Below are 1,105,617 nucleotides of genomic sequence, written 5' to 3' on the forward strand. Positions count from 1 at the left end.
CAATTCCTCAAAAACTGTTGGATCAATTCGAACCAAATCTTGAAACTCCACATAGTTTTCGAATTGAGATGCACATGTTGAATTTTAGATCGATAGTTCTGATAGGAAAGAAGATTTCAGTAGTCGATTCGGCAGAATATCATTTCAATTCCTAAGGAACTATTGGATCGATTCGAACCAACTCTTGAAACTGCACATAGTTTTCGGACTGAGATGCACATGTTGAATTTCAGTTCGATAGTTCAGATAGGAATTGAGATTTCAGTGGTCAATTCGGCAAAGTGTGATATCAATTCCTTGAAAACTGTTGGATCAATTCGAATCAAATCTTGAAACTGCACGTAGTTTTCTTATTGAGATGTACATGTTGAATTTCAGTTCGATAGATCTGATAGGAATGGAGTTTTGATTCGGCAAAGTATGATATCAATTCCTAAAAACTGTTGAATCAATTCGAACCAAATCTTGAAACAGCACATAGTTTTCGAATTGAGATGCACATGTTGAATTTAAGTTCGATAGTTCTGATAGGAATCGAGATTTCAGTGGACGATTCAACATAGTATCATTTGAATTCCTGAGGAACTATTGGATCAATACGACCCAAACCTCGAAACTGTACAGTTTTCGAATTGAGATGCACATATTGAATTTCAGTTCGATAGTTCAGATAGGAATTGAGATTTCAGTGGTCAATTCGGCAAAGTGTGATATCAATTCCTCGAAAACTGTTGCATCAATTCGAACCAAATCTTGAAACAGCACATAGTTTTCGAATTTAGATGCACATGTTGAATTTTAGTTCGATAGTTCTGATAGGAATTGAGATTTCAGTGGTCGATTCGACAAAATATCATTTCAATTCCTAAGGAACTATTGGATCAATTCGAACCAAATTTTGACACTGCACATAGTTTTCGAATTGAGATCCACATGTTGAATTTCAGTTCGATAGTTCAGATAGGATTTGAGATTTCAGTGGTCAATTCGGCAAAGTGTGATATCAATTCCTCGAAAACTGTTGGATCAATTCGAACCAAATCTTTAAACTGCACATAGTTTTCGGATTGAGATGCACATGTTGAATTTCAGTTCTATAGTTCAGATAAGAATTGAGATTTCAGTGGTCTATTCGGCAAAATGTGATATCAATTCCTCAAAAACTGTTGGATCAATTCGAACCAAATCTTGAAACAGCACATAGTTTTCGAATTGAGATGCACATGTTGAATTTCAGTTCGAAAGTTCTGATAGGAATTGAGATTTCAGTGGTCGATTCGACAAAATATCATTTCAATTCCCAAGGAACTTTTGGATAAATTCGACCCAAATTTCGAAACTGTACACAGTTTTCGAATTGAGATGCACATGTTGAATTTCAGTTCGATAGTTCAGATAGGAATTGATATTTTAGTGGTCAATTCGGCACAGTGTGATATCAATTCCTCGAAAACTGTTGATTCAATTCGAACCAAATCTTTGAATTTCATCCAATTTTCGAATTGAGATGCACATGTTGAATTTCAGTTCGATAGTTCAGATAGGAATTGAGATTTCAGTGGTCTATTCGGCAAAGTGTGATATCAATTCCTCAAAAACTGTTGGATCAATTCGAACCAAATCTTGAAACTGCACATAGTTTTCGAAATGAGATGCACATGTTGAATTTAAAATCGATAGTTCTAATAGGAATTAAGATTTCAGAAGTCGATTCGACAAAATATCATTTCAATTCCCAAGGAACTATTGGATCAATTCGAACCAAATCTTGAAACTGCACATAGTTTTCGGATTGAGATGCACATGTTGAATTTCAGTTCGATAGTTCAGATAGGAATTGAGATTTCAGTGGTCAATTCGGCAAAGTGTGATATCAATTCCTTGAAAACTGTTGGATCAATTCGAACCAAATCTTGAAACAGCACATAGTTTTCGAATTGAGATGCACATGTTGAATTTCAGTTCGATAGTTCTGATAGGAATTGAGATTTCAGTGGTCGATTCGACAAAATATCATTTCAATTCCCAAGGAACTGTTGGATAAATTCGACCCAAATTTCGAAACTGTACACAGTTTTCGAATTGAGATGCACATGTTGAATTTCAGTTCGATAGTTCAGATAGGAATTGATATTTTAGTGGTCAATTCGGCACAGTGTGATATCAATTCCTCGAAAACTGTTGATTCAATTCGAACCAAATCTTTGAATTTCACACAATTTTCGAATTGAGATGCACATGTTGAATTTTAGTTCGATAGTTCAGATAGGAATTGAGATTTCAGTGGTCTATTCGGCAAAGTGTGATATCAATTCCTCAAAAACTGTTGGATCAATTCGAACCAAATCTTGAAACTGCACATAGTTTTCGAAATGAGATGCACATGTTGAATTTAAAATCGATAGTTCTAATAGGAATTAAGATTTCAGAAGTCGATTCGACAAAATATCATTTCAATTCCCAAGGAACTATTGGATCAATTCGAACCAAATCTTGAAACTGCACATAGTTTTCGGATTGAGATGCACATGTTGAATTTCAGTTCGATAGTTCAGATAGGAATTGAGATTTCAGTGGTCAATTCGGCAAAGTGTGATATCAATTCCTTGAAAACTGTTGGATCAATTCGAACCAAATCTTGAAACTGCACATAGCTTTCGAAATGAGATGCATATGTTGAATTTCAATTCGATATTTCTGATAGGAATTGAGATTTCAGTGGTCTATTCGGCAAAGTGTGATATCAATTCCTCATAAACTGTTGAACCAATTCGACCCAAATCTTGAAACTGCATATAGTTTTCGAATTGAGATGAATATGTTGAATTTCAGATCGATAGTTCTGATAGGAATGAAGATTTCAGTATTCGATTCGACAAAATATCATTTCAATTCCTAAGGAACTATTGGATCGATTCGAACCAAATCTTGAAACTGCACATAGTTTTAGAATTGAGATGCACATGTTGAATTTCAGTTTGATAGTTCAGATAGGAATTGAGATTTCAGTGGTCTATTCGGCAAAGTGTGATATCAATTCCTCAAAAACTGTTGGATCAATTCGAACCAAATCTTGAAACTGCACATAGTTTTCGAAATGAGATGCACATGTTGAATTTAAAATCGATAGTTCTAATAGGAATTAAGATTTCAGAAGTCGATTCGACAAAATATCATTTCAATTCCCAAGGAACTATTGGATCAATTCGAACCAAATCTTGAAACTGCACATAGTTTTCGGATTGAGATGCACATGTTGAATTTCAGTTCGATAGTTCAGATAGGAATTGAGATTTCAGTGGTCAATTCGGCAAAGTGTGATATCAATTCCTTGAAAACTGTTGGATCAATTCGAACCAAATCTTGAAACAGCACATAGTTTTCGAATTGAGATGCACATGTTGAATTTCAGTTCGATAGTTCTGATAGGAATTGAGATTTCAGTGGTCGATTCGACAAAATATCATTTCAATTCCCAAGGAACTGTTGGATAAATTCGACCCAAATTTCGAAACTGTACACAGTTTTCGAATTGAGATGCACATGTTGAATTTCAGTTCGATAGTTCAGATAGGAATTGATATTTTAGTGGTCAATTCGGCACAGTGTGATATCAATTCCTCGAAAACTGTTGATTCAATTCGAACCAAATCTTTGAATTTCACACAATTTTCGAATTGAGATGCACATGTTGAATTTTAGTTCGATAGTTCAGATAGGAATTGAGATTTCAGTGGTCTATTCGGCAAAGTGTGATATCAATTCCTCAAAAACTGTTGGATCAATTCGAACCAAATCTTGAAACTGCACATAGTTTTCGAAATGAGATGCACATGTTGAATTTAAAATCGATAGTTCTAATAGGAATTAAGATTTCAGAAGTCGATTCGACAAAATATCATTTCAATTCCCAAGGAACTATTGGATCAATTCGAACCAAATCTTGAAACTGCACATAGTTTTCGGATTGAGATGCACATGTTGAATTTCAGTTCGATAGTTCAGATAGGAATTGAGATTTCAGTGGTCAATTCGGCAAAGTGTGATATCAATTCCTTGAAAACTGTTGGATCAATTCGAACCAAATCTTGAAACTGCACATAGCTTTCGAAATGAGATGCATATGTTGAATTTCAATTCGATATTTCTGATAGGAATTGAGATTTCAGTGGTCTATTCGGCAAAGTGTGATATCAATTCCTCATAAACTGTTGAACCAATTCGACCCAAATCTTGAAACTGCATATAGTTTTCGAATTGAGATGAATATGTTGAATTTCAGATCGATAGTTCTGATAGGAATGAAGATTTCAGTATTCGATTCGACAAAATATCATTTCAATTCCTAAGGAACTATTGGATCGATTCGAACCAAATCTTGAAACTGCACATAGTTTTAGAATTGAGATGCACATGTTGAATTTCAGTTTGATAGTTCAGATAGGAATTGAGATTTCAGTGGTCAATTCGGCAAAGTGTGATATCAATTCCTCAAAAACTGTTGTGATCCAACAGATTTGGTTCGAATTGATCATTCGAACCAAATCTTGAAACTGCACATAGTTTTCGGATTGAGATGCACATGTTGAATTTCAGTTCGATAGTTCAGAGATTTCAGTGGTCAATTGGGCAAAGTGTGATATCAATTCCTCGAAAACTGTTGGATCGATTCGAACCAAATCTTGAAACTGCACATAGTTTTCGAAATGAGATGCACATGTTGAATTGCAGATCGATAGTTCTAATAGGAATGGAGATTTCAGAAGTCGATTCGACAAAATATCATTTCAATTCCTAAATAACTATTGGATCAATTCGACCCAAATCCCGAAACTGTACACAGTTTTAGATTTGAGATGCACATGTTGAATTTTAGTTCGATAGTGCAGATAGGAATTGAGATTTCAGTGGTCTATTCGGAAAAGTGTGATATCAATTCCTCAAAAACTGTTGAACCAATTCGACCCAAATCTTGAAATTGCACATAGTTTTCGAATTGAGATGCACATGTTGAATTTCAGATCGATAGTTCTGATAGGAATGAAGATTTCAGTAGTCGATTCGGCAAAATATCATTTCAATTCCTAAGGAACTATTGGATCGATTCGAACCAAATCTTGAAACTGCACATAGTTTTCGGACTGAGATGCACATGTTGAATTTCAGTTCGATAGTTCAGATAGGATTTGAGATTTCAGTGGTCAATTCAAGAAAGTGTGGTATCAATTCCTTGAAAACTGTTGGATCAATTCGAACCAAATCTCGAAACTGCACATAGTTTTCGAAATGAGATGCATATGTTGAATTTCAGTTCGATAGTTCTGATAGGAATTGAGATTTCAGTGGTCTATTCGGCAAAGTGTGATATCAATTCCTCAAAAACTGTTGAACCAATTCGACCCAAATCTTGAAACTGCACATAGTTTCCGAAATGAGATGCACATGTTGAATTTCAGATCGATAGTTTTAATAGGAATGGAGATTTCAGAAGTCGATTCGACAAAATATCATTTCAATTCCTAAGGAACTATTAGATCAATTCGAACCAAATCCTGAAACTGCACATAGTTTCCGGATTGAGATGCACATGTTGAATTTCAGTTCGATAGTTCAGATAAGAATCGAGATTTCAGGGGTCAATTCGGCAAAGTGTGATATCAATTCCTTTAAAACTGTTGAATCAATTCGAACCAAATCTTGAAACTGCACATAGTTTTCGAAATGAGATGCATATGTTGAATTTCAGTTCGGTAGTTCTGATATCACACTTTGCCGAATAGACCACTGAAATCTCAATTCCTATCAGAACTATCGAACTGAAATTAAACATATGCATCTCATTTCGAGAACTATGTGCAGTTTCAAGATTTGATTCGAATTGATTCAACAGTTTTCAAGGAATTGATATCATTTTTTGCCGAATTGACCACTGAAATCTCAATTCCTATCTGAACTAGCGAACTGAAATTCAACATGTGCATCTCAATCCGAAAACTATGTGCAGTTTCAAGATTTGGTTCGAATTGATCCAACAGTTTTTGAGGAATCGATATCACACTTTGCCGAATAGACCACTGAAATCTTAATTCCTATCTGAACTATCGAACTGAAATTCTACATGTGCATCTCAATCCGAAAATTATGTGCAGTTTCAAGATTTGGTTCGAATTGATCCGGCAGTTTTCGAGGAATTGATATCACACTTTGCCGAATTGACCACTGAAATCTCAATTCTTATCTGAACTATCGAACTGAAATTCAACATGTGCATCTCAATTCGAAAACTGTGTGAAATTTCAAGATTTGGTTCGAATTGAATCAACAGTTTTCGAGGAATTGATATAACACTTTGCCGAATTGACCACTGAAATCTCAATTCCTATCTGAACTATCGAACTGAAATTCAACATGTGCATCTCAATTCGAAAACTGTGTGAAATTTCAAGATTTGGTTCGAATTGAATCAACAGTTTTCGAGGAATTGATATAACACTTTGCCGAATTGACCACTGAAATCTCAATTCCTATCTGAACTATCGAACTAAAATTCAACATGTGCATCTCAATCCGAAAACAATGTGAAGTTTCAAGATTTGGTTCGAATTGATCCAACAGTTTTCGAGGAATTGATATGACACTTTGAATTGAAATGATATTTTGTCGAATCGACCTCTGAAATCTCCATTCCTTTTAGAACTATCGATCTGAAATTCAACATGTGCATCTCATTTCGAAAACTATGTGCAGTTTCAAGATTTTGTTCGAATTGATCCAACAGTTTTTGAGGAATTGATATCATACTTTGCCGAATAGACCACTGAAATCTCAATTCCTATCTGAACTATCGAACTGAAATTCAACATGTGCATCTCAATCCGAAAACTATGTGCAGTTTCTAGATTTGGTTCGAATTGATCCAACAGTTTTTGAGGAATGGATATCACACTTTGCCGAATTGACCACTGAAATCTCCATTCCTATCTGAACTATCGAACTGAAATTCAACATGTGCCTCTCAATGAATGAATGAATGAATGAATGAATGAATGAATGAATGAATGAATGAATGAATGAATGGTTTATTGGTGTATCTACAATTGTAAAAATTGTTTCCACAAGTCAGGTAAACATCAACATCGACACAGTTTTATATAAAATATACACACTTATTGTAAAAACGACAGGACGTGACAAATTGAAACTTAACAAATAAGATAAACAAAGTTTACAATCTCATGACTTCCAGAACGAATTGAACTCATCAATCGAATAAAAAACATTGTCCAACAATATTTCCTTAATTTGCTTTTTAAATTTGACATGTGAAAGGTTTCTCAGCTCGGCAGGCAGTCTATTATATAACGACGCTGCACAATACTCCGGGTTGCTTTGGGATTTTTTCAGTCTCAAGAAATTTTTTCTGATTAGGGATTTATTTCTTGTGTCATATTCGTGTACGTCGGATTGCAAAGGATGATGCTTGTCACTGCCGTGGATGTAAAGTAAGTTTTCTAGAATAAAGATTGATGGAAAAGTTAAAATTCTCAACTTTTCGAAAACTTGCTTGCAGTTCTCCCTATAACTCAATCCTCCCAAAATCCTTATCGCACGTCTCTGCAATCTGAAGACTGATTCGCGTCGAGCACAGTTGCCCCAAAGTATGACAGCATACCTCAGTTTACTCTCCACGAGAGCAAAGTAGACCAATCTAAGTGTTTTCTCGGACAGCGAACAGGAAAGAACCCTCAGGGCAAATATATTTCTACTCAGACTGGATGTCAGCTCATCAACATGGGTACTCCAGGTAAGTGAAGCGTCCAGATACACTCCCAGGAACTTAACCGTGCTGTCATTGTCTACATCACATCTCTTTCTCAAACTCAGGGTCAGAGATTGTGTCTTATCTTCATTCATACTGAGACCATTTGCTGTAAACCATTCCAGAGCTCCCGACAGAGCCACCCGCGCTTTCTCGGCCAAGTCTTCGAGGTCACGTGATCTAACCTCAAATGTTGTATCATCCACAAATTGGGTTGTCTTTACTTCAGGCACATATTCGGGCAGATCGTGAATGTATATTATGAAAAGTACAGGTCCCAAATTTGATCCCTGTGCCAGAAAAAGGGTCAAGTCTGTCGTATCCGAATACATGTTATCCACGTAAACCGCTTGCCTACGATCGCTCAAAAATGAATCGATTAAATTTAGGGCTGTGGAATTGAATCCGTATCTCTCCAGTTTAAAAAGCAGCTTATTCCGATCAACACAGTCGAAGGCTTTTGACGAGTCAACGAATGATCCCAAGCAATGTTCACCTTGCTCAAAACAATCGACAGTAAAGTCAATGAAGTGAATAATAGCATCGACCGTACTTCTGCCTTTTCGGTATCCAAACTGATTTTCTGAGAACAAGTTATTCTGTTCAAAGTAGCTTACTATCTGGCCTGCGATTACTTTTTCAAGAATCTTGGAGAACACCGGTACAATTGAAATGGGACGATAGTTGTTTTTATCCTTACGATCTCCTTTTTTATGAACTGGGATCACTTTAGAGATTTTTAAGCAATTTGGGAATTTTCCTGTCAGTAGACATTTATTAATCAGTTTAGTTAACGGCATAATGATTGAGCTAATATTAGCTTTAATTATCTGCACCGAAAGGTCATAATAATCCGTGGATTTGCTATTCCTCAAGCTCTTCACTGCTTCACGCACCTCAATGAATCCCACCTCGCGGAATACAAATTCTAAGTTGTGTGGAACCCTCTTCTTAAATGATTGACCGAAAACTATGTGCAGTTTCAAGATTTGGTTCGAATTGATCCAACAGTTTTCGTGGAATTGATATCACACTTTGCCGAATTGACCACTGAAATCTCAATTCCTATCTGAACTATCGAACTGAAATTCAACATGTGCATCTGAATTCGAAAACTGTGTACAGTTTCGAGATTTGGGTCGAATTGATCCAATAGTTCTTTAGGAATTGAAATGATATTTTGTCGAATTGACCACTGAAATCTCAATTCCTATCTGAACTGTCGAACTGAAATTCAACATGTACATCTCAATTCGAAAACTGTGTACAGTTTCGAGATTTGGGTCGAATTGATCCAATACTTCATTGGGAATTGAAATGATATTTTGGCGAATTGACCACTGAAATCTCAATTCCTATTTGCAAAGTGTGATATCAATTCCTCAAAAACTGTTGGATCAATTCGAACCAAATCTTGAAACAGCACATAGTTTTCGAATTTAGATGCACATGTTGAATTTTAGTTCGATAGTTCTGGGGCCCGATTCTCGAATGTGTAGGAATGCAATCCTATAGGAAAAAATGACATTTCCCATGGAATTTTCAAATTCTGTATTCTCGAACTGAAGTATGGGAACATATTCCTCTACATTTCAGAGGAACTGCTTCCTATGGTTTTTTCTATGGGAATGAGCTGTTTCCAGTGGGAAAATTTGACGTTACAGGGTCGTTTGACGTTTATGTTCTCATTTCGACAGTTTCGCGAATCAATATTTTTCGGAATTCAAGATTAGGGACATATTCATTCATTGAATTTTTTGAAATGTGCCTGGCTGGTCGCCATCTACACATGGAACGAGCTGCGTTGCAAACTCCGTCACAATAACTGATTATCATAACAATCACCAAACATTTTCGAAATATTTTCTTCACAAACGTCGACAACAGAAAATATTCAGAGACACTTTCAACTCAGGGAGCTCCAAAATGTGACGTGAGGAAAAGTAATCATCCCACCGTAACGACCATTTCGGAAATATTTCCTCTGAATTTGGATGTTACAGTTTTATATCGAACATATTCTTTTTATCACATTTTATGATTATTTACCCCTTATCATGAAATATTCTTTTATATGTTTGAGAACAAAACAAACAGTAGAGAAAATTCAGCGTATATTATCATTGTAAACGAAATTATTATACAACAATTAACGAACAGGCTATGTGACAATAAAACAAGAATCTGAATAATAAATAATTAAACTCAACAAGAAACATTTCAACAAACTAATCTGAAAACTTAATGCTGACTTAATAATATATGTACATATATAATTATTTGGTATATGCCTTTTCTTCGCCAATGACCTAAGTCTCTCAAGTCCTCAGACCCCTCCATTATTTCAATAAGAAGTTTTTTCTACTCCTTACTGATATTGGCCACTCTTCGATCTCTTTTATTTCCGTTTCTATCCATCTTTCTTCGCTGTCTTATGTTTTATGAACAAGTAGTAATAAAAATATATCAAAACACTTTGAACACAATATTGAAGTCATGAAGTTTTCATTCATTGAGTTCAATGTCAAAATAATATAACCTCAGAACTACATACCACAGAATATGTTACATATTACCAACATAATTTACATCTTTCTCATTGGTGTATTCGTTAAAGGACAAGACACTATCATCGACAAACCTCACTCTGTCAATCCTATGGGAAAAACTATTCCATCGAATTCGAGAATAGGTATCACGTCAAATTATGATTTCCTATGGGAACTGAAAGCATGGGATCATGTTCCTATAGGATCTAATTCCTACACATTCGAGAATCGGGACCCTGATAGGAATTGAGATTTCCGTGGTCGATTCGACAAAATATCATTTCAATTCCTAAGGAACTATTGGATCAATTCGAACCAAATTTTGACACTGCACATAGTTTTCGAATTGAGATCCACATGTTGAATTTCAGTTCGATAGTTCAGATAGGATTTGAGATTTCAGTGGTCAATTCGGCAAAGTGTGATATCAATTCCTCGAAAACTGTTGGATCAATTCGAATCAAATCTTTAAACTGCACATAGTTTTCGGATTGAGATGCACATGTTGAATTTCAGTTCTATAGTTCAGATAAGAATTGAGATTTCAGTGGTCTATTCGGCAAAATGTGATATCAATTCCTCAAAAACTGTTGGATCAATTCGAACCAAATTTTGAAACAGCACATAGTTTTCGAATTGAGATGCACATGTTGAATTTCAGTTCGATAGTTCTGATAGGAATTGAGATTTCATTGGTCGATTCGACAAAATATCATTTCAATTCCCAAGGAACTGTTGGATAAATTCGACCCAAATTTCGAAACTGTACACAGTTTTCGAATTGAGATGCACATGTTGAATTTCAGTTCGATAGTTCAGATAGGAATTGATATTTTAGTGGTCAATTCGGCACAGTGTGATATCAATTCCTCGAAAACTGTTGATTCAATTCGAACCAAATCTTTGAATTTCACACAATTTTCGAATTGAGATGCACATGTTGAATTTCAGTTCGATAGTTCAGATAGGAATTGAGATTTCAGTGGTCTATTCGGCAAAGTGTGATATCAATTCCTCAAAAACTGTCAGAACAATTCGAACCAAATCTTGAAACTGCACATAGTTTTCGAAATGAGATGCACATGTTGAATTTAAAATCGATAGTTCTAATAGGAATTAAGATTTCAGAAGTCGATTCGACAAAATATCATTTCAATTCCCAAGGAACTATTGGATCAATTCGAACCAAATCTTGAAACTGCACATAGTTTTCGGATTGAGATGCACATGTTGAATTTCAGTTCGATAGTTCAGATAGGAATTGAGATTTCAGTGGTCAATTCGGCAAAGTGTGATATCAATTCCTTGAAAACTGTTGGATCAATTCGAACCAAATCTCGAAACTGCATATAGTTTTCGAATTGAGATGAATATGTTGAATTTCAGATCGATAGTTCTGATAGGAATGAAGATTTCAGTATTCGATTCGACAAAATATCATTTCAATTCCTAAGGAACTATTGGATCGATTCGAACCAAATCTTGAAACTGCACATAGTTTTCGAATTGAGATGCACATGTTGAATTTCAGTTTGATAGTTCAGATAGGAATTGAGATTTCAGTGGTCAATTCGGCAAAGTGTGATATCAATTCCTCAAAAACTGTTGGATCAATTCGAACCAAATCTTGAAACTGCACATAGTTTTCGGATTGAGATGCACATGTTGAATTTCAGTTCGATAGTTCAGATAGGAATATAGATTTCAGTGGTCTATTCGTCAAAGTGTGATATCAATTCCTCAAAAACTGTTGGATCAATTCGAACCAAATCTTGAAACTGCACATAGTTTTCGAAATGAGATGCACATGTTGAATTTCAGACCGATAGTTCTAATAGGAATTAAGATTTCAGAAGTCGATTCGACAAAATATCATATCAATTCCTAAGGAACTATTGGATCAATTCGAACCAAATCTTGAAACTGCACATAGTTTTCGGATTGAGATGCACATGTTGAATTTCAGTTCGATAGTTCAGAGATTTCAGTGGTCAATTCGGCAAAGTGTGATATCAATTCCTCGAAAACTGTTGGATCGATTCGAACCAAATCTTGAAACTGCACATAGTTTTCGAAATGAGATGCACATGTTGAATTGCAGATCGATAGTTCTAATAGGAAAGGAGATTTCAGAAGTCGATTCGACAAAATATCATTTCAATTCCTAAATAACTATTGGATCAATTCGACCCAAATCCCGAAACTGTACACAGTTTTAGATTTGAGATGCACATGTTGAATTTTAGTTCGATAGTGCAGATAGGTATTGAGATTTCAGTGGTCTATTCGGCAAAGTGTGATATCAATTCCTCAAAAACTGTTGAACCAATTCGACCCAAATCTTGAAACTGCACATAATTTTCGAATTGAGATGCACATGTTGAATTTCAGATCGAAAGTTCTGATAGGAATGAAGATTTCAGTAGTCGATTCGGCAAAATATCATTTCAATTCCTAAGGAACTATTGGATCGATTCGAACCAAATCTTGAAACTGCACATAGTTTTCGGACTGAGATGCACATGTTGAATTTCAGTTCGATAGTTCAGATAGGATTTGAGATTTCAGTGGTCAATTCAAGAAAGTGTGGTATCAATTCCTTGAAAACTGTTGGATCAATTCGAACCAAATCTCGAAACTGCACATAGTTTTCGAAATGAGATGCATATGTTGAATTTCAGTTCGATAGTTCTGATAGGAATTGAGATTTCAGTGGTCTATTCGGCAAAGTGTGATATCAATTCCTCAAAAACTGTTGAACCAATTCGACCCAAATCTTGAAACTGCACATAGTTTCCGAAATGAGATGCACATGTTGAATTTCAGATCGATAGTTCTAATAGGAATGGAGATTTCAGAAGTCGATTCGACAAAATATCATTTCAATTCCTAAGGAACTATTAGATCAATTCGAACCAAATCTTGAAACTGCACATAGTTTCCGGATTGAGATGCACATGTTGAATTTCAGTTCGATAGTTCAGATAAGAATCGAGATTTCAGGGGTCAATTCGGCAAAGTGTGATATCAATTCCTTTAAAACTGTTGAATCAATTCGAACCAAATCTTGAAACTGCACATAGTTTTCGAAATGAGATGCATATGTTGAATTTCAGTTCGGTAGTTCTGATATCACACTTTGCCGAATAGACCACTGAAATCTCAATTCCTATCAGAACTATCGAACTGAAATTAAACATATGCATCTCATTTCGAGAACTATGTGCAGTTTCAAGATTTGATTCGAATTGATTCAACAGTTTTCAAGGAATTGATATCATTTTTTGCCGAATTGACCACTGAAATCTCAATTCCTATCTGAACTAGCGACCTGAAATTCAACATGTGCATCTCAATCCGAAAACTATGTGCAGTTTCAAGATTTGGTTCGAATTGATCCAACAGTTTTCGAGGAATTGATATCACACTTTGCCGAATTGACCACTGAAATCTCAATTCTTATCTGAACTATCGAACTGAAATTCAACATGTGCATCTCAATTCGAAAACTGTGTGAAATTTCAAGATTTGGTTCGAATTGAATCAATAGTTTTCGAGGAATTGATATCACACTTTGCCGAATTGACCACTGAAATCTCAATTCCTATCTGAACTATCGAACTGAAATTCAACATGTGCATCTCAATTCGAAAACTATGTGCAGTTTCAAGATTTGGTTCGAATTGATCCAATACTTCCTTAGGAATTGAAATAATATTTTGTCGAATCGACATCTGAAATCTCCATTCCTATTAGAACTATCGATCTGAAATTCAACATGTGCATCTCATTTCGAAAACTATGTGCAGTTTCAATATTTGGTTCGAATTGATCCAACAGTTTCCGAAGAATTGATATCACACTTTGCCGAATTGACCACTGAAATCTCAATTCCTATCTGAACTATCGAACTGAAATTCAACATGTGCATCTGAATCCGAAAACTATGTGCAGTTTCAAGATTTGGTTCGAATTGATCCAATAGTTACTTAGGAATTGAAATGATATTTTGTCGAATCGACTACTGAAATCTCCATTCCTATTAGAACTATCGATCTGAAATTCAACATGTGCATCTCACCTCATCAACAGTTTTCAAGGAATTGATACCACACTTCGCCGAATTGACCACTGAAATCTCAATTCCTATCTGAACTATCGGCTGAAATTCAACATGTGCTTCTCAATCCGAAAACTATGTGCAGTTTCAAGATTTGGTTCGAATTGATCCAATAGTTCCTTAGGAATTGAAATGATATTTTGTCGAATCGACTACTGAAATCTCCATTCCTATTAGAACTATCGATCTGAAATTCAACATGTGCATCTCAATTCGAAAACTGTGTGCAGTTTCAAGATTTGGTTCGAATTGATCCAACAGTTTTTGAGGAATTGATATCACACTTTCCCGAATAGACCACTGAAATCTCAATTCCTATCTGAACTATCGAACTGAAATTCAACATGTGCATCTCAATTCGAGAACTATGTGCAGTTTCAAGATTTGGTTCGAATTGATCCAACAGTTTTCAAGGAATTGATATCACGCTATGCCGAATTGAACACTGAAATCTCGATTCCTATCTGAACTATCGAACTGAAATTCAACATGTGCATCTCAATTCGAAAACTATGTGCAGTTTCAAGATTTGGTTCGAATTGATCCAATAGTTCCTTAGGAATTGAAATGATATTTTGTCGAATCGACATCTGAAATCTCCATTCCTATTAGAACTATCGATCTGAAATTCAACATGTGCATCTCATTTCGAAAACTATGTGCAGTTTCAAGATTTGGTTCGAATTGATCCAACAGTTTTCAAGGAATTGATATCACACTTTGCCGAATTGACCACTGAAATCTCAATTCCTATCTGAACTATCGAACTGAAATTCAACATGTGCATCTCAATCCGAAAACTATGTGCAGTTTCAAGATTTGGTTCGAATTGATCCAATACTTCCTTAGGAATTGAAATAATATTTTGTCGAATCGACATCTGAAATCTCCATTCCTATTAGAACTATCGATCTGAAATTCAACATGTGCATCTCATTTCGAAAACTATGTGCAGTTTCAATATTTGGTTCGAATTGATCCAACAGTTTCCGAAGAATTGATATCACACTTTGCCGAATTGACCACTGAAATCTCAATTCCTATCTGAACTATCGAACTGAAATTCAACATGTGCATCTGAATCCGAAAACTATGTGCAGTTTCAAGATTTGGTTCGAATTGATCCAATAGTTACTTAGGAATTGAAATGATATTTTGTCGAATCGACTACTGAAATCTCCATTCCTATTAGAACTATCGATCTGAAATTCAACATGTGCATCTCACCTCATCAACAGTTTTCAAGGAATTGATACCACACTTCGCCGAATTGACCACTGAAATCTCAATTCCTATCTGAACTATCGGCTGAAATTCAACATGTGCTTCTCAATCCGAAAACTATGTGCAGTTTCAAGATTTGGTTCGAATTGATCCAATAGTTCCTTAGGAATTGAAATGATATTTTGTCGAATCGACTACTGAAATCTCCATTCCTATTAGAACTATCGATCTGAAATTCAACATGTGCATCTCAATTCGAAAACTGTGTGCAGTTTCAAGATTTGGTTCGAATTGATCCAACAGTTTTTGAGGAATTGATATCACACTTTCCCGAATAGACCACTGAAATCTCAATTCCTATCTGAACTATCGAACTGAAATTCAACATGTGCATCTCAATTCGAGAACTATGTGCAGTTTCAAGATTTGGTTCGAATTGATCCAACAGTTTTCAAGGAATTGATATCACGCTTTGCCGAATTGAACACTGAAATCTCGATTCCTATCTGAACTATCGAACTGAAATTCAACATGTGCATCTCAATTCGAAAACTATGTGCAGTTTCAAGATTTGGTTCGAATTGATCCAATAGTTCCTTAGGAATTGAAATGATATTTTGTCGAATCGACTTCTGAAATCTCCATTCCTATTAGAACTATCGATCTGAAATTCAACATATGCATCTCATTTCGAAAACTATGTGCAGTTTCAAGATTTGGTTCGAATTGATCCAACAGTTTTTGAGGAATTGATATCATACTTTGCCGAATAGACCACTGAAATCTCAATTCCTATCTGAACTATCGAACTGAAATTCAACATGTGCCTCTCAATCCGAAAACTATGTTCACTTTCAAGATTTGGTTCGAATTGATCCAACAGTTTTCGTGGAATTGATATCACACTTTGCCGAATTGACCACTGAAATCTCAATTCTTATCTGAACTATCGAACTGAAATTCAACATGTGCATCTCAATTCGAAAACTATGTGCAGTTTCAAGATTCGGTTCGAATTGATCCAATAGTTCCTTAGGAATTGAAATGATATTTTGTCGAATCGACTTCTGAAATCTCCATTCCTATTAGAACTATCGATCTGAAATTCAACATGTGCATCTCATTTCGAAAACTATGTGCAGTTTCAAGATTTGGTTCGAATTGATCCAACAGTTTTTGAGGAATTGATATCATACTTTGCCGAATAGACCACTGAAATCTCAATTCCTATCTGAACTATCGAACTGAAATTCAACATGTGCATCTGAATTCGAAAACTGTGTACAGTTTCGAGATTTGGGTCGAATTGATCCAATAGTTCCTTAGGAATTGAAATGATATTTCGTCAAATCGACCACTGAAATCTCAATTCCTATCTGAACTATCAAACTGAAATTCAACATGTGCATCTCAATTCGAAAACTGTGTACAGTTTCGAGATTTGGGTCGAATTGATCCAATACTTCTTTGGGAATTGAAATGATATTTTGCCGAATTGACCACTGAAATCTCAATTCCTATCTGCAAAGTGTGATATCAATTCCTCAAAAACTGTTGGATCAATTCGAACCAAATCTTGAAACAGCACATAGTTTTCGAATTTAGATGCACATGTTGAATTTTAGTTCGATAGTTCTGATAGGAATTGAGATTTCGGTGGTCGATTCGACAAAATATCATTTCAATTCCTAAGGAACTATTGGATCAATTCGAACCAAATCTTGACACTGCACAAAGTTTTCGAATTGAGATGCACATGTTGAATTTCAGTTCGATAGTTCAAATAGGATTTGAGATTTCAGTGGTCAATTCGGCAAAGTGTGATATCAATTTCTCGAAAACTGTTGGATCAATTCGAACCAAATCTTTAAACTGCACATAGTTTTCGGATTGAGATGCACATGTTGAATTTCAGTTCTATAGTTCAGATAAGAATTGAGATTTCAGTGGTCTATTCGGCAAAGTGTGATATCAATTCCTCAAAAACTGTTGGATCAATTCGAACCAAATCTTGAAACAGCACATAGTTTTCGAATTGAGATGCACATGTTGAATTTCAGTTCGATAGTTCTGATAGGAATTGAGATTTCAGTGGTCGATTCGACAAAATATCATTTCAATTCCCAAGGAACTGTTGGATCAATTCGACCCAAATCTCGAAACTGTACACAGTTTTCGAATTGAGATGCACATGTTGAATTTCAGTTCGATAGTTCAGATAGGAATTGATATTTTAGTGGTCAATTCGGCACAGTGTGATATCAATTCCTCGAAAACTGTTGATTCAATTCGAACCAAATCTTTGAATTTCACACAATTTTCGAATTGAGATGCACATGTTGAATTTCAGTTCGATAGTTCAGATAAGAATTGAGATTTCAGTGGTCAATTCGGCAAAGTGTGATATTAATTCCTCAAAAACTGTTGGATCAATTCGAACCAAATCTTGAAACTGCACATAGTTTTCGGATTGAGATGCACATGTTGAATTTCAGTTCGATAGTTCAGATAGGAATTGAGATTTCAGTGGTCTATTCGGCAAAGTGTGATATCAATTCCTCAAAAACTGTTGGATCAATTCGAACCAAATCTTGAAACTGCACATAGTTTTCGAAATGAGATGCATATGTTGAATTTCAGTTCGATAGTTCTAATAGGAATGGAGATTTCAGAAGTCGATTCGACAAAATATCATTTCAATTCCTAAGGAACTATTGGATCAATTCGACCCAAATCCCGAAACTGTACACAGTTTTAGATTTGAGATGCACATGTTGAATTTTAGTTCGATAGTGCAGATAGGAATTGAGATTTCAGTGGTCTATTCGGCAAAGTGTGATATCAATTCCTAAAAACTGTTGAATCAATTCGAACCAAATCTTGAAACTGCACATAGTTTTCGAAATGAGATGCACATGTTGAATTTCAGATCGATAGTTCTAATAGGAATGGAGATTTCAGAAGTCGATTCGACAAAATATCATTTCAATTCCTAAGGAACTATTGGATCAATTCGAACCAAATCTTGAAACTGCACATAGTTTTCGGATTGAGATGAACATGTTGAATTTCACTTCCATAGTTCAGATAGGAATTGAGATTTCAGTGGTCAATTCGGCAAAGTGTGATATCAATTCCTTGAAAACTGTTGGATCAATTCGAACCAAATCTTGAAACTGCATATAGTTATCGAAATGAGATGCATATGTTGAATTTCAGTTCGATAGTTCCGATAGGAATTGAGATTTCAGTGGTCTATTCGGCAAAGTGTGATATCAATTCCTCAAAAACTGTTGAACCAAATTCGACCCAAATCTTGAAACTGCACATAGTTTTCGAATTGAGATGCAAATGTTGAATTTCAGATCGATAGTTCTGAAAGGAATCAAGATTTCAGTAGTCGATTCGGCAAAATATAATTTCAATTCCTAAGGAACTATTGGATCGATTCGAACCAAATCTTGAAACTGCACATAGTTTTCGAATTGAGATGCACATGTTGAATTTCAGTTCGATAGTTCAGATAGGAATTGAGATTTCAGTGGTCAATTCGGCAAAGTGTGATTTCAATTCCTCGAAAACTGTTGGATCAATTGGAACCAAATCTTGAAACTGCACATAGTTTTCGAATTGAGATGCACATGTTGAATTTCAGTTCGATAGTGCAGATAGGAATTGAGATTTCAGTGGTCTGTTCGGCAAAGTGTGATATCAATTCCTTGAAAACTGTTGGATCAATTCTAATCAAATCTTGAAACTTAACATAGTTTTCGAAATGAGATGCATATGTTGAATTTCAGTTCGATAGTTTCGATAGGAATTGAGATTTCAGTGGTCAATTCGGCAAAGTGTGATATCAATTCCTCGAAAACTGTTGGATCAATTCGAACCAAATCTTGAAACTGCACATAGTTTTCGAATTGAGATGCACATGTTGAATTTCAGTTCGATATTGCAGATAGGAATTGAGATTTCAGTGGTCTATTCGGCAAAGTGTGATATCAATTCCTCGAAAACTGTAGGTTCAATTCGAACCAAATCGTGAAACTGCACATAGTTTTCGAATTGAGATGCACATGTTGAATTTCAGATCGATAGTTCTAATAGGAATGGAGATTTCAGAAGTCGATTCGGCAAAGTGTGATATCAATTCCTCGAAAACTGTTGGATCAACCAAATCTTGAAACTGCACATAGTTTTCGAATTGAGATGCACATGTTGAATTTCAGTTCGATAGTGCAGATAGGAATTGAGATTTCAGTGGTCTATTCGGCAAAGTGTGATATCAATTCCTCAAAAACTGTTGAATTAATTCGAACCAAATCTTGAAACTGCACATAGTTTTCGAATTGAGATGCACATGTTGAATTTCAGTTCGATAGTGCAGATAGGAATTGAGATTTCAGTGGTCTGTTCGGCAAAGTGTGATATCAATTCCTCAAAAACTGTTGAACCAATTCGACCCAAATCTTGAAACTGCACATAGTTTTCGAATTGAGATGCACATGTTGAATTTCAGTTCGATAGTTCAGATAGGAATTGAGATTTCAGTGGTCAATTCGGCAAAGTGTGATATCAATTCCTCGAAAACTGTTGGATCAATTCGAACCAAATCTTGAAACTGCACATAGTTTTCGAATTGAGATGCACATGTTGAATTTCAGTTCGATATTGCAGATAGGAATTGAGATTTCAGTGGTCTATTCGGCAAAGTGTGATATCAATTCCTCGAAAACTGTAGGTTCAATTCGAACCAAATCTTGAAACTGCACATAGTTTTCGAATTGAGATGCACATGTTGAATTTCAGATCGATAGTTCTAATAGGAATGGAGATTTCAGAAGTCGATTCAGCAAAGTGTGATATCAATTCCTCGAAAACTGTTGGATCAACCAAATCTTGAAACTGCACATAGTTTTCGAATTGAGATGCACATGTTGAATTTCAGTTCGATAGTGCAGATAGGAATTGAGATTTCAGTGGTCTATTCGGCAAAGTGTGATATCAATTCCTCTAAAACTGTTGAACCAATTCGACCCAAATCTTGAAACTGCACATAGTTTTCGAATTGAGATGCACATGTTGAGTTTCAGATCGATAGTTCTGATAGGAATGAAGATTTCAGTAGTCGATCCGGCAAAATATCATTTCAATTCCTAAGGAACTATTAGATCGATTCGAACCAAATCTTGAAACTGCACATAGTTTTCGAATTGAGATGCACATGTTGAATTTCAGTTTGATAGTTCAGATAGGAATTGAGATTTCAGTTGTCAATTTGGCAAAGTGTGATATCAATTCCTCGAAAACTGTTGGATCAATTCGAACCAAATCTTGAAACTGCACGTAGTTTTCGAATTGAGATGCACATGTTGAATTTCAGATCGATAGTTCAAATAGGAATGGAGATTTCAGAAGTCGATTCGACAAAATATCATTTCAATTCCTAAGGAACTATCGGATCAATTCGAACCAAATCTTGAAACTGCACATAGTTTTCGGATTGAGATGCACATGTTGAATTTCAGTTCGATAGTTCAGATAGGAATTGAGATTTCAGTGGTCAATTCGGCAAAGGGTGATATCAATTCCTTGAAAACTGTTGGATCAATTCGAACCGAATCTTGAAACTGCACATAGTTTTCGAATTGAGATGCATATGTTGAATTTCAGTTCGATATTTCTGATAGGAATTGAGATTTTAGTGGTCAATTCGGCAAAGTGTGATATCAATTCCTTGAAAACTGTTGGATCAATTCGAACCGAATCTTGAAACTGCACATAGTTTTCGAATTGAGATGAATATGTTGAATTTCAGATCGATAGTTCTGATAGGAATGAAGATTTCAGTATTCGATTCGACAAAATATCATTTCAATTCCTAAGGAACTATTGGATCGATTCGAACCAAATCTTGAAACTGCACATAGTTTTCGAAATGAGATGCACATGTTGAATTTCTGATCGATAGTTCTAATAGGAATGGAGATTTCAGAAGTCGATTCGACAATATATCATTTCAATTCCTAAGGAACTATTGGATCAATTCGAACCAAATCTTGAAACTGCACATAGTTTTCGGATTGAGATGCACATGTTGAATTTCAGTTCGATAGTTCAGATAGGAATTGAGATTTCAGTGGTCAATTCGGCAAAGTGTGATATCAATTCCTTGAAAACTGTTGGATCAATTCGAACCAAATCTTGAAACTGCACATAGTTTTCGAAATGAGATGAATATGTTGAATTTCAGATCGATAGTTCTGATAGGAATGAAGATTTCAGTATTCGATTCGACAAAATATCATTTCAATTCCTAAGGAACTATTGGATCGATTCGAACCAAATCTTGAAACTGCACATAGTTTTCGAATTGAGATGCACATGTTGAATTTCAGTTTGATAGTTCAGATAGGAATTGAGATTTCAGTGGTCAATTCGGCAAAGTGTGATATCAATTCCTCAAAATCTGTTGGATCAATTCGAACCAAATCTTGAAACTGCACATAGTTTTCGGATTGAGATGCACATGTTGAATTTCAGTTCGATAGTTCAGATAGGAATTGAGATTTCAGTGGTCTATTCGGCAAAGTGTGATATCAATTCCTCAAAAACTGTTGGATCAATTCGAACCAAATATTGAAACTCCACATAGTTTTCGAATTGAGATGCACATGTTGAATTTCAGATCGATAGTTCTGATAGGAAAGAAGATTTCAGTAGTCGATTCGGCAAAATATCATTTCAATTCCTAAGGAACTATTGGATCGATTCGAAAGAACTATTGAAACTGCACATAGTTTTCGAAATGAGATGCACATGTTGAATTGCAGATCGATAGTTCTAATAGGAATGGAGATTTCAGAAGTCGATTCGACAAAATACCATTTCAATTCCTAAGGAACTATTGGATCAATTCGACCCAAATCCCGAAACTGTACACAGTTTTAGATTTGAGATGCACATGTTGAATTTTAGTTCGATAGTGCAGATAGGAATTGAGATTTCAGTGGTCTATTCGGCAAAGTGTGATATCAATTCCTAAAAACTGTTGAATCAATTCGAACCAAATCTTGAAACTGCACATAGTTTTCGAAATGAGATGCACATGTTGAATTTCAGATCGATAGTTTTAATAGGAATGGAGATTTCAGAAGTCGATTCGACAAAATATCATTTCAATTCCTAAGGAACTATTGGATCAATTCGAACCAAATCTTGAAACTGCACATAGTTTTCGGATTGAGATGAACATGTTGAATTTCACTTCCATAGTTCAGATAGGAATTGAGATTTCAGTGGTCAATTCGGCAAAGTGTGATATCAATTCCTTGAAAACTGTTGGATCAATTCGAACCAAATCTTGAAACTGCATATAGTTTTCGAATTGAGATGCAAATGTTGAATTTCAGATCGATAGTTCTGATAGGAATTGAGATTTCAGTGGTCTATTCGGCAAAGTGTGATATCAATTCCTCAAAAACTGTTGAACTAATTCGACCCAAATCTTGAAACTGCACATAGTTTTCGAATTGAGATGCAAATGTTGAATTTCAGATCGATAGTTCTGAAAGGAATCAAGATTTCAGTAGTCGATTCGGCAAAATATAATTTCAATTCCTAAGGAACTATTGGATCGATTCGAACCAAATCTTGAAAATGCACATAGTTTTCGAATTGAGATGCAAATGTTGAATTTCAGATCGATAGTTCTGAAAGGAATCAAGATTTCAGTAGTCGATTCGGCAAAATATAATTTCAATTCCTAAGGAACTATTGGATCGATTCGAACCAAATCTTGAAACTGCACATAGTTTTCGAATTGAGATGCACATGTTGAATTTCAGTTCGATAGTTCAGATAGGAATTGAGATTTCAGTGGTCAATTCGGCAAAGTGTGATATCAATTCCTCAAAAACTGTTGAACCAATTCGACCCAAATCTTGAAACTGCACATAGTTTTCGAATTGAGATGCAAATGTTGAATTTCAGATCGATAGTTCTGAAAGGAATCAAGATTTCAGTAGTCGATTCGGCAAAATATAATTTCAATTTCTAAGGAACTATTGGATCGATTCGAACCAAATCTTGAAACTGCACATAGTTTTCGAATTGAGATGCACATGTTGAATTTCAGTTCGATAGTTCAGATAGGAATTGAGATTTCAGTGGTCAATTCGGCAAAGTGTGATATCAATTCCTCGAAAACTGTTGGATCAATTGGAACCAAATCTTGAAACTGCACATAGTTTTCGAATTGAGATGCACATGTTGAATTTCAGTTCGATAGTGCAGATAGGAATTGAGATTTCAGTGGTCTGTTCGGAAAAGTGTGATTTCAATTCCTCAAAAACTGTTGAACCAATTCGACCCAAATCTTGAAACTGCACATAGTTTTCGAATTGAGATGCACATGTTGAATTTCAGTTCGATAGTTCAGATACGAATTGAGATTTCAGTGGTCTATTCGGCAAAGTGTGATATCAATTCCTCGAAAACTGTAGGTTCAATTCGAACCAAATCTTGAAACTGCACATAGTTTTCGAATTGAGATGCACATGTTGAATTTCAGATCGATAGTTCTAATAGGAATGGAGATTTCAGAAGTCGATTCGGCAAAGTGTGATATCAATTCCTCGAAAACTGTTGGATCAACCAAATCTTGAAACTGCACACAGTTTTCGAATTGAGATGCACATGTTGAATTTCAGTTCGATAGTGCAGATAGGAATTGAGATTTCAGTGGTCTATTCGGCAAAGTGTGATATCAATTCCTCAAAAACTGTTGAATTAATTCGAACCAAATCTTGAAACTGCACATAGTTTTCGAATTGAGATGCAAATGTTGAATTTTTAGATCGATAGTTCTGATAGGAATGAAGATTTCAGAAGTCGATTCGGCAAAATATCATTTCAATTCCTAAGGAACTATTGGATCGATTCGAACCAAATCTTGAAACTACACATAGTTTTCGGATTGAGATGCACATGTTGAATTTCAGTTCGATATTGCAGATAGGAATTGAGATTTCAGTGGTCTATTCGGCAAAGTGTGATATCAATTCCTCGAAAACTGTAGGTTCAATTCGAACCAAATCTTGAAACTGCACATAGTTTTCGAATTGAGATGCACATGTTGAATTTCAGATCGATAGTTCTAATAGGAATGGAGATTTCAGAAGTCGATTCGGCAAAGTGTGATATCAATTCCTCGAAAACTGTTGGATCAACCAAATCTTGAAACTGCACATAGTTTTCGAATTGAGATGCACATGTTGAATTTCAGTTCGATATTGCAGATAGGAATTGAGATTTCAGTGGTCTATTCGGCAAAGTGTGATATCAATTCCTCGAAAACTGTAGGTTCAATTCGAACCAAATCTTGAAACTGCACATAGTTTTCGAATTGAGATGCACATGTTGAATTTCAGATGGATAGTTCTAATAGGAATGGAGATTTCAGAAGTCGATTCGGCAAAGTGTGATATCAATTCCTCGAAAACTGTTGGATCAACCAAATCTTGAAACTGCACATAGTTTTCGAATTGAGATGCACATGTTGAATTTCAGTTCGATAGTGCAGATAGGAATTGAGATTTCAGTGGTCTATTCGGCAAAGTGTGATATCAATTCCTCAAAAACTGTTGAATTAATTCGAACCAAATCTTGAAACTGCACATAGTTTTCGAATTGAGATGCACATGTTGAATTTCAGTTCGATAGTGCAGATAGGAATTGAGATTTCAGTGGTCTGTTCGGCAAAGTGTGATATCAATTCCTCAAAAACTGTTGAACCAATTCGACCCAAATCTTGAAACTGCAAATAGTTTTCGAATTGAGATGCACATGTTGAATTTCAGTTCGATAGTGCAGATAGGAATTGAGATTTCAGTGGTCTGTTCGGCAAAGTGTGATATCAATTCCTCAAAAACTGTTGAATTTCAGTTCGATAGTGCAGATAGGAATTGAGATTTCAGTGGTCTGTTCGGCAAAGTGTGATATCAATTCCTCAAAAACTGTTGAACCAATTCGACCCAAATCTTGAAACTGCACATAGTTTTCGAATTGAGATGCACATGTTGAATTTCAGTTCGATAGTGCAGATAGGAATTGAGATTTCAGTGGTCTGTTCGGCAAAGTGTGATATCAATTCCTCAAAAACTGTTGAACCAATTCGACCCAAATCTTGAAACTGCACATAGTTTTCGAAATGAGATGCACACGTTGAATTGCAGATCGATAGTTCTAATAGGAATGGAGATTTCAGAAGTCGATTCGACAAAATATCATTTCAATTCCTAAATAACTATTGGATCAATTCGACCCAAATCCCGAAACTGTACACAGTTTTAGATTTGAGATGCACATGTTGAATTTCAGTTCGATATTGCAGATAGGAATTGAGATTTCAGTGGTCTATTCGGCAAAGTGTGATATCAATTCCTCGAAAACTGTAGGTTCAATTCGAACCAAATCTTGAAACTGCACATAGTTTTCGAATTGAGATGCACATGTTGAATTTCAGATCGATAGTTCTAATAGGAATGGAGATTTCAGAAGTCGATTCAGCAAAGTGTGATATCAATTCCTCGAAAACTGTTGGATCAACCAAATCTTGAAACTGCACATAGTTTTCGAATTGAGATGCACATGTTGAATTTCAGTTCGATAGTGCAGATAGGAATTGAGATTTCAGTGGTCTATTCGGCAAAGTGTGATATCAATTCCTCTAAAACTGTTGAACCAATTCGACCCAAATCTTGAAACTGCACATAGTTTTCGAATTGAGATGCACATGTTGAATTTCAGATCGATAGTTCTGATAGGAATGAAGATTTCAGTAGTCGATCCGGCAAAATATCATTTCAATTCCTAAGGAACTATTAGATCGATTCGAACCAAATCTTGAAACTGCACATAGTTTTCGAATTGAGATGTACATGTTGAATTTCAGTTTGATAGTTCAGATAGGAATTGAGATTTCAGTTGTCAATTTGGCAAAGTGTGATATCAATTCCTTGAAAACTGTTGGATCAATTCGAACCGAATCTTGAAACTGCACATAGTTTTCGAATTGAGATGCATATGTTGAATTTCAGTTCGATATTTCTGATAGGAATTGAGATTTCAGTGGTCTATTCGGCAAAGTGTGATATCAATTCCTCAAAAACTGTTGAATTAATTCGAACCAAATCTTGAAACTGCACATAGTTTTCGAATTGAGATGCACATGTTGAATTTCAGTTCGATAGTGCAGATAGGAATTGAGATTTCAGTGGTCTGTTCGGCAAAGTGTGATATCAATTCCTCAAAAACTGTTGAACCAATTCGACCCAAATCTTGAAACTGCACATAGTTTTCGAATTGAGATGCACATGTTGAATTTCAGATCGATAGTTCTGATAGGAATGAAGATTTCAGTAGTCGATCCGGCAAAATATCATTTCAATTCCTAAGGAACTATTAGATCGATTCGAACCAAATCTTGAAACTGCACATAGTTTTCGAATTGAGATGCATATGTTGAATTTCAGTTCGATATTTCTGATAGGAATTGAGATTTTAGTGGTCAATTCGGCAAAGTGTGATATCAATTCCTTGAAAACTGTTGGATCAATTCGAACCGAATCTTGAAACTGCACATAGTTTTCGAATTGAGATGCATATGTTGAATTTCAGTTCGATATTTCTGATAGGAATTGAGATTTCAGTGGTCTATTCGGCAAAGTGTGATATCAATTCCTCAAAAACTGTTGAATTAATTCGAACCAAATCTTGAAACTGCACATAGTTTTCGAATTGAGATGCACATGTTGAATTTCAGTTCGATAGTGCAGATAGGAATTGAGATTTCAGTGGTCTGTTCGGCAAAGTGTGATATCAATTCCTCAAAAACTGTTGAACCAATTCGACCCAAATCTTGAAACTGCACATAGTTTTCGAATTGAGATGCACATGTTGAATTTCAGTTCGATAGTTCAGATAGGAATTGAGATTTCAGTGGTCAATTCGGCAAAGTGTGATATCAATTCCTCGGAAACTGTTGGATCAATTCGAACCAAATCTTGAAACTGCACATAGTTTTCGAATTGAGATGCACATGTTGAATTTCAGTTCGATATTGCAGATAGGAATTGAGATTTCAGTGGTCTATTCGGCAAAGTGTGATATCAATTCCTCGAAAACTGTAGGTTCAATTCGAACCAAATCTTGAAACTGCACATAGTTTTCGAATTGAGATGCACATGTTGAATTTCAGATCGATAGTTCTAATAGGAATGGAGATTTCAGAAGTCGATTCAGCAAAGTGTGATATCAATTCCTCGAAAACTGTTGGATCAACCAAATCTTGAAACTGCACATAGTTTTCGAATTGAGATGCACATGTTGAATTTCAGTTCGATAGTGCAGATAGGAATTGAGATTTCAGTGGTCTATTCGGCGAAGTGTGATATCAATTCCTCTAAAACTGTTGAACCAATTCGACCCAAATCTTGAAACTGCACATAGTTTTCGAATTGAGATGCACATGTTGAATTTCAGATCGATAGTTCAAATAGGAATGGAGATTTCAGAAGTCGATTCGACAAAATATCATTTCAATTCCTAAGGAACTATTGGATCAATTCGAACCAAATCTTGAAACTGCACATAGTTTTCGGATTGAGATGCACATGTTGAATTTCAGTTCGATAGTTCAGATAGGAATTGAGATTTTAGTGGTCAATTCGGCAAAGTGTGATATCAATTCCTTGAAAACTGTTGGATCAATTCGAACCGAATCTTGAAACTGCACATAGTTTTCGAATTGAGATGCATATGTTGAATTTCAGTTCGATATTTCTGATAGGAATTGAGATTTTAGTGGTCAATTCGGCAAAGTGTGATATCAATTCCTTGAAAACTGTTGGATCAATTCGAACCGAATCTTGAAACTGCACATAGTTTTCGAATTGAGATGAATATGTTGAATTTCAGATCGATAGTTCTGATAGGAATGAAGATTTCAGTATTCGATTCGATAAAATATCATTTCAATTCCTAAGGAACTATTGGATCGATTCGAACCAAATCTTGAAACTGCACATAGTTTTCGAAATGAGATGCACATGTTGAATTTCTGATCGATAGTTCTAATAGGAATGGAGATTTCAGAAGTCGATTCGACAATATATCATTTCAATTCCTAAGGAACTATTGGATCAATTCGAACCAAATCTTGAAACTGCACATAGTTTTCGGATTGAGATGCACATGTTGAATTTCAGTTCGATATTTCTGATAGGAATTGAGATTTCAGTGGTCTATTCGGCAAAGTGTGATATCAATTCCTCAAAAACTGTTGAACCAATTCGACCCAAATCTTGAAACTGGACATAGTTTTCGTATTGAGATGAATATGTTGAATTTCAGATCGATAGTTCTGATAGGAATGAAGATTTCAGTATTCGATTCGACAAAATATCATTTCAATTCCTAAGGAACTATTGGATCGATTCGAACCAAATCTTGAAACTGCACATAGTTTTCGAATTGAGATGCACATGTTGAATTTCAGTTTGATAGTTCAGATAGGAATTGAGATTTCAGTGGTCAATTCGGCAAAGTGTGATATCAATTCCTCAAAATCTGTTGGATCAATTCGAACCAAATCTTGAAACTGCACATAGTTTTCGGATTGAGATGCACATGTTGAATTTCAGTTCGATAGTTCAGATAGGAATTGAGATTTCAGTGGTTTATTCGGCAAAGTGTGATATCAATTCCTCAAAAACTGTTGGATCAATTCGAACCAAATATTGAAACTCCACATAGTTTTCGAATTGAGATGCACATGTTGAATTTCAGATCGATAGTTCTGATAGGAAAGAAGATTTCAGTAGTCGATTCGGCAAAATATCATTTCAATTCCTAAGGAACTATTGGATCGATTCGAAAGAACTATTGAAACTGCACATAGTTTTCGAAATGAGATGCACATGTTGAATTGCAGATCGATAGTTCTAATAGGAATGGAGATTTCAGAAGTCGATTCGACAAAATATCATTTCAATTCCTAAGGAACTATTGGATCAATTCGACCCAAATCCCGAAACTGTACACAGTTTTAGATTTGAGATGCACATGTTGAATTTTAGTTCGATAGTGCAGATAGGAATTGAGATTTCAGTGGTCTATTCGGCAAAGTGTGATATCAATTCCTAAAAACTGTTGAATCAATTCGAACCAAATCTTGAAACTGCACATAGTTTTCGAAATGAGATGCACATGTTGAATTTCAGATCGATAGTTCTAATAGGAATGGAGATTTCAGAAGTCGATTCGACAAAATATCATTTCAATTCCTAAGGAACTATTGGATCAATTCGAACCAAATCTTGAAACTGCACATAGTTTTCGGATTGAGATGAACATGTTGAATTTCACTTCCATAGTTCAGATAGGAATTGAGATTTCAGTGGTCAATTCGGCAAAGTGTGATATCAATTCCTTGAAAACTGTTGGATCAATTCGAACCAAATCTTGAAACTGCATATAGTTTTCGAATTGAGATGCAAATGTTGAATTTCAGATCGATAGTTCTGATAGGAATTGAGATTTCAGTGGTCTATTCGGCAAAGTGTGATATCAATTCCTCAAAAACTGTTGAACCAATTCGACCCAAATCTTGAAACTGCACATAGTTTTCGAATTGAAATGCAAATGTTGAATTTCAGATCGATAGTTCTGAAAGGAATCAAGATTTCAGTAGTCGATTCGGCAAAATATAATTTCAATTCCTAAGGAACTATTGGATCGATTCGAACCAAATCTTGAAACTGCACATAGTTTTCGAATTGAGATGCAAATGTTGAATTTCAGATCGATAGTTCTGAAAGGAATCAAGATTTCAGTAGTCGATTCGGCAAAATATAATTTCAATTCCTAAGGAACTATTGGATCGATTCGAACCAAATCTTGAAACTGCACATTGTTTTCGAATTGAGATGCACATGTTGAATTTCAGTTCGATAGTTCAGATAGGAATTGAGATTTCAGTGGTCAATTCGGCAAAGTGTGATATCAATTCCTCAAAAACTGTTGAACCAATTCGACCCAAATCTTGAAACTGCACATAGTTTTCGAATTGAGATGCAAATGTTGAATTTCAGATCGATAGTTCTGAAAGGAATCAAGATTTCATTAGTCGATTCGGCAAAATATAATTTCAATTCCTAAGGAACTATTGGATCGATTCGAACCAAATCTTGAAACTGCACATAGTTTTCGAATTGAGATGCACATGTTGAATTCCAGTTCGATAGTTCAGATAGGAATTGAGATTTCAGTGGTCAATTCGGCAAAGTGTGATATCAATTCCTCGAAAACTGTTGGATCAATTGGAACCAAATCTTGAAACTGCACATAGTTTTCGAATTGAGATGCACATGTTGAATTTCAGTTCGATAGTGAAGATAGGAATTGAGATTTCAGTGGTCTGTTCGGAAAAGTGTGATTTCAATTCCTCAAAAACTGTTGAACCAATTCGACCCAAATCTTGAAACTGCACATAGTTTTCGAATTGAGATGCACATGTTGAATTTCAGTTCGATAGTTCAGATACGAATTGAGATTTCAGTGGTCTATTCGGCAAAGTGTGATATCAATTCCTCGAAAACTGTAGGTTCAATTCGAACCAAATCTTGAAACTGCACATAGTTTTCGAATTGAGATGCACATGTTGAATTTCAGATCGATAGTTCTAATAGGAATGGAGATTTCAGAAGTCGATTCGGCAAAGTGTGATATCAATTCCTCGAAAACTGTTGGATCAACCAAATCTTGAAACTGCACACAGTTTTCGAATTGAGATGCACATGTTGAATTTCAGTTCGATAGTGCAGATAGGAATTGAGATTTCAGTGGTCTATTCGGCAAAGTGTGATATCAATTCCTCAAAAACTGTTGAATTAATTCGAACCAAATCTTGAAACTGCACATAGTTTTCGAATTGAGATGCACATGTTGAATTTCAGATCGATAGTTCTGATAGGAATGAAGATTTCAGAAGTCGATTCGGCAAAATATCATTTCAATTCCTAAGGAACTATTGGATCGATTCGAACCAAATCTTGAAACTACACATAGTTTTCGGATTGAGATGCACATGTTGAATTTCAGTTCGATATTGCAGATAGGAATTGAGATTTCAGTGGTCTATTCGGCAAAGTGTGATATCAATTCCTCGAAAACTGTAGGTTCAATTCGAACCAAATCTTGAAACTGCACATAGTTTTCGAATTGAGATGCACATGTTGAATTTCAGATCGATAGTTCTAATAGGAATGGAGATTTCAGAAGTCGATTCGGCAAAGTGTGATATCAATTCCTCGAAAACTGTTGGATCAACCAAATCTTGAAACTGCACATAGTTTTCGAATTGAGATGCACATGTTGAATTTCAGTTCGATATTGCAGATAGGAATTGAGATTTCAGTGGTCTATTCGGCAAAGTGTGATATCAATTCCTCGAAAACTGTAGGTTCAATTCGAACCAAATCTTGAAACTGCACATAGTTTTCGAATTGAGATGCACATGTTGAATTTCAGATGGATAGTTCTAATAGGAATGGAGATTTCAGAAGTCGATTCGGCAAAGTGTGATATCAATTCCTCGAAAACTGTTGGATCAACCAAATCTTGAAACTGCACATAGTTTTCGAATTGAGATGCACATGTTGAATTTCAGTTCGATAGTGCAGATAGGAATTGAGATTTCAGTGGTCTATTCGGCAAAGTGTGATATCAATTCCTCAAAAACTGTTGAATTAATTCGAACCAAATCTTGAAACTGCACATAGTTTTCGAATTGAGATGCACATGTTGAATTTCAGTTCGATAGTGCAGATAGGAATTGAGATTTCAGTGGTCTGTTCGGCAAAGTGTGATATCAATTCCTCAAAAACTGTTGAACCAATTCGACCCAAATCTTGAAACTGCACATAGTTTTCGAATTGAGATGCACATGTTGAATTTCAGTTTGATAGTTCAGATAGGAATTGAGATTTCAGTTGTCAATTTGGCAAAGTGTGATATCAATTCCTCGAAAACTGTTGGATCAATTCGAACCAAATCTTGAAACTGCACGTAGTTTTCGAATTGAGATGCACATGTTGAATTTCAGATCGATAGTTCAAATAGGAATGGAGATTTCAGAAGTCGATTCGACAAAATATCATTTCAATTCCTAAGGAACTATTGGATCAATTCGAACCAAATCTTGAAACTGCACATAGTTTTCGGATTGAGATGCACATGTTGAATTTCAGTTCGATAGTTCAGATAGGAATTGAGATTTCAGTGGTCAATTCGGCAAAGTGTGATATCAATTCCTTGAAAACTGTTGGATCAATTCGAACCAAATCTTGAAACTCCACATAGTTTTCGAATTGAGATGCACATGTTGAATTTCAGATCGATAGTTCTGATAGGAAAGAAGATTTCAGTAGTCGATTCGGCAAAATATCATTTCAATTCCTAAGGAACTATTGGATCGATTCGAAAGAACTATTGAAACTGCACATAGTTTTCGAAATGAGATGCACATGTTGAATTGCAGATCGATAGTTCTAATAGGAATGGAGATTTCAGAAGTCGATTCGACAAAATATCATTTCAATTCCTAAGGAACTATTGGATCAATTCGACCCAAATCCCGAAACTGTACACAGTTTTAGATTTGAGATGCACATGTTGAATTTTAGTTCGATAGTGCAGATAGGAATTGAGATTTCAGTGGTCTATTCGGCAAAGTGTGATATCAATTCCTAAAAACTGTTGAATCAATTCGAACCCAGTAGTCGATTCGGCAAAATATAATTTCAATTCTTAAGGAACTATTGGATCGAACCAAATCTTGAAACTGCACATAGTTTTCGAAATGAGATGCACATGTTGAATTTCAGATCGATAGTTCTAATAGGAATGGAGATTTCAGAAGTCGATTCGACAAAATATCATTTCAATTCCTAAGGAACTATTGGATCAATTCGAACCAAATCTTGAAACTGCACATAGTTTTCGGATTGAGATGAACATGTTGAATTTCACTTCCATAGTTCAGATAGGAATTGAGATTTCAGTGGTCAATTCGGCAAAGTGTGATATCAATTCCTTGAAAACTGTTGGATCAATTCGAACCAAATCTTGAAACTGCATATAGTTTTCGAAATGAGATGCATATGTTGAATTTCAGTTCGATAGTTCTGATAGGAATTGAGATTTCAGTGGTCTATTCGGCAAAGTGTGATATCAATTCCTCAAAAACTGTTGAACCAATTCGACCCAAATCTTGAAACTGCACATAGTTTTCGAATTGAGATGCAAATGTTGAATTTCAGATCGATAGTTCTGAAAGGAATCAAGATTTCAGTAGTCGATTCGGCAAAATATAATTTCAATTCTTAAGGAACTATTGGATCGATTCGAACCAAATCTTGAAACTGCACATAGTTTTCGAATTGAGATGCACATGTTGAATTTCAGTTCGATAGTTCAGATAGGAATTGAGATTTCAGTGGTCAATTCGGCAAAGTGTGATATCAATTCCTCGAAAACTGTTGGATCAATTGGAACCAAATCTTGAAACTGCACATAGTTTTCGAATTGAGATGCACATGTTGAATTTCAGTTCGATAGTGCAGATAGGAATTGAGATTTCAGTGGTCTGTTCGGGAAAGTGTGATTTCAATTCCTCAAAAACTGTTGAACCAATTCGACCCAAATCTTGAAACTGCACATAGTTTTCGAATTGAGATGCACATGTTGAATTTCAGTTCGATAGTTCAGATACGAATTGAGATTTCAGTGGTCTATTCGGCAAAGTGTGATATCAATTCCTCGAAAACTGTAGGTTCAATTCGAACCAAATCTTGAAACTGCACATAGTTTTCGAATTGAGATGCACATGTTGAATTTCAGTTCGATAGTGCAGATAGGAATTGAGATTTCAGTGGTCTATTCGGCAAAGTGTGATATCAATTCCTCAAAAACTGTTGAATTAATTCGAACCAAATCTTGAAACTGCACATAGTTTTCGAATTGAGATGCACATTTTGAATTTCAGATCGATAGTTCTGATAGGAATGAAGATTTCAGAAGTCGATTCGGCAAAATATCATTTCAATTCCTAAGGAACTATTAGATCGATTCGAACCAAATCTTGAAACTGCACATAGTTTTCGAATTGAGATGCATATGTTGAATTTCAGTTTGATAGTTCAGATAGGAATTGAGATTTCAGTTGTCAATTTGGCAAAGTGTGATATCAATTCCTCGAAAACTGTTGGATCAATTCGAACCAAATCTTGAAACTGCACATAGTTTTCGGATTGAGATGAACATGTTGAATTTCACTTCCATAGTTCAGATAGGAATTGAGATTTCAGTGGTCAATTCGGCAAAGTGTGATATCAATTCCTTGAAAACTGTTTATCAATTCGAACCAAATCTTGAAACTGCATATAGTTTTCGAAATGAGATGCATATGTTGAATTTCAGTTCGATAGTTCTGATAGGAATTGAGATTTCAGTGGTCTATTCGGCAAAGTGTGATATCAATTCCTCAAAAACTGTTGAACCAATTCGACCCAAATCTTGAAACTGCACATAGTTTTCGAATTGAGATGCAAATGTTGAATTTCAGATCGATAGTTCTGAAAGGAATCAAGATTTCAGTAGTCGATTCGGCAAAATATAATTTCAATTCTTAAGGAACTATTGGATCGATTCGAACCAAATCTTGAAACTGCACATAGTTGAATTTCAGTTCGATAGTTCAGATAGGAATTGAGATTTCAGTGGTCAATTCGGCAAAGTGTGATATCAATTCCTCGAAAACTGTTGGATCAATTGGAACCAAATCTTGAAACTGCACATAGTTTTCGAATTGAGATGCACATGTTGAATTTCAGTTCGATAGTGCAGATAGGAATTGAGATTTCAGTGGTCTGTTCGGAAAAGTGTGATTTCAATTCCTCAAAAACTGTTGAACCAATTCGACCCAAATCTTGAAACTGCACATAGTTTTCGAATTGAGATGCACATGTTGAATTTCAGTTTGATAGTTCAGATAGGAATTGAGATTTCAGTTGTCAATTTGGCAAAGTGTGATATCAATTCCTCGAAAACTGTTGGATCAATTCGAACCAAATCTTGAAACTGCACATAGTTTTCGAATTGAGATGCACATTTTGAATTTCAGATCGATAGTTCTGATAGGAATGAAGATTTCAGAAGTCGATTCGGCAAAATATCATTTCAATTCCTAAGGAACTATTAGATCGATTCGAACCAAATCTTGAAACTGCACATAGTTTTCGAATTGAGATGCACATGTTGAATTTCAGTTCGATATTGCAGATAGGAATTGAGATTTCAGTGGTCTATTCGGCAAAGTGTGATATCAATTCCTCGAAAACTGTAGGTTCAATTCGAACCAAATCTTGAAACTGCACATAGTTTTCGAATTGAGATGCACATGTTGAATTTCAGATGGATAGTTCTAATAGGAATGGAGATTTCAGAAGTCGATTCGGCAAAGTGTGATATCAATTCCTCGAAAACTGTTGGATCAACCAAATCTTGAAACTGCACATAGTTTTCGAATTGAGATGCACATGTTGAATTTCAGTTCGATAGTGCAGATAGGAATTGAGATTTCAGTGGTCTATTCGGCAAAGTGTGATATCAATTCCTCAAAAACTGTTGAATTAATTCGAACCAAATCTTGAAACTGCACATAGTTTTCGAATTGAGATGCACATGTTGAATTTCAGTTCGATAGTTCAGATACGAATTGAGATTTCAGTGGTCTATTCGGCAAAGTGTGATATCAATTCCTCGAAAACTGTAGGTTCAATTCGAACCAAATCTTGAAACTGCACATAGTTTTCGAATTGAGATGCACATGTTGAATTTCAGTTCGATAGTGCAGATAGGAATTGAGATTTCAGTGGTCTATTCGGCAAAGTGTGATATCAATTCCTCAAAAACTGTTGAATTAATTCGAACCAAATCTTGAAACTGCACATAGTTTTCGAATTGAGATGCACATTTTGAATTTCAGATCGATAGTTCTGATAGGAATGAAGATTTCAGAAGTCGATTCGGCAAAATATCATTTCAATTCCTAAGGAACTATTAGATCGATTCGAACCAAATCTTGAAACTGCACATAGTTTTCGAATTGAGATGCATATGTTGAATTTCAGTTTGATAGTTCAGATAGGAATTGAGATTTCAGTTGTCAATTTGGCAAAGTGTGATATCAATTCCTCGAAAACTGTTGGATCAATTCGAACCAAATCTTGAAACTGCACGTAGTCTTCGAATTGAGATGCACATGTTGAATTTCAGTTCGATAGTTCAGATAGGAAATTAGATTTCAGTGGTGAATTCGGCAAAGTGTGATATCAATTCCTTGAAAACTGTTGGATCAATTCTAATCAAATCTTGAAACTTCACATAGTTTTCGAAATGAGATGCATATGTTGAATTTCAGTTCGATAGTTTCGATAGGAATTGAGATTTCAGTGGTCTATTCGGCAAAGTGTGATATCAATTCCTCTAAAACTGTTGAACCAATTCGACCCAAATCTTGAAACTGCACATAGTTTTCGAATTGAGATGCACATGTTGAATTTCAGATCGATAGTTCTGATAGGAATGAAGATTTCAGTAGTCGATCCGGCAAAATATCATTTCAATTCCTAAGGAACTATTAGATCGATTCGAACCAAATCTTGAAACTGCATATAGTTTTCGAAATGAGATGCATATGTTGAATTTCAGTTCGATAGTTCTGATAGGAATTGAGATTTCAGTGGTCTATTCGGCAAAGTGTGATATCAATTCCTCAAAAACTGTTGAACCAATTCGACCCAAATCTTGAAACTGCACATAGTTTTCGAATTGAGATGCAAATGTTGAATTTCAGATCGATAGTTCTGAAAGGAATCAAGATTTCAGTAGTCGATTCGGCAAAATATAATTTCAATTCTTAAGGAACTATTGGATCGATTCGAACCAAATCTTGAAACTGCACATAGTTTTCGAATTGAGATGCACATGTTGAATTTCAGTTCGATAGTTCAGATAGGAATTGAGATTTCAGTGGTCAATTCGGCAAAGTGTGATATCAATTCCTCGAAAACTGTTGGATCAATTGGAACCAAATCTTGAAACTGCACATAGTTTTCGAATTGAGATGCACATGTTGAATTTCAGTTCGATAGTGCAGATAGGAATTGAGATTTGAGTGGTCTGTTCGGAAAAGTGTGATTTCAATTCCTCAAAAACTGTTGAACCAATTCGACCCAAATCTTGAAACTGCACATAGTTTTCGAATTGAGATGCACATGTTGAATTTCAGTTCGATAGTTCAGATACGAATTGAGATTTCAGTGGTCTATTCGGCAAAGTGTGATATCAATTCCTCGAAAACTGTAGGTTCAATTCGAACCAAATCTTGAAACTGCACATAGTTTTCGAATTGAGATGCACATGTTGAATTTCAGTTCGATAGTGCAGATAGGAATTGAGATTTCAGTGGTCTATTCGGCAAAGTGTGATATCAATTCCTCAAAAACTGTTGAATTAATTCGAACCAAATCTTGAAACTGCACATAGTTTTCGAATTGAGATGCACATTTTGAATTTCAGATCGCTATTTCTCATAGGAATGAAGATTTCAGAAGTCGATTCGGCAAAATATCATTTCAATTCCTAAGGAACTATTAGATCGATTCGAACCAAATCTTGAAACTGCACATAGTTTTCGAATTGAGATGCATATGTTGAATTTCAGTTTGATAGTTCAGATAGGAATTGAGATTTCAGTTGTCAATTTGGCAAAGTGTGATATCAATTCCTCGAAAACTGTTGGATCAATTCGAACCAAATCTTGAAACTGCACATAGTTTTCGGATTGAGATGAACATGTTGAATTTCACTTCCATAGTTCAGATAGGAATTGAGATTTCAGTGGTCAATTCGGCAAAGTGTGATATCAATTCCTTGAAAACTGTTTATCAATTCGAACCAAATCTTGAAACTGCATATAGTTTTCGAAATGAGATGCATATGTTGAATTTCAGTTCGATAGTTCTGATAGGAATTGAGATTTCAGTGGTCTATTCGGCAAAGTGTGATATCAATTCCTCAAAAACTGTTGAACCAATTCGACCCAAATCTTGAAACTGCACATAGTTTTCGAATTGAGATGCAAATGTTGAATTTCAGATCGATAGTTCTGAAAGGAATCAAGATTTCAGTAGTCGATTCGGCAAAATATAATTTCAATTCTTAAGGAACTATTGGATCGATTCGAACCAAATCTTGAAACTGCACATAGTTTTCGAATTGAGATGCACATGTTGAATTTCAGTTCGATAGTTCAGATAGGAATTGAGATTTCAGTGGTCAATTCGGCAAAGTGTGATATCAATTCCTCGAAAACTGTTGGATCAATTGGAACCAAATCTTGAAACTGCACATAGTTTTCTAATTGAGATGCACATGTTGAATTTCAGTTCGATAGTGCAGATAGGAATTGAGATTTCAGTGGTCTGTTCGGAAAAGTGTGATTTCAATTCCTCAAAAACTGTTGAACCAATTCGACCCAAATCTTGAAACTGCACATTGTTTTCGAATTGAGATGCACATGTTGAATTTCAGTTCGATAGTTCAGATACGAATTGAGATTTCAGTGGTCTATTCGGCAAAGTGTGATATCAATTCCTCGAAAACTGTAGGTTCAATTCGAACCAAATCTTGAAACTGCACATAGTTTTCGAATTGAGATGCACATGTTGAATTTCAGTTCGATAGTGCAGATAGGAATTGAGATTTCAGTGGTCTATTCGGCAAAGTGTGATATCAATTCCTCAAAAACTGTTGAATTAATTCGAACCAAATCTTGAAACTGCACATAGTTTTCGAATTGAGATGCACATTTTGAATTTCAGATCGATAGTTCTGATAGGAATGAAGAGTTCAGAAGTCGATTCGGCAAAATATCATTTCAATTCCTAAGGAACTATTAGATCGATTCGAACCAAATCTTGAAACTGCACATAGTTTTCGAATTGAGATGCATATGTTGAATTTCAGTTTGATAGTTCAGATAGGAATTGAGATTTCAGTTGTCAATTTGGCAAAGTGTGATATCAATTCCTCGAAAACTGTTGGATCAATTCGAACCAAATCTTGAAACTGCACGTAGTCTTCGAATTGAGATGCACATGTTGAATTTCAGTTCGATAGTTCAGATAGGAAATTAGATTTCAGTGGTGAATTCGGCAAAGTGTGATATCAATTCCTTGAAAACTGTTGGATCAATTCTAATCAAATCTTGAAACTTCACATAGTTTTCGAAATGAGATGCATATGTTGAATTTCAGTTCGATAGTTTCGATAGGAATTGAGATTTCAGTGGTCTATTCGGCAAAGTGTGATATCAATTCCTCTAAAACTGTTGAACCAATTCGACCCAAATCTTGAAACTGCACATAGTTTTCGAATTGAGATGCACATGTTGAATTTCAGATCGATAGTTCTGATAGGAATGAAGATTTCAGTAGTCGATCCGGCAAAATATTATTTCAATTCCTAAGGAACTATTAGATCGATTCGAACCAAATCTTGAAACTGCATATAGTTTTCGAAATGAGATGCATATGTTGAATTTCAGTTCGATAGTTCTGATAGGAATTGAGATTTCAGTGGTCTATTCGGCAAAGTGTGATATCAATTCCTCAAAAACTGTTGAACCAATTCGACCCAAATCTTGAAACTGCACATAGTTTTCGAATTGAGATGCAAATGTTGAATTTCAGATCGATAGTTCTGAAAGGAATCAAGATTTCAGTAGTCGATTCGGCAAAATATAATTTCAATTCTTAAGGAACTATTGGATCGATTCGAACCAAATCTTGAAACTGCACATAGTTTTCGAATTGAGATGCACATGTTGAATTTCAGTTCGATAGTTCAGATAGGAATTGAGATTTCAGTGGTCAATTCGGCAAAGTGTGATATCAATTCCTCGAAAACTGTTGGATCAATTGGAACCAAATCTTGAAACTGCACATAGTTTTCGAATTGAGATGCACATGTTGAATTTCAGTTCGATAGTGCAGATAGGAATTGAGATTTGAGTGGTCTGTTCGGAAAAGTGTGATTTCAATTCCTCAAAAACTGTTGAACCAATTCGACCCAAATCTTGAAACTGCACATAGTTTTCGAATTGAGATGCACATGTTGAATTTCAGTTCGATAGTTCAGATACGAATTGAGATTTCAGTGGTCTATTCGGCAAAGTGTGATATCAATTCCTCGAAAACTGTAGGTTCAATTCGAACCAAATCTTGAAACTGCACATAGTTTTCGAATTGAGATGCACATGTTGAATTTCAGTTCGATAGTGCAGATAGGAATTGAGATTTCAGTGGTCTATTCGGCAAAGTGTGATATCAATTCCTCAAAAACTGTTGAATTAATTCGAACCAAATCTTGAAACTGCACATAGTTTTCGAATTGAGATGCACATTTTGAATTTCAGATCGCTATTTCTCATAGGAATGAAGATTTCAGAAGTCGATTCGGCAAAATATCATTTCAATTCCTAAGGAACTATTAGATCGATTCGAACCAAATCTTGAAACTGCACATAGTTTTCGAATTGAGATGCATATGTTGAATTTCAGTTTGATAGTTCAGATAGGAATTGAGATTTCAGTTGTCAATTTGGCAAAGTGTGATATCAATTCCTCGAAAACTGTTGGATCAATTCGAACCAAATCTTGAAACTGCACATAGTTTTCGGATTGAGATGAACATGTTGAATTTCACTTCCATAGTTCAGATAGGAATTGAGATTTCAGTGGTCAATTCGGCAAAGTGTGATATCAATTCCTTGAAAACTGTTTATCAATTCGAACCAAATCTTGAAACTGCATATAGTTTTCGAAATGAGATGCATATGTTGAATTTCAGTTCGATAGTTCTGATAGGAATTGAGATTTCAGTGGTCTATTCGGCAAAGTGTGATATCAATTCCTCAAAAACTGTTGAACCAATTCGACCCAAATCTTGAAACTGCACATAGTTTTCGAATTGAGATGCAAATGTTGAATTTCAGATCGATAGTTCTGAAAGGAATCAAGATTTCAGTAGTCGATTCGGCAAAATATAATTTCAATTCTTAAGGAACTATTGGATCGATTCGAACCAAATCTTGAAACTGCACATAGTTTTCGAATTGAGATGCACATGTTGAATTTCAGTTCGATAGTTCAGATAGGAATTGAGATTTCAGTGGTCAATTCGGCAAAGTGTGATATCAATTCCTCGAAAACTGTTGGATCAATTGGAACCAAATCTTGAAACTGCACATAGTTTTCGAATTGAGATGCACATGTTGAATTTCAGTTCGATAGTGCAGATAGGAATTGAGATTTCAGTGGTCTGTTCGGAAAAGTGTGATTTCAATTCCTCAAAAACTGTTGAACCAATTCGACCCAAATCTTGAAACTGCACATTGTTTTCGAATTGAGATGCACATGTTGAATTTCAGTTCGATAGTTCAGATACGAATTGAGATTTCAGTGGTCTATTCGGCAAAGTGTGATATCAATTCCTCGAAAACTGTAGGTTCAATTCGAACCAAATCTTGAAACTGCACATAGTTTTCGAATTGAGATGCACATGTTGAATTTCAGTTCGATAGTGCAGATAGGAATTGAGATTTCAGTGGTCTATTCGGCAAAGTGTGATATCAATTCCTCAAAAACTGTTGAATTAATTCGAACCAAATCTTGAAACTGCACATAGTTTTCGAATTGAGATGCACATTTTGAATTTCAGATCGATAGTTCTGATAGGAATGAAGATTTCAGAAGTCGATTCGGCAAAATATCATTTCAATTCCTAAGGAACTATTAGATCGATTCGAACCAAATCTTGAAACTGCACATAGTTTTCGAATTGAGATGCATATGTTGAATTTCAGTTTGATAGTTCAGATAGGAATTGAGATTTCAGTTGTCAATTTGGCAAAGTGTGATATCAATTCCTCGAAAACTGTTGGATCAATTCGAACCAAATCTTGAAACTGCACGTAGTCTTCGAATTGAGATGCACGTGTTGAATTTCAGTTCGATAGTTCAGATAGGAAATTAGATTTCAGTGGTGAATTCGGCAAAGTGTGATATCAATTCCTTGAAAACTGTTGGATCAATTCTAATCAAATCTTGAAACTTCACATAGTTTTCAAATGAGATGCATATGTTGAATTTCAGTTCGATAGTTTCGATAGGAATTGAGATTTCAGTGGTCTATTCGACAAAGTGTGATATCAATTCCTCTAAAACTGTTGAACCAATTCGACCCAAATCTTGAAACTGCACATAGTTTTCGAATTGAGATGCACATGTTGAATTTCAGATCGATAGTTCTGATAGGAATGAAGATTTCAGTAGTCGATCCGGCAAAATATCATTTCAATTCCTAAGGAACTATTAGATCGATTCGAACCAAATCTTGAAACTGCACATAGTTTTCGAATTGAGATGCATATGTTGAATTTCAGTTTGATAGTTCAGATAGGAATTGAGATTTCAGTTGTCAATTTGGCAAAGTGTGATATCAATTCCTCGAAAACTGTTGGATCAATTCGAACCAAATCTTGAAACTGCACGTAGTCTTCGAATTGAGATGCACATGTTGAATTTCAGATCGATAGTTCAAATAGGAATGGAGATTTCAGAAGTCGATTCGACAAAATATCATTTCAATTCCTAAGGAACAATTGGATCAATTCGAACCAAATCTTGAAACTGCACATAGTTTTCGGATTGAGATGCACATGTTGAATTTCAGTTCGATAGTTCAGATAGGAATTGAGATTTCAGTGATCAATTCGGCAAAGTGTGATATCAATTCCTTGAAAACTGTTGGATCAATTCGAACCGAATCTTGAAACTGCACATAGTTTTCGAATTGAGATGCATATGTTGAATTTCAGTTCGATATTTCTGATAGGAATTGAGATTTTAGTGGTCAATTCGGCAAAGTGTGATATCAATTCCTTGAAAACTGTTGGATCAATTCGAACCGAATCTTGAAACTGCACATAGTTTTCGAATTGAGATGAATATGTTGAATTTCAGATCGATAGTTCTGATAGGAAAAAAGATTTCAGTATTCGATTCGACAAAATATCATTTCAATTCCTAAGGAACTATTGGATCGATTCGAACCAAATCTTGAAACTGCACATAGTTTTCGAAAGGAGATGCACATGTTGAATTTCAGATCGATAGTTCTAATAGGAATGGAGATTTCAGAAGTCGATTCGACAATATATCATTTCAATTCCTAAGGAACTATTGGATCAATTCGAACCAAATCTTGAAACTGCACATAGTTTTCGGATTGAGATGCACATGTTGAATTTCAGTTCGATAGTTCAGATAGGAATTGAGATTTCAGTGGTCAATTCGGCAAAGTGTGATATCAATTCCTTGAAAACTGTTTGATCAATTCGAACCAAATCTTGAAACTGCACATAGTTTTCAAAATGAGATGCATATGTTGAATTTCAGTTCGATATTTCTGATAGGAATTGAGATTTCAGTGGTCTATTCGGCAAAGTGTGATATCAATTCCTCAAAAACTGTTGAACCAATTCGACCCAAATCTTGAAACTGGACATAGTTTTCGAATTGAGATGAATATGTTGAATTTCAGTTTGATAGTTCAGATAGGAATTGAGATTTCAGTGGTCTATTCGGCAAAGTGTGATATCAATTCCTCGAAAACTGTAGGTTCAATTCGAACCAAATCTTGAAACTGCACATAGTTTTCGAATTGAGATGCACATGTTGAATTTCAGTTCGATAGTGCAGATAGGAATTGAGATTTCAGTGGTCTATTCGGCAAAGTGTGATATCAATTCCTCAAAAACTGTTGAATTAATTCGAACCAAATCTTGAAACTGCACATAGTTTTCGAATTGAGATGCACATTTTGAATTTCAGATCGCTATTTCTCATAGGAATGAAGATTTCAGAAGTCGATTCGGCAAAATATCATTTCAATTCCTAAGGAACTATTAGATCGATTCGAACCAAATCTTGAAACTGCACATAGTTTTCGAATTGAGATGCATATGTTGAATTTCAGTTTGATAGTTCAGATAGGAATTGAGATTTCAGTTGTCAATTTGGCAAAGTGTGATATCAATTCCTCGAAAACTGTTGGATCAATTCGAACCAAATCTTGAAACTGCACATAGTTTTCGAATTGAGATGAACATGTTGAATTTCACTTCCATAGTTCAGATAGGAATTGAGATTTCAGTGGTCAATTCGGCAAAGTGTGATATCAATTCCTTGAAAACTGTTTATCAATTCGAACCAAATCTTGAAACTGCATATAGTTTTCGAAATGAGATGCATATGTTGAATTTCAGTTCGATAGTTCTGATAGGAATTGAGATTTCAGTGGTCTATTCGGCAAAGTGTGATATCAATTCCTCAAAAACTGTTGAACCAATTCGACCCAAATCTTGAAACTGCACATAGTTTTCGAATTGAGATGCAAATGTTGAATTTCAGATCGATAGTTCTGAAAGGAATCAAGATTTCAGTAGTCGATTCGGCAAAATATAATTTCAATTCTTAAGGAACTATTGGATCGATTCGAACCAAATCTTGAAACTGCACATAGTTTTCGAATTGAGATGCACATGTTGAATTTCAGTTCGATAGTTCAGATAGGAATTGAGATTTCAGTGGTCAATTCGGCAAAGTGTGATATCAATTCCTCGAAAACTGTTGGATCAATTGGAACCAAATCTTGAAACTGCACATAGTTTTCGAATTGAGATGCACATGTTGAATTTCAGTTCGATAGTGCAGATAGGAATTGAGATTTCAGTGGTCTGTTCGGAAAAGTGTGATTTCAATTCCTCAAAAACTGTTGAACCAATTCGACCCAAATCTTGAAACTGCACATTGTTTTCGAATTGAGATGCACATGTTGAATTTCAGTTCGATAGTTCAGATAGGAATTGAGATTTCAGTGGTCTATTCGGCAAAGTGTGATATCAATTCCTCGAAAACTGTAGGTTCAATTCGAACCAAATCTTGAAACTGCACATAGTTTTCGAATTGAGATGCACATGTTGAATTTCAGTTCGATAGTGCAGATAGGAATTGAGATTTCAGTGGTCTATTCGGCAAAGTGTGATATCAATTCCTCAAAAACTGTTGAATTAATTCGAACCAAATCTTGAAACTGCACATAGTTTTCGAATTGAGATGCACATTTTGAATTTCAGATCGATAGTTCTGATAGGAATGAAGATTTCAGAAGTCGATTCGGCAAAATATCATTTCAATTCCTAAGGAACTATTAGATCGATTCGAACCAAATCTTGAAACTGCACATAGTTTTCGAATTGAGATGCATATGTTGAATTTCAGTTTGATAGTTCAGATAGGAATTGAGATTTCAGTTGTCAATTTGGCAAAGTGTGATATCAATTCCTCGAAAACTGTTGGATCAATTCGAACCAAATCTTGAAACTGCACGTAGTCTTCGAATTGAGATGCACGTGTTGAATTTCAGTTCGATAGTTCAGATAGGAAATTAGATTTCAGTGGTGAATTCGGCAAAGTGTGATATCAATTCCTTGAAAACTGTTGGATCAATTCTAATCAAATCTTGAAACTTCACATAGTTTTCAAATGAGATGCATATGTTGAATTTCAGTTCGATAGTTTCGATAGGAATTGAGATTTCAGTGGTCTATTCGACAAAGTGTGATATCAATTCCTCTAAAACTGTTGAACCAATTCGACCCAAATCTTGAAACTGCACATAGTTTTCGAATTGAGATGCACATGTTGAATTTCAGATCGATAGTTCTGATAGGAATGAAGATTTCAGTAGTCGATCCGGCAAAATATCATTTCAATTCCTAAGGAACTATTAGATCGATTCGAACCAAATCTTGAAACTGCACATAGTTTTCGAATTGAGATGCATATGTTGAATTTCAGTTTGATAGTTCAGATAGGAATTGAGATTTCAGTTGTCAATTTGGCAAAGTGTGATATCAATTCCTCGAAAACTGTTGGATCAATTCGAACCAAATCTTGAAACTGCACGTAGTCTTCGAATTGAGATGCACATGTTGAATTTCAGATCGATAGTTCAAATAGGAATGGAGATTTCAGAAGTCGATTCGACAAAATATCATTTCAATTCCTAAGGAACAATTGGATCAATTCGAACCAAATCTTGAAACTGCACATAGTTTTCGGATTGAGATGCACATGTTGAATTTCAGTTCGATAGTTCAGATAGGAATTGGGATTTCAGTGATCAATTCGGCAAAGTGTGATATCAATTCCTTGTAAACTGTTGGATCAATTCGAACCGAATCTTGAAACTGCACATAGTTTTCGAATTGAGATGCATATGTTGAATTTCAGTTCGATATTTCTGATAGGAATTGAGATTTTAGTGGTCAATTCGGCAAAGTGTGATATCAATTCCTTGAAAACTGTTGGATCAATTCGAACCGAATCTTGAAACTGCACATAGTTTTCGAATTGAGATGAATATGTTGAATTTCAGATCGATAGTTCTGATAGGAAAAAAGATTTCAGTATTCGATTCGACAAAATATCATTTCAATTCCTAAGGAACTATTGGATCGATTCGAACCAAATCTTGAAACTGCACATAGTTTTCGAAAGGAGATGCACATGTTGAATTTCAGATCGATAGTTCTAATAGGAATGGAGATTTCAGAAGTCGATTCGACAATATATCATTTCAATTCCTAAGGAACTATTGGATCAATTCGAACCAAATCTTGAAACTGCACATAGTTTTCGGATTGAGATGCACATGTTGAATTTCAGTTCGATAGTTCAGATAGGAATTGAGATTTCAGTGGTCAATTCGGCAAAGTGTGATATCAATTCCTTGAAAACTGTTTGATCAATTCGAACCAAATCTTGAAACTGCACATAGTTTTCAAAATGAGATGCATATGTTGAATTTCAGTTCGATATTTCTGATAGGAATTGAGATTTCAGTGGTCTATTCGGCAAAGTGTGATATCAATTCCTCAAAAACTGTTGAACCAATTCGACCCAAATCTTGAAACTGGACATAGTTTTCGAATTGAGATGAATATGTTGAATTTCAGTTTGATAGTTCAGATAGGAATTGAGATTTCAGTGGTCAATTCGGCAAAGTGTGATATCAATTCCTCAAAATCTGTTGGATCAATTCGAACCAAATCTTGAAACTGCACATAGTTTTCGGATTGAGATGCACATGTTGAATTTCAGTTCGATAGTTCAGATAGGAATTGAGATTTCAGTGGTCAATTCGGCAAAGTGTGATATCAATTCCTTGAAAACTGTTTATCAATTCGAACCAAATCTTGAAACTGCATATAGTTTTCGAAATGAGATGCATATGTTGAATTTCAGTTCGATAGTTCTGATAGGAATTGAGATTTCAGTGGTCTATTCGGCAAAGTGTGATATCAATTCCTCAAAAACTGTTGAACCAATTCGACCCAAATCTTGAAACTGCACATAGTTTTCGAATTGAGATGCAAATGTTGAATTTCAGATCGATAGTTCTGAAAGGAATCAAGATTTCAGTAGTCGATTCGGCAAAATATAATTTCAATTCTTAAGGAACTATTGGATCGATTCGAACCAAATCTTGAAACTGCATATAGTTTTCGAAATGAGATGCATATGTTGAATTTCAGTTCGATAGTTCTGATAGGATTTGAGATTTCAGTGGTCTATTCGGCAAAGTGTGATATCAATTCCTCAAAAACTGTTGAACCAATTCGACCCAAATCTTGAAACTGCACATAGTTTTCGAATTGAGATGCAAATGTTGAATTTCAGATCGATAGTTCTGAAAGGAATCAAGATTTCAGTAGTCGATTCGGCAAAATATAATTTCAATTCTTAAGGAACTATTGGATCGATTCGAACCAAATCTTGAAACTGCACATAGTTTTCGAATTGAGATGCACATGTTGAATTTCAGTTCGATAGTTCAGATAGGAATTGAGATTTCAGTGGTCAATTCGGCAAAGTGTGATATCAATTCCTCGAAAACTGTTGGATCAATTGGAACCAAATCTTGAAACTGCACATAGTTTTCGAATTGAGATGCACATGTTGAATTTCAGTTCGATAGTGCAGATAGGAATTGAGATTTCAGTGGTCTGTTCGGAAAAGTGTGATTTCAATTCCTCAAAAACTGTTGAACCAATTCGACCCAAATCTTGAAACTGCACATTGTTTTCGAATTGAGATGCACATGTTGAATTTCAGTTCGATAGTTCAGATACGAATTGAGATTTCAGTGGTCTATTCGGCAAAGTGTGATATCAATTCCTCGAAAACTGTAGGTTCAATTCGAACCAAATCTTGAAACTGCACATAGTTTTCGAATTGAGATGCACATGTTGAATTTCAGTTCGATAGTGCAGATAGGAATTGAGATTTCAGTGGTCTATTCGGCAAAGTGTGATATCAATTCCTCAAAAACTGTTGAATTAATTCGAACCAAATCTTGAAACTGCACATAGTTTTCGAATTGAGATGCACATTTTGAATTTCAGATCGATAGTTCTGATAGGAATGAAGATTTCAGAAGTCGATTCGGCAAAATATCATTTCAATTCCTAAGGAACTATTAGATCGATTCGAACCAAATCTTGAAACTGCACATAGTTTTCGAATTGAGATGCATATGTTGAATTTCAGTTTGATAGTTCAGATAGGAATTGAGATTTCAGTTGTCAATTTGGCAAAGTGTGATATCAATTCCTCGAAAACTGTTGGATCAATTCGAACCAAATCTTGAAACTGCACGTAGTCTTCGAATTGAGATGCACGTGTTGAATTTCAGTTCGATAGTTCAGATAGGAAATTAGATTTCAGTGGTGAATTCGGCAAAGTGTGATATCAATTCCTTGAAAACTGTTGGATCAATTCTAATCAAATCTTGAAACTTCACATAGTTTTCAAATGAGATGCATATGTTGAATTTCAGTTTGATAGTTCAGATAGGAATTGAGATTTCAGTTGTCAATTTGGCAAAGTGTGATATCAATTCCTCGAAAACTGTTGGATCAATTCGAACCAAATCTTGAAACTGCACGTAGTCTTCGAATTGAGATGCACGTGTTGAATTTCAGTTCGATAGTTCAGATAGGAATTGAGATTTCAGTGGTCAATTCGGCAAAGTGTGATATCAATTCCTTGAAAACTGTTTGATCAATTCGAACCAAATCTTGAAACTGCACATAGTTTTCAAAATGAGATGCATATGTTGAATTTCAGTTCGATATTTCTGATAGGAATTGAGATTTCAGTGGTCTATTCGGCAAAGTGTGATATCAATTCCTCAAAAACTGTTGAACCAATTCGACCCAAATCTTGAAACTGGACATAGTTTTCGAATTGAGATGAATATGTTGAATTTCAGTTTGATAGTTCAGATAGGAATTGAGATTTCAGTGGTCAATTCGGCAAAGTGTGATATCAATTCCTCAAAATCTGTTGGATCAATTCGAACCAAATCTTGAAACTGCACATAGTTTTCGGATTGAGATGCACATGTTGAATTTCAGTTCGATAGTTCAGATAGGAATTGAGATTTCAGTGGTCAATTCGGCAAAGTGTGATATCAATTCCTTGAAAACTGTTTATCAATTCGAACCAAATCTTGAAACTGCATATAGTTTTCGAAATGAGATGCATATGTTGAATTTCAGTTCGATAGTTCTGATAGGAATTGAGATTTCAGTGGTCTATTCGGCAAAGTGTGATATCAATTCCTCAAAAACTGTTGAACCAATTCGACCCAAATCTTGAAACTGCACATAGTTTTCGAATTGAGATGCAAATGTTGAATTTCAGATCGATAGTTCTGAAAGGAATCAAGATTTCAGTAGTCGATTCGGCAAAATATAATTTCAATTCTTAAGGAACTATTGGATCGATTCGAACCAAATCTTGAAACTGCACATAGTTTTCGAATTGAGATGCACATGTTGAATTTCAGTTCGATAGTTCAGATAGGAATTGAGATTTCAGTGGTCAATTCGGCAAAGTGTGATATCAATTCCTCGAAAACTGTTGGATCAATTGGAACCAAATCTTGAAACTGCACATAGTTTTCGAATTGAGATGCACATGTTGAATTTCACTTCCATAGTTCAGATAGGAATTGAGATTTCAGTGGTCAATTCGGCAAAGTGTGATATCAATTCCTTGAAAACTGTTTATCAATTCGAACCAAATCTTGAAACTGCATATAGTTTTCGAAATGAGATGCATATGTTGAATTTCAGTTCGATAGTTCTGATAGGAATTGAGATTTCAGTGGTCTATTCGGCAAAGTGTGATATCAATTCCTCGAAAACTGTTGAACCAATTCGACCCAAATCTTGAAACTGCACATAGTTTTCGAATTGAGATGCAAATGTTGAATTTCAGATCGATAGTTCTGAAAGGAATCAAGATTTCAGTAGTCGATTCGGCAAAATATAATTTCAATTCTTAAGGAACTATTGGATCGATTCGAACCAAATCTTGAAACTGCACATAGTTTTCGAATTGAGATGCACATGTTGAATTTCAGTTCGATAGTTCAGATAGGAATTGAGATTTCAGTGGTCAATTCGGCAAAGTGTGATATCAATTCCTCGAAAACTGTTGGATCAATTGGAACCAAATCTTGAAACTGCACATAGTTTTCGAATTGAGATGCACATGTTGAATTTCAGTTCGATAGTGCAGATAGGAATTGAGATTTCAGTGGTCTGTTCGGAAAAGTGTGATTTCAATTCCTCAAAAACTGTTGAACCAATTCGACCCAAATCTTGAAACTGCACATTGTTTTCGAATTGAGATGCACATGTTGAATTTCAGTTCGATAGTTCAGATACGAATTGAGATTTCAGTGGTCTATTCGGCAAAGTGTGATATCAATTCCTCGAAAACTGTAGGTTCAATTCGAACCAAATCTTGAAACTGCACATAGTTTTCGAATTGAGATGCACATGTTGAATTTCAGTTCGATAGTGCAGATAGGAATTGAGATTTCAGTGGTCTATTCGGCAAAGTGTGATATCAATTCCTCAAAAACTGTTGAATTAATTCGAACCAAATCTTGAAACTGCACATAGTTTTCGAATTGAGATGCACATTTTGAATTTCAGATCGATAGTTCTGATAGGAATGAAGATTTCAGAAGTCGATTCGGCAAAATATCATTTCAATTCCTAAGGAACTATTAGATCGATTCGAACCAAATCTTGAAACTGCACATAGTTTTCGAATTGAGATGCATATGTTGAATTTCAGTTTGATAGTTCAGATAGGAATTGAGATTTCAGTTGTCAATTTGGCAAAGTGTGATATCAATTCCTCGAAAACTGTTGGATCAATTCGAACCAAATCTTGAAACTGCACGTAGTCTTCGAATTGAGATGCACGTGTTGAATTTCAGTTCGATAGTTCAGATAGGAAATTAGATTTCAGTGGTGAATTCGGCAAAGTGTGATATCAATTCCTTGAAAACTGTTGGATCAATTCTAATCAAATCTTGAAACTTCACATAGTTTTCAAATGAGATGCATATGTTGAATTTCAGTTCGATAGTTTCGATAGGAATTGAGATTTCAGTGGTCTATTCGACAAAGTGTGATATCAATTCCTCTAAAACTGTTGAACCAATTCGACCCAAATCTTGAAACTGCACATAGTTTTCGAATTGAGATGCACATGTTGAATTTCAGATCGATAGTTCTGATAGGAATGAAGATTTCAGTAGTCGATCCGGCAAAATATCATTTCAATTCCTAAGGAACTATTAGATCGATTCGAACCAAATCTTGAAACTGCACATAGTTTTCGAATTGAGATGCATATGTTGAATTTCAGTTTGATAGTTCAGATAGGAATTGAGATTTCAGTTGTCAATTTGGCAAAGTGTGATATCAATTCCTCGAAAACTGTTGGATCAATTCGAACCAAATCTTGAAACTGCACGTAGTCTTCGAGTTGAGATGCACATGTTGAATTTCAGATCGATAGTTCAAATAGGAATGGAGATTTCAGAAGTCGATTCGACAAAATATCATTTCAATTCCTAAGGAACAATTGGATCAATTCGAACCAAATCTTGAAACTGCACATAGTTTTCGGATTGAGATGCACATGTTGAATTTCAGTTCGATAGTTCAGATAGGAATTGGGATTTCAGTGATCAATTCGGCAAAGTGTGATATCAATTCCTTGTAAACTGTTGGATCAATTCGAACCGAATCTTGAAACTGCACATAGTTTTCGAATTGAGATGCATATGTTGAATTTCAGTTCGATATTTCTGATAGGAATTGAGATTTTAGTGGTCAATTCGGCAAAGTGTGATATCAATTCCTTGAAAACTGTTGGATCAATTCGAACCGAATCTTGAAACTGCACATAGTTTTCGAATTGAGATGAATATGTTGAATTTCAGATCGATAGTTCTGATAGGAAAAAAGATTTCAGTATTCGATTCGACAAAATATCATTTCAATTCCTAAGGAACTATTGGATCGATTCGAACCAAATCTTGAAACTGCACATAGTTTTCGAAAGGAGATGCACATGTTGAATTTCAGATCGATAGTTCTAATAGGAATGGAGATTTCAGAAGTCGATTCGACAATATATCATTTCAATTCCTAAGGAACTATTGGATCAATTCGAACCAAATCTTGAAACTGCACATAGTTTTCGGATTGAGATGCACATGTTGAATTTCAGTTCGATAGTTCAGATAGGAATTGAGATTTCAGTGGTCAATTCGGCAAAGTGTCATTTCAATTCCTAAGGAACTATTGGATCAATTCGAACCAAATCTTGAAACTGCACATAGTTTTCGGATTGAGATGCACATGTTGAATTTCAGTTCGATAGTTCAGATAGGAATTGAGATTTCAGTGGTCAATTCGGCAAAGTGTGATATCAATTCCTTGAAAACTGTTTGATCAATTCGAACCAAATCTTGAAACTGCACATAGTTTTCAAAATGAGATGCATATGTTGAATTTCAGTTCGATATTTCTGATAGGAATTGAGATTTCAGTGGTCTATTCGGCAAAGTGTGATATCAATTCCTCAAAAACTGTTGAACCAATTCGACCCAAATCTTGAAACTGGACATAGTTTTCGAATTGAGATGAATATGTTGAATTTCAGTTTGATAGTTCAGATAGGAATTGAGATTTCAGTGGTCAATTCGGCAAAGTGTGATATCAATTCCTCAAAATCTGTTGGATCAATTCGAACCAAATCTTGAAACTGCACATAGTTTTCGGATTGAGATGCACATGTTGCATTTCAGTTCGATAGTTCAGATAGGAATTGAGATTTCAGTGGTCAATTCGGCAAAGTGTGATATCAATTCCTTGAAAACTGTTTATCAATTCGAACCAAATCTTGAAACTGCATATAGTTTTCGAAATGAGATGCATATGTTGAATTTCAGTTCGATAGTTCTGATAGGAATTGAGATTTCAGTGGTCTATTCGGCAAAGTGTGATATCAATTCCTCAAAAACTGTTGAACCAATTCGACCCAAATCTTGAAACTGCACATAGTTTTCGAATTGAGATGCAAATGTTGAATTTCAGATCGATAGTTCTGAAAGGAATCAAGATTTCAGTAGTCGATTCGGCAAAATATAATTTCAATTCTTAAGGAACTATTGGATCGATTCGAACCAAATCTTGAAACTGCACATAGTTTTCGAATTGAGATGCACATGTTGAATTTCAGTTCGATAGTTCAGATAGGAATAGAGATTTCAGTGGTCAATTCGACAAAGTGTGATATCAATTCCTCGAAAACTGTTGGATCAATTGGAACCAAATCTTGAAACTGCACATAGTTTTCGAATTGAGATGCACATGTTGAATTTCACTTCCATAGTTCAGATAGGAATTGAGATTTCAGTGGTCAATTCGGCAAAGTGTGATATCAATTCCTTGAAAACTGTTTATCAATTCGAACCAAATCTTGAAACTGCATATAGTTTTCGAAATGAGATGCATATGTTGAATTTCAGTTCGATAGTTCTGATAGGAATTGAGATTTCAGTGGTCTATTCGGCAAAGTGTGATATCAATTCCTCAAAAACTGTTGAACCAATTCGACCCAAATCTTGAAACTGCACATAGTTTTCGAATTGAGATGCAAATGTTGAATTTCAGATCGATAGTTCTGAAAGGAATCAAGATTTCAGTAGTCGATTCGGCAAAATATAATTTCAATTCTTAAGGAACTATTGGATCGATTCGAACCAAATCTTGAAACTGCACATAGTTTTCGAATTGAGATGCACATGTTGAATTTCAGTTCGATAGTTCAGATAGGAATTGAGATTTCAGTGGTCAATTCGGCAAAGTGTGATATCAATTCCTCGAAAACTGTTGGATCAATTGGAACCAAATCTTGAAACTGCACATAGTTTTCGAATTGAGATGCACATGTTGAATTTCAGTTCGATAGTGCAGATAGGAATTGAGATTTCAGTGGTCTGTTCGGAAAAGTGTGATTTCAATTCCTCAAAAACTGTTGAACCAATTCGACCCAAATCTTGAAACTGCACATTGTTTTCGAATTGAGATGCACATGTTGAATTTCAGTTCGATAGTTCAGATACGAATTGAGATTTCAGTGGTCTATTCGGCAAAGTGTGATATCAATTCCTCGAAAACTGTAGGTTCAATTCGAACCAAATCTTGAAACTGCACATAGTTTTCGAATTGAGATGCACATGTTGAATTTCAGTTCGATAGTGCAGATAGGAATTGAGATTTCAGTGGTCTATTCGGCAAAGTGTGATATCAATTCCTCAAAAACTGTTGAATTAATTCGAACCAAATCTTGAAACTGCACATAGTTTTCGAATTGAGATGCACATTTTGAATTTCAGATCGATAGTTCTGATAGGAATGAAGATTTCAGAAGTCGATTCGGCAAAATATCATTTCAATTCCTAAGGAACTATTAGATCGATTCGAACCAAATCTTGAAACTGCACATAGTTTTCGAATTGAGATGCATATGTTGAATTTCAGTTTGATAGTTCAGATAGGAATTGAGATTTCAGTTGTCAATTTGGCAAAGTGTGATATCAATTCCTCGAAAACTGTTGGATCAATTCGAACCAAATCTTGAAACTGCACGTAGTCTTCGAATTGAGATGCACGTGTTGAATTTCAGTTCGATAGTTCAGATAGGAAATTAGATTTCAGTGGTGAATTCGGCAAAGTGTGATATCAATTCCTTGAAAACTGTTGGATCAATTCTAATCAAATCTTGAAACTTCACATAGTTTTCAAATGAGATGCATATGTTGAATTTCAGTTCGATAGTTTCGATAGGAATTGAGATTTCAGTGGTCTATTCGACAAAGTGTGATATCAATTCCTCTAAAACTGTTGAACCAATTCGACCCAAATCTTGAAACTGCACATAGTTTTCGAATTGAGATGCACATGTTGAATTTCAGATCGATAGTTCTGATAGGAATGAAGATTTCAGTAGTCGATCCGGCAAAATATCATTTCAATTCCTAAGGAACTATTAGATCGATTCGAACCAAATCTTGAAACTGCACATAGTTTTCGAATTGAGATGCATATGTTGAATTTCAGTTTGATAGTTCAGATAGGAATTGAGATTTCAGTTGTCAATTTGGCAAAGTGTGATATCAATTCCTCGAAAACTGTTGGATCAATTCGAACCAAATCTTGAAACTGCACGTAGTCTTCGAATTGAGATGCACATGTTGAATTTCAGATCGATAGTTCAAATAGGAATGGAGATTTCAGAAGTCGATTCGACAAAATATCATTTCAATTCCTAAGGAACAATTGGATCAATTCGAACCAAATCTTGAAACTGCACATAGTTTTCGGATTGAGATGCACATGTTGAATTTCAGTTCGATAGTTCAGATAGGAATTGAGATTTCAGTGATCAATTCGGCAAAGTGTGATATCAATTCCTTGAAAACTGTTGGATCAATTCGAACCGAATCTTGAAACTGCACATAGTTTTCGAATTGAGATGCATATGTTGAATTTCAGTTCGATATTTCTGATAGGAATTGAGATTTTAGTGGTCAATTCGGCAAAGTGAGATATCAATTCCTTGAAAACTGTTGGATCAATTCGAACCGAATCTTGAAACTGCACATAGTTTTCGAATTGAGATGAATATGTTGAATTTCAGATCGATAGTTCTGATAGGAAAAAAGATTTCAGTATTCGATTCGACAAAATATCATTTCAATTCCTAAGGAACTATTGGATCGATTCGAACCAAATCTTGAAACTGCACATAGTTTTCGAAAGGAGATGCACATGTTGAATTTCAGATCGATAGTTCTAATAGGAATGGAGATTTCAGAAGTCGATTCGACAATATATCATTTCAATTCCTAAGGAACTATTGGATCAATTCGAACCAAATCTTGAAACTGCACATAGTTTTCGGATTGAGATGCACATGTTGAATTTCAGTTCGATAGTTCAGATAGGAATTGAGATTTCAGTGGTCAATTCGGCAAAGTGTGATATCAATTCCTTGAAAACTGTTTGATCAATTCGAACCAAATCTTGAAACTGCACATAGTTTTCAAAATGAGATGCATATGTTGAATTTCAGTTCGATATTTCTGATAGGAATTGAGATTTCAGTGGTCTATTCGGCAAAGTGTGATATCAATTCCTCAAAAACTGTTGAACCAATTCGACCCAAATCTTGAAACTGGACATAGTTTTCGAATTGAGATGAATATGTTGAATTTCAGTTTGATAGTTCAGATAGGAATTGAGATTTCAGTGGTCAATTCGGCAAAGTGTGATATCAATTCCTCAAAATCTGTTGGATCAATTCGAACCAAATCTTGAAACTGCACATAGTTTTCGGATTGAGATGCACATGTTGAATTTCAGTTCGATAGTTCAGATAGGAATTGAGATTTCAGTGGTCAATTCGGCAAAGTGTGATATCAATTCCTTGAAAACTGTTTATCAATTCGAACCAAATCTTGAAACTGCATATAGTTTTCGAAATGAGATGCATATGTTGAATTTCAGTTCGATAGTTCTGATAGGAATTGAGATTTCAGTGGTCTATTCGGCAAAGTGTGATATCAATTCCTCAAAAACTGTTGAACCAATTCGACCCAAATCTTGAAACTGCACATAGTTTTCGAATTGAGATGCAAATGTTGAATTTCAGATCGATAGTTCTGAAAGGAATCAAGATTTCAGTAGTCGATTCGGCAAAATATAATTTCAATTCTTAAGGAACTATTGGATCGATTCGAACCAAATCTTGAAACTGCACATAGTTTTCGAATTGAGATGCACATGTTGAATTTCAGTTCGATAGTTCAGATAGGAATTGAGATTTCAGTGGTCAATTCGGCAAAGTGTGATATCAATTCCTCGAAAACTGTTGGATCAATTGGAACCAAATCTTGAAACTGCACATAGTTTTCGAATTGAGATGCACATGTTGAATTTCACTTCCATAGTTCAGATAGGAATTGAGATTTCAGTGGTCAATTCGGCAAAGTGTGATATCAATTCCTTGAAAACTGTTTATCAATTCGAACCAAATCTTGAAACTGCATATAGTTTTCGAAATGAGATGCATATGTTGAATTTCAGTTCGATAGTTCTGATAGGAATTGAGATTTCAGTGGTCTATTCGGCAAAGTGTGATATCAATTCCTCAAAAACTGTTGAACCAATTCGACCCAAATCTTGAAACTGCACATAGTTTTCGAATTGAGATGCAAATGTTGAATTTCAGATCGATAGTTCTGAAAGGAATCAAGATTTCAGTAGTCGATTCGGCAAAATATAATTTCAATTCTTAAGGAACTATTGGATCGATTCGAACCAAATCTTGAAACTGCACATAGTTTTCGAATTGAGATGCACATGTTGAATTTCAGTTCGATAGTTCAGATAGGAATTGAGATTTCAGTGGTCAATTCGGCAAAGTGTGATATCAATTCCTCGAAAACTGTTGGATCAATTGGAACCAAATCTTGAAACTGCACATAGTTTTCGAATTGAGATGCACATGTTGAATTTCAGTTCGATAGTGCAGATAGGAATTGAGATTTCAGTGGTCTGTTCGGAAAAGTGTGATTTCAATTCCTCAAAAACTGTTGAACCAATTCGACCCAAATCTTGAAACTGCACATTGTTTTCGAATTGAGATGCACATGTTGAATTTCAGTTCGATAGTTCAGATAGGAATTGAGATTTCAGTGGTCTATTCGGCAAAGTGTGATATCAATTCCTCGAAAACTGTAGGTTCAATTCGAACCAAATCTTGAAACTGCACATAGTTTTCGAATTGAGATGCACATGTTGAATTTCAGTTCGATAGTGCAGATAGGAATTGAGATTTCAGTGGTCTATTCGGCAAAGTGTGATATCAATTCCTCAAAAACTGTTGAATTAATTCGAACCAAATCTTGAAACTGCACATAGTTTTCGAATTGAGATGCACATTTTGAATTTCAGATCGATAGTTCTGATAGGAATGAAGATTTCAGAAGTCGATTCGGCAAAATATCATTTCAATTCCTAAGGAACAATTGGATCAATTCGAACCAAATCTTGAAACTGCACATAGTTTTCGAATTGAGATGCACATGTTGAATTTCAGTTTGATAGTTCAGATAGGAATTGAGATTTCAGTTGTCAATTTGGCAAAGTGTGATATCAATTCCTCGAAAACTGTTGGATCAATTCGAACCAAATCTTGAAACTGCACGTAGTCTTCGAATTGAGATGCACATGTTGAATTTCAGATCGATAGTTCAAATAGGAATGGAGATTTCAGAAGTCGATTCGACAAAATATCATTTCAATTCCTAAGGAACAATTGGATCAATTCGAACCAAATCTTGAAACTGCACATAGTTTTCGGATTGAGATGCACATGTTGAATTTCAGTTCGATAGTTCAGATAGGAATTGAGATTTCAGTGATCAATTCGGCAAAGTGTGATATCAATTCCTTGAAAACTGTTGGATCAATTCGAAACGAATCTTGAAACTGCACATAGTTTTCGAATTGAGATGCATATGTTGAATTTCAGTTCGATATTTCTGATAGGAATTGAGATTTTAGTGGTCAATTCGGCAAAGTGTGATATCAATTCCTTGAAAACTGTTGGATCAATTCGAACCGAATCTTGAAACTGCACATAGTTTTCGAATTGAGATGAATATGTTGAATTTCAGATCGATAGTTCTGATAGGAAAAAAGATTTCAGTATTCGATTCGACAAAATATCATTTCAATTCCTAAGGAACTATTGGATCGATTCGAACCAAATCTTGAAACTGCACATAGTTTTCGAAAGGAGATGCACATGTTGAATTTCAGATCGATAGTTCTAATAGGAATGGAGATTTCAGAAGTCGATTCGACAATATATCATTTCAATTCCTAAGGAACTATTGGATCAATTCGAACCAAATCTTGAAACTGCACATAGTTTTCGAATTGAGATGCACATGTTGAATTTCAGTTCGATAGTTCAGATAGGAATTGAGATTTCAGTGGTCAATTCGGCAAAGTGTGATATCAATTCCTCGAAAACTGTTGGATCAATTGGAACCAAATCTTGAAACTGCACATAGTTTTCGAATTGAGATGCACATGTTGAATTTCAGTTCGATAGTGCAGATAGGAATTGAGATTTCAGTGGTCTGTTCGGAAAAGTGTGATTTCAATTCCTCAAAAACTGTTGAACCAATTCGACCCAAATCTTGAAACTGCACATTGTTTTCGAATTGAGATGCACATGTTGAATTTCAGTTCGATAGTTCAGATAGGAATTGAGATTTCAGTGGTCTATTCGGCAAAGTGTGATATCAATTCCTCGAAAACTGTAGGTTCAATTCGAACCAAATCTTGAAACTGCACATAGTTTTCGAATTGAGATGCACATGTTGAATTTCAGTTCGATAGTGCAGATAGGAATTGAGATTTCAGTGGTCTATTCGGCAAAGTGTGATATCAATTCCTCAAAAACTGTTGAATTAATTCGAACCAAATCTTGAAACTGCACATAGTTTTCGAATTGAGATGCACATTTTGAATTTCAGATCGATAGTTCTGATAGGAATGAAGATTTCAGAAGTCGATTCGGCAAAATATCATTTCAATTCCTAAGGAACAATTGGATCAATTCGAACCAAATCTTGAAACTGCACATAGTTTTCGAATTGAGATGCACATGTTGAATTTCAGTTTGATAGTTCAGATAGGAATTGAGATTTCAGTTGTCAATTTGGCAAAGTGTGATATCAATTCCTCGAAAACTGTTGGATCAATTCGAACCAAATCTTGAAACTGCACGTAGTCTTCGAATTGAGATGCACATGTTGAATTTCAGATCGATAGTTCAAATAGGAATGGAGATTTCAGAAGTCGATTCGACAAAATATCATTTCAATTCCTAAGGAACAATTGGATCAATTCGAACCAAATCTTGAAACTGCACATAGTTTTCGGATTGAGATGCACATGTTGAATTTCAGTTCGATAGTTCAGATAGGAATTGAGATTTCAGTGATCAATTCGGCAAAGTGTGATATCAATTCCTTGAAAACTGTTGGATCAATTCGAAACGAATCTTGAAACTGCACATAGTTTTCGAATTGAGATGCATATGTTGAATTTCAGTTCGATATTTCTGATAGGAATTGAGATTTTAGTGGTCAATTCGGCAAAGTGTGATATCAATTCCTTGAAAACTGTTGGATCAATTCGAACCGAATCTTGAAACTGCACATAGTTTTCGAATTGAGATGAATATGTTGAATTTCAGATCGATAGTTCTGATAGGAAAAAAGATTTCAGTATTCGATTCGACAAAATATCATTTCAATTCCTAAGGAACTATTGGATCGATTCGAACCAAATCTTGAAACTGCACATAGTTTTCGAAAGGAGATGCACATGTTGAATTTCAGATCGATAGTTCTAATAGGAATGGAGATTTCAGAAGTCGATTCGACAATATATCATTTCAATTCCTAAGGAACTATTGGATCAATTCGAACCAAATCTTGAAACTGCACATAGTTTTCGGATTGAGATGCACATGTTGAATTTCAGTTCGATAGTTCAGATAGGAATTGAGATTTCAGTGGTCAATTCGGCAAAGTGTGATATCAATTCCTTGAAAACTGTTTGATCAATTCGAACCAAATCTTGAAACTGCACATAGTTTTCAAAATGAGATGCATATGTTGAATTTCAGTTCGATATTTCTGATAGGAATTGAGATTTCAGTGGTCTATTCGGCAAAGTGTGATATCAATTCCTCAAAAACTGTTGAACCAATTCGACCCAAATCTTGAAACTGGACATAGTTTTCGAATTGAGATGAATATGTTGAATTTCAGTTTGATAGTTCAGATAGGAATTGAGATTTCAGTGGTCAATTCGGCAAAGTGTGATATCAATTCCTCAAAATCTGTTGGATCAATTCGAACCAAATCTTGAAACTGCACATAGTTTTCGGATTGAGATGCACATGTTGAATTTCAGTTCGATAGTTCAGATAGGAATTGAGATTTCAGTGGTCTATTCGGCAAAGTGTGATATCAATTCCTCGAAAACTGTAGGTTCAATTCGAACCAATTCTTGAAACTGCACATAGTTTTCGAATTGAGATGCACATGTTGAATTTCAGTTCGATAGTGCAGATAGGAATTGAGATTTCAGTGGTCTATTCGGCAAAGTGTGATATCAATTCCTCAAAAACTGTTGAATTAATTCGAACCAAATCTTGAAACTGCACATAGTTTTCGAATTGAGATGCACATTTTAATTTCAGATCGATAGTTCTAATAGGAATGGAGATTTCAGAAGTCGATTCGGCAAAGTGTGATATCAATTCCTCGAAAACTGTTGGATCAACCAAATCTTGAAACTGCACACAGTTTTCGAATTGAGATGCACATGTTGAATTTCAGTTCGATAGTGCAGATAGGAATTGAGATTTCAGTGGTCTATTCGGCAAAGTGTGATATCAATTCCTCAAAAACTGTTGAATTAATTCGGACCAAATCTTGAAACTGCACATAGTTTTCGAATTGAGATGCACATGTTGAATTTCAGATCGATAGTTCTGATAGGAATGAAGATTTCAGAAGTCGATTCGGCAAAATATCATTTCAATTCCTAAGGAACTATTGGATCGATTCGAACCAAATCTTGAAACTACACATAGTTTTCGGATTGAGATGCACATGTTGAATTTCAGTTCGATATTGCAGATAGGAATTGAGATTTCAGTGGTCTATTCGGCAAAGTGTGATATCAATTCCTCGAAAACTGTAGGTTCAATTCGAACCAAATCTTGAAACTGCACATAGTTTTCGAATTGAGATGCACATGTTGAATTTCAGATCGATAGTTCTAATAGGAATGGAGATTTCAGAAGTCGATTCGGCAAAGTGTGATATCAATTCCTCGAAAACTGTTGGATCAACCAAATCTTGAAACTGCACATAGTTTTCGAATTGAGATGCACATGTTGAATTTCAGTTCGATATTGCAGATAGGAATTGAGATTTCAGTGGTCTATTCGGCAAAGTGTGATATCAATTCCTCGAAAACTGTAGGTTCAATTCGAACCAAATCTTGAAACTGCACATAGTTTTCGAATTGAGATGCACATGTTGAATTTCAGATGGATAGTTCTAATAGGAATGGAGATTTCATAAGTCGATTCGGCAAAGTGTGATATCAATTCCTCGAAAACTGTTGGATCAACCAAATCTTGAAACTGCACATAGTTTTCGAATTGAGATGCACATGTTGAATTTCAGTTCGATAGTGCAGATAGGAATTGAGATTTCAGTGGTCTATTCGGCAAAGTGTGATATCAATTCCTCAAAAACTGTTGAATTAATTCGAACCAAATCTTGAAACTGCACATAGTTTTCGAATTGAGATGCACATGTTGAATTTCAGTTCGATAGTGCAGATAGGAATTGAGATTTCAGTGGTCTGTTCGGCAAAGTGTGATATCAATTCCTCAAAAACTGTTGAACCAATTCGACCCAAATCTTGAAACTGCACATAGTTTTCGAATTGAGATGCACATGTTGAATTTCAGTTCGATAGTTCAGATAGGAATTGAGATTTCAGTGGTCAATTCGGCAAAGTGTGATATCAATTCCTCGAAAACTGTTGGATCAATTCGAACCAAATCTTGAAACTGCACATAGTTTTCGAATTGAGATGCACATGTTGAATTTCAGTTCGATATTGCAGATAGGAATTGAGATTTCAGTGGTCTATTCGGCAAAGTGTGATATCAATTCCTCGAAAACTGTAGGTTCAATTCGAACCAAATCTTGAAACTGCACATAGTTTTCGAATTGAGATGCACATGTTGAATTTCAGATCGATAGTTCTAATAGGAATGGAGATTTCAGAAATCGATTCAGCAAAGTGTGATATCAATTCCTCGAAAACTTTTGGATCAACCAAATCTTGAAACTGCACATAGTTTTCGAATTGAGATGCACATGTTGAATTTCAGTTCGATAGTGCAGATAGGAATTGAGATTTCAGTGGTCTATTCGGCAAAGTGTGATATCAATTCCTCTAAAACTGTTGAACCAATTCGACCCAAATCTTGAAACTGCACATAGTTTTCGAATTGAGATGCACATGTTGAATTTCAGATCGATAGTTCTGATAGGAATGAAGATTTCAGTAGTCGATCCGGCAAAATATCATTTCAATTGCTAAGGAACTATTAGATCGATTCGAACCAAATCTTGAAACTGCACATAGTTTTCGAATTGAGATGCACATGTTGAATTTCAGTTTGATAGTTCAGATAGGAATTGAGATTTCAGTTGTCAATTTGGCAAAGTGTGATATCAATTCCTCGAAAACTGTTGGATCAATTCGAACCAAATCTTGAAACTGCACGTAGTTTTCGAATTGAGATGCATATGTTGAATTTCAGATCGATAGTTCAAATAGGAATGGAGATTTCAGAAGTCGATTCGACAAAATATCATTTCAATTCCTAAGGAACTATTGGATCAATTCGAACCAAATCTTGAAACTGCACATAGTTTTCGGATTGAGATGCACATGTTGAATTTCAGTTCGATAGTTCAGATAGGAATTGAGATTTCAGTGGTCAATTCGGCAAAGTGTGATATCAATTCCTTGAAAACTGTTGGATCAATTCGAACCAAATCTTGAAACTCCACATAGTTTTCGAATTGAGATGCACATGTTGAATTTCAGATCGATAGTTCTGCTAGGAAAGAAGATTTCAGTAGTCGATTCGGCAAAATATCATTTCAATTCCTAAGGAACTATTGGATCGATTCGAACCAAATCTTGAAACTGCACATAGTTTTCGAATTGAGATGCACATGTTGAATTTCAGTTTGATAGTTCAGATAGGAATTGAGATTTCAGTGGTCAATTCGGCAAAGTGTGATATCAATTCCTTGAAAACTGTTGGATCAATTCGAACCAAATCTTGAAACTCCACATAGTTTTCGAATTGAGATGCACATGTTGAATTTCAGATCGATAGTTCTGCTAGGAAAGAAGATTTCAGTAGTCGATCCGGCAAAATATCATTTCAATTCCTAAGGAACTATTAGATCGATTCGAACCAAATCTTGAAACTGCACATAGTTTTCGAATTGAGATGCATATGTTGAATTTCAGTTTGATAGTTCAAATAGGAATGGAGATTTCAGAAGTCGATTCGACAAAATATCATTTCAATTCCTAAGGAACAATTGGATCAATTCGAACCAAATCTTGAAACTGCACATAGTTTTCGAATTGAGATGCACATGTTGAATTTCAGTTCGATAGTGCAGATAGGAATTGAGATTTCAGTGGTCTGTTCGGCAAAGTGTGATATCAATTCCTCAAAAACTGTTGAACCAATTCGACCCAAATCTTGAAACTGCACATAGTTTTCGAATTGAGATGCACATGTTGAATTTCAGTTCGATAGTTCAGATAGGAATTGAGATTTCAGTGGTCAATTTGGCAAAGTGTGATATCAATTCCTCGAAAACTGTTGGATCAATTCGAACCAAATCTTGAAACTGCACGTAGTCTTCGAATTGAGATGCACATGTTGAATTTCAGATCGATAGTTCAAATAGGAATGGAGATTTCAGAAGTCGATTCGACAAAATATCATTTCAATTCCTAAGGAACAATTGGATCAATTCGAACCAAATCTTGAAACTGCACATAGTTTTCGAATTGAGATGCACATGTTGAATTTCAGTTCGATAGTGCAGATAGGAATTGAGATTTCAGTGGTCTGTTCGGCAAAGTGTGATATCAATTCCTCAAAAACTGTTGAACCAATTCGACCCAAATCTTGAAACTGCACATAGTTTTCGAATTGAGATGCACATGTTGAATTTCAGTTCGATAGTTCAGATAGGAATTGAGATTTCAGTGGTCAATTCGGCAAAGTGTGATATCAATTCCTCGAAAACTGTTGGATCAATTCGAACCAAATCTTGAAACTGCACATAGTTTTCGAATTGAGATGCACATGTTGAATTTCAGTTCGATATTGCAGATAGGAATTGAGATTTCAGTGGTCTATTCGGCAAAGTGTGATATCAATTCCTCGAAACCTGTAGGTTCAATTCGAACCGAATCTTGAAACTGCACATAGTTTTCGAATTGAGATGCACATGTTGAATTTCAGTTCGATAGTGCAGATAGGAATTGAGATTTCAGTGGTCTGTTCGGCAAAGTGTGATATCAATTCCTCAAAAACTGTTGAACCAATTCGACCCAAATCTTGAAACTGCACATAGTTTTCGAATTGAGATGCACATGTTGAATTTCAGATCGATAGTTCTAATAGGAATGGAGATTTCAGAAGTCGATTCAGCAAAGTGTGATATCAATTCCTCGAAAACTGTTGGATCAACCAAATCTTGAAACTGCACATAGTTTTCGAATTGAGATGCACATGTTGAATTTCAGTTCGATAGTGCAGATAGGAATTGAGATTTCAGTGGTCTATTCGGCGAAGTGTGATATCAATTCCTCTAAAACTGTTGAACCAATTCGACCCAAATCTTGAAACTGCACATAGTTTTCGAATTGAGATGCACATGTTGAATTTCAGATCGATAGTTCAAATAGGAATGGAGATTTCAGAAGTCGATTCGACAAAATATCATTTCAATTCCTAAGGAACTATTGGATCAATTCGAACCAAATCTTGAAACTGCACATAGTTTTCGGATTGAGATGCACATGTTGAATTTCAGTTCGATAGTTCAGATAGGAATTGAGATTTTAGTGGTCAATTCGGCAAAGTGTGATATCAATTCCTTGAAAACTGTTGGATCAATTCGAACCGAATCTTGAAACTGCACATAGTTTTCGAATTGAGATGCATATGTTGAATTTCAGTTCGATATTTCTGATAGGAATTGAGATTTTAGTGGTCAATTCGGCAAAGTGTGATATCAATTCCTTGAAAACTGTTGGATCAATTCGAACCGAATCTTGAAACTGCACATAGTTTTCGAATTGAGATGAATATGTTGAATTTCAGATCGATAGTTCTGATAGGAATGAAGATTTCAGTATTCGATTCGACAAAATATCATTTCAATTCCTAAGGAACTATTGGATCGATTCGAACCAAATCTTGAAACTGCACATAGTTTTCGAAATGAGATGCACATGTTGAATTTCTGATCGATAGTTCTAATAGGAATGGAGATTTCAGAAGTCGATTCGACAATATATCATTTCAATTCCTAAGGAACTATTGGATCAATTCGAACCAAATCTTGAAACTGCACATAGTTTTCGGATTGAGATGCACATGTTGAATTTCAGTTCGATAGTTCAGATAGGAATTGAGATTTCAGTGGTCAATTCGGCAAAGTGTGATATCAATTCCTTGAAAACTGTTGGATCAATTCGAACCAAATCTTGAAACTGCACATAGTTTTCGAAATGAGATGCATATGTTGAATTTCAGTTCGATATTTCTGATAGGAATTGAGATTTCAGTGGTCTATTCGGCAAAGTGTGATATCAATTCCTCACAAACTGTTGAACCAATTCGACCCAAATCTTGAAACTGGACATAGTTTTCGAATTGAGATGAATATGTTGAATTTCAGATCGATAGTTCTGATAGGAATGAAGATTTCAGTATTCGATTCGACAAAATATCATTTCAATTCCTAAGGAACTATTGGATCGATTCGAACCAAATCTTGAAACTGCACATAGTTTTCGAATTGAGATGCACATGTTGAATTTCAGTTTGATAGTTCAGATAGGAATTGAGATTTCAGTGGTCAATTCGGCAAAGTGTGATATCAATTCCTCAAAATCTGTTGGAACAATTCGAACCAAATCTTGAAACTGCACATAGTTTTCGGATTGAGATGCACATGTTGAATTTCAGATCGATAGTTCTGATAGGAAAGAAGATTTCAGTGGTTTATTCAGCAAAGTGTGATATCAATTCCTCAAAAACTGTTGGATCAATTCGAACCAAATATTGAAACTCCACATAGTTTTCGAATTGAGATGCACATGTTGAATTTCAGATCGATAGTTCTGATAGGAAAGAAGATTTCAGTAGTCGATTCGGCAAAATATCATTTCAATTCCTAAGGAACTATTGGATCGATTCGAAAGAACTATTGAAACTGCACATAGTTTTCGAAATGAGATGCACATGTTGAATTGCAGATCGATAGTTCTAATAGGAATGGAGATTTCAGAAGTCGATTCGACAAAATATCATTTCAATTCCTAAGGAACTATTGGATCAATTCGACCCAAATCCCGAAACTGTACACAGTTTTAGATTTGAGATGCACATGTTGAATTTTAGTTCGATAGTGCAGATAGGAATTGAGATTTCAGTGGTCTATTCGGCAAAGTGTGATATCAATTCCTAAAAACTGTTGAATCAATTCGAACCAAATCTTGAAACTGCACATAGTTTTCGAAATGAGATGCACATGTTGAATTTCAGATCGATAGTTCTAATAGGAATGGAGATTTCAGAAGTCGATTCGACAAAATATCATTTCAATTCCTAAGGAACTATTGGATCAATTCGAACCAAATCTTGAAACTGCACATAGTTTTCGGATTGAGATGAACATGTTGAATTTCACTTCCATAGTTCAGATAGGAATTGAGATTTCAGTGGTCAATTCGGCAAAGTGTGATATCAATTCCTTGAAAACTGTTGGATCAATTCGAACCAAATCTTGAAACTGCATATAGTTTTCGAATTGAGATGCAAATGTTGAGTTTCAGATCGATAGTTCTGATAGGAATTGAGATTTCAGTGGTCTATTCGGCAAAGTGTGATATCAATTCCTCAAAAACTGTTGAACCAATTCGACCCAAATCTTGAAACTGCACATAGTTTTCGAATTGAGATGCAAATGTTGAATTTCAGATCGATAGTTCTGAAAGGAATCAAGATTTCAGTAGTCGATTCTGCAAAATATAATTTCAATTCCTAAGGAACTATTGGATCGATTCGAACCAAATCTTGAAACTGCACATAGTTTTCGAATTGAGATGCAAATGTTGAATATCAGATCGATAGTTCTGAAAGGAATCAAGATTTCAGTAGTCGATTCGGCAAAATATAATTTCAATTCCTAAGGAACTATTGGATCGATTCGAACCAAATCTTGAAACTGCACATAGTTTTCGAATTGAGATGCACATGTTGAATTTCAGTTCGATAGTTCAGATAGGAATTGAGATTTCAGTGGTCAATTCGGCAAAGTGTGATATCAATTCCTCAAAAACTGTTGAACCAATTCGACCCAAATCTTGAAACTGCACATAGTTTTCGAATTGAGATGCAAATGTTGAATTTCAGATCGATAGTTCTGAAAGGAATCAAGATTTCAGTAGTCGATTCGGCAAAATATAATTTCAATTCCTAAGGAACTATTGGATCGATTCGAACCAAATCTTGAAACTGCACATAGTTTTCGAATTGAGATGCACATGTTGAATTTCAGTTCGATAGTTCAGATAGGAATTGAGATTTCAGTGGTCAATTCGGCAAAGTGTGATATCAATTCCTCGAAAACTGTTGGATCAATTGGAACCAAATCTTGAAACTGCACATAGTTTTCGAATTGAGATGTTGAATTTCAGTTCGATAGTGCAGATAGGAATTGAGATTTCAGTGGTCTGTTCGGAAAAGTGTGATTTCAATTCCTCAAAAACTGTTGAACCAATTCGACCCAAATCTTGAAACTGCACATAGTTTTCGAATTGAGATGCACATGTTGAATTTCAGTTCGATAGTTCAGATACGAATTGAGATTTCAGTGGTCTATTCGGCAAAGTGTGATATCAATTCCTCGAAAACTGTAGGTTCAATTCGAACCAAATCTTGAAACTGCACATAGTTTTCGAATTGAGATGCACATGTTGAATTTCAGATCGATAGTTCTAATAGGAATGGAGATTTCAGAAGTCGATTCGGCAAAGTGTGATATCAATTCCTCGAAAACTGTTGGATCAACCAAATCTTGAAACTGCACACAGTTTTCGAATTGAGATGCACATGTTGAATTTCAGTTCGATAGTGCAGATAGGAATTGAGATTTCAGTGGTCTATTCGGCAAAGTGTGATATCAATTCCTCAAAAACTGTTGAATTAATTCGAACCAAATCTTGAAACTGCACATAGTTTTCGAATTGAGATGCACATGTTGAATTTCAGATCGATATTTCTGATAGGAATGAAGATTTCAGAAGTCGATTCGGCAAAATATCATTTCAATTCCTAAGGAACTATTGGATCGATTCGAACCAAATCTTGAAACTACACATAGTTTTCGGATTGAGATGCACATGTTGAATTTCAGTTCGATATTGCAGATAGGAATTGAGATTTCAGTGGTCTATTCGGCAAAGTGTGATATCAATTCCTCGAAAACTGTAGGTTCAATTCGAACCAAATCTTGAAACTGCACATAGTTTTCGAATTGAGATGCACATGTTGAATTTCAGATCGATAGTTCTAATAGGAATGGATATTTCAGAAGTCGATTCGGCAAAGTGTGATATCAATTCCTCGAAAACTGTTGGATCAACCAAATCTTGAAACTGCACATAGTTTTCGAATTGAAATGCACATGTTGAATTTCAGTTCGATAGTTCAGATAGGAATTGAGATTTTAGTGGTCAATTCGGCAAAGTGTGATATCAATTCCTTGAAAACTGTTGGATCAATTCGAACCGAATCTTGAAACTGCACATAGTTTTCGAATTGAGATGCATATGTTGAATTTCAGTTCGATATTTCTGATAGGAATTGAGATTTTAGTGGTCAATTCGGCAAAGTGTGATATCAATTCCTTGAAAACTGTTGGATCAATTCGAACCGAATCTTGAAACTGCACATAGTTTTCGAATTGAGATGAATATGTTGAATTTCAGATCGATAGTTCTGATAGGAATGAAGATTTCAGTATTCGATTCGACAAAATATTATTTCAATTCCTAAGGAACTATTGGATCGATTCGAACCAAATCTTGAAACTGCACATAGTTTTCGAAATGAGATGCACATGTTGAATTTCTGATCGATAGTTCTAATAGGAATGGAGATTTCAGAAGTCGATTCGACAATATATCATTTCAATTCCTAAGGAACTATTGGATCAATTCGAACCAAATCTTGAAACTGCACATAGTTTTCGGATTGAGATGCACATGTTGAATTTCAGTTCGATAGTTCAGATAGGAATTGAGATTTCAGTGGTCAATTCGGCAAAGTGTGATATCAATTCCTTGAAAACTGTTGGATCAATTCGAACCAAATCTTGAAACTGCACATAGTTTTCGAAATGAGATGCATATGTTGAATTTCAGTTCGATATTTCTGATAGGAATTGAGATTTCAGTGGTCTATTCGGCAAAGTGTGATATCAATTCCTCAAAAACTGTTGAACCAATTCGACCCAAATCTTGAAACTGGACATAGTTTTCGAATTGAGATGAATATGTTGAATTTCAGATCGATAGTTCTGATAGGAATGAAGATTTCAGTATTCGATTCGACAAAATATCATTTCAATTCCTAAGGAACTATTGGATCGATTCGAACCAAATCTTGAAACTGCACATAGTTTTCGAATTGAGATGCACATGTTGAATTTCAGTTTGATAGTTCAGATAGGAATTGAGATTTCAGTGGTCAATTCGGCAAAGTGTGATATCAATTCCTCAAAATCTGTTGGATCAATTCGAACCAAATCTTGAAACTGCACATAGTTTTCGGATTGAGATGCACATGTTGAATTTCAGATCGATAGTTCTGATAGGAAAGAAGATTTCAGTGGTTTATTCGGCAAAGTGTGATATCAATTCCTCAAAAACTGTTGGATCAATTCGAACCAAATATTGAAACTCCACATAGTTTTCGAATTGAGATGCACATGTTGAATTTCAGATCGATAGTTCTGATAGGAAAGAAGATTTCAGTAGTCGATTCGGCAAAATATCATTTCAATTCCTAAGGAACTATTAGATCGATTCGAAAGAACTATTGAAACTGCACATAGTTTTCGAAATGAGATGCACATGTTGAATTGCAGATCGATAGTTCTAATAGGAATGGAGATTTCAGAAGTCGATTCGACAAAATATCATTTCAATTCCTAAGGAACTATTGGATCAATTCGACCCAAATCCCGAAACTGTACACAGTTTTAGATTTGAGATGCACATGTTGAATTTTAGTTCGATAGTGCAGATAGGAATTGAGATTTCAGTGGTCTATTCGGCAAAGTGTGATATCAATTCCTAAAAACTGTTGAATCAATTCGAACCAAATCTTGAAACTGCACATAGTTTTCGAAATGAGATGCACATGTTGAATTGCAGATCGATAGTTCTAATAGGAATGGAGATTTCAGAAGTCGATTCGACAAAATATCATTTCAATTCCTAAGGAACTATTGGATCAATTCGAACCAAATCTTGAAACTGCACATAGTTTTCGGATTGAGATGAACATGTTGAATTTCACTTCCATAGTTCAGATAGGAATTGAGATTTCAGTGGTCAATTCGGCAAAGTGTGATATCAATTCCTTGAAAACTGTTGGATCAATTCGAACCAAATCTTGAAACTGCATATAGTTTTCGAATTGAGATGCAAATGTTGAATTTCAGATCGATAGTTCTGATAGGAATTGAGATTTCAGTGGTCTATTCGGCAAAGTGTGATATCAATTCCTCAAAAACTGTTGAACCAATTCGACCCAAATCTTGAAACTGCACATAGTTTTCGAATTGAGATGCAAATGTTGAATTTCAGATCGATAGTTCTGAAAGGAATCAAGATTTCAGTAGTCGATTCGGCAAAATATAATTTCAATTCCTAAGGAACTATTGGATCGATTCGAACCAAATCTTGAAACTGCACATAGTTTTCGAATTGAGATGCAAATGTTGAATTTCAGATCGATAGTTCTGAAAGGAATCAAGATTTCAGTAGTCGATTCGGCAAAATATAATTTCAATTCCTAAGGAACTATTGGATCGATTCGAACCAAATCTTGAAACTGCACATAGTTTTCGAATTGAGATGCACATGTTGAATTTCAGTTCGATAGTTCAGATAGGAATTGAGATTTCTGAGGTCAATTCGGCAAAGTGTGATAGCAATTCCTCAAAAACTGTTGAACCAATTCGACCCAAATCTTGAAACTGCACATAGTTTTCGAATTGAGATGCACATGTTGAATTTCAGTTCGATAGTTCAGATACGAATTGAGATTTCAGTGGTCTATTCGGCAAAGTGTGATATCAATTCCTCGAAAACTGTAGGTTCAATTCGAACCAAATCTTGAAACTGCACATAGTTTTCGAATTGAGATGCACATGTTGAATTTCAGATCGATAGTTCTAATAGGAATGGAGATTTCAGAAGTCGATTCGGCAAAGTGTGATATCAATTCCTCGAAAACTGTTGGATCAACCAAATCTTGAAACTGCACACAGTTTTCGAATTGAGATGCACATGTTGAATTTCAGTTCGATAGTGCAGATAGGAATTGAGATTTCAGTGGTCTATTCGGCAAAGTGTGATATCAATTCCTCAAAAACTGTTGAATTAATTCGAACCAAATCTTGAAACTGCACATAGTTTTCGAAATGAGATGCACATGTTGAATTTCAGATCGATAGTTCTGATAGGAATGAAGATTTCAGAAGTCGATTCGGCAAAATATCATTTCAATTCCTAAGGAACTATTGGATCGATTCGAACCAAATCTTGAAACTACACATAGTTTTCGGATTGAGATGCACATGTTGAATTTCAGTTCGATATTGCAGATAGGAATTGAGATTTCAGTGGTCTATTCGGCAAAGTGTGATATCAATTCCTCGAAAACTGTAGGTTCAATTCGAACCAAATCTTGAAACTGCACATAGTTTTCGAATTGAGATGCACATGTTGAATTTCAGATCGATAGTTCTAATAGGAATGGAGATTTCAGAAGTCGATTCGGCAAAGTGTGATATCAATTCCTCGAAAACTGTTGGATCAACCAAATCTTGAAACTGCACATAGTTTTCGAATTGAGATGCACATGTTGAATTTCAGTTCGATATTGCAGATAGGAATTGAGATTTCAGTGGTCTATTCGGCAAAGTGTGATATCAATTCCTCGAAAACTGTAGGTTCAATTCGAACCAAATCTTGAAACTGCACATAGTTTTCGAATTGAGATGCACATGTTGAATTTCAGATGGATCGTTCTAATAGGGATGGAGATTTCAGAAGTCGATTCGGCAAAGTGTGATATCAATTCCTCGAAAACTGTTGGATCAACCAAATCTTGAAACTGCACATAGTTTTCGAATTGAGATGCACATGTTGAATTTCAGTTCGATAGTGCAGATAGGAATTGAGATTTCAGTGGTCTATTCGGCAAAGTGTGATATCAATTCCTCAAAAACTGTTGAATTAATTCGAACCAAATCTTGAAACTGCACATAGTTTTCGAATTGAGATGCACATGTTGAATTTCAGTTCGATAGTGCAGATAGGAATTGAGATTTCAGTGGTCTGTTCGGCAAAGTGTGATATCAATTCCTCAAAAACTGTTGAACCAATTCGACCCAAATCTTGAAACTGCACATAGTTTTCGAATTGAGATGCACATGTTGAATTTCAGTTCGATAGTTCAGATAGGAATTGAGATTTCAGTGGTCAATTCGGCAAAGTGTGATATCAATTCCTCGAAAACTGTTGGATCAATTCGAACCAAATCTTGAAACTGCACATAGTTTTCGAATTGAGATGCACATGTTGAATTTCAGTCGATATTGCAGATAGGAATTGAGATTTCAGTGGTCTATTCGGCAAAGTGTGATATCAATTCCTCGAAAACTGTAGGTTCAATTCGAACCAAATCTTGAAACTGCACATAGTTTTCGAATTGAGGTGCACATGTTGAATTTCAGATCGATAGTTCTAATAGGAATGGAGATTTCAGAAGTCGATTCAGCAAAGTGTGATATCAATTCCTCGAAAACTGTTGGATCAACCAAATCTTGAAACTGCACATAGTTTTCGAATTGAGATGCACATGTTGAATTTCAGTTCGATAGTGCAGATAGGAATTGAGATTTCAGTGGTCTATTCGGCAAAGTGTGATATCAATTCCTCTAAAACTGTTGAACCAATTCGACCCAAATCTTGAAACTGCACATAGTTTTCGAATTGAGATGCACATGTTGAATTTCAGATCGATAGTTCTGATAGGAATGAAGATTTCAGTAGTCGATCCGGCAAAATATCATTTCAATTCCTAAGGAACTATTAGATCGATTCGAACCAAATCTTGAAACTGCACATAGTTTTCGAATTGAGATGCACATGTTGAATTTCAGTTTGATAGTTCAGATAGGAATTGAGATTTCAGTTGTCAATTTGGCAAAGTGTGATATCAATTCCTCGAAAACTGTTGGATCAATTCGAACCAAATCTTGAAACTGCACGTAGTTTTCGAATTGAGATGCACATGTTGAATTTCAGATCGATAGTTCAAATAGGAATGGAGATTTCAGAAGTCGATTCGACAAAATATCATTTCAATTCCTAAGGAACTATTGGATCAATTCGAACCAAATCTTGAAACTGCACATAGTTTTCGGATTGAGATGCACATGTTGAATTTCAGTTCGATAGTTCAGATAGGAATTGAGATTTCAGTGGTCAATTCGGCAAAGTGTGATATCAATTCCTTGAAAACTGTTGGATCAATTCGAACCAAATCTTGAAACTCCACATAGTTTTCGAATTGAGATGCACATGTTGAATTTCAGATCGATAGTTCTGATAGGAAAGAAGATTTCAGTAGTCGATTCGGCAAAATATCATTTCAATTCCTAAGGAACTATTGGATCGATTCGAAAGAACTATTGAAACTGCACATAGTTTTCGAATTGAGATGCACATGTTGAATTTCAGTTCGATAGTGCAGATAGGAATTGAGATTTCAGTGGTCTGTTCGGCAAAGTGTGATATCAATTCCTCAAAAACTGTTGAACCAATTCGACCCAAATCTTGAAACTGCACATAGTTTTCGAATTGAGATGCACATGTTGAATTTCAGTTCGATAGTTCAGATAGGAATTGAGATTTCAGTGGTCAATTCGGCAAAGTGTGATATCAATTCCTCGAAAACTGTTGGATCAATTCGAACCAAATCTTGAAACTGCACATAGTTTTCGAATTGAGATGCACATGTTGAATTTCAGTCGATATTGCAGATAGGAATTGAGATTTCAGTGGTCTATTCGGCAAAGTGTGATATCAATTCCTCGAAAACTGTAGGTTCAATTCGAACCAAATCTTGAAACTGCACATAGTTTTCGAATTGAGATGCACATGTTGAATTTCAGATCGATAGTTCTAATAGGAATGGAGATTTCAGAAGTCGATTCAGCAAAGTGTGATATCAATTCCTCGAAAACTGTTGGATCAACCAAATCTTGAAACTGCACATAGTTTTCGAATTGAGATGCACATGTTGAATTTCAGTTCGATAGTGCAGATAGGAATTGAGATTTCAGTGGTCTATTCGGCAAAGTGTGATATCAATTCCTCTAAAACTGTTGAACCAATTCGACCCAAATCTTGAAACTGCACATAGTTTTCGAATTGAGATGCACATGTTGAATTTCAGATCGATAGTTCTGATAGGAATGAAGATTTCAGTAGTCGATCCGGCAAAATATCATTTCAATTCCTAAGGAACTATTAGATCGATTCGAACCAAATCTTGAAACTGCACATTGTTTTCGAATTGAGATGCACATGTTGAATTTCAGTTTGATAGTTCAGATAGGAATTGAGATTTCAGTTGTCAATTTGGCAAAGTGTGATATCAATTCCTCGAAAACTGTTGGATCAATTCGAACCAAATCTTGAAACTGCACGTAGTTTTCGAATTGAGATGCACATGTTGAATTTCAGATCGATAGTTCAAATAGGAATGGAGATTTCAGAAGTCGATTCGACAAAATATCATTTCAATTCCTAAGGAACTATTGGATCAATTCGAACCAAATCTTGAAACTGCACATAGTTTTCGGATTGAGATGCACATGTTGAATTTCAGTTCGATAGTGCAGATAGGAATTGAGATTTCAGTGGTCTATTCGGCAAAGTGTGATATCAATTCCTCTAAAACTGTTGAACCAATTCGACCCAAATCTTGAAACTGCACATAGTTTTCGAATTGAGATGCACATGTTGAATTTCAGATCGATAGTTCTGATAGGAAAGAAGATTTCAGTAGTCGATTCGGCAAAATATCATTTCAATTCCTAAGGAACTATTGGATCGATTCGAAAGAACTATTGAAACTGCACATAGTTTTCGAAATGAGATGCACATGTTGAATTGCAGATCGATAGTTCTAATAGGAATGGAGATTTCAGAAGTCGATTCGACAAAATATCATTTCAATTCCTAAGGAACTATTGGATCAATTCGACCCAAATCCCGAAACTGTACACAGTTTTAGATTTGAGATGCACATGTTGAATTTCAGATCGATAGTTCTAATAGGAATGGAGATTTCAGAAGTCGATTCGGCAAAGTGTGATATCAATTCCTCGAAAACTGTTGGATCAACCAAATCTTGAAACTGCACATAGTTTTCGAATTGAGATGCACATGTTGAATTTCAGTACGATATTGCAGATAGGAATTGAGATTTCAGTGGTCTATTCGGCAAAGTGTGATATCAATTCCTCGAAAACTGTAGGTTCAATTCGAACCAAATCTTGAAACTGCACATAGTTTTCGAATTGAGATGCACATGTTGAATTTCAGATGGATAGTTCTAATAGGAATGGAGATTTCAGAAGTCGATTCGGCAAAGTGTGATATCAATTCCTCGAAAACTGTTGGATCAACCAAATCTTGAAACTGCACATAGTTTTCGAATTGAGATGCACATGTTGAATTTCAGTTCGATAGTGCAGATAGGAATTGAGATTTCAGTGGTCTGTTCGGCAAAGTGTGATATCAATTCCTCAAAAACTGTTGAACCAATTCGACCCAAATCTTGAAACTGCACATAGTTTTCGAATTGAGATGCACATGTTGAATTTCAGTTCGATAGTTCAGATAGGAATTGAGATTTCAGTGGTCAATTCGGCAAAGTGTGATATCAATTCCTCGAAAACTGTTGGATCAATTCGAACCAAATCTTGAAACTGCACATAGTTTTCGAATTGAGATGCACATGTTGAATTTCAGTTCGATATTGCAGATAGGAATTGAGATTTCAGTGGTCTATTCGGCAAAGTGTGATATCAATTCCTCGAAAACTGTAGGTTCAATTCGAACCAAATCTTGAAACTGCACATAGTTTTCGAATTGAGATGCACATGTTGAATTTCAGATCGATAGTTCTAATAGGAATGGAGATTTCAGAAGTCGATTCAGCAAAGTGTGATATCAATTCCTCGAAAACTGTTGGATCAACCAAATCTTGAAACTGCACATAGTTTTCGAATTGAGATGCACATGTTGAATTTCAGTTCGATAGTGCAGATAGGAATTGAGATTTCAGTGGTCTATTCGGCAAAGTGTGATATCAATTCCTTTAAAACTGTTGAACCAATTCGACCCAAATCTTGAAACTGCACATAGTTTTCGAATTGAGATGCACATGTTGAATTTCAGATCGATAGTTCTGATAGGAATGAAGATTTCAGTAGTCGATCCGGCAAAATATCATTTCAATTCCTAAGGAACTATTGGATCGATTCGAACCAACTCTTGAAACTGCACATAGTTTTCGGACTGAGATGCACATGTTGAATTTCAGTTCGATAGTTCAGATAGGAATTGAGATTTCAGTGGTCAATTCGGCAAAGTGTGATATCAATTCCTCGAAAACTGTTGGATCAATTGGAACTCCACATAGTTTTCGAATTGAGATGCACATGTTGAATTTCAGATCGATAGTTCTGATAGGAAAGAAGATTTCAGTAGTCGATTCGGCAAAATATCATTTCAATTCCTAAGGAACTATTGGATCGATTCGAAAGAACTATTGAAACTGCACATAGTTTCCGAAATGAGATGCACATGTTGAATTTCAGATCGATAGTTCTGATAGGAATGAAGATTTCAGTAGTCGATTCGGTAAAATATCATTTCAATTCCTAAGGAACTATTGGATCGATTCGAACCAAATCTTGAAACTGCACATAGTTTTCGAATTGAGATGCACATATTGAATTTCAGTTCGATAGTTCAGATAGGAATTGAGATTTCAGTGGTCAATTCGGCAAAGTGTGATATCAATTCCTCAAAATCTGTTGGATCAATTCGAACCAAATCTTGAAACTGCACAAGGTTTTCGGATTGAGATGCACATGTTGAATTTCAGTTCGATAGTTCAGATAGGAATTGAGATCTCAGTGGTCTTTTCGGCAAAGTGTGATATCAATTCCTCAAAAACTGTTGGATCAATTCGAACCAAATCTTGAAACTCCACATAGTTTTCGAATTGAGATGCACATGTTGAATTTCAGATCGATAGTTCTGATAGGAAAGAAGATTTCAGTAGTCGATTCGGCAGAATATCATTTCAATTCCTAAGGAACTATTGGATCGATTCGAACCAACTCTTGAAACTGCACATAGTTTTCGGACTGAGATGCACATGTTGAATTTCAGTTCGATAGTTCAGATAGGAATTGAGATTTCAGTGGTCAATTCGGCAAAGTGTGATATCAATTCCTCGAAAACTGTTGGATCAATTGGAACCAAATCTTGAAACTGCACATAGTTTTCGAATTGAGATGCACATGTTGAATTTCAGTTCGATAGTGCAGATAGGAATTGAGATTTCAGTGGTCTGTTCGGAAAAGTGTGATTTCAATTCCTCAAAAACTGTTGAACCAATTCGACCCAAATCTTGAAACTGCACATAGTTTTCGAATTGAGATGCACATGTTGAATTTCAGTTCGATAGTTCAGATACGAATTGAGATTTCAGTGGTCTATTCGGCAAAGTGTGATATCAATTCCTCGAAAACTGTAGGTTCAATTCGAACCAAATCTTGAAACTGCACATAGTTTTCGAATTGAGATGCACATGTTGAATTTCAGTTCGATAGTGCAGATAGGAATTGAGATTTCAGTGGTCTATTCGGCAAAGTGTGATATCAATTCCTCAAAAACTGTTGAATTAATTCGAACCAAATCTTGAAACTGCACATAGTTTTCGAATTGAGATGCACATTTTGAATTTCAGATCGATAGTTCTGATAGGAATGAAGATTTCAGAAGTCGATTCGGCAAAATATCATTTCAATTCCTAAGGAACTATTAGATCGATTCGAACCAAATCTTGAAACTGCACATAGTTTTCGAATTGAGATGCATATGTTGAATTTCAGTTTGATAGTTCAGATAGGAATTGAGATTTCAGTTGTCAATTTGGCAAAGTGTGATATCAATTCCTCGAAAACTGTTGGATCAATTCGAACCAAATCTTGAAACTGCACGTAGTCTTCGAATTGAGATGCACATGTTGAATTTCAGTTCGATAGTTCAGATAGGAAATTAGATTTCAGTGGTGAATTCGGCAAAGTGTGATATCAATTCCTTGAAAACTGTTGGATCAATTCTAATCAAATCTTGAAACTTCACATAGTTTTCGAAATGAGATGCATATGTTGAATTTCAGTTCGATAGTTTCGATAGGAATTGAGATTTCAGTGGTCTATTCGGCAAAGTGTGATATCAATTCCTCTAAAACTGTTGAACCAATTCGACCCAAATCTTGAAACTGCACATAGTTTTCGAATTGAGATGCACATGTTGAATTTCAGATCGATAGTTCTGATAGGAATGAAGATTTCAGTAGTCGATCCGGCAAAATATCATTTCAATTCCTAAGGAACTATTAGATCGATTCGAACCAAATCTTGAAACTGCACATAGTTTTCGGATTGGGATGCACATGTTGAATTTCAGTTCGATAGTTCAGATAGGAATTGAGATTTCAGTGATCAATTCGGCAAAGTGTGATATCAATTCCTTGAAAACTGTTGGATCAATTCGAACCGAATCTTGAAACTGCACATAGTTTTCGAATTGAGATGCATATGTTGAATTTCAGTTCGATATTTCTGATAGGAATTGAGATTTTAGTGGTCAATTCGGCAAAGTGTGATATCAATTCCTTGAGAACTGTTGGATCAATTCGAACCAAATCTTGAAACTGCACGTAGTCTTCGAATTGAGATGCACATGTTGAATTTCAGTTCGATAGTTCAGAGGGGAAATTAGATTTCAGTGGTGAATTCGGCAAAGTGTGATATCAATTCCTTGAAAACTGTTGGATCAATTCTAATCAAATCTTGAAACTTCACATAGTTTTCGAAATGAGATGCATATGTTGAATTTCAGTTCGATAGTTTCGATAGGAATTGAGATTTCAGTTGTCAATTTGGCAAAGTGTGATATCAATTCCTCGAAAACTGTTGGATCAATTCGAACCAAATCTTGAAACTGCACGTAGTCTTCGAATTGAGATGCACATGTTGAATTTCAGATCGATAGTTCAAATAGGAATAGAGATTTCAGAAGTCGATTCGACAAAATATCATTTCAATTCCTAAGGAACAATTGGATCAATTCGAACCAAATCTTGAAACTGCACATAGTTTTCGGATTGGGATGCACATGTTGAATTTCAGTTCGATAGTTCAGATAGGAATTGAGATTTCAGTGATCAATTCGGCAAAGTGTGATATCAATTCCTTGAAAACTGTTGGATCAATTCGAACCGAATCTTGAAACTGCACATAGTTTTCGAATTGAGATGCATATGTTGAATTTCAGTTCGATATTTCTGATAGGAATTGAGATTTTAGTGGTCAATTCGGCAAAGTGTGATATCAATTCCTTGAGAACTGTTGGATCAATTCGAACCGAATCTTGAAACTGCACATAGTTTTCGAATTGAGATGAATTTGTTGAATTTCAGATCGATAGTTCTGATAGGAAAAAAGATTTCAGTATTCGATTCGACAAAATATCATTTCAATTCCTAAGGAACTATTGGATCGATTCGAACCAAATCTTGAAACTGCACATAGTTTTCGAAATGAGATGCACATGTTGAATTTCAGATCGATAGTTCTAATAGGAATGGAGATTTCAGAAGTCGATTCGACAATATATCATTTCAATTCCTAAGGAACTATTGGATCAATTCGAACCAAATCTTGAAACTGCACATAGTTTTCGGATTGAGATGCACATGTTGAATTTCAGTTCGATAGTTCAGATAGGAATTGAGATTTCAGTGGTCAATTCGGCAAAGTGTGATATCAATTCCTTGAAAACTGTTGGATCAATTCGAACCATATCTTGAAACTGCACATAGTTTTCGAAATGAGAAGCATATGTTGAATTTCAGTTCGATATTTCTGATAGGAATTGAGATTTCAGTGGTCTATTCGGCAAAGTGTGATATCAATTCCTCAAAAACTGTTGAACCAATTCGACCCAAATCTTGAAACTGGACATAGTTTTCGAATTGAGATGAATATGTTGAATTTCAGTTTGATAGTTCAGATAGGAATTGAGATTTCAGTGGTCTATTCGGCAAAGTGTGATATCAATTCCTCAAAATCTGTTGGATCAATTCGAACCAAATCTTGAAACTGCACATAGTTTTCGGATTGAGATGCACATGTTGAATTTCAGTTCGATAGTTCAGATAGGAATTGAGATTTCAGTGGTCTATTCGGCAAAGTGTGATATCAATTCCTGAGGAACTATTGGATCGATTCGAACCAAATCTTGAAACTGCACATAGTTTTCGAATTGAGATGCACATGTTGAATTTCAGTTTGATAGTTCAGATAGGAATTGAGATTTCAGTGGTCAATTCGGCAAAGTGTGATATCAATTCCTCAAAATCTGTTGGATCAATTCGAACCAAATCTTGAAACTGCACATAGTTTTCGGATTGAGATGCACATGTTGAATTTCAGTTCGATAGTTCAGATAGGAATTGAGATTTCAGTGGTCTATTCGGCAAAGTGTGATATCAATTCCTCAAAAACTGTTGGATCAATTCGAACCAAATCTTGAAACTCCACATAGTTTTCGAATTGAGATGCACATGTTGAATTTCAGTTCGATAGTTCAGATAGGAAAGAAGATTTCAGTAGTCGATTCGGCAAAATATCATTTCAATTCCTAAGGAACTATTGGATCGATTCGAACCAACTATTGAAACTGCACATAGTTTTCGAAATGAGATGCACATGTTGAATTGCAGATCGATAGTTCTAATAGGAATGGAGATTTCAGAAGTCGATTCGACAAAATATCATTTCAATTCCTAAGGAACTATTGGATCAATTCGACCCAAATCCCGAAACTGTACACAGTTTTAGATTTGAGATGCACATGTTGAATTTTAGTTCGATAGTGCAGATAGGAATTGAGATTTCAGTGGTCTATTCGGCAAAGTGTGATATCAATTCCTCAAAAACTGTTGAACTAATTCGACCCAAATCTTGAAACTGCACCTAGTTTTCGAATTGAGATGCACATGTTGAATTTCAGATCGATAGTTCTGATAGGAATGAAGAATTCAGAAGTCGATTCGACAAAATATCATTTCAATTCCTAAGGAACTATTAGATCAATTCGACCCAAATCCCGAAACTGTACACAGTTTTAGATTTGAGATGCACATGTTGAATTTTAGTTCGATAGTGCAGATAGGAATTGAGATTTCAGTGGTCTATTCGGCAAAGTGTGAGATCAATTCCTCAAAAACTGTTGAACTAATTCGACCCAAATCTTGAAACTGCACATAGTTTTCGAAATGAGATGCACATGTTGAATTGCAGATCGATAGTTCTAATAGGAATGGAGATTTCAGAAGTCGATTCGACAAAATATCATTTCAATTCCTAAGGAACTATTGGATCAATTCGACCCAAATCCCGAAACTGTACACAGTTTTAGATTTGAGATGCACATGTTGAATTTTAGTTCGATAGTGCAGATAGGAATTGAGATTTCAGTGGTCTATTCGGCAAAGTGTGATATCAATTCCTCAAAAACTGTTGAACTATTTCGACCCAAATCTTGAAACTGCACATAGTTTTCGAATTGAGATGCACATGTTGAATTTCAGATCGATAGTTCTGATAGGAATGAAGATTTCAGTAGTCGATTCGGTAAAATATCATTTCAATTCCTAAGGAACTATTGGATCGATTCGAACCAAATCTTGAAACTGCAAATAGTTTTCGAATTGAGATGCACATATTGAATTTCAGTTCGATAGTTCAGATAGGAATTGAGATTTCAGTGGTCAATTCGGCAAAGTGTGATATCAATTCCTCAAAATCTGTTGGATCAATTCGAACCAAATCTTGAAACTGCACAAGGTTTTCGGATTGAGATGCACATGTTGAATTTCAGTTCGATAGTTCAGATAGGAATTGAGATCTCAGTGGTCTTTTCGGCAAAGTGTGATATCAATTCCTCAAAAACTGTTGGATCAATTCGAACCAAATCTTGAAACTCCACATAGTTTTCGTATTGAGATGCACATGTTGAATTTCAGATCGATAGTTCTGATAGGAAAGAAGATTTCAGTAGTCGATTCGGCAGAATATCATTTCAATTCCTAAGGAACTATTGGATCGATTCGAACCAACTTTTGAAACTGCACATAGTTTTCGGACTGAGATGCACATGTTGAATTTCAGTTCGATAGTTCAGATAGGAATTGAGATTTCAGTGGTCAATTCGGCAAAGTGTGATATCAATTCCTCGAAAACTGTTGGATCAATTGGAACCAAATCTTGAAACTGCACATAGTTTTCGAATTGAGATGCACATGTTGAATTTCAGTTCGATAGTGCAGATAGGAATTGAGATTTCAGTGGTCTGTTCGGAAAAGTGTGATTTCAATTCCTCAAAAACTGTTGAACCAATTCGACCCAAATCTTGAAACTGCACATAGTTTTCGAATTGAGATGCACATGTTGAATTTCAGTTCGATAGTTCAGATACGAATTGAGATTTCAGTGGTCTATTCGGCAAAGTGTGATATCAATTCCTCGAAAACTGTAGGTTCAATTCGAACCAAATCTTGAAACTCCACATAGTTTTCGAATTGAGATGCACATGTTGAATTTCAGTTCGATAGTGCAGATAGGAATTGAGATTTCAGTGGTCTATTCGGCAAAGTGTGATATCAATTCCTCAAAAACTGTTGAATTAATTCGAACCAAATCTTGAAACTGCACATAGTTTTCGAATTGAGATGCACATTTTGAATTTCAGATCGATAGTTCTGATAGGAATGAAGATTTCAGAAGTCGATTCGGCAAAATATCATTTCAATTCCTAAGGAACTATTAGATCGATTCGAACCCAATCTTGAAACTGCACATAGTTTTCGAATTGAGATGCATATGTTGAATTTCAGTTTGATAGTTCAGATAGGAATTGAGATTTCAGTTGTCAATTTGGCAAAGTGTGATATCAATTCCTCGAAAACTGTTGGATCAATTCGAACCAAATCTTGAAACTGCACGTAGTCTTCGAATTGAGATGCACATGTTGAATTTCAGTTCGATAGTTCAGATAGGAAATTAGATTTCAGTGGTGAATTCGGCAAAGTGTGATATCAATTCCTTGAAAACTGTTGGATCAATTCTAATCAAATCTTGAAACTTCACATAGTTTTCGAAATGAGATGCATATGTTGAATTTCAGTTCGATAGTTTCGATAGGAATTGAGATTTCAGTGGTCTATTCGGCAAAGTGTGATATCAATTCCTCTAAAACTGTTGAACCAATTCGACCCAAATCTTGAAACTGCACATAGTTTTCGAATTGAGATGCACATGTTGAATTTCAGATCGATAGTTCTGATAGGAATGAAGATTTCAGTAGTCTATCCGGCAAAATATCATTTCAATTCCTAAGGAACTATTAGATCGATTCGAACCAAATCTTGAAACTGCACATAGTTTTCGAATTGAGATGCATATGTTGAATTTCAGTTTGATAGTTCAGATAGGAATTGAGATTTCAGTTGTCAATTTGGCAAAGTGTGATATCAATTCCTCGAAAACTGTTGAACCAATTCGACCCAAATATTGAAACTGGACATAGTTTTCGAATTGAGATGAATATGTTGAATTTCAGATCGATAGTTCTGATAGGAATGAAGATTTCAGTAGTCGATCCGGCAAAATATCATTTCAATTCCTAAGGAACTATTAGATCGATTCGAACCAAATCTTGAAACTGCACATAGTTTTCGAATTGAGATGCATATGTTGAATTTCAGTTTGATAGTTCAGATAGGAATTGAGATTTCAGTTGTCAATTTGGCAAAGTGTGATATCAATTCCTCGAAAACTGTTGGATCAATTCGAACCAAATCTTGAAACTGCACGTAGTCTTCGAATTGAGATGCACATGTTGAATTTCAGATCGATAGTTCAAATAGGAATGGAGATTTCAGAAGTCGATTCGACAAAATATCATTTCAATTCCTAAGGAACAATTGGATCAATTCGAACCAAATCTTGAAACTGCACATAGTTTTCGGATTGAGATGCACATGTTGAATTTCAGTTCGATAGTTCAGATAGGAATTGAGATTTCAGTGATCAATTCGACAAAGTGTGATATCAATTCCTTGAAAACTGTTGGATCAATTCGAACCGAATCTTGAAACTGCACATAGTTTTCGAATTGAGATGCATATGTTGAATTTCAGTTCGATATTTCTGATAGGAATTGAGATTTTAGTGGTCAATTCGGCAAAGTGTGATATCAATTCCTTGAAAACTGTTGGATCAATTCGAACCGAATCTTGAAACTGCACATAGTTTTCGAATTGAGATGAATATGTTGAATTTCAGATCGATAGTTCTGATAGGAAAAAAGATTTCAGTATTCGATTCGACAAAATATCATTTCAATTCCTAAGGAACTATTGGATCGATTCGAACCAAATCTTGAAACTGCACATAGTTTTCGAAATGAGATGCACATGTTGAATTTCAGATCGATAGTTCTAATAGGAATGGAGATTTCAGAAGTCGATTCGACAATATATCATTTCAATTCCTAAGGAACTATTGGATCAATTCGAACCAAATCTTGAAACTGCACATAGTTTTCGGATTGAGATGCACATGTTGAATTTCAGTTCGATAGTTCAGATAGGAATTGAGATTTCAGTGGTCAATTCGGCAAAGTGTGATATCAATTCCTTGAAAACTGTTGGATCAATTCGAACCAAATCTTGAAACTGCACATAGTTTTCGAAATGAGAAGCATATGTTGAATTTCAGTTCGATATTTCTGATAGGAATTGAGATTTCAGTGGTCTATTCGGCAAAGTGTGATATCAATTCCTCAAAAACTGTTGAACCAATTCGACCCAAATCTTGAAACTGGACATAGTTTTCGAATTGAGATGAATATGTTGAATTTCAGTTTGATAGTTCAGATAGGAATTGAGATTTCAGTGGTCAATTCGGCAAAGTGTGATATCAATTCCTCAAAATCTGTTGGATCAATTCGAACCAAATCTTGAAACTGCACATAGTTTTCGGATTGAGATGCACATGTTGAATTTCAGTTCGATAGTTCAGATAGGAATTGAGATTTCAGTGGTCTATTCGGCAAAGTGTGATATCAATTCCTGAGGAACTATTGGATCGATTCGAACCAAATCTTGAAACTGCACATAGTTTTCGAATTGAGATGCACATGTTGAATTTCAGTTTGATAGTTCAGATAGGAATTGAGATTTCAGTGGTCTATTCGGCAAAGTGTGATATCAATTCCTCAAAATCTATTGGATCAATTCGAACCAAATCTTGAAACTGCACATAGTTTTCGGATTGAGATGCACATGTTGAATTTCAGTTCGATAGTTCAGATAGGAATTGAGATTTCAGTGGTCTATTCGGCAAAGTGTGATATCAATTCCTCAAAAACTGTTGGATCAATTCGAACCAAATCTTGAAACTCCACATAGTTTTCGAATTGAGATGCACATGTTGAATTTCAGTTCGATAGTTCAGATAGGAAAGAAGATTTCAGTAGTCGATTCGGCAAAATATCATTTCAATTCCTAAGGAACTATTGGATCGATTCGAACCAACTATTGAAACTGCACATAGTTTTCGAAATGAGATGCACATGTTGAATTGCAGATCGATAGTTCTAATAGGAATGGAGATTTCAGAAGTCGATTCGACAAAATATCATTTCAATTCCTAAGGAACTATTGGATCAATTCGACCCAAATCCCGAAACTGTACACAGTTTTAGATTTGAGATGCACATGTTGAATTTTAGTTCGATAGTGCAGATAGGAATTGAGATTTCAGTGGTCTATTCGGCAAAGTGTGATATCAATTCCTCAAAAACTGTTGAACTAATTCGACCCAAATCTTGAAACTGCACCTAGTTTCCGAATTGAGATGCACATGTTGAATTTCAGATCGATAGTTCTGATAGGAATGAAGATTTCAGAAGTCGATTCGACAAAATATCATTTCAATTCCTAAGGAACTATTAGATCAATTCGACCCAAATCCCGAAACTGTACACAGTTTTAGATTTGAGATGCACATGTTGAATTTTAGTTCGATAGTGCAGATAGGAATTGAGATTTCAGTGGTCTATTCGGCAAAGTGTGAGATCAATTCCTCAAAAACTGTTGAACTAATTCGACCCAAATCTTGAAACTGCACATAGTTTTCGAAATGAGATGCACATGTTGAATTGCAGATCGATAGTTCTAATAGGAATGGAGATTTCAGAAGTCGATTCGACAAAATATCATTTCAATTCCTAAGGAACTATTGGATCAATTCGACCCAAATCCCGAAACTGTACACAGTTTTAGATTTGAGATGCACATGTTGAATTTTAGTTCGATAGTGCAGATAGGAATTGAGATTTCAGTGGTCTATTCGGCAAAGTGTGATATCAATTCCTCAAAAACTGTTGAACTATTTCGACCCAAATCTTGAAACTGCACATAGTTTTCGAATTGAGATGCACATGTTGAATTTCAGATCGATAGTTCTGATAGGAATGAAGATTTCAGTAGTCGATTCGGTAAAATATCATTTCAATTCCTAAGGAACTATTGGATCGATTCGAACCAAATCTTGAAACTGCACATAGTTTTCGAATTGAGATGCACATATTGAATTTCAGTACTATAGTTCAGATAGGAATTGAGATTTCAGTGGTCAATTCGGCAAAGTGTGATATCAATTCCTCAAAATCTGTTGGATCAATTCGAACCAAATCTTGAAACTGCACAAGGTTTTCGGATTGAGATGCACATGTTGAATTTCAGTTCGATAGTTCAGATAGGAATTGAGATCTCAGTGGTCTTTTCGGCAAAGTGTGATATCAATTCCTCAAAAACTGTTGGATCAATTCGAACCAAATCTTGAAACTCCACATAGTTTTCGAATTGAGATGCACATGTTGAATTTCAGATCGATAGTTCTGATAGGAAAGAAGATTTCAGTAGTCGATTCGGCAGAATATCATTTCAATTCCTAAGGAACTATTGGATCGATTCGAACCAACTCTTGAAACTTCACATAGTTTTCGGACTGAGATGCACATGTTGAATTTCAGTTCGATAGTTCAGATAGGAATTGAGATTTCAGTGGTCAATTCGGCAAAGTGTGATATCAATTCCTTGAAAACTGTTGGATCAATTCGAATCAAATCTTGAAACTGCACGTAGTTTTCTTATTGAGATGTACATGTTTAATTTCAGTTCGATAGATCTGATAGGAATGGAGTTTTGATTCGGCAAAGTATGATATCAATTCCTAAAAACTGTTGAATCAATTCGAACCAAATCTTGAAACTGCACATAGTTTTCGAATTGAGATGCACATGTTGAATTTAAGTTCGATAGTTCTGATAGGAATCGAGATTTCAGTGGACGATTCAACATAGTATCATTTGAATTCCTGAGGAACTATTGGATCAATACGACCCAAACCTCGAAACTGTACACAGTTTTCGAATTGAGATGCACATGTTGAATTTTAGTTCGATAGTGCAGATAGGAATTGAGATTTCAGTGGTCTATTCGGCAAAGTGTGAGATCAATTCCTCAAAAACTGTTGAACTAATTCGACCCAAATCTTGAAACTGCACATAGTTTCCGAAATGAGATGCACATGTTGAATTGCAGATCGATAGTTCTAATAGGAATGGAGATTTCAGAAGTCGATTCGACAAAATATCATTTCAATTCCTAAGGAACTATTGGATCAATTCGACCCAAATCCCGAAACTGTACACAGTTTTAGATTTGAGATGCACATGTTGAATTTTAGTTCGATAGTGCAGATAGGAATTGAGATTTCAGTGGTCTATTCGGCAAAGTGTGATATCAATTCCTCAAAAACTGTTGAACTATTTCGACCCAAATCTTGAAACTGCACATAGTTTTCGAATTGAGATGCACATGTTGAATTTCAGATCGATAGTTCTGATAGGAATGAAGATTTCAGTAGTCGATTCGGTAAAATATCATTTCAATTCCTAAGGAACTATTGGATCGATTCGAACCAAATCTTGGAACTGCACATAGTTTTCGAATTGAGATGCACATGTTGAATTTCAGTTCGAAAGTTCAGATAGGAATTGAGATTTCAGTGGTCAATTCGGCAAAGTGTGATATCAATTCCTCAAAATCTGTTGGATCAATTCGAACCAAATCTTGAAACTGCACAAGGTTTTCGGATTGAGATGCACATGTTGAATTTCAGTTCGATAGTTCAGATAGGAATTGAGATTTCAGTGGTCTTTTCGGCAAAGTGTGATATCAATTCCTCAAAAACTGTTGAACCAATTCGACCCAAATCTTGAAACTGGACATAGTTTTCGAATTGAGATGAATATGTTGAATTTCAGTTTGATAGTTCAGATAGGAATTGAGATTTCAGTGGTCAATTCGGCTAAGTGTGATATCAATTCCTCAAAATCTGTTGGATCAATTCGAACCAAATCTTGAAACTGCACATAGTTTTCGGATTGAGATGCACATGTTGAATTTCAGTTCGATAGTTCAGATAGGAATTGAGATTTCAGTGGTCTATTCGGCAAAGTGTGATATCAATTCCTGAGGAACTATTGGATCGATTCGAACCAAATCTTGAAACTGCACATAGTTTTCGAATTGAGATGCACATGTTGAATTTCAGTTTGATAGTTCAGATAGGAATTGAGATTTCAGTGGTCAATTCGGCAAAGTGTGATATCAATTCCTCAAAATCTGTTGGATCAATTCGAACCAAATCTTGAAACTGCACATAGTTTTCGGATTGAGATGCACATGTTGAATTTCAGTTCGATAGTTCAGATAGGAATTGAGATTTCAGTGGTCTATTCGGCAAAGTGTGATATCAATTCCTGAGGAACTATTGGATCGATTCGAACCAAATCTTGAAACTGCACATAGTTTTCGAATTGAGATGCACATGTTGAATTTCAGTTTGATAGTTCAGATAGGAATTGAGATTTCAGTGGTCAATTCGGCAAAGTGTGATATCAATTCCTCAAAATCTGTTGGATCAATTCGAACCAAATCTTGAAACTGCACATAGTTTTCGGATTGAGATGCACATGTTGAATTTCAGTTCGATAGTTCAGATAGGAATTGAGATTTCAGTGGTCTATTCGGCAAAGTGTGATATCAATTCCTCAAAAACTGTTGGATCAATTCGAACCAAATCTTGAAACTCCACATAGTTTTCAAATTGAGATGCACATGTTGAATTTCAGTTCGATAGTTCAGATAGGAAAGAAGATTTCAGTAGTCGATTCGGCAAAATATCATTTCAATTCCTAAGGAACTATTGGATCGATTCGAACCAACTATTGAAACTGCACATAGTTTTCGAAATGAGATGCACATGTTGAATTGCAGATCGATAGTTCTAATAGGAATGGAGATTTCAGAAGTCGATTCGACAAAATATCATTTCAATTCCTAAGGAACTATTGGATCAATTCGACTCAAATCCCGAAACTGTACACAGTTTTAGATTTGAGATGCACATGTTGAATTTTAGTTCGATAGTGCAGATAGGAATTGAGATTTCAGTGGTCTATTCGGCAAAGTGTGATATCAATTCCTCAAAAACTGTTGAACTAATTCGACCCAAATCTTGAAACTGCACCTAGTTTTCGAATTGAGATGCACATGTTGAATTTCAGATCGATAGTTCTGATAGGAATGAAGATTTCAGAAGTCGATTCGACAAAATATCATTTCAATTCCTAAGGAACTTTTAGATCAATTCGACCCAAATCCCGAAACTGTACACAGTTTTAGATTTGAGATGCACATGTTGAATTTTAGTTCGATAGTGCAGATAGGAATTGAGATTTCAGTGGTCTATTCGGCAAAGTGTGAGATCAATTCCTCAAAAACTGTTGAACTAATTCGACCCAAATCTTGAAACTGCACATAGTTTTCGAAATGAGATGCACATGTTGAATTGCAGATCGATAGTTCTAATAGGAATGGAGATTTCAGAAGTCGATTCGACAAAATATCATTTCAATTCCTAAGGAACTATTGGATCAATTCGACCCAAATCCCGAAACTGTACACAGTTTTAGATTTGAGATGCACATGTTGAATTTTGGTTCGATAGTGCAGATAGGAATTGAGATTTCAGTGGTCTATTCGGCAAAGTGTGATATCAATTCCTCAAAAACTGTTGAACTATTTCGACCCAAATCTTGAAACTGCACATAGTTTTCGAATTGAGATGCACATGTTGAATTTCAGATCGATAGTTCTGATAGGAATGAAGATTTCAGTAGTCGATTCGGTAAAATATCATTTCAATTCCTAAGGAACTATTGGATCGATTCGAACCAAATCTTGAAACTGCACATAGTTTTCGAATTGAGATGCACATATTGAATTTCAGTACGATAGTTCAGATAGGAATTGAGATTTCAGTGGTCAATTCGGCAAAGTGTGATATCAATTCCTCAAAATCTGTTGGATCAATTCGAACCAAATCTTGAAACTGCACAAGGTTTTCGGATTGAGATGCACATGTTGAATTTCAGTTCGATAGTTCAGATAGGAATTGAGATCTCAGTGGTCTTTTCGGCAAAGTGTGATATCAATTCCTCAAAAACTGTTGGATCAATTCGAACCAAATCTTGAAACTCCACATAGTTTTCGAATTGAGATGCACATGTTGAATTTCAGATCGATAGTTCTGATAGGAAAGAAGATTTCAGTAGTCGATTCGGCAGAATATCATTTCAATTCCTAAGGAACTATTGGATCGATTCGAACCAACTCTTGAAACTGCACATAGTTTTCGGACTGAGATGCACATGTTGAATTTCAGTTCGATAGTTCAGATAGGAATTGAGATTTCAGTGGTCAATTCGGCAAAGTGTGATATCAATTCCTTGAAAACTGTTGGATCAATTCGAATCAAATCTTGAAACTGCACGTAGTTTTCTTATTGAGATGTACATGTTTAATTTCAGTTCGATAGATCTGATAGGAATGGAGTTTTGATTCGGCAAAGTATGATATCAATTCCTAAAAACTGTTGAATCAATTCGAACCAAATCTTGAAACTGCACATAGTTTTCGAATTGAGATGCACATGTTGAATTTAAGTTCGATAGTTCTGATAGGAATCGAGATTTCAGTGGACGATTCAACATAGTATCATTTGAATTCCTGAGGAACTATTGGATCAATACGACCCAAACCTCGAAACTGTACACAGTTTTCGAATTGAGATGCACATGTTGAATTTTAGTTCGATAGTGCAGATAGGAATTGAGATTTCAGTGGTCTATTCGGCAAAGTGTGAGATCAATTCCTCAAAAACTGTTGAACTAATTCGACCCAAATCTTGAAACTGCACATAGTTTCCGAAATGAGATGCACATGTTGAATTGCAGATCGATAGTTCTAATAGGAATGGAGATTTCAGAAGTCGATTCGACAAAATATCATTTCAATTCCTAAGGAACTATTGGATCAATTCGACCCAAATCCCGAAACTGTACACAGTTTTAGATTTGAGATGCACATGTTGAATTTTAGTTCGATAGTGCAGATAGGAATTGAGATTTCAGTAGTCTATTCGGCAAAGTGTGATATCAATTCCTCAAAAACTGTTGAACTATTTCGACCCAAATCTTGAAACTGCACATAGTTTTCGAATTGAGATGCACATGTTGAATTTCAGATCGATAGTTCTGATAGGAATGAAGATTTCAGTAGTCGATTCGGTAAAATATCATTTCAATTCCTAAGGAACTATTGGATCGATTCGAACCAAATCTTGGAACTGCACATAGTTTTCGAATTGAGATGCACATGTTGAATTTCAGTTCGAAAGTTCAGATAGGAATTGAGATTTCAGTGGTCAATTCGGCAAAGTGTGATATCAATTCCTCAAAATCTGTTGGATCAATTCGAACCAAATCTTGAAACTGCACAAGGTTTTCGGATTGAGATGCACATGTTGAATTTCAGTTCGATAGTTCAGATAGGAATTGAGATTTCAGTGGTCTTTTCGGCAAAGTGTGATATCAATTCCTCAAAAACTGTTGGATCAATTCGAACCAAATCTTGAAACTCCACATAGTTTTCGAATTGAGATGCACATGTTGAATTTCAGATCGATAGTTCTGATAGGAAAGAAGATTTCAGTAGTCGATTCGGCAGAATATCATTTCAATTCCTAAGGAACTATTGGATCGATTCGAACCAACTCTTGAAACTGCACATAGTTTTCGGACTGAGATGCACATGTTGAATTTCAGTTCGATAGTTCAGATAGGAATTGAGATTTCAGTGGTCAATTCGGCAAAGTGTGATATCAATTCCTTGAAAACTGTTGGATCAATTCGAATCAAATCTTGAAACTGCACGTAGTTTTCTTATTGAGATGTACATGTTGAATTTCAGTTCGATAGATCTGATAGGAATGGAGTTTTGATTCGGCAAAGTATGATATCAATTCCTAAAAACTGTTGAATCAATTCGAACCAAATCTTGAAACAGCACATAGTTTTCGAATTGAGATGCACATGTTGAATTTAAGTTCGATAGTTCTGATAGGAATCGAGATTTCAGTGGACGATTCAACATAGTATCATTTGAATTCCTGAGGAACTATTGGATCAATACGACCCAAACCTCGAAACTGTACACAGTTTTCGAATTGAGATGCACATATTGAATTTCAGTTCGATAGTTCAGATAGGAATTGAGATTTCAGTGGTCAATTCGGCAAAGTGTGATATCAATTCCTCGAAAACTGTTGCATCAATTCGACCCAAATCTTGAGACTGGACATAGTTTTCGAATTGAGATGAATATGTTGAATTTCAGATCGATAGTTCTGATAGGAATGAAGATTTCAGTATTCGATTCGACAAAATATCATTTCAATTCCTAAGGAACTATTGGATCGATTCGAACCAAATCTTGAAACTGCACATAGTTTTCGAAATGAGATGCACATGTTGAATTTCAGATCGATAGTTCTGATAGGAATGAAGATTTCAGTATTCGATTCGACAAAATACCATTTCAATTCCTAAGGAACTATTGGATCGATTCGAACCAAATCTTGAAACTGCACATAGTTTTCGAATTGAGATGCACACGTTGAATTTCAGTTCGATAGTTCAGATAGGAATTGAGATTTCAGTGGTCAATTCGGCAAAGTGTGATATCAATTCCTCAAAATCTGTTGGATCAATTCGAACCAAATCTTGAAACTGCACATAGTTTTCGGATTGAGGTGCACATGTTGAATTTCAGTTCGATAGTTCAGATAGGAATTGAGATTTCAGTGGTCTATTCGGCAAAGTGTGATATCAATTCCTCAAAAACTGTTGGATCAATTCGAACCAAATCTTGAAACTGCACATAGTTTTCGAATTGAGATGCACATGTTGAATTTCAGATCGATAGTTCTGATAGGAATTGAGATTTCAGTGGTCAATTCGGCAAAGTGTGATATCAATTCCTCAAAATCTGTTGGATCAATTCGAACCAAATCTTGAAACTGCACATAGTTTTCGGATTGAGATGCACATGTTGAATTTCAGTTCGATAGTTCAGATAGGAATTGAGATTTCAGTGGTCTATTCGGCAAAGTGTGATATCAATTCCTGAGGAACTATTGGATCGATTCGAACCAAATCTTGAAACTGCACATAGTTTTCGAATTGAGATGCACATGTTGAATTTCAGTTTGATAGTTCAGATAGGAATTGAGATTTCAGTGGTCAATTCGGCAAAGTGTGATATCAATTCCTCAAAATCTGTTGGATCAATTCGAACCAAATCTTGAAACTGCACATAGTTTTCGGATTGAGATGCACATGTTGAATTTCAGTTCGATAGTTCAGATAGGAATTGAGATTTCAGTGGTCTATTCGGCAAAGTGTGATATCAATTCCTCAAAAACTGTTGGATCAATTCGAACCAAATCTTGAAACTCCACATAGTTTTCGAATTGAGATGCACATGTTGAATTTCAGTTCGATAGTTCAGATAGGAAAGAAGATTTCAGTAGTCGATTCGGCAAAATATCATTTCAATTCCTAAGGAACTATTGGATCGATTCGAACCAACTATTGAAACTGCACATAGTTTTCGAAATGAGATGCACATGTTGAATTGCAGATCGATAGTTCTAATAGGAATGGAGATTTCAGAAGTCGATTCGACAAAATATCATTTCAATTCCTAAGGAACTATTGGATCAATTCGACCCAAATCCCGAAACTGTACACAGTTTTAGATTTGAGATGCACATGTTGAATTTTAGTTCGATAGTGCAGATAGGAATTGAGATTTCAGTGGTCTATTCGGCAAAGTGTGATATCAATTCCTCAAAAACTGTTGAACTAATTCGACCCAAATCTTGAAACTGCACCTAGTTTTCGAATTGAGATGCACATGTTGAATTTCAGATCGATAGTTCTGATAGGAATGAAGATTTCAGAAGTCGATTCGACAAAATATCATTTCAATTCCTAAGGAACTATTAGATCAATTCGACCCAAATCCCGAAACTGTACACAGTTTTAGATTTGAGATGCACATGTTGAATTTTAGTTCGATAGTGCAGATAGGAATTGAGATTTCAGTGGTCTATTCGGCAAAGTGTGAGATCAATTCCTCAAAAACTGTTGAACTAATTCGACCCAAATCTTGAAACTGCACATAGTTTTCGAAATGAGATGCACATGTTGAATTGCAGATCGATAGTTCTAATAGGAATGGAGATTTCAGAAGTCGATTCGACAAAATATCATTTCAATTCCTAAGGAACTATTGGATCAATTCGACCCAAATCCCGAAACTGTACACAGCTTTAGATTTGAGATGCACATGTTGAATTTTAGTTCGATAGTGCAGATAGGAATTGAGATTTCAGTGGTCTATTCGGCAAAGTGTGATATCAATTCCTCAAAAACTGTTGAACTATTTCGACCCAAATCTTGAAACTGCACATAGTTTTCGAAATGAGATGCACATGTTGAATTTCAGATCGATAGTTCTGATAGGAATGAAGATTTCAGTATTCGATTCGACAAAATACCATTTCAATTCCTAAGGAACTATTGGATCGATTCGAACCAAATCTTGAAACTGCACATAGTTTTCGAATTGAGATGCACATGTTGAATTTCAGTTCGATAGTTCAGATAGGAATTGAGATTTCAGTGGTCAATTCGGCAAAGTGTGATATCAATTCCTCAAAATCTGTTGGATCAATTCGAACCAAATCTTGAAACTGCACATAGTTTTCGGATTGAGGTGCACATGTTGAATTTCAGTTCGATAGTTCAGATAGGAATTGAGATTTCAGTGGTCTATTCGGCAAAGTGTGATATCAATTCCTCAAAAACTGTTGGATCAATTCGAACCAAATCTTGAAACTGCACATAGTTTTCGAATTGAGATGCACATGTTGAATTTCAGATCGATAGTTCTGATAGGAATTGAGATTTCAGTGGTCAATTCGGCAAAGTGTGATATCAATTCCTCAAAATCTGTTGGATCAATTCGAACCAAATCTTGAAACTGCACATAGTTTTCGGATTGAGATGCACATGTTGAATTTCAGTTCGATAGTTCAGATAGGAATTGAGATTTCAGTGGTCTATTCGGCAAAGTGTGATATCAATTCCTGAGGAACTATTGAATCAATTCGAACCAAATCTTGAAACTGCACATAGTTTTCGAATTGAGATGCACATGTTGAATTTCAGTTTGATAGTTCAGATAGGAATTGAGATTTCAGTGGTCAATTCGGCAAAGTGTGATATCAATTCCTCAAAATCTGTTGGATCAATTCGAACCAAATCTTGAAACTGCACATAGTTTTCGGATTGAGATGCACATGTTGAATTTCAGTTCGATAGTTCAGATAGGAATTGAGATTTCAGTGGTCTATTCGGCAAAGTGTGATATCAATTCCTCAAAAACTGTTGGATCAATTCGAACCAAATCTTGAAACTCCACATAGTTTTCGAATTGAGATGCACATGTTGAATTTCAGTTCGATAGTTCAGATAGGAAAGAAGATTTCAGTAGTCGATTCGGCAAAATATCATTTCAATTCCTAAGGAACTATTGGATCGATTCGAACCAACTATTGAAACTGCACATAGTTTTCGAAATGAGATGCACATGTTGAATTGCAGATCGATAGTTCTAATAGGAATGGAGATTTCAGAAGTCGATTCGACAAAATATCATTTCAATTCCTAAGGAACTATTGGATCAATTCGACCCAAATCCCGAAACTGTACACAGTTTTAGATTTGAGATGCACATGTTGAATTTTAGTTCGATAGTGCAGATAGGAATTGAGATTTCAGTGGTCTATTCGGCAAAGTGTGATATCAATTCCTCAAAAACTGTTGAACTAATTCGACCCAAATCTTGAAACTGCACCTAGTTTTCGAATTGAGATGCACATGTTGAATTTCAGATCGATAGTTCTGATAGGAATGAAGATTTCAGAAGTCGATTCGACAAAATATCATTTCAATTCCTAAGGAACTATTAGATCAATTCGACCCAAATCCCGAAACTGTACACAGTTTTAGATTTGAGATGCACATGTTGAATTTTAGTTCGATAGTGCAGATAGGAATTGAGATTTCAGTGGTCTATTCGGCAAAGTGTGAGATCAATTCCTCAAAAACTGTTGAACTAATTCGACCCAAATCTTGAAACTGCACATAGTTTTCGAAATGAGATGCACATGTTGAATTGCAGATCGATAGTTCTAATAGGAATGGAGATTTCAGAAGTCGATTCGACAAAATATCATTTCAATTCCTAAGGAACTATTGGATCAATTCGACCCAAATCCCGAAACTGTACACAGTTTTAGATTTGAGATGCACATGTTGAATTTTAGTTCGATAGTGCAGATAGGAATTGAGATTTCAGTGGTCTATTCGGCAAAGTGTGATATCAATTCCTCAAAAACTGTTGAACTATTTCGACCCAAATCTTGAAACTGCACATAGTTTTCGAATTGAGATGCATATGTTGAATTTCAGATCGATAGTTCTGATAGGAATGAAGATTTCAGTAGTCGATTCGGTAAAATATCATTTCAATTCCTAAGGAACTATTGGATCGATTCGAACCAAATCTTGAAACTGCACATAGTTTCCGAATTGAGATGCACATATTGAATTTCAGTACGATAGTTCAGATAGGAATTGAGATTTCAGTGGTCAATTCGGCAAAGTGTGATATCAATTCCTCAAAATCTGTTGGATCAATTCGAACCAAATCTTGAAACTGCACAAGGTTTTCGGATTGAGATGCACATGTTGAATTTCAGTTCGATAGTTCAGATAGGAATTGAGATCTCAGTGGTCTTTTCGGCAAAGTGTGATATCAATTCCTCAAAAACTGTTGGATCAATTCGAACCAAATCTTGAAACTCCACATAGTTTTCGAATTGAGATGCACATGTTGAACTTCAGATCGATAGTTCTGATAGGAAAGAAGATTTCAGTAGTCGATTCGGCAGAATATCATTTCAATTCCTAAGGAACTATTGGATCGATTCGAACCAACTCTTGAAACTGCACATAGTTTTCGGACTGAGATGCACATGTTGAATTTCAGTTCGATAGTTCAGATAGGAATTGAGATTTCAGTGGTCAATTCGGCAAAGTGTGATATCAATTCCTTGAAAACTGTTGGATCAATTCGAATCAAATCTTGAAACTGCACGTAGTTTTCTTATTGAGATGTACATGTTTAATTTCAGTTCGATAGATCTGATAGGAATGGAGTTTTGATTCGGCAAAGTATGATATCAATTCCTAAAAACTGTTGAATCAATTCGAACCAAATCTTGAAACTGCACATAGTTTTCGAATTGAGATGCACATGTTGAATTTAAGTTCGATAGTTCTGATAGGAATCGAGATTTCAGTGGACGATTCAACATAGTATCATTTGAATTCCTGAGGAACTATTGGATCAATACGACCCAAACCTCGAAACTGTACACAGTTTTCGAATTGAGATGCACATGTTGAATTTTAGTTCGATAGTGCAGATAGGAATTGAGATTTCAGTGGTCTATTCGGCAAAGTGTGAGATCAATTCCTCAAAAACTGTTGAACTAATTCGACCCAAATCTTGAAACTGCACATAGTTTCCGAAATGAGATGCACATGTTGAATTGCAGATCGATAGTTCTAATAGGAATGGAGATTTCAGAAGTCGATTCGACAAAATATCATTTCAATTCCTAAGGAACTATTGGATCAATTCGACCCAAATCCCGAAACTGTACACAGTTTTAGATTTGAGATGCACATGTTGAATTTTAGTTCGATAGTGCAGATAGGAATTGAGATTTCAGTGGTCTATTCGGCAAAGTGTGATATCAATTCCTCAAAAACTGTTGAACTATTTCGACCCAAATCTTGAAACTGCACATAGTTTTCGAATTGAGATGCACATGTTGAATTTCAGATCGATAGTTCTGATAGGAATGAAGATTTCAGTAGTCGATTCGGTAAAATATCATTTCAATTCCTAAGGAACTATTGGATCGATTCGAACCAAATCTTGAAACTGCACATAGTTTTCGAATTGAGATGCACATGTTGAATTTCAGTTCGAAAGTTCAGATAGGAGTTGAGATTTCAGTGGTCAATTCGGCAAAGTGTGATATCAATTCCTCAAAATCTGTTGGATCAATTCGAACCAAATCTTGAAACTGCACAAGGTTTTCGGATTGAGATGCACATGTTGAATTTCAGTTCGATAGTTCAGATAGGAATTGAGATTTCAGTGGTCTTTTCGGCAAAGTGTGATATCAATTCCTCAAAAACTGTTGGATCAATTCGAACCAAATCTTGAAACTCCACATAGTTTTCGAATTGAGATGCACATGTTGAATTTCAGATCGATAGTTCTGATAGGAAAGAAGATTTCAGTAGTCGATTCGGCAGAATATCATTTCAATTCCTAAGGAACTATTGGATCGATTCGAACCAACTCTTGAAACTGCACATAGTTTTCGGACTGAGATGCACATGTTGAATTTCAGTTCGATAGTTCAGATAGGAATTGAGATTTCAGTGGTCAATTCGGCAAAGTGTGATATCAATTCCTTGAAAACTGTTGGATCAATTCGAATCAAATCTTGAAACTGCACGTAGTTTTCTTATTGAGATGTACATGTTGAATTTCAGTTCGATAGATCTGATAGGAATGGAGTTTTGATTCGGCAAAGTTTGATATCAATTCCTAAAAACTGTTGAATCAATTCGAACCAAATCTTGAAACAGCACATAGTTTTCGAATTGAGATGCACATGTTGAATTTAAGTTCGGTAGTTCTGATAGGAATCGAGATTTCAGTGGACGATTCAACATAGTATCATTTGAATTCCTGAGGAACTATTGGATCAATACGACCCAAACCTCGAAACTGTACACAGTTTTCGAATTGAGATGCACATATTGAATTTCAGTTCGATAGTTCAGATAGGAATTGAGATTTCAGTGGTCAATTCGGCAAAGTGTGATATCAATTCCTCGAAAACTGTTGCATCAATTCGAACCAAATCTTGAAACTGCACATAGTTTTCGAAATGAGATGCACATGTTGAATTTCAGATCGATAGTTCTAATAGGAATGGAGATTTCAGAAGTCGATTCGACAAAATATCATTTCAATTCCTAAGGAACTATTGGATCAATTCGAACCAAATCTTGAAACTGCACATAGTTTTCGAAATGAGATGCACCTGTTGAATTTCAGATCGATCGTTCAAATAGGAATGGAGATTTCAGAAGTCGATTCGACAAAATATCATTTCAATTCCTTAGGAACTATTGGATCAATTCGAACCAAATCTTGAAACGGCACATAGTTTTCGGATTGAGATGCACATGTTGAATTTCAGTTCGATAGTTCAGATAGGAATTGAGATTTCAGTGGTCAATTCGGCAAAGTGTGATATCAATTCCTTGAAAACTGTTGGATCAATTCGAACCAAATCTTGAAACTGCACATTGTTTTCGAAATGAGATGCATATGTTGAATTTCAGTTCGATAGTTCTGATAGGAATTGAGATTTCAGTGGTCTATTCGGCAAAGTGTGATATCAATTCCTCAAAAACTGTTGAACCAATTCGACCCAAATCTTGAGACTGGACATAGTTTTCGAATTGAGATGAATATGTTGAATTTCAGATCGATAGTTCTGATAGGAATGAAGATTTCAGTATTCGATTCGACAAAATATCATTTCAATTCCTAAGGAACTATTGGATCGATTCGAACCAAATCTTGAAACTGCACATAGTTTTCGAAATGAGATGCACATGTTGAATTTCAGATCGATAGTTCTGATAGGAATGAAGATTTCAGTATTCGATTCGACAAAATACCATTTCAATTCCTAAGGAACTATTGGATCGATTCGAACCAAATCTTGAAACTGCACATAGTTTTCGAATTGAGATGCACATGTTGAATTTCAGTTCGATAGTTCAGATAGGAATTGAGATTTCAGTGGTCAATTCGGCAAAGTGTGATATCAATTCCTCAAAATCTGTTGGATCAATTCGAACCAAATCTTGAAACTGCACATAGTTTTCGGATTGAGGTGCACATGTTGAATTTCAGTTCGATAGTTCAGATAGGAATTGAGATTTCAGTGGTCTATTCGGCAAAGTGTGATATCAATTCCTCAAAAACTGTTGGATCAATTCGAACCAAATCTTGAAACTGCACATAGTTTTCGAATTGAGATGCACATGTTGAATTTCAGATCGATAGTTCTGATAGGAATGAAGATTTCAGTAGTCGATTCGGCAAAATATCATTTCAATTCCTAAGGAACTATTGGATCAATTCGACCCAAATCCCGAAACTGTACACAGTTTTAGATTTGAGATGCACATGTTGAATTTTAGTTCGATAGTGCAGATAGCAATTGAGATTTCAGTGGTCTATTCGGCAAAGTGTGATATCAATTCCTCAAAAACTGTTGAACCAATTCGACCCAAATATTGAAACTGGACATAGTTTTCGAATTGAGATGAATATGTTGAATTTCAGATCGATAGTTCTGATAGGAATGAAGATTTCAGTATTCGATTCGACAAAATATCATTTCAATTCCTAAGGAACTTTTGGATCGATTCGAACCAACTCTTGAAACTGCACATAGTTTTCGAAATGAGATGCACATGTTGAATTGCAGACCGATAGTTCTAATAGGAATGGAGATTTCAGAAGTCGATTCGACAAAATATCATTTCAATTCCTAAGGAACTATTGGATCAATTCGACCCAAATCCCGAAACTGTACACAGTTTTAGATTTGAGATGCACATGTTGAATTTTAGTTCGATAGTGCAGATAGCAATTGAGATTTCAGTGGTCTATTCGGCAAAGTGTGATATCAATTCCTCAAAAACTGTTGAACCAATTCGACCCAAATATTGAAACTGGACATAGTTTTCGAATTGAGATGAATATGTTGAATTTCAGATCGATAGTTCTGATAGGAATGAAGATTTCAGTATTCGATTCGACAAAATATCATTTCAATTCCTAAGGAACTTTTGGATCGATTCGAACCAACTCTTGAAACTGCACATAGTTTTCGAAATGAGATGCACATGTTGAATTGCAGATCGATAGTTCTAATAGGAATGGAGATTTCAGAAGTCGATTCGACAAAATATCATTTCAATTCCTAAGGAACTATTGGATCGATTCGAACCAAATCTTGAAACTGCACATAGTTTTCGGACTGAGATGCACATGTTGAATTTCAGTTCGATAGTTCAGATAGGAATTGAGATTTCAGTGGTCAATTCGGCAAAGTGTGGTATCAATTCCTTGAAAACTGTTGGATCAATTCGAATCAAATCTTGAAACTGCACATAGTTTTCGAATTGAGATGTACATGTTGAATTTCAGTTCGATAGATCTGATAGGAATGGAGTTTTGATTCGGCAAAGTATGATATCAATTCCTAAAAACAGTTGAATCAATTCGAACCAAATCTTGAAACTGCACAAAGTTTTCGAATTGAGATGCACATGTTGAATTTAAGTTCGATAGTTCTGATAGGAATCGAGATTTCAGTGGACGATTCAACATAGTATCATTTGAATTCCTGAAGAACTATTGGATCAATACGACCCAAACCTCGAAACTGTACACAGTTTTCGAATTGAGATGCACATGTTGAATTTCAGTTCGATAGTTCAGATAGGAATTGAGATTTCAGTGGTCAATTCGGCAAAGTGTGATATCAATTCCTCGAAAACTGTTGGATCGATTCGAACCAAATCTTGAAACTGCACATAGTTTTCGAAATGAGATGCACATGTTGAATTTCAGATCGATAGTTCTTATAGGAATGGAGATTTCAGAAGTCGATTCGACAAAATATCATTTCAATTCCTAAGGAACTATTGGATCAATTCGAACCAAATCTTGAAACTGCACATAGTTTTCGGATTGAGATGCACATGTTGAATTTCAGTTCGATAGTTAAGATAGGAATTGAGATTTCAGTGGTCAATTCGGCAAAGTGTGATATCAATTCCTTGAAAACTGTTGGATCAATTCGAACCAAATCTTGAAACTGCATATAGTTTTCGAAATGAGATGCATATGTTGAATTTCAGTTCGATAGTTCTGATAGGAATTGAGATTTCAGTGGTCTATTCGGCAAAGTGTGATATCAATTCCTCAGAAACTGTTGAACCAATTCGACCCAAATCTTGAAACTGCACATAGTTTTCGAATTGAGTTGCACATGTTGAATTTCAGATCGATAGTTCTGATAGGAATGAAGATTTCAGTAGTCGATTCGGCAAAATATCATTTCAATTCCTAAGGAACTATTGGATCGATTCGAACCAAATCTTGAAACTGCACATAGTTTTCGAATTGAGATGCACATGTTGAATTTCAGTTTGATAGTTCAGATAGGAATTGAGATTTCAGTGGTCATTTCGGCAAAGTGTGATATCAATTCCTCAAAATCTGTTGGATCAATTCGAACCAAATCTTGAAACTGCACATAGTTTTCGAATTGAGATGCACATGTTGAATTTCAGTTTGATAGTTCAGATAGGAATTGAGATTTCAGTGGTCTATTCGGCAAAGTGTGATATCAATTCCTCAAAAACTGTTGAACCAATTCGACCCAAATCTTGAAACTGGACATAGTTTTCGAATTGAAATGAATATGTTGAATTTCAGGTCGATAATTCTGATAGGAATGAAGATTTCAGTATTCGATTCGACAAAATATCATTTCAATTCCTAAGGAACTATTGGATCGATTCGAACCAAATCTTGAAACTGCACATAGTTTTCGAATTGAGATGCACATGTTGAATTTCAGTTTGATAGTTCAGATAGGAATTGAGATTTCAGTGGTCAATTCGGCAAAGTGTGATATCAATTCCTCAAAATCTGTTGGATCAATTCGAACCAAATCTTGAAACTGCACATAGTTTTCGGATTGAGATGCTCATGTTGAATTTCAGTTCGATAGTTCAGATAGGAATTGAGATTTCAGTGGTCTATTCGGCAAAGTGTGATATAATTTCCTCAAAAACTGTTGGATCAATTCGAACCAAATCTTGAAACTGCACATAGTTTTCGAATTGAGATGCACATGTTGAATTTCAGATCGATAGTTCTGATAGGAATGAAGATTTCAGTAGTCGATTCGGCAAAATATCATTTCAATTCCTAAGGAACTATTGGATCGATTCGAACCAAATCTTGAAACTGCACATAGTTTTCGAAATAAGATGCACATGTTGAATTTCAGATCGATAGTTCTGATAGGAATGAAGATTTCAGTATTCGATTCGACAAAATATCATTTCAATTCCTAAGGAACTATTGGATCGATTCGAACCAAATCTTGAAACTGCACATAGTTTTCGAATTGAGATGCACATGTTGAATTTCAGTTCGATAGTTCAGATAGGAATTGAGATTTCAGTGGTCAATTTGGCAAAGTGTGATATCAATTCCTTGAAAACTGTTGGATCAATTCGAACCAAATCTTGAAACTGCACATAGTTTTCGAAATGAGATGCATATGTTGAATTTCAGTTCGATATTTCTGATAGGAATTGAGATTTCAGTGGTCTATTCGGCAAAGTGTGATATCAATTCCTCAAAAACTGTTGAACCAATTCGACCCAAATCTTGAAACTGGACATAGTTTTTGAATTGAAATGCATATGTTGAATTTCAGATCGATAGTTCTGATAGGAATGAAGATTTCAGTATTCGATTCGACAAAATATCATTTCAATTCCTAAGGAACTATTGGATCGATTCGAACCAAATCTTGAAACTGCACATAGTTTTCGAATTGAGATGCACATGTTGAATTTCAGTTTGATAGTTCAGATAGAAATTGAGATTTCAGTGGTCAATTCGGCAAAGTGTGATATCAATTCCTCAAAATCTGTTGGATCAATTCGAACCAAATCTTGAAACTGCACATAGTTTTCGGATTGAGATGCACATGTTGAATTTCAGTTCGATAGTTCAGATAGGAATTGAGATTTCAGTGGTCTATTCGGCAAAGTGTGATATCAATTCCTCAAAAACTGTTGGATCAATTCGAAACAAATCTTGAAACTGCACATAGTTTTCGAATTGAGATGCACATGTTGAATTTCAGATCGATAGTTCTGATAGGAAAGAAGATTTCAGTAGTCAATTCGGCAAAATATCATTTCAATTCCTAAGGAACTATTGGATCGATTCGAACCAACTCTTGAAACTGCACATAGTTTTCGAAATGAGATGCACATGTTGAATTGCAGATCGATAGTTCTAATAGGAATGGAGATTTCAGAAGTCGATTCGACAAAATATCATTTCAATTCCTAAGGAACTATTGGATCAATTCGACCCAAATCCCGAAACTGTACACAGTTTTAGATTTGAGATGCACATGTTGAATTTTAGTTCGATAGTGCAGATAGGAATTGAGATTTCAGTGGTCTATTCGGCAAAGTGTGATATCAATTCCTCAAAAACTGTTGAACTAATTCGACCCAAATCTTGAAACTGCATATAGTTTTCGAATTGAGATGCACATGTTGAATTTCAGATCGATAGTTCTGATAGGAATGAAGATTTCAGTAGTCGATTCGGCAAAATATCATTTCAATTCCTAAGGAACTATTGGATCGATTCGAACCAAATCTTGAAACTGCACATAGTTTTCGGACTGAGATGAACATGTTGAATTTCAGTTCGATAGATCAGATAGGAATTGAGATTTCAGTGGTCAATTCGGCAAAGTGTGATATCAATTCCTCAAAAACTGTTGAACCAATTCGACCCAAATCTTGAAACTGCACATAGTTTTCGAATTGAGTTGCACATGTTGAATTTCAGATCGATAGTTCTGATAGGAATGAAGATTTCAGTAGTCGATTCGGCAAAATATCATTTCAATTCCTAAGGAACTACTGGATCGATTCGAACCAAATCTTGAAACTGCACATAGTTTTCGAATTGAGATGCACATGTTGAATTTCAGTTCGATAGTTCAGTTAGGAATTGAGATTTCAGTGGTCAATTCGGCAAAGTGTGATATCAATTCCTCAAAAACTGTTGGATCAATTCGAACCAAATCTTGAAACTGCACATAGTTTTCGGATTGATATGCACATGTTGAATTTCAGTTCGATAGTTCAGATAGGAATTGAGATTTCAGTGGTCTATTCGGCAAAGTGTGATATCAATTCCTCAAAAACTGTTGGATCAATTCGAACCAAATCTTGAAACTGCACATAGTTTTCGGATTGAGATGCTCATGTTGAATTGCAGACCGATAGTTCTAATAGGAATGGAGATTTCAGAAGTCGATTCGACAAAATATCATTTCAATTCCTAAGGAACTATTGGATCAATTCGACCCAAATCCCGAAACTGTACACAGTTTTAGATTTGAGATGCACATGTTGAATTTTAGTTCGATAGTGCAGATAGGAATTGAGATTTCAGTGGTCTATTCGGCAAAGTGTGATATCAATTCCTCAAAAACTGTTGAACTAATTCGACCCAAATCTTGAAACTGCATATAGTTTTCGAATTGAGATGCACATGTTGAATTTCAGATCGATAGTTCTGATAGGAATGAAGATTTCAGTAGTCGATTCGGCAAAATATCATTTCAATTCCTAAGGAACTATTGGATCGATTCGAACCAAATCTTGAAACTGCACATAGTTTTCGGACTGAGATGCACATGTTGAATTTCAGTTCGATAGATCAGATAGGAATTGAGATTTCAGTGGTCAATTCGGCAAAGTGTGATATCAATTCCTCAAAAACTGTTGAACCAATTCGACCCAAATCTTGAAACTGCACATAGTTTTCGAATTGAGTTGCACATGTTGAATTTCAGATCGATAGTTCTGATAGGAATGAAGATTTCAGTAGTCGATTCGGCAAAATATCATTTCAATTCCTAAGGAACTATTGGATCGATTCGAACCAAATCTTGAAACTGCACATAGTTTTCGAATTGAGATGCACATGTTGAATTTCAGTTCGATAGTTCAGTTAGGAATTGAGATTTCAGTGGTCAATTCGGCAAAGTGTGATATCAATTCCTCAAAAACTGTTGGATCAATTCGAACCAAATCTTGAAACTGCACATAGTTTTCGGATTGAGATGCACATGTTGAATTTCAGTTCGATAGTTCAGATAGGAATTGAGATTTCAGTGGTCTATTCGGCAAAGTGTGATATCAATTCCTCAAAAACTGTTGGATCAATTCGAACCAAATCTTGAAACTGCACATAGTTTTCGGATTGAGATGCTCATGTTGAATTGCAGACCGATAGTTCTAATAGGAATGGAGATTTCAGAAGTCGATTCGACAAAATATCATTTCAATTCCTAAGGAACTATTGGATCAATTCGACCCAAATCCCGAAACTGTACACAGTTTTAGATTTGAGATGCACATGTTGAATTTTAGTTCGATAGTGCAGATAGCAATTGAGATTTCAGTGGTCTATTCGGCAAAGTGTGATATCAATTCCTCAAAAACTGTTGAACCAATTCGACCCAAATATTGAAACTGGACATAGTTTTCGAATTGAGATGAATATGTTGAATTTCAGATCGATAGTTCTGATAGGAATGAAGATTTCAGTATTCGATTCGACAAAATATCATTTCAATTCCTAAGGAACTTTTGGATCGATTCGAACCAACTCTTGAAACTGCACATAGTTTTCGAAATGAGATGCACATGTTGAATTGCAGATCGATAGTTCTAATAGGAATGGAGATTTCAGAAGTCGATTCGACAAAATATCATTTCAATTCCTAAGGAACTATTGGATCGATTCGAACCAAATCTTGAAACTGCACATAGTTTTCGGACTGAGATGCACTTGTTGAATTTCAGTTCGATAGTTCAGATAGGAATTGAGATTTCAGTGGTCAATTCGGCAAAGTGTGTTATCAATTCCTTGAAAACTGTTGGATCAATTCGAATCAAATCTTGAAACTGCACATAGTTTTCGAATTGAGATGTACATGTTGAAATTCAGTTCGATAGATCTGATAGGAATGGAGTTTTGATTCGGCAAAGTATGATATCAATTCCTAAAAACTGTTGAATCAATTCGAACCAAATCTTGAAACTGCACAAAGTTTTCGAATTGAGATGCACATGTTGAATTTCAGATCGATAGTTCTGATAGGAATGAAGATTTCAGTAGTCGATTCGGCAAAATATCATTTCAATTCCTAAGGAACTATTGGATCGATTCGAACCAAATCTTGAAACTGCACATAGTTTTCGAATTGAGATGCACATGTTGAATTTCAGTTCGATAGTTCAGTTAGGAATTGAGATTTCAGTGGTCAATTCGGCAAAGTGTGATATCAATTCCTCAAAAACTGTTGGATCAATTCGAACCAAATCTTGAAACTGCACATAGTTTTCGGATTGAGATGCACATGTTGAATTTCAGTTCGATAGTTCAGATAGGAATTGAGATTTCAGTGGTCTATTCGGCAAAGTGTGATATCAATTCCTCAAAAACTGTTGGATCAATTCGAACCAAATCTTGAAACTGCACATAGTTTTCGGATTGAGATGCTCATGTTGAATTGCAGACCGATAGTTCTAATAGGAATGGAGATTTCAGAAGTCGATTCGACAAAATATCATTTCAATTCCTAAGGAACTATTGGATCAATTCGACCCAAATCCCGAAACTGTACACAGTTTTAGATTTGAGATGCACATGTTGAATTTTAGTTCGATAGTGCAGATAGCAATTGAGATTTCAGTGGTCTATTCGGCAAAGTGTGATATCAATTCCTCAAAAACTGTTGAACCAATTCGACCCAAATATTGAAACTGGACATAGTTTTCGAATTGAGATGAATATGTTGAATTTCAGATCGATAGTTCTGATAGGAATGAAGATTTCAGTATTCGATTCGACAAAATATCATTTCAATTCCTAAGGAACTTTTGGATCGATTCGAACCAACTCTTGAAACTGCACATAGTTTTCGAAATGAGATGCACATGTTGAATTGCAGATCGATAGTTCTAATAGGAATGGAGATTTCAGAAATCGATTCGACAAAATATCATTTCAATTCCTAAGGAACTATTGGATCGATTCGAACCAAATCTCGAAACTGCACATAGTTTTCGGACTGAGATGCACTTGTTGAATTTCAGTTCGATAGTTCAGATAGGAATTGAGATTTCAGTGGTCCATTCGGCAAAGTGTGGTATCAATTCCTTGAAAACTGTTGGATCAATTCGAATCAAATCTTGAAACTGCACATAGTTTTCGAATTGAGATGTACATGTTGAAATTCAGTTCGATAGATCTGATAGGAATGGAGTTTTGATTCGGCAAAGTATGATATCAATTCCTAAAAACTGTTGAATCAATTCGAACCAAATCTTGAAACTGCACAAAGTTTTCGAATTGAGATGCACATGTTGAATTTAAGTTCGATAGTTCTGATAGGAATCGAGATTTCAGTGGACGATTCAACATAGTATCATTTGAATTCCTGAAGAACTATTGGATCAATACGACCCAAACCTCGAAACTGTACACAGTTTTCGAATTGAGATGCACATGTTGAATATCAGTTCGATAGTTCAGATAGGAATTGAGATTTCAGTGGTCAATTCGGCAAAGTGTGATATCAATTCCTCGAAAACTGTTGGATCGATTCGAACCAAATCTTGAAACTGCACATAGTTTTCGAAATGAGATGCACATGTTGAATTTCAGATCGATAGTTCTTATAGGAATGGAGATTTCAGAAGTCGATTCGACAAAATATCATTTCAATTCCTAAGGAACTATTGGATCAATTCGAACCAAATCTTGAAACTGCACATAGTTTTCGGATTGAGATGCACATGTTGAATTTCAGTTCGATAGTTAAGATAGGAATTGAGATTTCAGTGGTCAATTCGGCAAAGTGTGATATCAATTCCTTGAAAACTGTTGGATCAATTCGAACCAAATCTTGAAACTGCATATAGTTTTCGAAATGAGATGCATATGTTGAATTTCAGTTCGATAGTTCTGATAGGAATTGAGATTTCAGTGGTCTATTCGGCAAAGTGTGATATCAATTCCTCAAAAACTGTTGAACCAATTCGACCCAAATCTTGAAACTGCACATAGTTTTCGAATTGAGTTGCACATGTTGAATTTCAGATCGATAGTTCTGATAGGAATGAAGATTTCAGTAGTCGATTCGGCAAAATATCATTTCAATTCCTAAGGAACTATTGGATCGATTCGAACCAAATCTTGAAACTGCACATAGTTTTCGAATTGAGATGCACGTGTTGAATTTCAGTTTGATAGTTCAGATAGGAATTGAGATTTCAGTGGTCAATTCGGCAAAGTGTGATATCAATTCCTCAAAATCTGTTGGATCAATTCGAACCAAATCTTGAAACTGCACATAGTTTTCGGATTGAGATGCTCATGTTGAATTTCAGTTCGATAGTTCAGATAGGAATTGAGATTTCAGTGGTCTATTCGGCAAAGTGTGATATCAATTCCTCAAAAACTGTTGAACCAATTCGACCCAAATCTTGAAACTGGACATAGTTTTCGAATTGAAATGAATATGTTGAATTTCAGGTCGATAGTTCTGATAGGAATGAAGATTTCAGTATTCGATTCGACAAAATATCATTTCAATTCCTAAGGAACTATTGGATCGATTCGAACCAAATCTTGAAACTGCACATAGTTTTCGAACTGAGATGCACATGTTGAATTTCAGTTTGATAGTTCAGATAGGAATTGAGATTTCAGTGGTCAATTCGGCGAAGTGTGATATCAATTCCTCAAAATCTGTTGGATCAATTCGAACCAAATCTTGAAACTGCACATAGTTTTCGGATTGAGATGCTCATGTTGAATTTCAGTTCGATAGTTCAGATTGGAATTCAGATTTCAGTGGTCTATTCGGCAAAGTGTGATATAATTTCCTCAAAAACTGTTGGATCAATTCGAACCAAATCTTGAAACTGCACATAGTTTTCGAATTGAGATGCACATGTTGAATTTCAGATCGATAGTTCTGATAGGAATGAAGATTTCAGTATTCGATTCGACAAAATATCATTTCAATTCCTAAGGAACTATTGGATCGATTCGAACCAAATCTTGAAACTGCACATAGTTTTCGAATTGAGATGCACATGTTGAATTTCAGTTCGATAGTTCAGATAGGAATTGAGATTTCAGTGGTCAATTTGGCAAATTGTGATATCAATTCCTTGAAAACTGTTGGATCAATTCGAACCAAATCTTGAAACTGCACATAGTTTTCGAAATGAGATGCATATGTTGAATTTCAGTTCGATATTTCTGATAGGAATTGAGATTTCAGTGGTCTATTCGGCAAAGTGTGATATCAATTCCTCAAAAACTGTTGAACCAATTCGACCCAAATCTTGAAACTGGACATAGTTTTTGAATTGAAATGCATATGTTGAATTTCAGATCGATAGTTCTGATAGGAATGAAGATTTCAGTATTCGATTCGACAAAATATCATTTCAATTCCTAAGGAACTATTGGATCGATTCGAACCAAATCTTGAAACTGCACATAGTTTTCGAATTGAGATGCACATGTTGAATTTCAGTTTGATAGTTCAGATAGAAATTGAGATTTCAGTGGTCAATTCGGCAAAGTGTGATATCAATTCCTCAAAATCTGTTGGATCAATTCGAACCAAATCTTGAAACTGCACATAGTTTTCGGATTGAGATGCACATGTTGAATTTCAGTTCGATAGTTCAGATAGGAATTGAGATTTCAGTGGTCTATTCGGCAAAGTGTGATATCAATTCCTCAAAAACTGTTGGATCAATTCGAACCAAATCTTGAAACTGCACATAGTTTTCGAATTGAGATGCACATGTTGAATTTCAGATCGATAGTTCTGATAGGAATGAAGATTTCAGTAGTCGATTCGGCAAAATATCATTTCAATTCCTAAGGAACTATTGGATCGATTCGAACCAACTCTTGAAACTGCACATAGTTTTCGAAATGAGATGCACATGTTGAATTGCAGATCGATAGTTCTGATAGGAATGAAGATTTCAGTAGTCGATTCGGCAAAATATCATTTCAATTCCTAAGGAACTATTGGATCGATTCGAACCAAATCTTGAAACTGCACATAGTTTTCGGACTGAGATGCACATGTTGAATTTCAGTTCGATAGATCAGATAGGAATTGAGATTTCAGTGGTCAATTCGGCAAAGTGTGATATCAATTCCTCAAAAACTGTTGAACCAATTCGACCCAAATCTTGAAACTGCACATAGTTTTCGAATTGAGTTGCACATGTTGAATTTCAGATCGATAGTTCTGATAGGAATTGAGATTTCAGTGGTCTATTCGGCAAAGTGTGATATCAATTCCTCAAAAACTGTTGAACCAATTCGACCCAAATCTTGAAACTGGACATAGTTTTTGAATTGAAATGCATATGTTGAATTTCAGATCGATAGTTCTGATAGGAATGAAGATTTCAGTATTCGATTCGACAAAATATCATTTCAATTCCTAAGGAACTATTGGATCGATTCGAACCAAATCTTTAAACTGCACATAGTTTTCGAATTGAGATGCACATGTTGAATTTCAGTTTGATAGTTCAGATAGAAATTGAGATTTCAGTGGTCAATTCGGCAAAGTGTGATATCAATTCCTCAAAATCTGTTGGATCAATTCGAACCAAATCTTGAAACTGCACATAGTTTTCGGATTGAGATGCACATGTTGAATTTCAGTTCGATAGTTCAGATAGGAATTGAGATTTCAGTGGTCTATTCGGCAAAGTGTGATATCAATTCCTCAAAAACTGTTGGATCAATTCGAACCAAATCTTGAAACTGCACATAGTTTTCGAATTGAGATGCACATGTTGAATTTCAGATCGATAGTTCTGATAGGAATGAAGATTTCAGTAGTCGATTCGGCAAAATATCATTTCAATTCCTAAGGAACTATTGGATCGATTCGAACCAACTCTTGAAACTGCACATAGTTTTCGAAATGAGATGCACATGTTGAATTGCAGATCGATAGTTCTGATAGGAATGAAGATTTCAGTAGTCGATTCGGCAAAATATCATTTCAATTCCTAAGGAACTATTGGATCGATTCGAACCAAATCTTGAAACTGCACATAGTTTTCGAATTGAGATGCACATGTTGAATTTCAGTTCGATAGTTCAGATAGGAATTGAGATTTCAGTGGTCAATTTGGCAAATTGTGATATCAATTCCTTGAAAACTGTTGGATCAATTCGAACCAAATCTTGAAACTGCACATAGTTTTCGAAATGAGATGCATATGTTGAATTTCAGTTCGATATTTCTGATAGGAATTGAGATTTCAGTGGTCTATTCGGCAAAGTGTGATATCAATTCCTCAAAAACTGTTGAACCAATTCGACCCAAATCTTGAAACTGGACATAGTTTTTGAATTGAAATGCATATGTTGAATTTCAGATCGATAGTTCTGATAGGAATGAAGATTTCAGTATTCGATTCGACAAAATATCATTTCAATTCCTAAGGAACTATTGGATCGATTCGAACCAAATCTTGAAACTGCGCATAGTTTTCGAATTGAGATGCACATGTTGAATTTCAGTTTGATAGTCCAGATAGGAATCGAGATTTCAGTTGTCAATTTGGAAAAGTGTGAAATCAATTCCTCGAAAACTGTTGGATCAATTCGAACCAAATCTTGAAACTGCACGTAGTTCTCGAATTGAGATGCACATGTTGAATTTCAGTTCGATAGTTCAGATAGGAAATTAGATTTCAGTGGTGAATTCGGCAAAGTGTGATATCAATTCCTCAAAATCTGTTGGATCAATTCGAACCAAATCTTGAAACTGCACATAGTTTTCGAATTGAGATGCACATGTTGAATTTCAGTTTGATAGTTCAGATAGAAATTGAGATTTCAGTGGTCAATTCGGCAAAGTGTGATATCAATTCCTCAAAAACTGTTGGATCAATTCTAATCAAATTTTGAAACTTCACATAGTTTTCGAAATGAGATGCATATGTTGAATTTCAGTTCGATAGTTCTGATAGGAATTGAGATTTCAGTGGTCTATTCGGCAAAGTGTGATATCAATTCCTCAAAAACTGTTGAACCAATTGGACCCAAATCTTGAAACTGCACATAGTTTTCGAATTGAGTTGCACATGTTGAATTTCAGATCGATAGTTCTGATAGGAATGAAGATTTCAGTAGTCGATTCGGCAAAATATCATTTCAATTCCTAAGGAACTATTGGATCGATTCGAACCAAATCTTGAAACTGCACATAGTTTTCGGATTGAGATGCACATGTTGAATTTCAGTTCGATAGTTCAGATAGGAAATTAGATTTCAGTGGTGAATTCGGCAAAGTGTGATATCAATTCCTTGAAAACTGTTGGATCAATTCTAATCAAATCTTGAAACTTCACATAGTTTTCGAAATGAGATGCATATGTTGAATTTCAGTTCGATAGTTCTGATAGGAATTGAGATTTCAGTGGTCTATTCGGCAAAGTGTGATATCAATTCCTCTAAAACTGTTGAATCAATTCGACCCAAATCTTGAAACTGCACATAGTTTTCGAATTGAAATGCACATGTTGAGTTTCAGATCGATAGTTCTGATAGGAATGAAGATTTCAGTAGTCGATTCGGCAAAATATCATTTCAATTCCTAAGGAACTATTGGATCGATTCGAACAAAATCTTGAAACTGCGCATAGTTTTCGAATTGAGATGCACATGTTGAATTTCAGTTTGATAGTCCAGATAGGAATCGAGATTTCAGTTGTCAATTTGGAAAAGTGTGAAATCAATTCCTCGAAAACTGTTGGATCAATTCGAACCAAATCTTGAAACTGCACGTAGTTCTCGAATTGAGATGCACATGTTGAATTTCAGTTCGATAGTGCAGATAGGAATTGAGATTTCAGTGGTCCATTCGGTAAAGTGTGATATCAATTCCTCGAAAACTGTTGGATCAATTCGAACCAAATCTTGAAACTGCACATAGTTTTCGAAATGAGATGCACATGTTGAATTTCAGATCGATAGTTCTAATAGGAATGGAGATTTCAGAAGTCGATTCGACAAAATATCATTTCAATTCCTAAGGAACTATTGGATCAATTCGAACCAAATCTTGAAACTGCACATAGTTTTCGGATTGAGATGCACATGTTGAATTTCAGTTCGATAGTTCAGATAGGAATTGAGATTTCAGTGGTCAATTCGGCAGAGTGTGATATCAATTCCTTGAAAACTGTTGGATTAATTCGAACCGAATCTTGAAACTGCACATAGTTTTTGAAATGAGATGCATATGTTGAATTTCAGTTCGATATTTCTGATAGGAATTGAGATTTTAGTGGTCAATTCGGCAAAGTGTGATATCAATTCCTTGAAAACTGTTGGATCAATTCGAACCGAATCTTTAAACTGCACATAGTTTTCGAATTGAGATGAATATGTTGAATTTCAGATCGATAGTTCTGATAGGAATGAAGATTTCAGTATTCGATTCGACAAAATACATTTCAATTCCTAAGGAACTATTGGATCGATTCGAACCAAATCTTGAAACTGCACATAGTTTTCGAAGTGAGATGCACATGTTGAATTTCAGATCGATAGTTCTAATAGGAATGGAGATTTCAGAAGTCGATTCGACAAAATATCATTTCAATTCCTAAGGAACTATTGGATCAATTCGAACCAAATCTTGAAACTGCACATAGTTTTCGGATTGAGATGCACATGTTGAATTTCAGTTCGATAGTTGAGATAGGAATTGAGATTTCAGTGGTCAATTCGGCAAAGTGTGATATCAATTCCTTGAAAACTGTTGGATCAATTCAAACCAAATCTTGAAACTGCACATAGTTTTCGGATTGAGATGCATATGTTGAATTTCAGTTCGATAGTTGAGATAGGAATTGAGATTTCAGTGGTCTATTCGGCAAAGTGTGATATCAATTCCTCAAAAACTGTTGAACCAATTCGACCCAAATCTTGAAACTGGACATAGTTTTCGAATTGAAATGAATATGTTGAATTTCAGATCGATAGTTCTGATAGGAATGAAGATTTCAGTATTCGATTCGACAAAATATCATTTCAATTCCTAAGGAACTATTGGATCGATTCGAACCAAATCTTGAAACTGCACATAGTTTTCGAATTGAGAAGCACATGTTGAATTTCAGTTTGATAGTTCAGATAGGAATTGAGATTTCAGTGGTCAATTCGGCAAAGTGTGATATCAATTCCTCAAAATCTGTTGGATCAATTCGAACCAAATCTTGAAACTGCACATAGTTTTCGGATTGAGATGCACATGTTGAATTTCAGTTCGATAGTTCAGATAGGAATTGAGATTTCAGTGGTCTATTCGGCAAAGTGTGATATCAATTCCTCAAAAACTGTTGCATCAATTCGAACCAAATCTTGAAACTGCACATAGTTTTCGAATTGAGATGCATATGTTGAATTTCAGTTCGATAGTTCTGATAGGAATTGAGATTTCAGTGGTCTATTCGGCAAAGTGTGATATCAATTCCTCTAAAACTGTTGAATCAATTCGACCCAAATCTTGAAACTGCACATAGTTTTTGAATTGAAATGAATATGTTGAATTTCAGATCGATAGTTCTGATAGGAATGAAGATTTCAGTATTCGATTCGACAAAATATCATTTCTATTCCTAAGGAACTATTGGATCGATTCGAACCAAATCTTGAAACTGCACATAGTTTTCGAATTGAGATGCACATGTTGAATTTCAGTTTGATAGTTCAGATAGAAATTGAGATTTCAGTGGTCAATTCGGCAAAATGTGATATCAATTCCTCAAAATCTGTTGGATCAATTCGAACCAAATCTTGAAACTGCACATAGTTTTCGGATTGAGATGCACATGTTGAATTTCAGTTCGATAGTTCAGATAGGAATTGAGATTTCAGTGGTCTATTCGGCAAAGTGTGATATCAATTCCTCAAAAACTTTTGGATCAATTCGAACCAAATCTTGAAACTGCACATAGTTTTCGAATTGAGATGCACATGTTGAATTTCAGATCGATAGTTCTGATAGGAATGAAGATTTCAGTAGTCGATTCGGCAAAATATCATTTCAATTCCTAAGGAAAACTATTGGATCGATTTGAACCAACTCTTGAAACTGCACATAGTTTTCGAAATGAGATGCACATGTTGAATTGCAGATCGATAGTTCTAATAGGAATGGACATTTCAGAAGTCGATTCGACAAAATATCATTTCAATTCCTAAGGAACTATTGGATCAATTCGACCCAAATCCCGAAACCGTACACAGTTTTAGATTTGAGATGCACATGTTGAATTTTAGTTCGATAGTGCAGATAGGATTTGAGATTTCAGTGGTCTATTCGGCAAAGTGTGATATCAATTCCTCAAAAACTGTTGAACTAATTCGACCCAAATCTTGAAACTGCACATAGTTTTCGAATTGAGATGCACATGTTGAATTTCAGATCGATAGTTCTGATAGGAATGAATATTTCAGTAGTCGATTCGGCAAAATATCATTTCAATTCCTAAGGAACTATTGGATCGATTCGAACCAAATCTTGAAACTGCACATAGTTTTCGGACTGAGATGCACATGTTGAATTTCAGTTCGATAGATCAGATAGGAATTGAGATTTCAGTGGTCAATTCGGCAAAGTGTGATATCAATTCCTTGAAAACTGTTGGATCAATTCGAATCAAATCTTGAAACTGCACATAGTTTTCGAATTGAGATGTACATGTTGAATTTCAGTTCGATAGATCTGATGGGAATGGAGTTTTGATTCGGCAAAGTATGATATCAATTCCTAAAAACTGTTGAATCAATTCGAACCAAATCTTGAAACTGCACATAGTTTTCGAATTGAGATGCACATGTTGAATTTAAGTTCGATAGTTCTGATAGGAATCGAGATTTCAGTGGACGATTCAACATAGTATCATTTGAATTCCTGAGGAACTATTGGATCAATACGACCCAAACCTCGAAACTGTACACAGTTTTCGAATTGAGATTCACATGTTAAATTTCAGTTCGATAGTTCAGATAGAAATTGAGATTTCAGTGGTCAATTCGGCAAAGTGTGATATCAATTCCTCGAAAACTGTTGGATCAATTCGAACCAAATCTTGAAACTGCACATAGTTTTCGAAATGAGATGCACATGTTTAATTTCAGATCGATAGTTCTAATAGGAATGGAGATTTCAGAAGTCGATTCGACAAAATATCATTTCAATTCCTAAGGAACTATTGGATCAATTCGAACCAAATCTTGAAACTGCACATAGTTTTCGGATTGAGATGCACATGTTGAATTTCAGTTCGTTAGTTCAGATAGGAATTGAGATTTCGGTGGTCAATTCGGCAAAGTGTGATATCAATTCCTTGAAAACTGTTGGATCAATTCGAACCAAATCTTGAAACTGCACATAGTTTTCGAAATGAGATGCATATGTTGAATTTCAGTTCGATAGTTCTGATAAGAATTGAGATTTCAGTGGTCTATTCGGCAAAGTGTGATATCAATTCCTCGAAAACTGTTGAAGCAATTCGACCCAAATCTTGAAACTGGACATAGTTTTCGAATTGAGATGAATATGTTGAATTTCAGATCGATAGTTCTGATAGGAATGAAGATTTCAGTATTCGATTCGACAAAATATCATTTCAATTCCTAAGGAACTATTGGATCGATTCGAACCAAATCTTGAAACTGCACATAGTTTTCGAAATGAGATGCACATGTTGAATTTCAGATCGATAGTTCTAATAGGAATGGAGATTTCAGAAGTCGATTCGACAAAATATCATTTCAATTCCTAAGGAACTATTGGATCAATTCGAACCAAATCTTGAAACTGCACATAGTTTTCGGATTGAGATGCACATGTTGAATTTCAGTTTGATAGTTCAGATAGAAATTGAGATTTCAGTGGTCAATTCGGCAAAGTGTGATATCAATTCCTCGAAAACTGTTGGATCAATTCGAACCAAATCTTGAAACTGCACATAGTTTTCGAAATGAGATGCATATGTTGAATTTCAGTTCGATATTTCTGATAGGAATTGAGATTTCAGTGGTCTATTCGGCAAAGTGTGATATCAATTCCTCAAAAACTGTTGAACCAATTCGACCCAAATCTTGAAACTGGACATAGTTTTCGAATTGAGATGAATATGTTGAATTTCAGATCGATAGTTCTGATAGGAATGAAGATTTCAGTATTCGATTCGACAAAATATCATTTCAATTCCTAAGGAACTATTGGATCGATTCGAACCAAATCTTGAAACTGCACATAGTTTTCGAATTGAGATGAATGAGATGCACATGTTGAATTGCAGATCGATAGTTCTAATAGGAATGGAGATTTCAGAAGTCGATTCGACAAAATATCCTTTCAATTCCTAAGGAACTATTGGATCGATTCGGACCAACTCTTGAAACTGCACATAGTTTTCGAAATGAGATGCACATGTTGAATTGCAGATCGATAGTTCTAATAGGAATGGAGATTTCAGAAATCGATTCGACAAAATATCATTTCAATTCCTAAGGAACTATTGGATCAATTCGACCCAAATCCCGAAACTGTACGGAAAAACAAGACAACGAAGAGGAATCCTTGGAAAACTCATGACAGCCGTTTTTGGAGTTAATGAAGAAGTATACCGAGATATCGACGACCTACATGACAACCTACATGTCAATCCAAAATAATGATATCTACACTGGCCACTTTGAACACAACGGAGACACGAATCAACCAGAAGCTGGAAAATTTCCGCCGAAAATTCAATGAAGGAATAAGAGTTATCAATGATATGCACGCATGTTATAAAACAGTCGATGAAAATTCCTTGAACTTACAAGCGATGAACAACTTCCAACTTGCAAGCAACTACCTTGAAGAAATACGCGAAAAGTATCAGAAGATAATGAAAGCCCACTACTCTCAAGGGCACATAATAGACTTCATAACACCGTCAGCATTAAGAAAAATAGGAAAGGATGTTGAAATGAAATTGCCATCTGACCTGATGATCCTCATAAAACCGGCATGGAAAATGGAAACGCGATATGACAATGACAGCCTATCAATTAACTGCTATTTATATGTGGTACAGAGGAGATATTACGATCTGATAAAAGTTACCCCGATACCAGAAGAAAAACCAAACAAAACATTTGTGGAACCAGTGATAACCTCTTCAGTTCTTGGAGTTGAGTATAAAACACAAAAATACTTCGAGCTCACAGAACAGGAGGACGCCAAAACAAGAAAAGTTGCAGATAACATCTATTTATGCAACCCCAGTATCGTCAGGAACATGGACAAGCACCCCAACTGCGTAATCAACGAAATATTCAAACAACCAAAACAAAAAAGATGTCCTTGCTACAGCTACCGGGTATCCAGTATATTGTGGAGGAAATTGAAAAAACCGAACTCCTGGCTCTACATTTCCGACCATGCAGTGACAGTTTCAATCACATGTGATGGTGAAAGAGAAGAAATCAATATAAACGGAACAGGAATAGTACAAGTATCTCCACATTGTACGATACACACCGACGGGAGCATCTTAAGAGCCGACACTTTCGACGAAAAGGTCGTCATTGGAACATACGTCCATCCAATGACCATGAACTTGACGACGCAGGAATTCCCAGTGGCACATCACATAGCGGAAGAAGAAGAACTCCAAACATCTGGAGAAATAAACAAACTCCTGGTACAACAATCTAACCTGGGCGACGAAGTATCAGGTTACCGTTGGAAACAATATCACTTGCATTCAACGATAAACTCCAGCACGAACATCGTAATAATCATTGTCATTGTTTTACTTGTTGTTTACTTTTTAAAACATAGGAAACAACAACAAGCACCGGCTGATGCACACGAGAGCAATAGACCAGTTCATCCTGAGGAGATCGAGCTGCAGCCAATATACAATGACTCCAGACTAGGCGGCCAGCTCCAGGGATGACAACCACCAACAAAGACATCAAGACCCCAACCACATCACCATGGCCGCCGGGAATATGTACGAAACGTACAATAAATATCCAAAATCAGATATATCAAAAATTCATAAACTCAATTCAACCAAATATTTCCATTCGAAATTATTTAGATCATCCGCTCTTTCATAATTGTTATTTCCTGTGTAAGTAGGCCAGGTGAGACAAAGGATTGCAATAGTTTGTTTTAATATCTAACATTCCTTAATCCAACTGCAGCAATTTTGCAAGTAAAGAAAAATGTACTGAATATGCAGAATGTAAGTCGATTTCGATTATGTGGTCTTGACGTCATTGTACAATTTACTATATATAGTTTGTTAGATTAGGAAATAAACGTTTATTATCAAGTGATCCGCATTATCAATCTCAATCCTCGAGTCCCTAAGTTTTCACCAACCTAGAACTCTTAGAACTTGAGGTCAAATTGAGATACCACCCCAACATTGACAGTATACAGAACTTTTTCCAGTTTTCTTGGGTAGAATTAATTGAACAGATCACGGATATGCACTTTCACCAATATCGGTGTTACAATTTCATAGAAAAAGTTACACAGGAGAACAGTAGTAGAGAACTAGATACAATTCAGACTATCTATCCAGTTTTTAAGGTAGTACGGTTAGTATTTTTTAATCGTTATTCATCTTAAATATTCTGAATACAATATTTAAAGCAACGGTTTGTCTCGGAACCTTGTGAATTCACAGAATAATTAATGTAACGGATTTCAAGCTGTGCTTTGCTCTGTCTACAGGATGTACCTTTCAGAAACACAGACAGATGACAATTTATAATTTGACATGTCGGTGTTGCTGAACGGCTTGGCTATATCCAAATGAATTTGACCATTTGATAATGTTTTCCAATTGTTATTGCAAAGCTTGAACGGTATCATGAATCCATTCAATCCACTGAACAAAATGTAGAAATAAAGTACTCTTTCTAGTTAGATGACATGGTATATAATGATTTGTTCGGTGAACTGAATAGGATATGAAATCTCATACGGTGACGGTTGCTGTAAGGATATTGACAAAGGGCTTGTCAAATCAATGGTGCAGCGGTTAACGGAACGGTAATAAAACGGAATTTCACATGACTGGGGATCATGTTTAATTAACGGATGAACGGTAAAAAATATCTCTATCCTGAGTGAAACGGTTTCAAATCTTCAACATGGATGTTGGTAACCTTCTTACCATGTTCATCTTTCAGATCCTACACTACAGGAGAGACAACCTTAATAACGGTATACGGTCCGGCGAATTTTGCAGCCAGTTTAGCTGCGAAACTGTCGACAGCGGATGATATCATCATCATTCATCATTGCTGTATCCCGTTACCGGGAATAAATCTACAAAAAGAAGAAGAAAAAAAAAAGAATTCGAACAGACTTGTAAATTCTTAGTGCTAGTTGCGACTGTGTGCCCTCCTGTGACTAAAGAGACCCAACCGTGACCTGCAGATCCTTCCACACTCAGGGCATGGATAGTCTCCAACCAGATCTGGCCGCCGCTGTATCCTTCTCGATTCTCCATTATAACTGTGGACCAAAGACCTCCACTGTGACCTGTCTAACGCTAGTTGTTCTCAGTTATGATTAGCATTAACTGATTTTAGGGATTGATGTAGTGTATCCTTAAACCGCTTATACTGGCCCCCTGGTTTCCGGTCTCCCTCAGTGAGTTCGCCGTATAGAGCTATTTTGGGGAGTCTTGTGTCTTGCATCCTCAGAATGTGGCCGCTCCATCTGAGTCGGGCCCTCGTTACTTGAGTCTCAATTTTTGTACAACTCGCGCGCTGCAAGACTTCTGCATTCGAAACTTTGTGGAACCATCTGATGTGCATTATCTGTCTTAGATGACGTTGCTGCGTCTGTTCAAGCTGTTTAATATGTCGCCTGTAGGGAGTCCAGCTTTCGCTTCCGTAAAGAAGCGTTGGGAGGACCACTGCTCTGTAAACAGCTGTCTTGGTCTTCAGATTGAGATCGTGATTTTGGAACACTCTGTCCTTCAGCTTCCAGAATGCCCGTGATGCCGAATTGATACGGTTGTGTATTTCCGTGTCAAGGTAAGCCCTAGTATTTATGAAGCTTCCCAAGTATTTGAACTGCTCGACCTGTTCTAGAGTTTCATTGTCCAGGCTGATATCTGTTTGAAGGCTTTCTGGCGGACTTACCAGGATTTTGGTCTTGTCAATATTGAGTCTAAGGCCTAAAGCTTCGTATATATGTTTATAGGTGTCCATCATTATCTGTAGATCCTCTGAGCTGGTGGCGATGAGTGAACAGTCGTCTGCATATTGAAGTTTCGTGATAAACTTGGTACGGGTTTTTGCTCTGAGGCGCTTCAGGTTAAACAGGCCTCCATCAAATCTGAATCTTATCCCAACACCTCTTACGGGCATGCTCATGTCAGCAATTATCGATATAGCTATGGCGAAAATATTGAACAGTAAAGGCGCTAATACGCAGCCTTGTTTTATTCCAGAGTTGGTTGAGAAGTGGTCGGTTGTAGAGCCATTATGCTGTATTCTAGCGGTGTTGTTGGTATGAAGGCTTTTACACACTGCTAGGAATTTTTCGGGTACTCCTAGACGTGCCATGATTTTCCATAGCGCTCTCCGATTCACCGAGTCGAATGCCTTGCTCAAATCGATGAAGGCTGTATAAATCCTTGATTGTTGTTCACGGGCCTTTTTTGTAGCTGTCGCAGTGTAAAAATTAGGTCCACTGTACCTCGATTTGGTCGAAAGCCGCACTGGGATTCAGGTAAAAGCTTCTCTAAGAGTGGAACCAGACGATTAGCCATAATCTTCGAGAGAATTTTACCGACCACATTAAGCAACGATATGCCCCTGTAATTGTTGCAATTCGACGTATCGCCTTTGTTCTTATAGAGGTTGATAACTAAAGCGTCTCTGAAGTCTTGTGGCACATCTCCCTGTTCCCAGATCTTGCGGAATAGTATTAGGAGACTATTGACAATGTCCTCATCCAAGGCTTTGAATATCTCCGCCGGAATGCCGTCTAGACCAGGTGACTTATCATTTTTCATATTTTTAATCGCGCTTATGATTTCCGACATTGAGATTTCGTCATCAAGCGATGCCATCGGACTATACGCGGGGAGCAGGTCTAAAATGGATAAATCCGAGTTGTTATTTTGATTCAAGACCTGTGAGTAATGCTCCTTCCATCTTTCGAGAATTTTTCTATCATCAGTTAGAATAGCTCCATGAGCATCTCTTATAGGAAAGCTAGCTTTTCTGCTTGGACCGTAAACAGTTTTAATAGCTTCAAAAAAACGCCTGTAGTCATGGTTATCGGCGTAAGCTTGTATTTCCTTAGCTTTTTCTTTCCACCAGCTGTCCTTGATTTTTCTTATTTCTTGACGGACCTCGCGTTTCATGTTTATGAAACCTATTTGGTCTGCAACATCGCCAGGCTTGTTAATTGCGGTTTTCATAGCTTTGTGTTTTGCGTCCAAAAGGGGTGTGATATGAGTTTCGCTATCGACAAACCAGTCTGGGGATTTTCGGGAGCGTTTTGTGCCCAGTATTTCTTTCGCTGTATTTGTAAGGGATGACTTGAAACGGAGCCAATGAGTCTCAATGTCGTCGTTATAATCCGGTGGTGTTAGGCTATCTTTGACGGCAGCTGTGAATCTGTCCTTTGTAGAAGGGTTTTGTAGTTTGGATATTTGAAGGCGCTCTCTTAGATACTTCGGCTTGCGTTGGTATTTTGGGCGCATTGAGATTTTCATTCTCGAGATTACCAGCCTATGATCAGTCCAGCACTCCAGATCTGCTCTGGGTTTAGTGACCAACACCTCTTTCAGATCTTTCCTTCTCACGATCACATAGTCGAGGGTATGCCAATGCCCTGAGCGCGGGTGGCGCCAGGTCCCCTTTGAATTGGGTCTCGTAATAAAATAGGTGTTCGTTATACACAGATTGTGTTCTGCACAAAGAGCCAGCAGACGTTCTCCATTCGAATTCATGCTGTCTGTGCCGTGTTTCCCTATTATTCCCGGCCATAGTTCTGAGTCTTGACCTCTGCCCACTCTAGCGTTGAAGTCTCCAAGCAGAATAATTCGTTCCCGTTTTGGGATTTTTCTTAATGTAGCAACGAGTGTTTCGTAAAAAGTGTCCTTTAAGTTGTCAGAGGAGTTCAAAGTGGGTGCGTATACTGCAATGATGTTCACAAACGTGTTATTCGCTGCAGGAAAACGTAGGGTCATTAAACGTTCTGAGATACCAACTGGATTTTCGGTAAGTTTGGCGGCCAGGTCGTTTCTAATGGCAAAGCCTACGCCATGTTGTCTGATTTCGCCTTCCGGCAAGCCTTTCCAGAAAAAAGTATACGCTTGTTCTACCAAGCTACCTTCGTCCGAAAAGCGTGTTTCGCTTAAAGCAACTATTGCAATGGATGTTCGTTGCAGTTCCTTATCGATTAGGGCAGTACGCCTCTCTGGTCGGTCGGCCTTGGGGTTGTCTAGCAAGGTTCTGACGTTCCATGCTGGAAAAGCTATGTGCTTTTCATTGGTGTTTGTTCGATGATTCACTCGCTCAGGCACCCTCCCCCGGAGATCCGAATGGGAGGGTATTTTACCTCCGGATACGAATTTTGTCCTGTTCGACTGATCCATCTTTTTGTAGGAGCTGCGTTAGAAGGTGTTCAAAAGCTGCACTGGTAACGCTGTCAGTGCAACTTTGGTTGCGGCTACGACTAGATTATCTTGTGGCACAGGTATCCTGAGACGACAAGGTCTGAGACGTAACTTGAGCAACGCAGAGAGCCATTTCCTGCTCAAGCCAATGTTTAGGCTACTTAATTGTGGGAAACAGAGTTATACCGCTCATGTTCGGTCGCCAGAGCCTCGTTCGTAAGAACAGGGTGCACCGCGAGTAGGTGAGGTTGGCATTTGAGAGGAGAGGCTATAAAACGCATCCTTCCCCCTTACACCCCCGGATGATAACGGATTTGTGCGACGGAGAACTTTGTCACCTACATTGAAGCGAACTTCTCTACGGCGTAGGTTGTAATGATGAGCCTGCTGTTCAAAAGCCCTGTACAAGCGAGCTTGCACAAACTCATGTGCTTCCTGTAGGTGCCGGATTTGTTCTGTACGGTGAGTCATGTCTCTATTTACTTCGGTTGGGTTACTGTTTTCCTCATTTTGGGGTTTTGTCGAATAAATCGCCCTAGGGACATTTAGTTCCCTACCAAAATTCAGAAAAGCCGGAGTAAACCCAGTAGACTCTTGTTTAGCGGTGTTAATAGCAAAAACTAATTCCCCTAATTTTTCATCCCAGTTTCTCTGATCGGTTTCGGAAAATTGTGCAATCATAGTTTTTAGGGTTCGATTTGCCCTTTCTACCGGATTACACTGTGGTGAGTACGGTGGGGTAAATCTGTGAGCTATATTCAGTTCCTGAAGGCTGTTTTTAAATAATTTACTATCATACTGTACTCCAATATCGGAGATAACAACGGACGGACATCCATATTTCAGGATGATTTGTTCGTATAACGCAGAATAAACGGTTTTGGCTGTAGCTTTTCGCAACGGGCGGCATTCGATCCACTTCGTGAAGCGATCTTGCATGACCACAATGTAAGAATTACCTTTTTTACTTCGGGGTAACGGTCCGACGATATCTGTAGATACTTCCCTGAATGGTGCATCTGCCATCCTGTGTGGTTGCATCTTCCCAGCAGTTTTCTGTTGCGAAACTTTGTAACGTTGGCACGAAGTGCAGTTTCTAACATATTTCGCAATGTCTCGGAACATACCAGGCCAGTAGTAATTCCGGGCAATCCTGGAACTTGTCTTGGCGATCCCCATATGTCCGGCTAGTTCCGAATCATGATTCTCTTTCAGTACTTCGGAGCGCTGTTCGGTGGGTACGCATAATTTCCAGGGTTGTCCAGTTCCAATTTCCGTGAAGTCTGATGCATCCCAAAAATGTCGGAACAGTTTCCCATCGATTATGGCATAATCTGGGAAATTTCCTGGGCCCTTCTGAACCTCCTGTAGTTTCCTGTTGTACCATCGGCAGTGAATTTCCACTTCGGCCAGGTATACGGAATCTACGGACGGTAAGGGATTTCGGGACAGACTGTCAGCAAGTTTATTCAGAGATCCCTTACGGTACTGTACTTCAAAATCAAACTGTTGAAGAAAAACGGACCATCGAGCAATTCTTTCCGACGGCGATTTTATAGAATTTAACCATTTTAAACTCATATGATCGGAAATGACCGTGAAATGGAATCCCTCTAGGTACGGACGTAGTTTCTCTATGGAAAATACGATGGCGAGGCATTCTTTCTCGGATACTGAATAGTTTTTCTCGGCTGGGTTCAATGTGCGACTAACATAGGCAATTACCCTTTCTTCTCCATCTATCACTTGTGTAAGAGCTCCACCTAGGCCTGTATCACTGGCGTCTGTTTGTACCACAAACGGTTTGGTGAAATCCGGGCAAGCCAATATCGGTGACTCAGTCAATTTGTGTTTCAGGATATCGAAAGCCTTCTGCTGGTCTTCCCCCCATTTCCACCGCTGTTTCTTCTTGAGCAGCAGGGTTAGTGGAGAAACTACATTGGAGAAATTCTCGATGAAACGACGGTACCAGCTCGCAACACCCAGGAATCGGCGTAACTCTCGGACGGTCTTGGGAGCAGGAAATGACACTATGGATGCCACTTTATCCGGATTCGTATAGATGCCTTCGGAAGTGACGACATGTCCCAGGTACTTCAGAGACTTCCGGACAAACTCACATTTGTCGTCTGAATACTTCCCTTAAGTTCTCCATGTGTTCTTCAAAGGTTTCCCCTAGAACGACTATGTCGTCTAGATAGGCAAACGCTTTGGGCTCCATTTCGGGACCGATTACGGTATCCAGGAATCTCTGGAACGTGGCTGGGCTTGCGTGTGAGCCGAATGGCATGACGGTGAACTGAAATAGTCCTCTTCCCGGCACCGTGAATGCTGTAATAGGCCGGCTATCCTTTTCTAACGGTAGTTGCCAGTATCCCTGTTTCAAGTCAATCGTCGAAATGTATTTGGCTCTGCGTAATTTGTCCAATATTCCCGAAATATACGGCAACAGATACGCATCTTTAACGGACACTTCGTTGACTGCTCGAAAATCGATACAAAACCGGTATTTACCGTCCTTCTTTTTGACTAACACAACAGGTGAACTCCACGGCGACTTAGAAGGCTCAATAACTCCCTCAGCCAGCATTCGGTTTACTTCCTGGTTGAAGATTTCCTGCATCTTCGGATTCTGTGGCCGGTATCGCTGTTTAATCGGTTCTGTCCGAGGTTTGTGTTTGATTTTGTGTTCTATCAGTTTCGTGGTGCCGGACAGCTTCTCGAACTCCTTCGTTTCTCGGGCGAGAAAAGCATTCAACTTCTTTTTCTGTGCCTTGGTCAGTTCCAGTAAGTGTTCGCCAGTGGCGTGTACCTCCACAAATTTTCCCACTTTAGGTGTTGGTTTGGAGATTAGTCGGCCTTCCAAATAGCACTCGGCGGTGCTAAGGTTAAGGGAAAAATTGTACACTCCCAGTACGTCCATTCCTAGTATGAGGTCTACCGGTAAATCAGACACCAACAAAACTTTATGTCGGTCAAAGAATAGTCAGCGATGTGTATGGCGGTAGTATAAAGTTTCGGCGTCGCGGTATACTGACCATTAGCAACTACCACAAAACCATCCTCACGGTTCTCCCGTGATTCCTTTGCGTTCACACTGTTCTGCCACTTTCTGACTGATGAAACTCCTCGTGGCTCCGGTGTCAATCAGTGTATTGTAGCGCTTCCCGGCTACTTTTACTTCCACCAGCGGACGGTTGTCGTTACACACGGTCGATGCCATAGGAGTCAGCGTCCCTGGAGATATGGTCGACCCCTTCTCCATACCTCCCTTTAGTTTTCCGGGCGGCGTGGACAATCGATTGACCGAATGTTTTTCCTCTGGCAACGAGAACAGAACAACCTCGGTCGTCCTCGACATTCCCGTCGCATGTGGCCGTATTCACCACATCGGAAGCACTGTGTTTGGAAAGATACTTTCCTCGTCGATGGATCAGTCCGGTTTCCCTGTGTTTCCTGTCGATCTCCTTGTTGGTTTGATCGTCGTGTTGGTATAGGTGATGGAGCTCGGTTAGGTGCACCTGTATTTTGCTTGTCGACTCGTGCCGTTGGTCGATCCGGTCTTGGCTGGGTGTTTCTAGGCGGTGACGGCGGTGTTTGTGGTCTGTTGTGACCTACTGGTACTGGTGGTTCTGAGTTTACTGATATGTTTTCGGTGTCCAAGGAGAAACTGGCCTGTTGCCGGTTTTGTTGGGATGGACGATACGTCAGGTGGGACTCGTCAAGAAGACCTGGTTTCGACGGTGGCCTGGTGTACTGGCTCATTTGCCACTGTACTAACTCGAAAACCTTTCCTTTTCGCAGGAGCTCATCGTAGGTGTTAGTCTCCTGGAATGCTAAGGCCTGTTGTAGGGTCGGTAACAACCTCTGCCTGATGATTCGGATTTGTTCCGTTTCGGTTGGTCTACTGTATGTTAACTTCTGGAACAAATTCTGCATTCGAGTGACGTACATCAGCAGTTTTTCATCAGGGCCCTGCGTTCTCCTTTTTATTTCTTCCAACAGGTTCTCCTCATAGTTCACCGGTAAAAATGCTTCCTTAAGTTGCTCCTTGAAATCCCACAGTCCTGTGACTGTGTGACAGGTATTGCCGGCAACTGCCGCAGTAATGCTGTACATGTCCGCCTTGTCTCGTTCATGACATGTTCTAATGTTTTATTCCTTACAGGTGTACAGCTCTTTCCGGTTGGATCGGGGACATCCCAGGTGAACTGGGAACCTCCACATCCAAGAGGGACCGTTCCTGCTGACTGGATGGCTGTCCACGGGTGTTGCTACTACTCAGTTGTTCCAGTGTCTCCAAGGCATTAGTTGTAGTCGCCTTCAGTTGTTCGATCAGTTGTAACTGTGTTTCATCGGAAGTGATAATAAAATTCAGTCTTCCCTGAATGTGTGTTAATCTTGTGAATATTCGCGAAAATTCGTTAGTCGCATTAGCGTGATTGAAATTCTGAAGTGCTTCCACTAGATCGGTGAGTTTATTTTGGCAAATGTCGATATCCAGTGTGGGGTTCATTGATGTGCAAGGCTGTAGCGGTATGTCTGACTGTAACACTTGTCGTAGTAGACTCCGCTTTGTCATCACAGTGCTTGGTATTGACTGTCCTCTCAGTTCTAGTTCATAAGTCAATTCATCACTGAGCAGCCTGTTCACATCCATGTTCAATGACATATAGTTAAACTATCTTGCCACCCGACTCACGATCCAGTAACACACTCAATATGTTCGATGCCCGGTATGAAATAATGTAAAGTTAAAGTTCAAAGCTAACACACGGAATAATTCAACACTGGTTATAATGTTTCAGTATCACTAAGTCCGATTAAATATCACTGTCACTAAAGCCCGGATGAACAACTAACTCAATAAAATTCACTGAAGTCCGGATGAATAATCAATTCAAAAATTTACTGAAGTCCGGATGGATAATTAATTCAATAAAATTCACTGAGACCCGGATGAATAATTAACCCAATAAAATTCACTGAAGTCCGGATGAATAATCAATTCAAAAATTTACTGAAGTCCGGATGGATAATTAATTCAATAAAATTAACTGAGACCCGGATGAATAATTAACTCAATAAAATTCACTGAAGTCCGGATGAATAATCAATTCAAAAATTTACTGAAGTCCGGGGATGGATAATTAATTCAATAAAATTCACTGAGACCCGGATGAATAATTAACTCAATAAAATTCACTGAAGTCCGGATGAATACTAAAGTCGGGATGAATAATTAACTCAACAAAATTCACTGAAACCCGGACTAATAATATTCAATGTACAATCGAGGAAGCACCTACTATTCTATCACTCACTATTTATCGGTCACTTGACAGCTCACTGTTAACCTAACACTTGTTCCTAGAAATAGGTTACCTGTCAACAAAATGTTTCAGACCAAGTACACTATCGGTTTTAACAGCCAAGAAAATTATTCCGTTTCAAGTTCACTTACAGTTTTACCTCTCTGAAGTTATTTTCGGTTCAAGCTCACCTAATTCAAAGGGAATAATTCACCGACAGTGTATCAACGGTTTCAAATAAAATAAAGTAATCAGAGAAACAACAAGTCCAATGCGGTTATAATCACAATAAACTATCAGTGTTTGAATTCGATAGACTTGGTGGTTTTGATGGAATGGACTGTATATAATTTGGCGAACCGTTCTAGTTTGAAAAACACTAAATCACCGGAAAAGAAAGTAGAAAGTAGAAAGGTCTTACAGAGGAATCCTGACCGCACTCTTCTTCTGCTGGGGAAGTTCTGAAGTTGTCTTGAGGTTGTTCCGTTTCTTGCGAAAAGGGCCCTTTTAACGGATTCTCGTGGTCGATCCTCGATGATGATCTTCCTTCCTGATCCTTGTTACGCGCACTAGGCGATCGAATATTCACAAACGATTCGTGGCTGTTTATTATTGTTTTATGGTTTCAAAGTAACCGATGCCGACGTGGGCAGAAAACTGTTAAAAGCAAAATTGGCGACTAATGGCACAAAATAGCCAAAATAGTAAGAGTCAATTTATTTCACTGATATATGTAGCCTGAAGCGGATTAAATCATACTGTTCTTTTTGATGTTCGAAGAAGTTTACATATGGCGAATTAAGTTTATTCACACAGAATCGTCCGCACTTGTGTTTATGAGAACCACAATTCGAATTTCAAACATTTTCCGCGGGAAAATGCGTCTACTAAAGGACGTTTGAACATTCCCGATGCTGTTTTAACGGTGGCAACTCGTGTAACCCCATCACGACCAGGATGCAACTCGACTAGGCGGGCCAACACCCATTTACCGGGTGGAACGTTGCCATCCTTAATAACGACTAAAGAACCTACTTTAGGAGAAGAAAAACTAGGGTTCAGCCATTTACTTCGCTGCTTAAGAGTATGTTAATACTCTAGATGCCAGCGCTTCTAGACATCCTGATGAAACCGTTGGATCATTTGGAATCTGGACAGTCGATTTATATTCACATTTGTGGAATCGGCGGTTGGAATAGAGGCCACTGATTCTAACGTGAGAAAGTGATTAGGCGTAAGAGCATTAATGTCTTCACGTCATTATTGAACGCCCCAATGGGTCGAGAATTTAAAACAGATTCTATAAGAGTTGAAACGGTATAAAACTCTTCGTAGGTAAGAATTTGTTCACCAATCACCCTGTGAATATGGTTTTTCACAGATTTTATTCCGCTTTCCCACAAACCCCCGAAATGAGGAGACGCAGGCGGAATGAAAGAATGCTTTATTCCCTCATGCTCAGCTGCATTGCTCATGCCTTTTATCAGTTCCCTAGTAGCACCAACAAAATTCGTTCCGTGATCACTATATAAACACGATATACGTCCACGGCGAGCTACTAAACGTTGTAATGCAGCTAAAAACGTTTTCGTAGATAAGTCACTCGCCAACTCTAAATGAACTGCCTTGGTGGCAAAACACACGAATAAACACAAGTATGCTTTACATTTTTTAACGCCACTATGACGGGTCATGGTGAGGAAAAACGGACCGCCAAAATCAACTCCAACATGGCTGAAAGGTTTTGCTTGACTGATCCTAGATGAGGGTAACTCACCCATAGGTGGTTGAAACGGTTTCGGTTTCACCTTCCAACAGCGAAAAAATTTACTTAAAGTTGAATTTATAGCTCGTTTTGGCGATAAAATCCAAAATTGTTGAGAAATGAGGAATTGAGTTGTTCGACCACCGGAATGCAAATATTTCTGATGGAAATAGTTGATTATCAGAGTGGTGAGCCTGCTGTTCCGAGGCAGTAACAAAGGGTGTTTCTGATCATGTGATAATGGAGAATATTTTAATCTACCGCCGACCCGAAGAAGATTGTTTGCATCTAAAAAGACATTTAGTTTTCGCAGAGCTTTTGAATATACTCCCGATGTTAATTCGTTACAAAAATGAACTTGTTGAGTTCTTCGGACCAACGGAAGTAAAGACTCGTAAAGTTCGAATGACAGGAGAGGCCCAACTCGTTTCTTGAGTGGATTGCGTGCATTAAATAAAAAACGTAGTGAATAGGCTATGATTCGCTGCAGCGACGAAAGAGACGAAAATCTATCTAAGAGATTATCAATAATATGATCATCGTGTGTCTCAACGAAAAAGGTATGTTTTCGGTTTTCTTCAGGAGGTAACGAACAAGTGGATAAAATTGCATTATCATCAATACCATCAGAAAATCGCAATATTTCCGAGCCATGGAACCAGTTATGATCCTGGGCTAATTCAGAAGGGAGGACACCGCGAGAGGCAATATCCGCAGCGTTATGGCGCGATGCTACATATGACCAATTTTCATTTTCAGAGGGTACTATTCTTTCCTGAATGTAAGACACTCGATTAGCGACGAACGTTTTAAATCGATGTGGAGGGCTTTGAATCTATTGCAACACAATTTGAGAGTCACACCAAGCGCGAATTCGGACAAACTTAATCTTTTCGCGAAACGATTTTAAAGAAAAGCGCAAAAGTTTTGACAATAGAACAGCCCAACATAATTCCAGCCTAGGAATCGTTATTTTCTTAAGAGGAGCTACTTTAGATTTCCCACAAAGAAATTGAGTCCGATATTCACGGTTAGCATTTAAGTATCGCACATACAACACACAAGCATAGCCCTTTTCGCTCGCGTCGCAAAAGCCGTGTTATTCATACTCCGATGAGTCAGGAGTAAAGAGTAAACGAGCAATTTTCAAATTGGATAGACAGTGCAGTTCTGTTGAATATTGATTCCAAATTCTAAAAATTTCCTGATCAGGAATCTAATCCCAACCTATCTTTAGAGAGAGTATTAAATACTTTGCAAGGAACGTCACTGGCGTCAAAAAACCGAGCGGATCATAAATCCGTGCTAAAGTCGATAACATTGTTCTTTTTGAGCAAGATCGTTCAGAGAGTGAATTAAAACAAAAATGAAAACAATCCGTCTTGGGGTTCCAGTTTAAACCCAGAACCTTGTAAGAGGTACATCCCTGATCGGAATCAAATGACAATGAAGTCGAGGAAAGGTGCGACCTAGGCAAATCAGCAAGTAACCGCGGTTCATTACTGGACCACTTTCGGAGTTCGAAACCACCACGATTCAACAGGGCGATAAGCTCTGTAATTAATGACTGGGCTTCTTCAAAAGTGGCAGCACCACCAATGAAATCATCAACGTATGAAGCGTGCTCAATGATTTCTGAAGCTAAAGGAAAGCACTGTCCTTCATCAGCAGCTAGTTGTTTCAAAACGTGGAGAGCTAAAAATGGCGAGGAAGAGATACCATAAACAACGGTTACTAATGTGTAATCACGGACGGTTTCAGTTGGCGAAAATCGCCATAATATCCGTTGATATTTCCTGTCAGAAGGATTTATAAAAATCATCCGATACATATTCTTGATATCCGAACATACTACGAAAGTATGAAGTCGAAAATTGATCAAAAGAGTAGCAACGTTCTGTTGCAATTTTGGTCCAGTATAAAGACAATCATTCAGAGATTTATTACCTGGCAATTTGGCGGACGCATTGAACACGACCCTCAATTTAGTAGTTTCACTAGATGGCTTAAGAATGCAATGATGAGGTATGTAATAAGCATCGTCAAAAACTTCCTCGGCTGAAACAAGCTCCATGTGATTCTGGTCTAAATATTCTCGCATGAATTCTACATATTGACCGTAAATTTTTGGATTTTTCAATAATCGCCTCTCCAAAGATAAAAACTGATTGAGAGCCAAATCTCGCATTCCCGGAAATACTGGATTTGACTCTCGAAAAAGAAGTGATACAGTATATCGTCCTGTATCGTTCCGATAATGATTTGCTTTGAAGTGGTTCTCACAAATATCATCCTCAGGCGATGACATCGTTATTGAAGGAACCTCTTCTATGTTCCAAAATGACCGCAAAACCCCCTCAACACCTACTGAATCAGACGTTTGAGTGAAAAAAGAAGAAATTGAAACATTGGGAACATCAACGCTTCCCATTAACACATATCCAAATATTGTATTTAGAGCGTCAGGCTCATTATTATTGCCAGTGATTTTTCCATTTAAATGAACTTTAGAGAATAAATCAGCGCCGATCACAACGTCGATGTTACCCGGTTCATTAAAATCATGATCAGCTAATGGAATATTTTCGATATGAGACCATGATTCAATAGAAATCTGACGAGTCGGTAAACTACCACATATTTTGTTAAGAATGATAGCATCAGTGTGAAGAACTGGATGCTCTTTATCTACTGGCTTCATATAAATCACTACTCTACCGTTACTGTAGCACGATTTCATCTGATTCAACCCTTGAATCTCAACAGCAAAATTATTTCTTGTTAAACCCAAGCGATTAACAGCTTTACTTGAAATGAATGAAGTCATACATCCCGAATCTAGTAGGCAACGGAATTTTTGAAAATTACCCCTAGAATGTAATATGTCTATCCAAGCAGTGGATAGAAGCACACATTTCGATATCGATTGGTCTCGTGTACCCAGAAAGCATGAAGTGCTTGCTGACAAGGCTGATGATGCAGGTTGAACAGTCGATGTTGAAGGCTGACTGCTGGCATTGTTGACATTAGAAGAATTATCAGGAGTTTCAATTTGAGAAGATTTATCTACATGAAGTAGGGTATGATGAGTCTTTGATGAGCATTTCTTACATTTATATGCGGACGGGCACGAACGAACATCATGAGATGAATTCAAGCAATTGAAGCAAAGATGCGACGATCGACAAAAACTGTATTTATCAGCGTGTGACTTTGTTCTGAATAAATTGCATCGATAAATAGTATGATTTTCTTTACAGAATAAACACTTTATAGGCGAGGAATTGGCATAAAAAGCAGAAGTACGTGTGTTCTTAACATTATTATTCGAAAAAGATTTTTCAGGTTTCTTATAAGGATCGCAGTGAGTTTGTTTGTTTGTAGTAAAGCTTGGAGAAAAACTAAGAGTGTCTAAAGTTGAGCAATGACGGTCTAGAAATTTCATCAATTCATCAAATCGTGGTATATCAGATGATCCGTGTTCTATTTCAAATCTGGTTATGATTGGTGTATCTAATCGTTTGAGAAGCATCATGAAAAGCAGAAAATCCCAACTTTCGGTTGGAAACATCATTTGTTTTAAAGCAGCTATGTTCTCTGTATATGTGTCTAATAATTTTCGCAAATTCTTAACATTATCGGAGTTAACCCTTGGTGCGGAGTCCAATTCATTCCAAAGAGCTTGTGCACGTAAACGAGAATTTGAATATCTTTTCACCAGAGTTTCATACGCAATTATATAATTATCAGAGGTTAACGGCAGAGTTCTTACCAGATTCAGTGGAGAACCTTCCAAAGAGCTTATCAAATAGTTAAATTTTTCGATTGCACTGAGAGCAAGGTTATTATGAACAAGTGCATCAAATAAATCTATAAAACCAGGAAATGATTTATATTCTCCATGAAATTTTGTCAATTCAAGCTTGGGTAACTGAATATTCGAGTTAGCTATTTTAGGCGAATACATTGTTGAATTCATTCCAGACTGTACACCGTCACCATTGTCCGTTTCAAATAAGTCAGCGTAAACACTCTTTATGACGAAGAATTCATTTGAAAATCCTTCACGAATCGTTTCTTCTTTATCAAGATCAGCGTCGTTTTCTGTCAGAAGAATAGATAGAATGTTATTATGATTTTTCATAAAATCTTCCCGAATCTGTTCTATTTCTGAGCAGCGCACTTTAAATAATGTTTTTATACTTTTATCAGTCTTAACACGACTTGCCAATGAATAAATCATGCTAATATCCGATTGCGCCGTTTTTCTTAGAATCTGATACTTTTTAAGTTTGTCCATATTGATAGCGAAATCTGTGTTAGGAAAAATGTCAGATGTCAGATGTTGCGCAGATGCAGAATACAGTTAATCGCAGAATATTCAAACGATACTTTTTTTTGACTTAAAATGGAGTTCACAATGTGGAAAATTTCAAGAAATGGATGGTTCAATAAATTTTCAATTTTCGATGCTATATTTGAATAATTTACACCGGCTGTATAAAAATATTCAGTGGTCTGATTTCGAACTCAAAAATAAAATGCGAATTCTGAAGGACCACTCGATTGCTCGAGAAGAGTTAGAGAACTGTAATGTTTTTGAATAAATTGTTGGGCAACTGGAAATTGCTTGGGTGGAAAAAATGTAAAACAAAGCGGCAATAAAGATGCGACTTACCTCTATGGAGTGCTGTGAAGGGTTGAGCTGGCCAGCGTTAAGTAGCGCAATCCAATTGCTCCACACTTGAATTTGTTTCATCAGCGAGAAATTTAGATCAGCGTAATTTTAAGAGAACAGCGGAATGAATCGAACACACTTTCTTGGCTAAGTCAGCGGCGATACTGGTACATATGCCCACAATTCCATCTCAAGACACTGTCGCACCTTTATCTCATAAGATGCGCGAAAATAACAATAAAAAAACCCATTTAGTAATTAATAATTTCCAATTACCCTAAGAAAAAAACAAACATTGGTAATATTGCCAAAAGGAAAAATGAACATAGATGCACAAACTTAAATATTAATTTTGTATTATATTTACAAAAAATTAAAAGGAGCATAAAACTTGTTCATTCCGGCCCACCAAAATGAGAATCATTTTCAAGTGGAAGAGAATATAGTTTTACTAACGGGCGTTTGAAATCGCCATGTATAGTTCTCACTATTACAACGCGAACTTGTCCATCAGGACCTTTGAACACTTCAATGATACGTCCTAGGCGCCATTCTAGTGGAGGGCAAGTATCATCTTGAATTAATACTAGGGTGCCTATGGAGGGTTCCAACCCGGATTTCAACCACTTTTGTCTGACCTGAAGGGTACGGAGATATTCTTGCGTCCAGCGACGCCAAAAATCGCGCTGCAATCGTTGAACAAGGTTCCAACGGTTTAACCTATTTGACGGCTTGTCTGAAAAATCTTCGTCAGGTAGCGATACTAACGGTCCTTGAGTCAAAAAGTGACCAGGAGTAAGAGCTTGCATATCACTTGGATCGGCTGAAAGAGGAGTTAGAGGGCGCGAGTTTAAAACTGCTTCGATCTGGCATAGAACTGTGTTTAATTCTTCATATGTTAATATTTGTGAGCCAATAGTGCGAATCAAATGATGCTTCACAGATTTAATACCTGACTCCCATATACCGCCAAAGTGTGGTGCTGAAGGTGGAATGAAATTTCAAGAGATAGCCTCTTGATGACAGGCTCTTTTTGCGATTTTCAGTAGTTCCTTACTGGATTTAATGAAATTAGTACCATTGTCAGAGAAAAGTTGCTTTACGTAACCGCGGCGAGCTACGAATCTACGAAGGGCGGCCAGAAAAGCCTCAGCTGTTAAATCAGAGACCAGTTCTAGGTGTATAGCTTTTGTGACTAAACAAAAAAATAAACATATATAACCTTTTTGTGATTTTACTCCTCTATGTTCACTTAAGGTTAAGGATATAGCTCCACTAAAATCCACTCCACTAACCGCGAATGGTTTTTGCGGAATAACACGACAAAAAGGAAGTGCACCCATAAGAGGCTCATAATTGCGTGGCTTGACTTTGAAACACCTGATACATCGTGACACTATATTTTTAATGAGTTTTTTACCGGATATTATCCAGAATATCAAATATTGAAGAGTCTGGACTCCTACGTGTAGATACTTTTTATGCAGGTATTCAACATACCGGACAGCGAGTAAACTATCACGAGACATCAGAATTGGATGCTTCTTATTGTAGGAAATAGATGCATACTGAATTCTACCTCCAACCCTCAGAAGTCCATCATTATCAAGAAAAACATTTAATTTCCGAATAGGTTTAGGGAATTTCTTATTTGCGCTTATGTTAGAAATAATGTCTGAAAAGTATTTATATTGTTCATGTTTCGCCAAACATTTCAAAGCATCAAAAAGATCTTGAGAATCAATATTAGATACTTTTCGATCCAGTTTAGGCAATTTACAATTTTTTACAAAGCGTAGTACGGAAGCCAAAATATATTGAATTTCATAAAAATCTGATTTATTTTCAAGTAAATTATCCAAGAAGTTTGTGGATATTTCAGTAGCGATCAAAGATACTTGCTTTCTTTTTTCATTGTCTGAATGTTCCGAAACATCTAAATTTTTATTAGACATCGTTGGCCACTTATCACATGACTTCATCAGAAATGGAGGTCCGGCCCACCATAGCGAATGATTAAGAAGTTCACTGGGTGAACACCCGCGACTAGCGACGTCAGCTGGGTTCAAGAACGAAGGAACGTAATGCCAGTGCTCTGCGTTAATATTTTCCTGAATGAGAACAATTCTATTAGCTACAAATGTTTTCCACTTTCTTGGATGAGATTTAATCCAATGCAAGACAATATGAGCGTCAGAAAATGCATATATATTATTTATGCGAATTTTTTTCTTTAAGCATTCATAAGTATATTTCAGAAGTTTTGCTAATAAAGCAGCGACGAGGAGTTCAATTCTAGGAATAGTTAAAACTTTTTTAAGAGGAGCTATGCGGCTTTTTGCCATTACGAAAGATATATCACATTGACTACCTTTTATAACACGAAGATAAATAATACTGGCTTAACCTGTTTCGCTACCATCGCAGAAACCACACAAATCAATAGAATCCGCATCAGTTAAATCGATATGCCGCGATAATTTGAAATTATCTAAACATTGAAATTCTGTACGTTAGAGATCCCACTGCCTTATAATGTCAGGAGTAGGACTTTGGTCCCATTCTAGACCCAATATCCAAATTTGTTGTATCAAATACTTAAGTGTGAAAGTTATAGGTGTGAGGTAACCGTGAGGATCATAGCAACGAGCTAAGAGCGATAATAGATTTCTTTTGCTACACTTCTCTTTAACAGTAACAATTTTAAATCTGAGTTCGTCACTTGAAGGATTCCAACAAAGACCGAGAACTTTAGTGACGTCATCAGAATCGAGATCTAAAATGTGAGGATTAATAAGTGAAGGATCTAAATGAGATAAAACTTCTGGTGCATTACTACCCCATTTATGAAGCTTAAAACCAGCTTGGCTCAAAAGAAGAGTGAGCTGCTTCTGTAACTCAATTGCTTTGTCTGTTGACTCACATGATGTTGTGATATCATCGATATAGGTTTCGTTAAGAATTACCTCAGCGGCCAGAGGAAAGTTAGAAATTTCTGATTCAGCTAAATGTTGCAGCGTACGTAGTGCAAGAAATGGGGAACAGTTGATACCATAAGTAACGGTGAGCAACTTATACACCGATATTTTTTCGGACGGATTGAAACGCCAAAATATTTTTTGATATTTTTGATGTTCCGGTGTAACCATAATACCACGATACATTTTTTGTATATCACATGTAAAAGCTACAGGATGGATACGAAAGAAAAGTAAAATTTCGACAATATCTTTCTGTAATTTACGTCCGGGCAATAAAGTATCATTGAGAGACAAATGGGTTGTGGGATCAGGTAGGTACACTTGCGTTGAAAACTACACGTAATTTTGTGGTTACAGCTTCTTTTTTCACCACGGCAAAATGTGGAATGAAATAATCATCGAGATCATGCTCATCTGCAATGACAGGTTCCATATGACCTAAATCTAAATATTCTTGCATAAATTTGGAATATTCTGAATACATTTCAGGATCTTTTAAGAGACGTTTTTCTAATGACAACAAACTACCGAGAGCCACCTGCTAAATATCAGGAAAGAGAGGTGATTTCTGAAAATTATCTCTAAATGGTAAAGAAACCGTGTAAACACCGTTTTCATGTCTAGATACGGTCTTAATGTAATGTTTTTCACAAATTTCATCTTCTGGACTCATCAACATTGTTTGCGGCGCTGAATCTACATCCCAGAATTGTGAAATCAAATTTGTGAGCAACTGGTTGTCAGTATGACGGAAAAACGAATTCACGGCGTTATATGACTTTAGAGGAGTTTGCAAAGGCATAGGACCCATTAACACATAACCGAAAATTGTGTTCATGGCGATAGGATGACTCGAATCGGTACTGATTATCTTTTCACCTTTTATGATTTGCGGAAACAAATCCATGCCGATGAGCAAATGTATTTGCGAGGGTTTGAAAAAAGTTGGATCAGCTAATTGTAAGTCATTTATGAAATGCCAATTTTCAATATTAATTTTTTCTGCTGGTAAATCATACTCATACATACTCTTTGCAGAATTGTAGCTTGAGTAGTAACAAAAATATCAGGCTGATAAATGTTTCGAATTTTGATAAAAATAGATCCCAGATTGGATGACAAATTTTTTCCACCTACACCCTGTATATTGATTTGATTAGATCGTTTTGGAAAACCTAAACGTTGAGCTAGTTTTTGACTACAGAAAGTAGTTTGAGAGCTACAATCTAAAACTGCTTTAACTGATTGATAATTACCGCGAACATCCTGAATATTCACCAGTATTGTGGATAATAAGACTTGTGATTGAGCTGACGTGAATCCACATTGAGTGAAACTTTGTGCTGGCGATTGAGAAGTATTCGAGGTATTGATTTTCGAAACTCCACATTCAGAGGAAGTTGACGAAGACTGACTTTGAGTAACTTGATGATTTTGAGTAGGAACACTATTGTGGGCATTTTGGCGTTCAAAGTGGAGTAATGTATGGTGGCGTTTATTTCCAGGACAATGACGACAAAAGTTTGAACTTTGACAATTTTTTGTATCATGTTTATTACTGAGGCAATTAAGACAAAGTTTTTGATTTTTGGATATTTCATATCGTTCATGAGCAGTCTTATTTTTGAAAGCGGCACATGTGTAAATTGAATGAAAGCCTTTGCAATAGACGCATATTTCTGTTTCGCGTATACCAGTTTGGGGCGACTGAGCTCCAAGAAAGGTTTTTGTGTTCGTAGAATGAAAGGTTTCGGGCGAACTAACTTTTGAGCTGCCAAGTTTGTTTCGTGAATGAAGTGAATAGAGTGAATGACACTGAGTCTCCAGAAAATCATATATTTTTTGATAAGTTGGCATTACATTAGCTGTTTGATTAGCGAGTTCAAAGCGAGATAATAAAAGATCAGGCAATTTATCTAGAAGAATATTAGCCAGCGGAAAACACCAATGTTTAATGTTGTAATCAAGTCGTTTAAGGGCTTCTAAGTACTCAGAAAAAATATCTAACAGTATACGTAATGATTCTGGATCATCATTTTTTAGCGGCGGAAAACTGATAATGTTGCGCCAATAAGTGTGTGCAGTTAAGCGGGGATTGTTATAACGTTTATGAAGAATATCATAAGCAATTTGATAATTTGAGTCAGAAATCGGTAAATGTTTAATAACATTTAGGGGTGATCCTTTGAGATAGGAAAGAAGTAAATTAAATTTAGCGTGCGTGGGAATAGCGGGGTTGTTATGAACCGAACTGTTATACATATCTATGAAAGTGGAGAATTTAATAATGTCTCCATCAAATTCTACTGAGCGTAACTTAGGCATTATAGAGGCAATGAAGCGATCTGAATCTGCGGAAGGGGAAGTGTGAGACAAATTTCGCTGAGGTTCTTCCTTAAATTCAAATAGTCTCGTATTTATTTCCTGAATCTCGTAATAAAGATCTTCGAAGGCTTGAAAAGCTTTAACCTCTTCGTCTAATTTTTCTGCGCTTTGCGCTTGCAACTCGATAATTTGACTTTGATACATCACGTAGGTTTCTTTTATGTCAGAAATATCCAAAATTCTAGCCTGAAATATAGACCTTTTTGTTTCATCCTCTTCACACAATTTAGCCAATCGATTAAGACTGATCATACGATTAAGCTGAAGACTGCGAAGCGCTTCTATCTTTTTAAGTGCTGTAGCCATTTTGATTTCATTCAAGAAATCAAAACCTCAAACAAAGGGATGTTTCGATATCCACGATCTGCGAATTCTGACGTATTAGTAATAAACAGGACCATGGAACAGGTTAGTTGCAGAAATGTATTTCACGCAGCAATAGAAACACGCAGGTACAGTAACTCGAAATGCGTGATGCTTGATTCAAATTTTGGCTGAACGGAAAGAACAAGTTTTGATAAAGAACATATGTGGAATATGGCCCCTGAAGAATGAGTCCTTAATCTAATTGTATTTTGTATTAAATAATTGAAATTAAATTCGAGATTAAATTCTACTTTTCTGATGGTAAAAGTATTAATTTTGCTTTTTGGCTAATCCGGCTCGAATCGGGACCAATGTATAAAAATATTCAGTGGTCTGATTTCGAACTCAAAAATAAAATGCGAATTCTGAAGGACCACTCGATTGCTCGAGAAGAGTTAGCGGACTGTAATGTTTTTGAATAAATTGTAGGGCAACTGGAAATTGCTTGGGTGGAAAAAATGTAAAACAAAGCGGCAATAAAGATGCGACTTACCTCTATGGAGTGCTGTGAAGGGTTGAGCTGGCCAGCGTTAAGTAGCGAAATCCAATTGCTCCACACTTGAATTTGTTTCATTAGCGAGAAATTTAGATCAGCGTAATTTTAAGAGAACAGCGGAATGAATCGAACACACTTTCTTGGCTAAGTCAGCGGCGATACTGGTACATATGTCCACAATTCCATCTCAAGACACTGTCGCACCTTTATCTCATAAGATGCGCGATAATAACAATAAAAAAACCCATTTAGTAATTTATAATTTCCAATTACCCTAAGAAAAAAACAAACATTGGTAATATTGCCAAAAGGAAAAATGCACATAGATGCACAAACTTAAATATTAATTTTATATTATACTAGCTGACCCGGCAAACGTTGTTTTGTCATATAAATAATTTCCTTTTGTATGTTGTATTATGTATGTATCATAAAAAATTGAAATTAAAAATTTTGTCTAAAAAATAAAAAAAAAAATTTAGGGGTGGACTACCCCTAACATTTAGGGGGATGAAAAATAGATGTTGGCCGATTCTCATAGATACCAGATAAGCACAAAAAATTTCATCAAAATCGGTCAAGCCGTTTCGGAGGAGTATGGCAACGAAAACTGTGACACGAGAATTTTATATATTAGATTTACAAAAAATTAAAAGGAGCATAAAACTTGTTCACCGGCAATGAATGATAATTCATGTACAACGCGAAATTTACTGAAGGTTATGGTTTTCGCACTACAGCAGTGAAGAGTTTTAATTCTTTCCGACAAAGTCGTGCTCCAAAAGAGAACAAAAAAATAACCAGAGCCAAATTTGAATACGGCTCGTAAGGACCAAATGTTTGATTTCGATAGACTTGGTGGTTTTGATGGAATGGACTGTATATAATTTGGCGAACCGTTCTAGTTTAAAAAACACTAAATCACCGGAAAAGAAAAAGTAGAAAGTTCTTACAGAGGAATCCTGACCGCACTCTTCTTCTGCTGGGGAAGTTCTGAAGTTGTCTGGAGGTGCAGAAATAATCGACAGACTAACGAGCCTAATGAATAGATGCTGCGACACGGCGAGAACACCCAAAGAGTGGAAACAAGCCTACATAGTGTCGATCTTCAAAAAAGGGGATAGAAAAGATCCCAATTGTTACAGAGGCCTCAGTATTACTAGCAGTTTGAGCCGCCTTTATGGTAAAAGATTGAATTACAAACTCAGCGAGGAAATGAAGGACAAAATAAGTGAAGAACAATCTGGATTTGTAGCGGGACGATCGTGTGTAGATAACCTTTTCATTCTGCAACAACTGGCAGAAAAAAGAATATCAACTGGAGAAGAGCTGCACATGGTCTTTGTAGACCTGGAAAAGGCATATGACACGATCCCCAGGCAGAAACTGTGGAAATCATTAGGAATATTAAAGATCAATAAACAAATGCTATCAATTATTCAAGAGCTATATGAAGATAATATTGCATATATAAAAATTGGTAAAAAGTTATCAAAGCCAATTGTTACATCGAAAGGGCTACGTCAGGGGTGCAGCCTGTCGCCTCTATTATTTAATCTGTACATCGAGGTGGTGTTGACCAGATGGAGGAGGAGCTGTGGAGAGATGGGCATACCAGTGGGAGACCATAAAATATTCACGCTGAGTTTCGCGGATGATCAGGTCATATTGGCGCAGGATTCATTTGATATCGAGTATATGATGAGAAAATTACGAACGGAATACGATCAGTGGGGCCTGAGTGTAAGTCTGAAAAAGACTGAGTATTTGGTTGTAAGCAGCGAGGCAAATTTTGAGGTACTCGTGGATGAGGACACGACGATAAAACAAGTGGAGTATTTGGGCGCAATTGTGGACAAGAACGGTATTGGTGGAGCAGAAATAAAGCACAGAATACAGGAGAGCAAAAAGATCATTGGCTGTCTTAACTCCTTGTGGTGGGACAGGAATATCTCCAATCATACGAAAAAACGCATTGGAAAAACGATGGTTGAGTCAACTCTGTGTTACGGTAGCGAAATGTGGACTATTAACGCAGATCTAAAACGCAGATTGAATGCAGTCGAAATGGACTACCTGCGGCGGAGTGCAAGAGTATCAAGGCTGCAACATGTGACTAATGAGGCCATTAGGGATCGGTTGCATGCCAGAGAAACTGTGTTGGATCGTATCGAAATAAAAGGTCTGAGGTGGTTTGGTCACTTAATTAGAATGTCTGAACAGCGATGGCCTAAGCGGATATTTGAATGGGTCCCGCCAGGGCGGAGGAAGCGAGGAAGGCCGAGGCGCTCTTGGAACGAGGGAATACGCCAGTCTATGGAGCAGAGACAGCTGAATGTGGAAATGGCACAGGATCGAGAGGCTTGGAGAAGAGGACTGGGTAGACGGCATTAGGCTGTATCTTATTAATATGTACATATAGCATATTGTTAAGCCCAGAAATATATATATATATAAAATCATAAGCGTGTGAAAATCATAAGTCAATTCAATATTGTGCGGTTATCAGAAATAGCTGGTTAACTGTTCGGTTCTGTTTAAGGTTACCAGTGATGTTCTATTATAACTCAAGATAGGTTAACTCAACGCAATCAGCAAATCGGTCACTCAACTGATCTAAATAAATTATATGTATTTCAGAAATATAAGCTGGATAAAATATTTCTTGCAAGTCAACAGCTGAATAAATTGGTTTGTATGGTTCACCGTTCAAAACTATTCTCCTCGGTTAGATAAAAAAAGAAGTTATTCCAAAACTGAACCCTGTTTTAAGAGTCCCAACGCTCGGGCGTCAATTTTGTAACGGGTTTGGTTCGGAAAAGGGGTTTAATCTCGAGCGCCAGCTATTCTTTCAATAGGGAGAAATAGCAAACCCACCCAGGTACCTACTAGTCGGAGACAGAGTTCGGGGTTATCTAAGGTGATAGCGATAACAAGTACTTTAAAACCGAATTTATTACAACAATCTAAATTACAGTGAACCATACAGTTATTTCCGAGTCAAGAAACATATGCAGCTGATGACCAAGTTCAAAAATGAGGAGAAGAGAAATGCAATAACTTGTCACGGTGATCAGAAAGTGGAATCAATGAATCAAAGAATATTCAAATCAATTATATTCAGTCAAACTATCAGGTATTAAAGAAAGCAAACAATTAATAGCGGTTACTTTGATTCCTTCTGAGACAATGACGGATGTAAGGGTTTTATACAAAATTCACAGCAACCGGTTGTCTAAGAAAGATCCAAGTCTCTGTAATCGGTTAATTTAGCAATGGGTTTGATCCCGAGCACTTCCAGTGATTTTCAGTGTACAGGCCAATCAGAATTGAAACTATTCAATAAACGGGACGGGGTTGATGCAGATGAAACACAATGCGACAATTTACAGGATAACGGGGTAGTTTATCGTGGTCTCTCCGTGGCAACCTTGGGTGTGCACGCCAACCATTACCAGCAGAAAAACTTCGAGACGTCTGCCGATTGGTTTCTGTCACCAGATAGCCAGGCGAGAGAAGTCTGCGGTAAACGGGAAATCTACACTGAACACAACAGGGGTAGTACGGTATAAGTTACTGTGGTCTTTCTGTGGCAACCTTGGGTGTCACACGCCAAGCATTACCAGTAGAAAAACTTCGAGACCTCTGCCGATTGGTTTCCGTCACCAGATAGCCAGGCGACAGAAGTCTGCGTTAAACGGGAAGTCTAAACGGAACACAAATGGGGTAGGACGGGATAGGTTACTGTGGTCTTTCTGTGGCAACCTAGGGTGTCACACGCCAAGCATTACCGGTAGAAAAACTTCGAGATTTCCTTCGACTGGTCTTGGTTCATCAGAGAACCAGGCGACAGAAGCCTGCGTTAAACAGGGGGATTAACAACAAGGATTAACACAATTAAACAAATAAAAGAATGCAACTTTGAATCACGAAGTATGCGGTATCAAGAAAAGACTTACAGTTTGTTCCGGTACGGTAACACCACCACTCAGCAAAAAAATGAAGAAAAGCAAAAGAAAACTCTAATAGGAAGAATAAGTGAATCAGACTAAAGAATGAATATTGATGGATTACAGAATCAATACCGAATCAAGATTGAAACATGAACGAATGAATCTAGAATACAGAATCGCAGAATGACTACCGAATGAATAATAATCCTCGTCTGGTGGTGCGGCCCTATTTATTAACTCTCCAACATGTGGACGGTCACGTGATCAAAATTGCACTCAAAATTCGGAATTCTCGAATATTCTCCCCAGAAGAAATATTCTCGGTGGCGGTTATCTCTTTATCGGTAAAAGAAACTGTCGTTATCTGCAATCCACGATGTTTTATACTGAATTCGGTGTGTTTTTGTGGACGGAAAAACAACGCCGAATGCAGAAAGACACTTTTTCTTTATTTTGGATTTTTACGGATTACGGATTACGGATTAATGATGGAAATTTCAATTATACAGAATTTGAATTTATTAATCAGGATTCTGAAAGATATTTCCAAAATGAAACGGAATAACTATATTGAAAACGAAATCTCCATTAGACGGTGTTGCATTGTTTCAACTGGAAAATTCAGGGAAACGGATATTTAAAACGAGGCTTGATTTTTACTCAAAACAATCAAGTCACGTTACAACCTCTGGAACGATAACTCCCGTCGAATCATTGGCAGAAGGCGTTCTCGAGTCAATAAAATTGATTTTGTCCGAGACGAGATGGTCTCACCGACCGCGACCTGCGTATCTTTCATGGTGACTATTGCGCGCTTGCAAGCAATCTCGGATTTATGAGAGGTTAGAATGTCGGAGTGACTATCAACAGTGGCAGCACACAGATCGAGGCGAGCCATGAGATCGTCCTGCCTTTTCTCGACACGCTCTAAACTGGCTGTCATCTTGCGCATTTCATCCATCAGAAGCTGGAAATGTTTGGTTGTAAGACTCATCTCAGTCGAACCTGATAGTGTTGACGCAGATGTGACGTGTACAGGAGATACAGCACGACGAGAGCTACCGGAATTACTGCGGAGTAGGCGCTCGCTAAAAGAGCAGGCTGGACAGCACCATATTCCCTTACTTTCCTTTAGAAACTCAAGTTCTTTGCTGCCCAAATTAACACACTCAGAATGAAAAGATTTTTTGCATCTGGTGCAGAATGCTGAGAAATTTGAGTCGATAATTTGTTTGCTACTGTTACTGCAACTACCTGGCATTTTGAGATTGAAGCGCGGTATAGGAATGGGGAAATACAAAAATTACTATTCTCTTCCTTTGGCCTGTAAGGAAGACTTCGACACAGTGGCAAGGCCACGGTCAGGGAAATACAGGGTAGAGAGTAGGGGGAAACAATATGTAGATGCCACGAATACGCAACCCAGACACCCGATGCGTAATATGAAAACAATAAGGCGCACACAGTGCGAGATCTCGGAGAACAAGCCGATCAAGGTCAAGCCACAGGCGAACGGGAGAGTACCGATAATGTTGGTGTAGACAATATTGTTATGATTAAATAACTTAAAAATAAATGTTTAGCCTGTATCAATGCAGAAAAAAAAATTATAAATCCTCAACTGGAGGGTTTAACTCACGATTAAACTGAAAATGAACCAATCTTCATTTGAAAATCGCACAAAATCAGAAGTTCAGCATGAGCACGCAAAAATAAGTTGGAGAGGTACATTCAACGACTGGGAGGATTTTAGCAACCAACTGAAAGAAGCATTTCTGCCTGTCAACTACGAGGAGAATCTGTTAGAGGAAACAAAAAGGCGAACATAAGGCCCTGAAAAAAAGCTGCTTCTGTATGTTACCCGGATGCAGAAATTATTCCAGAAACTCACCTATACCAAACCATCCGAAGTGGAACAGATCCGGCTTATCCGACAGAGGTTGATTCCGCCCTTACAACAAGCCTAGGCCTTCCAGGAGACCAAGAGTTATGATGAACTTCTCCGTAAGGGAAAAGTTTTTGAACTGGTCCAGTGGCAGATGAGCCAGTACACCCGGCCACCCTCAAAACCAGGTTTCGTGGAGGAACCTCATCTGACGTACACTGCCCGTCAACTGAACCGATCAGGCAAGTTTTTCTGTGGATACCGGAGAACAGGTTCACCGAACAACTGATCACAGGGAATCAGTCCCGCCGACACCAGCCAACCAGATACGACTTTCTCCGCCGGGGGAAAGTCGCCCAGATCCAGAGAGTCAATAGTCCAGCAACAGGAATCACACCGTCCGACTCCTGGAAACAGGTCCGAAGGTCGATCCGGAACTTCAACACCGCCACCCCGCCGTCGAGCCGAAAATAGTCACGCTGACCGGACCGAATCATCATCAGTGAGGAGAGTGTCCTTCCAGACATAGTGTTTCCGATGTGGTGGATATGGCCACATGCGTCGAGAATGTCGCAGGCCACCGAAAATCTTCTGTTCTCGATGCCAGAGGAAAAACATTCTCTCACGACATAGTCCCTGCCGTCCGGAAAACTAGACGCAGGTATGGAGAAGGAGTCGACCATATCTCCCAACACACTGACTCCCATGACATCGACTGCCTGGAATGATAACCGACCGCTTATCGAAGTTAAGATAGCCGGAGAGCACTACAAAGCATTAATTGACACGGGAGCCACGAAGAGTTTCGTCAGTCGGAAAGTGGCAAAACAATGTGAAAGCAAGGGAATCACCGGACAACATGTTGAGAATGGTTTCGTGGTGGTTGCAAATGGTCAACCCACGACAACACCCAAACTCTACACTACCGCCGTTCACCTGGCTGATTATTCCTTGACCAACGTAAAATTTTTGTTGATGCCTGATTTACCAGTTGACCTCATTCTAGGAATGGACGTACTAGGAAGGTTCAATTTTCCCATTAACCTCAGTACTGCGGACTGTTACCTGGAAGGTCGACTGATTGCCAAACCAACACCGAAAATTCAAGAAACTGTTGAGGTGCAGGGCCGGAGAAAATCCCTGAATCCACCTGCGGACAACCCATCACCTAAACCGTTACCGTCCGTAGATTCCGTATACCTCGCCGAAATAGAAACAACCCACTGCAAATGGTACAACAAAAATGTACAGGAGGTGGAAAAAGACCCAGCAATTAGCTTAACCTATATCCGATTCTTGTTGTGGTCAAACTCTTTATCTTATCACGGGTAAGATTACTCCTCGAAGTGCGCTGTTGTCACGTTGAGCATTTTATCCTATTTTATTCTGAAGCCTCTCGTTACACCATCCTTCCACCCGTGGCCTTCCCATCTGTGTCGAGTCTCTCTCATAGGCCCAAGAGAGTGAAAAGTTTTTTTTTATTCCATATCCTATCAAAATGCCCCAGCGCCAGCTCTGTAATAAGTCGATATCAAGTAAGCAGCTTAGTCTTTGTTGTTCAGTTTGTAAAAACAACTTCCATCTCGACTGCCTAAAGTCACCCCCGACTGAGGTGATTTCCTTTGATGACCGTTGTAATGACTGGGTCTGTCGCTATTGCAGGAAGGAGAGCCGAAGTCTTCGTAGTAAATTGGTTCCTCCTGTTGACGAAGACAAGAATTTTAACGCGACACCTTGTTCCCCCTTGCGATCTCTCCCAGCTGATCAATTCGATCTTCTGATGGCCAAGCTCAATCTAATTGCAGGGGACATCGTCGACATCAAATCAACTCAGCAAACTTTAAAAACTGAACTTTCTCAGTGTAAGTCAGTTCCGTTGGGTCATTCTGACATATTGAAGGATCATCAGTTAGCCATAGAAAATCACTCTGTCTAAATTGATAAACATGAGAGTGATATTGCGACACCGCACACGCAAGTCACAGATACTTTCCATTATCGAGGACTCCAAACGCCTAGAAGATAATATTTCTTCTGTTGTCGACAGAGTTGGTCAGCTCAACCAGAATGCTGCATTTTCTGTTACTTCTGTAGTCACTAGTGACCATTCGGAGTTACTTGACCGGCTTCGGAGATCTCACAATATTCTGCTGAGGGGCATACCTGAGTGGGAGTCAGTCGATGACGGCGCTGCTGTTTCTGAGATTATAAATCTCATTCTACCAACTGCAAATGCGTGCCACTTGGATTATAGACGTCTTGGTAGGGCTGGTGGTTCCAGGCCTCGACCAATCAAAATTTCCTTTTCAAATCCGCTAATCGTACAAAAAATCCTACGTAACTGGAAGGTAGTACTCAGCAATCCATCCTACAACAAAGTCTCTATATCCGACGACAAAACTCCCAAACAGCAGTCTGAACTCAGTATGTTAAGAGGTCAGCTCAAACACAGAAGAGAAATGGGTCAGGCCAACATCGACATAAAGTTTCTGATGGGGTTCCCCACCATAGTATCTTCTGCCAATAAAACCTCAAAAAACTGAATTCTACTCCCACGGAATGGACTATTGTCTACACAAATATCCAATCGCTGCACTCCAAACTTCTTGAGCTCCAATCTTTTGTTAAAAACTACCACCCCAAGTTTATACTGATCACGGAGTCGTGGCTTCACCCTGATGTCGCTGATGCATCCGTGTCAATTCCTGGTTACTCCATCTTTCGTAGTGACAGTGTAACAACGATTGGTTATGCAGGAGTTTGTATCTACTGCAGCGATGATAAAAGCAGAGATTTAACTCTGAATTCGTTCTTTTTTTGTTACCCTGGTATAGAAAATGTTTTCATTAAAATTTCCGATAAAAACTCCGCTGTGTTGACAATTGGTTGCATTTACAGACCCCGGGAATGTCATTATGATACTGACTTCTGCAATTCTCTTGCTGAACTCTCCTCATCGGAGGCGAATGTCTTTTTTTGTGGTGATTTCAACTTACCCGACATACAGTGGCCATTATCAGGTGGAAGACGGTGTAACTCGTCCTCAAAGCCCTACGTTGGTTTGATACGCGACGCCAATTTCACTCAGTTAGTCACCGAGCCCACCAGATTTCGGACAAATCAAAATCCATCGCTCCTCGATCTCGTTCTCGACAACAGTAAAGACCTGGTATCCCAGCTTCACTACTTGCCTCCGTTCGGTAGGTCCGATCATGTCACCCTCTCATCGAAGATTCACCTGACACTGGGTTCATCAAGTACTAGACATACAAAAACGATCAAGTCAATAAACTTTGACCTCCTTGCTGAGGCTCTTGATGTGGATTGGGGGAGGATTCTCTCGCCTTGTGCCAATGTTGATGAAATGTGAAACATCTTTCTGGACACAATGTAACGTGGTTACTCGGAGAAACCTAATCTCGAGCGCCAGCTATTCTTTTCAATAGGAAGAATAGCAAACCTACCAGAGTAGCTGCTAGCCGGAGACAGAGCTCGCTGTTATCTAGGGTGGTAGCGACAACGAAGAAGTCAAAATCGAATTATGTAAAAGTTTATTCACACCTTCGGAAACTATATGTACAAGGGAGATATGTGTAGGTATGAAATATGAGTGATTCTATAAGCGAACATACATTCGGGAAATCCTATCCGGTCACGAGCACTTTATGAAATTTATACCGTGTAGTATGTACCAGTATGAACAACCTGTATATTTTCATACGTGAGACGGCAAGGCCTGTGAAACCTTACATCATTATTAGAACGTGCCTCAGATAGATAGAATTGCTCTTGAAATAACACGTAATCGATATCTGTATGTTTATAACCATTGTCATTCATATTTATCAATTCATGATGCATTATAAACACAACACGTAAACAATGTATAAATAATATATAGCATTTGGCTAAGGAAGATTCATTCAGTGTGTGTATTCATTCATTATTGAATTACATCATACAGTTGTCAATTCTATAGTCTGTGCTCCGTTCAACATGTCTTAAGAAATAAACACCTTTGATGAGTCTGCCGAACATTATTCGTCATCCCTCCACCGCATAGACGATTAGCCGAACCTACCCTAGTTGGGTACATCACAACCGGGTGTAGTGAAAAATTAAAGGTTCAATAAAAATGCGCCAACCAGAACTGACGGAACGAATGCTAAGGACTCGCTATACGGTATCGGTATGTAGTTGTATTTCTCCGGAAATGAAACACAACAAGGGCGGATCTGTTCGAGACTTTTATTCACTACCTCAAGGGCTATAACGCACCATGACTAATAGCGAAGAAAAGGTCTATTTTTAGCGCAACTACGGGATTTCACTGACTACGACCGGTATCTCTTATTCTCTGCCCCAAGGGCTATAACGCGCCATGACTGACAGAAAAGAAGATATTTCGGATTCAACACTTATGACGCGGAACGCGGACAGGGGGGTTGACGGGACTTTCCCTTCAGTATCCCAAGGGCTTACGCGCCATGACTGATAGCGAAGGGAAAAGTCAGACTCGCGAAACAGGGTAAAGAACGATAAAATACAACAGAAAGCGATACAGTACAGCAGTGTCAAAGTTAAAGAAGTAACGGCGTAGGTCTAACAAAGAAACTGAACGGTACAGACGGGGACCTACCTCCTTTGTTTCAAGCACTCGCGGGAACTCAAAGGAAAGAAAAGAAAACTAAAAAAATTAATTCTAAATAGCACTGATGCAACACAAAAAAAAAATACTTCTTAAACGTCGAAATTCAGAATATACGGAAAACTAGCTGAAGTAAGAGAACTGGATTTAAAACAGAAGTCACCACGTTAAAACTGAAATCTAAGAGCGAAAAATCGAAATACTGAAGTAACCGAGCAAAGTTAAAAGGTAAGTGACCGTCGCGGGGGAAAATTTGCTTTTATAGGCCAATCCCCTTTCACGGTAAGAGTCTGAAAATTCCAGAATGCGACAAGAATGAAAAACGTCGTCAGCTCCGGTTTATCGCATATCAACATCAGAAAAACGTCGAAATCTTCAGCGGCATGTAAAAAAAACAACGTGAAACACAGATAAACGGTTTTGTACATTTACTCTGCCTATCGGAATAAACGTACTGAATATTCGAGAATTAAAATATTTTCAAAGACGGAAATTTAAAACGAAAGAAATGCACTAAAATGAACTCCAATTTTCCTCAGAAAACTGGATTTCATTACAACCCCTGTAGTTCGGAAGAAATTAACTTACGATGAAATAGTGAGTTCAATTTCACGACTCTATCTACCCCTAGAAATAAGGACCTTACTTTCGCGCGCGCCACCTATAAATGCACGTGACCAGTTCACAAGTCAATCATCAGTTTGCAGAACGAACGGTTGATTGAAATCCGGACAGGCCAGTATAGGTGATTCGGTCAGTTTTTGTTTCAGGAGGTCGAACGCATTTTGTTGTTCCTCACCCCACTTCCAACGTGGTTTCTTCTTTAACAGGTGGGTCAACGGTGCAACGACATCGGAAAAGTTCTCTATAAAACGGCGGTACCAGCTAGCAACTCCCAGAAAACGGCGTAATTCACGGATAGTTTTCGGCGCTGGGAATGCTACGATAGAGGAAACTTTATCCGGGTCGGTACGGATTCCTTCGGAGGTAACGACATGTCCAAGGTATTTTAGGGATTTTCGCACAAAGTCACACTTGTCGGGGTTGAGACGAAGATTGGCTTCTCTCAACCGTCGGAATACTTCTCTCAAGTTCTCCAGGTGCTCCTCGAAAGTTTCCCCCAGGACAACTATATCGTCAGGTAAGCGAACGCTTCCGGTTCCATTTCTGGGCCAATGACGGTGTCTAGGAACCTCTGGAAGATGGCTGGGCTTGCATGCAAACCGAACGGCATCACGGTGAACTGGAACTGACCTCTTCCAGGGAAGGTAAATGCAGTAATCGGACGACTCTTTTTGGCTAATGGTATCTGCCAGTATCCTTGTTTTAGGTCCAGCGTGGAGATGTACTTCGCTTTCCGGAGTTTATCCAGAATCCCAGAAATGTACGGCAACGGGTATGCATCTTTCACAGACACTTGGTTAACAGCACGGAAGTCGATGCAAAAACCGTACTTTCCGTCTTTCTTTTTGACCAATACAACAGGTGAACTTCCCGGTGACTTGGAGGGTTCAGTCACTCCCTCAGCCAACATACGGTCCACTTCCTGATTGAAGATCTCCTGCATTTTCGGGTTTAGGGGTCGGTATCGTTGTTTGATCGGTTCGGTGCCCGGTTTCAGTTTGATTTTATGTTCAATCAGGTCGGTTGTACCATATAGGTCTTCAAACTTCTTTAATCTTTCTTTCAGAAATTCCTCCAGCTCCTGTTTCTGAGACTCCGTCAGCCCCAACAGGTGTTCTTTGGCGGTGTGAACTTCTGCGGTGGTTTCGAAGGGAGTCATCGGCCTCGAGATCAGTCGGCCTTCCAGAAAGCACTCGGCGTTACTGTGATTTACGGAAAACTTGAAAGTCGACAGAACATCCATCCCCAGAATAATGTCAACCGGTAAGTTTGGTACCAGTAAGAATTTCAAATCAGGCAGTGTGTAATCGGAAATTTACACGGTGGTGGTGTACAGTTTCGGTGTGACGGTGGTTTGTCCGTTCGCTATTACTGCGAAACTATTGTGCATTGTTTGTCCTGTGATTCCTTTACTTTCACACTGATCGGATACGGCCTGACTGCAAAAACTCCTGGTCGCTCCTGTATCTATCAGTGCTCGGAAGTGTTTGCCGCCTATTTTGTCCTCTACTAACGGTCGATTGTCATTACAGGTGGTTGGTGCCAGTGGAGTCAAGATTCCAGGAGATGTGGTGGACTCCGTCTCCAATCTCCCCTTTAGTTTTCCGAACACGGGCAGTCTCGTGAGAGAATGTTCTCCCTCTGACATCGAGAACAGAAAATTTTCGGTGGCCAGCGACATTCTCGACGCATGTGGCCATATCCACCACATCGGAAACACTGTGTCTGGAAGGACACTCTCCTCCCTGATGGTGGCTCGTTCCGGTCAGCGTGGCTATTTTCGGCTCGACGGCGGGGTGGCGGTGTTGAAGTTCCGGCTCGACCTTCGGACCTGTTTCCAGGAGTCGGATGGTGTGATTCCTGTTGCTGGACTATTGTTTCTCTGGATCTGGGCGACTTTGGACGGCTTTCCTCTGGCGGAGAAAGTCGTGTCTCGTTGGCTGGTGTCGGCGGGACTGATTCCCTGTGATCAGTTGGTCGGTGAACCTGTTCTCCGGTATCCACAGAAAAACTTGCCTGATATCGGTTCTCAGTTGACGGGCAGTGTACGACAGATGAGGTTCCTCCACGAAACCTGGTTTTGAGGGTGGCCGGGTGTACTGGCTCATCTGCCACTGGACCAGTTCAAAAACTTTTCACTTACGGAGAAGTTCATCATACGTCTTGGTCTCCTGGAAGGCCAAGGCTTGCTGTAAGGGCGGGATCAATCTCTGTCGGATAAGTCGGATCTGCTCCAACTCGGATGGTTTTGTAAAGGTGAGTTTCTGGAATAAGTTCTGCATCCGGGTAACATACAGGAGCAGCTTTCTTCAGGACCTTGTGTTCGTCTTTTTATTTCCTCCAACAGATTCTCCTCATAGTTAACTGGCAGAAATGCTTCTTTCAGTTGGTTGGTGAAATCCTCCCAGTCCTCGAAAGTACCCCTCCTGGGAATAAACCAATCCCTTGCATCCTTTCGTAGTAATTCATAAACTGATTCAGAAACTTGTTCCAGGCACACTCTACGGGATTCAGCCAGCCTCTCCACTTCTTCAAGAAATCCGGTCACACTTCCAATGCCATCAAAGGAAATGTTCCACCCGTGTACCGGGACAGTCGGTACTATCGATCGGGACTCCGGCTCCGATCTGGCAGGTGTTGTGATAACTGGTCGGTCAGGACTCATCCAAGGTGCAGGTAAGTGTGGAAAAGACACCCTTCGTGTAGAATTATTCCATCTACCCTGTGTCGGACCCTCAGGTGTTGTTGTCCCACAGTGTGACTGCGTGAGAGGTATCGCTGGTAATTGTCGCAGTAATGCTCTACATGTCTGCCTTGTCCCATTCATGACCTCTTCTAATGTTTGATTTCTTACAGGTGTACCAGTACGTGAGACATCTACCACTACAGGAGGATCGACACCATCTCCCTAGTCGATAAGTGATGTCTCAACCCTTGACATCCTCTCCGGTTGGATCGGTGACACACCTGGTGAACTGGGCACCTCTACATTCAAAAGAGACTTCTGATCCCGGTTGGATGTCTGCGGCTGTTCACGATTACTCTTCTTACGTAGCTCCTCCAGTGTTTCTAATGCCTCAGCTGTAGTTGCCTTCATTTGTCCAACTAGTTGTAACTGTGTTGTGTCTGCAGTGGCAATAAAGTCCAGCCTTCCTTGCATGTGTATTAATCTGGTGTAAATTCGCGAAAATTCGTTAGCCGCATTCTCATGATTGAAGTTCTGAAGGGATTCCACCAAATCGGTGAGTTTATTTTGGCAAATCTCAATCTCTGAGGCGGGATTCAATGATGTTGGGGGTAGTAGAGGTTCATTAGACTGAAGTACTTGTCGCAGCAGACTCCGTTTAGTCATCACAGTACCCGGTATCGATTGTCCCCTCAGTTGTAATTCGTATGTAAGTTCATCACTGAGTAACCGGTTCACATCCATGTCCGACATGTTATATTCACCTAAGTCCGATTCAGAACGCACCAATATTTCACACTCGTCTTTCACAATCCGTTTAAATTCCGACCCGGTAAGTTAATCGTTGGCTAACCTATTCACTTAAGTTCGAAGTGGGTATCGGTATACCACAAAAAAAAGAAGTCTAAGTCCCGGTGTATCAGAGAAAAGTCTAAATTCAAGTCCCGGCGCACCAAAAGCAATCTAAGTCCCGATGTTTCACACTAAAAATTTCACAAGTCCAACGTTACTCGAAAAAAATTTTAATCAGTCCCACTAAAGTCCGAAAATATTCGAGAAATACCGCACACAATCGCAAGTCGTTTCGTATAGTCCGGAAAATGTCCCGAAATTCGAATCGCACCAGAACGCACAGGTTAAATTTCCAAAAAAAGGTTTTCAAAGTTCAATAGCCAGAAAATAAATCACAATAATCGGCTTTCAGTTTTCAAAAAAAATCAGAAATAATTGGTAGGTTTCAACAGTACAGGTCAAAAAAAAAATACAAAGTATGTAGACAAGTTATCAACAGGGTGATTCACTATTATATTTTACCAATTGCGACAATAAATTTTCAATGTTCGGAAATTCACTCACCTTCAATACGAAATTAAAACAGTTCAATTCAATAAATCAGAAGTAATAAGAAATCGGATATAATTTTCACTGATTTAAAGGCACAACAACAGTTCAGTTTTCAATAACTCAATAAAGTAATCGGCAAAAAGAACTATCACAAATTATTTCCAATGGCTTTCAACAATAGGAAAATTATCAAAATATAGTCCAATTCAATTCACAGTATAACAGTTCCATACAGAGTGGCAGGTAATAAAACACAGATCAAGTTTATTTTTCACAGTTTTCCGTTCAAGAAATAGTTACTCAATGTTCTGAGGTTTTACTCACTGTTTCGGGAATTCACTCACTGTCCGGTTAATGTTTCTCACCTCTGTTGTTTCCTTCTAGATTTTGCACGGTCCCTGCTCGGGCGCCATTTTTTGTAACGTGGTTACTCGGAGAAACCTAATCTCGAGCCAGCTATTATTTTCAATAGGAAGAATAGCAAACCTACCAGAGTAGCTGCTAGCCGGAGACAGAGCTCGCTGTTATCTAGGGTGGTAGCGACAACGAAGAAGTCAAAATCGAATTATGTAAAAGTTTATTCACACCTTCGGAAACTATATGTACAAGGGAGATATGTGTAGGTATGAAATATGAGTGATTCTATAAGCGAACATACATTCGGGAAATCCTATCTGGTCACGAGCACTTTATGAAATTTATACCGGGTGTAGTGAAAAATTAAAGGTTCAATAAAAATGCGCCAACCAGAACTGACGGAACGAATGCTAAGAACTTGCTATACGGTATCGGTATGTAGTTGTATTTCTCCGGAAATGAAACACAACAAGGGCGGATCTGTTCGAGACTTTTATTCGCTACCTCAAGCTCTATAACGCACCATGACTGATAGCGAAGAAAAGGTCTATTTTTAGCGCAACTACGGGATTTCACTGACTACGAGCGGTATCTCTTATTCTCTGCCCCAAGGGTTATAACGCGCCATGACTGAGAGAAAAGAAGAGATTTCGGATTCAACACTTATGACGCGGAACGCGGACAGTGGGGTTGACGGGACTTTCCCTTCAGTACCCCAAGGGCTCACGCGCCATGACTGATAGCGAAGGGAAAAGTCAGACTCGCGAAACAGGGTAAAGAACGATAAAATACAACAGAAAGCGATACAGTACAGCAGTGTCAAAGTTAAAGAAGTAACGGCGTAGGTCTAACAAAGAAACTGAACGGTACAGACGGGGACCTACCTCCTTTGTTTCAAGCACTCGCGGGAACTCAAAGGAAAGAAAAGAAAACTAAAAAAATTAATTCTAAATAGCACTGATGCAACACAAAAAAAAATTCTTCTTAAACGGCGAAATTCAGAAAATACGGAAAACTAGCTGAAGTAAGAGAACTGGATTTAAAACAGAAGTCACCACGTTAAAACTGAAATCTAAGAGCGAAAAATCGAAATACTGAAGTAACCGAGCAAAGTTAAAAGGTAAGTGACCGTCGCGGGGGAAAATTTGCTTTTATAGGCCAATCCCCTCTCACAGTAAGAATCTGAAAATTCTAGAATGCGACAAGAATGAAAAACGTCGTCAGGTCCGGTTTATCGCATATCAACATAAAAAAAACGTCGAAATCTTCAGCGGCATGTAAGAAAAACAACGTGAAACACAGATAAACGGTTTTGTACATTTACTCTGCCTATCGGAATGAACGTACTGAATATTCGAGAATTAAAATATTTTCAAAGACGGAAATTTAAAACGAAAGAAATGCACTAAAATGAACTCCAATTTTCCTCAGAAAACTGGATTTCATTACAACAACTAAAGCCTTGATTGATAGTTTCTCCGAGTCCAAGACAGTTGTTTGTGTTCCTACCAAACCCTGGATCAATAACACCATCCTCAAGATGGTCAGACATAAGAAAGCGATATGGCAGAGATACATGCGTCGTAAGTCTGGTCATATTTACCAAGAACACTGAGACTATTCCAAACATCTCTCAGACGTAATTAAAAGAGCTAAGTCTGCATTTGAATCTGAATTGGTCTCTTCGAGGGATCGTAAGAGAATGTTCAGATACCTGAGGTCATCCTTGAAAACAAAAGTCACCATTTCACTAGTCAGAGATAAACATGGAAATGTCACCTCTTCACCTATGCAGTCCGCAGAGGAGTTGGCGGACGTCTTTGAGTCTTTCTTTTTTTTTGGAGCCTCCTGGCTTGGCGAAGCTGTCGACTGGGGACCCGGGTGCCGTATTAAATGATGTTGAATTTACTCCTGACATCGTATTGAAACATATCCAACAGTTGAACATCTCTCCTTCTCCTGGGGCGGATGGAATTTCTGCGAAGGTTCTCAAGTGCTGCGCATCATCCCTGGCTGAACCCTTATCCATTTTATTCAACAAATTTTTTTCCTCCCACTCACTACCTGCCCCTTTATTCAAATCAGGTGATAAATTGGATGCTGGAAATTACCGTCCCATCAGCTTGGTTCCCATAGCTGCAAAGGTATGTGACAGGATAATACTGGAGAGAGTCGTTCAGTTCGCGCTCGACAACAACTTGATTCCAGAGGAACAGCATGGTTTCTTTCCTGGCCGTTCTGTGTTGACCAATCACTTGATGTGTGTGGATGAATGGTCGAGGATGCTGGACAACAGTTTTCCTGTAGATGTAGTCTACCTCAATTTTTCTCGTGCATTCGATCGCGTTCCACACAATCGCTTACTTTCTAAACTTGAGTGTTTGGGCATTCAGGGTGCCCTCCTTCAGTGGATCAGGTCATTCCTCTCTGATCGTAGTTTTCGCGTTCGCGTGGGAGATTCTCTATCGACCTCTAGACCAGTTCTTAGTGGGATCCCCCAGGGATCAGTGCTGGGTCCAATTCTTTTTCTCCTCTATACGTCGGATTTGCCAAGAACCATTCGATCCCATTGTTCACCTTTTGCCGACGATGCTAAGATCTTTGGTAATCCCCTCGGTAATCCTGGTGTCATTCAGCAGGATCTTGACTCCCTCTACAACTGGTCTGTGAAATGGTCTTCTTGGTGGCCACGCCATTACTCCCGTGAGCTATCATCGTGACCTTGGTGTGGTGATTTCGCATGACCTCTCCTGGTCTGATCACATCTTGCAGACAGTTAACAGGGCGAAAAGAGTCCTTTTTCTGCTGGGTAGATCATTTTCCCGTTGCGACCCGGCCACCTGCAGAATTCTATACACAACTTATGTCCGTCCAATCCTGAAATATGCCGGTCCAATTTGGGCCCCGTCTCTGGTTCGTGATGCGGAAGTACTCGAGATTGTCCAGCGTCGTGCGACCAGAATCCCGTAAAGTATTCAGCGGCCTAGCTATCCTGAACGGCTTTCTATTATGAATATTCCCTTGTTCTCTGAAAGACGGACTAGAGGGGACCTCATTATCACATATAGAGCCCTCAACGGCCTTTCTAATATAGATCTCGGTGGAATTTTCTCTCTTAATAACGATGAACGTTTGCGTGGCCGCAGATATAAGTTGCGGAGGGAAAATTTCAAGACATCTCAGAGGGAACACTTCCTTTCCAACAGAGTGTTTCCATTTTGGAATCAATTACCATCTGCCGTCGTTAGTGCCACCTCTGTGAACAAATTTAAGAACAGATACGATGGATGGATGCAGGGTCGCCAATCGGGAGGATGTTACATTGTTTCATCTGTTGTAATGAAGCCCAGTTTTCTGAGGAAAATTGGAATTCATTTTAGTGCGTTCCTTCCATTTTACATTTCCGTCTTTGAAAATATTTCAATTCTCGAATATTCAGTACGTTCATTCCGATAGGCAGAGTAAATGTAAAAAACCGTTTATCTGTGTTTAACGTTGTTTTTCTTGCATGCCGTTGAAGATTCCGACGTTTTTCATCTGTTGATATGCGATAAACCGGAGCTGACGACGTTTTTCATTCTTGTCGCATTCTGGAATTTTCGGATTTTTACCGTGAGAGGGGATTTGCCTATAAAAGCAAATTTTCTCCCGCGACGGGAACTTTTTAACTTTTGCTCGTTTACTTCAGTACTTCGACTTGTGACTTTTCGCTCTTTGATTTCAGTTTTAACGTGGTGACTTCTGCTTTAGATTCTGTTCTTTTCACTTCAGTTGGTTTTCCGTTTTTCGCCGTTGAAGAATAATTATTTTGTGTTGCATCAGTGCGTTTAAGAATTAATTTTTAGTTTTTCTTTTCTTCCCTTTGATTTTCCGCGAGTGCCTGAATGTTAAAAATTCAGCCCCTTCTCAACGACGCCACTGGCAGTTCTCAAGGATGTTCCACTCGACAGCATCGACGGCGCAGCCCCCTCTACAAGATGTCAGATGTCCAGTTTCCGCTGAAGCCATTTTTGATTCATTCTCTTTGTTAGCTCTGTAGAAGTAACGTCTCTTAGCTTTCATAGTGCTTTTCTAACCTCTCATTTTCACGCTCGCCTCTTCTAATTGTTAATTTTCAAGTCATCTCGCATCAATCCTGGTGCTAAATTGTTCATCTCACAAGGTAAAGTACTCTCAGACTGCTCAATATCATACATTACACCATTTTCATGATAATTTCATTGTACTGAAATTAGTCCACGTGCAAGAGATTCGGAATCTAGAAATAGATTCCGAATCCTTGCGAGCACTGCTCAATTGAAATGTCTTCTCAACTCAAATCGAACTATTGTCTTCTCAAAACTATATATTTTATCATATTTCATAATTTATATAGATTTTCAGACTTCTCTAGATCATCTCACATGAAAATGGGTATGTAGCACCAGGATTGAAACTTCTCAAGTTCATCTCTATAAAATTGATAACTGATTTCTTGTCTTCTCGTAACACTCGTTATTATTAGAATCAGTTTTATCATTTTTATAACACCTCGTATGATCACCTCTTATACATATGACTAATTCATGGTGTTGAGTTTCAGATGAATGAATCCTCATATTATCCAGGGTGGACCCTGGATGTAGCTGTTTTCCTCAGAACAGGATGTGAACACATCAACGTTAGTTAAACGATCAATGACATTGCTCGATACACCTCGACCTAGGCTCCACCTTGGAAAGTCTGCCCGAACACTCATGTCTACTCGATTGGTATGGTCTACTCTTTATAATATGTACTCTCATTGTTTCTCTTCTATATTCATTCATCGGACTCAACATGCATGTTAGTTTTCTCAGCCTTCAGCACATCTCAAAATCTACGATTAGAGATTTATTCAACTCAGTACTCTCATGACTTCTCTCAATTTATCAATTGTTTCTTCTATTTTTCTGATGAACGTTCTAATCGTGCTTACTTGTAAGCAGTTCGTCTGTGTAAATGCTGAATTCATTGATAAATTTTTGCACTCTTCAAGATCATCTCAATGTATATGAATTATACTTTGTTCTTCTCATATTAATTATGATTGTCCTTTTCATTTAATGAATTATTATCGAACTTCTCATTTAATTAGAATTTATTGCCCTTTTCATAGTATTTTTAATATTCTAGTGCTTCTCAAATTCATTAATTCTGTGCTTCTCATTTAACTTGTGCTACTCTTGTTCTGCTCATACTTACATTAACATTATTGATCAACTCAAATTTAATGTATCGATTTCTCGTTGATGATCAGACTTAGACATTGCAGTTTCACCTCGGGCCTATTTCTCTGTACTCTCGCGTCTTCTCTTTAAAATTCATTATTCTAACCTTCGCGTTTTCTGATAGAAAAAGGAGGCTCTCGCAATCAATTTTCAATTGATTGCCCTATCACTGTGTAACCGTTGTGTTGATATTGAATTTATTGAACTCCTCAACGTCTAGGTCTGACATCAAGTGACTTCTCATTTGAACTGCTCTGGACCATCTCTTGTTTTTAATTGGATATTGTCTCTCTGAGTTTATAGATGTTGTTAATATTAGTTGCTTTTTACTGTATTAGCTTCATGCAGGTGACATATTCATTTTATGGTTGTGAATGATTCTTAATAAATGTTTTTATACCATCTCCAACTCAATTATCTTTTAATACAGTCCACTACTCTTTAATTAAAAATCATAACACCCTCGATTTTTGAACATTTGGTCCTTCGAGCCGGATAATTGAGTTGGAATTTCATCATCTTCACTAATCATATTTCTCTGTTCTTCTCATAAGCATCAATAATGGCCTCCTCGAAAAAAGAACTTCTCAAAGACCAGCTCGCAGAACCCCTCAAAGACTCGACCGCCTCTGATCAGCGGAAAGAAGGGACATCTGACCACCTCATGCCTTCTCAAGACGAAGCCTCCTCAATCGACCCTACGAAGGAGGGACCAAGGACCCGCTCAAGATCACGCCTGGTGACGCCAGGCTTAATGATCAAAATGTCCACTCAGTTGAACCGCCTCAAGATCATGAAGGACATCTCCGCTGGGCTAGTTGACGAGCCCAGTGAATGGACCACCTCAAAGTTAGACAGCCTCCAAGAACGCCTCGACGAACAGCACAAAGGGTTTTTGAAAACACACACTCATTTTGAGAACGCCTGGCCGGAGTCCCAAATCGAACATCCTTACTTCTCGAACGACATGTTCGTGGAAGAAGAATTTTTGTACGCCTCATCGTCTTCTCGCATCCGTCATCTCAAGGAAGCACTGGAGCCCCCTCAACCGTCATCTCAACCGTCATCTCAACCGACTGCTTCGTCGACGTTCGCTCAGCCACGCCTCCCAGATATACCTCTTCCAGTCTTCTCAGGCGACTACTCCAGTTGGCCAGGGTTCAAGGACCTCTTCCAGTCCCTTGTAATCCAGAACACCTCAATATCTGATGTCGAACGCCTCCACTACTTACGATCGTCTCTACAATCCACTCCTCTTAAGCTAATCTCTGGCTTAGCCCTCACTGGCGCCTCGTTTCCCATAGCTTGGGATAGCCTCCTCTCTCAATATGAGAACAAACGTCTTCTCTTGGCAGCTCTTTGCGATAAGATCTTCTCAACGCCTCAATGCTCTCCTCAAAAAAATCCTCGTCTTTATTACAAGACACTCCTCACCAACCTTGTAGAAGCTCTACAAGGTTTGACCGCTCTCGGCCAGTCTCTGGATTCATGCGACTTCCTGCTGGTCTACGTCATCACGAAACATCTCGACCGCTCAACTCGCGAAAAGTGGGAGTCCCAACTGGAATCCTCCACCGAATCGCCTCCTCTCACCAAACTTATGGACTTCCTCCAGGCCCATACCCGCTCTTTGGAGTGGCTGGAAGAACCTGAAGACTCCACAAAAACGCCCGCCTCACGACCTAAAACGTCGTACTCGCACGCTGCCGCCTCTACTGCCACCTCATCCAAAGCCTCCTCGTCAAAAGTCTGCTCAAAGCCCGTCTCGGGTGTAGTGCCTCCTCGTGTTGTGGCGAAAACCGCCGCAAAATCTCCTCAGCGACCAGTACGCCCCAATGGATTGCCCTCCTATAATTGTGACGACTGCGGTGATGAACACTTCATTGCCACATGTCCTCGCTACCACAGCCGTCATCCATCGGAAAGACACGAAGTGGTTCATCGAAGACAGTTGTGCTACAATTGTCTTGGCCGTCACAATGTCCGCTCATGTAGGTCTCATCAAACATGCCGGTTATGCTCGGATCGACATCACTCCTCACTCCATGACCACATCAACATGGTCTCCTCCGCCAGAACGCCTCAAGCCTCCTCAGCCAGAACCCCTCAAGCCTCCTCGTCTAGGCCTACTTCTAAGCCCAGTGAAGCTAAGCCAGCCACCTCAAAAAGGGCCTGAAAATTTCGGGCAGTCATCAAAACTCCTCCAAGACAACTCACCTTTCTCTCGACCGCTCTAGCCCACGTTCTCACTCCAGTCACCTCGCATCAAGCAAGACTTCTCATCGACTCAGGATCGGAACTCTCGTTCATCTCTGAAGACTTCTCAAGACAGCTCAGCCTTCCTCGAAGCCAATCCAAAGTCACCATCGTTGGAATTGGTGGAGCCACCTCAAGATCAAGAGGATCAGTATTGATCACACTGAAATCTCTTCACAATCACAAAACCGTGAATATAAATGCTCATATCTTGTCATCTCCATTTACTAATCTACCATCTTTCAATTGTTGCACACGACCACGTTTGCCACACCTCGACAATTTGAAGCTCGCCGATCCAGAGTTCTACACCTCAAGGCCAATTGACATCATATTGGGTGCTGATGTCTATGGTTCCATCATTCTTCCTCAACTCCGACAAGGGCCAGATGGGTCAACTCCAACAGCTCAGCTCTCGATCTTTGGATGGTTGGTCCTAGGTCCAATATGCCCTCATCAAGAAGTCTGCTCAAGTGTGTCTCCTCAATACCATGCCACTCAAGAATCTGACCTTCAAAGCCTTCTCGAAAAGTTCTGGGAACAAGAAGAAGTCAAGTCCACTTCCGTAAGTCACCTCACTGCTGACGAGCAGGAATGTGAAGACCACTTCAAGACCACTCACTCTCGACTTCCTTCTGGACGATACATGGTAAGACTCCCATTAAAATCATCTTCTAATCTTTTGGGATCTTCCAGACAACGTGCCTTCCGATACCTCCAAGGACAATTTCGCAAGTTCGAGGGAAACCAAGAATATTGCCAGCTCTACAAGGACTTCCTCACTGAATATGAACAACTCGAGCACATGAAGAAGGCTCCCTCAGACATCTCGCATCCCAGATACTATTTGCCGCATCATGGAATTCTCAAGCCAGACAGCTCCTCCACCAAATTGCGAGTAGTGTTCAATGGTTCCAGTCCCACCTCAACAGGCCTCTCACTGAACGACATCATGCACACCGGAGCGAAACTTCAGTTAGATGTTATTGATGTATTGTTCTGGGTACGTCGCTTTAAATTTGTGTTTTCCACAGACATCACGAAGATGTACAGACAGATCATGGTGCATCCAGTCGATTGGGATCTCCAATGCATTCCCTGGCGAAACTCTGAAGATGAGATAGCGACGTACCACCTCACCACCGTCACCTATGGAACCAAGGCTGCTCCTTTCTTGGCCATTCGAGTCCTCCTCCAACTCATCGAAGATGAAGGTCACAAGTATCCACTCGCCATTCCACCACTCACCAAAGGTCGCTATGTTGATGATATCTATGGTGGTGCAGACACGAAAGAAGAACTCTCAGAAATCGCTATCGACCTGAAAAATCTCTGCATGGCGGGCGGCCTCCCCTTAGCAAAGTGGCAATCGAACTCTCCAAGTACGCTCAAGATGGTAACCGAGGAAGAAATGATACCATCGCCGATCTCATTTGACGACTGTCCTACTTCAACGAAACTTCTAGGCCTCCTCTGGTATCCTCAAGAGGATTACTTCTCGTTCAAGATCAACTCAAGCTCATCTGGGTCTGTGGTAACTAAACGTACTATGTTATCTCATATCGCTCAACTCTTTGATCCACTTGGTTTAGTATCCCCTGTCACGATCAGGGCCAAAATGTTGTTGCAGGAACTTTGGCTCCAGAAACTGTCATGGGACGAACCACTGTCACCTCAACTCACAGAAAGATGGTGCAACATCCGAGAAGATCTCAAATCACTGGCCAGTGTACGTGCTCCTCGATGGGTAGGCACCCAAGAAAATACTACCATAGAACTTCACGGCTTCTCTGATGCTTCTCAACTTGCCATGGCAGCAGTCCTCTATCTCGTAGTCCGCTCACCGTCCACAGGATCCAAAGTCACATTGCTCTGCTCAAAAACAAAAGTAACGCCGTTGAAACGCCTCACAATCCCGCGCCTCGAACTCACAGCATCTCTCATCTTGGCCAAGTTAACTAATTATGCTCATCGTGTTTTAGATACACAGATACACTCAACGACTTTGTGGACGGACTCAACAGTCTCTCTCACGTGGATCACATCTCACCCCGCTCGCTGGAAGGACTTTGTTCGAAACAGGGTAGAGCTCATCCAAGAACTAACTCCAGGTGCACAATGGAGATACGTTTCCGGCAAGGAAAATCCAGCGGACTGTGCTTCTCGCGGCTTCTCGTCATCTCAACTACTGAACAGCACTCTATGGTGGACGGGACCACCATGGATTTCCAAGTCACCAGATTCCTGGCCCAATCGTCAGCCGGCAACGACAATTGACCCCGAATCTGAAGCAAGACCCACCAAGAACCTCCTCACGGCCGTAACTCAAGACTACTCGTGGGATCTTATATACAGGTATTCTTCTCTCAATACACTGTTAAGAATTACCTCTCTCTGTTTAAGAGTCCTCGCCCGACTCAGACACTCCTCAAGTCTGAACTTCTCAACTCCGCTCACCTCAACTGACTTGGAAAAATCAAGGATCTATTGGATCAAGGCTACTCAACAAGTGTATTTTCCTCAAGAACTCAAGGCTCTTCAAAATGGTACTGCTCTGTCATCCTCACATGTGTTCAGTAGACTCACGGCGTTCATCGATCATGAAGGTGTCATTCGTGTAGGAGGACGAATCACCAACGCTCTCTTAGACCCAGATAGCAAGCATCCTGCAATAATTCCTCGAGCTTCTCAATTGACTTCTCTGATTATAGATTCTGCTCACAAACGAACTCTCCATGGAGGTACACAACTCACACTGTCCACCATCCGACAACAATATTGGATCATTGGAGGAAGAGCCCCAGTGAAATCCCACATCCTGAAGTGTGTTACATGTGCACGGCATCGAGGTATAAGAGCTCAACAACTCATGGGCCAGTTACCAAAACCACGCGTTAGACCATCTCGTCCCTTTCTCCACACTGGTGTAGACTACGCCGGACCTCTCACTATCAAAGCCTGGAAAGGAAGAGGAGCAAAGACACACAAAGGCTGGGTTTGTGTGTTTGTCTGCTTCGCCACCTCAGCAGTCCACCTCGAAGCCGTAAGTGATTACACCACTGAATCATTTATTGCTGCGTTCCGTAGGTTTACCGCTCGACGAGGCATCTGTGAAACCTTATACTCAGACTGCGGAATCAACTTCATGGGAGCCGATGCCACTCTCAAGACCATGTTCTCAAAGGCCTCCTCACAAAACCAGGTCATCGCCGAACTCCTCTTAAAAGAAGGTACTAACTGGTGCTTCAACCCACCGGCAGCTCCTCACATGGGAGGAAAATGGGAAGCAGCAGTGAAATCTTTCAAATACCACCTCGCCCGGGCTACCAAGGATCAGCCATTCACCATGGAAGAGCTGATCACACTCCTCACCCAGATCGAAGCAATCCTCAATTCTAGACCTCTCGAACCGCTCAGCGATGATCCTGAAGACTGCTCCGCTCTCACACCAGGCCACTTCTTAATAGGTACAGCTCTGAACACCGTACCTGAGCCATCTCTCGAAGACCTCTCGACTTCTCGACTGTCAAGATGGCAGTTAATTCAGCAACGCACCCAGCAGTTCTGGTCCACATGGTCAACTCAATTTCTACAACGTCAACTGTCCATCTCAAAGTGGCACCATCCAGCCCATGACATAAAGGTTGGGTCACTAGTACTCCTCACCGATGAAAGATTACCTCCATGCAAGTGGCCATTAGGGCGAGTAATGGCTGTGCACCCAGGGACAGACGGCCTTGTTCGCGTCGTCACTCTCAAGACCTCCACATCCACTCTAACCAGACCGATCTCGAAGTTGGCAATTCTGCCAGTGTCCACTCCAGACGAAGCAAGAAAGAATTTCAACCCCTCAAGTCTTCTCGATAACTTACGCTGTTAGTTATGGCGGGCGGAATGTTAAAAATTCAGCCGCTTCTCAACGACGCCACTGGCAGTTCTCAAGGATGTTCCACTCGACAGCATCGACGGCGCAGCCCCCTCTACAAGATGTCAGATGTCCAGTTTCCGCTGAAGCCATTTTTGATTCATTCTCTTTGTTAGCTCTGTAGAAGTAACGTCTCTTAGCTTTCATAGTGCTTTTCTAACCTCTCATTTTCACGCTCGCCTCTTCTGATTGTTAATTTTCAAGTCATCTCGCATCAATCCTGGTGCTAATTTGTTCATCTCACAAGGTAAAGTACTCTCAGACTGCTCAACATCATACATTACACCATTTTCATGATAATTTCATTGTACTGAAATTAGTCCACGTGCAAGAGATTCGGAATCTAGAAATAGATTCCGAATCCTTGCGAGCACTGCTCAATTGAAATGTCTTCTCAACTCAAATCGAACTATTGTCCTTTCAAAACTATATATTTTATCATATTTCATAATTTATATAGATTTTCAGACTTCTCTAGATCATCTCACATGAAAATGGGTATGTAGCACCAGGATTGAAACTTCTCAAGTTCATCTCTATAAAATTGATAACTGATTTCTTGTCTTCTCGTAACACTCGTTATTATTAGAATCAGTTTTATCATTTTTATAACACCTCGTATGATCACCTCTTATACATATGACTAATTCATGGTGTTGAGTTTCAGATGAATGAATCCTCATATTCTCCAGGGTGGACCCTGGATGTAGCTGTTATCCTCAGAACAGGATGTGAACACATCAACGTTAGTTAAACGATCAATGACATTGCTCGATACACCTCGACCTAGGCTCCACCCTGGAAAGTCTGCTCGAACACTCATGTCTACTCGATTGGTATGGTCTACTCTTTATAATATGTACTCTCATTGTTTCTCTTCTATATTCATTCATCGGACCCAACATGCATGTTAGTTTTCTCAGCCTTCAGCACATCTCAAAATCTACGATTAGAGATTTATTCAACTCAGTACTCTCATGACTTCTCTCAATTTATCAATTGTTTCTTCTATTTTTCTGATGAACGTTCTAATCGTGCTTACTTGTAAGCAGTTCGTCTGTGTAAATGCTGAATTCATTGATAAATTTTTGCACTCTTCAAGATCATCTCAATGTATATGAATTATACTTTGTTCTTCTCATATTAATTATGATTGTCCTTTTCATTTAATGAATTATTATCGAACTTCTCATTTAATTAGAATTTATTGCCCTTTTCATAGTATTTTTAATATTCTAGTGCTTCTCAAATTCATTAATTCTGTGCTTCTCATTTAACTTGTGCTACTCTTGTTCTGCTCATACTTACATTAACATTATTGATCAACTCAAATTTAATGTATCGATTTCTCGTTGATGATCAGACTTAGACATTGCAGTTTCACCTCGGGCCTATTTCTCCTTTGATTTTTCACTGCACCCGGTATAAACTTTATAAAGTGCTCGTGACCGGATAGAATTTCCCGAATGTATGTTCGCTTATAGATTCACTCATATTTTATATCACACATATCTCCCTTGTACATATAATCAGTTTCCGAAGGTGTGAATAAACTTTTACACAATTCGATTTTGACTACTTCGTTATCGCTACCACCCTAGATAGCAGCGAACTCTGTCTTCGGCTAGTAGCTACTCTGGTAGGTTTGCTATTCTTCCTATTGGAAAGAATAGCTGGCGCTCGACATTATTATTCTCCGACGTGACCACGTTACACTGTTTTATTCATATTTTTTCAATATTTATAATTTTTCAATCTTCAAATAACTCATTCAAGTTTTGTTTTTTTATTTTTCTCTCGGGATATGCATTACTTCTTTTTTGTATTCTTTGAGTTTATAGAATTGTTTCTTAACTCTTATAAAATAAATAATAATAATAATAATAATTATTATTATTCACTCTGAAGCAAAAGCTAAGTCTGTATGCAGAGCGCCTGAGAACATATAAAAGCAATTATAGCCGGAAAAGAGACAATAATTCATTCGAGAAGTCGGAAGAAACTTTCTACTGGTCACTCACATCGTCTGATGGAGAAAATGGAAAGTTACCACCAAAGGAAGCCATTGAACAATTCTGGACGGAACAATTATCAACGAAACCTCAGTTCAATGGAGATACCGGATGGATTGAAGATGAAAAGTCCGAAGCTATAAAATATGAGCCGATGCAACATGACATGATCACAATTGATGAAGTAAAATCAGCTATTAGAGGACTACACAACTGGAAAACACCCGGGCCTGATGGATTTCAGAACTTCTGGATCAAGAAACTTTGGATCATGCATGACAAATTGACCTCCGCAATAAATGATGTCATTGAAAATCCTGAAAGAATGCCAATATTCCTTACACATGGCACAACGTACCTGTTACCTAAAGACCAAAGGAATACAGAAGACCCATCCAAATACCGACCAATCACATGTCTTCCAACGATGTACAAATTAATCACATCTTGCATTTCAAATCGAATTCACAACCATTGCGAAAGGAATAACATCATCGCCATGCAACAGAAAGGATGCACCAAAGAGAGCCGAGGGTGCAAAGAACAGCTAATAATTGATTCAGTTATCTGGAATCAAGCGTTCTCCAAGCGAAGGAATCTTTACGCTGCTTACATAGACTACAAGAAAGCATTCGATTCCATACCTCACGAATGGCTCTTGACTATCTTGAACATTTACAAGGTGGATCCTAATATTGTTAAGTTCCTGAAAAACGCCATGTCAACCTGGCGTACTTCAAATGAAAGCAGCAGATGGCTCCATTACAACAGGACCTATTCCAATAAGACGCGGAATTTTCCAAGGGGATTCGCTGAGCCCTCTGTGGTTCTGCATGGATATGAATCCCTTGTCTCATAGATCGAACTCTACGGACTACGGATTTGCCATCAAAAGCGGCAGTAGAACTATGATGAAACTGAATCATCTCCTTTACAGGGACGATTTGAAACTCTTCGCATCTACCAATAGGCAAATGCAACTGATGCTGAAAATGGTGGAAGGATTCTCGGAAGACATCAAAATGAAGTTTGGACTAGAAAAATGCTGACTGCTGAACATAACGAGAGGGAAAATAGAAGATGGTACGTTCAAACTCGAAGGAAGGTGTAGAAATTGAAGCATTGAAGGAAGGAGACACATACAAGTATCTGGGCATAAAACAGGCAAGAGAAATCAATCAGAGCCAGATGAAGAAAGAACTGACGAAGGAGTTCACCCGAAGATTGAGAAGGATAATGAGAACTGGCCTTAACAGCAAGAATCTGATAAAAGCTATCAATACCTACGCTTGCTCGGCGCTGTGCTACTCATCTCTTGGACTACCACCGATTTAGCAGCCTTACAGAGAAAAATAAGGACGATGCTGACTAAACACAATAAACATCACCCAAAAGCTCAATAGAACGGACCGAGCTGCCTCGACATCTTGGAGAAAGAGGAATTGTTGATTTGTTCAACCGTATGTCCCAGGAAATTGAAGGACTTCGAAAATATTTCTTGAGCAAGGCAGCTTCGTCATAACTTCATCGAGTAGTTTGTGTTGCTGATAGTTCTACATCATTAAAGCTACAACAGGATCACTTGGAAACCGTCGAACACTCTGCAGAAAGTAAAATGCAGAAACTGATTGGCAAACCTTTGCATGGGAGGCACCAGAACGAGGTCAACCATGATTACGTTGACATATCTGCGTCGAACTACTGGTTGACTTCCAGAAGGTTGTTTCCTGAGAGAGAGGGCTTCATGCTCGCCATCCAGGATCAGGTGATTCCAACAAGGAACTACATGAAATATATCGCCAAGGATGCCTCAGTGGCGGATAATTACAATTACCATCCGGATGCTGTATCGGAAAATGAACATCACAAGCTATACTGGGATCGCACGCTTCTCACAGAACGGAAAATAACCCACAATAGACCAGACCTCAAATTGCTCAATAAGGATGAGGACAGAGCACTATTCATCGATGTGGCGATTCCAAATAATAACAATCTCCTAGATAGGCACACTGAAAAAATTTCAAAGTACAGAGATCTCGAGGAGCAAACCAGGAGACAGTGGAAGCTGAAAGATATCAAGACCATCCCTATTGTCATATCTTCTACAGGCCTGATACCGAAGAAACTACTAGAGAACTTGAGGAAACTTCAGCTGGACGAAAATATCTATAGAGTCATGCTGGGAACGGCGAGAACTGTACGCAAGTACATGGGAAATTCAGAGGAACACCGTCTGCTCCGACAGGAAGTGCGGGTGGAGCAGGAATCTAACCTACAGCAGGGAGCCGAGGAGCGACCCGTACCCGACCACCACCACGAGTCCGAGAACCTGGAAAGGGCTCCAACAGAGCTTAATCCTTTTGATATCTGAGATATCTGGGATAAGTGAATTTTCCTCTGGAGAGGAGTGTGAAAGCCGCAAGGCTTAAGTCATAATAACCACCCAGAATGGCGGATGCGCCGTTCAAAGAAGTATCCACGGACATTGTAGGACCATTGCCACGGTCAAAAAAAGGAAACTTCTACATCGTGGTAATGCAAGACCGGTTCACAAAGTGGGTAGAGTGTCGTCCGTTGCGGAAAGCCACCGCCAAAACTGTTTATTCGGCCCTCTACGAACAAGTCATCCTGAAATACGGTTGCCCAAAACTAGTAATATCCGACAACAGAGTACAATCAGACAGCAGGCTATTCAAGAACAGTCTCCGAGAGCTGAACATCGCTCACCGTTTCACACCACCGTATACTCCTCAGTGCAACCCTGTAGAAAGAGCTAACCGTACCCTGAAGACAATGATAGCACAGTTTTGTGAAGCCGATCAACGAACCTGGAATGAAAAGATAGGAAAGTAAACGTTTGCCATCAACACCGCTAATCAGGAGTCTACTGGATTCACACCGGCATTTTTGAATTATGGAAGGGAACTAGAAGTCCCGAGGGCGATTTATTCGACAAACCCCCACAATAATGAACGGAGAATTCAACCGTCCAGAAGAAGAAAACAGAGACATGACTTACCGTACTCAACAGATCAGACATCTCCAGGATGCTTATGAGTTCGTCCGTACTAAACTATACCGTGCGTTCCAACAACAGGCTCAGCACTACAATCTTCGACGAAGAGAAGTCCGATACCATGCGGGAGATCAAGTTCTACGGCGCCAAGTTGGCTCCGAAGTTTTCCGGACCGTTGTCTAGTTAACATTGTAATGAGAAAATGGGTTTTCCAACCTATTCCCTCATTTTAGAATAATTATTTTAGTTTTCCTTTTTAAATAATTTTGTTTCGAATTAATTTCCGAGAAATCTTTTCGAATTTCCAATTCAGGATTCCGACATCGTTCGGAATTGTAAACATACCGTACCGTTTTTATTCCGTTTTTATTTCCTAAAAACGATGTCGCACCGTATAAAACATCCTGAATTGGAAGATAACCGAGTTTTTTGGTTCGCTAGCACAGATAAGTCGAAATTAAGACGTTTTCATCGACGCAAAATTACCGAATTTCGACTGCCGGGCACATCTGATTTCCGCACCCCCCCTGTGGGTATAAAATCAGATGTTCCCCCGCAGGCCACTTCACTTACGTTTTTCACTTAAGATTTCCTGACTGTCGACTTGCTAATTACGATCATTAGTGCCGTCCGCCGGAATTTTTCAGAAGATTTTTTTTGTTTCTTTATATTAGAGTTCAAATTCTTTTTTTTTGCTTTTTCCTCATTCACCGCCGTTAGGGCGAATTACTTTCTGTTTCGCGAGTGCAAGTGGCCAAGCCAAAGGTAAGACGACACGCCGTTATATTTTTTTTTAATGTTGGAACTTCAGTTTTCCGTCTCTCATACCCGAGTCTGAGTTCACCCCTACTGTCATTAAAGTACCCTGCAGGTGCGGACGCCCAGGGGGTACCGAGGACACTTTGGGGTGACACACCCTTTCCCCAGTTCCCGTCTTTTTACCCCGTTCCGGTGTTCACCTTTACGGTTAGGGAGGCATTCTGCTGGTGCGGAGGCCCGGGGAGTGCCGAACGAGCCTGAAGGTGAGCCGTCGTATTTCTGTGCTGTCTTTTATCCCCTAACCCGGCTGAAGTCCAATATCTGTCCGTCAAGTGTACGTCTCAGGTTCTGGCTGGCGAACAACTCCGTTTACCCCCGTATACCGTTGAGATCGGATCCAGTGTTATTCCGTTAGTCTTTGCCCTGTAAATCTCACCGATTTCGAGTCACTGAATTTTGTAATAGTGCTAGTTGTGTTCCCCTTTTTCGAATCGACAAATAAAAGTTGTAAACGTTGATTCTGCCTATCATTGTGCGTCGCTAACATCCTAGACACAAGGGAACCCTGTCTCCGGCTAGTAGCTGCCAGGGTAGGTTTGCTATTCTCCCTTAAAGAATAGCTGGCGCTCGAGTCCACCGAAGAAAACCCCGTTACAAAAATGGCGCAACGAGCAGGGACCGTTCAGAATCTACCAGGAAACAACTGAGGTGAGAGACATTAACCGGACAGTGAGTGAATTCCCGAAACAGTGAGTAAAACCTCAGAACAGTGAGTAACTATTCCTTGAACGGAAAACTGTGAAAAATAAACTTGAACTGTGTTTTATTCCCTGCCTCTCTGTATTGAACTGTTATACTGTGAATTGAATTGGACTATATTTTGAAAATTTTCCTACTGTTGAACCCCGTTGAAAATAATTTGTGATTATTCTTTTTGCCGATTACTGTATTGAGTTGTTGAGAACTGAACTGTTATTCCGCCGTTATATCAGTGAAAATTATTTCCGATTTCTAATTGCATATTTCTGATTTATTGAATTGAACTGTTTTAATTTCACATTGAAGGTGAGTGAATTTCCGGACTTTGAAAAATTAATGAAAATTTATTGTCGCAATTGGTAAAATTTAATAGGTGTGATTTACCTATCGGTTCAATAGGGAATCACCTATTACCTGTTGATAACCTATCTACCTGTTTGCTATTTTCTTTTGACCTGTACTGTTGAAACTTACCGATTATTTCTGATTTTTCTGAAAACTGAAAGTCAATTATTGTGATTTATTTTCTGGCTATTGAACTTTGAAAAATTTTTGGAAATTTAACCTGTGCGTTTTGGTGGTGTTCGAATTTCAGGAGATTTTTTCGGACTATACGAAGTGACTTGCGATTGTGTGCGGTAGTTCTCGAATATTTTCGGACTTTAGTGGGACTGATAGAAATTTTTTTCGAGTAACGTTGGACTTTAAAAAAAAAAATTTTTGAAAATTTTTTTTTGTGATACATCGGGACTTAGATTGTTTTTGGTGCGCCGGGACTTAGACTTTTTTTCTGATACACCGGGACTTAATTTTTGTTTGGGGTGCACCGATACCCACTTCGAACTTAAGTGAATAGGTTGGCTAACGATTAACTTACCGGTTTAGACTTCGAACTTAAACGGATTGTGAAAGACATACCGAGTGTGAAATATTGGTGCGTTCTGAATCGGACTTAGTCAAATATAATATGTCGAACATGGATGTGAACCGGTTACTCAGTGATGAACTTACATTCGAATTACAACTGAGAGGACAATCGATACCCGGTACTGTGATGACTAAACGGAGTCTGCTACGACAAGTGCTTCAGTCTAATGAACCTCTACTACCCCCAACATCATTGAATCCCGCCTCCGAGATTGAGATCTGTCAAAATAAACTCACCGATTTGGTGGAATCCCTTCAGAACTTCAATCATAGTAATGCGGCTAACGAATTTTCGCGAATTTACACCAGATTAATACACATTCAAGGCAGGCTGAACTTTATTGTCACCGCAGACACAACACAGTTACAATTGATTGAACAAATGAAGGCGACTACAGATAAGGCGTTGGAGACACTGGAGGAGCTGCGTAGGAAGAGTAATCCTGAACAGCCGCAGACATCCAACCGAGGTCAGAGGTCTCTTCTGGATGAGGAGGTGCCCAGTTCACCTGGGATGTCACCGATCCAACCGGAGAGGTTATCAAAGGTTGAGACATCACTTATCGACTTAGGAGATGGTGTCGATCCTCCTGCTGTAGTTAATGTCTCACGTACCGGTACACCTGTAAGAAATCCAACATTAGAACGGGTCATGAATGAGACAAGGCAGACATGTAGAGCATTACTACAACAATTACCAGCGATACCTCTCACACAGTCACAGGACTGTGGGACAACAACACCTGAGGGTCCGACACAAAGTAGATGGGTTAATTCCACACGAAGGGTATCTTTTCCACGCTTACCTGCACCGTGGATAAGTTCTGACCGGCCAATTATCACAACACCTGCCAGATCGGAACCGGAGTCTCGATCAACAGTACCAACTGTCCCGGTACACAAATGGAACATCTCCTTTGATGGCACTGGTAGTGTAACTGGATTTCTTGAAGAGGTGGAGAGGCTGGCTGAATCCCGTAGGGTATCCCTGGAACAAGTTTTCGAATCAGTGTATGAATTACTAAGAAAGGATGCGAGGGATTGGTTCATTCCCAGGAGAGGTACTTTTGAGGACTGGGAGGATTTTAGCAACCAGCTGAAAGAAGCATTTCTGCCAGTTAACTATGAGGAAAATCTGTTGGAGGAAATAAAAAGGCGAACACAAGGCCCTGAAGAAAAGTTACTTCTATATGTTACCCGGATGCAGAACTTATTCCAGAAACTCACCTATGCAAAACCATCCGAGGTGGAGCAGATCCGGCTTATCCGACAGAGGTTGATCCCGCCCTTACAGCAAGCCTTGGCCTTCCAGGAGACCAAGACTTATGATGAACTTCTCCGTAAGGGAAAAGTTTTTGAACTGGTCCAGTGGCAGATGAGCCAGTACACCCGGCCACCCTCCAAACCAGGTTTCGTGGAAGAACCTCACCTGACGTACAATTCCCGTCAACTGAACCGATACCAAGCAGGCTTTCCTATGGACACCGGAGAGCAGGTTCACCAAACAATCGATCACAGGGAATCGCCGCCGACACCAGCCAACCAGACACGACTTTCCCAGCCGAGGGAAAGCCGCCCAGAGCCACCCAAGTCCAGAGAGTCAATATCCCAGCGACAGGAATCTCACCGTCCGACTTCTGGAGACAGGTCCGAAGGTCGATCCAGACCTGCAACACCGCCACCCCGCCGTCCAGCCGAAAATAGCCCCGCTGACCGGACGGAACCACCTTCAGGGAGGAGAGTGTCCTTCCAGACACAGTGTTTCCGATGTGGTGGATATGGCCACATGCGTCGAGAATGTCGCAGGCCACCGAAAATCTTCTGTTCCCGATGCCAGAGGGAAAACATTCTCTCACGAGACTGTCCGTGTTCGGGAAACTGAAGGGGAGATTGGGGGCGGAGTCGACCACATCTCCCGGAATCTTGACTCCACTGGCACCGACTACCTGTAATGATAACCGTCCGTTAGTAGAGGTCAGAATAGCCGGCAAACACTTCCGAGCACTGATAGATACCGGAGCGACCAGGAGTTTCTGCAGTCAGGCCGTATCCGATCCGTGTGAAAGTAAAGGAATCACAGGACAAACAATGCACAACAGTTTCGCAGTAATAGCGAACGGACAAACCACCGTCACACCGAAACTGTACACCACCACCGTGCAAATTTCCGATTACACACTGCCTGATTTGAAATTCTTACTGGTACCAAACTTACCGGTTGACATTATTCTGGGGATGGATGTTCTGTCGACTTTCAAGTTTTCCGTAAACCTCAGTACCGCCGAGTGCTTTCTGGAAGGCCGTCTGATCTCGAAACCGATGACTCCCGTCGAAACCACCACAGAAGTTCACACCGCCGAAGAACACCTGTTGGAGCTGACGGAGTCTCAGAAACAGGAGCTGGAGGCATTTCTGAAAGAAGAATTAAAGAAGTTTGAGGACCTATATGGTACAACCGACCTGATTGAACATAAGATCAAACTGAAACCGGGCACCGAACCGATCAAACAACGATACCGACCCCTAAACCCGAAAATGCAGGAGATCTTCAATCAGGAAGTAGACCGTATGCTGGCTGAGGGAGTGATTGAACCCTCCAAGTCACCGTGGAGTTCACCGGTATTATTGGTCAGGAAGAAAGACGGAAAATACCGTTTTTGCATCGACTTCCGTGCCGTCGACCAAGTGTCTGTAAAAGATGCATACCCGTTGCCGTACATTTCTGGGATTCTGGATAAACTGCGTAAGGCCAAATACATCTCCACACTGGATCTGAAACAAGGATATTGGCAGATACCGTTAGCAAAGGAAAGCCGTCCGATTACTGCCTTCACAGTTCCAGGAAGGGGATTGTTTCAGTTCACCGTCATGCCGTTTGGTCTTCACGCTAGTCCAGCCACATTTCAGAGATTCTTAGACACCGTTATTGGCCCAGAAATGGAACCGGAGGCGTTCGCTTACCTGGACGACATAGTTGTCCTGGGGGAAACTTTCGAGGAGCACCTGGAGAACTTAAGAGAAGTATTCCGACGGTTGAGAGAAGCCAATCTTCGTCTCAATCCCGAAAAGTGTGACTTTGTGCGAAAATCCCTAAAATACCTAGGACATGTCGTTACTTCCGAAGGAATCCGTACCGACCCGGATAAAGTTTCCTCTATCGTAGCATTCCCAGCGCCGAAAACCATCCGTGAATTGCGCCGTTTTCTGGGAGTTGCTAGCTGGTACCGCCGTTTTATAGAGAACTTTTCCGATGTCGTTGCACCGTTGACCCACCTGTTAAAGAAGAAACCACGTTGGAAGTGGGGTGAGGAACAACAAAAAGCGTTCGACCTCCTGAAACAAAAACTGACCGAATCACCTATACTGGCCTGTCCGGATTTCAATCAACCGTTCGTCCTGCAAACAGACGCCAGTGACGTAGGCCTTGGAGGAGCCCTGACCCAAGTTCTTGATGGAGAGGAAAGGGTGATCGCCTATGTCAGCCGTACCTTGAACACCGCCGAAAGAAATTACTCCGTGTCCGAAAAGGAATGTCTAGCCATTGTTTTCTCGATAGAGAAACTGCGACCATACCTGGAAGGATTTCATTTCACCGTAATTTCCGACCACATGAGTCTAAAATGGCTGAATTCCATCAAGTCACCGTCCGGAAGAATTGCTCGATGGGCCGTTTTCCTTCAGCAATTCGACTTTGAAGTCCAATACCGGAAAGGTGCCCTGAACAAAGTCGCCGACAGTCTGTCCCGAAACCCGTTACCGTCTGTAGATTCCGTATGCCTGGCCGACGTCGAAGTTCGCTGCAGTTGGTACAACAAAAAGCTCCAAGAGGTACAAAGAGACCCAGAAGATTTCCCTGACTTCGCCGTTGAGGATGGGAAACTGTATCGTCACTTCTGGGACTCTTCCGACTTTACTGAAGTCGGATCCGGACAACCATGGAAGCTCTGTGTACCCACCGAACAACGACTGGAGGTCCTGCAAGAAAATCACGATTCTGAATTAGCTGGTCACCTGGGAATCTCCAAAACCATCTCTCGGCTAGCCCGGAATTATTACTGGCCAGGGATGTTCAGAGATGTCGCAAAATACGTAAGGAACTGCCCATCCTGTCAAAGGTACAAAGTACCACAACAGAAGACGCCTGGAAAAATGCAACCACATAGAATGACTGATGCACCGTTCCAAGAGGTCTGTACAGATGTGGTCGGACCACTTCCCCGTTCCAAGAAGGGAAATTCTTACGTAGTGGTGATGCAGGACCGTTTCACGAAATGGGTTGAATGCCGTCCGTTGCGGAAAGCCACCGCTAAAACCGTTTATTCAGCCCTATATGAACAGGTTATACTCCGATATGGCTGTCCGAAACTGGTGATATCTGACAACGGGGTACAGTATGACAGTAGACTGTTCAAAAACAGTCTCCGAGAGCTAAACATTGCTCACCGTTTCACCCCTCCGTATACACCACAATGCAACGCCGTAGAACGAGCCAATCGTACGTTGAAAACTATGATAGGTCAGTTCTGTGAAGCCGATCACCGTACTTGGGATGAGAAGTTGGGTGAACTAACCTTCGCCCTGAATACCGCAAAACAAGAATCTACAGGATTCACACCGGCATTCCTGAACTATGGAAGGGAACTAACAGTTCCAAAGGCAATCTACTCGTCAAACACCCAAGACGAAGACACCGAGGAGACAAACAGAAGCCCAGAAGAAAGTAGAGTAAATCTTACTCACCGTACAGAACAAATCCGTCATCTTCAGGAGGCCTATGAGTTTGTCAATACCAGGTTGTACCGTGCATTTGAGCAGCAAGCTCACCATTACAACCTCCGTCGAAGAGAAGTTCGTTTCCATGTCGGTGATAGAGTTCTGCGCCGTGCTAATCCGCTGTCGTCCGCCGTTGATAGCTTTGCAGCCAAGTTGGCTCCGAAGTTCTCTGGTCCGTATACCGTTGTGAAAGTGATTTCACCCGTTGTTTATGACCTGAAAGATGACAGTGGTAAGAAAATCACCAATATTCATGTGAAGGATTTAAAACCGTTCCATCCGTCTGATCATTAGTAAGTACACTGTATAGCAACCGTAATAAAAACCAACCGTACCGTTATATTATAGCATGCACCGATAAAAAATGGGATACATCCGTTCTGTCTGTCTCTATTTCACCCCTCTGTAACCGTTAAAAATAATATTTATCACCGAAAATAGATTAGTAATGGGGTACTACCGCTGCTTTCACCGAATAAGTGCCCAGGTGAGTGAAATAGAGCCCTATACTTGTATCTCCTTATTAACTGCCAGAATGTACATACCTAGATTTCCGCGATTCCACCATAACCGATAGATCTAACCTGGTCTGCCAGTGTTGGGGGATTCTGTTCCGTACAGTTTTGTTTGTTCTGTGCAGCTTTTATTACCACCAAACAGGGCCGTCTGACTGTCATTGTGTAGATAAGTGGTATCCCAGAACACCTACAACAGAAAATTCCGTTAATTCACTGGAAAAACAGGAACCGTAACCGTTAATTCAATTTTTCTGTATTAATTGTGGGACCGATAATACCAAGTGAGATACACCCGTCCTGTCTGTTTCTATTTCACCCCTGTGTTACTGTTAAATACAATAACCGAATAGAAAATAGCAATAGAAGGCTGACACCGCTTACACCGATATTACAAACTGGCCTGAACGGTAAGTGAAATAGAACAGTATATTTGTATCTCCTTATTAAAATTACCGACCGTACTTACCGTTTCTTCCGAAATTCCACCGAACACCCTGTTATCCCTCTGCTCCAGGATATCAGTATGCTAAATGCTTTTTCTCTCATTTTTATGCAACCTCCAACTGCTGCTGACTCCAACACCCTCGGAGAAGCTCACCACCGTCACAGGGGGAGTCAACGACGCTGTCCAGTATTCCAAACTACCCTGGTTCGATGATATTGGTAACTGTTAACCCCCATGACATGTGCCCGGAGCCGGCTTTGCGAAGTCCACCCTAAAATGGTTCAGAAATAACACAACGAATGACAAATCGAAATGGTACTCACTTTGAAGATTCCGTCCTGCACTGTTTCCACTATTTTCCGGCATTTCTTTCACCGATGGAAATGGAAATCGAAATTTGGAACCACCCGGCGAAATTTGACAATTGGACTTTGGAGGTTAGCTGATAGAACACCGAACTTCGACAGAACCACCGGCGGACATACGTCAACGCGGACCATAGAGTGGGAGCAACCGGGATAGCATCAGAGATATATCTTCTATATCTCTGGATAGCATTCGCCGAGTATACGCCACCTGGAGTAGATTAGGTGAACTTGTTTATTGTAAATCCGATCTCAATCGTCTTGCCGTGAATAGTCAAACCGTTAACCGGACTTAGTAGATTTCACCGTGAAAAATTTAATCCCCTATTTCATCGTGGATTCAATTTTTCAACCGGAGACGAGGGGATGTAATGAGAAAATGGGTTTTCCAACCTATTCCCTCATTTTAGAATAATTATTTTAGTTTTCCTTTTTAAATAATTTTGTTTCGAATTAATTTCCGAGAAATCTTTTCGAATTTCCAATTCAGGATTTCGACATCGTTCGGAATTGTAAACATACCGTACCGTTTTTATTCCGTTTTTATTTCCTAAAAACGATGTCGCACCGTATAAAACATCCTGAATTGGAAGATAACCGAGTTTTTTGGTTCGCTAGCACAGATAAGTCGAAATTAAGACGTTTTCATCGACGCAAAATTACCGAATTTCGACTGCCGGGCACATCTGATTTCCGCACCCCCCCTGTGGGTATAAAATCAGATGTTCCCCCGCAGGCCACTTCACTTACGTTTTTCACTTAAGATTTCCTGACTGTCGACTTGCTAATTACGATCATTAGTGCCGTCCGCCGGAATTTTTCAGAAGATTTTTTTTGTTTCTTTATATTAGAGTTCAAATTCTTTTTTTTTGCTTTTTCCTCATTCACCGCCGTTAGGGCGAATTACTTTCTGTTTCGCGAGTGCAAGTGGCCAAGCCAAAGGTAAGACGACACGCCGTTATATTTTTTTTTAATGTTGGAACTTCAGTTTTCCGTCTCTCATACCCGAGTCTGAGTTCACCCCTACTGTCATTAAAGTACCCTGCAGGTGCGGACGCCCAGGGGGTACCGAGGACACTTTGGGGTGACACACCCTTTCCCCAGTTCCCGTCTTTTTACCCCGTTCCGGTGTTCACCTTTACGGTTAGGGAGGCATTCTGCTGGTGCGGAGGCCCGGGGAGTGCCGAACGAGCCTGAAGGTGAGCCGTCGTATTTCTGTGCTGTCTTTTATCCCCTAACCCGGCTGAAGTCCAATATCTGTCCGTCAAGTGTACGTCTCAGGTTCTGGCTGGCGAACAACTCCGTTAACCCCCGTATACCGTTGAGATCGGATCCAGTGTTATTCCGTTAGTCTTTGCCCTGTAAATCTCACCGATTTCGAGTCACTGAATTTTGTAATAGTGCTAGTTGTGTTCCCCTTTTTCGAATCGACAAATAAAAGTTGTAAACGTTGATTCTGCCTATCATTGTGCGTCGCTAACACCCTAGACACAAGGGAACCCTGTCTCCGGCTAGTAGCTGCCAGGGTAGGTTTGCAATTCTCCCTTAAAGAATAGCTGGCGCTCGAGTCCACCGAAGAAAACCCCGTTACAACATGTTTCAGATGGAACATTTACACCTGGGGGAAATCCTAGGAGAAGGCAGCTTGGGGCTTGTCTATGGAGGCCAACGACACGGCCAAGCAATGGCGGTGAAAAGGATTATGTTGACTCACCACGCCATCCAGGAAGTCGACATACTCAGGTCCCTAGAACATCCAAACATACTATCCCTGCAAGAGGCCATCATTGAGGCAAATTACCTTTTTATGGTGATGCCTCTCTGCGACGAGGACCTCAACGCATTCCTGCGTCGAGAGGGGCCCAGAAGCCAGCCGTCTCGGTTCTTCCGGGTGATGAGGCAACTGGCAGCAGCCTTGACGGAGTGTCATCGTCAGCGGATAGTGCACCGAGACATCAAGCCGGCCAACATCTTACGCCGCCGGTGCCGATACCTGCTAGCAGATTTTGGGTTGGCCGAAACGCTTACCACCGCCCAAACCCTGCTCACCGAGCCAGCAGGAACCATGGTATACTGGGCACCGGAACAACGAAGACTGGAGCCGTATGACAAGTCCGTCGACCTGTGGGCGTTGGGGTTAGTGGCCGTGGAGGTGGCGACCGGCCTACTGTGCCGTCAGGGTGAGGAGGAACAGCATTGGGCCTCATCCCTGGGCGAAAGATACCGGGCGGAGATAGAACGGTTGAGATTTCCCGTCCGATGGTACATCGAGGGCTTGCTCCAGGATAACCCGTCCCACCGGAGACCTGCTGCACAGTGGGAGTGGCCTGGAACAAATACCGTACTGTTAGATGAAATCGTAGCCCAGCCTGATACCGGTATCCACACTAAGGCCAGCACCGCTTCCACCAGCATCTCCGTTAACGCCACCACCCCAACTGTCACCTGTCCCACAGGAACCACCAGCTCCAGGGAAGACACAGGTTTTATCATCATGGCTAGCATCCAAGATCCAGACTCAGCCCAATCCCCGTCTGTGGTCACCCAGTTTTCGGGCTGAGGTGATCGCCCTACTACCAACCACCGTCGAGGGCAGACGCCAGATCCGACTGAAACTCAGGTTTCCCTCCGGCACTGCGCGCCGTCTCTGGGTGCCAGTAGACTAAATCCGTAAGAATTATCTTCCTGAAAAAAAAAAATTGCTCCAGTCAAGCCGTGCGTTCACCATATAGGAACACATAAGAAATGCCAGGTATTAATGATCTTACCTCTTTTCAGACTCCATTAAACGGCTGCAACATGAGCGACTCAGAATTCCTGGACCGACTCGACGAGGAGCTGGGCTTTGTCGATCCGTTCAAAGACCAGGAACCGGAATCTCCTCCTCGCCCCGTGCGGTTGCCGCTGGGAGCACTCAAAGCATTTGGTCGCCCCAAACCGATCACCTCTACATCTGTCACTGACCGTTCCCCATCACCGTCCAGGAAGCAGGAACCACAACAGGCGGCTGTTCGGACACAAAGGCAGAGTGCGATGGAGATAGACTTTCCAGCTGAAAAGAGAAACACTTGTAAGCAAGATGAACGTTATTCTATAAACAAGGAGAACATTTCCACACAAGCGAATAGCCATCAACCGGATAATCGTCAACATGACATCCATCGACATAATATCCGTCCAGCTCGTGTAACAACCAAGAAAGACCTTCCAGCCAGAGTACGTACAGTTGGCACAATGGGGCCAAATGTTTACTTGGAGCTTCGACCTAATATGTGTTGGAGATGTGGCCAAGGTAAGCACTGTCGAGCTCACTGCACCGGTACCCCGATTTTCTTCTGCAGCAGTTGCGGCCTGCTAGGTACACTAACTAGAAATTGTCCTTGTCATTCTCATCACCGTCAAAGAGAGGCTGCCGTCCAGTGTGATATCCCCAGCGCATCCACCCAAACTGAACCACCCCGAAAGAAGTTGAACAAGCTCCGCATGCCAACCAGTAGGGAATTAGCCCTCCGTGCTTGCCAAGATGTCGAGAACTCCGTGAAGCCAAGGACAATAGCAAGGAGAAATCGCGTAAATCTGAAGCTCATTATTAAACATAGTTATAACCGATTACACCGTCACAATTCCGTTCAAATTCCGTACATGCACCACCGTTGACCGAAATATTGTATCTACAGATTTTCATCCGTTCAGCATGCAATCAAATATGAATCGAACCTGTTAAAATTGTCTGAAAAATCTGCTATTTATGTAAGGAATATTGATAAAGGATACTGTTTCACATTTCAACTGTGTATATCCGTCTATTAATCAAATGCATCTAACCAATTTCTATTCTGAATCGAACCGAAATTATTATACCGTCAATTTAACACTGTCTACCTGAAGAAAACACCGTCTACCTGAAAACAGAAAACAGAGGAAAACCGTTCCAGGAAGAAAAGTGGACCACGAGGAACGATGAAGATCAGAGAAGTTATTTTTAGAAGTTACCCACCTGCGAGTCTCATGCCGGCTCCGAGAGTCCCAACGTCCGTGTAACCAGGTCGGAAGGGGCAGACCAGTCCATTGAGCCCCCACGTCGAGTTGTCGGAGGCTTTCCACCTGTTGCAGCTTCCAAGAATCCTGGTTAACCTACAAAATCATGATGGAATTCTAACATCCGCCAAACACAATTCAAACTGGGTACTCACCGGAGGGATGAAACATAGCACGTTTCCGACCAGCGATGAAGGTGGATTTCCACATGGAGAAAGAACCCACACCATGTATCCACGGACGCTGAACAAAATTCTTTGACAAAATGGCGGAGACCTGCGCCGAATGACTGACGCTGACGTTTCTGCGTGCGCATTGGAACTACCACTGCCAACCATAGAGAGGAATAGGTACTCCATTGACAAGGTTATTTCACTTGTAAGTCCGGTCACGTGCACATATAGATGGCGCGCGGGAAAAAAAGGTCACTATTTCTAGGGGTAGATAAAGTCGTGAAATTAAACTTGGGGTGTAAGGGGGAAGGATGCGTATTATAGCCTCTCCTCTCAAATGCCAACCTCACCTACTCGCGGTGCACCCTGTTCTTACGAACGAGGCTCTGGCGACCGAACATGAGCGGTATAACTCTGTTTCCCACAATTACCTAGCCTAAACATTGGCTTGAGCAGGAAATGGCTTTATGCGTTGCTCAAGTTACGTCTCAGACATTGTCGTCTCAGGATACCTGTGCCACAAGATAATCTAGTGGTAGCCGCAACCAAAGTTGCACTGACAGCGTTACCATTGCAGCTTTTAAACACCTTCTAACGCAGCTCCTACAAAAAGATGGATCAGTCAAACAGGACAAAATTTGTATCCGGAGGTAAAATATCCTCATTTGGATCTCCGGGGGAAGGTGCCTGAGCGAGTGAATCTTCGTACAAAAACCAATGAGAAGCACATAGCTTTTGCAGCATGGAACGTCAGAACCTTGCTAGACAACCACAAGGCTGACCGACCAGAGAGGCCCTAATCGATAAGGAACTGCAACGAACATCCATTGCAATAGTTGCCTTAAGCGAGACACGCTTTTCGGACGAAGGTAGCTTGGTAGAACAAGCGTATACTTTTTACTGGAAAGGCTTGCCGGAAGGCAAAATCAGACAACATGGCGTTGGCTTTGCCATTAGAAACGACCTGGCCGCCAAACTTACCGAAAATCCAGTTGGTATCTCAGAACGTTTAATGACCCTACGCTTTCCTGCAGCGAATAACACGTTTGTGAACATCATTGCAGTATACGCGCCCACTTTGAACTCCTCTGACAACTTGAAGGACACTTTCTACGAAACACTCGTTGCTACATTAAGTAAAATCCCAAAACGGGAACGAATTATTCTCCTTGGAGACTTCAACGCCAGAGTGGGCAGATGTCAAGACTCAGAACTATGGCCGGGAATAATAGGGAAACACGGCACAGACAGCATTAATTCGAATGGAGAACGTCTGCTGGCTCTTTGTGCAGAACACAATCTGTGTATAACGAACACCTATTTTATTACGAGACCCAATTCAACGGGGACCTGGCGCCACCCGCACTCAGGGCATTGCCATACCCTCGACTATGTGATCGTGAGAAGAAAAGATCTGAAAGAGGTTTTGGTCACTAAACCCAGAGCAGATCTGGAGTGCTGGACTGATCATAGGCTGGTAATCTCGAGAATGAAAATCTCAATGCCCCCAAAATACCAACGCAAGCCAAAGTATCTAAGAGAGCGCCTTCAAATCTGCAAACTACAAAACCCTTCTACAAAGGAAAGATTCGCAGCTGCCGTCAAAGATAGCCTAACACCACCGGATTATAACGACGACATTGAGACTCATTGGCTTCGCTTCAAGTCATCTCTTACAAATACATCGAAAGAAATACTGGGCACAAAACGCTCCCGAAAATCCCCAGACTGGTTTGTCGATAGCGAAACTCATATCACACCCCTTTTGGACGCAAAACACAAAGCGATGAAAACCGCAACCAACAAGCCTGGCGATGTTGCAGCCCGAAATAGTTTTATTAACATAAAACGCGAGGTCCGTCAAGAAATAAGAAAAATCAAGGATAGCTGCTGGAAAGAAAAAGCAAGGAAAATATAAGCTTACGCCGATAACCATGACTACAGGCGGTTTTTCGAAGCTATCAAAACTGTTTACGGTCCAAGCAGAAGAGCTAGCTTTCCTATAAGAGATGCTCATGGAGCTATTCTAAATGATGATAGAAAAATTCTCGAAAGATGGAAGGAGCATTATTCACAGGTCTTGAATCAAAATAACGTTTCGGATTTATCCATTTCAGACCTGCTCCCTGCGTATAGTCCGATGACATCGCTTGATGACGAAATATCAACGTCGGAAATCATAAGTGCGATTAAAAATATGAAAAATGATAAGTCACTTGGTCTAGACGGCATTCCAGCGGAGATATTCAAAGCCTTGGATGAAGACATTGTCAATAGTCTCCTAACACTATTCCGCAAGATCTGGGAACAGGGAGATGTGCCACAAGACTTCAGAGAAGCTTTAGCTATCAACCTCTATAAGAACAAAGGCGATACGTCGAATTGCAACAATTACAGGGGCATATCGTTGCTTAGTGTGGCCAGTAAAATTCTCTCGAAGATTATGGCTAATCGTCTGGTTCCACTCTTAGAAAAACTATTACCTGAATCCCAGTGCGGCTTTCGACCAAATCGAGGTACGGTGGACCTAATTTTTACACTGCGACAGCTACAAGAGAAGGCTCGTGAACAACTGTTAAAAATTGAACGAAGCCCACATCCGACTCCTCTCTAGTCTACGCTCCTGACCAGCTCCGGTGGCCGCGTATGGTACCCCGATTCGGCGGTGCGCTGGTTGAACGACGCAGCGGTCCCACTTTCCGTGTTTTTCAGAAGTGAAAAACCTACACATTTACATATTTTTCAAAAGATTCTCTTTGTTAGCTCTGTAGTAGTAACCTCTATCTGCTATCATTGTGATTTTATAACACCTCATTTTTACGTTCACCTCTTCTAATTCTCAATTTTCTAGTCTTCTCGCACAATCCTGGTGCTAAATTGTTCATCTCATAAGGTAAAGTACTCTCAGACTGCTCAAAATTAAAAATTACACCATTTTCATGACAATTTCATTCTGAAGAAATTAATCCACGTGCAAGAGATTCAGAATCTAGAAATAGATTCCGAATCCTTGCTAGCACTGCTCAATTGAAATGTCCACTCAAGTCAAATCGAACGATTGTCGTCTCAGAACTATATATTTTATTATATTTCATAATTTATATAGATTTCCAGACTTCTCTAGGTCATCTTACATGAAAATGGGTATGTAGCACCAGGATTGAAACTTCTCAAGTTCATCTCCATAAAATTGATAACTGATTCATTGTCTGCTCGTAATATTCCTTATTATTAGAATCAGTTTAATCATTTTTAAGACAACTCCTATGATCACCTCGATGTACATATGACTAATTACTGTTGTTGAGTTTCAGATGAATGAATCCCCATATTCTCCAGGGTGGACCCTGGATGTAGCTGTTTCCCTCAGAACAGGATGTGAACACCTCAACTTTAGCTAAGCGATCAATGATAGTGCTCGATACACCTCGACCTAGGCTCCATCCTGGAAAGTCTGCTCAAATACTCGTGTCTACTCATTTAGTATGGTCTACTCTTTATAATATGTACTCTCATTGGTTCTTTTCTATATTCATTCATCGGACTCAACATACATGTTAGTTTTCTCAGCCTTCAGCACATCTCAAAATCTACGATTAGGGATTTTAACTCAGTACTCTCTTGACTTCTCTCAATTTATCAATTGTTTCTTCTGTTTTTCTGATGAACGTTCTAATCGTGCTTAATGTAAGCAGTTCGTCTCTGTCAATGTTGAATTCAATGATAAATTTTTGCACTCTTCAAGATCATCTCAATGTATATGAATTATACTATGTTCTTCTCATATTAATTATGATTATCCTTTTCATTTAATTAATTATTATTGAACTTCTCATTTAATTAGACTTTATTGCCCTTTTCATATTATTTTTTAATATTCTAGTGCCTCTCAAATTCATTAATTCTGTGCTTCTCATTTAACTTGTGCGACTCTTGTTCTGCTCATACTTACATTAACATTATTGATCAACTGAAATTTAATGTATCGATTTCTCGTTGATGATCAGACTTAGACTTAGAGAGTTTCACCTCGGGCCTATTTATCTGTACTCTCACGTCTTCTCTTTAAAATTCAGTATTCTGACCTTCGCGTTTTCTGATAGAATAAGGAGGCTCGCGCAATCAATTTTCAATTGATTGCCCTATCACTGTGTAACCGTTGTGTTGATATTGAATTTCCTGAACTCCTCAACGTCTAAGTCTGACATCAAGTGACTTCTCATTTGAACTGCTCTGGACCATCTCTTGTTTTTAGTTGAATAATGTCTCTCTGAGTTTATAGATGTGGTTAATATTAGTTGTTTCGTACTGTATTAGCTTCATGCAGGTGACATATTCATTTTATGATTGTGAACGATACTCAATATAATGTTTTTATACCATCTCCAACTCAATTATCTTGTCATACAGTCCACTACTCTTTAATTACAAAATCATAACACCCTCCGTTTTGAACATTTGTTGAGAGAAGTCAAGAGAGTACTGAGTTAAAATCCCTAATCGTAGATTTTGAGATGTGCTGAAGGCTGAGAAAACTAACATGTATGTTGAGTCCGATGAATGAATATAGAAAAGAACCAATGAGAGTACATATTATAAAGAGTAGACCATACCAAATGAGTAGACACGAGGATTTGAGCAGACTTTCCAGGGTGGAGCCTAGGTCGAGGTGTATCGAGCACTATCATTGATCGCTTAGCTAAAGTTGAGGTGTTCACATCCTGTTCTGAGGAAAACAGCTACATCCAGGGTCCACCCTGGAGAATATAGGGATTCATTCATCTGAAACTCAACAACAGTAATTAGTCATATGTACATCGAGGTGATCATAGGAGTTGTCTGAAAAATGATTAAACTGATTCTAATAATAAGGAATATTACGAGCAGACAATGAATCAGTTATCAATTTTATGGAGATGAACTTGAGAAGTTTCAATCCTGGTGCTACATACCCATTTCCATGTGAGATGACCTAGAGAAGTCTGAAAATCTATATAAATTATGAAAAATAATAAAATATATAGTTCTGAGACGACAATCGTTCGATTTGACTTGAGTGGACATTTCAATTGAGCAGTGCTAGCAAGGATTCGGAATCTATTTCTAAATTCTGAATCTCTTGCACGTGGACTAATTTCTTTAGAATGAAATTGTCATGAAAATGGTGTAATTTATAATTTTGAGCAGTCTGAGAGTACTTTACCTTATGAGATGGACAATTTAGCACCAGGATTGTGCGAGAAGACTAGAAAATTGAGAATTAGAAGAGGTGAACGTTAAAATGAGGTGTTATAAAATCACAATGATAGCAGAGAGAGGTTACTACTACAGAGCTAACAAAGAGAATCTTTTGAAAAATATGTAAATGTGTAGGTTTTTCACTTCTGAAAAACATGGAAAGTGGGGCCGCTGCGTCGTTCAACCAGCGCACCGCCGAATCGGGGTACCATACGCGGCCACCGGAGCTGGTCAGGAGCGTAGACTAGAGAGAGGTCGGAGGGGGGCTTCGTTCAATTTTTAACATTCCGCCCGCCATAACTAACAGCGTTAGTTATCGAGATGACTAGAGAGGTTGAAATTCTTTCTTGGTTGCTTCGTCTGAAGAGTTGACTGGTAGAATTGCTTTCTTCGAGATTGGTCGGGTTAGAGTGGACGTGAAGGTCTTGAGGGGACCCTGGGTGCATGGTCATTACTCGCCCTAATGGCCACTTACAAGGAGGTATTCGCTCGTCGGTGATGAGAAAGGGACGAGATGGTCTGACACGTTGTTCTGGTAATTGTCCCATGAGTTGTTAAGCTGTTTAACCTCGTTGCCTTGCACATATAACACACTTCAGGATGTGGGATTTCACTGGGGCTCTTCTTCCAATGATCCAATATTGTTGACGGATGGTGGACAGTGTGAGTTGTGTACCTCCATGGAGTGTTCGTTTGTGAGCAGAATCTATAATAATCAGAAAAGTCAATTGAGAAGCTCGAGGAATTATTGCAGGATGCTTGCTATCTGGGTCTAAGAGAGCGTTGGTGATTCGTCCTCCTACACGAATGACACCTTCATGGTCGATGAACGCCGTGAGTCTACGGAACACATGTGAGGATGACAGAGCAGTACCATTTTGAAGAGCCTTGAGTTCTTGAGGAAAATACACTTGTTGAGTAGCCTTGATCCAATAGATCCTTGATTTTTCCAAGTCAGTTGAGGTGAGCGGAGTTGAGAAGTTCAGACTTGAGGAGTGTCTGAGTCGGGCGAGGACTCTTAAACAGAGAGAGGTGATTCTTAACAGTTTATTGAGAGAAGAATACCTGTATATAAGATCCCACGAGTAGTCTTGAGTTACGGCCGTGAGGAGGTTCTTGGTGGGTCTTGCTTCAGATTCGGGGTCAATTGTCGTTGCCGGCTGACGATTGGGCCAGGAATCTGGTGACTTGGAAATCCATGGTGGTCCCGTCCACCATAGAGTGCTGTTCAGTAGTTGAGATGACGAGAAGCCACGAGAACGAGAAGCACAGTCCGCTGGATTTTCCTTGCCGGAAACGTATCTCCATTGTGCACCTGGAGTTAGTTCTTGGATGAGCTCTACCCTGTTTCAAACAAAGTCCTTCCAGCGAGCTGGGTGAGATGTGATCCACGTGAGAGAGACTGTTGAGTCCGTCCACAAAGTCGTTGAGTGTATCTGTGTATCTATAACACGATGAGCATAATTAGTTAACCTTGCCAGGATGAGAGATGCTGTGAGTTCGAGTCGCGGGATTGTGAGGCGTTTCAAAGGCGTCACTTTTGTTTTCGAGCAGAGCAATGTGACTTTGGATCCTGTGGACGGTGAGCGGACTACGAGATAGAGGACTGCTGCCATGGCAAGTTGAGAAGTATCAGAGAAGCCGTGAAGTTCTATGGTAGTATTTTCTTGGGTGCCTACCCAGCGAGGAGCTCGTACATTGGCCAATGATTTGAGATCTTCTCTGATGTTACACCATCTTTCTGTGAGTTGAGGTGACAGTGGTTCGTCCCATGACAGTTTCTGGAGCCAAAGTTCCTGCAACAACATTTTGGCTCTGATCGTGACAGGGGATACTAAACCAAGTGGATCAAAGAGTTGAGCGATATGAGATAAAATAGTACGTTTAGTTACCACAGACCCAGATGAGCTTGAGTTGATCTTGAATGAGAAGTAATCCTCTTGAGGATACCAGAGGAGGCCTAGACGTTTCGTTGAAGTAGGACAGTCGTCAAATGAGATCGGCGATGGTATCATTTCTTCCTCGGTTACCATCTTGAGCGTACTTGGAGAGTTCGATTGCCACTTTGCTAAGGGGAGGCCGCCCGCCATGCAGAGATTTTTCAGGTCCATAGCGATTTCTGAGAGTTCTTCTTTCGTGTCTGCACCACCATATATATCATCAACATAGCGACCTTTGGTGAGTGGTGGAATGGCGAGTGGATACTTGTGACCTTCATCTTCGATGAGCTGGAGGAGGACTCGAATGGCCAAGAAAGGAGCAGCCTTGGTTCCATAGGTGACGGTGGTGAGGTGGTACGTCGCTATCTCATCTTCTGAGTTTCGCCAGAGAATGCATTGGAGATCCCAATCGTCTGGATGCACCGTGATGTCTGTGGAAAACACAAATTTAAAGCGACGTACCCAGAACAATACATCAATAACATCTAACTGAAGTTTCGCTCCTGTGTGCATGATGTCGTTCAGTGAGAGGCCTGTTGAGGTGGGACTGGAACCATTGAACACTACTCGCAATTTGGTGGAGGAGCTGTCTGGTTTGAGAATTCCATGATGCGGCAAATAGTATCTGGGATGCGAGATGTCTGAGGGAGCCTTCTTCATGTGCTTGAGTTGTGCGTATTCATTGAGGAAGTCCGTGTAGAGCTAGCAATATTCTTGGTTTCCCTCGAACTTGCGAAATTGTCCTTGGAGGCATCGGAAGGCACGTTGTCTGGAAGATCCCAAAAGATAAGATGATGATTTTAATGGGAGTCTTACCATGTATCGTCCAGAAGGAAGTCGAGAGTGAGTGGTCTTGAAGTGGTCTTCGCATTCCTGGTGGTCTTGACTTCTTCTTGATCCCAGAACTTTTCGAGAAGGCTTTGAAGGTCAGATTCTTGAGTGGCATGGTATTGATGAGACACACTTGAGCAGACTTCTTGATGAGGGCATATTGGACCTAGGACCAACCATCCAAAGATCGAGAGCTGAGCTGTTGAAGTTGACCCATCTGGCCCTTGTCGGAGTTGAGGAAGAATGATGGAACCATAGACATCAGCACCCAATATGATGTCGATTGGCCTCGAGGTGTAGAACTCTGGATCGGCGAGCTTCAAATTTTCGAGGTGTGGGAAACGTGGTCGTGTGCAACAATTGAAAGATGGTAGATTAGTAAATGGAGATGACAAGATATGAGCATTTATATTCACGGTTTTGTGATTGTGAAGAAATTTCAGTGTGATCAATACTGATCCTCTTGATCTTGAGGCGGCTCCACCAATTCCAACGATGGTGACTTTGGATTGGCTTCGAGGAAGGCTGAGCTGTTTTGAGAAGTCTTCAGAGATGAACGAGAGTTCCGATCCTGAGTCGATGAGAAGTCTTGCTTGGTGTGAGGTGACTGGGGTGAGAACGTGGGCTAGAGCGGTCGAGAGAAAGGTGAGTTGTCTAGGAGGAGTTTTGACGACTGTCCGAACATTTCAGGCCCTTTTGAGGTGACTGACTTAGCTTCACTGGGCTTAGAAGTAGGCCTAGATGAGGAGGCTTGAGGTGACTTTGGTGAGACGGCTCGGCTGAGGGGGTCGTGTGGCCGTTTTGGCCATTAAATGAGAAGGCTATTTTTGAGCAGATCTTAGAGGAGACTTTGGAAGAGGCGGCATTAGAGGCGGCATCGTGAGAGTACGAAGATTTCGGTCTAGAGTTGGGTCTCATAATAGAAACGAGGACTTGTTTGAGACGAACATTCAGGGGTCGAGAAGATCTTATACCAGAGAGCAGCCAAGAGGAGATGTTTGTCCTCGTATTGAGAAATGAGACTTCCCCAAGCTATGGGAAGTGAGGTGTGCCAGTGAGAGCCAAGCGACAGATCTAGTTCAGAGGAGTCGACTGAAGAGAAGATCTGAGGTAATGGAGGCGTTCAGCATTAGAAATTGAGGAGTTGAATTACTTGAGTAGTCGCCAGAGAAGACTGGTAATGAGATGTCTGAGCAGACAAGGACGAAGCAACCGGTTGAGATGGCGTTTGAGGTGGCTCGAGAGACTCCTTGAGATGACGAAAGCTTGAGGAGATGAAGGCATGAGCAGGCTTATTACTCAAAGTATTAGTGGTCGAGGTGCACAATTCCATGAGAGGGCAGAGAGGAGAACTATGATTAGTGAACGATGATAAAATTCCAACTCAATTATCCGGCCCGAAGGACCAAATGTTCAAAATCGAGGGTGTTATGATTTTGTAATTAAAGAGAAGTGGACTGTATGACAAGATAATTGAGTTGGAGATGGTATAAAAACATTTATATTGAGTATCGTTCACAATCATAAAATGAATATGTCACCTGCATGAAGCTAATACAGTACGAAACAACTAATATTAACCACATCTATAAACTCAGAGAGACATTATTCAACTAAAAACAAGAGATGGTCCAGAGCAGTTCAAATGAGAAGTCACTTGATGTCAGACTTAGACGTTGAGGAGTTCAGTAAATTCAATATCAACACAACGGTTACACAGTAATAGGGCAATCAATTGAAAATTGATTGCGAGAGCTTCCTTATTCTATCAGAAAACGCGAAGGTTAGAATACTGAATTTTAAAGAGAAGACGCGAGAGTACAGAGAAATAGGCCCGAGGTGAAACTGCAATGTCTAAGTCTGATCATCAACGAGAAATCGATACATTAAATTTGAGTTGATCAATAATGATAATGTAAGTATGAGCAGAACAAGAGTCGCACAAGTTAAATGAGAAGCACAGAATTAATGAATTTGAGAAGCACTAGAATATTAAAAAATAATATGAAAAGGGCAATAAATTCTAATTAAATGAGAACTTCAATAATAATTAATTAAATGAAAAGGACAATCATAATTAATATGAGAAGAACATATAATAGTATAATTCATATACATTGAGATGATCTTGAAGAGTGCAAAAATTTATCATTGAATTCAACATTTACATAGACGAACTGCTTACAAGTAAGCACGATTAGAACGTTCATCAGAAAAACAGAAGAAACAATTGATAAATTGAGAGAAGTCAAGAGAGTACTGAGTTAAAGTCCCTAATCGTAGATTTTGAGATGTGCTGAAGGCTGAGAAAACTTACATGTATGTTGAGTCCGATGAATGAATATAGAAAAGAACCAATGAGAGTACATATTATAAAGAGTAGACCATACCAAATGAGTAGACACGAGTATTTGAGCAGACTTTCCAGGGTGGAGCCTAGGTCGAGGTGTATCGAGCACTATTATTGACCGCTTAACTAAAGTTGAGGTGTTCACATCCTGTTCTGAGGAAAACAGCTACATCCAGGGTCCACCCTGGAGAACATGGGGATTCATTCATCTGAAACTCAACAACACTAATTAGTCATATGTACATCGAGGTGATCATAGGAGTTGTCTTAAAAATGATTAAACTGATTCTAATAATAAGGAATATTACGAGCAGACAATGAATCAGTTATCAATTTTATGGAGGTGAACTTGAGAAGTTTCAATCCTGGTGCTACATTTTTATGTGAGATGACCTAGAGAAGTCTGAAAATCTATATAAATTATGAAATATAATAAAATATATAGTTCTGAGACGACAATCGTTCGATTTGACTTGAGTGGACATTTCAATTGAGCAGTGCTAGCAAGGATTCGGAATCTATTTCTAGATTCTGTATCTCTTGCTCGTGGACTAATTTCTTTAGGATGAAATTGTCATGAAAATGGTTTAATTTATAATTTTTAGCAGTCTGAGAGTACTTCACCTTATGAGATGAACAATTTAGAACCAGGATTGTGCGAGAAGACTAGAAAATTGAGAATTAGAAGAGGTGAACGTAAAAATGAGGTGTTATAAAATCACAATAATAGCAGAGACAGGTTACTACTACAGAGCTAACAAAAAGAATCTTTTGAAAAATATATAAATGTGTAGGTTTTTCACTTCTGAAAAACACGGAAAGTGGGGCCGCTGCGTCGTTCAACCAGCGCACCGCCGAATCGGGGTACCATACGCGGCCACCGGAGCTGGTCAGGAGCGTAGACTAGAGAGAGGTCGGAGGGGCTTCGTTCAATTTTTAACAACAACAATCAAGGATTTATACAGCCTTCATCGATTTAAGTAAGGCATTCGACTCGGTGAATCGGAGAGCGCTATGGAAAATCATGGAACATCTTGGAGTACCCGAAAAATTCTTAGCAGTGTGTAAAAGCCTTCATACCAACAACACCGCTAGAATACAGCATAATGGCTCTACAACCGACCATTTCTCAACCAACTCCGGAATAAAACAAGGCTGCGTATTAGCGCCTTTACTGTTCAATATTTTCGCCATAGCTGTATCCATAATTGCAGATATGAGTATGCCCGTAAGAGGTGTTGGGATAAGATTCAGATTTGATGGAGGCCTGTTTAACCTGAAGCGCCTCAGAGCGAAAACCCGTACCAAGTTTATCACGGACCTTCAATATGCAGACGACTGTTCACTCATCGCTAGCAGCTCAGAGGATCTACAGATAATGATGGACACTTATAAACATATATACGAAGCTTTAAACCTTAGACTCAATATCGATAAGACCAAAATCCTGGTAAGTCCGCCAGAAAGCCTTCAAACAGATATCAGCCTGAAGAATGAAACTCTAGAACAGGTCGAACAGTTGGGAAGCTTCATAAATACTAGGGCTAACCTTGACACGGAAATACACAACCGTATCAATTCGGCATCACGGGCATTCTGGAAGCTAAAGGATAGAGTGTTTCAAAATCACGACCTCAATCTGAAGACCAAGACAGCTGTTTACAGGGCAGTCGTCCTCCCAACGCTTCTTTACGGAAGCGAAAGCTGGACGCCGTACAGGCGACATATTAAACAGCTTGAACAAACGCAACAACGTCATCTAAGACAGAAGTCTTGCAGCGCGCGAGTTGTACAACAATTGAGACTCAAGTAACGAGGGCCCGACTAAGATGTAGCGGCCACATCCTGAGGATGCAAGACACAAGACTCCCCAAAATAGCTCTATATGGCGAATTCACTGAGGGAGCCCGGAAACCAGGAGGCCAGTACAAGCGGTTGAAGGATACACTACATCAATCCCTAAAATCAGTTAATGCCAATCTTAACTGGGAGACAACTAGCATTAGACAGGTCACAGTGGAGGTCTTTGGTACACAGTTATAATGGAGACTCGAGAAGGATACAGCGGCGGCCAGATCTGGTTGGTGACTATCCATGCCCGGAGTGTGGTAGGATATGTAGGTCACGGTTGGGACTCTACAGTCACAGAAGAGCACACAGTCGCAATTAGCCAAAATTATAAGTCTGTTCGCACCTTTTTTTTTCCCTTTTTTTCGTCTTTTTGTAGATTCATTATTGGCATCGGGATACAGCAATGAATGAATGAATGAATTTCGAAGCTAATAATATTCAAGATAGTGCAAAAAGAAGAGCGATATTCTTAAATGCCCTGTCAGAGGATTCTTCTAGATTAATCTTCAACCTATGTATCCCAAAGTCGCCGGAAAAACTAGAATATGAAGAACTAGTGAAGCTTTTCAATGTACATTTCGGGGGGCAGCGAAGTATATTCGTCGAAAGAAGAAATTTTTATGAAGCACACAGTGAACCTCAAGAAACTATTAAGGATTGGGCAGCGAGAGTTAGATCGTTGGCCATCCATTGTGATTTTGGAGAAGAACTTCAAATCTGTCTCCGTGATCGATTTATAATGGGCCTACCTAGTGGACAGATTAGAGATCGTCTGTTCGAGGCAGATAATTCGTTGACATTCGCTGAAGCAGTCAAGATAGCTGAAAGCAGAGAAGCGGCAGTAGGAAAATTCGGAAAACCACCGCCATTTTCGCCCAAAAAGGAACCTCAGGAGTTGTATCAAGTACGCAGCCGCAGTCAGGTGAAGCCAGCAAATCAAGGTGAAGCTAGTGGGTCACGTGCTGTTAGTTGCGCTGTTTGTGGTCGCAAAAATCACGAAACAAACAAATGTCAATTTCGCGAGTGTTTGTGCCACATCTGTGGTGAAAAAGAACACTTGGCACCTATGTGCTATTCTAAAAAGAAAAACTATTTTTCTTCCAGTGCTAATTCCAATTTTTGGAAAAATAAGAAGAAAATTAATAGAAGCAAATTTAAAAACTGTAACAATTACATTGAAAAATTTGATTCTGAGGAATTGTACTCCAGGAATCACTTTAAAGAAAATGAAAGGGCAAATCCTATTTCAGTTCAGCTTCAAATTTTGGGTAAAACATTTTCATTTCAATTGGATACTGGAGCTGCCATTTCCGCAGTTTCTGACCAATTTCATTTTGAAAATTTTCGTAATTTTGAATTGACTGAAACGAATACTATTTTTTCTCTTTATAATGGTCAAAAATTCAAGCCTATGGGCTGCACCATTCTTTCTGTAAACTTTAGAGGAGTACATTCTAAAATAAAAATTTTTGTGATTAAGAATGGTGGCCCACCAATTTTAGGAAGGAATTTCTTGAATGCATTCGATATAGTATTTGATGATGTATTTCATTGCAGCACTGAACCTGCTCTAGAAGTTGCACAGCTTTTTGATGAATTTCCAGCATTATTTTCTTCTGGCTTGGGAACCTTCAATAAGGGTAAAGCAAAACTATCACTCAAGAACCCAGATTCAGTACAGCCAAAATTCTTCAAGGCTCGCACAGTGCCTTATGCTTTACGAGGTGAGGTAGAAAAAGAAATTGATAGATTGCTGAAATTGAATATTATTTCTCCAATTGATTATGCTGAATGGGGTACTCCGGTGGTACCGGTCATTAAGAAAAATGGGGATATCAGATTGTGCAGAGATTTTAAGGTCATAATCAACCCCAATCTTTTACTTGACAAACACCCTCTCCCCAAAGCACAAGAATTATTTGATAAGTTAGGTGGTGGAGTTGAGTTTTCAAAAATCGATTTGACCAATGCTTACCAGCAAATTCTGGTAGATGAAAATTCTGAAAAATTTTTAGTTATCTCCACTCACCTAGGCTTATTCAAATATAAAAGATTACCATTTGCTGTTAACAGTGCTCCTTCCATTTTTCAAATATTTATGGAAAAATTATTAGCAGGCCTAGAAGGTGTTGTAGTTTTTATCGATGACATTTGTGTCACTGGCAGAAATCGCGTTGAACATTTATCTCGGTTAAAAAAAGTTTTAAAACTTCTTGAAAATTCAGGTTTGAAGATTTCATCGGAAAAATGTCTCTTTTTCCAAAAATCTATTAAATATTTAGGTTATAAAATTGATTCAGAGGGAATTCATCCCTGTCAAAGCAAAATTGATGGCATTTTGAGACCAACTGATGTTAAACAGTTACAATCATTTCTTGGTTTAATCAATTATTATGGTAAATTTATTAAAAATTTGTCACCATCTCTTTACCCCCTGTATGTTCTATTGCAGAAGGGAAGGCGATGGAATTGGTCCAATGAATGCGAGAATTCCTTTGAGCAAGTCAAAAAGAGTTTAACCAGTAATAAGCTTCCCGTATCGTTTGATCCTAATTTACCTTTAAAATTAACCGTTGATGCATCTGATTATGGGTTAGGGGCGGTATTGAGCCACATAATGCATGATGGATCAGACAGGCCTTTAGCTTATGCTTCTAGAGTTCTGAAGGCGGCAGAAAAGGGTTATGCTCATATCGAAAGAGAAGGTTTGGCCATAATCTTGGATTGAGTAAATTCAATCAATATTTGTATGGAAATCATTTTTACTTAGAAACTGATAATAAAGCCTTAACTTATATATTCAACCCTTCTAAGGGTATTCCAGAGTTTTCAGCAAACAGAGTTAGACGATGGGCTGCTATACTTGCTAACTATAATTATCAAATCTCTTATGTTAAGTCATCTTTGAATAAAGCCGATCCTTTGTCTAAACTACCCTGATGAAAATTGGACGGATGTCGATCCGAACTACATTTATTATTTTTCTAATTTCGAGGAAAAAATTGAATTTTCAGATATCGTTCAGGCAACCAAGCATGATAAAATTTTGTCAAAAATATTGAATTTTGTGAAAAACGGTCGGTGGCCAAGTTACACGTATATGGAATACGATTTCAAATATTTTGTTTCTAAGCGATTTGAATTATCGATTGAAAGTAATGCTCTTTTATGGAATCATAGGGTTGTTGTTCCTACAAAACTGAGGTCAAAATTGTTGAATAAGTTACATAAAAGTCACTTAGGGGTAGTTAAAATGAAATCAATCGCGAGGTCCTATTTTTGGTGGCCAAAAATTGATAGGGACATTGAAAATTTCATAAAAACTTGCGAATCTTGTAAAATGAGTCAACCTAATCCACCGAAATCAATATTTTGTCCATGGCCTTGGCCAGAAAAACCCTGGCAACGCATTCATTTAGATTTCGCATGACCACTCAGAAATACAATGTATTGAATTATTGTGGATGCTCACTCAAAAAGGTTGGAAGTTTTCGCTATGAAAAGTACCACTTCAGAGATGACTATCAAAGTTCTGAGAGAAACTTTTGCCAGATTCGGTTTGCCGGAAGTTCTTGTCTCTGATCAGGGTACTCAATTCGAATCCAATCAATTCCAGACATTTTTGGCAAGAAACGGTATTGCTTATATCGACGGCTCTGCTTGGCATGCCCAGTCAAATGGTCAAGCAGAGTCCTCAGTTCAAATTGTCAAAAATGCCTTAAAAAAATTACTTCAAAATAATTTCAATGACGCAGACTAAGCTCTATCTAAATTTTTATTTGATTACCGCAATTCGGTTCATTCCACAACTGGAGTTACACCTTCAGAATTGATGTTTCGACACAAAATTCGAAGCGAATTCAGTTTAATACTACCACCTTGTTCGCCTACAGTGGAAGAAAAAGTTCAAACTTCACAGTTCAAACAAAAAAAGCATTTTAAGGGAAAACGAATGGTATCTTTTGTCCCAGGGAAGAGAGTTCTTGTCAGACAATTTTGTGTAAATAAAGAATATTGGGAAAAAGGTACAGTTAAAAGAAGAATTGGTAAATCAGGTTTTGAAGTATGGGTTCCAAGTAGAAACAGTGTACTGAAGAACACGTTGATCAGTTGCGTAAAGATCCTTACAATTTATCATTACCACTTGGAAATGAGGTTCCTAGGACAGAAGAATCTGATATTGGTGTGGAAATACAACCAGATATTGTAGAAAATGAATCTGTTGTTGACGAAGAACCTTTAGCTGTTAGGAAACCTAAAAGAATTGTTAAACCTCCTGAAAGATTGGGAGTGTAAATATTTTCCACGTCTATATATTATGTATATTATCTTATCTTAATATATATAATTCTTCTGTTCGTGGCTTTGTCACACAACTCCTCCTAAACGGCTGGGCCGATTTTGATGAAATTTTTTGTGTATATTCCAGTGAACTCGAGGATGGTTAAGAATCACAATTTAGTCCACTGGAAAATATTTTTCTTGGAAATTTTATACTTTAAAGGGGAAAATTTTATATTTTTGTTAGTTAATTCAAAAACTACTGGACCGATTTCAGAAATTTTTTCACTCTCAGAATGCTTCATCATTCCCAAGTGGCATATGCTATATTTTTCACTGAAAAAAATTCAGACATCTACAAAAATTCCAAAAATATACGAAAATTTGCAATTATCAAGCTATTGTTGCGTACGCTGCGAAAACCTGATGACTTACATTAATACAATGTATGACAAAAATGTGGCTCTTCAACAGTTCTACAAAAAAGTCCGCGAGAGCATATGTCTATCTCTCAAAGTTAACTGAAAAAAAACCTTTAAATGTAATAAAATTTTTACCAAAATATTGCCTTATTTCAGAGGATGTTTTTATGAATACGGTATCGATCCTGATTCGAATGAATAAGCTATTCATCACAATTATTTAATAAAGAACAAAATTGCCCTTTACATAATTTGATTTAGATGAATACTTTAGAAGATATCGTAGGTTGAAGATAAAGCCGTATCCCGCATCAAATAATGATGCTGCCGTAGTAGACGTCAGTGAGAAACCGGCTACAGACTAGGGCTCAGAATTTTCGGGATAAGTCAATTCGAATATTCGTTTCATGCATATTTTATTGGTCAAAAGGTCTCATTTACAACTGTGAACTACCCTCGATTGGCCTCTGGACGGAAACTACCTGAATACGCCAGGCCTTACTGCGCGACTTTGTTGTGATGTCTCTTATATTTGAACAGTGTTTTGATATTAGGCCGTGTGAGAGGGTGAGCTGCGAACGGATTCAGAAAAATTTAGTGTTATCATTGTGTTTGGATAAGTGACATTCTAATTGTGAAAGTGTTAAAGTTTTTGAAGTATACGTAAAAAACTATACGTTTTGCAAACTAAGTGTGATATCACAGTGAGTATTTTACATGATTTTTTATCAATTTTACTCGCAAGATAATCAATAAATATTCGAACATACTAATTTATTCATTCAATGATTTCATAATACTTATTTTCAATCGTTTTTATTTCAAATATTGACTATTCGAAAATAATAGGGAGTGATGATCAAAAATTAAATTATGCATTATTCATAAAATGTGGTACAGAAAAACTTTTCAGACCTGTTACTAAATTCAAATTTCATCTCAATCCAGTTTCTCAATTCAGTTGTATACCTTTTTTACATAAGTTATGTACTTTCTTACAGTACCTACGTTATATTCACCGAAAAATGCCACGTCTTCGTGGAAGATCCAGAAATATTGGTGGACGTAGTCAACGATCGCAATATGTCCATAATCGTCGATTGAATAGAACAATAATTGAGGAACACTCAACGGATAACGTAAATTTGGGAGATCAAGTTACAAATACACGTACAGATGAGAATTTAGAACAACCCCATCAACGTCTTCGTACTAATACATTGAGACAAAGAGAGGAGCGTCTACGAGAGACCGACGCACAGAGAGAACGTGATCGACAGCGAATGCAACGTCAACAAGCATTGACACGAGCATCATTTAATCGTCTTGCGTTCGGATATGACCATAATATCGACTATTCGTCGCACTCACTAATTACGATCGGTAATATGGACAAGGAGTGTCAACATTGTCATGCTTTCACGTACAGAGCTGAATAGGCTGGTCTATGTTGCGCATCTGGAAAAGTTTCACTTCCACCATTGAATCCACCTCCCGAACCATTGAGAACACTACTAGCTGGAGCTACATCGCAATCAAAACTATTTTTGCGTAAAATTCGTAAATTCAATTCTTGCTTCCAAATGACATCATTTAAAGCTACTAAAATTATTCACAATAATGATGGTCGCAATTTTGAATCAACTTTCAAGATTCAAGGTCAAGTGTCTCATCAAATTGGTTCTTTGCTTCCAATGCCTGAAGCTGATTCCAAATTTCTACAAATCTAATTTATGGGAGATGAGGAACAACGAACTAATATACGCTGCGCATACAACCATATAGACCAGATGCAGGAGCGAGAAATTGTAGAAATTTTGGAAACATTTTCGCTGAATAATAATCACTTGCTACGGTTGTTCAAGACTGTCTCTAACAGACTGCAAAACGACAACTACGCCATTGTCATTAAAGCAGATAAAGTACCGTATTGAGAGCACGCAGGCACATATAATGTTCCAACTATTAATGAAGTTGCAGTTGTTATGGCTGGTGACCCATCGGAACGTCGAGATATAAGCATACAACGCAGGGATAACACTGTGCAAATAATTCAAGACAATCATCGTTCTTATGATGCATTGCAGTATCCGTTGATATTTTGGGAAGGAGAGGATGGTTATCATTTCAACATTAAACAAAGGAATCCAACGACAGGTAGGTACAACTCATAGATTATTTTATATTTTTTGTCGCACTAACAACTTTGGTGTATCTCATGTAGGTCTATTTTCTTTTTTCCAGGTGTGGAACTAACCAAAAAAGTTAGCGCGATGAACTTCTACGCATACCGGTTAATGATTCGTGCTAATGAAGATAATAACATTCTTCGATGCCGGCAGCTATTTCATCAGTACATTGTTGATATGTATGTGAAAATCGAAAGTGAGAGATAACGATATTTAAAGTTTAATCAAGCACAACTTCGTTCTGAGGAGTACATTCATTTACGTGACGCCATAATAGGTAACGTAGATGCAACAGATGACATCAACAACATCGGTACCGCATATATTCTTCCATCATCATATACTGGCAGCCCACGACATATGCAAGAATATATTCAAGACGCCATGACTTATGTACGTGCATACGGCCGGCCTGATCTATTCATCACTTTTACGTGTAATCCCAACTGGAATGAAATTAAAAATTTGCTGTTGTCAGGTCAATCCTCAATGCATCGCCATGACATCACCGCGCGTGTGTTCAAACAGAAACTGAAATCTTTGATGAATTTGATCACACATCACTCGGTATTTGGCAAAACACGTTGCTGGCTTTACTCTGTGGAATGGCAGAAACGAGGTTTGCCACATGCGCATATTTTGATTTGGTTGGTAGATAGAGTACGCCCAGAAGAAATTGACCAAATTATTTCTGCGGAAATTCCGGATAAGAATATCGATCAAGAATTGTTTGACATTGTTACCACTAACATGATCCACGGTCCATGTGGTACTAAACATGACGTCACCATGTATGGACAATGGAAAATGTACGAAACGTTTCCCAAAACCATTGTAATGAGAAAATGGGTTTTCCAACCTATTCCCTCTTTTTAGAATAATTATTTTAGTTTTCCTTTTTAAATAATTTTGTTTCGAATTAATTTCCGAGAAATCTTTTCGAATTTCCAATTCAGGATTCCGACATCGTTCGGAATTGTAAACATACCGCACCGTTTTTATTCCGTTTTTATTTCCTAAAAACGATGTCGCACCGTATAAAACATCCTGAATTGGAAGATAACCGAGTTTTTTTGTTCGCTAGCACAGATAAGTCGAAATTAAGACGTTTTCATCGACGCAAAATTACCGAATTTCGACTGTCGGGCACATCTGATTTCCGCACCCCCCCTGTGGGTATAAAATCAGATGTTCCCCCGCAGGCCACTTGACTTACGAATTATTTTCAGTGTGTTCACTTACGATTTTAGATTCGAATTACGCTTAACCGCCTTACCTTCCGCCGCCGAGTTTTACTAGAAGATTTCTTTTTTTTTGAGTTTTGGGTCTCACCGTTCTGAATACAAATTTTTTTAGTTTTTTTTTTCTCTCTCTGTGATATTGGGTGATTTTTGAAATTCGGGAGTGCAAGTGGCCAAGCCAAAGGTAAGACGACACGCCGTTATATTTTTTTTTTTAATATTGGAACTTCAGTTTTCCGTCTCTCATACCCGAGTCTGAGTTCCGCCCCTACTGTCATTAAAGTACCCTGCAGGTGCGGACGCCCAGGGGGTACCGAGGACACTTTGGGGTGGCTCACCCTTTCCCGAAATTTCCCGTCTTATCTAGTTCACCCCTACTGTCATTAAAGTACCCTGCAGGTGCGGACGCCCAGGGGGTACCGAGGACACTTTGGGGTGACGCACCCTTTCCCCAGTTCCCGTCTTTTTACCCCGTTCCGGTGTTCACCTTTACGGTTAGGGAGGCATTCTGCTGGTGCGGACGCCCGGGGAGTGCCGAACGAGCCTGAAGGTGAGCCGTCGTATTTCTGTGCTGTCTTTTATCCCCTAACCCGGCTGAAGTCCAATATCTGTCCGTCAAGTGTACGTCTCAGGTTCTGGCTGGCGAACAACTCCGTTAACCCCCGTATACCGTTGAGATCGGATCCAGTGTTATTCCGTTAGTCTTTGCCCTGTAAATCTCACCGATTTCGAGTCACTGAATTTTGTAATAGTGCTAGTTGTGTTCCCCTTTTTCGAATCGACAAATAAAAGTTGTATACGTTGATTCTGCCTATCATTGTGCGTCGCTAACATCCTAGACACAAGGGAACCCTGTCTCCGGCTAGTAGCTGCCAGGGTAGGTTTGCTATTCTCCCTTAAAGAATAGCTGGCGCTCGAGTCCACCGAGGAAAACCACGTTACAAAAATGGCGCCCGAGCAGGGACCGTTCAGAATCTACCAGGAAACAACTGAGGTGAGAGACATTAACCGGACAGTGAGTGAATTCCCGAAACAGTGAGTAAAACCTCAGAACAGTGAGTAACTATTCCTTGAACGGAAAACTGTGAAAAATAAACTTGAACTGTGTTTTATTCCCTGCCTCTCTGTATTGAACTGTTATACTGTGAATTGAATTGGACTATATTTTGAAAATTTTCCTACTGTTGAACCCCGTTGAAAATAATTTGTGATTATTCTTTTTGCCGATTACTGTATTGAGTTGTTGAGAACTGAACTGTTATTCCGCCGTTATATCAGTGAAAATTATTTCCGATTTCTAATTGCATATTTCTGATTTATTGAATTGAACTGTTTTAATTTCACATTGAAGGTGAGTGAATTTCCGGACTTTGAAAAATTAATGAAAATTTATTGTCGCAATTGGTAAAATTTAATAGGTGTGATTTACCTATCGGTTCAATAGGGAATCACCTATTACCTGTTGATAACCTATCTACCTGTTTGCTATTTTCTTTTGACCTGTACTGTTGAAACTTACCGATTATTTCTGATTTTTCTGAAAACTGAAAGTCAATTATTGTGATTTATTTTCTGGCTATTGAACTTTGAAAAATTTTTGGAAATTTAACCTGTGCGTTTTGGTGGTGTTCGAATTTCAGGAGTTTTTTTCGGACTATACGAAGTGACTTGCTATTGTGTGCGGTAGTTCTCGAATATTTTCGGACTTTAGTGGGACTGATAGAAATTTTTTTCGAGTAACGTTGGACTTAAAAAAAATTTTTGAAAATTTTTTTTGTGATACATCGGGACTTAGATTGTTTTTGGTGCGCCGGGACTTAGACTTTTTTTCTGATACACCGGGACTTAATTTTTGTTTGGGGTGCACCGATACCCACTTCGAACTTAAGTGAATAGGTTGGCTAACGATTAACTTACCGGTTTAGACTTCGAACTTAAACGGATTGTGAAAGACATACCGAGTGTGAAATATTGGTGCGTTCTGAATCGGACTTAGTCAAATATAATATGTCGAACATGGATGTGAACCGGTTACTCAGTGATGAACTTACATTCGAATTACAACTGAGAGGACAATCGATACCCGGTACTGTGATGACTAAACGGAGTCTGCTACGACAAGTGCTTCAGTCTAATGAACCTCTACTACCCCCAACATCATTGAATCCCGCCTCCGAGATTGAGATCTGTCAAAATAAACTCACCGATTTGGTGGAATCCCTTCAGAACTTCAATCATAGTAATGCGGCTAACGAATTTTCGCGAATTTACACCAGATTAATACACATTCAAGGCAGGCTGAACTTTATTGTCACCGCAGACACAACACAGTTACAATTGATTGAACAAATGAAGGCGACTACAGATAAGGCGTTGGAGACACTGGAGGAGCTGCGTAGGAAGAGTAATCCTGAACAGCCGCAGACATCCAACCGAGGTCAGAGGTCTCTTCTGGATGAGGAGGTGCCCAGTTCACCTGGGATGTCACCGATCCAACCGGAGAGGTTATCAAAGGTTGAGACATCACTTATCGACTTAGGAGATGGTGTCGATCCTCCTGCTGTAGTTAATGTCTCACGTACCGGTACACCTGTAAGAAATCCAACATTAGAACGGGTCATGAATGAGACAAGGCAGACATGTAGAGCATTACTACAACAATTACCAGCGATACCTCTCACACAGTCACAGGACTGTGGGACAACAACACCTGAGGGTCCGACACAAAGTAGATGGGTTAATTCCACACGAAGGGTATCTTTTCCACGCTTACCTGCACCGTGGATAAGTTCTGACCGGCCAATTATCACAACACCTGCCAGATCGGAACCGGAGTCTCGATCAACAGTACCAACTGTTCCGGTACACAAATGGAACATCTCCTTTGATGGCACTGGTAGTGTGACCGGATTTCTTGAAGAAGTGGAGAGACTGGCTGAATCCCGTAGAGTGTCCCTGGAACAAGTTTTCGAATCAGTGTATGAATTGCTGAGAAAGGATGCAAGGGATTGGTTCATTCCCCGGAGAGGTACTTTCGAGGACTGGGAGGATTTTAGCAACCAGCTAAAAGAAGCATTTCTGCCAGTTAATTACGAGGAGAATCTGTTGGAGGAAATAAAAAGGCGAACACAAGGCCCTGAAGAAAAGTTGCTTCTATATGTTACCCGGATGCAGAACTTATTCCAGAAACTCACCTATGCAAAACCATCCGAGGTGGAGCAGATCCGGCTAATCCGACAGAGGTTGATCCCGCCCTTACAACAAGCCTTGGCCTTCCAGGAGACCAAGACTTATGATGAACTTCTCCGTAAGGGAAAAGTTTTCGAACTGGTCCAGTGGCAGATGAGCCAGTACACCCGGCCACCCTCCAAACCAGGTTTTGTGGAGGAACCTCACCTGACATACAGTCCCCGTCAACTGAACCGATATCAAGCCAGTTTTCCTATGGATACCAGAGAACAGGTTCGCCAAACAGCTGATCACAGGGAATCAGTCCCGCCGACACAAGCCAACCAGACACGACTTTCTCCGCCGAGGGAAAGCCGTCCAGAGCCACCCAAGTCCAGAGAGTCAACAGCCCAGCGACAGGAATCTCACCGTCCGACTTCTGGAGACAGGTCCGAAGGTCGATCCAGACCTGCAACACCGCCACCCCGCCGTCCAGCCGAAAATAGCCCCGCTGACCGGACGGAACCACCTTCAGGGAGGAGAGTGTCCTTCCAGACACAGTGTTTCCGATGTGGTGGATATGGCCACATGCGTCGAGAATGTCGCAGGCCACCGAAAATCTTCTGTTCCCGATGCCAGAGGGAAAACATTCTCTCACGAGACTGTCCGTGTTCGGGAAACTGAAGGGGAGATTGGAGGCGGAGTCGACCACATCTCCCGGAATCTTGACTCCACTGGCACCGACTACCTGTAATGATAACCGTCCGTTAGTAGAGGTCAGAATAGCCGGCAAACACTTCCGAGCACTGATAGATACCGGAGCGACCAGGAGTTTCTGCAGTCAGGCCGTATCCGATCAGTGCGAAAGTAAAGGAATCACAGGACAAACAATGCACAACAGTTTCGCAGTAATAGCAAACGGACAAACCACCGTTACACCGAAACTGTATACCACCACCGTGCAAATTTCCGATTACACACTGCCTGATTTAAAATTCTTACTGGTACCAAACTTACCGGTTGACATTATTCTGGGGATGGATGTTCTGTCGACTTTCAAGTTTTCCGTAGATCTCGGTACCGCCGAGTGCTTTCTGGAAGGCCGTCTGATCTCGAAACCGATGACTCCTGTCGAAACCACCGCAGAAGTTCACACCGCCGAGGAACACCTGTTGGAGCTGACGGAGTCTCAGAAACAGGAGCTGGAGGCATTTCTGAAAGAAGAATTAAAGAAGTTTGAAGACCTATATGGTACAACCGACCTGATTGAACATAAGATCAAACTGAAACCGGGCACCGAACCGATCAAACAACGATACCGACCCCTAAACCCGAAAATGCAGGAGATCTTCAATCAGGAAGTAGACCGTATGCTGGCTGAGGGAGTGATTGAACCCTCCAAGTCACCGTGGAGTTCACCGGTAGTATTGGTCAGGAAGAAAGACGGAAAATACCGTTTTTGCATCGACTTCCGTGCCGTCAACCAAGTGTCTGTGAAAGATGCATACCCGTTGCCGTACATTTCTGGGATTCTGGACAAACTGCGTAAGGCCAAGTACATCTCCACACTGGATCTGAAACAAGGATATTGGCAGATACCGTTAGCAAAGGAAAGCCGTCCGATTACTGCCTTCACAGTTCCAGGAAGGGGATTGTTCCAGTTCACCGTCATGCCGTTTGGTCTTCACGCTAGTCCAGCCACATTCCAGAGATTCTTAGACACCGTTATTGGCCCAGAAATGGAACCGGAGGCGTTCGCTTACCTGGACGACATAGTGGTCCTGGGGGAAACTTTCGAGGAGCACCTGGAGAACTTAAGAGAAGTATTCCGGCGGTTGAGAGAAGCCAATCTTCGTCTCAACCCCGAAAAGTGTGACTTTGTGCGAAAATCCCTAAAATACCTAGGACATGTCGTTACCTCCGAAGGAATCCGTACCGACCCGGATAAAGTTTCCTCTATCGTAGCATTCCCAGCGCCGAAAACTATCCGTGAATTACGCCGTTTTCTGGGAGTTGCTAGCTGGTACCGCCGTTTTATAGAGAACTTTTCCGATGTCGTTTCACCGTTAACTCACCTGTTAAAGAAGAAACCGCGTTGGAAGTGGGGTGAGGAACAACAAAAAGCGTTCGACCTCCTAAAACAAAAACTGACCGAATCACCGATACTGGCCTGTCCGGATTTCAATCAACCGTTCGTCCTGCAAACAGACGCCAGTGACGTAGGCCTTGGAGGAGCCCTGACCCAAGTTCTTGATGGAGAGGAAAGGGTGATCGCCTATGTCAGCCGTACCTTGAACACCGCCGAAAGAAATTACTCCGTGTCCGAAAAGGAATGTCTCGCCATTGTTTTCTCGATAGAGAAACTGCGACCATACCGGGAAGGATTTCATTTCACCGTAATTTCCGACCACATGAGTCTAAAATGGCTGAATTCCATCAAGTCACCATCCGGAAGAATTGCTCGATGGGCCGTTTTCCTTCAGCAATTCGACTTTGAAGTCCAATACCGGAAAGGTGCCCTGAACAAAGTCGCCGACACTTTGTCCCGAAACCCGTTACCGTCTGTAGATTCCGTATGCCTGGCCGACGTCGAAGTTCGCTGCAGTTGGTACAACAAAAAGCTCCAAGAGGTACAAAGAGACCCAGAAGATTTCCCTGACTTCGCCGTTGAGGATGGGAAACTGTATCGTCACTTCTGGGACTCTTCCGACTTTACTGAAGTTGGATCCGGACAACCATGGAAGCTCTGTGTACCCACCGAACAACGACTGGAGGTCCTGAAAGAAAATCACGATTCGGAATTAGCTGGTCACCTGGGAATCTCCAAAACCATCTCTCGGCTAGCCCGGAATTATTACTGGCCAGGGATGTTCAGAGATGTCGCAAAATACGTAAGAAACTGCCCATCCTGTCAAAGGTACAAAGTACCACAGCAGAAGACGCCTGGAAAAATGCAACCACATAGAATGACTGATGCACCGTTCCAAGAGGTCTGTACAGATGTGGTTGGGCCACTCCCCCGTTCCAAGAAGGGAAATTCTTACGTAGTGGTGATGCAGGACCGTTTCACGAAATGGGTTGAATGCCGTCCGTTGCGGAAAGCCACCGCCAAAACCGTTTATTCAGCCCTGTACGAACAAGTTATACTCCGATATGGCTGTCCGAAACTGGTGATATCTGATAATGGGGTACAGTATGACAGTAGACTGTTCAAAAACAGTCTCCGAGAGCTAAACATTGCTCACCGTTTCACCCCTCCGTATACACCACAGTGCAACGCCGTAGAACGAGCCAATCGTACGTTGAAGACTATGATAGGTCAGTTCTGTGAAGCCGATCACCGTACTTGGGATGAGAAATTAGGTGAACTAACTTTCGCCCTGAACACCGCAAAACAAGAATCTACAGGATTTACACCGGCATTCCTGAACTATGGAAGGGAACTAACAGTTCCAAAGGCAATCTACTCGTCAAACACCCAAGAGGAAGACACCGAGGAGACAAACAGAAGCCCGGAAGAAAGTAGGGTGAATCTTACTCACCGTACAGAACAAATCCGTCATCTTCAGGAGGCCTATGAGTTTGTCAATACCAGGTTGTACCGTGCATTTGAGCAGCAAGCTCACCATTACAACCTCCGTCGAAGAGAAGTTCGTTTCCATGTCGGTGATAGAGTTCTGCGCCGTGCTAATCCGCTGTCGTCCGCCGTTGATAGCTTTGCAGCCAAGTTGGCTCCGAAGTTCTCTGGTCCGTATACCGTTGTGAAAGAGATTTCACCCGTTGTTTATGACCTGAAAGATGACAGTGGTAAGAAAATCACCAATATTCATGTAAAGGATTTAAAACCGTTCCATCCGTCTGATCATTAGTAAGTACACTGTATAGCAACCGAAATAAAAACCAACCGTACCGTTATATTGTACTGATCACCGATAATAAATGAGATACATCCGTTCTGTCCGTCTCTATTTCACTCCTCTATTACCGTTAAAAATAATATTTATCACCGAAAATAGGTTAGTAATGGGGTACTACCGCTGCTTTCACTGAATAAGTGCCCAGGTGAGTGAAATAGAGCCTTATACTTGTATCTCCTTATTAACTGACAGAATGTACATACCTATATTTCCGCGATTCCACCATAACCGATAGATCTAACCTGGTCTGCCAGTGTTGGAGGATTCTGTTCCGTACAGTTTTGTTTGTTCTGTGCAGCTTTTATTACCACCAAACAGGGCCGTCTGACTGTCATTGTGTAGATAAGTGGTATCCCAGAACACCTACAACAGAAAATTCCGTTAATTCACTGGAAAAACAGGAACCGTAACCGTTAATTCAATTTTTCTGTATTAATTGTGGGACCGATAATACCAAGTGAGATACACCCGTCCTGTCTGTTTCTATTTCACCCCTGTGTTACTGTTAAATACAATAACCGAATAGAAAATAGCAATAGAAGGCTGACACCGCTTACACCGATATTACAAACTGGCCTGAACGGTAAGTGAAATAGAACAGTATATTTGTATCTCCTTATTAAAATTACCGACCGTACTTACCGTTTCTTCCGAAATTCCACCGAACACCCTGTTATCCCTCTGCTCCAGGATATCAGTATACTAAATGCGTTTTCTCTCATTTTTATGCAACCTCCAACTGCTGCTGACTCCAACACCATCGGAGAAGTGCACCACCGTCACAGGGGGAGCCAACGACGCTGTCTGGTATTCCAAACTACCCTGGTTGGACGATATTGGTAACTGTTAACCCCCACGACATGTGCCCGGAGCCGGCTTTGCGAAGTCCACCCTAAAATTGTTCAGAAATAACACAACGAATGACAAATCGAAATGGTACTCACTTTGAAGATTCCGTCCTGCACTGTTTCCACTATTTTCCGGCATTTCTTTCACCGATGGAAATGGAAATCGAAATTTGGAACCACCCGGCGAAATTTGACAATTGGACTTTGGAGGTTAGCTGATAGAACACAGAACTTCGACAGATTCATCGAAAAGCGCCGTCATCGCGGACCATAGAGTGGAAGCATTGGCCGAGTATACGCCACCTGGAGTAGATTAGGTGAACTTGTTTATTGTAAATCCGATCTCAATCGTCTTGCCGTGAATAGTCAAACCGTTAACCGGACTTAGTAGATTTCACCGTGAAAAATTTAATCCCCTATTTCATCGTGGATTCAATTTTTCAACCGGAGACGAGGGGATGTAATGAGAAAATGGGTTTTCCAACCTATTCCCTCATTTTAGAATAATTATTTTAGTTTTCCTTTTTAAATAATTTTGTTTCGAATTAATTTCCGAGAAATCTTTTCGAATTTCCAATTCAGGATTCCGACATCGTTCGGAATTGTAAACATACCGCACCGTTTTTATTCCGTTTTTATTTCCTAAAAACGATGTCGCACCGTATAAAACATCCTGAATTGGAAGATAACCGAGTTTTTTTGTTCGCTAGCACAGATAAGTCGAAATTAAGACGTTTTCATCGACGCAAAATTACCGAATTTCGACTGTCGGGCACATCTGATTTCCGCACCCCCCCTGTGGGTATAAAATCAGATGTTCCCCCGCAGGCCACTTGACTTACGAATTATTTTCAGTGTGTTCACTTACGATTTTAGATTCGAATTACGCTTAACCGCCTTACCTTCCGCCGCCGAGTTTTACTAGAAGATTTCTTTTTTTTTTGAGTTTTGGGTCTCACCGTTCTGAATACAAATTTTTTTAGTTTTTTTTTTCTCTCTCTGTGATATTGGGTGATTTTTGAAATTCGGGAGTGCAAGTGGCCAAGCCAAAGGTAAGACGACACGCCGTTATATTTTTTTTTTTAATATTGGAACTTCAGTTTTCCGTCTCTCATACCCGAGTCTGAGTTCCGCCCCTACTGTCATTAAAGTACCCTGCAGGTGCGGACGCCCAGGGGGTACCGAGGACACTTTGGGGTGGCTCACCCTTTCCCGAAATTTCCCGTCTTATCTAGTTCACCCCTACTGTCATTAAAGTACCCTGCAGGTGCGGACGCCCAGGGGGTACCGAGGACACTTTGGGGTGACGCACCCTTTCCCCAGTTCCCGTCTTTTTACCCCGTTCCGGTGTTCACCTTTACGGTTAGGGAGGCATTCTGCTGGTGCGGACGCCCGGGGAGTGCCGAACGAGCCTGAAGGTGAGCCGTCGTATTTCTGTGCTGTCTTTTATCCCCTAACCCGGCTGAAGTCCAATATCTGTCCGTCAAGTGTACGTCTCAGGTTCTGGCTGGCGAACAACTCCGTTAACCCCCGTATACCGTTGAGATCGGATCCAGTGTTATTCCGTTAGTCTTTGCCCTGTAAATCTCACCGATTTCGAGTCACTGAATTTTGTAATAGTGCTAGTTGTGTTCCCCTTTTTCGAATCGACAAATAAAAGTTGTATACGTTGATTCTGCCTATCATTGTGCGTCGCTAACATCCTAGACACAAGGGAACCCTGTCTCCGGCTAGTAGCTGCCAGGGTAGGTTTGCTATTCTCCCTTAAAGAATAGCTGGCGCTCGAGTCCACCGAGGAAAACCACGTTACACCATGTCTACCTGATACAATCACCAATATCGATGGCTATCCATCTTACCGTCGTAGAGACATAGACAATGGTGGCCAATCATATGAATTACGACTATCAAACGGTTCAAGAGTAGACATTGATAATCGCTGGGTGGTTCCATATTCACCGTTGCTGTGCAAAACCTTCAAAGCACATATAAACGTCGAGCTATGCAGTTCTGTGAAGTCCATCACATTCTGTGTGGGATCTTCGGATCCCACATCCACCAGAATGATGACTAATGCGGTGTTGCTGTCGTCTCCTCGACCACCGACTTCGGATGCTGGGGGAAAACCTGAGAAATCCAGGGTACGAAAGCCAGCGAAGGCATCCGGTAAGGGAAATGTAATTTTTGGGAATGGCAGTGTCCAGACTTCTGATGGTTTTGCGGCCACTCCGCGAAATATATGGCTCTATGTCGGAAGATGCAAGGCTGGCACTACCGTTGACGATGTCCGCAACTACCTCAATTCTAAGACACCAGAATATACTTTTGATATCGTCAAACTTGATACTAAGGGACCAAATTCCAGCTTCAGAATAGGAGCTGATCCTTCTCTTGAGAATGTCTTATACAATGCAGATTTTTGGCCGTCTGGAATGCTTGTCAAGAGGTACTTTTTTCCTGGACGAAGAGGCGCCCGTGGGAATCCCCACAGGACAGGGTCGTCAGATTGATTTGGGCTCTTCTGTTGAGGCGGGTTCACTCCACGCAAGTAAACCTAATTCACTGAAAGTTTTGCATCTTAATACTCAATGTATCTCTAATAAGTACCCATTAATTGACGTTTTGTTACTCAGAAATGATTTCCCAGATTTTGTTTGTCTTACGGAACATTGGATCACTGAAATGCACGATAGAGATTGTTTTAATTTGAGCGGTTACACCCGAGTGGCTGAATACTGTAGGAGGGATCACATCCACGGTGGTAGTGTGATTTTTGTAAGATCAACTATTGAAACTGAATGTTCCAGGATCTCATACTTGGAGCTTTTGTGCGAGGAGTTTAATTTTGAGTGTTGTGGCGCTTCTTATGGTCGAACATGCATTGTCTGTATATACAGATCAGTAAGCGGTGATTTGGAGATATTTGAAAACCGATTTACACAAATGCTTTCGTTAGTTCTCGTTAATTTTGACAATGTTTTCATTTGCGGTGACTTCAATATAGATGAGTGTTCACCAGACGCCGCGCCAACGAGATCTTTCTTTTCTATCTTGGGAAATTTTAGTTTGCGTTCACTAATCTCCTCCTACACCAGAGTTTTTACCGACTGCAACGGCAGAACATCCAAAAGTAGCGTTGACTATGTAATATGTGGAAATGATAGGCCCCAGATCGTAAATGTTTTGAATTATCATGCAGGTTTTTCAGATCACTATGTTCAAGTTGTCACGTTCAAGGACGAAACAACGCTACCCCATCAACACACATTTAGGAGGGTATTTCGTCGTAGGTTCTCCGATTTCGGGTTATTGTACGAGGGTGATCGGGAAATATCGGATGCTAAAATATTGTGCGACCTCTTTGGTCGATATTTCAGTTCGGCTGCCCAGGGACTTATTACTGGTCGTTTCCCTCCAGCTTCTCTTTCGGTTGAGTGCTCCACCACGTCCAAAAACATCTCAAATTCTATGTTTTTCCATCCCGTTACTCCAGAGGAAGTTGAACGTATAATAGCATCATTACCAAATCGTTCAACAGCAGGCTGGGACGACATTCCAGCTCGAGTTGTGAAACAATCTGCCCCGTATATCTGCGACATTTTGGCAGATACAATAAACTTTTCTGTTTCGAACGGATCATTTCCTGACACGTTGAAAATGGGTTTGACCGTCCCGATCTTTAAAAAGGGTAATCGTGGCTTTGTTGATAATTATAGACCAATCACTATGCTGAGTGTTTTCTCTAAGATTTTTGAAAAGACAGTTTATACACGATTGGTTGATTTCATTGAGGGTCACGGTTTGTTCACCGAGTGTCAGCATGGTTTCCGCGCTGGCCGATCCACTACAACTGCCATCTGTAGTATGGTGCAGTCCATCTCCAAAAGGCTGGATGACGGTCATTATGACACAATGATTAGTTTCGACTTGCGTAAGGCATTCGATTGTGTTGATTCGCTGTTTCTTTCGAGAAAATTGTATCGCTTGGGAATTCGCGACAAGCTGAATGATTGGCTCATATCCTTCTTGCGCAATAGGCGATTTGGCGTAAGGGTTGAGGATTCTATTTCAAGGGAATTTGACATTTTATTCGGAGTCCCACAGGGAAGTTCATTGGGACCGTTGCTATTCCTCCTATTCATTAACGATCTACCTGAATACATACTTGATGGAGAGGTATTTCTCTATGCTGATGACACTGGTGTTGTGGTAAGTGATCCGTCCCCCAAAGTATTGAAGGAGAAGTGCGACGCTGTGCTCGACCAGTTCTCAAAATGGTGCGATAACAACCATTTGATTATAAATAATGAAAAGACTGTTTGTATCGAGTTTCACAGCCCTTATAGGGAGCCTTGCCAACCTCGTCTTGTTTTCGGAGGTGCTGTTCTAAGGCTGTCAGATCAGGTGATGCTTCTTGGCTGCGCTTTTGACAAACATTTGCGCTGGACATCTGAGATCGACAACGTTTGCGCTAGGTTGAATAGATGTTACTATACCCTATGTCATCTAAAAAGACATGTTGGTTTTCGTTGTGCTCTGACTTTCTATCACTCAAACATCGCCTCAGTACTGCGATATAGTCTGCTGGTTTGGGGGCGTGCTGCGGGATCTCACCGAGCATTTGTTTTGCAGAAGCGTATTATTCGCGCGTTGTTTGGGCTCGATCCCCAAACCTCGTGTAGGGAGTACTTTCGTTCCCGTGGACTCCTGACACTTCCATCCATGTATGTTTACCACCTCATGATTTATATTCATGACATGAGATTCAGGATTCCTAGACTCTGTGACCACCATTCGTATGATACTCGCGGTTGTCGAAGATTCTACCACTCGGGCTTGAACCATGCATTTCATGAGAAATCTCCGATGATATCGAGTATTCAGATATATGATGTTCTACCGATGTATTTAATTGAAAAACGTCCTTCGGAGTTCAGGCGTGAACTGAGATCGATTCTAGCCAATGGCTCTTATTATAGCGTGGGTGAGTTCGTCTCGGCAATGAGGGTCCTATAATTTTTTGTTTTACATGTATTTGACTATTTGTATTTTTGACTTTATTGTTCACTTGTTTTTTACTCTTTTTTCTGTTCACTATAAAACTTTTCAAGTTGCTAACGTCACTGTGGAATAGATGGATATTATATTATTATTATTTATTATTATTACATTTGTAAATACGTTCATAAGGGCAGCGATAAAGCTATATTTGGTGTTCAAAATGTAAACGACAATGACGAAATAACACGTTATCAAATGGGCCGATACATAAGTAGTAACGAAGCTATTTGGCGTATTTTTAATTTCCCAATACATGAAAGGAATCCTGCTGTTATACATTTGGCTGTGCATCTTGAAAATGGACAGCGTGTTTATTTCACGGAACAGACTGCTCTGCAACAAGCTTTAACAGCTCCAAAAACAACTCTGACGGAGTTTCTCAAACTTTGTAATCGACAAGATTTTGTCGGTCATTTCGCGAAGACCTTGATGTATACGATGGGAACGACGGAAACGAGGTGTTTCAGTACCAGAATTCCCCAATATGTTTATGGCAAATACTTTAGGCCGATTATATACTGTTCATCCTAAACAACGTGAATGTTTTTTTCTGCGTTTGTTGTTGGTTAACATTCCCGGGCCGACGTCCTTCCAATCTTTGCGAAAAGTCAATGGTATCTTATACGACACTTTCTTCGATGCCTGTCGTGAATTACATTTATTGGAAGATGATAACCACTGGGATCTCACACTAGCAGATGCTGAACTTTGTTCGAATCCACAGCAAATTCGTCAATTATATTCCATAATATTAACAATGTGTTTCCCGTCCGAAGCATCTACTCTGTGAAATAAATATAAAGACTCAATGAGTGAAGATATTTTGCATCGGATTAGAATTACTAATCAAAATCCCAATATCCAATTTTCGACTGAAATATATAACGAAGCATTAATAATGATTGAAGATATTTCTATTCTAATTTCGAACATGCCGCTCATCCATTTTGGCATGCCAGCGCCGAACCGCTCACCAGCAGATATCATTAACAGCGATGTTCAACGTGAACACCAGTTCGACATGCCTTCCTTGGCAAATTTTGTTGCTGATACAGAACAATTGCTTACTGATGAGCAACGAAATGTACAGTCCCTGGCCATATTATTAGACGCATTGATTCGATGCAAAATCTCAATGTTGAATTATTAAATTGAATGTATATGTTACATATACTTCATCTGTAAATGGTTTTCACATATAATATATCATATTCAATAAAAAATATTGATTTATTGATGATTAAACATGAAATTCTAATATTTTGCTGAGCCACCCTGTGTAGCTAAGAGAGCTTCATACTATCAATGCAGAATTGTTCGGTTTGCTGCATTCGAGGATGATGATTTCATATGTGGATTATCGAAATAATGTCCGAACCTGCAGAATGCAAGACGTCCACTGGAAAACATAGTACTGATTCATACTTAAGTACTAATACTACAACATCAAAAATAAATGCCAAATAGAACAATTTAATGAGAGTCGTAGATAAAACTGACATTCTGTTCAAATGAAATTCAAATATACTGCTTTTTCCTCGGGCAATACCAGTAAATATAAAAAAAATCCTCAGTGCGTCTAATAAACTGGCCAGGGACTGTATATGATGAAATTCACTTATCAGTTGCAGCTCGACAAGGTGGCTTCTTTTTTTTGGATGCACCAGGTGGCACTGGTAAGACATTCCTCATCTCACTGATCCTTGCACGCATTCGATCAGAAAATCATATTGCATTGGCAATTGCTTCATCAGGAATTGCAGCAACCTTACTTGATGGAGGACGGACTGCGCATTCAGCTCTTAAATTACCTTTGAATATTCACACAAATCCCGATGCAATGTGTAATATTAAGAAGCATTCTGGCATGGCTGAAGTTTTGAGAAAATGCAAAATCATTATCTGGGATGAATGTACGATGGCCCACAAACATTCGCTTGAAGCTCTAGACAGGTCGCTGAAAGACATCAGAAATAATACTAGGCTTTTCGGTGGTGCTTTAGTACTGTTATCTGGGGATTTCAGACAGACATTGCCTGTCATTCCACGTGCTACATATGCGGACGAAATGAACGCATGTTTGAAGGAGTCATATCTATGGCGAAGTGTCACTAAATTATGCCTTACCATAAATATGCGAGTTCAAATTCAAAATGATCCATTAGTGTCGAGATTCTCCGAACAATTGCTAGATATTGGTAATGGTAGAATTCAATTGTACGAAAATACGCAATGTATTAAACTCCCGGAAAATTTTTGTAACATAGTGGGTACTAAGGATGATTTAATAACTAGTATCTTCCCAGATTTACGGAGAAATTTCACTAATCATGCATGGCTACGTGAGCGAGCTATTCTAGACGCAAAAAATTTAGATGTTGACGCAATCAATTTCAATATACAACAGTCATTGCCTGGTGATGAAATTACATTAAAATCAATTGACACTGTTGTTGATGCAGATGAAATTGTCAACTATCCTGTAGAATTTTTAAATTCACTTGATTTACCTGGAATGCCACCACACAACTTGCGAGTGAAGATTGGCTCACCAAGAATTTTGCTTCGAAATTTGAATGCACCAAAATTATGTAATGGTACGCGGTTGGTTATAAAAAAAATCATGGGTAATATTCTTGAAGCCACTTTATTGAGTGGCAAATTTCAAGGTGAAGTTGTACTGTTACCACGAATCCCAATGATTCCTTCAGATTCACCTATCCCATTCAAACGTCTACAATTTCCAATACGCTTGGCATTTGCTATGACAATTAATAAGTCACAAGGTCAAACAATGACGATTTGTGGATTGGATTTGGAAAATCCGTGCTTTTCTAACGGCCAATTGTACGTTGCATGTTCAAGGGTTGGCAAACCATCCAATTTGTTTGTGTATATTCCTCAAGGAGTAACCAAAAATATTGTACATCCAATGGCACTAAGTTAGTTGAACTTTTTGTTAATTGAAAATATACAAATGTTATAAAATATTTTGAGTTTCAACTTTATAACCTTCAATTAATGCCAATGTAACTCTTTATTCAACACAGCTGCTACATTCCAATTTCCTCATATTGTACCTATTAACACTACGGATAGGTTGTATTGTAGCAACAGTATAATATGTAATTTGTACTTTGAATAAAAATTTTCATCAATAAGCATTACAGCTTATTCACTGAGTATATAAAAAAAGTAGGACTTGTGTAGGTTAGTACAAAACAACGTATGTCGTTGCCATGAAAATTAACAAATCACAAGACCAGCCCTTGAGTGTGTGTGGTTTTTTTCATGGCCAGTTGTATGTTGCGTCTTCACGTAAATAAAAATGTACATACCTTTTTCAATGTAATTAAATTATTTGTATATTTTGTATCTACTTTAATTTCGCCTAATATATCTCCTACTTGAAAAAATACCAATGGTTAGTTAATACAACTTTATGTATCTCTGAGGCGAAACAAAGTTCGCCGGGCCAGCTAGTATTTGTATATTACATGGAATTTGTAAGCTTATCGAAAAAAAAAATGTACCTATATAAAGGTTGATTGTGTACCAATATATTTGAAATTTTCTGTGGGGGAATGTTACATATTGTATCTATAGCAACGGTAGTTGCGCAGGTATTTTACAGATGTGCGTCGGGTCAGTCAGTTGAAATTAAGAAATAAACGAGTTAAGTTCAAATGTGTATCATTGCGTTCATCCCAAATTGAATGAAGCAGATTTATATCAAATTATATAAATCAAGTAAAGTATATCGACAGAGATATAACAATAATTAACCCAATAAAATCCACTGAAGCCCGGATGAATAATTAACTCAATAAAATCCACTGAAACCCGGATGAACAATTCAATGTCTAATCGAGGAAGCACCTATTTTTCTATCACTCAGTATTTATCGGTCACTTGACAGCTCACCCTCAACCTAACACTTGTTCGAAGAAATAGGTAACCTGTCAAGAAAATAATTCAGACCAAGTCCACTATCGGTTTCAACAGCCAAGAAAATTATTTCGGTTCAAGATCACTTACAGTTTTTCTTTTCTGAAGTTATTCTCGGTTCAAGCTCACCTAATCCAAAGGGAATAATTCACCAACAGTGTATCAACGGTTTCAAATCAAATAAAGTAATCAGAGAAACAACAATTCCAATGCGGTTATAATCACAATCAACTATCAGAGTTATAATGAACACTTGTCAACCAGCAAATAAATCAAAGGGAGAAAGGGAAAAGAAAACACAATCAGTTTTATTATTCAAGTGAAAATAATAAGCGTGTGAAAATCATAAGTCAATTCAATATTGTGCGATTATCAGAAATAGCTGGTTAACTGTTCGGTTCTGTTGTATAGGTTACTTGTGATGTTCTATTATAACTCAAAATAGGTTAACTCAATGCAATCAGCAAACCGGTCACCCAACTGATCGGCATGTTAAACATGCCGCCGAATGATAAAGACGTCGATGCGAGTCTCTCACTTAAAATCGTTGTTCCTCAGTGTGGGCACTGTGGACAACAAATTATTAAAAGTTGTTATTAAAAGTTGAACACTATAGTGGTTGCAGTGTAAAAATCAAAGAGTGCTGTGAAATCGAATTATCAAATTCAATATCGGGTGACAAGTTATGCTATGACTCATCCCCAATGTTCGATATCGGACCTAAAAATATTGATCGTGAATCTACCCATCAAGATCTTCTTCTCAGGATCATTTACGAACTGGAAGCTTCCAGTTCGTAAATGATGAATGATGAATAATCTGCTTATGGAAAATAATTCCCTGCTGAAATCCAGGATCATTCATCTCGAGAGGGAAATTGAATTAAAAGATGCTGAAGTTACTGGAGCGAATAAAAAAATTGCAACAAACATTCGAAACACTAACATCGGTCCGCGAATTAAACATTCGATTCCTATCGATGGATCACTGCCTGGGCGTTCTGCAACTGTCGGTCTCCCATACAATAAAATCTCTTTCGGCACGCATATTCCGGAGTCCCCAACTGTTACTCCTGACATATCAGATAAACCGAAATCCTTGCCCCAAACATCTGATTTAAGACGGCATGAAGTGATCTCAGAGGGAATATCCAAACAATTGGAGAATTCGACTGTCAATGCAACATTTTTCGATAATGAATGGAAAGTGGTCGACCGTAAAACCCGACGAAAATTTCGAAAATCCTTGGTGATGGGATCCTACATAGGAGCAGCCGAGGTTGAGGGACTGGAAAAGTTTATAACCCTTCATGTGGCCAATTTGAAACCCGAGACTTCTGATGCAAATTGAGAAAAATTTCTAAGCCGTAGAAAAATTTAGGATTCTTCAAGTAAGTATACAATGCTCATCCAATAAATTGGAAATCTTGGAGGATCTTGTGAATGAAAATGAACCTGATGTGATAAGTTTGGCGGAACATTGGTGCAATGCTGACAATGTGAACTCGCTGGTGGTTCCTGGATATATACAGGCTGATTCATTTTGCCGAAAACATAGAAGACATGGTGGTTCGATGATTCTCGTCAGGACAGGTCTGAGGGTGAGGAAGCTATCGGTATCCGAGTTTTCTCATGAAATGCATATAGAAATTTCCGGGGTACTGGTTTTACTAGGCAATAAGCGTCTGTGCATTATAAGTGTTTACAGACCTTGTTCTGGGAACCTTGAAATATTTTTTGAAATTTTTTTTTGTGCACTTCAGAGTTGCTTTGTTGATATTGATTATTGCTTCCTATGTGGTGATCTTAATGTTGATTACCTCGATGCGAGTTCTCATAAAACTAAGTGTTTAGTTGAATTACTTGATTGTTTTGACATGAATGTTACATCTAGAGAGCCTACTAGAGTTTTCACTAATGTCACGGGTTACACTTCTGTTTCCAAGGTGGACTATATTATAACTAACTCCGACTTAGTTCGAAACTGCGAGCTCTTGTTTTTGAACCGTTTATAAGTGATCACAGGGTAATGTCACTTGAATTTAAAATGAATTTTTTTCCTACTCAGAAATCAATAGGGTCGATTAGAGATTTAAGTGAAGACAATCTGAATAATTTGGCAAGCTGCTTATCCAGGTGTGAATTTTCAGACATTTTCCTTGAGACCGACACGGATAGATGTTTTAACGTTTACAGAGATACACTTCTGTATTATTTTGAGTTATGTTGTCTCACAAGAAATATTACTAGCGTGCCTGTGAAATGTAATAGGATCACCCCTGAAATATGTGAGAGTAAAAAAATCTTTTGAACCTTCATTGGCTTCACACAATAACTAAATCTACAGAAAGCTATAACAACTATAAAAAAGCAAAATATTTCCATAATGTCCTTTTAAAAACTTCTAAACACAATTATTTCTGCTCTCTCATAAAAAAATCTAGGAATAGGAGTAGAACAGTATGGACCATTGTGAACGAATACACAGGAAGACTTCACAAGGTAAGTGGAAACATAACCCTTAATGTTGAAAAATAAAAAATGTGTTGGCACAGATAACATTCCTACTAGGATTCTGAAGAGAATTGGCCCAATAATCAGTGAACATCTTGCTCATATTGTGAACCTGTCAATCACTACAGGGAAATTCCCAAGTGTTTTAAAGAAATCTATTGTCTTGCCTATTCATAAAAAAGGTAATGTGCTTGACATCTCAAACTATCGACCGATATCAATTCTGAGTGTCATTTCAAAGGTTTTTTAAGAGGTCGTTTTCATCAGAATGAGGTATTTTTTGAATAAATTCGATATTCTCAGTAAAGTTCAGCATGGTTTCAGAAACGGTTGCTCTACTCAAACGGCTGCACTCAAGTTCGTGGAAACAGTTTATCAATGTTTGGATACTAATTTTTATGTTGCAGGAATATTTTTTGACCTGTCCTGTGCCTTTGATACGCTATCTTTTCAATTTATTATTGACAAGTGCTATAACTTGGGGTTTAGAGGTATTTTTTTTGATTGGTTACATAGTTTTCTTCAACACAGAACTATGATAGTAAAGAATGATAATCAATACTTCAGTGAATACAATGTTAAAATGGGCGTACACCAGAAATCTGTACTGGGACCCTTGTTGTTTATACTTTTTATAAATGATCTACCTCCTTATTTATCCTTCTTATTGCTGCTATTATTTGCTGACGACACATCTGTCATTGTCGCTGCAAAAAGTTGTGAAGAGCTTCAGACGACTTGTCAGAGAATTATGGTTGAGTTCATATCATGGTGCCGTTCCAACAACTTGATAGTGAATATTGAAAAGACATCTCTACTGTATTTCGGTTTGAGTCACAATGGTGGAGGTTCTCTGAGGATTGACTGTCTGGAATCCTCCATTTTTCCATCACACGAAACCAAATTCCTAGGTGTCCATATGGATCGAAATCTCAACTGGATGACCCATGTCGACGCCTTATTTAAAAAAATAAATAAAGCATTTTTCGCCTTGAGTAAACTGAAAACATCCTTACCTCTTGGGTCTCTAATTGATGTATACTACAGCCTTGTTTATTGTCACCTGTTCTACAACATTCTTCTCTGGGGAAACTGTACTTCCTTCAGTAGAGTTTTGTGGCACAGAAGAGGGTAATACGTCTCATTTTTGGTTTGTCCAGCCGTCAATCATGCAAACCCTTATTTGTGGCCAATAAATTGCTGTCTCTCCCTTGTATATATATACTACAGTGTCTCCTTTACGCCAAGGACAATGAAACTCATTGGGTTAAACTGTCGAGTTCGCATGATCACAGAACACGTAATTCACAGTTACTCTTGGTTCCAAAACATCGGACTCGCAGTTTCGAACGCTCTCCGCTATATCAAGGTATAAAATTGTACAACCATTTGCCTTTTTATGTAAAATCATTAAACAAACAAATGTTCAAGAGAGAAATCAAAAAAATGTTGATACAAAAATGCTTCTATTCTGTTGAGGAATTTCTATCTAATCCCTTAACTTAGTAACTAAATGATGTAAATTGTTTTCAGATTAATATTTTTGTACTTGACTTGTCCTATACACTTTCTTGTGTCCTAAAGGATTAATAAATTATTATTATTATTATTGAATAAATTATATTTCATTAATATAAGCCGGATGAAATATTTCTTGCAAGCCAACAGCTGAATAAATTGACTTGTATGGTTCACCGTTCAAAAATATTCTCCTCGGTTAGATGAAAAAAAAGAAGTTATTCCAAAACTGAACCCGGTTTTAAGAGTCCCAACGCTCGGGCGTCAATTCTGTAACGGATTCAGTTCGCAGAAGGGTTTAATGTCGAGCGCCAGCTATTCTTTCAATAGGAAGAAATAGCAAACCCACCCAGGTACCTACCAGTCGGAGACAGATTTCGGGGTTATCTAAGGTGGTAGCGATAACAAGTACTTTGAAACCGAATTTATTACAATAATCTAAATTACAGTGAACCATACAGTTATTTCCAAGTCAAGAAATATATACAGCTGATGACCAAGTTCAAAAATGAGGAAAACAGAAATGCAATAATAAACTTGTCACGGTGATCAGAAATTCGAACTCAACACAGTGAACTTAATGAATTAAAGAATATTCAAATTAATTATATTCAGTCAAACTATCAGGCATTAGAGAAAGAAAATAATCAATAGCGGTCAATTTGATTCCTTCTGAGACAATAAAGGATGTACGGAGTTTATACAGAATTTACAGTAACCGGGTGTCTCAGAAAAATCCAAGTCTCTGTAATCGGTTAATTCAGCAATGGGTTTGATCCCGAGCACTTTCAGTGATTTTCAGTGTAAAGGCCAATCAGAATTGAAACTATTCAATAAACGGGACGGGGTTGATGCAGGTGAAACACAATGCAACAATTTACAGGATAACGGGGTAGTTTATCGTGTTCTCTCCGTGGCAACCTTGGGTGCACACGCCAAGCATTACCAGCAGAAAAACTTCGAGACATCTGCCGATTGGTTTCCGTCACCAGAAAGCCAGGCGACAGAAGTCTGCGGTAAACGGGAAATCTAAACGAAACGCAACAGGGGTAGAATGGCGTAGGTTACTGTGGTCTTTCCGTGGCAACCTTGGGTGTACACGCCAAGCATTACCAGTAGAAAAACTTCGAGACCTCTACCGATTGGTTTCCGTCACCAGATAGCCAGGCGACAGAAGTCTGCGGTAAACGGGAGGATTAACAACAAGGATTAACACAATTAAACAAATAAAAGAATGCAACTTTGAATCAGGAAGTATGCGGTATCAAGAAAAGACTTACAGTTTGTTCCGGTACGGTCACACCACCACATTGGGAAAATGAAAAAGAAGAGAAAAACTCTAATAGGAAGAATAGCAGAATTAATTCATTCATTTATTGCTGTATCCCGTAACCAGGAATGAATCTACAGAAAGATCAGAAAGGAAAAAAACAAAAGGAAGAAGAAAAGAAAAAAAAGTGCGAACAGACTTATAATTTTTCAGGGCTAATTGCGACTGTAAGCCTGTGACTGTGGAGACCCAACCGTGACCTACAGATCCCACCACATTTTGGACATGGATAGTCACCAACCAGATCTGGCCGCCACTGTATCCTTCTCGAGTCTCCATTATAACCAAAGACCTCCACTGTGACCTGTCTAATGCTAGTTATTCTCAGTTGGCATTAACTGATTTTAGGGATCCTTATCCCTTAAACCACTTATACTGGCCTCCTGGTTTCCGGGCTCCCCCAGTGAATTCGCCATTCAGAGCTATTTTGGGCAGTCTTGTGTCTTGCGTCCTCAGAATATGGCCGCTCCATCTGAGTCGGGCTCTCGTTACTTGAGTCGCGATTATTGTACAACTCGCGCATTGTAAGACTTCTGCATTCGAAAGTTTGTGGAACCATCTGATGTGCATTATCTGTCTTAGATGACGTTGTTGCGTTTGTTCAAGTTGTTTAATATGTCGCCTGTAGGGCGTCCAGCTTTCACTTCCGTAAAAAAGCGTTGGGAGGACCACTGCTTTGTAAACATCTGTCTTGGTCTTCAGCTTGAGGTCATGATTTTGAAACACTCTAAGTCTAGGTTAGCCCTAGTATTTATGAACCGTACATCGATTTGGTCGGAAGCCATAATGTTCGAGAGAAGTTTACCGGCCACACTAAGCAACGATATGCCCCTGTAGTTGTTGCAATTCGACGTATCGCCTTTGTTCTTATAGAGGTTCATAACTAAAGCATCTCTGAAGTCTTGTGGCACATCTTCCTGTTCCCAGATCTTGCGGAATAGTGTTAGGAGACTATTGACAATGTCTTCATCCAAGGCTTTGAATATCTCCGCTGGAATGCCGTCTAGACCAGGCAACTTATCATTTTTCATATTTTTAATCGCACTTATGATTTCCGAAATTGAGATTTCGTCATCAAGCGATGTCATCGGACTATACGCGGGGAGCAGGTCTAAAATGGATAAATCCGAAACGTTATTTTGATTCAATACCTGTGAGTAATGCTCCTTTCATCTTTCGAGAATTTTTCTTTCATCAGTTAGAATAGCTCCATGAGCATCTCTTATAGAAAAGTTAGCTTTTCTGCTTGGACCATAAACAGTCTTAATAGCTTCGAAAAAACGCCTGTAGTCATGGTTATCGGCGTAAACTTGTATTTCCCTAGCTTTTTCTTTCCACCAGCTGTCCTTGATTTTTCTTATGTCTTGACGGACCTCGCGTTTTATGTTTATGAAACATTTTTGGGCTGCAACATCGCCAGGCTTGTTAATTGCTGTTTTCATCGCTTTGTGATTTACCTCCAGAAGGGGTGCGATATGAGTTTCTTTGTCGGCAAACCAGTCTGGCGATTTTCGGGAGCGTTCTGTGCCCAGTATTTCTTTCGCTGTATTTGTAAGATATGATTTGAAGCGGAGCCAATGAGTCTCAATGTCGTCGTTATAATCTGGTGGTGTTAGGCTTTCTTGGACGGCGGCTGTGAAGCTCTCCTTTGTAGAAGGGTTTTGTTGTTTGGAGATTTGGGGGCGCTCTCTTAGTAACTTTGGCTTGCGTTGGTATTTTGGGAGCATTGAGATCTTCATTCTCGAGATTACCAGCCTATGATCAGTCCAGCACTCCAGATCTGCTCTGGGTTTAGTGACCAACACCTCTTTGAGATCTTTTCTTCTCACGATCACATAGTCGAGAGTATGCCAATGCCCTGAGCGCGGGTGACGCCAGGCCCCCCTTGAATTGGGTGAAGAAGGTGTTCGTTATACACAGATTGTGTTCTGCACAAAGAGCCAGCATACGTTCTCCGTTCGAATTAAAGCTATCTGTGCCGTGTTTCCCTATTATTCCCGGCCATAGTTCTGAGTCTTGACATCTGCCCACTCTGGCGTTGAAGTCTCCAAGGAGAATAATTCGTTCCCGTTCTGGGATTTTACTTAATGTAGCAACGAGTGTTTCGTAGAAGGTGTCCTTTGAGTTGTCAGAGGAGTTCAAAGTGGGAGCGTATACTGCAATGATGTTCACAAATGTGTTATTTGCTGCAGGAGAGCGTAGGGTCATTAAACGTTCTGAGATGCCAACTGAATTCTCGGTTAGTTAAGGGGCCAGGTGGTTTCTAATGGCAAAGCCTACACTATGTTATCTGATTTGGCCTTCTGGCAAGCCCTTCCAGAAAAAAGTATAAGCATGTTCTACCAAGCTACCTTCGTCCGAAAAGTGTGTCTCGCTTAAGGCAACTATTGCAATGGATGTTCGTTTCAGTTCCTTATCGATTAGGGCAGTACGCCTTTCTGGTCGGTCGGCCTTGGGGTTGTCTAGCAAGGTTCTGACGTTCCATGCTGCAAAAGCTATGTGCTTCTCATTGGTTTTTGTACGATGATTTACTCCCTCAGGCACCTTCCCCCGGAGATCCAAATGAGGGTATTTTACCTCCGGATACAAATTTGGTCCTGTTCGACTGATCCATCTTTCCGTAGGAGCTGCGTTAGAAGGTGTTTTAAAGCTGCACTGGTAACGCTGTCAGTGCAACTTTGGTTGCGGTTGCGACTAGATTATCTTGTGGCACAGGTATCCTAAGGAGACAAGGTTTGAGACGTAACTTAAGCAACGCAGAAAAAAGCAGAATAAAGAATCACGAATAAAGAAAGAATTAATGAAAAAAGATACAGAATAATCGCCGAACAGTGAATAATGAAGCAATAAAGATTACCGTACCGTATAAAGACGGGATAATTAAAAAACACCGAATCATAAATGAAACACGTTCGTCTGGTGGTTGACCAAACCACCAAATGGTCGTTTTGGGTTCGATTCTATTTTTCGTGAATTAATATTTCATTGGTCGGATATATGGTTGATCAAAAGAACAAAATATAAGTTTCAGTTGAATAGATTACCTATTTTTATACAATGGCTAAAATTTTATGAGTTCATGATTATTGGTAACAATTTATAATCAATATTAGTTAGACTTAACTTAGGGCAGATTACAGATGACTTCCTTTCCTTCGGTACAACCTGAATGCAGACTTGACTCAATCCTCTGAACTGACGAATGATGATCTGGATTCTTTTTATTCTAACTTGGACTGCCGGGAGAAACAATAACTCCGTTGATGAACGATGGCTTTCTTCTTCCGTGGATATCTATCTATTCATTGAATTCGAGAAAATTCGACATTGTAAAATGGCGGAACAGCTCTCATGTTTTTCAATCAAAATTGAAATGCTAACTCGCCGAATCTTCCGAGAACACAATTAATTGAATACGCTAATCAGCGATTTATTTCAGGATTAAACTTCTTGAAATATAATTATAAATTTGCTCTTCAATTCCGACAAACGACTTGCTTAAATCAAAATGGCTATTAGAGACAAATTTGTCAATTGTTACTTCTCTAGAAGGAAGATCTCAAAAGAACGATTTCGATCGTTGTCTGGGTTTATTATTCTTATCGAAAATTTTTTTATCATCGAAACAATGATGTTCATTCCATCCGACACCTGGCGCTCCGGTGACTTGGTTTTTGCGCGTTACATTCTCATTGGCGTACCAATACTTGGGAAAAGGGTAACACCATCCCTCCAAAACGTGAAAATACGTAGTGTTTTCAAAACAAATACCTACAGCGCAAAATGTCGGATAGAACATCCACAAAGCTACTCTTCAGTCTTGCCATCAACGGATGAAAGTTTAAAGTCTGAACAAAATTGCCATAACATGTAGAGGTGCCCTGAATTCCATCTCACTCTGAGGTATGCTCCAACACCAAAATGAACCAAAATAAGGTAAAATGAGAAAAAGGAAACTCAGAAGGCCTCAGAATTATTTATATATCTATTTATGATTGAATTGCAAAGTTAAAAAGACATTTGAAGCTTTCCTTATACGTACTAATAATTTTCCAAAATTAAAATCGAAAAGTGCTGACCAGCAAACCACATCAAAGGTAAAGGCATTAACAAAATTTGATCGTTGCATTGTGCCTTTTTTTTGTCTATAATTGTACTATAATGAATAAGTCGAAGGCCTAGAAATCATCTGTATATACATATACATAACGGTTGTTATGTTGATTAAAATAAGTTGTTATGTTCAACTGAAATGTATCCCACCCACGGAAGAATTAAAAAACAGTACTCTTCCAACTCTTACTAAAATACCCAAAAATGTAGTGTTCTAACCAGGTTCAATTTGAGTTGTGTCTGGTTTTAAATCTTTAATATGAAAATTACCCAAAACTTTTCCTTCTTCACTTTCCAGTTCATAGACGTTTGAACCTATCTTTTTACGTACTTTGTGAGGACCACTGAATTTCTTAGCTAATTTGGTAGAGAAATGTTTACCAGCATCAGAAAGTGCAAATTCTTTTTTCCAAACTAAATCGCCAACTTTAAACAAAACAGGTCTCCTTCGAAGATCATATCTGCTTTTGGAGTTTGAATATGCCTTTCCAATATTTTTCTTTATGCTTTGATCCAACTTATTCAGCCCATCACTTATCCAGTTTGAGTCAATTTTCTGTTTCCGGCCGGGTTTATTTCTAAGGTAACTGAAATCTGTTCCATTTGTTATCATTTCGCGTCCGAAATTGGCGAAATAAGGTTTACATTTTATTGTTTCATGCTTAGCTGTTCTCAAAGCACATCCCAAATGAGGAAGATTATAACTCCAATTTGTTTGATGTTCATCAATATAAGAAGGTCTTCAAAACTCTATTCACTCTTTCTGTTGGGTTGTTTTGAGGGTGATAATTTGCATTCAACAAAGCTTTTACACCATACTTCTCCAAAAACTGACATAATTCCGTACTACGACCGTATTGTGTTCCATTGTCCGCTATCATAAATTCAGGAACACCGAACACAAGAAAAATTTGCTGTTCTATACATTTTATTACATTTTGAGCCGTAGCTGTCCGAAGGGGAGCAAGGATACTAAATTTACTAAAATAGTCAGTTGTTACCAAAATGTACTTATACCCATTACTGAAGGTAAGGGCCAAACAAATCACTAGAAATCATTTGCCAACAGTGATGCACTTCTGGTCTTTTTCCCATTTCTCCCGCAGGTGAGGTAAATAGTGGTTTTAAGCTACAACAAATAGTACATTTTTGTATGTAACGATACACGTCGGCTTTCATGCGTGGCCAGAAGTAATTCCGAAGAAGGCGATTGTAAGTTTTGTATACTCCGAGATGAGCACCGGTTGTGATGTCGTCATGAAATTTCTGAATTATGTTATTTCTTTCATGCTTCGGAACCACCTCCTTCCATTCATCTATCTCTAGCATTAGTTCCTTAAAGCCGTTTGGAATATGTTTGAAAATTTTGTTTCCCACTATCCGAAATTTAAGAAAGCGTAACGGGTGTTGCTGTATATTCTCACGCAGCTTTTCGTTAATATTTTGTTTTACAATTTCGAGGGGGTCCCTTTCGTTAGTTCTTTGAGAGTTTGATATTTCAGAACAGAGTGAAGAGATTTGCTCAGGAGCCCTAGACAAACAATCGGGTACTACATTAAGTTTTCCTTTTCTATGTACTACATCAAAATCATAACTCTGCAACTTCAAGCACCATCTACCCAATCTGCCCTGGGGATCTTTTAAATTGTTAATCCATTTCAGAGCATAATTATCAGTGACAACGGTTAAATGCTGACCTTCAATGTATCCTCTTAATTTTTCAATTGCCCAAATAACTGCTAAAATTTCTAACTGCGTGGAACCAAACTTGGTTTCGTTTTTCGTTAATGACCTTGAAAGATAATTAATGACATGTTCGGTACTGTCATACTTTTGATAGAGAATACAACCAAGTCCACAGGAAGAAGCATCTGTCTGAATTATAAATGGATGATCCCAATTTGGATAAGAAAGAATAGGTGGGGAAACCAAAAGTGATTTTATATTTTTTAACGATTCTTCACATTCTGTAGTCCAATTCCATTTAACATTCTTTTTCGTTAAGTTATTCAACGGCGCAACTTCTGTAGAAAAATTAGGTACAAATCTTCGGTACCATGATAACATGCCGATAATTCTTTTTACATCCTTCGGACGCTTTGGACTTGGCAAATTTAAAATTGCGCTAATTTTCTTTGGATTAATTGACAAACCACTTCTATTAACCACGTAACCTAAGTATTCTAATTCCTCCCTGCAAAATTTACATTTTTCCCTTTTGAGAGTGAGGTTGTTTTCTTTCAGTCGAGTGAAAACTTCTTTCAAAATTTTGTTGTGAGTTTCAAAATCTGGACCAACAATAATTAAATCATCTAGATAAACGAAAACGTAGAGCTTTAGGTCACCAAAAAGTTTGTCTACTAAACGCTGAAAGGTTTGTGCGGCACCATGCAGACCCATTGCTAGTTTTTTACATTGAAAGTGGCCACGGCCAGGCACAGTGAATGCTGTATATTTTCTTGAATTTTTTGAAATTGGAACTTGCCAAAATGCATGCAAAATGTCTAGAGAGCTCATATACTTAGCATGACCCAATGAATCAATTATTTGGTGAACAAAAGGTAGGAGTTAACTAGGTTTTTCTGAGACTTTATTTAATTGTCTAAAATCTGTCACAAATCTATAGGATCCATCTTTTTTTGCTACCATTAAGATTGGTGAAGACCATTCTGATTTACTATGTTCAATAACATCGAGTTCTAATAAATTGTCAATTGTGTCATTGATTTTATTTTGCATGGTGGGACAGACCCGATAATACTTTTGTCTAACTGGTTTTGCATCTTTTTTCATTTCTATAGTATGTTCTATAGCAGTGGTACTACCTAATTTTATGTCCTTAACGCTGTCAAAGTATTCTTCTATGATAGAATTAAGTTCTTCCAGTTGTTCTGAATTCAAACTAGAAGTATCTTTCAAAGAACAAGTGTTATTTAATACTATTTCATCTTTCAAATGTTCACTATAAAAGAACCATGTGCTATTCCGCAGGTCTGGTATGATACCCATTGTTATCCAAAAATCAGTGCCAAGAATTAGTGTATGTCGTAATGATGGTACTATCATAATATCAAAGGATCAAGTTTTATTTTCTAAGCTTATTGGCACAGAAACTTGACCGATACAAGGTAAGCTCTCATTGTTGGCCACAATGCATGACAAATGTTCTGTTTCTTTTAATTCCAAACCAATGTTCTTCAAAATGTTCCATCCTACTGCGTTCATAAAAATCCGGTTTGCTCCACTATCTAATAGTGAATTTATTTTTATACCAAAAATATCAACTGTGACGTATGGACACTGATTTTTATCAACTTGAGTGAGAATATATTGTAGGCAATGTTCTATTCTTTTGTTTTCTGTGTCTGTAGATGAAAATTGATTAATCGATTTTGATGGTGAATTTGGGTCTAGACTACGATTAAGGTCTGGACCGACTAATAGTTTTTTGCTCTGTTACAATTTGGACACGTCTTGAGGGTAAAGCCCACTTTTTTACATTTGAAACACTTAAAAATTCTTGATGGGCAATCATTAGCCAAATGGTTATAAGAATCACATTTAAAGCATTGTTTACTAATTTTCCTAGATAGTTTTTGTCCACCATGTGAGTTATTCCTATTATGGTTCTTACTGTTGTAATAGTCTGTACTTGATTTTTTGGGATGATGATTTTTATGATTTACTGAGTTTTCCGAATAACGTGAGTCTCTACTACTTGAACGATTTCTAATTTGGTTTGAATCATGTGAACGTTTATCGTTATAAGAACTTTCACCACTAGAACAACTACTATTTGCCGACTTATTTCTCTGTCTTCTAGACTTTTTCCTAGATCTGTGATGGTTGTCATTATTATTGGAAAAGGAAATTGATGTTGCAGATGAAGTTGAAGGACCCATGTTGACCGAACTTGAATATTCTTATTGATCTGATAAGAGTTGCATATCTCGAATTTAAGTCTATTTTATTGATTAACTGAATTGAATTATTTTCTGATACAATATCTTCAAGAACAATCTTTTCTTTGTATCTTTTTAATAAATTATTTCTATTTTTTCTGAAACGTATAATATTTCTTTAGAATATGGAGTTGGTAAATAATCCATGAGTTCTTCAATTCTGGCCAAGTAAGTGCCTATGCCTTCACTTTCCATCTGTTTGCAATTTTTCATAAGCTGTTTAAGGGGTTTTTCAAAATTCACTGGTAAAAATTCATTTTTCAAACGCCCACATAAATCTTAAGAAGTGATCTGAGATCTAATATGTCTGAACCATATTTCTGCATTTCCTCCGAGAAGGAGATCAAATGAATCCAATAATTTTTTTTCAGAAACTCCACATGCTTTGCGACGGTTGTTAATCTTGCTAATAAAAATCAATACATCTATACTATTTTTACAGGAACCTCTGAATTTGATATCCCATTTAGATATAGGCAAATAATCTAAGTCATTAATGACTAAATGCTTACATTTCGACTCTGGGTCCGGTAGAAATATTGTCATCATTTGGATTGAGTGAGTCATCAAAAAGAAATGAACGAAGTTCCTCAAATTCTGTTTGAAGATCCTTCACTGAATTGTTCAAAGTGGAAACTAGTCCACTTTGTTCCTCAGTGGAAGGGTTTAGAAGGGAAATTCTGTTTTTAATGTGCAACATCCAAATATGAAACTAATTTTTCAGTGAAAATGCACTTAGTTTTCTTCTGCAATGTCTCCAAAATATCTTTACAAGTTTGAATCTCGAATGTAAAATCTAATGAGACTTTTAAAGCTTTCAAATCTACTTTAGGGCCTTTTCTACAATCTATGTAACCTTTAAGGTGTTTTGCTAGATCAGATTTGTTTTCTTTTGCTACTGTATAACCTCTGATATTCAGTTCATAAACAATCCAAGATCGTTCTAACAATTCGAAATCATAATCTGACATCTTGTTCAAAGTAGATAATAAAATTTTATTTTAATATGCAAATAAAATATGGCAATTTATGGCAAGATGGAAAAGTTTAACTCGCTTACCACAATTTCTTTTGAGTGACCTAACCGTTTTCCCGTTTGCCGATGTTTATGACTAGGTGAATCCCGTCAACAAACGGAATGATTGCATCTCCCTACTGTCACCAACAACTCCCAAAACGAGTTTTTGTCTGTTCCCAAGTTCCTCAAAATGAATAAACCTCTGGTTCGAAAGGAAATCGTCTGTCTCTGGAGTACAAATCAATCTGAAATTTCAAAGATATTAGCTATGATGGAAAAATTAAAACGTTCAACAAAAATACGATATCAACCAAAAAATCCAAAAACGATTTGACAGAATTCAATTTACGAGATAACAGCATAATAAAAATGATAAATTTCCCGAACACAACACACAACGTTAGAAACTCGACAAATGACACCCCAAATTAATCTTCTAACTCCTATTTTCCACTACATTTTACATATTGAACACGACAGGAACTTCGACGTTTGAGATTTATTTCAAATAACTGAATAGAGAAAAATTATTTCTTGAAGTCACATTTCATCCTTGATCTTGACTCATCATATATGATTACCAATTTACCTCCAACGACGGTAAGATTGTAAACTCTCATTATTTTACAATGACCTCCGTCTATGTAAAAAAGTAGCATCATTTAAATTTTGAAAAATGTAATTTCAGCTGGCCTGATGATGGCTTAATCATAGCCGAAATCGATCGCCAAAGAATTATAATATACTTACAGTGTGTTTTTATTTGCATTCACCAATAATATAAAGAAACATACTATGGAAGCATACATTGCCAAAATAGAGAAATTGGAGTTATCCAAGGTCTTCCAACAGCTGAGGTACATACTGAATAGACGACATCACATCAACCACCATATAAACTTTCTCCAACACTGTAAATATCATGCTGTTATCCCGAAGTTCCTGGTTTGCAAATTACCATCAGTTTGTAATGGAAAGCAGATACAGGCAATGTTGTTAAAGAAAGAGATCAGAAGACAGTTTAGAAAATCTGGCATAGTAGACACCAAACTTAAATTTTTCCATCACTTTCTTAACAAACGTTTACATTACATTGAGTAGGTATCATACACTTATTGAACAATTAGAAGAAGACATATTTTATTCCAACTATAACTCTGACCAAAGAAGAAGAATGTAGCTCAAAAGATTAATCGAAGATAAGAACAGAGCCATACAAAAACTAAAAACACCACAGGATAATTTACAGCAAGTAACTACTCTGAACTACCACACTTTCCACAGCAGGTTCACAAACCTCTCCAACGTTACATTCGAGCAAAATGAAGATGAAATCTTAAATTTGGGATATAAATTTGCACCCATCCCTAACACAGTGAACATCGATAGAACAGCTGTAAGTCTGGAAATACAGATCAGGAACAATCCAAATTATGACATCATGACCAGGGAACTTGCAGACACCTTAACAACATTTAAGGATACAAGGGTGAGAGTGTGCAACCCTAAACAATATTTGCCAAACAAAAATTTACATAAAAATATAAACAAGATCCAAAAAAGTATGAGCGACAATAACCTAATAATGACTAAAGCTGACAAGAATGCAGGACTAGTATTACTTGAGAAAACGTCATACATAGACAAAACACTTGACTTTTTCAATAAGAACGGTATTACGAAAACGAAAAATAACCCCCTTTTAACACATTGACGGACAACGACGTCTATAGACGTTCAAGTCACTGTGCACGATGTGACGGCACAGTTTTCAGACGTCTATAGACGTCTTCCTATAAACTCGTCTAACATCGACATGACGTTCCTGGACGTTGGAAAAGCGTGATATTATGAAAAAGAGTCACATCGTTCACACATTTTAAGTTTCGTGAACCCCAAAGATGACGATCTTGATCGGAATCATTCGCTTCGCCATACCGAGTGTTCAGTCGCGACACAGCCATCCAGCGTGTTCAGTATTTGTTCAAATGTAAGAGTGTTACGCTCGAAAATTACGTAGTTTCCATGTTAAACTTCCATTATAACTTTCTTACCAAATCTAATGAAGATAAATTCAACTTTTTCTGTTGAAAAAATGAGAACGCCTTTGGACGTTCATGTCTTGAAAAAACGAAGAAAATTGATCATGTTATGAAAATGACGTCTAAAGCGATCTGTTGTTTCTTTTTCCATATTCACATCCTCTAAATCACTACTAATATTTTGATGTATATCACTCCAATTTTGAACCATATTAAATCAGTATACATGCGCGTCGTATCACAAGCAGCTGCCAAATAGGTACTGTCCGTCAATGTGTTAAAATACACAACAAAAGTGAATAAAATACTCAAAGAAACAAATACTACTTTTGTAAAATACGGACACTCTAAGTACAGTTTAAAAGAAAGAAATCCACAGGTTCCAAAACCATACAGCACTATAAAACTACACAAACCTGAAAAAACTATCAGACCTATAGCTTCGGCAATTTCTTCACCTGCACATAAGATCTCAAAATTCATCAACCATTTATTCACACATAAATTAAAATATAGTTCTAAACATGCAATTAAGAACTCTTCAGAATTGGTTAGACATATTACATCTCTCAAATTAGACCCAGATAAAAATTACACCTCAATATCTTTTGACATAGTTAACCTATACACGAACGTGCCTGTCAGTGAATCACTTACACTAATTGAGGAACAACTCAAAAAACACTTTAATTCGGAGAATTTATTGAATCTAGACAAAACCGACATCGATAATATATTGAAATTATGTTTTCTTATAACAGAACAAAATTTTTTCATGTTCGATGACATTATATATACAATGAAAGATGGATTACCTATGGGTTCACCATCCAGCGGCCTTATTGCGGAATTTTATGTTGACTTTGTAGAAGAACTAATAATGCAACTACCATATAAGAAGAGTATAATCACATGGAAACGGTATGTGGATGAAATTTTTTGCATTTGGGATGGAACTGAAACAGAACTTGAAAAATTCTTCGAAACCATCAATTCTATGTTTAAGATAAAATTCACCATAGAACACTCGATCTCTAACTCCATAAATTTTCTCGATCTAACAATTAATCTTGATAAAAACAATAACTTCTCTTTTGATATTTATAGAAAGCCTACACAAACCGATATTATCATTCCTTACCATTCATATCATGCACCAACATTAAAAAGAGCTGCTTTTAACTTTCTATTTCACAGACTAATTAACATTCCCCTATCCCCTGAAAAATACAATAAAGAAAAGAATATTATATACCAAATTGGCTTCAATAATCAATACACTAGAGAATATATAGATCAGATATACCATTCAATCAAAAGAAAAACAATATTGAAGAAAATCTACCCCCATATTGCGAAAAGAAAACAATATGTATCCATTCCATTCTATAAAGGTCTACATGAAAACATCCAACATATCGTTAACAAATACGATTATACTCTTATAAATAATCGACATAAAAATATCGAAAATTTGTTAGTTAACAATAAGACAAAAACCAAAAAAGAAGAACAAAGTGGAATATACAAAATCAGCTGCACAGATTGCCCTGCATTCTACATCGGAATGACCACACGTAACGTTAAGAAACGATTCAACGAACACCGCAGAAATACACCTACATCAGCCTTAGGATGCCATCTAGACGAACATAAACATAACGCTGACTTCGACAACTTGAAAATACTACATAAGGAACATAATTATTACAAACTAACATTACTTGAACAGTTGGAAATTCTAAAGAATTATTTCTTGAAGTCACATTTCATCCTTGATCTTGACTCATCATATATGATTACCAATTTACCTCCAACGACGGTAAGATTGCACACTCTCATTCTTTTACAATGACTTCCGTCTATGTAAAAAAGTAGCATCATTTAAATTGTGAAAAATGTAATTTCAGCTGGCCTGATGATGGCTTAATCATAGCCGAAATCGATCGCCAAAGAATTATAATATAATGGGCAAGTTTCCTAAAACTCCAAAATCCAATTTAAGATTATTTATGGAAACCCTTTTCCATTAGTTATCCAACACCTGAAAGATTCGCTTCAAAATTCAGAAATTTCAGAAATACACCCTTCGAAACTTAGTAAACATTCGAATATGTGAAAGCTTGTGACGTAGAATGCCTTTACTAAAGTCTACTGATTTTTGTTAATTCGACAACAGCGGAACCGATCAAGAAGATATCCACAGATTGCAAAAAAATTGTTTCTGTAATCCGTGTCTATACTTTCTTAAAACCGATGACATTTTGTGTCATTGTTTGTTTTTCTTGTCAAATTTGATCACAAAACTTGAAATTTATTACGTCTATGTTGATCAGAAAACTTTCATGACCATTATTGACTCAAAGGGCGTTGCCGGATTGTGAAAATGACGTAGAATGTTCATAAGAGAGCACTTCCAAAATCAGAATTTTCGAAAGTGAATAAAGACAAAATGCAATATGATAAAATTCGAAAAAAATATATTTCGATATATTTGAGGTATAATGATTTTAATAACATATATTTTGAAATTTAGGAAAATACCCCATTACAGTGTGTTTTTATTTGCATTCACCAATAATATAAAGAAACATACTATGGAAGCATACATTGCCAAAAAAGAAGACGTTTTAATTTCGACTTATCTGTGCTAGCGAACAAAAAAACTCGTTTATCTTCCAATTCAGTATGTTTTATACGGTGCGACATCGTTTTTAGGAAATAAAAACGGAATAAAAACGGTACGGTATGTTTACAATTCCGAACGATGTCGGAATCCTGAATTGGAAATTGAAAATATTTCTCGGAAAACTAATTCAAAACAAAATTATTCAAAAATGAAAACTAAAATAATTATTCCAAAATGAGGGGGTAGGTTTGAAAACTACCCTCTCGTTACACACTTCGTAATAAAAATAAACGGCAAGGAAATGACAGTAACAATCGACAGGCTAAAACCAGATGTCAATGGAAAGGAAGCCCTTCAATATTAAAAGCTTATTCTGTAAACAAATTTATCATCACTACACCACCCACGGGGGGACGGGGTTTTTTTACTGAGGTTTTTCCCTAAGCTCTTCTGTCATACTCCAAATTGTATGGTACCCCGTTACACTAACCTTTGCTAAAACTCATACATATGCTTTATTGTTTGATAACTAAAAATGTATTGCTGACATTCAAAAGAATATAAATATATATTGTTTACAATGGCTTTAAATGTCTATCACCAGAATGTTAGTGGTCTTAGGACCAAACTGAAAGATTTCCAGTTCAATACTTTGGGTAATTATCACGGCTTGTTATTTATAACGGAATCATGGTTAAACGATAACATCAATGACAGTGAACTAATGGACGTGGATCATTTTACGTAGTGTCATGCGTCGCGATCGGTGTTCATGTAATTGTGCGAAAGGACGGTGGAGGTGTGTTCCTGACCGTGAGAAGCAGCCTCAATCCTGTACAATTGCATGACTTTCAAAGTGGCGCTGAGGATGTTTGGGTGAAAATTTCTTTGTTGTGCATATATCTCTCCTGGAGATAGTATGTTGATGGAATTTTTCGTTTCGAATTTTTTGAAAAAAGATCTCTTTTCGAAAAACATTTGTTATTGTTACTTCTAGATTTTTCTTCGAAAACTATAAAATTGATAAAGAAAAAGAATATATTTCATAAAAAATGGAAAATGTTCAAAAATGTGAGAGATTATGTAAATTTCAAAATAATGCGACGAAAAACGAGGGCACTTATTGCTATAGATTTTAGGACATACATCTCTTCTGTTGTGTTGGATATTGTAAAAGACCCAAATGAACTTTTTTCATATTGTTCTGTCAGGAATAAATTCGATTGTATACCGAAGACCATGTCATATGATGATATGACATGAACATGGACAAGAAGTAAGTGATCTTTTTTCTAGATATTTTGGTAATGTTTACATTCCATTAAATGGACAGCACTGTGATGATGGTTCGACGTTGGTTTCTGAGAACAATTTCAATTCATTTCCGGAATCTCTCTCCTGCCTGCAATTGTCTGAATCAGAAGTTGAAAAAGCTTTCAATGACCTGAACCCTAAGAAGGGCACCGGTCCTCATATTTTGTACGATCATGTAGTTCTTCCCTTAAAGTTCCTCTACGATCATTTAGAATGAATCTCTAAGACTTGTCAAATTTCCAACTCGTTGGAAGATTGTTTGCGTCGTTCCTATTCACAAAGCTGGTATAAAAACAGTTGCCAATAATTACAGACCCATGAGCAAACTCTCTGTATTTGAAAAACATTTCGAATCTCTTTTATTTCCGCAGTTGTTGTAATATTTCTCATTTATATTTAGTCTGTCATATGGGTTTATATAATATATATTTTTTTAACATATTTACACTTCCTGTAATTGGGTGTTTTACCTGTTGGAAATAAAGGCTTATTATAATAAAGACTTATTTTATGGTTAAACCTCAGATTTATCAGTGAACAGCACGATTTTCCTAGCGGAAGCGGTTGAAACCAATCTGGCCACTGTGGTTGAGTATTTGCACGACAGTTTGGACTGCGGTTTGCAAGTTGATATTATTTTTACTGATTTTGTAAAAGCATTCGATAAAGTTCATACAAAAATACTGTTATATAAACTTGAGCAAATCGGAGTAATTGAAATCATGTTGACATTAGGTCATATTTTTCGGATAGGCGGCAATATGTGGAGATTGGGGGATATAATTCTAATTTGGTTTTTGTTTCATCAGGTGTTCCTCAGGGTTCACATTTGGGTCCTTTATTATTTTTAATTTATATCAATGATATTTCTAGGTGTTTTAGGAGATGTAAATTTTTGTTGTTGGCGGATGATTTGAAGATTTTCAGGTGTGTAAGTTCCTTGACACATTGTTGTGAGATGCAGGATGAGTTAAATATATTTTCTGAGTGATGTTCGGCTAACGGTTTATATATTAATATATCTAAATGCTCAATTATGACAGTTTCTCGCAACCGGAATGCTGTCCAATTCTCGTACACTTTGGATGATTCACAATTGTCTAGCTTAGAACCTGTCAGAGATCTCGGGGTAATTGTGGATAGCAGGCTCTCATTTGATGAACATATTGAATCTCTTGTCGCTTCTTGTAATCGCATGCTTGGATTCATAATGAGACAGTGTAAGCCTTTCACAGATCAATTGACGAGGAGAACGTTGTTCTTTGCCTTAATTAATGATCAATTTTGCGTCCGTTGTCTGGAATCCATTTTATCTTGTATACATCAGTAGACTTGAAATGGTACAGAGAAAGTTTTTGAAATTTTTGAGCTACAAATGCCATTATAATTTGACACCCAGGGATCCAAATAACTATAGCAAGAGGCTGAGTATTTTGATTTTGTTTTGCTGGAAGATAACAGAAAGATTAATGAAATTTTATTTTTGTATAAGGTGGTCACCAATCGGTCGGTCTGTGAGGGTATTCTTGAGAATGTCAATTTTTATTATCCTAATAGAACACTTAGGCAGAGAAATTTAATATCAATTCCACTGAGAAAAACTAACAGTGGTCAAAATTCTCCATTAAGTAGAGTAAAGAGCACAATGAATAAGTGTCCATTTTCGATAGACCTGTTCGCTGATAATAAGTTTAAAATAAAATAAACATTTTAGAAAAAATTACTGTAATATCTAATCTGTTCGAAATTGTATGATTTTCTTGTTTTTTCTAATATGTGTAAATATAGGCTAAGTTAAAATGTCATCAACCAGGTTACCGTTTGTGAATACTGTTCATGGAATTCTTCCCGTTTGTATTTCTGTATTGAATAAATATGAATGCCCAGCTGTGCCTTCAGAAAAACTCGGGTGAATTGCGACCATAGATTAAATATATGGATCATAAGCTATTTTCCAGACTGTTCATTTTTAAAATTATTCCCACTCCAAGCAACCACCAATGAAATGAATTTTAGCTTGTATTTCCCTCGAGATCGCTTCTAAAATTTCTAAGACGGCGTGTGTTTTTGTAATTGTCAAAATATTATTTCAATCATTCACGTCGTAATATTTTGGAAAATAAGCAGCGATGTGCCGTGAGAGCGTGTGTTTGAAATAAAAGTGCAATTTATACACGAAAGAGGAAAGCGATTTATTTATTCTGGTAAGTTTTTGATATTTTATCCTTGTTTGAGTTCACGACTTTATGAAATCAATGGAGGGAGTTAGGGGACGCCAGGGTCGAATTATGTTTGAATCCCATCTAATGATGGGATTGAAATGTTGAGTTTATACAATCAAATAATTGATTTCAATTTTAGATTTCCCAGAAATGAAACCAGACGACGGCAGTGGAGAGTTGCACTGGGTCTTGGAAACAATTTACACTTCTCTTGTAATTTATACTCCAGACTTTAGTATAATGAGAGTAATCGACTTTTACCATAAATTTGAAAAAAGATGCCATCCGAGTGAGGTAAGATAGGTAGTTTACCACTTATTCAACTCGCTTTATTGTCTGATTATCACTTTCTTTGGAATTTTGCAAGTGATTTCTGACCACTTCTGAACTTGAAATTTATAGTAGATTCTCTTCTTCTTATTATATCATGCTTTTTTTGTATAAACATTCTTCCTGGTTTCGAGATGAACAGTAGAACGAGATTTTAATTGCTTCAATAATTTTGTAATTATAGCCAATACTGTGCCAAACCTGTTATCAGTACTGGAGTTTTTGAGGAAAATAGAAGGACAATGGGAACAATATCAAGGAACACGAATGCCAGTTCAGAATTTGCAAAAATGAAAGCTTCTTGTAGTTCAAGGATAAAACAAGTGAGGTACATACCTACCCAGGGAGGTAAACAAAATTCCTTATAAACTGCTATGGCAAATAGAACTCGTCTTAGGAATGAAAATCCATAAAAATGAGCTGAGGTCATGTGTATAACTTTTTGTGAAAATCAAAAAAGTTTCCTTTATTTCTAAAATGTATTTCAATGTAAAAATTATGCTACTACTGTAATTATGATTACAATAATGACCATTCAATTAAAGCTCGGATATTCCCATTATTTTTATGAGTTATTAAATGAAAATGTCTGTTATCAGGATACCTCACATTTCGATGTAAAACTTCAGTTGACAAATTGTTGCAGGAGACAAGCGGAGAACAGAAATCAAAAAACAGCTAATTGACGTCAAAAAACCGACTTAAGATTACGAGTGAGTCGTCAGTACTTCACGAAAAAAGTTGCTGCCCTACAAGCAGTTCCCAATTCATTGGAAAGAAAAATTCAAGATGAAAGCTTGGAAAGCCGAGGCAAATACCTAATGAAAAATTTCTTCGAAGACAGCTGCATGCATAAAATACATAAATTTGGCAATGGCCTCTAACAATTTTCTTAAAAGTTACATTATTATTGAGTTAGAGCTTACAGTTTCGTAAAATAACTCTTGATTATTATGCTCTTCAACACCAAAAAGCACTTTCGAGTTGGTATAAAAATTTGAAGGGGGAAGCAGGATGTTGAACTAGGTATTTGAGTTGCTGAAAAACACTGCTCTTTAGTTTATATGCAATATAACTTAATTCAATTTAAAACTGCCCGTAAAAAAAATATCGATGCTTCATCTAGAATTGAGGGATTCTTTTATGAGTTACTGTTTACAATAAGAAATCATTTCCCATTTCACAATCATTGGTTCATGTTTACAGTATTACATAACTTTTTCGTTCCGAAAAATCTGTACGGAAGACTTGAGAATTTCTCCAATGAACAAACTCTTTTAGATTCTCATTATACAAATTACATAAACTTCAGCTGCTTCCACTTCTATTGATTTGAGAATTAACCATTCTAAAGGGAATTTTTTTCATGAAAGTAATTTTTGGTTTTCAGTTTATACTTAGTGAATAAAATTTCAAAGAATCTGTATGTAGGTTAGGGTCATATTGAATATTTGTGTATGGTTACATTGTATTCAAAATAAATTCTTTTTTACATCGGGTGTTTTGGTATTACATATTAGTTTTACATCCCTTTGATTAGTTGTCATAAGAAAAATACTCGAAATCTTTGCATTGAAACATATTTCCATTCGATATAAAATTATTGCCGACTGCCTGAAATATTCACAGTGTGACTAGTTCTGAATCCGCCCCTGTCCAGTTCCCCCACCCAAGAAATCCAAATTAATATTTGTGGCAGTATTTTGTGAACGCGTTTTTGTCGAGATGCTCTATCTCCTGTTTTATTAATCTATGATTGCGATACTCACCTGCGGCTTGTGCGCTCGTGTCGCTTCACCCTTGTGAAAAATAGCAATCATTTTGTGCTTGTTTGATAATATACTATTTTTCAATCAATTTATTCATGTTTTAGATGATCAGTCCTAAATATCTGAGCTTGACGTGTCAGATCACGATAGTGAGATTAATGATATGGAAGATTCAGATGATGAATTATGTGATGATAAAAGCTTATTACAATTTTGAATTCTTTATGAATTGAATAAATATTAGTTAAAAATGTTCAAAAATCAATGAATTCTTACCTGTGTATAAACCTGTGTTCGTTGTTTTCACTTATATTCGAACGAATTTCATTTATGTCATTTCAAGGCACAACTGCGACACAGGAGTGCCTTATTTAAATAAATGTCTTACTTCAACTGATTATGATAGTGTTATTTTATTTCAAATTAATTAAAAATATAAGATGCGCTGCCGCGTGTAATTTCTATAGGGAGCGAGAAAATTTAATTCCTTCTCCTCTGACTGACGGGCGTTGTTCCACGGAATAGCTGAATGAGCATTTTATTTATCAATATTATAGTCAGTAGTAGTTAAAAAAAATTCACGCTTGATGAATGAATTGCACTGTTACCGTTACCGTCCGTACCATTTCTATTTTTTTTCTTATCGAACCAAAATACCCACACATTGGTAACCATTCTTTATTTCTTGTGTATATCCATAGAGTGCATATTGTAAATATTTCTTCTGATTGCTTGGTGCCGTAAAAATGGATGTCAACCGACTGAAAAGCGACGAACTTACGTGGGAGCTAGAGGCAAGAGGCTGCAGCGTATGAAACACCGTTCAGGAGAAGAGAGCCCAACTGAAAAGGGCTTTCCATTCCGAAATTCCGTTAATACCAAGAGATGACATTGACCAGGCACAGGAAATTGGTGTTTGTGGTGCCAAGTTGTTCGACTTGATGGGAGAGATATGTGAGTTTGATTTTGCTAAAAGAGACAATGAATTACAGCGCACAAGGAGCCGGCTATTGCACGTTCAAGGCCGACCGAGAAATCTATCTCCGGAAGCTGCGAGTCTGCTTCACAAGAAAACCGAACTGGAACACTCTCTGAAGGTTGCTATGAGATTGCTGGAGAATACTCATTGGTTGGGTGGTGTCCCAGGTAATCTGATCGCCAGCACACCGTCCCTGATTGACTAGGAATTACCGGAGTTCGCATCTAGACTTGGTCCAGGTTTGATTCCGTGTTCAACAACCGTTGGAGTGGCAGACTTGTTGAACTTGGGAGAAGAAGGTGGCATATCCCAACCGACCACTCAGGATAACAGACTGCAGCAAGACCGCCAAGAAGTTTGTAGGGTATTATCCGAACAAATTGAACGCACTATTTTGCAGAATCGACCTACGTAAAACAGACCGCCATTTACCGTAGACCAACCGCTACCAACAGACCAAACTAATGAGGACCACAGACCGTTGATAACATCCCCTGAGTCAATGCGATTAGCGAGGAATTTTGCCGAATCAACAAGGAGAGTTTCATTTGCGTCATCTCCTACCTGGGGTGAGAGAATTAAGAAGCGAAGTATCAACGACCAAGGAAACCGACCTGACAACCGAACATCCGTCGACGAAACCGCCGAAAATTACCGATTATTCCGTTCCTGCCGTTCCTGTATGGAAATGGAGCCTGACATTTGATGGGTCGACCAGTGTGACCTCGTTCCTGGAAGAGGCTGAGTATCTTGCCGAGGCTAGAAAGGTGAACCACGAACAATTATTTGAGTCTATCTACGAATTGTTACGTAAGGATGCAAGAAACTGGTACATTCCCCGAATAGGCACATTCAGCAAATGGACAGATTTCAAGGACCAACTCCGAGAGGCCTTTCTTCCTCCTGATTACGAGGAGATTCTACTAGAATAAATCGAGAAACGCTGTAACGTAGTCACCTCGGAGAAAACTTATCTCGAGTGCCAGCTATTCTTTTCACTAGGAAGAATAGCAAACCTACCAGAGTAGCTGCTAGTCGGAGACAGAGTTCGCTGTTATCTAGGGTGGTAGCGATAATGAAGTAGTCAAAATCAAATTGTGTACTAGTTTATTCACACCTTCGGAAACTGATTATATGTACAACGGAGATATGTGTAGGTATGAATTATGAGCGAATCTATCAGCAAACATACATTCGGGAAATTCTATCCGGTCACGAGCACTTTGTAAAGTTTATACCGGGTACAGTGAAAAATCCAAGGTTGTTCAATAAAAAGCGCCAACCAGAACTGACGAAATCTATACTAAGGATGACCTCGCGAAGTGAAATGACTTGCTATACGGTATCGGGATGTGATTGTATTTCTCCAGAATGAAAGAAACACAACCAGGGCGGATCTATTCGAGACTTTTACTCGCTACCCGAAGAGCTAACGCTCCATGACTGATAGCAAATAAATGGTCTATTTTTAGCATAACTACGGGATTTCACTGACGACGAGCAGTATTTCTTATTCTCTACCCCAAGGTCTTACGCGCCATGACTGACAGAAAAGAAGAGAATTCGGATTCAACACTTATGACGCGGAACGCGAACAGGGGGTTGACGGGACTTTCCCTTCAGTACTCCAAGGGCTTAGGGTACGTTCATACCGAAGATGCATGGATGAGCGCGGTGGAGGTCGCGGTCGCGGTCGAGGTGTACATCGATGCCTGGCAGTACATGTCGAAGATGCTTTTTTTTCAGTGAAAGCTCATAAACGAACTGAAAAATAAATACGTTACCCTGGTGAATGTCACGTGATTTGAAGAGCGCCAATAAGCGTGCAAGTTACCTCTCGGCAACTGCCCGATCGCCATATAAAATCAAACTATTTTGTTCTGCTATCGACATCGCTGAAAACCGCGATGATGAGCGGCGAGGGTGAATGGGTGAAACATCCTTGGTATGTACGGTCTCATTAGAATATGAAGGTTTGTTTTGAAATCGATGTAAAGATCGCGACCGCGACCTCCACCGCGCTCATCCAGGCATCTTCGGTATGAACGTACCCTTACGCACCATGACTGATAGAGAAGGGAAAAGTCAGACTCGCGAAACAGGGTAAAGTACGATAAAATATAACAGAAAGCGATACAGTTCAGCAGTGTCAAAGAAGTAACCGGTGTAGGTATAAATTAAGAAACTGAACGGTAAAGACGGGGACCTAGCTCCTTTATTTCAGGCACTCGCGGAAAACAAACGAAAACTAAAAATTAATTCTTAATAGCACTAACCCTCGCAACACAAAATTATTTCTAAATTGGTTGAACGACTTGTCTTGCACACAATTAAAGTCGAATCGCAGAGAAAGGATAGTACGGAGCGTAAAAGCGACCAAAGAGTCAGAGTAAAAGAGACTGAAGTAAAAGAGCAAAAGTGAGAGACTGAAGTAAAAGAAACCGTTGCGGGGGAAAATCTGCTTTTATTGGCAAATCCCCCCACACGTTAAAAATCTGAAAATTCCAGAATGCGACAAGAGTGAAAAACGTCGTCAGCTCCGGTATCGCATATCAACATCAGAAAAACGTCGAAATCTTCAACGGCATTCAAGAAAAACAATGTTAAACACAGATTGACGGTTTTTTACATTTACTCTGCCTATCGGAATGAATGTACTGAATATTTGAGAATTAAATATTTTAAAAGGCGGAAATATGAAATGAAAGGAATGCACTAAAATGAACTCCAATTTTTCTCAGAAAACTGGAGATCATTACACCCCTCCCAGCTCGGAAGAAATAAACGATGAAATATTGAGTTTAATTTCACGACTCTATCTACCCCAAGAAATAATGACCTAACTTTCGCTCGCGCCACCTATGTACTCGTGAACGAACTTACAATTGAAATAATCTCGACAATGAAGTTCCTATTCCCCTCCATGGTTGGCAGTGGTAGTTAGCCAATGCGCACGCAGAAACGTCAGCGTCAGCTATTTCGGCACAGGTCTCCGCCATTTTGTTCCGCGGTTCCGTGGATGAGTTCAAGGACGGTACGCCGGTACATGGTGTGGGTGTACAATTATTATAGTAGAAAATCTTCTTTCTCTATGTGGAAATCCATGTTCATCGCTGGTCGGAAACGTGCTATGTTTCATTTTCCCGGTGAGTAACCAATTTAAATTGTGTTTGGTGGATGTTGGAATTCCATTATGGTTTTTTAGGGAGGTTTCTTGGAGCTGCAACCGGTGGAGAGCCTCCGACAACTCGACGTGGGGGCTCAATAGACTGGTCTTCCCTCTCTGACCCGGCTGCACAAACGTTGGGACTTTCGGATCCGACATGAGACTTGCAGGTCTGTAACTTCTAACAGTAACTTCTCCAATCTTCATCGTTCCTCGTGGTCCACTTTTCTTCTTGGAACGGTTTTTCTCTGTTTTCTCTTTTCAGGTAGACAGTTTTTTCTCCAGGTAGACAGTGTTGAATTGACGGTACCATAATTTCGATTCGGTTCAGAATAGAAATTGGTTAGATTCATTTGATCAATAGACGGATGTACTCGGTTGAAAGGTGAAACAGTATCCTTTATTAGTATTCCTTTCATAAATAGCAGGTTTTTGAGACGGTTTTGATCGGTTTGATTCATATTTAATTGCATGCTGAACGGATGAAAATCTGTAGATACAATATTTCGGTCAACGGTGGTGCATGTACGGAATTTGAACAGAATTGTGACGGTGTAGTCGGTTATAATTATGTTTAATAATGGGCTTCAGATTTACGAGATTTCTCCTTGCTATTGGCCTTGGCTTCGCGGAGTTCTCGACATCGTGGACAGGCACGGAGGGCTAATTCCCTACTGGTTGGCATGCGGAACTTGTTCAACTTCTTTCGGGGTGGTTCAGGTTGGGTGGATGCACTGGGGATATCACGCTGGACGGCAGCCTCTCTTTGACGATGATGAGAATGACAAGGACAGTTTCTAGTCAGCGTACCTAGCAGGCCGCAACTACAGTTATTCTTTTAAACATGTAAACGGAAAATAATAATATAATCGGTAACGGAAAAAAAAAATCGGTAACGGAAAAAATAACGGATTTCCTCCTTCCAGAGCTTATTCCTATAGAACGGTTAACGGATCATGACAATAATATTGTAAAGTTTTCTTCGCTGATTAAAACGTCCAACTTATTAAAATTATTTATTTACACTTAATACACTTATAATTCACAAACTAAGTATCACACTACTATTTATTTCCACTCTTGTTTATTTCCACTAGTCGCTTGCACTGTTACTGTAGTTGTACTTGCCTACCTGCTCCTCCGCTGGGCTTATATAGGCGCCGGAAACATTCAGGTACCTTCGCGAACCTTTCTGGAATTTCTCGACCGCTCTGGTTCTCGAAAGGTCCGACCGCAAGGGCCGGACTGGTTACACTGTCCCCTCCTTAAGCCTGTTCTGTCCCAGAACAGATTTAGTGAATTCCTCCGAGGACCGTGGCGAAACTTGCAGTCATCACCATTCCTACAGTAGCCATTCTGATGGAAGTAGCACTCCACAGTTTTTCCAGGCTCCCTGGCCTGCTTTGGGTTGAAACTGCATACCAGGATCCGTATACCAGTCCCCTGAAATACCACCTCCAGCATGCTTCGCACAACTCGCCAATTCAGCTGGTCCAATCCACAACCGAGCTTGGGAACAGCTAATTTCCTAACTCCAAAGCGTTGAAGGTCTTCTTTCAAGCTATGCAGTGCCGTCCATAGATTCTGATAGGTTGGCTTCTGATAGGAATGTCGCTTGGTGACTAGGTAATAAATGAACCGACCTTCAGCCTTCAATTTCAAAACTTTTCCGATTCTTGGCTGCTGTCGCAATAGTTGTTCCTGACGTCCAAATTTATTTCTGAATACTCTGGCTATTCCTTTGCTCATACGAAGGTCCTCCGCTACGCAATGAGCGAGAGAGTATTCCTCAGACACGGTAAAGAGATCTTGATGTACTTCCTGTGTAGCGCCGAACCGTGCAACGCGTGTCTCACCATAACGATCCATAAACTTCTGGTAATCGCTGTTACCTTGCATCGGGGCTTCCACAAGACGTACCTCTTCTTTGTCCTGCGCGTACGGGGCTAATCGGTTGAAATGGACAACCTTTGGTTTTCCTCTGGGGAGCTTCCTTATCCGGTAAACTACATCATTTATCCTCTTGATTATTTCATACGGTCCCTCCCACTGTCTCTGCAGCTTTGGTGAAAAACCTTTCCTCCTTTGTGGATTATGTAGCCATACCAGATCTCCAGTGGTGAATCCACCTTCAATAGCCTTGATGTCGTAGCGCATTTTCATTCGGTCACTTGCTTGCTGGATTTGATTGCGTACCTTGTCATGAATGTAATCCAGCTTGTTCCTTAATTTACTAACGTAGTCCTCCCCAGCTACGTCTTCTCCAGGCTTACATCCAAACTCTAAGTCGCAAGGCAGCCTTATTTCTCGGCCGAACATTATACTGGATGGAGTTTCCTTGGTAGATTCTTGAACCGAAGATCTATATGCCATGGTGAATAGATGTAAATATTCATCCCAATCCCGCTGGTGATCAGAAACTACTTTGGCTAGATGTTTTCCCATGGTCCGATTCATTCGTTCGACCATGCCGTCTGATTGTGGATGAAGAAGTGTAGTCCTTGTTTTGTGAATCCCCAATTTGCTGCATACTTCTTGGAATAACTTCGATTCAAAATTTCGGCCTTGATCACAATGCAGCTCCAGAGGTATTCCAAATCTGCAGAAAAATTCTCTGACCAATTTATCTGCTACCGTAGTTGCCTCTTGATTAGGAATACCGTAGGCTTCCACCCATTTCGTGAAATAGTCCATCGCTACCAGAATGTACTTGTTTCCATGGTCTGTTTCGGGAAAGGGGCCAGCGATGTCGATAGCTACTCGTTCCATGGGGGATCCGACGTTATATTGCCTCATTGGTGCTTTTCCCTTACCATAAGGTCCGTTAGCAGCAGCGCAAACCTTGCATCTTCTACACCAATCTTTAACGTCCCTCTTACAATTTGGCCAATAGAATCGCTGCCTGACTTTTTCCAACGTCTTGGTTATCCCGAAATGTCCACCTGAAGTTCCATTATGTAGTCTGGTCAGAATGTCTGTCACACGGCTCTTTGGCACAATCAACTGAAGTCTCTGCTCAGTTCCATCTTCATTTTCCCAACAACGTTTCAGAAGACCTCTATCAATCTTCAATGTTTCCCATTGTGCCCAATACGACTTTACATTCTGGCTCAGTCTGGATACTTCTTCCCAAGTAGGTCGTCTACCGCTCTTTTTCCAACTCAGGATTACTTTCAAGTCGTTATCTTCCTCTTGTGCTCTTTGAATTTCTTCAGGTAGCCAGTCGTCTTCGATTACGGTGGTTCGCCTTAAATCGATCTTTTCTTCCAGGCGCGAACAATGGCTGGAATTCTGGGGACACTCAATGGTTTTGGTCGAACCATTGTCCACCACAGCGACTCCTTTTATTTTCCCAGCTGTAGCCCTTCCAAATTCTGGAAGATTTTGCTTGAAATGCCTCCTTTTGTTGCAGTTCCAGCACACAGCATCCTTTTTCCTAGCAAGCAATATTCTGCGGACTTTTTCTCTGACAATCTCCTCAACAGATCGATCTGTTTCTTGCTCTTGTCTTACACGAAGGTGTCCCCTATGCGACGCTTGCTTCGCTGCTTCGATTTCCAAAGCCTGGGCTAAGGCATCATCTACGGTTCTAGGGCGTGCTAGTCTCAGGGCTTGTTGTATTTCACAATCCTTTATCCCATCCACGAATGTCTGGATTGATAGCTGTTCCAGGAAGCTATCTGGAGCAGATGGATAAGCCAGCCTGACTAATCTCGCCACATCAGCTTCAAACTCTTGGAGATTTTCCCCTGTTTTCTGCACTCGATTCTTTATTTGTGCATGGTATACTTGTTGTAGATGAGCATCACCATATCTCATCTGAAGTTTTGATGTAAGAACTTCGTAACAAGCTTGTTGACTCTCCGGAATTGTTTGCAGAATGTTGAGTGCCTCTCCTCGTAGAGCTATTATTAATGCCGTGGCTTTTTCGTTATCGTTCCAATTGTTCGCCAGCGCAGCAGCTTCAAACTGTTTTTGATATGTCGACCAGGGTATTTTTCCATCAAAAGTTGGAGGCTTGATCTTCATTCTACTACCTTCGCCGTCATTTTCCGCTTTCGCTGTGCTGTAGGGTGATGAAGCCCGAACATCTGTTCTGTTTGACATTCTTTTCAAGGAATCTATCAATTTGGAATGATGTTCAATTATTCCTGTAATTTCTTCCAATTTTCCATTAACGTCGTCATAAACTTTGTCAAACTTTTCATCAACTCTTTCATAAACTTCGTCAAATTTTTCGTTCACTATATCAAACTTCTCGTCTACTTTATCAAATTTGTCATTTATGGTTTCCAGTTTCTTATCCAATTTATCTGTAAGTTGACTCACCACATCATTACAATTTTCCTTAATCTGGTCCATTTTCTCATTTAATTTCTCGTCAATTTTCTCATTTAATTTTCGAGAATTTTCTTCCATTTGGACCATTTGTTCATTCAACTTACAAGAGTTCTCGTCCATTTTCATATTCAATTTTCGAGAATTTTCTTCATTTTGGACCATTTGTTCATTCAACTTACAAGAATTCTCGTCCATTTTCTCATTTAATTTTCTCAAAAAGTCCATTACCGCTTGAGTCTCCATTGCGTTCTGTAATCTTGTGGTCACTGGCATGAACAAATAACCGAAAATATTTATTTAATTCGAGCGATGTTGAACCCCACACCTGACACCAATGTAAAGTTTTCTTCGCTGATTAAAACGTCCAACTTATTAAAATTATTTATTTACACTTAATACACTTATAATTCACAAACTAAGTATCACACTACTATTTATTTCCACTCTAGTTTATTTCCACTAGTCGCTTGCACTGTTACTGTAGTTGTACTTGCCTACCTGCTCCTCCGCTGGGCTTATATAGGCGCCGGAAACATTCAGGTACCTTCGCGAACCTTTCTGGAATTTCTCGACCGCTCTGGTTCTCGAAAGGTCCGACCGCAAGGGCCGGACTGGTTACAATATATACCTATTATGCATGAAATGGTTTTAAATCTTTAATGTGTATGTTAGTGATTTTTCTACCCCCTGTATTTTTCAGGTCGTAGACGACAGGGGAAACAACTTTAACGACGGTAAACGGTACGGAAAACTTCGGAGCCAACTTGGCGGCGAAACTGTCAACGGCGGAGGATAAAGGACGGTCCCGATGTAGAACTTCATCTCCCACATGGTATCGGACTCCTCTTCGTCGAAGATTGTAGTGGTTAGCCTGTTGTTGGAAGACACGGTATAGTCTAGTACGGACGAACTTATAAGCCTCCTGGAGATGTCTGATCTGTTGAGTACGTTAAGTCATGTCTCTGTTTTCTTCTTCTGGACGGTTGGATTCTCCGTTCATTTCTTCATTGTGGGGGTTTGTCGAATTAATCGCCCTCGGGACTTCTAGTTCCCTTCCATAATTCAAAAATGCCGGTGTGAATCCAGTAGACTCCTGTTTAGCGGTGTTGATGGCAAACGTTAACTCTCCTATCTTTTCATCCCAAGGTTCGTTGATCGGCTTCACAAAACTGTGCTATCGTAGTCTTCAGGGTACGGTTAGCTCCCTCCACAGGGTTGCACTGAGGAGTCTACGGTGGTGTGAAACGGTGAGCGATGTTCAGCTCTCGGAGACTGTTCTTGAATAGTCTGCTGTCGAATTGTACCCCGTTGTCGGATATAACTAGTTTTTGGCAACCGTATTTCAGGATGACTCGATCGTAGAGGGCCGAATAAACAGTTTTGGCGGTGGCTTTCCGCAACGGACGACACTCTACCCACTTTGTTAGTCGGTCTTCAATTACCACGATGTAGGAGTGTTCTTTTTTTGACCGTGGCAATGGCCCTACAATGTCCGTGGATACTTCTTTGAACGGCGCATCCGCCATTCGGTGTGGTTGCATCTTCCCAGGGGTTTACTGTTGCGAAACTTTGTACTTTTGGCACGATGTGCAGTTTCTCACGCATTTCGCAATGTCTCTAAACATTCCTGGTCAGTAGTAGTTTCTGGCTATCCGTGCAATCGTCTTGGCAATCCCCAAATCACCTACTAGTTCTGAGTCGTGGTTTTCCTTCAGTACTTCTGTTCGCTGTTCGGTCGGTACACATAGTTTCCAGGGTTGGCCGGTTCCATCTTCTGTGAAGTCGAATGAGTCCCAGACATGTCGTAACAGTTTTCCATTTTCAACGGCGTGGTCAGAAAAATTTGCTGGGTCTTTTTCCACCTCCTGTAACTTCTTGTTGTACCATTTGCATTGGGTTGTTTCTATCTCGGACAAACATACGGAATTCAGCGACGGTAACGGGTGTCGAGACAGGCGCTGTCGGCTACTTTGTTCATTGATCCTTTACGGTATTGGACCTCAAAGTCGAATTGCTGAAGGAAAACGGCCCATCGAGCAATTCTTCCGGACGTTGACTTGATAGAGTTTAGCCATTTCAGACTCATGTGGTCGGAAATTACGGTGAAATGTGAAATGAAATCCTTCCAGGTATGGTCGCAGTTTCTCTATCGAGAAAACGATGGCGAGACATTCCTTTTCAGACACGGAGTAATTTTTCTCTGCGGGGTTTAGCGTTCGGCTCACATAGACGATTACTCTCTCCTCTCCATCGATCACTTGTGTTAGGGCACCCCCAAAGCCCATGTCACTAGCGTCGGTTTGCAGAACGAACGGTTGGGTGAAGTCTGGACAAGCCAGTATCGGAGATTCAGTGAGTTTTTGTTTCAGAAGCTTCCCATTCTGCCCATTTCCAACGGTGTTTCTTCTGCAGCAACAGTGTCAACGGAGAAACTACATTGGAGAAGTTCTCTATGAAACGACGGTAACAGCTGGCAACTCCCAGAAATCGGCGCAGCTCTCGGAGGGTTTTCGGTATTGGCAAGGACACTATCGAAGAAACTTTGTCGGGATCGGTACAGATGCCATCGGAAGTGACGATATGTCCAAGGTATTTTGGGGGTTTTCGCACAAAGTCAATTTTGTCGGGATTGAGACGAAGATTGGCTTCTCTCAACCGCCGGAATACTTCTCTTAAGTTCTCCAGGTGCTCTTCGAAAGTTTCCCCCAGGACAACTATATCTTCCAGGTAAGCGAACGCCTCCGGTTCCATTTCTGGGCCAATGACGGTGTCTAGGAATCTCTGGAAGATGGCTGGGCTTGCATGCAAACCGAACAGCATCACGGTGAACTGGAACAGCCCTCTTCCGGGGACGGTAAATGCGGTAATCGGACGACTCTCTTTGGCTAACGGTATCTGCTAGTATCCTTGTTTTAGATGTACTTCGCTTTTCGGAGTTTATCCAGAATCCCAGAAATGTACGGCAACGGGTATGCATCTTTCACAGAAACTTGGTTAACACCACGGAAGTCGTCCGTCTTTCTTCCTGACCAATACTACCGGTGAACTAAACGGTGACTTGGAGGGTTCAATCACTCCCTCAGCCAGCATACGGTCCACTTCCTGATTGAAGATCTCCAGCATTTTCGGGTTTAGGGGTCGGTATCGTTGTTTGATCGGTTCGGTGCCCGGTTTCAGTTTGATCTTGTGTCAATCAGGTCGGTTGTACCATATAGGTCTTCAAACTTCTTTAATTCCTCGGTCAAAAATGCCTACAGTTCTTGTTTCTGAGATTCCGTCAGTTCCAATAGGTGTTCTTAGGCGGTGTGGACTTCTGCGGTGGTTTCGACGGGAGTCAACGGTTTCGAGATCAGTCGGCCTTCCAGAGGGCACTCGGCGGTACTAAGATTCACGGAAAACATCCATCCCCAGAATAATGTCTACCGGTAAGTTTGGTACCAGTAAGAATTTCAAATCAGGCAGGTTGTAATCGGAAATTTGCACGGTGGTGGTGTACAGTTTCGGTGTGACGGTGGTTTGTCCGTTTGCTATTACTGCGAAACTGTTGTGCATTTTTTGTCCTATGATTCCTTTACTTTCACATTGTTGGGGTACGGCCTGACTGCAGAAACTCCTGGTCGCTCCGGTATCTAACAGTGCTCGGAAGTGTTTGCCGGCTATTCTGATCTCTACTAACGGAAGATTGTCATTACAGGTGGTTGGTGCCAGTGGAGTCAAGATTCCGGGAGATGTAGTCGACTCCGCCTCCAATCTCCCCCTCAGTTTCCTGAACACGGACAGTCTCGTGAGAGAATGTTCTTCCTCTGGCATCGAGAACAGAAGATTTTCGGTGGCCTGCGACATTCTCGACGCATGTGGCCATATCCACCACATCGGAAACACTGTGTCTGGAAGAACACTCTCCTCCCTGATGATGATTCTGTCCGGTCAGCGTGGCTATTTTCGGCTTGACGGCGGGGTGGCGGTGTTGAAGGTCCGGACCGACCTTCGGACCTGTCTCCAGAAATCGGACGGTGTGATTTCTGTTGCTGGACTATTGACTCTCTGGATCTGGGCGGCCTTGGACGGCTTTCCCCCGTCGGAGAAAGTCGCGTCTGGTTGGCTTGTGTCGGCGGGACTGATTCCCTGTGATCAGTTGTTTGGCGAACCTGTTCTCCGGTATCCATAGAAAAACTTGCTTGATATCGGTTCAGTTGACGGCGAGTGTACGTCAGGTGAGGTTCCTCCACGAAACCTGGTTTGAAGGATGGCCGGGTGTACTGGCTCATCCGCCACTGGACCAGTTCAAAAACCTTTCCCTTACGGAGAAGTTTATCATACGTCTTGTTCTCCTGGAAGGCCAAGGCCTGCTGTAAGGGCGGGATCAACCTCTGTCGGATAAGCCGGATCTGCTCCACTTCGGATGGTTTGGTATAGGTAAGTTTCTGGAATAAGTTCTGCATCCGGGTAACATACAGAAGCACCTTCTCTTCAGGGCCCTGTGTTCTCCTTTTTATTTCCTCCAACAGATTCACCTCGTAGTTAGCTGGCAGAAATGCTTCTTTCAGTTGGTTGCTAAAATCCTCCCAGTCGTTGAAAGTACCTCTCCTGGGAATAAACCAATCCCTCGCATCCTTTCGTAGTAATTCATAAACTGATTCAAAAACTTGTTCCAGGGACACTTTACGGGATTCAGCTAGCCCCTCCACTTCTCCAAGAAATCCGGTTACACTACCAGTGCCATCAAAGGAAATGTTTCATTTGTGTACCGGGATAGTTAGTATTGTTGATCGGGACTCCGGTTCTGATCTGGCAGGTGTTGTGAAAACTGGCCGGTCAGGATTTATCCAAGGTGCAGGTAAGTGTGAGAAAGACACCCTTCGTGTGGAGTTAATCCATCTACTTTGTGTCAGACCCTCAGGTGTTGTTGTCCCACAGTCCTGTGACTGTGTGAGAGGTATCGCTGGTTATTGTCGCAGTAATGCTCTACATTTTTGTCCTGTCTCATTCATGACCTGTTCTAATGTTGGATTCCTTACAGGTGTACCAGTACGTGAGACATTGACTACTACAGGAGGATCGACATCATCTCCCAAGTTGATCAGTGATGACTCTCGGATCCTTGAAATCCGTTCCGGTTGGATCGGTGACACCCTAGGTGAACTGGGCACCTCCACATCTAAAAGAGACCTCTGATCCCGGTTGGATGTCTGCGGCGGTTCACGATTACTCTTCTTACGCAGCTCCTCCAGTGTTTCCAACGCCTTATCAGTAGTCACCTTCATTTGTTCAATTAGTTGTAACTGTGTTGTGTCTGCAGTGACAATAAAGTCCAGCCTTCCTTGAATGTGTATTAATCGGGTGTATATTAGCAAAAATTCGTTAGCCGCATTATCATGATTGAAGTTCTGAAGGGATTCCACCAAATCGGTGAGTTTATTTTGGCAAATCTCAATCTCCGAGACGGGATTCAATTTTGTTGGGGGTAGTAGAGGTTCATTAGACTGAAGTTCTTGTCGTAGTAGACTCCGTTTAGTCATCACAGTACCCGGTATCGATTGTCCCCTCAGTTGTAATTCGTATGTAAGTTCATCACAGAGTAACCGGTTTACATCCATGCTCGACATATTATATTCAACACTTGGTCCGATTCATTACGCACGCATTTCACACTCGGTATGTCTTTCACAATCCGTTTAAGTTTTGAGTCTGACTCGGTAAGTCAATCGTTGGCCAGCCTACTCACTTAAGTTCGAAGTGGTTATAGGTATACCCCAAAAAAAAATTAAGTCTAAGTCCCGGTGTATCAGAGAAAAAAAAAGTAAGTCCCGGCGCACCAAAAACAATCTGAGTCCATTGTTACTCGAAAAAAATTTCAATTAGTCCCACTTTAGTCCGGAAATGTTCGAGAAATTCCGCACACAATCGCAAGAAGTTTAAATTCCAAACAGTTTTTCAAATTCAATAGTCAGAAAATAAATCACAATAATCGAATTTAAGTTTTCAGAAATCTCAGAAATAATCGGTAAGTTTCAACAGTACAGGTCAAAAAAAAATATTAAGCAGGTAGACAAGTTATCAACAGGGTAATAGGTGATTCACTATTAAACCGATAGGTAAATCAAACCTATTAAATTTTACCAATTGCGACAATAAATTTTCAATGTTAGGAAATTCACTCACCTTCAATACGAAATTAAAACAGTTCAATTCAATAAATAAATAATAAATAAATAATTTTCACTGATATAACGGCGTAACAACAGTTCAGTTTTCAACAACTCAATAAAGTAATCAGCAAAAGAGTAATCACAATGTAACGCCTTTTTCTCCGTGGTATCTCGAGCGCCAGCTATTCTTTAAAGGGAAAATAGCAAACCTACCCTGGTAGCTTCAAGCCGAAGACAAGGTTCGGTGTTATCTGGGGTGTTAGCGATAACCAGTGAAAGTCAGAATCGGATTTCACAATTTTATTCTTTGTCTCGTGGTAAGAAATACAATCGGCCCAATCATTATCGTTTCGGTCGAGTGAAAATCGTAATACCATAGAATAAGAGTCTACTTTACAACACTAAGGAGGTTTCCCTCGGAATCATATACAAGTACACAAAATGGTGAATTCGCGGAATGAAACGGACGGAAAGAAAGAAAAAGGGGGGATCCGATCTCAAACGTATCGCGGATGTTATAGACTAGGTCGCCAGCCAGAACCAGAGAACCCTGAGCGGGCAAGTTAATTGGGGCTCAGTTCCAAACTACGGAACTGTAAGAAACTTACAGCACCGATAGAGAAAGGGTACAAGCTGGGTGACCACGCGGGTTTAATCCAGAGATTTTCCCCAACGCGGAGAAAGGAAACCGGGTAAAGGGTGTACACCGGGTGACCACGTTAGTTTCCGCCTCTGACGGAGTTAGACTCCGGCCAGAAACTTCCTCCAACGCAGAGGAAGGGTAAAGGGGTGCACAAACTGGTTACCACGTTGTTTTCCGCTTCTGACGTGTTTGCACGCCGGCCAGAAACTTCCCCCAACGCAGTGAAGGGAACAGGGTAAGGTTAGACAACGGGTTGGAACTGAGGTTCCCAAATAAAATACAGAAGGCTATCTTACCTCTGAACTCGGTAACGGATTATGATGTCTGGTTCTTGACGGCCCGTCGATACTAAAACTGCACGGCTGCACACGCATTCAATTCGCTGCGAATCGTACCAATTCTTATTCCGGCGGCGAACTATACCAATTTAATTCAAGCGGCGAAAATTAACTGCGAACGAATCTCACTCAACGAATTATCCCAATTCTACTCGGCGGCGAATCATACGAATTTCAGTACAAATTTATTTCAGTCAACGAATTGTACCAATTTTACTCAGACGGCGAACTATGCGAATTTTACTCAGGCTGCGAATCATACGAGTTAATTGACCAGCGGGGGCACATCTGATTTTATATCGGCCGGGCTGGAGCGGTAACGGGATGTGCCTCAGATGTCAAAAATCGGTAATATTCGCGTCGATGAAGATCTGTTTATCGGTGCCGGCAGAAAAAATTCGGTAATCTCTCAATTCAGGAGGTTTTTCACGGTCCGAAATCGTTTTTTAGAACAAAAAACGGAATAAAATCTGCTTTTATAGGCAAATCCCCCCACACGTTGAATATCTGAAAATTCCAGAATGCGAGAAGAGTGAAAAACGTCGTCAGCTCCGGTTTATCGCATATCAACATCAGAAAAACGTCGAAATATTCAACGGCATGCAAGAAGAACAACGTTAAACACAGATAAACGGTTTTTTTACATTTACTCTGCCTATCGGAATGAATGTACTGAATATTTGAAAATTAAATATTTTCAAAGGCGGAAATATGAAATGAAAGGAATGCACTAAAATGAACTTCAATTTTTCTCAGAAAACTGGAGATCATTACAACGCACTCAAGGAACCGACGAATGACTATTGTTGTATGTAACTCGAATGCAAAATCTGTTACAGAAACTAACCGTGAAGCCACCGACCGAGGAAGAGCAGGTGAATATCATCAGACGACGTTTACTGCCAGAATTACAAACCGCCCTGGCCTCCAAATGGATGGAATTTAGGCCCATGAAAACAGTTGTCCAAAGCGGTGTGTACCAGGCTTCCAAGGAAGATGGAGTGAATTCCCCAGAGCAGGAGTCAACTGGAGACCCCAGAGCATTATTGAACTTTGATAGGGAAATGCGTTCACCGAACGCCAAATTTTCTACCGAGATTGCTAACAAGAATGGAGAGGATCACACCGAACCGCAAGTTGCTAACCATGTAAATAACCGTAACCGTAACTCCGAGGTCAATAACTCCGCAGCTTTCACAGGCTGAGACCGACATTTAGAAATACCGCAACGATACCCCGGGGGGGTTGGAAGAAAAATAAAACTTCGTTTTATTTTTTGCCGACGAGGGCGGGGGATGTGAAGAGGCAGATTTTTGCCCCGCCGCCAAAACCGAAATATTTTCGAAGAAAACCGTTATCTTATCATAGGGGGTTTTCACCGATTGATATTATGTCATTGTTTTCCACTGGCCAGTCCCATGTTTGTGGCTGAAACCGAATATGTCTTTTGTTTTCAGAATTCATATATTTCAGAATTCTTTTCGTTCAACCGTACTTTTTCTGACTCGAGAGAGGTCTTTCAACTTGTTCAGTTTTTCCTTTTCTTCAATTGTTTCTGTCTATTTTCGAGCCGGCTGATCGACCGAAAAATTTGAGTGCATCCAATGGAGAGATGAGTTACCCATAGTGGGGCAAGTTTTCCGAGGAGTGGGGTATGTACTTCTTCGATGCCCGGCGCTGAAGGTCAAGAGGGAGTGAATGGAGATCGAGCTGCCGAGAAAATTGCGTAAGTTGTTAATGCCGTGAGCAGGAAGTTACGTTAGGAAGTCTGAAAGTTTAAGGCAAGTCACTTGTAGTAGTATTGTTCCTTACGTAGTGCATACCTGAGGGCTATTTTCCGATTTCTATAGTCTGTTGGACTGGCTGAGAATACTTACCTATCGATTAAACTTGACCTAGTGATCGTAGACTGTGTAGAGTGCCGGCCATCCGCGTCCGTTCGACCGCCGTGGGGTCCCCAGAGGACTTGGTGTTCCTACCGTATTTTTGGTGCTTATTTTGTTAATATATTGCCGACTTCCGACCGATCAAGTTACAGGTTGACAGCTCCTTCCGACCTGCTGTCTGACTGGCAGCAATTTTGAGGGCCACAGAGAGAGAAACAGAGAGAGAGACAGGGTACACACTGCGATTGGACTGAGACCAGCCACGGTACCGATTTCCGCCGACAGAGGGTAACAGAGAGAGAGAGAGAGAGACAGACACTGCCATTCGACTTGTAACAAAGCAAATTTTCAATTAGTTCTGTTTCCGAATTATTTATTTTCATGTTTCCGTAACGTGAATTGATTAAGTCGACCGGTTTCAGGCCGCGCGGATCCATGTGTTCTAGGATCGTGATGTCTTCAATGTGAGGTCAAAGGGGGATATCGTATACCGAATTTGTTTAATTGCGCATTTGACAATTGGACAAAAAAAGGGCCGTGCCGGGTATAAATTCGAGCGATTTCGTAAATTCAAGCAATGAAGCCAGAGTGTTCCAACCGCACAAGAAGTTTATACCCGATAGTAAGTACATTCAAGGGTTACACATGGGCAAGGTCTCAGGTATGATTATTTTTTAATTACTCTTTCGGTTAATTTGCCGGTTTATTTATTTTTCCACATACCCCTCTTTCCGCCGTGGAGTTGTGTAGTAGCTTCAAATGGCCTGCACTACTGCATGGACTTTCCCAGTATGCGTAGGTGTGTACGCTAGCTTCAAATGGCGCGTACATGCCTCCGTGTCATCCCTCCACCGTACCGCCTGGGTCCTGGAGGCCATGCATTAGCTTGAAACGGCCTGCATATCTCCTGGTATCCTGAAAGTACAGGAGTGTACGATGTAAGCTTGAAACGGCCCATCCTACACCCTTGTCAGGTATGTTCCACCGTCTCTAGCTCACCCACCCTTACCGTACCGCCTGAGTTCCTATAGGTGATGCATTAGCTTCAAACGGCCTGCATCTCTCTTGGAATTCCGGGTGTGCGGGAGTGTACGATGTTAGCTTCAAACCACCCATCCTACACACCTGCCAGGTATGTTCCTTTGTTACCCCTTTTGACCCCGCCATTCCCTAGCCGTATCGCCCGAGTTCTTAGAGATTATACATTAGCTTCAAATGGCCTGCATCGCTCCTGGAATTCCGAGTGTACAGTGTACATACACGCTTGAAGCGGCCCATCCTACACAACTATCCGGCATGACCCCCTTTCAACTAGGCCACCCACCGGGATTACGGGGGTGGGTACAGCCCCCGTGATTTCGGAACACCTTGGATTCCGAGGGTACCCTTGCGGGTGTGTTCGTCGTCCTTGTTCCGTGGTTTAGTTTTTCCTTCGGTCCACCAAAATATACCGGCAAGCCGCCGTCAGTCTCAACACCAGTCTCGTTTGTAATAACCGACTTTGCCCATGTTACTACCCGCCGCTTATACGCAACGTAGAGTTAACTTGCACTGTTTTCACTTACGTTCTTGCTTCATTCTAACTCCGACCGCTTCATCCCGCATTCTTACTTTGCTCACTCATCATGCTTTCATTCATCCGTCTCTAACAGAGTTTCCACACTAAAAGCACGTTACATCCCGCTTCTGCTTCTGCACCGCTTATTCACCCTACACCCTGTACGACATCATTATGTATATAGAAGGTAATGAATAGAAGTTTTAAGCCTATTGTGTGTTTTATTTTTTCTCCCGAGTAGAGTTTCTAAGATATTTCAGAGATAGGGGACTTTCCGAATTTCATGAACATCTGACCCCTGGACATAACCTCCTCTGACTGTAGCTCCTGGTCACTTGTAGGATACCGCCTACAGGTTCCGAGTGTCCTCAACACTTCAAACTAGAGGTGGCGCCCGAGGTTTTTATCTTCGGAGAGAAAGACGGCAACAGATGGAGATAGGAGGACGTCACAGAGTGAGACCAGCCACTGTACCGATTTCCGCCGACAGAGGGATTGACTTGCCGGGATCTCAAAGGACCGTAACTACCGTCTATTTCCACCGTACTCCTAAGCAGTGACCGTACAAAACTTAACCGTATTTACCGTCTATTTCCACCGTACTCCCCTGGAGTGACCGTACAAAATTTGACCGTATTTACCGTATATTTCAACCGTATTTTCCTGGAGAGACCCTGTTTCATCAGCCGCCCCCACACTGACCAGGCCGCCAGTTGACATCAACATTAATTATTACGATTAGAATGAAAGGAATATATTGGGATTTTTGGACTTCGTTTATTTATTGTTCCTTAAGACAACGCCGACGTTTCGAAACTGCTTGTTTCTTTTTCAAGGCTAAAATTTTCAAAAACATTTTTTTAGAGATCCTTCGTACACGTAACAACAGACATATTACCTAGTCTTGCAAACAATATTGTCGATATAATCTCAAAATTGATATCATGTTTCGAAGAGATCAAATTTTAATATCACAATTGTTTTATCTTATTGCAGGTATTTCAGTTGGAAGACGCGGAATATTGGCTGCGACAGATGACATTCGCGACAACGCAGAAATTCTGTCTCGGTTGGTGTTTTCGTCGTTTTTGTCGGGGCTGGACTCTACAATTTCGGGTATTAGTCGAAAACGGATAAAATATTCAAAATAAACAAAATATGAAAATGACACTCACTGGTTTGGTATACCAGTCGGTTATCAAATTAGGTCCTTCTCTAATTATTAGCAGATCGAGGAAAGGTATACACATGTTTTTCTCCTCTTCGAGAGTGAACTGGATTTTTGGATGTTATGAGTTGAAGACTGTCACAGTGTGTTGTACCATGTCGGAAGGGATCAGTATCAGTGTGTCGTCGACGAACAGTCGGAGGAGGGGGGTATTTTCCAATGATGTTTCCAATGATGTGATCTCCAGGCTCAAATTCCCCCACATACCACACTTATCCCACCGTATTAGCAAGCTATTCAGGAACCTAAAAACTGGATACGCCTACTACAATTCAGATACTACTAGAAGATTCTTCACCCAACTCAAACAGAAAACACCCTATGCATTGGAATCAGAAGTAGTATACAGGGTGGCCATTTGAAAACGAAACAGACGAGATTACAGACGAAATAAATTTTTTCGATAGAAATGCTCGGACAGGTCGATTTCTGTTTTGAGGGGGACAACTTAAGATGTAGGTTACGGACGCATAGCGCTTCAACCCTTGCTACTACAACCCTCAACCCCAATTTTTGAATATGGAAGATGGGGTGAGTGATACCTCGTTTGGAAGGTATTTTTATACTGATTTCAGCACAGTAATTGTTTTTTCATTTTATGCATTAGTTCTCGAAATATTCTTAACCTAAGTATTTGAAAATGAAGTGGTGTTTTCATGGCACTTGTAGTGTTTTTTTGTGAAAAATCGACATTTTGAGCTTCAAAACAACAATGACTTTGGCTTCCTTCCTCCAATCCACTGACATAGAAATCTTTAATCAAGATGTCGAACAAACAAAGCGTATTGCGAAGGAGCTTAATCTTGCTGAAACTCAATCTAAATTATCTTCGATATAATTTGCAGTATTTCCAATGACATGCGGTAACACTTGATCGATAGAAATCTCCAAAAAGTCCAAATACGTACATATGTACGTATTTGGACACACTGATACTGATCCCTTCCGACATGGTACAACACACTGTGACAGTCTTCAACTCATAACATCCAAAAATCCAGTTCAGGAGAAAAACATGTGTATACCTTTCCTCGATCTGCTAATAATTAGAGAAAAACCTAATTTGATAACCGACTGGTATACCAAACCAGTGAGTGTCAACAGATGTATCAACTTCTATAGCAACCAAAGTATGCAGCAGAAGAACAATATAATGAATAACCTCATAAGGAGATCATTAAACCTCAGCCACACCAAGTTCCACAAGGCCAATTTAGAAAAAGTGAGAAAGATCCTGACCCAAAATAATTATCCACCATACATTATAGATAGAACTATAAGAAAACACATTCAAAACATGGCTGATTCCGATCACAACATTTCCAATGATGTGATTTCCAGGTTCAAATTCCCGTACATACCACACTTATCCCACCGTAAAACAAGCTATTCAGGAACCTAAAAAGTGGATGCGCCTACTACAACTTAGATACTACTAGAAGATTTTTCACCAAACTCAAGCAGAAAACACCCTATGCATTTGAATCCGAAGTAGTATATAAGATAACATGCCAAAACTGTAGTAAATGCTATAAAGGCCAGACAATGCATTACCTAACAGAGAGGATAAAACAACATGAGAAAGACTGTGAGAACATAGCAAATTACAACAAAACAGCACTCACACTCCACAAAATGACCACCGGCCACAAATTCAACTTTGAAGATGTGGAGATCCTAGATAGAGAGAAGAACGGATACAGAAGGAATATAAGTGAGATTATTCAGATCAAGCGCAACAACACCGTAAATCACCGAGAAGATGTAGAACGACTGAGTATCATTTACAACACCCTAATAAACGATTGGAAATGAAAAGTCGGCCACAGTGATACCAGCAGCAAGAAATTTTTGGAGAAGTTCGTCATTGATATTGTTGTTTACGTGTCTTTTATATATTTTGTTTATTTTGTATGTTTTATCCTTTGTCGACTAATACCTGAAATTGTAGAGTCCACCCCCGACAAAAATGACAGAATTTCTGCGTTGTCGCGAATGTCATCTGTCGCAGCCAATATTCCGCGCCTTCCAACTGAAATACCTGCAATAAGAAAACAAAACAACTGTGATGTTAGAATTTGATCTCTTCGAAACATGATATCAATTTTGAGAGTATATCGACTATATTGTTTGCAAGACTAGGTAATATGTCTGTTGTTACGTGTACGAAGAATCTCTAAAAAAATGTTTTGAAAATTTTAGCCTTGAAAAATAAACAAGCAGTTTCGAAAGGTCGGCGTTGTCTTAAGGAACAATAAACAAACGAAGTCAAAAAATTTCAATATATTCCTTTCATCATCATCATCAATTATTACTTGTACATTTCTGTATATAATTAAATCCAGTAGGAATAAAGGTCTGAACATTTATTTTGTTGCCAGTGAGAGACAGTTTCCTAATCAGTTAGAGCTAGAATTTCCTCAGAAGGGGTAGGTACTCTTTTTGAACGATTAGAAACCGTCAAAAAGCAGAGAATAAGAAGACGCTACCACCCTAGTTTTCACTGCTACCCTTCTCCACTGATCATTCAAGTCTACCCGGGTTCTCTAATTTTTGGGGATTCTGTGAGAGACGTGGGGTTCCACTGAGTGCCCCACTGGCGCCCGAGCAAAGGTAGGGAGCATCCAGGTTGAGAGAAAAAGCCCATCACAAGGTCGATACTCTGGATTAGGAAAAATTTAGATGTAGAATGTTCTCCTGGTCCAACAAGAGGAGGAAATCTTCCGGCGATTCCCTTTTCAGAACCAATTTCACTCAAAAGAATATTTTCTATTATTGATCAAGATTCTATGGCCTTCTGCCAAGAAATACAAATTTGGTCACACACGCTTAGGTGACGACTAGCTGGGGCTCGAGGAAAAAAAGAAAAGCATAATATAGTTGATTTTGAAATGTGTAATAACTGTCCTAAAAGAATTCGTTTTTGGATTATAGATGAATAAAATTATCTAATTATTCGTGAAATCATTTGTAGAAAAGAACCCTGCTTCGCATCGTTTGGACAACGGCAGTTTCGTAAATAAATATTTTTTTATTTAGTTAGGTTCACATTACCCCGAGGTGGCTCAGATAGCACATGATGAATATTTAATTATTGAGGAATTCAAATTGTATTTAACCTCCATAAAACTGAATTGAATTCAACTCAACAAAGAATAACATGACTTTTACTAATATGGATACAGGATATAGGTCATGAAAATATAATATTTTCTTTTTTTCATTTTTATGAGGATCTTTGATTGTGGTTTCTACTTGTTCTGAATTATGATTGAGTATTTGGATTCACTTGATGAGCATGTTGAGACTAAAATTTTTTCATGTCTGCAGGATTATGGGGGTGATGAGGCTGTTGCACAAACCAAAAATGTTGATATAATACATTTCAACATAAGAAGTCTGAGAAAAAATTTTGATGAATTACACGGGTCAACACCAAATTTGACTTTGACTGCAAAGCATAAAATTTCGATAGTTTAGATCCTAATTAGACGGAAAAAAAATATATGGCATGAAAAAGTTTGCTTCTGTGTTTAGGAGACTGATTCAACGATAGCATTTACAATAAAAACAAGCAACATGGGGAGCCCATGGCTTGTCTTGATTCCAAACAGGAAAGTCAAAATATGCTTCATAGGCTTCAGAGAGAACGTGAGATGTCCTTAATTCGTATTTCACGTCACGAATTATAATAAATTGACCACATATAAAACAAAATGCATCAGCATCGTATTTACACTTTCTTGACGATATTTGAAGTTTGTCTGGGCTAGTAAACAACACCTGATCATTGTTTATGACTCGAGTGCCCTCTAGCGGCACCTTGTAAATGTAAACACCCCACTCTCATCGGACGGTCTTTTTGAATTATTAAAAATTATAAAAAAATGAAGAACGACTATTAATACTATAACTATCACAAAAGCAAACTTTATTCCAAAAAAAGTTATTTTCTTTTCGTTTTTGTGCATAATTAACCGGAAAATCCTAATATAAACGTTAGGACAAAGAACAAAAATTTTTTTGTAGAGTCGTGTTATTGGTTCAATTACAGGCAATGAAAGGTAGGGTCGATGTGATCTTTTTGTCAGAAACAGGTAATATTGAGATGGTAAACGACTTTACAATTCCAAATTATACAGCTTATTATAACGAATCCAGGATTAACAAATGTGACGGTGTTGTAGTATATGTAAAAAATTACTTTTCAACTGAAGTACAAAATGTATCGGGAGGTAAAAATAAATTTTTAAGAATTGAATTTACATAAGAGAATTTTAGTGGAAATGAAAAGATTGGAATAACGACTTCTTACAGAAGTCCTGCCACTAGTAAAGGTGTATACTTACATGACTTGGAAAATTATTTCGAAGTGCTCGATAAACATCAACTAGAAATGTTCGTTGGTGATATAAATATAAATCTGATGAGTGAAGAATCTGTCGAAACTGATAATTATTTGAATATAATGAACTCAAACGGTTTCATTTCGTATATTGATAAGCCTACTAGGGTGACTAAAAATACGAAATCTACTATTGATCATATATTTTCGAGAAAAAGTTGGGAGCTAAACAACAACCTTTCCATCGAACCAATTGTGTTCCAAACATATATTACAGACCACTTATACCTTTTGTGTCGTTATCTCTTCTGAATTGAAAGAGTACCAGCACATCTCAAGAATTCAAAAGTAAAAAAATAAGGTATGATAAATTTCGACAGACATGTTGACGTTCAGGTTTCGTATAATAACTTCATGCATATATTGAATAAATATATCGACGAATGTACGGAAGAAAGTATAGTAAAAAATAAAAAACAATCAAAGATTAAACCGTGGATAACTTAGGGTCTCATTACGTCAATTAATAATAGGAATAAACTTGAAAAAAATTACTTTGTGTACATACCAAGGAGCTTGAATTCGAACATAAATCTTACCGCAATGAATTAAACTCATTGATCCGGAAGACTAAAAATGATTATTATCGCAACAAAATTGGTGAAAATGGTGGGAATTACAGAAAACTGTGGAAAATAATAAATGACATCACTGAAATAAAAGCACGAAAACAAAATATCGAAAAAGTAAATATACTGAATAACTGTGCAGAAGTTATTTCAGATAATGAAGAAAAAGCAGATCTTTTCAATGAGTATTTCACGAAGGTTAGGAAAAATATGGTGGATAAAATTGATAAATGTGAGGTGCAGCAAGAATTTTTGAATGATTCACCTACTGAACACTCAATATTTCTGGAACCGGTAACCGAAAACGAAGTTATAATATGGATATCTAATTTGAAGGATAACTCCTTCCCTGGTCCTGACGGCTTTTCAGCAAGGATGATAAAAGAGATACATGAATATATTGTGGAACCCTTAGCTTATATCATAAATTCATGCTACAAATCGGGAAAAATTCCGGAACAGTGGAAGCATTCGGTTGTCGTTCCGATTCACACATTGGGAAACAAATCCGAGTTGAAAAACTATCGGCCGATATCCCTAACAAATAATCTCGGGAAAGTCTTCGAGAAATCTTTAAAAACAATTTCTTTCTTTTTTCAACAACCACCAAATAATAACAAAGAACCAATACGGATTCCTTAAGAATTCTAGTACAGAAAAGGCTGTTATTGATTTTGTGGGAGGGATCGTAAAGGCCATGGACGACTCACTGAAGTGTTTGACTGTATTTGTTGATCTAGCAAGGACTTTTGACACGGTTTCCCACAGCATCTTGTGCGACAAACTATACAATTATGGGGTGCGTGGAATAGCTTATGATTTGATAAGGAATTATTTGACTGGAAGAACTCAACAAGTAAAAATTGGAGATAATTTCAGTTCATGCTCAACAGTTCATTTGGGTGTTCCACAAGGTACAGTTCTTGGCCCGATTCTTTTTATTGTTCATTTAAACAGTATTTCACGTATTAGTTACTTCTCGGGAGATATGATTTGCTATGCTGATGATGCTGCGTTAATGTTTTTTGGTAAAGATTGGGAAGAGGCATACCATGTCGCAGAATTAAACCTATCAAAGATTCAAAAATTGTTGAATAATAACTTATTGAGCTTAAACATAACAAAAACAAAATTCATGACATTTTCTCCGAATATCATTGACCAAACCCCCAACATTACCATTAATGTGCATGGTCCAGGCTATAGTGATTACGTACGTAACTGTCCAACTATTACAATAGTAACATCTCACAAATATCTAGGTGTAATTGTTGATCAGCATATGAAATGGACTGAACATATATTTTATGTTACCTCCAGATTAAGAGCTCTCATGAATAAATTTTACGTACTTAGGCCCGGTACTTTCACGTGCGAATAAATAAATTTATTCGCATTTATTAAGTCTTATTCCTAAGATTAGTAAAAATGCAGTCTTTTCACTTTCAGATAGTGTTATTCATCGAATAAATCTGTCATTGAAACTTAATTAGAAGAGTTTATTTGTCATAGATCGAATGTCGGTACGTCATTATTCGTTGAATAAAATTTATTCGAAGGTGAAAGTACCGGGCCTTAGAGAAATACTCACCTTCAGATACTTCAAATTACTCTACAGTGCACTTGCTGAATCAATTTTAAGATTTTGTATAGTAGCATGGGGCGGAGCTTATAATAATGTGATAAATATTCTTGAAACTACACAAAACACGTTAATAAAAATCTTAATATATATAATTCTTCTGTTCGTGGCTTCGTCACACAACTCCTCCCAAACGGCTGGGCCGATTTTGATGAAATTTTTTGTGTATATTCCAGTGAACTCGAGGATAGTTTAGAATCACAATTTAGTCCACTGGAAAATATTTTTTTTGGAAATTTTATACTTTAAAGGGGAAAATTTTATATTTTTGTTAGTTAATTCAAAAACTACTGGACCGATTTCAGAAATTTTTTCACTCTCAGAATGCTTCATCATTCCCGAGTGGCATATGCTATATTTTTCACTGAAAAAAATTCAGACATCTACAAAAATTCCAAAAATTCACGAAAATTTGCAATTTTCAAGCTATTGTTGCGTAAGCTGCGAAAACCTGATGACTTACATTGATACAAAAATGTGGCTCTTCAACAGTTCTACAAAAATGTCCGCGAGAGCATATGTCTATCTCCCAAGGTTAACTGAAAAAAACCCTTTAAATGTAATAAAATTTTTACCAAAATATTGCCTTGTTTCAGAGGATGTTTTTATGAATACGGTATCGATCCTGATTCAAATAAATAAGCTATTCATCACAATTATTTAATAAAGAACAAAATTGCCCTTTACATAATTTGATTTAGATGAATACTTTAGAAGATATCGTAGGTTGAAGATAAAGCCGTATCCCGCATCAAATAATGATGCTGCCGTAGTAGACGTCAGTGAGAAACCGGCTACAGACTAGGGCTCGGAATTTTCGGGATGAGTCAATTCGAATATTCATTTCATGCTTTTTTCGAATATTCGAATTTATTCGAATTTTCGAATTATTCAAATTATTCTAATATTATTCGAATTTAGTAGAGCCCTCTACACAAATACCCGCTTTCCGTACGGAAAGATATCAGTTTTTTTTTTGTCTAATATCGCATCGCATTGATTTCCTATTTTATTGGAAAAAAGTGGAGAGATAGAGGACCTTATTTAATATTTGGGGTGTTTTATCCTTTTTTCATGAAGCTGTTTAGCTGTGAGGTGTACGTGATAATAGTTCTCTTTAGGGCAGTCCAACGATCTGTCACGGTTAGCTGATTGCCTGCTGAGCCTTGTGGACCGACGTAAACAAACCGATTTCTAAGTCTTCACAGAGGCTTGGAATCAATACCATCGCAGATATTTTATTGATTTTCAAACGATATAGGCATATTTTAGTTGTTTTGTGTGGTAGATTACGAGTGTGAATTCCTGTTATCCTTTGTTTTGCGACCTGCACGTCCCTAGCGGCCATATTTAATTGTTTTGTTGAAGTGGCCTATTGTGCCCCAATGTTAACTGGTACAAATTGAAGGTTTTTCCATACTTCGGCATTTCTTCTTCAAACGAATCTTGGGTCTGTTCTGAAATCTGCATTCGTTTTATTGCTCTTTGTTTGCACATTTCACTAAATACAAACGTGCGTCGCCGTCGGGCTAGGGGCAATAAAAATGTGTCATTGCAAAGAGGGTTTTTGCCGGAACTCAGCCAAATTGCCGATATTTGGACATAAATATATTATACTCTGTTCAAATATAAGAGAATGCAAACAAACAAACCAAATCGGTTTATTTTGCTTAAACCTGATATTTTATTGGTCAAACGGTCTTATGTACAACTGTGAACTACCCTCGATTGGCCTCTGGACGGAAACTACCTGAATACGCCAGGCCTTACTGCGCGACTTTGTTGTGATGTCTCTTATATTTGAACAGTGTTTTGATAGTAGGCCGTGTGAGAGGGTGAGCTGCGAACGGATTCAGAAAAATTTAGTGTTATCATTGTGTTTGGATAAGTGACATTCTAATTGTGAAAGTGTTAAAGTTTTTGAAGTATACGTAAAAAACTATACGTTTTGCAAACTAAGTGTGATATCACAGTGAGTATTTTACATGATTTTTTTATCAATTTTACTCGCAAGATAATCAATAAGTATTCGAACATACTAATTTATTCATTCAATGATTTCATAATACTTATTTTCAATCGTTTTTATTTCAAATATTGACTATTCGAAAATAATACGGAGTGATGATCAAAAATTAAATTATGCATTATTCATAAAATGTGGTACAGAAAAACTTTTCAGACCTGTTACTAAATTCAAATTTCATCTCAATCCAGTTTCTCAATTCAGTTGTATACCTTTTTTACATAAGTTATGTACTTTCTTACAGTACCTACGTTTTCATCTCAATTCAGTTTTATATAATACCTTCTTTACATAAGTTATGTCTTTTCTTACAGCTTATTCACTGAGTATATAAAAAAAGTAGGACTTGTGTAGGTTAGTACAAAACAACGTATGTCGTTGCCATAAAAATTAACAAATCACAAGACCAGCCCTTGAGTGTGTGTGGTTTTTTTCATGGCCAGTTGTATGTTGCGTCTTCACCTTCTGCTCTATTTATTCTCGCACCTCGGAAAAAACTAAAAATGTGGTTCATCATAAGGTACTACAATGAGAGAATTTTTGAAACATTGAAAACAAAAAGTTAAATTAAATATGCACAACAATAATGTTACGCTTCAATAAAGTTGAGTCTTTTCATGTAAATAAAAATGTACATACCTTTTTCAATGTAATTAAATTATTTGTATATTTTGTATCTACTTTAATTTCGCCTAATATATCTCCTACTTGAAAAAATACCAATGGTTAGTTAATACAACTTTATGTATCTCTGAGGCGAAACAAAGTTCGCCGGGCCAGCTAGTAATTTATAAAAAAAGCAGACTTTTTTCCACAGAAACCCTATACAAGGAGACAAATATTAATATAAATTCAGAACAATATATGCTTACCATAGTCTTATTTGGATGTTCTTCAATATCAATAAATTTACGTATACTACTACATCTAAGTCCACTAGATCCACAATGAATCACTCCATGCAAATCCCATTTTTTAGGAAAAATTTATTTCAGAGATCTTTATTTTATTTCGGACCGAAACTATTTAATATGCTACCCATTAATACAAGAAAACTGAGTTTCCGTAAGTATAAATTAGAGGTAAAGAAATTTTTGATTGCTGACTCTAATCATTTGAAAGTATTCTGATTTTGGTTTCCTTAAAATTTTGGTGTGCACCTCCTCTGACCTCTTAACCTGTAGCTAGGTTAATTTCCTTCTTGTTTCTATTTCTGCACAACTTTTCACAACAGATTTGTTTATCTTTTCTGTACCCCAATTTATTTGATGATATATACATTGTACAGATCCCTGACAGTGTGTGAGACTCACAACACAGGCATTCTGCCTAGGTGTGTCTGGCTTGCCGCGGGGATAATAATATATGTGTATTATGATCTTGATGTATTTTGTATGAAGGAATTTGTGTCTTAATAATGAGTTGTTGAATCATAACACGTGTTTCGCTTTCACAATAAAATCTTTAGGTAGGTGAAGGTAAACTTGCAGTCAATTCATTTTTCAAACTAAAATTACTATAGAATTCGCTTTATTCTAAGATGTAGGTGGACAACAATAACATAACAAATAATTTCTCACGAAACTCATAGCTCGTAAAAAATTTGAAGAAGTTATAAATCAGTGGGAGGATTGAAATATTCCCAATGGTGTAAATGAATTGTCTTGCGATCATTCATCAATAACAAAACTGCAATTAAAATCAACAAAACTACTACTAACACTTGAACAATTTCCTTATTGTTATCAGCATCGACATCATTCGAAACTTTGCTATTTATCCCATGAATCAGACTATTTAGTTTATGACGAGCAACTATGCTACATCCTCGTATCAGCTGATATATCAAGTGCGGTATGGAAAGCTCAGGAGATCCGCCCTTTCTTTTCGATATTCGCACAATGCTGGGTTCAGATGAACTCTCAGATAATGTTGCGGATCTATGACAATGTTTCCTATTAGACACCAAAGGGCTCTCCTCAGGTAAATCTTGAGCGTAATATTGTTTCCTTAGTGAGGAGTTTGTGTCTCTGCTTGGTGCATAAAGTTCATTTGAGGATACTGAAAAAATACAGACGTGTGGAGGCCTTGAAGGGAGCTCATCATCAACATCTGGTTCAATTAATTGAAACTGTGGAGAATCAGGAATATTGCAACTCCTTTCCGTTTTTATCTTGACATCTTTAAGTTTTTGAATGGAGTTTCGAGATTCCGAATATAGCTTTCCATCTTCTGCGGACCTAGTTTCAGAAGCAATCGGTTTTTTGTCAGGACATCTAGGAAGTCGAGCAGGAGATTGTCTATTATCTGATGCTTCTTCAAATTTTTCATTGCTGAGTAACGAAATATTTCTTTCATATTCATCGCCAAAGTTACTACTTGTTTCAAAATCATCATCGGAATTCCACATACTTTTCTGAACAGACTGTTCCATCACCTCATAGTTTGTATCTTGCATTTCTTGATTTGAAATGTTTTCTTTCGGTGTTTCTTTAAGCAAGTGTTCAAATGAACCGAATTGTTTTGTTGTATCTGAGTTTTTGAAAGAAATTGGTTCAGAATTCGAAATGTTTTTTCCACTTTTTGATTTGGTATAATTATTTGATGAGTTCTCAATGTTTGAAACCCCTTTCACTAATGGGTATTCAGCACTTTGTGAATAATTATGTATACCAAAACCTAATCCAAAATCTTCTCTATTTTGGGATAGCTTTCTGCAATGTTCATTGGGTAATGAAAGAATATCATTAGAATTTTCTGAAATAGGTTTCTGGTCGATTGATATGTCATTGTTGATTTCTGAATATTGTGATGGTGTTGAATCAACGTAACCGGAGGCTAATGAAATAGGTATAATCGATGAAGCTTGACCAAAGGATGTTTCAAGAACATTCTTATCTTCTGTGATAACGTCCACTTTTCTTTTGCTTGCTCCAGAATGCTGTTCCTCAGGCGAATCTTCCCATTTTTCTAACAATTTTCTCACAGCATCTGGTTCGTATGGTTGTAACTCCAGACTCGAGGTTCCGCTTGTTGAAGTGATTTTATTAGTCGATATATTTGAACTCTCAATTTCCGAAATGATAATTTTATTTGCTATCAATTCATTGACGATAAGTTTTTCCACATCCAAATCTGTAACATCAAGTTTTTGAATTTTTAATAACTCAAGACTTTCGTTTTTCTGTGAAAGTGCTGTAGGTCTTTGAGGTTCTTCGTAATTACTTCTCATCGTTTTAGTATTGAGTGTTTTCTGTGTATCCAGTTGGCGCTTTGAAGTTTCTGTGTTTGTTTCAACATTGGCTGAACCTTGATCCAACTTATTTAGTTCCAACTTATTAAGTTCCAACTCTTCATTAAACCTCTCATCAAATTCTTCCTGACGATCTAAAAAATTTTCAGTTTTTGTATCATCTTCTGCATGATCTATAGGCTCTGAAAGATTATTGAAAAATTCTGGAACGTTGGATATCTCACAATCATCATTCGTCATTGAAAAGTTTTTTTTATTAGACATATTCGGTTCTGACAAAATTCGGGCTCCGTTTATTGGCTCCACCAGTAACTGACCATGAGTAATAGTTTCTTCTGTAAATTCTTTCGGGGTGTCGAGAACTATTTCATCTTTGATTTTAAATTTTGATAATATGTGGATATCAGTTGATTTTTCGGTCCTACTTTTCCGTGATGCTAATGGTGTCATCATTTTGTCAGTTTCATCATGTATCATTTCTTCAAACTGAAAATCTGGCGGCAGCGGTTCTGTTTGAGTTGAAACCTATGAACAAGAAGATAACATGAGAAGGAATAGAAAGTACTGTGAAAACAGGTTGAAATGGATGTAGTACATTCCTAGAGCAAATGTGACCCCTGCAATTCCATGTACAGATAAAATAATCTATAATTAAGGTAATTATGCAGTTTAGAAAGAACTGTGCCAGGTAAGTGAAAAAAATCGTATTCACCAATTTGGAGTCCCAGATTAAGAAAATGTTAACGAGAAGTCAGCAATCCTCTTAGTTTAAAAAAATCGAAAAGTTTCCTTCTGGAACGTGAGGTTAATTATAATTATAGCTAGTTTTCTTCTATTCTCTCAATCAATACTCGTTGGAAATGTCCGATTTAGGTAATCTGGAGCACTTCCTGTCAAAAAAATGCTTTCATTTCGACGAAAACGATGATTTTATATACTGTTTACATCCACACGAATCATTATAGCCGCCATGATATTTCAACGTATGAACTGTCAAACGGTGCAAACTATGCAGCGTTGCCAATAGTACATATGTCTAGTCAAATTGAAGAAATTAGTTCGAATATTGATTGGGGAAATGATAATTGAATTGATGTCTACTATACGATATTTTCACTTTCAGCATTGGCTCATGGGCATATCAAATTATTATGGAGCTGTATAACCCCCATAACCACCTAACCTTTCTATTAGGAAAGGTAAGATTAGGTTAAAGGGTTTTGTCATGGTGTTTTTTCAAGGATCATTTTTGAAAACGCGGTCAAATTCTTAATGGCAAAATGAATCGAGTCTTTTCAGAGTTTCTTACACCAAAAATGTTTCATTATCGAGATATTAATAACATGAACCATTCAGGAATAACGACCAGTACCTATTATAATCAAACTTCTAAAGTTCCCTTCAACCCTAGTAAAAAAAAAAGACACTGGAGAAAGCATTAAACAATGTGACTCAAAATTTTATTAGTTAACTTTAACTGGCAGCTAACCATAGGTTAGCATAGATTGCCTATGCAGCTAACGCTTATGGAATAGTGAACAAAGATATGCTTTTCCCATCCCAACTGTTCGAAAGGAGTTTGCCATCATGGCGGCCATGATGGTTCACAACGGATGTAAACAAAGTATAAAATTGTCGTTTGTGACGAATTAAAGGCATTTTTTGGCAGGATGAACTTGAATGTTGATAAATTTAACATTTCCAACGAGTATTTATTAAAAAAATAGAAGAAAACTAGCTCTTACTGTATATAACCTTACCATCCAGAGGGAAACTTTCCCATTTTTTCTTTGGGAAAACTAAAAGGATTGCAGAATTCTCGTGTTCATTTTCGTAATCTGGGACCCGAAATTAGTGAGTACGATTATTTTCACCGATCTAGCACAGTTCTTTCTAAATGCATAATTACCATAATTTATTATCAAAAAGAATATTAGGTACAAAATTCCAATATATCAATGATGCTGAGGTGGCCAGACTGACATCTAATAAAATGAAAAAGCCGATACATTTAAGGCTCCCACAAACCAAAGCGGAAAACCGCACCGCTTTCGAATATTCGTACCGCATCCGATCCGCAACATATTGTTTCTACTTCGCTCAGTAGACAATTTCAGACTGGCACAATTTTTATCGTCGACATTGCGATTCGTCTGCGTATTTTTCCGCATGGAAGCTCACTTCGCATTCAGAAGTTTTTTTTTATCAGCCTATTTAGTGAATTCGCACCGAAAATACATATTATTGATAGATTATTGAGTCAGTTCGAAGGCACCCTATCTCATATGATCTTTCTCATGAGGATTACAAAAATATTCGCAAAAAGATAAGATTTGGGAAGAAATCGGAAAAGAAATTTATGCGCAGAGAGTGAGTGAAATAAAGTATGATTTTTCGATGTTACGTCTACTTATTTCCATACAAACAAAACAGTACTTATATAAAAGTCCAATTCATCATCTTTCTGTATTAAAAAAAGTAACAAACAAACTCGTACAGAGTTCAATCAATCTAGATCAGATTTTTTCATTATTAAGAAATTATGTAGAATACATGTTGTTTTCACTACAAGAATGCTAGTATCAACTTTTGTCTCCATTGGTCTGGAGAAAACAGGCCATTTTTGAACTAATATTATACTACAGAAATGTTTTCTTGCCCTGTAAAGTCTGCGATTAAAATTTTCTTTACGATTATCCACTTTACTTTGATTGAGAGAGAAGGGACTTAGCAAATATGGTTTTAATGCAAATGCTTCGTCTCCCTATAATTGGTGTCCCACTTTCGAATACCATTTTCTATAATATTTGAAAGTTCATCGAAACACTCTATTGTCATTCTGAAATATACGTAGAATCATTTCTGATTTTCTCTTAACAGTTGCATTAATGTATGGAATTCCCCATATTGTTGTCTTTCTTGATTGATTTCGTGAACCCATTTCCTCGTTTTTCTACGATAAATATATTGAACCTCTGTATATAGAAGCATTTTACCGTGAACTATGTTCCTGCACTGCAAGCAAAAATAGTGCATCTTCTACATCTGATGAAGTATACATTTGAAATTTTCATATACCGTTACGTTTTTCGACAAGAGTACCTGTCATTATGATAGATGATATTGTCAATTGTCGCGAATGATATGATGCTATTATATTCGATCTGGTATGAGGGGTACTTCGAGATCCGCAAAGGATATTCGCTACAAATTTGCGTTACGAATTCGGTGCGGATTTTCGCGTTGGTTTGTAGGAGCCTTTGTACCTCGTAAAAACACAGAGGAAGGAGATCAGCAGTCTCTACGATCTCTGTTTTGTGGTTGAATCTAAAAGGAGGGTACAAAGTCCAAGGCAATGCTTCAGATGTTAGAGGTACGGACACGCCCAAAACAAGTGCTCTGTCCATGACCAATGACTGCAAACTTACCAGAAAAGGTGAAGGTAGAAATGCCACATGCGTTCTATGTAGAAAAAAAGGCCATTCAGCAAGCCATTAAGGATGTAGTGAATTTAAGCTGGTGATAAAAAACAAGAAAACCAGCCAAAAATCTGCACAGCAAACTAAAATTGCATTTAAAGTATAGGAGAAGGGAAAGTCTACACCCAAAACAGATGAGAAGAAAAGAGAAGCAAGTAAACCCGTGCAGATGAAAGAGCGACAAAAGAAGTCTCAAGCAAAATCGACGACTAACCTGCAAAAATAAAATAATGAATCCGCCGACGATCTAGACACTTTTACAGAACATAATGTTGAGAACTGAATTGGAGAAAAAACTCCAAGGACTGTTCGGTAAACTATAATTATTGATCTTCCAACTAGAGAAAGTTCCCTAAAGTTAGTCTTCAGAATATAAACGGGATCAGAACACAAAAATCCGAGATAGAAAAAATTATATCAGAAAAAAAAACAGATATTGAAGCATCACAATAAACAATAATCCAGCCAAACAAACGTTTGAATCTTACGAATCACCAGACATACAGATGTCACGGAATATCAAACAATGAAGGAGGCAGGCGTAGCTATATTGGTGAGAAGAGATCTGAAACATTATTTCAAAGGAAGATCCGAAGAGTCACAAATTGAAACAGTGACCATTGTGCTTCCATTGGAAGCAGAAGGTAAAATGAAAGAGGGCCCATCTATCTTCATACTGCTGAAGACCAAGCGCAGCTGAAGAAAAGAGCAACTTTTTTGCACTTAGGCGGGACGGGTTCACAGGAAATATATTACAACTTGCCTGCTGCTCATGCAGAAATTGCAGAAGGCGTGTTTTCGATGTTTCCATCTAGAAATTAGATGTATTCTTGTTCCCCAAACAGAATTGAGTTCACGAACGTCACATGGCTTACAAAACAAGAAGAAGGGAAAAAATTTGGAAGATTTCTAGTCAAACTGAGAAAACAAGCTAATCGATGTAATTTCGATAGGAAGGATGATCTCAATAGATCAGATTGTGGAAAAGGGTCCATCATAGCATAATTCATTTACGGAAGATATTTCAACCATTGTTGATAGATCTGAGGATAGCGAATGCCCAGCAAGGCAGATTAAATGTAATGGATGCGGAAGAGACGGACATTTCCTTCAATACTGTAAGGAAGGAACTGTGTTGGAAGGTGAGTTGAAGACATTGAGCTAACAGGAAGCAGTTCAAGAAGCGATAAAGGTACTAAGAAGAAGGAGATTGAAATCGACTACGTGTTCAATGCGAACGATGACAGCACATTGGATTTTTGATTAGGCGGAAATCAAGCGAAAATGCTTATTGATTCAGGTTGTAAAGCGAATCTCATTACAAAAAAAAACATTGCGGAATTTGAAACTCAGCTTCATTCTACTGAAAATGCAATATTCAGAAATGAGTAACATAAAAATATCGAACAATTCAACATTCAAATACGACCACGTTTCAGTTTCTTCACCTCTATTTCATCAAGTTGATATTTATCTTCGCATTTCAGATCTCCTACACAATAATCTTCAATATTGAACTTCGATTTGGCATCACCCAAAGATTTTGATTTGGATCGTGGTGGTCGAGGAGGAGCAGGGAGAGGTCGATTCTGTATTTTTTGGATAATTTCACCAGATTGTAGATCTCTTTCGCCATCTGCTTCAATATATTTACTTATATCTATATTCTCTTTATCTTCATCCGTCATGTTCCTGCTCAACTTCCGTGCTGTTCCTCTTGGTCCAAGAGTACTATAATTTCTAAGAGGGCGTTCTGGACGTTCGCTACAGCCCTGAGATCTCGAAATCGTACAGAATTTATGTTCCCAGTTCTTGTTTTGATTTTTGTCAACTATAGCGTATCCCATAGAGTCTCGAAGGTCTTTGATGAAAGGTTCCTCAACAACCGGCTCCCCAAAATTTTCATTGAAAAAGATTGAGTCCATTTCACCTAGAACTGACTCCCTGTCAGCTGGTGATATCCTCGATACTGACTTCATTTTGGAAGGACTTCTTGCTGGTGCTTCACAAATTTCTTTTGGTATTTCAAGATTGATCGAAGGTTGCATGATGTCCGACTTCATGGAAACAATTTCCCCCTTCATCTGAAATGGAAAAATATTGTTATTTAAAAATTCTGTTGAAAAAGAATATCGCATTTTTGAGGGATAATGACTTTCGGTTCAATTTCCCGAATTTTTGGGATATTGAAGATTTTAACCTTCAGAGTTTGAAGATTAAGTAAAGTTCTGGGCTTAGAATTCTCAATAATTTCGAGAATTGACGAAGCGTTTATGTCTTGTGTGACTACAACATTACAATGGTTGTACAATGCCACGGTGATCCATAGAAGGTTTTCATTTCTTGCTTAATAATAAGGTTAATCTGAGTAAATTTCAATTCGAATAATTCCAAACCTTGTGAAGTTTTCTGATATATAAATTTATCACATCGTGCATTTCAAACTAAATCCAGAACCATTGTGAAAGGAATAACATCGTCACTATGCAACAAAAAAGATACACCAAAGACGTTCGATTGTTCAAAGAACAACTAATAATAGGGGATCGATTGGCATGCGCATCATGTCAATCGATCCCCCCAAGTTATAATTTCCCGCTATAAAATATATACTCCGCCTGGGGCAGCTGATGGGTGGATTGAGTAACACAACAGCTGTCACTGCCGGTCCCAAGCCCAGCTGAAGGAGGAGGGTTGAGCGTAGGGCTAACAACCATATCTTATAAAAGACAGATTGTTACGAAACGAAACGACCAGCCTCGGAAAAAAGCGGATACACGGAGACTCAAGCAGCGAACAAAGGAATATGAATGTCGGAACCTGAAATGTGCTTAGCAGGTTCAGAGCAGGAGCAGCAAAGAGAGCCATAGCACAGATAGAGAAATATAACATCGACATCACGGCACTATAAGAAATTCGATGGCCCGATAACTGGAATCTCAGCATCAGTCAATCAGTGATATTCTATAGCGGCAGCCAAGACGGGCGACATGTGAGAACGGTTAATGGGACAGATAATGTCATTCAAGCCAATAAATGAACGAATCTGCTACCTTAGGGTAAGAGGAAAATGGCACAACTACTCACTAGAATCAGCACATGCCCCGACAGAGGAAAGAGGTGAGATAGAAAAAGACTCCTTCTACGACCAGCTGGAGAATACGATCAGCACCACACCGAGACAAGATATGCTCATCCTACTAGGAGATTTCAACGCCAAATTGGGCAAAGAACCTGCATTCAGACCGCACATCGGAAACCACAGCCTCCACGATATTTCAAATGACAACGGCCAACGATTGGCGTGGCTGGCAGCGACCAATAATCTAATGGTGGTATCAACGATATTCGAACATGAAAACGTTCATAGAGAGACGTGGGTATCGAATGACCATATAACACGGAAACAAATAGAACATGTGCTGATCAACGCTAGATATGCAAAAAATTTCATGGATGTTAGAAGCCGAAGGGGTGCAGACGTGAACTCCGACCATTTCCTGGTACAGGCAAAAATGCGCCTGAGGATCAAGAGCACAAAAACGAAAGAACATTAAGCCACAGGCACAACAAGATGGGAAGTAACCACACTTGGAAACACCGAAACACGAACCAGGTACCAAACCGAAATGGAAAACCAACTACGACAAAATACCCTCAAAATTAAGGAGATGGAGGACATAGAAACAGCCTGGGATACTATCTTGGCAGTCACGAAAAAAACACTGGGGAAAAAAAACAGGACAAAAGGGAAAGAATGGTATGATGCGGAATGCGAACAAATCCAGAAAACTAAGAGTAGGGCAAGATTACGCATGTTACAAGACAATAGTAACGCCAACATAAAAAAATTTCAAACATGCAGAAAGAAGGCAAGTAAACTTATGAGGAACAAGAAAAGAGCAGCCCAGAACAAAGTACTACAACAACTAGAGGAAAATGCCAAAAGCAATAATAGTAGGAGATTCTTTCAGAAAATATCGCAGATGAAAAAATGATATAAACCCAGAACAAGCAGTATCCTAAAGAGTGATGGGGACGAACTAATAACTGACACGACGGAAACACGTCGAATAACGTGGAAAGAACACTTCAGAAACATCCTCAATGCAGATAACGACATAACAACAGTGACCACAACATACCAGACTGCAGAAATAGATGTAGAGCCTCCAAGAAACAATAAGGGCAATCAACAAACTCAAAAATAATAAACCCCCTGGATGCGACACAATACCAGCAGAGCGCCTAAAATATGGAGGAATGCAACTCCATAAAGAACTACATAAACTAATACTAGCCATATGGAAACGGGAGGCCCTGCCAGACGAATGGAACGAAGGCATCATCATTCCCATCCATAAGAAGGGGGACCGCATGAAATGTATCAACTACAGGGGAATATCCCTACTGAATGCAGAATACAAGATACTGTCCAATGTGCTATTGAACCGAATATCACCGTATGTGGAGGAACAGGTTGGGGAATATCAGTGTGGGTTCAGACCAAGGAGGTCAAGAGTGGACCAGATATTCACAATCCGACAACTAAAAGAGAAACACTGGGAATTCAACAAAGACGTGCACCAGCTATTTATGGACTTCAGACAAGCTTACGACACAATCGTACGCGACAGTGTCTGGATAGCCATGGCGAGTACAGGGATACCACAGAAAATCATCACTCTCACGAAATTATGCGTAAACAACACCAGGTGCCGCGTAAAAGTAGGAAACCAGATACCAGAAGAATTCTCGGTAATGAGTGGATTGAGACAGGGAGACGGACTGTCGCCCCTAATCTTCAACATTGTCCTAGATATGGCTATCAAGAAGACGAACGAAAGTCTATACTAACCAGGGGCCACAGAAGATCCTGGCCTTCGCGAACGACGTAGACGCGGTCAGAGGAAGTACTGTCGGAGTCAAGGAAAGCTTCCTGAAAATCGAGAAGGAATGTAAAAAAATCGGATTCAACATCAACGAGGAAAAAACTAAATACATGCATACTACCCGCCGACCCACCAGGGACCGAATCGGTCAGAACGTAACGATGGATACCTATAACTCCGAATGTGTCAGACAGTTTAAATACCTTGGAGCCACGATATGCTCCGACAATGACAGCAACGAAGAGATTAAAACACGAATACACAGTGGCAATAGATGTTTCTTTGCTATGCGAACCCTCATGCAATCCAAAACGGTATCAATAGTGTCAAAGCTGAGGGCGTATCGGGCTGATATCAATCCGATTATCTGCTACGGCTGTGAGACATGGACCCTCACGAAACACAATGAGCTTCTACTAAGGCGGTTCGAAAGGAAGATCTTGAGAAGAATATTTGGCCCCGTAAAGGATCCAAACACGGAGCAATATCGCATAAGGACGAATGCAGAAGTCCAGGACCTATACCAAAAGCCAGATATAGTCAAAACAATAAAATCCCAACGTCTGAGATGGGCCGGACATGTTTATTTATTTATTTATTTATTTACATAACTGGAACCCCAACAGGATAAACCCAATAACAGGGATTCACTACAAATTTAACTTACATAAAATTAACAATATCGTGAAAAATGGTAATATAAATATGAAATGAAGATCTATACTAGCACCATATATAAAAAATTTAATTACCTAATTTTAATATTTTGACAAATACTGCATCAGTCTCCGCTTGAATTCGGACAAGGACAAATTAAACAAATCAATTTCGCCAACATGCCAATTGTAAAAACGAGTTATTCTCAAATAAATGGAGTTATAATAAAGAGAGATCCTAGCCTGTGGTACAAAAAATAAGTGTCTTCGACGACCACTGAAAGAGCGTGCATTAACATGAATATTCTCTATCAACGGGAAATCAAAACAATCATTCAAAATACGATACAAAAATATTTGATCGAACATTACTCTTCTATTTTCCAGGCTCATCATTTTATACAATTGATGTCTATATTCATAAGCGTAGTCTTGTCTACTACCATAACGGTAAAGCAAACTTTTTGTGAATTTACTTTGTACTTTTTCCAATTTATCGATATATTTATGATATAAGGGACTCCAAATCGGTGTTACATATTCTAAATTGCTACGTACGTAGCTGAAATATAGAGTCTTGACTGTTTTCACATTTTTGAAGGCCTTATAGAAATCCTCAAAACGAAACCTAGCATCTTAAAACTCTTAGAGACTACACTGTCTATGTGAAACTCAAATGACAGCTTCGAATCAAGAAACACTTCGAGGTCCCTCACACATCTCACCTCCTCCACAATTACTCCATCAATGTGTAGGGGAAATGCCATAACGTTAGTATTTTTAGTAAATCTTATATTCTTACATTTCCCAATATTGAGTGTTGAATATCGTTTCGAGCAGAATACAGAAAACCTATCAAGATCCTCACGAAATCCAGTGACATCATCCAAACTTACAATCGACTTATACATTTTGAGATCGTCATCATAGATTTCGAAATAAACATGTAAAAAACAAGTTGACACATCGTCGATAAAAACATTAAAAAGAAGTGGACCCAAATGCGATCCTTGTACCACTCCTGATGTGACCTCGTGAACTGTGGACGAGAATGCGTCCACAACAACATACTGACATCTATCCGACAAGTAAGATTCAATCCACAGCAATAGATTCCCTGAAACCCCAAAATCTGCTAATATGCCTAACAATGTTCCGTGATGAACCTTATCGAAGGCCTTGGCGAAGTCCGTATACACAGCATCCACCTGAGTACCTTGATCCAGATTTTTTGAGATGAAATCAACATATAGGGCCAAGTTAGTAAGAACTGACCTTCCCTTGAAAAATCCATGCTGCTTCACGCTGAGCTTCCCTCCTAGTGATCGAAAAAGAAAGTCTGCTATGATTGACTCGAATATTTTCCCAAAATGACTCAGAACAGAGACCGGTCGGTAATTGGACACAATATCTTTTCTACCACCTTTATGAACAGGAGTAATTTTAGCAATTTTCCATTTACTGGGAAAAATTCCGGTGAGAATAGACTGATTGAAAATCATCTGTAGCGGCAAGTCTAGAGAATTGGCACAAGATTTTATGAATATAGGATGAATCGAATCCGGTCCAGGTCCCTTATTGAGTTTTAGCTCGCTTATCTTTTTCAATATAACCTCCCTCTGAATAAAATCAATGTTGATGTTATCGAAATTATTCGTGTTTTTGTTATTTTTATAGATGATCGGTTTATTGGGATCATCAAAAATGTTCATGTTCATGTTCAAAGAGCATCTGACGATCGACTGATGCTTAGATGGTATGGGAAGGAAACCCAGCAGGAAAGAGACGTTGGGGCGGCCGAAGCTTAGACGGAGGGACAACATGTTGAAATACATAAAGACTATGCAGGTAGATGACTGGAGGGAGGCCATAAGATGGACCGGGACCGATGGAGGAAAATCTTTAATGCAGCCAAGACTCACCAAGGGTTGTACCGCTACACACACACAGAGAGAGAGAGAGAGAGAGAGAGAGAGAGAGAGCTATGAAAACAGTATCCGGTCTAGTTATACCAACTACATGGTCTAAATTCACACATTGGCTCTCAAAGTACTGAACTCTCGCAGAAGCGCATGAGTTAGGAGGTATATAAACAGTTCCCAACAATATATCAGTATCACACTTAAGTAAAACAAAAATATCTTCAACGTTATTGCGCAAAGAAGAAATCAATGCAGCTGACAACCGTTTTTTCACCGCAATCAATACTCCACCCCCCGCCTATTTGGAACCAGAAAGAATGGACCTATCTTTTCTAAATATATTATAAACTCACATTATTGGAACGACAATTCCTTCGCAATTGTTGTTTCAATTAATATTTAATTCTTCCGATGCGCCCGGTTAGGCGCTTGGAGTGCTGTACACTCTACAGTACTGCACTACAAGTGCCACCAGAATGCAGTACAGAGATTGCTGTACTGAAACTGCACAGTTTCTGTATTGATAATTCTGCATTTTCAAAAAGCAGTTTTTGATATACAGTAACTGCACAGTTTCTGTATTGATAATTCTGCATTTTCAAAACGCAGTTTTTGATGTACAGTGACTTCACAGTTTCTGTATTGATAATTCTGCATTTTCAAAACGCAATTTTTGATGTACAGTGACTGCACAGTTTCTGTATTGATAATTCTGCATTTTCAAAACGCAGTTTTTGATGTACAGTAACTGCACAGTTTCTGTATTGATAATTCTGCATTTTCTAAACGCATTTTTTGATTTACAGTAACTACACAATTTCTGTATTGATAAATCTGCATTAAAAAAAAGCAGTATTTTATATTCTCTGTATTGTATTATATTTCTCTGTATTGATGAAACTGCATTTCAAAAATGCAGTTTTCGATATACAGTGACCGCACAGTTTCTGTATTCACAATTCTGCATGTCATTAGTGCAATATTCTGAATACATCTAGAAGAGGTAAAGAAAACACACTAATCCAATTTTTATAAAATTCTCTTGGCGATCGATTTCGGAGTCTATGCCATCATCAGGCCAGCTGAAACACACATAAACATATATTCAAACAAAATTTACATGGAGAAGTTGTTAGATATGACATAACCATTTACAAGTTATCAGGGAAAACGTGAGTGACCTCGAACATGGACCTACTGTCAAAATAAGAAGAATCGTTGTAATAAGTGTCATACGGGTATCATAAAAATTTCTCATCAAAATCTGCTGTTTGATGTCCGTTTATCCTTCAAGAAATACCAGACCATCAATCTCCCACTTCAAACTTCAACAGAACAGCGTGTGAATCGCCACATGAGGTTCAACGAATGGACCGGAAATACTAGGTGACAAGTCGTTGTCAGAGTCATAACATCACAGAGCATGGTCAAATCATTAGCATAGTATACATGTTATCTTGTATATACCACTATGATATTCACTACTAAGTTTAGATTTGTTTTTAATTAAGATATTTTCTAGGGTTGGATGTCGTTTGTTGACAATTAGATAATCATGTTTTCTCAGAATGGAATTCAGTCTATCATGATTTTATTTCCACAATTGCTAAAATTTACAAATTGAAACAAGTCAAGTTCAACCCAAAGCCCCGAAAACTATAATCTATTACAGAAATCCTTAAACTCAAGTATCGTGTAAGGCTCACACTCAACTATCAATGAAAATATTCGTTTTCTGAGATTGTCATAAACACCAATATTCCTTATCATACGAGGTAAATAATTAAATATCTTCATACACATATAAAATACATTTCGCTCAGTTAGAGAAAGTTTGTGTCTAGGAAAAAAATATTCATGCATTCTCCTTGTAGAATTCACATTTTTACAATCCTGGAAATAATGTCTGTCTTATGAAGAAAGAGTAAAACTCTTTAAACATATAGACCTGGCAGCGTCAAAATTCGATTCTTCTTAAATGTAGGTACCTCTACATGATTCTCTAAATTTCATATTGAAAATAGTTCTGATAGCAAGTTTCTGCGTGACGAACACCTGTTCTGCTGAGGAACTTCCTCCCCAAAAAATTATTCCGTAAGACATAACTGACTGGAAATTTGCGAAATAAACAATCTTAAGAGTGATACTGTCAACTTGGTTTCGTAAAACTCTCAACATATATATTGATGAGTTTAATCTGCTTGTTAGTGATTCACAATGAACTGACCAACTTAAATTACTATCGATGTGAACTCCCAAAAGTTTCGTACTCGAGCCCACCTGTACCACACCATTACTGAAACCAATATTCTCAGGGCAAGTCAAGTTAGATCGATTACTAGAAAACATTACTACATAAGTTTTCTCACCATTCAGAACAAGGCGATTTTCTCTGCACCAGCCCTCAATCAATGACATTGCTTCAGTTAAATGAAATGATGTACCCTCAACAGTTCTAGAGGACACCAGAATATTCGTATCATCGGCATAGAGATGGTATGGAAATGTAATTTTGTCTGATACAAATGTGGGGGTAAATTTTTTTGGGGAGTATTTTCTTCTTTATAGATCTCAAAATATCTTCAACATAACATCTAGGAAAGTCATTAGATTCAGCGATCTTAAATATTGTCATCAAGTCCCTGTCAAAATCATTTTTGGATAGTGGAATATTCAGAAGTCTGTGGAAAAGAAACATTAAAGCGGAGTTTTTTATAGGAGTTGACTGATATGATCAGTAAGGGATGATAACGTCTGTCTGGGTTAACTTACGGAAAATATCGTATGTGAAAGTATTATGTTCTGTTAAAGTAACTTTCAGATCTAAGAAATTCAATGAATTATTTTGCGCTTTTTCTATGGTGAATTTAATCTTAAATTTTGCATTTAATGTGTTGAAGAAAACTCTTAATTCTTCTTCAGTTCCGAACCATACGCAAAAAACATCATCGTTGTATCTCTTCCATAGTATTATATATTGAGCCAAAGGTAGAAGCATAATCAATTTTTCCACAAAGTTAAGATAAATTTCTGACATTGGGCCACTAAATGGAGATCCCATTGGTACACCGTCTTTCATTACATAAACCCTATCATTAAAAATGAAAAAATTTTGTTCAGAAGCAATTCTGGCTAGAGACATGATATTTTCTATATCTGTTGCGTCTAAATTAAAATCATTGTTGGTTTTAAGATAATCTTTCAGCTGTTTATTCAAAAACGCAAGTGTATCCTCAACTGGGATATAATTATATAAATTAACTATATCAAATGAAATCAGAAGGTATCGTTTTTGGGGGTTCAGCTTAGAGAATTCAGATCTTTTATGAGTTCTTGTGAGTTTTTAATGGAGTATTGTGATCTCATCTTAAATACTCCATTAATCCACTTATTTAGGAATTTGGATACTTAGACAGACGTTATCATCCCTTACAGATCATATCAGTCAACCCCTATAAAAAACTCCGCTTTTATGTTTCTTTTCCACAGACTTCTGAATATTCCACTATCCAAAAATGATTTTGACAGAGAATTGATGACAATATTTAAGATCGCTGAATCTAATGACTTTCCCAGATGTTATGTTGAAGATATTTTGAGATCTATAAAAAAGAAAATACTCCTCAAAAAAATTTACCCCCACATTTGTATCAGACAAAATTACATTTCCATACCATTCTTTAGAGAATTCAATGATAGACTGAATTCCATTCTGAGAAAACATGATTATCTAATTGTCAACAAACGACATCCAACCCTAGAGAATATCTTAATTAATAACAAATTTAAACTTAGTAGTGAATATCATAGTGGTATATACAAGATAACATGTAACGATTGTCCTGCATTTTATTTAGGCATGACAACTCGTGCTGCCAAAGTAAGGTTCAATGAACATATAAAAAACAGGCCTAAATCAGCTTTTGGGAACCATTTAATTGAATGTAAACATGGGACCACAATAGAAAATTTGTCACTGATACGAAAAGAAAACAACTATAATAAACTGGTTCTCCTCGAACAGTATGAGATCCTCAAAAACAAGGATAATATTCACCTTCTAAATGACATTTCAGAATTTTTTGTGAGGCATATATTCAAATACTTATAAGAAACAGTTCCAACATAAGTAAAATAACACCATATTCTATGCTAATGATTTGACCATGCTCTGTGATGTTATGACTCTGACAACGACTTGTCACCTAGTATTTCCTGTCCATTCGTTTAACCACATGTGGCGATTCACACGCTGTTCTGTTGAAGTTTGAAGTGGGAGATTGATGGTCTGGTATTTCTTGAAGGATAAACTGACATCAAACAGCAGATTTTGATGAGAACTTTTTTTATGATATCCATATGACACTTATTACAACGATTCTTCATATTTTGACGGTATGTCCATGTTCGAGGTCACTCACGTTTTCCCTGATAACTTGTAAATGGTTATGTCATATCTAACAACTTGTCCATGTAAATTTTGTTTGAATATATGATTATGTGTGTTTCAGCTGGCCTGATGATGGCATAGATGCCGAAATCGATCGCCAAGAGAATTTTATAAAAATTGGATTAGTGTGTTTTCTTTACCTCTTCTAAATACTGTTCACACTAATGGAGGATTTCATTAATAGAATTCTAAATACAGTTAGTTACTGCATAGTTTCTGTATTGATAATTCTGCATTATAAAAATGCAGTTTTTGACATACAGTTACTGCACAGTTTCTCTATTGATATATCTGCATAAAAATGCAGTATTTGACATACAGTTACTGTACATTTCCAGTATCGATAAAACTCCATTTTGAAAATGCAGTTTTTGACATACAGTGACTGCACAGTTTCTGTATTGATATTTCTGCATAAAAAATGCAGTATTTGATAAACAATTACCGTAAATTTTCGGTATCGATAAAACTCCATTTTAAAAATGCAATTTTTGATATACAGTGACTGCACTGTTTCTGTATTGATACTTCTGCTTATAAAAATGCAGTATTTGATATATAGTTACTGTACACTTTCTGTATTTATAATTCCGCATTTCAGAAATGCATTATTCGAAATACAGTGTCTGTATAGTTTCTGTATCGATAATTCTGCATTTCGAAAATGCAGTTTTTGATATACAGGGACTGCACAGTTTCTGTATTTATAATTCTGCATTTAAAACTGCAGTATTTGATACTTACTCACTGTACAGTTTCTGTATTGATAATTTTACATTTTAAAATGCAGTTTTTGATATGCAGTGACTGCACAGTTTCTATATTTGCAATTCTTCATTTCAAAAATGAAGTATTCGCTAAAGAGTTGATAATAGAATCTAGAATAATAATTCATAGGAATTCCTGAAACTAAAACATATACCTTCTTCAAGAAGTTGAAAATTCGATTATGAAAGTTAAAGAGACATTTCATAAACAGATTTTATTTAATAATTGAAGACTTCTTTCATTACCAAAATATGGATTATATTGTAGCGGCGTAGTTGTACCCATGGTAGAAGAATACTTCATCTCACCATGGTGGTACCAGAATTAGCCAAAGGATGGCATCACTGCTCTTGACGGTTGCGATCACAAAGTAGCATACACGTCTTATGCGGTGCAGCATACGCCAAACGATGGCGCCACCGGCGACGCACTACTCTATACCCTTGACGTAACCGGCGGCGGCGTTTATAGCAGGCACGAACTACGCTGCTTCGGCGATTGTCGTAGGTAACTCCTAGGGTTCATTAACCTACAATCACCCCAAGAGCAGGCCATTCCCCAAATAGCGTGAACTCACCCTTGCATTCACCGCCAAAATATCAAGTAATATTGAAAATTTCCGATTTGCAGAATAGATTTTCTGTTTATGTCTAGGAAACTTCTCTACACAGAATATTGTTTCGTAATTGCAAGGTGTTAATTTGCCGATGTTCATTAATTTACTTTCATTTTGCGGAAATTGGTTTCCTCAGTGTTCGCCATTTTTGCTAACGTCATCATTTCCATTTCGGAAAACTCGCGCATTTTATATATACACCTCTCTTTCTTTTGCTCTCTCTTTCATAATTTGAATTTTTTTATTTCGAAAAAGCCCTACTCGAAAACAACTCGATTACGCTTAGTGGCATCTCACTCTGGCTTTGATACCTCTCTCTCACGCTCTGATATCTCTCCCTCACGCTCATTGCGTATAGTTAAGATGTATAAAAACATGCTGTATGCACTGATTAGATTTTGTTTTTCCCGCATCGAAAATAAGAGATAAGTTTCGTTTTTCCCACTGTAGGTAGCGCCGTTTAGGAATTGACAGTTGTCAAATGATATTTGAAAATAATTTGAATGCATTCCTACGACTTGCGAATGTGCTGTATTTATAAGCGATTATTGGTGTATGGAAATGTATTACTTTCGAGAAAGGTCGTACAACATTCATTTATTGAACATGTCGTTCAGTTTTCTGTATGGACAATCAGGAACTACAGCTAAGAATTCGGTGTTGTTGGACTATCACCCTTTGTTGTTAGAAATTGAGGCAGAGCCAAATCAGATGAACATTCGGGATGGATAGAGCTAACAGTTTTATGGCAACTTCAGCAATATTTAAGCAATAAAGGATCTGTATTGAAAATACGTAATGTGAATTGTGAGCATGTATTAAGAAACAGAAATATGTTAATCTGTTCGAGTCCGTTTTTCAAATATTCTTCACAAGTATAGTGAAAATTGCGTTTCAGTCAACTGAATATATTGAATATTTCGCCAATAAACTGTGTTTTATTGAAATCATATTGAATTGCCTTCCTCAAGAATACAATTTGTCAAACAAAAATTATCTTGAAGAAAAATCGAAGTACTCCTTCGAATCCTTCTATAGTGTTGAAATATCTGCAGATTCGTTTTTACAACGAAAATACAAGTGTAAATCACTAATATTCGTTAACAGCTGATTATTTGATGGATCAGGAACACAGAGATGACTGTAATCTGTGATCGATATAAACGCAGAACAAAATAAAGCGAGAGAGTATCATTAGATTTTCTTTCATAGAACAAGGATAAAACATGGTGGCGCCGCCACGAAACGAATCTCTTATTTTCGATTTAGTCTAATGTCATTCCATTCAAAAATTGACGAGTGCATACACCATATTTTCAGATATCTTACGTATAGTTTAAATTTTCGTTCAGGTTTTCTGTTCGAATAATTATTATTTGTTTACATTTCTCTCAGTGAAATTCTTAACTTCTAATTCTCGAAAAGGGAGATCGCGAACTAAAGAACCTTTTAGCACAAAGGGATTTAGAATGTACAAAATTAGAAGATCTAAAGAGGATCGCAGATTATGCATTATCAGATATAGAGGTACATCGAAATTTTAAATGCAGGTTCAAATGTATCGAAGATATTTTGAAAAGTTTTGAGACATTTAACACTGCTATAGTTTCAATTGTTTCGGGAACTGAAGGTGGGGATCTCAAGCCGCATTATGATGCTTTATCTACATTTAGGGATAAATATTACAGAGTTCAAGCTATTTACTCTCAATTATTCGAAGATAAATTGAAAACTTCCAAATCAGAGGAAGAAAATTCATCACATAGTAAGGTTAGATTGCCAAAGTTGGAGTTGCCGACGTTTGATGGCGATATAAGAAATTGGCAAACGTTTTGTGACGTTTTCGAATCTTTAATTCATAACAACCCAACCCTATCAAATGTTGATAAGTACAGCTATTTGCTATCTTGTCTAAAGGGAAATGCGCTTTCAGTTGTGAAATGTACCCCCTTCACTGGTAATAATTATATTCTCGCCTTTAACGCTCTCAAAAAAGTTATGAAAATAAGAGACTGATAGCAACGGCTCATTGGCACACTATTACCAAATCTAAACCTGTTAATGTTAGTGAAAATCCTCGCGCACTACGAAATTTAATTGACACTTTTTCTGAAAATTTGAAGGCTTTGGAAAATCTCAAGTTTCCCGTCAAGGAGTGGGATTTTGTAATGTTTAATATGCTCATTGAACGTATAGATTCCACGACGCAAACAAAATTTGACTTAGAATGTGGTTTGAACATAATTGTTCATAATTATTACCAAACCTTGTTTACCTTTTTGGAAAATCAGTGTAACGCTTTGAATAATGTCGCCTTGTGTAGTTCACATCCTAACAAGTCATTTACTCATATCCCTAAGGCTCCTAAAACAGGAACTAGCTCCAGTTTTCTTGTGAATTCCTCACTTTCACTGAGTTGTAATCTATGCTCAAAACCTCATCGTATATACAATACGTGTCCCGATTTTCTTGCACTTTCGGCTAGGGAAAGATATGCCCTAGTTCGAGATAAAAAGTGGTGTATGAATTGTTTGGGTTCTAAGCACTTAGCTTCGAATTGTAACTCGAAATCGGTTTGTAAAAGGTGTTCTCGATCACATCACTCTTTGCTTCATTTTGATGACTCCAATCCATCTAAGAGCGTTGCTAATAAAATTCACCCAACTAAGACAGAATCGAATCATTCTGAAAATACGATTAGTTCACCCATTATTGATGCCTCTACAAATTTATTAGCAAATTCTAAAGGTACTGTTCTCTTGTCAACAGCAATTGTTGATATTTTGGAATTTTCTGGTGAATGTAGGCCCGTACGAGTTTTGCTCGACAGCGCTAGCCAGTCTTCGTTTATCACCCAGAAATGTTGTGATAGATTGGGACTGCCTGCATTTTCCCTCTCTATAAATATAAAGGGCGTGGGTCAAACAAGTGCCTCAGCAGATCAGGGTGTTTCGTGTACTTTGAAACCTCATGGTTTGGACACATCCATATTAAATGTTGATTTAATTGTTATTCCTCAAATTTGCTCGAACATGCCATGCTCAACAATTCCCATAGAGAAATTCACAAAATTTTGTAACCTCAAATTAGCTGATCCTGAATTTAATGTGTCGGGTCCAGTAGATTTGTTGTTAGGTGCAGATACTTTCGCTCATATGAACCAGTTGCTCTCGATACCATTTTTGGGTTCGTCGTAATGGGCAAAGTTGATTTTCCTCTTCCAACGGTCAACTCATTCGTCAGTTATACAGATAATTCTCTTGAAGATTTCGTTAGGAAATTTTGGGAACTCGAACAGATTCCACCGCGCATCGTCTCCTCTCCCGAAGATTTGTTAGCAGAAAAAATGTTTTGTGATACTCATACTCGCAGTCCCTCCGGTCGATTCATTGTGTCCCTGCCTTTCCACAACCTCGACCTCGACATAGCTCTTCGGCGTTGTTTATCTTTGGAAAAACGCCTTCTTCTGAATCCAACCCTTCATCAGCAGTACCGGGAATTTATGCAGGATTATGTGGATCAAAATCCTGTGGGACCCCCCCACTCCTTCGACGTATTTTATACCTCATCATTGTGTGTTGAAACCTGAAAGCGTTACTACCAAATTATGTGTTGTATTTGACGCATCTCAGAAGGCGGCAAATGGTTTTTGTCTCAATGACACTCTGCTTCTAGGTCCTAAGCTTCATCAGGATGTCTCTTGTGTACTCTCCCGTTTTCGCCTCCATTCTGTTTGCTTCACTGCCGACATTCGTCAAATGTTCAGGCAAGTACTCGTGGCCCGTGAGCATCAAGATTTTCAACGCATATTATGGCCCTTTCCTTCTGAGCCCATAAAAGAATTTCGCTTGAGAACTTTGGTGTTTGGTATCAGGAGTAGTCCCTTCCTGGCCATGCGTTGTATCCGACAATTGGACAAAGAGCACAGTTACGAATTCCCTGAGGCCTGCGCTGTCCTCCAAGATGATATTTTCGTGGATGACATAGTATCAGGTAGTGATTCGTTTTCAGGTGCTATTCAGCTGCAGACGCAGCTCACTGAGGTTTTAAGCAGAGCAGGCTTGGAACTTCGTAAGTGGAGCAGTAACAATGCTGATATGCTTCAGCATTTCATAGCTTCTGTTTCTAATTCGCAACCCCTCACTCTTGATTTGGGGCCTGACTCTGTTATAAAGATATTGGGACTTCAGTGGAATCCTTCGACTGATGCATTTTCTTATAGCGTGCAGCCTATCAGTAAAACTTGCACAAAACGCAATATTCTCTCTGAATTTGCCCGTATTTATGATCCCCTCGGATTTCTAACACCATTTGTTCTGTATTTGAAGCATCTTATCCAGAGGTTGTGGACTTTAGGTTTGGACTGGGATGATGCCCCTCCCAAGGATTTGGTGCAGATGTGGTCGTTGCTTAAGTCTGAAATGTGTCATTTGACTGGCATTGCAATTCCCCGATTAATCATTTCAGCTAAGATGCGCTCGTGTCAACTACATGGCTTTTGTGATGCAAGTAATGTTGGTTATGCGGCGGTTGCGTATGTTCGCGTTGTAGATGAGCTGGGTCACATCGCCACCCACCTACTCTGTGCAAAATCGAGGGTTGCACCACTGAAGAGGGTGTCAATACCTCGACTGGAACTTTGTGCAGCTCTTTTACTCGATGAGCTGCTGGTCAGAGTTCAAGTTGTATTTGGGACGAAGCTAATTTTCGATAAGGTGTTTGCATATTCAGACTCCAACGTTGCGCTCTCGTGGATACGAAGCAGCCCCATAAGTGGACTTGTTTTGTTTCTAATCGAGTCACTCTCATTCAGGAAAAGGTACCACCATCTGTATGGAATCACGTGACTTCGGGTGATAACCCCGCTGATCCTGCCTCCAGAGGAGTCACTCCAGTCGCTCTTTTTAAACTCTCTCTATGGTGGGCGGGACCTTCTTGGTTGCAGTGGCCCGAGTGTGATTGGCCTACGAACCACAATATTTCGTTTGAAACAGACGAGGAGAGGAGGCAATCGGTGTTCGCTACCATTATTGATAAGGAGAAAGATTTTTTGCAGAACCTTCTTGATAATGTGTCCTCGTTCCCCAAGGTTCAGAGAGTCGTCGCTTATGTGAAAAGGTTTGTTTTCAACTGTTGAAACCCTAACGGTGCTCTCAAGGGCACTGTTATTACTTCCAGAGAGTTGGAGTCAGCTCTAACGGACCTCATAAGGTCAACGCAGATTTCTGCCTTCTCAAGAGAGATGCTCCTCTTGAAAAAGGGGAATTCTCTTCCAAAATGTTGGAGGAAATTAACCCCGTTCCTTGATAAGCTGGGTATCTTGAGGGTGGGCGGAAGATTGGTGAACTCTCGCCTAGGCTACGATCAGGTTCACCCTATTCTTTTACCATGTCGCCACAGGTTCACCGAATTGATGATTGAGTATACCCACAGAAAATACTTACATGCTGGTTTGCAAACGCTGAACAATTTGATAATTCAACGCTACTGGATCTTCTCGGCTAAAAGAACTATTCGTAAAATATTGGCTAAGTGTAACCGGTGTTTTCGAGTAAGACCCTTATCCTCAAAACCCCTAATGGGTGATCATCCGGCCGATCGTGTTACCCAAGTTGACCATTTTTTGAACGTCGGTGTAGATTATGGCGGACCCTTTTCCATAATCATGAATCGTGTTAGAGTTACTATGACCTTGAAAGCATATATTTGTCTTTTTGTTTGCATGGTAACCAAAGCCATTCATCTAGAATTGGCGTCGGATCTCTCTGCCGACACTTTTCTCGCTGCCTTACGAAGGTTCATATCGCGAAGAGGACAATGTCTTCACATATATAGTGATGAGGGTACTGCCTTTCGTGGAGCTGCTAATCAGCTCAGGAAGTTGATGAAGGAAGCCGCTAATACAGAAAATATTGTTTTTCACAATATTCCTCCAGTTTCGCCAAATTTTGGGGGTATCTGGGAAGCCGGCATAAAGTCGGTAAAAACGCATTTAATTCGCGTAGTAGGAGATCAACGCCTTACGTCGAAGAGTTTAACACCGTTTTAGCTCAAATTGAAGCAGTGTTGAATTCACGCCCTATATCGCCTTTAACCCATAATAACCTAGTGTTACACATATGTAACGCAAATTTCACTGGCAACTCTATTTTATTTCTCAGTAACTGTAGCTATTAGCTCCATATTATTAGCGTTACATATATGTAACACAAATTTTCTCAAAAACCATACATTTTTCAAACAAAAATTGAGTTGTTTTTGTAAACTCCGATAAAGGGTTTTTATTCAATTAGAATAATCATAGAAACTCAGGTTATTAAGGGTTGAACACGGATCCAAACGATCTGAATCCTCTCACACCCGGTCATTTTTTGACGTTAGCCCCTTTAAATTCGTTGCCTGAGAATGACTTGCTAGATTGTAATATGAATAAATTGTCACGATAGCAGCTTGTGCAAAAAATAAGCCAAGAATTTTGGTCTCGATGGCATAAAGAGTACCTGCATACGCTACTGCAACGCTCTAAATGGACCAATCCCTCTGTACCCATTGAGCTTAATACTTTGGTCTTACTGAAAGACGAATCATCTCCTCCTCTCAAGTGGCATTTGGGCAGAGTGATTGAATTCCATAGTGGCACAGACAAGGTGACACGAGTGGTCACTGTTAAAACTCTAAAGGGGAATTTTAGGCGCCCTGTAAGTAAGGTGTGCCCCTTACCCAGTCAGTAATCATTACCGAGGCCACAGAAGGAGAGTTGTATATATAGTTTTTTTTTTCTCTCGCTCCCCCTTTTGTATTTTTCCCTTTTTTTTGTAAAATCATTTTGTAATTTAAAGTGGGAGGTATGTTTCGTCCCGACACTGAGGAGAACACTTTCAGCCCTCCCTTCATTTTTCATTGTTTTTTGATTCCTCTGCAAGTTTAAAAAAAACTGGACCCATGAGGCTGAACAGATGTCACCGTATCATTATTGAGATAAGCTCGCTTCGCAAACGATCTCGTTGAAAATTCGCTCGTTAAAAACCCCATACTATCTCGCTTATTAAATCCCAAAACTCAATACAAACTCTTCAGATATTACTTCTAATTTTAAGTTTAGTGTTAAGTGCTTGCCGAAGTCTAAGACAAACATTTTCGGACGATAAGTGATATAGTGGCCAGGACCTACATCAGAAACCATTCCCGAGGTGCAAGTGACCGTGAGGGTCGGTGTAATAAATTACAACTCAGCACATATCTATAAACAGAAGAAAGCGATTATGATCGGGTACATTGACAGAGCGCTAAAACTAACTTCACCTATATACAGACCCACCATCATACTGGACATTACTTCACTTTTAATAAAAAACAACTATCCTCTACCACAAATAAAGAAGATATTAAAACATCGAACACACAAATTATACAACACCGAAAATTCAACAGATAAAAAAGAAGAACCAATCACATACCAATACCATACGTACCTTCTCTATCTGAAAAAATAGAAGACATCTTGAAACCCTACAGCAACGTAAAAATTGCGCACAAACCACACATTCAAATTCAACAACTATATAGCAAATTAAAATCATCAACACCATTAACAGAAACATCTCATGTGATATATAAGATCAATTTCAATACTTGTATATGTTACGGGCAATGTAAATAATTGGGCATTGTTTATAATGCCCAGGCAATTTAAAAAGTGCCCAAAAGGATATGACAAAATGATAAATTATGTTGCAAATATAACATTGCCCGGTTATTATGTATAATGCTAAAAATCAGGTGGGCAATTTGAAAATTATATATGTTAGCAAATGTTAATTTGACCCCCCTTAAAATATACTGATAATGTCCGACGACGAATGTCGAAGGAAGAATAAGAGTATAGAACCTCTGCTCTGTGAACTCTGTCCTCCAATGTTACCTGCTCTCTCTTTTGCACAGGCCGAGCACTTGAACTACCTTGTCGGGCGGTACGCTTTGTACCTAACCCTTTGTTAGAGCACCTCCACGTGCTAGATAACCGACCGCCATCTTACTTTGTGAATAAAAAGTACCAATCACGTGTTTTATTGAATCTAACATATATTATTCATATTTCTTATAAAAAATAACAAATTTTTGCATACCTGACTGACAAAGTAACAAATAAAATTTCACATGCTGACAAACAAACCGGTGGGATGAAATAAGTACGAAAAAAACGTAAGTCCAAATAAAACTAAAGTATTAGGATATGTACGTACTTTCAAATTTATATTCACACAAAATGTCAATACGTAGCAATACAGGCCAATGCAGGCTCTATTCATTAGAGCAGCTTCCACTTTGGTGACATTTCGAGTTACATAGCTTTTTTTCTTTACGACACTTGCGCTCGTCGGATTTACAGCTACCTTTGCAGCCACATCGACTATAGCCTGTCTTGGATGACAATCTTGCACATTCTCTTAGTTAAATCTCTATCTGTGGAATATCTTCGCCATTCTTTTCACATAGGTTGTCCCTATGCTGTCAATTAATCAAAGTGCCCAAAGAAATAATAGCGGTATTTATAATGACCAAGCAATGTGAGAAACTATTGTAAAGTAATTCAAATTTATCAAATTGCCCGATTTTTATGGTCATTATTTATAATAACCAAGCATTATGAATCTTGACCTAAATAATTACATTGCCCGTAACATATACATAGGACAGACGGAGCAAAAACTGAATGACAGACTGAAAGGACACAAGTACTCCAAAACACAAACAGCACTTTACAAGCACAAAATCGAAAATGGACATACATTCAATTATGACGAGACTATAGTGTTGGACCGAGAAAGAAATAAGAAATCTAGAGAAATTCTCGAAATGATTCACATAAAACAAAATGAAAAATCCATTAATGACAGATCAGACATTAGATACCTTCACAACATCTACTCCACTATCTTGAACAGTCTCAAATAAGCCGACCAACGAAAACAAACAAGAAGAAGAAATCATTATTGATCATTTAAAATCATAACCCCAATGACATCCAACAAACAAGCTGGGAAATAACTTAAAATAAATTATTTCGGAGGAAATAAAAGAATTAGATCTCTATCCAACAAAGTTTTAAAATTTTATAATACTTATAAATTGTTTGTTTGTTCTTGTTGTTTCTACATTGTGTACATTGTTTTTCACGGGCTAGAAAAAGGGCACAGCCCGAAACGTCGCCAATATTATATTTTAATATTAAACCCTGAATATCAAATACTGTTATTCTTTCATAAATCAAACAGGGTAAATACCTATCATTCGATATATATATATATATATAAACTTTTCCGTATATATATTAATATGTAAGCCGATCCGGCACATCCCGTAAATGAAGAAGCACTGACCGCCAACTGCTGATCAGGCATAATTAATCAATTTAAGCATGTAAGGTGTTAGAATAAGACAGAGTTAGTAGATAAGATTCATTGTAAAGACTTTGAATAAATCGCTTGTAAAAGTTCTTCCTGATTTTTTTTAAAAACGTGTTGGCGTGTTGAGAAAATATATCTGGCGACGAGGATGGGATGTTGCTAGTATTCTAGAGAAAAATAGAAAACGTGAAAGTTATTTCTTTGAGCAACATTCGAAACAAAAAAGTTGTGAAAATTTGTGACGTCAATCCTAACCAGTGAAACCGATCAAAAGTAGCAGCAAACCAAAGAGCGAGCAAGAGTCCAAGACGAAAGGCTGAATCCCTGAAAAGAAGTACAAGGTGAATCCTCTCAGGCCTGCTTGTGAGCTTATCAACATCGAGCAACACACCTGTGGATTGATCGAGTAGCGCCCTTCAAACCAGGAGCGGAAGCAACGAAAGTGAGTTGATCTATTAACCTCCTAGTTTTTCTATTCCCTAGACCAAAGGAATACTTGATTTTTTTTCTTTTGCATAAATATTGTAAGAAACAAACTGACTAATTTCATTCAAGATAGACGATTTAATTGAAAAATTCAAAAATCTTAAAACAACAATGACGCAACCTTCAGCGAGTCAAGTTAATACGATGGATATCAATGATTTAAAACTATTTGGAGATTTATTACCAAAATTCAGTGGTAACTCACATGAACTCCAATCATTTATAGACCCAAATAATTGGGTCGAACTAAAGCAAATTTTAATCGATAAATTTGGATTCAGAATTAATTTTGACGTATTACAGGATGAGTACCAAAATATGCGTAGAGCTCCCAAAGTACCCCTTCTAAATTTCCTAGAAAGAATAAAACAGACTAAACTGTAGTATGACTATCAATTACAAATGCAAGGTTTCAACAATAACGAACTTGTAATTTATAGAAACATTTCGGAAAAAATTGGTCAAAGAGTAATTTATAATAATGTTGACGAAAATGTAAGAAATCTATTGGATAATAATGAAAGAAACTTTGATGATACCTGCAAAATGTTGGAAAATCGAGAGATAAAAAGACAGCAGTTAAGTTTCAGTCCTAATTTCAATTCTTATTCACAGAATGCTCATAAGAATAAAGAAAAGATTAACTATACCTCTTATCATTCCATTCCAAACCCCAATTTTTCTAGACAAAATTCACGCCCTCATATCAGTCATAATCCGATTCAGAATTTCCCAAGTCAACCTGTAAGTATACAACCTGCTCAGAATTCAACGCAACCAAAATTCTTTAATAATGAACGAGTATTCGGTAAACCACCTAACGTTTTCAAACCAAACCCTCATTATAAACCTACTGATAAACCAGAACCGATGTCTATAAGAACGAGAATTTTGCCACAAAAACGATCGAATGAATCATCAAGTATAAGACAACCTAAACCAAACTATCAACCCAGAGAAAATTATTTCAGAGCAAGGGCACCACCAAACTTTGTATCGGAAGAATTAGCTAATACAGAAGAACAAAATGAATTTTTGCTAAATGAACAAACAGATGAAAATTACGATCTAGATTACGAATACGTTCATTCCAGTAATTCGGAAGAGAATCAATGTAGCGAAATAGAAGATGAAAATTTTCAGGAAACTGCTTATCAATCACACATGACTTAAATTTTAATGACGAAAGAATTGCAAGTCTTCCTTATATCAAGTTAGAAAATCCACCATGTAAGTTACTAGTAGATTCCGGTAGTTCGATTTCTATTATAGATCCAATGATTGCATACAACTATTTTCCTGATTCGATTTATAAAGAAAATACATATTTCACAACAGCTACAGGTAAAGAATCGTGTAGTAATAAAATGCTTTTTCCTATAAATATTTTCGGTTATGATACAACCTACCCATTTGTTGTCTATAAATTTCATCCCCAATACGATGGTGTGATAGGATATAATTTGATGAAAGACTTACAACTTAATTTAGATTTGAAAAACAGAATATTAACCAATGGAATTGTTTCCCACGAACTCCATTTACAACAAGTAAAACCCCGTGAAAATCTGCCTAAAGACTTAAGTCATTTGAATGGAAACTTGAAAAATCAATTGACAAAAATTCTGCAAAGTAACAAATCCGTTTTACAGTTACCAGGACAACCTATAAATTTCACAAATAAAATCAAGCATAATATTCGAACTATTGATGATAATCCAGTGTATGTTAAACGATACAGATACCCAGAAGTCCATAAAGAAGAAGTGAAACGCCAAATTACCGACCTCTTAGATCAAAATATAATCAGACCAAGTATTTCTCCCTGGTCATTTCCTATTGTTGTTGTTCCCAAAAAAGCAGATAAATCCGGAAAACAAAAATGGCGCATTGCTATAGACTATCGTAAACTTAACGAAAAAACAGTTGATGATAAATTTCCTATTCCAAACATTGACGAAATCTTGGATCATCTCAAAGGCGCAAATTATTTCAGTACAATTGATCTAGCATCAGGATTCCATCAAATCGAGTTAGACGAAGAATCTATAGAAAAAACAGCTTTTGCCACAGATGAAGGACATTTCGAATTTTTAAGAATGCCCTTTGGATTGAAAAATGCCCCTTCAACTTTTCAGAGAGTAATGAATCGAATTCTGCAACCTATTCTTGGAATAATTTGTGTTGTCTACATGGATGATATTTTGATATTTTCTAAAGATCCAGATAAACACTTAGCAGATATCCAAACAGTCTTACAGTTACTTAAACAAGAAAATCTTAAAATACAGTTGGATAAGTCTCATTTCTTCGAAAGCGAAGTAATGTTTTTAGGCTTTAAGATCTCAAATAAAGGAGTAGAACCTAACCCAGAAAAAATTGAAGTTATTAAAAATTTTCCAATACCAAAAACCCCAAAGGAAATCAAATCATACCTAGGCATGATAGGCTATTATCGGAAATTCATTCCAAATTTTTCTAAACTTACCAAACCATTGACTCAATGCTTAAAGAAAAATTCTAAGATCAATGTCGAAAATCAAGAATATCAAGAAGCATTCAATATCAGTAAAAACATGTTGATAAATCATCCTATACTTCAATTTCCAGATTTCAATCAACCCTTTGTTCTTACTACGGATGCATCAAAATACGCCGTTGGTGCAATTTTATCACAAGGAAATCCACCTAATGATTTACCAATAGCCTTCGCGAGTAGAACTCTCAATACTGCCGAAATTAATTATTCAACTATCGAAAAAGAATTACTTTCTATAGTATGGGCAACGAAACATTTCCGACCATATTTATTTGGTAGAAAATTCACCATCTATACAGATCATCGACCTCTTACTTGGCTATTTTCACTAAAAGAGGCCTCTTCGAGATTAATGCGTTGGAGAATTAAACTAGAAGAATTCAATTTCGAGATCAAATATCGAAAAGGTGTCAATAATAACGCGGATGCTCTTTCCAGGATAAAAATCGATGAATTTAATATTACAGAAAAAGAACAACAATTGTTATCAGATTTAGAATCAATAATGCCACAAATATCACATGAAGATCTTAACTTAAGAAAAGAAGATTTCGACGAATTAATTGCAATTAACCCAGATGAAAATTCAGATGCGGAAACGGTACATTCTAATGAAGAAGATCCAATTTTAGAAATTCCCTACACCGAACGAGCAATTAATGCATTCCAATACCAAATTATCATTAAAAGCGGCAATAACTTCAACGTCACCAAAGTAAAATTACATAATCAATCAAAATTTAGGCTCAATGTAACTATTTCAGAAGAAAGTCAATTCACGCAATTCCTAAAAGAATTCATAGTCCCCGATAAGACATATGGAATTTTCTTCCAAAATAAAAATATCGAAACATCATTTATTTAGTATTCACAAAAACTATTCAATTCAGGAAGTTTCAAGTTTAAAATTTCAAACATTTTGTTGGAAGACATAGAAAACGAAGAAGATCAAATGGAAAAAATCAAACTGTACCATGAAACCAAAACCACACATCGAGGTATTCAAGAAAATGTGGAAAGCCTCAAGAAAAAATTCTATTTTCCAAATATGTTTTTGAAAGTCCAATGTTATGTTAACAGCTGTGACATCTGTCAACGTCAAAAATATGAACGCCAACCAAATAAACTAATATTCAAACAAAATCCAATCGGTGAAAAGCCTTTCGAACATTTATACGCTGATACAATCAACATTGCGAAAACACCCTGTCTAACATTGATCGATTCATTTTCAAGGCATGGACAGTGTTTCTCTGAAAAGCAAAACGGCAGCAGAAATCGTAGAATGTTGTATTCGCTATTTCTCTAATCACGGAACTCCTAGGAAAATTACGACAGACAACGGAACGGAATTCAAGAATGCTTTATTCCAAGAATTTGCATCTATTCATAATATCGAAATTCACTACGTGACCAACTATAATCCCACATCAAATTCCATTGTTGAGAGATTTCACTCAACATTAATTGAACAAATCAGGGTCATTGAAGATAAAAATTTGAGTTTAAGAGAAAAATTGAATAGAGCACTTTTAAGTTATAATAATTCCACCTATTCTACTCTAAAATATAGTCCCCTACAAATTATAAAATCAGATTTAAATTATAGTCTGCCTGTTGAATACACAGAAAATGAAAAAGTTTTCAACTATATCGATCAATATAATCAAAATCTTAAAGAAATTTCTAAAGTTCTAGTAAATAACAGTAGATAGGCAACAAGAGTTCGAGCGCAAAAAGGGTAGTTTTTACATGTAAATTCTCATAAGGAATTCTAAGGTCCATTTTGGAGAAATCGGTCAATCCAAGTAGGCGGGTCTGAGAGGGTGAGAGGTGAGTGGGGGAGAGGGTAACGGGTTTGATGATGAGGGGTGTGAGGGTGAGCGGGTTCGAGATTTTGTTTCATACTTTTCTAAACGTCGGGATTCGAACTCGGGACTTTTGTGTTACGTGATAGATAGATAGGTAGGTACCTTAGCGTTGATAGAGATTAGAGATACGTCATGCTTTTTAGGGTGGTAATGAGGAGATATGTCGCTAATCAAATAATGTAGAACAGCTTTCAAATCATGAGTGAAAGGGTGATGGTGATTCATTGATTGAAACCTTGTGAAAAAAAAATCATTTATTTTATTCACAGTAACATTGATATTTGTTTGATTAAAACAGAGTGATCGCTAAAAAAATTTAAATCACATAGTCAACAATTTTTCCAACATTGAAATCTTCTTCCTAGGTTCATCATATTCTTCAATCTTGCGTTTATTGAGTGAATAATGACCCCACGGTAGAGTGTTGAATGTTCCGGTCACCAAACATCGTTTATCGTCTTCAGGACTTAAAACTATTTTTTCCTGTGTCAGTGAATACACATGATGTTCCTTCGCCTGAATCAAATTTTGAGAAATAATTTTATGTTTCCATGTTTCTAAACATTCAATGTAATCATCGAAACATATTCTGTTCTTAACGATTGATTTTTTAATACCCTTAGCTTTCTTGGTGGTACCATAATTTCGACACATGGATTCAATTTCATCAGCTTCATACTCTTCTTCCACCCATCGTTGTTTTTTCACATTCAGATCATCCTTAGAAGTTTTCACAGCATACAGTTTAGATCTGAGACCAACATAATCGGTCATAGGTATTCCATTGTTTTCATCCTTCATCATTCCTAATACCTTTTTATTAACTTGAGGAATACCGTAAGTATTATTCTTGGGATAATCTGAGGTATCAAATCTTTCATAACAGTCAAGTTTCATTCTTTCATAAGGATCTTCAGAGACCTCATAAATCAGAGAATCGGTATCTGTGTATAAGATGGTACAGCCAGCACTGAAAGCTTCATTCATGTAGTGGTAATGGAAGTCATAAATAGTAGTTTTAGCCAAATCCAAGATACTCATTCCCACATAAATTGGCTTCTTCAAATAGATCTGCAGCTTTCGCATTTCAACAGCTACAAAGTTCTCATTGAAAATAACAGAGTTCTTGAATTCAGGTTTGGAGATATAAGTTTCCGCCCCATATCGTCCTTTCCATTTTGTTAGAAGGTGGACATTAACCCTTTTCCGAATATTCTCCATCGTTTTTCCTGTAACAATAGAAAAGAATATGTAGATATCTGTATAGGAAATCATATCAATGTAATTTGAATGGATATAACAACTTACCAAAAACAGCGTTGTTCATCAGTTTGAAGAGATTCTTCTCGAACTCATTTTCGGCATTCTTTCTCAGATCCGTATTGAGGTCGATGTAAGACTTGAGCCATGTAGATTGCTTGAACTTGAGCACTCGATGTATTTTTGTTATAATCAATCCATTCTTCAATGCTTGCTTCAGATTTCTGTAGTGGATGATATATTTCTTCTTTTGATGTAATGTGGCCATAAGTTTAGCGTTTTGCTGAGATGCATAACAAGGTGTTTGAGTTTTAGAGTTGTAATGTTCTGGACAGAATGGAAGATCTTTGTGCACATCATGCAATTCTCTAGGATATTCGAGATCGACTTCTAAAATATAACCCTCGGGAGCATCATCAGGAATTTGCAAGACATTTATATTTGTATCGGTCCACGTAAAACCGCCGTATGGTAGACATTGTGACATTGCCCATCCATATTGATTGTTGACATCAAAGTACATGAGGTAATTTTCTGGTTTAGTTGAATCATAGTTTGGTATATACTTGTTGTTCGCATGTGCTCGTCGTTTACCACATACTTGACTAAGGCCGCCCCGAATTCCTCTTTCAACAAACAAAAACATATCAACATCTGTGAGAAGTTCTAATTCCTGTTTTGTATATTTCAACATAGCTTCCCACGTATATCCTGGTAAAGTAAAATAATGCGCAGGATCTAATCCATAAGTCTTATGGCAGCTCGATCGAAATTGTTCAAATACGTCAGCCAGCAATAGAATGTCAGTTTTCATGTAGAGATCGCTGTATTCGCCCAAATTCTGACATTTGAATTTATTACACACAAGTTGTGCTCTCTCATATCTTCTTCGTGGACATTTCCTACAATCCAATTTGTTATAGAATGCTTCAATAGGTGGAAGAGAAGTTTCATCGAATCGGTCATAGGAATCGATATAATCATATGGCATTACTCCTTTGTTCGTAAGAAGACTGATATGTTCTTCAGATTCCTCAGGAAATTGTGATTTCAAGTTCGGAAACTCTTCTGAATAGGACGCTAGTTTGTCTAAAGAGCAAGCCATGAATCGGAAACTATCAATGAATCGGAAATTAATGTGATAATCATCATAGTGTTTGGTGAAACTGATATATTTCTCCTTAGTTATCGGTAACAAATCGATTTTCCCTTCCATTCTTGTGGCAATATCTTGTATCAGAAAATTAGCGTCATATCCACTCAGGTTGTGAAATACTACAGGAATCATGTGACTATCCTTATAATTTATATTACACCCCTCATGTGCTGCTCCACGGTCATTCTTTTCGGGGATAAGATGATTATGATCTCTTACTTTTTTATCTTCAGGTTTGAACATTTCTTCACAAATATGACAGTGAGTTGCCTTCCGAAATTCGACTTCCTGTTTTGGCGTCATATCGATGTCGTAGGGACATAGGAAAACTGAGTCAACGTCTCCAGCAAATTGATTCATCTCATCTGCAAACCATTTCATGCAATTGGGACCTCGATGAGAACGATAAAAACTCAGAGAATCATCATATGAACACTTTACATAGTATCCTACAGCTGCAGCTTTATGTTCTTGATAGTTGTTTTTAGTGTTAGTAGGTTTTAGTATGCTCTCCAGATCTGCATAAATAATAAAAGGTACCTTCTCCTTGTTTTTATGATTTTTGAACTTGAGTGTATTGTTTCCTATCTCAGGCATCTTTATAGCTGTTTCATTCATGTTTCCACAATCCTCTGAATGACTTTTTAGTTTTTCTTCAGATCGTAAGTACCCGAGACATCTATCACATATAAATTTCTGTCCATGTTCCTTGCTCAATTGACTCGATACCAGACGAGAGAGATTTTTGATCCATACATAATGGTATCGCACTGGAGTATCATCGTTTGAATAGTCATCTTGTATAAGGAGTAAGTTGATATGTCTATTCATTTTAATTTTTGTTAGGTATGTTGGCAATGTAGTGAAGTTCTTCTTTTCCTTTTTCAGAATATAAACATTAATGGATATCTGGTTTTGTTTTTCAAAGTTGGGTATCTGTTTCATTGTCATCGGAAATTGAATACCTTTCAACTTCAAAATTTTGGAATAATGAGGATATTTGGATAATCGTTGGGGGTCCTTCTCAACAGGGTGTAATGCAGCCATCACAGACCATGCGAAACATGCTTCATCGTCGTTTTTCACATTGATACAAGCCTCTTTCCGTTTTATTTGAGGAGGAAGTTCTATGTATGAGCTTCCAAGTTGAGGTGTGAACTTGTTTATATTCACCCCTAGGTTAACAACATTAACCAGAGCCCATCCGCTATCACGTTCTTGGAATTCCTCAAGATCTTTGAGAATTGATATCAAAACATTTATATTGAACCATTCAGTAATATTCGTGTCTCGGTAAATAGGTGAATTGGATGTTGTGAAGTATTTATATTCCTTTCGAATTTTATTGGCTGTCATAATCTGAAACTCTCCACAAAAAACCATATTGACCTTAACAGCTTCATCCTTCTTCAATGCCATTCAGAATTCTTCGACGAAATATAGCTTCGCAGTCCATCAAAAAATCCTTAGGCTCCTTATGTTTCAGGTTACTAATCACACCTGTTCTTATTCTCGAGTCGAATGCTGATAATGAATCATCCCAATAGACTCTGTCCCGAGCGCTTTCCTTTCGTCTGCTCAGACCTGCACCAATTCGTTGTTGTTGTTTGAATTGTTGTTTCAATGATTTTATAGAACGGATCTGAGCTTCGAGTTGCTGTTTTCCACCAATAGAAGTACAACCTGGCAATTCCCGATAGAGTTTTCTTATTGCTCTCGTACATTCCTTTATACCTTTTATTGCATGCTCATTATCAGATGTAGTGATAAATAAAGCCACTAACGACTTTATTAGTCGAAGACAATTCTCTATGTTAAACATTTTAGACACAACTGAAACAAAATATCCATGTCAACATTTTAAATATTCTCAAAATCGGATACAACACACGAAAATAGTCGAAGATTCCCGAACATAGCCGCAGATTTCCGAAGATAGCCAAAGATTACCGAAAATACAAAACGTACACAAAAACGGATATAAAGCGGATACGAAGTGAATATAAATCGAGTACACAACACAGTTAAGCTGTGCAATACAGTTTCAAGCAGCTGAACAGGCAGCTTCAAAACAGCATCAGACAGACAGCTAAGCAGACATCTTCAGCACAGCTCCAGACAGCTTCAACACAGCTCCAGACAGCTAAGCTGACAGCTTCAGCACAGCTCCAGACAGCTTCAACACAGCTCCAGACAACTTCAACACAGCTCCAGACAGCTAAGCTGGCAGCTGTTATGAAGGGTATAAGCGGATACAAAGTGGATACTTGTGGAATATATAGGAAAGAATTCAGTCTAACAAATAACTTGAGCAGGCATCTAAATGTATATAAAAAATTGACCTCTCTTGTCTTGTATGCAGGAAAAAATCACTAGGAACAATACTTTGAAAAAACACATAATCGAGAAACATGACGCAATTCATGATACTCTGAGAGAAAACTATGAAAAGATCTATTAGAAATATAAGTGTGGTAGACCGCAGGATGTAGAAGATAGTTATCCAAAATCGAATACTAGATGTTCTCATGAAGTTAGTAGTGGTGAATATTTTACCGAAATAAATTATATAGTCGATGAGCTGCGTACACTGCATAGAAAAAATAATATTCTCGTCTGAAAAGTACAATTTTTGTTGGAAGAACTATGAGAGCTTGGTGTCATTTATTAAAATGATAGTAGCAGACTGATAATATGATGTATGTATGAATCATACTTTTCTGATAAATATCGGAACTAATAATTTTATATTTTAATTAATAACATATATCCTAAGCATCCACATGCAATAATTCATATCAGTCTTCAAGTCAAGTCATCAGTTTGATTTGCTTGCAACAATTTTGTGATTAAAACACAGAGATAAGAAGATTGGTCTCAGAGAAGTCCTTGGACTCAGTAAATCTTCATATAAACTGTCATCTATAATACATGTTTATATAAATAAATAATGAGAGATTCAACGGCTTCTCCGGTTTTTAGGATTTACGTAAATTAGATGATAAAATTTTATCTAAAGATTTTTTCTGAATAACAGATACCTACTATTTTCATTTTATCAATAAATCTATCGAGGTCAACCAGGCGGTTCTTTAATAGCCATCGCATGCAACAATTTTCCTACTTACACATATATACCTAGTATATAGCAGATGACAGCCCACTTTTCAGATGGGTCTTACAGACATCTCAATACTGATACTTGACCCTCGTAAGAGTTCTCTAGTGTGTTTTCGTTAATCGTCGTCCACCCTTTTATACCGCATAAGCGGAACCTCTATCGAAATCTACCTATATGAACATAATCTGAATGTTTTATAGCCAGGCGGCCCCTCAGGATTCTAAGACACTACACAGAGGTCTGAGGTTTAGATTATCATCATATAGAAAGATCGATTTTAATTGATAATATGGTAAGATATAATACATTATAATATGTGCATATCAACATGAAATAAGTACTTACGTGGTATGATAGGTTGATGAGTTGGGATTGAAAGTTATGGTTTTTTTTTAAAGAAGGAACAGTCCCTACGATCAGATTGGGGAACTGAAAAAAAAAACGTTTATTTAGCCTGTATGAATTCAAGAAGATGATGAAGATGCAATAATGAAAATACCGCATAATTTTCATACGTTAGTTTATTCTGTTATCAGCAGATCGAATGAATGTATCATGTCTATGTAGAATGAAATATTTCTTAGTCCAAATTTTCTCTTAATCCTGCAATATCTCCGAAATCATACATTATAGGGAAAAACTAAACCAAAAATCACCCCCTTCACTCCCTGTCGATTTACCACCTAATGAATAAGATGACAAAGTTTCAAAATCATATCTAATCATTTTATCACTTCCCCACTATTCAAATTCGACTATAATATTCATATCATAGGATACCCGGAAATGAAAAGAATTATTTTAAGTCCTAATTTTTTCTTCATCCTGCGATATCTCCGAAATCATGCATTTTAGGGAAAAACTAAATCAAAAATCACCCCCTTCACCCCATGTCGATTTACCACCTAATGAATAAGATGACAAAGTTTCAAAATCATATCAAATCATTTTATCACTTCCCCACTATTCAAATTCCACTATAATATTCATATCATAGGATACCCGGAAATGAAAAGAATTATTCTAATTCCTAATTTTTTCTTCATCCTGTGATATCGCCGAAATCATCAAATCATATCATGCATTTTAGGAAAAAATAAATCTAAAATCAACATCCCCCTCCCCCCCGGATTTAATATCCACTAATAATTATTATTGTAACAAAGTTTCAAATCATATTATCTTCCCATTCTACCGTCTCTAAGATAAGATTAACAAAAAATAAATCTCGTCTTACTCACCTAGATATGTTTTTTTTTGACGATTTCGTAACAATAGAACGCAACTAATCGAAACCCCGGGGTGATTTTTGATTTAGTTTTTCCCTAAAATGCATGATTTCGGAGATATCGCAGGATGAAGAAAAAATTAGGACTTAGAATAATTCTTTTCATTTCCGGGTATCCTATGATATGAATATTATAGTGGAATTTGAATAGTGGAGAAGTGATAAAATGATTAGATATGATTTTGAAACTTTGTCATCTTATTCATTAGGTGGTAAATCGACAGGGGGTGAAGGGGGTGATAGGGGTGATTTTTGATTTAGTTTTTCCCTAAAATGCATGATTTCGGAGATATCGCAGGATGAAGAAAAAATTAGGACTTAGGATAATTCTTTTCATTTCCGGGTATCCTATGATATGAATATTATAGTCGAATTTGAATAGTGGGGAAGTGATAAAATGATTAGATATGATTTTGAAACTTTGTCATCTTATTCATTAGGTGGTAAATCGACAGGGAGTGAAGGGGGTGATTTTTGGTTTAGTTTTTCCCAATAATGTATGATTTCGGAGATATCGCAGGATTAAGAGAAAATTTGGACTAAGAAATATTTCATTCTACATAGACATGATACATTCATTCGATCTGCTGATAACAGAATAAACTAACGTATGAAAATTATGCGGTATTTTCATTATTGCTTAGCACATCTTCTTGAATTCATACAGGCTAAATAAACGTTTTTTTTTTCAGTTCCCCAATCTGATCGTAGGGACTGTTCCTTCTTTAAAAAAAAACCATAACTTTCAATCCCAACTCATCAACCTATCATACCACGTAAGTACTTATTTCATGTTGATATGCACATATTATAATGTATTATATCTTACCATATTATCAATTAAAATCGATCTTTCTATATGATGATAATCTAAACCTCAGACCTCTGTGTAGTGTCTTAGAATCCTGAGGGGCCGCCTGGCTATAAAACATTCAGATTATGTTCATATAGGTAGATTTCGATAGAGGTTCCGCTTATGCGGTATAAAAGGGTGGACGACGATTAACGAAAACACACTAGAGAACTCTTACGAGGGTCAAGTATCAGTATTGAGATGTCTGTAAGACCCATCTGAAAAGTGGGCTGTCATCTGCTATATACTAGGTATATATGTGTAAGTAGGAAAATTGTTGCATGCGATGGCTATTAAAGAACCGACTGGTTGACCTCGATAGATTTATTGATAAAATGAAAATAGTAGGTATCTGTTATTCAGAAAAAATCTTTAGATAAAATTTTATCATCTAATTTACGTAAATCCTAAAAACCGGAGAAGCCGTTGAATCTCTCATTATTTATTTATATAAACATGTATTATAGATGACAGTTTATATGAAGATTTACTGAGTCCAAGGACTTCTCTGAGACCAATCTTCTTATCTCTGTGTTTTAATCACAAAATTGTTGCAAGCAAATCAAACTGATGACTTGACTTGAAGACTGATATGAATTATTGCATGTGGATGCTTAGGATATATGTTATTAATTAAAATATAAAATTATTAGTTCCGATATTTATCAGAAAAGTATGATTCATACATACATCATATTATCAGTCTGCTACTATCATTTTAATAAATGACACCAAGCTGTCATAGTTCTTCCAACAAAAATTGTACTTTTCAGACGAGAATATTATTTTTTCTATGCAGTGTACGCAGCTCATCGACTATATAATTTATTTCGGTAAAATATTCACCACTACTAACTTCATGAGAACATCTAGTATTCGATTTTGGATAACTATCTTCTACATCCTGCGGTCTACCACACTTATATTTCTAATAGATCTTTTCATAGTTTTCTCTCAGAGTATCATGAATTGCGTCATGTTTCTCGATTATGTGTTTTTTCAAAGTATTGTTCCTAGTGATTTTTTCCTGCATACAAGACAAGAGAGGTCAATTTTTTATATACATTTAGATGCCTGCTCAAGTTATTTGTTAGACTGAATTCTTTCCTATATATTCCACAAGTATCCACTTTGTATCCGCTTATACCCTTCATAACAGCTGCCAGCTTAGCTGTCTGGAGCTGTGTTGAAGCTGTCTGGAGCTGTGCTGAAGCTGTCTGCTTAGCTGTCTGTCTGATGCTGTTTTGAAGCTGCCTGTTCAGCTGCTTGAAACTGTATTGCACAGCTTAACTGTGTTGTGTACTCGATTTATATTCACTTCGTATCCGCTTTATATCCGTTTTTGTGTACGTTTTGTATTTTCGGTAATCTTTGGCTATCTTCGGAAATCTGCGGCTATGTTCGGGAATCTTCGACTATTTTCGTGTGTTGTATCCGATTTTGAGAATATTTAAAATGTTGACATGGATATTTTGTTTCAGTTGTGTCTAAAATGTTTAACATAGAGAATTGTCTTCGACTAATAAAGTCGTTAGTGGCTTTATTTATCACTACATCTGATAATGAGCATGCAATAAAAGGTATAAAGGAATGTACGAGAGCAATAAGAAAACTCTATCGGGAATTGCCAGGTTGTACTTCTATTGGTGGAAAACAGCAACTCGAAGCTCAGATCCGTTCTATAAAATCATTGAAACAACAATTCAAACAACAACAACGAATTGGTGCAGGTCTGAGCAGACGAAAGGAAAGCGCTCGGGACAGAGTCTATTGGGATGATTCATTATCAGCATTCGACTCGAGAATAAGAACAGGTGTGATTAGTAACCTGAAACATAAGGAGCCTAAGGATTTTTTGATGGACTGCGAAGCTATATTTCGTCGAAGAATTCTTAATGCATTGAAGAAGGATGAAGCTGTTAAGGTCAATATGGTTTTTTGTGGAGAGTTTCAGATTATGACAGCCAATAAAATTCGAAAGGAATATAAATACTTCACAACATCCAATTCACCTATTTACCGAGACACGAATATTACTGAATGGTTCAATATAAATGTTTTGGTATCAATTCTCAAAGATCTTGAGGAATTCCAAGATCGTGATAGCGGATGGGCTCTGGTTAATGTTGTTAACCTAGGGGTGAATATAAACAAGTTCACACCTCAACTTGGAAGCTCATACATAGAACTTCCTCCTCAAATAAAACGGAAAGAGGCTTGTATCAATGTGAAAAACGACGATGAAGCATGTTTCGCATGGTCTGTGATGGCTGCATTACACCCTGTTGAGAAGGACCCCCAACGATTATCCAAATATCCTCATTATTCCAAAATTTTGAAGTTGAAAGGTATTCAATTTCCGATGACAATGAAACAGATACCCAACTTTGAAAAACAAAACCAGATATCCATTAATGTTTATATTCTGAAAAAGGAAAAGAAGAACTTCACTACATTGCCAACATACCTAACAAAAATTAAAATGAATAGACATATCAACTTACTCCTTATACAAGATCACTATTCAAACGATGATACTCCAGTGCGATACCATTATGTATGGATCAAAAATCTCTCTCGTCTGGTATCGAGTCAATTGAGCAAGGAACATGGACAGAAATTTATATGTGATAGATGTCTCCGGTACTTACGATCTGAAGAAAAACTAAAAAGTCATTCAGAGGATTGTGGAAACATGAATGAAACAGCTATAAAGATGCCTGAGATAGGAAACAATACACTCAAGTTCAAAAATCATAAAAACAAGGAGAAGGTACCTTTTATTATTTATGCAGATCTGGAGAGCATACTAAAACCTACTAACACTAAAAACAACTATCAAGAACATAAAGCTGCAGCTGTAGGATACTATGTAAAGTGTTCATATGATGATTCTCTGAGTTTTTATCGTTCTCATCGAGGTCCCAATTGCATGAAATGGTTTGCAGATGAGATGAATCAATTTGCTGGAGACGTTGACTCAGTTTTCCTATGTCCCTACGACATCGATATGACGCCAAAACAGGAAGTCGAATTTCGGAAGGCAACTCACTGTCATATTTGTGAAGAAATGTTCAAACCTGAAGATAAAAAAGTAAGAGATCATAATCATCTTATCCCCGAAAAGAATGACCGTGGAGCAGCACATGAGGGGTGTAATATAAATTATAAGGATAGTCACATGATTCCTGTAGTATTTCACAACCTGAGTGGATATGACGCTAATTTTCTGATACAAGATATTGCCACAAGAATGGAAGGGAAAATCGATTTGTTACCGATAACTAAGGAGAAATATATCAGTTTCACCAAACACTATGATGATTATCACATTAATTTCCGATTCATTGATAGTTTCCGATTCATGGCTTGCTCTTTAGACAAACTAGCGTCCTATTCAGAAGAGTTTCCGAACTTGTTGAACAAGTTGTTATATCCATTCAAATTACATTGATATGATTTCCTATACAGATATCTACATATTCTTTTCTATTGTTACAGGAAAAACGATGGAGAATATTCGGAAAAGGGTTAATGTCCACCTTCTAACAAAATGGAAAGGACGATATGGGGCGGAAACTTATATCTCCAAACCTGAATTCAAGAACTCTGTTATTTTCAATGAGAACTTTGTAGCTGTTGAAATGCGAAAGCGGCAGATCTATTTGAACAAGCCAATTAGCCGGACAGTGAGTGAAAACCTCAGAACAGTGAGTAACTATTTCTTGAACGGAAAACTGTGAAAAATAAACTTGATTTGTGTTTTATTACCTGCCACTCTGTATTGAACTGTTATACTGTGAATTGAATTGGACTATATTTTGAAAATTTTCTTTTTGCCGATTACTTTATTGTGTTATTGAAAACTGAACTGTTGTTGCGCCTTAATATCAGTGAAAATTATTTCCGATTTCTTATTATTTCTGATTTATTGAATTGAACTGTTTTTATTTCGTATTGAAGGTGAGTGAATTTCCGGACATTGAAAATTTATTGTCACAATTGGTAAAATTCAATAGGTTTTATTTACCTATCAGTTTAATAGTGAATCACCTATTACCCTGTTGATAACTTGTCTACCTGCTTTTATTTTCTTTTGGCCTATACTGTTGAAACTTACCAATTATTTCTGATTTTTCTGAAACCTGAAATTCGATTATTGCGATTTATTTTCTGGCTATTGAACTTTGAAAACTTTTTTTTGGAAATTTAACCTGTGCGTTCTGGTGCGGTTCGAATTTCGGGACATTTGCTGGACTATACGAAACGACTTGCGATTGTGTGCGGTATTTCGCGAATATTTTCGGACTTTTGTGGGACTGATTGAAATTTTTTTCGAGTAACGTCGGACTTGTAAAATTTTTAGTGTGATACATCGGGACTTAGATTGCTTTTGGTGCGCCGGGACTTGAACTTTTTTTTTTTTCTTCTCTGATACGCCGGGACTTAGACTTTAATTTTTTTTTTGGGTTACACCTATACCCACTTCGAACTTAAGTGAATAGGTTGGCTAACGATTAACCTACCGGGTTGGACTTAGAACTTAAACAGATTGTGAAAGACATACCGAGTGTGAAAGATTGGTGCGTTCTGAATCGGACTTAGTTGAAAATAATATGTCGAACATGGATGTGAATCGGTTACTCAGTGATGAACTTACATACGAATTACAACTGAGAGGACAATCGATACCGGGTACTGTGATGACTAAACGGAGTCTGCTACGACAAGTACTTCAATCTAACGAACCTCTACTACCCCCAACATCGTTGAATCCCGCCTCGGAGATTGAGATTTGCCAAAATAAACTCACCGATTTGGTGGAATCCCTTCAGAACTTCAATCATGAGAATGCAGCTAACGAATTTTCGCGAATTTACACCCGATTAATACACATTCAAGGAAGGCTGGACTTTATTGTCACTGCAGACACAACACAGTTACAACTAGTTGGACAAATGAAGGCAACTAGAGCTAAGGCGTTGGAAACACTAGAGGAGCTACGTAAGAAGAGTAATCGTGAACAGCCGCAGCCATCTAACCGACATCAGAGGTCTCTCTTAGATGTGGAGGTGCCCAGTTCACCTGGTGTGTCACCGATCCAACCGGAACGGATTTCAGGGCTCCGAGAGCCATCGCTTATTGACTTGGGAGATGGTGTCGATCCTCCTGTAGCGGTCGATGTCTCACATACTGGAACACCTGTAAGGAATCCAACATTAGAAGAGGTCATGAATGAGACACGGCAGACATGTACAGCATTACTGCTACAGTTACCAGCGATACCTCTCACGCAGTCACAGGACTGTAGGACAACAACACCTGAGGGTCTGACACAGGGTAGATGGATTAATTCTACACGAAGGGTGTCTTTTCCACACTTACCTGCACCTTGGATAAGTCCTGACCGACCAGTCATCACAACACCTGCCAGATCAGAACCGGAGTCTCGATCAACAATACCGACTGTCCCAGTACACAAATGGAACATTTCCTTTGATGGCACTGGAAGTGTGACCGGATTCCTTGAAGAAGTGGAGAGGCTGGCTGAATCCCGTAAAGTGTCCCTATAACAAGTTTTTGAATCAGTTTATGAATTACTACGAGAGGATGCAAAGGATTGGTTTATTCCCAGGAGAGGTACTTTCGAGGACTGGGAGGATTTCAGCAACCAACTGAAAGAAGCGTTTCTGCCTGTTAACTATGAGGAGAATCTGTTGGAGGAAATAAAAAGACGAACACAAGGTCCTGAAGAAAAGCTGCTTCTGTATGTTACCCGGATGCAGAACTTATTCCAGAAACTCACCCATACCAAACCATCCGAAGTGGAGCAGATCCGACTTATCCGACAAAGGTTGATCCCGCCCTTACAGCAGGCCTTGGCCTTCCAGGAGACCAAGACGTATGATGAACTTCTCCGTAAGGGAAAAGTTTTTGAACTGGTCCAGTGGCAGATGAGCCAGTACACCAGGCCACCCTCAAAACCAGGTTTCGTGGAGGAACCTCACCTGACGTACACTCCCCGTCAACTGAACCGATATCAGGCGAGTTTTTCTGTGGATACCGGAGAACAGGTTTACCAAACAACTGAACACAGGGAATCAGTCCCGCCGACACCAGCCAACCAGACACGACTTTCTCCGCCGGGGGAAAGCCGTCCGAAGCCGCCCAGATCCAGGGAGTCAACAGTACAGCAACAGGAATCACACCGTCCGATTCCTGGAGATAGGTCCGAAGGTAGATCCGGAACTTCAACACCGCCACCCCGCCGTCGAGCCGAAAATAGCCACGCTGACCGGACCCAATCATCATCAGGGAGGAGAGTGTCCTTCCAGACACAGTGTTTCCGATGTGGTGGATATGGCCACATGCGTCGAGAATGTCGCAGGCCATCGAAAATCTTCTGTTCTCGATGTCAGAGGGAAAACATTCTCTCACGAGATTGTCTCTGCCGTCCGGAAAACTAGACGGAGGTATGGAGAAGGAGTCGACCATATCTCCCAACACACTGACTCCCATAACATCGATTGCCTGGAAGGATAACCGACCGCTTGTCGAAGTTAAGGTAGCCGGAAAGTACTACAAAGCATTAATTGACACTGGAGCCACGAAGAGTTTCGTAAGTCGGAAAGTGGCAAAACAATGTGAAAGCAAGGGAATCACTGGACAACATGTTGAGAATGGTTTCGTGGTGGTTGCAAATGGTCAACCCACGACAACACCCAAACTCTATACTACCGCCGTTCACCTGGCTGATTATTCCTTGACCGACATAAAATTTTTGTTGGTGCCTGATTTACCAGTTGACCTCATTCTAGGAATGGACGTACTAGGAAGGTTCAATTTTTCCATTAACCTCAGTACCGCGGACTGTTACCTGGAAGGTCGACTGATTGCCAAACCAACACCGAAAATTCAAGAAACTGTTGAGGTGCAGGACCGGAGAAAATCCCTGAATACACATGCGGACAACCTGAAACCTAAACCGTTACCGTCTGTAGATTCCGTATACCTGGCCGAAATAGAAACAACCCAGTGCAAATGGTACAAAAAGAAGTTACAGGAGGTGGAAAAAGACCCAGCAAATTTTCCTGACTACGCCGTTGAAAATGGAAAACTGTTGCGACATTTCTGGGACTCATCCGACTTCACAGAAGATGGAACCGGCCAACCCTGGAAACTCTGTGTACCGACCGAACAGCGAACCGAAGTACTGAAGGAAAACCACGACTCAGAACTAGCAGGTCATATGGGAATTGCCAAGACGATTGAACGGATATCCAGAAACTAATACTGGCCAGGGATGTTTAGAGACATTGCGAAATACGTGAGGAACTGCACATCGTGCCAAAAGTACAAAGTTTCGCAACAGAAAACCCCTGGGAAGATGCAACCACACCGAATGGCGGATGCGCCGTTCAAAGAAGTATCCACGGACATTGTAGGACCATTGCCACGGTCAAAAAAGGGAAACTCCTACATCGTGGTAATGCAAGACCGGTTCACAAAGTGGGTAGAGTGTCGTCCGTTGCGGAAAGCCACCGCCAAAACTGTTTATTCGGCCCTCTACGAACAAGTCATCCTGAAATATGGTTGCCCAAAACTAGTAATATCCGACAACGGAGTACAATTTGACAGCAGGCTATTCAAGAACAGTCTCCGAGAGCTCAACATCGCTCACCGTTTCACACCACCGTATACTCCTCAGTGCAACCCTGTAGAAAGAGCTAACCGTACCCTGAAGACCATGATAGAACAGTTTTGTGAAGCCGATCAACGCACCTGGGATGAAAAGATAGGAGAGTTAACGTTTGCCATCAACACCGCTAAACAGGAATCTACTGGATTTACACCGGCATTTTTAAATTATGGAAGGGAACTAGAAGTCCCGAGGGCGATTTATTCGACAAACCCCCACAATAATGAAATGAACGGAGAATCCAACCGTACAGAAGAAGAAAACAGAGACATGACTTACCGTACTCAACAGATCAAACATCTCCAGGAGGCTTATGAGTTCGTCCGTACTAAACTATACCGTGCCTTCCAACAACAGGCTCACCACTACAATCTTCGACGAAGAGAAGTCCGATACCATGTGGGAGATAAAGTTCTACGCCGGGACCGTCCTTTATCCTCGGCCGTTGACAGTTTCGCTGCCAAGTTGGCTCCGAAGTTTTCCGGACCGTTCACCGTCGTTAAAGTTGTTTCACCTGTCGTCTATGACCTGAAAGATACAGAGGGTAGAAAAATCACTAATATACATATCAAAGATTTAAAACCATTTCATGCATAATATATATTATTGTCATGATCCGTTAACCGTTCGATGGAAATAACCTCTGAAAGGAGGAAATCCGTTATTTTTTTCCGTTACCGAATATATATTTTTGCTGTTACCGATTATATTATTATTTTCCGTTTACCTGTTTATCTGAATAACTGTAGTTGCTCAACTAACCAGAACCAGTGCATCCAGACAATCTGTCTCCAAGAATCAGCGGATAGAACCACCCCGGAAGAAGTTGAACAAGTTCCGCATGTTAACCAGTAGGGAGTTAGCCCTCCGTGCCAGTCCAAGATGCCGAGGCCACCTGCAAGGAGAAACCTCGTAAATCTGAAGCCTGTTATTAAACATAGTTGTAACCGATAATTCCGTTCAAATTCCGTACATGCACCACCGTTGACCGAAATATTGTATCTACAGATTTTCATCCGTTCAGCATGCAATTAAATATAAATCAAACCTGTTAAAACTGTCTGAAAATCTGTTATTTATGTAAGGAATACCAATAAAGGATACTGTTTCACATTACAACTGAGTATATCCGTCTATTAATCAAATGCATCTAACCAATTTCTATTCTGAACCGAATCGAAATTATGGTACCGTCAATTTAACACTGTCTACCTGGAGAAAACACCGTCTATCTGAAAACAGAAAGCAGAGAAAAACCGTTCCAAGAAGAAAAGTGGACCACGAGGAACGATGAAGATTGGAGAGTTTATTGTTAGAAATTACCCACCTGCAAGTCTCATGCCGGCTTCGAGAGTCCCAACGTCCGTATAGCCAGGTCGGAAGGGGTGAACCGGTCCATTGAGTCCCCACGTCGAGCTGTTGGAGGCTTTCCACCTGTTGCAGTCCCACGAATCCTGGGTAACCTACAAAACCACGATGGAATTCAAACACCCGCCAAACACAGTTAAATTAGGTACTCACCGGAGGGATGAAGCATGGCACGTTTCCGACCAGTGATGAAGATGGATTTCCACATAGAGAAAGAAAATTTTCCACTATTAAACACCCACACCATGTGTCCACAGAACGCCGAACAAAGTTCTTTGACAAGATGGCGGAGACCTGCGCCGAATGACTGACGCTGACGTTTCTGCGTGCGCATTGGAACTACCACTGCCAACCATAGAGGGGAGTAGGTACTTCACTTCACTTGTAATAAGTTCTACTCTGTAATCTGTACTTGTGATCTGGTCACGTGCATTTATAGGTGGCGCGCGCGAAAGTAAGGTCATTATTTCTAGGGGTAGATAGAGTCGTGAAATTAAACTCACTATTTCATCGTAAGTTAATTTCTTCCGAGCTGAGGAGGGTGTGATGAAGTCCAGTTTTCTGAGGAAAATTGGAGTTCATCTTAGTGCATTTCTTTCGTTTTAAATTTCCGTCTTTGGAAATATTTTAATTCTCGAATATTCCGTACGTTCATTCCGATAGGCAGAGTAAATGTAAAAAACCGCTTATCTGTATTTCACGTTGTTTTTCTCACATGCCGCTGAAGATTTCGACGTTTTTCATCTGTTGATATGCGATAAACCGGAGCTGGCGACGTTTTTCATTCTTGTCGCATTCTGGAATTTTCAGATTTTTACCGTGAGAGGGGATATGCCTATAAAAGCAAATTTTCCCCCGCGACGGTCACTTTTGACTTTCACTTCAGTTCTTTCACTTCGCTTCAGTATTTTCGATTTTTCGCTTTCTAACGTGGTGACTCCTGTTATAAATTCAGTTAATTTTTCGTATTTCTTTCGCCGTTGAAGAATAATCATTTTGTGTTTGCATCAGTGCTACTTAGAGTTAATTTTTTTTAGTTTTTTTCTTTTAAATCCTTTGAGTTTCCGAGTGCTTGAAACAAAGGAGGTAGGTCCCCGTCTGTACCGTTCAGTTTCTTTGTTAGACCTACGCCGTTACTTCTTTAACTTTGACACTGTTGTACTGTATCGTTTTTTCTGTTGTATTCTATCGTTCTTTACCCTGTTTCGCGAGTCTGACTTTTCCCTTCGCTATCAGTCATGGTGCGGAAGCCCTTGGGGTACTGAAGGGAAAGTTCCGTTAACCCCCCCTGTCCGCGTTCCGCGTCATAAGTGTTGAATCCGAAATCTCTTCTTTTCTGTCAGTCATGGCGCGTTATAGCCCTTGGGGCAGAGAATAAGAGATACCGCTCGTAGTCAGTGAAATCCCGTAGTTGCGCTAAAAATAGACCTTTTCTTCGCTATCAGTCATGGTGCGTTATAGCCCTTGGGGTAGCGAATAAAAGTCTCGAACAGATCCGCCCTTATTGTGTTTCATTTCCGGAGAAATACAACTACATACCGATACCGTATAGCAAGTCCTTAGCATTTGTTCCGTCAGTTCTGGTTGGCGCATTTTATTGAACCTTTAATTTTTCACTGCACCCGGTATAAATTTCATAAAGTGCTCGTGACCGGATAGAATTTCCCGAATGTATGTTCGCTTATAGAATCACTCATCTTTTATATCACACATATCTCCCTTGTACATATAATTAGTTTCCGAAGGTGTGAATAAACTTTTACATAATTCGATTTTGACTTCTTCGTTGTCGCTACCACCCTAGACAACAGAGAGCTCTGTCTCCGGCTAGCAGCTACTTTGGTAGGTTTGCTATTCTTCCTATTGAAAAGAATAGCTGGCGCTCGAGATTAGGTTTCTCCGAGTAAACCCACGTTACAGTACCATCAAAATAAATCAAAATAGGATTATAACAATAATTAATTCAATATCTGATAGATTTCATAATCAAACCAATGCCATGATAAATCAAGTCGATAAATTCCTAAAAATACAGCAGGTTCTTGATAAGATCATACTTCTACAATTTGAACAAATTAAAATATCTAAAATGCTTTCAGAAATAAATACAGCCGTCAGTTTTGCTAGACTTCATTTGCTGCACGAGTCTATTTTACCTCTCAACTATTTCAGAAATTATATTCAAAATAATGATTCATTAAAACATCTAGTCTACTTGAAAGATATTTACTCAGTATGTTTCACGTCAGTGAAAGTAGAAGAATCTCAGATTATATTTGTTATAAAAATACCTTTGGTAAATTCCATCCCTTATAATTCCTTTGAGTTGAAATTTGTTCCCTTCCTAAATACCCAACTGATAGATCAACCTAAGTATTTGCTCCTACAACAAGAAGAAATCATATGGTCCCTGTATGAAGAATGCCAGAAAGTGGAAAAATGGATGCTTTGTTCACAAGATAAACTAGTGAAACCACCTTCGTGTATGAGTGCATTTGTGCGTGAAAAACGTGAAAATTGTACGAGGAAAAGTACTCCAAGTTTCAAAGACTTACAAGCCCTATCAAATGGACAATATTCATCCCTCTTCAATGATTTTTTGAAAGAAAACTGTTCAGGCCATTTATCATATGAACACGAACCAAAGAAAATTCTCCTAATAGAAAGTGATTGTATAGTTTCTAATGGTTTTAAAACTTTCCAATCCTCCAAAACTGATCATTTTTACCATGAGTTTCAACTTGATAACTTGAATATTTCACAGATTAAAGATTTAACTTTAGACCCTTTGAATGTCACGCATTTTTCGGACTTAAAATTATACGAATGGAATTTGCATCCAAACCACATTTCAACCCTTTATTTTATTTTCCCAATGATATGTTTACTCATAATTGTTCTTGTAATGTATAAAATTTTCATAATGAAATTTCGTAAAATTGTGGATAAACAGAGTTCAAACATTCAGAATGAACTCAGTTCAATAAAAGGGGGAGATAATATGTAAGCCGATCCGGCACATCCCGTAAATGAAGAAGCACTGACCGCCAACTGCTGATCAGGCATAATTAATCTATTTAAGCATGTAAGGTGTTAGAATAAGACAGAGTGAGTAGATAAGATTCATTGTAAAGACTTTGAATAAATCGCTTGTAAAAGTTCTTCCTGATTTTTTTATATACATATATATATATATATATATATATATATATATATATATATATATATATATATATATATATATATATATATATATATATATATTATATATATTATATATATATATATATATATATATTTTCTCAACATATATATATTTTCTCAACATATATATATATTTTTTTTTCTGTCTCACCGCTCTGTTGCGGGGGGCAAGCCACACTGCCGGGCTTTCGCCAAGGCAAATGCCGCCGCTAAGGACCTTGAAGAAACTTCCTAACTGTCCTCGCCGTGCCTAACAAGACCTGCTTCTGTGAACTTGATATTACATTGCGGTCCAAGCACAGTCTCTTGGTGGTCTCAGGCAAATGCTTCTCCACCAAACCGTTCACAGAGATCACTATTGGGAGAACGTTCACCGATTTCAGTTCGTGAATCTCACGCAGTTGGTAGGCCAGGTCGGAATATTTCGCGATCTTCTCAGAATAAACTCGGGCCAAATTTTCATCAGCAGGGACCGCAAAATCCATCAGCAGACATGTTTCCTTTTGCTTGTCGAAGAGAGTAACGTCCGGCCTATTATGCGCCACTCCTCTGTCAGTCACGAGAGTCGTGTCCCAGTATAGTTTGTAGCGCTGGTTCTCCAATAGCGCTCTTGGCTGATATAGATGTTGTTCAGTCTCTGTCTTGAGCAATCCGAGTTTTAGTGCCCCATTGCGTCATGCCTGTCAAGGTAGTCTCGGGGAGCCAGAATATATATATATATATATATATATATATATATATATATATATATATATATATATATATATATATATATATATATATATATTTATCCAGCATACTATGTTGCGTCCATACATTGTCTTTGGGCCATACACTATTGCGTCCTGAATAATACTGCGTCCGTATACCGGACGCAACATTGTTTTTCAAAGTTTTCTCTGGTATTTCGAGGGATTCAACGACAGGGGTGGTCGCAAATCGTGAAGGACGTCGAGAGCTATCTTTGGAACAACTATAGATTTCATTCATCTTTTGATAAAAGAGTTATTCCATGTTGAAAAACATATCTCCAGACGCAGTAAAGTGCGTCTCATGAAACCTAAAGTATATTTTTAGTTCACGCAAATTCCGCTTCGGGGGCGCTTCAAATGATGAAAACTGATATACAGTCAATATACGTCTTTCACACGACGCATAATGTTGCGTCCTAAATCTTGCAACTGTGTATACAAGTAAACCAAGTTGTATTTGCACAACTGAAATGATTTAGCTTCCTAGGCTCCAAGGTCATCCCGAAAGTCTATTAGGTGAAGAATTGGATTCTGTCTCTAGAGCAATAGCAGGTCCGACTGAAGTGCCCTTATGGTGTTCTTTTGACTGATATTGTCATTATTATTTTTTCGAATGAAAAAAAATTATAACTCACGTGAATTTTATTCCACTTCAATTAGAAATCAAACGATAACACTTTCCAGAGAATAATCGGATTTATAAATTGACATGAAAGGTATCGCTTTATCCGCTTAAGCTTATGTCATCTCATTTCACTTGAGAATTAAAATTTTTTTATTCCACTGGATGAATAAACGTCAACTTCCCTGTATTTTCCTCTTCATTTCTTTTTGTTCCCGAGGGACCAGGAACCTAGCTATAGAGTCATACGGTCATACAGAGCAGTTTTTGTTGATCGGTCGTCCTGTAGGCCATCTGGCATTTGTGAATTGGTGTATTCTCCAGATTCTATGTTCTTATGTTGTTATCTACTACTTTCTTCATTGTCTTCAATAGAAACGATGTTGAATTCATTGTTCTTGAAGATTGTGGGTCCCCATTTTGTTGTGAAGGGAACTTTTGTCCTTCTCCATTTTCTGTGTATATGACTCATTCTAAGCAGCTTCTGGTTATCTTCAGAAGATGAAGACGAATCTCTTCTAGGATTTTTCTTCACACTTCTGGTGATCTATATAGATTGAAGGTGAAGGTCTATATTGCTGTATCGATTCTAGTTATGGGTTTACTACCTGTGAAGGTTGTTTTGGGAAAACTGAAAGATCGTTACTGTTCTCCTTCGCTGAATTATCCGTCTGGCTTATTGAGCGATATTGTGGGGTTGATTACTCCTTTTGCCATGACCTTTTGTATTCTGTGTGCTGTGGGATTAGAAGTGACATTACCACAAAAATTAAAAAGTTCTACAAATTATGTCAACTCTTGTATATATGTAGTGTCCTTGTAATATATTACATAATAAGGACTGTCTGTCAAAGTGTATATCACAGAGATGCGAGTTCTGATTGAATTTAGAACAAATCATACTGTACACAGATGACTGAAACAATATATTTGTTCTGGGCGTAGTAAGGTTGAACAGGCGTACGGGTCTAGAACTTGGGCGTCCTACATGAAATCCTACTCTAGCGAGTAGATGTGCCATTCAAGGGTCCATGAAGGAACCTCAAACAAACACCGCCCTTCCTGACATCAAGCTTAACTGCACCGAATTTATTCAACAAAACAGCATGATCTTACTCGAAAAAACTTCTTTGAACAGCCTCCATTAGTCCGAAAGTTGGCAACTAAATTCGGCAAAAGTTTTGTACTGGCGCATAATTTAATATGATTTAGTATTGAGGGTGTACATAAGTCAGCACCCACTCTCAAGGTCAGGTAGTGAAACACCTAGCGGCGACGCGCTTTGATGTAGGTATATGAAATTACAACAACGGTGTGTCAGTACACCACATAAGTTGCTGCCTTGACGATGTTGTTTCAAAAGAATTGTATTGCCTGAAACTGCATTTACTGCTTAAATATCATATATTATTTGTGAATGAAATATTCAGACCACATATCAATAGAAAAGAGGCAGTCAGCAGTCACCCCAAAGTACGGATATTGTAATTTTATATAAATCAAAGAGCGTCGCCGTCAGATGTTCCACTACCTGACCTTTTAGCGTGGGTGCTGATTCATATACACCATCAAAACTAACTCATATTTAATTATGATCCATTACAAATCTTTTGCCGATTTTCGTCACCACCTCTCGGAATATATGTCATTGTGATGTGTATGGCAATCGTATATTGGGTTCCAAGCAATTCATCCAAACTCCAGTTTGCTCGTCACAAATGTATTGAACAGCAAAATCATGGTTTCCGGTTCAGAAAATATCTGCTATTACGCACGATGAATTCATACAATCTTTGCCTCGTACCAAGTAAATGATTAACATAAGGATCAAATGTAAAAGTATATAGTTCTTTTTCCTGGTGTACGTGGCGACATTGTACTCAAAAATGCTCAATGGTAGTTGATTTCTGCCACACCAAATCAAGAATGAGTCCACAAGGCACTCTGCAGGAAACGCAGTCTTCAATAGTCGGCATGAGCCCATGCACGAATAGGATTAGTTAGATGCATCTTCACTTGTTCAAACTTCCGGGAGTGGATAACTGGAGTGGAAGGCCTCTAAAATTCCCTGATCGACTTTTTGTTCCAGATCGTAATGCGAGAGGTTTGGCCAATTAGTTTCGAACTGTTGTAAGTTTTGCTTCAGATGGAACTTAATGGTGGATCAGTTCCTCTTCTATTATTTTATATTCGATTATCCTATGGTCAGAGATTAATGGTTTGGTCACCATTTTCCAAGCTTAAACACTTCTTCTGGAAGCTGCGTTGACCATTGTCACGTCCAGAACCCCTGTTCTTGCCCTAGTGACAGAACCCTGTGTTGTCCCCAAGTTCTTGAGATAGTTCTTCATTCTGCCAGAGTTCTGCAGGCCAGAATAATCTCCAATTCTTTCTTTGGTCTTTGGAGGTACAAATGAGAGCTTTGGTTATTTGTATATGCCATAAACTTCTCTCAGTTGGAAGTAAAGAATTGTGTCTCTCTATATACCCTGATAAAGTATGAATTCTGCAAGCGGACAAGATGTGCATAAGAGTTTTCGTCGATCACGGCTAGCCCTGCAAGATGTTGAGGTGACCACTTGCATTATATTCTTCTTATACTACCTAGTATTCTAGTATCTAGTATCACTCCATCTTGATGAACAAATCCTCCCGTTTACGACATCAGCTCAGCCGACTCCATAAAAGCAGAAGATGATTTTTACAGCAAGTCATGGTCTTTCAATCTCTTGAAATATATAAAGTATATGTTTACTCATATGATATTCGAATGAAAACTTCAGTTTTGCTTGTCAATCTGGCATTCTAATATCTTTTGTTCTGCTGGCGTGATAGATTTTCCTACTAGCTTAAGATCGATTCATATGTCGGATATTAGCTTCTCCAAAGCACTCCAGCTCTTTGACTTTGATTTTATGATGAGCTACTATTCCCTTGAGTGGGTCTTGACCTCTCAATAATCTTATTCCATTTCCAACTTTTGTGTATAATGTTGGTATTGCAAACTTTGAAACCCCTGTCTTCCTGCATTCGAGGGAAGTATATCTTTTGTATCGAAGAGTTACAGTTACAGTTTGTTCGGCGCATCTGTCGAATACCCCAGACCTGCTACCGCGACCAAAGCGGTCTATTGTGGCACACAAACAAGCTCAAAGAGCTAAACTTCTACCTCCAGTGCCATCTTCCAAGCGAACCTTGTCTGCCGATGGGCAGTCACTGAGGATATGCTCAATGGTTTCGTCCAGAATTTAATTTTCCGTCTATTTGACTACCCTGAGAGAGTAGTGACTCTCCAGTTCGCCAAATTGTTCGTAGGATAAACGTAGGATAAACTAACAACTGTGCAGTTAATGCATTCCTAATTGAAGTTATCTCCAGAGCACCACTCTTTCACATTCATTTGTTATAAAAAAAAAACCGAAAATGAAATATATAACGTTTTTAAAATTATTACATAATCACTAAAGCTCTTCTTGACAAAAAGACACTCAAAGAGTGTTTGAAACTTTCTAAAATACGATTCCCCAAGTGAGCAGTCCACAAACTAAGGATGATAGCCATCATAAATACAGGGTCTTTCACGAGGAACCTCATTGTATTTTCATGAAATTCAGCACTTATAAGTATTTCACGATGCTGATGAAATCTAAAATATTTTCAAGGCATGAGCACCTCCGGTTTTTCCGGAAATAACGTCAACTTCCGTTTTTCATATTAGAACACCAATTTTTTATTGCAGAAATAGATTCCTTAGAAGATTTCAAGTTATTTTGATGCAACATTTTTCAGTTTTGGTTGGAAAATTCTCTCTGAGCGGGAAAATTCGAAAAAAAAATCGAAAATAGAGCTCCGCTGAAACAAGAATAACTTCGAGGTTTTTGGATGGAAAATTTTCATTTTTGGGATTTTTCAAGATGTAAGATTGATGTATCCACTTCAAAAAATCGAAATCGCGATTCATGATACAGGGGGTAAAAAAATCGCTTTCAAAGTTAGGGATGACAAAATCGTGAAAAATCAATTTTTTCAAATTAGAACCCCATTTTTTTATGGCAGATATTGAATCTACGTTAAAAAATAATGTGAGTGTATGCATCACACCCTTGCCCTAAAGTGGATATTTTCTGAGTTATTCACAAAAAACTGTTTTTCGTCTTGAATTTTCAGCTATTTCTTTTCCCTTCACGCCAAAAAGATGAAATTTTCAGGAACTGTTACTTAAACCATGTTTTAGATTTTACTACCCTAATATGCAAGAGAAAAATTCACAGGTTGTTCCTAAATAGATGGCGAATTTTGATTCGAATTTGTATCGGAAACCTCTTTATTTCAACTAATCGGCCATCGGTTTTCTCTCCAGTGATAAATAAATAATTCCTTCTGAACCATATGCAAAAACTTACCATGTTTTACATTCTTTTTTTTTAATGATAGATATCATTAATTACATCTGCCAAATTCCTCTTTATTCAGTAGCATTTTGTGTTTACTATTAATTTGGTGATAATTCGTATTAAGTTATAAAATCGATCACTATGCCTAATTTTACCAATGAAGATTATTTAAATCTCATTCTACTTCATGGAGAATGTAATGAAGTTGTAGATAGAACGATTCGACTGTTCATTGAGAGGTTTCCTGACCGACCCAGATCAACGAGAGATACCATTAACAGAACCATGACAAACTTGAGAAATGTCGGATCTTTCGTTAAGAAAACTATACACAGAGAAAAAAGTGTAGTAGAAGATGAGAACAACGAAATTACAGTTCTTGCATATTTTCGTGTGAATCCTCAAAATTCTCTCAAAGATGCCGAGATTGATCTGGGATTATCTCAATCGAGTGTTTGGAGAATATTAAAAAAACATAAAATGCACCCATATAAATTCAATAGGGTACAGCATTTGAAGGAAACTGATTTCGTCAGGAGAACATAGTTTTGCGAAGCTATGATGATTTGATTTCAAGAGAATGAAAACTTTTTGGACTGTATAATTTGGACAGATGAATCTACATTCACAAAGAATGGTTCTTTCAATAGGCATAACAGTCATTATTGGGATGAAGAGAACAACTACCACTTCAGACAATGGAACTTTCAAGAGACCTGGAGTTTCAATGTTTTTTGCGCCATCAAAAATAATGCAATTCTCGATGTTCACATTTATGATGGGACTTTAACTGGTAAGATAGAACACTACACATGTTTGCATTATTTAAAGAATGTTCTCCCTTAGGAGATAGATATTCTGACATATTGACTCAAATAATTGAGCCGCTAGTACAGAACCTTAATGACTTATGGTATCAACAAGATGGCGCGCCTCCACACAATTCACTCAATGTGTCAAATATCCTCTACAGGCTATTTGAAGATCGATGGTTAGCGAACAATGGTCCACATCTTTGGCCACCACGTTCTCCCGATTTAACTCCTTTAGACTATTATGTTTGGGGTAGGATAAAAAATATTGTCTACTCAACTCCCCTGACTGATACAGAGGACTGCATAGAACGAGTCAGAAATGCGTTCAGGTTTGTTTAGATTTTTAGATTCATAGTTTTGAAAGTCAATTTGGTTTTTAAACACTTTTGCAGATCTCTTTCTCCCGATGAAATAAGAAGAGCAACGCATGAAGCATTCCTGAGACGTATAAATAAATGTCTAGAAATTAACGGTCAAAACTTTGAGCATCTTCTCTAGTTATAACTGCGAGAGTTTGCCATGGTTCTCCTAATAGTAACTTGAAGTCGGTTTCAAGAAGGGGTGAAAAATCTACAGCATGGTTCAAATAACAGTTCCTGAAAGTTTCATCTTTTTGGCGTGAAGGCAAAAGAAATAGCTGAAAATTCAGGACGAAAAACAGTTTTTTGTGAATAACTCAGAAAATATCCACTTTAGGGCAAGGGTGAATGCATACACTCACATTATTTTTTAACGTAGATTCAATATCTGCCATAAAAAAATGGGGTTCTAATTTGAAAAAATTGATTTTTCACGATTTTGTCATCCCTAACTTTGAAAGCGATTTTTTCACCCCCTGTATCATGAATCACGATTTCGATTTTTAAAGTGGATACATCAATCTTACATCTTGAAAAATCCCAAAAATTAAAATTTTCTATCCAAAAACCTCGAAGTTATTCTTGTTTCAGCGGAGCTCAATTTTCGATTTTTTTTTCGAATTTTTCCGCTCAGAGAGAATTTTCCAACCAAAACTGAAAAATGTTACATCAAAATAACTTGAAATTTTCTAAGGAATCTATTTCTGCAATAAAAAAATGGTGTTCTAATTTGAAAAACGGAAATTGACGTCATTTCCGGAAAAACCGGAGGTGCTCATGCCTTGAAAATATTTTAGATTTCATCAGCATCGTGAAATACTTATAAGTGCGGAATTTCATGAAAATACGTTCAGTAGTTTCCCATATAAATATGGGTGAGGTTCCTCGTGAAAGACCCTGTATAGAGGTGTTTTGAAAGATGAAAGTTGTAATAACTGGAGCCAATACGATCACGTCATCGAGTTCGAATAATCCTACTGTACCAGATTCTAAAACATATGTGGCAACTACGCTGGACGCAACAACATGCTAATGGTGAAAGATTGAATAAAATTCGGACGCAGCATTGTGCTACATATGAAAACAAAATATACGCCGGACGCACTAATGGTAGCACCATGAAAGGACGCAATAATGTGCGTATATCAACTTCTTTATTAATAAAGATATTTAAGATCTGAAACGACCAAACTACGTAATTTTTTGCGTAGATTAATATACTTCGATCAGATTCCACCTAGGTAGCGTATTTCTGGGAGACGCAATAAGGTTGCTTTTTGAAAGGACGCAATAAAGTATGCAATAAAGTATATATATATATATATATATATATATATATATATATATATATATATATATATATATATATATATATATATATATATATATATATATATATAGTTATAAAGTGTTAATACCACCTCCAAAATAGTAACTCGTTTAACGCTCTCACCTCATATATATCGCTGTCACCTCCGAAATCGGAGGTGACAACGTTTTGCCTTGTTTTTTAGCTTGTTAGATTCAGGAGGCTTCAGGGACCAACATATCAAAAAATCGTTTTGAGGTCACAACGCACCCCGTTTATGTACTGAACAATCTTTTAGTTCGAGTGTATATCACTGGCGCTAGTGTGCTGAGCTGTATATCGAAGAATTGCTGTGGGCGACTCTTTGCGCGTTAGCACCTCCGAAAATGGCAACGTTGTATTTTCAAAGCAGATGTAGACAGGCGGAATATAAGTATACGGAGGAATTAACTGTAGAGAGGCGCAGCGCGCTATCTCCTCCATAATTGCAATCCAGGCGGCATATCTCAACGATTTTTTATCGCATTCTTCTGTAGGGGAAAGAATCACGTGAAAGAAAACCAATCTTGGCTCTCTCGAATGGGATTATGACTGTTTATATTTCATCGTGTGTATGTATGCATCCGTTGAACTTCTTTCATATCAAGCTAAATATTCAGATGTAAATGGTGATGAATATTCAAGGACAATGAGCCATTCCGAAAATTTTCATTTCAGAATCAAGAGAAAAAATGCAACAAATTTTACAATATCACAGAAATGAACAACGTCGGCTAAACCGAATGTTGGACATTGTTGTGTTATTTCAAATGGAACACTCTCTATATATTTTTCTTAAATCGGATTGCTCAATGATTTTGAGGAATCCTTCGCTCAGAAACATCTGTTTTATTATCGATTATGTTTAATTATTGGATTTTCCCGAAAATTTGAATAGCTTGTACCATCTCTCTGGTTTAAATTTTTTAGTGATGTATCATAAAGAAAATTACCAATTATATCGAAACAAGTAAGATTTTATGAAGAATTATCCAAAACACATTTGCATTTTTCGATAGATCATACAGGATGTAAGGGAAAAAATAAACAAAATTTAAGTCTTTTGAAGGCCGCGAGTCAAAATATTTTGAAATTGCAACCATATTTTTGTCAAGACATACTCGGATACATATGATTGATTGGTAAATTCCCAAAAGCTATAATGAACAGCGGACACTATGATGGACGCATGATGAAAGGAGAAAGACAAAAGTTAATTCAAGTATTTTCGCATGAAGTTTTATTATTCAAAATAAATGATGATTCTTATAATTAACAAATCAGGTGCAATTGAAATTTTTGTTTTGGTCTTCGAAAATAACACATATTGATTAAACTTCCACTATCCAAAATGAATAGGTACAAAGATCATTATTTGATGCGGGATACGGCTTTATCTTCAACCTACGATATCTTCTAAAGTATTCATCTAAATCAAATTATGTAAAGGGCAATTTTGTTCTTTATTAAATAATTGTGATGAATAGCTTATTTATTTGAATCAGGATCGATACCGTATTCATAAAAACATCCTCTGAAATAAGGCAATATTTTGGTAAAAATTTTATTACATTCAAAGGGTTTTTTTCAGTTAACCTTGAGAGATAGACATATGCTCTCGCGGACTTTTTTGTAGAACTGTTGAAGAGCCACATTTTTGTCATACATTGTATCAATGTAAGTCATCAGGTTTTCGCAGCGTACGCAACAATAGCTTGAAAATTGCAAATTTTCGTACATTTTTGGAATTTTTGTAGATGTCTGAATTTTTTTCAGTGAAAAATATAGCATATGCCACTCGGGAATGATGAAAAATTCTGAGAGTGAAAAAATTTCTGAAATCGGTCCAGTAGTTTTTGAATTAACTAACAAAAATATAAAATTTTCCCCTTTAAAGTATAAAATTTCCAAGAAAAATATTTTCCAGTGGACTAAGTTGTGATTCTAAACCATCCTCGAGTTCACTGGAATATACACAAAAAATTTCATCAAAATCGGCCCAGCCGTTTAGGAGGAGTTGTGTGACAAAGCCACGAACAGAAGAATTATACAGGGTGTGGCGTAATGAATGGATAATATGGAGCCTGCAGGTAGAGGACTCTATGGCGGTTCAGAAAAATATATTTTACGTTTAGTAAAAGTGCCTTGGTTTTCGAGATATTCGAGATTTTCGAAAATTCAAGAAAATCACACCCTTCGCCACTCTTTTTGCAGGCAAGACTCCAAATGAAGGAATTTTTTCAAACTGTTTTTTGGATAGTATTCCTGGATAGATGCGCTATCGAATGTAAATTATTATTTTTGAGGCGCATGAATAGTTTTTCATAAATAAAAGAATTAACTCAAATTTTTCGTTTTGCTTATTTTTTTTCCTAAGTTCAACCCAGCGTGGTCTGAAAAATAATATGGTTTCCTGAGTGCCAAAGCAAGAGAAAACATGCCTGTTTCACTGAGATTCTGAAATGGTATAACTCACTCTAATTTCAGCATTAAATACAAAATGAATTTCTATTGCAATGAGTCAAGGCAGAGTTTGACCTAAGCCTTTTTCTTTAATATTTAGCAACTGAAATGAGACTTGCAAGCAGAATAAAGCAATTATTCATAAGAAGTTGTAGAGCATCTAGTACAGCTCCTGATGCACACTTTGAACAATTTTTATAAAACTCGATTCAATTAAACAATATTTTAAAATTGGTTTTTTCCCTCGTATTCTTTCATTATTAAGCCCTATAGTTATAAAGTTAATAGATGTTAAGCGAATTTCGAGTAACGAAGTGAATTTTAGCACTTTTGTAATTAAAACCCGTTTGCAACAGCCGAGAATTCTCTAGAAACTCGAGAATTCATGCGCCGTGAATTATGTACCGTTACATACGCACTTTCGGTAGAATTCTCTGTTCAGCTGCATACATAATAATCTCTGCCGTTTTCTTACCAAAATTTGGTAGAGAATTCTCCAGAGAGTTTTCGGCTGTTACAAACGGGCTTAAGAAAAAAAGCTGAAAATTAGGCAATTTTTATTACATTGAGTCAAGACCCTTGTTACAAAAATGCTGAAATTTAATGCATAACTTGAAATTATCTTGAAAATATTGATTTCACAACGTTGGGGTTCAATAATAAAAAAAAACGAGAAAAAATAACAATTTTAAAATATCGTTTCATTGAATAAAGTTTCACAAATCACAAATGATGCTTAAATTGGCCACCATGAGTTCTGATACATACTCTATAGTCAACACTTTCTAATGAATCATAGCTTTATTGCATAGATATCAACAATTTTGAAATGAGTATCGTTTCATTGAATTAAATATCACAAAAGATTCTCTAAGAGGCCATCATGAGCTTCAGTAAATACTTTATACCTTCTTATAGACGATTGCTTCATTCTGCTTGCATTTCTCATTTTAGCTGATAAAAATTTTAGAAACACTGTTTACATTAAACTAGGCCTCAACTGATTGCAATAGGAATTTATTTTGTATTAAATGCTGAGAATACAGAAAGTTATACCATTTCGGAATCTCAATGAAACTGGCATGTTTTTTTTTTGTATTGGCCCTTAGGTAACCATATTATTTTTTACACCGCGCTAGGTTGAACTTATGAAAAAAAATTAGCAAAACGGAAAAGTTGAGTAAGGTCTTTTTTTCATGAAGAACTACTCATGCGCCTCAAAAATAATGAATTACATTCGATAGATCATCTATCCAGGAATACTATCCAAAAAACAGTTTGAAGAAATTCCTTCATTTGGAGTCTTGCCTGCAAAACGAGTGGCGAAGGGTGTAATTCTCTTGAATTTTCGAAAATCTCGAATATCTCGAAAACCAAGGCACTTTTAATAAACGTAAAATATATTTTTCCGAACCGTCATAGAGTCCTCTACCCCCAGGCTCAATATTATCCATTCATTACGCCACACCCTGTATATATTAAGATTATTTGCCGAATTCAAAGTACAGAATGAATTAAAATCTAAACTTGACAATATACGAGATAGTTTTCGCAAGAGTTTCAATGGAATCTGAAAATTTTCATCATTCTGGAGCATTCTGGACATCAATTATTCTCGAATCTTCCATGGAATAAATTCAATTTTATCCAATATAACACGCAAAACGAAATATTACTCGAACTGGGCATCTTGAGCAATTCGTTCCTAAAAAGTCCGAATCAGGTAGAAAAGTTTGAACCCTTCATATCAGCGTTAACACGTGTTTTGCAGTAAACAGATGTTGGGCTGAACGTTTCTCATAACAAGAAGAATTTGAATTTTCATATGACGGTACAAGGAGGTACAGGGTGTTTCACAAGTAAACAGACAAATGAAAACCGTGAATAGAGGGCATTGAGCTGAGTTCAAAATCACCCCATTAACAGGATGTCCCAAAACTAGTGGATCAAACGTCACACCACGATAGAGTAAACCAAATATTATCGAATGACACCAACATTAGTTCGACGAAAATGTATCGTTTCCAAAATAATCAGAATTTTATTAAAATACCTAAAGTTGCGATTTTCGAACTATTTTTCTCAATAACAGGGCCAGTTTGTGAAAAAGGAAATCGATATTAAATTATATTGAAATAAGATTATTGTTATATCTCCCCTAATTCAAATTATTTCAAGTAGTTAATCGATAACCACAACCTGAGTAAAGGTAAATTAGAACAATTGTTTTTACTACATGATTTTTGATACTCAGAATAAACACGGGTGATAATATGGAAAAAAACGCTATCCTCAATCACAAATTGGCCTTGTGATTGAAAAAATAGTTCGAAAATCGGCAACTTTAGGTTAGGTTTTCTCAGAAACGGTACATTTCCGCTCAACTAATGTTGGTGTCATTCGATAGTATTTGATCTACTCTATCGTGGTGTGACGTCTGATTTAATAGTTTTGGGTCACCCTATATATAAGTTTCTTCGGGGTTTCTTTAAATTTCTCGAATTTCCGTTTGGCTATAACTCCTGAAATTCTCGATCAAGTCGACTGAAAATTCATATTTAGCCTTGAGTTGTTAATTTCATTGAAACAGAGCATTAAAATTCGAAAAAAATCAGGACCAGGCTCAGTGAGGCTTTACTGCACTTCAAACTCATAAAAACACCGTGTATGTAGTTTTTTAATCATTATTTCTTTTTTGTTATCTGCATTATTATTGTCTCAAAATGAATTGATTTTTGGGTTGTCCCACCTGTTGATCATGTTCTAGAAATAATTGTTTTGGTCAGACGCCTCTAAGGAATAGAGCACTTCATGAAAATGTATTTAGAAAATCTTAATTGATATTTTTTTTCAAAGAATATTCTGTTGAATGTGTTCAACATTTATACCTTATTCGGTCTTCAAAATAGTCATTCACATTCACAATGATAAAATGTTTCAAAATTTATAATACCCAAATATGGATGGAGAAACTACGCTATCTTGAAACTGAAGATTAAAACTTGATCTTCAGAATGAATCTATTTTTCTATGGACAACTAGTTGTGTGAATAAAAACGAAGAAAGAAATCGCGGGGTGTCAGATCTGGAGATCTAGCAGTCCAATGTTGGGGTCCTACCCTTCTAATGAAATGACCTGAAATACTGATAAATACTTTTGCTAGTGCATGAATATCATCAATGTTTCAATAACAATAAGACCAGACCAATCAATAGATTTCCATAGATCCAATAATGACTATAACGGAATCAGTGAGGAATTCGAAAGTGCGTTTATGATACTTATTCGAAGTGCCAATCATTACCTTCACTGAAAGACCAAATGAGGTGAAAATCAATTCGGAAAATTACTTCAGGTCCACGTTGTCCATAAAAAGCGATTCATTCGACAGATATCAAGTTATAATTATTATTTTCATGATAGCGTGGTTTTTTATTTCTATTTTTGTTCATTATCAATAATAAAGCTTATTAGTACTGTAAATGACTTATCTGCATAACCAGATATGCTATAAATATCAAAAACAAATGCAAGACATATATTGAGAAAGAAAAACTTCAGTTGAACATTTCCAATTCCATTTTTAGATTTCCACATTTGATTGGCGATCATATTCATCCCATTAATTAATGTGAAGTAAAAGTCAATATGCAGCTCTGTTTTTTCAGAGGCATTTCACCACCAAACAATTATTCATTAAAAATAATCCACTGATAAGGCATAACAAAGTTTCATTGATTTTGAGAAAATCAATGCAGATACCTGAAAAATTCAAAATTATGACGAAAAACAACAAACAGAGTGTTTTGCATGAGTTTTAATTTGAATATAGCCTCAATGAGTCCGGTCCTGTGTTCGTCAACTTTTAATGTTCTGTTTTATTGAAACTTACAAGTTTAAGCAGATAATGAATTTTTATCCGAATCCAACTAAAATAGTTGGATAGCCGAACGAAAATTCGGGAAATTCGAATAAACCCCTCTGTAAATCGGAAACGGAATGCCTAAGACACACATATGAGGTGTTCTTGAACTCAGCTCAATGCCCTCTATTCACGGTTTCCGTTTGTTCGTTTACTTATTGTGAAACACCCTGTGTACTGAAAAATCGCAAAAGACTCCTCGAGAAATTAAGAAATGCCATCAAATCAAGGAGTTTCTTTTGATCCGCTATGATGAAAAATGTCAATATCCAGTTATTATTATTATTTAGGGTGACTCATCGAAAATCCCCAATATCTGAAAAATCAAGGCACTTTTACAAAACGTAAAATATATTTATCTGAACCGCCATAGAGTCCTCTACCCGCAGGTTTTATATTATCCATTCATTACGCCACACCCTGTATAATTATTATTATTATATCAATGTATTGAAAATAAACAGACATGAATACGAGCCGGTTGTTCTGTTTGAAGGTGAAGCTCCTCTTGCTTCAAACTTCTTTTAATTATTTTGACTACCATTCATGCAAGATGATTTTTGTTGAAGAATTCAACATTCTTGTAATTATCCGTTCATTTCTTCAAGAGATACCCATTCCCTACCATCTTTGAGTATTTCACTCAATGCTAACACTGCATCAGATGCATTTCATCTTCGGGTTGATTTTTTTGAATTGTACAACTGATGTAACGTCTTCAACCTTCAGCCAAAGAAGATAAACAACAGTAACTTTCCTCAAACTACTGATCACTTGTATTTTCCATGTAATTAAATAGATTTGATAAGTCTTCAATCAGTTTGTATAAACGTCAATTATGTTCGTTACATATTTTCGACTTAATATTTTCCGAAGTGATTTGACATTGTGATGAAATACGTAATTACTGATGTAACGTCTTCAACCTTCAGCCAAAGAAGATAAACAACAGTAACTTTCCTCAAACTACTGATCACTTGTATTTTCCATGTAATTAAATAGATTTGATAAGTCTTCAATCAGTTTGTATAAACGTCAATTATGTTCGTTACATATTTTCGACTTAATATTTTCCGAAGTGATTTGACATTGTGATGAAACGTAATTACTGAGAGTCTCACGTAGAACGGACTACGTAGCACTGATTTAAAACTCAAAAATGTTTTGACAAGCGTCTTAACGCAACATTTAGTACCATACAGAGTGAAAGGTATCCAATTTCCATGGCCAATCCAGTGCTAAAATGAAAGTGAATGAAGTATAGAAGCTGAAAGTAAAACGTATATCTTCGTTGATTCATGCGGGAAAAACATTTCAATGGAGTTCCTAATATCGTGAATATAATACCCAAAAATTAGATTACTATTTCATACCAGAACAAATTCGGTAAAATTGTCTTTGGAATTAATCTCATATGTCACGAAAAATTTCATTGTCATGTATCATTCATTTTGGGACCTATATGGTATTGAACTGCCCTATCGGACGAAGTATCGTAGACATAAGCATATTTATGCAAAACTGTCCAAATTCATTTACACCGAGATCACGATCCTTATCAATCAATTATTAGCGTATGAAATTTATTAATATTACTATCGTTCTCGAACTATTTACAGGTTTCAATATGTGTGAATGAATCGGAAGAGCAGCTGTATTCTATATATGAGTAGAATTCAAGCTGCCTTACGTTCTGTCCTCCTGAAATTTGGCAACGTTGCGGGAGGTGAGAGCGCACTACTAATAAGAAATATATGCGGAGGTAGTAAGGTCTGATTGGTTTGAAGAAAAATTTTTCGATAAAAATCTTTTCCCCTCTTTAGGTACCTCTGTTATTCACCTTCCCCTCTACATATATAACCAAAAATTATTCCAATTATATAACTCCTTCACCCGGAGGTCAGGTCGCCCAATGAACTTAACGGAGGTAACAACGAACTACGGGTTCATATATATATATATATATATATATATATATTTTTTTTTTTTTTTTTTTTTTTTTTTTTTTAATTTCACACTTATTGTGGTGTTGTACAGTGTTGCCTGGGCGCGGACGCCAAAAGCAACCCCGTCTGTCAGTGAGGGTAGAGCACTCTGCGAATTATGTTCACCGTTCCCAATATTACCGCCTTTTGCATCCACATTATTGCATTGTGCGGCAAGTTCAGTTCTTTGATGTGTTGGGTGGTTCTTTTAGGGACTAGTCCGTTAACAGAGATCACAAGAGGCATTATCTTAACCTTTTCCAGCTGCCACATGTCCTTGATTTGTTGTGCTAGTGCCTCATATTTTGTGATTTTTTCCACGTATGTTTTTGAGAGGTTATAGTCCTGAGGCACAGCGAAGTCTATTATCAGTGCTGTTTTCGCTACCTTATCCCAGATCACCATATCCGGTCGGTTGTGCTCAACGCTCCTGTCCGTCACGATAGTCAGGTCCCAATAGATCTTGTGCTGCTCGTTCTCCATCACCGGCTGAGGAGAGTATAAATGATGCGGAGTAAACTTCTCAAGAAGGTGCTTTTGGAGGCACAGAAGTTGGTGTATCACCTTCCCCATGTTGTCGTGTCTGGACAGATACCTGGTGCCTGCGATCGCCGAGCATCCAGATGACAGGTGCTGGACTGACTCCTCAGCGCCGTTGCAAAGCCTGCATTTCGTGCTCTCTATCCTCTGCTTCATAATATATTTGACGTATGTTCGTGTCGGCACAACCTGATCCTGAATCGCCAGAAAAGTACCCTCTGTTTGCGGGAATAAATAGCCCTGAATCAGGTAAGTGTTGGAGCTTTCTAGGTCTACTTCCGGCTGATGCAGGCTGGTGTAAAACCTCCCATGAAGCGCCTTCGCTTGCCATGTTTGCCTGAAAGTTTCCAAGCAGTCTCTTGCAGGTTCTTCTGTACCCTCTGTCTCGGTCGCCGTGGAGCCGCGGCGAAATGCAGCCACCCATCGATGCACAGGTAAGTTGGAGTTCGCGAAGAAGCTATTCATCTTTTCTTTTTCTTTCAGGCTTACTTCCTCGAGACTACTCATACCTCTTCCACCTTCCTTACGAGGCAAGTACAGCCTTTCCACAGCCGAGTTCGGGTGCAATATACCGTGTTTTGTGAGTAGATTTCGGATGTTTCTGTCCACTTGTCCTAGTTCAGTTGTTGACCAGGAGAGTATACCAACTGTGTATGTGAAGCTTGGCACGGCCCAGATATTTATTGCCGTTATCTTATTTTTTGCTGAAAGTTGCGATCTTAGTACTTTGTTTACTCGTTTGAGGAGTTCAATCTTGGTGTTGTCTTTATTTTCTTTTTGTTTGATTTCGTAGGACTGTTGTATTCCTAAATATTTGTATCTATCCTCTGTACTCAGACTGGTTATCTCTCGTCCGTCAGCAAGGATGACGCTATCCTCCGCCGTGATCTTCCCTCTTCTCACGTTGACTGTTGCGCACTTCTTCAGTCCAAACTCCATGGTAATGTCTTCGCTATATCTTCTCACCAATTCCAGCAGACCCTCCAGTTGTTTTTTTCCTTTCGCATAGAGCTTCAGGTCATCCATATAAAAAAGATGTGTTATTAGGGTCTGGTCATTAATGGAATAGCCATATGAGGATCTGTTGAGCATCTTGCTCAGCATGTTGAGGGCCAGACAGAACCACATCGGGCTCAAGCCATCGCCCTGGAACATGCCTCTCTTTATATGTACCTCAGTTGTTCGATATGAAGCTGCCTTGTTGTAAACCATGAGTGTAGTGCGCCAGGTGGACATTAGGTTTTCCAGTAATTTTATTACTTGCTTGTTCACCTTGTAGGTCCTGAGGACCTCGAGGAGCCATGAATGGGGGACAGAATCAAAGGCCTTCCGGTAATCGATCCAAGCCATCGATATGTTTTTGAGTTTTTTCTTTGCCTGTTTAGTTATTAAGTTATCGATCACCAAAAGCTCCTTGCTCCCTCGTCCCTTCTTCTTACAACCATTTTGTTCCCACGCCATGATGTTATTGGCTTTCAGGTGGCGGTTTATTTTGAAGGCGATGGTTGAGGTCAGGATTTTGTATGCAGACGGGAGACAGGTGATCGGTCTGTAATTGCCTGGTTGGCTCAGATCCCCACTCTTTGGCACTAGGATCGTGTTGCCATGCGTAAAGTATTTTGGCACGGTGTCTGGGTCTTCAAGTGCCGCAGAGATAAACCTAGCAATCACTTTATGTGTGGAGGGTAGGGACTTCCACCAATAGTTGTGTATACTGTCGATTCCCGGTGATGCCCAGTTCTTCATCCTGCTTATTGTTGCTCGCACATCCTCCTCCGTAATTGTTATCGTGGCCATTTCTTCCATGTCTCTGCACTCCTCGATCTCCCGTTTTATCCAAGGGGCCCTCTGATTGTGCTTCTTCTCATGCGACCAAATATCCGACCAGTATTCTCTAATTTCCTCTGGTTTTGGGGGAGTTGCGTCTTTATTCTCTCTTCCTCTCTGGAGGAATATATATATATATATATATATATATATATATATATATATATATATATATATATATATATATATATATATATATATATATATATATATATATATATATATATATATATATATATATATATATATATATATATATATATATATATATATATATATATATATATATATATATATATATATATATATATATATATATATATATATATATATATATATATATATATATATATATATATATATATATATATATATATATATATATATATATATATATATATATATATATATATAAAGAAAAGCATTAAAATCGCAGAGCTTTTCTCAAATATTATATTCGCGTTACCTGGAAAGGCCGAACTGACACTTTATAATAAATTTTGAAGTTTTTTCGAATTGTCATAATAAATAGTTTCAGTTTAACAATTATATTGAAGAAAGTTGAATTAGAGGCTTTGAATGTTGTTTCCCTCTATTTTTGCAGGTTTGTTATATTGTGAGTTTTGTTATTGTTAATAAAGATACCCTCTATTTTTGCAGAGAAACGCAATTGAGTCTCAATTCATTTTAAATAAGAACTTCATTATAAAACAACATTTTCTGCATCTATTCCACAAATCATGGATAAACTGAGATTTGATTTCACCGTAAAACCAACAGCGGATGGAAAATCAAACATTTTAAAATCAAGATGTACCAAAGAAATTTTAGAAAGAGATAGGAAAATAGCATTTCAAAATTCAGTGAGATCACATGAATATAATAAAAAATTATTCGACTCACACAGGAAAGATTATAAATTCAAAGAGGGAGACCTAGTCTATGTAGAAAATGGAAATCGGCTCAATAGGAAGAAAATGGAAGAATTGAGGATTGGACCATTCGAAATTCTGAAGAAGATTTCCGATTCAATCTATCAAGTTGATACTGGACACAGAAGAGCAGAATCAAATCTTTTTCACATAACGAAATTGTGTCCAGTGTTTGTTAGTGAATGAACGAGTACGTGCATTCTAATTTGAGGGGGGGAGATATAAAGAATAGCTATTATTACAACTAGGGAAATATATTCATATTTCCCGTGGTGTAATCAATAGTTTTTTTCTGATTGAAATAATCTGTTATGGGGAAATCATTGTTAGATTGTATATGTTTGTAATAATTAAATTTTTAACGTTGCTATGGGCCATGTTTCTGAAAATCATGGTTGACTGGTTTCATTTTGACGTCTTGTCAGAAATAAAATTATTGAAATTATGTCGAACTACGTCGAAACTCAATCGGCAAAAGCCCGTGAATCTTTGGTTCCGGCCAAATCTCAAGCTGCCTACACTAGAGAGTACGATTGCTTTCAGGAGTGGAAAAGAAAAAATTTGGTGGACGGTGTGAGCGATAATATTTTGTTAGCATATTTCCAAGATTTGGTATGTTGCTCTGATTCTTGTTATTCTTGATGTATGATTAATTCATTCGATCCCCAGTCGCAGAAATATTCACCAAACACGTTATGGCCGAAACTATCGATGTTAAGATCAATGCTACATTTGAAGGAAAAAACTGATGTCAAATTATTCGATGAAGTCGAAGCATTTGTTAAGAACAAAAATAAAGGATACGTTCCTAAAAAATCAGCAGTGTTGTCCCGGGAGCAGCTCAAGACATTCTTGAGTGAAGCTCCTAATGACGTTTTTTTGATGTATAAGGTAAAAGTTTAATTTTGATTTCCTCTGTTTATAAGATTTTTACATTCACAATTTTGAAGGTTGTTTTAATAATGGAAATCTTTGGCGCCTGCAGAACACAAGAGCTGGTGAATATGCTATCTTCAGATATCGAAGATCGTGGGTCGGTAATCATAATTAAAGTCTCAAAAACTAAGAATGATATAAACAGAATATTCACTATAATTGATGAAGAAGATCTGGGTGCTGCTCGTTTGGTGCGGGAGTATTCGGCGTTGCGTCCGCAAGGCGTTCTTAGGTTCTTCGTAGCTTATAGAGATAAGAAGTGTACTCTTCAGCCTGTCGGCAAAAATACCTTCGGAAAAATTCCGAGTAAGGTTGCTGAATGGTTGGGATTAGATAATCCGAAAATGTATACAGGCCATTGTGGAAGACGAACATCCGCGACTTTGGTTGCCGATGCGGGAGCCTCAATGACAACACTCAAGAGACATGGTGGTTGGAAAAGTTCGTCTGTTGCAGAAGGCTATCTGGCTGACAGTATGCTGCACAAAAATAAGGTAGCGAAGATGATAGCAGGTGTGGAGGGAGAGCCATCTGCAGCATCACAGTCTTTGAAGACCGTTTTGGGAGAATCGTCCGAGACTGCTGCTGCACGGAATGTTCTCAAGAAAACTGTAGTCTCGTCGACGAATAATTATGAACAAGATATTTCTTCTTCCTTTGTATCTGGTGGAAAAACTTTCAGTGGAAATTTCAACAATTGCAGTTTCCATTTTGTTACCAAATAAAGAAATAAAATATGATTTGACGTTTTGAAAGAAATATGATTTGACGTTTCATATTTCCCTAGGGAAATATGAACTGACATTCCATATTTCCCTAGGGAAATATGAGTGTGTTATGACACATGGTAACTAAGGCGATATAGCTCAATATTGGTTCGATCAGAAAAAAAAGCATTAAAATCGCAGAGCTTTTCTCAAATATTATATTCGCGTTACCTTGTTAATAAAGATACCCTCTATTTTTGCAGAGAAACGCAATTGAGTCTCAATTCATTTTAAATAAGAACTTCATTATATATATATATATTAGTGATGAAAAGATTGATAAACCAAGATTTGACCTTCATTCATTCATGTTGCTGAGTTGGTTATTTTCAACATAATTTCGATTCTGCAGAGCCACTTGAAATGATAATTAATAATTTCTGGAGCGACTATACGAACTTTGAAATTTGCCTGAAAACACTCACAGTATTTATTTCGTCGTTTTCCAAATGATCCTGAAATATTGAGTCGTGTTCGGACGCGTTTAAGCTCTTCAAGCTTTTGTGTTTCCTGGGAGGAGCAGCTGGTGTGGGCTCTGAAGCTCTGCGGTGTGCATCGTGGAGTTCCATAGCATGAAGCTTGTATTCGTTATAAGATTCGATTATCTGCCCATCCTTTATCTGATCGTTTTCGTAATGGGGTGGGCCTTCTTCATCATCAAGTGATTTTTCCATTCTTTCCCTTGGGGTAAGTGGAATGGTCTCAAAAAACGGTACGGTGTCGAATTCTTGTTTTCTTCTTCTACTTTTTCTTTTTGGTCTGATAGGTGGCATGAAAATGTAGTCCTTTTTTTCCGATCCAGGTTCGTTTCTACAAGGAGAACTAATTCAGACGCATGTCACATGTCGATATAAATATCAATAAATAAATAATTAAAAATAATTTCATTTATTCATAAATAAAGGTTAACCTGAATTCGAGAATATCCTCCTCTGTAGGATACAGAGGAGGATATTCTAGAGGTCGTTTGAAAGAAATGGAGTCCAGTGAACAATCGGTGGGAGGCGGAGGGTTACAGAGATAAGATATAATGGGATTTTACGTAGCAAATACTCAAGTAATTCTAACTTAGCTGTTGAATCATTCATCGAAACGAAAATATTTTCCCAAAAATATTTTTTTTGTTTACTTTCTTCTTGTAGAATTTTCATGAAATAATTAGGATACATCGAGAAAAATGATAATCTAAGCATAAAAAATGACGAAATTAGTTCCTCGTTTTGAAAGCTCTCTGAAAATGCAAATCCGTCTTCATCTTTTCCACGAGATCGAAAAATCGATTATTTCTGTACTCAGTAGCGAACGAGGCATGATTCGAAAGATTTTATTATATCATATTGTGAAAAAACATGCCTAACAGCGGGCAGAAGTTTTAAATCAATTTGAAAATCTGTCAGTATTCTAGTTCTAGATTTTTAAGATTATAGAAAGGGCATGATTGAATAATCCCGACATAGGTTAGGTAAGGTTAGGTTAGGTTTTCTAGATTTTGAGTTATAAACAGAAATTAAGTTTTGACGATTTAGAAAAATTCTCATAACTTTTTTGTCTCTAAAGTTACAGATCGGAAATTTGAACCTTCTTAGGCACTTTTATACGAAGTATCTACTGACAAAAGTTTTTTTCCAATTCAAAAATAACGAATTCAATAAAAGTTTGCGCCTAATGATTCGAAATGAAAAAATATTTTGAGCTCGTCAGTGGATTCTACGTAAAAAAGTAGGTACATGTAGAAGGTTTAAGTTTCAGATCCGTAACTCCAAAAAAAAAATGTAATGAGAACTTTTCGAAATGGTCGAAATCTCATAAATTGATAATAATCTAATCTAATAACCAGAAATGAAAAATCGTAGGAGGCTACGATTTTCACCATTCTTGGTTTATCTGAAAATGTGCCCGAAAATGTGCCATCCGTTTTCTTCTAGCTATTATAGGTCTCGAGATTCCCTCAGTAGACAACGAATTATGTCCATCCTGTACAATTTTTTCAAAAACTTTCGAATCGACACTTGAGATTGATATTGGACCGTAGTTTGTTATGTCATGAGGATTTCCGCTCTCGAATATTTTAACCACAATAGATTTTTTGAGAATCATCGGGAACTTTCCTGATGTGACGAATAAGTTGATTAAATGAGTTAAATGACTGCTTATTACTGGAGCAACTGCTTTAAGTATTCTTACTGAAATATGATCGGATCCTGAACTCCTTTTGTTTTTCAAATTTGTTATCGCTTTCTGAATCTGACTTGGTATACAACATTGAACCACCATGTTGATTCTGAATGCAGAAAAAGAAGTCCGCTTGGTCATAGCCCGGGACTGACACAGCATTGACATTATCCAAATCGCCCCAGTGTTCCATCAAACTTCGCACATCGGGACTGATTCTTTCCACTAACACTTCCAGGCTATCCAGCTAATTCGAAAGGCACTGCATTTGCATAAGTTTGAACTCTTCGAAATTCGAGTTATCTGAAGGGAAAAATCAATTCTGTCAATCTTGGTTTAATTTCCTGTTTTGAAAACAACGTTAAACGTTCACTTCGTTTGGCCAATTTGAACCATCAAGAGCCTTCTCGTATTCCGAGATTGGGATGAGAACTTTGAACGAAGAATAAGATTATGGGTAGCTTGGATTTATTTTCTCGCAAATGACATTCAATAAATTTTTTTCTAGAAAATTTTGCAGATTTTCTATTGTGATATTTGGTCTAAGATTTGACACGTGACAAGCCTTAAACTTATCTAGCCCTTCCAACTCAGAGCTCCCAGAATAAGTTCCAGTGACTAGGGGCGGGACGGACGATTAGATCTTTTATGATTAACCACCTTCCAGTCAGAGTCCCGAACATTGGGCGAAATTTCGTTTACATAGGGGCCGGTTGCCGTGTTCAGTTGCGTGGATTTCCCATGATCATTTCCGCCAGCATTGCGACGAGTAGATTGTGCTGTTATTGTGTTGGAAGGAATCACAGTGCCAGATCTTGCGACTTCCGCTTTATTCCATAGAAATAATAATATATATACTTACTCTAGAATGCTAAGCCAGTAGTAAGAAATGCGGCGAAAAATTGACAGTTGTCGTTAAAACGAATGCGCGACATTAGTTTATTTCAACTCGTTGCCTAGACTTTCCTACCTTATGTCAGTCGAATTGTTTATTTGGTATAAATGAGAAATAAACATATTTCATTCGGTAAAAGAACTTATATTTCGGTTCATACAGGACTTCTTGTCGGTATTGAACAGATGCATGGATGACTAATTGTGTTTATACATGGTCTTTCACGAGGAATCTCACCCATATTTATACGGGAAACTACTGAACGTATTTTCATGAAATTCAGCACTTATAAGTATTTCACGATGCTGATGAAATCTAAAATATTTTCAAGGCATGAGCACCTCCGGTTTTTCCGAAAATGACGTTAACTTCCGTTTTTCAAATTGGAACACCATTTTTTTATTGCAGAAATAGATTCCTTAGAAAACTTCAAGTTATTTTGATGTAACATTTTTCAGTTTTGGTTGGACAATTCTCTCTGAGCGGAAAAATTCGAAAAAAAAATCGAAAATAGAGCTCCGCTGAAACAAGAATAACTTCGAGGTTTTTGGATGGAAAATTTTCATTTTTGACATTTTTCAAGATGTAAGATTGATGTAACCACTTTGAAAATCGAAATCGCGATTCATGATACAGGGGGTGAAAAAATCGCTTTCAAAGTTAGGGATGACAAAATCGTGAAAAATCAATTTTTTCAAATTAGAACCCCATTTTTTTATGGCAGATATTGAATCTACATTAAAAAATAATGTGAGTGTATGCATCACACCCTTGCCCTAAAGTGGATATTTTCTGAGTTATTCACAAAAAACTGTTTTTCGTCTTGAATTTTCAGCTATTTCTTTTCCCTTCACGTCAAAAAGATGAAATTTTCAGGAACTGTTACTTAAACCATGTTTGAGATTTTACTACCCTAATATGCAAGAGAAAAAAGTTACAGGTTGTTCCTAAATAGATGGCGAATTTTGATTCGAATTTGTATCGGAAACCTCTTTATTTCAACTAATCGGCCAACGGTTTTCTCTCCAGTGATAAATAAATAATTCCTCATGAACCATATGCAAAAACTTAACATCTTTTACATTCTTTTTTTTTTAATTATAGATATCATTAATTACATCTGCCAAATTCCTCTTTATTCAGTAGCATTTTGTGTTTACTATTAATTTGGTGATAATTCGTATTGAGTTATAAAATCGATCACTATGCCTAATTTTACCAATGAAGATTATTTAAATCTCATTCTACTTCATGTAGAGTGTAATAAAGTTGTAGATAGAACGATTCGACTGTTCATTGAGAGATTTCCTGACCGACCCAGACCAACGGGAGATACCATTAACAGAACCATGACAAACTTGAGAAATGTCGGATCTTTCGTTAAGAAAACTATACACAGAGAAAAAAGTGTAGTAGAAGATGAGAACAACGAAATTACAGTTCTTGCATATTTTCGTGTGAATCCTCAAAATTCTCTCAAAGATGCCGAGATTGATCTGGGATTATCTCAATCGAGTGTTTGGAGAATATTAAAAAAACATAAAATGCACCCATATAAATTCAATAGGGTACAGCATTTGAAGGAAACTGATTTCGTCAGAAGAACAGAGTTTTGCGAAGCTATGATGATTCGATTTCAAGAGAATGAAAACTTTTTGGACTGTATAATTTGAAAAGATGAATCTAAATTCACAAAGAATGGTTCTTTCAATAGGCATAACAGTCATTATTGGGATGAAGAGAACAACCACCACTTCAGACAATGGAACTTTCAAGAGACCTGGAGTTTCAATGTTTTTTGCGCCATCAAAAATAATGCAATTCTCCATGTTCATATTTATGATGGGACTTTAACTGGTGAGATATAATAGAACACTACACATGTTTGCATTATTTAAAGAATGTTCTCCCTTAGGAGATAGATATTCTGACATATTGACTCAAATAATTGAGCCGCTAGTACAGAACCATAATGACTTGTGGTATCAACAAGATGGCGCGCCTCCACACAATTCACTCAATGTGTCAAATATCCTCTACAGGCTATTTGAAGATCGATGGTTGGTGAACAATGGTCCACATCTTTGGCCACCACGTTCTCCCGATTTAACTCCTTCAGACTATTATGTTTGGGGTAGGATAAAAAATATTGTCTACTCAACTCCCCTGACTGATAAAGAGGACTGCATAGAACGAGTCAGAAATGCGTTTAGGTTTGTTTAGATTTTTAGATTCATATTTTTGAAACTCAATTTGGTTTTTTAACACTTTTGCAGATCTCTTCCTCCCGATGAAATAAAAAGAGCAACGCACGAAGCATTCCTGAGACGTATAAATAAATGTCTAGAAATTAACGATCAAAACTTTGAGCATCTTATCTAGTTATAACTGCGAGAGTTTGCCATGGTTGTCCTAAAAGTAACTTGAAGTCGGTTTCAAGAAGGGGTGAAAAATCTACAGCGTGGTTCAAATAACAGTTCCTGAAAATTTCATCTTTTTGGCTTGAAGGGAAAAGAAATAGCTGAAAATTCAAGACGAAAAGCAGTTTTTTGTGAATAACTCAGAAAATATCCATTTTAGGGCAAGGGTGTGATGCATACACTCACATTATTTTTTAACGTAGATTTAATATCTGCCATAAAAAAATTGGGTTCTAATTTTCTAAAAAATGGATTTTTCACGATTTTGTCATCTATAACTTTGAAAGCGATTTTTTCACCCCCTGTATCATGAATCGCGATTTCGATTTTTAAAGTGGATACATCAATCTTACATCTTGAAAAATCCCAAAAATGAAAATTTTCCATCCAAAAATCTCGAAGTTATTTTTGTTTCAGCGGAGCCCCATTTTCGATTTTTTTTTCGAATTTTCCCGCTCAGAGAGAATTTTCCAACCAAAACTGAAAAATGTTACATCAAAATAACTTGAAATTTTCTAAGGAATCTACTTCTGCAATGAAAAAATGGTGTTCTAATTTGAAAAACGGAAGTTGACGTCATTTCCGGAAAAACCGAAGGTGCTCATGCCTTGAAAATATTTTAGATTTCATAAGCATCGTGAAATACTTATAAGTGCTGAATTTCATGAAAATACGTTCAGTAGTTTCCCGTATAAATATGGGTGAGGTTCCTCGTGAAAGACCCTGTATATCCTTTGTTTTAGAAAATCAGTACAATGATGTTGCAGGTTTCAATGAAAATATATCGGTATCTAGGAGGTAACGTGTTATAAGTCCAAATCTAAATTTGTTTGTTATTCATTGATTGTTGGACCAAACCGTGAATTGGCTGAAGATTGGAGTTTTATAGCGAATTCCATGATAACAACTGGTGCTTACTAAGTATTTGGAAGTCACAACAAAAATTCCAGAAGATCTTAACTTAATATCACCAATGAAATCCGATAGTATCGCATCAGATTCGATTAGATGAACAGGTACCTAAGCATTGAGTGCATATTATAAACTCTGTGCAACAATTTTGAAATATCCTGAACTAGTGCAATACTACTATATATACCATCAATGGAATTCGCTATCAGTGGAACTCGATAATTCATTCAAGTTTCGAATTTTTTGTTTGCATTTTTTATTTTCGATATGATAGACAAGTACACAAGTACATTTCAGAAAATGTGACTTAAAACTTCTTACCTCCGAGCAGATCGTGCAACAGTGAAAAATCAAATGACTGAAAGAAAACGCGTTGTTGTCCGACATACCTTCGTTACATGAATTGTCCTCTCTTCATAAGATTCGATCGACAGAATATTCAGAAATTTGGCAACGTTCTACTAGAAAATAAACTACTGATGCGCATTCGTATTAACGACCTCTGTCAATTTTTCGCCGCATTTCTTACTACTGGATAAGCATTCTAGAGTAATAATATATAATATGATTTCTACTTCTATGCTTTCTTCTCGACATTTGGGCGTCTGGGAGCATCAGTTACTGCAAACGCCGAGTTTAGAACATCGTGCTCGCACCCACGCAGCTGTTTGAAAATCGCCTATCTCAGATATCATGCGATAACAGCACCCGGCTGAGTTTGTTTATTTCCACTTGTTTTTTATTTTAATTATTTATTTATTTCCGCTTCGACACCTAGGTCATTAGCGGTTTTTGCACAATAAGGTTTACAAGTCACTTATAAGATTACAGTGAGGAATAGGAAAACATAATAAGTACATTTTATAACTAAATTTTGATACAAATTGATTTGAAAAATAGAATTGTGTTGAAAGCTTCTGGTCTATTGATGTCAAGGGCATCTTCCATTTTTGAGCTAACTACACAAGATTTCCTTTGGTTTTCATAAAAATGACAATCTGTTAAAATATGCTTGACCGTAAGTTGGACGTTACATGAACTGCACTGTGGTGGTGGTTCTTTCTTCAGTAACTATGAGTGAGAGAAATATGTATGACCAATTCGAAGTCTTCTCAGCGTTACCAGTTCATTTCTTCTAGTCACGATGGGACAGTGTTTGACAGTAGAGCGTTCAATGAACGATAATTTCGATTTTCGTTGGTGAAATATAGTAGCCCATTTCAGTTTTATTTGGTCTTTATATTTTGTGCTAAGGTCGTAAGTAGTCATGACTTCTATAGGTTGTCCCTCGTATATGGCTTCTTTTGCATATCTGTCGACCTTTTCGTTACCTTTAATTCCTGTATGAGAGGGTATCCACATCAGAGTTATTTTTGATGGTGACTGGTTTTGATTCATTAAGTCTGAGATGTTTTTGACGATTGGGTTTTTGGAGTACATATTCATAAAAGCCTGAATTGAACTCAAAGAATCGGAGCAAACAAGTAGGTTTCGAAAGCTTTGAGAGACCGCATATTCAATGGCTTTCTGTATTGCAATAAGTTCGGCCGTGAAGATGGAACAATCTTCTGGGAGTTTATACATTTGGAATGTTGTATTGAAGAGATAAGCGCATCCAACTCCTTCCGTCGACTTAGCTGCATCCGTGTAAATTATTTGGCTGTTTTTATAATATGAAACTATTTCTCTGAAGTGTTGTTGAAGAATTTCTCGTTGGGTTTCAGTTTTTCTGTACTTAGTGAGATGAAGGTTGATGCTGAGTTTCTTACTGATCCAAGGTGGATGAGTTGGTTCTTCATCTATAATTGTCGGGGGGAAATCTGAGGTCAATGAGTTGTTCACCAGGTAATATAAAGGGGGCTTGAAGTGATCATTGTTTTGGTATAATTGCTTATATTTCTGGGTGATAATTTGATTTTGGCTTGGATTCTGGGTATTACTAGAAATTCTTGCAGAGTATGTTAACTGCAACATTTGTCGGCGTAATGATAAGGGTATCTCGTTGGTTTCTTTACATAGGCTATCTGCAGGGCTGGTAATATGTGCACCTAATGCTAGCCGGAGTGCGGTGTTCTGTATGACGTCTAGCTTTTTTGAGGAGGTTTTACTAGCCGTTGAATATAAGATCGAACCATAATCCAGCTTAGACCGAATTAACGTTCTATAAATTGTTAGAAGAGTTTTCTCATCTGCTTCCCAGTGGTTGTTAGATAAAACTTTCATTATATGCAGTCTTCGGATACAACTAGCTTTGAGCTCTTTAAGGTGTTCTTGCCATTTGAGTTTTGTATCGAAAGTGATTCCGAGGAATGTGTGAGATTTGACATTTTCTAGAGGGGTGTTCGAGAGTTTCAAAAGACATGGTTTGAAACGCTTTCTTGTTAATTTCATCACTTTAGGTTTTGTCTTTGAAAAGCTGAAACCGGATGTATTTGACCATTCTTCGATTCTTTTAATACAGGCCTGTAGTATATTTTCAGTTGTTTCAGAGTTTCTACCACGGCACATTATAACAATGTCGTCGGCATAAAGTGACGGTATTATAGGTGGTGTTATTGCGGAGACAACATTATTTATGGCTATAAGGAATAGAGTAGTGCTGATCACCGAACCTTGAGGAAGTCCATTTTATAAACTATACGATCCAGATTTGTAGTTGCCCATTTTGACTCTAAACTCTAAAGGATCTTTCGCTTATGAAGTTTTGTATATAGTGTAAGATATTTCCGTCTATGTTTTTCTCCTTTAGTTTTTGCAGTAGGCGGTGCCTCCATGTTGTGTCATATGCTTTAGAAATGTCGAAAAACACTGCAATTAATTCTTGCTCATTAGCATAAGCGTATAGAATTTCTGTATGTAATTGAACTAGGTTGTCCATTGTTGACCTATTTTTACGAAAGCCGCTTTGATACTTTGTTAGTAATTTTTCTTTCTCTAAGATATAACATAGCCTTTTATTTATGATTTTCTCCATGATCTTGCACATAGTGTTAGTCAGCGATATGGGACGATAACTTCTTGCTTCCATTTTGGGACATTTTGGTTTGAGTATAGGTATAACAGTCGCTTCTCACCATTTCTTTACGAAAGTTTTCTCTAAGAAAATTTTGTTGAAAAGTTTCAGTAAGATTTCCAATCCAGATTCGGGAAGATGTTTGAGAAATACTACTGGTATTTGATCGGGGCCTGGTGAGCCATTCCTGCTATTATCCATGGCGTACTTCAATTCTTCTTGAGTTATTGGAAGATTTATTGGGCTCATATCGTCTTCATTTATGTTTAAGGGTTCTGTGAGTTCAATATGTTTTTTGTGTCTTAGGAAATCTGAGGTATAGTTATTGTCTGAAGAATTTTCTTGAAAATGTTGTGCCAGCAGTTCAACAATTTCTTTTTTATCAATGATATGTTTTTGGTTTCCATCTTTCAATGCTGTAATTTCGGGACCTCTTCGTTTGCCTTCAATTGCGTTTATTTTTTGCCAGGCTTCTTTGATGTTTGAATTAGTGTTGAGTTGAGATACATAATCCTGCCATGATTGTTTTTTTGGCTTCTTTTAAAATTCGTCGTGTGATTGCTCTTTGTTTCTTGAAATTCTCGAGGTTATCAGGTGTATTTTTCTTTTTCAGTTTATATAGAAATTGTTTACTTTGTTTAACGGCATTATGACAATCGGAATTCCACCATGTATTGGAATTTTTCCTGTGCGTATTCTTCCTTTTTCCCACAAATATCTCGGCAGCTTCGTTAATCATACTCGAAAAGTTTTCTGCAAGTATGTTTACGTCATTATCTAGTACGAAAGTTTGAAATTTATCATGTAGATAGTTAGTGAAAGAGGTCCAGTCTGTGTTATTTATCTTCCAGCTTTCGGTTACTTCTTCATCATGGTTAGTTCCTGTTAGGTATGTGATTTTTATAGGAAAATGGTCGCTATCATGAAGACAATCTAAAACCTGCCAATCTATGTTGGTGCTGATACTGGCGTGTGATAACGTAAGGTCTAAGGTGGAGAAGGTTCCATTAGCCTTATTGAAATATGTGGGATCTGAGCTATTATGAAGTATGAGATCGGTCCCAATTATAATATTTTCAATGATTTTTCCCTTCTTGTTTTTATCTTTGGATCCCCATATGGGGTTATGAGCGTTGAAATCGCTTAGAAAAATCATGGGTTTAGGAAGCTGACTTATGAGTCGTTCAATTTCAGACTGCTGAAGATCGCGTTTAGGTGGGATGTGTTACATACTGTGATTTTATTAGGTAAGTTTATAGATATTGCTGTAGTTTCTAGGTTGGATTGAATGTTAAATTGCTCGGAGTGATATATTTTCTTTACAAATATAGCAGCTCCACCACTGGCTTTTCTTGCGCTTGTCCGGTTATATAAATAAGATTCGTAGTTTTTTAGAAATGGTTTGTGGCCCTCCTGTATATATGTTTCCTGTAGACACAGCATGTCGGGATCATGATCGTTTAAGATTTGCTGTATTCGTTCTAGATGGCTATAAAAGCCCTGGCAGTTCCATTGAATTATAGTGAATTTTGTGAGTGAAGTTCTCTATCCTCTCTGATTTCATGTTCGTCAACTTCATCTTGTGAGCTAATGCTTAAACTACTGGACCTATCCTGTTCTTCAAGTTTTAATTGAGCCTTAAGTTTATTCAGTATTTTTGTAAACTTTGTTTTTGTGGTTTTACTAGGTAAGTGTGTGTAAATATTTTCCATTGTGTGAATGATTAACTCGACGTTTTTGGTTATGCTGTATGCATTATTGAGTGGATTTTTATTTTCCATGGTGAGGTCTAGAAACTTCTTGAATTCTAGGAAATTGAACGGAAATTGTGTTGGGTCAGCCTGAAATACAATTTCAATACCGTCTAAGTTGATGTTGGGCTTGGAATGTTGTGGAGTCTTATACTTTTTGTTTCTACTGGCTTTCAATGTATTGGGGTCAGGTGTCGCGAAAATTTGTTCGGGATTTCCTGTGCCTGATTCAGTCGTTGGTTGTGTGAGGGGGTTGATGATCTATTCTGTATTTGGTGAATTTGGTGAACTGAAAGAAGCTCGACGTTTTTTTGGATTCTCAGGTACTTCAGTTATAGGATTTTGTTCTTCCATTAGTTCAATTTCTTTTTCTACCTCAGTATTCCTCTGGGTAGTATCAGTAGATTCAGAAGACTCAGCACTACAATGCATTACGGTTTCCGATATATTAGGACATGTGCTGGCGATGTGGCCTTGTTCCTTGCAATTATATAATAGCAAACCAATGTGTCAGAAGCGAGGAATATTCGGTAATTCGTTTGTTCGTGTGTAAGAAGGAAAGATGATGGAAAGCCTTCTCCTTCATCTTCTGGGGGGCTAATGAAAACTTGCCTTTTGAAACTCAATATGTGTGCAAATTCATCGCCTTCTATTCCGGCTCTTAGGAAATTTATGCTGGAGACGAGTCTAAGTCCGAGCTCTTTTAGCTTCGCTTCAATAGTTGCGTGGGAAATAGAAGGACATGCGTTCGAAATAATGATTCGCTTTGCTGGGGTTATGAATCTACGAATATGTATATCATTGCCACCTATGTTGATACTAGATCGATTTTCTAGCAATTTGTCTACGGTTTTCACTTCATCTAAGAAGATGCAGACCCGTTGGTTGGAAAGACGTGAGATGAATCTTATACACTTCGGTCCTATTAAACTGCCAATAGCTTTTATATAGTCGGAATTTCGGAGCTCTCCAATTGCGTTTAGTATGATTGCCTGCTCTTTTTTTGGAAAATTCATGGTCAGTGTGGATTTTGTTGCGCTCTCACCTCCCAGATTATAGGACAGAAGGTAAAGCAGCTTGAATTCTACTCATGTATAGAATACAGCTGCTCTTCCGATTTATTCACACATATTGAAACCTTTAAATAGTTCTAAAGCGATAATACAATCAATAAACGTCATACGCTAATGATTAATTGACAAGGTTCCTGATCTGGGTGTTAATGAATTTGGACACAAAATATTATTTTTTCTTCATGAATCTCAATAAATTTGAATAGATTTGCTTTTGTTTTCTGATGCTTCAACCGATATGGGAGTTTTATACCATGTTACCATATATGTAGGTCCCAAAATGAAAGATACATGGTAATAAAGTTTTTCATAACATAAAAGTTTGATTTCGACGACAATTTTACCGAATTTGTTCTGGTATAAAATAGTAATCTAATAGAAATGTTTTTTTCGAAAAAAGCAAAGAAGATATACGTTTTGTTTTCAGCTACTAGTGAAAGATATGAAAAATTTATGATACTTCTTGACATTGAATGTCCTAGTAAATCAATTCCTGGAATGCTTCAGTAGCTTTCGTAAAAACTCTGTGTACAGGATGGGCAAAATTCGTTGTCCACTGAGGTGATCTCGTGAACGGATAGCACATTCTCGAGCTTTTTTTTGTGTATTTCCCGAGTCGAGTCGAACATAACCTCGCATTTACATTCGCGCCATTTTTGCAAGCATTTAATCGTAAATGTAATTTATTTGTAAATGTAATTTATTTCATAAAAAGGAAAAAATTATGAAATCTGTCTATAATGATCTTATTGCGTTCGTTTTCAACAGATCTATTCAAAAAAAAACCTTCACTTGTCGTTTAGAATAAAAATAAAACTATTTTATGTTCGACTGAATCATAAACACTTTATTTATGAATTCGTTTAGTGTCCATAATTGACTACTTTATTGGACACCACTTTATTGGACTCAACTGTCACTATCATTCTGTCAAGTAATATATATAAATAAATATAAAAGATGCAAACAACACTTTATTCAAGGAAGAAGAATTGAACTTCGACTTAAAAACAAAATTATGAATATCTATTTATGAGGGCTAAGTCAAAAACTCAAAATTACTAACAGCATTTAATCAAACGTGGTGACCGGTTTCGCATCAGCAAAGCTAATGCATCCTCAGACCAATCGGCACACTACAAGAAAACAACAACTATTTAAGAAACAAAAGGACAAAGAACAATGCAACCTACTGTTTATGCTATTCTAATCAGGGTCGTCAATTCTATAAAAAACGAGATACACAATAACTAAAATTAAGTACATCAATTCACAAGTCAACTCAATAACAATCAATTTAAAACTGAGAGACAAGACCTGATATAGGTTAGTTTTAAGAATATAGAACATGAACACAATCATTTCGTGAACCACAGAATTCATAGATTAGTTTCTAATTGTTTTTACATACAAATCAACGAAGAAAAGGATATATGGAACTACACACAAACTTTATAAAACAGCGTTCATAACGTACATCTCACTAAAATCCACTTGCGAGTTTAGAACTAGGGATGGATATATAATAATTTTTTAAATTTTAAAATTTCGAATTTTTCCAAATAGTCTATTAAAAGGCAGTTAATGCCTGTATGTAATATTTTCAGAACTGTTTCTCGTACAAAGTGGTGACCTTCTTTAAATAGGTGATTGCCAAAATGGGAATCATCGTAATGTGGGCCTAGCCTCAAAATTCTTAGATGTTCTTTTATTCTCTGATTGAACGTCCTATTAGTTTTTCCAATATACACTGCACCACACGTGTCACAAGTGAGTTTATAAACACCACTCTTCTCCAATGGGGAAACTGGATCTTTGTTATTGAAAAGTGAATTTCTCAAGTTGTTTGTTGGTCTGAAGGCTATCTTTATATTATTGTCTTTCTCCAGCAATCTAGCCACCTTACTCGATAAAGTCCCTACAAAGCTTAGAGGGAAATATCTTTTATCTTCGATTCTATGTTGACTAATAGGAAGATGACTCCTCAATAAGCGTTTATGTAATTTTTTATTTAACATTCTATCAATCATATTATTGTCAAAATTGTTTTTTTTCGCTATTTGTTTAATTATTCCAATTTCTTTATTAAAATTGTCCTCATTTAATGAAATATTCACAAGTCGTTCTAATAAACTGTTGAAAACTGCTGTCTTGTGGTTCCAATGATGTTGTGAGCTGATTTCAATTGACACGTCTGTATGTGTTGGTTTTCTAAAAATGTCGAAGGAATGTTTGCCATCCAACAACTTGATGTTTGGGTCTAAGAAATTGCACTCTTCATCATTGATGTGTTCATTCTTGAATTTTATGTTATTAACACTACTGTTCAGATATGTGACAAAATCATCAAATCCTTGGTCAGTTCCTTTCCACAAAATTATAATATCGTCCACAAAACGATAGTAATAGACGATAAGTGGAGAAAAGTCGTTACCCCAATTAAAGATGTGGGTTTTTTCAAAATAGTCCATGTACCTATCTGCTAAATATGGAGCAATGGGGTTGCCCATTGCCAATCCTTGTATCTGTTCGAATATTTTTTTATCGAATTGGAAAAAATTTTGTTTCAGACATATATTTAAAATCTGACATACTGTTTCGACTGTATCATTTGATGAATTAGATTGATCAAGATCTTCTTCTATTATTCTCTTAACTTCCAATGTAGGCACGTTGGTATATAGGTTCTCTATGTCCAATGTTCTAATTTTGTAATGATCTTCTACTTTTATATCTTTAATTTTATTAACCAGATCTAAGGTGTTTTTTATTGTATATGATGGTGAAAAATTAATTTTTTCTTTCAGAAAGATGTTTAACCATTTAGACAATTGGTATGTTGGAGCGTTGTAATTCGACACGACTGGTCTAATAGGTATTTCATCTAAAATTGTGCTCTTATGTATCTTCATAAGGCCATACAATCTTGGGATTCTAGTGTTGTCAATTTTGAGACTCTTTATATTTTTTAACTCTGAACTGTCAGGAATCCTTTTAATAACTTCTTTTATCTTTTGTATGATTGTTGATAAGGATATCTTTTTTTCTCTTATATTATTTTTTGATAAGAAATCCAACACTTTTTTATTGTAATCTTTTGTTTTCATAATTATCATACAATTACCTTTGTCTGCCTTAGTTATTGTGAGTTTGTTCCTTTCAACTTTCTCTCTAATTGACTTGATAACTTTATCATTGAAATGGCCTCTACCCAATTTTTTGTTTGTCCTTAAGTCTTTTAGTTCTTTTCTCAGTAATGGTCTTATTTCATCTATAATTTCGAACTTGTTGACTCTTATGTGGTTTATGGTAGCCTCTATCTCAGCTGCCAACTTAATTAGGTTTCTTTCCGTTTTGATATTGGATGTAGGATTAAACTTTATTCATTTTTCCAGAAGGTCTATTTTGGACTTTTTTAAGTGAACTTGGGTAAAATTTATGAGATTATCGTGGAATTTGTGGAAATTGTCTTTTCCTTTGTTGTTCTACCGAAATCTGTGTGTGTACTCTCCCTAAGAAAGTGTTTAAATCTTCATAACGCATTAATGTTCTCATCTTATCATAATTCATCTTCAAATGCAGATTAACATTGTTTAACTTCATGTAAATAAGTTTTATTTCTTTTTTAATGAGTTTGCGTGCAATTTCTTTAGCAAGCTGTTTAACTATTTTACTATTATCCTTTTTAAACTCATGTTTGACGTTCCTAGGAATTAAGTCATGGTTTAAGCATTGGTTGTTGAAATACAAATCTTCGTGTAATCTCATCCCCTTGAAAAGTTGTCTCCTGTAGTGGTGGACTGTTTTAGCCAACTCGGCCATCTTCAACCAAATACCAAAGTCCAAGTAGGAACGCTAGATATGTGGGATAAGTCAAAAACTCAAAATTCCTAACAGCATTTAATCAAACGTGGTGACCGGTTTCGCATCAGCAAAGCTAATGCATCCTCAGACCAATCGGCACACTACAAGAAAACAACAACTATTTAAGAAACAAAAGGACAAAGAACAATGCAACCTACTGTTTATGCTATTCTAATCAGGGTCGTCAATTCTATAAAAAACGAGATACACAATAACTAAAATTAAGTACATCAATTCACAAGTCAACTCAATAACAATCAAATTAAAACTGAGAGACAAGACCTGATATAGGTTAGTTTTAAGAATATAGAATTTCCAATATACACTGCACCACACGTGTCACAAGTGAGTTTATAAACACCACTCTGCTCCAATGGGGAAACTGGATCTTTGTTATTGAAAAGTAAATTTCTCAAAATGTTTGTTGGTCTGAAGGCTATCTTTATATTATTGTCTTTCTCCAGCAATCTAGCCACTTTACTCGATAAAGGCCCAACAAAGCTTAGAGGGAAATATCTAACATTCCTTCGACATTTTCAGAAAACCAACACATACAGACGTGTCAATTGACATCAGCTCACAACATCATTGGAACCACAAGATAGCAGTTTTCAACAGTTTATTAGAACGACTTGTGAATATACCATTAAATGAGGACAATTTTAATAAAGAAATTGGAATAATTAAATAAATAGCGAGAAAAAATAATTTTGACAATAATATGATTGATAGAATGTTAAATAAAAAATTACAGTTACGCTTATTGAGGAGTCATTTTCCTATAAGTCAACATAGAATCGAAGATAAAAGATATTTCCCTCTAAGCTTTGTTGGGACTTTATCGAGTAAGGTGGCTAGATTGCTGGAGAAAGACAATAATATAAAGATAGCCTTCAGACCAACAAACAACTTGAGAAATTTACTTTTCAATAACAAAGATCCAGTTTCCCCATTGGAGAAGAGTGATGTTTATAAACTCACTTGTGACACGTGTGGTGCAGTGTATATTGGAAAAACTAATGGGGCGTTCAATCAGAGAATAAGAGAACATCTAAGAATTTCGAGGCTAGGCCCACATTACGATGATTCCCATTTTGGCAATCACCTATTTAAAGAAGGTCACCACTTTGTACAAGAAACAGGTCTAAAAATATTACATACAGGCATTAACTGCCTTTTAATAGACTATTTGGAAAAATTCGAAATTTTAAAATTTAAAAAATTATATCCATCCCTTGTTCTGAACTCGCAAGTGGATTTTAGTGAGATGTACGTTATGAACGCTGTCTTATAAAGTTTGTGTGTAGTTCCATATATCCTTTTCTTCGTTGATTTGTATGTAAAAACAATTAGAAACTAATCTATGAATTCTGTGGTTCACGAAATGATTGTGTTCATGTTCTATATTCTTAAAACTAACCTATATCAGGTCTTGTCTCTCAGTTTTAATTTGATTGTTATTGAGTTGACTTGTGAATTGATGTACTTAATTTTAGTTATTGTGTATCTCGTTTTTTATAGAATTGACAACCCTGATTAGAATAGCATAAACAGTAGGTTGCATTGTTCTTTGTCCTTTTGTTTCTCAAATAGTTGTTGTTTTCTTGTAGTGTGCCGATTGGTCTGAGGATGCATTAGCTTTGCTGATGCGAAACCGGTCACCCCGTTTGATTAAATGCTGTTAGGAATTTTGAGTTTTTGACTTAGCCCACATATCTAGCGTTCCTACTTGGACTTTGGTATTTGGTTGAAGATGGCCGAGTTGGCTAAAACAGTCCACCACTACAGGAGACAACTTTTCAAGAGGATGAGATTACACGAAGATTTGTATTTCAACAACCAATGCTTAAACCATGACTTAATTCCTAGGTACGTCAAACATGAGTTTAAAAAGGATAATAGTAAAATAGTTAAACAGCTTGCTAAAGAAATTGCACGCAAACTCATTAAAAAAGAAATAAAACTTATTTACATGAAGTTAAACAATGTTAATCTGCATTTGAAGATGAATTATGACAAGTTGAGAACATCAATGCGTTATGAAGATTTAAACACTTTCTTAGGGAGAGTACACACACAGATTTCGGTAGAACAACAAAGGAAAAGACACACATTGGATGGAAAGTTGAAGAAACTAATAGATGATAAAAAACGGAATCATTGGAAAAACAGCTGAACAATTTCCACAAATTCCACGATAATCTCATAAATTTTACCCAAGTTCACTTAAAAAAGTCCGAAATAGACCTTCTGGAAAAATGAATAAAGTTTAATCCTACATCCAATATCAATACGGAAAGAAACCTAATTAAGTTGGCAGCTGAGATAGAGGCTACCATGAACCACATAAGAGTCAACAAGTTCGAAATTAGAGATGAAATAAGACCATTACTGAGAAAAGAACTAAAAGACTTGAGGACAAACAAAAAATTGGGTAGAGGTCATTTCAATGATAAAGTTATCAAGACAATTAGAGAGAAAGTTGAAAGGAACAAACTCACAATAACTAAGGCAGACAAAGGTAATTGTATGATAATTATGAAAACAAAAGATTACAATAAAAAAGTGTTGGATTTCTCATCAAAAAATAATATAAGAGAAAAAAAGATATCCTTATCAACAATCATACAAAAGATAAAAGAAGTTATTAAAAGGATTCCTGACAGTTCAGAGTTAAAAAATATAAAAGGTCTCAAAATTGACAACACTAGAATCCCAAGATTGTATGGCCTTATGAAGATACATAAGAGCACAATTTTAGATGAAATACCTATTAGACCAGTCGTGTCGAATTACAACGCTCCAACATACCAATTGTCTAAATGGTTAAACATCTTTCTGAAAGAAAAAATTAATTTTTCACCATCATATACAATAAAAAACACCTTAGATCTGGTTAATAAAATTAAAGATATAAAAGTAGAAGATCATTACAAAATTAGAACATTGGACATAGAGAACCTATATACCAACGTGCCTACATTGGAAGTTAAGAGAATAATAGAAGAAGATCTTGATCAATCTAATTCATCAAATGATACAGTCGAAACAGTATGTCAGATTTTAAATATATGTCTGAAACAAAATTTTTTCCAATTCGATAAAAAAATATTCGAACAGATACAAGGATTGGCAATGCGCAACCCCATTGCTCCATATTTAGCAGATAGCTACATGGACTATTTTGAAAAAACTCACATCTTTAATTGGGGTAACGACTTTTCTCCACTTATCGTCTATTACTATCGTTTTGTTGACGATATTATAATTTTGTGGAAAGGAACTGACCAAGGATTTGATGATTTTGTCACATATCTGAACAGTAGTGTTAATAACATAAAATTCAAGAATGAACACATCAATGATGGAGAGTGCAATTTCTTAGACCCAAACATCAAGTTGTTGGATGGCAAACATTCCTTCGACATTTTCAGAAAACCAACACATACAGACGTGTCAATTGACATCAGCTCACAACATCATTGGAACCACAAGATAGCAGTTTTCAACAGTTTATTAGAACGACTTGTGAATATACCATTAAATGAGGACAATTTTAATAAAGAAATTGGAATAATTAAACAAATAGCAAGAAAAAACAATTTTGACAATAATATGATTGATAGAATGTTAAATAAAAAATTACATAAACGCTTATTGAGGAGTCATTTTCCTATTAGTCAACATAGAATCGAAGATAAAAGATATTTCCCTCTAAGCTTTGTTGGGACTTTATCGAGTAAGGTGGCTAGATTGCTGGAGAAAGACAATAATATAAAGATAGCCTTCAGACCAACAAACAACTTGAGAAATTCACTTTTCAATAACAAAGATCCAGTTTCCCCATTGGAGAAGAGTGGTAAACTCACTTGTGACACGTGTGGTGCAGTGTATATTGGAAAAATTAATAGGACGTTCAATCAGAGAATAAAAGAACATCTAAGAATTTTGAGGCTATTCCCACATTACGATGATTCCCATTTTGGCAATCACCTATTTAAAGAAGGTCACCACTTTGTACAAGAAACAGGTCTGAAAATATTACATACAGGCATTAACTGCCTTTTAATAGACTATTTGGAAAAATTCGAAATTTTAAAATTTAAAAAATTATATCCATCCCTAGTTCTGAACTCGCAAGTGGATTTTAGTGAGATGTACGTTATGAACGCTGTTTTATAAAGTTTGTGTGTAGTTCCATATATCCTTTTCTTCGTTGATTTGTATGTAAAAACAATTAGAAACTAATCTATGAATTCTGTGGTTCACGAAATGATTGTGTTCATGTTCTATATTCTTAAAACTAACCTATATCAGGTCTTGTCTCTCAGTTTTAATTTGATTGTTATTGAGTTGACTTGTGAATTGATGTACTTAATTTTAGTTATTGTGTGTCTCGTTTTTTATAGAATTGACGACCCTGATTAGAATAGCATAAACAGTAGGTTGCATTGTTCTTTGTCCTTTTGTTTCTTAAATAGTTGTTGTTTTCTTGTAGTGTGCCGATTGATCTGAGGATGCATTAGCTTTGCTGATGCGAAACCGGTCACCACGTTTATTTAATGCTGTTAGGAATTTTGAGTTTTTGACTTAGCCCACATATCTAGCGTTCCTACTTGGACTTTGGTATTTGGTTGAATATCTATTCTGAGAATTAGTGTGGTAGTGAATATTAAAAACACATTCTTTGTTATAGTAGAAATGCATGCTTGAGGATGTCGAGCTCGAAGCACAGTTTTCGATCTGCAATACTCTTGATGCTAGCATCAGCTACTTCCTGGCCCAATATTCTGGTGGCAACACTTATTTGTGTACTTTCCATGCGTTTTATAGCCTCTCCTCTCAAATGCCAACCTCGCCTTCTCACGGTGCACCCTTTTCTTACGAACGAGGCTCTGGCGACCGAACATGAGCGGTATATCTCTGTTTCCCACAATCACAAAAATTGGCTTGCGCAGGAAATGGCTCTCAGCGTTGCTTAAGTTGCGTCTCAGACCTTGACGTCTCAGGTTACCTGTGCCACAAGATAATCTAGTCGCAACTGCAAGCAAAGTTGCACTGACAGCGTTACCAGTGCAGCTTTAAAACACCTTCTAACGCAGCTCCTACAAAAAGATGGATCAGTCGAACAGGTCAAAATTTGTATCCGGAGGTGAAATACCCTCTATTAGGATCTCCGGGGGGGGGGGTGCCTGAGCGAGTGAATCATCGTACAACAACCAATGAAAAGCACATAGCTTTTGCTGCATGGAACGTCAGAACCTTGCTAGACAACCCCAAGGCCGACCAACCAGAGAGGCGTACTGCCCTAATCGATAAGGAACTGCAACGAACATCCATTGCAATAGTTGCCCTAAGCGAGACACGCTTCTCGGGCGAAGGTAGTTTGGTAGAACATGCTTATACTTTTTTCTGGAAGGGATTGCCAGAAGGTCAAATCAGACAACATGGTGTAGGCTTTGCCATTAGAAACGACCTGGCCGCCAAACTAACCGAAAATCCAGTTGGCATCTCAGAACGTTTAATGACTCTACGCTTTCCTGCAGCAAACAACACGTTTGTGAACATCATTGCAGTATACGCACCCACTTTGAACTCCTCTGACAACTCAAAGGACACTTTCTACGAATCACTCGTTGCAACATTAAGTAAAATCCCAGAACGGGAACGAATTATCCTCCTTGGAGACATCAACGCCAGAGTGGGCAGATGTCAAGACACAGAACTATGGCCGGGAATAATAGGGAAACACGGCACAGATAGCATTAATTCGAACGGAGAACGTCTGCTGGCTCTTTGTGCAGAACACAATCTTTGTATAACGAACACCTTCTTTATTACGAGACCCAATTCAAGAGGGACCTGGCGTCACCCACGCTCAGGGCATTGGCATACTCTCGACTATGTGATAGTGAGAAGAAAAGATCTCAAAGAGGTGTTGGTCATTAAACCCAGAGCAGATCTGGAGTGCTGGACTGATCATAGGCTGGTAATCTCGAGAATGAAAATCTCAATGCGTCCAAAATACCAACGCAAGCCAAAGTATCTAAGAGAGCGCCTTCAAATCTCCAATCTACAAAACCCTTATACAAAGGAAAGCTTCACAGCTGCCGTCAAAGATAGCCTAACACCACCGGATTATGACGACGACATTGAGAGTCATTGGCTTCGCTTCAAATCATCTCTTACAAATTCAGCGAAGGAAATACTGAACAGAACGCTCCCGAAAATCCCCAGACTGGTTCGCCGAGAAAGGAACTCATATCGCACCCCTTCTGGAGGCAAAACACAAAGCGATGAAAACAGCAATCAACAAGCCTGGCGATGTTGCAGCCCAAAAAAGTTCCAATAACATAAAACGCGAGGTCCGTCAAGAAATAAGAAAAATCAAGGACAGCTGGTGGAGAGAAAAAGCTAGGGAAATACAAGCTCACGCCGATAACCATGATTACAGACGTTTTTTCGAAGCTATTAAAACTGTTTATGGTCCAAGCAGAAAAGCTAACTTTCCTATAAGAGATACTAATGGAGCTATTCTAACTGATGATAGAAAAATTCTCGAAAGATGGAAGGAGCATTACTCACAGGTCTTGAATCAAAATAACGACTCGGATTTGTCCATTTTAGACCTGCTTCCCGCGTATAGTCTGATGACATCGCTTGATGACGAAATCTCAATGTCGGAAATTATAAGGGCGATTGAAAATATGAAAAATGATAAGTCACCTGGTCTATACGGCATTCCAGCGGAGATATTCAATGCCTTGGATGAAGACATTGTCTTCATCTCATTGAAGTCATTGTCTCCTAACACAATTTCGCAAGATCTGGGAACAGGGAGATGTGCCACAAGACTTCAGAGACGCTTTAGTTATCAACCTCTATAAGAACAAAGGCGATACGTCGAATTGCAACAACTACAGGGGCATATCGTTGCTTAGTGTGGCCGGTAAAATTCTCTCGAATATTATGGCTAATCGTCTGGTTCCACTCTTGGAGAATTGCCTGAATCCCAGTGCGGCTTTAGACCAAATCGAGGTACGGTGGACCTAATTTTCACACTGCGACAGCTGCAAGAGAAGGCCCGTGAACAACAATCAAGGATCTACACAGCCTACATCGATCTTAGGAAGTCGTTTGATTCGGTGAATCAGAGAGCGCTATGGAAAATCATGGCACGTCTTGCAGTACCCGCAAAATTCTTAGCAGTGTGTGCAAGCCTTCATAGCAACAACACTGCTAGAATACAGCATAATGGTTCTACAACCGACCATCTTTCAACCAACCCTGGCATCAAACAAGGCTGTGTATTAGCGCCTTTACTGTTCAATATTTTCGCCATAGCTGTGTCGATGATTGCTGACATGAGTATGCCTGTAAGAGGTGTTGGGATAAGATTCAGATTTGATGGAGGCCTGTTTAACCTGAAGCGCCTCAGAGCAAAAACCAGTACCAAGTTTATCACTGAACTTCAATATGCAGACGACTGTTCACTTATCGCTAGCAGCTCGGAAGATCTACAGATAATGTTGGACACCTATAAACATATATACGAAGCTTTAGGCCTTAGACTCAATATCGACAAAACCAAAATCCTGGTTTGTCCGCCAGAAAGCCTTCCAACAGATATCAGCCTGGAGAATGAAACTCTAGAACAGGTCGAGCAGTTCAAATACTTGGGACGCTTCATAAATACTAGGGCTAACCTTGACACGGAAATACACAACCGTATCAATTCGGCATCACGGGCATTCTGGAAACTAAAGGATAGAGTGTTTCAAAATCACGACCTCAATCTGAAGACCAAGACAGCTGTTTACAAGGCAGTCGTCCTCCCAACGCTTCTTTACGGAAGCGAAAGCTGGACGCCGTACAGGCGACATATTAAACAGCTTGAACAGCTCTGTATGGCGAATTCACTGAGGGAGCCCGGAAACCAGGAGGCCAGTACAAGCGGTTTAAGGATATACTACATCAATCCCTAAAATCAGTTAATGCCAATCATAACTGGGAACAACTAGCATTAGACAGGTCACAGTGGATGTCTTTGGTACACAGTTATAATGGAGACTCGAGAAGGATACAGCGGCGGCCAGATCTGGTTGGTGACTATCCATGCCCGGAGTGTGGTAGGATATGTAGGTCACGGTTGGGACTCTACAGTCACAGGAGAGCACACAGTCGAAATTAGCCCTGAAAAACAATAAGTCTGTTCGCACTTTTTTTTTTCCTTTCTTTCTTTTTTTCCTTTTTTCGTCTTTTTGTAGATTCATTCCCGGCAACAGGATACAGCAATACAGCGATGAATGTAGTCCATAGCGAAGAACTTTTCTGAGCTTTCAATTCACTATTGTCGTAAGCGAGAATATTGTCTTCTGTCGATTTTACAATTTTCTTCGTTCAACACCACTTGTTATAGGCCGCATACATATTTTCATAAGCACTTTTAGATTTAGTGGGTAAGAGAGATTCTTTGGCGCTTACGGCTAAATTTTCTACGCTTTTTTCTCCAGCGCTATCCACTTTTTGGATTATTATGACGTTTGTCATAAAATTAAGGAAGTAAACAACTGTGTTTTCTAAGGTTGCTAAGGTCGCTGGTTACTAAGGTAAGAAAATCAAAAGCACACAATGTTTTTCAGTAATAAGCCATTTCAGAAAATGAAATTTCTGGATTGCAGTCGAACATAAAGCTTTGTATGCAACTCGTACATAATTAGGCTTTATGGACTTGCCCAAGTTATTGGCCTCGCTTGCTTTGCTCGCTCTGCCATAAACTTTTGGACTCTTCCATAAAGACCTTATTTATGTACTTGTTACATAAATAGCTATTATGGTCAAATAATAGCCTTTGTGAATGGTTTACTTTGCCTGGGTTGAGTCACACTTGAGATTCTGCGTCATTTTGTGAGGTAATTGCTCTTTGAGAGAAATTATTTTCAGAATTCAGAGAAGAGCAATTCTGTTCATTGCGGGCCTAGGGTATAGGGTATGTTGTAGAGACAAGTTTGTGGAGTTGAGAGTTCTAACGTTCCCAGCATTGTTCATCCTCGAATTTTTGACCTATGCCCATAGTACTAGGCATTGATCTTCAGTCAGACATTCATGACCTTATCACTAGGGGCAAGGGCTTCATTAGAAAAAAATTTGAGGTCTATCAAGTAAGCCCGGAAGTTGTGGCATTTCGAAAAGAAAATTTGTCCAATGAAAATGCTAGCAAAGTGCTGGCGAATGCTGAAGAAAAAACTGAAAAATCTCATATAGATTTAGAAAAATTGGAAATTTAATTTTCCGGGCCAACTTATGTGCAGCCCGGAGAACCCAGAATTTTCAATCGATATTTCGAAATTAAAAAATGCTAGCGAAATGCTGACGAATGCTGCAGAAAAAACTGAGAAATCTCATTTAGATTGTGAAAAATTGAAGTTTGAATTTTCCGGGCCAACTTATGTGCAGCCCGGAAAACCCAGCATTTCTCATCGATATTTCGAATATAGTAAATGCTAGCGAAATACTGGCGAATGCTGGAGAAAAAACTGAAAAATCTCATATAGATTTGTGAAAAATGAACATTGAATTTTCCGGCCCAACTTATATATATAGCTCAGAAAAGCCAGCATTTTCCATCGATATTTTGAAAAAATGGAATGCTAGGGAAGAAAAAAGGGCTGTCAAGTGCTGAAGAAAAAACTGAAAAATTTCAAAGAGGTTTGGAAAAATTGGAAATTGAATTTTCTTGGCCTCCTTATGTGCACCACGTAAAAGTCAGCCATTTTCATGTCAGTACCACTAGAAAAATAGGGTGATTAAATTAATCAGGGCACTTTGTTCGAAAAAAAAACCATTTTGATGAACAGCTTTGTTCTTCCAGCAGTAGGACAATCCCTCCTTTAGTTATTAGTTGGCCGTGACTAAACGAAATGATTCATTCATTCTTCCGCTATTGATGTTAACTCCAGAATATGACATTTTTAGACATCGAACAATATAGCATATGTATGAGTTCTAACAGATGTTAGTGTAACAGGGTACCATAAAATTGGGCGTATGATGCAAGAGCTTAGGGAACAACCTCCGTAAAAAACCCTGTCTTCCCGTGAATAGTGTAGTGATGACAGATTCGTTCATAGAATAAGCTTTTAATACTGAAGGTTTTCTTTTCATTGACATAAAAATTTCTCACAAAATACCTCCATTGTATATTCAATGATGATTTCTAAATATAGTAGATTGTCACACACCTTTTCACTATGCACTAGTTGCTTCACTATATTCTCTCTCCATCTCGAAATATGGTCGGAAACAAAAAACCAGAGCGGAAAGAAAATGTTAATTATACAGCCTTCATCAAACTGATTCGAAGACTTGATCATAACTGAGGAAAAAATAATTAATCTTAGGTACATAACTTGTTCCCCAATTTCCCTGTGAAGAATATCATCTCTGCGTCAAAAATCTTCTGTTGTCGTCTTCAAGAATCCATTCAGTACTGTTATTAATAATATTCCGAATGTAACATATTCATAATGATGATTTAAATATATCCAAGAATTTTTTTCTCATTCTTCAATATAGGTATGTACCTACATATATTTATCCTTGGATTTTTATATGCCCCTTAACTTGTGTGAACTCAACAGTTTATCAGTTATTCGCATTCACATGAAAAAAGTAAAACCAAAGGGGACTATTTTTCTGATATTTCGACAGGGGAGGTTTCACAGGTGACCATATCTCATAACAGTTATGAAGCAGAAATGTATTCCGCACTCCTTGTTTTATAACAGATATATCACACTAAAGCCGGGTCCAGACTATGTAACAAAACAGGTTATAAAGCAAAGTTATAAAACTTGTTGGAGAAATTCAATTCAAAAAGTTATATAACACAATGTTATACAACATTTTTCTTGCTATATAGCAAATTTTATGTTATCCGTTGGGTGTCGGTAAAGTTCAAAGGAAGTAATATAACTTTGTTATAAAACACGCCGCAACTTGTCCACACTTGTGTTATTAAACATTTACTGCAGCGCCAATCTTTCTTTTACTGGTATTGCATCTCGAAATGTCGTGTCTTTTTTGTCTATTTTATGGTCGATTTGATTTATTAGGTATTCGAAATCAGAACTTGTCATCCTTAGGAAATTTTTAAAACTACCATCACATTTAATGTCCCCTGTCAATGGGTCTATGTCATCCATGTCAATGGGTCTATGTCATCCATTGCTAGATCCTTCAAAAGAGTTGTTCCACCATAATGTTCCCCTAACTCTCAACGATGAGATTTCACTCGTCTACATAAAATCACACAAGCTTCTGTTGCCAAAATGACATCCTCTACGGTTGAGGACTTTTTCAATGTCCTACAGATGCCACTGCTTTCAGTTGAGCACGTTTGTTTAGTTTTATTTTGTTACATAGTCTGGATGTCTCTGCTATTTTATAACAAGTTATATAACAAAGTTGTATAACACATTTGTTGTATAACTTTGTTAATAAAATGTTTTGTTACATAGTCTGGACCCGGCTTTAGAGTAAAATACGGAGCGCTTATGTAGCAGCTATGCTTCTATGTCCGCCTCAAACAAGGAACACATCTCCTTTCTGAAAGGAGCATAAATAGTTCAAACATGGATCATGCAAATATTTGTTTCATGGGAGATCTATATATATTACCTTCATGTGTTAAATTTATTATGTTTCACTTGTTATTAAAAACGCTTTCAACAAAAAGATGAAAAATTATCGAAATTAATATAAACTATTGCGATAATAATGAACTCTAATATTGATTTTTCAAATAGTGTGTGTTTATCAATCATTTTTGAAAATAAAATTCAAAAACATCTCACATCAGTTCGGTGAGTTATGTGAATGAATGAACTAATGTTCAAAAACAATATATTTTCATAAATTTCAGATTACAAAATTAGTGCACACGTTAATAGAACTAGAAAGGATACATAACATCATGCAAACTGCTGGGTTCGTGATTATTGTTATAGACAATAGCATATGGGACATATGCTATTGTCTTCGTCTTGGTTTCTATCTGGAGGGGATTGACTCGGATACCGTTTCATGTTGGATGGCGCTCTGGGTAAATATTACCCAATAGAACATGACAACATTGAATAAAGTTCCATCAATTCCAAACGTTCTCCACCGTGAAAAAAATGCTATGTTGCTCTGATGAGGCCAAATGAGGCCGAAACCATGGTCAGCATCTGCTTTTCTTCGGTGGAGCGTACTCCATTTGGGGCCTTGACGATGGCAAGTTGGCTAGCTCAATTCAGATCGTAACACTTGTCGATATTCATATCGTCGGGTGGTATGCATCTGAATTTATCCTCATTAATTTATTCAGTGCCGTAAAGGTGATATCACTCTTCATAATTGTACCGCTGGCATCGTACTCTGCCGCGACCTGAGCGCGTCCTAAACTTCTCAGTTCATCATGCGTCCGACGTTCGCAAAAGCGAATCGGCGTACTGAATTAGGGAAAATATGGGACATATGCTATTGTCTTCGTCTTTGTTTCTATCTGGAGGGGATTGAATCGAATACCGTTTCATGTTGGATGGCGCTCTGGGTAAATATTACCCAATAGAACATGACAACATTGAATAAAGTTCCATCAATTCCAAACGTTCTCCACCGTGGAAAAATGCTATGTTGCTCTGATGAGGCCAAATGAGGCCGAAACCATGGTCAGCATCTGCTTTTCTTCGGTGGAGCGTACTCCATTTGGGGCCTTGACGATGGCAAGTTGGCTAGCTCAATTCAGATCGTAACACTTGTCGATATTCATATCGTCGGGTGGTATGCATCTGAATTTATCCCCATTAATTTATTCAGTGCCGTAAAGGCGATATCACCCTTCATTATTGTACCGCTGGCATGGTACTCTGCCGCGACCTGAGCGCGTCCTAAACTTCTCAGTTCATCATGCGCCCGACGTTCGCAAAAGCGAATCGGCGTACTAAATTAGGGAAAATATGGGACATATGCTATTGTCTTCGTCTTGGTTTCTATCTGGAGGGGATTGAATCGGATACCGTTTCATGTTGCATGGCGCTCTAGGTAAATATTACCCAATAGACTATGACAACATTGAATAAAGTTCCATCAATTCCAAACGTTCTCCACCGTGGAAAAATGCTATGTTGCTCTGATGAGGGCAAATGAGGCCGAAACCATGGTCAGCATCTGCTTTTCTTCGGTGGAGCGTACTCCATTTGGGGCCTTGACGATGGCAACTACTTGGCTAGCTCAATTCAGATCGTAACACTTGTCGATATTCATATCGTCGGGTGGTATGCATCTGAATTTATCCTCATTAATTTATTCAGTGCCGTAAAGGCGATATCACTCTTCATTATAAAGAGCAATGTTACAAATATTTCACGTGGATATCATTGGGCAGGTACATGAAATTTACAAAATATGGATATCATTTAAATACAGCACAGGTATATCCTAAATATCGTATCAGACACGTAATGGTTACAGAAAAATAATACATAACAAAGTTCCCAATTCGATCTCCCGAGAAAACATAACAGATATGTTACTGGTCACCTGGGTTCTTTCCGAAAAAATCATTTCGATGTCGACCAAGATGTATTATCAAAACTCTGCTTATTGACTGAACTGGGTATCCACTTTGTTCATGATAACATCATCAAGTTGGACAAATCGAATTCATCACAAATCAATATTTTGAAATTCCAGTTTCAATTTTGATTTTTCACTGGTGAAAAGGAGGAAATGTTCCGTAGAAGAATCCTTCACTTTTAATGAAAACGAACTTAAAGACGCATCGAGGCAGAATTTAATATACGAGAACAATGAAATTTCGAACTGCGTCAGAAGTCCGGAAACTTTCGGAAATCACAGCAATGGTCTGAAATTAGGTAGGTGTTTTTTTATAACATTTTCTACGGTTTCCGGATGTCACTCACTTTTCACATAATATATCGAGTATATGGTATTTTTACTTTAAGGCGCAGTTCTCACTTGAGAAACACCCTTCTCTTCTGTAGAATTTACAGCCATAATGAAAAATATTCCGATTTGAAAAGCTCGAGAACAGATTAATTTTGATTATTCAACTCTGATGATCTTTTTATGAACATTCGGTACAATCAAGCAGTGGTATTATACTACCATCCTAATATTCACCTTTGTCACCACTTTTTCTATAAGTCTGGAAAAATGTCTACCCTAGTTTATGAATCAAGATGTAAACTTATGAAAGCATGTAACATTCAAATGTTACAATGTTCCTTTGATTTCGATGCGCCAGCGCCAGTCGCGCGCAATCTCTAAAAATTCATGTGTTAAGAAAATTCTGCGTAGAAAATTCCAGAAAGGATTTGATCTTGAGAAACTCTGTGCTTTCTTTGTCATTCAGATTTGTACCTTTTTAATTTTATCTATATCTCATTTCGCAATTACTATCTACATCCTGGAATTGAGGGTGTTAATATTCGTTCTTCAGTTAATACGTAAGTGTAACAACAGAAGATTTCACGTCCTTCCTCTAATTCAATACATTGTATTTTAGTTGAGAGTATATCTATAGTGTATCTGCTCCATTTTTATTCACCGATTTGGATGTTCCGAACTGTACAAATACTGTATCAGGAATTAAAGAATTTTATTAGCTTTCCTCCTACAAGGGGTAAGTCCTATTAACATTTTCCTCCAAAATTTAATTAGGTTGAAGAATTGAATGTAACGTGATGAACTATTACTTATATATTATTATAATTATGTTAGGGACTGAAGGAGCTCTCATAAAGACTTTCCTCTCAAGATTTGAAATTGAAGAACATTTTGAAAAGGAGATTTGTGTGCTGTTCATTTCCATTTCTCAAGGCAGGATCCACCGCCTACCAAAAGGCGCTTGGAATTCAAAATCGACTAGGAAAAAGGTCAGATCTGTCCATTTTGAGCAATTTGTAGAATTACTTTGAAAATAATTAGAAATAAGTATTTTAGGATTAGATTCAACAAGGTACCTTGGGATTTTTGGGAATTTTGGTTCAATAGATATTATTGAAATTTCATATTTTCTTTATCATTTAATTTTCCTCACATATGATATATTCCAATTTTCTATAATACAGTTTCCAGATTTTGTGTAATTTTCAACATCATTGCATTTAATTGTGAAATAGAAATCTGGTGGACCACAATAATTTAATTTTAATTTCATTTAAAACTAAACACGCTCCTTATCCGCGACCTAGCCCTCCAAAGACTACAACAGCTGCCAATTGCATTATTTTGCCCAGTTCAGTTATATAAATTTCTTAATAACAAAAATAAATAAAAAGGCAGTGGCAATCAGTTCAAGAAGAACAAAGTTTACCCAATAATTTGAAGGTAATATCGTGTGCGTGTGTCACGACCCTTACAGAACTGCTAACATATCTTATGATAACCAATTTCTTACCTTGGTTTAAAACTGCTAGGGTTTTCTGTCATGGTTGTAACTATGAAGAAATAATTCGTACAGCTTCTATACCAGTCAGTGGTCAGGATGATCGAAAAAAGTGTTCAAACTTCCCTTTCGAACAGAAAAATATTTTGCCATAAATGTAGGAGGATATCGAGAGAAGTATACGATCAATGATTTTTTTCTATGAATGGAATGAACAGATGAAAAGGGATCAGATCAATGTTGTAAATTGTCGGAAGTTAGAAGTTGCATTTCTCTTTTTCAAAGAACTTACAATTTGAGAGGCATAATGGAAATAATTGGGGGCGACCAGGATTCTATAGGACATTTTCTGCAAAAATATTACGAGGAAAGTGAAAGAAATACGATGATTTAAGCAAGAAAGCTGAAAGTTCATGAGTGTCAACCACCCTCCTGATACATACTTGCTGAGAATATCTATTTTTGTTGCTCATTTTTTTCGAAATTATTCATTTTTGTTTGTATTATATATTGGTATTTATAAATATTTTGTTTTTAGTTTTGAACTACAAATGTACTTAAACACTGTTAAGCACTGTACGTTCATAAATTGTTCGAATAAATTGTTGGGATATTTATTATGACTATTATGACAAGAACTTGAAAGTTGTGATTATTTTTTTTCTATAATGGGATATTCAGATCGCTGCATCTTTCCTTAAGGCTACAAATAACCTCATCACATGTTTCAAATATTTTTATTTCAACGTTAGTCATCTATCAGTTATATTTACTTTCTTCTAGATCACGATGACGAATCAATCGTCAGTATTATCACTACTATCCAATTTTCCCCCATTCCCGTCAATTTTACTTCATTGATAAAGCGTTTGACTAGAATTTACAAATCAAGATTTATATATAGAATGCTGCTTTCTCCTCACAAGATATTATTGTTCTTAGAATAATGGTAGTCTCACTCCTTGTTTCGAAACGTTTTTAATGTTTTGTTCTTCATAAAGGGTGTTTCAAATTACGCGGTTTTTTTTGAAAATGATTAAAATATAGATGGCGTACCGAATTCGTCTGGTTGTTTTGACATTCAAAAAGTATGATGTACGACATTTATAAAAATGGCTTCGTGCACGATACAACAACACGTACAAATTATTGAATTATTTCATGAAAATTTGCATTCTGTGAAAAGTATTTTTAAAAAATTACGTGAATTTTATGGTTTACATAATCGTCCATCTGAAAGCACTGTTGGTCGAAATATTAAAAAATTTCAAGAGACCGGTTCGGTGATAATCGAATTTTTGTGGTCTGAATTCATGAATATTGATAAAGAGGACCATTGGTTTCAACAGGATGGCGATACACTTCACTTTGCAAATGACACAATTGATTTATTGAAACAATAATTTCCTAGACGAATAATCTCCAGAAACGCTGATGTCAATTGGCCACCAAGATTATGTGATTTGACATCGTTGGACTATTTTCCTTGGGGGTTATGTGGAAACCCAGGTCGATAAGAATAATCCACACTCGATTCCTGAACTAAAGAATGAAATTATTCGTGTCATTGGTGAGAGACTTAATTATGTCAAAATTACATTGAAAATTTGAACAAAAGAGTAGACGTCTGTAGAACTGCAAGAGGAGGCCATTTGGCAGATATTGTTTTTCGTACATAAATTTCATAACTGATACTTCAATCTCCAATAAAAAGTTTTTGAAAACGATTGCAAATTATGTGTTATTTTTAGAAAAAACCGCGTAATTTGAAACACCCTTTACATTGAGTTCCAACTCTCCATAACATCAATAAGCTTGTTGGTTTTGCGGGGTGCAAATTTATATACAGGGTGAGTTTTTGACTCGTACAAATATTTTGACAGTATCTAGATTCTCTCAGTCTAATTTTCCTTAATATTTTGTTTTGATTCGGCCTTCACAAAAAAATATAGCCATTTTGAGTTTTTATAACGAGCTGTGCCACCCAGAAACATGATTTCCCGCAGAATAAAAAGCTGAATCTATGACACTACATATCTGTGGAAACAGAGTTGTATTCAGCCAAAGTACCTAATGTCCCAACCTTCACAGATATTCTTTAATATTTGAACATCAAATTACGACGTAGTATACGAGAAAATATGAAGAAAACTTTTATTTTAGAAAAAATTCATGCATTCATTTATTCATTAGATAGCGTCCAACTTAGATTCAAAGGTTGAGTTCTTTGAATTGTTGGTAATTTTATGGTACACGTAATGGTCATAATGAAAAAAAAAACTGGAAGACGTAGAGGATATCTTGTGTCCCAAAAAGAAAATCGGAACTATATCCCGAATTTCATTTCATTCGATAAAACCTCTTGGGAGGTAGAAGCAATAAGGATACATTTTTTATGGTTTTTGAACAGTCTGTACCTTTTAAACAGGGTCGATTGGGAAAAAAATCGTGAAGAAGAAAGTATTTATTCTGACCTCAAGAATTCACTGTCAAAATATGGGATTGGCCATAGCATAAGTACCTACACGGAAAAATATTATTACGATAGAAATTCCATGATATGAGGTATGAGCTACAAGAATCTTATTTCTTCAGATATTTGTAACGATTTACTGCTTCTGGGTGTGCATAAAGTGAATATCAACTTTCTCACTTCAAATGAAACGTACCAAACCAGTATATTGTTGCATTGTTCGATAGTTCATTCATTGGATGACCTTTCCATTAATATGCTTTACTTGGAAAAAACAGAATGATTTCTGTTGGATTTCTTCTGGAAAAAGTGGTGACAAAGGTAAATATTAGGATGGTAGTATAATAACACTGCTTGCCAGAGATGATAGGCACAGGGCAATTGGAGAACAAGTTATGTACCAATGTTTAATTATATTTTCCTCAGTTATGATCAAGTTTTCGAATAAGTTTGATGAAGGCTGTAATATTAACTCCTTCTTTCTGCTCTGTTTTTTTGCTTCACACATAATTTCGAGATGGACAGAGAATATAGTAAAGCAACTAGTGCATAGTGAAAAGGTGTATGACAATGTACTATATTTAGAAATCATGATTGAATATACAATGGAGGTATTTTGTGACTTGTATCATACGCCCAGTTTTATGGTACCCCGTAACACTAATCTCTGTTAGAACTCGTACATATGTTATATTGTTCGATGACTACAAATGTCTTATTTTGGAGTTTACAGAAAAAACATCAATAGCGGAAAAATGAATTATTTCGTTTAGTCACGGCCAACTAATAACTGAAGGACGGATTGTCTTACTGCTTGAACAATAAAGCTGTTCATCAAAATGGTTTTTTTTCGAACAAAGTGCCCTGGCAAATTTAATCACCCATTCATCTAGTGGTACTGGTCATTTGCCCGCACATAGCTTGATATCAATGAAAATTGCTGATTTTTACGTAGTGCACATAAGGGGGCCAAGAAAATTCAATTTACAATTTTTACAAATCTATATAAGATTTTTCAGTTTTTTCTTCTGCATTTCCCAGCATTTCGCTAGCATTTTTGATTTTGGAAATATGCTGGGTTTCCCGAGCTGCACATAAGTTGGCTCAGAAAATTCGAATTCCAATTTTTCCAGATCTATATGAGATTTTTCAGTTTTTTCTTCAGCATTCGCCAGCATTTCGCTAGCATTCAATATTTTCGAAATATCGATGAAAAATGCTGTGTTTTCCGGGCTGTACATAAGTTGGCCCGGAAAATTCAATTTCCAATTTTTCCGAATCTATATGAGATTTCTCAGTTTTTTCTTCAGCATTCGCCAGCACTTTGCTAGCATTTTCATTGGACAAATTTTCTTTTCGAAATGCCACATCTTCCGGGCTAACTTGATAGACCTAAAAATTTGTCAGGCTGGACAGGTCACGCAAGTCTCCCGACTTTCTGTCCATTGATTTGTACAATAAGTTACCTTCTAAAAAGAGTCTACTTTCCAGGCCTGTTTACTCTATTGAGGAGTTTTGTTCTTGTGTTTTGGTATTTTTTGACTTATTTTAATGAGTACATATAATATATTATATACCTTGATTTTATATTGACGAATGCAAACCAAATAATTGTAGTCATGAATGAAGCTATCTATCTACTTATATTTCAAAAGATTTTAAGAAATTGACCTTCGTCTGAGGAAGGAGTCTGATATAGACTCCGAAACTTCACTATACATAATTATAATTTCAAAGTTGTACCTTTCATTTGATTGTCAGGCAACATTTTTTTCTAATTGAACTGCTCCTGACAAATTAGTCCAAGAATTTACTCAGGAGCAAATCGTTAATTTCAATTTTCTAATTGGTTTTGTTCTAGAGATTACGAGTGAAAACCATAAAAAGTTTCAAAAAATTTTATTGGTCTCCTACGAAGGCGTAGAAAGGCCAAAGTCGGAATTTAACAAAATTCCGAGTTCAAAGTAGGAATTCAACAAAATTCCGAGTTCAAAGTCGGAATTAAGCCTTATGGCTTAATAATAGGTTATTATTAACCTAGTGTTACACATATGTAACGCAAATTTCACTGGCAAATCTATTTTATTTCCCAGTAACTGTAGCTATTAGCGTTACATATACATATGTAACACCATTTTTCTCAAACAAAAACTATACAATTTTCAAACAGAAATTGAGTTGTTTTTGTCTTGTACACTCTATAAAGAATGTTTATTCAATTAGAATAGTGATCATAACTCAGGTTATTAAGGGAAGTAAAATGACTTTAGTGAAATTCCGACGGAATTTTATTATCTTCGAAACCGATGGATAGCGTGTCTTACGACGACATAGATTATTTCTCCATATATACAGAGGGATTGATGAGAGGTTTTGCTTTCGTAATACAATGAGTTTTAATGAATACTGAAATTCATTCATATTGTGTGGTCGTACATTTATGATGAATGTGATTGTTATTTATACAGGATGTTCTTTGACATTATTGAGCTCTCCTTGCATGTTGCTATTATATGTAATATATCAATAAAAGATTGCCTTTGATAGGGAATTAGACGTAGGTTTCAGATATAAGCAAGAAAAGCTGATTTACAAACGATTTATTTCGCTACAGTTTCGGATCCAATTCGATCCTTCTTCAGGGTGCAATAAAAATTCAACATCCAAGGAAAACAGATCATTGAATACAGGGGTAGACTCACCGAGACCAATCAAAGCTACACTCTCTCTTTCATCAATCTTGAATAATTAAAATTCATTTTACAGATATTGCTGTCTCAGACAAATGGTCGAAATACAAAAAACTTAATTAGGTAAAATGTGTCGTAAATAAGAATATGTGTCGATTGTCAGATAAAATAAATAAATAAATAAATTAAATGGACTATTACAAACTTAATAAATTAAGTAAAAATATCCAGAACACCAACAAAAGATCATTTAACGAATGACAGACGACAAAACCTACTTCACATGAACGAAGAATAAAAGATTACACCAAGGAGAAACAACAACAAAACCTAAATAATCACAGGTAAATCATTACAACTATTGATTATAACATTGTATATCGAGCTCAAGCCGTCCAAATTCGATCTAAAATTGACACAATTATTTGATCTTATGATATAAAGCATCTCAGAAAAGAGTCTTTTTCTATACATATATATATATATATTTTCTTTATTGAAATCGAATGAATGTCCAGTTTCAAGGTGGTGTTCTACCAACGCCGTTTTCTGATTAGAAATTGTTTTACACGATGACTCGTGGTTTGAGATTCTACTGGTGAGGTGTTGCTTGGTTGTGCCAATATAGCATTTCTCACAGTGACAACAATTGATCTTGTAAATGACATTCGACGGGAACTTCCTCGGAATTTTGTCTTTAACACTACTGAACACTAAGTTATTCAATTTGTTCTTAGAGTAATTGGTGATTCTTAAGGTTCTCCTTGTTGAGGACAGATTTCAGCTGACTAGACAATCCAGGAATGGATATCAGTTCAAAGTATTTTATATTATTTTGTTTGTTCGGTGGATGTGTTTTGTCTCAGAGGGACAGGAGCATGAGAGTTCAATACACTATTGACGAGTCGAGCAGGACAACCATTTTTTCGTAAGTCTTCTCTTAACTGTATGAAGTTTTTTCTCTGAAATCAACACTGCAAAGGTTAGGGATCCTGAGTTTGGACTGTGTGATTATATTTATTTTCTGATGTAAGGGTTGTAAGGAGTTGAAGTTGATGGTCCTATTAGTGCTTGTTGGTTTTTTGTAAAGATCAGTTGACAGCCTTCCATCCACTGGATTTCTGAAAACCCGGACATCTTAAAATGGAAGGGAAAGATTCAAGTCTTCCAATTCATAAGTGAAGTTTATCTCAGGAACTATGGAGTTAAAACTCGATAAGACACGTTGAACAGAATCTTTCGGGATAATCGCGAAAATATCATCCACTTTTAGCAACCAAGAATGGGGTACCGAGTCAAAAGCTTTTCGATATTCAATCCACGCTACCGAGATGTTCCTTAGCTTTTTACGGGCCTGCTTAGTCACGATGTAGTCAACAACTAGTAGTTCTTTGCAGCCCTTGGGCCCCTTGGTTTAAATACGTCCACTTCCTTGTTCCGGGGCCATGAAGTTGTTCACTCTGAGATGTTTATTTATGTATTTAGTATTAACAGCAGTTAATATTTTATATATCGTAGGAAGCCATGTTATGGGACGATAGTTTTTAGGTTCTTTTGGGTCTCCATCCTTCGGAATTAGGTATGTAAGGCCTTGTGTGAAGTAGAGTGGAAATGAAGAAGGGTCCGTCAAAGACTATTTAAACAAGATTGACATAATTTTGTGTACACTAGTGAGATGTTTCCAACAGTAGTTGTGCAACTTATCACAACCCGGAGTTTCCCAGTTGTTTGATCCTCTCAAAACCTCCGCTATATCAGATTCGGTGATTTCGATTTCATTCATTTGAGCTGCCGGGATTTTGGATTGAGCTATATATATATATATATATATATATTGATTTAAATTAAGGGTGTTTCGACTATTTTTCAGGGCAAAATTCCAATGAGAGTCAAATTATATTAAAGCTCTATATTTCTATATATATATATATATATATATATATATATATATATATATATATATATATATATATAGTTATAAAGTGTTAATATCACCTCCAAAATAGTGACTCGTTTAACGCTCTCACCTCATATATATCGCTGTCACCTCCGAAATCGGAGGTGACAACGTTTTGCCTTGTTTTTTAGCTTGTTAGATTCAGGAGGCTTCAGGGACCAACATATCAAAAAATCGTTTTGAGGTCACAACGCACCCCGTTTATGTACTGAACAATCTTTTAGTTCGAGTGTATATCACTGGCGCTAGTGTGCTGAGCTGTATATCGAAGAATTGCTGTGGGGGACTCTTTGCTCGTTAGCACCTCCGAAAATGGCAACGTTGTATTTTCAAAGCAGATGTAGACAGGCGGAATATAAGTATACGGATGAATTAACTGTAGAGAGGCGCAGCGCGCTATCTCCTCCATAATTGCAATCCAGGCGGCATATCTCAACGATTTTTTATCGCATTCATCTGTAGGGGAAAGAATCACGTGAAAGAAAACCAATCTTGGCTCTCTCGAATGGAATTATGACTGTTTATATTTCATCGTGTGTATCTATGCATCCGTTGAACTTCTTTCATCTCAAGCTAAATATTCAGATGTAAATGGTGATGAATATTCAAGGACAATGAGCCATTCCGAAAATTTTCATTTCAGAATCATGAGAAAAAATGCTACAAATTTTACAATATCACAGAAATGAACAACGTCGGCTAAACCGAATGTTGGACATTGTTGTGTTATTTCAAATGGAACGCTCTATATATTTTTCTTAAATCGGATTGCTCAATGATTTTGAGGAATCCTTTGCTCAGAAACATTTGTTTTATTATCGATTATGTTTAATTATTGGATTTTCCCGAAAATTTGAATAGCTTGTACCATCTCTCTGGTTTAAAATACTGGAACTAACAATCTGCACTCAACTAGTAGAATGCCTTGTGAAAGAAAAGATCCTTTTACCCACACAACATGGTTATGTAAGAGGTAGATCAACTCAGACAGGAGTGTTTGAGTTCATTTCAGGAATCCTTAATGCCTTGGAGGATACTAATATAACAGTGGGTCTAATGCTGGATCTATCAAAGGCATTCGATACTCTGTCCCACGACCTTATTCTCCATAAACTTTCTGCATATGGCATAAACAAGCTAGACTGGTTTCAATCATATTTAGCAAACCGCAGGCAGAGAGTGGTGATCTCTCAGAACGGAAAAACAACAGTTTCGGAAGAAGAACTCACAGAGTTCCGCAGGGTAGCATATTGGGCCCTATCATTTTCATCATTTTTTTAAATGACCTAAGTACCATATTCGATGAAACCATGGTTAGGACAGTGAATTATGCAGATGACACAAACTTCACTGTATTGGGCAAGCACGATTTAGAGTTGAGTTTACCATTTCACACTCTAACTCTAAATCGTGCTAGCCAGTGGTTTGAAGCAAACGGTTTGTGCATGAATTCTGAAAAAACAAGTGCCATCCTATTCAGGACAGCTCATTCCGGTCCCCAAGTGCCTACCAGCATTTCACTGTCTAACTCCACATTAGAACTGACTAAATCTTGTCGCTTCCTAGGCCTCACTATTGAGGTAACCCTTGATTGGGGAGAGCACATTTCCAACCTTTGCAATCAACTGGGTACCATCTGCTACACTTTGGGAGTCAATAAATATCTGGACATAACCTCACTAAGAACAATATACCAGGCAGTGTTCAGGTATGGCATCATGTTCTATGGTAGTTCATACAACCTACATAGAGTGCTGAAAATGAAGAACAGAGCCTTCAGAATGATCTGGAGGATGAGGAGGACGGAATCATGCAGGGGAGTCTTCAGAAGGAATGGTCTTTTGACTGCTCCTGCTGTACACATCCAAGAAAGCCTGATATTTACATTCAAGAACTAGCACTACTTCGAAGAGAAAACAGTAAGTAATTACAATACGAGGACAACTGCACTAAAATATCCAAGACACATATTAAGCCTCACTGAAAAGGGACCTGAATATAGATATATTCGTTATTACAATAAGATAGCTCACAAACTAAGAGGAGAATGGACTCTACAACAGTTAAAGAAATCCATCTTCAAACTCCTACTTGAAATCGAACCCTACAGTGTGGAAGACTTTATGGAACACAGACTATAAAGCAGAAAATGACCCTGTTTCACTTCAAGTGTTCAATGTCATGTGTACACTTTACCTGAAATAAAGCACATTATTTATTTATTTATTTATTTGAATTTTTTAGTGATGTATCATAAAGAAAATTACAAATTATATCGAAACAAGTAAGATTTCATGAAGAATTATCCAAAACAGATTTGCATTTTTCGATAGATCATACAGGATGTAAGGGAAAAAATAAACAAAATTGAAGTCTATTGAAGGCCTCGAGTCAACATATTTTGAAATTGCAACCATATTTTTGTCAAGACATGATGAATCTACAAAATGAGGGTAATAATATAGATACATACTCGGATACATATGATTGATTGGTAATTCCCAAAAGCTATGATGAACAGAGGACACTATGATGGACGCATGATGAAAGGAGAAAGACTAAAGTTAATTTAAGTATTTTCGCATGAAGTTTTATTATTCAAAATAAATGATGATTCTTATAATTAACAAATCAGGTGCAATTAAAATTTTTGTTTTGGTCTTCGAAAATAACACATATTGATTAAACTTCTACCATCCAAACTGAATAGGTACATAGATAAAATATATCTATATACAGGATATCTGTAAACAAATGCGAAGGACTAAGGGAGATGATTCCTCAATGAAAATAAGCGGGGCTAGTTCCTATAAATTTTTTTCCAAATAGACAGCTCTTCCAAGATGCAGTCTTGGAAGGCGATGACGAGTCTACAGTTTTTAATTTTTTTTTACAGGTTCTGAAAAACACTGAGTCATAAAACTATACATATTATGAAGCACTGAGTAGATTGGTACCAGTTTCAACTTCGGCAAGCTCGCAGTTTAGGCGGTAACTTGCTATCGATTTTTTTAATGTGTCTCTCCCTTAAATTCAAAAATTTCTGTGAAAATGTTGAAATTTGAGTTATTATGCTATTGTCATAGAAGTATACGAAACTATCAGGTCGGGGGATCCAAGATTTCGGGCCGATTCACATGAAAAAAACATAATAAAATGAATTTCGTGAATACCGAGGCTGAAAACCATTATTCTCCGCTATAAAAATTTAATATTATTCCAATAATATACCGAGTTAATTGATGCTACGTTGCTATTACTATAAGGCCCGGTTGTTCAGTTCAGGATAAGGCCGAGATTTAAGATGATCCTAGATTAACCTGACAGAACTGAACTGAAATGTCAAAATCAATTTAGGTCAATTTAGGATTAACTTTAATCCCGAACTGAACAACTGGGCCTATTCATGTAGAGTTTCGGATTTTGCGAGAATCTACTGCTTTTTCATCAAAACAACAAGTGCGCTGAAGGAAATGTGATTGACTGTTATCTATATCATTTACATCATTATTTTCCGAACTTCAAAGTTCTGAATGAATTAAAATCTAAACTTGAAAATATACGAGATAATTTTCGCAAGAATTTCAATGAAATCTGAAAATTTTCATCATTCTGGAGCATTCTGGACATCAATAATTCTCGAATCATCCATGGAATAAATTCAATTTTATCCAATATAACACGCAAAACGAAATGTTATTCGAACTGGGCATCTTGAGCAATTCGTTCCTAAAAAGCCCGAATCAGGTAGGAAATTTTGAACCCTTCATATCAGCGTTAACACGTGTTTTGCAGATGCCGATTTCGTTTTCAACGGGCCATGTAACTAGGGTCGGCGTTGGGTGAAAGGATGAACGGTTCTTACAACAAGAAGAATTTGAATTTTCATATGACGGTGAGGGCATTTGTTTTAAAATTTTCAGAGTACAAGAAGTATACAGGGTGTGTCACGAGTAAACAGACAAATGAAAACCGTGAATAGAGGGCATTGAGCTGAGTTCAGAATCATACCATATACAGGGTGTTCCAAAACTAGTGAATCAAACGTCACACCACGATAGAGTAAACCAAATATTATCGAATGACACCAAAATTAGTTCGACGAAAATGTACCGTTTCCAAAATAATCAGAATTTCATTAAAATACATAAAGTTGCCGATTTTCGAGGTATTTTTCTTAATAACAGGGCCAGTTTGTGAAAAAGGATATAGATTTTAAATTATATTGAAGTAATATTATTGTTTCATCTCCCCTAATTGAAATTATTTTAAGTAGTTAATCGATAACCATAACCTAAGTAAATGTAAATTAAAACAATTGTTTTTTCTACATGATTTTTAATACTCAGAATAAACAGGGGTGATAATATGGGAGAAAAACGCTATCCTTAATAACAAATTGGCCTTGTGACTGAAAAAATAGTTCGAAAATCGGCAACTTTATGTTAGGTTTTTTTAGAAACGGTACATTTTCGCTCAACTAATGTTGCTGTCATTCGATAGTATTTGATCTACTCTATCGTGGTGTGACGTTTGATTCAATAGTTTTGGGGCACCCTATATATAGGTTTCTTCGGGGTTTTTTTAAATTTCTCGAATTCCCGTTTGGCTATAACTCCTGAAATTCTGATCAAGTCGACTGAAAATTTAAATTTAGCCTTGAGTTGTTAATTTCATTGAAACAGAGCATTAAAATTCGACAAAAATCTGGACCGGGCTCAGTGAGGCTTTACTTAACTTCAAACTCATAAAAACACCATGTAGGTATGTAGTTGTTTAATCATAATTTCAACTTTTTTGTTATCTGCATTATTATTGTCTCAAAATGAATTGATTTTTGGGTTGCGACACCTGTTGATCATGTTCTAGAAATAATTGTTTTGGTCAGACGCCTCTAAGGAATAGAGCACTTCATGAAAATGTATTTAGAAATCCTTAATTGATTTTTTTTCAAAGAATATTCTGTTGAATGTGTTCAACAATTATACCATATTCGGTTTTCAAAATACTCTTTCACAAGGATAAAATGTTTCAAAATTGATAATATCCAAATATGGATGGAAAAACTACGCTATCTTGAAACTAAAATTTAAAACTTGATATTCAGAATGAATCTATTTTTCTATGGACAACTAGTTGTGTGAATAAAAACAAAGAATGAAATCGCGGGGTGTTAGATTTGGAGATCTAGCAGTCCAATATTGGGGTCCTACCCTTCTAATAAAATAACCTGAAATACTGATAAATACTTTTGCTGGTGCATGAATATCATCAATGTTTCAATAACAAATTGTAATAAGACCAGAACAATCCATAGATTTCCATAGATCCAATAATGACTATAACGAAATCAGTGAAGAATTCGAAAGTGCATTTATCATACTTATTCGAAGTGCCAATCATTACCTTCACTAAAAAAACAAATGAGGTGAAAATCAGTTCGGAAAATTACTTCAGTTCCACGTTGTCCATAAAAAGCGATTCATTCGGAAGATATCGAATTATAATTATTATTTTCATGATCATGATAGCGTAGTTTTTTATTTCTATTTTTGTTCATTATCAATAATAAAGCTTATTATCACTGTTAATGACTTATCTGAATGACCAGATTTGCTATAAATATCAAAAACAAATGCAAGACATATATTGAGAACGAATCAGACATTTCACGATCAAACAATTATTCATTAGAAATAATCTGAAAAGGCATACCAAAGTTTCATTGATTTTGAGAAAATCAATGAAGATACCTGAAAAATTCAAAATTATGACGAGAAAAACTACAAACAGAGTGTTTTGCATGAGTTTAAATTTGTATATATCCTCAATGAGTCCGGTCCTGTGTTCGTCAACTTTTAATGTTCTGTTTTATTGAAACTTAGAAGTTTAAGCGGATAATGAATTTTTAGCCGAATCCAACTAAAATATTTGGAGTTATAGCCGAACAAAAATTAGGGAATTTTGAATAAACTCCTCTCTATCTAATCGGAAACGGAATGCCTAAGACACACATATGAGGTGTTTTTGAACTAAGCTCAATGCCCTCTATTCACGGTTTTCGTTTGTCCGTTTACTTGTGAAACACCCTGTGTACTGAAAAATTTCAAAAGACTCCTCGAGCAATTAAGAAATGCCATTAAATCAAGGAGTTTCTTTTGAACCGCTATGATGAAAAATGTCAATATCTAGTTATTATTATTATTTGGGGTGATTCATCGAAAATCCCCAATATCTCGAAAACCAAGGCACTTTTGCCAAACGTAAAATATATTTATTTGAACCGCCATAGAGTACTCTACCCGCAGGCTCCATATTATCCATTCATTACGCCACACCCTGTATAGTTATTATTATTATATCAATGTATTGAAAATAAACAGACATGAATACGAGCCAGTTGTTTTGTTTGATGGTGAAGCTCCTGTTGCTTCAAACTTCTTTTAATTATTTTGACTACCATTCACGCAAGATGATTTTTGTTGAGGAATTCAACATTCTCGTAATTATCCGTTCATTTCTTCAAGAGATACCCATTCCCTACCACCTATGAGTATTCAATTCAATGCTAACACCGCATCAAATGCATTTCATCTTCGGGTTGATTTTTTTGAATTCTACAACTGATGTAACGTCTTCAGCCTTCAGCCAAAGAAAATAAACAACAGTAACTCTCCTCAAGCTACTGATTATTTCTATTTTCCATGTAAATAAATAGATTTGGTATGTCTTCAATCAGTTTGTATAAAATGTCAATTATGTTCGTTACATATTTTCGACGCAATATTTTCCGAAGTGATTTGACATTGTGATGAAATACGTAATTACTGAGAGTCTCACGTAGAACGGACTACGTAGCACTGATTTAAAACTCAAAAATGTTTTGACAAGCGTCTTAACCCAACATTTTCGTACCATATAGAGTGGAAGGTATTCAATTTCCATGGCCAATCCTGTGCTAAAAAGAAAGTGAATGAAGTATAGAAGCTGAAAGTAAAACGTATATCTTTGTTGATTCATTCGGGAAAAACCTTTCAATGGAGTTCCTCATGTCGTGAATATAATGCCCAAAATTTAGATAACTATTTCATACCAGAACAAATTCGGTAAAATTGTCTTTGGAATTAATCTTATATGTAACGAAAAATTTCATTGTCATGTATCATTCATTTTAGGACCTATACGGTATTAAACTCCCCTATCGGACGAAGTATCGTAGACATAGCATACTTATTCAAAACTGTTGATATTCATGAAGAAAAGATAATAATTTCTGTCCAAATTCATTTACTTCGAATCCTTATCAATCAATTATTAGCGTATAAAGTTTATTAATATCAGTATCGTTCTCGAACTATTTACAGGTTTCAGTATGTGTGAATGAATCGGAAGAGCAGCTGTATTCTGTATATGAGTAGAATTCAAGCTGCCCTACTTTCTGTCCTCCTGAAATCTGGCAACGTTGCGGGAGGTGAGAGCGTACTACTAATAAGAAATATATGCGGAGGTAGTAAGGTCTGATTCGTTTAAAGAAAAATTTTTCAATGAAAATCTTTTCCCCTCTTTAGGTACCCCTGTTATTTACCTTCCCCTCTACATATATAAGCAGAAATTATTCCAATTAAAAAACTCCTTCAACCGGAGGTCAGGACGCCCAATGAACTTAACGGAGGTAACAACGAACTACGGGTTCATATATATATATATATATATATATATATATATATATATATATATATATATATATATATATATATATCGAAGAGGTTAAGGGTGTTTCGACTTTTGGGCAGTTAGTTAAAGTCAATTTGTATTAACAGCTCTATATTTCGTCCGAACTTTGTGGACTTCTTCAGGAGCATACTGTAAAAAAAGAACTTTATCTTATGTTCTAATGTGCATACATGACAGTGGACTTACAATACTAAGACATAAACAGGGGCACAGCTTCAAGAAAAAGGCACAATTGCTGAAGGCTGTCAGTCCACATTATCATAATAACAAATTTTATGGGGTATTGTACGATGTTAATATTATTTTTCCTAATTATCTCGAAAATATAGCGGCGCATAACAAAATGAAGTAAGTGACGTGACGAACACAGAACAGGAACATAGAACAACATATGACATGGATTGTTTTTCTTGACAGGGATGATTTTGTTTCTTAATTATTATTTTATTTTAAAACCACCTTTTTATGTGGGAATATTCACTCTGTAAGATCCTGCGGGTTTCGTCCATATTGATCACATCTTAGGAGAAAACTATATATACTGCTGAGATTGCTTGTATCTGATTTCGTATTCATTGTGTTATTTTGTTGTATATGGCACATCTCGAGGAATAAGCGTTTGTTATAGTTGTCTTCTTGTTCTAATACCATTACGTTATCGAAATCTGCGTTGTGAGCGTTGACCATACATCAAAGAGTTGACATTCGAGCTAACCAAACTATTCAAAAAATACATGAACATAAAAGTTGCAAGATACACCCTAGTGGCCACCAAATCATTTTTCAGTAACACAAAGGAAAAATTAAAAAACTCGTTTAAACGAAACGTAGTCTACCAGATAAAGTGCAAACATTGCCCCCAGGTGTACATAGGACAGACTTCACAAGCCCTAGCAAAAAGAATTTCCCTGCACAAAAGCGATTCCACCATTCGCCCAGACCGATGTGCACTAGGCCAACACATTAGAAACACAGGTCACAACGCAGATTTCGATAACGTAATGATATTAGAACAAGAAGACAACTATAACAAACGCTTATTCCTCGAGATGTGCCATATACAACAAAATAACACAATGAATACGAAATCAGATACAAGCAATCTCAGCAGTATATATAGTTTTCTCCTAAGATGTGATCAATATGGACGAAACCCGCAGGATCTTACAGAGTGAATATTCCCACATAAAAAGGTGGTTTTAAAATAAAATAATAATTAAGAAACAAAATCATCCCTGTCAAGAAAAACAATCCATGTCATATGTTGTTCTATGTTCCTGTTCTGTGTTCGTCACGTCACTTACTTCATTTTGTTATGCGCCGCTATATTTTCGAGATAATTAGGAAAAATAATATTAACATCGTACAATACCCCATAAAATTTGTTATTATGATAATGTGGACTGACAGCCTTCAGCAATTGTGCCTTTTTCTTGAAGCTGTGCCCCTGTTTATGTCTTAGTATTGTAAGTCCACTGTCATGTATGCACATTAGAACATAAGATAAAGTTCTTTTTTTACAGTATGCTCCTGAAGAAGTCCACAAAGTTCGGACGAAATATAGAGCTGTTAATACAAATTGACTTTAACTAACTGCCCAAAAGTCGAAACACCCTTAACCTCTTCGATATCTCCTGACGACTAGTATCTCACCTCGATTATATATATATATATATATATAATATAAAAAACTAAGGGATATCGATCAATAAACAGCAAGATATCTTTACTCTTTATTCATACAGCCAAGCTTTCGAGACTGATTCGTCTCTTCTTCGGGGCAAAAGTAAACAACATCATTAAACATTAAACAAGGAACGGAAAAAAAAAAACTTTAACTACTCACTGAATGCGAGGTTGATCTCTAAGTCAATTTCAACATTCAGTTTTACAACAAAAGGGTACAAATTCATCTATCAAACAAAAATCTCATCCACGAAACGTCAAAATGTCTTTCTATCAATGTCCAATTCTTTCAGTCTACATATAACCTCAAATATTCAGCGGACCATCGAATAATGCTCCACCGGAATATTCCAGAATATACGAATATATAGGACTTAAGTTCTGCGTGTCTGTCTTCTTATTAATTTTACTTTTTTTACTTTTTATATGAATCATTTCTAAAATACATCGTTTTCTATAATTTACATTCATGTCCAGAATTTTTACACCATCTAAATCAATATTATGTGAATATTTGTTAGCATGCACAGATAGAGTACACCTTGGATTGTTCGTTTTAATGTCACTTTTATGCAGGGACATTCGATTTTTTAGCCACTGCGAGGTTTGTCCTACATACGTTTCATGACAGTCTCCACACTCCACTTGGTACACTACATGAGACTTTAGGTTTTTTGGAATTGGGTCTTTCAGTTTCGAATACAAGTTTGACACTCTTTTCTTGCACTGCGACACTATTTTTATGTCCTTATGATCTTTGAAACACTTTTTTATTTTGTCCGTGAGATATGGAATGTTCACTAAGCTTCGGTATTTGATCTGTTCTCTTTCTTCTATGGTGTCCAGTTGTGTTGGACTTTGATTTGGTCTTTCCGATGCAGAAAAAAGAAGTTTCTTCAACATTGTTCTGGGATATGAATTCTCAACTAACAGTTCATACAATTTCTTTATATTTTTTTCTCTGAACGATGGGTCACATATTCTTTCAATTCTTCTTTTTTGTTCTTTTATAAAATTTAGTTTTATATTTATTGGGTGATCTGATAGAAAGTGTATATATTTTCCTGCCGATGTTGTCTTCTTGTACCAGTCTAGTTTTATTTTATTTTCTACTCTACACACCCTGGTGTCTAGGAATGGAACTGAACATTCTTCATCCTCAGTTTCAGCTGTAAATTATAAATGTTCGTTGAAACTATTAAAAACCCGTAACATCTCTTCGATTCCTGTTGAAGGTAGAGCTATTATAAGGTCATCTACAAATTTCTTTATGAATGCCAGTCTAAAAGTTAATTTTGGTATACAAGAATTCAGTACGAAGTCCATCACGTAAAGAGACAGAATTGGGCTGAGTCTAGAACCCATTATACAACCAAACAATTGCAGATAGAAGTTACCATCAAATATAAAGTAGCCTGATTCCAGGAGGAATGTGATTATTTCTTTAAAATATTCCTTTGGTATATTACAAACTTCTTCAATTTTGTTCCAATTAGATTCAATTGCTTCTAGTACCAGTTCTTTCGAAATGTTACCGAATAAATTAATCACATCTAGTGATATAACTACATAGTCAGATGGAATTTCAATATTATTAACTTTCATAGAGAAGTCGAAAGAATCTTTCACAAAATATGTGTTATTTTGGTCATATGCATCTGTTAGTATTTGTGCAATATATTTTGATAATTCACATGTGGGGCCCTGTACATCTGACACAATGGGTCTCATCGGAAAATTCTCCTTATGAATTTTGGGGTTTCCATACATTCTAGGACTTACCGAATTATAACATCTCATCGACTTAGCTTGTTCTTTACTCAGTATATTAAGGTTTTCTAGTGTGGTCACAATTTTATTAGATTTCCTTTGGATTGTTGGTGTTGGGTCTCTGGGTGCTTGCTTGAAGTCGTCTGTGTTCACAATCGAGTACATTCTCTCCAGATAGTCTTGTTTGTCCATAAGAACAGTTACAGAGCCTTTATCACTGTTTAGTACCAGAAGTTGACTATTGGATTTAAGAAAATTTTTTGTAGTCTTAAACAGCTTTTCTATGTGATTAGTATTGTTGATATTTCTGTGCAGGTAATTAGTTGTTATACTTGCTATTTTCGCTCTTAAAACATCCTTTTCTTCTTCTCCTACTATGTCTAAAATGTTTTCTATATCTGCTATTAGATGATTTATGTTTATTTCTTTCCGGTTGATTGGTACATTGAATTTGGAACCCAATCCAAGAACGGTCTTCACCTCTTCAGGTACCTCCACCTGGGATAAGTTCTTGAACCACTTTTCTTGAGTTCTATACTCCACTCTATGTACTTTCTTCTGTAGTGCTTGTATCTTCTTAAGGTTTGTAGTTTTGGACTTGTGAAAGATCTTGTTATATGTGATATTCTGGCGTCTGAAGAACTCCAGTAATATATCAGGTGGTATTGACTGTCTCAACTCACCCTCTATGGCAGAGTTTCGTTTGCTTATATGTGACATTTTTAGGTGTGTGTGTTCAATTTCGAGAGAGAGTAGTCTACCAACCAGGTTTTTGTTGAATCCATTAATTTTTCTATTAAACTTACTTCCTGCGTAAAACTCAAACAAGTTTAGAACGTTTTTAACACCCGTTCCTATATGATTTGGTATCAATTCTAGTCTTTTACACTCCAGTAAAAATATTCTCCTGTTCAAAAGATTAGCCATTTTTCTATTGTTACTACTCTACTCCTTCATAATGCCAGATGTCTGAATGCCATAAGTTGATGTCATAGTTTGAAAAAATCCCATCTCAGTATAATAATCCAAATAATGATCGCAAGTATGTAGTCTCCAAAAACTAAGGGATATCGATCAATAAACAGCAAGATATCTTTACTCTTTATTCATACAGCCAAGCTTTCGAGACTGATTCGTCTCTTCTTCGGGGCAACTGTAAACAACATCATTAAACATTAAACAAGGAACGGAAAAAAAAAAACTTTAACTACTCACTGAATGCGAGGTTGATCTCTAAGTCAATTTCAACATTCAGTTTTACAACAAAAGGGTACAAATTCATCTATCAAACAAAAATCTCATCCACGAAACGTCAAAATGTCTTTCTATCAATGTCCAATTCTTTCAGTCTACATATAACCTCAAATATTCAGCGGACCATCGAATAATGCTCCACCGGAATATTCCAGAATATACGAATATATAGGACTTAAGTTCTGCGTGTCTGTCTTCTTATTAATTTTACTTTTTTTACTTTTTATATGAATCATTTTTAAAATACATCGTTTTCTATAATTTACATTCATGTCCAGAATTTTTACACCATCTAAATCAATATTATGTGAATATTTGTTAGCATGCACAGATAGAGTACACCTTGGATTGTTCGTTTTAATGTCACTTTTATGCAGGGACATTCGATTTTTTAGCCACTGCGAGGTTTGTCCTACATACGTTTCATGACAGTCTCCACACTCCACTTGGTACACTATATGAGATTTTAGGTTTTTTGGAATTGGGTCTTTCAGTTTCGAATACAAGTTTGACACTCTTTTCTTGCACTGCGACACTATTTTTATGTCCTTATGATCTTTGAAACACTTTTTTATTTTGTCCGTGAGATATGGAATGTTCACTAAGCTTCGGTATTTGATCTGTTCTCTTTCTTCTATGGTGTCCAGTTGTGTTGGACTTTGATTTGGTCTTTCCGATGCAGAAAAAAGAAGTTTCTTCAACATTGTTCTGGGATATGAATTCTCAACTAACAGTTCATACAATTTCTTTATATTTTTTTCTCTGAACGATGGGTCACATATTCTTTCAATTCTTCTTTTTTGTTCTTTTATAAAATTTAGTTTTATATTTATTGGGTGATCTGATAGAAAGTGTATATATTTTCCTGCCGATGTTGTCTTCTTGTACCAGTCTAGTTTTATTTTATTTTCTACTCTACACACCCTGGTGTCTAGGAATGGAACTGAACATTCTTCATCCTCAGTTTCAGCTGTAAATTTTAAATGTTCGTTGAAACTGTTAAAAACCTGTAACATCTCTTCGATTCCTGTTGAAGGTAGAGCTATTATAAGGTCATCTACAAATTTCTTTATGAATGCCAGTCTAAAAGTTAATTTTGGTATACAAGAATTCAGTACAGTTACGCAGGAAGTAAGTTTAATAGAAAAATTAATGGATTCAACAAAAACCTGGTTGGTAGACTACTCTCTCTCGAAATTGAACACACACACCTAAAAATGTCACATATAAGCAAACGAAACTCTGCCATAGAGGGTGAGTTGAGACAGTCAATACCACCTGATATATTACTGGAGTTCTTCAGACGCCAGAATATCACATATAACAAGATCTTTCACAAGTCCAAAACTACAAACCTTAAGAAGATACAAGCACTACAGAAGAAAGTACATAGAGTGGAGTATAGAACTCAAGAAAAGTGGTTCAAGAACTTATCCCAGGTGGAGGTACCTGAAGAGGTGAAGACCGTTCTTGGATTGGGTTCCAAATTCAATGTACCAATCAACCGGAAAGAAATAAACATAAATCATCTAATAGCAGATATAGAAAACATTTTAGACATAGTAGGAGAAGAAGAAAAGGATGTTTTAAGAGCGAAAATAGCAAGTATAACAACTAATTACCTGCACAGAAATATTAACAATACTAATCACATAGAAAAGCTGTTTAAGACTACAAAAAATTTTCTTAAATCCAATAGTCAACTTCTGGTACTAAACAGTGATAAAGGCTCTGTAACTGTTCTTATGGACAAACAAGACTATCTGGAGAGAATGTACTCGATTGTGAACACAGACGACTTCAAGCAAGCACCCAGAGACCCAACACCAACAATCCAAAGGAAATCTAATAAAATTGTGACCACACTAGAAAACCTTAATATACTGAGTAAAGAACAAGCTAAGTCGATGAGATGTTATAATTCGGTAAGTCCTAGAATGTATGGAAACCCCAAAATTCATAAGGAGAATTTTCCGATGAGACCCATTGTGTCAGATGTACAGGGCCCCACATGTGAATTATCGAAATATATTGCACAAATACTAACAGATGCATATGACCAAAATAACACATATTTTGTGAAAGATTCTTTCGACTTCACTATGAAAGTTAATAATATTGAAATTCCATCTGACTATGTAGTTATATCACTAGATGTGATTAATTTATTCGGTAACATTTCGAAAGAACTGGTACTAGAAGCAATTGAATCTAATTGGAACAAAATTGAAGAAGTTTGTAATATACCAAAGGAATATTTTAAAGAAATAATCACATTCCTCCTGGAATCAGGCTACTTTATATTTGATGGTAACTTCTATCTGCAATTGTTTGGTTGTATAATGGGTCCTAGACTCAGCCCAATTCTGTCTCTTTACGTGATGGACTTTGTACTGAATTCTTGTATACCAAAATTAACTTTTAGACTGGCATTCATAAAGAAATTTGTAGATGACCTTATAATAGCTCTACCTTCAACAGGAATCGAAGAGATGTTACAGGTTTTTAATAGTTTCAACGAACATTTAAAATTTACAGCTGAAACTGAGGATGAAGAATGTTCAGTTCCATTCCTAGACACCAGGGTGTGTAGAGTAGAAAATAAAATAAAACTAGACTGGTACAAGAAGACAACATCGGCAGGAAAATATATACACTTTCTATCAGATCACCCAATAAATATAAAACTAAATTTTATAAAAGAACAAAAAAGAAGAATTGAAAGAATATGTGACCCATCGTTCAGAGAAAAAAATATAAAGAAATTGTATGAACTGTTAGTTGAGAATTCATATCCCAGAACAATGTTGAAGAAACTTCTTTTTTCTGCATCGGAAAGACCAAATCAAAGTCCAACACAACTGGACACCATAGAAGAAAGAGAACAGATCAAATACCGAAGCTTAGTGAACATTCCATATCTCACGGACAAAATAAAAAAGTGTTTCAAAGATCATAAGGACATAAAAATAGTGTCGCAGTGCAAGAAAAGAGTGTCAAACTTGTATTCGAAACTGAAAGACCCAATTCCAAAAAACCTAAAGTCTCATGTAGTGTACCAAGTGGAGTGTGGAGACTGTCATGAAACGTATGTAGGACAAACCTCGCAGTGGCTAAAAAATCGAATGTCCCTGCATAAAAGTGACATTAAAACGAACAATCCAAGGTGTACTCTATCTGTGCATGCTAACAAATATTCACATAATATTGATTTAGATGGTGTAAAAATTCTGGACATGAATGTAAATTATAGAAAACGATGTATTTTAGAAATGATTCATATAAAAAGTAAAAAAAGTAAAATTAATAAGAAGACAGACACGCAGAACTTAAGTCCTATATATTCGTATATTCTGGAATATTCCGGTGGAGCATTATTCGATGGTCCGCTGAATATTTGAGGTTATATGTAGACTGAAAGAATTGGACATTGATAGAAAGACATTTTGACGTTTCGTGGATGAGATTTTTGTTTGATAGATGAATTTGTACCCTTTTGTTGTAAAACTGAATGTTGAAATTGACTTAGAGATCAACCTCGCATTCAGTGAGTAGTTAAAGTTTTTTTTTTTTCCGTTCCTTGTTTAATGTTTAATGATGTTGTTTACAGTTGCCCCGAAGAAGAGACGAATCAGTCTCGAAAGCTTGGCTGTATGAATAAAGAGTAAAGATATCTTGCTGTTTATTGATCGATATCCCTTAGTTTTTGGAGACTACATACTTGCGATCATTATTTGGATTATATATATATATATATATATATATATATATATATATATATATATATATATATATATATATATATATATATATATATATATATATATATATATATATATATATATATATATATATATATATATATATATATATATATATATATATATATATATATATATATATATATATATATATATATATATATATATATATATATATATATATATATATATATACCCGGAGGCTCTGAAAGAAAATAGAGTTAACAAAGAACTATCACTCACTTACCTGAAGTCTGGATATCTTTTTCCAGAAACTGAGGGACGACTAGCTGCAATTCAAGACCAGGTTGTGCCGTCAAGAGCTTATATAAAACACATTGCAAAGAAGAACATCCCAACTGACAAATGCCGTAAATGCTCCCAAGCTCTCGAGACGATACAACATATAACATCCTCCTGCTCCATCCTGGCACCTAGAGAATATACTCACCGGCATAACGCGATGGCAAAAGTATTCCATCAAGCAATTGCCAATAAAACCGGACTCTTAACCACCGTCAAAAAGATCCACGAATACGTCCCAAAGCCTTTACTGGAAAATTCCAGTGTCAAAATATACTGGGACGAACGCATCCTAACGGACAGAATGATACCACACAACAGGCCTGATATCGTAGTAATCGACAAAACCAACCGCAAGGCAACGATCATCGACATAACTGTGCCGGCGGATGATAACATTGCTAGAGCCTACTCTGAGAAGTTGCTGAAGTACCATGACCTGGCCTTCGAAATGAAGGAAATCTACCACCAGAGATCGATTTCAATTCTGCCTTTGATTATCTCCTCAAATGGACTGGTAGAGACACACCTAGTAGAAAACGTAAAACATCTCGAACTGGACCAGCAACTCATCAGTCAAGCACAGAAGGAGGTCATACTATGGATCACACGAATTGTTCGCATGTTCATGACCACTACCTAGCTTCCTGAAACAACCTTGGTCCTACAGACCCGGTTGTTTCCAGAGAATAACCCGGAATGGTGAAAAAAAAAAAAAAATATGTATACAAGGAGTATTGCCGTATATATATATAATATATATATATATATATATATATATATATATATATATATATATATATATATATATATATATATATATATATATATATTTTTTTTTTTCCTCTTCACCATATAGGGTTGTTGAAATATTCTGTCATACTGCAGATTGTATTGTAATGCGTTATTTCCAGGTTGAGTAGGCCCCGGCCTCCCTCATTTCTCGGGATATACAACCTGTTCACGGATGAGTGTGGATGATGGATTCCATGTGTTGTAAGTATTGCTCTCACTTTCTTATCCATATCTTTTAGCTCCGCGTTGGTCCATCGGAATACCCCGAAAGAGTATGCGATACAAGGTATTGCCCAGATGTTAATCGCTTCAAACATCGATCTTGAATTGAGCTTGCTTTGGACCACTATCTTCATTCTGCAGAAAAGCCTTTCTCTGAAAACCTTCTTCATCTCTGTTGATTTAATATCCAGGGCCTGTTGGACACCCAGATACTTGTAAGATTCCTCCGTGCCTAGTTGCGGTATTATAATGTCCTCCATCACCCGTAGACCAGCTCCCTCCTGTATTCGGCCTCTTTTGACGTGGACCACAGCACATTTATCTACGCCCATCTTCATGCCAATGGACTCGGAGAACGATGCCACTATTCTGAGTTGTTTCTTCAGTTGTTCTTCATTCGCGGCGTAGAGCTTAAGGTCATCTATATATAACCGGTGGCTGATTTTGATATTTCGTGCCTTGTGAACAGTGTATCCATATATCTGGTTCCTCAGTAGTTGGCTTAGAGGATTCAGTGCTAGACAGAACCATAGGGGGCTTAGTGTATCCCCCTGGAAAATTCCCCGTTTGATCTTAATTTCCGCTGTCTTATAGCTGGACTCTGCAGTATTAACCACCAGTTGTGTGCGCCAGGTCTTCATGAGGTGTTCGAGTAGCGAAATTATCGGTTCAGTTATCCCATATATCCGAAGTGTTTTTATGAGCCATGAGTGAGGCACCGAATCGAACGCCTTCTGATAATCCACCCATGCCATCGATATATTTCGCTGCTTCTTTTTGACCTGCTTAGTTATTATGTAGTCCGTGATCAAAAGCTCCTTACATCCTCTGGCGTCTCCTCTGCACCCGCTCTGCTCCTGTGCTAGTATATTATTTCTATTTGGAATAGACTGATAATTGGTTTATTTAAACTCTTAATTCAATGCCTAGCTTTCAGAACTTCTATTTTACAGTCGTACTTTTAGTATATTTATAAGTATTGGTTAAGGGTACTCGACTGATATACAGGAATTTAATTTTTAATAATATTGTAATGAAACATAAAACAAACATAAATATAAAAGCAATTCTTATGGAGGCAAGTCTTAGGAATAAAATACGTAAATATCAAGCTGTCATGTGAATATTTCGAACTACACTTAAGTTAAGTGTAGTTCGAATCTAGATAATCTAAAAGAGTTTGTTCATTGGAAAAATCTGTACGGAAGACTTGAGGATTTCTCCAATGAACAAACTGTTTTAGATTCTCATTATACAAATTCCATAAACTTCAGCTGCTTCCACTTCTATTGATTTGAGAATTAACCATTCTAAAGGGAATTTTTTTCATGAAAGTAATTTTTGGTATTCAGTTTATACTTCGTGAATAAAATTTCAAATAATCTGTATGTAGGTTAGGGTCATATTGACTATTTGTGTATGGTAACATTGTATACAAAATAAATTTTTTTTTACATCAGGTGTTCTGGAATGACATATTAGTTCTACATGCCTTTGATTAGTTGTCATAAGAAAAATACTCGAAATCTTTGCATTGAAACATATTTCCATTCGATATAAAATTATTGCCGACTACCTCTGAAATATTCACAGTGTGACTAGTTCTGAATCCGCCCCTGTCCAGTTTTCCCACCCAAGAAATCCAAATTCATATTTATGGCAGTATTTTGTGAACGCGTTTTTGTCGAGATGCTCTATCTCCTGTTTTATTAATCTATGGAAATCATCAATTATTTGAATAATACATTATGTGGTTACGATGGTAACCGTTAATTGTCAACATTAGACAACGAAATAATTATTATTGGTAATAACTTTCTTCAACAATTAAGGTGAAAATGATTTATTCTCTTTCAGAAAGAATTGAAATTATTTCTTTTTTTTTTCAAGAATACCGAACGCGGTTCTGAAACGAACATTCTGCAGATGTGCTTTCTTGGGTGCAATCGATTGAATAAATCTGCTGTACGATTCCCGCATTCGTTATTCTTGAAAAATAAAGAAATAATTTCAATTCTTTCTGAAAAAAAATAAACAATTTTCACCTTAATCGTTGAAGAAAGTAATTACCAATAATAATTATTTCGATGTCTAATGTTTACAATTAATGGTTACCATCGTAACCATATAATGAATTAGTCAAATACTGATGATTTCACATAGCATGGTTAGCTGAATGACTGGTACTGTACGAAATTCAAAATTGAATATCTCGAAAACGAATGCATCAAATGAGAAAAAAATTAATACGCTGAATTCGGGATAAAAAGGCCTTTCAAATGAGGTATCACTCACCCTATCTTTTCTATTCAAAATTTAGGAGTTGTTGTTCTAACACTAAGGGTTGAAGCGATATAGTTGTGAATTTGACCTTAAAAGTTGTCCCCCTCGAAGTAAAAATCGACGTGTCCGAGCATTTTTTCGAAAGAAATTTATTGCGCCTGTTAGATAACAGGCGCGACGAGATCGTCTGTTTCGTTTTAAAAAGCCCACCCTGTATATATATTTCTTTTTTCTTAAAAATATTTTCTATATGTATTATGCAGGTTTCCACACCACCATGGGGTACTGCGCTCGGTGCGTTAGTTTTTCATAGTGGAGTTTCGCCATAATTTTGTTTCTATTTCAATAATCTCTGAATATTATCCGAAAAATAAAAAATGATTGAGAAATAAATATAATGAATAAAAATACTCTAAAAATAGCTTACCTTAATATAATATAAAATTGGAAAAACAAACAGAAGTGCATTCTAACGAAATTGAGAATTGCGAGAAATTAACATCACCTCGAGCGCAAACGATAAAATCGAGATATTCCGAACGGATCATTCTTCGAGTTACCGAAGAGAGGCATTCTAGGGTCGCTGTCTGCCAGACCTATATGTCCTACACCGTGCGAAGTATTAACCAGGGGCTTCACACTTCCTTACCCCCACCCCAAATACGGTTTTTAGTTCTGCAATCAAACGCTATGAGGCACTGCATACGAAAATATATGTCATATTCTCCACAGATTACTGTATTCTGACATAAGTATTGGATTTGTCAACGCCAACAGTGTCAATCAGAGACAATGGTGTCAATGTCAATATGTTTTAATGCAAATTCTTGTTTACAAACAACATATTACAAATTTTATAGGAGTCTAAATTAAAAATACCAATTTATTGAAGTCGACAGTTTAATCAGAAAATAGATTTTCTTGTAAGAAATGTTTGATTCAAAGAACCACGTTATTACACATTAATCGTTTATACCTAAACCAATCCAACCAAACCCTCTAAAAATTGTGTTAATGGAAATGAAAGTCAAACTGTGTAGTCAGGTATTAAGCCACTCCGTGGGGTCGATGATGAAGATCATTTCTCAATGGGGTAAGAATTTTTTTGAAACATAATGATACAATAAATTTATTATTTTCCTTTTTAGAAATCAAGCATCCGCCTCAGCTTCCCAGAGAGGCTATCGACACCCAGTCAACCAGAAATGTAACAGTAAGTCGCAGGGAGTACCCAAAAATATCGCATTGAAGCGCTTCTTTGAAAATTTTCATGGATGTACTCAAGATTTCACATTGTGGACATTAACGTCCGCATATTGTTAAGTTTGCGAATTCCCTAACTTTAGATCCCTAGTGGTTGCATGTAACATCATATCGAGATGTTCCGATGAAGTGAACATAGCTAGTACTATGCGACTTCTCTCTGTTGATATTTTTGAAATATTGAATTTGTGATATTTTGAGAACATGAAATGATGTGTTGTGAATAAATTTCGATGAACTCTACCCAGCGACTTCTCTAAGAAAAACTTTCAGTAACTGTCTGAAATGTTCTATTTATCAACATGTGGTCTCGAGGTTAACTCATGACCTTAATCCCGCTATGCAAAACGTGGTGTGACTATTCGTGTTTCGTGCTGTGACTGAGTTGGGTTGAGAGAATGAACAAACAAAATCTTTATGAATGAATTTTGAGAATAATTTTTTTAACCGAGCTGTTCTATTATTAAATTTCGTTTTAGTTAAGTGTAATAACTTGACGTTGATTGATTGATTAACGTGCATTAAAAGGTGAGTAGTTATATAACCTATTGAAATAATGACTATATCATGATCACTTCTCGGCCCTCTTATCCTCCCTATTTTTGCACCTTTGTAACGTTTAACTTTCAATATACCTCATATGAATTTAGGTGATTATTAAGTCATAAGTAACATTCACAACCTTCAAAATCAAATTTGGAATTGATTTGAATCATCGAGAGAACTTCAAATTATCATTTTAGATACTGTGCTGGAAAAAATCATCTTTTACTGTTGTTAGATTTTTTATGACACTCAATTTATTACTATCAATACAGCTCTGATTTTTTCTTCTTCAGCTGGACCATGCCATTCCTGAATTGAAATGAAGATTTATAACAGGATATATGTTCTTTATTTTTTATATTTGGATTTGTATGAAACATATTAATCTTGAATAAAAAGATATCAGTAATTCATATAGTTGTTCAATTTACCTTTTGAAGATGAGAGCAGAATGCGAAATATATGTAGGTAAGAGTAAACACAGGGTACAAATGAGGCGTTCAGAGCTGAAGAGTTCCAAGCTACAGTTTTTCTGAAATTGAGTTTACGAGTATATAAAATTTTGATTCATTTTTAGGCAGTTCTTACTGTTCATTCAATTTCAGAAAAATTGTAGCTTGGGTCACTTTTGCTCGGAACGCCTCGAATATAGAGTGCAAATTGATTGCCACGATGGTAATTATCAAATTGAACATGAATATAACTTCAATAGAGGATACACTTTGGTAGTTTATTCTATCAAAATAATCGTTCCAAAAACCTCCAAAATGAGAAGTCGCAATGTTGCTGTCTATGGTGCTTTTTTTACACCCACTATGTGATGTACTGGGTAATTACCCGCGATATGAGATGTTGCGGACATTAAGCACTCTCCAGTAAGTACTGGTGGCCTTTTTTTAAATCAACATTGTGAATTCGCATTTCCACAGTGGTAATTCCCAACAACTTCCCTGTGACTGAAACTGGTTGACTGGGCACTGCTGATTTTATACTTTTCTTGGATGAGCTGTTTGATTTGTTGAATGTTTCCAGAGTTATGACATCCACTGCAAAACCCCTAAAGAGGGCAGTAAGTATTCAAACAGAACACAATGTTTGTTGGGAGCAGGCGATACAAATTTTCAACAGTATGTCATTTTATTGCCCTCGAAAGAAAAGATCCGTTGTGGTGCCCACTTTGAAGAATATAGTGACATATAGTAGCCTTCCTCTACTTAAGGCAAAAACTTTTCAATGATTATCATTTCAAATATATTCTTACTGGGGCTTTCAATCAAGATTCTTTAGAAAACTTTTCTGGATACATTAGAGCACATGGAGTAAGGAATACTAACCCAAATGTTGAACACTTTATTTCATCATTCAAAACTTTTGTGATTAATAATTTCATGTCAGTGCATTCTTGGGGATCTAACTGTGAGGAAGATAATTTATATAATATGAATAAATTTATTATAATTATTTCAATTTTCATAGCTTTTGATATTGCAGAGTGGTATATAATAAATAAATTGCATATTTAATTTTTTTTTGTATTGATAGATTTTTAATTTCAACTTCATTGCCTATGAACAATATTATTACTGTTTATTATAATTATTGTCTTACGAAGATATGTGACCCTATTGACATTTTACCTCTGCTCATATATTCATTGCCATAATTATAGCTTATGTATTTCCATATTTTTTTTTCCTGTGCTGGAAATATCAATATATGTATATTTTTCATGAGAAGTTTTATTTCTCCTTAAAATTCTCCCTAATAATCCATATTATTCTATCGACGTCTAAAACACCAGTGAATGGGCTAATTTAAATTTCGCGACTTGCTATTGCCGTTTCCTGTTATACCGACATTACTCCCGGTTAGTTGGGTGGCAACCGCATGGGGGCGCTGAGGGCGGGATAAACTGTATTTTTGACCGTAGAACGTGTCAGATCTATTCTACTCTGTAATCTGGTATTAACCCAACAATATCAACTTTTATCATAGTTTTGGTCTTAATTCTTTGAAAAGTTCTTAAAAAATTGTCGGAATTTCATTAGTGTTATATATTCAGCATTCACGTTTATAAAAATTATCAAATACAATTAGAATTCCTTTTAAGTAACAGCGATCTCTTGTAATTTGTTATGTGAAACTGAAACTATCGGATATTGGCGGAAAAAACATTAAATAAGAAGGCTTATCTAATTTTAATTGTTATCCGAATGAAATTTCAACAAAAATCATTCAAGTTTTAAGCAATTTGACTCATTGACATTAGCGCTCCTTCGATATGTTTACAAGGCAGATTCGGCATATGCCTTACCTGACTGAACTGAACGAACGGTCGGTCACTTGGTCGCTAGGGAAGGCGCTGTCTTCGAAGCTCGATTGGAGATGGACTTATTTTGTCTACGAACCGAGTAGATGTGGGAGTTGAATTGAAACAACGTATTTCAAAGAAGTTCTATATTTCATTGATATCAGATAATATCATATGATATCCTATACGTAATTTTCTCGATTTTCATAAAATTCATTGAGAGCTATGTAATGTTTGGAATTTCTAATACATTATTATTTTACACAAGTGAAAATTCACATTTTTGCTGCTTCCCAAATTTTGGGTCGGCACTGACGACCCTGCCGTCCCTGACAGCCGCCACTGTTAGAGTAATAATCTTGTACAACGATATATTTCTTTGCTTTGTAGTCCATAAATACAACACCAACTTTGTTACGCTCCTTTTCCCCTTTCAATTCATTGATGAGTTGTGTATGTGTGAATTATGTTTATCTAGCGTATATTCGCTTAACTCGCACGCAGCCCGAGTTCGAACAAATCAGTTTTTTTTACCATTTCGTATGTTATTGTTCCTTTTGTACGGATTTTCCTTCTGGGGCAACGATTAAAAGAAATGTCATTCTTATGGTAGCTATAAGGCGAGGATAGATATTATATCATTGGATATTTCCTTCGGGGATTTGAAACCCTCACCTTAAAGGGAAATTTTATAATAAGGCATCGTCATTTTTTTTGCTGAACTCGTAAATCGAGGATTTTTGATATAAATTTCCCGTTACCTTTACGTCAACCCCACTCACCAACAAGGGTAAGACAAATATCATTATCCAGAAGGAATATTCTAATTATTGTTTTTGTATTATATTTTAGGGTTTTTTCTTTTGTACTCCAAATTCCAAATCCTGCTATTTTATTATTGATTGGCCGTAATTAAAGCAGAGGATCATCGTGTTATACACCTCAACGAAAATTGGGTTGGATAAGTACCCCACAGGAGATTTGTATTATATACCTGTACATAGTAAATTTAATATTGTCAGAAAAACAGTTTTATTATATACGTTTTATTTATCATGGATCCACCCAAAATTGGAGATAAATCGTGTTTCGGCTACGGAATTACAGTATTTGCTTGCTATAAGGGGGGTAACAGATGTCGAGACGGTCAAATTGATGAGACAGACATTACGAAATCTTTTCAGGTTGGAACGAAAATCCGATGTTTCAGTAAAATATCCAGAATATCCCTATTCCTTCGAAACAGATAAGATAGCTTTAGAGTCAACGATATCAGATATTGACACTTTGCTGGATTCTTTCAATGGGAATGATGATTCAATTAAGAAAAAAATTCTATCTAAGATAAGTTTTGCTCTCGAAAGACTGAATAATATGAAACTAGCCTCAAATGATGAATCAAAAGTTAAGTCATCCTTACTAGTGAAGATTCTTGCCAAACAAACCGCTTTGAATAAGAACGTTAAACAGTATAACCGTTCACTCTTGCTATCAGAACATAGTTTAGGTCTGGGAATCGCTCAAGTTTCACTTTCAAGTAGTAATTCGGAGGTGTCTTCATCCGATACTGAATCAGATGTCGATGCTCTTCAAAATGGAATCAAAAAGATTCCAGTTTCTCAGTGGAATTTGAAGTTCACTGGAGAGAAAGGCTCATATTCTCTTAGTGCTTTTTTGGAACGTGTTGAGGATTTGAGGATAGCGAGAAATGTGACTCATGAAGAATTTTTCAACTCCGTTATAGACTTGTTTTTTTTAGTTTGGTATCGTGGTTCGAGAAGTCGTGTCAAAGGCTGGTCTGCTTTGGTGAAGTTATTGCATGAGGAATTACAACCAGTTGATTATAATGACAAGTTGTTTGACGAGATCAAAAACCGCACTCAATCTCCTGATGAGACTATAGGAATGTCTGTAGCTGTCATGACAAATTTGTTCAATCGCCTGACAGTTCCTGTTTCGGAGCAATTGCGTCTGAAAGTATTATTAAGTAACATAGCACCCTTTTACCAGACCCAGTTAGGTTTAATGGATATAAATTCTATAGATAGAATTCTATAGAATTACTTAAGTATGGTAGAAAACTGGAATCGTGTAAAGCGTCTGTAGAGTCGTTCAAGCCCCCTCCCTCACGTAGGGTTTCTCATTTGTTAGAGCCAGATTTAGCATCGGTAGAAGCGGAATATAGCGAACCGTCTACTTCATTTTCGAATAACCTTTCTAGATCATATGTTGACTCTGTGGAATCACAGCTCATATGTTATAATTGCGGACAAATAGGTCACAGGGCGAATGTTTGCAAAGCTCCTAAAGGAAAGAGAAGTAATCGTTGTAATAAGCCTGACTATACTGTTCTCACATGTCCTTCCTGTTCAATGGATCGTTCAAAGTTTCGGTGAAACGCCATTTTTTTTTTTTTTTTTTGGTGTAGCAGGGGGAAAATCTGCAAAACAGACGAACACACCCTCTGCTGAGGGGGAACAGTGTGGGGATTCTCACTCTCTGAGCTCGAGACCCACTAAAAACCCTTAACTGCTTCTTCATAGGTTCCGGGCAGTTTGCCTATTAACCAGTTGACTCTTATGGTTTCTGGACTCTCACACGATCATAGTCGTGTTGATAGTTGTATGCTGCCTATAGCTTTTATAGGTTAAGCTCTTCTTTGGTTACATTTAAATCCTTAACTGATCTCTCGGTCTTCGGTGGTAGGTTCTTGACCTTCTAGCTTCTTCCGTTGGATCGTAGTCGACTAATCTTCGTAGTTCCTCATTTGGATGTTGTTTGGCTTTGTCGAATATCCTTTCCGCCTTTCTCTTCATAAATTCTGTAACTGGTTCCCATTCCAAGTCCTTGTAGATTTGTTTGTTCCTAACAAACCAGGGTACGTCCATCGCCATTCTAAGGAGTTTATTATCAGTGGCCTGTATTTTCTTGATGTGGGTCTTGGCTGCGAAGCCCCATGCCGCCGATCCATATGTAAGTTGTGGTCGCGCAATAGTTTTAATCATCGTCAACTTGATGTTCTTATTCATATGACTTCTTCTGCCTATGAGTGGATAAAGTTTACTCATTGCGGCTTTTGTTTTATCAACAGCACATTTGATGTGGTTTTTCCATGTAAGTCCTCTATCAAGCGTCACTCCTAGGTATGTTGCTTCATTTTTCCATTCAACCTCTTCTCCATCAACTTCAAGGTTTTCTTCCATCCTCAATCTTCTCTTTTGCAGTAATATTGCTTGAGTCTTTCTTCCATTGATTTGGATTTTCCATTTGATGCACCATTTGAGTAATTCATCTATGGCTTCCTGCAGTCTCCGGTGTATGATCTCTGGGCGTCGATGTCTGAACGCTATTCCTGTGTCATCTGCGTACAAGGTGAGCATATTTCTAGCATTCTTCGGGATATCATAAACGTATATTACGTAAAGCAGAGGTCCAAGTACCGATCCTTGAGGCACTCCCGCTTCCAATTGTCTGGTTTGAGAGGTTGCTCCATCTATCTTCACATAAAAGTTTCTATTCCTCAGATAGTTCCTTATAATCTTGCATAGCTTGGTCGAATATCCTGCTTTTTTCATCTTGTAGATTAGGCCTTCGTGCCATACTCTATCAAAAGCTCTCTCGATATCCATCAGAACTAATCCTGTGGCCTGTTTGGTCTGCATTCCTTCGGTGACGTATTCTATGAGCCGTAGTAATTGGAGTTCAGTCGAGTGTTCTCGTCGAAATCCAAATTGTTCGGGTGGAATTATCTTCAACATTTCTGTTTCCTCATTCAGCCTTTAGGCGATAACCCTCTCGACGACTTTTCCTAGTGCTGATAGTAGGCTGATTGGTCTATAATTTTGAGGAAATTTCCGTTCCTTTCCAGGCTTGTTGAAAACTATCATTTCTGCAGTTTTCCATCTCTTTGGGTAGTATTCGGTCCTCATCACTCCGTTTGTTATATTCGTCAAGGCTGCTATTCCTTTTCTAGGCAATTTCTTCAACATATAATTCGTTATCCTATCTTCTCCCGGTGCTTTCCGGTTTTTCAGTTTCATTATGATCTCTTTGATTTCTGTTGGTGAAGCCGGTTTTGGAATGATTTCGGTTTCCGGTGGTTCCATCATCAGTTCTTCGTTTGCCTCCACTTCTTCTTCTAGATCTTCATTGTCATCATCATTTCTGTAATTTCTTCTGGCTTCTCTCTCAATTGAGTCGGCAAGTGCTTCGGCTTTTTCAAGTCTCGTATATACCATTCCGTTTGCTCCATGCAGTGGAGGTATAACTGTCTGTTCTCGTCGTGAGCGTTTTTGCATTTTCCAAGCCGAGTGATCTATTGTATTCAGTTCCCTTAATCTCTGGTGCCATCTGTTATTACGCAGTTCTGTTGAAGCATTTTTCAATATCTGACTATGCTTATTCAGTTTCTTCTTGTCTTCTTCTCTTTTTGTTGTTCTGTAGATTTTTCTGAGTCTTCTGTTCTTCTTTATAAGTTCCTTTATATCCCTTGGCGTATCTCCATGTGAGTGTTTCGGAATTGGTTTCCTTATTCTCTTGGTGCTTCCTTCATAGGCCTCTTTTATTTGATTTTCCAATTTTTCAACTGCTTCATCTAATTCGTCCCGGGTGTTTATTTGGGGAATTTCCGTGATTTTCTCCTGAAGTAAATTCTTATATTTCTCCCATTCTGTGCGATCCTTGGTTTGTGTCTCTTTTTCGTTTCTTGGGCCATGTCCCACTATGAATTCTATGGGATTGTGGTCTGAAGTTCCGTCTTCTATTGTATCAATGCTGATTTCTTCAGTGATGTCTTTCATTACGACAATGTCCAGTACATCGGGTAGTCCATTTACTCTTGGTATGTAGGTCGGTATATCAGGTCCTATCACAACTGCATTAAGTTTTTCAGCATAAATCTTCAGTCTTCTCCCGTTGGTATTTTCCACCCTACTGTTCCATTCCTGCGATTTGCAGTTAAGATCACCAATTATGATTTTCGGGTGTCTTCCTTCTAGTAGCATTTTTAGATCCTCTTCCAGGATGTCCATATTGACAAATTGTCAATAAAGTGTCAGAAGTTTTTTTTAATTTCTTCCCCGTTTTTTCAATTTTCTACTGAATAACCACTAGTATATCTATGGGAGATGATTCCCCAATATAAGGGTCCTGTAGCGTTCCTCGAACAACTGAAGAATAGAAGAATCATCACTTGGAAGACTGGACCTGGTCGAAAGGCCCTCCCAGTCAAATGCAAGATTTGGCTATTATTAATTTGAGTACTGAAGGCATTTCTAACGACAAGGGTGATCCTCCACCAAGATTAACAGAAGATTTTTGACGCAGAGATGATATTCCTCCCAATGCAATTGAAAAACAAGTTATGTACCTATGATTATTTATTTTTTTCTTCAGTCATCATCAAGTCTTGAAATAAGTTTGGGTGAAGGCTTTATTATTCGCCTTTTTTCTCGTTTTCTGCTCTGTTTCTTTGTTTCAGATAATATTTCGAAATGGAAAGAGGATAAAGAAATTTTTATGTCAATGGAAAGGAAGCCCTTCAGTATTTAAAGCTTATTCTGTAAACAAATTTGTCATCACTACACTTCTCACGGGGAGACAGGGTTTTTTTACTGAGGTTTTTCCCTAAGCTCTTGTATCATACTCTAAATTGTATGGTACCCCGTTACACTAACCTTTGCTAAAACTCATACATATGCTATATTGTTTGATAACTAAAAATGTATTGCTGACATTCAAAAGAATATATATATATATATATATATCTTCACTTGTCCTCGATTGGTATTCACAATAATCGATATTGCTTCTACTTCTTGACCATTGAATATTTGGTCGAAATGGTGATCCATATTCCTTCTAGCCAGTATAGCAACGCCACCTGTGCTGTTAGGTCTATCATTTCTGTAGATATCGTAATTGGGAAATGCTATCCGAACGTTGGGGTTAAGTCTTGTTTCTTGGAGAGCTATGACATCCGGTCTCTTCTCGTCAATCAGTTCTTCGAATTCTGATCTGCGGGCTCTCAATCCTTCGACGTTCCAAGAAACGATTATGAGATTGTTCCTTATCATCGTATCAGCCATTAAATATTCTTAATAATTTGCTGCATCTTCTTCTCAATCTCTTTCTCTAGATTCTGCATCATCGTGCTGAGAAGGTTTTTCGTGAACATATCCAGTTCCTCAGTGATTCCAGAAATTCCTTTTCTGGTTTCGGTTTTTTTAACGGTTTTTGCCTTTTCCGTCTTTTTCTCTGGTTTTTTCGTCTCTTTGACTGCTTTGGTTGCAGTTTCCTGGGGTTTCTTCACTTCCGAAGAGTTTTGGGCTGGCTTCGGAGTATTTTGTGTTGGCCTCGAGCTGGTTTGGTTTGATCTTGGCGATCTCTTGGCCTTTTTAGTGACCAATTTCCATTCGCTACATCCCTTGTAGCTGGCTGGATGTCCTTGCTCTCCACAGAGAACACAAGAAGCATTTCGCTCCTCGTTCTCCCTGGTAAGCGTACACTCCTTGGAGCTGTGATTACCGGAGCATTTCACGCACCTCCATGGAAAAGTGCACTTACTTTGGGCATGTCCATATCGCTGACAGCGATAACATTGTCCAGGCCCGCGGAAACGCCAGGCCGGAGCACTAGATGGTCGACTAGCGGCTCCTGACTCGGATAAGACCTCCCCCATATTAGATTATATACTGGAAAGTGCTGGGAGTGATGAGAGACCATATTTGGAGGTATCGATTTATGATATAAAGTTGTTAGGTTTACTAGATTCTGGAGCATCCTCTACGATAATAGGCGGCCCGGGTTGGGAAATCTTGAAGAGGCTCAATTTACCTCTTAAGTCATATTCGGGAAATCATTGTACTGTCGCTAATGGCACCTAGTGTCATGTGTTAGGTTATGTATCGGTGCCTATTCAGGTTTGTGATCGCACAGTTCTGGTAGATATTTTAGTAGTACCATCGCTTACCCATTTGCTCATTCTTGGAGCTGATTTTTGGCGGAAAATGGGAATTGTTCCTAACTTACGATCTAAAGAATGGAATTTTGCATCAGATATATGCGTAGATAATATATTGACTCAAACCTCTCTCTCTGAGGATGAACGAGTAAGACTCGATGAAATGCTGGAGAAGGTATTCAGTCATACTAGACCGGAAATCGGCTTAACGAATCTGGTTCACCATAGGATTCGTCTAACTGATGGAACGCCCATTAAACAAAGATACTAACCCGTATCCCCTCCAGTACAGAAGCAGATCGATTCCGAATTAGATCAAATGCTAAAAGATAATATAGTTGAACCTTCAGACAGCCCTTGATCTTCCCCAATCATTCTTGTAAAGAAATCGGATAACAGCCATAGATTTTGCGTTGATTATAGCCTAAATAGAGTCACCGTAAAAGATGCATACCCCTTGCCCAGAATCACTACAATACTCGATAAATTGAGAAAGGCAAATTATCTCTCAACAATTGATATAAAAAGCGCTTTCTGGAATATACCGATGGAATCCACTTCAAAAAAATATACAGCCTTTACCGTACCTAATAGGGGACTATTTCATTTTAATCGCCTTCCTTTTGGTCTTTGTAACAGCCCTGCAACGTGGCTGTTGCATTGACAAAATAATAACCGGGGAATTAACTGTATATTGTTTTCCTTATCTCGATGACATTGTTATCATTACTGAAAGTTACAAAGAACATCTCAGGATTCTGAATCTGCTTATATCTAGGATATTACAGGCAGGTTTGTCGATAAATCGCTCCAAATGTGAATTTTGTAGGTCTGAGATAAAATATTTGTCTGCGAGCTGACCCTGAGAAGGTTTCAGCTATAGTAAATATTTCCCGACCGATTTCAGTTAAATAGCTCCGTAGTTTATTGGGAATGGTGAGTTGGTATCGCCGCTTTATACCAAATTTTGCCCATATACCATCTGCTCCTTCGAATAATCTCCTCAAGAAAAATAGTATATTTAAGTGGACTGAAGAGTGCGAAAGCTCATTTCAGGTCATCAAACATGCCCTTGTAACTGCCCCTATATTAGCTTGTCCGAATTTTGATTTACTGTTCGTCGTTCAATGCGATGCTTCAGGTTTTGGTTTGGGTGGCGTTTTAAGTCAAAAATATCCTGACGGCGATAGAGTAATAGCTTACGCCAGCAGATCTTTGTCACGCAATGAAAGAATTTTTACTACCACAGAATTAGAGTGTTTGGCAGTTCTTTTTAGCTTTGATAAATTTAGACCTTATATCGAGGGTTCAAGAGTGACGGTAATTACTGATCATAGTAGTCTTTTGTGGCTTCATAATCTCAAAGATCCGAGAGGTCGTTTAGCAAGGTGGGCTGTTGCCCTTACTCAATATGAGTTTGAAATAGTTCATAGGCCTGGAAAAGAGAATGTTGTTCCGGATTTTTTAAGTAAGTCTGTAGAAAAGGATACCAGTAGTGTACTATTTCGTGGAAATGTAAGACCATTAGTAGATACATTGTCTACGGAAAATGCTGAGACGAAAACTATCGGAAGTAGTATACCCGACAAATGGTACGCTAGTATGATATCTCGTGTCGAACTTAAATCTTCTTGTTATCCTAGCTGGAAAGTATTCGATGAAAAATTGTTCAAATATTGCAAGGTAAAATATCCACAGTTGACTTACGATGATAGTGAATATTGGAAGATGGTCGTTCCGAAATATGACCGTAGGAAAATCATACCCTTGTATCAGAATGATACCAAGTCTGGTCATTTGGGTTTGAATAAAACTGTAGGAAAAATATTACATAGATTTTACTGGCCAAAATTGCGAGCAGACGTTTCTTCTTATATAAGAGCATGTCAGGTTTGTCAGAAACATAAAGGTATTCAAAAGACGCCTGCGGGTTTGATGGTCACTAGGAATTATGTGAATAAACCTTGGGAACTAATTTCTGCGGATATTGTTGGGCCATTACCTAGATCACTTCGTGGGTATAAGTTTGCACTGGTGGTCTGTGATTATTTTTCAAAATTTCTTTTGTTCTTTCCCCTCAGGACCACTACTACGGAGAATATAATAGAGAGAATAGAAAACCAAGTTTTCATGTTGTTTGGCGTCCCAAAATCTCTGGTAGTGGACAACGAACCACAATTCAAGAGTAGAAAGTTTTCCGACTTCATTTCGTCGTACGGAGTTCAAATTAAATATACTTCTCATTACCACCCTCAAGCTAACCATACAGAAAGCGTGAATAAAGTAATGAAAAACATAATCTCCTGTTACGTTAACGATAATCATAGGAACTGGGATAAGTACCTCCAGAAAGCTGCATGCGCTATTCGTTCGTCTCCCCATGAAACCATTAAAAATTCCCCATACTTCGTGAATTTTGGTTCGGAAATGCACCTGAATGGGGCAAGTCATTGTTTCTCTCCGGAATCCGGTACCCAGGTGCAAATTAAGATTCCCGATAAATTGCCATCACGTGTTCAAGGATTTTCAAAATTGTATAAAGACATTCGAGAGTCCATGAATCGAGCTTACGAACGAAGTTCGAAATATTATAATTTACGGAGACGCAATATTGGCTACGGCGTTGGACAGTATGTCTATCGAAAGAACTATGTTTTGTCCGACGCGTTACAGTATTTCACCGCTAAGTTTGCTCCTAAATATTTAGGTCCCTTCAAAATTAGAAAAAAATTATCTCCATGGACATATGAGTTGAGCGATGACAATGATAAGTACCAGGGAACGTGGAATGTTAAGGATTTGAAAACGGTGTCGAATGTGGAATGTCATGAATAGTAAAAATGTTTTAATTATGTCAGCGAAAAAAAAATAACCTATAGTGTGATCGTCCGATTTTTGGACCATTTTATTTTGTTCCTTTTTATGAACAAATTTGTTTTTTTTGGCAAGTGGGGGGTTGTTACGCTCCTTTTCCCCTTTCAATTCATTGATGAGTAGTGTATGTGTGAATTATGTTTATCTAGCGTATATTCGCTTAACTCGCACGCAGCCCGAGTTCGAACAAATCAGTTTTTTTTACCATTTCCCATGTTATTGTTCCTTTCGTACGGATTTTCCTTCTGGGGCAACGATTAAAAGAAATGTCATTCTTATGGTAGCTATAAGGCGAGGATAGATATTATATCATTGGATATTTCCTTCGGGGATTTGAAACCCTCACCTTAAAGGGAAATTTTATTATAAGGCATCGTCATTTTTTTTGCTGAACTCGTTAATCGAGGATTTTTGATATAAATTTCCCGTTACCTTTACGTCAACCCCACTCACCAACAAGGGTAAGACAAATATCATTCTCCAGAAGGAATATTCTAATTATTGTTTTTGTATTATATTTTAGGGTTATTTCTTTTGTACTCCAAATTTCAAATCCTGCTATTTTATTATTGATTGGCCGTAATTAAAGCAGAGGATCATCGTGTTATACACATCAACGAAAATTGGGTTGGATAAGTACCCCACAGGGGATTTGTATTATATACCTGTATAAAGTAAATTTAATATTGTCAGAAAAACAGGCGAATAGTTAGGATATACTAGGGATAGGTTAAGATATAGGAAATATAAGAAGACTAAGAATTATAGTAGGTTAGACTAGGTTAGAGTTAGGTATAGTTAGGTAAAAATAGGTATATAGGTTAAGAATTAGAGTAGAATAGTGTTAGGAATTAGAAAGTTTAAAATTATATATTTAAACAATAGGGTTTCTTTTTTTTTTTTATCATTAGATTTGGTAATTTTTAAATACAGGTGGCCAGATATTTAAATTACCTGGCGCCCACAAATTCATTAAATTCTTTATTATTTTCATGCTCAAGAGGTTACCCCACCCTGAGTGAGCTGGCTGGTCACCTTTTTGTTACATCGATCCAAAATTAATTAATTTTTTTTTACGTAACAACTTTTTTCCACCTTAATAACGAAACCTCAAGTGGATGAAGTGGTTCTGGAGCATTTGAATTTCGTTGTGACAGGCAACTATGACATGATTTAAATTTTTTTTTTATCTGAAGATATATATGGCCAAAATACATGTCCTCTTGCAAATGCTTTTGATCGTTCAACTCCCAAATGACCAGTGTGTATTATTTTTTAAATATCTTGCCTCAGTTTCAGGTATGAGTCTACTGTTACTTTTTGAAATTAAATTATTCTCAGTATGCAAATCAAATCTGTGTTGCCGAAATTCATGCAAATCTTTGAGTATTCGAGATTCATTTGATGGGCATTCGTCTTTAGAGTTTTTTTTCAAAATGTGCAAGCTTTCATCTTCACTAGTACCTTCAATCAACTACTTGATATTAATTTACTCAATCCATCAATCCCTCTGACCGTCTATTTTGAACTGATATTTCTCCCAGAGTAGAAATCCGTTATATATTCTGAATAGAAAAAAAAACTTATATGTAATTAAAGATTTAGAACCCTAATCTCTATAATCCTTCGTAATAAATCCCCCCATCCCGCCTTGCCTATAGCTCTATTATTCGCTTTCTCAATAAGGGAAAAAATCAACAGACTTCAACATTGATATCAGACATACTCTATTGACCGTGGTGGAATAGTCGTTCTTGAAACTAGACGGCCGGGAGTGAACATCACTACCGTCAGAGACAAGAGTTTGTATCTGCTACGGTATATTAATCGAGTTGATTTGATTGATTGATTTTTTTCCCTTATATATTTTGTTTAATTGATTTGGTGGTAAAAGATGGATCCACCGAAAAAGTATATCGCTGGGCTCACTTGTAAAGACTAACTCAATCAATTTACATGTACCATCTAACTCATCTCTGCTTGTTTCAGAAAGTGCTGCTCTTGATAAAGTATCAGCAATGAATATGTGACTACCTTTCTTTTAAATTACATTCAGATCTTAAGTTTGTATTTTCAACATCATTCCTTGTAAATGAGTTGGAACCTCGGCTAAAGATTTTTTAAACAGTTTTATTGAAGGAGAATGATCTGTCTCCACAATTACAGCTTGTCCATATATAAATTGATGGAACTTAATGCATGCAAAAACTATTGCATAGAGCTTCTTCTCAATCTGAGCCATTTTTTTCTGTGTATCTGTTAAAGCTTTTGAGGCATAATATACCGGATGTTGATTCTGCAACAACACCTCTCCTTCAGCACCATTAGTACCCAGCAAACCAACATTTTACATGCATGAGGGTGCTTCATAACATAAACAGAACATTTGAAACACAACTGTGGATTTATAAATTAATATTCCATATACATTACGTTCTCATTTGACATGATATATATCAAACATATTATAATATTTGTAAAGAAAAGCATTAAAATCGCAGAGCTTTTCTCAAATATTATATTCGCGTTACCTGGAATGGCCAAACTGTAACTTTATAATAAATTTTGAAGTTTTTTCGAATTGTCATAATAAATAGTTTCAGTTTAACAATTATATTGAAGAAGGTTGAATTAGAGGCTTTAAATGTTGTTTCCCTCTATTTTTGCAGGTTTGTTATATTGTGAGTTTTGTTATTGTTAATAAAGATACCCTCTATTTTTACAGAGAAACGCAATTGAGTCTCAATTCATTTTAAATAGGAACTTCATTATAAAACAACATTTTCTGCATCTATCCCACAAATCATGGATAAACTGAGATTTGATTTCACCGTAAAACCAACAGCGGTTGGAAAATCAAACATTATATGTGTAACTTCAATAGCAACAACTGATGGAGAGGTTTTTGAATTACCAGATGAATACCAACCAGTTAATTTGCACCAGCAACTTATTAACACTCCAAACTATGTGAAAGTAAAAAAATCATTAACAAAAAGATATCAAAAAAGAAGAATATGGATAAAACTAACGGAAGATATATCGAAAACTCATTTGGATGAAGAGAAAAATGTACAGTTTGATGATATTTATTTGGAAGAGATCAAGGTAGAAACAAATACTGATAAATCTATCCCAACTTGCTCAGAAAAAATCTTGGAAAATTTGGTAGAGAAGTTAATCAACAATAAGCCAACACAATTTCAATCACAGAATTTAGGACAAGTTGCGAATGATTTCATGATAGAGAAATTCACTGGCAGAAATTTGAATGCAAACCAATGGATTGAAAATTTTAATAAAGAATGTGAACGTTTCCAAGTAAATGAGGACAAAAAGAAAATTGAAATTTTAAAACATTTCTTGCAATTTTCCGGAGCAGAGTGGTACATCTGTATGATGATTAAATATTCGATAGAATCAGAATGGAATATATGGGAGAGAAATTTTTGTGATACCTTCGCGAACAAAGGATGGTCACCAGCCAGACATGCTCTAGCCTTCAAATATCAAGCAGGTTCATTGCTTGAGTATGCTTTGAAAAAAGAGAAATTATTATTAGAAGTGAGGAAGTCAATCGATACTGGGACACTTATAGACCTAATAGCGTTTGGTCTACCTAATTATGTTGCAGATAAAATTGATAGAGAAATTTTACGAGAAACTGAAGATCTTTATAATGAAATTGGAAAACTTGAACATTTGGTTGCAAAGAATAATAGTATAATAGTAAATACGACAAAAGAAAAACTATGAATCCTGAGGAAAAACCTAAACGAAATGATGAAAAAAAAACATGCCAAATTTGTATTAGTAAAGAAAAAGGTAAACGTTTTCATCCTGAGAAGAATTGCTGGTTCAAAAAGGAAAACCATGGGGGAGTTTTGAAGACCACGAATAACACTGCATTGGAGATTGAATTGAATGAAAAGAATCCAAAAAACTAGATGTGCCACCATTAATAAAGGTCAGGTTACTATTGAATGATATTCTTGAAGTTTTTGGAGTATATGATTCAGGTTCGAATGTATCGTTGATTAATGCAAAATTATTGAAGATACGGTCAACAAAAATTGCTAGTAACATACAGATAGGGAACTTGAGGACTATTAATGGTGATGGAAAAACAAAAGGTATGGTAACCCTTAAAATCAAAATCTTCAATATAGAAAAAATTATGGACATTTATGTAGTAGACTATGAAAATTTCAGTTATGATTTTTTAATTGGTTTGGATTGCATTAAAAATTTCAAATTAGTACAAGATCAAGACTTGAAGATCACACAATTTGATGATCTGGAACAAAAGAATATGATATTAAGAAACTTTGTTGAAAACAATTCTCTGAATTCAAAAATTTTATTATAGATATTCCTAATGTACAAGGTGAAAAGAATGAAGAGAATTATTTTTCAAATTCTGATGAACATGAAAATGTGAATAGATATGAGATAAATTTCAATGAGCATATAAATACAGATGAATTTGAGATAGTCGTGAATCATTTAGATATATACAAAGAATCTGAAATGAATAAATTGATAGAAAAATATAAATCAGTATTTGCGAAAGATAAATATGATGTTGGAGCTGTAAGATATTATGAAGCTCATATCGACCTAATGGTAGATAAATACTGTTACAAACGTCCATATAGATGTTCAAATGAAGACAGAAAAGAAATAGAGAATCAAGTATCAAAATTATTAGAAAAAAATTTGATTGAAGAATCTTATAGTCCATTTGCTGCTCCTGTAACTCTGGCTTATAAAAAAGAAGACGGCAGAAAAACAAGGTTATGTATAGATTTCAGAGAATTGAACAAAATTGTCGTTCCTCAATCACAATCCTTTCCTTTGATTGAGGATTTAATGATTAAAACAGTGAATTGTAAATATTTCTCTACTTTTGACGTTTATTCCGCATTCTGGTCAATTCCTTTAAAAATTCAAGATAGATATAAAACTGCATTTGTAACACAAGAAAGTCATTTTCAATGGACATGTCTGCCATTTGGATTGAAGACTGCTCCAGCTATTTTTCAAAGGATATTGAGTAACATTTCAAGAAAATACAAACTATGTGATTTTGCAGTTAATTTTATAGACGACATATTGATTTTTTCGAAAAGTTTTGAAGAACATTTATCACATCTATCGAGATTGTTGGAAGCAATTCATAGAGAAGGTTTCAGACTAAAATTTTCGAAATGTAATTCTGCGAATAATCATGCCAAATATTTAGGTCATATAATAGAAAACAATTCAATTAGACCCCTGAAAGATAATTTAACAGCTGTGAAAAATTTTCCAATACCTGTTACAAAAAAAAATATACGTCAATTCTTAGGAAAAATAAATTTTTACCATAAGTTTGTTCCAAAAAGTGCAGTCATTCTGGATCCATTACATAATTTATTGCGGAAAGATGTGAAATTTATATGGTCTAGAGAATGCCAAGAATCTTTCAATGAAATTAAATCATTGCTATGTTCTGAACCATTCCTGAAAATTTTCGATCCTGAATTACCAAAGATGGCGGAAAGTGCGCAGTATAGGTAGATGTCGGTGGAGCTGAATAAGCTTAGTAAAGCGCAATTAATTGATATAATAATTAGAAAAGTTATACCAGAGGGTGTTACAGTGAGTGAGAATTTACAGAAATGTATTCTCGGATCACCAGTCTGCTCTGACAGAGAGGAAGATGATACTGTTGAGATTCGAACTCAAAACAAGATCGTAAGGATTGAAAATTTATACCTGAAAGAATTACTGAGGGAAGTTCAAGAAAAGAATACTGCTTTGATGCAGAATAATGATCTATTAGTTGAGAAAATAGCCCGAGTAGAAATTGAAAGTAAGAAAATATTGAATGATAACATAGCGAACTCAAAAAAAGTGGCTGAAAAAAAGATAAACAAGGAAAAAGTAAAACATATAAATGTCACACAGAATGCGAATAGTAAGGAACTAAACATTGCACCTAACTATGCTAGTGCATTGGGACTACCATCCGTCAAAGATAGTGTTCCTAACCCCAAGCTTATGTTTTCATTGCCATCTAACATTGACAGTTCATCAGTAGTAAATAAACAGCGATCGTTCGTATTGGATACAAATGAGAGCAATGATGAATCTTCAAATGCAGCCACCAAGGAATGGAAGACAGTAACGAACAGAAGAAAAAGGACGAAATTAATTTGTACTGGTTCGAAAAAAACAAATACCATTATTAAAGGCGTCCCCAGGAAACGATGGGTGTACGTCGGTCGGATAGAAGGCAAAGAGACTTCAGTGCAAGATATATCGGATTATCTTAATGATATCGAAGGACATGAAGACATTGAAGTAAAAAAACTAAGTACAGTTGGAAAAAACGCAGCGTTTAATGTGGGTGTTCCTCCCGAGAGATTATTCAACATCATATGTGATCCAGAATTGTGGCCTGAGGGTGTTGTGATCAGGGAGTTTTCGTTTCGAAACTTTTTTCGCCAACAAAGCACTAGTGAGGCACATGAATAGTTTCAACTCTACAATTCCAGATGTGATTGCCAATGTTAATGAGTCATCTATTAATAACGGAAATTTTAACAATCACTGTGTACATGATACTCCCAACACTAAGAGTATAACAATAATCCATCAGAACGTGCAATCAATAGGTAATTGTGTCAACAGGTTGGAACAATTCTTGCAGAACTTTCCTGCTTGTTTATTCTTCTGTGTACCTGAACATTGAAAAACTGAATCCCAATTGAAAAACTATGGTATTAACAACTTTTACCTGGCTGAAGCTATATGCCGAGAGAATGAAAACCAACATGGGGGAAGTGCAATCTATGCAAAGAAAGGTATCAAAGTCAAAAAACTACCTAAGATAACAAGTATGTCAGAAATTGGAATTTGTGAACTCTGTGCATCAGAGTTTTATGTCAGCAGTCAGACCATATTAATTATGTGTGTGTACACTTCTGGAGTTATGGTTGCTAGTTTTCTGAAATGCTTAGAAAAGATTCTTGCTAATTTTGTTTCTTATAAAGGTTTGATTTTTTTATTGGGTGATTTCAATATACAAATGCACAAAACAGATACAGCATGGATAAAGAAACTTTGTTCGCCTTACTTGGCTCCTACAATTTATTTCCACTAGTTCAAGACTACACAAGGGTAACTACCTCATCAAAATCTTTAATCGACAATGTCTTTACCAATTACAAACAACAATGTGAAGTTGAGGTAATTCACAATTTAATTTCTGATCATGCTGCCCAACGAGTTAGCTTCCTTATTCAGGACCAAAATGATTATGTTTTTAAAAGAATCTTCAATGATTCTAACAGAGAAATGTTTCAGGAAAGACTGAAACTTGCAGACTTTACAATGGTATATGAGGCAAACAGTGTGGATAAAGTGTGGGAATGTTTCCATGATATTTTTCTTCATCACTTCAATATCTGTTTTCCTATCAGAAGATTTAAACAGAATGCAACAACACATAAGCAAATAATATCAGATGAAGAATTAAAGGAGTGCAGAAGACAACTGGACATATTATATGTGATGAGCTCTGTGAACACCGCTTATGGTCACCAATATAAGGCATCAAAGAAAATCTATGAGAAAACAATAGCAAATAAGAAGGCCCAATACTATCAAAGTAAAATAGAGAAGTCTGATAATAAATCAAAAACTGTATGGTCAGTCATAAACAATATAAGAGGTGGATCAGATGCACCCAAGGATATTCAAATGCATGGAGATGGCAGATTGATTGCAGATGAGTTCAACAACTACTTTTTGAATTTTGCAAGTGCCTTAACGTCTGAGTTACCAACTGGAGATTCCTCTTATTTAGATCAGGTAGACAAATGCATATTTCTCAGTCCCATTACAGAGTCGGAAATCATGAGTATTGTAAAGAACTTAGGAAACAAACATAGTAGCGGTGATGATGAAATTCCTACTTCACTAATAAAATTTTGTATAAATGAGATTATTGCACCTTTAACTTTTGCAATCGGATCATCATTCAAAATGGGTATCTTCCCAGAACGTTTAAAGCTGGCGACTATCCGACCTCTACATAAAAAGGGAAGTGTGACTGAATTTGGGAACTATCGACCGATAAGCTTACTTCCAAGTTTTTCAAAAATTTTTGAAAGATGTATGTGCGATAGGTTGATGGAATACTTCCTGCAAAATAGTTTCTTTTATGATGGTCAACATGCCTACTTGAAGGGAAAGGGCACTAATACTGCTCTATATGAATTTCTTGATGCCATATTACAAGCAATGGAGAAGAAGGATCTTGCATTGGGTTTATTCCTAGACTTATCAAAAGCTTATGACTGTGTTAATCATCTGAACTTGTTGAAAAAATTGAAACTGTATGGAGTAACTGGTGTGGCATATAACTGGATGATGTCTTTTTTGTCAGGAAGGAAACAACAAACTATGATTACAAAAAATGGTAAAAATTTTAAATCGGAAAAGAAGTTGGTTACATTAGGCATTCCACAAGGGAGCATACTTGGTCCTGTATTGTTCCTAATTTATATAAATGATTCACATAAAGCTGTTGCTGAACTAAATTGTTATTTGAATTGTCTTCTTGTTAATTATGCCGATGATAAGAATTTCCTCATTACAGCAGAGAATTTGCAAGCTTTACTAGATTATTTAGACAGTATTTTCAATAGAATATCTGATTGGGTCTCTAATGAGGGCTTACTATTAAATGAGAGCAAAACAAATTGTGTAATGTTTCATACCAACAGAATTAACCCAGTAAATATAAACAAGGTGAAGTTAAATGACTTGGAAATTAGTTTGAGTTCAGAAACAAAGCTCTTGGGATTGATTGTAGATGATGTATTATCTTGGGAAAGTCACATATTTGAGCTGAATAAGAAACTGAGTTCTGTATGTTATACTTTGAGAGTTTTGTCTAATTATTTAAATGAAGATGGCCTTAAAACTGTTTACTTTTCTAATATCGAATCACTGGTGGGATATGGTCTAGTTTTTTATGGTAGTGCAAAGTCAGCAGAAACAATTTTTTTGAGTCAGAAGAGAGCGATTAGAATAATCAAAAGATTAGGTTTTAGAACATCTTGCAGAGGTCACTTCAAACAAATGAATGTGTTTACTTCATCAGCACTTTATATTGAAGAATGTTTAATGTTCCTTGCGAAAAATAGGGAATATTTCAGAATGAACTTAGCATCTCACTCTTACAATGTCCGAGACTGTCACTATATGTATCCTGTGCATAGGCTATCCCTGACAGAAAAAGGAGCTAAGTATTCATGTATGAAACTTTTCAATAAGCTGCCATCAAGAATAAGAAGAATCAACAACCAACGACTCTTCAAGAAGGAAATACATGGGCTTCTGATGGAACTTGAGCCATATTCATTGCAAGAATATTTGGATTCAACTCTGTAATGTTTGTTTTTGTTATCTTGACGAATATTTCATTCTGATTGCATATAGGTATTCATACATGTATGTAGGATTTTTGAAATAAATGATATTATTATTATTATTATTATTTTTTTTTTTTTCCTTCGTGTGAGGGGAAAACCCTTTATGGGCACCCAGAGGGTCCGCACTCTAGGTAGTGTGAGACTCCGAGATCTTGTTTGGCTACTCACTAAAAACCCCTCACACATTCCACGGAGAAGTTCTTCGTCCAGCCCTTGCAGCGTCCCTTAACAAAAGAGATGAGCTGCAAGTGGCATCTAGAGTTCATGGGATCTGATGATATGCAGTGACCCAAGCAACACCGCCTTCTGCATTATGTGCGCTAGTATCTCGGCCCAAGATCTGCAGGCCGGAATAACCTTCAATTCTTCCACGTAGTTGGCTCTCATTCCTCCGAGACATCCTATGATCACTACAACCATCTTGACTTTATGACCCGGGTACATAGTTCCAAGCTCGAAAACAAGATCTCTGTATTTTTGTCTTTTCTGCTCTTCCTTCATCACCATGTTGTTTTCTGCAGGGGATGAGAATTCCACGACGAACAATTCCTTCAGCTCTTTGTCCAAAAGAAGTATGTCTGGCTTTATTGCATTGATCTGCCGTGTTGTTGGGACAGGATAGTTCCAGTATATTCGAGCTTTCTCGTTCTGGACCACCGCTTCAATCTCCAGAGGCACATATGGTAGCACCGGATCTTTGTCTATCTCATATGCCGCCCTCAGATGGAAGTAGAGAACTCGGAGTGCTGCGTTGTGTCTCTCTATATACCCCGATGGAGCATGGACTCTGCAGGCGGAAAGAATGTGCATAATCGTTTCTTGTTGACTATGGCACGCTCTGCACGTTGTTGGGGTGTCCATTTTCATGATGTTCTTCTTATACCATCTGGTATTTATTACTCCATCCTGACAAGCCATCACAAATCCCTCCGTCTCTGACTTAAGGCTAGCCGACTTTAGAAAGGCGAAAGACAATTCTTTCGACAGATCTTGGTCTTTTAAACTCCTGAAAAATATGGAGTGCAGGCTCTTACTCATATGATGTTCGAGTAATGTATTCGACTGAGACTTCCGGATCAGTCTTGCTAGCCTTCTTTGGTCCGCTTGAGTGATCGGTGCTCCAGCACGCTCAGGATCGATCGACACGCCGGTTATACCGAGCTTCTCCAAGGCTCTCTGTCCAGCTCGGAATAGGAAGGCTCCGTGGTTCGCGAGTTCATGCTGAGCTACAAACTTCAGAAGCGGATCTTCACTTCTTAGGACCCTTACTGCTGTTTCCAATGTTTGTTGATAGTGTTGATATTCCAAACATTGCAATCCTCTACCCCCCTGGCTTCGGGGAAGGTATATCCTCTGAATCGAGCTATTTGGGTGAAGGCTACGATTCATGTTCATCGTTTTTCTTGTTGACCTATCAAGATCGAGGAGTTCGTTCACCGTCCAGTTTACCACCCCGAAAGAGTAGGTAAGTATCGGGATGGCTAGCATATTTGTAGCTGATACTTTGTTCTTTCCTGACAGCTGTGATTTCCAGATGTCTCTCAGCTTCTTCTTGTAGCTGGCTGATAAGGCGTCCTTTATTTGGGTTGTCTCCAGTACTCCCCTCTGTTTCATCCCGAGAAACTTGTAAGTTTCTCCCTCTTCGAGACATCGAAAAGTCATTCCATCTTCCAGTTGGATATCTTCTCCTGGATCATCAACCCTTCCCCTGCGGAGATGAAAAACAGCACACTTGTCCAAGCCAAATGACATTCCCATTGCAGAGGTGTAGTCGGAAACGATATTCAATAGTTGCTGTAGTGCGGTCCTGGAGGGAGCGTAGAGTTTTAAGTCGTCCACGTACATAAGGTGGGAGATCAGGTGGTTCCTTCTGCCTGGTGGACCGGCCTTGTATCCTATTTTGCTGGCCCTCAGCTCAATTGATAGTGGCATGAGTGTTATGCAGAATAATAACGGGCTTAGCGAATCTCCCTGGAACACTCCTCTTCTGTACCTCACCCATCCCGTATAAACGGTTCGTCCCTCTGCTCGGATGGCAAACTTCGTTTTCCACAACGCAATGATGCTTTCTATCGCATGGATGATGTTAGGGTGGACTTTCAGCATTTTTAATAGCCGTATGATCAGGTCGTGCGGCGAGGTGTCAAATGCTTTCGCGTAGTCTAACCATGATGTATGTAGGTCGCGCTTGTAATGTCTGGCGTCTAGGCATACGCTCTTGTCGATCAGCAAGTTGTCCTTGCATCCTTGTACTCCTTTCTTTGCTCCCCTCTGTTCGTAGATACTGTCCCACACTGGTCCAATAACCCTCAGAATTCGATCTTGAATAACACTTGTGAATATCTTGTACAGTGTATTGAGGCAAGTGATTGGGCGATAGTTCTTGGGTTGCCCTAAGTCCCCTGATTTTGGTATCAGCACTGTCCTACCCTCCACCAACCATGAAGGAATGGGCTCACGGCGAATCAGCATTCCGCTGAATAATCTTGCCAGGTGTTTATGTGTAGCCGGAAAGCTCTTCCACCAGTAGTTCTGAATACCGTCTGGTCCGGGTGCTGTGAAATCATTCTTGTTCTTAAGGGCTTGTCTAATATCTTCGGCTGATATTTCAGAAAGTTCGTCGTTCTGCTGTAGGGTTTGATCACACATCTGCTGGAATCTGGGAAGTGCTGGAGTATCCCTGGTTTTTGCTGGTTGTTCGTACAGGCTTTTCCAAAACTCTTCGACGTCCTGAGGTGATGGTGGGTTTTGCACCTCTTGCTGTTGAGGTTGAAATAATTTCGATGGTTCCGCGGTGAAGGTGTTGTTATCTTCGATCCATCTTTTTCTCCTTATCAATTTCTTTCGTGCTGCTGCAAGTGATCTTATTTTATCTACAGCTTTCTGCTTCAGTAGATGGACTGTGGGCAAGTTAACGGTACCATGTATAGCACGAAGCTCCTCAATCATCTCCCTCATTCTCTTGCTCGGTTTAGTTTTTCCTTTCAGAACATCTATGACACATTGGTACCAAGATGCCTGCTGCCTCATTGATTTTATTTTGATGTCAAGTCGATTTAGCCTTTTCCTATGCTCATTATTATTATTCGCAGCTGTACTTTTCGGTGGACATAGTAGATAAGCGGCTGCTCTCACTGCAGCCTCCACCTCTTCCAGTGAACAGGTCTCGTTAAGATGATCTTGAATGATGCTATTCAAAACGGCTAGATCTTCAGCCTTGTGTCTTGATTTTATCCGGGTGGGTTTGATCAGTGGGTCTCCAACGGCAGCCTCAAAAGCCTCTTTTGTATTGTCGATTAACTCTGATGAATCTCTCCTTGGCCTTTGTTGCTGTCGGTCTGGAGCATCTGTCACCTGCTCTTCAGCTAGTTCTATCTCTGGAACTTCTCTCACTTGTTCCGTTCTTGGCCTTGCTTCTAGGGCTACAGCTTCACTTCTGTGAGTCATCGCTTGGTGTTGTTGGTCTGGAGCATCTGTCACCTGCTCTTCAGCGTGTTCTATATCTGGAACATCTCTCACATGTTCCGTTATTGGCCTGTTGGAGCGTGTACCAGTCCTGGTTCGGCCCGCGATATCACTCAAAAGGGCTACAGCTTGTTCTTGAGTTATGTCAACCGTCAATTGCTGATGTTGGCTCAAAGCATCTGTCACCTGCTCCTCAGCTTGTTGTTCCAACCTTCCTTGCTCTCGAGGCCGCTGCAAGATTCCTCTTCTTTTGAGATGACTGATCTGATCTCTCAGGTTTTGCTGCGTCATGTAGTTGAGGTCTGGACAATTTTCGCACCACAGACCATGCAGCCTATTCATGTATCCCCTTCTGTCGGGTCCTGATCTTCTGTATAGCGCAGACAGCAGGCTATGCTGCTCGGGCGTCCACTTGTGGCGTCCCCTTTGTGCTGTCCTGTTTCGGCTGCCGGTTCCGACTACGGGGTGCTCTTGCGAGCTTTGAATCCCTATGCGACCGACAACCTGAACTCTCTCCTCGTCGATGTCCTCCTCGTCTAGAGGCGTAGCTTTTTGTATGGCAGGCGCCCGCCTTCTTAGCGTTCTGCCGTTGGTGTCCCGCATGCTGTCACGTCCAGCACCAACTCCAGACGTGCCCTGACGATCCCCAGGCAGCGACTGTTTTCCGAGGCTTAGCTGATTTCTTTCCGACATCGGCTGAGAGTGACCGGGGTCCGCGGGATTGTCACACCCGTATACTACTAAGTAGTACCCCCGTGCGTTATTATAATAATAATTATTATTATTATTATTATGACTTTAGCCTTGCGGCTTTCACACTCCTCTCCAGAGGAAAATTCACTTATCCCAGATATCTCAGATATCAAAAGGATTAAGCTCTGTTGGAGCCCTTTCCAGGTTTTCGGGCTCGTGGTGGTGGTCGGGTCCGGGTCGCTCCTCGCCTCCCTGCTGTAGGTTGGATTCCTGCTCCACCCGCACTTCCTGTCGGAGCAGACGGTGTTCCTCTGCATTCCCCATGTACTTGCGTACAGTTCTCGCCGTTCCGAGCAGTACCGCTTTCTGCATGACTCTATAGATATTTTCGTCCAACTGAAGTTTCCTCAAGTTCTCTAGTAGTTTCTTCGGTATCAGGCCTGTAGATGAAATGACAATAGGGATGGTCTTGATATCTTTCAGCTTCCACTGTCTTCTGGTTTGTTCCTCGAGATCTCTGTATTTTGAAATTTTTTCAGTGTGCCTATCTAGAAGATTGGTATTATTTGGAATTGCCACGTCTATGAATAGTGCTCTGTCCTCATCCTTATTGAGCAATATGAGGTCTGGTCTATTGTGGGTTATTTTTCGGTCTGTGAGAACCGTGCGATCCCAGTAGAGCTTGTGATGTTCGTTTTCCAGCACAGCATCCGGATGGTAATTGTAATAAGGCACCTTTTTCGAAGCTAGAAGTTGGTGTTTTAGTGCCAATTCTTGGTGAAGAATCTTGGCAACAGCATCATGTCTATTATTATTATTATTATTATTATTACCAATAAGCATTTATACAGATGCTAGTATCAAAGGAGTGGGGGCGGTGCTGTAACAAGAAGATGAAAACGGGGACAGCAGACCGGTAGCTTATTTTTCAAAAAAATTAAATGAAGCGCAAAAAAAGAAGAAGGCAATATATCTAGAATGTCTAGCAATAAAAGAAGCTGTGAAATATTGGCAACATTGGCTGATGGGAAAAGAATTCGTAGTCTACTCAGATCATAAACCATTAGAAAATATGAATATTAAGGCTAGAACTGACGAGGAACTAGGAGATTTAATATATTATTTATCCCAATACAATTTAAAAATAAAATATAACCCAGGAAAATCAATTCATTCATTCATTGCTGTATCCCGTTACCGATAATGAATCTACAAAAAGAAGAAGAAAAAAAAAAATTAGAACAGACTTGTAACTTCTTAGTGCTAGTTGCGACTGTGTGCCCTCCTGTGACTAAAGAGACCCAACCGTGACCTGCAGATCCTTCCACACTCAGGGCATGGATAGTCTCCAACCAGATCTGGCCGCCGCTGTATCCTTCTCGATTCTCCACTATAACTGTGGACCAAAGACCTCCAGTGTGACCTGTCTAACGCTAGTTGTTCCCAGTTATGATTAGCATTAACTGATTTTAGGGATTGATGTAGTGTATCCTTAAACCGCTTATACTGGCCTCCTGGTTTCCGGGCTCCCTCAGTGAGTTCGCCGTATAGAGCTATTTTGGGGAGTCTTGTGTCTTGCATCCTCAGAATGTGGCCGCTCCATCTGAGTCGGGCCCTCGTAACTTGAGTCTCAATTGTTGTACAACTCGCGCGCTGCAAGACTTCTGCATTCGAAACTTTGTGGAACCATCTGATGTGCATTATCTGTCTTAGATGTCGTTGCTGCGTCTGTTCAAGCTGTTTAATATGTCGCCTGTAGGGAGTCCAGCTTTCGCTTCCGTAAAGAAGCGTTGGGAGGACCACTGCTCTGTAAACAGCTGTCTTGGTCTTCAGATTGAGGTCGTGATTTTGGAACACTCTGTCCTTCAGCTTCCAGAATGCCCGTGATGCCGAATTGATACGGTTGTGTATTTCCGTGTCATGGTTAGCCCTAGTATTTATGAAGCTTCCCAAGTATTTGAACTGCTCAACCTGTTCTAGAGTTTCATTGTCCAGGCTGATATCTGTTTGAAGGCTTTCTGGCGGACTTACCAATATTTTGGTCTTGTCAATATTGAGTCTAAGGCCTAAAGCTTCGTATATATGTTTATAGGTGTCCATCATTATCTGTAGATCCTCTGAGCTGCTAGCGATGAGTGAACAGTCGTCTGCATATTGAAGTTCCGTGATAAACTTGGTACGGGTTTTTGCTCTGAGGCGCTTCAGGTTAAACAGGCCTCCATCAAATCTGAATCTTATCCCAACACCTCTCACGGGCATGCTCATGTCAGCAATTATCGATACAGCTATGGCGAAAATATTGAACAGTAAAGGCGCTAATACACAGCCTTGTTTTATTCCAGAGTTGGTTGAGAAATGGTCGGTTGTAGAGCCATTATGCTGTATTCTAGCGGTGTTGTTGGTATGAAGGCTTTTACACACTGCTAGGAATTTTTCGGGTACTCCTAGACGTGCCATGATTTTCCAGAGCGCTCTCCGATTCACCGAGTCGAATGCCTTGCTTAAATCGATGAAGGCTGTATAAATCCTTGATTGTTGTTCACAGGCCTTTTCTTGTAGCTGTCGAAGTGTAAAAATTAGGTCCACCGTACCTCGATTTGGTCGAAAGCCGCACTGGGATTCAGGTAAAAGCCTCTCTAAGAGTGGAACCAGACGATTAGCCATAATCTTCGAGAGAATTTTACCGGCCACATTAAGCAACGATATGCCCCTGTAATTGTTGCAATTCGACGTATCGCCTTTGTTCTTATAGAGGTTGATAACTAAAGCGTCTCTGAAGTCTTGTGGCACATCTCCCTGTTCCCAGATCTTGCGGAATAGTATTAGGAGACTATTGACAATGTCCTCATCCAAGGCTTTGAATATCTCCGCCGGAATGCCGTCTAGACCAGGGGACTTATCATTTTTCATATTTTTAATCGCGCTTATGATTTCCGACATTGAAATTTCGTCATCAAGCGATGTCATCGGACTATACGCGGGAAGCAGTTCTAAAATGGATAAATCCGAGTCGTTATTTTGATTCAAGACCTGTGAGTAATGCTCCTTCCATCTTTCGAGAATTTTTCTATCATCAGTTAGAATAGCTCCATGAGCATCTCTTATAGGAAAGCTAGCTTTTCTGCTTGGACCGTAAACAGTTTTAATAGCTTCGAAAAAACGCCTGTAGTCATGGTTATCGGCGTAAGCTTGTATTTCTCTAGCTTTTTCTTTCCACCAGCTGTCCTTGATTTTTCTTATTTCTTGACGGACCTCGCGTTTTATGTTTATGAAACCTATTTGGGCTGCAACATCGCCAGGCTTGTTAATTGCGGTTTTCATCGCTTTGTGTTTTGCATCCAAAAGGGGTGCGATATGAGTTTCGCTGTCGCCAAACCAGTCTGGGGATTTTCGGGAGCGTTCCGTGCCCAGTATTTCCTTCGCTGTATTTGTAAGGGATGACTTGAAACGGAGCCAATGAGTCTCAATGTCGTCGTTATAATCCGGTGGTGTTAGGCTACTTTTGACGGCAGCTGTGAATCTGTCCTTTGTAGAAGGGTTTTGTAGTTTGGATATTTGAAGGCGCTCTCTTAGATACTTCGGCTTGCGTTGATATTTTGGGCGCATTGAGATTTTCATTTTCGAGATTACCAGCCTATGATCAGTCCAGCACTCCAGATCTGCTCTGGGTTTAGTGACCAACACCTCTTTCAGATCTTTCCTTCTCACGATCACATAGTCGAGGGTATGCCAATGCCCTGAGCGCCAGGTCCCCCTTGAATTGGGTCTCGTAATAAAATAGGTGTTCGTTATACACAGATTGTGTTCTGCACAGAGAGCCAGCAGACGTTCTCCATTCGAATTGATGCTGTCTGTGCCGTGTTTCCCTATTATTCCCGGCCATAGTTCTGAGTCTTGACCTCTGCCCACTCTAGCGTTGAAGTCTCCAAGGAGAATTATTCGTTCCCGTTTTGGGATTTTACTTAATGTAGCAACGAGTGTTTCGTAAAAAGTGTCCTTTAAGTTGTCAGAGGAGTTCAAAGTGGGTGCGTATACTGCAATGATGTTCACAAACGTGTTATTCGCTGCAGGAAAACGTAGGGTCATTAAACGTTCTGAGATACCAACTGGATTTTCGGTAAGTTTGGCGGCCAGGTCGTTTCTAATGGCAAAGCCTACGCCATGTTGTCTGATTTCGCCTTCCGGCAAGCCTTTCCAGAAAAAAGTATACGCTTGTTCTACCAAGCTACCTTCGTCCGAAAAGCGTGTTTCGCTTAAAGCAACTATTGCAATGGATGTTCGTTGCAGTTCCTTATCGATTAGGGCAGTACGCCTCTCTGGTCGGTCGGCCTTGGGGTTGTCTAGCAAGGTTCTGACGTTCCATGCTGCAAAAGCTATGTGCTTTTCATTGGTGTTTGTTCGATGATTCACTCGCTCAGGCACCCTCCCCCGGAGATCCGAATGGGAGGGTATTTTACCTCCGGATACGAATTTTGTCCTGTTCGACTGATCCATCTTTTTGTAGGAGCTGCGTTAGAAGGTGTTCAAAAGCTGCACTGGTAACGCTGTCAGTGCAACTTTGGTTGCGGCTACGACTAGATTATCTTGTGGCACAGGTAACCTGAGACGACAAGGTCTGAGACGTAACTTGAGCAACGCAGAGAGCCATTTCCTGCTCAAGCCAATGTTTAGGCTACGTAATTGTGGGAAACAGAGTTATACCGCTCATGTTCGGTCAGGAAAATCAAATCAAGAAGCTGACTGTCTGAGTAGGAATCCAGTTTTAGAATCTTATGAAAATAATGACGATTTTTTAAAAGTAGTTAATTTGATAAACCTTGAAGATATTAAAAATGACCAAAACAACAATTTAAATTTAGAGAATGGAAGACTTATATTAGAAAATGGAATCTATTACAAACGGAATAAGAGAGGAAAAAAATTATGCTGTCGGAAAAATTCAGCAAAAATTTAATTAAAATGTCCATGATCTCTACTGCCACATTGGACAGACACAGATGGAAAATAAAATAACACCGTTTTATACGGCAGAAAATATCAACAGAAACATTGAAAAAATTTGTGATGAATGTGAAATTTGCATTAGGAATAAATCAAGGAGAAAACCAAAATTTGGGTTAATGTCACAATTAGGTCCAGCAACACGACCCTTTGAAATTGTGTCTATTGATACCATTGGAGGATTTGGAGGATTGCGGTCTACAAAAAAATACTTACATCTTCTTGTGGATCATTTTACGAGATACGCCTACATATCAACATCGAGAAATCAAAGCTCTGGTGATTTCATAAAACTGTTGAAAAAAGTGACACCAGCTTACAATATTGATATGGTATTGACGGACCAATATCCTGGTATAAATTCGAAAGAATTCAAACAATTCGTCATGACAGAGAATATAAAATTGGTTTTTACTGCTGTGGATGCACCATTTTCAAATGGTCTTAATGAAAGATTAAATCAAACTTTGGTGAATAAAATTAGATGTAAAATCAATGAAAGTGATAAAAAAACTGCGTGGTCTTCTATTGCACAGAAATGTGTAGAAAAATATAATGAAAAGGAACACACAGTCACGAAGTTTGCTCCAAAATATCTTTTGGAAGGCGAAAATATTAACATTCTACCAAGTGAATTAAAATCAAGATGTACCAGAGAAATTTTAGAAAGAGATAGGAAAATAGCATTTCAAAATTCAGTGAGATCACATGAATATAATAAAAAAAATTTCGACTCACACAGAAAAGATTATCAAAGAGGGAGACCTAGTCTATGTAGAAAATGGAAATCGGCTCAATAGGAAGAAATTGGAAGAAGATTTCCGATTCAATCTATCAAGTTGATACTGGACACAGAAGAGCAGAATCAAATCTTTTTCACATAACGAAATTGTGTCCAGTGTTTGTTAGTGAATGAACGAGTACGTACATTCTAGTTCGAGGGGGGAGATGTAAAGAAAAGCATTAAAATCGCAGAGCTTTTCTCAAATATTATATTCGCGTTACCTGGAATGGCCAAACTGACACTTTATAATAAATTTTGAAGTTTTTTCGAATTGTCATAATAAATAGTTTCAGTTTAACAATTATATTGAAGAAGATTGAATTAGAGGCTTTAAATGTTGTTTCCCTCTATTTTTTCAGGTTTGTTATATTGTGAGTTTTGTTATTGTTAATAAAGATACCCTATATTTTTGCAGAGAAACGCAATTGAGTCTCAATTTATTTTAAATAGGGACTTCATTATATATTTATGTATCATAATCTGTTATCTAGCCTCATATGTAGATGATAGAACTTCTTATCAGCTTCGCATATACGGGGTGCACTCGAGAATTGGATTTCTTGGATATTTCTGTAATTTTATTGGTGTATCCTATCCTTAACATTTTTTTTTGTTTTTCCTGCGGCCCTCTTGTTTGTTTGAAAGTCATCGGCTATCGGCCCGGCCGTTGTGAAAAGTGACCCTTGTTTATTTTCCCATATTTACACCAATCCGTTTTAGGTGATTCTGATGCCTACTATGTCTTGTATTAAATGTAATGTTACTGTAAAGGAGGGAACTGATAGGGTTGTTATATGTGATGGCTGCAATAGGCCTGTCCATGCACAGTGCTCTGAACTTTCGCCTGCTGAACTAAAATGTTTCGAGTCTCGACCCAATACCAGGAGAAGGGTCAAATACTTATGTGCGGAATGTGAGAAAGGTCTTCAGCAGATTCCGAAGATATTGAAGCTCATTAGTGATCTCAGGGAGGAAGTTCGTGAAATGAAGGAGCTGAGAACGGGGAGTACGGCTGGTAATCAGTTGAGTCCTGGACCATTGCTGGCTGAGGAGAGGATGATGAGCGAGTTGCTTGAAAGGAATAAGCGTTCCAGCAATTTTATAATACACGGCAGAGCTGAGAATGGCAGTACCAAAAAGGATCAGATGACAGAGGACACAGTTCTTGTAAGCGAGTTGTTGAGGGAGTGTAATATACCTGAGCAAACAGTGGTACCTATCAGGCTGGGTAAATTTGATGACACCAGAGAATTGCGTTCCCGTCCTATAAAGGTTCGTTTATCGTCACCGGAGTGGGTTCCTCGGATCTTACGCAATTTCCGGAAACTCAAGTCCAAGTTTCCTAACCTGTCAATTTCCCCGGATAGGACGCCGCATCAGATGGCCGTGTTCAGGGCTGTGAAGACTGAGCTGGAAGGTCGTTTGGCTGCTGGTGAGACACAGCTCACAATAAAGCATATAAATGGGGTTCCCACCATAGTAAGTTTGGTGTCGGAAAACTGAGTTGTCCCAATGGGGTTACTACATCTTCAGTAGATGATACTTGTGCTTCAACGGTGGGTGTTTCCGTGTACTATCAAAACGCGAGGGGACTCAATACTAAATTGACTAAATTTATGAAATCTGTTTGTGATTATTCATTTGATATTATTTGTATTAGTGAAACATGGTTAAGTGAGTCAGTTTTTGATGCAGAGCTGCTCCCTCCTGGTTACAGTGTAGTGCGTTCAGACAGACAGTTTGATGTGATTGGTAGATCTAGAGGTGGTGGTGTGCTTGCTGCATTCTCTGATGATTTGGTTTATGAGATTTTGGATGTTGAATTTATAAGGGATCTCATTCCGTTGGTCGATATCATTTTGCTTCGGTGTATTTTGCCCATTAGATTTTTAATTTGTGTTTTGTATGTGCCTCCGGATGTCTCACTTTTTCAGCTAGAAACGATGGTGACTGCTCTTGAGATTAAACTTCAGGGTGAGACAGTTATCGTTGTTGGTGATTTTAACGTTCCTGGGTTTTCTGCTTCCTCTTCTTGTCAGAGGTCTATGCTGCTACAGAATTTCTGTGACCTTGTGGGTATGAAACAGCTCAATGCTGTGTTGAATAGGGATGAAAGACTATTGGATCTGGTTATGGTTGGTGGAAATCTTGATGTGATGGTTTCTCACTGTGAGATGCCTTTTGTTTTGGAGGATCCATATCATCCGGCATTGAGTATTGATTTGAGTCAATCCTTGCATGTCCGTCTGGTGAATTTTCCAAGGGGGTCGAGACAGTTTTCTTTCGATTTCAGAAGAGCAGACTTTTCTGCTTTGAATAATTCTATCTGCCGCTATGATTGGAGTGTTTTGAAGATGTTCAATGATGTCAATCTGGCCTTGGAATTTTTTTATGACAAGCTTTTTTGTTTTTTTCGTGAGCACATTCCTACTAGGTCAGAGCCTTCAATGGCGGGAAGATATCCTGTTTGGTTCAGTGCTGGTACTAGAAGACTAATCCGTCTGAAAAATTATTACCATACCAAATGGCGTTCCACGGGAGACAGAAGATACTATGACGACTTCAAGCGTTTGAGAGCGAGGGTCAAGTTCGAAGTTTCTTTGGAGTATGATGATTATTTGGCTGGCGTGCAGGATGATATCAGATCTGATCCAGCATCTTTTTGGAGACACATAAACAGGAAAAGGAAGACCACTCGGATACCCGGGGTAGTGCAGGATGATGACAGCACGTATAAGGATCCTAAAGCTATAGTTGATTCATTTGCATTTCATTTCTCAAGACTAGGACCCACACAGCATGGAATATTGCAGTGAAAAATTTCAAAATATTCTCAAGAAAGATTTCATTGAAATAATTATAAAAGGTTTCGAGAATATTTACGGCAAGAAAGTTTTCGCAAGATTGGCAGAATATTTCCATGATATGTAATAAATGTTTCATGAAATATGACTTCATAAGATTCATAAATATTTCATGAAATATTCTACGAAATTTTTATGACAGATTTTTAAATATTTCAGGAAAATAAATATCCATAGGAATCAGAATATTTGTGAGAAATATTTCTTAACTTTTTAAAAAAATATTTGCAGGAATATAAACTGAATATTTCTAATTCGTCTACATAATACATTGAAAAAACCTCAAAGTAATATTTCAGTGGAAGATTTTCAATGAAAAGCAGAAAGTGTAAAAATTATATCAATTTTCTTTCCCGAAATCTTACTGAATGCTCTTTGAAAGATTGGCTGGCCAATAATTTGTATAAAGATCGCTAATATGTATGAAATATTTTGTCTTCCAAAGAAACCTATACTTCCAAAGAACCTATAATGCAACTGAACATTTCATTAACGTTTCAAGTAATACTACAATAAATATTTCAGAATCGCTCCAGAATATTTCATTGCAATATTTCTGAAAGATGAAGTGGAAGCTCAAATAAATTGTTGATATTTCATGAAATATTTCAGGAAATGATATTTTGATTTCACTGAAACGTTTCCATATAAGAATTCATATATTTAAATAAATATACTTATAAGAAATACTGCAGGAATATTTCAACACATCTCCGGATTTTTGTGCGGAATATTTTGGGTTATATGTTATATCCGTGAAACGTCGAAAGAGCAAATAACAACAACAAAATATCTATCTGTATGAATAGATTTGACGTTATAGTCTATACCTTGTTTCTTCAACAATTTATAATTTCGTCTGTAGATTTTCTATTGAAATTATATTGCATAGAGTAGCATTAATTTATGTTTCATTCTATCCCTTGAATTACTTCGGAGATACTCAATTACATTCACCTACTACCCCTTTATGTATATTAAATTCATCTTTAAATTTTCGTCGTATCCTAATTAACTTTCAAATAACGCGCTCTTTCTCTCGACTAGACTAGTGTGCGTAGACGCGGCATTCCCAGTCTCCATAGACTTATAAATAACATGGACTCCGCATGTGAGAGAGAAGTCGGTTGTTTGAATAAGATGGAGAGTTTGTGGGCAAGCTGTCAAAACAAAAGCATAAACGTCAAGTTTATCGAACTCTCTAGAACTTGGAGTGTTTTTGTTTATTGTTTATTTTCTACGTGTTTCGTGAAAGAAATAGTATATTCGTTTTTTCAGTTCTTTTGAGAGCTAGGAATAGTAAATCATAATGCCACAATCTTGTGTAGCTTACAATTGTTACATCAGACATAGGAAAGGGGGAAATTTGAAATTTCATACGTAAGTAGTATCACTAATATTCATTTATGGCAACACAAATGCATTGAAAACTGATGATTAATTGAATTTACAGTTTTCCAAAAACAGGATTATTGAGGGATAAATGGATAGCAGCGTTAGGGAGAGCTGATTTTGTACCTTCTACATATTCAAGAATATGTAGCAAACATTTTTATGAAAATGATTATGAGATTAACGCTCATGGAAAAAAAGTTTTGAAGAAGGATGCAATTCCTTCTAAATTTTGCTTTGTAAATAGCATTGCAAGATCCTCAGATGCAAATGTATTAGGTTAGTATATATTTACGCAACTAATTATTTTAGATGCTTCTTATTTGAATTGATGACATTATAATCTGACAGGCTTCTTTATTGAATGTTGTCTCTTAAAATAGTTCCAGAGGTTAGCAACTTTCTGTTGGAGGAAAATATTACAACAGATGCACCGATTTCGGTGCCTACAGACTCTACAGTGATAGAATCCCATTCACCAACGAGAACAAAAGAGCCTGCCTTACCTTGCAGTATCATTAGAAAAAGGTGAATGAGAAATTCAACTTACAGTTCTCATGAAACCCTGTATTACTACTATTATCACTCATCAACTTGTTCATTTTCTTTAGAAAGAGATCAGTTCCTGTGTATGTGGGAGATTTCGTAGAAGCTGACCTCAAAAATCCAGTGAAACGTCGTAGATATTGGAATGTTTCACAAACTGTTATTTCTAATTTGAGAAAATCCAATAAAAAACACTGTGCCCTGCTTAGCAAATACAAGAAAAAAATTGAAAACTTGAACGATCTCCTGGATGATTTGAAAAGAAGATTTCAAATTTCTTCCGAGTCATCAATAGTACTTAAGGTATTCCCTTTGTTCTCTTGTTGTTAGAATAATATTCACACAAAAACAAAGGTTGAAAAACTCTGAACACACATTTTGGTCACCTAAGAGATCATTTGTGAATAAAAGTGTGACAGGCATATAGGATATAGGGCATATAGACGATATAGCAGCTAAACTACTCTGATACCTTAGAGTCGCAGTGAAATACAACCGCCATTTAAACCTACAATCTACATATTTATAATGTGCCAATTTACTGACCAAAGTTCTTCAGCCCTGGCCAAACAGTATTTTTATTCAATTTCAGATTTATTTGGGTTCCAATTAGTTGAAAGTCCAAATATTAACTCAAATTTATTTTCCATAGGAATGTATACCAGAAGCAGAAAAACAACTCCTTGAGAGGCAATTGAAAGGAAGAACAGGAAAATTTTCTCCAGAATTGAGAAGTTTTGCTTTAACTCTCAATTTTTACTCATCCTCTGCCTACAATTTTATGAGAAATAATTTTGGAAAAAATTGTTTACCTCATCCAAACACCTTACTGAAATGGTGTAGCTCAGTAGATGGAAGACCAGGGTATACCTCTGAAGCTATAAGAGCTGTAAAAATTAAAGTTGAAATTGAAAAATCGAGGGGGAAACAACTTATAGCCGGACTTATAATGGATGAGATGTCAATTAAAGAACATGTTGAGTGGACAGGCTCTAGACATGTGGGATATATTGACTATGGAACTGGAATCCAAGAAAATGATGGTATTCCTAGAGCCAAGAATGCTCTAGTATTCATGCTGGTGGCTTTAAATGCAAAGTGGAAAGTTCCAATTGCTTACTTCCTAATAGATACGCTAACTGCAGAAGAAAAGGCCAATCTGGTTAGAGGCTGTTTGATTCAAATGGAAAGCACTGGAATATTGATTAAAAGTCTCACTTTCGATGGAGCAACATCGAATATATCTATGTGTAGCATCTTGGGAGCAAAGTTGAACTGGCCAGATATTAGACCATATTTCCTTCACCCAAAAACACATGAAAAGATTCATGTAATCTTGGATGCTTGCCACATGGTCAAGTTATGTCGAAATACACTTGGCGATTGGGGGTATATTTATAACGAGGATTATGAAGAAATAAATTGGAAGTATTTGACTGAACTGGTGAAGATACAAACAGAGACAGGATTGCACATGGCTAATAAAATTCGTAATAGACATCTGAATTACGACAAGGAAAAGATGCGAGTGAAACTGGCTGTACAAACATTCAGTGCTAGTGTTGCTGATGCACTGGAATACTGTGACAAAGATTTAAATATCCCACAGTTTGAAGGAAGTGAAGCCCTTGTGAGACATTGCAGACAAATGAATGACATATTTGATCTGTTGAACAGCCGGAATTTTTTGAATAAGGTCATGACAAAAAAACCTCTTAGCCTTGAAAATGAGGCATTCATCAAAGGAAAAATAGATACAGCCATACAGTATTTGAGTGGTCTCAAAGATAAAACAGGAAGTTCGATTCTGCATTCACAACGAAAAACAGGATTCGTGGGATTGATAATTTGCTTGACCAGTGTGCAAAACTTATTCGATGAATTGGTTAAAACAGGATTTCTCAATTTCTTGTGCACATACAAGCTAAGTCAAGATCATCTGGAGATGTTCTTTTCATTGATGAGATCAAGAGGGGGCTTCAATAATAATCCCACAGCCATGCAGTTTGAAGCGGCATACAAAAGAGTCCTCATACATACAGAATTACAATCATCAGATGCTGCAAACTGCTTAGCCCAAGATGAGACCAGTATTCTGAATGCCAGTTCAACAAATGTGATGAACAGACATCTATTGGATTCCTTGAATGTGGAGGCCATAGAAATTGAGGACTTGGATACCTTGGTGCCATTCGAAGAGATTAGTTCTTCAATGTATTATTCTGACATTATTGAGTACATTGCAGGTTTCATAAGCAGAGGAATGAGGAGAAAAATCAATTGCGAGACATGTGCTGAATCGCTAACATCAGCGACTTCTTCATCAGCACTTTTACTGAGAAAAACTCGAGGAGGACTCTGTAAACCATCTTCAGATGTCGTTACCCAGCGAGCACAAACATCCCTGGGATCTTTTGGGATGTTTCGAAAATGTTGGCATGAGGATGTTTCTTTGAAACGTAATATGCACTTCCCAAAGAGGTCTCCAAAGGCTATTGGAAATCTTTATTTGTTCTGATCTGTGCCATCTGTGGCATTTCTTCGTCTACCTACTGAGATGTACTGTCGAGTTGAAAATAATGTAAACGTGTGGATATCTTCTCTTGACGTCGCATAGTTTGCCTTGGGAGATTTATTCCAAATAAACAATATACAATTCACCTATTTCATTTTGCCGCCATTTCCACTTTCTTCGTAGTTTGGACTGTGGACTGTTCGGAGTTGAAAGTTGATTGGTGATTTGTATAATATTAACTACTTCTGTGTTGGTTTTGATTGTGAATTTAGGATCGATCTCTTCATAGTAACCAAATACAATTAATAAGTAAGTATTACATGAATTAAATGTATAGTATAATGTGCAGAAACATACATATAACCTCAAAAGAATCCACGCTGCGTGGTTAATATTATTTGTGTATTTAGGACTAGATATAAGAGAGCATTGTATTTTGGTTGGAATAATCGAATGGTATATGGAAGGTTATTATAATTATTCAAGAAATGACTTTATAAAGTTTAAAGCCATATCATCGAGGATTTCAACATATTTCGATAATCTATCTCTGCCGTTGATAATTCCCAAAATATTTTGTAAGATTACTCTTCCGACGATGATAATAATCATTCATCACTTGTGAATCACAAAATAATTCAAATTGTCCCAGAAAAGTTCTTGTTTTTGAAAACTCCTTCAAATTGTTCCATCTTTGAATACCAGTACAAATAATTAAATAAATAAAATCGTTTCGCAAATCAACCTGTTCAGGAGCTATATACAACTCAAATCTTCCAGATCCTTTCAGCTATTTTCTCTGTTATTTTAATTGGAAAGAATCATCTTAACCTTCATATATATATTTTGTGAATTAATTGTTTGAGTTGTGTTTTTATTTTGTAGAAGTGATAGATAAAAAATTCCAAATCACTAGGAAAGTATTCTATATTCTATATTTCTATATGCCAAAGATTGGTTTAGGCATATTAGGCAGAGGAGGAGGGACGATAAAATGAAGGGAAAATAAATTTTTCATAAATTTTTTTCATTTTCCCTTTCGGTACATCTAATATTATAATCAGTTTGTTTTCTATTATTTCTGTTTTTTTTCATGTTAAATGTGATATTTCTTTTTGGTTATTTATGTTTGTTTTATTGAATGTGATATATTTTTTTGTTTATTCTCCCTTTCTGTAGTATAATATTAATCAATTGTTTTTTGTTGTTCAATTTTTTATGTAAAATGTGATTTCTTTTCCTTTTGTACCTGTTGGAGTATCATTAAAATATTTTTATTCTTATATAGTATTTCATTTAAAAACTTTGTAGTTCATTTAAAATAGAATGTGGTATCCTCAAACATTCAAATGAAAGAAAAAAAGCCTCACAAAAGAATTTCATATAAAGTCTTACAAACAGCGATTTCGTGTGCGCAAAGCGCTTTAGAAATGTTCTATTGTGTACATGAAAAGGCTATCAAAAAAACTTCTGAGTAGTTCTTTTTGTGACATCCCAGGGACATCCATATAATAGCCGCCTGCGGCGGACATTGGCTGTTCTATAAAAGTTCTATTCATGTATAAACAGAACATCGCAGTGGATGTTCAATGTCTCGAAATCTCTTACTTTTGACATCTCTGAGATGTTTTTGTGCTCGCTGGGTAAGCTGTGTATGGTTGCAGAAAGTATAATAAGATCAATGAAATCTTATTCAGATCCAAAGTTAATGGACAAGATGATCGTTCTGGGACTGAGAAAAATTTCAATAGGCAACATTTTCACCAATCTGAGAGATCACTCCTTGGAGCAAGATGCACTATCAGACCATCATCTACAATTAGTGAAACTAATATTTTTGAATTATTTCACTGTTCGGTTGCATCACATTAATAAAACTTCAAATGAAGTTAAATCAAGAATAAGGCAGAAACTAACAAAATTAATTCATTTCAGGCATCAATGAGGCTGCCAAGAGTGCTTATCAAAAGGTACCAGTAGGAACTCCTTCTGGATAGTCCTATCAGGAGAATTGATTCAACTCCTGCCTTTGATGGAATCCAGGTGCTTTCTGGCCCGGAAAGCTAGCACCTGTTGAGGGCTCCATGTCCAGGGTTACGGACAAAGTCCAAAAGATCAAAAATGTCAGAAAAGTAAGCCTGAGTAGAATATGTGTGAAATTGAAATTATTCTTTACTCAGAATTTGTAGGTTATCAGATGAACGATGGAAGATATGTCTACCACAACACATTGAAATCTCTTCAAATTACATTTCCGAACATCAATTATAAGGAAAGGAGTACTGTAAAAATATAAACTAAAATATCAATTATAAAGATAAGTATTTCTTGTTCCCTTTTAATGTGGTTAGTATTAACTAATTTTTTTTTAGTGAAGGATCAATATGTATGATACATTTATTCAAGAGGAGAGCATTATTGAGGTAAATTTTTCTATGCCACTTTTCTATCAGTTAATATTTGAAATTTGTGACAGGAAGTAACAAATTCATCATCGGTTGGAGAATGGAGCTGAGATCAACATTGAAGAAGAAGGCAACAGAGCTCAATCCTTATTTTAAAAATTCTGGATGAGTGAAGGTTCTCCTTAGCGGAGAGTGTGAATGCTGACTGCATAAAGACTTCGTATCTTATATGCTGATAGTCAAAAGTCTGATTTATCCAATTAAAATATTATTGAAATTAAATTTTTTCTGTCATGGAGTTCCTGTTTGTTTGTTATTGAATATTTGTCATTTATAATTTGATTTGTTAAATTTTATTCCTATACTTGTATGAATATATTTTTACTTGAAAAATTCCTGTAGAATAAACATATTCTTCTAAAATTGTTTTTATTCAATAATATAATGGAAAGAATGAAACTGTTATTCGAATATTTCAGATTATCATTATTGTCTTAAATATTATATTTGACCTTAATAGTTTTCTGCATGGCCTGAAACATTTTGAAGTAACATTTGATTTTGATAATGGAAGGAAACAAATAATCTCGAAATCTTCTATTGATTCTTGATGTCTTGAAATATTTCATATTAATTTTTTCAATTGAATTTGCTTAACGAGAAAGAATTATTTTTTTTTGCATACTAAATGTGCCATTTTGGCACATTTCTCTACGTCTCGTTCCAGAAATAGTATCCAATGAATAGTCATAATGTGAAAGGAATTCTAACAATAACGCTTTGATTTCACAAGTTGAAAATTCCAAAGAACGAAAAAATAGAAATACTCACTTCCACAATCAACAAATACACAACATATGTCCTCAATATATGCGTATATTCAGTCTCAAATAAACATATAAACAATATTTATCAGACCCACAAGTTCATATCGAAAAAAGTGAGTTTCATTCAACAAAAATAATGAGAATAATACTCAACCATATGAGCAAAATCAGCGGAAATTTTCCATAATGAATTCCGATAGGAATTCCTTAACATTCCTTCGAAAGGAATTATATCAAGAAGTTTCATTCCAGAAAAATACAATGAATCAAAACCTTGTGGGCAAAGTCTGTGTCACATATTTGTTTACATCCATCATATGATTTTGACATTGCCCACACGGAATCAGTTCATCTCTTTCTTGTTCGATCAAAACGCATAAGCCCTTCTCTCTCTAATGCATACAACCCCTCGATCTACTGAAAAGTCACGTGACAGTGAGTCCATGTATTATAAGTCTATGCCAGTCTCCCCCCGATAGAATCAGCAGCGATGCCAGGTTGGAGAAATTTTCCTAAGATTAATTTTCCGATGTCCAGAAATCTGTTCTATTTCATATATTACACTATCTTCAATTACTCTAAGCCACGGTTTTACATTCTACAGTTCAGGTTCGAACCGAGTTCAAAGTTGAATCCATTGTAATTTTGGACAGTTCAGTTCTATTTTGTCATTGTCAGGCAGTCAGTTGAATTGGGTTCCACGTTGGATTCAGCTTTGATCTGTAACTGTATAACCGGCATTCAATCATTATAAGTACCTAATAAATAATTTGTGAAGTAGATGAATTATTTTTAATCATATTGTCTTAGGAACTGACTCAAAATAAATAATTTTATTCCTTGGATACAAATTAACTTAACAAGTACTACTTTCAGAAGTCGATATTCTCTATATCTATATCCGTTCTTCTCAAGGCTTGATAAAAATGAAAATCAAGAATCTAGGTAATTCAACATAGTAAAGATTTACTGGATACCGTATACTGGGGAATAAAATTTCTGGACCCGGCAACGCTGATCACTAGCCACTCTAGCCACCTGCTTAGCGCAGAAACGAGAAACGGCAGTACGTGAGATTTGGGTTTCATTCGAAGAAGCGCAAGCCGAACAAGGAAGCATTCATTGGTGCCATTTTGATTTTGTCGTTTGCGCGTTGTCTCGATCGTTTTGTGTGTTCGTGTGAGACTAACGTGTGTATTGATATGGAACGAAATAAATTCCAGTTTAATTACCACTTGATTCTTGGTAAGTAACTTATTTCCTCTTTAACGTTTTCCATCTACTTGCACGTGTTATTAAATCTATCCATTTGTGCCATAATGTATTTGTATATGTTCATTTTTATTATTTTTCATCACAATTCAACTGTTTCACCCTAGGTCTTACCTTACCACAACCAGGTTGAACGAGAGGTTGAATCTATTCAATGGAATTTTCGAATTAATCTTTATTCTTTTTATAATATCTATTTTAACATTTGATTGGGAGCTAATGAATTCCATGTTTTACGGATTTTTACTCGTTTTTTTATTTTTTGTTATTTGTTTACCTATTTATGCAAATTATATCATTTGATTGAAGTTGGTATCATACTTCATACTTTGAATGTTTTGCAGTAGCTTTTGGTGTAAGGACAAAATATGAAGAAGCGACCGATGCCGAAATAATTCAGTGTTACCCATACGGATATGGTTGGATGACTACAGATGGTGGACGGAATAAAAAGTGAGTTTTATAATTTTTTCATATCCTGAGATTTTTTGCTTTTCTTCAGTTCACCCTCAGAATAGAATGAATTTTGTGTTTCTTTTCACGACTATGTACTTGCTGTGCGAGTTGCTTCCAAAATAGAATCTGCACTAAAATTATTCTCGTGATGTGAATTTTTTCAGGGCTTTTATTGTTTTGTAAATAATGACTTCACTTTATAGAGTGTGAGAGTCTAACTTCAAACAAATTCTGTGAAAAAGGGAAAATATACTAGCACAGGTTGAATTAGTATTTTTAAATGGCGCTTTCTTAAGTGAAGGAATATGATACTGTAATTTGATACATTATCGAAATTTTTTTGATTTTTTCCGAGGGGGTAACCACTTCCGAAATCGATGTACTTTTGAAGACGGAAATCATCATCTGAAATCCCGAAATCATCATTCGAAATCCCGAAATCATCTTGATTTCCGAAATCAATGTACATTTTTCACATAGTGGTTATCCTCTCGATTTTTTAAGTCCATTTCTGAATGTTTTATCAAGTTACACTTAAGTATGTACCAAATATCGAAGTCTTATTTCTTGTCGTTGAAAAGATATTCAACAAACATCGACTAATTCGAAAACGAGGGAATCTGATTCAACTCGAAGAAATAACTCGGTTATTTCAAAAATTGAATGTCACGAGGTTCTTGATAATCATTTTCTGTCAAATAAAAAGTTGAATAAAACTGATTAATGAGAGAAGCAGCGAAGATTAACGAGGATATTCATTAGTTTGTCGTTCTGTGGGTCACAACGTTTGTTGAAAGATCGAACAAAAGAATATTAAATAAAAACTTAATATTTGGGTGCGTATGTGTAACTTAAGAATAGTCATAAAAAAATCACAATTGTGCGCAACTCAAACCTCCGATCGCTCTGTCCGGGCATATTTACAAAAAAAAATGCCTGAATTTGTTCAAAGTTAGAGACTTGCACTATATAATCTTCTGTTACCATCCATTTGTTCTAATAGCAAAAATCACACCGATCAGGAATTTGACAAGTTAAAGAAAATATATTTCAGTAAAGTGTATCTTTTCAGTACTACTGACAGGTGCTTTATAAATAATTTTTACATCAGTTGGCGTCAATTTCGAAATTCTATGATGTTATTCAGTTCAAAACCCTCTAGTAAGGAGCATCATTCGAAGCCAAATGCTATGCAACAATCTTTAATAAAGACCCCGTATTTACTGCTGCTGAATTGATTTTCTGAAAAGTACATATTAATTATTTTTCCTCCAATTTTGCGATAATTACCCCAATTCTTCATAGAAGAACTTTCATGACCCTAAATTGACAAAATATGAAACTTTCTGTTTCTGAAAAATCATAAAAATATATTTATTCCAGGAATGCCAGTAGCCAACGACAATTTCCGTTTCAATTATCTGCAGATCCTGATGACGAAGATGAAGGTTTCATTGATACATATTTTAATGTAGTTGATGGAAAATGAATAAATTCTTTTAACTGATTTTGATCTATTCAATACAAATATAACCTTGTTATACTATTTCAGGAAAACCTTATATATATAAATATAATGTTCCTCAAAAAAATATCTTGCGAGATCTTTGAACAATATTCAGCAAGGGACTTCATAAAATACAAATCCTCAAAAATTTGGTATTACTTTGAAGATATGTGTTCAAAGTATTGCTCAATTCTTCGGGAATATGTATTTTATGAAGTTACTCAGCTACCCTGGCGAAATGTTGTTCAGAGAATTTGCAAGATATTTTTTTGCATATTATTGCAGAAATGCAGATAACCCTTAATATAATTCAAAACATTTCCTAAATTTTTATGGAAATATTTCCTATTATTGCATATAAATCTTACAAAAATATTTCTAGAAAAATTCCAGCAACTTTACACAAACATCCCAGAAATATATTTCGTAACATTTCAGAACCCCTCGTTGGAAGATTTCGAAAACCTCTTCTGAAGATTTCAGGAAACATTTTCTTCAATTAGAAGAAATCTTGCGTAAATATTCCATGTCATATTACTATGATCTTTAGAAGAGATTTCACATAATGTTGTAGAAAATATTTCAAAAATCTATATGAAATATTTCATGAAATATTTCAATGTGAGAAAAAGTCGGACATAACTTTATTTCATGAATATTTCAACGAAAGATTTATTAAATATTCAAAACCTTGCGTACAAATATTTCATAAATATTTGACAAATATACCATGCTATGTGGGGAGGGATACATGTCTCCACGAGTGAAAACTCATTTGATTTTGATCATTCTTCTCCCTTTGTCTTGCCTAAAATTTCGGAGGAAGAAATTGAATCTATTATGAAAAAAGTTCCTAATAAACTAACTACTGGCGATGATCAGATTCCTGCATTGTTGGTCAGGGAGTGCGCCTCTGCTCTCGCTTGTCCTGTTCATCTCCTCATTTCGATGAGTATACAGACATCGACATTCCCAAGCTTATGGAAAAGAGCTCGAGTGGTCCCGGTCTTCAAAAAGAATGACAAATGCGAGATCAAAAACTATAGGCCGATATCGATCCTCTCCAATTTCGCCAAGGTATACGAGGAGGTATTGTATAGAAGTATGCGTCAGGGTGTACAGTCCCACCTGGCTGAGGGTCAGCATGGTTTTGTGCGAGGTAGATCGACTATCACAAATCTGGCCACCTTATCACAGTATATTACAGAGACTGTAGATGATGGTGGTCAAGTAGATGTGATTTATACTGATTTTTCAAGGGCGTTTGATTCGGTGGATTTTGATGTGCTTCTCTTCTTCATTCGGTTTTTGTCCTGCTTACGTGAGGTTGATTGGATCCTACTTGAAGGGAAGATACAACTATGTTTTTTATAATGGTTTTCGGTCCTTTGAATATGAACTGGAAGCTGGGGTCCCTCAGGGATCGAATCTTGGCCCTCTACTATTTGTGATATTTTTAAATGATCTGTTAAATTTCCTCGGATGCATGGCTTTGGCGTATGCTGATGATTTAAAGTTGTTCCTGAGAATATGTGGTGTGGATGATCTGAGGATGCTCTAGTTCAGTTTGCAGATTGTCTGGGATTGGTGTAAGAGGAATGGGCTAAAGTTGAATTTCCAGAAATGCTTCCAGATGTCCTACACTAGGAGACTCCAGCCCTTGGTTGCCAATTACTTCATTGGGGACCACTTTCTTGCACGTGTAGACAAATACGCGATCTTGGTGTATTATTTGACAGTTCTTTGTGCTTCATTCCTCATATTAATGAGCTGTGCGCCTCTGCTTGTAGAACGCTGGGTTTTGTCTTTAGATGCTCTAAAGAATTTGATGACATAGAGTTATTTAGAAAACTTTATTTAACTCTGGTTATAAGCAAGCTAGAGTATGGTAGCATCATTTGGTTTCCTACGTATGATTGTCACTTAAATCTGCTTGAGCGTGTACATAGGAGGTTTTTCAAGTACGCTGCTTTCCGACAAACTGGTGTATACCCTGCTCGTGGAGCTGACCCTTCCTCCGTCATGAGAGAGATGAGAATATCATCATTGGCTGAAAGACACGAAAATCAGTGTGCAAAATTTGCTCGAAAGTTGCTGACCGGTACTCTCGACTCTTCATATCTGCTGTCCAGGGTGAATGTTAACGTTCCAAGGTTGACCTCTAGATCTGCTCCTGTCTTTCGTTTGCCGACACCTCGCACTAACTTGTTGATTCGTGCACCAATTTATCGTGCGTGTAAAAGTGCAAATAACCTGAGCTTGAATATGTTTCCCTGATTGTTATGGTCAAGTGTTATGATTATTTTTCTTGTTTTTTTTTTTTCTTGTTCATTCTTTGGTCAGTACATTGTAGGGAATTTTCTGTATATGTATATTATTTTTCAGGTTGCAAATTTTCTCATTTTCTTAAATATTTTTTTTTATTTCACCCTGTAATTGGGAGTACTCCTGTTGGGTAATAAAGTTATATTATTATTATATTATTATTATTATCATATGCATTAATTTGTTATGTTTTTAATGAAAAGTGTATGGTATATCAATTGCGTAGTTTCTGTGATATGTAACATTATGAAGGAGAATGTTATGTAGGGGAGACTAGGTAACATTGATACATGGGGAGGCTTGATACAGGCTTATATCCGCGATCTGTAGCCGTTTTCAAAAGTATTATACTAGTGAACACTATTCTTTGGCAGAGGAAATTGCGTGACGTTAATCTGTAAGGCTAACAGTAGTTTGTTTGTGAAATATTCAACAAAGAGTGTTTCGAGGTGACAAATTGTAAGTTTTTACTCAAGTTACCTAAGCCTTTTATGATCATGCATTAATTCTTCGGCATAAACAAACATTTCACTAGGAAATATGCATAAAACTACTCAATTTACAGTTTTATTCGGTTTTCAAAATATATGAGTAGGTATAAGATGAAAACATAAATCACTTTAATAATTGCTTTCAGGGAGGTTTGAGACATTTCTCGTGGGGAGGCTTGATACATGTATCATCTTCAAAAAATATTCCGTAGCTAGTTGGATAGTCCTATATGAAGGCGTTTTCACCATCCAACATATCAAGGGGATTTTTAACAACTGGAATTTATCCGCACAATCCCCATGTATTTAATGAGGCCGACTTTTCTCGTGCGGAAGTGACCAACCGACCATTTCCTGATTTTTCTACACCTATGGGTCCAAAGCAAGCCAGTATCATTGCTGACATACCTACTGAGCTAAAAAAATCCTAGTACATCCAGCAGCATACATAGCCGAGGTAGAGCAAGAACTAAGAAAATCAAACAAAAGAGGTATACGGTAGCCTATATATATATTGCAATGGTTCATTTTCATCCTCTAGATCAAACGAATTCTAGATTCGGTGTCAGGTGTGCTCGCAATGGCGCGACGAAGAATTTGCCGGTGTTAGAAAAGGCACAAAAATGTTTATATGTGACATTTGCAAGTAATGCCAATGGAACTTATATTTTCAATTTGTGTCTCATACCTCCCAGTACATCGTATCAATCCTCCCATATGTGGGGAGGCTTGAGACATTTTGCATGTTTTTGTGTTCAATGTTCTGTACAGAATGAGATGTTTATGTTTTGAGACTTTATTTTGTTGAACGATTAATTGAAGAATTATATAATGTAAGAAAAGTCCTGTTTCTTCATATAATTCAGTTTCCAAAATGAAAATTCCAAAAAACGTATCAACCCTCCCCAGTCTCCCCTACCTATATGGTATATTTATTTATAAATGCACAATTTTCTTTCAAATGTTCTGTTAATATGATTTAGCAATCAGAGCATTAAATCCATATTATTCCGATATGAGAGAGGTTCACCCCGTTTGAACACCAATTGTACAGAGATAAATAAATAAATATACATAACATATAATTATAATAATTTTTCAGCAGTCGTCCTGACAATGAAACTTACGGTATGATTTATTGAATCGTACGAACATCAGTACCTAAAGTAGCTGTTTTACTGACTTTCTTACTACTAGCGGATAGAATTCGCCAAAATAGGCGAATTAAATGTGAACTTCCATAACCTCAATTATTGTCGTTCGGGGGGAAAAGAAGGGTTGTGTGATTATGCTGAATAAAATCATCATGATTATGACAAATTTATTTTGTTTATTCGAAATACTAATCGACATTCATGTTCTACCTACATCCGCATGCCCTGATGAAGACTTTAAAGTTAAGCTGAAACTAGTTGGCCTGTTTTACAAATAGTGGTTTTGTGAATAAATCGTGATAGAGAGTACCCGACTCAAGCCACGACATTATTTACTTCTAACTGTATAATGTAGATTGTAAATATGAAATAAGCAGTTAGGTACACACAAAAAATATTACCTCAGTTGTTCCTTGGACGTGTGTGGTGTTTTCCTTCTTTTCGACTTTTTCACTAGTTTTATCTTCATATCAGGAAGAGATTGGTTAGAAGCTCTGATTACCTCATCGTTGTAGGAATGGATCTGTGTTAAGGCGTCCGTTGGTGATCTGAAGGCTTCTCTAATCTCAAAGCTCAAATATTTTCCCACGTCAATGTTATCTTGAGATATACCCTTTACCCTCAAGAAGAACTGATCAGAGTCGATTTCTTCCAGAACACCTTGTCTATGTTGACTTAGGGAGCTGCCAGACGAGCCCAAATCTCTGTAGTGGTTTGTTTCGAAGCTTTCGTTTTGTTGTAGTGCACCCCTAAAGAGAAATGATTCAGTTAATAGGTACTATTATGGAAGGTTCCATCAAAATGCTCTAGATGCATTAAATTTATCAAAGGAAGATCTATATGACTCGTTTATCATTCACGTGTTAGCGAATAAATTAGACAAAAATACTCTTCGTGAATGGAAAGAATTAAAATTCGAAAGTGATATGCCAACCATAGATGAGTTTACTAATTTCTTAAAGAATAAATCTGATATTTTACAATGCTCAAACGATTCCCTCGATTTAAGAGATAACAATATTCGACAGAAACCGGATTCTCCTTCTCGTAAAAATAATAATTCACATATGTTCTTCTCGGCGAACAACAAAGTGTTTCGTAACTATTTTAAAGAGGAAAACCATACGATTTATAAATGTTCCGAATTCCTAGCGTCACCTGTCGATATTCGAATTCAGAAGGTCAAAGCATTAAATTTATGCGAAAATTGTCTACGCACGGGACATACGAAGATGCAATGTAAACTTGTTCCATGTACTATTTGTAGGAATGAGAAGCACAATAATTTGTTACATCTTAATATTGATAATAATACTCCTTCATCATCTTTACACGTAAACACTATGATATGTTCGTTGAAGTGAGTAGACGTGCTTGATTGTGCTCTGCGGGATACGCAAATAAACGACGACTCTTTTAAAAAACCACCGTATTTAAAAGTTGTTCATTTTATTATTAATCTAAAGATGTCGACCAGACAAAAAACTGATTTTGAAAAATCTTTGATCGAGGCTTTGAAGTCGGACAATGTTGTGAAGGAGATTTTTAATGCCATAATTAATTCTGTTACTAAATGCTTTGCTGACGAATTTAACGTTTATGAAGCTAAAATTGCGTCTTTGGAGGCAGAAATTCAACTTCTGAAATCCAATTCGGCAAAGATCAATAATACCTGCGATGATAATTCCCATAAAGAAATAGAACAAAAATTGGACATACTCGAACATTCGTCTTATCGGAGTCAAGGAGGTCCCCGGAGAAGATGTGTTTTCCCAGGTACGGAATATCTTTAGGGATAATTTCAGTGTACCGGTCACTGATGAGATCGCCTCGGTATACAGAGTTGGTAAGAAGAATAAGGAGAAATCTCGACATATTATCGTTTCCTTCAAAGAAGTGAACTTCAAGAACTTTATTTACGGCAAGAAAAAACTTCTGAAGGGAACGCGAATTGTTATGAAGGAGGACTTGACACATGAAAGATGGAAGTTGGTTCAGGAATCATCGGAAATACACGGATTCAAAAATGTATGGACACTCAATGGAGCCGTTTTCCTCAGGTCCAGAACAAACATTCAAAAACTTATTTCTGGTGTGTGATTTGTTGTTTTGATTAATTTGTTGTTTCGTTGGCAGTGTCTTTTAGCACTTCAGCGTGAAATAATAGGGACTCTATGTTTACTTTGGGTCATGTGAATGTGCAATCATAATTGCCTTAATTGTATGAATTTAAGTTTTTCATTGAACAGAATAAATTTGATATAATTGCTTCATCGGAGACTTGGCTAAGTGATTCTGTTGATTCTAGCAGTATAATGATATTTAACTATGAAGTTGTAAGACGAGATAGGAACACTGGTTCAAGAGGTAGTGAAGTTTTATTGTACGTGAATAATAGGTTTCGGTTTGAGATTGTTAATGTACCGGATGATTCAAATATAGAGCAGCTATTTATCAGGGTTGAATGTGGAGGAATCTCATTTATTGTAGAAGTAGTATATAAACCACCCAATATACCGAATAGACTTTTCAGTGATGCTTTGGAATCTAGCTTGAGTTATTTTCGATGTTGTGTACAAATGTCTTCTGTGTTGGTGATGTTAATATTAATTTTCTGGAGAAGAATTCACCTCCAGTTAAGTATTTTGCTTCGATGCTCTCGACTGTCGGCATGCAGCAACTCATTCGGGAGCCGACTCATATAACTGCTAACTCTGAATCTTTGATCGATGTCATTCTGTGCAATAATAATGATACTATTGATTCCACATTCGTTCTTCCTTCAAAGTTTTCTTTGCATGAATGCGTTGGTTGTACAATTGAAATTGAAAAGCCTAAAATTGAGCCTCAAATTTTAACAATTAGGGATTATAAGTGTTTTGATGAGAACTTGTTGTTTAATGACATCGTTAACTCCAATCTACCGGGAATATTTGAGACATACGATGTGGATGAAAAGATTAAGATTATTACTGAAGTCTTGGTTTAACTGTTCGATAAACATTTTCCCCCTAGAGCGATCCGAATTTCAAAAAGGCATGCGCCGTGGTTGACAGATGAGATAAAAGCATTGATGAGAAGTAGGGACAAGGCGAGAGGAAATCACAGGGGAGACGGGTCTGTTGAAGCGTGGGAGGAATACAAGCGGTTGCGGAACGGTGAATCACACCATAACAAAGCAGAAACGATTATATTTTCAATACGTCGCCGTGCACAGTTCTAACAAAAATATATGGAAAGAAATTAAATCATTGGGTATTTCAAATGAATCACATGTTAATATTGAACAGAAATATGTAAGTGCCGATAAAATAAATGATTACTTTCTGAGTTTTGCGGATGGTGATAGCAATCCTTCAGTTGTAGATTTTTACAAGAACAATCCGATATGTTCAAATAAGTTTCATTTTCAGCTGGCAGATGAGGCAACTGTGTTTAATTTTCTGCAAAAAATTAAGAACAGTGCTACAGTTTGCGATAGTATTTCAATTTCCTTCATTAAGATTTGCTGTCCTTATATCCTTCCTTTCGTCACTAACATTCTCAACTCCATTCTGCTAACTTCTAAGTTTCCCAAGTCGTGGAAGTGTGTACAGGTTATCCCTATTCCAAAGATCAGTAATCCCAAAGAGCTATCCGATCTTAGACCTATTAGTATCTTGTCAGCATGGTCCAAAATAATGGAGAAAATAATGGCTGTTCAGCTTGAGGAGTATCTCAACTCTAAAGGTGCATTCACACCGAACGAGCATTGTTTTCGAACGTTTTGAAATGTTTTCAAACGTTCGAAAACTCAGAATGGGAGGTGTTCACACAGCCCGCGCCTATCCGAACGACCAGTTGTTCTTGATAATTCAACGAGGTCCCTCTAAAGTGCACCGACATGGAGCCCTCATTATCTAAAATTGCAATTTCTACCGAATCTATAGTAATCAGAGTCTCTGATAGTAATAATCTCTCAAATGAAAGAACTACGCCAGAGGAGGAGACAACAACAACAGGAGAGAACAACCTGGGTGAATTCTTTTCTGGAAGGAAGAAATCATACCCAGCTGCTAGATGACTTGAGAGCGGACGAAACTGAACTTTTTAGAAATTTCTGCCGCATGTCATTATCGGACAAAATTGAGGAAAAAGTGTCAAAAAAGACACCAATCATCGAGAGAGCATTCCAGCGTCAGTTAGACTGGCACTAACGATTTTTGGCTACGGGAGATTCTTATGGAAGTGTCATGTACCGAATTTCAAAACCATCAATATCGGAAATTATTACCGTCTGTCTGTGAAGCCATCGTAAATGGACTCCATTTCGAATGAATTGATTAATTATGAAATCACGATTCAAGAGATCTCACCAAAATTCAAAATAAATTGAATACCAAGACCCAATAACTTATCACGGTCCACAGGTGTTTTCGATGATATGACGTCAGATGTGCAAGGAAATCCGAATCCCTTCGATGAATCGTCGGTTTACGGACATGAGACGGAACGAGATCGAGCTTTTTAAAACGTTTTGAAACAGGCTTCGTAAACTTTATTCGGAGTCGATGAGTGTTTACACCGCCTGTGCATATTGCGTGCATTGTTCGCAAACAGTGCCTTATATTGAAACATTACTTAACCGGCATGTGGCGAAATGAGCTCGAGCTCTCTGAAAAGTTCGAAAACAGGGTTTTCGAATTCTGCTCGGTGCCGATGACTGTTTACACCGCCCGTACTACTGTTTGCAAACAGTGTTCGCGAATAATGCTCGTTTGGTATAAATGCGCCTTAATAAGATTCTTCCTGATGTACAATCCGGTTTCAGACCAGGTTACAATACCACTAGCACTCTCCTTGATGTCAGTGATGATATTTTGCAGTCAGTTGATGAATCTAAATGTTCAGCTTTACTCTTGCTTGATTTCAGTAAAGCTTTTGATACGGTCAGGTATGATACTCTTCTTGCTATTTTAAGTTCTTGTGGGGTATGTGGGGAGGCACTTAAACTATTCGAGTCTTATCTCAGTGGTCGTTCTCAAGTCATTAAATTGGCTAATAAATTTTCTGCTGCCAAATTGGTATTGAGTGGAGTACCTCAAGGGTCGGTGCTTAGGCCGATACTCTTCATTTTATATACCAGCCAATTCCCAATGTTCATTCATCACTGCAAAGTGCACATGTATGCTGATGATACCCAACTCTTCCTAGACTTCTTAATTGATGACTTGAATGTTGCTGCCCTCATGCTGAACGAAGACTTGTATCGGCCTTGGGGATATTGCAAGGACACATGGCTTGAGATTTAATGGCAACAAATCATTTGCTCTCGCTTTTGGCTCCAAGAAAAATAAGACTGTATGTTTCAAATGATGTCATTGGTTTTGTAGGTAATGCTCGAGATTTGGGCTTGATTTTGGATGATTCGATGAGGTTTCGAGAGCATGTAGTAAGCGTGATTGGTAAAGCTTATGGGTTTTTGAGAATGTTGTTTCCCCATAGATCACGATCACGAAGCGGCTATTATGTGAGGCTTTGGTCTTGTCAAAATTCAATTATTGCTCTTCCGTTTATAGTTTTTGCTTGGGCCAAGACTCGCTAGATCGAATCCAACGTGTTCAGAACAACTGCATAAGGTTTATTTTTGGGATCAGAAAATTTTAGCATGTATCGCACAAACTTGAAGAGTTGAGTTGGTTCCCAATGAGGCTCCGTTTTGATTATTATGCCCTTTGCACTTTCCATAATATAATTTTAAAGAGAAGTCCACCTTATCTCTTCAATAAGCTGAGGTACAGATCCCATGTTCACAACATCAACATTTAAGAGAAGTTTTAGATATAACATCTATAGATTGTATAACGTTGTTCCTCATTAATTCAAACAGCTCAAAATTGAAAAATTTAGAATAAGGATCAAGGATTTCCTTCTCAGTTGGTGCTGACCTGATTGATTTATAGTCTAAGGATATTATATTTATTTCTTTCTTTCTGTATGCACTGTTGTATATGATGATTGTACTTTTTATTCACTTCACGGCAATTGTTTTTTTTTGTAACAAGGGTTAAGTGGTAGAACACCTCCTGGTGAACTTTCCCTAGAGATTTATATGGAAATAAAGACCTTATTATTATTTTTATTATTATAAATGCAGATTCTAATTTAATTGCATTACCTAATCAGGTTCTTCAATCTAAAATTACTTGTAATGTCTATGATGACAATGATAAGTTCACAACTCTGAAAGCATTATTAGATTGTGGTGCACAAACAAATTTAATAACCAAAAATTGCGTTAAAAACTCAATATTCCTATATCCTCCACTTATCATACAATTATTGGAATAGACCAAATAAGTTCAAAATTAAGTAAAAAATGTACAATTCGTATTCATTCCAAATTCGCTGAATACAATTCGACCATTTCGTGTTTCTTTGTTCCTGCTATCGCTACATTGGCACCTTCTTTTAGTCTCGATATTTCAAAAATGAATTTACCAGCCCATGTTCATTTATCCGATCCAAGAGTTGAAACACCCGCTGAAATAGATTTACTATTAGGTGCTTATGTTTTCTGGGAATTACTCGAAGATGGTAAAATTTCGCTTGGTAAAAATATGCCTACATTACATAATACGAAATTTGGTTGGATAGTTACAAGTATCATAGCTGATACTAACAATTATTTGTGCAATTTATATAAGTATATAAGTAAATAAGTATATAAGTATATAAGTATATAAGTATATAAGTATATAAGTATATAAGTATATAAGTATATAAGTATATAAGTATATAAGTATATAAGTATATAAGTATATAAGTATATAAGTATATAAGTATATAAGTATATAAGTATATAAGTATATAAGTATATAGGTATATAAGTATATATCCCAGAAGATGAACAGTTCAGAAAGTTCTGGGAGTTAGAAGATATTTCAAATAAGAAACTACTTATGACTTACGACGACGATCAATGCGAAGAACTATTCAAAAAACATACCACAAGAAATAGTGATAGTCAATTCATTTTCAGATATCTCTTAAAGCACTCTCCACAATTGTTAGGTGATTCAAAACAAAATGCCATTAACCGATTCAAATTATTAGAAAAAATGTTTGGTAACAACACTTTTAAAAAATTTATATGTTGATTTCATTCATGAGTATATACGATTAGGTCATATGAGTAAAGTAATTAAAAAAAAGTTCAGAATGAGATAGTAGATATTTTAATGAGATTCAGAACTTTTCAGTACATTGTGTCTGCAGATATTTGTCAAATGTATAGGCAAATTCTCATGCCTAATGAACAATATAGACCTTTACAACAAATAATTTGGAGACAAAATGTTGGTGGAGAATTTTCAATTTTTCAATTATATACAGAGTTACCTATGGTACTAGGTCAGCTCCATACTTAGCAATAAAATGTCTAAAATATTTGGCTGAGATGAATATGACTAAATATCCAATTGCTTTTGAGACTATTTCGAATGATTTTTTGTCGATGATCTGCTTACTGGATCTAATGATAAAGAGGAACTCAAACAGAGATGTAACGATATTTACAATATTCTTGATTGTACAGAACTTACGCTTAGGAAATGGGTCTCAAATGACTCAGATATAATTTCACAATTTGAAGAAATACAAATTTCAAATGCCGTGCTTGATTTAGGAGACTAATGAAGCTGTAAAACACTCGGTATGGACCGTCCAAACAGATTCATTAACTTTCAAAATTAAACAACTTTCGATACCATCAGTTTTGTCTAAAAGATATATACTATGAGTTACCTACTGCACAAATAAATAATTTCATCAGTTCCAGAGAACTGGAAAGCGAGCTGTAAAGGGCGCGATGAAAACAGCTCCGTTAGGGGGCACAATAGACCTTAAGGTCGCCGTGAACTGTAACCCCTTCTCACTATAACTATAACTATATACTGCACAAATCTATGATCCTTTAGGACTTATAAGTCCAGTTACAATTCTCAGTAAAATACTAATTCAAAACTTGTGGTCATTACATATTTCCTGCGATAGCGAAGTTCCTGAAAAACTGAATTTTCAAGTTAGCTTAGAAATCTTAAATCCCCCTATCTATTCCAAGAAGTGCAATTCCTATTAATCAAAAGTTATTTTATTTTCATTATTTTTGCGATGCTTCAAAGAACGCATACGCAAGTTGTATTTATGTTTTAAGTTCAGATGCTTTTCAAAATTTTAATGTTTGATTGTTTTGTGCGAAAACGAAGGTAGCACCTTTAAAATCTATCACTATTCCAAAACTTGAATTGTGCGCTTGCCAGGTAGGTGCAGAATTGATGAAAAAAGTATCAAGTGCAATAGGTGTAACAATTCCTATTTTTATGTGGTCAAATTCGAAAGTTGCCTTATCTTGGATTCATACTGCGCCAAGTTTATTGCAGGTTTTTGTTGCGAATAGAGTACCTAAAATTCAATCTTTAACCAATAGTTTTATATGGAACTAGCTCTATTGATAACACTGCAGACATTGCCTAAAGGGGTTTAATGCCCGACAAACTGATGGAAAATGGATTCTAATGGTATGGACCTGAATTCTTAAAATCGTGTAACGAAAAATGGCCTATCTCAACTTTTAACCCTCTAATGCCCAAGTTTTTTTTCCTTTTTTATAATTATTTCCGTATAGTTTCAAATTAGCTTATGTAATCTACATCTTTTTTTCGCAAATAGTTAACTGATTTACATTAACACCTGTTCTCACAAAATGAACCTATACTGAAGGCGGACATGGGCAGAACAATTTTGTATCCACTTATATGCAACCAGTCTCAAGGCGGACTTGGGTATTAGAGGGTTTGTCGAAAAGCATAAATTACCTGAGCTCAAAAAAGTTACCACAATTTATAATTATAATAATGATGAAAGGTCATCTCTGTTCTATCAATTTTCCAATTTGAATAAATTACATCGTGTTACAGCACAATGCATTCGATTTAAAAACAACATTCATATCAATGAAATTAAAAGATTTGGACCGCTTTGAGTAAAAGAGTTGGAACATGCGAAAACGTTATTGATTAAATTATGTCAGCAAGACAGTTTTCCTACAGAATTGAAAAGTTTGAAATGCAGAAAATTTTTAGAATAGAAAAATCGGTTGTCATCATTAACTCCATTTCTAGATGAGTACGGTGTTATAAGGGTTGAAGGTTGACTAAAAGCAACTCATTTACCTTTTCACGTAAAACATCCTATTTCATTATGTTCAAAACACCAATACACAAAACAACTTTTTGAATACAAACACCGCCAATTTTTGCATCCAGGACCTCAATATTTATTATTTTCAATAAGACAATTTTATTGGCCTATAGGTGGTCTAATTTCAGCTAAGAAAACTGTTAGAAGTTGCCTAAGGTGTTTTAAATATAATCCAGTTGCCTTGTCATGTCCGATGTCGAGTCTGCCTAACGAAAGAGTAAGGCCTCGGTTGCCATTTGAAATAATAGGTATCGATTATGCAGGCCCATTTTTTATTTTGAATGGGAAGGGTAGAGGATCTAAATTGACAAAGTGTTACCTTTCAATTTTCATATGTTTCTGTACGAAATCTCATCACATTGAATGCATTAGGTACTGATTTAACAACAGAGAGTTTTTTGACCTGTTTGAAAAGATTCACCTCAAGGCGTGTTATTCCGTCAATTATTTATTCCGATAACGGTAGCACATTTGTTGGAGCTAGCATTAAATTGCGCGAATTGGGCAATTTTCTCTTCAAGCCACAGGATACTGTAGGCTTTTTTATCTGGTCTAGGTTATGATACTCTTTCAGACAAAAGTAAAATTATATTTCCCTTCTTCTTAATGGTGTTGTTAATAGAACTCAAACTCTATTCACAAGTTTATTCACAAATATACACGTTGAAATAACTCTTCACATTATAAATATATTGTGACCAATTGTTTACTATTTTCGTCCTTACTTCCAAACAAAACTCTTATCGTCTAATCGACTAAACATCTAATAGTATTGAATCATCTATTCGTCTTTATTCAACTGAGCCCGACACTTATGCGAAAATTTGAATTTGTATGTAGATGAATCTGAATGTCTGTTTTCCGGAAAGAACAATGATTTTAAAGCTTCAAGGCCCACCCACATTTCTGATTGGGAAACTTAGGGGATGCCTCTTTTACTTTTTGACCAATGGGACTCCAGCAGTACCAAGTCTGGGTATAGTATTATACTTACCCCGTCTTCAAATTGTCCCATTAATCAGCAAACGTCTTCTGGCTTATCTCAATGTTGAATGAAGCTTTTTTCACGCCAGCGTCAATGTCTTAATGCTACACATGCTGTTGCCATAAAGACCTTTCTCTTAACATCTGTAGGGGTTGGCGATAAATCTAGTTATCTACTGATTTCTATAGAAATCTGTTTTTCTTCAAGGCGCAAAGTTGTCCCATATTTTCTTCAACGAAAAACTTCGGAAACTTTGAATTTCTAAAGTCTTCTATGAACGACAACATTTATTTACAATATTTATATTACACAATTATTGTGGATCCTACAACTCGGCCATCCTGAACTACGAGTCCGCCTCGGACTCGGTATCAGCGAAATTGACCCATGGTTTCATGAATTCCACACAGGTAGTCGTATGCTTAGGACCCTTCATACCTTTCCTTGCCTTTAGCCTTCACCACTTCGTAAGGACCTAGGAACTTGCTACTGAACTTTAGACCAGAGCCGAACTGAGTTCTTTTGATCGCTACAAGATCTCCTTCTTTATAATTGGCCGCACTTTTCCGTCGCAAATGGTAACTTCTCTTATTTTCCTCCTGCACTTTTATAAGCTGTTGTTCCCCGTTCTTCCTCAGTTCTTCTCTCTCATCATCGAACAGTTTCCTGACTTCCTGCTCGATGATTTCGTTGACCACAATGTCTTATTTCTTTCTCATTCTCACACCTATCAGCATTTCGAAAGGAGTTGTATCAACGCTTCTCTGGTATGTCGAATTAAGCGCCCTTTGAACTCTATCTGTATGTTTGTACCATTTTGTTGGGCATCCATACTGAGCTTGGCGAATACCGGAATAATAGATCGGTTAATTCTTTCCACTTGACCATTTCCTCTCGGTACCCCTGTTGTAATCAGGACATGATTAATTCCCTCTTCTTCGCAGTACTCCCTAAATTCAGAGGAAGTGAAAGCAGTACCCCTGTCGGTGATGAACCTTTTTGGGTTCCCAAACACCTTCTGTTGTCGCATCAAACAACTAATTGTTTCCTTCGACGTTGTCGACTTCACAGGATATAACCAAACGAACTTCGTGAAATTGTCAATCACGACAAAAATATGCTGGTAGTTCTTACTGGTGGAAGGGATTGGTCCCAAATGGTCCAGGTGGAAGGTGTGCAAGGGTCCCTCCAATTTTGAAATGGAATGTAGCAGTCCTTCCTGTTTACCTTCCTTTCGATTCACGAGGATGCATTTTACGCAATTCGTAACGATTTTCCAAATTTTCTCCTTCAGTTTCGGTAGGTATATAAAAATCCCTATTCACTATCTCTTCCGTCTTTCTTACTGCGAAGTGTCCATCTTCATGTATTCTCCTAATTATCTCCGTTTGCATTGATGCCGGTACAACCAGTAGTTCGTTCCCTTGTTCGTACTTGTAAAGTAAGTCGTGCTTCATCGTGTATCCCTCATATTGCCCCTTCACGCTCAGAAGTTCCTTAATAACTTTAACTCTTTCATCTTCTTCTTGTGCTCGTTTGATTTTTTCTATACAGCCGTTTTCCTCGAGTATCATCACAGTCACAGGATACCTGCTCTGAGCATCGACATGTCTCATGGCAGTTTCTTTTCGGTGTTCTACCTCATAATCCTACTCCTCCAACAATAAAGGCCACTTCGCTACTCGTGTCGTCAAATCTTTCTTCTGTAGCGTTTTTTGGAACGCTGAACAGTCTGTTACGATTTTGAACGGAGAACCTAACAAATATACCCTGAACTTCTTCACAGCTGTTATGACTGCGAGAACTTCGAGTTCATATGAGGTATATTTTTCTTCTGCCGAAGTCGTTTTTTTGCTGAAGTAGTACACAGGATGCAGTTTATTGTCGCCGCCGGATATCTGCATTAAACAGGCACCGTGCAGATGGCGTCTGTGTGCAATTCCGTTGGAGCGCCCCTTTTGGAAATATGAAGGACTGGCGAACTTGTTGAAAGTTCCTTCAACTTTTGAAATGCAAGTCTCTGTCTATTTCCGAACTCGAAATCTCGATCACCCTTTAGTGAATCGCTAAGTGCTTTAGCAATTAGTGAGTACGACTGTATGAATTTTCTAAAGTAGCCTGTCAATCCCAAAAAATATTGTACTTGCTTGATCGTTCGTGGTTCTGGAAAATGTCTTATAGCTTTCGTTTTTTCTTCTGAAGGTTGTATTTCCTTCCCCCTCTACGATGTATCCCAAAAACTGAACTTTCTTCTTCAACAGTTGGCATTTTTTTTTCTTGATTTCTAACCCGAACTTTTTTGCTACTTCAAGTACCCGTTTCAGTTTTTCCTAACCCTCCTTTTCATCTTTACTAGGTATGATAAGATGAATCTTATGTATCTTTGAAAAACCGCCGGACTATTGCATAAACCGAAAGGGCATTTCAAAAACTCGTATTGCCTGTGGGCGTTATGAGAGATGTGTACTTTACACTACTCTCCTCGACCTCGACATGAAAAAAACCATTTTTCAGATCTATACCCAGCGAGCACAAAAACATCTCAGAGATGTTAAAAGTAAGAGATTTCGAGACATTGAACATCCACTGCGATGTTCTGTTTATACATGAGTGGAACTTTTATAGAACAGCCAATGTCCGCCGCAGGCGGCTATTATATGGATGTCCCTGGGATGTCACAAAAAGAACTACTCAGAAGTTTTTTTGATAGCCTTTTCATGTACACAATAGAACATTTCTAAAGCGCTTTGCGCACACGAAATCGCTGTTTGTAAGACTTTATATGAAATTCTTTCGTGAGGCCTTTTTTCTTTCATTTGAATGTTTGAGGATACTAAATTCTATTTTAAATGAACTACAAAGTTTTCAAATGAAATACAGAATACTATATAAGAATAAAAATATTTTAATGATACTCCAACAGGTACAAAAGGAAAAGAAATCACATTTCACATAAAAAATTGAACAACAAAAAACAATTGATCAATATTATACTACAGAAAGGGAGAATAAACAAAAAAAGAAATATCACATTTAACATGAAAAAAACAGAAATAATAGAAAACAAACTGATTATAATATTAGATGTACCGAAAGGGAAAATGAAAAAAAATTTATGAAAAATTTATTTTCCCTTCATTTTATCGTCCCTCCTCCTCTGCCTAATATGCCTAAACCAATCTTTGGCATAGAGTTCGAATACTTTCCTAGTGATCTGGAATTTTTTATGGATCACATCTACAAAATAAAAACACAACTCAAACAATTAATTCACAAAATATATGAAGGTTAAGATGATTTTTTCCAATTGAAATAACAGAGAAAATATAGCTGCATGAAAGGATCTGGAAGATTTAAGTTGTATATAGCTCCTAAACAGGTTGATTTGCGAAACGAATTTATTTATTTAATTATTTGTACTGGTATGCAAAGATGGAACAATTTAAAGGAGTTTTCAAAAACAAGAACTTTTCTGGGACAATTTGAATTATTTTGTGATTCACAAGTGATGAATGATTATTATCATCGTCGGAGGAGTAATCTTACAAAATATTTTGGGAATTATAAACGGCAGAGATAGATTATCGAAATATGTTGAAATCCTCGATGATATGGCTTTAAACTTTATAAAGTAATTTCTTGAATAATTATAATAACCTTCCATATACCATTCGATTATTCCAACCAAAATACAATGATCTCTTATACCTAGTCCCATATACACAAATAATATTGACCACGCAGCGTGTATTCTTTTGAGGTTATATGTATGTTTCTGGACATTATACTATACATTTAATTCATGTAATACTTACTTATTAATTGTATTTGGTTACTATGAAGAGATCGATCCTTAATTCACAATCGAAACCAACACATAAGTAGTTAATATTATACAAATTACCAATCAACTTTCAACTCCGAACAGTCCACAGTCCAAACTACGAAGAAAGTGGAAATGGCGGCAAAATGAAATAGGTGAATTGTATATTGTTTATTTGGAATGAATCTCTCAAGGTAAACTTTGCGACGTCTAGAGAAGATATCCACACGTTTACATTATTTTCAACTCGACAGTACCTCTTTGTAGGTAGACGAAGAAATGCCACAGATGGCACAGATCAGAACAAATAAAGATTTCCAATAGCCTTTGGAGACCTCTTTGGGAAGTGCATATTACGTTTCAAAGAAACATCCTCATGCCAACATTTTCGAAACATCCCAAAACATCCCAGGGATGTTTGTGCTCGCTGGGTATTAGTGAAAAATATTGCTCCATCTAGGTGATCCATGACATCCTCGATCAGTGGTAACGGAAACCTGTCTTTGATAATATTTTTGTTGAGTTTTTTATAATCACAACATTACCTTTTAGTGCCATCCTTTTTACTGACAAGTACGATTGGACTTGCGAAATCGGAGGAGTTCTCCATGATCACGCCCTCTTGTGACCATTAATCTATCTGCTTGTCTACCTCTTCCTGTTCCGGTACAGAGAGTCTCCTCCAGTCGAGAGCGAGACGTCGAAGCGAGTAGACGTGTTGAGTGATTTTTCGATTACACGAGTTTTGTGAATGAGTTTTGTTGTGTTGTGTTGTATTCAGTCCAGATCAAATCGATCGTTGGTTGTGCAAATCACATCAGGAGAGACTTTTTCTATAAAATAATTGATGTTACATGGTTCTCCATGCAATTTTTGATAGATTGTATGTTTATGTGTATATCAGCTGGCCTGATGATGGCATAGATGCCGATATCGATCGCCAAGAGAATTTTATAGAACTTGATTAGTGTGTTTTCTTCACCTCTTCTAAATACTGTTCACACTGATGGAGGAATTCGTTAATAGAATAATTGGTGATTTTCGTTCTTTTCTCTGTCATTGATATTTACCACCATTGTAAAAAAAAAAAAACTAAAAACGTTTAGCCATGTCGGAGACCTCAGATAATAAGGGTTCCTACATGGAAGCTTCCGAAGAAGTCGACGACTTCAGCGAGAATGAGTCTGACGAACAGACTACTTTACGAGAGGATAACGAGCAAATGAAAACTCAAATCTCGAAACTGAATGAAACATTCCGCCAATTGATTAATGAACTCCGCCTAGCGAAAGAAGAAATAAATAAGCTTTCAGCGCCGAAACCCCCTACATTTGCCGAAATTGCGAGTTCGGCAGCGAGAAATAATGTCACTTCTGACATTAAGAGGAATCAAACAACACTGATCGCTAAACCTCAAAATGCGCCCTCATCTAAACGCGTGCGTAAGGCCCGGCGCAAATAGAAACGCAGGTAAGTGAGGTGACGCAGCGTGAGTTTTTGTAAAACATAGAAAAGAACGAGACCGCGCAAATGAGGCGTGACAGTGACTTGTCAGATAGTACGTACATCGCAGGTAAAAGCTGCGTCACCTCACCAACCTGCGTTTCTATTTGCGCCGGGCCTATAGTCAGCTCCTCGTCAGACGAGGAAAATACCAAAAAAGCACCTGAAGTGCCTAGAAAAGACAGAATCTCACCCATCACGATGGTGGGCACCTCAGATTGGGTAGAGATTTCTAAAGCACTTTACTCCAAGAAATTCAATTAAAGCCGCGCAACCGTAGTTAAAGACAGTATTAGAATCATCACGTTAACCGTAGATGATTATAGAAAAATTATCATATTTTTCGAACACCATGGTAAAGAATTTTTCACCTACCAAATGGAGGAAGACAAGAAGATATATGCCGTCATCAGGCATTTACCAATCGACGCTGATCTTGCGTTGATTAAGGACGACCTGAATATTAGACGCTGAGGTGTCCAGAATGACATCGTACAAGACGAAGAAGCCCATACCTCTTTACCTGGTTAAAACCCAGAAGAAAAAAATCTTCGAAGTGAAGCGACTCTACAACCTCTGTATTGTGGTTGAACACAAAAAGATGCCTGAAAGTCCAAGCCAGTGCTTCAGGTGCCAAAGGTACGGACATGCACAGAACAAATGCTCCTTCCCGTGAAGATGCGTGAAGTGCTCAGGAAGCCATAGCAGGAATGACTGCGCACTCACCAGAAAAGGTGAAGAGGCATATGCGTCTTCTGTGGAGAAGAGGGCCATCCAGCTAGCTACAAAGGATGTAGCGAGTTCAAGCTGGTTACCAGAAAGAAGAATTCCCGAAAACCAGCTGAACAGAAAAAGCCGGTAACAAAAACTAAAACCACTGAATTGTTTCACAGGGGTAGGACTGATAATAAAACGACCAAGTGGAACTAAGCCAACGTTTCGTCCATATATTTGGACTTCTTCAAGGCTACAGAGATAAATACAAAAAATGCTCGGAATGTTCGGAATGTTACATAGGACAAACAAAACAGCTATTGCAAGTACGAATAAAACAACATAAATATTACTGCGATCCGAGATTTCTAAATAAGGAGAATACCATCAGTACATCATTTCACAAAGGGCCATACATTCGACTTCAATAGTACTAAGATCATGGATTATGAAGCGAATAGCAGGAAGAGGAACATCAGCGAGATGATTTTCATTAAACTGAAGAATTCCGTCAATTACAGGACCGACACACAAGATCTCAGCCAGGTGTATTCAAATATATTAAAGAAATACGGCGAATTCTGCGTTCCTTAAGTGCGAGAACATATGACGCCAGTTGGCGAAATATTCGAAACACGACTCTCATGATAGTCCCTCCAGACGGTGAGATTGATCGCAATAACAAAACCTTCTTCGAATAAATGTATATTTCGATGTGCCTAAGTCTTATTCTGTTCAGCAAAGTGCCTCTGCAACCAATTGTAACATCCATCATATATTTGACCTAACGAACTTGGTAAGATTGTTGTTTTATTTTGTTTTTCACGTTGTCACTCTTTCCTGTTTTTATTTATACATTAACGTAGTGCTTTGACCTCTTTGTTTTAACTTGCTTAATTATTTCGTCTAATATGATGTTAAATAACAAGGGACTCAATGAGTCTCCCTGTCGGATACCAGTTGTTACATCTATTGGTTTCTGAATTCACCCTTGCTTCTATTTTATTTCTAGTGTAGATGTCTTCGACAAGTTTTATTATCTTCAATGGAATGTTTCTATTGTAGAGTATGTGCACTACGTCCTGTAATTGAACTCTATCGAACGCTTTCTCAAGAACTATTAAACATAGGAACGCTGGTCTGTTATATTCAATTGATTTGTCTAATTACAAATATTGCGTCGTTACAAGATCTCCCGGTCCTAAATCCTTGTTGTTCTTCCGAAATTTGTGTTAGTGATGTTATTTTGTTGCTAATAATTTTTGTAGTCAGTTTTAACGTTGTGCACAGGAGGTTAATTCCTCTGTAGTTGCTAGGATCGGTCTTTTCACCTTTCTTAAAGAGTAGTATCATTATGCTTGTTCGCCATTCTTCCGGCATCCGCGATTCTTGTATTATCTTATTTATAAACTTTGTTAATTCACTAGTTAGTTTTGTTCCTCCATACTTCAATAGTTCATTTTGTATTCCGTCTTTACCAGCTGACTTCCGATTTTTCAATTTTTTGAGTGCTTGTTCGACTTCCTGCTCCTCTATTTGTAGTGTTTCATCTGTTACAATTTCTGGTGTTTCCGGTGTTAAGTTTTCTGTTCCATTGTGTAATTGTTTTAAGTGGTCTATCCATGTATCCTTTTCGATGTGCCTCACTTCTATTAGCTCTTTCATTTCCTTTCTCTGTCCACGTATCATTCTCCAAATCTCTTTCTGCAATCCATAGAAGTCATGTTCCATTTCTTTAGAGAATTTTTCCCAATGTTCTGTTTTCTTCTTTCTTACTAAAGCATTTGTTTCGTTTCGGATTGTCTTATATTCCTCATAGGCTTCTCTGGTTTTTCTTGATCTATATTTGAGATAAGCTTTTGTCTTCTCCTGGCATTTTAATTTCACCTCTTCACAAAACCAGGGTGTATTTTTCACTCTTCTTGATGTTCCGTTTACTTTTCGCTCCCCAAGCTGCCTTGATGATGTTATTTTTTATCTTTCTCCAACTATCTTCGATGTCTTCCTCCTTTGTCACAGGATTTTTGTCTATTTCATTCTCCAGTCTTGACTTGTAAAGATTTCTTGTTGATTCATCTTGTAGGCTTTCGACTTTTATCTTTGTTTCGGAAATTATTGGGTCTGTGTTTTGGGGTTTCTGTATTGTCATTCTTATCTTTCCCAAGACCAGATTGTGATCACTTCCAATGCAGAACATAAGCATCTTATGTCCAGTATCTGTGTACAATGTATCTTCCTGTTTGTCAAAATGTAGTCTATCATTGACCTATCTCCTCTTGTGTTTTGAAATGTATATTTGTGTTGTTCTTTGTGTTTGAAGAAAGTATTGTTTATTCGGAGCTCGTTTTGTGAGCAAAAGTCTATCAGTAGTTCACCATTCTCGTTAGTTACATCTTCATTAAATCTCTGCTTCACTCCAGGTATTATCGTGTTCCCTACTCTGGCATTAAAATCCCCCATTAGAATAACTGTTTCGTTTCTTGGTATTGTGTCAATTGTCTCCTGTAATGTTTCATAAAAGCTTGTTCTCTCCGCTTCTGGTTTGCAGTTTTCTGGACTGTACACTCCAATTATATTAACATTTTGTCCCTGTGATCTAAGTTTTGTCGCTACTATTCTCGATGATACGTATTTGCACTCTCGGATGTTCTGAGTTAGCTTTTTGTGGATCATCAATGCCACACCCTCTTTCGCTCTCCTATCCCTTTCTACTCCGCTGTATATCAACAAGTATTCACCGAGCCACATTTGTCCAAAACCGGTTCAGAAAAAAGATGAACAGAAGAAAGCCTTCAATGAAACAGGCTGTGAACAGTCAACAGGAGAAAAAAAAGATATCTGAATCTCTCGATGATTTAGATATCTTCAAGGAGAAAATTTTCAACCAGATAATGTTGAAAATTGAGAGGGAAATGGAAAAAAAAGTCCAAGCATTATTCAGTGAATTGACTTAATGAACCTTACTGATATAAGGAAGAAATCCTTCAAGATAATCTCGTGGAACATGAACAGGATCAACACTCAGAAAGCCGAGAAAGAAGAAATAATATCATAGAGACAACCTGATATTATAGCCCTACAGAAAACAAGAATAAACCGGAACAGACGACTGAATTTCATGAATTATGAAACATATAGATGTGACAGAACTACAAACACCGGAGGAGGAAAACACGAAAAAAACACGAGAAGAGTGAAGAGACCACCAAGTCGTCCGTATGGCGATTCGCCTAAAGAAGTAAAAGATCTTATACGAGAAAATCGAAGACTCAGAAGAATATATCGGATGAATAATAATGATTTGAATAGAAGGAACCTCAACCGACATAGCCAAGTTCTGAAAAATGCCCTGAAAGATCTAAGAACAAACAAATGGAACAAACGGGTTCAAGAACTGAATACAATCGATCATTCTGCATGGAGAATGCAAAAAAGCCTACGAGGAGAAAAGACTAAAATTCCACCCCTACACGGAGAAAGCGGAATGGCGTATGCCAATACTGATAAGGCAGATGCATTGGCGGACTCGATCGAACGAGAATCGAGAATAAATTACAGGATAGACGACGATAATGAAGATTTTGAAGAACTGGTTGAAGAAAATGATGAAGAAATGGATGAATTACCAGCGACTTCTGAAATAGACAAGCCAACATCGCCAAATGAAATCAGGGAAATAATTAGAAGTTTGAAGAAGAGGAAAGCTCCAGGAAACGATAAAATAACGAATGTTATGTTAAAGAAATTACCTAGAAAACGTTTAGTCGCTCTAACAAATATCGCGAATGAAATTATGAGGACAGAACACTACCCAGAAAAATGGAAAACAGCGGAAGTCATAGTATTCAATAAACCATTCAAAGAGAAAAAGTTCCCACAAAACTACAGACCGATAAGTCTACTGTCGGCGTTAGGAGAAGTAGTAGAAAGAATTATCGCCACGAGGCTAAATGAGTAAACCGAAAATCTGAAACTAATACACCAAAATCAGTTCGGATTCAGAAGAGAGCATTCAACATAGCCAATATTCCGCGTCTTCCTGAAACAACATTAAAAGTTTTTCAAAAATTAGATCTCTTTGAAATATGAAACCGAACTTAAATCTATATCGACGATATTGTTCAGAATACTAGGTAATTGTATGTGCGAACAATAGCAACAATTATTAAGCCTCACAGAATACATTACAGAGGGATACCAAAATAAACAAGCTACAGGTCTTGTTTTACTAGACGTCGCATTCGACAGAGTATGGCATGAAGGATTAATATATAAGATGAGATGTGCTGGATAATCGATCAAAATATGCAAGTTGATCAGAAATTATCTCAAGAATAGAAGATTTTACTTGAAAATGGAGGGAGAATGCTCCACAACATAAGATATAAACAAAGATATAACGGCTGGAGTACCCCAAGGGTAAGTACTTGGGCCACTTCTGTACAACATATACATTCACGATATTCCGAAGAATCCAAAATCCATGCTAACGTTATATGCTGACGACACAGACATAGCAACTCGACACCGCGACACAGAAGTAATAGAACGAGAGAATAGACTCTACCCTCTGATAGGAAGAAGAAGCCACATGTCTAACAAGACAAAATTGACGATAATCAAAGCCGTTGCTAGGCCTCAACCGACTTATGGATCAGTTTCCTGGGTTTTCGCGGCAAAGAGTCATATCAAAAGAATTCAGGCCACTGAAAACAAGCTGCTTCGATGTGGAATAGATGCACCTTGGTTTGTCAGGAATAGACAGATTTAAAGGGACTCAAAATGGAAAACCATAACGGAATTCATGAACAGAAAATCTGAGAAATTATTCGAAACAGCGAAAAACCATCCCAATCAAGAACTCAGGAGACTAGTGGACTACGACCCAGAGGAAGACAAAAGGAGAATGCGAATTTACCGAAGGAGACCAAGAGATCAATTAAAAAGAGATTAAAATAACAACAGAAACTAATTGAAAAATTCAATGAAGTGTTAATCCAGTAGGGGATAAACACATAAATCCCAGCACGATAGTGTGCGAGAAGAAGAAAACCGACTAAGAGATGAACGGTTTATGGGCAAATGCCCGGAACCAAAATTCAAGAAGCAGTTGAGGGTTTTCAGTAGGTCTCGAGCTCAAGAGAGTGAGAAACCCCACACTTGTTTCCCCTCAGGAGGGGGTGGTTCGTCTGACTTGCAGGTTTTCCCCCTGCTACACAAAAAAACTCTTTGATAAATAGGCTCCTCAGTTTTGAGAATCATTTTCATTTTTATATCCGTAATTTCTGTTTTCTCGGGCGCATAGTTCTTCATCAAGTCGTGAGCTTCCTTTTTCACCTCGAAGTTTTCGATGTGTCCAACATCGATTTCGTCCTCCTCGTCATCCACAACAATGCTCATTAGCCATCGACTCGTATCGTCTTCAGATACTTTCGGATCGAATCTAATGCCATCATCGCCAATGTAAATCGTCGCTTGCTTCAGTATGTTACTACCCAATATCGCCTGGAATCCAGAAGAATCCCTCGACATCACATAAAATATGAGTGAGTAACTATAACCATAACCGCATATCTTCACATCTAACTGAGGCGAACCCATTGTGCTCATCTTATAATGACCCAAGCCTCTTATCGCGAGGACATCGTCTGATAAAGGCAACTCCTTAAGATGTTTTTTAAAGACGTCTTCTCGTATGATACTGATGTCGCTTCCTGTATCGAAAAGAGCCTCGACAACGAAATATGTTCAATTCTACAGAATTTTTTGGAACGCATTCCATCATGGCTACGTTATTGGAACGTCTTCTGTTCTTCTTTTCGCGTGCAATTCGTTGCAATATGCCCGAACCCCTGGCATTTATGGCACTTCGTGCCCTTGGCCTTATCCGGACATTCCCCCGACACGTGTCCTTGTTTACCACAGTTAAAACAGTTGTGATTGTAATTATTGAGCTGGTTAGTTTTAACTTCGTTGCGCCCAGAACGACTCCGATTCACTTCCGTTCCCTGTTTTACCTCGGTACTGCGCCTCTCTCTTCGATTGACCTCTCTTCTTTGTACCAGGAGATTCCTATTTCTGGCTATTTCTTCATATATTCGGGCCTTCTCCTTGAAACCTCGGAAGTTCCTTGCTCCATACAGAACGACTTTATTTCCAGAATCATCAAGGATTCCGTCAGTGACATATTGAATGACCGCGTCATCTTCGATATTAGCCCTACTGGCAATTTCTCGCATCGTGAGGATGTACTCTTGCACATTCTCATTGGATTTTTTAACCCTCTTGGCCAATAACTTGTGAATCTGAGCCGTACTGACACGGATCCCAAATTCTTCGATCAACTCTTTTTTCACGTCTTAACGCCAGACTGGGATTGCACAAACAACTTCGCCAATCCCGTAAGTGATCTTTTCGCGAACAGCAACATCTGAAGATCCGTCCATTTCGTCAAGCTTGCGATTTCTTCGAAAGCGTTAATCCACCTTGAAACCGGATAGTCGTCATTTCCGCTGAATGGACGTATGGAGTCTTCAACGTCTCTAAACGTGAGCGAAAAGCAACTTCTACCTTTTCGATTTTTGCCCCCATTACGCTCAATTCGGCTTTGAGCGGATACCAAGGAGCTCCCCTCATCTTTCGATTCCCTATCCTCCTCATCGTCTGTGACTTCCGTGGGAGAAGCTAGAAAATCACATATTCTTTCGGCTACTTCTTCGGTCGACCCATCGTACGACAAATTCAATATTCCACAAATAGCTGTCAAATCTGCCGCAGTCAACTCCTTTAAGACCCGCTCTAAATGCTCCTTATGTTCTTGCGATTCTATTCCCCAAGAAATTTCGTAGAGCTCGACGTCTCTTGTAATTCTCCCCTTCAGAACCGAAACAAACGATATGTAGAGCAGTTATGGCTGGAATCTTCGAGCTCGAGATTCCGCGCTCAATATCGACTATTTCGCCTAAATACATATCGCTTTTTGAAAGAAAGTACTCGAAACGAAAACGGAAATAAAACGAACCGAAAATCTCTAGCTAATGGTCACTCGAAAACGTTAATCAGCAATCGTTCACACAATACACAAAAACACAATTGAAATCAAAATATCCATATAAAAAACAATATTCCGATATTGTACAATATATATTGTACAATCCTACAGATTCCGTTCGTCTCACCCTTATCTAGGTCAATAATAAATGAATATCTAATTCAAAAATCCCTTCATCTTGAAACTCAATATGCAAAATATACTACACAATGGTAGTTAAAAAAAAATGAGCAATATAAAACTTCAAAACAACAATACGTCTCCTCTTTCTAGTGCGTAACGTCTAATACTGGATTAAATGTCTAATAAAAAAAATAAATTTGAATACACAAAAGTTATTCGTAAAATCTCAATCAAAATATTCGAACAATTTGAAGAAATCCTTATATCGCCTGGAAGCCAATTCGTCTTTCAACAAAGAAGTCTCAATTCGAAAAAATACGTGCTGCAACTTTCGTCTAATTATTGGAGTTAACACACAACAAAGCAATTCGTTTTCCGTTCGTCGACTATAAGGAAAGATCCTACCTTGTTTCCGTATGTGATCCAAAAGTTTTGCATGTCACTAAATTTTCACAAATTGGCTTTCAAACACATCACACATTTCACAATTGCGATGGTTGCTCTTCGACGCGTCGTGTCCGTGAAGTTAGCACCCACTTTTTCGAAAATGAAGAAAATTTTTTTGCATTCGTTAGTAACTCGTTAGTAACTATTTGTTACACCAAAATTTTCGTTTGTACCTTGAAGATACTGGTAGAAAAAGACCGCATTCCGCTGGGTGCTAACTTCACGGGCACCCACTGTTCGATTTTTCGCGAAAAATAAAATACACTTGGAAAGTCCATCGTTAGTAACTATTTGTAACACACAAATTTTTGTTTGTAACCTCACCTATAACGGGAAAATGACACCCTCAAAATGTGAAATTAGCTCCCACATTTTCGAAAATGAAGATAATAACCTAACCTAACCTAACCTAACCTATGATGGGAAAATGACACCCCCAAAACGTGAAGTTAGCACCCACATTTTCGAAAATGAAGATATTTTTTTTTGCATTCGTTTGTAACTCGTTAGTAACTATTTGTAACACAAAAATTTTCGTTTGTAACCTAAGCTATGATGGGAAAATGACACCCCCAAAATGTGAAGTTAGCACCAACATTTTCGAAAATGACGAAAATTATGCGAAAAATAAAGTACAGTTGGGAAGTTCATCGTTAGCAACGACTGGTAACACACAAATTTTTGTTTGTAACCTCACCTATAACGGGAAAATGACACCCTCAAAATGTGAAATTAGCTCCCACATTTTCGAAAATGAAGATAATAACCTAACCTAACCTAACCTAACCTAACCTAACCTATGATGGGAAAATGACACCCCCAAAACGTGAAGTTAGCACCCACATTTTCGAAAATGAAGATAATTTTTTTTTGCATTCGTTTGTAGCTCGTTAGTAACTATTTGTAACACAAAAATTTTCGTTTGTAACCTAACCTATGATGGGAAAATGACACCCCCAAAATGTTGAAGTTAGCACCCACATTTTCGAAAATGACGAAAATTTTTTCTGCATTCGTTAGTAACTCGTTAGTAGCTATTTGTTACACCAAAATTTTTGTTTGTACCTAAAAGATTCTGGTAGAATAACACCGTATTCCGATGAGTGCTAACATCACAGCCACCCACTGTTCGACTTTTCGCGCAAAATAAAGTACAGTTGGAAATAAGTGAGTTTTGTGTCCTCCACCGTTTAACAGGGGGTATTCTTGTGACAGATACTTAAGAACTTTCAAAATATATTTGGCGACGTTTGGCAGATTTTCATTTGCTTCATAAGGCCTAAAAAAACACCAGAGATGGCGAAAACATACAAAACAATAAGTTAAAATTTACCTCTATAAATTTAAGCTCTATTGGAACACTTTGAACAACATTGAATGCTAACATAAGTCATTAAAATATCTTAATATAAAATACCACATATCATTCACAGAACCGCCAGGAAGGGAATGTTCTAGAACAAGTCATAGAGCACCATTAACCTAAAAAGCAATTTCTCGCATCGTGAGGATGTACTCTTGCACATTCTCATTGAATTTTTTAACCCTCTTGGCCAATAACTTGTGAATCTGAGCCGTACTGACACGGATCCCAAATTCTTCGATCAACTCTTTTTTCACGTCTCAACGCCAGACTGGGATTGCACAAACAACTTCGCCAATCCCGTAAGTGATCTTTTTGCGAACAGCAACATCTGAAGATCCGTCCATTTCGTCAAGCTTGCGATTTCTTCGAAAGCGTTAATCCACCTTGAAACCGGATAGTCGTCATTTCCGCTGAATGGACGTATGGAGTCTTCAACGTCTCTAAACGTGAGCGAAAAGCAACTTCTACCTTTTCGATTTTCGCCCCCATTACGCTCAATTCGGCTTTGAGCGGATACCAAGGAGCTCCCCTCATCTTTCGATTCCCTATCCTCCTCATCGTCTGTGACTTCCGTGGGAGAAGCTAGAAAATCACATATTCTTTCGGCTACTTCTTCGGTCGACCCATCGTACGACAAATTCAATATTCCACAAATAGCTGTCAAATCTGCCGCAGTCAACTCCTTTAAGACCCGCTCTAAATGCTCCTTATGTTCTTGCGATTCTATTCCCCAAGAAATTTCGTAGAGCTCGACGTCTCTTGTAATTCTCCCCTTCAGAACCGAAACAAACGATATGTAGAGCAGTTATGGCTGGAATCTTCGAGCTCGAGATTCCGCGCTCAATATCGACTATTTCGCCTAAATACATATCGCTTTTTGAAAGAAAGTACTCGAAACGAAAACGGAAATATAACGAACCGAAAATCTCTAGCTAATGGTCACTCGAAAACGTTAATCAGCAATCGTTCACACAATACACAAAAACACAATTGAAATCAAAATATCCATATAAAAAACAATATTCCGATATTGTACAATATATATTGTACAATCCTACAGATTCCGTTCGTCTCACCCTTATCTAGGTCAATAATAAATGAATATCTAATTCAAAAATCCCTTCATCTTGAAACTCAATATGCAAAATATACTACACAATGGTAGTTAAAAAAAAATGAGCAATATAAAACTTCAAAACAACAATACGTCTCCTCTTTCTAGTGCGTAACGTCTAATACTGGATTAAATGTCTAATAAAAAAAATAAATTTGAATACACAAAAGTTATTCGTAAAATCTCAATCAAAATATTCGAACAATTTGAAGAAATCCTTATATCGCCTGGAAGCCAATTCGTCTTTCAACAAAGAAGTCTCAATTCGAAAAAATACGTGCTGCAACTTTCGTCTAATTATTGAAGTTAACACACAACAAAGCAATTCGTTTTCCGTTCGTCGACTATAAGGAAAGATCCTACCTTGTTTCCGTATGTGATCCAAAAGTTTTGCATGTCACTAAATTTTCACAAATTGGCTTTCAAACACATCACACATTTCACAATTGCGATGGTTGCTCTTCGACGCGTCGTGTCCGTGAAGTTAGCACCCACTTTTTCGAAAATGAAGAAAATTTTTTTGCATTCGTTAGTAACTCGTTAGTAACTATTTGTTACACCAAAATTTTCGTTTGTACCTTGAAGATACTGGTAGAAAAAGACCGCATTCCGCTGGGTGCTAACTTCACGGGCACCCACTGTTCGATTTTTCGCGAAAAATAAAATACACTTGGAAAGTCCATCGTTAGTAACTATTTGTAACACACAAATTTTTGTTTGTAACCTCACCTATAACGGGAAAATGACACCCTCAAAATGTGAAATTAGCTCCCACATTTTCGAAAATGAAGATAATAACCTAACCTAACCTAACCTATGATGGGAAAATGACACCCCCAAAACGTGAAGTTAGCACCCACATTTTCGAAAATGAAGATATTTTTTTTTGCATTCGTTTGTAACTCGTTAGTAACTATTTGTAACACAAAAATTTTCGTTTGTAACCTAAGCTATGATGGGAAAATGACACCCCCAAAATGTGAAGTTAGCACCAACATTTTCGAAAATGACGAAAATTATGCGAAAAATAAAGTACAGTTGGGAAGTTCATCGTTAGCAACGACTGGTAACACACAAATTTTTGTTTGTAACCTCACCTATAACGGGAAAATGACACATATCATTCACAGAACCGCCAGGAAGGGAATGTTCTAGAACAAGTCATAGAGCACCATTAACCTAAAAAGCATATATCTATTATACCAATATTGATAACACGCGTTCTAGACTACGATAAAAAGTGTAGCCAAATCGTTGGGAGGAATTCACTTGTACGCATGCGCGAATTAGAAGTTCGAAAATGACAATCAACATATTGGTTAGGTTGTTTTCATATTTGGCGTTGAATGGAATGAATTCGAATGATTTATTTGAAATTGTTGTACAAATTTTGAAAAAAAATTTATGTGAGGCGAAAGTTAATTAATATTAAATGCATCGAGAATGTATCCGTTTTTTTCAACTTTCAGATGAATCAACGAAAGGAGAGATCAAACCAAATAAGTGCATAAAAACTTTTCACCCAATACTATTATGATTTGTGAAATAATAATTATGTGCCGAAAAGGGATGGTATTCTCCATACTCAGTAAATTCAATAGTGACATAATAACAAGTTCGTTTTATATTACAGTTTCATACCAGATTCAATTATTGCGTGTACGTGTAAACATCATACTTATCTCACCTCCTGAATTTCCCCTCTTATAAATCTACTCAATAATAAAAAATATTTTTGGGTCAACATTTAATGTAATATGTAATTATAATATTATATATAAAAGTAGAGAGTGCTCATTAAAAAAGCCAAGCTTCTATAGAAGCAATACAATAATCAATTTGGCAATAAGATTATTTAGAAAAAGAGAAACTGGTAGATATTACTAACTACAGTTGGGCTTTATAGATATAGATGTCGATTTAGATGTTTCACTATTTCAGTGCCGAAAAAAACAATCATAAATTGAACTAGAATTATTACCTCAACTCCCAACTGAATTTCAAGACAATAACAGACTTATCTAGATACAATGCAGATAATATACGATAGTGAACAACCTAGAAAAATGTATTCACAGTCCTACAATTTTGTTGATTCAATATCACTTTTGTTAATCTCCGCACTCCGCAGGTTTTCTGTGGAAAACACAATATTTCACTATTTTTATGAATCCGAGCGTCTAGTGCTGCAAAATGATGAAGTTTCATGAATTTTGACTTCTTATTATTAGAAATCAACGATGAAATATAAATTACTACGTAATGCAAACCTGAGTTTGAACATTCATCAATATATTGATAGGTTAAGTTGGAAAATATTCGAATGGTTGTGAAGTAAAATCATTTCACTCCTGTCAGTTCATAAAACGATGTATCAGAAAGAGACAGAGCTAATCAGGTATTTTTATTCTTAATATTTCTGCACATGCGCAGAAGTCGATTCCGGCCACGGGCTGGCTTCAATTTTCGAAGTCCCATTATCGATATAGAATATAATAGATATATGCTAAAAAGCAACATTCAAAAACCCACCACAGATACACTGTAAAAACCTTGACCAACATTATTTCGAATTTTTGTAATTAGGTAATGTGGAATTATATAATTTACTAAGATGTTCGGTGTCTGATCTAAAATTAACAGACTCATTAATATAATATAACAGTTGGAAAGTTCATCGTTAGTAACGACTCGTAACACACAAATTTTCGTTTGTAACCTAACCTATGATGGGAAAATGACAACTCCAAAATGCGAAGTTAACACCCACTTTTTCGAAAATCAAGAAAATTCGTTCGTAACTCGTTAGTAACTTTTTGTAACACAAAAATTTCCGTTTGTACCTCAAAGATACTGGTAGAAAAACACCGCATTTCTCAGAGTGCTAACTTCAAGGCCATCCACTGTTCGATTTTTCACGAAATAAAGTACGGTTGAAAAATTCATCGTGAGTTACTATTAATTTTTTTTGCATTCGTTTGTAACTCGTTAGTACCCTGTTACTAAATGTTTGACACACATAATTTTCCATTAGTAAACTACTCTTCAAATGACAACACCCCTAAAGTGCAAAATTAGCATATATACACATTTTGGAGAATTCTGAATTAGTGTATTGCTTCCGTAAAATGAGTACTTCCTCTGTAACTACATATTTGTGACACAAATTTCTATTTCTTTTTAAGTATTTTCTTCATGGAAATTTTCGTCTGGGGCCCAATGTTTGTGCTCGAAGTAACTTTGTATTTTTATCCATACCCACATATTTCACATCCAATTCATATTGATTTTTATCCATAATTTCACCGAGCAGTCGAAGAATTGTCAAGTAGGAGGAAAAATGAAATAAACGTCTTTATACCCATACCCAAGCCTTTCACTGTCTCATCGATTTTAGGTTTTTTGAATATAAATTGAATTATATTTTAAGAGAAAGTATATTTTCAAAATAAATTTAAAATATAAAATTTTTCAAATACTATACAATAGTAGGTGGACGTCAAGTACCACTGTTTTTGGCACAATTTTCATTTTTTTGGACATATCATTGTATAACCCCAGCGCTCCATCATTTCTCCGACAGATAGCAATGTAGTGTCTCAAGCTCGTCCTAGTATGTGATTTCTGGTAATATACCAAACCCCGTAATATGAACTGATGTTCAGGAAAATTCAAATTCAAAGGCAAATTCTCCAACTTAACATTTTAGGCTTCACTCGTATCAATGAAAATTAGGTGCTGAATTCATTGTCCACTAATGTTGCCTTAGAACACATTCTGCAATTAAACTGTCCTTGCAGTGATTCCAGAAGCGTGTTTTCGAGGTTTTTAGGCTTAGTCAGCTGAATGGTTTTATACATTCGTGTGAACGTTTCTTCGTTAGAGCATTCCATGCACTTACGCTTTTCTATCACACTATATAATCCTTGTCACATTTTTTGTAGAGCAGATATGATATTATCTTGGTAGTCCTTTTTAACGATTTGGTGGTTTATCGTCAACTTTTGTTGTTCGTAGTTCACTGAGGAACACAGTTCTTTCCTGATAAAATTGGCTGCCCGATCCTTTGGTAGCTAATGTACTGAGTAGGTTGAATATTTCAAGATCTCCCTTATTTTCATTAATTTGTCGTTGGAAAGCCCTACCCAGGCATCTCTGGGAGGTTATAATGAGGATCTTATGCGAACTCCTATTGCGAGGTCTCGACGATCGCTATGTGTCTTAACTAAGCGACATACTCACTGGTGTACGCGGGGGAAATCTCAGAGACCTCACATTGCTTTTTCCAGGTTTTTTTGAGGTTTTCCTCAAGTTATCCGAAACGTTGCCTGAATGAGATATTCTTATTGCGTGTACTTGAGATTTTCCTGAAAATGTGTATTTGCTAACTTCGCATTTTGAGGGTCATTTTACCAATATATGTTAGGTTACAAACCTTGTTACAAATAGTTACTAACGATGGACTATATTCTAATAAGTAAGTTAGCACCCAGTGGAATGCGGTGTTTTCCTGGCATTATTTTTGAGGTACATATGAAAATTTTCGTGTTACAAATAGTTACTAACGAGCTACGAAAGAATGCAAAAAAAATTTTCTTCATTTTCGAAAATGTGGGTGCTAGCTTCGCATTTTGGGGGTATCATTTTTTCATCATAGGTTAGGTTACAAACGAAAATTTTCGTGTTACAAATAGTTACCAAAGAATAACAAACGAATGCAAAAAAATTATCTCCATTTTCGAAAATGTGGGTGCTAACTTCGTATTTTGAGGGTGTCACTTTCCCGTTATAGGTGAGGTTACAAACAAAAATTTGTGTGTTACGAGTCGTTTTTAACGATGAACTTCCCAACTGTACTTTATTTTTCGCAAAATTTTCGTCATTTTCGAAAATGTGGGTGCTAACTTCACATTTTGGGGGTATCATTTTTCCATCATAGGTTAGGTTACAAACGAAAATTTCTGTGTTACAAATAGTTACTAACGAGTTACAAACGAATGCAAAAAAAATTACCTTCATTTTCGAAAATGTGGGTGCTAACTTCACGTTTTGGGGGTGTCATTTTTCCATCATAGGTTAGGTTACAAACGAAAATTTTTGTGTTACAAATAGTTACTAACGATGGACTTTCCAAGTGTATTTTATTTTTCGCGAAAAATTGAACAGTGTGTGCCCGTGAAGTTAGCACCCAGCGGAATGCGGTGTTTTTCAACCAGTATCTTTAAGGTACAAACGAAAATTTTGGTGCTACAAATAGTTACTAACGTGTCACTAACGAATGCAAAAAAAATTTTCTTCATTTTCGAAAAAGTGGGTGCTAACTTCAAGGACACCGTCGCGTCTGCTTCGCAGCTTACGGTTGGACGTCGAAAGAAATTCTCCAGTCGTTGATGCACTTCGTCCAAGTAGCTTCAATTCTTTCCTCAAATGCTGGTTGATGTATGAACTTTTTATTGCCGTTGATGAAAATCACTTTCGAGATCCCCGGTTGAGCCCCCAAAATGTAGGCTTTTTATATGGTCTAGGGTATGATTCTCTTTCAGGCAAAAGTAAACCTATATTTGCCTTCTTCTTAATGGTGTTGTTAATAAAACTCGAACTCTATTTACAAGTTACTCTATTTACAAGTTACACGTTGAAATCACTCTTCACAATATAAATATATTGTGACCGATTTCTGACTATTTTGCCCTTTACTTCCAAACAAAACTATTATCGTCTAATCGACTAAACATCTAATAGTATTGAATCGTCTATTCGTATTTATTCAACTGAGCCCGACAATTATGCGAAAATCTGAATCTGAATGTAGATGAATCTGAATATCTGTTTTTTTTTTTGGTGTAGCAGTGGGAAAATCTGCAAATCAGACGAACCACCCTCTCCTGAGGGGGAACAAGTATGGGGTTTCTCAATCTCCTGAGCTCGGGACCCACTAAATACCCTCAACTGCTTCTTGAATTTTGGTTCCGGGCATTTGCCTATAAACCGTTCATCTCTTAGTCAGTTTTCTTCACGCAAACTATCGTGCTAGGCTTTATGTGTTTATCCTCTATTGGATTAACACTTTATTGAATTTTTCAATTAGTTTATGTTGTTATTTTAATCTCTTTTTAATTGATCTCTTGGTCTCCTTCGGTAAATTCGCATTCTCCTTTTGTCTTCCTCTGGGTCGTAGTCCACTTGTCTCCTGAGTTCTTGATTCGGATGGTTTTTCGCTTTTTCGAATAATTTCTCTGCTTTTCTGTTCATGAATTCCGTTATGGTTTTCCATTTTAGGTCCCTATAAATCTGTCTATTCCTGCCAAACCAAGGTGCATCTATTGCACATCGAAGCAGCTTGTTTTCAGTGGCCTGAATTCTTTTGATATGGCTCTTTGCCGCGAAACCCTAGGCAATTGATCCATGAGTCAGTTGAGGCCTAGCAACGGCTTTGATTATCTTCAATTTTGTCTCATTAGACATGTGGCTTCTTCTTTCTATCAGAGGGTAGAGTCTATTCATCGCTGCTTTCGTCTTGTCGATTGCTTGTTTGATATGACTTTTCCAAGTAAGTCCTTTGTCAAGCGTTATTCCTAAATATTTGGCTTCATTTTTCCAGTCGATTTCTTCGCCGTCAACTTCCAGTTTCGTTGTGGATCGCAGTCTTCTCTTCTGTAGTAATATTGCTTGGCTCTTTTGTCCATCCATTTGTCTATCCCCGATTATGACTGGACAGATACCAAGACTTACCGACTTTCAAGACTCCAGCACGTTCAACAAATCTATCTGGCAGCAATTCTCAAAAAATTATATATCACAACTGAATCAACAGTATAAATGGAAAACCGAACCAATGCGATTGGAGGTTGGTACATTGGTTCTCATAAAAAATGACCATCAATCCCCCTGTAAATGGCCTACTGGACGAGATAGAAGATTGTTCGAAGAAAAAGTTGGTGTATCCCGAATAGCAGAACTGTGCACTGTGAATGGTCAAATGACAAGATCTGTGCGTCATTTGTGTCCTCTACCTCTACAAGATTCTATTGACAATTGATCAGATTATATTTAAAATTATATTACATGCAATGTAATTTTTTATCAATCAATTTTCATATTCCACTTCATTAACACATTCTAGCTATCAATATTCTTTAGTTTTGAGGGAGTCCTTCAAAGAAGGGGTTATGTTAAGAAAATTACTGAAATTTTTTTATTCGAATTTCGATTTGGCAACATGTCATTCCGGTGTCTGCGTACACCTCATCAAGATATGGGAGACATGTGTGCACTTCATTATTCTAATTCCAATTCATTTCTTAGAGAGATTCATAGCGATATAATAAAACTATTAACCAGGAAAGCAATTTTATTCAATACAGTCCACTAGAATCAATCTTGAAAATAAGAACCAGCAAACTAAATATCAAACAAGACTAAAATCAGTTTTCCAGTTGTGAATACGAACTCGTTCGGGAAGAGACCCAAACAGACCGTTCGAAAAGTGTTTAAGGAACTCGTGACTTTCAAGTCTTAGTGCGATATCGAAAAACCGATTCTATCGAAATAGAATCAGCAGAAAAAACAAGCCAATTCCATCCAGAAAAAGAACCATCTTCAACTAAACACCACTTCGATTCAGAAGAATGAACTGCACACCCTAGGATGAATATCTTGGTCATGTAAGTCCATCCATTCCATCCCTCAAACCAAATAACACAAAATCCAAGTTTTAATGACCGATATCAATTCATCAAGCGAATTAGAAATCATTGGTGAAGATTCTGCAATCCTAGAATTAGTAACCAATTATTTTATTAATAACCAATCCTTCAAAAACAATAGATTTCAACCTGATCCTGCAAGAAGGAATTTTGAACACTCTGAAATGAACAATCAAACTTCTTCTAACTATGTAGTTGAAGCGATGTCTAGACAAGACATTCAGTTATAACTAAATTCAATTCCCGAATTTTCCCCTGGTCAAAATGTGTGTTCATTTTTATCAATGAAGTAGACAATTTAGTAGCACATCTTTCGGGTAGATCAACACCGGATTTGACTTATGCTTTGAATTTCACTATTCGTTCGGAAATAAAGGTAGAAGCTAAAGATTTTGTCTCCTTTCAAAACGCCTTAGATTCGGACTCTATCCGTATCACTTTTACAAAGGTACGGTGATCGAAGAAACGATGATCTATTAATTTCTTCAATTAGTACAAGAAAAAAAAAAGTTATTTTGATTTTCACAGTAAAATTTCAAAAAGTCTTAACAATCTCTCTCAATTTTGAATTGAACAGCCTCGAAGATTGTTCATTATGTGAATATTACGACAATAGGAAACAAGAAAGGGAAGATTGCGAATTTTTAAGGAGAACTCAGGACACTGATATAAAACCTGTTTCTCGTCAACCAAATATCAACCAAAGTAGAAATAGTTACGAACTACAAAAATCTATCTTCAGTCAAAATCAGTATTCCAAAACAAATGTGCAGGTACCCAACGCAAAAAGATTTCCTTATCCAGTAAATAAAGCAATCAATAATAATTAAAACTTCCCAATCAATCGACACGAAACCAGGTTCGAACTTGTATAAATCTCATACAAAAACAACCCCATGTCAATCTTAACAAGAAATACTTTTATGCCAATGTCCATTTCAACTAGAAGAACCGGAAATTAACAGAAACCGAACTTTATTTCTGAAGAATTGTCCCATTTACAATCAGATAAAGAAAAAGCACATGAATTCGAAACAATACGAAAATGAAATAATTAAATCTCAAGAAGAATTGGAGGCAAATTATGAAGACGAAAATTTTCAAGCAACTGCCTCGGAACCGAGCGAATCCTAGATTTGAATTGTGTTCAACTCAAATCAAAACTACCCTTCATTTAACTCCCAGGTGTTAATTTGAGAATTCTCATTGGTTCAGGTGCAACCAGTTCAGCTATTAATATTTCTATGAAACTTTTTTCTTATGAAAAATTTTTAAATTTTCTATACAAAGAACCATTCAGTGTGTCAGGTTCAGGAAACATCATGAAGCAGATGTTAATTGGAGAATTCCAATTTTATACGAATCAGGAATTTATGAAAACATTCATTTACATGTAGTCGACTGGCATAAAAAATTTGACGCATTATTAGGAACTTCCGATTTACAGAGATAAGGTGCAAAAGTCGATTATCAAACGCACACATTGGAGATCAATGATTTGAAAATACCGTTTAACCTTGAGTATTCCAAAACTAAACTGAAACCAAAACTGCGAAAAATTATGTGAAAATACCAGTTACTCTAGAAAATGGCGATGTCCTTTTACCCGAGATAAATTTCATAGAATTTTCAACACTAGAATGTATTGCACAAGCGAAAGACGGATTCTGTTGAATTCCAATTGCACAACCAATTAAAAAAAACCTGTTCAATATTTACTTGGAACTGAAATAATAAAACCGCCTATCAAAAATCAGGAATTTAAATTTATCCAACTTATCAGAACCGCTCGTATGAACTCGGAAGAAAAAAGAGGAATTTTGAAAGTTTGCGATAAATTCCAAAACTATTTGGATAATGAAAATTGTGAGCTTTCAGTAATACGGTTAAATATAAAATTTAAAAAAGTTAAAAGTTGTTCATTTCCAATAATAGATATGGCAAAAGCCTTCCATCAGAAATGGGCCCAGATTCCATCGAGAAAACTGCATTCACAGTGAATAACGGAAATTACGAATATCTTAGTATGCCATACGGTTATAAAAATGGCCCTAGCACATTTCAACGTATCATGGATGATGTTTTGACAAAAATGTCTTCACAAATTTTGCTTCGTATACATAGACGATATTATAATTTTTTCAAAATCTCTGCAAGAGCATATTTACCATTTGAAATTAATTTTTCAAAAAATACTAGAATTCAACCTAAAAATCGAGTTAGATAAATGCGAATATTTAAGCAAAAATGTCGAATTCCTAGGACATGTAATAACACTCTAAGGAATATCAACAAATCCTTCTTAGTTGAAAGCGATTGAAAATTATCCAATACCCCGAAATGCAAAAGGAATGGAATCACTCTTATGCTTAATTGGTTATTATCGCCGATTCATTAAAAATTTTGCTCACATCGTGTCGCAACTAACCAAATGTATGAAAAAAGGTGCAAAAATAAAATCTGACGATAAAGATTACATTTCTGCATTCCAATTATATAAAGAGTTATTAATGAATGCTTCAATTTGAATTCACCCAGATTTTGAAAAACCTTTCAAACTAGCCAGCGATGCATCAAACGTCGCTATTGGAAGCGTGCTATCTCAGTCAAATCGCCCAGTAGCAAACTATTCTAGAACACTCAATTCAGCTGAAAAAAATTATTCTACCATTGAGAAAGAATTACTTACTTAATATATTAGATTCAACAAAACATTTCCGACCCTATCTTTTCGGGCAACACTTTACTGTAGAAACTGATCATAACCCATTTGTATGGCTCTATAAAATAAAAAAACCGAATTCGAGACTCATGAGATGAAAACTTAAATTAGAAGAATTTTATTCTGATATCATTCATACAAAACGCAAGAAAACTGACGCACTTTCTCGAATAGAATTGAATAATCGAGAATATGGCTATTAAGTTTCATGAATGAAAATACTTTATTCTCAAAATTTCAACATGGATATCTAAAGGGCAGATCTACCAACACTGCTATTTTTCAATTTATGAATGCAGTTTTACATTGTTTGGAGAATAAGAATTTTGCATTGGGGCTTTTTCTTGATTTAAGCAAAGCTTTCGATTGTGTTGACCGTGAGCTTCTTCTTCAGAAGCTGGATACGTGTGGAATAAGGGGAAAAGCAAATAATTGGATCAGATCCTTTTTGTCCTGTAGGAAGCAGCAAGTTGTTTTCAAAGGCTTGAGTGATGATGTAAAATCAGATATTCGAAATGTTGAATTTGGGGTTGGTCAGGGTACTATAGCTGGTCCTATTTTATTTTTAGTTTATATTAACGATCTACCACAGGCAATAGATGAGTACTTAAATGTAAATTATGTTGATGACACGAATATTTCAATTGAGGGGGGTGATTTGAATCAGATTGTTTGCAGAACAAGAGATGCATTCTTTGAGCTGCAGGATTGGTTTGATATGAATAAATTGGTAATAAATGAGACCAAAACCAATCTGGTACTCTTTCATACTAGACAGGCTCCGAATGCTTCCCTTGATAGCATTACTCTGGATGACAACAGTGTTCCACTTTCATCAGAAACCAAATTTCTGGGTGTTCATATTGATGAATTTCTCAATTGGGAAACTCATATAGATAAGGTCTGTCTGAAGTTGTCCAGTATTGGCTATGGAATAAAGATTCTGTCCAATCACTTGGATGAGAATATTGTGAAAATCATGTATCATGCTAATTTCGAATCAGTTTTGAGGTATGGAATTATTTTCTGGGGTCGTAATGTAAAAATTAATTCAATATTTGTTATTCAGAAAAGATGTATGTACAGATTATATTTTAGAGAATCTTGTAGAGGAAAGTTTCAGCAAAAGAATTTATTTACCATTTATGGTTTATATATTTATGAGTGCTTAGTTGAGCCGGTCAGAGGAAAAGTGGTATAAGTCACAAATTCCAATTTTTGAGTTATACCGATATTTGGGTACCAAAGGTTGCATATTATTCTTCTTATGAGTGGTATGAGTCAAATCGTCGTTTTTACCGAGATATGTTTTTCCTCTTAACAAAATTTTCCATACCTATCAATGCCTTTGGTACCCAAATATCGGTATAACTCAAAAATCGGAATTTGTGACTTATACCACTTTTCCTCTGACCGGCTCAGTTTTTGTTTTCAATAAAAAGGATATTTTTGAATTCAATAGGGAACGTAATTATAATACAAGAAATCTAGATCTTCTCTTTCCACAAAACAGTTTAACTATGACAGAGAAGGGTCCATACTATATGTGTATCAAACTGTTCAATAAACTGCCTGACAACGTTAAGAGATGTAATCATGTAGGAACTTTTAAGAACTTGATAAGAAAAATGCTGGTTCGATTAAAACCATATAATTTAGATGAATATTTCAATTCCATTAGTCTGCATTTGTAGAAATTAGACTTTTTTTGACGTCATTTCATTTCTTATATTAACATCTTTGTAAGATTTGAAATAAAGAAGATATATCTATCTATCTTTATCTATCTATGACGTAAATTCTTCATTATCAGGAAACGATTTAAATGTTGAAATATCCTCGATTTTACCAAATGTGAGTGAACTACCGGTGTCGCGGAAATAATGAAATTTTAGAATTATTTCGAATGTTGAGTGTGCATTCACCCTTTTCTGCAAGTGGACTGTATTCTCCATAAACGAAATAACATGCGGTGATAACTTGCGTACCTATATGCTTTTGCGGCGGTTGATTTCATACTCACAGAACACACCCTCTTGACTTACTTTATGTTCATACTGTCTCTCTTCGTGAACTCTACATGACACGGCACACATGTGCAACCCTCAACAAAACCAGTGTAATTCAAAAATGAAAAAAATTAAGAAAGAATAAAAGAAAAACTGAGGTGAACTTCTCTCCCAGTAAAGCGAAAGAAAATTAATATGAACTAGTGGAAGAGAAAATACCGAACATTCTCCCCCACTTAATTATGCAATAATTTAAATATTCTTGCTTAGCTCGGCACTTGGTAAAGAACACAATTTCACCAAAGCCCTCTTTAGAACGCTATTCTTCGTTAGTACATCGGCAACTCTCGCAACCTCATCTTTTCCATAATAAAGTTTTTGAATTCGCCCTACTAACCATTTCATTGGCGATGTTTGGTCATTTTTTATGAGAACTAGAACTATTGTACCGATCTCAATTGGGTGCGGGGCGTTCAATCATTTACTTCTTTGATGAAGTGTGTGCAAATATTCTGACTTCCACCTTTTCCAAAAAGATTGAACACATCGTTGTATAAATTGGAATCGGTTCAATTTACTGATATTTAAATGGGCTAAATCACGGTCAGGCAATGGCGTCAGAGGTTCCAAAGCTAGGAAATGTCCCGGTGTCAAAACTGACAAATCATTGGGATCATCATTCATTGGACATAAAGGGCGAGAATTAAATAGCGCTTCAATTTGCATCAGAAGAGTGTAAAACTCCTCGTGAGTCATAATCTGTTGTCCCACAACACGATGAATATGTGTTTTACAGACACCTGCTTCGGCCATACCTGCGAAGTGTGGCGAACCAGGTGGATTGAATTTGAACTTGATTGTTTCGCGTTCAGCAGCTTGCTTCATTAGAGTCTCTATTTCCCTGCCTGTGTTTGTAAAATTTGTGCCGCAGTCAGATATTATATAATCGCAGCGTCCTCTGAGAGCTACGCGAAAATCAGAAGTATTACCCATAGGGGGTTGATAAGGTCTTCGTGATAACCGCCAACACTGTTTACATCCTGATACTACTAATTTAATGGAACTTCTAGCTGATAAGATCCAAAATTGATGTAAAATTAAAAACTGAAGGGTTTGAACACCCGGATGTAAGTGAGTGATATTAAAATGTTAAATTATTAATTGCGTGAAACGACTCTTTTTGGGTAAAATTGCAGGATGCTTCTGAAAAACGCTCAAATTTGAATTTCTTAAACGACCTCCTACCCTGAGAATATCATCTTCATCCAAAAAGGCTTTAAGTTTTCTTAAGAATTTTTATGTTGATTTTTATTTTTCAATTTCTGAATTTCATCATGGAAATGAAAAACATATTCAATCAGCGTCAGTAAGGAATCATTGAGCTTCTTCACTGTGAGCACTCCAGTATTTCTGTTCGCAGAATTTGCAAAATAAAAAAAAAATCTTTTAACATAGGCAAGAATTATTTTTAATTTAGATAATGTAGAACAATCTTGAATTAGTGTCCCGATAAAATTCGGAATATTGAAAGTGCTTAGAGTCAAGACTTCTTGTTCTACCTTTTCGTCAGACAAATTCACCTAATTCGGATCGGATTTACTGACTGGCCAGTATTCGCTAGACAATTGAATCCATTCTGAACCGGAAAACCATAATTTATTTTGTAGAATTTCACCAGGTAGCAACCCACGAGAGGCACAATCTGCCGGATTGGTTTCTGTTGAAATATGTTCCAAGAAGCTGGGGGTATTTTATTTTGGATATGAGTTACACGATTGCTGACAAACGTTTTCCACTTATGTGGAGATAATTTAATCCAATGAATGACAATCATACTATCGGTGCAGGCATATACAGGATGTCAGGTGTACCAGAACTCAACGTCAAGCCGAAACGGGGTGACAGGATTGATTGTAACCATCATGAGGAAAATCAGAAAAAAAATCTGTCCCATTCAGTTTGAAAGTTATGGGCATTTAAAAAAAACCTAAACCAAGAACTTGTGCGAATAAAAAACATTTTGACTGAGTAGAATGGGTTAGCAAAAATCGGGTTACTCGAGGTTTTTAGTTTTTTCTTCTTTTTTTCAGTATGAAACTAACAAGAATTGTATTATTTTACAATCCTGATTAAATGCGCCAACATTTAATGGCATTTGTCAAGGCACTCTAGTAAATTTTATTTAAGGAGGGCCTATCAAATACGACAAATTTTGAAAATTTTAAATTCATAGTTTAACAAATAGTATTAATTCTGAGAAACTTGGGGCAATTGTGTCATTATTTTTGACTGAGATTCTAGAAATGTTATTTAGGGTTACGGTTCCAAAGCTTAAATGAACAAAAATAATAAAGATTAACCACAATAACCGAAAAATGGTTACACTTCGAGCAAGTTTTTAGTATTCTTTAATAATATACATTTAATTTTGTTGTCGAAAATTGTCAACACTTCTGGCAGTAAATTAGGAAGCAATACCGCGGCGCAGTTCCCTGTCTGGAACTGAAATACTCTTCAAGGGAGAACATACAAAAAATATATTAACTTTACTATTTTGTTGAACTCCAAAATATATGACCCCGGAATATGCCTTCTCAGAAGTGTTGCAAAAGGCATAAATTTGGCATTCATGAAAATTGTCAACAAGACAATGCCGAGAAATCCTAAACTCTCATAACATCGCGAAAAACGATTTAAACTGGTACTACTTTTCACATATTTCACGATGCGGCGTATCATCCCAGTTGAGACCCAAAGTCTAGAGACGTTGCATAATCCATTTCGCGAAACATGTCAATGGTGCGAGAAATCCTAAATGATCGAAAATTTTTGCTATATCGCTAAAAATTTGTCATTTTGTGTAACCAACAATAGTTGAATCTATAGTCTATATGAAAGCGTCCAAGGATGGTTGCCATCTCAACCCCACAACCTTTATGCAGGAGTTTTCATCATCGAAAGAAATCGATGAATTATTGTTGTAGCGATATTCAATTGGTAAATCATCTAACAGTAATGTGTGTTGGTTGCCCATTTGTGCAATTCTAAACATCCCCTGTTCAAAATATTAATCAGTTGATCGCGAATTAAATTTGCTTCATCTAACCTGGAACAACCCGAACACACATTATCTAATATAGACATCATCCTCCAAAATATTTGCGCCCAGAGAAAATCATTGCGTTCATCTCTGGCTAACTGCAAAATGACTCTATTTGCTATAAATGGTGAGGAAGATAAACCAAAAACTAATCGTTTTAAACAATATCCTCTAACCTGATCATTTTGCGAAAACCTCCACAATATCCTCTGATAACCTTGATGCTTAGAATTTATTAGAATTTGTGAAAACATTATTTTTATGTCAGCAGTAAAAACGATTGAATGCGAAAAAATGGCCGCAAGTTAGGTCTGCCATCTGTTAAAATATCGAGATATCCGAAATAAAGTAAGAGAGATTTAGACTCATTTCGCACCATCGGGTTTTTACCCGATGTTCCGAATTATATCTACTGATATTATGGGATCTTTCACACATATGTTCCGGTTTAGTTTCGCACTGGAAAACAACCAGATTGCACTTTCGGCGGCGCTGATCGCCACGAGATTCGAGAGCTTGATGTGCCCACCGTACGGATAAAACCCGATAAATAATTTTTCATTCGGTTATTTCCGGTAAAAACCCGACGGTAAAAACCCGTGGTGTGAAAGGAATCTTAGGGTTCTCAACAGTGCATCTGAATTATTCGTATATTATAACCACGTGTTGGAGCTCGTTGTACACAACGCTGTTGATATTATTTATGTAATCACCCTTCGTCGGGCGCTATACGAATATTGAGAGTTCGGGCGCAATGCATATAATAGATTCTAATAAGAATAAGGTCCAAATAAATTAATATCGAAACAAAAAATGTTTTTTTTTAAAAGATGATGTCTCACCAAAGTTCATTCCAAAGACACTGGACGATCTATCATGTTCAACAAGATGTATGCGGCAAAAGAGAATGATGAAAAATTCATTAAAAAAATCATAGTTTGGAAGTCATTAAAAGAAAAGGTGCTACGGACGATTTTCGTCAATTCGATATTGCTCAATGCTACTAAGTGCCACTGTTTAAAGTTGAGTGCGGAGAATAAATGGTTGGCTTCTTCTGGATGGTGCTCTGAAACCAACATGATTTCTGGGAAGTTCAACTCCGATACAAATAGAAAATGTATTATGTAATTTTAACTCAATTACATAAACACTTTCAGATGATGAAAAAACCTCTGATTGTGACGACGATAGTGACAACTGCGATTGGGAAACCAGCAAGGAATCGGACTTGGACTAGAAAATGTAATACACTGATATAAAATATAACTTGATTCAAGAGACTGAATGTGAAGAAACACGAAAAAAAATTCTTCAGATTTAATAACATTTGTACTTGATGAATAAATTATTTTTTATTATAAAATGAATCTCTCAAAACTTTAAGTTTTTTTTATAATATTCATTACATAATTATAATTTTGTAAATGTTAAGTCGGCTGGAATCCAACATCCTCATCTAACAAGTGGCGTTACGAGCCATCTCTTTCACTTTATTTCAGATATCTCGCTATTTTAACAGATGGCAGACCTAAATTGAGGCCATTTTTTCACAGGCAGCCATATATCATCCTACTCGAGAAAAAAATAGCTTTAATTCGATATCAAAAACATCCGTGTACGTCATGAACTTAGAAATATTACCTGCTTACATCTGTCTGCGAGGTAGTTGCGGCCGAGTGTGCAACGGCAGCTATGGATTTTAGAATTCTTTACATGCATTGCTATGATGTGGATAATATTTTATTTCAAAACGGAGTGAAAGAAATTTCTCTCGGAATATTGATTAACATAAATTCAATCAAAATTACTTGCGGCCACTTTTGACAGGCTGCGGTGTTATCAGTGAATTCTCCTATCCATAAACGTATGTGAAAATGTGTGTTTGTCTCTGTTCGCAATGAACGTAGTATTTCTGCAGCGGGATTTCGTACTATAATAGCATATCTACCGGAGCAGATTCATGAAATGAATCGTCAGCTGAGACCGGCATATTGGTACAAAGTTTGGGTAAAACAACCGCGTCGATGTCAAAAATAGGAGATTTTTTTCAACAGGCTTTATTTTACACGTGACACCACGCATACCTATAGCATTTGTAACAATATTTTCGGGTGGAAATATTGTGTCTATGCATATAAAGCAACGTCCAACATAATTTAATTTTGTTGCCTGTCAGGGAGAGGGGGGGATACGACTTCACTTGTACATAAAAGATGTCGTATCTATTTTCTACTAGCAATTGAAGAATTGTAGATCGGAATTCTATTTGCGCTTTGGTCAGTTTCCATGCACACTTTTCTGAAAATTCACTTCGGTAAACTGTTTCTCAAGGGTAATTTGCTTTGAATAAGCATAGAGCTTACACTACCATTGGCAACTGACGAGTATTTCTGGCAAGATTATAATTATTGTTGCTCAGCTGATCTACTGATTCAATACCAATTTTTGCTTCATTGGAATCGGTTATAATTGGTTTTCTGGAATCTCCTGTTTTCACATCTATCGTATTGCAGGATGTGTAGACGACAAAAGTATTGCTGAGGTTTCGGGCAATACGATACGATATTTCTTTCTTCTTTGAAACCAAAAATGGAAAAAAAAATTTCTGTTTTTTGTACGGTAGAAACTTTGGTGGAATTTCTCATTTATTTCTCCGTATATGTTAACTTTTGATGTACCACTAGTTGTGACGTAAACGGTCGCGCGGACTACAATCGTAGACCAGTCGTACTCTGGATTTGTTAACTTCGATTAGAGCTGGGTGACACAATCAAACGTATATTGATTGTATAAATACTGAAATTATCAACAGCTACTAAAGCGTATGTGCGCATAATACATATAGTTCACTGGAAAACATCGTTCGAATAGGTGTGGTCTACAATCGTAGACTACGCGAGTAACGTAGGTGTTTTAAGTGCTCTAGCTTGTTCCGCAGTGTCGAGGAGAACTCGATCAAAGCAGGCCTGTTTCATAGTGCTGAAAAAGTGAAAGTGGAAGAGAAAGTCGGAGTGAAAGTGTACACTAGCGAAGCTACGATTCCGTCTACGAAACTTCCGAAGTTTTTGTAAGTTCTATATGTGTATGTGTTATTGAGCAGAAATTCGTTCAAATTCAGTGTATTTAGTGTCTTGAGTCCAGATCATTGATCGTTGGTTCCACGGATATAATTGCTGTGTCGATTTATCTTTCTGATAGTAAAGAAAATATATAACTTAGCCACATAGCTTTATAGTACTATTGTAGTGAGAATTTCAAATATTTCATTATTATTCAGAAATACCGACAAAACGCCATGTCGGAGGTCTCAGACAATGAGAGCTCCTACATGGAAGTTACGGACGCCTAAGACTTCAGCGATGGGGAAGCAGAGGAGCTTGCAAGGCTCAAAGAAGAGAATGGGCAGTTGAAGGCTCAAATAAATAAACTAACTGAAACCGTGGCTCAGCTGGTCGGGGAGATACGACTCTTGAGAGAGGAAGTTAATAAGAATAAAGCGCCTCAATCCCCTAGTTTTGCTGAAATTGCAAAACAGATTACGGCTCAGAAATCCCCCACATTTGCAGAAATTGCAAAGCCGGTAGCGGTCCCCAAAAATTACTCCAAACAGGAAGTAGCTCCAGAACCGGAAAAAACAAAATTTTGCAACTCAAGTTGCAAAAACCCAGAACGCGCCTCCGCCCACAAAACTCGCGAGTAAAGAAAGTTCATCTTCAGACGAAGAGACCGCAAAAAAAGCAACGGAGTTACCTAAAAATAGATAAAATTCCACTCATCACGACGATGGGTACAGCCGATTGGGTAAAGATCTCAAAAGCTCTCTACATAAAGAAATTCAGCTACAACAGAACAACCGTCTACAGGAACATTACGAAATATTTTGACCAGATTGGTTAGGAGTACTTGACCTACCAGATGGAAGAAAAAAAAGATCTACGCAGTCATAAGGCATCTCCCAATAGATGCTGACCTAGATATAATCGAAATGATTTAAAAGTCCAACAAAACCAAAAAATGTATACCCTTATACCTGGCAAAACTCAGAGAAAGGAGATTTTCGAAATAAGACGCCTCTACAATATCTGCATTGTAGTGGAATCAAAAAGAAAATCCAAGCCAATGATTCAGATGCCAGAGGTACGGACATGCCCAAAACAAATGCTCTTTCCCATACAGATGCGTTAAATGTTTGCTACAAAGGATGTAGCGAATTCAAATTAGTGACAAGGAAGAGGAAAACAGGCTCAGCATAGCGCGATTCCTCAAAAAGTCCAGGAGAAAAAGAAGCCCGCCCTCTCTAAAGTAGACTACAAGAAAAATGAAGTACCTCAACCAGTACAGAAGAAGGAGCAACTGAAAATGCCCCAAGCAAAACCTACGATCAACAGAACAAAAGAAAACAGAAAAGTCTCGGAATCCGCCAACGATTTAGACACTTTTACTGAAAAAATTTTCAACAAAATCATATTGAAGATTGAAAGAGAGATGGAGAAAAAAACTCGAATGAATGTTCAGTAAACTGAAATAATGGAACAAACAACTAGGAATAATTCCCTTAAAATAGTCTCCTAGAACATAAACGCGGTCAGCGCTCGAAAATCCGAGATAGAAGAAATAATATCAGAGAGAAAACCTGATATTAGAGCCTAACAAGAAACAAAAATACAGTTTAACCCTCTAATGCCCAAGTTTTTTTTCCTTTTTTATAATTATTTCCGTATAGTTTCAAATTAGCCTATGTAATCTACATCTTTTTTTCGCAAATAGTTAACTGATTTACATTAACACCTGTTCTCACAAAATGAACCTATACTGAAGGCGGACATGGGCAGAATAATTTTGTATCCACTTATATGCAACCAGTCTCAAGGCGGACTTCGGTATTAGAGGAAACATCATGAATTATGAGATATATAGATGTGACTGAATCGCAAACACTGGAGGAGGTGTTGCCTCACTGGTTAGACGAGATCTAAAACACTGGCAGAAAACTGAAAGATCTCACTGAAAAACATTAAGCTATCATTATTGGACCTGAAGAACCAACGTACCTAGCATTCGGAAATGGATTACCAGATATAATATATATCGCAATTATGAAAAATATCACTAGAGAATTCTCGATAGAGAACTTGTGGGACGTAACCTCTAACCACAACCCCATCGAATTAACAATAGGAGAAGGGCCAAGAAGAGAACTAATGCAAACAAGAGAATACACCGATTGGACTAAATATAGCCATCTGATACAATCGGAGGTAACAGAAATACCAACAATCAACACATCGGAAGACCTTGAAAGCTCAGTTGATAAACTAGAAAAGAATATACTAGATGCCTACAAGAAGAGCACGAAGAAAATAACGAGACCAGCACCGATACATGCACACGGTGATACACCCAGAGAAATCAAAGATCTCATCAGGGAAAATCGGAGACAAGAAAAAAATACAGGCTCAACAGAACAGATATAAATAAGAGAAATCTAAACCGACACAGCCAAGTTCTGAAAAATGCCCTGAAGGATATGAGAGCAAATAGATGGAACAAAAGATTTCAAGAACTAAATACTATCGATCATTCTGCATGGAAAATGCAAAAATGTCTTAGAAGAGAAAATATTAAAATACCACCTCTCCACGGAGAAAGAGGAATGGCATATACGAATATCGATAAAGCAGAAGCACTGGCGGACTCGATCGAAGGAGAATCGAGAATAAATTACAGACCTGATGACGATAATGATGATTTGAAAGAACTAGTTGAGAACAACGAAGAAGAAATGGACAAACCACCAGTAGACGACAAAATAGAAAATACAACCTCTCCATTTGAAATGAAGGAGTTAATCAGAAGCTTGAAAAATAGAAAAGCTTCCGGAAGTGATAGAATAACAAATGCTATGTTGAAGAAATAACCTAGAAAAGGTATAGCTGCTCTCACAAATATTGCAAACGGTACAATGAGGATTGAACACTATCCGAAAAAGTGGAAAACTGCAGAAGTCATAGTGTTTAACAAACTAGGCTTCTTCTTCTTCTTCTTCTTCCCTAGCGATTTTTGCAGGTCTTCCCGTAGTCATCCTGTCCACGTGATCATTCCAGGCTCTTCTACGCTTACGTCCTCACCTGACAATGTCTTCTACTTGACATTCGTGCCTTATGTCAGTGTTTCTTCTCCTATCTCTCAGTGTGTAGCCTGAGATGTTTCTTAGTATTTTCATTTCAGTGGTTCGAATGATATTTTTAGTTTTTTTGTTGTCAGCTCTTGTATCTATAGCGTATGTCAATACCGGTCTAACACAAGTTTTTTATATCGCCTTTTTATTCATAAATGTATTACTCCAGATCCGTCCGTAGTTCACCTGATATTCGGCTGGCTTTATTCGCTTGTCCATTCACTTCATTTGTTCTATTTTGGCTTGAAGTAATTTGCATGCCTATGTAGTCGAATGACATAACTTGTTCGATGATTTTATTTTCCAGAGAAAGTTTTCTTAACACTGATTCTTTGGAAACGACGAGGGTTTAATTTTTGGGATGGATATTTGCATGTTGAGATTTTTAGCTTTTACATAGAATGCGTTCAGGAGCCGTTGCAAATCGTCTTCGTTCTCTGCTATAATCAGGGCGTCATCAGCAAAACAGATAATCTTGATTATGCCTGTTGTAAGCGCATATCCTCCTTTTGTACTTTTAACTTGTTTTATTATTTCGTACATTATTTGATTAAAAAGCTGAGGTTTCAAAGAATCTCCTTGTCAAATTCCTGTTGGCGTTTTTATCTCCTCTGTCAGGTTTTGATTAACTAATATGTGGGTAGATGTATTGTGATTAAGTTGTCTTATTATATCTATTATTGTTTTCGGCACCTGTTCCTCTCCAAGGATATCCACTACGTCACTTAATCTTACCCTATCGAACGCTTTTTGAGGTCTATAAAGCACATGTATGCGGGCTTTCCGTATTCTATAGCCTTTTCCACTACTTGCCTGACTACGAAAATAGCCTCTATAGTCGACCGATTTTTTTTGACAACTTGTTGTTCTTCTGATATGTTCACATGCTCGCTTATTATTGCTTCTACAAACCAGGCAAAGATAAAAACTTCTCTCAAAACTACAGGCCGATAAGTCTATTGCCCGCCCTAGGAAAAATAGTAGGAAGAGTAATCGCCTGGAGGCTTACAGAAGAAACTGAAAATCTTAATCTCCTTCCAGCAGAGCAATTCCGATTCAGAAGAGATCACTCAACAGAACAGCAATTACTGACACTCACAGAATACATAACAGAACGATTCCAAAATAAACTAGCAACAGGTCTTGTACTACAAAATGTCGCCAGAGCATTCGACAGAGTATGGCATGAAGGATTGATTTACAAAATGAGACATGCTGGATATTCAATCAAACTGTGCAAATTGATTAGGAATTATTTGGGGAACAGAAGAATCTACGTGAAAGTGGAAGGAGAAAACTCCACAACCAGATATATGGGAGCAGGGGTGCCCCAAGGATCAGTACTTGGGCCGTTACTGTATAACATATATATTCACGATATACCAAACTCTCCAAGGACTATGCTGACACTATATTCCGATGACACCAGAATCGCAATGCGACATCGCAAGCCCGAAATCATAGAATGAAAATTACAAGAAGCTATAGATGAAATAAATGACTGGTGTATTAAATGGTAAATAAAGCTCAACGGACAAAAGAGCCAAGCGATATTACTGCAAAAGAGGAAACTGAGAATTACAACAAATCTAGAGGTAGATGGAGAAGAAATCGAATAGAAAAACGAAGCGAAATATTTAGGTATCACCTCAGACAAAGGTCTAACTTGGAGAAGCCATATCAAACAACCCGTTGACGAAACCAAGGCAGCGATGAATATGCTCTACCCGCTGATAGGTAGAAAGAGCCACATGTCAAATGAGACAAAATTGAAAATAATCAAAGCTGTTTCTAGACCGCAACTGACTTATGGATCAGGTGCTTGGAGATTCGCGGCAAAGAGCCATATACAAAGAATTCAGGCGACAGAAAACAAGCTACTACGATGTGCCATAGATGCGCCTTGGTTTGTCAGGAACAAACAGATATATCGAGATTTGAAGTAGGAAACCATCACCGAATTTATGAAGAGGAGAGCTGAAAAGTTATTCGAAACAGTGAAGGAACATTCAAACGAAGAACTCAGGAGACCAGTGGACTACGATTCGGAGGAAGAATGAAAATTTACAAAAGGAGACCGCGAGATCAATTGAGGAGAGATTAAAATGAGTACGGAAACTTATTAAAACTATACAAAAAAGAGATATCCGAAATGGACGAACATAAACACACTAGCACAACAATGTGCAAGAAGAAATTAACCGATCAAGGGATAAATGGTTTATAGGCAAATGCCCGGAACCAATAAAAAGCAGGTTTAGTGGGTCGCGAACTCAGAAGAGTGAGTAACCCCACAGTGGTCCCTAGAAATGGGTTTTGTATAAGCCCTCACTTATATGACATATTGGTCATCACAGAGAACCCATACATAATACCAGTTTCTTCAAAGTGGACTCTATATGTTAACTTACGGTTTTCGGTAGGTGCGGCGGTGTATGAATTGCTGACGGGGCAACTGAATCCTGCCTTGCAAGGTTAGGAGGGCCTGTTCTCAGGCACTACAGCGGGCTCCAACAAAATCTTCAAAAGTAAGTTTCACTACGAAACTTGCGATAACCAAAATCGGGACAAGTGGCGTAAGTATTCTCCAAACGTAAGCTATAAGCGCGACGTGCTATGATCGACCATATATTTCCAACTGATCACATTTGCAGGTCGCAAGCATGTGTAAATAATAGACAAAAAAAACTGATTTGAATATAATATAAACCAATTGTTTCCCCCGATTCTGAACCCAGTCAACCAGAAATGTAACAGTAAGTGGCAGAGAGTACCCAAAAATATCGCATTGAAGCGCTTTTTTGAGAATTTTCATGGATATACTTGAGATTTCACATTGTGTAAATTAACATCCCCATATTGTTAAGTTTGCGAATTCCTCAACTTTAGATCCGTAGTGGTTGCATGTAACATCATATCGAGATGTTCCGATGAAGTGAACATAGCTACTACTATCTCTCTGTTGATATTTTTGAAATATTGAATCTGTGATTTCGATGAACTCTACCCAGCGACTTTTCTAAGAAAAACTTCCAGTAACTGTCTGAAATGTTCTATTTATTAACATATGGTCTCGAGGTTAACTCATAACCTAAATCCCGCTATGCAAAACGTGGTCTGAATATTCATGTTTCGTGCTATGACTGCGTTGTGTTGAGAGAATGAACAAACCAAATCTTTATGAATGAATTTTGAGAATAATTTTTTTAACCGAGCTGTTCTATTATTCAATTTCGTTTTAGTTAACTGTAACTTGACGTTGATTGATTAATTAACGTGCAGTAAAAGTTGAAATAATGACTATGTCATGATCACTTCTTGGCCTTCTTAACCTCCCCATTTTTGCACATCTGTAACGTTCAACTTTCAACATACCTCATATGAATTTAGGTGATTATTAAGTCATAAGTAACATTTACAACCTTCAAAATCAAACTTGCAATTGATTTTAATCATCGGGAGAACTTCAAATTATTATTCCAGATAGTGTGCTGGGAACGCGTTCCCAGACTTCTCAATTCGTCATACGTCTGACGTTCGCAAAGCGAATCGGCGTACTGAATTACGGAAAATATGGGACATATGCTATTGTCTTCGTCTTGGTTTCTATCTGGAGGGAATTGAATCGGACACCGTTTCATATTGGGTGGCGCTCTGGGTAAATGTATATTACCCAGTAGAACATGCCAATATTGAATAAAGTTCCATCAATTCCAAACGTTCTTCACCATAGAAAAATGCTATGTTCCTCTGATGAGGCCAAATGAGGCCGAAACCATGGTCCGCATCTGCTTTTTTTCGGTGGAGCGTACTCCGATGGCAAATTGGCTAGTTCAATTCAGATCGTAACACTTGTCGATATTCATATCGTCGGGTGGTATGCATCTGAATTTATCCTTATTATTAGTATAAGAAATTTTGATTCATTTTTAGGCAGTTCTTACTGTTAATTCAATTTCAGAAAAATTGTAGCTTTGGCCACTTTTGCTCGGAAAGCCGCGAATATAGAGTGCAAATTGATTGCCAGGATGGTAATTATCAAATTGAACATGAATATAATTTCAATAGAGGATACACTTCGGTAGTTTATTCTGTCAAAATAATCGTTCCAAAAACTTTCAAAATGAGAAGTCGCAATGTTGCTGTCTATGGTGCTTTTTTTACACCTACTATGTGATGTGCTGGGTAATTATCCGCGATATGCGATGTTGCGGATATTCAGCACTCTCCAATAAGTACTGGTGACCTTTTTTTAAATCAACATTGTGAATTCGCATTTCCACAGTGGTAATTTCCAACAACTTCCCTGTGGCTGAAACTGGTTGACTGAGAAGGAATCGGTGCGAACATTTTCCCCAACCTTGGAAAATCCCAGATTTTTCAAAGGCAAAAATAAATGATAAGTGATTAGAAAAAATGCCAAACTATCATATTATATACATACACCTAATTATTTCCGATCTTTCACAGAAATAACAGAATGAATTATTGTGTCGGCAATGGACACAGTTTGATAATGGGTCGTTTGAATGTACCATGTGAGGTTCTCACAGAAGCGATTCGTATAATACTATCTTTACCAGGAAGAGTCTCTTCAATAACGCCTATAGGCCATTTCAACGGTGGAGTAGTCTCATTCATCATAACCACAATGGTACCTTCTTTTACCGGGTTAGAAGGAGAATTCCATTTATAACGACTCTGAAGTTGATGGAGATATTCCTCCTTCCATCTACGCCAATAAGATTGGACTATTCTATCCATTAATTGTTTTCGATCTAATCTATTGAGGTTTTCCTCCAAAACATCAGTTGATGGCAAGTTCTCTAAACATGAGTGAAGTGAGCAGGCGTCAACACAGAGGGATCTGAAGGATCATTTCTCATATAACATAACGGTCGACTATTCAAAAGAGCCTCAATTTGAGTTAATACAGTATAGAATTCTTCATATGATAGTATTTGAGAACCTATAACCTTGAATAAATGAGTTCTCATGCTCTTAACGTTATTTTCCCACAGGCCGCCCATATGGGGAGCCAAAGGTACTTTAAATTTCCAAGTAATACTATTACGAAGCAATTCTTTTTTCAAAGCGTCAGAATAATGCGAATTCTTAATGAAGGCAATATCTACAGCCATCAATAAAATTCGTACCACAATCCGAATACAATGTTTTGACCGGACCTCTACTACTAATGAATCTTCTTAAGGCGTCTAAAAAGGTTTTTGTTGATAAATCAGAAGCTAATTCAAGGTGCACGTTCTTCGTTGTCATGCAAACAAAAACGCAAACTCCTCTATGTCTATGTCGGGTTGAAGTTATTTGAAATGGGCCAGCATAATCTACAGCAGTAGCTAAATATGGTTTAGCTTGCTCCGTTACGCGAACGGAGGGTAGATCTGCCATTGGCGGATAAGTGGTTTTAGCACAGTATAGACACCAACCAGTAGTCGCACTCCCTGGTTTCTGTTACTCCATTTATGACTCGCGCATCATTTCCGTGCTCCTAACCTCAAATTGTTGAGCAGCATTTCGAATTCGAGCATTTGAAATTTGAAAGTTAAACAGAAGTAAAGGTGAACATTAGAGACAGTCTCTGGTAAATTGTAGCAATTATAATCGTGTGAAGTAAATATATTTGTGCAAAATGGTGAATTATTGCAGCGTGTATAATTGCAAAAACAGTAGTGTTAAGAATCCTAAACTTAGTTTTTTTCTCATACCAGGAGACACTTTCAGGTGAGTTATTGAATAAGCACGTGTTAATGTTGGTAAATTTTTGGTAATATTTTAGTTAAACTGCTATACTTCGTACATGCACGTAAATGGTATCTTATTTAATTTTTCCTATCATTTTCAGGCAAATGATTTGGCTTCCAAAAATGGGAAGGCAAGAATGGATTCTGAAAAGACCAGAACTTCTCCACAAAAAAAGAATATGTAGTGAGCATTTTTCTAAAGAAATGCTATCTGGAAGTAGATTAAAAAAGGATTCTTTTCCAGATTTATTCAAAGAAGGCATTGGTGAGAAAGGTATATATTGAAGAAAATTAAGATTTTATTTGTTATAATTAATATTTATTTTTATAATTAGGGGTGAATGTAAATGCTTCAACTTCTGCTTCAACATCTTCAATGGATATTGAAAATAATGAGACCGTAGATGAATGCCGTGAGATTTCTATAAACCCCAACATATATACTACACCAGGTAAGGACTTCAACGTTACTTATTTATTTGAACTATTATATCTTATGCATATTTATCTGTATTCATAGAAAAGAAACCAGAAGAAACACAAACATCTCCTAGTTTGTCTTCAGCCACTCCGAGGAAAAGAAAGTTACAATCAGTGGTGAAGAATTTGAAACGAAAATTAGTTGCAACTCCAGAGAAGAAATCTGTAGATATAAGTGATGAAGATTTCATCCGATTTTGTAGAAAAAATTTCAATTCGACCCTGGCAGATTTTATGATCTCCCAATTGAAGCTTCGAAAAAGGAAACCTCATGGCTATAGGTATTCAGTCGCTTTTAAACAATTTGCACTAACAATATACTTTTCGGGACCCAAAGTGTACCAATTTCTACAAAAAACATTTTTTTTGCCACACAAGGCAACACTTTGTAGAATAACCACAAATTGGGATTTCTCTGTTGGCTTAAATGAGCACATATTTCAGGCCATTTCATTAAAGACAAGGAATATGGACGATGCAGCAAAGGATTGCATTGTGTGTGTTGACGAGATGTCAATAAAAACCCATTTATTTTACAATATCTCATTGGATCAAATTATTGGATTTCACCAATCCTTGTGAGAAATTTCCTTGGAATTACTTACTAAGTTTGTATGTTAGATTAAGAATTTTTTACACACTTAAATTTTGCAATAGAAACTTCATTGCACAAAAAACAAACAAAAAAGAAAAAAAAATTATAAAAATTTTACATTTATAGATATATTATTTGTTTCTCGTGTTTTTTGTATTATATGTATGTATTAATAAAATTTTATTCATTACTTTGAACTTTTCATTCTGCATTTTCATTTCATCAGTCTAGAATGTTGACTTCATATTGTAAGTAGACGATAACATTCTAATTTATAGGGAACACAGTATAGTTTTTTCATGTGTTGTCACAGCAGTTTCAACAATGAACTAAATGAACAAGTTAATTACTTTTCAGAGCAAACCTTCGCACATTTTCAAAATATGCATTACCTATTCAGTAGATGAACCTAAAGGCTCTATATTGAATACAGATCACAGCAGCTTTGTGACAGAAGGTGGTTGATTACCATGGAAATAAGAAATCTAGAAAAATGAATCCTCTGAAACTAAAGGAAAAAACCTTTCTAGCCGAGAATTAACATAAAATTATCTGAAAAAACACTGATTCACAACAATCGCATTCACTTTAGGACATATGCACTAAAAATGCATCAGTTTCCCCTGACGATAATCATTTCAAATAGAAAATCATGAAAAATTTCGAAATAATACTTGAGAAGTGATAATTATCAAATAATATTATTTTTACATTCGCCTCAATGCTCATAATTCTTCTCGTAAAATAATTCCCTTTAAAATTGCCGCGCATTTTCTCATGCGCGCCGAAATGATGCGCGTGTTCTCGGAGGAGTAAATAATTCAGTTCATTTGATCTAGAGTGCAACTACTGGTTGGTGTTTATACTGTGGTTTTAGGTTTCTACCTGAAACAGGAATGAGGGCTACCGTTTTTTTGCTCACCAGTTGGCGCCTTTGTAGAGTGAGGTCCAGAACATAGACAAACCAATGTAAGATTTGTTTGTCTACGATGACGGGGACTTGTCTTTCCACAGATCATAATAGTTGAGAAATTGAATATAGAAATATTTGTTTAATGATCAATATCTTGTTCGTTATTTTTGTATTTTTAATTCGCGTATGTGTGTAAGTCCCTTTTTGACAATGATTTGGCTGCACTTCTTTTATAGCATAAAACACGTAATATGAATAAAAGTATTATAGATATATGGAGACCATGAACTTATGATTAATCATATAGTTGAGTCTATGATGTGGACCTCACGCTACACTAGCGCATCTAGCGGCGAATTCACACGCGGTAGCCCTCATTGCAGGCTCTTAATCGTTGTCGCACCATATTGCGACACGACAAAATCCAATATTTATTCCGTAACAGAGAACAGAGTAAATATGTACCTGTATGCGGGTATTTTCGATGGTAGTAATCTACAAGTAGCGCACAGAAATGTGAACGTTTAGGCAGAATATATGGATGTCTATATTTATATCCAACGTTTGCATGATTTAAACGACCCCCAACGTGTATCATTCCTGGATTATACTGATAATTTTCGAAATGAGGGTGGAACAGTTTTATCAAGTTTCAAAACGTGAAGGAGATCTTTGAAATGATAAGATTGAACAAATTTAATGAGATACTGTTCACTTGTATCCAAATCGTAACAAGATATGTCATGCGAACGATACAAAATTTCAGTGAATCTCAGAATATAGACCAAAGTGTATAACAATTTCGTGAATGAGGAACATCGTTCGATAAATTCTATAAGAGGGTTTTTTTCTTCTACCGAACTCAAAGAAATAACTTGTACTTCGGGTAACGTTTCAATGTGTGGTAAAGTAACAAGCGATTCTATAGGCCCAAATTGTTGTGGTTGACACATCCAGTCTGGGCGGTTTAACCAGGTATGATTATTTTTTAACAAAATCAGAGGGAAGTAGTCCACGAGACACAATGTTTGCTATATTTTGCTTTCCCCGAACAAAAAACCAGCAACTAACAGGAAAGTTTGTTTGAATCTTTGAATCTCTATCAGCAACAAAAGTCTTTAATCGATGAGGAGATCGAGAAATCTCACCTAAGACAATTTTTGATGCAGTACATGCTACTACGTTCTCTATTTTACAACGGGGGCTATAGACTGAGTATATATAGTTTAACAATTGTGATAGGAGTAAAAAAGCGCTGAGTTGAGTTCTAAACGTGGCAGAGCTGTGGTTTTTAAAGGAGATATTTTTGTCTTCGAACAAATCAAATTGACAAAATACTCACTTCCGGAAACCACCCGCAACTATTGGCGAATCCAAAAATCTAAACGCCGCCTAGCGGCCAAATCACTAACCTAGAAAGTGAGTAATAACTTGAGTTTAACTTCTTTGGGTTAGATATTTTCATTACATATTGGGTTACCAGTGAACTATATTCACAAAATTTTTTGGATGTCTGACTAGAAAAATGGATATTAAAATAATTTAGCGAGTATTTATATCAGTGTCATTCAGTTGAGAAACTATTTACCAATTTTCACTATAATTTTAGGTTAGGAGATATCTTTGTTCTAGATGAATTTTCTAGTGTTGGACGAAAGAAGGGCAATGCGAATTTTCATTTCCATGATTTCAATAGTGCCGAGAAACCTGAGCAGAAGAAATATATGAGATTAAATTTCTAACATAACTGAAGTTGTATATGCAATACTGGACTTGCAATCTTCAAGAGATGATATGTTGGGAACATTTCAAATGAAAAGTAGTGATTTGACTTGGAATTTTGCAAGCAGTTGAAAGTGATCAATAATTAAACCGTTCGACAAGAATTTCAAATTTCGTTAATGAAATTACAACTGTAGAATTAATTTTCAGGCGGTCTTGTTGAGTTGGTTGTAATTGCTGGAAAATAATTTCTGTGTTGGCATTTTGAACTGCATAATATGTTTTCATCCAAATAAATTATCTCAAATATTTACATTCATTTATTTCCACAAATTACATAATTCATGTGAGTGTGATGATAGAATGAAATCTTCTGGATATAAGTTCTTGTAAAATCTTCATCAAACGACACTAACATGTTCAGGAAAGTTCAGGAGGAACCCGAGCACAATCAATAATCCCATAATTATTCACTACCTTTACAAATATCTCTATAATCGAATAAAATCTACGGTAACATTGCTTTCACAATAGAGTTTTCACGATGATTACTCATCTTCCGCCATGTTTGTTGACAAGTCGCAGCGCCCTCATCGGTAGTTGGATTCGCCAATAATACAGCTCCATAGGATGTTAAACAGGCATCTCCGAAACCTATGAGTGATATGGGGGATTCTGCGGTGACTGGGAGCCATTGTGAGATTTGTATTTCTTTCAGTAAAGGCAATTCAGTCTCAAATCTAATCCAATCATTTTTTAGAGTTTCTGGCAAATCAGCATCCCAACCTAATTTAATAGACCATAATTTTCGGATAAACAATTTAGCAAACAAAATAACTGGTGCCAAAATACCCAAAGGATCAAAAATTTTACTGACTTGAGATAAAATGTATCTTTTTGTAAATTCCTAAGAAGTGGCTGTGGTTAAGTTTACACTAAAGAAGAGTATATCTAAATGAGGATGCCACTGTATTCCCTAGACCTTCATAATATCATTATCAAAATTGCAAGTACTTGGAGTACGTTTTTTCTGGAGGTATAGAAAGTAAAAAGTCTAAAGCGTTGGTGTGCCATTTTGTTATTTCAAATCCACCAGAGCGGAAAAGTGCTACCATTTCAGAAGAGAGTAATTTTGCTTTTTCAACTCTCTCTACGCTACTAGTCAAATCGTCTACATACATGTCACGAAGAATTGTTTGAGAAGCTAGTAAATAGCTTTGAGCTTCATGTTAAGCCAACTGTTGAACAACTCTTAAAGCTAAGAAGGGTGAACTTTTAATACCAAAAGCGACAGTTGTGAGTTCAAAGATGCTCAAAACTTGTTCAGGAGAACAACGCCATAAAATTCGTTGGAATTTCTGATGTTCAGAAGCTAAATTGATTTGTCTATACATCTGGCATGTATCCGCTATTAAAGCCACTTAGAACAGGCGAAAATTCCAAAACATTTTCACGATATCCACCTGCAATTTTGGACCAGTGTACAAACACGAATTTAAAAATAGCATAGAAGGAAAAGTTTCCATGCTAGCATCAAACACTATGCGTAGGTACCAGTGCGGTCACATTAGATGGCTTAAATATGGCATGATAAGGAATAAATTATTGAGGTAAATCATCTTTTAAATCTTCTGAATCGTTATTTAATTCTCGAACCTTCCGCAAATGTCCCGGCTTCAAATAATCCTCAATCACGTCACTATAGTGAAACTTGAGAGTGGATGATGCCATAAGTTTCTTTTGTAAAGACAAAAATATTTTCAATGCCTGTTCGAATGAAACCCAGCTTTGAAGGATCAACCCTGAAGGGCAACGAAACGGTATATCGACCAGAGGGGTCTCCAGTATGTGAAGACTGAAAATGATTTTCACAAGCTATATCCTCTGGACTAGCATGATAGACATCAGGTGCTTCTTCCAGTTTGAAAAACTCTTTAACTATATTTCCAAAGAAGATTCATTGTCTGTTGTAGACAAAAGAGATACGCTAGAATCAATATTAGTACTAAATGATAAGGGAGAAGTTCTAGTTCTACCAGTAACAATATCTCCAAAAGATGTGTTCAAAGTGATAGGTGCATCTAGTTTATTGATTTGGTTTGAGTTAGCTAGGATGTCGCTGAATACTCCGATTCCTAAAATACAATCTATTTCCGAACTTTTGTAAAATTGACTATCCGCAAGAGGTAGTTCATCGAGAAATTTTAAATCGTCTGTTTCCACATTTTTCGTCGGCAAATTCAGCGCAAGATTATCTATGACCAAAGCATCAAGAGTATACTTGGCTTCTGATTTGAATCGCGAAGAGATAACTATATCATGCACAACACCCTGTATAGGTTTAGAACATGCCCCAATCCCTACAACTCTAATGTCTTTTTTATGAATAGGAATTTTCAAATTTCTACAACATTTCAAACTTATGAAGTTATCTTGACTACCACTATCGAGCAGTAAACGAATGATCTGCGATTCACCATGTGATAAGGACATCACTACCTCAGCGGTAGACAATAATGTATTGAAAAGATGACCCTTTTCCAATTGAGGGTGAACAGTTGAACAATAATTCAGAGTTACATTTTGAGAGGAATCCCCGAATTTAGTTTCAACTGATTTGACCTCTACAACATTATCTTTACATTGATCTGTGAAGTGTAGTAATGAATGATGCCGTTTATTGCATATATTAGAAGTATTTTATGACCGGCATGAAGCTATTCGATGTTTTGGACTGAGGCAGTTTAAACACAATAATTTTTCACGTGCTATATTATATCTAACAGTAGGAGTGTTAATAGTATGATTTGCCTGATTACAAAGAAGACAATCATATGGTGATCGATTTTCTGATGCCCCATCACTATAATAAGAATAGGTTATTCTAGGTTCTTCGTTAAAGTCTTTGAAACAGTTCCACTGTTGGCATGATTAACAGAATTGTAATGAGAAGTCGTTGTTTATGCAGTTCTACCCAAAATTTTTGCTTGCTGCTTCACAATATTTAGAATTTTATTATAGGTGGGGGGGTCTCGTTACAATTTAAAATTGATTCAAAAGCTTTCTGAGTAATTGTATCCAGTTTTGTCAATGCTCAAGCACGAAATCGGCAAGATCTGGAATTTTTAACTGTTTCAACGCACTAACAGGAACATCAAATTTTTCTAAAAATGAGTTTAAATTTGAAAGGGATTCTGAAATCAGTGGCTTAAATTCAATTATTGATCTCAAATAGCTCGTTGCCAGTAAACGTTCGTTTTGATATGTATCCACGAGTATTTTCCAAACCGTACCATAGTTAGCAGCTATCGGTGCCACACTTGAACATTAAGTTAATGCTCTTCCTTTTAATTTACCTAACAGATACTTTATTTCGCATGAATCATCCAAGTCTTTATTATCATGGATAAAACTCTTGAAATGTTGGTAAAACACTGGGCAAGTTCTAATATCCCCTGAAAATTCAATCAAATCTATCTTTGGTAATTTGGGCTGAGCTTTTATATCAATTCCAGACTGATTGACAGGAGTGCTATTATTCGAAGAGCTATTACCATCCAAATTCTGTGCTGCATTCAATACATGACAATGCATATCCTCAACTGCTTCGAGCGCTTCATGATTTGGTAGAAATTCTTCTTTTAATTCCAAATTAATCATATTTATTTCTTCAACTACATCTGAAAATAGCGATTTCAATTATTTTAAATTATAAAGGCCAATCCTGAAATATTCTCCAGGCTTACCAAGATCTTTAATGTAATTGTAAGATTTTTGGAATCTTTGGAACAACATTTCATTTCTAGCTTCCAGAACCTTTAATTTCCGTTGAATACTTGCGGTTTCAATCGTGTCTTCCTTGCGTTTAGACATTTTGTATTTTATTTTAGTACGCTGAACAATTCGAAAAGATCTAATCTCTAGATTGTTGGTTGTTTATGTTTATCTTTCGACAGACTTTTCCAGGTTAAAGTTTGAGGTTATAATGACTGACAGTTTCAAGCATTGGCGAATCCAACTACCGATAAGGGCGCTGTGACTTGTTAACAAACATGGCGGCAAATGAGTAATCATCGTGAAAACTCTATTGTTAAAGCAATGTTATCGTAGATTTTATTCGATGATCGAGATATTTGTGAAGGTAGTGAATAATTATGGGATTGTTGATTGTGCTTGAGTTCCTCCAAAACTTTCCTGAACATGTTGGTGCTTATATGCAGAAAATTTCTTTCTATCATCTCACTTACATGAATAAGGTAATTTGTGGAAATAAACGAATTTAAATATTTGAGATGATTTATTTGGATGAAAACATATTATGCAGTTCAAAATGCCGACACAGAAATTATTTTACAGCAATTACAACCAACTCAACAAGACAACCTGAAAATTGATTCTACGGTTGCAATTTCATTAACGAAATTTGAAATTCTTGTCGAACGGTTTAATTATTGATCACATTCAACTGCTTGCAAAATTCCAAGTCAAATCACCACTTTTCATTTGAAATGTTCCCACCATATCATTTCTTGAAGATTGCAAGTCCTACTGGACTTGAAAGTAGTAAGTTGTATGTGCATTATTATACATGCACAACTTCAGTTATAACAGAAGTTTAATCTCATATACTTTCTTCTACTCAGGTTTCTCGGCACTATCAAAATCATGGAAATGAATATTCGCATTGCCTTTCTTAATCGTCCAACACTAGAAAACTCATCTAGAACAAAGATATCTCCTCACCTAAAATTATAGTGAAAATAGGTAAATAGTTTCTCAACTGAATAACACTGATATAAATGCTCACTAAATTTTTTTGATACATATTTTTCTAGTCAGACATCCAAAAAATTTTCTGAATATAGTTCACTGGTAACCGAATATGTAATGAAAATATCTAACCCAAACAAGTTAAACTCTATTTATTACTCTTTTTCTAGGTTAGTGATTTGGCAGCTAGGCGGCGTTTAGATTTTTGGACTAGCCAATAGAGTACAATTAATCTCAATACCAATGAAAACTATTCTATGATCTATGACAAAAACGCGCATATATATTTCTTATCTTATCTGAAAAGAATAAAAGTCCAAACAAAAAGCCTAACTGAAGAAATCAAGACTGCGTAATACCTGCAAATATGAACACTTTAAGAACCAAAATGCTAATCTAAACTACTTCAACGATTCTACAGAAAATCGGACTCAAAGTGGACTGCATATTTTACCTTACGGTTCTCGGTACGTGCGGCGGTGTATGAAGTGCTGAGGGGGCAACTGAATCCTGCCTTGCAAGGTTAGGAGGGCCTGTTCTCAGGCACTACAGCGGGCTCCAACAAAATCTTCAAAAGTAAGTTTCACTACGAAACTTTGCGATAACCAAAATCGGGACAAGTGGCGTAAGTATTCTCCAAACGTAAGCTATAAGCGCGACGTGCTATGATCGACCATATATTTCCAACTGATCACATTTGCAGGTCGCAAGCATGTGTAAATAATAGACAAAAAAAACTGATTTGAATATAATATAAACCAATAAAATTGTTTCCCCCGAATCTGAACCCAGTCAACCAGAAATGTAACAGTAAGTGGCAGAGAGTACCCAAAAATATCGCATTGAAGCGCTTTTTTGAGAATTTTCATGGATATACTTAAGATTTCACATTGTGGAAATTAACATCCCCATATTGTTAAGTTTGCGAATTCCTCAACTTTAGATCCGTAGTGGTTGCATGTAACATCATATCGAGATGTTCCGATGAAGTGAACATAGCTACTACTATCTCTCTGTTGATATTTTTGAAATATTGAATCTGTGATTTCGATGAACTCTACCCAGCGACTTTTCTAAGAAAAACTTCCAGTAACTGTCTGAAATGTTCTATTTATTCACATATGGTCTCGAGGTTAACTCATAACCTAAATCCCGCTATGCAAAACGTGGTCTGAATATTCATGTTTCGTGCTATGACTGCGTTGTGTTGAGAGAATGAACAAACAAAATCTTTATGAATGAATTTTGAGAATAATTTTTTTAACCGAGCTGTTCTATTATTCAATTTCGTTTTAGTTAACTGTAAATTGACGTTGATTGATTAATTAACGTGCAGTAAAAGTTGAAATAATGACTATATCATGATCACTTCTTGGCCTTCTTAACCTCCCCATTTTTGCACATCTGTAACGTTCAACTTTCAACATACCTCATATGAATTTAGGTGATCATTAATTATGTCATAAGTAACATTTACAACCTTCAAAATCAAACTTGCAATTGATTTTAATCATCGAGAGAACTTCAAATTATTATTCCAGATAGTGTGCTGGGGACGCGTTCCCAGACTTCTCAATTCGTCATACGTCTGACGTTCGCAAAGCGAATCGGCGTACTGAATTACGGAAAATATGGGACATATGCTATTGTCTTCGTCTTGGTTTCTATCTGGAGGGAATTGAATCGGACACCGTTTCATAGTGGGTGGCGCTCTGGGTAAATGTATATTACCCAGTAGAACATGCCAATATTGAATAAAGTTCCATCAATTCCAAACGTTCTTCACCATAGAAAAATGCTATGTTGCTCTGATGAGGCCAAATGAGGCCGAAACCATGGTCCGCATCTGCTTTTTTTCGGTGGAGCGTACTCCGATGGCAAATTGGCTAGTTCAATTCAGATCGTAACACTTGTCGATATTCATATCGTCGGGTGGTATGCATCTGAATTTATCCTTATTATTAGTATAAAAAATTTTGATTCATTTTTAGGCAGTTCTTACTGTTAATTCAATTTCAGAAAAATTGTAGCTTTGGCCACTTTTGCTCGGAAAGCCGCGAATATAGAGTGCAAATTGATTGCTAGGATGGTAATTATCAAATTGAACATGAATATAATTTCAATACAGGATACACTTCGGTAGTTTATTCTGTCAAAATAATCGTTCCAAAAACTTTCAAAATGAGAAGTCGCAATGTTGCTGTCTATGGTGCTTTTTTTACACCCACTATGTGATATACTGGGTAATTATCCGCGATATGCGATGTTGCGGATATTCAGCACTCTCCAATAAGTACTGGTGACCTTTTTTTAAATCAACATTGTGAATTCGCATTTCCACAGTGGTAATTTCCAACAACTTCCCTGTGGCTGAAACTGGTTGACTGAGAAGGAATCGGCGCGAACATTTTCCCCAACCTTGGAAAATCCCAGATTTTTCAAAGGCAAAAATAAATGATAAGTGATTAGAAAAAATGCCAAACTATCATATTATATACATACACCTAATTATTTCCGATCTTCCACAGAAATAACAGAATGAATTATTGTGTCGGCAATGGTCACAGTTTGATAATGGGTCGTTTGAATGTACCATGTGAGGTTCTCACAGAAGCGATTCGTATAATACTATCTTTACCAGGAAAAGTCTCTTCAATAACGCCTATAGGCTTTTTCTACGGTGGAGTAGTCTCATTCATCATAACCACAATGGTACCTTCTTTTACCGGGTTAGAAGGAGAATTCCATTTATAACGACTCTGAAGTTGATGGAGATATTCCTCCTTCCATCTACACCAATAAGATTGGACTATTCTATCCATTAATTGTTTTCGATCTAATCTATTGAGGTTTTCCTCCAAAACATCAGTTGATGGCAAGTTCTCTAAACATGAGTGAAGTGAGCAGGCGTCAACACAGAGGGATCTGAAGGATCATTTCTCATATAACATAACGGTCGACTATTCAAAAGAGCCTCAATTTGAGTTAATACAGTATAGAATTCTTCATATGATAGTATTTGAGAACCTATAACCTTGAATAAATGAGTTCTCATGCTCTTAACGTTATTTTCCCACAGGCCGCCCATATGGGGAGCCAAAGGTACTTTAAATTTCCAAGTAATACTATTACGAAGCAATTCTTTTTTCAAAGCGTCAGAATAATGCGAATTCTTAATGAAGGCAATATCTACAGCCATCAATTAAATTCGTACCACAATCCGAATACAATGTTTTGACCGGACCTCTACTACTAATGAATCTTCTTAAGGCGTCTAAAAAGGTTTTTGTTGATAAATCAGAAGCTAATTCAAGGTGCACGTTCTTCGTTGTCATGCAAACAAAAACGCAAACTCCTCTATGTCTATGTCGGGTTGAAGTTATTTGAAATGGGCCAGCATAATCTACAGCAGTAGCTAAATATGGTTTAGCTTGCTCCGTTACGCGAACGGAGGGTAGATCTGCCATTGGCGGATAAGTGGGTTTAGGTTTCTATCTGAAACAGGAATGAGGGCTACCGTTTTTTTGCTCACCAGTTGGCGCCTTTGTAGAGTGAGGTCCAGAACATAGACAAACCAATGTAAGATTTGTTTGTCTACGATGACGGGGACTTGTCTTTCCACAGATCATAATAGTTGAGAAATTGAATATAGAAATATTTGTTTAATAATCAATATCTTGTTCGTTATTTTTGTATTTTTAATTCGCGTACGTGTGTAAGTCCCTTTTTGACAATGATTTGGCTGCACTTCTTTTATAGCATAAAACACGTTATATGAATAAAAGTATTATAGATATATGGAGACCATGAACTTATGATTAATCATATAGTTGAGTCTATGATGTGGACCTCACGCTACACTAGCGCATCTAGCGGCGAATTCACACGCGGTAGCCCTCATTGCAGGCTCTTAATCGTTGTCGCACCATATTGCGACACGAAAAAATCCAATATTTATTCCGTAACAGAGAACAGAGTAAATATGTACCTGTATGCGGGTATTTTCGATGGTAGTAATCTACAAGTAGCGCACAGAAATGTGAACGTTTAGGCAGAATATATAGATGTCTATAATTATATCCAACGTTTGCATGATTTAAACGACCCCCAACGTGTATCATTCCTGGATTATACTGATAATTTTCGAAATGAGGGTGGAACAGTTTTATCAAGTTTCAAAACGTGAAGGAGATCTTTGAAATGATAAGATTGAACAAATTTAATGAGATACTGTTCACTTGTATCCAAATCGTAACAAGATATGTCATGCGAACGATACAAAATTTCAGTGAATCTCAGAATATAGACCAAAGTGTATAACAATTTCGTGAATGAGGAACATCGTTCGATAAATTCTATAAGAGGGTTTTTTTCTTCTACCGAACTCAAAGAAATAACTTGTACTTCGGGTAACGTTTCAATGTGTGGTAAAGTAACAAGCGATTCTATAGGCCCAAATTGTTGTGGTTGACACATCCAGTCTGGGCGGTTTAACCAGGTATGATTATTTTTTAACAAAATCAGAGGGAAGTAGTCCACGAGACACAATGTTTGCTATATTTTGCTTTCCCCGAACAAAAAACCAGCAACTAACAGGCAAGTTTGTTTGAATCTTTGAATCTCTATCAGCAACAAAAGTCTTTAATCGATGAGGAGATCGAGAAATCTCACCTAAGACAATTTTTGATGCAGTACATGCTACTACGTTCTCTATTTTACAACGGGGGCTATAGACTGAGTATATATAGTTTAACAATTTTGATAGGAGTAAAAAAGCGCTGAGTTGAGTTCTAAACGTGGCAGAGCTGTGGTTTTTAAAGGAGATATTTTTGTCTTCGAACAAATCAAATTGACAAAATACTCACTTCCGGAAACCACCCGCAACTATACTACAGCTCCATAGGATGTTAAACAGGCATCTCCGAAACCTATGAGTGATATGGGGGATTCTGCGGTGACTGGGAGTCATTGTGAGATTTGTATTTCTTTCAGTAAAGGCAATTCAGTCTCAAATCTAATCCAATCATTTTTTAGAGTTTCTGGCAAATCAGCATCCCAACCTAATTTAATAGACCATAATTTTCGCATAAACAATTTAGCAAACAAAATAACTGGTGCCAAAATACCCAAAGGATCAAAAATTTTACTGACTTGAGATAAAATGTATCTTTTTGTAAATTCCTAAGAAGTGGCTGTGGTTAAGTTTACACTAAAGAAAAGTATATCTAAATGAGGATGCCACTGTATTCCCTAGACCTTCATAATATCATTATCAAAATTGCAAGTACTTGGAGTACGTTTTTTCTGGAGGTATAGAAAGTAAAAAGTCTAAAGCGTTGGTGTGCCATTTTATTATTTCAAATCCACCAGAGCGAAAAAGTGCTACCATTTCAGAAGAGAGTAATTTTGCTTTTTCAACACTCTCTACGCTACTAGTCAAATCGTCTACATACATGTCACGAAGAATTGTTTGAGAAGCTAGTGAATAGCTTTGAGCTTCATGTTAAGCCAACTGTTGAACAACTCTTAAAGCTAAGAAGGGTGAACTTTTAATACCAAAAGCGACAGTTGTGAGTTCATAGATGCTCAAAACTTGTTCAGGAGAACAACGCCATAAAATTCGTTGGAATTTCTGATGTTCAGAAGCTTAATTGATTTGTCTATACATCTGGCATGTATCCGCTATTAAAGCCACTTAGAACAGGCGAAAATTCCAAAACATTTTCACGATATCCACCTGCAATTTTGGACCAGTGTACAAACACGAATTTAAAGATAGCATAGAAGGAAAGGTTTCCATGCTAGCATCAAACACTATGCGTAGGTACCGGTGCGGTCACATTAGATGGCTTAAATATGGCATGATAAGGAATAAAGTATTGAGGTAAATCATCTTTTAAATCTTCTGAATCGTTATTTAATTCTCGAACCTTCCGCAAATGTCCCGGCTTCAAATAATCCTCAATCACCTCACTATAGTGAAACTTGAGAGTGTATGATGCCATAAGTTTCTTTTGTAAAGACAAAAATATTTTCAATGCCTGTTCGAATGAAACCCAGCTTTGAAGGATCAACCCTGAAGGGCAACGAAACGGTATATCGACTAGAGGGGTCTCCAATATGTGAAGACTGAAAATGATTTTCACAAGCTATATCCTCTGGACTAGCATGATAGACATCAGGTGCTTCTTCCAGGTTGAAAAACTCTTTAAATATATTTCCAAAGAAGATTCATTGTCTGTTGTAGACAAAAGAGATACGCTAGAATCAATATTAGTACTAAATGATAAGGGAGAAGTTCTAGTTCTACCAGTAACAATATCTCCAAAAGATGTGTTCAAAGTGATAGGTGCATCTAGTTTATTGATTTGGTTTGAGTTAGCTAGGATGTCGCTGAATACTCCGATTCCTAAAATACCATCTATTTCCGAACTTTTGTAAAATTGACTATCCGCAAGAGGTAGTTCATCGAGAAATTTTAAATCGTCTGTTTCCACATTTTTCGTCGGCAAATTCAGCGCAAGATTATCTATGACCAAAGCATCAAGTGTATACTTGGCTTCTGAATTGAATCGCGAAAAGATAACTATATCATGCACAACACCCTGTATAGGTTTAGAACATGCCCCAATCCCTACAACTCTAATGTCTTTTTTATGAATAGGAATTTTCAAATTTCTACAACATTTCAAACTTATGAAGTTATCTTGACTACCACTATCGAGCAGTAAACGAATGATATGCGATTCACCATGTGATAAGGACATCACTACCTCAGCGGTAGACAATAATGTATTGTAAAGATGACCCTTCTCCAATTGAGGGTGAACAGTTGAACAATAATTCAGAGTTACATTTTGAGAGGAATCCCCGAATTTAGTTTCAACTGATTTGACCTCTTCAACATTATCTTTACATTGATCTGTGAAGTGTAGTAATGAATGATGCCGTTTATTGCATATATTAGAAGTATTTTGTGACCGGCATGAAGCTATTCGATGTTTTGGACTGAGGCAGTTTAAACACAATAATTTTTCACGTGCTATATTATATCTAACAGTAGGAGTGTTAATAGTATGATTTGCCTGATTACAAAGAAGACAATCATATGGTGATCGATTTTCTGATGTCCCAGCACTATAATAAGAATAGGTTATTCTAGGTTCTTCGTTAAAGTCTTTGAAACAGTTCCACTGTTGGCATGATTAACAGAATTGTAATGAGAAGTCGTTGTTGATGCAGTTCTACCCAAAATTTTTGCTTGCTGCTTCACAATATTTAGAATTTTATTATAGGTGGGGGGGTCTCGTTACAATTTGAAATTGATTCAAAAGCTTTCTGAGTAATTGTATCCAGTTTTGTCAATGCTCAAGCACGAAATCGGCAAGATCTGGAATTTTTAACTGTTTCAACGCACTAACAGGAACATCAAATTTTTCTAAAAATAAGTTTAAATTTGAAAGGGATTCTGAAATCAGTGGCATAAATTCAATTATTGATCTCAAATAGGTCGTTGCCAGTAAACGTTCGTTTTGATATGTATCCACGAGTATTTTCCAAACCGTACCATAGTTAGCAGCTATCGGCGCCACACTTGAACATTAAGTTAATGCTCTTCCTTTTAATTTACCTAACAGATACTTTATTTTGCATGAATCATCCAAGTCTTTATTATCATGGATACAACTCTTGAAATGTTGGTAAAACACTGGGCAAGTTCTAATATCCCCTGAAAATTCAATCAAATCTATCTTTGGTAATTTGGGCTGAGCTTTTATATCAATTCCAGACTGATTGACAGGAGTGCTATTATTCGAAGAGCTATTACCATCCAAATTCTGTGCTGCATTCAATACATGACAATGCATATCCTCAACTGCTTCGAGCGCTTCATGATTTGGTAGAAATTCTTCTTTTAATTCCAAATTAATCATATTTATTTCTTCAACTACATCTGAAAATAGCGATTTCGATTATTTTAAATTATAAAGGCCAATCCTGAAATATTCTCCATGCTTACCAAGATCTTTAATGTAATTGTAAGATTTTTGGAATCTTTGGAACAACATTTCTTTTCTAGCTTCCAGAACCTTTAATTTCCGTTGAATACTTGCGGTTTCAATCGTGTCTTCCTTGCGTTTAGACATTTTGTATTTTATTTTAGTACGCTGAACAATTCGAAAAGATCTAATCTCTAGATTGTTGGTTGTTTATGTTTATCTTTCGACAGACTTTTCCAGGTTAAAGTTTGAGGTTATAATGACTGACAGTTTCAAGCATTGGCGAATCCAACTACCGATGAGGGCGCTGTGACTTGTCAACAAACATGGCGGCAAATGAGTAATCATCGTGAAAACTCTATTGTGAAAGCAATGTTATCGTAGATTTTATTCGATGATCGAGATATTTGTGAAGGTAGTGAATAATTATGGGATTGTTGATTGTGCTTGAGTTCCTCCAAAACTTTCCTGAACATGTTGGTGCTTATATGCAGAAAATTTTTTTCTATCATCTCACTTACATGAATAAGGTAATTTGTGGAAATAAACGAATTTAAATATTTGAGATGATTTATTTGGATGAAAACATATTATGCAGTTCAAAATGCCGACACAGAAATTATTTTACAGCAATTACAACCAACTCAACAAGACCACCTGAAAATTGATTCTACGGTTGCAATTTCATTAACGAAATTTGAAATTCTTGTCGAACGGTTTAATTATTGATCACATTCAACTGCTTGCCAAATTCCAAGTCGAATCACCACTTTTCATTTGAAATGTTCCCACCATATCATTTCTTGAAGATTGCAAGTCCTACTGGACTTGAAAGTAGTAAGTTGTATGTGCATTATTATACATGCACAACTTCAGTTATAACAGAAGTTTAATCTCATATACTTTCTTCTACTCAGGTTTCTCGGCACTATCAAAATCATGGAAATGAATATTCGCATTGCCTTTCTTAATCGTCCAACACTAGAAAACTCATCTAGAACAAAGATATCTCCTCACCTAAAATTATAGTGAAAATAGGTAAATAGTTTCTCAACTGAATAACACTGATATAAATGCTCGCTAAATTTTTTTGATACATATTTTTCTAGTCAGACATCCCAAAAATTTTCTGAATATAGTTCACTGGTAACCGAATATGTAATGAAAATATCTAACCCAAACAAGTTAAACTCTATTTATTACTCTTTTTCTAGGTTAGTGATTTGGCAGCTAGGCGGCGTTTAGATTTTTGGATTAGCCAATAGAGTACAATTAATCTCAATACCAATGAAAACTATTCTATGATCTATGACAAAAACGCGCATATATATTTCTTATCTTTTCTGAAAAGAATAAAAGTCCAAACAAAAAGCCTAACTGAAGAAATCAAGACTGCGTAATACCTGCAAATATGAACTCTTTAAGAACCAAAATGCTAATCTAAACTACTTCAACGATTCTACCGAAAATTCGGCCCGATTGTACCAAAACTATGTATAAGCCCTCGCTTATATGACTTATTGGTCATCACAGAGAACCCATACATAATACCAATTTCTTCAAAGTGGACTGCATATTTTAACTTACGGTTCTCGGTACGTGCGGCGGTGTATGAAGTGCTGAGGGGGCAACTGAATCCTGCCTTGCAAGGTTTGAAGGGCCTGTCCTCAGGCACTGCAGCGGGCTCCAACAAAATCTTCAAAAGGAAGTTTCACTACGAAACTTTGCGATAACCAGAATCGAGACAAGCGGCGTAAATATTCTCCAAACATACGCTATAAGCTCGACGTTCTGTGATCGACTATATATTTCTAACTGATCACATTTGCAGGTCGCAAGCATGTGTAAAATAATAGACAAAAATCCAATCAAATATAATCTAAACCAAGTTTCCTTGGGCGAGAGATAGAGCCCCGTGTTTTCACGATCGCAGATTCCCCCTGCTATAAAAATAAATCAGTTCAGTGTCAGTTCAGTGCGAGATGTCGAAGCGAGTAGATGTGTTGAATGATTTTTCGAGCATACGATTTGGGAATTTGATTGAATACTGATTATTCGGGGGAGTTCTGTGAATGAGTTTTGTTGTGTTGTTATTGTATGCAGTCCAGATCAAAAGATCGTTGGTTGTGCAAATTACATCAAGTGAGACTTTGTCTATATAATTATTGATTATTTTTGTTCTTTTCTCTCTTGTTGATATTTATCGCCATTGTAAAAACTTAAAACGTTTAGCCATGTCGGAGACCTCAGATAATGAGTCCGTGGGTCGGACAAATTTACGCGGAAAAAAAGAACTCGAAATCGCTAAACTCAATGAAACGGTTTCGATTTCGATAAATGAGCTCCGTCAAGCCAAAGAGGAAATTGTAAAACACTCTCCGCTGAAGCCCCCAACTTTCGCCTTAGTTGCCAATTGGTTGAGGAAAAAAGTAATTTCTGTGGAGATCAGGAAATGCCCTACAACGCCTTCGGTCAAATCCCAAAATGCGCCTCCTACAACGCGCGCGCGCAAACAAAGTACCTCGTCTGACGAGGAAAATAGCAGAAAGTCACCAGAAGTGAAGGATAAAATCCCACCCATCACGATGATGGGCACCTCAGATTGGGTAGAGATATCCAAAGCTCTCTACACAAAAGAGAACAACTACAACCGCGCAACTGTAGTTAAAGACGGTATAAAAATCATTGCGTCAACCGTAGATGGTATGGTAAAGAATTTTCAACCTACCAAATGGAGGAGGAGAAGTAGATATATGCCGTCATCAGGCATTTACCAATCGACGCTGATCTTGCGGTGATTAAGGACGACCTGATATTCCAAGGAATATAAGACGCTGAGGTGTCCAGAATGACATCGTACAAGACAAAGAAGCCCAAATCACTCTGCCTGGTTGAAATCTTCGAATTGAAGCGACTCTACAATCTCTGTATTGTGGTTGAACACAAAAAGAGGCCTGAAAGTCCTTGTCAGTGCTTTAGGTGCCAAAATTGCGGACTTGCACAGAACAAATGCTCCTTCCCGTGGAGATGCGTGAAGTGCTCAGGAAGCCATAGCAGCAATGACTGCACACTCACCAGAAAAGATGAAGAGAGAAATGCCACATGCTTCTTATGTGGAGAAGAGGGCCATCCAGCTAGCTACAAAGGATGTAGCGAGTTCAAGCTGGTGACCAGAAAGAAAAATTCTCGAAAATCAGCTGAACAGAAAAATAAGGTACAAAAACAACAACTATTGAACAAAAAATTCAGGAAGTAGCGAAGACCAAACCTACAGAACAGGAAAAGAAAAAGGAGACTCCAAAACCGGTTCAGAAAAAAGTAGAACAGAAGAAGCCTTCAATGAAACAGGCTTAGAAGTCAACAGGGGAAGAAAAAGATATCTGAATCAGCCGATGATTTAGATATCTTCACAGAAAAAAATTTCAACAAGATAATGTTGAAAATTGAGAGGGAAATGGAGAAAAAACTTCAAGCATTATTCAATGAATTGAATTAATGGACCGTACGGATATCAGGAAGAAATCTCGTGGAACATAAACAGGATCAACACTCGGAAAGCCGAGATAGAAGAAATAATATCAGAGAGACAACCTAATATTATAGCCCTACAGGAAACGAGAATATACCGTACCAGACGATTGAACTTCATGAATTATGAAACATATAGATGCGAGAGAATTACAAACACCGAAGGAGGAGTAGCAATATTAGTGAGAACAGATCTGAAACACTACTTCAAAAGAAGATCCGACGAAACACAAGGAGAAACAGAAACAGTTACGATTGTTGCCGAATTAATTCGTCAAAGAGTGGAAATTACCTCGGCATACGAGCCACCACAAAACAATTTATTGGAAGAAAAGATAAACAAAATGTTGGAAAGAACAAACCCGAAAATCTGCATCGGAGATTTCAACTGTAAATCCTCATTATGGAATGGCAGAACAGAGAATACAAATGGCAAAAAACTCAAGGATCTCACCGAAAAACAAAATGCCATAGTGATTGGCCCAGAGTTAGCGACTTATCTTGCTTTTGATATAGGAATACCAGATGTAATAGATATAACTCAAAGATTCTCGATTGGAACTTTGTAAGATGAAACCTCAAACCACAATCCCGTGGAATTGACAATTGGAGAAGAACGAAGAGAAAAACTGATGAAAATAGGAGAATTTACCAATTGGGCTAAATACAGCCATTCAATACAATCGGAAATAACAGAAATTCCAACAATAAGCACTCCAGAGGATACGGAATGTGCGGTAGATAAACTGGAAGAGATTATATTGAAAGCTTACAAAAAAGCACGAGAAGAGTGAAGAGACCAGCACGAAGTCATCTGCATGGCGGTACGCCTAAAGAAGTAAACGATTTTATACGAGAAAATCGAAGAAGAATATCTCGGATGAATAAAAATGATCTGAATAGAGGAACCTCAACCGCCATATCCAAGTTCTGAAGAATGCCCTGAAAGATCTAAGAACAAGCAGGTGGAACAAAAAGGTTCATGAACTGCATACAATTGATTATTCTGCATGAAAAATGCAAAAAAGGCCTCGAGGAGAAAAGACTAAAATTCCACCTCTACACGGTGAAAGGGGCATGGCGTATACCAATACTGATGAGGCAGATGCACTGGCGGACTCGATCGAACGAGAATAAATTACAGGATAGACGACGAAAATGAAGATTTGGAAGAACTGATTGAAGGAAATGAAGAAGAAATGGATGAATTACCAGCAGCTGCTGAAATAGACAAACCAACTTCGCCAAATGAAATCAGGGGAATAATTAGAAGTCTGAAGATGAGGAAATCTTCCAGGAGCGATAAAATAACGAATGTCGTGTTAAAGAAATTACTCAGAAAAGGTATAGCTAACAAATATCGCGAATGGAATAATGAGGACAGAGCATTATCCAGAAAAATGAAAAACAGCGGAAGTCATAGTGTTCAATAAACCATTCAAAGAGTTGAAGTTTCCACAAAATTTCAGACCGATATGTCTACTGTTGGCGTTAGGAAAAGTAGTAGAAAGAATTATAGCCACGAGACTAAATGAGGAAACCAAAAATCTGAATCTAATACCACCAGAACAGTTCGGATTCAGAAGAGAGCATTCAACAGAGCAACAATTATTAAGGCTCACAGAATACATTACAGAGGGATTCCAAAATAAACGTCGCCAGAGCATTCGACAGAGTATGGCATGAGGGCTTAATATTTTAGATGAGATGTGCTGGATATCCGATCAAAATATGCAAGTTGATCAAAAATTATCTCAAAAATAGAAGATTTTACGTGAAAATGGAGGGAGAATGCTCCACAACATGAGATATAAACATAGATATGAAGGCTGGAGTACCCCAAGGGTCAGTACCTGGGCCACTTCTGTACAACATATACATTCACGATATTCCGAAGAATCCAAAAACCATGCTCACGTTATATGCTGACGACCCAAACGAATCTAGAAGTTGACGGCGAAGAAATCGACTGGAAAAATGAAGCCAAATTTTTAGGAATAACGCTTGACAAAGGACTTACTTGGAAAAGTCATACCAAACAAGCAATCGACAAAACGAAAGCAGCGATGAATAGACTGTACCCTCTAATAGGAAGAAGATACCACATGTCGAAAGAGACAAAATTGAAGATAATCATAGCCGTGCTAGGCTTCAACTGACTTATGGATCAGTTGCCTGGGGTTTCACGGTAAAGAGCCACATCAAAAGAATTCAGGCCACTGAAAATACCCTGCTACGATGTGCAATAGATGCACCTTGGTTTGTCAGGAATAGACAGATTTATAGGGACCCAAAATGGGAAACCATAACGGAATTCATGAACAGAAAAGAGAAATTATTCGAAACAGCGAAAAACCATCCTAATCAAGAACTGGACTACGACCCAGAGGAAGACAAAAGGAGAAATTTACCGAAGGAGACCAAGATATCAATTGAAAAGAGATTAGAGTAAGAACAGAAACTTATTGAAAAATCCATTAAAGTATTATCGAATAGAGGGTGAACACATAAATCCCAGCACGATAGTGTGCAAAAAGAAAACCGACAGTGAGATGAACTGTTTATAGGCAAATGCCCGGATCTAATATTCAAGAAGCAGTTAACGGTTTTTAGTTGGTCTCGAGCTCAGGAGGGTGTGAGAATCCCTACATTTGTTTCCCCTGAGGAGAGGGTGGTTCTTCTTATTTGCAGATTATCCCCCTGCTACACCAAAAAAAAATCGCTGAGATCGAAGCCTGGGAAGTCGTCTTAGATAATTTCCGAATAATAAGTTCAATGTCGGCTATTTTTGCCATTTTGACCAAAGGTGCAGAACATATGGAACGGACGGAATGTTTTCGTTGTTCGGGGATGACACGAAGGACCGAACTGTTGACAGTTAACACTCTTGACCACTTTCACGGCCCTCAAATACCCGAAAATTGCAGTAAAGTGGAGAATTTTGGGCGCATCTGGTATTTCGAAACCTGGGTTGGAGCATTTGCGAGTTCATGAGATTTCTAGGAAGAATATTGAAATTTACTTGTTGCGGAAGACTATTTTTTAATTCATTATTTCAAAATTTGTAAATGAATAAGATGTCATTCATCATTCTTGGATTCTCGAGGGAGATCATATTGAGTAATTCCAATGTGAGAAAATTGCATTTGTAGCTCATAAACCGCAAAAATCTCATCTGGACCCTTTCAATGAAATCGATATAAGTCACATACTGGGGGTTCCAGACTGATAAAGTAAGAATTAATTTGAAGAATATGAGCGAGAAGTTCTTAGAGTATCCTGATCACTGAATGAGCGACATTGGCGAATCAAATACCCAAGCATTCTGCTAGATGAATTGACAACCGACTCAATTTGAGCACTGCAAATCAATTTGGTGTCGAAAACAACACCTAGGTAACGCACTTGGCTGACCATCCAGAGTTCCTCACCGCCTAGGCGATATGGAAAGTGAATTAGGGAAGCACAACGCGCGAAAGTAATAACCCGTCACTTCGAAATGTTCAAAAATAAGTCATTTTCAAGGCAGAAAAGTGTAAAGTCATCGAGCTCACGCTAAAGCAGAACGCAACAAAGATTAATCACTCAAAAAAAGAAATATAGACTTCCATCCATATGAAAGTATGATTAGTTTGTCTACTAGAGGGCACATTTTTACGATCGTTTTGTACTACTAATTTCGTAAGCACCTAATGGGAGAGTCAAGAGGGGAAATCTGTATCTCTTCGCAAACCGCTGCCCGATTACCATGTCAGTTCGACACGGGGAGTTAAAAATGATAATCTTTCAAAAGTGAGAGGTAAGAGATATCGTGTTTACAACATTCTCTGTATCAGTGGTAAAACTCCTACTGGTGAAACGTCTAGACCTCTAGAAATAAGAAAGGGCGAATATTGATATTTCAACGTTTTTATATTGAAAATATAAAAATTAATAGATCAAATATTGCAGATCATGTGTGTTCTAATACAGGAGACATACAGGATTGGAAAAACACAAAAATTTTAATGACAGAACCGGATCATGGATCATCATAAACGAAAAATTAAAGAGCCAACGTATTCTGTTTGATCGAGATGATAATTTGGCCAATTGTTCAGTGGGAATAGATCGTATTTAGAATAATTTACTGAGGAACGAACTGGCATCCGGTAATTTCAAAATTAAATGAACGACAAATGTCAATTGACAAACTGAAAATCTACAATTCTGAAGAATTCGTCTGATGAAAGAGTCTGATATAGAGTTTGAAATGTAACTAAGTGTCATCATTTTAAAATTCCATTTTTCGTTCATTGTTAGACAATAATTTTTTCCATCTGCTCCTGAAAAATTAGTGCAAGAATTTACGCAGAAGCATATTCATACTATATTACCAGTGATCTAAATACTATTCATTCATTGTTTCATAGCAAAATCAGATATGAACAATAAATTTTTGTTTGCCTCTAGTTTCAGAAATCAGTGATAAAAAAATTGTCTTCCTCCACTTGAAAAAATTTAATTCACAGTGAACAAAAAAAGTAGGTTTTCAATGAAAAAAGCAATAACCCATATATCATATCGCACATAAAGGGTCCTGCAATAGTGCGTTAGGCTTCCATAGCTGCCAAAGACATAGCATTCTCCTTGAATGGAAATAATTTTCTAATACTAATATACAGGCTGCTCCCAAATGAAATTATTCAACAAATGAGTGGTTTTTTAAATGAAACACCCATTATATTTTTGCATATTTTCAATGCTCTTCAATACCTCTACCTTGATGCAAAATATTAGGGATAATTTTCCAAAGCAGTTTCCGAACATCTGCGCTAACAGACGGTCGGAGTTTATAGCGGTGCCAACTAATTTCATCTAACGTATTTAATTGAGAAATATAAATTAATATTCAGAGTAATTTAAAGACTTGAGTGATATTATGTCAGAACCACCCGATAAAGGTGGCGGTTTCCCCGGTTTCGAATCGACTGTTAATGATTCATCAACGGTTGCTTTGGAGAGGGTTAAGATTCTGCAAGATATTATGATCATGGATTCATCCTTGAGGTCCGAATATTTAGAAGCGACCACAAATTTGAAAACCGATATTGGAGGTCCTAACATCACACATACTGGAAAAAATGAAAGTCCTACATTTCGAGAAACACACAAAGAACGTCCAAAATTCGGGTTTGAAGCTACAGATTCAGGTCCATTTATCGTTTATACCGAAAGTACCGACAAGAATATTGGTAACTTGCATCCAATGTCATTAGGAAAGATGATCCACAGACAAAGTTATGAATTTTCACAAAACATCGTTTACATTGAAAGATCCGGAAAAAATCGAGTGAAAATTGAATTCGATACATTTATTAGCGCAAACAGATTTTCAGACCCTTCATTTCTTGCTGATAATAAACTGGAAGCATATGTGCCGGCGTATTTGATAAGAAGACAGGGAATTATTCATTCTATCGATTTGGATATAACAGAATCTGAATTGAAATCGGAAATAAGATATTTGATTGGAGATAATTTTCATAAACTTATCGAAGTGAAGAGAATGACAAAAAAAAATTTGCGGGAGGATAAATCATTTGATTTCACACCTACAACTAATGTAATATTAACATTCAGGGGTAAAGCCCTCCCTGAAAAAGTAATATTATTTAGATGCATTAGAGACGTTTTCCCATTTAAACAAAGAGTAATACAATGTCACCGCTGTTTCAAATATGGTCATACAGACAAAATGTGTAAAAGTGAAATAAGATGCGGTAGATGCGGAAATACACACGCAACAGCGGAATGCGAGTCACCAATCCTCCATTGTTTACATTGTGATGGTACTCATGCATCGAATGACCGAACCTGCCCTATGTTTCAAAAACAAAAAGTAATTAAAACCATTATGGCTGAAAGAAATATATCTTTTAAAGAAGCAATAAAAATTATAGACCACAGTTTTTCTGGAATTCTGTCACATGTATCGGAAGAAAAAACGGTAAAATCCCCTAATAAAAATACTCAAAACCTTTCTTGAACCTCAAAAAACTTTCCAACATTATACTCGAAAAAAAGGAAATTACATCATAACGAGTCGGAAAAACTGAATGAAATTCGAAGAAAGCATGCTCAAATAATCTCTACTGAACCAAGCACATCAGGAAATGGAGTGTGTCTAAGTCAACACTCATCTAATGCCCATCTCTCATCTCGTCCTGACAAAAATATTTCTGATCTTTCAAAAAATATTATAAATATGTTTGTTGCCTTCCTACAAGAAATCAGTGGTTCAAATCCTATCAATCTTGATGAATCTCATAAAAAAACTTTACAGTCTAAATTAAGATCAATAATCACATCTGATGAAAATGAAGATTATACAATGGAACGCTAGATCCGTCAATTCTAATAAAGGATGTTTGGAAAAATAACTGTTTGACAATGATATAGACATCTGCCTATTGAACGAATCCTGGCTGAAACCAGGCTTCTTCATGAATTTTTCTGGTTTTAACATTTTCAGAGGAGATAGACCAGATCGGAGTGGCAATTTTGTTGAAAAAAAAAATCCCATTGTACTTCCATAAGCGCGCCAAATATCAGAAATATTGAATGCTTAGCAATGTCAATAGATTTATCAAATAATAAAAAAATCGATCTGTACTCTCTATATAATCCTCCTTCATCAAATATATCTGAAGAGGAATGGAACGAATTTTTTTCAAACATTGGGGAGAATTCATTTATTTGTAGAGATTTCAATCTACACCACCCAACTTGGGGAAGCATTGATTCAGATGTCTACAGCAATGCTTTACTTAATTCCATTGAACAGAAGAACCTTATAATACTCAATGACGGATCAGCCACAAGAATATCGAGACCAAACGAAAACAAATCCGCTGTTGATTTGAGTCTGTGTACGAACAGCTTAATTCCTGATATTGAATGGCATACTGAGGATGATACTCTGGGCTCGGATCATTTTGTGATCCGAATAAATTTGTTGCTAGAACAGGAAATCTCAGAAACATATTCTTCAAGTAAATATAACACAAATAACGTTAACTGGGACCTGTTCTCTCTGAATATGCATTACCTAACAGAAAATTCCACTAATCTTGGTCTTCTTACTTATGAAGAATTTTTGAAAAATCTTACTTATTCAATAACTACATACATTCCTGAGTACAAAAAAACAATAAACCAAAAATTTAGGAAAAAATGGTGGAATCCGGAATGCGAGGATGCCATAAAAACTAAAAAAGAATCTTATAGACAACTAGCTGACCCGGCAAACGTTGTTTTGCCATATAAATAATTTCCTTTTGTATGTTGTATTATGTATGTATCATAAAAAAATAGAAATTAAAAATTTTGTCTAAAGAATGAAAAAAAAATTAGGGGTGGACTACCCCTAACATTTAGGGGGATGAAAAATCCCCCTAAAGGGGAGAAAGGAAGCTAAAGCTAGATTGATTATAAAGGAAAGTAAAAGGACTACATGGAGAGAATTCTGTTCGAATATTAACAGGAACACCCCAATCAAACAAATCTGGAAGGACATAAAAAATATCAAAAAAAGCATTCAGGGTCCTAGACACCCTTTGGTCTTAGGAAATTGGAGTGAAGAATTTTTAAGTGCTATCACACCTGACTCTGTATACACTCAAGATGAGCACATCCACTCGTATGATAGAGCGAGTCCGGAGGATCTCATGTGCAGTCCATTTACCCTTGAGGAACTCGAGCGTTCATTAAAAAATAACTCAAATACTTCACCTGGCTTAGACAATATCCAATATATCATGTTATCTCATCTTCCATTGAATGCTAAATGTATGCTCCTCCATATATTCAATCAAATATGGGAAACAGGTGAATTTCCCCCACAATGGAAAGAATATATAGTGGTTCCTATCTTAAAACCTAACGAAGACCCTAAAAGAGCAGATTCTTATAGACCAATAGCTTTGGGATCTTGTGTAATGAAGACCTTTGAGAGATTGGAATGGTGGATGGAATCAAAAGATATGTTTCCCCGGATACAATTTGGTTTCAGGAAGGGACATTCTACACAGGATAATTGTGCGGCTCTCATAACAGACATCTACACTGCCAATACTTATGGAGAATACCTCATGGCCGTTTTTGCTGATGTGAAGAAAGCTTATGATAATATTTCACTACAAGACATGAGAAGAGGAATAATAAATATTGGCCTAAGCAATAAATTTTCCAAACTAGTCTTCAATTTATATAACAACAGAAAAATCTTCTTGAGAGTAGGATCAACTATTCTGGGCCCTCGGATCACCAGCAGAGGACTACCACAAGGCGGAATACTATCCCCATTACTCTTTGTAATAGTATTCCATAGATTGGAAAAAATTCTGTCCATCCTTAAAAATCCTGCAGTATGCTGACGATATCCTTCTGTATGTGGCATCTAAGACATTTGAAGAATGTCGAAACCTGCTTTCTGTAGCTCTGAATGCATTTGAAAAATATCTATTCCTGAGAGGTCAGGAATTATCTCAGAGCAAAACAGTTGTTTGCACATTCACGAAGAAAACGTCGTTCGATCCTCCAGAATCAATAAACCTCAATAATAAAATATATTCTCATGTCAAATCTTTAAAATTCCTAGGAATCACTTTAGATAGAAAACTTCTTTGGAGAGATCACATCGACAGACTTAGATTAGAATTAAACCAATCCATTAACATCCTGAGAAGCATTTGTCATCCAAATTGGGGTGCAGACCATAATATTTATATTATGTTATATAACAACTTAATTCGCTCAAAAATCGATTATGGATGTTACTTTTATGGAAGCGCCTCTGAAATTCATCTGAAAAAGATAGATATTCTCCAGAGAAATACTATTAAAATCTGTCTCGGACTCCTCAACTGCACCACAAATGAAGTGGTGCTCCCAGAGGCGGGAGAACTTCCCTTGAACTTCCGAAGAAAATTTCTTACTTGCAAGTTTCTTATCAAGAAAGATACTTCTTCTCCTGATCTTATGAAAAAACTACATCAATTATACATTTTAACACTCACTAATCGATACTGGAAAATAAAAAAAGATTCTTTCCTTGTTAAATGTTATGAAGAGCTCATTAACACGCAGGACAATATTTTCAAATCATCTAAATTGATAATTTACTCAACTGACTTTGATGTACTATTGCAAAGAGTTGATACATGCTTACCCAACTATAAACCTGGTTCAGAAATAGTGGATTTCAAATTGGTTATGAACAACCATTTTGCGGGCTTTTATCACATTTATACTGATGCTTCTAAACTGGACAATAAAGTGGGATGTGCAATATATGATATGACATCAGGAACTTCAGTGAAGAAATCATTGTGCGGATCATTCTCAGTATACACCGCTGAAATGATAGCAATAGAGATGGCACTCAAGTACATTTTATCTGAAAATAGCAGTATACCATCCAATAATTTTGCCATTCTGTCTGATAGCCGTAGTGCTATCCACTCACTCAGAAAGATGAAGCTCGACTCCAATTTTAGCCATATACATGCAGAGATACTTAAAACCTTATTCTCATTGAGACAAATTAAAAAAAATATATATTTCGTCTGGGTCAAAGCTCATGTCGGTATTTTCGGCAACGAGATGGTTGACAAGATGGCAAAAGAAGCGACATTGTTGCCACCACTTTATGATGATAAAGGAACCCATACTGATATGTTCCCTGTGATAAAGAGCTCCTGTGAAAGCTTATGGTCTCAAACTTTCAGAGATATACAAAGGGGAAAATATTATAAAAACATAGAACCAACTCCCCTCCATAAAAGATGGTTCCAGTATAGCACAAGAGGAAGAAAGTTCATAAGAGTTATGTGTCGTCTGAGGAGTGGACATGGTCTCAGCTTTCAATATCTACATAAGATCGGTGCTCGAGAAAGTTCCTTATGCGATTGTGGTAGCGAAGGAACTTTGGAACATATGGTGCTTCATTGTGAGAACGACAGTCATCATCACGATAATCTGATGTCAAAATTGAGCCGTCACCTCAACTGCAGCCTCACAGTCTTGGCTTTCTGTTAGGATTGAAGGACGAATTTGTATACAATCTATTATATGAGCATATATGTGGGATGGGATTGAAGATATAAATTCCAGTCTCCTTGTTACTGGATCAACCCCATAGAAGAAAGAAGAATACCAATTCATTGACACCATCTTATTATTATATCTAAATAAAATGATTTTTTGTATAATGTTATAATAAGTAAATGTAGCGTTGTAATGTTGGCTAATGTCGAAAGTCGAGGCTATGAACCAAATATATATATATATATATATATATATATATATATATATATATATATATATATATATATATATATATATATATATATATATATATATATATATATATATATATATATATATATATATATATAGTAAGGGATGAATTTGGGTACAAGGCAATATCTGGCAGGAGTTAACAATCAATCGTCATCAACATCTATATTTCGAACTTTTAGCTGTTCTTCATCAGGATGCTGCAATGTATACATTGTAAAAAACTAGAAAAATAAACACTTAATAACTTACATCTGACAAGACTATTATTTAAATTAGCAAAGAGAGCATCAGAAAAACATCTCAGTTAAAATTCAATATAAAATCTCAAAAATCCTCTATTATTGCAGCGTGAACAATTTGACATACAATCAATAGGTTAAAACACAAAAGACAAGGTGAACCACAGAAAATAACAATTCAAGTTATGACATCCACAATACGTATGTCCTTCGAATTTTTGTCGAGGGATAACAGATAACTGTAAACTACACTTAGATTTTTTAGGTCAGTCTTCTTATTAACATTATTTTTATTTTCATTGATGAAACGCATTTCGACAAATGATCTCTTGTTATAATTCGAGCTGGTGCATAGTATCTCAACTTCATCGAATTTAAATGCGTGATCTAATGTGGATGAATGAGTCGCCAATGCGCATCTGTCAGGTCTCAGTCTGACGTCACTCTTATGAATGGAGATACGTTTTTTTAAAGATTGGGATGTCTGTCCTACATATACAGAATCACACCCACCACACGGAATACGATATACAACGTCGGATCTGAACGAATTGTGGACTGGGTCTTTAATTTTAGAGAAAATATTTCTTACTGTCAGTGGGTTGTATCTTGCCATTCTTATATTCTCTACTTCCTTTAGAATATTCTCCAATTTTGGTGTTAGGGATGGAATGAAGGGCAGGGACACATATCTCGATTGTTCTATTGGGTGCGCAGTTTCTTCTCTCTCTGCCGGCGTTCTCTCTCCAACTTGTCCGAGGGTCAACGAACCTAGACACCTATCTAAAAATATCCTGGGGTAACCATTATCTTCGAAAAGGCTGAATAATCTCTTTATTGCATTTTTTTGGAAATCTGGATGGCAAATTCTGATAATTCTTTGAAACATCCCCTTAATAAGATTGGTTTTCATAGCCCAAGAATGATTGGACCTATAATGAATGTAACGACCTGAAGAGGTCGGCTTTTGGTACCAATCAAGCTTAATTATATTGCCTGGACATCTTACAACTCTCGTGTCTAAAAATGGGACTCCGTTTTCTACTTCCTCTTCCACTGTAAACTGAATATGTGTATTGAAACTATTAAAGACTGCCAACATTTCAGCTGTCATGTCCTCGGGAATAGCGAAAAATAGGTCATCAACATATTGGTAGGCAATCGGAACTTGAAAAGGTAACAGGGGAATGCAATAATTTAAAAGCACTGTCATCACAATGGAAGCCAGGATGGGACTAATTTTATTACCCATTGAACAACCGAAAATCTGGGCAAAGAAGGATCCCTTGAAAACGAAATAGCTCGATTCGAACAGAAATCTTATGATTGACAGAAACAAGGGCATCTCTATGGTTGTGACCCTGCTAATTCTGTTCCATTCAGACTGAATAATTTGTATAACTAAGTCGAGTGAAATGTTAGTAAATAAACTGACAGCGTCCAAGGAAACTAGTTTGTATCCTTGAGGCAGTGTAATATTGTTGATCTTAATACTGAATTGGAAGGAATCGATCACAGAATACGAAAAGAAGTCCGAGAACGCCTCCGTAAGAATAAGTATCACAAAATGGCTGAGCTCGGCTGTAGCTGAACCGATGGTACAAACAATGGGTCTCAATGGGATGTCCAGTTTGTGGATCTTGGGAAGTCCATATATTCTTGGAGCTAGTGCCTTGTAAGTGGTTAATTTCCTGGCAATGGTAGCATCGATATAGCCTTTATCCTTCAACTGTTTTACGATTTTGTTATATATATATATATAACAATATATATATATATATGTCATATATATATATATATATATATATGAAACAGAAAGTGGAATATCTAAAGAAAATAATCAACGAGATTACTGACAAAAATCGAATACTAAAGAAAAATAAAATGCTTTTAGCTGAAAAAGTACATAACCTTGAAATGCAGAATAACAAAGGAAAAATCCCTAATACAGAAATCCACACAAGAGATAACACCCGTCAAAAGACGAAAATACTAACAATTGATATTTCTGCAAGAGCAGAACAGAAACCATCAACATCGCGTACCGAACACAATGATCGGCTGAACCACTCAGTAGTAACACGAAAGAAAAACAAAGGTGTCAACGGATTGGAATCAGATGTCATCGTTGTCGAGAATGAAATTGAAAACAACAAGAATAAACAGAGGTTATCAACTACGTCCAATATTCCTTCTGAATCGAATACACCCACAAATGGAAACAATCAGATTACATATCAGCGAGAAATGAAAACGATGGGTTTATCTATCAACGAAATAGAAGTAGGAAATTCAAGAAGAGATTGGGCCAAGGAGGATCATCTCAGGAAAATGATAACTTTACAAGAGAGAAAAGAAAAGTATGGATTTACATGAACAGAGTAAAAAAGGCAACCAAAGGGGAAGATGTCGTGGCATATGTAAAGTCTGAACAGGTTTTTATGCTTTCTAGTAATTTAATTTTTTTAAATCTATGTATTAAAATTTATATTTGATTTTGTTCATCTATGTGCACCTTTTTTGGTTCTTTGCCAATGTTAATTTAGGCTAATTGGGAGTTATTGTATGGGTCTTTCAATCATAATCGCGCATCTACATAAAGGTTCGACAGTTTTCCTGACAAGGAGTGGTGAACACATGTATCAGATCAGTATCGCCGCAGACTTCGCTAAAACACTGTGTTCGATTTTCTTCGCATTTTTACACTTCACGAAATGAAGTAAAGTATTTCTCGCTGTTGAAAATAATTTCGAGAGTGCGACCATCTTTGGATGCACTTCATATAGCTGGCCAGCTCGTCTCTTCACATCACACCATAGGTAAGTCGTACCTTCATTGTCGCTTTTCATTTGGTTCGCCCATTAAGCAATTTCCAGTTGCCCTACCATAAAATTCAAGACACCCCATCAACTCTTCTCAAGCAATCGAGTGGTCCTTCAGACACTTTGAATTTCTTGTTTTCTTTGAGTTTGAAATCAGGTACCAATATTTTATACATTGGTCCAAATTCGAGCCGGATTAGCCCGAAAGCCAAATTCATACTTTTTTATTCACAAAAAAGTAGAATTAAATTTCAATTTTTCAAAAAACAAAATTTTTCTTCCATTCAATTATATTGAAAATTCATTCTTCAAGGAGCCATAGTGCACATATGTTCTTTATCAAAACTTGTTCTTTCCGTTCCGTTCAGCCAAAGTTGAATCAAGATTCACGCAATTCAAATAACTGTACCTGCGTATTTCCACTGCTGCGTGAAAATACGTTTCAACAACTAACCATTTCCTCACGTTGTTTTGTTTAGTACTTATATTTTTCATTAGGAGTTTTCGTTTATTGAATAAAGTTGAAATGGCTACAGCTCTCAAAAAGGTAGAAGCGCTTCGCAGTCTTCAGCTTAATCGTATGTTAAGTCTTCATCAGTTAGCTAAATCATGCGAGCAAGATGATACTAAAAGGCCGATATTTCAAGTCAAAATTTTAGATGTTTCTGAAATAAAGGATACCTACGTGATGCATCAAACTCAGATTATCGAATCACAAGCACAAAGTCCTGAAAAATTAGATGAAGAAGTCAAGGCTTATCAAACTTTCGAAGCCCTTTTTTATGAGGTACAAGAGATAGCTACTAGACTATTTGAATGAAGTCCGAACCTCATTCGAATATTCCTCAAACATCCACTTCCGCAGATTCAGATCGCTTTATTGCCTCTTTAATGCCTAATTTGCGCTTGGTGGAATTCGATGGAGATATTACTAAATTTTCCACATTCATTGATATGTATAACAGTTCTGTTCATAATAATCCCGCTATTCCCACGCACGCTAAATTCAATTTACTCCTTTCCTATTTGAAAGGATCGCCGCTAAATATTGTAAAACATTTACCTATAACTGACGCAAATTACCAAATTGCTTATGATGTTCTTCATAAACGCTATGACAATCCCCGATTAACTGCACGAACCTATTGGCGCAACATCATTAGTTTTCCGCCGCTCAAAACTGAAGACCCAGAATCATTACGTACGCTCTTAGACATTTTTTCTGAAAATTTAGAAGCTCTTAAATGACTTAATTATAACGTTCAGCATTGGTGTTTTCCACTGGCTAATATTCTTCTGGATAAATTGCCTGATGTTCTATTATCTCGCTTTGAACTAGCTAATCAAAATGCGAATGTTATGCCGACTTATCAAAAAATATATAATTTTCTCGAGACTCAGTGTCATTCACTCTATTCACTTCATTCAAGAAACAAACTTAGTGGCTCAAAAGTCAGTTCGTCTAAGAACGTTCAATCTATGAACACCAAAACATTTCTTGGAGCACAGTCGCTCAAAACCGGTATACGCGATACAGAAAAATGTGTATATTGCAAAGGCTCTCATTCAATTTACATATGCACCGCTTTCAAAAATAAAACAGCTCATGAACGCTATGAGATAGCTAAAAATCAAAAACTTTGCCTTAATTGCCTCAGTAGTAAACATGATATGAAAAATTGTCAAAGTTCAAATTTTTGCCGTCAATGCCCTGGAAATAAGCGTCATCATACCTTATTCCACCTTATCCGCCAAAATGCAAACAATGGTGAGTTACATATTAGAATCCTCCTATCTTCCTATAAAAGACCCATGGTTCATCTTGGGATATTGTATTACACTGATGCTAGGAATTATCCTATGAGTAGGGGAATAGTAGGTTACATGTAATATTAATTACGATAGTTAAGTCATTATTGTATTGAATGTCGAGACTTTAACATTGTCAACAATAGTCAATAAAGCTTTTTTAAAAATCAAATTTAATCATTCAGAAACATAAGTGGCGCAGTCGGTAGGATACTCAAAACATTTTTTTTTTTGACAAACATCGCAAAGAAAATTGTGTTCGTTTCAACGATAAGTAGGGTATTCTGAAATTTTCATCGAACCTTGGCCCCAAAAACGACCAAGTTCAACCCAGTGGTACAGCACCAACGAGCAGAAGTCAACATCGCGGAAGCTCATATTTAGGACAACCAATCATCAGCATTCAGGAGTAGAAATTATAGTTCGGTACGGAGTTTCTAGAACGAAACTGCCTGGTATATTCGCTGTATCCCCTGAAGCAGAAGAAAAAGAAGAAAGAAGAAATCTTTATGAAGCCGATAGCGTAAGTTTCACATCCTTTTTCCACAATCCAATCACTTTATAGTTTTATGCTCATTTTAATTTTTTTCTCATCATTTGCATACTTGATTTTTTCTCGTGATTCTATTGTGATATACCTATAGTATATCCAAATCCAAGAGGCCAGCGGTAAACATTGCAGCATGAAGTGATCACGCGTCAAGAACGTGATAACGCAGAGGTGTACTAATAAATTGAATTCCGAGAGCGTTATATTTTAAAACTTTTTGAGTGTTCCAGTTTCGGTGAAAAATGTGTATGCTTATCTACGAGTCTGAGTAATGAACAATTAATCTAAAGTTCCCACTTTAATAAATACTATGTATATAAATGTGTAACAATATTTTTTTTGTAAAAGTGACTACCCCGTAGTGTCGTCAGAAGATGCAGAACTTTCCTCTAAGTTGACGATGACTGGTGTTATATCATCCATAATATTATCCAGTTTCCACATGTCTACCTCAACTTTTTGTTTGACATGTTCCACGCACTTTCTCCATCTTTCGGAAGTAACCCGTGAGAGAGCCTCTTGAAAAAGATTTTGGACGTCAGCCATTTTAAATGTGGTGTTTTTATCTGCCACAAAATTCTTGACATCGGCCCAAATCAATTCAATAGGGTTCAGTTCGCAGTGGTAAGGCGGTAATCTAAGTACAGTAATATTTTGGGCCTTTGCGGTTTCATCCACAATGTATTTTTCAAAGTTTTCTTTGTTCTGCCTGACTATCTGCAACTATTGCGCTTTTATGAGGTCAGGGGTGAAATCAATATTTTTCTCCCTCAACCATTGTTGGATATCACTCTTTCTGAATTGTGAATTAGGAATTTTTTCCATTTTCCTTGAATGGTAAGGAGCATTATCTAAAACTACTATAGAATTTTCCTCCAATTTAGGAACTATACCCTCGACCACTTTTCGAATGACTGACCATCCATTTCTTCATGGTAGTCACCAGTTTTTTTGGATTGGAAAGTCCAGAGTCCTCCAGTTAAAAAACCAGTGTCACTGCCAATATGACACACTATAATTCTTTGCCCTTTGCCTGGAAAAATATATTCACTTCATTTGAAAAACAATGTTGAAATTGTTTTCCACCAAAAAGGTACTTACATCAAGTTTCACAAAACTTTGATTGCTCGATCAACGATTTGGCATTCGATTTCCCGAAGGAAATCATTGAAACTTTCATATTTCCGAATATATTGGAGGAGTAGCAGTTGAGAATCATCAAATGGGCGTGTATAGATAATTATTTGGTGAAAGAATGATATTCAGAATGCTTATGACCAACTTATCGACTGAAAACTAATTGACGTTCATCCGTCACTCGATCGTTGATTCTCTGATCAAGCTTTATGAAACCAAAGGGTTAAACTCAAAATTCAAGACCTTCCCAGACGGATTTTTAATCCAGTAGATAATCCAGCAAGTAACGCTTGCCGAGAAGATGTAACTGTTTCATCGGTCCACACTTTGGATTTAGTATGACCGGTATTTACCCAAGTTCCATCCAAGCAGTAAATCTTCCTGTTTTCATCACGGAAGGTCCTAATTTTCGTGAGATAGTTTCTTCTCCAACATTTAATGTCGTCACGGTTCATCAAAAAACTGTTGCGTTGGCGACGTCCATATTTGAAATTAAGTTTTTCCAATATTATAGAGAAGGTACTCTTCTTAAAATTTGGCTATTAACTATAAACTATTTTTAATACTTTCTCTATAGTCGGGTGTTCATTTCTGAAGAAAAACTCGTGAACTTTTCGCCGTATTACATTTTTATCGAAATCTGATAAGGACTCCCATTTGGTGTTCCGATTTTGATTTGTTGCCGGCTGTGATAGAACACCGGAATTTATGTATTCGGAAATAATTCTCCTAACACTTCGAGCTCCAATGCCAACTCTCTGCAACTCGGAGTTCTACGTCCTTTAAACACATTCCTGCATTTCGAATAATCTCAATTTTATAAGTATTCAAAATCATATCTTTTATCTCGGCACTGAAGTGTCGTTTCAGACGTCTCTTTTTTGGAGGACTTAAGTCAACACGCGATTCCTCAGCAGTATCAGTACTTGACATTATCTTAAATGCTTGTAACTTGAATAACTTGCTACAACTATAAACCAATTTACGAAAGAAAAAGCAATGAATGATCTCTGCAGTTCTGCACAACAATTCGCATACAATCAATGAATCAAACGTAATGCGGTACTGCATTACTCCCACCTGCAAACATGGCGTTCCTGATGCTTTGACCAATAAGAGGAGTACCTTAAATAAGATCACGCGTTGGTCAGTTTGTTTACGCTGGCCTCTCGGATTTGGATAGACTATAGTTGATATTCATATGAACAATATTAGGGATCGTTGTCCTTTAAGAAGAGAAAACAGAGAACAAATATTGGCAGTTCCTCAAATTCAAAAACACCACATTGATTACATTCCAGAATATGACGGAAATCCAGCAACTCTGGCTTTTTTTATTCAATCCAGCGAGTATTTGATTAATAATTTTTCTGATCAAAATAACAGGAATGAAATCCATAGCAAGATGGCGACGAGTGATAGCGTGTCGCAATCAATCGGTGAAGAAAATTTGCAAAAAGATCAAGCCAAAATGAAGTGTTGCGGAAGAGATCAAGTAGCTTATGTTTGTATAAGCTGTCTTCGTCCAATTCATAAAGGATGTGTGAGAAAAATGGGAGGTTTAAAAGTTATTAGTGAATATCATGTAGTGTGCTGTGATAACCTAGCTGACCGGTCAGACGAGGAAGGTGCATCAGGATATCTGTCCCAACAGCAAGTACTGATGGAAAATATGTATTTAAAACAGCTATTAGCGGAAATAAGAGACAAAAATAATATTCTGGCTCTCAATAACAAATTACTCTTGGAAAAAATCGAAATTATGGAAGAAAGAAATTCTGTCATAATTAATTCTAATACAGAGTTGACAAACAGGCAGAATCCTTCTTCTAATGCATTATTAAGCTACAGCAAAGTAGTGACATCTAATGAAAATATTCAGGGTACTATGGGAGATAGAAAACATCATAAATCAATACAACCCACACATGTTGCTAAGTCGACACAGACTTCTGCATCTTCTTTATCATTGCCAGCAGTCAAAAATGTAAACAACAATAAATACAATGAGATGGTGAGGAATGAAAAGGATGATGATTTTGAAAAAGTTTCCTACAGGAAAAGGAGTAAAAAAAAGAATCGGTACTGGAAAACTTGATGGAAATGATAGTTTTTCCGGTGCTAAGAGGAAAGTATGGCTATATTTGAATAGAGTTAACCGAACCGCTCAAGCTGAGGATATTAACAATTCTAGTTGAGAAAAAAGGTTTTAGTAAGAAAGATTTTCAGGTGAGGGAAATTCCATCTAATGAGGATATGTTGAAGAGATTCATGGTCACGGCTCCACTTTGCAGGAAAGACGAATTATATGATCCCACTTTCTGGCCTGAAGGTGTGGGAATAAGGCGATTTGATTTCTCGAAACACAAAGAATTCCTTAACCAAGTTCAAGGTGGAAATTTCTTTTTAATAATAATAACCCAATAAAGAACAAAAGTAAAAACTCTATAAATATGCAAAAATATGGATATTGTAGCTTAATACACCAAAATGTCCAATCTATAGGAAACTGTACTGAACCACTTTCCGAGCTCATAAACGACAATGACGACTGTAGATTCTTATGTATCACAGAACATTGGAAAACAGAACAACAGCTCAAGTTGCATGGCCTCAACAATTTCGAATTGGTATCCTACTACTGTAGAAGCGAGGAGAACGCACATGGGGGAAGTGCTATATATGCCATGAGAGGAATCATTGGAAAGTGAAGACTGGACTTGGGGAGGTGTTCAGTGGAGAAACAAATTGAAGTAGCGGCAGCTGATTTTGAGACTGGGAATGGACCACTACTGATCTTGGCTTTTTATCGACCTTCAGGAGCAAACACGGACATTTTTTTCTGTAAAATGAATAATATCCTTAAACAAGTTTCACAAAAATTTGTCAAAACAATAATTGCAGGGGATTTTAACATAAATATTTGTACTGACTCAAATGAAAAAGAAGAATTTGAATCTTTGGTTAACTCTTACAGTTTCACTTTCACTATAAAAGAACCCACTAGATTAACATCATCCACTAAATCTGGTTTAGATAATATTTTGATCAATTTCGAACACGACGGGGCATTTATTTTACACTCCATGATCTCAGATCATACTGCACAAAAGCTTGTTTTTGTGTTGAAAGAAAAAATAATTTCAGAAAGATACACGTCATTTTCATCTGAAAACATGGAGATATTCTCGACAAGATTAAATGAAATTTGCTGGTCGTCAATTTATGATGTTGATTCTTCAAATGTTAGCCAGCAATGGGAAATTTTTCAAACATTGTTTTTTGAGGCTTTCAATGTTTGTTTTTCAATTCGTGAAAGAAAAGTTGGTAGGAAGAAGAAAACTTCCAATTTTATTTTAGATGATGATGTTGTTGAGTGTAAGAGCAAATTGGATATTCTATATATTTTGTGCAATACTGACGATAGTTATAAGAGTGATTATAATAGAACAAAGAGAGAGTACAATCATAAACTTAACTTAAATAGGAAAAGATTCTATCAAAGAGAAATTTTGCTGTCGGATAATAAATCAAAAACCATATGGGGAATAGTTAAAAATGTTCAAGGCAAAGATAATGTACGGAGTAACGTTATGGGCAATAAGGATGTCTCAGATTTTGCTGAAGATTATGACAACCATCTTTTGGATATATCATCTAGGTTGAAGTCTGTCAACAAGAATAATGAATTTAAACACAATATAACCCAGAACACAAAATCAATTTTCATACAACCTGTAGATTCCCTTGAGATTTTGAATATTGTAACGAGTTTTAAGGGAAAAATGAGCAGTGGTTTTGACGAATTACCAGCCAAAGTTTTGAAAAAGTGCATCGCTGACATTATAGATCCATTAGTTTACATTGTGAATAATTCGTTAAAGTATGGCATTTTTCCTGAATCCTTGAAACTAGCTATTGTTAAACCGATACATAAAGGCGGAGACCCTAACAGTTTGGAAAACTATAGACCTATAAGTATTTTGTCGAACTTTTCGAAAATTTTTGAAATAGTAATGTGTAATCGAGTAAGGTCATTTTTTGAGAATTGCAATCTGTTTAATAAATTCCAGCATGGTTACCAAAAAGGAAAGTCTACGCAAACAGCAATATTTGATTTCATAACTGAAATTGTTAATGGTCTAGAGAACAATGGTGTTCGGGGGCCAGCATTAGAGTGGTTTAGATCGTACATGAATAATAGAAAACGTATCGTGGAAGTATGCAAGGACGGGAGTAAGGGTCATTCAAAAGTTTCTATTATAGATATGGGTATACCTCAGGGGAGCGTGGCAGGACCGTCTTTTTGATACATAAACGATTTAAATGAAATAGTAGATGATGAATTATTCGTTATTATTTTTGTTGATGATACCAAATTATTGATAAAAGCCAGAGATCTCGAAGGTTTGCTATCGAGGTTGGATAAAGCACTTTGTAAAGTTAAAGACTGGTTCTCAAAGAATAACTTCAAACTAAATGAACACAAAACGAAATCTATTTTCTTTAAAACAACGAAATCTAATTTTGATGTACCTAATGAAGTTGTAGTTGGTGACCAGGTCTTATCCTGTTGCACGGAGGCCAAGATTTTAGGCTGCATTCTGGATGGTTCATTATCATTTGAAGAACATATAATGAAATTGATTAATAGGCTGAGCTCGGTGCTCTACTCTTTTAGGGTATTAAATGACAAATTCGATAAAAGCACCATGAAAATAGTTTATCATGCCAATTTTGAGTCCCTGGTAAGATATGGTATTTTATTCTATGGGGGAAGTGAACAATTACAAAGAGTTTTCATTTGTCAAAAGCGCGCCTTGAGAATTATTTTAGGAATGGATTATAGACAAAGTTGCAAAGGTAAATTTAAAAGTTTTGGAATTCTCACTGTTTTTGCAATATACATACAGGAAATATTATTGTTTTTTTTTCAAAATTAGGGATATTTTCGATAATTTCAAACAAAAAAATATTTATCCAACAAGATCATTGGATTATACTTATCCCATACATAGGCTCACAATATCCGAAAAAGGTCCTTTATACAGATGTATAAAATTTTACAATAAACTCCCCAGTTCTATGAAGACAATTAAAGATCTGAGACATTTCAAAAAAGCAGTTCACAGAATGTTATTCGATTTGGAACCTTATGATATTAATAGTTATATTAATTTCTAACTTTGGATGAGTTTGTTTTTTTCTGCTGGCACTATTTTGTTTAAACACTCAATTGTGAGTTTTTCCTCAAAATGAAGATTGTTTATTATTATTATTATTATTATTAAATCATCTGCATATGTGTACACAGTTGATTTATTGCTCCTCAATTATTGCTCTGTTCGATGTACTTTGAGACATATTTAAATTTCGAATTTTAAACCAATTTAAAGATAAAATTTTGCTTCATCTAGTGGTGCATTTGTGTGGTACCAATTGTGTCAAGAATTGATTGTTGAAGCTGAAATATATCTAAATTCTGAAAATTCGCTGAAACATCTGCGACGAAACGTGTCACCAGCTGTTATCTAGGTTTTGGGAATTCCCATTCTGATAAGATTAATCAACATGCCAACCAAGTGTAGCAGATGTGGGGAAGACTTGAAGAGTGACGATGTTTATTTTGATTGTGACTCATGTGGGAGACCCGCGCATTCTTCCTGCTCTGAATTGACTGCATCTGAAATTAAATGTATGCAGCTGAAGAAGAGAACCCTACGTTTCCTTTGCGATGGCTGCACTACCGGTGTGCATCAGGTTTCGGCACTTGTGCAGGCTATTGCCGACTTGAGATTGGAGGTGGAACTTTGAAGGCCAGGAAGAACGAGGATCATCAGGTTTCCGATGGAGTACGGGCTGTCGCGGAGTTGAGGCGGGAGGTCGAGGCTTTGAGGGCCAGAAAGGGAGGGGGTCTCCAGGTTTCTGATGAGAAGAATTTCAGCCGTGTGGTCGAGGAGATCTCCGAACGAGAAACAAGAAGGAAGAATGTGATGGATCAATCTGCCGGGTGATAAGAACGAGAAGGTGACTGTTGGTGAATTGGTTGAGTTCTTCAACCCTGAAATAAAGCGGGAGCACTTTAGGGTTTTTCGCGTCGGTCGTGCTGTCAGCGATTCTGCGGGCAAACCAAGACCATTAAAGATAATTTTTCAATCTCAGGTTTCCGCTAATGAGATAATTCATCGATCTAAGGGAGTGAGGGAGATTGATAAATTTAAGAATCTATTCATAACATCTGACAAGACGCCTTACCAGATGGAACAGTACCGCCAAATTAGGGCTGAAATCACTGATCGTACTGTTAAGGGTGAAGTCAACCTGAAGATTAAATATATACGAGGTGAGCCTAAAATCGTCCAGAAAAACTAACTCAGGGGTCTAAACAGGCAGGACACAGTCTCCGTTGCTACTATCAGAATGTTCGAGGACTGAATACAAAAACTCACAACTTTCTTCAGTCTGCCTCAATAGGTGAATATCACATAGTCGCAGTAGCTGAAACATGGGTCCAGCATAATGTATATAGCGCGGAACTTTTTTCCGGCAATTATTCTGTCTGAAGGCCAATTCGGTTTCTCGTGGTGGTGGCGATCAAAGGTGACTGTGATGCGGTCGAAATTGACTTGGCGGGTTTTCGTGCTGATTTCTATTCCGTTGACGTTGTTGGCTGCAAGATACTTTACAAATATAATTTTTTCTATATATTTGTTGTCTATATACCTCCGAAGGCAAATATGTTGCACATTTTGAATCTGTTTGATATGCTGGAGTCGTTGGAATGCCTATACGGAAGCAAAATTATAGTTCTCGGGGATTTTAATCAACCAGAGTTTCTCGATGAAGGAAACAGGCATGGTGATGCTTTATTCAGACTTGATCTATTCGCTGGTTTTTTTCAACTTGGAGCAGTTCAATTCCACCCTTAACTGCTCGGGCAGACTTCTAGATCTGGTTTTCTCAAATATAGATTGCAGTGTCCATCGAGGTCAGTTTCCATTTGTCCCTGAAGGCGGTTATCATCCTGCTCTGGATATTTCACTGACTTATCGTAAGCCAACTGCTGGTATCACTTTTGATGAGTCAGTAATAAAATTCAATTTTGCAAGGTCCAATTTTCCACTTCTCTACTCCCTGATTTTGGGCACAGACTGGGCATTCTTAGAGACCCACAATGATGTCAACTCAGCAGTAGAATCATTCTACAATACCCTTTTCAATATTTTCAACGAGTGTGTTCCTCTCAAACGAACTTTCAATAGCAAATATCCTGCCTGGTACACCAAAGAAATAATTAACCTCATCAAAGAGAAAAGTAGAGTATTCAAAAAACTGAAAACCTACAACAACGATTCCTTGAAAGCCCGGTTTAAATCACTGAGAAGTTTGGTAAAGAGCAAGGTTGCGGCTGCCTATGAAGATTATAAGCGCAAGTCTGAAAATTCTATAAAAAGTGACCCATCTGCGTTTGGGAGTTATTTCCACAATAAAAAGAGAACCTCGAGAATTCCGGGTATATTGAACGATGTCGAATACAACAATCTTCCTGAGATAGTTAATGCTTTTGCTGATTTTTTTTGTAGGGCATATACTGATGGATCAGCTGGTGATCCTTCCCAACATTCGTATCCTATCTCAGATAACAGTCAAATTATTTCACTGAGGTCCTTTGATGAATATGAGGTCCTGTACTGCCTGAGGGCGCTCAAGCCTAATTTTACCAGTGAGGGAAAAGAAATAGCTGAAAATTCAAGACGAAAAACAGTTTTTTGTGAATAACTCGGAAAATATCCACATTAGGGCAAGGGTGTGCTGCATACACTCACATTATTTTTTAACGTAGATTCAATATCTGCCATAAAAAATTGGGGTTCTAATTTGAAAAAATTGATTTTTCACGATTTTGTCATCCCTAACTTTGAAAGCGATTTTTTTACCCCCCTGTATCATGAATCGCGATTTCGATTTTTAAAGTGGATACATCAATTTTACATCTTGAAAAATCCCAAAAATGAAAATTTTCCATCCAAAAACCTCGAAGTTATTCTTGTTTCAGCGGAGCTCTATTTTCGATTGTTTTTCGTATTTTCCTGCTCAGAGAGAATTTTCCAAACAAAACTGAAAAATGTTACATCAAAATAACTGGAAATTTTTTAAGGAATCTATTTCTGCAATAAAAAAATGGTGTTCTAATTTGAAAAACGGAAGTTGACGTCATTTCCGGAGGTGCTCATGCCTTGAAAATATTTTAGATTTCATCAGCATCGTGAAATACTTATAAGTGCTGAATTTCATGAAAATACGTTCAGTATTTTCTCGTATAAATATGGGTGAGGTTCCTCGTGAAACTCCCTGTATACACCGACTTTTCGAAGGCCTTTGACAGAGTAGATCACACAATTCTATTGCAGAAGCTGGAGGGTTTTGGCTTCGACCGTCAGTTGCTCCTGCTGTTTCTTTCTTACCTCACCAATCGTATTTTATATGTGGAATTTAGAGGTCATGAATCTCGTTCCTTCCCTGCACTCAGCGGCGTTCCTCAGGGCAGTAATCAGCATCAGCATGATATCGATGAAAGTATTAATCAATACGATGCAAACGATTCTTACTACGATGATTATTCTAACATGTCCAATTACGGTTCAAGCGATCAGTATGAAGTTACGCCGCAGTTCTGTAACGATTTAATCAATACTCTGATTTACCTGATGAAAATTTTCAGTCTCTATTAACCCACAAGGATCAAACCTAATCAACATTACAAATATTAATAATTCTGCTCTACCCTTCATAAAAATCCCAAAAGTCGGTTTGAAATTTATGATTGATACTGGAAGCTCAAAAACCATAATCAGCCCCCGAACTGTTGAAAAATTCTATCAAAAATTCATCAGATATTCTCCCTTCAAAATAAAAAACAGCTCACAAAATTACATATCATGAATACATTGCGCATATACCACTCCCAACAATTTTCAAAACTAAAGAATACTTCGATTTCCACATTTTTGAGTTTAATGAAGAGTATGACGGATTAATTGGAATGGATTTACTGACCCATTTAGGTGCTAATATCAATCTAAAAAAAATGTGCTTCACACAAAAAATGGACCTATTCCTTTATATTTCAAAAATAATTCTTACTCATACGCCCTACCACCTAAATCTCAAAAAGTTATAAAAGTACCCATAAATTCAATCGAAGTCAATCAAGGTATTGTAGAGTACGTAAAATTGAAGGAAGGTATCGAAATACCACAATGTTTAATTGAATTAGAAAATAACGAAGCTTACCTAACAATAACGAATAGTAATGAGACGGAAGAACAAATTACGATAAATCCACTCGAAATCATCGAAATTAATGAATCCGATATTACACCGATAACAACAGCCCAAAATGACGCAAAAACTGTTAATCTCTCGAAAAAAAACATGAAAAATCTTCGCTAAGAACACCTGAATAAAGAAGAAAAACAATCCATTCGAAAATTATGCTTTGAATACAGGGACGTTTTTCACTGCAAAAAGTTACCCTTAAGTTTCACGAATGTAGTCAAACATGAAATAAGAACTTCGGACGAAACACCAATTTTCCAAAAAGCATATAGGATGCCAGAAACACAAAAGAGAGAAGTTGCAAGGCAGGTTGAAGAACTTTTGAAAAACGACATTATTCAACCGTCCAGTAGTCCATGGAGCAGCCCCGTCATCGTAGTTTCGAAAAAAATTGACGCATCTGGAAAACAGAAATATCGGTTATGTGTAGACTATAGATTACTCAATAAAAAGAGCATTGACGATCAATATCCACTCCCAAATATCACGGAAGTATTGGACAAGTTAGGAAATTGCAAATATTTTTCCACACTCGATCTAGCATCAGGTTACCATCAAATCGGAATGCATCCTAGAGATATACCTAAGACAGCCTTTTCCACAGAAAGAGGACATTATGAATATAAAATACTGCCTTTTTGGATTGAAAAACGCACCAAGAACATTTGAAAGAATAATGGACAACATTCTACGAGGCATTATGAATGAAGCGTGTTTAGTTTATTTGGATGATATAGTTATATTTTCAACATCATTTCAAGAACATCTAGAAAAACTGCGTAAGGTTTTCGATCGCCTTAAGGTGCATTTACACCAAACGAGCATTGTTTTCGAACGTTTCGAAACGTTTCGAAACGTTTTGAAATGTTTTCAATCGTTCGAGAACTCAGAATGGGAGGTGTTCACACAGCCCGCGCCTGTCCGAACGAGCAGTTGTTCTTGATAATTCAACGAGGTCTCTCTAAAGTGCACCGACATGGCACCCTCATTATCTATAATGCAATTAGTAAAAATTGCAATAAATTGCAATTTTTACTGAATCTATAGTACTACAGTATTTTTCTCAAGATTATTTGAGATGGATATTAAAAAAGAAAGTGCAAATTTATGGAAGATCTTTCGATAGAATTTCCATTTTTTAAAACACAAAACTTGATTCTGAAGTCCAATGTACGAAGTGTTTGGGCCAATTCAGATTGCATTTGAAGGAAGAAGAGATAATGTACGGTATGTTTCAAGTTACGAACATAAAAAAAAATTTAATGCAGCAGCGTCTTCCTCCCTGACCAAATATTTGAGGCATTCAAATTTTGGGGATGAAGAAGCTTCTCTAGAAACGCCTGAAGCACTCTTCTCATTCCACAGTGTAATGCACAACCATTATATTAATATTATTAAATTTTCGTTCTTGTGTTGTAATAGACTTTTATTATTTCTCTATTTTCAATAAATAGATTTTTTTTATCGCCATACCTTGTAGGAAACTGAGTAGCTGGAATCATATACAGGGTGAGTCTTTTAGACTCGTACAAATATTTCACAGTAGAATCTTGAGGTCAAAAGAAACACTTTTTTCCTATACCGTTTTTTCCGAATCGACTCGGTTTAAAAGATACAGGTTGTTAAAAAATATAAAAAAATGTTATTTCTAGGCTTTATCGAATGAAATGAATTTGGAAATATTGTTTTCGAGTAATTTGAAGTTCAAAAATAAAAGATATCTGTGAAATTCGAAAAATTGGGTAATTTTGACCGAATGCAACTCTTTTTGAAAGATCCACAGACGTCACAGATTCATTTAGTTATTTTGAAGGTAATTTGTTTTTCCAGGGGTGGCACAGCTCATTATGAAAACCTAAAATGGCTATATCTTCTTATCAGGGCTGAATCGGAAAAAATGGTAAAAAAAATTTTTCTTTTGATCAGGTCCGTCCGTCATTGAACATTGGATAATCTGGTCAGCCTAGGCTACGGGAGATTCTTATGGTGTCATGTACCTTTACCGAATTTCAAAACCATCAATATCGAAAATTATTATCGTCTGTCTGTGAAGCCATCGTAAATGGACTCCATGTCAAATGGATTGATTAATTATAAAATCACGATTCAAGAGATCTCACCAAAATTCAAAATAAATTAAATACCAAGACCCAATAACTTATCACGGTCCACCGGTGATTTCGATGATATGACGCCAGATGTGCAAGGAAATCTGAATCCCTTTGATGATTCGTCGGTTTACCGACATGAGATGGAACGGGATCGAGCATTTTAAAACGTTTTGAAACAGGCTTAGTAAACTTTATTCGGCGTCGATGAGTGTTCACACCGCCTGTGCATATTGCGTGCATTGTTCGCAAACAGTTCCTTATAATGAAACGTTACTTTACCGGCATGTGACGAAATGAGCTCGAACTCTCTGAAACGTTCGAAAACAGGGTTTGCGAACTCTGTTCGGCGCCGATGACTGTTTACACCGCCCGTACTACTGTTTGCAAACAGTGTTCGCGAATAATGCTCGTTTGGTATAAATGCGCCTTTAGAGCAGCAAACTTAAAAATCCAAATGGATAAATCCGAGTTTTAAAAAAAAAGGTTCAATTCTTGGGACACATTATAATATCAGAAGGTCTTAAACCAAACCCACTAAAAATTGATTCAATCTTACGATACCCAATTCCCAAAACACCAACAGAACTAAAAGATTTTTTCTCGGACTCACGGGATATTACCGTAAGTTCATAAAAGAAGGAAATTTACAATTTGTAATGATCATCGACCTCTAATTTGGTTAGACAAACTCAAGGAACCAAATTCAAAATTACAAAGATGGAAAATTCGACTAGAAGAGTATGACTACCAACTTGCATACAAAAAAGGATCTATAAACAAGAATGCTGACGCATTATCAAGAATACAATTCAATACTACAGACACTGAATCTCTAATAAATAACGTAGACCAAAATCGAAATCTGTTTGGATTCGTTGGACCAATTGTCAGCGGTTTAACCTGCTTACGGGTATCGAGCTTAGATCAGGTTCTGGAACTGAGCTTATCAATGGCTCAAAAACTAAAAAATGACCGGGCCTTAAAGCTTGTAGATCATTCGGATCACAACTGATCGAACATAAAGGGCGTGAATTTAGAACCGCCTCTATCTGAGTGATAAGTGTTGAAAACTCTTCGAACGTTAAAATTTGTGCACCGAGAACACGATAAAAGTGATTTTTGAAGGATTTTACTGCGGCTTCTGCTAAGCCGTTAAAATGAGGCGCACCCGGGGGGTTAAACTCCCAATTAATTGAAAGCCTTTCAGCAGTGATTTATGTCAACTTAATAAGTTCATTGTTGGCTCCTTTGAAATTGGTACCCTGATCGCTTCTGATTATGGAGCATTGCCCACGACAAGATATGAACCTATGGAAGGCTGCTAAAAACGAATCAGTGCTAAGATCAGAGGTCAACTCTAAGTGGATTGCCTTTGTACTAGTACAGACAAAAAGACACAAACATAACCTTTGTACGACTTCGCACCTCTATATTTGCTCATTAGTAATGGAAAAGGCCCTGTGAAATCAACACATGAGGACAAAAACGCACGTAAGGGTGTAACTCGGACACTTGGCAAATCAGCCATGAATGGGTTATACGACTTAGTCTTGCAGCGAAAACACCGAATACATTGAGACAAACAGCGATAAATTGCGCTTCTAGGAGAAAGAATCCAATAGTGCTGTAATAGTAAATAATGGATAGCCTTCAGGCCAGGATGTGAATTAGAATGGTGAGTCCATTCGATGATCAGTTAAAAGGTGATTTTTTGGTAAAAGCAGGGGGTTTTTAACATCAAGGAAAAATTGAGATATCCGCAGCCGTCCACCCACTCTCAATAAACCACACTCAATAAATGGGGCAAGTTTGCGAACTGGTTTAGGCAAAAGAGAATTTCGTTGGATTTTGAAAAAGATCTCAGAGAATTCTTGATTTTGTACCACCTTAACAATGCTTCGCATTGTGTAGTCAATTTCTGAAACAGTAATGAGAGTCGTTGAAGAACGATTAGTATCTTTCTTACGGATATTTTGTAAAAATCTTAAAACATAAGCCACTATTCTCTGAATCTTTGGCAAAGAGGAAAATCGCGAAAGCAAAATGAGGATGAAGTTTTCTGAATTATCAGGGAGTAGTAACAAGGTCGTTGAAGATTTTTCTTCCAAGATTTCACCACTGATTGAAGAATGTGATGCGTCCTGCGAAGGCCAATCATCCTTTGATTTTTGAAGAAATTCCGGACCATGCCACCATGGGGAAAAATCCAGGAGCTGTGTTGGTGTCAAACCACGACTAGCGCAATCAGCTGGATTTTGATTAGAAGGCACATAATGCCAAGAAGAATTTGGTATCAGATCTTGAATATATCGCACGCGGTTAGCAACGAATGTTTGCCATCTATGCGGGGACGAACTGATCCAAGTGAGAACAATGCTAAAATCTGACCAAACATAAAGATTTGGAAAACTGATAATGTCTATGAAGCTTTCTTTCACGAAGGTTACAAGATCGGCGAGCAACACTGCTGCTAAAAGTTCTAATCCTGGAATCGATTGCGTTTTTAGAGGGGAAACTCTACATTTGGCACAAGCAAGAACCGTCCTAAAACCATCACAATCCTGAAATCTGAATTAGATCACGGCAGCGTAACCCACCTCCGAAGCATCACAAAACCCGTGAATTTCTACCACCGAAGAGGTATCGAACCCCAAGTGTCGAGGTATCTGAAGATTAGACAGGCCAGGCATTTGTCCTTTGAATTGATGCCACACTTGTTGTTTATGTTCAGGGAGCTCTTCATCCCAGGATATATTGGATTGCCACAACTGCTGCAAAAGACGCTTTACAAGAAGAAGACATGGGGAAACAAAACCCAGGGGATCAAAGATTCGACTTATATCCGAGAGAATGGTACGTTTAGTACAGAGTTCATTCAAGGTTTGATAGGAATAAAAAAAAAAAATCAGTTGTAGGAGTCCACTTGAGACCCAACACTTTGATAAATGAAGGTTCATCTTTGTCAAATGAACAAGACAACAGAACATCAGATCCAAAATCTTGAAGAAGGCTGGGATGGTTACCTGCCCACTTACCCAATTCAAAACCAGCCTGCCTCAAGAGTTCTATGAGCTCCAACTGAAGAGATCGCGCTGAGAGAAGAGAATCACTACCTAAGAGTCCGTGGTCAATATAAAAATGTCGTTTCAAGGCTCGCGCTGCCGCAGGAAAGCGTGATCCTTCAGAATTGGCTAATTCCTTTAAAGTCCTTAGTGCAAGGTAAGGTGCTGCAGACACGCAATAAGTGACTGTGCACAAAAAATACTCTTGAAGAGGTCCAGATGGATCCGATCTCCAAATAATTTTTTGGTATTGCCAATATTCCTCATTGACATTGATTTGTACACAAAATAGTGTTGTGCGGAACATACATTATTTTCAGATATCGATTGAAATTTATTTTGGGAGGATTTTGCATCTCTTCATAAACTTTTTAGGGTTTTCACTCCCAATCTCTGAAACAAAATCAATTAATTGATTTTGTTTCAGAGATTGGGAGTGAAAACCCTAAAAAGTTTATGAAGAGATACATTATTTTCGTTCCTCACGGCTGTGAAGTGAATGTGGACAAAGAAATTCTAAAAAACTGGAAGCAGAGCCCCTCCAGAATGAACATTGTCCACTTACCGTGTTTAATATAAGAAAAGAGGAAACTCCTTACACTAGGAAAAATAAAAATAATCCATTGGAGGATGTTGAGCTCAAAAATTAGAATTTTCAAAATCCCCAATTTTCTCACTTAAGCGCGGAGTAGTTACATATTAGAATTCTCCTATCTTCCTATAAAAGACCCATGGTTTATCTTGGCATATTGTATTACACTGATAATAGGAATTATCCTATGAGTAGGGGAATAGTAGGTTACATGTAATATTAATTACGATAGTTAAGTCATTATTGTATTGAATGTCGAGACTTTAACATTGTCCACCTCAACAATAGTCAATAAAGCTTTTTTAAAAATCAAAGTTAATCATTCAGAAACATAAGTGGTGTTCCTACTCAATATCAGTTTTCTCAGGCTCAAAGTCAGTCTTCGCCAACCTCCTCTGAATGTGGAGGTCCAAACATAAATACCTCAAATACTTCTCAATCGCCTTTACAAAATTCTACACAGAGTCTCACTCGATGTGGATTCATTTCTGCTCAATCTCCAGTCTTATTATCAACAATACTGGTGAATATACAGAATGTCCGCGGTAATTTTCAGTTGGTTAAAGCAGTTTTAGATTGTGGTTCTCAGACTACTTTTTGTAGTCAAAAACTCTCGCAAAGCTTAGGTTTTCCAGAACGACCTACTCAAATTAATATGCAGGGTGTAGGTGGAAAAAGTTTATTTTCCAACCTAGGATCCATTTTTCTCAAAATCTGTAATATTTATCAACCTGATATTTTTGTTACTACTCAAACCACTATTCTAGAAAAAGTTTGTCCTGAATTACCAGCAGAAAAGATCGATTTTGAAAATTGGAATTTCATCAAAGAAATACAATTAGCAGATCCAACATTTTTTAAACCCTCACCGGTACATTTACTCATCGGCATGGATTTTTTTCCGCAAATTATAAAGGGTGAAAAAATCATCAGTTCCAATTCTGGGCATCCTATCGCCTATCGCCTATAGCTCGATTTTCGGGTACATAATTATGGGTCCTCAGACCAAACCATCTACGTCGGTAAATTCGTTTTTCTGTCATACTGAAAACCAGTCACTTATGAACTTGATTTCAAAATTCTGGGATGTGGATTCGGTGCCCCAAAAAACTTTGATGAGCCCGGAAGACGAAATTTGCGAAATTTATTTCAGGGAAACCGTATCTCGAAATGAAGACGGAGTCCACACGGTGTCCTTGCCATTTCGCAACAACATTCATCAATCACCACTTTTTCCTAATATGCAGCATGTTGCACTAAGAAGATTTTTATCACTTGAAAAGCTTCTGTTGAAGAGTCCTGAGATGTATGCAGAATATTCTAAATTTATGCAAGAATATTTGGATTTGGGTCACATGGAACTTATCGTCAATCATGAACAGGATTTCGATAGTTATTATATTCTACATTTCGCAGTGGTGAAAAATGACGCTGTTATCACCAAATTGCGTGTAGTTTTTAACGCTAGTGTACCTGATCCTGTATCTCAGTTATCTCTCAATGACATTTTATTGCCGGGTCCTAAATTACAGAAAGACATAGTTCAAATTTTACTCAACTTCGTATTAATCCTGTAGCTCTTATTTGTAATATACAGAAAATGTATCGAGGTATTATAGTTACTCCTGAACATCAGAAATATCAAAAAATATTTTTTGGCGCTTCAATCCATCCGACGAAATATCGGTGTATAAATTACGTACAGTTACGTATGGCATCAATTGTTCACCCTTTCTCGCTTTACGCACCCTTCAGCATTTAGCCGAATTAGAAAGTAAAAATTTTCCTCTTGCCGCGCAGGTTATTCTTCATGAAACCTATATTGATGACGTCACCAAGTCATGTGTGTAATATTCTCCTATATTTATTTTGATGCGGGTGCATATTGAAACTGCTTGATGCTTTTATATCTTTATTCTAATTTGTCTCACAATCGACTACCTCGTCTCGACAAGACGACAGGAGTCTTCGAACTCAATACGCATTTACAATATATGACATCTTCCTTTTTCAATTATTTTTATATAATATTCACATTACATACAGTTTTATTGATAATTCAGTATTCAATATATTTCATTTTTCCTAACCTTCCTACCGTCTTGTTACCTTCTGACTAGATGAATCATCTGAATCGGTGACGAGTTCAGGTTCAGAAATATTTTCATTTATGTTTGTGGATAATTCTCGTTCCTTCCAGAATTTAGTAATTGATAACTTCTCGGTTTAAGGAACTGGATGAAAACACTTAGGATTCCTAGAGCGACGTTTCGGCGTTATATTTCGCCTTCCTCAGGCTACAATGATAAAAGAAATCAAAAAAACATCAATACATGGATGACTATGTGGCTAAAACAAACTTATATCGATATCTACATAAACAGATTACAGGAAAATTTTTTTTTAATCTAGGTTGTTTAATCAACTTTACAAAAAATTTAATGTTTGGAGACTGACTAGATTGTATTGAAATCAAAAACATCATCGCCCATAATCTCTTACCTAAGAAATCCTTTATTCTTCAAGGAAGAACCAGTCAATGGAAAAGTCATATAAAATAAAACATAATAGCAATAAATGCTTAGAGGGCTCGGTAAATACTTGAGATTTTCTTGGTAGTCTATTCATAGTAAATCAAACAATCAACTAAACAGAGAGACCGGCGGGCGAGTTATCACATCGAACATATGAAATTCTTATTACAAAAACACAAATAGGAAACACTACACAGGGGTATTCATCGACTATCTAACGAGGTTTATATATATATTGTTAAGGGTGGAAGTATCAGATTGAACATTGACGTTGTCTGTTGTTTTTTTGATGAAGATCATCTCTTTGAAAATTCTCTGGTCCAAATTATTTTCTCTAGATAGAATCTCAGGTTCCTCAAAATCGAAAATATGACCTGTATCTCTATGATGAAATGACAAACCCGTACTAAAATTGCCACTCTTGCAATCGTTTTCATGTTGCTTCATTCTATTTTTGAGGTATTGTTTAGTTTGACCCACATATGAAGACTGACAACTTTTGCAGTATATATATATATATATATATATATATATATAAACCTCGTTAGATAGTCGATGAAAACCCCTGTGTAGTGTTTCCTATTTGTGTTTTTGTAGTAAGAATTTCATATGTTCGATGTGATAACTCGCCCGCCGGTCTCTCTGTTTAGTTGATTGTTTGATTTACTATGAATAGACTACCAAGAAAATCTCAAGTATTTACCGAGCCCTCTAAGCATTTATTGCTATTATGTTTTATTTTATATGACTTTTCCATTGACTGGTTCTTCCTTGAAGAATAAAGGATTTCTTAGGTAAGAGATTATGGGCGATGATGTTTTTGATTTCAATACAATCTAGTCAGTCTCCAAACATTGAATTTTTTGTGAAGGTGATTAAACAACCTAGATTTCAAAAAATTTTTTAATTTTTTCTGTAATCTGTTTATGTAGATATCGATATAAGTTTGTTCTAGCCACATAGTCATCCATGTATTGATGTTTTTTGATTTCTTTTATCATTGTAGCCTGAGGAAGGCGAAATATAACGCCGAAACGTCGCTCTAGGAATCCAAAGTGTTTTCATCCAGTTCCTTAAACCGAGAAGTTATCAATTACTATTTTCATTTATTTTACTACAATTAGGTCCAGAAATATTTTCATTTATTTTACTACAACTAGGTTCATTGCTTGAACTCGTCCCATGTTCAGTGTGTAAGTGTTCAATAGTTTCTTCCCTTTTTTCCTTTTTGCAGTTGCTAAAATCTTCATCATCAGCAACATCTAAGTTATAATCAGTAGTGTTTTGTTTAATTGGTTTAAAAAATATTCGGTTTCTTCTTTTTGAACCATTATTGCCAGAGTATTTCACTAGGTAGGAATTATCACCAATATCTTCAATTACAATACCAGGGGTCCAGATATCCTTCTCCCTGATATATACCTCCTGATCTGGCAACAATGGTTCCAGGTGTTTTGCACTGGAATCATGATGATATTTCTGATATATTTGTCTTTTCAATAAGTTTTTTCTCTGATTACTATAATTAATATGCATAGGATTGAGCTTTTTTTGCATTATTGGTAAAAATCCTCTAGTTTTTCTTCCAAAAAATAGTTCAGATGGAGATAAAAATATTGTGACTAACAGGATAATTTCTTATTTCTTAAAGTGCTAAATTTAAGTCTGTTTTGCTATTGATACATTTGGGCCTTTCGACCATACCATTTGATTAGGATAAAGCGGACTAGATGTATCGTGGTGAAAATCATAACTTTCTGAAAATTCTCTGAACAATGAATTCTTGAACTGAGGTCCATTATCACGATATATAATCAATGGAATTCCGTATTCGGAGAATACATTCTTTAAGATTTTAACACTGGTAATTGATTTTGCAGAAGACAGTTGATGCACTTTAAAAAATTTCGAAAAATAATCTATTAATATGAGATATGATGTATCATTCAAGTCAAACAAATCCAATCCTATTTTCTTTCAAGGAAATGCTGGAACCTGGTGTGGAGAAAGTGGCTGCTTCTGATTATTGCTTGAATAACGCATGCATGTTTCACAAGATCCGACAAGATTTTCTATATCGAGATTAATTCCGATCCAATATACAACATCTTTTGCTCCCAATTTAGTTTTAGTCATTTCCAAGTGACTATAATGTAATTTTTGTAAAATATTTTGTTTCAGATTATTAGGTACAACAATAGCATTACCTTTGAAAAGAATATTATCTATCACAATTAGTTCATTTCTGAAATTCCAATATGGTCTTGAAGGAATGCAACATTTACTTTTAGAAGAAGGCCAACCGTTTAGAACATTCTTAATTACACTGCTTATGATCAAATCAGTCTGACTTTCTTTTTGAAAAACTTTCATCATTCTGATGCTCACAGGAGCATATCTTTCAATAATATCCATCTGAGCATCAAATTCTAAAAATACGTCACTTTCATATTCTGGTTTAGTTTCAATTCTAGATAAAGCATCAGCAACATACATTTCTCTACCGGGCTTGTATGTAATTTCTAAATCATATATCTGTAAATCTTATAACATTCTTTGCATTCTTAAAGGAGTTTCATTTAGAGGTTTTTTGAATATTCCTAAAAGAGGTTTATGATCTGTCTCTACTACAACTTTTCTACCATATAAATATTGGTGGATGATTTTACAACCATGTACAATTCCTAATAATTCTCTTTCAATTTGGGCATATTTTTGCTGTGTTGAATTCAAAGATTTAGATGCATAGGCAACTGATTCGCATTCCTATTATTGCCGCTCCACAACCTTTTTGTGATGAATCTACAGTAAGAATTATTGGTGAGTTTGGGTTATAGTATTGTAACAGTGGTGGAGAGCTCAATATTTCCTTAGGTTTACAAGAAGCATCTTGTTGTTTGTGATCCCATATGAATGCTGTTCCTTTTTCAATGGGTTTCCTCAAAGGAGCTGTTATTTCAGCCGCATTAGGTATGAATTTATGAACATAGTTAATAATTCCGAGAAATGATTGTAACGATTTTACATCTTTTGGTACCGGATATACTTTTATAACTCTTACTTTATCATAATCTGGTTTTATACCTTTTTCATCGAATATGTGTCCCACGAATTCAATTTCCTTTATTGAAAATTTACATTTTTCCTTATTTAATTTTAAATTCACCTCCCTAGCCTTTTCCAAAATCATCCTCAACCTAGCATCATGTTCTATCTCATCCCTACCATAAATTAATATATCATCTATGTAAATTTCAACTCCTTCAATATTTTCAAAAATTTCTGACATTTTACGTTGATATACTTTATACCGAAAGGCATGCGAAGATATCTATACCTTCCAAAAGGTGTGTTAAATGTGCACAATTTTGAACTTTCATCATCTAATTCAACGCACCAAACCCCACTAGCCACATCTAATACAGAAAAATACTATGCACCTTGCATTTTTATAAATATGTCATCAAATGTGGGAATATAAAAATGTTTTCTACGAATGGCCTTGTTCAATTCAGAGGGATCCATGCAAATTCTAAAATCACCTCCTTTTTACCTACTACAACGAGAGAATTAACCCATTCTGTTGGACCTTCCTCTTTTAATTATTTTTTCCTTCTCTAATTTATTTAACCTTTCTTTTAATTTTCTCATAATTGCATTCGGAAACTTACGTGCTGCATTTATAGCAGGAGAAACGTTCCTGTCTATCTTAATATTATATTTTTCAGGCATTTTTCCGATACCTTGAAACAAATCAGCAAACTCTTCCGTTAAGTCTTCTTTCTCTACACCAGCGACCAACTTAGCAATACCCATATTTTTCTATCGCCTCCAAACCTATAATACAAGGGGCATTACATTTTGTAATGAAGAACTTTAATGAATAAGAATTGTTTTTGAATAAATAACTCAAATTGACACTGCCTATTATATTCAATTGTTCTCCTGAATAAGTTGATAATCTACAATTCTCCGAATTGTCTATCTTAATATTTTTGAACATTTTTTTATACAATTTCAAAGACATACAGTTAGCCTGAGCTCCAGTATCAACTTTGAGATAAACTTTTTCACCTTCTAATGTCCAATCAACATTCCAAGAATACTTCGAATTAGTTTTCAAACTTATGAAAAAATTATCAAAATACAATTCTGATTCAATACAATAAACAGGCTTATTATTTCTGTACTTACACTGTTTTGAAAAATGATTCATTTTACCACAATTTGAACATTTTTTAACGTAGGCTTTGCACATACCAAAATTATGTTTGGGTCCACATTTGGAGGATTGATTATTATTGTTCGCGTGCAGGTTGAATTTTTGATTTCTACCTCTTGAATGGATTTCTTCTTTCTTCCTTCCATGATAAGTGTGCATTCCGGATGTTTCTTCTCTTGATCCGCTTGAAACGCTTTTTTTTCCATACTTTGTGTTTGTTTATCTCCATTATTTCGTTGGAATTTTCATATTTTGGGGTATGACAGATTTGTGAAAGTTGTTCATTTGTCATTTCGGCTGCTTTATATATTTCGATGGCTTTATTTAAGTTAAGATCCTTTGTTCGCAATGAACGATCTTGGACAGATTCATCGCGTATTCCTTGAATCAATCTGTCTTTAATTAAACTATCTGTCAACAAACCAAATTCACATGTTGAACTATTTTCACGCAGATCGGTCTCATATTCGTCAATTGTTTCACTTAGCTTCATATCTCTGCTGGAAAACAGATGTTGTTCGAATGCGACATTTTTTGTTGGTTGGATTTTCATAATTTTCTTTCTCGAATTTGAAGGTATTATAGATTTTCAAACCCTTATCGCCAATACAGTTGAGTAGAAGAGCACATACGAATTCTTCATCATCTTCTGAAGTCCTAGTGGCTTTTAAGTAAAGTTGAAACTTCTGCTTGAAGAGTTTCCAAGAATCAGATGGATTTGCTTCAAAATCCATTTCGGACGGCATTTTAATTGCACTCGTCTTACTTTCCGCTATCGGCTGTATCAGATCAGTTGGCTTTGCTACCGACTGCGCCATGTAATATTCTCCTATATTGGATGCTATTTCATATAAAAACTGCTTGATGCTTTTATATCATTATTCTAATTTGTCTCACAATCGACTGACTCCTCTCGACAAGACGACAGGAGTCTTCAAACTCAATACGCATGTACAATATATGACAATGTGAGTCATCGAAGTCGCTATTGAGTTACAAAAGCAACTCACTCATCTTATGAGCAAAGCAGGACTTCACCTCTATAAATGGGGAAGCAATAAACCAGAAGTTTTATCGCATTTGAATCCCTCTCTGATTAATCCTCACATTTTTGCGCTCGATTCCGATGACGTAGCCAAAGTTCTAGGTCTCTGTTGGCACCCTTCTAGTGACGAATTTAGATTTAAGATTATCAGTGTTCAAGAGAGTTGTACCAAACAGGTGTGGGGTGTAAGGGGGAAGGATGCGTTTTATAGCCTCTCCCCTCAAATGCCAACCTCACCTACTCGCGGTGCACCCTGTTCTTACGAACGAGGCTCTGGCGACCGAACATGAGCGGTATAACTCTGTTTCCCACAATTACGTAGCCTAAACATTGGCTTGAGCAGGAAATGGCTCTCTGCGTTGCTCAAGTTACGTCTCAGACCTTGTCGTCTCAGGATACCTGTGCCACAAGATAATCTAGTCGTAGCCGCAACCAAAGTTGCACTGACAGCGTTACCAGTGCAGCTTTTGAACACCTTCTAACGCAGCTCCTACAAAAAGATGGATCAATCGAACAGGACAAAATTCTTATCCGGAGGTAAAATACCCTCCCATTCGGATCTCCGGGGGAGGGTGCCTGAGCGAGTGAATCATCGAACAAACACCAATGAAAAGCACATAGCTTTTGCAGCATGGAACGTCAGAACCTTGCTAGACAACCCCAAGGCCGACCGACCAGAGAGGCGTACTGCCCTAATCGATAAGGAACTGCAACGAACATCCATTGCAATAGTTGCTTTAAGCGAAACACACTTTTCGGACGAAGGTAGCTTGGTAGAACAAGCGTATACTTTTTTCTGGAAAGGCTTGCCGGAAGGCGAAATCAGACAACATGGCGTAGGCTTTGCCATTAGAAACGACCTGGCCGCCAAACTTACCGAAAATCCAGTTGGTATCTCAGAACGTTTAATGACCCTACGTTTTCCTGCAGCGAATAACACGTTTGTGAACATCATTGCAGTATACGCACCCACTTTGAACTCCTCTGACAACTTGAAGGACACTTTTTACGAAACACTCGTTGCTACATTAAGAAAAATCCCAAAACGGGAACGAATTATTCTCCTTGGAGACTTCAACGCCAGAGTGGGCAGAGGTCAAGACTCAGAACTATGGCCGGGAATAATAGGGAAACACGGCACAGACAGCATTAATTCGAATGGAGAACGTCTGCTGGCTCTTTGTGCAGAACACAATCTGTGCATAAAGAACACCTATTTTATTACGAGACCCAATTCAAGGGGGACCTGGCGACACCCGCGCTCAGGGCATTGGCATACCCTCGACTATGTGATCGTGAGAAGGAAAGATCTGAAAGAGGTGTTGGTCACTAAACCCAGAGCAGATCTGGAGTGCTGGACTGATCATAGACTGGTAATCTCGAGAATGAAAATGTCAATGCGCCCAAAATACCAACGCAAGCCAAAGTATCTAAGAGAGCGCCTTCAAATCTCCAAACTACAAAACCCTTCTACAAAGGAAAGATTCACAGCTGCCGTCAAAGATAGCCTAACACCACCGGATTATAACGACGACATTGAGACTCATTGGCTCCGTTTCAAGTCATCCCTTACAAATACAGCGAAAGAAATACTGGGCACAGAACGCTCCCGAAAATCCCCAGACTGGTTTGCCGACAGCGAAACTCATATCGCACCCCTTTTGGACGCAAAACACAAAGCGATGAAAACCGCAATTAACAAGCCTGGCGATGTTGCAGCCCAAATAAGTTTCATAAACCTAAAACGCGAGGTCCGTCAAGAAATAAGAAAAATCAAGGACAGCTGGTGGAAAGAAAAAGCTAGGGAAATACAAGCTTACGCCGATAACCATGACTACAGGCGTTTTTTCGAAGCTATTAAAACTGTTTACGGTCCAAGCAGAAAAGCTAGCTTTCCTATAAGAGATGCTCAAGGAGCTTTTCTAACTGATGATAGAAAAATTCTCGAAAGATGGAAGGAGCACTACTCACAGGTCTTGAATCAAAATAACGACTCGGATTTATCCATTTTAGACCTGCTCCCCGCGTATAGTCCGATGACATCGCTTGATGACGAAATCTCAATGTCGGAAATCATAAGTGCGATCAAAAATATGAAAAATGATAAGTCACCTGGTCTAGACGGCATTCCGGCGGAGATATTCAAAGCCTTAGATGAAGACATTCTCAATAGTCTCCTAACACTATTCCGCAAGATCTGGAAACAGGAAGATGTGCCACAAGACTTCAGAGACGCTTTAGTTATCAACCTCTATAAGAACAAAGGCGATACGTCGAATTGCAACAATTACAGAGGCATATCGTTGCTTAGCGTGGCCGGTAAAATTCTCTCGAAGATTATGGCTAATCGTCTGGTTCCACTCTTAGAGAAGCTTTTACCTGAATCCCAGTGCGGCTTTCGACCAAATCGAGGTACGGTGGACCTAATTTTTACACTGCGACAGCTACAAGAAAAGGCCCGTGAACAACAAACAAGGATTTATACAGCCTTCATCGATTTAAGCAAGGCATTCGACTCGGTGAATCGGAGAGCGCTATGGAAAATCATGGCACGTCTAGGAGTACCCGAAAAATTCCTAGCAGTGTGTAAAAGCCTTCATACCAACAACACCGCTAGAATACAGCATAATGGCTCTACAACCGACCATTTCTCAACCAACTCTGGAATAAAACAAGGCTGCGTATTAGCGCCTTTACTGTTCAATATTTTCGCGATAGCTGTATCGATAATTGCTGACATGAGCATGCCCGTAAGAGGTGTTGGGATAAGATTCAGATTTGATGGAGGCCTGTTTAACCTGAAGCGCCTCAGAGCAAAAACCCGTACCAAGTTTATCACGGAACTTCAATATGCAGACGACTGTTCACTCATCGCTAGCAGCTCAGAGGATCTACAGATAATGATGGACACCTATAAACATATATACGAAGCTTTAGGCCTTAGACTCAATATTGATAAGACCAAAATCCTGGTGAGTCCGCCAGAAAGCCTTCAAACAGATATCAGCCCGGACAATGAAACTCTAGAACAGGTCGAGCAGTTCAAATACTTGGGAAGCTTCATAAATACTAGGGCTAACCTTGACACGGAAATACACAACCGTATCAATTCGGCATCACGGGCATTCTGGAAGCTGAAGGACAGAGTGTTTCAAAATCACGACCTCAATCTGAAGACCAAGACAGCTGTTTACAGAGCAGTGGTCCTCCCAACGCTTCTTTACGGAAGCGAAAGCTGGACTCCCTACAGGCGACATATTAAACAGCTTGAACAGACGCAGCAACGTCATCTAAGACAGATAATGCACATCAGATGGTTCCACAAAGTTTCGAATGCAGAAGTCTTGCAGCGCGCGAGTTGTACAACAGTTGAGACTCAAGTAACGAGGGCCCGACTCAGATGGAGCGGCCACATTCTGAGGATGCAAGACACAAGACTCCCCAAGGTAGCTCTATACGGCGAACTCTCTGAGGGAGCCCGGAAACCAGGAGGCCAGTATAAGCGGTTTAAGGATACACTACATCAATCCCTAAAATCAGTTAATGCCAACCATAACTGGGAACAACTAGCGTTAGACAGGTCACAGTGGAGGTCTTTGGTAAACAGATATAATGGAGAATCGAGAAGGATACAGCGGCGGCCAGATCTGGTTGGTGACTATCCATGCCCTGAGTGTGGAAGGATCTGCAGGTCACGGTTGGGTCTCTTTAGTCACAGGAGGGCACACAGTCGCAACTAGCACTAAGAAATTACTTATAATAATAATAATATAATAAGTCTGTTCGAATTTTTTTTTTTTTCTTCTTCTTCTTTTTGTAGATTCATTCCCGGTAACGGGATACAGCAATGAATGATGAATGAACCAAACGCAATCTTTTATCACTCTTGGCTCGCTGTTATGATCCCCACGGTTATCTCACCCCTATTACTTTCACTCTAAAATATTTGATCCAGCAAATCTGGATATTAGGTCTGGAATGGGATGAAACTCATACCCTCGAAATTATAAGGCAGTGGGACCTGTATCGAATCGAATTTCAATGTTTACATAATTTTAAATTACCTCGGCATATCGTTATTAATGATGCCGATTCTGTAGAATTATGCGGATTTTGCGATGATGGTCAAAAGGGCTACGCATGTGTCGTTTATTAACGAGTATTAAAGGGTATTGCTTATTACATCTCTTTCGTAATTGCTAAAGGCCGCATAGCTCCTCTTAAGAAAGTTTTGACCATTCCTAGGATTGAGCTCCTAGCCGCTGCTTTATTAGCCAACGTTTTGAAATATACGTTGGATTCTTGGGAAAAAAGAATCCGAATGAATAAAATATTCGCATTTTCTGACGCTCACATTGTCTTACTTTGGATAAAATCGCATCCAAGTAAATGGAAACCGTTTATAGCCAATAGAATTGCTCTTATTCGGGATAATATTAACGCGGAGCACTGGTACTACGTCCCTTCGTTCTTATATCTTGCAAATGTCTCGAGTAGGGGTTGTTCACCTAATGAACTTCTCAATCATTCGTTGTGGTGAATCGGACCACCATTTCTGACGCAGTCATGCGCCAAATGGCCAACGTCAAGTATTTCAGATAATTCAAGAATTTTAGAAGATGAAAAGAGAAAATGCGTAACCTTAATCGCGACTGATTCATCAACTAATTTCTTAGATAATCTTCTTGAAAAGGAATCAGATTTTTATCAAACTCAGTATATCTTGGTCTCCGTGCTACGCTTTATAAGTAATTGTAAACTACCTAAAGACGATAAAAAAATATCTAATATCGATTCTTCAGAGCTTTGGATAGTTTTGAAATGTTTGGCCAGACATGTACAACAAAAGTATTTTTCAGAAATTATTTCTCAAGTAAATACGAATAAGAAATGTCCCAAGCAAATTCGCAAATTAAATGTTTTTATTGACCACGAGGGACTTCTGAGAGTAGAAGGTAGAATTCAGCAGGCATCTATTTCATATAATCATAAGAAACATCCCATTCTCATGTCGCGTGATAGCTTACTCGTTGTACGATATGTTGAGTATCTGCGGTGTTTCAAGGTGAAACCTACCAATTATGAGCCCTTGATGGGTTTCTTGCCCTCTTATCGCGTTATTCCACAAAAACCTTTCGCATTCGGCGGGGTAGATTTTAGTGGATCTATATCCTTAACTCTTAGCAAACATAGAGGCATCAAATCGCAAAAGGGTTATATATGTTTATTCGTTTGCTTAGCTACGAAAGCTATACACCTGGAGCTGGTCTCTGACCTAACAGCTGAGGCCTTTCTGGCTTCCTTTCGTAGATTTGTAGCTAGACGAGGTTACGTGAAAGAGCTGTTTTCGGATAACGGTACTAATTTTGTCAAATCTAATAAAGAATTGTTGGCCCTCGCAAAAAAAGCCTCCAGTCAAGAAGCTATCGCTTGGAATTTTATTCCTCCTTCCGCCCCACATTTTGGTGGTATATGGTCCGGTATAAAGTCCGTCAAACATCACTTAGTTCGAACTATTGGAGCGCAAATACTAACCTATGAGGAATTAAATACAGTTCTGTGCCAAATTGAGGCTATCTTGAACTCGCGACCTTCAACTCCGCTTTCATCAGATCCAAATGATATGCAAGCACTTACCCCCGGTCATTTTCTGACTCAAGGCCCTTTAGTATCGTTACCTGATGAAGATTTTTCAGACAAGCCATCAAGTAGGTTAAACCGCTGGAACCTTGTTCAGCGCTTACAACGCGATTTTTGGCATCGAATATCTTCATACTCTTCAAATAAGACAGAAATGGTTGAAATCAGGGTTAGAACCCTCCATAGGCACTCTTGTTCTTATTCAAGATGATACTTGCCCTCCACTCGAATGGCGGCTTGGGCGAATTGTTGAATTATTCGAAGGTCCGCGTTGCTACAGTTCACACTACCCATGGCGATTTCAAACGCCCTTTAGTGAAATTATATCTCCTTCCACTAGAAAATGATTCCCATGTTGGTGGGCCAAAAGTCACAATAGTAGGAGATTTTAATATAGAAATGACTCAGGAGTCAAATAAGAGAAATCAATTCCTAGACTTATTAGGTACGTTCAACATAAAGCAAACAATAAATCAGCCAACACGAATAACTAAGAACTCAAAATAACGAAGGCGTAGAAGGGCCACATAATATTTCAAGAATATTTTTCCATAAATTCCGACTTCAAAGTCGGAATTTAACAAAATTTCGAGTTCAAAGTCGGAAATTAACTAAATTCCAAGTTCAAAGTCCGAATTTTGTTAAATTCCGAGTTCAAAGTCGGAAATTAACTAAATTCCAAGTTCAAAGTCCGAATTTTGTTAAATTCCGAGAATTTTATTCAGTTCCGAACTTCTACAGGGTGTTCTACGACGACGCAGATTTGTTCCTGATTTACAGTTTGCTTTTCTACAAATATTCAAATTCATATAATACAAGGTGTTCCCACATTTATGATGAATGAATAATTATGTACACAGGGTGTACATTATTATTTGAGTTTTCTTCTATAAGAGGTCATAACAATGATATGACAACCTTTTACAGACATGACATGACATGAATATTTTTTTAGACATAACTGGTTTTTAGGTATATTCTGGATATTTTATGAAAAAATTTCCTTCTTATATGTACTCGTGAGACTATCCCAATGGACAAGAAATCAGTACACCCCGAGGTACACCCGGTGTGCTTTGATGTTTCTTACATGAAGAGGTCATTACAACGGTGAGAAAACCTCATATAGGCAGCTCTATGACGAATTGGTTCATTTCCAAATATGCTGAGATATTCATGAGAGGATTTAGATTTCACAAAATAAACACGTTGTTCTTCAATAAATATTGAACTTGATGTATTTTATTGGAGAAAATTGTCATTAGGTCTATGTTTTTTAATAACTATAAATTAATGGTCGTAATGTTTGGTTTCACAGAGATAGCAAAGTATATTGGCAAAGAGAGTTTAAAGCTAGTATACCACGCAACAATGGTTGACTGGGAATTGAGTCTAAGTTATGATACGGATTAATTTTTTATGGTGCATCGAACATGGAGGATTTATTTCACAAAAAAAGTGATAAGAATAATGAGTGGTCTTGGATACAATCAAACTTGCAGGGGCGCTTTCAAGAGTAACGGTCTACTTACCATATATGTACTATATATACAAGACTGTTTGCTATTCATGAGAAGAAACAGCCAATTTTTTCAAGAATTTGGAAATAAGAAACCTGTCTCCGACATCCTCCCACCTGAGGAACGATTGAAATATGAGTACCTCACAAATACAAAGAGACATACCAACATAAATAAGAAATTATAATATATACAGGCATACTACGAAACAAATCGTCTTGGTTTCTTGATTTCACGACCACTCCTAGTATACTTCAGTTTAATACCACTTCGGGTACTCTGCTTTGAATATCAGAAATGATATTTGTCATTCCAGCACTATCACCGTTTTCTTCATATGGAACATCATACCCATTTATAGGATTATTTTGCTCGCTGTTTTCATCAAATGGGTCAAAGAACTTCCATATTTAACAAAAATTGAAGTTCCAAGATGGATTGGTTACGATTCTAAGATAAGTGGAAAGTGCAGTATCCATTGCTTTGTAGATGCTAGTCAAGAAGCTTATGCAGCAGCTGTATATCTGAGAATCGGAATAAATGAGGTATCTGTACATTTATTGGCGTCCAAATCTAGAGTGGCACCCTTGAAAAAGGATTCAATTCCCAAACTAGAATTATTAGCAGCTTCTATTGGAGCCCGTCTGTATGATTCTATACAGAAAAACTTCGAAAACAAAATAGAGTATCATTTCTGGACCGATTCAACTAATGTTTTGTCTTGGATCCGCCGAAAAGATGAATCGATAACATTCGTTTGGAATCGAGTTCAAGAAATTCGTGCGTTAACCCCGATTGAGTCATGGCGACATGTACCTGGTTCCCAAAATCCAGCGGATCTTCCTTCTCGTGGTTGTTCCGCGCGATACCTCTCTGAATCTAAGTGGTGGGAAGGTCCAAAGTGGCTCTATGAGATTCCGGAACTATGGCCACAAGAAGATGTCATGTGTAATGAGGAAGAGGTCGGTAAAGAAAAGAAGAGGAGGTTGGTCACAGTTACCGCTATGATGAATATTAGTTGTGATTATTGGCATTTGAACTATTTTTCTGAATACAGTAAGACCCTTCGAATGATAGCATGGTTGTTGCGATTCATATTCAATTCAAGAAATCCAGTCAAACGTCGAAATGAACTAAGTGCCAAAGAAATTGAAGATTTCGAAAAGTTTATCTTAAGAATAGTCCAGCAGGGCACTTTTGGAGAAGAAAATGAAAGAACACTGAACTCTCTGAAGTCATTCAAAGACGAAGATGGCTTGATCAGGTTGAAAACTCGTATTTCTGAAAGAGAGGAAATGAGAGATTTTCGCTTTCCAATTGTTTTGTCAGCGAAACAACCCGTAGTGAAACGGATGATTTTTGACTTTCATGTCAATTCTGGCCTTGAGTTCCGAACTCAAGGATTGTTGAGTCTATTAAGGGAGAAATACTGGATTATCGGGGGTCGTCGTTCAATACGATCCATTATTTCTTCGTGTCTCATCTGTAACAGATATCATACCAAACCATTTGATATGGAGTCGCCGATTCATTGCCAGACGTGATAAACCGAAAATGCCTTCAAACGATTGGATCGGGAGAATATTTCCAATTATGCTTCTCTACAACGGATAAATTGGCGTTTTAATCCACCAGCAGCTCCATGGTGGGGTGGATTCTGGGAACGTCTAGTAGGTGTGTTGAAGCAACTGCTACGAAAAGTACTTGGTCGGACGTCGCTATATAACGAAGATCTCCTCACAATATTATGCGATTGCGAAGCCATAATAAATTCGAGACCTCTCACGTAGTTGTCCAGTGATTCGGAAGATTTACTGGCCTTAACTCCAACTATGTTTCTGCGCGACCAATCTGAAAGTAATATTCCCGATTGTGATGCTGTAGATGAGACGTCTCTCAGTCGCAAGATGATCTACAAACCAACTTTGAGGACCGCGTTGCGCCGCAGGTTTCGCAATGAGTATTTAGGTCAACTAAAGTTACTGGCTGCTAAGAGTAGGTTTTGGACTTTAAAAAAAAAATAATAATGTCAATTTTAAGAGTGGAATGTCAAAATAGAATTCCTCGATAGTCTTGTATTTTTGAATATTGCTTTTTTTTAACCTGGTAATCTAAAGTAAAAGCGGGTAGCTTTTATTTCGGGTTACAACAGATTTTGGCGACCGTGACAGGACTTAGGTGAAGTAGAAACTGAACTCGTGTGTGTGTGTGGAACTGTGATCTAGTGCAGATAAGGCTTTTTGTCGTTTATATAAACAGAAAACAGACAGGTTTTGAACCAGGTTATTATCGGGCACGATGGATCAACAAAAAAAGCTGCGTAAAGTTATTCGTGCTGCTTTCACGAAAAGTGCAAATGAATTAGAAAAACTGTTATCTGAAGAAACAACCCTACAAAAAGTACAAGTTGTTTGGGAAGTTCTATTGCAGAAACAAGAGAACTTGTTGATAGCCAACAGAGAAATATCCAACTCTCTTTTGCAAAAAGACGTGAGTGAGGATGAATTATTGTTCGAAATAGAATCATGTGAAGGGTATGAAAGGAAATTTATCGATCTCAGGATTACGTACGAAAATTATCGTAGAGAGCATGAGAAGACAGTACCTGGTGATGGTGATCGCCTTTCTAGAGATTGTTCAATTGTGAGTACTTCTACAGTAAAAGGTAGGCGTAAACTTAAATTACCCACTATAGAATTCAAAAAGTTTGGAGGGGAAGTACGCGACTGGCTTTCTTTTTGGGATCAGTTCAAGAAAATTAATGATGATCCAAATATAGATACCGCTGACAAGTTTCAGTATCTGAATCAAGCAACGATACCTAATAGTAGAGCCAGACAAATAGTTGAAAGTTTTCCTCCTGTTGCTGAAAATTATGAAGAATTAATTGACAGCCTAACTTCTCGTTTTGGAAGAAAAGAATTGCAAATAGAATTTTATGTTAGAGAACTTTTGAAACTTGTTATCAATAACGCCATGTCAAACCACAAAATGACACTCTCAATATTATATGATAAGCTTGAAACACATTTGAGGGCTCTTGACTCACTTGGAGTAAAAAATGATAATTGTGGAGCTATGATATTTCCCTTAATCGAATCTTGCCTTCCAGAAGATTTATTGCGTGTTTGGCAGAGATCCCCGAATTTTTCCTCGTCAGTTTCTGATTCATTCTCCGGAACGAAAAGTGGAACTAGCTAAGCATCTTTAACATTAAGTCGTTTGGAAAGCCTCAAGAAATTCTTGAAGTCAGAAGTCGAAAATGAGGAACGCATTTCGTTGGCTGCAGAAGGTTTCGGGATAAGTTCAGGTGAGAGTCGGCATAAAAATACAAACAAGCAGATATCAAAAGAAAAAATACCAACTGCTGCAGGACTGTTGCGATATTGCTAAATGTATTTTTTGCGAGGAAACACATGAAAGCGAAAATTGCTTCAAAGCTCAAAATTATTCATTAGAACAAAAAAGAAATATTTCAGCTAAAAAAGGGCGTGTTTCAAATGTTTGAAGACTGGACATCTGGCTAAGAAATGTCATGAGCGCTTGAAGTGTATTTTATGTAGTAAGCCGCATGTTACTTTGATGTGTCCAGCATTGCCAGAGAGCAAAAGTTCTCAAAAATCATTCAAGTCTGGTAGAGACACTACTGAAACTTCGTCCATCGAGCAATCGTTGGCATATTATACCAACACTGATGTGTTTTTACAAACCTTACGCATAAAAATAATCGGTGAACATGGAGTTCGTGTGATACGAGCTGTTATAGACAGTGGTTCACAGAGATCGTACATCCTAAGAAGTACTGCTGAGGAAATGCATTACAACCCTAAACGTACAGTAAGGATAATCCATTCTTTGTTTGGAGGCTCTAATACAGTTGAGCAATTTCATAATTGCTATGAAATAAAGTTGAAGTCAGGCAATTACAGTTGTTCATTCGAAGTTCTGGATCAAACGGTAATGAAATTGTTGCTGTATTTAATGGATGCTGGATGACAGAACTCCTGGAGAAAAATATTCATCTTAGCGACGTGCACGATTCAGCTCCAATCGAAGTACTGATTGGTGCTGATGTGGCCGGAAAATTTAACACTGGGAAAAGGTATACTTTGAAGTGTGGCTTGGTGGCGGTTGAAACACTTCTAGGTTGGACACTGATGGGCAAGATACCTAATAATCATCACAGTGCCAATAAAGCAATGACTGCTCTGTCACTTTGTATGAAAAATGCTAGCATAGCCGACTTGTGGCAACTTGATGTTTTGGAGATAACTGATCCTGCGGAAAAAAGATCTCGAGAAGAAATGGAGAACGCAGCGAAGGAACTTTTCCTTCAGACTATCAGTACAGATCCCGAAGGTCGATATGAAGTGAGAATGCCATGGTTAGAAGGACATCCACCTATACCTGATAACTACAACCTTGCTGAAAAAAGATTGACTTTCACTTTGAAAAAACTGCGGACTGAAGGTCTCTATGAGTCATACAATGACGTTTTCGAAGAATGGCTACAAGAAGGTATTATAGAACATGTAACATTCTGCGACCCCCCAAATCAATTACATTAATAACCCCATAGACCGGTTATATCTAAAAGAGAGCAGTGCAACAACTAAAATTAGACCAGAGTTCGATGCCTCAGCCCGAGAAAAAGACAAACCTTCACTGAATATGTGCTTAGAAAAAGGACCAAATCTCATACTATTGATACCATCAATATCGCAGGAATTCAGAAAAGAAAGAATTGGGGTGGTATCAAATATTCGGAAAGCGTTTTTGCAAATTGGCTTGCACGAAGCTGATGGGGACTTTCTCCGATTTTTGTGGGTAGATTCAGATGGGGATAAGAAAATATTCCGACATAGAAGGGTAGTTTTTGGTATAAGTTGCAGTCCATTTCTGCTTGGAGCAACGATCGAATATCATCCCACTGAATGTATGAAAAAATCGGGTGAACCAGGATCATTATATTCACGAGAAACAATAGAAAAGTTGTTACAAAGTTTTTACGTTGATAACTGCGTACCAGTGTAAAAGCTACCCGCTTTTACTTCAAAAAAAAAGCAATATTCAAAAATACAAGACTATCGAGAAATTCTATTTTGACATTTCATTCTCAAAATTGACATTAACATTATTTTTTTTTTAAGTCCAAAACCTACCTAGTTACACAATAACTACTATCATTATTATATATGTCTCCGACAAAACCCATGCATGCCACTAGAAGTCTTGACTACATATACCCCAAATTTACTTCAACAACTAGTCAAAAACAAGCAGAATATAGGTGCCTGAAATTATACAATTCTCTACCAGACAGCATCAAAAGGAGGGAAAACCTAAAATGTTTTTGACGCACTCTATATATTGGTTAAGTTTCTATTAAATTTGGAACCATAAAGTTTATTGGATTATGTCAGATGAACCGTCTGTTTCGATATTCCTGAACAGTGCTGTCAGTATTTCAGGGACGATGCCTATTTTGGCCCAGTCGTTCGAGTTCTATTGTTATTCGATTGCGGGCCAGTAAAACCAGCAATATCGGAACAGGCCCGAAGAATGACGGAATCATTGATACTATTTCACCTCATATTATGTTGTACATATTGATTTGACTTGAAATAAAGAATTATTATTATTATTTTCGTGACATACATGATCTATTACATACTTTATGTAACATGTTTATCTTAGTATTACATAAGATTTTTGGTAAGGAAAAATTGCTACTGAGGGTGTATTTTTTTAACAGTTCACGTTGTTTTTCTATGACAATAGTAGTTGTAAAAAGGAGGTATATGGATTGCAAATAGCATCGTCAGCTGAGTGAAGTACACCGTTCTCACCTAAACATGCTATTGTGATGGCGAAACAACTTCATATATATCTCTTGTATAAAATAGGTTGACAAATACTTCTCCTCTTTTTTTCTCTTTGTAAAAAGAATACCTGTCTTATTTTTACGCTATTCAGATTTCCTAAAGTTACCTCAATCTTCCTTGGTTTTCTTTTTGTGAAGTATCTTCATCGTCCGCTTCGGTATCTTCGTGGTACCTTTGAAGAGATGATGCATCATTGGTGTCACTGTTTGGGCCCACTTCTAAAATTTCTTCTGGCTGAGGAAAACTTCCATTTTCTTGGTCCATGGATTCTTCTGAATGTAATGGAATCCTGATTATTTCGGGCACCTCACTTTTTCGTACCTGCAAGAAACGTTTCAGTTTCAAACGTCGACATTCAATAGTATGCAGCGAGAAAATTCAATCATATACATATTGCGAAAATTGGAATCAAATACATATTGAGAAAATTGAAAGCACATACATATTGCGAAAATTCTACTGCGAAAAAAGGAATTTTCGTGAATATTTTTTCTGATAATGAAATGAGATGTCTGAAGCTAAAAATATGAAAAGAATAAATGTTGTGTTTCGAACTGTAATGATAGAACTAGTAAACGTCATCGGTTTCCTAGAGAAGTAAGCAACCGGTAATTTTCAAACTTTGTGTCGAAAAAGTTTGCAATCTATTGTTGAGGACCCAAAGTGCGGAACTATATAATACGCAAATCCTATTTTGTTTTTGATGGACATTTCACAGATGAAGTAAAAATTCATCAGGTTTGCCAGAAAGGGTATAAGTGTTTTATTTCTTCCTGGTAAGTTTCAGATTTTCAACTACTTATACCCATTTGTACAAAACGACATCATACTTACTATAGTAGTCGAGAATATACCCTCATTTCATGCAGCAAAATGAAACTGAACTACATGATATTCACAATGTGTTTTTCCACCACTAGCCTTATATTAGTTACTTCAACCCACGAAAACAAGCTATTGCAAAACACGTGTAGTTGTGAAAATTCATCGTAAGTGAGTAATGTAAAACAGTTTTCTCCAGTTTCATTCTACATTTTCATCTAGTATTAGCCACAACAATTTACCATATGCTATTCATATTTCAGATATTATTCAACGGAGTTCATAAACCTGCAGAGGCATGGAAGAAGGAAGGAGGGAGGACTGCTCTCTAAATGGAAATATAGATTTTTCAAATGTAAACTATAGTTCAAAGTTCTCTCATTCTGCTGCAATTTTTTTGCTGATTTCAAAAATGTATCATATGTTGCTATTCACATTAATATAACATAAGAAAAAAATTCAATACTTTTTCCTGCTTTTCGATTCACTGTTGAATTTTTAGTAGGCTGGCGTAACCATAGCAACCGTTGAATATGCATTATATTTTGTGAATCTGAGCCTCTATGATTGAAATCACGGATTGCTGAATAAATATTTCGATGAGTAATTTGCCATCCTTTGTCCTCGCGATGTTTGGCATGCTTATCTTACGATGGTTCTCAATTCGAATAATACCGTGAACAGACGTACCTATTTTACATCATCTTACTTTTGTGAAAATCATAATTATAGATAGCTTTCGTATTTTATTTATATTACTGACTCTTTCATGAAAATTTTTCACGATTGTACTTACTTTCATACCTAACACGAATATCAAAACAGAATCGAAAAATATCAAACGGTTTCGTTTTTACAGCCATTGAAATGTCCCGTTCGAATATCTAAAATAATAAAAAAACATGACACAGCTTGTGTTCTTAGGCCCATAATTTTTGAATTTGTATGTCGAAACATTCCAGATTGCAAAATGAATTTAAAAAAATCAGTGAAACTTCATTGAGAGTCGAACTCCCTACTCTGAGTTAAGTATTAATGTGAAATATGAGTCTGTTCTAAGGTTCTGAGTAAACATATTAATTTTCGTTGCCGAGCAACAGTAGCTGATAGAATTTGACAGGGTATTTGAATTTTACTGAATAATTCGAGTATATTGAAACGATTTGTATGCAAACGAAAATGAAATATTCAATTTTAGAAAAAAATGATATGGTTCAGGCTTATTATGAAGCGAATTCCTCAGGGAGAAAAGCAAGGGAAATTTACGCTCGCAGATTTCCAAGCCGAAACGTTCCTAATTTTAAAACTTTTATAGAAACAGTGCGTAAATTACGTGAAGGAGGTATTCTTCACCGCAAGAAGAGGGAAACAATCCTAAATAACGAAGAACGTATCCTGGATTTAGTGAGTGAAAATCCGATGGTATCAACGAGAACTCTAACAAATCATCCAAGGGTGAATAAGAGTGAATCCACTGTATGGAGAGTTTTGAAAAGAAATCGCTACCATCCGTACCATTTCCATTCATGTCAAACCTTAGAAGAAGGTGATTTTGAGAAGAGGAAAGAATTCTGTGAATTTATTTTAAGAAGGACGTGAGAATAGGAATTTCCTACGTCTCATACTGTTAACGGATGAAGCAACATTCCACAGAGATGGTTTCTTCAACAAAAAAAATAATATAATATGGCAAAGGGAAAATCCACATGCAACAGTAGCAAAGAATAGCCAGAAGAGATTTTCTGTCAATGTTTGGGCGGGAATGAAGGATGGATTCATTATAGGACCGTACATTCTTCCTGAAACATTGACTGGAAATGGCTATAATCAATTTTTGAGGGAAACTCTGCCCGATCTATTGGAAGATATTCCTTTGAGTCACTTTCAAGGAATATGGTACCAGCATGATGGTTGCCCTGCTCACACAGTGAGGAGTGTACGAGAATTTTTAGACTCTCAATACCCTCGCCGATGGATCGGCCGATTGGGACCTGTCGCATGGCCTCCTCGTTCTCCAGATCTTACACCTATGGATTTTTATTTCTGGGGTCATATGAAGAGTCTTGTTTATGTTAAGCGAGCTCCAGTGACTTCGAGAGAAAAACTGATTCAAAGAATCGAATCAGCCGCCGAAGAGATTCGCCGAAACCCGGAAATGGTTCGTTCAGCGGTGGATAGTGTGGCGAAAAGGGCGAGAAAGTGTATCCTGAAAAATGGCAATATTTTTGAGAACAAATTATAAATAAATTTTATACTAATAGGTTTTTTTTGTTGCGTTTGTGAAGTTGTGGAATTATTCGTAGAAATTTCCGCAATAATGCCATGCCATTAATATCTGGGAAGTATCAACCGCCAATTTCTACTCAAACTGCATAAATTGGTTTCAAGATAGTTGCAATATTATATTCAGTTATATTCAAATCAGGCGGTGGCAACTCATTCAGATAATTTTGGACCACGAGTTGCAAGCGTACGCTGTTAGAGCGCTAGTGTCGCTTTCCTTGGCAACACAGAAATACGCAATCGGCAAATCCTTAACCATAAAATTCGAAATGTAAACAAACTTTGACGTTTGTCAGTACTCTTTTCGAGATTATACGGCCTAACAGAGTTTTTCTAGTAAATCAAGATATTTATCGAAATTATCGGAAGTGAATTGACTGATTTAGTTTCGTAAAGAAAGATAAACATTCTTTGGAAATACTTCATTTAAAAGGGATGAATTGTGGAATAAAATCGAGCGAGGATATTGGTGATCCACTGTACCTAGACACAAAATCCTATTATTTCACAGATTCTTTCTTGAATTAAACCTAGCTAATGAAGTTGAGGTAGCATATACAGAATTTGTGAAGTTTCTATTTAAAGTATTTCAATTCCATATTATGATATAGGTATTCCTCATACTGAAATCTCAAGAGACATAAATATGTTTCAGCTCATGGAACAAGTTCTGCAGATGAAAAAAAGGCATTCATTTGGAAGTATGAAAATTATGAAGTTGTATTTCTAAATAGTCAATTGAACTTAGCAGAAAACTCTCGCGAAGAAAAATCGTTTTTTCGGAATCAATATTTCTATTCAGAAACCCAGACAATAATCCCAATATAACTTCTCCAAATAATAATTATAATACTTTGTTGGACAACGTGAGATAAGAGGAAACATAAGAAACAAAACTTGTTTTGACTTGCAATATGTACTAGCATTAGCCATTTTTTCACCCCTGCAAAATAACTCGAGGTGCTGTTTCAAATTACGGGCACGCATTGAAGGATGGCCGAATTAGAGAAATAATGAAACATTCGAGAGAAATTTTAAGTTGAATAGGGAGAATAAAAGAAGAAAAACCTTCCTGTTCCTAATTTCATTACTTTTTCTGAGTACCATCAGGAAAAGAAATACAAGAAATCATAAAAGTTTATTTTCATCCTTTATTTTCCTATAACACTCAAAATTTTTCTCGAATTTTTCATTATTTCTCTGATTCGGCGCTCTTTCAATGCGTCCTCGTCGATTTGAATCTCTCGCCTCCTGCTAGTAAGGTCCGGACGGGAGGAAGCGGAAGCCGCACGGGCAAAAAGAAGGTAGTTCCACAGTACGCTGTTTCAGCGCTAGTGTCGCAGACAAAAAACACGGTCAAGAAGATTAGCACGGGAGTTACCATTCTCTTGATGTTTATGTTCTGTGATTCAAATACTCTGTCAAATTCTATGAGCTGCCATTGCTTGGCAACGAAAATTAAAAACCTTTGAACAGTCTCAATTCAGATTCCACATTTATTTTAATAGGTACTTAACTCAGAGCAGGGAGTTCGACTCTCAATGAAGTTTCACTGATTTTTTTTAAATTCATTTTGCAATCTGAAATGTTTCGACATACAAATTCAAAAATTATGGGCCTAAGAACACAAGCTGTGTCATGTTTTTTTATTATTTCAGATATTCGAACAGAACATTTGAATGGCTGTAAAAACGAAACCGTTTGATATTTTTCGATTCTGTTTTGATATTCGTGTCAGGTATGAAAGTAAGTACAAAATTTCATCAATTTCGAGTGAAATTTTTTTTTCGCTGTAGACATGTAAAAAAAAAGTTGTGTTCGATTTCTGAAAAAAATTTTCCACAGATATCCTTTAAAAATTGTGTTAATTTAGGAAATGAAAGTCAATTTGGCAACCGACAAAAAAAATCACGAACATTGCAGGTTTTCCGCCATTTTGTAATTTTTTTTTCGGTGCTCTACACCATTTCTGAATGAAGCATCCAAAAATACTACGATATGACAAGAAACCATTACTTCCAGTCTTATACATAACCGACCACACTCAATATAATAACGCTCGAAAATGACATTAAACACCGTGTATCTCCCTTATGCTTCGAAAACGGGAAATATTTCATAAGAAAAAAATGATTCTCCCGATGTTCTCTACACGTCATATGAGTTTGTCCAGTTTATGATGAAACACCCTGTATGAAAGAAATAATTATTCGACAGTCTGTGATTCCTATCACACAAGGTTCACATAGGATTATGTGGAGTTCACAAACCATAATGCATTTTCAACGATCGCTATGGTTACGTTAGCCTACTAAAAATTCAACAGTGAATCGAAAAGCAGGAAAAAGTATTGAATTTTTTTCTTATGTTATATTCATTTGAATAGCGACATATGATACATTTTTGAAATCAGCAAAAAAATTGCAGCAGAATGAAAGGACTTTCAACTATAGTTTATATTTGAAAAATCAGAAATCCCTGTCGTATCTCGAAAATGACTGGATCAAAAAATTTGACAATATCATATTCGAATTCCTCTTAAAAAAGTGCCTGTAGAATGTAACGACGATTTCTCAATTTCCGTTCATAACTCAAAATCTATGAACGTTAGGCAGCATCTGTTTTCAGTTTTGGATTAGTCAAGAAAAAAGAGCTAAAGAATGTGTCGTCCGTTTTCTTCTAGCTGCTATAGTTTTCGAGATCCCTTCAGTAGACAACGAATTTTGCCCATCCTGTACAGTGCAACTCATTTTGGGTGAGACAGCCAGGTTTCTCGCTTGTTATTCAAGATAGAGCCTTGCGGTTTTCATGTTCCTGTTCTACTTTTTTGTGAAACTCAAGTCGGCCTCCTCGGATTTTGCATAACTGTTTCCGTTTATGAGATACAGGGCGATTTTGGAAATTGATACTTTTCGGGACCCTCGTTTATCTCCGAAGTTATTAGGAATAATGCCGAGCTAAAAACTACGTCTGATTAAGAATTCTGCGTAGAATCCAGTGGCGTACTCAATTTTTTTCTTCGAGGTATTGTTTTAAAGATACGACACAAACTTATATTTTTTTCAATAGAACACCCTGTATTTTATTACTTCGTTGAATTTGTAATTTTTTCCTTTCAAAATGAAGTATAACATTATACAGGTAGGATGTTCAGAAATGCTGAAAAACACTAAAACATCACAATTCGATAATTTTCATTCGTGATTTTTATTTATAGGAGAGTAAGCGAACAAAGATAATACAATCATCATTAACACAAAGAACGTAGGTACCTACCTTATAGCAACAAATAAATAATACAAACAATCATATAACAAATTAGATACAGATGAATCACCCAATAAAATATTTATCATTGATACAAATTTTCACCATTGCATAATATCTAACTAATTTAACTGTTCAAATTGCTGTCCATTTTTCATAATACATAATCGACAAACCTTTTCAAAATGCCTGGGTGCATTTAATATTATAAAAGGGTGGTTTCGTAAATCCAGGGAAGCTGATGCACGAAGTTCTTCGGGACGGTTGTGTCTGAAACGCTATAATAATTCATAGCGATGACAGCTAGATCAGATTTGTTTTTTCTCTTCAATGCTTACTTGATAAAACCATGCTCCCAAATGTATAGTAACCATAATAACAACAAGGGTGTTTGTATCATCCATGTCTTATAACTTTTAATGATCAAAAGAAATAATCCTCTCATTGTAACTTGGGAAACTCATGGCCCACTAACAAAAAATCATCATTATGTGATATTTTAGTGTTTTTTAACATTTCTGGACAACCTACCTATATAATATTATACTACATTTTGAAGGAAAAAAATAACAAATTCAACGAAGTAATAAAATAAAGGGTGTTCCATTGAAAAAAATATAAGTTTGTGTCGTATCTTCCAAACAATACCTCGAAGAAAAAAATTGAGTACGCCACTGGATTCTACGCAGAATTCTAAAGCAGACGTAGTTTTCAGCTCAGCTATACTCCTTATAACTTCGGAGATAAACGAAGGGTCCGAAAAGTATCAATTTCCAAAATCGCCCTGTATCTCATAAACGGAAACAGTTCTGAAAAATCTTATTGAGCCAACTCAAGTTGCACAAAAAAGTAGGACAGGAACGTGAAAATCGCAAGGTTCTATCAAATAACAAGCGGGAAACCTGGCTGTCTCACCCAAAATGGGATGCACTGTACAGTGTTAAAAGTTTTCAAGCTCATTAATGAAAAATTTGGTAATGGTTTCACATATATTGATATCACTTATTCATGTTTTGATTTATATTGTCAATAATAACAATAAGATAAGGTTACAATGGAGCGTTCCTCAGTCGTACAGTCTCCGTTAGTGCGAATAAGCTTTTGTCATGTAGACAACAATGAGATTACATTCTCAAGTACCCATAATCTTCAAGGAGATTTGTTGTAAAACATGAAACAAACAAATCATAAGTCTTAATCATCCAGCTGAATAACTACTAATAATACTACTAATATCATTAAATTATTATTATTCTGAACGTGAACACTAATTATTAAATTTAACTGTTGTGCTCATCGAGATAGAATAGAGAGGAGACGCTATGAGATTCAATAGTGCTAGAAAAAAACGGTACCACTAGGCGTGGCTAAGTCTGGGACCAATATGGCGGATAGAACAGGGTCGGATTAAGTAAACTTTCAAGGAGATGATTGTATAGGTATATTCATGAAAGTGAGCACACAAACAAAGTTTTTACTCGGTTTTTGCGAAATCTGAATAAAATTTGACAGTTTTTACTAGTTTATACCCAGATGAACAAAAGGGAAACAATATAGATTTGTGAAAGTAAATGATTTATTGGCCTTTAAACAAAATAATTTCATTATTATAGTGCCTCATACAAATTTTTTCATTTCGCTTTCTTTTCATTAAATATGTCCTTCTTACAATAATATATTTATAAACAACGCTTTCCATTAATAAATATCTGTGACCAGTACAGATTGGTTTGAACTATGTTCAACTAAATCTAAGAATACATTTGTATTGGTGAATTCTCTGAGTATTCTATTGGTCAAAACATCCAAACAACATCTTTAGATGGATATTGAGAGTAATTTTCTTTTCCTGGGAGAATTCTCTATAAGAGAGCTCATTTGATTTTAAATTCTTGGTAAATCGTCAGTTTTTTATGGACTAGTTTCATAAATTGGTAGAGCGTCAATAATCTCCGTTTGGTGTGAAATCACAATATCAGAAAGAATTAAGTATATTCTTATACAAAAGTTTATCTAGCCGTTACAAAATAAGGTAAAATTCCTCATTTTTTCTTGCTTTCAGGCTTCGGGAAAAATTAAAATTTCACAACATCAAATTACTTTCTCAAAATCAATCATCATATAAACGTGTAGGTATTTTTCATACCTACCTCATATAACCGCATTTCGTCACAAACGAACTAAGCTTTGTGATGTCCGATCAAAACATTCTGCTGTAAAATGTTTGGAACAGAACACCTCATAATTCGAAGATTGCCAGATTCCTCGTTTAACAAATTTCACACAAGATATACGTCTCAGTGGGTCTTTAGGAAATCTGTTAAAATAAAGTTAATCGAATATCAAATATTTTCTTCAGACGATAATAATATACCTTACTATCAGATTATCAAGATAGAAATGAAAGAATTACGAATACGGATCTGTTTATTACTCATTCTCATCTATGAAATGTTATTCCTCTGATTTTCTTTTTATCTACCTCGTCTCTGCTGGAACAACTACGTAGAGAACATGACACCATTTTATTGTCCAATATAAATCGGGAAAATGAACGCAACTTTGTCAATATGACCAGAATTGAACTCTGAAAAACGCAAAACTGACAGAAGATTCATGAATGTCAGAGTCTCGTACCAATATGGCGGATCTGATACCATTTTAGTCGAATGATGACTTCTCTCTATTATTCTATCTCGATGGTTGTGCTCTATTCGGTAACCGAACTTTGGTTACCGGGGCAAGTTTCGAAAATCACGCCGATCTTTTATACTGTAACCAGTCCGGCCCTTGCGGTCGGACCTTTCGAGAACCAGAGCGGTCGCCAGATTCTCGAACAACCGCGAAGGTACCTGAATGTTTCCGGCGCCTATAAAAGCCCAGCGGAAGAGCAGGTAGGCAAGTACAAGTACAGTTACAGTACAAGCGACTAGTGGAAATAAACAAGAGTGGAAATAAATAGTAGTGAAATAGTTAGTTTGTAAGTTATAATTTTATGAAGTGTAAATAAATAATTTTAATCAGTCGGACGTTTTAATTTAGCGAAGAAAACTTTATATGGTGTCAAGTGTGAGGTTCAACATCGCTCGAATTAAATAAATATTTTTCGGTTTTTTGAAGTTCATGCCAGTGACCACAAGACTACAGAACGCAATGGAGACTCAAGCGGTAATGGACTTTTTGAGTAAGATGAACGAAAGAATGGAAGAAAATTCTCGAAAATTGAATGATAAAATGGACGAGAACTCTTGTAAGTTGAATGAACAAATAGAAGAAAATTCTCGAAAATTGAATGAGAAAATGGACGAGAACTCTTGTAAATTGAATGAGAAAATGGACCAGATTAAGGAAAATTGTAATGATGTGGTGAGTCAACTTACAGATAAATTGGATAAGAAACTGGAAACCATCAATGTAAAATTTGAAAAAGTACACGACAAGTTTGATATAGTGAACGGAAAATTTTACGAAGTTTATGAAAGAGTTGATGAAAAGTTTGACAAAATTTATGAAAGAGTTGACGAAAAATTTGACAAAGTTTATGATGACGTTAATGGAAAATTTGAAGAAATGGCAGGAATAACATCATTCCAAATTGATAGATTCCTCGAAAAGAATGTCAAACAGAACAGATATTCTGGCTTCAACACCCAACAGCACAGCGAAAGCGGAAAATGACGGCGAAGGTAGTAGAATGAAGATCAAGCCTCCAAATTTTGATGGGAAAATAACCTGGTCGACATATCAAAAACAGTTCGAAGCTGCTGCCCTGGTGAACAATTGGAACGACAACGAAAAAGCCACGGCATTAATTATAGCTCTACGAGCAGAGGCACTCAACATTCTGCAGACGATCCCGGAGAGTCAACATGCCTGTTCTTACATCGAAACTTCAGATGAGATATGGCGATGCTCATCTACAACAAGTATACCATGCACAAATAAAGAATCGAGTGCAGAAAACAGGGGAAAATCTCCAAGAGTTTGAAGCTGATGTGGCGAGATAAGTCAGGCTAGCTTATCCATCTGCTCCAGATAGCTTCCTGGAACAGCTATCAATCCAGACATTCGTGGATGGGATAAAGGATAGTGAAATACAACAAGCCCTGAGACGAGCACGCCCTAGAACCATTGATGATGCCTTAGCCCAGGCTTTGGAAATTGAGGCAGCGAAGGCAAGCGTCGCATAGAGGACACCTTCGTGTTAGACAAGTCCAAGAATCAGACCGATCTATTGAGGACATTGTCAGAGGAGAAATCACAAACTAGGAAAAAGGATACTGTGTGCTGGAACTGCAACAAAAGTAGGCATTTCAGCAGGGAAACTAAAAAGGGTCGGTGATAAGGGGCATAAATCGACCCAAGCCAAAAATGCCCCCGAAGTGATAATCCGGGGAATAATGTCTAAGGATTTATCAAGCATAGTTATCCCCGGAAAGATAAATGATCGAAATGTGAAACACTGGCTCGACCAAAACCATTTTGCGTCCAGAAATTGCTGAAGGATTCAAGATTCGCCCAGTTAGGATCAAACTTCGAACTGCGTCTGGACAAGAAATACCGTCTTATGGATCGATTGTCTCCACTATTGAATTAGGAAACACAACAGTTAGCCACGAAGTTCTGTTAGCTGGAAACACGAAAGAAGTTATTCTGGGATTGGACCTTGTTAAGAAGCTTGGATGCCAATTGGATATGAAGAGTGATGTACTTCGGCTAGGAAGTGAAGAGATTCCATTGAATGATGTGGAGGACAAGATATATCGGATTCGACTGACCGAGGACATCACGTTGCCAGGGCGAACTGAAGGCATAGTGACTGGTAGATGTGAAGATGTAACGAGAAGTGGCTGCGTGAGAGTAATTGAGCCGTCTGACGATATAACCTTAGCTAAAGGACTATTACTTGGGAAGACCTTGGTAAGGGTAAGAGACAGCATTCCCATCCGATTGCTAAATTTCAACATGTTTCCAGTCACCCTGAAGAAGGATACCTTGATTGGACGTGGTGTGCCTGTGTACCATATTTCGGGTGGGATAATTACTACAGAAGTCTAAAAATCGCAAAAGAATTCTGAAGAACTGGTGTCCCTCCTCACTTCAAAATGTCAAGAGCTCGACCGATACCAACTATTCGAAGTGAGAAAATTGGTTCAAACGTTCTCCGACGTTTTTGCTACGGACGGAAAAGCAGGGAAGACTGATGTTGTGCAGCATAAAATCAATAATGGTGATGCACAACCTATCCGACAGAATTCTAGACGTCTTCCTCTGGCAAAAAGAGAAGAAGCTGAAAGGATTATTGAAGACATGGCAAGAGAAGGTGTAATCGAAATTGTAAGAAGGACGTTAAAGATTGGTGTAGAAGATGCAAGGTTTGTGCTGCTGCCAACGGACCTTATGGTAAAGGAAAAGCACCAATGAAGCAATATAACGTCGGATCCCCCATGGAACGAGTAGCTATCGACATCGCTGGCCCCTTTCCCGAAACAGACCATGGAAACAAGTACATTTTGGTAGCGATGGACTATTTCACAGAATGGGTGGAAGCCTACGGTATTCCTAATCAAGAGGCAAGTACGGTAGCTGATAAATTGGTCAGTCTGCAGATTTGGTATACCTCTGGAGCTGCATTGTGATGAAGGCCGAAATTTTGAATCGAAGTTATTCCAAGAAGTATGCAGCAAATTGGGGATTCACAAAACAAGGACTACATCTCTTCATCCACAATCAGACGGCATGGTCGAACGAATGAATCGGACCATGGGAAAACATCTAGCCAAAGTAGTTTCTGATCACCAGCAGGATTGGGATGAATATTTACATCTATTCACTATGGCATATAGATCTTCGGTTCAAGAATCTACCAAGCAAACTCCATCCAGTATAATGTTCGGCCGAGAAATAAGGCTGCCTTGCGACTTAGAGTTTGGATGTAAGCCTGGAGAAGACGTAGCTAGGGAGGACTACGTTAGTAAATTAAGGAACAAGCTGGATTATATTCATGACAAGATACGCAATCAAATGCAGCAAGCAAGTGACCGAATGAAAATGCGCTACGACATCAAGGCTATTGAAGGTGGATTCACCACTGGAGATCTGGTTTGGCTACATAATCCACAAAGGAGGAAAGGTTTTTCACCAAAGCTGCAGAGACAGTGGGAGGGACCGTATGAAATAATCAAGGGGATAAATAATGTAGTTTACCGGATAAGGAAGCTCCCCAGAGGAAAACCAAAGGTTGTCCATTTCAACCGATTAGCCCCGTACGCGCAGGACAAAGGAGAAGACGTCTTGTGGAAGTCCCGATGCAAGGTAGCAGCGATTACCAGAAGTTTATGGATTGTTATGGTGAGACACGCGTCGCACGGTTCGGCGTTACACAGGAAGTACATCAAGATCTTTTTACCGTGTCTGAGGAATACTCTCTTGCTCATTGCGTAGCGAAGGACCTTCGTATGAGCAAAGGAATAGCAAGAGTATTCAGAAATAAATTTGGACGTCAGGAACAACTATTGCGACAGCAGCCAAGAATCGGAAAAGTTTTGAAATTGAAGGCTGAAGGCCGGTTCATTTATTACCTAGTCACCAAGCAACATTCCTATCAGAAGCCAACCTATCAGAATCTATGGACGGCACTGCATAGCTTGAAAGAAGACCTTCAACGCTTTGGAGTTAGGAAATTAGCTGTTCCCAAGCTCGGTTGTGGATTGGACCAGCTGAATTGGCGAGTTGTGCGAAGCATGCTGGAGGTGGTATTTCAGGGGACTGGTATACGGATCCTGGTGTGCAGTTTCAACCCAAAGCAGGCCAGGGAGCCTGGAAAAACTGTGGAGTGCTACTTCCATCAGAATGGCTACTGTAGGAATGGTGATGAGTGCAAGTTTCGCCACGGTCCTTGGAGAAATTCACTTAATCTGTTCTGGGACAGAACAGGCTTAAGGAGGGGACAGTGTAACCAGTCCGGCGCTTGCGGTCGGACCTTTCGAGAACCAGAGTGGTCGCGAGATTCTCTAACAACCGCGAAGGTACCTGAATGTTTCCGGCGCCTATAAAAGCCCAGCGGAGGAGCAGGTAAGTAGTAAGTAAGTAAGTAAGTATTTATTAATCCCTTAAGACATATATAAATGTATGGGACAAGTCAGAAAAAAATAGCTACAAATTCATTATTATATCATATCATGATACAACTTAAAATTACTACAAGAAAAGGACACAAAAATATAAATACAAACATTACATTGAATCAAGTTGCTGATCACATATGTATTCATTAATACTGTAATAAGCCTTACGACTTAACAGAGATCTGATGGCTTTCTTGAAACGGATTAAACTTAAGGATTTAAAACAAGCTGGTAATTTATCATAGATTTTTATGCCCTGATAAGTGGGTGAACGTTCATATCTTGCTGTTTTGTGTTTAGGAAGAGTTAAAACTTCTACGTTCCGTGTATTGTAAGAGTGGTGACTAGATAATTTATCCATACTCTGAAATTTTTGTCTAATTAAGATCAGCGACTTATAGATGTAGATACAGGGTACAGTTAATATGCAATTATTAGTAAAGATAGGTTTGCAAGAGGATCTTGAGTTTACACCATATATCATCCGCAACACCCTCTTTTGAGAAACAAAGACTCTATTTACATGCGATGAAACACCCCATAACAAAATATTATATGATATGTGGCTATATACAAGGCAGTAGTATAGGTTTATAAGATATTCACTTGAAAAGCAATGTTTCACTCGATAAATGGCGTAAAATTATGAATTTAGTTTTTTACATGGGATGTCAATATGATAGCTCCATCTGAGATGTTCATCAATGTAGATACCCAAAAACTTAGTGGACTCGTCCGACCTAATTGTAAAGCCTAAGCAGCTGATCGTTAATTGCTCTCCTTCAGCTGCTTTGTTTCCGAAAGAAATAATTTTTGTTTTCTCTACGTTCAGGAGTAACGCGTTTTTATGACACCAAGCACTAAAATTATTAATGAGACCTTGACAGATGCTAACAAGCTGGGATGCGTCCGAAGCAGAAATAGCTACGAAAAAGTCATCCGCAAAAATCAACAACAATACAGACCTCAAGTAATCAGGCAGATCGTTGATGAAGAGGACGAAAATAAGTGGGCCCAATACCGATCCTTGGGGAACTCCGGATTTTAAATTATAATTTTGGCTATGAACATCATCGACTTTTACTTTCATAGACCTACCAGATATGAAACTTATCAACCAATCAAGGAATGTACCTCGAAATCCCAAGTTATAGAATTTTTCTCTCATAAAACTGATGGAAAGAACGTCAAAGGCACAGGAAAGATCAAAAAACAGTCCTACAACAAAGCGACCTTCGTCTAGATTCTTATGGACGAACTCGATGAACTCGAAAGCTGCTGTCTCAGTAGAACGGCCGGTCCTGAATCCATGTTGAGCATTAGAGACAAGATCGAACTTGTCCAAAAATGTGGTGACTCTTTTCCGCACATTTTCAATAACCTTGGAGATTACACTCAACAAAGATATCGGTCGATAGTTAGTAATATTATGAACGTCGGCTTTCTTTTTCAATACCGGGATAACTACTGCAGTTTTTAGAAGGGATGGAAAGGTACCGTTTGCAACTGACAGGTTGATAAGATGGGCAATATGCTCGGAAAAGAATTCTATAGAAGACTTAACAGCTGGATATGTAATCATTTCCAGTACTCTTCTTATTTTTCATTCCCCGTATTACGTCCGAGACTTCTAATGCGAGAACTGGGTAGAAATAAAAGGTGTTCGGTGACATGGGGCATGTTGTACACTCTGTTGAAACAGAGCTACCATAATGATCATACAGCCGAGAGCTAGGAAGGTTAGAGAAGTAATCTCCGAAAGCTTCAGCTATCAATTTTGGTTCAGAACAGAGGGAACCCTCCAAGTTAAGAATGATACCAGATCCACCCCTGAACTTACGACCAGTCTCATAATTGACAATGTTCCAAATTGCTTTATGAGGAAGTATCTAAAGCTGTGTACTTGGAAAATTCTAAGATGAAGTCAAGGAGTTTGTATCTCAGCAAGTATATTTATTTTTTGGTAGAACGTTTTCGGCTACAATAGGGTAACCATCTTCAGTACCACTGAAACACATAAACATTAAAGGTCCCAAGAACGTCTGGGTCAGTCTATAACTTACATGTCAAATTAATAATAAAGAGTATCTAAATGATTACAATTGACGTTAAGGATGGTAACATATTCGGTTTTTGCCATCAGCACAATAATTCATAATTCATGTGGACCTAACCTTACAAAATCATGAAACGAAACAACCGGAACATCGAAACAGGTGAAACAACACTAATCAGTCAATAACACAGATACACGCAAAACAGGTAGAGCAGGAAGTCGAACATTTTATACAATTTTTTAAATTTTCTTGAATAATGGGATATAAGATTTATTTAGGTTCAAGTTCGTTTGAATATTCAAGCATTTGTCATTTTTCATAATTTCGTCTTCTATATGAATATTCTCTAAAAAGTCAAGTCTTGTTAGGTTTTTGGTGTCTGTCCTCAGGATAATCTTGGAGTTTCCCTGTGGACTGAATGCGTGATTATTGAACTTGACATGATGTCCAAAAACTGACTTGTCGGGATATCTCAGATGTTCGGATATTCTAGTCTTTAACTGCCTAAAGGTTCTACCGATGTAGGTAGCTTCACAGTCGCCACAGCCCAATCTATATATTCCACTCCTTTCCAGGTCATGGGTTTTGTCCTTTGTATTAATCAAGTGGAGGCCCAGAGTGTTAGTTGTTTTTGCGGATATTTCAATGTCTGGGAAAGCGCGTTTGAGGATTTTAACTGAACCCTCATAAGTTCTTGTGTTGATAAAAGGGAGGGAGAAGAATTTTCTGGCGGGTGCGCTGTCGGGAACAGGCGGATAGGCGATCCTCATTAGATTCCTTCTCTTGATCTTCTCTATTAGAGAAGTGATTATGGAGGGGTTGTAACCGTTGTTCTGAGCCAACTGCTGTATGATGTTCAGTTCGGTTTCATAGTCAAATTCGGTCATGGGAACTGACAGGAGTCTATTGGCGAAAGAGTGAAAGGCGGCCATTTTATGCAACCTCGGATGGTTGGAGTCTGCATGTATAAGTACATCGGTCTGTGTGGGTTTATGGAAGATCTTATAAGAGAAACTCTCCTCGCTTCTACTGATGGTCAAGTCAAGGAAGTCGATTGATCCCTGGGTTTCAACTTCTAAGGTAAATTTGATATTTGGGTGTATTTTGTTAATCTCATGGAGAAGTTCAGTTGGAGACATCAAAGATTCTCTGATGAGGACGAAGACGTCATCGACTTATCTCGACCAGTGTAAAATAACATGGCTAAACCGTGTGAGGATTATCTTTTCTACAAAATCCATAAATGCGTCTGCGATGAAAGGTGAAAGTGGATTTCCCATCCCCAGTCCGTCTAGTTGTTGGAAGAACTTTTTGTTGAACAAGAAATAGTCTTGTAAAAATAATAAATTGCTTTATGTTTATTATTGAACTCACTTATATATCCGCTATAGTATTGACATTTGCTTCTACGAAGCAACAAATTATAATCTACTTTGGCTCTCCTGTACATTTCGAGTGAATCAGACGATCTGATATTAGCATGTAACCAGAATATATCTTTCAATCTTACGCTAGCCATTTTGATCTCATCAGTGATCCATCGTTTATCAACATTTCCTCGACATGCTATCTTTCTGAAAGGAAAACACTCTCTCATTAGAGATTGGACTTTATCTAAAAATATTCGAAAGCACTCATTTACATCAACGCAATCATATAGTTCGTCGAAATCCATATCGAGAAAATTTGATCTGAAAACACTCAAGCTATGATCAGAAAATATCCGAACAGTCTTGTATTTTGGCCTGTCATCATTAGAATCTAAATCTAAGCAGCGAGAGTAAACTAGTGACATCACTCTATGATCACCAAGAAAGGCCTCAAAAACAGATGTCTTGCACTTTCGTAAATCAACATTGGTCAGAATATAATCAACTTTTGAGCTAGAAGTTTGGCCATTAATATTAGTGAAAACTCTAGTTGGAAGCATAGAAGTCACATTCAAATCGAAACAAATGAGTAAATCTCTAAATAGGTCCTTATTTTTATTATCGTTGAGAAAGTTCACATTGAAGTCTCCACAAACGAAAAGATTGTCAACTAGCATGAGACAATATTGGAGTACTTGAGACATTACTTCTAGAGAAACTTCAAAATCACCTTTAGGTGATCTATACGCACAGATTATACCTAACATAATAACTATAGAAAAGGGGGATATTGGCTTTAGGACTGCTAATGGGGTGAATAACACACTCTCTTCAAATTGTCGACGTTTCGATCCTGTTTGGGATCTTCTTCAGGACCGTAATCTGTGGTGATGTTCTGAAAAAAGCCAGTGCTAACTTCCATATCAACAATCTCGTCCTTGCATTTAACTATAGAAAAGGGGGATATTGGCTTTAGGACTGCTAATGGGGTGAATAACACACTCTCTTCAAATTGTCGACGTTTCGATCCTGTTTGGGATCTTCTTCAGGACCGTAATCTGTGGTGATGTTCTGAAAAAAGCCAGTGCTAACTTCCATATCAACAATCTCGTCCTTGCATTTAACTATAGAAAAGGGGGATATTGGCTTTAGGACTGCTAATGGGGTGAATAACACACTCTCTTCAAATTGTCGACGTTTCGATCCTGTTTGGGATCTTCTTCAGGACCGTAATCTGTGGTGATGTTCTGAAAAAAGCCAGTGCTAACTTCCATATCAACAATCTCGTCCTTGCATTTAACTATAGAAAATGCAAAATCATAACTGATTAGTCATTCATTCTGTCCACATTCCTGCGATTCAACTTTATTTAAAACATGGATGTGAATATTACAGGGTCTATTATACCTAACTTACCCAGCACCATAACCTCACAAGTCTCACAATGCATCTCCTGAGAGAATCCGGAAACATTCATGTATTTGACGGAAAGGGATGACCTGGCGAAAACCACTGTTCCTCCATGTTCTCTTGTTGGACGGCAGTAGGAAGCTACTCGTACATACCCTGGAACATTCATCATCTCTAAAGCGGAGGCACTACACCAATGCTTAGATATTCAGACAGTATCAGGCAGCAGGTCGGCGAGGAGGAGCTCCAAGTTGTTTATCTTATTCGGCATACTCTGGATGTTTATGTGAAGGATTTTGAAATCATTCACCTTTGTTGAGCTTATCGACACTTCCTCTTCTATTTTTTCAGTACAGCTTGGCCTTTCCGGTGGAAAAAATGACGTACACTGGCCTTATTTGGCCATGATGTCCCATTCAATGCAATATTATATTGACTTTCAGGAATGAGTACCTTGAAAGAAGAATAACTTTCAGGAAACATTGATCCCATTTGTTGGCATTTCACATCGGTGAATGTTTGCAACAAAAATTTTTGTAAATCTTCAGATGTAGTGTCAGGTTTTAAATTTGACACGTGCAGTGCCTTATATTTTTCAACACCCTGGACCGCCGAAACACCTTCATATGATCCCAAAACTAGAGGCTGTTTTCTTTTTCGTTTGTTTGTTACCATCACCCATTCAGTTTTATTTTCCTTTGCAATTTCAAGGACATCTGTTTTTGAACTTTGACCTATTATTGTAGGTTGAACAGTAGTAGAAGATGCAGATTTGTTCATTTGTTTATTTTTCCTTCGTTCTCTTGCGCGAGAAGCATCACGCTCTGAGACGTCTGTTGACGCCGCCACTGGAGTCGATATACGTTCGCGAACCACCACCGCATCTGGATTGACCGTCGGTCGCGGCGGAATTATTTCAGGATTCTTATCGGGCGTACCTCGAGATTGTAACACATTCAATGACTCTTGAGAGGCAAGTACAAGTGTCCGTGAACTTAGCACCCACTTTTTCGAAAATGAAGAAAATTGTTTTTGCATTCGTTAGTAACTCGTTAGTAACTATTTGTAACACCAAAATTTTCGTTTGTACCTTAAAGATACTGGTAGAAAAACACCGCATTCCGCTGGGTGCTAACTTCACGGCACCCACTCTTCGATTTTTCGCGAAAAAGAAAATACACTTGGGAAGTCCATCGTTAGTAACTATTTGTAACACAAAAATTTTCGTTTGTAACCTAACCTATGATGGGAAAATGACACCCCCAAAACGTGAAGTTAGCACCCACATTTTCGAAAATGAAGATAATTTTTTTTGCATTCGTTTGTAACTCGTTAGTAACTATTTGTAACACAAAAATTTTCGTTTGTAACCTAACCTATAATGGGAAAATGACATCCCCAAAATGTGAAGTTATCACCCACATTTTCGAAAATGACGAAAATTTTGCGGAAAATAAAGTAAAGTTGGGAAGTTCATCGTTAGTAACGACTAGTAACACAAAAATTTTTGTTTGTAACCTCACCTATTACAGGAAAATGACACCCTCAAAATGTGAAGTTAGCACCCACATTTTCGAAAATGAAGATAATTTTTTTTGCATTCGTTTGTAACTCGTTAGTAACTATTTGTAACACAGAAATTTTCGTTTGTAACCTAACCTATGATGGGAAAATGACACCCCAAAAATGTGAAGTTAGCACCCACATTTTCGAAAATGACGAAAATTTTTTCTGCATTCGTTAGTAACTCGTTAGTAACTATTTGTAACACCAAAATTTTTGTTTGTAACCTAACCTATGATGGGAAAATGAAACCCCCAAAACGTGAAGTTAGCACCCACATTTTCGAAAATGGAGATAATTTTTTTTGCATTCGTTTGTAACTCGTTAGTAACTATTTGTAACACAAAAATTTTCGTTTGTAACCTTACCTATGATGGGAAAATGACACCCCCAAAATGTGAAGTTAGCACCCACATTTTCGAAAATTAAGAAAATTCGTTCTGCATTCGTTCGTAACTCGTTAGTAACTATTTGAAAACAACAACAAAAATTTCCGTTTGTACCTCAAAGGTACTGGTAGAAAAACACCGCATTTTGCTGGGTGCTAACTTCAAGGCCATCCACTGTTCGATTTTTCACGAAAAATAAAGTACGGTTGAAAAGTTCATCGTAAGTTACTATTGATTTTTTTTACATTCGCTTGTAACTCGTTAACGTACCCTGTTACTAAATGTTCGACACACAAAATTTTTCATTAAAAACCTACTCTTCAATTGACAACACCCCTAATGTGCAAAATTAGCATATACACATTTTGGAGAATTCTGAATTAGTGTATTGCTTCCGTAAAATGAGTACTTCCCCTGTACCTAATTACATATTTGTGACACTCTGTTTATTTTTATGTATTTTTTCATGGAAATTTTCGTCTGGGGCCCAATGTTTGTGCTCAGAGTATCTTCGTATTTTTATCCATACCCACATATTTCACATCCAACTCATATTGATTTTTATCTGTAATTTCATCGAGCAGTCGAAGAATTATCAGGTAGGAGGAAAAATGGAATAAACGTCTTTATACACAAGCCTTTCACTATCTCATCAATTTTAGTTTTTTTGATTATAAATTGAATAATATTTTAAGAGAAAGTATATTTTCAGAATAAATTTACATGGTAGAATATACAATTTTTTAAATACTATACAATAATAAGTGGACGTCAAGTACCACTGTTTTTGGTACAATTTTCATTTTTTTGGACATATCATCGTATAACTCCAACGCTCCATCATTTCTCCGACAGATAGCAGTGTAGTGTCCCAAGCTCGTCCTAGTATGTGATTTGTGGTAACATACCAAACCTCGTAATAGGAACTGATGTTCAGGAAAATTCAAATCCAAAGGCAAATTTTCCAACTTTACATTTTCGGCTTCACTCGTATCAATTAAATTATAAGTGCTGAATTCATTGTCCACTAATGTTGCCTTAGAACACATTCTACAATTAAACTGTCCTTGCAGTGATTCAAGAAGCGTGTTTTCTAGGTTTTTAGGCTCAGTCAGCTGAATGGTTTTGTACATTCGTGTGATCTTTTCTTCGTGAGAGCAGTCCATGCACTTACGCTTTTCTATCACACTATTTAATCCTTTTCCCATTTTTTGTAGAGCAGATATGATGTTATCTTGGCAGCCCACTTTAACGATTTGGTGGTTTATCGTCAGCTTTTGTTATTCGTAGAGTTCACTGAGGAACACAGCTCTTTCCTGATAAAATTGGCTGCCCGATCCTTTGGTAGCTAATGTACTGAGTAGGTTGAATATTTTAAGATCTTCCTTATTTTCATTAATTTCTCGTTGGAAAGCCCTACTATCACAATATGCAGATAGAATGCATTGAATAATTGTATCGAAGGGGCAAGTATTTGCAAGAAAAATGGATACACCACCGGATCTCTTGGTTGTTGTTGTCTTATTTACAACATTTCCATTTTTAATAAGTGGAAGCTCTATCCTCCTATGATCTTCCACAACCAAAATTTCCGGACAAGGCGCAGCGTAGAACGATGATCTCACTTTCTTCTTTTTTGGGTTTCCTAACCCTTTCCAATTTTCTATGAGACAAGCTTCTTCAACGTCTTCCACATCCTGTTCAGTATTTTGGCACGAATCTGTACATAATGTATAGCCATTATAATCTTCTGGAGGGCTTTCAGCAGAATTATTGACGATTTCATTTTCGTCTACTGTGTTCTTACCATCAATATTTTTTTCGTACAATTCAGTGTTCAGGGTATCGATGTTTTCAACAGATGGCCTTTCAGATGCCTCATTTGCCAATACTATCATAGCCTCAATTTCTCTTATATGCCTCACAACAAATTTATCAGGATTCAACGGTAAACAACCGTGAAAAGTTCGATTTTTCAGATCATTGAAGTAACTTTCTACTGGCGCTGAACTAGCAGTAGCTTCAAACACGTCGAAATGATGAGTTAATATAGCGGACCACAAGGTATATGTCTTGAGCAGTTTTCTGAAAGAATTGCTAAATTCCTGAGAGTAATGAAAGTTCTCACGAATACTTGTTTCAGGTTGAACAACATTATCAACAAAGGTTTGTTTTGCATTATTGAAAATATCCTGAATCCATGTTTCGACCATTTTAGAGTTTGCATTGTCCGTTTCGTCTTCACTTAATTTTATCTCTTCTTCTTCATCCTCAACATTGATTTCTCCAAAATCTGCTATAAGATTTTTCAAATAAATTTTAGCCATTTCACTTTTCAACGGAGTATTATTTGAGTCTGAACCTTCATAAAAACTATTTGATACAATAAAAATATTTGAAATAATCTTATTTGATTCGGTAAAATTCCTGCATTTTACTAGTCTCGCCAAGAGTTTCAAATAGAAGCGTTCAAACTGAGGAGGTTTCTTCTTAAAACAGTCCCATCTACTGACAAACTTCATTAGGTGAGCATAGTCAATTCGTATATAAGATTTAAGTTCACATTTTTGTTGAGAGTGTTGTGATGTTGTTAGAATTTGGAAAGACTTATTTATATAATCTGAAAGACTAGCCTCTTTAGCTATACTTCTAACGATTGCTCCTAATAAGGCCAAGGAATGGTCAGAGATCACACAAAATGGAGTCTTACACTCTGTCATCCATTCTGTCAACCAATAACTAATATGGTTGATATTGTGGCATTCAGATAGCATTTGACAAACAGGTATTTGTCCACCTTCTCTTTCCATATGTATAACACACTGATAAAGAAATAAATTACCTGATGTTTGTCCGTGAGGTTTCGGGATCTTTTTCACTAATGAACCAGTAGCATCTATATAAAGTGTAATTCTTTTTTTTTGCGTGATTATTGTAGGTGATTGTTTGAGAAGGTGTCCAATACATAACAAAAAAATCATCTAGACCAATCTTACGAATTCCTGAATTGAATGTGGAGTCATATTTCAAATATTGAAGAGATTCTGGAAAACTCGCAGCCTTCTGGAAAATATGGGAAAACTCATTTTTTTTCTTGAACTGTTCTCTAGTCTTTCGTAAGACATTTAAAGAATATAATGTTCTTTTTTGATTAGCAGTCCTATTTAGAGATTGTTCTCTCCTCCAATTTATGGCAAACTTTCCATCACTCAATCACTCAGAGTTTTACCGATTTCATTTCTTCTCGAGCCTCTCAATGGTCTTTTCAGTTCATAGGTATGATGGCTGAGTTTTATATTACTCATTACATAAAAAATTTTCAGCGCTTGATCATTGGATCTATTTGAGGGTTCCACACACCAACCTCTGAATAAACCTCCTCTACATTCTGCACAATAAGCTTCAAATTTGAAAAAAATATTTTCGCTACCAATTTTATGTTTTTTGAACATCCATATACATTCAGTGCCCAGTTTTTCTGTAATAACATCAAAAAAGATATCGGTCCATATAGGTCTGAGAGACAATCTGAGCTCATCGAAACACTGGTGCCACAAGTTTGCAGGTACAAGGAAAAAATTTTCAGTTGAAAAATCATCATCTTCGTCTTCGTCTTCGAGAGAATTCTGGTCTTCAGATTTAGTCACTTTTTCTCTGATACCTATGCGATTTTGGCAATTGTATCGATTACATTTGACAAAAGTATAAATTGCTCTAGGGGAAATTTTATCATCACACAATTTACTCAAACATTTCCAAATATTTGCTGTCGTTTTACCTAGTGCTCTTTGAATTTCTTCCCTATGTTCTTGCAAAATTTTGAGCAAGTCTTCAGGATCAATTGCAGCACTACGTGGCATGTGAAATTGGATTCGTACCAGGTAAAATCTATTGAAGTTTGGAATTCAATGTACTCACCTTCTGTTCTGAACAAGTAAGTAATAATATTTGACGATCGTTATTATATCAACTTTCAATATTTGTTGCCAATATTTTAAGGTTATGTATACAACTAGTGTGGTAAGGAAACGGTAGCTTGCACCTATTGAGAGGGAAGATGTGGGGCAACCCATCTGTTTCTAATGGTTCGGCAACCAATCGAAGAACCGCATCAGACGTCGGACGTAGCAGTCGTATCACTTGAACGCCCCGGAGGAAGATAGATTGCTCTACATCTTCCTTTTCAGTCTTCCTCAGTTAGACAGATCAACTGCGCATGTCAAAAAGTCCTTCGGATTCGAAGAGCGCCGGTCTGGTGACTTTGGGCCACTAACCGTAAGAACTTTATTAACATGCGCATTTATTAAGAAATTCTGAAAGTTTTGAGAAACTGAATGTGTGATATAACCTATCAATGCAATCAAGGGCGGCTCGTCAGAGGAGGCAAGGGAGGCTAAGCCTCCCCATAAAGTTTAGAGCTAAAATACATTTATTTTGGGCATGTCCTTATTTTCAGAAAGTAATTTCTATATAAATTTTCCGAACACCTGCACTAGATATTCAGATAAAAATTAGTTCATTTTTCGGTCCTCCGCTCATAAAAATCCAGCATAACAATCAACATCCACCGGCCGCGTACGCTTCCGCCGCGTCGAATGTGAATATTTCCTAGGACTGCCTATTCGGACGGAGGCTGTTGGGCCTGCTGCTTCCATTGATAGTGTAACTCACGCATACGTTCTCTGGACTCACATACTAGCCGAACAAGAATTCAGCTGACTTACTGTACCATATCCGCCCGTAAAATGTACCCAGAGGAGGCACAGCTCCCCTGTTCTCCATCGATTCTTTCGTGCCGTCTTCGACTATATTCGCTTGATCTCCAGCGGCAGGGGCGTTGTCCGGCAGTAGTTGTTATGATTTCAATTTTCAATTTGAATTTAACGACTTTGTGGAGAACTGGAACTTCGGGAAATTTGTGATATATTCTTGTTAAGATAGGTTGTTCTGTTAGGGCGTTAGGGGTAAGTACTGATACGGATCAAAAAATAATTGAATATTGAGATTATTGAGAATTAACTGTACACGTTGTTAAAACCTTTACAAGACCTCCACCAAATTTAATTACGCTAAAGTCTGCCGAAAATCGTCAGAATAGAGGTTTCAGTGTTGTTTGGTACGATAAATGTGATTGGTTAACTGGATCAATCAAACGGGAAAAATTATTTTGCTGGCCATATTTACTATTTTCTTATCAAACAGATATACTTCATGCTTCAAAACGGGGTTTACAGATTTGAAAAATTTACGGCGATCTATCGAAAGGCATAACAAGTCAAGGGAGCATATAGCATATCCTTGCATTGGAAATTAATCTTAGAACTGTCAACTTTTCATTATATTGAAGAAGTATACTTTATTGACTGATAAGAGTTTGTTCCAACACTCCTCGAAAACTATTAGCCTCCTCAGCTCTCATGACCACGAGCCGCCACTGAATGCAATTATTATACCCGAAAGTTATATCTACCATACATTACTTTGAAATTTGTTTCACTAATATTAACAGATGAAGTATTATCGAAAGCAATAAAGTAATTCACTATTTTCCAAAATGTGTATGTGCTAACTTTGCATTTTATTGGTTCTATTTTGTTCATTGCATATAAGGTTACAAATAAAAAATTCTGTTTTACAAACACGCTGCCAGCGGAATGCGTTGTTTTTCCAGCACTATCTTTGAGTTATAAAACGAACATTTTTTTGTTACAAATAGTTACTAACGAGTTACTAACGAATGCAAAAAAATTATCTTCATTTTCGAAAGAGTGGGCGCTAAATTCGGGGGGGTGTCAATTTCTCATCATAGGTGAGGTTACAAGCGAAATTGTACAAATAAAAAAGTTACTAACGACGTTCATCTATTGGAAACAAAGAGCAAATGGAGATTTTTCTAAAAATGTGTATTTGCTAACTTCGCATTTTGAGGGTGTCATTTTACCAATATAATTTAGGTTACAAACCTTGTTACAAATAGTTACTAACGATGGACTTACAACTATATTTTAATAAGTAAGTAAGCACCCAGTGGAATGCGGTGTTTTTCTGGCATTATCTTTGAGGTACAAATGAAAATTTTCGTGTTACAAATAGTTACTAACGAGCTACGAAAGAATGCAAAAAAAATTATCTTCATTTTCGAAAATGTGGGTGCTAACTTCGCATTTTGAGGGTGTCATTTTTTCATCATAGTTTAGGTTACAAACAAAAATTTTGGTGTTACAAATAGTTACTAACGAATGCAGAAAAAATTTTCGTCATTTTCGAAAATGTGGGTGCTAACTTCACATTTTTGGGGTGTCATTTTCCCATCATAGATTAGGTTACAAACGAAAATTTTTGTGTTACAAATAGTTACTAACGAGTTACAAACGAATGCAAAAAAAATTATCTTCATTTTCGAAAATGTGGGTGCTAACTTCACATTTTGAGGGTGTCATTTTCCCGTTATAGGTGAGGTTACAAACAAAAATTTTTGTGTTACTAGTCGTTACTAACGATGAACTTCCCAACTGTACTTTATTTTCCGCAAAATTTTCGTCATTTTCGAAAATGTGGGTGCTAACTTCACATTTTGGGGATGTCATTTTCCCATCATAGGTTAGGTTACAAACGAAAATTTTTGTGTTACAAATAGTTACTAACGAGTTACAAACGAATGCAAAAAAAATTATCTTCATTTTCGAAAATGTGGGTGCTAACTTCACGTTTTGGGGGTGTCATTTTTCCATCATAGGTTAGGTTACGAACGAAAATTTTTGTGTTACAAATAGTTACTAACGATGGACTTCCCAATTGTATTTTATTTTTCGCGAAAAATCGAAGAGTGGGTGCCCGTGAAGCTAGCACCCAGCGGAATGCGGTGTTTTTCTACCAGTATCTTTAAGGTACAAACGAAAATTTTCTTGTTACAAATAGTTACTAACGAGTTACTAACGAATGCAAAAAAAATTTTCTTCATTTTCGAAAAAGTGGGTGCTAAGTTCACGGACACCAAGTACAAGTATACAGTTACAGTACAAGCGACTAGTGGAAATAAACAAGAGTGGAAATAAATAGTAGTGAAATAGTTAGTTTGTGAGTTATAATTTTATTAAGTGTAAATAAATAATTTTAATCAGTCGGACGTTTTAATTTAGCGAAGAAAACGTTACAATACCCTTAATGGGGACTGCGAATTCGGGACCGTTAAGCGTAACTCCCTTGAAAATAATTGCGGAAAATCAAAATAAAACTGTCTAGTTGCATATTGAATAATTTATCACCTGTAATGAAATTATTTTAGCACTGTTTGATTGCATGTTTACGATAGTATCTCATGACCAAAGATTATAGTGTTAGGAAGATAGGAAACGCTGAGTCGCGCTGAAATCGCACTGACAAACTGTTAAATAACAGTTTTCCATTTCATTATTGAAGGGCGCGAAATTCGAATTTTATTTCTCAATAAAATGGAGCGAAATTCGAATTGTATTCCTTTTATTGCATTCGAATATAGACTTGGTCAAAACCAGAAAAAACATCCTGAGCGACAAAACAAAAGCAGGCTTTGTTTTGTGATCAGGATGTTTTTTTATCTGAACATTGTTGTGAATCAATTAATATTAATGAAATACTGTGTTGGATTTGCTATACCTTTCATTTGAAATATATAAGAAAATTTGACAGAATTGAAGATTATATAGGGTATATTCAAATGTCAGGCTTTTGTGGGAAGGTACAACTGGTGAAAATAATTCACTTTCATCCTGTACAAAAATAATAGAGCTTTGAATATTGGACACAACAGAATATGGTGAAATGTTATACAGGGTGTTTCGTAATAGAATGTCAATATTTATAGGGGTGATTTTTGGGCCCCTTTTAAGAGAAAAACTTCATATGAACATATGTTCTAAACGTCTTACCTTTTGAGATACAGGGTGGTAATATTCTAAAAAATAAATCATTGTTTATTGATATCTACAATACCACTTCAGATATTTCAATGAAACTTGTCATACATGTACTATGAATCAAGTGCCATTTTTTAATGTATCACTTTTTTTCAAATTTTCACCAGTTGCGAGTTGCAAATAAAAATTATTTTTGAAATTCCCAATCATTTCTCACCAAAGTTGATGACTTGATTTTTTTCAATCCGATGCACGGTTTTCGCTTATAAAAATAAAAAACGTTCGTCTGCATTGAAATAAATTACATTATGTATGTAAGTAAGAAAGAATTGTTACTTATCGTAGTGGGCTGTGGCCAAGAATTTGATATTTCTGTTGTCAAGGCGGTTGTCATTATGTCGTGTAACAGTTCATCAGTCTTTAATTTCAGTTCTTTATGTCTTATTTATCTTTGAAAACTTTGCCACCATGTTTCTCAAAAGGTAAGACGTTTAGGATATATGTTCGTATGAAGTTTCTTTCTTTAAATGGTCCCAAAAATCACCCCCATAAATATTGACATTCAATTAGGAAACACCCTGTATATCAAAAGTGTTATTTCTACAGCATACATTTTATTCCAATCAATGAAATCAGTTGAATTTGTACAATTTTCATAAAAAATCAATATGAACAAATATTCGATACAACATATTTCAAGAATTCCTTCACATATTAGTTACAGAATTTTCAGAACCCCAATTCAAAAAAAAATTACGTAGTTCTAGCCTGTATGTCAGTAAAGACATGTAATAATAACAAATCAACTCCAAAATGCGAATAACTTCACTAATAACATAAATTACATATCAACATATATCCAGCTATAGATAATAAAATTCAGTGATAAATTGAAATACCTGTATCCAATCTGATGAATAAAATTTTAGTGTCTGAATTGTTGGATGTCCGAATATCCGAAGCGGGAAGGCATTTAATAAATGAATCAAGAAGTTTCCGAGATATTTGCCCCAACTTCAGCAGTCCAAATCGCAAATATAGAAGAGGGTGTATTTTTCACAAAACGGTAAGCCTAGGAGTACGAGTGCATTTTATTTGGTTTTCAGAAAATCAGATTCAAAGTTAAAAATTATTCCCAAGCACGACCTATTGGTTTTCCAAATACTTTGTATTGAATGCTCTTTTTCACTTGAAGTTTTGGACTTACTCTTTCATACCGTCCTCGTCGTCCTCGTTTATTAATAGACAACGTGGTGATCGTCAGAGAACAAATTCCTTTTTTCTGCTCAGTATTTGAGAGATGCAACCTCAAAGATTTTAAAATGGCTCTACTTATTCCAGAAAAAACCTTTTTAACGGCAGTTCACCAACTCAATAGAATAGAATACTATACTATACTATACTATACTATACTCTATATTGGTAGAGGCAGAATCTAGACTCATCTGTGAAGAAAACTCTTTCCCAATCGGCCTCTTCCCAATGGATATGCTCTCTCGCAAAATCCAAACGAGCCCTTCGATGGACTGGGGTAAGAGCTGGGCCTCTTGTCGCGACACGAGGCCTTAAATCATATTGTCTGAGGCGATTTCTTATTGTCTGAGTGCTAATTTGCACCTCATGAGTTTGCTCAAGCTGAATTTGAAGGAGGCGAGCGGTTGCAAACCGTTGTCTCAACGAAGAAACTCTCAAGTAACGTTCTTGAATGGCAGTTGTTACCCCTGGTCTACCCTGTCCCGGTCTTCGGACATTCATACCTGTCTCCCTGAATCGCTGCAACATTCTGGACACACTTGTATGGGAAACTCCAAACTCTTCTGCAATTCTTGTGTATGTCCACCCTTCTTCTCGCAAAACTACCGCTTGAGCACATTTCTCTTGGGTCAAATTGCGTGTTTCGCGTAGCATAGCGATCGAGTGTAGAAAATCAAACGAAAGAAAAACTATGGATCACTAGAATTGATCGAGAACAACTAATTTAAGAATGGAGCCAATACATTCAAAATCTGATATCATCTTTTTTTATTCCTGCTGGGAAAAAACATCTGTATTGAAGAAAACCGTTGAAAGTGGATAACATATGCATGCATAATTCTGATAAAAATAATTATTATTGAGAACACCTTCATTGTAGAATAAATTTGAGATTTCCATAATGCGCGTTAATTTTTTTGCGCAGTGTATTAATAACAAAATTAATATCATAATACAATATCTGCACACATTTCATCTACTATCTTAAATGCTTACATAACGAGTAATATTCTTCCAAAGTATATGGTTCAATATCGGGAATCAATGCAAAGATGTTTTAAACGGATAGGTTTTTCTCCTTTTTGATATTTATCGACAGATAGTTAAAAAGTTTCAATCCTGTGTAGTATGACTGCTTTTCAGTCAGAGTAAGTCTGAGGCGTGGATAACAAATTGGAAATGTTCGCCATGTGTAATTCAAATTATTATATACATTGTAAAATTTGTAGAAAAATAACAATGTTCTATACACATATATTCCTGTTAAGATAAGAATACCATTTAACTTGAACACTCCTCTACAGGTCTCTCGAAATTTCAACCTTTGCAACATTCTTATGGCGCGTTCGTATTGCAAATATCTTCATCATGTGCATATTGTTTCCCGGTCAAGGTTTTGACCTACTGAAAATCCTATTCATTTCAGAGTACTGAAAATAAAAATCAATCAATATAAGAGTCACATTTTACGCGTTTCAATACTCACGTTCCGATCTTCATGGTAAATCCAAAAAACTTATATTCGGAGAAACTTTCGTACAATAGTTTCCATAGTTCCTCACCATACAATAGTTTCCATACGACATTTTGAGCAAAGATATTTTTCTTTGATTTTGAAGTTTTCACTTAGAAAATACACAAAAAACTTCAATAACAAACGACTAGAACGAGCTAGATAAACGACGAGCCGTAAGAGAATCAAAATGGCGATGTTTCTTCAAATCTTACAAAGGTCGGATTATGTTTCTGCAAATGGCCCTCGAATAAATATTAACATTCTAAGCATCTTAGTAACACAATTGAACCACCAGGTGGCTCTCACGCAAGTGTAGTCGCTTCGTTTCCTATCTTCCTAACTCTATAATCTTTGCTCATGACATTCCCTATGTTCGGCAGTAGATAATCAGCTCGGGTTCTGGCGCAATTTCAGCTATTTTTCATGTGAATCTCCAAAGGGAATTCTCACGTCGATTTTGGAAAGTGATGGGGTGAGGGGGTGAGACGTGAGAGGGTGAGGGGTTGTAAGGTGTGAGTTAGTGAGGGGGAAACAGGGGGAGTGACGTCACACTTTTTTGTAATTCTTCGTTGGGATCCGACGTACCTTTTTTATGGTTGCATCATATTTTTCAAAAATCTCCACCTTAACATATCTACCAACTTTTATTCTCACCAGAATTCAAACTTTTAAACATACTTGTCGGTATAGAGCTTCACCATGACAACAATATTTCTTGGAATAACAAAACTTCTTCGAGAAGTCTAACACCACTTTAACGAGGAACATCTCAACGAGAACAGATAGGCTCTGGTAGACCTTTGCGCCACTCACAATATTAAAATGAACAACACATTTTTCAGCCATGAACCACAGCATGAGATCACGTGGCAGAACTCCCAAGGACAGAGCTCAACAATAGATTATATTCTTTCGAATCGAGCCATACAACCAGCCAAGATACTGGATGTAAGAAGTTCAACATCAGTCAACATAGGCTCTGATCGTTTCTAGCACAATTGCTAGGATAGGCCGAGAACGAATTCCAGGTATTACAAGACGAATTGGCAAACCTCCTAAACGCTGCAAAGACTTCTGGGTGTCTACATCCACCGAGGATTGAAGTGGAATTTAGAAGCCCAAGGCTTAAATCAAGATGACGAAGAAGAAGAAGAGAACAAAACTTTTACAGATGTATCATGTATTGTGAGAGGATGAGAGTATCATCTTGCTGTACAATTCTGGGTAAAGGAACCAATAAACCTCTTTGTTCTAAAGCGACGTTTCGATGAATTTCATCATCTTCTTCAGGCTAAGAACAATTGACAGCTGATGAATTCAGCCTCATTAAACTTTTCATCATTTAAAAGAACATCAAAAAAAACAATCAACAGTGTATAGGGGGGCAACATCGATGATATACATTCTTTGGTTTGTCAAGCATACTTGCATACTTGGTATGCTTGACAAACCAAAGAATGTATTCATGTTCATTTAGAACAAAGAGTTTTATTTGTTCCTTTACCCAGAATTGTACAGCAAGTATTATAAAATTTTTGGGAACGAGAATTTATATTGCCTAGAGAGTATCATCGTTCGTCGGAACACATATTTTCTTTCCCAATCTCTATTCCTCACTAGGACTCAAGTCTTTCATTCATAATTGTGGGTATGGAGGTTGTAACAAAATAAGACGTTAAACTCTGATGAGAGCGCAGATACATTTGCAATTCTGCACTGGTAAAAAAGTTTGTTGAACTCTGATGAGATCGCGGAAATCTGATAAATAACAATTTTGCAGTTCAAAACAGGATGTTATGCCAAAGGTCTTCGTTCAAAACACGAAAATTTTACAAGTACCTCTAGGTTATCATATTAGAGTGTGTGAAAAATTGAGCTAAGCCCCCCTCCGAACTCTCTCTAGTCGACGCTTCTGACCAGCTCCGGTGGCCACGTATAGTACCCCGATTCTGCGGTGCGCTAATTGAACGAAACAGCAGCCCCACTCTCAGTGTTTTTCAGAAGCGAAAAACTACTATATAAGTTTTCTTATTGATTATCTTTGTTCACTTTGTTTAATCGACTTCTCAATGTACTCACTTAAATTGTTGTAAAACTTCTTTTAACTCAATAAAACTATTATCAGGTGTTTGGATTATCTATTTCACCACATCCTATTCAATCATTACACCGACGTTTCGGTCGCCAATCGGACCTTTTTCAAGGCTGAAGAATGTAAAAAAGACATTATTAGACATGAAACAAAACTTTGATACACTTACATAAATGAGCTCTGTTAGGGGGCACAATAGACCTCAAGGTCGCAGTGAACTGTAACCCCTTCTTACTATAACTATAACTACATAAATGATCTTAAAGAAGTTGAGTCAAGAATAAAAACTGCATACAAGGTTTCATTAAAGGCGACTTCAAACTCCAGTGGAAGTTGTCTCGATTTTTTTTTAATGAGTCAATAACTTGTGGAAAACCAGAATAATCTAGATTAGATATTAGAATCATAGAGGATAATTTTCGAAATAGAATCATCGAAGTTGGTAGGAAAAGAAGAATCTTAATCATTTTCTCAAAGGTATCAATAGACTTATGTAAATAGTACTGAGTCCACTGACGTCTTCTCTATAACTCACCGTTTTGTTAAGTGTTATGTGAATTATTTCCCTTATGTTTCTACGGTAACTGTTGTTTTCATGGTCAAGTAGGTACTGTTGTTCCCTCGAAATGGACCTTGTGTCCTTCCTTGTGTGCATGTGAAGTGAGAGCAGTTTTATCCCTATGTGTGATATTGTTGGAGTTTTCTTTCAGCTGTTCACCTCATTTAAGTAATTCTCTTTCTAGTCTTTTCATTCAATTCTTGTGCTAAATAGTTCTACTCAAAAGGTTATGTACATTCAATCTTCTCAAAGTTATCAATTTAACCCTTTTCATGTTTTTTTAATTATGAATGAAATGTGCTCACATGTGAATTATTTCAGAATCTTCTAACAGATTTATGATTATTACATGTACTGCTCAATTAATGTGTCAAATCGATTTAAACCATTCATTTCTCTGCTCATAACCATGTATTTCATTATATCTCTTTAGATCTTCTCACATGAAAATCGGTATTTAGCACTAGGATTGAATCTGCTCAAATCTTCCTAATTGATAATGAAAACTGTTTTATTCTCTCATGCTATTTTTATGTATTTGAATCAATTTATTTCATTTCTCAGTCATCTCAATTGCCGGCTCAATATAGCTGATTGCCTCATCCTGCAGGTCGATATCCGGCGCTTGTCTGAATGGTGCTCATCTAACAAATTACCCTTGAATATCGACAAATGTAAAGTAATGAGTTACTCAGATTGGGGGTTATTTGGGATTGCAGTCGATACCTTTTTACCTGTAATGAGTTACTCCGGAAAACGTTTCCCTATTGAATTCGAGTATACTATTGAGGGTGAACCTCTGAAAAGGGTTGTCGAAATTAAAAACTTGGGCGTTTTGTTTGACCGCAAGCTCTCATTCAGTTCTCATATCGAAAACATTATTTGCGGTGCCAATAAGTCTTTGGGTTTTCTTTCACGCAGGGAATTCTCAAATTCTAGAGCTATACAATCATTATATTTCTGTTTAGTGCGTAGTAAGCTCGAATACTGCAGTGTGGTGTGGAATCCATATCACAGTACATTTCAGAACTTTGGAATCCATTCAGAGGAAGTTTTTGAAGTTTTTGTACTTTAAGAAGCATGATATTTATCCTGGTCATCACGACCATCAGTCTTTGTTGAACGAGTTTGATTTTACTAGTTTGAGGAAGAGAAGAGAAATTGCTGATGCTACTTTTGCATACAAATTGATCAATAATCGTATTGACTCAGTGTTGCGACCACGCAAGATTCATTCTTTCAATTATTAATTCGTTTTTTTTTTATATAAATTTTGTTTTCAAATATTTCCCATTTTCAAATTGAATTCTCTTATAATATTTTCCAAAGCTTTTCAATTCTTTCAAGTCAAAATCACCTAATATTAAGTATGTTTCAATCCTCCCCCGTATATGCCTTCAAATTTCTCCTTCATCGGTGTGAGAGGAATTCATATGTTCTAAAGACACATGTTGAAAACAATTCAATTTCAAATTGTCAACTGCGAAGTACTTGTGCTCCAGTGAAATATATTTTCGATATTCTACATTCTTCACAATTTTCAAATTTCGACGACTTCAAACTGGAAGATTTTTCGACATTCAAACCAGATATAGTGAAACTCTGGCCAGAGCGTGAGTGGAACGAGTTTTCATTCAATTACGAAGATTCATCCAACACCCAAGGTTAAGTCTGGAAAAAAGGTAGGATTTGAAGGTATTTTTAAAAACTTGAGAAATAAATACAGTCCACTTGATCTCAATCCTCCATTATTTGGTCCAATTCGGGCACGGATGCTTAATTTTGGGTGATTTTCACTTTTCGATATTTTTTTTTTCTTCTTATCTCATCAAGATAAATAATTCATAATTATTCAAAATTCGAGTTACGACCAACGTTGCAACATACATCTCATTCTATTCGCGCAGTGCGCACTACTCTTCGGTGTTCACACCAGTACGTAGCGCGATTCACATACAATATTTACATATTTCTCCTAACCTCGTTCACAACAGAACAAGTTCGACAAATTCTACTGTTTTATTTTCATTATGGCAGACAAATTGAAGAAAGTTATCAATTTACGACAAACTCAATTCAATTCTTTGAATGAGATTTTCGAAATAACGGTTCGTGCTGAAACTGATCCAAATCTTTTCTTTCTGTTGGAGGTATCAATGAGCGAAATTGATCGAATCAAACAAGATTGCTCTTCCTATCATAATTCTATCATTGAAGTGGCCGACGTAACTGAAGGCATTACTTTCGAAGAACAGGATACACTTAGGAAAAAGTTCAGTGAAAAAGTTTTAATAATTAAACGAATCTTTCACGATCTCGAACGTAAACAACAAAAAAGTGAGAGAAAAGACGATGAGTTTTGCAATCTTCAGTTGAAACAAATTGAACTTAAACCTTTTTCAGTCGTCATAACTCAATTTCCAACTTATATTGACATGTATGATGCTGTTATTCATAAAAATAAAAGATTAAGTTCAATCGAAAAATTCAATCATCTTTTGAATTCTTTGAAAGATCCTGCCTGTTCACTCATTCAAACATTGCCTATGACATCATCGAATTATGAAATAGCTTATGACATATTAGTTGAGCGCCATTTAGCTGTTGCATATTGGTCAAAAATCACAAAATGTCATCAGATGACGCTAGAGAATTAAGAGCTCTTTTAGATAACTTCGGAGAAAATAAGAGGGCACTGCTCAACTTAAACTTGAAGATTTATGGAACTTTGTCACAATGCAGATGTTGATGAATCGTATTCATATTTCAATTGCTTCACGTTTCGAACTTTTTCATAATTCATCAAACATACCTACATATGAAGCACTTCATGATTTTCTTTCTAAGCAGTGTCATGCTTTGGATAATGTGAATTTAGGAAAACCGTCCAAAGTTATTCGCAGAAATTACAGTGTCAAAAACACCACCTCTGCTTCAGCATTCATTTCACAAGCCTCTAATTCATCAACTCTAACATGTCATTTATGTCAATCGAATCATTTGGTGTACAAATGTCCAAAATTGCTTAGTGTGAATCCTCATCAACGAATGAAACTGATACAGCGCGAGAGGTTGTGTGTCAATTGTCTCAACAAACACGCGACAGCTAACTGTCAGTCAAAAAATACCTGTTTTACATCTCATCAGCCTCATCATACACTTTTGCATGTAACTCAGACAAATATTGCCAACCTTCAAAATACTGCTGTTAATGCCAACGCTTCTACTTCGACGCAAAATAATAAAGTTGCTTCAATCAATGCAGGATTTTTGTCCTCGGCTTCGAGTGTTCTTATAATAATAATAATAATAATAATAATAATAAAGGGCCTTTATTTTGTACTCTATGAATACAATCATGAGGCGAAGTTTAGCCTATAGCTATTCTACTTAACCTCTTACAATAATTTTATCGAAAACAAATACGACAAAAATGAATTCTGATATAATATAACAAAACAAGATGAAAAAAAAAACATTTTCTACTACAACTATACTATACTACAAAAACAATAAACCTAACTATTCTGAGAAAGTAGCAAGTGTCTTCTCAAATATTTCCTAACACCATTCACAGAGTAACTATCGAATAGGTACTTAAAGCTATTATATACACTGACAGCACAAAACGTGAAGGATCACTGAAACATGGCTGATCTAAATCGGGGCAACATAAGCCTATTCCTATGTCTTACAGACACATCATGAACATCTCCTCGAAAGATAAGCTTCTCACGCAAATATGGAGGGTTTGACGAAGTCAAAATTTTCTTTATTGAAACAGCAAGCTGCAGTCTGTACAAGCCATCGAGTTTTAACCACTGGAGTTCTTTTATTTTACTAGAAATCCTGGAAAACTTGCGCAAACCGAATATGAATCTACAACATGCATTCTGAACTTTCTGAAGTCGGTACTTAGTTGTGGAGTCCAAGCAAGGATAGAACAATATCAAGCCATAATTCAATATAGACAGCACAAGGGACTCACAAAGGTATTTACGCGAACGAAAATCCAGAATACGCCGATTCTTATATAGATGTCTCAGTGCAAGGTACGACTTCTTTACGAGCAGCGCAACATGCTCAACAAATCTCAGTCTGCAGTCGAAAATAATGCCAAGATTCCTACAGCTGTTAGCAAACGGAATTCGCTCATCACCAACTTTAAGGATAATCTGCTCCGAATTAATTCTAGATCCACTAGAAAAAAGCAATGAGACACACTTCGGGATACTCAACTTGAGATTATTGGCACTGGAGTACTCTACTAATCTGGACAAATCTGCATTGATCTTCGTCACCGCTACATCAACATCAGAGGGATGGAAAGAAAGTCGAATCTGCGCATCATCTGCATAAAAGTATATCATCACATACATAACTACCCTATACATATCGGCTACATAAATTAAAAATAGAATAGGTCCCAGGATTGAACCCTGCGGAACACCGGAGGTTACGGGGGAAATATCAGAAAACATATCACCCACGCGAACTCTCTGAAATCTGCCAACGAGATAAGATCGAAAGAACCGCAGAGCACCCTCACCGAAACCGTAAAAAGATAACTTAGCACACAAGAGCTCGTGGTCGAGAGTGTCAAATGCTTTGGCAAAATCTAATAAGGTCAATATCGTGGATTTTCCCTCATCCAATGCCCTAAATATGTCATCCGCCACATTCAATAACAGTGTTGTAGTACTGAAACCCCTTCTGAAGCCTGATTGACTGGCTGTTATAATATCAGCTTCAGTAATGTACCTATATATTTGCTCACTAAGAATCTTCTCAAGGATCTTCGACATGCAAGGGAGAATACTTATCGGTCTGAAATCGCTGAGCTGTTCCGGACTCTTCAATTTGGGTAGAGGCCTGATAATAAAACACTTCCAAGCGGTAGGAAAGTAACAAGCTTCGATACAAACATTAATAATATGTGTGAGATAAGGCAATATAATATCAATCGATAGCTGCAACATTTTCGCCGAAATATTATCACATCCATTCTTCTCGGTACAGCGACAATCAACATTCTAGACAATTTTAATCGTTTTCAGAAATATCGTTGCATCTTAGATTCCGGTAGTATGACGTCGTTTATTTCCCAACGTTGTCTCCAAAAACTAGGTTTCCAAAGTGAAGATTTATCTATCAATCTAAATGGATTAGAATCAATGAGTACAGCTTCGAGACTTGGTTATGTTTCAATCTTTATAACGCCTCATTTCAATACACACATTTCATTCGATATTGAAGCCATTGTCCTTAAAAGAATTTGTGATAATCTTCCTTCTTCACCCATTTCGTGTTCGTTTTCCTATACATCGAACTTAAATTTGGCTGATCCACAGTTTGCTCTACCTGCCCAAGTCGATTTGCTTCTTGGAGCTGATATTTTTTCGAAGATTATCTTAGATGGTCATATCACTGGAGCCTCTGGCGAACCTGATGCGATAAATACCAAATTGGGTTATGTTCTTATGGGTAAAGTAAAATCTTCTCTTCATGATCAGTCGGTTTCTTCATTCTTTTGTCAATCTTCATCTGAAGATCTTCATCTCCAAATTAAAAAGCTATGGGAGATTGAAGAAGTTCCCAACACATTTCCTGTTTCTCAGGAAGACGCCTTGTGTGAGCAAATATTTTCTGAAACTCACTCAAGAAATGCGGAAGGTAGATTTGTGGTGATGCTGCCATTTAAAATTTTTCCATCTCTTCCTCAATTTATTGGAATAAAAGATTTTGCTCTACGGCAATTCAAAAATTTAGAAAAACGTCTTGTTAAAGATCCTTCTTTGTATGATGCATATTGTTCCTTAATGAGAGAGCATCTCGAATTAGTTCACATGGAACCCTGTATTTGTTCTACCGATCCATTCAGTTATTAATTCCTCATCATCAGGTTTTGCGTCCAGATAGTTTGACCACAAAACTTAGGGTTGTCTTCAACGGTTTCGCTCATCCACCTCATCAACAATCCCTGAAAGAAACCCTCTTAGTTGGTCCTAAACTACAACAAGACCTAATTTCCATTCTTTCAAATTGTCAACTGCGAAGTACTTGTGCTCCAGTGCAATATATTTTCGATATTCTATGTTCTTCACAATTTTCAAATTTCGACGACTTCAAACTCGAAGATTTTCCGACATTCAAACCAGATATAGTGAAACTCTGGCCAGAGCGTGAGTGGAACGAGTTTTCATTCAATTACGAAGATTCATCCAACACCCAAGGTTAAGTCCGGAAAAAAGGTAGGATTTGAAGGTATTTTTAAAAACTTGAGAAATAAATACAGTCCACTTGATCTCAATCCTCCACTCAGTATCGTTACTTTTTTTTCTGGATTTCAACGCGCCTAGACTTGCGTCAAGATCTTATTTAATGTTTAGTATTAGTGTCCCAAGTTCGCAGCACCATTTCAACAGTCCTGTGTTGTCGATGTGTAGAAGCCTAAACAATGTTCCTTCAGTAGATAATTTTTTTTCTGTCCATAAATGAGTTTAAAAGACAGTTGTATTGTCTGATAGAAAATTAATATTGATTTTTTTCTGCCGACGGCGATTCTGTTCAGTCTATTATTATATGATAATTTGTCTATATTACTTACACCTGTAATTGGGCATGTGCCTGTTGGATGTAGGTAATATATTTAAATAAATAAATAAATAAATAAATAAATGAATAAATAAATGACCATATTTATTTCAGGTCACCATACGGTCGGCATATTTAACAATATCTTGATATTTGGGATGTTTCTTTCCTATTTTTCTCGGGGTTTCTCGAGGTTATGATATTCATGTCATGACTACATTTATGTCATTCTTATGATTGTTTATGATCCCCTTAATTGCGTCGTTGATATGATTTTATATATTTTTGAAGTTTTAGTTTTTACCATTTTGAATGTACCTCATTTGTTGTTGCGATTCCTTTACTTACTCGCCGACAATTGCGATAGTTTCGTAGACGTGTCATTACTCTATTTATTCATTTCTTATTATGATACAACGTCTTTCACCCCGAAAGCGCTTGGTTTTTGACATAAATAAATTGAATACCTCACCGAAGTACCCCTGACTGATTTATTTATTTATCCTCTGATGTGCACAGCCATCCCCATAGTAATCTGAACTATGGTTCAACGATCAATGGTAAACCATGATACATGTTGATACACTCTCGTCCCTGGCTCCACCATGGTAGGCCTGCTCTGATAATCGTGACTTCTCATTGGTACGATCTACACATTATAAATTTATTCTCTCATGATACATTCTCACGCAGCTCAGAGCGAGACGAGTAGACGTGTTGAGTGATTTTTCGATTACACGGGTTTTGTGAATGAGTTTTGTTGTGCTGTGTTGTATACAGTCCAGATCAAAAGATCGTTGGTTGTGCAAATCACATCAGGTGAGACTTTTTCTTTATAATAATTGGTGATTTTTGTTCTTTTCTCTCTCATTGATATTTACCACCTTTGTTAAAAACTAAAAACATTAAGCCATGTCGGAGACCTCTGACAATGAGGGTTCCTACATGGAAGCTTCCGAAGAAGTCGATGACTTCAGCGAGAATGAGTCTGAAGGAAAGACTACTTTACGAGAGGATAACGAACAAATGAAAACTCAAATCGCGAAAATAAATGAAACAGTCCGCCAATTGATTAATGAACTCCGCCTAGCGAAAGAAGAAATAAATATGCTTTCAGCGCCGAAAACCCTACATTTGCCGAAATTGCGAGTTCGGCAGCGAGAAATAATGTCACTTCTGACATTAAGAGGAATCAAGCAACGCTGATTGCTAAACCTCAAAATGCGCCTTCATCTAAACGCGCGCGTTAAGACAGCTGCTTGTCAGACGAGGAAAAAACCAAAAAAGCACCTGAAGTGCCTTGAAAAGACAGAATCCCAACTATCACGATGATGGGCACCTCAGAATGGGTAGAGATTTCTGAAGCGCTCTACACCAAGAAATTCAATTATAGCCGCGCAACCGTGGTTAAAGACGGTATTAGAATCATCGCGTCAACCGTAGATGATTATAGAAAAATTACCAAATTTTTCGAACAGCATGGTAAAGAATTTTTCACCTACCAAATGGAGGAAGAGAATAAGATATATGCCGCCATCAGGCATTTACCAATCGACGCTGATCTTGCGTTGATTGAGGACGACCTGATATTCCAGGGAATATCATACGCTGAGGTGTCCAGATTGACATAGTACAAGACGAAGAAGCCCATACCTCTCTACCTGGTTAAAACCCAAAAAAAGGTAATCTTCGAAGTGAAGCGACTCTACAATCTCTGTATTGTGGTTGAACACAACAGAAAAAGCCGGTAACAAAAACAACAACTCCTGTTCAAAAATTCAGGAAGTAGCGAAGGCCAAAACTACAGAACAGAAAAAGAAGAGGGAGACTCCAAAGTCGGTTCAGAAAAAAGAAGAACAGAAGAAGTCTCCAATGAAACAGGCTGTGAACACTCAACAGGAGAAGAAAAAGATATCTGAATCGGCCGATGATTCAGATATCTTCACGGAGAAAATTTTCAACAAGATAATGTTGAAAATTGAGAGTGAAATGGAGAAAAAACTCCAAGCATTATTCAGTAAACTGAATTCATGGACCTTACTGTTATAAGGAAGAAATCCCTCAAGATAATCTCGTGGAACAAACACGGGATCAACAACACTCGGAAAGCCGAGATAGAAGAAATAATATCAGAGAGACAACGTGATATTATAGCCCTAAAGGAAACAAGACTATACCGTAACAGACGACTGAATTTCATGAATTATGAAACATTTAGATGTAACAGAACTACAAACACCGGAGGAGGAGTAGAAATACTAGTGAGAACAGATCTGAAACACTACTTCAAAAGTAGATCCGACGAAACACAAGGAGAAACAGATACAGTTACGATTGTTGCCGAATTAAATCGTCAATGAGTCGAAATTACCTCGGCATACAAGCCACCACAAAACAATTTATTGGAAGAAGAGACAAACAACATGTTGGAAGGAACAAACCCGAAAATCTGCATCTGAGATTTCAACTGTAGATCCCCATTATGGAACAGCCGAACACAGAATACAAATGGCAAAAAACTCAAAGATTTCGCCGACAAACAAAATGCCGTAGAGATTGGACCAGAGTTACCGACATATCTTGCTTTTGGTATAGGAATACCAGATGTAATAGATATCGCGATATTGAAAAATATAACTCAAGAATTCTCGATTGAAACTTTGGAAGATGGAACCTCAAACCACAATTCCGTGGAATTGACAATTGGAGAAGAACCAAGAGAAAAACTTATGTAAATAAGAGAATATACCAATTAGGCTAAATGCAGCCATTTGATACAATCGGAAATAACAGCAATTCCAACAATAAGCAGTCCAGACGCTCTGGAATGTGCGGTTGATAAACTGGAAGAGATTATAATGAAAGCTTACGAAAAAAGCACGAGAAGAGTGAAGAGACCAGCACCAAGTTATCCGCATGGCGATACGCCTAAAGACGTAAAAGATCTTATACGAGAAAATAGAAGACTCAAAAGAATATATCGGATGAATAAAAATGATCTGAATAGAAGGAACCTCAACCACCATAGCCAAGTTCTGAAAAATGCCCTGAAAGATCTTAGAACAAGCAGATGGTACAAAAGGGTTCAAGAACTGAATACAATTCATCATTCTGCATGGAGAATGCAAAAAAGGCTACACGGAGAAAGGGGAATGGGTAGGTATACCAATACTGATGGGGAAGATGCATTGGCGGACTCGATCGAACGATAATGATTTGGAAGAACTGGTTGAAGAAATGGATGAATTTACCAGCGGCTTCTGAAATAGACAAACCAACATCGCCAAATGGAATCATGGAAATAATTAGAAGTTTTAAGAAGAGGGAAGCTATCGGAAGCGATAAAGTAACTAATGTTATGAGAAATTACCTAGAAATGGCATAGCCGCTCTAACAAATATCGCGAATTTAATTATGAGGACAGAACACTACCCAGAAAAATGGAAAACAGCGGAAGTCATAGTGTTCAATAAACCGTTCAAAGAGGAGAGGTTCCCACAAAACTACAGACCGATAAGTCTATTATCGGCGTCAGGAAAAGTAGTAGAGAGTATTATAGCCACGAGGCTAAATGAAGAAACCAAAAATCTGAAACTAATACCATCAGAACAGTTCGGATTCAGAAGAGAGCATTCAACAGAGCAACAATAATTAAGGCTCACAGAATACATTACAGAGGGATTCCAAAATAAACAAACTACAGGTTTTGTTTTACTAGACGTCGCCAGAGCATTCGACAGAGTATGTTATGAAGGATTAATATATAAGATGAGATGTGCTGGATATTCGATCAAAATATGCAAGTTGATCAGGAATTATCTCAAAAATAGAAGATTTTACGTGAAAGTGGGAGGAGAATGCTCCTCAACAAGAGATATAGAGGCTGGAGTACCCCAAGGGTCAGTGTTCGGGCCACTTCTGTACAACATATATATTCACGATATTCCGAAGAATCCAAGAACCATGCTAACGTTATATGCTGACGACACAGGCATAGCAACTCGACACCGCAACCCAGAAGTAATAGAACGAGTTCTACAAGAAACGACTGACGAAACAAATGACTGGTGCATAAAGTGGAAAATCAAGCTCAATGGACAAAAGAGCCAAGCAATATTACTACAGAAGAGAAGGCTGCGACCCACGACGGAACTGGAAGTTGACGGAAAAGAAATCGACTGGAAAAATGAAGCAAATATTTAGGAATAACGCTTGACAAAGGACTTGGACCAATGAACCATGTTCAAGAAGCAGTTAATGTTTTTAGTGGGTCTCGAGCTCAGGAGAGTGAGAATCCCCACACTTGTTTCCCCTCTGGAGAGGGTGGTTCGTCTGACTTGCAGATTTTCCCCCTGCTACACCAAAAAAAAAACATTCTCACCTTCGTTCATCTTGCTCGATAAGCATGTTAGTTCTCAGCCTTCTGCAGCCATTGAAACCAACGGTTAGTGGTTAACTCTAGTACTCTGGTTTTTGCACTTTTCAAGATTTATTTATTGTATCTTCTGTTTTTCTGATGGACGTTCTTACCGTGCTTACTTGTAAGCAGTCCGTCTCTGTAAATGTTGATTTGATTGATAAATTTTAGCACTCTTCAACTCCAAAGTAATGTATATTAATTATACTATTTTGCTCTTCTCAGATTAGTTATGATTGATTTTCTCATTTTATTGACTAAGTTTGTTCTTCTCATTTCATTGTAATATTTTAGCACTTCTCAGATTAATTAAGTCTGCTTTTGTCATTTTCACTTGCACGATTCATGCACTGCTTCTACTTACATCAAAATTAATAATCAATTTTCAATTGATTGCTCTGTCACTGTAACCGTAGTGTTAATATTGAATTTATTGAACTGCTCAAAGTCTAAGTCTGACCTCAATTGACTTCTCATTTGAACTGCTCTAGATTATTTCTTCATTTCAGTTGAATAATGTCTCTCTGAGTTTTTAGATGTTGTTAATACAAGTCCTCGTTTTTATTATGAGACCCAGCTTTAGACCAAAATATTCGTACTCTCACTATGCTGCCTCGTAGAAAGTATCCTCTAAGATCTGCTCAAGGATCGTGCCTCCTCGTTTAACGGCCAAAACGGCCTCACGACAACCTCAACCGAGCCGTCTCACTGAAGTCACCTCAAGCCTCCTCATTCAAGCCCACTCGCAAGACCAGCGAAGCCAAGCCAATCACCTCGAAATGTGCCTGAAGTGCTCAGGCAGTCGTCAAAATCCCTCAAGACAGCTTATCTCATTATCGACCGCTTATAACTCCAGTCATCTCTTATAACGCAAGACTCCTCATCGACTCTGGATCGGAACTCACATTCATCTCTGAAGACTTAGCACGACAGCTCAGCCTTCCTCGAAGCCAATCCAAAATAACCATTGATGGAATTGGTGGAGCAGCCTCAAGATCAAGAAGATCAGTACTGATCACACTGAGATCTCTTCACAATCACAAAACCGTGAATATAAATGCTCATATCTGGAAATCTCCATTTACTAATCTACCATCTTTCAATTGTTGCACACGAACACGCTTGCCTCGAACATTTGAAGCTCGCAGATCCAGAGTTCTACACTTCAAGGCCAATCGACATCATATTGGGTGCTGATGTCTATTGTTCCATCATTCTTCCTCAACTTCCTCGACTAGGTCCAATATGCCCTCATCACGAAGTCTCCTCAAGTGAGCCTCCTCTCTATCATGCCACTCAAGAATCCGACCTTCACAGTCTTCTCACAAAGTTCTCGGAACAAGAAGAAGTCAAGTCCACCTCAGTTGATCACTTCACTGCTGACCAGCAGGAATGTGAAGACCACTTCAAGACCACTCACTTTCGACTTTCTTCTGGCCGATACATGGTAAGACTCTCGTTAAAGTCATCTTCTAATCTTTTGGGGTCTTCTAGGCAGCGTGCCTTCCGATGCTTCGAGGAAAACTAAGAATATCGCCAGCTTTACACGGACTTCCTCATTTAATAAGAACAACTCAAATACATGAAGAAGGCTCCCTCAGTCATCTCACATCCCAGATACTACTTGCCACATCATTGAACTCTCAAGCCAGACAACTCATCCACCAAATTGCGAGTAGTTTTCGATGGTTCCAGTCCCACCTCTGCAGGCCTCTCTCTGAACGATATCATGCACACAGCAGCAAAACTACAGTTAGATGTTATTGATGTTTTGTTTTGGGTACGTCGCGTCGCTTTAAATTTGTGTTTTTCACAGACATAACAAAAATGTACAGACATGGTGCATCCAGAGGATTAGGATCTCCAATGCATTCACTGGCGAAACTCAGAAGATGAGAAAGCGATGTACCATGTCACCACCGTCACCTACGGAACCAAGGCTCCTCCTTTTTGGCCATTCTAGTCCTCCTCCAGCTCATCAAAGATGAAGGTCACAAGTATCGACTCGTCATTCCAACTCAATTATCTTGTCATACAGTCCACTACTCTTCTTCGACAAAATCATAACACCCTTGATTTTGAATAAGGTGAGAGCATCAATCTTCGTTGGAAATACATTTTTTTAAGTCTGAGGAAATCTGCGGCCGATTTCAATTAAAATGTTATCTTTTCAAAACTCCCATTCAAGGACATTTGGAAGAGGTAGGTGGGGATGATTGGTTGGTGGTTAGATTATGATTGGTTGCATCGTGATTGTTGGGGTCATGGAAGTAGGAAAAGAGTGGAGGGGGCACAAGGTTGAAAAGTGTCACGTAAACAAAAGAAAGACTCCCCATACCACTATGGCCGACTTCGAACTATTGAAACTTTCTATTTTCAGTTATTTCTGCTTCATTTTGCTTTGGTTGCTGTGACTTGGTGTTCATTTTGTAGTGGAAAAACATACACCTATTAAACAAAACGGTTTTTGGTTCGGTATAATATTCTAATGCATCCAAAGTTGATCTTAAAAAAGCTGGAGTTACGAGTAAGTTCCTAACTTTCTACTGCTTACTGTTGTTTGTTGATAATTAGTTGTATGTATATGTATACAATGCATATGTATCAGCATGTATACAACATGCTGAAATTGCTTTTTATCGTCTGCTATCAAATATTTCTGCTAGGACTTGAAATACTTGGTGACTTGGTAATTCTAAATTTCAGGTTCTTAGAGCTACCCTTCATAAAATAGAAGCTTCACCTGTTGAACCACGGACATTCGAGAATTCCATGGTGATCGAGATGGTTCTATCAACCTCAAAGGCTCCATAGATGAGGTTACACTTATGAAAGTGGATGAAACAAACGTTCTGGAGAATACCCCTCCGAAATATAAATCACTTATACACAATATCCTATTCCAGGGATTGTGAAGTTGGTCGGAATATTTTTTTGTTGGGAATAAATTGTATATTTTGTAAAATATTTCCTGTTAATATATTGTTTAATTATAATGAATATTAATAACTTCATTATCTGTGTTTTCATTGTATAAATATTATATTTTTATGCTTATGGAATTTGAATAAGTGAATTAACTGTAAGAGAAACTGAATTGATGCTGTTGTTCTCCTTGTAATGTCGCTTGTACAAATGGTAATCAGTGCTTTTTTAAAATACTTTCATTTCATTACGAAAAGAGAATGACAAATTTCTTACCGCACATAAAAAAATATATCGGGTACTACATTCTTGAACTCAATTTCAATTGTCACAGTGAAATGGACAACGAAATGTAATATTCAACCCCAAAATAAATGGTCTAATGTTATTAAAAACATAAATCTAATTATTCATTTTTTTCTCAGGAATTTTTTTTATAAGGACAGGGTGGCACAAAAAGTATGGTAACAAATTTTTCAATCTATTGGAAATTATTCAGCCCACCAATTCATTCAACAATCTATATTTTATGTTATTTCGACACTTTGGACTGGTAATTTCATCATTTCTCGCAATATTTCTGAATCCGATTATAATTAAAACTGAACCGAAGAAACTTCGAATTGAATAAGTTCAAATAAACCAAATTCCCGCCACAATTTCCCCATTCCAATATGGCGGAAACTATGTGACACTTTTGTTACAAAGGAAATATAGAGGAGCCCTTCCTTTTACTCCATGGTTGGGGTCATGATTGATTGGGGGAGGTTATTCGTGAAGTAATGATAGTTTGCGTAATGGTTGGTTAGATCATTGTGGGTTGGTTATGATTGGTGAGTCCATTTTTCCGCCATTTTGATTGCGATAGAGGGGTTTGTTAAGACAGGATGTGAAACCTGAAATCGTGACGAAATAAGAAACTGTCTGACGCAAAGAAGATGACCACGGAGATGAAGACATATGACAAGAAAAGAATAGAATATTCATGGCCTCGATTTTACTACACTGGCGAATGGAATGATTCGCCGAGCAGAACACACACGCGGACGACGATCCAGGTGTCGTAGAGGGGCGTGCACCAGCTGCAGGACGACGAGAGGACGGACCAGAGGATGAACGATGAAGGCACATACGTTGAAGGAACAGACCCTGAGCCCGCTGGTGAGTGAGGTCGCACAGACACGCGAACGACTCAGGTGACCAGTAACATATCTGTTATGTTTTCTTGGGAGATCGAATGGGGTTATGTTTATTTTTCTGTAACCATTAAGTGTCTGATACGATATTCGTGCTGTATTCAAATTATATTGTTACGAGACCGTTTTCCACAAGAAGCACGGAATTGCATCGGAATCCGAAACCCAGGATTCCTGGAAGACGACACAAGGCCTGACCACCGATTGTAACTCTTTCCGTTTTTCATCATTTGAATAGTAGTCGAGTAGTCAGTTGATGTCTAGCGTTAGATAGATTCACTTGCTTGTTCTTTGTACAAATAAAAACGATGTCCTTTCTATCGAGTTGTCCTTTAATTATCATTGGCAACCCTAAAAAGAAATAAGTTCTTTTTAAAAATAGACTTTTAGATACGTTATTTATAACTGGAGCTGCGAACAGGATATCGCAACGGGGTTTTAGTGAAAAGAAAAAAAAAACTAAAATCAGTTTCCATAAGTGAATACGGACTCGTCCGGCCAGGCTGTCCGAAGAGTGTTCGAGGAACTCTCGGTGACTATCAAGTCTTTGTGCGGTATCACCAAGAAACCACATCGAACCAGCAGAGAATCAATTCTACCCACTTCATCCAGAAGGAAGACCATCAACTCGATCCACTTCGATTAAGAAGAAGGAACTACACACCCTAGGATGCATAGCTTGGTGATCAATCAATCTCTTTCCTTAAACCCAGAATCCCAAAATCCAATGACAGATACCTACCGATTCTTCAAGCGTACTAGAAGTTATCGCTGAAGATTCAGAATTATTAGAATTAGGAACAAACTTCTTGAATAACCAATTAGGTTCAGAACTATTAGAATTAGGAACAAATTTTTCGAACAATCACTCAATTAGAGATAGAAGATTCCAACAATATCCTTCAAGAAGAAATTTTGAAAACTTCGAAATGAATAACCAAACTTCTTCTAACCCACCTGTAGTTGACGCAATGTCAAGACAAGATATACAATTGCTTTTGAACTCAATACCTGAATTTTCTCCAGGTCAAAATTTATCAATATTTATCAATGAAATAGACAACCTTTTTATACATCTCCAAGGAAGGTTAACTCCAGACCTTACTTACGCCTTGAATTTAACAATAAGATCTAGAATTAAAGGAGAAGCGAGAGATTTCATTCCTTTCCGAATTGCTAAGAATTGGATCACCATCAGACGATCATTATTGCAAAGATACGGAGATCAACGAAACGAAGACCTATTGATTTCTCCATTAACACAATCCGTTCAGAAAAAGAACGAAAATTATTTCGATTTTTACAGTAGAATTTCAAAGAACTTGAATGACCTTTTACAATACCTAACACTCAATACACAAGATCCGAATTATTTGCTTTACAAAAAACAAGATGTAGAAAAATTAGCCCTCAAAAATTTCCAAATTGGACTCATAAAACCATATCGGTCATATTTAAGCAATTTCGAATCTAAAACTCTTGAAGAATGTATAAACAGATGCAAATTTTATGATAATAGAAAGCAAGAGTGGAAATATTGTGTATTCTTAAGAAAAACTCAGGATAGTGATAAAAAACCAATTTATCGACAACAAAATAGTAGTTCAAATAGAGAGAATTTATTTTTTACTCAAAAACCTACTTTCAATCAGCAAAATTATAATACTACTCCTGCACGAATTCCTAATGAAAAAGGTTTTCCATACCCCATTAATCAACCGATCACTAATAATCCAAAATTTCCAACAAATCGACAAGTTTTCGGGACAAAACCAGGATCAAGTTTTCAAAAGATTCAACCAAAGCCTACGCCCATGTCTATTACCACAAGAAATACTTTCAAACAACCGGTAACACCCATGTCTATTTCCACCAGAAGAACGGGAATTCAACAGAAACCCAATTTCATCTCAGAAGAACTATTTAATGTTCAATCGGAGAATTGTAATTCAGACGAAAATATGACAGAATATTTCCCAGAAAATGCAGAAAATGAATTCGTTAACCCTCAAGAAGAGTGGGAAGAAAATTATGAAGATGAAAATTTTCAGTCATGTGCCCTAGAAACAAACAATACTTAGACTTGAATTGTGTTAAAATTAAGTCAAAATTGCCCTATATTTACCTTCCAGAAGTAAATTTAAGAATTCTTATTGATTCAGGTGCAAAAAATTCAGTAATTAATAAAAAACCAGCTTATGAAAAATTTTTCAATTTCCTTTTCAAAGTACCATTCAGTGTTTCTGATTTAGGAAATACTATTGAATCAGATGACAATTTACATATCCCCATTTTATACGAATTAGGGATCTATGAAAATATTCATTTATGTATGTAGTTGATTGGCATAAAAAATTCGACGCATTATCAGGAACTTCCAATTTACAAAGACTAGGAGCAAAAATCGATTATCAAACACACACTTTAGAAATTAATGGCTCAAAAATCCCTTTCAATCTCGAATATTCCAATTTCAAAATTAAACCTAGAAAAGCGAAAAATCACTGCGAAAAATTATGTCAAAATACCAGTTACTATCAAAAATGGCGATGTTATTATACCAGAGCTGAACTTCAAAGAATTTTCAACCCCGGAATGTATTGCCTACGCGAAAGACGGATTATGTTGTATACCAATCCCTCAACCAATAAAAAGTACCATCGAAATAAATTTCTCAGAAAAAATACCTGTTCAATCTTTATTCGAAGCGGAAATATCAGAACCACCCGCGGAAAATCGAAATTTTCAATTTTTCAAACATATTAGAACTGAACACATGAATTCGGAAGAACTGAGAGAAATTCTAAAACTTTGCAATAATTCAGAAATTTTTTTTTCTGCCGACCTGTTAATAATAGTACTGTTTAATGTACACGAACTTAGCTGTTAATAAACCCTTTTATTGATTAATTTCCTATCAATGCATTATTGTCATGGGTAATCGAACATAGAAGTATTCAGCAGCTTCCCAAATAATTATTTCATTTTAAAGTAGCATTGATTTTCGTAGTACCTAGCGGGTGAATTGAGAAGAGACGAATTGTGGAGGTTGCAGAAAAATTATGATGGTAAGAGAGTAATCAATATATCTATGTACTACAACTCCAGTTTCCACCAGCTCCACACATTCTTTAATAGATATAATAGGGACTGATATCCATGTGATTTACTCAAAATGTCACAACTCGAAAATGCCCTCTATGGACTTCTCGAATTGTTCGATCGGCCGCATAAATATCAACATTCCGATATGAGCATAGAAAATTTATAAGGTGTCAAACAAAGATTATAGAGTAGAAAGATGGGAAACTAGGCGACTAAAGCGATTTGAGCGCCATCTGTTTGTCACGCGTGTTTTTAAGACGCTAGGACTGGTTAAAATATTAATTTGAGTGCCATTTGCAGAAATATATGAAATTTTTTAAGATTTCAGACGTCAATTTTGATCAAAGAGGTTTTGAATGTTTTGATTCTCATTCCGCTTTTTGTTTATCTGGCTCGTTCTAGTTGCTGATTTTTGAATTTTTTTGTCTTATTTCTTGGTGAAAACATCAAAATATTGTTCGAAAATTATTGAATGGTGAAGAATGGTATATCAAATAATAAAATGGATTTTCCGAGATTAAGTTTTTCACTCAACTAAGGAAAATGGAAGAGTAAGTATTTACCCTCTAATACCCAAGTTTTTTTTTCCTTTTTGAAGTTATTTTCGTATAATTTCAAGTTAGCTTATGTATAATAAGCAAAATAGCAAATAGTTAACTGATTTACATACACCTGTTCTCACGAAATGAACCTATACTGAAGGCGGACATGGGCAGTTGAACTAAACTGCTCACAGGGAATAATTTTGTATCCATTTATATGCAACCAGTCTCAAGGCGGAGTTGGATATTAGAGGGTTAAAAGTCGTAACATGTGAATGTCATTCATTGATTCTAATTTTCAGTGCTCCGAAGTGAATAAAATTAGCAGGTCTTGAAGACAATTACTTCAGCAAACACTACTAACTACACCATGTGCAATGAACATTTTACTGCAGGTCAATTGAGAACTGTTCATCGACGTTAATTGTTGTATGCAGAAAGCATCCCTTGCATGAACGGCCTATTAAGAGGAAATTATGATCTTTATAGGTCCATTCAATGATTCTCAATTGCTACTCTTTCAATATATACAGAAATGCAGAGGTTTTATTGATTTCCATTTGGGAACCGATTGACTGTCAAATTGTTGTTTGAAAAGTCAAAGTTATATGAAACCTGCTGTGAGTGTTCTGTTCATTCATTAATCAATTTGTATATTGTGTCATGAAGAGACCATATCATAAGGAAGTTATGGAAAAAGCACCGAGAAACTATACTGACATACAGGTCTTGCATATGTCTGTAAGGTTTTTTTTTTATGTGTGGTTCTGAAAATTCTTTAAATAATACCTACATATGTAAGTAACTGGAATATGTATGCTATGATGGTATATTGAATATTGGTTCATATTAATTTCTGGTATGTATATGTATATTTTACCAACTCAACTAAGTTCATTAATTCAGAAAAACCTATTGTACAGAAACAACACCTTCGACGTATAGCAGATCACCATATACTTTAGTGTCCTAGTTAAAGCTTCATTTACTGCCCACTATTTCAATTTTTGTAAATTTTTTATGAATTGCAAATAAACTTATAGCACATCTGCACAACAGCTGTTTTTCGTTGATATCAATTGATTCCAAACAATGTTTAGATGAAAACTAACATCCTGATCACAAAGCAAAACCATACTTCTGTTTTGTCGCTCAGGATGTTTGTTTTATGATAGAAACAAAGTCAATATTAGAATGCAGTACGAGAAATAGAATTCGACTTTCGCGCCCCTCAATTAAAAAACAGAAAACTGTTATCAAAAAGTTTTCCTGTATTGACAGTGCGTTTTTAGCGCCATCTCATTGTCACGCGTGTTTTCATTGGCCAAAATATAGTCGGTGTTAGTACTAGCGATATGAGGGCGTTTCCTATCTTTCTACTCTATAATCTTTGGTGTCAAATTTGACTAGGTGTCGATAGAAAATTTTTGCAATCAAGATTTCACATTAAATTCGAAATGTGTTCGACGGAAAAACCTTGTAATCAACTCGTTTATTAATTGAGCGATTAATGATCTCGAACATTAACGTGCTCGCTTCGCTCACACGTTAAAATATCTCAATCATTAATCGCTTTTATTAATAACCTTGTTGATTAAATAACTATTATAATGAAAATTGTGATCTTTCATTCAGTAACACAGTCAAACACAAAATCAGAACAAAAGATGAAGAACCAGTTTACGTGAAGTCCTTCAGACACCCTCATAGTATGAAAGGAATTATCCAAGAACAAATACAAAAATTGCTTGATGATAAAATTATACGACCATCAAGTTCACCCTATATTGCCCCCGTATGGATCGTCAATAAGAAAAAAGACGCATCCGGCCAAAAAAAAGTATGGAATGGTAATCGACTGTCGTCGTTTGAATGAAAAAAAACGGTAGAAGACAAGTATCCTCTACCCCGAATTGAAGAAATCTTAGACAATTTAGGAACAACTTGTTATTTTTCAACATTGGACATGGCCAAAGCATTCCACCAAATTGAAATGGACCCAGATTCCATAGAAAAAACGGCCTTCACAGTAAACAACGGACACTATGAATACGTTCGTATGCCCTACGGCTTGAAAAACGGACCAAGTACTTTTCAAAGAGTCATGGATGATGTATTCAAAGAGTATCTCCTCATATTTTGTTTTGTGTACATGGACGATATTGTAATATTTTCCAAATCTTTACAAGAACACATCTATCATTTAAAATTAATTTTCCAAAAACTTAAAGAAGTCAATCTCAGAATCGAACTAAATAAATGCGAATTTTTAAGTAAAAATGTTGAATTTTTGGGACATGTAATAATTCCCGACGGAATAGCACCGAATCCTTCCAAATTGAAAGCGATCGAAAACTACCCAATACCTCGGCATACAAAAAAAATAAAATCATTCTTAGGATTGATAGGTTACTATCGCCGATTCATCAAAAATTTTGCACATATGTGCAAAATTTGGTGAAACGATATCGTTTCACCAATGACAAAGTGCTTGAAAAAAGGCGCAAAGGTAAAACCTGAAGATCCAGATTATGTATCATCATTTCAGTTGTGTAAAGAACTATTAACAAATGCCCCAATTCTAACTTATCCAGATTTCGAAAAACCTTTCAAATTGACAACAGACGCATCAAACGATGCTTTAGGAAGTGTTTTATCCCAGTCTGATCGCCCAGTAGCATATTACTCTAGAACATTGAATTCAGCCGAAAGAAATTATTCGACAATCGAAAAAGAATTATTAGCAATATTGGATTCCACAAAACATTTCCGGCCCTATCTTTTCGGTCAACATTTTACTGTCGAAACGGATCATAACCCACTTGTCTGGCTCTATAAAATAAAAGAACCAAATTCAAGACCAATTCGATGGAAACTAAAATTAGAAGAATTCGAGTTGGATATCGTGCATAAAAAAGGCAAAGAAAACAAAGTAGCAGACGCACTTTCAAGAGTGGAAATCAATAATCGGGAAAACGATAAAATCTTTCTTTACTTTCCGATGACGATTTGAACGTTGAAATCTCTTCAGTATTAGCGAATGTAAATGAAATACCTGTTCTAGCAGATGTAGAAGTAAAAAACATTTTAAATTCAGAAAATAATCAAAATATCCTCAACAATTCCGAAAATCGAAACGGAGATAACGATTTCGGTAATACTATTCATTCAACCCAAGACGACAACGGGAAAGCAATACCCATTACAGATTCCCCAGTCAATATTTACTCAAATAGAATAATTCTTAATATCGGAGAACAGTATAATTCAAAATACACGAAACCTTTTCAAAAAAAAAAGTATAATGTTACTATCAAACTGAATTGTATAATGATTTGACTACACTTGTCAAAGAAGTTTTCAGACCCACTGAAACCTACGGAATTTTTTTCAGAGACTAAAATTTAAGACTTCCTTTTATTCGATTTTGTAAAGAATCTTTTAATTACTCAGTTAAACTCTACATAAGTTATCTTTATTTATTAGATGTAGAATGAGAAGAAAATCAGAACGAAATAATCTCAGAATATCATGACAAAAATCATAACGGAATATCAGAAACTTTTAATCAACTATCTAAGAAGTATTATTGGCCTAAAATGAAAAATAAAATTACCTCATTCATAAATAAATGTGAGCTCTGTCTTCGTTCAAAATACGAGTCCCGCCCTTGCGGTCGGACCTTTCGAGAACCAGAGCGGTCGAGGTGTCCGTGAACTTAGCACCCACTTTACCGAAAATGAAGAATTTCTTTTTGCATTCGTTAGTAACTCGTTAGTAACTATTTGTAACACCAAAATTTTCGTTTGTACCTTAAAGATACTGGTAGAAATTCCGCTGGGTGCTAACTTCACGGGCACCCACTGTTCGATTTTTCGCGAAAAATAAAATACACATCCATCGTTAGTAACTATTTGTAACACAAAAATTTTCGTTTGTAACCTAACCTATGATGGGAAAATGACACCCCGAAAATGCGAAGCTAGCACCCACATTTTCGAAAATGAAGATAATTTTTTTTGCATTCGTTTGTAAATCGTTAGTAACTATTTGTAACACAAAAATTTTCGTTTGTAACCTAACCTATGATTAGAGAATGACACCCCCAAAATGCGAAGTTTGCATCCACATTTCGAAAATGACAAAAATTTTGCGAAAAATAAAATACAGTTGGGAAGTTCATCGTTAGTAACGACTCGTAATACACAAATTTTTGTTTGTAACCTCACCTATAACGGGAAAATGACACCCTCAAAATGCGAAGTTAGCACCCACATCTTTGAAAATGAATATAATTTTTTTTGCATTTGTTTGTAACTCGCTAGTAACTATTTGTAACACGAAAATTTTAGTTTGTAACCTAACCTATGATGAAAAAATTACACCCCCAAAATGCGAAGTTAGCACCCACTTTTTCGAAAATTAGGACAATTATTTTGCTTTCTTTCGTTGCTCGTTAGTAACTATCTGTAACACGAAAATTTTCATTTATACCTCAAAGATAATACCAGAAAAACACCGCATTCCACTTGGTGCTTACTTACTAATTAGAATATAGTTGAAAGTGCATCGTTAGTAACTATTTGTAACAAGGTTTGTAACCTAACATATATTGGTAAAATGACACCCTCAAAATGCGAAGTTAGTAAATATACATTTTTAGGAAAATCTCCATTTGCTCTTTGTTTCCAATAGATGAACGTCGTTAGTAACTTTTTTTAATTGTACAATTTCGTTTGTAACCTCACCCATGATGAGAAATTGACACACCTCAATATTCGAAGTTAGCGCCCACTCTTTCGAAAATGAAGATAATTTTTTTTACATTCGTTAGTAACTATTTATAACAAAAAAATGTTCGTATTACAACTCAAAGATAGTGCTAGAAAAACAACGCATTCCGCTGGGAGCGTGTTTGTAAAACAGAATTTTTTATTTGTAACCTTGTATGCAATAAACAAAATAGCACCAATGAAATGCAAAGTTGGCACATACACATTTTGGAAAATACTGAATTACTTTATTGCTTTCGATAATACTTCATCTGTTAGATTCGTAAAACAAATTTTAAAGTAATGTATGGTAGATATAACTTTCGGGTATAATCATTGCATTCATAGGTTACCTATATCACACATTCAGTTTCTCAAAACTTTCAAAATTTCTCAATAAATATATATGTAGTTACAGAGGAAGTACTCATTTTACGGAAGCAATACACTAATTCAGAATTCTCCAAAATGTGTATATGCTAATTCTGCACTTTAGGGGTGTTTTCAATCGAAGAGTAGGTTACTAATGAAAAATTATGTGTGTCGAACATTTAGTAACAGGGTACTTACGAGTTACAAACGAATGCAAAAAAAAATTAATAGTAACTTACGATGAACTTTTCAACCGTACTTTATTTTTCGTGAAAAATCGAACAGTGGATGGCCTTTGAGTTAGCACCCAGCGAAATGCAGTGCTTTTTTACCAGTATCTTTGAGGTACATGCGGCAATTATTTTGTTACAAATAGTTACTAACGAAATACGAACGAATGCAGAACGAATTTTCTTAATTTTCGAAAAAGTGGGTGTTAACTTCGCATTTTGGAGTTGTCATTTTCCCATCATAGCTTAAGTTACAAGCGAATATTTTTGTGTTACAAATAGTTACTAACGAATTACAAACGAATGCAAAAAAAATTATCTTCATTTTCGAAAATGTGGGTGCTAACTTCGCATTTTGAGGATGTCATTTTCCCGTTATAGGTGAGGTTACAAACAAAAATTTGTGTGTTACGAGTCGTTACTAAGGATGAACTTCCCAACTGTACTTTATTTTTCGCGAAATATCGAACAGTGGGTGCCCGTGGAGTTAGCACTCAGCGGAATACGGTGTTATTCTACCAGTATCTTTTAGGTACAAACAAAAATTTTGGTGTTACAAATAGTTACTAACGAGCAGAAGCATTCGTTAGTAACTCACACATTTTCGAAAATGTGGGTGCTAACTTCACATTTTGGGGGTGTAATTTTCTCATCATAGGTTCTTCTTCTCTTCTTCTTCTACGTGCGGTGCCACACCGGGCTGATTTGAGGCCTCGTGACCCATTGTTCGTCCGCTTGTAGTTGGAGAGACTTACACTCTGTGACATGCTGACATCATAGGTTAGGTTACAAATGAAAATTTTTGTGTTACAAATAGTTACTAACGAGTTACAAACGAATGCAAAAAAAATTATCTTCATTTTCGAAAATGTGGGTGCTAACTTCACGTTTTGGGGGTGTCATTTTCCCATCATAGGTTAGGTTACAAACGAAAATTTTTGTGTTACAAATAGTTACTAACGATGGACTTTCCGAGTGTATTTTATTTTTCGCGAAAAATCGAACAGTGGGTGCCCGTGAAGTTAGCACCCAGCGGAATGCGGTGTTTTTCTACCAGTATCTTTTAGGTACAAACAAAAATTTTGGTGTTACAAATAGATACTAACGAGTTACTAACGAATGCAGAAAAAATTTTCGTCATTTTCGAAAATGTGGGTGCTAACTTCACATTTTTGGGGTGTCATTTTCCCATCATAGGTTAGGTTACAAACAAAAATTTTTGTATTACAAATAGTTACTAACGAGTTACAAACGAATGCAAAAAAAATTATTTTCATTTTCGAAAATGTGGGTGCTAACTTCACGTTTCGGGGGTGTCATTTTCCCTTCATAGGTTAGGTTACAAACGAAAATTTTTGTGTTACAAATAGTTACTAACGATGGACTTCCCAAGTGTATTTTATTTTTCGCGAAAAATCGAACAGTGGGTGCCCGTGAAGTTAGCACCCAGCGGAATGCGGTGTTTTTCTACCAGTATCTTTAAATTACAAACGAAAATTTTGGAGTTACAAATAGTTACTAACGAGTTACCAACGAATGCAGAAAAAAATTTTTTGCTTTTCGAAAAAGTGGGTGCTAACTTCACGGACACGCGGTCGAGAGCTTCCAGAATAACCGCGAAGGTACCTGAATGTTTCCGGCGCCTATATAAGCCCAGCGGAGGAGCAGGTAGGCAAGTACAAGTACAAGTTCAAGTACAAGTGCAGTTACAGTGCAAGCGACTAGTGGAAATAAACAAGAGTGGAAATGAATAGTAGTGAAATAGTTAGTTTGTGAGTTATTAGTTTATTAAGGCCCGGTACTTTCACGTGCGAATAAATAAATTTATTCGCATTTATTAAGTCTTATTCGTAAGATTAGTAAAAATGCAGTCTTTTCACTTTCAGATAGTGTTATTCATCGAATAAATCTGTCATTGAAACTTAATAAGAAGAGTTTATTTGTCATATATCGAATGTAAGTACGTCATTATTCGTTGAATAAAATTTATTCGAAGGTGAAAGTACCGGGCCTAAGTGTAAATAAATAATTTTCATCAGTCGGACGTTTTAATTTAGCGAAGAAAACGTTACATTGGTGTCAGGTGTGGGGTTCACATCGCTCGAATTAAATAAATATTTTCGGTTTTTTTGGAGTTCATGCCAGTGACCACAAGACTACAGAACGCAATGGAGACTCAAGCGGTAATGGACTTTTTGAGTAGGATGAACGAAAGAATGGAAGAAAATTCTCGAAAATTGAATGAGAAAATGGACGAGATTTCTTGTAAAATGAATGAGAAAATGGACGAGAACTCTTGTAAAATGAATGAGAAAATGGACAAATGGAAGAAAATTCTCGAAAATTAAATGAGAAAATGGACCAGATTAAGGAAAATTGTAATGATGTGGTGAGTCAACTTACAGATAAATTGGATAAGAAACTGGAATCCATAAATGAAAAATTTTATAAAGTAGACGAGAAGTTTGATATAGTGAACGAAAAATTTGACGAAGTTTATGAAAGAGTTGATGAAAAGTTTGACAAAGTTTAAGACGAAGTAAATGGAAAATTGGAAGAAATGGCAGGAATAATTGAACATCTTTCCAAATTGATAGATTCCTTGAAAAGAATATCAAACAGAAAAGATATTGCTGAAGGATTCAAGATTCGCCCAGTTTTGATCAAACTTCGAACTGCGTCTGGACAAGAAATACCGTCTTATGGTTCGATTGTCTCCACTATTGAATTAGGAAACACAACAGTTAGCCAGGAAGTTCTGTTAGCTGGAAACACGAAAGACGTTATTCTGGGATTGGACCTTGTTAAGAAGCTTGGATGCCAATTGGATATGAAGAGTGATGTACTTCGGCTAGGAAGTGAAGAGATTCCATTGAATGATGTGGAGGACAAGATATATCGGATTCGACTGACCGAGGACATCACGTTGCCAGGGCGAACTGAAGGCATAGTGACTGGTAGATGTGACGATGTAACGAGAAGTGGCTGCGTGAGAGTAATTGAGCCCTCTGACGATATAACCTTAGCTAAAGGACTATTATTTGGGAAGACCTTGGTAAGGGTAAGAGACAGCATTCCCATCCGATTGCTAAATTTCAACATGTTTCCAGTCACCCTGAAGAAGGATACCTTGATTGGACGTGGTGTACCTGTGTACCATATTTCGGGTGGGATAAGTACTACAGAAGTCTAAAAATCGCAAAAGAATTCTGAAGAACTGGTGTCCCTCCTCACTTCAAAATGTCAAGAGCTCGACCGATACCAACTATTCGAAGTGAGAAAATTGGTTCAAACGTTCTCCGACGTTTTTGCTACGGACGGAAAAGCAGGGAAGACTGATGTTGTGCAGCATAAAATCAATAATGGTGATGCACAACCTATCCGACAGAATTCTAGACGTCTTCCTCTGGCAAAAAGAGAAGAAGCTGAAAGGATTATTGAAGACATGGCAAGAGAAGGTGTAATCGAACCGTCCGATAGCCCCTAGACATCGCTCGTTGTATTAGTGAAGAAGAAGGATGGAACCACTAGATTCTGCGTAGATTACGGGCAGCTCAATCAGGCCACGAAAAAGGACAGCTATCCCTTACCGAGAATTGATGATACCTTGGATACACTCTCGGGAGCACGTTGGTTTTCCACCTTGGATCTGAAGAGTGGATATTGGCAGGTTGGCTTGGATCCAAAAGACAAAGAAAAGACTGCCTTCAGTATTGGAACGGGTCTGTGGAAGTTTAAAGTTATGCCTTTCGGTCTATGCAATGCTCCTGCCACATTTGAATGTCTGATGGAGACAATATTGAGAGGGCTCTCCTGGAAAACTTGTCTGCTGTATCTGGACGATGTGATAGTAGTGGGAAAACCATTCCAAGATCAATTACGCAACCTATCCGAGGTTTTCCAGCGACTTCGTGATTCCAACCTAAAGCTAAGTCCTAAAAAATGTAATCTGTTTCGAACAGAAGTGAAATATTTAGGACACGTAGTTTCACGGGGAGATGTGAAAGTTGACCCGGATAAGATCAAGGCAGTGCAGGAATGGCCTATACCGAAAGACAAAAGTGAGTTGCGGAGTTTCTTAGGCCTTTGCACTTATTATAGAAGATTTGTATCTGGTTTTGCCAACGTTGCCAAGCCGCTGACGAAATTGACGGAAGACGGACAGGAGTACATATGATCCGATGATTGCGCTGAAGCCTTCGAACGATTGAAAAGGGCTCACAACTCCAGTTCTGAGTTACGCAAGGGCTGAAGGTAAATTTGTGCTCGACACTGATGCCAGTAATACAGCCATTGGGGGCGTTCTATCGCAAGTTCAAGATGGACAGGAAAGAGTCATCGGGTACTTCAGCAAGGTGTTGTCCAAACCAGAACGGAATTATTGAGTGACCAGGAGAGAACTTTTAGCAGTCATCAAGTCCGTAGAACATTTCTACAAATATTTGTACGGAAGGAAATTCTTACTAAGAACGGACCATGCTGCCTTGAAATGGCTCCTGAGTTTCAAGAACCCGCAAGGACAAGTGGCTAGATGGATTGAGAGGCTGCAAGTGTATGACTTTGACACTGAACACAGAGCAGGGACTAGCCATCGCAATGCAGACGCGTTACCAAGAAGACCTGGTCCCGAGAATTGCAGCCATTGTTCGCGCCTGGAAGAAAAGATCGATTTAAGGCGGACCACCGTAATCGAAGACGACTGGCTACCTGAAGAAATTCAAAGAGAACAAGAGGAAGATAACGACTTGAAAGTAATCCTGAGTTTGAAGAAGAGCGGTAGACGACCTACTTGGGAAGAAGTATCCAGACTGAATCAGAATATAAAGTCGTATTGGGCTCAATGGGAAACGCTGAAGATTGATGGACGTCTTCTGAAACGTTGTTGGGAAAATGAATATGGAACTGAGCAGAGACTTCAGTTGATTGTGCCGAAGAGCCATGTGATAGACATTCTGACCAGACTACATAATGGAACTTTCGGTGGACGTTTCGGGATAACTAAGACGTTGGAAAAAGTCAGGCAGCGATTTTATTGGCTAAATTGTAAGAAGGACGTTAAAGATTGGTGTAGAAGATGCAAGGTTTGTGCTGCTGCCAACGGACCTTATGGTAAAGGAAAAGCACCAATGAAGCAATATAACGTCGGATCCCCCATGGAACGAGTAGCTATCGACATCGCTGGCCCCTTTCCCGAAACAGACCATGGAAACAAGTACATTTTGGTAGCGATGGACTATTTCACAGAATGGGTGGAAGCCTAGCTCTACGAGGAGACGCACTCAACATTCTGCAAACGATTCCGGAGAGCCAACAAGTCTGTTACGCAGTTCTTACATCGAAACTTCAGATGAGGTATGGTGATGCTCATCTACAACAAGTTAACCATGCACAAATAAAGGACCGAATGCAGAAAACAGGGGAAAATCTCCAGGAGTTTGAAGCTGATGTAGCGAGATTAGTCAGGCTGGCTTATCCATCTGCTCCAGATAGCTTCCTGGAACAGCTTTCAATCCATACATTCGTGGATGGGATAAAGGATAGTGAAATACAACAAGCCCTGAGACTAGCACGCCCTAGAACCATAGATGATGCCTTAGCCCAGGCTTTGGAAATCGAAGCAGCGAAGCAAGCGTCGCATAGGAGACACCTTCGTGTAAGACAAAAGCAAGAAACAGATCGATCTGTCGAGGAGATTGTCAGAGAAAAAGTCCGCAGAATATTGCTTGCTAGGAAAAATGATGCTGTGTGCTGGAACTGCAACGAAAGGAGGCATTTCAAGCAAAATCGTCCAGAATTTGAAAGGGCTACAGCTGGGAAAATAAAAGGAGTCACTGTGGTAGACAATGGCTCGACCAAAACCATTGAGTGTCTCCAGAATTCCAGCCATTGTTCGCGCCTGGAAGAAAAGATCGATTTAAGGCGGACCACCGTTACCGAAGACGACAGGCTTCCTGAAGAAATCCAAAGAGCACAAGAAAAAGATAACGACTTGAAAGTAATCCTGAGTTGGAAGAAGAGCGGTAGACGACCTACTTGGGAAGAAGTATCCAGACTGAGTCAGAATATGAAGTCGTATTGGGCACAATGGGAAACGCTGAAGATTGATGGAGGTCTTCTGAAACGTTGTTGGGAAAATGAAGATGGAACTGAGCAGAGTTGATTGTGCCGAAGAGCCATGTGACAGACATTCTGACCAGACTACATAACGGAACTTCAGGTGGACATTTCGGGATAACCAAGACATTGGAAAAAGTCAGGCAGCGATTTTATTGGCCAAATTGTAAGAGGGACGTTGAAGATTGGTGTAGAAGATGCAAGGTTTGCGCTGCTGCTAACGGACCTTATGGTAGAGGAAAAGCACCAATGAAACAATATAACGTCGGATCTCCCATGGAACGAGTAGCTATCGACATCGCTGGCCCCTATCCCGAAACAGACCATGGAAACAAGTACATTCTGGTAGCGATGGACTATTTCACGAATTGGGTGGAAGCCTACGGTATTCCTAATCAAGAGGCAATTACGGTAGCTGATAAATTGGTCAGAGAATTCTTCCGCATATTTGGAATACCTCTGGAGCTGCATTGTGATCAAGGCCGAAATTTTGAATCGAAGTTATTTCAAGAAGTATGCAGCAAATTGGGGATTCACAAAACAAGGACTAACACCTCTTCATTCACAATCAGATGGCATGGTCGAACGAATGAATCGGACCATGGGAAAACATCTAGCCAAAGTAGTTTCTGATCACCAGCGGGATTGGGATGAATATTTACATCTATTCACCATGGCATATAGATCTTCGGTTCAAGAATCTACCAAGAAAACTCCATCCAGTATAATGTTCGGCCGTGAAATAAGGCTGCCTTGCGACCTAGAGTTTGGATGTGAGCCTGGAGAAGACGTAGCTGGGGAGGACTACGTTAGTAAATTAAGGAACAAGCTGGATTACATTCATGACAAGGTACGCAATCAAATGCAGCAAGCAAGTGACCGAATGGAAATGCGCTACGACATCAAGGCTATTGAAGGTGGATTCACCACTGGAGACCTGGTGTGGCTACATAATCCACAAAGGAGGAATGTTTTTTCACCATAGCTGCAGAGACAGTGGGAGGGACCGTATGAAATAATCAAGGGGATAAATGATGTAGTTTACCGGATAGGGAAACTCCCCAGAGGAAAACCAAAGGTTGTCCATTTCAACCGATTAGCCCCGTACGCGCAGGACAAAGAAGAAGACGTCTTGTGGAAGCCCCGATGCAAGGTAGCAGCGATTACCAGAAGTTTATGGATTGCTATGGTGAGATACGCGTTGCACGGTTCGGCGTTACACAGGAAGTACATCAAGATCTCTTTACTGTGTCTGAGGAATACTCTCTCGCTCATTGCATAGCGGAGGACCTTCGTATGAGCAAAGGAATAGCAAGAAAATTCAGAAATAAATTTGGACGTCAGGAACAACTATTGCGACAGCAGCCAAGAATCGGAAAAGTTTTGAAATTGAAGGCTGAAAGTCGGTTCATTTATTACCTAGTCACAAAGCAACATTCCTATCAGAAGCCAACCTATCAGAATCTATGGACGGCACTGCATAGCTTGAAAGAAGACCTTCGACGCTTTGGGGTTAGGAAATTAGCTGTTCACAAGCTCGGTTGTGGATTGGACCAGCTAAATTGGCGAGTTGTGCGAAGCATGCTGGAGGTGGTATTTCAGGGGACTGGTATACGGATCCTGGTAAGCAGTTTCAACCCAAAGCAGGCCAGGGAACCTGGAAAAACTGTGGAGTGCTACTTCCATCAGAATGGCTACTGTGGGAATGGTGATGAGTGCAAGTTTCGCCACGGTCCTCGGAGGAATTCACTAAATCTGTTCTGGGACAGAACAGGCTTAAGGAGGGGACAGTGTAACCAGTCCGGCCCTTGCGGTCGGACCTTTCGAGAACCAGAGCGGTCGAGAGCTTCCAGAATAACCGCGAAGGCGCCGGAAACATTCAGGTATGTTTCCGGCGCCTATATAAGCCCAGCGGAGGAGCAGGTAGGCAAGTACAAGTGCAGTTACAGTGCAAGCGACTAGTGGAAATAAACAAGAGTGGAAATAATTAGTGATGAAATAGTTATTTTGTGAGTTATAAGTTTATTAAGTGTAAATAAATAATTTTGATCAGTCGGACGTTTTAATTTAGCGAAGAGAACGTTACATTATAAACTAAAATTTTCAGGACCACTTCTGGCAAAACGACCTTTTGAAGTTATACACATAGACACATTCTCATTCCAAAAATCAAAATTTTTAACGATTATTGACTCATTTTCCAAATATGCCTAATCTTACGTAGTAAAGGATGGCACTTCCCTTACTATTCTGAATAAACTACGTCACTACTTTTCACATCATAACATACCTCAAAAAATCGTATGTGATGAAGGAAAAGAACTCCATAATAAAACCTTCATAGAATTTTGCAAATTGAATAAAATTGATATACATTTCACAACAGCAAATAATCCCAGTTCTAATTCCCCAATTGAGAGATTTCACTCTACAATCTTGGAAAAATTAAGAATTTTAAAATTGAAGAACCCTAACGAAAACCCTTCAAATTTAATGATCTCAGCTACACTTATTTATAATCAATCAATTCATTCAGCCACCGGCTACTCACCATTCTATTTACTTTATGGTCCTTATGACAAACTGCCTGAATTCGATCTCAATATGACGGTTTACGAACAATACAACGAAAAAAGAAAACAAGAAATTTTACCATTTTTCGATCAAGTTTACGAAAAAAATAAGGAAAAATCACAAAAGAAATTAGATAAATTGAATGAAAACCGAAATGACCCTCCAAACTTGAAACAAAAAGAAGTTTTTGTAGAAAAAGGAAGACCTAGAAAAACTGATCCTCCTTTCGAAAAAATCATTGTTGAACAATAGGAACAAAATAAAATCAGCGGTTTAACCGAAAAATCTCGAGAAACTACTGCAAATATTAATATTAACAAGGTCATGAAATTAAGAAAAAACGTTTTCTCTTTTCAGAATTCCAATAATGCTGATGCAGACCCAAACCAACCAGGCCCTTCAGGTCACCAAAATAATCAATAACGGATACTTCGAAGAAAACTCTTTTGCGTAATGCAAAAATTTTAGATCACTATCACAAATTTCTTTTCTTGATTGACTCTTATTTAAGAAACAGTTACAAAGAGCTAAGAAACAGTTTTTACAAAAAAAAAAACATGATACTTTAATCCACTCATGAAAAATGTCTTGAATTTCAAACAAATCTCAATCAAGTTGAACAAATTTTGAATAAATTTAGTTGCAACTACAAAGTTAAGAGAGGTTTGGTGAATTTCATTGGAAAAGGTATAAAATTTATCACTGGAAATTCAGACGATTATGATTTGAATACCATAAATGAAACTTTAGAAAGACTTCATCAAAATGCAAATAATGAAATTGAAAGAATTGATAAATTAACATCATTTGCCAATCACTTGTCTAAAAGATATTCAGAAGATGTGGCTTTGTTAAATGAAAATATTTTGAAGACTCAGTCATTATTTGACGAAATAAAATCTAATGAAGAATTCACGATTAGGACACAAAATCTTATATTTCAATCGAAAGTATTACTCAATTATCTACTTATGATAGAAAGAACAATAAGTTTTGCAATATTTGAAATACCGAACCTAGAACTTTTCAAAGTTGAAGAACTCCATTCTATTGAACAATATCTTGAGAAAATTCATAAACCACAAGAGCTTTCATCAATTAGTAATGCTCATCTTTACAAATTATTAGAATTTTCAAAGATATCTGTCATAGGAACAGATGAATCCTTAACATTCCTATTAAAAATCCCTATTCTTAAGCAATTCATTGCAAATTACTCCCAAGTGTACCCAGTACCCAATCATCAAGATATTGCAATAATAAAACCAAAGAAGTATTTGATTAAGATCAAAAATGAGGAATATTGGACCGACGAAGCCTGCCGATCAATAAGCAACTCCTTAGTACTCTGTCTTCAAGCGCCAACCAAAGAAGCCTGTACCCTGACAAAGCCTCAACTTTGCCAGACTTCTTTGTCGATAAACAACTTCAAGATTACCCACGTACAGAAAAACAAACAATTGTTGACTATCTTCAAGAAAACCCAAGAAGTAGTAGAAGATTGTCATGGAATCATAGTGAAGAAATCCATTCAAGGAGCCAATTTGCTCAGTTCCGACTGCAAAATCATAATTGAAAATTCTATATTTGACAACACAGTACCAATTTACAATATCACATTCAGAAACATTTCAAAAATTACATTGAAATTCAACCACAAAATCGAATTCCATTTGAAACATTTGAGAGAGCCAACCTCCATTATGCCCTAAGTGGAATATTAATTTGTCTCATGATTCTAGGAATAATTGCTATTTTGTTAAACAAAACGAGAATTCAAGAGCTCCTGTTCATTCCCAGAAAAATCATTCACCTAGAGATGAGCAACGTTCAAGGCCTTGGTACTGATAACGAGGACGTTCCAGTCTAAGGGGGGAAGTGTTACGAGACCGTTTCCCACAAGAAGCACGGAATTGCATCGGAACCCGAGTTACATATTAGAATCCTCCTATCTTCATATAAAAGACCCATGGTTCATCTTGGGATATCATATTACACTGATACCAGGAATTATCCAATGAGTAGGGGAATAGTAGGTTACATGTAATATTAATTACGATAGTTAAGGCATTATTGTATTGAATGTCGAGACTTTAACATTGTCCACTTCAACAATAGTCAATAAATCTTTTTAAAAATCAAAGTTATTAATTCAGAAACATAAGTGGCGCAGTCGGTAGGATACCCAAAACATTTTTTTTTGACAAACATCGCAAAGAAAATTGTGTTCGTTTCAACGATTAGTTGGGTATTCTGAAATTTTCATCGAACCTTGGCCCCCAAATTGACCAAGTTCAACCCAGTGGTACAACACCAGCGAGCAGAAGTCAACATCGCGGAAGCTCATAGTTAGGACAACCAATCATCAGCATTCAGGAGGAGAAATTATAGTTAGGTACGGAGTTTCTAGAACGAAACTGCCTGCTATAATCGCTGTATCCCCTGAAGCAGAAGAAAAAGAAGAAAGAAGAAATCTTTATGAAGCCAATAGCGTAAGTTTCACATCCTTTTTCCACAATCCAATCACTTTATAGTTTTATGCTCATTTTAATTTTTTTTTCTCATCATTTCAATACTTGATTTTTTCTCGTGATTCTATTGTGATATACAAGTTGATATTCATATGAACAATATTAGGGATCGTAGTCCTTTAAGAAGAGAAAACAGAGAACAAATAATGGCAGTTCCTCAAATTCAAAAACATCACATTGATTGCATTCCAGAATATGACGGAAATCCAGCAACTTTGGCTATTTTTATTCAATCCAGCGAGTATTTGATTAATAATTTTTCCGATCAAAATAACATTGCAAACCCACAAAATGAATTTCTGCTTCGAGCCATCATTGGCAAGTTAACCGGAAGAGCACTTAATTTAGTAGGTAGTAGAGGAAATCTGAGAAACTGGCTATCAATTAAGAACTTACTGTTGCAATTTTTCTCAGATCAGCGAGATGAAAATTGTTTAGTTGGAGATTTGATGCATTTAAGACAGGGAAAATTCGAAAATCCGGTCAACTTTAGTCACAGATGTCAAGATCTTTTAAGTTTACTTCTGAACAAAATTCAGTTAACGGAAGTAGATCCGAATATTATCGAATTGAAGAAAACTTTGTTTGAAAATCAGGCACTTAATGCTTTTCTTAGGGGTCTTCATTCTAATTTGCCTATAAGATTGAGAAATCCACAAACCTTAGAACAGGCTATTTCATTTACAATTGAAGAACAGAATTTTGCGTATGCTAGGCGGAATTTAACAAACACTTATTCTCCAAGTCCTCAATTAAAACCTTCTTTTCCGATTAAACAAAATATTACACGCCCCCTATATCAGAATTTAAGTCCTATTCATCAAACACCATTACCACAAGTTCGCCAAAATTTAATTAATTCAAGTCAAAATAATCCAAGGAGCATTCAGTTTAGAAATGTGACACCAAACCGTTCACAACCGGTCCCTATGGACACATCGTCAGCAAATACAAGACGCACGGAAAGACCGCAAAGTCGAATTCAACCCAATCGGATAAATCAAAGAAATTTCATTTCTGAAGAACTCTTTCAGCATGATATCGATGAAAGTATTGTGACGAGGCAGATTTTACCCCGCCACGAAAAGGAAATTTCTCTACCGATACTTTTTTAATAGGACCTGACAATCGAAGTATTTCGGAAGAAAACCGTTAAATTATCATAGGGGGGATTTACCGATTGATTTCATGTCATTGTTTTCCACCGACCAGTCCCATATTTGTAGCGGAGACCGAATATATCTTGTTTTCAGAATTCATATATTTTAGAATTCTTTCCGTTGAACCGTACTTTTTCTGACTCGAAAAAGGTCTTTCAACTTGTTCCGTTTTTCCTTCTCTTCAATTGTTTCTGTCTCTTTCCGAGCCCGTTGATTTACCGAACAATTTGAGTTTATCCAATGGGGAACTGAGTTACCCATGGTGGGGACAATTTTCCGGGGTACCTACTTCTTCGAGTTCCGTCGCTGAAGGTCAAGATCAGTATGAATCGTTGATGAGAGGTGAACGAGTGGAGTGTGTGTAAAGTTAGTAAAACCGTACTTACGAAGCAAAGGAAAATCTAAGGCAAGTGATTGTTGAAATTATTACCGCTTCATTGCACCTTTATGGAATAATAATCTCTCTAGACTTTTGCTTGGCTGAAAATCCGAATTAACCGTAGATTGACCATTTCCTGCTGTATATAGTGTTTTCCGTTACCGTAGGGTAGCATTTGGGTCCCAGGAGGCCGTTGGGCTCCCCTGATTTTTCCGATTCCTGAATATTTGACCGTTTCATCCCGATTTCCAACCGTTTGAATTATAGTTATAGGTTAGATTCGCCGAGCATAGAGTTGGGATTCCATAACCGTCAAATACCCTCACTGCCGGACTCTGTGGCCGCTGTTTGACAGCCAGCCAGCTTGAGGTCACCGAGAGAGAGAGACCGAAGAACACCGGATCATAGACAAACCACCGAGACAGAGATAGAGGGCGTACCCCGGTGAACTGGTGTTTTTAAATTTTGACCTGACTGAATTCCGTTTATTATTTTTAAAACCGTTCGTACTTTTCATTCAATTGTGTCTTGCCTTAGTTGAAATATTTTTCCGAAACCGTGCATGTTTCTTTGCACTTAGTTTAGTTGAGACTTGACTTACTTCCGTATATTTCCGAAACCGTCCATTTTCCTGAAGTGAAATTTTGTCAGCCGTCCTGCGCCGACCAGACACAGCCGTTGACTTCCACGATTTAGTGTACCTGTCTATTTTCTTTTGTGTACAGTTTATTTTAATAGAAATAAATAGTTGAACATTTATTTTTGTTGCCAATTATTTTGCCAGTAAGAGTCTATTTATCAAATCAGTTTCATCTAAGAGTTTAGTTAGAAGAGGTAAGTACTCTTTCTGACGCCTAAAGACCGTTGAAAAGCAGACACTGAGAAGACGCTACCGCCCTAGTCTTCATCGATACCCTTCTCCACTGATACTCAAGTCTACCCGGGCTCTCCAATTCTTTGGGGATTCTGTGAGAGACGTGGGGTTTGACTGATTGCCCCACTGGCGCCCGAGCAACCGTTAGGAGCGGCCAGAGTACGAAAAGTCTATCACATCTGGCGCCCGAGCAGGGACTTCTGCTGTTCTGTGAGTAGTTCCTGTTACCGTAACCGTACCGTTTTCTTTGAATACTCTTCGCTGGCAAATTGGTAACCGTTCTTTATTTCTTGTATATATCCATAGAGTACATATTGTAAATCTTTCTTCTGAGTTTCTGTTACCGTGAAAATGGATGTCAACCGACTGAAAAGTGACGAACTTACATGGGAGTTAGAGGCAAGAGGCTGCACCGTGGGACACACCGTTCAGGAGAAAAGAGCTCAACTGAGAAGGGCCATCCATTCCGACATACCGTTCATTCCAAGAGATGAAATTGACCAAGCACAGGAAATTGGTGTTTGTGGTGCCAAGTTGTTCGACTTGATGGGAGAGATATGTGAGTTCGATTTTAATAATAGAGACAATGAGTTGCAGCGCATTAGGAGCCGGCTACTGCACGTTCAAGGCCGACTGAGAAGTCTATCTCCGGAAGCTGTCAGTCTGCTTCACAAGAAAACCGAGCTGGAGCACTCTCTGAAGATGGCTATGAGATTGCTGGAGAATACTCACTGGTTAGGTGGTATTCCAGAGAACCTGTCAGCCGGAACACCGTCACTGATTGACCAGGAATTACCGGACTGCGCATCTAGACTTGGTCCAGGTCTGATTCCGTGCTCAACCACCGTTGGAGAAGCAGACTTGTTGAACTTGGGAGAGGATTGTGACATATCCCGACCGACCACTCATGATGACCGGCTGCAGCAGAACCGACAAGAAGTTTGCAGATTATTAACCGAACAAATTGAACGTACTTTTTTGCAGAAACAACCTTCCTACCACCGACCGCCCGCCGACATCCTCCCATTTACCGTTGAACAAGCACTGCCAACCGACCGAACCAGTGAGGAAAACAGACCGCTAATAACATCCCCTGAGTCAAGGCGATTAGCGAGAGAGTTTGCCGAATCAACCAGGAGAGTTTCATTTGCCTCATCTCCTACCGATACCGCTGGGATGAGAGAAGTAAGAAGCGAAGTACCGACGACCAAGGAAGCCGAACTGACGACCGAATACCCGCCGATGAAACCGCCGAAAACCACCGACCATTCCACCGTTCCTACCGTTCCTGTGTGGAAATGGAACCTGACGTTCGATGGGTCAACCAGTGTGACCTCATTCCTGGAGGAGGCTGAGTATCTTGCCGAGGCTAGAAAGGTGAGCCACGAACAGTTATTCGAGTCAATATACGAGCTGTTACGTAGGGATGCAAGAGACTGGTACATTCCCCGGAGAGGCACCTTCACCGACTGGACCGATTTCAAGGAACAACTCCGAGAGGCCTTTCTTCCTCCCGACTACGAGGACATCCTTTTGGAGGAAATCAAGAAACGCACTCAAGGAACCGATGAACGACTCTTGTTGTATGTAACTCGAATGCAAAACCTGTTTCAGAAGCTGACCGTAAAGCGACCGACCGAGGAAGAACAGGTGAATATCATCCGACGACGTTTACTGCCAGAACTGCAAACCGCCCTGGCCTTCGAACCGACTTCAACCATAGATGATCTGCTTCGAAAAGGAAAAGTGTTCGAATTGGTCAAATGGCAAACTGCTAACTATGCTTTGCCACCGATCCAAAAGAGTCTCATCAACGAACCGCATCTTACCTTCCGAAATCCCTCTCCGAACGTCCAACCGATCGGAATGCACCTCAGCACACTGTCCGAACCGTCCGCTAAACCGAAACTTGTACAAAACTCTACAGCACGTCAGAGACAAGATGAACCGAAGAATACCGTCCGACCGCCAACCGAAACCCAGTGCTGGAGATGTGGTGGTAAGGGCCACCTACGAGTACAGTGTACATCGAAACCGATACTTTTCTGCTCTCGATGTGGTAAGAAGGGTATAATGTCCAAAGATTGTCAGTGTCCGTTACCGAGAACCCCGGTTATTCCGAAGAAAATCCTTTCTGATAACCGTCCTATAACTAATGTTCTTATAGGAGACAAGGAGTTCCGGGCACTATTGGACACCGGATCAACCAGGTCCTTCATCAGCAGTGAAGTGGCTGCTCACTGCAAGGCCGCTGGAATAACACCGAATTATGTTAGAGACGTTACCACCACCGTCGCTAATGGAAGTTCTATCCCGATTAAGGAAATGTACACAGCACAGGTTCAGGTTGGATCCGAAAATATTGAGGCTACGTGGTTGTTAGTTTCAGATTTACCGATCAGTGTAGTACTGGGAATGGATGTACTGAGAGCACACGACTTCTCCATCAATCTCCAAACCGCCGAATGCTTTCTGAATGGCAGGTCCCTAAAGGACAAGCCCATGACGCAGGAAGAGCAGAATCAGTTACCGTCACCGTTACCGTTACCGTTACCGTTACCGTCACCGTTACCGTTACCGTTACCGTTACCATCACCGTTACCGCTACCGTTACCGACCGAAGGAACCATATGCCTGACCGAGGACAATGTAAGTTGCTCATGGTACAGGAGGAAATTGGCAGAAGTAAAATCGAATCCTACAGCGTTTCCTGACTACAGGATAGTGTCAGGAAAATTATACCGCCATTTTTGCGATTCCGATGATTTTACAGAGCCAGAATTGGGAAATCCCTGGAAGTTATGTGTTCCGAAAGATGACCGAAGAGAAGTCCTTCTCGAAAACCACGACCGACCGACCGCTGGACACTTGGGAATAGCAGAAACCAAATTTCGCATAGCCCGCAGCTACTATTGGCCAGGAATGTTCCGAGAAATTGCCCAATATGTCCGAAAATGTAGCAAGTGTCACCGATACAAGGTTTCACAGCAGAAACCGGCAAGGAATCATTCCTATGTGGTGGAAGAACCTTGTAAAAAGGACAGATTCTCCAAACGGATGGAATTTAGGCCCATGAGAACAACTGTCCAAAGAGGTGTGTACCAGGCTTCCAAGGAAGATGAAGTGAATTCCCCAAAGCAGGAGTCAACCGAAGACCCCAGAGCATTCTTGAACTTTGATAGGGAAATGCGTTCACCGAACGCCAAATTTTCTACCGAGATTGCTATCAAGGAGGGAGAGAATCACACTGAACCGGATACCGAACCGCAAGTTGCTTACCATGTAAATAACCGTAACCGATTTACCGAAACTAAATTTGTCCGAACTAGATTAATACGAGCCTTCGTCCAGCAAAGTCACTATAACCTATGTCGTAAGGACTGGCGTCATAGGATTGGAGACCAAGTGTACCGAAGAGGGCATTCCTTATATTCTGCAGTAGAAGGAGTTGCCGCCAAGTTGGCTCCGAAATACTCCGGACCGTATACCGTTGTAGGCATAGTCTCTCCTGTGGTGTATGACATCAAGGATGGCAGTGGTAGGGTTGTCAGACACATCCACATAAAGGACCTGAAATCCCCTGGGATTGAAAGGTATATGCCGTTAAGAACCTGACCGAATAATTTTCCAATTTGAAAATCCGAGAAGGCTAAGTCTTCTTACCGACATGGTGGATACGCCAACCGACAGTTTTTTTTTTAAATTACCGTTTGAGTTCATCAGGTCATGAAATGACGCCGAGTTCAATAACCCCGCAGCTTTCACAGGCTGAAACCGACATTTTGAAATACCGCAACGATACCCAGGGGGATTGAAAAAAGAAAATAAAACTTCGTTTTATTTTTTTTTTTTGCCGACGAAGGAGGGGGATGTGACGAGGCAGATTTTACCCCGCCACGAAAAGGAAATTTCTCTACCGATACTTTTTTAATAGGACCTGACAATCGAAGTATTTCGGAAGAAAACCGTTAAATTATCATAGGGGGGATTTACCGATTGATTTCATGTCATTGTTTTCCACCGACCAGTCCCATATTTGTAGCGGAGACCGAATATATCTTGTTTTCAGAATTCATATATTTTAGAATTCTTTCCGTTGAACCGTACTTTTTCTGACTCGAAAAAGGTCTTTCAACTTGTTCCGTTTTTCCTTCTCTTCAATTGTTTCTGTCTCTTTCCGAGCCCGTTGATTTACCGAACAATTTGAGTTTATCCAATGGGGAACTGAGTTACCCATGGTGGGGACAATTTTCCGGGGTACCTACTTCTTCGAGTTCCGTCGCTGAAGGTCAAGATCAGTATGAATCGTTGATGAGAGGTGAACGAGTGGAGTGTGTGTAAAGTTAGTAAAACCGTACTTACGAAGCAAAGGAAAATCTAAGGCAAGTGATTGTTGAAATTATTACCGCTTCATTGCACCTTTATGGAATAATAATCTCTCTAGACTTTTGCTTGGCTGAAAATCCGAATTAACCGTAGATTGACCATTTCCTGCTGTATATAGTGTTTTCCGTTACCGTAGGGTAGCATTTGGGTCCCAGGAGGCCGTTGGGCTCCCCTGATTTTTCCGATTCCTGAATATTTGACCGTTTCATCCCGATTTCCAACCGTTTGAATTATAGTTATAGGTTAGATTCGCCGAGCATAGAGTTGGGATTCCATAACCGTCAAATACCCTCACTGCCGGACTCTGTGGCCGCTGTTTGACAGCCAGCCAGCTTGAGGTCACCGAGAGAGAGAGACCGAAGAACACCGGATCATAGACAAACCACCGAGACAGAGATAGAGGGCGTACCCCGGTGAACTGGTGTTTTTAAATTTTGACCTGACTGAATTCCGTTTATTATTTTTAAAACCGTTCGTACTTTTCATTCAATTGTGTCTTGCCTTAGTTGAAATATTTTTCCGAAACCGTGCATGTTTCTTTGCACTTAGTTTAGTTGAGACTTGACTTACTTCCGTATATTTCCGAAACCGTCCATTTTCCTGAAGTGAAATTTTGTCAGCCGTCCTGCGCCGACCAGACACAGCCGTTGACTTCCACGATTTAGTGTACCTGTCTATTTTCTTTTGTGTACAGTTTATTTTAATAGAAATAAATAGTTGAACATTTATTTTTGTTGCCAATTATTTTGCCAGTAAGAGTCTATTTATCAAATCAGTTTCATCTAAGAGTTTAGTTAGAAGAGGTAAGTACTCTTTCTGACGCCTAAAGACCGTTGAAAAGCAGACACTGAGAAGACGCTACCGCCCTAGTCTTCATCGATACCCTTCTCCACTGATACTCAAGTCTACCCGGGCTCTCCAATTCTTTGGGGATTCTGTGAGAGACGTGGGGTTTGACTGATTGCCCCACTGGCGCCCGAGCAACCGTTAGGAGCGGCCAGAGTACGAAAAGTCTATCACATCAAGGTGGCGCCCGAGGTTTCTATCTTCGGAGAAGAAGACGGCAACAGATGGAGACAGGAGGTCGTCACAAAATGGCGCCCGAGCAGGGACCGTTGTTTGTGAAGAGCTGCCAAAGCGTCCCAACAACTAGACGGGAGAAGAGAGGTGTCGAAGACTTGACCTGGAGATGAGTGAGCGCCGACCAAGAAGCGACCGTTTTCCGTCCGAATAACCGTATTCCGCCCGAATAACCGTATTCCGCCCGAATAACCGTATTCCGACCGAGTAACCGTATTCCGACCGACCGCAGCCGTAGCGACAAATGGTGTAGGCTCCTGGAAAACACTCTGAGGATCTGCGCATGGAAGTTTCCCCTACTACCTCCTAGGTGGGGAAAAAGGTATAAATGGAGCGGTGTAAGTGGCTAGGAAGAGAGTTGAAGACCACCAAGTGGAAAGCAGACAACTAGGAATCCAGTAAGCCTAGGAAGAGAACTTTTGACCAGACCGAGGACCGGACATGACCAGTAACGCCGAGGAAACCCAGCCGATCACCGCCCCTATGGACCAGAGTACCAGCTGGATTTACAAGTTGAGGAAGGAAGAACTTGAGGTGGAATTGGATAAATTCCATCTTCGCAGGGATGGGACGGTAGACGAGATGAGGAAAAGGTTGGCCAAGTTCATCAAGAATGGCCAAGCGACCCCAAACCCAACTATCCACTTGGCACCACCTGTTTTCCCGACACCACCGCCGCAGAATACTCCCAGCCACGCCGACCCCGTGGACTTACATAAGTATGGAGTGAGCTTCGATGGACTACAAGATCCGGCTGCATTCTTAGAAAGGATAGAAGAAGTCCGTCACCAACTTAACCTAGATCCAGAAAGGATATTGGCAGGCCTACCGCAAATCTTGACCGGAGATGCTTCCCTATGGTTCAGGAACAATAAACGCAGCCTCACTACGTGGTCTGCTTTCACCGAAGCTTTCAGGACTTTCTATTTTCCGACCGACTATTACATTACCCTGGAGGAGGACATCCGCCGACGCCAGCAACAACCCAACGAGGCCGTTATAAAATATATAACCGACCTCCAGACTATGATGAGGAGACACGGAGGGTACAGCGAAATTCAAGAATTGTCCTTACTTCAGAGAAACCTGCTACCTGACTACCGCCAAATGCTCTGGGGCCAAGACGTCCAAGATATACCCACATTCCTGAGAAAAGTCCGGGAAATAGAGACTCTCAAGATGGAAATCCGCCGCCAGAATGACCCGTCGACAACCGGAGAGTCCGTGAGAAGATCACCGGCATCAACAGGAGCACGAGCGACATATCCTGCAAAACAAGAACATCCGGCCAGATCTCCGACTTGTTGGAAATGCGGACAAACCGGCCACTTAAGAGGAGATTGTAGGAACCGAGCAGTGTTGTTTTGTTCAAGATGCGGACGAAAGGGAATTATGAGTCGCGATTGTGACTGTCCCAGGTCGGGAAACTAAGTAGGGAAAGGTTTGCTACGAGGCCATGCCCGACCCCTGTTCCCTCCGCCTCGTGTGCCGTCACCGAACACCAGGGAGACCGCCGTCCTCACCTCAATGTCGGGATATTTGGGAAGGTGTTCCGAGCTCTTTTGGACACTGGAGCCTCCAGATCGTACTTCGGGGACACCGTTATGGAACTGTGCAAGGCCAAAAGACTGCCTACAACCCAGGAACGGATACCGAACGCCCTGCTAGCTGACGGAAGTATAGCAAAAATACCGTTGTCCGTCAAGCTTCCGCTCAGCATCCAAGGAGAATCGTACGAGATGCCCCTGATGTACTTGCCGGGGCTGAGTCATGATGTCCTTCTGGGGATGGATTTCCTTATTCCGAACAAGGTACAAATATTTCCGGCCGCCGATGAAATTATGATCAACGGAAAACCGCTACCGACCCAGTCTCTTAACACTATTGCTGAGAGGCCGACGGGATCCCACTTGGAGCTGACACCGAGGGAGCAGCAACAACTACAAGAATTCTTAACGACGGAATTAGCCAAGTTCAAGGACATCAAAGGAACAACACCGCTAGTGGAACACAAAATACATCTCCTAAAGAAAGAACCGATAAAACAGCGTTACCGGCCCCAAAATCCCAAAATGCAGCAGCTCATCAACCAGGAGGTAGACCGAATGCTGGCTGAAGGAATCATCGAGCCATCAAACAGCCCTTGGAGCAGCCCGGTCTTTATTGTGAAGAAGAAAGATGGAAACCCCCGATTTTGCATCGACTTTCGTCAGGTAAACGAGGTCAGCCGTAAAGATGCGTACCCCCTACCATATATCTCAGCCATACTCGACCGACTACGAGCCGCAAAATATATTTCGAGCATCGATCTAAAGTAAGGATATTGGCAGATTCCGTTGGCAGAAGAATGTCGACCAATTACCGCTTTCACTGTACCATCTAGGGGTTTGTTCCAGTTCAAAGTTATGCCCTTCGGATTACACTCAGCGGCCGCAACGTTCCAACGACTATTGGATACCATCATCGGACCGGATATGGAACCCCGAGCATTTGCATACCTGGATGATATCATCGTCTTGGGTAAAACATTCGAGGAGCATTTAGAAAACCTACGAGAAGTATTTCGCCGACTTCGAGAGGCCAACCTACAGCTTAACCCAGAGCAGTGCGAATTAATCCGTGTGACCGCATCCGGGGCTCCAGCCTGGTCACCCGGAAAGTGACCGTTCTTTTGTTTTCTTTTTTTCTTATTGTGATTTTAGAATAAATTTTATTTTGTAGTAGAGATTATAAAAAAGTTTCTTTTTTTTTTAGCCGAAGAAGGAGGGGGATGTAACAAAGCAAATTTTCAATTAGTTTTGTTTCCGAATTATTCATTTTCATATTTCCGTAACGTGAATTGATTAAGTCGACCGGTTTCAGGCCGCGCGGACCCATATGTTCCCGGATCGCGATGTCTTCAACGTGAGGTCAAGGGGGGATGTCGTATGCCGAATTTGTTTAATTGCGCATTTGACAATTGTATAAAAAAGGGCCGTGCCGGGTATAAATTCGAGCGATTTCTTAAATTCAGTCAATGAAGCCAGAGTGTTCCATCAACCGTCCGAGAAGTATACCTGATAGTAAGTACATTCAAGGGTTACACATGGGCAAGGTCTCAGGTATGATTATTTTAATTACTCTTTTGGTTAATTTGCCGGTTTATTTATTTTCCCACATACCCTTCTTTCCGCCGTGGAGTTGTGTAGTAGCTTCAAATGGCCTACACTACCCCATGGACTTTCCCAGTATGCGTAGGTGTGTACGCTAGCTTCAAATGGCGCGTACATGCTTCCGTGTCATCCTTCCACCGTACCGCCCGGGTCCTGGAGGCCATGCATTAGCTTGAAACGGCCTGCATGTCTCCTGGTATCCTAAAAGTACAGGGGTGTACGATGTTAGCTTCAAACGGCCCATCCTACACTCTTGTCAGGTACGTTCCGCCGTCTCTAGCTCAGCCCACCCTTACCGTACCGCCTGAGTTCCTAGAGGTGATGCATTAGCTTCAAACGGCCTGCATCTCTCTTGGGAGTCCGAGTGTGCGGGAGTGTACGATGTTAGCTTCAAACGGCCCATCCTACACACCTGCCAGGTATGTTCCTTTGTTACCTTTTTTTTTACCCCGCCTTTCCCTAACCGTACCGCCCGAGTTCTTGGAGATTATGCATTAGCTTCAAACGGCCTGCATCGCTCCTGGAATTCCGAGTGTACAGAGGTGTACGATGTTAGCTTCAAACGGCCCATCCTACACAACTGTCCGGTATGATCCCCTTCGAACTAGACCACCCACCGGGGTTACGGGGGTGGGTACAGCCCCCGTGATTTCGGAACACCTTGGATTCCGAGGGCACCCTCGCGGGTGCGTTCGTCGTCCTTGTTCCGTGGTTTAGTTTTTCCCTCGGTTCACCAAAGTATACCGGCAAACCGCCGTCCGTCTTAACGCCGGTCTCGCTTATAATGACCGACTTTGCCCATGTTACTACCCGCCGCTTGTACGCAACGTAGAGTTAACTTGCACTGTTTTCACTTACGCTCTTGCTTCATTCTAACTCCGACCGCTTCATCCCGCATTCTTACTTTGCTCACTCATCACGCTTCGACATTAAAAGCACGTTACATCCTGCTTCTGCTTCTGCACCGCTTATTCACCCTATACCCTGTACGACATCATTATGTATATAGAAGATATTGAATAGAAGTTTCATGGTTATTGTGTGTTTTATTTTTCTCCCGAATAGAGTTTCTAAGATATTTCAGAGATAGGGGACTGTCCGAACTTCATGAACATCTGACCCCTGGACATAACTTTCTCTGACTGTAGCTCCTGGTCACCTGTAGGATACCGCCTACAGGTTCCGAGTGTCCTCAACACTTTAAACTAGAGGTGGCGCCCGAGGTTTCTATCTTCGGAGAAGAAGACGGCAACAGATGGAGACAGGAGGTCGTCACAGTATTAATCAGTACGATGCAAACGATTCATACTACGATGATTATTCTAACATGTCCAATTACGGTTCAAGCGATCAGTATGAAGTTACGCCGCAGTTCTGTAACGATAATCAATACTCTGATTTACCTGATGAAAATTTTCAGTCTCTATCAACCCACCAGGATCAAACTTAATCAACATTACAAATATTAATAACTCTGCTCTACCCTTCATAAAAATCCAAAAAGTCGGTTTGAAATTTATGATTGATACTGGAAGCTCAAAAACCCTAATCATCCCCCGAACTGTTGAAAAATTCTATCAAAAATTCATCAGATATTCTCCCTTCAAAATAAAAACAGCTCACAAAATTACATATCATGAATACATTGCGCATATACCACTCCCAAAAATTTTCAAAACTAAAGAATATTTCGACTTCCACATTTTTGAGTTTAATGAAGAGTATGACGGATTAATTGGAATGGATTTACTGACCCATTTAGGTGCTAATATCGATCTTAAAAAAAATGTGCTTTACACAAAAAATGGACCTATTCCTTTATATTTCAAAAAGAACTCTTACTCATACGCCCTACCACCTAGATCTCAAAAAGTTATAAAAGTACCCATAAATTCAATCGAAGTCAATCAAGGTATTGTAGAGTATGTGAAATTGAAGGAAGGTATCGAAATTCCACAATGTTTAATTAAAATAGAAAATAACGAAGCTTACCTGACAATAACGAATAGTAATGAGGCGGAAGAACAAATTACGATAAATCCACTCGAAATCATCGAAATTAATGAATCCGATATAACACCGATCACAACAACCCAAAATGACGCAAAAACTGATAATCTCTTGAAAGAAAACATGAAAAATCTTCGCTTAGAACACCTGAATAAAGAAGAAAAAGAAGCCATTCGAAAATTATGCTTTGAATATAGGGACGTTTTTCACTGCAAAAAGTTACCCTTAAGTTTCACGAATGTGGTCAAACATGAAATAAGAATTTCGGACGAAACACCAATTTTCCAAAAAGCATATAGAATGCCAGAAACACAAAAGAGAGAAGTTGCAAGGCAGGTTGAAGAACTTTTGAAAAACGACATTATTCAACCATCCAGTAGTCCATGGAGTAGCCCAGTCATCGTAGTTCCGAAAAAAATTGACGCATCTGGAGAACAGAAATATCGGTTATGTGTAGACTATAGATTACTTAATAAAAAGAGCATTGACGATCAATATCCACTCCCAAATATCACGGAAGTATTGGACAAGCTAGGAAATTGCAAATATTTTTCCACACTCGATCTAGCATCAGGTTACCATCAAATCGAAATGCATCCTAGAGATATACCTAAGACAGCATTTTCCACAGAAAGAGGACATTATGAATATAAAAGACTGCCTTTTGGACTGAAAAACGCACCAAGAACATTTGAAAGAATAATGGACAACATTTTACGAGGCATTATGAATGAAGCGTGTGTAGTTTATTTGGATGATATAGTTATATTTTCAACATCACTTCAAGAACATCTAGAAAAACTGCGTAAGGTTTTCGATCGCCTTAGAGCAGCAAACTTAAAAATCCAAATGTACAAATCCGAGTTTTTAAAAAAAGAGGTTCAATTCTTGGGACACATTATAACATCAGAAGGTCTTAAACCAAACCCACTAAAAATTGATTCAATCTTACGATACCCAATTCCCAAAACACCAACAGAACTAAAAGGATTTCTCGGACTCACGGGATATTACCGTAAGTTCATAAAAGACTACGCAATGATAACAAAACCGATGACTGTTTGTCTAGAAAAGGGAAAAAAAATCACTCACTCGGAAGATTTCATACAATCATTCAACAAATGTAAAGAAATATTAACTAATCCCCCCGTTTTGCAATATCCTGATCTCAGTAAAAATTTCATAGTCACTACAGATGCATCAAACGTCGCCATTGGAGCTATTTTATCGCAAGGACACATTGGTTCTGATAGACCAATATGCTACGCATCAAGAACCCTTAATCAATCTGAAGAACGCTACAGCACCATCGAAAAAGAACTTTTAGCAGTAGTTTGGGCAGTGAAGTACTTTAGGCCATACCTATATGGAAGGAAATTTACAATTTGTACTGATCATCGACCTCTAATTTGGTTAGACAAACTCAAGGAACCAAATTCAAAATTACAAAGATGGAAAATTCGACTAGAAGAGTATGACTACCAACTCGCATACAAAAAAGGATCCATAAACAAGAATGCTGACGCATTATCAAGAATACAATTGAATACTACAGACACTGAATCTCTAATAAATAACGTAGACGAAGACGAAATCGAAAGGCTATTGGAAGACGCTTCATCAGTCGAGATGTCAGAATCAGAATTGGATGAAATCCTAAAAAACCTAGATACGGTGGAAGAGGGACATAAAGAAAATTCGGAAAGTAATGAAGACACAATGCACTCTACAAATACGGACACGGAAAACTCATCACCGATAAAAATATCAAACGACATCATTGACTCGAAACCAAATCAATATTTTATTCAGGAAGTGTATAATAACCCGAAAGCCGTGAGAAAAGAATCCATGGGAAACATAAAAAAATTTTACGTGCAAATCAGCACTTCGAACAACGAAGACGAGATCATTAAATTCTTAAAAGAATATACTGCAGATAAGAAGAGATATTATTTCCACTTCGAATCCGAGAACATGTTTGAAACATTCAGCAACGTTGTAAACAAGCTATTCAACAGAAACGGACCAGAGATAATATACTGCACTGAAAGGAGAGAAGTAATCCAAGATGACGAACTTATCAACCAAGCGATTAAATTCCAACACGAGGGAAGAACAAATCATAGAGGTGTAAACGAGACTCTGAGACAACTTCAGCGAAAATATTATTTTCCATCCATGAAAGAATACGTTTCGAACTATATAGCGAACTGCGAAATTTGCAATAAAAATAAATACGAGAGAAACCCTCCAAAAATCGATATGATGTTAACAGATACCCCATTCAGGCCTTTTGAAAAAATACATCTAGATATTTATACCTTGGAAGGTACGAAATTTCTAACTATTGTTGACGCATTCACGAAATTAGGTCAAGCTATAGAACTGAAATCCAAAAATGCTGTTGATATATTTCATGCCCTATTAAATTACTTTTCTTTTTACGGAACACCGCAACTTATAAGCTCAGATCAAGTAATGGAATTTTTCGGACATATTATAAAAGAACTTCTAGAAACACATAAAATAAACACTCATTTCACTACAGCACATCATCCAGATTCTGACGGAATAATTGAGAGATTTCATTCAACAATAGCAGAACACTGCAGAATTCTAAGGTCACAATCCAAAGACGCCATAGGAATCATTATGAAATATGCTATAATAGGTTATAACAACTCGATTCATTCCACAACCAAACTAACCCCAATCGAACTCACATTCGGCCATACAAAACTGAAAGATCCCCTAGATATCTTGTATGATAAACAAATGTATAGTGACTATTTACAAAAACATAAGGAAAAACTAGCTTTAGTTTATGATAAAATCAACGAAAATATAACTACTCATAAAAATTGGATTGTCGAAAAAATTAACGAAAATACAAAAAACCCTTTCATAGTTGGTCAAACAGTCTACGAAATAAGCTATAAATATGCACGAAACAAAAGCGGACCTAAATTCAGCGGACCATTTACCATTACAAAAATATTACCAGGTAATAAAGCGCTTATTCAAAAAAATTGAAGGTAACAAATCGAAACAAAACATTGGCCGGACAGTTCATTTGAAAAATCTAAGACAACCTATTGTTACAGGCTCATCACCCTCGCAACAATCTGCGGGTCCATCATCGTAGAATGTACGGAAGTAAAGATAACCCAAATAACAGATAATCCCGGCATGTTACCCCTGAAAAAGGGATCATCTCAAAATATTGTAAACTATTGGACACTTATTCAAATCTTCGATTTATCCAACATTACGGTGGAATTCAATAAATTAATATCTAGCTATCAAAATATGAACACATCATTTCACAGTTCAACACACGGCAAAAGCTATTTACATGAAATCTCTAATCACAAATATATCTTATATTATAAAATCAATGAAACTCGTAAGAAACTCAGGCAATTAATAACAATCCCGAAAATTAGAGGAAGGAGAGGTTTGATAAATGGATTAGGTTCCGTATGGAAATCAATAACAGGAAATTTAGATCAAAGTGACGCTGACAAATATGATAAAGCAAAGTGGCAAATTCTCAAATCAGTTTAACAGAAAATTCAATAAATATCTTCAATAATTCTATGAGCAAGTTGCAACATAATCAAGCACTCTTGGAGAATAAAATCAGCCAAATAAATTTCTGGATGAACTCATCAGCCATGGATTCATGGGATGATTTCAATTTTATTGTTCTAAACTCAGTTTTCACACACATTACTCTAGCAATAGACATCATAAACCAAATATTGAGCGATATAGAAATAGCTATGTCTTTTGCCCAAACAGGAACTCTTCATTCATCTATAATCTCACATGAAGAATTGAAAAAAGAACTATTCAATATTCAAGCAAAAATTCAAAATAATCAATTACCCTTCGCCATTGAAGATGAAAACATCATTCAGTATTATGTTTGTATTAAAGTCAAAGGATTCATAAGTAAAAATCAAGTAAGATTAATTCTTGAAATTCCTCTTACGGAAATTAATAATTACAATTATTTTGAGCTATTTCCATTGCCAATTCTGAAAAATAACTCTTATCAAATTATCATCCCCCACACAAAATTCCTTTCCTTATGTGAAACAAAATACGCTCTATTCAACCGACCATGCAAAGAAGTTTTTCCCGCCAATTTCCTATGCGAGGAAAATACAAAACCCATATCATCAAGCAACCCCTGTGAAGTCGAACTACTGAGTGTCACCAAAAACTACACGAGCTGCAGCCCAAAAGTTACCAATCTAAGGGGATCAAATGTCCATCAACTAGCCGTTGATTATTGGATGGTCATCACAACTGAGGAGAAGATTGCCAGAGTGAAGTGCGCAGACAGTGCCGAAAAAATAGTGTTGTGCGGAACATACATTATTTTCGTTCCTCACGGCTGTGAAATGAATATGGACAAAGAAATTCTAAAAAACTACGAGCATAGCCCCTCTAGAATGAACATTGTCCACTTACCGAACATAAAAATTCAAGAAATATTTGAATCAAAGACTCTTGAAAGAATTGATCAAGTTCCTTTAGAATTAGACGATATCGAACTTGATAACATAAGAAATATTGGACTACAAATTGAACATTCAAAGAAACAAATTCTTTCAATGAAAAGTCCAATCATCCACTATGATAATTTGAGTCTTTACACATTGATAATATATGTAATCATAGTTTTTATAATTTTATGGTCTATAGTTAGTAAGTTTAATATAAGAAAAGAGGAAACCCCTTACACTAGGAAAAATAAAAATAATCCATTGGAGGATATTGAGCTCAAAAATTAGAATTTTCAAAATCCTCAATTTTCTCACTTAAGCGCGGAAGAGTTACATATTAGAATCCTCCTATCTTCATATAAAAGACCCATGGTTCATCTTGGGATATCATATTACACTGATACCAGGAATTATCCTATGAGTAGGGGAATAGTAGGTTACATGTAATATTAATTACGATAGTTAAGGCATTATTGTATTGAATGTCGAGACTTTAACATTGTCCACTTCAACAATAGTCAATAAATCTTTTTAAAAATCAAAGTTATTAATTCAGAAACATCAGTCCCGAAACCCAGGATTCCTGGAAGACAACACAAGGCGTGACCACCGATTGTGACTCTTTCCGTTTTTCATAATTTGAATAGTAGTCAGTTGATGTCTAGCATTAGATAGATTCATTTGCTTGTTCTTTGTACAAATAAAAACGATATCCTTTCTATCGAGTTGTCCTTTAATTATCATTGGCAACCCTAAAAAGAAATAAGTTCTTTTTAAAAATAGACTTTTGGATACGTTATTCATAACTATATCTACATTTTGTGAATTTCATGTTCCCGCTCCATTATATCTACGTAACATATTTGTAACATTGTCCTTTATTTGCCATGTGCGATTTTGAGATCATGAACAGAGCACGACACCATAAGCGTTTTCACTACCTTCGAGGGCCCTGTAAAACTTAAACAAATATGGAGGATTATGGGAAATGCTATTGATACTGCTGTCGTTCTGATATGTATTATTATCATTCAGACGTTTTGTTATTTGACTAGTGGATTACTGAAAGTGAAGTGCAAATATTGAACGTTTGATCAGTTATTTGTGTGTCATAGTGATTTTTCAGTAAAATGGTGAATCACTGAATGGAAAGTGCTATGGATATCGAACTGTAGGTCAATAAATCATTTCTCGTATTTTCATAGCACTCCTATGAAATATAATAGGCTATAGTTTTATTATATCCAGCATATGAAAATTATTTTTGAATAAATAATGTCCTGTTTGGTGGTTAATTCCTCACATGTTGCGTGTACCTCATATCTTAATATATAAAACTAAGTCGGCCATTTTGTGGGTAACACCATTTATAACTCAAGATTGGATGAACTCTTTGTCTTGAAAGATGATTTTTTGGATTCTCCTACGTCCGGGTTAACGAAAAATGCATTAAAACTCTGAAAAATTCGCTGAAATGAAAAAAAGAATTTTTTTTTTTCTTGCGAATAACGCCAGTAGATGTCGCTACGGTTAATATCGTTTTAATGAAAGTATTATATTTGATATCAATACGGTGAACTATATTTTCTAATGATATTATCGCATCTGAGTCCAGGTGTTATTACACCTGTCTTTCTACCGAACCTTACAGAAAATTTTATAACGAAAGGTTTTGAACCAATTCCCATTCTACTATTATCGCCGTTAGATGACTTTGTAAATAATTAATGTGTATTCTGAGTTAAGCCTAAATGTCTTAGCCTTGGAATTATAAGATCTTAGCGCAGAAGTAAGTGCGTAACCGTAAAGGACCTGTCAAAGTTCGTACACATAATAATTATTATGTGTATCATTTCAAAGTACTGAATTTAAATTAATGCGAATTGTGGTAGCCCGTTGAAATTTAACTCATAAATTCAATACTTTGAAATTAAAAACATAGTTAGGTGTACGAACTTAGAGTTTTTCGGTTAACGACCATTGTGAATAAGCACTAAAGAAAAAGAAGAAAACATCTTAGCGTCATATATTGTGTTCTGTGGAGTGAAAGTACTGGAACACTTGAAGAAGAAGAAGAAGTGAAAGTACCACAGACAAAGACAAGGTTTATTTCTGTAACCTGTGAAAGCCGCATTAGGCCGTTTCCTGACTTGTCGGTGCATCAACGGTGTGTTATCGGTAAGCTTGGTATACTCGGTACCGAAAGCTTACCGAGCGCCTATATTTCAATGAGCGTGTGCTAGCTGGCTCGGTATGAGCGGTAGCGGGAAGGGATCGTTTCGTTTCACTGCATCTCGGTATGCTTGTCCAGTCGCCCCTTGGCATTTACCGCGCTTACTTGAAGGAAACAAAACTGTCATATGTGCAGGATTTCATACCGAATAATGTGATGTGAGCAACTCTGTAAAATTTCTGTAAAGAGCTTCCAGATCCCGCAACCTCGCTGCACCGACAAATCTGGAAGCGGCCTTTCGGCCGTTTTCAATAACCTATCCAATATAAGGGACAGACCGCTATCTCCAGTTTGTCTGCCTATCTATCCTTGTAGTTATCTATCTATGGTTTGCATTTCACAATTATGGTTTGACGTTATCTATCTCAAGGCAAGGATAGATAGGGATCTACTCAGCTCAGACCACAGAACACTAATATAAGACCTCACATTATTAATTCATTTCTAGTGTTTGAGATATTGGAGTGTGTTAGAAACTAGAAAGTGTAAATATGTGAAGATTATGTATAAAAGGTTAATCGTGTGTATGACTACATACCCGTATGCACCGTTTCATTAAACGAGCTTAATTCCGTAATGTCTTTTTTTCCCATAGAGATTCTATGCTTAAACGTCGTTCAATGAAAGGTGCATACGGCAATAAATACATCACAATAATTGTTGGTCGAGATTCTGAACCAAGCAATACTTGAAAATGAATTCCTCAACCCTAAGTACCTTCAAATAAAAGCGCCATTGTTATCGATATTCATTTTTCATTAATTTCAAGTTCTGAAGGCAATGATTTTTTCAGCCTAAATCAAAACCAATGACTAAAGAAAGGCCATGCGTTTGGTAGAATTTGTAGCAGCTGATGGGGTTATTACCAGCAGAGCTATTAATGCTACCAACAATAAATTGAAAGAGGAGAGTTGGAGACGATTGACCGAATCCTGCAACTCTTCGGTTTCAATTTTCCCACATTGCGCCCTCAAATATGGATTAATTAAATCCAATATTTCACTCACAGCACCTTTGCTCAGTTGAATTCTACATGTGAACTCGTAATCATTCAAAATAATCATGTAATCAACTCGTGCTTTATAAACTTTTTGTATTATGGTCTCTTCCGATTCACTTTCTTCTCATCAACCATCTCTTATAATTCCATGTCGCTGTCGTCGCTACTCAAATAATCCATTTTTCAAAGTTCATCACAATTCAATTGTAAAAAAAACAGCACTCAAATGCACCCTGATAACAATTTCCAATGCTTATCTCTACCCCTTACTGCTCGAACTCCACAGATCAACTACCGGAGATAATTTTTACAATAGATGGTTTACTTCAAATTTCTTTGAAACGCAGATAGGCGCATATATAATGAAAGTTCCTATCTCTGGTTGTCAATCTGACCTCATTTCAGAGGAAGGGATAGATCGCTGTGGCCAGTAAGAATCGCTATCTGCAGATAGAATATTGAAACGTAAACAAGCACAAAAGGACAGATCGGTCTATCCCTAGTATCTATCTATTCACCGTTTTGATAGATAGATAGGTTATTGAAAACGGCCGTTAGTGTGACGTAGCGCTGGGTAGGTCAATGCTGGGTTTCAAACAAAGTTGTTTTAGTGATAGTTGTTCAAGATTGTGTTCAATATTTCATACAGTTTACAAAATTAGGAGATTTAAGGTGAGTAACCGAAATTTTATTATGAGGACCAATCGGGCGATATCAACATTATAACATAGACAAAGACCTTATAACAATAGATAATACGAGAATAGTATGTCAATGTTCAACTACAATCGTCAGTTCGCATTTTCAGCGAATATTTATTATATTTATTTTGTATTTGTAGAACTAATGTGGTTTACACATTCAGTGATCAGTGATAATTCGTTATTGAAACTATTCATCAACCATTCAATTCCATCGTTATTTTGATTTGTAACGATATGTGTTATTCTCCAGTGTTATTCACAATGCCACGTGCCAGAAGATTTAATACATCTCAACGAATCCGTAATGCTACTAGGCTTCAGAATATTTCGAGTCAATCCTCTGAAGAAGATCAAGAAAGACCACGGGAGCAGCGCCGTGTAAGTATGGTCCGACTTCGTGAGTCACAAATACCAGAGCAAAGAGAGGCAGTACATCGAACTACTCAGATGAATATAAGACAGCTTCGAGCTAATCATAATCTTCCACAAACGAGAAGGAACCCAAATATAAATTTGAAAGGAATAGCTTTTAAATATGATAGTTCAATCGACTACAGCTCTCACGATTCCATCGTTATTGGCCCGATGGAATTTGTATGCTGCTATTGCGATGCATTGAGGTTTGCCGTAGAAATTCCGGGATTCTGCTCTCTGAATGGCAAGGTGAAATTGCCATTGTTGCCTCCTCCACCTGAACCATTGAATTCTCGCCTCCGTGGAGAAACATCCGAATCGAGACATTTCCTATGGAACACACAAAAATACAATGGGTGTTTCCAAATGACTTCATTTGGAGCAGATAAGACGAACGTGGATTCAATCCATTATTCAAGGTTAGAATATAATGTTAACATTAATGATTTACAATCGCTTATTTTGTCTTCCCTTTCTGCTATTTAGATCCAAGGCCAGATTGACCATCGAATTGGATCATTACAACCACTTGAAGATGCACAGCATAAATTCCTCCAAATTTACTTCATATACAATATAGATGATCAACTTGATCAACGTCAATCTATTAATGCATATGTGGGAAGAGTAATTCTTCAAGAACTGCAGCAACTACTTCATGAACATCATGCATTGGTTCGATTGTTTAAAACTGCTTTGGTACGTATGCCAAGTGACGATCACAAGGTTGTGATTAGAGCATATAAACGACCTGTTGGAGCACATGAACGCCAATTCAACACCCCTACAATAGACGAAGGGGCAATTGTGATTGTAGGTGGAAACTTGGAAACGCGTGATAATGTTCTTACGCGTCGCAATACTGGAGAATTGCAACGAATATATAAAACACCATTCATACGATGCTCAGCAATATGCGCTTATTTTTGGAGAGGTACTGATGGATATCATTTCAACATCAAGATGATGAATCCATTGAATGGTGCGTACCTTTATTAATTCAAAATGTCTACTTGATAAAAATTTGAATTATTCGATTTCAGGCAAGGAAATCACCAAGAAAGTTAGCTCGATGAATTATTATGTAATCTTAACGTTCAGAGGAATATATTCATTCACGAGATGCAATATCCACCGAAGGAGATTGTAATGTAGGTAGATTGACAATTTAACCAGCAACTTATATTGGCAGCCCGCGCAATATGCATAAATATGCACAAGATGCAATGACATACGTTCGAAATTATGGTCGTCCTGATTTGTTCATTACATGTACCTGCGATCCAAAATGGGAAGAAATCACTCAACTGCTTCTTCTCGGACAAGCATCAGTTGATCGACATGACATCACTGCACGAGTGTTCAAACAAAAAGTGAAGTAGCTAATGGATTATATTACAAAACATCTTGTCTTTGGGGATACTCGATGATGGATGTATTCAACTGAATGACAAAAACGAGGTCTGCCACATGCACACATTCTCATCTGGTTAGTAGAAATAATTCGACCAGAACAGATAGATGACGTTATATGTGCCGAGATTCCTTATCATGTGAATGATCCTGAACTGCATTATATTCTAGTTATTAACATGATTCATGGAACATGTGGCATCATACATCCACAATCACCATGCATGGTTAATGGAAAATGTTCAAAGCGTTATCTGTGAGAGAATGAAACTACAAATTATCCTACTGAGTTTTTGAACTCATCAGATTTACCAGGTTTGCCACAACACAATTTACAACTGAAGGTTGGATCAGTTGTCATTATGTTGAGAAATCTTAACCAGCCAAAATTATGCAACGGAACATGTTTGGTAGTGAAACACCTTAAAAGTAACGTGATTCATTGCACGATATTCAAAGGAAAGCATAAAGGTGAGGAAACTCTTAGTCCCAGAATTCCGATGATCCCAACAGATATGCCATTTGAGTTTGAGAGAATTCATTTTCCATTCGTCTTGCGTTTACTATGACAATTAACAAATCGCAAGGCCAGTCCTTGAGTGTGTGTGGCTTCAATCTAGAAAATAGTTGTTTTTCTTATTGCCAGTTGTATGTTGCATGTTCACAAGGCGGCAAACCTTCTGCTTTATTTATTCTCGCACCTGGGAAATAACTAAGAATGTCGATCATGTCAAACAATGTTCGCCGGGTCAGCTAGTGTAGAAATAAATGAATAAATCATATATATTTCGAATTTTCTTCGGAAAGATATGCTATATGCAGATATGTGTTTAAATTTTTAGCCTTGAAAAAGAAACAAGTCGTTTCGAAACGTCGGCGTTGTATTGAAGAACAATAAAGAAAATTAGTCCAAGAATCCCAATATTCTTTCATTTCATCTAACTAAATGGACGATAAACTAAGAACAATTATTCTTTTCATTCTCACAACGCATAACATAGGCACAATTCTTCTAAAAACTTTTTGGCCAAAAGATCAGTGAACTGTTGATTAATTATAGTGCAAAGACAAGAAAGAGCTGTCCTAATCTTTATTGGAGAACAGTAATCATGAACACAGCAGATTTGCATGATGTAATTTATTCTTTCTAGTTTTATTAACTTTTGCACTAATCTTTCGACATCAATTTTTTAATCTGAAATTTATGAAAATATATTGTTTTTGAACATAAATTCATTCGTTCACATAACTCACCGAATTGATATGAGATGTTTTTGAATTTTCCTTTCAACAATGATCAATAAAAACACTCTCTCTCTCCAGTCGCTCTATCATTGCTGATGATCGTGATTTTCTCCTATACGTTCGACTAGCTGTTTCCAATTTGTTGTTTTGTTGTAACTGATCGGTCCACCTAGACGGCGGTCTCCCAGACCTCTTGCTCTTTTACCCGGAACATTGCCAGATATAATAAGCTTTTCTAAATTATCTTCACATCGGCGGGCTATATGTCCAGAAAACCGAAGAATCCGTTGCAGGCAGATTGATGAAAATCTGTTTTTTTTTTTAACTCATTTAAAATAGAAACGTTAGTCCGATGAGCTGTCCAAGGTATTCGCAGCATACGCCTCCAGCACCACATTTCAAATGCGTCAATTTTTTGACGTTCAGAAGCACGAAGAGTCCAAGTCTCAGCACCGTATAAAAAAATAGAGAAGACGAGTGCTTTAATAAGTCCTTATATTCCGGGAAATCGAGTGGTCGTTCCATACTGTAGTTAGCCGACTCATGAGCACCATGGTGCTCTTTGCCATGATAATGCGCCTTCGTACCTCTCTTTCGCAGTTTCCATTGCTGGTTATGGTAGAGCCTGAATCTTAAGCTGGTTATTTTTTTTCCGGCTATACTTATTTATTTATTTGATTATTAACGGTACTACCATTATACAAAAATTTATCGAATACAAAAAATACAGATGAAATATTTCAATAATTACAGTTGTAAGACGCACAAACTCTAAAATATCATCGAAATAAGACAAAAAGAGACTACAAACTCTTCAAATTAGATACTTCCCCCCTCAACCTTGACAACCTGCCACCGAATATTTCAACCCCGAGAACACTCACTGTATGTTCCTCATCATCCTTGGCAGTGGAGAATGAAAACTATAATTATTTCTTGATAAACGGGGCCTAAACACATCAGCTCGCCTAATCGGTCTTGGAGGAATATTCGGGTTAAAGCGAGACAGCAACTCCTGAGAGTAGACAAGTCCTCTATAGATTTTTGCCACAAAAAGCACGTCAGCCGAGAACCTTCTCGATCTTAAAGAAGGCAGCCCCAACCGGTCACGTATATGAATCGCCGAGAACAGTCGAGAAGCAGAGTCAAGCCTGAACGAAACATGCTTGAGAAATTTGTTTTGGAACCTCTCAAGAAAGAGTCCATCAATCAAAGTATATGGGGATCAAACAATAGATGAAAATTCAAGAGTAGTACAATAGTAGAAAGAATTCGACCAGAACAGATAGATGACGTTATATGTGCCGAGATTCCTGATCATGTGAATGATCCTGAACTGCATTATATTCTAGTTACTAACATGATTCATGGAACATTTGGCATCATACATCCACAATCACCATGCATGGTTAATGGAAAATGTTCAAAGCGTTATCTGTGAGAGAATGAAACTACAAATTATCCTACTGAGTTTTTGAACTCATCAGATTTACCAGGTTTGCCACAACACAATTTACAATTGAAGGTTGGATCAGGTGTCATTATGTTGAGAAATCTTAACCAGCCAAAATTATGCAACGGAACACGTTTGGTAGTGAAACACCTTAAAAGTAACGTGATTCATTGCACGATATTCAAAGGAAAGCATAAAGGTGAGGAAACTCTTAGTCCCAGAATTCCGATGATCCCAACAGATATGCCATTTGAGTTTGAGAGAATTCATTTTCCATTCGTCTTGCGTTTACTATGACAATTAACAAATCGCAAGGCCAGTCCTTGAGTGTGTGTGGCTTCAATCTAAAAAATAGTTGTTTTTCTCATTGCCAGTTGTATGTTGCATGTTCACAAGGCGGCAAACCTTCTGCTTTATTTATTCTCGCACCTGGGAAATAACTAAGAATGTCGATCATTACAAGGTACTACAATGAAGGAATTGTAAAATATTCAAAACAAAAATTTATAATATGTACAACAATTCGGTACCTAACTTTTGAGTAAAGAGAATTCTTTTAATGTACATACCTATTCCAATGTAATTGAATTTTTTGTATATTTTGTACTTTAATTTCACCTAATATATCTCTTGCTTAAAAAAAAATATCAATGGTTAGTACAACTTTTTGTATTATATCTCTAAGGCTAAACTATGTTCGCCGGGTCAGCTAGTGTAGAAATAAATGAATAAATCATATATATTTCGAATTTTCTTCGGATAGATATGCAATATGCAGATATGGGTTTAAATTTTTAGCCTTGAAAAAGAAACAAGTCGTTTCGAAACGTCGGCGTTGTATTGAAGAACAATAAAGAAAATTAGTCCAAGAATCCCAATATTCTTTCATTTCATCTAACTAAATGGACGATTACCTAAGAACAATTATTCTTTTCATTCTCACAACGCATAACATAGGCACAATTCTTCTAAAAACTTTTTGGCCAAAAGATCAGTGAACTGTTGATTAATTATAGTGCAAAGACAAGAAAGAGCTGTCCTAATCTTTATTGGAGAACAGTAATCTTGAACACAGCAGATTTGCATGATGTAATTTATTCTTTCTAGTTTTATTAACCTTCGCACTAATCTTTCGACATCAATTTTTTAATCTGAAATTTATGAAAATATATTGTTTTTGAACAAAATTCATTCGTTCACATAACTCACCGAATTGATATGAGATGTTTTTGAATTTTCCTTTCAACAATGATCAATAAAAACACTCTCTCTCTCCAGTCGCTCTATCATTGCTGATGATCGTGATTTTCTCCTATACGTTCGACTAGCTGTTTCCAATTTGTTGTTTTGTTGTAACTGATCGGTCCACCTAGACGGCGGTCTCCCAGACCTCTTGCTCTTTTACCCGGAACATTGCCAGATATAATAAGCTTTTCTAAATTATCTTCACATCGGCGGGCTATATGTCCAAAAAACCCGAAGAATCCGTTGCAGGCAGATTGATGAAAATCTGTTTTTTTTTTAACTCATTTAAAATAGAAACGTTAGTCCGATGAGCTGTCCAAGGTATTCGCAGCATACGCCTCCAGCACCACATTTCAAATGCGTCAATTTTTTGACGTTCAGAAGCACGAAGAGTCCAAGTCTCAGCACCGTATAAAAAAATAGAGAAGACGAGTGCTTTAATAAGTCCTTATATTCCGGGAAATCGAGTGGTCGTTCCATACTGTAGTTAGCCGACTCATGAGCACCATGGTGCTCTTTGCCATGATAATGCGCCTTCGTACCTCTCTTCCGCAGTTTCTATTGCTGGTTATGGTAGAGCCTGAATCTTTAGCTGGTTATTTTTTTTCCGGCTATACTTATTTATTCATTTAATTATTAACGGTACTTCCATTATACAAAAATTTATCGAATACAAAAAATACAGATGAAATATTTCAATAATTACAGTTGTAAGACGCACAAACTCTAAAACATCATCGAAATAAGACAAAAAGAGACTACAAACTCTTCAAAGTAGATACTTCCCCCCTCAACCTTGACAACCCGCCACCGAATATTTCAACCCCGAGAACACTCACTGTATGTTCCTCATCATCCTTGGCAGTGGAGAATGAAAACTATAATAATAAGGATAAATTCAGATGCATACCACCCGACGATATGAATATCGAAAAGTGTTACGATCTGAATTGAGCTAGCCGATTTGCCATCGTCAAGGCCCCAAATGGAGTACGTTCCACCGAAGAAAAGCAGATGCTGACCATGGTTTCGGCCTCATTTGGCCTCATCAGAGCAACATAGCATTTCTCCACGGTGGAGAACGTTTGGAATTGATGGAACTTTATTCAATGTTGTTATGTTCTAGTGAGTATTATTTACCCACAGCGCCATACAACATGAAACGGTATCCGATTCAATCCCCTCCAGATAGAAACCAAGAAGAAGACAATAGCATATGTCCCATATTTTCCCTAATTCAGTACGCCGATTCGCCTTTGCGAACGTCGGACGCATGACTGGGAAGTCTGAGACGCGCTCAGGTCGCGGCAGAGTACGATGCCAGCGGTACAATAATCAAGAATGATCACGCCTAAACGGGGAGGCAATGAATAAAATAATAAGGATAAATTCAGATGCATACCACCCGACGATATGAATATCGAAAAGTGTTACGATCTGAATTGAGCTAGCCGATTTGCCATCGTCAAGGCCCCAAATGGAGTACGTTCCACCGACTAAAAGCAGATGCTGACCATGGTTTCGGCCTCATTTGACCTCATCAGAGCAACATAGCATTTTTCCACGGTGGAGAACGTTTGGAATTGATGGAACTTTATTCAATGTTGTTATGTTCTAGTGGGTATTATTTACCCACAGCGCCATCCAACATGAAACGGTATCCGATTCAATCCCCTCCAGATAGAAACCAAGACGAAGACAATAGCATATGTCCCATATTTTCCCTAATTCAGTACGCCGATTCGCCTTTGCGAACGTCGGACGCATGACTGGGAAGTCTGAGACGCGCTCAGGTCGCGGCAGAGTACGATGCCAGCGGTACAATAAGTCAAGCGTCCGACGTTCGCAAAAGCGAATCGGCGTACTGAATTAGGGAAAATATGGGACATATGCTATTGTCTTCGTCTTGGTTTCTATCTGGTGGGGATTGAATCGGACACCGTTTCATGTTGGATGGCGCTGTGGGTAAATAATACCCACTAGAACATAACAACATTGAATAAAGTTCCATCAATTCCAAACGTTCTCCACCGAGGAAAAATGCAATGTTGCTATGATGAGGCCAAATGAGGCCGAAACCATGGTCAGCATCTGCTTTTCTTCGGTGGAACGTACTCCATTTGGGGCCTTGACGATGGCAAATCGGCTAGCTCAATTCAGATCGTAACACTTTTCGATATTCATATCGTCGGGTGGTATGCATCTGAATTTATCCTTATTATTTTATTCATTGCCTCCCCGTTTAGGCGTGATCATTCTTGATTATTGTACCGCTGGCATCGTACTCTGCCGCGACCTGAGCGCGTCTCAGACTTCCCAGTCATGCGTCCGACGTTCGCAAAGGCGAATCGGCGTACTGAATTAGGGAAAATATGGGACATATGCTATTGTCTTCGTCTTGGTTTCTATCTGGAGGGGATTGAATCGGATACCGTTTCATGTTGGATGGCGCTGTGGGTAAATAATACCCACTGGAACATAACAACATTGAATAAGGTTCCATCAGTTCCAAACGTTCTCCACCGTGGAAAAATGCTATGTTGCTCTGATGAGGCCAAATGAGGCCGAAACCATGGTCAGCATCTGCTTTTCTTCGGTGAAACGTACTCCATTTGGGGCCTTGACGATGGCAAATCGGCTAGCTCAATTCAGATCGTAACACTTTTCGATATTCATTGCCTCCCCGTTTAGGCGTGATCATTCTTGATGAAAACTAAAATTATTTCTTGATAAACCGGGCCTAAACACATCAGCTCGCCTAATCGGTCTTGGAGGAATATTCGGGTTGAAGCGAGACAGCAACTCCTGAAAGTAGACAAGTCCTCTATAGATTTTTGCCACAAAAAGCACATCAGCCGAGAACCTTCTCGATCTTAAAGAAGGCAGCTCCAGCCGGTCACGTATATGATTCGCCGAGAACAGTCGAGAAGCAGAGCCAAGCCTGAACGAAACATGCTTGAGAAATTTGTTTTGGACCCTCTCAAAAAAGAGTCCATCAATCAAAGTATATGGGGATCAAACAATAGATGAAAATTCAAGAGTCGGTCTCACAAGTGTTACATACAGGTATCGAAGCGTCTCAACGTTCCTATAATCTCTTGTGTTTCTGATGATGAAACCTAGAGTATTGAGTGCTCTAGAAGAAATTGACTGAAAGTGCGGCTTGAACGATAATTCACAATCATAGGAAACGCCAAGATCCCTCACAAGACCTATACGTTCTATGGGACAGCCCTCAATAAAAAAAGTTGACAACAATGGACTCTGAACACTCGAAATTAACATCGACTTAAATTTGCTTATATTCAAAGACAAGCAGTTCTCAGTACACCATCTCTCCAATGCTTCCAAATCGGACTGCAAACAAATAATGTCTGAAATGGACTTAACCGACATGAAAAGCTGCCGGTCAGCGGCGAATAAAAGAAACTTAACGAATCGGATTAAGGAACCAATATCATTAATCTATCTATATTAATAAAAGAGGATCTATGGTTTACTTCAAAATGCTTTATTGTTCAAACGATCGCACCAAATTGGACAATTCTTTTTTTGTTGTGTTTATTATTGTTAGGGCAAGGTTTATATAACAAAATATTCCCAAAAAAAAATTGTACAGAAAAAAAAAGAAGGCATTCCTTCTTCTTAAGAACAATCGAGCAATCACGATGAGTTAGTTATTATTATCTACCCTAAAAATAATTTAAATGGCAAAACTAGGTTTGCCGGGTCAGCTAGTATATAATAATATACTAGCCGGGTCATATATATATACAAATGAATTTAGATAGTAAAAGTTGATATTATTATGCGAAGAAATACAAAATGAAATAAGATGGTATTCGCACATGGGTTTCAATCATCTAATTCAGATACAAGGTAATAAAAACAATGAGGCAAGGCATCAAACAATGTATACAAGAGAGTCGGGAGTTGACGGGTCCATCATAGAAACTTTTCTCTCGATTTGGATATGTTGACAAATATGTGTAGATGTTACTAAGATTTTGCGTGTCAGATTTACTGTTAATTGCGTCCCCCTCTTCATTGATATGGATCATCTCTAGTATAATTTTTTTATTATACTTCTGTTCTCTATCAACTATATCCACAATATCAAAAAGAAATTTATGATTTTGTTCTAATGAGTGCTTTGTTAAGGCATACCTCTTGTCCTTCTTATTCATTTCGTTCTTGTGAAGTGATATTCGATTTTTCAACAGTTGAGATGTCTGACCTACATAACCACGCGAATAATCTTCACACTGTATTCTATAGATTACGTTTGAATGTAACATAGTTGAAATGGTATCTTTCAGCCTTCTCTCAGTCTCTTAACAGTTTTGTAATTATATACTGCCTTTTTCAGATCTTCTCTACTCAAACATTTTCTTATTTTACAAGTTAGACCTTCATGTGCACAATACTCCCAAACTTCACTTCAACGCCCTCTGTGTCCGTAGATCTAGGTAATTGTGATGGGCGGTCGTTGTCGTCCATGTGGTTAACGTTTGCTGACGAATAGAGTAAATTTAAAATAATTTTTCTTGGGTACCCATTTTCGACGAAAATATTAAAAAGTTTGTCAATGGAGTGCATCAAAAATTGTGGATGGCAGATTTTGTTCACTCTATTTTTCATTTCTTTAATACAATTTATCTTCATTTGTACATGCACAGATTTGAAATGTATTAATTTATCTGAAGCATTTTGCTTTCTATGCCAGACAAGATGAATAGTATTGTCAATTCTGTAGAGTCTCGTATCTAAAAAACTAACAGAATTATTTGCGTCCTCAAACTCTATTGTGAACTGTATATGCGGATAGTAACTATTGGAGTGTTTCAATATAATAACAGTCTGATTGACGTAGAATCCACGTGACTGACGTCCATTTTTACATTCAATTTGATTAAAATAATCATTTTTCAAAATTTCGAGTGAAGATCGGTCACTTCAATTTTCAGATTTTTCCGACCACTTCAACCGCCTGACTGACGATGTTTCCACCATCGGGAACGTGACTGACGCCCATTTTCACTCATAATCATGAATAATTCACATTATTACAAAGTTTCACGTGGATATCAATCACTTTTTTTCTGAGATTTTTCTGGCGAGTTTCACCGCCTCCCACGCCGACGTCCACCACGGTCGCGCTGACTGACTTTCTATTTCGAGTACAGTAATAGTTAATAGTGTAACTCTCTAAATGATCACATTCGAATTGGATATAAAGCACTGATAAAAAAGTGACACCACCTCCCAGACCAATATCGTCCGGTGAGTTGGGGGTGGACTGGACCATAGATTAAATGAACAGAGAATTGATAGCCCACTCGAAAAACGAGCTTTAGCGCCATCTGTTTTTACGGTACAGGTATTAACTTGAAAAATTGAAAAGGATTCCGTAGTGAACATTTCGAATTTTCTCCTAGTAATCCAGACAAACATCCGAAAAATTTCCAAAGGAAAATCAGAGAATGATTCGCATTAGCTGTTGATTGCGAAATTAAATTCAATGAAAAATGAGAGCTAATCTTCCACGATTTTCAGTCCTCGTATTTTCTAGTACGTTCAAAGTCACTGCAATTTCTTTTAGTGTAGCATGTGGAAGATATCTCTGAGCACTTCTCTGTCTCTTCAGTCGATCATATTAAATCGAATCCTTTTCATGACCACTATTTCACATAAAACTGGAAATGAATATTTTTCCAATGATTTTATTGAAGTTTGGAATTCTATTTTGTATTTCTATGGAATAAGCTTATGTTTCCATGGAAACGTTCTTGTCATAACGTGATTTTTCCATAGACTTATAAATAACATATAAGTCTTTGGATTTTTCGAATCTTTTATGTAGCTTTACCGCCAATATTGGAATTAGGGTTGGCGCAAACTAATTAGAATTAGGCTACCTCGAAATTATTTGCTCAAGTGTAGCTACATTCCCAATCAATTCGCCGGTCGAAGTGCAGTTCGACACGAAAGTTACCATTCGCAATAAAATTCGGACAAAATACTCAAATGAATTAAACATGTAACTGATCAAAACATAAACATAAGCATCATCCATAGCCGGCACTAAATTCATTGCCGGAGTGATAGTTTGCAGCTTAAGCCTGAAAAATTAGGGAAAACGGGTATTAGTCGTATCGAACATTGAGACTCTGTAATATATCACGATCATTCATGAGTGCTTACGATCCGCTCGTTCCGAATGCATCGAGACATAGGCATCAATTTCAGAATTATGTTTAGTGTTGAGTGTACCATCCCAACAGATGGCACTGGATACAAGAGTGATTAATCTATATTTTTAAGTTAATGTATTGACTGGACCACCTCTATTTCCCAGAATTTGGTCAGTTTTTCATCAATATCATGATCGATGTCGGCTATTAATACCAAAGTTTCTGGATGTTGAACTGATGATGGAGTATTTCCAGAAATTATCCATCCCAAAGTGTTTTTTTGCAGAATCAGACCCGTTGCCGATTTCTTGAGACCATTTTCAAGAATTTCTCCATATAAATCGACGCCTATTAAAATGTCGACTGGAGCAGCTATGTTGAAGTTTGGATCCCCAAGCATCAGGTTGTTCCATTCATCTGGTATTTGTGCGTTGATGTTGGTGCTGGGTCTATTTTTTGTTAGTTTATGCATAACCAGCAATTCTGCGTTGTGTTCATGGGAGCTTGAGAATCTTGGTTTGAGCTGAGTGAAAATTTTCCATTTTGAGGTTCCTGCCGCCTTAACTGTTTGTAGTCCAAGAAGTTGGGCAGCTGATTCCGTGATGAACGAATTGTGAGAGCCCGGATCGATAAGTGCTCTCAAGGTTTTTTGTTGGCCATCATTGGTTCGTACTTCCACATAGGCAGTTGCAAGCAAGGCTACTTTTTCTTGGTGATTAATTTGATTGGATCTTTCAAGTTGACCAGAGATTGGTTGAGTGGTCTTCCCAACAGTTGCGCTGTTTGTTTGTGCAGGATTAGTTTTGGGAACTGCTGAGTCGTTGTGAAGGAGCATATTGTGACTGCGATCACATTTAGGACATCTCATTCTTTTTTTGCACTTCTTGGTCTTTCCATGAGTTAGACAAGAGTGACAGAGGTTTTTCTTGCATAAAAATGACCAGCGTTCATTGACATCCATAGCTAAGAATTTTTTACAGGCTCCGATGTGGTGTTCTTCAGAGCAGATTGGGCAGGTTGGACTTTGGCTGTGGTATGATGTATATGACCATTGTTTTTTTGTATCTGAAGACTTAGGCTTGCTGTTTGCATCGGCTCTCCTGGCTTGTCCTCTCAATGTTTCAAGGGACTGGAACCTCTTCTTAAGGAATGCTAGGATTGAGTCCAGATCTTAAATCTTTTTGGGATCTTAAAGTACCATCTCGTAAAGCTTCTTGGATTCAGGATACATTTTTTTCACAATAATATATCCTATAATGGGACCTGCTGCTTCTACATCGATCTTCATATTTTTTATGACTGAAAGACTTTCAACTGCAGGATTGGCTGTGATTGGTGTAGCGGACAGACTCTATATCAATGAGCACTTGACTCTTGCGAACTCTTGCTATAGTGCTCCTAGTCCTAGTTCCTTGAAGAAAATCATGAAAAATTACTTCCTCGGGACTTACTAATCCGCTACCACCTTGTATATCTAATTAAGACTGTTTTTTTTTGTCAATGTCATGCACAAGCACTGACGATATACTATTGTCGAAATTGTTTAGTTCTAGTTAGAAATAAGAAATCTGTTTTTAATTTTTATTTACACTTCTGTGAACACATTTTTTTGGGTATTTGATTACCTATATGTGATCCATATGTATAATAAATAAATGAATCAATAAATGAATGAATAAACTGTAACGTCGTGGATATTCTTCATTCCTTAGAAAGAATCATTATTGGATGCTGGGATGTTTAAGATGTTATCCAGATGCTTGGTAAACAGAAGACGTTGATTGTTGAATTTTTCTTCAATCAAGTTCCATGCGGTGTTGTAATTGTTCTCGGAAGTTTCCAGGTGTTGAATTAATTTACCGGCTTCGCCTCGTACATGTGTTTTCAGGAATTGCATTTTCTCGACATCAGCGATATTTTGTTTGTGTACGGTCTGGTTGAATAGGTCACGGAAAGTAGGCCATTGTTTGTATTCGCAGTTGAATGTTGGAATCTGCAACTTAGGTAAGTTTGCAGTTTTATTCTGGTTTGTTGTGGCAACGTCCTCTTGATTTTGGGTCAGTAATTCTTCTACGTCCAAGTAATTTTCGTATGCCTGCTCATATATTTCCGATTCTAGATAATTATCAACACCTATGCCATCCTTCAACTGTATGTCGACGTGTGTTTTAGAAATTTCTTTCCAAAGACTCGTTAATTCGTCGAGACGTTCAATGAGAAGCGATTGGTGGATATTTCTCATAATTCGCTTCCTCGTTGTTCTCATCTATTGTTAGAATTATTTTATTTGTAGCTGTTGCTTTTTGACGGCTTCGGGGATTGGTTCTGGATCAGTCGGTAGTGGATTTTTCAGCACGCCCAGCAAACACTGAAATCCAGTCACTGTACAAAAACTGCACATCGTTGCTTCACTTGACTGCAGTGACGGTAATGCAGTAACTGCCCCAAAAAGAACCGTATATGTCCCGGTGGACTGTGCAGTTAATGTACAGTACAAACTGCAGTTGATATACAGCCACAGCTGCACCTTAAAAACAGCGATTGCGATTGCAATCACTGTACAGCAAGCTGCACTTCAAATGCAGCAGTTAGGTGCTAAAACTGTACAGCAATTTGTGCTTTAAATGCAGTATGCACTTTGCAAAAACTGCACAGCTAGCTACACTTCAAATGCAACAGTTTAGTGCAAAAACTGTACAACTAGCTGTATTTTATATGCAGTTTGGTCACTGTGCAAAAACTGTACAGGGTGGGCAAATTTCGATGTTTTAGCACTACAGCTTTTGAACCAGAGGAGATAGACAAAATCTGATACCCCATTCTCGTTCTCTTTTTCTGAGAAACTAACAAGAGTAGTAGTCATTTTTGGCCACCTTCTTTTGTTTTCGAGTTATAAGCGAAAATTGGAAAAATGGCGATTTCGAAATAAATTTATATCTCCGCTAATACTGATGATAGAGCTCTGAAATTGAAACATTATACAGGCACTTTTTTAAGTAGAATCCAGTGGCGTGCTTGCCTTTTCAGCAGGATTTTCAATTACGAAGCTATGACCCAAAGTTATGTTTTTTTAAATGGGAACACTAGATTTCTGTGCAATTTTTTGAAAGCTTAATTTTTACTGATTTCAAAAATATATAACATCATATGTTTTGCATCAATATAAATAATAAAAAATGGTCAAAAACCTTTTTTTCTCAATATTTCTATGGTTTCAACTTTTGACGAGCACAGAAAATGATAGCACATGCTATAATAAGAGCAGTCTCCTTTCGGCAATGTCATTCTTTCTATGCTTTTTACCAATTTTCATAAAATTTGAATCTTAGAGAAATTGAGTAAGAAGCATAGAAATGAAAGGACTAATAGAAGGAGACTGTGGTAATAATAAGATGCTACATTTTTCTATTCTCAACGGAAGTTGAAACCATAGAAATATTGAGAAAAAAGGTTTTTGACCATTTTTTATTATTTATATTCATGCAAACCATATGATGTTATATATTTTTGAAATCAGTAAAAATTAAGCTTTTAAAAAATTGCACAGAAATCTAGTGTTCCCATTTAAAAAAACATAACTTTGGGTCATAGCTTCGTAATTAAAAATCCTGCTAAAAAGGCAAGCACGCCACTGGATTCTACTCAAAAAAGTGCCTGTAGAATGTTTCAATTTCAGAGCTCTATCATCAGTATTAGCGGAGATATAAATTTATTTCGAAATCGCCATTTTTCCAATTTTCGCTTATAACTCGAAAACAAAAGAAGGTGGCCAAAAATGACTACTACTCTTGTTAGTTTCTCAGAAAAAGAGAACGAGAATGGGGTATCAGATTTTGTCTATCTCCTCTGGTTCAAAAGCTGTAGTGCTAAAACATCGAAATTTGCCCACCCTGTACAGTAAGGTGCACTTTATATGCAGTAGTCCCTGTGCAGATTGCTGTACCGAAAGTGCACAGTTTCTGTATTGATAATTCTGCATTTTCAATATGCAGTTTTGGATGTACTGTAACTGCACAGTTTCTGTATTGATAATTATGCTTTTTCACAATGCAGTTTTTGATTTACAGTGACTGCATAATTTCTGTAGTGATAATTCTGCATTTTCAAAATGCAGTTTTCGATGTACAGTGACTGCACAGTTTCTGTATTGATAATTCTGCATTTTCAAAATGCATTTTTTGATGTACAGTGACTGCACAGTTTCTGTATTGATAAATCTGCATTTTCAAAATGCAATTTTTGATATCTAGTTACTGTACAGTTTTTATATTGATAATTCTGCATTTTAAAATGCAGTTTTTGATATGCAGTGACTGCGCAGTTTCTGTATTTGCAATTCTTCATTTTAAAAATGGAGTATTTGATATAGAGTTACTGCAAAGTTTCAACAATGATAATTCTCCATTTTTCAATTATGAAGTCTGAAAATGCAGTATTTGATAAACATTAACTGCACAGTTTCTGTGTAATGCTGCAATGCGTCCAGTGTAGGAAGGTACGGTGAGTAGAGTACGTTATTGACGATTATGCTCGAAACATCCGTCCTTTGTTGGAAGTTGGAACGGCGACAAAGCTGCCATTCAGTCCCATCGAATTCTGCCCAACCTGTGCATATTATCAAATGGAGACCAATCTCGGTTTAAGGAACAGAAAAAAAAAACAATTTAGATTTTAGAGCGACGTTTCGGCGATTATATTCCGCCTTCCTCAGGCTACAAAGAAATTAATAACGATAAATTAAGTAAATGTGAACATACGCAGTGGCATAATATAAATAAATATAAAACTTCAGTAAAACAATACACAAAGAGAATTAACTGATCAACAAATCACTACAACACAAATTCTTTGTTTGGAGACTGACTAGACTGTATATTATTTGTCATGAAATATCAACACCCAGTATCTCACCTTTAAAATCCTATATTCCTCAAAAGAAGAACTTGTCAGTGACAAAGTCATTAAATAAAACTAAATGAAAGGCTCAACTTTTGAGTACTTGATAAACTTTCTTGGTTTCGATACATTGCACATTGGAATCTCGATTTTACTGATGGACAAAGAGAATGAATGAACGCCAACGCCGCAACATATGAAACATCAACACAAAAACCGGGAACAGAAAAACAGAAACAATGAAGAGGTATATCATAACTATCTGTTAATTAGATTTATATAAATATTATTTAGGGTGGAAGTATCAGCTTGAACATTAACATTGTCCCTTGTTCTCTTGATGTACACCATTTCCTTAAAAATTCTCTTTTCAAAACTAGATTCTCTTGATAAAATTTCTGGTTCACCGAAATTGAAAGTGTGACCCGTATCCCTATGGTGGAAAGGTAGACCAGTAGAAAAGTTACCACCTTTACAATCGTTTTCGTGTTGTTTCATTCTATTTTTGAGGTATTGTTTGGTTTGACCCACGTAAGATGACTGACAAGCAGATTAACTTTATATATTGAATTGGATTGTAACAATTTGGGAATTTGATCTTTCAATCTGGAGAATAAGGACTTTATTGTCTTTTTGTAATAACAGACAATACGTGTGCTGTTATTTGATAAAGCATTGACGAGTTGTTTTGTAAGAATCGGAACGAAAACAATCTTAAAAATTTTTACCGATGGTGTAGTATCATTGTTATTGACTGGAGTAGGAAGATGAGGAGTAAAATATATTATTCACCAATTGTTTGGGGTAACCGTTCTCTTGTAACATTTTCGCGAAATAATCAAAATTTTTGCCGTGAAGCTCGGATGACTGAGCGTTAAGATTTTCTTTTTGTCATCCCAGTTTCCACGGCAAAAATTTTGATTATTTCGCGAAAATGTTACAAGAGAACGGTTACCCCAAACAATTGGTGAATAATATATTTTACTCCTCATCTTCTAACAATCCCCCCGCGTTGCCTAGAGAAAGATAGAGCTATGGGCAAAAAGCTCGCTGAAAGCGTTGTTTACGAGTGATTAGTTTGCTGTTGTTGTGCTTTTTGTGCGATTTTCCTGAGTGTTTTGGAATAAAAGTGTTCGAATAACTCTAATACATAATGGTTGATTCTTCTGCAGCCATAAACTGTACAAACAGATTCGAAAAGGGCGAGAATATCAAATTCCACAAGTAAGTCTCCCTATGTATCTTTCTTATCTGGGTCTTTATCTAATTAACTGATCTATTTTTATTTATTATTTCTTAATTTTTGTATAAAAGATGATGATTCCTTTATATTATAAATTTCAAAAGGACTTCCTGAGAAAAAGGTGGTTACTGGTGGTAAAAATAAAGAATTTCATTTCCATTGAGGAGGGCTATTTTATTAATGTTCATGGTAATAAAAATTTAAAAGTAGGATCAGTGTCGTCAATATTTGACTTCCCTGGTAAAACCCAAAAGAAAACTTTTAAAACCGCACAGCTCGCGTTTGAGATCCTATGTTTATATGAACTTTTTGCCTAAAAATTCCCAAGGGAATAAACCCCTAAACTTGTTGTATTGAATTTCGAAACACTCCGTATTCAAAATTGAGTGATTTCACGTCCTCAGAAAGAATTTGAAATTTGGATCACAGGGATAGAACAAAAACCATTAAACAAATTCTTCAACAGCCGACGTTTCGCATACATATGTTTCGCATATATTACGAATATGTCTGTCGTAATATCAATTCATTTCGAAATGGCCATAGCTTTGATTTTGTTGACTTTAAGATTCTGGATGTGGAGAGGAACTATTTGATGAGAAACATAAGTGAGATGATTTATATAAATTTAAATGAAACTGTTGATTTCAGGACGGACACTATATCTCTAAGTTCACAATATTCGAACCTATTCAATATACATAAAAGTTCCAGAAATTCTAGATGATCAATATTTCGAGTTAATATATGGTATTGAAGTGTGAATTTCTACGCCGCTGCATTGTTTCATCATATAGTTCACATCAATTTGGACCTGACAAAAATTGCTGCTAAATGGATCCCCAAATGTTCGAATGCTGACCAAAAGCGTGCAAGGGTTGAAGCATCGCGTTCAATCTGTGCTAGATTTGAAAACGATGTAGACTTCTTAAACCGAGTTGTTACTATGGATAAGACTTGGGTACATTTCTAGGATCCAGAAACAGAGCAACAATCGATGGAATGGCGACACTCTGGTTCTCCAAGACCTAAGAATTTTCGTGTCCAAAAATCTGCTGGAAAAGTTCTTGTTTCAGTTTTTAAGGATCGCCATGGAGTAATCATGATTGATTTTCTGGATAAGGGTTGAACAATAACCGGAGATTACTATTCGACATTATTGACCACTTTACAGGAAGATATTGAAGAGAAAAGACGCGGAAAGCTATCCAAAGATGTTTTGCTTTTGCAGGACAACGCCCCTGCACACAAATCTCATGTTGCCATGCAAAAAATTTGTGATTTAGGGTTTGAATTACTAGAACACCCTCCTCATTCACCAGATTTGGCTCCATCCGAGTATCATCTCTTTCTTCAACTGAAAAAAAGTTTGAAAGGTCGTGAATTTTTTCCAACGAGAAGATAATAAAAGCTGTAGAGGTCTGGTTTGCAGAGCAAGAAGAAATTTTTTTTTAAGGTTTAGAGACGAAGCAGGTTCGCTGTAATAAATGTATTCAATCAAGAGGAGAATATGTTGAGTAATAAAATATTTTGACATTGAAATTTTGTTTGGTTCTATAGTAGGCTAAGAATTTTTCAATACAGCCTCGTAGAAAGGGAAGGTACAGTCCATGTCTCCATGTCTACGATCTACATGATATGAATTTTGTCTGAGATATTTTTTCTCAGAAACAGTTCATAACTTTTCATCTAATCCAATATCTATGAAAGAGTTCTAATATTTTCTCGAAATGCTAAAACGAAAGACAGAGCATGAGAAGTAAGAAGCCAGGTGAACAAGGCAAACAAAATTTCAGGAAGCTTCTCAGATAAAATATACAGGGTGTCCCAAGAGGAATTTCACATACTCCTACCATATAAAGGCTCTACTATCAGCATCACGAAATGGCCACTTGAGGTAAGCGTCTACAGTTTCGCATCGTACGCAACGCACGGATCGCATTGAAAAGATCCGGGCAGTAGGATAAGTAAGTGAACACACTTTTATAAGTTCTTATACAAAGCATTCTAAAATACTTTCGATGCGATCCATCCGTTGCGTACGATGCGGAATTGTGGACGCTCACCTTTCCTCTATCTTTCCTTGCCAATTCACAAGATGATTTATTAATTCTGACCGAAAGTTCATTCGACTATATTTCTGGTATTGTATAGTACCGATAAAATGTTTTCCGATATTGATCTCTACATAATAAACCATTATTTGGGACACTGCGATCTGGAATTCTCATTTGGTATTCTCGAACCGAATCTCGATTATAGCAATTACTGGTTTTACTGTCACATCGAAGACTATATGACTAATTAATGGAAATTAAATGCAGAATACTATTTCAAAAAGTATTCCTTCCAAAATTGAAGGAGATTCGATACCAGTTCATTATGAGAAACCCTAATCCCTAATGTGTGGACGTTGTTGTCATTGCATAAAACTGTGTTGCTGAGTGCGGCAATATTGCCAGTATATCATTTGATACGTGACTTCATGTTAAATCATATAAATTAAAATTATGAGCAGTAAACGAGGCATACATATAACGATTGTTTCGATGACGGCATACTTATACACACGCCACTGATAACATTTTTTTGTTTTCACCTCCTAAACAGTTTCATTTGATGAAAAATATTAATATATTGAAAAATCAATTGATGAAATTTTTGCTGAGCATTGAACCATACAATCTACCAGAATATTTTGAATCTTGTAAAGTAAAACTCACAGAAATCTTGTAAGGAGTAACCATTGAGATAAGTTGACTTATTCCCTCTTGTTGTATCACAATAATTGTAGGAATTGAAAAAACCTTATTAATACTATAACGTTGATAAAAAATGATCACTGAATCGTATCAAATTTTTTGCCACGTTGAAGTGTCGGTGGAGGGTATGGGAAATTTGAAATGGCGAGCGCCGAAGGCGCGTGGCCGGGTAGAGCGGTATATGGAACGCAAGAGTAAGAATCGAGCTTTCCGAAAATGCCTAGATCGTATTTTTACCCCGTCTAGAAGTGTCCGAAAATTGCGTGAGAAAATCGCGAAATTCACGATTTTCGCGAAAAGGTACCAATTTGATTTGATTAGCTTGAGAGATCCGCGGTAGCTCGAGAGCCGGGATGGGTGTCGAACTAAGCTCGAAGAACCCGAAATTAAAATAGGCCTGTTTTTTTTCCCGGAGCCCGAACGATATTACCTAAAAAAGCGTAAGAATTTTGAAAATTTTTGACGTCTATTAAAAATCGAGTGACATTCCACAAAATTAAATTATTTTCTATTGATTATCAGAGAAAATTAAGTGAAAGTGCACTTTGACAATCGATGTCAGAGTGTGATTTAAAGGTTAACGTCAGTTTTGACGGCTTGGCAGCGATCACAGAACGAGGTACCTTGAATCGATCGGGCTTTTAAAAAACGTTTTTGGCCTAGATATTCATAAAAGGGGAATCGAGCGAGGGCCGAAGGCCCGAGCTACGAACAAAAGGCGTATCGCGAGGGCCGAAGGCCCGAGCTACGGACGAAAGGCGAATCTGTCAGTAAAGGTGAATCTACCTACAAGGTGGATCTCCTGGCTATACTAGTTAATACTATAACGTTGATAAAAAATGATCACTGAATCGTATCAAATTTTTTGCCATGTTGAAGTGTCGGAAGAGGGTATGGGAAATTTGAGATGGCGAGCGCCGAAGGCACGTGGCCGGGTAGAGCGGTACATGGATAGCTAGAGGAAGAATCCAGCTTTCCGAAAATGCCTAGATCGTATTTTTACCCCGTCTAAAAGTGTCCGAAAATTGCGTTAGAAAATCGCGAAATTCACGATTTTCGCGAAAAGGTACCAAATTGATTTGATTAACTTGAGGGATCCGCGGTAGCTCGAGAGCCGGGATGGGTGTCGAACTAAGCTCGAAGAACCCGAAATTAAAATAGGCCTGTTTTTTTTCCCGGAGCCCGAACGATATTACCTAAAATAGCGTAAGAAATGAGAAAATTTTTGACGTCTATTAAAAATCGAGTGACATTCCATAAAATTAAATAATTTTCTATTGATTATCAGAGAAAATTAAGTGTTAGTGCACTTTGACAATCGATGTCAAGTGTGATTTAAAGGTTAACGTCAGTTTTGACGGAATTGGCAGCGATCACAGAACGAGGTGCCTTGAATCGATCGGACTTTTGAGAAAACGTTTTTGGCCTAGATATTTATAAAAGGGGAATCGAACTATGGACGAAAGGCGAATTGCGAGGGCCGTAGGCCCGAGCTACGAACAAAAGGCGTATTACGAGGGCCGTAGGCCCGAGCTACGGACGAAAGGCGAATCTGCCAGTAAAGGTGAATCTACCTACAAGGTGGATCTCCTGGCCGTGCTAGTTAATACTATAACGTTGATAAAAAATGATCACCGAATCGTATCAAATTTTTTGCCACGTTGAAGTGTCGGTGGAGGGTATGGGAAATTTGAAATGGCGAGCGCCGAAGGCGCGTGGCCGGGTAGAGCGGTAAATGGAACGCAAGAGTAAGAATCGAGCTTTCCGAAAATGCCTAGATCGTATTTTTACCCCGTCTAGAAGTGTCCGGAAATTGCGTGAGAAAATCGCGAAATTCACGATTTTCGCGAAAAGGTACCAATTTGATTTGATTAGCTTGAGAGATCCGCGGTAGCTCGAGAGCCGGGATGGGTGTCGAACTAAGCTCGAAGAACCCGAAATTAAAATAGGCCTGTTTTTTTTCCCGGAGCCCGAACGATATTACCTAAAAAAGCGTAAGAATTTTGAAAATTTTTGACGTCTATTAAAAATCGAGTGACATTCCACAAAATTAAATTATTTTCTATTGATTATCAGAGAAAATTAAGTGAAAGTGCACTTTGACAATCGATGTCAGAGTGTGATTTAAAGGTTAACGTCAGTTTTGACGGCTTGGCAGCGATCACAGAACGAGGTGCCTTAAATCGATCGGGCTTTTAAAAAACGTTTTTGGCCTAGATATTTATAAAAGGGGAATCGAGCGAGGGCCGAAGGCCCGAGCTACGAACAAAAGGCGTATCGCGAGGGCCGAAGGCCCGAGCTACGGACGAAAGGCGAATCTGCCAGTAAAGGTGAATCTACCTACAAGGTGGATCTCCTGGCTATACTAGTTAATACTATAACGTTGATAAAAAATGATCACTGAATCGTATCAAATTTTTTGCCACGTTGAAGTGTCGGTGGAGGGTATGGGAAATTTGAAATGGCGAGCGCCGAAGGCGCGTGGCCGGGTAGAGCGGTAAATGGAACGCAAGAGTAAGAATCGAGCTTTCCGAAAATGCCTAGATCGTATTTTTACCCCGTCTAGAAGTGTCCGAAAATTGCGTGAGAAAATCGCGAAATTCACGATTTTCGCGAAAAGGTACCAATTTGATTTGATTAGCTTGAGAGATCCGCGGTAGCTCGAGAGCCGGGATGGGTGTCGAACTAAGCTCGAAGAACCCGAAATTAAAATAGGCCTGTTTTTTTTCCCGGAGCCCGAACGATATTACCTAAAAAAGCGTAAGAATTTTGAAAATTTCTGACGTCTATTAAAAATCGAGTGACATTCCACAAAATTAAATTATTTTCTATTGATTATCAGAGAAAATTAAGTGAAAGTGCACTTTGACAATCGATGTCAGAGTGTGATTTAAAGGTTAACGTCAGTTTTGACGGCTTGGCAGCGATCACAGAACGAGGTGCCTTAAATCGATCGGGCTTTTAAAAAACGTTTTTGGCCTAGATATTTATAAAAGGGGAATCGAGCGAGGGCCGAAGGCCCGAGCTACGGACGAAAGGCGAATCTGCCAGTAAAGGTGAATCTACCTACAAGGTGGATCTCCTGGCTATACTAGTTAATACTATAACGTTGATAAAAATGATCACCGAATCGTATCAAATTTTTTGCCATGTTGAAGTGTCGGGGGAGGGTATGGGAAATTTGAAATGCCGAGCGCCGAAGGCGCGTGGCCGGGTAGAGCGGTAAATGGAACGCAAGAGTAAGAATCGAGCTTTCAGAAAATGCCTAGATCGTATTTTTACCCCGTCTAGAAGTGTCCGAAAATTGCGTGAGAAAATCGCGAAATTCACGATTTTCGCGAAAAGGTACCAATTTGATTTGATTAGCTTGAGAGATCAGCGGTAGCTCGAGAGCCGGGATGGGTGTCGAACTAAGCTCGAAGAACCCGAAATTAAAATAGGCCTGTTTTTTTTCCCGGAGCCCGAACGATATTACATAAAAAAGCGTAAGAATTTTGAAAATTTTTGACGTCTATTAAAAATCGAGTGACATTCCACAAAATTAAATTATTTTCTATTGATTATCAGAGAAAATTAAGTGAAAGTGCACTTTGACAATCGATGTCAGAGTGTGATTTAAAGGTTAACGTCAGTTTTGACGGCTTGGCAGCGATCACAGAACGAGGTGCCTTAAAACGATCGGGCTTTTAAAAAACGTTTTTGGCCTAGATATTCATAAAAGGGGAATCGAGCGAGGGCCGAAGGCCCGAGCTACGAACAAAAGGCGTATCGCGAGGGCCGTAGGCCCGAGCTATGGACGTAAGGCGAATCTGCCAGTAAAGGTGAATCTACCTACAAGGTGGATCTCCTGGCTATACTAGTTAATACTATAACGTTGATAAAAAATGATCACCGAATCGTATCAAATTTTTTGCCATGTTGAAGTGTCGGGGGAGGGTGTGGGAAATTTGAAATGGCGAGCGCCGAAGGCGAGACGCAGGGACATGCTGGGTATAAAAATCTAGAGGAAGAATCGAGCTTTCCGAAAATGCCAAGATCGTATTTTTCCTCGTCTAGAAGTGTCCGAAAATTGCGTGAGAAAATCGCGAAATTCACGATTTTCGCGAAAAGGTACCAAACTGATTTGATTAACTTGAGAGATCCGCAGTAGCTCGAGAGCCGGGACGGGTGTCGAACTAAGTTCGAAGGACTCGAAATTAAAATAGGCCTGTTCTTTCTCTCGGAGCCCGAACGAAATTACCTAAAAAAGCGTAAGAAATTTGAAAATTTTTGACGTCTATTAAAAATCGAGTGACATTCCACAAAATTAAATTATTTTCTTTTGATTATCAGAGAAAATTAAGTGAGTGCACTTTGACAATCGATGTCAGAGTGTGATTTAAAGGTTAACTTCAGTTTTGACGGAATTATCTTGGCAGCGATCACAGAACGAGGTGCCTTAAATCGATCGGGCTCTTAAAAAAACGTTTTTGGCCTAGATATTTATAAAAGGGGAATCGAGCTATGGACAAAAGGCGAATTGCGAGGGCCTTAGGCCCGAGCTACGGACGAAAGGCGAATCTGCCTGTAAAGGTGAATCTACCTACAAGGTGGATCTCCTGGCCATGCTAGTTAATACTATAACGTTGATAAAAAATGATCACTGAATCGTATCAAATTTTTTGCCATGTTGAAGTGTCGGTGGAGGGTATGGGAAATTGGAAATGGCGAGCGCCGAAGGCGCGTGGCCGGGTAGAGCGGTAAATGGAACGCAAGAGTAAGAATCGAGCTTTCCGAAAATGCCTAGATCGTATTTTTACCCCGTCTAGAAGTGTCCGAAAATTGCGTGAGAAAATCGCGAAATTCACGATTTTCGCGAAAAGGTACCAATTTGATTTGATTAGCTTGAGAGATCCGCGGTAGCTCGAGAGCCGGGATGGGTATCGAACTAAGCTCGAAGAACCCGAAATTAAAATAGGCCTGTTTTTTTTCCCGGAGCCCGAACGATATTACCTAAAAAAGCGTAAGAGTTTTGAAAATTTTTGACGTCTATTAAAAATCGAGTGACATTCCACAAAATTAATTTATTTTCTATTGATTATCAGAGAAAATTAAGTGCACTTTGACAATCGATGTCAGAGTGTGATTTAAAGGTTAACGTCAGTTTTGACGGCTTGGCAGCGATCACAGAACGAGGTGCCTTAAATCGATCGGGCTTTTAAAAAACGTTTTTGGCCTAGATATTTATAAAAGGTGAATCGAGCGAGGGCCGGAGGCCCGAGCTACGAACAAAAGGCGTATCGCGAGGGCCGTAGGCCCGAGCTACGGACGAAAGGCGAATCTGCCAGTAAAGGTGAATCTACCTACAAGGTGGATCTCCTGGCTATACTAGTTAATACTATAACGTTGATAAAAAAGATCACTGAATCGTATCAAATTTTTTGCCATGTTGAAGTGTCGGGGGAGGGTATGGGAAATTTGAAATGGCGAGCGCCGAAGGCGCGTGGCCGGGTAGAGCGGTACATGGATAGCTAGAGGAAGAATCGAGCTTTCAGAAAATGCCTAGATCGTATTTTTACCCCGTCTTAAAGTGTCCGAAAATTGCGTTAGAAAATCGCGAAATTCACGATTTTCGCGAAAAGGTACCAAATTGATTTGATTAACTTGAGGGATCCGCGGTAGCTCGAGAGCCGGTATGGGTGTCGAACTAAGCTCGAAGGACCCGAAATTAAAATAGGCCTGTTCTTTTTCCCGGAGCCCGAACGAAATTTCCTAAAAAAGCATAAAAAATTTGAAAATTTTTGACGTCTATTAAAAATCGAGTGACATTCCACAAAATTAAATAATTTGCTATTGATTATCAGAGAAAATTAAGTGTAAGTGCACTTTGACAATCGATGTCAGAGTGTGATTTAAAGGTTAACGTCAGTTTTGACGGAATTGGCAGCGATCACAGAACGAGGTGCCTTAAATCGATCGGACTTTTAAAAAAACGTTTTTGGCCTAGATATTTATAAAAGGGGAATCAAACTATGGACGAAAGGTGAATTGCGAGGGCCGTAGGCCCGAGCTACGAACAAAAGGCGTATCGCGAGGGCCGTAGGCCCGAGCTACGGACGAAAGGCGAATCTGCCAGTAAAGGTGAATCTATCTACAAGGTGGATCTCCTGGCCGTGCTAGTTATTATTATACTATTAATCAACATCACCATTCGAAAAAGTGGTATCGGTTTGAAGATTTTTATCTAAAGAAATCACAAAATATGGATATATTGCAAACACAAAAGTTACCGGCCATGTCGTTTTTCCAACTTTTTCAATGTTATCTTCTCTCAAACTAACGGAATCTCGATCTTGCTTCTTCTTCTTCTTAAAAAGCCTAGGATAGGTGGAGAAATCCAAAATTACTTTGCTGTTGGAAGAGGAATCTATTCCCATTTCTCTTGCTTCAATATCTCTTTTCGGGATTCTTCGAAAAGTGGAGGTAATATCTTTTAACTTCGGTGAGTCAAAGTTGGGTTTTCTGAAGGATGGCATCGATATGGATGGTTTCTTCATTTCTTGCAGTTTCCTCTTGAATTTAGTAGCGCCCTCCATGATGGCTGTCTGGAATTTTTTAGGAGTCACAGACCCTTTCTCCCTAGATGTGCTTCTTAAGGAACTTGGGAAATGGAAGTTACTACTAGGACTGTTTTCTGATTCTACATTCAGATCGATAACAAGTTTCGGTGAAGTACTTTGTTTGTTGCTCACATTGCCAGCTAATTCGAATTGGATTTCTTTCACTGAAGAATGGAATTCATCGTTCAGTTTTGGATTGGACGGATTCAATGCTTCAGATACATGGAATTTTGAAGGTGTAGTTTCGGTTCTCTCCTCCGGTAGTGGATTGACTGGTTCATATTCATGATCACTGCAAAAAAAAAACATTCTGAGAACAACTAGGTACTAGAGTCATTACATTTTTGACATTGGATGTAAGGAACATCGCTGTCAACATTCATCGAGAAAAGGAAATATATACAGGGTGGGCTTTTCAGAACGAAACAGACGAGATAACGGGTGGAATAAGTTTATTTCGACAAAATGCTCGGACACGTCGATTTTTGTTTCGAGGGTCAAATTCACAACTATATCGCTTTAACGCTGTAGGAAATGTAATAATTTCTCCGAAAATAAATTCACATGCCGAATTCCTACAACAAATTCGACGAGAAAATCAAAACGGAGAAACATAGGAAACCACTCTTCCTTCGTCGTACAATTTCATTGGTGCGGGGAAAATGTTCCGAAAATGGTATAAAAAGAACTCATATGTAAAACAAAGATAATTCATCTGTGAAGTTTGTGTAGGTTCTATATCTGTATGTGTTATCGGAATTTCAATTCGTTAAAATTTTCGAAGTTGGTGTTCATCTGCCGGAGTCCAGGTCTTGATCGTTGTTTCTGCAGAAAACATCAGGTGAGCTTCTTTTTCGAATCTTTTTCCTGAGTTTTCTTATAGCGTAGAAAACTGAAGTAAAGCTCACAGAAGAAAATGGGCAGTTGAAAGCTCAAATTGTCAAACTGACTGAAACTGTGTCACAGTTGATCGGTGAGATGCCGAAATCTCCTACTTACGCCGCAATCACAAAACCGGTAGCGGGTTCCAAAAATAATTCCCCTAAAGGAATTTCTTCACAACCCGAAACAAGACAACGGGAGTGCCTAAAAGGGATTAAATTCCACCCATCACGATGATGTGTACATCAGATTGGGTAGAGATCTCAAAAGCTCTCTATACCAAGAAATTCAGTTATAATCGGGCTACCGCAGTGAAAGACGAAATCAAGATTATAGCCACAACTGTAGATGGCTGCAGAAAAATAACTATATTCTTCGAAGTTGAAAAGGCGTACGTCACATAACAGATGAAGGAGAAAAAGAAAATTTACGCCGTCATTAGGCATCTTCCAATAGACGCAGATCTGAAATTGATCGAAAATGACCTGAGATTACAGGGAATCGATGATGCTGAGGAGTCTAGGATGACATCAAATAAAACGAAAAAGCCGATACCATTATATCTGGTTAAAACGCAAAAGAAGGATATACAAGGTGTGGCGTAATGAATGGATAATATCGAGCCTGGTGGTAGAGCAATCTATGGCAGTTCAGAAAAATATATTCAACGTTTAGTAAAAGTTCCTTGGTTTTCGAGATATTGGAGATTTTCGGAAATTCAAGAGAATTACACCCTTCGCCACTCGTTTTGCAGGCAAGACTCCAAATCAAGGAATTTCTTCAAACTATTTTTTAGATAGTGTTCCTGGATAGATGATCTATCGAATGTATTTCATTATTTTCAAGGCGCATGAATAGTTCTCCATGAAAAAAAGATCTAACTCAACTTTTCCGTTTTGCTAATTTTTTTTCATAAGTTCAACCTAGCGCGGTGTAAAAAATAATATGGTTACCTGAGAGCCAATGCAAGAAAAAACATGCCAGTTTCATTGATATTCCGATATGATATAACTCTCTGTATTCTCAGCATTTAATACAAAATAAATTCCTATTGCAATCAGTTGAGGCCCAGTTCAATGTAAACAGTGTTTCTGAAATTTTTATCAGCTAAAATGAGAAATGCAAGCAGAATGAAGCAATCGTCTATAAAAAGGTATAGAGCATTTACTGAAGCTCATGGTGGCCTCTTAGAGAATCTTTTGTGATATTTAATTCAATGAAACGATACCTACTCATTTTAAAATTGTTGATATCAATACAATAAAGCTATGATTCATTAGAAAGTGTAGACTATAGAGCATGTATCAAAACTCATGGAGGCCAATTTAAGCATCATTTGTGATTTGTGAAACTTTATTCAATGAAACGATATTTTAAAATTGTTATTTTTTCTCGTTTTATTTTATTATTGAACTCCAACGTTGTGAAATCAATATTTTCAAGTTGATTTCAAGTTATGCATCAAATTTCGGCATTTTTGTAACAAGGGTCTTGACTCAATGTAATAAAAATTATCTAATTTTCAGCTTTTTTTCTTAATTACAAAAGTGCCAAAATTCATTTCGTTACTTGAAATTCGCTCAACAACTATTAACTTTATAACTATAGAGCTTAATAATGAAAGAATGCGAGGGAAAATAACCAATTTCAAAATATTGTTTAATTGAATCCAGTTTCACAAAAAGTGTTCAAAGTGTGCATCAGGAGCTGTACTAGATGCTTTAAAACTCCATTTGAATAATTGCTTTATTCTGCTTGCAAGTCTCATTTCAGTTGCTGAAAATTAAAGAAAAAGGCTTACGTCAAACTCTGCCTTGACTCATTGTAATAGAAATTTATTTTGTATTTAATGCTGAAAATAGAGTGAGTTATACCATTTCGGAATCTCAGTGAAACAGGCATGTTTTCTCTTGGTTTGGCACTCAGGTAACCATATTATTTTTCACACCATGCTGGGTTGAACTCAGGAAAGAAAATTAGCAAAAGGGAAAATTTGCGGCGCTATTCATGCGCCTCAAAAATAATAACTTAAATTCGATAGCGCATCTATCCAGGAATACTATCCAAAAAACAGTTTGAAAAAATTCCTTCATTTGGAGTCTTGCCTGCAAAAAGAGTGGCGAAGGGTGTGATTTTCTTGAATTTTCGAAAATCTCGAATATCTCGAAAACCAAGGCACTTTTACCGAACGTAAAATATATTTTTCTGAACCGCCATAGAGTCCTCTACCTGCAGGCTCCATATTATCCATTCATTACGCCACACCCTGTATACGATATCCAGCGAATCTACAACCTCTAGTCGAACCAAAAAGAAGGCAGACGGACCAAGCCAATGCTTCAGATGCCAAAGGTACGGACACGCACAAAATAAATGCTCCTTCCCGTGGAGACGTGTGAAGTGTTCGGGAAACCAAAGCAGAATATATTGTGAACTCATTAGGAAAGGTGAAGAAAGAAAGGCTACATGCGTTTTATGTGGTGAAGAAGGCCATCCAGCAAGCTACAAGGGATGTAGCGAATTTAAGCTGGTGACCAGAAAGAAGAGAGCCGGCCAAAAACAAACAGAACAGAAAAAGCCGTCGAATAAAGCAACACCTGCAAGAAAAGTTCTGGAAACTGTAAAAACCAAACCTGCAGAACAGGAAAAGAAGAGGGAGACTCCAAAACCGGTTCAGAAAGAAGAAGAACAGGAGGAGCCTCCAATGAAACAGGCTGTGAAAAGTCAACAGGAGAAGTGAAAGATATCTGAATCAGCCGATGATTTAGATATCTTCACAAGATAATGTTGAAAATTGAGACGGAAATAGAGAATAAACTCCAAGCATTATTCAGTAAACTGAATTAATGGACCTTACGGATATTAGGAAGAAATCCCTCAAAATAATCTCTTGGAACATAAACGGGATTAACACTTGGAAAGCCGAGATAGAAGAAATAGCCCTACAGGAAACAAGAATAAACCGGAACAGACGACTGAATTTCATGAATTATGAAACATATAGATGCGACAGAATTACAAACACAGGAGGAGTAGTAGCAATATTAGTGAGAGCAGATCTGAAACACTACTTCAAAAGTAGATCCGATGAAACACAAGGAGAAACAGAAACAGTGACGATTGTTGCCGAATTAAATCGACAAGGAGTCGAAAGTACCTCGGCATACAAGCCACCACAAAACAATTAGTTGGAAGAGAAGATGAACAACATGTTGGCAGGAACAAACTCGACAATATGCATTGGAGATTTCAACTGTAAATCCCCATTATGAAACAGCAGAACAGAGAAAAGAAATGGCAAAAACTCAAGGATTTCGCCGAAAAACAAAATGCCATAGTGATTGGACCAGAGTTACCGACATATCTTGCTTTTGATATAGGAATATCAGATGTAATATATATCGCGATATTGAAAAATATAACTCAAGAATTTTCGATTGAATCTTTGGGAGATTCAAACCATAATCCCGTTGGATTGACAATTGGAGAAGAACCAAGAGAAAAACTGCTGGAAATAAGAGAACATACCAATTGGGCTAAATACAGCCTGTTAACGCCGAAAATGGATTTCTTCAAATTTCATGTTTTCATCCTTCTAATTTATCTGATATGTCAACAGATGTCATGATATACACGATTTTTGAATTCTTCTCGATATCGCGACATGTGTTGAGCTGATTGAAAAAGAATCAGAATAATAGAGATTGCTTCCGACATTTCTTGATTTAATTATTGCGTGATTTTCAAAGTTATTGTTCTGCAGTTTCCTTTTCAAATTAGTCAGTTTCCGAGTACCTACTTTACGACATTTAGTGCTTCTGATAGTGAAGTTTCGCTGTTTGATTCCATTTCTTGAGAAAGACACTAGAAAGAACCATCAATAACCCCATTCAGATAGGAGATTTGGGCCCCTCTCTGTACAAGGATCTCTTTGCGAGACTGCCGTCCTCTGGCCAGCTGGATTTCGGAGAATTGCTGGTTTTCCAAGCAACAGCCCCAACCTCTCAAGGTAAGATTTTTTCTTATTCTTTAATGATTCTCTAAATTATTATTCAAAATTCAGCCTTCCAACCAGCGAAAAAAATATACAGTCCGCTCAATTCTCAACATGGAGCTATCGTGCCGAATTTTGTAATTTAGAATATTCAAATTCAGCTTCGATTTTTTGTACAAAGCATCCTTCATTTTGAATTCCCTTGCGACGTTGCCAGTGTATAAATAATTTCCTTTTGAAAGAGAAATCTTTCATTTGACGTTGCCGGATTTAACTTTTTTTCCGTGAATTTTCGGTAATTTCAGTTCATTCACAATGACTTCAAAAGCTAAACCGGAATCGATTGATCCTGAAGTGATGAAAGTTCACAGTAAACTTTTGTCTCAGAGGGATAATATTTTCGCGACCGTTACATCTATTTTTAATACGTGCAAAACATATTCTTCTGATAATCTTGCTAAAGTTGTCTACTTTGTCAATCAACTTCCTAAATATTCTGATAAATTCGAAGAAGTTCAAAATTAAATAGAGGCACTCAACGAGAATTTGCCTCAGAAAGATAAAATCGAGATCTCTCAAGTACAATCCTCCCTTGAGGAGATACTAGCCTCCATTCATAGTATACAGTGTGATTTAGCGAAACAAAATGCAGTTTTGACCACATCTGATACCACCCCTAGCACTACACCAGTACCACAGATGCTTCCGACTATTGCACTTCCTTCATTCGATGGTAAAATAGATAATTGGGTAGAATTCATTTCCTTATATAACTCATTGGTTCATAAAAACTCCATGATAGACAAAACACAAAAATTTCGATATTTGAAAACCACACTAAAGGGTGAAGCTCTGGCTGTTATCAGTGGTCTTCAGTTGATTCCTGATAACTACGATATAGCGTATGATGCTTTGGTTCAGCGTTACCAAAACCTCAGACGCCTTGCTTCTGTTTATTTTTAGAAATTACTGCAATTCAAGTCTCTCTCTCATCCTTCACTGTCATCGCTCAAAGATTTTTTACATAATCATGAAACAATCTTTAAAAATTCCAGATCTTGCAGATTTTCTGTTATTTTCTTTGGCTTTGAATAACTTAGATTCGAACACCAAACGTGCCTTTGAAAATAAGTTGCCATCAGAAGGCATTCCCACTTATAAACAATTAATTGAATTCGTAACGCAGCAAATTCGTATGATGGAACTTTCCAAAACCGCTGATAGCAATACTGAGACCAAGATCGCACGGCTCAAACGTTCTTTTAGTGAACTCTACAGATTCTTCTCCTTCTGATGGTAGAACTTTCGCTTGCCCCTTGTGCAAAGGTTCGCATTTTTTGCATCAATGTTCACGGTATCAGAATATGACATTGAATGATAAATATAAATATCTCGGAAAAAATTCACGCTGTTTCAACTGTTTAGGTCGTAGAGAAAACTGTAATTCTTATTCTGTATGCCGCCACTGTAAAACAAATAGACATCATACCTCTCTACACCCCTCTTCTGTTACTGTTAACGTAACCTGCCCCCCTCATAGTCGTGACTCATCTGAAGCTGAACCTATTCAGTCTGTGTCATGCATCGCATCTTCTGGTAGTTCACCAATTCTTCTTGGTACTATAAGTCTCCTAATTGAGGATGTTACAGGTCAAAAACACATACTTAGAGCTGTTTATGACCCTGGCTCTCTTATTTCTGCCATTACTAAGTCCAATGTTTCCTGCTTGGGTTTGAAAATTTGTCCCTCTACTTGTTCTGTTTCAGGTTTAGGTCAATCGAACTTGCGTATATTTGGGTCCGTTGATGTTTCGTTACATTCACGACATTCCTCTCGGTCGGTCAAGGGCCATGCTGTCGTTCTTGATAACATTTCGCATCCGCTTCCTCCTTCGGAACTCCCTCTGGAAGTGCGATCCAAATTTGCGAATTTGCAGCTGGCGGATGATGATTTCGACTTACCTTCTCCAGTAGATTTTCTGATTGGAGCCGATTTGCTCCCTCAACTTTTGATTGATGGTATTCAGTCTATTCCTGGTAACCCAACTGCGGTCAATACTATCTTCGGATGGGTTCTGGTTGGTCCCACGTGTTCTCAAACTTCAGAATCTATTGCCACCTCTCTCCATATACATTGTGACATTAGTTCTGCCCTCCAAAAGTTTTGGGAAACAGAGGAAGTCTCACCTAGTTCCCCGCTCGATCCACAGGATTTGTTGGTGGAAGAGCATTTTCTTAGTACCCATTCTCGGGACAAAGATGGGCGTTACATAGTAGCACTTCCTTTCAAACTAAATGCAACTCCGCTCGGATCAAATTGCTCTAGATCACACGCTTCATTCAAACGTCTCGAACAGAGACTCTTAAAACAACCAGAAAAATTCAACATGTATCAAAATTTCATGACAGAAAATCGTAATCTTGGTCACATGTCTATAACTTTCTTTTCATCTTCATACATAATTTCCCATCACGCTGTCATGAAAGAGACAAGTACCACAACAAAATTGAGAGTGGTATTCAATGCTTCAGATTCAGACTTGACAGGCATTTCTTTGAATGAGCGTCTTCTAAAGGGTCCAAAATTGCAATCTGACATACAAGATATCATTTCTAAATTTCGCTTGCAGGCAATTGCTTTATGTGCAGACATACAAAAAATGTATCGTCAGACCCTTATTGTTCCTGAGCATAGACGATTCCAACATATTTATTGGCGTCCTCCTGGTTCAGCTACAATCGCACAAGAGTTTGAACTGAACACCGTTACCTACGGATTGACTCCTTCAGCGTATTTGGCACAACGAGTGTTGAAACAGTTGACGAAAGATGAAGGTGAATGCTTTCCTCTGGCCTCATATGCTATAACGAACCAAATATATATTGACGACGTGATAAGCGGCGCCAAAGATGTCGAGACTGCCGAATTGTTAAGGAATAAGTTGCGTGAATTGCTGAGTAGAGCAAGTTACGAACTCAGAAAATGGTCAACGAACCACCCCGAATTACTTTCTAATCTCCCAGAGGATCTCAGAGAAAGTCCTATACGATTCTCAGATGGCTGCGAATCTCTTAAAATCTTAGGATTATCTTGGGAACCTTCTATAGATGCATTCACTTTTCATGTCCAACCTTTCAATTCCCCATGTACAAAGCGTAACATCTTATCCTTCATTGCGAAAACTTTTGATCCCTTAGGTTACTTGTCTCCTATAACGTTCTTCATGAAGTCTGTACTCCAAAAGTTGTGGTTGCTTAAATTAGATTGGGATTTTCCTATTTCTCCCTCTTTAGAAACGACTTGGTTGAAATTTGTATCTTCAATACCTTATTTGAATAAATTAAAAATTCCTCGTTTTGTCATCCCCTCAGCTTATGATTCCGTTTCAATTGTCGGATTTTGTGATGCCTCCGACAGTGGCTACGCAGCAGTGGTCTATTTGTGTTTTGAATCAACTGTTTTTCGTCGTTCCCATTTATGGCAAGCCAAAAGTAAAGTTGCTCCATTAAAGATCTTGAGTATTCCTCGTCTTGAACTGTCCGGAGCTCGTTTCTTGGCCAAGTTGGTCAAACGAATTTCAGAGAGTATACCGCTGTCAATTTCAACCGTTCGGCTATTCTGTGACTCTCAAAATGTTTTGTCATGGATCCATACACCCCCTCACTTGTTGAAGACCTTCGTCGCCAACAGAGTGACTCAAATCGTAGAAGACACAAAGAACGCTCTTTGGTCTCATGTTCCCGGTCTGGAAAATCCAGCTGACTTAGCTTTCCGGGGTTGCTATGCTGATTATTTTTTGAATGAAGAAAATCTGAAAACTTGGTTGAACGGTTTCTCAATGATAATGGATTCCAATATGGACTGGCCTGGACCCTCCCGTCTTTCTGAAGTTTCAGAGACTTTACCTGAAACGAAAAATATTTCAGTGTCTCTGGTGACTCACAGAATAGAGCCCACTGAAATCTATGTAATGTTTGAGTCCAAATTTTCCAGTTATCTTCGACTTCGTAGAGTCATGGGATGGATAAATCGATTTATCCATAATTGTCGCTCTAGAAAAACTTCCTCTGTACTGAGGAAAGAAAGTCTAACTGGGGATGAGTTTAATGATTCCACAGTGTCACTGGTTCATATTGTTCAACATGTTCATTTTTCTGCGGACTTGAAGTCCCTTTGTAAAAACCAGCCTCCTTCCAAACAACTACAATCTCTCGCTCCCTTTTTAGACTCACGCGGTCTTCTCAGGGTGGTAGATTGAAATTTTCTAACTTGGATTTTGATTCAAGGCATGAACTTTTGCTTCCTAAATCATGTTTTCTGTCTACACTTCTGTGTAAACATTTTCACTTAGCCTCCCTCCATTCTGGACCCAACAATGTTCAGGCTCTGTTAAGGAGAACATTTTGGATTCTTTCATCTCGCTCCCTAATTCGTAAGTGTATTTGACAATGTAAAACCTGCTTCAGGTTCCGAGCGTCCCCTTTCCAGCCAACTATGGTAGATCTTCCAGCCTCCCGAGTCAACATCTCCCGTCCGTTCAACACTACCGGTGTTGACTTTGCCGGTCCCTTCATGGTTCGCGACACTAAGCTTAGAAAATTTCGAACCACAAAAGAATATCTCGCCTTATTTGTATGCGCAGCAACCAAAGCAATTCATTTACAATTTGTTTTCGAGCTCACTGCTTCCGCCTTTCTGGCTTGCTTCTCACGTTTCATTGCTAGACGAGGGTTACCATCTGAAATTCTTTCAGACCAGGGTCGCAACTTTATCGCCGCTCCCAAGCAACTGAAAGAAGCATATAGCTTCTTATTGCAGCACCAAAGTGAAATTGCGGACTTTCTTACTACACGAGAGGTTAGATGGCGTTTCAATCACCCCTACGCCCCAAACTTCGGCGGACTTTGGGAGGCTGGGGTGAAGTCCGCGAAATCCCTTCTCTTACACATGATAGGTAAGGAGCTGTACACTTTCGAAGAATATAGTACCATATTCTACCAAATCGAGGCGGTGTTAAATAGCCGTCCATTGTGTCCTTTGTCAGATGATCCATCAGAGTGTGATTACCTGTCTCCGGGACATTTTCTGGTTGGTATGCAACTTTTGGCCGCTCCTGAATCTCCTTTGCCAGAGAGAATAACGGTCCGTGATAGATAGACTCGCCTGAGACAAATGGTACAAGCGTTTTGGACACGTTGGTCAAAGCAGTATCTGAACACTTCAATACAGAGACACAAGAGGACCAGTTCCACACTCCCTAAAATAGGTGATGTCGTTTACATTCGGGATATCCATACTTACCCGTAAAGTTGGCCAATGGGACGTATTTCAGAGATAAATAACTCCCCAGATGGTATTCCCAGGGTAGCTGTGGTCAAGACTGCAACTTCCAGCATTTGTCGCCCTGTTAACTGGCTTATACCGTTAACAGGCGAATATTTTCCCTTTGAGTTAGGTTTATTGTCTCTCTATGTGTTTTTTGTAAAATTTCATTTCACAGCATCCATTGTTTTTTTGTTTTTTTTTGTCACTTTCAATCAATTGCTTGAATTTATAATTATAAATTTGGTGGGCGGTTTGTTAACGTCGAAAATGGATTTCTTTAAATTTCATGTTTTCATCCTTCTAATTTATCTGATATGTCAACAGATGTCATGATATACACGATTTTGAATTCTTTTCGATATCGCGACATGTGTTGAGCTGAATGAAAAAAAATCAGAATAATAGAGATTGCTTCCGACTTTTCTTGATTTAGCTATTGCATGATTTTCAAAGTTATTGTTCTGCCGTTTCCTTTTCAAATTACTCAGTTTCCGAGTACCTACTTTACGACCTTAAGTGCTTCTGATAGAGAAGTTTAGCTGTTTGATTCCATTTTTTGAGAAAGACACTAGAAAGAACCATCAATAACCCCATTCAGATAGGAAATTTAGGCCCCTCTCTGTACAAGGATCTCTTTGCGAGACTCCCGTCCTCTGGCCAGCTGGATTTCGGAGAATTGCGGGTTTTCCAATCAACAGCCCCAACCTCTCAAGGTAAGATTTTCTCTTATTTATTGATGGTTCTCTAAATTATTATTTCAAATTCTGCCTCCGAACCAGCGAAAAAAATATACAGTCCGCTCAATTCTTAACACAGCCATTTAATACAATCGGAAATAACAGAAATCCCAACAATAAGCCCTCCCGAGGATCTGGAATGTGCGGTTAATAAACTGGAAGAGATAATATAAAATGCTTACGAAAAAAGCACGAGGAGAGAGAAGAGACCAGCACCAAGTCATCCGCATGGCGATACGCCTAAAGAAGTAGAAGATCTTATACGAGACAATCGAAGAAGAATATATCGGATGAATAAAAATAATTTGAATAGAAGGAACCTCAACCGCCATAGCCAAGTTCTGAAAAATGCCCTGAAAGATCTAGGAACAAGCAGATGGAACAAAAAAGGGTTCAAGAACTGAATACAATTGATCATTCTGCATGGAGAATGCAAAAAAGGCTACGAGGAGAAAAGACTAAAATTACACGGTGAAAGGGGACTGGCGTATACCAATACTGATAAGGCAGATGCATTGGCTGACTCGATCGAACGTGAATCGTGAATAAATTACAGGATCGACGACGATAATGAAGATTTGGAAGAACTGGTTGGAGAAAATGAAGAAGAAATGGATGAATTACCAGCGGCTGCTGAAATAGATAAACCAGCAACGCCAAATGAAATCAGGGAAGTTTGAAGAAAAGGAAATAACGAATTCTATGTTGAAGAAATTACCTAGAAAGGGTATAGCTGCTCTAACAAATATCGCGAATGGAATAATGAGGACAGAACACTACCAGAAAAATGGAAAACAGCGAAAGTCATGGTGTTCAATGAACCATTCAAAGAGAAGAAGTTCCCACAAAACTACAGACCGATAAGTCTACTATCGGCGTTAGGAAAAGTAGTAGAAAGAATTATATTCACGAGGCTAAATGAGGAAACTGAAAATCTGAAACTAATACCACCAGAACGAGTTCTACAAGAAACGATTGACGAAACAAATGACTGGTGCATAAAGTGGAAAATCAAGCTCAATGGACGAAAGAGCCAAGCAATATTACTACAGAAGAGAAGACCGCGACCCACAACGGATCTAGAAGTTGACGGCGAAGAAATAGTCTGGAAAAATGAAGCCAAATATTTAGGAATAACGCTTGACAAAGGACTTACTTGGAAAAATCATATCAAACAAGCAATCGACAAAACGAATGCAGCGATGAATAGACTCTACCATCTAATAGCAAGAAGAAGCCACATGTCGAAAGAGACGACAAAATTGAAGATAATCAAAGCCGTTGCTAGGCCTTAATTGGCTTATAATTCAGTCGCCTGGGGTTTTGCGGCAAAGAGCCACATAAAAAGTATTCAGCCCACTGAAAACAAGCTGCTACGATGTGCAATAGATGCACCTTGGTTTGTCAGGAATAGACAGCTTTATAGGGACCTAAAATGGGAAACCATAACGGAATTCATGAACAGAAAAGCAGAGAAATTATTCAAGAACTCAGGAGACTAGTGGACTACGACCCAGAGGAAGACAAAAGGAGAATGCGAATTTACCGAAGGAGACCAAGAGATCAATTAAGAAGATAATTAAAATAAGAACATAAACTTATTGAAAAATCCAATAAAGTGTTATCCACTAGAGGATAAACACATAAATCCCAGCCCGATAGTGTGCGAGAAGATAACCGACTAAGAGATGAACGGTTTATAGGTAAATGCCTGGAACCAATATTCAAGAAGCAGTTAGGGGTTTTTAGTGGGTCTCGAGCTCAGGAGAGTGAGAATCCCCACACTTGTTTCCCCTCAGGAGAGGGTGGCTCGTCTGATTTGCAGATTTGCTCCCTGCTACACCAAAAAAAAAAGATTATTCAGATTCAGCGATCGAGACAGACGACCACCAGCTAAAATTACGCATTCCAAGCCTGCACACGAAAGGTTTTTCTCAAAACCACTCCAGATACTCGAAGACGTGCGGTCCCAACACATCTGTTAACAATTATCAGGGCGACACTTGATACCTGCACCTCGAGCCTGCAGTCAACACTCATCAACAGTGACCGCACATTAGGGCAAAACAAATTCGTTTTTGTTAAAACAACATCGCATATAAATATTTTACTCTTCAGGTAACACTCATAAAGTTGGGTTAAATAAACTGTGATATTCTATTGGAATATTTTCTTTCACTTCCCTTTTTCCTGGTGAAATAACGATAGTTCGAGCTCAACAGACTACTCAACCCACAACGCTTAGTGTTAGAACAACCCGTAAATTTTCAATGAGGAAGATAGGGTAAATTTCACCTGTTCATCCAGAGTTCAGAATATTCTATTCATTTCATTCATTGATTCTTGATTCATTGACATTTGAATTTGAAACAACGATGTTAATATCGTCAAACAAGCTGTCTGAATCAAGCAAATTTATCATTCATGTATTCTGTAGATTTGATGAAACTCCATAACTGCCATACACCAGATATATAAATGTTCATTTCTCTCATCAACAATACGGGTAACAATGAATATTGTTAACTCCGCCTGTGGTTAGTTGTCGGGTGGATTGAGTAGCCTGGTAACTGTCACTGCCGGTCCCAAGCCCGGATAAAGGAGGAGGGTTTCTTGGTCAGGTCAGCACCCTACCTAGTGTGAAAAAGGACACTGCTCATAGAACCGGAACTTTGCCTCGGAACAGGACGGATTTAAAGATGATGACCCATGCTGAAAATAGGATTTCGAATTGGAAAAAAACGGATATATTGCGCTGCGCTACCTGGAACATAATATCTTTGAATGGTAGAGAGCAGGAACTAATTATAAAGTTGGACAATCACAATATCGACATATGTGCTCTGCAGGAGACCAAAATGAAGGGAAAAGGTCAGAAACAGTATGGTGAATATATCTTTATATATAGCGGTGTGAATAAGGATGAGCGGGCAAGGGAAGGAGTAGCAATAGCTTTACACAATAAATACAAGGACTGCATAGGAGTATGTCAATATATATCCTCGAGAATACTGACTGTCAAATTGCACACAGGAGACCAAGAACTGTATATGATATCCGCGTATGCGCCCGAAGACAATAAAATGAAATAAGACGGGAAGAATTTTAGGACCAACTCCAGGGTGTCGTTGAATCTATCCCACAGCGCAAACCAGTGATAATGCTGGGAGATTTCAATGATCGTATTGGAAACGAAGTCTGACCTGGAATTAAACAACGGTTCAACGAAGATGTGCTGAACTATAATGGAGAACTCCTACTCAACATGTGTGCATTCAATGAACTCCGAATCAATAACACCTTCTTCGACCACAAACCCCAATACAAGTATACTTTCAGCAATACTAGAGGACAACAATCTATGATCGATTATATAATAACGAACAGATGCCTACAACCGCTTCAGATATTGGACGTACGAACCCTAAATTCAGCTAACATCGGAAGCGATCACAAATTACTCCTGGGAAAAATCAAGATTAAACTAAAACCACACAAAAACACAGGACCAACCTCACCAGAGGAAAAAATAAACGTGGGAGCATTGTGGAATGAATCCACCAAGCAATTATACCAACAGCGCCTCAAGGAAAAAATAAAAAACAATCCATTGGTGGAAAAAGGTGATATTAACAACAGCTGGGATAAACTAAGGAGAAATATCATGGAAGCAGCCAATGAAGCACTCGGAACAAGAGAAGTGATCCCGGGTAAAGCAGGATGCAACAGGACCCCCTGGTTCTGCGAGGAAGTTAAGGAGCAATGTAAAAGGAAAAAGAAAGCCTACCTAAAATACAGGACAACGCTATCTGTGGAAGATCACGAAGAGTACAAAAGAATTAGAAATAATACTAGCACACTAGTGAGACAAGTTAAAAATGAGCGCTGGGAAACATTCTCAAAGAGAATGGAAAGCGATTTCTATGGCCTACAAAAGCAGATATGGCGACTGATCAGAAACCAGAGAAAGGAAGCATGCGAGTTAATTAGCAGTAACCGCATACCAAAGGATACTTGGGTCAATTACTTAAAGGAGCTATACAAGAAACAGGAGACTGAATTCGAACTTAGCACTCCTGAGATCATTATTAACCACGACATAATTGTGGAAAAAAGGACGTGGAACAAGCTCTAAAGCAACTAAGGAACAGAAAAAGTGCGGGAGCTGATGGTATCACCAATGAACTGCTGAAGTACGGAGGAGAGAGTCTGACAGAACAACTGAAGATCATGATCAATAACATTTTACACTATCACAAAATAGCCGACGAATGGAGAATTAGCACGACAATACTCTTGTTTAAGAAAGGAGATAAAGAAGTAACAGCAAATTATAGAGCGATCAATCTTCTCTGTACCACTTTGAAACTAACTACAAAAATCCTTGCAAAAAAAATTAATGAACATACTTCCTTAGCAGACGAGCAGCAGGGATTTCGGTCGGGAAGATCATGTACAGATGCCTTATTTGTTCTAAGACAAATAACTGAAAAATTTATCGAATACAATCGCCCAGCTTTCATGTGCTTCATCGATCTAGAAAAGGCTTTCGATCGCATTCAGATAAAAGATATAACCCACCTTCTACACGATAGACAAATACCGCAAAACATCATTAACGATTGAAAACATATACCAAACCAGTTGGATTCAGCCCAGGATAAACGGAGAACTGACTGAAAAAATTGAGGTAAATAACGATATACGACAAGGTGACTCTCTTAGCCCTCTACTTTTTAACATAATAATGGACGAGCTGATAAGGTGGGTGCGTGAACTGAAAGGTTACAAAATGGGCGATAGAGAAATTAAAATCTTGTGTTACGCTGACGATGTGGTGCTGATAGCAGAGAGTGAGGATGATTTACAGAGGCTGCTGCATAAATTCAACACAGTGGCAAAACAGCTTGATATGAATATATCAGTGACAAAAACTAAATGCATGACTACTTCCAAAACACCGCTCAGATGCAAATTAGAAGTAGACAAAGTCGTAATACAACAGGAGATGAATTTCAGGTATCTCGACGTGGAAATATCTGGGTACGGGGATGTTGAAGCCGAGGTGAGAAGGCAAGCATTGAAGGCAGCAAGAACAGCCGCATATCTCAACAGCACCATCTGGGGCAATAAACATATTAGAACTGAAGTCAAATCCAGAATATAGAGGACAGCGATCAGACCGATATTAACATACACTGCAGAGACTAGGCCTGAAACCTCGAGAACAAGGCAGATCCTAGAGACCACGGAGATGAAAATATTGCGCAGGATAGCTGGCAAAACACTTGTGGATCGAGTGGGGAGCGAGGACATAAGAACAGTGTGTAAAGTCGATAACATAAACGAATGGGTACTACAAAGAAAAAAGGAGTGGAACGAACACATTAACCGTATGACCGCCGACAGAATAGTAAAGATCGGAAGGGACAGATCACCGATGGGACGCAGGAGCGTGGGAAGACCCCGTAAACGATGGAGCGACAACCTACCAATAGGTTGAAATCAGGCAGAGAACCGATGAGAAACAAGCAAACTATGCTTATATTATATATAGAAGAAGAAGAAGAAGAAGAATATTGGTCACTCAAAAAAAATATCAAAATAAATGTTCAAAAGGTCCTCCTCCCTCGCCCATACACATGTAGAGATTATGCTCGAATCTAGTCCTCACGTCTTGTAGCATTATTGGGTTTATTCGTCCACATTCCTCTATAATTCGTCGCATTAACTCCTCCAATGAGCGTAGATTTTGCTCTTTAGATAACCCTAGAGAAAAAAATCGAGCGGTGTAAGATCTGGTGAATAACCGTTCTAATAATATTTGTGATATCGGCCAGTTTTCTCGTGCTCAATGTCGGATCAGCCGTAACTTGTCCTAGAATTTCAGTAACATCATCTTCATTTCTTACACGGTTTTCACGGTTGGGATTTTTCATCTTATTGGTCACTGATCCAGTTTCCTGAAATATTTTTACAAGTTCTGAAACGTACTTTCTGCAGACGTGCTTTTCTGGGTGCAACCGATTGAATAAATCTGCTGTACGATTCCCGCATTCTTTATTCTTGAAAAATAAAGAAATAATTTCAATTCTTGTTGACAGAGAATAAACGTTTTTCACCTCAATTGTTGAAGAAAGTAATTACCAATAATAATTATTTCGTTGTGAAATGTTGACAATCAACGGTTACAATCGTAACCACAGAATGAATTAGTAAAATAATTGATGATTTTACATAGCATGGTTAGCTGAATGACTGGTACGGAACGAAATTCAAAATTGAATATCTCGAAAACGAATGCATTAAATGAAAAAATAATACGCTGAATTCAGGATAAACAGGCCTTTCAAATGAGGTATCACTCACCCCATCTTTCCTATTCAAAATTTAGGGGTTGGTGTTCTAACACTAAGGGTTGAAGCGATATAGTTGTGAATTTTTTCTTAAAAGTTGTCCTCCTCGGTGGCAAGACTTGAAAACCCTTCTTCAATTAATTTGAAAAATTCATACATTTATCTCCAATGTAAGGAACGTTTTTTAACGGCATTCAGACAGGAACTGAATTCTGAAAAAAGTACCACCCAGAGCAGGATTCGAACCTACGACCCCCCGATTACCGGTCAGGTACTCTCCCAACTGAGCTACCCGGGCTGACGTGAAGATTCATCTGCATTGTTTGGAAACCACTATCTTCAGAATTCACATGTTAGTATTATCACTTCCGAACTCCAGCGTTCGAAAGCGATTGGAAATGTTATAGGTGGAGGGGATCCACATTCGCTTTCAATGATCTTCGGGGTTCAATATATCCATTTCCCGGTGCGTCGTCGACATACAGTATAGCGATATCAGCAGGGATCGGATGTGAACCTCCGATCATTGAACAAATTGAGCCGAAAATATGAATTGTAATGATAGTTTTAATGTCTGAAAATATAATGTAAGGAAGGTTTTTCAGAATTCAATTCCTGTCTGAATGCCGTTAAAAAACCTTCCTTCAGTTACAAATCACATCATGAAGTAAAATGTATGAATCTGACAATAACACTATTCAACAAGGGTTCTCCCACCTAAGAGATTTATATTTTTTTTGTTTGGTATTCCTCACCTTATTACAAAAATAATAGTACTTACGTTTGTTTAGCTCCCGTTATCAAAATAAAAGACATGCGTGAATTGTCCATGTTCGCACTTCTGTACCCTACGATACTTTATAAAATAAACAAACTATTGAAACAAGTTCAGTTTCTGGCAGCATTGAATGACTTTGAAAAAGAAGCCTGGTTGTCCTTTGTAGAAGTGACCAAAAATTTTCTTGGCAATCACAAATCTCCGCAATATGTAAATATCGTCAAAACGATGTTACAGGCTCATCAAAAAATGGGATGCAACATGTCCCACCTAAGAGATTTATATTTTTTTCGTTAGGTATTCCTCACCTTATTACAAAAATAATAGTACTTACGTTTGTTTAGTTCCCGTTATCAAAATAAAAGACATGCGTGAATTGTCAATGTTCGCACTTCTGTACCCTACGATACTTTATAAAATAAACAAACTATTGAAACAAATTCGGTTATTGGCAGCATTGAATGACTTCGAAAAAGAAGCCTGGTTGTCCTTTGTAGAAGTGACCAAAAATTTTCTTGGCAATCACAAATCTCCGCAATATGTAAATATTGTCAAAACGATGTTACAGGCTAATCAAAAAATGGGATGCAACATGTCCTTAAAGCCCGTTTGCAACAGCCGAGAATTCTCTGGAGAATTCTCTACAAAATTCTCGCAAGAAAACGGCAGAGATTATTTTGTATGCAACTGAACAGAAAATTCTACCGAAAGTGCGTATACAACGGTATATAATTCACGGCGCATGAATTTTCGACCAAATTCTATAGAGAATTCTCGGCTGTTGCAAACGGGCTTAAAAATACACTTTTTGCAATCACATATTAATTTCTTTCCACAAAATATGGGAGCCGTAAGTGACGAGCATGGAGAGCGATTCCATCAAGACATCGCGTCATTCGAAAAACGCAACCAAGGCAAAGGGGAACCCTCTATGCTCGCTGATTATTGTTGGTCCATCGTTAGAGAAATACTGGAGTCGTCCTACAGCAGAAAAGACAAAAGATCTAAGCGATCGGAATCTTTTACACCATTGCAAATATTATAATGCATTGTTTTTGTTAAAAATCATGAATATAATTATTAAAAAACAACAGGAGCTAACTTCCACTTTTTATTTATCGTGCGTTTATACCTTGGCTACGAAGATTAAAAATATATATATTTTCCTTAGGTGGGAGAAAAAAGCTATAATTTTGTCGATCAGTGTAATAGGACATACCAGTGACGGCTCGTGCCTATAAGGTGTGGGTCGGCCAGACCCAGGGTTGCCGTTTGGTACATAATTATCAGATTTTAACATAATTTTAATCCATTCTGATACATTTTTCAATTTTCAACATAATTGATAATTTTAACACAATTTTCATAAATAAAAATTCTTCAACGTTGGGTCATTAAAATGAAAAAAATATCATATTAAAACGCAATCATTGCATATTTTGGATGAGGAGCATTGCTCCGCTGGTAGCGCTCAGATCTCAGATCAATAAAAATTTGTTTTTGAGATTAATAAAACTTTGTTTTTTATTGATCTGAGGCTCAGATTTAGACTACACTTCTCTCTCCTAAATGAACCACTGTTTCCCACATACATATGAGCGAGGGTTTAGAGCGTGTACTTCCCCGACTTCTCGGGGCCCGATACATATGAGCGAGGGTTTAGAGCTTGTACTTCCCCGACTTCTCGGGGCTCGATACTCGGTAGTTCCCCAGGCAGAGTTTATTATAAATATAAACCGCTTCATGCCATTTTTCTCTTCTGTTCTTTGTTTTACGTTGTCCGTTAAGTATTCAGTTGTTGCTCATTGTGAACATGCAGAGTACAAGTGGTGTAAGTGCATTACGGAGAAGAGATTCTGACTCTGATTCTGAACGAGAAGAAAAAAAAATTAAATATGGTATTGGTAGAAGACAGAATAATCCGCAAAAATTTAGAGAGGAGTGGAAAAATAATCCAAACTTCAAACTATGGCTACAAGCCGTTAAAGGTATGTGGTATGTCATTACTTCATTCTCTATACGCCCATCTCTTTTATCAATTTGTTCCTTCGAAGTGTTCGTTTTTTCGATTTTTCAATCCGTTTGAGAGGGTAAACTGATTTCTGAAAAACGTATTAAATATACCAAAACGTCGGCATTTCTACTAGTTTTCTTGAAGACCTCTTCCTATCAACTTCAAAGAACTTATTGATTCAAAGATCTATAGATACTAACATCATATTTATTTTTTATTATTACCAGAAGCTATTTTGTATTTACAGATAAGCCGACCAAAGCGAAATGTAGTATTTGTGATACGGAATTTTCTGCTGATCTCACCGTAATCAAAAACCATTCTAAGGGTGAAAAACATATCAAAAAATGTTCTGTTTTGAGAAAAGATCAGAAGACAGTTTCTCAAATGTTTAAAGCCACTACACAATTGGATACACAAGTTCGTGGAGCTGAAATAAAACTCGCAGCGTTAATTGCAGAGAACAATCTACCAATTAGGTTGTCCGAACATTTGGTACCATTACTGCAGTCAGCATTACCTGATTCAGAAATTCTGAAAAAAGTGACTATGGGAAGAACGAAGACTACAAACATCATCACCAAAGTCTTAGGGAGAAACCAGTTTGAAAACATCGTAAACATTTTGAAAAAAAGAAAATTTAGTGTTCTAATTGACGAGTCAACGGATATCAGTTCGGTTAAAACCATATGTGTATGTGTTAGGTATTTTGACGAAAATATGGGTTGCATTGTTTCGAATTTCTTCGGCTTAATTCAATGCTTTAAAGATAATAAAAATGGAGCTAATGAAGGTATAACAGCTGCCATTATTTATGAAAAATTAATTAATTTTTTCAAAACCGCAAATATTCCGTTTGAAAATTGGGTTGGTTTTGGATCTGATGGTTGCAATACCATGTTTGGGGGACATAATTCTGTTGTTAGCAGATTAATCTTAAATTTTCCAGGAATAATAATTCAAAAATTTATATGTCACTCACTACACTTATGTGCTAGTGAGGCATGTAAGATTTTGCCTCGATATTGTGAGGATTTAGCCAGAGAAATATATAGTTTTTTTAAAAACAGCTCAAAAAGGCAAGCCAATTTTTAGAGTTTGTTGGAACTGATGTTTCCTCAGTCTGTAGTTCCCTAGCTATCAGATATGGGTGTACCTTTTTGAATTGAGGGCCAAATCTACTTCTTATATCAACAACTTTTATTTCAATATATGTATTTTGACAACTATGACAAGTTCTACATCAAAAAACATTACACATCCTGACAACTCGACGATCTACATATATTCGAAAAACAAAGTAGGGGGATTCTCAATTCCAACACACTCCCACCTTGTGTCATTCATACATCGAAGTAATGACACAATCAATGTCCAAATCTTTCACGAACTTTTACAGGTCTTCCTGATCTCGTTCTAACTACCGGATCTCTAGTTAACGATCTTTTCGATAACTGTTCCTCTCCACCTTTGGTATGATTCTCGCTTTTCTTTTCTGGTAAACTTATGGCAGGACATTTGAGAAGTTTGCATCTAAATCGCTTACAAGAGATGCAAGTGCTGATAACGGATCTAATAGTGCGTCTACTTTTAAGAATCCAATAATTCGCTCTAAGAATACTCATCAATCCTTGTACTCCAACATGATTATTCTTTATATGTTCTTCGAAAATCAAACGTTTCACAACTTCATGGTTTGGGGGCAATACAAATGGCATACGAAAATCCTCTGCATCAGTTCTATGTGAAATTTTTGTTCGCAATCTGATCAGTCCTTGGTTATCAGTAAAGGGACATAATGATGATAATTTGGGATCTTCTACAGACTCAAAACTTTCTTCTTGTATGAAACGAATTACTAGTTTTCTTGATACTTCCAGTTCATCGACAGTCAAAAATTTTGAGTCTTCAGTATTTTTCTTTCTGCTATTATTGACAAATCGTTTGATCCATGCAACCATCTTGACGATTTTGCTGAACTTCGAAAAGTACTTGTAGTACCATACAAAATCTTCAGACACAGACAACGAGGAAACAACAGTTTTTCTTCTTTCGCAGTTTATTTCCTCTTCTAACTATCAAAATTCTGACTAGGCCATTGGGAAATTGGATCACACAACCATTTTGAACCCTCTCACCATCTTCCATCAGCTAGTGATTTAGCAGAACATCCTCGTGATGGAAGATCTGCAGGATTCATATCACCAGGAACATGGTAACAGTCTATAGGTTTAGAAAAACGTTTTATTTCTTCAACACGGTTCCAGATGAATGGTTTCCAATTTTCTTTCCTTTTGATCCAAGATAAAACAGTTGAGGAGTCTGACCAAAAAAATGCTTGAAGGTTGATTTCATAGTTTGTCTGGAAATTTCGAAATATTCTCACTCCAATTGTTGCAGCCAAAAGTTCGAGAGGTGGTATGGTTAATTTTTTAATAGGTGCTACTCTAGATTTTCCTTCGATTAATCTCAAAACTACTTGACCATCAACAGTTTCTGTTCTGAGAAAAATACAAGCTGCATAGGCATCTGCACTTGCATCACAGAAAACATGTACAGATTGAGTGGTCAATATAAATTCCTTAACGGATGTCAAATAGGGTAGTTCTTGTAACCACTTCAGGAATAATTCTTGAACTACTTCATCAACTTCCAAATCCCATCCCAATTTCGTAGACCAAGTCTTTTGGAGTAAAATTTTTGGGATCAGTGTCACTGGACATGAGAAACCAATTGGATCAAACAGTTTGTGTGCTGCAGATATTATAGTTCGTTTAGTTATCAGACCTACATCCATTTTATCAAACCATTCTAGAGAAACTTCCAAGGTGTCCAATTTACGATTCCAGATGAGTCCAAGGATGTTACTTTTTGCTTCGACTTCGACATTTTCTGGCAAAGAATGCTCCCACCCTCTCAACTCGAACTTTCCATCAGCCAGAATTTTAGTTGACTGTTCAATAAATTGGTTGAGAGCTTCTTCGTTTTGTACACTTATAAGAATATTGTCAACGTAAAATAACTTTTGGACTATAGGAGTTTTCTCCATGAATTGATTCTCTTAGAGTTTCTTGCAGATGAAATTCGAGGACTGCTCCCAATAGAAAAGGACTGCAAGTTACTCCAAATACGACACGGGCATGTCTATAAATTTTTATTTTTCTGTTTTTATCGTACCAAAATAACTTTAGAAAGTTTCTATCGTTTTCTTGTAATCCAATCTGAAGAAATGCCTTTCTTATATCAGCTGTGATTCCTATCTTATCCAAGCGGAAACGTAGAATCATAGATGGAATTAATTCAATGAGGTTGATTCCTTTCTCAAGACACTGATTCAAAGATGGCTGATTCTTTGCTCCTGAGGAAGCATCAAAAACTGGACGTACAGGTGTTGTGGTACTACTGGGCTTATATACTGGATGATGAGGTAAAAAATGACCAGACTGAGATGATGTTTCAAGAGGTTCATTTTCTGACGAACTAACCAATTGTCGAAGACGTTATCGTAGACGTTGTAGAAATTATCCTTTTTCAACTTTTTCACAGTGTGGACGAGTCTTTTATAGGATAAATCGAAATTGGATGATAAAGGGGGATGACCTTCAATCCAAGGCATACACACTTCATATCGCCTGTCATCTCTTCGTTTAACTGTAGTTAGAAAATGTTCCCTAACAAGTTTTTCTTGTTTCTGTTGTGATTCAGATCTTTCAGGAGCTTGAATACCAAGGACATCTAGATTCCATAAGTCACATATGGCCACATTTTTCGAAAACATTGAAGTTACAAGAAGGGATGTCTTAGATGAGTATTCTGATTTCAGTTTTCTCATGAGTGTCCAACCTAGTAATGTATGAACCGCTACAAGTCCACAATCCAAATCTTGTTTACGTCCGGAAAAAAGTTTTCCGGCTATGTCGGCACCAACCAAAACATCAATTGGCCCATCTGTAGTGTCAGTAATTTCTACTCCCATTAGTTTCAGTTCATCCAGCCAAGGTCCCTTTTTCACTGAGCTTATGTGGTTGCAAATCAATGGTTGATCCAAAACTTCGAAGTTGCAACAGTAGTCTTCAGTAAGACTTTGAAGAGAAATTCTGAAGCATCTATGACTCACAGATTCAGTTTGGGTTCCTCCAAAAAGTGAATGTACTAGCTGTTCTTCTCGAACTGGAGGGTACCCCATCTCTTCGGCAATTTTTCTTGTAATATATGACTTGTGGGATCCAGTATCGATCAAGAGTCTTACTCGGCGACATTCTTTTTCCCCCCTCAGTTCTACTACTATGGTTTGCAAAAAAATTTCGGGATAAGTGTGGTTGGACAGACTGTGTTCATCAATTTTTAACTTTGGCTGTTTCAAATTCCTATCATTAGAACTCGATGATGACTCGACATCGTTTTTGGGACACATAATAACACAATGTCTACCTTGACATCTGTGGCATTTTTCTCGAGAGCGGCATCTTCGAGCTATATGACCAAATTTGGTGCATAGGTGGCAACAAGCATTTTCTGACAATTTCTGTTTCCTTTCTGCAAAACTGAGTTTCAACACTTCCTTACATTGATCAGTTGAATGTGAATTTTTGCAAAACACACATCGTGGAACTCCTTTGTTGTACAATTCAGAAGCAGTGGGTACATTAGAATTAGTACGTATGCTCCTATCTTCAGGCTTTCGTCTTTCTTTGAAACTGGACACCGCGAGATGAATTCTGTCTTCGTTCATCACTTCTTCTTTGAGAAAATTCATGAGAGCATCAAGACGCTTCTTCAAACTGCACTCTGATGAATAGAACTGACTTCTATGCCATGCTCGTATTAAATCTTCTCCTAGGCATGATTGAACCAAAGGGTATAGCATCGCAGCGCAGGTATCTGATTTTACACCCAGACATTCTAATGCTCTCAATTGTGATTCAATTTTGTCAAAAAATGTTGATAGTTTATTTTTGGTACTCAGATTCATCAAAACTAGCTTGAGAAGTTCTCGGACATAAACTTCTATTAACAAATCTTCTCTTCCAAATCTTTGTTTCAAACTATCCACTGCTTTAACATAGTTACCTTTAGAAGCCGGGTAACTTTCCACAATTTGTCTAGCTCGAGAGCCTGGTGTGGTAGCTTGAACTAAATATTGTAGTTTATCCTCCTCTCCTATATCAGAATCTTCATCAATTCTGCTGAATTGATTCCAAAATCCAAGCCAATATTTCGTTTCACCACCAAACTGTCTGAATTGAAGTTTGGGAATCTTCAATTTGCTTCTGGATTTTGATTTCTTGGAGACACTGCCTTGACATATTAACTTATCGAAACTACATTTCATCTTGTGATATTGAGAACTCATCGTATTCATCAATTCCACTTCTGCATTCATATTCGCTTTTTCTTCTCCTGCATCCAACATTAAATCAATCATGAGTTGATTCAGTTCAGATACTTGAAGCACTATTTCATCCAAGACTTTGATGCTACTCTGTATTTCTAGGATATCGCATTTTTCTTTGGAGAAATCTTCTTTCAACTTATCATAGATCCTCATAAAAGCTGTTCTTTGTAGAGCTAAGTCTTTCTTGGTTTTTTCCATACCTGTAATAGAGGGTCCTGTCACGGTCGCCATATGTTGGAACTGATGTTTCCTCAGTCTGTAGTTCCCTAGCTATCAGATATGGGTGTACCTTTTTGAATCGAGGGCCAAATCTACTTCTTATATCAACAACTTTTATTTCAATATATGTATTTTGACAACTATGACAAGTTCTACATCAAAAAACATTACACATCCTGACAACTCGACGATCAACATATATTCGAAAAACAAAGTAGGGGGATTCTCAATTCCAACAGAGTTTCAGCATTTTTGTAATGTAAGCCCACATAAAATTTTAAAATCTTCGCAAACTAGATGGCTGTCTTTATCTATGGTGGTAAACCGAGTTTTAGAACAATGGGGAGCATTACAAATATACTTTAGTCAGCAATACCTAGAGCATCGATTACAATCGTCTGAATATATATTTGAAGGCTTACATGATATTGAGATAAAGCTGTTTTACTTTTTTTACAATGGGTGTTACCAAAGTTTTCTGACTTGAATAAATATTTTCAAAACGAAAAAGTTGTGATAAAAACTGTTCATGAAAGAGTCTGTGAAACGTACAAAACTTTATTATTAAGTTATATGGATTCAAAATATGTCAATAAACATGCTTTACAGGATATCGACCCCGAAAATTCGAATCATTTCATTGAGTTACAAAATATATATTTGGGTGTAGAAATCATCAAAAACCTCAGCCAACTCAATGAAACTCAAAAAATTAATTTTCTATCTAGATGTCGTCAATTTCTTATAATTGGTTGCTTACAAATAAAAAAAATGTTCGATTTCGAAAATTCATTTTTGTTGCAACTTGCAACTTTCAATCCAAAATCTACAACAAGACCTAATTCTATATATTCTATATTGAAATTATTCCCTAGAGTAATAAATCCAGAGAACACTCAATTATTACAAAAGATCGACGACTAATGGCGACTGTACTGTCAATGTATCGTAGATTTTTCAGATGAAATAAAAAATGAAAATGAACCAGATAAATACTGGTATAAAGTTAGTCAAATATCTGATGTTGCAGGAACAACTAAATTTGAAAATCTAGAAAAATTTGTTTTAGATTTATTTGTGTTTCCACATTCAAATGCAACTTGTGAACGGGTATTTTCTAAAGTCAATTCAATTAAGACGAAAATACGTAATCGCTTATGTACTGAAACAATAAATGGTTTAGTCTTAGCAAGTGAAGGAGTTGGCAATTGTTATTCCTTCGAAATTAATGAAAGAATTTTTTTTCATCCAATAACTGAAAATGTAAACGCGGAATCCCCCCATAATCTTCGTTATTCTAAAATTAGATATTAATATATTTTTTCTCGATTAAGTTTCTAAAGATAAGTTGGATGGGGTTGCGGCTAAGGGGTGGAAGAAAAATATTCAATTTTATTTTTTTTTCCTCAAGTTCAGTGGGCTTGCAGACGTATGCAAGTTACATATTAGAATCCTCCTATCTTCATATAAAAGACCCATGGTTCATCTTGGGATATCATATTACACTGATACTAGGAATTATCCTATGAGTAGGGGAATAGTAGGTTACATGTAATATTAATTACGATAGTTAAGGCATTATTGTATTGAATGTCGAGACTTTAACATTGTCCACTTCAACAATAGTCAATAAAGCTTTTTAAAAATCAAAGTTATTCATCCTGAAACATAAGTGGCGCAGTCGGTAGGATACCCAAAACATTTTTTTGGACAAACATCGCAAAGAAAATTGTGTTCGTTTCAACGATTAGTTGGGTATTCTGAAATTTTCATCGAACCTTGGCCCCAAAATCGACCAAGTTCAACCCAGTGGTACAACACCAGCGAGCAGAAGTCAACATCGCGGAAGCTCATAGTTAGGACAACCAATCATCAGCATTCAGGAGGAGAAATTATAGTTAGGTACGGAGTTTCTAGAACGAAACTGCCTGCTATAATCGCTGTATCCCCTGAAGCAGAAGAAAAAGAAGAAAGAAGAAATCTTTATGAAGCCAATAGCGTAAGTTTCACATCCTTTTTCCACAATCTAATCACTTTATAGTTTTATGCTCATTTTAATTTTTTCTCATCATTTGAATACTTGATTTTTTCTCGTGATTCTATTGTGATATACAAGAGTATATTCATATGAACAATATTAGGGATCGTAGTCCTTTAAGAAGAGAAAACAGAGAACACATAATGGCAGTTCCTCAAATTCAAAAACATCACATTGATTGCATTCCAGAATATGACGGAAATCCAGCAACTTTGGCTATTTTTATTCAATCCAGCGAGTATTTGATTAATAATTTTTCCGATCAAAATAACATTGCTAACCCACAAAATGAATTTCTGCTTCGAGCCATCATTGGCAAGTTAACCGGAAGAGCACTTAATTTAGTAGGTAGTAGAGGAAATCTGAGAAACTGGTTATCAATTAAGAACTCACTGTTGCAATTTTTCTCAGATCAGCGAGATGAAAATTGTCTAGTTGGAGATTTGATGCATTTAAGACAGGGAAAATTCGAAAATCCGGTCAACTTTGGTCACAGATGTCAAGATCTTTTAAGTTTACTTCTCAATAAAATTCAGTTAACGGAAGTAGATCCGAATATTATCGAATTGAAGAAAACTTTGTTTGAAAATCAGGCACTTAATGCTTTTCTTAGGGGTCTTTATTCTAGTGTGCCTAAAAGATTGAGAAATCCACAAACCTTAGAAAAGGCTATTTCATTTACAATTGAAGAACAGAATTTTGAGTATGCTAGGCGGAATTTAACAAACACTTATTCTCCAAGTCCTCAATTAAAACCTTCTTTTCCGATTAAACAAAATATTGCACGCCCCCTTTATCAGAATTTAAGTCCTATTCATCAAACACCATTACCAAAAATTCTCCAAAATTTAATGAATTCAAGTCAAAATAATCCAAGGAGCATTCAGTTTAGGAATGTGACACCAAACCGATCACAACCGGTCCCTATGGACACATCTTCAGCAAATACAAGACGCACGGAAAGACTGCAAAGTCGAATTCAACCCAATCGGATAAATCAAAGAAATTTCATTTCTGAAGAACTCTTTCAGCATGATATCGATGAAAGTATTAATCAGTACGATGCAAACGATTCATACTACGATGATTATTCTAACATGTCCAATTACGGTTCAAGCGATCAGTATGAAATTACGCCGCAGTTCTGCAACGATAATCAATACTCTGATTTACCTGATGAAAATTTTCAGTCTCTATCAACCCACCAGGATCAAACCAAATCAACATTACAAATATTAATAATTCTGCTCTACCATTCATAAAAATCCCAAAAGTCGGTTTGAAATTTATGATTGATACTGGAAGCTCAAAAACCCTAATCAGCCCCCGAATTGTTGAAAAATTCTATCGAAAATTCATCAGATATTCTCCCTTCAAAATAAAAACAGCTCACAAAATTACATATCATGAATACATTGCGCATATACCACTCCCAAAAATTTTCAAAACTAAAGAATATTTCGACTTCCACATTTTTGAGTTTAATGAAGAGTATGACGGATTAATTGGAATGGATTTACTAACCCATTTAGGTGCTAATATCGATCTTAAAAAAAATGTGCTTTACACAAAAAATGGACCTATTCCTTTATATTTCAAAAATAATTCTTACTCATACGCCCTACCACCTAGATCTCAAAAAGTTATAAAAGTACCCATAAATTCAATCGAAGTCAATCAAGGTATTGTAGAGTATGTGAAATTGAAGGAAGGTATCGAAATTCCACAATGTTTAATTAAAATAGAAAATAACGAAGCTAACCTGACAATAACGAATAGTAATGAGAGATAGTAATGAGACGGAAATTAAATTACGATAAATCCACTCGAAATCATCGAAATTAATGAATCCGATATTACACCGATCACAACAGCCCAAAATGACGCAAAAACTGATAATCTCTTGAAAGAAAACATGAAAAATCTTCGCTTAGAACACCTGAATAAAGAAGAAAAAGAAGCCATTCGAAAATTATGCTTTGAATATAGGGACGTTTTTCACTGCAAAAAGTTACCCTTAAGTTTCACGAATGTAGTCAAACATGAAATAAGAACTTCGGACGAAACACCAATTTTCCAAAAAGCATATAGAATGCCAGAAACACAAAAGAGAGAAGTTGCAAGGCAGGTTGAAGAACTTTTGAAAAACGACATTATTCAACCATCCAGTAGTCCATGGAGCAGGCCAGTCATCGTAGTTCCGAAAAAAATTGACGCATCTGGAGAACAGAAATATCGGTTATGTGTAGACTATAGATTACTTAATAAAAAGAGCATTGACGATCAATATCCACTCCCAAATATCACGGAAGTATTGGACAAGCTAGGAAATTGCAAATATTTTTCCACACTCGATCTAGCATCTGGTTACCATCAAATCGAAATGCATCCTAGAGATATACCTAAGACAGCATTTTCCACAGAAAGAGGACATTATGAATATAAAAGACTGCCTTTTGGACTGAAAAACGCACCAAGAACATTTGAAAGAATAATGGACAACATTTTACGAGGCATTATGAATGAAGCGTGTGTAGTTTATTTGGATGATATAGTTATATTTTCAACATCACTTCAAGAACATCTAGAAAAACTGCGTAAGGTTTTCGATCGCCTTAGAGCAGCAAACTTAAAAATCCAAATGGACAAATCCGAGTTTTTAAAAAAAGAGGTTCAATTCTTGGGACACATTATAACATCAGAAGGTCTTAAACCAAACCCACTTAAAATTGATTCAATCTTACGATACCCAATTCAAAAAACACCAACAGAACTAAAAGGATTTCTCGGACTCACAGGATATTACCGTAAGTTCATAAAAGACTACGCAAAGATAACAAAACCGATGACTGTTTGTCTAAAAAAGGGAAAAAAAATCACTCACTCGGAAGATTTCATACAATCATTCAACAAATGTAAAGAAATATTAACTAATCCCCTCGTTTTGCAATATCCTGATTTCAGTAAAAATTTCATAGTCACTACAGATGCATCAAACGTCGCCATTGGAGCTATTTTATCGCAAGGACCCATTGGTTCTGATAGACCAATATGCTACGCATCGAGAACTCTTAATCAATCTGAAGAACGCTACAGCACCATCGAAAAAGAACTTTTAGCAGTAGTTTGGGCAGTGAAGTACTTTAGGCCATACCTATATGGAAGGAAATTTACAATTTGTACTGATCATCGACCTCTAATTTGGTTAGACAAACTCAAGGAACCAAATTCAAAATTACAAAAATGGAAAATTCGACTAAAAGAGTATGACTACCAACTCGCATACAAAAAAGGATCTATAAACAAGAATGCTGACGCATTATCAAGAATACAATTGAATACTACAGACACTGAATCTCTAATAAATAACGTAGACGAAGACGAAATCGAAAGGCTATTGGAAGACGCTTCATCAGTCGAGATGTCAGAATCAGAATTGGATGAAATCCTAAAAAACCTAGATACAGTTGGAGAGGGACATAAAGAAAATTCAGAAAGTAATGAAGACACAATGCACTCTACAAATACGGACACGGAAAACTCATCACCGATAAAAATATCAAACGACATCATTGACTCGAAACTAAATCAATATTTTATTCAGGAAGTGTATAATAACCCGAAAGCCGTGAGAAAAGAATCCATGGGAAACATAAAAAAATTTTACGTGCAAATCAGCACTTCGAACAACGAAGACGAGATCATTAAATTCTTAAAAGAATACACTGCAGATAAGAAGAGATATTATTTCCACTTCGAATCCGAGAACATGTTTGAAACATTTAGCAACGTTGTAAACAAGCTATTCAACAGAAACGGACCAGAGATAATATACTGCACTGAAAGGAGAGAAGTAATCCAAGATGACGAACTTATCAACCAAGCGATTAAATTCCAACACGAGGGAAAAACAAATCATAGAGGTGTAAACGAGACCCTGAGACAACTTCAGCGAAAATATTATTTTCCATCCATGAAAGAATACGTTTCGAACTATATAGCGAACTGCGAAATTTGCAAAAAAAATAAATACGAGAGAAACCCTCCAAAAATTGATATGATGTTAACAGATACCCCATTCAGGCCTTTTGAAAAAATACATCTAGATATTTATACCTTGGAAGGTACGAAATTTCTAACTATTGTTGACGCATTCACGAAATTAGGTCAAGCTGTAGAACTGAAATCCAAAAATGCTGTAGATATATTTCATGCCCTATTAAATTACTTTTCTTTTTACGGAACACCGCTACTTATAAGCTCAGATCAAGGAATGGAATTTTTCGGACATATTATAAAAGAACTTCTAGAAACACATGAAATAAACACTCATTTCACAACAGCACATCATCCAGATTCTGACGGAATAATTGAGAGATTTCATTCAACAATAGCAGAACACTGCAGAATTCTAAGGTCACAATCCAAAGACGCCATAGGAATCATTATGAAATATGCTATAATAGGTTATAACAACTCGATTCATTCCACAACCAAACTAACCCCAATCGAACTCACATTCGGCCATACAAAACTGAAAGACCCCCTAGATATCTTGTATGATAAACAAATGTATAGTGACTATTTACAAAAACATAAGGAAAAACTAGCTTTAGTTTATGATAAAGTCAACGAAAATATAATTACTCATAAAAATAGGATTGTCAAAAAAATTAACGAAAATACAAAAAACTTTTTCAAAGTTGGTCAAACAGTCTACGAGAAAAGCTATAAATATGCACGAAACAAAAGCGGACCTAAATTCAGCGGACCATTTACCATTAAAAAAATATTACCAGGTAATAAAGCGCTCATTCAAAAAATTGAAGGTAACAAATCGAAACAAAACATTGGTCGGACAGTTCATTTGAAAAATCTAAGACAACCTATTGTTACAGGCTCATCACCCTCGCAACAATCTGCGGGTCCATCATCATAGAATGTACGGAAGTAAAGATAACCCAAATAACAGATAATCCCGGCATGTTACCCCTGAAAAAGGGATCATCTCAAAATATTGTAAACTATTGGACACTTATTCAAATCTTCGATTTATCCAACATTACGGTAGAATTCAATAAATTAATATCTAGCTATCAAAATATGAACACATCATTTCACAGTTCAACACACGGCAAAAGCTATTTACATGAAATCTCTAATCACAAATATATCTTAGATTATAAAATCAGTGAAACTCGTAAGAAACTCAGTCAATTAATAACAATCCCGAAAATTAGAGGAAGGAGAGGTTTGATAAATGGATTAGGTTCCGTATGGAAATCAATAACAGGAATTCTAGATCAAAGTGACGCTGACAAATACGATAAAGCAATTCAAAATTTGAAAGACTCACAGCAGAACTTGATTGAAGTGGCAAATTCTCAAATCAGTTTAACAGAAAATTCAATAAATATCTTCAATAATTCTATGAGCAAGTTGCAACATAATCAAGCACTCTTGGAGAATAAAATCAGCCAAATAAATTTCTGGATGAACTCATCAGCCATGGGATGATTTCAATTTTATTGTTCTAAACTCAGTTTTCACACACATTACTTTAGCAATAGACATCATAAACCAAATATTGAGCGATATAGAAATAGCTATTTCTTTTGCCCAAACAGGAACTCTTCATTCATCTATAATCTCACATGAAGAATTGAAAAAAGAACTATTCAATATTCAAGCAAAAATTCAAAATAATCAATTACCCTTCGCCATTGAAGACGAAAACATCATTCAGTATTATGTTTGTATTAAAGTCAAAGGATTCATAAGTAAAAATCAAGTAAGATTTGCATCTATATTCTGCAGTGTAAACAGGAAGTTTATTGTCGATGATTAGTTCCTCTGAGTCTTGACATTGAGCTCTTCTTCAGTATGAATTTTTTGGCTAACATTTCTCTCCTGTACTTCAACGGTATCTCTCCTGATTCAGCCATTACCACGATGTTGGGGTGGATTTCGAAAATCCCAAACATATTTTAATGGCTTTTCGCTGTAGCACATCTAGATCTTGGAGATAACACTGGGAGGCATTTCCATAAAGGATACAACCATAGTCAATTACAGAGCGTACAAAACTGCGATAGAACATCAGAGAGGTTTTTTGGTCAGCACCCCAATTTTTTCCACAAACATATCCGTTACGAAACGCTGATTGTGAGATTGGAAATTTTTTGTTGTGTTTCAGCCACCATTCGAGACGAAATTTTAAAATCCTTTCAAATGAAAACGCATGAGCCCAGTGAGATGGGCCTAAATGAGTCGACAGAGGATGGATTTTCGTTTAGTTTAGGAATTGGTATAATTGTGTATGTTCTCCATTCTAAAGGTTTGCAGCCTGTTATAAGTATTTCGTTGAAAATATTCACCAGGTAGTGTTTGGCCATTGTTGGGAGATTGAACAGTATGATATACTGGATGTTGTCAAAACCTAGGACCGTATTAGCATTACTCTTTAGAGATCTTTCGAGTTCTGCAAAAGTGAAGCTCTGCATCATGAAATCAGCTGGGTTTTCTGAGAAATTCTTCTGCTAGTTCTTTCCTGAGGGTATGCTGAGAGATGGGGGAGCTATTTCTCACTTTGCTTATATTTTTCCACACCTCGTTGACAGGTATGTGACAATTCATACTTGAGCAGAAATCTCTCCAAGAATTTCTCTTGCTCAATTTCATAGTAATACGTGCAATCGCCTCACATTTTTTATAGAGTAGGAAATTTTCGAGCGTTGAACAATTTAGCTACGTCTCGTATGCTGATTTTTTATGTTCTGTTGCTCTTTTCATAATTCCACCATCTCTTTCTAAATTTATTGTTAGTGCACGCTTTGTAATGAGGAATACTTATCTCGCATACCTCTGATATAATATTAGCGAAGTGTTCATAATTATGATAACTGTCGCATGAATTTATTCGTAAACCTTCCTCCATGGTTTCCGAAAACCTTGTCCAATCAGCTTTTTCTGTATTATAAAGTCGGGAAGGAAAACTATTGGGAGGGAAGTCGATAGAAAGATCTAAGTCACGTCTTATCAAAAAAAGTGATTTGAACCTAAAGTATTAGGTTCTACGAACCAATGAATTATTGGTGTTAATTCGGCCGATCCTATGGTTAAATCTACAGCTGATTTAGTTGAATTAGGTGGTGTTAGTCGCGTGGGGCTGCCATCATTGTAAAAAATAAAATTATTTTTTTCTAGAGATGACAATAACCTTGTGGCATAATAATCGTCTTTGACTGATCCCCACGCACTATGATGGAGATTAAATTCTCCTCCCAATAGGACTGGAGATCCCAGGGAATTGAAAAATGTATCCCCATTTGTCTCCTCTATTCTGGAATTCAAAGGAACATATATCGAACAGACATTAAGTTTTTTGCCAGAGGAAAGTGAAATATACACTGCGCAAAAAAATTAACGCACAATATGGAAATCTCAAATTTATTCTACAACTGAAGTTGTTCTCAATGATAATTATTTTTATCAGAATTATGCATGCATATGTTATCCACTTTCAACGGTTTTCTTCAATACAGATGTTTTTCCCAGCAGGAATAAAAAAAGGTGATATTATCAGATTTTGAATGTATTCGCTCCATTCTAAAATCAGTTGATCTCGATCAATTTTAGTGATCAATAGTTTTTCTTTCGTTTGATTTTCTACACTCGATCGCTATGCAACGCGAAACATGCAATTTGACCCAAGAGGAATGTGCCCAAGCGGTAGTTTTGCGAGAAGGAGGGTGGACATACACAAGAATTGCAGAAAGGTTTGGAGTTTCCCATACAAGTGTGTCCAGAATGTTGCAGCGATTCAGGGGGACAGGTATGAATGTCCGAAGACCAGGACAGGGTAGACCACGGGTAACAACTGCCATTCAAGAACGTTACTTGAGAGTTTCTTCGTTGAGACAACGGTTTGAAACCGCTAGCCTCCTTCAAATTCAGCTTGAGCAAACTCAAAAGGTGCAAATTAGCAATCAGACAATAAGAAATCGCCTCAGAAAATATGATTTAAGGCCTCGTGTCGCGGCAAGAGGCCCAGCTCTTACCCCAGCCCATCGAAGGGCGCGTTTGGATTTTGCGAGAGAGCATATCCATTGGGAAGAGGCCGATTGGGAAAGAGTTTTCTTCACAGATGAGTCTAGATTCTGCCTCTACCATTGTAATCGACGTTCCCTTGTATACAGACGTCCACATGAAAGATGCATATCTTTCATGTGGACGTCAGTGCAATTTCCTGAATTCTACTGGTTTCGAGGGAGGATCGATTATGGTATAGGGTGGAATATCTTTGACTGCTCGCACAGACCTAGTGGTCGTTGATAATGGAGCTATGAATGCTGATAAGTATATGAGGAACATTCTTGGAGAGCATGTAGTGCCATTTGCCCCATACATTGGTGAAAATTTCATTTTTATGGACGATAATGCCAGACCCCATCGTGCGCGCATCGTTCAGGAGTACCTTGAAGAGGTTGAAGTCTCTAGAATTTGATGGCCCGCAAGAAGTCCAGATCTCAATCCGATTGAGCAGGTTTGGGACAACCTCAATAGAAGACTGAGCAGTTCAGAAAATCATCCACCTACTCCTAATCAGTTAGGAATCCAACTCGGAGGATTAGATCAGAACATTTTAAGATCACTCATTTTGAGTATGAACCGTCGTTGCCGAGCTGTAATTAACGTAAGGGGTGGAAGTACCAAGTATTAAATCACTTATCAGCATTTCAGTATTTTGAAAATTGTTCATTTCTTTTCTTTCGCATAAGATTCGGTAAAATCCTGATGTGGTGATAAAAGCGATTCGACACAGTGTACGTGTCGAACCAAGTTTGTCATCCCCAGAAGATACCTATACATTGTAACGATGGCATTCTTGGACTTGACCCTCAACTTTCTCCACCGTCAAGGAAATTCCCGAATTGCAATGAAATCTTCGTTGTCATGTCATATGAGTCACTTCAGGTACAAGGGACTAGAAAGATTTGGGAGGCGCAAGTCCACGGAGCCCATTGGGCAGGTATATAAATACCTCAAATATAGGTAGAAGAGAACAGTGGTTACAGAGACTGGTTAGCAGTTATCGACAACGGTCGAAACATTCTTGTAATTAGAACAGATCTCCCGATGAATAAACATATTCCTTCGTTTCCACAAGTGTTTTAATGTTTCCCGTAAACACATACACCTCAAACTGGTGACCCCGACGTGATCCGCGTGTAAAAAAAAGAGGTTTGCGTTTACGAAATTTCGATACGGAAGTGTGTGTTAAAAATGGCTTCTGATCCTACCGACGAAATCACCAACGTGGAAGCGACCGAAGATTCCATCAGTGCAGTGCGAGACCTCAAAATTCCCCAATTCTGGCCTAATAAAATCGCGCTATGGTTCAAGCTTTTAGAAGCTCAATTCACTTCAGCTCGCGTAACCAACGACGACACGAAGTTTAGCATAACTATCGCGAACCTCGGCGAACAATACATCGAACAAATCGAGGACGTTATCCTGCATCCACCTGTGACGAATCGATACGCGTACTTAAAACAAGAACTGATGAAGAGACTAACCGAATCAGACAGTTCGCGAGTGAAAAAGTTGATCGAGAGTGAGGAAATCGGCGACCGAACGCCCTCGCAGTTTTTCCGAGACTTGAAAAAGCTTGCGACCGCGACAATCCCGGACGATTTCATTCTGACGCTGTGGAAAAGTCGTCTACCTACGGACATTCAGCGAGTTTTGGCCGCGTCTACCGAGACAAGCATTGCAGCTATCATCGAGATGGCTGACCGTATACGCGAAATACGCGAAGAACCGCGACGAATCGCCGCAATGTCCAGCGATCGCGGATGCAGTGAACTTGGTGAATTGCGGGAAGAATTAAGACAGTTGCGTTCGCGAATTGAAACTTTGTCGCTAAACAGGCGACGCTCACCTTCACGAAGACGCGGACAAAGTTCAAGCCGTGGTCGATACCAAAAGCAGGATGGTCTCTGTTTTTACCACTCTAGGTTTGGAAATAAGGCCAAAAAGTGTAACCCTCCGTGTAACTGGTCGTCGGGAAACGACAAAAGTCGTCCGTAAACGCGGCTCACGATGACGACTCGAAAGCTCGCCGCATTTTCGTTACCGACAGACAGACAAGAGTATCTTTTCTTGTCGATACGGGTGCGGACTTGTTTGTTTACCCGCGAAATCGCCTAAAGGGACCGATGCAAAAACACACGTATGAACTTTCTGCAGCGAACGGCACACGCATCAGTACATACGGCACTATCGCGTTGAAATTGGACCTGTCCCTTCGACGAAGTTTTGGGTGGAAATTTGTAGTGGCGGACGTTAACACACCTATTATCGGTATAGACTTCTTGTCGTATTATGGATTATTAGTGGACGCGAGAAACCGACGGTTGATCGATTCGATAACGAACTTTTCAACGAACGGTAAACCAGTAAAAACAGACGTTTCTTCCGTGAAAGTGGTAAATGGCGAATCAGTGTATCATCGACTTCTAGAAGAATACCCTGAACTTACTCGGCCACCGGTATTCAGGAAGGAAGCAATTAAGCATGGAACCAAACACCAAGGGAAGTTTTCCTAGGTTTGTGGAATCTTTTGAGGAAACTGTTTCATCATTTATAGCGGAATGTGATGAGTTGATTTGCGGTGGGGATGTAAACGTCAATTTTTTGATTCGGGATGATAGTAAAGTAAAGGGTTTTGAACGTTCGATTGATCTATTTGACTTGGTGCAGGTTATTGAGGGCCCTACATGTTTTGGTCCTGGGTCGGCATCTTTACTGGATGTGATAATCGTTGAAAAAAAATCCCAAGGGAAATTTCGGTATGACAGAGTGAACATGGACATGATTTCAAATCACTGGCTAGTTTATGGTGAGGCTGTAGGTGGGGAGGCGGACTCGTATGCGGAAAGTTATAAGTCTAGATGTTTGCGTCGGATAGAACAGGATATTTTGGGAGATTACTTGATGGCTACTCCTTTCGAGAATATAATATACATAGGTGATATTGATGGTAAAGTGGATCACTTTAATCGTTTATTGCTAGATCTTTTTGATGAATTGGCGCCCATTAAAACTGTTAAATGTCGAAAGAACTTCAAACCGTGGATCACATCCACAATTCAGATTATGACTCGCCTCAAGCATAAAGCGCTTCACAAGTTTCAGCGGGATAGAACATCACAAAATTGGGAAAATTATAGGAAAATTCGCAATGAGACATCGGCCGCCGTGATTCGAGAAAAAAAAGCTTATCTACAATATTCAGTAGGGAACGAAAGGAATCCCAAATCCCTGTGGAAAAAAATTGCGGAACTAAATGTATATAATAGACCATCAAAGAAAAATTTGCCATCAAACATAGATCTTCCAGAGGAACTGAACAAATGGTTCTTAAATGTAGTTCGTGATCAGGGTGTAAATGATGGGTTAGTTGTCGAGTATTACAACTCAGAAAAGTTCACCTTGTTCAGCGAGGAGTTTGTTTTTGCACTGACAAATGAGGAGGAAATTTCAGAAATTATGAGATCGATTCGTTCCAATGCAACTGGTCCGGATGGACTAAATATGGAAATGTTGATACGTTGTAGCCCTCATATATTGAAGTTTTTGACCAACATTTTCAATAGTTGCATTCTGGACTCGAGGTTCCCTCGGGATTGGAAAATATCGAGAGTGTTACCTCTTCCAAAGGTGAATAAACCTACCACTTTCAACGATGTTCGTCCGATATCTATAATATCGCCTTGTGCAAAGATTTTTGAAAGAGTCTTAGTGAATAGAGTGAGGTCCCATCTGGAAAAGTATAATATCTTGCCAGCTCGACAGTCAGGTTTCAGGAGAGGCTTTGGTTGTTGCACGGCTCTTCTTGATGTTGTCGACTCTATAATATCGAAAGTGGATTCGGGTGAGGTTTGTGTTTTAACTTTACTAGATTATTCTAAAGCGTTCGATAGAGTGAACCATCGGATACTCATTGCAGTGTTGAGGCACATAGGATTCTCTTCATCTGCCATTGAGCTGATGAGGGATTACCTCCGAGATAGGTGTCAGTATTTGGAGACTTCTTCGGGAAGATCTGAGACAGGCACTGTGGGATGTGGTGTTCCACAGGGCTCGGTACTTGCACCTATTCTCTTTTGTATATATACTATCTTCATCACTAATGGACTTGAGTTTTGTACTGACTTTCGGTACGCCGATGACACTCAGCTGTTGTACTCTTTTCTGGCTTCAGATATTGTTAGAGCAAATCGGGAGATAAATTCTGATCTTGATCGCTTGTCAACGGACTCCCTGAAACATGATTCAGTACTAAATCCTGATAAAACAAAGGTTCTTGTCTTTGGCGGTGGGGCTGCTGAGGTGGTGAGAGGGTTGAAATTGAGAGTCAATGGTAGTGAAATTGCAGCTGTTGAGTCGGCTAGAAATTTAGGAGTCATTCTAGACGTTGAACTTCGGTTCACTGAGCATATATCATTATGTGTTCAGAGGGCCTACACTGCATTGAGAAGTCTTTACCCCCATAGGCATTTCCTGCCGCAGAAGCTGAAAATATTACTTACTGACTCACTCGTACAAAGTCATTTTAATTTTTGTGACGTGTTTTATGGTCCCTGCTTGCGTGTTGATGATAGGGTGAGAATTCAACGGGTCCAGCGTGCGTGTCTTCGCTTTATTTATGGCGTTAGAAAGTATGAACCAGTCATTCATAAGTTGAAATACTGCAATTGGTTGAGTATGGAGCAAAGACGTGAGCTACACTCTGCAGTGATGTTTCGCTCAATTATATACTTTAAATCACCTCCCTATTTGTATAACAAAATACGATTCAGATCGGATGTTCATAATATCAATGTAAGGTTCAGAGGTATGATTTCTCCACCTGTTTTCAGAACTGCCTTGTTTCGTCGTTCTTTTTCATTTAATGTGTATTCATTATATAATCGCTTACCACCTCATCTTAAGTCCTGCAAACCGGAGGTGTTCAAGTCCAATTATCGGAAACTACTCCTCTCTTCAAGTGCGTAGTGTGGATTTTAAGGCTACTTGCTATCTGACATGTGATTGTCTTCAATGCTATATGTTTCTCCTCAGGGGGTGCTCAATCCATGATGGGTTTTTTGTTGGGCGGTGTGTGGAACATGGATGAATTGTTTTTTTTCACGAATTTTTGTATGTATTTTTTTTATTTGTGGGATTTTTCGGTGTCACAGTAATAACAGTTATACTGACGTGAGACCGTTTGCAATGTATAATTTTCTTTTTTTCTCGTTCTTTTTGATGAATAATGGATAGTTGTATGGATCTTATATTATTGCAATAAACTTATTATTATTATTATTATTATTATATAAAAACGACACCTGGTCCACCAATCCATTGTAAAGCACGACGACTTGCCCCTGACCGTCTTAAGCAGATCCAGACGGAATTTGAAGTTATGATATAACAAGGAGTCATCCGCCCATCGAAGAGTCCCTGGTCATCTCCACTTCACAGCGTTCCCAAGAAAGACGGCACTCTCCGTCCATGTGGAGACTATCGCGCCTTAAACGCTAGGACGATACCCGACAGGTACACACCACCTCATATCGAGGATTTCTCCCAGAAATTGTATGGTAAGACAGTATTCTCTAAGATCGACCTAGTGAGAGCCTACCATCAAATTCCTGTCGCGGAAGAAGATATCGAAAAAACCGCGATCATTACCCCGTTCGGTCTTTTCGAGGCCGTTAACACAATGTTTGGATTACGTAATGCTGCACAAACCTGTCAAAGATTTGTCGACGAAATAATTCGTGGTTTAGATTTTGTTTATGCGTACATTGACGATTTTTTAATTGCTTCGGATAACGAGACGCAGCATTACGAACACCTGAACATTTTGTTTAAACGTTTAAATGAGTACGGCGTTGTAATCAATCCGGCGAAATGTGTTTTCGGAGTAAACGAAATAACTTTTCTCGGATATACTGTTAACTCACAAGGCATAAAACCTTTGGTGGAACGTGTAGATGCTATCGTAAAATTTCCCAAACCAGAAAATATCAAACAACTTCGCAGATTCTTAGGCATGGTAAACTTTTATCGACGTTTCATTTCCAACGCAGCTGAAATCTTGCAACCTTTAACCGACCTATTGAAAGGTAAAATCAAAAGAAACGCGGTGATATCCTGGAATGAAAGCGCACTTAACGCTTTGAACTTGGTAAAGCAAGCTCTAGTTGACGCAACTATGTTAGCGCACCCTATCCCTGGCGCACCAATCAGCATTGTGGTAGATGCCTCCGATTACGCGATAGGAGCAGCTCTACAACAATTGACTAATAATTCGTGGCAACCTTTAGCGTTTTATACAAAATCTCTATCTACAGCTCAAAGTAAATATAGCGCATACGACAGAGAGCTGTTAGCAATGTACTACGCTGTAAAACGTTTCAGATACGCCGTGGAAGGTCGAAACTTCGTGATATTCACCGATCACAAACCACTCACATACGCATTCAATCAAAATTTGGATAAATGTTCCCCTCGACAATTTCGGCAACTCGACTATATTGGCCAATTCACTACTGATATACGGTATATCAAAGGCCAGGACAACAGTGTAGCCGACGCATTATCGCGAATCGAAGAAATTTCCGAGGTAGTTGACCATCGTACTCTCGCAGTCGCTCAAGAAATCGACGAGGAATTACTCAAAATCCTCGAATCCGGAAATGAAAACTCCCTCAACATAAAGAAAGTCTATTTTCCCGATTTCAACGTCCAAATTTACTGCGATTTAACCAACGAAAGCGTTAGACCATTTGTGCCAAAACAGTTTCGCCGAAACATTTTCGACTCTTTGCACAACCTTTCGCACCCTGGTATAAAAGCCACAAACAAATTAATAAGTTCGCGTTTCGTGTGGCCATCGATGAATAAAGACTGCCGCGAGTGGACGCGCTGTTGTGTCCCGTGTCAACGAAATAAAATAACTCGCCACGTTTCCACGCCAATCAAACAGTTTGACAGTTTAGCTGGTAGATTCGAACATGTCCACATCGACATTATCACAATGCCATATTCACAAGGCTACCGATATTGCCTTACATGTATTGACCGTTTTTCAAGGTGGCCGGAGGTAGCGCCAATCGAAGATATGGAAGCCTCCACTGTGGCCTCAGCCTTTTTGTCTACTTGGATTTCGCGTTTCGGTGTCCCGCTCCGAATAACATCGGATCAAGGTCGACAGTTCGAATCCAATTTATTTAGGGAACTATGCAAGCTACTCGGTACAAAACACATACGTACAACAGCTTACCACCCTCAAGCTAACGGTATGGTCGAACGGTTTCACCGCCAAGTTAAGGCAGCAATAAAGTGCCACGCCACGGACAATTGGTTGAAAACATTACCAATAGTTCTTTTAGGAATTCGATCGTGCATCAAAGAAGATTTGAATGCAACTTCTGCCGAAATGATTTACGGTTCAAGTCTTCGACTACCTGCCGAATTTTTTGCCCCTTCGAATCAGAAAACAAATTCGGATTTCGTAGAAAAATTGAAGGTACGGCTCAACGATGTCAAGCCAAACGCCGTTATTCGGCATGGTTCTAAACCAACCAACCAAAGACCTGTCTACTGCTAAGCACGTTTTTGTTCGGCGAGATGCAGTTCGCGCGCCCTTGCAATCTCCGTATGACGGACCATATGAGGTAGTACATCGCCATGATAAATATTTCGTAATCAAAATAGGCGACAAAAAAGTGACCGTCTCATTAGACCGACTAAAACCAGCCTTTCTTTTGACGAAAGACTGCGAACCCGAAAGCGAGTTTAATTCGCAATCCGTAGTTGTACCCGATCAAACTTTCAAACCGAACATACTGAAGGAAATAGTAATCGCGAACATTGCACTACACGTTCAGGTAGAAGAGTACGTTTCCCGGATAGATTACAAGTCGGATTAGATTAAGCCAATTACATTCACCATTTATATATACATTTTTTTTTTCAAGCATATCTAATACTAATTTTTTTTTTCTCTCTTTGTCACAATTTTCCATAGTAATAATGTACAAATATAAATTGTTTCATTTTTCATCGTAACGTTATTACTGGTAAGGGGGTATGTGGTGATAAAAGCGATTCGACACAGTGTACGTGTCGAACCAAGTTTGTCATCCCCAGAAGATACCTGCACATTGTAACAATGGCATTCTTGGACTTGACCCTCAACTTTCTCCACCGTCAAGGAAATTCCCGAATTGCAATGAAATCTTCGTTGTCATGTCATATGAGTCACTTCAGGTACAAGGGACTAGAAAGATTTGGGAGGCGCAAGTCCACGGAGCCCATTGGGCAGGTATATAAATACCTCAAATATATGTAGGTAGAAGAGAACAGTGGTTACAGAGACTGGTTAGCAGTTATCGACAACGGTCGAAACATTCTTGTAATTAGAACAGATCTCCCGATGAATAAACATATTCCTTCGTTTCCACAAGTGTTTTAATGTTTCCCGTAAACACATACACCTCACTGAATTTTTCTTCCATTCAATGTGTCTTGTTTCCTTCAAAACCTTCCCGTGAGAACATAAAAAATAAGTTATAAAGTCAATGTAGAGTTAACTTTCATTAAAATTGAGATTTTCAGAATGTGCGTTAATTTTTTGCGCAGTGTATTTCTTTAATAATATGGTCACTCCGCCATATCCATCATCCCGATTTTTCATTATCAGATTATACCCTGAGAACAATTTTTATTTCAAACTTTGAACCAGGTTTGGCTGTTTATTGCAACGTCAATATTATTTTCATGAATATAATGCTCAAAGCTGCCCTTATTAGAATTTATAGGTCGAGAATTACACTGAAGAAATTTAATTTTATTCATCGTTCAAGTAACTTTTTAACTTGGAACAAATTAAATCTCTAATTGACGTTTTATCAAAATTTTTCAAGGAACCACTGCTGTCTTTTAAAATTTGGGTTATAATTTCGCAAACGACGTTAACTAATGAAGAAATCTCATGTGAATCTGACTGATTTGATGTCTGGTCTCTCAAACAAACACCTTAGGTAGAGGGAGTATTAGCAGTAATCTCTCTATGTTTTTTTTGTAGTTCATAATCATTGTTGTGAGGTGCGATTTTCCTTCTGGGAGTCCTCAGTGACGGATAATTAAGATTACTCAAAGCAGGAACCCGGATATTATTTTCAGTTATATTCGCGGATACGATTTGTGAAAAACTATCGTTACTTTGTTTAGCGGCCTCCCTGTAGGAAATATTCTTCGTTGCCATTTTTTCTTTAATTTTTTTTCTGGGTTAAAAATGCAAGAATTTTTTACTATCTATTGAAGAGTGTTCTCCGCTACAATGAACGCAAGAGAGAACGGTTACTGTGCAATTTTTTTCAGTATGTTTGTCACCGCATTTATTACATCTTTTCTCGCTCCGACACATTTTCTCAATGTGCCCGAATCTCAAACATTTGTTACATTGGACAACCCTTTGAATAAAAGGATGAACCTCCCTCAAGCAGTTGAATATCGATACTTGGTGGAGATTGACCTTTGAATGTGATCAAAATACTAGGAATGGGAATTAATTGTAATGAACCATCTTCTTTAGTAACTTTTTTCGTTGATCTCTTCACTTCCAGAATTTTGAAGGATTCTCCTGCTGAAGGTTCTATAGAAAATTTCAGTTCCTTCTCTGATATATCGAGATCGACCGATCGACCGATCCCGTCTACGAATCAAAAACTGTGGGATATATGCTTCCTAATTATTAGGAGCCAGAAAACTTGAAGATAGAAATTTATTGGCACTAATGTATGACCAGAAAGAAATTTTTATATTATTACGACCACTCTTTACTTTCATTTTTTTTCGAAGTATTCACAAATTGACATCTATTTGAACTATGAATCATTGGGCTACTAGGCTGCAAATTAGATGGTGAAGTGTGTTGGAACGAATTTACAGATTTGGGACTCCCATCTGAAATATCCAAATCCAAATCGTTTTGAGATTGATCTTCATCTATTAGCACTCGAAATGCTTGAGACAAGGCCAAACCCAAATCTCCACCTCTATCAGGAGGCTCCGAACTAGAAGTCATTTCGTTGAATTATTTCACCTAATCAACGTAAATTCGATAAGCTACGCAATAATACACCGTGCATATGCGAGAAAACCGAAATCAACATCATACGACCTGATCAAAATCTGAACGGCAACTGATTCAATTTTATTTTCCAAGAATAAGTGCAATCAGAACTCAATTGACATGTTTTTCAGCATCTTGATGTTGAGTTATTGGTTGAGAAACTACTAATTGATAGAAGAAGAAGGTAATTGAAAAGCAATTGGTGGGTTTTAGCGTCTTCATTTTGAGTGGTTGATTAATATTGTAGGAACATTAATTTTATTCCAGACTTATGCCCCATCCTGTAGATATAGTCTGATTTTCTTCATACAACAGTGTATAAAAGTTTCCTTTCAATGCGATATAAAGGCTAGTTTTTGGAGAAAGAATGTACTGCACTTCTTTGTTTTTGCCAAGCTTTTGAATAATAGTTTTGTTCTTCTTCGGGGTCTTTCTGTAAATACCGATAACAAATTTATTACAACACAAAACATCAACGTCAATACGAATCAAAATTTCAAGTTCACTGAAACACATCTACAATTTTGATTTTAATTGATAATGTAATAATTTTTTTTTCTTCATTTCACCATTCTTCCTTCTACTGTCACATGATCTTGTGACGGGATGCAAAGTTTGTTTCGATTTGCTACTACTCCAATTATTCAACAATTAAAGAAATTTAGAATCCACTCAGATTATCAACATTTACGAAATGAATCGAAGAAAATTTATAAACACGTGCACTCCTTTCTCTCATTCTACGACACTGACCTAATTCAATTCATAATATGGGAACAGCGATGCGGATGCGATTTTTATATCCCCACTCGGTCGGCCGGCCGATCTTACGAGTATTCAAGAAGCTTCGAAATCACCGTGCCCTTATGGGAATTACGAAGTTTTTTGGTCAAAAAATCACTAAACGACTCTTATACGGTACGAAAACTCTTTTTCAAAATTTAACTATTCATTTAATGATCAAAAAATCTAACTATAATTAGGGATATATTATATACTAGCTGACCCGGCAAACCTAGTTTTGCCATTTGAATTATTTCTAGGGTAGATAATAATAACTATCTCATCGTGACTGTGTGACAATGAGGCATATGAGTAAAGGAGACGTGCTGTGGATGATATTCCATAAACAAAAATGTGTCGAAAACCTATAAGTACTCTATGATTGCTCGATTGGTCGTAAGAAAAAGGAATGCCTTTTTTTCTGTTCTGTACAATTTTTTTTGGGAATATTTTGTTATATAGACCTTGCCCTAAGAATAATAAACACAACAAAAAAAAATTGTCCAATTTGGTGCGATTGTTTGAACAATAAAGTATTTTGAAGTAAACCATAGATCCTCTTTTATTGATATAGATTCATTGACTAAACTACTCTTAAACGGCACGAATACGCTCTTTTCTAAAATAGACATAATATTTAATGATTAACTTTTCATTTGTTAATATAATATCTTGGAATAGACAATAAGGAAATCTGGAAATATGAAGAATGAAAACTGAACGCCCAAACCATAGCAAGGTAGGCCCAACTCGTGCTGGCCGACCGTGTATGTATCTAGCAGGGACGTAATACGATATATTGTACAGTTCAACTTGGTGATAACTGCGTGCGACTTAGGTGCTGCATAGTACCATAACTTGAAGCGTTTCGCTAGGCTAGTGCGGCTGGCCGACCTAGCGTGTTTAGCGTAAGGAAACAGAACTTCGAAATAAACTAACTCAGGGCGACTGGGGCGTCACGTTGATCGAAATAAGTTGTAGGCCCGGCCGACCCTGCATACCCTGACGAGCCGTCATTGGGACATACATAAACACATTGACTTTACTTCGGAAGTTGCGTTAATTATAAGGTATAGCTTTGTCTCTGGCTGATATTACGAATAACATACCGTATGTTTGTCGTCATACTATCCTTATCAATTAGATTGAAGCTGACATGGTTTCCTCTGAATACATCCGAATCAAATCCTTTATTCTTTTCATATTTGAAAATGAAGTTTTGATTCGTTGTCAAACTCGTGTTTTCGCCCAATCTGCTATTTGGCCTTGGGGATTTTGATATCACACTCTTCTCAGGTAGTGTTGAGTCACACTGAAAGTATTGACAGGCACATCGTACATCTAAAGAAATCACAGATCCAACTGAACCCTCTCTGGTAGTAAGTTTTAGCCTCTTGACTTTCTTTCTACCCTCTGAGGCGGACCTCATTCCCACCTGCAGAGATCCTCGCCTGTTTGTGAGGAAGTCAATACCGCGACGGTGCTGCTCCATGTCGGAAATTTTTTCCCGAAAATTCATTACACCGCTCACACGTGCCACATTCTTTGAGGGCTTTTTCGTGCTATCGACACGCCATTACGGTTATCCGCGGAACACTGAATGTTAGGTATCCTTCAATTTTAGCTTCCTGTGAGTCTATTGTTAGACTTCTGGCGGCTAGAATCGAGAGCGGTCGGTAGTTCTGCCTTCGATCCCCTGTGATCTATTTTTAGATGGCAAACAGCGATTTAATTCTCTGGGATATGCTCATTTCTATTGAGTTAAGAGAATGCGGCACATTTGAGGCGTCAATGCTCTCCCTATAAATTCTCCGTATAAGTAAGTTGCGGCTTTCCATTTCTGGAATATCTAAAGTTCGCATCCATTGAAAATATTCAAAATTGATGCTCTAAATGTATAAGACCTGGTACATGCCGATCAGTAACGCTAATGGTTACTACTTTGCAGCCAACTTGAAATTGTCTAGTTTTTTAATTTTAAACTTCGAAAATACGTTTGTTCAAGGAGGTATGTATCTCGTCCTTATAGTATGATAAAGGTTTTGTACATTTCAAATTAGTTACGAAGAATAGAAGGTGAACTAACGTGGATATATAACCTCAAAATGAAGGAATTTACACAAAAAACAAAGCTGTTTCCTCTAGAGACGAGTTTTTTCACCTAGTGAGTTGATATATTTTCTCAAGTTTTTGTAACTAGAACGGAGTAAGGTTGGCACTCATGAAATGTCGGTAATGTCATAACGTTGTTTCCACAACTGATATCAATTTCAATATTTTCTATTACGAAAATGCCGAAAGTGATTGAAAAAAGAGACAGGGTTTCAGAAAGTGCTATTTAGAATTCAGGTCCTCTCATTCTTAAGTCGATCATCATGTCGCGCGGTCGTGGAATATGTTGTTCCCGATGTACTCTGAAAATTGATCGTTATGATGATTCAATAAATTGTCAAATATGTAATACAAGTTACCATGTCAAGTGCCTAAATATGTCTATAGACGCCTTTAATGAAATTCGTGCAAGTGTCAACAATAAATGAAATTGTGAGGCATGTAAGCAGGGCACTGAAAATGAGCCCGAAAACATTGATCAGAATGTCCAAATAACTGATCATCCCTATTCAGGGTCTGATTTCTCAGCACTCAAGAATGAAATAGTCACTGAGATTACCTCTATTTTTGTTACGGAAATCGATTCGTTGGAAACAATAATTACAAACCAGAGTAAACGAATTGAAGAACTAGTAAAAGAAATTCAAATCATGAAGTCTGATAAGAAGCTTATCAACAAGACAGCACGGGCCACAATCTCCGAAAGTCAACCAGACCGGGATTCCGTCGATTACTCATCCTCTAGTGCTACGGTGCCTATCGAGACTTCCCGCATCTGTGACTCGATCACATGCGTCCCAATTCCATCGAACGAAATATGTGAAAATTCTAATTCGAATGAAAACCGAGAGAAATCCACAGGATCAACTGATTGGACGCTTGTGACTTCAAAGAAGAAAACAAAAAAGCCCATTGAAAAATCAATAGGGAAATCAGAGTTACCGATTCCTTCAACTAATGACAAACAGCCTAAACCTAGAAGAGTAAACAGACCTTTGGTTGGTACTCAGAAAACGAGTAGTCTTCATGTGGTTCCGAAGAAGCAACTTTCACACATACATGTGTCAAGACTGAGCCCTGAAACTACTGAGTTGGATCTAAAGAACTTCATTCAACAATATACACAGGATGTCTCTTGTGAAAAACTCAACTCCAAGCGACCGGACGTATATTCTTCGTTCAAGATAACGCTTCCCAGGGACTTATATGAAACAGTCATGGATCCTGCATTCTGGCCCGAGGGCGTGGCTGTGAGTAATTTTTTCATGAAGCGCCGTCAACCTACGATAGGAGCCTGAGTTCTGGGGTGAGTGCACCGCTGTCTGAGCTCGCAGAACAAAACTCGAAAAGGAATTTGAAGATAATCCAGCTTAATGTGCAGGGTATAAACAATAAATTTAATTACTTAGATGTCATTATAAGTATTGAAAACCCGGATATCTTGAGTATAGCCGAAGTTTGGTCATCCCCAGATCAAGTTTCTTTCTTAGCAATAAACGGTTATTATTTAGCTGCTTCATATTGTAGATCATTGCATCAACGTGGTGGTACAGCCATTTATGTCAAGTCAGATTATTTAGCCGAAAATATTAAGCAGATTGAAGGGTTCTCTGTCGAACTGCAGTGCGAACTTTGTGCTATAAATCTCAAGGTATCCACTAAATATGTCTCCATTATAAGTGTCTACAGGCCTCCCGGGGCTAATATCGAGTTGTTTGTTGATTCCTTATCATGCGCGCTTGACTGTTGTTTTGCTAGATCCGATCTGATTTTCGTATGTGGTGATTTCAATATCAATTATTTCGCTCCCCACAATTATCTTGATTATTTGCTGTTGAGGTACAATCTTAAAATAACTTCCACGGAACCAACGAGAATTTTCACGGATAGGAACGGCAAGACTAGTTCTAGTAAAATCGATTACATCTTGACGAATGCTAGACCGATTTTTTGTCTGTCGGGGTATTTGAGAGTAATATAGCAGATCACAAAGCCATACGACTAATATTCAATTATAATACAGATGTCGAAACCACTAAACCTGTCCTGAGATCATTTCGACTATTGAAGGACGAGAATCCTCAAATCCTGTCTGAGATGGCTGCCTCAACTTGCTTTGATAGTGTTTATTCCTTCACGGATGTTGATGGTGCATTCGAAGAGTTTTTCAATATCTTGACTTCCCTGGTTGATTCTGCATGCCCGGTTGTGCAGAGAGCATCTGTGAGATCGAAAACTCAGAGGTGGGTCACTAGAGAGGTTAGAAAGGCGAGTTCTGATCTAAAGAATCTTCATTGGTTATATCAGAATTTGAAGTCTCCGGAATCAAGGAACCTCTATATTGCGGCAAAAAAGAACTATAAGGAGGTCCAGTAAGGTAGATTTCTTCAATAAAATTTTAGATTCATCAACGAATAGGTCGAGAACGGTTTGGAATTTGGTAAGGACTGAAACGAGCCAGAACTCCGCTACTCAGGAGATAAATTTGAGCGATAATGGTACAATTATATCCGATCCCCAGACAGTGGCTGATATGTTTGGTGGGTATTTTTCCAGTATTGGCCGTATTAGTATTGAGGAACATTACGGTAGTGCGAGATCGTTCTCTTGTACAACCCAAGTTATGACAGATAAGAACTTCTCCTTTTACCCTGTGACAGATCAGGAAATTTCAGATATACTAAAGCAAATCAAGAAGGGAAATAGTAGCGGTCATGATATGATTTCGGTGAGAATATTGAAAATTTTGGCGGATAAAATATCTGAACCTTTTGCTCACCTCATTAATAAAGCAGTAACTGCAGGTAGATATCCTGCTCTACTCAAAATATCAAAGGTTACTCCAATATATAAAAAGGATTCCAGGGAGAATGTTGCCAACTATCGGCCAATATCGATAACCAGTTCACTATCGAAAGTGTTTGAGAAGGTTATACATAAGCGGATGATCAAATTTTTAGATAAATTTTCTCTGATTTCCAGTCAGCAACATGGCTTTCGTGTGGGCAAGTCGACAGAGTCCGCAACAGGTGACTTCGTTGAATACGTTTACGGGTGCCTAGATGCTGGAGTTCCGGTCGCTGGGCTATTGTTTGATGAGTCTCGAGCTTTCGACTGTCTCGACTTCAGTTTCATCCTCAGTAAACTGTTTAATATTGGCTTTCGAGGTGTTTTCTTGGATTGGGTGTCGGACTATCTGAGAGATCGATTGCTGTTTGTTCAAGTGGGCCATCATAAATCGAGACGGTATCCAATAGAAATGGGTGTGCCACAGGGATCTGTGCTGTGTCCGCTGCTGTTCATCCTGTTCGTTAATGATCTGCCGGAGTACTTAAAAACTTACTCTAATCTTTTGTTGGCTGTTCGGATCATTTTATTCGCAGACGATACGTCATTTCTCGTGTCAGCACAAAATATCTCGGAACTTAGGAGAATTTGTGAAATCCTTGTTGGTTCCTTCCTGGAGTGGTGCCACCAAAATTCAATAATATTGAATGTCAACAAGACCGATTTGATCTTTTTTCAAAATAGGAGCTCGGTGTGTGAATTTGAACTAACTCTTCCTACTGGTAACATCAAAGCATCAGATCACGTGAAGTTTTTGGGCATTTTAATCGATAAACAATTGAATTGGCAGAATCAAGCAAATTCTGTCTGTAAAAAACTAAGCAGCTCATTTTATGCCGTTAAAAAACTGAAAAATATTCTACCTAGACAATCACTGTTAGTTGTTTATTATTCACTGGCGTATTCCCATATGAGCTATAATTCAGTTTTATGGGGAAGTTCATCATTAGCGGAAGATGTTTTCATTGCGCAGAAGAAACTGATACGCCTTATATTCGATCTGGACCCCCGGGAGTCCTGTAGACCCAAGTTCATACAATACAAAATATTGAGTTTTCCCTGTATCTTTATGTTGAATACTTTATTATTTGTTAAGAAGAACTTTGTCAATCTGAAAAAATGCTGTGAGTTCCATGAACATGACACATGACACAAGAACACTCTTGAATATCCAATTCACAGGACTTCAAAATTCCAAAAATCACCACTGTATAACGGCATCAAACTTTTTAATCACTTGCCTGACAGATTCAAGACCTTACCTTATAATGTTTTCAAAAAGGAAGTTAAGAAGTTTCTGTTGATCAACTGCTTTTATAGTCTTAGGGAATTTTTGGATTGTAAACATAATCAATTTTCTAATTTCACATGAGTTCAATAGCTGTTCTAATTTTATATAAGTCTATATTGTTGTTGTAAAACTGTATGACCTGTCCCATACAAAGGTTGTTTGTCTGAGGGGATGTAATAAACTTATTCTTATTCTTATTATTCTTATTCTTATTCAAATAGTTATACCCCGATATTCTAAAATCCACAATACGTCCGACGGTAGCGAACATATTCAATGTAAGAGAATTTATAAAATGTTTCATCTGAATCTAAACGACTTATAATTCAGCTGAATATTTCCACAATCAGAAAGATTATGAATGAAGAGGATAACAAAGAATTTCCTTCTATTGGGAAACCCAAAAAAGTGGTGGCATTTGAGCATTTTATGATTGAGTGAAGTGATGCGAAAAGTTTACTCCAGGATTTTCGATGAATGTCATCGTAGAATATGTTCCCGAAAATTGATTTTTCTATTTTTCATTTGACTTGTCTTAAAGTACCAATAAATACCTAATTATTATTATATCAATGATGAAGAGCCACAAATACGCGCCAGTTGTCCTGTTGATTGTTTATTCATGTGGAATTTTTGTTCAAAGGTGTAGTTCATCTTGATATGAAACTTCCTTCAATTCCTTTTACTTTATATTGAAGCAAGATGATTTTTGTTGAATAATTCAACATTCCTGTAATTATCTGTTAATTCCTTCAGAAGATAGCCATTCCCAACCACTGCATCATATGCATTTCATCTTCGGGTTAATATTTTTGAAATCTACAACTGATGTAACGTATTCAAACTTTAGCCAAAGAAGATAACCAACATTAACTCTCCTTAAGCTAGTGCATATTATACTCGATATTATACTGATCTCTTGTATTTTCCATGAAAATAACTGGATCTGGTATGCCTTCAATCAGTTTGTATAAACTTCAATTATGTTCGTCACATATTTTCCGAAGAGATTCAACATTGTGATGAAATACGTAATAACAAAAACTTTTACGTAGAACGGGCAACATAGCGTTGATTTAAAACTCAAAAATGTTTTGACAAGCGTCATAACCCCGCATTTTCGTACAATACAGAGTGAAATGTGTCAAATTTCCATGGCCAACCGATTGCTAAAATAAAAGTTAATGGAGTATACATATGAATTTCGATGACATTCACACAATATTCAGAAGGGGAGTTAATGTCTGTGAGATATAAAAACACAAAATTCATTTTGAACAGCATTTCTGATTTCCAGTTCAACTTGGACTTTGGAAGTTTCCTTAGCATCAATGTTACTTATTTAGCCATTGTATATAATGGAGAAGCAAGATATCATAGCTGTGGCTCTTTATGATCAACTAGCTGACTTGGCGAATTTTGTTTCGCCTAAGAGATACATAAAGCTGTACTAACCATTGGTATTTTTTCAAGCAGGAGATATATCAAGTGGAATTCGAGTACAAAATATGCAAAAATTTTAATTAAATAGAAAAAGGTATGTACATTTTTATTCACATTAAAAGAATTCTCTTTACTTAGGAGGTAAATAACGAATTGTTGTACATATTATAAATTTTTGGTTTTTCAATTCCTTCATTGTAGTACCTTGTGATGAACGACATTTTTAGAATAAATATAGCCAGAAAGGTTTGCCGACTCGTAAAGACGCAACCTACAACTGACCATGAGAAAAACAACTATTTTCTAAATTCGAGAGACACACACCCAAGGACTGGCTTTGCGATTTTTTAATTGTCACAGCAAACGCAAGACGAATATGAAAACTCTCAGACTCAAACGCCATATTTGTTGGGATCCTCAGAATTCTGGGAATAAGAACTTCCTCACCTTTATACCTTCCTTTGAGTATCGTGCGATGACTCACGTTACTTTTAAGGTGTTTCACCTCCAAACGTGTTCCGTTGCAATTTTTGCAATTGCAATTCTGAACATAATGACAACTGATCCAACCTTCTGTTGTAAATTGTGTGGTGGAAGACCTGGTAAATCCAATGAGTTCAAAAACTCAGTAGGATAATTTGAGAAAGGGGAATGGCGTATACCAATACTGATAAGGCAGATGAATTGGCGGACTCGATCGAACGACAATCGAGAATAAATTACAGGATAGACGACGACAATGAAGATTTGGAAGAACTAGTTGAAGAAAATGATGAAGAAATGGATAAATTACCAGTGGCTGCTGAAATAGACAAACCAACATCGCCAAATGAAATCAGGAAAATAATAAGAAGTTTGAAGAAGAGGAAAGCTCCCGGAAGCGATGAAATAACGAATGTTATGGTAAAGGAACTACCTAGAAAAGGCATAGCCGCTCTAACAAATATCGCGAATGGAATTTTGAGGTCAGAACACTACCCCAAACAATGAAAAACAGCGGAAGTCACAGTGTTCGATAAATCATTCAAAGAGACGAAGTTCCCACAAAACTACAGACCGATAAGTCTACTATCGGCGTTAGGAAAAGTAGTAGAAAGAATTATATTCACGAGGCAACTGAAAATCTGAAACTAATACCACCAGAACAGTTCGGATTCAGAAGAAAGCATTTAACAGAGCAACAATTATTAAGGCTCCCAGAATACATTACAGAGGGATTTCAAAATAAACAAGCTACAGGTCTTGTTTTACTAGCCAGAGCATTCGACAAAGTATGGCATGAAGGATTAGTATATAAGATGGGATGTGCTGGATATTCGATCAAAATGTGCAAGTTTTTCTGGAATCATCTCAAAAATAGAAGATTTTACGTGAAAGTGGAAGGAGAATGCTCCACAACAAGAGAAATAGAGGATGGAGTACCCCAAGGGTCAGTACTTGGGCATCTCTGTAGAACATATACATTCATGATATTCCGGAGAATCCAAGAACCATGCTAACGTTATATGCTGACGACACAGGCATAGCAACTCGACACCGAAACCCAGAAGTAATAGAACGAGTTCTACAAGAAACGATTGACGAAACAAATGACTGGTGCATAAAGTGGAAAATCAAGCTCAATGGACAAAAGAGCCGAGCAATATTAGGACTTACCTGGAAAAGTTATATCAAACAAGCAATCGACAAAACGAAAGCAGCGATGAATAGACTCTACCATCTAATAGGAAGAAGAAGCCACATATCGAAAGAGACGACAAAATTGAAGATAATCAAAGCCGTTGCTAGGTCTCAACTGACTAATGGATCAGTTGCCTGGGGTTTCGCGGCAAAGAGCCACATCAAAAGAATTCAGGCCACTGAAAACAAGCTGCTACGATGTGCAATAGATGCACCTTGGTTTGTCAGGAATAGACAGCTTTATAGGGACCTAAAATGGAAAACAATAACGGAATTCATGAACAGAAAAGCAGAGAAATTATTCGAAACAGCGAAAAACCATCCGAATCAAGAACTCAGGAGACTAGTGGACTACGACCCAGAGGATTACGAATTTACCGAAGGAGACTAAGAGATCAATTAAGAAGAGATTCAAATAAGAACATAAACTCATTGAAAAATCCAATCTCCTCCATTAGAGGAGAAACACAAAAATCCCAGCACGATAGTGTGCGAGAAGTAAACCGACTAAGAGATGAACAGTTTAAAGGCAAATGCGCGGAACCAGTATTCAAGAAGCAGTTGAGGGTTTTTAGTGGGTCTCGAGCTCAGGAGAGTGAGAATCCCCACACTTGTTTCCCCTCAGGAGAGGGAGCTTCCAGAATGCCCGTGAAGGCGAGTTGATACGGTTGTGTACTTCCGTGTCTAGTTTAGCCCCAGTATTTATGAAGCTTCCCAAATATTTGAACTGCTCGACCTGTTCTACAGTTTCATTCTCAAGGCTGATATGTGTTTGAAGGCTTTTTGGTGGACTTACCAGGATTTTGGTTTTGTCGATGTCGATGAGTCTAAGTCCTAAAGCTTCGTTTATATAGTTATGAATAACGTATCCAAAAGTCTATTTTTAAAAAGAACTCATTTCTTTTTAGGGTTGCCAATGATAATTAAAGGACAACTCGATAGAAAGGATATCGTTTTTATCTGTACAAGGAACAAGCAAGTGAATATATCTAACGCTAGACATCAACTAACTATTATTCAAATTATGAAAACGGAAAAGAGTCACAATTGGTGGTCACGCCTTGTGTGGTCTTCCAGGAATCCTGGGTTTCGGGTTCCGATGCGATTCCGTGTTTCTTGTGGGAAGCGGTCTCGTAACACTTTCCCCCTTAGACTGGAACGTCCTCGTTATCAGTACCAAGGCCTTGAACGTTGCTCATCTCTAGGTGGATGATTTTCCTAGGACTGAACAGGAGCTCTTGAATTCTCGTTTTGTTTAACAAGATAGCAATTATTCCTATAACCATGAGACAAAGTAATATTCCATAATGTGTCATGTGAATGACCGGATGTTTCTCAGCTTCTTGAATAATGGAGGTTGGCTCTCTCAAATGTTTCGAATGGAATTCAATTTTGTGGTTGAATTTCAATGTAATTTTTGAAATGCTTCTGAATGTGATATTGTAAATTGCTACTGTGTTGTCGAATATAGAATTTTCAATTATGATTTTGCAGTCGGAACTGAGCAACTTGGATGGATTTCTTCATTATGATTCCATGACAATCTTCTACTACTTCTTGGGTTTTCTTGAAGATGGTCAACAATTGTTTGTTTTTCAGTACGTAGGTAATCTCGAAGTTGTTTATTGACAAAGAAGTCTGGCAAAGTTGAGGCTTTGTCAGGGTAAAGGCTTCTTTTGTTGGCGCTTGAAGACAGAGTACTAAGGAGTTGCTAATTGATCGGCAGGCTTCGTCGGTCCAATATTCCTCATTTTTGATCTTAATCAAATACTTCTTTGGTGGTATTATCCCAATATCTTGATGATTGGGTACTGGTTACACTTGGGAGTAATTTGCAATGAATTGCTTAAGAATAGGGACTTTTAATAGGAATGTTAAGGATTTGTCTGTTCCTATGACAGATATTTTTGAATATTCTAATAATTTGTAAAGATGAGCATTATTTATTGATGAAAGCTCTTGTGGTTTATAAATTTTCTCAAGATATCGTTCAATAGAATGGAGTTCTCCAACTTTGAAAAGTTCTAGGTTCGGTATTTCAAATATTGCAAAACTTATTATTCTTTCTATCATAAGTAGATAGTTGAGTAATACTTTCGATTGAAATATAAGATTTTGGGTCCTAATCGTGAATTCTTCATTAAATTTTATTTTGTCAAATAATGACTGAGTCTTCAAAATATTTTCATTCAACAAAGACACATCTTCTGAATATCTCTTAGACAAGTGATTGGCAAATGATGTTAATTTATCAATTCTTTCAATTTCATTATTTGCATTTTGATGAAGTCTTTCTAAGTTTTCATTTATGGTATTCAAATCATCATCGTCTAAATTTCCAGTGATAAATTTTATACCTTTTCCAATGAAATTCACCAAACCTCTCTTAACTTTGTAGTTGCCATTAAATTTATTCAAAATTTGTTCAACTTGATTGAGATTTGTTTGAATTCAAGACATATTTCGTGAGTGGATGTACTTAAAGTATCATGTTCATGTAATTTGTAAAAACTGTTTCTTAGCTGTTTGTAACTTTTTCTTAAATAAGAGATGTCAATCAAGAAAAGAAATTTGTGATAGTGATCTAAAATTTTTGCATTACGCAAAAGAGTTTTCTTCGAAGTATCCGTTATTGATTATTTTGGTGACCTGAAGGGCCTGGTTGGTTTGGGTCTGCATCAGCATTATTGGAATTCTGAAAAGAGAAAACGTTTTTTCTTAATTTCTTGACCTTGTTAATATTAATATTTGCAGTAGTTTCTCGAGATTTTTCGGTTAAACCGCTGATTTTATTTTGTTCCTATTGTTCAACAATGATTTTTTCGAAAGGAGGATCAGTTTTTCTAGGTCTTCCTTTTTCTACAAAAACTTCTTTTTGTTTCAAGTTTGGAGGGTCATTTCGGTTTTCATTCAATTTATCTAATTTCTTTTGTGATTTTTCCTTATTTTTTTCGTAAACTTGATCGAAAAATGGTAAAATTTCTTGTTTTCTTTTTTCGTTGTATTGTTCGTAAACCGTCATATTGAGATCGAATTCAGGCAGTTTGTCATAAGGACCATAAAGTAAATAGAATGGTGAGTAGCCGGTGGCTGAATGAATTGATTGATTATAAATAAGTGTAGCTGAGATCATTAAATTTGAAGGGTTTTCGTTAGGGTTCTTCAATTTTAAAATTCTTAATTTTTCCAAGATTGTAGAGTGAAATCTCTCAATTGGGGAATTAGAACTGGGATTATTTACTGTTGTGAAATGTAAATCAATTTTATTCAATTTGCAAAATTCTATGAAGGTTTTATTATGGAGTTCTTTTCCTTCATCACATACTATTTTCTGAGGTATGTTATGATGTGAAAAGTAGTGACGTTGTTTATTCAGAATAATAAGGGCAGTGCCATCCTTTACTACGTAAGATTGGGCATATTTGGAAAATAAGTCAATAATCGTTAAAAATTTTGAGTTTTGGAATGAGAATGTGTCTATGTGTATAACTTCAAAAGGTCGTTTTGCCAGAAGTGGTCCTGAAAATTTTAGTTTATAAGGTTGTCTCTCGTATTTTGAACGAAGACAGAGCTCACATTTATTTATGAACGAGGTAATTTTATTTTTCAGTTTAGGCCAATAGATAGTTGATTAAAAGTTTCTGATATTCCGTTATAATTTTTGTCATGATATTCTGAGATTTTTTCGTTTCGATTTTCTTCTCGTTCTACATCTAATAAATAAAGATTACTTATGTAGAGTTTAACTGAGTAGTAAGATTTCGAAAACTGAAATTTGAATGTTCAGTCTATACTTAATAATTATTCAATTCATTTTGCAGATCCTTATTCGAAATTCGCTCGAGAGAATTCAAAATCACGTGCAATATCTTTCAGGTCTACAATACAAGAAGACGCCAGGTTTCAAAGATTGATTTAGATATTTTGAACGAAAAATCCCTATTGATAGAGATATCGACAAGCTGAAGAATATCAAAAAAGGACTAGTGATTGTTGGAAAGATTTGCTGAGTTGTTTTCTGTGAGAAAATTTATTCATGTCAAATATTTCAATATGCTACTTAAAAAGCCGAAGGGACAAGGGATCTCTCTTTGCACTGACAAATTGGCAACAATATGCACAAAATAATTAATTAATTCCTGTTTTTTGCTTCCATCATGAAATACATTTTTTCTTTGGATCCCACATATGCATATTATGTCGCCCTGTTTGACTTCAATGCTCCCTTCTCCACCTTTTCCAGTAATTTTTTATTGATTTATAACGATGATCCATTTTCATATTGAAATTTGCCTTATCTGCTTTGGACGCTTAGGCTATACATTCCGTATTCAATTTCATTATTGTCATAGTATCAATACATTTTTGATTGGTGAGCTAATAATTCCTATTTGAATGATATAGGATGATTGTTGAGTTTTTCTCATTCATCTCGGTTCAAGATATATCAGTATAGAGTGAATATTTTATATGTTAGTTTAAGGTATATACCAAAAAATAATACTACATTTTAAATATTTTGACCTATATTATGACAGCATATTTTAAGGCAATATTGAAACACGGGACTGCTAATTACTTATAGAAAATGTATGAAAAGATACAGTTATAGAACATTAATGAGAAGCTACAATTGGGATGGTATGGTTACATTGGTTCACATTCATTTCAATTATCTCTTTTAACTAACCCTTTTAATGATAAGCTTCTGTGTTGTCAGGAATCATTAAGCTACTACAGTTTTTTTCATTAGGTGTTCATTACGACATTGGTTTCACTCTATCAAACCAACTTATAGAACTCAGCCATATGATAAAATCTTCCTACTCAACATATCCATATTGATTTAAATAATGACTGCACCGTTTTATTTCTTTCACAAAGCTGTGTGTTTAGTAGCAAAGTACTTTCCCAGTAAACTTCTAGTCGAGACACTTCTCTTGGAAGTTCCAATAAAAGTTAGCCATTATAGGATAGTGTTTTCCTGCAGTACCTGGAATCAAACCTCTTATCGGGAAACAATATACCTAAAAACAAAAATTAATTAAAAGAAATTTTCTACTAATTTGTTGAAGAAGAACAAGGACCAATATGACTGCGTTATTTTAACAATGAGAAAACATCCTTGAAAAACTTTAACAAGAGAACAGGCTGGACTTATGTTGATGAACCCTTGCATACTAGGATTGTTTCTTTCTCTATAGTCTCCTTATTTTACAAAGTACATTCAGGTATTTGATGTGCCTCAAGTTAATAATTTACATATACACCAACTACGTATTTTCTTTTGCTGAATTTTCTAGGGTATGTGTTGAACATTTCAATGGAAACTGATTATGTTACGAGAAAAGTTATAAAGGAGCACATGTAATAATGAAAAATTATTTTATATACCCAGCCTTTCTGAGTTGAGAATTGAAATAATAGATTGATTTTCAGCACATTTCTAACAAGTTTGAAGGTACTTTTTGAAATATCATACTTACTTAATGTATCACGAAAAACTGAATTGCTTTCCACTATCGTACTTGTTCATCAATTAGACATAGTTTACACTGATACGGTTTTCCCACATATTTCCTGAAAGCTCGTCTTTATTCATCTGTCTTTCCTAAATCATGATACTTACTCAAGTAAACTCTTATATTATCAAGCAGTTTTCGTTGTCCTACTACATTTTTTCCACAGGTATATATAGGTCAGATAATCATATAGCGACATTTTTTCTTCTTTTCATTTAGCTTATATGCCTTCAGTACTGAACTTCAGAACTAGGTATATTGCTGTTGGTGTACTTCAAATTTTAAATGTCTCGTAAACTGTATCAGATATTATTGTGATAAATTCGATTTAATAACTCCGGATGTAGAAGTTTCTGATGCAATATGGTAAAAACCAACGTTTTCTCTACGGATCACATCATTCTGCTTGAAAATGTACCTCTAACCTCCCATTTCGTCTGTTTACATTGTGAAATTTCTATACTTTCTAAGCCAATGCGCGCTAGTGTGACGTCATTGGACGCAGCCGAGTATTTCCGATCTCCACTTGCGCCTCCTTTCCTATATCTCCTTGGTTTACACAATTGATTTTAATGAAGTGACAAAAGAATTTGCCGCCGTTAAATCACGAAAAATACCTTTTTAACCTAATGAAAGTTCTAGTTTCATGTCACAAATCAAAGAAGTTTTTTTGTTATTAATTTTTAATTCATTACTATTATTTCTAATAAAAGTAAAATAAAAAAATATTTTATTATAAAATAATAACAAATTTTATAACTGGATGTTGTACATTGGTAAAGGGCGCCAAAATAATGTCACTGCTCAGCCTTGCGGGGGCCCTGGTAGGGGCGTTGAGTTGGCGTTCATGTACTCCCACAGGTTGTTTATCTGCTCTAATTACAACCTTGTGATCGTCATTTGGCATACGTTCCAACGCAGTTTTGAACAATCGAACCAATGCATGATGTTCATGAAGTAATTTCTGCAGATCTTGAAGAATTATTCTTTTCACATCTATTCTTACCTTGAATGTTGGATTCAATCCACTTTCTTGAATTATATCTGCTTCAAATGAAGTCATTTGGAAACACCCATTGTATTTTTGTGTGTTCGATAGGAAATGTCTTGATTTCGATGTTTCTCCACGGAGGAGAGAATTCAATGGTTCAGTTGGAGGAGGCAATAATGGCAATTTCACATTTCCATTCAGACAACACAATCCCGTAATTTCTACGGAAAACCTCAATGCACGGCAATAACAGCATACTACTTCCATTGGGCCAATTACAACGGAATGGTGAGAGCTGTAGTCGATTGAACTATCAAATTGAAAAGCCATTCCTTTCAAATTTATATTTGGGTTCTTTTTCGTTCGTAGACGATTTCGATCAGCTCGAAGCTGTCTCATATCCATCCGAGTAGTTCGACGTACTGCCTCTCTTTGATCTGGTGTTTGTGACTCACATCGGGCCATACTTACACGGCGCTGCTCCCTTGCTCTTTCTTGATATTCTACAGAGGATTGACTCGAAATATTCTGAAGCGAAGTAGCATTACGGCTTCGATGAGATGTATTAGATCTTCTAGCACGTGGCATTGTAAATTCCACTGGAGAATAACACAAATCGTTACAAATCAAAATAACGATTAAATGGATGATGACTAGTTTCAATAACGAATAACCACTAATCACTGTATGTATGAACCACTTTAGTTTTGCAAACAAAATAAATATAATACAAATGCTGAAAATTCGAACTGCATACTGAAGTTGAACATTGACATACAATTCTCGTATCATCTATTGTTATAAAGTCTTTGTCTATGAAATAATGTTGATATCGCCCGATTAGTCTTCATAATGAAATTTCTTTTACTCACCTCAAATCTCTAAATTTTGTAAACTGTATGAAATATTGAATACAATCTCACTAAAACAACTTTGTTTGGAACCCAGACAACTACTAGGTACTTCAATTCGCTACGTCACACTAATGCGGCATTCACAGGTTACAGAAATAAACTTGGTCTTTGTCTGTGGTACTTCCACTTCTTCTTCTTCTTCTTCTTCTACTTCTTCAAGTGTTCCAGTACTTTCATTTCACAGAACACAATATATGAGTCCAAGATGTTTTCTTCTTTTTCTTTAGTGCCGATTCACAATGGACGTAACTGAAATACTCCTGTCGAAGTTCATACACATAATAGTCCGAGAGCTGGCAGCAAAAACAACTACCTCATAAGTTACCAAAGGTTTGGTTTGGCACTTTGGTTCAACTTTATTACTAAAACTTGAAACCGCTCGTCTGCTGGGCGTGAGTGGTCGCCTTATGGGATAAAAAAAATTGAAAAGATGAGAAAAAATCGATTGGAACTTCCTAATAGTTACCAAGATGAATGTTGTGTCAAAATGGTCTAGGATCTTAACTGAATTGAAATCGTAAGCGTCTGCCAACAGGGGTGGTCGCTATTTTGAAACAGACGCTGTCAAATACAGGATGGTCCAGATCGTAACCAAGAAATTTTAACCACGTATTCTACATCAAAAATAAGCCCTAGTTTGTCATATGAACATATGTCGAGAAATGTTTCCTCTCCGAGATACGGGGTGTTAAAATTATAGAAAAAAAAAATGTTTTTTATTAATAACTTTCACACTACTTGAAATATTTTTATGAAATTTGAGACATAGGTTTTGAGCGTCAAGGAGCACTTTTTGCATAATATCATTTCTTTTCTTTTTTAACAGTGGCGTCCGTACTGCAGCGAGACTGAATATTTTCAGATAAAAAAATGATACGCCACTGGTTTTTCCGACAATATAAATTACTTTTCAAATCCTTATTCAATTTGGAGCAAATTCGGTTTCTTGACTTTTTGCTGTACTAGGCACCGTTTCCGGTTAAAAAAATAAAACACATTCTCATGCATAAAGAAATCGCCAAAATTTGATATGGTATGTACATAATAATAATAAGACTATTTTTGTGAACGAAACGTGTAACTAAAAAAAAATAAGCATTAACAACCACAGTCAAAACAAACTTAAAGAAGATGTTCGATCGAAGTATGACCCATTTTGCTGAACACATAATTCACATCGACGTCTAACAGATCCGACAGCAGCAGCTAAATTTCGATTTCTCAATTTGTCGCAAGCATTTTGAATACGGCCAGTAAGTTTTTCCCTTGAGTTCACAGGAGTCATATTTCTTTCAAAAACCCCCATACGAAGTAGTCCAAAGAGGTAATATCGGGGCTCCGTGGAGGCCAACTGACTGGCCCATTACGTGCGATCCATCTTTCTAGAAAATGAGATGTGGATTTTCGTGGGCCCATACATGCTGGTTATGAAAGTTTACTACGCCCCGACGACTAAAACACGATTCATCAGTCCATAATATGGTATTTAAAAAGTCTCTCTTCTGCTCAATTGAACGAAGAATCCATTGGCAAAAAAATAACCTTCGCTGTTCATCACCTTCTCGTAAACCTTGGACGGGTTGCAAGAATTTTTGACTTAGAAAATCGAATTGTGCGAGCTGCTATTCGACTGCTTGTTGTTGGATTCCTATCAAATTCACGAAGTATCCTCCATGGCAGACTTTGCTTTCCACAATAAAGAAATTACAGTCTTTTATGGTTATGCTTGTATTGAAACGAGTAATTGGAAACCAAAACTGTCATTTAAGTTTTCTAATCAAATTGGTCTACCCTAAAAATAGGAGTTTGGTGTGTGTTGAATTTATCTAATCTCAGAAAATTGCTACAAAACCGTAGTAAGCTTTTTATTGCTATATCAAATTTTTGCGATTTCTTCATGCATGAGAATGTGTTTTATTTTTTTAACCGGAAACGGTGCCTCGTACAGCAAAAAGTCAAGAGACCGAATTTGCTCCAAAGTAAATGAGGATTTGAAAAGTAATTTTTATTGTCGGAAAAACCAGTGGTGTATCATTTTTTCATCTGAAAATATTCAGTCTCGCTGCAGTACGGAGGCCACAGGTAGAATAGAAAAGAAATGATATTATGCAAAAAGTGCTCCTTGACGCTCAAAACCTATGTCTCAAATTTCATAAAAATATTTCAAGCAGTGTGAAAGTTATCAATAAAAAACATTTTTTTTTCTATAATTTTAACACCCCGTATCTCGGAGAGGAAACATTTCTCGACATATGTTCATATGACAAACTAGGGCTTATTTTTGATGTAGAATACGTGGTTAAAATTTCTTGGTTATGATCTGGACCACCCTGTATTTGACAGCTTCTGTTTCAAAATAGCGACCACCCCTGTTGGCAGACGCTTACGATTTCAATTCAGTTAAGATCCTAGACCATTTTGACGCAATATTCATCTTGGTAACTATTAGGAAGTTCCAATCGATTTTTTCTCATCTTTTCAATTTTTTTTATCCCATAAGGCGACCACTCACGCCCGGCAGACGAGCGGTTTCAAGTTTTGGTAATAAAGTTGAACCAAAGTGCCAAACCAAACCTTTGGTAACTTATGAGGTAGTTGTTTTTGCTGCCAGCTCTCGGACTATAACTATGTTGATAATTTTAAAGTATTGAATTTATGAGTTCAATTTCAATTTCTAATCACGGTCTACCAAAGTTCGAGTTAGTTTAAATTCAGTACTCTAAAATTATAAACATAATTATGTGTACGAACTTTGACAGGAGTTAGGATTACGCTTTTACTTCCGCGCTATGATCTTAGAATGCCAAGGCTCAGACCAAAGATTATAGAGTTAACCTAACCTAACTCTTTAATCTTTGGCTCAGACGTTTAGGCAACTCAAAATACACAGTGATTGTTTACATCGCCATCAAATGGTGATAATAGTAGAAGAGGGATTTGTTCTGTAGGATTCGGTAGAAGGAAAGGTGTAATAAAATCTGGACTCAGATGCGATAATATCATTAGAATATGTAGTTCCCCGAATTGATATCAAATATAATACTTTCATTTATTTATTTATTTATTTCGATGGAATACATGACAGGACGGACCCAGATTATGTACTCACTAATAAACTATTAATACAATGATGCTTAATATTTAGGTACAAATATATACCCGACATAGAGAACAAAATGCGCAAAAAAGATGAATTAATTAAGTTATTTGAAATGTTCTTTTTTAACAACAATGGCCTTCAAAGAATCGTCTCAAAATACCAGAAAAAGTAAGCAAAGAATTCGAAGACGGGTCAAGCACAACAAGGTTAGAGAGCGAGTTGTACGATTTACAACATCTAATTAAAGGCGAATTTAGAACATAATTCGTTGAACTATGATTTGTATGAAATAGAAACTTATTTCTTGTGCAATATGATAGCATATTGAAGGTGAACATGTTCACAAGTTCACAGCAATCAAAGGAATTTATAATTTTGTAAACAAATTTAATAACTCTCATCATTCGTTGGTCAGCCAAAGTTGTTCAATTCAAGTCTTTTATGATTTGATGTGGATCACTAATGGTATTCTGGTAACATTTTTTATTGACGTGCTTGAGGAATTTGACTTGGATATTTTCCAACTGTTAAAAATTGAGCGAAGCCCCCCTCCGACCTCTCTCTAGCCTACGCTCCTGACCAGCTCCGGTGGCCACGTATGGTACCACGATTCTGCGGTGCGCTGGTTAAACGACGCAGCTGCCCCACTTTCAGTGTTTTTCAGAAGTGAAAAACTACACATTTCCACATTTTCTTAGCATTCTCTTTGTTAGCACCGTAGTAGTAACCTCTCTCTGCTATCATTGTGATCTTGTAACACCTCATTTTTAAGTTCACCTCTTCTAGTTCTCAATTTTCAAGTCTTCTAGCACAATCCTGGTGTTAAATTGTTCTTCTCATAAGGTAAAGTAATCTCAGACTGCTCAAAATTATGAATTACACCATTTTCATGATAATTTCATTGTAATGAAATTCGCCCACGTGCAAGAGATAACAGAATCTAGAAATAGATTCCGAATCCTTGCTAGCACTGCTCAACTGAAACGTCCACTCAAGACAAATCGAACCATTGTCTTCTCAGAACTATATATTTTATTATATTTCATAATTTATATAGATTTTCAGACTTCTCTAGATCTTCTCACATGAAAATGGGTATGTAGCACCAGGATTGAAACTTCTCAAGTCCATCTCAATAAAATTGATTACTGATTCATTGTCTACTCATAATATTCTTTATTATTAGAATCAGTTTAATCATTTTTAAGACAACTCTTATGATCACCTCGTTGTACATATGACTAATTAATGTTGTTGAGTTTCAGATGAATGAATCCTCATATTCTCCAGGGTGGACCCTGGACGTAGCTGTTTTCTTCAGAACAGGATGTGAACACCTCAACTTTAGTTAAGCGATCAATGATATTGCTCGATACACCTCGACCTAGGCTCCACCCTGGAAGGTCTGCTCGAATACTCGTGTCTACTCATTTGGTATGGTCTACTCTTTATAATATGTACACTCATTGGTTCTTTTCTATATTTATTCATCGGACTCAACATACATGTTAGTTTTCTCAGCTTTCAGCACATCTCAAAATCTACGATTAGGGATTTTAACTCAGTACTCTCTTGACTTCTCTTAATTTATCAATTGTTTCTTCTGTTTTTCTGATGAATGTTCTAATCGTGCTTACTTGTAAGCAGTTCGTCTCTGTAAATGTTGAATTCAATGATTAATTTTTGCACTCTTCAAGATCATCTCAATGTATATGAATTATACTATGTTCTTCTCAGATTAATTATGATTTTTATTCAATTAATTATTATTGAGCTTCTCATTTAATTAGAATTTATTGCCCTTTTCATATTATTTTTAATATTCTAGTGCTTCTCGAATTCATTAATTCTGTGCTTCTCATTTAACTTGTGCGACTCTTGGTCTGCTCATACTTACATTAACATTATTGATCAACTCAAATTTAATGTATCGATTTCTCGTTGATGATCAGACTTAGACATTGCAGTTTCACCTCTGGCCTATTTCTCTGTACTTTCGCGTCTTCTCTTTAAAATTCAGTATTTTAACCTTCGCGTTTTCTGATAGAATAAAGAGGCTCTCGCAATCAATTTTCAATTGATTGCCCTATCACTGTGTAACCGTTGTGTTGATATTGGATTTATTGAACTCCTCAACGTCTAAGTCTGACATCAAGTGACTTCTCATTTGAACTGCTCTGGACCATCTCTTGTTTTTAGTTGGATATTGTCTCTCTGAGTTTATAGATGTGGTTAATATTAGTTGCTTTTACTGTCTTAGCTTCATGCAGGTGACATATTCATTTTATGATTGTGAACGATACTCAATAAATGTTTTTATTCCATCTTCAACTCAATTATCTTTTCATACAGTCCACTACTCTTCAATTACAAAAACATAACACCCTCGATTTTGAACACCAACCGATTAATAAAAATATTGGAACTGGTGTTCAAAATTACGGATCCGAAACTAAGAATGCTCTGCACATATGCAACATACAGAGTCCGGACGGATTGATGATGGCGAAAAATTTTACAAACCCTGGCTATGAATCAGGTAATCATTTTATTAGCTTTTTGAGAAATGTAATCAATATGATCGAAAATAAGCTTCGAATCATAAAAAATACCCAAGTCCTTCCCTACTTATGATTCAGTCAAAATACTGTTGTTGATGGAATATTGAGCACTTATAATGTAATGGAGCGACATTTACCGAGATTGAAATAGAGTTTTTTTGGCAGTACTCGGTAAATCTATCCAAATCCACCTGCAAACTTATCGCGTCAAGCAAGCAGGAAATGACAAAAAAGAGTTTCAAGTCATCGGCGTACATAAGAAATCTGGCTAATTTAGAGCAGCTGGCAGCTGTTGACATATATATTGAAAAGCAGGGTCCCAAAATGGGATCCCTGAGGAACTCCAGAGGCGTGATTTTTAGGAGTGGAATAGCATCCACCGATGTCAACTGATTGATATCTGTCATCTGTATAAGAAGTGAACAACCTCAGCAGACTGCCATGCACACCGACCCCAGCAAGCCTCCGAATTAAGGAATCATGATCAATTTTATCGAACGCTTTGCTAGTCGGTGTAAACAGAATCCACCTGACATCCCGCGTTCATTCCTTGAAGAAGGTATTAAGCATATACAAACAAATTTGTCTCAATAGACCGTCCCCTCATAAACCCATGCTGTTCAGTGTTTATGATGTCTTTCAGTTCACCATATAAAAAGTCGAATAAGATCGATTTAGAAATTTTAGCGATAATACAAAATTTGGTTATGGGTCTATAATTTTTTAATAGTTTTTTATTGCCTGAGTTATGTATGGGTACAATCAATAATGAAACATATGATTATTCGAACAGAAACTTCACAGAATTTCAAACAATATTGAAAGAAATGCAAGAATTGAATGAAATCTGCAATTTATCGCAACTTTTATCTCTTATCCGATATATGAAAAATGCTCTGAAGCAGTGGCGGCTAGTCTTATTAGGCATGTGAGGCAGTGCCTCACCAAATAAATTCTGGAAATTATATGTATAAATCGAATATTTTATTAATCCCTTTCATCATCCCTTTTCTTTCTCTCTGTGAACCTCAAAATGGCTGCCAGACAGACAGCAGGTCGGAGGAAGCTGTCAACCTGTAATTTGATCGGTCGGAACCTCAAGCCCTCCTAGGACCCAACGGCGGTCGAACGGTCGCGGAAACCGGCACTACACAGCCTACAATAACTAGATCAAGTTTAAACGGTAGGTACCTAGGTATTTTCAGCCAGTCGAACGGACTAAAGAAAGCGGAAAATAGCGAAGATATCCCCTGATATGAAAGGAACAATAACGCTGCAAGTTGCCTTAAACTTTCAAACTTGTCGTATTTCTAACTGCCCTGCACGATAAAACACCTTATACACTTTCCTTGGCACCTAAATCTCAACTAATTCACTCTTGACCTTCAGCGCCGTGCGTCGAAGGAGTACCCCTCTTCACAGTCTCCGCGGAAAATGATCCCCATTTTTGGTAACTTATTTCCCCATTGAATATACTGAAATTGTTCGGTCAATCAGCTGGCTCGCAAAGAGACGAAAACAACTGAAGAGAAGGAATAACGGAACAAATTGAAAGACCTTTTACCACTCAAAAAGTTCAATTGAACGGAAGGAAAAAAATATATGAATTCTGAAAACAAAAGAGATATGCTGTTTCCGATACAAATATGGGACAGGTCGGAAGAAAACAATGACATAATATCAATCGGTAAAGCCCCCCTATGATAATATAACGGTTTTCTTCCAAAATATTTCGGTTGTTAGGTCCTATTATGAAAGTATCGGTGAAGAAATTTTTTTTGTGGCGCAGCAAAAATCTAGCACGTCACACAAGGAGAATAAAACATAGATTAATACAACATTTAGTTATGTGAATTTGACTGCTTCTTTCATTTAACCCATCTGAGCACTAGTTGTGTTTTCTTCGCGCACTCGACATGCCCCAGAAAAAAACTACACACTCATTTAAAACTTCTAGACTAGGTGGAACATTAGTTAGGCACTAGTATCTGAAACTATACATTAAGCCATATGTCAACATTGTATACAGGGTGTTTCATATAAAAAAAATATGGATTTTGGGGCGTGAATGAAAAATCATGATATTCTGAGTACTGCCCTGAAAATATTGATATTTCATGAACCGTTTGAAAGAGCTTTCTGAAGTGAACAAACACATAAAATTTGACCGAAAACGGACCTTGCATTCCAGAGTAATAGATATCGCAAATTTAGTTCAATATTCATGAATCGCCCCGTACCTCCGAAACTAATAGCCTTAGGATACAAAACAAGCAAGTTTTCTGAAAGGCCTGGATGACCTGCATTCACCATTGGGCCATGGCCAACGACTCATAAAACACCCTGTATATCCCCTTGTATTTATAGCCCTGTAACGTAGCTTGAAAACTTTATATTAAAATAACTGCAAAGTTAAAAGTTGTGTTTTCTTCTTCAGTCGGCATCGTTCGGTTGAGCTGTGTGCTACTCTACTACTACTACTAGCTCAAACAAGGGCGAAGAGCGGAATCGGTCTATCGCTACTCACCATCGATTTTTGATAGTTCGAGTTATGATATTTTTCTTTCAAACACTAACAAAGGAAATCAAAAACTTCACTAGTTTAACAGGTTTTAATTAAAATTTGGTTTCATCCTATTATCGAAACTAAATAAAACACATAAGATCGAAAACTAAGTATTTTATCAAGTGACAGAAGTTAAAACAGGTGACAGACGGAAATCTAATTGATCGATAACTATTGGAAAATTTTGTTGTTGGGCTGAAGATTTTTCCAAAATCTCTAGAAGGTCTAAGCGTTTACACTTCTCACCTTTGTGTGAAATTTTTTGTTTTGTTAGAATCTAATCCCAGCAAACACATTGCATAACATCAATGTATTATATATATTGCAACGTTCTGTGTTACATAGCAAAGTTCCGTACACGATATATCGTTAACTGTTCAACGAGGGCTCTATGTCTACCTTCCGCTACGTATATTGTTACGAAACTGCAATATTACACGTTCGGTACACATAGGTATGTTGTATCTCACATGTACCCTACATGCTATGAGCAAAAGATGATAGCTCTGGTACAGAACATCTGCTACCAATTTGAAACATAACCTCATCCAAAATTCAATGGATCGCCATATTTGATGAAATACGTACTTATTTTGGGAAAAAACTGTACCAAAACTATAATTTATTGTGGTACCTGATTGATTGTCAGTATTTATACGTGAGCCTATTGTAACGCCTTCTTCTCGGGGTACTCGAGCGCCAGCTATCCTTTAAAGGGAAAATAGCGACAACCAGTGAAAGTCAAAATCAACGTACACAACTTATATTTGTCGACTCGTACAAGGAAACACAAATGGCACTATTATAAAATTCGTACAGTGAAAGACTCGAGATCAGTGAATTTACAGGGGAAAACGGACGGAATGAAACATGATCTGATCTAAAACGTGATACGGGGTTTACGAACGTGTGCGCCAGCCAGAACCTAAGACGCACACTTAACAGACAAGTATCGGAACTCAACCAGCTTAGGGAATGAAACAAGACGGCACAGATTCACGACAGCTCACCCCTAGGAGCGTTCTTCATCCCCTAAGTCCACGAGGGAGGAAAGAGGGTTAGCCACTCTAAAGTGCGTTCTGCACCCCTTTAGTATCCACGCCAGCGGGGTGCTTCAGCAGTAGGGGTGGACGTTGGGGAGTAAAGGATGAAGGAAGTTTTTCGCCACTCCAAAAGTGCGTTCTGCAGCCTCTGAGTATCCACGCCAGCGAGGTGCTTCAGCAGTAGGAGTGGAACTTAAATCGGGGTACAGGAAGGTTGGAAAGGAAGGCTGAAGTTCCAATGATATAAAAAAAATAACGGAGTATCGTCTTACCTATGGTTTCGGTTCGGCAACTTGCACTCGAAAAGTCACCAAATAAAAGTAAAGTCAAAAAAAATTAAGTTCTATTCTGAATTGTGAAAAAAAATGGGAAAAAATCGAGGTCGATTCATATTATATACTCCATTCAGATTTATTTTAGCAGTCGGTTGGCCATGAAATAATTTTCTCAAGTTTTTGTAACTAGAACGGAGTAAGGTTGGCACTCATGAAATGTCGTTAATGTCATAACGCCGTTGCCACAACTGATATCAATTTTTACTACGAAAATGCCGAAAGTAATTGAAAAAAGAGACAGGGGACATATTTCAAGCAGTGTGAAGCAGGGCTTTCAACTGAATTCCACCTGAAAAGCATGATATTGCAACGTACGTGACCTGTTCATATACTATTCAGAATACACCATATTTTCCTGGGAAGATCAAAACCAGGAACTCTATTCGAAGGATCAGTTACTAATTCTTTTTTGGAAATAGTGCACCTATTCCATTCAGACAGCCAAAGGTCTTTGTCCCTTATATTCGAATTAAGAAAAGAGTTGGACCATAAAGGTTTACGCGACTTCAGTCTTGAAATGGTATTTTCATCTACAACTTTCATAAGGATGCAAGAAAAAGGTAACATTCCCCAAAATATCTTCTCTACACTTTGTTTGCATTATCTGCTAATGGAGCAAATCGTTCCATATTCAGCTTCCTTCTTATTCCAGTGGAATAGGATATAAATCTATTCCCGATGCTGAAAATCGTAATGTCAGATTCAACAAATTCAAAGTTTTATTTCAAAATTTGCTCAGAATATAATTAATGTTTCGATTTGAAGTAGGTACTGCCGTTTGACCAGTCTTTTACTCTGTAGTGTATTTTTCTTCTGAAGATTGCAATTATTATGTATCTGGAGTTTTTGATAATTCAGAACCACTCAGTTTTGAGGACTCCCCAACTCTACCAACATATGATGAGTCCTGGGGGTAATAGGCCTTTTGTCTGAAGCTGCTATTGTGTTACTTGAACTGAAATCAAAACATTAGATATTAGGATTCTTATTACCCAAGATTCATAATAGTAACATTATTTAAATGATTGATTTTACTTAATACATTGAAAATATTCAGTACACTCACCACGATCAGGCAGGAAATCCTGGATGGACTAGTCCCAGTTCCCAAACATTTTATTTCTCATATAAGGATGAAATCTTCATCATAGAAAAGGTCAGAGCAAACATATACCCATTTGAAAGATTTTGTAATTTTCAGTTTTAACTGGTCCATCCACAATCTTTGTCGAGCACTATCACTGGGAATTCTAATGAGAGGAAAAATTCTTTGGAGATGAGTTAAACAATACGAATGAAAAGAGCTGAGTCCCAAGCTACGCCTATGGAAAAATAATGTTTGTTATTGTTTACTTACCAGTGCACAGATTTCCCACTGCCTTTACTGCCGATTTTTTTGCAAACCACACAGCAATTCACCATTTTTGAAGTTTATCGTTCCAAATAATCATTGTCTACCACCATTTCAACATAAATTGCCTAATAACAACGTCTGTTTATTTAGATTTAAGAATATGTAAACATGTCGACCATTCCAATTCGGCATCATTCGGATAGCTTTGGAAAACACGATTCTTTCAACCAATCGTTGCAAGTGGTTTATTGTTTTGGTTTTGATCATCATTCGGATAGTTTCGGAAAACACGATTCTTTCAACCAATCGTTGCATGTGGTTTATTGTTTTGGTTCGGATCAAAATATATACATATCGCTATCTTATTTCGAAGACGTTTTTTCTCTCACTATGCTCTATTTTGGTATGTAATATCTTTGTTACTGTCGGTGACGAAGTTCTATATTCTATCAGCTAACCTCCAATTGTCCAATTCCGCCGGGTGATTCCAGATTGCAATTTCCACTTCCATCGGTAGAAGAAACGCCAGAAAGTCGTCTAAACAGCGCAGGATGGAATCCTCAAAGTGAGTACCATTTCAATTGTCATTCGTTGTATTATTTCTGACCATTTTAGGGTGGACTACTAGTCCGAGAGATGTCAAGAGTTTTGTAATGGCCCATAATCAAATATGACTTAGTATTGAGGGCGTACATTAGTCAGCACTCACTCTCAAGGTCGGTTAGTGGAACACCTAGCGGCGACGCGCTTTGATGTAGGTATATAAAATTTCAACATACTCTACAAGTATTTTGTAATGATTGAACATAGTCACTCAACTAGTTCATAGAACAGAAAACTTGAGAAAGTGGTGCGACCTCATTTTATTGAGACGCGGAGGGTCAGTTCCCCACAGAAGTTGCTGCCTTAACGATGTCGTTTCAAGAGATTTGTAATGGCTCAAAATGCATTTATTGCTCAAATATCATATATTATTTGAGAATGAAATAGTCAGACCACATATCAATAGAAAAGTGGCAGTCAGCAGTCACCCAGAATACGGATGTTGTTATTTTACATAAATCAAAGAGCGACGCCTCCAGATGTTCCACTACTCGATCTTGAGAGTGGGTGTTGACTCATGTAAACCACCAAATCTAACTAATATTTAAATATAAGCCATTTCAGAACTCTTGCCAATTTTCGTCGCCAGCTCTCGGACTATTCGCAAAGTAGGCTCCGGGCACATGCCATGGGGGATAACAGTAGCCAATACCATGCATACAGGATAGCTTGAAACGTCAACGGCGTCGTTGACTCCCCTTGTGACGGTGGTGAACCCCTCGGAGGGTGTTGGAATCAGTAGCAGTTGGAGGTTGCATAAAAATGAGAAAATAGCACTTAATATACTGAAACCCCGGAGCAGAGGGATAACAGGATGTATATATATAACAGTAACGGTTCCTGTTTCTTCAGTGATTTAAGGGAATTTTCTGTTGTAGGTGTTCTGTGATATCACTTGCTTGCTTGATGTAGGGAGGTCCTGGTTGGTGGCAATCGCACAGAACAAACAAAATTTCACGGAACAGAGAAATCTTTGAAAAACAGACACTTGAATTATTCAACCCTGGCAGGGCCAGGTTAGATCCATCGGTTATGGTGGAATCGCGGAAATATAGGTATGCACATTTTGGCGGTTAATAAGGAGATGCAAGTATAATGCTCTATTTCATTTACCTGGGCACTTATTCGGTGTAAGAGGTGATAGCACCCCATTGTTAACTTATTTTTGGTGATGAATATTATTTTTAAAGGTAACAGAGGAGTGAAATAGAGTCAGACAGAACCGGTGTATCTCATTTATTACACAGGCCAACAAAATGAAAAAAAATTTGGTGCCGGAAATCTAACATCTGATTTTTGGATGTTTTTAATGTGCTGATTCCAAAAATGCCACCAGATTTTTTCTATCAGCTCTAGTTTCTGAGATACACGTTACAGGTTACATCAGTGGTCAATTTGTGTTGATTTAAAAATGATTAACTTCCTCCTTGGACAGCATAGTGGTTATACAAAATATCCTTGTTTTTTGTGCCTTTGGGACAGCAGAGCTAAAAATGAGCACTGGGTTAACAAAAATTGGCCTTCAAGAGATGTCATGATTCAAGGAATACAAAACGTGATCAACGAACCTTTGGTTTCAAGAGAAAAAATCTTACTTCCGCCCTTGTATATCAAGCTAGGCCTAATGAAGCAATTTGTGAAGGCTTTAAATCGAGATGGAAATTGTTTTGGGTATTTGTCACGTAAATTTCCTGGCATTAGCACGGAAAAACTAAAAGCTGGTATATTTGATGGTCCTCAAATAAGGCAACTTGTTAAAAAACCACATTTCACCACATCAATGAACGAGACTGAATCTAACGCTTGGAGTTCATTTGTTCAAGTAGTACAAAATTTTCTTGGCAATCATAAAGCAGAGACTTACGTAGAATTAGTGGAAACTATGCTTTCAAACTTTAATATTCTCGGCTGTAACATGAGTATAAAAGTTCACTACCTCCACAGTCACCTGGATCGTTTTCCAGGAAACTTAGGTGATCGTAGTGAAGAACAGGGGGAAAGATTCCATCAGGATATTAAAACTATGGAAGATCGTTATCAAGGACGATGGGATAGCCACATGATGGCGGACTACTGCTGGAGCCTTCAGCGAGACTGCCCTAGTAAACTCCATTCTAGAAAATCGTATAAAAGAAAATTTGTATGTGATTAGTGACTAATGTAATTATTTAAATTAAGTTTTTGCAATAAATACTCAAATCCATGTGTCTTTGTTTTTTTCAACTGTCAATAGTAATATTATATATTATAACAGTTATAACGTACATTATAAACACAATTTTTTTGAAAAATCTCAAAAACTAGATCTGATAGACAAAATCTGAGAATTTTTTTACATTCTGCATCTAAAAATTACTCAGGAACAGTTAAAAAATCGCAGGCACCAAAATGTGTGTTGGCCTGTGTTATCATCTGTGCCTTTGTGTCATGTGCGTTCTTAGAGAGTAGACGTTATCTGGGTCGGCGAATCGACTTAACTTTATCATTTTTCAATGTCCAGTATTCTGTAATTCACAGTTCATTTTACAAATATAAAATGATTTTCACGAAGGATCAAAGGTCAGACATCAAGTCGATAATAAGGGAATGTTTTCAAGATATGAAATTTATGGATATGGTGGCTGACAAATTATCCGAGCTAGTCACGAAGAAGTTATCTGCAAAAATCAGCGAACTGGAAGGCAAAATCGACCTGATGACAACGAATATAGAGCAATTGGCTGACGGGAGTCGTGCATTGCAGATAAAATTCGATCAGTTATTATTATTATTATTAACCATACAATTAGAGTTGGGGTAAATACCTATAAACTCAAATAAGCTTACATATAAAAAAAATTCAACGTACACTTCCCCAAAATAAAGATAAACTAGTGAATGAATATAAAAAAAAAATATATCGAATCATTTCAAATGTGAGTAACACACACAGGACACAAAAATTCGGCACCAACACAGCGAACATTTCTTCACCATTAAAGTTGTCTCAGTCTGTCTAATCCATTTTTGAAGCTATTGGTGGTAGAGCTATTGACCACGGAACTGGGAAGTCTATTCCAGGATGAGAACACTCTGTTGGGTAGGAACATCTGCCTTGGAATGGTCTGGAAATTCTCCTTCCTCAATTTAAAATTGTGACCTCGAAGATTATTGATATTTTTGCAGAATATGGCTTCCACCTGAGGACCAAAATTTCCATGCATACACTTGTATGTGAATATCAGGTCACCTCTAGTGCGTCTATCCGCAAATGTTGTAATGTTGTTCAGACGAAGGCGGGTCTCATAATCAGGTCGGACGATTCCATATGGAATTCTGGTATTCCATCTCTGGATAGACTCGAGAGAATTTATCTCTCCAACAAGGGCAGTCCACCATACTGGACCAGCGTATTCCATGATAGGGCGTATGTAAAACTCATATATCAGTTTACAAACTGATCTGTCAGAGCCTCGGAAGGATCTCTGAACCTAGTAGGTAAGTTGACGGGCCTTAGCTGTAATTGAAGCAACATGGGTGGACCAGGTCAGATCGCTAGTTATGGTCAAGCCCAAATCACATTGACAGGAGAGATACAATAATCGTCAATTACATAGGAAAGTCGCGGATTATTTCTGCCCATATGCAGCACATGACATTTGTCTAGGTTTAGTGGAAGCAACCATTTCCGACACCAAGCGGACAGTTTGTAAAGATCCTGCTGGAGAGTTGTAGGGTTGAGAAGGGGAAAATTATAAATCTTGGTATCGCCCGCATACATAGAACATGTCGACAAAAAACAACCAGGGAGATCAGAAGTATATAGAAGGAACAGAATGGGACCAAGAACCGATCCCTGAGGGACACCACTTAGAACATGCCACTCAGAAGATGAGTAAATATCACCAACCCCTACTCTAAAAGTTCTATTGGTCAAAAACGCACGAATCCACTCAAGAAGACCCCCTCTCAGCCCCAGATGGTCCAGCTTATGAAGTAGACGTTTATGTGGGACACGGTCAAATGCTCTAGAAAAATCTAGATAGATCACATCAACTGGAACGTTCTCATCCCATACCCTAGTCCAATCGTTGAGACAACAGATTAGGTTAGTGAGGACTGAACGGTGCGGTAAGAATCCGTGTTGTTGGTTGGGAAAAATCTTCTAAGTTGAGCAGAAATCAATCACCTGTTCACAAACTATTCTCTCCAAGACCCTAGAAAAGACCGACAGAAGACTTATAGGTCTATAATTCCGTGGAGACACCTTATCACCCTTCTTATAAATGGGGGTTACAGAGGCGGATAACCAATCGGAGGGTAAAGTGCAGCTGGAGAGAGATTTCCTAAATATAAGAAACACCGGAAACGCCAAGACTTTAGAACAATTCCTCAACAAACGCGGCGAAAAACCGTCTCGGCCAGGGGAACTATCCACCTTCACCCCAGAAAGATATTCCATCACCAAGTGCTCAGACAGACTAACAGTATCCATATAATTACTCGCTCGAGCAGATGTAAGAGTAGGTAAGCTCCCTGAAGGCTCAGGGGTGAACACTTCAGCAAATGTATCGGTCAGAACGTCAGCTGTTTCACGTGGATTGCTGCAGACGTCACCAAACGGCTTCCTCACAATCGGAAAACTGACCTTTGAGTTCATAGTGGTTCTCAAGTACATAAAAAACTGCTTTCTGTTAGATTTGGTCGCTAACTTTTTCTCAAAATTAGTTTTGGCGGAATGAATAGTAGAAGAAACAAAATTTTAGAAATCCCTGTGGATCCTGTAGTCAGAATCTTTTCGCCTACGTAAATATCTCTGCCAAAGGGACCTTTTGCGTCTCAGAAGTTTCATAATTTGATCGTTTATCCATGGTCTTGTCGGAATGTAAGTAGATGTGACCTCCCTGGTACCAGCAGCCTCGAATAACTTCCACATCTCATCAATCGTCAGATCAGGCGATAAAAGGGAGCACCAGTCAACTGATGAGAGAGTTTCCGATATGCGTTCGTAGTCAACAATCTTCCTGACTCTTTCTTGCGGAGACTGTAATGAAGCAGGTAGTTGTATCTGGAGTTCCGTAAGTAAAACTGTGGTATGAATCAGTATGAACAACCTGTATATTTTTATACGTGAGACGGCAAGGCCTGTGAAACCTTACATCATTATTAGAACGTGCCTCAGATAGATAGAACTGATCTTGAGATAACACGTAATCTGTATCTGTATGTTTATAACCATTGTCATTCATATTTATCAATTCATGATATATTATAAACACAACACGTAAACAATGTATAAATAATTTATAGCATTTGGCTAAGGAAGATTCATTCAGTGTGTGTATTCATTCATTATTGAATTACATCATACAGTTGTCAATTCGATAGTCTGTGCTCCGTTCAACATGTCTTAAGAAATAAACACCCTTTGATGAGTCCGCCGAACATTATTCGTCATCCCTCCACCGCATAGACGATTAGTTGAACCTACCCTAGTTGGGTACATCACAAATCGTCATGATCCGACCTACCAAAAGGTGGGAAATGTTCAACATCAGATATCAAGTTTCTGTCTAGTTCATTCACCACCTGTTGGAGACCCGCGGATGTAACAAGTTCAGCGTAGGGATAAGAGGGGGACCTCACTGACGGAAGATTTATAAGCGGCCAATTTAAGTCTGGACCGTTGAAGTCTCCTGCAATGAAGACATCAGAAGATGATTCAGATATCTCCCTGAGATACCGAACCACATCGACATCATCAGAACAAGAGCGAGGTCTATAAATGCACCCAACCACAATCGAAAATTGGGAATTAGATATTGTTATGAAAATGTTATCGATATTTGGTCAATCCTGGTGAGATACGTCAATCTTGAACTCGTGAAACAGACCATCATGCACATACGCACAAACACCACGATAACCCACTGCAGCTCCACTATCATGACGGAACAATGAGTAGTTCGATATAGAATAAGTAGAGTCTAGAACAGAAGGATGCAGCCAGCTTTCAGTAATCAAAACTAAGTATGGCTTATGTGCCTCAACAAAGGAAAGAAGCTCTAAAAATTTTGATCCAAGGGACATTATGTTTGTATACATTAAAGGCCATACATTTAAGGTTTGGTGTTTTTTGAGACCTCTTTAGCGGGTACGGTGTTCACTACTTTTGGACTTCCGCTGACATACTTGATAGTCAAATGTGTTTCGCCCGACGCTTGTCTCCTCGCCAGTTCCTCTCGCGCCATCCTCAATTCATCCGCCTGTTTCCTCGTTTTATCATCAAAAAATTTTATACCTCGATATTCCCGATGTCCAAGAAGCAGAGATTTGTTCCTGAGCAGAGACTTGGCGACAACAGAGCTGGAGAAAGAAACCTTAACCCAACGTGGACGAGCGTTATCCTTAACAGGTAGGCGAGTGATACCCGTTATGAAATTGCTGGATGATGGGCGGACATGATCAACAACGGCATTTACCAAACTAGCATCTGAACCCACGTCAGGACTCTCGGGGATATTGGTCAAAATAATATTCTGCGATTTCTCTACTCTGTCTAGAACCTCAGACATATCAACACCCTGCTCAGAAAGTTTGACACCTTGCAGATCGGCTACCTTACCAGCCACGGACGCTATCTCTACAGACATGGATGATTGGCCACGTTCAAGAGCTGAAATATCACCCTTACACGTAGCAATACTCAATTGATGTTCAGCTAGAATTTCTGAATGTTCTTGGATCTTGGCAGAACAACACGCCACCTGAGAAATCAGGTCATTCTGTCTTCTCTCAATCCGTTCCATGGTAGCTGTTATCCCACGAATATGTTCCATAAGGAGCTCAAAGTGTTTCAACGTAATCTGGCTGTCTTGACATGACCCCTCCTTGGATATCGCACCTGACTGAGTAGAAGACAGTGGTTTCGCTCCCGAAGAATTGCTACGGAGTTTGCGGGCCGTTGAGACACACTGTGTGCAATTCCAGACGTCGTTGCCAGATTTAAAGAAATCAATCTCCTTTTCAGTAAGATTAGCACATGCTGCATGGAAGAATTTACTGCATTTCGAACAAGAAACCGACAAGTCGTCAGCTGCAACTTTCTTGAAACAAATGGTGCACGAGTAGCCTGGCATATTCAAAAAAATAAATGAAAGGATTAGGTTTAGGTAAAAACACTCTTCACTTCCTTGGACCCGTAAGGAAGACTCAGACAGAATAGGAGGGCCACGAAAAAAACAGCAAAAAAAGGACGGGAGTGGTTCAGAAAAGGAAATAAATACGAAATAAAAATAGAACTCGGTTTCAACAGATCGAGCCGCCACTGGTGTCAACCAGCTACAAGTGTAGGCATATGTACCTAGACGCGGCGATGTTCAACAAGATGCAATTGTCTATGTTATCACCGACAGCATATGTGGTTATGAAAACTCGCGAAACTGAAATGACTCGGTAATTATTATGATAATAATTGAAAGAAAATGCATTCAAAATGCAAAACCGTCAATTCAATGACTCGTATAATATATGTATGAATAATTACTCACGATGAAACTACCAAAATTTCAGAGCATCCGAAATATATCGCAAATACAGGAGCAGCAAATTCGCACTTGTTAACACTCAGGATGTGCAACATCTAATGAATGAAGTTATTTCAAGAAAATCGAAAACTTCAGGTTGAAATCGATGAACCGCATCAGGCGAAGAGTATAAAGGAGATTGTGCAGAATATATTAACTACTCTAAAACTTTCACTAAAAAACTGTCTGATTTCGAAATAAAAGCCACCCATCAATCCCACCCATCACGATGATGGGCAGCTCAGATTGGGTAGAGATTTCTAAAGCACTCTACACCAAGAAATTCAATTATAGCCGCGCAACCGTAGTTAAAGGCGGTATTAGAATCATCGTGTCAACCGTAGATGATTATAGAAAAATTACAAAATTTTTTGAACAACATGGTAAAGAATTTTTTACCTACCAAATGGAGGAAGAGAAGAAGATATATGCCGTCATCAGGCATTTACCAATCGACGCTGATCTTGCGTTGATTAAGGACGACCTGATATCAGACCTGAATATCAGACGCTGAGGTGTCCAGAATGACATCGTACAAGACGAAGAAGCCCATACCTCTTTACCAGGTTAAAACCCAAAAAAAAAGAAATCTTCGAAGTGAAGCGACTCTACAATCTCTGTATTGTGGTTGAACACAAAAAGAGGCCTGTAAGTCCAAGCCAGTGCTTTAGGTGCCAAAGGTACGGACACGCACAGAACAAATGCTCCTTCCCGTGGAGATGCGTGAAGTGCTCAGGAAGCCATAGCAGCAATGACTGCACACTCACCAGAAAAGGTGAAGAGAGAAATGCCACATGCGTCTTATGTGAAGAAGAGGGCCATCTAGCTAGCTACAAAGGATGTAGCGAGTCCAAACTGGTAACCAAAAAGAAGAATTCCCGAAAACAAGCTGAACAGAAAAAGCCGGTATCAGAAACAACAAATACTGTTCAAAAAATTCAGGAAGTAGCGAAGGCAAAACCTACAGAACAGAAAAAGAAGAGGGAGACTCTAAAACCGGTTCAGAAAAAAGAAGAACAGAAGAAGCCTCCAATGAAACAGGCTGTGAACAGTCAGCAGGAGATGAAAAAGATATCTGAATCAGCCGATGATATAGATATCTTCACGGAGAAAATTTTCAACAAGAGAATGTTGAAAATTGAAGAGGGAAATGGAGAAAAAACTCCAAGCATTATTCAGTAAACTCAATTAATGGACCTTACTGCTATTAGGAAGAAATCCCTCAAGATAATCTCGTGGAACATAAACGGGATCAACACTCGGAAAGCCGAGATAAAAGAAATAATATTAGAGAGAGAACCTGATATTATAGCCCTACAGGAAACAAGAATAAACCGGAACAGACGACTGAATTTAATGAATTATGAAACATATAGATGTGACAGAATCACAAACACCGGAGGAGGAGTAGCAATATTGGTGAGAACAGATCTGAAACACAGTCGAAATTACCTCGGCATACAAGCTACCACAAAACAATTTATTGGAAGAGGAGATAAACAACATGTTGGAAGGAACAAACCCGCAATCTGCATCGGAGATTTCAACTTTAAATCCCCATTATGAAAATGCAGAACAGAGAATAGAAATGGCAAAAAAACTCAAGGATTTCGCCGAAAAACAAAATGCCATAGTGATTTGACCAGAGTTACCGACATATCTTGCTTTTGGTATAGGAATACCAGATGTAATAGATAACGCGATACTGAAAAATTTAACTCAAAAATTCTCGATTGAAACTTTGGAAGATGGAACCTGAAACCACAATCCCGTGGAATTGACAATTGGAGAGGAACCAAGAGAAAAACTGATGGAAATAGGAGAATATACCAATTGGGCTGAATACAGCCATTTAATACAATCGGAAATAACAGGAATTCCAACAATAAGCAATCCAGACGATCTGGAATGTGCGGTTGATAAACTGGATTATAATTAAAGCTCACGAGAAGAATGAAGAGACCAGCACCAAGTCATACGCATGGCGATACGCTTAAAGAAGTAAAAGATCTTATACGAGAAAATAGGAGACTGAGAAGAATATATCGGATGAATAAGAATGATCTGCATAGAAGGAACCTCAACCACCATAGCCCCAAGTTCTGCAAAATGCCCTGAAAGATCTAAGAACAAGCAAATGGAACAAAAGGGTTCAAGAACTGAATACAATTGATCATTCTGCATGGAGAATGCAAAAACTGCTAGGAGGAGAAAAGACTAAAATTCCACCCCTAAGCGGAGAAAGGGGAATGGCGTATACCAATACTGATAAGGCAAATGCATTGGCGGACTCGATCAAACGAGTATCAGGAATAAATTACAGGATAGACGACGATAATGAAGATTTGGAAGAACTGGTTGAAGAAAATGATGAAGAAATGGATGAATAACCAGCAGCGGCTTCTGAAATAAACAAACCAATATCGCCAAATGAGGTCAAGGAAATAATTAGAAGTTTGAAGAAGAGGAAAGCTCCCGGAAGCGATAAAATAACGCATGCTATATCAAAGAAATTACCTAGAAAAGGTATACCCGCTCTAACAAATATCGCTAATGGAATTATGAAGACAGAACACTACCCAGAAAAATGGAAAACAGTGGAAGTCATAGTGTTCTATAAACCACTCAAAGAGAAGAAGTTCCCACAAAACTACAGACCGATAAGTCTACTGTCGGCGTTAGGAAGAGTAGTAGAAAGAATTATAGCCACAAGGCTGAATGAGGAAACCAAAAATCTGAAACTAATACCACCAGAACAGTTCGGATTCAGAAGAGAGAATTCAACAGAGCAAGAATTATTAAGGCTCAGAGAATACATTACAAAGGGATTCCAAAATAAACAAGCTACAGCTCTTGTTTTACTAGACGTCGCCAGAGCATTCGACAGAGTATGGCATGAAGGATTAATATATGAGATGAGATGTGCTGGATATTCGATCAAAATATGCAAGTTGATCCGGAATTGTCTCCAAAATAGAAGATTTTTCGTGAAAGTGGAAGGAGAATTCTCCACAACCTGAGATATAGATGCTGGAGTACCCCAAGGGTCAGTACTTGGGCCACTTCTGTACAACATATACATTCATGATATTCCGAAGAATCCAAGAACCATGCTGACGACACAGGCATAGCAACTCGACACCGCAACCCAGAAATAATAGAACGAGTTCTAAAGAAACGATTGACGAAACAAATGACTGGTGCATAAAGTGGAAAATCAAGCTCAATGAACAAAAGAGCCAAGCAATTTTACTAAAGAAGAGAAGGCTGCGACCCACAACGAATCTAGAATTTGACGGCGAAGAAATCGACTGGAAAAATGAAGCCAAATATTTAGGAATAACGCTTAACAAAGGACTTGAAAAAGTCATATCAAACAAGCAATCGACAAAACGAAAGCAGCGATGAATAGACTCTACCCTCTAATAGGAAGAAGAAGCCACATGTCGAAAGAGACAAAATTGAAGATGAAGATAATCAAAGCCGTTGCTAGGCTTCAACTCACTTATTTATCAGTTGCCTGGGGTTTCGCGGCAAAGAGCCACAGCAAAAGAATTCAGGCCACTGAAAACAAGCTGCTACGATGTGCAATAGATACACCTTGGTTTGTCAGGAATAGACAGGTTTATAGGGACCTAAAATGGCAAATCATAACGGAATTCATGAACAGAAAAGCAGAGAAATTATTCGAAACAGCAAAAAACCATCGGAATCAAGAACTCAGTAGACTAGTGGACTACGACCCAGAGGAAGACAAAAGGAAAATGCGAATTTACCGAAGGAGACCAAGAGATCAATTGAGAAGAGATTAAAATAAGCACATAAACTCAATGAAAAATCCAATAAAGTGTTATCCGATAGAGGATAAAATAATATAATCTCCCAGCACGATAGTGTGCGAGAAGTAAACCGACTAAGAGATGAACGGTTTATAAGCAAATGCCTGGAACAAATATTCAAAATTAGTTAAGGATTTTTAGTGGGTCTCGAGCTCAGGAGAGTGAGAAACCCCACACTTGTTCCTCCTCAGGATAGGGTGGTTCGTCTGACTTGCAGATTTTCCCCCAGCTACACAAAAAAAAAGAGATGAAGATGTGGGGATTTACGTATCGGATAAATTCGGATCCGTATTATTAATTTTGAGTAGTGTCAACGACCATTGCGAGCAATTATGGATTAGGGTGAAGATGAACAATACCTCCTTCGCAATCAGCTGCGTCTATCGCCCCCCTGAGAGTAGTCTACACTTTGGTTTTTCTGTGAGCTGAGCTTTGAATCGTCAGTAACGAGGCCAAGACTGCACTATTACAGAGACTTCAAATTTTTCGATATAAACTTATTTCAGAGCGACTTGCTGAGGGAACCTTTTTACAATATTTTTACTATAGATGATATCGATGAGAAGATGAAGTTTTTCTCCAGTCTGGTTCTGGTGGTGTTCGAGAAGCATGCTCCTTTAAGGGTTGCTCGTATGACAAGGAAACATGCCCCATGGTTGACTTTTCCTATTAAAATTATGATGAAGGAAAGAGATTCGGCGCTAGCGAAATTCAAAATAACTAATGCACCCGATAATTGGTATCGTTATTTTACTTTGTCGTCCTTAAGACGGGAGAAGAGGGCATATTATGATGGTATTTTCCAGACGGGAGATTCTTGGTTATTGTGGAAGAATCTAAGGGGGATCAATCCTGTGGTGGGTAATATTCGCTTGCCGCTCAGTCTGCAGCAGCCAGAACTGGCCAACAATTATTTCAGTTCCGTTTTTGTCGATGGGCCTGTTGATGATGGTCTTTTGCGTTTCTACTCTACAGAGAGATATCCCAAATTGAAGAACCCTGAAAATGCCTTTAAGCTACGGTTACTTTCTGTTGATGAGGTGGGGGAAATTATCTCGACCATAAAGTCGAATGCTGTCGGTTTCGATGGTATAACTATCAATATGTTAAAGTACTTTAGTCCTCTACTTAATGATTATATAACCCATATTGTGAATTGTTGCATTGAAAAGAATTATTTTCCAGAGTCATGGAAGGTTGCGGTGATAAGGCCCCTAAGTAAAGCTAATGACCCTAAGCAGTTTTCAGATCTCAGACCGAATAGTATTTTGCCCGCTATTTCAAAGATCCTTGAAAGGGCTATCGTCAAATTACATCGTATATTATGGAAAACAATGTTGTTCCAAATTGTTAAGCAGGTTTTAGGGCACGTCGACTACATTGGTTCAGATGATATCGTCGAAAATTCGGCCCATCGAGCAATTCTTCCGGATGGTGACTTGATGGAATTTATCCAGTTCAGACTCATGTGGTCGGAAATTACGGTGAAATGAAATCCTTCCAGGTATGGTCGCAGTTTCTCTATCGAGAAAACCATGGTGAGAGATTCCTTTTCAGACACGGAGTAATTTCTTTCGGCGGTGTTAAAGGTACAGCTGACATAGGCGATAACCCTTTCCTCTCCATTCAGAACTTGGGTCAGGGCTCCTCCAAGGCCTACGTCACTGGCGTCTGTTTGTAGGACGAACGGTTGATTGAAATCCGGACAAGCCAGTATCGGTGATTCGGTCAGTTTTTGTTTCAGGAGTTCGAACGCTTTTTGTTGCCCCTCACACCATTTCCAACGTGGTTTCTTCTTTAACATGTGAGTCAGCGATGAAACGACATCGAAAAAGTTCTCTATAAAACGGCGGTACCAGCTAGCAACTCCCAGAAAACGGCGCAATTCACGAATGGTTTTCGACGCTGAGAATACTACTATAGAAGAAACTTTATCCGGGTCAGTACGGATTCCACGGTCCATGTGACGACATGTCCTAGATTTTTAGGGATTTTCGCACAAAGTCACACTTGTCGGGGTTGAGACGAAGATTGGCTTCTCTCAACCACCGGAATACCTCTCTTAAGTTCTCCGGGTGTTCCTCGAAAGTTTCCATCAGGACAACTATATCGACCAGGTGAGCGAACGGTGTCTAAGAATCTCAGAAATGTGGCCGGACTAGCGTGAACACCAAACGGCATGAAGGTGATCCGGAACAGTCCCCTTCCCAGAACTGTGAAGGCAGTAATCTGACGGCTCTCCTCTGCTAACGGTATCTGCCAGTATCCTTGTTTCAGATCCAGAGTGGATATGTACTTGGCCTTACGCAGTTTATCCAGGAATCCCAGAAATGTACGGCAACGGGTATGCATACTTCACAGACACTTGGTTGACAGCACAGAAGTCGATGCAAAAACGGTATTTTTCGTCTTTCTTTCTGACCAATATTACCGGTGAACTCCACGGTGACTTGAAGGGATCAATCACTCCCTCAGCCAGCATACGGTCCACTTCCTGATTGAAGATATCCTGCATTTTCCGGTTTACGGATCGGTATCGTTGTGTGATCGATTCGGTACCCGGTTTCAGTTTGATCTTATGTTCAATCAGGTCGGTTTTAATATAGGTCTTCGAAGTTCCTTAATTCCTCTTTTAGAAATGCTTCCAGCTCCTGTTTCTGAGACTCCGTCAGTTCCAATAGGTGTTCTTCGGCGGTGTGAACTTCTGCGGTGGTTTCGACGGGAGTCATCGGTTTTCGAGATCATGTGAATGTCGACAGGAAATCCATCCCCAGAATAATGTCTACCGGTAAGTTTGGTACCAGTAAGAATTTCAAATCAGGCAGTATGTAATCGGAAATTTGCACGGTGGTGGTGTACAGTTTCGGCGTAACGGTGGTTTGTCCTGTGATTCCTTCACTTTCACACTGATTGGATACGGCCTGACTGCAGAAACTCCTGGTCGCTCCAGTATCTATCAGTGCTCGGAAGTGTTTGCCGGTTATTCTGACCTCTACTAACGAACGGTCATCATTATAGGAAGTCGGTGCCAGTGGGGATCCCAGGAGATGTGGTCGACTCCGCCTCCAATCTCCGCTTCAGTTTCTCGAACACGTACAGCCTCGTGAGAGAATATTTTCCATCTGGCATCGAGAACAGAAGATCCTCGGTGGCCATATCCACCACACCGGAAACACTGTGTCTGGAAGGACACTCTCTTCCGTGATGATGGTTCGGTCCAGTCGGCGTGGCTATTTTCGGCTTGACGGCGGGGGGCGGTGTTGAAGGTCTGGATCGACCTTCGGACCTGTCTCCAAAAGTCGGACGGTGTGATTCCTGTTGCTGAACTATTGACTCTCTAGATCTGGGTGGCTTTGGACGTCTTTTTCCCGACGGAGAAAGTCGTGTCTGGTTAGCTGGTGTCGGCGGGACTGATTCCCAGTGATTAGTCGTTGGGTGAATCCTCTTCTTCTTCTTCTTCTTCGTGCGGTGCCCCACCGGGCTGAACTGTGGCCTCGTGATCCATTGTTCGTCCGCTTGTAGTTGGAGAGACTTAAAGTCTGTGATATGCTGACAAAAATGCCACAAGTCGACAGAGAGGTGTCCCTCTCACCATAGGAGTTGTGGGTGTTCTGTTTCCTAGATGTGTCATCCTTAAGTCCTCAAGGTTGATACAGAAGAACAAAATGTGTTCAACCGTTTCCTCCGTGCTCCTGCACCACCGGCACAGGGAATGGCTAGTCAGTCCCATTCTATTGAAGTGTTTGTTAAACAAATGGCAAGTCATTGCTCCAGTCACTAGACTCAGTTGTTTCCTCTCAAGAGCTAAGAGTTTTTCGACCTCAGGCACAGAGGAGGGTCTCTCAATGAGAAGCCTCGACTGTCTGAGATCACCTCTTATGCTCCATCCAGAGGAAAATTTCCTGTCTAGCCAACTATTAAAGAAGTCCTTGACAGATGTACGACAGATTGGCAGCGCCGGTCCCGGACCTTCAAAAGCTGGGTGAACCCTCTCTCCGGTATCCATTGAAAAACTTGCCTGATGTCGGTTCAGTTGAAGGGGACTCTACGTCAGGTGAGGCTCCTCTACGTCAGGTGAGGCTCCTATACGAAACCTGGTTTGGAGGGTGCCGGGTGTACTGGCTCATCTGCCACTGGACCAGTTCAAGAACTTTTCCCTTACGGAGAAGTTCGACTTTTTCGAGAAATACTATTTTTTTTGGAGTTCTGGGTAGATTTGAAAGAGTTCTGGAGTTCCTGATGAAAATTTTGAATAGTTCTGGCAACTCGTGGATTCTAGTGGAAAATTTTTTTTTATTATTATGACTTTAGCCTTTCGGCTTTCAAACTCCTCTTCAGAGGAAAATTCACTAATCCCAGATATCTCAGATATAAAAAGGATTTAGCTCTGTTGGAGCCCTTTCCAGGTTTTCGGGCTCGTGGTGGTGGTCGGGTCCGGGTCGCTCCTCGGCTCCCTGCTGTCGGTTGGATTCCTGCTCCACCCGCACTTCCTATCGGAGCAGACGGTGTTCCTCTGCATTCCTATGTACTTGCGTACAGTTCTCGCCGTTCCGAGCAGTACCGCCTTCTGCATGACTCTATAGATATTTTCGTCCAACTCAGTTTCCTCAAGTTCTCTAGTAGTTTCTTCGATATCAGGCCTGTAGATGAAATGACAAAAGGAATGGTCTCGATATTTTTCAGCTTCCACTGTCTTCTGGTTTGTTCCACGAGATCTCTGTATTTTGAAATTTTTTCAGTGTGCCTATCTAGAAAATAGTTATTATTTGGAATTGCCACGTCGATGAATAGTGCTCTGTCCTCATCCTTATTGAGCAATATGAGATCTGGTCTATTGTGGGTTATTTACCGGTCTGTGAGAACCGTGCGATCCCAGTAGAGCTTGTGATGTTCATTTTCCAATACAGCATCCGGATGGTGATTGTAATAAGGAACTTTTTTCGAACTTGAAAGTTGGTGTTTTAGTGCCAATTCTTGATGAAGAATCTTGGCAACAGCATCATGTCTATTTTTATACTCTGTACATGCGAACTTCTGACATCCCCCGGTGATGTGCTGGATAGTTTTATGTGTCGCACAGCCATAACGACAGCTATCATCCGCCACTGAGGCATCCTTGCCGATATATTTCATGTGATTTCTTGTTGGAATCACCTGTTGCTGGTGGCAAGCATGAAGCCCTCCGTCTCAGGAAACAACCTTCCGGGAGTCAACCAGTAGTTCGACGCAGATATGTCGACGTAATCATGGTTGACCTCGTTCTGGTGCCTTCCATGCGAAGGTTTGCCAATCAGTTTCTGCATTTTATTTTCTGCAGAGTGTTCGACGGCTTCCAAGTGATCCTGTTGTAGCTTTAACGGCGTAGAACTATCAGTAACACAAACTACTCGATGGAGTTCTGACGAAGCAGCCTTGCTCAGGAAATATTTTCGAAGTCCTTCAATTTCTTTGGACATACGGTTAGACAAATCAACAATTCCTCCACCCCCAAGATGTCGTGGCAGCTCTGTCCGTTGTATTGAGCTTTTGGGGTGATTATTATCATTATTATCATTATTATTATATGAACTGCAGAGTTGAGTATAAAACTATAAAACTCTTGATGAAAAAGAAATACAAAAAATATATAAGCAATATTCATCCAATGGTAAAGAAAAAAAAAAACAGAAATTCCGAAAATGTTATAAAATATTCAAACATCCCTTGTCCTCCAGATGTCGAACCTATTCTTGAAGACGTTAACTGTCGGAGCTCCAACGACATGAGGTGTAAGCTGATTCTAAAAAGAGAACAGAAAATGCTGACGGGCTCTTGTATGGAATCTTTCTCGCGCTAGCTCCATTTCATGTCCTCTGAGATGGTTGGTGTTCAACTCGAAAAATGCGATAGCTCACAGCCGAAAAACCCTCTCAACGCTCTGAATGTCACAATCATATCTTTACGGTGTTTTCGATCTGCAAATGTATAGAGACCCATGATATTCAGGCGATCTTGGTGGGTAGGTCGTTGTACTCCGTAGGGCAACCGTATGACACGACGCTGCAGAGCGTAGAGAATTTGATCATCTCGCCGAAGCCATGGATGCCAGACAGGACCAGCAAACTCCAATATTGGGCGGATGTAGATCTTGTAAAGTGCTGCGACGGTATATGGATGGCTACTTTTGAAACACTGCTGGATCTTATAAAGGCGTTGTTTTGCTTTATTACAAATATGTAAAAGATAGGTCACTGTTCATAACAACACCCAGATCGACTTGGCTCAGACATCCATCCAATGCATAACCATCAATATAGTAGGATCGTCTCGGATTATTTTTTCCCAGATATAAAACACGACACTTGGATGTATTCAGAGGGAGCAACTAGTCAGAGCACCACCTCACCAGCAAATCCAGATCACTCTGGAGAGTTCGATTACAATCCGACCTGTTGTACAATTTTGTGTCATCTGCGTAGAATGCGGAGGGAGAGCTCCATAATTGTGGTAGTTCGGACACATATATGTTATGTTATGTTATAAAATGAACGAGAGGGGATCAAGAACCGATCCCTGTGGTACTCCGCTCAGCACAGGACTTAAAGGAGACGTCACGTTACCAACCCTAACCGAAAAAAAACGACCTGACAAAATTGAATCGATGAATCCCAGTAGAGATCCTGGAATACCCAAGTGTTCTAACTTATGAAGTAGTCTCCTCTTTGGCACTCGGTAAAATGCTCTTGCATTTGCAAGATAAATTGCACCACATATTACATCCAACGGAATCCTGTCATCCAAAGACTTAGTCCAGTCATTCAGGCATGTCAGAAGGTTGGTAATAATTGATTTTCCTGGAACGAATCCATGCTGCTGCGGTGGAATAATGGATCCCTGCAATGCGAACTGAAGAACCTGTTTAGATACAATTCTTTCGAGATCCTTGACCACAACAGAGGTAAGACTTATGGGTCTATAATTTTCAGTCTTGAGTTTACCTCTTTTCTTGAATATACGTGTTACTGTCGATCGACGCCATGCTGAAGGAACAGAACCCGAAGATAGCACACGATTCATAATCGTACACAATGGACCACTAAGCGAAGATGAACACGCTCTGAGCAACGCTGGAGAAGATCCATCAGGACGAGGTGCAGAAGAAACGTCCAATCCAAGAAGAAGCTCCTCCACCATGGAGTAGCTCACTGTGATGCTCTATAGAGATTCCGTGTTTCTGGGACTATTGATAATAGGCAATGGACCATCTGGTCCTGCTGTGAAGGAAGAAGAAAAGGAGCTGGAGGGAATACAAGCCAACTCAGACTCATTACTTGCCATGTTACCATGTTCATCAGCGACTATAGGGATTGAGACTTTGCTGTTTAATTTAGATCGCATATATTTGAAAAACTTCGCACTATTTTCTGGCCTTATCAGATTCTGCTCGAATGTTTTTCTGGATTGTTTAATTGCAGCTGAGAGGTACTCGGAGAATCTTCTATGGCACAGAAAGTTCCGTGTCGAACGACTCCTACGAAATCTCTGCCAGAGACTCTTATTCGTGCGGATGTCTTTATACCAGCTACCAGTGATCCATGGCTTGGTAGGGCTCTGTTTAACCATCCTCGTACTAGTGTTAGCTTGAAGAATCCCCGTCAGAGTATCAGAAATTCGATTCCACGCTTCCTCAACATCATGTGCATCCAGCACTGAGTTCCAGTTGACAGCAGAGAGCGAAGCACTCATCCTCTCGTAATCGACCAATTTTATCACCTTCCTCACATTGGACGATTGTACTTGAATGCTAGCACATGATCTGACTTTCCATTTCCCAATGGGGGAAGATATTCAATATCTAATATATAAAATTCTCGTGTCACAGTTTTCGTTGCCATACTCCTCCGAAACGGCTTGACCGATTTTGATGAAATTTTTTGTGCTTATCCGGTATCTATGAGAATCGGCCAACATCTATTTTTCATCCCCCTAAATGTTAGGGGTAGTCCACCCCTAAATTTATTTTTTATTTTTTAGACAAAATTTTTAATTTCTATTTTTTTATGATACATACATAATACAACATACAAGAGGAAATTATTTATATGGCAAAACAACGTTTGCCGGGTCAGCTAGTCTAATATATAAAATTCTCGTGTCACAGTTTTCGTTGCCATACTCCTCCGAAACGGCTTGACCGATTTTGATGAAATTTTTTGTGCTTATCCGGTATCTATGAGAATCGGCCAACATCTATTTTTCATCCCCCTAAATGTTAGGGGTAGTCCACCCCTAAATTTTTTTTTTATTTTGTAGACTAGGAAATTATGTAAATGGCAAAACAACGTTTGCCGGGTCAGCTAGTCTGAGATAAGATTCACGTCATTAGTGAGGAGAAGGTCCGGTGTTGTCGGCTGCTGATTTATTCTGAACCGAGTGGGATGATCCACGATCTGAGTCAGACATGACCTCTGCACAATATCAATAAAAGGAAAGATAGGGAAACCATTAGATGGAAGCTGACTCATGGGCCAGACTCGAATATCTCCAAAGTTAAAATCATCAACGATCAACAAGTTCTTTCTTGAATTCGCTAGGTGTTCTAGATGACTAAATAGATCTTGGTCGTGAGTACAACTTCTAGGACGACATGTACAGCCCAAAGGCAGCTCCAATTCATCTGACTTCACATTTAAAAATAGGTTATTGATGCCAGAGGGGTGGCCAGTGAGTAATGAGAAATTGAGTACGAATTAATTACATCATCACGAACATAAACGCAAACACCAGAATGACCAGGTGTTGTTACACTGTCGCAGCGATAGATTGTGTGAACCGCTAAGGCAAACTTCTGATCAGAAATTCTGGGATGAAGCCATATCTCAGCAAGAAAAACAAACACTGGGTCACGACCACGAACAAGGAGAGTTAAATCATCGAATTTGGAGTTCAGTGAGGCAAGATTTGTATAAATAAGAGGCCAGGTTATCAAGTGAGATTTCAGTTTTTTGAAGTCGGTATCTCAATTCTTGTAGGAACCCCCTTTCTATACTTAATAGTCAGGTCGGCCTCTCCGGAAGACCGTCTGGCATAGAGTTCCCTACGAAGATCCAGCAGATGTTTAATTTGAAGCGGCGTCTAATCATCATCTATAGAAGTCCTCCTATAGTTATCAAAGCTGGTGAGAATCCGTTTATGACGTAGAATATAAGCAGGTACGGCCGAGTTCGAAAACTTTACCTTAATCGGTCTGTGAAAACCCTGTCGCAACTTTCCCATTCTTCTGGCCGCCACGATATCACCAGCTGAACCTTCCCTGACTTTTGAAGTAATATCAAGAACTGAAGCCATATCTGCCGCAGCATTCTCTGACTCAGGAACATTTCGAATAATGAGATTATTAGCTCGCTTCACACGTTCCAATAACTCAATAGAGTTAACGTGCGATGAGGCCTCGCTTCAGTTAGCCCTGTCGAGGCGGATGGTTTTAAGGCATTCTTCAAGGTCAGCACTTCGCTTTGTAATATAGAGCTAGATTTCTCCAACGCCACAACATCCACTGATCCTAATTGACTTCTCAGGCCAAAAACATCTTCCTTTAATACTGAATGGGAGGCCTTGAGGACGATCAGTTCACCACTGCATTCCTGCAAAGATGATTCATGCTGCTTCAAAATTCTTTCATGGGTCTCAACACGTTTTAAACAGCTGCTCAGCGTGTCAGAAAGCTCTCTCTGAGCCTGCTTAATTTCGGCAATATCTCCAGCAATCCCGTTGAGGAGAGACAACCTGGATAAAACCATGTCCCACTGATTCGCAGAACCACCGCTTTGAGACGCCGCTCCACCTAAATTACTGCGAAGTGGACGGAGATTATTACTTTGCTGGCTTGACAAAATACCGGCTTATAGCCGGGAGGTGGTGTCACTTTTTTGTCAGTGATTTATCTCCAAATCGAATAAGATTAATTAGAGAGTAACACTATTACTGTACTCGAAATCGAAAGTCAGTCAGCGCGACCGTGGTGGGCTTGGGCGTGGGAGGTGGAGAAACTCGGCGGAAAAATCTCGAAAAAAAGTGATTGATCTCCATGTGAAACTTTGTAATAATGTAAATTATGCATAATTATGAGTGAAAATGGGCGTCACTCACGTTCCCGATGGTGGAAACATCGTCAGTCAGGCGGTTGAAGAGGTCGGAAAAATCTGAAAATTGAAGTGACCTATCTTCACTTGAAATTTTGAAAAATGATTATTTCAATCGAATTGAGCGCAAAAATGGACGTCAGTCACGTTTAAAGTGGTAGATTCTGCGTCAGTCAGGCTTCCAAAGTCAAGGGCAGTGACCAGCTTTCTTTGGCTCGCTGCATCTTGCAGTTCGACTGACGCATATTCCACCGGCATCGTGCCGGCTGACGATTATTTATCGAGTATACATAACCATTACTGGTTTATACAGGGTGTTTCATCATAAACTGGACAAACATATATAGTGGGTAAATGACACCGGGAGAATCACTTTTGGCCTTATGACATATAGCCCGTTTTCGACGCATAAGCGAGATATAGGGTGTTCAACGTCGTATTTGAGCAATATTCTAATGAGTGTGCTCAGTTATGTATAAATTTCAAAGTAACGGTTTCCGATCACATCGGAGTATTTTCGAGTGCTCAATTCAGAAAAGATGAAGAACTCCGAAAAAAATTTTCAAAATAGCGGAAAACCTTCAACACAATTTTTGAACAATTTCTGTGAAGAAATTTTTTCATGAATCGGAAAACTTTTTTTTTAACATGTCTACAGTGAATAAAAATTTCACCCGAAATTTTTGAAATGTTTCCTGATTGTAGTTCCTTTTATACCTAACACGAATATGGAAACAGAATCGAAAAATATGAAACCGTTTCTTTACTGCAGCCGTCCAAATATTTTGCAGGAACCTCTTACATAATCAAGAAAATAAAACTGGTTGGGCTTTAAGGCCAAAAATTTTTAAATTGAGCTGTCGAATTATTCCAGATGGTAATATGAATTTAAAAAAAATTTCGATGAAAATTTGTTGGGAGTCGGACTCGTCACTTTGTGGTATTACCCTCAATTTAAAAATTTTGGGCCTAAATCCCAACCAGATTTATTTTTTTAATTATGTTAGAGGTTTCTGCGAGATATTTGGACGGCTGCAGTAAAGAAACGGTTTGATATTTTTCGATTCTGTTTCCATACTCGTGTTAGGTATAGAAAAAACTACAAACAGGAAACATTCCAACAATTTCGGGTGAAATTTTTTTTTTGCTGTAGACATGTAAAAAAAAAGTTGTGTTCGATTTAGGAAATCATTTCCTCACAGAAATTGTTCAAAAATTGTGTTCATTCAGAAAATAAAAATAGTCCGATGTGACCAGAAACCTTTACTTTGAGGTTTATACATAACTGAGCACACTCATTAGAATATTGCTCAAATACGACGTTGAACACCCCATATCTCGCTTATGCGTCAAAAACGGGTTATATGTCATAAGGCAAAAGTGATTCTCCCGGTGTCATTTACCCACTATATATGTTTGTCCAGTTTATGATGAAACACCCTGTATAAACCAGTAATGGTTATGTACACTCGATGAATAATCGTCAGCCGGCACGATGCCGGTGGGATATGCGTCAGGTGCAGCGCACCAATGGAAGCTGGTCACTGCCCTCGACTTTGGAAGCCTGACTGACGCAGAATCCACCACTTTAACCGTGACTGACGTCCATTTTTACGTTCAATTTGATTAAAATAATCATTTTTCAAAATTTCAAGAGAAGATCGGTCACTTCAATTATCCGATTTTTCCGACCACTTCAACCGCTTGACTGACGATGTTTCCACCATCGGGAACGTGACTGACGCCCGTTTTCACTCTTAATCATGAATAATTTACATTATTACAAAGTTTTACGTATAGATCAATCACTTTTTTTAAAGATTTTTCCGGCGAGTTTCACCGCCTCCCACGCCCACGCCCACTGCTATTGGTGACTGACGCGCGGACCTCATATGTACAAGTGGAGAACTACTCATGTCGAAAAATTCGTGTAAAGATCGATCACTAATTCAAAAGTGACGCCACCTCCTGGACTATTACTAGGAATCAATTTTTCAAGTTGTACAATAAATTAATAAAAAAATTTAAAAAAATTAGCGAAAAGAGGATGGAAAACAGTGGACACACACTTCACTCAACCGAGGCCGATCAGTGAGATTTAGATTAACTAACAAGGTGGGCCTAGGATGAGAGCAGAAATAAAACAGAGGATCAAATCAGAGGAAAAGACAAATATAGCGCACCAGCAACAAACCACACCTGGTATGGCTCCCTTTAGAATCCGAGAAACATATGCAGAGCGTCGGAAGTAAATCAATTAAAAAACCGAGGTAACTAGAATGCGAAATGAATAATGAAATTCCAATGATAAGTGATCAACAAATTATATATGAAATGAACCCAAATTATGTTAGATCAAAAATAAAATAATGATGAATCAGTCAGAAAAAGTAATTGTCTTACGGTTTATCACACTGAAGAAATCGATAAATCACGGAGCACAAACAAAACATGTCAACATATTTCGATATATCGAAATATATGTCATGAACTGCAACGATATTTTCGGAGACTGAAATTGGTGACGCTGACTTCACGCGGCGCCGTCTTTTTCGAAAAAAAGAGTTCTGATGCTTTTTTTCGTTGAAGAAGGAAGAGTTCTAGAGTTGTTGATCGTTTTTAGAAAGAGTTCTGCGAAAATTAAAAAAAAATTAGAATAGGTTTTTGACTCCCGAAAAAAATCATTTTGAGAGAAAAAATTGTAGATATTTCAGTTCCGATCAGAGTTCTAAATAGCGCTCGAAGAGTTCCACGAAATATGTCAAGTGACATTTATCAAAAAAATAAAACTTTTCAATTTGTCAGCAAAAATAAGGTGCTTAATTTGAAAACCAATATTTCCTATGTTGGCAAAACTTGATCGATGAAGAGTTCTTATAAGAGTTCTGAATAGCGCTCGAAGAGTTCTACAAAATATGTCGATTGACTTCTATCGAAAAAACAAAAAACTTTTCAATTTATAAGCAAAAATAAGGTCCAAAATTTGAATACCAATATTTCCTATGTTGGCAAAATTTGATCTCAGAATAGTTCTGATGAAATTTTTGAATAGCGCTCGAAGAGTTCTACAAAATATGTCAAGTGACTTTTATCGAAAAAACAAAACTTTTCAATTTATCAGAAAAAATAAGGTCAAGAATTTGAAAATTTACATTTCCTATGTTGGCAAAACTTGATCGCAGAAGAGTTCTGATCAGAGTTCTGAATGGCGCTCGAAGAGTTCTACAAAATATATCGGGGGAATTTTATAGAAAAAATAAAACTTTTCAATTTATCAGCTAAAATTAGGTCAGAAATTTTGAAACCAATATTCCCTAAGTTGGCAGAACTTGATTGCAGAAAAGTTCTGCATAGCGCGCGAAGAGTTCTACAATAAATGTCAAGTGAAATTTATCACAAAAAACAAAACTTTTCAATTTATCTGCAAAAATAAGGTCAGAGATTTGAAAACCAATATTTCCTATGTTGGCAAAACTTGATCGCAGAATAGTTCTGATGAGAGTTCTGAATAGCGCTCGAAGAGTTCTACAAAATATTTCAAGTGACTCTTATCGACAAGAAACAAGAAAACTTTTCAATTAATTAGCAAAAATAAGGTCAGAAATTTGAAAACCAATATTCCCTATATTGGCAAAACTTGATGGCAGAAGAGTTCTGATCAGAGTTCTTAATAGCGCTCGAAGAGTTCTACAAAATATTTCAATTGACTCTTATCGACAAGAAACAAGAAAACTTTTCAATTTGTCAGCAAAAATAAGGTCAGAAATTTGAAAACCAATATTCCCTATATTGGCAAAACTTGATCGCAGAAGAGTTCTGATGAGAGTTCTGAATAGCGCTCGAAGAGTTCTATAAAATAGGTCGAGTGACTTCTATCGAAAAAACAAAACTTTTCAATTTATCAGCAAAAATAAGGTCAGGAATTTGAAAATTTATATTTCCTATGTTGGCAAAACTTGATGGCAGAAGAGTTCTGATCAGAGTTCTGGATAGCGCTCGAAGAGTTCTACAAAATATATCCATTGGCTTTTACCGAAAAAACAAAACTTTTCATTTTATCAGCAAAAATAAGGTTAGAAATTTGAAATTTTTATTTCCTATGTTGGCAAAACTTTATCGCAGCAGAGTTCTGATCCGAGTTCTGAATAGCGCTCGGCGAGTTTCACAAAATATGTCAAGAGACTTTTATCGAAAAAACAAAACTTTTTAATTTATCAGCAAAAATAAGGTGAAAAGTTTTCAAACTTCTGAATCAAGCATAGAGCGATCGTTCTCAACTTGCACTCTGGCCTGAATTTTGCTCTTCATCGGATACAAAGGTAGGAACATCGGTTGTCATGGGGATAAGCAAAGAGGTTAAGGCTTTTAAGTCATAGAGTACCACAAATAACAAATATTATATATCAAAATAAAAAATAAATCTTCAGACAAAAAAATTGAAAACCGAACAATTATACATATATCAAAATCATAAACAAATCTTCGACAAGCCGATGGGAAATCGAACAAAAAGACATTTTTTTCAATATTCTACATTAACGTCATGAAATCCCTCAAAGTTATTGCTTTTTCACATACACGAAAATATGGGGCAGTACTTCTGTGATTTCTGAAATCTTTCTTGGTTTAGAAGACAGGTCGTCATACTCTCGCCATTGAATATTGAATATGAAGGACGTCCAATGCTCACTGTCAGTCGAAAAAAATATTCTAGGTGTACCAAGTTCGCCTTTTAGACGTTTCTGGAGAACTGGACTTCTTGAAATCTGAAAATTTCGATCATGATATTGTTCGACATTATCAACTGAGCTGAAATCGAGGCCAAAATATTCTTGAAGCCTAAGCACATCCAGCTATACAGGGAATGAATATAAATTAAAAAAAAATTTTTTTTTTTTACTTTTTCTTTCTTGATATGATTTGAACAGAAATATATTCGAAATTGAATACTCAGAAAAGAAAAATAGGAAAAAAAAATTTTTGAAAAATTTATTCCCAATCGGTACACGTCCAAAAACCGGGCGAATGATTTGCCCTTACACTAGCATTCTTTCGCAAGCGATTGGCACAGGGCGTTCTAGTCGCGCAGAAAAGAGGGTTAGTGAAAAGGTGCCTATTCTCTCTTTATAAGCGAGAGGTTGGCGTGACTCGTGGCATGTTGAAATTTTCAACGGTTTCAGCTGCACTCCATAGATTGAAATGGACAAATTAAATAAAAAACGCAAACTGAAAATGGCTTTGTGCTTGGCAATGTATCTGAATATCCCAAAGAAGAGAAACAGAAGATGTTGAGCAAAATAATGTGTGAAAAATCTTACATATGGACATATGCCCCGCTGGAATGAGTTGCGTGAAAATTTTCCTATAGACTTCAGGAACTATTTGAGAATGGATGCCGAATCCATAAAGTCCCTGCTCCAGAAGCTTGAATCTTCCATGTTCCTTATAAATTAAAAACTTGTATGAATAATCATTAATTAATACATACCTACATGTACTTACGAATTTTGAACGTATACCTATACTTCTTCAATTAGAAACCCGCGCGAATACACAAACGCCTCGAATCAAAACAAACTCAGTCACTCGGGCTAGTCGCTCGCGAGTTTTTACACATCCAAAAATCGGGCGAATGATTTGCCCATTACATTTTAGGTACCTTTACACTAACGCTCTTTCGCGCGCGATCGAATCGCGAGTGCCAGTCGCTCGTGTTTTCGCGCGGTATGGAGTGGCGCGTGTTAACTATTTTGTGTCTTGAGGTTGCAACGGCTTTTCGCGCAGTCTTGCGTGTGCTTTGGAGCGTCCAATTCGAAATCTCTCATTATAAGCGAGAGGTTAGCGTGACTCGTGGCATGTTGAAATTTTCAACGGTTTTAGCGGCACTCCATAGCTTGAAATGAACAAATTGAATAAAAAACGCAAACTGAAAGTGGCTTTATGCTTGGCAGTGTATCTGAATATTCCAAAGAAGAGAAACAGAAGATGTTGGGTGAAAGAATGGATGGAAAATCGTACATATGGACATATGCCTCTCTTGAATGAGTTGCGTGAAAATTTTCCTATGGAACTATTTGAAAATGGATGGCGAATCCTTTAAGTCCCTGCTTCAGAAGCTTGAATCTCCTATGTTTCTTATAAATTAAAGACTTGTATGAATAAAATCATTAATTAATACATACCTACATGTACTTACGAATTTTGAACGTATATACTTCTTCAATTAGAAACCCGCGCGAATACACAATCGCCCCGAATCCACACAAACTCAGTCACTCGGGCCAGTCGCTCGCGAGTTTTTACACGTCCAAAAACCGGGCGAATGATTTGCCCTTACACTAGCATTCTTTCGCTAGCGATTGGCACGGGGCGTTCTAGTCGCGCAGGAAAGAGCGTTAGTGTAAAGGTGCCTATTAGCATTATTTCCCAAGCGATTGGCACGGAGCGTTCTAGTCGCGCAGGAAAGAGCGTAAGTGTAAAGGTGCCTATTAAGTCGTTGTACTACTCTTTTATTCACAGTAAGATCAATTTTGCCAGTATTTTGTGGAACCCGGTGCACAACGTCCACAAAGTGAGACTAGAAAGACTGCAAAATAGATTTGTTCGGTTTCTACATTTCAGAGTTGCGAAGACTTATGTAGTTAGGGGTATCAGCCAGGTTCGGACTCAATACAATATAGAACTGCTTGAACATAAAAGAATAAAAACTGATTCAATATTTTTATACGAAGTAATGGGGAATTACTTTGACTCTCCTGAATTGGTTAGGATGATTTCCTACCATGTGCCATTGAGAACAACCCGTAGTAGGGTGTAACTCGCGTCCAGCACATCAAATACAAATCTTGGCGGGAATTCACCAATATCCGGAGCGACCTTTTCATTTAATAAATATTGTGGGGATATGAATAATTTCGAGGCTAGTTTGTATTCTTTCAAGAGAGCTATCAGAGGTATTTTGAATCTACATAAGGCGATTCATTTCAAAATTTAATTGATTTTTTTTTTATTGTTACTGTTGGTTAGACACAACTCAGCAAACCAACATGTTACATGCATGAGGGTGCTACATAACATAAACAGAACATTGGAAACACAACTGTGGATTTATAAATAAATATTCGTAAAAAAGTACAAACATTAGTACTGAAAGTAGCAGTTATCGCAACTGTTTTATTCAATTTCTTACTATTAGCGGATAGAATCCGCCAAAATAGGCGAATTATAAATGAACTTTGATAACTCGACTTTCATAACCTCAATTATTGACGTTCGGAGGAGAAAGAAGGGTTGTGTGATTATGCTGAATATTCACATTCAGGCATCATTATGACAAGTTTATCATATATATTTTAATATAGCAAGGATAGTAAACCTGATTCCATTCGTCAAAGACACAATATTGTGTATATTTGATGATTTTGTGTGACAAATGAAAAGCAAATACTCGAGTTATTTTTTAAAACATAAAGAATGCGATTTTAGTTCGAGTTTAGAGACTTATTCGGTTTCCGCATTGGTATAAGAACCAAATTTCATTCCATACAGTTAATATGTTGCACTTATATGAATTAATCACATGTTTCCATAGCTAGATAAGTTGGAGGGACCACTCAGTAACACAAGACGTCGAAAAGTAAAGCAGGTTCGAGCCCAGAATGAGAAGGAATTTTAGGTCGGAGCGGGAGACAACCACGGATCGTAGGCATAGGTTACTAAAGAAGTCTCACGCAAAAATACTGACAAACAATCAGGTGCAACAATAAATTATCGTTTTGGTACAGTTTTTGCCCAAAATAAGTAGGTATTTCATCAAATATAGCGATCCATTGAATTTTGGATGTCGTTGTATTTATTGAGGTTATATTTCAAATTGGTATCAGATGTTCTGTACCAGAGCTATCATCTTTTGACATAGCATGTAAGGTACATGTAAGGTACCTACAAAGTACCTATGTGTACCGAACATGTTATATTTAATATTGCAGTTTCGTTACAGTATACATAGCCAAAGGCGGACATAGAGCCCTCGTTGGACAGTTAACGGATAGATCGTGTACGGAAATTTGCTATGTAACACGGAGCGTTGCAATATGTATGATACGTTGATGTTATGTCATTATGTTTGCTGGGAATAACATTTTGTTTTCATAATTTTTTTTCGACATCTTTGTAGGTACTTTCCTTGGGAATGTATTTCCTGTGTGTACTCCTTATTTGGAATAAATAAATAAAATAATTAAGTTATTTTATTCAGCATAATCACACAACCCTTATTTTTCCCCCGAACATCAATAACTGAGGTTATGAAAGTCGAGTTAGCAAAGTTCATATATGAGGGGTTCAAAGTTGAAGGGAACCAAGTCCATTCAGCCTAGTTTTGAGATGAATGGCTTAGAAGTTGTTCATCACCCATTAATTCAAAAGTGACTTCTTTAGATTTTAAAAAGTTAGAATGTAAGCATATGCTTACATAAGAATAATAATGAATAAAGAAGTCACTTTTGAATTGATTGGTGATAAACAACTTCTAAGCCATTCATCTCAAAATTAGGCTGAATGGACTTGGTTCACTTCAGCTCTGAACCCCCCATATAATTCGCCTATTTTGGCGGATTATATCCGCTAATGGTAAGAAATTGATTAAATCAGTTTCGAAAACAGCTACTTTCAGTACTGATGTTTGTACGATTCAATGAATCATACCTTTAGTTTCATTGTCGGGGCGACTGCTGAAAAATTAATATAAGTATATTTTATACATATACATATATACATATATATATATATATATATATATATATATATATATATATATATATATATATATATATATATATATGTACATTAACAGAACATTCATAAGAAAATTGTGCATTTATAAATAAATATACCATATAGGGGAGACTAGGGAGCATTGATACATGGGGAGGCTTGATACAGGCTTATATCCGCGATCTGTAGCCGTTTGCAAAAGTATTATACTAGTGAACACTATTCTTTGGCAGAGGGAATTGCGTGACGTTAATATGTAAGGCTAACAGTAGTTTGTTTGTGAAATATTCAACGAAGAGTGTTTCGAGGTGAGAAATTGTAAGTTTTTACTCAAGTTACCTAAGGGTTTTATGATCATGCATTAATTCTTCGGCATAAACAAACATTTCACTGGGAAATATGCATAAAACTACTCAATTTACAGTTTTATTCGCTTTTCAAAATATATGGGAATAAGATGAAAACATAAATCACTTTAAAAATTGCTTTCAGGGAGGTTTGAGACATTTGTCGTGGGGAGGCCTGATACATGTATAATCTTCAAAAAATATTCCGTATCTAGTTGGATAGGCCTACATGAAGGCGTCTTCACCATCCAACATATCAAAGGGATTTTCAAAAACCGTACAATCCCCATGTATTTAACGAGGCCAACTTTTCTTGTGTGGAAGTGACTAACTGACAATTTCCTGATTTTTCTACACCTATAGGACCAAAGCAAGCCAGTATCATCGCTGACCTACCTACTGAGCTGAATAATCCTCTCGATTACTCTCCTAGTACATCGTATCAATCCTCCCATATGTGGGGAGGCTTGAGACAGTTTGCATGTTTTTGTGTTCAACGTTCTGTACAGAATAAGATGTTTATGTTTTGCGACTTCTATATTTATTTTGTTGAACTATTAATTGAAGAATTTTATAATATAAGAAAAGTCCTGCTTCTTCATATAATTCAGTTTCCAGAATAAAAATTCCAAAAAACGTATCAACCCTCCCCAGTCTCCCCTACCTACATAACATCCTCATTCAAAACATAACAAATTAATGTATATGTATATAAACATTATATTATGTTTTATATGTATCATGTGAAATGAGAATACACAGTTGTGTTTCAAATGTTCTGTTTATGTTATGTACCACCTTCATGCATGCAACATGTTGGTTTGCTTGGTAGTTTGAAGTAATACAGGCACTGGAGAAGCCTGTTGTTGAGTTATTTTGAAGAATCGATTTTTTATATGCTTCAATTCCAATTCCGAGAGATCGACCAGTCTGACCTATATAAAATGCAGGACAGTCATCACAGAACAGCTTATAAAAACCACCCAACTCTGAATCATTCAGCTGGTCTTTACCACTAGGAAACATTGATTTCAAATTTTATATATAATATAGAAAGTGTCAAGGTCATGATTTTTTCCGACCTGTATTCATATGTCCTAATGTATTTCTTTCGACGTTTGTTAAGAAGAATAGAGACTCCAGCCTGGAGGACCAGGCTTTTGTGTTGGGGTGTGCTCCCTTAGACGATATTTTCCAGTTTTCAGGCACAGGAAACTCACCTTTCACCCTCTCTCGTTAGCTCCATCACGTACATGTTGCACGATCTGTACCCTAGCTACTTCGCGGCGACTTGCCTTCGAGGACGTGAGAGTAGGATTTGCTGGTAGAGCTGAACTCTATTCCTAAAGTCTCCGGCCCTTTCACCGGAAGACCGTGGACATTACCCAGAGTTTTATTGCACTATGACCATCGGCAGATCATTTTGCCTCTGGTTATATTATTCAATGAAAAAATTAACAACCATTAATGAAGTTCATATATTATTCTTAGGTGAATTAACTTAGAAGAAATTCCTGGTCGTGCTGCAATTGGCTGCTCCAATTCATCAGAAAATGTTATTACTATGGAATGTTTTCCCAAAGATCCCAGGTGTAAGAGAGAAGGGGCAATAAAAGTGAATTGAGACAACTGGTTTCCAATTGACTTTTCACGATTGTGAAGTAATTAATCTAAACCTTTCCTAAAATAAGTTTAGCTTGTTTCATTTGAAATCACCATATTTATTATAATGTCCTATACTTTACATATAATTTCAATCTCATGAGTTTATAATTATATTTGTTTCATATTTCAGATCCATTTTCATTCGAAATATGGGAGGAGATGCGATCACGCACGTGGTTTATAGAATCACAAAATAAAGTAATCTGTGGAGAATGACATATATTTTCGTATGAAGGGCCCCCTAGCAATTGATTGCAGAACTAAAAACCGTATTTGAGATGGGGGTAAGGAAGTGTAAAGCCCCTGCTCTCATTCTATTCCAGATTCTTCAGTCACTCAGGTGACTTGTTGAATTGTGTAATCGATATCGTGGTTTTTAGTGTACTCTCATTCTTTCTTTTATTCAACTCATATCTAATATTAATTCATAATATTTATTGGATTAATTTCTCAAAAGGTACAGTACTTTTTACATACTACAAAAAATATAATAATTTTTTGCATGTGGTTCCTTAGATTATCATGTATCTAATTTTCCTCTCAACATTCACTCCATCGCTATGACTTTTCTCACTATTGCATTTGAAATGTTCTGCTCTACATCTCTATATCATATTTGCATGTATATTTTCGCAACTTCCTCCAAATCTCCCAATCAACCACGTGCTCAATGTACCTTATTGCTTGAACCTCCACAAAATGCATCGATATTCCATTTCCTTGAAAATGACATCACCTCGAAAACCAATCACATTTTAATTTCTCTGATTTTAGCACCAAGTTCATCACACCATTCTAATAGGAGCTCACATATTTGTTTTCACTCTCATTTTATACATATATCATCTCCAAGTAACTTTATACCTCTTTACGATTAGACTTCTCAGGCCTTTTAAGTTTCAGGTAACTCTACGCCCAAGTTGGACACTTAGAAGGCGTCTCTAGGGGAGATCGGCCACCGAATGCGAAGTTGAGCGAAGCTGAGAGTTTTCAATGCTAAATGATGAGCTACGTCACTCGATTCGTAGCTTGTCGATTATATTGGCATTGAAAACTCTCAGCTTCGCTCAACTTCGCATTCGGTGGCCGATCAGCGAAGCTGAGAGTTTTCAATGCTAAATGATGAGCTACGTCACTCGATTCGTAGCTTGTCGATTATATTAGCATTGAAAACTCTCAGCTTCGCTCAACTTCGCATTCGGTGGCCGATCTGCCATAGACCAGATCGACATCCATCTCATTATTATACTCCAAACTCCAAATAATGGAATATACTCAATTAACTCTCTTGTACAGACTGGTTTGTGATTACGCTCGAGGAGGTCTAACCTGATTTCAACTCAATAAGTATAATTTATTATAAACTTTTGCATGACTCTATTACCTGAAAATTATGATGCCTTATGTTGAGATTAAATCATCTGCGTGAAGCAAAACCAAATCCCTTACGTGTTCAGAATTATCGACGTCAAATACTGTTTGGTTTATTAGTTGATAATATTAGGGACTGTCGGTAAAAGTGCTGACTGAAGAATCCCAGCAGTATTGACTGTGTGAAACATATATACTTGGTGATTGGGACCTATATACTGTACATAAGCATCTCTTAGGAATAAGATATTTCTCTCCTTTTTAGTTAGTTATGATTTGCTATTCATTGAGAGTATAGATCGACCTCCGTCTAATTGATTGAAATAATATACGGATTGTTTCACAAAGTGTGTTTAATTGAAGACGAACTTATCCTCAATTTACCTAAAATCTAACAGGTTATGTGTCCAGCTTTCTCTGCTTAAATATTTTTTTTTCGGACTATTTCGTTTAGTGCGGATCAGTACCTTGTTAACGACGTCACGATAGTGATAGAACAATGCAGGGCTCCAAGAGTGAAAGAAACATTAAACCTTTCGACGGTGATAGATACAGTGTGTGGAAATTAAGAGTGCGTGCGTTATTAACTGAACTAGATGTGATTAAAGTCATAGACAATGAACCACCAAATTACCAAATAACTGATGAATGGAAAAAAGAAGAAAGAATTGCTAAGGGAGTGATCGTTGGTTATCTTGCAGATAGCTTTCTTCATTTTGTTGATGAAAAAATCTCACCAAAGCAGATTTTCAAGAACCTGGATGAAATATATGAACGTGCTAGTTTGGCAAGTCAATTAATCTTGCGGAAGAGACTGATTGAATTCAAATTGGAAGGTGACACACCTTTATTAATACACTTTGCTAAGTTTGAAGAATTAGTTCACGAGCTATCAGCAGCAGGTGTATCGATGCCAGAAACCGAAAAAGTTTCATATCTCTTATTATCACTACCAAAGGCATATGATGGCATAATAACGGCCATAGAGACGTTATCTATGTTGAATTAGATTTGATAATGACAAAATATAAATCAAGTAGGAAGTTTGGTCAGCTTTCAGAAAAAGATCAAGTTTGCTTTTTGACATCTGTCAATAATAAAAATATAAAATAAATGTTGCTGAATAAATAGAGTTACGAACTTGTGAATCTCTTTTATTAAATACAGAGTGAAGCAAATATTAAAATATAACAGGTTATGGGGCCCAGAAGCACCAGTGATTGAAATATAGTAAGAGGACAATCTCAAATTTCGTAAAGAAGAAAGTGAAGAAGTGCGCAGTATCATATAATAATTTGAAAGAAAACCAGTGGGCAGTAAAACAAGTAAAACTATGGCTTTCAATGACGATTCTAATGAAATATCAAATATCACAAAACTCAAGGATTCATCGACGTTTTCAATGTGGGAATTTGAAATTAACATTCTGTTTGAAGCAAAGAACATAAAAGATATCGTAGATGGATTAGAAGAAAAACCAAATGACCCAGAGAAACTGAAGAAATGGAAGGTTAGAGATGCTCAAGCCAAAAATTACATCTTGAAAACAGTCGACAAGAGTGTGAAGACTCATCTTTTCACTTGTGATTCTTCTAAAAGTATGTTCGAAAATCTTAGCAAGATATACAAAAGAAACACCAATCAACAGAAGTGTAGTCTCCTACAAGATTTCCATACGTTCAAATTCGAGAAGAACAAAAATGTAGCTAGTAATATAAGTAGTTTGCTTACTATTTCTCACAAACTAAAAAGTATGAATGAGGAAATCAAAGATATTATGTTGATAGCAAAAATAATGTCAGTGTTACCTGAAGAATATAGACATTTCAGTAGTGCTTGGGATTCTGTAGCTGATTCAGAGAAAACTTTAGAAAATCTTCAAGCACGTCTTACAGCTGAAGAAGAGAAATTGAAAGAAGGAAACAAAGAAAATGTGGCTTTCAAGGCTTTCATGAACAATTCAAGAAGTAACATTGTTGCAGGAAAATTCCAAGGAAAATGTTTCAAATGTAATAAAATAGGACATATGGCTAATAAATGCCGAATGTTGAAATGCAGAATTTGCAGAAAAACTAATCATGAAGAAAAAGACTGCTACTTCAGAGATGAAAAACTTAAACAAAGTAAAACGTTCAAATGTAATATTTGCAGAAAAGACAATCATGAAGAAAAAGACTGTTTCAAAAATAAAAAAAGTGAGAAAGTCAGTTTTCTTGCAGAAGTGTTGACTGTAACCAAAGAAGATACTCCAGAAGAATCATTATATACAAACGAGGACAAAGATGATATATTCATTGTTGATAGTGGATGTACAAATCATATGGTTAATGATCAATTTATGCTCACCAATATTAAAAAGGAGAAAAACATGGTAAAAAGTGCCAAGAAGGGGGCATGCATGAATACAATTGCTGTTGGTGAATATCAATCCAGTAAAATTGAATTGAAAAATGTGTCTGTGGTGCCAGAATTAAGTAAAAACTTGATGTCAGTTAATGCCATAACTAACAATGGTGGAGAAGTATGTTTCTCGGAGTATACAGTGAAAATACTCAAGAACGATGTCGTGGTCCTGGAAGGATGGAAAAATGAAAATGGATTATATGAAGTGTGTCTCAGTAAATGTCGAGAAGCTCTCCTGACTCAGTCTGACATAACAATGGAATGGCATAAGAAGTTAGGACATATTAGTTTTGACAACCTTAAAAAAATCTCCAAAATATGTGATGACGTTCCTGAATTCAACAATATAAAAGAAGTGTGTGAAATATGTATGACCTCTCGCCAAAATAGACTACCATTTCGAGAAATAAGGGAAAGAGCTACAAGACCGTTACAGATCATACATACAGATTTGTGTGGTCCGATCGATCCTTCTACTCATGATGATAAACATTATTTTATGACAGTTGTGGATGACTTCACTCATTTTACTTCAGTATATTTACTGAAGTACAAGAATGAAGCAGAAAGCTATTTGAAGGAGTATATTAATAGAGCAGAAACACATTTCAATCTAAAAGTGTCAAAAATAAGGTGTGATAATGGTGGTGAATTCAAAAGTAACGACCTGAAGGAGTGGACAAGACGGAAAGGAATCATGATAAACTTTACCATTCCTCATACTCCACAATTAAATGGAACGTGTGAAAGAATGCATCAGACAATCATGAACAAAGCGAGGGCTCTGTTGTTTGACTCACAACTAGATAAAGAGATGTGGGAGAAGCAGTGTACACAGCAACATATCTTATAAAACGTAGTCCAACAACTACAACAAATTTTCTTCCTTCTGAAAAATGGTATGGAAAGAAACCTAATATGTCGAGACTCAGAATTTTTGGTAATATTGCCTATGCAAAAGTACTAGGACCTCTAAAGAAATTGGACCAAAGAAGTAAGAAATACGTTTTTGTTGGATATGCCGACAATGGTTATCGATTGTGGGATCCAGCAACGAGAAGAATATCTATTCACAGGGATGTGGTAATTACTACAGGAACTCCTATTCAAGAAGAAGACAATGATGAAATATTTGTGAGAATAAATGAAGAAAATTTTCAAGAAGATGAAAATGAGAATCAAGATACTGTAAGTCAAGAAGAAGAACTAGTTGAAGATAATCAAGATGAAACAGTAAAAGATCATCAGGATGAAAATAACCATTATGATGAAGCGAATGAACATTACGACCAAAATGAATGTAATAGCAGACTGAGAGACAGAAGAAACATAAAGAAACCCACAAAATATGATGACTATTTGATGGAATCAGATGATGAAGAAAGTTTTTTGACATATCAGGACTGTATCAATGATGAAAATAAAGATAAGTGGTTGAAAGCAATAAATGATGAAAAAAAATCGCTTGAGGAGAATAACACATGGAATTTTGTTGATGAAAATCAAGCAGAAGGTAAAGAAATTTTAACCAGTAGATGGATTTTCAAAGTCAAAGATGATGGAAGATTATAAAGCAAGATTAGTTGTCAGAGGATGTCAACAAAAATCAAAATTGGATTTCAAAGACATTTTCAGTCCTGTGGTGGAAAGTAGTTCGCTAAGATTGTTATTAGCAATTGCAGCTCAAAATAATCTTCAAATTCAGACATTCGATGTGAGAACTGCATTTCTAAATGGAAAAATTGACAATGAAGTATATATGAAAGTTCCAGAAGGATATGATATGCCAGGGAAAGTGTGTTTACTTAATAAAGCACTTTATGGATTGAAACAAGCTCCATTACAGTGGAACAAAAGGTTAACTTCTTTCTTAAAAAATGAAGGAATGATTCAGTTGAAATCTGATCAGTGCTTATTCAAGAAGAAAAATAATAACCTATATTTGGCAATCCATGTAGATGATGGAATGATGGTTGGTCAAAATGATGAAATACAAAATTTTATAAAAAAATTGAGTCAAGAATTTAAAATAGTTATAACAGATTTTAAAAATTATTTGGGCATGGAAATAAAGAAGAATGAAGATGGAATACAACTTTGTCAAGCTGAATATGCTAAGAAAATTTTGAACAAATTCCGAATGGATAAAGCGAAACCAATGAAAACCCCTCTCGTTGTTCAAGGACATGCAGAAGATGAAGGTTCTTGTGAAAATAAATTTCAATACAATGAAGCAATAGGGAGTTTGCTGTATTTGACATGTAAAACAAGACCAGATATATCTTATGCAGTAAATTATGAAAGTCGTGCTACTGCAAATCCAAGCAATGAAGATTTTCAGAATGTGAAAAGAACAATGAGATATTTGAGAGGAACTATTAACACAGCAATTCATTACTCATCGAAAAGAACAGAAGACAATATAAAAATACAAGCTTATTGCGATGCAGATTATGCTGGTGATAAAAGAGACAGAAAAAGTACAACAGGATATGTAATCATGTTTGCTGGTGGACCAATATCATGGTGCTCGAGAAAACAGAGTATTGTGGCTTTATCAACTACAGAAGCGGAGTACATCGCTGCTGCAGAGTGCTGCAAAGAAGTCAAATATCTAAAAACAGTCATAGAAGAATTATTGAACACAGATATGCAAGTCATAATGCATGTCGATAATCAAAGCGCAATAAAACTGATTAAATCTGGTCAAATGAGTCGCAATAGTAAACATATAGATGTACGTTATCATTTCATTAGTGAACAATTCAAAGAAGGATGGTTTCAAATAAAATATTGCAGTACAGAAGAACAAGTTGCTGATATCATGACAAAACCTCTGATGAGTACCAAGTTTGACTACTTCAAGAGAAAGATTGTATTCGCCATTATTATGAATTGAGGAAATTTGTTTCTATTTCAATAATTTTATATTTGAGTACTTTGTCATTAAGGGAGAGTGTTGAATTAGATTTGATAATGACAAAATATAAATCAAGTAGGAAGTTTGGTCAGCTTTCAGAAAAAGATCAAGTTTGCTTTTTGACATCTGTCAATAATAAAAATATAAAATAAATGTTGCTGAATAAATAGAGTTACGAACTTGTGAATCTCTTTTATTAAATACAGAGTGAAGCAAATATTAAAATATAACAATCTACTGGCTTAACACTACCTCTGATAAAAGTGAAGCTCCTAGACTATGAAACTAAATTAACGAAAGAAAACCGTGATACTAGTATGAAGGTATTGCATATTCAAAATCAAGAATCAAGCAGGTTTCCGAGTAATAGAAGAAAACATTTCAAAATGAAACATCTCAAAAGGAATCAGAACACTTTCAAAAATAAATGTTACCATTGTGGCAGAAAAGGACACAAGAAGCAGAATTGTTTTTTCTATAAAAGAGAGAACCGATTCAAGAGCAATCAGAATCTTAAGACAGTACAAATGACAAATCAATCATCAATAAACAATTCTGAAGAATCGACCGAAGGCAATAGGAGCTCCTCCAATTTTGCATTTATGGTTGAAAATGTCGAATATAACAGGAGAATTGGGAATGAAAATAAAATTAGGTACATTCCTCTTAGATTCAGGTGCATCTGATCATGTAATCAATAGGGAAGATTTAACTGGAAACTTCGCTGTACTTCCTGATCCAATTAAAATATCCATTGCGAAAAACGATGCTTTCATACGAGCGACGAAAAAAGGTGATATGGCAGTTACCAGCAACTTGGGAGTTCAAGGCACACTGAAAGATGTCCTCTATTGTCCAGAAGTACCACACAACTTGCTGTCTGTGAGAAAAATGCAGAATGCTGGTATGCAGATTCTTTTCAACGAAAAGGGTGTCGAAATAAGTATGAATAATAGGATTGTCATGACATGTAAGTCTTTGAACAATTTATTTGGAATTGATCTCTTGGTTGAGACTAGAACAATAAATTCATGTTCTAAAATGAATGCAGTCAGTTGTAGTTATGAATTATGGCATAAACGGTTAGGTCACTTAGGAAAGTCAAAATTTTTGCAATTAAAAAACAAAAATATGATAAAAGATATAGAGATATTGAACAAAGTCATACCGGACAGTAATTTATGTGAAGGATGCATAAGTGGGAAACAAGCCAGATTATCATTCAATAAAATCAAGGATAAAAGTCATATAAGAAGGCCGTTATTCAACGTACACTCTGACGTTTGCGGCCCAATCACTCCAACAACAATTAATGATAAAAACTACTTTGTTATTTTCATTGATGAGTTCACTCACTATTGCGTCACATATTTAATACGGTTTAAATCAGATGTTTTTTTTGGTCTTCAAAGATTTTTTAGCGAAAAGTGAAACACATTTTAATCTGAAATTGGTTAATTTATATAGTGATAATGGGAGGGAATATTTGTCGAATGATATGAAGGATTATTGTGTAGAAAAGGGAATAAGTTATCATTTATCAGTCCCTCGCACACCACAGTTAAATGGTGTCTCCGAAAGGATGATAAGAACAATAACAGAAAGAGCTCGTGCCATGATTCATAGCGCCAACTTGGACAAAAGATTTTGGCTAGAAGCTATATTAACAGCTACATATTTGATAAATCTGACTCCAACAAATGCTCTCAAATTCTCTAAAACACCTTATGAAATGTGGCACAGTAGGAAGCCTTGCATTAAATATTTAAGAGTATTTGGTTCCACAGTGTATATTCACAATAAAGTCAGAAAAACGAAATTTGATGATAAATCATTTAAGGGCATTCTAGTAGGTTTTGAGCCCAAAGGTTACAAAGTATGGGATATAGAAACTGAGAAATTCATAATAGCAAGGGATGTTATTATAGATGAAATTAATTTTTTGAAATCTAGACCAATGATCAAATCAGATGATTCGGGAAATCATTGCGCAACTGATGTTTCTGAACTCCACTTGAAACAGAGATCCTGTAAATCTGATAGTGATAAATCAGTTGATACAGGGAGATTTGAGATAGAAACTGGTGCATCTGATGTCGTATCAAAACCAGTAGTCAACTCTGATAACTATAAATCAGATGAACCAAAAATGATTGAGACAGAACCTGGTGAATCGAAACCAGGAAGTGAATCTGATATTAATAAATCAGATACAATTTGCAAGAAGGGAATACGTATGAAAACTGATAAAGTAAAATCAGTATCGTTAGTCCCTGAGGTAGAAAAAGGTGATCAATAACTGTAACTAAAAGTGGAGATCATGAAAGTAAATCTGAAGTTGAACTTTCACCAAAATTGAGAAGAAGTGAAAGAATAAGCAATCGTCAAAATGTTTGTTATAATGAAAATGACTATATTATGTCCGCTCAATCTATCGCAAGCGACATACCTCAATCTTTTCACGAAATAAAAGAAAGGTCGGATAGATATCTCTGGGAAAAAGCAGTTGAAGATGAAATAAATTCTCTGCTGATAAATAAAACATGGTCCTTGGTGAAAAGACCTGAGAATAAAAACATTGTTGACTGTAAATGGGTATTTAACATTAAAAATGATGAATTTGGTAATCCATGGAAATATAAAGCTCGACTAGTTGCCCGAGGTTTCAGTCAACAATATTTGATAGATTATAATGAAACTTTTGCTCCAGTCGCCAGAATTTCAAGTTTCAGATTTATAGTAGCTTTTGCAAATCAATTTGATTTATTGATACATCACATGGATGTCAAAACTGCCTTTTTAAATGGCGAATTAGAGGAAGAAATATTCATGAAGGTTCCGGAAGGGATCGATTGTCCAGACGGTCAAGTCTGTAAATTAAATAAAGCTATATATGGGTTAAAGCAAGCGGCAAGGTGTTGGTTCAAAAAGTTCGAAAAGGAACTGAAAGAACTCGGTTTTCAAAATTCTTTAGCAGATCGCTGTATATATCTTTTAGACAGGCAAAATATATCAAAAAATATATATGTTGTACTTTATGTGGATGATGTTGTAGTAGTCACTGCAAATAATGAAACGTTGATAAGTTTCAAGAACTTTTTAATGAATAGATTTTCTATGACGGATCTAAATGCAATTAAACTTTTCTTAGGAATCAGAATCGATAGAAAACAAAATAAAATTACACTAGATCAGAGTTCGTACATAAAAACTATTCTTCAAAAATTCAAAATGCACGACTGTAGGCCGATAAGTACTCCGTTAGAAACTAAATTAAATTATGAAGCATTAAACTCAGATGAAGATTACGAAGCACCGTGTAAAAACCTTATAGGATGCTTAATGTATTTGATGGTATGTACCAGGCCTGATTTAAGTATATCGGTGAATATTTGGAGTAGATATTCGAATAAAAACAATAAAGAACTTTGGAAATGCTTGAAGAGGGTTTTGAGGTATCTGAAGAGTTCAATCGATCTAAAACTAACATACGTTAAACATAACTTCAAGAATATCTTAGTGGGTTACGTTGACTCTGATTGGGGAGGAAGCTTTCATACGGATAGAAAAAGTACAACGGGTTATTTATTTAAATTATTTGAAAATTATACTATTTCTTGGAATACTAAAAGGCAGACTTCAGTCGCAGCCTCGTCCACAGAAGCAGAGTATATGGCTTTATATGAAGCAGTTAAAGAAGCATTGTGGTTAAAGTCTTTAGCGAAAAGTATCAATTTAAATATTATGGAACCTATTATCATTTATGAAGATAACAATGGTTGCATCAGTTTGGGAAATAATCCTACTAACCATAAACGATCGAAACACATCGACATCAAGTATCATTTCTCCCGAGAACAAATTGAGAAAAATTTAATAAAACTTGAATATATTCCCACAGGTAATCAAATTGCTGATATTCTGACGAAACCATTACCAGCAACTAGTTTTTTGGATTTTACCGCAGCGTTAGGTATAGAAAATTAAAGTGTACAATTTTAATTTACTTTGTTTAATTAAGGTATAACAATATGTATATGTACTGATATACAATTTCTAATAGCAATGGTCTGGTGTGGTTTTTTCTGGGTTTCCCACATCCTTGCAATGAATATTGGACCATACTTGTATTGCCCCAGATAACAAATGGAGGATCTTTCTATACTCATGAATATTTTATTTTGCATGTAATTTTGGGTATGTAGGTAATGATATAGCTATTAAGTTTTTGTGTTGTAAGAGATTTGTTTTTGAGGCGGCGTGTTGAGATTAAATCATCTGCGTGAAGCAAAACCAAATCCCTTACGTGTTCAGAATTATCGACGTCAAATACTGTTTGGTTTATTAGTTGATAATATTAGGGACTGTCGGTAAAAGTGCTGACTGAAGAATCCCAGCAGTATTGACTGTGTGAAACATATATACTTGGTGATTGGGACCTATATACTGTACATAAGCATCTCTTAGGAATAAGATATTTCTCTCCTTTTTAGTTAGTTATGATTTGCTATTCATTGAGAGTATAGATCGACCTCCGTCTAATTGATTGAAATAATATACGGATTGTTTCACAAAGTGTGTTTAATTGAAGACGAACTTATCCTCAATTTACCTAAAATCTAACACCTTATTTCTTTTCTCTAACGTTATGAAGGCTCTTCTTGTTTCATCTCAATTATGAAACTATTCATTAATTCTTTCTACGATTACAATACTTCATTTCCCTTTATTGCATTTGTAACACAACTCACCTCAATTTATGAACTATCATAGAAAATCTTCCGCTTTTCTAATAGATTTGCTATTACTGTAAGCGTTGGTAATCATCTCTCTCATTCTGTCTCATTAAACCTGTCTCACTACATAACATATCTCTAACTTCTCAATTTGTCACAGCAACCTTCTGTTTTTCTGATAGCGAGATAGTTCGTGCAACTATAAACTCTATCACTCTAAACGTTGTGCTTGCATGATGACACTAGCATCAATTTCAAGCTCAATTATTATGCAACTCAAAATACATGAACAAGTTTTGATGTATATCTATCTCAATTCTTATCCGAGACATACTAATTGATCTTGTTACACAATACATGGAATTCATTGGACCTGCTCTTTCTCTCAAGCAAATACAACATTCTGAATTTCTTGTTGAAACATTATTCTCAAATTCTCTCAATAACTTCTTAATAATTGTAAATAGGTTCACTCTGTTTAGATGTTGTATATAATTTTACTTCATGCGAGTATCTATTAATTATGTGACGTGTTTGATGTACAATAAAGATTTTATTTTACCATCTTAACTCAATCATTTGGTAACAGTCCACTTTCAAGTAATTGCCAAAAATCCACCCAGATTTTTGAACAGAGAAAAAGTGCGTCAAATTATCGTTTTGGTGATTTCTCTTTATGTTTTTTTTCTCAATTGTTCTATAACGAAATTCAATTAGATCAATTGAAGGGTACAGGGAAACAATTTTCCTTTCAGCTGAGAAAAACTCGTTTTCAATTTCAAAATCCGTTCATATTATTTGAAATCAGACAAATTAAATATTATTGCTCTCGGAATGATCATGATTAATAATATTATACATAAAATGAGTGCATAACTTGAAATAACTCAGACTTTTCTTTCCGTGTATTGATCGAAATCGTTAGTTCTTTCCCTGTACGGTAAATCTTCGGAAGCGATTTAACGTATGAGTGAACTAATTTCATGCCTGTTTTAAAATACCGTAAGATACTACTCTTTATGCTGAATTAAATTTTGTGTCTAACTCATTCTCGAACGAAAATTGACATTGATGGATTTTCCCCGTACCCTTCAATTACATTCCACTAATATATTTTTGTCGCGTTAACATATATCTTTTTTTGAATTCCAGCAATTTGGCGGCACGATCAACTAAGATACGAAATACTGAGGTTGATATTCGGAAAGAGCACATCGTAATACAGGGTGTTTCACAACTTATCCGACAAATTTTGCGACATATGCACTCTTCCGAAAGAAGTTGATTTTTCAAAAAAAAATTTAATAAAAGTCCTACAGTTATCTAGATAATATAATGAAACTGTTTAACAATTTACCTACTTATAAAAGCTGTTCAAAATTGTTTCCATTATAACTAAAACATAAACTCGCAACATACTTTCTTATTTTTTCACAAAAATCGATCGTTCTACTTCAGATCACCCACGATACAGATTAAACCTTATTTGCACGTTCTATAATTGTGAAAAAACAAAAAATTTCGGGTATTTTGTTTTTGTCAGTTGTTTGATTCAAAATTTGCTACAATAAATTATTACGGCGTGTTCTAATATTACGATGATGAACGCAAAGAACAGATATTTATTTTTCAATTTATTATAGAAACACAGGTTTTAACTTAATTTCTGTAGGACTTTAATTACATTTTTTTTATAAATCAACTTCTTTCATAACAGTGCATCTGTGGTTGAAATTTGTCGGATAAGTTGTAAAACACCCTATCAGTTTTGAAAAACTTTCCAGGTAAAGATACCAAATGAGTCTTGTAAGCGGTCGAATATTTGCACAAATACAAACCGCGGATCCCCGAAGAAAAATGATTTTTATAGTGCACTCACCTTAGTTTAGACCATCTGTTATTCTCCTCAAACGAAGTGGTTTCTTTTTGTTTTTGGTTTTTCATATCAGGATCATTATCATCCCCAAATGCGTAAGTTGGCGATTCAATCTCTTCATATCCATAATCTCTGGAGGCTTGGCTTGATTTTCTTCTCTTAAACGAAACTCTTTTTTTTGATGATGGGAAATATTCTGCTTTCTTATTCGACTCAAAATTCGCCTTGACATCCAGATTTGTTGAAGGATTGGATTTCAGACCATCCTCTTCATCGATTGTCAACTTAACTTCATTTCTGGGATCCTTTTCCTCTTCACTCCCATTTTCATAACTAGTGTCCACTGTTGCTTGGAGAGTGTTCTCTTTATCTATTTCTTCAATAAGAGACTCAAGGGGTCCTTGAATTTCATCCACCACTTTCTTTTCAAGCTGTTGGAGTTCTCCTAATTGGAAAATATTTCCTGATTCAGAGAAAGGAGTGTCCGGTATTTCTGGTATATCTAGGAGTTCATCATCAGACGACGGTGTTAATAGTATAAACTGTGGGCCTTCAAAAGATTGTGGAGTATCTATAGCACTCATATCATATTCGGTTGTGTCATCTTTTTCGATCTTCGGTGGAGGAGGACGTGCTGCGTCGAACTCTAATTGTGAAAATTGATCTGTTTGTTCTTGAGGAGGTTTGAGAGGTATGTGGATGTAAACTGGGCGTAGTTCTTCATTGTGGACTTCTTTTCTAGAAACTTCTTCGTGAAAAGCTATATCAATTTTTTCCGATCTACTATCGGTTATCGATTTCTTAGTCTTCACAAGAGGAAAATGGCATTGTTTGAGTTTTTTCAGGAGTCCAATTTTTGATAGACTTTTTCTACTGTAGCTACTGTCTATGGAACCTCTTCTTTGCTTTCCGGGTTCCGCAGATTTTGCTCTTTTTTTAAGTACACTTAATTTCGAAGTTTTACTCACTTGACTCGAAGATCCGCCCAAATTCACAGAAGAATCTTCGATGTTCTTGTAACTATCTGGCTGTGATTCTACTTTCTCAATATTCTCTAGTACTTGACGACAGACTTCAGTGTTCACGATTTGGCTCATTTTCGTCTCTTGGCAATTTCTGTCTATATCTACAGCAATTATATCAAACCCTTCTCTTTTGATACATCCTTCTTCATCGTCGAGAAATATTATAGCACTGACATCATCTTCTTGATCATTCGGTACACTGAAACCTAAGTTGATTCCATTCAGTTTCTCTGCGATCGGAGTCAATTCTGCTTCATCAAAAGAATTTTCCCCATTTTTTTCATTGTCATTTTCTTCAGTTACTTTCATTTGAACTACTGCAGGCAAATTTGGCGGTTTTTCTTCAAATTCCAAATGAGAAAACTCATCCTTCTCCCCCTCTGGAGGTTTCAGGGGGATATGTATATATAAAGGTTTCTCTGTTTCAGTTGATAAACATTGGTGTTCTGGTTTTTCTATTGGTCTCTCTGCTATTTCTGCTTCAATTTTGCTTTCCGTCCTCGTTTTAAAGACGAACTTTGGTAATCTCACCTTTTCTTTAGCATTCTTCAGCCTTCTTATCACATTAGATTTAGACAAACTTACTCTGCTGTAATTGCTTTCCATAGATAACTTTTTTTTTCTGTTTGGTTCTTCAGATTTTGCTCTCTTGGTATGTTTTTCTTGATTTTCTTTGGTGGTATTAGGAGTGGGCAGAGTGAGTGTTTCAGTACTCTCCAACTCTTGTTCCAGCCCTATGTCTTCTTTTTCCAAATATTGACTGATATTATCTGAACTGTCAGCTGATTCTACTATCGCATGTGGATCTTCAATTTGTGGTTCAATTCGCCTCCCTAATAGAATTGGACTTTCGATTACAACATATGAGCTGTCTATGCCTTCCAAACCTTTGACATCATCTTCCGTGATTTCCTTTATGTCCAGAGAATCTGATGCTGATGACGCAGATGATATTTTGCTTTTTTTGAGCCCATCCATTCTGAAAACTTCAGGATTTCTGGTTTCCTCGGATTTTTCTTTATACAGGTATGTCCAAGGATATCCTCCTCTTCTACGGGCTCTTCGGATGTCCTCCCACTTGTAGGTTTTTATCGGAACCAGTGGAATAACGTCTGGAAAAGATATATACTCAATATTCATTCAGAAAATTTTCCACACATAATGAAATATTCATTCAAACTAGGACCTCCACGAAGAGCACAATTCAACTAACAGAATAGATATAATAGTAATTTATTTATTTTTATTTTCGATGAATCTATATTCGACTACTAATTCAATTAAAAGAAATATCATTATCGATTAAAACAATTAATGCCCATTATAACACCGTGGTAATGTCACTATTAGAAGCTCTCTTTCAATGAACACGGTTAGAGGAAGGCATAATAATTTTATTTATATAAACGTTTCATCTTTTAGATCGCTGTCTCCACACAAAAATTCCTTACCAAATTAGCATGGTGGAAATGGAATTGTATAATGGAAAACATTACATTAAGAGTAGAGAATGTTCAATGTACATAAGTACCTGTTGAAGTATATTTTATTCAGAATAAAGTTTTACAATATTATAATTGACAAATTGATTGACACCTTATTTTTTTTTATTGACAAGACCTATGTATTTTGATATTAAATGAAATATACAATTATCATAGAACCAAAATAAACGAATGCTTGCTGAAAAACCTTTCCAGCTTCAACACCTTCCCTCATTGGGATATTTTGGTTAATCCCATTTTCTTTGTGAGAGTATGCAGTCTTGGTTTGAACAGAGGTTTTGTCATTAAGTCTGCCAGTTGGTCCTCTGTTGAAACTTTTTCAACTTTCAACTCTCCATCTAGAACAAGTTCACGCACAAAGAAATGTCTTATGTGTATATGTTTAGTGCGTCTGTGGAATTCTGGGTTTTGGCTCAGTCTAATAGCAGCTTCGTTGTCCACCATCAATGTTGGAACTGACTGAACACTGAGTATTTCCTTAAATAACCGCTTTAGCCATTCCATTTCTCGTGCAGCTTCACTAGCAGCCACTATTTCTGCCTCTGTTGAGGAAATTGCTACAGATGTTTGACGTTGACTAAGCCAAGATATAGCTCCACCAGCATACATGCATAAAACGCCCGAAGTGGAACGTCCTGTTTTACTATCTCCTCCATGGTCTGCATCACTGAAGGCCACTAACTCATCTCTTTCCTCTGGCTTGTAGCTAAGACCAAGATCCATTGTGCCCTTCAGATAACGAAATATCCTCTTCACTTTTATACAATCTGCATTTGTTGGATTTTCTAGCTTTCTTGATGCGATACTTACAGCATAAGCTATGTCTGGTCTTGTACTTGTCATTAAGTACATTAAAGCACCAACTGCTTCTCTATAAGGAAAGGTTCTGTTCAATTCGTCATTTTCCTTCCCTAATTGAAAACCTTCCTTTACAATTGGAGTTGTTACAGGCTTGCAGTCTAACATACCAAATCTTTCAAGAATTTTCTTAGTATAAGAAGATTGACTCATTAGAACAGTGCCGTTCTCTTCTCTCCGAATTTGGAGTCCAAGAAAATAAGATGCCGGTTTTATTGTTATTTTGAATTCTTCTTGTAAACCATTCAAAAATTCGTTTTTCATGGTATTATTGCTGCAAGCTAGTAGTCCATCATCAACATACAAAGCTAACAATAGCATGTCAGTTCTTTGTTTTTTGATAAATAAGCATGGGTCGGCATCAGATCGTTTGAATCCTAGATTTCCCAAAAAATCACTGAATCGTTTATTCCAACATCTCGGAGCTTGTTTCAATCCATACAAACTTCGTTGGAGTTTACAAACCATGCCGCTTTCATCTTCGAAACCTTCAGGTTGTTTCATGTATACCTCTTCCCCCAATTTACCATAGAGAAAGGCAGTACATACATCAAACTGTGTGAGTGACATATTTTTGCTGGCAGCTATGCTTAATAGTGACCTGATTGTTCCTCCTTTTGCCACTGGACTATAGGTTTGGTCATAATCAATCCCTTTCTTCTGGGAATATCCTTTTATAACCAACCTTGCTTTGTATTTTTCAACCGAGCCATCAGCATTCGTCTTGAGCTTGAATACCCATTTGCAAGGAATTGCCTTTTTTCCAGGTGGTAATTTTTTCAAAATCCAAGTATTATTTTCTTTTAAAGATAGTAACTCCTGCTTCATAGCTGAAATCCAGTGTTCTTTTTCATTACAAGTTATGGCATCCTTGTAATTTAAAGGTTCATGTGACTCACATATTTCTGCAGCAACTGTCATAATGAAGTCATCAAAACGTGATGGTTTTCTAATGTCCTTTCTGTCTCTTAACTGTTGTCTCATTTGTTCAGTACACTGTTCATTTTCTTCAACTACTTCATCAGGCATCACTCTTAGTTCCATATTTTGGTTATCTTCTTCAATGAACTCTTCATCTTTGTCAGTCTCATAATTTTCACCTTTTTCATCAAACTTAAAATAATCAAAAATATTTTGAATTTGAATATTTTGACTTTTATTTTGTTCAGTATTGACTATTGGTAAAATTGCACATTCATCAAAAATGACGTCCCTTGATCTTACGAGTTTCTTTTGTTCTATAGACCATATTCGATAACCATCGTCATTTTCATAACCCATAAGAATACCTTTAATAGCTTTCTTATCCATTTTCCTCCGATGCTTTTTCGGAACATGAGCATAGCAACTACTACCTATGATTCTCAAATGGCTCAATTTTGGTTTCTTATTAAACCATATTTCATAGGGAGATTTTCCTTCAACACTTGATTTACTAGTCCGATTTAGAATGTATGTTGCTGTATTGATTAATTCTGCCCAATAAGTTTGATCGAAAATTCCTTCTCTAGCGTGCATTAAAGCTCTTGCGGTTTCAACAACAGTTCGGTTCTCTCTTTCCGCACACCCGTTCTGTTGTGGCGTATATGGCATGATCAGTCTTTGTTGTATTCCATAATGGTTTAGTATTTTTCTTACTCTTATATTGCCGAACTCACCACCATTGTCTGAAATGATTTCTTTCACGCCATATCCTGCAGCTTTAACTTTCGCTAGGACAATGTTCAAATTATCTATCACTTCTGATTTGTGTTTCATGAAATATATAAAACGATACCTGCTATAATCATCCTTGAATAAGACATAATATCGATAGCCAGATTTTGATGGGTCAAATGGACCACAAACATCAGTATGTAACAGTTCACCAGGAGAGCTGGCTCGATCTCTTGTACCAAATTTAAGTACATGAGCTTTTCCATAGACACAACCTTCGCATAATTCACTATCAAGATTAACATCTAATCCCAGTTCCCTTTTCATTATTGCTTTTATATATCTCTTATGTTGATGTCCAAATCTTTCATGATATAACTGTAAAACATTATCATTATTAACTAAATTAATTTCTTTGGAATTTTCTGGCTTTAAAGACTTCATTTTAAGTTTATACAATCCTCCTGAACAATTTCTTGATCCAACAAGTATTACTTCTCCAGATAGCTTGAAATAACATTCTTCTGTTGTTGAAACGAATTCACTGTTTGGATTCTTATCTTGTGCCGACAATGTTGAAAATAAGTTTTTCTTGATACTCGGAACATACCACACTTCAGTCAGAGGAAAAACTTGTGTTCTTCCGTTTACGTTTGTTTTCACTCTGACTGTACCTTTTCCTAATGCTGGTACTGACTCTCCATTTGCTGTTGTTATTTGATGATGATTGTTAAATGGTAAATAGCTCTCAAAAACGTCACTTTGATTGGTGATGTGATTGGTTGCGCCATTATCCACGTACCAATTTTCTTTATCATTTTCACACAACAATACAACTTTTGAAACGGCTAATAATGAAACTTTGTTCTTTGCATCACTAGCTCTATCAGTTTTGTCAGGTTTTGGTGGCTTGCCATCGGCCTTCCATTTCAGGCACTGCTTTATTTTATGTCCTCGTGATTTACAGTATTTACAAAACAAATTGCTCCTTTTGTTTGCTGTATACAATACTTCCTGTTTAGTCTCGTTTCTGCTTGATAATGCTTTTTCATAAGCACACAATTGATTCGTCAAATTATCTATAGTTCTATCTTTGATTGATACGAGCATCCAACTTGACTTGAACGAGAAATAATCTGAAGGTAGAGTTTCTAATATTTTACAAATAAGCAAAATTTCAGGTAAATCACACTGACACGCATTTCCAGCACTAACTTTGTCCTTCGAAATTTCTTTTTTAAGTTTATCCCAAAGATTCTTTAGTTTCGATGTATGTGTTGCTATATCATCATCTGCTTGTCTTTCATAGCTAAAGAATTGCATGCACAGGTCATATGTTTTGTCCTCAACATTGCCATCATAAAGTCTATGCAATTCCAGCCAAATTTCTCTAGCGGATGTGAAACGCATTACTTTTTCTAAAGTTTCTTGTGTCATGTTTAGAGTTAGAACTAATAGAGCATTAGTATCGGCCTGATTGAAACAAGATAAGTCTTTCTCATACCTCTGTTTGTCATCAGTTGTAGCATCTTCTGGTAAGGATTTAGGGGCTTCCAATTTTCCTTCGATAACTTCTAAACCACCTTTAATTCCTCTTAACAAAATGCACAATTTATATTTCCAGGTTGACCAGTTTGACTTTCCCTCAAGCAAACCAATTTGTACTTTACTTGCATCCATTTTCTCAGTTTAACTCTTTTGCAATTTATAACTTCACTTTTATTCTGTTTCCAAACCACGCTCTGCTACCATGTTGAAGTATATTTTATTCAGAATAAAGTTTTACAATATTATAATTGACAAATTGATTGACACCTTATTTTTTTTTATTGACAAGACCTATGTATTTTGATATTAAATGAAATATACAATTATCATAGAACCAAAATAAACGAATGCTTGCTGAAAAACCTTTCCAGCTTCAACAGTACCTACTTAGGATATGTACAGATCGACCCTTTTAAGATGATAATGGGATTAAAATGGTGAATCAGGGCTTGTGATCAAATAATAATTGAAGAAATGTCAAAATAAAGTGCTCCTTCATTGGACAACAGTTTTCAAGGAAACCGAGATAATTGGCTACTGAATAAAATGAGCCTGAAATATTTTTGTCTTATATAGTTACCTTCTTCAAAAACAGCTCTACATTCATGATACATTCGAAATTTCTAATAGATTTTTATATCAGCTTTATCAGAATAATCTTTTGATTTTTTAAAATATCCTGGGGTTTTTTATGGCAATCCATTTCATTGGATTAAAATATGATTTGAAGGTTTACCCATTTCATGATTTGATCAGTTAGGAAATTGATTATTTGAAGATTATTAAATAGGGTATCTTTGTATCGTCTTATCAAGTTTTCACCCACAACACATATGTGAATCACATATTTAGATGTATGGAGAAATGGTCCTCTATTTTTTGAATTTATTAAAGTTGAAGTGTTATTAAGATGCTTATTATTTAAGATGCTGAATACAGATATCACATGTAACAACCCTCTTTTCAATGAATTTCTCAACTTTAAATCACCATTATAATTTACCGCATCATCAACAAAAGGTGAAATACTCTACATGGTCAAAATGATTATTGGTGAGTTGAGTTTCATCTCCAATTAACTCTGAAAAACTTCTACGTGAAAAAGCGTTCAAGATTTCAATACCAACAATTCGAGTTAGATGTGCTTATTTCATGTTTTACTAAAAAACGACTATATGCTGATTCAAATTCCTTGGCATAAGGATTACTGTTATGCCGCCCACAAACTTCGTTATTTACCATCCGTTCGAATCGCCGCGATTCGAACCGTCGCGTCGGCGTCGTTCCAAAAGCGCCAAAAACCGATGTGTGGTGAAAAATCGTCGTTCCGAATCGTCGGTTAAAATATTTGCCCGAGCCTGATTTTTGGAACGACGCGACGGTCCATCGGTTGTCGTTCCAAATCGACAGTGTGTGGGGATTCCGTTCACAATCGGCGATTATTTTTCATTAGCGGAGAGCATATCGCGTCTAGACCATAATGCCGTACTGTTTTATTTTCATTTTATTTTTTTTTCAACAATGATGGATCAGAAGACAGCTAATAAACAGTTCATTACGAATTTCATCGATTTGTACAGGCAATTTTGTGAATGAATTCTTCCATCAGTGTGTCAATAATTAATGTGGTTGAGAATGAGAAACACACTATTTCTAGTTAAAAAACTTTATTTTTATTCTGTAGGCGATCGATTTCGGTTTTCAAAAACCATCATCAGGCCAGCTGAAAATCAACAATATTTCAGACAAACACAATAACATTCCTTCATTGTAACAAATTGAGGTTATGAAAGTAATTATAGAAAAGGCAGGTGTGTGCAACGTACCGTCAATCGAAGTAAAATGTGAAAGATATCAACCATCTAATCATGAAAAATTTCGCAAAAACTATATACTCTATATATTATCGTGATTGGGATCAGGAAAGGCACAGCGTGGGATCAAATTAACCTATGGTATGGGGGTATAGGAAACGGAAAATGGAACTATCATAATCAAAAAGCAGACTTTAAAAGTATGGCGGGAAAATTCAAAATCGGTCAAATGAAAGGGGATATAAGCTTGAAGATATTCTTGGATGTACTGAAATCTAAAGTGTTGTTTAAAAGATGATTATTGTTTTTTTTCTTTTAATATTTCATATTGTTCAAGAATGGTTAATTTAAAGCAATTATTCTCAGCATGTTAAATCTCTAGGTTGTTGAAATCTGTTTTATGATTATGTTCTATAAGGTGTTCTCCAAGAGATGAATGAGGTCTATTTTTCTGGTGTTCGCTAAATCTTTTCTTCATGTTTCGGGTTGTCATACCGATATAAAAGGATTCGCAATCTGCGCATGAAATCTTATAAACTCCGCTAAATTGTTCTTTGTCAGATTTAGTCTTGCAGTTAACCAATATATTCTCTAGGGTTTTATGTCGCTTATTAGTGATGTGAAAATTATATTTCCTTAGAGTTGTACATAATTTGTGATTTAAACTCACATAAAAAGGTGTTGGAATAAAATGTCCTTTATCTAATATATGCGGGTAGATTTCTTTAATTGTCAGTTTTCTTTTTATAGATTTAAAAATGTTGTCCAAAAATTCATCTTTGTATTGGTTGTTTCTCCCAATCTGATATATGGTCTTTAACTCTTTTTTATAGTCTTCTATAGATAGGGGGACATTAAGAAGTCTCCTGAACAAAAATGTGAAGGCCGCTCTTTTCGCAGGGGGTGCATGGTAGGAATTGTAAGGGATGATCGAATCAGTCTGAGTGAGTTTTCTGTATATGTTGAAGGAGAAAACATTGTCTACATTTAAGGTCATAGTCAAGTCAAGAAAATAGATAGAATTCGATAAAGACCTCTCCAAGGAAAATTTGATCTTAAATTTGGAATTTATTAAGTCGAAAAAATCTGTGAGTTCTTGATCAGTACCTGACCACACACAAAAGATGTCATCTACGTATCTTTTCCACAAAATGATATTCTCACTACCTGGTAGTCTCATTATTTGTTTTTCTGTTTTGTCTACATATTTATCTGCGATAAGTCCACTGGATGGTAGACCCATAGGTAAACCGTCCTTCATTGAATAGATGGAACCATCAAATATGAAAAAGTTTTGCTCTGTAATCAGTTCACAAAGTTTACTAATGTTGTCTATGTCTGCACTATTTAGATTCATGTCGTTGTCAGAATTAATGTACTCAACCAGATATTCTCTGAGTAAACCAAGTGAATCAACAGCAGGGATATTAGTGTACAAATTAACAATGTCGAAAGAAACAAGAGTGTAAGTCTTATTGGGATCTAATTTAGTCACCTTAATGTGTTCTATCAACTCTAAAGAATTCTTTATTCGACGACAATATCATGAATCCAGCATTGTCGACTCGAAGCTCAAATTCTCACACCATTACTTGCTCAAATTCCTGCACACAATAGAGAATGAAACACTTATAAATAGTCTAGAAGAAGAGACCTACTTCAGAAACTATGAATCAGATCAAAAGAGACGTTTAAAACTTAAAAGACTAATTGATAACAAAAGAAATTCTCTACAAACAAGAACAGAAGAAATTAGAAACGATGCAAGTAGATCAGAACTAAATCATCATACTTTCCATGACAGATTCACCAACCTCTCTTACATAAACTTAGACGAAGATGAAATGAAGATTGTTAATTTGGGACATAAATTCTCGCCAATTCCTCGTTCACTAGATGTTTTCAAGACAGCCATTGACATCGAAGTGCAGACCAGGAACAACCCCTGTTATGATTCAATAGCAGAAGATGTAGCGAGGACCCTAGGATTTTTCAGAAATAGAAAGGTAGAGGTGTGCAACCGCGAACAACTTAAAGAGAACTTCCTTTTACAGAAAACCATTAAGAAATTACAGGAGAAAATAGTTGAAAACAACCTCATAATAACCAAGGCAGATAAGAATGCAGGTTTGGTATTATTGAATAGGGAGCTATACATTAATAAAACACTCAAATTTTTTGATGACAATGATATAATCAAAAGCAAAAATAATCCTTTTTTGAAATATTGTAATAAAGTCAATGACACCATAAAGAAAACCCTTCCAACCCTACAAAAGTTTGGCGAGACAATTCATTCTATAAAAGAGAAGAATCCTCTCCTTCCGAGATTATATAGTTTGATAAAATTGCATAAACCTGATAAAAGCATAAGACCAATAACTTCTACAATTTCCTCACCATGTCATAAAATATCTAAATTTATCAACCACCTTTTTATTAATGAACTCAAATATAGTTCAACTTATTCAATAAAGAATTCTTTAGAGTTGATAGAACACATTAAGGTGACTAAATTAGATCCCAATAAGACTTACACTCTTGTTTCTTTTGACATTGTTAATTTGTACACTAATATCCCAGTTGTTGAATCACTTGGTTTACTCAGAGAATATCTGGTTGAGTACATTAATTCTGACAACGACATGAATCTAAATAGTGCAGACATAGACAACATTAGTAAACTTTGTGAACTGATTACAGAGCAAAACTTTTTCATATTTGATGGTTCCATCTATTCAATGAAGGACGGTTTACCTATGGGTCTACCATCCAGTGGACTTATCGAAGAGAAATATGTAGACAAAACAGAAAAACAAATAATGAGATTACCAGGTAGTGAGAATATCATTTTGTGGAAAAGATACGTAGATGACATCTTTTGTGTGTGGTCAGGTACTGATCAAGAACTCATAGATTTTTTCGACTTAATAAATTCCAAATTTAAGATCAAATTTTCCTTGGAGAGGTCTTTATCGAATTCTATCAATTTTCTTGACTTGACTATGACCTTAAATGTAGACAATGTTTTCTCCTTCAACATATACAGAAAACCCACTCAGACTGATTCGATCATCCCTTACAATTCCTACCATGCACCCCCTGCAAAAAGAGCGGCCTTCACATCCTTGTTCAGGAGACTTCTTAATATCCCCCTATCTAAAGAAGACTATAAAAAAGAGTTAAAGACCATATATCAGATTGGGAGAAACAACCAATACAAAGATGAATTTTTGGACAACATTTTTAAATCTATAAAAAGAAAACTGACAATTAAAGAAATCTACCCGCATATATTAGATAAAGGACATTTTATTTCAACACCTTTTAATGTGAGTTTAAATCACAAATTATGTACAACTCTAAGGAAATATAATTTTCACATCACTAATAAGCGACATAAAACCCTAGAGAATATATTGGTTAATTGCAAGACTAAATCTGACAAAGAACAATTTAGCGGAGTTTATAAAATTTCATGCACAGATTGCGAATCCTTTTATATCGGTATGACAACCCGAAACATGAAGAAAAGATTTAGCGAACACCAGAAAAATAGACCTCATTCATCTCTTGGAGAACACCTTATAGAACATAATCATAAAACAGATTTCAACAACCTAGAGATTTTACATGCTGAGAATAATTACTTTAAATTAACCTTTCTTGAACAATATGAAATATTAAAAGAAAAAAACAATAATCATCTTTTAAATAACACTTTAGATTTCAGTACATCCAAGAATATCTTCAAGCTTATATCCCCTTTCATTTGACCGATTTTGAATTTTCCCGCCATACTTTTAAAGTCTCCTTTTTGATTATGATAGTTCCATTTTCCGTTTCCTATACCCCCATACCATAGGTTAATTTGATCCCACGCTGTGCCTTTCCTGATCCCAATCACGATAATATATAGAGGATTTGTGTTTGCGAAATTTTTCATGATTAGATGGTTGATATCTTTCACATTCTACTTCGATTGACGGTACGCTGCACACACCTGCCTTTTCTATAATTACTTTCATAACCTCAATTTGTTACAATGAAGGAATGTTATTGTGTTTGTCTGAAATATTGTTGATTTTCAGCTGGCCTGATGATGGTTTTTGAAAACCGAAATCGATCGCCTACAGAATAAAAATAAAGTTTTTTAACTAGAAATAGTGTGTTTCTCATTCTCAACCACATTGTACAGGCAATTTACAGGATTTTATAATTTTTATCCGACATAGTACCCGCGGCCGCCACTGCTAAAAGATGTTTCCCCCTTCATAATGTACAGATCCGAAAACGACTGAAAAATAACTGAGAGGATTTACCGAAGTGTTTGGGCAAAACAGGACGGCAATCAGAATCGTCGGTTCGAATCGCGGCGATACGAACGGATGGAAAAGAACGAAGTCTGTGGCCGGCTTTAGGAGGAGTTCGTATCAAGGGAATTTCTCGCTATATACCATATATATGATGATCGCGATCCGTCCGTGGATCTGGTCGCTGAATTCCCTATGCATTTTTTATAGGACTACAAATGCCGCGCACTTCTCGCCTGTTTTTGGATATTTAGCGAAATTCTTAAGATTTACTTCTGTTGAAATGTGTACTATGAACCTTTCTTAACAAGCTGAAAACGAAATTTCGAAATAAATCAGTCTAATTTTTTAATAATGGATCAATATACAGGGTGGCCATTTGAAAACGAAACAGACGAGATTACAGACGAAATAAATTTTTTCGATAGAAATGCTCGGACAGGTCGATTTCTGTTTCGAGGGGGATAACTTAAGATGTAGGTTACGGACGCATAGCGCTTCAACCCTTGCTACTACAACACTCACCCCCAATTTTTGAATAGGAAAGATGGGGTGAGTGATACCTCATTTGAAAGGTATTTTCATACTGATTTCAGCACAGTAATTGTTTTTTCATTTTATGCATTAGTTCTCGAAATATTCTTAACTAAGTATTTGAAAATGAAGTGGTGTTTTCATGGCACTTGTAGTATTTTTTTGTGAAAAATCGACATTTTGAGCTTCAAAACATACCTATTAACATGTTTATCTAAATGTCGTTGATTGAAGAATTCTGCGGTTCTATTCGCACATTGATTGTTTGCAAAAAAAAGTGAAATTATTTCCACTCGCTCTGCAATTGAATAAACCATGTCGAACAATGAATTAGAACACATACAAGTCTCGATTCAAAACTAAGAATAATTCACATCTCAAGTACCTCAAAGAACCAGTAAGCTAACTTAATGATCTGTTCGTAACAAATAAAAAATTATCGATTGTCATTTATTTGAAAAAGATATGAATTCAATAATCAACAAAATGAAAACATTATTGAAGCCAACCGAGAACACACTCCATAGTTAAGTCGGAAATCGTTTCACGAATTGGGACTGGAATATTTCTGTGGCATCATTAATGATTTGATTTTCTTACCTGGTAATCTGATAGGAGATATGTACGTATTTGGACTTTTTGGAGATTTCTATCGATCAAGTGTTACCGCATGTTATTGTAAATACTGCAAATTATATCGAAGATAATTTAGATTGAGTTTCAGCAAGATTGAGCTCCTTCGCAATACGCTTTGTTTGTTCGACATCTTGATTAAAGATTTTTATGTCAGTGGATTGGAGGAAGGAAGCCAAAGTCATGATTGTTTTGAAGATCAAAATGTCGATTTTTCACAAAAAAACACTACAAGTGCCATGAAAACACCACTTCATTTTCAAATACTTAGTTAAGAATATTTCGAGAACTAATGCATATAATGAAAAAACAATTACTGTGCTGAAATCAGTATAAAAATACTTTTCAAATGAGGTATCGCTCACCCCATCTTCCCTATTCAAAAATTGGGGGTGAGTGTTGTAGTAGCAAGGGTTGAAGCGCTATGCGTCCGTAACCTACATCTTAAGTTGTCCCCCTTCGAAACAGAAATCGACCTGTCCGAGCATTTCTATCGAAAAAATTTATTTCGTCTGTAATCTCCTCTGTTTCATTTTCAAATGGCCACCCTGTATAATTGGTCGGCAAGATCCATGGAAGTTTGTCGTAGCTTTATTTCGTTTCTTCGAAATACTTCTCGTCTGTTTTTGGATATTTAGCGAAATTCTTAAGATTTATTTGTGTTGGAATGTGTTCTATGAACCTTTCCGAACAAGCTGAAAACAAAATATCGAAATGAAATGGTTTTCTTGATAATGGATCAATATATAATTAGTCGGCAAGAGCCATGGAAGTTTGTCGTAGCTTTATTTCTTTTCTAACCTCTGAAACAAGCGTTGCTCACAGCCGTCTGTTCTAAGATGCAAAAGTAAAATTGTCAGCTTGAAATCCTTGTTGGAATATTTCAAAGAAAAGGCATATATGTATCTCTGGCGGAGCACAAACAATTATACCTAAAGGTAAGATGTCTAAAACACTGGTGTGTGCACTTGTCACTTTTTGCAAGCATCAACTTTTCGGAAAATCAGGGATATGGGATCAGTTTCGTGGCGGCGCCACCATGTCATTCGCTTCGTTCTATCCTTGTTCTACCTAAAGAAGTCGAATGATATTCCCTCATTTTATTTTGTTTTGCGTATGTCGATCAACGAGTTCAAAATATGAACTGGCACATTTTGTCAGCTGTTAAGGAATATTTGTGCTTAACAGTTCAATTTTCGTTTTAAAAACAAATCTGTCAATATTTCAACACTATGGAATAAGGGTTCGAAGAAGGATTTACTGTTCTTCTTCAAGATAATTTCCGTTTGACAACTTGAATTCGTGAGGGGGTAAAGGCTGATTCATGCTAGACCGTGTCGGGTCCGGGCCGGGACCCGGACGGGACACGGTAAAATAATTATATGAGCAATTTCAATTGACGCATCCACACTACACCGATTGGGATACGTGCAGTGCACGTGTTTTCAGAGTGGCGATCCATTGCAACGGCCCGGAGTCGGTCCCGGCCTGGCTCCGACACGGTCTAGCATGAATCAGCCTTTATTCAATATGATTTCAATAAAATATAGTTGATTGGTCAAATATCCAATATATTCAGTTGACGGAAAGGGAATATTCACTATCCTCAGGAAGAATATTCGAAGTAACAGACTCGAATAGATTTATTTATTTCTGATTCTCAATACATGCTCACACTTCACATTACGTATTTCCAATAGAGTTTCCTTGAAATATTGCTGAAGTTTCCATAAAACTTAGCTATATCGGCCCCGAATGTTCGTTCATCTGATTTGGTTCTGCTTCAAATTCCAACAACACCGAATTCTCAGCTGTAGTTCTTCATTGTCCATACAGAAAACTGAACTTACTGAACGACATGTTGAATAAATGAATGTTCTACAACCCTTTCTCGAAACTAATATATTTTCACACACCAATAATCGCTTATAAATACAACATATTCGTACACGTCGTAGGAAAGTATTCAAATTATTTTCAAATATCAATTGACAATGCTCTGTCAAATTCTAAACAGCGCTACCTACAGTGAGAAAAACGAAATTGATCCCATATCCCCACGAAATTAAAAACAAAATCGAATCAGTGAATACACCAGAGTTTTATACATCTTACCTACAGGTAAGATTATTTTTTGTGGTAAACATCAAAGATGTCATGAGTTTTATATTCTTGGTAATAGAATGTTCGTTCTATAGTTATTTGGGCTATTTCCATCATCCGGATGTTACCTTAATTTTTATAAGGAATATTTTGATTCCACTTAAGTCATTATTTCAAAGAAAATTGTTTGAAATCAGATACCTACAGTATGGATTGTTCTGCGAGACAAGGAGGTTTTTAAAGAAGAATGATGACATTGTTATAGCGATTACTGATAGAGGCAATGTTACGGTGGCCATATCAAAACTACAATATGAGAAGAAACTTATGAACATCATCAAGGACTCTAATGTTTACAAGAAATTGCCCTCAGACCCCACATCAAAGTATCAAACAAAGAACAACAGCCTTGTTAAGGAACACAAGGACCAGGAATAGGTACATCAGTTCGACTACCGCAAGACAACTGAACAATTACGAAGTTGTGTCACCTACTATTTACGGTCTGCCAAAAATTCACATGGATGGAATTCCCCTCAGACCGATCGTCTCCACCATCAAATCTCGAACAAGTGAACTTAGCAAGTTTGTTGCAGGCATCCTCAAATCAGCCTTCAAAGACTTCTTTCATACGTGGGCAGTCAAAGATTCTTTCGTTTTTGCAGAGAGGGTTAATGACATGCAGATTCCTCCAGATCATGAAATCGTGTGATTGATATGGTCAGCCTTTTCACTAATATTGCTTGGGAGGTGACAGAACAGATAATAATGACCAATTGGAGTAGTATTGAGGCCGTTCCAGATATTCCTAGGCCAAAATTCATCAAGCTATTGAAGTTTTTGTTTGACTCCAACTACTTCAAATTTTTGGTTGCCCGATGGGCAGCAACCTTAGTCCCATTTTGGCATCACTGGTGATGACGGTGCTGCTTGAATATTGCCTAGGTAAGTTATCCTTCATTACAGCATTTATGTTCCAATACGTTGATGACATCATAGCAGCCGTTCCCTCAAGTTTGAGAGAAGAACTCCTTAAGATATTCAATTCCTTCGATATACATACCCAATTCACTATAGAAGAAGAGAAAGACAGGTTTGTCCCCTTGACCAAACTGATACGCTCAGCGGGCAACGTAGTCAAGTTAGAGTGATATAGAAAACCGACCAGCTCAAGGAGATACTTCCACTTCATTTCCAGTCATGATTGGCACATGAAAATCAACGTCGTGAACAACCTAAAGAACACAGTGATAGGCCGTACATACACAGATTCCAGACAGAATTCTCTGAACAAGCTTTATGAAATCTTGAGGGACAATGGATACCCCCATGGCCTGTTGAAGAAACTGGTTTTCTGCATACATAGTAGGTAAAATACACCTGATCCCCTCGAGCAACCTCCGGCCGTACTACCGCAGCAGGGACAGGGCAAGTCCGACAAGGTAGATGTCTCACCTGTCAGCCATATAAAGTGTGACCTTTCGTCACACCAGAACGCAAAATACCTGGGCTGCCAATCGAGGGTATCCAAGGCTCACTCAGTGAAGATGAGGTGGGTTCAATGTTCGGAACCGATAATGAGAGTAGGGCGCCAGGTAAATTTCTTTCCCCAGTAAATCTGCATCGGAGATTTTAATTGCAAATCTCCAGAATGGAACAGCAGGATGGAAAACAGAAATGGCAGAAAACTGAAAGATCTCGCTGAAAAACATGAAGCTATCGTTATTGGAATTGAAGAACCAACGTACCTAGCATTCGGAAATGGATTACCAGATATAATTGATATCGCAATTGTGAAAAATATCACTAGAGAATTCTCGATAGAGACCTTGTGGGACGGAACCTCTAACCACAACCTCATCGAATTAACAATAGGAGAAAGGCCAAGAAGAGAACTAATGCAAACAAGTAAATACACCGATTGGACTAAATATAGCCATCTGATATAATCGGAGGTAACAGGAATACCAACAGTCAACACACCGGATGACCTAGAAAGAGCAGTTGATAAACTAGAAAAGAATATACTAGATGCCTACAGAAAGAGCACAAAGAAAATAACGAGACCAGCACCGATAAATCCACACGGTGATACACCCAGAGAAGTCATAGATCTCATCAGGAAAAATCGGAGACTAAGAAAAACATACAGTCTCAACAAAACAGATATAAATAAGAAGAATCTAAACCGACACAGCCAAGTTCTAAAAAATGCCCTGAAGAACATGAGAACAAATAGATGGAACAAAAGAGTTCAAGAACTAAATACTATCGATAATTCTGCATGGAAAATGCAAAAATGTCTGAGAAGAGAAAAGACTAAAATACCACCTCTCCACGGAGAAAGTGGAATGGCATGTACGAATATCGATAAAGCAGAAGCACTGGCGGACTCGATCCAAAAAGAATCTAGAATAAATTACAGACCTGATGACGATAATGATGATCTGGAAGAACTAGTTGAGAACAACGAAGAAGAAATGGACGAACCACCAGTAGACGACAAAATAGAAAAACCAACATCTCCATTCGAAATAAAGGAGATAATCAGAAGCTTGAAAAATAGAAAAGCTTCCGGAAGTGATAAAATAACGAATGTCATGTTGAAGAAATTACCTAGAAAAGGTTTAGCTGCTCTCACAAATATTGCAAACGGTATAATGAGGACTGAACACTATCCGAAAAAGTGGAAAACTGCAGAAATCATAGTGTTCAACAAACCAGGCAAAGATAAAAAATTTCCCCAAAACTACAGGCTGATAAGTTTATTGTCCGCCCTAGGAAAAGTAGTAGAAAGAGTAATCGCTAGGAGGCTTACAGAAGAAACTGAAAATCTGAATCTCATTCCAGCAGAGCAATTCGGATTCAGAAGAGATCACTCAACAGCAGAACAATTACTGAGACTCACAGAATACATAACAGAAGGATTCCAAAATAAACAAGCAACTGGTCTTGTACTACTAGATGACCTCTTTCACGTGAAAGTGGAAGGAGAAAACTCCACAACCAGATATATTGAAGCAGAGGTGCCTCAAGGGTGAGTACTTGGGCCGTTACTGTAAAACATATATATTCACGATATACCAAAATCTCTAAGGACTATGCTGACACTATACGCCGACGACACGGGAATCGCAATGAGACATCGCAAGCCAGAAATCCTAGGAGGAATATTACAAGAAGCTATAAATGAAATAAATGGAAAATAAAGCTCAACGGACAAAAGAGCCAAGCGATATTACTGCAAGAGAGGAGACTGAGAACTACAACAAATCTAGAGGTAGATGGAGAAGAAATCGAATGGAAAAACGAAGCGAAATATTTAGGTATCACCCTAGACAAAGGTCTAACTTGGAGAAGCCATATCAAACAAGCCGTTGACAAAACCAAGGCAGCGATGAATATGCTTTACCCGCTGATAGGTAGAAAGAGCCACATGTCAAATGAGACAAAATTGAAAATAATCAAAGCCGTTGCTAGAACGCAACTGACTTATGGATCAGGTGCTTGGGGCCATATACAAAGAATTGAGGCAACAGAAAACAAGCTACTACGATGTGCCATAGATGCGCCTTGGTTTTTCAGGAACAAACAGATAAATCGAGATTTGATGTGGAAAACCATCACCGAATTTATGAGGAAGAGGAAAGCTGAAAAGTTATTCGAAACAGCGAAGGAACATCCAAATGAAGAACTCAGGAGACTAGTGTACTACGATCCGGAGTAAGACAGAGGAAGAATGAGAATTTACAAAAGGAGACCGCGAGATCAATTGAGGAGAGATTAAAATGAGAACGGAAACTTATTAAAACTATACTAAGAAGAGATATCCGGAATGGACGAACATGAAAACCCTAGCACGACAATGTGCAAGAAGAAATTAACCGATCAAGAGATGAACGGTTTATAGGCAAATGTCCGGAACCAAAAAAGCAAGTTAGGTTAGGTCACCAGAATGACGTACTCTAACTAAATTAATCTATATCTCATTTCACAAGCAATAGAATACGATAATTATAGCAATACGTTAAGGTTTTACAATATAAACCGTTATCGTTAAGGAAAACAACAATATAATATGATATGCAACTTCTATAATACACTTGCGTGTCCTGAGAGTTCTCTCTCTCCGCTCCTGAATGGGGAGATGGCCTCTTCGGTATCAAATTCTATAAGGTTTCTGTTGTAACGGCTCCACTTGGACTGGATCTCACGAGTAGTTCTAGAAGGCTCGACTTGGACTGTGACTATACTAGGATTTATAGAACTTCCTACCTACACGAAGATTTCAAGGACTTTCTCTTTATACTAGGATATGTCTCCCTACACTAGCATGTCTACTAGGATACGTCTCCTTACACTAGGATTTCAAGGACTTCCTCCCTATACTAGGTCCCCAGTTCTTCGGGGGGAACTATTAAAATCTAACGTGAATCCACCAAATCTTTCCAAGCTCGAATATGCAATTAGATCAACGCAGGATGCTCCCAACTAATTCTTTTAAGTCAACGAATTTCACGGCAATAGCTGTATGAAAAAAAACTTCACGTGCCACAGCGAAGAAAGCTCTCGATCAATCCCCCTTAAGGAGATACGCCAATATAGAATTCGAATAAACCAGTTCGGCAGGAGATCACACAGATATCCGAAGATCAATCCCACAAATGGGCGATTTCAATTATCGAAAACTCCAGAAATTCCTGATGGATACCTCCAAACTTACAAAATGGCTAATTACACAGAAAACTCATCTGATGCTGTCTAACCTTCGAAATTCTGTGAGCACGGAAAACTAAAATGTCAAGATCTAACCGCACTTGACCGGTAGCGGTAAATAACAGTAGGCCGATCGCCCCACATCAACATTACCTGCAAATTCAATTCGTACCGTATTATTGATGGTATTTGAAACCGTTACAACTCTCCCCTTACGATAAAAAACAACCTCCTCCGCCGAAGGTATCCAGACATCGAAGAGCCTCCAACCACCACATTGAACGACATGAAAGAGTGAAATATATCTGACCACTGAAGGTGACCAGATATCGACAGGTCCAGCTAAATGACAAGGAAAGTACCGACTCAACTAAAAAGAAAACTAAGAAAGGGCCGAAATTTTTAGGTAATATTTTTTTTTAAGAACTAAAAAGAGAACTTCTCCGCAGCCTGAGTCGAAGACCACGGAAAAGGCGCTGGAACGGTGGTCTTCGTGGGCAAAGAGCAACGGCTCAGTGCACGACCAACCGCAAGTCTTGACTCGTCGGCAGTCCTATGGTAATTTGGTGTACACTAAATCGACTGAGGACTGGCCATGGTCGGTGTAATAGCATGCTCTTTAGGTGGAATGCTGTTGATAGTCCAAGATGTGAGTGTGGTGCAGAAGAAGAAACTATAGACCACTTGGTGAAGAGTTGTAGAATATATCGTTTTCAGGGTGGTTTCGAAGGTATTCATTCGGTTACCGATTCTTTTTTGAGTTGGGTTACTAATTTCAAAATTATTTAATGAGTAATATAAAATGCAATACACCCCTCTCGTTTTTTTCTTTCTTTTTTGTTTTCAGATTATTCTTCGTCAACCATCATAGTAGAAAGAATGGGAGGAAGTTTTTGGATTTTGTCTTATGAAGAAGATGTCCTTCAATTTCAATTATTTTCAGCTTATTCTTGAAGATTGTTTAACAATGAAAAGCTCAGCAGTTGAAGTGGATGGAGTGGAGGGATTCACCTATACTTCAATGGTATATTTTATAACATCATACATGTGAAAATAAGTAAAGTTCATTTATTTTTTGTGCATCTTCAAAGCGTCTGGCCCATGGAAAGTGTCTGGCACTTATAATATAACTTCAGAATAATATTCTTTAAAACATATAAAAAAATCAGCCATGTGAAAATAAGTAAAGTTCATATATTTTTTGTGCATCTTCAAAGTGTCTGGCAAGAGTTTTGGCCCATGGGAAGTGTCTGGCACTTATAATATAACTTCAGAATGATATTTTTTAAAACATATATAAAAATCAGCCATGTGAAAATAAGTAAAGTAACACTTATTTTTAGTCACCTTTGCCACCTGGTATCTGCCCAGGTGTCACTAGGCAGCCTACACAACTTCGCAGGTATTCAAAGCACATGAAAATCTACTGAGATCCTAAAGTTTCATCTGTGTGAAAATAAGTTATGTCTGATCGCTCTGGGATCTTGGACTATTCCGTTTATCGATATCGATTTTGATGCGAATTTGGTCTACCTTCGCTCCTGGCGGATTCGCAACGTATCTTTGTTGTTAGAGGTGACCTATCCTCCCAATTTTGATTGATAGTTTCTTTTCCGGATTATGACGTGTCCTGGGTGACACTTACCTTCCCGATTTTGAGTGCATCGCTTTTCTGGATTGTCCGTTTTGGGTTTGCCTTCGCTTCGGCGGATTTGCGACGTGTGTTGCCTGAGGCGACCTTTCTTCGACCGATTTTGAGTATCGTTAATTGCCGTAAGGCTCCCGACGAGTTATGACTCTAAGCAGGTCGTGCATGGAGCTGTGCTCTCTGCCCACGAGGACCCCTGATTTAACGTTAACTTCCTGATTTTGACTAACGATGTTTTTTTTTGTATTACCTATATATATATATATATATATATATATACTTGCCAACATAACAATACTTCCACTGGTAATCACCACAAGTGGCCTGATTGAGGTTCACCTCATGGAAAACACGACTAGGCTCGGGCTTGAAGAGAGATTGATCGAAGATGCGCAAAAGGAGGTGATTCTGTGGACCACCAGGATTGTTCGAAGATTCTTGATGAGCGAATGAGAAATGTCTTGTTCTTAAGGAACCAGCATCATCATGGCCAAACCCTATAAAGGTGTAAAAATATATATATATATATATATATATATATATATATGAACCCGTAGTGCGCTGCTACCTCCGTTAAGTTCATTGGGCGACCTGACCTCCGGGTGAAGCAGTTATATAATTGGAATAATTTTTGTTTATATATGTAGAGGGGAAGGTAAATAACAGGGGTACCTAAAGAGGGGAAAAGATTTTTATCGACAAATTTTTCTTCAAACGAATCAGACCTTACTACCTCCGCATATATTTCTTATTAGTAGTGCGCTCTCACCTCCCGCAACGTTGCCAGATTTTAGGAGGACAGAAAGTAAGACAGCTCGAATTCTACTCATATATAGAATACAGCTGCTCTTCCGATTCATTCACACATATTGAAACCTGTAAATAGTTCGAGAACGATACTAATATTAATAAACTTCATACGCTGATAATTGATTGATAAGGTTCGTGATCTCGGTGTGAATGAATTTGGACAGTTTTGAATAAATATGCTTATGTCTACGATACTTCGTCCGATAGGGGAGTTTAATACCATATAGGTCCCAAAATGAATGATGCATGAAAATGAAATTTTTCGTGACATATAAGATTAATTCAAAAGACAATTTTACCGAATTTGTTCTGGTATGAAATAGTAGTCTAATTTTTTGGGCATTATATTCACGACATCAGGAACTCCATATAAATGTTTTTCCCGAATGAATCGATAAAGATATACGTTTTACTTTCAGCTTCTATACTTCATTCACTTTCATTTTAGCACTGGATTGGCCATGAAAATTGGATACCTTTCACTCTGTATGATACGAAAATGTTGGGTTAAGACGCTTGTCAAAACATTCTTGAGTTTTAAATCAGTGCTACGTAGTCCGTTCTACGTGAGACTCTCAGTAATTACGTATTTCATGACAATGTTAAATTACTTCGGAAAATATCAAGTCGAAAATATGTAACGAACATAATTGACGTTTATACAAACTAATTGAAGACATACCAAATCTATTTATTTATATGGAAAATACAAGTGATCAGTAGCTTGAGGAGAGTTACTGTTGTTTATCTTCTTTGGCTGGAGGTTGAAGACGTTACATCAGTTGTAGAATTCAAAAAAATCAACCCGAAGATGAAATGCATTTGATGCAGTGTTAGCATTGAGTTGAATAATCAAAGGTGGTAGGGAATGGGTATCTCTTGAAGAAATGAACGGATAATTACAAGAATGTTGAATTCTTCAACAAAAATCATCTTGCGTGAATGGTAGTCAAAATAATTAGAAGAAGTTTGAAGCAAGAGGAGCTTCACCTCACAAAACAACTGGCTCGTATTCATGTCTGTTTATTTTCAATACATTGATATAATGATAATAATTATACAGGGTGTGGCGTAATGACTGGATAATATGGATCCTGCGGGTAGAGGACTCAATGGCGCTTCAGATAAATATATTTTACGTTTGGTAAAAGTGCCTTGGTTTTCGAGATATAATTATATAAATAATAATAATAACTGGATATTGATATTTTTCATCATAGCGCATCAAAAGAAACTCCTTGATTTAATGGCATTTCTTAATTGCTCGAGGAGTCTTTTGCGATTTTTCAATACACAGGGTGTTTCACAAGTAAACGGACAAACGAAAACCGTGAATAGAGGGCATTGAGCTGAGTTCAAAAACACCTCATATGTGTGTCTTGGGCATTCCGTTTCCGATATACAGAGGAGTTTATTCAAATTTCCCGAATTTTCGTTCAGCTATAACTCCAAATAATTTAGTTGTATTCGGCTAAAAACTCATTATCCGCTTAAGCTTGTAAGTTTCAATAAAACAGAACATTAAAAGTTGACGAACACAGCACCGGACTCATTTAGGCTATATTCAAACTTAAACTCATGCAAAACACTCTGTTTGTAGTTTTTTTCGTCATAATTTTCAATTTTTCAGGTATCTGCATTTATTTTCTCAAAATCAATGAAAGTTTGGTATGCTTTATCAGTGGATAATTTTTAATGAATAATTGTCTGGTGGTGAAATGCCTCTAGAAAAAACCAGCGCAGCATATTGACTTTTACTTCATAATAATTATTGGTATGAATATGATCGCCAATCAGAAGTGGAAATCTAAAAATGGAATTGGAAATGTTCAACTGAATTTTTTCGTTTTTGATATTTTAGCATATCTGGTTATTCAGATAAATCATTCACAGTGATAATAAGCTTTATTATTGATAATGAACAAAAATAGCAATAAAAAACTACGCTATCATGAAAATAATAATTATAACTTGATATCTTCCGAATGAATCGCTTTTTATGGACAACGTGGACCTGAAGTAATTTTCCGAATTGATTTTCACCTCATTTGGTCTTTTAGTGAAGGTAATGATTGGCACTTCGAATAAGTATGATAAATGCACTTTCGAGTTCTTCACTTATTCCGTTATATTCATTATTGGATCTATGGAAATCTATGGATTGGTCTGGTCTTATTACAATTTGTTATTGAAACATTGATGATATTCATGCACTAGCAAAAGTATTTATCAGTATTTCAGGTCATTTCATTAGAAGGGTAGGACCCCAACATTGGACTGCTAGATCTCCAGATCTGACACCCCGCGATTTCTTTCTTTGTTTTCATTCACACAACTAGTTGTCCAAAGAAAAATAGATTAATTCTGAAGATCAAGTTTTAATATTTAGTTTGAAGATAGCGTAGTTTTTCCATCCATATTTGTGCATTATCAATTTTGAAACATTTTATCATTGTGAATGACTATTTTGAAGACCGAATATGGTATAATTGTTGAACACATTCATTTCATTTCTTTGAAAAAAAAATCAATTAAGAATTTCTATTTTTCATGAAGTGCTCTATTCCTTGAAGGCGTCTGACCAAAACAATTACTTCTAAAACATGATCAACAGGTGGCGCAACCCAAAAATCAATTCATTTTGAGACAATAATAATGCAGATAACAAAAAAGTTTAAATTATGATTAAAAAACTACATACACGTTGTTTTTATGAGTTTGAAGTTAAGTAAAGCCTCACTGAGCCCGGTCCTGATTTTTTTCGAATTTAAATGCTCTGTTTCAATGAAATTAACCACTCAAGGCTAAATATAAATTTTCAGTCGACTTGATAGAGAATTTCAGGACTTATAGCCGAACGGAAATTAGAGAAATTTCAAAAAACACTGAAGAAACCTATATATAGGGTGCCCCAAAACTATTGAAACAAACGTCACACCACGATAGAGTAGATCAAATACTATCGAATGACACCAACATTAGTTGAGCGAAAATGTACGGTTTCTGAGAAAACCTAACCTAAAGTTGCCGATTTTCGAACTATTTTTTAATCACAAGGCAAATTTGTGATTAAGGATAGCGTTTTTCTTCCATATTATCACCCCTGTTTAATCTGAGTATTGAAAATCATGTAGAAAAAACAATTGTTTCAATTAACATCAACTTAGGTCGAGACTTAGGTTATGGTTATCGATTAACTACTTAAAATAATTTCAATTAGGGGAGATAAAACAATAATCTTAGTTCAATATAATTTAGAATCGATATCCTTCTTCACAAACTGGCCCTGTTATTAAGAAAAATAGTTCGAAAATCGGGAACTTTGGGTGTTTTAATAAAATTCTGATTATTTTGGAAACGGTACGTTTTCGTTGAACTAATGTTGGTGTCATTCGATAATATTTGGTTTACTCTATCGTGGTGTGACGTTTGATTCACTAGTTTTGGGACACCCTGTATATGGGGTGATTTTGAACTCCGCGCAATGCCCTCAATTCACGGTTTTCATTTGTCTGTTTACTCGTGAAACACCCTGTATACTCCTTGTACTCTGAAAATTTTGAAACAAATGCCTCACCCTCATATGAAAATTCAAATTCTTCTTGTTGTGAGAAACGTTCATCCAGAGACTCTGGTTCATCCCCCCGACCCTGGTTACATTGCCCGTTGAAAATGAAATCGGCATCTGTTTACTGCAAAACACGTGTTAATGCTGATACGAAGGGTTCAAACTTCTCTACCTGATTCGAGCTTTTAAGGAACGAATTGCTCAAGATGAGTTCGAGTATTATTTCGTTTTGCGTGTTATATTGGATAAAATTGAATTTATGCCATGGACGATTCGAGAATTATTGATGTCCAGAATGCTCTAGAATGATGAAAATTTTCAGATTTCATTGAAACTCTTGCGAAAACTGTCTCGTATATTGTCAAGTTTAGATTTTAATTCATTCAGAACTTTGAAGTTCGACAAATAATGATGTAAATAATTCAATATTATATTTGCCTCAAGACTCGAAACTTTTCGAGAAACGATTTATTTAATTATTTGATGACGAATAAATCAATTATGTGTGTTGATATTATATTTTCATTCATTGAAGAATATTTAGAATAATGAAGTTCAACAAATGATACGAACAATATACTTATTCAATTAACCTCATGATCCGAAACATTTCAGAATTTATTTCGTGTTTAGATATTCCGCTGCATATCGTTGTTCACAATACGACTGTCAATTTAGGACCAATTATAGAACGATTTAATTAATAGATCAATAGCTTTCGAAAATGTTGGTCAGTCTATGACTGACAACTCATTTTGTCAAATGACGGATTTCAGTATCAGACTGCTATATTAGTATGATGAGAGTTCAAAAAAATTTGTATGGACTACAGAATTCAGATGGTTGATATTCCGTGTCGCTAACAGTCAATCACATTTCCTTCAGCGTAGTTGTTGTTTTGAAGAAAAAGTAGTAGATTCTCGCAAAATCCGAAACTCTACATGTATAGCAGTTGTTCAGTTCGGGATTAAAGTTTGTCCTAGATTGATTTTGACATTTCAGTTCAGTTCTGTCAGATCAATCTTGGATCATCTTAAATCTCGGCCTAAGCCTGAAGTGATCAACTGGGCCTTATAGTAATAGCAACGTAGCATTCATTAAGTCGGTATATTATTGGAATAATACTAATTTTTTATAGTGGAGAATAGTGGATTCTCCTCGGTAGTTATTCACGAAATTCATTTTATTATGTTTTTTTAAGGTGAATCGGCCCGAAATCTTGGATCCCCCCGACCTGCTAGTTTCGTATACTTCTATGACAATAGCATAAAAACTCAAATTTCAACATTTTCACAGAAATTTTTGAATTTAAGGGAGAGACACATTGAAAAAATCGATAGCAATTTACCGCCTAAACTACGAGCTTGCCGAAGTTGAAACTGGTAACAATCTACTCAGTGCTTCTGTAAAAAAAATTAAAACCTGTAAACTCGTCATCGCCTTCCAAAGGCTGTATTTTGGAAGGGCTGTCGATTTGGAAAAAAATTTATAGGAACTACCCCCGCTTATTTTCATTAAGGAATCATCTCCCTTAGTTCTTCGCATTTGTTCACAGATATCCTGTATATAGAGATATTTTATCTATGTACCTACTTATTTTGGATAGTAGAAGTTTAGTTTCGAAGACCAAAACAAAAATGTCAATTGCACCTGATTTGTTGATTATAAGAATCATTTATTTTGAATAATAAAACAGCATGCGAAAATACTTAAATTAACTTTTGTCTTTCTCCTTTCATCATGCCTCCATCATAGTGTCCGCTGTTCATCATAGCTTTTGGGAATTTACCAACCAATCATCTGTATATCAATCATATGTATCCGAGTATGTATTTATATTATTAACTTCATTTTGTAGATTCATCATGTCTTGACAAAAACATGGTTGCAATTTCAAAATATGTTGCCTCGAGGCCTTCTAAAGACTTCAATTTTGTTTAATTTTTCCCTTACATCCTTTATGATCTATCGAAAAATGAAATCTGTTTTGAATAATTCTTCATAAAATCTCACTTGTTTCGATATAATTGGTAATTTTCTTTATGATACATCACTAAAAAATTCAAACCAGAGAGATGGTACAAGTTCTTTAAATTTTCGGGAAAATCCAATATTTAAACATAATCTATAATAAAATAGATGCTTCTGAGCAAAGGATTCCTCAAAATCATTGAGCAATCCGATTCAAAGAAAATATACAGAGCGTTCGATCTGGAATAACACATCAATGACCAACATTGGGTTCAGCCGACGTTCATTTCTTTTATATTGTAAAATTTATCGCATTTTTTCTCTCGATTCTGAAATAATTTGAATTAATCTGAAAATGTTCGGAATCGCTTATTCTTATTGAATATTCATCACTATCTATTACGGTAGTGTCGATCCTAGCAGGTATGCAGCGCTTGTCCGGCACGCGGTCGCCCAAATAAAAGGGATGGCCTCAGACAGCCACCTTCATTTGTCAGTCAGTGTCAATTATTGAGTATTACTTTCTAACTCCAATTATCCAAATTTTGAATGAGACGACGAAAAATATTAAATGAAACTGAATTTTTCAATCTTGTCAAATCGAATATTCCTTGTTCCCTTTCACCGAAAAAAAGAAAAACAAAAGAATGCTTGCTTCAGAAGAACGTGATGTAAAGATCGAACAAACCACCATCTGAGAGCAATTATCGTTATCGATAGGGACTCGAGATAGGAATGTCTAGGGTTTGTAAAAATTACCAGATTTTGAAATAGAATCGCGTGGTCGTAAAAACAAAAACGGCTAGGGTTCAATTATGATGCTTCTTACAGTTACTGCATGCGTGTACTTAAAAATGTAAATTGCATTTTCATTGTGTAGATTAGATAACATAAAAATCTGTAGAGAAGATGTCGGAGGGCAGGGACATCATCATCCAAATGGGAGATTATTGATTCTCATTTACAGGGTGTTTTTAAAGTTTGAGTGGAGCGGAAATTAAAACAACTCTATCTCCTGAACGGAATCGCCTATTCATCCGAAATTTGGAATGGAGATAGTTTCCATGAGGTTCCAGAAAACTGCAATCAATATCATTCTATTTGCAGGACAGTAAATTTGGACAGTCGTTGTCGTTAAAATTTCGCGAAATCACCCAATGAATTTCATGATTTCTCGATATCTGCGTAAACTTTAAATTTATTTATTCAATTTCTTGATAGTGACAATAAGTTTTTTCTCGTGTTGATATTTAACATTCTATTCTTTTCATACCGAAGTGAATTTTGAATCTTTACGAATTTAATCAATTAAATATACATTATTGAATGTTTATTCCAATTTTCATTTGATCCAATACAAAAAAAAAATCAAAGGTGCGGTGCGTTCTATAAAATAACATCAAATAAAATCATCTCTGCAACCAAAGATGTAGGAACAATTAATTCTTTAATGCAATTCATTAAGATATAAAATTCACTTCATCATGGGATGAAAACGATCACTTTATATTTTATTTTTACCAATTAAATTACTTAAAAATAAATAATTGTTGAAGAACCATCCTCGAGTTACTCTTCAGAAAACTGATCTAAGTAGTCGATCAAATGAAAACTAAAATTAACATTCAATAGTGATTCAATTGATTAAATCCATAAAAATTCAAAATTCACTTCGTTATGAGATCAATAGGATGTTGAATATCGACACGATAGAAAAAATTATTGTCGCTATCAAGACGAAAAATCAGTTTCTGGAACCTCATAGAAGCTATCTTCATATCAAATTTCGGATGAATATCTCCGTTCAGGAGATAGAGTGGTTTCAATTTCCATTTAAATTTGAAAAACACCCTGTAAATCAGAATCTAGAACTCTTAGATACTACATGTGGGGGTTCTTCGTAATCCTCGAGGTGTTCTCTATCTCACATTAAAATGTTTTTCATCTTATCTGGGACACCGTATATATGTAAAAAAAGTATATTTTTTGTCTTTGGAGCGGGCGGAGCGGCACATAAGGAATTCGGCACGCCTTAGGATCGGCCTGTACTTCTGAATATTCTTTTCCAAAAAGTATTCTCCTTTCTCTGAACAGCTCATTTTTTTATATGCAATGTAACATTTCTGATTATTCGTTATTCTAATAGGAAGTATTATCTATATAAATAATTTTCATAGAAAGAATCAATATTATTATGGTTTTATTTCAGGTAGGTAATGAATTATTTCGCCAAATTCAGAATTATAGAGATATATTGAATTGATGTGACTGATACTGGATGAAGATCCACAATTGAACTCAAAATAGATAATACGATTTTACAAAATTAGTTTTGAACCACGACACAATAACATCTTCAGGTGGGTGAAGGTAAGCTCAGTTTACCCAGTAGTGGAATTAATAGTATTCCAAATCTTGCTTATGACCATGAAGGTCTTTCGACTAGGTTCGGCCTTCCAAGTGAAGATTCTTCTGTTCTTCAGTTGTTTGAGGAACCCTCATGTTGGGGAATCATCTCCCATAGATATATCAGTGGTTATTCATTAGAAAATAGGAAAAAGAAATTCAAAAATTTCTCACACTTCATTGAAAATTCGTCAATATTTCCTATCAGTGGTTATCAAACCGGCCGAAAAAAGGCAACATTTGGCCCGATAAAATCATGCAGAAACCAGAGACGGAATAGCTTGAAATATCTCCAATTGTACAAATTCGTGATTCGTGTTGGCGTAGATTCAGGGTTTTTAGCCCGATATGTATTTTAACAAGTGTTTGAAACAATGAATAATTTTTCTCCTGTTGTGTTATCTTGCAGGTAGTTGTACATTCTTAACAAAAAACTATCTGGTATCATCCATTTAAGCCGTTTCCCTACATAGAGCATTACGCTCTTGTGAGTGATACAATTTTTGTAATGCTATCGATGTTGATATAAATGAATATCGAAAGTTCGAGCTGAAAGAAAGTTCTTCATAGTATATATAGATATATTTTACCTCTAGGTGTACCTAGAAAAGCTCCTTCCTGTTATTCTATGTTCTAAGAACATTACTGATTTATTCGTTATTCTAATGAGTGGTATTATCTATATAGATCATTTTCATAGAAAGAATCACTATTATGTACAAGATTCAAATCGATTTGTTTTCAAGTAAGTAATTAAATCGCCAAATTCAGAATTATGGTGTTAGCTTGAGATGAAAGAAGTTCAACGGATGCATAGATACACACGATGAAATGTATACAGTCATAATCCCATTCGAGAGAGCTAAGATTGGTTTTCTTTCACGTGATTCTTTCCCCTACAAAAGAATGCAATAAAAATTGTTGAGATATGCCGCCTGGATTGCAATTATGGAGGAGATAGCGCGCTGCGCCTCTATTTACTTAATTCCTCCGTATACTGATATTCCGCCTGTCTACATCTGCTTGTACGGTACAACGTTGCCATTTTCGGAGGTGCTAACCAGCAAAGAGTCCCGCAGAGCAATTCTTCTATATACAGCTCGGCACACTAGCGCCAGTGATATACACTCGAACTAAAAGATTGTTCAGTACATAAACGGGGTGCGTTGTGACCTCAAAACGATTTTTTGATATGTTGATCCCTGAAGCCTCCTGAATCTAACAAGCTAAAAAACAAGGCAAAACGATGTCACCTCCGAAATCGGAGGTGACATCGATATATATGAGGTGAGAGCGTTAAACGAGTTACTATTTTGGAGGTGGTATTAACACTTTATAACTATATATATATATATATATATATATATATATATATATATATATATATATATATATATATATATATATATATATATATATATATATATATTTTTTTTACACCTTTATAGGGTTTGGCCATGATGATGCTGGTTCCTTAAGAACAAGACATTTCTCATTCGCTCATCAAGAATCTTCGAACAATCCTCATGATGAATCTACAAAATGAAGTTAATAATATAGACACATACTCGGATACATATGATTGATATACAGATGATTGATTGGTAAATTCCCAAAAGCTATGATGGACGCATGATGAAAGGAGAAAGACAAAAGTTAATTTAAATATTTTCGCATGCAGTTTTATTATTCAAAATAAATGATGATTCTTATAATTTTGTAGATTCATCATGTCTTGACAAAAATATGGTTGCAATTTCAAAATAAGTTGACTCAAGGACTTCAATAGACTTCAATTTTGTTTATTTTTTCCCTTACATCCAGTATGATCTATCGAAAAATGCAAATCTGTTTTGGATAATTCTTCATAAAATCTTCGATTACCAATTTCGATATAATTTTCTTTATGATACATCACTAAAAAATTCAAACCAGAGAGATGGTACAAGCTCTTTAAATTTTCGGGAAAATCAATGCAATAGAATTTCTTTTCAATTTCATTTCTGTCAATTTTCTGTTTTCTAAGAAAAAATTGCTTTTCAGGAATCTCCCCTTGAATTTTTTGGCAAGTATTCATTCCTTCATACTGAGATTTTAATTTTTTAATTTTTTCATTTTTGTTTGGGATAAAAACAGGAAATTTCTTAACATAATATCCTCAATTACAAACAATTACATATTATTTGAACATGCGATGGTGCTCGAACTGAACTGCTTATACAAAAATGAAATGATCGTGAAGGGTTGCCTGATACGGGTTCGCCAGGTTTGCGACACCATGCGGACAGAAAAAGGAACTCTTCGTCTGTCAATCATCACAATGATAACAATATCATCGTTCAGTTGCTCAATATCCGCAATAGTCAATAATCATATGGCATTGATCGCAAACCCATTGGGACCAATTATAATGCATACACTATACTATTTAACTTAAAGATGTTTCTTATCGGCGACCTGTTTCAAGAGGTTATGTCATGGAGAATACATCTGCATCTCTACAGTACTTATTAAAAAGTTAACAGATTCTTGTTAAGGGGAAGTTTCACCCTAAGTTGCTGTTGTAGCACTAGCGTCTATTTCATGCGTTTCAAAAATGAACCTTGTCACTTGTCACTTCTCCCTGCTGTGCTGCCATCTGTAGGGGAAAGTGGGAGTTATTCGCTATAGTTCGCGGTCATATGGTTTTAATATGGAGAGGACAATTCGAAGAAATATCGTTCCATTAATGCGTGCTAGTCATAAAAACGCAAAGGAATTCCCAGAGAGGCTGAAACGTATACAGGGTGTCTCAAGTTCGAGTGCCTATTAGAAGTTTCTGGAGAACTAGACATATTTGAAATCTGAAAATTGGGATTATGATATTGTTCGAAGTTCTCTACAGAGCTAAAATATTTTCGAAGCCCAAAAACTTTCGGTTATACAGGGAGTGAAAATAAATTCGACGAAAAAATTTTTTTTCAAGTTTTCTATTCCTGGTATGATCGAGTATTCAATAGTGAATACATTTCTGTTAAAACCATTGTATTAAATCGAATAGTTTTCAAAATATCCTAAAAAAACTGGAAAAAAAGTCAAATATGTTCAGTCAGTAATATGTTCATTATTCTTATTTTAAATATCCTGAGCGTAAACCGTTTTTACAACATCGAAGAGGAAGGATAGGAAAAGGTCATTCATCTTTTGGATTTCAAAAATATCATCACAGGGTGTTTCAAATTTTGTGTTGAAAATTGTGATCTTAAATTGGCCATAACTTCTGTTTTTCAAATTAGAACCCTATTTTTTTATAATTGTGTTGGATTCTGCGGTCAAAAATAATGATAGTTTTCTCAAATGATTATGCTCCTAAATTCAATAATTTTTTAGTTATTTGAGATTTTCTGGATTTATGATGTACGTAGAGTCAAATTGATTGCATCTAGAAAAATTCAATGAATATTCTTTCGAAACCATGGGAACACTCTGTACCCATAGAAGATAAATTATCTGTTAATAATTCACAAGTGTCAGGTGTTATTGTTATTCGTTATCTTCATTTCTCGATTTAACAAAATGAACCGTTATTCTAATTACGAAATTCTGGATCTATTTCATATACATGGTGAATGTGACAATAACACCTGACACTTGTGAATTATTAACAGATAATTTATCTTCTATGGGTACAGAGTGTTCCCATGGTTTCGACAGAATATTCATTGAATTTTTTTAGATGCAATCAATTTGACTCTACGTACACCATAAATCCAGAAAATCTCAAATTACTCAGAAATTATTGAATTTAGGAGCATAATCATTTGAGAAAACTATAATTTTTTTTGACCGCAGAATCCAACACAATTATAAAAAAATAGGGTTCTAATTTGAAAAACAGAAGTTATGGCCAATTTAAGATCACAATTTTCAACACAAAATTTGAAACACCCTGTGATGATATTTTTGAAATCCAAAAGATGAATGACCTTTTCACATCCTTCCTCTTCAATGTTGTAAAAACGGTTTACGCTCAGGATATTTAAAATAAGAATAATGAACATATTACTGACTGAACATATTTGACTTTTTTTCCAGTTTTTTAAGGATATTTTGAAAACTATTCGATTTATTACAATGGTTTTAACAGAAATGTATTCACTATTGAATATTCGATCATACCAGGAATAGAAAACTTGAGAAAAAATTTTTTCGTCGAATTTATTTTCACTCCCTGTATAACCGGAAGTTTTTGGGCTTCGAAAATATTTTAGCTCTGTAGAGAACTTCGAACAATATCATAATCCCAATTTTCAGATTTCAAATATGTCTAGTTCTCCAGAAACGTCTAATAGGCACTCGAACTTGAGACATCCTGTATACACAAACTGTAGACCCCATTGTTTTTAGCAGCAAGCCTTACGTCTACAAAAGATTTTATTGGCCACCGTCGACTGCTCATTCATATAATTATGAATTTTGGGATGAAGACTTGGTTTTTAAAAACACTTTATTTACAATAGAGAATATTTGAACATTCTGTGTAAACTATGACTATCAACTAAGGCTCTAGATCTATTTCTTCTCTGAAAGCAAGGAAGAAGATTCTTTTATACAAATATCTTATCTATAGGATGTGACTCAGCATTGCAGGTGTTCACTGCTGACTTTGCAGGCTGCAACATAGTCATATACAATGCTTATGGTAAATCTGGATAATTTACATTGAATTAATATGGGGTGCGATTACATAATTCCTCCCCCCTTTGGATAAAGGTATCCCCTCTTTGAGGTGTAGCTTTAAAATTATGAAAAACTTTACAAATTACCCAAATTATTCTTAAAATTATTATAAGAATCAAAATAATCATAAATGTTGATATCGATGAATTCCATTTCCAGTCTTCAATTTCTTCTAGCTGGATATCTGGAATCTCTTTATCCTTGAAGTCTTCTTTCCCTTCTTCCTTGGAGTGATTGGTTAAAAATGTAGGTTTTGGTAAAACGATGTATTTTTATTCGTTTTCAACTTGGATGGGGCAAATTTCCTTTTCATTGTTACTAATGATACACTTGGACTGGATTATAGCCATTGGCGGGGTAAAATGATACTTTGTCTGCTGTGGGCATTTTTCTTGAATTTCCAAATTATTAATCGACAAAATATTTCCATCTTCCAATGTTTTTAAATTTGGTGCTGAGGTTGATTCTTTTCTGGAACAGCTTTCTAAATGAGTTTTCAAAACATTTTTCATGCATTCTGGAGGCCTGTCGAGGGAATCTTGATCACAGAGGTAGTCTTCTTCTACTTGATGACATTGTGGACCATCTTAGTTCTTCGTCTCGAGTGAGCATATAGGGGTTTGTGAAAGGAAGGGACAAATTCCGTAGAGGTATATAGTAAAACTTGTATAGATTATATTTTTCCTCATAAACCGTTGGAATTGGAATTAGAAATTTTCTTTGAAAATGACTTTGGTATGACATATATGGAAATAGTCTTTTAAGTGATGTATTGGAATTATAGTATCGTTTTTGACAATTTCCGCAAATTTTGTGTAAGGGAGAATAGATTCATGCAGGATGTGCAATCTTGCACTCGTAAGTGTCTCTTCGTTTTTCTTTATACTTTCAAAATAACTTTGGTAAAGCTCTTCGTCATCAGAATCTAATGTTCCAAATAATATCTTTGATATTTCTCCTCCAACATTAATCAATCCTCTTTTTTCTCTAATTCTCTGAGTTAAAAGATCTTCTAATGTATTTACATTTATTAAATTTGAATGCTGTAAGTACTGATAATGTGCTGTCTGAGAAAACCCTAGTTGTTTATTTTTGAAATGATCAATCTCTTTTTGATATTTGATTTTTAGATCTTCAATTTGACTCAAATCAATATAAAAAATTAATTGTATATGCCTTTTTGTAATATAGGATTTTCCTAATAAAATTGGAAGGATATTATTTTCTGAGGGAGTAATTGTGAGGTTTGTTATTAATTCTACTGCCTCGAGTATTATGAAAATAAATATGACGTATTTCATCTTGATCTGAAACAAAATATTTAACTACTTTTTTCTTTGTTTTAAAATTTTTTTATGATAAATGTGTATTTGTATTATCCTGAATTCTATGTGTATCGATTTCGCGAGCATCTACTTTTTTGTATACGTAATCGAGTTTACGCGTTATTGGATTTTTGATAAAAGTGGGGTTTTCATTCAATTCATTAAGTACTTTTTGCTGAACGTTTTTCATTTAATTTATCTAACTTTTCGATTGCCCTCTTTTGATTTTTCTTAAGTGTTTCTTTATATCATTTAAATTCTCGATATAATTCTCAACGTAATTTTGAATTTTCTCGTTGTTCGATTGGTAAAGAATAATTTAGATCTGCTTTTATTATTTGCATAGGTGTTAATTTTAGGCTAAAATGATTTGAATTATTATAACTTAATAAAGTCTGTGCCAGTTTACTTTGGAATGTGGAGTTTTTAGATTCAATAGTTCTCATTTGTTCGATCAGGGTTGAATGGAATCTTTCTACTAAAGCATTCGAATTAGGATTATAATTAGTAATGTAATGAATTTCAATTTGATGGACTCAGCAAAAATCTTGTACTACGCTATTTTTAAATTCGAGTCTATTGTCACAGGTTATTTTTATAGGAATGCCATAATGTCTGAAAAACATTATTAATCTATCTACAATTTCTTTTCCCGTTTTATGAAGTAAAGGGTAACACTTACCCAACCTTGAAAATGAGTCTATAATGCTCAAACAATAATTTTGTCCAAGTCTTATAGTATCACAATAAAAATGTGTGAAAGGTTTTGATCCTTTCGGGTTTGGTTTGAACTGTAATTCAATGGGTGTTCTTTCGTACTTATTCTTTTGACAAATTTCACATGCATTAATATAATTTTGAACATCTCTATTCATATTCGGCCATTAATACTTTTTTCTCAATTTCATTAAATTTTCTCTTAAGACACGATGAATAGTCTTGGTTTCATGATATTGTTGAATTCTCAAAAGTTGTTCTTCTTTATTTTCTATGTCTTCTAGCAAAATATTGGAAATTTTGAAATTGAGGGTTTTATTATCGAATTAATTCTGTAAAATGTTTATAGAAAGTTATTCTAATTCCTGAGACGCAAAATATATTGTGTATGACTTTTTGGGTTGTACGAATTCTTCAAAGAACTGAAAAATATCTTTATCAATTGAATTAATGGACACTCTAAATCTGAGTTTATCTCCAAATAATTTAATTTCCGTAATATTAAAATTCGATGCTGTTTTGAAAATAATTTGTAACGGATAGGCATTTACGCTTCTTTCAGTGTAAGGAATTTCTAAAATGGGGTTTTCAATACCACTGTGAACTGTGACATCGCTGTGTATAATAACATTTCCTGTTTTTAATTCACTTAAATCTTCATTTTCAAAAACTGGTAATTCCTCATTGGGGTTAATTGAAAGATGAACACATTCGTCTAATTCATCATTTGATATATGATTAATCAAAGAAATTTCGTCATCTTCGGTTCCATTAAACTCTTCAATATATTCATTTTTTGTTCTTGATAGATAATAAATAACTACATTAATTTTTGATTCGTTAAAAATATATTTGATCATATTGAAAATGCATGACCATTCCCATCTATCCAGACCACTTGCTAATCGTGGTAATTTGTCGTTGTTATATTCACACAATTCTTTATGCTTGATTAAACAATTTAAACATTCAAAAACATTTTCATAATTAGGTTTATTAGAATAAAATTCTTTTGTTATTGAATTATAAATATTCTTATTGTCTTTTCTAATAGACGCGACTTCACCAATACCCTTATTTTGTAACTTTAATTCATCTACATTTCCGTATTTATTTTTAAAAATTGACGTGATGAATGAGTTTCTTTACTCATTTCTAGATCTCTAGATACACAGTGTGCAAATGAATACTTTTTTGGAGCTTCAAATAAATAACCTTCTTTTTCTTTAACATTATTTGATTCAGGAATATTATTATTTTCACTTAGTTTCAAAAAGTTTTCATACGTTTTCTCATTGTGGGATTTCCATATAATTCTACTTAATGCATCGGCATTATTCATCGATCCTTTTCTATACTTGATTTCATAATCGTATTCTTCTAACTTGATTCTACAGCGCATTAATCTTGAATTCGGTTCTTTCAACGAAAATAGCCAAATTAATGGTTTATGATCTGTATAGATCGTGAATTTCCTTCCGTAGAGGTATGGTCGAAAATGTTTACATGACCAAACAATTGATAATAATTCTTTTTCTATTGTGCTATATCGATTTTCAGCGGGATTTAGAGTACGACTTGCGTAGGCGATCGGAAGATTATTAATGTTGATTACTGTTGAAAAAGCTGCAATACCAGCCGATCATTCAAATGGTCCTTTGAATGGAAGTACTATGGCAAGTAACTCCCAATCCCCAATAAATGATCCTAATGGGTGGACTCTATTTGAATCTAAGAAAAAAAGGAGGGAAAAGAAGGCTAATCCATCTCAGAATGAGCGTGGGAGAAACAATAGAAGCAAACCTATCATTGGTTCTTAAGATTCGACTGCTCTTTCGAGTGCACCTAAAAAGGTTCTATCATATGTGCATGTCTCAAGACTCAGCCCTTCAACTACAACGGATGATATATGTAAATTTTTGGATCAGTTCATCACTGATCTGAATTGTGAAAAATTGAATTCGAAACAACCAGACATTTATGCTTCATTCAAACTTACATTTCCATCGCAGTATATTACTAAAATTATGGATCCTACGCTTTGGCCACAGGGAGTAACTGTCAATAAGTTTTTTTTGAGGCGACGTCGAGAACAAGACTCAATTCCATGACTTCTTACAATTCCAACGAAATTACGATAAATAATCTCAAGTCGGATGATTTAAATATATTAAAAATAATGCAACTGAATGTCCAAAGTATCGCAAACAGGTTGACTCATTTGGAATCATTATTTGATTCAATTAAACCAGACATTGTAAGTGTTGCTGAGCATTGGTGTACATCGGACCGAATTCCTTTCATGGCTTTACCCGCATACAAAATAGGTGCCCATTTCTGTAGATCTAGCCGCCAGCATGGAGGATGCGCCATTTACGTCAGGTCCGACTACCAAGTGCAAAAGATAAACGTCGAAAAATTTTCAAAGGAAATGCACTGTGAAATATGTGCGTTGAAAATACGATTGGGTAAGTCAACGTTTTGTATTGTGAGCGTTTACAGGTCCACGGATGGAGATTTTAATGTCTTCTTGAATATGTTGCAGTATGTTTTCGACTATTGCAACTCTATTACTGATGTCTTGTTCTTGTGTGGTGATTTGAACGTGAACTATCTCTCTGTTGACGACTCCCTGAAAAGATCCCTAGACGATTTACTAGTGGGTGCAAATCTGACCGTCGGTTCACGTGAACCCACGAGAGTATTTACAAATCGAAACGGCAGGACCTCGGTGAGCCAGGTTGATTACATTGCTGCAAGCTGTAATAAGACCGATTTCGAAGTTATCGTATTCGAACCTTTCATTAGCGACCACAAGGCAGTGGTTCTCGAGTATCACTTTCTCGATGTTGATGTGAATGATATCCCTCACGTAAGATATAAAAGAAATTTATCACAAAATAATTTGTCCAATCTTTCTTCACATGTTTCTGGTACCAGTTTCGATCAGATCTACCTTAACTCTTCAATAGACGATAAGTTTCAAATATTCATTGAAATTTTGAGTTCCTCGGTTGACCGCACCTGTCCTCTTAGAGCTGTGAAACCTTGTTCTACTGAACAACCACGGTGGATTACTTCGGCCGTGGTCGATGCTCGAGATCGCCTCAGAAATTTCCACTGGCTGGTAGAGAACTTGAAAACTCAAGAGGCGGTTGATCAGTACAAAAATGCCAGAAAGTCCTACAACCAATTAATCAGAAAGTCCAAGAAAGACTATAATAGTTATCTCCTCCAAAAATCGAACAATATCAATCAAACAGTTTGGAAATTGGTTAGAAATAAAATAGGGATGAGTCTGTAACCTGAAACACATTCAACTTAATATTGATGATGCTCTAATTTCTTGCCCACTTAGGGTCGTGGAGACTTTCGGTAGATATTTTGCGGAGATTAACAAATTAACATTGCAAGATCACTATGGGAATTCCTTGTCCACTCAGTGTACTACACACCGATTAATGCATCATAATTTTTTTCTTTTTCCCGTGCTACCGGATGAGATCACATCAGCTATTACCACCTTAAAAATATAGTTGTGGCACCGGCCCTGACATTATTTCAACGAAAATACTTAAATCCATTGCTCCTTACATAGCTGAGCATATGGCTTATCTAATTAACGAATCGGTCTCCTTAGGACACTTTCCTTCTGTCTTAAAATTAGCAAGGGTTACACCCATTCATAAAAAGGATGATATTACTGATATTGCAAACTACCGGCCCATCTCCATTCTAAGTCCGTTATCCAAGATATTCGCGAGGATTATATTCAATAGAATGTATGACTACTTGGTAAAGTTTTCTATACTGACAAGCAGGCAGCATGGTTTTAGAATCGGGAAGTCCACTTAGACTGCCTGCTGCGAATTTGTGGAGTCTATTTACAAGTGCTTGGACAATGGAACCCACGTTGCTGGGATATTCTTCGATATTTCCCGTGCTTTCGATTGTCTCCAGCATCAATTCATAATTGATAAAATGTACCAAATGGGTTTTAGGGGTGTGTTCCTTGATTGGATAAGGTCCTACCTGTCGAAACGTAGGATTTTTGTACGAATAGATGATTGCGAGTCACAGGAATATGTCACTGATCTTGGCGTCCCTCAGGGCTCAGTCCTGGAACCGCTTCTTTTTTTACTATTCATAAATGATTTACCAGAATATATTGTTGCTTATATATTGATCTTATTCGCGGATGATATTTCCGTTGCAGTTAAGGCTTGCAGTGCTGACGAGCTTCGTGAAATCTGCGAGTACATTGTTCAAGCATTCACGAATTGGTGTCGTAAAAATACACTCATTCCCAACATGGCTAAGACTGAAATTATCAGATTCCAAATTCGCCATAATGAAGTACCACTCACCTTAAACTATCAAGGAGAGGAATTACAGTCTACAGACTGTGTTAAATTTCTGGGACTATTTCTTGATAGTAATCTGAGATGGGAACATCACATGGACCATCTTTGTAAAAAACTTAATGAGTCCTATTATGCAATATCCCGACTCAAGAACACTTTTCAGACAGATGCCCTGCTTCGAATCTACTATGGTATGGTTTATAGTCATCTTTGCTATAATGTGGTTTTGTGGGGATCGTCAACGGTCAGTGGTCGTGTGTTTATCACCCAGAAAAAAATCCTACGAATGATTTTCAAATTGAAACCTCAAGATTCCTGTAAGCCGATTTTCAAACAGTACAAGATTTTGACTTTGCCATCTATTTTCATTTTGAATACTTCGATTTATATCCGACAAAGTATCCACCTTTTGAACAGGTGTACTGATTTTCATGCATATAATACTAGAAATGATGATGTACTATGCATTCCAATGCACAGAACCACAAAGTTCACTTCATCACCAATGTTCATTGGCACCAAGCTCTATAATCACTTAAATAAAAAATTTAAGAGTATGACTGACAAGCAATTTAAAAGTCAGATCAAATTACTTCTGATCAACAAGTGCTATTATAGTGTTGAATAATTTTTAGAAGATAAGTTATGTTAAGATCAAAAATTTGTTTTTCTTTTGTTTTTGTTCTTTACTATGTTAATTTTTTTTTCAGAAATTGTCTTGACGTGTCTTATACATTTTTATTAATGTCTGGAGGGATCAATAAATTTATTCTATTCTGTATTCTATTCTATTCTATCAGGTGGTTCTCCTTGGGATAAAACTGAACCTATCGCAAAACCTGACGAATCAGTTGTCAAAACAAAGGAAGCATTAAAGTCGGGATATCGGAGAATTGGGTGATTCAATAAATTATTTTTGCATAATTCAAAGGATTCAATGTAATCAGAGTTTTCAATATTGATTTTTGCATTCTTCTTCAAACACATTGTTTGGTAATTTTTGCAAAATTGGGAATGAATTTTCTGTAATATCTTATAAGACCAAGGAAAGATTTAATGTCCTTCTGTGTTTAATTTATTTGGATTTGGTTTGATTCCTTCAGGAGTTATTACATGACCAAGAAATTCAATTTCTGTTTTAAAGAAATGACTAACTGAATTTTCAGATTTTCTGATGCAAGTGTTTCTAAAATATTATATATATATATATATATATATATATATATATATATATATATATATATATATATATATATATATATATATATATATATATATATATATATATATATATATATATATATATATATATATATATATATATATATATATATATATATATATATATATATATATATATATATATATATATATATATATATATATATATATCATCCATATAAATATAGCATATTTTTCCAATAAAATTTTTCAAAACTTCGTTCATTAATCTCTGAAAAGTTGCTGGCGCATACTTAAGTCCCAAAGGCATTCTCAAAAACTCATAATGTCCGTTTTCGACGGTAAAAGCAGTTTTTTCAATCGAATTTTCATCCAACTCTATTTGATGAAATCCGGATGCTAAATCTAAGGTTGTGAAATATTTTTTGTTACCGAGTTTGTCTAAGATAGAGTCAATTTGAGGTAATGGATACTTATCGTCAATAGTTTTTTCATTTAACTTTCTATAATCTATGGCCATACGCCATTTAGTTTATCCGGATAAGTCCTGTTTTTTAGGAACAACCACTACGGGAAATGACCAAGGAGATATACTCGGTCTGATTATTTACTTTTCCAATAAATCTTCAATTTGGTTTTTCACTTCTTCACGATGAATCTCTGGATAACGATGAATTTTACAGTGAACTGGATTTTCATCGATCGTTCTAATTCTGTGTTTTATTTTACTTGAAAAATTCAATGGTTGACCCGGTAATTGAAGGACTTTATCATTGGTTTGAAAGATTTTGATAAGTTGACTTTTTATTTTGGCTAGTGGAATTAATGTCTGTGAATTAAATATCAATGAATATGTTAACGGCATGCAGACAATTATTGAATTCTGAAAAAGTACACCTCCGGGCAGGATTCGAACCCGCGCCCCTCTTGATTAACGGTCGAGTGCTCTACCCAACTAAGCCACCAGAGGTCACGGCTTCCATCTGCGTTGACGGACCTATACTGAATCAGAATCCATATGTTAGTACGGGTCTCCTTGTGAACGTTTTATTGTTCGCAAGGGTTAGAGGTGTTGGGTGGTAAGGGAACAACATTCACTTTCAGTGATCATCAAGATCCTTTTTACCCATTACCCATGGCATCGTCGACATTTAGCGACATCTGTAGGGAGCGGATGAGGATTCTCCAACCACTGAACAGAATTATTATTATTATTATTATTAACCATACAATTAGAGTTGAGGTAAATACCTATAAACTCAAATAAGCTTACATATAAAAAAAATTCAACGTACACTTCCCCAAAATAAAGATAAACTAGTGAATGAATATAAAAAAAATATATATCGAATCATTTCAAATGTGAGTAACACACACAGGACACAAAAATTCGGCACCAACACAGCGAACATTTCTTCACCATTAAAGTTGTCTCAGTCTGTCTAGTCCATTTTTGAAGCTATTGGTGGTAGAGCTATTGACCACGGAACTGGGAAGTCTATTCCAGGATGAGAACACTCTGTTGGGTAGGAACATCTGCCTTGGAATGGTCCGGAAATTCTCCTTCCTCAATTTAAAATCGTGACCTCGAAGATTATTGATGTTTTTACAGAATATGGCTTCCACCTGAGGACCAAAATTTCCATGCATGCACTTGTATGTGAAAATCAGGTCACCTCTAGTGCGTCTATCCGCAAATGTTGTCATGTTGTTCAGACGAAGGCGGGTCTCATAATCAGGTCGGACGATTCCATATGGAATTCTGGTATTCCATCTCTGGATGGACTCGAGAGAATTTATCTCTCCAACAAGGGCAGTCCACCATACTGGACCAGCGTATTCCATGATAGGGCGTATGTAAGACTGATATATCAGTTTACAAACTGATCTGTCAGAGCCTCGAAAGGATCTCTGAACCAAGTAGGTAAGTTGACGGGCCTTAGCTGTAATTGAAGCAACATGGGTGGACCAGCTCAGATCGCTAGTTATGGTCAAGCCCAAATCACATTGACTGGTGACAGGAGAGATACAATAATCGTCAATTACATAGGACAGTCGCGGATTATTTCTGCCCATATGCAGCACATGACATTTGTCTAGGTTTAGTGGAAGCAACCATTCCCGACACCAAGCGGACAGTTTGTCAAGATCCCGCTGGAGAGTTGTAGGGTTGAGAAGGGGAAAATTATAAATCTTGGTATCGTCCGCATACATAGAACATGTCGACAAAAAACAACCAGGGAGATCAGAAGTATATAGGAGGAACAGAATGGGACCGAGAACCGATCCCTGAGGGACACCACTCAGAACATGCCACTCAGAAGATGAGTAAACATCACCAACCCTTACTCTAAAAGTTCTATTGGTCAAAAACGCACGAATCCACTCAAGAAGACCTCCTCTCAGCCCCAGATGGTCCAGCTTATGAAGTAGACGTTTATGTGGGACACGGTCAAATGCTCTAGAAAAATCTAGATAGATCACATCAACTGGAACGTTCTCATCCCATGCCCTAGTCCAATCATTGAGACAACAGATAAGGTTAGTGAGGGCTGAACGGTGCGGTAAGAATCCGTGTTGTTGGTTGGGAAAAATCTTCTGAGCTGAGCAGAAATCAATCACCTGGTCACAAACTATTCTCTCCAAGACCCTAGACAAGACCGACAGAAGACTTATAGGTCTATAATTCCGTGGAGACAGCTTATCACCCTTCTTATAAATGGGGGTTACAGAGGCGGATAACCAATCGGAGGGTAAAGTGCAGCTGGAGAGAGATTTCCTAAATATAAGAAAGACCGGAAACGCCAAGACTTTAGAACAATTCCTCAGCAAATGCGGCGAAAAACCGTCTCGGCCAGGGGAACTATCCACCTTCACCCCAGAAAGATATTCCATCACCAAGTGCTCAGACAGACTAACAGTATCCATATAATTACTCGCTCGAGCAGATGTAAGAGTAGGTAAGCTCCCTGAAGGCTCAGGGGTGAACACTTCAGCAAATGTATCGGCCAGAACGTCAGCTGTTTCACGTGGACTGCTGCAGACGTCACCAGACGGCTTCCTCACAATCGGAAAACTGACCTTTGAGTTCATAGTACTTAAAAAACTGCTTTCTGTTAGATTTGGTCGCTAACTTTCTCTCAAAATTAGTTTTGGCGGAATGAATAGTAGAAGAAACAAAATTTGAGAAATCCCTGTGGATCCTGTAGTCAGTATCTTTTCGACTGCGTAAATATCTCTGCCAAAGGGACCTTTTGCGTCTCAGAAGTTTCATAATTTGATCGTTTATCCATGGTTTTGTCGGAATGTAAGTAGATGTGACCTCCCTGGTACCAGCAGATATGGCTTTGTTCAACTCAGCCTCGAATAACTTCCACATCTCATCAATCGTCAGATCAGGCGATAAAAGAGAGCTCCAGTCAACTGATGAGAGAGTTTCCGATATGCGTTCGTAGTCGACAATCTTCCTGACTCTTTCTTGCGGAGACTGTAATGAAGCAGGTAGTTGTAACTGGAGTTCGGTAAGTAAAACGTCATGATCCGACCTACCAAAAGGTGGGAAATGTTCAACATCAGATATCAAGTTTCTGTCAGACACAAAAAACAGGTCAAGCAACGAAGAAGTCTGGCCATGTCTGTGTCTAGTAGGCTCATTCACCACCTGTTGGAGACCCGTGGATGTAACAAGTTCAGCGTAGGGATAAGAGAGGGACCTCACTGACGGAAGATTTATAAGCGGCCAATTTAAGTCTGGACAGTTGAAGTCTCCTGCAATGAAGACATCAGAAGATGATTCAGATATCTCCCTGAGATACCGAACCACATCGACATCATCAGAACAAGAGCGAGGTCTATAAATGCACCCAACCACAATCGAAAATTGGGAATTAGATATTGTTATGAAAATGTTATCGATATTTGGCCAATCTTGGTGAGATACGTCAATCTTGAACTCGTGAAACAGACTATCGTGCACATACGCACAAACACCACGATAACCCACTGCAGCTCCACTATCATGACGGAACAATGAGTAGTTCGATATAGAATAAGTAGAGTCTGGAACAGAAGGATGCAGCCAGCTTTCCGTAATCAAAACTAAGTATGGCTTATGTGCCTCAACAAAGGAAAGAAGTTCTAAAAATTTTGATCCAAGGGACATTATGTTTGTATACATTAAAGGCCATACATTTAAGGTTTGATGTTTTTTGAGACCTCTTTAGCGGGTACGGTGTTCACTACTTTTGGACTTCCGCTGACATACTTGATGGTCAAATGTGTTTCGCCCGACGCTTGTCTCCTCGCCAGTTCCTCTCGCGCCATCCTCAACTCATCCGCCTGTTTCCTCGTTTTATCATCAATAATTTTTATACCTCGATATTCCCGATGTCCAAGAAGCAGAGATTTGTTCCTGAGCAGAGACTGTTCCTGAGCGACAACAGAGCTGGAGAAAGAAACCTTAACCCAACGTGGACGAGCGTTATCCTTACCAGGTAGGCGAGTGATACCCGTTATGAAATTGCTGGATGATGGACGGACATGATCAACAACGGCATTTACCAAACTAGCATCTGAACCTACATCAGGACTCTCGGGGACATTGGTCAAAATAATATTCTGCGATTTCTCCACCCTGTCAAGAACCTCAGACATATCAACACCCTGCTCAGAAAGTTTGATACCTTGCAGATCGGCTACCTTACCAGCCACGGACGCTATCTCTACAGACATGGATGCTTGGCCACGTTCAAGAGCTGAAATATCACCCTTACACGTAGCAATACTCAATTGATGTTCAGCTAGAATTTCTGAATGTTCTTGGATCTTGGCAGAACAACACGCCACCTGAGAAATCAGGTCATCCTGTCTTCTCTCAATCCGCTCCATGGTAGCTGTTATCCCACGAATATGTTCCATAAGGAGCTCAAAGTGTTTCAACGTAATCTGGTTGTCTTGACATGACCCCTCCTTGGATATTGCACCTGACTGAGTAGAAGACAGTGGTTTCGCTCCCGAAGAATTGCTACGGAGTTTGCGGGCCGTAGAGACACACTGTGTGCAATTCCAGACGTCGTTGCCCGATTTAAAGAAATCAATCTCCTTTTTAGTAAGATTAGCACATGCAGCATGGAAGTATTTACTGCATTTCGAACAAGAAACCGACAAGTCGTCAGCTGCAACTTTCTTGAAACAAATGGTGCACGAGTACCCTGGCATATTCAAAAAAATAAATGAAAGGATTAGGTTTAGGTAAAAACACTCTTCACTTCCTTGGACCCGTAAAGAAGACTCAGACAGAATAGGAGGGCCACGAAAAAAACAGCAAAAAAGGACGGGAGTGGTTCAGAAAAGGAAATAAATACGAAATAAAAATAGAACTCGGTTTCAACAGATCGGGCCGCCACTGGTGTCAACCAGATACAAGTGTAGGCATATGTACCTATAGTCTATCCAAATCCGAGAGGCCAGCGTAAACAAACTGACTAACGCGTGATCTTATTTGAGGTACTCATCTTATTGGTCAAAGCTTCAGGAACGCCATGTGTGCAGGCGGAAGTAAGAAGCACTCTCCGCAGAACCGCATTACGTTTGATTCATTGATTGTATGCGAATTGTTGTGCAGAACTGCAGAGGTCATTCATTGTTTTTTCTTTCGTAAATTGGTTTACAGTTGTAGCATGTTATTCAAGTTACAAGCATTTAAGATAATGTCAAGTACTGATACTGCTGAGGAATCGCGTGTTGACTTAAGTCCTCCAAAAAAGAGACGTCTGAAACGACACTTCAGTGCCGAGATAAAAGAAATGATTTTGAATACTTCAAAATGCAGAAATGTGTTTAAAAATCGTAGAACTCCGAGTTGCTGAGAGACTTGGCATTGGAGCTCGAAGTGTTAGGAGAATTATTTCCGAATACATAAATTCCGGTGTTCTATCACAGCCGGCCACAAATCAAAATCGGACCACCAAATGGGAGTCCTTATCAGATTTCGATAAAAATGTAATACGGCGAAAAGTTCACGAGTTTTTCTTCAGAAATGAACACCCGACTATAGAGAAAGTATTAAAAATAGTTAATGAAGACTCGAACTTGCCAAATTTTAAGAAGAGTACCTTCTCTATTATATTGAAAAAACTTAATTTCAAATATGGACGTCGCCAACGCAACAGTTTTTTAATGGATCGTGACGACATTAAATGTTGGAGAAGAAAGTATCTCACGAAAATTAGGGCCTTCCGTGATGAAAACAGGACTATCTACTGGATTGAAAAATCCGTCTGGTAAGGTCTTGAATTTTGAGTTTAACCCTCGTTTAAACCTCGGTTTCATAAAGCTTGATTAGAGAATCAACGATGGAATGACGGATGAACGTCAATTAGTTTTCAGTCGATAAGTTGGTCATAAGCATTCTGAATATCATTCTTGCACCAAATAATCATCTATTCACGCCCATTTAATGATTCTCAACTGCTACTCCTCCAATATATTCGGAAATATGAAAGTTTTAATGATTTCCTTCGGGAAATCGAATGCCAAATCGTTGATCGAGCAATCAAAGTTTTGTGAAACTTGATGTAAGTACCTTTTTGGTGAAAAAAAATTTCAACATTCTTTTTCAAATGAAGTGAATATATTTTTCCAGGCAAAGGGCAGAGAATTATAGTATGTCATATTGGCAGTGACACTGGTTTTTTAACTGGAGGACTCTGGACTTTCCAATCCAAAAAAACTGGTGACTACCATGAAGAAATGGATGGTCAGTCCTTCGAAAAGTGGTTTGAGGGTATACTTCCTAAATTGGAGGAAAATTCTGTAGTAGTTTTAGATAATGCTCCTTACCATTCAAGGAAAATGGAAAAAATTCCTAACTCACAATTCAGAAAGAGTGATATCCAACAATGGTTGAGGGAAAAAAATATTGATTTCACCCCTGACCTCATAAAAGCGCAATTGTTGGACATAGTCAGGCAGAACAAAGAAAACTTTGAAAAATACATCGTGGATGAAACTGCAAAGGCCCAAAATATTACTGTTCTTAGATTACCGCCCTACCACTGCGAACTGAACCCTATTGAATTGATTTGGGCCGATATCAAGAATTTTGTGGCAAATAAAAACACCACATTTAAAATGGCTGACGTCCAAAATCTTTTTCAAGAGGCTCTCTCACGGGTTACTTCCGAAAGATGGAGAAAGTGTGTGGAACATGTCAAACAAAAAGTTGAGGTGAACATGTGGAAATTGAATAATATTATGGATGATATAACACCAGTCATCGTCAACTTAGAAGAAAGTTCTGCATCTTCTGACGACACTACGGACTAGTCACTTTTACAAAAAATATTGTTACACATTTATATACATAGTATGTATTAAAGTGGGAACTTTAGATTAATTGTTCATTACTGAGACTCGTAGATAAGCATAGGTACATATTTTTCACCGGAACTGGAATACATAAAAAGTTTTAAAATATAACGCTCTCGGAATAAAATTTATTAGTACACCTCTGCGTTATCACATTCTTGACGCGTGATCACTGCATGCTGCAATGTTTACAGCTGGCCTCTTGGATTTGGATATACTATAGACGCGGCGATGTTCAACAAGATGCAATTGTCTATGTTATCACCGAACGGGACAGCATATGTGGTTATGAAAACTCGCGAAACTGAAATAACTCGGTAATTATTATGATAATAATTGAAAGAAAATGCATTCAAACTGCAAAACCGCCAATTCAATGACTCGTATAATATATGTATGAATAATTACTCACGATGAAACTACCAAAATTTCAGAGCATCCGAAATATATCGCAAATACAGGAGCAGCAAAATTCGCACTTGTAAACAGTCAGGATGTGCAACATCGAATCACCGAATAAGCCGAAATTTTAAATTGACTAGTGGAATTAATGTCTGTGAATTAAATATCAATGAATATGTTAACGGCATGCAGACAATTATTGAATTCTGAAAAAGTACACCTCCGGGCAGGATTCGGTGTACTTTTTCAGAATTCAATAATTGTCTGCATGCCGTTAACATATTCATTGATTTTTATTTTGGGTTCTAAGTGACTCAAATCTATAGGAATTCTTGTAGGATTTTGACAAACTTGGTGATATTTGAAAAGGGATTTGACAAAAATCATTTTCTAAAACCATATTTTTGAAATCAATTCTCAAATCGTATTTATTGAGAAAATCTGCTCCTATTAGACCATCATAATTTTTATGAAATTTGTAAAAAACAAAGGAATGACAATCATCAATTCTTAATTCGGAAAATAAAGGTAATAACACTTTTTTGTTTGACGTTTGAGATCTGAAACATGCAGTAAGGGTGGTATCTTCTCTAAAAATAGTTTCCTTAAAATTATTATAAGCGAATTTTGGATCAATTGACAAACTGAACATCCACTATCAATCAATAATTTACACTTAGGATACTCAAATTCTACAAAGGGTAATTGATTATGGTATTCTAACGTTTGGTTTAAGTCAACGCGAGCTTTTCGGCTGATTGACGAAAATTTTGATTGGGTTGCATCTTTTATGTAGAAGGTTTTGATTGACTATGAAAATTCTCTTTTCGGTTTTCTTCTTCTGCGTGAGTCAGTTCTTCGAACGTAAAATTCGGAATATTTTCATTACGATGATTATCAACATTTGGATAATTTTCATTGCGATTATTATAAAAGTTTCTTTGTGGATTAACATTATATTGCGTCGAATAGTTTGCTTTTTGTGCGGGTAGTTTCTAGTCTGTATAGACATTTTTTCAGGCGGACTATTATTTCTATAATTTGGGTTAGGCTTAAAAACATTAACATTTTGATTTCGTTGTGGATTCGGTCTTTCGAAAGTTTCACGATATGAAGGATAATGAGTTTTCACTGGCCGCTGTTGAATCTGAATTGGCTGAGACGGAAAATTATGCTGATTATTATAAAATCTATTAACACTATTTCCCGGCTGATGATTGAACGAATAATTATTTCGGTACGTCGACTGATAATTGAATGCTTTATTCGACGGTTGCATATTCTTGTTGCGACGACTCTTATCTAGTAATTCATATTGTGGCATATTGCACAGATAATCCTTCACGGCATTGACCGTTTCGTCGAAAGAAAGTGCATTATTGGTAATCAAATAGGTTCTCAATTCTACGGGGGCATTCGAAATTAACACAGTTTTACAAATTTTGCGAATATTTGATTTATAAATCCGTTTCTCTGGATCAGGCATTAAATCGGCATCAATTCTGTAATTTATTCTAATTTTCATTGCAATAATTTTAACAATGAAAGCTAATAAATCTTCATGCGGTTTTTTAGTCAAAAATTGTTAGTTATGAATCAAAACGTCTAAATTAATATTATCACCAAATTTGCTATATAAAAAGTTCTTTAGTAATCCCCAATTATCAGGAACATCAGATGTAGAAACCTCAGCTAGGGCTCAATCAGTCAGTTTTGATTTAACGACAGCATAACAATAATTCTTTACTATTTGATTTTCATCCGCAAACATCAGTAGATATTGTTCGGAACTCTTAATAAAAGAATGAAGTTCATTTTCAATACCAGAAAATTTAGGCAAGAGCATACCAAATTTTTCAGCCAGTGACAAATCTATTGTCTCTTGTGCCATCTTATTTATTTTCTTTTTACGACCCGAAAAATGTTTTATCGACGTGATCGTGAAATATAAAAATAAAAATATTATAAAGTAATTACGGTATCAAGATAAATTATCAATATTAAAATAGTAATCGGTTTTTTCTTAATGAAGAAACCTAGGAAAAACTCTTTAGTGATCGGTTTTTGTTGAAGAAACCTAGGAAAAACTTTTGAAAATCGGTTTTTTAAAGAAACCTAGAAAAAACTATACAAGTTTACTAATTTTTTACCGAATTAGGAAACTGGGGAGAAATAGGAAATGCTCACCGATAGTCTTTAAGTCGTTGAGGACGCTACTCCGTCAATCGGACTCTCTGGTCTTCTTCCACAGGTTCTTCAGGGTGTGCTTGATAGTTGAAACCATCAGCTATCTAATCTGGAGCTGGTACACTGTACTGGCACTATTCACTTCTTCTTCAGACCTGGCACAATCCCATCACCTCGTCGCCAATTATGAATTTTGGGATGAAGACTTAGTTTTTAAAAAACACTTTATTTACAATAGAGAATATTTGAATATTCTGTGTAAACTATGACTATCAACTAAGGCTCTAGATCTATTTCTTCTCTGAAATCAAGGAAGAAGTTGCTTTTATACAAATATCTTATCTATAGGATGTGACTCAGCACTGTAGGTGTTCACTGCTGACTTTGCAGGCTGCAACATAGTCATATACAATGCTTATGGTTAATCTGGATAAGTTACATTGAATTAATATGGGGTGCTATTACATAATTATATAAAAGACTTCTGATACATTATTCAGTGAAAATTCGGGAGATCTATTATTCTGAAAACGTTTGGTTTTCGATGCTAAGAAGAATCTATCGCGTTCTTTAAGGGATGTAAATTGTAAAATATTATTAATATTTCCAGTCTTGTTATTCGATTGCTGATCTGAACTCTGCTGGTGTAATCAATAACCAAAGGACTCATATTGCAGCCGATGTAAGGACCGATCTTTTCGACGATCGTACAGAGATTTTCATCTCTCAACTCCGGGACACCCTGTATTTCGCAATGAGACTAGCTCTGTTTTCATGTTCACATTTTCTTTCGCTGATTGATAAGTTTTTCTCTACATAATCATTCAACTCACTCTCAAAATCTGAAATTTTGTTACTGCAGAAATTGACTGATTCAAGGGGTACCGTCTGCTGCTTTCGGCAAAGATTATAACACTATAATCTTCGGCTCTCGAATCTATTTTAACTCTGCGCTGATCTCCAAGTGGTACCGTCTGCTGCTCTCGGCAAAGATTATAACTCTATAAACTCCGGCTCTCGCATCTGTTTTAAATCTGCTCTGATCTCCTCAAGAGTAAACATTGTAAACAATGCTGAGTCACCACACGTAGAATCCTCTGTGTGTGTTGAAATTATGGAGGGTAGAGAGAAGGAGAAAAAACTTCGGGGCTTTTGGTGCCAAAAAATGTCCGAAAGAATCTTGAAATAGGCTAGGTGGCGCAACCATATGATAATATGTGTAAGCAGTTATGAAACAACGGGCAAATTATTATTTTTCCATTCTAATGTGAATACAACATTTCTAATATTGTAATCACCTGTATTTTTTCTATAATTTGCAGACCTCTGAGAGACTACAAAATTAGTAAAAGCCAAGTTGAAATCTGAAAGAGACCAACAAAAGCCAGAAATTATGTTACAAGAAATGGAAAATGTGCAGCAGCACCCGAAACAAGAATTAAAAATTCTCAGTACAAAATTGTGCAAACAATGATTTTATCAAACAAAAAGTTGCCAACCCGATAAGGGAAGAAAACGTATAATATAGATGACCAGATAAAATATGATAGCAATGCATGAGGATGTTTATTGAAACCTTTTTTCAAAAATAAAGGTAATTGATTGAATGTTCTAAATAATATAATCTTCATATACCTACTAAAACATTTTCAGTTCGTCCATTGAATGTAAAGGAGTCACTGTTGGAGCTGATATGTACAACAGAAACAAACCAAATCCTTAATGTTATTCATGTCTATTAATTAACTAAAAAGTTTCCAATCGTATATTGAATATTTTGCTGTTAAAAATGAAATATATATTTCTTGAAATCAAGTTCTACACTAGTTTTCCTATAAATCAAACCCTTTTTATAACGAATCCGCAAGTTTCATTCATTGTATTCATGAAAAACAATGACTAATAATTAACGAAAAGATTTCCTAACAATCTTTTATCTTTTTCAATTTGAATTACGATGCATGTTCAAGTATGTATTTTTGGAAAACATATATATTGTATACAGGGTGTTTCACGAATGATTGTACAGGCTTTCAGGGCAGATGTATAACATTTTGGTGAGTCTGCATTAGTGTTCGAAAAATATCCATTATTCATTCAAGACATACAGGAGATACATGTTTTATGTACATATTTTGTCAAGAACTTTCCATCGGCATAACTCTTGAACGTGCGGCAAGCCGCTACCAGGGGCTTGACACTTCCTTACCCCCCACCCCAAATACGTTTTTTAGTTCCGCAATCAAACGCTATGGGGCACTGCATACGTAAATATATGTCATGTTCTCCACAGATTACTGTATTCTGACATATCGGATTTGTCAACGCCAACAGTGTCAATGTCAATATGTTTTAATTCAAATTCTTGTTTACAAACGACGTAATAGAAATCTTATACGAGTGTAAATAAAAAATACCCATTTATTGAAGTCGACAGTTTTATCAGGAAATCGATTTTCTTGTAAGAAATGTTTGATTCAAAGAACCACGTAATTATAACATTAATCGTTTATACTTAAACCAATCCAACCAAACCCTTTAAAAATTGTGTTGATGGAAATGAAAGTCAAACTGTGTAGTCAGGTATTAAGCCATTGCGTGGGGTCAATGATGAAGCTCATTTCACAATGGGGTAAGTATTTTTTTCAAACATAATAATACAAAAATTGACTATTTTCCTTTTTAGAAATCAAGCATCCGCTTCAGCTTCCCAGAGAGGCTATCGACACTGCTGACTTTATACTATTCTTGGATGAGTTATTTGATTCGTTGAATGTATCCAGAGCTTGGACATCCACTGCGAAACTCTTAAAGAGGACGGTTAGTATACAAACAGAACACAATGTTTGTTGGTAGTAGGCGGTACAAATACGGCGGTACAGTATTTCATTTTATTGCCCTCGAAAAAAAAGATCCATTGTGGTGCCCACTTTGAAGAATATAGTGACAACAATGAAAGCATTCCTTTACCTTAGGCAAAAACTGTTCAATGATTATCACTTTAAATATATTCTCACTGGGGCTTTCAATCAAGATTGTATAGAAAACTTTTGGGTACATTAGGCGCGGTTCTCACTGGAGCGATACGATAAACGATGCGACAGGTGATTCGATAAGCAACCTGAACCTGATTCGACACCGATCTCTTATAACCGTGCAAACGTAATGGAAGCAACTAATTCAGTGCACACTGAAGCGATCGCGATACTACACCGATAAAGCGGGCTGCGGACTACGAGCGATAATATAATATATATTATAGCTCTATCATGAGATATAATATCATATTATATTAAGCGTGCAGCAGATTAGGATATAAAATTTTATATTCAGTACTATTTCAGTAGGCATAGTGATAGGTTGTGTTAGTTTGTGCCGTTCAAAAATGGAAAACTTCATCGAAAAAGTACTTGATACCCTGGATAGCTCTTCAGAAGATGAAGAAGCAAAATGTGATAATGATTTGGCGTTAATTATTGCTTATAAAAAGAAAACGCCTAGATTCTGGATATCCAATCACATTAAATTTCGTAAAGAAAGAGGTGAATTTAGACTCTTTGATGATCTAAGTGATGAAAATTTCACGAATTATTTTCGAATGGACCGAATAAAATTTTTTGAACTGCATGATTTAATAAAAGATGACATAAAAAAGAAAAACACAAAGCTACGAGAAAGCATTAGTTCGTTAGAAAAATTCCACCGTGTCTACCAGAGACAAGCCCTTTCTCTATGGGTGTCTACTGCCCGAAAGGCGTGAAACTGAGTTGCAATTTCGTGGCGCGGGGATTTAGACGTAAGGTGGGAGGTGGGATATATTCTGAAATATCGCTCGAAAAGCATATCTCTGTAGATACTTAATATATCGCCCGGATATAGATATATATTATAGCATTAATGCGCGGTGTTACATGTTATTTCTTTTGAAGCGATTTTTATGTAATATGTGAGATATAATATATATTATATTATCGCTCGTAGTCCGCAGCCCGCTTTAATATCGAAATCGCGTCGGTTTGGGGGACACAGCTGCCAGGTCGCTTCAGCGACAGAAAGGTGATTGGGAATCAAATCGGAAAAAGTAGCATAGAATTTCGTAATTGAGTGACGATTAAGCGCTTGATTTGGCTATCGTATCGCTTCAGTGTGCACTGGAGTGTTACGAAGATAAAAGTTGCATCGGGCGATAAAAGATTGCTCATGTTGCATCGCGGCTACGAGCTCGTACGCTCGATCCGCCTGAAATGGGATCTGTAGCGAGTGTAGCGCGTGCACGCTCGTTGGCTCATTCATTTCAGTCCGGTTAAATTGAGATTCAGTAGAAATTTTGTGCCTATAAAAGATTTCTATTGCTTAAAAGGCTTCATCAGTGACCGAATTAAATAATCTTGGCTTTTTTCCTTATGAGGAATTGAGCATAACTTTTGGCGGCCAAAAAATGGGTTTTTTTGTAGTTTTTCAATCATACGTCTTCAAGAAATACGGATATCGACTGATGACTTGCGAGAAAAGCTATAGAGTACTGAATTCTACGTCGAATGAGATCAAGTGTGTACTTTTTCTCACTAATGGATCCCAAAGGGACAATTTCCTGAAACATTTTGAAATGTTATATTTCATATTGATTTCTCGGAAAAATCTTTGGAAGCAGCTCATATATGAGAGAAGTATAAAAACGTATAAAAAAGTTGTAAAGCATTAAATTTCACATCGATTGAAAACACGCGTTCATTAAACAAATACAATTCTTTCGTTAAGATTTCAGATTTAAAACGTCATAGACCATTTCGTGGTAAAGGACAGTCAACGACAATATCTCTGAAATTTTGCTCAACATTGATATACTCTAATATGGAAACGGGTTGAGGAACGCCACCTCAATCGAGAATTTAGTGATCTATAATAAAAAAAATTGAGCTTTGTTTATATTCAGGTAGACAGTAGACAGTAGAAATGGTTGAATTCTCGATTTGATTTTGGATATAAGAATAGCAGCCATCCCAAACAACAAGCAATACTGTATTGAGAACGATCCTTCTGCTCCAACATTGAATTGAACGCACGAAGCCGCCTCCAGTGGACAACCTCTGTAGCGCCGCGCCGCCTGTTTTGTAGCGGCTACAAACGCTCGTTTCGCGTGAGCGTTTAGCCGCTCGAATACGCTTCCAGTGGACACCCGGGCTTAGATATTGTGCCGCATCTTATTCCATCCAATACATGAATGTAGGTGTTCCACATTTAATTACCTAGGTACCTGAAAATAGAAATGATAGAAATACTCATCTTCGAATTATTCAACTTTCTTCGAGTAAGTGGAACAAGGATGCATGGCAGCAATATGCAAAACTAAATTTTATCGAAAATTCCAATTAACATTGAAAATTTAATTGAACTATTGTGAAATTGACATATGAATAAAAATGTATCTTATGAACGCGTGTTGAACTAGAAAAAAACGACAATAGATAAGAAACAAATATAACTGGTTCTTCAAAATTTCCGGTTGATTTCGTATCGCTTCACATGCAGCTTGAATACGATTAATCAGATGCTCCCTGTCTATGATTTCTTAGGAGTAGAGTTCATTTTTCAAGTGTCCCCAGAGAAAACAATCCAAGCAAGTAAGATCTGGGTATATTGCAGGCCAGTCATGAGATCCCGCTCTACCAAACCCAGTGGCGGCTTGTGATCTAGTTCACTAGGGGGCTACTTTTAGAATAATAATAAGTAGCTCCTTAAGGCTAATTCCAATTTACCGCAAAATTTGATGCAATTTTTAATTCTTTTTATAACATACCTACCTGTTCTTATGTATTTGCTCGTTGTGTTTTATAATATTATGCCGTTTAGCTGAATCGAACTGAGCAGCGATATTAGTAGTACCCAGAAAAGCATATTCTGTCGAACAAGTTACGTGCTTGGCAGATAGCTCATGCTTCAAATTTTTTCATTTAAGTGCTTTAAATCTCTAAATCCTACTCTTGCCCGCACGTTATCACTTCTAGCGGAGTAGAATAATAAACAAGAAAAGCAAAACAATGCATTCACAGTATCACAGCCACATATCCACTTGTTTTTCCCATACACTTGTCTTGAGAATCGTCTTGTGCAAAAAGTTTTTGAAGATTTATCTGCTTGGGTTAAATTTAAATCCGAAGTCTGTCTACCCAGAAGTTAAATACAGCTTTTTTCCGCCAGAGACAGCCTCCCGAAATCAATTTCTTAAATATTTTGGACACTATTGTCCGCCATGGTTTCAAAACGTAAACCATACAAACACACGACACACTATGGAGAGTAGAGCGAAAGAGAACTATCGCCCTACTAAAAATATGTCTCCAAAAACGGAGAGAATAGGAGTCGCTGCGATCGCATGGTTGATCGATAAGGGGTGCGGAATTAAGGGTCAATTTGAAATGAACAGCATTCATTTTATTTTAGGTTATATGTCATAATAGTTTTTCTGATGATATTTCAAATACGTTTCTTAAAATCTATAATGAATATGAATTATATGCAATAATATACAATTCACATTATAAAGAGGACTAAGTAATAAGCTTTATTCATTCATAATTGTAATATCTTATTTGGATTGGTATTTAATATTCAATGCAATAACACTTTTAGTTTTATACCATTTATTTATGTCACAGTTTTCAGTACCAGCCTTTGATATTTACGCCAACATATAAGATAACGAGGGTACACAGATGTGTTCTCATTAAGATCTCACGAAGAATGAATCGATCGTCCGACCGAGAACATATTTTACAAATCACATGTTATGATTAAATTTTCTTATGAAATTCAAATTTGCGCGGGATATATTACATATCTTCCTCCCAAGTTAGAACTAACTGACAATACTTATATAAAGTTTTTTTTTTTTTACAAGGCATCAAACATCTTTACCCTAGTACAGATATCCAAATTAAATACAATTTTCATAAATACCCAATTACATATATGTATGTACCTATCAATTCGAAACAAGCAAACAAAAGTATTAATTTGAAATATATAATAACCATTAAATCACCATTTATATAGAAATGCAAAAAAAAGGAAATTAAATACAATAAAATGTACTACAATTTCAAAATTATTCAATCAAGCATAGTTCAATCTTTCAGGAGGTCTTACGTTTCTTTTAGGTCGACAAGAAACAGAAACTGGCCCAGGAGAAACAACCTTACTTTTGCAAATATCTGATGGTGGAACGGAATTATTGGGATTTGAACTCGAATCCGGTGAACTTGAATATCGTGGTGATGCCGGAAATGAATTACGCTTAGGTGTTTGAAATTTTGACGGTGATGTTACAATTTCAGTGTCATAATTGGGTACAGTTTTTGGTGAAGCCATAATTTCAGACGTAGAAGGGAGTTCCACTGTTCTACTTCCAGAATCATCCGAGGGAGTATTTGGGAAATTTGTGAAAGAATCGCCTACTATTCCCTGAGGAGATAAAAGATCTGATTTTGAATTCTGAAATGTTTCTTTTGTATATTCATTTATAGCTAAAATTTGATGCAAATGTCTGCGCCAAATAAGAGGTTCATACACAAGCTTTATCATATAAAGACGATTTCCTAGTGATTTCAAAATAGTGCCTTTAGTCCAGGTGGGTTTCGACGGATTTCGATAATCTTTTGCATAAACCACCTGCCCCGGAAGAAAAGTGATATTTCTTTTACCCTTATAATAAACTTCCTGTTTTCCCTGAAATTTTTCGGATCGTCCCTCAATAGGTCGAATCTTGTTTTAAGTTTACGATTGAATAGCAGCTTAGCTGGACTCTCACCGGTTTCGGAATGAGGTGTATTTCTGTAGCTGAGAAAATATCTATTTAGAAGTGTTTCTAGAGATATTTGTCGATTAGCAGGGTCCTTAAGTGCTTTTCGTAGACCAATTTTAATCGACTTAACGGCGTTTTCCGCCGCACCATTTGAACTAAAATGCCAAGGAGGAGACATAATATGTTTAATGCCATTTAGCTCGCAGAATTTTTCAAATTCTGATGATGTAAATTGGTTACCGTTATCTGATATGATAACATTGGGCAAGCCGTATCTTGCAAATGTTTCCCTTAATTTTTCCAAGGTCTCTTTACTAGTCATTTTCGACATTATAAAAACCTCTGGAAATTTTGTATATGCGTCAGTGATAATGAGAAAATTTTTTAAACTAAATGGACACATAAAATCAACATGAATCCTGTCCCAGGGTCCATGTGCTGGATCCCATTTAATCAGCTGTGCCCTTGGAGGATCTGCTCTCTCACTCATACAAATATGACAACCATTTACCCATTTGGTTATGTGGTCATCCAAACTTGGCCACCAGAAATAGGTTCTTGCCCTTTCTTTCATTTTTGAGATTCCCATGTGGGTGGAATGAAGCTCTCGTAATAATCGCTGTTGTAACGCTTCTGGGATTATTATCCGAAAACCCCACATTAAAACACCTTTATTTACGTACAGTTCCTGTTTCCTGATATAAAAAGGCTTTAATAACTTTGGGATATCGCTGGGCCAAGTACTTTCTAAACATGATATTACCCTTCCTAAGACGGGGTCCCTTCGAGTTTTGTCTCTTACTTCGTTAAATTTGATAGGCAATCGTTCTTCTATGAAGTTGAAGTGATTCGCTCCATCATCTACAATATCTGACATTTGAAGGGGCAAACGAGAGCGCAGATCGGCCATATTTGTAGGACCTGGTGTATATTTCGATTCATAGTCGAATTCTGACAAATATACTGCCCATCGTTGCACTTTACCTGAAGCCATTACCGGAATATTTTTATTCTCTCCGAACAAAGCCAAAATAGGTTTGTGGTCCGTAAGTATTGTAAATTTACGACCCAGAAGATATTGATACAGCTTTTTGACAGCCCAAAATATTGCTAATGCCTCTTTATGAATCACGGCGTAATTTTTTTCTGCCCTTGCATATGTTCTCGAAATAAAACAAAAAGGTTTTTCCTCATTTTCTTTAAGTACATGTGAAAGCACCGCTCCGATACCTTTATCACTGGCATCGCAATATAGACGGATTGGTAGCGTGGGATCAAAATGACAAAGAACTGAGTCTGATATCATTGCCTTCTTAGCACTGTCAAAAGCTCTTTGACATCCCTCCTCCCACCTAAAGGTTTTTCCCTTCTTCAATAATTCATACAACGGTGCTAACGTACATGATAAATTTGGAACAAATTTTCCATAATAGTTTATCAATCCAATAAAGGACCTTACTTCACCAACATTACTCGGAATGGGAGCGTTTAAAATTGCATTAACTTTGAAAGGATTTTTACGAAGTCCTTCTGCGCTTATGATGTGACCTAAATAGCAAATTCAGCCTGAAACCTGCTTCTTTTAATTTTTCTAGCACGGCTGCCAGATTGTTGAGATGATCTTGCAAGGTTGCTCCTGTGACCAAAATATCATCAATAAATACAACTACATTGTCCAGACCTTGCAACACCTTTTCAACAATACTCTGAAACTTTTTACAAGCCGGCTTTGTTCCATAAGGAAGCCTTTTGACTTTGAAAATACCTTTGTGAGTGCTCCAGCTCAACAGTTCAGAAGTTTCATCATCTAATTCTAACTGATTATAGGCATTTAGAAAATCTAATTTTGTAAATAATTTTCCACCTCTCAACTTCTGAAAAAGTTCCTCGATTTCAGGTAAGGGATAGTTGAAATCTTCCAAAAATTTATTGATTGTAGATTTCTAATCTGCGCAAAGTCTTATATCACCGGTAGAACTTGTTCAATTCAATTTCTATTTTCTCTTTAAAAGCAAAAGCTATAGAACGAGGTTTACAAAATACCGGGTGTACATTTTCTTTCAGGGAAAGATGCACTTTTTCAAATTTATAGCGCCCTAATTCGGCTTTAAAAACCTCTTCGTATTTCTTCAAAACCTTATCTAGCATAACATTCTCATTTGTAGAAATAGAGTCCAAACTATTCACTGTGATATTGAACAATTTCATGAAATCCCGACCTACTAATGGTCTTATACCATTTTTCACTATAATTACCTCTAAATTTTTATTTTGTTTGTTATATGTTGCAGTTAAATTTATTTTACCAACTGAATTTATCACACCACCGTTATAGGTTGTTAACTTCATCTGAGCCGGCTTCAACAAATGCCGAAGGTTACCGAAGTATTTCAAAAAAATTTTTTCTGGAATCGCCGTAATTCCAGATCCGGAATCAATTTCCATCAATATTGACTTTCCGTTTAATTTTACCTCAGTAGAAAAAGGCTCAACGAAGTTAATAGAGTTCGAAATTTCGAAAATATCTATATCATTGATTGATTCTTCTATTATCTGTGTTTCTCCTGTACCTGCCTCTCCTTCTCCCATATCAACAAAATTAACATTTTTACAAGCCCTAGCAATGTGTCCAATATGTTTACATTTTTTGCATTTGAACTTCTTGTAACGACAATAAGAGAAATTGTGATTAGATTTACCACATGCATTACACAAAGATTGTTTAGAATTTTGAATTCTACTTTTACCTTCATCTCTAACATTGGAATTAACCTTCGTATTGCAATTTGACAAATTGTTTCTAGAATTTTGTTTGAATGATTTGATTTTGTTAACTGGTATTTCCGTTTGAATGGAACGTTTAGATACTGATTCACGATTTAAAGCTAATTCAACCAATTCAAAAAGTTTCTTGGATGGCTCTTCTTCGAAAAGTCTTTCTTGAATAGGACCGCTTATTAAACCAGTCACAAATTTGTCTTTAAGAGCATTTTCCAAATATGAACCGAACTTACATGAACTAGCCGCATTTTTAATACGTGCAAACCATTCGTTGATTGGCTCCTCCCAGTCAACCAGTTTCAGTCACAGGGAAGTTGTTGGGAATTACCACTGTGGAAATGCGACTTCACAATGTTGATTTAAAAAAAGGCCACCAGTACTTACTGGAGAGTGCTTAATGTCCGCAACATCGCATATCGCGGGTAATTACCCAGTACATCACATAGTAGGTGTAAAAAAAGCACCCTAGACAGCAACTTTGCGACTTCTCATTTTGGAGGTTTATGGAACGATTATTTTGACAGAATAAACTACCAAAGTGTATCCTCTATTGAAGTTATATTCATGTTCAATTTGATAATTACCGTCGTGGCAATCAATTTGCACTCTATATTCGAGGCGTTCCGAGGAAAAGTGACCCAAGCTACAATTTCTCTGGAATTCAATTAACAGTAAGAACTGCCTGAAAATGAATCAAAATTTTATATACTCGTAAACTCAATTTCAGAAAAAATGTAGCTTGGGCCTCTTCAGCTCTGAACGCCTCATTTGTACATTGTGTTTACTCTTTACTCTTACCAACATATATTTCGCATTCTGCTCTCATCCTCAAAGGGAAATTGAACAACTATATGAATTACTGATATCTTTTTATTCAAGATTAATATGTTTCATACAAATCCAAATATATAAAATAAAGAATATATATCTTGTTATAAATCTTCATTCCACTTCAGGAACGGCATGGTCCAGCTGAAGAAGAAAAAATCAGAGCTGTATTGATAGTAATAAATTGAGTGTCATGAAAAATCTAACAACAGTAGAAGTTGATTTTTTCCAGCACAGTATCTAAAATAATAATTTGGAGTTCTCTAGATGATTCAAATCAATTCCAAGTTTGATTTTGAAGGTTGTGAATGTTACTTACCACCTATAAATTCATATGCGATATGTTGAAAGTTGAACGTTACAAAGGTGCAAAAATGGGGAGGATAAGAGGGCCAAGAAGTGATCATTATTTCAATAGGTTATATAACTACTCACCTTTTACTGCACGTTAATTAATCAATCGACGTCAAGTAACACTTAACTAAAATAAAATTTAATAATAGAACAGATCGGTTAAAAAAATTATTCTAAAAATTCATTCATAAAGATTTTGTTTGTTTATTCTCTCAACACAACGCAGTCACAGAACGAAACACGTCACACCACGTTTTGCATAGCGGGATTTAGGTTATGAGTTAACCTCGAGACCACGTGCTGATAAATAGAACATTTCAGACAGTTACTGAAAGTTTTTCTTGAAGAAGTCGCTGGGTAGAGTTCATCGAAATTTATTCACAACACATCATTTCAAGTTCTAAAAATATCACATATTCAATTTTTCAAAAATATCAACAGAGAGAAGTCGCATAATAGTAGCTATGTTCACTTCATCGGAACATCTCGATATGATGTTACATGCAACCACTAGGGATCTAAAGTTGAGGAATTCGCAAACTTAACAATATGCGGACGTTAATGTCCACAATGTGAAATCTTAAGTACATCCATGAAACTTCTCAAAGAAGCGCTTCAATGCGATATTTTTGGGTACTCCCTGCGACTTACTGTTACATTTCTGGTTGACTGGGCTGGGGTTGCTGTTGCATGGTGTAAAATTCTTGCCTCTCTCTAAAAACTGCTAACTTCGGAGAAAACTGTCTTGACAGGATTTGAACCAACTGCTTATAGGTTTTTGTACTAGGTTGATCTGGATCGCAGAGATCTCGTAGCACTTGATATGTTCTTGAGCCCACAACGGTCAGCAATACTGGAGTTCTCCTAGATTCCGCATTTCCATTAGCCAGCATATATTGTTCCAAGCGTTCCTGATAGACTTCCCAATCTTCATTCTTGTCGAATTCTCCCATTGAACCAATGTTTCCATATACATTCACCTTTGACTGAGCCATTTTGTTAGGGTATTGTTTAGTTTCCGACTGCGCCACTTGTAATATCTTATTTGGATTGGTATTTAATATTCAATGCAATAACACTTTTAGTTTTATACCATTTATTTATGTCACAGTTTTCAGTACCAGCCTTTGATATTTACGCCAACATATTAGATAAGGAGTCCTACCGACTGCGCCACTTGTAATATCTTATGTGGATTAGTATTCAATATTCAATGCAATAACACTTTTAGTTTTATACCATTTATTTATGTCACAGTTTTCAGTACCAGCCTTTGATATTTACGCCAACATATAAGATAAGGAGGGTACAGAGATGTGTTCTCATTAAGATCTCACGAAGAATGAATCGATCGTCCGACCGAGAACATATTTTACAAATCACATGTTATGATTAAATTATCTTATGAAATTCAAATTTGCGCGGGATATATTACAATAATAAATGACGAAATCAATGAAATTAAAAAGAAACCACTCATCAAAAAAATGCCTGCGTTTATCATTGTTTATTGAAAACAGGTATGTTAGTTGGTTTACTATAATCTTCAAAATCATATACATTCGCAGTGAGGAGTATAACATATCAAGACAACAGAAGGAAGCAATATCAGATTTATCACTTATTAGAATAGATTCTGTTTCCAATACTCAGCTGAGAACCGTTATAAACCATATATTATGTTATGCCAACAAAATTTTTCAAGAATATCCACTTTTGAGCCATGTAGTTTTATTGGTTAGATATTATTCTCATTCAGAAGAGTCCACTTCTCATAAAGGATGACAATTTCGATTTCGTTTATATAATGAATCCATCATCTTTTTTGATATCTTCATCGCAAAAGTGCTCTTGACACACAAATTGATTACGAGTCGTTTTTGTTTTTTCCAAGTTTCTCTTAAAAATGCACTCTGAAATTTTATTTCCTCTCCTTTTCTTTCCGACGCCAAAACACTCTTAATAATCATCTGTCACCAGGAAGAAGTTTCACTCCGCCAACTTCAACTAGTTTAAATCAAAATTTCGTCATCCCGTGATCGCCCGCGCTGCTATTGGCAAAAACATGAACTACCTGTCTGTGGCCTCAAACAGAGCCAACGCATTGTGCTTAGTGCTTGTGAAAGCACTTGAAGCCTTTTTGTGCTCCCGAGCATTGTGCACCCCAGCACTTTTTAAAACCAGTGCTTAGTGCTTAGTGCTTAGTAATTCGTGCACTTCATCGAAAGACTTAGTGCTTAGTAATCCCTAAACAGCTCCCGAGCACTAAAGTGCTAGCGATTACTTTTGGGGATTACTAAGAACTAAGCCCTCCGGAAATCTTGTCGAAACACGATCGACGCGACGCGTTGTCACTTTATGAGCATTTAGATACCACAGATATAGGGTTAAACTATTTGATGAAGAATAAGTGATCAAAATAAATTGCGTCCGTTAAAAAGGAAACCCTAGAGGTAGGTTAAAGGTCCATTTTGCATTTTGCTCATAGGATTTCATTGAAGTTGAATCATCTAGGCACTAGTTGTAAAATAACGACTGGTGTGGAATTTTGTGACAATCGTTTAATTAGAAGATATGAGAAAACCCTCAGCAGCCGTTTGGCAGATGACGCCCAAATTCTGCAAAAACTTTCAAAATCCAATTTATCAACGGATGTTATGTTTCTCAAGTGATTCGACATGAATTCGATGTTTTGATGAATTATTTCAATTTTTTGTGAACTGTTTATGGTTTCTCAACGATGCCAATCGATGACAATAAACAATTAAGTCAGAGACTAAGTCAAGCATTTTGAAATTTCTCTTTTCTCCGATTTCAAAATTCTTTCTCGATGATTTACGTCGAATAGACTCAAATACTAAATAACAATTATGAGTTTCAATTTGAAAATATTGAGTTTTATTAATTCGCTGGTCTTCTTGATCTTCGACGATTTTTTAGAAAGGACCCTCCCCAGCAGAAATATTCAATTATATCGACCTTCCTCGTTTTCACCATTTTTATCGTAAGAATTCCAATTACCACAAATCTTAGAGTTTTTACTGATGGTATGGCACAATGTTTGAATTGCCACCAAATTGGCTATTTAACGATGCAAAGATATACTGGGTGTGCCATTTGAAATAAGGCAGAAAGCTCCTTGTCGAGAACCCAAACATGAAAATTTTTTTCAGCATAGAATTTTGATAACTTCTCCGAAAACATTTGATTAACTATCGCGGTGAAACTCTCTGTATAATGTATAATATAATAAAACACCCTGTATAATATAATATAAAACCAAGGATATGAATATTTCGATCTGACTCAACCTATTTATGAAGACAATATTTATTCATGCATTTCACGTGAAATGTGATTATAATTCAATTCTGCTTTTAATATGATTGCTCACAGGTGTATGGAATGAAATGAAACAAATTCGCGTTTTGTGGAAACCGAAATCCGCATTTTGTGAAAACCTAATTCCCTTCTTTCAATATCCAAAAATATGGAGAATCGATAGGAAAAATAGCGCATTTGAATATCTTCAGATGACCACCTGCGAACTCATAAAAACACTTGTCGGCTTTCTCCCTATTGAATTAAAACTGCCACAATCTTGACAGCAATTTACGACAAACTTGGGCGTGCTTTGAGGAAGCCGCTTCAAACGGTGTCCAAGGGAGCTTGCTGCCGGAGTACTCAATGGTTTTCGTAGATGGCGAGATTTTAAATAAAGAAAATCGGGAATAACTCAAAAACTACTAATGATATGAAACTTATTCCAAAAGAACGAATAGGGCCTTAATGTCCTAAAAAAATTGAAAATTTTAAACTTTTTCGCTAACTTCATGCTTCATCAGTTGTATACGAATATCAACATTCGTTGAAAAAGTAACCTATATTTCAGGAAATAATTCGTGCCGTAAAAGAACACCCTGTAAATGTTCGGAACTAAATAAAATTCCTACTTTAAAGACGAAATTAGGCGAAAATTTTCTCGAAATATTATGTGGCCCTCTTCTAAGCCTTCGTAGAATTCATATTTCCTATTTTATGAAATCTTGAAACTGCTGTAGGGTAGAACGAAAAACTTATTGTTTGGAAAAAAATAGAAGTGGAGTTTTTCGATCGAATACAGATTTTATAACAAAAAAATCGTATTTCCAACAGTTTTTCAGAAAAGTGCTTAGTGCTTAGTACTCGCAAAATCGAATTACACAAAGCGCTTGGTAATCGCGAGCTCTTTGTGAAAAATCGGTGCTTAGTGCTCGAGACTCGGGAGCACTTTTTGTCAGTGCTCGGTGTTTAGTGCTCGAAGCACTTTTTTTCAGTGCTCGGCACAGCTCTGTTCTCAAAGCAGCGATCGTTCTCTTTCTCTCTACTGGATTAAAAGTTTTTGACAAAATACATTAAACAACCTGTAGCTCTTGAACGAATATAATTAGTAACAAAGTAAATTAAACACTTGACTAGTTTCACAGGTTTTGATTAAAATTTGGTTGACATGCATGTTTCGAGTTTCACCCCATTATCAAAACTGAATAAAATACATAAAGTAGGACAATAATTACATTATCAAATGACAGGTGACAGGCGGAAATCAAATTGATCGTTGACTATTGGAAGATTTTTTTTTGGGCTGACGATATTTCCAAAATCTGTAGAAGGACTAAGCGTTTACCCTTCTCACCTTTGTGTGAAATTGTTGTTTTGAAAATCTATAAAATATTTTGAAGTAATACAGTGACTGGAGAAGCCAGTTGTTGATTTATTTTTAACAATCGATCTTTTATGTTCTTCAATTCTAATTCCGAGTGATCGACCAGTATGACCTATATAAAATGCAGGGCATTCATCACAGAACAGCTTATAAACACCTCTCAACTGTGAACTATTCAGTCGGTCTTCACCACTAGGAAACTTTGATTTTAAATTTTTCTTGTTTGTATATATAACATGAATATCATTTTGTCTTTTACAAACTTTATCACTGATGGATGGAATATAATTGATGTATACAAACTTCTTTTGATCATTGATTTGAGGTGGAAAGATGGAAGTTAACAACCTATTCTGTTGTTTTTTGAATATTAAATTATCTATATTATCAGGATTATAAATAAATATAGATTATAGATAAACTTATATTCAAAAAACAACAGAATAGAGTCTCAACTTCAATCTTATAGTTATTATATTCCATCAGTCAGTGATAAACTCTGTGAAAAAATTAGACAAAATTATATTGATGTTATATGAACAAACAAGAAAATTTCAAAATCAATGTTTCCTGGTAGTAAAGACCGGCTGAATTGTTCGCAGTTGGGTATTTATAAGCTGTTCTGTTATGAATGCCCTGCATTTTATATAAGTCAGATTGGTCGATCTCTCGGGATTAGAATTGAAAAACATAAAAGATCGATTCTTCAAAATAAATCCACAACTGGCTTCTCCAGCGACTGTATTACTTCAAACCATTTTATAGATTTTAACAAAACAGAAATTTTACACCAAGGTGAGAAGGGTAAACGCTTAAACCTTCTAGAGATTTTGGAAATATCGTCCGAAAACAAAATCTTCCAATAATCAACGATCAATTAGATTTCCGCCTGTCACCTGTTTCAATGTCTGTAATTTAATTATGTACTTATTGTTCAACCTTATGTATTTTTTCAGTTTTGATAATGGGATAAAACCCGAAACATGCATGTCAACCAAATTTTAATTGTAACTTGTGAAACTAGTCAAGAGGTTAATTTCCTTCGTTAGTATAGAAACAATGTTTCACCAAGTTGTAAGCGAGGAATCAATTTCGAATATAGTTAGGACATTTTCGAACACTGATTCAGACTCACCAAAATGTCCGGCATCTGCTCTGAAAGCCTGTAAAATCATTCGTATTAATAGATCACTCGGCAACTAATTATGAACTCACTATTCTAGAAGAAGTTGGTGATTTTAATTTCGTCAGAAACATTCCGTATGAATTAAACTGGAGACGATTCTCTTGATGATCGCAATTTCATAAAAAAAACGTTTGATATCGCAGACGCTAAGATTTAGCGCGTGAAATACGCGTCGGCTTCGTGTGAATTCGGATTGCGATACGCTACGTTCGATATGTAAATGTGTCCCACATCGGTCCAAATCATTCGCATATTCATTTATTCAACGTGAACACGCGTGTACCCCATAGAAATCATATAATATATTATTAGTCTAGAATGCTGATCCAGTAGTAAGAAATGCGGCGAAAAATTGACAGTAATCATTAATACGATAAGTTTATATTTCTAATTTTGACATATAAAGTGACACTTTTCAAATTTCATTGACGTTTTGAAACGTTTTACTTTTCGCAACCAGTTACGCAAAGTAAAATATCTCGCAACTGATGATGACACGATACTTCCTTTCATATAGTAACGGAGTGAAAAATTGAACAATTTTCTTCACTAGACCATTTTGAAGGAATCTCCGAGAGAAGCTTTAAAAGACGTTTTTGGTACTTTTAATTTGAACTCATAGCAACATCTGATTCAAAATTGGAAAAAATATTTCGAGAAACACGTTGGGAAACATTATTTTTCGTATTTCGCGTTATTTTGCTCCGCACGTTGCGCAGAAAAGGCTCATTACAAAAAATAATGCTTTTTCCAACTGGTTGCACAAATAACTATTACGAGTAGAACGTTGCCGAGTTCCTGAATCAAATCTTATGAAGAGAGACATGTGGATTTTCTGACGCCTAAAAATGACGATTTCTAGTATTAAATATTCCCTCCCTAGTAAATTTTGACTCGTCACTCCAGATGATTTTAGATATACAATTTGGATCTTCCAGGATATGGGTAGTAATTCTTTCGCAAAATACCATTCTCCTCTGAAAATCTGCTGGCCTCAATTCCTGAACCCTCACATATTTGATATCATGCATTCGATGTTCTGATGAAATCCTTCGCACTGAAGATTTATTTATTCCCAATTCCCTTGAGGCGTATCTTATAGATGCTTCAGGATAAACTTCGATAAACGTTAAAACATTTATTTGGTTATCTTCAGTGTTAACTTTTCTGGGTAAAACTTTATTTTGTTTTCGTAATTTTGATCCAAATTGTAAGAAATTTCCTCTCAATTTTGAAAACGTTTTTCGATTCATTCGAGTTTATTGTGGATACATTTCATTGAATATTCGACATGTTGTCTCGACAACTTTGTCACATTCGCCAAAAATTACAAATAAATTCATTATTATTCATTAATTCATGTGTATCTTTCTTGAGCCATTATTTCTAGAAAAACCTCGAAAGAAAACAACTGTTAGACAATAATTGTTTATTTTGATATTTATGGATTGAACTGATTCATTGATATATCGATCTATAAACTACATAGAGAAAATAAAAAGACAAAAGAAATCAACGCTTATTGAATCAATCTGAAAACTAATAAACGCATATAACTCGGAATCCAGTTGATATAGTTATGGGAAAGTGAATAGAAAAATTTAAGAGTGTGTTGTACTGATTCCAAAAATTGAAAAATATACTAGGTGTCCAATTTGAAAAAAAACAGAGTTTTTGCGATTTTGTAACTTGGCAAGTGATGATTTTTATTGGTCCATCCTGTATAACTGACAACTATAATTCAAAAGCAGTGACATAGATCAGATCAATATTTAATGACTTGCCAAATTTCTTACTTGAGTCTCAAATAATGAGCGAACTAGAGTCATTTTCGTAACACGCCAATTTGATCTAAAATTTCGATACATAATTAATAACTCAAAGGCCGTTAAAGATAGGAAGGAAAAAGTAAGAGTAAATAGATTTAATAATTTATGGAGTATCATAAAAAAAAATAGAAATACCGGATGTCCCATTTAAAATAACAAAGTTGTTGCCAAATTGTCGTACATCCGCCAATACTGGAAATGTGAAATTATTTTAAAAATGTACCTTACATGACCAAATATCGATCCATAATATTTGAAATCTTTATCATCAATAGTTTCCATAATAATCTAATAGGCCACTCACCTTGGGACACCCGATATATTATGATTTCTATGATGTACCCTCCCAAACTAGTGCTGTTTCCAGTTCTGACGGATCTGGAACCGTCCCAAGAGTAAAAGCGAACAATATTGGCAATAACTGGCTAGGTTAGCTGATACTGCTATTATGATAATTATTATAAGCAGACTCAGGCGGAACTTTTTTGCAAGATATATTTACCTGATTTTTTTTTATTGTTATCTCTTTCAGAGTAATCCATTATTCATTGAATGCACAAATGTCAACATATCCTCAAACCCCATGGTGGCAAACTAGGAGTCGCACGCGCACTTTTTCTGCCAACCGAAGTTGATTAAACTCAACTATATACTGATCCCAAATACGAAGTTTGTCTTGGTCGCTCTATCGTGAGAACGACGCCGACGGTTGTAGTTATTTTGGGGTCGTTATTTTGGAACGCTGACGTGAGGTTTTTATTTTTCAGTCGAGAATGATATTTGTTTTCTGATTATTTCAGCTGTATGGCGGCACCGAGAGAGGCGAATTATTTGTGTAGTTATAAATTTAGTAGTTTCTGAATGAAAAATCCTTGACCTAACTTCCACTGCACAAATCTACAAGTGGAATGTCATGTGGAATGATCTTATCAAGTTAAATCGTTTTCGAAGTATAAATTACTGAATTAAGACTGGAAACAGTGTAAACTCTAGTTCAGGTTCTGATCCATCGAAATTTCAGTTAGTATTGAAGGACGATAGCTGTCGTTATGGCACAAGCTCTACTGGGATCGCACGGTTCTCACAGACCGGAAAATAACTCACAATAGACCAGACCTCATATTGCTCAATAAGGATGAGAACAGAGCACTATTCATCGACGTGGCAATTCCAAATAATAATAATCCCTCTATCTAGATAGAGACATCGAAAAAATTTCAAAATACAGAGATCTAGAGGAACAAACCAGGAGACAGTGGAAGCTGAAAGATATAAAGACCATCCATATTGTCATTTCATCTCAGGCCTGATACCGAAGAAACTACCAGAGAACTTGAGGAAACTTCAGTTGGACGAAAATATCTATAGAGTCATGCAGAAGGCGGTACTGCTGGGAACGGCGAGAACTGTACGCAAGTACATGGGGAATGCAGAGGAACACCGTCTGCTTCGACAGGAAGTGCGGGTGGATCAGGAATCCAACCGACAACAAGAAGGCGAGGAGCGGCCCGAACCCGACCAACACCACAGGCCCGAAAACCTGGAAAGGGCTCCAACAGAGCTTAATCCTTTTGATATCTGAGATATCTGGGATAAGTAAATGCACGGGCGTAGCCAGGGGGGGGTTTGAACCCCAAAACCCCCCCCCCCTTAATTAATTATTATTGAACTTCTCATTTAATTAGAATTTATTGCCCTTTTTATATTATTTTTAATATTCTAGTGCTTCTCATTTAACTTGTGCGACTCTTGTTCTGCTCATACTTACATTAACATTATTGATCAACTCGAATTTAATTTGAGTACTAGAATTAATGTCTGTGAATTAAGTATCAATGAATATGTTTACGGCAGGCAGACAATTATTGAATTCTGAAAAAGTACACCTCCGGGCAGGATTCGAACCCGCTTCCCTCTTGATTACCGGTCAAGTGCTCTACCCAACTAAGCCACCAGAGGTGGGCACTTGACCGGTAATCAAGAGGGGCGCGGGTTCGAATCCTGCCCGGAGGTTTACTTTTTCAGAATTCAATAATTGTCTGCATGCCGTAAACATATTCATTGATATTTAATTCACAGACATTAATTCCAGTACTCAATTTAAAACTTCGGCTTATACTGTTCAGTGGTCGGAGAATCCGCATCCGCTCCCTGCAGATGTCGCCAAATGTCGACGATGCCTGGGTAAAGGGTAAAAAGGATCTTGATGATCACTGAAAGTGAATGTTGTTCCCTCACCACCTCCTAACAATCTCTAACCCTTGCGAACAATAAAACGTTCACAAGGAGATTGGTACTAACATATGGATTCTGATTCAGTATAGGTCCGTCAACGCAGATGGAAACCGTGACCTCTGGTGGCTTAGTTGGGTAGAGCACTTGACCGGTAATCAAGAGGGGCGCGGGTTCGAATCCTGCCCGGAGGTGTACTTTTTCAGAATTCAATAATTGTCTGCATGCCGTAAACATATTCATTGATACTTAATTCACAGACATTAATTCTAGTACTCAAATTAAATTCGATTTCTCGTTGATGATCAGACTTAGACATTGCAGTTTCACCTCGGGCCTATTTCTCTGTACTCTCGCGTCTTCTCTTTAAAATTCAGTAGTCTAACCTTCGCGTTTTCTGATAGAATAAGGAGGCTCTCGCAATCAATTTTCAATTGATTGCCCTATCACTGTGTAACCGTTGTGTTGATATTGGATTTATTGAACGTCTAAGTCTGACATCAAGTGACTTCTCATTCGAACTGCTCTGGACCATCTCTTGTTTTTGGTTAGATATTGTCTCTCTGAGTTTATAGATGTGGTTAATATTCGTTGCTTTACTGTATTAGCTTCATGCAGGTGACATATTCATTTTATGATTGTGAATGATACTCAATAAATGTTTTTATACCATCTCCAACTCAATTATCTTTTCATACAGTCCACTACTCTTTAATTACAAAATCATAACACCCTCGATTTTGAACATTTGGTCCTTCGGACCGGATGACTAGAGAGGTTGAAATTCTTTCTTGGTTGCTTCGTCTGAAGAGTTGACTGGTGGAATTGCTTTCTTCGAGATTGGTCGGGTTAGAATGCACCCAGGGTCCCCTCAAGACCTCCACGTCCACTCTAACCCGACCAATCTCGAAGAAAGCAATTCCACCAGTCAACTCTTCAGACGAAGCAACCAAGAAAGAATTTCAACCTCTCTAGTCATCTCGATAACTAACGCTGTTAGTTATGGCGGGCGGAATGTTAAAAATTGAGCGAAGCTCCTCTCCGACCTCTCTCTAGTCGACGCTCCTGACCAGCTCCGGTGGCCACGTATGGTACATCGATTCTGCGGTGCGCTGGCTGAACGACGCAGCGGCCCCACTTTCAGTGTTTTTCAGCAGTGAAAAACCACACGTTTACACATATTTTTAAAAGGATTCTCTTTGTTAGCTTCGTTGAATTCACTTCGCGCTGCTATCATCTTGATTTTGTAACACCTCATTTTTAAGTTCACCTCTTTTAGTTGTTCTCAATTTTTAAGTCTTCTCGCACAATTAAGTCATAACTTCCAGATAATAATGATACCAAATTGAAATTTCCTGCATAAATGAAAGTTGCTAAAATACAAAAATAAATTTTTTATTACACTCAAAATCCTTAAAGGGTGTTTTTAAACGGTGAGACATGATTTTTTAGGACAACTCCTTTTATCCAAATACAAAAATTGAACAGTTTTCGAAATACTCCAAAATAAAAATCGAGTTTTTTTAGTCACATGATGTCAGCAGATTCATTCATCGCGAGTTTATTGTTATGTACTTATTGTTTATCAACGGCACAGGAAGGTTAGATCATCAACAAAATAACGAACAGAGTTGTTCATAGCCTTTTAAAATATCGTTATTGATGAATCTCGCGATGAATGAATCTGCTGACTCTTGAAAATTTGAAATTCTTCTATTTCCTTCGGACAGCCCTAAAGCTCTAACATTAAGGATGAAGAATTGGTATGCTGTCTACGATCGAGAGCATATTCTTCTTTTTTCTCTTGAAAATTTAAAATGGCCAAAAAGCTTCTATTTCCTTCGGACAGCCCTAGAGCTCGAACTTCAAGGATCATAACAAACTGGTGAATACTCGATCGTAGACAGAATTTTCTACGATCGAGTGCATGTTCCTCTTTTATCTTTTGGAAATTTGAAATGGCCAAAAAATTTCTATTTCTAACTAACAGCCCTAGGACTCTAACTTCGAGGATCAAAACAAATTAGTATTTTGTCTACGATCGAGATCATGTACCTCTTTTTTCTTTTGAAAATTTAAAATAGCCAAAAAAATTCATTTCCCCAAGCACAGATTCCTCATTTTTTTTTGAATGACCGAAAAAAAAGGAACATGCGGTCCATCGTAAACAGAATATCGGTTCCTTCTGATCGTTGGAGTTGGGATTTCAGGGCTGTCATAATGAAAATAATTTTTTTCTGAGTACATTTGACACATTTTTTTATCCATCAAATTTATTCGCCGATACAATGAAAAATGAGGAATATGCGCTTCATCCTAGAACCATCGGATACAGAGTTCGGGGTTAGATATTTAAGGTGGTAGCTATAAAAAGTCCTTTAAAACCGAATTTCTTACAATGAATTTAATCTACAGTTAACCATAAAACGATTTCCAAGTCAAGAAATATACACAGCTGATGATCAAGTTGGAAATGAGAAAAAGAGAAATAGATTCTCACGGCGCCGGCGCTCAGTAATTCAAGATTAATACAGTGAAATTAATGAATTAAACAATGTTCGAATTAATTAGATTCAGTCAAAATATCAGGTATAAAAGAAAGAAAGAAATCAATATGGGCCACTTTTATTCCTTCTGAGACAATAAGAGATGTACGGGGTTTACACAAAATTTACAGTAACCGGTTGTCTCAGAAAGATCCAAGTCCCTATAATCGGTTAATTCAGCGACGGGTTTGATCCTGAGCACTTTCAGTGATTTTCAGTGTACAGGATGGGCAAAATTCATTGTCTCCTGAGTAGATCTCGAGAACTATAGCATTAGAAGAAAACGGATGACTCATTCTCTAGCTCTTTTTTCATGACTAATCCAAATCTGAAAACAGAATCGGCCTATTATTTTTAGATTTCGAGTTATAAACAAAAATTGAGATTTTGACGATTCCGAAAAGTTCTCATAACTTTTTTGTCTTAGAAATTACAGATCTGAAACTTGAACCTTCTTAGGCACTTTTATACGTGAAATCTACTGATAAAAGATTTTTTTCCAATTCAAAAATCACAAATTCAATAAAAGTTTGCATTTAAAAAAATGAAAGTTCACCTAATGATTCGAAATAAAAAGATATTTTGAGCTCATCATCTACGTGAAAAAGTGCCTGTAGAAGGTTCAAGTTTCAGATTTGTGTCTTCAAGGACAAAGAAGTTATGAGAACTTTACGAAATTGTCAAAACTCAAAAACGAAGTATCGTAGTAGGACGCGGTTTTCACCATTCTTTGTTTCTCCGAAAATGGGCTCGGAAATGCGTCATCCGTTCTCTTCTAGCTGCTATAGTTCTTGAGATCCTCTCAGTAGACAACGAATTTTGCCCACCCTGTACAGGCCAATCCGAATTGAAAATATTCAATTAAACAGAACGGGGTTGATTCAGATGAAATACAATGTAACTTTACACGGTTTACAGGATAACGGTCGGGGTAGTTTATTTCTAGCCCTAGGGTGCCAGGTGACTCCTGAAACATCAAATCAATCAAATCAAATAATTTATTGAACAACTCCGACATATACAGTAAATAACATGATTAAGATAAGTTGTTTGATCTTGCACCTAACTCCTGAAGAGTTGTGCTGTGCATGATTAGAAAATAATATAGACAGTTGTACAAACGAACAATTAATTTTAATCCCCTCCTCTTCCCTCCTTCTTGATTACAACGGGGGCTTTTCGACTGATATATCGAAAACAATTTTTATTCTTAATAATGAATTGCTTCAATCTCTTTGAAAACAGCTTGAAATTTCGGATATCTCTCAAATCCTGTGGAATACAATTGAATATCTTCGGTCCAGTGGTGCAGATGAACCTCTGGAACATTGTAGTCTTTGCTTGGGGTACTTTTAAATTCTGCTTTTTTCTTGTATCATATTCGTGACAACTTATGTTCTTTATAATTTTGTTTTTATACATGAACTTAGAAACATTGAATATATATAATTGTCGTAAGTCCATCATCCAATCATTTGCAAACAGTTTCTCCGTCGAAAACATCCTTGATTTCGAAACTATCACCTTAAGTATCTACTTCTGGGTTAAAATTAGACTTTATTTGGCTTTCATATGTACCACCCCATATAATATTGCCATAAGAAAGGATGGATTCGACCAAAGATCTATAAACCATCTTTAAAATATTTATAGGCAAAAATGTCCTCAACTCATAAAAAGTATATACTAACTTTCTTAATTTATTTGTTAGTTGATTTGAGTGGTTGTCCCATTTCAGTGTATTGTTGATCATAATACCCAAGTATTTGATGTTTTGTTCATCACATATTCTTCTTTCGCATGTACACTGAGACAATAAGCACTTGGAATGACAAATTAGAGTGGAAAAGGCCGGCTGGGTGTCTATTGTTTTTGAAAAGGCAAGAAATTTGGTTTTTTTTTTAGGATTGAGACTGAGTAAATTTTGATCCAACAAACATTTGACCCGATAAAGTTCAATTTCAGAATTGAATTTCGTGTTTTTCCAGAGGTGTCAGCTCCAAAAAGCAGGACCGTATCGTCAGCGTAGGAGATGATATCTCCTCCAATGTCTATTTTCAGCATGTACAGTAGGAATAGTTGGGGACCAAGAACTGTTCTTGTGGAATACCGTAGGTTTGATTTTTACCTTCACTGAGATGATCACCTATTTTCACATATGACGTACGATTGGACAGATAGCTCTTTAGAAGTTCATGAGCTACACCACGTATACCATAAGATTCCATTTTCATTAAGAGCAATTCATGGGAAATGCTATCGAATGTCTTCGCCAAGTCGATGAATATACCAATTACTTTTTCGTTTTTATTCAGGTATTCATGTATTTTGTTGGTGAAATGATACAAAGCATCTTCAGTGGAAAGATTCTCTCTGAAGCCAAACTGTCAATCACTGAGAACATTATTTTTGACAAGGTACTTATTTAATCTAGTAACAATACATTTTTCAAAGATCTTGGCCATAACAGAAACGACAGAGATCGGTCTATAGTTTCCTGGATCAGTTTTCTCTCCACTTTTGAAAACCGGGGTGATCATTGCATTTGGAAACTGACCAGTAGTGTAAGACTGATTCATTAAAAATGCTAGTATCTTTGTAATATTTTGTTCTATCGCTTTAAATGTTTTAGTATTTATTTTGTCAGTTCCATAGAATGATTTATTTTTCAAACCTTTTATAATTGAAGATACCTCATGGCAGGTTACTGGACTCAAGTACATTGATTTCAGTAAGTGATGATCAGGTGGATGATAGTCTGCAAAATCTGACTGTATGTCATCTCTTATAACCCCCGCCATTCTTTCTCCAATTGTAGTTAAGTAAGTAGTTAGTACATTTGCTACTTCAATTGGAGCCGATGTTTTAGTTCTGTCGTCTTTTGAAAGTTCTAAACGGTCATCACAAGTTTCTTCACCTCTTATAATTTTCCAGATTTCTCCCATATTATTCCCCGCATTTTTCAATCTGCGACTGTTGTAATTTTTCTTGGTTTTCAATAAATTTTTGAGTAAATTCCTATACCTCTTATACTGTTCTAAAAGATCAGGTCTAGATTCTTTACTGAGCTTTCTCTTCATATTATCTCTTCTCCTTATGGACTTCATTAAAGCCTCTGTAATCCAGGGTTTCAGTTTGTTGTGGACTTTTATATTTTTGTAGTGACTAGATCTGTCAACAAATGATATCAGTTTGGTATAAAACTCGTCGTAAGCTGAATCAATGAAACATGAAATTGAATTTATGATTTGGCGGTGTCAATATCGAATCTGAAATGAAACAAAAAAGAATACTAACCATTCCTTAGATATCGGGCATGCCTGGGTTTCTTTCTTGGCTCGGGCTCTATCTCGTCTTCTTCTTCAGGGTGAACGTCCAGTGGAGTTCCGTCGTCCAACTCATCTTCATATTTGCTCTCTACTATGAAAACGTGAGACGCATTGAGGCACATCTTTCCCTGGCAAAACTTGCACATTGCAGAGCACTTCAGTCCTGATGATGGTATGAACAACACCCACCCCCCACACCCTTCTTTGCACTTGCAGGAAATCATTTCTAGAAGTTTAACCGAATCTATTACAATGAATTCAATCTACAGTGAACCATACAACGATTTCCAAGTCAAGAAATATACACAGCTGATGATTAAGTTGAAAATGAGAAAAACAGAAATAAATTTTCACATTTTGTGCCTTTCCGCATACCCTCTTCGGAAAACAGAGCCATAAGATATGGGGCCACCTCGAAGGCAAAGTGCTCTTTCAAATTCTCATCTGATTGTTTAGCAATGCACAGCCTTCGGAAAACTTTCAAGGGATCTATATAACCCTGCTTGTCCTGCACTCTGATTGTAGTGGTACCCAAGGTTTTCATCATATCTGTTGTTGCAAAATTGGTATAATACTACTCACATGTGTCCTAACAATATACCAAAAATTCAGCTTCCTGCAACTTTTTCGGATCTACGGCACTTTTTCTGTCTACGGCGCCCGGCCATATACGGGCCAAGCATTATCAGCGGAAAGACTTCTGACGATTGGTCTTGGTTCACCAGAGAGCCAGGCGACAGAAGTCTGCTTTACACAGAAAAATAAAAACGGGTCACAAGAGGGTTAGGACGGGGTAGGTTACTGTGGTGTCTACGTGGCAAACACGAGTATACATGCCAAGCATTACCAGCAAAAAGACTTCGAGACTTCTGGCGATTGGTCTTGGTTCACCAGAGAGCCAGTCTGCTCTAAAGAGGGGCAAATGAACAATAAGGGGTAGCACAGTTATGCAAACAAAAGAATGTAACTTTGAATCACTAAAAATGCGGTATCAAGGAAAGACTTAAGGTTTGCTCCGGTACGCTCACACCACTAAGAAACCAAATGCTAATAAAATCGAATAATAATGCCGAATAAGGAATTATGAATGACTTCCGAATAAAGAATAATGAATGAGGTTTGTCTGGTGCTGCGGCTCTATTTATTAATTTTCCAACATGTCGACGGTCATGTGACCAAAATTGCATCCAAAAATTCGTTATTCTCGAATATTCTCCCCAGAAGAAATATTCTCGGTGGCGGTTATCTCTTTATCGGTAAAAAAAAAGTATCGTTATCTGCAATCCACGTTGTTTTATGCTGAATCCATCAAATTAACGGTGATTTTGTGGACGGAAAAACAACGCCAAATGCAGAAAGACACTTTTTCTTTGTTTTGGGTTATCAAGGCGGATTACTGATGAAAATTTCAATTAAACGGAATTTGAATTTAATTTTTCAGAATTCTGAAAAATTAAAAAATCTGAAAAGAATACCCCTCCGAGTCGGTACGAAAAGCATAGGAAATATAAGTATTTTATAATCAGTCAATAAGTAGAACAAGTATATGGGGAAACTCTGGTGTATGAAAAGGTTCTCCATCAACATCATCAGGCGAACGACGATCGCAGAAATAGGAAGGAAGTTCCAATTTTTGTTTGTCCAGAGTCCTAAAAGCTCCTCCAAAATTCATTGATTATATTTTTATTGTTGTTATGCGCTAAGTAGGGAAATAGATTTTAGCCCAAGATTTTGTTGACGAAACATATGGTTTATTGTTTTGCGCTCCTTGCATGTGTTTGAGAAATTGAGGATTTCAGTTGGTCGTCTTCGATCTAGTAGGTGTTTGTAGAGAAGTTCTAACTGAATTCTTAATAGACTTATTGGTTAATTTTTACATGAGTTTTGTTTAAACTTTTTTCCCAGAAAAATATAGAAATAATATCAACTCAAGGACCTGTCCTTCGCGCAACAGGCCGATTTCACATTTTTTCCCCTTTCGAGGGCCGTCCGTTCTGAGTATTATCATCTTGAAAATAATCATTCCTTGTGCTCCACTGGTGTCATTGGTTGAATTTTAGTTGATTCTTCTGGGGTAAAATACTAAATTCTTTTATTTGAGAAGTTTGATTTTGAAAGTTTTTGTTTGTTTCTGGAGCGAGTTGAGACAAAATCCAATAATTCAATTGGCGTCATTGTAGATATATTGAGAGACTTGTGTTTTAAGAATCTTTGCTGTTGATTAATGGTTGATTGATAGATTTAGTTTTGATTATGGGCCTGTTCCGATATTGCTGCTAGTACTGGCCCGCAATCGAATAACAATAGAACTCGAACGACTGGGCCAATAGGCATCGTTTCTGAAATACTGACAGTACTGTTCAGGAATATCGGAACAGACGGTTAATCAATGAATTTGAACACTTTCGGATGAAGGAACTCTGAGTTATTTTATTGCCGAGAATAATTTCATTCTACGTCGATTTCTGTTGATTTCAAGTGTGTATTCGAGTTATTTAGTGAAAACTGAAAAGTAGGGTTGTGAACATAAAATGTTTTTTTTTCGTTAAACTTCAGCTGCGGAGATATCAGAGGAAGTTGAGTAGAATTTTATTTCAAAATGGCTATAATTTGTCAAGTTTTAATCGGGAGATAGTTGGAAAATTTTATTGGTGAAGAGAATTGTTGCTCAAAAATTTGTAGATTTGATTAATCGATTGATGGAAACGTTAAGAAAATTGTTATAGTAGTTGATCAATTTCGAAGATGGAAATTTAAATTTTTCGCGAGTATTATATTGTTTTGAGTGGTGCAATCTTGGTTGATGATGAAAGGTTTTTTTTCTGGTTATTGTTTTCAGGAGAATTTATTTTTCGAATTTTATATTACTTCGCAATATTGAAAATTTTACTTGTAGAAATTTGATAGTTTTGAGGTGAATATTTTTGAAATTTTCTTGTAGTTTATCGGAAAGGGTATAGCCGGGTTTATATGGAAAATCTGCCCCTGCGACTTTGTCGATTTCAACACAGGGGATCGATTTGACATTAAATAAAAATAATTCAACCCAAACTGTTTTTTCAATTAAATTTTTTTCCACTAAAATTCAAAATTGGTTGATGGTGATTTTTTCATCGTTTTCAGTAGTAAGAGTGATAAGGAAGACATTTCATTATGACTCTCAGTTGAAAATCTGATTTTTGAGAGCAGATATAAATTAATAATATTATTTTTATGTTACTTAAAAGTGTTCACTGTTGTAAATGTACACCGAAAGCTCAATCAACTATTCTATGCGTGACATGCGCGGCATGCTGCTTCATATTCGTGTGTCTGTGCTCCTCATTCTGTAAGTAGTTCTAGTTCAGCTTAACTCGTTGTAGTAGTCGTCGTTGTGTTGTGTTCACAGTCAACAGTTTCTTTTTCCTATCGAATAAACGATTACAAACTTTAGAAGTGTATTATTAAAGACAATAAACAACAGGTTATCGGCCCAGGTCGCTTACACCGCGCGGGTACCTAGTTTAAAGTTATTCAGTTCGGGATAGTTAAGAAAAAGTCGTTTTATACAGTGATACACGTGTTTTCTCACAAAAGCAAAATGGCCGCCAATTACTTGATGAGCATCCCCAAGCTTTTAGGACGTGAGAATTACGACGAATGGGCTTTCGCAGTCGAGAATGTGTTTGTGCTTGAGGGACTAAGTAAATGCATCGACGGTAGCGAAACGGATCCTCCCACAATTGCTAAAGCCAAAGCAAAATTGGTGTTGACAATTGACCCTTCTTTGTTCCCACACGTGAAGGACGCCAACAGTGCTCAAGAATTATGGACCAGTCTCAGAAACTTATATGATGACAGTGGTTTCATGCGAAAAATTGGGCTTTTACGGACATTGATATCGGCCAGGCTTGAAAACCACAATAGCATGGAATCTTACGTTAATCAGATCGTCGAGACTTCTCAAAAACTACGACGAACAGGTTTTAAAATCGATGAAGAGTGGATTGGTTCCTTGTTGCTAGCAGGTCTTCCTGAAAAGTATAGTCCGATGATAATGGCCGTGGAACATTCGGGAATAGCAATTACCACAGATTCAATCAAAACCAGATTACTAGACATGCAGATAGATGGAGGTAACAGTGGCAAGAATGGTGCGTTCGCAGCGAACAGGAACACCAGATCACGTTACAGAAAACCATGGAAAGATGGCGCTAGCAAAGCAAGAGAGAATTCTGCAACCAGTGCAACCGATAAAACGTCAAATTCAAACCGACAGGCAAGTCAAAACAAAAAGGACCTTAATAATATTATTTGTTTCAAGTGCAAGAAAAGCGGACATTATATGTCTAAATGTCCAAACAAATCTGGATCTGAAGGAGGTTTTAGTGCTGTATTCACAACCGGTAATTTCAAAGAGACAGATTGGTACGTGGATAGTGGAGCCAGTGTTCACTTAACAGCATCTAAACAATGGTTAATGAACACAAGAAATCCTGACTTATCAGAGATAGTTGTTGTGAACAAATCCACAGTTAAGGTTGACTGTGCAGGTGATGTCGAGATCAGAACAGTAACTGACAAAAACCATCGCATAATTTTAGAAAATGTTCAATATGTTCCAGGATTGACAACAAATTTACTTTCTGTTTGTCAGCTAATCAAAAATGGAAATAAGGTATCATTCAGTGAAAATGGTTGTGACATTTACAATCGCCATAATATTTTAGTGGCAACTGCTAGCTTGTGCAACAATGTGTACAAATTGAACGTGCATGAAAAGAAGCCAGTGTGCTATCAAGCAGTTAGCAAGAATACTTGGCATCAACGTTTGGGCCACATCAACGATTTATATTTGAAGAAAACATCGAAGATGGTAGATGGCCTTGTGTACCAAGAGAAAAACATTGGAAATTGCGAGGTATGCTGCAAGGGTAAACAAGCTCGTTTACCATTTCCAAAGGAAGGCAGTCGAGCAGAAAAACTTCTGGAAATAATCCACAGTGACATATGCGGTCCAATGGAAGTCACATCATTAGGTGGAGCTAAATATTTCATCACTTTCACTGACGATTACAGCCGTATGTGTTTCGTGTTCTTCTTAAAAACCAAAGATGAAGCATATGATAAATTCTTAGAATTTAAAAACCTAGCTGAGAATCAACTTGACACCAAAATTAAAGTTCTGAGGAGTGATAATGGAGGAGAATTTTGCAATCGAGAATTCAACATGTTTTTAAAGAAAGCTGGAATTGTACACCAAACATCGAACAGCCACACACCTCAGCAAAACGGGATGGCTGAACGAATAAATCGAACACTGGTCGAGAAGGCAAGGTGCTTACTGTTTGAGGAAGGACTGAGTAAGTCTTTATGGGCTGAAGCTTGCAAAACAGCGTGTTATTTGAGGAATCGTTCAGCATGCTCGAAGACAGAGAAGACACCATACGAAATGTGGACTGGTAGAAAACCCGATGTCAGTCACCTTCGTGTATATGGAAGTACAGTCATGGTGCATGTGCCAAAGGCCAACAGAAAGAAGTGGGATCAAAAATCAACAAAACATATTCTAGTGGGCTATGATGAAACTACAAAGGGCTATAGGTGCTTCAACCCTAGTACGAAGAGTGTTATCACAAGTCGTGATGTGACGATTTTTGAAAAACCACCTGTAGTATCTCTTACTGAAAATCCAGAGGAAGATCTGGATTCAGTGGGGGATGAAAGTGAACCATTGTCTTTAAGTTCTGATGAATTAATCAATAATGAGTTTTCAGATAATGACTACGTTCCAGATATTCAAATTAGTCCACCAAATACGACACAGGTTCCAAGGCGGTCGCAAAGGAATGCTAAGAACAAGGCATTTGATGATTATGTTACCTACTTAAGTGGTGCCCCTTCACCGAACACGCAGCAGGTCCCAAAGTCGGTGGCGGAGGCACTCTCCAGTGCAGACCGGCAGGAGTGGAAGCGTGCCATGGAGGAGGAAATTGAGTCCTTCTACGAGAATGAAACATGGGAACTTGTAGATCCACCTGAGGCGGCCACCATAGTTCAGTGTAAGTGGGTTTTCAAAGTGAAGTGCGGGAGTGAAAATGAAAACAAGTATAGAGCGCGTCTTGTAGCTAAAGGTTACACTCAAAGAGAAGGTATTGACTATAGTGAAACCTTTGCTCCGGTAGTGAGACATTCCACTCTGAGACTATTGATAGGATTAGCTGTAAAATTAGATTTAAGGATTCTGCATTTAGACGTAAAAACCGCATTTCTGAATGGGATTTTGAGGGAAAATGTTTTTATGCATCAACCCGAGGGCTTTGTTTCTGATCAAAGCAAAAACAAAGTTTTCAAGTTAAAAAAGGCTGTGTACGGCTTGAAGCAGTCAAGTCGGGCAAGGAATGAGAGAGTTGATGAAGTGTTATCAGATATAGGCTATAAAAAATCTAAGTTTGAGCCGTGTTTGTACGTTAAAAATAATCAAGGCAAATTATCGATTGTTGCTCTTTATGTTGATGATTTTTTTGTTTTTTCGGCAGACACGAAAGAGACAAAATTTTTGGAAAGTCATTTAAGCTCTAAATTTAAAATAAAAAATCTTGGAGAAGCCAAACACTGCTTGGGCTTGAGAATAAATCGAGATAAAAGTAGCATAACTATTGATCAGGAGCAATATATAAATGATCTATTGATTAAGTTTAATATGATTGACTGTAAAACTGCATGTACCCCTTTAGAAGTCAATGTTAAACTCAATGTTATTGACGGGGAAGAAACTTGTAGTCCAGAAATTCCCTATCAGGAACTTATAGGAAGTCTCATGTATTTGGCATTGATGACACGACCTGATATTGCACATGCAGTGAGCTCATTAAGTCAATACAATAATTGTTACACAAGACTGCACTGGCAGTATGCAAAACGTGTCTTGAGGTATTTAAAGGGAACGAAGAATTATTCCATGAAATTTTGTAATGATAACTCTAGTATAGTTGGCTTTGCTGATGCTGATTGGGGATCAGACAGGCTAGATAGAAAATCTTTTTCGGGATATGTTTTTAAGTTTTGTGGTGGATCTATATCGTGGAAAAGTTGTAAACAGCGGACAGTTGCTTTGTCGACAACCGAAGCTGAGTATATGGCTTTAAGTGATACCGCAAAGGAAGCTATTTATCTGAGAATTCTTTTATTTGAGCTCACTGGAAGATTGAATTGTATTGAGATTTATAATGATAATCAGAGTGCCCAAAAGTTGGCAAACAATCCAGTTTTCCATGACAGATCGAAGCACATAGATATCAGATACCATTTTTTGAGAGATGCAGTTTTGGAAAATAAAATCAGTTTGAAATATTTGTCCACTGAAGAAATGGTGGCTGATATACTAACTAAGCCATTGCAAAATGTAAAAAACACTAAGTTTCTGGGTTATTTAGGCTTAAGTACTTAAGTTAGTAGCGAAGATGTGAACTTTCGTTGAGTGGGGGTGTTGTAAATGTACACCGAAAGCTCAATCAACTATTCTATGCGTGACATGCGCGGCATGCTGCTTCATATTCGTGTGTCTGTGCTCCTCATTCTGTAAGTAGTTCTAGTTCAGCTTAACTCGTTGTAGTAGTCGTCGTTGTGTTGTGTTCACAGTCAACAGTTTCTTTTTCCTATCGAATAAACGATTACAAACTTTAGAAGTGTATTATTAAAGACAATAAACAACATTCACCACGAAACTTTGTCAGAAAATGTCTTTCGTAGTTATTGAAGTTTATGAAGAACCGCTTGAATCTTCAAGTTCTATTCGAGACTTGGGAGTCATCTTCGATCCCAAACTAATTTTTGATCTCCATGTCGAATCTGTTTTTAATTTGTCCTCCAGAATGTTAGGGTATATAACTAGGAAATGTAGTGCATTCGTAACTGTCACATCAATTAAGGTCCTTTTCAGTGCATTTTTGCTGAGCAGACTAAACTTTGCTAGTGTCGTTTGGAATCCTAGGCAAAAAAATAACATCAATCACCTTGAGAGTAGGTATTCGAAACAGATTTATAAGATTTCTTGCTTTCAAAACGAAATTTGTCATACCTGATGGACACTATGTTTTGGCGCGCGAGCATTTCGGAATGCTTTCATTGTCGAGCATACGTATGGTCTCCGGGGCACTGTTTGCATTTAAGATCTTGAACAATGAACTTCAGACCCCAGATATTCTTGGTGGCTTGTGCTTCAACGTTCCCCAGAGGTCTCAGAGCCTGTGAGCTTTTTGTGGTACATACACGGCTTCTTTTTTTTTTTGTCAGTTGTACTCATGATCATTAGTTAAGTTAGTAATCTTGTATCGAATTGATCTATGTACTTATAATCTCTGTAATTTTGTTCGTTCTATCTGAGGATACATAAGTGGGTTTTTGTACCTGTTTGTATCCCCTTGTGAATAAATAAATAAATAAATTAATAAATCTAATTAAGATTAAAACTATTTTTTTTTTCAAAATACTATTATTCATGCATAGAGACACTTATGCTGCGAACAAAACTACAGACAATAATTCTTTCGCTGAAAAATCAACTAAATAGAAAAAACATCATAATTGAAGTTTCTATATATTTCCTTGTTTTTGAAAAAATCTTGCATTCTTGCCTCCAGGGGCATGCCTTACGTGATTTATTAGGAATCACCCTTTAGTGCCTTCGGTACTCAAAAGTACCACCTCAAATAATCGGCTATATTTCGAAGTGCTCATCAGTTCTGAACGCTTAAGCTAGTGAGTTCAATGCCAAATTAACCGTCTCGTTTGTCTCTAGGCAGAGACAAACGAGACGGTTAATTTGGCATTGAAATTTGTCCCATTTTAAGAAATTCGTGCATCTCTCTCTTTCTTGTATTAGCTTCTATAAGTCTCTCTTCGTCTAATTATGGGAAAGCGTTTGTAGAGGTCGCCCCAGTAGGATACATTTCTAGTCCTAATGCACATGCGTCACTTGCGCATTACGATGACATGACAGCTTTGAGGTTGTTTTTGTGTATATATTGGAATTCTCATAATTTTAAATTCTTTTCCGTTTATTCCAAGTTCCGAGGCTGACTTAGTTATCAACCAAAGTTCTACAGTTATTTTTCAAATTTGCATTTTGAAGATAATCTTCCAAGATAGTAAAATGCCTAGCTTGCGTTGTATTGTTTGTGGTGGTGATGAGACAAATGTACAAAAATTGCATAATTTTCCCCGTAATCTAGCAAGGTGAGTCAATATTTAATTATTGTTAAGGTTTATCTGTTTCTAAAACCGAAGAACTAATATTGTCTTCCGTAAATCTTATCGAATAATATGTAAATGAAACATTATAAGCATGGTTGATCTATGAATGGAAATTCAAATGATTCTGAATCTTTTTTGCAACGTGCTAATATTAATCACACTTTCAGATCTAAAGAATGGCAAGAAATACTAGGAATGAAATTCACGGGTAACTCTCTGCATTCATTGAAGATCTGCAATCATCATTTTTCAGCAGATTCATATATGGATCTGAACATATTTAAGCTTCACAGATACGCAGTTCCTATTCCTTGGCAAACCGCAAGAACTATTAGGACAAATGAAGTAAATATAGAAGGTACTTGTTCAGGACTTTCATCTGCAGAATGTGAAAAAGGTACTTGATAAATAACGTCTCTTCTCATTAAAGAAAAATTTATATAAGGGAATTTTTAATATTATTTGTTTCATGCATATGATTACACATAACATCTCAACTCATTTTGCATGAGGTTTGGTTCTTATGGTTGTTGAAAGATAGTAAAAAACTGTTTCAGAAATTATGACTGAAGTGCAAACTTCTTCAAAAACTATTGAGGCACATGAAATAAATATGGAAGTGAGCTGTTCAGGAATTTCATCTCAAGAATGTGAAAAAGGTATTTGATTAATAACATATATTCTTATTAGAGAATAATGCATATGATAACATCAGAGAGATAACTCATTTTGCATAAGTTTCGTTAGTTGTATTTGTTGAAAATTAGTTAAACACTGTTTCAGAAATCGTAACTGGAGTGACTGAGGTGGCTTTGGACGATCCAAGCCCTAGGTCAAGCACCCCACATATGGCAACAGGGACTAGAGTTACAAGGAAGAAAATCTTCAGAAATATTGATGACCTTTCAATTATTAATAGTACACCAAGAAAATTGCGTTTGATAAAAACTATTCATAGAAGGGAGAACCATCTGAGGAAGGTCAAAAGCTTATGTAGGGCAAAATCCCAAGATTTAAAAGCTCTCACAAATATGTGTGAGACCAGTGTGGTACGTAACTTATTTAAGGATATGCCTACCACAACGGCAAACTTCATGATCTCCCAAATAAGAAACTTTAAAAAAAAAGTTTGAAAGGCAGAAGATGGAATCTGGACGATAAAATGTTGGCTCTCTGCATTTTGAAGAGGAGTCCTAGGTGCTACAATTTACTACGAAAATTTGTAGCACTGCCAAACAAAAGGACTGTCCTCAATTTATTGAAACAGATTCCATTTGAAGCTGGTATCAATGAGCGTCTCTTCAAACATCTTGATGAGTATTTACCCAATGGTATTGATAGATGTTGTGCTTTGATTTTTGATGAGTTGGACATCAAAGAGAACTTACAATTAGACATGGAGCAGAATAAAATTTATGGTTTCGAGGATTTTGGAGATAATGTCAATAATTCAAAAGAGTTTGCTAATAAGGCTCTAGTTTTCATGTTGGTGGGGTTAAGTCGGAAATGGAAACAGCCTGTGGCTTTTTATTTCAACCGTAATGGCTGTAATTCCACCAATTTGAAAACTTGTCTATTTCAAGTTCTCTTTGCTGCCAAATATCATGCAAAGGTGGACGTGGTTACCACCATTTGCGATATGGGGACCAGTAATGTAAAGTGCATGAGAGAGCTGGGTGTTAATGTGGTACACCCATTTTTCTCATTTGAAGATCAGAAAATTTTTTGTATGTATGATCCGCCACACTTATTAAAATGTACTGTGTCCCTATTTAGAAAGCACAATATTTTATTACCAGTAACCATTGGGGATTCATCTACTGTGATGGAAGCAAAATTTCATGATGTTTTACAAGCTTATGAAATAGATAAGAAGAATCCTATGATTTTTAGATCTTTGCATAAGCTGAAGGACGCTCATATGAAACCGATCATGCAGTTTGCCATGAAAGTGTGTATAGCTGCACAAGTTTGTAGCCACACTGTTGGGGCTTTTTTGTTCTCCTTGATCAGTGCAGGTAATTTATCTTTTTTAAATAAGATGAAAATTTTCGAAAAGTATAATTAGGATAGTCATGCTTAATGTTTTTCATTTTCTAGGAGTTTTAGATGCAAGGGCCATTGCAACTGCTACTTTTGTAAAGAAGGTTGATGTCCTTTTCGACAGTTTCAATGGACGGACAATCACAGCACCGGATGGAAAGGAACTGAGGAGCTGTGTAACTGAAGGTTCTCCACATTTGCACTATTGGCAACAGGCAATAGTAAAAGTGGAGAACTGGAAGTATAAAAGAATTTCTAAAAATGGCTCCTTGAAGGAAACCAAACCTCCTTCACAAATAGGATGGCAGATATCCCTTCAAGCCATAAGGCAGATCTGGGTTCACTTCATTAGCACCAAGACAATTAAATCAGGACCCATTGGAAAATTTGTTTGGTGCTATTAGATATGGCTGTGGATGTGGGGACAATCCCACTGTACCACAATTTATTGGCAGCCTCAAGTCGCAAATTTTGAACGGTCTGACCAATCAGGCCTTTATGGCAAAAAATTGTGAAGATGATGATTTTGCCCTCATTTCTAATTTAAAAGCGTTTATAAATGTGAACGTGAAGGAAAATGATCCTGGGGAAGGAACATCATCTGCTTCTGTGGTACAAGAATCGGTTGATACTGATTATGTATCATCACATATAGCAGATGAAGTTTCTTCTGCAAATCATAACACGTTTTCTGTAGCTTATGTTGCAGGCTACATCATCAAGGGACTTCGGAAAAAAATTAAATGTGTTCTGTGGGGTCCAAGTTAGTTTCTACTAACTTGGATTACCATAACACATTTATTTCATTTAAAGAGTGGTCAGATGATAAATCTAAGTTGATATATCCAAGTGAGGATTTTACCAAATTTATTGGACGTGGTATAAATGAATTAGAGGAATTTCTGAATCAGTTTGCCTCACATCCACTAATTATGGTAAAATCCGAAAATCATCTGGCCAAAATTCTTGATTTTGGACACCTTGGATGCCCTGATCACTTGGTTGACTCAAAAAAAATTATTTTAAAATCATTATGCAGAATAGGAATTCCCTGGTGGTGTAAGCGGAAAAATTGTGAAAATAATGAAATTAGAAAAGAAAAAAGATCAATCAAGAGGAAAATGAATATTTTTCAGCATTAAAAATTTCTAATTCATTAATTTCACAATTTTTTTCCCTTCTACTTTCCATTTATTTGTAAAATGAAATTTACCTATATATATTCAAATTCATCATTTTCACATATTTTTCGATCTACCTCGTATACATTTGTAAAATAAACGTTTCTTTTCTTCCTTTATGAATATTGAAATTATGTTTCACCAAGTGTTGAACGAGGAATCTGTTTCAAAATGAAATTTAATTGTATATAAATGTAAAAATGATATTTAACTGTAAATAAATATAAAAATGAAATTTAACTGTATATATACCTTCTACATATTCATCTATCAATTATTGATTTGTTGCTTACTTAAATTGTGCTATGATTTTTTTATGTTTTAAGCTGAAATATACGTATTAATCAAATAGATGTAGTTTTACATTTCCTATTTCCTTCCTGAATAAATGAGAAACTTTGCATTTTTGATGTCTGAAAATTTTCCTTCAAATTTGTCAATGAAGACAACATTTATCAGAGAGGAAATTTTCCGTTCGTCAAAAATGCAAAGTTTCTCATAAAACAATGCTGGCTTTTCGAACGGAATAAAATCGGCAATGCGTCAGTTCAAATTTCCCGCGGTTTTGCGAGATACTGCTTGCAGCGCCTCTACAAATGCTTTCCGAAAAAATGAGAGAGATGGAGAATTAGGATGTGACTAACTTTTAGCAGGTAGTTAACCATCTCGTTCATCTCTGTAGTGGGTATCGTTGAGTACCATGCGTTTTCCCCCACCGTCAAATGCCCCTGCTGATGCATGGCGTGTTTGGCGCTCTTTTAGCCAGTATGGTCCACAGATTACAGAGTAGAATAGATCTGACACTCACGTTCTACGGTGAAAAATACAGTTTATCCCGCCCTCGGCGCCCCTATGCGGTTGCCACCCAACTAACCGGGAGTAATGTCGGTATAACGAGAAACTGTAATCGCAAGGCGCGAAATTTAAATTAGCCCATTCACTGGTGTTTTAGACGTCGATAAAATAATATGGATTATTAGGGCGAATTTTAAGGAGAAATAAAACTTCTCATGAAAAATATACATATATTGATATTTCCAGCACAGGAAAAAAATGGAAATATAATACATAAGCTATAATTATGGCAATGAATATATGAGCAGAGGTAAAATGTCAATAGGGTCACATATCTTCCTAAGACAATAATTATAATAAACAGTAATAATATTGTTCATAGGAAATGAAGTTGAAATTAAAAATCTATCAATACAAAAAAAATTAAATATGCAATTTAATTATTATATACCACTCTGCAATATCAAAAGCTATAAATATTGAAATAATTATAATGAATTTATTTATATTATATAAATTATCTTCCTCACAGTGAGATCCCCAGGAATGCACCGACATGAAAATATTAATCACTAAAGTTTTGAATGATGAAATAAAGTGTTCAACATTTGGGTTAGTATTCCTTACTCCATGTGCTCGAATGTACCCAAAAAAGTTTTCTAAACAATCTTGATCGAAAGCCCCAGTGTGAATATATTTAAAATGATAATCAAAGTGGGCACCACAACGGATCTTTTCTTTCGAGGGCAATAAAATGACATACTGTTGAAAATTTGTATAGGCTGCTCTCAACAAACATTGTGTTCTGTTTGAATACTTCACGCCCTCTTTAAGGGTTTTTCAGTGGATGTCATAACTCTGGGAAACATTCAACGAATCAAACAGCTCATCCAAGAAAAGTATGAAGTCAGCATTGTCGATAGCCTCTCTGGGAAGCCGAAGCGGATGCTTGATTTCTAAAAAGGAAAATAATAAATTTATTGTATCATTATGTTTCAAAAAAATTCTTACTCCATTGAGAAATTAGCCTCATCATCGACCCCACGGAGTGGCTTAATATCTGACTACACAGTTTGACTTTCATTTCCATTAACACAATTTTAAAGGGTTTGGTTGGATTGGTTTAAGTATAAACGATTAACGTTATAATTACGTGGTTCTTTGAATCAAACATTTCTTACAAGAAAATCTATTTTCTGATGAAACTGTAGACTTTAATAAATGGGTATTTTGTAATATGTTGTTTGTAAACAAGAATTTGCATTAAAACATATTGACACTGTTGGCGTTGACAAATCCCATATGTCAGAATACAGTGATCTGTGAAGAATATGACATATATTTTCGTATGCAGTGTCACATAGCGTTTGATTGTAGAATTAAAACCGTATTTGGGTTGGGGGTAAGCAAGTGTCAAGACCCTGGTATGGTCGAACGCTCGCGTTGGTCTGCGTGCACGTCTGAAAGGTAAGTTCACATCCTCATAAATATTAGTTATTGTGCTTCAGTATGATGAAAATTATATAATTTGACATAGTATGGGTTTAGTTTATATAAATATATAGTTAATTGGTATATAAATAGGATGATTAATTTCAAACTAACCCCATTTTGCAGACACCTCAAAAGTACCGTCAGGAATTATGGATCCAAGAAACAAAATTCGTTCCGATTAGAGACTTCTTACTGATGAGGAATTGCAGCTAATAGCGGACACCTTTACTTTTGAAGATTTACCTTTAGACAACAGTTTATTGACCAGCGATGAAGAAGATTTGGAAAAACAAGATGGAGACAACGAAACTAATTTTCCGTCTACATTTATTGACGTTCAAATTCCATCTACCTCATCAAGTGGCAATTTCGGCAGTTCAGCGGTTAGGGCGGTTGACGAAAATGAAAAGTTACAACCGGAGTTGAATAATGACGAAAATATTATTTTGGTCAAACTTAAAAACACGCGGTCGACAAAATTTTTAGAAGAAATATACGAAAAATATATCTTTTAGTTCTAGAAAAATATTATGTTACTTGTGGAGTTTTCTTCATTTCTTTGTTAACATATTGTTTTTCATTTTATAATAAAATTTCACCAAAATATCGATTCATCCATTATTTCAATCATATACAAAAGTATATTTCAAATCCTGACGGTACCTATGAGTACCGATCGTTCTCAACGATGTTACAAGTACAAAAAAAGTCTCAGATTTTTTTGAATATTTTTTTTTTGTATTCTATCATGATAACTGAAGCCAAAAAATATAATTTTGATAAAAATACCGCGTAAAAAAGATCTTGGGCACTGAAGGATTTATCCATGAGTATTTCAAATCACGCTAGTCACTATTTTTTACTTCTTCAGTGTTCTTTCAGTGAAAATAAAACAATCCAAATAGAGTAGGAACACAACACCTATAAACATGGATAGATTTTCAGAATAAGAAAGGTATAACTATCTGGACAATTTGAAGTTCCGTAACTGCTCACCCTAGTGCTGCAATATTATTCACCAACGTGAAGTTGCTTGTTGTAGTTAATCTTAAAATTAGAATGCAATACCAACCCCAGATAAAGTACAAATTTACTTTTTCTATGATAACAACATTAATAGTTATCAGTTGAACCCATAAAGAAAAGGTGTCTCTGGTTGAACCAGTTTCATGTGATACATTTATCTATTGCTCTTTTTCGATTGATTTCGCTACACTTCTTTAATCTACTTCATATGCCATCGTTGGAGTAAGTCTAAAATTACCTATATTTATACATTTACTATTCATTGAAGACGTTATTGTTTTTGCAGTTCTCATCATGGACCCACGTAATGAGAGATGCGTTAACTGTAATGTTCATATTCGTAAGACAGTAGGTCGTAAAAAAAAGTTGTAACACTAGATGAAGCTAATATGGAAAGACAGTTGTCGTTAACAACATTTTTTGTGGTAACTGTCGACTAATTTTAACTAGACAAAGTAATAAAATTAAAACAGTAAATTCATATGAAGATCAAGTCAGTGTTGACAGAGAGCCAATTGATTCTCAATCGTCTTCAACTACTTTTTCAACCATATCATCATCTGAAGACCCTTCATATTTTTTTGTAGAACGAATGGAAGAAAAATTGGAAATGGTAGAGTTAGGGTTTCCCCGAATAATCGCTACCCATAAATATTGTTGTATATGTGGATCTTCAATAAATATCAGAATTTTACCATTTGAAGCAAGCAAAAAAGTATTCTCTAAACGGCGAATTCTTATTCCTCACGGCAACCGAGGCTGCAAAGAACATCTAATAAAACAGCGATTCTACGATAATGATATTGATAGCTTTCGAATTCACTCAAATAATAGCACTATCGAGAAGTAAGAGATTCAAGAAAATTACTTGGCCAACTTGCTATTGGTAACGATTCATCTATCATTGACAGAATCGGAGATCACTCGTTCTCAGAGAAGCAGTTAGAGATATTTACGGGTCTTACATGGAAAAAACAAACTAAATCTTCGGGAGATGTTAACATCGATGAAAAGTTCTGCGAATCGAAATGTTACTCAAGCTCTAGTCATATTTTTATTCAAACTAAGAACCGGAAATTCGAATGCTGTAATATCTTCGATTTTTGGATTAGACAGAGACCATATGGTATCTGACTGCTGTAACGCAGTGACGTCCTCATTTGAAAAAGATGATTAAATATGTAAAAATGAACAGTGTCATTTTCTTTAAAAGACAACTTTCTATTTTCCTTTCTATGTTTTATTTAATTTCAACTTAGAGAATGCCTTGATTTGTCAATTATTAATTCATGTCAATTCATATTTCAAATATTGTTCATTGAAAACCTAAAGGAATAGCATTGTTTTTGATTTCTTTCAGGTTAGTAAGTTATTCTTAAGAGTTATATTTCCAACTAAAGATAATAAATCTTTCAGATTGAAGACATCAAATCGTCTATTTCTTGAAGTGAGAAATTGAATTGATTTCCATTCTTATAAATCAAAAACTTAAGCTATCTGGTTGATATTCGAAGGACTGCACTGGGATTTCGAGCTATAATGACCACATCCATGAAAATTTGCATAGCTTTTGAAACATCAAATACTAAAGCGAAGAAAAATATATTCAAGTTCAAATGGATTCAGACTACAGGAACGGAAACATATTATGAGATTCCAGAAGACAAACAGAATCCACATGACCATCATGAACTTTTTGCTCTACCGAAGGTGAAAAATATCTTGAAATCAATGAAAACAAGAGGTTCATTTCGTACGTGTGTTATTTCATTGACTCCGGAATTGAAAGGAATATATTTTGATGCCGAAGAAGATGTGATGTTTAGGGATGAGTATTTACAAATGACTTATTCACCTGCATACGTGAAAACAGAATTTGGAGGAGAACTAGCAGAATCACGAAATACAACAGAACTGTCCTCAGGCAAGACCAAGGAGAATAAAAAGGATTTCAAGAAGATAAAGGACAATTTTGTGCTGAATAATTTTGATGGGAAGAATGTTTCCGTGACTTTATGGTTGAAGAAATTTGAGTCGGAATGCATGCGTTGTGGAGTGGAAGAAGATATGGACAAAATTTTGATTTTACGTTTGTTTCTGGATGGGATAGCGAAAGAATGGTTTGATTCTAAATTAATTATATTAGGTTTGGAAACTGATTTTCAAATATGGAAAAATAACTGCTTAGATAGTTTTTGTGAAACAAGTTGGCATAAGCATAGAGAGGCATATTCATTTAGGTACATAGGAGGAAGTTTAGTTGACTACGCTTTCAGGAAAGAAAATTTGTTGTTGAATCTCCGAAATAATTTTCCAACTGACATATTAATTGACTTAATTGTGACAAGTTTGCCAAATTTTTTACAAGATAGAATTGATCGATCAAATGTAACAACTTTTGAGAAATTATTAGGTGAGTTACGAAAGTTAGAAGGTTCAACAAAATATGAAAATGCTCGAAATACCAAAAATGGCAAAATGAACAAATCGGCCGAACAACTTCCTTCACTAACAAAAGCAGATAAGAAGGAACCATGTTCAATTTGTGATAAAAATGGTTTCCCAGGGAGATTCCATCCAGAAGCTCTATGTCGGCTTAAGAATAGGAGATTTAATTTTAAACAAGAGAACGTATCCGGTAGCATAAGAACGGTGAACAATGTTGGGGTACAGGATGAATTAAATGAGGCCATTTCCGATCAAAAAAACTAGTTTTGTTGCCATTGATCAAATTGAAAGTGTTCGTAAATGAAAATGAATTATGTGGAATTTATGATTCAGGCTCAAATGTCACTCTTCTGAATTCGAAAGTGGCAGATGAGTTATGTCTACACATTCGAGAGGATAGGAACACATTCAAAACAGTCAATGGCAGGGCAAATTTTTCAGGAAAAATAACTACAAAAATGAGAATCAATGATATTGAAAAAGAAGTTGAGTTTTTTGTAATTAATGATAAAAATTTCGAGTATGATATTCTACTCGGATTAGATTCTATTTTCAATTTTCAATTGAAACAAGATTTTGATTTGAAAATTTATCAAAGATTAGAGATGAATGAAGAGAGAAAGATCGATTCTTTCTATAATAATAATGATAATAACAATTATTACAATATCAACTTCAATGAAGGTATACCTACAGAACTTTTCGAAGCGAAATTAGAACATTTGACAACAAATCAGAGGAATAAAATTGAAATGTTAATAAATAAATATGATAATATTTTTGCAAAACACAAATTTGATATTGGTTTGGTGCAGAATAATGAAGCACATATAAAACTTTTAGAACACAAATTTGTAGCTAAAAAGCCATACAGATGTTCAATGGAGGATCAAAAAGAGATAGAATTTCAATTAGGAAAATTGTTGAAGGCGAATCTGATTGAAGAATCTTCCTCACCTTTTGCAGCACCAGTCACGTTGGCATATAAAAGAGATGAGGGATCTAAGACAAGATTGTGTGTCGATTTCCGTGAACTCAATAAATTGATTGTTCCCGAACCACAGCCTTTCCCATTGATCGATGAAATTTTTGCGAAAACCCGTAATGCAAAGTTTTTTACTACATTAGATGTAAATTCTGCCTTTTGGTCGATTCCTGTTCGTATCAAAGATAGATATAAGACTGCTTTTGTGACGCAAAATGGTCACTGGCAATGGAAATGTTTACCTTTTGGACTTAAAACATCCCCAGCGATATTTCAACGTATTTTGAATAATATTATCAGGAAATATAACTTGAATTCATTCTGCCAAAATTATATAGATGATATTCTGATATTTTCTTCAACATTTGAACAACATATAGAACATTTGGAGGAACTCTTGAAAGCAATATGTGAAGAAGGATTCAGACTTAAATTTATCAAATGCAATTTTGCTAAAGAAGAAGTCAAATATTTAGGACATATTGTTGGAAATAACACAGTACGACCCATAAATGACAATTTGATTTCCATAAGAAATTTTTCTCCACCAGATAATCGGAAGAAGATAAGGCAATTCTTGGGCAAAGTTAATTTTTATCACAAATATATAAAAGATTCCGCTAGATTATTAGAACCGTTGCATAATTTACTGAGGAAAGATGTAAAATTCAATTGGTCATTGGATTGTCAGAAAGCTTTCATTAAGGTTAAGGACATCCTTTGTTCTGAACCAGTTCTTGCAATTTTCGACCCAAATGCCTATACGACTATATATACTGATGCCAGTATTCAAGGAGTAGGAGCTGTTCTTAAACAAAAACAGATTAATGGTGAAATGAAACCCGTAGCCTATTTTTCCAAAAAATTGAATAAATATCAGAAGAATAAAAAAGCAATATTTCTAGAATGTCTGGCAATTAAGGAGGCAATAAAATTTTGGAAATATTGGCTAATGGGAAAAAAATTCGTTGTTATTACTGATCATAAGCCATTAGAAGGAAAAGAATTTCGCACAAGACCAGATGAAGAGTTGGGTGACATGATGAATTATTTATCACAATTTGATTTTGAAATTAGATATGAACCAGGAAAACAAAATGTAGAAGCAGATTGTCTTTCTAGAAACCCAGTTCTGGAGGAAACGGAGAATATGGACGAATGTTTAATAACAGTTAATTTGGTGGCATTAAATGAAATAAAAAACGATCAACAGAATAATCTCTCAATGATAAATAATATGAAAAGAACTATTTTACAGAAAGAAATATTTTACAAATTGCAGAAAAATAGCAAAAAAATAATTTTATCGAATGATTTTGGAAAAGATTTAATCAGAAAATTGCACAATCATTATGGCCACATTTGTGCTAGTAAGATAAATACAAAAATTAGAAAGTTTTATTACATTCAAAATATGGATTCGCTGGCGAGAGAAATTTGTGGATCATGTGACATCTGTTGTAAAAATAAAACGAGAGTAGGTCAAAAGTATGGACTTCTTTCACAGATAACAAAATTGTCTTTGAGTAAATTTTATAAAATAAATCTTTCTTTGCATATTGACGGATTTGACAGAGTATGGTGATAAGTGAAAATTGAGATAATACAATTTAACTTTTATAAACTTCATTATATAAAAGAAAAAGTAAAAAATTACAGAATCAGCGTAACATCAGAGGAAAGAAATCATATATATCTATATAATAAAAGTAACATTCAAAAATATTTTTCTTTATTATAAGTCAACAATGAAAAATAAAATATGTAGAAACTTTATAAATGAAAATATTTGATATATAAATTTTTTATATAAGGTACTATCGGGGTACTATAGGGCAACAAGTGCATCTAATCTCTCCCTCCTCCTTCTCCTAGTTGCCATCGCTTTAGGCCTGGCAGTTAATATGGCGTATTTCTAGCTCTCTGGCGTCTGTTCTATAAGGGCGTTCCCGTCACTGAGGGGTCCAATCCATAGATTTATTTATTATAATTATATTAATATGTCTATGGTCCAATCTCTCACTTTATAATAACTTACTTCTGCGGATACCATACTTGAAGTGCCCATGTCTGATGATACCAAAGAGTATCATACTCTTTGATGATACGGCAGAACTTCATATTTCATCGCCGTTCTGGTATCTTTTACTTCATTCTACTATCCGAAATATTCCTAAATTATATATCCTTGGCCGACAATTGAGAAAATCCAATAAACCGAGGGTAACATTCACTGAATCATTTCAGAATTAAACGAAAATTTTTCCTAGTACATCTAAAACATTCCTCTATACAGCCTTTATCTGAATTAATTTTATTGTCCGGCCATTTCAAACTATCGAAAACAAATGGGGAACATCCGCTCCGTAATAGACAAAATATCGTATCGTTTCGATTCTTGGAGCTGGCGGTCTAGAAGTGACAGAATGAAACGAAAATTTTCCTAAGTACATCTGAAACATTCCTCTATACACCCTTAATATCAATTTTCTTGGCCGGCCATTTTGAACTATCGAAAACAAATGGGAAACATCCGCTCCGTAATAGACAGAATATAGGTTCGTTTCGATTCTTTGAGCTGGGGGTCTAGAAGTGTCTGAATGAAACGAACATTTTCCTAAGGACATCTGAAACATTTCTCTATACACCCTCTATATCAATTTTCTTGGACGGCCATTGGCCGGCCATTTTGAACTATCGAAAAAACATGGGGAACATCCGTTCCGTAATAGACAGAATATCGGTTCGTTTCGATTCTTAGAGCTGGCGGTCTAGAAGTGTCAGAATGAAACGGAAATTTTCCTAAGAACATCTGAAACATTCCTCTATACACCCTTAATATCAATTTTCTTGGCCGGCCATTTTAAAGTATCGAAAAAAAATGGGGAACATCCGCTCCGTAATAGACAGAATATCGGTTCTTTCGATTCTTGGAGCTGGGGGTCTAGAAGTGTCAGAATGAAACGAAAATTTTCCTAAGTTCATCTGAAACACTCCTCTATACACCCTCTATATCAATTTTTCTGGGCCAGCCATTTTAAACTATCGAAAAAAACAATGGGGAACATCCACTCCGTAATAGACAGAATATCGGTTCGTTTTGATTCTTGGAGCTGGGGGTCTAGAAGTGTCAGAATAAAACGAAAATTATCCTTAGTACATCTGAAACATTCCTCTATTCACCCTAATTGATCGCAAATGAGTTTGAGATCAACTTCAGATGATTTATTGATATTGAGCAACTGAACAGGTGAAAATGCTCCTACCTAACCCAACTGGCTTAAGTCGAACTCAGATGAATCTCCACTGGTGTGGTAGCAGAAAGGGGGCTCCTAAGGAAAGGGAAACACGGAACCAGCCCTCCTTCTGCACTTAGCTCCGTGGCTCCGATAAAGGCACGATAAAGAACACACGGCACTCCACTTAAAGTGGCTCAATATCACTATTGCTCACTCAATATACATAGATGACAAAAATGGTGCGATGCTTTCGGAGATATATAAGGAGATTATTTCAAAGAGAGATTTCGGCGCATCCGGCAACCCAACTCACGATCGAACATGCCGCCCGCCCTGAAGTGTAAGATGAATCGAAAGAAGTGAACAGACGAAAGAAGCCAGCAGCAATCTACTGAGTTGGAAGAGGACAAAATTTAACGACTGGTCGTCGAATTGTCCCAGAAGCAGTAGCAACATCAGCTACTCGAATGGTGGAATCAGCTCCTGGAAAAACAGATGATATGCGGCCTATAGACCACTTCAGAGGAGTAAGATTATAATCTCGAATGTGAAGGTGGTATGAATCAGTTCCGGAAGACGAGGCTGCATCACAGAGACTTTGCTGATGTTGTGGAGTAGGCAATAAGCGGTCAAGATCACGGAGGTAGTTATGTGCACCCACGAAGTTGGTCCCGTTGTCCGAAAAGATAACCTCAGAATGACCTCGGCGTGCGACGAAGCGACGATAAGCAGCAATGAAAGCTGGGGTGGACAGCTCAGATGCCAATTCTAGGTGAACCTCTTTGGTAGTGAAACATATAAAGACAACTAGATATGCCTTGGTGCTAACGGCTCCACGCAGTCGTGCACTAGTTACATAAAATGGGCCTGCGTAGTCAACGCCAGTGGTGAGAAAAGCTGCAGCAGAGGATAGCCGCTCAGGTGGAAGATTGCCCATTGGATGAATTAGAGGACAGGGTTTGCAGGAAAAGCATCTATTGCACTGGCACAGATGATTACGCACCACATTACGACCGTCCAAAATCCAATGACGTCGGCGAATAAACGAGTTAGTAGCGAGAGCACCGGCGTGCAGAAGACGAAGATCATAATCAGACGAGAGAGATGATCATTTTTTGGCAGAAGAACCGGATGTTTGTGTCGATATGGTAACAGAGAGGATAAAAGGCGACCTCCAACACGCAGTAGTCCATGCTCATCACAAAACAGGTGGAGCTTCATAATAAGCCGATGACGGGAAGACGTTTTCTGAAGCTCAGCTAGCTCCTCGGCAAAATGAACAGATTGGACTAGACGGATCAAACAGATCTCGGCCTCCTGGAGCTCAATAGAGGAAAGGAAACCTGAGCAAGGTAAAGAGAGATTACGAGCATTTAGAATGAAACGTCGACAAAAGGCAGTTACACGCTTGAGACGAAGATACGAGGAGAAACATTCAATCAAGGTCGGTTCATCTGAGATGGCTGCTAACATGAAAGTGGAGGTCGGATTGACCTCGACCTCCACTTGTTCAGTTTGAGAGGAATCAACAGTGGAAAGAGGCCACGAAGATGAGTCGAGCGAGAGCCAAGGAGGACCACGCCACCATAAATGGTGATGATGAATATCCGCGGGCATCAATACTCGAGAGGCACAATCCGCCGGATTGTTCTCAGACACCACATGCCTCCAGCAATCTGAAGGAATCAAATCCTGGATCTCAGCGACTCGATTGCCAACAAATGTCTTCCATCTGTGAATTCCACCGCGGATCCACGACAAAGCAACGTAAGAGTCACAAAAGGCAATACACTCAGTTGTGAAATTCGGCAGAACGCGGGTGGACAGATGATGCATGAGTTTTGCGAGCAGATGGGCACCACATAGTTCAAGACAAGGCAGGGTCACAGCTTTGCAGGAAGCGATTTTATGTTTGGCCGCTAGAAGAAACACGTGGTATTGATCAGATGAATTGCGAAGATAGACGACTGCAGCGTAGCCCGACTCAGATGCGTCACAGAAGCCAATCAGCTGATGAGCTGAAGACGACACGGCAGGGATGAATGGTGGGATATGAATTTCTGCCAAGTTGGGAAGCTGGGATTGAAACCGCAACCTCAAAGGCTGGGCTTCATTCGAAAGAGGTTGGTCCCATTCCAGATGAAGAAGACAGAGCTAACGAAAGAAGATCTTGGCGTAAAAAGTGATAGGAGCTAACCATCCCAAGGGATCGAAGATTCTGGCCATCTGACTCAGCACAGTCCATTTGGTGACTGTCGCTGAAGTCAGGCGGACAAAGAAGAAGAATTGATCAGATGCAGGGTTCCAGCCAAGTCCCAGAATCTTGAGACTCGGTTCAGGGTCAGGAAGAAGGGAGTCAATAGAAGAAGATTCTCTAAAATGATCAGGAGGAATACCGTTCAGCAGAGAAGAATGATTAGAGGCCCACTTGCGCAGCTCAAAACCACCCGCTATGAGCAGATCCTGAACTTGCTGCCGCAGTTCGAGAGCTCCAGACTCGGATGAACAGCCTGTCAAGATATCATCGACATAAATCTCATCTAGCAAGACATGCATGTCCCTGTGCTCAGGGCGTATCTGAATTTGTCGATACATATGTCTGATATCGGCAGTGAAGACAAATCGATGCAGACGAAAGCGAAGAAGAAGAATGGAAATGTCCACTTGCAGCTTCGGGCCGGTAAGTAGAAGATCGTTGAGGGACTTGCCATTAGAAGATGCGCAAGAGGCGTTGAAGACCACTCTAATCTTGGTCGGAGGATCATCCGGATGATGTACAGGATGATGAGGAATATAGTAAGGCTCATATTGAGGACAGTCAGATGATTCAGGAACCAGTTCCATGTGACCACTGTCGAGATAATCTTGCATGAACTCATTATAAATAAATAAATAAATAAATAAATAAATGACATCTTTATTAGAAACCTATAAAGAAATACATACTCTCATGACCAAGTCAGCAAAGGCGGAGTCTAGCATAATGCTATTCAAACTCAACCTCCCACTGACCAGCAATGAGCTAATATAAAACAATGGATCTAAAATAACACCAAGTCAGCACTTGAGTAAATCAAATGAAATACACCCGGTGAGCACCCGAATCTCACAACATGTAGCATAAAGCTTATGAATATTGGGATCACAAACATTATTGCCCACACAGTATATACCCTTTAATTTTAAACTTGAACTTATTTATGTTCAACAACTTGAGATCACTTGGAAGGGAATCATAAAATTTGATGGATCGAAAAATGAAACTTCTTTGAAATAAGGTTGTTCTATGTCTTGGTAGCACGAATCTATCTTGAAATCTTGTAAGTCTCGAGTGAATGTTACTATGACGAACGGATTTCTTCTTAAGGAATGGTGGAGCGTCAGCATTAAAAATAAGTTTATGCATGAAAGAACCCCAATGATAATTTCCCCTCGACTCTATAAAGACGATCTTTTTGATTTTATAAGTGACAGGATCATACTTTCTTATACCATGTACCAACCTATAACATGCTTTCTGCACTTTCTGAATCCTTTCCTGATTAATCTTAGTCAAACACGGCCCATAGATGAAATCAGAATATGTAAATTGGGATAGAACAAGAGATTCGCAAAGAGTTTTCTTGGTCTTCACATCAAGTATATGCCGGTTGGGGTAAATAAGTCTCAGGTTGGAATATGCCCTCGAAATCAATGTTTTCAGATGTTCGGAGAAGCGAAAATCAGTAACCAAGAGCAAACCCAAATCACTAGCAACATCTGTGAATACCAGGCTATCATTATTAAGTTTGATGGTCATATTAGATTTCAAGAAAGTAGCAGAGTTTTTGCTGGCAAAACACATTACCTTCGAATTCTCAGGATTAATGACCAAATTATGTTCAATCGACAACTCATGAACATGTTGCAGGACATTGTTGATAGTACGAGATGCCTCTTCATAAGATTCTTTAGGAAAATGATAATACAGCTGTAAATCATCTGCGTACGCTAGTAATTTACAATGTGTTATAGAGGTTATTATATCAGCTGTATAAATAATAAATAGCAATGGTCCAAGTACAGAACCCTGGGGTACACCAGCAAGAATCTCAATCGGAGACGACAACACATTATCGACGGATATATACTGAATTCTATCACTTAAGTAGGATCTTATCAATTGCAGAGAAGAAAAGTCAAAACCATAATATTTCATTTTAGCAATCAACAATTCATGATTAATGGTATCGAAGGCTTTCGAATAGTCAAGCAATATGAGAATACTCGCCAATCCTGCATCATAAGACTCAATGATATCACTGGTGACAGTCGCAAGTGCCGTCACAGTGCTATAGTTTTTTCTGAATCCACACTGTTTATCTGGCAGTAAATTGTTCGATCTCAGATAATTGATGATTTGATTATGAAGTATTTTCTCTAGAATCTTCAACAAGAATGGCCATATACTAATAATTCTGAGATCAGAAAAGGACGAGGGGTTCTTAACTTTCTGAATCGGCTTTCCGAGGGCAACCTTCTAGAGATGAGGAAAATAGTGAGATTCGATACAACTATTTACGATATGAACAATATATTCAACAATGAATGGTCTACACAATTGAATCATCCGCAGTGATACTTCATCCACCCCAACAGCATCACTTTTCATCTCATTCAAGATAACATCAACCTGCTCAACAGTAGCAAGGGAAAAAGCAAAGGTGTTAGTCAAGTGTGAGTTCTCATTATAGAATTCAATTTTCGAATCATAATTAAGGCTTCAACTATTGGAAACAGACGAAAAATAATTTCCCATGGCATCCGGATCAGAGAGGGATGCTGGTAAATTAACAACATTTTTCGAAGAACAAACTTTGAGATCACGCAGTGCTCTCCAGGATCTTGCGGGATTGTTCTGAACGCTTATTGATTCCAAATATTTCCTCTTTCCATTTCTAACCATAGAAACTGTGTAATTACGAATCTGTTTGTAATTCTCCCAGTCACCTGATGAACGAGTTCTTTTGAATTTCTGAAGTGCTACGTCCCTCTGTCTCATTAATAATTTGAGATTTAATGTCAGCCATGGTGCAGGAGGTTTAGTAACTCTTTTCTCAATGAGAGGTGCGTGCTTATCAAAAATTCCAAGAATCAAGCAATTGAAAATCTCAACTTTCTTGTCAATATCATTCTCTGCTATTAAACGATGCCATGGAAGACCTTCTAGATCTGTATGAAAACCTTCAAGGTCAAAACTACGAAAGTCCCGGTATTTTACTAATTTAGGTTTCATTTTTACACTCTTCAAATTCAACTCACCGTAAACCAACCGGTGATCAGAAATTTCAGATGTATCTATGGTGCCCACACGTACAACTAAATCCTCTCTAGTGAAAAATATGGGATCAAGTAACTTAGCTGTAGTTCGAGTTATTCTTGTTGGTTCCTTCAAATATTGTTTCAAGGCATATGACTCTAGGCATGTCGACAAAGGAGTTTCCGGTCCCAAAAAATCAACATTCATATCACCAAGACACAGAATTTCGTCCGCAGTAGGGGTAATACAAGAGAATACGATGTCAACATCTTTTATAAAATTATTCAAATTATAACGAGGAGGACGATAAAATGTGGCGACTATTATCTTGCGATGGCCAACAATTAACTCTATGAGCAAATACTCAGTTTTATTACTTACCTGCTGTACAATTGAAATAATTTGATATTTAAAATTTTGTTTTATGTAAGCAGCAACTCCACCTCCTCTTCCCTCTCTATCATTTCTCACAAAGGAATAACCTGGTATCTGTAGAACATCACTATTAATGCTACAAGAAAGCCAAGTTTCAGTTAAAGTTAAAACATCGAAATCATGAGTCAAAAGATAAGCCGATAGGTCATTTAAATTCGGTATAACAGATCTGGTATTCAAATGTGCAAATTTCATTTCTCTAGTTAAAATTATATGAAGCAGTGAAAAATCAAGAAGTGTGTATGATACAAAAGCCTAAAAAAAACTTGCAAGAAACCCAACACAAACACCAATACTACATGCTGCGAGAAAACAAAAAGAATATCATCAACTATATACGAGTGCTCAAGGTTCTCAAGCAAAAAACAAATGCAGGAAAATTATAACCCAAAAGCAGAAAAAATTACAATAACAATGAGATAGCGGGGCTCAAAAGGCAGGCAAAAATACAAGAAAAAAGTCAACACTGACAAATAAACAAATCTTATGAAAATCATAGTGCTCAACAAAATGGCTTATTAATCTTCAAATCCAAATAATCAAAAATGAGTAAATTAATCAACTTACGCTCGCCAATCATGATCCTCAATTAATAACAACTATAAACTAAAATTATATCTCATTCAGTAACCCTGATTATTCCAACACCAATGAAACATAACTATGAGAATACAAAGAGTCAACCCACTAATATATCATTCAGGTCTTCTTCATTGTTTACTACCTTCTTCTGACCTTTTGAATCAATATAAATTACACCATTAAGGGTCCACACATATTTACCAAATGTTCTTCTTGCCTTTTTGAATAATATCAAATTTTGTAACGTTAGCATTTCCGTTATAAGAATATGAGTTCCTTTGAGTTTACGTTTGTTTACAAACACAGCATCGCGATTCCACCTTCTTAGAAACTGTACTGCGATCGGTCTGGGCTTATCAGAATCCGTTTTTTTCCTTCCTACTCGATAACACTGATTTAAATTCTCCTTTTTCAGAAGAACTTCAATCTTATTATTACACAACTTTATAACAGCATCATATATATCCCGTTCAGATTCAGGAATCCCATGTGTAAGTAGAAAACAGAGATTACGTTTCATCTCCGAATTATGTTCTTTCTTCTTTACCATGTTTACATTATTTTTTAAACCATCTATGTCGATCTTGATATGATTAATAGCGTCATTCATCCTTTATTCGAATGCCTCCAGGAGATCCAATGGATTTTCACCAATATCAGCTATTGCAGGGGTAGAAGACTGAGACTTCAAAACTTCATTTTTGAAATTTTCAATACCTTTTCTTAGTTCTTCTGAGAGCATGTCAACCCGAACGTTCAACTCTTTGATAGTAGAAGCAGGTTTCGCCATTTCAACCAAAAATAACAACAAATATTGCACAATTCACAATAATCAAGTACTCTGCGCCGGGAAATATCAGTAAATTACTTTCCTTGATTTGAGGACAACTAAGTTTATCATAATTTATGTATATATGGGGTGTAAGGGGGAAGGATGCGTTTTATAGCCTCTCCTCTCAAATGCCAACCTCACCTACTCGCGGTGGACCCTGTTCTTACGAACGAGGCTCTGGCGACCGAACATGAGCGGTATAACTCTGTTTCCCACAATTACGTAGCCTAAACATTGGCTTGAGCAGGAAATGGCTCTCTGCGTTGCTCAAGTTACGTCTCAGACCTTCGTCTCAGGATACCTGTGCCACAAGATAATCTAGTCGTAACCGCAACCAAAGTTGCACTGACAGCGTTACCAGTGCAGCTTTTGAACACCTTCTAACGCAGCTCCTGCAAAAAGATGGATCAGTCGAACAGGACAAAATTCGTATCCGGATGTAAAATACCCTCCCATTCGGATCTCCGGGGGAGGGTGCCTGAGCGAGTGAATCATCGAACAAACACCAATGAAAAGCACATAGCTTTTGCAGCATGGAACGTCAGAACCTTGCTAGACAACCCCAAGGCCGACCGACCAGAGAGGCGTACTGCCCTAATCGATAAGGAACTGCAACGAACATCCATTGCAATAGTTGCCTTAAGCGAGACACGCTTTTCGGACGAAGGTAGCTTGGTAAAACAAGCGTATATTTTTTTCTGGAAAGGCTTGCCGGAAGGCGAAATCAGACAACATGGCGTAGGCTTTGCCATTAGAAACGACCTGGCCGCCAAACTTACCGAAAATCCAGTTGGTATGTCAGAACGTTTAATGACCCTACGCTTTCCTGCAGCGAATAACACGTTTGTGAACATTGCAGTATACGAACCCACTTTGAACTCCTCTGACAACTCAAAGGACACTTTTTACGAAACACTCGTTGCTACATTGAGTAAAATCCCAAAACGGGAACGAATTATTCTCCTTGGAGACTTCAACGCCAGAGTGGGCAGATGTCAAGACTTAGAACTATGGCCGGGAATAATAGGGAAACACGGCACAGACAGCATTAATTCGAATGGAGAACGTCTGCTGGCTCTTTGTGCAGAACACAATCTGTGTATAACGAACACCTACTTTATTACGAGACCCAATTTAAGGGGGACCTGGCGCCACCCGCGCTCATGGCATTGGCATACCCTCGACTATGTGATCGTGAGAAGGAAAGATCTGAAAGAGGTGTTGGTCACTAAACCCAGAGCAGATCTGGAGTGCTGGACTGATCATAGGCTGGTAATCTCGAGAATGAAAATCTCAATGCGTCCAAAATACCAACGCAAGCCAAAGTATCTAAGAGAGCGCCTTCAAATATCCAAACTACAAAACCCTTCTCCAAAGGACAGATTCAAAGCTGCCGTCAAAGATAGCCTAACACCACCGGATTATAACGACGACATTGAGACTCATTGGCTCCGTTTCAAGTCATCCCTTACAAATACAGCGAAAGAAATACTGGGCACAGAACACTCCCGAAAATCCCCAGACTGGTTTGCCGACAGCGAAACTCATATCGCACCCCTTTTGGACGCAAAACATAAAGCGATGAAAACCGCAATTAACAAGCCTGGCGATGTTGCAGCCCAAATAAGTTTCATAAACATAAAACGCAAGGTCCGTCAAGAAATAAGAAAAATCAAGGATAGCTGGTGGAAAGAAAAAGCTAGGGAAATACAAGCTTACGCCGATAACCATGATTACAGGCGTTTTTTCGAAGCTATTGAAACTGTTTATGGTCCAAGCAGAAAAGCTAACTTTCCTATAAGAGATGCTCATGGAGCTATTCTAACTGATGATAGAAAAATTCTCGAAAGATGGAAGAAGCATTACTCACAGGTCTTGAATCAAAATAACGACTCGGATTCATCCATTTTAGACCTGCTCCCCGCGTATAGGCCGATGACATCGCTTGATGACGAAATCGCAATGTCGGAAATCATAAATGATGAAATATGAAAAATGATAAGTCACCTGGTCTAGACGGCATTCTAGCGGAGATATTCAAAGCCTTGGATGAAGACATTGTCAATAGTCTCCTAATACTATTCCGCAAGATCTGGGAATAGGGAGATGTGCCACAAGACTTCAGAGACGCTTTAGTTATCAACCTCTATAAGAACAAAGGCGATACGTCGAATTGCAACAATTACAGGGGCATATCGTTACTTAATGTGGCCGGTAAAATTCTCTCGAAGATTATGGCTAATCGTCTGGTTCCACTCTTAGAGAAGCTTTTACCTGAATCCCAGTGCGGCTCTCGACCAAATCGAGGTAAGGTGGACCTAATTTTTACACTGCGACAGCTACAAGAAAAGGCCCGTGAACAACAATCAAGGATTTATACAGCCTTCATCGATTTAAGTAAGGCATTCGACTCGGTGAATCGGAGAGCGCTATGGAAAATCATGGCACGTCTTGGAGTACCCGAAAAATTCCTAGCAGTGTGTTAAAGCCTTCATACCAACAACACTGCTAGAATACAGCATAATGGCTCTACAACCGACCATTTCTCAACCAACTCTGGAATAAAACAAGGCTGCGTATTAGCGCCTTTACTGTTCAATATTTTCGCCAAAGCTGTATCGATAATTGCTGACATGAACATGCCCGTAAGAGGTGTTGGGATAAGATTCAGATTTGATGGAGGCCTATTCAACCTGAAGCGCCTCAGAGCAAAAACCCGTACCAAGTTTATCACGGAACTTCAATATGCAGACGACTGTTCACTCATCGCTAGCAGCTCAGAGGATCTACAGATAATGATGGACACCTATAAACATATATACGAAGCTTTAGGCCTTAGACTCAATATTGACAAGACCAAAACCTGGTAAGTCCGCCAGAAAGCCTTCAAACAGATATCAGCCTGGACAATGAAACTCTAGAACAGGTCGATCAGTTCAAATACTTGGGAAGCTTCATAAATACTAGGGCTAACCTTGACACGGAAATACACAACCGTATCAATTCGGCATCACGGGCATTCTGGAAGCTGAAGGACAGAGTGTTTCAAAATCACGACCTCAATCTGAAGACCAAGACAGCTGTTTACAGAGCAGTGGTCCTCCCAACGCTTCTTTACGGAAGCGAAAGCTGGACGCCCTACAGGCGACATATTAAACAGCTTGTACAAACGCAACAACGTCATCTAAGACGGATAATGCACATCAGATGGTTCCACAAAGTTTCGAATGCAGAAGTCTTGCAACGCGCGAGTTGTACAACAATTGAGACTCAAGTAACGAGGGCCCGACTCAGATGGAGCGGCCACATTCTGAGGATGCAAGACACAAGACTCCCCAAATTTTTTTTTTTCTTTTTTTCTTCTTTTTGTAGATTTATTCGCGGTAACGGGATACAGCAATGTAATGTAATGTGGAGCACTAAGTAGACAGTCCTCACTCGAGGGACATGTGCGATGGAATTATAAGCGTTGCGAAGATCAGGGTTGTTATCGAGACGATGTTCTAATCGAAGGAACTGCCTGGTCGCCACATTGACGAAGATGCCCAGCTGGAGATATGACAAGGGGAAACCAACAATGTATCGACCGGTGGGACCACGGCTGAAATCAGCGCGATACATCACCTCACACTCTTTCTCAGCGGGTGTCAAGGGGAGCACGTCAGGAACCTTATCGAGTTCCCAAAATCGCCGGACGAGGTTAACAAGTTCCTGATCTGACTGCTGCGGAGAGCTCAGTAGAATGGTGTTAAGATTAGGAACGGCAGAGGGACCCACCATATCAGAAGGTAGGATTTGGGAGGACACGTCAGAAGAGTCAAGCCTGTCACGAGAAGAGGGGCAGACGGACACTGTGCGAGAAGCATCAGGCGGAGAAGGTGATGGAAGAGACATGGTGGATGACAACCCTGCGGAAGACGATGGGGAGGTATGAGAAGAAGAATTGCAAGCAATCAGAATGAGCAAGCATCAGAATGAGAAGACGACGGAGAAGACACAGCAGATGGTGACCCTGCAGAGGATGATGGAGAAGTTATCGGACGTGAAGCCTGATGAGTCCCTATGGTACGAGGAATATAGAAAAGTGGATCAGCTAGGGTGAGATGCTGAAATTCTGGCCACCGGCCATTGAACGCTTTGACAAGAAGGGGATCTATGTGGCTGTCAATAACGTAGGCTTTGATGATACGATGGGAAGGATCTCCCTGGTGACAGAGGGTGACGTATGCGTATCCTTGGATGCGGAACTGATCCGCGTTACTCAAGGTGCGAAGTTGAATAGATTCAGGGTAAATGTGCAGACGAAGCTTGGAGGCCCAATCTCGGGTGATGAGGGTGTGTTGACAACCTGAATCCAAAAGAGCACGACCGAACACGACACTCTGCCGGCTATTAAGACGTATCCAAGCAGTAGGCATGAGGTGGTCGGAATTATTGGTTCGGCGCAAGGAAGATCGTGGAGATGAGAACAGATGACTGGAGGAAAGTAGATGAAAGGACAACGAAGGATGTTTGCTCATTGGGGTTAGATGACGACGAGATGATAGTCAATCGGTACCGCTTCCGGAGGTGGGGCAAGAGTGACGAGACGGAGGAGCGAGGGACGCTCGAGACGATGCCGAACCAGATGACCCAGAAGTCTCGCGATATCTACCCCTGACTGAAGTGTCCCGAGAAATGACAGCGCGGATTGGAGACCTGGACCCGACAGGAGGCAAAGAAGAACATTGGTCCGTCGAGGGGGGAATCTCTTCCGTGTGGGAAGCTGAAAGGGGCGAGGTGATAGGTGCCAAGTGGAGGATCGTATGGTGTCGTTGCCCGAACGTGTGGCAACACTGATCCGAACTGCACGCAACATTACCATGGAAAGCCGACATACAGTTTTCACACAATTGCCTTTCAGTCACGAAAGCTCGCCTCTGGTGGATGTTCATGGCCTTGAATTCTCGACACTGGCGAATGGAGTGATTCGCGGAGCAATACACACAGGCTGAGGACGAACTAAATGGAGCAGAGGGGCGTACTCCAGCATATGCATGGGAACGAGAGGATGGACGTGGGAAAATCATCAGTGGATAACTGCCCTTCGAACAACTGGCGAAATGGTTCATCGAGGTTATGCAATGACATGGATAACAGAAGATAGTCTGCCAGATCTGATATTGGCAGCGCCTTGATGGCATTGATGGCGTTCTGATGAGTGGTGATGAACCGCTTCAATTGTGGCAAAGAAGATGCTGGCCGGGACTCTAAAATCTGGTTCATGTGAAGATCTGCCAGACGCCGGGGATTCTGGTAGCGGGAGTGAAGGGCTTGATAAGCCAGAGGATAATTCACCGAATTCACTTCGAAGCCCGAGATGACAGAAGCTGCCTCACCAGAAAGAGCAGACGATAGAAGGTGAAACTTCTGAACGGGCGCCAGAGAATTGTTTTGATGCACTAGGGCATCGAAAAGGGCGATGAATCCGGGCCATTCCTCGATTTTCCCAGAGAAGCAGGGCAACTCAACCCGAGGAATAGGAAGCTCCACCGATGGGGAGGAAGGGGCAGCAGCAGATGAAGGCGGGGCTAAACGGCTATGGGCAGCACGAATGTGCAAGCAAATTTCAAAAAATGCTGCGAATGTTGAAGGTGATTCATCACGCTTTGACTCCTCCAACTGCGAGTTAAGTTTGACGATCAACTCATCAGCCTCTTTCAACGTCTTTTCCACCATGATCAACTCAGTCGTGCACATGTTGGATACCTGGACCTCAGTGGTCAAACCCTTAACCATATTGAGGAGGGTAGAAGCCGCAGCGAATGCATTTCCGCGATTGATGACAGCTTCGGTGATAGATGCCCTCAGTTTCTCTACCGACGGCATTTTGATTTTTCGAGCAACCCCGGTATGTGAAAAGAATAAAATTATTCACGGGGATTTCGAAGAAGTGATGAACAGACGATTGATTTTATCAGTGAAGATAATTAACAGATGACGTTGAATGCAACACTCGAAATTACAAATATTTCAAGATGCGAATTTACTTCGAAAGAATTCCGGAATAATTACTTGATGCACACTCTTATATCTGAAGATAAAAACAGATGACAGCGCGATAAGGATTGCCTTGTAGTAAATTCAAATGTTTTATCCGAACGGAAACAAAATGATGAATTTGAAATTAAATAATCCGATGAACAGAAATAGAAAAAAAGACTGAATTTAGGGGATTTTAGATTACTTCCCGGGTTTCACTGCGATCAACTTCAGATGATTTATTGATATTGTGCAACTGAACAGGTGAAAATGCTCTTACCTAACCCAACTGGCTTAAGTCGAACTCAGATGAATCTCCACTGGTGTGGTAGCAGAAAGGGGGCTCCTAAGGGAAGGAAAACACGAAACCAACCCTCCTTCTGTTTATTTTGATCCTTGGAGTTCCAATATTCCGAATGAAAGAAGAGAAAAACGTATTTTGGGATCAGTCCATCCTTCTCTGCATTTATTTAATCATTCGCTTCATCATCCTATTCTAAATGGGGGAAAAATTAATCGACTGCAGCATCGATACGGTATATACGGTATTGACCGTGGTGAAATAGTAGTTCTGGAGCTGGCCGACCGGAAGCTAACATCACCGCGGTGGTTGAAAGGAGGTTCTTGAAATATCTTTCCTTCAGATGGGATAAATCTTATCCTTCTCGGGGTACCCCTGAGGGCAAATTGCTTTCGGGACCTCTGTTTCCCTCTTTGGAGGATCGTCGATTGCTCCTCAGTGTAGTGTTTTTGTTCAAAGTTCTTCATAATTTCGTACGCTGTCCAACTATCTTGCAGAAGCTTAATTTTCGTGTCTCTCGTCTGTCTGGTCGCAGTCAAAGCTTGTTCTACGGGCTCAGATCTCGTACTGACCTTTTAAAGTTTTCACCAGTCAACCATAATATGATATCGTGTTATTCGCCAATGTGATGTTTTCGCTCCTTGACCAAGTACTCCTTCAAAAAGTTGGTCATTCTGGTTGGAACAGTCAGTTGTTATGGTTCATTGCTTTGTTTTGATGTGTTTTGTTGTTGAAAATTCTGTTTAATCGCTTTGTCACTTTTAATGTAGATTTTTGTATCTCTTTTCACGCATTGTATTAATGTTGATTTGTTCACTGACTTTCATTTAATTGTGTTATAATTGTATTTTTGTATTCGTTAGACAATAAATATATGACTTTAGCCTTGCCGCTTTCACACTCTTCTCCAGAGGAACATTTACTTATCCTAGATATCAGACGGATTGCTCTGTTGAAGCCCTTTCCAAGTTTTCGGGCCAGTGGTGGTGGTCGAGTTCGGGCCGCTCCTCGGCTTCTTGCTGTGCATTCCCCATGTACTTGCGTACAGTTCTGGCCGATCCCAGCAGTACCGCCTTCTGCAGGACTCTATGAATATTTTCGTCCAACTGAAGTTTCCTCAAGTTCTCTGGTAGTTTCTTCGGTATCAGGCCTGTAGATGAAATGAGAATAGGGAAGGCCTTTATATCTTTCAGCTTCCACTGTCTCCTGGTTTGTTCCTCCAGATCTCTGCATTTTGAAATTTGTTTGGTGTATCTATCTAGAAAATTGTTATTATTTTGAATTGCCACGTCGATTAATAGTGCTCTGTCCTCATCCTTATTGAGCAATATGAGGTCTGATCTATTGTGGGTTATTTTCCGGTCTGTGAGAACTGTGCGATCCCAGTAGAGCTTGTGTGTTCATTTTCCAACACAGCATCCGGATGGTAATTGTAATAAGGAACCTTTTTCGAACTTGGGAGTTGGTGTTTTCATGCCAATTCTTGGTGAAGAATCTTGGCAACAGCATCATGTATACTCTTGTACTCCGTGCCCGCGAACTTCTGACATCCCCCGGTGAGGTGCTGATGGATGGTTTCATGTGTCGCACAGCAATAACGACAGCAATCGTCCTTCACTGAGGCATCCTTGGCTATATATTTCAAGTAGCACCTTGTCGGAATAACTTGGTCCTTGATGGCGAGGATGAAACCCTCTGTCTCGGGAAACAGCCTTTCGGAAGTCAACCAGTAGTTCGACGCAGATATGTCGACGTAATCATGATTGACCTCGTTCTGGTTCCTTCCATGCAAAGGTTTGCCAATCAGTTTCTGCATTTTGATTTCTGCAGATTTTTCGACAGTTTACAAGTGGTCGACAGTTTCCAAGGGGAGTAGAACTACCAGCAACACAAATCACTCGATGGAGTTCTGACGAAACAGCCTTGTTCAGGAAATATTTTCGAAATTCTTCAATTTCCTGGGACCTGCGTTTGAACAAATCCACAATTCCAATTCCGCTACCCCTGAGATGTCGTGGCACCTCTGTCCGTTCTATTGAGCTTTTGGGGTGATGTTTATTATGTTTTGTCAGCATCGTCCTCATTTTTCTCTGTAGGGCTGCTAAACCCGTGGTGGTCCAAGAGGTGATACCGAATGAGTAGCTCCGCGCCGAGCAAGCGTAGGTATTAATGGCTATTATCAGATTCTTGCTGTTAAGACCAGGTCTCATTATCCTTCTCAATCTTCGGGTGAACTCCTCCGTTAATTCTTTCTCCATCTGGCTCTGATTGATTTTTCTTGCCTGTTTTATGCCCAGATACTTGTATGTGTCTCCTTCCTTTAATGCTTCAATTTCTGCACCTTCTTGAGGTTCAAATTTCATATTGATGTCTTCCGAGAATCCTCCCACCATTTTCAGCATCTGTTTCATCTGTTTCCTGGTAGATGCGAAGAGTTTCAAATCGTCCATGTGAAGTTTCATCATAGTTCTACTACCGCTCTTGATGGCAAATCCGTAGTCCGTAGAATTCAATCTAGGGGACAAGGAATTCAGGGCCATGCAGAACCACAGAGGGCTCAGCGAATCTTCCACGTCTTATTGGAATAGGTATTGTTCTAATGGAGCCATCTGCTGCTTTCAGTTGAAAACTAGTACGCCAGGTTGACATGGCGTTTTTCAGGAACTTAACAAAATTAGGATCCACATTCTTACAGGATTTTCAATGACATCATTTATTGCGGAGGTCAATTTGTCATGCATGATTCAAAGTTTTTTGATCCACAAGTTCGGCAATCCATCAGGCCCAGCTCATATTTTATAGCTTCAGATTTTTCATCTCCAATCCATCCGGTATCTCCATTAAAATGAGGTTTCGTTGATAATTCTTCGGTCCAGAATTGTTCAATGGCTTCCTTTGGTGGTAACTTTCCATTTTCTACATCAGACGATGTGAGTGACCGGTAGAAAATTTCTTTCGACTTTTCGAATGAATTATTGTCTGTTTTTCGGCTATGATTGCTTTTATATCTCCACAGGCGTTCTGCATACAGATTTAACTTTTGCTTCAGAGTGTCGAGGCAGTGGTGAGCTGCAGCATTCTCCGTGTCTCGTTCTGTGTGTGTCCTGTTTCTATCCATGATTTCTTTGGCAGCTTTCACAATCTTTCTTTCGCGATTCCTTACCCTTCAAGTACTCCGTCAGTCATCTAGGTATCACCAGTTATTTTCTTTATAGGGGGAGGTAAGCACTAACTAGCTCTTTCTTTAGGACGCCACGTGATTTGAAAACAAATAAATGTCACTCTCACCAGTTATTAGATAATTGGAATAATAAATCACGAAAAAAAAGGTTCAAAATATCTAGTGTATTTAATCTGATGAATCGAATTCATAATAATTTTCTGATAGGCCCTGTATTCTGAAATTGATTCCTCACATAACTCTTGGTGAAACATAATGAATTGAATTAGGTAAAAACGAAGAGAAGAAAACACTTGACTTAGTTTCACAACTTTTAATTAAAATATTTGTTGACACGCGTGTTTCGGGTTTTATCCCATTTTCAAAATTGAGTACATAAATACAGAAAGAACACATTTATTTTATAATCAAATAGCACATGTTGAAATCGGTGACAGGCGGAAATGTAATTGATCGTTTAAAATTGGGAGATTTTGTTTTTGGGCTGAAGATATTTCAAGGATTTCTAAAAGATCTAAACGTTTACCTTTATAAACTTTATGTAGAATTTTTACATTATTAAAATCTATGAGGTGGTTGAGGGTAATGCAATGATTAGAGAAACCAGTTGTTGATTTATTCTGCAGAATAGATCTTTTATGTTTTCACATAACATTCATCACATAACAGCATATATATATATACACCACTTAACTGCGAATTAGTCAGTCGATCCTTGCCATTAAAAAACATTGAACTTAAATTCTTCTTATTGCTACATATAACATGAATTTCATTGTTCTGATTCTTTTACAGAATTTTTCACTGAGAGATGGGATGTAATTGATGTACGTAAATTTCTTGATTTCATCTCTAAATTGAGGTGGATAAATTAAAGTTACCAATTTTTTTCGTTGCTTTTTGAAAATCAATATGTCTATTATGTTAGGGAAATAGCCGTTGTTTTTGGCTAATAATTTAAGGACTCTAACTTCATTTTCAAAACTGCTTTTTGACAGAGGGATCGAAATTAACCTATGTACCAGGGCGTGGAATGCAGACATCTTGATCTTATAAGGGTGCGAACTACTGTTAGGAATCAGAATATCAGAGAAGGTGGGCTTTCTATATATATCGATGTTCATTCACTCTTGTAATCTGAAGTTCAAACATTTGTTGTCATCTTCTACCTCCAAAGTGAATTGAATGGAATTATGAAAGGATTTCAATTTTTTCAATTTAGAATTAGTGAACTCTTTTCATAATTCCATTAAATTCACTTTGGAGGTAGAAGAGACAACAAATGTTTAAACTTCTTAGGTAAAGCGACCTGCGATACGTCCAATGTCTCTTCTTAGCCCTGTTTTGTGGTGAAGACGTTGCTGCCATGGTGGCACTTGTAATTTGTGTAATTTTGGACCATTGTTGTTCGTTCGGCGAATTTTAGCCCCTATGGTTTTCGCTGTTGTTGGCACTGCACAGTAAATAACTAGATGCAGATATTCCCACGAACCGTTCTGTAGGTACTCAGGTAAAACGTCCTTATTCAAGATGTCGATTATGAGTGACAGTTTCGTGGATGTATTGAGTCAGGGAGCAGTGTCAATTTCTTCTGGCTGTTATCGCCCAGGCACTTGAACTTCACCAGAGGTGTTGGTGTTGCTCTCTATTGCTATTGTTTTTTTTTGGTGTAGCAGGGGAAAAATCTGCAAGTCATACGAACCACCCTCTCCTGAGGGGGATCAAGTGTGGGGTTTCTCACTCTCCTGAGCTCGAGACCCACTAAAAACCATTAACTGCTTCTTGAATATTGGTTCCGGGCATTTGCCTATAAACCGTTCATCTCTTAGTCGGTTTTCTTCTCGCACACTATCGTGCTGGGATTTATGTGTTTATCCTCTACTGCATAACACTCTATTGGATTTTTCAATAAATTCATATTCTTATTTTGATCTTTTCATAATTGATCTGGTGGTCTCCTTCGGTAAATTCGCATTCCTCTTTTGTCTTCCTCTGGGTCGTAGTCCACTAGTCTCCTGAGTTCTTGATTCGGATGGTTTTTCGCTGTTTCGAATAATTTCTCTGCTTTTCTGTTCATGAATTACGTTATGGTTCTCCATTTTAGATCCCTATAAATCTGTCTATTCCTGACAAACCAAGGTGCATCTATTGCACATCGTAGCAGCTTGTTTTCAGTGGCCTGAATTCTTTTGATATGGCTCTTTGCCGCGAAACCCTAGGAAACTGATCCATAAGTCAGTTGAGGCCTAGCAACGGCTTTGATTATCTTCAATTTTGTCTCTTTCGACATGTGGCTTTTTCTTCCTATCAGTGGATAGAGTCTATTCATCGCTGTTTTCGTTTTGTCGATTGATATGACTTTTCCAAGCAAGTCTTTGTCAAGCGTTATTCCTAAATATTTGGCTTCATTTTTCCAGTCGATTTCTTCGCCGTCAACCTCCAGTTTCGTTGTGGGTCGCAGTCTTCTCTTCTGTAGTAATATTGCTTGGCTCTTTTGTCCAATGAGCTTGATTTTCCACTTTATGCACCAGTCATTTGTTTCGTCAATCGACTCTTGTAGAACTCGTTCTATTATTTCAGGGTTTCGGTGTCGAGTTGCTATGCCTGTGTCGTCAGCACGTTAGCATGGTTCTTGGATTTTTCGGAATATCGTGAATGTATATGTTGTACAGAAGTGGCCCAAGTACTGACCCTTAGGGTATTCCAGCCTCTATACCTCTTGTTGTGGAGCATTCTCCTTCCACTTTCACGTAAAATCTTCTATTTTTGAGATAATTCCGGATCAACTTGCATATTTTGATCGAATATCCACACATCTCATCTTATATATTAATCTTTCATGCCATAATCTGTCGAATGCTCTGGCGACGTCTAGTATAACAAAACCTGTAGCTTGTTAATTTTGGAATCCCTCTGTAATGTATTCTGTGAGCCTTAATAATTGTAGCTCTGTTGAATGCTCTCTTCTGAATCCGAACTGTTCTGGTGTTATTAGTTTCAGATTTTCGGTTTCCTCATTTAGCCTCGTGGCAATAATTCTTTCTACTACCTTTCCTAACGCCGACAGTCTGTACTTTCGTTGGAACTTCTTCCCTTTGAATGGTTTATTGAACACTATGACTTCTGCTGTTTTCCATTTTTCTGGGTAGTGTTCTGTCCTCATAATTCCATTCGCGATATTTGGTAGAGCGGCTATACCTTTTCTAGTTAATTTCTTCAACATAACATTCGTTATTTTATCGCTCTCGGGAGCTTTCCTCTTCTTCAAACTTCTAATTATTTCCCTGATTTCATTTGGCTATGTTGGTTTGTTTTTTTTCGCCATTTCTATGCAGTGTTCTGCTGTTCCATAATGGGGATTTACAATTGAAATCTCCGATGCAGATTTTCGGGTTTGTCCTTCCAACATGTTGTTTATCTCTTCTTCCAATAAATTGTTTTGTGGTGGCTTGTATGCCAAGGTAATTTCGACTCTTTGACGAATCAATGCGGCAACAATCATCACTGTTTCTGTTTCTCCTTTTGTTTCGTCGGATCTACTTTTGAAGTAGTGCTTCAGATCTGTTCTCACCAATATTTCTACTCCTCCTCCGGTGTTTGAAATTCTGTCACATCTAAACGTTTCATAATTCATGAAATTCAGTCGTCTGTTTCGGTTTATCCTTGTTTCCTGTAGGGCTATAATATCAGTTTGTCTCTCTGATATTATTTCTTCTATCTCGGCTTTCCGAGTGTTGATCCGGTTTATGTTTCACGAGATTATCTTGAGGGATTTCTTCCTAATATCCGTAAGGTCCATTCATTCAGTTTACTAAATAATGTTTGGAGTTTTTCCTCCATTACCCTCTCAATTTTCAACATATTCTTATTGAAAATTTTTTCCGTGAATATATCTAAATCATCGGTTGATTCAGATAACTTTTTCTTCTCTTGTTGACTGTTCACACTGTTTCATTGTAAGCTTCTTCTGTTCTTCTTTTTTCTGAACAGGTTTTGAAGTCTTCCACTTCTTTTCCTGTTCTGTAGGTTTGGCCTCCGCTACTTCTTGAATGTTTTGAACAGTAGTTGTTTTTGTTACCGGCTCTTTCTGTTCAGCTGGTTTTCGGGAATTCTTCATTCTGGTCACCAGCTTGAACTCGCTACATCCTTTGTAGCTAGCGGGATGGCCCTCTGCTCCACATAAGACACATGTGGCATTTCTCTCTTCACCTTTTCTGGTGAGTGTGCAGTCATTGCTGCTATGGCTTCCTGAGCACTTCACGCATCACCACGGAAAGGAGCATTTCTTCTGTGCATGTCCGTACCTTTGGCACCTAAAGCACTGGCTTGGACTTTGTAATGAATTCCAGTTTTCTGAGGAAAATTGGAGTTCATTTTAGTGCATTATTTTCGTTTTACATTTTCCGCCTTTGAAAATATTTAATTCTCAAATATTCAGTACTGTACGTACTGATAGGCAGATTAAATGTAAAAAACCGTTTATCTGTGTTTAACGTTGTTTTTTTCCTGCATGCCGTTGAAGATTTCGACGTTTTTCTGATGTGAATATGTGATAAACCGGAGCTGACGACGTTTTTCATTCTTATCGCATACTGGAATTTTCAGATTTTTAACGTGAGGGGGGATTTGCCTATAAAAGCAAATTTTCCCCCGCGACGGTCACTTTTGCTCTTTTACTTCAGTCTTTCACTTGGTGACTTCTACTTTTGATTCTGTTACTTCAGTCGTTTTTACTGCTCTTTTACTTCAGTTAGTTTTATGCTCCGTAATTTCTGCGATTCGACGTTTAAGAATAATTTTGTGTTGCTAGCATCAGTGATATTGAGAATTGATTTTTAGTTTTTTTCCTTTGATTTTCGCTAGTGCCTGAAACAAGGGAGGTAGGTCCCCGTCTTCACCGTTCATTTTCTTTGTTACACCTACACCGGTTACTTCTTTGACTTTGACACTGCTGTACTGTATCGCTTTCTGTTATATTTTATCGTTCTTTACCCTGTTTCGCGAGTCTGACTTTTCCGTTCGCTATCAGTCATGGTGCGGAAGCCCTTGGGGTACTGAAGGGAAAGTCCCGTTAACCTCCCTGTCCGCGGCGTAAGTGTTGAATCCGAAATCCCTTCCTTTCTATCAGTCATGGCGCGTTATAGCCCTTGGGGTAGAGAATAAGAGATACCGCTCGTCGTCAGTGAAATCCCGTAGTTGCGCTAAAAATAGAACTTTTCTTCGCTATCAGTCATGGTGCGTTATAGCCCTTGGGGTAGCGAATAGAAGTCTCGAATAGACCCGCCCTGGTTGTGTTTCATTTCTAGAGAAATACAATTACCTCCGATACCGTATAGCAAGTCCTTAGTATTCATTCCGTCAGTTCTGGTTGGCGCATTTTATTGAACCTTTGATTTTTCACTGCACCCGCTATAAACTTCATAAAGTGCTCGTGACCGGATAGAGTTTCCCGAATGTACGTTTGCTGATAGATTCGCTCATATTTCATACCTACACATATCTCCCTAATACATATAATCAGTTTCCGACGGTGTGAATAAACTAGTACATAATTTGATTTTGACTACTTCGTTATCGCTACCACCCTAGATAACAGCGAACTCTGTCTCCGACTAGCAGCTACTCTGGTAGGTTTGCTATTCTTTCTAGTGGAAAGAATATCTGGCGCTCGAGATAAGTTTTCTCCGAGGTAACCACTTTACAAAAATGGCGCAACGAGCAGGGACAGTGCAAAATCTAGTAGGAAACAACAGAGGTGAGAGACATTAACCGGACAGTGAGTGAATTCCCGAAACAGTGAGTAACTATTTCTTGAACGGAAAACTGTGAAAAATAAACTTGATCTGTGTTTTATTCCCTGCCACTCTGTATTGGACTGTTACACTGTGAATTGAATTGGGCTATATTTTGGAAATTTTCGTATTATTGAACTCCATTGAAAATAATTTGTGATTATTCCTTTTGCCGATTACTTTATTGAGTTGTTGAAAACTGAACTGCTATTACGCCGTTATATCAGTGAAAATTATTTCTTATTATTTCTGATTTATTGAATTGAACTGTTTTAATTTCGTATTGAAGGTGAGTCTTCCGAGCATTGAAAATTTATTGTCACAATTGGTAAAATTTTAGGTTCGATTTACCAATCAGTTTAATAGTGAATCACCTATTACCCTGTTGATAACTTGTCTACCTGCTTTTATTTTTTTTTGACCTGTACTGTTGAAACTTACCGATTATTTTTGATTTTTCTGATAACTGAAAGTCGATTATTGTGATTTATTTTCTGGATTGAACTTGAAAAACTGTTTGGAATCTAACCTGTGCGTTCTGGTGTTATTCGAATTTCGGGACATTTTCCGGACTATACGAAACGACTTGCGAGTGTGTGCGGCATTTCTCGAATATTTTCGGACTTTAGTGGGACTGATTGACATTTTGTTTTTGAGTAACGTTGGACTTGTAAAATTTTTTGTGTTACATCGCGACTTGGATTGTTTTTGGTGCGCCGGGACTTTGACCTTTTTTTTTTGCTTCTTCTGATACACCGGGACATAGACTTGATTTTTTTTTTTTGGAGGTACACCGATACCCACTTCGATATTAAGTGAATAGGTTAGCTAACGATTAACTTACCGGGTCGGACTTGGAACTTAAACGGATTGTGAAAAACATACCGAGTGTGAAATATTGGTGCGTTCTGAATCGGACTTAGTTGAATTTAATATGTCGAACATGGATTTGAACCGGTTACTCAGTGATGAACATACTCACGAATTACAACTGAGGGGACAATCGATACCGGGTACTGTGATGACTACACGGAGTCTGCTCCGCCAAGTACTTCAGTCTAATGAACCTCTACTATCCTGTAATGAATCCCAGTTTTCTGAGGAAAATTGGAATTCATTTTAGTGCATTCCTTCCGTTTTACATTTCCGTCTTTGAAAATATTTTAATTCTCGAATATTCAGTACGTTCATTCCGATAGGCAGAGTAAATGTAAAAAACCGTTTATCTGTGTTTAACGTTGTTTTTCTTACATGCCGTTGAAGATTTCGACGTTTTTCATCTGTTGATATGCGTTAAACCGGAGCTGACGACGTTTTTCATTCTTGTCGCATTCTGGAATTTTCAGATTTTTACCGTGAGGGGGGATTTGCCTATAAAAGCAAATTTTCCCCCGCGACGGTCACTTTTTAACTTTTGCTCGTTTACTTCAGCACTTCGACTTCTGACTTTTCGCTCTGTAGATTCAGTCTTTAACGTGGTGACTTCTGATTTAGATCCAGCTCTTTTTACTTCAGTTAGTTTTCCGTTTTTCGCCGTTGAAGAATAATTATTTTCTGGTGCATCAGTTCGTTTAAGAATTTTTAGTTTTTCTTTTCTTCCCTTTGATTTTCCGCGAGTGCCTGAAACAAAGGAGGAAGGTCCCCTTATCTACCGTTCAGTTTCTTTGTTAGACCTACACCAGTTGCTTCTTTTGACACTGCTGTACTGTATCGTTATCTGTTGTATTTTATCGTTCTTTACCCTGTTTCGTGAGTCCGACTTTTCCCTTCGCTATCAGTCATGGTGCGCAAGCCCTTGGGGTACTGAAGGGAAGGTCCCGTCAACCCCCCTGTCCGCGTTCCGCCTCATAAGTGTTGAATCCGAAATCTCTTCTTTTCTATCAGTCATGGCGCGTTATAGCCCTTGGGGTAGAGAATAAAAGATACCGCCCGCCGTCAGTGAAATCCCGTAGTTGCGCTAAAAATAGACCTTTTCTTCGCTATCAGTCATGATGCGTTATAGCCCTTGGGGTAGCGAATAGAAGTCTCGAGTTGACCCGCCCTGGTTGTGTTTCATTTCCGGAGAAATACAATTACATCCCGATACCGTATAGCAAGTCCTTAGTATTCGTTCCGTCAGTTCTGGTTGGCGCATTTCATTGAAACTTTGATTTTTCACTACACCCGGTATAAACTTTATAAAGTGCTCGTGACCGGACAGAATTTCCCCGAATGTATGGTCGCTTATAGATTCGCTCATATTTTATATCACACATATCTCCCTTGTACACAAAATCAGTTTCCGAAGGTGTGAATAAACTTTTACACAATTTGATTTTGACTACTTCGTTATCGCTACCACACTAGATAACAGCGAACTCTGTCTCCGACTAGTAGCTACTCTGGTAGGTTTGTTATTCCTCCTATTGAAAAGAATAGCTGGCGCTCGAGATTAGTTTTCTCCGAGGTGACCACGTTACAACCCTCAACATCATTGAATCCCGCCTCGGAGATTGAGATTTGTCAAAATAAACTTTGGTGGAATCCCTTCAGAACTTCAATCATGAGAATGCAGCTAACGAATTTTCGCGAATTTACACCAGATTAATACACATTCAAGGAAGGCTGGACTATTGTCACTGCAGACACAACACAGTTACAACTAGTTGGACAAATGCAGGCAACTACAGCTAAGGCATTGGAAACACTGGAGGAGCTACGTAAGAAGAGTAATCGTGAACAGCCGCAGCCATCCAACCGAGATCAGAAGTCTCTTTCAGATGTGGAGGTGCCCAGTTCACCTGGAGTGTCACCGATCCAGCCGGAGAGGATGTCAAGGGTTGAGACATCACTGATCGTCTTGGGATATGGTGTTGTTCCTTCTGTAGCAGTGGATGTCTCGCGTACTGGTACACCTGTAAGGGGTCCAATATTAGAAGAAGTCATGAATGAGACAAGACAGACATATAGAGCATTACTACGACAGTTAGCAGCGATACCTCTCACACAGTCACAGGACTGTGGGACAACAACACCTGAGGTTCCGACACAGGGTAGATGGATTAATTCTACACGAAGGGTGTCTTTCCCACACTTACCTGCACCTTGGATAAGTCCTGACCGGCCAGTTACCACAACACCTGCCAGATCAGAGCCGGAGTCCCGATCAACAATACCGACTATCCCGGTACACAAATGGAACATTTCCTTTGATGGCACTGGAAGTGTGACCGGATTTCTTGAAGAGGTGGAGAGGCTGGCTGAATCCCGTAAAGTGTCCCTAGAACATGTTTTTGAATCAGTTTATGATTTACTACGAAAGGATGCGAGGGATTGGTTTATTCCCAAGAGAGGTACTTTCAACGACTGAGAGGATTTTAGCAACCAACTGAAAGAAGCATTTCTGCCTGTCAACTACGAGGAGAATCTGTTGGAGGAAATAGAAAGGCGAACACAGGGCCCTGAAGAAAAGTTGCTTCTGTATGTTACCCGGATGCAGAACTTATTCCAGAAACTCACCTATACAAAACCATCCGAGGTGGAGCAGATCCGGCTTATCCGACAGAGGTTGATCCCGCCCTTACAGCAAGCCTTGGCCTTTCAGGAGACCAAGACGTATGATGAACTTCTCCGTAAGAGAAAGGTTTTTGAACTGGTCCAGTGGCAGATGAGCCAGTACACCCGGCCACCCTCAAAACCAGGTTTCGTGGAGGAACCTCACCTGACGTACAGTCCCCGTCAACTGAACCGATATCAAACCAGTTTTTCTGTGGATACCGGAGAACAGGTTCACCAAACAATCGGTTACAGGGAATCAGTCCCGCCGACACAAGCCAACCAGACACGACTTTCTCCGCCGGGGGAAAGCCGCCCAAAGCCACCCAGATCCAGAGAGTCAATAGTCCAGCAACAGGAATCACACCGTCCGACTCCTAGAGATAGGTCCGAAGGTCGATCCGGAACTTCAACACCGCCACCCCGCCGTCGAGCTGAAAATACCCACGCTAATCCGACCGAATCATCATCAAGGAGGAGAGTGTCCTTCCAGACACAGTGTTTCCGATGTGGTGGATATGGCCACATGCGTCGAGAATGTCGCAGGCCACCGAAAATCTTCTGTTCTCGATGCCAGAGGGAGAACATTCTCTCACGAGATTGTCCCTGCCGTCCGGAAAACTAGACGGAGGTATGGAGAAGGAGTCGACAATATCTCCCAACAAACTGACTCCCATGACATCGACTGCCTGGAATGATAACCGACCGCTTCTCGAAGTTAAGATAGCCGGAGAGCACTACAAAGCATTAATTGACACGGGAGCCACGAAGAGTTTCGTAAGTCGGAAAGTGGCAAAACAATGTGAAAGCAAGGGAATCACCGGACAACATGTTGAGAATGGTTTCGTGGTGGTTGCAAATGGTCAACCCACGACAACACCCAAACTCTACACTACCGCCGTTCACCTGGCTTATTATTCCTTGACCGACGTAAAATTTTTGTTGGTGCCTGATTTACCAGTTGACCTCATTCTAGGAATGGACGTATTAAAAACGTTCAACTTTTCCATTAACCTCAGTACCGCGGACTGTTACCTGGAAGGTCGACTGATTGCCAAACCAACACCGAAAATTCAAGAAGCTGTTGAAGTGCAGGGCCGGAGAAAATCCCTGAATACACCTGCGGACAACCCGTTACCTAAACCGTTACCGTCCGTAGATTCCGTATACCTGGCCGAGATAGAAACAACCCAATGCAAATGGTACAACAGTTACAGGAGGTGGAAAAAGACCCAGCAAATTTTCCTGACTACGCCGTTGAAAATGGAAAACTGTTGCGACATTTCTGGGACTCATCCGACTTCACGGAAGATGGAACCGGCCAACCCTGGAAACTCTGTGTACCGACCGAACAGCGAACAGAAGTACAGCAGGAAAACCACGACTCAGAATTAGCAGGTCACATGGGGATTGCCAAGACGATTGCACGGATAGCCAGAAATTACTACTGGCCAGGGATGTTTAGAGGCATTGCGAAATACGTGGGGAACTGCACATCGTGCCAAAAGTACAAAGTTTCGCAACAGAAAACCCCTGGGAAGATGCAACCACACAGAATGGCGGATACGCCGTTCAAAGAAGTATCCACGGACATTGTAGGACCATTGCCACGGTCAAAAAGGGAAACTCCTTCATCGTGGTAATGCAAGATCGGTTCACCAAGTGGGTAAAGTGTCGTCCGTTGCGGAAAGCCACCACCAAAACTGTTTATTCGGCCCTCTACGAACAAGGGCCCTCTACGAAATACGGTTGCCCGAAACTGGTAATATCCGACAACGGAGTACAATTCGACAGCAGACTATTCAAGAACAGTCTCCGAGAGCTGAACATCGCTCACCGTTTCACACCACCGTATACTCCTCAGTGCAACCCTGTGGAAAGAGCTAACCGTACCTTGAAGACTATGATAGCACAGTTTTGTGAAGCCGATCAACGAACCTGGGATGAAAAGATAGGAGAATTAACGTTTGCCATCAACACCGCTAAACAGGAGTCTACTGGATTCACACCGGCATTTTTGAATTATGGAAGGGAACTAGAAGTCCCGAGAGCGATTTATTCGACAAACCCCCACAATAATGAAATGAACGGAGAATCCAACCGTCCAGAAGAAGGAAACAGAGACATGACTTACCGTACTCAACAGATCAGACATCTCCAGGAGGCTTATGAGTTCGTCCGTACTAAACTATACCGTGCCTTCCAACAACAGGCTCACCACTACAATCTTCGACGAAGAGAGGTCCGATACCATGTGGGAGATCAAGTTCTACGCCGGGACCGTCCTTTATCCTCGGCCAGTCGGCCGCCAAGTTGGCTCCGAATTTTTCCGGACCGTTTACCGTCGTTAAAGTTGTTTCACCTGTCGTCTACGACCTGAAAGATACAAGGGGTAGAAAAATCACTAACATACACATTAAAGATTTAAAACCATTTCATGCATAATATATATTATTGTCATGATCCGTTAACCCTTCTATAGAGATAACCTCTGAAAAGAGGAAATCCGTTATTTTTTTTTCCCGTTAATGCTTAAATTATTTTATTCCGTTTACCTGTTTATCTGAATAACTATAGTTGCTCGACCAACCAGAACCAGTGCATCCAGAAAATCTGTCTCCAAGAATCAGCGGGTAGAGTCACCCCGAAAGAAGTTGAACAAGTTACGCATGCCAACCAGTAGGGAGTTAGCCCTCCGTGCCCGTCCAAGGAGCCGAGGCTACCTGCAAGGAGAAATCTCGTTAATATGATGCCCGTTATTAAACATAATTATAACCGACTACACCGTTACAATTCCATTCCAATTCCGTACATGCACCACCATTGACCGATATATTGTATCTACAAATTTTCATCCGTTCAGCATGAAATTAAATATGAATCGAACCTGTCAAAACTGTCTGAAAAATCTGCTATTTATGTAAGGAATACTAATAAAGGCTACTGTTTCACATTTCAACTGAGTATATCCGTCTATTTATCCAATAGATCTAAACAATTTCTATTCTGAACCGAACCGAAATTATGGTACCGTCAATTTAAAACTGTCTACCTGAAGAAAAAACCGTCTACCTGAAAACAGAAAACAGAAGAAAACCGTTTCAAGAAAAAAAATGGATCACGAGGAACGATGAAGATCGGAGAATTTATTGTTGGAAATTACCCACCTGCAAGTCTCATGCCGGCTCCGAGAGTCCCAACGTCCGTGCAACCAGGTCGGAAGGGGCAGACCAGTCCATTGAGCCCCACGTCGAGTTGTCGGAGGCTTTCCACCTGTTGCAGCTTCCAAGAATCCTGGTTAACCTACAAAACCATGATGGAATTCTAACATCCTCCAAACACAATTCAAATTGGGTACTCACCGGGAAAATGGAGCACAGCACGTTTCCGACCAGCGATGAAGATGGATTTCCACATGGAGAGAGAAGATTTTCCACTATAATAATTGTACACCCACACCATGTACTTGAATATCAAAATGGTGGAGACCTGCGACGAAATGACTGACGCTGACGTTTCTGCGTGCGCATTGGAAACACCACTGCCAACCATAGAGAGGAATAGGAACTTCATTGACAGAGTTATTTCACTTGTAAGTCCGGTCACATGCACATACATAGATGGCGCGCGCAAAAGTAAGGTCATTATTTCTAGGGGTAGATAGAGTCGTGAAATTAAAATCACTATTTCATCGTAAGTTAATTTCTTCCGAGCTGCGAGGGGTGTAATGAATCCCAGTTTTCTGAGGAAAATTGGAGTTCATTTTAGTGCATTCCTTTCGTTGTACATTTTCCGCCTCTGAAAATATTCTCAAATATTCAGTACGTTCATTCCGATAGGCAGAGTAAATGTAAAAAACCGTTTATCTGTGTTCAACGTTGTTTTTTTCTTGCATGCCGTTGAAGATTCCGACGTTTTTCTGATGTTGATATGCGATAAACCGGAGCTGACGACGTTTTTCATTCTTGTCGCATTCTGGAATTTTCAGATTTTTAACGTGTGGGGGATTTGCCTATAAAAGCAAATTTCTTCTACTTTTGATTCTGTTACTTCAGTCGTATTTACTGTTCTTTTTCTTCAGTTAGTTTTATGCTCCGTAATTTCTGCGATTCGACGTTTAAGAATAATTTTGTGTTGCTAGCATCAGTGATATTGAGAATTGATTTTTAGTTTTTTCCTTTGATTTTCGCGAGTGGCTGAAACAAAGGAGGTAGGTCCCCGTCTTCACCGTTCAGTTTTTTTGCTAGACCTACACCGGTTACTTCTTTGACTTTGACACTGCAGTACTGTATCGCTTTCTGTTATATTTTATCGTTCTTTGCCCTGTTTCGCGAGTCTGACTTTTCCCTTCGCTATCAGTCATGGTGGGGAAGCCCTTGGGGTACTGAAGGGAAAGTCCCGTTAACCTCCCTGTCCGCGGCGTAAGTGTTGAATCCGAAATCCCTTCCTTTCTATCAGTCATGGCGCGTTATAGCCCTTGGGGTAGAGAATAAGAGATACCGCTCGTCGTCAGTGAAATCCCGTAGTTGCGCTAAAAATAGACCTTTTCTTCGCTATCAGTCATGGTGCGTTATAGCCCTTGGGGTAGCGAATAGAAGTCTCGAATATACCCGCCCTGGTTCTGTTTCATTTCTGGAGAAATACAATTACCTCCGATACCGTATAGCAAGTCCTTAGTATTCATTCCGTCAGTTCTGGTTGGCGCATTTTATTGAACCTTTGATTTTTCACTGCACCCGGTATAAACTTTATAAAGTGCTCGTGACCGGATAGAATTTCCCGAATGTACGTTTGCTGATAGATTCGCTCATGTTTCATACCTACACATATCTCCCTTGTACATATAATCAGTTTCCGAAGGTGTGAATAAACTAGTACATAATTTGATTTTGACTACTTCGTTATCGCTACCACCATAGATAACAGCGAACTCTGTCTCCGACTAGCAGCTATTCTGGTAGGTTTGCTATTCTTCCTAGTGAAAAGAATAGCTAGCGCTCGAGATAAGTTTTCTCCGAGGTAACCACTTCACAACTTTCAGGCCTCTTTTTCAACCACAATACAGAGATTGTCGAGTTGCTTCACTTCGAAGATTTCCTTTTTCTGGGTTTTAACCAGGTAGAGAGGTATGGGCTTCTTCGTCTTGTGCGATATCATTCTGGACTCCTCAGCGTCTGATATTCCCTGGAATATCAGGTCGTCCTTAATCAACGCAAGATCAGCGTGGTAAATGCCTGATGACGGCATATATCTTCTTCTCTTTCTCCATTTGGTAGAGAAAAAATTCTTTACCATGCTGTTCGAAAAATTTGGTAATTTTTCTATAATCATCTACGGTTGACGCTATGATTCTAATACCGTCCTTCACTTCGGTAGATCGGTTATAACTAAACTTCTTGGTATAGAGAACTTTTGAGATCTCTCTCAATCTTATCTACCCATCATCTTGATGGTTGGCATTTTATCCCTTTTATGCACTCCCGTTATTTTCTTGACGGTCTCTTCGTCAGAAGAAGAGCTTTCTTTTCGCGTGCGTTTAGTTGGAGGCGCGTTTGGGTCCTTCGCAACCCGCGTTGCATCATTTTTATTTGTTTCGGGTTGTGAAACAATTCCTTTAAGGGAATTATTTTTGGAACCCGCTACCGGTTTTGTGATTGCAGCGTAAGTGGGGGATTTCGGAATGTTATTTCGGTTCATTTCCTTTCTCAAGAGGCGCATCTTACCGGCCAACTGTGAAACAATTTCAGTCAGTTTGACAATTTGAGCTTTCAACTGCCCATTTTCTTCTCTGAGCTTTAAACTGCGATTTCTCAAAATATCAAATAATTTGAAAATAATGAAATATTCAGGAATCTTCACTAAAATAGTCTAGTATAACTATGGTGTAAAGCCAAAAGCTTTCTACGCTATGAGAAAAATCAGGAAATAGATACGAAAACTAAGCTCACCTGATGCTTTCTGCAGAACCAACGATCTAGACATGGACACTGGCAGATGAACACAGAAAATCTCAACGAATTAAAATTCTGAAAACACATACACGTATAGAACTTACACAGACTTCACAGACGGAGTCAAAAATTCGCTGACTCTCTATTGCTAGCGGACGCTGAAGTTCTTATTTAGTTGCGTCGATTTGGGCCATAGTATTAGTTCATTTCTCAGAATTACGTGGTACTGGTCTGCCACCCGTTTTTCAGTGGCATTGAGATTTGGGTAGGCGTTGCAAAATTCCTCATGGAGCCTTTTCCTATAGTATTGTTTCTCTAAACCCTTTGGCGTCTACCAATATCATAGATAAAATAATAATTTTGAGCCTTTAATTGCTAGATACTATTTATTTATACTGTTAATAATATCTTCTCGACTAGTCTCGTCGGAGTACAACTCGCCATTTTCAAAAGCCAGTAACGAGACAGTTGCAACGGAAAAACGAATTCAGAAAATAAATAAAATCCACAAAGTGTATGGAAAAACTCACGATGCAGCAGTCAAGCTACAATTCCTCAAATGGGCCGAACAATCGAACAAGACACATTTTTGTGAAATTGTTCAAAATTCTTCAGTGAATAAAAATACAAAATGCATAAATTAGATTTCAACAAACTGATCAAACGAGGATGCAAAACACGCAAGCGGATCACACGTCAACACAGAACGCGAGAGCACAAGACTATGTATGAGTATGTGTTTCCAATAGTAAATCGAATATTTGCGAAAAGTGATAGGTCGATGAAGCATTTAGGGTGTTAAGATTGTTGTTATTGATGTGACAATCTGCGTTATTGCACAGCCAACATTTAGTGTTGTTTACTTGTTGTTTCAAAATTATTTTACAATAATTTCGGGTGGGTACTACCTGGTCCTGGATAGCAAAAACAGTTCCCTCAGTTTGAGAAAGAGGTAACTCTGGGTCAGGTACGTGCTGGATGCTGCTATATCTACTTCTTCTTGGTGTAGACTTGCATAGAACCTATCATGTAATTGTTTGTTCTGCCAACTCTGCCTTAGATGTTCTGCTGATTCTGTACAGTCCTGCTCATCATTGTTCGTTCCTTGTGTCATGCTTTCCTGTTTTGTTACCCATTGATGCACCGGTAAGTGGCTGTTTCGGAAATATTTCTTGATGTTCATCTTTTTTTTCTTGCAGATCTCTTCAATTGAGCTGAGGCCTCGTCCTCCTTCTTTTTTTGGTAAGTACAGTCTTTCAGTGGCCGAGTTAGGATGAAGCAGGCCGAACTGGGTCATTGTAGTTCGAATTTTTCTGTCCATCAGTTGTAGATCCGTTTTAGACCAGGTGAGTATTCCCACTGTGTAGGTGAAAGATGGAATTGCCCAGATGTTTATGGCCATTAGTTTATTTTTTGAGGACAGCTGTGACTTCAGAATCAGTTTAACCCTTCTAAGTAATTCTGTTTTAGCTGTTTCTTTATTCTCGGATTGCCTTATTTCGAAGGTTTGTTCTATACCAAGATATTTGTAGGTTTCTTCCGTACTTAGATTATTTATTTCTCTACCATCTCCCAGCCTTATGATTTCCTCCTCTACCATTTTTCCTCTTTTGACTGTTATTGACGCACACTTATCCATTCCTAGTTTCATCCCCACGTCCTCACTGAAGTTTCTCACCAGCTCCAACTCCCCCTCTAGTTGTGCTCTTTCCCTTGCGTAGGGCTTCAGATCGTCCGTATAGAATAAATGAGTGATCTTTGTTCGAACATCGATGGCGTAGCCGTATGCTGATCGGTTCAGTATTCCACTCAGAATATTAAGCGCCAAACAGAACCAGGAATGACTCACACCATCTCCCTAGAAAATGCCTCTTCTGATTCTTATCTCAGGTGTTTCGTAGGTTTTGGTGCCATCGTTCATTGTAAGGGTTGTCCTCCATGTGAACCTTAGAAGTTTCAGCAAGTTTATCACCCTATTTTCAATCTTGTAGATTTCCAATACCTCGATCAGACAAGTGTAGGGGTCAGAGTCATAAGCCTTCTGGTAGTCTATCCAGGCCATGTTTATGTTCTTGATCGCTCTGTCTATAACTAGGAGTTCTTTGCTGCCACAACTCTTGCTTATTTTTTTTTTTTTTTAATTTCACACAGAATGTGGTGCCTTTCGGATTGCTCGGGAAAAAGCGCCAAGAGCAATCCGACTGATTAGTGTGGGAATATCACTTGTCGTATGATGCTAACAGTTGCCAATATTACGGCCTTCTGCATCCAAGTTATGGTGTTTGAAGGCAGATCCATCTCTCTCAAGTGCTCAACGGTTTTCTTATGTACCAGACCATTGCAGCTAATCACCAATGGCTTTATTTCTACTTTTTCCAGCTCAAAAGTTCGCTTCATCTGTCTTGATAGCAATTCGTATTTGGCAATCTTCTCTCCGTAGGCTTTAGCGAGGTTTTGGTCTAACGGCACCGCGAAGTCAATGATGATCGCCGACTTCTTATCTTTGTTCCATACAACCATGTCTGGTCGGTTATGTTCAGCAGCCGGATCTGTTTGCACTGTCAAGTCCCAATAGATCTTGATATCTTGGTTTTCCCGGACAGCCGTCGGTTCGTAGATGTGATGAGGGACGAACTCTTGGAGAAGCCGTTCTCTGAGACACATAAACTGGTGTACAACTTTGCCCATGTTGTTATGGCGAGACAAGTATTTGGTGTTAGCTATAGTCGAGCATCCAGATGACAAATGTTGCACAGTTTCCTCAACGTTGTTGCAGAGCCTGCATTTTGTGTTTTCGATGTTTTGCTTCATTATGTGTTTCGCGTAGGCTCGTGTAGGAACAACTTGATCCTGTATTGCCATCAGGGTTCCCTCAGTCTGAGGATAGAGGTCACCCTGAGTGAGGTAGGTGTTCGTGCTGGGCAAGTCGACTTCTGGCTGCTGCAGGCTGGCATAGAACCGTCCATGTAAGGGCTTTGATCTCCATTTTTCTTTCCATTTTTCAACCATGTTCTCTGTTTCAGTTTCCTGCTCATCGTCGTTTCCTGCCGGCGTGGACACATAGCGTTGGCTAGTTACCCACTGGTGCACCGGTAAGTTGCTCTGCAGAAAAAAGGTTTTAATTCTGCTTTCTTCTTTCAGATAGACGTTCTCCAGTGAGCTCAGTCTTCGCCCCGACTCTCTACGTGGAATATACAGCCTTTCAATAGCTGAATTTGGGTGCAGCAAACCATACTGTGTCAAGGTGGTCCTAGTTCTCCTGTCTAGTCTTTCCAGATCCGTCCGAGACCAGGTGAGTACTCCAGCAGTATATATGAAAGCCGGTATTGCCCAGGTATTGATAGCGGTCATTTTGTTCTTGGCTGACAGTTGTGTGTTTAAGACTTTCTTAATCCTTGTGAACAGCTCTCTTTCGACTTCTTCCTTATTCTCCCTATGTCTAATTTCATATGTCTCCTGGACACCAAGATATTTATACCTCTCTTCTGCCCCTAAAGCTGGTATCACTTGTCCGTCTATCAACACCATATTTTCTTCACGTTCCAGTTTCCCTCTCATCACAGCGACCGTCGCACATTTATCCAGCCCGAATTTCATCCCAATGTCCCCGCTGAACTCTCTCACCAGCTCTATTTCCCCCTCCAACTGCTGTCTGCCTCTGGCGAATAATTTAAGATCGTCCACATAGAAAAGATGAGTGAGCTTTCTACTATGGTCTAATGAGTATCCGTAGGACGATCTGTTTAACATGCCGCTTAACGGATTTAAGGCGAGACAGAACCACAATGGACTGAAGCTATCACCTTGGAATATACCTTTTCTGATATTTATTGAGGTTGTTTTGGACGAAGTTGATGTTCCTTCAAGTATAAGTGAGGTACGCCACGTTGACATTAGGGAGCGGAACAATGAAATCACCTGTGGGTTTACCTTGTATATCTTCAAGATTTCTAACAGCCAAGTGTGGGGTACAGAGTCAAATGCCTTCCGGTAATCTATCCATGCCATGGCGATGTTTTTCTTCTTCCTTTTAGCCTGTTTTGTGATTGTATTATCTATTACCAGAAGTTCCTTACTGCCTCTGCCACCTCTCCTGCAGCCATTTTGTTCCCAGGCTAATATTTTGTTATTTTTCAGGTGAATCCGGATCTTGTGACCGACCGTCGAGGTAAGTATTTTATAAGCGGAACAAAGGCATGTGATCGGCCTGTAGTTTTCAGGTTTGGTAGGATCTCCTTTTTTGAAGATCATGTACGTCATGCCTTGTGTGAAGAATTTTGGTATCTTATTCGGGTTCTCCAAAGCTGAATTTAGGAGCCGTGCCAAAACCCCATGAGTGGATGGTAAGTACTTCCACCAATAATTATGAATGTTGTCTATTCCAGCCGTTGTCCAATTTTTCATTCTTTTGACGGTCATCGCTATATCTTCCTCCGTGATGACGACAGAGTGCATTTCGGATAGATTTGCATGCATTTCTTTTTCAGTATCTATCCATGTGGCTTTGGTGTTGTGGCTTTCCCTTTCTGTCCACATGTTAGACCAGTATTTTTCGAATTCCTTCAGTTCAGAATCAGCTACTCTCGAGTATTCTTGCTGGGATCTATGTTGTTCTCCCAGATCTCTGAAGAAACCTTTTTGGTTGGTATCGATTGAAATTTATTTTGGGAGGATTTTGCATCTCTTCACAAACCTTTTAGGGCTTTCACTCCCAATCTCTGAAACAAAATCAATTTTGCTCCTGCGTGAATTCTTGCACTAATTTGTCAGGAGCAAATTAACTAGAAAAAATTGTTGCCTGACAATGAACTCAAAATAAATAACGTTGAAACTATAATTCTTCGTAACGTTTCGGAGTCTATATCAGACTCCTTCATCAGACGAAAAAATCTACTTTTGAAAATCTTCTGGAATTGTCGCTTTTTGTCTGACATTAATTGTCAACACACAGAAACAGAGACTGCACAGAAACGTTGATTCATTTAATTTTGAAATTACCGGATGACAGTTCCTTCTTTAATAAATTGATCCAAATATGATCTATTCCTACCGAACAATTTGCCAAATTATTATCCTGATCTAATAGAATACACGTAGACCATTATAAACGAAAAATTAAAGAGTCTACGTGTATTCTATTAGATCAGGATAATAATTTGGCAAATTGTTCGGTAGGAATAGATCATATTTGGATCAATTTATTAAAGAAAGAACTGTCATCCGGTAATTTCAAAATTAAATGAATCAACGTTTCTGTGCAGTCTCTGTTTCTGTGTGTTGACAATTAATGTCAGACAAAAAGCGACAATTCCAGAAGATTTTCAAAAGTAGATTTTTTCGTCTGATGAAGGAGTCTGATATAGACTCCGAAACGTTACGAAGAATTATAGTTTCAACGTTATTTATTTTGAGTTCATTGTCAGGCAACAATTTTTTCTAGTTAATTTGCTCCTGACAAATTAGTGCAAGAATTCACGCAGGAGCAAAATTGATTTTGTTTCAGAGATTGGGAGTGAAAGCCCTAAAAGGTTTGTTTTTGGTTGGTGTTGAATTGATTATTTTGACGGTATCTCTTAGTTCTTTTGTGGTACCTTCTTAATCTGCTGCCCAGGGTTGCCAGTTTCTGCTTTAAGGTCTCCATATGTATCGCTAGCTGTTGTTTGTACTGAGCATCTTTTCTACTCAGCTTTAATTTCCTTGAGTAGCATTGCACTTTTCTGTTTACTTTTTTGCCAACTTTTGTCTCTGTCAGAAAAGAATGAAGGACTCCAATTTCTTTCCGTAAGATGTTAATTTTCTTTTCCAATCTTTCCTCCCACGGGGGTTTTTTCTGTGGGTGTGCCCCTTGTGCTTTAGTTACTGTCGGTGTCTGCAGAATTCTGTTAGTAACCATTGCAGCGCAGTAGACCTTGTGGCAAAGTTCTTCTAGGTTTTTGGAGCTATTCAATATTTCACCCAGAGCAGTGTTTACGGTGGCCACTGTTGTTTTGGAATGCTTACTTCTCCTCATCTTGGGAATTCGCTGTCTATCTGCCATTTGGATTCCCTCCCACCTTAGAGATTCCTCCTGGAAGATTTCGCGTATCTCACGTATCGTCTCGTCCGGCTCCGTCTCCACCGTTGGCTGTAGTCCATCAACCCCATCACCTGTATTGTTCCGATCCGGGAGTAAGCTTAATCGATGTATGCTCCTTCGGATGTTATCTGTCCTCGTCGTTGGAGAATTTCGAGCAGCGGTCTTCATTGCCTCAAGCTCATCCGGAGAGAGTAGCTTGCGGGTTCTTATGTTCCGAATTTGGGCTATCAAGTGTTTTCCGGTGAACTTCTTGTCGGGATAGATCTCCTCCCATCGTTCAGCCAGTTTTGCGGAATGAAGGAAATTACCGAAGAATTCAAGAAAATTGAGAAAAAAGAAATTTTGGATTTCACTGTGATGAGAAAAATCAAGTTTTTCTTCAACCCCCCTCTAGCACCTCATACGGGTGGGAGCTGGGAGAGATTAATACAAAGTATCAAGAAAACAATGAAAGAAATTTTGAAATGCAGATATCCGCCAGAACATGTACTCCGGACAGTACTTTTAGAATGTGAAAGCATTCTCAACTCCAGGCCATTGACTCATGTATCACTTGATTCGGACGATGCAGAAAGTTTGACTCCCAATCATTTCTTGATTGGACCATCCAATATTTCACCATCATTCACCGAAACTGTAGAAAAAGACTTAAATTTGATGTCTTCTTGGAGAGCTGCACAAAGGTCAGCTGATATGTTTTGGTCAAAATGGTCAAGAGAATATTTACCTACGTTAGTCAGAAGCAGTAAATGGTATAGAGACAATGGAGAAAGAAGCATACAACTGGGTGACGTTGTTATGATGGTGGATCCAGATGGACCTAGGAATTTATGGCAGAAGGCTGTTGTTATCAACGTCTACCCAGCAAAGGATGGGAAAATAAGAACAGTGGATGTTAGAAACTCCAACAACACCATTTATCGAAGACATGTTGCAAAACTTATTGTTTTAGATGTTAAGAAGTAATTGTCATTTCCCAAGTCAATTACTGGGTGGGAGAATTGTTATATTTTTCATAGAATTTTATAAGGTGTTATTTATTTTCAATTGTAAAGTAGCCATTTGATGTTTCCAAGGTTTTCAAAAAAAAAAACATATTGAAAAAATATATTTGACGACTGATGACAGATTTTTCATTTTTGACCATATTTTCGACCTTCGACCGGATATAAACCAATTATTTACAGTAAAGACTCTAACATTGGTCCTTCGAGCCGGATATAAACCAATTATTTACAGTAAAGACTCTAACATTGATCCTTCGAACTTTTTGAAACAACCAGCACAACGGTAGACAAATTATGGATACGAAGTCAGATAATTTGAGACGAAGCAAACGACTTCAAGCTAAAGAAGCAGTGAGACGAGCTGCCGCAAGTGAAGGTGAATTAAAATGCGACAAAGCAGAAAGAAGAGGATATTCAGCAAAAGACGTGGAAGACCAAGAGATGAATCATGTGAAAGTCACGAAATCCAAGTCAAAAATAAGTCAGAGCAGTATAGCATCAAGGAAAAGACGAGCCGAAATCGAAACTGCTTCACAGAAGAAAAAATTAGAGCAAGAAATGTTAGACCTACAATTAGCGCTGAAGCTGACCGAAATTGAGGAAAGTGAAGGGACGAGCGAGTCCAGTTCTAAGCAAGATGATAATTCCGAATCGATACATGAGTCATTGGAGCCCAACATGGAAGAATGGATGGACGGACGCCTTCCATGGAATCACGGACAGGACCCATATTCGATTGGGAGAGAACAAGATAAGTACAGGACTGTCAAAGGTAAAACGGATAAAATGAAAGCTGAAGAGAAGGTAAGAGATTACAGTTTTGACAGAAATCTATCTACTTCTTCCACCTCTCGAGATGAAAACCCAATTACTCTTCCACAAATAACTAAGATCATGACAAGACAATCTCTGCCGAAAGAATTACCGATATTTGATGGAAATCCTCTTGACTGGCCAAACTTCATTTACCAGTACAGAAATACCTCAAGAGTTTGTGGATTCTCCGATGAAGAAAATCAGTTTCGTTTACAGAAATGTTTAAAGGGAAATGCTAGAAGCGTGGTACAATCTTTACTCATATTACCTAAGAATGTGAATAAAGTTTTGGACTTACTTGAAACTAGATTTGGACGCGCAGAATATATTATTTCGATGTTGCTAGACAAAATCAGAAGATTTCCACCAATCAAAGAAGAGAAATTGGAGTTTTTTGTTGAGTTTTCCGATGAGATCAAGAATTTTGTAGCTACGGTACAATGTTTGGAAGAAAACGATCATTTACGCAATCCAATGTTGATCACAGAAATTTTGAATAAACTGCCTATCTCTTACAAACTTTTATGGATTGAACATATTGCTAAAATCAAAGTTGATATTAAATTGATCGAATTATCGAATTGGTTGTATATATATATATATAGTTATAAAGTGTTAATACCACCTCCAAAATAGTAACTCGTTTAACGCTCTCACCTCATATATATCGCTGTCACCTCCGAAATCGGAGGTGACAACGTTTTGCCTTGTTTTTTAGCTTGTTAGATTCAGGAGGCTTCAGGGACCAACATATCAAAAAATCGTTTTGAGGTCACAACGCACCCCGTTTATGTACTGAACAATCTTTTAGTTCGAGTGTATATCACTGGCGCTAGTGTGCTGAGCTGTATATCGAAGAATTGCTGTGGGCGACTCTTTGCTCGTTAGCACCTCCGAAAATGGCAACGTTGTATTTTCAAAGCAGATGTAGACAGGCGGAATATAAGTATACGGAGGAATTAACTGTAGAGAGGCGCAGCGCGCTCTCTCCTCCGTAATTGCAATCCAGGCGGCATATCTCAACGATTTTTTATCGCATTCTTCAGAAGGGGAAAGAATCACGTGAAAGAAAACCAATCTTGGCTCTCTCGAATGGGATTATGACTGTTTATATTTCATCGTGTGTATCTATGCATCCGTTGAACTTCTTTCATATCAAGCTAAATATTCAGATGTAAATGGTGATGAATATTCAGGGACAATGAGCCATTCCGAAAATTTTCATTTCAGAATCAAGAGAAAAAATGCAACAAATTTTACAATATCACAGAAATGAACAACGTCGGCTAAACCGAATGTTGGAAATTGTTGTGTTATTTCAAATGGAACGCTCTATATATTTTTTTTAAATCGGATTGCTCAATGATTTTGAGGAATCCTTTGCTCAGAAACATCTGTTTCATTATCGATTATGTTTAATTATTGGATTTTCCCGAAAATTTGAATAGCTTGTATCATCTCTCTGGTTTAAATTTTTTATTGATGTATCATAAAGAAAATTACCAATTATATCTAAACAAGTAAGATTTTATGAAGAATTATCCAAAACAGATTTGCATTTTTCGATAGATCATACAGGATGTAAGGGAAAAAATAAACAAAATTGAAGTCTTTTGAAGGCCTCGAGTCAAAATATTTTGAAATTGCAACCATATTTTTGTCAAGACATGATGATTCTACAAAATGAAGTTAATAATATAGATACATACTCGGATACATATGATTGATTGGTAAATTCCCAAAAGCTATAATGAACAGCGGACACTATGATGGACGCATGATGAAAGGAGAAAGACAAAAGTTAATTTAAGTATTTTCGCATGAAGTTTTATTATTCAAAATAAATGATGATTCTTATGATTAACAAATCAGGTGCAATTGAAATTTTTGTTTTGGTCTTCGAAAATAACACATATTGATTAAACTTCCACTATCCAAAATAAATAGGTACATAGATAAAATAAATCCATATACAGGATATCTGTGAACAAATGCGAAGGACAATGAAAATAAGCAGGGGTAGTTCCTTTAAATTTTTTTCCAAATCGACAGCCCTTCCAAGATACAGCCTTTGGAAGGCGATGACAAGTTTACAGTTTTTAATTTTTTGTTACACGTTCTAAAAAACACTGAGTCATAAAACTATACATATTATGAAGCACTGAGTAGATTGGTACCAGTTTCAACTTCGGCAAGCTCGTAGTTTAGGCGGTAACTTGCTATCGATTTTTTTAATGTGTCTCTCCCTTAAATCCAAAAAGTTCTGTTAAAATGTTGAAATTTGAGTTATTATGCTATCGTCATAGAAGTTTACGAAACTAGCGTGTCGGGGGATCCAAGATTTCGGGCCGATTCACCTTAAAAAAACATAATAAAATGAATTTCGTGAATACCGAGGCTAAAAACCAGAGGCGGATTTAATATATAGGCTAGGTAGGCTATAGCCTACGGCGGCGAATTTTCGTAGGCGGCACATTTTCGAAAGCGGACTTTGCCAAATTGATTTTTGGAGTAGTATACTGAGTCGCATTAACGCTGTCAGTGAAAAACTACAACAAAAAGAGACAGATATTGGATTGGTTACAGATTTATACAAATCTCTAATCTCCTTTATTTCATCTTCCCGTGATTACTTCTCAATCTATGAACAAGAGGCCAAGGCGCTGATTGGTAAGGAGACCTATACTGCGACCTATACCATTTCGATGAGAGCGATGATGATAATGAACGAATTCTGTTCGGTGTTAGGGATGATTTCAGAATAAATGTTTTTCTTACAATGGTGGATCGATTAGTTTCGGAATTGAACCGTCGAAAATGTGCGTACGACAGAGTATTCGAGATTTTTTACGTTCTCTTCAAATTTCGCGAACTCTCCGTCGGTGAAATAAGGAAGGAAGGGTTGAAATTATGTGAAGTTTATTCACAGGATATTTCTGACGATTTAGTAGAAGAGATATTGCATCTCAAGGAATATTTGGCACAAGATGACGAAAAAAATGTGAATATAGACAATATGTGCAACTGGATTAGAGATCGGAATCTGATGGATATCTAATATAGATATCATTAAGAATTTATAAATCAATGGCTGTAAGCAAGCAATTGTTCTTCAGAACGTTCGTTCTCATGCTTGAAACGAATTAAAACATACATACACTCCAGTGTGTCCGAAAGCAGATTGAACGATTTGGAAATTTTAACAATAGAGTCTGAAATTACAAATTCCATTTCGTTCGACGATGTGATCAAAATTTTCGTTGAGAAAATATTCAGACGAAAAGTAAAATACGATTTTTATTTGTTTGCATCTCATAAAATACCTGTAGAACTTTATGTATCAGTTCTTATTATATCGTTGGAATAGAGTTTTTATGTATTCTATATAAATCAAGGTTGGCATTCGTAAAGTAAGTAAGTAAGTAAGTATTTTACTTCCTCCCCATTCTTAGTTTTTTCAAAAATACAGGAAAGGCGGCAATTTGGGTAAGCCTATAGGCGGCACATTTGTAAATCCGCCTCTGCTAAAAACCACTATTCCCCGCTATAAAAAATTAGTATTATTCCAATAATATACCGACTTAATTAATGCAACGTTGCTATTACTATAAGGCTCGGTTGTTCAGTTTAGGATTAGGCCAAGATTTAAGATGGATGATCCTAGATTAACCTGACAGAAATGAACTGAAATGTCAAAATCAATCTAGGAAAAACTTTAATCCCGAACTGAACAACTGGGCCTATTCATGTAGAGTTTCGGATTTTGCGAGAATCTAGTACTTTTTCTTCAAAACAACAACTGCGCTGAAGGAAATGTGATTGACTGTCAGCGACACATAATATCAACCATCTAAATTCTGTAGTCTATACAAATTTTTTTGAACTCTCATTATACTATGTATGTAGCAGTCTGATACTGAAATCCGTCATTTGTCAAAATGAGTTGTCAGTTCATAGACTCATCAACATTTTCGAAAGCTATTGATCTATTAATTAAATCGTTCTATAATTGGTCCTAAATTGACAGTCGTATTGTGAACAACGATATGCAGCGGATAAATTCTGAAATAATTCGGATCATGACGCTAATTGAATAAGTATCTTGTTCGTATCATTTGTTGAACTTTATTATTCTAAATATTCTTCAATGAATGAAAATATAATATCAACACACATAATTTTTTGATTTATTCGTCATCAAATCATAAAATAAATCGTTTCTCGAAAAGTTTTGAGTCTTGAGGCGAATAGAATATTGAATTATTCACATCATTATTTGCCGAACTTCAAAGTTCTGAATGAATTAAAATCTAAACTTGACAATATACGAGATAATTTTCGCAAGAGTTTCAATGAAATCTGAAAATTTTCATCATTCTGAAGCATTCTGGACATCAATAATTCTCGAATCATCCATGGAATAAATTCAATTTTATCCAATATAACACGCAAAACGAAATGTTACTCGAATTCGGCATCTTGAGCAATTCGTTCCTAAAAAGCCCGAATCAGGTAGAAAAGTTTGAACCTTCATATCAGCATTAACACGTGTTTTGCAGTAAACAGATGCCGATTTCATTTCGGGCAATGTAACCAGCGTCGGCGTTGGGTAAAGGAATGAACCAGAGTATCTGGATGAACGTTTCTCACAACAAAAAGAATTTGAATTTTCATATAACGGTGAGGGCATTTGTTTCAAAATTTTCAGAGTACAAGGAGTATACAGGGTGTTTCACGAGTAAACAGACAAATGAAAATATCAAAATCACCCCATATACAGGGTGTCCCAAAACTAGTGAATCAAACGTCACACCACGATAGAGTAAACCAAATATTATCGAATGACACCAACATTAGTTCGAAGAAAATGTGCCGTTTCCAAAATAATCAGAATTTCATTAAAATACCTAAAGTTGCCGATTTTAGAACTATTTTTCTTAATAACAGGGCCAGTTTGTGAAAAAGGATATCGATTTTAAATTATATTGAACTAATATTATTGTTTAATCTCCCCTAATTGAAATTATTTTAAGTAGTTAATCGATAACCATTACCTAAGTAAATGTAAATTGAAACAATTGTTTTTTCTACATGATTTTTAATACTCAGAATAAACAGGGGTGATAATATGGGAGAAAAACGCTATCCTTAATCACAAATTGGCCATGTGATTGAAAAAATAGTTCGAAAATCGCAAATTTAGGTTAGGTTTTCTCAGAAACGGTACATTTTCGCTCAACTTATGTTGGTGTCATTCGATAGTATTTGATCTACTCTATCGTGGTGTGACGTTTGATTCAATAGTTTTGGGGCACCCCATATATAGGTTTCTTCGGGGTTTTTTGAAATTTCACGAATTTCCGTTTCGCTATAACTCCTGAAATCCTGTTGATCATGTTCTAGAAATAATTGTTTTGGTCAGATGCCTCTAAGGAATAGAGCACTTCATGAAAATGTATTTAGAAATTTTTAATTGATTTTTTTTTCAAAGAATACTCTGTTAAATGTGTTCAACAATTATACCATATTCGATCTTCAAAATAGTCATTCACAATGATAAAATGTTTCAAAATTGATAATACCCAAATATGGATGGAAAAACTACGCTATCTCGAAACTAAAAATTAAAACTTGATCTTCAGAATTAATCTATTTTTCTATGGACAACTAGTTGTGTGAATAAAAACAAAGAAAGAAATCGCGGGGCGTCAGATCTGGAGATCTAGCAGTCCAATGTTGGGGTCCTATCCTTCTAATGAAATGAACTGAAATACTGCTAAATACTTCCGCTGGTGCATGAATATCATCAATGTTTCAATAACAAATTGTGATAAGACCAGGCCAATCCATAGATTTCCATAGATCCAATAATGACTATACAAAGGACAGATTCACAGCTGCCGTCAAAGATAGCCTAACACCACCGGATTATAACGACGACATTGAGACTCATTGGCTCCGTTTCAAGTCATCCCTTACAAATACAGCGAAAGAAATACTGGGCACAGAAAGCTCCCGAAAATCCCCAGACTGGTTTGCCGACAGCGAAACTTATATCGCACCCCTTTTGGACGCAAAACACAAAGCGATGAAAACCGCAATTAACAAGCCTGGCGATGTTGCAGCCCAAATAGGTTTCATAAACATAAAACGCGAGGTCCGTCAAGAAATAAGAAAAATCAAGGACAGCTGGTGGAAAGAAAAAGCTAGGGAAATACAAGCTTACGCCGATAACCATGACTACAGGCGTTTTTTCGAAGCTATTAAAACTGTTTACGGTCCAAGCAGAAAAACTAGCTTTCCTATAAGAGATGCTCATGGAGCTATTCTAACTGATGATAGAAAAATTCTCGAAAGATGGAAGGAGCATTACTCACAGGTCTTGAATCAAAATAACGACTCGGATTTATCCATTTTAGACCTGCTCCCCGCGTATAGTCCGATGACATCGCTTGATGACGAAATCTCAATGTCGGAAATCATAAGCGCGATTAAAAATATGAAAAATGATAAGTCACCTGGTCTAGACGGCATTCCGGCGGAGATATTCAAAGCCTTGGATGAGGACATTGTCAATAGTCTCCTAATACTATTCCGCAAGATCTGGGAACAGGGAGATGTGCCACAAGACTTCAGAGACGCTTTAGTTATCAACCTCTATAAGAACAAAGGCGATACGTCGAATTGCAACAATTACAGGGGCATATCGTTGCTTAATGTGGCCGGTAAAATTCTCTCGAAGATTATGGCTAATCGTCTGGTTCCACTCTTAGAGAAGCTTTTACCTGAATCCCAGTGCGGCTTTCGACCAAATCGAGGTACGGTGGACCTAATTTTTACACTGCGACAGCTACAAGAAAAGGCCCGTGAACAACAATCAAGGATTTATACAGCCTTCATCGATTTAAGCAAGGCATTCGACTCGGTGAATCGGAGAGCGCTATGGAAAATCATGGCACGTCTTGGAGTACCCGAAAAATTCCTAGCAGTGTGTAAAAGCCTTCATACCAACAACACCGCTAGAATACAGCATAATGGCTCTACAACCGACCATTTCTCAACCAACTCTGGAATAAAACAAGGCTGCGTATTAGCGCCTTTACTGTTCAATATTTTCGCCATAGCTGTATCGATAATTGCTGACATGAGCATGCCCGTAAGAGGTGTTGGGATAAGATTCAGATTTGATGGAGGCCTGTTTAACCTGAAGCGCCTCAGAGCAAAAACCCGTACCAAGTTTATCACGGAACTTCAATATGCAGACGACTGTTCACTCATCGCTAGCAGCTCAGAGGATCTACAGATAATGATGGACACCTATAAACATATATACGAAGCTTTAGGCCTTAGACTCAATATTGACAAGACCAAAATCCTGGTAAGTCCGCCAGAAAGCCTTCAAACAGATATCAGCCTGGACAATGAAACTCTAGAACAGGTCGAGCAGTTCAAATACTTGGGAAGCTTCATAAATACTAGGGCTAACCTTGACACGGAAATACACAACCGTATCAATTCGGCATCACGGGCATTCTGGAAGCTGAAAGACAGAGTGTTCCAAAATCACGACCTCAATCTGAAGACCAAGACAGCTGTTTACAGAGCAGTGGTCCTCCCAACGCTTCTTTACGGAAGCGAAAGCTGGACTCCCTACAGGCGACATATTAAACAGCTTGAACAGACGCAGCAACGTCATCTAAGACAGATAATGCACATCAGATGGTTCCACAAAGTTTCGAATGCAGAAGTCTTGCAGCGCGCGAGTTGTACAACAATTGAGACTCAAGTAACGAGGGCCCGACTCAGATGGAGCGGCCACATTCTGAGGATGCAGGACACAAGACTCCCCAAAATAGCTCTATACGGCGAAATCACTGAGGGAGCCCGGAAACCAGGAGGCCAGTATAAGCGGTTTAAGGATACACTACATCAATCCCTAAAATCAGTTAATGCTAATCATAACTGGGAACAACTAGCGTTAGACAGGTCACAGTGGAGGTCTTTGGTCCACAGTTATAATGGAGAATCGAGAAGGATACAGCGGCGGCCAGATCTGGTTGGAGACTATCCATGCCCTGAGTGTGGAAGGATCTGCAGGTCACGGTTGGGTCTCTTTAGTCACAGGAGGGCACACAGTCGCAACTAGCACTGAGAAGTTACAAGTCTGTTCAAATTTATTTATTTTTTTTTTCTTTTTTTTTTCTTCTTTTTGTAGATTTATTCCCGGTAACGGGATACAGCAATGAATGACTATAACGGAATCAGTAAAGAATTCGAAATTGCATTCATCATACTTATTCCAAGTGCCAATCATTACCTTCACTAAAAGACCAAATGAGGTGAAAATCAGTTCGGAAAATAACTTCAGTTCCACGATGTCCATAAAAAGCGATTCATTCGGAAGATATCAAGTTATAATTATTATTTTCATGATAGCGTAGTTTTTTATTTCTATTTTTGTTCATCATCAATAATAAAGCTTATTATCACTGTAAATGATTTATCTGAATAACCATATATGCTATAAATATCAAAAACAAATGAAAGACATATATTGAGAACGAAAAAATTCAGTTGAACATTTCCAATTCCAGTTTTAGATTTCCACATTTGATTGGCGATCATATTCATCATTCATCCCATTAATTAATGTGAAGTAAAATTCAATATGCAGCGCTGTTTTTTCCAGAGGCATTTCACGACCAAACAATTATTCATTAAAAATAATCCACTGATAAGGCATACCAAAGTTTTATTTATTTTGAGGAAATCAATGCAGATACCTGAAAAATTCAAAATTATGAAGAAAAAAACTGTAAACAAAGTGTTTTGCATGAGTTTAAATTTGAATATATATAGCCTCAATGAGTCCGGTCCTGTGTTCGTCAACTTTTAATGTTCTGTTTTATTGAAACTTACGAGTTTAAGCGGATAATGAATTTTTAGTCGAATCCAACTAAAATATTTGGAGTTATAGCCGAACGAAAATTCGGGAAATTTGAATAAACTCCTCTGTATATCGGAAACGGAATGCCTAAGACACACATATGAGGTGTTTTTGAACTCAGCTCAATGCCCTCTATTCACGGTTTTCGTTTGTCCGTTTACTTGTGAAACACCCTGTGTACTGAAAAATCGCAAAAGACTGATGAGTCTCAATTGCTCGATGGAGCAATTAAGAAATGCCATTAAATCAGGGAGTTTCTTTTGATCCCCTATGATGAAAAATGTCAATATCCAGTTTTTATTATTATTTGGGGTGATTAATCAAAAATCCCCAATATCTCGAAAATCAAGGCACTTTTACCAAACGTGAAAAATATTTATCTGAACCGTCATAGAGTCCTCTACCCGCAGGCTCCATATTATCCATTCATTACCCCACAACCGGTATAATTATTATTATTATATCAATGTATTGAAAATAAACTGATATGAATACAAGCCAGTTGTTTTGTATTAAGGTGAAGCTCCTCTTGCTTCAAACTTCTTTTAATTATTTTGACTACCATTCACGCAAGATGATTTTTGTTGAAGAATTCAACATTTTTGTAATTATCCGTTCATTTCTTCAAGAGATACCCCTTCCCTACCACCTTTGAGTATTCAACTCAATGCTAACACTGCATCAAATGCATTTCATCTTCGGGTTGATTTTTTTGAATTCTACAACTGATGTAACGTCTTCAACCTTCAGCAGAAGAAGATAAACAACAGTAACTCTCCTCAAGCTACTGATCACTTGTATTTTCCATGTAAATAAATAGATTTGGTAGGTCTTCAATCGGTTTGTATAAACGTCACTTATGTTCGTTACATATTTTCGACTTGATATTTTCTGAAGTGATTTGACATTGTGATGAAATACGTAGAACGGACTACGTAGCACTGATTTAAAACTCAAAAATGTTTCGACAAGCGTCTTAACCCAACATTTTCGTACCATACAGAGTATCCAATTTCCATGGCCAATCCAGTGCTAAAATGAAAGTGAATAAATTATAGAAGGTGAAAGTAAAACGTATATCTTTGTTGATTCATTCAGGAAAAACATTTCAATGGAGTTCCTAATGTCGTGAATATAATGCCCAAAAATTAGATTACTATTTCATTCCAGAACAAATTCGGTAAAATTGTCTTTGGAATTAATGTTATATGTCACGAAAAATTTCATTGTCATGTATAATTCATTTTGGGACCTATATGGTATTAAACTCCCCTATCGCACGAAGTATCGTAGACATCAGCATATTTATTCAAAACTGTTGATATTCATGAAGAAAAGATAAAAATTTCTGTCCAAATTCATTTATACCGAGATCACGAACCATATCAATCAATTATTAGCGTATGAAGTTTATTAATATTAGTATCGTTCTCGAACTATTTACAGGTTTCAATATGTGTGAATGAATCGGAAGAGCAGCTGTATTCTATATATGAGTAGGTTTCAAGCTGCTTCACCTTCTGTCCTCCTAAAATCTGGCAACGTTGCGGGAGGTGAGAGCGCACTACTAATAAGAAATATATGCGGAGGTAGTAAGGTCTGATTCGTTTGAAGAAAAATTTTTCGATAAAATTTTTTTCCCCTCTTTAGGTACCCCTGTTATTTACCTTCCCCTCTACATATATAAACAAAAATTATTCAAATTACTCAACTCCTTCACCCGGAGGTCAGGTCGCCCAATGAACTTAACGGAGGTCACACCGAACTACGGGTTCATATATATATATATATATATATATATATATATATATATAGTTATAAAGTGTTAATACCACCTCCAAAATAGTAACTCGTTTAACGCTCTCACCTCATATATATCGATGTCACCTCCGATTTCGGAGGTGACATCGTTTTGCCTTGTTTTTTAGCTTGTTAGATTCAGGAGGCTTCAGGGATCAACATATCAAAAAATCGTTTTGAGGTCACAACGCACCCCGTTTATGTACTGAACAATCTTTTAGTTCGAGTGTATATCACTGGCGCTAGTGTGCCGAGCTGTATATAGAAGAATTGCTCTGCGGGACTCTTTGCTGGTTAGCACCTCCGAAAATGGCAACGTTGTACCGTACAAGCAGATGTAGACAGGCGGAATATCAGTATACGGAGGAATTAAGTAAATAGAGGCGCAGCGCGCTATCTCCTCCATAATTGCAATCCAGGCGGCATATCTCAACAATTGTTATCGCATTCTTTTGTAGGGGAAAGAATCACGTGAAAGAAAACCAATCTTAGCTCTCTCGAATGGGATTAGGACTGTATACATTTCATCGTGTGTATCTATGCATCCGTTGAACTTCTTTCATCTCAAGCTAACACCATAATTCTGAATTTGGCGATTTAATTACTTACTTGAAAACAAATCGATTTGAATCTCGTACATAATAGTGATTCTTTCTATGAAAATGATCTATATAGATAATACCACTCATTAGAATAACGAATAAATCAGTAATGTTCTTAGAACATAGAATAACAGGAAGGAGCTTTTCTAGGTACACCTAGAGGTAAAATATATCTATATATACTATGAAGAACTTTCTTTCAGCTCGAACTTTCGATATTCATTTATATCAACATCGATAGCACTACAAAAAGTGTATCACTCACAAGAGCGTAATGCTCTATGTAGGGAAACGGCTTAAATGGATGATACCAGATAGGTTTTTGTTAAGAATGTACAACTACCTGCAAGATAACACAACAGGAGAAAAATTATTCATTGTTTCAAACACTTGTTAAAATACATATCGGGCTAAAAACCCTGAATCTACGCCAACACGAATCACGAATTTGTACAATTGGAGATATTTCAAGCTATTCCGTCTCTGGTTTCTGCATGATTTTATCGGGCCAAATGTTGCCTTGTTTCGGCCGGTTTGATAACAACTGATAGGAAATATTGACGAATTTTCAATGAAGTGTGAGAAATTTTTGAATTTCTTTTTCCTATTTTCTAATGAATAACCACTGATATATCTATGGGAGATGATTCCCCAACATGAGGGTTCCTCAAACAACTGAAGAACAGAAGAATCTTCACTTGGAAGGCCGATCCTAGTCGAAAGACCTTCATGGTCATAAGCAAGATTTGGAATACTATTAATTCCACTACTGGGTAAACTGAGCTTACCTTCACCCACCTGAAGATGTTATTGTGTCGTGGTTCAAAACTAATTTTGTAAAATCGTATTATCTATTTTGAATTCAATTGTGGATCTTCATCCAGTATCAGTCACATCAATTCAATATATCTCTATAATTCTGAATTTGGCGAAATAATTCATTACCTACCTGAAATAAAACCATAATAATATTGATTCTTTCTATGAAAATTATTTATATAGATAATACTTCCTATTAGAATAACGAATAATCAGAAATGTTACATTGCATATAGAAAAATGAGCTGTTCAGAGAAAGGAGAATACTTTTTGGAAAAGAATATTCAGAAGTACAGGCCGATCCTAAGGCGTGCCGAATTCCTTATGTGCCGCTCCGCCCGCTCCAAAGACAAAAAATATACTTTTTTTTACATATATACGGTGTCCCAGATAAGATGAAAAACATTTTAATGTGAGATAGAGAACCCCTCGAGGATTACGAAGAACCCCCACATGTAGTATCTAAGAGTTCTAGATTCTGATTTACAGGGTGTTTTTCAAATTTAAATGGAAATTGAAACCACTCTATCTCCTGAACGGAGATATTCATCCGAAATTTGATATGAAGATAGCTTCTATGAGGTTCCAGAAACTGATTTTCGTCTTGATAGCGACAATAATTTTTTCTATCGTGTCGATATTCAACATCCTATTGATCTCATAACGAAGTGAATTTTGAATTTTTATGGATTTAATCAATTGAATCACTATTGAATGTTAATTTTAGTTTTCATTTGATCGACTACTTAGATCAGTTTTCTGAAGAGTAACTCGAGGATGGTTCTTCAACAATTATTTATTTTTAAGTAATTTAATTGGTAAAAATAAAATATAAAGTGATCGTTTTCATCCCATGATGAAGTGAATTTTATATCTTAATGAATTGCATTAAAGAATTAATTGTTCCTACATCTTTGGTTGCAGAGATGATTTTATTTGATGTTATTTTATAGAACGCACCGCACCTTTGATTTTTTTTTGTATTGGATCAAATGAAAATTGGAATAAACATTCAATAATGTATATTTAATTGATTAAATTCGTAAAGATTCAAAATTCATTTCGGTATGAGAAGAATAGAATGTTAAATATCAACACGAGAAAGAGCTTATTGTCACTATGAAGAAATTGAATAAATAAATTTTATAGTTTACGCAGATATCGAGAAATCATGAAATTCATTGGGTGATTTCGCGAAATTTTAACGACAACGACTGTCCAAATTTACTGTCCTGCAAATAGAATGATATTGATTGCAGTTTTCTGGAACCTCATGGAAACTATCTCCATTCCAAATTTCGGATGAATAGGCGATTCCGTTCAGGAGATAGAGTTGTTTTAATTTCCACTCCACTCAAACTTTAAAAACACCCTGTAAATGAGAATCTATAATCTCCCATTTGGATGATGATGTCCCTGCCCTCCGACATCTTCTCTACAGATTTTTATGTTATCTAATCTACACAATAAAAATGCAATTTACATTTTTAAGTACACGCATGCAGTAACTGTAGGAAGCATCATAATTGAACCCTAGCCGTTTTTGTTTTTACGACCACGCGATTCTATTTCAAAATCTGGTAATTTTTACAAACCCTAGACATTCCTATCTCGAGTCCCTATCGATAACGATAATTGCTCTCAGATGGTGGTTTGTTCGATCTTTACATCACGTTCTTCTGAAGCAAGCATTCTTTTGTTTTTCTTTTTTTCGGTGAAAGGGAACAAGGAATATTCGATTTGACAAGATTGAAAAATTCAGTTTCATTTAATATTTTTCGTCGTCTCATTCAAAATTTGGATAATTGGAGTTAGAAAGTAATACTCAATAATTGACACTGACTGACAAATGAAGGTGGCTGTCTGAGGCCATCCCTTTTATTTGGGCGACCGCGTGCCGGACAAGCGCTGCATACCTGCTAGGATCGGCACTACCGTAATAGATAGTGATGAATATTCAATGAGAATAAGCGATTCCGAACATTTTCAGATTAATTCAAATTATTTCAGAATCGCGATAAATTTTACAATATAAAAGAAATGAACGTGGGCTGAACCCAATGTTGGTCATTGATGTGTTATTCCAGATCGAACGCTCTGTATATTTTCTTTGAATCGGATTGCTCAATGATTTTGAGGAATACTTTGCTCGGAAACATCTCTCATATTATCGATTATGTTTGAAATATTGGATTTTCCCGAAAATTTAGAGAGGTTGTATCATCTTTCTGTGTTAACTTTTTTAGTGATGTATCATAAAGAAAATTACCAATTATATCGAAACAAGTGAGATTTTATGAAGAATTATTCAAAACAGATTTCATTTTTCGATAGATCATAAAGGATGTAAGGGAAAAATTAAACAAAATTGAAGTCTTTAGAAGGCCTCGAGTCAACATATTTTGAAATTGCAACCATGTTTTTGTCAAGACATGATGAATCTACAAAATGAAGTTAATAATATAAATACATTCTCGGATACATATGATTGATATACAGATGATTGGTTGGTAAATTCCCAAAAGCTATGATGAACAGCGGACACTATGATGGAGGCATGATGAAAGGAGAAAGACAAAAGTTAATTTAAGTATTTTCGCATGCTGTTTTATTATTCAAAATAAATGATTCTTATAATCAACAAATCAGGTGCAATTGACATTTTTGTTTTGGTCTTCGAAACTAAACTGCTACTATCCAAAATAAGTAGGTACATAGATAAAATATATCTATATACAGGATATCTGTGAACAAATGCGAAGAACTAAGGGAGATGATTCCTTAATGAAAATAAGCGGGGGTAGTTCCTATAAATTTTTTTCCAAATCGACAGCCCTTCCAAAATACAGCCTTTGGAAGGCGATGACGAGTTCACAGGTTTTAATTTTTTTTACAGAAGCACTGAGTAGATTGTTACCAGTTTCAACTTCGGCAAGCTCGTAGTTTAGGCGGTAAATTGCTATCGATTTTTTCAATTCAAAAATTTCTGTGAAAATGTTGAAATTTGAGTTTTTATGCTATTGTAATAGAAGTATACGAAACTAGCAGGTCGGGGGGATCCAAGATTTCGGGCCGATTCACCTTAAAAAAACATAATAAAATGAATTTCGTGAATAACTACCGAGGAGAATCCACTATTCTCCACTATAAAAAATTAGTATTATTCCAATAATATACCGACTTAATGAATGCTACGTTGCTATTACTATAAGGCCCGGTTGATCACTTCAGGATTAGGCCGAGATTTAAGATGATCCTAGATTGATCTGACAGAACTGAACTGAAATGTCAAAATCAATCTAGGACAAACTTTAATCCCGAACTGAACAACTGCTATACATGTAGAGTTTCGGATTTTGCGAGAATCTACTACTTTTTCTTCAAAACAACAACTACGCTGAAGGAAATGTGATTGACTGTTATCGACACGGAATATCAACCATCTGAATTCTGTAGTCCATACAAATTTTTTTGAACTCTCATCATACTAATATAGCAGTCTGATACTGAAATCCGTCATTTGACAAAATGAGTTGTCAGTCATAGACTGACCAACATTTTCGAAAGCTATTGATCTATTAATTAAATCGTTCTATAATTGGTCTTAAATTGACAGTCATATTGTGAACAACGATATGCAGCGGATTATCTAAACACGAAATAAATTCAGAAATGTTTCGGATCATGAGGTTAATTGAATAAGTATCTTGTTCGTATCATTTGTTGAACTTCATTATTCTAAATATTCTTCAATGAATGAAAATATAATATCAACACACATAATTGATTTATTCGTCATCAAATAATTAAATAAATCGTTTCTCGAAAAGTTTCGAGTCTTGAGGCAAATATAATATTGAATTATTTACATCGTTATTTGTCGAACTTCAAAGTTCTGAATGAATTAAAATCTAAACTTGACAATATACGAGACAGTTTTCGCAAGAGTTTCAATGAAATCTGAAAATTTTCATCATTCTAGAGCATTCTGGACATCAATAATTCTCGAATCGTCCATGGCATAAATTCAATTTTATCCAATATAACACGCAAAACGAAATGTTACTCGAACTCATCTTGAGCAATTCGTTCCTAAAAAGCTCGAATCAGGTAGAGAAGTTTGAACCCTTCGTATCAGCATTAACACGTGTTTTGCAGTAAACAGATGCCGATTTCATTTTCAACGGGCAATGTAACCAGGGTCGGGGGGATGAACCAGAGTCTCTGGATGAACGTTTCTCACAACAAGAAGAATTTGAATTTTCATATGAGGGTGAGGCATTTGTTTCAAAATTTTCAGAGTACAAGGAGTATACAGGGTGTTTCACGAGTAAACAGACAAATGAAAACCGTGAATTGAGGGCATTGCGCGGAGTTCAAAATCACCCCATATACAGGGTGTCCCAAAACTAGTGAATCAAACGTAACACCACGATAGAGTAAACCAAATATTATCGAATGACACCAACATTAGTTCAACGAAAACGTACCGTTTCCAAAATAATCAGAATTTTATTAAAACACCTAAAGTTCCCGATTTTCGAACTATTTTTCTTAATAACAGGGCCAGTTTGTGAAGAAGGATATCGATTCTAAATTATATTGAATTAAGATTATTGTTTTATCTCCCCTAATTGAAATTATTTTAAGTAGTTAATCGATAACTGTAATAAATAGGAATATTGAAGAGATATATATGCTGGTAGAATATTGGGCTAGGAAATTCTTTCTCGGGCTCTCAACGTTCAAGATAATTGAAAATAAAGGTTTCGATGACAAGCGTATGAATGATATTTTTCCAGTAAGAAGATAAGTATCGAAGAAGTAGAGTTTCATGTCGGACTTGAGGCTGATTTTGAGTTAAAAGGAAAACGGTTTAGTTTAGATAATAACTCGCCCATAAGAGCTTATATATCAATTCAATATTCGAAGATAATTGATTCGGCGTTGTAAGAATTAGCAGGCTCTTGAGTTTTAACCGGCTAATTCAATTAGTTCAGAAAAATGCAAGGTTAGCGCGTCGTAGAATAATTCTGGATACACCCACGAGAGGTGGAGAGGAAATTTGGGTTTTTGGTCTAAGAAGGGGAATGATAAAAAGGAACCAAAATAGGGAAGGGAGTCAGTGGGAAGTTGGTCGAAGAAAATATACGTCGGGAAGACGGAAGTAGAATCCGGGATTCTAATAGAGTAGATTTGGAAGTCCGAAAGTAAGTTCGGCAGTCCGAGAAATTTAGAAGTATTTTTTTTTCGGAGTTAGGTCTCAAAAAGGGAGACGGGTACAAGCTATTCGGGGAATAGTGTAAGAGATTTAGTACCGTGGTTAAAGTCAGTCAGGGCGTAATAATTGCTTTTATTTGTGATATAAATCGGATATAGGATTTTAGGAATTTTGGATAGAGTCGAAACGAATAGCGTTAATCGTTGACGACGGAAAAGTGCGGGAAGTGCGGTTGAGTGTAAAGAATTCGCCGTACTGTGCGAGGAAAGTCTGGTCCTGGTGATCGAAAAGTTCACCAGCAACCCCAGGCGAACGACGGTCGCTGGTCGCAGAAAAAGGTAGAAGGTTCCAATTTTTGTTTGTCCAGAGTCCTGAAAGCTCCTCTAAAATTCATCTGATTTTTGATCATATTTTTATTGTTGTTGTGAAATTGAGAAAAGAGAATTTTTTAATCCAAGATTTTTATCGATGAAATTTTAATGATTATTGCTTTGCGCACTTTGCATGTGTGAAAGAAATTGAGATTTTTATTGTGGTCGTTATCGACCAAATACGTGCTTGTATTCAAATTTCTGCAATAGATTTATTCGTTAAATTTAACAGATTTTCATTTAAATTTTCTCCCCAGAAAATATAGAAAAACATCAAAGACCTGTCCTTCGCGCGACGGGCCGAATCCACCATTTTTGCCCTTAAGGGGGCCTTCAATTTTGTGTAGTTAACATCTTAAAAATAATCACCCCTTGTTCAGTGGAAAGCCGCTCTTCCATTGATTCCAGGTAAGGGGTGTTTTATTTCATAACCATAACCTAAGTCTCGACCTAAGTTGATGTTAATTGAAACAATTGTTTTTTCTACATGATTTTCAATACTCAGATTAAACAGGGGTGATAATATGGGGTAAAAACGCTATCCTTAATCACAAATTTGCCTTGTGATTGAAAAAATAGTTCGAAAATCGGCAACGTTAGGTTAGGTTTTCTCAGAAACCGTACATTTTCGCTCAACTAATGTTGGTCTCATTCGATAGTATTTGATCTACTCTATCGTGGTGTGACGTTTGTTTCAATAGTTTTGGGGCACCCTATATATAGGTTTCTTCAGTGTTTTTTGAAATTTCTCGAATTTCCGTTCGGCTATAAGTCCTGAAATTCTCTATCAAGTCGACTGAAAATTTATATTTAGCCTTGAGTTGTTAATTTCATTGAAACAGAGCATTTAAATTCGACAAAAATCAGGACCGGGCTCAGTGAGGCTTTACTCAACTTCAAACTCATAAAAACAACGTGTATGTAGTTTTTTAATCATAATTTAAACTTTTTTGTTATCTGCATTATTATTGTCTCAAAATGAATTGATTTTTGGGTTGCGCCACCTGTTGATCATGTTTTAGAAGTAATTGTTTTGGTCAGACGCCTTCAAGGAATAGAGCATTGCTATTTTTGTTCATTATCAATAATAAAGCTTATTATCACTGTGAATGATTTATCTGAATAACCAGATATGCTAAAATATCAAAAACGAAAAAATTCAGTTGAACATTTCCAATTCCATTTTTAGATTTCCACTTCTGATTGGCGATCATATTCATACCAATAATTATTATGAAGTAAAAGTCAATATGCTGCGCTGGTTTTTTCTAGAGGCATTTCACCACCAAACAATTATTCATTAAAAATTATCCACTGATAAAGCATACCAAACTTTCATTGATTTTGAGAAAATAAATGCAGATACCTGAAAAATTGAAAATTATGACGAAAAAAACTACAAACAGAGTGTTTTGCATGAGTTTAAGTTTGAATATAGCCTCAATGAGTCCGGTGCTGTGTTCGTCAACTTTTAATGTTCTGTTTTATTGAAACTTACAAGCTTAAGCGGATAATGAGTTTTTAGCCGAATACAACTAAATTATTTGGAGTTATAGCTGAACGAAAATTCGGGAAATTTGAATAAACTCCTCTGTATATCGGAAACGGAATGCCCAAGACACACATATGAGGTGTTTTTGAACTCAGCTCAATGCCCTCTATTCACGGTTTTCGTTTGTCCGTTTACTTGTGAAACACCCTGTGTACTGAAAAATCGTAAAAGACTCCTCGAGCAATTAAGAAATGCCATTAAATCAAGGAGTTTCTTTTGATGCGCTATGATGAAAAATGTCAATATCCAGTTATTATTATTATTTATATAATTATATCTCGAAAACCAAGGCACTTTTACCAAACGTAAAATATATTTATCTGAAGCGCCATAGAGTCCTCTACCCGCAGGATCCATATTATCCATTCATTACGCCACACCCTGTATAATTATTATCATTATATCAATGTATTGAAAATAAACAGACATGAATACGAGCCAGTTGTTTTGTGAGGTGAAGCTCCTCTTGCTTCAAACTTCTTCTAATTATTTTGACTACCATTCACGCAAGATGATTTTTGTTGAAGAATTCAACATTCTTGTAATTATCCGTTCATTTCTTCAAGAGATACCCATTCCCTACCACCTTTGATTATTCAACTCAATGCTAACACTGCATCAAATGCATTTCATCTTCGGGTTGATTTTTTTTAATTCTACAACTGATGTAACGTCTTCAACCTCCAGCCAAAGAAGATAAACAACAGTAACTCTCCTCAAGCTACTGATCACTTGTATTTTCCATATAAATAAATAGATTTGGTATGTCTTCAATCAGTTTGTATAAACGTCAATTATGTTCGTTACATATTTTCGACTTGATATTTTCCGAAGTGATTTAACATTGTCATGAAATACGTAATTACTGAGAGTCTCAGGTAGAACGGACTACGTAGCACTGATTTAAAACTCAAGAATGTTTTGACAAGCGTCTTAACCCAACATTTTCGTATCATACAGAGTGAAAGGTATCCAATTTTCATGACCAATCCAGTGCTAAAATGAAAGAGAATGAAGTATAGAAGCTGAAAGTAAAACGTATATCTTTATCGATTCATTCGGGAAAAACATTTATATGGAGTTCCTGATGTCGTGAATATAATGCCCAAAAATTAAACTACTATTTCATACCAGAACAAATTCGGTAAAATTGTCTTTTGAATTAATCTTATATGTCACGAAAAATTTCATTTTCATGCATCATTCATTTTGGGACCTATATGGTATTAAACTCCCCTATCGGACGAAGTATCGTAGACATAAGCATATTTATTCAAAACTGTCCAAATTCATTCACACCGAGATCACGAACCTTATCAATCAATTATCAGCGTATGAAGTTTATTAATATTAGTATCGTTCTCGAACTATTTACAGGTTTCAATATGTGTGATTGAATCGGAAGAGCAGCTGTATTCTATATATGAGTAGAATTCGAGCTGTCTTACTTTCTGTCCTCCTAAAATCTGGCAACGTTGCGGGAGGTGAGAGCGCACTACTAATAAGAAATATATGCGGAGGTAGTAAGGTCTGATTCGTTTGAAGAAAAATTAGTCGATAAAAATCTTTTCCCCTCTTTAGGTACCCCTGTTATTTACCTTCCCCTCTACATATATAAACAAAAATTATTCCAATTATATAACTGCTTCACCCGGAGGTCAGGTCGCCCAATGAACTTAACGGAGGTAGCAGCGCACTACGGGTTCATATATATATATATATATATATATGTGAATCGGCCTTTTCGGGGACATTTCAGAGCATGAATTGGTCCATTCGGGGACATTTGGCCCATTTGAGGACGGTCCTCAAATTGCTGATGCAAGGATTGGCTCTTTTGGGGACGGTCCTCAAATGGGACGTCTTTTCGAGGACTTTCGAAAATATGGAAAGATATAATTTGTTTTTCTATAATATGGACCTATGTTTTTCTGAATGATTCTTGACGAGTGTGAACTTAGCATACCTTTTCGAGGTTTCCAGTGGCTCACTGAAATTTGTTCATTATTAATGAGAACCAGCCTAGGTTCTCATTAATAATGAACAAAGAGTTCTCAGATGCGCTTGGATTTCTATTAAACAATGAAAACGAGGGTTAATTATAGGAATGATTTGGAAAAGTAATCACAATAACAAACTTTCTATGCAGAACATTTATATCAAATTGATTGATTGAAGAGAATTTCATTAACTTTCCCTAGAATGCGGGATAAGTTTCCAACCTTTAATTTTCAAAATTCAATATCTCTAGAACACTACAATGAGATTGGGCTAGTAAAAAAATTATATTGATGTGAACGTTCGCTGAATGTAATGGGATCCAGGGGATGAATTTCCATCGCCCAATTTTCAAAAATTGATATCTTCGAATTAATCAACTTCGCATAATGAGACTGGGCATGTAGAATTGTTATATGGTTGTGAACATTCGCTGGAAATTTCTTTAACTTGAGGATCCAAGCGGTGCAGTTCCATCCCCTAATTTTCAAAATTCAATATGTCGGGAACGTTAGAAAAAAACTTCAGATTCGTTTGCCGGAAATGATTTCAACTTTCGTTCATTGAATGCAGTGCCCAGTTTTTTCATTCATAATCAGATTACTCCTTGAATTCTACGCAAAGTTTCAAGGGCGCAAATCAGCGCAAACTAACCTATCAAAATTCAACACAATTTTTTTTCGAAAATCAAATTTTCAATTCCTCGAATCATTCATATCAGTTAGTTTGTAGAAAAGTACGTTAGTACGTTTTTCATTTTGGGCTTACTGCTGTTTTTAATTATAGTCCTATATATTTTAGACACATTGCAGTTTGAAAAAAATAAAGCAGAAAAATCAAAGACATTAGTAGTTCTATATGAATTAAGAAGCAACACTCTCATAATCATTTCATAAAATTATGTTACACAAATCTATTCAAACTTGGGTATGCATTCACAGTAAGCCTAAAAATGCGGTAATATTTTGTTCCGGCAACACTGAACAAAGCGCACCAGCAAAGGGATGAGTAATTGATGCAAGAAGGAACCGAGATCTGAATTCCAGTAGCAGGTAGAAAAAGCGAACGCTCGCTTCTTTGAAGTTGACCCGATACTTATTGGAACAATATTATTATGTTTCCTATTCGACGTCATGAACAAGACATTGGATTTATTCTTATCAGGTTGAAAATGAATTCTGAATTTATATAGGCATGAATGAAATGGAACTTGTCTAGATTTCAATCTTCTATCATGAAGTTATAAGAAATGGGTGTTTTTTGGGTGAATCATACCTATAACAGTCGATAAGACTAAGAAATTATTTTTCCACTAATGAACATTTTTTTATCAATCATATAAATTATCGTCATCCAAACTGCTAGTATCAACATTCATTGAAAAACGACTCGAAGTCATGAAATGAACCTACTTTAAGTTAATTGAAATTTCAACAATTTTGTATGTTTCAAGAGGAAAACCTTAGATAAACAATTGGAATATTATAGTTAACCTTTGCTATAGATAGTCATGTTCAGATACATAAATCTTGTGCTTCAAGCAAAACGAAAAATGTTGAATTCATTGAAGATATTTTTCAGCATTTCAAAATACCCGTTTGAAGTTTCAAATGAACAGGAAATTGTCCATAGAAAACATTAATTCACAAACTGGATCTTATTCAAGAAATAAAACTAATGCCAGAATATTAGTTCCAGCCCAAATCTAGTCGTAATGGATATAATTGAAAATAAACAATTCCAATGTTGAATTGAAAAAATTTAGTTTCATTTTATGTAAATTGAATTTTTACTACCTCCTTAAACTATCAGGCATATACCTTAGGTTTAATTGGCAGTTTCTATGAAGAATATAATTTTTCTATATTATTTTGTATTTTCTAGAATAAATGAATTGAAAAAAATTGTCCAATTTGGTTATCAAAAGCGGTAGTTTTTTTATACATGGTGTTCCAAGTTCGAGTGTCTATTAAACGTTTCTGGAGAACTGAACATATATTTTGAAATCTGAAAATTGGCATTATGATATTGTTCGAAATTCTTTACTAAGCTTAAATATTTTAAGAGACCACTTCAGGTTATACAGGAAGCGAAAATAAATTTGTTGAAATTTTTTTTTCGATATCTTCGTTTCTCATATGATTGAGTATTCAATTTTGAATAAAATTCCCTTAAAATCATTGTATCTTTTCGAATACTTTTCAAAATATCGAGAAAAAACTGAAAATAAAAGCCACATATTCGTAGTCAGTATTAGGTTCATTTTTCTTATTCTCAACAACCATAGCGTGAACCTTCCTCTTAACATCAAAGTTGTTTTTCTTCTCTGGGTGGTTTTTTGTTAATTAGTCCAGTAAAGGAAGGGATGAAATCACTTTTTTGCGGAAAGAGCTGCATTTTTGATATGTTGTTTGTTATGAAGAGAGAAACATATGGTCAAAAACGCAGGTGTCAAAATTTTCAGCATTATTGAAAAATTCGTGAAAATATAGAAAAAAATACGGTTTTCCTGAAATTTTCGCGAATGAGAAGGTTTATGAAAAAAAGTTTCAAACAAAAGTTGTACAGCAGAAAATTTTAGCCGAAATTACTTACTTTCCTGTTTTCGCGATTTTGTATACTGATTATTAAGGTATTTCTCTAACACGGTGATAACAGTGAATTCGCAATTTGGCGCCTACTGCAAACTGCAAAGCGAGCGGCCGTAAACGTCTGAACCTCTTGAACAGGGTAGGATTCAAGATGAATTATCTGGAGAGTATTATTTGAAATTCCCGGTCTATTTTAAAGAATGAATAACAGCTCGTTTGGGCTATCAATAACACTAAGTTTGAAATCGGTATTTCAGTGACGAATTGAAATGAATAATTGCCCCAACAATATTTCATTTTCATATTCTCAAGTAAATCGTTGACGAGATTCTGAATACTTACAATAATAGATTATTGTATAAATATTTTTCTGTCCCATCTGAAATTAGCATTAGTATCTTTTCATAATAACAATATAATGAAGGTCCTTATGATCCTATTCATCTTTGTGAACACCTCAGGAGATGATATTCAAATTCTTACACTTTCACTGTATTTAGTTCAACAGGTATTAATTTAATGGATAGAAATATCTACCGAAGTGTGGTAGCTACATTGCGATTTTATCTTTATTATGCACTCAATCAAAATGAAAGCTATTTATTTGAAGAATTATTAGTAAAAATAAAAAACTGTTTTTCCTGATATTATTCGATGCAAAAACTTTAATTTTTATTCAATATTGTCATTGCTCTTCAAATAATAACTACATACATCTATTCAATTCAACTTTTGTCCCATTACTCGGAATAAATTCCTTTCCTTCGTAGAATTACCTTTTATTTCACTATCAGAAACATACCTACGTCTAAATTATTATTCTCGTATGCATCTTAAGAAAATTCAGCCAGGAATTCGAATTCGTTCAAAATTGCGGCTGAAAAGAATATTAGTTTCTGAATTAATTGAATTTGCATTTCAATTTGGTCAAATTAAGAAATTTCCTTTCTAAATTACTTTTTTTACTTATTGTTACCGTTTTGTAGGACTCTGCAGAAGGCATAGTTATTTGCCGAAAGCTAGGTCATATGACCATAAAAAGGTTTCAACATCAGTCGTATAAATTTGACCAAATAACCCGATAATCTCTACGTTAATTATCATCAGTTGGTCGATATTTTTTCCTGAAATTCCTCTTAAAAATTTATCCAAATCAAGAATTTCTGACATTTTTCATTTTACTTTTAGCCTCCCTTGAAGAATCTATATCGCCTTCTACATAGGCGGATTTAGGGGGGGGGATGAGATGGCACGTGCCCCCCAGATTATATATTTGTGTACTCTGGAGATTTCATCACAGTATATCTTCTTGGACATCTTTAGCAAAAAGCTTAAAAGAAAACTGTCTTTATCAAACATTCAATATTTCTATTGTATTGACACTTTGATGAACCTTTATTATACGTACTTGTTATTCTTGACTTTTTGCGCATCCGCCCCTTGTGAACACCTAGGGTTCCATGTAATAAATGCAATACAAAACGAGACGAGAGTCCAACTCTGGCGAATATCTGCCAGATGTTTGGTTCAGCGTTTAGATTCAGGTAGTCATTTCATCGAGCGTCGAATTTCAAATTTGTTGCCATTGCGCTACTCTACTAGGGATGCAAAAAACAACAAAATCATGTTTCACGAAGTTCAACCATCTTCTCTTAAAAAATAGCGTATTTACAGGTGTAGGTACCTACGTATTAAATTCGGTAGAAATTCCAATGTAGAAAGGGCGCACATTGATAACAGATGGTTTTTTTATGGTACGGACGTGCTCCGTAGTGTAGTAGTTGAAATGCAACATTCATTATTAGGTGGGATTGAAATATTTTTGGATATCATAGGTTAAAATCAGGTTAGTTGTTGGATTGTTGACTTATTTGAGATAAGTTGCAAATTTAAAAGGAAAATAAAAATTAGGATGACATGCTTACTCAATTCAATATCGATACTTTGAATTTCAGTATTCAATTGATATCGAAACCGCAGCGTCAAATATCGAATAAGTATATGGTATCGATATGGAATACGCTGTTAAGGTAAGCGTATTTTTCCGTCCCGATGCGACCCGGCCTGATCGGCCTAATGGACGCTTACCTTTAATCATCAGGCCCGGATCTACGATTTCTTCTGACCGGGCAAAAATTCATGATGACGCCCCTCCACTCAGATTGGATATAAGAATTGAAAGCTTTAAAAATGTACAGTCTGATAAAATTTGACCATAATCATAATCTTGACAGTTTATTTTTAGGCAACCCAATCGCTGTATATTCTTCTACATCTCAAATTTGATATGTAGGTATGTATTTTTTTTTTCATCCATTGAACAGATGGGTACAATCTTTTCCTATTCGTATCCCTGATTATTAGGAATAATTGGCGCTTCATCTATAGAGTATCCCATCATTCCCATCACGATTTAGAGAGAAATATCCATTTGGAATTTTGTGGTCCCAGAACTACACTGGTGTCCCAATTTCGAGTGCCTATTAGACGTGGCTGTAGAACTGAATATAATTGAAATCTTAAAATAGGGATTATGATATTGTTCGAAATTCTCTAATGAGCTGAAATATTTTTGGAGCCCTAGCTAGTGAAAATAAATTTGTTCAAAAATATGTTTAAATTTTTTCCATTCTGATATGATTGAATATTATATTCAATTTTGAATACATTTATGTTAAAACCATTGTATTCATTCAAATAGTTTTCAAAATAACGAGAATAAACTGATAAAAAAGTCAAATATTCCTAGTCAGTATTAGGCTCAACATCCTGAGCGTAAACCGTTCTCATAACATTCAAGTAGAAGAATGTGGAAAGGTCATGCGTTTTTAGAATTTCAGAAATATCATCACAGGGTGTTTCAAATTTTGTGTCGAAAACTAAGATTTAAAATATGTCATAACTTCCCGTTTTTCAAATTAGAACCCTATTTTTTATGATTGCCTTGGATTCTGCAAAGAAGAATAATGATAATGATTTCTGATTTTTTTTCCATTTTTTTTATATTTTGTTCTTAATTCTTTTTTTAGAGTACGATCTTTATTTTTCTTTGCAGAATTCAACGTAATCATAAAAAATAGGATTCTAATTTGAAAAACAGAAATTATAACCAATATTCGATAACAGTTTTCGACACAAAATTTGAATCGCCGTGATGATATTCCTGGAATTCAAAAGATGCATGACCTTTCCACATTCTTCTACTCCGATGTTATGAGAATGGTTAACGCTCAGGATGTTGAAAATAGTAAGAATGAACATAATAGCGACTACGAATATTTGACTTATTCTCCAGTTTTTTCTCGATATTTTGAAAAGTCTTTGGAATGGATACAATAGTTCTAATAGAACTGTCCCTATTTAGAATTGAATACCCAATCATATCAGAAAGGAAAAAATAAAAAAAATTTTTTTTTGAACGAATTTATTTTCGCTCAGGCTTCAAAAAAATTCTAGCTCAGTAGAGAACTTTGAACAATATTTTCAAAGTTCGAATATGTCCAGTTTTCCAGAAATGTCTAATAGGCACTCGAACTTGGGACGCCCTGTATAGTTCTGGGATCAAAAAATTCCAAATGGATATTGCTCTCTGAATCGTGATGGGAAAACCTTTAGATGAATCGCTACCAATAACTCATATAACTTAGGAATACGAATAGGAAAAAAATTGTATCCATCTATTCACCGGTGTGAACCTGGCGTACACGTTTCTTGGAGTTAGCGGCCGATTGGCCGGTTGCGTCGGATGTGAAATTAATAATATCGTAACTCAAGTTTCGCGAACAGCAGCTATTAGAAATTTATAGAGATTCTTCGGGAAGTCATTTCGGATGGTTTACCCTGATATCAATTGTTTTTTTCACCTGAAAGGGTCAAAACAAGGTGAAATCGAATATGAACAGCTCGCAGTGTTCCATATTTAACATCGAAATTCATCGAACACGACGGCATCTATACATGAAATTTTCAGGGAACGTTTATTAGGTATCAATGAAGTACAGTTGTTAATTTTATGACCTATTCGCTATCAAAATGCATCGATGACGTTATCTTCTTCACATGAAACTCGCAAGGAACGTTGATTATGTGCTAATGAATTACTATTATTAATTTGGTGATCTTCGGAGGGGGCTGAGGGGTGGAAATCTCACCGCCTGCAACGCCGTATTCCTTTTCGCTATCAAAATTTATCGATGATGATGGCATCTACACAGATGGTTGTTCGTAAAAATGCTTTGTTAGAATTCCCAGCTTCCGACAAAGGTTCAATAAGGGCCTGAGCGGTCATAAACTCATCTGGTTTGTGCTTCATTCCAAATGAAGGTAAATTGAGGTATTTCAGATAAAGCTGGTTCATGACCGTAACAAATTTTTACAATAATTTCACGACGTTTTTCTATGCTTAGGTTGATACCATATTGTAACTGTTTTTTATTACTCATCAAGTACCACCAACCCCTTGATAGCATAGGTAGTCCTTAAAACATTCGTTGACAATAGTTTGTAAGAATCGTTGCTTCGTACATAACTATGAGGTGAGATTCCACCCCTCAGCCTCTTCCGAAGATCATGAAATTAATAACTGTACTTCATAAGCACATAATAAACGTTCCCTGCGAGTTTCATGTGTAGAGGCCATCGTAATCGATGAATTTTGATAGCGAATAGAAATACGGCGTTGGGGACGGTGAGATTTCCACCCATCAGCCCCTTCCGAAGATTAAGAAATTAATAACTGTACTTCATTAGCACAGAATCAACGTTTCCTGCGAGTTTAATGTGTAGAGGCCATCGTCATCGATGAATTTTGATAGCAAAAAGGAATACGGCGTTGGAGGTGGTGAGATTTCCACCCCTCAGCCCCTTCCGAAGATTATGCAATTAATAACTGTACTTCATTGATACCTAATAAACGTTCCCTGAAAATTTCAAGTGTAGAGGTCATCGTCTTCGATGAATTTCGATGGGAAATATGGAATACTGCGAGCTGTTCATATTCGATTTTACCTTGTTTTGACCCTTTCAGGTGAAAAAACAATTGATATCGGGGTAAACCATCCGAAATGACTTCCCGAAGAATCTTGGGATGAAGAATAATATACAGCGATTGGGGTGCCTAAAAAATAAACTGTGTGAAGATTATGATTATGGTCAACTTGAGGAAAATAACTGTTTTTTTTTTCAGATTGTACATTGTTAAAGCTTTGAATTCTCATATCCAACCTGAGGGGGGAGGGGGGATCATCATGAATTTTTGTCCAGGTCAGAAAAAATCGTAGATCCAGGCCTGCCAGAAACCCAGAAACGTCTAATAGGATCTCGAACTTGGGACACCCTGTAGGTATAATCAACTTCCTCGAGAATAATCTCTGAATAATTGAACCAAAAAATGGAATTTCCCTGAAAAAATATAACTTCCGATATAAGCGGACTTTCTAGAATGATCATTCTAGCTGAACAGAACTCATAATAAACAATTTTTCAATAGCCTAGATATGTCTAATAGACCCTTTTCGGTGGAACAACCTGTATACTCGATGAAACCAAAAATTTTATGGCTGTTATTATTGTGCAAGGTGAAGAAGGTGAGCCGTGTCGACAAATAGGTTTTGCCCCATCTGGGTGACAACGAAAAACCAGATGTAAAATAATTTCTGGTAGCATATTTAAGAGCTGCACCAGCCTACACTTCCCCATTCTGTTTTTTGAACCTTTGAGTGCGCTTACACTGTGTTACAATTACTATTGAGTTTTTTCGGTTATTCAAATCATGTTTTGTTTAGTGAGATTTGAAGATGGTGTTCTATTCGTGGTGAAAAAAAAAAATTTAAGAATATCCAAAAATAAAATTTTTGCGAGATACGATGACGGGCATTTCTATCTATGCCATTTGCTGTATAGTCACGGTAAGTCTGCTCAGTCTTATTGAGAATTTTATATATTTCTTTATGATGATGTTATTTTATGTTTTGTAGATTATGAATCTTGAATTCGGAAGCATACAAAATGTAACCCTAATTTTTCGCCCACTCATTTGTTTTATTTTTTTGTCAACAGACAAAATAGCCGTTATCCAAGATATGCTTCAGCAATTATCATCTGATTGTCAAGTTTCCACGAGAAGAGCTGAAAATCCCAACACCCTCGGTATGTAAAAAAAATGTTTTGCATCAGAATCGTTTTCTTTTTTATGCTTTGCCACTTTTTAGTCATTATTGTTTTTATTGTAACCAACATTCATTCATTTCTCCTTTCACTTACTCATTCATAGATACGAGTACAGTTCAAAAAAATACCTCTGTTAATCATATTTTAATATGATTTTATATTCAGGGAAAAATCTTTTGAAGTGTTATAATCTTTTTATTTGAATTCATTCAGATTCTTTCATTGCGAATTAATTATTCAAATCAATGTCACCGAGGAAGTGCTCATAATAAAATATTGGTCCGTGACTTTAAAACCATTATCGCAGAATAAACTGCAATTTTTTTTAATCCTTATAACTTTCTACTGAGTGCGCAACAATAATTGTATTTCATGTTTCTATAGAATTCAAATAACTTGTTCTGTTTTCAAAAGAATATTTGAGTCTGGGAAGAACTGAGGAAAAGTTATTTCGAAACTGTTATTAACTCACTCTTATTATTTTATCTTGAAGCCATATTCGCAACCCAAAGAAAGAGATATCTCTCGCGTAGAGTTAGTGAAAACTTAATGGAAAAAATTATGAAAGTTTATTCAATATTTAGTACTCAATTTCTTCTAATTTGTTCCGAAAATACTTTTTAAACTCCATCATAGTTTTTGGGTAATTAAGATTTCATGATTTGTTGCTGAGTGTGAAGTGAAAATTTTAATGCAAATTACTTTTTTGCTTTTCGTAAAGCTCGCCGAAGATTTTGAATTTTCAAACATTTTGCATATCTAACGTGGAAGTTATCGGGTTATTTGGTCAAATTTATAAGAATGATGTTAAAACCTCTTTATTGTCATATGACCTAGCTTACGGCGGATACTTCTGCCTTCTTCAGGGTTCTAAAAAACGGTAACAATAAGTAAAAAATTATTTTCACACAACCGAAATGAACTCACTACAATTTGTGAGTTAGCTCAATGTCAATACAATAATGGTAGCTGTCACAATATTGAGGATACATGAATGTAAGTCTCTTTCCAAAATGTCGTTAATATAAGATTTTTTTTTCAAATTCAATTAAAATGTCTGCTGAAAAGTGACATACGTCAAACATGAACGAATCGTTACAATTTAAAATGACAATTGACTTGTAATGACAGATGGCCTGTCATTACGAATCTTTTTCTTCTCATTGTGATATTTTATCAATTCAACCAGGAAACAATATAAATTGTTAATGCCGTTTTTTAGGACCCTGAAGAAGGTAGAATTATCCGCCGAAAGCTAGGTCATATGACAATAAAGAGGTTTTAACATTAGTGTTATAAATTTGAGCAAATAACGCGATAAATTTTGCATATCAATAACTGCAACGATCAATTTTACAGAACATCCAATAGGTAATGCTGATCGGGAGCAGGGTTCCGAAATTTCGTACGAGAATTTGTTCCCTGAAAATGTGGAACAGCCATTATCGAATGAATCTACGCATGATGGTCAGTCTTCTCTGATTAAATATTCTTCATCGATTGATAACAGTGATCCATTCAATACGGACGAAGATGAAGAATATCAACCCCCGATAGATAAAGAGGAAGATGAGGAGGATAAGACTTCAGACTTATCGAGTGACTTAAGTCATGAAATAACCGAAACCCTTCCTACTCAAAGAGATGATTCCTCAATGTTGGATATTTCAGTTAATGAAACTGTGGTCGGTGGAGCAATAAGGGATGCGAAAACAAAATTGGTGAAAGCCAGTGATTCCGGGACAAAAAAATACAGCTGTAAATATTGCAATAAGTTAGTAGCTAAATTAGCTCGTCATATCGAAACGGTGCATAAGGATGAAGAAGAGGTGAAAAAACTTTCTTTGATTAACAAAACCAAAAGAGAAAAGAATCAACCCTTGAGTGCAGCAGCACGCGAACGACTCGAGATGATAAAGAAAATAAGGGCGAAAGGAAACTTCGAGCACAATATGAAATGCTCAACCTACGACGAATTCATTCCTTGCAGACGACCCCGGCAAAATAAAGCACCTAAAACTGTGTCTGATTTTGCTGTATGTCCGCAGTGCAAAGAAACTTATTCAAAATCAACATTACACAAGCACTACAGAAGATGTACAGGACGATGCTCGAAGTATAATAAGAAAGTTCAAATGTTGAGTCGCCTAACAATGGGTGATATCCACGAAATGGCAGAGCCTCAGTTGAAAAAAATTATATGTCGAATGAGAGACGATGAAATTACGACTATAGTTCGATATGACGAATTAATAATTCTGTTTGGGAATTTGGAAAGCTACAAATACCGACATTCCCAACATCACGGAAAGATGATAAGAGCTAAATTGCGTCGTCTTGGACGTTTGCTCCTGGAGTTGAGGAAGATGAATGAAAATATCAGAGATTTCTCCAATTTGTACGACCCCGCTAATTTCACCTGTTTCTTGAAGGCCGTCAATACACTTGGGAATTTCAATGAAGAAAGTGATCTCTTCGATACTCCAGCGACAGCATCTGCATTGGGCATGCTCACCAAGGAACTGGGAGATATATGGATAGCACACTGCATCGAAAAAAAAAATCCAGATGCCAAACGAAATGCTGAAGAATTCCTGCATTTATATAATTTGAAATTTGGCAAGATTATAAATAAAACAGTTGCAGAGTCACAGACGGAAATGTGCATTAAGAAAAAAGTAATTCTTCCTTCGTTCAGTGACATTAAAATCTTACACAAATATCTGACGTGTAAGAGGAATAATGCATTGAACGAATTGAAAAAAAAATTTGATAAGAAGGTTTGGAGGGACCTCTTGGAAGCCACTCTTACATCTATACAACTTTTGAATAGAAGAAGGCCCGGAGAACTAGAGAGAATTAAATTAGTTCATTATAGTTCTTTAGAGAAGATCGACGAGAAAAGTAATTTGGATTTATACAAGAAGCTCAATCCACAATCAAAACAAATTGCGAATAAATATTCAAGAATATTATTGCGAGGGAAACTCAACAGAACTGTTCCAGTTTTGCTTGACAATGAAATGGTGGAATCTTTAAAAATGATTTTGAAGTATAGGAAAGAAGCGGGTGTGTCTGAATCAAATACATATTTATTTGGACTTCCGGGTGGAGCAGAAAAATGGCCTAGTGCATGCGACCTAATGAGAAAATTTTCGATTGCGTGCAAAGCAAATTTACCCTCCACATTAAGGGGTACTTTGTTGAGGAAGCATGTTGCTACGTGTTGCATATCGCTTAATCTTACGGATGGAGAAATTGAGGATTTATCAAATTTCATGGGCCATGACAAAAATATTCATTTGAATATTTATCGACAGCCCGTAGCAACGAAAGATATTCTGCAAATATCCCAACTTCTGGAAAAGGCTCAAGGGGATGACGATCCGAATGCTCCAGATATAGATTTGGAAGAAGTTGATGAGACCGGTGAGTGATTATAATATAAATACATAATAACATAATAACAAATCAATATTATTTTCAGAAAATTATGTTCCAGTGGTTCGGCCCCAAACGACTTCATTCCAAGAATGTGAGTAAAGTCAAAATATTCAATTGAAATGTCGCGCAGACAATTTTAGAAAATTTATTGCCATCATAGCACAAAAAATTCCTTTTGGGTTTTTTTAAACCTATACTTATCATGTTTCTATAATTTAATAATTCGGAATGAATTCAAATCTATGAAGACCGGATTACTGTACAAGTTCTTTTGTTATCTTAACATAAATACAGGGTGTCAACGGAATATGGAAACATGCTCGCGTTTGCAAATCCTTAGAGTTATCGAGTTCGATTTTTTTAATGTGAAATACGTTCCGATGAGCATAATTCGACTGAGAAAAAATGGCAGAAGTACTTCGGGAAGACCGGAAATGAAAGAGATTTTTGATTTGTAAATGGCACACTGGGTATAGGTATTTTTTCATATTTTCATTTTACACGTCATTATGAACACAACGATATGTCTTTCGTCAATTTTTGATATATCATGTGAATTATTTTGAACATTTCATTTTTATACCTAGATGGCTGAACATGGATCCAATCGTTCAATTTTCAGTTCCGCTAATTGTATCAAATTTAGCGGAAAGAAAAAACTTTTTTATTGTACTTTGTTTCCAGCATACATGCATTTGAAAAAACATATTTTTCATTGAAAGTTCATTTCAGAAACTGAAAATTGAACGATTGAATCCATTCTCAGCCATCTAGGTATAAAAATGAAATATTCAAAATAATTGACCTGATATGTCAAAAATTGACAGTTGATTCGTAATGACGTGCACAATGAAAATATGAAAAAATTATCATTTCCGGTCTTCCCGGAAGTACTTCTGACATTTTTTCTCAGTCGAATTATTCTCATCGAAATGTATTTTACATTAAAAAAATCGATAACACTAAGGATATTCAAACCCGAGCATGTTTCCATATTCCGTTGACACCTTTTATAGGTATTCAATTTCATGGAACATGTAGGTACGGCTAAATGAGAATCCATTGAGTAATGGCATTGAGTTTAAATATATTTAAACTCAATGGTAATGGTGAATTGAACTTCTGTGAATACTTCAACTCAAATCATTTCAGATATGAATTGAAATAGGCGGAAATAATTACAGATGCAGAATTCCATTTTTTTTCTCTTATGAAATTATTTTATGACTTGAGCAATATTTTTTAGTATTTTTTATCATTCTCTTCTGTAATAATTCAACATTGAAACGTTCCTACATTGGTGGCTCGATTAGTCGAAAGAAATAAGATTTTCAATTAATCTTTACACGGTTTCCTCGCTTTTCAATCTGTCATGCATTATGAGTGTATATTCAGATACCATGTTAAATAAAATTACGACAAATGGAAATATTTCAGATTAATTGATTTTTATTAGAAAAAAATATTGAATTATTCAAGAAATCTATTTTTCTGAATATGTATATTCCCTGATTTGCAGTCATAACTCCGAAGAACCAAAAAGCCAAATGGGATCCAGATTCGAGAGCAGCAGTTATGAACGCATTTGGAAATACGTTGGGAGAAGGAAAATTGCCGTCATCCCACCAAATACAGCAACTCATCAACAGCACACCATGCTTGCGAAAAAGAACAGTGCCGCAAATAAGAACATGGCTTCATTCTAAAAAAAAAATTCTTTTATCAGACAAAAGTGAAACCTCGACAAGCCATAGCCAACAGAGGAGGAATTCAATTCCAAATACAATTTACCTCTTATTTGCGGATAATATTGCTAAAAAAGTTGTTCCAACTCTTGAGGATTGCTATACCATGTACGCAAGATCACCGTCTCTGAATAGATATAATCCCAGTGAGATACTGAATTTAGTGAAGGAAGCTAGGGGAAGGTGGGGTAAGACGGGGTAGCGAGGTAAGATGGGGACCCTACCAAAATGGATAATGCAGTGCCACTAGAAAATTTATTTTAACGTCATCTGACGGTATTCATCAGTATTAGTTAGTGTTAGTAAAATTTAGGAGTAGAAGTGCAGGGACCCACTTGGTAAGTATGTTTTTTTAAAATTACGTGGTTTTATCTAATTATTGGCTGGTATAAAGTGCGTGACTGTTCATAATATATGTTATACAAGGTGCGTGATATATTTTTTATTAATGTTCGTTTATTTTACCATTCTTAACTCATTAATTCGTCCCGGTTTGCTTTGGTTTATAACCTCAAAAAATACAATATACCTTATCAGTCCAGTTTGGGAAAGATGGGGTACCTACTTCGGGGCAAGACGGTTGGGACCCCATCTTACCCGCTCCTTTGGTATTTTTTTTCGATTTAGATTCCATTCAAAATTATATTTATCGATAGCAGCAATCTCACAGCGAACACTGACAGTTCTACCAACAATAACTTCGTCACTTCCTGATACTCAATCGGCCACCTACACCACCATAAATTCTTCAGCAAACACTCTACCTCATCCGTCTGCTACGACCTCATATGTGCTACAACAAGCCTCAGTAAATGATTCTTTGGATGATGCAGCATTCCATCTGGTTAGCCCCAAACAGTTAATGCCTTATCCACGAATGGCCGAAAAAAAAAGAGGCGAAGTTTGGAGAAGAGGAAAAGCAGCTATTATCACTGCTTCTCCATATAAAACAGAATTAGAGGAAAAACAAAACAGTAGGAAACCGAAACCTGATGTCTCAAGCGAAAAGAAAATGAAAAAATCAAATAAGAGGAGATCTCGAAAAACTAAAAAAGCTGAAGAAGAAGCTCAGACATCAGAAGAAGAAGATACTGCATGTCTATACTGCCACGGCTTGTATTCCGAGTCTACCGAAGGATGGATCACTTGCCAGGTTTGTTCTTATTGGGCGCATTGTGGCTGTGCAGGAGTTGAAGACAACGATGATGAAGCTGTCCACATCTGCCCATTATGTGAAGATGAAGACTATTGAATATTCTATACCCCATCTTACCCAAGGGGGTACCCCGTCTTGCCCTATAGTTGGGGTAAGACGGTGAGATTTTGTTATTTTTTAAATTAGATATTTAAATGAAAAGAATAATTTTTTTTTTGTTTTGACTGATTGTTATTGAAAAAAGAAAAACTGATTATTTACTTAATAGAAGTTCCTACATTGTGCAATTATAAAGAAGGGTTTTATTCAAGAAATGCCTTAAGGTCCCCGTCATACCCCACCTTCCCCTATTAGCCGAAATTAAGAACCTTCGATGTGTATTATTTAATAAAATTCTGCATTTGTTTTGAATATGATATTTTACACTACCCCACCTGATCAATAAATAAAATGGGCTCTCATTTGAAAAAAAAAATTTTTGATTTCTGTCATAGCTAACTCTGACAATTAAATGTAAAGACCCGCCCGTATGTTCAATTAAATTTTTGAGTCGAAGGATGAGAAGCGATAAGCATTGATATGCGCCTTGTGATACAAGCTATAAAACATTGGAATATTTCTTATTGGGTGTGAAAATCACCTGTTTGTATTCCTTTGTTGATGAACAAACTACTATGGAAAAAAGCTCAAGTTGAGAAATTTTGTATTTTATTTAGATTTCAGACATATTTTTAGGGGAAAATATGCTACTGATACGTAAAAACAATTTAGAATTCAATAAGTAATGTGATTCTGAATAAAAATGTGGTGTCACGTTTAGAAAACGAAAGTATCATTTCCGGTGAAAACAGAGGTCGAACGATGTTTTTTCCAAGAATTAACATCTCCTAGCAAACTGTTAAAATTTTAATTGTGTATCACGAGTATTTCCTTCAAATGTTTTAACCTGCGGTCTTCTTGAAAAACCCTGTATCATGTATCAATGAGATTTATACTGATATCGGAGAGTAATGTTGAAATTTCGAAAACATACCTTGAAGTAGGTTTATTTCAATATTTCGAATCTTTGTTTTTTTATGAATATGGTACTTGCTGTTGGGATGACGATAATTGTACATAATTGATAGCGAGACGTTCATTAGTGAAAAAAAAACATTATTTAGTTTTATGCACTGTAATACAGTTCACCCAAGAAACCACATAATAGGTATGTCGAATTAATTCAAAAAAATAGTCATGAAGAATCAAATCTGCATGATAAGTTCTTTTTCATTTATGCGAACCTATATTGATTATTCATTCTCCATCTAGGAATCATAAATTAATCCTCTGGTTTATCACGTCATCGGTCATCATTGTCCTCATTATTTAGATCGAAAGAGCAGTTGCCAACCAAATTTTCAATGTACTCTTGCTTTCCGTTCTCTGTAAACGTAAAATGTACCACGTACCATCGACCGTGAAAAACCCTGTATTATTATTATGGAAAGATACTATTTCTAATTTCAGAAGGATAGAAAACATATTTATACAATAATCTATTCTTGCAAGTATTCAGAATCTCGTCAACGTGTTACTTGATAATATGAAAAGGAAGTTTTGTTGAGGCAATTATTCATTTCAATTCGTCACTGAAATATCGATTTCAAACTGATGAGATTTAACCAAATAATTACATAGTGTTATTGATAGCCCAAACGAGCTGTCATTCATTCTTTAAAATAGACCGGGAATTTAACAGGTAGAGAAAAGAAAGGGCGACAAAAGAATTGTAGATAAGAACGTTTGACCAATAAGATGTTGGTAATGCGCAAAACAAACCGATTTGGTTTATTTGTTTGTATTCTCTTATATTTGAACCATACTAATAAGAATAAATAGACCAAGCAAGTCATTCATTTAAGGGTTTGTTTTGGGAACAAACATATAGAAAAAGAGGCATACATGACATCCGTTAGAGAGAAACACAAATAAAAATGTCTGTTTCCTGGGCCATGCCATAGGCATGCCTAAGGGTGCTCAATTCACTTAGAAATTAGGTTCACTGTTTCGAATTCGAATAGCAGAATTAAGTTCGACTTTAAATTCAACGATTTTACTAAAATGAAGTTAGAAAATTGAGCGAATTGTTCAAAATGGTATAATTCCTGATCTAGTTGAATAAAATAACCAATTACACATTATAACTCGGATATATTATAATTCGTGATTTCGATTGATTCGACTACATGGCTTGATGAATAATTTATCATAGAATAAATGTTCTGACTATTCATCGAACAGATAGTAACTGCATCTTAGCAATGCAATTCACAGTGGGTACATTTCTGACCGAATTCAATTTCACTATTATTTCTATACACAGTATTCTATAATTCAAACTTTCGATATTTGATTCCATATACCTAATCACATAAATTATACAAGTGGACAATTTTGAGTAACACAATTTTCAAAAACTCAGCCCAAGAATTTGTATTCAACTTATGTATAAATAAACACTTATGAACAAAGAAATGGACTGGTAAAGACCATCATATGAATGACCATTGGAAACGAGCCATCATCAAGGTTGAGTAGTGACAGACCGGTTTCGCTCTTACTAGTCCATTTCTTTGTACATATGTACTTGCCTAAATAGGCATGATATTTTCTTATTAATAAACACTTATATATAAAAATCTTTATTAAGAACAAAAATGATGTTATATGATAAAAAAAAACACCAATGTCTCATTGTCAGTTAATAATTACCAAAATTTGAAAGATAATAAAAAGAAATAGCATACACAAATATTCTTTAACTCCCTGGCCAAACCACTCACAATCAATTTATATTTCAAACATTTTTGTTGAATGGAATGCGTGCAAAATAATTAGCTCTTGGGGATTAGAATGTCAAAGTAAATGATCTCAATGCAGGACTGTATATCTGTGTTGATAGGTCTTTCAACTTCCTCTCAAACATTTATTCCTTTACCAGAAAGAGGAGCCTACAAAGAGAACATAATTGATTCTTATACAGAATAATGTTTATTCATGAGGAAAATTAAAATATTTTTATGTTAGATTTTGTGAATACTACACCTTAGAAGCACTTATAGATGACTGTGATGAAAGGATTTACTCTGAAATATAGCAGATTATTCAAGTTCCATAGCTTCGACTACAGAATGAACATTACTCCGAAGCGAAAAATAGTTCTCCTCATGAATATGAAGTTTGGCCTTGTTTTATCCGAACTGAATTCTTCTTCAGCCATGTCCCAAACATAGGTTTTTCTAAAATAACAAAAACATATTTCAATAATGAATCTTTAAATGCCACACCTAGCTTACCTACTTCGTTTGATTGCAGAAACTTTAGGTTCAATGTTTTCTCTGTAAATATTTTCTCTGATTGAACAATTTCTTCTGATGCTTCTTTTCAAAAGGTTGGGGAGGGTCTGGAGGTCTTACTCATGTATATTGTATGTAGGTATCATAACAACAAAATAATTGGTAACTAATTTTGCCCTAGGTTTCCTCTTCGGAAAAGTGTCCTCTGATAAAGTACTCATACTTTTAATCAGAGAAGTGCTAAAATATGAATACAGTCTCAAGAAGTATTTTGAACAACAATGAAAATTCTCACCTTGAAGTCTTAGTCTCTTTGCTCTCAAATGTATGGAGTTGGAAGGGCAATGGGCTAACGTTTACTAATCTTATCACAAATTATATCCAGTTGAAGTGATTCGGGCATATATAAATGAATCTAGGATTTTTCCGATCAATTTCCAAACCTCAAAGAGAAAACCCATCATTTCGAATCTCGATTCGGTAAGCTATAACAAAAAAAATATTTATCCATTGAAACCATATAATTGAAACCAGTGGTATGAGTCGACACTGAAAACCAAAACAAGCATAAAGTTAACCTATACTTACGAATGTGTTCCATTTACAGAATCCTTCGGATTTAATTCATGAAATTATCCGTATCTTACCATTATGAAAACTTTCTTCGAATAAATTTCAGAAGTTTTAGACTGTGAAACACTGCCTGTAACGCTAATTTCGAAAATAATTACAAATTCATACAGATTCCAAAGGTAATCATTCCGATAGTACGGAGTTGCCAAATTGGGCTGAATCTCTGATGTTTATCTTTTCTAGTGCAATTTCAGGAAAAATATATTTACTCATTTTTGAATGAAAAGTATTCCTTTTACCAAATCAGAAATGAAAAGGTTTGCTTTATGAGTTTCGATCTCTGTCTCAGCAATTTTCTAGCCCAATTTCTTTAGTTTTTACATTTTTTAGTTAAAAAACATGCTCGTTACGGCTGACCCGAGGGTCAGCCGCGCAACAGCGCAAGTGAACAAATTTAAGGTGTGTTCCCAGTAAAATGTAAACATACTAACTTTCTTATTAGTCTAAGCTTTGAACAATAGGCGCCAAATTTCGAATTCACTGCTATTGCCGCGTTAGAGAAATACCTTGCTAAACAGTATACAAAATCACTTTCCACGGGATAGCAAACAATTTCGACTAGATTTTTCCGCTTCACAACGCTTACTAGAATTTTTTTTTTCATAAACCTTCTCATTCTCGAAAATTTCAGAAAAACCGTATATTTTCACGAATTTTTGAAAATTTTGACACCTGCATTTTTGTCCATATGTTTCTCTTTTCATAACAATTAACATATCAAAAATGCAGCTCTTTCCGAGAAAAAGTGATTTCAGCCCTTCCTTTACTGGCCCATTCTACCTGCTTTGGGAATTCGCATCTCGGTTCCGTCTTCCGTCTTTAAACTCATCCCCTAGCTAGAGGGGCTGGTCTGAGCAGCGTTGCCAGATAAATTTCATTACAGAATATTATGGCGATTTTCCTTGGGGGCATTGTGACTGCTCACCTTAATTCAAATGAATTTTTGTCACATTATTACATGAAATGATTATGGGACATAGTGGACATTCCTCGAAACGATGATACATATTATAAAATTATTAATGAATACATGCCAATTATTTGTTATCAAATAACTGCTACTCAGTATATCAATGGATGATTTGAATAATACAGTTCTTCGCTCAATAAATACATGCTCTACATAAGGTGATAAACTGCGATGGCCTATTAAGAAGTTCAATTTAATTATCATTATATCCTGAAAGCGAATCCAATCATTTTATGAAATATTGGTTATGATGATGTACAGGACTGAATTTTTACATGAATTTATTTCTTGACTTTTATTCCTTTAAATTCACAGCATATTGAGCATAAAATCGTTCAAAGAAGTGATTCACCATTGTAAAATCCAGCTTCAATATATGAAATTAAATAATGATTTAAATTTTTTTTTCGGTTGCTAAATATCATTTTTGTTTGTCAAGTGGTCAATACTATTAGTGAATCAACTCATTTTATTGCAAAAATATAAAAAGTAAGTCTACTACAACAAGGTACGAACCATGATATTCCAGGCGAAACCCAGAACTAGCTGTTCGGCTACGTGCGCCCCTTTCAAATTTTGGGTATATCAATTCTAATTGAAAAGCTAAAGTTTAACTTTTGAAGATCATTTCTAAGGAAGATCACCCCAAAAAAGTCTCATTCCAAAACGAATTCCCAAGATAATGCCCTCCTTGTGAGCCCCCCCCCCCCCAATAGCTCAGGACACCCCTAATTTTGCTGGTTTCCCTGAATTTGAAACATACTAAGACTAAAATAATTACAAGATCAGCAAAAATATCTAAAAGTTCTCCCGTAAAAAGTCGGGACTGGTTCCAGTGTATCCGCGCCTGAATCCTGGTGTGCTAATGTAAAATTTCTTCGAAAAGTATGAAAAGTGGTGTGTATTGCAATTCAGTACAAAGCTGAAGAAGAATACACCACCTTTATCCAAAAAAACACAAAAAAAAAATTTTTTTCGAGCGTCCCCAAATGGTCACATACATGCATTTTTCCCTATAGATAGCAAAAAAATTCACATATGGGCGAACGGATCGAATTATATGACCCAGAATTACAATGCGAACCTAACTATGTCATTATATTTGATATATGAGAAATATATGAAATGTCCTCAAAAAGACCGATTCGCATATATATATATATATACGCAGGGGGCTTCAGCCTTCGGGGGGTGACGTCCCCGCGTACCTGAGTCACCAGGCCTACAGGTTAGCTCCCTGAGGCACTGAGAAGAAACAGCTCCTGTAACGCCCCCTGCGTATATATATATATATATATATATATATATATATATATATATATATATATATATATATATATATATATATATATATATACGCAGGGGGCTTCAGCCTTCGGGGGGTGACGTCCCCGCGTACCTGAGTCACCAGGCCTACAGGTTAGCTCCCTGAGGCACTGAGAAGAAACAGCTCCTGTAACTAGAAGTAAAACTCAACAGGGCGGTGAGGGACTGCGGGCTGGTCCCTCTCGGAGCCGTCCAGAGGCTCAGCTCGATGGGGGTGACTGTGGTGCGAGCGGCGCAGCCCCCCGAGATGGTACCGCAAGATCCACGCTCGAAATGGAAGGTTTCTCCGGTTTGGATGAGAGGATCTCTCGTCCCGCCCAGGAGCCAAAACGAGACGGAAGAGCACGATGGACCGAAGACGAAAACGTCCTAATTATTCGCGCTCATTTCATAGCAAAAGCCCTAGAGCAAGCGTCAGAAAGAACGTACAGACAACTCCTGACTGAAACCTGGAATAACATCAAACCAGACAAACAACTCTACACTAACCTGCTAGCTAATCGAGTGAGATATCTGCTCGAAGGTGAAAAGCTCTCAAGTGTCGAACTAGCAGCGATTGAACAAAGCATGTGGCCTCATACAGCACCACCAGCCGAAGATCAGGAACAAGAGCTCCAACAACAGGAGGAACTATACGTAGAGCAACAGGAAGAAGACCAAGGTGACCAACTGACCATTAAAATAAAGCAAGCCTTCAAACGAAATGCCTTATTATATACGGGTATAAATCCTGAAATGAGGCCAAAAATCCCTAGGATGAAGGGATCGCGCATTATGTTGGAGAAGGTGAAGGTGGTAGATGAAATTATAAAGTATAACATCTCAAGCACAACAACACTGAGAGATGTGGTAGATCTGGTATACACGGGAGCAGTCACGGTGTGTGAGGAGATGGGGAAGTGTATAACGATAACGCAGCCACATAGAAGACCAAAGAGAGAGCAGCCTCCATGGAAAGCCCGCCTGGAACGAAAAATAATAAAGATTAGGAAAAATATCGGATTACTACATACTTACTTGAACACCGAGGTAGTTTCCAATAAAGTCCATAAAAGGGTCCACTGGATTGCATCTGAGGCCCGGATAGATCTTAGGGCAGCTGATTTCCGGTTGAAACTCGAAACCCTGAATGATAGCCTGAAACAAAAAATAAAGGCTTTAGGTAATCGTATAAAACGCTACACGGAGAGAACAATTAGGTACCAGAATAATCAGTTGTACTACAGAAATCAAAAACAATTCTTCAGGAACCTAGAAAACAACAACCACAGCAACAACGAACCTCCTAAAACAGAGGACATGTATACATATTGGCAGGCAATATGGGGTAAGAACAAACAACACGACGATGCGGCGCGTTGGATCAGGGAGGCAGAGGCCGAAAGCTCCAGTTACAACATGGAAGAAGTGAAGATTACCAAACTGGATATTGAGCAAGTGCTGAAAAAAACAAATAACTGGGCAGCACCGGGACCCGACAAGGTCCAGAATTATTGGTGGAAGCACTTCCCGAGCACCTATCAAATCCTTGCCACTCTGTTTCAGAAAGCATTGTCCAACCCAGCTGTTATCCCTCGCTTCTTCACACTGGGCACCACTGTTATGCTACCAAAGGGAAACACAACATCAGACCCAAAAAATTTTCGACCAATTACATGCCTACCCACCATATATAAAATACTAACTGGCACCATCACAACATACATATGGAAACACGTGAAGAAGGAAAACATATTAGCACGCGAACAAAACGGCTGCTGTAGGGACGCAAAAGGATGCAAAGAACTCCTTGTAGTCGACCAAATCATTACAGGCCAAGCAAAAGGTAAACTCCGCAATATATCCGTAGCCTGGGTCGATTATAAGAAGGCGTTTGACTCGGTGCCACACTCTTGGCTACTGAAGGTGCTGAGGTTGTACGGAGTATCAGAGAAGGTGATCAATCTGCTAGAACATCTTATGAGCACCTGGCGTACTACATTATTAGTCGAAAACGGGGGCAACAGCAGCATGTCTAATGAGATAGCCATCAAATGTGGAATTTTCCAGGGGGATACTTTGAGCCCGCTCTGGTTTTGCCTGGCTCTGAACCTCCTTAGTAAACTTCTCAATAAAACAAAATACGGATATATCATCAACAAGATCAGAAACGTGAAAATAAACCACCAACTATATATGGATGATCTTAAACTCTTCGCAGCCAATCGAGAAGAGATGAGAAGGTTACTGGAAATAGTGTCATCCTTCAGCCAGACGATCGGCATGGAGATGGGACTTGACAAGTGCGCGGTCCTGAATGTAAAAAGGGGCAGAGTTACCGAGGGTCAGGACATCAAATTATGGGACGAGTCAAGCATATCATGTCTAGGTCAACAGGAAACGTACAAATATCTCGGCATCAAACAAGCCCTCGACATAAGAAAGCCTGAAGTGAAAGATGATTTCAAGACCAAGTACTTTAGCAGGCTGAGGTGTCTCCTGAAAGCTAAACTCAACTCTAAGGCTCTGTTCACAGCTATTAATACTTGGGTCCTACCCTGTATTTCCTACTCATTCGGAGTAGTACGCTGGACAGCAACCGAACTTGAAGCAATAGACATCCAAACAAGAAAACTTCTCACTAGGTATGGAATCCATCACCCCCATGCCTCTGTGAATAGATTGTACATCAGCAGACATGAAGGTGGCAGAGGACTTCAGAACATCCTTATAACACACAACAGGATGGTATCACAAATGAGAGACTACTTCAGATCGAGAAACTTACCGTTCTTTAAGTCCGTTTGCCAAGCAGATGAGTACTCGGCCCTGCAGCTGGCAAAACCCTCGGTTAACCTCAAGGAACAGTCACTCGAACAGCTCACGGCAGAGTGGCACAGCAAGGCACTACATGGCAGATACCCTGGAAATTTGAAATCGGATAATATTATAAAAAATGAGTCGATAACTTACCTGAAAGCAGGATACCTTCACCCTGAAACCGAGGGAAGGCTTGTTGCAATCCAAGATCAGGTAGTGCCAACCAGAGCCTATATCAAGAGAATTACTGGCTGCAACATACCATCCGACCTTTGCAGAAGGTGCTCCAAGGCTCTGGAAACAATTCAGCACATCACATCCTCGTGTTCTATACTGGCACCAAAAGACTATACGGAACGTCACAACGCCATGGCCCGAGTCTACCATAGGGAAATTGCGTTAAAAACAGGTCTTCTGCAAAGTAAAGGCAACCTTTATACTTACCATCCACGAGATGTGCTAGAGAATGACAACTACAAGCTCTACTGGGACACAGCCATAATCACAGATAGGTCTATAGCACACAATCGGCCCGACATTGTATTGTTTGATAAAAGGGAGAAGTCTGTGCAGATAGTGGACGTTACGGTCCCTGCTGACGACAATATCACCAAGGCCTATACGGAGAAGGTGAGTAAGTACCACGACCTAGCTTTCGAATTGAAGGAGATTTATGGCCTCAGAAAGACGTCGACAGTGCCGCTCATAATATCGGTGAACGGCTTGGTAGAGGCTCACATGCTGGAGAACACAAAGAGGCTGCACCTGGACACTAGCTTGATTAGTCAAGCTCAACGGGAGGTGATACTAGGCACCACGCGGATAGTCAGGAGATTCTTGACCAGCTCCTGAGAACAATTTTGGCTGAAAAGTCAGCTCGGTTGTCTCACGCACCGACCCGCTAGACGGTGAAGGAGAAAAAAAAATATATATATATATATATATATATATATATATATATATATATATATATATATATATATATATATATATATATATATATATATATATATATATATATATATATATATATATATATGTTATATTTTAATACTTGCTTCACTCTGTATTTAATAAAAGAGATTCACAAGTTCGTAACTCTATTTATTCAGCAACATTTATTTTATATTTTTATTATTGACAGATGTCAAAAAGCAAACTTGATCTTTTTCTGAAAGCTGACCAAACTTCCTACTTGATTTATATTTTGTCATTATCGAATCTAATTCAACACTCTCCCTTATACAGGGTGATTCCGGAGGAGACCGTCAGATTTTAGGTGAAGTATACACTAGTTAAGGCAGTTTCGAAACAATGATTGGTTTATGGTTGGGGGCCTTCATTGAGAGTCTACAGGGTGATTTGTCCGATTCGACCGATTTTTCTTTCATTCATAACTTTGGTATGGCTTGATCAATCATGATGAAATTTTCAGTGTAGAACAATATGATTATCTTCTTTCAATAATTCCAACACTTTCCCAAAAATACATGGTGGGAATTATGATAAGTTCAGATTAAGTTTGCAGGTTGAAAAAACACCCTGTACATTCCGTTTTCAGAAATTTTCTACTTGCTTCAGATTCTACCATAAGTTTACATTACTGGAGCGTTTTTATTTTATTTGGCACACGTCCATTTTTCCTAGAAAAATTTTTCAAAGATGAACAATATCGTTTTTTCGCTCCAAGGCATTGAGAATATTCTGAACTAGATGGTAAAGCTGTATCGTCCAATAATACAAAGCTCTTCCTGAGTCCTAAAATAAATTTTCCAAATTCGAAATTCATTTTTGATCGCTCATATTCAGATGTATAAAATCATTTAATTCAAAAAATTTCTTTATACGTACGTCAAATTAGTACCGAATTAGAAATTTCGCAGAGCAAAGTGAGCAAGACTTTGAAGAAAGAACAATTCCACCCATACCACTACCAAAAGGTGCAAGATTAGCCCCAACGATTACAATTTTGTCGCTGGGTTATTAGTCACCAACGAACTATTTTTCGTATTCTATTCAGCGACGAGGCTATGTTCACTAAGAATGGAATTTTTAATATCCACAATTCCCACGAATGGGCAAGAGACAACCCGCATTTGAAGAAGAGTCATAATACACAACACATATTTTCTGCCAATATTTGGCTTGGAACAATAGACGGAACTTTAGTTGGCCCTCACATTTTTGCGGAAAGATTAAATGGTGAAATTTACCTAGATTTTTTGGAAAATATTTTACCAAATTTATTGGAAAATGTACATATCCGCTCTATGTACTTTCAGCATAACGGAGCACCACCTCACTTTGCATTGAATGTGAGAAATCACCTGGATGTAAATTATCCGAACAGATGGATTGGTCGTGGAGGCCCTATTGCTTGGCCACAAAGATCGCCTGATTTGAACACTTTAGACTATTTTGTGTGGGGATATCTGAAAACAAGAGTTTATAAGGTTGAAATTAGAAGTAGAGAACACCTAGTTAAAAGGATTTCCGAGCAAAATCAATCCCTCATTAGAAGGTCAATTGGAAATTTAATAAAAAGGTCTCGAATATGTATTCAAAAAAGGGGAAATCATTTCGAACATTCTATGTAAATTTTGTGTTATTCCTTAGTTTTGCCGTTCATGATGTGTTTCGAATGTTTATTCTGTATAAGTTGTAGATTTTTTGGTATAAGTAGGTAGGTATACAGATATTTTCTGGATTAAATGATTTTATACATCAGAATATGAGTGATTATGAATTTCGAATTTGAAAGAACTACTTTAGGAATCAGGAAGAGCTTTGTATCATTGGACGATACCGGTTTACATTCTAGTTCAGAATATTCTCAATGCCTTGGAGCGAAATAACGATATTGTTCATCCTTGAAAAATTTTTCTAGGAAAACTGGATGTGTGCCAAAAAAATTAGAAACGCTCCAGTAATGTAAACTTATGATAGAATCTGAAGCATGTGTAAAATTTTTGAAAACGGAATGTACAGGGTGTTTTTTCAACCTGCAAACTTAATCTGAACTTATCATAATTCCCACCCTGTATTTTTGGGAAAGTGTTAGAATTATTGAAAGAAGACATTCATATTGTTCTACACTGAAAATTTCATCAAGATTGATCAAGCCACACCAAAGTTATGAATAAAAGAAAAATCGGTCGAATCGGACAAATCACCCTGTAGACTCTCATTAAAGGCCCCCAGCCATAAACCAAACATTGTTTCGAAACTGCCTTAACTAGTGTATACTTCACCTAAAATCTGACGGTCTCCTCCGGAATCACCCTGTATATATATATCCTTTCAACCTTGTTCAATAAGTCTTTGACGGACTTCCACTCTACTTCACACAAGGCCTTACATACCTAATTCCGAAGGATGGAGACCCAAAAGATCCTAAAAACTATCGTCCCATAACATGCCTACCTACGATATATAAAATATTAACTGCTGTTATTACTAAATACATAAATAAACATCTCAGAGTGAACAACCTCATGGCTACGGAACAAGCAGGTGGACGTATTAAAAACAAGGGCTGCAAAGAACTACTAGTTGTTGACTACATCGTGACTAAGCAGACTCGTAAAAAGCTAAGGAACATCTCGGTAGCGTGGATTGACTATCGAAAAGCTTTTGACTCGGTACCCCATTCTTGGTTGCTAAATGTTCTGAAGATGCACGGAATTAATGAGCAAATAATCAATCTTTTAGAGCTCCTCATGAAAACTTGGAGAACTTCGCTTCTTATTAGAACTGGGGAAGAACTGAAAAAGTCTGGGAACATAAAGATTAACCGGGGAGTCTCTCAAGGCGACACACTTAGTTCAATATGGTTTTGTATGGCAGTCAATCCCTTAAGTATGCTACTGAGAAATACAGAATACGGATATATGATTGATAAATCAAGACTGATTCGGATAAATCACAGTTTACATATATCTATATGTAAACTTATACATACAACTTGAGGTCATCTGACCTCAAGTTGTATGGCGCCAATTTCGATCAGATCATAAGACTTTTATAAATAGTATCGTTGTTCAGCGATTCCATCGGTATGAGCTTTGGGGTAGAGAAGTGTGCAACACTTGAACACTAGAAGTGAGAAGGGGTAAAATTCAAAAAGCAAATCTCGGTACTACACTGATGAATCAGACCACTATGCCTTCCTTGAATATCCATGACTTATATAAATACCTTGAAATTAAACAGGCTTTGGATATAAAAATATCGGAAATGAAAAAACTGTATAAAGAGAGGCTGCTGAGGAGAGTCACCATCCTGTTGAAATCAAAATTGAATTCCAGATCCCTATTTACAGCCATTAACATCTGGGCTATACCAACGATAGCGAACTCTTTTGGTATCCTTTCTTAGTCGACAACTGACCTTCAGGAAATGGACAGAGCAATAAGATCTTTGCTCACAAAATATGGGCTCCATCACCCACACTCATCAATAGTGAGATTATACTTACCACGTCACCTGGGAGGTCGAGGCCTACTCAACTTGGAGAAAATCCACCAAGAAAATATTATTACAATTACTTTCTCAAAAAAAGCTCACCTTTCTTCCAGGCGAATCGTGCGGCGGACCAAGATATCTCGGCTTCAAAACTATCGAATGCAGATCCCCAGCAGACGACTCTTCGCACAACAGAAGAACTCATTGAGGACTGCATGGTGCTCTAGAGCCTTACACAGAAGGTACCTTAGCTGTCTCGAAAAAGAAGAAATTAATAGAAAGGAATCGCTTACTTACCTGAGAGCAGGGTATCTCTTTCCAGAGACGGAAGGCCGACTGATGGCTATAGAATAGGACCAAGTTGTGGCCGCTTGAATGTATCAGAAAAATATTGCCAAACTTGATATACCATCTGATTGCTGTCGAAAATGTTTCCGGGCACCTGAAACAATACAGCAGATGACTTCGTCTTGTCCTATCCTGGCTCCAAGAGACTACCTTCAGAGACATAACTCCATGGCAAAGATTTACCATCAACATATTGCGCTGAAACTGGGTCTGTTTCAAGAGGAACTTCCAGATCACCTATTTGCTCTTCGGAGCCCTACTACAAAATGCCCAATACAAACTTTATTGGCACTCCGCCCTGGTCACTGATAGAAGTGTGATGCATAACAGACCCGACATAACCTTTTTCGATACAGAGAAGAAAACTTGTATGCTCATAGAGTTCACTATCCCAGCAGACGATAACATCTCGAAAGCCTACACGGAAAAAATATCCAAATACAGCGACCTAGCATTTCAGCTGAAAGAGCTATATGGTCTGAAAACGATAAGTGTCTTTCCGATGATAATATCAGTTAACGGCCTCGTGGAGGCACGCTTGCCGGAGAATACCGGAAGATTATGCTTTGAACCTGCAGTCATCTCTGCATCTCAGAAGCAGGACATCCTTTCAACCACGAGGATCGTTCGAAAATTCCTGCAAGGATTCTGAGCGCCGATCTTGATCTTGAGAACTTTGTCCGGCTGAAATCGGATAGTACCCTAAACAAAACAAAAATATAAAAAAAAATATATATATACAGGGTGTCCCAAAACTAGCGAATCAAACGTCTCATCGCGGTAGGGTAGATCAAATACTATCGAATGACAAAAACATTAGTTGAGCGAAAATGTACCGTTTCCAAAAAATCTGGAAACGGAAAAGTCTGGGTTATCGAACATAGAAGTATTCATGCAGCAGCTTCCCAAATAATTATTTTATTTGCATGTCACATTGATTTTCGTAGTACCTAGCGGGTGAATTGAGAAGAGATGAATTGTGGAGGTTGCAGAAAAATTATGATGGTTAGGGAGTAATGAATATATCTATGTACTACAACTCCAGCTTCAACCAGCTCCACACATTCTTTATATATATTAACAGATATTATAGGGATGATACCAATGTGATTTACTCAAAATGTCACAACTCGAATATGCCCTATGGACTTCTCGAATTGTTCGATCGGCCCATAGACATAGAGACATGGACTGAGCAATGTCAGCATGAAATTGTCTTTTTTATAGAAAGAGAGAAATGATCGTCGGGCATTTACCTCTCTTTTTTTGTTTACATAGAGGTGAGTGTGGACCAATCAAAATTCTAGAAAAAGACAACTGCATGCCCGACGTGCGTTTCTCTGTCACTTTTTGACCGTATTTCATGCATAGATAGAAAGGGAAGGCACAGTCCATGTCTCTATGTCTATGGATCGGCCTCATAAATATCAACATTCCGATATGAACATAGAAAATTTATAAGGTATCAAATTTGACCAGGTATCGTTAGAAAATTTTTGCAAACAAGAATTCACATTCAATTCAAAATGTGGTCGACAGAAAAATCTTGTAATCAACTCGTTTATTATTTGAGCGATTAATGATCTCGAACATTTACGTGCGAGCGAAGCGAGAGAGAAATATCTCAATCATTAACCGCTTTCATTATTAACCTAGTTGATTAAAAAACTATTTTTCAATTGACGACGATCAATTGCATTCTATTATTCTATTTTTTGTAAATGTCAATTACTTTTGAACTGTACACCTACCTACTCGCCACATATTTTCTGCAGGAAAATTAATTTTTTCCACTATTTTAAACACATTCATAAAAAAACCGTAAACCTTGTGCGTAAACAAAACGATAGATGTATAATAAACATTTTTCCATGCAATTGGACTTGTTGAAAAATATGAATTCAAACGAATGAACAATAAAGGCAGTAGAATTTTTTTCTGGTATACGCCACGATCAGTTTTGTTTTGGTGAGTCAGATTAGCCTAATCTTATATTTTAGTTTAATGGACCCGAATTGACTCTGGGTAATTCAGCATTGTATCAAGTCCTTTTTTATCGATAACCATCGTTGGTAGGTATAATTGAATACTTATTTGCAAATCTGTGTGTTTCAATATTGGGCTTCGTTTATTACACTAGTTTAAATAAGTAGGGAATAAACATCTAAATAACTTGTTTATAGTCCATTTTTATCAGATCTTATACACTGATATGCACTTATGTGGAAAAAATGAAAGCTCTGGTACAGAACATCTGCTACCAATTTGAAATATAACCTCAATAAATACAAGGACATCCAAAATTCAATGGATCGCCATATTTGATGAAATACGTACTTATTTTGGGCAAAAACTGTACCAAAACGATAATTTATTGTTGCGCCTGATTGATTGTCAGTATTTATACGTGAGACTTCTTTAGTAACCTATGTCTACGATCCGTGGTTGTCTTCCGCTCCGACCTAAAATTCCTTCTCATTCCGGGCTCGAACCTGCTTACTTTTCGACCTCTTGTGTTCCCTCCAACCTATCTAGCTATGGAAACATGTGACAAATTCATATAAGTGCACCATATCAACTACATGGAATAAAAATTGATTCTTATACCAATGCAGAAACCAAATAAGTCTCAAAACTCGAACTAAAATCGCATTCTTTATATTTTAAACAATAACTCGAGTATTTGCTTTTCATTTGTCACACAAAATCATCAGATATACACAATATTGTGTCTCTGACGAATGGAATCAGGTTTACTATGCTTGTAAATATTATAAATTATAATATTGTAACGTTTTCTTCGCTTAATTGAAACGTCCAACTTATTGAAATTATTTATTTACACTCAATACACTTATACCTCACAAACTAACTATTACACTACTATTTATTTCCACTCTTGTTTATTTCCACTTGTATAAAAATATTCAGTGGTCTGATTTCGAACTCAAAAATAAAATGCGAATTCTGAAGGACCACTCGATTGCTCGAGAAGAGTTAGCGGAGTGTAATTTTGCTGTAATTGTAGGGCAACTGGAAATTGCTTGGGTGGAAAAAATGTAAAACAAAGCGGCAATTAAGATGCGACTTACCTCTATGGAGTGCTGTGAAGGGTTGAGCTCAGGTACGCGGGGACGTCACCCCCCGAAGGCTGAAGCCCCCTGCGTATATATATATATATATATATATATATATATATATATATATATATATATATATATATATATATATATATATATATATATATATATATATATATATATATATATATATATATATATATATATATATATATATATATATATATATACCAATACAACAACACAAGTCACAAAATAACAGTTCACTATGAACGATAGGCACAATCCCACTTCTGATGTTAGAAATGAAACTCAAGAATTCCAAACTTAATCATTTATTTTCGTAAACACAAGAAATATCGAGCGGCTTGTACATCCGAGCACGAAGGGATCTTCAAATCGAATTGCCTGAGTACCACAGCTTCAAATCTCGGCTGTCGTTTATGTTTACTCAGCGCTTATCCCCTTTGACCGGCAGCGGCTCACCATATTCGTGTATTCGATTTCTTACAATATATATATATATATATATATATATATATATATATATATATATATATATATATATATATATATATATTGTAAGAAATCGAATACACGAATATGGTGAGCCGCTGCCGGTCAAAGGGGATAAGCGCTGAGTAAACATAAACGACAGCCGAGATTTGAAGCTGTGGTACTCAGGCAATTCGATTTGAAGATCCCTTCGTGCTCGGATGTACAAGCCGCTCGATATTTCTTGTGTTTACGAAAATAAATGATTAAGTTTGGAATTCTTGAGTTTCATTTCTAACATCAGAAGTGGGATTGTGCCTATCGTTCATAGTGAACTGTTATTTTGTGACTTGTGTTGTTGTATTGGTACAAAAACGATAATTACTAAGACTGCTTTCGAGCTTTTATGGACATTTACGAATACTGAGTGGTTATTACGTCGTATCCTGAAATTTTATCCTGGACTGTGTGTTTACAAGACAAGTGAAAAAAAAAATGGCATCATCGGATGGCGATTCGACTCAAAGCTTACTGGCGGAGTTAGTCAAAGTTCTACAATCGCAGAGATCTGGTGAACAGGTAGATTTACCGTATTTCAAACCCGAAATTAATGAATCGAATAAATGGGTGAGTTATGTTGAGACTATTAAGCATGAAGTAGGGTGGTCTGATGTTCAAACCTTGGCAAGGATTGGTCGATTTTTATTGAATGAAGCGAAAAGATGGTTTGAACGTTGGAATCCCGACAACAGAGACTGGGCTACTTTCCGTATCGATTTCATCGAAGCATTTCCTCCGAAAAGGAATCTTGGCCGTGTGTTGGAAGAGGCAGTTAAATTCTCAAGTGCTTGTGTAAACACTTATGAAACTTATGTGCATGAGAAGTCGGCTTTATTAAATAATTTACGCGCTAACTGGAGTGAAGGAGATCGAGTAGAATTGATTGTTTATGGAATTTCAGAGCTTGAGATACGAAATGCCGCAATGAATGCTAACTGTCGCACTATTTCCGAGTTGTTAGTTTTCTTGTCATCGTTCGTTAAACCTTCACGATATAACGATGGACAGCAACGAATGATTGGTTATGAGTCATCTCTCAAAAGAAAATATCCTTTTTCCGACAAGAAAGGAAGCAGTTTCAAAATTTCTAAGAAGTGTTACCAATGTGGTAAAATGGGACATGTTCAAGCAAATTGTCGTGTTAAAGACAACAAATTTCAATCAGATAACAAAAGATTCCCTGTTAATGACCAAGGTGTTCCTTAGTACATCTCAAAATCACGAGAGTTGTAGTTTTTGTGCTAAGAAGGGTCACAATATTTCAAATTGTTTTACGAAAGCTGCCATCGAAAAACGTCGTAATATCAACTTGTGTTCCACAGGGAAACCTGCCGGATCAACAAAGATTTCCATCGATGGTCATCAATTTTGGGCCTTAATTGATACTGGGGCTGACCTTTCTCTTATTTCAGACAAGTACACTCATTTATTCCAAAATAAAGTAACCGGATGTAATATAATTCTGAAAGGACTTAGTAATGTAACCATTGAAGCAACAAAAAAATTCGTTGGTTTCACAAACATCTCTGATGTGAATATTCCAGTTACTTACGTTTTTGTATCTGCTAAGAGTCTTGATTACGATGTTTTGATTGGACGTAATATTTTCGAAGATCAGAGTCTTGTTACCATTACGGATCATGAAGGATCGCGCATCGTACGTCGTGAGTTGCCTGGAATCAACCGGATTTCTGAGAGTTTCGATTCTGAAATAACTGAGATTGATGTACCTGCTGAGTACCTGGATGATTTCCAAATTATTCTTCGAGATTTTAGTGGCATGATAACAACTGGAAATAAAGTAGGCGCGGTAAACAATGTGAGTCTTCAGATACGCCTATCAGAAGATACTGTAGTTGCTCGTAATCCTTATCGACTATCCGCTACCGAAAGGGAAGCTGTTCGTGAAATCACCAACGATTTGATGGCGAACAACATTATACGTCCTAGTGAATCACCCTTTGCAAGACCAATACTATTAGTGAGAAAAAAGGATACATCCTTCAGAATGTGCGTCGACTATCGTGAACTTAACCGAATTACTATTAAAGATCGATTTCCCATGCCATTAATTGAGGATCAGTTGGATAGGTTAGGAAAAGGATGTTATTTCACATCTTTGGATATGGCTTCCGGTTTCCACCAAATACCGATACATGAAGAATCCATTCCGAAGACTGCTTTTGTGACACCTGATGGTCATTTCGAATACCTTCGTATGCCCTTCGGTCTAACCAATGCACCGGCTGTATTCCAGAAGGCTGTCAATCGAGCCCTTGGAAATTTGAAAGATACTATTGCATTAGTTTATGTGGACGATATTCTCATTCCTAGTGCCACCCCGGAAGAAGGGCTTACCAACTTAAGACGCGTCTTGGAAGCACTTAGTTCTGCTGGTTTCTCTCTGAACATAAAAAAATGCCACTTCCTGCAACCAAGCTTAGAATACCTTGGGAGAGAAATATCAGGTGAAGGTGTAAGAACAGGGAAAGCCAAGGTCGAAGCGCTAATGAAGTCGCCAATTCCAACAAATGTCAAGCAAATTCGTCAATTTATGGGTCTACCAGGGTATTTCAGGAAATTTGTCCCAGAATTCGCTAGTAAAACGGCATGTATAACTCGCCTGACGAAACAAGGAATTCCCTTTCAATGGGGAGAAGAGCAGGAGGAAGCAAGAAAATATGTCATTGATCATCTGACATCAAGGCCTCTGCTCGTTGTTTATGATCCAGAAGCACCCACAGAGCTGCACACTGATGCTAGCAGTATTGGATATGGTGCCATACTTATACAAAAACATGAAAACCAGCCAAAGGTTGTAGCTTACTTTAGTAAAAGGACAACAGACAGTGAATCGAAGTATCACTCATACGAGTTAGAAACTCTGGCAATAGTGCAAGCACTCAAACACTTTCGAAATTATTTGCTTGGGATCAAATTCACCATAGTCACAGATTGCAATTCCGTTAAGGCAACAGCTACTAAAAAGGATCTTATTCCTCGAATAGCCCGCTGGTGGGTTTACCTTCAAGATTTCGATTTTGAGATAAAGTACCGTAAAGGAAGCAATCTTCCACATGTGGATTATCTGAGTAGAAATCCTGTAAACACAATACGCCGAGTTTCGCATAATAACTGGGCTTACATTGAACAGAAGGGAAACGAGGAAGTTCAAAACATGTTGGAACAGCTAAGGAATGGAGATCTCGACTCTAACCAATACACTGAAAAGGATGGAATGTTGTACCACAAGCACCACAACCCAGATGGAACAATGAATCTGCAGTGGTTTGTTCCTAGACAAAGTCGCTTAGGGTTACTCCGTATCTTCCATGACGAGCAGTGTCATATCGGCGATGATAAAACTTACCAGTCGATAGCTGCAAATTTTTGGTTTCCACGAATGAGACACTTCATCAAATGTTATGTTAGGCATTGTGTAATATGTGCAGTAAAAAAGACAAGAACAGGACCACTACAAGGTTTTGTACATCCAGTAGAGATTCCCAAAGAACCATTTCACACCTTACATTTGGATTGTTTAGGACCATTACCTGTGTCTACTGACGGTTACAAGCACATTTTGGTTATCGTTGATAGTTTTACGAAATATTGCATTTTGATGCCAATGAAAAGTGTGACCACCGCAGAAACTCGCGAAAAATTAGAAACTGTGTTATCATTATTTGGAACCCCTAAACGAGTTATAATGGATGCCGCTACGTCGTTCAAGAATACAACTTTTCCAAAGTATCTGGAGAATTGGAATATCGAGCATCATTATGTTACGCCAGACATACACAGAGGAAATGGACAGGTGGAACGCTATATGAGAACCATTAGGAATTTATTGAGAATTGAAACTCGAGTAAAGGCAGAATGGCCGAGTGGTTTATGGAAAATCCAGCTTGTTCTTAACACAACTGTGCAGAAATCAACTAATTCGACTCCACTGCAATTACTCTTGGGAATCCAAAGTTCGACACCATTGATACAGGCGTTATTGAAAAATGTGTCAAAGGATCTGTCTTCAATAAGAAACCGAGATTTGGATAGACAGCGAGTAGCAGAAAAATTGTCCTCGACACGTGATCTGAACGATGTTAATAAGAGAAGAAGAGATAACGTTCAGTACTCGCCTGGTGACTTTGTGCTGATGCACCGTGATTCTCAGATGCACATTAGTAAAAGCGATTATGAGTTTCTGGGTCCATACGAGGTGGTGAACTGCCTGGATAATGGACGCTATAAAATTAAGAAGGTTGGCACGAACATCGTGACGAAAGCAGCCAAGGAGCAGCTCAGACGATGGCCTACACAATGGGCTTTGAATGTTGACATGAATGAAGTATTGGATTTTCTGGAGTCAGAAAGTGACTCAGTTGAAAGAGAAGGTTAGTGTAGAAACATTAATGCTGTTATTGCATTGTCAGTCTCTGTCCCGTTAGTGGTAGAGCTGAGTGATGGCTGAGGTCATTACAGGTACAATTTTGATTTTTGTCAGTCTCTGTCCCGTTAGTGGTAGAGCTGAGAGATGGCTGAGGTCATTACAGGTACAATTTTGATTCTGTCAGTCTCTGTCCCCTTAGTGGTAGAGCTGAGTGATGGCTGAGGTCATTACAGGTATAATTTTGATTTTGTCAGTCTCTGTACCCTAAGTGGTAGAGCTGAGTGATGGCTGAGGTCATTACAGGTACAATTTTGATTTTTGTCAGTCTCTGTACCCTTAGTGGTAGAGCTGGGTGATGGCCGAGGTCATTACAGGTATGATCTTGATTTTTGTCAGTCTCTGTACCCTTAGTGGTAGAGCTGAGTGATGGCTGAGGTCATTACAGGTACAATTTTGATTTTGTCAGTCTCTGTCCCGTAAGTGGTAGAGCTGGGTGATGGCCGAGGTCATTACAGGTATAATTTTGATTGATGTTTGTCAGTCTCTGTACCCTTATTGGTAGAGCTGAGTGATGGCTGAGGTCATTACAGGTATAATTTTGATTTTTGTCAGTCTCTGTACCCTTGGTGGTAGAGCTGAGTGATGGCTGAGGTCATTACAGGTATAATTTTGATTTTTGTCAGTCTCTGTCCCGTTAGTGGTAGAGCTGAGAAATGACTGATGTCTTTACAGGTGTAATTTCGATATTTGTCTGTATCTGTATCGTAAGTGATAGAGCAGGGTAATGGCTGAGGTCATTACAGATATAATTTTGATTATGTGAGACTCTGACCAGCAAGTGGTACAGCTGATTGATAGCTGAGGTACTTACGAGTATAATTTGATAAGAGCAGAGTGATGATCGAGATTATCACTGAATTGTATGTCTCTGGGTCTCAGTCCCGTGAGTGGTTGAGCCAGGTGAAAGAAAAAATAATATTTCTTTTTCACAGATAGGTCTTCTGGAGAAAAATGCGTCGAGAGCGTCGCAGTTGTCAGGAAGGCCGTGTAAGAAATCGAATACACGAATATGGTGAGCCGCTGCCGGCAGTGGCGTACCGACATAGTTCGGGGCCTGGGGCGGCTTTTGATGAGGGGGCCCTATAGAATATATTTAAAGATGAAACTTTTCCTCAAAATTTTTTGAAGGTTAGTTTTAATGCATCGTGATGAACACCCCACATAGTAACACTAATAAGTCTTTTCACTGTCACTCAAACAGTTTCGATAACAAATATAAATTACTATCAAGCATTAACCGTTTTTGTCCGTGCGCATTGTACTTGCGCAAGCTTTGAGTGAAAGCTGCCCAGTGGACTGTATTTTGAATGTTGACGGAACAATAACTAACTAACCATTTGTATAATGTGGAGGTCTTTGCCGTCATGGGGCCTGATAAGTTATTTAAATTTTTTTTTAAAATATGTTTGGTTTTTTTTTGCCCATCATTTGGGGGCCTATGCTGGTGCGGGGCCTGGGGCGGACCGCCCCACCGCCCCCCCCTACGGTACGCTACTGGCTGCCGGTCAAAGGGGATAAGCGCTGAGTAAACATAAACGACAGCCGAGATTTGAAGCTGTGGTACTCAGGCAATTCGATTTGAAGATCCCTTCGTGCTCGGATGTACAAGCCGCTCGATATTTCTTGTGTTTACGAAAATAAATGATTAAGTTTGGAATTCTTGAGTTTCATTTCTAACAATATATATATATATATATATATATATATATATATATATATATATATATATATATATGCAGCGGGACATATGGGGACCGAATGTATATAACGTATGGACCGTATATATTGATATACATTTTGATTTGGAGGTGTACATTACTATTCATTTGTCTATGTATATTGTGGAAACGAAATTATATCGATATTTCTGTTCTGTATATGTTGCGTAACATATGGGGACCGACAGAAGTATATGCAGCGATACTTATTGGGACCGTATTGTGGGGAATGGCGTAGTAAAATAAACATAGCCCAAAAGATAATTACTGGGACCTCGTTGTGACCTTGTCATTATCGATTAAAATTGTGCAGTGGTATTCATGTTGAATTCAAGTTTTTATTGCACCAGAGACAACTTGGATATAGATCAGTTCGGATTCCAATTTAAAATTTCCTCAAGACAATTTGATTGGCATAAATGAAGAACTTATATCTGTATATTTGAATTTCAAATTATCGAGCATATGAAAAAAAGAAAAAAATTGTTTTTGTTTTAATGAATGAAAAAAATTTCACCGCCTCCGCGATAATCGAAATGGTTTCCATACCATTTGTTTCGGGAAACGAACGTAAAACACAGAATGTATTTCTTATTGAGAAATGCTTTTTTCGTAGTGAGAACTTTATGTCCATATTCAATAATATTTTGGAGAGAATATTCGGATTTATGCTATACATTACCATTCATTTGATTATGTATATTGTTGAAACGAAATTATATCGATATTTCTGTTCTGTATATGTTGCGTAACATATGGGGATCGACAGAAGTATATGCAGCGATACTTATTGGGACCGTATTGTGGGGAATGGCGTAGTAAAATAAACATAGCCCAAAACATAATTACTGGGACCTAGTTGTGACCTTGTCATTATCGATTAAAATTATGCAGTTGTATCCATGTTGACTTCAAGTTTTTTATTGCACCAGAGACAACTTGGATATGAATCAGTTCGGATTCCAATTTAAAATTTCCTCAAGACAATTTGGTTGACATGAATGAAGAACTCATATCTAAATATTTGAATTTCAAATGATCGGGCATATGATGGAAAAAAAATTTGATTTTGTTTTAATGAATGAAAAAAATTTCACCGCCTCCGAGATTACCGAAATGATCTCCATACCATTTGTTTCGGAAAACGAATGTAAAATGCAGAATGTATTTCTTGTTAAAAAATGCCTTTTTCGTAGTGATCAGCTTTTGTCCATATTCAATAATATTTTGGGGAGAATATTCGGATGTATGCTTTACATTATCATTCATTTGACTATGTATATTGTTGAAACGAAAAGATATTCTGATTTGGTAAGAATTCTACCGATGTGACGATTATTGAAGTCATTCAGAAATGCGAAATACATAACAAAATTATAATATTTTTTATTTGTTTTTATTGAACTAGGTAAATAGTATTGTCTTATTAATCATTATCAAAAGAATATATCTATATACAGAGAGATTAATTGGGAAATGCGGATAGATGGAGGAAACCGAAATGCTCCTAAATAACCCATATTTCATAGATCTATCATTCTTCAGTACCAATATGCAGGCTGATTTATCGATTTCCCTAATTTTTTCAATTAATCATAATTTATGAACCACCCTACACATTTTTGTAATATTTGATTCGTAAGCTTTTGTTCGGAGTGTTGTCGATCAGCATAATGAGAAAGCCGTATTCCAGGTCTGGCCTCAAAAAAATTGATAATTACATTTATAGTCTGAAGACCCAGTATGTCAATATTTTGTAATTTCATTTACAAAATTGGAAAGTGCCGAAAAAATGGGTAAAACTAAATTTGAATTTCCGAATACAACTTTCCCACTAGTTAGCTTCAGTCGAATGAAGAAGTTTCGAAAATTTGGTAGCATAAAATTTAAAACAATATTTTTTTTTTTCTCATATAGTTCTTCTCCAGGTTGAACCAATAATCTTATTCACCTAATTTCTGGACCTCTTTAAAAAAAAAGAGAGGGCATGTATTTGGGACAAATTTATTGATATCAATGGCTAAAGTTTCAAAAACTTTGTGTATTGTATGCGTGAATTAATTTTCACATCAGGCCACTTTTGAAGATAAATATAAAATTGAGGAAAATTGCTCAGTCACAGTAGCATAATATACTTTAAAAAAATAACGTCGCTGCAACAAACCTACATTTCAAAATTTGGAGGTTAAATATGATAATTTCTCAAGCCTTCTGATGTTTTTTTGATGAAAGAAATAAAATAAAGCAGTGTATACATACTGTTTGATTCAGTTAATAATTCTTACAAGGTTGAATATCCAATACTGTAATAATAATAAACCTCAAGTTATTATGCAGTGAATGGATGAATATGAACGGAATGCTGTATTTTATTATTACTTTTAGCGAGACGAAAATTAAAAAAAATCTGATTTCCTGTTTTGTTCATCCTTCAAATGCAGATTCATATTTTAGTGTGGACTATGTGGGTTTACTTCGTACGGATTGAACATAATTCTTATTTTCTATTTTTCTTCGATGTAGTGCAATGAACAAAAATGTGTCAATTTAGGGACGTATGGGATAGTTTTTATCTCGGTAATTTTCCATTTCGAGTTCATTCAGAACATCTGGTCTACCGAAATCGGCAGGGATACCAAGGCGGCAAATACAAAAGATAGAGGTGGAGAGTTGTGAAGCAATAAACTAGAAAGGGAAGCGGATATCAACCCATTATATTGCTCCTCTCTCAATGTTCCAATATGCTTGTCGAAATATGCATTTTGACGAAACTTTTTCCGATTCACAAATAACGGAGGAATAGAATTATTAGGTGAATCATATTTTTCCAATTTTATCATATAATTGACATCTGAATAAATTCTGATTTTGAAAAAGGGTAATTGAAATCCCCACAGTGTTTTGAGTTTTGCAAACACAAAAAAATATCGAACAATTACATATTAACTTTGAGTATTCAACACAATGAATTGATGTTACTCAAACTGCAAATTGAATACCTCAATAATAAGGGCGAATATTCTGGATTTTTTTTATCGTTTGCAATAAGAAACGATGCCAAGAATCATGATGTACCTACACTAACGTGATTTTTCTTCAGTGAATCAATTCAACACATGAATTTCTTCAATATTTAGCTCAATTTTCATTACAGTATATCTAGGAGAAAAATGAAAATAAAATTGAATTAAAAGTTATTGATCAATTAATCCACAATAAATGTTCAGTTGTGCATAAAAAATTAAAAATGCTACTGAAAATAATGTTGAAAATAATTGAATACAATAACTAGATATCTTTGGCAGGCAGACATTTTTGAAAAACCGGTAACGGGATGCTTTCCGACACATCTGCGACTAAAAAACTGCGTTGAAAAATACAAGGTGTCCCAGTTTAAAAAGAAGACTCTCCTCTATATCTTTGAAATTTTACGGATCCGTTACGAAAAATAAAAGTTACTGAAAAAAACGTATTGAAGTTTTTCGAATATCTCCAACAAAAAAGAAAATATGGCGAAATATTTGAAACGGTGAGATATATTTCCCAGAAAGGCCTTGTACCTCGAGAACGAATCAATATATCTATGATCTGCTTTCTGATATCTAATTATTTCGATGAAAGAGATCGGGGATACTTGGAGATTTTTCCTCTAGGCCTTATAGTTCTTGAGATGCTCTCCAGTTAACCTCGAATTTAGGACACCCTGTACTTCTATTGTGAACTGAAAATGAGTTGAAAAGTGCAGAAAATTTTCCTTAGCAACTTTGTAAATAAAATATGTGATACTGTACATCAATTTTCATTACGAATTAGGATCATCATATGTTATGATATATGACTTCAAAGTCCATTTGAGGCTAAATTCATTTATCTGTAGGGAAATTACTGCCTTCTCATTAGGCATTCTTTGCATTCGTTCGTAGCCATAATCACCAAAAACAATTGATCTAGGGTACCCATAGATGTGCGAGCAATATAAAATCTGTGATACTCCATTGAATTCCTATAGAGAATAAAGGCACATTGATGAGTCAGGAACCATAATGATTATAATGCTACAGATATACAGATTTTCGACAAAATGTGGATACAATTCATGGATAAGACGAAAAATATTTGTAATTTCGACAACCTAATACAGAAAATAATTTTGATTTCGATATTTCATTCGATATAATTAAATTTTTATTTCTACTTAAGACCGGAACACATGTATATTCTTAAAGAATTCCTCGAGGAATTCCATATAGAACAAACGAACGGAGTAATTGATTCATCGAAATCATTTGAGAAATGAGTCTTAAATATTTAATTCATCTGAATTTTCTTGAAATTTATTTCTCCCAAATTACAGTTTCCGAAAAATGTTTAAAATTCGGTTTGTCAAATTATGCAACGCCTTTCTGTTCACAAGGATCTTACCTATGGGTCGTTTATGGTATATAATCTTTATGATGTTTTGAAATATGGAATGCAAAAAAAACGTGTTTGCCATTTAGGTACTACTTACAGCCAAATTCAGTTGGAGGGGTGAGGGATGGTCCTCGAGCTGTTTCGCTGTTTGATATTTTTGAAAAAGTATTTGAAGAGTTTTTACGCCTGCGACAGTACAGTTCTAGTATTTTTTTGGTGACGGTTGAATATTCTTGCAACGACAAAAATTGATAATCATCATGTTCGCCTTAGTGCTGTTTTTAGATGGTGTTTATCACATTTGTAAACAGAAATAAGTGAAAAAATTGATTGGGAAGAAAAATGTGAGTGCTTCTTATAAAAGCTGTGGCCGTTTTGAGGCGGAACTAATTGCGGAAAGCAGTGAGTATATAATTTTCATAATTTTCAATTCTTGATTATGCTTGAGATAATTACAGATAATAGGAAGGAGATGTTAACTCTGAAGCAGAAGTTAGAGGCTGACGAAAAAAATTCATCTGAATCTACATCAAGTAGGTTTACTGCTGAAATCAAACATTATACCGATTTTTCTTTTTAATCATCGAGATGAATGATTTCTTTTTTTCGTTGTTGTATAAATAAAATGAAATTGAATACTTTTCATGTTTCAGAAACGACTGTGAATAGTGAAATCACAGTCATTTCAAGCAAAGATGATGAAAAATCCAATCAAAGACAAGGTAATTATGAAAAACTCATATCCTATGTTTGTATCTTGATGTTTATATAAAATTCGTTATTATTTACAAAAGACGATTTGGAAATCTTCAATGATGAAAATTCAATCAGGAATCCCGGGACAGCCATTGTATTTGAAGGTAGGAATTGAATATTAATCCATCATTGATTTTAAATAGATGCAATTGCAGTAATGCAACAAAAGTCAAGAATCTTTCAACCGAATATATTGAAAAATTTATTTTTTACCGCTCACCGATGATATAGATATAGCAGACATAATTTTTTTTCATTTGCAGAAAATATTGAATATTGGTGATACCACAACTACAACTTTTTTACTCAACGAGATAGAGGAAAATGAATGTGCCATTCATGTCGTCTTTTTTCGAGAAACTAATAATGCCATCAACTGCATTCCTCCATCTTCTTTTGTTATCCAATACATTTTTATCGGAACGGTACACCCGACGGAGAAAAATAGTATGTTTTTGTGTACGGGGTGGGCAAAATTGGTGATACCTGAACTACAACTTTTTTACCCAACGAAACAGAAGAAAATGAATGTGCCTTTCATGACGTCTTTTTTCGAGAAACTAATAATGCCATCGACTGCATTCCTCTATCTTCTTTTGTTATCCTATACATTTTTATCGAAACGGTACACCCGACGGAGAAAAACAGTATGTTTTTGTGTACGGGGTGGGCAAAATTGGTGATACCTGAACTACAACTTTTTAACCCAACGACATACAGGAAATTGAATGTGCCATTCATGTCGTCTTTTTTCGAGAAACTAATAATGCCATCAACTGCATTCCTCCATCTTCTTTTGTTATCCAATACATTTTTATCGGAACGGTACACCCGACGGAAAAAAATGGTATGTTTTTGTGTACGGGGTGGGCGAAATTGGTGATACCTGAACTACAACTTTTTTACCCAACGAAATAGAAGAAAATGAATGTGCCTTTCATGACGTCTTTTTTCGAGAAACTAATAATGCCATCGACTGCATTCCTCTTTCTTCTTTTGTTTTAGAGTTATAGGCCAAAATTTAAATTTGGGCGATTTTAACTTTGGTCATTATCTCCGTTCCTGTTCGTGCTAGGATGTTGAAATGAAAACATCATACAGACACTTTTTTGATAGCAATCCAGTGGCGTACTTTGATTTTTTCCAACAGGTATATTTGCTGAGCTATAATATCGTTGTGTTGTTTCTTATGGAAACAGTCGTTTGAAGTGAACCAGAAAGAATCGCTATTTTTTTTTCCGTTTCAGAAATATATCATACATCGCCCTCACATTCGTTCAGATATCATGAAAAATATAGTATGTGAATTTTAAATGATTGAGTATTAAGTAGGCTGAATCACAGAATAATATGTCTCTACGCATGGTCCAATTATTATATATATATAGGCTAAAAGGTAAGTCTTCTAAAGGTTTCGATGATATTCCTACATCTATATTGAAGAGGGTATTACCTGTTGTGATTGAACCACTCACATTTTTAGTAAATCTCTCATTTACATCGGGCTGCTTTCCTTCAATTCTTAAAATGGGTAAGGTCGTACCTGTTGTGAAATCAGGATGCCATTCACCAACCCTATAACGATTTCTTCTTGTTTCTCAAAGGTTTTTGAATTGCCCTTCCTTATAAGGCTAACTGATTTTTTGGAGAAGAAGAATGTAATTAATGCTAGCCAACATGGCTTCTGTTCAGGCCGGTCAACTGCTAGTAGTCCGGGAGGTGGCGTCACTTTTGAGCTAGTGATCGATCTTCACACGAATTTTTTAGGATGAGTAGTTCTTCACTTGTACATATGAGGTCCGCGCGTCAGTCAGTCCAATAGCGGTGGGCGTGGGCGTGGGAGGCGGTGAAACTCGCCGGAAAAATCTCAAAAAAAAGTGATTGATCTGCACGTGAAACTTTGTAATAAGGTAAATTATTCATGATTATGAGTGAAAATGGGCGTCAGTCACTTTCCCGATGGTGGAAACATCGTCAGTCAGGCGGTTGAAGATGGTCGGCAAAATCTGAAAATTGACAAGTGACCGATTCTCACTTGAAATATGTTTATTTTAATCAAGTTGAACGTAAAAATGGACGTCAGTCACGTTTATAGTGGTGGATTCTGCGTCAGTCAGGCTTCCAAAGTCAAGGGCAGTGACCAGCTTCCTTTGGCGCGCTGCACCTTTTGCAGTTCGAATAACGCATATTCCACCGGCATCGTGCCGGCTGACGACTATTTATCGAGTATACATAACAATTACTTGTTCATACAGGGTGTTTCATCATATAAATAAATAAATAAAATTTATTGATCCTTTTGGACCCTTAAGAAATGTATAGGACAAGTCATATATTATGACTAATACAAGAGAAAAAAAAATAACAAATTCAACAAATGAAGTCCTTAAGGAACTCCTCCATACTGTAGTGACAGCTGTTAAAAGGAACTTAACTTCTCTCTTGAAAGATTTTCCACTCATTGATTTCAAGCGACTGGGCAAATGGTTATATAATTTGATGCCTATATAACTCGGTGGGGACTCATATTTAACTGTATGATGCCTGGGGAAGGCTCTGGAATCAGTGTGTCATGTTTCGTACCCATGGAAATCAGAGCATTTCCTGTATTTTCCGATATTCAGGTGGATATAAACAAGACAATTAAGGATGAATTTACAAGGGAAGGGAAGAATACGAAACTAACTGAAAATCGGACGACATGAATCACGTTGCCGAAGTTTGAATATAAGCCTTATGACGCTTTTCTGAGAAATGAAAACTCGAAATTGTTGAAACGTTTCCTGAATGTAGAAAACTACAAGGAAATTGTTCGAAAATTGTGTTCATTCAGAAAATGGACATCGAAGATTTTCCGCGATTTTGAAATTTTTTTTCGGAGTTCTTCATCTTTAATGAATTGAGCACTCAAAAATACTCCGATGTGACCAGAAACCGTTACTTTGAGGTTTATACATAACTGAGCCCACTCAATAGAATATTGCTCAAATACGACGTTGAACACCTTATTTCTCGCTTATGCGTCGAAAACGGGGTATATGTCATAAGGAAAAGTGATTCTCCCGGTGTCATTTACCCACTATATATGTTTGTCCAGTTTATGATGAAACACCCTGTATAAACAAGTAATTGTTATGTACACTCGTACAGCCAGCACGATGCCGGTGGAATATGCGTCAGTCGAACTGCATAAGGTGCAGCGCGCCAAAGGAGGCTGGTCACTGCCCTTGAATTTGGAAGCCTGACTGACGCAGAATCCACCACTATAAACGTACTGACGGCCATTTTTACGTTCAATTTGATTAAAATAATCATTTTTCAAAATTTCAAGTGAAGATCGGTCACTTGTCAATTTTCAGATTTTTCCGACCATCTTCAACCGCCTGACTGACGATGTTTCCACCATCGGGAAAGTGACTGACGCCCATTTTTACTCATAATCATGAATAATTTACCTTATTACAAAGTTTCACGTGCAGATCGATCACTTTTTTTTGAGATTTTTCCGGCGAGTTTCAACGCCTCCCACGCCCACGCCCACCACGGTCGCGCTGACTGACTTTCGATTTCGAGTACAGTAATAGTGCAACTCTCTAATTAATCACATTTGAGTTGCAGATAAATCACTAATAAAAAAGTGACACCACCTCCCGGACTATAGTGCTATTGGTTCATTTGTGGATAGAATTGTGAGTTTCATTGAGGCAGGCGAGTGTCCTGCTGGAATCTCATGTGACTTGAGCAGGGCATTCGACTGTGTCAACCACGAGATTTTGTTGTCGAAATTGGATTCTTGTGGTGTCCGTGGGAAGGCCCATGACTGGATTGCCTCATTTTTGTCGGGTCGGAGTCAGTACGTGACGGTTCGTCATTCTGATGGCGCAGTTCTTAAAAATTATTCTTCTCAAAAAAGAGAGGTAAATATCGGGGTTCCCCAAGGTTCAATGTTGGGGCCTATTCTATTTGTCATCTACGTTAATGATCTAGATCAATTGCCACTTTTGGGAGCTGACCCAGTGGGGGTCTCTATGGTAAAGTATGCAGATGATGTTTCTTTTGTTGTCAGTGACGGGAGTGATAGCGGACTCAGTGATGTTTGTTCAGAAATAATGAAACACACATTGAATTGGTGTATAAAAAATAAATTGTGTCTCAATCCTAGAAAAACTCAAATTGTGCGATTTCACAATAGACAGAAACAAGTTCAACCGCTTGAGGTAAAATTAAATGATTATGATGAGCCGTTGCCTCAGACTGCTTCTGTTAAGTTTTTGGGAATGATTTTGGATGACACCCTTTGCTTTAGAGATCATTGTGAGTCTCTTTTAACGAAATTAAGCTCGCAGTGTTTTCTGTTTCGTAATTTAAAAACTGTGTTGGCTCCAGATCAGCTTGTATTAATGTACCATGCGCAGGTGGAGTCACGTTTGAGGTATGGCCTACTATATTGGGGCAATTCATCCTTGGCTCCGAGTCTGTTTATCGCGCAGAAGAGGATACTGCGAGTGATTGCTGGTGTCTCCCAATTCGTTTCCTGTAGACCACTTTTTGCAAGATATAGAATTCTACCTCTTGCATGTTTGTATATTTTTGAGATGTCTGTTTATGTCTTCAAGAATCGAGCTCTGTTTTCGACCAACGATCTTATGCGTGAAAGATCCACAAGGCAGGATAAATACCTCCATATTCCCTTCTATAAATATAATGTAACCCTCAATACGCCGAATTATATGGGAAAAAAAATTTTCAATTCACTACCTGATGACATTAAAAGTATCCGTAGTGAAGTAATTTTCAAGAGAAGTCTTAAGAGCTATCTCCTTGTCAACTGTTTTTATAAATTGAATGATTTTTTGAAATTAGTGTAATAGGGTGCACTGTTACTTGTTTGTCTTTTCTATGTACTTTATTAGTATAGTGTTCTTTGCTGTATACCCCAGCTGATTGTTTTACTGACAATTTTCTACACAATACATGTATGCATTGTCCATGAAAATAAAGTATATTATTATTATTATTATTACTTTGCGTTTGAATACTAGATTCAATCCTCCATGGTTTGATCTCGGTTTAAAACATTTAGTCATTACGGAAATATTCGAAAATTACGAGAACGTAATCAACCGAATGTTAGGTATTTCAAACAGTTGGCAGATAAGTTCGCTGTGTTTGGTTCTTTCAAGAGCCACGTTCGAGGAAATATTCGTTAATTCGTTTAGATATTATGAAAAATACAGTTTGTATCTATGTTAAAGTTAAAATGAAGAGTATTATGTAGGCTGAATTATAGATAGAGATCAAACCATGGAGGATGGAATCAAGTATTCAATCGTAAAATAATAATTAAACCATGCCTAGAGACATATTTTTCTGCGATTCAGCCTACTCAATCATTTAAAATTCACATACAAACTATATTTTTCATAGTATCTGAACGAATCTGAGGGCGATGTATGATGATGATATATTCCTGAAACGGGAAAGAAACGGCTATTCTTTCTAGATCATGCAGTATGCAGTATGCAGTATGATACGCCATAAGAGGAGGCTTTGGCAGAGGTTTACCAGGCGTGGAAGACCAGAGGACTATGCAGCTCATCGATCGTATTCGAACACTTTATCCAAAGCCATCAGCCAGACAAAAAGGAACTACGAGTCTGGGCTTGCTTCTTCGGGGAATGCCAAGAAGTTTCATAAATACGTTCGGTCATTTCTGAACACTAAAGTATCTGCCCCCTTGGTCAGAAATTCCTCCGGAACCGTCTGTACTGATTACCAAGAGTCGGCTGAGGTGTTGGCTGACACGTTTTCCTCATCGTTCACACTCGAGCCTGATGGGCCATTACCAGCTGTTAGATGTGCACGCTGCAGTTTTGACCTATGCAATATTTTATTCCGTAAGAAGATTGTTGAGAAAGAGCTGATGGCGTTGAAGGCGGATTCTTCACCCGGACCTGATGGTTTTGCACCTTTTATTTTCAAGACTTGCTCTGGCTCCCTCTCTGAACCTCTAGCACTTATTTTCGAGAAGTCCTTCGAGACTAATGCTCTACCCTCGTCTTGGCTGAAGGCGACAGTGACACCAATTTTCAAGAAAGGCGACAAACTTTCTCCAACTAATTATCGCCCAATAAGTCTGACTGCTGTGGCTTCATAGATCTGTGAGAGGGTGATACTTGGCCAGATGTTAGACTTTCTTCTGGCTAACAACATCATTCCACCGGAGCAGCATGGCTTCCTGCCAGGTAGATCAGTGATCACAAATCTACTGCGATGTGTGGATGATTGGACGAGAGCTCTCGACGCCGGTACCTCTGTCGATGTGGTCTACTTGGACTTCTCTAGGGCCTTTGACCGAGTACCTATAAAAAGACTCTTAATGAAACTTGAACATCTTGGTATTAGAGGTGGGCTACTGATGTGGATTAAAGCATTTTTGAGTGGCAGACAATTTTCAGTGCGCGTTTCCGGGGATATTTCGTGTCCACGACCAGTCATCAGTGGTGTTCCTCAAGGGTCGGTCCTTGGTCCGATTCTGTTTCTGTTATACACGGTCGATTTGCCACTTCTTTTGCAGTCTTCCTGTTCCCAGTTCGCCGATGATACCAAGCTTTATAATAAAACAGAAAATTCTTCAACTTTACAGAGCGATCTGGATGTTGTCTCCAAATGGTGTGAGGATTGGCTGCTTCCGCTCAACTTAGATAAGTGTACTGTGCTACATATTGGAAAAAAGAACCCCAGAAAACCTTACATGTTGAGCGGAGGAGTCCTGTCTGCAACTAAACACCACGATGACTTGGGTCTAACGGTCTCGGACGATCTCTCTTGGTCGATGCACGTCCAGAAGATAGCACACAGGACGAGGAGGGTGGCTTACATGATTTCAAAGGCCTTCCATGGTTGTAGCCTCGACGTTTGCTGCAGAATCTATAAATCCTATGTAAGGCCTATTTTGGAATTTGCGGGACCAGTATGGTTTCCAAACCTCAAGGGTGATATGGACAAGCTGGAGAGGCTTCAAAGATCTTTTACTCGTCTTTCATATAGCCTTAATCGCCCCAGTTATGACGAACGTCTCAAGATATTTGGCTTGACTACTTTTAAGGATCGAAGAGAGAGGGGAGACCTGATTGTGACCTACAGATCTCTGCATGGCAAGTTTGGAACCGATATGTCCTCTCTGTTCCCTCTCAATACTGGCAACCTGAGAGGCCATAGCTTAAAGTTGCAGAAGGAAAATTTTAGGACAACCCCTCGTCAGTCTTTCTTGTCTAATCGAGTGTTCGATGCCTGGAACCGTTTGCCTTCGGAGATCGTTGGTGCTTCCTCAGTGAACGTTTTCAAGAACTCTTATGACTATTTCGTGGAGGTCCGGAGGACTTGAGATGTGTGGTGTGAAATATGATTTCTGTCAATCGATTGTTTTTGTGATGTTCAGTTGGAAGTGTGCTGTCAACTTTATTTTTTTATAGAATGTCATTTAGAGCTACCTAAAGGCCTTGCCTCAGCTCCAATTTTTGTTTAATAATAATAATAATAATAATCATTTTAAACGACTGTTTCCATGAGAAAAACACAACTTGATGTTATAGCTAGGCAAATATACCTTTCGGAAAAAAACATAGTACGCCACTGGATTGCTATGGAAAAGTGTCTGTATAATGTTTTCATTTCAACATCCTAGTACAAACAGGAACGGAGATAATGACCAAAGTTGAAATCGCCCAAATTTCAATTTTGGTCTATAACTCTAAAACAAAAGGAGATAGAGGAATGCAGTTGATGGCATTATTAGTTTCTCGAAAAAAGACGACAAAAATGGCACATTCATTTTTATAGATTAGAACTATTTATTCCGGACAATATTATTCAGACTTCGAAACTCACATACGAATGACCTCATTTTTTTAGCTTAATAGACTGCATATCTCAAAAACAATAATGTATGAATATAACTGGTATTTTGTTTAAATTCATGAAAATAATATTTTACAGCTCCGTCCCCTAATGTCAAATGCCGTAGGATGCGTTCGTCTGAAGAAGAGAAACGAATAGCTTCAGAAGGCTTCAAAGAATACATTATGAATAATACATTGCCATCATTCCAAAAACATGCGCGAGGTCATGAATACAAATCCAGGTGTATTTCAAAGGAGTGTAGCCACTATTAAAACCTGGGTCAAAAATGAAAAGCTGAAAAAATCAAGAGGGAGAATTACATAATGGGATATTCAATATTTTGACTATATATGTATGATATCAAATTATATTTTTATTTTTTTTCTATATATGTTATTATTCTAACGTGTTTCTTATTAATAGGTATGTATTTTATATATATATTAAAATTATTTCACCAACTCCTAAATTTTCATTCACATAATTTTTTCATTAAATTTGAGTATTTTTCTTATATGTTGTATAAGTTTTCCTATATTCTCATGTGAATTGAATTGAATTCGTTGCAACATGGTAAATTAGAATTATTTTCAATTGCTTATCAACTAATATGATGAGTTTCATTTCAGTTTTGCATTTTTACCATATTTTCACACTTTTTGTAGGAAGATGTAGATATAAAATACAACTTATCAGTCGACCAAATCAATGAGCTATCCACAATTATATCATAGAGGAATTCATAATGAAACGGAACATTCAAATTTATATACACTGGTCCCAATAATTACCCTTGTATCTATTTTTGAAACGGTCCTCATATGTACCGATAGACTAACGAAAACTTATGGGGACCGGTCCCAATAAGTACCGCTGCATCTAAAAACATATGGGGACCGATCCAATAAGTACCGAAAGTCCCCATATGTACCGCGCGATCTCCGAAACGGTCCTCATATGTACCGCTGTACATAGATATATATATATATATATATATATATACGGCTTGGTAGAGGCTCACATGCTGGAGAACACAAAGAGGCTGCACCTGGACACTAGCTTGATTAGTCAAGCTCAACGGGAGGTGATACTAGGCACCACGCGGATAGTCAGGAGATTCTTGACCAGCTCCTGAGAACAATTTTGGCTGAAAAGTCAGCTCGGTTGTCTCTCTCACGCACCGACCCCCTAGACGGTGAAGGAGAAAAAAACAAAAATACAGGGTGTGGCGTAATGAATGGATAATATTGAGCCAGAGGGTAGAGGACTCTATGGCGGTTCAGAAAAATATATTTTACGTTTAGTAAAAGTGCCTTAGTTTTCGAGATATTGGAGATTTTCGAAAATTCAAGAGAATTACACCCTTCGCCACTCTTTTTGCAGGCAAGACTCCAAATGAAGGAATTTTTTCAAACTGTTTTTTAGATAGTATTCCTGGATAGATGATCTATCGAATGTAATTCATTATTTTTGAGGGGCATGAATAGTTCTTCATGAAAAAAAGATCTAACTCAACTTTTCCGTTTTGCTAATTTTTTTTCATAAGTTCAAACTAGCGCGGTGTAAAAAATAATATGGTTACCTAAGAGCCAATGCAAGAAAAAACATGCCAGTTTCATTGAGATTCCGAAATGGTATAACTCTCTGTATTCTCAGCATTTGATACAAAATAAATTCCTATTGCAATCAGTTGAGGCCTAGTTTAATGTAAACAGTGTTTCTAAAATTTTTAGCATCTAAAATGAGAAATGCAAGCAGAATGAAGCAATCGTCTATAAGAAGGTATAGAGCATTTACTGAAGCTCATAATGGCCTCTTAGAGATTCTTTTGTGATATTTAATTCAATGAAACGATACTCATTTTGAAATTGTTGATATCTATGCAATAAAGTTATGATTTATTAGAAAGTGTAGACTATAGAGTATGTATCAGAACTCATGGTGGTCAATTTAAGCATCATTCGTGATTTGTGAAACTTTATTCAATGAAACGATATTTTAAAATTGTTATTTTTTTCTCGTTTTCTTTTATTATTGAACCCCAACGTTGTGAAATCAATATTTTCAAGTTATGCATTAAATTTCAGCATTTTTGTAACAACGGTCTTGATTCAATGTAATAAAAATTGACTAATTTTCAGCTTTTTTTCTTAATTACAAAAGTGCTAAAATTCACTTCGTTACTTGAAATTCGCTTAACAACTATTAACTTTATAACTATAGGGCTTAATAATGAAAGAATACGAGGGAAAAAAACAATTTTAAAATATTGTTTAATTGAATCGAGTTTTACAAAAAGTGTTCAAAGTGTGCATCAGGAGCTGTACTAGATGCTCTACAACTTCTTATGAATAATTGCTTTATTCTGCTTGCAAGTCTCATTTCAGTTGCTAAAAATTACAGAAAAAGGCTTACGTCAAACTCTGCCTTGACTCATTGTAATAGAAATTTATTTTGTATTTAATGCTGAAAATAGAGTGAGTTATACCATTTCAGAATCTCAGTGAAACAGACATGTTTTCTCTCGCTTTGGCACTCAAGTAACCATATTATTTTTCACACCACGCTGGGTTGAACTTAGGAAAAAAAATAAGCAAAACGAAAAATTTGAGTTAATTCTTTTATTTATGAAAAACTATTCATGCGCCTCAAAAATAATAATTTACATTCGATAGCGCATCTATCCAGGAATACTATCCAAAAAACAGTTTGAAAACATCCCTTCATTTGGAGTCTTGCCTGCAAAAGGAGTGGCTAAGGGTGTGATTTTCTTGAATTTTCGAAAATCTCAAATATCTCGAAAACCAAAGCACTTTTACTAAACGTAAAATATATTTTTCTGAACCGCCATAGAGTCCTCTACCTGCAGGCTCCATATTATCCATTCATTACGCCACACCCTGTATATATATATATATATATATATATATATATTGATGTTCAGGGAATAGACTGATAATTGGTTTATTTAAACTCTTAATTCAATGCCTAGCTTTCAGAACTTTTTTATTCCTTCTTCAGGGCTTCTACAATAATAGTACAGGCTAGTTGCCAACAAAAATATTATAGTACGACACTTACAGAATATGAATTTTACCATATGTACTCATTTAACATGGAAATTGTCGAAGATTAAAATAAAATGATAATTGATTATTGACTAGACCTCTTTTTCCTTTTTCTGGAGCGTTCATCATGGAAGTAACAATTTTAGGTTAGAATGACATGCAATGACAAATCAAACACGACAGACCCCCTGTGATCACAGAGTCATCGTTCTTATTCTTCAGGTTACTTGGCAAGGGACATTAGATAGGTGTATATGTTACTCAGATTTTGAACATCAGATTTTTTGTTTACGGTGTTATTGTTGTTTTTTATGTGAATCATCTCTAAAATTAATCGTTTGTTATATTTTGAGCTTTTTTCTAAAATTCTTACATTATCCAGATCTATTTCATGTCTTTCTTCATGAGCGTGTTTTGTTAAGGCACATCTTGTGTTGTTTTTCTTGATATCACTCCTATGTAAACTTAATCTGCTCTTGAGCCATTGTGATGTCTGCCCAATATAGACGTCTTGACAATTCTTGCAACTTATCTCATACACAATGCCAGATTGAAACTGTTTTGGTGTGGTGTCCTTTAATCTAGAATACAGGGTGAACAAGGTTTTGGAATTATATGTGGCTATTTTCAGATCTTCCCCCTTAAAACAGTTCTTGATTCTACCAGAGAGGGTTTTTATTGATATTGGTTTATGGTTTTTGTCGTGGAATGAGACACCTTGCTTCCTTTTATTGATTTTATTAATTCCCAAGACTACATCGACTACACGTTGAATTTTTTACTCTTGTCACATAACCTTACTTTTTACCGACGCATCTTTCATACCATAGAGAAACAAATCATAGATGAATTCTTCATACACTTATATATATATCTTAACATCCTCCCTCGATTTGAAATGGTTAACAAACAAAAATGAAAATCGTCTAAATATTACATTATATACGAGCTATTTCTTAAATGAACAAATGTTTCCCTAGGTAATGCTTTAGTTAGAACATCTGCTAAATTTTGATCAGTTGATACATATTTGAGTTGTATTACATCACATGCTACTAATTCTTTTATAAAATGAACTTTAATATCAATGTGTTTGGCTCGTTTTGAGTTCTCATTGCTTTTAGCCATTAAGATAGAACTTCGATTATCGCAATAAAGTATTGTTTTATTGTCCAATTTAAAGTCACTTAAAAGTCCCTTCAAATTCACAAGTTCTTGAGAACATGCTGCTGCTGCTATATATTCGGCTTCTGCCGTCGACAAAGCTACACAGCTTTGCTTCTTCGAGAACCATGAAATTGGATTTTTACCATAAAATATCAGACATCCACTCACACTCTTCCTGTCTAGTTTGTCAGTAGCCCAATCTGCATCTGTATATCCATTCAATGTTGTGTTTAGCTCCTGATTCTTGAAGTATGTTAGCCCTATATCCTTGGTTCCCTTCAGATATCTTAGTATACGTTTTCCTGCTTTCCACAATTGTGCAGTTGGTTTATCTAAAAATCTGCTCAGATATCCAACTGCATATGATATGTCCGGTCTGCTTGTTGTACTCAGATACATGAGGCCTCCGATCAATTGTCTGTATGGTACATTTATTATCTCATCATCTGCATTATAAAATCCTTTCTCCATTGGTGTTTTGATAGCATTACATGATTCCATATTGAAATATGAAATTAGTTTTTCAACAAAATTAGTTTGTCGAATTTCGATTTTATCTTCAAATCTTTTCACTTCCATACCTAGAAAACGCTTAATTTGACCCAATTTCTTTGCTTTAAATTGGTTTTCCAGCAACAAACATATTTCTTCTATGTTCTCAGATTTTCCTACAATCAAAATATCATCAACATAAATTAACATCCATATTTTTCCATTTGTATATAAACAGCAATCGTGTTGTGATCTTTTGAAATTACTCTTCAAGGCAAATTCATTAAACGTCTCGTTCCATACTTTTGGTGACTCTTTCAGTCCATAAAGGGCTCTATTTAATCTTAATACTGGTGATTTGCATGTCAGGCCCTCTGGTTTTTGTATATAGATTTCTTTTTGCAATTTTCCGTTTAAAAATGCAGTAGGTATATCCAGTTGTATTATATCCCAGTTTTGCTGTAAGGCAATTGATAAAATTAACCTAATTGTCGACATTCTCGCGACCGGCGAATAAATGGTTTCAAATGGGTTGTTCTCCTTCATTTGGAATCCTTTAGCGACTAATCTGGCCTTTTTGGTTCCATCCTCTTTTGTTCGAAAGACCCATTTGGTTTGAATTGCATTCTTTTCTTTCGGTAAATCGGATTCGGTCCATGTCTGTAATTTTTCATGTGAAGATAACTCCTTCTCTATGGCTTGTTTCCATGATTCCACTTTGATTGCTTCTTCATACGTGGTCGGGTCATTTTCATTAGTCGTCAATAGGCAATAGGCTGTATATATTTCATATTCGTTTAGATATTTCGGTGCTGTAATTTTTCTTCCTCTACTTGAAGTCTCTATTCTTGATGGACATTCTTCTTCTGAGTTCCCTGAATGAATACTTTCTCTATCTTCTTCTTCATTATTTGTTTCTATATTGTGTTCTCTGGTTCTTTCAGTTTGTTCATTTTCTTCTTTAAAATCCATTGATCTTTGCTCTGTTTGTTTCTTCGTTATTTCTTCATAGTTTGCCTGTTTTTCATTGAACTTCACATCTCGAGAACAAATTATTTCATCTTTCTCGTAATCCCATAATCTGTACCCAGCTCCTGTATATCCTACCATTATGCATGGTTGTGCTCGTCTTTCCAATTTATTCTGTCTTGGTAAAATAACCGCCCATGCTTGGCTTCCAAAAACTCTTAACTTTGATAGGTCGTTCCTTTTGTACCATCTTGAGGCTGGGGTTTCTCCATTGTTAGCTGTAGTGGGTGTCCTATTAATCTCATATGCAGAGCATAATATAGCCTCACCCCACAATTTTCTGGGTAAATTTGTTTCAACAAATTTGGTACGTACTTTATCCAGTAAACTGAGGTTCATGCGTTCAGCTACGCCGTTTTCCTGAGGACTGTATGGCATTGTATATTCCACCACAATACCCTTCTTCCTACAAAAGTCTTTAAAATAATTTGAAGTAAATTCTCCTCCATTGTCAACTCTGATTCTTTTTGTTTTCATATTATGTTGTGTTTTGATCAGTTTTACAAAATCTATAATATTCTGATCACCTTCACTCTTATTTTTCAAAAGTTTAACTACCAAAAAATGAGAATAATCATCAATCAAAACCTGAAAGAATTTATGACCTTCTGGAGTTGGTGTAACTACAGGACCAGCAATGTCTGAGTGTATTAATTCTCCAATCTTTGAAGTTTGCTTATCCTTCTTATGAAAAGGATTTCTTTTACCTTTACCTTTCATACAAATTTCACAAATTTCTGTGCTATAAGGTAAATTTAATAATTTCAAGTTGTATCTATTAACATGTCCTAATCGTCTATGCCAAATATTCTCATCAGCATTGTCTGTCACTGAATAATTATCCATAATATTCTCAAGAGCATTTGAATTAACATTTCCACATTTGAATTGTATATTAAGCAAGAATAAATCATTTTTTGTGTAACAATGGAAGAAACAGTCATTTTTAAATATCATCGCATGTCTCTTGCCATGCTTATCTGCCTCGAAAGTAACACTAAAATTCTTCTTTAACAATTTTGAAACAGATAGTAAGTTGTGTGACATACCTGGGACTATGAGAACATCAATTTTTATTTGTTGATTTTGACAATATCCTCTCAGTGTACCTCGTTTGTTGGAGTATAATGTTTGATCACCTTTAGCTGTACCTATTCTAACTGTTGCTATTTCTACAATGTCTGTTACATATTTTTCTAGTTCTCCTGTAACCATATGTTGGGTACATCCAGAATCCAAAATGAAGTTCCCAATTTCATTTAATTCTGTAACTGTGCTCAGAGCTATGAATGCTATATCACCGGCTTTATTTGCTACTTCTGTGTATTGTCCTGGTTGCTGATGATTACCTCTAGATTGACCTCTTGTAGAGCCCCCATAATTTCCTCTTCCATTTCTTCTTCGGCCTCTGAAGTTACCTCTCATATTTTGCTTGCACTCGGAAAATTTGTGGCCATTTTTACCACATTTGAAACAGGTATAGAATGACATTTCATTATTATTTGTTTGACCTTGTTTTGTTTGCAGTTTTATCTCTTCATCTAGAAGTCGAGATTTAACAAAGTCCATTGTTATCCCTGTATTCATTGTTTCTATCGCTGTAATAACAGATTCATATTCTTCATTCAAGGAAAGTAAAAGATGACAGATCTTGTCCTCTTCTTCCATTTTTGATCCGGCATTTTCAAGATCTCTAATTATGGTATCAAAAATTGGCGAATCCAAAAATCTAAACGCCGCCTAGCGGCCAAATCACTAACCTAGAAAGTGAGTAATAACTTGAGTTTTACTTCTTTGGGTTAGATATTTTCATAACATATTCGGTTACCAGTGAACTATATTCACAAAACTTTTTGGATGTCTGACTAGAAAAATAGGTATTAAAATAATTTAGTGAGTATTTATATCAGTGTCATTCAGTTGAGAAACTATTTACCAATTTTCACTATAATTTTAGGTTAGGAGATATCTTTGTTCTAGATGAATTTTCTAGTGTTGGACGATTAAGAAAGGCAATGCGAATTTTCATTTCCATGATTTCAATAGTGCCGAGAAACCTGAGCAGAAGAAAGTATGAGATTAAATTTCTGACATAACTGAAGTTGTACATGCATTACTGGACTTGCAATCTTCAAGGGATAATACGTTGGGAACATTTTAAATGAAAAGTAGTGATTTGACTTGGAATTTTGCAAGCAGTTGAAAGTGATCAATAATTAAACCGTTCGACAAGAATTTCAAATTTCGTTAATGAAATTACAACTGTAGAATTAATTTTCAGGCGGTCTTGTTGAGTTGGTTGTAATTACTGGAAAATAATTTCTGTGTTGGCATTTTGAACTGCATAATATGTTTTCATCCAAATAAATTATCTCAAATATTTACATTCATTTATTTCCACAAATTACATAATTCATGTGAGTGTGATGATAGAATGAAATCTTCTGGATATAAGTTCTTGTAAAATCTTCCATCAAACGACACCAACATGTTCAGGAAAGTTCTGGAGGAACCCGAGCACAATCAATAATCCCATAATTATTCACTACCTTTACAAATATCTCTATAATCGAATAAAATCTACGATAACATTGCTTTCACAATAGAGTTTTCACGATGATTACTCATTTTCCGCCATGTTTGTTGACAAGTCGCAGCGCCCTCATCGGTAGTTGGATTCGCCTATAAGGAAATGGTCTTCCAGTTTATCTCCTTTCTTGACCTTAAGTGTAAGTAGTTTTCTTTTTAAAGTTAGTTTTGTGAAAACACTTTTCCTTTCGAAAACGTCTTGTAGAGCTTTCATCATGTTCCTTGCTGATTTAGCATCTTTAACCAAATCTAGATGTTTATCGGTGAGACACTGGACGATGACACTTTTGGCTTTGGCATCTCGTACCTTGAATTTGTTCAATTCATCGCCTGTAAAATTTTCTTCGTTGCTCACTAAAGCGTCCGCAATTTGTCGTTCCTCTAATAGTGTATTGACCCTGAATTTCCAATTATTGAAGTTGCTTGAACTCGTTAACTGTGGCAGATTCACTGTAGTGCTGGCCATCATTCACTTTGAAGTAACTTCCAATTTTCAAAATTTTACAATTGTTTTGAATCTTGTTCAAATACTAACTGGGCCCATAACCTGATATTGGTTTATGGTTTTTGTCGTGGAATGAGACACCTTGCTTCCTTTTATTGATTTTATTAATTCCCAAGACTACATCGACTACACGTTGAATTTTTTACTCTTGTCACATAACCTTACTTTTTACCGACGCATCTTTCATACCATAGAGAAACAAATCATAGATGAATTCTTCATACACATTATATATATATCTTAACATTTATGTTCATTATACTCCCATATTTTATCTCATCAATTTCATTGTTTTGTGATGGTACATTGACTTCTTCAACCTCATTCATTCTACTTGTGGCCGACTCAAAAAGTAGTTTTCTGAGCATACTCCTTGGATAACCATTTTCCACAAATATTTTGAAAAGCTTGTTACTATTTATCTGCCTGAAATCGGGATGGCAAATTCTATCTACCCTTGTTCTCATTCCTTTTATAGTATTTATTTTCGTCTTGATTGGGTGATCAGATAAGTAATGGATAAATTTGTCTGATGTTATGTCTTTTCTATACCAGTCTAATTTTATGGTGTTGTTTATTCGGCAGACCTTTGTGTCCAAAAATGGAACTGAGTGGTTTTCATCTTCTTCCTCTACAGTGAACTGGATGTGTTCATTAAAACTATTGCATGTGGTTTTGATGTTAGTGATTTCGTTAGCTGGAGCAATGAGTAGGAGATCATCTACGTACTTTTTTATAAGAAACAATTTAAATGGCAACTTGGCAACCGTGCCGTCCAGAAGATAATCCATCACATAAAGGGATATTATTGGACTCAGATCTGAGCCCATGGAACTTCCAAATATCTGCAGGTAAAATTTTCCTTGGAAGGAGAAATAACTGTTCTCCATCAGAAAGTTGAGGATATCCATAAAGAGTTGTTTAGGTATGTTCGTATATTCTTGGATCACATTCCATTTTTTACTTATTGCTTCGATTGCTAGTTCACTCTGGATGTTTCCGAACAAGTTGACCACATCCAACGATATGACAACGTGGTCAGGTGGTACCTTAAGATTGTTCACAAGATCAGCAAACTCAAAGGAATCCTTGATAAAATATTCATTGTCTTTATCATACGCCATACTCAATATCTCTGCTACATACCCAGAAAGATACCGGGTTGGTGCCTGTATACAAGATACTATTGGCCTCAAGGGAGTGTCCGGTTTATGTATCTTTGGATTGCCATATATTTTAGGTGTATTTGAGTTGTAGGTCCTCATTTGCCTTGCCTTTTCTCTTGTGATAACTTTGTGTGTCTCCAACAAGGAAACGAATTTGTTACATTTTGTTTGTATCTTTTGAGTCGGGTCCATGGGTAATTCTTTAAAACTATTAGAATTGATGATCGCTAGCATTTTTTGTACATAGTCTTGCTTCTCCATTATCACCGTTACCGATCCTTTGTCACTGTTAAGTACAATCAGCTCTTCATTGTCCCTCAAGAAGGATTTTGTCACGTTGAATAGTCTTTCTGTTGTGTAATTCTTGTTGCTGTTATTGTGTATAAAATTAGTAATTATGCTTGTTGTTTTTCCTCTCAGAAAATCCCTCCTCTCTGTTGGAACCTTCTGGATTAAATCCTCCACATCTGTGATAAGTTTGTATATGGGTATTTGATTTGCTGAAACTGGTATACTGAATTTTGAGCCCAGTGCCAACATATTCAGGCAGATAAATAGTAACAAGCTTTTCAAAATATTTGTGGAAAATGGTTATCCAAGGAGTATGCTCAGAAAACTACTTTTTGAGTCGGCCACAAGTAGAATGAATGAGGTTGAAGAAGTCAATGTACCATCACAAAACAATGAAATTGATGAGATAAAATATGGGAGTATAATGAACATAAAAACCCTCTCTGGTAGAATCAAGAACTGTTTTAAGGGGGAAGATCTGAAAATAGCCACATATAATTCCAAAACCTTGTTCACCCTGTATTCTAGATTAAAGGACACCACACCAAAACAGTTTCAATCTGGCATTGTGTATGAGATAAGTTGCAAGAATTGTCAAGACGTCTATATTTGGCAGACATCACAATGGCTCAAGAGCAGATTAAGTTTACATAGGAGTGATATCAAGAAAAACAACACAAGATGTGCCTTAACAAAACACGCTCATGAAGAAAGACATGAAATAGATCTGGATAATGTAAGAATTTTAGAAAAAAGCTCAAAATATAACAAACGATTAATTTTAGAGATGATTCACATAAAAAACAACAATAACACCGTAAACAAAAAATCTGATGTTCAAAATCTGAGTAACATATACACCTATCTAATGTCCCTTGCCAAGTAACCTGAAGAATAAGAACGATGACTCTGTGATCACAGGGGGTCTGTCGTGTTTGATTTGTCATTGCATGTCATTCTAACCTAAAATTGTTACTTCCATGATGAACGCTCCAGAAAAAGGAAAAAGAGGTCTAGTCAATAATCAATTATCATTTTATTTTAATCTTCGACAATTTCCATGTTAAATGAGTACATATGGTAAAATTCATATTCTGTAAGTGTCGTACTATAATATTTTTGTTGTCAACTAACCTGTACTATTATTGTAGAAGCCCTGAAGAAGGAATAAAAAAGTTCTGAAAGCTAGGCATTGAATTAAGAGTTTAAATAAACCAATTATCAGTCTATTCCCTGAACATCAATATATACACATATAGTAAGACTGTGATTTTATCAGAAAATATATATATATATATATATATATATATATATATATATATATATATATATATATATATATATATATATATATATATATATATATATATATGAACTCATAGTTCGTTGTGACCTCCGTTAAGTTCATTGGGCGACCTGACCTCCGGGTGAAGGAGTTATATAATTGCAATAATTTTTGTTTATATATGTAGAGGGGAAGGTAAATAACAGGGGTACCTGAAGAGGGGAAAAGATTTTTAGCGATAAATTTTTCTTCAAACGAATCAGACCTTACTACCTCCGCTTATATTTCTTATTAGTAGTGCGCTCTCACCTCCAGCAACGTTGCCAGATTTTAGGAGGACGGCAGGTAAGGCAGCTTGAATTCTACTCATATATAGAATACAGCTGCTTTTTCGATTCATTCACACATATTGAAACTTGTAAATAGTTCGAGAACGATACTAATATTAATAAACTTAATACGCTAATAATTGATTGATAAGGTTCGTGATCTCGGTGCCTTGGTTTTCGAGATATTGACATTTTTCATCATAGCGGATCAAAAGAAACTCCTTGATTTAATGGCATTTCTTAATTGCTCGAGGAGTCTTTTGAAATTTTTCAGTACACAGGGTGTTTCACAAGTAAACGGACAAACGAAAACCGTGAATAGAGGGCATTGAGCTGAGTTCAAAAACACCTTATATGTGTGTCTTAGGCATTCCGTTTCCGATATAGAAAGGAGTCTATTCAAATTTCCCTAAATTTCGGTCGGCTATAACTCCAAATATTTTAGTTGGATTCGGCTAAAAATTCATTATCCGCTTAAACTTCTAAGTTTCAATAAAACAGAACATTAAAAGTTGACGAACACAGGACCGGACTCATTGAGGATATATTCAAATTTAAACTCATGCAAAACACTCTGTTTGTAGTTTTTCTCGTCATAATTTTGAATTTTTCAGGTATCTTCATTGATTTTCTCAAAAATCAATGAAACTTCGGTATGCCTTATCAGATTATTTTTAATGAATAATTGTTTGATCGTGAAATGCCTCTGGAAAAAACAGCGCTGCATACTGACTTTTACTTCACATTAATTAATGGGATGTACATGATCGCCAATCAACTGAGGAAATCTAAAAATGGAATTGGAAATGTTCAACTGAATTTTTTCGTTCTCAATATATGTCTTGCATTTGTTTTTGATATTAATAGCATATCTGGTTATTCAGATAAGTCATTTACAGTGATAATAAGCTTTATTATTGATAATGAACAAAAATAGAAATAAAAAACTACTCTTTCATGATCATGAAAATAATAATTATAATTCGATATCTTCCGAATGAATCGTTTTTTATGGACAACGTGGAACGTAAGTAATTTTCCGAACTGATTTTCACCTCATTTGGTCTTTTAGTGAAGGTAATGATTGGCACTTCGAATAAGTATGATAAATGCACTTTCGAATTCTTCACTGATTCCGTTATAGTCATTATTGGATCTATGGAAATCTATGGATTGTTCTGGTCTTATTACAATTTGTTATTGAAACATGGATGATATTCATGCACCAGCAAAAGTATTTATCAGTATTTCAAGTCATTTCATAAGAAGGGTAGGACCCCAATATTGGACTGCTAGATCTCCAGATCTGACACCCCGCGATTTCTTTCTTTGTTTTTATTCACAAAACTAGTTGTCTATAGAAAAATAGATTCATTCTAATGATCAAGTTTTAAATTTTAGTTTCAAGATAGCGTAGTTTTTCCATCCATATTTGGATATTATCAATTTTGAAACATTTTATCCTTGTGAAAGAGTATTTTGAAGACCGAATATGGTATAATTGTTGAACACATCCAACAGAATATCCTTTGAAAAAAAAATCAATTAAGAATTTCTAAATACATTTTCATGGAGTTCCTTAGAGGCGTCTGAACAAAACAATTATTTCTAGAACATGATCAACAGGTGGGGCAACCCAAAAATCAATTCATTTTGAGACAATACTAATGCAAATAACAAAAAAATTAAAAAAATGATTAAAAAACTCCATACACGGTGTTTTCATGAGTTTGAAGTCAAGTAAAGCCTCACTGAGCCCGGTCCTGATTTTTGCCTGATTTTAATGCTCTGTTTCAATGAAATTTATAACAACAGTTATAGCCAAATTTCAAAAAAACCCGAAGAAACCTATATATAGGGTGCCCCAAAACTATTGAATCAAACGTCACACCACGATAGAGTAGATCAAATACTATCGAATGACACCAACATTAGTCGAGCGGAAATGTACCGTTTCTGAAAAAACCTAACCTAAAGTTGCCGATTTTCGAACTATTTTTTCAGTCACAAGGCCAATTTGTTATTAAGGATAACGTTTTTCTCCCATATCATCACCCCTGTTTATTCTGAGTATTAAAAATCATGTAGAAAAAACAATTGTTTTAATTTACATTTACTAAGGTTATGGTTATCGATTAACTACTTAGAATAATTTCAATTAGGGGAGATGAAACAATAATATTACTTCAATATAATTTAAAATCGATATCCTTTTTCACAAACTGGCCCTGTTATTAAGAAAAATAGTTCGAAAATCGGCAACTTTAGGTATTTTAATAAAATTCTAATTATTTTGGAAACGGTACATTTTCGTCGAACTAATGTTGGTGTCATTCGATAAATATTTGGTTTACTCTATCGTGGTGTGACGTTTGATTCACTAGTATTGGGACACCCTGTATATGGGATGATTCTGAACTCAGCTCAATGCCCTCTATTCACGGTTTTCATTTGTCTGTTTACTCGTGAAACACCCTGTATACTTCTTGTACTCTGAAAATTTTAAAACAAATGCCCTCACCGTCATATGAAAATTCAAATTCTTCTTGTTGTAAGAACGTTCATCCTTTCACCCAACGCCGACCCTAGTTACATGGCCCGTTGAAAATGAAATCGGCATCTGTTTACTGCAAAACACGTGTTAATGCTGATATGAATGGTTCAAAATTTTCTACCCGATTCGGGCTTTTTAGGAACGAATTGCTCAAGATGCCGAGTTCGAGTAACATTTCGTTTTGCGTGTTATATTGGATAAAATTGAATTTATTCCATGGATAATTCGAAAATTATTGATGTCCAGAATGCTCCAGAATGATGAAAATTTTCAGATTTCATTGAAATTCCTGCGAAAATTATCTCGAATATTATCAAGTTTAGATTTTAATTCATTCAGAACTTTGAAGTTCGGCAAATCATGATGTCAATGATAAAGATAACAGTCAATCACATTTCCTTCAGCACAGTTGTTGTTTTGAAGAAAAAGCAGTAGATTCTCGCAAAATCCGAAACTCTACACGAATAGGCCCAGTTGTTCAGTTCGGGATTAAAGTTTATCCTAAATTGATTTTGACATTTCAGTTCAGTTCTGTCAGGTTAATCTAGGATCATCTTAAATCTCGGCCTTATCCTGAACTGAACAACCGGGCCTTATAGTTATAGCAACGTAGCATTCATTAAGTCGCTATATTATTGTAATAATATTAATTTTTTATAGCGGAGAATAGTTGTTTTTAGCCTTGGTATTCACGATATTCATTTTATGATGTTTTTTTTAAGGTGAATCGGCCCGAAATCTTGGATCCCCCGACCTGCTAGTTTCGTACACTTCTTTGACAATAGCATAATAACTCAAATTTCAACATTTTAACAGAAATTTTTGAATTTAAGGGAGAGACACATTAAAAAAATCGATAGCAAGTTACCGCCTAAACTGCGAGCTTGCCGAAGTTGAAACTGGTACCAATCTACTCAGTGCTTCATAATATGTATAGTTTTATGACTCAGTGTTTTTCAGAACCTGTAAAAACAAAATTAAAAACTGTAGACTCGTCATCGCCTTCCAAGGCTGCATCTTGGAAGGGCTGTCGATTTGGAAAAAAATTTATAGGAACTAGCCCCGCTTATTTTCATTAAGGAATCATCTCCCTTAGTCCTTCGCATTTGTTTACAGATATCCTGTACATTTTATCTATGTACCTATTCATTTTGGATAGTAGAAGTTTAATCAATATGTGTTATTTTCGAAGACCAAAACAAAAATTTCAATTGCACCTTATTTGTTATTTATGAGAATCATCATTTATTTTGAATAATAAAACTGCATGCGAAAATACTTGAATTAACTTTTGTCATTCTCCTTTGATCATGCGTCCATCATAGTGTTCGCTTTTCATCATAGCTTTTGGGAATTCACCAATCAATCATCTGTATATCAATCATATGTATCCGAGTATGTATCTATATTATTAACTTCACTTTGTAGATTCATCATGTCTTGACAAAAATATGGTTGCAATTTCCAAATATGTTGACACGAGGCCTTCAAAAGACTTCAATTTTTCTTATTTTTTCCCTTACATCATATATGATCTATCGAAAAATGCAAATCTGTTTTGGATAATTTCTCATAAAATCTTGTTTCGATATAATTGGTAATTTTCTTTATGATATATCACTGAAATATTTAAACCAGAGATATGGTACAAGCTCTTCAAATTTTCGGGAAAATCCAATTTTTAAACATAATCGATAATAAAAGAGATGTTTCTGAGCAAAGGATTCCTCAAAATCATTGTGCAATCCGATTTAAGAAAAATATAAAGAGCGTTTCATTTGAAATAACACAATGTCCAACATTCGGTTTAGCCGACGTTGTTCATTTCTGTGATATTGTGAAATTTGTAGCATTTTTTCCTCCTGATTCTGAAATGAAAATTTTCGGATTGGCTCATTGTCCTTGAATATTCATCACCATTAACATCTGAATTTTCTTATCCAAAAAATGTTTTTCTCTGAACAGCTTATTTTATTATATGCAATGTAACAATACTGATTATTCGTTATACTAATAGGTAGTATTATCTATATGGATCATTTCCATAGAGAGAAGAAATATCATTATGGACAAGACTCAAATCGGTTCGTTTTCAGATAGGTAATGAAATAGTTCGCCAAATTCAGAATTATAGTGTTAGCTTGAGATGAAAGAAGTTCAACGGATGCATAGATATACGCACGATGAAATATAAACAGTCATAATCCCATTCGAGAGAGCCAAGATTGGTTTTCTTTCACGTGATTCTTTCCCCTACAGAAGAATGCGATAAAAAATCGTTAAGATATGTCGCCTGGCTTGCAATAATGGAGGAGAAAACGCGCCGCGCCTCTCTTTACTTAATTCCTCCGTATACTGATATTCCGCCTGTCTACATCTGCTTGCACAGAACTACGTTGCCATTTTTGGAGGTGCTAACGAGCAAAGAGTCTTTCAGAGCAATTCTCCGATATACAGCTCAGCACACTAGCGCCAGTGATATACACTCGAACTAAAAGATTGTTCAGTACATAAAGGGGGTGCGTTGTGACCTCAAAACGATTTTTTGATATGTTGGTCCCTGAAGCCTCGTGAATCTAACAAGCTAAAAAACAAGGCAAAACGTTGTCACCTCCGATTTCGGAGGTGACATCGATATATACGAGGTGAGAGCGTTAAACGAGTTACTATTTTGGAGGTGGTATTAACACTTTATAACTATATATATATATATATATATATATATATCCAGCATACTATGTTGCGTCCATACATTGTCTTTGGGCCATACACTATTGCGTCCTGAATAATACTGCGTCCGTATATATATATATATATATATATATATATATATATATATATATATATATATATATATATATATATATATATATATATATATATATATATATATATATATATATATATATATATATATATATATATATATATATATATATATATATATATATATATATATATATCCAGCATACTATGTTGCGTCCATACATTGTCTTTGGGCCATACACTATTGCGTCCTGAATAATACTGCGTCCGTATACCGGACGCAACATTGTTTTTCGAAGTTTTCTCTGGTATTTCGAGGGATTCAACGACAGGGGTGGTCGCAAATCGTGAAGGACGTCGAGAGCTATCTTTGAAACAACTATAGATTTCATTCATCTTTTGATAAAAGAGTTATTCCATGTTGAAAAACATATCTCCAGACGCAGTAAAGTGCGTCTCATGAAACCTAAAGTATATTTTTAGTTCACGCAAATTCCGCTTCGGGGGCGCTTCAAATGATGAAAACTGATATACAGTCAATATACGTCTTTCACACGACGCATAATGTTGCGTCCTAAATCTGGCAACTGTGTATACAAGTAAACCAAGTTGTATTTGCACAACTGAAATGATTTAGCTTCCTAGGCTCCAAGGTCATCTCGAAAGTCTGTTAGGTGAAGAATTGGATTCTTTCTCTAGAGCAATAGCAGCTCCGATTGAAGTGCCCTTATGGTGTTCTTTTAACTGATATTGTCATTATTATTTTTTCGAATGAAAAAAAAATATAACTCGCCTGAATTTTATTCCACTTCAATTAGAAATCAAACGATAACACTTTCCAGAGAATTATCGGATTTATAAATTGACATGAAAGGTATCGCTTTATCCGCTTATGCTTAGGTCATCTCATTTCACTTGTGTATTACAAATTTTTTCTGTAACAGTATGCATCTGAATTTATCCTCATTAAAAATTTTTCATTCCATTGGATGAATAAACGTCAACTTCCCTTGTTGCTAGAGGCAAGTGTATTTGCCTCTTCATTTCCTTTAGTTCCCGAGGGATCAGGAACCTAGCTATAGAGTCATACGGTCATACAGAGCAGTTTTTGTTGATCGGTCGTCCTGTAGGCCATCTGGCATTTGTGAATGGGTGTATTCTCCAGATTCTATGTTCTTATGTTGTTATCTACTACTTTCTTCATCGTCTTCAATAGAAATTAATTGTTCTTGAAGATTGTGGGTCCCCATTTTGGTGTGAAGGAAACTTTTGTCCTTCTCCATTTTCTGTGTATATGACACATTCTAAGCAGCTTCTGGTTATCTGGGAAGATGAAGACGAATCTCTTCTAGCATTTTTCTTTACACTTCTGGTGATCTATATAGATTGAAGGTGTTCATTGCCCACTCCAAACATCGTCTTTAAATATCCCAATCTTCCTTACGAGGATACTTGGTCTATATTGCTGTATCGATTCTAGTTATGGGTTTACTACCTGTGAAGGTTGTTTTGGGAAAACTGAAAGATCGTTCCTGTTCTCCTTCGGTGAATTATCCGTCTGGCTTATTGAGCGATATTGCGGGGTTGATTACTCCTTTTGCCATGACCTTTTGTATTCTGAGTGCTGTGGGATTAGAAGTGACATTGCCACAAAAATTAAAAAGGACTACAAATTATGTAAACTCTTGTATATATGTAGTGTCCTTGTAATATATTAATTAATTAGGACTGTCTGTCAAAGTGTATATCACAGAGATGCGAGATCTGATTGAATTTAGAACAAATCATATTGTACACAGATGACTGAAACAATATATTTGTTCTGGGCGTAGTAAGGTTGAACAAGCGTACGGGTCTAGAACTTGGGCGTCTTACATGAAATCCTACTCTAGCGAGTAGATGTGCCACCTCAAACAAACAACGCCCTTCCTGACATCTAGCTTAACTGCACCGAATTTATTCAACAAAACAGCATGATCTTACTCGAAAAAACTTCTCTGAACAGCCTCCATTAGTCCGAGAGCTGGCAACGAAATTCGGCAAAAGTTTTGTACTGGCGCATAATTTAATATGATTTAGTATTGAGGGTGTACATAAGTCAGCACCCACTCTCAAGGTCAGGAAGTGGAACACCTAGCGGCGACGCATTTTAATGTAGGTATATGAAATTACAACACACTCTACAAGTATTTTGTAATGATTGAAAATTATCACTAGTTCATAGAAGAGAAAATTTGAAAAAGTAGTCAGATCTCATTTTAGTGAAACGCGGTGTGTCAGTACACCACATAAGTTGCTGCCTTGAAGATGTTGTTTCAAAAGAATTGTATTGGCTGAAACTGCATTTACTGCTCAAATATCATATATTATTTGTGAATAAAATATTCAGACCACATATCAATAGAAGAGAGGCAGTCAGCAGTCACCCCAAAGTACGGATATTGTAATTTTATATAAATCAAAGAGCGTCGCCGTCAGATGTTTCACTACCTGATCTTTTAGCGGGTGCTGATTCATATACACCATCAAAACTAACTCATATTCAATTATGATCCATTACAATTTTCGTCGCCAGCTCTCTGAATATATGTCATTGTGATGTGTATGGCAATCGTATATTGGGTTCCAAGCAATGCATCCAAACTCCAGTTTGCTTGTCACAAATGTATTGAACAGCAAAATCATGGTATCCGGATCAGAAGATATTTGCCATTACGCACGATGAATTCATACATTCTTGGCCTCGTACCAAGTAAATGATTGACATTAGGAACAAATGTAAAGCTTTGATCAAAACAACGCCAAGATCTTTTATCTCCGTCTTTTTGCTCAGGACGCTGCTATCAAGACTATAACTATATAATAAATAGTTCTTTTTCCTGGTGTACGTGGCGACATTGCACTCAAAAATGTTCAATGGTATTTGATTTCTGGCACACCCAATCAAGAATGAGTCCACAAAGCACGCTGCAGGAAACGCAGTCTTCAATAGAGCCTATATCACCAAAGATTTTAGAATCGTTAGCATGAGCCCATGCACGAATAGGATTAATTAGATGCATTCTCACTTGTTCAAACTTCCAGGAGTGGATAACTGGAGTGGAAGGCCTCTAAATATCCCTGATCGACTTTTTGTTCCAGATCGTAATGCGAGAGGTTTGGCCAATTAGTTTCGAACTGTTGTAAGTTTTGCTTCAGATGGATCTTAATGGTGGATCAGTTCCTCTTCTGTTATTTTATATTCGATTATCCTATGGTCAGAGATTGATGGTTTGGTCACCATTTCCCAAGCTTTAACACTTCTTCTGGAAGCTGCGTTGACCATTGTCATGTCCAGAACCCCTTTTCTTGCCCTAGTGACAGAACCAGGTGTTGTCCCCACGTTCTTGAGATAGTTCTTCATTCTGCCAGAGTTCTGCAGGCCAGAATAATCTCCAATTCAGTAACGTTATTAGTTCTCAGATCTAAAAATTCATCAACCAGATTTACCATTCAAACTTTATGCCCTGGGTATGAAGCCCCCTGTTCGAACATTGATCCTTTGTATTTTTCACTTTTCTGTTCTTCGTTCACCACCACATTATTTTTGGCAGCGAAGGGAATACAACACAATCTTGGCATATGCCAAGTTGTTGAAAAAGCCTAATTGCAATATATGCGAGCTTTATCATTCTCAAAAACTGCTTTGGTCTTTGGAGGTACAAATGAGAGTTTTGGTTATTTGTCTATGCCATAAACTTCTCTCAGATGGAAGTAAGGAATTCGCATTGTGTCTCTCTATATACATTGACAAAGTATGAATTCCTCAAGCGGACAAGATGTGCATAAGAGTTTTCGTCGATCACGGCTAGCCCTGCAAGATGTTGAGGTGACCACTTGCATTATATTCTTCTTATACTACCTGATATTCTAGTATCTATAGTATCACTCCATCTTGATGAACGAATCCTCCCGTTTTCGACATCAGCTCAGCCGACTCCAGAAAAGCAGAAGAGGATTTTTATAGCAAGTCATGGTCTTTCAATCTCTTGAAATATATAAAGTATATGTTTACTCATATGATATTCGAATGAAAACTTCAGTTTTGCTTGTCTTATCTGGCTTTCTAATATCTTTTGTTCTGCTGGCGTGATAGATTTTCCTACTAGCTTAAGATCCATTCATATGTCGGATATTAGTTTCTCCAAAGCACTCCATCTCTTTGACTTCGATTTTATGATGAGCTACTATTCCCTTGAGTGGGTCTTGACCTCTCAATAATGTTATTTCATTTGCAACTTTTGTGTATAATGTTGGTATTGCAAACTTTGAAACCCCTGTCTTCCTGCATTCGAGGAAAGTATATCCTTTGTATCGAAGAGTTACAGTTACAGTTTGTTCGGCGCATCTGTCGAATCCCCCAGACCTGCTACCGCGACCAAAGCGGTTTATTGTGGCACACAAACAAGCTCAAAGAGCTAAACTTCTACCTCTAGTGCCATCTTCCAAAGGGAAGAGGTGATAACAGAGGAGGAGTAGTTCATGAGTTATCCTAGAACCAGCCTGAGCTAACCTTGTCTGCAGCTGGGCAGTCACTGAGGATATGCTCAATAGTTTCGTCCCCCTATAAGCAAAGGGAGTCCTTGTATATCGAAGAGCTAGGATGCAGGCTACGATTTATATTCAAACTCTTCTATCGAATTCGAGAATTTTATTCGCCGTCCATTTAACTACCCTGAGAGAGTAGTTGACTCTCCAGACTGCCAAATTGTTCGTAGGATAAACGTAGGATAAACTAACAACTGTGCAGTTAATGCATTCCTAATTTAAGTTATCTCCAGAGCACCACTCTCTCACATTCATTTGTTATTAAAAAAAAACGAAAATGAAATAAATAATGTTTTTAAAACTATTGCATAATCACTAAAGCTCTTCTTGACAAAAAGACACTTAAATAGTGTTCGAAACATTCTGAAATACGATTCCCCAAGTGAGCAGTCCACAAACTAAGGATGATAGCCATCATAAATATAGAGGTGTTTTGAAAGGTGAGAGTTGTAATAACTGGAGCCAATGTTATAATACCATCACGTCATCGAGTTCGAATAATCCTACTGTACCAGATTCTAAAACATATGTGGCAACTACGCTGGACGCAACAACATGCTAATGGTGAAAGATTGAATAAAATTCGGACGCAGCATTGTGCTACATATGAAAACAAAATATACGCCGGACGCACTAATGGTAGGACCATGAAAGGACGCAATAATGTGCGTATATCAACTTCTTTATTAATAAAGATATTTGAGATCTGAAACGACCAAACTACGTAATTTTTTGCGTAGATTAATATACTTCGATCAGATTCCACCTAGGTAGCGTATTTCTGGGAGACGCAATAAGGTTGCTTTTTGAAAGGACGCAATAAAGTATGCCAGATGTATATATATATATATATATATATATATATATATATATATATATATATATATATATATATATATATATATATATATATATATATATATATATCACTATAAAATCACAATATAAGTATGCATGCATACTTATATTGTGATTTTATATAAACATAAAAATCTTTCAGTCGAATTCTCTTATTTTCTCAAGATATATATATATATATATATATATATATATATATATATATATATATATGAACTCGTAGTTCGTTGTGACCTCCGTTACGTTCATTGGGCGACCTGACCTCCGGGTGAAGGCGTTATATAATTAGAATAATTTTTGTTTATATATGTAGAGGGGAAGGTAAATAACAGGGGTACCTAAAGAGGGGAAAAGATTTTCATCGAAAAATTTTTCTTCAAACGAATCAGACCTTACTACCTCCGCATATATTTCTTATCAGTAATGCGCTCTCACCTCCCGCAACGTTGCCACATTTTAGGAGGACAGAAAGTAAGGCAGCTTGAATTCTACTCATATATAGAATACAGCTGCTCTTTCGATTCATTCACACATATTGAAACCTGTAAATAGTTCGAGAACGATACTAATATTGATAAACTTCATACGCTAATAATTGATTGATAAGGTTCGTGATCTCGGCTTAAATGAATTTGGACAGAAATTATTATTTTTTCTTCATGAATATCAACAGATTTGTATAAATATGCTTATGTCTACGATACTTCGTCCGATAGGGTAGTTTAATACCATATAGGTCCCAAAATGAATGATACATGACAATGTAATTTTTCGTGACATATAAGATTGATTCCAAAGACAATTTTACCGAATTTGTTCTGGTATGAAATAGTAATCTAATTTTTGGGTATTATATTCAAGACATCAGGAACTCCATTGAAATGTTTTTCCCGAATGAATCAACAAAGATATACGTTTTACTTTCGGCTTCTATACTTCATTCACTTTCATTTTAGCACTGGATTGGCCATGGAAATTGGATACCTTTCACTCTGTATGGTACAAAAATGTTGGGTTAAGACGCTTGTCGAAACATTTTTGAGTTTTAAATCAGTGCTACGTAGTCCGTTCTACGTGAGTTTTTCAGTAATTACGTATTTCATCACAATGTGAAATCACTCCGGAAAATATTACGTCGAAAATATATAACGAACATAATTGACGTTTATACAAACTGATTGAAGACATACCAAATCTATTTATTTACATGGAAAATACAAGTGATCAGTAGCTTGAGGAGAGTTACTGTTGTTTATCTTCTTTGGCTGAAGGTTGAAGACGTTACATCAGTTGTAGGATTAAAAAAAATCAACCCGAAGATGAAATGCATTTGATGCAGTGTTAGCATTGAGTTGAATACTCAAAGGTGGTAGGGAATGGGTATCTCTTGAAGAAAAGAACGGATAATTACAAGAATGTTGAATTCTTCAACAAAAATCATCTTGCGTGAATGGTAGTCAAAATAAAAGAAGTTTGAAGCAAGAGGAGCTTCACCTTCAAACAAAACAACTGGCTCGTATTCATATCTGTTTATTTTCAATACATTGATATAATAATAATAATTATACAGGGTGTGGCGTAATGAATGTATAATATGGAGCCTGCTGGTAAAGGACTCTATGGCGGTTCAAATAAATATATTTTACGTTTGGTAAATGTGCCTTAGTTTTCGAGATATTGGGGATTTTCGATGAATCACCCCAATTTTCAATACATTGATATAATAATAATAATTATACAGGGTTTGGCGTAATGAATGTATAATATGGAGCCTGCTGGTAAAGGACTCTATGGCGGTTCAGATAAATATATTTTACGTTTGGTAAATGTGCCTTAGTTTTCGAGATATTGGGGATTTTCGATGAATCACCCCAAATATCAATAATAACTGGACATTGACATTTTTCATCATAGCGGATCAAAAGAAACTTGATTTAATGGCATTTCTTAATTGCTCGAGAAGTCTTTTGCGATTTTTCAGTACACAGGTTGTTTCACAAGTAAACGAACAAACGAAAACCGTGAATAGAGGGCATTGGGCTGAGTTCAAAAACACTTCATATTTGTGTCTTAGGCATTCCGTTTTCGATATACAGAGGAGTTTATTCAAATTTCCCGAATTTTCGTTCGGCTATAACTCCAAATATTGTAGTTGTATTCGGCTAAAAATTAATTATCCGCTTAAACTTGTAAGTTTCAATCAAACAGAATATTAAAAGTTGACGAACACAGGACCTAACTCATTGGGGCTATATTCAAATTTACACTCATGCAAAACACTCTGTTTGTAGTTTTTTTCGTCATAATTTTGAGTTTTTCAGGTATCTGCATTGATTTTCTCAAAATCAATGAAACTTTGGTATGCCTTATCAGTGGATTATTTTTAATGAATAATTGTTTGGTGGTGAAATGCCTCTGGAAAAAACAGAGCTGTATATTGGCTTTTGCTTCACATCAATTAATGGGATGAATATGTTCGCCAATCAAATGTGGAAATCTAAAAATGGAATTGGAAATGTTTTCTTTGTTCTTTTTTTCCTTCTTTGTTTTCATCCAAACAACTAGTTGTCCATAGAAAAATAGATTCATCCTGAAGATCAAGTTTTAATTTTTAGTTTCAAGATAGCGTTGTTTTTCCATCCATATTTGAGTATTATCAATTTTGAAACATTTTATCATTGTGAATGATTTTGAAGACCGAATATAGTATAATTGTTGAACACATTCAACAGAATATTCTTTGAAAAAAAAAAATCAATTAAGAATTTTTAAATACATTTTCATGAAGTGCTCTATTCCTTAGAGGCGTCTGACCAAAACAATTATTTCTAGAACATGATCAACAGGTGGGGCAACCCAAAAATCAATTCCTTTTAAGACAATAATAATGTAGATAAAAAAGTTAAAATTATGATTAAAAAACTACATACACTGTGTTTTTATGAGTTTGAAGGCAAGTAAAGCCTCACTGAGAAGGGTCCAGATTTTTGTCGAATTTTAATGCTCTGTTTCAATGAAATTAACAACTCAAGGCTAAATATAAATTTTCAGTCGACTTGATCGAGAATTTCAGGAATTATAGCCAAACGGAAATTCGAGAAATTTCAAAAAACCCCGAAGAAATATTGAATCAAACGTCACACCACAATACAGTAGATCAAATACTATCGAATGACAACAACATTAGTTGAGCGAAAATGTACCGTTTCTGAGAAAATCTAACCTAAAGTTGCTGATTTTCGAATCACAAGGCCAATTTGTGATTAAGAATAGCGTTTTTCTTCCATATTATTACCCCTGTTTATTCTGAGTATTAAAAATGTAGAAAAAACAATAGTTTGAATTTACATTTACTTAGGTTATGGTTATCGATTAACTACTTAAAATAATTTCAATTAGGGGAGATAAAACAGTAATCTTAGTTCAATATAATTTAAAATCGATATCCTTTTTCACAAACTGGCCCTGTTATTAAGAAAAATAGTTCGAAAATCGGCAACTTTAGGTATTTTAAAAAAATTCTGATTATTTTGGAAACGCTACATTTTCGTCGAACTAATGTTGGTGTCATTCGGTAATATTTGGTTTACTCTATCGTGGTGTGACGTTTGATTCACTAGTTTTGGGACACCCTGTATATGGGGCGATTTTGAACTCAGCGCAATGCCCTCTATTCACGGTTTTCATTTGTCTGTTTACTCGTGAAACACCCTGTATACTTCTTGTACTCTGAAAATTTTGAAACAAATGCCCTCACCGTCATATAAAAATTTAAATTCTTCTTGTTGTGAGAAACGTTCATCCAGAGTTTCTGTTTCATCCCTTTACCCAACGCCGACGTTGGTTACATTGGGCATCTGTTTACTGCAAAACACGTGATACTGATACGAAGGGTTCAAACTTTTCTACCTGATTCGAGCTTTTTAGGAACGAATTGCTCAAGATGCCGAGTTCGAGTAACATTTCGTTTTGCGTGTTATATTGGATAAAATTGAATTTATTCCATGGATGATTCGAGAATTATTGATGTCCAGAATGCTCCAGAATGATGGAAATTTTCAGATTTCGTTGAAACTCTTGCGAAAATTATCTCGTATATTGTCAAGTTTAGATTTTAATTCATTCAGAACTTTGAAGTTCGGCAAATAATGATGTAAATAATTCAATATTATATTTGCCTCAAGACTCGAAACTTTTCGAGAAACGATTTATTTAATGATTTGATGACGAATAAATCAAAAATGATGTGTGTTGATATTATACTTCCATTCACTGAAGAATATTTAGAATAATGAAGTAGGAATCACGTCCTTGGTTATTCATGCTGAGTATTTTAATAGGAATTAGGACAGGTAGTGAAGAACAAGACTGCTGAACTAAATGCCGACGTTTCGTCCGTATATTCGAACTTTTTCAAGGCTACAATGGAGATACAAGAAATTAATCAGTACAATCCAGTAAAAAACAAGAATAATGACGGCTAACAAACAACGATAAATTGCATAATTAAATACTAAAAACTTATGTGATATAGATGAAAACATTATACACAAAATAATAAATATCGAATAATAAATACGATGACTAGACAAACATTTATTCAATATACAAAGGCAACAAACAAAAAATTGGGTAGAAAAAACTGTGGTACAAAAACTTACCAAGTTCAATTTGTCTGATATAAAAGTTGTTGTTAACATTAAGATTCGGAAAAATTGCATCCAAGCTTTGTCAAATTTCATCCCAAACATGGAAAAACAGCTACAACTACCATCGAAATTAATTGATTAAACAATCGAGAACAGGTGTTATTACGCGCAGACACTATAGACATATGAATAATTTTCATATCGGAATACGGGAATCACGACAAAGAAACAATAAATTTGTGTATAATTGACTCAAATCTTGGGTGTCAGTTCTGTGGTTTACCGTGTTATTTAAATATATAATTTAGATTAAATAACACGGTAAACCACAGAACTGACACCCAAGATTTGAGTCAATTATACACAAATTTATTGTTTCTTTGTCGTGATTCCCGTATTCCGATATGAAAATTATTCATATGTCTATAGTGTCTGCGCGTAATAACACCTGTTCTCGATTGTTTAATCAATTAATTTCGATGGTAGTTGTAGCTGTTTTTCCATGTTTGGGATGAAATTTGACAAAGCTTGGATGCAATTTTTCCGAATCTTAATGTTAACAACAACTTTTATATCAGACAAATTGAACTTGGTAAGTTTTTGTACCACAGTTTTTTCTACCCAATTTTTTGTTTGTTGCCTTTGTATATTGAATAAATGTTTGTCTAGTCATCGTATTTATCATTCGATATTTATTATTTTGTGTATAATGTTTTCATCTATATCACATAAGTTTTTAGTATTTAATTATGCAATTTATCGTTGTTTGTTAGCCGTCATTATTCTTGTTTTTTACTGGATTGTACTGATTAATTTCTTGTATCTCCATTGTAGCCTTGAAAAAGTTCGAATATACGGACGAAACGTCGGCATTTAGTTCAGCAGTCTTGTTCTTCACTACCTGTCCTAATTCCTATTAAAATACTCAGCATTTAGAATAATGAGGTTCAACAAATGATACGAACAAGATACTTATTCAATTAGCCTCATGATCCGAAACATGTCAGAATTTATTTCGTGTTTAGATAATCCGCTGCATATCGTTGTTCACAATACGACTGTCAATTTAGGACTAATTATAGAACGATTTAATTAATAGAACAATAGCTTTAGAAAATGTTGGTCAGTCTATAAACTGACAACTCATTTTATCAAATGACGGATTTCAGTATCAGACTGCTACATACAGGGTTGGGATAAAGTTTGGCACCAAATTAATATCTTTAAAACAAAACGGGCGATATTTTTGAAATTTGGCAGCTGAGTGTAATGGACCACAATGCATCTGATGAGCATATTTTCATTAATGAGATACTTCCGGTTTAACCGAAAATGACAAAACTTTTCATTTAAATGGGACACCCTGTATATTTCTGCAGATTCTGAAAGTGCACCTTGTTTCGGATCTGTCCATATCGGGTTCAATGTAAAAATTATCTGTAAAAAGAAGAAATTCAGTCTTTTTGTACATTGGAGAAAAAAATCCATTCAGATGAATAAATTGTTGTTATTTGTATCAATAGTGAGAAATAAAACGAAATACTTTGTATTAGATAACTCTTTCTGCTTTTCATGACGTATTTTTTATGAAAATCTATAAAAAGAAGAAATATTTCCGTCCGTTCCGTTTTAAATATATTAATTTGGTGCCAAACTTTATCCCAATCCTGTAGTATAACGAGATTTCAAAGAAATTTGTATAGACTACAGAATTTAGATGGTTGATATTATGTGTCGCTAACAGTCAATCACATTTCCTTCAGCGCAGTTGTTGTTTCGAAGAAAAAGTAGTAGATTCTCGCAAAATCCGAAACCCTACATGAATAGGCCCAGTTGTTCAGTTCGGGATTAAAATTTATCTTAGATTGATTTTGACATTTCAGTTCAATTCTGTCAGGTTAATCTAGGATGATCTTAAATCTCGGCCCAATCCTGAACTGAACAACCGGGCCTTATATTTATAGCAACGTAGCATTCCTTAAGTCTTTATATTATGGGAATAATACTAATTTTTTATAGCGGAGAATAGTGGTTTTTAGCCTCGGTATTCGCGCAAATCATTTTATTATGTTTTTTTGAGGTGAATCGGCCCGAAATTTTGGATCCCCCGACCTGCTAGTTTCGTACACTCTTAAGACAATAGCATAATAACTCAAATTTCAAAATTTTAACAGAAATTTTTGAATTTAAGGGAGAGACACATTAAAAAAATCGATAGCAAGTTACTGCCTAACTGGTACCAATCTACTCAGTGCTTCATAATATGTATAGTTTTATGACTCAGTGTTTTTTAGAACCTGTAAAAAAAATTAAAAACTGTAAACTCGTCGTCGCCTTCCAAAAGCTGTATCTTGGAAGGGCTGTCGATTTAGAAAAAAAATTTATAGTAACTACCCCCGCTTATTTTTATTAAGGAATCATCTCCCTTAGTCCTTCGCATTTGTTTACAGATATCCTGTATACAGATATAATTCTATATCTATGTCCCTATTTATTTTGGATAGTAGGAGTTCAATCAATATATGTAATTTTTGAAGACCAAAACAAAAATTTCAATTGCACCTTATTTGTTAATTATAAGAATCATCATTTATTTTGAATAATGAAACTGCATGCGAAAATACTTAAATTAACTTTTGTCTTTCTCCTTTCATCATGCGCCCATCATAGCTTTTGGGAATTTACCAATCAATCATCTGTATATCAATCATATGTATCCGAGTATGTATCTATATTATTAACTTCATTTTGTAGATTCATCATGTCTTGACAAAAATATGGTTGGAATTTCAAAATAAGTTGACTCAAGGCCTTCAATAGACTTCAATTCTGTTTATTTTTTCCCTTACATCCAGTATGATCTATCGAAAAATGCAAATCTGTTTTGGATAATTCTTCATAAAATCTTACTTGTTTCGATATAATTGGTAATTTTCTTTACGATACATTACTAAAAAATTTAAACCAGAGAGATGGTACAAGCTCTTTAAATTTTCGGGAAAATCCAATATTTAAACATAATCGATAATAAAAGAGATGTTTCTGAGCAAAGGATTTCTCAAAATCATTGAGCAATCCGATTTAAGAAAAATATATAGATCGTTCCATTTGAAATAACATAACAATGTCCAACATTCGGTTTAGCAGACGTTGTTCATTTCTGTGATATTGTAGAATTTGTAGCATTTTTTCTCTTGATTCTGAAATGAAAATTTTCGGAATGGCCAATTGTCCTTGAATATTCATCACCATTCATCTGAATATTCTTTTCCGGAAAATTTTTTTTTCGCTGAACAGCTCATTTTATTATATGCAATGTAACAATACTGATTATTCGTTATTCTAATAGGCAGTTTTATCTATATAGATCATTTCCATAGAGAGAAGCAATATTATTATGGACAAGACTCAAATCGATTTGTTTTCAGATAGGTAATGAAATAGTTCGCCAAATTCAGAATTATAGTGTTAGCTTGAGATGAAAGAAGTTCAACGGATGCATAGATACATACGATGAAATATAAACAGTCATAATCCCATTCGAGAGAGCCAAGATTAGTTTTCTTTCACGTGATTCTTTCCCCTACAAAAGAATGCGATAAAAAATCGTTGAGATATGCCGCCTGGATTGCAATAATGGAGGAAATAACGCGCTGCGCCTCTCTTCACTTAATTCCTCCGTATACTGATATTCCGCCTGTCTACATCTGCTTGCACAGTACAACGTTGCCATTTTCGGAGGTGCTAACGAGCAAAGAGTTTTCCAGAGCAATTCTTCGATATACAGCTCAGCACACTAGCGCCAGTGATATACACTCGAACTAAAAGATTGTTCAGTACATAAAGGGGGTGCGTTGTGACCTCAAAACGATTTTTTGATATGTTGATCCCTGAAGCCTCCTGAATCTAACAAGCTAAAAAACAAGGCAAAACGTTGTCACCTCCGATTTCGGAGGTGACAGCGATATATATGAGGTGAGAGCGTTAAACGAGTTACTATTTTGGAGGTGGTATTAACACTTTATAACTATATATATATATATATATATATATATATATATATATATATATATATATGAATCCGTAGTGCGTTGTTACCTCCGTTAAGTTCATTGGGCGACCTGACCTCCGGGTGAAGGAGTTTTATAATTGGAATAATTTTTGTTTATATATGTAGAGGGGAAGGTAAATAGCAGGGGTACCTAAAGAGGGGAAAAGATTTTTATCGAAAAATTTTTCTTCAAACGAATCAGACCTTACTACCTCCGCATATATTTCTTATTAGTAGTGAGCTCTCACCTCCCGCAACGTTGTCAGATTTTAGGAGGACAGAAAGTAAGACAGCTCGAATTCTACTCATATATAGAATACAGCTGCTCTTCCGATTCATTCACAAATATTGAAACCTGTAAATAGTTCGAGAACGATACTAGATAATATTAATAAACTTCATACGCTGATAATTGATTGATAAGGTTCGTGATCTCGGTGTAAATGAATTTGGACAGTTTTGAATAAATATGCTTATGTCTACGATACTTCGTCCGATAGGGGAGTTTAATACCATATAGGTCCCAAAATGAATGATGCATGAAAATGAAATTTTTCGTGACATATAGGATTAATTCAAAAGACAATTTTACCGAATTTGTTCTGGTATGAAATAGTAGTCTAATTTTTGGGCATTATATTCACGACATTATGAACTCCAAATAAATGTTTTTCCTGAATGAATCAATAAAGATATACGTTTTACTTTCAGCTTCTATACTTCATTCACTTTCATTTTAGCACTGGATTGGCCATGGAAATTGGATGCCTTTCACTCTGTATGGTACGAAAATGTTGGGTTAAGACGCTTGTCGAAACATTCTTGAGTTTTAAATCAGTGCTACATAGTCCGTTCTACGTGAGTCTCTCAGTAATTACGTATTTCATCACAATGTCAAATCACTTCGGAAAATATTGAGTCGAAAATATGTAACGAACATAATTGACGTTTATACAAACTGATTGAAGACATACCAAATCTAGTTATTTATATGGAAAATACAAGTGATCAGTAGCTGTAGTAGATCAGTAGTTGTTTATCTTCTTTGGCTGGAGGTTGAAGACGTTACATCAGTTGTAGAATTCAAAAAAATCAACCCGAAGATGAAATGCATTCGATGCAGTGTTAGCATGGAGTTGAATAATCAAAGGTGGTAGGGAATGGGTATCTCTTGAAGAAATGAACGGATAATTACAAGAATGTTAAATTCTTCAACAAAAATCATCTTGCGTTAATAGTAGTCAAAATAATTAAAAGAAGTTTGAAGCAAGAGGAGCTTCAACTTCAAACAAAACAACTGGCTCGTATTCGTGTCTGTTTATTTTCAATACATTGATATAATAATAATAATTATACAGGGTATGGCGTAATGAATGGATAATATAGAACCTGCGGTTAGAGGACTCTATGGCGGTTCAGATAGATATATTTTACGTTTTGTAAAAGTGCCTTGATTTTCTAGATATTGGGGATTTTCGATGAATCACCCCAAATAATAATTATATCTGGATATTGACATTTTCCATCATAGCGGATCAAAAGAAACTCCTCGATTGAATGGCATTTCTTAATTGCTCGAGGTGTCTTTTGCGATTTTTCAGTACACAGGTTGTTTCACAAGTAAACGGACAAACGAAAACCGTGAATAGAGGGCATTGAGCTGAGTACAAAAACACCTCATATGTGTGTCTTGTGCATTCCGTTTCCGATATACAGAGGAGTTTATTCAAATTTCCCGAATTTTCGTTCAGCTACAACTCCAAATAATTCAGTTGTATTCGGCTAAAAACTCATTATCCGCTTAAGCTTGTAAGTTTCAATAAAACAGAACATTAAAAGTTGGCGAACACAGGACCGGACTCATTGAGGCCATATTCAAACTTAAACTCATGCAAAACACTCTGTAGTTTTTTTCGTCATAATTTTGAATTTTTCAGGTATCTGCATAGATTTTCTCAAAATCAACGAAATTTTGGTATGCTTTATCAGTGGATAATTTTTAATGAAAAATTATTTGGTGGTGAAATGCCTCTAGAAAAAACAGCGCTGCATATTGACTTTTAATTCACAATAATTAATGGTATGAATATGATCGCCAATCAGATGTGGAAATCTAAAAATGGAATTGGAAATGTTCAACTGAATTTTTTCGTTTTTGATATTTTAGCATATCTGGTTATTCAGATAAATCATTCACAGTGATAATAAGCTTTATTATTGATAATGAACAAAAATAGCAATAAAAAACTACGCTATCATGAAAATAATAATTATAACTTGATATCTTCCGAATGAATCGCTTTTTATGGCTAACGTGGACCTGAAGTAATTTTTCGAATTGATTTGCACCTCATTTGGTCTTTTAGTGAAGGTAATGATTGGCACTTCGAATAAGTATGATAAATGCACTTTCGAATTCTTCACTTATTCCGTTATATTCATTATTGGATCTATGGAAATCTATGGATTGGTCTGGTCTTATTACAATTTGTTATTGAAACATTGATGATATTCATGCACCAGCAAAAGTATTTATCAGTATTTCAGGTCATTTCATTTGAAGGGTAGGACCCCAACATTGGACTGCTAGATCTCCAGATCTGACACCCCGCGATTTCTTTCTTTGTTTTCATTCACACAACTAGTTGTCCATAGAAAAATAGATTAATTCTGAAGATCAAGTTTTAATATTTAGTTTCAAGTTAGCGTAGTTCTTCCATCCATATTTGTGCATTATCAATTTTGAAACATTTCATCATTGTGAATGACTATTTTGAAGACCAAATATGGTATAATTGTTGAACACATTCATTTCATTTCTTTGAAAAAAATCAATTAAGAATTTCTATTTTTCATGAAGTCCTCTATTCCTTAGAGGCGTCTGACCAAAACAATTTTTTCTAGAACATGATCAACAGGTAGGGCAACCCAAAAATCAATTCATTTTGAGACAATAAAAATGCAGATGACAAAAAAGTTCAAATTATTATTAAAAAACTACATACACGGTGTTTTTATGAGTTTGAAGTTAAGTAAAGCCTCACTGAGCCCGGTCCTGATTTTTGTCGAATTTAAATGCTCTGTTTCAATGAAGTTAACAACTCAAGGCTAAATATAAATTTTCAGTCGACTTGATAGAGAATTTCAGGAGTTATAGCCGAACGGAAGTTCGAGAAATTTCAAAAAAACACTGAAGAAACCTATATATAGGGTGCCTCAAAACTATCGAAACAAACGTCACACCACGATAGAGTAGATCAAATACTATAGAATGACACCAACATTAGTTGAGCGAAAATGTACGGTTTCTGAGGAAACCTAACCTAAAGTTGCCGATTTTCGAACTATTTTTCAATTACAAGGCAAATCTGTGATAAAGGATAGCGTTTTTCTCCCATATTATCACCCCTGTTTAATCTGAGTATTAAAAATCATGTAGAAAAAACAATTGTTTCAATTAACATCAACTTAGGTCGAGACTTAGGTTATGGTTATCGATTAACTACTTAAAATAATTTCAATTAGGGGAGATAAAACAATAATCTTAGTTCAATATAATTTAAAATCGATATCCTTCTTCACAAACTGGCCCTGTTATTAAGAAAAATAGTTCGAAAATCGGAAACTTTAGGTATTTTAATAAAATTCTGATTATTTTGGAAACGGTACGTTTTCGTCGAACTAATTTTGGTGTCATTCGATAATATTTGGTTTACTCTATCGTGGTGTGACGTTTGATTCACTAGTTTTGGGACACCCTGTATATGGGGTGATTTTGAACTCAACGCAATGCCCTCTATTCACGGTTTTCATTTGTCTGTTTACTCGTGAAACACCCTGTATACTCCTTGTACTCTGAAAATTTTGAAACAAATGCCCTCACCTTCATATGAAAATTCAAATTCTTCTTGTTGTGAGAAACGATCATCCAGAGACTCTGGTTCATCCCCCCGACCCTGGTTACATTGCCCGTTGAAAATGAAATCGGCATCTGTTTACTGCAAAACACGTGTTAATGCTGATACGAAGGGTTCAAACTTTTCTACCTGATTCGAGCTTTTCAGGAGAGAATTGCTCAAGATGAGTTCGAGTAACATTTCGTTTTGCGTGTTATATTGGATAAAATTGAATTTATGCCATGGATGATTCGAGAATTATTGATGTCTAGAATGCTCCAGAATGATGAAAATATTCAGATTTCATTGAAACTCTTGCGAAAACTATCTCTTATATTGTCAAGTTTAGATTTTAATTCATTCAGAACTTTGAAGTTCGACAAATAATGATGTAAATAATTCAATATTATATTTGCCCCAAGACTCGAAACTTTTCGAGAAACGATTTATTTAATGATTTGATGACGAATAAATCAAAAAATTATGTGTGTTGATATTATATTTTCATTCATTGAAGAATATTTAGAATAATGAAGTTCAACAAATGATACGAACAAGATACTTATTCAATTACCCTTATGATCCGAAACATTTCAGAATTTATTTCGTGTTTAGATAATCCGCTGCAGATCGTTTTTCACAATACGACTGTCAATTTAGGACCAATTATAGAACGATTTAATTAATAGATCAATAGCTTTCGAAAATGTTGGTCAGTCTCTGAACTGACAACTCATTTTGATAAATGACGGATTTCAGTATCCGACTGCTATATAGTATGATGAGAGTTCAAAAAAATTTGTATGGACTACAGAATTTAGATGGTTGATATTCCGCGTCGCTAACAGTCAATCACATTTTCTTCAGCGCAGTTGTTGTTTTGAAGAAAAAGTAGTAGATTCTCGCAAAATCCGAAACTCTACATGTATAGCAGTTGTGATGAGAGTTCAAAAAAATTTGTATAGACTACAGAATTTAGATGGTTGATATTCCGCGTCGCTAACAGTCAATCACATTTTCTTCAGCGCAGTTGTTGTTTTGAAGAAAAAGTAGTAGATTCTCGCAAAATCCGAAACTCTACATGTATAGCAGTTGTTCAGTTCGGGATTAAAGTTTATCCTAGATTGATTTTGACATTTCAGTTCAGTTCTGTCAGATTATCTAGGATCATCTTAAATCTCTGCCTCATCCTGAACTGAACAACCGGGCCTTATAGTAATAGCAACGTAGCATTCATTAAGTCGGTATATTATTGGAATAATACTAATTTTTTATAGCGGAGAATAGTGGTTTTCAGCCTCGGTAGGTATTCACGAAATTCATTTTATTATTTTTTTTTAAGGTGAATCGGCCCGAAATCTTGGATCCCCCGACCTGCTAGTTTCGTATACTTCTATGACAATAGCATAATAACTCAAATTTCAACATTTTCACAGAAATTTTTGAATTTAAGGGAGAGACACATTGAAAAAATCGATAGCAATTTACCGCCTAAACTACGAGTTTGCCGAAGTTGAAACTGGTAACAATCTACTCAGTGCTTCATAATATGTATAGTTTTATGACTCAGTGTTTTTTAGAACCTGTAAAAAAAATTAAAAACTGTAAACTCGTCATCGCCTTCCAAAGGCTGTATCTTGGAAGGTCTGTCGATTTGGAAAATTTACAGGAAATACCCCCGCTTATTTTCATTAAGGAATCATCTCCCTTATTCCTTCGCATTTGTTTACAGATATCCTGTATATAGCTATATTTTATCTATGTACCTTTTTATTTTAGATAGTAGAAGTTAATCAATCATCTGTATCTCAATCATATGTATCCGAGTATGTATCTATATTATTAACTTCATTTTGAAGATTCATTATATCTTGACAAAAATATGGTTGCAATTTCAAAATATGTTGACTCGAGGCCTTCCAAAGACTTCAATATTGTTTATTTTTTCCCTTACACCCTGTATGATCTATCGAAAAATGCAAATCTGTTTTGGCGAATTCTTCATAAAATCTTACTTGTTTCGATATAATTGGTAATTTTCTTTATGATACATCACTGAAATATTTAAACCAGAGAGATGCTACAAGCTCTTCAAATTTTTGGGAAAATCCAATATTTAAACATAATCGATAATAAAAGAGATGTTTCTGAGCAAAGGATTCCTCAAAATCTTTGAGAAATCTGATTCAAGAAAAATATAAAGAGCGTTCCATTTGAAATAACACAATGTCAAACATTCGGTTTAGCCGACGTTGTTCATTTCTGTGATATTGTGAAATTTGTAGCATTTTTTTCTCCTGATTCTGAAATGAAAATTTTCGGATTGGCTCATTGTCCTTGAATATTCATCACCATTAACATCTGAATTTTCTTATCCAAAAAATGTTTTTCTCTGAACAGGTTATTTTATTATATGCAATGATACAATACTGATAATTCGTTATACTAATAGGTAGTATTATCTATATGGATCATTTCCATAGAGAGAAGAAATATCATTATGGACAAGACTCAAATCGATTCGTTTTCAGATAGGTAATGAAATAGTTCGCCAAATTCAGAATTATAGTGTAAGCTTGAGATGAAAGAAGTTCAACGGATGCATAGATATAGGCACGATGAAATATAAACAGTCATAATCCCATTCGAGAGAGCCAAGATTGGTTCTCTTTCACGTGATTCTTTCCCCTACAAAGGAATGCGATAAAAAATCGTTGAGATATGCCGCCTGGCTTGCAATAATGGAGGAGAAAACGCGCTGCGCCTCTCATTACTTAATTCCTCCGTATACTGATATTCCGCCTGTCTACATCTGCTTGCACAGTACAACGTTGCCATTTTCGGAGGTGCAAACGAGCAAAGAGTCTTTCAGAGTAATTCTCCGATATACAGCTCAGCACACTAGCGCCAGTGATATACACTCGAACTAAAAGATTGTTCAGTACATAAAGGGGGTGCGTTGTGACCTCAAAACGATTTTTTGATATGTTGGTCCCTGAAGCCTCCTGAATCTAACAAGCTAAAAAACAAGGCAAAACGATGTCACCTCCGAAATCGGAGGTGACATCGATATATATGAGGTGAGAGCGTTAAACGAGTTACTATTTTGGAGGTGGTATTAACACTCCGATTTCGGAGGTGACATCGTTTTGCCTTGTTTTTTAGCTTGTTAGATTCAGGAGGCTTCAGGGATCAACATATCAAAAAATCGTTTTGAGGTCACAACGCACCCCGTTTATGTACTGAACAATCTTTTAGTTCGAGTGTATATCACTGGCGCTAGTGTGCCGAGCTGTATATAGAAGAATTGCTCTGCGGGACTCTTTGCTGGTTAGCACCTCCGAAAATGGCAACGTTGTACCGTACAAGCAGATGTAGACAGGCGGAATATCAGTATACGGAGGAATTAAGTAAATAGAGGCGCAGCGCGCTATCTCCTCCATAATTGCAATCCAGGCGGCATATCTCAACAATTGTTATCGCATTCTTTTGTAGGGGAAAGAATCACGTGAAAGAAAACCAATCTTAGCTCTCTCGAATGGGATTATGACTGTATACATTTCATCGTGTGTATCTATGCATCCGTTGAACTTCTTTCATCTCAAGCTAACACCATAATTCTGAATTTGGCGATTTAATTACTTACTTGAAAACAAATCGATTTGAATCTCGTACATAATAGTGATTCTTTCTATGAAAATGATCTATATAGATAATACCACTCATTAGAATAACGAATAAATCAGTAATGTTCTTAGAACATAGAATAACAGGAAGGAGCTTTTCTACGTACACCTAGAGGTAAAATATATCTATATATACTATGAAGAACTTTCTTTCAGCTCGAACTTTCGATATTCATTTATATCAACATCGATAGCACTACAAAAAGTGTATCACTCACAAGAGCGTAATGCTCTATGTAGGGAAACGGCTTAAATGGATGATACCAGATAGGTTTTTGTTAAGAATGTACAACTACCTGCAAGATAACACAACAGGAGAAAAATTATTCATTGTTTCAAACACTTGTTAAAATACATATTGGGCTAAAAACCCTGAATCTACGCCAACACGAATCACGAATTTGTACAATTGGAGATATTTCAAGCTATTCCGTCTCTGGTTTCTGCATGATTTTATCGGGCCAAATGTTGCCTTGTTTCGGCCGGTTTGATAACCACTGATAGGAAATATTGACGAATTTTCAATGAAGTGTGAGAAATTTTTGAATTTCTTTTTCCTATTTTCTAATGAATAACCACTGATATATCTATGGGAGATGATTCCCCAACATGAGGGTTCCTCAAACAACTGAAGAACAGAAGAATCTTCACTTGGAAGGCCGAACCTAGTCGAAAGACCTTCATGGTCATAAGCAAGATTTGGAATACTATTAATTCCACTACTGGGTAAACTGAGCTTACCTTCACCCACCTGAAGATGTTATTGTTTCGTGGTTCAAAACTAATTTTGTCAAATCGTATTATCTATTTTGAGTTCAATTGTGGATCTTCATCCAGTATCAGTCACATCAATTCAATATATCTCTATAATTCTGAATTTGGCGAAATAATTCATTACCTACCTGAAATAAAACCATAATAATATTGATTCTTTCTATGAAAATTATTTATATAGATAATACTTCCTATTAGAATAACGAATAATCAGAAATGTTACATTGCATATAAAAAAATGAGCTGTTCAGAGAAAGGAGAATACTTTTTGGAAAAGAATATTCAGAAGTACAGGCCGATCCTAAGGCGTGCCGAATTCCTTATGTGCCGCTCCGCCCGCTCCAAAGACAAAAAATATACTTTTTTTTACATATATACGGTGTCCCAGATAAGATGAAAAACATTTTAATGTGAGATAGAGAACACCTCGAGGATTACGAAGAACCCCCACATGTAGTATCTAAGAGTTCTAGATTCTGATTTACAGGGTGTTTTTCAAATTTAAATGGAAATTGAAACCACTCTATCTCCTGAACGGAGATATTCATCCGAAATTTGATATGAAGATAGCTTCTATGAGGTTCCAGAAACAGATTTTTCGTCTTGATAGCGACAATAATTTTTTCTATCGTGTCGATATTCAACATCCTATTGATCTCATAACGAAGTGAATTTTGAATTTTTATGGATTTAATCAATTGAATCACTATTGAATGTTAATTTTAGTTTTCATTTGATCGACTACTTAGATCAGTTTTCTGAAGAGTAACTCGAGGATGGTTCTTCAACAATTATTTATTTTTAAGTAATTTAATTGGTAAAAATAAAATATAAAGTGATCGTTTTCATCCCATGATGAAGTGAATTTTATATCTTAATGAATTGCATTAAAGAATTAATTGTTCCTACATCTTTGGTTGCAGAGATGATTTTATTTGATGTTATTTTATAGAACGCACCGCACCTTTGATTTTTTTTTGTATTGGATCAAATGAAAATTGGAATAAACAATCAATAATGTATATTTAATTGATTAAATTCGTAAAGATTCAAAATTCATTTCGGTATGAGAAGAATAGAATGTTAAATATCAACACGAGAAAAAACTTATTGTCACTATCAAGAAATTGAATAAATAAATTTTATAGTTTACGCAGATATCGAGAAATCATGAAATTCATTGGGTGATTTCGCGAAATTTTAACGACAACGACTGTCCAAATTTACTGTCCTGCAAATAGAATGATATTGATTGCAGTTTTCTGGAACCTCATGGAAACTATCTCCATTCCAAATTTCGGATGAATAGGCGATTCCGTTCAGGAGATAGAGTTGTTTTAATTTCCACTCCACTCAAACTTTAAAAACACCCTGTAAATGAGAATCTATAATCTCCCATTTGGATGATGATGTCCCTGCCCTCCGACATCTTCTCTACAGATTTTTATGTTATCTAATCTACACAATAAAAATGCAATTTACATTTTTAAGTACACGCATGCAGTAACTGTAGGAAGCATCATAATTGAACCCTAGCCGTTTTTGTTTTTACGACCACGCGATTCTATTTCAAAATCTGGTAATTTTTACAAACCCTAGACATTCCTATCTCGAGTCCCTATCGATAACGATAATTGCTCTCAGATGGTGGTTTGTTCGATCTTTACATCACGTTCTTCTGAAGCAAGCATTCTTTTGTTTTTCTTTTTTTCGGTGAAAGGGAACAAGGAATATTCGATTTGACAAGATTGAAAAATTCAGTTTCATTTAATATTTTTCGTCGTCTCATTCAGAATTTGGATAATTGGAGTTAGAAAGTAATACTCAATAATTGACACTGACTGACAAATGAAGGTGGCTGTCTGAGGCCATCCCTTTTATTTGGGCGACCGCGTGCCGGACAAGCGCTGCATACCTGCTAGGATCGGCACTACCGTAATAGATAGTGATGAATATTCAATGAGAATAAGCGATTCCGAACATTTTCAGATTAATTCAAATTATTTCAGAATCGAGAGAAAAAATGCGATAAATTTTACAATATAAAAGAAATGAACGTCGGCTGAACCCAATGTTGGACCATTGTGTATTATTTCAAATGGAACGCTCTATATATTTTTCTTGAATCGGATTGCTAAATGATTTTGAGGAATCCTTTGCTCAGAAGCATCTATTTTATTATAGATTATGTTTAAATATTGGATTTTCCCGAAAATTTAAAGAACTTGTACCATCTCTCTGGTTTGAATTTTTTAGTGATGTATCATAAAGAAAATTATCAATTATATCGAAACAAGTGAGATTTTATGAAGAATTATTCAAAACAGATTTCATTTTTCGATAGATCATAAAGGATGTAAGGGAAAAATTAAACAGAATTGAAGTCTTTAGAAGGCCTCGAGTCAACATATTTTGAAATTGCAACCATGTTTTTGTCAAGACATGATGAATCTACAAAATGAAGTTAATAATATAAATACATACTCGGATACATATGATTGATATACAGATGATTGGTTGGTAAATTCCCAAAAGCTATGATGAACAGCGGACACTATGATGGAGGCATGATGAAAGGAGAAAGACAAAAGTTAATTTAAGTATTTTCGCATGCTGTTTTATTATTCAAAATAAATGATTCTTATAATCAACAAATCAGGTGCAATTGACATTTTTGTTTTGGTCTTCGAAACTAAACTTCTACTATCCAAAATAAGTAGGTACATAGATAAAATATATCTATATACAGGATATCTGTGAACAAATGCGAAGAACTAAGGGAGATGATTCCTTAATGAAAATAAGCGGGGGTAGTTCCTATAAATTTTTTTCCAAATCGACAGCCCTTCTAAAATACAGCCTTTGGAAGGCGATGACGAGTTCACAGGTTTTAATTTTTTTTACAGAAGCACTGAGTAGATTGTTACCAGTTTCAACTTCGGCAAGCTCGTAGTTTAGGCGGTAAATTGCTAACGATTTTTTCAATGTGTCTCTCCCTTAAATTCAAAAATTTCTGTGAAAATGTTGAAATTTGAGTTTTTATGCTATTGTAATAGAAGTATACGAAACTAGCAGGTCGGGGGGATCCAAGATTTCGGGCCGATTCACCTTAAAAAAACATAATAAAATGAATTTCGTGAATAACTACCGAGGAGAATCCACTATTCTCCACTATAAAAAATTAGTATTATTCCAATAATATACCGACTTAATGAATGCTACGTTGCTATTACTATAAGGCCCGGTTGATCACTTCAGGATTAGGCCGAGATTTAAGATGATCCTAGATTGATCTGACAGAACTGAACTGAAATGTCAAAATCAATCTAGGACAAACTTTAATCCCGAACTGAACAACTGCTATACATGTAGAGTTTCGGATTTTGCGAGAATCTACTACTTTTTCTTCAAAACAACAACTACGCTGAAGGAAATGTGATTGACTGTTAGCGACACGGAATATCAACCATCTGAATTCTGTAGTCCATACAAATTTTTTTGAACTCTCATCATACTAATATAGCAGTCTGATACTGAAATCCGTCATTTGACAAAATGAGTTGTCAGTCATAGACTGACCAACATTTTCGAAAGCTATTGATCTATTAATTAAATCGTTCTATAATTGGTCTTAAATTGACAGTCGTATTGTGAACAACGATATGCAGCGGATTATCTAAACACGAAATAAATTCTGAAATGTTTCGGATCATGAGGTTAATTGAATAAGTATCTTGTTCGTATCATTTGTTGAACTTCATTATTCTAAATATTCTTCAATGAATGAAAATATAATATCAACACACATAATTGATTTATTCGTCATCAAATAATTAAATAAATCGTTTCTCGAAAAGTTTCGAGTCTTGAGGCAAATATAATATTGAATTATTTACATCGTTATTTGTCGAACTTCAAAGTTCTGAATGAATTAAAATCTAAACTTGACAATATACGAGACAGTTTTCGCAAGAGTTTCAATGAAATCTGAAAATTTTCATCATTCTAGAGCATTCTGGACATCAATAATTCTCGAATCGTCCATGGCATAAATTCAATTTTATCCAATATAACACGCAAAACGAAATGTTACTCGAACTCATCTTGAGCAATTCGTTCCTAAAAAGCTCGAATCAGGTAGCGAAGTTTGAACCCTTCGTATCAGCATTAACACGTGTTTTGCAGTAAACAGATGCCGATTTCATTTTCAACGGGCAATGTAACCAGGGTCGGGGGGATGAACCAGAGTCTCTGGATGAACGTTTCTCACAACAAGAAGAATTTGAATTTTCATATGAGGGTGAGGCATTTGTTTCAAAATTTTCAGAGTACAAGGAGTATACAGGGTGTTTCACGAGTAAACAGACAAATGAAAACCGTGAATTGAGGGCATTGCGCGGAGTTCAAAATCACCCCATATACAGGGTGTCCCAAAACTAGTGAATCAAACGTCACACCACGATAGAGTAAACCAAATATTATCGAATGACACCAACATTAGTTCAACGAAAACGTACCGTTTCCAAAATAATCAGAATTTTATTAAAACACCTAAAGTTCCCGATTTTCGAACTATTTTTCTTAATAACAGGGCCAGTTTGTGAAGAAGGATATCGATTCTAAATTATATTGAATTAAGATTATTGTTTTATCTCCCCTAATTGAAATTATTTTAAGTAGTTAATCGATAACTGTAATAAATAGGAATATTGAAGAGATATATATGCTGGTAGAATATTGGGCTAGGAAATTCTTTCTCGGGCTCTCAACGTTCAAGATAATTGAAAATAAAGGTTTCGATGACAAGCGTATGAATGATATTTTTCCAGTAAGAAGATAAGTATCGAAGAAGTAGAGTTTCATGTCGGACTTGAGGCTGATTTTAAGTTAAAAGGAAAACGGTTTAGTTTAGATAATAACTCGCCCATAAGAGCTTATATATCAATTCAATATTCGAAGATAATTGATTCGGCGTTGTAAGAATTAGCAGGCTCTTGAGTTTTAACCGGCTAATTCAATTAGTTCAGAAAAATGCAAGGTTAGCGCGTCGTAGAATAATTCTGGATACACCCACGAGAGGTGGAGAGGAAATTTGGGTTTTTGGTCTAAGAAGGGGAATGATAAAAAGGAACCAAAATAGGGAAGGGAGTCAGTGGGAAGTTGGTCGAAGAAAATATACGTCGGGAAGACGGAAGTAGAATCCGGGATTCTAATAGAGTAGATTTGGAAGTCCGAAAGTAAGTTCGGCAGTCCGAGAAATTTAGAAGTATTTTTTTTTCGGAGTTAGGTCTCAAAAAGGGAGACGGGTACAAGCTATTCGGGGAATAGTGTAAGAGATTTAGTACCGTGGTTAAAGTCAGTCAGGGCGTAATAATTGCTTTTATTTGTGATATAGATCGGATATAGGATTTTAGGAATTTTGGATAGAGTCGAAACGAATAGCGTTAATCGTTGACGACGGAAAAGTGCGGGAAGTGCGGTTGAGTGTAAAGAATTCGCCGTACTGTGCGAGGAAAGTCTGGTGATCGAAAAGTTCACCAGCAACCATAGGCGAACGACGGTCGCTGGTCGCAGAAAAAGGTAGAAGGTTCCAATTTTTGTTTGTCCAGAGTCCTGAAAGCTCCTCTAAAATTCATCTGATTTTTGATCATATTTTTATTGTTGTTGTGAAATTGAGAAAAGAGAATTTTTTAATCCAAGATTTTTATCGATGAAATTTTAATGATTATTGCTTTGCGCACTTTGCATGTGTGAAAGAAATTGAGATTTTTATTGTGGTCGTTATCGACCAAATACGTGCTTGTATTCAAATTTCTGCAATAGATTTATTCGTTAAATTTAACAGATTTTCATTTAAATTTTCTCCCCAGAAAATATAGAAAAACATCAAAGACCTGTCCTTCGCGCGACGGGCCGAATCCACCATTTTTGCCCTTAAGGGGGCCTTCAATTTTGTGTAGTTAACATCTTAAAAATAATCACCCCTTGTTCAGTGGAAAGCCGCTCTTCCATTGATTCCAGGTAAGGGGTGTTTTATTTCATAACCATAACCTAAGTCTCGACCTAAGTTGATGTTAATTGAAACAATTGTTTTTTCTACATGATTTTCAATACTCAGATTAAACAGGGGTGATAATATGGGGTAAAAACGCTATCCTTAATCACAAATTTGCCTTGTGATTGAAAAAATAGTTCGAAAATCGGCAACGTTAGGTTAGGTTTTCTCAGAAACCGTACATTTTCGCTCAACTAATGTTGGTGTCATTCGATAGTATTTGATCTACTCTATCGTGGTGTGACGTTTGTTTCAATAGTTTTGGGGCACCCTATATATAGGTTTCTTCAGTGTTTTTTGAAATTTCTCGAATTTCCGTTCGGCTATAAGTCCTGAAATTCTCTATCAAGTCGACTGAAAATTTATATTTAGCCTTGAGTTGTTAATTTCATTGAAACAGAGCATTTAAATTCGACAAAAATCAGGACCGGGCTCAGTGAGGCTTTACTTAACTTCAAACTCATAAAAACAACGTGTATGTAGTTTTTTAATCATAATTTGAACTTTTTTGTTATCTGCATTATTATTGTCTCAAAATGAATTGATTTTTGGGTTGCGCCACCTGTTGATCATGTTTTAGAAGTAATTGTTTTGGTCAGACGCCTTCAAGGAATAGAGCACTTCATGAAAAATAGAAATTCTTAATTGATTTTTTTTTCAAAGAAATGAAATGAATGTGTTCAACAATTATACCATATTCGGTCTTCAAAATAGTCATTCACAATGATAAAATGTTTCAAAATTGATAATGCACAAATATGGATGGAAAAACTACGCTATCTTCAAACTAAATATTAAAACTTGATCTTCAGAATTAATCTATTTTTCTTTGGACAACTAGTTGTGTGAATGAAAACAAAGAAAGAAATCGCGGGGTGTCAGATCTGGAGATCTAGCAGTCCAATGTTGGGGTCCTACCCTTCTAATGAAATGACCTGAAATACTGATAAATACTTTTGCTAGTGCATGAATATCATCAATGTTTCAATAACAAATTGTAATAAAAGACCAGACCAATCCATAGATTTCCATAGATCCAATAATGAATATAACGGAATAAGTGAAGAACTCGAAAGTGCATTTATCATACTTATTCGAAGTGCCAATCATTACCTTCACTAAAAGACCAAATGAGGTGAAAATCAATTCGGAAAATTACTTCAGGTCCACGTTGTCCATAAAAAGCGATTCATTCGGAAGATATCAAGTTATAATTATTATTTTCATGATAGCGTAGTTTTTTATTGCTATTTTTGTTCATTATCAATAATAAAGCTTATTATCACTGTGAATGATTTATCTGAATAACCAGATATGCTAAAATATCAAAAACGAAAAAATTCAGTTGAACATTTCCAATTCCATTTTTAGATTTCCACATCTGATTGGCGATCATATTCATACCATTAATTATTGTGAAGTAAAAGTCAATATGCTGCGCTGGTTTTTTCTAGAGGCATTTCACCACCAAACAATTATTCATTAAAAATTATCCACTGATAAAGCATACCAAACTTTCATTGATTTTGAGAAAATAAATGCAGATACCTGAAAAATTGAAAATTATGACGAAAAAAACTACAAACAGAGTGTTTTGCATGAGTTTAAGTTTGAATATAGCCTCAATGAGTCCGGTGCTGTGTTCGTCAACTTTTAATGTTCTGTTTTATTGAAACTTACAAGCTTAAGCGGATAATGAGTTTTTAGCCGAATACAACTAAATTATTTGGAGTTATAGCTGAACGAAAATTCGGGAAATTTGAATAAACTCCTCTGTATATCGGAAACGGAATGCCCAAGACACACATATGAGGTGTTTTTGAACTCAGCTCAATGCCCTCTATTCACGGTTTTCGTTTGTCCGTTTACTTGTGAAACACCCTGTGTACTGAAAAATCGCAAAAGACTCCTCGAGCAATTAAGAAATGCCATTAAATCAAGGAGTTTCTTTTGATGCGCTATGATGAAAAATGTCAATATCCAGTTATTATTATTATTTATATAATTATATCTCGAAAACCAAGGCACTTTTACCAAACGTAAAATATATTTATCTGAAGCGCCATAGAGTCCTCTATCCCCAGGATCCATATTATCCATTCATTACGCCACACCCTGTATAATTATTATCATTATATCAATGTATTGAAAATAAACAGACATGAATACGAGCCAGTTGTTTTGTGAGGTGAAGCTCCTCTTGCTTCAAACTTCTTCTAATTATTTTGACTACCATTCACGCAAGATGATTTTTGTTGAAGAATTCAACATTCTTGTAATTATCCGTTCATTTCTTCAAGAGATACCCATTTCCTACCACCTTTGATTATTCAACTCAATGCTAACACTGCATCAAATGCATTTCATCTTCGGGTTGATTTTTTTGAATTCTACAACTGATGTAACGTCTTCAACCTCCAGCCAAAGAAGATAAACAACAGTAACTCTCCTCAAGCTACTGATCACTTGTATTTTCCATATAAATAAATAGATTTGGTATGTCTTCAATCAGTTTGTATGAACGTCAATTATGTTCGTTACATATTTTCGACTCCATATTTTCCGAAGTGATTTGACATTGTGATGAAATACGTAATTACTGAGAGACTCACGTAGAACGGACTACGTAGCACTGATTTAAAACTCAAAAATGTTTCGACAAGCGTCTTAACCCAACATTTTCGTATCATACAGAGTGAAAGGTATCCAATTTTCATGACCAATCCAGTGCTAAAATGAAAGGGAATGAAGTATAGAAGCTGAAAGTAAAACGTATATCTTTATCGATTCATTCGGGAAAAACATTTATATGGAGTTCCTGATGTCGTGAATATAATGCCCAAAAATTAGACTACTATTTCATACCAGAACAAATTCGGTAAAATTGTCTTTTGAATTAATCTTATATGTCACGAAAAATTTCATTTTCATGCATCATTCATTTTGGGACCTATATGGTAATAAACTCCCCTATCGGACGAAGTATCGTAGACATAAGCATTATTATTCAAAACTGTCCAAATTCATTCACACCGAGATCACGAACCTTATCAATCAATTATCAGCGTATGAAGTTTATCAATATTAGTATCGTTCTCGAACTATTTACAGGTTTCAATATGTGTGAATGAATCGGAAGAGCAGCTGTATTCTATATATGAGTAGAATTCGAGCTGTCTTACTTTCTGTCCTCCTAAAATCTGGCAACGTAGCGGGAGGTGAGAGCGCACTACTAATAAGAAATATATGCGGAGGTAGTAAGGTCTGATTCGTTTGAAGAAAAATTTGTCGATAAAAATCTTTTCCCCTCTTTAGGTACCCCTGTTATTTACCTTCCCCTCTACATATATAAACAAAAATTATTCCAATTATATAACTGCTTCACCCGGAGGTCAGGTCGCCCAATGAACTTAACGGAGGTAGCAGCGCACTACGGGTTCATATATATATATATATATATATATATATATATATATATATATATATATATATATACGCAGGGGGCTTCAGCCTTCGGGGGGTGACGTCCCCGCGTACCTGAGTCACCAGGCCTACAGGTTAGCTCCCTGAGGCACTGAGAAGAAACAGCTCCTGTAACTAGAAGTAAAACTCAACAGGGCGGTGAGGGACTGCGGGCTGGTCCCTCTCGGAGCCGTCCAGAGGCTCAGCTCGATGGGGGTGACTGTGGTGCGAGCGGCGCAGCCCCCCGAGATGGTACCGCAAGATCCACGCTCGAAATGGAAGGTTTCTCCGGTTTGGATGAGAGGATCTCTCGTCCCGCCCAGGAGCCAAAACGAGACGGAAGAGCACGATGGACCGAAGACGAAAACGTCCTAATTATTCGCGCTCATTTCATAGCAAAAGCCCTAGAGCAAGCGTCAGAAAGAACGTACAGACAACTCCTGACTGAAACCTGGAATAACATCAAACCAGACAAACAACTCTACACTAACCTGCTAGCTAATCGAGTGAGATATCTGCTCGAAGGTGAAAAGCTCTCAAGTGTCGAACTAGCAGCGATTGAACAAAGCATGTGGCCTCATACAGCACCACCAGCCGAAGATCAGGAACAAGAGCTCCAACAACAGGAGGAACTATACGTAGAGCAACAGGAAGAAGACCAAGGTGACCAACTGACCATTAAAATAAAGCAAGCCTTCAAACGAAATGCCTTATTATATACGGGTATAAATCCTGAAATGAGGCCAAAAATCCCTAGGATGAAGGGATCGCGCATTATGTTGGAGAAGGTGAAGGTGGTAGATGAAATTATAAAGTATAACATCTCAAGCACAACAACACTGAGAGATGTGGTAGATCTGGTATACACGGGAGCAGTCACGGTGTGTGAGGAGATGGGGAAGTGTATAACGATAACGCAGCCACATAGAAGACCAAAGAGAGAGCAGCCTCCATGGAAAGCCCGCCTGGAACGAAAAATAATAAAGATTAGGAAAAATATCGGATTACTACATACTTACTTGAACACCGAGGTAGTTTCCAATAAAGTCCATAAAAGGGTCCACTGGATTGCATCTGAGGCCCGGATAGATCTTAGGGCAGCTGATTTCCGGTTGAAACTCGAAACCCTGAATGATAGCCTGAAACAAAAAATAAAGGCTTTAGGTAATCGTATAAAACGCTACACGGAGAGAACAATTAGGTACCAGAATAATCAGTTGTACTACAGAAATCAAAAACAATTCTTCAGGAACCTAGAAAACAACAACCACAGCAACAACGAACCTCCTAAAACAGAGGACATGTATACATATTGGCAGGCAATATGGGGTAAGAACAAACAACACGACGATGCGGCGCGTTGGATCAGGGAGGCAGAGGCCGAAAGCTCCAGTTACAACATGGAAGAAGTGAAGATTACCAAACTGGATATTGAGCAAGTGCTGAAAAAAACAAATAACTGGGCAGCACCGGGACCCGACAAGGTCCAGAATTATTGGTGGAAGCACTTCCCGAGCACCTATCAAATCCTTGCCACTCTGTTTCAGAAAGCATTGTCCAACCCAGCTGTTATCCCTCGCTTCTTCACACTGGGCACCACTGTTATGCTACCAAAGGGAAACACAACATCAGACCCAAAAAATTTTCGACCAATTACATGCCTACCCACCATATATAAAATACTAACTGGCACCATCACAACATACATATGGAAACACGTGAAGAAGGAAAACATATTAGCACGCGAACAAAACGGCTGCTGTAGGGACGCAAAAGGATGCAAAGAACTCCTTGTAGTCGACCAAATCATTACAGGCCAAGCAAAAGGTAAACTCCGCAATATATCCGTAGCCTGGGTCGATTATAAGAAGGCGTTTGACTCGGTGCCACACTCTTGGCTACTGAAGGTGCTGAGGTTGTACGGAGTATCAGAGAAGGTGATCAATCTGCTAGAACATCTTATGAGCACCTGGCGTACTACATTATTAGTCGAAAACGGGGGCAACAGCAGCATGTCTAATGAGATAGCCATCAAATGTGGAATTTTCCAGGGGGATACTTTGAGCCCGCTCTGGTTTTGCCTGGCTCTGAACCTCCTTAGTAAACTTCTCAATAAAACAAAATACGGATATATCATCAACAAGATCAGAAACGTGAAAATAAACCACCAACTATATATGGATGATCTTAAACTCTTCGCAGCCAATCGAGAAGAGATGAGAAGGTTACTGGAAATAGTGTCATCCTTCAGCCAGACGATCGGCATGGAGATGGGACTTGACAAGTGCGCGGTCCTGAATGTAAAAAGGGGCAGAGTTACCGAGGGTCAGGACATCAAATTATGGGACGAGTCAAGCATATCATGTCTAGGTCAACAGGAAACGTACAAATATCTCGGCATCAAACAAGCCCTCGACATAAGAAAGCCTGAAGTGAAAGATGATTTCAAGACCAAGTACTTTAGCAGGCTGAGGTGTCTCCTGAAAGCTAAACTCAACTCTAAGGCTCTGTTCACAGCTATTAATACTTGGGTCCTACCCTGTATTTCCTACTCATTCGGAGTAGTACGCTGGACAGCAACCGAACTTGAAGCAATAGACATCCAAACAAGAAAACTTCTCACTAGGTATGGAATCCATCACCCCCATGCCTCTGTGAATAGATTGTACATCAGCAGACATGAAGGTGGCAGAGGACTTCAGAACATCCTTATAACACACAACAGGATGGTATCACAAATGAGAGACTACTTCAGATCGAGAAACTTACCGTTCTTTAAGTCCGTTTGCCAAGCAGATGAGTACTCGGCCCTGCAGCTGGCAAAACCCTCGGTTAACCTCAAGGAACAGTCACTCGAACAGCTCACGGCAGAGTGGCACAGCAAGGCACTACATGGCAGATACCCTGGAAATTTGAAATCGGATAATATTATAAAAAATGAGTCGATAACTTACCTGAAAGCAGGATACCTTCACCCTGAAACCGAGGGAAGGCTTGTTGCAATCCAAGATCAGGTAGTGCCAACCAGAGCCTATATCAAGAGAATTACTGGCTGCAACATACCATCCGACCTTTGCAGAAGGTGCTCCAAGGCTCTGGAAACAATTCAGCACATCACATCCTCGTGTTCTATACTGGCACCAAAAGACTATACGGAACGTCACAACGCCATGGCCCGAGTCTACCATAGGGAAATTGCGTTAAAAACAGGTCTTCTGCAAAGTAAAGGCAACCTTTATACTTACCATCCACGAGATGTGCTAGAGAATGACAACTACAAGCTCTACTGGGACACAGCCATAATCACAGATAGGTCTATAGCACACAATCGGCCCGACATTGTATTGTTTGATAAAAGGGAGAAGTCTGTGCAGATAGTGGACGTTACGGTCCCTGCTGACGACAATATCACCAAGGCCTATACGGAGAAGGTGAGTAAGTACCACGACCTAGCTTTCGAATTGAAGGAGATTTATGGCCTCAGAAAGACGTCGACAGTGCCGCTCATAATATCGGTGAACGGCTTGGTAGAGGCTCACATGCTGGAGAACACAAAGAGGCTGCACCTGGACACTAGCTTGATTAGTCAAGCTCAACGGGAGGTGATACTAGGCACCACGCGGATAGTCAGCTCCTGAGAACAATTTTGGCTGAAAAGTCAGCTCGGTTGTCTCACGCACCGACCCGCTAGACGGTGAAGGAGAAAAAAAAAAATATATATATATATATATATATATATATATATATATATATATATATATATATATATATATATATATATATATATATATATATATATATATATATATATATATATATATATATATATATATATATATATATATATATATATATATATATATATATATATATATATATGTTATATTTTAATACTTGCTTCACTCTGTATTTAATAAAAGAGATTCACAAGTTCGTAACTCTATTTATTCAGCAACATTTATTTTATATTTTTATTATTGACAGATGTCAAAAAGCAAACTTGATCTTTTTCTGAAAGCTGACCAAACTTCCTACTTGATTTATATTTTGTCATTATCGAATCTAATTCAACACTCTCCCTTATACAGGGTGATTCCGGAGGAGACCGTCAGATTTTAGGTGAAGTATACACTAGTTAAGGCAGTTTCGAAACAATGATTGGTTTATGGTTGGGGGCCTTCATTGAGAGTCTACAGGGTGATTTGTCCGATTCGACCGATTTTTCTTTCATTCATAACTTTGGTATGGCTTGATCAATCATGATGAAATTTTCAGTGTAGAACAATATGATTATCTTCTTTCAATAATTCCAACACTTTCCCAAAAATACATGGTGGGAATTATGATAAGTTCAGATTAAGTTTGCAGGTTGAAAAAACACCCTGTACATTCCGTTTTCAGAAATTTTCTACTTGCTTCAGATTCTACCATAAGTTTACATTACTGGAGCGTTTTTATTTTATTTGGCACACGTCCATTTTTCCTAGAAAAATTTTTCAAAGATGAACAATATCGTTTTTTCGCTCCAAGGCATTGAGAATATTCTGAACTAGATGGTAAAGCTGTATCGTCCAATAATACAAAGCTCTTCCTGAGTCCTAAAATAAATTTTCCAAATTCGAAATTCATTTTTGATCGCTCATATTCAGATGTATAAAATCATTTAATTCAAAAAATTTCTTTATACGTACGTCAAATTAGTACCGAATTAGAAATTTCGCAGAGCAAAGTGAGCAAGACTTTGAAGAAAGAACAATTCCACCCATACCACTACCAAAAGGTGCAAGATTAGCCCCAACGATTACAATTTTGTCGCTGGGTTATTAGTCACCAACGAACTATTTTTCGTATTCTATTCAGCGACGAGGCTATGTTCACTAAGAATGGAATTTTTAATATCCACAATTCCCACGAATGGGCAAGAGACAACCCGCATTTGAAGAAGAGTCATAATACACAACACATATTTTCTGCCAATATTTGGCTTGGAACAATAGACGGAACTTTAGTTGGCCCTCACATTTTTGCGGAAAGATTAAATGGTGAAATTTACCTAGATTTTTTGGAAAATATTTTACCAAATTTATTGGAAAATGTACATATCCGCTCTATGTACTTTCAGCATAACGGAGCACCACCTCACTTTGCATTGAATGTGAGAAATCACCTGGATGTAAATTATCCGAACAGATGGATTGGTCGTGGAGGCCCTATTGCTTGGCCACAAAGATCGCCTGATTTGAACACTTTAGACTATTTTGTGTGGGGATATCTGAAAACAAGAGTTTATAAGGTTGAAATTAGAAGTAGAGAACACCTAGTTAAAAGGATTTCCGAGCAAAATCAATCCCTCATTAGAAGGTCAATTGGAAATTTAATAAAAAGGTCTCGAATATGTATTCAAAAAAGGGGAAATCATTTCGAACATTCTATGTAAATTTTGTGTTATTCCTTAGTTTTGCCGTTCATGATGTGTTTCGAATGTTTATTCTGTATAAGTTGAAGATTTTTTGGTATAAGTAGGTAGGTATACAGATATTTTCTGGATTAAATGATTTTATACATCAGAATATGAGTGATTATGAATTTCGAATTTGAAAGAACTACTTTAGGAATCAGGAAGAGCTTTGTATCATTGGACGATACCGGTTTACATTCTAGTTCAGAATATTCTCAATGCCTTGGAGCGAAATAACGATATTGTTCATCCTTGAAAAATTTTTCTAGGAAAACTGGATGTGTGCCAAAAAAATTAGAAACGCTCCAGTAATGTAAACTTATGATAGAATCTGAAGCATGTGTAAAATTTTTGAAAACGGAATGTACAGGGTGTTTTTTCAACCTGCAAACTTAATCTGAACTTATCATAATTCCCACCCTGTATTTTTGGGAAAGTGTTAGAATTATTGAAAGAAGACATTCATATTGTTCTACACTGAAAATTTCATCAAGATTGATCAAGCCACACCAAAGTTATGAATAAAAGAAAAATCGGTCGAATCGGACAAATCACCCTGTAGACTCTCATTAAAGGCCCCCAGCCATAAACCAAACATTGTTTCGAAACTGCCTTAACTAGTGTATACTTCACCTAAAATCTGACGGTCTCCTCCGGAATCACCCTGTATATATATATCCTTTCAACCTTGTTCAATAAGTCTTTGACGGACTTCCACTCTACTTCACACAAGGCCTTACATACCTAATTCCGAAGGATGGAGACCCAAAAGATCCTAAAAACTATCGTCCCATAACATGCCTACCTACGATATATAAAATATTAACTGCTGTTATTACTAAATACATAAATAAACATCTCAGAGTGAACAACCTCATGGCTACGGAACAAGCAGGTGGACGTATTAAAAACAAGGGCTGCAAAGAACTACTAGTTGTTGACTACATCGTGACTAAGCAGACTCGTAAAAAGCTAAGGAACATCTCGGTAGCGTGGATTGACTATCGAAAAGCTTTTGACTCGGTACCCCATTCTTGGTTGCTAAATGTTCTGAAGATGCACGGAATTAATGAGCAAATAATCAATCTTTTAGAGCTCCTCATGAAAACTTGGAGAACTTCGCTTCTTATTAGAACTGGGGAAGAACTGAAAAAGTCTGGGAACATAAAGATTAACCGGGGAGTCTCTCAAGGCGACACACTTAGTTCAATATGGTTTTGTATGGCAGTCAATCCCTTAAGTATGCTACTGAGAAATACAGAATACGGATATATGATTGATAAATCAAGACTGATTCGGATAAATCACAGTTTACATATATCTATATGTAAACTTATACATACAACTTGAGGTCATCTGACCTCAAGTTGTATGGCGCCAATTTCGATCA

The 1,105,617-nt window shown here is 37.1% G+C and overlaps 13 protein-coding genes, 3 long non-coding RNA genes and 1 other non-coding gene across 25 annotated transcripts; 10 read left to right on the forward strand and 7 right to left on the reverse strand.

Annotated features, from left to right (window-relative positions):
• The first annotated feature begins 172,171 nt into the window (after positions 1 to 172,171).
• LOC123322721 lies at positions 172,172 to 193,980 on the forward strand. Its single transcript, XM_044910708.1, has 2 exons — positions 172,172 to 173,474; positions 193,901 to 193,980. The coding sequence occupies exon 1, from the start codon at positions 172,380 to 172,382 to the stop codon at positions 173,388 to 173,390; it is 1,011 nt and encodes a 336-aa protein (XP_044766643.1). The 5' UTR covers positions 172,172 to 172,379; the 3' UTR covers positions 173,391 to 173,474; positions 193,901 to 193,980.
• Positions 188,607 to 189,572, forward strand: LOC123322198 (cell division control protein 2 homolog 3-like). Its single transcript, XM_044910107.1, has one exon. It carries the CDS (start codon positions 188,607 to 188,609, stop codon positions 189,570 to 189,572), a length of 966 nt encoding a protein of 321 aa, XP_044766042.1.
• Positions 193,981 to 197,743: 3,763 nt separating the features above from the next.
• Positions 197,744 to 198,736, reverse strand: LOC123322722. The gene is made up of 3 exons (XM_044910709.1): positions 198,354 to 198,736; positions 198,141 to 198,257; positions 197,744 to 197,905 (listed from the first exon to the last, which is right to left on the reverse strand). The coding sequence occupies exons 1-3, from the start codon at positions 198,570 to 198,572 to the stop codon at positions 197,801 to 197,803; spliced, it is 441 nt and encodes a 146-aa protein (XP_044766644.1). The 5' UTR covers positions 198,573 to 198,736; the 3' UTR covers positions 197,744 to 197,800.
• An 84,975-nt stretch (positions 198,737 to 283,711) lies between these two features.
• On the reverse strand, positions 283,712 to 906,621 carry LOC123315586. Of its 3 annotated transcripts, none has more exons than XM_044901359.1 (9): positions 906,468 to 906,603; positions 904,086 to 904,113; positions 833,113 to 835,246; positions 712,082 to 712,703; positions 594,580 to 594,794; positions 468,173 to 468,520; positions 358,575 to 358,959; positions 290,379 to 291,014; positions 283,712 to 285,976 (listed from the first exon to the last, which is right to left on the reverse strand). In XM_044901359.1, exons 3-9 carry the CDS (start codon positions 835,110 to 835,112, stop codon positions 283,811 to 283,813), a joined length of 6,372 nt encoding a protein of 2,123 aa, XP_044757294.1. In that variant the 5' UTR covers positions 835,113 to 835,246; positions 904,086 to 904,113; positions 906,468 to 906,603; the 3' UTR covers positions 283,712 to 283,810. The 3 variants fall into 3 exon arrangements, with proteins under 3 accessions (XP_044757294.1, XP_044757279.1, XP_044757285.1); XM_044901344.1 differs by lacking the exon at positions 906,468 to 906,603 and adding an exon at positions 904,166 to 904,222; XM_044901350.1 differs by lacking the exon at positions 904,086 to 904,113 and having other exon boundaries at positions 906,468 to 906,621.
• On the forward strand, positions 303,975 to 373,291 carry LOC123315617. 2 transcript variants are annotated; one of them, XM_044901381.1, is made up of 2 exons: positions 303,975 to 306,305; positions 373,193 to 373,291. In XM_044901381.1, exons 1-2 carry the CDS (start codon positions 305,747 to 305,749, stop codon positions 373,210 to 373,212), a joined length of 579 nt encoding a protein of 192 aa, XP_044757316.1. In that variant the 5' UTR covers positions 303,975 to 305,746; the 3' UTR covers positions 373,213 to 373,291. Both variants share the same exon structure in this region; 1 of them encodes a protein (XP_044757316.1).
• On the forward strand, positions 454,079 to 460,162 carry LOC123315678 (THAP domain-containing protein 1-like). 2 transcript variants are annotated; one of them, XM_044901504.1, is made up of 7 exons: positions 454,079 to 454,261; positions 454,335 to 454,552; positions 454,657 to 454,801; positions 454,885 to 455,122; positions 459,270 to 459,466; positions 459,515 to 459,757; positions 459,811 to 460,162. In XM_044901504.1, exons 1-5 carry the CDS (start codon positions 454,191 to 454,193, stop codon positions 459,312 to 459,314), a joined length of 717 nt encoding a protein of 238 aa, XP_044757439.1. In that variant the 5' UTR covers positions 454,079 to 454,190; the 3' UTR covers positions 459,315 to 459,466; positions 459,515 to 459,757; positions 459,811 to 460,162. The 2 variants fall into 2 exon arrangements, 1 of the variants encoding a protein (XP_044757439.1); XR_006537978.1 differs by lacking the exons at positions 454,079 to 454,261; positions 454,657 to 454,801; positions 454,885 to 455,122 and having other exon boundaries at positions 454,422 to 454,552; positions 459,524 to 459,757.
• Positions 521,278 to 522,879, forward strand: LOC123315656. Of its 4 annotated transcripts, none has more exons than XM_044901485.1 (5): positions 521,278 to 521,594; positions 521,716 to 521,888; positions 521,950 to 522,066; positions 522,135 to 522,375; positions 522,539 to 522,879. In XM_044901485.1, the coding sequence occupies exons 1-5, from the start codon at positions 521,503 to 521,505 to the stop codon at positions 522,549 to 522,551; spliced, it is 636 nt and encodes a 211-aa protein (XP_044757420.1). In that variant the 5' UTR covers positions 521,278 to 521,502; the 3' UTR covers positions 522,552 to 522,879. The 4 variants fall into 4 exon arrangements, with proteins under 4 accessions (XP_044757420.1, XP_044757398.1, XP_044757409.1 ...); XM_044901463.1 differs by having other exon boundaries at positions 521,716 to 521,798; positions 521,859 to 521,888; positions 522,135 to 522,879; XM_044901474.1 differs by having other exon boundaries at positions 521,278 to 521,456; positions 521,528 to 521,594; positions 522,135 to 522,879.
• On the reverse strand, positions 609,349 to 611,952 carry LOC123315670. Its single transcript, XM_044901494.1, has 2 exons — positions 611,376 to 611,952; positions 609,349 to 609,841 (listed from the first exon to the last, which is right to left on the reverse strand). The coding sequence occupies exons 1-2, from the start codon at positions 611,822 to 611,824 to the stop codon at positions 609,532 to 609,534; spliced, it is 759 nt and encodes a 252-aa protein (XP_044757429.1). The 5' UTR covers positions 611,825 to 611,952; the 3' UTR covers positions 609,349 to 609,531.
• Positions 822,717 to 824,377, forward strand: LOC123315699. Its single transcript, XM_044901530.1, has 2 exons — positions 822,717 to 823,221; positions 823,299 to 824,377. The coding sequence occupies exons 1-2, from the start codon at positions 822,775 to 822,777 to the stop codon at positions 823,299 to 823,301; spliced, it is 450 nt and encodes a 149-aa protein (XP_044757465.1). The 5' UTR covers positions 822,717 to 822,774; the 3' UTR covers positions 823,302 to 824,377.
• On the reverse strand, positions 877,420 to 877,494 carry Trnan-guu. Its single transcript has one exon. It is a non-coding gene; the product is annotated as a tRNA-Asn (tRNA).
• A 24,411-nt stretch (positions 906,622 to 931,032) lies between the features above and the next one.
• On the forward strand, positions 931,033 to 932,557 carry LOC123322294. Its single transcript, XM_044910261.1, has 2 exons — positions 931,033 to 931,205; positions 931,262 to 932,557. The coding sequence occupies exon 2, from the start codon at positions 931,385 to 931,387 to the stop codon at positions 932,555 to 932,557; it is 1,173 nt and encodes a 390-aa protein (XP_044766196.1). The 5' UTR covers positions 931,033 to 931,205; positions 931,262 to 931,384.
• A 73,082-nt stretch (positions 932,558 to 1,005,639) lies between these two features.
• LOC123322414 lies at positions 1,005,640 to 1,012,854 on the forward strand. The gene is made up of 5 exons (XM_044910383.1): positions 1,005,640 to 1,006,392; positions 1,007,773 to 1,009,842; positions 1,009,901 to 1,009,948; positions 1,011,377 to 1,011,790; positions 1,012,259 to 1,012,854. Exons 1-5 carry the CDS (start codon positions 1,006,224 to 1,006,226, stop codon positions 1,012,852 to 1,012,854), a joined length of 3,297 nt encoding a protein of 1,098 aa, XP_044766318.1. The 5' UTR covers positions 1,005,640 to 1,006,223.
• Positions 1,012,855 to 1,015,543: 2,689 nt separating this feature from the next.
• LOC123315708 lies at positions 1,015,544 to 1,016,855 on the reverse strand. Of its 2 annotated transcripts, none has more exons than XR_006537981.1 (5): positions 1,016,685 to 1,016,855; positions 1,016,392 to 1,016,581; positions 1,016,097 to 1,016,336; positions 1,015,846 to 1,016,039; positions 1,015,544 to 1,015,751 (listed from the first exon to the last, which is right to left on the reverse strand). It is a non-coding gene; the product is annotated as an uncharacterized LOC123315708 (long non-coding RNA). The 2 variants fall into 2 exon arrangements; XR_006537982.1 differs by having other exon boundaries at positions 1,015,546 to 1,015,751; positions 1,016,101 to 1,016,336.
• Positions 1,016,856 to 1,041,291: 24,436 nt separating this feature from the next.
• On the forward strand, positions 1,041,292 to 1,049,782 carry LOC123322540. The gene is made up of 4 exons (XM_044910486.1): positions 1,041,292 to 1,041,385; positions 1,041,506 to 1,041,574; positions 1,041,647 to 1,041,712; positions 1,049,607 to 1,049,782. The coding sequence occupies exons 1-4, from the start codon at positions 1,041,292 to 1,041,294 to the stop codon at positions 1,049,780 to 1,049,782; spliced, it is 405 nt and encodes a 134-aa protein (XP_044766421.1).
• Positions 1,049,783 to 1,058,587: 8,805 nt separating this feature from the next.
• On the reverse strand, positions 1,058,588 to 1,060,066 carry LOC123322556. Its single transcript, XM_044910503.1, has one exon. The coding sequence runs from the start codon at positions 1,060,064 to 1,060,066 to the stop codon at positions 1,058,588 to 1,058,590; it is 1,479 nt and encodes a 492-aa protein (XP_044766438.1).
• Positions 1,060,067 to 1,076,573: 16,507 nt separating this feature from the next.
• LOC123315736 lies at positions 1,076,574 to 1,077,134 on the reverse strand. The gene is made up of 2 exons (XR_006537991.1): positions 1,076,858 to 1,077,134; positions 1,076,574 to 1,076,615 (listed from the first exon to the last, which is right to left on the reverse strand). It is a non-coding gene; the product is annotated as an uncharacterized LOC123315736 (long non-coding RNA).
• Positions 1,077,135 to 1,077,156: 22 nt separating this feature from the next.
• Positions 1,077,157 to 1,077,721, forward strand: LOC123315729. The gene is made up of 2 exons (XR_006537989.1): positions 1,077,157 to 1,077,437; positions 1,077,680 to 1,077,721. It is a non-coding gene; the product is annotated as an uncharacterized LOC123315729 (long non-coding RNA).
• The last annotated feature ends 27,896 nt before the right edge of the window (positions 1,077,722 to 1,105,617 follow it).

Source organism: Coccinella septempunctata, chromosome 1 (assembly GCF_907165205.1).
Source record: "Coccinella septempunctata chromosome 1, icCocSept1.1, whole genome shotgun sequence".
Lineage (NCBI taxonomy): Eukaryota > Metazoa > Arthropoda > Insecta > Coleoptera > Coccinellidae > Coccinella > Coccinella septempunctata.

Coding starts and splice junctions, on each gene's coding strand:
- LOC123322294 (XM_044910261.1), top strand. CDS start 931,385: ATGACCACATCCATGAAAATTTGCATAGCTTTTGAAACATCAAATACT.
- LOC123315656 (XM_044901454.1), top strand. CDS start 521,503: ATGGTGAATTATTGCAGCGTGTATAATTGCAAAAACAGTAGTGTTAAG. Junction 521,595..521,715: donor ATACCAGGAGACACTTTCAG/GTGAGTTATTGA, acceptor TATCATTTTCAG/GCAAATGATTTGGCTTCCAA. Junction 522,067..522,134: donor CAACATATATACTACACCAG/GTAAGGACTTCA, acceptor CTGTATTCATAG/AAAAGAAACCAGAAGAAACA.
- LOC123322721 (XM_044910708.1), top strand. CDS start 172,380: ATGGGCCAGTTACCAAAACCACGCGTTAGACCATCTCGTCCCTTTCTC.
- LOC123322198 (XM_044910107.1), top strand. CDS start 188,607: ATGTTTCAGATGGAACATTTACACCTGGGGGAAATCCTAGGAGAAGGC.
- LOC123315699 (XM_044901530.1), top strand. CDS start 822,775: ATGTTCGAAAATCTTAGCAAGATATACAAAAGAAACACCAATCAACAG.
- LOC123315617 (XM_044901381.1), top strand. CDS start 305,747: ATGTGGATCAAAATCCTGTGGGACCCCCCCACTCCTTCGACGTATTTT. Junction 306,306..373,192: donor CAGAGCAGGCTTGGAACTTC/GTAAGTGGAGCA, acceptor TTTTTCTTTCAG/AAAGATGTTTAACCATTTAG.
- LOC123322414 (XM_044910383.1), top strand. CDS start 1,006,224: ATGAATCTTGAATTCGGAAGCATACAAAATGTAACCCTAATTTTTCGC. Junction 1,006,393..1,007,772: donor TGAAAATCCCAACACCCTCG/GTATGTAAAAAA, acceptor TCAATTTTACAG/AACATCCAATAGGTAATGCT. Junction 1,011,791..1,012,258: donor GGAAGCTAGGGGAAGGTGGG/GTAAGACGGGGT, acceptor ATTTATCGATAG/CAGCAATCTCACAGCGAACA.
- LOC123315670 (XM_044901494.1), bottom strand. CDS start 611,824: ATGTCACTAGTTTACTCTCGCTGCTTAGATTTAGATTCTAATGATGAC. Junction 609,842..611,375: donor AATAATAAACATAAAGCAAT/TTATTATTTTTA, acceptor TCATAAAGCAAT/TTGGAACATTGTCAATTATG.
- LOC123322556 (XM_044910503.1), bottom strand. CDS start 1,060,066: ATGTTGGCACTGGGCTCAAAATTCAGTATACCAGTTTCAGCAAATCAA.
- LOC123315678 (XM_044901504.1), top strand. CDS start 454,191: ATGCCACAATCTTGTGTAGCTTACAATTGTTACATCAGACATAGGAAA. Junction 454,262..454,334: donor GGAAATTTGAAATTTCATAC/GTAAGTAGTATC, acceptor TTGAATTTACAG/TTTTCCAAAAACAGGATTAT. Junction 455,123..459,269: donor AGTCATCAATAGTACTTAAG/GTATTCCCTTTG, acceptor AATTCATTTCAG/GCATCAATGAGGCTGCCAAG.
- LOC123315586 (XM_044901344.1), bottom strand. CDS start 904,207: ATGTTTCTGACGAAATTAAAATCACCAACTTCTTCTAGAATA. Junction 712,704..833,112: donor AACAGATGGTCTAAACTAAG/GTGAGTGCACTA, acceptor TTTTTTTTGCAG/TGATCATGAATATGAACCAG. Junction 468,521..594,579: donor GAAAACCAAGGAAGATTGAG/GTAACTTTAGGA, acceptor ATTTCTCTTTAG/GGGTGCACTACAACAAAACG.
- LOC123322540 (XM_044910486.1), top strand. CDS start 1,041,292: ATGCTTGAGATAATTACAGATAATAGGAAGGAGATGTTAACTCTGAAG. Junction 1,041,386..1,041,505: donor TTCATCTGAATCTACATCAA/GTAGGTTTACTG, acceptor TTCATGTTTCAG/AAACGACTGTGAATAGTGAA. Junction 1,041,575..1,041,646: donor AAAATCCAATCAAAGACAAG/GTAATTATGAAA, acceptor TATTTACAAAAG/ACGATTTGGAAATCTTCAAT.
- LOC123322722 (XM_044910709.1), bottom strand. CDS start 198,572: ATGGACCTGAAAAATCTCTGCATGGCGGGCGGCCTCCCCTTAGCAAAG. Junction 198,258..198,353: donor CAAGCTCATCTGGGTCTGTG/GTAACTAAACGT, acceptor ATGTTGTTGCAG/GAACTTTGGCTCCAGAAACT. Junction 197,906..198,140: donor ATGTACGAGCTCCTCGCTGG/GTAGGCACCCAA, acceptor ATCGTGTTATAG/ATACACAGATACACTCAACG.